Raw genomic sequence first — 1,153,433 nt, 5'->3', positions numbered from 1 at the left:
CTGCACACTCTGGGCCCCAGCAATCACTGATCTGCTTTCTATCACTATGGCCTTGCCTTCTAGATAAATGGAATCACACAGTATGTAGTCTTCTGGGGAGATATGAGTCAGAAAGAAAGGGAAAATTCTTGAAGTAGCAGGCAGAGCTCTCTGCTTTGTATGATCAGGGCAGGCTCCAGGCATCATGTTTACAACTGGAGGGTCCAACCTTTGCCAAACACTTGTTCTACACAGGAGGAAATGCACAGAGACCGACAGTGACCTACCCATGGTCATAAAGAAATCTGTGGGGAAAACACAGAGCAAACAACCAAGTCACAATTTCTTTTAGAATTTGACAAAAGTATTCTTTAAAAAAAATGTCACATTTATTTTGAGAGAGAGAGAGAGAACGAGCAGGCAAGGGGCAGAGAGAGAAGGAGGTGCAGAATCCAAAGCAGGCTGAGCTGTCAGCACAGAGCCTGACGCGGGACCTCAACCTACGGACTGTGAGATTGTGACCTGAGCCAAAGTCAGACAGTTAACCGACTGAGCCACCCAAGCGCCCCCAAAATTATTCTTAATTTCACCTTAAAAAAGTAAATGCTCTACAGTAAACATCCAAGCCACCTAAGACAAGCTATTTGATTTCTCCGTCTTGGTCTCCTTGTTGGTCAAATAGAAGATAATTGTATTTAAACAAAGAGTTTGTGGGGATTAAAATAGGTAAAAATGCAAAGGTCCCGGCTCAGAGTAAACAAGTAGATGTGAGTTATTCTGTTATTAATCATTGTTACTATTCAAATATTGCAACCATCCCAGATCTTTCCAGTTTCTAGAACATGACATATTCTCTCATTTCAAGTTCGTCTCACATGACTTTGTCAGGAAAGCTCTGTCTCAGGCCCTCACCTGGCTTAATTCCTTAGATCAGCTTTACTGCCAACAGAACCCTCCCTTAACCTTGTCAAACCAAGTTAAATATACCTGTTACTTTTCCTACCATATAGTAGAGTCACATTATATATGGGAACCAAATCGTATTTGCTTTTGCAAGGCAAAAATTACGTAAGTATAGCCAAATACCACATACAACTACATACACACCCATACTCACACACATGCTTACACACTGACATACTTGCACTGGCTCACTCATACTCAGACATATACACACACACTTTAATAAGTTACCCTAAATATGTCCAACACGACTGAGTTTTCCTGCAGCATTGGTACGGCGATACAAGAACACAGGAATCAAACACACGAATTCAAAGCATGGGGGCCAGCTAGTTACCAAGCAGTACTCTCCTTTCCCCCGGCACAAGTGTCCTGAAATTTATTCCAGGGCATTCAAGTCCAGCTGAGGCAAACAGCTCCCACCCCACTCCAACTTAGCACATTAACCAGGCACATGAGGTCATCTGAAATTTGTGTTTAATGGACTTCTCCCACAGGGAATGCCAAGAGATATAAAAAGCCCAGATCATTTTGAATCAGGAGGAAATTGTTTTCTGTTTATTAAATCGTACTGGGATAACCAGATAGCTATTTGGGGGAAAAAAAAATACCAACTTGGATTCTTACCTCCCACCTAACATAAAATAAATTTCAGTGGAATCCAAAATGTGAAGGTTTCAAAAGTTAAAACTGAAACCCAAATGCACTAATATTTTAGAAGGAAATAAGTGGAAAAATTTTGTGGGAGAAGGAGAAGGAAATCATACCAACAAAATAGGATCCAGGACATGGAACCCACAAAAGAAAAGACTGCTCTAACATGCTACCGATCTAGAGAGACGTGTCATTTCTCATGAACTCTTGTACCGCTGCTTTGACCTTCTCCTTCCATTTCTTCTATCCCAAGTAGTTTCACACTAAAAGAATATTTGCATCTTGGGGGTTCTCAAGGCACAAGAGGTCAAAGATGGAGAGCATCTTAGTAACCTAAGGTTACACAGGTCTCATGGTGCCCCTGATCTTGTAAACAATCAAACAGTACAAATTAGACCACTGTTCAAAGGATTTGTTTTATCAGTTTTATTGAGATATAATTGACATATAGCATGGCATAAGGTTATGGTGTGCGGTGTGTTGATTGGATACGCTTATATATTGAAAAATGATTACCACCATAGCGTTAACTAAAACCTACATCACATCACGTAATTACCGTTTCTTTTTTGTGGTAAGAACATTTAAGGTCTACCGCCTTAGCAACTTTTGAGTCTATAATACAGTATTGTTGACTATAATCATCAGGCTTTATAATAGATCCCCAGAACTTATTCATCTTACAACTGGAAATTTGTACACTTCGACCACATCTTCCAATTTCCCCCACACCCAGCCCCTGCTGACCAATACTCTAGTCTCTGTTTCTATGAGTTTGGCTTTTTTAGATTTCACTATAAGTGCTATCACACAGGATTTGTCCTTCAGTGTCTGACTTATTTCACTTAGCATAATGGCCTCAAGGTCCTTCCATGTGGTTGCAAATGGCACGATTTCCTTCTTGGTCACGTTATATCTTCTTCATCCATTCATCTGTCAATGGACACCTAGGTTGTCTCCATATTTTGGCTATTGCGAATAATGCTTCAATGAACATGGGCGTGCAGATATCTCTTCAAGATCCTGTTCTCGGTTTCTTTGGATAAATACCCAGAAGTGGAATTGCTGGATCCTATGGTGGTTCTATTTTAATTTCTGAGGGACCACCATACTGTTTTCCATAGTAGCTGCACCAGTTCATCTTCCTACCAACAGCGCATGAGGGTTCCCTATTCTGCACGCCCTTGCCAACACTTGTTACCTCTTGTCTTTTTGGTACAAGCCATTCTGACAGGTGTGAGGTGATAGCTCATTGTGGTTTTGATTTGCATTTCCCTGATCGTTGGTGAGGTTTGTTTGAGGACATCTAGCCTCCATTGTTTAATTTATGACCTGTACTCCCGTGAAATTCATCTACTTAACATGCTGAAGTCCACACAGATGCTCTTTTCCTTGGTTAGCGCTGCTTTGCCCTCTTTGCCATCATTCTGATCTCCAGCCTTGTCCCATCAGCCACTATTTATTTATGCTCTTCCTTCCTCGTCTCCATTTCATAAATTTGTTGAAATACTGGCTTTGACTTCTGACCTCTGTTGCATACCCACAAAGCCCTTAACTGTTTCTTTTTAAAAGCTAGTGAGGAGTATTAAAAATAATATTACCAAATAATGACATAAAATAGAAAACAAATACCAAAAGCAGTCAGGTAAACCAAACCACAAAAACTTTCGATCCAAACCAAAACAGATCATGGCAGGTAATTTCTAAAACACAATAACAACCTTTACTTGACTGCTTGGGTCTTAATAAGACTACAAAGTTGGCAGGGGCGGGGAGGGGGGCAGGGAGAGGAGGGACATTAGGATGGGGATTGGGGGAACCGGAGGGGACCCAACTGAAAATGTGAACATTCCTGTTCAAGGGAAGATCTGTGGGTTTGGGGAGAGTAGCCTAAGAAGGGGCAGGGAGAGGAGAACCTTCCCGGTGGGGGTGGGGTTGGGAAGGGTGTGGTCACTGGAGGAACTAGATGGCGCCCTGGAGAGAGCCAGGGGAAAAGGAGGAGGGGCATGCAAGGTCCAGCCTGGGGAAGGACTTTTGTCTTTATTCTCAGGGCAGAGTTGAGGTTTGGTGGCCTGAGTAGCCTTGTGATGAGCGCGTCTGAGCTGCAAATGCACGTTCACATTTCATTCCAGCTGCCACAACACACTGTGCCCATCACTCCCACACCCCTGTAGCAAAGCGCCAGCATCTTTTCTATATGAACAAAAGAGCATACGCATAGGTGAGCGCACACCCATATGCGCCCGGCCCAGAAAATTACAGGGCGCCAACTTGTAACATGTCTCAAGAAATTCCATACTTGCCCTGGTACCCAATATTCAGATGAAAATATCCATATTAGAAGCAAGGATTGACACATCCATGTCTGTATCTCCATCTTTTCCCCTTTAGGACTGCAGTTACCTATAGAAAGTCACGGAGTAATGCTTCATCACTGCCACAATGTCCAGTCTAAGAAGATAAGGAGGTCTTTCCACTTAAACTAACCAGGTAATAAATCTCCAACTTGAAGAATGTACCCAATCAAATGATATGAATACAGCTTTATATTCCTAATTCCATTTTATGAATTCCCCAATTATACCGTACGGAGGTCTACTAGACCCTGCTGTGTGCTGAAAAGTGAGGTTGAGAGGGAAGACTCTAGAGCGGACGGTAGAGATGAGCCAGGCGGGTCTCTGATCCTACAACTTTCACAGCATGGGCCAGAATGGCATCCGATGCTAGATGCCATGGAGTAACCCAGTGCATGGACCACGAGCATCTCCAGACTCCCGTCTGCTTGGCCCCATGACCAGCTCAGCCCTGCATCTCCTTTGCCTTTTAATCCTCAGGACCAAATTCTGTTAGTTCCATGGGGAAGAGAAATCTTAATTTCTTTGGCTAATAAGCTTAGTTAACGTTTTGAGGGCAGTTAAGCATACGGCAGGCCTTGTACTAAGCATTGCGTGTGTGCTAACTCCCTTAACCGTCACACTGGCTTGACAGGTGGCTTTGCCATCTTCATTTCACACAGGGGGAAGCCAAGGCTGAGAAAGAGTAAATAAGTTGCCTAATGTGCTATTGGACAAAAAAATGGTAGAACCAGGATTAACATCCAGTTTTGTCAAGTGCCCAAGTCATTTCTCTTTACTAATGAATGTATACTAACCTGGTCAAATCCATCTAAGCATTTGTTAACTGGCTATATAGCAAGGATCAGAATGATGAATTTCTGAAAAAGTGCATTAATTAATGGTAATAATAATAACTTAAATCTGTGTGGTGAAGTATGGTTTATAATGAGTGACCACACCTGTTATCCCACTGAACCATTTCCATAACCTTCTGATGTAGACGGCATATGTCTCTACTTGAGGTTCAGAAGCTGAGCGAGAAGGCAAGTTCCCTGGGCAATCAATGGAAAAGCTGCTTCTGAAAGCCAAGTTTCCCCACTGCAAGTTGAGTTTTTTTAATCCAGCGCCCAATGTCATGAAAATATCCATATTTGACGTACCCAAATGTGTCAACATTTCCTCCAGCGCCTTCTGTGTGCAGTAGGGAGGTCACCAGGCTCCACACTGACACTCAGTGTTCTGTAGGCCACCCAAATTCTCCTCTTCCTCCCTCAGAGCTCATCTTAATTGTATGGAGAGTAGGCAGCTATTCTCTTCATGGGTCGATCTCAGAGGCACAAGGCAGGCCACACTGGTGACCAGAATAATTCTACCTACTGACTAAAGCCTGGAAGTCAATCATTTACAGTCTCAGTCCTGTTATTTTGAGGATTTGATTCTGGCTTAAAATATAACATCCCCAAGAAAGGTAGTACTTCAACGTGTTTTCAGGAAAGGGCCATGTAGGAGAGCGGGTTGTTGTTGAGCCTGGAGTCAGGACACCAGGATTCAAGTTCAGCCTGTGCTTTGCCGTTGGCAGGGATCTGGGGGCATCCCTCGATGGAGCCAGATCTCTATCCAATTATCTACAGATTCAGAGGCAGTAAACCAGAGACCTGGGATTCCCCACAGCTTTAGCATGATAGATTTTTCAGCTTTGTTGTATGTCCTTTGTTGACGTTTAGACCTTTCAACTGTTTTGAATTATGAGATTCAAATCAACAGTGGAAGAGTACAGACTCCTGTTGATGACATACTTTAGGGAGTCTTTAGTGTCTACTGGTTAAAAATAATTTGCTTGGCTCTAAAAAGATAGTTGTGAAACTTTCTGGCAGGACTTTACATGGAAGGGCCTGACTATGGCTAGCCCATTTCAAGTGACACTTGTTGAAGTTGCTGAAAACAAAATCTTCCTTGAACACCCTTCCAGAAAAAGGTGATGCTGCGTCAACTCAATCCTGAGAGCTGTCACTCTCCTGCAATCATGTTCAAGAGGATCACCTTCCCAAACGCTTCCCAGCTCTTCACCTCAGCAGTCACTAAACCCCATGTTCTTTTCATAGTTTCTTTTTTTTTTTTAATTTTCTTTTAATGTTTATTTATTTTTGAAAGAGAGGGAGAGAGACAGAGTGTGAGCTGGGGTGGGGCAGAGAGAAGAGGGAGATACAGAATCCAAAGCAGGCTCCAGGCTCCTAGCTGTCAGCACAGAGCTGGATGTAGGGCTCGAACCCATGAACCGTGAGATCATGACCTGAGCTGAAGTTGGACACTTCTTCAGTGTCCCTGAGTCACCCAGGTGCCCCTCATATTTTCTCCATGTACTTTCTGTATTCTTTCCATTTTTCCCCCTCTCTGTCCATCTATTTTCCATTCTATTCACTTTGCTGTCTATTCTACTCTTTGGAAAAATGCCTAGAGCTCAATGTCTTACAGACTTTCGGTAAACAGAAGAGTTTTATTGTGTAATTGGGGCTAATCTAGCTCCTCGATAGATCTGCTGACTCTGTTAAACCTGCAAAATGTCATTCCTGGGATTATAGTGAATCCTGTAATTAGTTAATAAAAATTACTACACTGCAGAAAGTCTATTCAACCTTCCAGCTGCAAAAGCCCTCCCCCATCACCCCATCTTCCTCCTGGCTGTGGCTCAAGGGCAGTGTCCGTACCTCGGTGCCTCCCCCATAGCAGACGCCAAAGGGTTCATATGTAGCAGTAATGCTGGATTGAATAAGAGACTGACAGGCACATACTGGTACTTCATGTAAATACACAGAAACAGATTGGAAAGGGAAGAGGAAGGCAAGGTGAAGCAGATTCTCTTTCTTTCTTTCATCGAGTTTTTAATTTGTATTCCCGTTCGTTAACATAGTGTGATATTAGTTTCAGGTGTACAATATACTGATTCCACATTCACTTTCTTTGATGCTGACTGACTGATTTTCCTGATGTGCTTCCTGTTGTCCATTATACCCGCCCCGATTTCATTTAGATAAGCCCCCTCTGTGTTTTCATATGGGAACGGAGAAGCCAGACACTGAAAATGAGAGCAGCTGTCATTTATGGGCATGTCCTACGAGCCAGACTCTGAGCTGAGGCTCGCCCAGTCCTTACAGAAATTCTCTAATTTGCAGAGAGAACCCAAGGCCCCCAAAGCAGGACCATTCTGTCATTGGCAAAGCCGTTTCTCTTCTGCTTTTTTGGAAGGGAAGTAATTTTTTTTTGAATTGGGAATCAATTTATAGGGCGGTTATTCTCAATGGTGAGGAAGAAAACACAGGCATTTGTATGTATTTCAAAAGAATCAGGGTTTGGGAAAGAGCATAAAAGAAACAGAAATGTAATTCCCAAGCTACTGCAAGAAAAACACTAGACTCCCCAGACTGGAAAGAAAACGTTTCCAATGATATGTAGAGAACATCCCCCCATTCCCCCACTATCATCCCTAGAACCTCCCATTTCCACACACCCCCCCCCCCCTTTCTGACTAAAAGTCCATTCAACATTTTGAGGACAAACATGGCGGCAGGGTAGGAGGAGTGGGGGATGGGAGGGTAAACGAGAAAGGAGGGGCTCACACAGTGATGGCAAGTCACGGTTAATAGCAGGGTTGTTTCATAGCAGGACATGTGGGAATTTGTCTGGGACCTGAGTGAAGAAATGATGCAAGTTGTTGCCCTGGTGAACAACGTCCTTCACGTGACAATCTAAGGTGCAGCTTCCCTTGCTGTTGGGGCTCCGGCATCTTCCCACGGAGGTGGCGCTCTCTGGGTCTGCTGCTAAACCCTTCCCACCTTCCCGAGATGTTACCTGGAAGCTTTTCTACTTAGCGATACACTTTCCTTACTTAGCAAATTAATCCTTCCAGATTGCAGAGGAGAACTATGGCCCCAGTTCTGAATCTCGTACAACAGCTTCCTTCCCCCTCCCACACATCCTCCTCCTCCTCCTCCTCCTCTGGGCTCTGTGGACTCACTTTTCAAATCTTTTCCCTTTTCAAATGGGCGCTTGTCTTGAAATGCGCTTGGAACAGCACAAGTGTCAGTCAGGTTGGCCCCGGGTCACCTCGTCCCTCACCCTACACACTGCCTTTCAAGCTTCTCCCTCCGCTCATGGGGACAAAGTAGCTCTTGTGAGATCCTGGATATCATGTACTTGAGTGCAAAATGCACCAGATGAGGCACCGGGAGCCCCAAGGTTTTAACTCAGCTTTACCTCTACTGACCTGTTTGACCCTGAGGGAGTCACTCAGTGTCTCTAATCCCCAGGCTCCTCAGTTTAGACGGACGGTCCTCAGAGTTCTGCCAGCTCTAGAATCCTCCTCCTCTGGGGCACCTGGGTGGCTCAGTCGGTTGAGCGTCTGACTGTTGGGTTGGGCTCAGGTCATGATCTCACAGTTCATGAGTTTTTACACAGTTGATTTTTTAAAAGCCGCAATGAGAACACATCACTAGTGCCTCTGAGGCACTCTGGGCAAGGGAGGGAAGTCTAAGCTGTGCCAGCCTCACAGTCAACTCACCTCTACCTGAGAGTTCACCAGTAAGAGAATGCCTCAGGTGAGAACAGAGATATGGCTCTTCTAAGATCACAGGTTCGGGGCGCCTGGGTGTCTCAGTTGGTTGGGCGGCTGACTTCGGCTCAGGTCATGATCTCGCGGTCCGTGAGTTCGAGCCCCGCGTCGGCCTCTGTGCTGACTAGCTCAGAGCCTGGAGCCTGTTTCGGATTCTGTGTCTCCCCCTCTCTCTGACCCTCCCCCGTTCATGCTCTGTCTCTCTCTGTCTCCAAAATAAATAAACGTTAAAAAAAAAAATTTAAGATCACAGGTTCACGCACATGGAACCAGAAGCCTCTGAAATAAGATGTGGCTCTATATCTGAGGATTTCAAATGCTTACAAAACAGAAAGACATTTGGGAGGCATAGGAACCATCCTAGACTTACTCTTCTTTGCTTCTCGAAGGGCAAATACATTGACAGGGATGTGAACCTGACCGAAAAGCCAAAAAGCCAAGAAGCAAAACAAGACAAAAACCTGCTCCAATTTGCTGAACAGCAGAACAAATTGAATCCAAATACACACACTTTTATACAGCCACAACCCACGGCAAAGTTTGATTTCTTTCCCTTTCAAAAAAACAAGAAAAAACATGTTTTGCTTTCTTTCCCATAATGTTTTCATCAATTTCGTTTTGGAATTTTCAAAAGCTCTCTAGGTATAGTATGCATGATTTTCAGCCAAACTGAGCTGCAATAATAATAATAATAATAATAATAATAATAATAATAATTTTCTCATTTTCTTGTAACTAAACTTCAATCTGTCTTATGCCCTCATAGCTGCCCGGAAACTGAAAACTCACGCAAACTCATCCATATAAATGCAATTTAAGTCAGTGATTTTGTAGTAATTTTTGGTTTAAACTCAATCAAATTAAAAAAAAAATGTTTCCTCCCCACCCCTCAGTTGGTTCTGAACTGGATGTGGGACTTACCACCCATTGGAGAACAAGAAGCTGGAGGCACCATAAGAATGTTCTGAAGGAAAGGGACAGAGCAGCAAGAAAACTGAAAGCAGTTTCATTCCCAGGACGGAAGGCTGCCGTGACTGCTCGTTCTCTCCAGAAGGACATCACACGGGCTCCAGGCCTGGGATAAGAATGTTTTGTCTGGTGCCAGATGTACTCATGACCCAGTATGGAATATATTGCAGGTGCACGGCCTGTCAAGATGCCAAATACTATGTTGTACGTGCTCGCTGTTATCAGGTAATTTGCAAAAATAAAAGAGGCTTGAGCCAGGGGACCGATGCTTCGGCTCCTGGAGAGTCCTAGCCCCCTGGTTTCCAATTCTTTCGTCACCAAACCTTTAGGACCTGTCTCTCTGCAACCACCTAACTGCCTCTCAGGGCAATGAGACAGGCAGCTGGGGAACCTGCTGGCTACTCTTCCAGCATCTGGACTGGCTGGTGATCCCATCAATTCTCAGCACCCCTAGCAAGCCCCACCCTCAGGAACTCGTGGCAGGCTGCACAGGAATTTGCAAAGGCTCCAATCCGTGCAATGTGGGCCTTGATGTGGGACCAGCCTGGTGAGCGTGAGAAAAAGGCCTACGTGCCTGAGTGGAGCTTGCAAGGGGGCAAGCACGGGAGACAAGACTATGCTACCACGGGAAACGTGTTAATGTAGACATAGAGTTTACTCTAGAGTTAGATGTGATGTATAACGGCAAAAATTATACAGCATTTGCAATATTTAAGACTTCTTTCTATTCTTTTAAATTATTTTATTTTATTAAAAAATTTTAATGTTTATTTTTGGGAGAGAGATAGAGACAGAATGCAAATGGGGGAGGGGCAGAGAGAGAAGGAGACACAGAATCCAAAGCAGGCTCCAGGCTCTGAGCTGTCAGCACAGATCCTGTCACGGGGCTCGAACTCACGAACCGTGAGATCATGACCGGAGCCGAAGTTGGACGCTCAACTGACTGAGCCACCCAGGGGCCCCCAGAGAGATATTTTTTTAATGTTTTGTTTATTTTTGAGACAGCGAAAAATAGAGCATGAGTGGGGGAGGGGCAGAGAGAGAGAGAGAGAGAGACACAGAATCTGCAACGGGCTCCAGGCTCTGAGCCGTCAGCACAGAGCCCAATGCCGGGGCTCAAACTCATGAACTGCAAGATCATGACCTGAGCCGAAGTTGAGCCACCCAGGCACCCCTATTCTTTTTAATTATTTTAAAGAGATATTTAGAATCTATTACGATATTAAGTCATTAAATCTTGCAAATACCTAGATGCATGCTCATTCGACCCTTGGGGACTGATAGCCAAAGCCACGTATTTATTTTTTGTTTTTAAGTATGACACCAGAGCAATGACGTCCTCTTCAAACTTACATTGAGCAGAATCATCATTATACAAAACAGGTCTTTAACTCTCAAGTCAAATAACTCTTTAAAGGTGATTTATTTTGAGAAAAGCGACACTCAGGGGTGCACTTCCCATTTCTTTTCTGTGATACTCAGTCTCCCTACCTTCTCTCTGCCCCACCTGCCGCTGCTCCTCCCACCTGATTGTATCCACACCTCTATTCCAAAGTGCTGGCAGGTTCTCCTGCTGGAGCCTCCTCTCGCCTGGCCCCACCATGGCCAAACCAGGCTCCTGCCTCCCCTGAACCTTTCTGCACCTTCCCATCCCTCACAGAGCTTCTTTGTCCTTCTGTCTCTTCCCAGCAAAACAGCCCTCGTAACCATGCATAGAAATATTGTGTTACATTGAGAGTAGGAATTCAATAGGAACTGAGGGGACTTGGCTTTGATTTTGCTGTTCCCCCAGTGGCTTTCCCTTCTTTGTGTTCCTAGGACCTCACACGCAGCCTGGTACCCAGCAAGCACTTCATTAATGCTTGTCCAATGAATGAAGGGATTGCTGTGGCATGAACACACTTGGGCTTGACCCGGATTACTTTGAGCCAGCCAGAGTGAAGTTTTCAGTTGAGCCAGACCCTTTTTCCTCGCCTGCTTATTCCAGGACAATTTCACTGTCTCGTTCATGTTTTTTTTTTTTTTTAATTTTTAAAAGTTTTTTTCTTTAAGTTTATTTATTTACTTATTTATTTAAGAGAGCAGGGGAGGGGAAGAGAGAGGGAGAGAGAGAGAGAGAGAGGAGAGAGAGAATCCCAAGCAGGCTCCATGCTGTCAGTGCAGAGCCTGATGCAGGACTCCATCCCACGAACTGTGAGATCATGACCTGGGCCGAAATCAAGAGTCAGACACTGAAGTGACTGAGCCACCCAGGAGCCCCTGTCTCATTCATTTATGAAAGTTATTACAATTGGCAACAGTGCTGACTTGAATTTTCCTTCATGACTAAAAAAGGTATTATTAATTGTTGAAAGGAGCTGATAGGTATATGGGGATTTGTTGTGCTTTTATACAATAACAGATTTTTAAAGCATTATTATTACCCAGTTATAACATGAGTAGAATCAGAGAAAAAAAAAAAAACCTTCATCCACATGCCTGACACTGTAACAAATCAGTTTCTACTCTTTCCTGCTTTCTTTCAATGCGCCCCATGTGCTTATGTAATTTGTATACAGTTGCCATCATTTATGTATATGTTTCTAAGCTAAGAGGCATCTTAACTCCCTTTCTTTCAGCTTCTGCTCACTTAAAAGGTGCCTATAAGACAACGATGTCCATGATGGCACTGGCGGTGATGGCTGTCCCTTAATGGAGTTCCAGCCCTGGGTCGTTACTGCTTATGTTCTATGTCTGATCCGAGAACAGACTCAGCAAAGCTGCAAACTTGTCTAGAGTCACAAAACCAGTGGAACAGTAATAATACTTGTCATCATGAATGCTCAGCAGTTACTTTACTCTATGCCCAGCCCCGGCTAAGCAGTTTACCTGCTTTATTCCATTGAATCCTCAAAGCAATGCCACATTATTATTATCCCCTTCCCCCAGAGGAGGAAACTGAAGTTTAGAGAGCCTAAGTCAACAGCCCAGATCACACCACTAGAAAATGGTAGAGCTGGGAATTGATCCTAAGCTCTCGGACTGCAAAGCCCGACTTGTAACCAAGGATTTGAAACTGGATGTGGACTCCCTCAGACTCAGGGCTTCCTCCCCTTAATATTCTACCTTATCATCTTGACAGGGAGGGAGGTTCCTTCCTGCTAACCATTTAAGCAAAATCTGAAGCGAGAACAGTAATAGGTAGTTGGGGGAAGGTATTTTTTTTTTAATGTTTATTCATTTATTTTGAGAGAGAACGAGAAGGCGAATGCACAAGTGGGGGAGGGGCAGAGAGGAGAGACAGAGCCCCAAACAGGCTCTGGACCACCAGCATAGAGCCCAGTGCGAGGCTTGAGCTCATGAACCATGAGATTGTGACCCGAACTGAAATCAAGAGTTGGATGCTTAACTGACTTTGCCACCCAGGCACCCCAGTAGGTTTTTTTTAATGTTTATTTATTTATTTTGAGAGAGAGAGAGAGAGAACACACACACATGCACGAGCAGGGGAGTAGAAGAAAGGGAGAGATAATTCCAAGCTTGGAATAGATCAAGCCTGATGTAGGGCTTGATCTCAGGGAACCGTGAGATCATGACCTGAGTTGAAACCAAGAGTTGGACGCTTAACCGACCGAACCACTCAGGCTCCCTGAGTTGGAGGAGTTTTTAAATAAGATTTTAAGGGAATAATTTGTCAAACACATAAGTTAAATGCACGTCACACATATTTTAAAATTCCTATTGGAGAAGCATGTATCTCAGATTGGACTGAATGGTTCACTTGACTGAATGTAGTCTCTCTGCTTCTCATTTTTTTTAGCCATTTTTCAATGTATTAATCTTAAAATGCCACAATAATTTGAAACTTCTTAAAAGGAGACTTGATCTTTAATGAGCTCTGCTACTCTGGTCTGAGGGTATTATATAGCATCTCACTGCTCTTAAATTCATGACCTTGCTTTCTGATACAAACTGAACGTGCAGAATGCTGATTTGGTGTTTGATTACTCCCTCGACTTTTAATCAAAACAGCTTTTTATTTCCTCTTTCCTTCAGTGCCGTTTAAGCATGAAGTGTGCTTTGATGATCAGGCACAAATGAGCAGGAGTATAAAAGCCTTCGCTGTCACTCAGCTTCCGGGAGGACAGACGACGGGAAGACTCTGGGAAGACTCAGCCAGGAGAACGGGGGGGGGGGGGGGGGGGGGGGGGGTAGCTCGGGGGAGGGGTTTCCTGAGAGGAAACGGTGTGCAATAACAAAATGCATCTCTTTGTGCAAACAGCCTTTTTGAAAACCCAATTTTCGTTTGTTGGGATAGTTTAATGAAATGCAGCTGGCCAGCAAAGGCAGACTCCGTGTTTTCTGAGAGTGGCACAGGGAGTGATTCCTGTGACAGGCTGGAGCTGTTGATGCTCAGGTTGCAGGGTGAAGTGGCCCTGCTGTGAGCTCTCTGTTCCTGCATGGATGATGTTAGCAATGGAATTCTGTAGAACTAGAAGTTGGACACCGGTTGATAACCAAGGCGGGTTTTATTTGCATTTCTGGTCATGTGGGCCACATAGTAGGAGAGAGGCAGTAACCCTCTCAACATAGAGTGGGCTCAATTTATAAATGAGAAGCCTTAGTGGGGGAGGAGCCACGATTCACTGAATAGGTCAATGACCTCCATTGGCCAGTCTCCTGCACTCAAGGGGAGCAAACAATGGCGGATACGATTTACAAGCACAGTTATGGTCCAGGTGAGGAGACTGGCACAGAAGCTGATGATTCCCACAGGGGCAAGTTTCTCAGGCTCACAATTATTGAAATTTGGGGCCAAATAACTCTCTGCTGTGGGTGTCAGCAGCATCCCTGGCCTCTGCCCACGAGACGCCAGTGGCACCCCCACCAACCCCAGGGTTGACAACCGAGCCCATCCCCAGACATGGCCAAGTGTCCTCTGAGGGGCCAAACTGCCCCATGAGAACCGCAGCCGTAGGAGGTGGTGAGTACTGTGTGTGATAAGGGACAGTTCAGGACACTCTAGGAAGGGAGGAAGGATGTCCAGGCAGCCTTGGAGTTAAGGGGGGACACCATGAAAGCTCCCTCGAGGAGGTGACACTGTGCGTGGTGTGAAGCATGAGTGGTGTCAGCCTGTGAAATAATGGAGCAGCATAACAAAGGAACGGCATCCTGAAACGCAGAGGGTACGCGGGGCAGTTGCTACCTCAGTATTGCCGGCAAGTCAAGTGTGTGTGTTGGGGGTGGATGGTAGGACATGAGACTGTGATGGGGGCACGTGGGTGACTCTGGCCCACAAGAGAGTCTGTGGGCATGGGTGTGTCATTGGAAGGCCTGTAAGCAGTGGGTTGGTAGGAACTGACTTCTAGAACATTCTGGCCATGATGCCCAGGATGAGTTACGGTGGGCTCTTGAATGCACCAGGTGCTGTGCTGCTCATTTCACTTGCTCCATTCGGTCCTCACAACAGGCCAGGGAAGAGGAAGCACGATTATCCCATTTCTAGACAAGGACGTCGAAGGGCCGGGCCTCCCCACTCAATGCCGTGCATCTTGCGGGAGGGCAGGACCAGGACCTTCCCTGAGCAGGCATGGCGGCCTTCTCTGAAAGATGAAATGGGCCTGGCTTGTCTGACAGATTTTTGTTTGTCACGTGCTGTGATGGAGGTGACATCAGGGCTTCTGGGATCAGCCCATGCACACGGAAGGTGGGGGAAATCCTCCCAGAGACCCGTTAGGCAGACAAATGTCAAAATATAGTCACAGAGAAGCAACGAAAACCAAGCAGGACAACTAAGTGCCTTGTGCATTCTTTTTTTTCCTCACATCAAACTTCTGTCAGGCCTCAAATGTTTGTTCATTTCAGTGAGCATTTATTGGGCACCTACTGCGTCCTCAGAATTGTTTCAGGGCTCTAGGAGAGACAAGGAACTTGAAACCTGAAGACAAAGGCTTTTGCAACAGAAGCTTTACTTGGAGAGAAAAGCAGCTCAATTTGGATGTGCCTGAGAACCTCCCCTTGAATTTCTTGCTCTCTAGGAAAGCCTATTCTCTGGGAAGAGCCGATTGCTGAAAAGCTTGGTTATGGGAAGTCTCCAGGAGATGAAAGGGACCAGGCTCGCTCTGTCCTGAAGTTCCCCACACTTGAACCCCTGGAGAAAGTGGTGGAATTGGCCATCTTCCCCCAAGCTCCGTCAGGCCTCCATTCACGGGCTATGCATGGAGCCACGTACTATGCATCTTGTGTGTATCAAGGCATTTAATTCCCATAGCAACCTTGCAGGTACTAGGACTGTCTCCACTTCACATATGGAGACAGGGAAATACAGATAAGCTAAGTAGTCTGCCCAAGGTCACATGGCCTTCCAGTAATAAACTCAGGATTAAAACCCAAGGCGGTCAGCCACGGCAACCAGGGCTTATGACATTGACCGCAGGGCTGTGCTGCCTCCTACTGAGCTCGCTATGGGTTGGAAGGCTGGGGCATGTTCTAATCAGAATAATAACAGGCCACTTGACTAAGGAGAAAACTGTGCAGGGGCGAGCTGGATATGTGCATGGTAGAAAGAGAACAGAATTTAGATCAGACAACCCAGGTGTTGATGGTAACTGATACTAACTAGATTTGTTGAATGTGAGCTAACCCCACCAAAGCACAGCTGTCTCATATTGAACATGGGGTTAGCAATATCCACCTCTCTAGTCTTCTAAATATTGATAGACTATGTAACAGTGTCTAAAACAGCTCCTGACACTGTGGGAAATACCCTGGAAATATAAGGTGAGTGAAAGATAGAGGTATTTCTTGGATACAGGTTTGATTGGCCTTGAAAAGAGTGTGAAATTCATGAACAAGAGCATAATAAAAGTCAAGCACAGGGAGAATGTTCAGTAAATGGATCTAGAGGTGTGTGTGTGTGTGTGTGTGTGTGTGTGTGTGTGTGTGTGCGAATTGGGGGCAGTATATGCATATAATAGCTGCCATTTATACTGAGGTCTTACCATGCACCATCACTGTCCTGTGGGTCATAAACCATTAATAACCACGAATTAGGGTGTTGTGTTTTCTATGTAGGGTTTCCCCATTACGTGCATGTTGCAGAGGCTTCACCATGGACTGTTTGGAGACATGGTGGTTTAACACAGCCTCTCCGCGGATGTCCGCAAAACCTAGCAACAGGCTGTGCGGGATGAGGAAGTGTCGGGCTCAGGAAGCACTGCTCAAATTTGCTCTGCCTCCCTGTCCTACTTCGCAGGCTCTCCTGTACTTTTGCTCGCCTGGGTTGTACTCCTCAATAAATCATTAGCCCCATGGCTTTGGCCTCAAGCACTGCCTCTGAGGATACCTGATGAAGACAGCTGATTTCTCTCTCTCTCTCTCTCTCTCTCTCTCTCTTTGGTAAAAGAAAATAGATTGAGGTAGATATGCATGGGGAAAAGATCTACATTTACATATGCAAGATGTTAACCGGGATTGTCCACACTTTTTTACATTTTCTATTTTAAAATTTAAATGAGCAAAATGGTTATTTTAATACACTATTTAAACACACACATTACTTTCTTCCAAAATTAATGGACGTGATGTGTAGACATAAGCTTAAGAGCCACAGTGAGGATAAAAAGAATTGTTTTCAGTAGATATTCCATTAGTGTGAATTCAGAGGGAGCTTTGGATACTTTCATAACCTGCTATTTTATATTCTTATCACTTCAATTTTATTTTATTTAAAATTAAAGAAATAATAGGGGCGCCTGGGTGGCTCAGTCTGTTCAGCATCTGACTTCGGCTCAGGTCATGATCTCAAGGTTCGTGAGTTCGAGTTCTGCATTGGGCTCTGTGCTGACAGCTCAGAGCTTGGAGCCTGCTTCAGATTCTGTGTCTCCCTCTCTCTCTGCCCCTCCCTCAATCATGCTCTGTCTCTCTGTCTCTCTCTCCCTCAAAAATAAACATTAAAAAAACTTTTTAAATAAAAAAATTAAAGAAATAATAAACGTTGACTTTCATATGTCAGAAGAAGAATCAATAGGAATATACAAAAATGTAGTAAACACATAGGGCATACTAAACCATTTCAATTATTCTGTAACTTTTTTAGGTGCCAAAGATGATCACATGACTTACAATGATCTGGAATTTCAAAAATCTGTTCGACAAAGAAAGCTTCATTCTGAGATTTATCCCAAGGTGAAATTCATTCGGAGAGTCTTGGAATGCCTCTTTTGGCCAAAGTCGGATATGTGGGCTACATAGGGAGCCCTAAAGCCAACAGCGTGCCCCATTACTGGTTTTTCTCCAGGGACCATTATTAATGCAAGCAAAATAAAAGCTACCTTGGATTTGGCATGCTTTCACCAGAAAAGAGGTTAATGTCTTTCACTTCCCTAGGGTGGTCTGCTTTGCATGAGAATCCCACTCACATAGTGGGTTGGAGCTCTGGGAAATCCTTCCCCCCTGTCCCACCCCCTCAGTGGTCCATTTCATAGATGAGGACACTGCCCAGAGACAATGACCATCCTAGAGGTGAACCATTCTCTGACTGGATAACCACAGCTAACTAAGTGGGCAGTATCTACATTTCAAAAACTTAGAAGAAACAGCTATTCGCATAGCTCATTCATTTGATATATACAAACCTTGCTAGAGAATGACCAAACTATTTTTGGAAGGGATTAAATCCCTTATGCCAAAGTCTTCTGGAATGACATTTAACTTTGCTTTTCCTGCTTGTGCTAGTGGTAGAGTGATAAGGGTTAACACTTAACTATGTAGTTATTTCTATGCATGTAGAAATTTCTATGCATATAGTTATTTCTATGCATGCATCTCTTTACCCATGTTCCCTCCAGCCCTACTTTCTACTAATTTGAAAACAAAAATCCATATCCTGGCCATAGTTATTCCATCTTTCTACAGGGCTAAGCTGAGAGTCTTCTGACAGTTCCAGCCTGGGCTGTGGAGTTGGATTAACTGGGTGTGAATTCTGGTTCTGCCATTGACCAGATACTTGAATTTGGACAAGTGAGTTGACTGTGCATAAGTAAGTTGACCTCTTTCTATCCTCCTGTCCTCTCCTGTAAAATTGCCACGATTTTAACATTCAACCTCCTTGTACACTGCCTAGTTTCATGCCTTTCACATAGTGAATGTTTGATAAACGTTGGCTATTGATACATGCTCAAAAAGTATTTACTGGAAAAAGAACATGTTAAGAGGAAAGAGGGAGAATCACCGCAAAGAAGAAAGCTGTTGATTCTTGCCCCCTATTTGGGGGGATCTAACATAATTTCTCATGCTTTTGGAAGGAAAGAGGAAAAGAGGATGCATACCTAACTTTTTTTTTTTTAAATAGCAGAACCCAGTTGTCAGATAAAATTTACATATATAAAGCATATATACGTATGTTCCAAAAACTTAGGGTACAAATTTAGCCACATTGCTTTCCTCCCACTGCCCCAATTAATAGCTAGAACCTTCAAGTACTCCATCAAAAAAAGTCCAAAGTACCCACCTTTGCCCAAGAATCCCAGGGGTTTGTTTGGTCAGTGCCAAGTGGAGGGAGAAATGGCGTTGCATTGTTTCACATCTCCTGCTGTTCCTCCTGCCCAGACATTGGCCCCTGCGTGGATGGACCCACAGATTCCCCAGGTGGTGTCCAGCCAGGGCCCAGCTCCAGCTCCTGGCTTAGTGGTCACAGCTCTGAGAACATGGTCATGGGACCAGCATCGCTCTGCAGGACACACAACTGCTGTTGCCGAAGGCTGCCAGCAAAAGCCACACGCTTCCGGCCCAAGCCAGCCTTCGCTACAGACGGCCAGCCCTTTTCTCAGAACCTGGGTCCTCACCCTTGATATCGCTTCTCTCCATAATCACCACCTATTTTTAGGATTTTTCACGTATACAAATGTGTCTGCCTCCTCCTCCACCATTTGCCAGGGCTGCCGTAACTAAGCACAACAGATGGGGTGGCTTAGACAACAGAAGTTTATTTTCTCATCATTCTGGAGGCTACAAGTCTCAGGTCAAGATGTCAGCAGGATTGGTTGCTTTGGAGGCCTTTGTCCTTGGCTTGCAGATGGCTGTCTCTTTCTTGTGTCCTCACATGGCCCTGTCTCCAAATACAGGCACATCTGAGGTACGTGGGGTTAGGACTTCACTATTTGAAATTTGAGAGAACACAGTTCAGCCCACGATGCCAGTAATTAACTATATACTCAGAGGTATAAGTTAACTTTTAATTCAGGAAAGTGTTGAGGGAGGGACGAAGGGAGAGAAAGAGGGGAGAGAGAGAGAGGGAGATATTGATTGATTGATTGATTCATTGATTCATTAGTTGACTGGCTTGCTCCAGGGAGACTCTCTACCCTGTTCAATAGGCACCCTGTCTAACCCCACTAAGACAGCCTCAGTGGCTGTTCAAACATGTAATGTGTGCCCTACTAAACCCAGACGCCCATAGTGAAACAGATGACTGCAGAGCATCTCTGGTTGAAATGAGCATGGGGGGGGTTCCTGGGCCCCTTCACTCTCTCCTCCCTGAGTCACCTCTGACAAGCACTGTGCAGAAACCCTTGGCCCGGAAGACTGCAGGTGCCCAGGTTCTTCCCTTTACTTTTTCACAACTGCACAATTCATCAAAGTTTGAAACGGGCATGCATGATATTATCCAACGATCCTTCGCCTTGGAAACATAACTCCAGCCACTAGCATTCATGAAGCTCACTGTCACTCTGAAGGGGTCCGGACAGGTTCCCGAGACCATGCACACAGTCTGGCACTTGCACGGCCTGCTTTATTTTTCCACTTTGCTTCTTTTTGGGGATGGGCTGCTTTATCGCCAGCTGAGGTTTGATACCCAAGAAAATCTGTGAGGGAGAAGTTAGATGCAGCCTCCCTGTGACCTCTTTGCACACACCAGGCCAATAAAACTCGGGCCGAATGACAGTGACAGCTGCCTTGTGGCATTCAGAGGGAATCGAGCGGTTCAGTTCCGCAGTCTCAGGGACAAGTATATCATTACAGCCCGGGTGCTCAGAGAGAAGCCACCTAAACCCACCCTCGGGGACAGGCCACGGCGGGGCGTCTCGGGCATCTGCGAGGCCCCAGCGAGACCCCTCTGTGGGCTCCCTGCCTGCGACAGCTCGGCTTTTGGCAGCTGGGGGACACAATCCCAGCCTTGGGGCATCAGAGGCCAGGGGGCAAAAAGGAGATGGGGGCCAAGCCGTCAAGTGCTCGCTGCAAGGACAAGGGCCCCAGGAGGATGGTGTTCCCACGCGGGAGGCAGCAATTCTCCCCGTGGGACGACACCCTCCTCTCGGGGAAGGACCCCCGGTCTCTGCTGAAGCGGGGCATGCGCCACGTCAGCTTCAGCCTGGTCACCAAGGGAATGACAGACATCCCTGACTTTCTGTGGGGTTTGTCTGAGGTGCAGAAACTCAATCTGTCTCACAACCAGCTCAGGGCTCTCCCGCCGGAGGTGGGGAAGCTGAGTCGCCTGGTGGTCCTGAACTTATGCGGGAACCGCCTGCGGAGCCTGCCTCGAGAAATCGGCCTCCTCAAGAGCCTGAAGGTCCTGTTCGTGAACATGAACTGCCTGACCGAGCTGCCGGCCGAGCTGAGCGCCTGCAGGAGCCTGGAGGTCCTGAGCCTGTCGCACAACTGCCTCTCCCAGCTTCCCGCCAGCTTCGCCGACCTCTCCAGGCTGAGGAAGCTGAACCTCAGCAACAACTATTTTGCTCACATCCCCCTCTGCGTGTTTGCGCTCAAGGAGCTGGATTTCCTGCACGTGGGCTCCAATCGCCTGGAAAACATCGCCGAGAGCATCCAGTGCCTGGTGGGCCTGCAGATCTTCATCGCGGAGAGCAACAACATCCACGCCTTCCCGCGCTCGCTCTGCCTGCTCACCAGCCTGGAGCTGCTGAACCTGAACAACAATGATATCCAGACCCTCCCGGACGAGCTCTACCTGCTGTGGAGGCTGGGGCGGATTGCCTGGAATCCCATGGACAAAGGGCTCCACATCTCGCACAACCCGCTATCCAAGCCTCTGCCGGAGCTGGTGGAGGGGGGCCTGGAGATGCTCTTCAGTTACCTGAAGGACAAAAAGCACAGCTGACTGGGCCCCGGGGGCACAGCCGGCCGTCAGCGCGCGGACACCTGTCAGCTGGGTACTTCTCCGGGCTCAGCTTTCTCCTCTTACTGCTCACGTTGGTCGAAAGGCATTGCACAGCCGTTCTACGGAGGTGTGTGCTTTGCCCTGTGCATGTGCCTAAGGAGCCCCGTGATGGCGTGTTCATCCCATCCTGAACCTAAGTGGAAACAGGCCTTTGGTTTTCTCCAAGGAGAAACCACTCTGATTCTCCCGAGGAGCAGTGGCACTCAGTCCTTGGAATAGTAGACGGCAGGTCTGATTCAACGGAATTCAGAAGTCAGATATTTGCTAAGTATGTACTGTGGGCCAAGTGTGGCATGAGACGTTGACACCATTTGGTTTCAACCCTTGAACTGGCGTCCTGCAGCCAGGGAACAGCAGCAAGGCACACTCGTGCGTCAGCCTTGATCAAGCGTTACGGGGGACCAAAGAGGCAGCTGGAGCCCCGCTCTCCTGGCAATGACGGGGTCGGGCACAGCTTTCCCCGTGCCTTCTAGGGGGAAACAGCATAAGAAATGTGTCTCTAAAATGATTGTAGAGTAACAATCAAGCTGCTCATGTTCACGTCTGCTGGTGAGTGACAGGAATAGCGCGATGGCTTTCAGATAATAAATACAAACCCAATTTTAACGTACAGTTTTAACCTTCTTTCCCAGTCCCCCGGCAGCCACTGTCGTATCCCTGAGCTTTTGTAGAGATGCCAGCCGATGGTTAACTTATCCAATTCTACTTTCTCTTCTCCTCCCTTATTGGATTTGCCCCCTCAGGGCTGAGCTAATGACTGGGGGGGGGGGGGGGGAGGGGAATGCCCAGACGGCATCAAGGAGGGGGTAAAGCATAGGAAAAGTCACACACACAAGTCATTACCCTCTTCACATTCATAGGAGGGTAATATTGGCCACTTAGCTTTTACATACGACTTAAAAAATTGAGTTTGGCGACGCATAAAAGCTCTTTGGACAAAAAGCTCTTGTACAAATATTAAGTATGTTTTGCTTCCAATTCTAAGAGTACACAGCTGTTAGTTAAAGACAGACATTAGGATGAACAATCACAGAATTCCTGCCCCAAGGGTCATTGGATCTTTACTGCTGTCACAGCACCCCAGAGCCCCCTGAGACATTACTGTTTATTCAGAGTTAAAGAAATTCTAATGAAAAGGTGGTAGTGAAGAAAGTATGGCCCCTTCCGATCGGTGGAGAGCCAACGGCTCAAGTTTCGGGCCGATTTGTCTACAGAACATCGCACACAATATCGAGACTTAGGATTTGGGGTTGCTGCCAAGACTTGTCTGACTTCTTAATACCCTTAGTTTAATTTAGTTAAAATTGTACATATTTTTTAAAACTTTTAATTGATTTATTTATTTTGAGAGACACGGAGACAGAGAGGGAAAGCATGCACGAGGAGGGGAGGGGCAGAGAGAGAGGGAGAGACAGAGAATCACAAGCAGGCTCCTTGCTGTCAGCACAGAGCTTGATGCGGGGCCCGAACTCCCAAACCGTGAGATCATGACCTGAGCCAAAACTAAGAGTTGGACACTTGAGCGACTGAGCCACACAGGCGCCGCAGTTAAGCTTCTGTTTCTTAGCACTTTCTGTAGGCTGGACACTGGGCTGGGAGTTCGAGAGGACTTTTTCTACCAAGGAGCTCAGGGTCTGGTGAAACAGACAGACCCACGTGAGTTTCTACAACATGCGGCAGATTGTGAGCCCTGCTGAACGGATATGAAAGCAAAGGCCACAGTAAGGTTGACATACTGGACGGTGTAGGCTAGACTGAGTGCCGAAGCCTCAGTAACCAAAGAACGGTGACCAAAGGACCTGACTGGGATGAGCCAGGCACACCCTCCGTTCACTGCAGTCATCTCGGCCCAATCCCTTCCCCCATCCCCCACCTGGGAAAGAGTGGCAAAGCGCTGGGGCAGCTGGTAGTACCCTCTCAGGTCCTGAGCTCAGGCAGGTTTAGTGTGGAGCTGCTCAAAGGGAGTCCACAGAATTTATTCATAGGAAAAGTGATTTTCCCAATAGACTCCAAAGTCAATTTTCCCATCCATAAAAAGGGAAGCCAGCTCCCACGGTTATCATCAGATACCGTAGTTCCATTAGCACATTTGTGCATGAGCTCCTCTGCTGAGCCACTGCAAACAGATCTTACCCGTGTCACTGGGAGGCAGCTGAAGAGGTCCTCTCTAAACTCCCCCTCCTGCAGCACCGAGATCTGAGTGTCCCTGCCAGGCGCACACAGGCGCACTCCGGTAGCCTCGCCCACGTTAGCTTGCCGAGCCAAGGCTATTTAAAGACTTCAGTGGAATTCTTCCTTGACCTCATGACTCAGTGGGACATTGTGGGGCGAGCCTTCCTCCGCAGGGCAGAGCTGGGCAGATCGCTCACTGAAGCTCTTTGGCTGGAGCATAGACAGCTGTCAGACAAACACCCGCAGGTGCCAGGATCACGGCCGTTGCTGTCGGCTGCTGCAGAACCACAGGCTCCCACTGAATCCGCACGAACTTGCATTGGGAAGGGAGGCAGGCCGGGACAGTGGCTCCGCGCTTTTCCTGCTGAACCATCCTTTTATTTCCTTTCCTCGCTTTTTCGGTCACTTGATCCCACAGTAACTCTACTCCAGGGAAAGAACGGAACCCTATTTTGAAGGTGACCCAAGAGCTGATTACACCTTCTTATAAGAAAAACCTGGTATCGATTTGGTTGCCAGCTGCCATTGGTACCTTTCACAAGTATAGTAGCAAGGAGCTTTTGGGTTTTTGGTTTTTTGTTAACGCTCCGGAGGAGCATGAGGGGAGCATGAGGAAATCATGAAAGTCAGAGTAGTTGCCCAATACGCTTTAGGTATTGATTCTTTGTGAATGCTCCTTTTTATTGATAAAGGGGAGTGCTGAGCAGAAAAACCTGGTGAACGCGCTTAGTTATTCAAAGCACTAACGTGGAGGGAATTTCATACAACCTTCAGTGTCTTTGCTGTCAAATTCTGCAGTTTGCTGACTGACTGTGAAAACTTCTTGCTTATCTTTTGTAGTTCTAATATTGCCACATTCAAATAACTCCCAGGTATTTCTAAGGCTTCGGCAATCAAAGCACTGAGGACGGCTGCACCGGCTGCAAAGTGTATTTAGCCAAAGAATACGCACTAATTGGGTGCTTGATGTGGGGCGCTGGCGGCTCGCATTCCAGATGATATTGTGGTTTTCATGTCACTTGGCTCTCGGTACGGTGCGATCTCATTGGTGTGTTCAGAAACACCTTTTGAAGCTGGTACAGACGACAAGCATACAATTAAGAAAAAATCCTATGTTCACGCGAAAGTAAGACGACTTTGAAAAGACACATCTGTTGGAGGAATAATACTGCTAAATGCAGAAAACAGCTGCATATTCGAAGGAAAAATGAAGCCATTTCTCAGCTTGTTGACTTAATAAATGGTTAATAGAAGAAATGTGCTCCATTCTTGGGCTTTAGTTAATAGACTGCCTTTTCTGTAGTCACCTAAGATAGAGTGACTTTGGAACGGTGCACCTGTATTTCACAATGAAGTCGGGCTGGCCTTGGAAAGGGAAGGAGGGAATGCTGTTATTATTTGCAGGGACACATCAGCGTATACCCCTTTCTTGCGGTAATGGATTATTGCCTTTTAAGATTCCATTTCATATGCCTCAAAGCACATACTGAATATGCATTTTGGTAGCTATGCATTAAAAACATAGGAAATTTAAAGGACTGTGGGCTGGGTCACTGGAAAACACAGGCGGGTATCAGCATCCTGAGATTACCAGGTGCATGAGGCTGGGCTGGGGTGTTTCTGTTCAGTAATATAAACGGGCTAGGGAGACTATGGACTGAGATTCTGTTACAAATGATGAGCAATAGTTCAGAAATGGTCTCAAAACTTAAAAAAGGCAGAAATTCAACCTACTAGATTTAACTAACATGAAGGTCCTACTCGATTGTTCCATCAGTATCTACTTAAGTATCTATGTGTGCTCTATCTTATTACATCACCAAAGAATTATTTTCAGTACTGTGTAAGATATACTTGAGAAACAACATACCGAGCCTACACGGAATGTGCAACTAAGTAGCAGTACCCAGTAATTGTGATTCAGGCAAGAACACCTAAATACAACACCTTCATATATTTTAAGAAAACAAAATAAAATTCAGAGAACATGAAAGCTTATTATAAACAATAATGGGAACAATCTTGACCTTGTTGAGAAAAGAACTTTTACAAGTGTTCCTTTTAAGTTACCTGTCAAGTTATGCGTTGAATCCAAAGCATTACTAATTAAAAAAAAAAAAAAAGGACAGCATAGTAATAAAAGGGAAGCAGAGAGGGCTCATAATGAATTTGTAAGAGCTTGGGCGTCATTAGGCAAACATCACTGAAAGCTATTAGCATGAAGCTTGCTATGCAGATTTTTAAAGTAGTGTCAAAGGAATCTACTTGCAAGGAGAGAGCTTATTTTCTGCGGCTTCTGGACTCACTCCTTATTTCAGCACAAGACAGAAAATTAAAAAAATGAACTGGAGTCCATCCCCAAGTGTCAAAGTATTTCCTGACGTTCTGGAGAGAAACATACACTGTGAAAACCACAAGACTGTTGGCTTCCATCGTACAAGATGGAGCTGCCAACGGCACATTGTATCATCGTCCATGTTCTTTGATCTCTGGAGTGTCCCAGAAGCCAGTGTGCTGGGACATGCCACTTGGGAGAAGCCTGTGTCCCTCTGTCTCCTGAATGTTACGCCGATCACTCTTTCGCACGCACCCGGGGAGAGGTCCTGAAGGGGGATAGGCAAAACTCTGCACTGAAAGTTGGACGCGTCAATTGCACGGCATTTACTGAGCATCTCTGTGTCCTGAGACTGTGCAGGTGTTGGGGACGTGAGAAGGGAACAAGATCCCCACCCTCCAGGGACTCCCATGTCCAGGGGCTCAGAAGATGAGGCTGAGCTAAATAAACAGCTAAATCCTGGGAGGACCGTTTCCTTAATAGGTGCGTAAGTGAGTGCAAAGGCATGTGGGTGAGATTATAGGAGGGGCAGAGGTGTGATGTGATTGATCCAGTGTTTTGTTTTGCTTTTTCTTGATAGAAAATCTGTGAATCTCTGGGGCGCCTGGGTGGCGCAGTCGGTTAAGCGTCCGACTTCAGCCAGGTCACGATCTCGCGGTCCGTGAGTTCGAGCCCCGCGTCGGGCTCTGGGCCGATGGCTCGGAGCCTGGAGCCTGTTTCGATTCTGTGTCTCCCTCTCTCTCTGCCCCTCCCCCGTTCATGCTCTGTCTCTCTCTGTCCCAAAAATAAATAAACGTTGAAAAAAAAAATTAAAAAAAAAAAAGAAAAAAAAAAAAAAGAAAAGAAAATTTGTGAATCTCACAATCCCACAGAGGTCTGCTTTGTAACCCTTTTGTGGCATATTTTTCTCTACCCGAATCTAAGATGTGGGGCAGCCACATGGCAGGAGAGAGGGCAAATCATGAGAATGGCAGCACCATGTGCCATGGGTTCCAGAGATACTCCCAGGCCTCTCCCTGACTTCATTATGGGCAAAAGTCTTTCCTGAGGGTTCTGGAAGGACCCAGGTGGGCAGTGGTCCTCAACACGGATTACTCGTCAGAAGCCCCCATGGGACTTCAAAAAAGAAAGCCTCAATTTTAGAGATTCCGATATAGTTGGCTTAAGTGGGGCCTGAGTTTCTTATTCTTTTTAAAGCTCAGTAGATAATTCTGTCCCTGACTCTATGCTGAGAAATGCTGATATAGGCTCTTACCTACACAGTGTGATGTGGGCCTGTTAAGCCAATCGTGGAGCCTACCCACGGAAAGAGGCCAGTAAGAGGTGAGAGATCTCTGAACCTGGCAGGAAGCCATGCTGGTACACTGTGATGGGATTCATCTGGGCACTTGTTAAACATTTAGAATCCCAGGTCCCTTTGGTATGCCTTCAGATTCAGGGGGTCTAGGGCAGGGCCTGCTGGGTGTGGGTCTGACAAGCACTCTAGGTGGTTCCTCTCACATGGCAGACTGGAGAAAGCCTGGGCTAGCAGAACGTGCCCCACTGGAAAATGGGAAAAGTTCTGTGATTCCAGACTCAGCTAGGACTTGGGCACTGCTGATTTTCCTGACTGACTCTGCCACCAGACTTCGCACTCTTTGCTGACTTTTATCTTTGCATCCGGGATATAGAAGATACTCGATAATGGTGTATCGCATGAATGAATGAGTGAAAAAGAAAGTGAACCAGGTACACACAGACGATTTGACTTCTCTGGGCCTCAGTTTTCTATAGAGTGAAACAGTTAAATTTATTTTAAAGTGAATCACTTTAAGCTTCCTTCAGTTTTAAAATTCTGATTGTATTTTTTTTTTTTTTTGCTTTGTCTTCCCTCATCTAATGCCTCAGTGAATAGATGGCCAAGCTTATTATCATTGTGCAGCACCATAGAAAATACCATTTAATTCTGATTCTAGTTTGCAGACCTCTGAACTGTCTGGATTCCATCTCTAATTTTTATTGGATTGGAGGCTCAGAACAAATAGTTCTGTTTGGCTTTGTTGTTTAGTTGATTTACAATTCCTCCTGTTTTTCTGGAAGACAAAACTATCTGTTTTCCATTAAAAAAAAAAAAAGGTCATCAGATCTGATTCAGTAACATGATTTGGGCACCTAGCTGAAATCTTTCCTCTTTGAAAAAAAAAGCGTATGTGTTCCAAAGTGTGAGTTGAACTCCTGTGACAAAATTCATGCTTCTTACAGCACTTCTCTGTCCACACGTGTAGATGAGTTGAACTTGAAATTTGGTATACATTTTCAAAAGCAACTTCTGCAAATGAACCCATATAAGGCTGCAAGATAGCTCTCCCCTAGGTTTCTCTGATTCTTGGTAATGGTCCTCTCTCTGCTTCTGCTGCTTTGGTCAAAGCAACAAATTGATAATATCTATATTGTGGAAATTGGAAATTAACAACCGGAATTTATTTTGGACTAACCTTGCTTGTAAGATGGTAAGTTACGATTACATTTGATAAGAATTCTTAAATAATTTTGTTGCCATATGTACTTAGAGACTTCAAAGCATAGTTCTGGTATTATTCTCCTGGGCCAACATAGAGAAGACAAGGCTGGGGAATGTTTTCCTTCTGGAAATCACAGAAATACTCTAAACAAAGAATCTAGCCAAGAGGGATACAAGTCTTCATTATGTTTTCTTATTTTATACTTTCTTATTGTCATGATTTAAAATGTCTACTGTAAATAACTAGAAATCTGTTTAATCTCCCAGAAATGTATATAATATGTTTGTTATAGAAAACTTTCATTGTTCATCTGACCATGTAATATGCTGGCTCTAGAAAATTGAGTTTAATCACTTAGTTTGTAAATGACCTTTCCAGGCTGTTATTATTAATTCACTACTGCAAATAGCATTTTAGTTGACCCTCTCCTGTGGCTGAAAGAGGAAACTACGCTTCTGATTGGTCAGAATGAACAGATGCAGGAGAGCCTGGGTGGCTCAGTCAGTTGAGCGTCTAACTTTGACTCATGTCTCATGAGTTCAAGTCCCGCATCAGGCTCTCTGCTGTCAGCATAGAGCCCGCTTCAGATCCTCTGTCCCCCTCTCTCTCTGCCTCTCCCCTGCTTGTGCTCTCTCAAAAATAAATAAACAGTTAAAACAAATAATGAACAGATGCATTTTTTATGCCACATGAGGCCGGGTCCTTCATAGTCATCATCCATTGTGCAAAGACCAAGGATGAATTTGATGAAACCACAAGGCGTATGTGCAGTAAAGTGTTGACTCAGCAGGTGTCGGGTGTTCAAACTCTGCACATTTCAAAGAAAAGCCTGGCCTTTGACCAGGTCCTGGGAAATAACCTCTAAGCCCTTGCAGTCCCCTGTTCCGATGAGTGTCTTTGTGTGTATCTGGGCCACACCAGATAGTCTACGCTCACAGTATGATTTACGGTGCCGTCCTTGGTGACATGGTGTCAGTGTAACCTCTGGAGAGGCCAGAGACAGAGGAGCTAAGTCAGCCACAGGGGAGCTCCTCGCCTACATGACAACTCCCACTAAAAATCAAGCAGTCACCAAGGCTCAGGTGAGCTCTCCTGGTTGCAGATACTCTGTCCATGTCACACACCATTGCCAGGAGAATTAAAGCACTGTCAAACAACTCCATTGGAGAGGACAGCGGGGAGCTTGTGCCTGGTCTCTCCTGGACTCTGCCATATGCTTCCTTATCTTGGTTGATCACAAGTCAAAATCATAACCATGAGTGTGGCAGGTACATCTCTCTGGCAGAGAACTCACTTCTTTGATTGTTCTCCCTTTTTATGGGGAAATCTTGAGCACAATCATCAGACCGCTTTGGTGCCTGCCACAAGCAGGAGTTGTCCAAGAAAGCCAGCCACAGAGCACCAAAAATCCTTGCCCATCATGGATTTTCCACAAGGATGAACCTCACCAGTCCCAGGGAAGGCAGCCTAGCATACCATTCCCTCCTCCAGAAAAAGGTCCCACTAACTCGTTGTCCGGGCCAGCCGGAGGGAGCTCCCACATAATTTTTAAACATTCTCGTTCCTCAAACAACTCTTTGTCGAGATATTAGGCATATCACAATATCCTCGCAAGTGGAATAATGCTACTGTGTTAGGAGGTCATTTGTAGGTCGATCTCAGTTATCCAGCATAGAGCTGAGATCCCAGAGTTAATATCAGACATTTTATTCATTTATTCATAGGTGAGAGCTTTAACCATCAGATAATGAATGAGTGCATGCACGTGCACATTCACACACACATGCTATGTTAGACAATGATAAATGTATGGAGAAAGACAAAGCAGTGAGAAGGAATAGGGCTGGAGAGGTGTTTGTTAGCACATTGTCAGCAAGTTGCAGAGAAAATCATGTTGGAACAGAGACTGTAGACAGTAAGGCAGGTGGGTATTTCAGGAGAAAATATCCCAGACAGGAGAAAAAGCATGTGGAAAGGAGAGTGTGCCCAGCGTGTCCATGAATGAAGTGGGGGCCAGGAGAACCCTGAGGTCATACTGCTGGATGGACGGCTCATGGAAGGCTTTAGCCCATTGGAAGATCTTCGGCTTTTGCTCTGAGTGAGGTGGGAAGCCATTGAAGGTTTTAAATGGAGAAACACATACTAACTTAACATTTTAGAGGCGTTACTTTGCTGGATTGAGAATACACCAAGGGGGAAGAGTACAGATTAATTTTAATTTTTTTAAACATGTGTTTATTGCTGAGAGACAGAGCATGAGCAGGGGAGGGGCAGAGAGAGAGGGAGTCGCAAACTCTAGAGTCAGAACAAACAAAACTCAAAATTCATCTAATCTAAACTTCTTCCTCCGCACATCTTTTTTTTAAAACATTTCTTTATTTTTGAGAGAGAGAGAGAGAGAGAGAGAGAGAGAGAGAGAGACAGAATGAGCAGGGCAGGGGCAGAGAGAAAGGAGTCAAGGATCCAAGGTGGGTTCTGTGCTGACAGCAGAGAGCCTGATGCAGGGCTGGAACTCATGAACTGTGAAATCATGACCTGAGCTGACGTCAGACACTTAACTGAGCCACCTAGGCGCTCCTCCCCACGCATCTTGTAAGAAACATTTGTACTCAAACACACCCAGGACCTGGGGGCTCACCCATATGTATACAGTCCAGTCCATTGATTTCCTGATATTTTTCTCTTAAATATGATCCTTGCACCTTGTTCTCTATCTCAGTAAATGGCACCTCCATCCACGAGCAACCTGAGACTCATTCCACCCATGTGGCTCTCTTAATCCTCTTATCGAATCTACTACCCAGTGCTGAGATTCCACCCCCAATCCCTTTGTCCAATATCTGCTACTATCCTTCCGTCCACGCTATCGTCACGCCTCATTCTGATCTCCCTCTTTCCTTCCCTTGGCCCCCTTTTCATCCATCCACCACTCAAGCACTAAGAGGGATAACTGGATCATGGTAGGCCCCTGCTTAGTCTTTTAATATGCATTTTCAATACAATCCAAACCCTTAATATGATCTACAAGGTCCTGCAAACTTTAGCTCCAACTATTTCTTCAGACTCATTGCCTACCCCTCTATTCTCTCACGAATGGGCACCCATTCTGGCCTTCTTTAGCTCTGGAAGGTGCGAAACACTGCCCTATCTTAGGGCTTTCAAACACACTGTTCCCTCCCTGGGGAATGATCTTGCCTGTTTACTCACCCTTCAGATTTTAGCTCAAATACACTCAGAAAAGCTTTCTCTGCCCCTTTTCTTCATGATTTTTTCTTCATAGCGCTCACCACAATTGAAATTATGTGCATGTGTGCGTGCGATCACATGCACATATCATGTGTATATGTAATTACGTGTATATACGCCCTGATGTATAATGTATATAATATCTGTATATAGTATCTCCCACCTCAGGACAATGGGAAGCATATTTGTCTCGTTTAATTGCTGCGTTACCCCACATACAACTTCCTTCCTGGCCCACACTAAGTACTTAGTACATTGTACAGAATGTATTCATGTGCAATTATTAGAAATCATTAATTTGGAAATTGTGTCTTAGTTGAAATTTGTTTTATCAACCAAATGGTGTATGTGTATCCCTGATTAGGAACTGCCTTTTCGTATAAAACAAAGTTACGCTCATTAAAAAATATCATACTTGAGAAGTAAAAAATAAACATATGAAGCGCTCATCACTTATTTAGGTTAACTTTAACATTAGCAGTGCATGCATAATTAAACTCACAGTCATGAGTTAAATAAATAAATGATTAGCTTGGGGACAGAACGGCCACCATCGGCAGTATCATCTCTGTTACTGTTTGTTTGACAGAGGACATTATCCCGTTGCTGTAGTTTAGCTACATATGTTTTTTAGCTGGTGGTACGTGGAATAAATAATAATAAAGATTAAATACGATGATAACCCAGCATAAGTAACGTTCATTGAGTACTTACCACAAGTCAGGTCTATTTAATTCTGACAAGATCTCTATCTATTGGTAAGTACTCTTACTGCCCCATTTTACAGGATGGAGTCTTGGGAAGCAGAAATTACTTGTCAATCTAGTAATTGAAGGAGCCGGTCATTGACTCCAAGGGTGTCTGGTGCCAGTCACTTTGCTCACAACTATTGTACTACGTTGTGTCTCAGGTACCTTGACCTGATCTCCCATCAGGATGGCATCGGGTTTGTGACAGCAACGGACCCCCTTCCTTTGCACGTAAATATCTCCCCTTAACAGCACACACCAGGGTTCTTAATTCACAACTTTGTAAGGAAAGATTGAAGTGAAGAGAGCTATGCGGTTTACTGGAGGTTAAATTTAGCTTGTAACCTGCGTGTGTATTTAAGAAAGAGATCACTAATATTAGAGCATGTCCATGGTAGTTTTTGGTATTGCTATGAATTTCCCTAATATGGCTGTGCTGAGTCCTCATTTAGGAACTGACCTACATTGAGTAACTACGGAGTGATGTATCTCTCCTGATTAATTCCTACAACAACCCTGTTAGTTGGTTACTTTCCATTAATGAGGGAAGTGGGGCACAGAGTGTGCCCACGGTCACGCGTCAGAAGCGGCAAGCCTGGAGGAAGCTGCCTCTCCTAGCCTAGGCTGTGACTCGGGGTGAATGCTACCATAGGGAAGTGTCAAGATCCACTTGAACAGGAGGTGTCACTTAAGGCCATCAAGGCCATTTCCACCCTTGTGGAGAGAATTGGAAGTCAATGTGAGTCGAAGCCAGAGAAAGTAAGAGAAAGGAGGGTTGGGTGGGAGCAGAGGAAACCAGAGTCAGGCTGGACTTCACAAGCTTCCAGCACGGTGCCAGGGGTGGGTAAAGGTCTCTAAGGAGCTGGGACAGGCAGGCTGAACCCTGCCTGAGCTCATTCCCCAGCCATCCAGCCAGGAGCCTTTGGGGGCAATCTCCGTGTTGCTTCTGGGAAGTCACCCTCCTTTGACATTCTGTTTCCTCTTTTCTCACCTGCACTGTCCCTGCTGTCACTGTTAGAGAGGCCCCTTCTTGTAACAAAACCAGTGTGCTCCTCCAAGATAGCTGTTAACAGTTGTGCCCTCATGGCCAACCGTTAAATCCTCCAAGGACAGAATTTACACTTCAGCCGTATGGAGCACATCCCCCCAGTCACATTTCTCCCGGCAATGATCTTTGAGTCTGGGGGTCAATGTCCAAACTCGTACCACCCAGGAGTCAGGGTGTCTTCCCTGATGTGTGTCTTCCTCCCTAGGCTCCGGCGTGTCCACGGCTCTTGCGACCACATTCCCAGACTTCCTCGGTATTTGCTGGGAAGTGAATTCTCATCTGGGGTGCATGCTGTCATTGTCCAGGCAGCCTGTCTCCTCTCCCCACAAGCATCTTCCATGTGACTCTTTGGGCTGAGGCTGGAAGCTGTCTCCCCAGGCTGAATGCCGACAGGGACAACGCTTCCAGACCTCACTCCAGGCTGGACAGAAGCCTGCTGCATCCCCCAGCCGCAGAGCTCCAAACACGCCGACCTATCCCGATACAAAGTCTGTCGTTTCCAATTCAAGCATTATGGAAGTATTTTACTGATTGCTTTTTCCAATAAATGAATACAAATATTTTTACACTCTGGTTTCAGTTGTAGCAAGTCTTACAATGTTTGGCTGTGAAAATCGAAGACAGTTTAAGGCATGTTTTAGACATCAACTCAGCCCTTCAATAATGCGTTCGATACCTCTAAAAGTGACAGCAAATCAAGGATGAAATGAAACAGTAAACAGAGCGAAGGCAGATTTCACATATGGTGGCAGCTCTGTCATTTCAAGCCTCAGACGGAACGCTGGATCAAAATGCCGAATGTGATGGATGATGCTCGCACGTCCCAGATGGGTTGCTTTGGCTGCTGACATAGAGCATGCTTTTTGCACTATGTGTTCTAAGTCAGAAGAAAAAAATATTAATGTAGGGCCAAGTTTAGTCTCATCCCATGGGGACTTCCGCGGCCCGGGATGTTCTCGCGAGAGGTGCAAATCCAGGCATGCTTTTCCGTGCTCTGCCCCTCTCTGGGGGAGAACAACAGAGAACAGGAAAGAGGTCACAGCTCCACCGGGGTGCAGGGGCACGGGGGCGCCTGCCGCAAGCATCTCATGTGCCAGCCCCAACTCTCAGAGGCTGATTCTGCCCCTTCCTGCCTCCTAACAGCTGCGCTCAGCCATCTCAACCCCAAGGCACTGTCCTCTAGGGCTCGCCTCCATCCTGTTTCCTTAAGGTCTCCATGAGTTAGAGGTTCACTTCTCTGTGCACTGCTGTCTCCCCCGGTTCCATATCTGCCTCTGGCTTCCATTCAGACTCCTCTGAAGTTATTTTGCTCTGCTGGGTGCTTTTTTTTCTTTTTAGTGTTTATTTACTTTTGAGAGAGAGAGAGAGATTGTGTGCATGCAAGCAGAGGACGGGCAGAGAGAGAGGGACAGAGGATCTGAAGCAGGCTCTGCCTTGACAGCAGTCAGCCTGTCGTGAGGCTCGAACTCACGAACCCTGAGATCATGACCTGAGCTGAAGTTAGATGACCGGGTGCCCCTGCTGGATGCTTTTGTTGTCGAGGTCCAAGTTAGCCACTGCCTTCTCTGATCCCAGGACTCTCCCGGGGATCCCATTTCCTCTTTTCTGAGATGTCCATAGTTCTGGGATAATATGTCCCCACAGGCTGCACCTTTGAAATGCTGTTCTGGGATTCCTTGTTACGTGGTTGAAGGGGATTAGTGTCACTCACTTCTTATTCTCTTGCTGTGCTTCTAATTTCAAGAGTCATGGGGTAGAACCACCTGTCTTCCACTATATTAATCAATATAGTTAGACACAGCTAATCCCTCTACTGTACTGGGATATCACCCAGGGGTATCCCAGCCCCTCCAGGACTGACATCACAGCATTGCCTTAGCACAGTTGTAGGTATGAGCCTGTGAGATACACTTGTCAAAAGATGGCACCTAGTTGAGTGGCCAGATCCTTCTATGCCTTGTCTTGGTGACAGTAACTCTGTGGCATTGTGAACGCCATATGGCAATGTGTGAATTACCTGGCAGAGCCCCCTACTGCCTAAAATAGTTCTAGCACGTGGTCACCAGGGTCAGTTGCCACAGAGACTGTATTATAGGAGGGACTTTCCAAGTCCGTCAAAAAGCTGGAATTCCTACTGTGAGATGAAGGAAAGCATCTCCTCTTAATTCCTTTTAAACTAAATCAGGGTCAGTAAATTATGGCCTATGCATCACATCTAGCTCACTGCCTACTTGTGTAAATAAAGTTTTATTGGAACACAGCCCCACTCGTTCCTTTGTATATTGTCTCTGGCTGCATTCACCTTACAACAGCAGAGTTGAGTCGTCGCAATATAGACCCCTGGGCTGTGCCATTGAGGTTTGTTCCTTTGGGAATACTGGACTCCCTCCATGTTGTGAATACATTCACAGGATGTGATCTTTACTTCAGTAGAATTTGGTTGCTACGGTAGTTGTGAAGAAGATTAATCTGTCCCAAAGAGACAGACATCCATCTATCAACTATCCAGCGGTGGCTTGAGGAAAGAAGCTAATCAACTTCTGAGTTTTCCATTTGCCTGCACTTCTAAGGTTAATACCCACGGTGCTCCAGAACTGGTGCTCTGAATTCTATACAGAACTGAGATGATCTTTTTCCACTGTCTATTTGGTCCTACAGGTGTATTTTGTTTTATCGTGCTTCCCTTTACTGTGCCGCACAGATATTGCATATTTTTCTTTATAAACTAAAGGTTTGTGGCAACCCCACGTTGAGCAACTCTATCAACACCAGTTTTCCAACAGCCTTTGCTCACTTCATGTCTCTGTGTCACATTTTTGAAACTCGCACAATATTTTGAAATTGCCATCATTATTATATTTGTTACGGTGCTCTGTGATCAGCGATCTGTGATATTACTATTGTAATTGTTGTGGGTACCACGAACCACACCTATATAAGAACATGAACTTAAGGGTGCTTGGGTTGTTCAGTCAGTTGATTATCTGACTTCGGCTCAGGTCATGATCTCACGGTCTATGAGTTCGAGCCCCGTGTTGGGCTCCATGCTGACAGCTCGGAGCCTAGAGCCTGCTTTGGATTCTGTGTTTCCCTCTCTCTCTCTGCCACTCCCCCACTCATGCTCTGTCTCTCTCTCTTTCTCTCTCTTTCAAAAATAAACATTTAAAAAATAAAAATAGGGGCGCCTGGGTGGCGCAGTCGGTTAAGTGTCCGACTTCAGCCAGGTCACGATCTCGCGGTCCGTGAGTTCGAGCCCCGCGTCAGGCTCTGGGCTGATGGCTCGGAGCCTGGAGCTGTTCCGATTCTGTGTCTCCCTCTCTCTCTGCCCCTCCCCCATTCATGCTCTGTCTCTCTCTGTCCCAAAAATAAATAAACATTGAAAAAAAAATTTTTTTAAATAATAAAATAAAATAAAAATAATAATAATAAAAAGAACATGAACTTAATCAATAAATGTTATGTGTGCTCTGACTGCTCCACCGACCTGCTGGTTTCTGTTTCCCTCCCTCTCCTCAGGCCTCCCTATTCTCTAAGGCACAACAATATTGAAATTAGGCCAGTTAATAACCCTAAAATGGCCTCTAAGTGTTCAAATAAGAGGAAGAGTCACACGGTCTCTCATTGTAAGTCAAAATGAGCTTAGGTGAGGAAGTCATGTCAAAAACTGAGAATGGCTGAAAGTTGGCCACTTGTGCCAAACAGTTTAGTCAAGTTGTGAAGGCAAAGGAAAAGTTCTGGAAGGAAATTAAAAGTGCTACTCCAGTGAACACATGAGTGATAAGGATGTGAAACAGACTTACTACTGATATGGATAAAGTCTGAGTGGTCTGGATAGAAACTCAAACCAGCCACGACATTCCCTTGAGCCAAAGGCTAATCCGGAGCAGCCCCTGACTCTCTTCAAGTCTGGGAAGGCTGAGAGAGGTGAGGAAACTGCAGAAGAAAAGTTGGAAGCTGCCAGAGGTTGGTTTGTGAGGATTAAGGAAAGAGGCCATTCATGTAACATCAAAGCACACGGGGAAGCAGCCAGTGCCGATGTAGAAGCTGCAGCAAATCATCCAGAAGGTCTGGCTTAGATCATTCATAAAGGTGGCTACACTCAACAACACATTTTCAGTGAGGAAGAAACAATCTTCTATTGAAAGAAGATGCCATCTAAGACTTTCAGAGTTAGACAGGAGAAGTCAAAGCCTGGCTTCAAAGCTTCAAAGGACAGGCTGAATGTCTTGTTAGTTGCTAATTCAGCTGGTGACTTTAAGTTGAAGTCAGTGCTCATTACCATTCTGGAAATCCTAGGGCCCTTAAGTATTATGCTAAATCTACTCTGCCTGTGCTCTCCAAACAGAACAACAGTGCCTGGATGACAGCACATTTGTTTACAGGATGGTTTACTGAATATTTTAAGCCCACTCTTGAGACCTACTGCTCAGGAAAAAAGATTCCTTTAAAAATGTTACTGTTTATTGACAGTGTACCTGGTCACCCAAGAGCTCTGATGGAGATGTTTGAGATGAATGTTTTCATGCCTGCGAACACAACATCTATTCTGCAGCCCACGGATCATTTTGGCTTTCAAGTCTTGTTATTTAAGAAACACATTCTGGGGGCGCCTGGGTGGCTCAGTCGGTTGAGCGTCCGACTTCGGCTCAGGTCACGATCTCACGGTCCGTGAGTTTGAGCCCTGCGTCAGGCTCTGGGCTGATGGCTCAGAGCCTGGAGCCTGCTTCCGATTCTGTGTCTCCCTCTCTCTCTGCCCCTCCCCTGTTCATGCTCTGTCTCTCTCTGTCTCAAAAATAAATAAACATTTTAAAAAATTAAAAAAAAAAAAAAGAAACACATTCTGCAAGGCTATAACTGCCATAGATGGATTGCCTCTGATAGATCTGGGCAAAGTCAATTGAAAACATTCTGGAAAGGGTTCACCATTCTAGACACCATTAAGAAGATTTGTGGTTCATGGAAAGAGGTCAAAATATCAACATTTCCAGGAGTTTGGAAGAAGTTGATTCCAACTCTTATGGATGACCTTGAGGGCTTCAAGACTTCAGTAGAGGAAGTCACTGCAGATGTGGTAGAAATAGCAAGAGACCTAGCATTAGAAGTGGAGCCTGCAGATGGGACTCACTGCTGTGATCTCGTGATAATACTTTAACACATACATGAGGAGTTGCTTCTGACGGATGAGCAAGGAAAGTGGTTTCTTGTGATGGAAGCTACTCCTAGTAAAGCTGCTGTGAAGATTGTTGAAATGACAACAAAGGACTTAGAATATTCCACAAACTTAGTTTTTAAAGCAGCAGCGTTTGAGGATCGACTCCAATCCTGAAAGAAATTCTACCCTGAGTAAAATGCTATCGTTTTAAACAGCATTGCATGGTGCAGAGAAATTGCTCATCAGAAAAAGAGCCAATCAGTGTGGCAAGCTTCAGTGCTGTCTTGTTTTAAGAAATTGCCACAGCCACGCCTGCCTTCATCAACCACCACCCTGATGAGTCAGCAGCCATCAGCGTGAAGGCAGGACCCTCCACCATCAAAAAGATTGCAACTCGCCAAAAGCCCAGATGATGGTTAGCCTTTCTTAGTAATGAAGTATTTTTTTAATTAAGGTATGTACATTGTTTTTTAGACATAATGTTATTGTACACTTAATAACTACAGTATAGTATAAAATAACTTTAATAGGCACTGGAGAACCTACGAATTCATTTGTCTCACTCTACTACAATACTCCTTTTATTTGTAGTAGCCTGGAACTGAACCCACAATATCTCTGAAGTGGGTTTCTACTTGTCCTGCCATCTACAAATTTCTTCTTTCCTTTCTTGCTTTCTTTCTATTTATTTATCCCCCCCCTCATTTCACTTTCCCCGCTACTAGTTGGGAAGTCCCGAAATACATTTTTTTCCTAATTAATATTTGTTGAAGTCTAAAGTAAATCTATGTCTCTACTGTCTTATACAAGGTCTTCAAAATAATTCTGATGGCCTCTGTCCCTGCTTATTATGCACTGTTACTCACATTTTGTATTTTTGTACCCACGTGCATTTTGCATTTTAATCTCTTTTTAAAATAAATCACGTAAGACATTTAAATTATTTTTAATGCAGCCTATGGTTTAGTTTTGTCCCAATATTTAGCTTTTTTTTTTTTCATCATTCTATTGTCTAGCTCAGATTTCCCATCTGGGAATCACATTTTTTCTTTAACTAATGTGCATCCTTTCAAATTTCCTTTGGTTAGAGTATGCTAATCATTATTGGAAAATGCTATTACTTTTTATTTATCTAAAGATATCTTTGGGACAATTGGGTGGATATTTTGGGGGGCATCTGGGTGGCTCAGTAGGTTAATAGTCGGACTCTTGATTTTGGCTCAGGTCATGATCCCAGGGTAATGGGATCAAGCCCTGCATCAGACTCCACACTCAGTTTGGAGCCTGCTTGGGATTTTCTCTCTCTCTCTCTCTCTCTCTCTCTCTCTCTCTGCTCCTCTCCCCTGCTTCTACTCTGTCAATCTCTCTCTCAAAAAACATTTTTTTTTAATCTTGGTTTTTTTCCTCATTATTGGATGACATTTTTTGCCAGGTCTATCTCTAGGCTGATTGTCATTTTCTCTTAGCATGGAGTCTTTTTTCCACTGTGTCTTGTCTTCCATTGTTTTGTTTTGTTTTGTTCTGAAAAGTCAGATGTCGGTATAATTGCTGTTTCATTTTTTTTTTTTAAGGCAATTCATCTTTTATCTGTGACTGTTTTCATGAAATGCTTTTCTTTGCATCTGTTCTTGGACACTTTCATTATGATGAAAATTTAGAGTTTTTATTTCCTAGGCTTGGTTGGGATTCACTAGCTTCTTCAATCTGTGAATCGATGTTTTTCCTCAGTTCTAGGTAATTCTCAGCAGTTGTAAGATTGCCTCTCTCTATTCCAGCCACTCTTTCTGAAACTCCAGTTCAGAGTTTGTTAGATTTTTCACACTCCATCATAGTCTTAACCTTGTTTTCTTATTCTTCATCACTTTTTCTCACTAGGCTGAATTCTAGACAATTTCTTTAGATGTATCTCCTACTTAATGAGTTTTTCTTCAGCTAAGTCTCGATTACTTAAACAACATTCAATGCTTTTTTAATTTCAATTGTTATATTTTTAATTTCTAGATATACTACTTGGTTCTTAGTCCAATCTCCTAGATCTTTCTTTCTAATATTTTCCTTATTACTATTTTTGATCCTTTTTCTTTCCATGTCACTTAACATATTAAACATACTTATTTAAAAAAATTTTTTTAACATTTATTCATTTTTGAAAGGCAGAGAGAGACAGAGCATGAATGGGGGAGGGGCAGAGAGAGGGGGAGACACAGAATCGGAAGCAGGCTCCAGGCTCGGAGCTGTCAGCCCAGAGCCTGACGCGGGGCTCGAACTCACGGACCGCGAGATCATGACCTGAGCCGAAGTCGGCCACTTAACTGACTGAGCCACCCAGGCTCCCCTAAACATACTTATTTCTATAATCTGATCATTTTAATATCTAAGGTCTTATTCCAGTTCTGCTAGCTTTTTGCCAAAGGCAACAGAAATGATCATCATTGTTGTGATTTTTGACTGTGAAGCTTTATCTGAAGGAACTGGAGGAATCCCTTGAAACCTAGGGTGAAGGTGGGGAAGAGATTCCTCCAGAAAGGATCTGCATTTGCTTTTGTTGGTTCTTGCTGGCCTTGCCTGCCTGAGATGGCTTTGTGCTAATGAATACAACTGAAGCTTCACTACCCAATTTGGGGCTGCATACCTGCTGGTAGGAGTATTTTTCAATACCCTACCCAAATCTGTAGGACAGGATATTTCTATAGCTATACCCTGGAGAAAGGATTATGGGTTGACTCCCAGTTCACCCTTATCTTGAGGGTTAGCCGTTTGGTTGGATTTGACATGTCTTGCAGGGCGGTGGGCAGACTTCTTTCTCCCTTTGGGCAGACCCCGGGCTTTGCCTCCTTTTCTCTTGCCCTAAAAACTATGGAGATTTAAGCTCAGGTTCATCTAGGTTTGGCAAATGCTTTGGTTTTAAATACCTGCCTCAGTGATTCCCTCCCATCTCTGAATTCCCACTTCCCAGGTCTCTGCGGCACATACAATTTTTTCTTGAGTATGACACCCAGAATTTGTATTTGTTTTACATGGGATCATCACTCAGGTTTGGCCGTGGATACTTGAGACAAAAGCCCGGAATTGAGGCCTTATGGAAATGTCAGCTGACATCTGCAGCTTTCAAGTGACTTCATGTGTGTATGACATACATTGTAAAGACAAATGTTTTTGGTAAATTTCATCAATTAAGCCTTAATAAAATGTTTATTGTATTTGTTCTGATTGTATTTTTAGGTGCTCATTACAGACACTAAATGCGCTGGAAAAGTATCAGTGAGAAACTTAGCATTACCCCCTTCATCTCACCATCTAGAAGTCACCACTGTTCATGTTTTGTTAAATCCATTTTTTAAAAATTTAATTTATTTATTTTTGAGAGAGAGAGAGCATGAGCAGGGGAGAGGCAGAGAGAGAGAGACAGAGACAGAGAGACAGAGACAGAGAAACAGAGAATTCCAAGCAGGCTCCATGCCGTCAGAGTGGAGCCCAATGTGGTGCCCAAACCCATGAAACCGCGAGATCATGACCTGAGCCAAAATCAAGAGTCAGACACTTAACGGACTGAGCCACCCAGGTGCCCCTTAATCTACTTTTATCCAGCTTTTGGTATGCTATGCTGTCTTTAAATAGTTGAGAACACATTGTTTTAAATGCATTTGTTTAACTGGAAGGCGATCATTCTTTTTTGAGATATAAGTCACAGGACACCATTATTTCTCTCCTCGTCTATTCTGAGGTCATAGTGGATCAGTTAACTGCTTGTAAGATATACTACATTGTTTGGCGTAATCTATCCTGGCGTATCTAATCAAAAGAATCCACTCAGGAAACCATGAGGGAACAGTAATTGAAGAAACAGTGGAGGGAGGGGTGGTAAGGCATCCGGCTTTACCTTGCAGAAGGAATAAGACCATGCAGCAGGGGCAAGGCCATGTTTTACACGCTGTTGCAAGCTGTGTCTGAGCTCCATTTAGCAGAAAGGGTTGTATGATTGCACCTGGGACTGAAAGGATCCTTTGTACTTTACAAATAAAAATGCCTCAATATAACAATGCAGTCACAATTACAGAAGTTTCACATTAGCTCAGACCTCTGTGGGCCTGTCTCTGAGATACAGATAGAATTGTGTCCACGTCATGCCCCATGCAAAGACCTGAGCAAGCCCATCTTGACTCGCTGTAGTAGATAAGGGCTTTTTATCCAAGTTACTGAAAAAAGAAAAAAAACTCTGAAAATGACAAATATCCACAATTTATCTGAAATAATTTGATCTATAACCATGCCTTCCTCCTCACTGAAGTCTGGAAAAGGGCCTCCCAGAGTGAACATAGACCCAATTTCTTAATGGGTGGAGGTGTAAGGGGTACAGAAGACAGTGGAATTGGATTCCAACAGAAAATCCCAAGGTCATAGATGTGAGCAAGGCCACGGAAACCCTGAACACCTTCCTTAGACCTCAATGAGCACAAAAGATGGTGTCGTTTTGTAATTCCTTCAGCCAGAAGTCTTAGGTGAATATACACGGACTCTGTGGAGCCAAACGAAGGACGACAGTCATTACGCTTTACTGAGGGGGTGTAGGACCTCCTTCCATGACAAAAAAGCGCAGTCTCTGGTGTCACAAAGATCTGAGTCCAAATGTCAGGCCAGTGGCTTCCTGACTGGGTGAACTCACAAGAGGGATTTAACATCTCATCCGCAACGTAGTGATGGTAAGATCCATCATTGCAGGGTTGCTGGAAGGATTGAAAATGATCTCTCTAATGAACCTGGCACGAGATAAAAGGCAGAGATTTCACCTGGCTGTGTAAGTCCATGAGTTCTGGGACCATTCCTTGATCATTATAGCTTCGAAAGTAGCTAACATGAGTAGGTGTTCTGTAAACAGTCATCAAATGAATGGGCAAAGCATTCAGGTGTAGAACTAATTGATCTTGGTCAAAGGTGTGTTACCACCTTATCAAGAAGCTTTCACTGGGACCAACCTTGTTGATGCTTTCTGACTGGGGTGTCCCGACAGCTGCAAGGATGAAAGTTGTCCGTTTTCTGCGCCCCGCAGCCTCAGACATCTGGACCTTATGGCCATGCTTATTGCCTGAGACCTGACTCTGTCCGAAGGAGACCAGATGTCTGGTCCATACCAGCTCTGATGTACCCTCCCCTCCCTTTGCCCCTTCCCATTGACTTCTCAACCCGTCCATCTGATCCATCACCTCCCACATACCGCTTGTGGGAAAGAAGAACCAGATGGAAGCAAAAGGGAAGAAACGTATTTGCAGGTATGGCAGAGGAGGACATTGAAAGTTGAGCCCCACTGCGAGAAACGATCAAATAGTTTTACCAGGAGGCAGATTTAATAAATTATAGCAGTGAGTCAGTAGCGTGATGTCAGACAAATGAAATATTTAACACGATGTAATAATCCCTCCAGTAATGTTAGAATGTTTGCATTTGTTAATCTAAAGCACTCCCTGATGAGACAGCTGGATGGTGAACATGCTGGAAGACTTCTGTCTAAATCATGGCATCCCCTAGAGTCAGAGGAGGGATGTCCTCTTTCCAGGCCTGCCAGGGTGGTGGGATTTATCCCTCAATGTGGCATACTGTCTTCTAATTAACGAATAATGAGTTGAAGGACACCTAGAAAATTACTCTCCTGCTCTCTCCCCTGTGAACAGAATTTGTACATGTCTCTTGCACACGCCCTTCTCAGGTGGGGAGGCTGGTCAAGGACCTCTGCTTACCTCTCACCCTGTAATTTGGTATCTGCTGTGAATGGAGGAGACATACAATAAGTATTCCCCAGCCTGGTGGTCAGTTTTCTTGTCCACAAAACGGACCTGCTGAGGCTTAGTCAACATTCAGGTTTCTACTTAATGGCATAAAAGAAAAAAAAAAAAAAAAGAAAAAGAAGAAGAAAAAGAAAAAAAGAAGCCTTTATTTAGAATTCCCAGGCTCTAAATGTCCATCAACTGATGAATGGATAAAGAAATTGTGGTTTATATACACAATGGAGTACTACATGGCAATGAGAAAGAACGAAATATGGCCCTTTGTAGCAACGTGGATGGAACTGGAGAGTGTGATGCTAAGTGAAATAAGCCATACAGAGAAAGACAGATACCATATGTTTTCACTCTTCTGTGGATCCTGAGAAACTTAACAGAAACCCATGGGGGAGGGGAAGGAAAAAAAAAAAGAGGTTAGAGTGGGAGAGAGCCAAAAAATAAGAGACTCTTAAAAACTGAGAACAAACTGAGGGTTGATGGGGGGTGGGAGGGAGAGGAGGGTGGGTGATGGGTATTGAGGAGGGCACCTTTTGGGATGAGCACTGGGTGTTGTATGGAAACCAATTTGACAATAAATTTCATATATTGAAAAAAAAAAAAAAGAATTCCCAGGCTCACATAAAATAGAGTTGTTATTTCAAGACCAAACTGCTTAGATAATCAACTCACGGCACTGTTATTAATTTACGTATTAAGTAGTTGGTATCCATTTCTGGATTACTTTCATTTGTTAATTAAACAGTACCTCTAAGGGAGACAAAGACAATTGAATTGTCACTATGTCCCGGCGGCCCCCTTCGCTGACTGAGAAGTCTTTCCACAACACAATTGCCAACTCACCAAGGGCCAGATTACTGCATGTGACAGGGACAGGTGTTGCTCCAGCCACCCGTCAGTCACTGTAGGATTCCTCTGCCCGGCCCTCCCCACCTCTGCTCTGAGAGCAACACTTACGTCTCCCACTTGCAAAGGAAAACCAGGGATGTGGCTTTTGGCACAAACGATACATTGATGACTTCTTTTAAGCCTCAGTTGGTCAATGCAGTTAGGTCATGAAAATTATCTAATTAGCCAGACCCAGGGAGCATATACCTCCCTGTGTGGTCGTTCAAGAGAGCTGTATCTGTGGTATTTCTGGTTGATAGAAGTAGAGGATGCCAATTATACAGTTTGGGGCAGTGGCCAAATATCCATCAAAGGCTGGACAATAATCGGCTCTATTATTTGCAAGCAAAGCGGGTTTGGTCACAGCTTCCAGAAGTCAAAGGCTACCAATTTTACTGGCTGCATCCCCGAAATGTTTCTATTTAGACAAAGAGCTGGCAACGACCATATTCCCTTACTTTGCAGAAGTGGCTAAAACAGCTGTTTTAAGACGTTCTTCTGGAATGGCAGACAATGACAAACTCTCAGCTGCCCTGTGGCTTCTGGGACGCTCAAGGCATGCTGGAATTGGGAAGGCTGTAGAGCGAGCACATATATATGTAGTTATTCCCTGGGACACTTGCTTGTTTGTTTGTGTATCTGTTGGTTGATTGCAAGATCCCCGGAGAAGATAAAGAAGGCTTCTTGGTAACAGTGTATCTTAGGAAAATTCTGATAACGTTATGCACAGAATTCTGGAACATTTTTACTTCTGATGCACAATTTATCCCTGATTCAACTACCCAGAACCACTATCGTTCCTTTGGGAGTGAAGGGCAGTGTTTCCCTGTTTATTATGCTACAATTTCTCAAACTCTCCCTTCCTGTATAACAAGGTGCCCGGCTCCGTTTCTGAACCCTCAGCCCCGTGACCTTATTCTCCATCTTTTATTGGTTTCCCCTTTAGATCTCCTCAAGTATTTGATCTCTTCCCAACTGCATCTCAACAATGGAAAACAATTAGGGAATGTTCTAAAAGGAAAAGTGAGAAGTTTGATATATTTCCAAGTAGTGACATACTACTGGTAACAGGGAGAGGAAAAGGTCAATCAATATTCATTTCTGGTTTGAGAAGGATGAAGCTTGATTGTTTGAGAGGATCGTGTCTCCCATAGGTACAGGATTCACTGGGTTCTTCTCCTTAACAGCTGGTGTATGGAAGTGAGCCCGAGGGGCAGGGAAGCAATGGGGCATCCCTGGTTTGCTCCAGTAAGCCAATCAGAAAGAACTGTTACCAGATCCAGAATCCTGGGATACCCCCAAAGCTCTTTATTAACCGAGTCATCCCCAAACGCCAGCAGAGGAGTGTTCCCCGAGCTCTTTGGGACCGCAGATCTCCCGAAGGCACATCATATCCCATCATCTCCCAAGCCTCCCTGCTCCCCAAAGATATTGGGGGAAGTCAAGGATCAGGGCGCTGTTACTGGAGGTCACGTTTGATAGGTTTCCTTCTGTTGGGAGATTTCTGGGACAAGGAGAGAATACGGTCATCATTCCTATCCTTTTGGTTGGCTGGACCCCAAAGGAGAGGACACTCAGCAAAGCTGGCACTTCTACTCTGTACGAGGCTGTTAGGTGCTGTCAAGTGTTTCTCCGCCATGCCATCACGATTTGGCTGTGAATAAATGCCAGAGCTAAGAGTTTGCACTTAGGATCTGTTGCTCCCAAAGTCCCTGTCTTTCCAGTAATGGGCTGAGCCCGACATGTCAAGGATCCAGGTCCCGAGGACACAGCACATGGTGAAAGAGATATTGGCCACCATTTGGGGTTTCAAGTCAATTCCTCAGAAGGGTTTATGGCTGACTTGGGGGGGTTGTCTCACGCCCATGGACAGACCCAAAACCTCTTGAGGTGAGGTCCCCCCCACCTTCCACAGGGGCAGGCATGGGGTGGGGGTGGGGGCACAGGGAGCCCTGGCCTCAGCCAGGGAAGGAAGCAGCGTTCTAGGAGCTAAAGCCCACTGGACAGGCCACACATGTTATCTTTTTTTAAGTATCCAGAAAGTTCAGGGCGCCTGGGTAGATCAGTCGGTTGAGCATCCGGCTCTTGATTCCGGCTCAGGTCGAGATCTCACGGTTTGTGAGATCGAGCCCCATGTCAGGCTCCACACTGTCAGCTTGGGATTCTCTCTCTCCCCCTCTCTCTCTGCCCCTATCTCGTTCACTCGCTCTTGTTCTCGTTCTCTCAAAATAAATAAATAAACATTAAAAAAAAGTATCCAGAAGTTACAATAAGAACAGGCAGTAAAGCCCGGATTTCTGAGTAGTTCATTGTCACAATTAATTCTCTCACCAGGTGAAATAGTGTGAATGCTTTTTGCTACTTCATTTAATCCCCCTCCTCACCTAACACCCAGAAGGTTTGAATGACCCCCATTATGCAAGGGGATAAAAGGAATCTTGAAGTTGTTGCAGGTAGATGCTAGCCCTAGAACAATGAGTGTTCCAGACAGCCCAGGGCCCCCCAGGGTAGGCCTTTCGGTGGGGTCATGGGGTGGGTGTCAGGGACAGCATTTGATGAGGGTGCTGATAATGATGGGGTGGGGGGATCTTCTCACTAACCAAGTATTCTGCTCGCTGAATGTCATCCTGGACTCCCTCGAGGGATCCGGAACAAGAGAAGCAGAGCACGAGGTTCCCCCTGGATTTTCTCTCCAAGGAGGTGCCCCAGCCACAGATAGACCAGGATGAAATACTCTGGGGTTTTTTTAAGTTTATTAAGTTTATTTATTTCTTTTGAGAGAGAGAGAGAGAGAGAGAGAGAGAGAGAGAGAGAGAGAGAGAATGAGAGCAGGCAAGGGGCAGAGAGAGAGAGAATCCCAAGCAGTCTCTGCACTGTCAGTCCAGAGCCCCACGTGGGGCTTGAACCCACCGACAGTGAGATCATCACCTGAGCCGAAACCAAGAGTCAGATGCTGAACCGACTAAGCCACCCAGGAGCCCTCCAGGATGAAATATTCTTATGGGGCAGTGAGCACTTTATGACATCCCTATCATTCATTCCTTTGGTCTGTTTATTGATCAGACACTTAAAACTTTCAATGTTTAGTCTTCTTGGAGCTGGTCAGTGATGCAGTAATTTTTATACTGGGGGAGGGAAATGCAAAGAAGGTTTTCTCATTGTAAAAGGTCATCTGATTCCATCTGCCTAAGGTCCCATTAAAATAATGATCAATTGATAAGAAAAGGATATATTCACAACCCCCTCTTGCCAGAATTTGGAAAGACTTTCCACAATCTGTAGCACTAATGTGATTCAGTGGAGAAGGTGGTAGCTGGCCCATCCCAGTGGGGCCCCCAGGAATGAGCCATCCTGCTGCCTGGGACAATGTAGTGTCCCTTTCATCCCTCCCACAGTCGGCCCCGGTTCAGACACTCTGCATCTGTACCAAACAGTTAAGTGTAATGCCTTGACCCTCTTGATGGTACTTTTTGACACAATCAAAAATCTGTCTTCCTCCTCCCCAAAGAAGTACTTCTGTTCTTAGATCGGGTCAGGAAATTCTGGGGCATCTGAGGGAGAAAGCCACATTCTGGAGAGAGAGAGAGAGCACAGATAAGGCGCAGTTTAACCACAAATTAAAGATGACAGAGTCGGGGCGATCCCTGTGGTAATGCATCCTGAGGGCTGTTGCTTTTTAGGTTCTCACATTTTACAAAAGGTCAGAACGTCAGGCAGTGAGGATAGGAAACATAGAGTAGATGCAAACCCCATAGACAGTGGAGAAGAATGTGCATGTCCCCTGCTCTTACGGGGTAAAGAGGGCACAGGGCACGCAGCATGTTCATTCTCCTTCTCTTGTGTTGGTGGGAGCTCTGTGTTCTTGGACAAGGAAACAGGAAAAGGAGAGAATGCCTTTGAAAAAACCTTGCGGACCAAAGGCAGTGAACCTCATGCCAAAATTTCACTGGAAGAAATGTCTTTCTAAGCCACTAAAACATTTTAAAGAAAAATTATCATCCTTCCTAGGATGAAAACCTACGTGGTCTTTTTGAAAGCAGAACAAAATGTCAAAGGGAGAGGAACCAATATGGACCCAAGACAGAATGTAAAGGAAAGGACGATAATGAAAGAAGGAAATATTACTATTACAGAGAACTAAAAATTCAAGGCTGTATTAATCCACTTGGATACAGTCAAGAGCAGAAGTGGCACCTTGGAAACAGGTCAGGAGTGAGGAAGACAAACCTGAGATGTTCTCCCAGAACCAAGAGAAAAGGGAATCATGCATAAAAACTGGGACCAATGCAGACTGGCAGGTAAAAAGGAAGGGCAGTGTGGGGGTCAAGAGCATGAGCCTCAGGGTCACAGACATGCCCTTGGAGCTCAGCCCCAGCGCTTACTGTGTGTGTGGACAGGGACTCATCTTTCATCTGCCAAACAGTGATGACAAGGGCTTCTACTCAGCACTGTGCTGGGGATACCACACCAATGTGTGTAAAAAATCAGCAGGAAAACGGTACATGTGAGCACTCAGTGTGGTTAAAAGGAGAGAGAGGCAGGGGAGGAAAGTCATGGCTGTTTCCCACAGAAAAGACCAAGTGGGACACATGGAATAATCATCAAAGACATAGTGGGGGGAGTGGAGGATAATTCTACTGAGTCTGAGCTGAAAAGAGGTCCTGAGTGTGATTTAAAAGAGATCACCAAATGAAGGCATCAATAATATGAGATGTCATTATAACATTTCTGAATTGCTAGGCTTAGGGAACAAAATGCAACAAGCATTCAGGCAGAAAAAATAGGTTACCCATGAAAGTTCAGAAATTAGGATGGCCTCAGACAATCATTAAATACCAGAATCTGATGATAGAAGGTCGGCCATTTTGAAGGTAGGCAATTGCAAACCCAATATATACATCCTGTGGAGTTACTTTTCATATGAAGACAACAGAAAGAGATTTCTGAATATTTAAAGTTTAGGAAATAGGCATTAATGAACTACTGCTTTATTTTTTTTATTTTTTTAACGATTATTCATTTTTGAGAGATGGAGAGAGACAGAGCATGGGTGGGGGAAGGGCAGAGAGAGAGGGAGACACAGAATCTGAAGCAGGTTCCAGGCTCTGAGCTGTCAGCACAGAGCCCGATGCGAGGCTCAAACCCATGGACCGTAAGATCATGACCTGAGCTGAAGTTGGACGCTTAACAGACTGAACCGCCCAGGCGCCCCAAAGATCTACTGCTTTAGATGTCCTCTGGCCAACCAAGAAATTAACTACTATATTGTGATATAAAAAAACTAATAATGAACCATGAAATCTGTTACATAGAGAATAGAATCTATACATTTGTTATAAATGTAGCTTGAAAGCATTCTGGAAATTTCTAATTTAATGTAGAATTATATTTGATAGAAAGGTAATAATTTAATAAGAGTGAACTGGTCTAAAATCCCAGATTTAATTAATAAACTCTGGGATATAGGAGGTGATACTGAATTAAAGCAATGCTAAATACATCATCTTATATGGGATATGGGGTTCAGAAAAGCTGCCATGTCACTGTTTTGCTCTGGAACTTAGGGAAGTACACATAAAGTAATACTTTGATAGCTTAAAAGAAAGCCCTTGTTAGATTTAAAATAGGGTATGACTTCCAGATCTTTGGAAATAATGTAAGCAGGCAAAACCCAGTGTATTAACAAAAAACTGAAAACACAAGACTAAGCAAAAAGCCATACAAAACAGTAAACTTTTAAACATGAGGGAAGATATGCAGAACTTAATCTATAGACACAGTGCAGTTCTAACCTTACTACGTGTGTGCACCTGTGTGGGTGGAGGTCAGGCTAACATTTGTTAGTTTCTAGAAGAACATACATTGTTTTTGCATTTAGAGAAAACCAATAATATAAGAAGAACAAAAACAACAAAAGAAAAAGTGGGCCAAGATGTAGACAGGCACCCAGGACGTGGCCAGGCCAAAGCCTTGGTCACCTGGAGGTGGCCGATGGGTGCAGGGTTTTTGCAAAGGGCTTCGTGAGTGGGCAGGTCTGTTACCACCAGCCTCTGCTCCCAGCTTCTCATTTCTTTGTCAGAGAGCTTGGACTCAGGTCTTTGCTCCTGTAGATTTAAATTGTATATAAGATGCTGACTTAACTTCTATTCTTCCAATGATATGTATGCCTTAATAGGTATACGATTTAAATGAATAACTTTCTAACGGTGGGCATCCAGGAAACAGAAAAAAACACTTGCGTGGAGCACCCTGCTTAACCCTCTGAACCCGGGCTCACCTACCCATTTGGTGCAGCAGGCACTGTGCTTGAGCCCACTAAAGCTTAGGGGCCCGTGGAAATGTTTAAATTGTGACTTCTTTTAAAAGCAGAAGCGAATCTGAATATAATAACAAACATATAATAACGGATCCAGCCAGTATGACCTTTGTCTTTTTACCAGCACAAACGTACAATATTATTTTAAATATTTTTTTATGGCGGAAGAGGCACTTGGAGGCAAAAATGTCCAGGGTTCCTGGAAGTCATCATGCAGGCCTGTCACGAAATCACAGCACCCTGAGTTCACTGCACCCCTGAACTCACAGCTCCCCTCGGCTCATAGATCACTAAACTCATGGCACCCTGAGCTCACGGCACTCAGCTCCTAGCATCTGTGAACCCACAGCACGCCTGAAATCACAGCACTCTTGGGCTGACTGCAGCTCTGGAGTCTATACACTTTAATTTGAAAGGCTGCAGTTACTAGAAGGTAAGAAGCACTCGTCCAAAGGATGTGTTCAATAATGTGAGACACACAATTTGCCAGGAAGTGAAGAGTTAGGAAGGTGTATATGGCTTAACATGTTTCTTTTTTTTTTTTTAATTTTTTTTTCAACGTTTATTTATTTTTGGGACAGAGAGAGACAGAGCATGAACGGGGGAGGGGCAGAGCGAGAGGGAGACACAGAATCGGAAACAGGCTCCAGGCTCCGAGCCATCAGCCCAAAGCCTGACGCGGGGCTCGAACTCACAGACCGCGAGATCGTGACCTGGCTGAAGTCGGACGCTTAACCGACTGCGCCACCCAGGCGCCCCTTAACATGTTTCATTTTTATAAATACACCATGCAGGGGCGCCTGGGTGGCTCAGTCGGTTGAGCGTCCGACTTCGCTCAGGTCACGATCTCACAGTCCATGAGTTCGAGCCCCGCATTGGGCTCTGTGCTGACGGCTCAGAGCCTGGAGCCTGCTTCAGATTCTGTGTCTCCCTCTCTCTCTGGCCCTCCCCCGTTCATGCTCTGTCTCTCTCTGTCTCAAAAATAAATAAATGTTAAAAAAAATTTTTTTTAAATAAATAAATAAATAAATAAATACACCATGCATAGCAGTTACGGCACCGACTAAATTAACACGCGTCATTTTGTATAAGCCAGAAACATCTGGGTTTACTTAAAATGGAAAAAGGAAGCCGGGATTAAAAAAAAAACCCAACATATATATTGACATAGATCTGTTTGACCATTAGTCCTGGCTTGGCAAATAATTATTGAACAAGTAGGCTTCTAGTCACCGAGGATTCAGTAGCGAATGAGACCAAGTCTTCCCCTCACGGACCTCACCTCCTCCAGGGACAGAGACAGAGCCGACAAGAAAAGAAATGCCTAACAGTGGTGCGTTCATGGGAGTTCATTATGTTATTTTGCTGTATCTCCACTATATATTATTCCATATAGTATTAACAACTATGAAGAAAAATAAAGCCAGGTTAATGGTGTAGATAGTAATTCAGCGTGGAGGGGTTGCAGAAGGGGGCAATTTTCGACAAAGTATTCGGAGAAGACGAGGCCACATCTTTTTTGCTCTTTCTCTCCCACAGTGCTGAGGACCAAGTGGGAGGCACTACAGGCTCTGCAGATAATTTCACCAAGTCCGTGTTATCACTGTCATGAAACTATCTATTAGGACTGACACACTTTGATATTCCTTAATAATTATTTGAGAGTTACCTTAAGGTACATTTCTGTCACCCAGAAAGCCTCCAATTATCATGGTAATGAAAATGTTTTATCAGCGTAGACGCTAATTTGACTTTATTGGCTTCTATTGCAAATGAGGTAGACGCATACGTGGAAGGGGAATTCTGGTTAACGGTGAGTCAGCTCGTGTCGCGCGTAGCAATGCTGGTGTTCGATGTTAGGAAATTGGGTCATAAGAAAATATACTTGACCCTAAAATTTCACTGAACATTGTCCAGTCATGGACGATTCAGAAGCACCTTGTGGCGGGTCTCTGTGAATACGACTGGACTCCAGTCATGTGCCAGGGAGTAGAGCATCATGATGAATTACACGGTAGACAGCAGAGAGAGGACATGAACGCATGTGGACCATAAGGGGGAATTCTATTGGTGGTAGGACAGGGGATGAATCCCGTTATCTACCAAAGTTGCGAAATCAGTTCCCCGGGAAATAAAAATGAAGCGGTAAAAAGTTGAAAAGAGAAAACACAAGGCCTACTTTCTTACCACGGTATCAAGTTATCCTGGGGGTTATATACATCATTGACTTTGTAAGCAGGATTGTGGCTACCATGGTCCCCTCCTTATGCCTTCCTGAGCCATGGCGCAGAGGGGCGGAGCTGGCAGGAAAACGAAGAGGCAGGGCCCCTTCTGACTGTGGATATCTGAGATCACCCGTCCTGATCACATGATAGTGAGGTGACCTTGTCCTGACGCCGCCCCAGTCTTCGGTGTTTCCTTCTGACCCCTTGACTTGATCGCTGTTGCCGATACTTTTTGTTATCTCTAGTTCACCCATGCCAGACGCATCCCCTCACACACATGCGCCCTCCAAAACTGTTTCAGGAAAGAACTTGATTTAAAACCTTTTGCTCTTTGGAGTGACACAGGTGAGTCTGTGTTTTCTTGTTTTCTGGGGTATTTGCATTTCAATCCTCACCTTTCATTTTGTTTAGAAGAGCTACGGTCTCTTGTTAAAAAGTTTTTGGAAACTAATTGGGAAAGGTGGTCCTTTTTCCTCAACCTGGGAGGGGGTAACAAATAATATTCATCACCCATCCCCACTACACACTTTCAAAGCTCTTTCATAGGCACCGCCTACGAAATGGCCTAAGATGGCATCTATAAGGTGTCAACCACTTCCCCTACTTTGGAGGCTCTTGTAAAAACTATTCTGAGATCCCTCCTTGTTTCCAGCATCCTATGGGTCACTGATTCCATGGAACAGGTTCCCGTGACCGTATTCTATCTAATCCACAACTCAAACTACTTATTTGCATGCATGAACTGTTCAGTTTCAATTTCATCTGCCAAAGACCTGGATGCTGGAGAATAGGACCCCCCCCCCCCCCCGCCACACACACACCCCAGCATCCCTCTGGACACGTGGTAAGTCCACCTGCTCTTAGCAGGGCCAAAAACTCTTGTGGAAACTATGACTTGGGCAGTCACGCAAATAAGCCTTCACATCACGTTGACATAGAATGTTTTGTCCACAATTGTACAACTTTGGGCATCGGTCCCCTTCAAAATACCCACGACGGCCAGGTCTGACAATGGACAGCAGGTGGCGCTCTCGACTTAGGATTCCAGCTCCTAAGCAAGGCAGAAACAAGAGGAAATTTCAGGTGCGTTTGAAAATTTATTTATATATTTTTTTGTCTGCCAAGCCAGAAATGTACTCCATTTTCTTTAATCAGGTTTATTTGCTTCCTACTGTGTTACTTCAATTGGGTAATAGTCAACCTGACATTTCCCCTGGCTATGTTCTTTCCTAGAACAGAGTATGAGGTTTGAGATTTACCAGTTTGGGAGTTGAGAGTGCAGGTCTGGCATAGACAGAAATGCTGTATGCACGTGGAAAGCTGGTTGTCCCTGCTAATAGCTCCAAGTGGCTTTGTGCAGACACCTCCTTGGCCAGGGACATGTTTACCTTGGGGGTAGAGATTGCTGCTTGTCCCTGTCTGAGGCAAGGGAGCCCAGAGGAGGGAGCTGGGAAAAGAGTTTTCCCAGAAACCTGGTGGGGTTGGGGTGACTGACAGGCAAGAAAGCATCCTGGGAACATTTCCCAGGGGTACCCCCTTGGCTTTCCAGGGAAGCACTTTTGTTCACTCCCACCAAGCATGCATCAGCATAGCCTTTGGTCAATTACAGAACAGCACTTAGGAGCACTGGTTCATTCATTCATTCATTCATTCATTCACTCATTCAGCAAATGCAAGAACTCCTATATTCCAAAAGTGCTATTTGGTCATAGCATCAACCAGCATCTAGTCAGGAGACAGAAACACCAGTTATTTTAAAAGAGAAAATGTAATATAAAAAGTTGTAAACTACGCATAAGGGCGTTAACAAGATAACTAAACAGACAAAGGGAGAAGAGCAGACATCAGAGGTGGCGGCTGCCAGCCCGGTGGCTGCGGTATCCCCCGAAGGCTCAGAGGCACCCGTGCTGTGTCTAAGTCTTTGGGGAGAAAATTCTGCTTGGTTGATGCTGGTCTCTGAGCTGATGTGAGGAGGGTGGTTCTGCAAGTGTTATAAGAACCAAAAACTGGATTCAGCCACTGAGACAGAGAGGAATTGCCATCCTGGGAGGAAGTGTTGCTGGGGAACACTCAGAGGAAGGGGGAGCAGACAGGAGCCTCCACTACCTCTTTGCCAGCTCGCTGTCTCTCTAGCGCCTCCCACTGGCAGAGCCTGGCGGGAGCAGGGACACTTGCATTCCCAGAACCTGCCCGACTGGACAGGGTGTAGACACAACAGCTGAGCCACTGGCACACACATAGAACTTCATTCCCCCACCCCATGGACTCACCAGACGTGAGCAGGAAGTACCAAGGACCGAGGTATTGGTTCTCTGTCCTGGGGCTCCAGTCCAGTGGGGAGAATGTGGTCAGTTGACTCATTTCTTTTTACTGCTCCAATGTGACATAAAAGTTCACAGAAAGTAGCATAGCTTATGCACTTTTTTTTGTTTGGAGATTCAAGTAAAATTCCCTCCACCCCGCCCCCACCATTACCTCCTTGTGTTTTTTAGCATGGTTTCACTTTTCATGAAAATTGGATACAAGAGTCGGAAAAGTATGTCAAAATGTCATCGCCGGTCTTTTGTTAAACAGAAATGGAAATGCTGAATTGAATTAATGCACTTTTAAAAAAAATTTTTTTTCAATGTTTATTCATTTTTGAGAGAGAGAGAGAGAGTGAACAGGGGAGGAGCAGAGAGAGAGACAGAATCCGAAGCAGGCTCCAGGCTCTGAGCTGTCAGCACAGAGCCCGACACGGGGCTCGAACTCACAAGCTGTGACATCATGACCTGAGCTGAAGTCAGACGCTTAACCGACTGAACCACCCAGGCGCCCCTGAATTAATGCACTTTTAAACTACACGGAGCTACTACATCTTCAAGGGCTTTCATTATGATGGTAACGTCTCTGTTGTCATATCTAATAAATTTGACAAACATTGGCATTCCCATTCTTTGTTAGGATGTTGACTTATGCAATATTTTTTTAATCAAGAAAAGTAGAGGAAAAAAAGGAAAAGAAAAGTAGAGGTGGAAGGGACTAGGGAGGTTTGGGTCCAAAGGAGAGAAAATAGAAGTGGGTGGAGAATCATTTTGAAGACTATTTGCTCACTGATGTTCATCTAGGAAATGCATTTATTTAGGACAATAAGCACTAATCAGAACTATGCGGTGGCTGGAAGTTAGGAAGGCAGGTGGTTGGTGAAGGAAAGATACTAAACTAGAAATACTTAAGGTGGAGGTTGGACTGAGTAATATCTCTGAACAATACGTCTCCTCCTATGGTTTTTCTCAAGTTTCACAGGCCAGAAACTTGGAAACTACATTTCCCCTTCTCCCTTGCAAGAAGTATTCTCCATACGCTTTAAGTTCCACCAACGAGATGAGCTCACATGATATTTGGAAAGTGGAAGGGTGACAGGAGCCATTTCTTGTCTACCGTTGGAAGTCATGGTTGTGGTGTTGCCAGACATGAGTTATTAGCAGCTTCAGCCCGGACATCTTTTTGGCCTCCTACCTATGGAGGGTCCTCTATGACACCAGCAGCAGTTGTCTGTGGGTTCTTTTTTTTTTCTTAATGTATATTTATTCTTTGAGAGAGAGAGAGAGTGGGGGAGGGGCAGAGAAAGAGAGGGAGACACAGAATCCGAAGCAGGCTCCAGGCTCAGAGCTGTCAGCACAGAGCCTGACGTGGGGCTCGAACCCACAAGCTGTGAGATCATGACCTGAGCCGAAGTCAGCCACCCAGGCGCCCCAAGTTGTCTGTGGGTTCTTGACTCGGGGCCACATCTGAGAGCAATGACTCTGACAGCAAACCCGATAGGTGTGGTGGCCCCGGATTTTCTCTCCCTTGGATTCCACTGGTTTTATAAGCACCAACTTCCCTCTATCTGATCCCTTCCTGCTTGACCTCCTAGAGGGGTCTCTGCTGCCTGAGCAAACACATACTGGTTCAGAGGTGTGGGGGGAGTACCGGCCCATCATTAGGCACATTCTACCATACAGTCATTTTCCCCCAATAAGTTCATCTTATTTCACCATGTTCACCAGCTAGGCAACTTTCAAGAGGCTCAAGAGATTATATTCTCTACATTTCTTCCTAACCAAAATTAGGTTCAGACAAATCTGATAGATTCAGAAACCTCTTGGCCCTGGTACAGAAATAAAATATCCTTCTGGTATCTTTAATACCCAGGGGACGGCTGAGGTGACTGGGAAGAAGAAATAAGTGCCTTTTTCTGCGGGTGTGAGCCAGGCAATCCACGTCAGAGGCAAGGAGAGGGTGTTTTTTGCCTGCAGATGACATTAACTGAGAGTCACTTTTTATGCAGTAGATCTGACTCAAGTCCTTTATGAAATGTGAAATTTAATATTCACCCTTGGAATGAAGATTCATCTCTTTAAAAGCTGTTCACTATCTCACTCGAGGTGTTAGTACTCACATGGGATGGATTGAGATGGTTACATCAATTCTGTCTTCCCAGGGGCTCTTGATCTGTAGGAAGAGAATTTAGTCTCGGAAACTTTAAATTGTTTTGAACAGTACTTGTCGCAAATGTATTTCTTCTCTTTTCTCTATTCCCACTCTTTATCTTTTAAAAAAGGTTTTAATCTGTCTTAAATATGCATCATTTTATGAGTTTAGAAGAATAACATTATTTTATAAACTGCAGACGGTTGTATGCGTGTTTTAGTATCATTTCCCATTCACAATTTCTTGAACAGGTTCTTCCCTTGTAAATACTGAAAAGTAAAAGGGCCCGTGAGCATCATTCACAGTAACAGTCTGGATGGAGGCCACCTAGTCTATCCAGTCATGGCATTTCTGGAGCAAGGACCATACTGAACCATGCAGATCAAATCTTCAAGTCTATGGTCTTTTCATTTGGGTAATATAGTTGGTGTCAGAGCTGAGAGGTACTGACTGATAATACTTAGTGTCTGTTCTTCTTTCTTTCTTTTTGTTTTTGTTTAAGTGTTTTTATTTATCTGGGAGGAGGGGATAGGACAGAGAGAGAGGAGACACAGAATCAGAAACAGGCCCCAGGCTCTGAGCTGTCAGCACAGAGCCTAATGCGGGGCTCGAACCCATGAACCATGAGATCACGGCCTGAGCCGAAGTCAGTGCTTAGCCAACTGAGCCACTCAGGCAGCTTTCTGCTCTTCTTTTCTTGGGTGTTATCACCAGGTTATCTTATCAGTTGACCTCGATAATACTGTGAGGTAGTTAGAGCAGTTAGTAGCATGCCCCCATTTGACCACATGGGAGATGCACTTTTCCCTGTAGCTGTGAGAGCTCGGTGATTCAGCTTGGTGAAAAGTCAGAGTTAGTGCAGGGTCTGCTCTAGGGTGGGTGACATACTCACTGCCATGACCAATCACTGGGTGTGGCGCTGGTGCTGTGATTCTCCGGCCAGGCTATCTGGAACCATGATTGGTGGCCCCGCCAGGAACAGGAACCAAGGCAAAGGAGTTTTCCAAAGGAAGGGGCTGCTGTTGACATCCACATCGAGCGTGGTTTTCCTGAAGCATCAACGCACTGGTGCAGCAGAATTCTTCCCGCTCATGAAGGAGATGATGAAGAGAAGGAATTATTTGACCCCACATGGATACACCCCTCTGCGCCGCTCCCTACTGGCAAAATTCTGCCAGGGTGAGTACTGAACAGAGTCAGTTCAGAAGCCATCCTCTTTGACAGAAACACGTAGGGAGGCATCCAACGTGACCATTTCAGCCCTTGGTATTATGCCTGATTGAAGCCAACGCTATCTGTCACTCAGTTTCAGGAACATCTGACACACCTTTTCATGCTGAGAGCTAATTGCCCTGTTTTCAAACCTGGAACTGTCCCTCTTGTGATATTTTTCCAATCGCAGTGATATATTTGTCTAGCCAGCAAGCACTGCCAAAGCCATAGCTATTCTGGAGAGGAGTCAGGGTAGGTAGCAGGGGAATTATTCCGCAACACAGTAAACAAAAGGCAATTCTCTCTGAATCAAAAGTTCCAAAGCAATAGCATACTTTCCTTAATAACACATATATACTAATAAAAATGGTTTGCTATCCATTTTTAATCTTCATGAAATGAATACACTCAATCTTGGAAGTTATACAGAAACTGCTTACTACAAATAATGCAACGAATACATTACAAAAGTAATTAAGTGAGAACCCCAGTGAAGTGAAGCGGTATTCTATACCAATGCTTCTTCAGAGCCAGATAGAAAAACAAAATATTCACAGGTGAGACACAAGAAATAGAGAAATAAAGAGCAAGACAATAGGTGCCTAAAAAGGAATAAAATTCATTGTAGAACATGGAGCTAGATGCCACACTTCTCTACACCTCAAAATATCATTTTTATTACCAAGGAATGAGACACAATAGGTAATCATCTTAACCTGTACTTTGTTAATTTATTAGTAATAGTTACTGATTGCTTGCTATGTTTAAAACATCCTTTGGGCAAGAAGTATAAAGAATACAAAAAAAAAAAGTATGAAGCATGAATCCCTGTCCTCAAGGAGAATAGAGTCTAGTCGAGAAGTAAGATTGTGTCAAGTGCACACGTAATTATAAAATTAAGTGAGGTGGGTTCTGTGTCCTATGAATAGACACCATTTCCCCCTGGAATTTAGGAGAAAAAGAAATGAAGGTATGCCTTTTTTGGAGGGGCCAATTGGCCCTGGCCTCTAAATGGGGATTCCATTAATGGAGATATGAAGGGACTGCAGGGGAGGGTATGCACAGGAAAAAGCACGGTGGTGTATGACAAACAACTGAGTATAAAGAAGGAGAAAATTCAGGTGGGAAGTTAAGGAAGAAGGAGGTAGAAAGGGAGATGGTAAAATTGTGGGAGCCTGAATGTTAGGATGATTTTCAAACTTACTCAAGAGGGAGAAGGGGTCCATTGGAATTGTTTGAGAAGGAAAGTGCTATCATCAGTGTAGTGATTTAGGAAAATTATTCTTGGTCATACAGAAGGACATTGTCATTGGAAGGGAAGAGTCTGGACCATGGGAAGTGGTTAGCAAACTGATTTGAACTTGGAGGTTGTGTTAGTTTGCTAGGACTGCCATAAAAAATTACCCACAGACTGGGGGGCTTAAACAACAGATATTTATTTTCTCTCAGTTTTGGAGACTGGAAGTCTGAGGTCATGGCATCAGCAGAGTTGGTTTCTTCTGAAGCCTTTCTTCTTGGCTTGTAGATGGTCGTCTTCTCCCTCTGTCTTCATGTGCTCTTTCCTCTGTGTGTCTGTGTCCTTATCTCTTCTTATGAGGAAGAGTCATATTGGGTTAGGGCCGTCCTAATGACCTCATTTTACCTTAATTATCCCTTTAGAGGCCCTTCTTCCAAAAAGTCACATTCTTCGGGAATGGAAGTATGGACTTCACCATATGAATTTGCGGAGGGAGTACTCAATTCAGCTCATAACATAGGCAACAGGGGCTAGAACTGGGATGGCTTCCTTTGGCACAGAGAAGGAGAAATAAATGTAGAGCCCAGAGGAAAGTAGAACTAATAACTCTGGATGAGAGGTTGGGTGTGTGCAGAAGGAAGAAGGATGCTTGGTAGAGATTGCTTTTTCTAAAAGATAAGGGCTGGAAGGAAAGGAAGAAAATGAATAAGGATAGTGACCACAGATAAAAACTTTGTTTTTTGTGTAGAGCAGAGTTCAGCACATTTGGAGACAAAGGGGGAGAAGAGGGGAGACAAAGAAGCCAAAGATGATGTAGGGAGACATAGCAGAGAGATTAACACAAGCAAAAGAGAATTAGCTCCAGACACTTTAGGGGTTATCTTTTCCTTTTAGTTACAAGAGAAAATGGAGACAGCACAGATCATTCCAGAGATCCATTAAATGTAGAGGATGGACAACAAGGGAACTCACAACTAGTGGTCTAACTTTTTTTGGTAAAGCTCAAGGCAAAATGTTCTGAAAACATCTGGATCAGAGAATAAACTCAAGTTTTATGTTTGACAGTCAGATATAAGCTGTTGGAGTACCAGCTCTGCTATGAGACCGTGAGATCTCCCTTACCTGTTTGCCTCTCTCTACAACAGAAATGCTACCTCTCCTGAGTACAACTAAGATACATGTTTACAAACATCTTGCAAACTGGAGAATTCTCTAAAGTCATTGGCTGTTATCATTATTTTATGTATTTATTATGTGAATGTGAAGACTACCCACAGATTCTTTAGAACCATCCTGGATCCAAGTGGATTTCAACCTTTGGATGTCCTGGGGCCCCCTCCTCGGGCCAGACTAGGCTGAAATAGACTCACTCTCCACATATGCTGGGCAGGCCCAGAACTGGGCTGGAGGCCACTTTTGACTATTGGACCTTGAACCTGATGCTTTCCTAACACGACGTACTGAAACGTCTCACCACAGCGTCCAAAGTAATTTAATGCCCATACGGTGAGATTTAACATGAAGCTAGCTGCTGGCACTTCATAAATTACTTCAGTGTCTTGCATTTTTATATACCAGTGTGTCATATTCCCTTTTAATCTAATATATCACTTCAGGATACAATGTCACTCTCAAATTTTTGAAATATTATAGAAAAGGTTCTTCACTTCTTTGGTTCATATCGATGACTTATTATTTAAAAATTGCCAGTATTACTCTAGAATTGATGAACAGGTTGGCTTCCAAAAGCTCTGTTTGAAGTCAGCTGTTTTTCCCAAGATGCAAGAATTCTTATTGTAGGAACGATATACATATTGGTTAGGTTTCTGGGTCAACCTGCAGAAATCTATTTAGCCCAAGAAGAAATGGGATATCACAGCCTTACACCATCCTTTCCAAAGCAAGTAGAAGCTTCTTTCTCAGACACACACATCTCATTGTTCCCAGTTAGGTCATGGGTCCACTTTTAAACACTTTCTCTGGGATGGGATGTGCTCATTGACTTCAGCCGCTCAGGAGGCAGGTAGAGTAAGGTCTCCCTGGACCTAGCAGACTAGGCGCAAGGGCCGATAACTCAATTAAAAAGGAAAAGGAAGGGAGGCTGGAGGCTGGATGGCTAAGAACAGCACTCCTATTCACCACTCAAGTTCTCGAGAAACAAGCAAGAAAATGCAATGTCTTCTCTCCATTTTCTTTAGAAGACCAGCCTCGAAACCTCTAACTTCCTCCTTCCTGTGTCCTGCTCTTCAGCACACCCAGGCTTTCACTGGGGCCACACTGAAACCCATGTTTTGAAGACTATTGCAGAATAAGCCATCCAGTTCCCCCGAGTTCTTCACACCATGCGTTCCTCTCTCCCATGATCCTCCACACTGGTGTTACTCTTGCCAGTTGACTGCAAGAAGGAGCTTGATAGATTAAGACATGCTGGACTGATAGGACAATGACTCAGATATTTGTGTTTTTAGAATACATGATTATTTCTACCCCCAATGCTCCAATTAATCACAGATTGGTGAAATTTCGGGCCCTATAACCAGAAAGAAATAATCAAGGGAGGACTAACTGGAAGTAGAGATGACAAGCAGACCAGCAGGCCTGGGTGTCTTCCTCCACATACACCTGCCTTATTGTGCCTTCTATTTATGCGACCTTCACTTCCCCCAATTCTGGGTCCACTCACAGTGTCAAAGTTCTTAGGAGACATCTAAGAACCTGCATGACAGTGGCAGCAGGGTAAGGGTGTGTCACGTTTGATATAAGTTATGAACTCTGTCCGCATTCATTCATCAAGTAAAGGCCACTGCGTGGAGTTACAGATGAGTTACTGGATAGACACATGACAAATGATAGATACAATATACACTGTACTCCATTAGCTTTAAGTCATCATCCATTATAAGAAGCACTATTATTTCACATAACACCAAAAAAAAGGGAAAAATACTGCCAATCCCAAGAGCCATCAGTGTTAAAAAGGGGAAAAATGTGCATTCTAGAATTCATGGAATACAGTAGGCACATCCTTTCCAAAATTAGATTATTTTGTAACTAACTGCAGTTGGAAATAAGTAGGTAAGAGTCAGGCCAAGAAGGTGTCAAAAGAAGTTCTCATGACAATTCAGGAGTAGCCCTGCAGATGAAGATTTGAGGAGTTAGTTTTCCTTTTTTATCAAAAGTCCAAGCAGATCTTCCCATTCCTGGGCCTTTTTGACTATCCATTCAAAAACCCATTAATAGCATCTGAGCACATGCTGCATAGAAGTCCTTGTGCTAGGGCCTGTGGGGGGCACAAAGAAATATAAAAGATAGTAAAAGCCCTTATAACTTAGCTGTTTGTAACTTAGCTGAGAAGAGAAATCACACAGGATAACAATAAAAACTTAAGAATCAGAACAGGTAGTCATATTGTATTCCAATATGGAGGGCCTGGAACCACAGCAGGGTCTTTGGACTTGAATTTGGCCTTGTGATAAGGCAGGATCTGGAGAATGGTGGTGGGTGTTCTGTGCTCCACCAGCAGAGGAAGAGCACAGCACTCAGATACGGAAACTCATCAGAGACCCCCCCTCTGGAGTCAGTGGGCTGCTTTACCCACTCCCCCCCCCCCACCTCCATCAGGGAACCCACCTAGATGAACAAAGGAGTAGTTTGATTTAGTTTTCTCTGCCTACACCAAGCTTCTCTCTGCAATCATCTGGCTGAAGAATCTCAGTGTGGATCTTCTGATTCAATTCTTAGCCATGCATCCTGGCTGACTAAATTCTCTTTATGCTCTAATCATCCATATCATGGAACCTACTGGTAGAGCTGTTATGTGGTCAGATTGGAAGCTACCAAATGGTACTTTGAGAGCACTTGCTCAAGGGGCCAGGACTCTTAAAACCCCACCATTGATGACAACTCCCTCCTAAGACTCCGAGGATCAAGGACAAGGATTAGCAAATTGAGATCTGAGGAATATTTATGTTGCCTAGGTCTGTGGCCAAATCCCAGTGCAGAGCTCTAATAGGGCTGGGCTGGATCCTGGTAAACACTCATTTGTCCAGGACTGAGGTCTACGTAGCCAGTTTTCTCTCTAGCCTAAACCTCAATTTCAGATTTTACTGCTTCAAAAGACAGGGCAAATATATACATTTCTGACAGATAAGAACTGGAACAGAGAGTTTGCATTTCCTAGTAAAAGCTTATTCCTATCTTCAAGCTCAACCCACCTTAAGAAGTGGCTTTATCCACTGGGCCAGCAGGTTTCCTTCTTGACAGTGAAGTCAAGGGCACAGAGATGCCTCTCCCCTAGAGAGTCCCGGGAGTGACCCTCATTTCTAACACCCAAATGAGAATACACAGACTGGCCAAGGAATAAAACTAAAATCACATAAGGTGCTCTTTCAAATGAATATCATTTATTGAAAAGAATAAATGATTTAAAAATCGAGGCACTACAAAGACCAGGGAAAGAGGTAAAATAGTCTGTAAATTTTCATATATGTAAGCAATCAGAATGTTTCAGGTTACGATAAAATAGAAAACTCTTTTCTTCAGAAACAAATTGGGGAGGGGAAGAGCTGAGACCTCCCAAAATACCGGAATTACTACAATAGCTCAGTACTTGGCTTTGTCCTTTGAGCCATGCAAATATGGACAACTGGGTCAGCCCCTAGCTTGAAATGCCTCCTCTCTGCCCTTTGTGCTCTCCCTATCACGTACAGCCCTCATCCCCCACTATTATGACTCAGCATCTCTGCTTTGTCTACAATGTTAAATAGTGAAAGGTCCCAGAGAATTCCTGACTTACTCTTTGTTTTAAACCCATCAACCGATTCTAGAAAATAAGGCTACCCATCATGTCATTCTATGGTAACAACAAATTATGGGTTCTTAGTCCTTAAAAAAAAAAAAGATTCTAGCCAAAATTTTATTTTCCTGCTACATTAAAAACAAACAAACAAACAAATAAAACAAACGAACAAAAACAGAACCAGCAAGACTTGCATTTTTCTGCACAAAGTTTCTGGATAGCTCCAAGCTCTGCCCACTAGCAAATGCACCAAATCCCCAGCTTAGGATGGGTATGTCTGATCAGTACTGCCCTCCTTGAGGGCTGAGTGCAGGAACTTAGCGGGAGCTAGATGCCTGAGTGGTTTTCTTCTTCTCTGAAGCCAAGTGCCAATCTCAAAGCCGCTGGACAAGGGAAGGGAAGAGTCATACTTTCTCTGAGCTTTCCACCTATGCCTTTATTTCCCAGCACGCGTTCTCTGACTTCCACCCGCCCGCCCATTTCCCACCATTGCTCAGCCCCTGCTTTCCCCACAGCCTTTCATCCTGATGCTTCTTGCTTTGGCTGGCTGCATACCCACGTCCACCATAGTCAGGTCAGAGGGTCATGAAAAGACTACACGTAATGGTCTTACGACACACGTGCACGTGCAGGCACACACACACACACACAAACATACATATACACACAAAAATATGATTTAAAAAAACATCATTAGGGATGCTTCCTTTCAGAAGCAAATTCCTGGCTCTCCCCCGTGGCATTTCTGTTTGAGTTTACAGCGGATGGTGTTACAGTCAAATGCTATAAATAAGAGTCTCCAACTAAATGACACCTGCTAGAAAGTTACTTCTTTATGGGTTTCAGAATGCAGGTTGCGGGGGGGGGGGGGGGGTGGAAACGACGAAAGATAGATTCGAGCTCTTCAAACATCATTCTATTGATTTATGTATGAAAAAATATGGAATCTGTCAAGGCAAACAGCACTATGTTAAATGTAAAATGTAATACGAGCTGTGGTGGCCACTGCTGCCAATACATATATTTCAGGAAGTCAATTTACTTTTAAATGGAATTTTAACATTGGTGAAAGGAGTCACACTGAATCCCTTATTTATATGAAAACTGCCTTCAGCAGAGAAGAACAAAGCATGTGTTCCCGCAGTCCACCGGGACAGCAGAGTGAGCAAACTTCAGGAGACAGATTTGTTTTCTCAATTGTTTCTTTACATCTAGATGCAGTGGACAAAGAGAAGGGGGTGGGAAAGGGGGTGGGGGGACAGGGAAGGTCCGCCTCACAGGCCCGCCAGCGTCCCAGATCCGGGGGGTCTATGACAGGTGCTTTTGGCTGGAGCTTTTCTCCAGCACAGCGTGAGTGGCCCCCTCTGTGGGACTTGGGGAGCTGTTTTTCTCAGGGCATTTGGAAGAAGGTGATGGCTATAGAAGCCACACTGCCTTGCGGAAGGACATCAGTTCTCTAAATCAACTCTGCATGAGAGCTGTGTGATCACGCGCCCATCGCTTCACCTCTCTGGGCTCAGTTTCCATTGAGTGGAGGCAGCATAACCCACGTTTTGGGGATTTGGGGAGAATTAAACGAGAAGACAAGAGGCACAGGTCCCAGTAGAACTGGTAGAAAAAAGGACTACTTCCCTTCTCTCTTCTTTCTTCCCCTGGGTGAAGTGAAGAGTTATGTCTTGCTCAAAGTCCCAGAAGAAGGTGGATGAGGCCCACCCATCTTTCTGATTCACAGGCCTCTCCCTTCCTCAGAGGCAGGAACCTAAGAGGGACTGAGACTGGTTAGCACCAATGACTCAGGCGAACTGGTTAAATCTACTCACTCAGTTAAGTGGGGGCACCCATTTGTGCCGGCACAGGGAAATTTAAGAGCTTAAGTAAAAGTGTACGAATAGTAAGCCAGGAAATCTCTGTGCCCGGGCTGAAGATTACCTAAGTAAATAGCAATTCTGATGATTGCATATTTTCACCATCACGAAAGGATCCTCTCCCTAGGCAGGAACAGCAAGTCCTGTCTCTCCTCTGCCTTGTGGAGCAGGGGGGTGTCCTGTGTGGAAGATTATAGAACAACCTCTTCAAGAACCATCATGGAGCAAGAAGGGAGTTTAAGCTTGCCTGTCTGGTTCCCATCTGATGCCTGGTCCCAGCATCCCATGGGCGTCTCCCGTGGCTGCGGTGAGGGTTCCTGAGCTGTGTTCACATGCACCGGTCTGTCCTGAGGCCCTAGGATCTCACAGGAGAAAGCCATTCTTTCTGGTAGCCAGCTTTGGCTCCCTGACTCCTTTGGAAATGACATGAAAATGGAGTTTTATTAATATTATAATGTACAAGATAATCCACGTGAGTTAACAAGAATCCACACAGCTCATTTTGGTCCTAATTAGAATCTGGAAATAAATTCTCCACTGTGAAATCCGTATCATTTAATCATCGAGTTATGTATCCAGTCCACATTAGTGCCCAAATTGTGGTGCCTTTAATATAAACATCAATATAGAACGGATTACATGCTTTTAGTTTGAGATCATGAACAGTGATACGTGCTTTCGGAAAGATTATAAAGAAATCACTTCAGCATCCCAGATGTCCCCCAGCCCTTGCTCCGTCACCCATGTAGGTTTTGGTGAGATAAACACAAGGAAAATGGGCCTCTGCCTCCCATCATCCCAAAGCAGCTTTGACACATATATGACTATGGTTCCTCTCTCTCTCTCTCTCTCTCTCTCTCTCTCTCTCTCTCTCTCGGCATAAAAGGCAAAAAGGCAAAACAGACCCCCAAATAATTCATTTCAGACAATACACATCTATCAGAATCACAGGGAATGTAGGATCCATTCTATCTGTCGGGGTTTTTTTTCCTTCCTTTGTAGATTGCATGTGCCTTGGTATATATTGTATTATAAGCTGATTAATTTTCTCCATTTTGGTTCTAAGACATTTAATTCAATGCGTTGTTTTGAATTTCAAAGCTCGGTCTTTGTGGACGGGCAAAAACTTTGAGTTTTCACAACAGACTTCTTCTGGGCTATTATTTTCTGTCTTAATCACGGTGAAAGAAACTTCATGCCATGCCCTCTCCAACCCCACTTTCTCTCTGCCCTTAGCAAATCTGAACTTGAGTCTGGAAAGACTGAAACTCAAAATCCAAACTAATGGAGATGCAGGAATGAGTGTGGTGCTGTCACTCTTCTTATATGTACTTCCCATAACCCAGCACTTATCCTGTCAAGAGAGGGACCCTCTGTTGCCGGCCCCTGAGAAGATTCCTTCCTTCGTGAGTGGTACTTGGTCTGTATCTCTCAGCTCTGTACCTACTAGTGGAGTCACTAGTCACTTAACCTTTCTCAGCCCCAATTCTCTCATCTCAAAAATGGTAATATAATTAATTGCACCTATCTTATAGGGTTGTTATAAGAATTAAATGAGGAATTCATGGAACATGCCTAACATCATGCCAGGTACATGGCAAACATTCTTACATTCTTGTCCCCTTGAAGGTCCCTCCTCCAACTGAGTCATTAGGATTCTTCTCTGCATCTTTTGCCCTCCTCCCCCACCACTGATTCCCACTCCAGTCTCAGGGTTGGGGTTTGAGAGTCTGGGCTAGCTGAGGGAGCAAGGGTCACTCCTTCCAAGAAAAAGATGATCTACCACAAGCAACAGCCAGTCATGAAACCAGAACAGAAGCCCCAGGTGACAGGCTAGGCAGAGAGAATGCCCAGAGATACAGCAGGTTGTGTGGCCTGGGGACCCGAGACCAAGAGGAGTGAGACAATCCCAGAGCAAGAAGGTTTGAGTGGAGGGCAGGAAGCAGAACCTGGAGAGATTTCCAGAGCAGCTGATGTCATCTGGGGGAGCCTGACATATGGGCTGAGAAGGGGGAAGAAGCCATGCTAAGTAGGTATGCAATGGTATCTCGCTGTGATTTTGATTTGCGTTTCCCTGATGATGTTTAGCATTTTTCATGTGCTTATTGGCCATTTTATATCTTCTTGAAATGTCTTTTCAAATCCTTTGCCCATTTTTAAATTGGGTCGTCTTTTTATGTTTATGAGTATTTTTATACTTACAAGTCCCTTATCAGATACATGATTTACAAGTATTTTCGCTCATCCTGTGAATTGTGTTTTCACTTTCTTGATGGTATGATTTGAAGCCAAAAGTTTTAAATTTTAATTTGTTTATATTTTCTTTTGCTGCTCATGCTTTTGGAGTCATGTCTAAGTAACTGTTGTCTAATGCAAGGACACAGTGATTTATGCCTATGTTTTCTTCCATGAGTTTCATAATTTGGGCTATTAAAATTAAGTCTATGATCCATTTAAAAAAATGTTTAATGTTTATTTATTTTTGAGAGAGAGACAGAGTGCAAGCGGGGGAGAGGCAGAGAGAGAGGGAGACACAGAATCTGAAACAGGCTCCAGGCTCTGAGCTGTCAGCACAGAGCCCCACACAGGGGTCATTCATGTACCATGACATCATGACTTGAGCTGACGTGCACACTTAACCTACTGAGCCACCCAGGTGCCCCAAGTCTATGATCCATTTTGAATTCAACTTTGTAGTAGTGGTCCCCCCTTCATTCTTTGGTGTTCTTGTTGAACCTTGTTGAAAATCAATTGACCGTGAATAGGCAGGTTTATTTCTAGACTTTGAATTCTACTTCATTTACCTTCATGTCTGTCTATTGTTGTGCCAGTATCACACATCTTCGTTACTGCAACTTTGTAGTAAGTTTGAAATTGGGCAATGTGAGTCTTCAACTTTGTTCTTCTTTTTCAAGATTGCTTTGGTAATTCTGGGTTCCTTGCATTTCCATATGAATTTTAGGAGCAGCTTATCAATTTCTGCAGGAAGGCAGTTGGAATTATGATTGAGATGGCTTGTATCCGTAGGTCATTTTGAGAAGTATTGCCATCTTCTCAAAATTAAGTCTTCCAATTCATAAACATGGGGCATCTTTCTATTTATTTAGCTATACTTGAATTTCTCTGAATAATGTAGTTTTCCATTTATGTATAAGTCCTGCACTTCTTTAAAGATGTATTCTTTTTGATGCAATGGTGAATGAGATTTTCTTAATTTTACTTTTGAATTGTTTATTGCTAGCATCTAGAAATAGTTGGTTTTTTTGTATTGGTCTTATATCCTGCAATCTTGCTAAATATATTTATTAGCGTTAATAGATTTTTTGTGGATTCTTTAGGATTTTCTATACACAAGATCACGTCACCAGTGAATACAGATAGTTTTACTTCTTTTTTTCCAATCTTGATGTTTCTTTCTTGTTCTTACCTAATTTCCCTGGATAGAACCTCAAATATAATGCCAAATAGAAGGGGTGAGAGTGGACATTCATATCATGTTCCTAATCTTAGGGAGGAAGCATTTAGTATAATCATCATGGTTATGATTTCATAATTTTGTTAGCTATGGGTTTTATCAAGTTGAAGAGGTTCTCTTATGTTCTTAATTGGTTGATGTTTTTAATGGGAAAGGATATTGGATTTTGTAAAAATGTTTCCTCTGAATATATTGAGATAATAATGTATTTTATTGTCCTTTATTAATATGATGCATTACACTGATTGATTTTTGTATGGTGAACAAACTTGTATTCCTAGGATAAATTTCGCTTGGTCATAGTGTATAATCCTTTTTTATATGTTGCTAAATAAGATTTGCTAGTATTTTGTTGGGGATTTTGCATCTCTATTGTATGATATACTGGTTTATAGTTGTTTTTTTTTCTTGTGATGTCTGTGTCTGGTTTGAGTTATACTGTGTCTGGTTTGAGTTAAGGGATGTATTGGGAAATGCCCCTCCTCTTCTATTTTTTGGAAGAGTTTGTGAAGGAGTGGTATCTGTTCTTTTTTAAATGTTTGGTAGAGTTCAACAGTAAAGCCATCTAGTATGCTATTTTCTTTAAGGGAAAATTTTTGATTACCCATTCAGTCTTTTTACTTGTTATAGACCTATTCACATCTGTTTCTTCTTAAATCTCGTTTGGTAGTTTGTCCTCTTAGGAATTTTTATTTATTTATTTATTTATTCATTCATTTATTTATTTATTTATTTATTTATTTATTATTTACTTATTTTATTTATTTATTTTTTTATTTCAATCAAGTAATAAATTAATTAATGTTAAGTAGGCTTCATACCCAACACAGAGCCCAATGTGGGGCTTTAACTAGCAACTGTGAGATCAAGACCTGAGCTGAGAACAAGAGACAGACTCTTAACAGACCGAGCCACCCAGGCACCCCTCTAGGATTTTTTTAATTTAATGTAGGATACCTAATTTGTTGATTACTATTGCTCATAGGATTCCCTTATAACTGGTTTTATTTCCATAAGGTTGATGGTGATATCTCATTTTTCATTTCTGATTTTAACATTTTGAGTCTTCTCTCCTTTTTTGTCATTCTAACTGAAGTTGTGCCGATTTTGTTGATTGTTTTTCAAAGAACTAACTTTTAGTGTCAATGATTCATTCTACTGATTTTCTATTCTTCTTTTAATTTATTTTCAGTCTAATCTTTATTTCCTCCTGTATGTTTGATTTGGATTTAGGTGACTCTTATTTTTATGTTTATTAAAGTATAAGGTTAGGTTAATGATCTGGTGATTCTTTGTTTTTAATATAGATATTTGCAGCTATAAATTTCCCTCTTAGCACTTCACTGAATTCAACAAATTTTCATATATTGTGTTTTCATTTTCATTCAACTTAAAGTATTTTCTAATTAATTTCTGCTGTGATTTCTTCTTTGACCTGTCCATTATTAAGGATCATGTTATTTAATTTCCACATATCCATGCATTCTCCAAATTTCCTTCTATGAATGACTTCTAATTTTATTCCATTGTTGGAGAACTCAATTTATGATTCCAATAGTTTTCAATTTATTGAGGCCTCTTTTTTATCCTGTAATATGGTCTGTCCTAGGGAATGTTTTATGTGCACTTGGCAACAATGTGGAATTCTGCTTTTGTTGGGTGAAGTAGTAATATATTTGTTAGTCTAGTTGGTTTAGAGTGTTTTTCAAGTCTCCTATTTCTTTGTTGATCTTCTCCCAAGTTGTTCTGTCCACTATTGAAAATAGGGCATTGAAATCTCAAACTATTATTGCTGAATTGTTTATTTATCTCTTCAGCTCTGCTAGTTTTGTTTCATGTATTTTGGGGCTTGTTGTTAGTTGGATATGTGTTTATAATTGTTCTACCTTCCTGATGAATTGACATTTTTATTATTATAAAATGTCTTCCTTTTTCTCTATATCATAGTTTTTGTCTTAAAGTCTACTTTGCCTGACAGTAGCTCCAGCTCTCTTCTGTGTACTGTTTTATGGCACATTTTTCCAGCTTTTTACCTCTCAAATTCAGCATTTGTGGTTTCAAATTTAAAGTGTGTCTCTTGGAGATCATATACAGTTAGATGAGGTTTTTATTTCCATTTTGCCAATCTTTGCTATTTGATTGAAGTGTTTCTGCCATTTACATTTAATATAATTACTATAAAATAAGATTATGTCTGTCATTTTGATATTTGGCTTCTGTGTGTTTATGTCTTTTTAATCCTCCATTACTGCCTTCTTTTGTGTTAAATAGACATTTTCTAGTGGTATCATTTTGATTCCCTTGCTGTCTAGTTTACTAGATACTTTTGAATTATTTTGTTAGTGGTTGCACAGCATAGCTCAAACTAATACTAACTTAATTTCAATAGTACACAAAATATGCTCCGATATAGCTCCATTCCTTTCCCTCCTACTTGTTATTATTGTCAAACAAATTACATCTTTATACTACCTTATAAACCAATTCATGCATTTTTATAAATATTGACTTAAGTAGTTTTCTTTTACATCAGAAAGGAGAAAAAAGAGTTACAAACAAAAATACATTTATACTGTCTTTAAAATTTTTTTTAACGTTTATTTATTTTTAAGAGATACAGAGACAGAGTGAGAGTGGGAGAAGGGCAGAGAGAGAAGGAGACACAGAATCCGAAGCAGGCTCCAGGCTCCGAGCTGTCAACACAGAGCTCTACATGGGCCTCAAACTCGGGAACGGCGAGATCATGACCTGAGCCAAAGTTGGATGCTTAACCGACTGAGTCACCCAGGTGCCCCTATACTGTCTTTTATATTTAACTATATTTTGAGGCTTACCAATGTTTTTTATTTCTTTGCATAGATTTGATTTTCTCTCTAGTGTTCTTTTATTTTAGTTTGTAAAATTCCTTTAGTATTTCTTGCAAAGGAGGTCAACTGGAGACAAATGTTCTGTTTTTGTTTTCTGAGAATGTCTTAACTTCTCGTTTGTTTTTAAATGATAGTTTTCCTGGACCTAGAATTCTTGGTTAACAGTTTTTTTCTCTTCAGTACCCGAGTATATCATTTCATTGACTTTTGATCTCCATGGTTTCCAGAGAGAAGTCAGCTTTTAAACTTCTAAAAATCCCTTGTATGTGATGAATCATTTCTCTCCCACTGCATTCAAGATTCTCTCTTTTTTTTTTTTTTACAACTGTGGCAAAATATACATAACGTACGATTTATCATTTTAACCATTTTTTAAGTGTATAGTTCTGTGGCATTAAGTGCATTCACATTGCTGTGCAACCATCACCATCATACATCTACAGAACTTTTCATCTTCCTAAACTGAAATTCTGTACCCATTAAATAATAATTCCCAACTTCCCATCTCCTCAGCCCATGGAAACCTCCATTCTACTTTCTGTCTCTATAACATTGACTATTCCAGGTACCTCATGTAAATGGACATAATATTTGTCATTTTTTGTCTGGCTGGTTTCACTTAGCATAATGTTCTCAAGGCTTGCCCATGCTATTGCATGTGTCGGAATTTCATTCCTTTTAAAGCTAAAAAAATTTTCCATTGTTTATATATACATCTTGTTTATCCATTCATTCATCAATGGACATTTAGATTGCTTCCACCTTTTGGCTACTGTGAATAGTGCTGATATGAATATTGGTATCATGCCTTGGCTTGTGATAGTTAGACTATACTGTGACCAGGTGTGGATCTCTTTGTGTTCATTCTGCATGAAATTTATTAAAATTCTTGAATGTGTAGATTGTTGTTTTTTTATCAAGTTTGGGAAGTTTTTAGTCATTATTTCTGCAAATATTCTTTCTGCCCTTTTCTCTCGTATCCTTCTGGGGCTTCCATTATGCATGTGTTGGTACACTTGATGGTGTCTGACAGGTCTGTGAGGCTATTCATTTATCTTCATTCTTTTTTTCTTTCTGTTTCTCAGACTGAATAATCTCAATTCACTTGTCTTTATTTTTTTTTTAATTTTTTTTTCAACGTTTATTTATTTTTGGGACAGAGAGAGACAGAGCATGAACGGGGGAGGGGCAGAGAGAGAGGGAGACACAGAATCGGAAACAGGCTCCAGGCTCCGAGCCATCAGCCCAGAGCCTGACGCGGGGCTCGAACTCACGGACCGCGAGATGGTGACCTGGCTGAAGTCGGACGCTTAACCGACTGCGCCACCCAGGCGCCCCAGTTCACTTGTCTTTAAATTCATTGATTATTTCTCCTGTCAGTTCAAATCTACTATTGAATGAAATCATGGATTTTTCATTTAATTATTTTACTTTTTAATCCCAGAATTTCTATTGAGTTCTTTTTATAATTTTTTCTCTTTAGTGATAGTCTATATTTGGTGAGACATCAATGTCATAAATTCCTTTAATTCTTTAAACATGGGTTCCTTTAGTTTTTTGAACCTATTTATACTAACTGATTTAAAGTATTTTTCTAGTAAGTCTGTTGCCTGGACTTCCCCAAGTAAAATTTGTATTGGCTGCTTTTTTTCACCTCTGTGAGAGCCATACCTTTTAATTTATCTACCTGTCTCACTTATGTTGTAATTGGTGTTGTTGAAAATAAGACATTTAAAATAGTATAATGTGGCAACTCTAGAGATCAGACCCCTCTCTCTTTTCCAGGTGTTGTTGCTGCTGCTGTTGCTGTTGGTTTGCCTAGTGACTTTCCTGGATTAATTCTATAAAATTTGTATCCTCTGTTGTGTGTTGCCACTGAATTCTTTGCTTGGTTAACTTAGTTTTTTAGCTAATGATTGGATAGAGATTTTCTTGAACGTCTTGAACCAATATGTTTCCTCAGCTTTAGCTGAAGGACTCTTATGTACATGTTGAGACATGGCTTCAAAGATCCAGTGTTTACAACTGTGCTTTAGCCTTTACTTCCTGCTTGTCTAGAGCCTCAAGGTGAGTCAGAGGTGAGAGTTTAAAACCTTCTACTTTTTATGGGCAGGCACATAGCCCTCATATGTGTATCGTCTTTTAGACACCACAAAATTTGCTGGAACTTTTCAAAGCCCACCACAGACCTCCCATACTCAGTTCTTTTTAATTTTTTTTTTTTTTGTCAGCTTCTTGTTAACCCAGAGTGCTAACAATGCTACAGGAAGTTGCAATGTTAAACAGTTGCTTTTAATTGTTTTCAACAACTTACCTGAAGATAGTGCTGTTCATACACATGGAATTCTGAGTCAGATAAAATAAAGTCAAGCAATGAGAATGGGGTTTTTCAGTGACTGGCCAAATAGGTCAAATAGTAATAACTCTCTAAGGATGGGGCTTCGAGGGATCTCCACATCTGATCTGCCTCCTCTAGTGGCTGCTAGGGTGCTGATTTTGCAGCTATCATAGTTGTGAGGCTGTTGGTCTTTAATATTATCATGATGGTAGTGAGAGGGGGATAGGATGAAGGCAAGTAAAAACGCTACAAATCTTTATGTTCTCACTTAGATTTAGTTTTCTTGAATAAATTCTCTTCAGGCTGTTGTGAGCCTCTGGTTAATTTCCAGAATTCTTTTTTTTTTAATGTTCTTATTTATTTTTGAGAGAGAGTGCATGCAGGGGGCAGAGAGAGACAGAGACTGAGGATCTGAAGCCAACTCCGCACTGTCAACACAGAGCCTGATACGAGGCTTGAACTCACAGACGGAATTGTGAGATCATGACCTGAATCAAAGTCAGAGGCTTCACTGACTGAGCCACCCAGGTACCCCTTTTAAAAATTTTTTAAGTTTATTTGTTTGAAAGAGAGAAAGAGGGAGAGCATGAGTGGGGTAGGAGCAGAGAGAGAGAGAGAGGGAAGAGAGAGAATCCCAAGCAGGCTCTTCACTGCCAGCACAGAGCCCGATGTGAGACTCAAACTCATGAACATGACATCATGACCTGAGCCAAAATCAAGAGCTGGATGGTGGACGCCCAATCGACTGAGCCACCCAGGCACCCCTCCAGAATTCTGATAAAGTTGATTTTTGGCAGTTATTGCAAGTGTTCTCATTGCTTTTTTGGAGGAGTGGATTTATAGGAATCCTTATCCTACGGCCCTGAAGAATTGAATCCTGTGATGTTAGCAGAAGTCAAGCACGTAGAGAAGGCAATTAAGAGTGTTCCAGGAAGTAGGGCTGGCAGCACACAAAACTATGATCCATGAAGAGCCGTTTGGTATGGTTGAAAACAGGGGGTTTCCTTAGGAAAGCTTTGGGAAAATGAGAGTGAGAATTCAGGCAGTGGCCAAAATACAAGTGCTTTCTATCCAGATTATTTACCTCTGGTTTTTAAAATTTAGGATTTTTAGATCATAATAGGGAAAAGCTGCAGTTTCAGAATAATTATTCCTTTGTTAGCTATATATCTCCAGTTGCCTGTTCCTCAGCCCTTGGGCTCTATACATTACAACCTGACACCTGCCTATGTTCTCTTCCTCAGGAACAAGGGAGCACTATGTAGACCTGGGCCCCACAGCCTTGGGCTGACCCCTGGGAGGAGTCTGATCCTCACGCCTTGCCTCAGAATGCCATTTCTGCCTGAAACCAGAGTGTGCTTTCTCTGGGCAAACATAAAGATGTTGTATTAGGTATACTGATGGAAGCAACAAGATTACAAACAGAAAAATAAGGAGCCATCGGTGTATGAGACCTGGAAGAAGCTACTTCTATTTTATGCCTTTCCCTTCCTGTTATTTTCTTCCCATGAGTTCTAAAAATTCTTAATTTGATAGCATGACCACTCCACGGTCTGGCCTTCACCCTCCAGCAACAAGCCACAGTCCAGATGAGCAGATTTTTGACAAGGGGCATTTCACCTGAGACATGTAAGCTGTGAAGAGAACCTTGTGTGGGGATCAAATCTGGCTCAAATCGGTCTGATCCACCCCTGTGAGCAAGTTACTCCCACCCTTCCCATCTGGTATTACAGCTCCCTCTCTTATCAGATAGCAATGATGACCCCGGCCCCTTTCTGACCTAATGCAGACTTCTAAAAAATGACTTGGGATCACAAAGCTTTCAGCTCTTTGACAAAATGTTCCCACTTAAAGACAAGGCTCTCGCCTCATCCCTGCAAGGATGGTTTCTGGCTTAACAAAGATTTATAAATATCATGAGTTCCGGCTCTGGACTCTGCAGCTCTGTCCTGACCTTCCGGAGGGGAAGGAATGCCCTGTTATTAAGACTTCAGTCCAAGGGGCGCCTGGGTGGTGCAGTGGGTTAAGCGTCCGACTTCAGCCAGGTCACGATCTCGCGGTCCGTGAGTTCGAGCCCCGCATCAGGCTCTGGGCTGATGGCTCGGAGCCTAGAGCCTGTTTCCGATTCTGTGTCTCCCTCTCTCTCCGCCCCTCCCCTGTTCATGCTCTGTCTCTCTCTGTCCCAAAAATAAAAAACGTTGAAAAAAAAAAATTAAAAAAAAAAAAAAAGACTTCAGTCCAGACGGGGGGAGGGGGCCGGCTGCGGCAGGTGGTAGGAAAGGACAGAGGTGGGGGAAGTGGCCCCAGCACTGCTGCCCTGGTGCTCCAACACTTACACCACACAGACCAGGCTTGTATTCTAGAACTAGATGCAGCCCTTTAGAACCACATGGGAGAAATGCAGTCTCCTTTTATTTTTTCCATGAGAAAATAGCCCATGTCTAAAAAGAAAATTCCTGCTTAAATTTTGCTTAACCCTCAAGGAAGCTGTCTAGGAGGGCAGCTCATTAGCCCGGCCCCATGAGCTGCCAGCACCGCTAGGCAGAGTGCCATGAGCAGGTCTGCATTCTGTGTGGTGCACAGGTGGGGCGTGGGGGACGGCTTCGAGGGGGCTGTGCTCCAAGCCAAGGTGGGTCAACCGGGATGCTGCTGGATTGACCTGGGCTGTGAACACAGCACGGAGTGGAAGGAGCATGCCTCGTTTAGGAGGTTTACTTGACCGACTTCGTGATTTCTGGGTGTGGGGCACAGTGGGAGGAGGGAACCAAGGATGGCCCCTGGGCTCTGCTTTGACTAACCGGGTGTTGGTCCCATTTACTGAGACAGGGAACAAGCCCGAGGAGGAAGGTGATCTTGGTTTAGGCTATGCGGAAGCTGGTATTTCTTGCATATTCAAGTGCCTGGGTTCTACAAGCAGATAGATAGATATAGATATAGGTATAGATCTATAAAGAGAGAGGGAAAGAACAAAGGGTATTTGGTATTTGTATTGTTTTTCTTTTCTTTTTTTTTTAATTAAAAAAATTTAATGTTTATTTATTTTTGAGAGAGAGAGAGAGAGAGAGAGAGAGCACCCACAGGGGAAGGGCAAAGAGAGAGAGGGAGACACGGAATCTGAAGCAGGTTCCAGGCTCTGAGCTGTTGGCACAGAGCCTGATGCAGGACTTGAACTCACAAACAGAGATCATGACCTGAGCCGAAGCTTAACCAACTGAGCCCCCCAGGCTCCCCATCTTTTCTTTCTTTTCTTTTTGTTTTTGTCTGTTTTGTTTCATTTTGTTTTTTAGAATAATCATCATAACAGCTAAGCCTTGTAGAGCTATTTTCTACAGGTCAGTCACTATTTTAAGTACTTCATACATATATAAACGCACGTGGGCCTCACCATATGATACAGTTCATACTAGCATCTTGAGAGGCTGTGGGAAGACAGCCAGGACAGAGGAAGAAGTTGAGAGCTTAGTGAGGCCAAGTGGACAAGGAGGTGGAATGTAAAAGCAGATAGAGAGGGTGGCAAGGAGAACTTATCTGCAGAGACTTAATAAAAGAAAAATGTCTGTGTGTTTACATATATGAAGACTTGCCTTATGGTTGGCATGTCCCTGTCAAAAAAGGGACAACAAGGGAGGTGGGGTTGGGTGAAGGGCTTGCAGAGAGTGCTGAGATATGGGACAGCCTCTGAGGACAGAGAGGGAGATGCTGAGCAGGAGACCATGTGTTTGCAGTGGCCCCCTCTGGAAGAGCCTGGGGGTGCAGAGGGAAGAGACCATGGGTTGTCAAGCCCAGATTCTATTTCTCACTCTCCTTACTAATAGAGCCCTGCTCTGCTTAGAGAGGCAATGTGACTAGCGAAAGCACTTAGATGAATCAGCCTCCCTTATCCAGGGGTGGCCTATGACTGACCAATGAGATTTAAGCTCAAATCCCTGGGTGGTCCTTTTAAGAAAGGGTTTTTTACAAATTTGTTTGTGAGCACACCCAACTTGCACATGCCCTTTGCCCTATATCCTTCCCCTTTTCCTGCCTGGGATGCAGTCACAGTGCTGGATGTAGAGCAGCCATGTTGTGACCAAGAGGCAACGAGCATGAGGGCAAAAGCCCCATGTTAACAATGACTGAATGAGGGAGAAAGAGCCTGTTGGGAGCACTGTTCATGTGCATATCAGTCCTGTAGATTTCTTCTATGGAGGAAAAAGTGAAACCTGTGTTTAATTAAGCCACTGATGTCAGATTCTATTACATACAACTAAAGGCAATCTCAGCTGGTATGATAGGGAAAGCAGGTGGTGGACTTGATGTAAGAATGGTTATATAATCAGCCATGGAGTCTAGGCTGGAGAAGGAAGGAATGAAGAGGAAAATGGCCAATGGCACACAGGGGTCCACATGTTTAGTATGAGAAGGCTGAGGCCCCATGGGAGGATGAGAATTTGGACCTGAGTGTTGATTTCTGATGTGAGTTGTGACAGGTATGACAAGACCCCAGACAGATGGAGAAGAGACACAGGTCACTGAGGAGCTGTGGAAGCCAGAACCCACTCCCAGCAGGGCTCACAATGGGTGACCTTCTCAGGGATGCCTGAGACATTCAATCAAGATCAAAGCCATCTTGTTCCTCCTTTCAAAACTTGCTGGGTTTGTAATAACCTCATCTTGGTCCCCGAGGACGTCATTTGGCTCTGTTCTTAGCCTTCCGTTACACTTCTTTCTTTCCCCCTTCAAAGATAATTCTGGTAGCAAAGGTGTTAATGGACACTTTCCAGAAACTGTTAAGGCTCTGTCAGTAATGTCTCCGGTAGGACTGCAAATACAAAACTACAGGCTCCAAAATACAGTAGCCTGGTAATAAATCATCATATCCTCTTTTCCAAAGAAAATGCCACTTCCAGGAGACATAGCCACTTTTGGTTGTTCACAAAATGATGAATGGCCCCATGCTAAGACAGCCATTACATAAACCAAGACAGATCTTGATGCATAATCGAGGGAGAGATTAGTGAGTTACCAGCCCCTGGTTAGTGAATGCCAGCCCCTCCTCTCTGAGCTCTGCCCTGGAGACCTCAGCCCTCATGCCCCACTTGCACTGAACTGCCCCTTCCCTGCATGCCCTCCTTACCGTCAGCCCGCTCTTTGCTGTTCCCACAGCGTTACGAAGAGGCTAACTTGTAACCCAAACATTTATGTTCTGACAGCAGCTCCCTGTGTTTCTGTCTGCAGGGTCTCTATGGCAGTCTCGAGAATCTTCTGAAATCTCTCTTCAGACTCATTAGCTGGAAAGTGATAAAGCTCTAAGCCATAAGACTGGATGATTTGTTACCTCGGAAAACATTTCATTTTAATTCTCTAAGAAATTGCTCAGGGTGAATCTTGGAAGGGGGGGGGTGGTTAGAGTGAAAACTGGTTGAATCTTTTCATACTCAAAACCACTTGCTGTTAAAATCATTGACTACATTTTTTTTTGGAATGCTTGACTGATTGCATGCACCCTTCTCTAGAAATATTGACGGATTCTCAGGCTGTGTTGGTTCCCCAAGCACACATAACACATAATCCTTGGCAAAATTACTAAAGGAATCATTTATATGGGCTGGAAGACTGCAGCTCTGCCTGGAGAATTGCATTATTTCTTATCTCAACGACACTGCTGTCACTTTCCAAGTGGGCCTGCTGCATGGCTCCCTAGAGACCTCCCCCTGCAAGGTTGTGAGGCCGACTGCAGCCACCTCCCCAGATGGGCTGTGCATCAAGGGCGAGATGCAGAACAGACGCCCCGGTGTTCCTTCCCCTCCAGAGAATGCTTGCTCTGCCCCAGGGGACACCGAGGCCACATGGACTCTGATACGACACTTAAGCAACAGAGAAATGGCTCACAGGGCAGGTTCAGGACTGGTGCAGGCCTGGCTTTGGGTGAATTAGTTAGCTTCTGTCTGAGCCTGACATCCACATCTAGAATACTGTTACCTACCTCATTTGATTCATAGGAGGATGAAATCCAATCAGGCAGCTGAAGAGCCAAAAACAGTGCCTAGCACGTCATAAGCGACCCATAAACAGTCACTGTCATCCTGGCACTTAATGACCAAGTTCTCTGCAAAGCTAAGACAGTCTTGCTCCTGCAGCAAACTGGAAAAACATTTGTTCCTAACGTGCACCTGAATCCTGGCTAGCTGGAAAACCAGTGATTCTCAACCACATTATGTATCTAAAGCAGGGAAAGGAAAGAGAGAAGGAGATCTCTCAGATTTATAACACAAACAAGCAGAAACGAACCTCAACTGATTGTTCTTGAGGTTGGGGGTTTCCTAAGAAGGAACCCCATCTCCAATGTGTGTGTTGTGGTGTGTGTGTGTGTGTGTGTGTGTGTGTGTGTGTGTGATGTGTCCCAGAGAGGGTACTGCTGGGAGATTTCTATGTTAATTAAAGAAAACATGGATTTAAAATTTGAGCAACATATATACAATGGAAACATTTTATAGCCCACTGCTCTGGATTTTTTTTTTTTCCAACAGGTATCTATTAAACATCCAATCAACCTTCGAATACTTTCCAGAATAGGAAGGAAATACTTCCCCTGCTTGCTGTGTTCCTTTTTGGCCTGGCCTCCATGGGCACCGGGCAGAAGGCTCTGCTCACAGAAGAGTGTTGTTTGGAAAAGACCTATCAGATATTTACTGAGCACACACTGTGGGCACGGTATGACAGCAAACAGGAGACAGTGTCTACCCTGGTGGAGACAGATGTAGTGGAGAAGACAGATGCTAAGTAAACACTAAATAATGTAATTTAAGATGGTAATAGGTGTGCCTGATGAAGGGCATAAAGAGAAGTCACAGAGCAATTCCTGTATGAGGTAGGAGTGGTTGTTTTTAAATAAGACAGATGGTGATGGCCTGTCTGAAAAAGACAATTATAATCATGGTAATAGATGGGCAATGGGAAGATCCAAGGCAGAGAGAATAGCGTTGAACATTTAGGATAATTTTGGTTATAGGCAAAAATTTCTTCTCACCCATGCCCGGGTGGCTCAGTGGGTTGAGCATCTATCTGACTGTTGATTTCGGCTCCGGTCATGATCTCATGGTGATGAGATCAAGCCCTGCGTCTGGCTCCATGCTGAGTGTGGAGCTTGCTTAGGATTCTCTTCCTCCCTCCCTCTGCCCCGCACATGCTCGCTCTCTCTCTCTCTCTCGCTCTCTCTCTCTGTCTCTCTCTCAAAAAAAATCTCAGAAAAAAAATGTCTTCAGTAATAAGGAAATCTCTCACATAACAGCAAGTCTAGAGACATTCCCAACATTGGGGATGGTTGATTCAGCGGTTTAACAATATGATGAGATCCTTTCCCTCATGTTCAGCATGGATTTCATCCCCAGCCTGCCATCCCATAGGACTGTAAAAACAGCTGCCAGCAGCCTTATCCATCTCTTCCATTGGCTCTCTTAGAAGTGAGGACCTTCTTCCCAGATGTCCCTCTGCTGAATTCCCCTCCCTTCTCATTAATCCAATTTGGTTTAGGCTTGTCTGATCTGATCCAATCCCTGACAAGGGGAATACAATTACCAAGAATGGTCTGGAATAATCCCCTGGAGAACCAATGTAGGAGAATTGAGGCAGTCTCTGCTCTAGGCAAAAGAACACTTGGCAAGTTTGTGTTTAAAGAAGCCCAGTGAGCTGAGGGGGAAGGGAGGAGAGGTGAATTTAGAGGGCAGATCCTTTAGGAATTTGTAGGGGAAGCTATCTCAGGGTTTATGCAGTGAGGTGATAAAATCTCATTTGCATTTAAAAACAAGAGGATGCTTAACACTCATTCCCCTGGCTGGGACAGAAGAAAAACAGCCTGGAGGGGGAGAGGAGGTAGGGGCCAGAATGTGCTGCTTGATATTTCCCTGTTAGGTGCAAGGAAAAAGGTGGGTTTAACACAGGCTGGAAAAGGAGAAAATCTTCCAACTTCTCCAAAGAGGGAAGAAGTACTGAGTTAAAGAATGACACCATCATCTCCTAAACTAGGTAACCTGTAACATCAACCTAAAGCCATAATGAAGAATAACAACCTCAAGTTTTGCCAAAGTCACGAAGCCACAATTGTTCTTGGTAGACAACTGGCCCAGGACATCCATCCACATCAAAAAGGCTGATAGTCAAACCAAAGAGTTCTGGAAAGTGATGTGAAGCACATGAAGCACGTACCAAATGCCCTCAGTTTGGACCAGGAAAAGATGCTAGAATATAACAGCCATCTGAGATGCCAGCCAGTCTTCCTGCTCTGAATCAATGAGGATCTGAGTATCCATTCCATTATCCTATGTGGACACAGTCCTTCCGTGTCCTAAGTAGGCATCATATGGTGGTTTATGCACCTGGTTGAGGATCAGAGACACCTGGGAAATTGTCCAAAATCCAACTTCCCAGGCTAGACCCCAGATGTAGAGAATCCAAATCTTCGCAGGTGAGCTCAGGGATCTTTAACAAGGATCCCAAGTGATTCTGATGGTTGGTTAGAAGTGGGAGCCCTTGCACCACCAGGGAACATTCTAGAGGAACTGTGGTCAAGAAGTCTGGCAGGGGAGGCTGTGAGACTGGAGGGCTAGAGAGATCGGGTACTGAACTGCACTGTCTACATTTAACTTAAACTCCTATTAGCCTGTTTCTGCTTTGCATCCTTTTCAGCTCTCAATTCTATGATAATGGGATTCCCTATGGAAGTAGAAATATTTGCATTACTCTATGCATGCTGGACTCCATGACAGAACACAAAAGCACCAAAAGAATTTTATAAGTCCAGTGGAAATAGGAGCGAATAAAGTCAGTGGGATAGTTTAAAACTGTGCCCCAAAGGGTTAATGAAGTTAAAACTAGCAGAAAGTTTAAAGCTGGTTTTTCAGAGGATGATTTCCCCCTCATCAGCTATTATGTCTTTTCAGACCGTACTAACAAATCTGCTAGTTGGCTCTGCAGAAGCCTGGGCTCAAGGTCAACTGATGTGGTTCCAGCCCATGAACAAGCAAAGCCCTGAGTTCCTTACTGGAGATTGATGGATCCCAAGAAACCATCCAGTTTATACCAGTTCCTAGAGCATGCCCAGAGCCCGTTGCTTGACAGGTACCTCGGCCTCATAATAAGTGTTCTAATCTCCACCCAGGGAGGAACCCAAGCAGCATTCACATAACACAGGAGACGTGTATAGGCAAATTTTCTAAGTCTGTGTGCACAACCTTCTGGCAGCCTTTACCTGGGATGACAAAACTCCCCTTTCTGAAAATTCAGCCTAACCCTACATAACAGGAACCCACTCGCTCCTGCCCAGGGAGTCCTGGCTTTGAAAGTTATTCCTCGTAATCTTCGCTGCGGATAAAGTTCCTTTGGTGCAACAACTCCTGCTGGTGTCTGCCTGTAACTCACCAAGGAGAGGACTCACGTTCCTTTGGTTACAGTTTCAGGCACTCCTGATAAGGTGCTAGCTCTATAGTCAAGGTGTGAAGTGGATGCTCACAGGCATTATGCCACAGAGGAAGGTGTCCCCTGCATCCTTGACATCATAAAAATGTCCAACACGTATTTGAAGGAGGACCCAGTTTTCGCCTTATCTACCTCCATTTTGATCTCACTCTGTACTTTATAACTGAGGAAGTTCCTCTTTCCAGCCTATTTTTCAACTCAGGCAAAAGACCCCGCCTCAAAACATCCCGGGAAGGAGACTGTGTGGTTCACCCCAAGACAATGATCGACCTGACCTTTACTGCCCAGTTGCACATGCCCACCGACCTGTGTCCCGCATTTTCCTGATACAAACCTGAAAGTATTTTCAGCACTTTGGAGACAGGCTTTACAACACTAGTCTGCTGTCTTCCCCGTGTGGGCCTCATTGAAATAAAATCTTGTTCCACAACCACTCATCATTCTGAGACCAAACCTGGTCCACTTGGGACCCCAGGGCCCAGGTGCCTTTGCACCTTGTGCCCTGGTTACATTTTTTCTGGGCAAGCAACTCTTCCCTTTAAACCTAATAATGACTGCAACACGGTGCTGTGCTAGGAGCTGGACTTGTGATCTAATCCCCTATAATAATCCCAGGAGATAGGGTTATCCCATTTCGTGGAGAAGAAAATGAGTCTCCTAAAGTTAATTGGCTTACCCAAAGTCACACAACAGAGGAGGATTCCAGCACAGCTGGTCTCAAGCCTCTAACCCTTGACCACGGCCACCCCTACCCCTCCACCCACTGCCTCCTGGGTGGGTGGAGCCAGGACAAGCCCAGACCCTTAATGCCAGCTCCAGGGTGATGGGGGTGATCAGTGTCCTGAGCTAGCTGCATATCTGAGGCCCTGAGAATTAGCTTGTAGTGGCATCAGGATGTCCATCTGATCTCGGGAACTGTAGGAGAGGCTCCCTTTCCTTGAAGCGCCCCCTGTGGTTTGGTGCTGGGTATTTCTCCCTTCTCCACTTTCACCACCTGCTCAGAGCTCTGAGGGCTGACCTTCTGGGGGCTGTAGGTTTGGGCCAGTGGGCGGCAGAGGCAGAAGACTGGAGAGTGGGAGGAAAGTGAGCTCAAGGGGCCCTTCTTTTCTCGGTTCTTTTACCAAAGGCCCAGTTCCTGCGGGCCAGCCCATTCCTGCAGCTGCCAGTCCCTCTGCAGGCTGGGGCCCACTCCCTCCTGTGACCCTTAGGCCTGAGGGTGGCGCTCCTGTCTGCTGTTGCTGGTCCCAGGTGCCTCAGCACCTCTTCCTGGTTTCCTGAAATTGGGCTCTCTATTGTAAATCATCTGGTCAGGGAAGTCCCCTGAGTCCCCATTTAGAGTGTGATGCCTCTTTCCCGGCAAAATGCTGACAGATACGAACCTATATTCTGGATGCCTTCAGGAGGAGGCTGGCAACTCCCAAGGGACCATTTCCCTGTCCTGGGAACCTAGTGCAGTTGCAGTGCATTCTGGGAAGGGCTGGGCATGAGTGTGTACCAGTGTGAGCGTGTGAGCAGGGGTGTCGGCATGGGTGTGCAAGTGTGAGTGTGTGCGTGCATAAGCAAGCATGAGTACATGTGTGGGTATGAGTGTGCGAGTGTGTGGGACTGTGTGTACAAGTGTGTGGGAATGTATGTGAGCCAGCATGAGAGTGTGTGTGAGTGTGTGGGTGTGTCCACACACTCCCACAGCAGTAAGTTGGTAGGATTTCCAGGCAGTCCTGTAAAGCCCCATACCCCCTCATGGCCTGCCCAAGCCGTTGTGGGGCCACACCCTCCAGGGCTACTCCCACCAACTGGAAACCCTCTCCTCTGCCTCCCATGGCTCCCCAGTGGTGGTCCCTTGAGGCCTGTACCTGCTCCTTTAATAACCGTGACCAACCCTGGCTGATCACTCTGTTCCGGATAATATGCTCGGGGACTCTCTGTACATGTCATTCTACCTCACTAGCAAGGTAATATGGTGGCTGTCATCTCTGCCAACCAAGCACGCCTTCTTCCTGCAGCCCCCTAACTCTGAATGGGGCACCCTGGCAGCATGTGGGACCATCAAATTATGTCACAGCCCTGATCCATGTTTGGTTCAGGGCTGACCTTGAGGCCCAAGCTAGCCTGATGACAGCCTCCCTCCGGGCACTTGTGACTGGTGCCGGCAGGACCCCTCTGTTCTGCCTCTCGGACCCACAGCTGGTAGGGGTGTGAGCTCTCTGTGCCTTGGCCCCGCCAGTGTGCAAGGTGCAGTAGGAGAGAACAGGGAGACATAAAGAGGGAGCAGGAAGGCCAGAGATTCAGCCCTGGTTCATGTGTCCCCAGCTCTACCTCTGCCTTATAGCATGTGAGACAATGCCCCCATTTCTGCTTAAGCAAACTTGAACAGAGGAAGGGAACCCAACTAGTACATGGAGCTGTTATTATTTTGTCCATTTTGCAGATGAAACCACTCAAGCTCAGAGAGACCAAGTATTTGCCAAAGGCCCCACTCTGATGTGGGTCAGAGCCAGACTGGGACCTGGTGTTTGCTCACAGCCCCTGCTCTCAACACCATGGCCTTCTAACCCTCCTGGGGACAGCTCTCAGCTTCTGTCCCAGCAAATCATGTCTGCTCTGTAGGAAAATTATACCATCTTGGAAAACTGGTGAATAAAATAACAGAGGCATAGAAGTGGGGGCAGGGGTGATAGGGATCTATGGTAGGAAAGAGGAATCTGCCAGCACCCTGCATCTCAGATGACATGGCTTACAGGAGGCAAGATACACCGGGCTCCTTAAAATTTCCTGCAAAGCTTTTCTCTAAGCGGTGTGTGTTGGGGCTTCTATGGGCTTGAAAGGCAGCAAAGCACCATGCTGACCTCCCTTGATCATTTCTCTGTATGCTGAGCACTCTTCACCAGAGGAAGGAAGATGGGACCCAGCTCTCTGCCGTGGCCCCATTTGTATCATACCCTGTGAACACAAAGTGAGTGAAGAAGTAAAAGAAAAAAAGCTGGGTTTTAGACCCCAGAGCCCTTGAAAAGGCAACAAAAAGATTTAGATTATTTTCATTTTCTCAAAAATAAAAAAACTCACCACCAGTGTTTAAAATGCCATACAAAGGTGGTTTTAAATCCATCAGCAGCTGCAAAAATCATGTTGGTTCTCTCCAGAAAAACTGAAGGAGAATAAAATCTCCCCAAAGAAGGGATGATTTGCTTGCTCTCTATATAGACTGTTTGCTATGTCATTTAACACCTGCAAATATTTCTACTACTGAGCATTGCTGAGGTCACATTGGATAAAACATGTTTAGATGCAATCAGGTCAATTTGTATTCAGAAGACCTTCCAGGAGAAGCCCTGCTTGTTGTCCTGAGGCTGAAGCATTCCAGGGAAATGTGATGGGCCCAGGTTTGGATTTGTGGGTTTACTAGGCATTCATGCTGAGCAGAGGGGAATCTACTGTGTGTTTACGCCATCCTGACTTCCTGCGACGTGCAGAGAATCTAGGAAAATCTGCACAAAGTCTGCTTAAGCGCATAGCAAAAATGGACTCGTGCATAAGGGGGAATTTTTTGTGTCTTTTGTAGTTTTCTTAGCATACCCTGCCAAGCATTCTCTGTTCCCCACCATCACGGTGGCTTAGGAACCCATGGCTTAGGAACCCATTTGCTTGGCTTTTCCCCAACCTTAATTGCTACTTGACTTCATCCACCCAGATAGTAAGGTTGACAGGAGTGGCAGGGTCTGGGGCCTAGTATGGAAGAGTATAGTGCCCTTTATTAGTGTCTGAGTTCCTAATCTTTTTGTGCCTTCCTTTCCCCATCTATGAAGTAATGAAAGTTAACAAGGCTGCTATGAAGATTGATGGAACTAATCAAGATGAAGCAATTAGGTGCTTGGGTCATGATTAACAACCAGTAAAGGTAATTGATAATATTACTATTTTTCTCAAAGGCCATTTTTATTATTTCCCACTTTTGCTTCAAAAACTTGTCATCATTTCAAGGTCTTCATTCAGCTGTATCATATTCCAAGCTACACCACTATCTCTAAATGTCCTCGACCTAATTTTTCACTTCTGTCTTAATTTGCATCCTGGAGGCCTACTGACGTCTATATGCCCTCATTCAACATTTACAGAAATTCCAGTTTGTGCCCAGCGCTGTGCTAGGTGAGGTGAAATAAAATGAGTCACAGTATCTTTTTCTCCCTGGAGATAACAAAGGTCTCCCCCACTGTTTTGCTTTATTAAAAGTCACTGGTGGTCTCTGTTTCTCATTTCTGATTGATACAGTGGTCTGGAGCTGCTCTCCAGTGTAGAAAGAGATGTGCTGTGGATTATAATGGTGAAAATAAGTGAATGGATAGAAGAATTGAAGGACTGTAGCTCAGTGGATACGTCATGCCCTGTGCACGTATTCATTTCTCAAGATGGCCAGAGAATGTGACATAGGAGTTTTGGTGTTGAAGTTTAATTTGGCATTCAACTGAAGTTTACAAAGAAGCCACGATCCATAGAGGTGCATTGACTGCGTATCAAGGTTGTGGCCTTGGGTCTCGACCAGTGATCCCGGGGAAGGATGGAGGTGGCAGACCTGTCCCCTCAGGGTACATAGCACTCAGCACATGGCACTAGCTACACCTTCATGTGTCTGCCTCCCGATTAGCCTCTGGGCCCCATAAGTACAGGGCCACTGTCCTATTGACTGTGATGCTTGCAGCACGGTAAAACTAACCTTATGGACACAGAAAAGGTTGAACACACCCATTCATCTCAGAGAAACACTGCCGGCTCCTATGAAGGACAAAGGAAGTATCATTTCCTCAAAAAGATTCCATGAGACAGCCAGGTCACGATCTCGCGGTCTGCGAGTTCGAGCCCCGCGTCAGGCTCTGGGCTGATGGCTCAGAGCCTGGAGCCTGTTTCCGATTCTGTGTCTCCCTCTCTCTCTGCCCCTCCCCCGTTCATGCTCTGTCTCTCTCTGTCCCAAAAATAAATAAACTTTGAAAAAAAAAATTAAAAAAAAAAAAGATTCCATGAGAAAATAGAGCCGCCATGTTTGTTTCTTCCATCTGCTCAAGGATGGAATATGGGATTTGCCACTCACGCAAGCAAGGAACACAAACTTACATCTAACCCAATGCCTCTACAATGGAATGGGAACACTTAAGACATACAACATGATCACTGGGTGAGAGAAGAAAGGATCAGGATTTTCTATTTAACTTCACATCAGCTGTTAAACATGTATATTTTATAATGTTCATAATCTTTTACCACAATGGGACATGTAAATAATATAGAATATATGTGTATCTATTGAGGATGCTTAACATTTATTATGGAGGCAGGTATGATACAAATGTTTGGGAAGTGTGGATCTGAATATTTATATTCAACATCTGAATTGTATGAAGGAGTATTAATAAGCATCTAAATACATGTATGATGTCAGTTGTGATTTGCCAATGGTTCTTTCCAGTCTCTGGGCAATTTCCTCTTCCTAAGATGGGTAAACATGAATTCTCTAGGTGAACAGGTAGGTGAGGAGGTGGAAGATGGACCTACAGGAGGTCCCTGCATGAGTGCCAGGGATTCTCAGAACCCTTTGAAACTACACAGAACATACCCCTAGAAGATTAAAAACCACTGGTGAAATAAATATTGGGGGAAATTTTTATGGAAGTTTTTACCAGCTAATGTAATCAAATGTGCTTAAAGGCATTTTATTCTCCAGGTAATATTTATTGATTATGATGACCATTCATGTAGCAAGATTGTGCCATTGCAGGACAATTGGAACAGAAAAGCAGCCCCCTGAACTGGAGATTTTTATATGAGGGAGAAATAGGAACAACACGAAAACGATTGGGGAATTGTGTTTTCTCTTTGCCATAAATGCAATTCAATCCTAAATCACAGGTTGTAATGTTTAACACTGATCGGCATTTCTTTAGCATTTATTTCTGACATTATTTTACTTTAAGAACCTTGGCCAAAGATGATATGCTTTCAATTCATTTATTTATTCAGCATAGCAAATGGAGTCGAGGGCCTAGCAGGGTTTCTCACTCACAATGGGTTATCTTAAAATACCTGTCCCAGTGAATGCCTCCCGTCCCCTGGCTCAAGGAGCCTTATATGGAGGGCCTACTGCATGAACGTGATCCGTATTCCTGGATACCGGTGTGGGTCAAAGGGCTGGGGAATCTTCTACTCAGTCCCGAGTGCCTTGTCTCCCTCCCTGTTAAAATTTCAGCAGCAAAAAACCTCACACACCACGATAAAGCCATCACGATGATGAACAATGGTCTTAATTGGTATTAAAGGATATTTATGTTGGGATGACTAAGTTAAAACCCCTAACTGATTGGAGCACTTGAGTAATAGAATCCACGGAGTCCCATTAGTATTACATTGACATATTAGCTTATCTTTGTACTTGATGGCAAGAGGATACGGATGAGAGCCTTGTACTGTAGCACATCCAGGGTAAGATTTCTGACCTTAGATTTATGTTATCTAAAGCAACAAACCCAGCTGCCTACTTCACGGTCTGAATTACAGATTTTCCATTTAGCTGGACAACATGAATCTGCTGCCACGATTATGTCTACAATTACAACTCCCTTGAGTGCCCATAGCATTCTAATGCACTTGTTTATTTTAGCCTCTGGCTTTCCCTTCAAGTAAAAGCGCCTGCTTCCTCACCCCTGGAAGGTGCCGTACCTCATTTCTTGACACTCAGCAGAGCTGTGACTGGACAGATGCCTGTGGTACTCTTGGGAGTGACTTCCTCTGCTGTTGTGCTCATCGCTGCCTTTCTCTCTTGAAAGGAGACTTTCTTTCATCATAACTTTTCAGTCTTAGAAATAATGTGCTCAATACTCCCCCTCCGTTCAGGGAATGCACTTTCCCAGAGCAGAGCAGAGAGGAGCTTTTTAAATTTAGTAAGTATTAGCTGAGCCCTGCATTGCTTTGGGCACTAATGACTCCTACTCAGTCTTTAGAATCATGGTGTGTATGACCAGCAATGTGTCTGCTCCAAGGTTTTCCTCCCAAACTTTCCCTCCAGTCCTGTAAGTTTGAGATATAATCTGCATCCTACATCCAGTCTCTAGTTCTGAGTCCTTTCTTTTTCCAAAATAAAAATATGACCCAGTTATGCATGTGGTTTTATGATCTTCTTTTTAAAAATGTAAAAATTAAAAAAGTTTTTAATGTTTATTTTTGAGGAAGAGAGAGCACACGAGTGAGGAAAGAGCAGAGAGAGAGAGGGAGACTCAGAATCTGAAGCAGAATCTGAATCTGAGCTGCCAACACAGAGCCCGACATGGGGCTCGAACCCAGGAATTGTGAGATTATGACCTGAGCCAAAGTCAGACACTTAACTGACTGAGCCATGGAGGCTCCCCACAAAATGTAAAAATTCTAACTGCAGTGGTGCTACATCTTTATTTTGAAAGTTTATATATCGCCTAAATATATGCAGTTAAGTCTTCAAAGAGTATTTCCAGACTATTTGCAATGTAGATATAAACACAAGCATTAAAATATAAATACACTCTTCAAAAGTAAAAATGAAATTGTAATATACATCTTTTTCTGGAAATTGATATTTATTTTCTTATTTAGCACACTGTGGATATTTTCCCCATCAGCAAATTACACCTACATCATTGTGGATGCACAGATCAGATATAGAATCATTTATTTAACACATCTTTCATTGTTTGATATTAGAATGTTTCCTATATTTTGCCATCATAAATAATAGTAGGATGAGCATCCTTTTAGTTGAATCTTTTATTCCTTTTTGCTATGGGAAATGTGAAACATACAAAACTAAGGATGATAGTATAACGAAACCTCACATATACATTTCCAAGTTTCAAAATTATCAATAGCTTGTCAGCCTTGTTTCATTTATCTTCCTTCTACCAACACACACACACACACACACACACACACACACACACACACCCCTCTCTTTTTTTTCCTGGAGTACATAAAACAGATCTAACACTTCCTAAATTCTTTTGAAGAGATGTATAAGAAAAGACCACCAGATAAGACTGCCTTCCTTCCTCCCCTCTGTCTTGCCCACCTCTTTGAAGGGTGCTGGGCGGGGGGAAGCTGAGTGTGTATCCTTGCTTTTCTTATAAAATTAAAGCAGCAGGTGTGTTGTGCATTGACACAAACTGTGGAATCAGAAAGATGTATGTTCCACTCTTGGTTTCCTCACTCACTGGCTTCTTGAATTTAACCAAGTTACTTAGAATTCTGAGCCCAAAGATTGGAATTATAATAACTAGCTCACAATATTGTATTGGGAAATGAATGTGATCATAAATGTGAGCAAAAAACCAAGTGCAGTGATAGGCTTGAACAAGAAAGTGTGCAATCAGTGTTAATCCCTTTCCCTTAGGAAAGCAGGTCAAGCAGAGGCTCTGGGCACCTGAGCCTTGACCAGAAGACCGTGACTCTGCAGCACCAGCATGTGTCCTCACTTGTCACCAAGCCATGAAAATATTGAGTGTCTGTATAGTAAAGCCATGCCACACCATCAGTGTGACTGTGATATCATCAGTCCATGCCAAATGGGGAAGTTAACTACGAATGACTCCAAAGGCAGTTCGTCTGACAAAACTATAGTTGGTTAAATTGCATCACCCATGATTGCAGTTCCTTGGTTGAGCACCACCCGGATATTAACTCCTGCTCTGCACCCTGTGAGTCTTGGCAAGTCGTGTCACATCTCTGGACCCAGTGTCCTCACCTGTGGAACGAGGGCACTGGATTCTGCCATCCTTGAGCGTAGCCCAGTGAGGAAAACACATCTAGAACCTGAAAATGCCTGATCTCCAAGCTGGCTTGAGCCTGATTATACAATGGAATAGTCACACACCTGTTTATGTATTTTGGGTTGTGTGGTTGAAAGCACAGGCTTTAGTCAGCCAACCTATGTTTAAGACTCGTTATTCACTAACTCAGTGACTCAGAGAAATTCTTCCTCTCACTAAGCTTCTGCTCCCTCAACTGGAATATAGACACAATAATGCCTGCATCACAGGGTTCTTCATTTATTTATTTGTGTACTCAGTTAATTCATTGAATGAACTAAATGCAACTGTCCTAGTTGCTGAAAGGACAGTAGTGAACAGAAGAACCAAAGTCCCTGCCTGTGTTCTTGTGGGGATGCAGAGATCAGATGTAACTTTTTTTTTTAATTTTTAAACAATTATTTATTTATTTTGAGAGAGAGAGAGAGCAGAGGAGGGGGTGAAGAAGAGGGAGAGAGAATCCCAAGCAGGCAGGCTCCATGCTGTCAACATAGAGCCCAATGCAGGGCTCAGTCTTGCAAACATGAGATCATGACATGAGCTGAAATCAAGAGTCAGACGCTTACCCAACTGAGCTGCCTAGGTCCCCCATGTCTTTTATATAACTTATCATTCATTTAGATGTTTTAAAAATCCTAAGCTATTATAGATGTGTTTGGGGGTAGAGAAGCAAACAAAAATCAATTGTAAAATAAGTAATAAGTTAGATGGAGATAAATGCTAGGGAAAATATAAAGTGGGAGGGAGGAGATATGGAGTAACAAAGGAGCAGTGAGAGAGTGAGAGAAGAGACAGTGTTGCAGGTAGCCAGAGGTAGCCAGGTAAGACCTCACCAAAAAGTTGACATTTGAGTAAAATCCCAGAGGAGATGAGGGAGCAAGCCATTGGGATATCAGGAGGAAGAGAATTCTGGAATGAGCAAACAGTAAGTACAAAGGCAGGACCATGCCCAGAATGTTTTAGGAATGAAAAGGAAACCAGCATGGCAGGAACAGAGTGAGTGAGGGGGCTACAGCTGGGCAGGTAATGGGGGGCAGTTGATGGGCGCCCTTTAATACCATTGTAAAGACTTTGCCTATTATTCTCCCTGTGTCTGGAAGGCTTTACCAGGTTCCAAGCAGAGGCATGATATGGTCTAACTTAGCATTTTTCAAAGTTTGGTATAAGGACTCTTGGGAGTTTCTGAGACCTTTCCAGGGACCGTCTCGAATTCAAAATATTTTCATAGTAATGCAAGAGAGAATTTGTCCTTTTCATTCTCATCTTCTCATCAGTATACAGTGGACTTTTTTAGAGGCTACATGACAGAACCAACTGAAAGTAGGAGCAGGTAGGAGAATCCATTTACTTTTATATTCCATTAAGATAGACATTAATGAGATTGGCAGAATATACTTTCAAAATGTATACTGTTACTTTTCTCACTTTATTTTAGGAAAGAGTTACTTTTCATAAAATTATTTTACTTATGGTAACATGCAACAGGTTTATTATTATTTTTAAATGAATTATTTTAAGTTTTCAGCGTTAGTTTATAAAACGGTAAATATATATAGCACACCCATCAAAAGGTTTTTGGGGTCCTCCATTGTTTCTAAGGACACAAAGTGTTTTGAGACCAAATGTATGAGAACCACTGGTCTAACACAGGTTTGAACAGGACAACACGTGTTGAGTGGAGATTGGTAGAGCAGTATTGAGAATAGTATGGTGGGTTGACTAGGATGGGGGGCAGGTGGAGAAACGGAGAAGTGTTTAGATTCTGGATATATTTTGAAGGTGAAACTGACAAACTGCTGATGGACCTTATGCAGATTTGAAAGAAAGAGTCAACAAGTACTTCTTGGTTTTGATCTGATCAACCAAAAGGACAGAATTGTCACTCACTGCAGTGAAGAGGACAGAGGGAAGCAGGCTTCAGGGGGTAGGTTGGGAAGGAGTTGGGGGAGGTCAGGAACTCCATGTTGGACATGATTAATTTTAGATTTATGTAGATAGAGATTTCTTTTTTTTTTTTTTAAGTTTTGTTTATTTATTTTGAGAGAGAGTGAGGGAGGGAGGGAGGAGCAGAGAGACAGAGAGAGACAGAGAGAGAGAGAGAGAGAGAGAGAGAGAGAGAATCCCAAGCAGGCTCTGTGCTGCCAGCACAGATCCCAATGTGGGGCTCAAACCCACAAGCCATGAGATCGACCTGAGCCAAAACCAAGAGTCAGACGCTTAATTGACTGAGCCACTCAGGTGCCCGAAATTTCAAGTAGGTAGATGTACATGTAAGTCTGAGGTTCCAGAGAGGGATCCAGCCTAGAGATATAAATTTGGGGTGTTACCAGCATACAGATTAATTTAAAGTCACACAACTGGCTAAGTGCTCTCTGGGATAGACACGGATCTATGTCTATAGTATGGATAGACAAAGGGAGGCATCCAAAGATGCTGCAACATACAGAGATAGGAGAGAAGAGAAAATAATTACAAAGGGGTCTGAGAAGGAATGGGAGAGAGAGAAGGGCTGTGGATTCCAGGTGTGTCAAGAAGGGAAAGTGGGCCATAACCTTGAGCAGTGAGTACTGACTTGGAAGTTCACAACTATGGATTATGGGTGCCTTTGATGAGAGCAGTTTCTGCAGGTGGGTTGGGTGACTGGAGTCAGAAGGTGGAAGAATGGGGGAGGTGAGGACGGACAATTCTGTGGAGTTTGCTGTTATGGGAAGGAGAGAAGTCAGGGGGTGGTGGAGGGAAAGCACAGACCAGAGAGGGCTTTTAATTTATTTTTTTGCTTGATATTGAAGGGGGAAAGGTATATTCACTTTCCTGATGAGGTAAAAGAAGTAGAAACACAGGTTTTGACGAGACCAGAAAGAGTCTGGAGGATGTTAATTTTAATTACAGGAGGGAATTCTTAGAAAGGGAGGGGATGGGGTGTGGTGAGAGGTGCAGTAGCTGACCTCGTCCAGAGCTCCAGGAGGGAGAGAGAGAACAGACACAGGTGCAGGGGAATGGACGGTGTACAAGTTCCATTCTCTCCCTTCTATTTCCTCAGAGAAATCAGAAGCAAGTGCATCAATGAGAGTACAGATATGGTAGAGGGTGATTCTTAAAGAAAGAATATGTGAGATAGTTATCTTGGTAATTGTAAGACCACATGATATTCTTTTGTGCTGGGCAAATGTTTGATGCTATTTATTCTTAACTGGAGACGTGGGAAGGCAACGCTATTTTTCACTGTGTCTTATGCATCCCCAGCATAAAGGGATTATTATTCTCTACAGGTCATATGCACACATTCAGCAGTATTTGTCTTCCTATTGACACCTTTCCAGATTTCCCATTGTACTCTTCAGGTCTATAGACGTGTTGAGAGACATTGCTTTATAATGTGTGCGCTAATGTAATTTTGATGACAGATGATGAGAAATGGGTTTTCTAAGGTTCCATACCTCTGGCCCATAGTTACCCATCAAAGAGCCTGGTGGAATGAGATAAATTAAGTTGCTCTATGCAATGTCATTTGGTTTATGAAGGAAGTGACTGGAAAAGGCCACCTTGTGTGTACCTTCAGAGCTGTGGTACCTGTGGACGGAGGAGTGCCAAGAAAGGAGGGTAAGGAGGATATTAAGCCATGTGTTCTCTTTCCAGTCAATTTCTCTATTAAGTCCCAAGGGCCTTCCTCCAGCCCAGGCAGCTAGCAATAATTCATCACTGTCTTCGGAGGAAGTTGCCTTGCAGAATCAAACAAAGGCAGTAAATTCTTGGATTTTAAGTTCTAGAGACTTCTCTTTCCATGTCCCTCCTTCAAGCTTGGGAAGAGGGAAAGAGAGAGGCGAACACTGGCTGCTTCCCCCTCTGGCCCACATGGAAACAAGGACCCAGGGACAAATGGAGATCACACCAGCAGGAGATGGCAGCCATAGATCAGGGATGTGGCAAGATGGGTTCAGACCAGGAGAGTCCGTCTCGGGCTCAGAAAAGCCAGGGAGAGCTTTCACAAGTTTCCTGTGTCTTTACAGATGCCTATGGTCAGGACAAGAAAGATGCAGAGTGGAGACAGCCTGTTAGAGGGGATGATAGAACTCCAGTGGATGCCTGTAGGGATCACGCCATCCGAGTACCAGAGAGGACACTGCATGATATAGCGACTACCAGCAAAATGCAAGTCAAGTCCCAGCATCTACTACGGCTCCCTCCTAATGGACATCACAGTCCTGTGCAAATACCCCTCTACTGAGTGAGCAACCCTGAACTGAACTGACTGAATCCAAGCTTCCGGATGACCAAGTCTCTTCATTACAAAATTAATCAGGTTACAGAAAAGGAGAGAAATCAATACTTCTGCCCGCCTGCTTCACTTCTCTTTTGTTCTTCTTGCAAAGTGGAAATATTCTTTGAAGAAAGAACACATTAAGTCACTAACATCTTAGTATGAATCAGCCTGTGACAGTGGTTCTCACACATGGGAGACTTTGCTCCCGGGGGACATCTGGCAATGCCTGGAGACATTTTCGATTGTCACAGCTCGGGGACAGGGGTTGGTTCCTACTGATAGATATCTAGTGAGAAGAGACCAGGGCGGCTGCTGAACATGCTTCAGTGCACAGGCAAGATCTCTACCACAAAGAATGATCCGTCCCCAAATGTCAATAGTGCTGAGGCTTTGAAGCTCTTAATTTCTTTACTGAATCAAAAGATAGGTTCATCATAAAATGACTGAATTCCTCAGGGACGAAGGTAGTGCAGATGGACAAAGGATATAAACTCAGAAAGAGAGAGAGATAAATTTTAGTCCACTCCAGATTTTGGTGAGTGTGAGTTTCAGCACAGTAAGTTCTTATATCTAACCAAGAGAAGCAAGAAGTTCATGGCTAATTGCACCCTACTTTCAATAGTACACAAAACAAATACTCAAGCTACCGCCAGGCGCATGATACAATAGGCCTGCTATAAATTTGTTTCATCCCCACCTGGCATGTACAACAAATACTTTGTCTGTTAAATTTGTCCAGAGTCAGGCTTTGTTAGACTTACAGATTAGTGAAATTCTATTCTTGGAGGTTAGGGAGTTCCTTCCAATAGTCAAAGGTGAGATACACTTTATGGCTCTTTCTCATTTACCTCTACATACTGCTCAGATTCTGAGGGAGTTGATTGATTACTTTTCCTCTAAAAAGCCCGGTTTCATTGTAGCTCCAGGCAGAAAGAAATGACTCCTGCACACACATGGCCTTTCCCATGCCTTGCTTCAGCCCTCTGGCCTTCCAGAACCTGCAGCAGCCTCCAAATGGGCTTCCTGCACCCAAGAACACGAGGCTAGGAAGCAATCTCCACACCCACAGAGCTTGGTGTCTCTCCTTATGTAGTTGCAAAACAATCTGGTACAAGTGAAACCTTTTTGACAATGGAGAAATTTACATGGGTCAGAGGTCCAATCTAACATTCTTTTCCATCCCCCCTTACAGCATTCTGCACTCATGAGCTGGTCATTCTTGTCCTGGTTTTCATGATTCTGTCATTTTGGTCTAACTGAATGCTCCCTTTTGGTCTTCCTGACCTCTTCCTCTTCCTCCTGCTATTCCCACTTTTGGTCCTGATCCTCATCCTTTCCTTCACTCTCTAGAACCCACCGGAACCTCTTGGCCTCCACCACCTCTTCCTGGCAGATAATTCCTGGATGATTGTCTGCACTCTGAATTCTCTCTTGAGGTCGAGGCCTGAATTTTCAGCTGTTTACTGGTCATATGACTCCCTCTGCCCAGTTTCATCAGATAAAATGAGGATAATAATAGTGCCTACCTCATAGGTTTATCATGAAGAATAAATGAGTTAATACTTGGCATAGAGTTAGCATTCAGAACATGTTGGCCATTATTATCACTCTTCTCTTTTCCCAGTAAGAAACCCTAACACTGCCTTAAACTTATATACACAACCAGACTTATGTTCTTCCAAAACCTTTTTATTTTTCTCTGTCCACCCTTCCAGGCACTCAACTCAACATAACCTTTAACTAGGGTGATCGCACCATTTATTGTCTAAACTGGTACACTTGTAAAGGGAGTGTTATTCATAATTATACCAGAGTGACAGGCTGAAGCCACAACTGTCCCTGGGAAACTGGAGGGGTGTGTGGGTCTTCTGTCTCTAAACCTCTTCTCTCCCCACTAGTGGGGACTTAATCCAGATCACCACTCCCTCTAATTTGTATTAGTACACTATTCTCCTCACAGAGCTCCCTCTTTCCTACCTCTCCCCTTCCATTTTATCCTGTGTGTCCTTCCCTTTCAAAACTTTCAATGTTTTCTAATGTCTTAAAGAATAGGACATTGGGGGGCTCAGTCAGTTAAGCATCAAACTTTGGCTCAGGTCATGATCTTGTGGTTATGAGTTCGAGCCCCGCGACCAGCTCTGTGCTGACAGCTCAGAGCCTGGAGCCTGCTTCAGATTCTGTCTCCCTCTCTCTCTGCCCCTCCCCTACTCTCTCTCTCTCTCTCCCTCCCTCTAAAATATAAATAAGCATTAAAAAATAAAAAATAAATTAAAAAAAGAATAGGGCATAAATTACTTAGCTTAGAGTTCAAGGCTTTCTGGGATCTCAGCCAACACTTATGACCTTGTTGCTTAGAACGAGGCCAATCAAATAGCACCATCCACTAGTGGCCCATAGATCCATCCTGAACTTCCCCTTCCCTTTCCATGCCTTTGCTCTGGAATGTTCCTCTCCTCCCCTTCCTGAAGCCATGCTTATCCACCCTCAGAACTCATCTCCCCCAGGTTCTCCACAAAGCCCTCCTACAAGCATTTAGCATGTAAAGGGGTCTGATTTCCTAGCTACAGGTAACTGTCTCTTCTCGGAGCTGAAAGGATACTTAATTTATATCTCTTTTGTGGCACTTATCCCCTCCCAATTATGATTATCTAGATTCATGCATTTATCTCCCCTTAATAGGCCGTAAATTCCTTCAGAACAAGGAGGTGAATTCCATTTATCCAAGGAACTTGGCGCTTGACAGATGCTCATCAGATAGTTGTTGACTATGTGATACTTCCATAGGTTTTTTTGAATATTTTGTATTGCCTGCTTGTAAAAGTACAGTTACTCAATTTCCTTAGTGGTTTTGTCATTAGGTAGTTCCCACAGACTGCAGTCCCCAGAAAAGCAATTAAAGGTCTCGTCCCTTTTTTTTACCTTAGGGGGCGGGGGTAAGGGAGCATGGCCTATGAGGTGCTTCGAGAACACTGGAAAGAGAATCTCACTGATATTTATTTAAGTAAATTGTCCTGAGGTAGTGACAGTTTTGTTGGAAGATAGGCAACTGAGGCTTGGGAAGTATAGCCTTGGGAGGCTTGGGAAGCTTTGCACAGCTGTGCCGACCACACCCGGGGAGCTATTGCTGAGGTTCTGAAAGGTTTTCTCATCCGCCCCCTCCCTTTTACCTCAGAGGAAAACTTGATGGCACCGAGAGGTGAGAGGACTCCCCCAGGGTCACAGAGAATGTGTGACAGCGAGAACCCCTGGCTCCTGCCCTAGATCGTTTGTATCTTTAAAGACCAACATTCAGGTAAAAGAGATGAGTCACTGCTTTGCATCGATGTGAAGCAGAAAGAAAACGTTTGGAAACTATATAATCTCTGTAAATGAATGACTGTTCCTCAAGCACAGCTGTGACTGGCACGGTTGGTCTGAGAAGACAGGGGCCCGCTGGCACGTGCTGGACTGGCTGGCTGGTCACTTCCCGTGGGTCACAAACAGGAGTGGGGGGATTGCTTACCGCAGGCTAGGCACAGAGCAGAGTGTTTTTTCCTCACACAACTCACAAGCTCCCTGTTGGAAGAGATTAAGTACTTGCCCAAAGTCAGGCAGCTGGTAAGAGGGGATTTGGGGTGTGAACCCAGGCAACCTAATTTTAATAGCCAGTATGCCATCTGCACTGAGAAGCTGGAGAGAAAGTTGCTGACCGTGCAGGCCCGGGCCCACGGCCCAAGAGGAGAGCCTGGCTAGGCCTAAGCGGCAAGCACACTCACCTCTCTGAAGTGCATTGAGGTATAGGCACACTCCCTCCAGAAGCTTCTTCCTTTTGTTCACAGTATGTCATTTCTGCACACACCCACAGATAAGCAGGGCCAGCCAGTTGTGAAACTGGGACACTCCTCAAATTGTTTCTAGCCTTGCTTTTCTCTCAGTACCATCTTCTTCTAACCTATACCAGGTGACCATTGTTCTTCTACATTTTAAAGTCTCTTCTGTCACAGCTATTAAGACCTGATATCATTTTATACTGCTTGCCTGAAATGTATTCACACTTTCGCGTAACCTCTCCCGGGGATTTTGCGTATTTGAGCTTTCTTGCTATCCCAGCAGAATGACTGGTGTAACTCCCCTGAAATGAGTCCTCGGCAACATTCAGGCCCGAGGGGAGATATTTGGGTGGTCATGGAGCCCTCCAGTTAGCCCTAAAATTATCCTCTGCCTAAGGCTTGCCCTGAAGGTAAACCCACTTTCCTTACTGGCACACCTGGGGGCTAGGGCTGGGACCTGGGAGACGAGAGCCTGGACCGCCTCTCAGCACCATTAAAGCAGGGCAACCATGGATCCTTCCAGCACAGGGAGAAGGCACAGCACAAGCAAGTGTCCGTCTTCACTTCCCATGTTACATTTGTCTCCCTGAGCAGTGGTAGCAATGATCATAGACTAGTGATTCCGTTTATTAAGTACCTATTGTGTGTTGGGCACTATCCTCAGTCTGTGATGTACCTTATCTCCAAAGCTGTAACGCTTGAGTGTTTGTACTTGGGTATCAGTTATTATATAACTTAAATATTTGCTACGAGAATAAGTGAAAAAGTATGTGTATGTGTAAATACTTGGCACAGGGACTATTATATAAGAAGTGTTCTAGGGGCATCTGGTGGCTCTGTCAGTTAAGCACCCGACTTTGGTTCAGATCATGATCTCACAGTTTGTGGGCTTGAATCCCGCATTGGGATCTGTGTTGACAGCTCACAGCCTGGAGCCTGCTTCGGATTCTGTCTCTCAATCTCTCTCTCTGCCCCTCCCTGACTCATGCTCTGTCTGTCTCAAAAGTAAATAAAACGTTAAAAAAAAAAAGTGGTTTGTAAGTATTAGCCTTTCCGAGTAGGTGTTGATATCTCCATTTTGTAAGTTTGGAACCCAGGGCAGAGAAGTCAAGTGTCCAAGATTATATAGCTAGAAAGTAGAGAAGTTAGGATTTGAACCCGTAAATATCTGATTTTCTCTACTACTGATATTGACCATGTCTATTTGGTATATTGTTAAGCGGTTCATTGGTTGGATCTCTTGTACCATCTCAGATGAGGAATTTTCCCTTCTATTCTGATAAGGCAATATGGTAGCTGTGTTGCCATAAAAAACACTTGTATTTTCACAATAGTAATTTCACCTTTCAAAATCTTGAGATCATATTTCGAAGACCATTCATGCAAAAAACTGAACCACAAGCCCTGTTCATTCCCAAGTCAGAGCTCTTGCACATGGTAGGAGTTAAAGGAATGGAAAGTGATGCATTTGAGGGGAGTCATCCTGGTGGTCTATATGTGCACAGAGAACAACCAATAAATTGCAAGGACAGGGTCACCTTGAAGCCCACCCAAGAAGCTACAAAAGCTATTATAGCCACTTTAGTACAAAAAAGGCTTTAGAAGGTGTTCTGATTACTGTAACCCAAGGACAACTGAGTCAGGCCCATTCCGTTTCAAGTAAGTGGTGGTACTTGCTCTATTTTTATTAGTAAAGTTTGCATAAGGCTATCTAACTACCTCTCTTCTAACCTGTTCATCAATATCACACTATCCCAGAGGAGGACTCTTACAGTCATATAGAGATATGAGTCCGCAGTCCCTGCCACTTTTGTTATGGGAGTTGCAGCCATTAATTCACTGTGGTATACTCTAATGCACAGCTGTGGCTGGTGATTGTAAAATAATATTACTTTTCACAGTTAACTCATGACCCTCTCAGTAGGCATATGCTCAAAATAAGTATCAGTGCAGCTATATTATTTACAGCTTACACGGCTTTGATATGTCTTTGTTCATCTTGTTTTCCAGATAGCATTGACTCTGCTGAGTACAGGAGTACCTCCAGAGACAAATGCGAGGCACTCAAATCCTGTTTTCCAACTCAGTTGCAAAGGGATATTACAGCTCATGTTATCTCCCTGAGAACATGTTCAGGCCAGACAGTATTTTGCAAGATTTGGGCTTAAGAATTTCTGGAATCATCCAAGGAAGTGCTTCTAGAATTATATGTGTTTATATATCAGTTTTTAAAATAACTTATAATCTATTGCATACCGATACTTATTTTAAATACAATAAAAATGACTTACTAGAAAAATTAAACGAAAAAGGACATAAAAGCATAAGCTCCAAATTTAAAACATTAGATTGAGCAGAAATAAAATAACTCTGTCAGATTGCTACAAATATTTCTGAATGCTTACTCTCAATTTCTGGACTGGCCTCCTCATGGATCAGAGACAAATTACCGACAGGTCCCTTCCTCACACTGCAATTGAGTATATTGGTATGTGTTGGGCAATGGACCATGATGCTTCCCAAGAACCACCCCCTACCCTGCCCCGATCTGACATCCAATTGTGCTGTGTCTATCTTAAGACCCAGCCCAAGTGTAGACTATCACTTCACATTGAGCAGAGCAGTGGAGGACAAGTTCTCCTTCTGTGGCTGAACAGCCTTCAGCTCTTAAATGATGACCCTGATTGTATCAGTATGTGGTTCAAGAGCACGGCTGACTGTATCTACTCTGTTCATGAACACACAAATCACGGCTTTCCTATCTGGTCCCTTAAGAAGGAATGCCTTGCTGCTCTGATTAATTATGCATCAGTTAATTAATTTGTTGGCTTTAGTGAATTGAATCAATTATTTAAAATGGCTTTTAATTGTTAATATATGCATTTTAGCAAAAGACAAAAGCTGTTAATAGAATTCAACATGAAAACCTCCCAGGACAGGAGATGGCCTTGTAAAAATCATTAAAGTTTCCCGAACGTTTTCATGACTTCTGAAAAGCCAATGTGTCTGAGGCAAAATGGGATCCTATTCAAGGGTCCTTTTAGAAGTAGTTAGGGGCACCTGGATGGCTCAGTCGTTTGAGCGACCGACTTCGGCTCAGGTCATGATCTCACGGCTCGTGAGTTCGAGCCCCGCATCGGGCTCTGTGCTGACAACTTGGAGCCTGGAGCCTGCTTTGGATTCTGGGTCTCCCTCTCTATCTACCCCTAACCCACTTGCATTCTGTCTCTGTCTCTCTCAAAAATAAATAAATATTTTAAAAAATAAAAAAAAAGAAGTAGTCAACAAGGTGTGAGAATTTATCGAAAGATCATTGTCGTCCACAGAACCATTGCTAAGCTCCTGCACTTAAGTGTCTCAGGAAAACCAAAAGGCTCCATGAGAGCAGAGTTACCTCTATTCGATGGTGTCAGTCCCATCTAGAGCCCAGTGTCGTGTAGCTGAGGTGTGCACTAAATGTCTGTTAATGACAAGAGTGGCCTGGAGGAGTCTGGATTCTCTCTGACTTCAGGGAAGAAGACAAGTGAGAGAGTGGAGTCTGGACAACACTGGGCTAAGGGTGGGGACAGAAGAGTTTCTTCCTGTGACATCAGGTCTTGTCATCTAGTTTAGAAGTCTGGAACCCGGAAACCAATGGCAGAAGACATCCGTATAGCTCTGCGGCTTCCTGGGGAGGGACATACATCCCTCTCCTACTTCTGCTCCTGGGTTTTCTCCATGGGAATGAGAGGAAGAGGTCATTAGGAAAGTCAAAGAAGGGGCTTGAAGCAGTTGGCAGTCCCCTTCCTGAAAGACCTCCAGCAGCAGCCACAGGGAAACTCTTCAGTGATGAGCCAAAGTAGCTCCTTGACTAAACTTCGTAGACGGCAATAATTTTTTACTGGAAATTCAGAGCTGATCCATAAATAAGTCTTATTTACTAGACTTATTCCTGCTTTTGAAAACCTCTGTTCCAGATGTCCAAAGAAGGTAATCAGGAGAATAAAATTGAGTAAGTGTATTTTCTAAACTATTTTATTTTATGAATTCATTTAACTGCCCAAACATTTGAAAGCCCCCACTCATGGGAGCGGGTCATATGCTAAGTGCTGGGTTAAAAACAGAGAACTGTCTGTGCTTTCAATGAGATGAGTCTCTGGTAACAGATATTTGGAGCAATAAATACTACAAAGAGGCAAATAGTGGGAACTGTACTAACGTATCAAAATTAAACCAGGCTAGCAGAGTCATGGAGTTTTCATAGAGGGGATGAGTTTGGAAGGACAGGGTAGGAGCAATTAGCTAAGCAAAAAATCAGGTCAGAGTAGGAAGGCGTTGGACAGAGAAAGAACGTGAAGATGTGTGAAATCCCGGCACCAAGTCTATGGAGTTTTTCGGGATCAGAGTACAGCTTGGGTGGATGTCCAGACTGGATCCCACAGGTGATGAGAAGCCCTTGAATGGTATTACGATGAAGAGTGGCATGGTTTATGTCTGTGTTTAGAAAGATCATTGCAGCAGCAGTGTGGAAATGGATTGGAGAGAGGTGAAGACAGCAGAGAGATAAACTAGGACCCAGCTGAAGCAATTCAGGAAAACAAGTAATAAGAACTTCAAATAACTGACTTGTGAGGCTTAGGATGGAGACTTGGGAGTGGTAGGCTGTGGGCGGATGCTGTCATATGCCACCCAAATGTTCTGTCAATGAAGGACTTGCTGCCCTGGTTACTGGAAATGCTGTGAGCAGATCGTCTCCAGCTGCCAATCCTTCAGAGATGGTGGAGGTTGCCCAGAGCCCCTTGCCTGAGGCCACTTCCCATCCAGGTCTATCCAATGACTGAGTGAAGCAAGGGCATAAGGGCTTGGCCAGCTTGGTCCAGTTTGGGGTCACTCTCAGGGCTGTTCTGTATCCAGGGCTCCCTGCGGAATCATCCAAGGTGGCGTGCAGCTTGACTTCTCCCTCTGTCTGTTCCTGCTTCATTCCCCTCCCTTCCACGGGGCTGTTCCCAGGAACCCAGCCGACACACTAAACTCCATCTGAGTCCGCTTTCTGCAGAACCCACACTGTGACTTGATTCATAGAAAAGGCAGAGAAAAAAGTCGAGGACAATTCCAAGACTTCTAGCCTAGTTCTCTCAGATAGGATATAAAGGAAGAAGAAGAATTTTGGAAGGGAAGTGATGTATCCAGCCCAAGTGACAGCTGTCTTAACTGGTGACACCACAATTTTTCGGTGTCCTTGGCTTGAAACCCTAGACTCTTAGCTCTTCCCTTTAAACCCAATTGTCAATAAGTCCTAGCAATTATTTTCTTCATATGCACCTGTGATTCAAGTCTTCTACTTTATTGCTAATTCTTACTTCCAGCTATTCCAAGTGCCATTTTATGTCTGAACTGTCACATTAGCCTTTGAATAGAACTTCTTGACTGCTGTCCCTGAGCCCTTGATTCTAACCAGCTTTCCTAAAGCACCATTTTCAGTGTGCCACTTTCTAGCTTAACCTGCCTAACATTTAGGGCCATGTAATAGATATTGGTAAATTTATTGTTCCAGCTCATTCAATTTGATTCTACTCAAGAGACCATGCTTGAGCTCCTGCTACAACCCAAGGATGATACAAGGAGCTTGGGGGACCCAGTATGAATAAGACATAGTACCTGCCTTATACAAATTTTCAGTTTAGTAGAAGAGGCTAACAAATAATAGTGAAAATGTGATGAAAGACCAATTGAGACAGAGGTTTTTATAGAATACAAAGTAGAAAGGACTTATTTCTGTCAAAACTCTTTCTGATGTGCTATCATCTGGCTTTACCCTGCCTATCCAATCTAATTTTCCTACTCCCCCAAGTTGGTGGATTCACTCACTTCCTGTGGGTGGTGATCCTTGACTTCAGATATTCATGTCCTATGGCCTATCCTTGGCCCCCCTTCCCAGCATACACATGTTGGAGAGGGCAACTTTCTCAAACCAGCAGGTTACTGTGGAAATGATGAAGTGTAATTTCTGGAACTAGGTGTTAAGACATCATACTTTTTGTGAATGAAATATATGATGCACTAGCTTTCAAGACACTGGGCATTAGCCATAAAGGAAAAGTCAACCTAAATTCTATACCTAATGAAAATATCTTTTAAAAATGAAGACAAAACAAAGAAATTTTTAGACACACAAAAGCTGAAAAAATCCATCACCCTGGGAGACCCAAACTATAAGAATTAAGGAAGTTCTTCAGACAGAGGGAAAATAATGCCAGATGGAAATCTGGATCTACTCAATGGAATGAGGAACACCAGAAATGGTAATGATGAAATATGTGATCATTTTTCTTATTATTTAAACATGTTTATAATATACTTGATTTTTAAGCAAATATCATAACAATGTGTTGTAAGTTTTATAACATGTAAAGGTAAAATAGTGAGAGCAACAGCACAAAGGCAGGCAGGGGTCATTGGAATACAAATCATGGCTCTTATAATACATGTATTATGGACTGAATATTTGTGTCCCCCTGAAATTCATATGTTGAGACCTTAAGCCCCAGTGTGATGATATTAGGAGACAGGGCCTTTGGGAAATAATTAGGTCTTGTGGGTCTGTCCTCATGAATGAGATTAGTGCCCTTATAAGAAGAGACAGGTGAGTTTGTCTCTCTCCTTCCTTTCCACCATGGGGGAGCACAACAAGAAGGCCATTGGCAAATCAGGAAGAGTGTCCTTACTAGACACCGGCTACACTAACATCTTGATCTTGGACTTCCCAGGCTCCATAATTGTGAGAAATAAGTGTTTGTTGCTTCAGCCCACCTCGTCTATAAGGAATCCTGGTTATAGAAGCCCAAATGATCTACAACAAAATGTGAAGTAGTGTAAAGTCACCTGAAGGCCAAGGAGGATAGGCTAATGATGTATACTCTAAGCCCTAGAACAACCACCCAAATAACAAAATAAGGAGTTAGGGCTAATAATCCAACAAAGGAGATAAAATGGAATAATAAAAATATTTTTATTTTTATATATTTTAACCCAAAAGAAGTCATAAGAAAAAGAAAAAGGGAAAAAAGGAAAAAAGGAAAAAACAAAAGACAAATAGAAAATAAACAGCAAGATGATGGACATAGACCTAAAGACATCCATATGCACAGTAAACATTCATGGTCTAAATGCCTCACTTGGAAGGCTACAATTGCCAGATTGGATTAAAAAAAGGGAGACACAACTATATGCTGGTTATAAGAAACACAATTTAAATATAAACAAGTAGATTAAAAATAAATAAAAGAAAAAATATTTCCCATGCTAGCATTAATCAAAAGAAATTTGTAGTACCTATATTAATTTCAGACGAAGTAGATTTCAGAACAAAGGATATTACCAAGGATAAAAAAGGTCATTTCATATTGATAAAGGGGTCAAACATCAATAAGACAATCTTCAATATGCACCTTATAATAGAGCTTCAAAGTACATGAAGCAACAACTGTTAAAAGTACAAGGAAGGAAAAACAAATCCACAATTGCAGTCAAAGATTTCAGTATCCCTCTTTCAGTAATTGATAGAACAATTAAATAAAAAATCAGTAAGAACACAAAAGACTTGAATACAATCATGAACCAACTTTACCCACCTGACATTAATTGAAAATAGATGTATATCTAAAGATAAAACCTAAAGCTATAGAAATTCTAGAAGAGAGGAAAAAAACTAGACTTGAGTAAGACAAATATTCCCCATATATGACACCTAAAGCATGAGCCATGAAAAAACAAATTGATTAATTAGCCTTTACTACAACTGAATTCTGCTCTTCGAATGACACAGTTTACAGAATGAAACACGAAGCCACAGATGGAGAGAAAATATTTGCAAAGCATGTCTGACAAAGGACTTGCATCCAGAAAATATAAGAAACCTTCCAAGCAATAATAAGAAAACTAACAACCCATAAAAAAAATCAGCAAAAGATTTAAGGGAACATGTTATCATTAGTCATTGTAGAAATGCAAGTTAGAACTTCAGTGATATGCCACTACACAACCACTGAATGACAAAAATGAGAAGAGATTGAACATATTGAAGAAGATATGGAGAAACTAGAAATCTCATTCACTGCTTGTAAGAATGTAAAATGATACAAGCATTTTGGAAAGCAGTTTTGACTTCTTAAAAAGGTATCCATATACCTGGTGTAGGACCCAGCCATTCCACACCTAGGTATTTACCCAAGAGAAAGAAAGCATACACCCTCCATAGAATTGTATACCAATGTTCATCTGTAGCTTTATTTATTAAATTTTTAAAAAATTTTTTAATGTTTATTTTTTACAGAGAGAGACAAAGTGTGAGCAGGGGAGGAGCAGACAGAGAGGGAGACATAGAATCTGAAGCAGTGTCCAGGCTCTGAGCTTTCAGCACAGAGCCCACTCAGAGCCCAACACAGGGCTCGAACTCACAAACCACAAGATTCATGACCTGAGCCAAAATCAGACACTTAACTGACTGAGCCACCCAGGTGCCCCTGTTCTTTGTAGCTTTATATGCAAAAGCCCAAACCACTAAATGACCCTATGTGTCCATCAACTGGTGAATGGATAAACAAAACAACAGTATATTTCTACAATGGAATACTACTCAGCAACAAAAAAGGAAGGAACCATTGATACACCAACAACATGGACAAATCTCAAAGTAGTTATGTTGAATAAAAAAAACAGGTGAAAAAGCACATATTGTTTGATTCTACTTACATAAAATTATAAGAACTGCCAACTAATTTATAGTGAAAGAAAGCAGATCAGGGGCAACTGGGTGGCTCAGTTGGTTAAGCATCTGACTCCAGCTGAGGTCATGATCTCATGGCTCCTGAGTTTGAGCCCTGCGTCGGGCTCTGTGCTGACAGCTTGGAGCCTGGAGCCTGCTTCATGTTCATGTCTCCTTGCTCTCTGCCCCTCCCCCATTCATGCTGTCTGTCTCTGTCTCTCAAAAATAAATAAACATTAAAAAAATTTTAAAAAAAGACAGCAGATCAATGGTTGGATGCAGGCAGTGGGGGGTGGGCAGGCTCACTGAGGCCCAAGGATACTCTAGGGAAGGAGGGATATGCTTACTGTCTTTATCATGGCATATGTTTCACTAACAGATACATATGTCAAAACATCAAATATTACACTTTAAATATGTATATTTTATTGTATATGAGTTATACCTGAATAAGGTGGTTTGAGAAGATAAATTGTGAAACTCACTAATGATATTATAATTTTAAAGAAATTTGACCTGACTATGTGAGCAGCCTCCCTAAGAAACACCTAAGCGACTATTCCAGTCTTTCTCTGCCAGAAAGTGTGGCAGCGCCGAGGGGCTGGCATCAGGACTTTTTGCCCCGTTAGATCACACACCTGCCAGACCCCAGTGCCCTGACTAGGATTGCAGTAGCAGAACTGGCCCTTGTTCACAACCTTTCAACCTTCAGCCCAGCATGCAGAGCCATCTTTCTCTGGATGTTGCAGGTTAGCACCGGTGACTGCAGAATTTCCCCAGAAAGCCCACATCGTTGTAACAGCTGGGCTGGGCTTCAACGGGTCCAGAGAGCCCCTTTTCTGCCCGCCCTGCAGACACACGGTTGTTCTCCTTTACTGCTATGTTCAACCCTCCTGGCATCCAGCCACCACTCTGTCATTCTAATGATGCCAAGCGCCATACTGGATCACTGCCAGATACCGACAAGCTCTTCAAGGAAGGGTTATGAGCTGTGTCCTACCCATCTTGTACTCCTAGCACCAAACGTAGTTCTTGGCTCAAGGTCGGCAGTGAATAAATGTTTATTTTATGAACGAATGAACAGATGAATGTTTACCATGAAGAAGACACATTTCAAGGTAATTCGAATGTAATAGTATCCACAGTATGAACAGGTTATGATCTAAATCTTAATTCTTCAGAAAGTTACTTAGGGGTGCCTGAGTGGCTCAGTTGGTTGAGTGTCTGACTCTCGTGTTCTCTTGGTCATGAGATCGAGCCCTGCATCAGGGTCCACGCAGGGCATGGAGCCTACTTGGGATTCTCTCTCTCCCTCTCTCTCTACTCCTCCCCCGCTCAAACTCCTATCCTCAAAAAAAAAAAAAATAGTTATTTAGAATTAGTGACATATTTGCCTACATCATGATGAGAGCTAACATTTACCACATGTCCACTACGGTAGGCACCTTTCTAAGCACTTGCCTCATGCATTATCTCACAGAATCTTCAAAAGCACCTGTATTCATTTGCTAGGGCTGCTGTAACAAAGTACCACACGCTGGGTGGCTTAAACAACAGATACTTATTTGTGCACCACTCTGGAGGCTAGAAGTCCAAGATCAAGGTGTAGGCAGAGACCGTTTCTTCTGAGGCCTCTCTCCTTGGCCGGCAGATCGCAATCAGCTCCCTGTGTCTTCACATAGACTTCCCTCCGTGCGTGTCTCTGTTCTGATTTCCTCTTCTTATAAGGACACCAGTTATATGGAATTAGGGCCCACCCATAGGAGCTCATTTTACTCAACTACCCCATTAAAGGCCCTCTCTCCAAATACAGTCACATTCTGAGATCCTGGGAGTTATGACTTCAACATAAGAATTCTGAGAAGACATAATTCAGCCCATAATAGTCCCTATGAGTTCCATTACAATTATTGTTCTTATTTTACTGATGAGAAAAACTGAGGCAAAGAGCAGTTGAATTGTTTAAGTTTACACCCTTAACAAATGTCAGAGCCAGGAAATTAACTGAGGTGGTCTGACTCCTCCAGAACCACATTCTTAATAATTATGCTGTACGGACTCACCATTGATCCCAATGTTCTCACTGGTGGACAGATTCACAGGCTAGCCTCAACAGCCTAATTTATCACAGTTGGAATGGACACAGTTGGACTACTACTCAGGGTATTCCAAAGACCTGAGTGCTGGGGGCCTTAAGGCATAAAAAGGAGAAGTGGAAATTGGCAGGCAGCCCTCGGGGCTCCTTAAGCATAGCTCTGGGGTGTTGGTAGGGTGAGAAGTAGCCAGGACCTTTGGTGGCCACAGCCCTGTGACAATGTCAGGGGCAGAGAATTAATGGCTGTTTCTATGCAAAGGCCTCTTATTAGCCAAGCGGTTTAATTCTGAGACTGCCTATATTTACAAAAGAGACAAAATGAATAGAGCAGAAGGCATAATTAATATGCCACTGGGATCTTGAAATAATATGTGGATTGTTTTAGGGCTTTTAATTTACTTTAACTTTCTTAATGTACTGTATGTAATATACTACATAGATATATGCAATATAATTTTAAATCACTGGAGGCTTTCTTTTCTGATAGGAATTAATTTCACAGCACAGCAATATTTCTTAGACTAAATCTCTCAGACAGCAGACAGCATGGATTCCTTTTCTCCTCCACTTAAAATGCACCCAGGAAAAAAAATGCACTCAGGAACCTGTCTATTTCTCAAAACCATTTTTTCCTGGCTAGTTTGAACCCTATGCAACATTTAGGTTTGCCAATCCCAACTTTTTTTTCATCTCTATTATGACGTAATGCATGTTCTGGAAGGTATTTATGAAAGAGCCAATACAAAAGCTAGGATGTCAAGGCATATCCCCCATCCATGCAGTTTCACTTAAATATTTGGGCATGATTCTAGGCATTGGAAATGTAGCCTTCACATGTAGCCACGAGCCTTCCTCTGGCTGAGGCTGACTTTCAGTGCTATACCGCAGCTAAAGACAGGCCTCTGACCTAACTCTCCAGCGTGCAGAGCTCTTGGCCACTGATGAATGTGTTCCCCAGGGGAAACGCCCAATGCAGGGTCCGCTGAGGAGAACATCTAGAATATGAGAAATTGTGAGTCACTGGGAAAGCTCTCTGGTCAGCGCTGGTCTAGCATCTGGCTTCTTCAAGCCCAAGGGTCCTAGGTTGGTGGATTTTAGCCTAGGTGCCCGGGCAGGCCACAACCAAGAGGCAGACAGATGAGCTGGTTTATTTCTCCACCAGAAGGAAGAGTTTCATTCCATGTAAACAACCCAAATAAAGTGGAACTTTCAAGTTCTCAGTACAGCGTTCATTCCAAAAGAACACTGATCACATAGCAAAAGAAGCAATTAAAAGCAATTTTAACATCCTAATACATTTTCAAAGAGGACCAAGAAGGGATTTCACTCATAAAATTTGAGCAAAGTTGTTACAAATCCTCTTCACCATGTATCCCTCCCAGTAGCCCCACTCTACAGCACAGCAGCTGCCTCACTTGACTTCTCAAGCTCCTGCCAGAGGAGGGGTGGAGGCAACGAGCTACATTTACGCTTCCAGTCTAGCCTGAAAGGTACCCTCAAATGCAGGCTGGCTTGATTCAGAGCAGAAGCCTCCAAATTCAGTGCCTTCCTCTTGCTCTGGGACATCTCTGCTGGGTTCCCAGCCTGGGTCCCCTGGAGGTGTGGGTCCCACCCATGCCCTGCACAGCCCCTCCTATGGAGCCCCACTCTTGCTGACCTTCTCTCCTTGTCAAGAGAGTGAAATCACCGGAGGCTTTATTTCCTGAAAGTAATTAATTTCACAGCACGGCAATGTTTCTTAGGCTCAATCTCTCAGGACGCAGACAGCATGGATTCCCACATGGTCAGAAACTCTCCATGGGTCCCCTGACCCCCACACCCCACATACCCCAGGATGGGTAAAGGCAACAGAACTCAATTCCCTTGTGCCCACATTTGTAATCACATCTCTTCAGGAGCACCTCCTTTCTCTGTTTTCTGAGAAATCTAGGGACAGCAGGATGGACTCCTCCCTCCCTGCCCTCCTTTTCCCTCCCTCCACCCTTTTCTGCCTCCCCTCCTTCCTTACACAGTAATGAAGTTTGCTTAATTGGAAGTTGGTTTCGACTTTCAATTACCACATCTCTAATGTCTAATTTCATCCCCGTGGGCCATGTCACATGTTGGGCATTTTCCTGGGATACTGGCATTGTCAACGTGAGAGTTTGGTCTTTGTTACATTATTTATAGTGACCATTGCTGTGTGCATCTCACTGCTTCCTTCTAGATTTATTTCTCTTTTTGAAGATGTACATCCTTCATCTTTGTAGCTTAGAAGTTATCTTGCCCTTGTTCTTGAGTGATAATTTAGTTCTGTGTGGAATTCTAGGTTGACAGTGTCTTTCTTGAGCATATGGATGACATTGTCTCCATACAGTCCCTACTATATCTGATGGCAAAAGTATGCTCTCAATCTAGCTGTTATCCCTTTGTGGGTTTAGGTTTTTTCCCACCTCTCTGGTATCTTCTAATAATTTCTCTTTTTCTTGATGATCTGCAGTTATATTTTGATTATCCTTATATAGGATACTTATATCCTTATACAGGATACTGTACCTTATACAGTATTCTGTGTTCTTTTTGTTTGAAGAATTGTATATCTCTTTATTCTGAAAATCCTCAGGCATTAGGTCTTTGAATATTGGCCCTCCACCACTCCCCTCTTCTTCCCCGATAAGTAATTCCCCCACTTCTGGAATTACTTATCGATATATGGTGGTGCTTCTCTCTCACACATCCCAACGTTTTTCCTTTTTATTTCATCTCTTAATCTCCTTGTGTTTATTCTGGGTGGATTCCTCAACATTTAATTCATTGTATTACATCTTCTTTTCTGTTGTGTCTTATGTAGACTTGATGGCATTTGTTGAGTTTTTCTTTTCCATTTTGGTAACTATGTGTTTCACTTCCTGGATCCTAATTGGTGCTTTTCCATATCTACTTACTGGTGACTACTATCTGTCAGCATTTGTATTTTTTTAAAAAAAGTTTCTCCTTTTTATACCGAAGATACTACCATACTTACTTTAAATTCTTTCAGATTTCTGGGGCACCTGGGTAGCTCAGTCAGTTGAGCATCTGACTCCTGTTTTGGGCTCAGGTCATGATCTCATGGTTTTTGAGTTCAGGTCCTGTGTCAGGCTCTATGCTGGCAGCACAGAACCTGCTGAGGTTTCTTTATCTCCCCCTCTCTCTGCCCCTCCCCAGCTCATGCTTTATCTCTCACTCTCAAAATAAATAAAATAAACATTAAAAAAATTCTTTCATGGGAATGCAAGCTGGTGCAACCACTCTGGAAAACAGTGTGGAGTTTCCTCAAAAAACTAAAATAGAACTACCCTACGACCCAGAAGTTGCATTACTAGGTATTTATTCAAGGGATACAGGTGTGCTGTTTCGAAGGGACACATGCACCCCCATGTTTATAGCAGCACTATCAACAATAGCCAAAGTATGGAAAGAGCCCAAATGTCCACTGATGGATGAATGGATAAAGAAGATGTGGTATGTATGTATGTATGTATGTATGTATACACACACACACACACACACACACACACACACAATGGAGTATTACTCGGCAATCAAAAAGAATGAAATCTTGCCAGTTGCAACTACGTGGATGGAACTGGAGTATATTATGCTAAGTGAAATTAGTCAGAGAAAGACAAGTATCATATGACTTCACTCGTATGAGGACTTTAAGAGACAAAACAGATGAACATAAGGGAAGGGAAACAAAAATAATATAAAAACAGGGAGGGGGGACAAAACAGAGGAGACTCATAAATATGGAGAACAAACTGAGGGTTACTGGAAGGGTTGTGGGAGGGGGGATGGGCTAAATGGTAAGGGGCACTAAGGAATCTACTTCTGAAATCATTGTTGCACTATATGCTAACTAATTTGGATGTAAATTTTTAAAAATAAAAAATAAAATTTAAATTAAAAAAAAGTCTTTTAGATTTCTCTATTATTTTCATTTCTTCAGGAATGAATTCTCCAGTTGTTGAGATTTGGGGCTTCCTTTTGTAACTTTAATTTTACTCATCTGTTTTGAAATGTTGAGTATGAGTTCTCCTCTTGTATCCCCTCCTCATGTCTAACATTGAGGTTGCCACTTCCCAACACTGCCCACTGCCTAGTTATAATTAAGTCTTATGCTGACAGCTTGAGCCCTTACATGCAAACCTAATCCCTTTGCCAATATGTAGTTGAATATTGGAGAGCTGTTGCTGTTTCTTTTCTTCTACCTAAGCAAAAAGCTAGTTTCCACCACAGCTCCTCGCTGGAACTCATTTCAGCCTATGTTCTTCAACAGGGACCCCTGGAGCATCCTTGCCTGTTTGTGAGGGGGAACCCCTTTCTCCCTTTGGGGATGAGCTCCTGACCACCTCTGCCTATTCTGCTCCTGGTTTCTAGCAGGCCTGAGACTTCGTCCCTGCCAATGGTTCTGTGTTCCCACTTTATTCCTAGGTTATGTAGATGATTATGCTGTTTCTTGAGGACTGAGGTTGTTGTTGATTTTTTTCAGTTGATCCTTTACCAAAGTAAGCAAATGTGCTCTTAAAATTACTTTATTTCTTTTACTGTTAATTTTTTTTTAACATTTATTCATTTTTGAGAGGCAGAGTGTGAGTAGGGGAGGGGCAGAGAGAGAGAGAGGGAGACAGAACCTGAAGCAGGCTCCAGACTCTGAGCTGTCAGCACAGAGGCTTGAACTCACAGATCAGGAGATCATGACCCAGGCCGAAGTTGGACGCTTCAGCCACCCAGATGCCCCCAAATTATTTTATTTCTTATAGCTTTTGCATTTGAGGTGAAATGTTGGTTTCTGCAGGAACTTGCTCCGTCTTCTTGACCACCTCCCCACTGATTCAGGCCCTGTCCTCCTCTCTAACAAGACATTCCAATGAATGAATTGGAGCTCAATTCTGCATCATTCCCATAGAGAGTATATTCTTCCATTTATTTGAATTTTAATCCTCATCATTTGGCTCTGCCTGAAACTAAAGGAAAGCTGGCCCATGGGGAGAAGATGGGAGCAGGAGCAGTGTGGAGGCAACAGGCTCAGGCTGTGGCATGCCCTGATGCCAAGTGACATCTAAGCTCAGGTTTAAGTGTAAATGTGTTGTAGGCTTTTTAGGTTGTCTTCCAGTGCTGAGTCGGCATCAATGGGAAGATATGTCTATGGGTCCATCTTCTTCCTTTTCTTGGCTTGTCCCTTCTATTCCTTCGTGTCTATCAAAATACATCATTTTGGAGGATTCAGCCTCTCTTCTCCCTGTGGTCCTTCTCTTCCTCCATGCCACCAAGCCTTAATTAGATCTTCCCTCTCACCCCTAAACCTGCAATCTATAACTTTGTAAGCCAAGATTACTTTTGCATCAAGCTCTGCCACACCACGACACCTGGTAATGTTGAAAACCTGCTTCCAGACCTTGTCAAAAGCCAGGGAACTGGTAGGGTTAGGAAGCCTCATTGAAAACCTTTGTATCTTAATAAGAATGAATGACATTATGTGTATGAAGGTCAAAGATAAATATTCTTTGATTGATTGCATTAAAAATGTTAACTTGATACTAATTACAGATATTTGAAACTAACAAGGAAAGAAAGAAGAAGATTAAAGTTTTGATTCATTGGTTTGTTTTTGGTTTTTTTTATGGGCTTCCCACCAATTGCGCCTACCTACTGCATAACACAAAAATAACCATGTATTTCACTGAATGTGCCATATTAACTTTATCATAAGTTTCATTTCATTCCTAAAATTAAAGGAGTATTTATTATGGAAAGGGACCTAAAGTTAATGATTTCTACTATGCTGCACTATATATGCATAATATAAATGTATAAACATTTATACATGTATAAATATATATAATACATTTTACATGTATATATACATGTATGTATACATATATAAAATATATATACATACATGTTTGCTATAGTTTGTCATATATGTATCGGGTGTTCTGATAGTGCCGTTGTATTCTCTGCTCAAAACTATAAACATTTAGAAGAAAAAGAATTTTCCAGTGGCTCATTAACAGTTAATCTGATAAACTAATTTTACAATGGACCAAATAGTTCATGGTGGCTAAGGACTTGCCACACCCAGATAATAAACTGCATTTTAATAAAAACCCTCCAGCTACTTATCTAAAGATTGAGCAGGAGAAGAAATTTAATTATCTATGTTAGGCTACCTTGAAGAAATTTTGTAGGATTTTTCAGTACACTTCAAGCCATGCTACAAAGACAATTCAGACATATTTCCCTATTCATATGGATCTCGTGCTTGTCCTAAGGAAAGCAATGATTACAGCATGCCAGTGAAGGTTGCGATAAAAAAGTAGCCTTTTCAATTTTTATGTTTTGCAACTTGATAGGTGAAAAATGGAAATGAAGCCTCAATGCTTTTACCTTGCATATCTTTAATGCAATTCAACATTTTATTTAAAAAAATTTTTTTTTAATGTTTATTTATTTTTGAGGCAGAGAGAGACAGAGCATGAATGGGGGAGGGTCAGAGAGAAAGGGAGACACAGAATCCGAAACATGCTCCAGGCTCTGAGCGGTCAGCACAGAGCCTGACGCGGGGCTCGAACTCACGGACCGCGAGATCATGACCTGCGCTGAAGTCGGAGGCATAACCGACTGAGCCACCCAGGCGCCCTAGAATTCAACATTTTAATATGTCTTTGGCCATCTACGTTTCGTTTTATAAATTCTCATTTCATATTCCTTGTCTGTTGTTTTTACAGGCGTTTGCCTTTGGGGGTGCCTGGGTGGCTCAGTCGGTTAAGCATTCACCTCTTGGTTTTGGCTCAGGTCATGATCTCATGGTTGTGAGATGGAGCCCCAGGTAGGGGCTCCATACTGGGTGTGGAGCCTTCCTGAGGTTCTCTCTCTCTCCTTCTCCCTGCCCCTCCCCCACTTGTGCTCTCTCTATCTCTCTCTCGCTCTTTCTCTCATAATACATAGAATAAACTTTTTAAAAAGGGGTGCTTGTCTTCTTTTGGACTTATAAAAGCTCTTTGTATGGTAAAGGTTATTATGATATTTTAATCAATGGATAAAATCATATCATAGATGTGATATAGGTATAAATCAAATCATAGATATAAATAAAGAGGCTTCATTTTCTTATTTTATAATAACACAAGTTTCTACTTTTGTCGGTTTGCAAGGGTGGAAATTGGCTACAACTGAATGTAATACTCTCTTCATCCTGAACGTGGCCTTCCAGTGTTGAATGAGCTACCTCCCCCAAAGGACTGCACATGGCGTTGTTCTTCCTCCTCTTTGATATTTAAAATTTTTATAATTTGGCCAAGATAAAAAGACTAGAAAAGAAAACAGATCAGGTTGCCACAATGAATCACCCACAAGAGATTTTTCTGCTGTGTGACTGGCATTATATTTGCATCAAGTGAGAGGTTAGGACATGTGAAGTGTTTGATTCATCAGCAAAAACAATTTCCAAATGTCGTATTTATGCTGTCTTTAACTGTTAGCCAAATATGTAACGCAGCAGGACCCCGCACTTTGAAGAAACCATTCTAAGGGAATCTTAGAATCCTTCCCCAGTCCCATGGACCCTTTGCCCTTTCCGTTCCTATGCTAAATTAGTCTTTGTCATCCATCTTTGTCTTATTTGTTGGGGAATACTTCACACATCAAAAGCCCACGGGGACAAATTCAGCAAATATCAATTTGTCCCTGTTCAACTGAACCGATGAATATCACAAATGCAGTGGGAACTCCTTGTATTGTTCTTCATCCCAAATATCCTGTCCCCTCCCCACCCAGTGGTAACAGCAATCCTGGATTTGGCACCTAGTGATCCCATGCTTGACTAGACTTTTGTTACGTGTGCACATACCTTTAAACGATATACAGAACTAACTGGTTTGCTTATTCTTTGAAGGGTATGTAAACAATACAATCGAATATGTCACTTTTATACTCAACATTATGTTGTTGAGATTTATCCGTATGGCTGCTTATAGCTCCAGTTCATTACCGTCGCTGCTGTATAGTATTCCATTACGACTTCCCACTCAACTCGCTGGCCTGGAAACTTGTCTCCCACATTAATTTTCCTTTATAAAGCCAGGAGATGTTCAGCGTTCCCCATTCATTTCCACCCTCATGATTTCAGACCATTTCAAGAGAGGAAACACCTCCTCCAATGTTAACCTTTCAAAAATACTGTTCAATGCCTACGGGTTTTGTTGCGATTATTTTACCCTTTTGCTTTATCTGCTTTTACCTCCTCCTTGTCCTCTATCGTGGAGGTAGCGATGAAATGGAAACTGTTTTTTCTGGAAGCCCAAAGTCTTATCACTGTTCCCTCATTCGTATACAGCTGAGTGTTTAGCTACCATCAGGGCTGTAGAGTTCCCAGGCTGATTCATACTTTACTCTGACTCCAGCAACTCTGGCATCTGGCCCTTGACCTCATGACTTGCTTCCATCAGACACAAAGTTATGAAGTGTCTACAGTTTGTCATCGGGAACACAAGCCTGAGTTTTGGACTCTTTCTCTCATTTAAAATTTAAAGGAGTTTTGCTTCTTATCACGAATGAAAGGCTTTGTTTAATGTTTTAGTTTCTGTCACAGAACTTCAATCTTCTGCAAACAAGAGTCGGGGGCGGAGCGGTGGCGGTCGGGTCTTTGGCGGGGTATCATTGCTCCTTGAAAAGTGCAAGGGTGTTGGAATCAGAGAAAGCCAACTCCCATCCCACCTTGAGGCACGCTCGCTCTCAGTAGCAAGTTACTTACCCTCTCTCAGACTACATCTCATTTAAAAAGTAAACTTCCTTTCAGGATCTTACAGGATTAAGTATATTACATATGCAGAAAGCAGGCACCTAGAGCAGAATAAATAACTAAAGATTTGTTCATTTTCTCATTTCCTTTCTCCTGGGCTTATTCTCCTTGGAGTTCTGTTCACATACAGATAAGACCTGACTTCCTCTTCTCCCAAGTATCCAGAGGGGCTGGGAGCTAAATACGCTTGCGTCCTCATACCTCTCTTTAGAAAGGGCCTCTCTTGTTTCTTAAACTTTAACTAGAAAAATTATAATAAAAACTAAAGGAAAGATAATTCACTGTTTAGACTCAGTCCTGTATTATACCTCATGACAGAGACAACAGAAAACAATCACTCCAATGCCAAGCGTCTGAAGCCGTCTATAACGGCTCAGACTTGGACTTCAGGGTGCACCCGTCAGCCTCCTCTCCCTAAATGGCTTTAGGCTCTCTGGAAAACCATGGCGTCTGGTCCTCCTGCTTCTAACCCTGTCCCAGCTCTTAACCAAAGATCCAGACATGTGTCCATTTCCTTCATGTTGCGCCTTATCTGGGTCAATGCCCAGCTTATTATCTCTCATATTTACAACACTGCACCTGCTTGTTCCTCCAGTCAGGTTCCAGAGATGCAGTTCTCCCTAAGACTATTTAAGAAATTTTGTATATCTGAGAACATTAAGAGGATTTGTCGGTTTGTTTGTAAGTGAAGTCAACTTAAACCAGCCGAGGGGAAACCAGCATGGGCTGGGGCTTTACTGGGTCCTATAACTCTTAAGGCCAAAGGGTATGTGGAATCAGATGTGGCTGAATCCAGGGTCCCAACTATATACTTAGACCAGGCCCTCCACACCCTCTGTGTGTGAGTCTGTCTGTCTAACTTAGCTTTGCTTCCCATCGCCTGTTGTCCTCATTCTTCCCTGCCATCGACGGGTGTTGAGAAAGTGGCTATTGTCAGCTCAAGCCTGTTCCTTTCAGTTCATAATCCTATAGAAACTGAAACCAGCCCTGATTGAATTAACATGAATTCAAGAACTCATCACAGACAATCCCACCAGAGCCATTAGGGGTTGAGATAAAGAGGGTCTAGAATAGAAAGAAGGTACTGGGTGGATGAAAAGCACCAGATAGCTTAGGGCCCAAGGCACTCAAGGTTCTATACTCTGAAAAAATAACGATAGCAATAAAAGGCAGCATAAGTGAGCATCTGAAATCAGGCCCAATGAACTTTCCTGAGCCCCTTTTCTCAGTACCTATCAGGATGGACGATGTTATTAGTGTTCAGTGAGGTTACTATTCTCCTTTCCTGGATGTCGGGGAAGAGCCCACTGCCCGCCTCCTTGAATGAACTATGGCCACTTGGTTTACTTGGAGTAAGGAAATAGGAGAAGTGCTGTGGGCCGCTCACGAGGGGGAGTACTCAGGATTCAGTGTGCAATTTCCCACATTTTCTTCCAGGGCAGCCACAATCAGGAAGGAATTCTTATGGTTAGAAGAAGGAATTAAAAGATCAAAACGGGCAGGGGGAGGAGCCATGATGGCAGAACAGCATGGAAGGTGTCTTGTGTCCATGAAATACAGCCAGACCAACACTAAACCATCCTGCACACCTAGAAAACTGATCTGAGGATTAACGCAACAATCTGCACCACCTGAACCACAGAATTCAGCAGGTATGCGGCGCAGAGAAGTGAACTGGGGGAGAGAGAAGCCGCAAAGGGCAGGGAGCTGCTTTTTTGTGCAGAGAGAGGATGGAGATGGGGGGTGGGGGAATATGGGAAAAGCACCCCCCCAAAAAAAACAGCTGGAGCGAAAGTGGAAAAGTGGAAACAGCCACAGGGACTGAACTAAAAAGGGAGAAAGCAGAAAGGAGAGGGTTTAAATTCCATTAAGACCATAAACAGGGAGAGGGCAGAGTCTGAAACTCCGCAGTTCCATACCTGGTGGTGCTCTGGTAAGACGGGCGAATCCACAGGAGCAGAGTGGAGTCCGGGGTTCTTCAGGCCACACGGGGAGAGGCGGTTCCCCTGCTGGGAGGACACCTGGTGGAGGCTGTGTGGGTCCCCCAAAGGCAAGGCCCCAGTGGACCTGGGAGAACAACCACATTCGCTGGTGCTGGAACAAGGTCGTTAAGGGTGAAGCCTGGTGCCAGATGTGCCTTGTGATTTTCCATAGTCCCTGAAACGCTGCTGCTACGCTGTCTCACGAACTTTTTCCGGGGCGGGCTGGCACCCGGCCGCAGTCTCTGGGCGTCCGCAGCAGCACGGCCCGCGAACTTTCCTGGGAGCGGCGGGCACCCGGCCATTGCTCCGTGAGACCCTCCCGCAGATGGGCAGATTAGGTCAAAGCCGCAGTCTCTCTGAAGTAAGGGGCCGGGAAAAACAGCCATATTGGAGACAAAACTCAGGAGGGAGGTGTTGCCTGGGGCTTGGTCACGGACCGTGTAAAAGCAAGGAGTGGACGGAAGGCGAAGATAAAGGACGGGTGCACGACTGCTGGTCGGGGAGAACAGAGCTCCAATATTAGAGGCTGGAGAGCTGGGTGACGCATTTTCACCGCTCCCGCGCATGCGCATACGCACCTACACCCGCCACAGCAATCCACCCCAGTAGGCTAGTGGCGCCATCTAGTGGAGAACGGAGCCATTACGCTAAGTCCCACTTAACTGGGCCAGACTGGCTCTTCAGGAACACAAATCTCTCTGCCTGCTTAGTTTACAGACTATAAAGTGCTTCATAGTTTGACTTCTAGGGGAAAACGAAGTAATTTCAGTAGCATTTCAGTCTGTTCGCCGGTCCATCTATTCAATTTTCTTTCTTTCTTTTCTTTCTCTTTTCCTCTTTTTTGTTTCTTTTCTTTTTCTCGAATACAGAAGGAGAAAATTTTCATTTTTATTAAAAATATTTTTCTTTAATTTTTTCTACTGTTTTCTTTTTTCTTTAATTAATTTTTCTTTAATTAATTTTCTACTTTTGTGTAAATTTTTTCAAATTCTATTTTACATCCATCATTTCATTTTAGTCTACTTCAGTGTATTCATTTTTTGAAATTTTCAAACGATTTCCTTTTTTTTCTTTTTTTCCTTTCCCCTTTTTTCTCTATCAAGCCCCTTTTAACACCCAGACCAAAACACACCTAGGATCTAGCATCATGTATTTGATTTTTTTGTGTGTGTATGTTTTTAATTTTTTAATTTGGATTTTTTTTAATTTTCTTTTTTTTACTCATTAATTCCTTTTATCCCTTCAAAATGATGAAATGAAGGAATTCACCCCAAAATAAAGAGCAGGAAGAAAGGACAGCCAGAGATTTAACCAACACAGATACAAGCAAGATGTCTGAACCAGAATTTAGAATCACAATAATAAGAATACTAGCTGGGGTTGAAAATAGATTAGAATTCCTTTCTGTGGAGATAAAAGAAGTAAAACTAGTCAGGATGAAATAAAAATAACTGAGCTGCAATCTCAAGTGGATGCCACAGCAGCAAGGATGGTTGAGGCAGAACAGAGAATCAGTGATATAGAGAACAAACTTATGAAGAATAATGAAGCAGAAAAAAAGAGGGAGATTAAGGCAAAAGAGCACAATTTAAGAATTAGAGAAATTAGTCACTCATTAAAAAGGAACAACCTCAGACTCATAGGGGTCCCAGAAGAGGAAGAGAGAGAAAACAGGGGTATAAGGGTTATGTGAGCAAATCATAGTAAAAAACTTTCCTAACCTGGGGAAAGACACAGACATCAAAATTCAGGAACCACAGAGGACCCCCATTAGATTCAAAAATACCGACCATCAACAAGGCATACCATAGTCAAATTCACAAAATATTCACGCAAGGAGAGAATCATGAAAGCAGCAAGGGAAAAAAAGTCCTTAACCTACAAGGGAAGACAGATCAGGTTTACAGCAGACTTATCCACAGAAAGTGGTAGGCCAGAATGGAGTGGCAGGATATATTCAATGTGCTGAATCAGAAAAATATGCAGCCAAGAATTTTTTACACAACAAGGCTGTCATTCAAAATAGAAGGAAAGATAAAAAGTTTCCCAGACAAACAAAAATTAAAGGAGTTTGTGACCACTAAACCAGCCCTGCAAGAAATTTTAAGGGGGACTCTCTGAGGGGAGAAAAGATGAAAAAAACAAACAAATAAATAAATAAATACCAAAAGCAACAAAGACTAGAAAGGACCAGAGAACACCACCAGAAACTTCAAATCTACAAACAACATAATGGCAATAAATTCATATCTTTCAGTACTCACTCTAAACATCAATGGACTCAATGCTCCAATCAAAAGACATAGGGTAACAGAATGGATAAGAAAACAAGATCCATCTATATGCTGTGTACAAGAGACCCACTTTAGACCTAAAGACACCTTCAGATGGAAAATAAGGGGATGGAGAACCATCTATCATGCTAATGGTCAACAAAAGAAAGCTGGGGTAGTCATGCTTATATCAGACAATCTAGACTTTAAAATAAAGACTGTATCAAGAGATGCAGAAGGGCATTATATCATAATCAAGGGGTCTATCCACCAAGAAGACCTAACAATTGTAAACATTTATGCGCCAAATGTGAGAGCACCCAAATATATGAATCAATTAATCACAAACATAAAGAAACTCATTGATAGTAACACCATAATAGTAGGGGACTTCAACACCCCACTCACAGCAATGGACAGATCATCTAATCAAAAAATCAAGGAAACAATGGCTTTGAATGACACACTGGACCAGATGGACTTAACAGATATACTCAGAACATTTCATCCTAAAGCAGCAGAATATACATTCTTCTCCAGTGCACATGGAATGTTCTCCAGAATAGACCACATACTGGGACACAAATCAGCCCTCAACAAGTACAAAAAGATCAAGATCATACTGTGCATATTTTCAGACCACAACGCTATTGAAACTCGAAATCAACCACAAGAAAAAATTTGGAAAGGTAACAAATACTTGGAGACTAAAGAACATTCTACTAAAGTATGAATGGGCTAACCAAGAAGTTAAAGAGGAAATTAAAAAGTTCATGGAAACCAATGAAAATGATAAGACTACAACCCAAAACCTCTGGGACACAGGAAAGGCAGTCATAGGAAGAAAGTATATAGCAATCTAGGCCTTCCTTCAAAAGGAAGAAAGATCTCAGATCCACAACCTAACCTTATGCCTTAAGGAGCTGGAAAAAAAACAGCAAATAAAACCCAAAGCCAGCAGAAGACAGGAAATATAAAGATTAGAGCAGAAATTAATGCTATCAAAACAACAACAACAAAAACAACAAAAACAGTAGAACAGATCAATGAAACCAGAAGCTGGTTCTTTGAAAGAATTAACAAAATTGATAAACCACTAGCCAGTTTTATCAAGAAGAAAAAGGAAATGACCCAAATAAATAAAATAAAATCAAGAATGAAAGAGGAGAGATCACAACCAACACAGCAGAAATACAAACAATAATAAGAGAATATTATGAGCAATTATATGCCAATAAAATGGGCAATCTGGAAGAAATGGACAAATTCCTAGAAACATATACATTATCAAAACTGAAACAGGAAGAAATAGAAAATTTGAACACACCCATAACCAGTAAATCGAATTAGTAACCAAAAATCTCCCAAAAAACAAGAGTCCAGGGCCAGATGGCTTTTCAGGGCAATTCTACCAAACATTTAAGGAAGAGTTAACACCTGTTCTCTTGAAGCTATTCCAAAGAATAGAAATGGAAGGAAATCTTCCAAACTCTTTCTATGAAGCCAGCATTACCTTGATTCCAAAACTAGACAGAGACCCCACTAAAAAGGAGAGCTATAGACCAATTTCCCTGATGAACATGGATGCAAAAATCCTCAACAAGATATTAGCCAACTGGATCCAACAATACATTAAAAAAATTATTCACCACGACCAAGTGGGATTTATACCTGGGACGTAGGGCTGGTTCAATATCCACAAAACAATCAATGTGATTCATCACATCAATAAAAGAAAGGACAAGAACCATATGATACTCTCAATAGATGCAGAGAAAGCATCTGACAAAATACAGCATCCTTTCTTGATAAAAACCCTCAGGAAAGTAGGGATAGAGGATCATACCTTGAGATCATAAAAGCCATATACAAAAGACCCAAGGCTAATATCATCCTCAATGGGGAAAAACTGAGAACTTTCCCCAAAGGTCAGGAACAAGACAGGGATGTCCACTCTTGCCACTGTTATTCAACATATATTGGAAGTCTTAGCCTCTACAATCAGAGAACACAAAGAAATAAAAGGCATCCAGATCAGCCAGGAGGAGGTCAAACTTTCACTCTTTGCAGATGACATGATACTTTGTATGGAAAACCCAAAAGATTCCACCAAAAACTGCTAGAACGGATTCATGAATTCAGCAAAGTTGCAGGATATAAAATCAATGCACAGAAATCGGTTGCATTCCTATATACCAACAATGAAGCAACATAAAGAGAAATCAAGGAGTCAATCCCATTCCCAATTGCACAAAAACCCATACAATACCTAAGAATAAATCTAACCAAAGAGGTAAAAAATCTATACACTGAAAACTATAGAAAGCTTATGAAAGAAATTGAAGAAGACACAAAAAAATGGAAAAAGATTCCATGCTCCTGAATAGGAAGAACAAATATGGTTAAAATTTCGATACTACCCAAAGCAATCTACATATTCAATACAATCCGTATCAAAATAACACCAGCATTCTTCACAGAGCTAGAACAAATAATCCTAAAATTTGTATGGAACCAGAAAAGACCCTGAATAGCCAAAGCAATCCTGAAAAAGAAAACCAAAGCAGGAGGCATCACAATCCCGGACTTCAAGCTATACTACAAAGCTATAATCATCAGGACAGTATGGTACTGGCACAAGAACAGACACTCAGATCAATGGAACAGAATACAGAACCCAGAAATTGACCCACAAACATATGGCCAACTAATCTTTGATAAACCAGGAAAGAATATCCAATGGAATAAAGATAGTCTCTTCAGCAAGTGGTGCTGGGAAAACTGGACTGTGACCTGCAGAAGAATGAACCTGGACCACTTTCTTACACCATTCACAAAAATAAACTCAAAATGAACGAACGACTTCAATGTAAGACAGGAAGCCATCAAAATCCTTGGGGAGAAAGCAGGCAAAAACCTCTTTGATCTTGGCCGCAGCAACTTCTTACTCAACACGTTTCCAGAGGCAAGGAAAACAAAGGCAAAAATGAACTATTGGGACCTCATCCAAATAAAAAGATTTTGCACAGCAAAGGAAACAATCAGCAAAAGTAAAAGGCAACCAACAGAATGGGAGAAGATATTTGCAAACGACATATCAGACAAAGGGTTAGTATCCAAAATCTATACAGAACTTATCAAACTCAACGCACAAAAAACAAAGAATCCAGTGAAGAAATGGGAAAAAGACATGCATAGACACTTCTCCAAAGAAGACATCCAGATGGCCAACCAACATATGAAAAAATGTTCAACATCACTCATCAGGGAAATATAAGTCAAAACCACAATGAGATACCACCTTACACCTGTCAGAATGGCTAACAGTAACAACTCAGGCAACAACAGATGTTGGCAAGGATGCAGAGAAAGAGGATCTCTTTTGCACTGCTGGTGGGAATGCAAGCTGGTGCAACCACTCTGGAACATAGTCTGGAGGTTTCTCAAAAAATTAAAAATAGAACTACCCTACGACCCAGCAATTGCACTACTAGGTATTTATCCAAGGGATACAGGTGTGCTGTTTTGAAGGGACACGTGCACCCCAATGTTTATATCAGCACTATCAACAACAGCCAAAGTATGGAAAGAGCCCAAGTGTCCATCAATGGATGAATGGATAAAGAAGATGTGGTATATATACATACATATATATATATATATATATATACACACACACACACACACACACACACACACACAATGGGGTATTATATTACTCGGCAATCCAAAAGAATGAAATCTTGCCATTTGCAATTACTTGGATAGAACTGGAGGGTATTATGCTAAGCAAAATTAGTCAGTCAGAGAAAGACGAATATCATATGACTTCACTCATATGAGGACCTTAAGACACAGACCAGATGAACATAAGGGAAGGGAAGCAAAAATAATATAAAAACAGAGAGGGGGGCAAAAGATAAGAGACTCTTAAATATGGAGAACAAACAGAGGGTTACTGGAGGGGTTGGGGGGGGGATGGGCTAAATGAGTAAGGGGCATTAAGGAATCTACTCCTGAAATCATTGTTGCACTATGTGCCAATTTGGATATAAATTTTAAAAATAAAATAAAATAAAATAAAAAAATAAATAAATAAATAAATAAAGTTATGTTTAAAGTACATGAAAAAAAAAGAGAGAGAGAGATCAAAATGGGCTGAAATTAGAGGTCACTGAAAGAAGAATGGTGCCCCAGATCGTTTTCCAGATCACAATGGGATCTGGAGTAAGAAAGAGACCTTTGTGTCTCAAGCCATTAAGACTTGGAGGCTGTTGCTGTAAACATTACCTATGTATCCTGAGTGTTGAAAAACTAGGTTCTACCTTTTAAAATAGTTCTGTGGACTTGAACCCTTCACTTGCTTCCTCTGAATATAAATGTAAATTTACAAACTAGTTAAGATCATTGCAGAGCAGAGCGTTAGCTAACTCTTAGGGAGAGCGACCGTCTGAAATCATGTCCAGGGTGGCAGAGACTGGCTGGACACTCATCAGTACCATTTACTTGTCCTGGCGCTCAAGAAAACATTTCCTAGCCTGACTGGCAGGGGGGCTGGGAGTGTGTGACTGAGTTCTGGCTGATGGAATGTGGGCAGAACAGTATCCTTACCTTCCAGGCTAGTCAAAGAATATCATGAGTGTCCTTTCTTGCTTTCTTCTCTCTTTCCCATTCGTGAGGCCCAGATATAAGGACTTAGTAACCCAATCTGTGGATTATCATTTAAGGAGAAACTGGAAGGTGCTGTCCTTGAAAATCACCTAACCCACACGGTAAAACCTCACCTACCCTAAATAATGCTCCAAGTAAGAACTGTGTCAAAGCACTGGACCCCCAAGTGTGAGAAGGTAGGCCGGGAGTTTCCATGATTAAAGTGAGGAGCGTGCAGCCGCCATTGTAGTCTGAGGGCCTGAGAGAGGACCAATATTCCAAACCCCTGGCTTTGATTCAATGATGAATGAACTCAACGGAGTGGATACCAACTTTGAGCAAGGCCCTCCAAAATCAAAATGGAGCACACTCCCAAACTAGTACCTCCAAATTTGGTGTTGGCTTGCCTGTTTTGCTTGGGCTTCGAGGAGCACCTGTATTCATCTGGTCTGTGCTCAGAGGACTGTCCAGAGTGTTCTTTCTCCTGAGGGAGGTTCTTTCCATGATCCAGACTGAGCCACAGCCAGCAAAGAAGTGTGGGCCCTGCCCTCTCTGCTACCCGCCCATCCACTCTCATTCAATATACCCATTTCTCTTTCTCTCCCCTTCGTCGTGCCTGGATGCAGTAATCAACGATTATAATAGTATTAAACAATATTTTATTTTATTAATGTATTATTATGTTTTTAATGTTTATTTATTTTGGGAGGGGGAGAGGCAGAGATAGAGGGAGACACGGAATCCAAAGCAGGCTCCAGTCTCTGAGCACTCAGCACAGAACCTGATGCAGGTCTTGAACCCATGAACTGTGAGATCATGACCTGGGCCGAAGTCGGACGCTTAACTGACTGAGCCACCCAGGTGCCCCCAAAGTATTAAACGATATTTTAAAAGGCCTTTGATCAGGTTCTAGATTTACCCTTAAATACCCCTGGGGAGAACACACCTGTTACAAAGGAAAGTTTAAAAGCTTTAATTAGGGTTTTGAAGTTCAAACCTAAGACGTGCTATATATATCCACTGGGGATTTCACCCGCATGTGTCCAAATACAAAACGTCTGCGTGTTCCAATATACCATGTTACAGTTGAAACAGGACTTGCCTTTAGGTCAGTATGCATCAGATGTCGTGCTATGTGCTTCACATGATGGGCTGGCTGTTATTAACACCAGGGAAATTCCTTCCCAAGTGACACAATCAGTCCTTGATCTGTAGCCTGAGTTCAGAGTCACTTGTAACTGCCCTGTGCTACTATTTGCTTCTCTGCTGTCCAGATTTTGTTTCTCTCAGAGTTGATGAAAGCCACCAAGACCAGAAGGCTTTCCTCCTACAAACTGACCCCAGGTGCGGCAGGGTGGTCGGCTGGACAGGCAGTGTCAGTGTCGAGGGTAACACAAGATGTGATGGGGAAGCAGGGATGGAAAGCATGAATGAGACAGAAACAACCCAGAAGTGCTTGAATCCGCGATTATTCGACTTCTGCGAGGGTAGCATTCAAGAATAATGAAGCATGCCTCTCATCGGGTTTATTGCAGAATCAGTAATTTAGTAAACACAAAACAAAGCTGCTGAAAGATGACTTTAAAGCAGTTTGTTTCATGGGGCATAAAGGGTGATTTGGGGGCAGGCATGAAAACTGTTATCCTGAAGCAATGATAGACGTAAGTGACCTCAGAGAGGCTCAAGTTAGCAGCGGACTTTGCCCAAGAAGCTTGAGGTGTGGAGGGCACAGTCTATTCTTTTCGACCACAATGCTCCTTTGCCCTTTTCCGCACTGGAAGAGAAGGAAAAACATCTAGAGCTACTCCTTACGTCTGCATTCCTCTGCCTGCTGCGTTGGGGGTTATTATAAGGACAATAGAGCAACACCCCACAGCTGTGCTGTGGTTGAGCAAGCAGTGTTCAGACTTCCGGGACAAGAGAGACACTGAGTTAAAGATCTCATCACACGAACCGCTAACAAGTACTGACCTTGGTCTCTATGTGAGGCTTGCTGCAAAGTGCTTTCCAGCGTGATGTCACGTAAGCCCCGCCACCACCCTCAAGGGTGGGCGCTTTGATTGTCCGCATCCCACAGATAGGGAAATGGTAGGTCAGCTCCTAAGTGGCAAAGAGGGGGCCTGAGACATGTCGTTTGAGCCTAAACACAGAGCCACAGGCCCGGGCTGCAGGGACCGGGTGCCAGGTTGTCAGGCCAGAGGGCCCTGCCCTCCCTGTGCTGTGTTGGAGCAGGCCTCTCCATGGCCCAGCGTGGCCTCGGTCTTTCATCTGTGGGTCCTCTGGGGAGATTAGGTTAGCCCCCAGGTAGGAATGGCAGCGACCCAAGAAGGGCACGACCTAACAGGCTGTGGTGCTACTGGGCCACATGCCATGGCACTCAGCCCCCTCATTTCAGCTGCTGCTGTGGGTGATGGGTTTTTTTTTTTTTTTCGATGCTGTTGGTGGGGCCATTGCATCGTTCCCCTCCTCCATTCTCAGGGTTTTCTCCAAAGAACAAGGCAGCCCAGAAGTGGGGGGCGGGTGGTGGGAGGTTGAGGCAGCCTTTACCCAACAAGATAGGAAATCAGTGAGCAGAAAGAAGGAAATAGAAGGAAGATTCTGTAGCATGTTCTGTATGTTCCTTAGTAGATCCCTGGGAGACCAACCCATTACCGGCAGGTTAGGCACCTCGACAGTGGTCACCGTGCAGCTTTCATTTGCCCCCACAGTACTCTCCCCACTTCTTAATCCTGTTCCTGACATCACCCAACAAACTCCCTGCACCCCAGCTAAGCCCAGAGGTACTAAGGATACAGCCGTTCCACGGTCACAAACACAGTGAAGAAATCACAAGAATGGGGTCCAACCTGCTCCCTGCACAGTCGCCTCCAGGACCCCACGCAACCCCTGCAGCTGCTCTGCAGGTGGGTCCCCTGAACATACATGCTAAGATGGAGTGTGGAGGACACGATGTGGATTGTGAATGGGCATCTGTGAAAGGAAGGACAGAGCAGGACTGGGGACCAGTGTAATTCAGCCCCTACAAAGCCTGGCTCCAGCCAGCAGGCTCTGCAGCAAACAATTGAGTCGTCTTGCATTGGACCTTTACCCCCCCCCAGGCTCTCTGAGTCATGGGAAGGGCATGACCTTGGATGTGGGGCTGTCTGCCACTGGGAAGCAAATTCTTCCCAGAGCGGGGACCTGGTGGCCATCTCCCCATCTGCCACACTGCAGGATGGTGTTGTTTACTCGTGGACTGGTCTGTACCCCGACATGCAGGGAGAGAATGAGGGCAGTGACTTAATGCTGTTTTGTCTTTAACAACCAGCACATTGCCTGAGCCAAGGGGACGGCCAATAGCTCTTAAAGGATTTAATATTAAATATCAATGAATGAAAAAGCTCCTAGTACATTCTTCATTTTGCAGGAAGAAAGAGCTGCAGCCCAGAATGATGAAGTGACCTGCCCAAGGTCACACAGCATGGGGGGGGGGCGGGGGTGCTGAACAGCCTCTAATGCACATATTTGATTCCAATTCCCTTGCTCCCTTTCACTGCTCCCAGACACCTGGACCAATAATATAATATGTTTTCTCATTTTGATTCTCTGCTGGACACAAACAGCCAGGCAGATTTACAGCCATATTAAAAATAATAATGAAGGAAAAATCCAGAACCACTAACTCCTATGAGCCCCAGGGCTGGAAGACACAATGATAAGGCTCCATACCCAGAAAGGAGGAGGAGGGGAGAGGGTGAGTTCGACGTCGCCATGTGTGTGTTGAATGGAGCCAATCGCCATATTTCTTGAAAGGTGATCTCAAGCTCTACTTTTAAAACAGGCTGCTCTAGATCATGTCTACATACTTACATATGATCTTGCCTCTGGGCTGATGAAATGATGCACTTTCTCCGCCACCTTCCCAAGCCTGGGGAGGTATATTCAAAGGAGGGCAGGTCCTTTGGGACAAAGTTATAGCAGGGGTAGGGATGGCCAGGGATCAAGAAGGCTGGTGTGTTCATCCACTGGAGTGCTCCAGTATGGGGCTCCATGCCGAGGCACAGGGATGTGCTTTCGCGGTGTCCCAACCATTTAGAGATGGAACCCATGCTGTTGTACGGACTCTGTCTCTCACAGACTCTGCTGGAGCCCAAACCCCAAACACTGCCTTATCAAGCCACCAGCTGCCATTCCAGGGGAATCTGGTGATTAGTTCCTAAGTTTGGCCATCTGCAGGATGTAAGAAGAATAGAAGGAAGCTGGGGTCTTGGCAGCCACATTTATAATTAGCAATGTGATGATTTTCAGGGTGCTCTCTGAATGGAACTTAAATATTCGTGCAGCACCACCGCATTGTGATCGGGCGCTTGATAATTACAGCGGTTTGTATAGAGCCAAGCACCTATTCCTACAAAATAGCTGCCCTGTATGACTTGCTCATCAAGTTTAGCTACGTTACCATGACAAGCAGGCAGGAAAGCTCGTAAGTCAGTGGCATGAAAGGGCACTTGGCGTATTTTCCACGCTGACATCTTATGTCCCTTATATTTATGCACTTGTTCTTCTGTGTCACCGGTCAAACTCCATTTCCCTGAAATATTTCTGAATCTTGGAGGCAGGTTTGGGGGGGGGGGGAGGTGGGGGAAGAAGCTGGAGTAAAGCTGGATCCTTTTATCTCTCTGGGAAGCAACCCTCAGAGAAGTTTGCAAGCCTTAGACACCACGCTGCGTAGAGGCCATGGGCTACCTGTCGGGTCTCTTCACATACCAGTCCTAAAAAAGACGGCATTTGGAAACAAGTCCACCGGGGTCAAAAGGAGGCCTGTGAGGCCATTACAGTGTCTCTCATGGCCAGCCTTGTCCCTGGCTGTGCAGGACGCATCGACAGGTTCTCATTTTGTCCCTGTTAAGGCATTTTCAGACAGGCGTTGGGTGCGGCTTCCACTGAGGCCAGGGAGACGCAGGTAGGCTGTGAGAACACCTTTGTAGCGATGCGTTGATCTAGGTGTCCGGCGAGGCTGTGAAGATGACAGATAATCACACACAGGCACACAAATGCAGGCACACCTTCTCCTTTAATGAGGAGATGCAAGGAAGCATTAAGGTCAGCGAGAGCGTGGAGAATCTCAGGGTGTGGAGGGAGGAGGGGGACAAACAGGGGAGGAGACTGGCCAGCAGGAACTCCATCCTCCTCCAGAGGGAGTGTCCAGCTCACTCCAGGGAAACCTGAGGGTCAAGTTCGCACCTGCCCTGGGCTGTGCTCCCAGCCCTTGTCTGTGCATCAGGCGACCCTCCTGTCTGCTTCCCCTTGGAGGGCTTTCCACCTGGGCTCCCTCATCCGCCTCATTAATGTCACGTAAATATCACACTGACCACTTTCTCCACGTGATTTGTTCTGCAGCAAACACTGCAAAGGAGTCAATTAAAGCTGAACTGAGATGGGAAAGGCCCGGGCAGACAGGCAGCTAAACAGCAAATTGTTGTCATGGGGGCGTGGGGGGGGGGGTGGGAAGCAGCGTACCCCACGCTGTGCCACCCGGAAATGCTGGCCTTTGGGTGCCAGCGGGGCCTGGTAGCTGCTGCCAGGCCAGCCTCCATCAGGGCACAGCAACACCCCCCAGAAAAGTGACCCAGCGCCGACTCTGGTGGGAGTGCATCCCGACAACAGGGAAAAGTCATGGACTTTCGGGAAAAGACGTCATTTTCTCCCAGCAGCTGGGGTATGTGTGTGGGGTGGGGGGAGGGATTCAGAAAGACAGGCACAGCCAGACATGGCCAGCGTTTAGAACAAACATCTTATGGGTTGTTTAAATTAGAGACAGTCACAGATAAAGACATATTTCATCCAGCTGTTTGCTCAGGACTTAGCCCTAATTCTATCTCAAACGCTGTTCATTGTTTAAAGTCTTTATATTCAGAAGTTGTTCCCAAGCTTATCTGCAGGGGAAGAAGCAGAATGCTGATAGCATTTGTGAGCTGTGTTGGCTGGGCTGGGTCTCAGGAAAAGAATGAGATCAATGCTGGAGTGGGAGGGCGCCACCCCCACCCCCCACCCCAACTCAGTGACCGGATTTAGTGCAGAGGCGAGACCTCGAGCGACCCTGCAACTCCAGGCTGCCCCCACGGTCCCGCTGAGCCAGGGGCCAGGGAAGCTGCGACCACCAAGGCCTTTTCCGGAGCCAGGTCCTGGCACTGAGGCCAGGTGGAGGAAGAGGAAGAGGAGTGGTTTCCCGTCTCTGCGTATCTCTCCCAAAGTAGGGCCTGCTGGCCCCGGGGGCAGGAAAAAGATGGCCTTCTCTGATAGGAATGCTGTTTAATTGTTTGGAACAATAGATTAGAGTCTTGGTAAAGGCATTATTTGAACTCAACTATTTTGTCGCGTTATGAGAAGGGTTATTATGTGATCCTGATCTGATTAGTGTGGAACTGAGCTAAGTGATAGATGAAGCAATTGCTTTTCTGCAACACCGAAATTACAACCAGCTTGGATTTAATCTTTGCAGGCATTTGCTGGGATTTCTGAAACAGTTGAGGTCAAAGTGCAAGATAATATATTAAGAAGAGAGGGATAAAATAAATTTGTGGACGAGAACCTCATCCCTCTATATCCGCAAAACAGCTCGCATAGGAAGGGCCCCAGCAGCCCACAGGTGTATGCAAGCAGAACACATTGCCTGCTGAGCCAGGCCAAAAAGCTGAACAGGAAGACAAATGTGGGAGTAAGAACGTAGCTGTAGAAGGGGCCCGGGAGTGAGAGCAGTCCTTCATTTTTCCAAATGAGGAAACAGAGGTGAAAGGTCTGGCCCCAAGGCCACCAAGCTTATCCAGGCCCAGCCAGGTCCCAGGCCCACTTCTCACTCACAGTACTGTGTTCAGGGAAAAGTCGAGGAACAGGGGTTCTTGAAGGCTGGTTCTGTTCCCAGGGTTGTGCCTCGTTGGTGTGGGCGAGCTTGGTGAAAGAGAGGAGGTGGGGGGGGGGGGGAAGACTGAATCGGTGGTCCAATTGTGAAGGTTCATTGGAGGTGAAGACGAGGAGATCAACTGGAAGAGAGTGAGGATAAGGAACGAAGTCAGGAGAGGTCAGAGAGGGCACAGGGCTGGGAGGAGGGGGCTGGCAGCATGCTGGTTCATAGTGGGTCGCCTGAGGTTATCACCTGAGTGACAGGCCTAGATTCTATCCCGTCACGTATGGCCACGGTGAGGGCACTGTAGCCCATCATGAAACAGCATCATTTAACCTCTTTGTAAAAGACTGTTGGAGATGTGAAGCAAATCCAGTTGTTAAAGTAAAAAACAAATTACCTACTATTCCTATATAAATTGCATACCTGTCTGAAGGGGCACCTGAAGGGCCCAGGAGCTGATCTGTGAGGTGGAGAATGATTAGGGGATTATTCTTCTTCCCCTAGGAAAAAAACATTTGCTCAACAGAAGCCAGCTGAATATGTGTTTATGCCCCATGAATATTCATGATGGATAAATCCTAGCTGAGATAGGTATGTGAAATCAGTCTCCAACGATGACAGAACTCTAAAGTGGAAGGTCTCAAACTCCCATGCCTACCTGGAACTAGGCAGAAATAATAATAAGTAGAAAACAGGCTTATTTCATAAGTAGTCTATGTTGGTTATCAATTGCCGCATAGCAAACCACACCCAGGGCTTAAAGACTTAAAGTGATGGTTTATTATTATCTCTCCTATTTCCATGGGTTGACTTGACTCAAAGTCCCGGGATGTTACTTCCTTCCTTATTTTACTGGTCAAGCAAATCACTAAGTTCAGCCTCAGATTCAACGACACTATCTTTGTTTCTTACTCTCTGCATGCTTGCATCTGAACTTCTTTTCTTGATGTCCAATCTCTCTCTCTCTCTCTCTCTCTCTCTCTCTCTCCAAGCTTGCATTCACCAGCCAGGCACCACTCTATGAAGACAACTAGCTCCCAGGACCCCCTGTTCCTCAGCTTGCTTTTACTTTTCTGTGAGCATCGTACTGGGATCAGAAAAACTGAGTCTGTGGCCAGATTGGGCTGTAGATCATCGGGGTGGCCTCCCAGCAAGACGTTTCACCTGGGTTTGCTCATCTGTAAACCCCAACCGTTGTCAAGGATTGACAGGTCATGTGACAGAAAAGCCTTCGGGAAGACAATGCCACAGAGGCCATCTTTGGCGAAACAATCCACTGCGGGGTCTTAAATTGTATTCTTTCCAAGTGAATTCACCTTGCTTTGCACATCAACTGCATCGACGTATTTTGTACAAATAAGAACTGTACTCTTTTCTTGAGATACACAACCTCCGTGTCTAGTTTCTTCTTTTCCTTCTTTTGATAGAGAGGTAGTTCAATAAATATTCCACTTTTTTCTTCAACACATCTAGGATAAAAAAAAATGACAGAGCAAACACGACGACAAACGGCAAATAAAACGATTACAGGGAGATTCTAGGGAGTAGTAGGGACTGTGGTGAAGTGACGTGTGCGTGTCCCCCCTACCAGAGCGGTGGGCACTCAGCTGTGGCTGATTATTATCGGGTGAGAAAGAGCGTTGATTATATTGCCTATAATTTACTCTGAAACACTTCAGCACATTCTGCGTGATACATATGTGTATACAATTTAATTTCAATCTATGCCTTAGGTGCAGTTAGTTAACATTTGAAGTGCCCTTCAAATTAGAAATCCGTACTCCAGGGCTGGTTAGTTACCATTTGAAAGACCCTAATCAGAGGTCTATATTCCAGACACAAACACTTCAAGTATTGCTATTCGAGTCCGCACCACATGGTTCACGAATAATCCTAAGGCGACTCTACCTCCTGGTGTCGCTGGTTTACAGCTGATGTTCGGGCATGATTGCACACGGTGCGTGTTCCCATCTTGGCCTCTGCAACTCCAGGATCCCATCAGCACCACTGATTCAGGGGCCCCGTTTGCATGACCATATCCCCTGTGGTCATACCTGGCCTGCAAATGAGAGCAACTCTAGAGCTTTCCGCAGATGCAGGCACTCCCTTCATACTTCTCAATGCCATGGTAAAGGGAGTATCTTCCGACCCTCCTGCGGTAGCTGTGGGTATGGGCTGATGTGCAGCTCACATGTGGTAAATCCAGTTCCAAATTCCTATCTCTCTAAATCCTTGGATTCCCTCTTCTACATTATGCCAGGGATACTCTGGCATCTCAACTTCATTAAATGTAGGCCACTGTTGAGTCCCAGCTTCAGTTCACCAAAGAAGTCCATTGTTAAAGCCACCTCCAAAGGCAGGAATCAACACATGAAATCCAAAAACCAGTAAATGTGCCGATAGCAATGGGTCTGTTTCTGTCTGCTGTTATATTCCTCCCTGCCTAGCCTATTGTCCTCGGAATGCACTCTCACATTTGTTCCTCAGGTTTCCATGGATATACATTAGAAGAGTATTGCAATCCTTTTGGCGTATAACCTATTTCTCCCTGGGCCATACTATGTGCCATACGGCTTACTAGCATTGCATCTCCCATTACTAAACACACAGTAATTTGTATAGGAAAAGTTTAATATAAAGAATCAGTCACAGGAGACTAGGACAACGGGAATTGGTGAGAGTTAAGGAAAATTCCAAAGAACTGCAGAATTGCAGGTATTTGGTGCAGCCCTGACCCTAAGGCTGAGATATAGCACCCAGGAAAGAGACATAGCCTCTCACATCCCAGGCTTGAGTTCCAGGCCTCCTTGAAGGAAAGGATGTGGCAGTGGTTCACTGATGTCTGAGCAAGCAATCACTGTGGTGCCATGTCAATGGAACTTGCTGGAATTCTGCACATGCTGGGGGAAGCTGTCCATGAGGAGCTGTTTTGCCTCAGAACTTTGCTACATGCTGGGAGGGGATTCTTTAGGGCAGCCACGCACAGAGAGGTGACTCCCCGGTGACACTCAACTACACAGTTGCTCAAGGCAACTTGGGGGAAGTTGCTGGCCACTGGGCATTGCTGGCCACCATGTGCCACTGACCCAGCTTCTGGAGAAATTCCATGTGCAAAACCCTGGAGAGGACACGCCTTCCTCCCCCAGTGTCCCTCCAGCGTTATGTACTGACAAAGCATCACCACACCACAGCTGACTAAGGAGAAACATTCACAAGGTTCACCTGTATTCTAGAAAAGCAGGCAGGGAAGGATGGATTTGAAGACTAGTTTCAATAAACTGAGAAATGGAACAATCACTTTCACCCTTGCAAGAGTCCTAGTTTAGACAGTAAATTTTGTTATTACCCTGATCTTCTTCTTATTATTATTATTTCTTACAAATAATGTCTTATAAATGTAATGGGTAAATTTTATGCATGCTCTCCCGTCCTTCCGTGAATGGGCTTACAGAATCTCACAAGCCCTATAGCCCAACATTTTAGGGGTAATACCTTCTGTCTGCATCTGTTTGATTCTTTGCCTCATAATTTATTGAGTTACAATCTTGCCTAAGCTCATCAGAAGGGGAGGTGAATCTACTATTAGAATACTGTGTCATTTTGGTCTCAGAGTACCTCAGAGAAAAGAGTTGGAACCTCGTGCATGCTCACTAATCAATGTTTACATTTTACAGCTTAGTTTTGCTTACCATAGGGTCCAGGGTCATCAAATCTTCCAGACTTAAAAAAAAAAAAATTTTAACGTTTATCTATTTTTGAGACAGAGAGAGACAGAGCATGAACAGGGGAGGGTCAGAGAGAGAGGGAGACACAGAATCCGAAACAGTCTCCAGGCTCTGAGCCATCAGCACAGAGCCCGACACGGGGCTCGAACTCACAGACCACGAGATCATGACCTGAGCCGAAGTCAGATGCTTAACCGACTGAGGCACCCAGGCACCCCAAATCTTCCAGATTTTAAAGAAACACCACAAAGCTGGATTTTTGTGCATATCTCCAAGTTGGTAAACATTGGCAAGTGAATTCAGCCCATGTTGTTAGCTGAATAAAATCCACATCGGTATAACCACGTGTAGTTTACTTAACCTCTCTGTGGTTCCATTTCTTTATCCATCAGATGAGGCTAATAATAATACTACTTCATAGGGCTCTTATGACAAACATGAGTATATATTTAACATTCAACAGGGACTAGGCAACGATAAGCACTATGTGCGTTGACAATTAAAAAATAAATACGCAAATCTCCTCCAGTCGCATATCCAGGAGTTGCCCACTTTTGACCTGTCCTTCCCAGGTTTCCATGTTGCTCATTCACATCGTTCCATCAGCCTGACCTAGCTGATCTATGGAGGGGGCAGAAGAAAGACTTGCGATAAAAAATACAGTGAAGGAAGCGACTTTTCCAATGAGCTGGAAAAGTGTACACACGGGAAGGAATCTTCAGAACTCACTCTTCCCAATATGACTGCCTTCTCTTCCCTTCTGTTGTTCCTCTGTCACGAGGCTAAACGCAAATATGTGTACTGCCACGGCCAGACACTCAGAGTTGACTCAGTCCAGTTCTGGGCACAGGGTAGGTGCTCAATGAAAGTGTTGACTTATCTGGACATAGTAAACACATATGCTCATGCGAGCTCAAATGCCAGATGCTTCATCTGGAAACCGTCTTCCCCTGGTAGAAATGTCGGCCCAACCCTTTGGCATTAAAGCCCCAGAAATCAGTTTAGTATTTCTATTTGAGCCTGGCCCACTGGTTAAAACCTTGAAGCTCTAATCAAGGCTTTTAATCTTTCCTCCATAGCAGCCGGAGTGGTTACCTTAGGAACAGAAAGGTCGGAACCTTGAGCACAGGCAGAAGACTGTGGCTTCTTTAGAAGCCTTATTACTTCTCCCTTTTCTCATTCCTTTTGTCTCTGAGAACTGAAGAAAGGTAGGAAGAGGTGAGAGAGAGAAAAAGCAGATTTGCTACAAGGACGTTTGGTATTAGTGAAGAAAGGAATTATCAGAGGAGGCAGGACATCTCTGAGCAAGGCTTTTGGCTCTTCTTAAAAAAAGGTTTGTTTATTTATTGAGAGAGAGAGAGAGAGAGAGAGAGAGCGAGAGAGAACGTAGAAAAAGGGTAGAGGAAGAGGGAGAGAGAGAGAATCCCAAGCAGGCTCCCTGCTGTCAGAGCAGAGTCTGACATGGGGCTCGATCTCATGACCTGAGAGATCATGAGCTGAGCTGAAATCAAGAGTGAGATGTTTAACCAATTGAGCCACTCAGGCGCCCCAAGGCTTTTGGCTCTTAACAAGATGGGTAGGCAGTAGGACTAGTCAACCTCTTGGGGGAAGCCATGCATGGAGTGGCTCCATCGTCTCAAAGCCTTTGTGTGCTCACACGGGTATAGCTGTGATATGGGCAGTGGTCACCAGAAGACTAGAATACCTGCTATGTCTTCTCCAGCTTCCCATGCGGTGACTCCACCCCCACCCCCCATGCCCCAGGATTGCAGGCAGTTTTCCTCCGGGCACGGTTTCAGGCCCCAAATTATGCATAACATTTTGAGCCAATGACTTTCTCCGCTAACATATTTGGTAGCAAACAGAAATACAGGTCTCACTTCTAATCTTCATACTCAATAGTCAATCCTTAAATGCTTGCACAGCACTCCTGAACCAGAGGCAAAGTCAATCAAAAGGGGTTTTGGCTAGGGACAGGGAGGGATCTCTTATGAAAGGGAGGCCTTTTCCTAAAAACCTTCCTGCCACCACTGACCCCCAATCTTGAAAGGACCCAAGAAGCCTTTTATTCACAAGACACAACTGGCCTTCTAGTTCCAGATCCTCAGAGGAAAAGTGATCATTTCCCGGAAAGGAAAGGATCCCTGCAATTCAGTCCCTCCAATGCGTTAATAATACAAATCCAGTGGGACCATTTCATTCACGTTGGAGAAAATTCCCAGGAGAAAGCATTCATAATATCAAATTTTAACTCAGTGTCAACTCTACAAAGCATGTTGATGCAAAGCCTGGATTTTAAGTCAGTCTGCCTGGAGTTGCATGATGGCTCTACCACGTTTTAATAGTGAATAAACTCCCCTCTTCTATACCTTGGTCCCGTATCTTTGGAATAAAGACATTAATAGTACCTCCAATATAAGATTCTGGCGATAATTACATGAAACAACAGACGTACAAACATAAGCTTAGGGCAGTGCCTGGCACACAGCAGGTGCTCCTTAAGTGTTGCCTATCGCTATTGTTGCTGCCACAGCTCCCATTTTCTATTTTTTATTTGAGTAAGGTGAACCGGTTTGCATAGGGCATAAAACTGTGGGTCTATATAGAGGTATTGGCTTGAGCAGCAAAATACGGAGTTTAAAGTAAAATAGAAAAGATAGAGGAAAGGGACCTATAATACCGTTGAAAACCCCTGAACTGGATTCAAAAGATGCATGCATGTTTTTAGAGAACAAATATGTTGACTGGGTGCTTAAAACTGGGAATTTCAAGCTATGCTGGGAATGAAAAGATGAACAAAATGCAGGGTCTGCTTCCCTCCAGAAGCTCATCACCTCATATGGAGATTCACGGGTAAATGGGCCATTAAAGCACAGCACAATATGCCATTGCTATTATGTGGTATAAAATGGGAGGTGCCAGCTTGTGAACAATGATATCTCAGCTCCTTTCAGGTTGGGGGCGGTGCTCGGCTGTAGGAGGGCATCAGGGAAAGTTCTCACTTGTAGGAAGTTCCTCCCTCTATCTCTAAGTCTATGATGGATGTTATCTCTGGTTCAGGAATGCTGTGTAAGCATTGTATGAGGAGTATCCTGGAAAAGTATTTTGAACAATCTTTGAGCAGAAGGAGCTTCTTAAAGGAAATGGCATCTAAGCCACAAATCGAAGGTGAATTTGAATTAGGCGTAGAGTGGGGAAGATTTTTCTGGGCAGGGAAAGAAATCTATGCAGATGGCCAACAAGAGACAGGGTGGTTTAAGGAACTGTGAGTGGTTCAGTATGGTCAGGTGGTTGGAGCTGCAAGGATTAATGAGAAGAATCAGACGACCAAGGGTTTCCTTTTTTTTTTTTAATTAAAAATTTTTCTTTTAATTTGAGAGAGAGAGAGAGAATGCATGAGCAGGAGAAAGGGGCAGAGGGAGACAGAGAACCTTAAGGAGACTCCACACTCAGCACAGAGCCTGACATGGGACTCTATCCCACGACCCTGGGATCATGAGCTGAGCCGAAATCGAGTGGTTACTCAGCAGACTGAGCCCTTGAGGCACCCTCCACCCAGGGTCTTCTAAGCCATGTCATATAGCTTGACTCTTGTTTGAAAGTGGTAGGGACCCAACGAAGGTGGTGTGACATTTAAATGTCACTTTATTGCTCTGGGAGAATGGATGTGAGGCGCCAGACGGAGGCCTCCTGCAGCAGTCCACGTTAGCGGAGAATGGTAGCCTGCCACATGGTGATGGAGTCAGAATGGAGAATGATGGAGTGATCTGAGAGGATGTTTATAAGGCAGAACCAAAAAGACCTGGCAACTTAATGGAGATGGACTGGGAGCAAAGGAAAACGAAGGGCTAAGGCAGGCAGCCTTAGGTAGCCTTGGCAGATGAGCAGATGGCTTTCTCAAATAAGGAAAAAGAAAGAACAGACTTGGAGGGAAACAATATGGGTTTCGAGGATGTTCTACAAGCGCTTATGGACATCCAAGGAGAGATGAGCCATTGGATATATGACTCTGAAGTGCGAGAGTTCTGAGAAACACACACACACACACACACACACACACACACACACGCATCTTGGCTTTGTTCCCATGGCTCCATGAAATGTTGTCATCAAGGCCATTGGGAGAAATCAGTTGGGATTTCGATTGTTGGGTGAGTACCTCTTCCTTCCAAAACCACTTCTTCAAAGGGACTATGGTGGTCCAGAGGATGGATAGTCTTTCTCAGGGATCCGGTTTCTTATCCCCATACCCATCTGATGGACAGCCCCATAGTTCGTAAAGCTATCACCCCACAACTAGTCACTGTTCAAAGCAGAGAACTGCCCTTCTGGGACAGGATGGGGACACCACCAGTGCCCAGTGGTGATGCGTTTCGGCAGTAGGTGACCCCACGTGGGACAGACACCCCCCCTCAGTCCTGGCCGCTCCTTCTTTGTCTTTAAGGGATGAATCAGCTCCAGTAGGGCTTCCCCGTACGATCCCCCATAACTGCAGCCCGGGCTGATTAGCTTCCTCAGCCAGCATTAAAGCATGTTAAATGTTTGAGGGAATGATCTCTTTGCTGCTTAAAGCTCACTCCCACCAAGCACGCTCCAGGAGTCCAGGGGAAAAAGAAGTCCCTTGCCATCCACCAGATGTGTTTATTGCAGGAGGAAGAGAAGCCTAAGCAATTCTCCCCAAGTGGTCAGAATCTTAACAAGGGTGGTAATTCCCTTCACATTCGGATCCGGCATTAACCGCATCCATAAACTAAATCTAAAAGCAGCAGAAATATAATAAAAAGATATTTATGGAGGCAATGTATGAGAGGTAATAGTGAAGAGACTCCCTCCCCCTCGTCAGTCCAGGGCTCTGTGGTCCTGAATAACTGGCAACCCTCCATCCTCGTAAACTCCAAGCACTGCTGAGTTCCCAGCACATGGCCTGCTCCTCCGGGCCGTGGGTTCCTCACAGAAAGGCCCAGCATGCATTCATTGCATTGAAACAGAAAATGAAAGAGGTCTTTTGCTTTCGTCCTAAAGCAGAAAGCTGCCCCGAGTTTATGGGAAATTACCATTGTTGTGGGTGTTCTAAAGTTTTCATTTAGTTAAAGAGCAAAAATTTCAGATCCGCTCATGGGGCGGGGGGGTGGGGGTGGCGGAGGGCATCCCCATGCCAAAAGGACGGCCACCCGCTGTGAGGCATGCGAAGCCAGAGACTTGGAGGTGAGGGTGTTGTCTGGGGGGCAGCAACGGTTTCCGAACGAAATCCTGGAGAACAGTTGATGGTGAGGAAGAGCAGGGCGCTGGCAGAAGTGGGGGAGAAAGGAACACAATGCTTTACGTTCAAATTACACCTTTTGTTCCAGATTTCAAAGCTCTGCACGTTATCAATGAAACCTGGAGCATCATCCGAGGTCAGCATCCTCACCCCATTTCACAGATGGGCACGGAGGCCCTGTGAGTGACAAGAGCAGCCACACCAGCCGGAGAGCTCTGAATAGAACATCTCCTCCCCCTCCCCGGACGCAGACTGCTTCCCTCTCTTCTGAGTGAGTTGGAGCCAAAACCTCAGACTGGAACAGGAGCAAAGTCAACTCAGCCTTTCCTCCCTTTCCTGCTTCGGAGGGGGCTGGGGCTCACCCCAGGGCTCCTGCTTCTGCTGGGCTGAAGGGGTCCTTGGAACCAGACCTCGGAGAGTCAGGGCTCCCATCTGCTCTTTGTGGACATTTAATATCTCGGGGTGATTTCCGCAGAGAACAGTTTATTCCAGGCCCAGGCTGGATGCTCCTTTCACAGATGTGCAGGGGCTGTGTGCTCTCTGTGTTCCTGGCCATTACTCTCCCACCCTCGAAGAGACTCGGATGAGAAGCAGATCAGGTGGCTTCTGTGGGTCGGTGGCTTAGAAATGATGAGGGGGTGGCAGAAACACAAAGTAGGATCCTCATCTTGAATCCCGCACCGGCGCCAGCTGGTAATTTGCTTCTGTGGAACTTTGGTTTCAGAGAGGACGATTCCATTTGAAAAGGACTTGGTGTTTTCCCATCGTGCTGATGAAATTGACTTCCCTGGATGGTGGGACGCCTGCAAATTTGAAAACAGGAAAGCATTTTGCTTTGCTGCAATTCACTTTTTGGTTAAATAGTATTCAAAGAGGTAGGGAGTTAAAACTCATTTTGTCATTTTCCAGTCCTGAGGGAAAAAAGAAAAGAAAGAAAGGGGTAGCAAAATATGTAAAATAATGCAATAGTAAGAGCCCAAATGCTGGTCTTGGCTACCTCCCATTTTCTAAGGAAACTTCAAGCAGCCACTTAATAAACCCAGAGTCTAAAATAGACTCTGATTTTGACACTCAATTTGTGTGGAAAGTGATGAGAAACAGAAATCATAGCAAAGCTATTAGGGCAGTAATTATAGAAACATTTGAAGTTCTGTAAGAATGATTCAGAAGCCCTGTAAGGAGTCTTGGGCGGCTGTCCACTGCCGTGCTGGAGGCTGTTGGATCATCAGTGTTTTTCCCTCTTTCTCTTTTGTTTTCCAAACATAGAGGTCAAATGCAGAGCAGCAAAGCAGGCAAAAAACACATGTTTCAGTTTGGGGGGGGGGGGGATCCTATCCCCTGCTTGTCTCTCTCCTTCCTGCCCCCCCTTTGTCGATTTCCCTCTTACTCTCTGTAAATTTTACCTCCCCCTCCCACCTTTCAGTCATTCCTGTCTTCAGATATTTGCCTTTCTTCTTGATTTACTAACATAGTATATATCTCAGCTTTTCTCTGGCCTGATGATGTTCTGGCTAAATAAAATATAGATGTAGATAGAGATATAGATATATAGATTGATATATCTATAACTATATATAGATTGATATATCTATAACTATAATATCTATTGATATAGATATAGATATCTATAGATCTATAGATATATAGTTATATAGATAACTATATACACATTGATATATCTATAACTATAATATCTATATCAATAGATCTATATCTATAGATATCTATATCTATAGATCTCTATATCTATAGATCTCTATATAGATATCTATAGATCTCTATATCTATAGACCTATATCTATCTATAGATATATCTATAGATCTATTGATATAGATATTATAGTTATAGATATATCAATCTATATATCCATATCTCTATCTATATCTCTATATAAATGTACACTGGGATGTTATGATGTCTCTCTAAAGCCAGCAGAATTTTTCTCCATCTTAGAAGATATAGAGATATATAGGGAGAAATGCATCTGCAGACTGCTGGCACATCAGGGAGCATCACTTCAAGATTTCAGCTGTGATAAAAATCGCAAAACAATAACACTGTGTGGACCTTGCCTCCCAAGCTGTTATAACCTGAAGAACAGAGGCACCGACAACAAAGCTGCTGGGCTCCTTCACAACCACCACACACTGGACTCTCCAAACGATGCGTCTGGAATGAAATGAATTAACAAGTAAATAGGAAGGCCGAGGATGGTGGGAAGGATTGAGAATAAAAGCTTTCAAAGGCATATCTACACTTGGTTGAGACTCTTGGTCTCGAGATAGGACATGATGCTTCTGCACGAAGATCTTTCACAGAATAGCAGTGTCTGTGATGCACATGTAGATGAGAAGGGCCTAATGTAAACAGTTCCAGGACCTTGTCAAGCCTCTAGGAGAGGAATTCGCAGACTGTGCCCTTACTTTGGGCATGCCACAAATAATCTCCAGGACAAAGATTCAAGTGCAATTAGCTTATCTGGGATGGTACCCAGGAAGCACCTATAGGACAGGAAGCAGGACAGAAAGGAAAGGTAGCAAACAGAGGGCAACGTAGTTCCCACAGTGGGTGCCTTGGACTCCACCTTGCTGTGGAAATGCAGGAACCAGGGTAGAAAATGCACTTCTAGGGGCACCTAGGTGGCTCAGTCGGTTGAGCTCCGGCTTCGGCTCAGGTGATGATCTCACAGTTCATGGGTTCGAGCCACACATCAGGCTCTGCACTGATAGCTCAGAGCCTGGAGCCTGCTTCAGAGTCTGTGTCTCCCTCTGTCTCTCTGCCCCTCCCCTGCTTGTGCTCTGCCTCTGTCTCTCCAAAATAAATAAACGTTAAAAAAAAATTTTTTTTTTAATAAAAAAAAGAAAGAAAGAAAATGCACTTGTGGATGCACCCAATAGGCTCCAAGGGCTCCAAGGACATATGTATCCCATGACACTTTGGCTTCTATTCTGGATGAACAAAGGTCACTCTGGAGGTCAGTGAATGCCTTTAGGACAAGAAGTGTAGCTGCAGGCAGCTGGAAGCCCTGCCCACCCAAGTTTTGAGGGTGGTAGGTGTGGGCAGGGCACTGGCAGCCCTGCCACAGCCTGAGATTGTCCCTCGTAATTTCTAATTTCTTTGTTACAACAACTTATTAAATAAAATCTAGAGTCACGTGGCTCTTTGGTTGGCAATGATTGTAAATGGTGATCCCAAATTATGGAGATGGGGAATACTCAGAATTTATAAGATTTAGTCGCTGGGGCGCCTCGGTGGCTCAGTCAGCTAAACTTCCGACTTTGACTTAGGTCTCGATCTCACGGTAGGTGAGTTCAAGCCCCGAGTCAGGCTCTCTGCTGCCAGCACAGAGCCTGCTTCAGTTCCTCTGTCCACCTCTCTCTTTCTCTGTCCCTCCCCTACTTGCACTCTCACTCTCTCAATAAATAAATTAATTAATTAAAAAAAAAGAAGATTTAGTGGTTGAATGGTCCATGGAGGGAAGAGCCTCACCTGAGAGGGGCTTTGAGTATAAGTGTTCCTGTTCCTGTGCATTATTCCATAGGTCCTACAGAAAAAGAGCCACTTACCAATTGCATGTACATTCATTCTTATGCATCCCTTTCTTCTCAACACACTTTGAACCGGTATTTGGCGAATAGTTAAGTGTATCCAATAAATGATTGGTAAGTGAATCAATGAATGAGTACTGAGTCATATCTCTCTAATGAAAAGCCTAGTCCTTGACAATTTGGCAGTGACTTACCTGGAGGTTTATGGTAATTTGGTATAACCAGGGTGACATAGGATAGCAACAACCATTAGCATTGGGCTATTATGTCCATCAGTCACGAGGACAAGCCTGTGAGGGTGGGGGTAATGTTGACCTTGCTCACCATTGACTTTCTAGGGTCTTGCAATCAGGTTTGTTGGATGAAATGAATGAATGAATGAACAACCGATGTGAAGTCACAGGATGGTTTGGGTGCCAAGAGTGCAGATGTGGGAGTTAGGTTGCCTGGGTTCAAATCCCACCTCTGTCCCTTCCTAGCTCCATGATTTTGAGCAGAGTATTTAAATTCTTGGCGCCTTACTTTCCCCTTCTATAAATGAAGTCAACTGTAGTATCTATCCCACAGGACTGTTGTAAGGATTAAATTATTTAATGCATTTAAAGCATTTAGAACAGTGTCTAGAGAATAGTAAGCCTCATAAGAAGTTGGCTGTTATTATGGAAGATCAGAGTCTCCTGAACACCAAGAATTATTTTCCCAAAAATGAAAGTATGACCAATGTGGCCATTGCCTTAATAAATTCTAAGTCCTACTTTTATCGTCTGCAGAACTTTGAGATTTCAGAGCAGAACCCTAGGCAAATGAGTTTCTGCAACTTCAAAACATTTGAAAAATGCAACCCTTATCAAAATCCCGATGGGTTTTTTTCGGAAATAGGAAAAATCCATTCCAAAAGTCATACAAATTTTAAGGGACCCTGAGTAGCCAAGACAATTTTGAAAAAGAACAAAGTTGGGGCCTCACATTTCCTGATTTTAAAACTTATTACAAGCTTACAGTAATCAAAGCTGTGTGGTGCTGGCATAAAGACAGACAGTCCAATGGAATAAAATGGAGAACCCAGAAATAAATCCTTTCATATATGGTCAAATGATTTTTGAGGAAGGTGTCATTCAATGGGGGAAAGGATGGTCTTTTCAAGAAATGCTGTTGGCAAAACTAGATATCCACATGTAGAAGAACAAAGTTGGTCCCTTACCTTATGCCATATATAAAAATTAACTCAAAATGGATCAAACACGTAAACATGAGAGCTAAAGTTATAAAACTCTTAGAAGAAAATGTAGGAGAAAAGCTTCAAATATTGAATTTCACAGTCATTTCTTGGATATGACACCAAAAGCACAGTCAACAAAAGTAAAATGTAATACATTGGACTATATCTAAATTAAGAACATCTATGCCTCAAAGGTAGCAATCAAGAGTGAAAAGGCAACCTGTGGAAAGGGAGGAAATATTTACAAATCATACATGTGATAAGAGACTAATATACAGAATATATAAAGAACTCCTACAACAAACAGCAACAACAAAAACTCAAATAACTTAATTTAAAAGTGGGCAAATAACTTGAACAGACATTTCTCCAAAAAAGATACACAGATGGTCAATAAATACATGAAAAGATGCTTGACATTATTAGTAATTAGCAAGTGCAAACCCAAACCTCAATGAGATGCCACCTCATACCCATTAGGATGATTACCATCAAAAATTAAAAAAGACAGAAACTAACAAGGTTTGGGGAGAATGTAGAGAAAATGAAACCCTTATGCGCTGCTGGTGGGAATGTAAAATGGTATGGGAAACAATATGGCAGATCCTCAAAAAAACCCAAAAAAACCAAAAAAACTAAACATAGAATTATCATATGATCCATAAATTCCAGTTCTGAGTAGATACCCCAAGTAATTGAAAACATTCTTGAAGAGATTATCTGTACAACTATGTTCATAGCATTATTCACAATACTGAAAAGGTAGAAGTAACCCAACTATCCATTGTTTGGTGAATGGATAAACAAAATGTAGTCTACATGCACAACAGATTATTATTCAGCCTTAAAAAGGAAGGAAAGGGGGCGCCTGGGTGGCTCAGTCGGTTAAGCGTCCAACTTCAACTCAGGTCACAATCTCCGGGTCCGTGAGCTCGAGCCCCGCATTGGGCTCTGGGCTGCCGGCTCAGAGCCTGGAGCCTACTTCCGATTCTGTGTCTCCCTCTCTCTCTGCCCCTCCCCCGTTCATGCTCTGTCTCTCTCTGTCTCAAAAATAAATAAACGTTAAAAAAATTTTTTTTTTTAAAAAAGGAAGGAAAGTCTAACTCATGCTACAACATGGATGAGTCTGGAGGACACTGTACTAAGCGAAATAAGCCAGTCACAAAAAGATGAATACTTTATGATTCCATTTATATGAGGTACCTAGAGAGGTCAAATTCAGAGACAGAAGGTAGAAGGGCGGGTGCCAGGGGCCAAAGGCAGTGGGGAATTGGGAGTTGTTATTTAATGGGACTAGAGTTTAAGTTTGGGAAGATGAAGAAAGTTCTAGAGATTATTTGTACAGTGATATGTATATACTTAACCCTATGGAGCTGTTCAGTTAAAAATGGTTAAGGTGATAAGCTTTATGTTATGTGTTTTTTATTTAAAAACTTGAAAACACACACAACACTGAAAAATACAGGGATAGAAAGCTGGACCGGGTATCAGGAGATTTGAGTCCCTATCCTGACTTTGCTTAGTGCATACCTTAGCTAAAACATGTGAGAAGCAGTATTAGAAAAGCATTTGGAACATTTTTTTAAAAGATGGTATTGTTATTAACGATCATCAGCATAATTACATTATTAAAACACTGTACTATCAAGACAAATGTTTTTTTTTCCTTGACGGATTTTAGGCAAAAACAGATGATAGAGAAGCTATCCTGTTGGTTCAGATTAACACCCTAATAGAAGAAAGAGGGCAAACCTGAAAATGGCAGTAATTTACTTAAAAGGAATTTTAAAAGCAAAAAATAATAATAATAGCAGTAAATCTGTGACACAGACTTCATTTGCTATTAGGAGTGAATTTGGATGGGTCTTGGAACCTTCTACCATAAATCAAAACTAATTTGAGTTTGGATGGTTTTCTTTTTCATATGGTGTATTTAACTCTTATCAGATGGATATATGGCCAAATAAGTAATGACATGTGCACAGTAAATTAAGCTAAAGTCATTTTCTTCCTTTAGGGATTTAATGTGGGTAAAGCATCATACAGGAATGATTTCTTCAGACACTCACCCCTGTCAGAGACTGCGGGAGACCCGAGTTATTAACATAGCATAAAAGAAGGAATTTGGTCCTTTTACCCACGTGCTCCCCCTGAGCCCTGTTAAGTGGACTCCAGTGTGCCCCTATGTAATGGGCTTGTTGCTAGGTAACAGACACAGGGACCCCAGAAAGCATTTCCTCGGGGCTGTATATATTTTCTACTGAAGCCCCGGCTTCTGCAGTCTGTTTCCATTACTCATTGTCTCTGTCGCTCTTCTTCCCATTTGTTTTTGTTTACAGATCCCAATTTAACAAATGAGTTCATACATCTTACGCCATTAAACAGCTGTGTAAAATAGAGACCCGACTTTAATGGTACTCGTTTACTCCAACAGGTAATTTAATAAAGAGCATTTGGCCACTGGTATTTGGCCCCGCTTTGTTCAAAGAAAAGTGTTAGGAAAAGCATGCAACCATATTAAAATGTTTCATTACAATGGAAGGCAATACAAACCAAATACGGGTTTGACTGACCAAATAAATAAATAAATAAATAAATAAATAAATAAAATAGCTATTTCAGAGCACAAATGTTTGGGGGCAAGTGGAAATATTTGAAAATGTATCAGGCATTAAATAATATTCAGGAATATTGTTCATATGTTAGATGTGGAAATTGCATCGTGGTTATGTAGGAGAATGTCATTTTCTGGAAGATGGTGCTAACGGTACAAAATCCCATAATATCTGCAAACTGCTTTAAAATGATTCCGCAAAAAATATAGATGAAGCAAGTATGACAAAATATCAACAATTATTAGATCCGGATGGTGTGATACACGGATGTTCATTGCCCTAGTCTTTATATTTTTAGATGTTTGGAATGTTTTTTATATAAGCAATTCATAATAAAAACAAACAAACAGACCCCCAGCTACCACGGGTGGAAGATCGTGTGACATGGAAGGTCCATTTTTTTTCTGCTCCTGAAAAGAATGAGACGAATTGTAAAGGTGGTGGAGTAGCAATCTAGTAGGAAAGGGCTGGGGGAGGCTGGGAGAGAAAAGTTGCAGGCTAAGGACCGCATGAAGTGAAGGGGCCACTAAAAAATCCCCAGTGTTGAGCGAACAATGACTTTGGCATTGCATTTGAAAACGTTCATGTTTTTGAAATATAGCTCCCTCCTCTATGAAACACAGCCATTCAGCAAGTTGTGCTCTACTCAAAATGACTTGTGAGGGTGAAAAATGAGTCCAGTGTCAACTTCTATGTTGTAGAGTCAATGGGGCTGCCCACAGACTTGCCCATTTCCATGGAAGCTGGAGCCAGGGGTGATCATGAGAATCAAGATCCTTGAGAATTCATGGAAAGCTTTGGAAAGGGTTTGAACTTCTACGGAGAATGGAATCTGACTTGACGCAATCTCATCTAAATCTTAGGGGCTCAGCTTGCGTTGGGGCAATAAAACTGAATCTTTCCTGAAGTCTCAGAAAATTGAAATAAAGTGCTATATTGGGGCATCTGTGTGGTTCAGTCAGTTAAGCGTCTGACTCTTGAATTTGGCTCAAGTCACGATCCCAGGGTCATGGGATCAAGCCCTGCATTGGACTCCTTGCTAAGCGTGGAGCCTGCTTGAGATTCTCTCTCTCTCTCTCTCTCTCTCTCTCTCTCTCTCTCCCTCTCTCTTTCTCTCTGCCCTCCCCACCCCCACTTGGGTGCTCTTTCTCCCTCTTAAAAAATAAAAATAAATAACAAAGAATTATATTATCCCATTTGTAACAATGTAGAATGTACATTAATTTATCAATTCATCAGACCATAAAAATAAATATTTTTATTTATATATTTTTATAATATATAATATATGAAATATATAAATATTTATATTTAAATATAAATTATACACACACACACACACACACACACACACATATATATGATGATGCCACCGGGGTGGGCCTGAGCAACAGGAGGACTGAGTTATTAACTAACATGGGGAAGACCATGGGAAGAACAGGACTGGGGAGAATAGAAGATCAGCATCTGGATGTATTAAGTGTGAGGTACTATTTGACATCTAGGGGCAATGTTCACAAGGTGGATGGACATATGAGTCAGGCATTTATGGGGGAAGTCTGCGGTAGAAACATAAATTTGGAGTGTGTGTGTGTCTGTGTGTGTGTGTGTGTGCGCGCGCGCGTGTTTGATTATAACTATTTTAAAGGTACCCAGGATTTGTTTAAATCAGGTATGGTGAGACATGCAGGTGTGGAAATGACTATCACGAAGGAAGAAATTTGTTATACTCACAACTCTCTAGAATCAGGAGGCACAGCACCATGGGGAAGAACCAAGCTGAGATGGAGGCACAGAGAGAGAGAGAGAGAGACAGAGAGAGAAATTGCAGGCAAGAACCTTTGTTGTGGGGGCGTCTGGGTGGCTCAGTCAGATAAATGTCCAACTTCAGCTCAGGTCACAATCTCACGGTATGTGGGTTGAAGCCCTGTGTAGGGCTCTGTGCTGACAGCTTGGAGCCGGGAGCCTGCTTCGGATTCTGTGTCTCCCTCTCTCTCTCTGCACTCTCTTGCTCCCTCTCAAAAATAGATACACACTAAAAAAATTTTTTTAAATAAAAAATAAATTAAAAAAAAAGAACACTTATTGTGATTTTCATGGAAAGGGATGGATAAGACAGGGTAAGCAGGGTAAGATAGCACCAGCTAGTTGGAATTATTTCAGCAGGCTCCGAGCATGGGAGCTGTAGCTGTAGGTCTGGGCACCTGCCCCTGGGATGATTAGGGTGGGTGGATAGTGGCTCTGGATTGGTTAGTTTGTATTAAAAGGCAAGCTCATGGGCAGGTGAATTGTTTACTATCTCTAGGACTTGGCTAGCCATGAGAGGAGCAGACCCTTTCGGGGCCAGCAAGGTCCTAGATGTCAAAGCAGCAGCATGCAGAAAATAAAAACCATGATTATTATTAACAACATTTAAAGTCCTGAGAGTGGAAAAGATCACAAAGGGTTGGAGCCCTGGGCACGCTGCACAAGAGGTCAGCAAGATGAAAAGGGTCTAGCTAAGAACACTGATAAAAGAGAAAAAAAGAAGCCAGCAGAGAGTTTGACGAGAAACCAGCAGAATGTGGTATCCAAAAGTCAAGTGAATAGTTTCTAGGAGGAGGGAGTGAGAAACTGTGCCAAACGCTTCTGATAGTCCAAGTAAACAGGGGGGGTCATTGACATTTGCAAGGGCAGTTCTGGTGTAGCAGTGAGGACAAAAGCTCAAATGAATCAGATTAAGAGAGAATAGGAGGGAGGGAGGGAGACAGAGTATCTGTCACTCTTTTGTGGTGTTTTTCTGTAAAGGAACACAGAAATGAAGTAGAGCCTGGAGTGGGGTCAATAGAAATTCCTTTCTTTCTTTCTTTTTTTAAAAAAAATTTTTTTTTTCAACGTTTATTTATTTTTGGGACAGAGAGAGACAGAGCATGAACGGGGGAGGGGCAGAGAGAGAGGGAGACACAGAATCCGAAACAGGCTCCAGGCTCTGAGCCATCAGCCCAGAGCCTGACGCGGGGCTCGAACTCACGGACCGTGAGATCGTGACCTGGCTGAAGTCGGATGCTTAACCGACTGCGCCACCCAGGCGCCCCCTTTCTTTCTTTCTTTCTTTCTTTCTTTTCTTTCTTTCTTTTCTTTCTTTCTTCTTTTTTTTCTTTCTCTCTCTCTCTTTTTTTCTTTCATTCTGTTTCTTTTCTTTGTCTTTCTTTCTTTCTTTCTTTCTTTCTTTCTTTCTTTCTTTCATATGGGAAGGAAAACTGCATGTGATTAAAGGAACAGGAGAAGGAAGATCCTGGCGCTTTGCCCCCACATAGACAAGAGAGGCCCAAGAGGAGGGTCCAGCCTTGGATGGGAGCATGGACAGTTTAGCGGTAGGGACAGGGTAAGGAGGGGCACACAGGCCAGCTGGCGGCCACTATGAAGATGCGGTATGCTTCTTGTGGCTTCTGCTTTCTCAGTGTCACCATGATTAGCTGGAAGCTTGTTCTTTTCCCTGATGCTGATTTGATGGTCTTCCTTAACTGCATGGGATTCATTTGGAGTGAGACAGATATCCCATCTCCTTTCTTTATTGTTGGCATGGCATTGTAAAAGAAAGAAATTGAAAGGAAGAAATGCAGACCTAGAAATACAGCAACATAAACTAGACAAGTATAATCCTGATTAAACTGCTCATACATCTTGTGAACAAGTGTATGTGGGAAGAGAAAGATCTGGATGTGATAACCATAAACATTTTAATGCTTCTTGCCATAAGCCAAAAGTTAGTTACTTCCCAGAATATTCTAAAGGTAAAATGGGAGAAAAAAAAACCCAAAAAATAAAAAACTGTGGATTCAGCACTTGACTACATCAGGAAAAGCTTAACAGCCTCCCAGGGAGTTCCTAAGAAGTGGTTTAGGAGGAAGATACACATGCACACATACCCTCTGTACTTAACATGCTTAACCTCTCAAATCCCTGACAGATCACAGTCTTGGGAATTACGTTCCTGGGACGGGGATGACTTTATTCAGGCAGCTTATGCTTTCGACCTTGCAGTTGTTATGTGCCAGTCACAATGACATGTCCTCTGCTTTCCTCTTATAAATAAAGGCAATTTACTCATCAGCTGTCAAACAGTGCCCAAAGACACCTATTTTTTTTTTTCTTTTTCCCCCGTGTTTGTAATGGGATCCTCTAAGTAGGTGGGGTAGAATTCATGGAGATGATGGGATTCAGAGCCTATGAGAAATCCTAATGTGCTCCCACTGCCTGTAAAGATAATCTTTGAGAGCTGCCTGTCCAGTGCTGCAGGTGCATCTGGCCACATGCCCTGGGCACCGTGGGCCATGGTGCTACCTGCTGATTTTCCCAGAGATCTTTGGGGGAAGGTGGGCCTCATCAGTGCTGTTCTCCATCCAACTCACCCAACCAAGGGTCTACGGGCAGTGACACGGGCGACAGCTTTCCTCATCCAGTGAATCCCCCCACCACTTCCAAGAACTTACCTGCTTTTCAGATGCTCTGTGAGCATTTCTTCCCTTCCCTCGTGTGAATATTTGACATTCAAATTCTAATTGACTCACCTGGGTCTTACAAGTCATTTAACCTTTAATTAACCCATTTGCTGCCCAGGAGGCAGCCATTTTCAAGCCAAAGTTTCTCACCTGGATCATGCCTGTCTCGTGCAGAGACAAATCACAGTTAGCCCTATCACCAGCAGAGATCTAGCAGACACAGGTTTTATTTGTACAGAAGGCCCCTCTGTTCTCTTTCTGCTGGTCACAACTCTTCTTTTTCCAGGCGTCCTTCTCCATGACAAAAATGTATCAGAGTTTAGAAAAAGAAGGTTCCCGCATCTGGAGTCCTCTGAGGTCCTGATTTAAACCACGGGTAGACTTTACTGTCTCCCCTTTCTTCCCTTGGAAACAGAATCCACAGTGTGCAGCAGGGAAGGGAGTTGTTAGTATTTTCCAATGGGGATAGCCAACATTGTTTCCTGGTTCTCCTTTTCTGGGTGTGGATTACAGATCAATTTTTATTCAGGCACAGAAACTCTTGATTTATGTCACTAATAAGTATGTGCGTTGTGTTGCAGCCAGTGTGAACTGCTCAGAATACGTGATGTGCCGGTTGTAAATTGATGACCATATATTGTAGATCATGGGGAGCTTGGAAGGAGGAGACAACAGTGTGACTCAAATTCATGTTATATAGCCTGGCCTTGGTATGCAAATCCCAGTTTGAGTGGTCAGGGTTTCTTAGGGTAATCCAAGTTACTGGGCACATCATCTCCATCCATTTTTTGATTTCACTAAGAACACACAGACCCTTTTTCACTTTGTCATGAGTCTTGCTTATGAATCAAACTCCATATTAAGAACCCTGATCTCACAAATGAGGAATTGCTCCATTATCTGCCAGTCTTATGGGGAAACAAAGGTGCCAGGGCATTAAGAGGGAAACTTCAAACACCACATGAATAAACTTGGACTTCCTACAGGCGGGTACAATGCCTGTGCCCCAGCTCCAAAGAAAAACGTGTCATTTCCACATGAGAAATAACAAAGGCACCTGGAAATCCAGCAAAGCCCCAGCACATGGACGTTATTCTCTTCCTCCAGCCTTTTTTGTAGTTCGCTTGCTTTCGCTAATCAAGATCTCACAGGAATGTGTTAATGGTTCAGTCTTGTTAATTGCTTCATCGGGCTGCTTTTCAGAAGAATTTGCAACAGTCCTTGAAATGGAACACAATTAATGGAAAGTCACAAGAAACATTAACGAGGTCGAGATGCCTTGGCATCCATACTGAAATTCTGAGACCCCCTGGAACTTCAGGTTTGTCCAGACAGCACAGTAATAGAGCTTTGCACGAAGAATGGCATGAGATGAGCGCTTGCGGGCTCCAATAAGCTGTAGGAGAGGTGGTCCTTGAAGTGCTTACAGGCTGGCCTTTGCATGATTGCTAGAGTTGTCTTGGAGTGATTTTTAAAGTTTATATCAATGACAGTTTTCCCCAGAAAACAGGCGGCATTGCAAGCCTGGTTGTCCTTTCACACTGTGCGCCCAATAGAGACGATCCCACCTTTTCTCAAGTTCTGAATCCTGAGGTTAAATAGCACAATAAAATACAAGCGTGGCACTCCACCAGGACTGTCAGCTGAGATAGAAAACCTGATTAGCAGCAAATTTGGCACCTGAGACTTCTGTAAATGGGATGAATTGCCAAAGGCGTGTCTCGCTGAGAGAACATTGCCTTTCCACTCGGTTACAGCAGAAGTATGTGTTGCTAGATATGGAGCATTAATTGTTTTCTTGGGAAGCTGCAGTCTAAATATAATTTTTAGTACGTGCCTTTGTAAGAGGCATTTTATGTAGCTGGATCTATAGATCATAGTTCACTATTTTATTAAATGCTCAAACTTTTAAAGAAATTGTGCCATGTTTACAAATTATCTGTACTAGCAAAAACCATACAGGGCATGCTTAGGTTAATTACTACCAGAAAGATTCTGGAGGTCTTGACATATTTTCAATTTCAATAAGAAAAACTCCACATTGCTAGGAGTGTTATGCCAATAACTAATTTCTTTAGATGAAAATATATTGCTACGTAACACTCAGCTGTCAAGATGGATGGTTTGAGTCTGTAACTACACGGCTTACTTAGAAAAGTAGGAATTTTGCATGAAAAGTTCTGGAAGACACGAACAAGGTCAACTAACTCATTCCCCCCGACTCTGTTTATCACCATAGCGACTATATCTCAAACGTTTATGTTTCTCGTTTCCTTATAAAGTGAAATACGAGGCCAAGGTGATTACCACATCTGGTAAAGGATAGCAATGGAGTTCACAATTAAAAGTGTAGCACTAAGTGTATCTGATACAGCATTTTTGTCACTGCTCTTAAAAAATGACACACTTTGTCACCTACCTTCCCTGAGACTTAAGGTCTGCTACAGATGTGTCAGGGGCCATTACAGGACGCAGCTGGGGAGAGCACACAAATTGTCCCTGGGTCTCCCGCTTGTCATTTTCAAAAGAGCAGCTCCACATTTATCTCCCCAGGATATCTCCCCCTCTTAATCCCAGAGTTTAAGAAAGACGTGTTGTGCTATTTAAAAGAGTTCGAAAACAACTGGGTTATTTTCATCTATTTAATACCAATTAGACATTAAAGGATATAACAGGAAAAATATTTTCAAACAAGGAAACCTATTCATGACATATTGTTAAATTCAAAACCAGTAAAAAAAAAGAAGTGTGATCATCATAAGTCCTTTTCGCAAATATGCTCACATTTACACACACACGCAGAAAGGTGATAAGGCAAAAAATCTAAGAGTGAGAGCTGAGTATTAGGGAGAAGAGAATTTGTATTTTATTATGTTTTCTGTTCAGTGTTTCTGTAGCTTTTTGTTTTGAAAGAATTCTAGATTCACAGGAAGTTGCAAAAATAGTACAGAGAGGTCCTTTACCCCAATGTTGACATCAATAGAAACATAGTGATAGCAACAATATCAAAGCCAGGAAATTAACATTGGTACAACCCACAGACCTTATTCAGATGTCTCCAATTTTGCATGTATGTGTGCACTCTCTGTCCCTTAAAGTTTTCTTTGCTCTAAAGTCTGTTTCATCTCATGTTAATTTCCTCTCCTGCCTAGGATACTTTAACATGTCCTCTATATATATTGAGAACAACATGAGACACTGTTATAATTTTTTGCTTCAGTCGTCTAACATAATTTAGAGAATTTGAGAGAAGTATAATTTGTAATATTTACCCTCATGTTTATGTTTTCTACTCTTCTTTCTTCTTTCTTCTTGTTCCACGTTCCTGTCTTTTATCATTTCCTTTTTGTTCAAAGAAGCTTTGAAAGAAAAAAGTTTTGCCAGAGGTCTGCTCTCCCTTAGCCACAACTTCAGTGCTCTGCACAATTTTGTACTCTGTCCTCCTCTGCAACGTATCAGCTGCCATCTTGGAACAGTGATGGAAACTAGGGATAGCCAAGGTCTGCAGCGGGGATATGAAGACACCTCAAAGCACTCCACTGCTTCCTGACCTACATCAGATTAGGACCAAGAACAAAGGGCTTTCTCTTCAGGGTGGTGTCAGTATTAATGCCAAAGATAACCCTCTGTATAAAAATGACAGCTCCAAAAGCCACCAGCTGCTCTGTCCAGGGAGCAGTCAATAGTGATATGAGGAAATTAGGTATTTATTAGATCTCAGAAGATCCAAGTTCCAAGTCCTGTTCTGACACAGTGCGTGATCTTGTGTGACCTCATTGAGTCCGCATCTTCCCATCTTTAAAATGGAAACAATGAGTATCTATTTATGTGGTTGTTACGAGCTGAACTTGGTCAGTATTTCAAGACCCTAATTTCTCTATCTGTAAAATGGAGTTAATTATGCCCACCCATCCTAACCCACTTTGGGTGAGTTCTCCAAAGGGAACACTTTGGATCATAGAACTCCGGACAAATGAGAAACAGCGTTATGGTCTTTAGTCCTCATGCCAACTTTTCCAGAGTCGGGGTCCTCAGGTGATCATTTTTAGGTAGGTTCATCAAACTGATCCAGTAAGGGGCCTGCAGTTAATATTTTGGGCTGGGTGGGTTACAACTATTCAACTCTGCTGTTGTAGCATGAAAGCAGTCATAGACAATACATAAATGAATGAGTATGGCTGTTTTCCAGTATAACTTTATTCATTCATACTCACTGAAATTTGAATTTCATACAGTGTTCACAGGTCATAAAATGTTATTTCTCATTTGATTTCTTTTTGAACATTCAAAAACTGCAACAACAAAAAAACTCCTAGGGGGAAAGTCATACGAAAGCAGGTGGAAGACTGGGTCGGCCCATGGGCCATAGTTTGCTAATCTCTGTTCTAAAGGAATTCCCCTGTTACTGATCAGATCTCTAGCATAGCAAAGTCTCTCTCAAGGGTCATTTAAAGATATGGACATGAAAATTGGGAATTCCAATGACTTCATGGGAAGAACAGTTTTAGAACTTGTACAAAGGGGTCATTTGGGGCAAAGGAATATTGAGCAATCGTTGATTACACATTTGAAGGTATTGATTAAATAGCATTCCTAGGGCCAAGCATAATGGATGAAAGAAGGATGTTCACTGAAATCCCATCTGTCAGAAAGTAGGAGAAATAGGATCTCAATTGGTTTTAGGAGAAAAATATCTTTGGGCAGGAACCTCAAGTAAGTCACTAGGAACATGCTTTTATGCATTGTTAAAAGAATACTGTCATTGAATCATTTGATATCAACCTGGATTATTTTGGCTGAAGACACTAGTCATTGACCAGAATCTTTTCTAAGCCTGCACACTTAAAATTTTTTTTTTGTTTTGTTTTCTATTTATTTTTGGTTGGTTGGTTGGCCAGTTGTTTTATAGCCACTACTGAATGCATTCTGCTGCAATTTTCAATAAGAGCCCTGGCTTTTTGAGGCCTCTTAATACCTTTGTTAGGAAAAAAAAAAAATAGCGTGTTAGTATAAAACCAAAATAAAAAGTAGATTAAAAAAACGCATATCTGCATTTGCATCTCCTCAGATTTCAATCACTGCAATGTGTTATTTTTTTATTCTTCATTTATTTTGCTTTGTTTCAAGAAGTCATTGTGAAATAAACCCCATCTGTTAGAAAACTACCTTAAGTCTCTCCGTCTGTACTCCAGACCTGCTCTTCTCAGTGGCCCATGGAGCAATGAGTGCTTTTGTGCTTTGGGGTAAGCTGAAGGCCACAAAGCTTGCTGACATCCACAGTGAGCTCCGTGGTCATAAATCCACTGGATGTTTTCAGTCCTCATTTTGCATGGCCTGTCTCCTGTATTTTCCAGTCTGGGCCACTCCCTCGTTTTCCGGCTTCCATGAGGCCATACCTTTTTCTCAATCCCTTTCGCCCACTCACTGCCCATCACCCAGCTATTAATGTAGGAGTTCCTCAAGGCTGGGCTTTCCCCTTCACTGTATATCCAGTCTCTACTCTGGGGCCATCTCATCAATAACTTTGACATTAGTAGCAACTCTCCACCAATGACCCACAGCTCTATAGGTCTTCGGGCAAGACCTCTCTTCTTTGCCCCAGACCTAGCAATCTGATCTATTCTGTGTCTCTCTTTGGATTCTCAAAAGTGTCTCAAATTCATTCTAAGACTGAATGAATGACGAAATCTATCACCACTACTGCAACCTCTATCTTCTTGCGGTCACCTCTCGCAGTGAACAGCATGAGCACCCATCCTCCAGGGCAGGCCAGAAACGTAGGAGTTCTCTTTGAAGAGCTCCTTTTCTTATGTTCCTCCAAATCTAAGCTGTTATGGAGGACCATGGACCTTACATTCTAAATGCCACTCAATCCAGCATCTCCTCCCCATTTCCACGGCTACGAGGGAGTAGCACCCTACCATGCACCCCATGCTGGCCTCTCATGAGCATGCTTGTTCTTCCCTAGTCCATTCCCCAAATGCCGACAAAAACTATCTCTAAAAATGCACACCCGTTCCTTTCAATGCCCCCTGCAACATGCATACACACGCAGCAACCACCAGAAAGAACCATTCAGTAGTTTCTTGTTGCCCTCGCTCTGGACTAAATTCCTTCATTTGGTTTTAGCTCTGCACAATCTGGTCCTTGCCTACGTCACCAGGCTCTTCTCTGCTAATGTTGCTCCTACCTCTGTCCTTCACACATGCTGGGCTCTCAGGGTACACTTCCTTACTCCCTTCTTTACCCACTTACTTGCTTCTCCTCCTTGTTCTCATGGTCTTAGTTCAAACAGCAACATTGCAGTGGAATCTCTCCTGATTTCCCAGTTTAGGTCTTAGACAGCTCTCTCTCTCTCTATTTTTTTTTCTCGGCAGTTATTATGTTTGTGATTACACGCTGATTTGTGTAATCATTTGGTCAATTTCTATTCCTTCATCAGACTGTAAGCTCCAAGAGAACAGAGACACGGTAGCTTCGCTCACCATTGTATCCAAAGAGGCATGGTGCCTGGCATGCGGAAGGCTCTGGGGAAGCGTCCCATGAAAAGAAGGAGGGAGAAGGGGAAGAGGGGAGAGTAGGAGTGAAGGTAATGAGGGAGGGAAGGAGACAGAGAGGGAGCAGAGTAAAATAAAGAACAAATCATCCCTAGAAATGGTGTTCAGGGAACCACACCATCACCCAAACTCCATATAAAATCCCTTTTTTGGGGGCGCCTGGGTGGCTCAGTCGGTTGAGCGTCTGACTTCAGCTCAGGTCACGATCTCGCAGTCCATGAGTTCGAGCCCTGTGTCGGGCTCTGGGCTGATGGCTCAGAGCCTGGAGCCTGCTTCCGATTCTGTGTCTCCCTCTCTCTCTGCCCCTCCCCCGTTCATGCTTTGTCTCTCTCTGTCTCAAAAATAAATAAACGTTAAAAAAAATTTTTTTTAATCCCTTTTTTGTACTACAAAGAGGAGCGGCACATGCCCGCATGTCCACTGTGGAAACCCTCCCCACCTGGGCCCCGCAGGCTTAGAGAGGTTTGTCCCTTTCACCGTGAAAAGCTCCATCTACTAGGACTGTGCTCATGGCATTTCTCAGCCCTTTCATTGTGTCACTCTGGTGGAGACAGAAAGTACAAGACTTGTACCCCTTTACAGCAAACCTGGTGTCCCTGAGATTCTGGAAAGACAGAAGATGAATAGACGTGTCACGACTTCTCACCAGGAGAGTCATCTTGAGGCCTAAGGGAAGTTCTTATTAGAAAATGTCAGGCAGCAGAGAGATGGAATGATTTACTGTACGTGAAAAATGCTGAGGAAATCCTCCAACAAGAGCCTTTGCAAGAATTATTTAGAATTGGAAGATAAAAAATACATATTCTGGAGGGAAAATAATTTTTTTAGTACCTGGTAAACAAAATTTGCTATTGCACTTTGATAATAGTCTCGGTAGCCCCCTTTCTAGGAAGATTTGCTATAAACTGTGGACCTGAATATATGCATGAGGCCAGAGGCCTTGAGATAGCAGGTGCAACATCTCCTCTTTGTCTTGATCAGGGTTTAGGACTCAGGGTTGAAAAATTGAATTCATTTTCTGGCCTTATAAATATTAAAATGCAGTTTTTAATAGAACCTGAGATCTCCTTCATCCGCGTCCCTCTCCAATTGGTCTGTGTGTTTCTACATGAAGGATTGTCCCTGGTTTCTTCCATGAAGACTAGAGAGGCAGTCCCGAAGGCGGTACACAAGTTCACACAAAATAAGTGCTTCTGGGAAAAGGGAGGTTTAAAGTTAGAGAATCTTAGGAAAGCAGGATTAGGAATCTTAGGAAAGCTGCGTGTGTAGGTTTGAGACACTCAGGGAGACATCGGGGCCAAAAGAGGCTGAGAGTGAGATGAAGGAAGCCAGAACGTGACAGGCATGAGGGAGATGCTCTCCTCACCAGCCTGCTTGTCGTGGTTTGTTTTATTAAGACAAAAACAAAACAAAACAAAACAAAACAAAACAAAAACAAAACCCCACAGTTTTAGGTTCAGAGCAAAATTGAGCAGAAGGTACAGCAATTTCTCGGGGCGCCTGGGTGGCTCAGTCGTTTAAGCTCCGACTTCAGCTCAGGTCATGATCTCACAGTTTGTGGGATCGAGGCCCGCATCGGGCTCTGTGGTGACAGCTCAGAGCCTGGAGCCTGCTTCGGATTTTGTGTCTCCCTCTCTCTCTGTCCCTCCCCTGCTCATGCTCTGTCTCTCTCTCTCTCTCAAAAATAAATAAACATTTTTTTTAAAGTTAAAAAAAAGGGGGCGCCTGGGTGGCGCAGTCGGTTAAGCGTCCGACTTCAGCTCAGGTCACGATCTGGCAGTCCGTGGGTTCGAGCCCTGCGTCGGGCTCTGGGCTGATGGCTCAGAGCCTGGAGCCTGTTTCCGATTCTGTGTCTCCCTCTCTCTCTGCCCCTCCCCCATTCATGCTCTGTCTCTCTCTGTCCCAAAAATAAATAAACGTTGAAAAAAAAAATTTAAAAAAAAGTTAAAAAAAAGAAGGTGCAGCAATTTCTCATATAACTTCCCACCCTGTCCCCTCCCCACATACACAGCCTCTCTCATTATCAACATCCCCCACCAGAGTGGTGCACGTGTTACACACGATGAACATACATGGACCCATTATCACTTCACGTCAGGGTTCGCTCCCGGAGTCGCACATTCAGTCTATGGGTTTGGACAAACGTATGCCATGCATCCACCCTACAACGTTTACACTACCCTAACCATCTCTGTGCCCCACTATACATCCTTTTACCAGACCTGGCCTTTTCTTCCTCTAATCAAAACTAGAGCCCCAACGTTGATCTAATTAACCACACATGAGAGAGAGAGAAAACTTGGTTTGTCCCCTACAAAAATAGGTCCTCTAGAGATTTTTTTTTCTTCTTTTGAGGTTGAAGGATAAAGCAACTTAATGCCAAACAACTTACTAGTTCATGTGTTGAATTTTCCAGTTAATCATATCTCTTTGGGAAAGGAAGGCATGCCAAGCGGCTCCTGGTCGCTGGCCTTTTTCAATAGGAATCAAGGCTGGAACGTGCCTTTGCTTTCATCCTCTTAGCAGAAATTTAGTAATTATTTGTGACTACATCTAAAGCCCCGAATAGATTTCATCTCCTTTTTTAGTTGATGCCGGAAAGCTGAAATATGGAGCTCTTGCTGCCAATCGTGCCTTATGTTTTCAGAATTATCCAAAGATGTAAGTCCATGATATTATGAACTTCCTAACGCAGAGTTTTGTCTGTAGTTAGTTTTCATTATTAATTTAACAAATGGGAACCACTGGAAGCAAGACTGCAATCATGTGTTGTTGCCCTGATTTGCTAAGTGACTACTCTTTAAAGCATTAATTGAAAGATAATAATTATATTTTAAAACTAACAATCAGCCAAATGGGGTTCATTCCTAAAGTGCCAAATGCAAAGGTGTTCAGTATAATAGAAACCATTAGTACAATTCATCATGTTAGAGACAAAAGACAGAAATGACCTGTTAACAGATGCCAAGAAGCCAGCTCCTAAATTCTTCCTTTTCTGAAACATTGTGGTTACATGTACACATATAAAAATTAGAAACAGCAAGCATAATGGTAAGAAAAAAACACCCTTTGAATTACAGTGAGAATCAATTTAGGATTTGCAGATTTCTTTTGACATTAACTTAAACATGCTGACAAAGGGGCACCTGGGTGGCTCAGTCGGTTGAGCGTCCGACTTCGGCTCAGGTCATGATCTCACGGTTTGTGGGTTCGAGCCCCACGTCGGGCTCTGTGCTGACAGCTCAGAGCCTGGAGCCTGCTTCAGATTCTGTGTGTCTCTCTCTCTGACGCTTCCCCGTTCATGCTCTGTCTCTCTCTGTCTCAAAAATAAATAAACATTAAAAAAAAATAAACATGCTGACAAAAAAAATGAAATAAGAGGTATTAACAATGGAAAGAAGGAAGCAAAACTGTTGTTATTTTTTGATGACACACTTTTACATATTGAAAACCTGGGATCAACGTATGAACAAAAATTGGGAAGAATAAGAAACCTTGTAAGGTGCTGACTTACAAAAAAATATTGAAAAATAAGATATTAAAAGGAATGATGTCAATTCTCCCTAACTTAATCTCTAAATTCAATATGTATAATTCCCGTATACTTCCAAACAGGATGACATTATTGAACAAGATGTTTCCTTATTTTAGCCGAAAAAATAAACGCATGAAGTTAACCATAAAATGTCTGAAAATAAGAGGTAGTGGTTAGCCAGGATATGTGGGAATATAGTGTATTGCCTAGTTGACATCGGTATTAATGGGAGAATATTTGATTATACGGTAAAGAAAAACGATATATATCCAATAAACACATGAAAAAAGTTCAAAGTCAGTACTAACGAAGCAGATACAAATTAAAACAGTTGATGGGAGTGTAACGTGATACAATTTTCTAAAGGCACTTTAACAAGATAACCTCAAGGTGTTTCGATCACTATCATACTTCCCCAGAAGCCTCATGGAGGAAAAGTACTGTCACATCAGCTTGGTGTGGTCCCTGACTACTCCCTGTGCAACATGCAGCATCCAATCTGAAAGGAAGTCATGTTACTTCTACCTTCCAATTATACCCAGAATCGTCCCACGTCCCACCACTGCCTCCTCTTCCACACTGGTCCAGGTACTATGATGTATCACCTGAATTATTGTGATACCCTTCTGGCGGATCACTGTGTTTTATGAAGTTACACACATGCTTCCATATTTATTTTCAGCACTATGACCAGGAGGATTCTTTTAAAGGACAAATCAGATCACACTGCTCCCTTTCTCTATACTCTGAAGCATCTTAGCTCACCAAGATGGAAAAAAAAAAATTGAGTCCTTAAAATGGCCTATAAGGCCCTCAAGACCTGGTAACCAACCCCAGTTCATCCAGCTCAGCCTCTGTGACCTTACATCTCCTTACACTCACCTGCTTACTCATTTTGTTCCAGCCAAATTGGCCTGGTCACTGCTCCTCGAGCAGGCTGCGCAGGTGCTCACCTCAGGCCCTTTGCACTGGCTGTGCCTCTGCCTGGAAACTGTGTGGTTCCCCCTCAAGTCTTTCTAGTCTCTGCTTAAATGTCACCAGCTCAGTGAGGCTTATCCTGGTCACTCCCCACTTTCCCACACCTCTTCAACCTGTTCTGTATTTTTTTTTTGACACTTATGTATCACTTTCTAACTGACTAATCCATTTTCAATCTGTGTTGATTATAGTCTGTCTCCACTGGATTATAAATTTCATAACGCCAGAGATTTTTGCTTTGTTCACATAGATCTGGCCCTAGCACACAAGCAGCTACTCAGGAATATTTGTTGCGTGAATTGCTGAACAACGTTTGCCAGAAGCCTTCCTGCCTGGTAAGGTGTAAATAAAGCACTATAATAATCAGATGGAACTCCTAGAAGCATGGTGCTATCTGACAGGCTCCAGGAAAGCTGGGGAAGGCACGAAGGAAATGGTTGATGTTTTCCTCGTCAGTTCTAGGTAGTTATCTGTCATGTCTTCCAAAAGATTCTCTGGCTGATTACACACTCACACCAACCTCCTACCTATAATAATAATAATAATAATAATAATAATAATAATAATAATAACAACAATAAAACAATCAGAACTATAACATGCAATTAGTCCCTTACATTTATATCCCTTTTCACAACTCACTATGATTTTACACTATCTTACAGGATCCTAATGAGAATTTGTAAGTTACGTAGGCAAGGTAGAGGGCAACTATGTGATGGATTAAAAAATACTACTTTATACCTTGAGTCTACTTCTAGTTTTTGATTACTATTATCATCTTTGTTTTGGATTCACTGGATAAGAGGTTAAATTATACTGAAAGGATATTATGTAAGGTAAAAATGGTTGATGATGCTTCAGAAATTCTCCAGAACAAATGGATAATGGTGGAGAGCTTTGTATTTGTCATTTTTGCCACAGATAATTTGTTCAAAGCTGAGAATTTATATTTGATTTCAAAGCTACTTAAAAGCTCCAAAGAAGATTATTTTTTGACTTATTTTGAAAGCCCACTTTCTGAAAGCAGCCACAAACTCGTGAAAGTTTTACAGAAACCTTAAAGATGATTAGAAGTCTGAGAAGGCTTGACTTGTAAGTGGCCCCATGGGTTTGGAGAGGCTACGTCAGGGGCCAGGCTGAAGGGGGAAGCAGAGAGGGAGAGTGGGGGGCTTTTTGTTCCATAGAGACCACCGCTGACAGACCTGCCAGCCCCCTGGAGTTCTGAGGCTGTCCTTACAAGCTTCAAAATAAGCATAAGTGTCGCCATTTTGTTTTATTCTCTAGATGTCCTACAACAGGGGAGGACGTCTCCTATTTGCTAAATTTGCTAAAATTTATGAGGCTATTTCTCAAAAAAGGCTTTCAGGTAGACTTTCTGAATTTTCCTCAACATGGGAGATTAAAGTTAGAAGACCAATTTACTCATTTTTATTTCTGAGTCTAATGCATTAGCAAACTCATCTCAGGATTGTGAGTTTACGGTTGCGAGTTTATGGAACAGCAAAAGCAGTTGGATTAAAATGGATCCTGGTATTTTAATCATTCAAACATTTGAATCCAGTTGGTGCCTCTAATCCCCTTGGTCACCAAGGAATGTGCACCTTGTAAGTAAAAGCTACTTTTGGCAAAGAACTATTTTCAGATCTATATGTATTTGATCTTTGATAAGAGGAGAGATGGGGAATCTGGAAATGGGGCACGGAGAAGGTAGAAATGAATTATGTTTTCAAGAAACATTTGAAGTGGCAAACTTGGGAGGAAATTATCCTGGTTCAGGCCAAAGATGTGAAATGTCAGTGTGTGCACATGAGGTGTGTGGATGTGTGTGTGTGTGTGTGTGTGTGTGTGTGTGCGCGTGTGCTGAGAGTATTATCAATGAAAAACTGGTGTTTTATTTGTTTAACCTTCAGAATCAACTGATTAATCACAAATGATCTGTTGAGAATCTCTGAGAAAAACATTTGCCATTAATTACCACATGCTTAACATTTAACAGAACTCACAACCTAACTGTATATAATGTTAGAAAAATAAAGGTAGCCAAATTCCAACTTGATGAATTGAATGATGTTCGAGTGTCTTCCTGTGGCCTACTGGACACTGGGCATGGCATGGCTGAACTGGAGCCACCCTCACACTGAGCCATCGCAGTTGGAGACGTACCTATACCCACACATGCCCTGGTCATTTTCAGCTTAGATTCTAGTTCAGCCATGGAACTTTCACAAATGGAGTTCTAAAGGTTCTCCAAACCTCCAGAGTGTTTATCTAGCTGAGACCACCCTGCATAACACAAGAACATAAAGGGACCCTGCTGGAGAGGGCTAGGCAGAGGTTGAACAATACAGATGGGGGTAATAAGTTAAGGATATATTTTGTAGTGCATATCCAAGCCAAAACTTCAGATAAGTTCATTGGAATGTCAAGGAAATGCATAGGCATACATAGTCATGAGGGCTTTAAGACAAGAAGAGGCCATTCCCAACAGACAAGAAATAGTCTTTTCTGGAACCTGAGGTGCTGGTGGCACACAGAAGGATGGAAGAACTTATATGGGACCACAGCAATGACACTGAAGCCACAAAGACCCATGATCTCTGGGTTATGGGCACAGAACCAGGGTTCCAAGGAACCCAGTTTGAAATCCCTTTTTTTTTAGATAATCTCTGAAGTTCCTCTGGCTGTCTCTGCAATGTGAGACTTTAAATAGTACTTTCTGGTTATTAAACACAGTTCTTTTTTTTTTTTAATTTTTTTTTCAACGTTTTTTATTTATTTTTTGGGACAGAGAGAGACAGAGCATGAACGGGGGAGGGGCAGAGAGAGAGGGAGACACAGAATCGGAAACAGGCTCCAGGCTCCGAGCCATCAGCCCAGAGCCTGACGCGGGGCTCGAACTCACGGACCGCGAGATCGTGACCTGGCTGAAGTCGGACGCTTAACCGACTGTGCCACCCAGGCACCCCTAAACACAGTTCTTAAATTTATGTTACAATTTACAAAGGAACGGCATCTAAATGAATGACTGGCCCTTTATATCTCTAATGTTTCCCCATAAAATATGGAACCCAGGCTCCATTGACGTACCTGCATATTTACTTAATGGCTATCAAAATTCAAGCCAGATGACAAAAAACAAATACTTGTTAGCCTCTGCATCTTGGAGGCTATAAAACAAAAAGAGTTGAGGGGTTCATGGCTTTTGAAAAAACTTATTTTCACAGCCGTTGTAATAGTGCTTCCATACACAATAAATATCCCCATGATAAACCATGGCTACATATGTTGCCTCCTTTAATCCCCAGACAGCTGGATAAGGTAGGTGATGATATGTTTCCCCTGTTACAGATGTTTAGTATGAGGCACCAAGGAGTGGAGTCACTTGCCAGAGGCCCACAGCTGGAAAGGACAAGAGCTTGATACTGAGCCCAGACCATGTGACCGCATATCGAGCGGCTACCTTCCTGCATCGTTCTCCCCCTTGCCTTACAGTCTGATTTCCCAAACTCAGAAATGTCTCCTGAGGCTTGAAATCTTTAACACAGACAAGTGTTAAAACAAGTTCCAAATGTCTTGTCAATGCTAATTTCCACCCAAAATGTATGTCCTCCTATACTTGTGTGTTTCAACAACCGAGAACATAACTTTCCAGTATACTTCAGACCATTTGGATAAATAAATTATGGATTCTCAAGAAGATTAGCAATGTGCCTTTTATGTGCCGTATGCTAGTCTAGAGGCTGGGCCTACAAGGGTAAATTGTTCCCTGATTTTGAAGAATATAGTTGTGGAGATGGAGGCTGAACATGCCATGTCAGCACCATGTGCCAGGTGCTGTGACAGCAGTTTGCACAAGGTGCAATGGTCTCACAGAAGGAGGTACCAAACCCAGGTGTTGAAAGGAGAGGCGGCATTAAAGTTGAGCATCAGAGTACGGTAGGAACAGGTCAGGATGAAGAAGGAAAACACTTGGAGGGGGCGGTGTGGCTGAATAAGGAGGTTCTTGAAGGAAACACCATAAAGAAAAGGTCCCAAGCAGGAAAAGCCAAGGTTTTTGCTGGAAATGATGAAGATGTGGACGTTGCTGGAGCTTAAAGGGTTTTCAGGTATCATCCTAAGTGTTAAATCCTCACAGGTGCCTTTCCAACCACCAAGCCATTTAAGTCAGTTTGTTACGGAAACTGGTCTGGATCACCCGGCAGAAGAACCAAGTGGCACTCGGAGATCTTGGAAGGCAGGAGGTTTATTTTACACCGGTGGGCTCAGAGGAGATCATTCTCCAGAGGGCTGAGACCAGAGCATAAACAGAAGGAACAATTTATAGTCTGTTACTCCCACATTCCTCATTTGTTTCGCGACAAGCAGGGTGGGAAGAAGAACCCAGAAGGGGAGTCTTCAGGCAGGGACTGAGTTTCCCTATCAGTCCTGTTGGCCATCTTATAACAGATTTTTCCCTATCATGTTCCCCTCCTATTCCATGTCAGAACATCGTTTTCAGCTCTTTGTGATGTACAAATTTCCATGTGTTTGTGCATCAGCTTTATTTCCCTCCCTCTGGACTGTGAAATGTATGATGGCAGAGACCAGTTTGTTTTGGTGCCCTATGGGAAGCCCATGCCCACCTCGGCCCCTGTATGCAGCAGGTATCTAAATACTGGGCCGTTCTGCAACCGGACAGGCAGTTGAAGAGGTTGGCAGGTAGAACTGCTTCCAGCCTGAGACATTAGCAAGAAGACAGAGAGAGGGGTCAATGCCATGACACATGGTAACCTGAACCTTGGGTATGGCCACTAGAGAACATGGCTGGAAACTCTGTCTCAATCTCAGTTTGTGAGATCCTCAACAGCTGCTGGGAGGATGGTTTTCTCTGAGATCGTGCAACATCTGAATGTGCATTCATCTGTAAAGTTGCACAAAGGTGAAATCCATACTCAGGTATGGCCCTGAATTAAGACCCAGCTGCACAGAATGCAGAGCACACTTGCAATCTCTGTCCTTGGTGAGCTGATGTCCACCAAGGATAAATCAATGTCATGTACCAAGTCATGATGCACTGAATGTCAAACTCCCCAACTCAAGAATCTCTTTACTTTGAGCCAAATATTAGTAAAATGGCTATCTTTATGAAAAGTAAGCCATGAACACGCATAACTCTATTCAAAAATAAATGAATACCAGCATTCTTTGCAGAGCTAGATCAAACAAGCCTAAAATTTGTATGGAACCACAAAAGACCCATAATAACCAGAACAAACTGGAAAAAGAAAAACAAAAGGGGAGGCGTCATGATTCTGGTGTTCAAGCTATATTACAAAACTGTAGTCATCAAGACAGTGTCTACTAGCAAAAAACAGACACATAGATCAGTGGAACAGAACTAAAAACCCAGAAATGGACCCACAGAAGTAACGGAAGTAACAGACTATATTATCAACTCATATTTGACAAAGCAGGAAAGACTATCCAATGGAAAAAAGACAGACTCTTCAACAAATGGTGTTGGGAAAACTGGGTGGTGACATGCAGAAGAATGAACCTGGACCACTTTCTTACACCATCCACAAAAACAAATTCAAAATGGATGAAATACTTCAATGTGAGAAAGGAAACCATCAAAATCCTAGAGGAGGACACAGGCAGCAACCTCTTTGACCTCGGATGGAGCAACTTCTTATTAGACACATCACCAAAAGCAAGGGAGACAAAAGCAAACATGAACTATTGGGACTTCATCAAGATAAAAAGCACACTGAAGGAAGCAGTCTACGAAATTAAAATGCAGCCTACAGAATGAGAGAAGACATTTGCAAACAACATATCTGATAAAGGGATAGTATCCAATATCTATAAAGAACTTATCGAACTCAGCACCCCCCAAAAAAAACAACAACAAAGAACCCAGTTAAGAAATGGGCAGAAGACATGAACAGACACTTTTCCAAAGAAGACATCCAGATGGCTAACAAACACGAAAAGATGCTCAACATCACTCATCATCAGGGAAATACAAATCAAAACCATAATGAGACAGCACTTCACACCTGTCAGAATGGCTAAAATTAACCACACAAGAAACAACAGGTGTTAGGGTGTGGAGAAAGGGAAACCCTCTTGCACTGCTGGAGGGAATGCAAACTGGTGCAGCCGCTCTGGAGAATGGTATGAAAGTTCCTTAAAAAAACTAAAAATAGAACCACCCTATTATCTAGCAATTATACTATCAGGTATTTACCCAAAAGATATAAAATACAGAGTTTAAGGGGTACATGCACCCCAATGTTTATAGCAGCACTGTCAACAATGGCCAAACTATGGAGAGAGACCAAATGTCCATTGACCGATTAATGGATAATGAAGATATGGTGTGTATATGTATATATACAATGGAATATTCTCAGCCATCAAAATAATGAAATCTTGCCATTTGCAAGGACATGGATGGAGCTAGAATGTATTATGCTAAGTGAAATAAGTCAGAGAAAGACAAATATCACATGATTTCACTCATACATGGAATTTAAGACAATACAGATGAATATATAGGAAGGGATGGGAAAAGAGAAAAAAGGGAAATAAACCACAAGAGACTCTGAATGATAGAGAACAAACTAAGGGGTTGATGGAGGGAGGTGGGTGGGGGATGGGCTAGATGGGTGATGGGTATTATGGAGGGCACTTGTTGTGATGAGCACTAGGCATTGTATGTAAGTGATGAATCACTGAATTCTACTCCTGAAACCAATGTCGCATTGTATATGCACAAACTAAAATGTAAAAAATAAATAAATAAGCAAAATTATTTTTTAAGAAATGAATGACAATACTTCATCCGAAGACAGAATTTATGAAACTTCCAGGTGAGTGAAGAGTGGCCTGGAGCAAAGCCCCCTTGCCTGGAGGAGAAGCCCTGAAATCCTGGTTCCACCCTCTCTGTGACTCTGGACAAGTTGCGTCACCTGCTGGCCTCATTTTCTCATCCATAAATCAAGTGATGGGTTCAGCTGAACTTTCTGGCCTTTGTAGATGTAATCAACACCTTACGAGTACAAAGGCTTTTCTCACATTTTACTTCTGAGCTCGCAATAGTTTTGTAAAACATCATAATCTGAGATCACGTCATTTGGTAATATCATATGAAATTTACTGTTTGCAATTCTGCCGAAGTACAGTGTGATCATATAGGCAGCACCCTTGTATTGGAGCTTGTCCGTCCTTTATGAAACACTAAATTCTACACCTTTGTGCTCTCAGCCATCTCTTAAAATCACTGGCAAAATGTAGTTAACGCTCAGACACACAAGTCTGAGCTTATAAAAGAACTCATAAAAAACATGCTGAAATAATTCCAAAATGAAATATAAAATTGCTCCTAACTCCTGAGAAAAGAGAGGCCCAAGGCCCGAGCTTTCAAAATGTCCCTACTCTCCCGTGCAAGTGTATTCCCACACACGTCTGCACACCCCATCGTACGTTTCCTAAGGATGGAGACTTTCCCCTGTGTCCTTGAGTCAGCTCCCTCCTGCCTCTGCAGAGACCTTGCTTTATTATTTATCCCACTCTCCCTCCTGATGTATCTTCATCTTTATCAACTGTCTGTCGAACAGTTCCCTCTACTCAATCTATAAACATCCCAGCTCTCACTTTCTGAATATGCTGTATTTCATCAATTCTAAGACATACATTTTTCACATTTAACATCTCTGAAATCAGAATGTTTCTTACAATGAAGGACTCTTACAGTTCTTAAGAAGGATTTTTTTTTTCTTTCTTGGAACATAAAATGGGGATGCGCCTTACAACTGATGACATTTTAAATCGGATGCACAAAGCCCTTCTTGGTCCCCTCATAACACCTGCCTTGGGTTAGGCTCTTTGAGACGGTCTTTTGGGTATCCTTTGGATATCTTAGTTAATGAGGATTTAGTATAAGGCGCCATAGACAGAGGAAATAATCCCAGCAGTGCGCCAGCCAGGAGCACTGGAAGGTTGTGGCTCATTGGCGAACAGCAGGTACTCTAATGATTCAAGACAGCGCAGATGGTCCAGAAGCAGCCCTGGTGCCAGCTCATGATTCAGCTGCCCTGTCTCTTCTTCTAGAAAGTCGGCCTCACATTCAAGATCCCTAAGAGTAAAGATAAAATCAGTTCAGCCAGTCACTACCTGTGCCATCAGGAAGACCCTTTCGACAGGCTAATGACAGCTTGTATAGATTAGACACCCACCCATTCCAGATTGAATTAGGTGTGGCCAGAAGAGAGACAAGAGGCGGCACCCTACAGATATGTAACTGCTCAGAAGAAGCTGTGGGTTAGGACATGTTCAGAAGCTAACAGGTTTATCTACACACGTCCCTCTTGTTTATACTCTATTTTCAGATTCCCTTTTCATTCCCAGTTTTTAAAAAGAGTGGTCTAAACTTGCTGGTCCCAGCTCCAGTCTTCAACCTGATTCAATCAGGTTTCCCTCCCAATACCTCTGCACAAACTGCTCTGGTTGTGCTGGTCCTCAACCTGACCCTGTGTTTGATTTTCCCAAGGAACTGGTCTCTATCGTACCAGTCACTGGGGCTGCCGCAGATGCCAAGGTAATCCTATTGATGGCCCCCTGGGACCCCCTTCCTCAGGCTATACACCCATCCACTATGGATTCCCCACACTGACTGCTAAGGGCTCAGAGCAAAGTTCGCTCCAGAGAACAGCCCTGAGCTGATGGGAATGCACAGGTGACCCCTGGCTGATGCTGTGGGGGCTGGTCATGCTCCAGAGTGTCATATGGGGTCAGGTTGAGGCCAGATGCTAACTAACCCCTCATCTACCCTTTGTTGCTTCCCCTGCTGGTCCTTTGCCCCTCACTTCTTATAGGTTTTCTCTAAAAACAATCCTTCAATAAATCACAAGCCCAAGAATCTCCACCTCAGGCTGTTGCGAGAGAATCAACTAAGACACCTCGTGCCTTGCAAATCTCTGCTGCATGGACTTCCTTGTTTCTGAGTTCCCCTCCTGCCCCATGTCCCTTAATCCTTAGTGTCTCTTATAGTGGCAGGCTCAACCCTCCCCTTCTCTCACACCACAGCAGTGGTCCCCAAACCAGCAGACCTGACCCCCTATAGCAACCATTTCATATCACTGCCTTTACTATCCTGAAGCAAAGTTCATAGATAACATCACTGCCTTCTACAAGTCCCATTTGCTGATAAGTGCAACTGTGTGTGTGTGTATGTGTGTGCATATAAGCATAAGTAAATGTCAAATGAGATCTGAATGTAAACATATGACTTGAATGTAAATGTAATTTTATCAGTTCCTTATCAAAATTCAGAAAATACTTTGGGGGCACCTGGGTGACTCAGTCAGTTAAGCCTCTGACTTCAGCTCAGGCCATGATCTCACTGAGTTCGAGCTCCGTATCGGGCTCTCCACTGCCAGTGCAGAGCCTGCTTCTGATTTTCTATCTCCCTCTCTCTGCCCCTGCCCTGCTCTCTCTCTCTCCCAAAAATCAACAAACACTTAAAATTTTTTTTAGAGATTCAGAAAATATTTTTTTAGAAAATGCTTTGAAATATGAGAAACCAAAATGTAAATTAGAAGTTAAAAATAGTATGGTAGTGGGGCGCCTGGGTGGCTTAGTCGGTTAAGCATCCAACTTCAGCTCAGGTCGTGATCTCGCGGTCTGTGAGTTCCAGCCCCGCGTCGGGCTCTGTGCTGACAGCTCGGAGACTGAAGCCTGCTTCGGATTCTGTGTCTCCCTCTCTCTCTGCCCCTCCCCTGTTCATGGTCTGTCTTTCTCTGTCTCAAAAATAAAATAAGACATTAGAAAAAAAATCAATAGTATAGTAGTGAAGAACAAGAGCTCTGGAACCAGACTGCCAGGGTTTGAATTCCATAAATTTTATTTTAATAGCTGTGTGGTCTTACGCAAGTTGCTTAACGTTTCTGCACCTCGATTTCCTGTTTACCTACTTGAAAGAGCTTTGTAAGAAGCAAATTAAAAAAAAAACATTTATGGGGCGCCTCGGTGGATCAGTAGGTTAAGTGTCCAACTTTGGCTCAGGTTATGTTCTCACTATTCGTGAGTTCGAGCCCCACATTGGGCTCTGTGCTGTCAGCACAGAGCCTGCTTTGGATCCTCTGTTCCCCTCTCTTTTTGCCTCTCTCTCTCTCAAAAGTAAATAAACACTAAAAAACAAAAACAACATATTTACGTATGCCTGGCATAATGTGAGTTTCAATGTATGTTTTGACACCAAATCATATTTTCTTTTGTTTTAGCAATGTTGACAACCTCTTATTTTTTTTAAGATTTTATTTTACTTATTTATTTATTTTTTTTCAACGTTTATTTTTTTTTTTTTGGGACAGAGAGAGACAGAGCATGAACGGGGGAGGGGCAGAGAGAGAGGGAGACACAGAATCGGAAACAGGCTCCAGGCTCTGAGCCATCAGCCCAGAGCCCGACGCGGGGCTCGAACTCACGGACCGCGAGATCGTGACCTGGCTGAAGTCGGACGCTTAACCGACTGCGCCACCCAGGCGCCCCAAGATTTTATTTTTAAGTAATCTCTACACCTAACATGGGGCTCAAACTCACAACCTGGAGATCAAGAGTCACATGCTCTACCAATGGAGCCAGCCAGGTGCCCCAATAACCTCCTCTTTTTCCACAACAAGGCCGGATGGTAAATAGTTCAGGCTTTGTGGACCATATACAATCTCTGTCATACGTTTTCCTTTTTTTTTTTTTTTTTTACTACTATCCTTTAGAAATGGAAAAGTTGGCTGTGAGCCTTAGCCTGGTGACTCTGTTTCAGTTAAAGACCACACATAGGTAACACACAAAGAAAAGATTCCACGTGCACTGTGCACGCACCCTTTTCATTCTTGTCAAACCTGTACAAACAGTTAAACGTAAAGAAAAGTAAGGAGAGAAACATGATACTCATGTACTCTTCATCCAGTAATATAAATGTTAAGTTATGGATATTTACTTTGCTTTTCCTCTTTTCCTGACCACACGGAGCAATACTCACAAGTTACTGTGTACCCTCCCCATCTGTGGCAAGTCACCAAAATCGGTGACGTTTTCTTCTTGGACCTGAGGTTAAATACAGTCCCCAGACTTCCATGCAGTTAGGTGTGAGCACGTGACTGCATTCTGGACACTGGAACCTGGGTGTCGGTGATTATGTCACTTCGAGGCCCAGGTCGTGACTTGAAGATGTGCCTTGCACATGGTCCTTTTCCCTACCTGTCACCTGAAGATGAAGGGACCAAGAGCCACAAGATGGAAACGGCCAGTGTTCTTGAATGGCCGTGAGGAACTAGGAATAACAGCAGTAGATTGTGACATTAACTAGAATAAATAAACATTGATTGTGTTAAAGCCATCAAAATTTCAGGGCTTATCTGTTAGAGCAGCTGGCCTTCTGTGAATTTCAACATGATCCATGGTTTCATAATTTTACTAAATGTGCATTTATCCATATATATAATATATGGCACCATTTTATGTTTCAAACATTTAAACAAATGGCAAAAAAAAATAGTATGTAGCATTCTACAGTTTGCTTTTTTTTTTTTTTCGCTCAACAGTATGTCTTTAACATCCATCCCCATGGGTAAACACTTATACTTTATCAAAGTCAGTTATTTACTCAGTTTAAATAAGCTCTCTTAAGTCTATAAAAAAGAATTGCAATGTTTTAATTAATACTAAAAACGATAATGTGTTCAAATCTCCAAAAGGCTTTATTTTTTTTTTAATGTTTCTATTTATTTTTGAGAGACAGAGCGCGAGTGGGGGAGGGGCAGAGAGAGGGAGACTCAAAATCTGAAGCAGACTCGAACTCACAAATCGTGAGATCATGACCTGAGCCAAAGCAGGACACTTAACCGACTGAGCCACCCAGGCGCCCCTCCGAAAGGTTTTAAATTGTTTTCAGCTAGCCTGGGATAAGCCCTCAGTCAGCTCTTGAAGTCCATTGGCAAGGTCACTTGTTTTATGTTGCATTCCCCCATATCTTCTTTTACATCCTTTCCCCCAAACCCTGCTGGTTAAAGAAGACAAGCAGAGCCGTGAGGAGCTGGGCAGAGAGACAGGAAGAGCCAGCATTTGGAGGCAGAAGCATGGATTCAAACTCCAAGCACCAGCCAGTTCTGTGACCTGGGGTATGTTGCCTGACCACTCAGCCACTCAATATATATTCCTCTCTAAATTCAGGGCATACAGTGAACATTCACCAAATGGCACCACTCTAGCCCCCTTAGCAGAAAAATGTGATTCTATTACACGTAGTTAATATAAAACTACCACTCTGGGCACACAGGCTTACCGAAGGCAGCCACGCTGAGTACCCTGACAGACTGTTTCCTGGGTCTTTCCTCCATGTCTCTCCATCGTGCATTCATTTGGTGTCCCCTGGGATCCATTTGCAGCTACTAAATATTACGGGGTTTGGTTTTCAACTGGGAAGCAAAAATTAAAAATTTCAAACGCTTGGCCAGTTTGCGATTTTTTTCCGAGGGGATATTCAAAAATCATGTCTCCTGTTAGTGAATTTTCGGAGTGGTGCGTGGGACCCAGGTCCCTGGGCCTCACTGCTGCCCTGAATCAGTGACACACCTTAATTGTGCCTCTGAAGAATCCTTATTGACTTGAACCCAACCTCTTATTACAAATGCCTCGCGCATGGTTTTTCTTTCTCAGTGATGAGCGCTTTTTCTACTTTCCTTCTCCAGGTTAAATCTCTAAGTTCCTCCTATAACATTTTCATCCCTCTTTACACCTCCAGATGTGAGAGTCTGATTCCGATTTGTTGTCAACTGAGATGTCGCTGAAATGTTAGCACCTGTTCTTACTCTGTTCGGTATTAGTGGTCTCTTAAAACCAGATCTGTACATCAAAACTCTGTTGTTTTTTTGTTTTGTTTTGGTTTTCTGAGTTTTTTTTTTCAGAGGGGGTTAGGAACACATAATTTTATTATTAAAAACAAAACAAAACATCATTTCACAGTCCTACCACTAATGGCACGGATTTTGGCCTTGACCAGGTCCTTCGAGTCCAAAGACATGCTATTTCCTCCAGGCTCCACTCCTTCCCTGAGCAATGCTCTACAGTTCCCAAAGGGGCATTTGCTCATGTCCACAGTGTGATATGTTTATTCCCATAATAAAAGAATAAGCTTTTATTCAAGCTAGCAGGATCATGGAATTTAAAAGTGGGTGGCGTCTCTAGAAGTCAAGGACCGAAATGTCAACCCAGCAAGTTTCCTATTAATGAGGCTTTTACATCATTCCTTATTGACTATGAGCTTTACATATATGGTATTGTCTTAATAACTTCACGAGGTAGGTAATATTCTCCCCTAAGGATGAGGAAACAGTTTGAGTAAAGGCAACATGTGTGCCCAAGGTCAGATAGGTAGCAGAGTTTGATGCGTATCCACGTGCGTCTGACTCCAGAGTTCTCAACCCCATTCTGCCTCTCTTAAACACCGGCACACACAACACAGTGCCGTGTTAGGACGTTTGCCACAGTCTGTAACATTTGTCCCCTTTCCGATCTCCATTCCACTCTCAGGCACATCCCTACTTACTTTCCTTCTTTATGTACACAGCTGAAATATACGTATGGGGGAATTACATACAATATTACCTTATATTATGGAAATATACAAGATCAAAGGGAAAACTAAACCACCGCACAAAGAATCAGTGATAATCCCAGAGGAAGGGCTTCAGAGAGAGAAAAATCTAGCTTGTTTGCCTAATTTCTGATCATTTAATTACTTACTGTCCTGGATTCTCATGTGTCATACTTATAAATAGGACAGCTTCTACAGAGAAAGACAACAGGTGAGCGAGGACAGAAGGAAAGACGTCTTGGGGGGGCAGAAGGGATGGGTGCCCTGGTCAGTATATGCCAGGTGAGTGAGACCCTCTTGCTGGCCCAGCCCATTCCAGCACTGTTTCTGCGTGTGGGCAGCATCTGTCCCAGAGGAAATTCTGTTATTTAAGGACCCAACAGACTGAGCAAAAGGCCTAATTGGTCTGACTTACTCTTCCCCATGTGCAAGTCCACCCATTCCATTTAATGTCTTAAACCTGTAATTCTTTCCTTTTAGTATCACAGGAGCAGCACCATACAATTTCCATGGCATTTCAAGAGAAATATTTCAGTCTTTGCGCTGCTTTGACTCTGTGCCTTCCACACCAGCCCAATCCAAGATTCAAGAGATAGTATCAGGTTTAGGAGCATCAGGTTGCATGAAAATAGGGCACTACATTTAGACGTTGTCCCCGGAGACGCTGGAGAGGGATGTGAAATGGCATGCCTAAAGATAGACGTTAATTGACGAACTTGAGATAGTTGACCAGGACTGTAGATTAATTATCTGGTGTGAGGGAGAAAGGGAGACTACTGGATAGCTGTGTATTTTTAGATATCAGGTCAAATGGAAAATAAGTAAAGGAAAGTAGTAAGCTCTTAAAAGTTATTTCTTTTTTGTTCCTATAGACTGGGGTGGACACTCTGGTCAGCAAAGAGGTAAAAAGATAGGGCTCCTTCCTTCTCACATCAATGGAGATAAGTTTCCAGTCCTTTCCAGGGTAGGAAAGGGAAGAGTCTTGAATTAAATTCACCTTTCTCACACCCGTCTTACAGTTTTCAATGTACTGATACTCAGAAATCATTCATTTCCCATGTCACGGAGATAGGTGGTTTTCCTCTCTTAAAACTACCTACGATAATCTTTTTTTAAAGTTCTTTTTATTTATTTTGAGAGAGGGAGGGAGAGAGAAAGAGAGAGTATGAGTGGAGGAGGGGCAGAGAGAGAGAGGGAGAGAGAGAATTCCAAGCAGGCTCTGCCATGTCAGTGCAAAGCCAGACTTGGGGCTCGATGCCACAAACCGAGAGATCATGACCTGAGCTGAAACCAAGACTCAGGCATTTAACCAACTGAGCTCCGTGGGTGCCCCCTACCTTAGGATAATCTTACAAACAGTAATAGAGTCTATTTTACTCATTACATAACAAGAGAAATAATAAGATGGAAGCTTTTCTCAGAGGATCCCTAGCACAGTTTTCTTAAACTTAACTTTATGAATAAAGTATACATGTACAAAAACGGAGTCTGTCTAAATGTGCAATTCCACGAGTTTTGGTGGTTATGTACACCTGAGAAGCCACCATCACAAGGAAGATACAGACCATTTCTGTCACCTCCAAAAGATTCTTCCTGCCCCTTTCTTGTTTCTCCCTCCCTCCCCCAACAGCCAAACACAGCCGCTTGTTTCCCCCACAATTATTTTTAAGCCAGGCATTGGTACCCACTTCCGGTGAGGAGTACAAAATGGACACAGGGCCATAAAGAACTTTGGGGATTATTGTGAAAGGCTTCTAGTGCCTACGTCGTTCACAAGTGCTGATTCAGTAAAGGTTGGGGAGAGCTCCAGATACTTTGTGTTTTCATAATGCCGGGTTGGACAGAGAGGGCAGAAGTCAAGCAGTAGCTCTGGGCATCTGAGGAAAGAGCTACTGTGGGGAGACCAGACACACCCTCTTTTCTCTCTGATACACCAGTCAATGCAAATTTGATAGCTGCATGTGTTAGCATAAGTGTGTGTTCTAGGGGGTGGGGAAGAACGCTGGGCTACGTCAGGTGGTTTCTACCCGTGTGGTTTCAGATAAGTGATTCCACTTTCCCAGTCTCTTTCACTTTACCAGTAAAGTGAGGAGGTAAGGACCGAACGATCTCTAAACATTCCTGTGTCATTCTCTCCCTAGAAAGTCATATCCCAGCAATGGAACTTCTGCACCGGTGTATACCACCTGTACATACATTGTATAGGCCTTCGATAAATATCCCAGAGAACAGATACTGTGTCTTTTTAATTTGCCTAATGCTAAGTCAGACAGACAGGGCCAATTTGTAGACCCAGAGAACAATCACTACTCTTAAGCACCTTGAAACTATTTCTAGATAAATTGTTGTAAACCTTTTCAATGGTTGGGATGATGGTGATAGGATAAAGCAGCTTACTAAGAGGACATTCCCCCAGATTTTGTAAAATAATTTTGATCGACAAATCCATGTTCCATTGTCAACAAGGCCTTTAAAACACCAGTGACTGTGGATTGTTATGTCAATTTAAGCAATTGGAATGAACGCAGAGAATGGAAATTTTGCTTAAGAAATATTTGTTAGCATTCCTTATGTCTTGGAGAAATTCTCCCTTAACTGGGGCTGCCTGGGACAAGCATTAGTTCAATTGTCTTTCTTGGCTCTTTTTAACCTTTATTTTAATGATTCTATCACTATGACCTTGCTTTGAAAATTAAGAGGAAAATGCATAAAAAGTAAACAACATTAATGTCTCTGTATCTTGTTGAAAATCCTATTTTTTCCTGAAGGAAGTATTATGTTTACTTTTTCTGTAAGGCTGCAATATTTTAACTCTGCTGCTGGGTCACTTTTATTTCAAGAGGCTTTGAAACCAATTAATACCAAAAAAAAAAATTACAATTTTCTAAGACTTATTTTAGCAACTAGAAGAAAAATATATAAAATAGATTTAAACCCTTTCAGAATATCCAACAGCAAACAGATGACCCATAGAAGCAATTGTAATACTGTTTCAAGAGAGTATATAACTAAAGTTACAACTAAAGTTATAGCACCTGTTTTCTCTTAATAAGAAAAAATATTCAGAGAAGGGGCGATTCAAACTTGAAAAGCACTTTTCTGCCTTTTCAGAGATATCCCTACATTATTTTTTAATTCTTGCAGTTTCTAACTTTGGAGACGTAAATCTTGCAAATGTACAACTCGACTGGGGGCTTCTGACCCAGTCTGTGAATTATATCACTTTTGTCTTCTCTTTATGGTTATCCTCTGCTATCTCACATGAAAACTCAAGGAAGTCCACTTTGCCACTCACTGTTATAAAATATTTAATGGAATGAAACTTGAATCTTTTAACTGTGATGAAATTCGTGGATTTTTGGCAGCAACTTTAATGGAGCCAAAAGAAGACACAGGAATTTTTCAGAGCCTCAGTCTAAATCAAATCTAAATGACATATATATTTTTAAATTTTAAATCATTCAGCAAACTGATGACAATGACAAAAATCTATTTTAATGGCAAAGTTAAATATTTTCTTTTAAAATTTTTTTAACATTTATTCATTTTTGAGAGACAGAGCATGAGCGGGGAAGGGGCAGAGAGAGGAGACACAGAATCTGAAGCAGGATCCAAGCTCTGAGCTGTCAGCACGGAGCCTGACATGGGGCTCGAACCCACGAACCGTGAGATCATGACCTGAGCGAAGCTGGACACTTAACCAACTGAGTCACCCAGGCGCCCCAAAGTTGAATATTTTCTAACATCATTTTGGAACATGAAAATAATTTCTGAACCTCAACGAAAATGATACTCGTTTGATTTACACATCATTTATACAAATCTACAGATTTTATTTTGTTATTATCTCATTTAAAAGTTCATGGATATATCATCCTTTAAAGCTAACTCTATGGTTTTATTTTTAAAGAGTCATATTGGTGTAAATTATGCTCATGTCACAAAGTTGTATATTAATTCAGAGACTCAAACAGGTATGTGTAATGTATGTGTGTATATGGATATAATGTAATGTTGCTATATATATATATATATATATATATATATATACCCCCTACATAGAGCTTATAGAGTTTCATACAAAGACATTTTAATGGTGTATATACATTCTTTTGTGTGCTTTTTGAAATCTCTCCCTGGTGGTAGGCAGAACTATTTCTCCAGGACTGTGGAGTATATTGGAAATTTTTGGTTAAATTCTTACTTGTCCATCAATTCATTTTAGAGGAGCTCAATTTCTTTCAAATCCTGAGTTTATAAGCCTCTGCTAATTTGCATAGCTGTTCATGCAATCTTAAATGTGAAAAAGATTAACAGTAGTGAATTGGAACTTACTGGAAGAGGGGTCAGCAACTTTGGTTGGTTCATTACCCACGGGATGTGGGAAGGCGATGTCTCAGGTGTCGGGTCTCTAACTCACACCTCTTATCGCTGTGATTTATTGGAGGCAGACAATGGGCTCAGCCCGCACCAGCCAGCATGCTCCAAGTCCGGGAGCAGAAACACCAACAATGCCTTTATTCATGGCTTCCACACACTAAGTAGGGGCAAAGACACACTAAAGGTCAAGAGGGGCTGTAGCTATCAAGACAGATGGGCTCGAGTGCCACACTGAAGCCAAAAACTTGTAGCCGCCACAACAGCAGTGATCAGGATGGATCATCTCACTGGCGGGGCCTTCCTGCCCTGCCGCGACAGTCTCTGTGCTGTGGGGCCACGGCGAGCGGCGTTGAAGACTGTAAGGTTCTAGACACAATCTCAGTCCATCAGGTCCTTGGCCATGGGGGATGAATATTTGAAGCGATATTATTTTAAGCTTGGGAGTCGCAGTTGGTTAAGCGTTGGACTCTTGATTTCGGCTGGGGTCATGATCTCACGGTTCGTGAGATCGAGCCCGAGTCAAGTTCTACACTGACAGTGAGGAGCCTGCTTGGGATTCTCTCTCTCTCCTCTCTCTGATGATCCTCTCTCTCTCTCTCTCTCTCTCTCACTTTCTCAAAACAAACAAATAAATAAACTTTAGAATTAATGTCAAGAAAGAGCAGGGATTCATTACACATCAGGAAACTTATCCTGAGGTGGTCACCTCCTCTGAACAGTGTGCCTGGACAAACAGAATTTCAGCCTCCTGGAAACCATGTTCCATCCATGATGACGCAAATCGATTAGATTCTTTGTAGAACTGTTTATTGACTGTATGCTATAAAATGTGAATATTTATTGAGTACTCAGTATAAAGTGCGATCTCCATGAGCTTTTTTTTTTTTTTTGCGGGGGGGGGGGGGGCAGGGTGTATGATTTGCACAACACCTGGCCTGTCACTGGCGTTCAGTAAATACGTGTTGAATGAGTGATCGTTTGAAACACTGTCTATGGTCTCTAATACTTTACATACATTATTTTGCTTAAATTTCAACAAGTCAAATTACACAGATATTACATACACCCCAGTTTACAGATGTGAAAACTCGTCACAGAGAAGTTAATTTGCCCAAGATCCTACAACCAGAGACGAGAGCCTTAGAATTCAAGCCTTAGAAGAGTGTTTGCAGAGTAGGGACTCACAAACATAGGTACATCGGCTCTCATCTTAGTAAGTCATATGTGATATTTATTTTATACCAAAACATAACCAACCTTATTCTGCCCCCGATATTTCATGACTAGACTGGTTTCTCTGTATCTGGAATGTTTACTATAAATGTTCTGACCCATCAGAAATATCGCCTTTCAGGTATGCCTTTCTTCTCTGCCTGCCCTTTTAACTGTCTTTGTCTGGGTCTCCAGTGAAGTTTGAATTGACCAATGTGAGGAAGTTAGCTTATAAAAGGCAAGTAATGACAGACTTCAGAGATGGCCAAATTTTCCACGCTGTGGGGAGTCCTTACTCTTACCTGGATCACAGACTTGTACTAATGACAGAAGATGAGTCACTTTTCTTTCAGAGTCTTTGAATGGGGCTGGCTCTGAAGGCGAATGCTAGATTGGAAGCCCTGGAGAAACAAGTTTCTTCCGTTTGTTCTCACATGGGGACCGTGTGGCCAGGGCCACAGTCTGTTACAACTAATGAGCCCAAACCCTACCCGGGAGTGCTCACTGGAAGAAAGGGCGAATGGCCGGGGCTCCCATGACTGCTTCCTCCTGAGCCTATGGTGGCGGACAATAGCTTTTGTATCACCAGGCACTTGAATTAGGAGCTGGACTGAGACCATACGGGCAGCAGAGTGGCTATAAAGCAATGTGATTACTTCTGGCTATGATAGGACTGGGCCATGTGAGCCACAAGTGATAAACTCTATAACCCATGAGTGCTTCTCAATTTTATCCATTTTCCATATGAGGGTATGATTAGCTTTTAAAAATTTTTTTCTTAAAGGATTACCTTCACATGAATATTGTCTTCTTCAAAAGTTTTATAACAGTCTCATTTGCAGTAAACTTCATTTATGTTCTGGGAGTGAGGCTTGGATTTGCAAGCAAAATAACGCAGAGTACCAAAGAAGGAAAGGATTATAATCTACCTCCAGGGCTTTTTATTTATTTATTTTTTTAATATGAAATTTATTGTCAAATTGGTTTTCATACAACACCCAGTGCTCATCCCAACAGGTGCCGTCCTCAATGCCCATCACCCACCTTCCCCTCCCTCCCACCCCCTATCAACCCTCAGTTTGTTCTCAGTTTTTAAGAGTCTCTTATGCTTTGGCTCTCTCCCTCTCAGGGCTTTTTAAAGTAATAGTCAAGATATACAGAAAGAGGAACAGGTTATTTTCACCTACAGAATTCATGCCCCACTGGAAACAATATGAACCGGGCACTCACACCAGCAAGAGCTATTTGTATTTTGGACATGTCCAATGCATAGAGATTAGAGAAGAAAAATGTATTACAATTTACCAATCCATAACCATTAAAACAAAGTACTCTGTCTGAAAGTCAGCCTGAACTATTCTCCTCTATCTTATTTCACCCAACGGTCAAAAAATTCAGGAGAGTAATTTAGAAAGTTAAGCTAGAGAAGGGCTAAAGTTTATTCATGGCCTCATGAAATAAATATTACAGGATACAGGGACAAAGAATCATGTGTGAGCTCTAATCAAGATGTGATTGTTGGTGGACCCGAGAGGATAGGCTGTCTTGAAAAGGCAGTATTAGATGTGTGGGGGGCACCTGAGTGGTTTTCTGAGGAGAGGGTCCATAACTTCATCAGGCTTGCCTGGACGGTTATAATATATTAGCTTAGGAATCATTGCTCTAGTGACGTGTTGAATCTTTCATGCTATGACAACACTTACCTGTGAGGCATCTGGCTGGGATGTCTGAATGTGATGTTTAGATTCTAGCAGTGCCTCCAACTTCTTCCAGTAAGAGTCAGACCTGGAACCGGGGTGACCTACACCGTGGGAGTAAAATAATCCCAGACAAGGCAACGCAAGTAAACTTCTCAGGGCGTTGTTAAGCCCACAGAAGAAAAATGGTTGCGGCCCTAAAAAAAGTTGATTTCGCTCACTTGATGAGCAGGTCCCCCTCAGAGGTATCTCCAGGTGTCATTCTGACCCTGTCCTGCACACTAGAGCAAAGCAGAGGAGGGTGAGAATTAATTTTTTTCTCTCGGCACTACCCTCGCTCTTCCTGGTCCCAACTCCTGTGACCCCTCTGTCTATGGATGAATGGACACACCAAATGTGTATCTATACAATAAACTTTTAAAGGAAGGTACCTCTGAGACATGCTGCAACGTAGATGGCCATGGCAGACATTATGCCAAAAGTAGTAAGTCAGACATAAAAAGACAGATGCTGTATGGTTCCACGTATATGAGGCATCTAAAATAGTCAAAATTATAGGGACAGCAAGGAGAAGGGTGGTTACCAGGGGGTGGAGGGAGAGGGGAATGGGGAATTACTGCTTAATAGGCACAGTTTCAGTTGAACAAGGCGAAAAGAGTTCTGGAAATGGATGGGAATTATGGCGGCACAACTCTGTGAACGGACTTCCTACCACTGAACTGTAGACTTAAAACAGTCAAGATGGCAAATTTTATTGTCTTGTGGATTTTATCACACATCCACACGGAATTGGAAAAACAAACAAAAAACGAAACCGTGGGGCCACCTGAAAACCATCACATCAGAACTCCAGAGGACAGGGCCTCTACATTTTGTTAAAGCTCCCCGACACGATCATGACATACAACTAAGGTTGCAAAGTACTGGTTGAGAGCAGGATTTCTCAGTGTGGCACTATTACCATGCTGGATCCAATAATTCTTTGTTGTGGAGGAAGCAGGCTGTCCTGTGCGTGGGGGATATTGAACAGCATCCCCGGTTTGTGCCTGCTTGATATTCGAAGAACCCTCCCTCTACCAACACCGGGTTGTGACAATCAAAACTGTCAGGCAATGCTAAATGCCCACTCGGAGGGTCATGGGCTGAGGCATAAAATCCCGTGGCTGAGAAAGAGAAAAGCTAGTATTGCTAAAGGGGCAAGTAATTTTCTCAGTTCTTGCCTGGACTCTGCACTTTGAGAGGGAAAATTTTTGTCCCCTGAGACTGGGTTCCTAGTGGACCAGTGGACCTTCTTTGGTTGTACAAGCACCCAAGTCTGCTCCCCTTCTGCAGTATAGTGTACAGGGAAGGTTCAGGGCAGGACTAAGAGATCTGACAGAACAAGTATTCTCACATTTTCCTGGGAGAATGAGGGTTGTTTTGTTTTGTTGCGATTTGCTTTGTCTGCGTTAAAAGCTGGGAATGTGACTTTTTCTTTTTTCTGGTTCAACTTTCACTTGGGATTAAAAGGCCTCAGGATTAGCAGATCATTAAAACATGGAGAAGGTAAAAGGCAATGTGTGTGTGTGTGTGAGGGAGGGGGAGAGAGAGAGAGAATTTGGGGGTACACATCAGTTAATTCTTCTGAAAATAATCTCACCATATATCGTAGCATTTATTTAATTTTAAAAAAATGTAATGTTTATTTTTTAGAGACGGAGAGAGATAGAGTGTTAGCAGGGAAGGGGCAGAGAGAGAGGGAGACACAGAATCTTGAAGCATCCATGCAGGCATATAATTCATGTCCATGCAGGCAATAATTTTGATTATTTTAGATGCCTCATGAAGCATCCATGAAGGATCCATGCTCCGAGCTGTCAGCACAGAGCCTGACCTAGGGCCCGAACCCACGAACGGCGAAATCATGACCTGAGCTGAAGTCAGATGCTTAACTGACTGAGCCACCCAGGCACCCCATATATATCATAGTATTTAATCCTCACTAAAACACCATAAGGAAAATACTTATAATTTGACAGAAGAGAAACGGAGGCTCACAGATACTAAATAGCATGTAAATATATTGCATCTAAACGATCGAAAGGTGCTAGATGGTGTATCTGGAGCTCAACCCAGACCTGTCAGATTCCAAAGCCTGCTGTTTCATTCATCATAGCACGCTGCAGTGGTTCCCTTTATCCAGGAACTTTTCATCCACGGTCTGGACAGTGTGTTGGCATCTCGTCTGCCTGTCCCACTACCATTTGCTTCACCAACGTGGAGATGTAACACCCATTAAAACAGATTCGCTACCGAGGCATGGCCAACAGGCAGCTTCCAGGGAAGGGCCTTGACTGCATGCACACAGAGGAGCAGTGGCCATTAGCTCTACAGGGATCGGATGGTATTTTCTGCTTAGAACCTATAGCCAATCTGATAGACAGATCTTGCAAGGGCACAGGCATCAGTGACCATGACCGTGCATCCATTTTGTATCCCCCAAAGCGTCCCAGCATCTGATGGCACACACAGGACTCTAACGGAACCGAGCAGCCATCTATCATTTAATCCATCCATTTGGCAGTACTTTCTCCTCCAAGAGCAAAAAGACCATCTTAGGTGTGTGTGCGAGTTGCTGACACTGAGAGTAAACCGTCCCCGTGAGAGCTCTGGAGCACCCTGAGACCCACCCGTCTGGAGCAAAAGCACCACATTTGCAGACGCCTGTGGTTTGCCTAATTACATTTTCACAAACCCTCAGAAACCAGTGAGCGCTTCAGCTGCACCTCGTGCGTAGTCTAATGAGGTTTCTGAACCTGATGTTATGAAATTGTCACAGGTTATTTGTCAGGAAGCGGCTGCCTCATGAATCTAGCAGACTTAAAATTCGGGGTGCCCACATTTTAATAACAATTCTTTGCAATTGTAAAAATACCACAGGACTTCAATTACATGCAACAAGCAAGTATTCTCTGAGCATTGATTTCAAACGCACCTGAGTTTCTCAGGTCTGTTTGTTCCCTTGAGCACCCTGGAGGGATTGAAAAGAGACAGCCACTGCTACCCACGTCCTTAAATTTGAGAAAGAAAGAATGGTTTCCTAATGAAAATAGAGATCTTAACTTGAAATGAATTGATCAATATTGATTTCCTTTCCTTGTAGATGGATTAACTACCCTATGCTCTGAGGTTTGCCCTTTCCACAAATTATTGTATTCTTATCATGGTCACTGCATTCATTCCTTTTAAAGTGTATTTAATGTAAGTATCATCAGCCCTTGGTTATTAAGGGATTGATGATCTGGTGGGTGGATTATTCTTGCCCTTGGCTGGCGGGTTATGTTTCCTCCTTTCTTTCTTTTTTGGGCTCCTTGCTTCGCAACCCCGCTGTTGCTAATTATGAGTTCTCTACACCAACTGGAGCGTTGCCACAGCATCACCTGTCTGCCCAGGCTCAATAACACCCCTGTGGCCAGGGGAGCCTCCCATCAGCGATGCCTCCAGACCTCATCTCAGAGCCAGGGACCGCAGTATTGGCACCTCTTCCCCACTAGCGGGTGGGGTTTGGAAATAAACTTGTGTCATGCTTTGTCCTAAGACCACACTGCCTGGGGTTTTTGAACATTCGCTGTTTACAAAGCCCTCAGTGCAGAACTTCTCCAGTCTTTGTGGGGGAAGGGTATCTCATTGTCCATACTCCTACAGGAATCTCCTGGGTACTCAGTGCTTTGCTGTCCTGCTCTAGGGATAGCCCAGACTGTATGCCAGAGGATAATTAAGTTAAATTAGTAATACATGTTCACTATACAGAATTTGGAAAATGCAGGAATAAACACACACACGAAATCAGTGTAATGGCATGACCCGGCGATAACCCCAGTTTTCAATCTCTGTATATATGCCTATGTCTATTTTATGAAAAGGGATTGAATCATAATACTGTTTTATTAACTGATTTTTAATTAACATATCTTATTATTATTTTCACATGACATGAAACACGATGCCAGGTGACTGCTAAGTTGTGCATCATGTGACGGTATCCTTACATCCTTAACACATCTCCTACCGCAGCCTGCTTAGGCTGATTTCTTTTTTTATTACAAAGAGCGTGCAATATAAAAAAATTATCAAGGATGTTTGTGCACGTCTAGTTATTTCCCAACGATGTATTTCCAGAAGGGGAATTGCTGCATGAAAAAGTAAGTACATTTTAAATGAGGGCTCTCTTCTTGACCTGATTCTACCAGTCCTGCTTCCCAGGCCTGGGTGTTCCTCGTCCTGTGTTTGCAGCTCTGATGCTCAGACTCCCCTCAGCAGAATTATATGCAGATTCCTGGATGCCCCACCCCCATCACAGGCATTACACAGGAACAGGACGGCCATGAGCCCACCACCCAGCCTCACACAGTCACCCTGTTGGGTTAAAAGTACTGGGGATTTGTTTCGATCAGGTAGAACTGGACATAAGACACAGAAATGATCTGTCATGAAGGAAAAGTTTCAACTCCCAGATGCCTGGAGCCAGCACACATACTGAGCCAGGCAGGGCCACATGAGAAGTACCAGGTCCATCAGGAGACAGAAATGAAGAGGGGAGAGAGTGACCTAGAGCCTGTGTGGGGTTTTCCAGGAAGGGAATGGGCAAGGCAGAGTAGGTAGACTGAGTCAACTTACAGTTGGAGAGTTTGAATAATTCCAACGGGCTCTGGGCTATGCAGGGGTGATTTCTAGTTTTCTGGTCCTGGAGTAACTCAGGGCAGGGGCGATATGATCACGACCTCCTTTGGAAATAGGGAAATAGTTGTTTACTAGAATTGAATGAGAATTTTGCCTACCTCTCCAGACCTGATTACACCCCCACGCCCCCAAATTTCCTAGCCACTGGCACCAGGGCTTGGCTTCTAGCAATGCCCACCAAGGTCTCCTGACACCCACAAGGGGCCCCAACGAAGCCTTCCTCTGGCAGAACAGCCATGACTCGGCTGGATTCACCTCTGTGTCAGTTCACCCCCCATTAGGTGCAAAAAAGCTAAACTAGCCAAGCCCAAAGCACGTTTGCTTCAGTCCTGTGCTCCATATAGAGAGGTCTCCTGGGGTAGGAGCTGAAATTCTTGGCAAGATAATATTTATGAATTAGCTGTGAATTTCAAATATCCCTGCATCCATATCACTTCATTAGTAGGGAATCAAAAATTCTAATTATGGAGTAAATGTTTTTTCAAAAGGGAGAGAAAAAGAATTTTCGCCATAATCTTTGTTATTTCTCTTGTATAGGAAAATCTAAAATTGGACCGAAAGGAAACGGGACTATGAGCTTTCAGCATTCTCCCTGTGACTGGATTATACTACATATTATTATTTCTATTCATAGTTTACATTGCTTTTGTAGAGCTGTTATTACTGGAAACAAAAACACAACAATAACCCTTTGAAATCTTTTCCAGCAAGTTCTCGAAATAGGTAGGCATCTTCCCATCTCATTTCAATTCTTTTCTGAGAGGTCAGCTAATTTTACCTATTAAAACCATTGATATTTAAATCCACTATTTTCTTTACTGTTTAGTTACTTGCCAGGAAATTGTCAAATCTCATCTTGAGCACTTAGGTGAAAATGTCCTTAATCTGTTGTCCAGGAGGCAACTGTTCTCTGTCATCCCACTGGGGAGATGGTGGCACCTTTGCCCTCATCGTGGGCAGCCCCTGTTCTTCCGGCCTCACCTGCGTCCCTCCAGGTGTGTGAGGGAACTGAAAATTTCCTGTGTAATTGGCCTGTGGCCTCTGTGCCCTTCCTCAGCGCGACAGCCCCAGGCCTGGGAGAGACATCAATAATAGCACAGCTGCAGGGAAGTTTGCTCCTCATTAGCCTTTGCAGAGCTGCGGGGCTCAAGCACCAGCCCTTTCCATGGACTGGCAACAGGTGAACTGACCTCACAGCCTGCAGCAACCTTGGCGCTTTGATAGAACTCCTCGAGCCCGTTCTCGGTGCTCACATACGTGCCAGGCCGTCCTGGCATTTCAGTGGCATAGACCACATAGGCATGGCTTTCCTCTCGAAGGCCCTAGACATCTACTGCTTGCTCCGTTCCAGGCATGAGGGCTGGGTGCTGGGCTGGAGCCATCCCCGTGGCTCCCCTCCCACCCCCTGCATGTAAATCAGCGCCCCCACCCCCCACCCCGCCGGGAGCAGCGGAGCAGCAGACTCGTTTTTAAGCAGTCTCTTGAAGCTGGGTTTGATGTAGCAATGTCCTTGTCAGAGATGGGTTTCTCTTGTCCCTTTGTATATCAGTGAAAAAAATCCTCGAACAGTAGCCCCGAGAAAAGCTTTTCTTTCCCCTCGCCCCTGCCAATGTTCCTGCGGATCGCGGATATTTCTTCTGAGGCCTGCCGCAGCTCACGGGGGCCCTCGCAGCCAGCCGGCTCTCTCTGTTCCTTTGATGGCCACGTGAATGTAGATTCCTGTCTATTTCAGCTGCGCTTCCTCCCTCCCTCATTTAGACGGTTTCTAAAATGTTAACTGCTGAACTCCAGCCAGCATGAAGCCGTTTCATTCCGCTTCAGCCAGACCCCAAATACTAAAGCTCCTGCAAAGACATTCAAGCCGTGTTTTAGAAACAAGAGAAACACAAGTTTTAGAACACTTTGCGGGAGCGAAATTTCGAGCGTGGCAACGTCAGGTTTCACTCGCGTTTAGAACAGGCTGCGAGATAATACAAACTGGATTCAACTACAGAAAATGGTACAAAAAGTCGCAGACATGTCATTATTCAGTGTTTTTAAAACGGCATGGAGAGGGCTTTTAGCAGGATTTCCCCCTGCTTATAAAATGTGTACGCTCACGCCAAGAGGAAAAATGTAAGAGCAGATTACATCTTCTGTCTGATGTGACAGTCCCTTTCTTTACTGCCTTCGTGCTCTTTGGCTCCGCAAACACCAGCAACATCATGTCAACTGCTTGTTCTACAGTGAAGAATGCTCCGCACAGATCTCACTTGTAAACAGGTAATCAATCTCCCATGTGGGCAAAAAGGGGGTGACCTCCCAAATCTATACAAGCTTGTTTCTCTGTCTCCTTTGAAAGAATCTGTGTACTCAAATCTCCGGTGCTTGTCTGCAGCGTGCGTGGAAAGACATGCACATGGAAACGGAACATATATGATCCAAACATGTTGTGATAAAACCAAGTGATATTCGGGGGACTGAGCCCCGGCAGGAAGGAGGGAGAAAGCTCTTCCTGGGGAAGTGGTTTGAGGAAACATGTTGCTTCCTGTCCTGTGGTTTGGGAGCAAAACCTGGATTGCGGGAGGAAGCCTCCTTTTTTGGAGCTCGCTTGTCTGTCGGTCTTGCAGTGCAGAATAATTTCTGTTATTTGCTTTTTGGGGAACGGAGCATCAAAGGCTGGGACACGTGGCTTTTTGCAGGCGTCTCTGGAAGGGAGGGGCTGGCCAGGGCTCTTTCCTTCTTTGTCATCTTTGCTACCCAGCCAGGATGGCGCACAAATCCTTTCTGATCTTAAATCCTTATTATTTTATATTTTGGTTGGACTCTGGCTAGTTTCTGTACTCCCAAGGAAACAGCTCTAAGGAAGTATGTATCCATGCCTCCAGGAAGTAAAGCAGGAACTTGCATTTTGGACAAAGGGTTTGAATATGAAAACAAAAAGAGAAACAAAACGCAAACATATATTTTCTAAAGCTACGTGGTTGTGATGATCTCCATTACTGTAGCATAGTCCATTTGTTTTCTTTGTCTCTATACGGTACTAATAATAAATGTGTTAGAGAATGGTGTCACTTTTTAAGATTGACTTAAAATTTTTCAAATTTAACAAATGATCAACATTTAAGTAATTGGATGAAACTAGTGGTACGAATGTTGTCAGATGGAAAGCATGTAGTTAAATAAACATGGTTTTTTCTAGGCAGTTTAGTAAAGGGCATTATTTCTAACCCAGGAAATTGTAGCCATTCACATTTCATGGCCATATCGCTGTGCACAGTTAGCTCTCTGGCCTAGTGCATATTATAGCGTGCCCAGTTAGTGAGTTGGACTCTTCAGAGCTTGGAAATGAACATTCTCAGGGTGCCTGGGTGGCTCAGTCGTTTGAGGATCCAGCTTGGTTTCAACTCAGGTCATGATCTCGCGGTGAGTTCAAGCCCGGCGTTGGGCTCTATGCTGACAGCGTGGAGCCTGCTTGGGATTCTCTCTCTCTCTCCCTCTCTCTCTCTGCCCCTCCCCTGCTCACATGCTTTCTGTCTCTCTCAAAATAAGTAAGCATTAAAAAGAAATGTTTAAATGCTGTTTTAAACGGCAGCTTTGCTTGGCTGAACATGGAGCCCCCATCAGGGCCTGGAGACAAGCTCAGAGGGCATCAAGGTACAATTTGCAGCAAGAGTTAAGAGCTTCAATTATGTACCAATTATACTTCAATAAGAAAAATGATAACAGAATGATAACAGAATAGAAATATGTAAAGGCTAAATGATGTTTGACTTACAAGAACGAACACCTGGAAGCTGGGATAATTTTAAGTTCTTAAGCTCACAGAAATCAAACTGAAATCATCCAGTTGTTTATTTGAAGGTGTAATCGTATCAGCGTAGTTTGTTACAGTTTTTAAAATTCAGCAAGTCTTCTTTTGTGTGTTGTCAAAACAACCGGAATAACAAACAGTACTACACAGTTAAGTGTCTTATGTCTTCTGTGTGTTTGTATCATTTTGTTGTGTTCTTACAGGTGTGGGCAGAGCACATACACCCAGAATACAGTTTGTTCTAATGATGTAATTTTCTAGCTTTTTTTTTTTAATGTTTATTTATTTTTGAGAGAGAGAGAGAGAGAGGCGGGGGGGGGGGGGGGGGGGGAAGAGACAGAGACACAGAATCCAAAGCAGACTCCAGACTCTGAGCTGTCAGCACAGAGCCCGATGTGGGGTTCAGACTCACGAGCCATGAGATCAGGACCTGAGCCAAAGTCAGACGCTTAACCGACTGAGCCACCCAGGCGCCCCCTAATGATTTAATTTTAATTTTATTTTTTATAATTGTTTTTGATGTTTATTTACTTTTGGAGAAAGAGAGACAGAGCATGAGCGGGGAAGGGGCAGAGAGAGAGGGAGACACAGAATCTGAAACGGGCTCCAGGCTCTCAGCTGTCAGCACAGAGCCCGATGCGGGGCTCGAACTCACAGACCTTGAGATCATGACCTGAGCTGAAGTCGGTCGCTTAACCGACTGAGCCACCAAAGCGCCCCTAATGATTTAATTTTAAAAAGAAGAGTTTCAGAATGTTCGGCAACGGTAGGATAGACTTTCACTTACCAACTTCATGTCACCCGTCAGCCCCCTTTCTTGTTTCCTGACTTGGTCTAAATTTGGAACGGTATAAAGACAAAGGAGAGAAACAAAAGCAGTGTGTCTAATAATGGGATTGTATTTTGACAAGTTAATTCTCCATAGACATCTGGGCTGCCAGTCTACCTGCTACCTTGGCTTCATTTCACAATACACTCTTAAGAGCTACTTACCAGGAACATCCTTTTTGAAGACAAAACAGAGTGTCATCTTCCATCAGAAGAAGGAAATACCTGCCTCTCAAAGATGCTCTCTGTGTGGACAAAGTAGCTACATCCCGTGTTTGAAATATCAGACGGGATTAGGAAATTAATAACTTCTTAGCCACACAAGAGACAATGTGATTGGGAACGGCTTCACAATGCTTAATTTTCGGCGGCCTAAATGGAATTTAAACTGCATGCAATAAATCAGTGACACCTTTGATTCATTATAGATAATCAAGAGGAAGCTCCTCTGATTATCAGTGCTAACGGATTCATAGCTCCTCATTTTCTTCAAATGCCACGATCGGTCAAAAGACGGGACTGGCCAGTGGCGGAGCTGGGGACAAGCGTTAGCTGGTGGGTCACGGCCACCGTTGGTCAAGCGTCCAGTGGGATACAGGTGCTTCAGATCGATTTGCTGCAGCTCAACGGGGTGGTGGTCATAACCCCCAAAGCGTGGACTGACTACGTTTGAGGCAGGATGACCTGGCCTGTTATTCACCTTCTCTGTGAAATGAGGGTGACGATGGTACCTACCTCCTAGGCTTTGATGAAACCTGTCCACTGAGCCTAGGGCCTCGCACAGTCTGCTCTCAGAATAAGTAATCTAGTCACCACAGAAGGGGAAACCGCAGTTCAGAGGGACTAAGGCACTTCCGAAAACTGCTCAGGCAGTAGTCAGCAGAGTTTAGACGGAATCCAATCCTTTCTGAGCCCAAAGCCAGAGCTCTGAACCCCTGGAGCCTTGCTCCCTGAGGGCTGCGGGCCCGTTCTCATCTTTTTCAGGTATTCACACCACTGCTTTCCAGACTCAGTGCGCCTTCTCCTTGAGAAAGAACTTGATGGAAACTCCTGCAGATAGAGGCCAGCGATTTTCATATTGGGGGCAGGCAGCCTCTTCTTTGGGGGTTAGGTTTTAGGTTGCTGGGGTTTTTTTCTCCCCGAAGAAGCTCTAAATTATTACACTTGGAGCTGGACTGTCTTTTCCACATAGAAACCTAGCTTTTGTGTTTGTCTGGTTCTGTTTGTTTTGACCAATGCGGGCATGAACTAAGCAGTGTGCCATCTCTCTCAAAAATAAATAAACATTAAAAAAAAAAAAAAAAAGCTAACAGACGGGCCAGGCCTCGGCCCTAAACACACAGCCCCTGTATCAGAAAGACCATGGACAAGGTCACCTGCTAACAGGCTTTCCGAATATGAGACTTATCTCTGGAGAGAGTCAGCACAAACAGGGGGTCTGCAAGCTGGCAGTTCCCTGGGCGTGAGATTAGTACCCTGAATGGAACAGCCTCACCTTTCCCACGAATTCATTTCCTCTTCCTGGCCTTGACTGGAAGCACCAGGAGCTCCAATCATGGAGAAGGAAGATTTCTAAGGCCATGATTATAATGTCCTTGACATGGAGAGAGGTTTCTGGTTCTTTCCCTTTGAAGGTCAGTCCCGTTGGTTTATTTACTCATTGGACTCATAGATGGGTCAGCCTGATGGCAAGTCCTGTAAAGAAAGATATAGGAAGGTTGCAAAGAAAACATTAGTTCAACACACTAGACTCTTATTGAGCTCCTGCCCTGCGTAGAGCGAGAGCTAAGAACAGAGGTGCCCGAGTGAGGAAGCTCATGAGGGACTTACATCAATACATCCGGGGAGAGAAGGGGTCAGATGCCGTGAGAAATAAGCGAGAAAGAATTTTGCAAAGTGTTTTTCAAAAGTGTCTGAATTTATAAGGAGAGATGGCTTCTGACTGGAGCGGTCGTAGGGAGGAAGAACTGGAAACAGGTTCCTGGAGAGATGGCAGGTGATGAGACGGGCCACAGGGGCCCTAAGCCCAGCCTGAAGATCACTGCTCCCAGGAGCAGACCGCCTGCTGCCATCTGATTGCAAGCTAGGGCCCAGACACCTCCCCACCCACCCTCGTGCAGGCCCATCCTCCACATCATGGAGAGACCCCGGTAGACACTGACCCTGGGGCCTTCCTAGGGCACATCCCTAGAAACCCCTTCATCCTACCTGCGGAGTCCTTTCTGCAGGCTCCTATAGACCTTTACTGAAAGGTAGCTTTTCCTGCAATGTTATTTTTGCCTTTAAAAGTTCAAGGCTCTGCTAAGCTTCCCGCTCATTTTCCTCCGGGAAGCTGCTCAGAATAGCATAAATACTTTTCCTCATCTACTCTAAGATACTTCTCCACCTCCTCCCATGTTCATGTATTCACATCTCCAAAAGCAGGACGTGCCTAGGTTGATAGCAGTTTTACAATTCGAACTCGGCAACTTTTAAAATCAGTGGTACGTGTCGCTCCTCATCAGGGAAATACAAATCAAAACCACACTCAGATTATCACCTCCCGCCGGTCAGAGTGGCTAAAGTGAACAAATCAGGAGACTATAGATGCTGGCGAGGATGTGGAGAAACAGGAACCCTCTTGCACTGTTGGTGGGAATGCAAACTGGTGCAGCCGCTCTGGAAAACAGTGTGGAGGTTCCTCAAAAAATTAAAAATAGATCTACCCTATGACCCAGCAATAGCACTGCTAGGAATTTACCCAAGGGATACAGGAGTGCTGATGCAGAGGGGCACTTGTACCCCAATGTTTATAGCAGCACTTTCAACAACAGCCAAATTATGGAAAGAGCCTAAATGCCCATCAACTGATGAATGGATAAAGAAATTGTGGTTTATATACACAATGGAATACTACTTGGCAATGAGAAAGAATGAAATCTGGCCTTTTGTAGCAACGTGGATGGAACTGGAGAGTGTGATGCTAAGTGAAATAAGCCATACAGGGAAAGACAGATACCATATGTTTTCATTCTTATGTGGATCCTGAGAAACTTAACAGAAGACCATGGGGGAGGGGAAGGGGAAAAAACAGAGAGGGAGAGAGCCAAACCATAAGAGACTCTTAAAAACTGAGAATAAACTGAGGGTTGATGGGGGGTGGGAGGGAGGAGAGGGTGGGTGATGGGCATTGAGGAGGGCACCTGTTGGGAGGAGCACTGGGTGTTGTATGGAAACCAACGTGACAATAAATTTCATATTAAAAAATAAATAAATAAAATCAGTGGTACGTAGGATAATGGCACATTCTACAATTAGCGGCATCTTCGATTTAATCAAATACAGCCCATCTGTAGATGCAAAGTAGTGCCTGGGCACAGGGGCAGCACCCCATATCCCTGGGACAGAGCATCCAGACCCGAACATAGCTGTGGAGTCAGGGAGCTGTGCTGCCTCCCCCACCCCCACCCAAAGATACAAGAACCTCTGCATGGCAACCAATATTTCCTCTTGTTTCCAGAGCAATCGTGAGCATGCGAGTCAAAAGACTTTCGCAGCTCTCATCATACAAAGGGGGAAGGCTGCAGTCTAGACATAGACGATAATTACTATTATTATTTAAAGTCACTGAACCTCCTGACTTGCAGAAAAGAGCAAAGAGGCTCATATATGTCAAAAGCCCTATTATGGTCCCCAGTAAACACCCCCCTGCTTCATGTGACATCTATTCCACCCTTTGTGAGAGGTGCTGATAAAAGAAGCTACCAGAATCTCATAGAAGTTTGTGGTTGATATAACCCGAAGACAGTATTTCTTTAGTAAGCTTTTTTTTTTTTTAAGTGCTCTCAATTTAGTTTACTCTAAGGTCAATTGAAGTCTTGAAATGACCGTGCAAGGCAGCCCAGCATGCTGACACGAACAAAGAACTTGTCAGTATTTCATTACATTTGTGCAATTGTCAACAGATCCCACATAATGCCCCTGCTTTTGTAGTTTAAGAAATACAACATATGATTCCTACTTAGATCTACGTTGGTCAGGGCACAACGTTTGGAAAACAACCATAAAACTGTGGCAGCGTATATAAACATTGCAAACTGCTTTTGAAAACAATTCGGCTTCCAACATTTTCCATTTAGCTGCTTTTAAGCGTGTTGATCAATGTGTTTTCTCTTCTTGCTGACATCTGTCTCCTTCTGCTTCTCTCAACTGCAAACGTAGCTCCCTTCATGGGAGGACTGAGGATCCCGGGTGGAGGTCTGTGAGACCCCCGAGTGGAGCTGGTTCCCATCATACCATTTGGCTCATTTCTGCCATGGCATCTCTTCCCAGCCATGGCTGACCCCACTGGTCTCCCCCTGAAGGGAAGGCCACCCTCGTCTCCCCAGGACCATCAAATCTACAATGACACATAAGTCCATCTTTGGGGACTACACAGTAGTCGTACTCCCGCCAGGGTGCTCTGGTTCTGATACTGAGGTTCGACTTGGCCCAGGTCCCAGGGCTCTTACCCCACCTCCCACTCTTATACACGGATGCTGGGTTCCTGGTGAGCTGTCTCATTGCCTCTGACTTCTGAAAGGACCTTGTCTTTCCCACCTCCCCTTCCAAGGCCTGAATCTCTCTTTCCTGAGCCCCAGCTGGGTGGTGGAGACCGCTCCCTCATACAGACCTGCTCGATGCCGTTGACTTTGCTGCCTCACCTCCTTGAGGATGACGTGCCCTGTGTCCCGCCGTTACTGTTTTTCTCTGCTTCTTGGGACCCTTTGCTGTGTTGTGTATGTCATCTCAAACCAGAGTCCTTTCGACTGGGCACTGCATTTCCTTCAGTTGCCACCAATATTACAGCAACTCTGTGGATGCATGCTAACCTGCTATATCTATGCTTTTTTTTTTTTTTTTTTTTTTTTGGTAGCACCTGGTTCTGGGTCTGTCCTTCGGCCCCTGTCCCCAGTCTTCTCATCAGCAGTGTGGGTCAGACCAAGGGTAGCCAGAACGCATTGATGGCAAAAGGAGGAAACTGAGGCAGGTGTGTGCGTGCTGTATGAGGGAGCTGACAGAAGATCAAGCTAGATGGGCAAGACCATCCCATGAAAGGAAGGCAAGATCAAAGTAGGCCCCATTCTAGAGGGTTGGAGCAACAGATACGCACCCAAGGGACGCAATTACTGAAAAGAAGGCTACAAGGTACCATTTAGTTGGACACTTAGCAAGAAACCCGTCATAGAAACCAAAATGTCACATCAGAAAAGGATCAACCCCTCTGTTCAACACATTCTGAACCTCATGAGTTCTTTGCCCAAGGCCTTCTTATGCTGTGCCATCAGTAAGAGGTGGCGTTTGCCCCAGGAGCTGAGAAAGTGACTATCTGAAACACCACACTGGTGTCCGCTTTTGCTCTGGTCTAGTAATTCCCAGCTTGCATTCCACAGAACAGTACCTTCATGAGATGATGTAGGTGCTCCAACTGAACTCATTTCCGTGCAGATGTCTGGGAAATGCTGTATGCCCATCAGTCGTGTGGTGTTTTTGTAGTCTCTCTGCCTGATTATGACATTGCCCGCACATCACTTCAGGTGACCTCCAGGGGTGTGGTTCCTTATGGTCTATGATTTAAGGGTTTCTAGAATCTGGAATCCCGTTCACATTCACGTCTTATGAGTTTCTAATTTCAGGTATCAATTTGTGTCCCCACAATGTTACAGAAGTGTAACATTTTGATTTCTTTGATTTCCTATTTGAAATGGTAACTACGTCGTAGCCTGTTGATGAGCGTGTAAATGGGTAAACCACTCCGGAGAGCAATTTGGTGGTATTTAGTGAATTTGAAAATGCCTATAACATTTTGCCATGGACGGAATTGTGTCTCCAACCACTTCCAAATTCATACGTTGAGGCTCTAACCCCTAATGTGATTGTAGCTGGAGATAGGGTCTTCGGGAGGTGACTGACCATGGCCTTCTAAGAGAAAAACAGGGAGCCTGAGAGATCTCTCTCATGTGAAAACACAGCAAGAAGGTGGCTATCTGCAAGGCAGGAAAAGAGCTCTGAACGGAAAGTGACCATGCTGGCCTGATCTCCTAATTCCGGTCTCCAGAACTGCGAGAAAATAAATTTCCACTGTTTGGGCCTCTCCCAGTCTGCAGTATTTTATTATGACAGGCTGAGCAGACTAAGACACCTCTGATATAGAAACTCAGAAATTCAAGAAATCCAAGGAGTCGTGTCAAAATGGAAATTCAACTAATTATTCATAAATAGAGGAATAAAGGAATAAATTGTCTTACACTAATACAGTATCATACCATAAAGCAGTAAGAAATAGCTAATCTCCTAATCTGCAGGTATTATGTGACTATATTATGGAGTGAAAAAGTCACGTTGCACACGAACATGTCAAATATGATAGCATTTGTAAAAACTTTAGAAACACAAAGCATTTTAAATATATAAATACGCTTATGTGGTGGAATACAAAACTGTGGTGGAAAGTATATTCACCAACTTTGAAACAGCGATTCACTCTGAGACGGGAGGGAAATGAGAAAGGTAAGGGTATCATGAAGGCCCTCAGGTGTATTTGTATTCTGTTTAGTTTTTAATACGTGGGTTAATCCATCCCTGTTTCCTCCCATCTACTCTTGAGCTCAATTCAATCCATATTTTGCCCTGACCACAACACTGAAACAGCTCTTGTGAAGATATCCGATCACTTCTGTGTTGACATTTCTGTTTGAATTTTACTTGGCTTCAGCAGGATTGACTCCTCCCTTCTTTTTACACATTTTAAAAAAAATGTTTATTTATTTTTGAGCGAGAGAGACAGAGTGTGAGCAGGGGAGGGGCAGACAGAGAGGGAGACAACAGAATCCGAAGCAGGCTCCAGGCTCTGAGCTGTCAGCACAGAGCCCAATGCGGGGCTCAAACTCATGAAACACGAGATCATGACGTGAGCTGAAGTTGGATGCCTAACCGACTGAGTCACCCAGGCTCCCCAAACCCCTCCCTTCTTGATATCATTCTGTCACTTGACTTCTGATATTACTTGATTCTTTTTCAAGCTTCCGTCTTAGCCCCTCAGCCAACAGTAGAATGCCCATTCATCATTCCTGGCTTTCTTCTACTTTACCTAGCATGTATCTCCAAGTATTCTCATGCCATCTACATGTTAATGCCTCCCCAAGGCATACGTCTTTCCTGGAGCTCTTCACTCGTATCTGCTATCAACCTGACATTCTGACTTGGGTGTTTACTAAGTATCTCAAACTTAATGTATTTTGAACTGAACTTCAGGAAGAGCATGCACCCCCAAACCTCTTTATCTCCTGGTGTTCTTGATCTCATACGTGCCCCTATGTCATTCCATTCTTCATGTCGAGGGGTCGTACTTGATTTCCTCTCTTCAACTCACTCCACCAATGCATCACCAAGTCTGGTTGGCACCACCTTAACTTTTCCCCGTCTCCACCATTTCTTGCCTGGATTGCGTTAGTCAACCCTCCACTGGTTATCTCTGCTTTCCCTCTTGCTTGCTTGCCACTCTCCACAAGCAGATTAAGGAATAATTTTTGTTTATGACTGTCTGTGGATATTAAATATTTCGTAATAACATTCTGTAATGTAAAACCAACAGCAACCCCCAAACCCCCACATCTATACCCATATACCCACAGAGCAGCTTAAAAGATAGAATATTTCAAATGAGTGAAAGCCTTTGGATAGTCCTCCCTCATTTTTCTCCCTTTCCTCACCATCAAAGGTAAGCGTTCAGCTGAATTTTGTGTTTGTCATTCACATATAGTTCTATATATTGTCATCTTTGTTTTTGATTTTCTTTTCTTTTTCTTTTTTTAGAGAGAGAGAGAGAGAGAGAGAGAGAGAAAGCATGCAAGTGGGGGAGAGGGGCAGAGGGAGAGAGGGAGAATCTCAAGTAGGTTCCACGCTGAGTGCTGTGGGGCTCGATCCCACAACCCCAGGATCATGACCTGAGCCTAAACCTACTGAGCCACCCAGGCTTCCTGTGTTTGATTTTCTTTTTTTTCTTTTTTTCTTTTTTTTTTAATTTTTTTTTTCAACGTTTATTTATTTTTGGGACAGAGAGAGACAGAGCATGAACGGGGGAGGGGCAGAGAGAGAGGGAGACACAGAATCGGAAACAGGCTCCAGGCTCTGAGCCATCAGCCCAGAGCCTGACGCGGGGCTCGAACTCACGGACCGCGAGATCGTGACCTGGCTGAAGTCGGACGCTTAACCAACTGCGCCACCCAGGCGCCCCCTGTGTTTGATTTTCTAAACAACTTTTTTTTTTTTTGTATATTTTGGGACGCCTTGGTGGCTCAGTGGGTTAAGCGTCCGACTTCAGCTCAGGCCACGATCTCACGGTTTGTGAGTTCAAGCCCCGCATTGGGCTCTGTGCTGACGGCTCAGAGCCTGGAGCCTGCTTCGGAATGTGTGTCTCCCATTCTCTCTTCCCCTTCCCCCACTCATGCTCTGTCTCTCTCTCTCTCAGAAATAAAATAAACATTAAATAAAACTTTTTTAAAAATTGTATATATTTAAACTTTATTTATGAGTATCATATTAGCTATATTTTTCTACAGTTTCTTCTTTCCACAGTATGCTTATGAGATTAAGCCACTTTGACATTTTGATACTGATGACTCTTATTTATTCATTTTTTACCACTGTATAGCATTCCAAATATATAAGATAATTTATCCATTTTTCTGTGGATATTCGTTTCTTTTACATTATTTCAAACAATCCTATCTATTGCTATTGACTGAATGTCTCGCCCAATATCCATATGTGGAAAGCTAATCCCCAAGGTGATGCTATTTGGAGGTGGGGCCTTTGGTAGATGACTAGGTCATAAGGGTGGAGTCATCATGAATGTGATTAATGTTCTTTTAAAAAAGACCCCAGGGAGCTCCCCGTCCCTTCTTCCATGTAAAGATACAGCAAGAAGTCAGTGTCTGCAACCAGAAAAGGTCTCACCAGAACCTGACCGGGCAGGCACCCTGTTCTCCAACTTCCGGCCTCCAGAACTGTGAAAAATAAGTACCTGTTTACAAGCCACAATGTCTAGGATGCTTTGTTACAGTGGCCCAAACATTCTCTCCTGCTTTCTTATGTCAGCCAAACCTGAGGCACCTGCTGTGAACATACTTAAGATTTTCCCTGCATCACATGCGAGAATTTATCCAAGGTACATCTTCTATGGTGGAATTTCTGGATTGAAGAGAATCAAAATCTTTAGCTTTTCTTGATCTTACCAAACAATTCTCCACAATACGTTTCCCCAATTTATTATCCCCCAGCAGCGTGTGAGTTCCTATTGCTCTATATCCTTTCCAACACTTTATATTGTAAGTCTAATAATTTTTAACAGTCGGATGGGTGTGAAGTAGTTTCTTGTACCTTTTTAAATCTAAGTACCAGTCACAGGGAAGCATCTTTTCCCTGCTTATTAACTTCTGTTTTCCTTTTCATATCTTCAACCCATTTTTCTATTGACTTTTTTCCTTCCTGTTGATTTTTAGGAAAAATATTTCTATATTCTACATACTCATCACCGGTTGGTTTTGTGGTTGTAGACTCATTTTTTAAATTGTTTTTTGATAATGGATTTTTAAAAAATTTTAATGCGGTGCGATTTATACATCTTCTCTGTTATGATTTGCTTTTCGTGTCTTGTTTAAGAAAGCCTGCCCTTCCCTGGCCTTTTGCCAAATGTAAATCATATCACATTGATGTCCTGCTCAAAATCCCCCACTGACCACCCTCACCATGAATATGAAGTCCAATTTCCCTCCTTGCCTACTTCTCTGACGTTGCCGCCCCACCGCTCCCTTGCTCCCTCCTTGCTGCCTTCTCTTTGCTCCTCAAACATGGCAAGCCCATTCCCGTTTCTCCCCTCTTTTTACTTCCGGTTGCCTCCATGGATCTCTGCCTGCCAAGGAACATGGCTGGTTTCTTGTTATCACTTGGGCCTCAGTTTGGAGATCACCTCAGGGAGACCCCCTTTGACCCAAGGGTCTAAAGCTCCTCTGCCATCTCCTTCTAGAACATTCCTCCCATTTTATGTTTTCTACGGCACTGTTGCAGTATGAAATCACCATGTGTATTTATCTCCGTGGTGAGTTGTCTGTCGGCTCCACTGGTAGGTGAGCATCTATACCACAGGGGCTTTGTCATCTGCTCCCCTCTGTACCTTCAATCACAGTGCAGTGACTAACATACTCAAATCTCTGGAGAACTACGTGTCAGTGAGTAAATAAACAGAGAAGACATGTGAGAAATCCTTACCAAAAAAATTGGGAAAGCAGGGGTCTGTAGAAGTGATAGATGATAGATATGAGGTACTGACCAAGAGACCCAAGATATGTGTAACTCTTACTTCTGAAGAACATGCCAGGCTAAATTGAACAAAAGCAATGAAAGATATAATGAATTTTTAAAAAGTGTTTCTGAAGAAAAGGAGGAGATGAATCTTCCTGTATCCTAGTCTATTCTTAACACAGCTGCCGGAATGTTCCTTTTACAGCACAAGGCAGATCAGGTTCTTCTTTGACTCAAAATCCTGCAGTGGCTTTCATGTCACTCATGTCAAACTAACCCCAGGGTCCTGTGAGATAGAGCCTCCAGGACTCTCTAACATCCCCTCTCTCTCCTCCCCTCCCCTCTTTGCCACTGCCACCAGGAAGGCCTCCTTGATGCTTCCCCTCCACTCTCCCTCTCCCTCTGCTTGGCCTGTCATCCTCCAGGATAACAACATGGCTCTCACCTCCATCTCCTTCAAGTCTTAGCTCAAATGTGGCTTTCCAGTCAGGCCTACCTGAACCAACCTATTTAAAATTGCAGCCCACCTCTATCCTGCAGGCCCTTTACACTCTTCCAGAGCACTGATGCCCCTTCAAAACACTATTATACCCTCCTTATATTATGTTTACTGATCGGCTTTCTCCATGAGAATATCATCTCTGTAAGGATGTGTGTGTGTGTGTGTGTGTGTGTGTGTGTGTGTGTCTGTCTGTCTGTTTTGTTCACTGACATATCCACAGCACACAGTAGGTGCTTAATATCTACTTGCTGAATGAATGCATTCATTCATTCAACAAACCTGCATCCTGGGGGAAAAAATGATACAGAATGGACAACACTGAGACACATTTTGATAAGTTTACAGAACCCCAATTTCAAAAAGAATCCTATGGAGATCCAGGCAGGAGAAGAAAACACATTACGGGGGAGGAGAAGGAGAGAAGAGGAACATCGGCTTTTTCCCCCACCATCAGTGCCAGCAGAGTGGGCAATGCCTACTGCATTCTGAAGCAGAGAGAGCACGGCACCCGTATTGTACAAGAAGCCATGTTGTTCTTTGTGTATAAAGGCAGTGCACTCTCTCAACCAGCCAAGAACCCACAGGAACTGGAACGGCCTGGCCATCACTTTCTTTTCTTTCTTTTTAAAAAACATATCTAATTGGCTTCATTAAACGATTCATGAATTGGGCAGCATCCCATCTAGCGAGTAGAGTGGTGCTCCAAGGACTTGTACAAAATGGAAGGTTTTTATAGAAGGAGGGTGGGGCAAGGAAGCTATTAGCAAAAGGAAAGGACTGTTTCGGACAAGGCTGCTTTCTCTTAAGGGAAAGGCAAGGGGTCTTATCATGCCGATGACCTCATCTTTCGTGGGGGGCAGATGGAGAGGACCCAAGTGGCAGAGTCATTGGCATTGGTTGAAAAATTCCTGACCGATCAATTAAGACCACATTTCTGAGGGAGGTCCAGACTGCAATTAGCTGATATATAAGCCCTGGCTTGAGAAGTCAGTCTCAGTGACACCGTTTTGGGCCTGTCAGCCACCACTGTCTGAACTAGTCTGTTGAGAATTGCACGTAGGAAGGAAAGACCACATTGTTTGCTCGGTGATGTCTCTGTTCCCTTAGAGTGGTTGTATCACTCTAGCCTGGGACTCCAGGGCTATCATTTATTGAGTGAGTGATTGCTATGGGTCAGCACGTTTCACTGGGACTTCCTACCCAATGAAAACCTCACACTCTCATTTATGAGAAAGATAGCCCCATTTGATACATGAGAAACCCAAAGCAGAGAGGGGTGAAGCTATCCCCCCAGGGTATGCAGTAGCAGAGCCAGGATTCAGTGCTACATAGCATTATCAAAACTAACCTTGTACCCACCAAACTTTGGGGTGGACACTACCTTCTGGCCTCCTCATAAAGCTGAGACCCCCATCGTGCAAAAATAGATTCCAAATATCTACTTCTTCAATTTCAAACTGCTCAAGAAAATGTAAGAAAGCAGAATCCCTTCCCAGAAATAATACAGAGAGGATTAGGACTTTCCATCCAGAAAAGAAAATACGAACACAGGACCTCATGAACATAATTTTAAATTTTTTTTAACGTTTATTTATTTTTGAGACAGAGAGAGACAGAACATGAATGGGGGAGGGGCAGAGAGAGAGGGAGACACAGAATCGGAAGCAGGCTCCAGGCTCTGAGCCATCAGCCCAGAGCCCCGACGCAGGGCTCGAACTCACGGACCGCGAGATCGTGACGTGAGCTGAAGTCGGACGCTCAACCGACTGAGCCACCCAGGCGCCCCTCATGAACATAATTTTAAATGTTGTGAGTGTCGTAGATAAAGTTGATGCACGTTAAAACTTGAGAACAAATGAGATACAGTGATATAGTCAGTTATAGTCAAGAATACTATATTTTAAACTTCAAAGTACCTAAAAGACTAAATCTTAAGTATTCCTACCACACACACACACACACACACACACACACACACACACACACACACAAAACAGCAAATAATTCTGTGACCTGATAAAGGTGCTACTAATGCTATGGTGGGAATCGTACCAAATCAACATGTTGTGCACTGTAAACTTACACACTGGTAAATGTCAATTCTATTTCAACGTAAAACAAGAAAGAGGGGCGGTACTCAACAGTCCATGATAAACCTGTATAACCCTTACCCCAAAAGTGAGAGTGGCAGGAAATATATATAGGGGCAAGCTCTTTGGACAAATTGAGGAAACTATTGCCCTAACTGACTATTTCCCAGATGCGTGTGAAATTCTCAGCAGGAGGACTTTGCAGTCAGAAAGACCTGTACTAAATATTCTTGTTTAATACATCTTTTCCCTCACCCCACGTGCTTGCTGTTAAAAGAGAGCAATAATTTCTTTCACTCTCCTCTCATGACTGACTTCATTTAATTTATAAGGAATTATTTATTTACATCGTTTCTGTCGCTAGTTGATAAAGAAATATTGCATCTTTTAGGAAATGGTTGGGAGCCCAGACAACAAAACAATAAAGAAAACAGAAATATAGCAGAAATGAAATAGAAGTAATTAGACTTGAATCTGACATCCCTTTCTTTAGCTAACACAATACATTAGTACAAAAGGGAGAGTAATGGTTTTTCATTCACTTTAATATTTACGATCATTATGAAAAATCACGTAATTATATTTAGGGAAATCCCTGGTTTCAGCCAGTGTATAAAAAAGGTTTTTACCTGAGCTGCATTACACTGGTCCATTTCTGAGCAAGTCATTTTTCTGCACGACAAAAAATATTTTTGAAAAAAAAAAGGTTACAAGCATTTTAAATTTATATATTTTCAAATAATGATGCAATATTTGCCACTATTCCCAAATATTCTCTCATTACTTCTGCATCACCAAACAATATCCTTTTGGGAGTTAAGATTTCAGAAATTACTGGTACGTTCTGGAGCAACTTGTCATTTGTTGCCCTTTAAACACATTTTGTTGTTGAGTAAGACACTATGGAATTTGGTTTATTTTTACTTCCCTTAACTGGAACTGTATTATGAAATGAGGTTTGCTTATTACCTCTTACCATTATTTTTTGCTAACTTAAAATTTTGGAAACTATTATTTCAAATATTATTTTTAAATTTCTGAAAAATTGTAAGCTTATGAATTGTAGTGTAAGCAGCCTGACAAAAATGAAATAGGAGGTATTATTTCTCAGCTGAGGAACTCCACGTCTCATGCCTGAGAAGGACAAAGGGAAACAAGGAGGAAGCTGAGCCTGGAGCTCAGAGCCGCCATTGTGGACCCTAGCCGGCTCTTGTCAAGCCCCCCAATCCCAGATTGATCTCCTCATCTCCTCTCTCCAAGCATAGCCATCAGGATGGGTACAGCAGAAGCAGCCCTTTTTGAGGGCTTGAAGGGCTCTGAGGGCCCTATGACCCATGACCAGTGCAGATGTTTGGACCAATTAAGGCATCTCACTCATGTGCCCCAACATTTCTCATTCCCCATCATCCTTGCAACACAAGGGGCCTAGAGTCAGAGCAGGAATAAGCTAAGTTTTGTGGCCACCTCATGGTGCTCTAGAGCTGCACTCTCTGATAAAGTAGCCACTAGCCACTGTGGTTTTTCAAATTTAAAGTAATTAAATATACATAAAACTCAGTTCCTCAGTCTTACTATTCCACATACTCTATGGTCATACGGGGCTAGTGGCTGCCATATTGAATAGTATCATGTAGCTCCACGCAGAAGATCATAGAAGAGCAGGTCATCCCAGTCATTGCAGAAAGTCCTCGTGGACAGAAAGTATTATATGTCCTACAGCTGATGATTTTGGGTAAGGAGTGCTGCTAGGTTGGTCTCAATGGAAGAAAGCCCTATCTGTTCTGACTCCGTCACCAATCTGGCTGTGGATTGGGCTGTGGATCTCCTTACTTAATGCTTTCTGGAACTAGATTTTGGTTCATGATAGAAGAAGGGCAGCCTCACATGGCACATGGGTCCTAGATCACTTGTTTCTGCATTGGCTTTGTATAGCATTAGTTTTATTGAACTGTGGTTTTGTATCATGTCTTCCACTTATGCAAGGACAATCATATAAAATTCAATACTGCATTCATTTCAGGGATATTTTTTAATATTTAAAAATTATATTACATAATTTTATCTTTATGAGACCCAATGGGGAAGTTTCTCTCCGGCCTCAGGACCAGGACAAAATGTGCTCCTCGTGAACAGCTAGTGGGCATTTAGGTTTTAAAACAATGTGAAGATTGTAACTAATCTCATTTTCCTTTTCGTTTCACTGCAAGGAGGCTCAAAGCAGTAACATTATAAGCAGTTAGGTTGCATTTGATGGTATTCATTCCTCTTTCCTAGTTGTATCTCTAATAAAAGCTCTTTTCAAACCATCAAAATATTTGGGGGAATGAATAGGAATTGGAATAAATTATTTTGTTAGGTGGGGGAAATAAATGTTTAGAACCTCCAAGCCCTCAAATACATAAGCATATGTATATGTATATTTGAAATATGTATATTTGAAATATGTATATTTGAAAGGCATAACCCGAAGTCCATGCTAAGAGAATCCATCTGTTGGGAAGATAGCCTTACAAAACTGTGTTGTAAGCAGACTTGACCTTAGATTTGGAAGTTTGATAGATACATATTTCTGGAATATAGCAAAAACCGAAAAGAAATTAGCGTGCCTGAATTTATAAACTCCAATGTTCTGAAGACTGAAAAGTGAAAATATATCACTTTGGTTTTAAGCAGAGGGTTTTGTTGTTCTGGTTAAAAAATGTTTTTGAATGCTTCTAAAACTGTTGCATTAAAAGAGTTCTCACCCTTCTTGCACTAAGCATGATCTAAGAATACACTACTTATTCCTAAATTAAGGCATAAAAAACAATACTGAATATTATTTTTATTAAACATCTGAGAGTCTTTTCGTATTTATAACAGAAATGAATGATCGCTAATATATCTGTGTCTTCTTAATCGTTGTGCCAAGTAACGGAGGATTAAATAATAATAAAGGATGTTTACTGAGAATTTAGTATGTGCCATACGTTCTAGATTAGTGAAGTATGGGTAAGGTGCCACTTATGCTCTCATTATACAATAAATAGATGAAATGTGGGGGCTAACTTCTCTGGGTCCACAGCCCCTCAGTAATAGATGGGACTCCTGTCTGAGACTGACTGCTTAGCTATGACTCCATGTAGTTGGCAGCAGAGTGTAAATGACCTGACTACAAGTTAAAGGTGGAGTTGAGAAAATCTCAGAGAGAGAATCCCATTCTCACCAACCTTATACCCAGAAAACCCTTCTGAGGTCCTTCTCCACTGCCTAGAATGAATTAGAGTGAACCAAAGGCACGCACACAAAGACCCAGGACAGGGGAGCCTGGGTGGCTCAGTGGGTTGAGAGTCGGACTTCAGCTCAGGTCATTGTCTCTCAGTTCATGGGTTTGTGCCCTGGGTCGGGCTCTGTGCTGACAGCTCAGAGCCTGGAGCCTGCTTCGGATTCTGTGTCTCCCTCTCTCTGCCCCTCCCCCACTCATGCTCTGTCTGTCTCTCTCAAAACTAATAAACATTTTAAAAAACTAAAAAAAAAAAAAAAAAAAAAAAGACCCAGGACAGATGGCTACCCAAATAACTAGAAGAAACATTTCTGACCTGGCTTCTTATCATCTACTGTTGAAAAGAGAACAAATGTGTTTTCCCTTACACGTGATTAATTTGTTTATCGCATATGTAATAATAATCATTCTGATTATCCAAGTATTCTGACACGAGATAGTTGCAACCCTGAGCAGGCTCAGTTCTCCTATCTCTCCACTTCCAATTCTATTAAACGTGGACGGATAAAAGGATTTCTTATCAAAGTACCTTAGTATTTGATGGTGAATGCAACAAACAAATGCTGAACCGCTTTTGTTTCCAGCTTAAAAGGCAAGAAATTTTCCAGGGAAACTTCTATCCACATGTAAAGGCCTAATCCAAGTGCAGCTTCTACAACATAATTAAGAAATCATTTTTGGGGGCAACTTTTTATCATTCAAAAATAATTAAATGCTAACAACTGCCTGGACATCTCTCTACCGATTGTGGTCCACTTCATCTTAGAAGATGCCTCAGTTATCCACTGAATAAACACAGGCATGTTCATTTTCAGGTGACCCATCTTCCTTTTCAAGTTGAGTAGAAGTGGTTGGGGTGTTAGTCAATTTTTCTATCCGTGTACCAGTATCATACGATCTTAATTACCATCGTTTTGTAAGACGTCCTTGCTAATCTAATGGAAAAGTCAATCCCCCATTCCCACTCCAGTCTCTTTTAGTGTTCCTCTACTGTTCTTGGGACTTTACCCTTCCATACATATTTTATTTTCTTAAGGATAGCAAAATTGACTAACAGAACGAAAGTGCCTAGAAATAGCCTTAAATGTATAGAAACTGATATATGGCAGTATTGCAGATCACTGGAGAAAGAATGGGCAATTCAATAAATGGTTATCCATATGGGGGAAAAAAAGTGGATGGGGTAGGGGGAGGATGGGTCAGATCCTTTTTAATTCAGTGTTTGGGAACTAGAGCATCTCAGCCTGAAGGGGGATCTGTGGGCTGCTCCAAACTGCAATGCAGCCCGAGGGGATGGGACCACCTCTTCGAGAGGGAAGGATGCCAGGCTGGACTCGCCCAAGCCCTGAGTGCTGGCAGCTGCCTCTTACCGTATAAAGGTTCTTGCTGGCCTGCAGGACCGCCGGGTAAGCAGCCCCGGAGGAGCTATAATTCAAGCATGTTTATGATACTATCCAGCTCTCTTGGGATCTTCCCCCACCGTATTTAGACTTTGGCTTCTATAATTCATTCCAAGTGAAAGCCGAGCAATTGCCTGCATTTTGGTCTGAGATTACATTTGCTGTTATAAATCTCGGTGATCCATTATTGTCTGTAAATATATAGATAACTAGTTTAGATACATGTATTTGATTAACATCTGCTGGGCTCCCTTCACGTCTGTTACTTTAGCATTCCCTCGTGAAAGTGAAGGAAAATAGTGTTCCCTGGGCTCCCTTCTCTCTCTTGCTCTCCAGAGGGGGGAAGAACTTGTCTTTAGTTGACCAGCTACCAGCTACCAGCCGATGTAATTCCCAAACCCCTCATCAACCAACTACCTCCCACCTCACCCTACACCTCATTGCTCAAAGACAGGTGTGCTGAAGCGTACCCTGAACTTCCCATGCATTCCAGCTTTGCAAAGTCTGGCAGTTTTGCCATAGAGCAAGGCATGATTGAGTGATGAGCCAACGTTAACAAGAAATACTTCCAGGGGGAACTCGTATGGGTCCTAAGAGGACCCTCTCAGAGAGTTTGCTATAGAAGGGCCCTCGGCAGACTTGGATGGCTCTTCCCATCCAAGCAGGCAGATCAAAAGCAAAATGATCAAACAGAGTCTTAACAAAGACATTGCGCCCGAGTGTGGTGAAGTGTGAATTTTGGAGCTCTGCTTATGTTCCAACTCCTTGGGGAGTCAGGTACAAAGGCAAATTTTATTGCAGTAATGAAAAAAGCCATTGATTTACATGATACTGGAAGTGCATCTAGCCAGATGAAAGAACTCAAACAAAACAAGAACTAACACGCTCTCCCCCCTATCTCCTCACTCCTCCTCCTTTCAGGAATGTGAGTTTGGGAGAAAACCCAAAATTATGATTTGCGCATAAGGCTGATAGCACCGGGCAAACATCAGATGCTGCCTGGTCCCACCCCTGGATTCATCCTGCTGGTCATCAGTAGGGACAGAGTGGCAGGAGGAAGGCCTCTTGCCAACTCTAGCTGTCCTGTCTCGCCCTGGTCCTATGTTCCATTTTTGACAATTACCTGGATAAAGATATAATAGGCATGGAGAGTGTAAATTTCCTGCTTTCCTTGCCTGGCATCTGAACCCCCTTCTTATGTTAGGGGAATTGCTTCCATAACAAGCCCTGATGGGAGGCAGAGCTCACCTCCAGTACTAGGTCCTGAAAGTACCAGATACTCGCATTCCCATCTTGGGTGCAGGTAGGTAAGCTAGGCTGCCACCTAGGCTAATGCACCCCTAGTTTTGAGCCAGAGCATGGGAACTCAGAGAAGTGACAGAGGCAAATCCTTTCTGGTGGCAGGAGATGGGCTGTGGCAGCAGCCTCTGGGTTTCTGGGCAGCACTGGCACACCATGGGGCCTGTGTCCACGATCCAAGGCCAGGCAGGCTGGGCCATCCAGGCATAAGAACAGTGACATCCTCCATAGTCGGGTTTTGCCCCCTGGTTTGTGACGGCATCTTTCCTGGTGCTCAGATTACTCTTTCTCTGCCATGGCCCCAGGTTCTGTGGCCTTCCCAGTGAACCTGTGAGCCACCCTCCATCTTGGCAATCAACCATTTCTCTACTTACCTCAGCCAGAGTTGACTTTGTTGCTCGCAACATTGGCTGGTAGCATGCTTTTTAAATCTGCCAAAGGCATGAAGCTGGAAGGAAAGCAATCTATTGGATGACAGAATGAAGATTAAAAAGATCGTCGGGACTGAAACCTAAAAGGGTGATCTCAAACAGGAATAAATGCATGTGCCCTAACGTTGGACCCAAGAGCCAACTCTGAGATCAGATTTGAGCAGTACTTCTCTGGCCTGAGTTGGAAAATACACTTTCAGGAAACAAAGGGACCCCCTTCAGGGTTGATCTTAGTTGTTTTTTTTGTTTTGTTTTGTTTTGTTTTGTTTTGTTTTGTTTTGTTTTGTTTTGTTATTGCGTTGCTACTCAAATATAAAGAAACATAAAATTAGGTATGAAGTCCTTATGATCATGGCTCGTTTACAGTTATGAAACCAAAACAAATTTACAAATTAATTACAAGGAGAACTACAAAAGCAATAACATTCAAATTAACATCATTAATTTCATGCGAGAGATGATGATGTTTTGCTGAAACTGGATCATTGCTCGCCACATGGCTCTGGTACCAACTGCTGTGGCACAGGGGGTTTCAAAATGGGGGAGGCCTGTCTGCAGGCTTCTAAGCCAGGAATCCACTGAGCCCAGGGCATCCTCATATTCATCACATTTCTTCGTCTTCCTAATTTTCGACAAGGGTGTTCTGTCCGTAGAGCTGGGCTTTTATCTTGCTGCTCTGACTTGCGCTGAAATTCCTTCTTCCCTCAAATGAATCCCTCCTTAACTGAGTCTTAATGCCCTGGGATGGCACTCATTGGCCCATCATGAAGTCAATGTTGGCTCCTGATCAAACCAACCGAGGCCAGGAGACAAGATCCAGTGGTGCTAAGACGATGGCCGCCTCAGCATTCAGAAGGATGGGGAGGGGGGGTTGCAATACAGAGCTGGACACCAACTTCAGAGAGTAATATGCCACAGAGAAGTCCTACATTTTTACTCTAGAACTAATGCCACGGGAATTCTGATACATGGCCATTAGGAGACATGCATGAGGATCTTCGCTGAAGCATTGTTTGTGGGGGCAGGGTGTTGGAGGTGACCTGGTTCCCATTGCTGGGAAGGCAATTCACAGCAGACATGCACCATGGTCAGTTAGAATCAATGGAAGTCCACGCATCAATGGAAGTCCTGCTCACCAACAAATGAGACAAAAGCCATTTGAGGGCCAATGATAATGATGTCCCTGAACATTAATGCTTAACGAGTGTTTACATCACCAATCTGTGCCCAAGGTAAAAAAGAAGAAAAAAAAAAAAAAAAAGGAAGGGAAAGAAGAGAAGAAGAGGAAGAAGGAGGAGGTAAGAAGGAAGAAAGAGTTCTGGATACTCCAGGTATCTGAGACACATACAAATTACAGAGATTCTTTCTAAAATCTTATTTCACAGAACAAGAAAAAGTATTTTCAAAGTTTCCATTAGCAATTCTGGCTTTAAAAGGCAACAGGAATATTGTTTGAACCCTAACTAGGAACAGCTATTTAGTGTAAAAGATGTAGCCTGACTGCGAAGAAGTTACCATGGATGGATAGATAAAGATTGGGAGAGTGTCAAACTTTTCAGATTAAAACACTTTTTCTTGATTAATAAAAATTACATTTTAATCCCCCCCCCCCCATAAAAAGAACAGCTATTTGGACTTTAGCAGTGCCTATCAAAAGCCTGCCTAACTTCCCACAAATCTACATCTTAAAAAGTAACCCAGCTGTTACTCTTTGATCTGTCCAAATGCAAGTCTACCAACCCTGATTTGAACATAATGAACGTGAAGCTATTGTTTATTGCATAATAAGTTCACACACAGCTTTATCTTTTCAAACCCGAATAGGCTGTGCTATTTCAGTTACATCTGAGAGAGACACTCTGGTCATGATTCATGAAAACATTTCATTAACTGATGGTAGATCTTGTCGCTTCAGTGGGGGGGGGGGGGGGGGGGGAGGGAGGGGGAGACTGAGACATGCACTCCTGACCTGAAAATCCTTCCGTCCAGATGGAGTGACATACCAAGTGTCACAATGGGTGGCTAGTAAGAGATGCTAAAAAAGTGACATTTCTTTCTAACCAGACATCAAACACATATTCAATAAGGAAATGACGTCCATAGTCATCTTGGGATCGATGAAAATCCTTTAAGACTTTGCAGAGAAGTTTTAAAAATAATGGCTTTGTGTACACAAGAATCACCCCTGGTTGATACTTAATGCCAACGCATAAAAATAAGCTTGTTATGGTTTGGCACTGAATCGAGGTTTCATCTTAAATTAAATCATAGCGATAAGGTTCCTATTCTCAATATGCAAATAAATTGTAGGACATCTTTCAGCTGCATGCAACAGCTACTGTCTTAAAACTATCTTCTGTGAGGTCCCATACGAGGTATAGTCCCCATTTATGTAACTATCTGTCATATTATTCACGATATAAATAGTTTGCTTCAATATCTATGTGCTGTTCCAATGTCCCAGTTCCTTGCAATTAGGCGGAACCAGTTTTTCTGGTCAAAAGGCTGTGAGTAGGAGTGATGAGAGTCACATCTGATCTAAGGAACTTAAGACCTGTTGTATGGAGCTCACCTGTGAGTCATTAGAGCATCTGTCAGCCTGGGTCTCTGAGAAACCATGACGGGTAAGCTCCTCACTGGGTAAGAACAGAGGCTGTTCTGTTAAGACACTGAGATATGAGGGATATTTGATTATTGCAGCATAACCTGGTCTATACTGACTAATATTCAAATTGAATGGCTTAATTAACAAATAACCTAATTTATCCCATCTTGGGAGAAACAAAACAAAATTTAAAAGATAACTGGCATTGGAAAGTTAAGCGACAATTTTTTAAAAAATACAGAAGAGGGGGCCCTGAGTGGCCCAGTTGGTTCAGCATCCAACTCTTGATTTCGACTCAGGTCATGATCTCACAGTTCGTGGGTTTGAGCCCTGCATGAGACTCCTCACTGACAGTAAGGAGCCTGCTTGGGATTCTCTCTCTCTCTCTCTCTCTCTCTCTCTCTCTCTCTGCCCCTCCTTTGCTCTCTCTCTCTCTCTCACTCTCAAAAATAAATAAATTTTAAATAATACAGAAGAAAAAATTCTTGAGGTGACTAAGTGAACAGTGAGTGAGTAAGGGCTCCAAGTTCAAAAGAGGTGTCACTGGGCTGCAGGGCTGGAGTAAGATTAATAAAATAAGGTGGGCTTTAAGGTAAGCCTTGTACTTTAGGCCAAATTTGGAGAGGCTGGAGCAAGAATGTGAGTAAGGATCTGCAGTTAAGCGTGGACCTTCAGGGGCCCCTCAGTGGCTCGGTAGGTTGAGCATCTGACTTCGGCTCAGGTCATGATATTATGGTTCATGAGCTCGAGCCCCACGTTGGGCTCTGTGCTGACAGCTCAGAGCCTGGAGCCTGCTTCAGATTCTGTGTTTCCCTCTCTCTGCCTCTCCCCCACTCATACTCTGTCTCTCTCTCCCTCAAAACTAATTAAACATTTAAAAAATTAAAAAAAAAAAAAAACGGACCTGCAGTAGTCCAAAGAGAGCTTCTGTTAGAAGAATAACTGGAAATAATGTTTGAAGAGATTTTAATATCATAATGTGAAGCCCACTGAAAACTGAGCTAAGGATTTTGTACTTATATTAAAGGCAACAGAGAATATTTGGATTTTCGAATATTAAGCTGAAAACAGAGAGAGAGTGAGAGAGAGAGAGAGAAGCTAGATACTTTTCCTATTTCAACGGTAAGTGAAAAATAGGAGCTTAAACTGACATTAACGTTCAGGGCAGATGTGAGGACTGGACTGGACTCCCACCTAGAAGTTGGGAGAAGGTTCCCTGGGGTTATGGTAATGAAAATAGAAGGCAAGACAGGACATGAAAGTCATCATGAAGAATCTATAGATATTAGTGACTTAGCAGATGCAAGAAGAAGGGTGACTATCAAGTCATTCATTCATTCATTCATTCATTTATTCATCATCAAATACATAGTCAGTACCCCCCACAAGCCAGACACTATTCCTTGGAGGGAATGTGGGGTTTACAGGACAATTTAATGAGAAATATGATAGTATTCTTTTATACTGATAGGCGTGGTCTGCTAGAGGAGGAAATTTGACAGCACAAGAGTAAGAAGAAATAATTACAGCAGAAAACTCCTTGAATAGGTAGAAGGCAATAGGATCCAGAGAACTACTGGAGGTCGTGTTAAAGAAGACAATTTTATCTTATAATTTGAGGGATTATTTCAGTTTTATTTGTTTCCTGTGTCGAGTTAATAATGGAGTCTCTGAATGTTATCTCTACTTTCTATTTTTGACTAAGCTGAATTTGTATCTATGCTTCTTGTTGGCAACTATGATGAAAAAATTTAATGTTTTAAATGCTTTAGAATGCCTGTTTTAGAATAGTGGTGGGGAGATGATGTGGGAGAGTGAAGAACACTTTTCAGGGATATCAACGTCCTTTGATTGGTGATATACAGAAATTGGATGATTGATCTAGTTGTCTAGTGGAGTGCTTCCGAGGAAGCCAAAACATTGCTTTACACATACCACACCACCTTAAAAAACCTCAGTCGGGGAGGGTGGGTGATGGGTAGTGAGGAGGGCACCTTTTGGGATGAGCACTGGGTGTTGTATGGAAACCAATTTGACAATAAAGTTCATATATTGAAAAAAAAACACCTCAGTCACTGTCAGTATGTAATGGTTTTGTTTTAATTGTGAAACTCCTCAGTTTATCTACCAATGCCTCTTCCAGTCTTAGTTGTACAACTTGGGACATATTCCAATTTCCTCATTTGTAAGATGGGGGTAGTAATACTTCCCTGACCAAAGGTAGGTGCTCACCGAATGCAATATTAGGCCAGCTGTTATCGACTTATAGGACATTCATTCCAACTCTTTCCCATTGGGGAGAAACCATGTTGTTTTGATAGTACTAATTCTACTTCTATCTCTCTCTCTTTTAGGAAGAAAGCATCTGGAAGTCACCTTGAATCCATAAGGGGAGTCAATCTTAAGATAAAGCTGAGAAAGACCGAAGAGAGGTAGGAAGGAACCAGATCTATGATGACACGTTTGAGTTACTAGGATCAAGCCAACATTTAAGTCAGTTATAAGAATTAATTTTCATTGTTTCAGCCCATATGAGTTGGATTTTCTATTACCTATGTCTTGAGGGAAATAAAGAAACAAATACAGACTCAAAGTATACAGTAAGATTTTGTCATTTACCAACAGCTGAATGCCAGAGGGCAGGAGGAAGCCTTCTCCAGGCAGACCCAAGGAGACCATTACCCTCTATTTCCTTGACTGGATGTTAGATTAGAAGTCTATATTCACAAGTATGGCGGGAGGTGAGTAGTGGTGAAGGGCAATAGGTTTTTTCGGTCATAGTAACTCCTAAGAATAGCTCATTATGGCAAAGGGTCATAACATAGCAAAGTGTGTGATTTTGAATAGAAGGCAATCAACTTGGAGAGCTCGTTATACAATGCTGATGAACACCCTGGGCAAAGGAATCATAATTCTGTCCAAGAAGTTTAACACCCAAGGCTCTTCGTGTGTTCAGGCTTTAACCTTTTCTCAAACTACGTGATGCCTAACTCTGTCTGTTATTGGGATGATAATAACAATAAAAGGTTCTAATTGATACACAGAATAAAGTCCAAACTCATTCATCCATCTTCCCTGTGACAGTCACTGGGAAGGATGCTGGGGGAAAATAATGAGCAAGATGAGAATGTCTCTGTTCTCATGGAGCTTACGCTGCAGTGGAAGACACAGACATTTACATTCAAAGACTTACAAATCCAGGAATCATACAAACAAAATATCAGACCAGTGGGAGAGCTATAAAGGAAAGACATATGCTGTGATAGCACCTAAGTGGTGAGTGACAGCCCTAATGTTCCCTGACACGCTCTCCTATGAATGGTGGTAGTGGCTTGTTACCCATGCTTTGTCTCTTATCCTTCACCAACTATTTGAGTAACTTGTCACTGATGATTTCATTAACTGTTAACGTCGTTATTGGATTGTCAGTAGGAACCTTCAGGTAAATCATGAGTAAGTCAATTTAACTACCTGTGAGCAACTCTTTTTTTCCCCCCTTGAGAGGGTTAATGTCTAATAGCACTTGGTTAATTTTTATTTATTCAGTGGTTAAAATATGGAAGTATTGGTAAGCGATGAAGAAACAGGCCTACTTCTGCAAAATCAGAGAAGACGTAAACTGATGCAACCAGTTTCAAGGACTATTTGGCAATAGCAAAATTATGTGTGTGTATAAACTTCAAATGTATATTTTGTAACACAAAATTTCCATTTCTAGGACACTCCCCTACACAAATATTGATGGGTATACACAAAGGTTCTTGTATACAGGTGCCCATTGCATCATTGCCTTTAGCAGCTAGGTATTAAGCACAACTGAAATGCCCATCTATATAGAAACAGGTAATTTATAGAACATCTATATGGTAAAATACTGTGTAGTTTTTAAAAAGAATGACAATTTTTGTAGAGGGATATAGATCTCCATGGAATATTGGGTAAGAAGAGCAAATCATAGAACTATATCTTGTGAGTTTTCATCTTTGTAAAAAGTAACTAGAAGCATGTTTATCTGTGCATGTATATATGTAAGAAAGACCCGTGAAGATAACAGCTACCTCTAGGATGGGAGGATGTTAAGGCAACCTTAATTTTTCACTGCAACCTTCAGATATTTTACACTACTACTAAAAGATTTCTTTAAAGACTGGAAAACAATAGTTACTTGCTTAAGCATGTTCTGGGGGTTCTGGAGGCTCTAGCCAGCATAATAAAAAAAATTTAAAGCAATTAAATATACAAACATTAAAAAAGAAGGCAAAGACCTGTACATTTGTGATAAAATGAACATCAATTGGCAATTTTATTTTTATTTATTTAAAACATTTTATTTATTTTTGAGACCGAGAGAGACAGAGCATGAATGGGGGAGGGTCAGAGAGAGAGGGAGACACAGAATCTGAAACAGACTCCAGGTTCTGAGCTTTAGTACAGAGCCCGACAGGGGGCTTGAACTCACGGACCGCGAGATCGTGACCTGAGTTGAAGTCGGATGCTTAACCGACTGAGCCACCCAGGTGCCCCTCAATTGGCAATTTTAATGGAATCAATGGGAAAGTAGTTCAATGGTAGCCACTTACTAAACACCCACCCACACACACACACACGTAAGTAAACCATGAGTATGCATATATGCACACATAATCACATTATGCATATAATCATATATGCACACATACTTTATATATGCATATATACTCATACATATAATCATATACGCACGCATACATGCATGATCACACACTAATGCAAAACTTTTAAAATCTATTGGCCAGAAGAGTAAGGAAGAGAGGTGGAACCAGGCTTGCAATCCTGCCCAATACACCCGAAACCACACTGAAAGTCAGTAAATCCCTGAAAAGTCTCACAAATGTCTCCAGATCTAGAGAGAAGGAAACAGTATCATAAATCTTTTTTTTTTTTTTTTTTTTGACTGAAGAATTACTAGAACACCTGCTGGGATGAAATTGGCAGATGTGGAGCAGACATGGGAGGACATGGGACAATGCTAATCCTCAGCCTGATACATAGTAGGGGAAAGTCCTAAATCTGAAACATGGTTTTTTAATAGCATAATGATGCTGAATGGTTAGCATCATTACTTTTCTGAATTCCAGAGAAAAATTTTCTAAAACAATGTATGTTGAGACAAGGACATATTTATAGAAAAGCTAACGATTCTTTGCGGGTTCACTGCAGTTCCTTTGTTCTATTATATTCAGGTAAAATTTGTTAGTGTCAGGCGTTGTGAGGGGTGAAGATAGGAGTTAGAGTCAAAAAGAATTTTTTCAGTTTAAGGCTTTATTGGGAACTAAGGTTCCGGGCGACGTTCCGTGACTCAAGGAGGGAGTCAGAGAAGTCGCGCCCGGGTATGGTGGGATAGGGTTTTTAAGCTGTAGCAGTTCCGGGTTTAGGCTCCGGGTGGGTCTTTCTCTCGTGCCACGTTGTGCTGTCGCTCGGTAATTGGTTGACCTTCAGTTCGTTCTGGAGAGCCGCTCAGGGCTTTCCCTTGGATTGTGCTGGCGCTCCGTGATTGGTTTACCTTCAGTTTGTTCCGCGCGCTGGCGAGAGGGCCGCCCCCTTCCAGGGACATCCTAACATTCCAACCTCTTATTGGTGATAATGGGCGATGGATCTGATCTGGCTGCTTCCTGCGGTGTAAGGGCGAGGCCATAGTATGTGGGGTCTGAGGTTGGAATGCGGGAATAGGGCCGGACCACCATCTGATGAAATGCGACCTGGGAAACTTCATGAATTCGTTTCCGTAGGAAACGGAGAAAACAAGGTAAGAACATATTATACAGATAGCAACTAGTGGGGTGACTATGGGGAGGAGCCAAGTTAAGAGGGGTGATTGCCACCAGGAGGTTAGGGGGTCTGAGGATCCTGGGCGGGTGGATAGAGTTTTTTGGATTTCCTTTAGGTGTTCTATGTTGGTTTCAACTAAGCCTGATTCATTGAGGTAGTAGCAACATTCTTCCCTCAGGAACAGGCATGTTCCCCCTTTTTCTGCTGTTAGATCTAGGGCTCCTCGGTTTTGTAGAGTGACCTGTGATAGGGAGTTGATCTTACTTTGTAAGGCAGATAGGGAGGTTGCTGAGGCTTCTATTGCGATTTGGAGCCTGTCTGACAGGTCCCTGGAGGAGGTAATGGAGTGTGCAAGGGAGCCGGTCCCAATCTCGGCAGCCAATAGAGACGTGGCTAGGGACAGTCCGACCATTAGTGGGAGGAAAACGGCTCGTTTTTGGAGACGGGATTCGAGGAGTTGATGGAGTTCTTCCTGTCCGTATAGGGTGAGTTGGGGGATAATGGTGACTAGGAGACAGGTAAAAGCATTTTGGGGCATTTGTTTATAAGCTGTGCCATTACACCAATAGAATCCCCCTGGGGGAGGGTGGTGGCTAGGCATAGGCAGGGGGGAGGGGCAAGTTGGGGAGGCATGAGAGGAGTAGCATATTGGGTGAGACGTGTCGCTTTGAGGGGTCTCAGTGAGGATGGGAATCTGTAGAGAGATTTGACTTCTGGGGTGGTTGATGGAGTTAGTGGTGTTGGGAAAGGGGGTGGGTAATGGGACGGCTATTACTGGATCCCGCTGAAGGGATGCACAAAGAAAGCAGTGTGACAGGTTGGTTAAGCCTGAGTGGTTAAGCAGGATCGATCCTTGTCTGATTAATGTAAGCCATGAGAAGGGATGTTGTGCAGGGGGTGTCTGTAGTTGTGTGTTGAGCTGGTCTTCTTGGTCCGTGATTACTTGGGTAAGATCTTTAAGGTTGGAGAGGGAAGGAGACATAGAGGGCTCATAAGTTCGATAGATGGTTAAAGAGGAGATGGGGTTAGAGAAATGGCCGTTCTGATACAGTTTGCCCTTTATTCCGGTTTGCCAGCGGGTATCCCATGGATCAGGGACAGTAAGGGTAAAGTTGCCATTTTTTAAGCAGAAGCGGACTGTCCTTGGTCCTGTGAAGCAGTATAGGTTGAGCCAGTGTATGTTACAATAGTGATAGGGGCATCCTCCATATTGGTTGGGGGAGGTTTGGGAGCATATTTTGTCGGTTCGGTCATATAAAAAGCAAATGGTGGGAGTAATCCGCGTAGAGGCTTGGAGGGTGTTGAAAGAGGGGAATTTAAAGGTGACTTGATTTAGGCACCCAACAATGGGGCAAGGGGTAGAGGATATGATAGAGGTGTGTCCATTAAAAGTTTCGGATAGGTAAAAAAAACCCACCTATAGGAGGGTTGTGAGGGCATAAGGGGGATGATATTAACAAGGAGTAACAAGGGAAGTATCATCATGATATATAAGTATGGTTAGTAAAAAGGTAAAGGAGATTTTGACGGGGGAGAAATTGGAGAGTTCCCTGAAGCCAACAGTCGGAGACCCAGGAGAGAAATAAGGGGAGGGTGATGGGGTCGGATGAGTGGGAGAGTTGTAGCTCGTGTAATATTGTGAGTGTGAAGGTGAAAAACCGAGGGGAAGAATCCGTCATGAAGGGGCCTGTCGGGTTAGAGGGTGAGGGGGCCGGTTGGTTGGGAGGTCCACGACTCTTCTGGTATAGAGGGTAAAGGGGGGGCCCGTTTGAGGTCGGAGGTGTGAACCCACGGGGTGTGGCCCAATAATTTAGCAGCCGTGGGGGTTGTGAGTATGACTGTGTAGGGACCCTCCCGCCAGGGGGGCAAGGGTTGGTTTTTGTCTTACTCCAAGGAGCACTGAGTCTCCTGGGTTTACAGGTAGTGAGGGAGAGGAGAGATCGATGGGAGCTGGTAGAGTGAGGTCAGCGTACTGGCGAATCAGGTGTCGGAGCAGGCTGAGGTAAGGGAGATAGGCAGCCAAAGGAGGAGGATCTTTTGGTAGGGGTTGGGGTAACAGGAAGGGTCACCCGTATAGGAGTTCAAATGGGCTGAGGCCTGTGGGTCCTCGGGGAGCGGCTCAGAGTCGGGTGAGTGCTATAGGTAGGAGTTGAGGCCAAGAAAGCCGAGTCTCTATGGGGAGTTTAGTGAGATGGTCTTTTATGAGGCCATTGGCCCTTTCAACCTTACCCGAGGACTGGGGGTGGTGTGGTAAGTGGAGTTTCCAAGTGATACCCAAAGCTTTGGAGACCTGTTGGGTGACTGCTGAGATGAAAGCGGGCCCGTTGTCAGACTGTATCCTTCTCGGTAGACCAAAGCAGGGAATGATGTCCTTGAGTAGAATCTCAGCCACTGTGGAGGCCCCTTCAGATGAGGTGGGGAAGGCTTCTATCCACCCTGTAAAGGTGTCAATTATAGTAAGGAGATACCGTAATTTTTTGTTTTGGCATGTGAGTGAAATCTAGTTGCCAGTCTTCGCCCGGGAGATGGCCCTGCATCTGATGAGTGGGGCCTGGGCGCCTCATTCTCCCTTGGGGACTGACTGCGGCGCATGTGGTGCATTGTTGGTGTGTTTTGGCTATCAGCTGTCGTAGGTGGGGGTGGTACATAATGGGCTCAAGGAAGCGGAAGGAGGCCTCCGGCCCAATGTGTAGGGTTTTGTGGATTTTTGTTAGTAGGGAAGGGACTAGACTATTTGGGAGGGCCAGTCGGGGGCCCAGCATGATCCAGCCTGCGTTGGTGTGGGCATCGGGATGGGCCATGTATTGTTTTTGTTCATCTGGGGTATAATCAGGAGTTGTAGCTTCGGTGAGGATGCCCATAGGAACTGGGTCGAGAGAGAGAGCTGTTTGTCTGGCAGTGTTGTCTGCCTTGTGAATTCCTATAGTTATCTCTGTGGTTAGGGGTTGATGGCCCTTGCAGTGGACAATGGCCACTTCCTGTGAGAGTTTGAGGGCCTCAAGGAGTTTCGCCATGAGAGTTTGAGGGCCTCAAGGAGTTTCGTTGATGACGGGGGTACCCTTCGTTGTGAGGAATCCTCTTTCTTCCCATAAGTGGGAGTGTGTGTGTGCAATAAGGAAAGCGTATTTTGAGTCTGTGTATATTGTGACCCTTTGTTTCTGGACAATTGGGGAGCCCTAATGAGGGCTGTGAGTTCAGCCTTCTGGGATGTGGTTCCTGTGGGTAGTGTCTGGGTCTCTAGAGTTTGGTTTAATGTAACTACAGCATACGCTGCTCGTCGGTGGCCCTTGCAGTCAACTAGTGAGCTGCCGTCTACAAATAGAGTGAGATCAGGGGAAGTGAGGGGAAGGGCCTTTAAGTTAGATGAAGGTTTGGAGAGAATATCTATAAGTTCAGTGCAGGAGTGGAAGGGTGGCTGTGAAGTGTCTTTAGGGTTGATTTGTGGAAGTAGCGTGGCAGGATTGAGTCTGGGGGAGAGTTGGAGAGATATTTCAGGATTTTCAATAAAGAGCAGACGGAACAATTGTACACGTGATGGGGAGAGGTGTGCCAGGGCCTTATGTGTAAGGAGATCAGATAGACGGTGCGATGAAAGTACCATTAGGGGGCAGTGTAGGGTGAGTTTGAGTGCGTCTTGGGTTAGGGTGGCTGCTGCTGCAAGTGCTCTGAGGCAGGGTTGCCACCCCCTGATGGTAGGGTCCAGTTGTTTAGAAAGGTAGACGACAGCTTGTAACTTAGGGCCACACGGTTGGGTTAGGAGCCCTGTTGCAATTCCAGCCCTCTCATCTGTGTATAAGAGGAAAGGCTTTGAAACATTAGGGAGGGAAAGGACCGGTTGAGTGACTAGAGATGTGACCAGCCGTTGAAAGGCCCTTGCAACCGATCCTGGGCTGGAGAGTGGGCCTTGGGGGGTTTCTTTGGCTGCTTTGTATAGGGGAGCTGCGTGTATAGCAAAGTTAGGGATCCAGTGTCGGAAGAAGCCTACTAGACCCAGGAAGGAGAGGATTTCGTCTGCATTGGTAGGTGGGGACAGGGTCTGGAGGGCTTGGAGGCGATCTTGGGTTAGGGCCTTGGTAGTAGGTGTGAGTGAGACTCCCAGGAATGTGACTGCAGTAGTACAGATTTGGGCTTTGTGTGGGGAGACTCGATACCCCAGGTTAGCCAAGAAATTTAGGATTTGGACTGGATCTTGTTTGGTGTGGTAGAAAGAGGTTCCACATAATAGAAGGTCATCTACGTACTGTAGTGGAGTACAGTGACTGGAGAGTGGGGCTTTGAGGCGATCCCTGGCCAAAGCCTGCCCAAAGAGATGGGGACTATCATGAAATCCTTGGGGAAGTACCATCCATGTGAGTTGGCAGGCCAGAGAAGTGACTGGATCTTGCCATGTGAAGGCGAAGAGGAATTGGGATTCAGGATGTAAGGGAATGGTGAAAAAGGCATCTTTGAGATCAAGCATTGTAAAATGGGTCGTGGATGGGGGGATTTGGGAGAGGAGGGTATATGGGTTTGGCACTACTGGATGGATGGGAATTACAGCTTCATTGCTTATTCGGAGATCTCGAACTAGTCTATATGAGCCATTTGGCTTTTGTACAGGCAAGATTGGGGTGTTGCAGGGGGAATGACATGGGATTAGGAGGCCCTCCTTGAGTAGGGGATCGATGATGGGCTTCAGGCCTAGTCGGTGGGTGTGGGAGATTGAGTATTGGGGTCTAGACGGGAATTGTGATGGATTTTTGAGTCTAATGAGGACAGGTTGGTGATGGGTGGCGATTGTTGGGGTGGATGTATCCCATACGATTGGGTCTATTGGGAGGTCTGGGTGTGGGTTAAGGCTGTGGTCTGTGTCGTCCGTGATAACAGCCAGTAGGAGATGAGTGGGGGAGGGAGAGGAGCAAATAGCTGGTAAATGTATAGAGGCTCCTAATTTACGGAGGATGTCTCGGCCCAACAGGGGGATGGGGCAGGAGGGGATGACTAGGAAGGAGTGGGAGAAGTGGAGGCCATCCAGGCAGCAGGTGAGTACCAGTGTGCATGGGGGAATGGAGGGGGTGCCATTTATGCCCATGACCGAAATGGAGGATGGCGTGGTGGGGCTGGAATAGCTCGGCAGGACAGAATAGGTAGCCCCGTGCCCAACAGAAAGGAGATGGACTTACCCGCTACCTGGAGTTTTACCCTGGGCTCAGCGTGGGTCACCGGAGTTACTGAGTCTGGGCCTCGTCAGTTGTCATCCTCCATCTCCAGCAGTTGGAAGGCAGAGTCCAATCCGGGTGAAGCCTCGTCACGTGGAGGCATTGCGAGTCTGTCGTCCCTTGGGTTAGGACAATCGGATTTCCAGTGGCCCATTTGTTGGCACAATGGGCATGGACTGGTAGGCTTTTTGGGATGGGGACACTGACGAGACCAATGGCCTTCTTGGCCACATTTAAAACAAGGCCCCAGGGGGGGCCATGGTCCAGAGGGCTTTACTGCGGCTGGCCTCAGGGCAGCTACCAAGGCTTGGGTTTGTAATTGTACCTTTTGTTGGAGACGGGCCTGTCGCTGTTGTTCTTGAGCTTCCTCTCGGCCATTAAAAACTTTAAAAGCCATCTTTACCAGGTCGGCCATAGGGGTTTGAAGTCCGTCTTCGGTCCTTGTTAGTTTTCTTCGAATATCAGGGGCTGATTGGGAAATAAAATAGGTGGCCAATACTGTGGCCCCGGTGGGGGTGACAGGGTCTAGTCTGATATATTGGGTAAGTGCCTCCGTGAGCCGGCTAAGGAAGGCTGCGGGGCTTTCATGGGGGTCTTGTATTATTAAAGTTTGTTAAAATTTACTGATTTGTTTGAGGTTGCCCTCATGTCTGCTAGTAGGCATTGGATCATCTGGTCCCGGCGCCGGAGACCATTGCCTGCATGTTGGTCGTTCCAATTGGGATCGGCCGCCGGGACCGCATCGGCTCCTACAGGCATAGTGGGGTTGGTCATGTGGGTTTGGTCTGCATGCTCTCTGGCTGCGGCCTGGATGCGCTTCCTCTCCTCAGGGGTGAGGGTAGAGGTGAGGATCACATTAATGTCATGCCATGTGAGACTGTAGGCTTGGGCGGGGGATTGGAATTCCTTAATGTATTGGGTGGGGGTCTGCTGAGAATGACCCTAGTCGCTTTTCAATGGCAGACAAGTCTTGGAGGGAGAAGGGGATGTGAACGCGGACCAGGCCTTCAGGTCCTGCCACCTCACGGAGAAGTAAGATGGCCGCTGGGGTCTGGTCGCTGGGAGGGGCCTGAGCACGAGTTCGGGATGATATGGGAGGCGAGGGCGGGACGGCTGGAAGTTTGGGGTATGGAGGGGGGCGAGGGCCGGTGGGTGGCGTGGCTAGATCCTCTAAGGGGTGGGAGATCGGGGAAGTTGGTGAGGTGGGGTTATCGGGAGTTTGTGGGTGGGCAAGGAGCACACATGCAGAGGGGCAGGAGGAACATAGGTGGGGGCGAGACCTGAGGTCCCAAAAGGCCATAACATAGGGTATTTCTCTCCATTTTCCCAGCCGATGGCAGAAATTGTCCAGATCGGTTAAGATTTCGTATTGTAAAGACCCCTCAGGTGGCCATTGAGAATCATTATCTAATTTGTACTGAGGCCAGACTACAGTGCAAAGGCGGACGAGTCGGTTACGACGAGGTTCGCCTTGTAAGCCTAGGAGCCGGAAGTTTTTTAGCAGACATTGGAGGGGGGTAAGAGATCGAGGCGGTTTAGACTCGTTACTCCCCATTGGTGTGGCAAGGCGAGGCGTCCCTCGCATTGCGATAAGGGGCCTTGCGGTGTGCGGGCCTTGCGGCGTGCGGAGGAGAGGAGACTGACTTGCGAGATGTCTCTCGTGGGTGTCAGCCATAGCTGGAAGGGGGGGAAGGAGGGGTCTGTCCTACTTACCGGCTCCTGTAGGCTCTTGAGAGTAGGGTGGTTGGCATCTGGCTTGGTGAGGAGGGGGGAGTTCAGCCAAGGGAGGCGAGCTACCACCTCCTCCCGGGTTTCGGCACCAAATGTTAGTGTCAGGCGTTGTGTGGGGTAAAGACAGGAGTTAGAGTCAAAAAGAATTTTTGCAGTTTAGGGCTTTATTGGGTACTAAGGTTCCGGGTGAGGTTCCGTGACTCAAGGAGGGAGTCAGAGAAATCGTGCCCGGGTATGGTGGGGTAGGGTTTTTAAGCTGTAGCAGTTCCGGGTTTAGGCTCGGGTGGGTCTTTCTCGCGTGCCATGTTGTGCTGTCGCTCGGTAATTGGTTGACCTTCAGTTCTTCTGGAGAGCCGATGGGAGCTTTCCTTTGGATTGTGCTGGCGCTCAGTGATTGGTTGACCTTCAGTTTCTTCCTGCGCACTGGCGAGAGGGCCGTCCCCTTCCAGGGACATCCTAACAAAATTAAGAGTACTATTTGTATTAAAAACATTTTTCCAACTGCCCACCATTCTGAGCACATGCATGGACAGGTGTCTACAACAATGTTCACTGAATGGCATTCAGCAGTACTTTTAGGACTTAAGATAGCATTTTACGTTTCACCTTCATACTTTTCCCACATTATTTGAGTTGTTTATAATGATCGTGTGTCACTTATACACAATTAGTGCAATCAGTAAAAGAAAAATTTCCTCTCTCTTTGAGCGCAGTACACTTTGGGTTTTCTCTCCTCTTACAAAAAATATATATATTGGTCTGGTCTATTTTACAAGCCCCCTATAATCATTTTGTAAAGTCACATTACGTTCTTTTTTTTTTTCTTCTTACATAATTTTCAATTATCAATTACTATAGTACACTGCTGAGAGATAGTATACTTTCTAGATAAGATGAGTAGATAAGAGGACAGACTCTGGGGCCTGACTGCCTGTGTCCACTGGACTTACTCTGACCTTGGGCATGTACTTCGTTTCTTCGATTTCCTATTTGCTATGAACAATATCTACCTCACAAAATTAAGGAAGTCTCCCTGTGCAGAGGAAACATTCACAACAGTTCTCTGTGTTTACCATTGTAATGCTTTCTCTATTTTATTTTTATTTTAATAATATAAGCAAAATACATTCACTTTAGAAAAGAAGTAAATCTCAACTAAGCAAAAAGGACAAAAAAAAAAAAGATTTCAATCCCTTTACCTAGAAATAATTATATCTCATTGTGGTACTTTATGTATTTACTTATACCTTTATCTTAGTTTCCTTGTGTTGTGATTCAGGAAAAAAAAACTAGAAAGTACTTTTTCTTTCACATTTTCTTCAGGAAATTACCTTTTGACTAGGTATTAAAGGCACACAGTCGAAAAGTCAAAAGGTACAACAGGGTCTGTCTACACTGGAAGGTAAGTCTCCCTCCATCTCCAGCCACCACCCAGTTCTCCTCTCCGGAGGGAACAGATATGAACGAATGAATAAGTGAGTGAATGAATGAATACACTTTTTTGCTTCTAATACTTTCCTAATGGATTTTTTTAATGTTTATTTATTTATTTTGAAAGAGAGAAAGAGAGAGAGAGAGAGAGAATGAACAGGGGAGGGGCAGAGAAAGAGGGAGAGAGAGAATCCTAAGCAGGCTCCATGTATCAGCGCAAAGCCCTACGCACAGCTCAATCCCAGAAACCATGAGATCGTGACCCGATCTGAAATTGAGAGTTAGCTGTTCTACCAACTGAACCACCCAGGTGCCCCGTCCTAATGGATTTTTAAAATTGAAGTATAATTAACATACTTCAGGTTTCAGGTGCACATCATAGTGATTAGATATTTTCATACATTACAAAATGGTCTTCACAATAAGTCTAGTTACCATCTGTCACCATCTGTCACAAAATTACTACAATATTATTAACTACTTTCCCTGTGTTGTGAATTTCATCCCATGACTTACTTTATAACTGAAAATTTGTACCTCTCAAGCCCCTTCACCTATTTTGCCCAGCCCTACAACTCTTTCCCCCTTTCTGGTAACCACCAGTTTGTTCTCTGGGTCTATGAGTTTGTTTCTGTTTTGGTTGGTTTGTTTTGTTTTTTGTAAATTCCATATGTAAGTGAAATCATATGGTATTTGTCTTTCTCTGTCTGACTTATTTCACTTAGTGGAACACCCTCCAGGTCCATAAATGTTGTTGCAAATAGAAAGATTTCATTCTTTTTTATGGCTGAGTAATTTTCCTTTATATACATAGAATATATATCATGTATATATTGTAATATATAATATATATTGCTTCCATGTCTTGGAGATTATAAATAATGCTGCAATAAACATAGAGGTACATCTATCTCTTCAAACTGGTGTTTTCATTTTCATTTGGCTAAATACCCAGAAGTGGAATTGTTGAATCATATGACATTTCTATTTTTAATTTTTTTTTTTTTTTATTTTTTTTAAAAAAATTTTTTTTTTCAACGTTTATTTATTTTTGGGACAGAGAGAGACAGAGCATGAGCGGGGGAGGGGCAGAGAGAGAGGGAGACACAGAATCGGAAACAGGCTCCAGGCTCTGAGCCATCAGCCCAGAGCCTGACGCGGGGCTCGAACTCACGGACCGCGAGATCGTGACCCGGCTGAAGTCGGACGCTTAACCGACTGCGCCACCCAGGCGCCCCTCTATTTTTAATTTTTTGAGGAACCTCCACACTATTTTCCAAAGTGTCTGCACTGACTTATATTCCCACCACCAGAGCACAAGTGTTCTTCTTTCTCTACATCCTTGTCAACCCTTGTTATTTCTTATCTTTTTGTTTCTAGCCATTCTGATGGGTGTAAGGTGATGTCTCATTGTGGTTTTGATTTGCTTTTCCCTGATGATGAGTGATGTTGAGCAGCTTTCCATGTGTCTGTTAGCCATCTGGATGTCTTCTTTGACAAAATGTCTGTTCAAGTCTTCTGCACAATTTTAATCAGGTTGTTCATTTTTTTTGATAGTAAGTTGTATAAATTCTTTATATATTTTGAATATTAGTCTTTATTGGATGTATGATTTGCAAATATCTTCTCCCATTTGGTAGGCAGAAATTTGTTGTTGTTGATGGTTTCCTTCGCTGTGCCTAATGAATTTTTTTTTAATCACACTCATTTCTTCATGGAGAGGGCGGAGGAAGCAGTTTCATTTACCCACGGTCAACCACAGTCCAGAAGCAGATGATCCTCCTTCTGACATATCACCAGGTCAATAGCAGCCTAACGCTGTGTCACACGCCCACATCATTCACCTCACTTCCTGTCATCATGAAGGCATGTTGTCATCTCACATCATCACAAGAAGAAGGATGAACACAGGACAATAAGTTATTTTGAAAGAGAGAGAGGACCACATTCACATATTATTGTTGTATATTGTTATAGTTGCTCTGTTTTACATTGTTGTGGTTAACCTCTTACTGCGCCTAATCTATAAATTAAACTTTATCATAGATATGTACAATTAACCCTTGAACAATGCCAGCTTTACCTATGTGGGTCCACTTATACACAGATTTTTTTTTTCAGTAAATACAGTCCAGTACATATAAATGTATTTTCTCTTCCTTCTGAATTTCTTAATCCCATTTTCTTTTTTCTAGCTTACTTTGTTATAAGAATACAGTAAATAATATGTATAAAATAGACAACGTGTGTTAAGACCTTTATGTTGTTGGCAAGGCTTCCAGTCAAGAGTAGGCTATTCCTAGTTAAGTTTTTGGGGAGTCTAAAGTTATATGCAGATTTCCAACTGTGCAGGGGTCAGCCTTCCTGATCCCCCATGTTGGTGAAGGGTCAACTGAATGGGGTTTGGTACCATCTGCAGTTTCAGTCGTCTCCTGGAGGTCAAGGGATGGACCCCCTGCAGCTAAGCATGACTACTATATCTGACCAGTTCTTTTCCTTTGCCTTCTCATGAATCTTTGAGAAATTCAGGAGAGATCTTTGGCTTCCCCAGGCACAGTCTAAAAAGGAGTGGCTGCTCGCTCTAGCCTGGGGCCTTCCCAGATCATCCCTCCCTTATGATGTGGGGGAGATTGCTAGCCACAAATCTCCTCCACGTCCTCTCCAGACAGGATTTCAGGGTGGCACAGCCAGTGAACCCTCCTCCCCTCAAAGATACAAAGTTCTGAATCCATTTTTCTTTTATCAACCCTTAATGTGGAGTTTCTTTCTTATTGTAAAAGTAATAAATGCTCATTCATTTAAAAAACTGGCAGAAAACATATCACAATATGAAAAATAAAAATAAATGTTTGAATATGTGTAAATTCTACCATTTATAGAATTGGGGTTCATTTTTAAATATTAATACGGCTACTGAGCTACTAATTGAAAAGATACTAAAGCAAACAAAACAGGAGAGTTTACACCACATCTCAAAGTCACAATACAAAGAAGGGGGCGGTGAAAATGTCTTAAATGAGAATAGCCATTATTTTAGTCATTTTAATAAGCAAGATTCTAATGTGATATTTGGGCTAACTCAAAATTCCCTTACCCCGCGTCCTTTCTTGACCAGGATGGAAGTATTTGAGAGTGATAAATATACTCCTTGAGGGTTGAATTTTAAAGCACATCAGCTGTGCCAAATAATTATCATATGTGAAGCCTAGTCTCATTGCATTGTTGGCATGTGGTTTGCTGAGCTCCTTTGTAGAAGTTAGACAAGATGCTTGCCCCGCCTTTCTTTCTTTGACTCAGCCTCTTTCTATTAGACAAATCAGAAACTAAGATTGTCACTTCACAGAGAGAGGGAAGACAAGGAAGTCAAGCTGCCAGGGTAATTCAGATTCTGTGTGAGGACCGTGACTACGTGTGGCTAGGGGCTGGTTTTCCAAACAACTCAGTCGTCTTTTACAGCTACTCTAACTTAATAGCTCAATCAAGATAAAATGTTGTGAACATTTATAATAACAAGCCGGCCTCACTTATTTTTTGGAGTCAGATAACTCTTATTTGTTCACTATAAACAACTATTTTTTTAATCCGTGTTTATGTTATGCATAATAATGACCTGAACGCTTTCACATCGTTTCAAATGAAATATTCTGGGTTTTCTCCCAACCAGTCCAAAATAGTGAGATTTTTACTGCATCCAGTATTCCAGGAATTTGCCTTTTTTTTCCTTGTAGTTCTTATATACATTTTTAATTACACACGCTATGTGTCCATTGTAGGGGAAAAAAATGGGAAAAATAGCTATGTTTTAAAATATTTATAAGATTTGGAGGTCTGAACTTGAGCCAGAGGTGAGAAATAAAGTGAAGATATCTAACAGAGATATTTTTTTTTTATTAAAATTTTTTTTTTCAACATTTATTTATTTATTTTTTTGGGACAGAGAGAGACAGAGCATGAACGGGGGAGGGGCAGAGAGAGAGGGAGACACAGAATCTGAAACAGGCTCCAGGCTCTGAGCCATCAGCCCAGAGCCTGACGCGGGGCTCGAACTCACCGACTGCGAGATCGTGACCTGGCTGAAGTTGGATGCTTAACTGACTGCGCCACCCAGGCACCCCTCTAACAGAGATATTAAAGTGAAATTTGAGTTAATTTACCAAGACTTAGGTATTTAGAATGCACAGATTTATCAGACACCTTTATTTTACTTTAAAATGATTTAATGTAGGGGCGGCTGGCTGGCTCCGTCAGTGGAGCCTATGACTCTTGATCTCGGGGTTGTGAGTTCAAGCCCCACAGGTGGCATGGAGTTACTTAAAATTTTTAAAAATATCAATAAATAATATGATTTCATGTTGACTGTTATCATCAAAGTTGCTACTATTTTTTTCCTCTACTAACCAAATAAAGATGTTGACTAATTCATCCCATAGGCTGAACTATACCCAGTTAGTCAGAAGCAAGTGATTTTTAATTCCATTTATAAAATATGCAAGGGAAAACATTCCTACTTTGCCCAAATAATCTGTTACTGTATTTCCTTCCTGCCCTGAATAGCTCTACCATGAAGAAGCTTTTCATTACAGTTCATTTAAATCTCTTAAGCCACATCTTCACCCCATTTCTTGCGGGAATCAAATGTATTTGAATCTATTGCCTGTGACTTTCATTTCTGTCTGGGCATTTGTCTCAGTTTCTGGACTATTTTGGCTTTTCCTTGCCTGTAATCCACTTGTGTTTATTTGTTTGACAGAAACGACTGTTGGAGTCGTGTGCTTGTAAACACATAACCACAAATTCTACTTCCAAGCCCAATTTCTGAAATTGCTGGTAAAAATTTGTAAAACCTTGTAAAAATTCCACAAGAAATACACAAATACATTCTTACCGTAGAAGATACACTTCCTCTCACCACATTGATTTCCTAAGCCATTTACTGTCTATACTTTCCACCCAGTTCCTACACATTGTCAGCCCGTTTTGATTTTTTCCCCCCTAAGACTGAAGCAGGATTTATTTTCTCTGTCTGTATAACAGTAGAATACAGATCTATAGAATCAAAATACAGTTCATCATCAGTAGATAAAAGGTTTTTATGTCCTCCCATGGAGGCTGGATACACACATCTAGTAGCTGTTATTTGACCCAGCCATGCTGAGTCATACCAATGGTCCACTGTCTTCAGTGTCCAGTCTCTGATAATTGAACCAGGACTCAGACAGAAGAGGTTGGTAGATATCCTTAGCAAAACCCCACCTTAGCCCCCCACCCCTCAAAAAGCGTGATTTAGCTTCAATTACCCTTCACTTCATTTAAATAGTGTTTCTCTCCATTAACTAGCTGAGTGACTTTGGGAACATCACCTAACCTCAGGGGCCTCATTTTGTTATGTACAAATAGGGACACTTGGGTGGCTCAGTCAGCTAAGCATCTGACTTTGGCTCAGGTCATGATCTCACAGTTTGTGAGTTTGAGCCCCGCATTGGGCTCAGAGCCTGGAGCCTGCTTCAGATTCTTTGTCTCTCCCTCTCTCTGCCCTTTCCCCACTCATGCTCTGTCTCTCTCAAAAAGTAAAGAAACATTAAAAAAAATTGTATTATGTATAAATAAATCAGGTAGTCATAGGATGCCATTTCTAAATTTTCTCCCTGCTTCTAAAATTCTTTTATGTCCTTTACTTATCTCAAATGAGAGGCTAAAAATAAGATAATGATATTGGTAACAATAACTCATAAAAACATAGCATGTATTTTTCCCTAAGGAATTTTCACTTTGTTTCCCTATTGAAAATATTGATCAAGAGATCTTGACATCAACAATCTAGAAATGATTCCTATGCTGGGGTCGGAGTGAACCAAGGAGTCTGAGAGGACAAGTCACTGAGAGGACAACAACCAAGGGGCAGACTGGATTCCAGTTTGAGAAGAGAAGCAAAAGTTCGAAGTCAAGAAAAATTTGTCAAAAGTCAAGTTCCGCAGAGGAGGCGAGGCCATAAAAGGGAGAGAAAGTCACGTTTCAAAAATGAGCAGAAATAGACTGGGTATCAGAGTGGGAATAAAGATAGTGTCATGGTGGACCATATGAGGCTTTTCACATTCTATACTGGTTATCTATTGCTATATAACAAATTACCCTAAAATTAGCTGCTTGAAACAACAAACATTTACCTTCTCATATGCCTTCTCAGGGTCAGGGAGCTGAAATGACTTAGCTGGATTTTGTGGCTCAGGGTCTCTCATGAGGTTGCAATCAAACTGTTGTCTAGGACTACAGTCTCTGAATTCTCTGAATTCTTGACCAGGGCCAGAGGATCCGCTTCCAGGCTCACTCACATGGCATTGGCGGGTGGCTTCCTCTCCACCTGGGCTTCTCCATGGGGTTTCTTACAACAGGATTCCCCCAAGCCAAGTGATCTGAGTCAGATGCCCAGTCAGAGGGCAAGAAAGAGATCAAAATGAAACAGTAGTGTCTTAATAATGTAATGTCAGAAATGGCAGACAATCACTTCCGCCATATTGTTCTGGTCACAAACACCAACCCCAGTATAATAGAAAGAGAACCACATGGGGGTGTGAAGGCCAGGATCGCTGGGACCATCTTAAGGGTTGGCTGCCAGAAGTTCCATGCTGCAGCCTATCTGTTTGGGGATAGCTTTTTATGGTGTCAAGGGAGAAAAACTCAGAGTGGACTTAATATATGAACAAAAGCTTCACAGTGTTAGGAGCTAAGCTCAGGCTCAAAGGTAACCAATGCTAGGGGCTGCCAAATGAGGGGAGGTGGACAGGGCTATAGGCATGAAAAGAGCTAACAGAATACAGTAGAAGTTGTCAAACTTCTTGTGGAAAGGTCTGGATAGAAAAGATTCCAAGCTTCATGGGCCCTACAGTCTCTGGTGGCAATTACTCAACTTTGTGTTTGTAGTGTGAAAGCAGCCATAAACAACGTATAAAGGGATGAGTGCGGATGTGTTCCAATAAAACTTTCTTTGAGGACACTGAAATTTGAATTTCATTTAATTTTCATGTGTCACAAATATTATTATTATTTTTTTTTCTTTTTTTAATTTTTTTTTTTCAACGTTTATTTATTTTTGGGACAGAGAGAGAGAGAGCATGAACGGGGGAGGGGCAGAGAGAGAGGGAGACACAGAATCGGAAACTGGCTCCAGGCTCTGAGCCATCAGCCCAGAGCCTGACGCGGGGCTCGAACTCCCGGACCGCGAGATGGTGACCTGGCTGAAGTCGGACGCTTAACCGACTGCGCCACCCAGGCGCCCCACAAATATTATTATTTAGATTCTTTTTAATCATTTAAAACTGTAAAAGTCATTCTTAACCCATATGTCCTACCAAAAGAGACCGTGAGCCAGATTTGGCCAGTGGCCCTTGGTTTGTGGATCCAGAATGAATGGAGGCTAAGTAAGACCTGACTGAAACATGAGTAATATGGCAAAGTGCTATTTTTCGATAAAAGTTTTAATCCTAGTAATATGCTGAATACCTAATGTGCCGCCTCAAGTAGTTCAAACTCAAAATATGTAAGATCCCCTAAAAATGTTCATTAGCGCCCTTAAACTCCTGCTGTTTTAGTTAGTAATGTTGGAGGAAATGGAACCAAAACCGGACATGGAAGAGACCAAGGTTTAATTAAAAACTCATCTCATCTGTTTTGTTCATTTGTTTTCTTTCTGAAATTCCATACAAAACAAACAAAGACACAAACAAACAGAAAAAACAAAGACAAGCAAAAACCCAGACTCTTAAATACAGAGAACAAAGTGGTAGTTACCAGAGAGGGAGTGGGGCGATGGGGGATGGGTGAAGTAGGTAAAAGGAATTAAGAGTACACTTACCGTAATAAGCCCTGAGTAACGTATAGAATTGTTCGATCACTATATTGTACACCCAAAACTAACATAACACTGTATGTTAATTATACTTCAATAAAAAAGAAAAAAAACATCACATCATCTTTTAAAAATGAAAATCCAGTAACTGCTATGTAAATATTTCATTTGATCACATTTATTTGTTGCAAATCTTTTCCCCATATTTTAATAAAATAATTAAAAATAATTTAAGAAATAATTAGAGTGATGTATGCAACTTAAGCCAAATTTATTTCCCTAGGATAAGCAAAGAGTCGTAGGAATTTGAGATCAAGAACTAATCTCTAAAGCACTGAATTTTTGAAACCAATGTGATTCCCAAACAATAGACACTTTGAATTCATGAACCAATGATAACAGGATAACAGGACCATTCACTGAACATTTCCAAGTGTGCTATGATGGCTTAGGAGAAAGTTAGTGCTAATGTCTGAACTCTTGCTCTTCTGAATTTTATTTTATCTTTTATAAATATGAGGAATACAATAGGAAAAGCTATCATGCATATTATTTGAATTTTCCAAATTGTAAAAAGAAATTGAATTGGTCTGTTTCCTTTGATGATTACTTAGATTTCATTTTGAAAACATGCTGAATGCAGGTCCCTTTAATACAATAATAGACAATTAACCATCTGCTGGGTAGTATCTTCCTAACGACCAATGGCCTCAGAGCACAGAGCCCTCTCGACCATTCCCAGGGCAACTCATCTGAGAAGAAAAGACCTTGAACTGGCTAAATTGCCACAAAACTATGCCATCCCATTTCTCAGTCTCCCTCATTCATTCTTCCCTCCTTGATCCATCCATTCAAACAACTACTATTGCTTTCCCAGCCCTGGGCTCCACATAAGAGAGCTTCTCTCCAGTGCAAATCTGACCTAATCTCAGCAAGGCTACAGAGCCCTCATCTCTAATAAGACTTTTCTCACTTATGTAGTCAGAGAAACTCAATTCATCTGTTTGCTTTGATGTCACCTATAATAAAAGTCAGTGCCTTCTTCATTGACTTAATCTTTGTTGTTTTTAAATGTTCCTAGTCAAAACTAGGAAAAGCCCAATAGCACATTCTTATACTGATTCATAAATGAACCTAGTATTTATATGCCTAACCTGGTACATATCTGCCTACCAACTAATAAACTGTAGCATTAAATTAGGGGGAGAAACAGAAACAGGAAAAAAAAAATCTTTTTTAAAAAAAAAAGATTTTATTTTTAAGTAATCTCTCTACCCAATGTGGGGCTTAAACTGACAACCCCAAGATCAAGAGTCACATGCTCTACTGACTGAGCCTGCCAGGCGGCCCCAGAAACAGTACTTTAACAATTCTTTTACCCTAATCAGGGTGTCGTGTAATAAAAAAAAAAAAAAAATACGTCTCAGTTAGCTGGACAGCATTCTTAGTTCAGAGAATCTGTGCTTTTAAGTGGACAAAAGGACCGTCTGGGTATGCTGCCTGGTACTATTCTCACTTCTCACATCCAGCGAGCCAGCGTGATATGTCAAAGACGTGAGAAAACGTGCCGAGCTAGAATTGAGGACTCTGCTCTTAAAATTGTACAAGCATTGTCAGTTATCAGAAGGAGTTATTTTAGTTGGAGAGGCTATTGGAATGCCCTAAGGAAATCTTCTGATTCTTTGTTGATTTAATTTGGTCAGGAGATACACTGCTCTGTGAACCACTGACTCGACTTCATTCTTAGGAGGTGGGGCAATTAGTTAGAAAGAAAAGAAATGTACTCTTTGAACGAAAGACCATGAAAAGGGGCACTCCCTTGCTCGAACTCCTAACAATCCATTAGAGATCAAATAAAAGTTGGCATCTTTTATGATATCGGAGCGGGGATGGAGTGTGAGAAGACAAACACCTCTGGGTCATCGCTGCCTACGAGGCCCTCCATTTTCCCACGCGAGCCTGTGCAGCCATTAGCCCAATGTCCTCCAGCTCATTCCTCTTTCTGCCACATTCTGACCTCTGGAAAATTAGGTCCGTTAATACTTTGGGACATTTGTCCTAATGATAGTTCTGAACTGATTTAGATAAGAAAGAATGCATATAATTTTAAACAATTTCTTTTATCATGCATGATGTATTTATCCATCGTCATAACTGAATGAGAGGAAGAAAGGGCGTTCGTCATCAAGTGAGGAAAGAAATATTTTCACCATTAGCAAAAAAGCTGTATATTTGGTAAGCACCTAACTGCATATCAAAGAGACTTACACATCTTGTTTCTTGTCTTTGAGGAGCTGCCCATTCTGAGAGGAAATCGTGTAAATGAAACAGGAACTTTGGCATAAAGGTAATAAACCAATTCATGAATATGCAGTGCCTTATTTACATCAACTCTAAGTCAAAAATGATTTAAAGATAGGGATTATGAATAGCAGTCTATCTGGGGTAGGACTGGGGAGCTTGGGGGTACAATTTCAATTCTAGTCAAGAGGGAGAAGTTTTAAACTCTATAATCAATACAGAATTTTCCTTGACTGTGTACCTAAAACAGCAAACTATGATTCGAAATGATGACCTGAGAAAAGGGTCATCATAGTTTCTTCTTTTTTTTTTTTTCAACGTTTATTTATTTTTGGGACAGAGAGAGACAGAGCATGAACAGGGGAGGGGCAGAGAGAGAGGGAGACACAGAATCGGAAACAGGCTCCAGGCTCTGAGCCATCAGCCCAGAGCCCGACGCGGGGCTCGAACTCACGGACCGCGAGATCGTGACCTGGCTGAAGTCGGACGCTTAACCGATGGCGCCACCCAGGCGCCCCCATCATAGTTTCTTCTTAGAGTCAAAGAGAAGACAGAGTCCCCTTCTTTTGCTCAGAGAGGGCCTACTCTTGCACCTGGGGAACTCACCTGTGTGTACTCACAGACCCGAGGCTGAAAGCCTGAGGCTTTCAGTGTCATAGACTGGATTTGGGCACAGTAGTTTACTCTGGGGGTGACCCTCAGAAGCAGAAGTGAGGGGAAAAAAGTGGGCAAGACAGGAGGAGCAAGCCACTATGGTGTGTGCTATTGATTGCTTCTGTGGACTTTTAAGGCTCAGCCTTATTGTAGGAAATGCCCTGAAGCCCCATGCGGAAAGTAACTCTAAGTCATAGCACCCAAAGATGGGAGGCTGGTCTATTCATTTACGACAAAGAAGCCAAGAATACACAATAGAAATGATAGTCTCTTCGATAAATGGTGTTGGGAGCACAGAGCCTGCCTTGGATCCTCTGTCCCCCTATCTACCTTCCCCTCCCCTGCTTATGCTCTCTTTCTCTCTCAAAACCAAATAAATGTCAAAAAAAAGTTAGGGCTGCCTGGGTGGCTCAGTTGGTTGAGCGTCCAGCTTCCGCTCAGGTCATGATCTCGCAGTTCACGAGTTTGAGCCCCACGCTTCCATGCTTCATCTGGAGCCTGCTTCAGATTCCGTGTCTTCCTCTCTCTCTCTGCCCCTTCCCCACTTGTGCTCTGTCTCTCTGTCCCTCAAAAAATAAATAAGCATTAAAAAATGATGCTGGGAAAACTGAAGGGCCACATGCAAAAAGCCGAAACTGGACCATCTTACACCATACACAGAAATAAACTCAAAATGAATTACAGACTTGAACGTTAAGACCTGAAACCATAAAATTTCCCGAAGAAAACATAGGGGGTAAACTCCTTGACATGGATCTTGGAAATGATCTTAAGAATTTGACACCAAAAGCCAAAACAACAACAACAACAACAAAAAAAAAAAAGAGGATTACTTCAAACTAAAAAGCTTCTGCACAGCAAATTTAATTATCAACAAAATGAAAGGCAAACTACTGAATAGGAGAAAATATTTGCAAATCATATATCTGATAAGGGGTTACTATTCAAAATGCATATAGCACTCATACAACTCAATAGTCAAAAAGCAAAACAAAACAAAATAAAACCCAAATAATTCAACTGAGGAAGTGAATAGATGTTTTCCAAAGAAGACATACAGATGGCCAACAGACACAAGAAAAGATGCTCAACATCACTAATCACCAGGGAAATGCAAATCAAAATGACAGTATTACTTCATACCTGTTAGAATGGCTACAGCCAAAAACAAGAGATAACAAGAGTTGGAGAAAATGGAGCCCAGGAGCACTGTTGGTGGGGATGTAAACTGAGGCAGCCACTATGGAAAACAGTATGAAGGTTTCTCAAAGAAATTAAAAATAGAACTATCAAATGATGCAGGAGTTCACTTCTGGGTATATACCTGAAGGAAATGAAAACAGAGCCTCAAAGAGATATCTGCACTCCTGTGTTCATTGCAGTGTTATTTACGACAGCCAAGATATGGAAATAACCTAAGAATCTATCAATGGAGGAATAATGAAGATGTCACACACACACACACACACACACATATACAGACAGTGGAATATTATGCAGCCATAAAAAGGAGGAAATTCATTTGCAACAACATGGATGGGCCTTGAGAGCATTATGCTAAATGAAATGTCAGAGAAAGATAAATATGGCATGATCTCACAAATACATGAACCTTAAAAAAATAAATATAGAAACAGATTGGTGGTGGCTGGAAATGGGCAGGGGTTTGGGGGGGAAGGTGAGAGAAATGGATGAAAGTGGGAAAAAGGTACAAACTTCCAATTATAAGATAAATAAGTCCTGGGCATGTAACGTATAGCCTGGTGGCTATAGTTAACAATACTGTATTGCGTATTTGAAAGTTGCTAAGAGAATCAATCTTAAAAATTTTTTATCACAAGAAAAAAAAAGTGTATGTTCGGTGATGGATGTTAAACTTATTGTGGTAATCATTTCACTACCTGTGAAATCAAATCATTGTGTTGTATCTCAAATCATTATGTTGTAAATCTAAAACCACTATAATGTTACATGTCCTTTATATCTCAATAAAAGTTGAAGAAAAGCAAACATAGGAGGCTGGGCATTATCAATTAGGGTCTATCTTCTGTTACTCTGGGGTGGCTTCTGAAGGCATGAAATCCCTCGAGTTTTCCAGCTACGACGTCCCCACCCGAGTGAGCTCGCGCAGCTTCAGAGAGAGTTCTGAGGTAGAGAGAGTTCTAAAAGGTGCTTGAGACAGGACCCTGCAGCATAGATCGAACTGTCCACCGCTCCTGTGGCGAGAATCGGAGGCAAGAGGTGGGGTATGATAACGAGCACCACTCATGTCTGCTGGCCAATCTCTTGCAGCTGTCAGATCTCGTCATGTCCACAGTGGACCCACTGAGTCGGACGTGCCCATCCTGGAGCACTTACGTGATGCCCCAGTGAATTCCCTGAATTCCAGATATGCGTCTCCCTGTCACATTGCAGCAGCAACAAGCAGCTTTTCATGATAATCAGAACTGATTTCTCCTGCCGGTACGGGAACTCCTTCCTTGCCTGGTAGTCTCCCATCTTGAGACCAAAATGCCCAGGCTGCCGACTTGCTACAGTTTAGCTTCCATGGAAGCTTTACTGTGCTCAGGTCAAAGCAATCATCTGGAACCAGAATTTTCAATCCATTAGAACTTAGAGTCACAGGACTGATGGGTGCTGATGGTGATGGTGAGAAGGGCAATCCTACTTTTATCCCTTCGTCCCTGGACCCATGAAGTCTGGCTATTAGAGACAAGCTCTCTGCACCAGCCAGCAGTTCCATCCTGAAGGACAGAATCCCCAAGCTCATGCCTTTTTGAAACCTTGAATAAGCCATCCCAACGTTCTTACTGCTTCCAGGTAATGGGAGAACCCACTGTATGGGTGGGACAATGGGTGCCCTTTGCCATACTTCCTTTGCCATAAAATGGGTCTTTTGGTGCAAGACAATGTTAATCTGGGGTCCCATGCCTATAAATGAAGCACTCTGTAAGCACTCAGACCACTGCACTCACAGATGTGCGGCAGGTGTGGAATGCAAACCCATATCCAGGATTGCTATCAGTTCTGATAGGGACAGATCACTCCTCCTTCCAGAACGGACTGTGTCCAGTGTAATTTACTTGCCATCAAGTGGCTGGCCGTTCAAACATATCAAAAATAGAGCTCCTGATATTCTCCCTCAAACCTGCTTTTCCTTGATGTTCCCGTCGTAATTTATGGCAACTCTATCCTTATGGTTGTTTAGGCTAAAAACTTTGGGAACACCCTGGACTCCTCTCTTTTTCTCACAGTCTACTGCTGATGTGCTAGCAAATCATGTTGGCTCAGCTTTCAGAATATATCCAGAATATGGCTTCTCCTTCCCCATTTTTACCTCCCACTCCAAATTTACCTCTGTCAACTTTTATCTGGATTATTGGAATAGTCCTTAACTGGTCTTCCTGCTTCTGTTTCTAGCCCCACGAAGTCTATTCTCAACCTGTCATCTCAACCCAATCAACCCTGTTAAAACACAATCATATTATGTCATTCCTCAGTTCAAAACTTTCCAACGGCTCCCAGTCTCAATCAGAGAAAAAGTCAAAGTCCTTACAAGGGCCCATGTATCCCTTACGTGATCTGAGTCTCTGTGGCAGACAGACTCCCAGGGGTCCCCATGCCTTTGTGTGTCCATGCCTTTGTGTGATCCCCTCCCTTTGACTGTTGGTGGGAGCTGTGACTGGCTTCCCCCCAACAGAATACAGCAAAGGTGTCAGAGGTCACTCCCGTGATTACATTTATGTAACTTTATGTAGCACTCCTCTGCTAGCAGACTCTCTCACTCTCCTGCTGGCCTTAAATAAGCAAGCTGCCATGTTGTGACCTGTCTATAGAGTAGGCCATCTGGTAGAGAAATCTATGCAGCTTCCAAAACTGAGAGTGGGCTCTGCTGAGGCCCAACAAGAAACCCCTACAGCTCTCAGTCTTACAGCTGCAAGGGAATGAATTCTAACAACCTGAGTGAGCTTGAAAGTGGATCCCTCCCTAGTTGAGTCTCCAGATGAGAACACGGCCCCACTGCCACCTTGACTAGAGCCTTGTGAGACCTCAGCAGAGGACGTTAGGCTGAGAATGGACTCCTGGCCCAAGAAAACTGTAAGCTAATAAATGGGTGTTGTTTTGAGCCTCAAAGTCTGTGGTCATTTGTTAGCAACAGGTAACAAACATAGTCCTGTTAACTTTTCTGAACACATCCCCTCCTACTGTCCCCATCATACACTCTGCTTGAGCTACTTAGGCTTCTTCGTTGTGTCTCTCATGAGCCAGGTACATGCCCATCACAAGACCTTTGCATGTGAAGTGTTCCTCAGCTTGGGATGTTCTTCCCTAAGATGTACACATAGCTCTTTGTCCTCACACACTTCTTGTTTTCACATAAAAGCCATCTTCTCAGTAGGCCAGCTTATCTAAAACTTTACAACCTTCCCTCATCCCGTAACTTCCTTCCCTATTTTATGTTTTCTCCTTGGAATTCATCTGTAACTCCATGCTATACCTTACTCTATACTTTAATGCTTTATCCTACTTACTGTTTTTTCTCTCTCCCTAGAACGATAGCTCCACGAGGACTGGGATCTTTGTGGTTTTGCTGTATTCACCCCACAGCGAATCCAGTGTGTGTGGCGGTGTGATTCCTTTCTGCCACGCTAACTCGCTCTGCAGCAGGTACAGATTTAGAACATATCTGGGTTTAGCCAGGGTTGGCGTATGATGAGAAGACAGAAGGGCAGCAGGGCAGACAGGCCGGTGTGTTTTCTGAGGAGCGGTGACGCGACAAGGTCAAGCGTAGGAGGGAAGGAGGGAAGTGGTGTGTAATTTGAGGTTTCATTAAAATCCGGGAATTTCTGGGCTGGGATTACTAGATATGCAGGAGACTAGGAGGTGATGTTTGGAGAGGTGGCGTTTGAAACTGAGATGGTGGAAATGCGCTGGGTAATAACAAGGTCTAGGACGTGGCTTTGTGATGGGGTGGCTGAGATGAGGTGGAATAAGAGATCAGTGGCTGCGAAAGAGTCAGGAACCGAGAGACCAGTGCGTTGGGTGGATGGTGTCTGAAATTCTGAAGTCTCCAAGAATGGTGAGAGGGGTGAGAGAGAAGTGACTTAAGTGCTCAAGCCACTGAAGAATAAGGCACATAACAGAGAGATTGGCAATTTACAGCTGTGATTTAGGACAACTGCAAGAGGGAGAAACCACCTTCGCCTGAAAGCTGAGGCAAACAGGAGTCCTGTGGGGGGTAGCCAGGTTTTTGTTAGATCAGGGATTGGAAAGCTACCACCCTTGGGCCAAGTCTGGCCTGCCCCTGGCTTTGTACATAAAGTTTTATTGGAACACTTTGTTGACGTATTTTCTCCGACTGCTTTTGCACTAGAATGGCAAAGTTAAGTAGTTGCAACAAAGACTGTATGGCCCGCAAAGCCTAAAATAGGTACTTCCTGGCCCTACACAGGAAATGTTTGAGTTAGAGCAAGAAGAGGAATGGAATGTTCTGGTACACTAGGACTTTGTTGATAATGGACTATGAATTTCAAAGGGAACTTTGGGAATGATTTAGGAGGAGGGAGAAAGGTGGAAGATGAGGTCAGATGAGGGCATTTTAGGGCAACCTGGCCAGTGATGGTGATCTTGAGGCTTAGGCTTCGGATGGTGACTGAGGCAGCCAGGGAGGTGAGAAGGTGCGATGAGCTGGATCTCCAGCACACCCCAGGCTGGGGACCTCCCATGCATGGAGGTGCTGAAGCAGCTCTGGGAGCCTGCAGCCACTGAAGACCTTGGAAGCTTGATTTGCCTTCGGCTGATGCTTGGGAGCCCGCAGCAGTAAACATCTCTGGGATCTGGGCTTGCTAGCATCTGATCTGGGGTCATCCCGCACGGCACAGGCACTACCAAATTCCTGAACGTGTTCCTGGAACACAGAGGAAGGGGTGGAAGGAAGGAGAGAGGGAAAGAGAGAGAGAGAGAAAGAGTGCGCAAGCAAAGCAGGCAGGCAAACCAACAAGCCATATAAATAAAAGTTAAAATGACAACTCTGGGTTACATCTATTAGTTCTAGAAATTCATAAGCCAGATCAAATGCTAGCTGGCATGGATTTCATATTAAAAAGTCTCTTTATGACCTGAGACAATCAAAGTAAGGAATCTTATTATCATCAGTGCTAGGACCTCTTCCAGGACCTAAAAGATCCATGGCTCAGTGACAGCAAGATACAACGTGCATCTTACTCTCCTTTAATCTATTATCCCTCTAATCAACTACCTGGAGCCCTAGACAGTGATTAGGGTGCTCTTTTAAAACCTACCCAGACTCTTAACTGTGTCAGAACTCTTGCAGGATAAATGAGTAACACATGGCCGCTGGCTAGCCCTGGCAGAACTGCTTTCCCGCTGTTAACTACAACTTCTACCTGTCTCAGCCACAGGCAACCTTTCCCACCTTCCATCCGAATAATGAAGGGGGAAGGCATTGCTTCTGTGTCAGCCCCATTGCGCGGAGAAGACCACGCTCTACTGCTTTGAGTCCTCTTTTCTGGCTTCCCGTGAGGATGCACGGTTTTGTTACACGCCCCGCCCCCCCCCCCCCCCCCCCCCGAGAAACTTAACCCAAATTCCCAGTAGGGAACCGCCAATTCTAGAAGATTCCACCAGTTAATGACTGCATTTTAAAACATTTCCGTCTTCATAAGAGTAGAACGGCCCCCTCCCTTCCCTCACAGTCCCGGAGCTGTCTGCTGGATTCACACACTGTTAAATATTTCTCAGCTTTGCTGCCTTTAGCAAAGGTTTCTCCCCTACAAACTTGCTCAGAGCAAAGGGCCACTCAGCCAGGAAAAATAAAAACAAGATTCTGGAAAGATTTAATAGAAATTTTCAGCCGGGTTGATCGGGTTTCGTCATAGAATGCCTGACATTCCTCAGGGAAACCTAATTTAAAGGCAGAGAGTGAAGTCACTCTGAGAGCCGCAAGTTCTGAGAGCCAAAAATGACATCTAAAAATCATATTTGTAAATGTACCCGGAGGCTATGGCGTGATGGGCACCCATAGGAGCAGGGCCCTAGGCATCTGCCTGTGCCTCCAGCTGCTTATGTTGATTGACCAGAAATAGCAACAGCAAGTTTTCACCTAGGTTTCTACCATCATTCCCCCCCAGCTACAAATGTTACTCCCAACCCAAGGATCAAAGTGATTTCTCTTACAGGGAACGTCTTCCATCCCCTTCATGGGCAAGTCCACATTTTGCTACAGTGCACGGTCTGTTCTCTTTGGAGCCAATGAATTTCTGTTATCATTCTTACAGCGGCCGTCTCCTGTGTTATTATATTTACTTTCCTTTGCTTCCTCATGTCTGTGTGCTTTCTCTATCTTTCCTGCCCATTCCTACCCGTTCCTTTGGGCCTGTTCCTACCTAGGAGAGGAGCAATTAATTCTAACAGAATGTGTAATATTCTAGGGAGAGGAAACGGGAAACAGGATAATATAGTCACTTGGTATGTTCTGAGACCTATGAGCAGTTTACTGTGGCTGAAGCAAAGGATATGTGCAACATGGGTCAGACTGTGAACCTTTATCCTACAGGCAGAGGTCAGTCATGACAGATTCCCTGCCAGTGACATAACTAGGTCGATACTGTAGAATAATCTCTGTATTAACGAGGTCTCTAATAGTTATTTGTGGTTGCATATTAACAAATCATTCCAAGATGTAGAGACTGAACATAACAAAAAATTTGCTATTTTATAGTTTCCGTGGGTGAGGAATCCAGCCCAGCCTGACTGAATGCCTCTCTTCAGAGTCTCTCCCAAGTCTGCAATCAAGGGGTCAGCCAGGATGGCAGCCTTCTCAAGGCTCAACGAGGGGATGATCCAATTCCAAGGTAACTCAAGTGGTTGTTTGGAGGACTCAATTCCTCACTGGCTGGCTATTGCTTGGGGGCCTACCTTAGTTCCTTGACACTTCTATTTGGGTTTTTCTATGGGATACCCACTTTCTGTGGGTTTCTCCACAGAGCGCCTCAAAATATGGCAGCTGGCTCCATCAGCATGAGAAACTGAGAGAACAAGTAAGACTTGTTCTCTTTTTGCAACCTAATCTCAGAAGGGATGTCATGTTATTTTTGATGTGTTCTGTTCATCAGTAGGAAGTCACTAGGTCCAAACTCTCCTCAAAGGGAAAGGATTACACAAGGACATGAACACCAAGAGGTGAAAATCACTGGAACTCATAAAAAAAAAAATAAGAAGGGAACCAGGAGACCATAGTGTCCAGAATCCAAGAAGAAGATTTCAAAAAGTAGGAAGTTATACATAGCATAGAGGTGTCAATGCTCTCTAGCCAAAGCCTGCCAGGAACCTACTTATAGTCGAACAAATTGGGTGTATTACTTGTTGCAGGAGGGAAGGCACACATCATGGGGAACCATTGGTTGTCTCAGCAAAATGTTGTTAGAAGCTATATTGGATCTGGACTTCAGATGAATGATTGGGGTGGGGGGAGTCTAAGGAAGCAGGGGCTCACTGTGGACTGATTGCTGTCAGAGAGTAGGGTCAATTCCATGATCGTATATCTCAACAAGTCTTATCTACAGGGAGGAAGAACTAGAAGGAGGATAAAGTTGTAATCGGTCAAGAAGCCATCACTCATTTTGGCTGAGAAAGGGGATGGTTGGCATTTTGTGGTGGCACAGTTACCTTGCTATTGTCTCTTCTGCAAATTATGACGTGGCCTTGTTGGGGCTCATTTTACCATGGTCTGAGGGTGGCCTTGTATGAGGTTACTGTTCTCTAAGACCATTTATGTCCAATAGGAGGATAACATGACCTGGCCATGAGTGCCCAGCCAGCTTCAGAATGTCAGGGGAAGACAAGCAGTGGTTAAGAACGTGGCTCTGGAACCAGACTGCCCGGATTCAAGTCTGGACTTCACTGCTTACTAGCTCTGTGACCCGGGTCCATTGGTAAACCTCCTCTGTGTACTTTAATTTTCCCCCCTTAGAGTAGAAACTGTAATAGTGTCTATCTCATTAGCTTGTTACAAGGAGACATGAATTAATATACATGTAAAATATTTAGAACAAAACGGGCATGTGACAACTATCTCCATGCTGATTATCATTATCACCCATGATCCTTGAAGGAGCAATGTTGTTAGAATAGTAGAAGGCAGAAGCCAGACTGCCATGATCAAAGATAAATGGTAGTTGATGGAGTAAGGTCATCATGTGCCAGACAGCCCTTCAAGAGGAATCATGACAGGAAGATCTGGAAATCGTGCAGAAAGGGGAAGGAAATTGGTTTATCCAAGGTCAGTATAGAATAGTGCCTCTCAAAGAGTGTTAGAAATGCAAAATCTTGTGCCCTCCAGGGGATTCTTTTATTTCAATACCTTTGCGGAAGTATAACTGACATAAAGTAAATCGCACCCATTTAAAATCTAAAATTTGGTAAGTTTTGACATAGGCACGCGTCATCAAACTGTTACCAGATCAATCAATAATGAACATCTTCATCACCCCTTGGTAATCCCTCCCTTCTGTCCCCCGGCCCCCCATCACTATCCCCCCGTGGTTCTGATGCTGACATGTGAGAACCACAGGGGATGTGAAACAAATTCCGTTATGAAAAGGACCTAGAGTTATGGCTCAAAAAATAGTAATAAAGATGAAATCCTAACAGTGAGGAAAAGAAGGAAATGGGAGACACGTGTTGAGATCAGAGTCTGGGAAAGGCAGAGGAGGCCTGCCAGCCCCAAGACTGCGAACAGGGCATTTGCTGAGCTCTTTCACTGGACCAGGAGCGCAGGGAACAGTGAGGACATTCAAGGAGCTTTTCAAAGGCCACCACTCATGCGCTTCTGCTAGGAGAGTGTTTCAACTCCAGGTCTCCGATCATGGCACACCCCTGCTTGAAACCATTCAGTGGATTCTCTTTTCAACAAGGTGCAGTAAAAACAAATAAACAAACAACAACAAAACTTCAGCCTGACTTTCAAGACTTCATGCAATCTGGCTCCCCTTCCAATGCTGTGTTTCCCTTTTCCACTCCAGTTTGCTCCGATATTGTCCCATGAGTTTGCTTCCTGTTCTGCAATATGCTTCCTCCTTTTCTTCCTTCAGAGAGTGTGTCCTCCTCCTCCCGAGTGTCCACCACCCACCCATGTGAACCCGGCTGTGTCCCTAAGCCTCCTCTGATGGTGCACCTGGGATGAATCTCTCTTTGCTCTGAATGTTTCTAAGATGGTCTTGTTGAGAGTGGCAGATTCCAAAAGGCTAGGACTGTGTGCACCTCATCATTGTCCCCTAGCCCCTGGCCTGCTGCCTTGAACACACTCGCTGAATATTTGCTGATGAGTGAATGGATGAACCCATGAATTTGCTTGGAACTGTCTGTCTTTCATGTATATGATGGTGTCAGTACACCAGGATTTTTCACCCTTGGCACGTTTGACATGTTCGGTCAGATAATTCCCTGTGGTGAGGGCTGTTCTATATGTTGTTGGATGTTTAGCGACATCTCTGGCCTCTACTCACTAGGTGCCAGTGGCACCACCTTCCCAGTGTGACAACCAGAAATGTTTTCAGACATTGCCTCGGGGGGCTGGAGGGGGAAGGTAGAGCATGACCCTGGTTGAGATACTTGAACATTAACTTCCCAGGTTTTCGTGTAAAATATTTATTATAAAAGGATAGTGGCAGTGACCTAATTGGGGTCAAGGAAAGAAGGAAAATGTTTGACACTTGCAACCCTTCCTAAGTCATAAGAAGTCCCCTACTCTTTTCTAAGTGGCTTTCTCCCCATTTCCGCATCCCCTCCCCACCCCCGTCCTTTCCTACTACCTGGCGCTTTATTCTACTGGACTGTCCATCACTTCCTGTGAACAGCAAAGGAAAATACATCACGAACCAGAGTAGTGCAGCTTTAAGAATGGAAAGGCTTCAAGTTGGTATTTTGAAATAGGGTACCCATTAGGTTTCTCAAACTGAACTATGCAGGTACCACTCACTTTATCTCCTCGTGATGCCTGCTGTGCATGATCTACAACCATCTGTTCTCAGGAACTGAAGATGGTAAATCACTTCCCCACATTTGTTAGGAGACAAAACGTTCCCCATCTTGACTTCATGTGGACAAGTTCTGAAAGTGACAAAGTCAGGAAACACTGATTCATGCTCCGTCTCCCGGAGCTAATCTAGATCTCTACAATCTTAAGTATTTCCCCCTCCGTCTCGTAGACCCAGTCTTAGTTTTAATACAGTCATTTCCGTCCTTATTATAATCTGATACACGGTGTTCATTTTGCAAGTCTAAGTCAATGGACTAACTATTCGCTCAATGGGCTAGTAAAACGGAGGAATGGTCTGTTACCCCACGCCTCTGTCTGATTGCTCCAAGTCTAAATGTACCTCCGACTAGCAATACTCACTGCCCCCACTGTTTTGCCCTCCCCAGCTGCAGGCAGGCTGCTGCCGATCTCCTTTGGTGCCTCTTCTTCCCAATTCTCCCTTTTCTTCTTTACTCTCGATCTATTTCACGCTGACATTCTCCTTTGATCCATGTATGCTTTATAGACCCTTTGTCTCTGTTCTTGTACTCAACTTCTGTCTGTGTTATGTGCTTCAATTTCAAATCACCAGGAACATAACCTGCATATCACTGTTTTCCTCCTTTAGTTACAAAAGCAAAGAGAAAATAACAAGGAACTCATCTTTCTCCCTGAGTGAAGCCTCATTCATGCAGTTAGTCAGTGGGTCTGTTGCTCAACACCAGCTGGAGTGAACACTGGACACGATCATCTTAATGAGGGAATTTCTGATGCAAATGAAAAGCATATGCTTGTGGGAAATAGCCTGGGAAAAACATGGCAAGATACCCATCAGTAGGAAAATCAAACTTAGTAACAGTATTCTCGTTGTTTTGATATCATGACAATACTCAGCTTTCCACAGAATCCTAGAATTTGTCCTTGAGACGATGACTTTGGAGTTCTCACTCCAAATGGGAAATATCTTTGATTTGGGTCATTCATAAGCAGTGAGAGATTCAGCTAGCTGAAGTCAGAACAGCTCTTCGGCAAGAATGCCCCTAGAAGGCAGCCTCATGGTGAAGGATTCTGCCGTTCTTTGCAGGTCACTGTGTCTGTATCTTTCTGTTTCTCCCATTGTTGTGAGGAGCATCCATGGCTGTAGAAGGCATAAACTATCCGAAATGAAGAAATGAACACATAACCAGAAATGTGAGTGTACATATAAGAGCGCCTTAACAAATGTCACAGACCAGCTTGGAGAGCAATGATCCACTATTCGTTCCTAGAAAAGCATTAAGCTCTTTCCCACTAGCCCTATTCTCTTTTGAACTCTTTTATCAACTTGTCACTGTCCCTGATTACATATGCAGCCTGCAGAACCTAGAACGAATGATCGTCCAGGCTCTTACTTGTTCCAACGACCAGAAAAGTCTTTTCAAAACAAAAAACACTTATTTATCTCTTCAAACCCCAGGGAAAACTGAGAGTTTGACAGCCAAGCAAGCTTAAAAGGCAAATGTGCTTCGCCTAAGAGGGAAAGGTGATGGCACGTTTTGCACATGCGGAAACACAGACTGAAGCTGCTATCAGAGAACCGGAAGTAAAACTTGAAGACTTAATATTAATGCCTCCTGAGTAGATCTTCATAACATGACCTCAGTATTTCATTTGATATGAATTTCCTGAATAACAAATATATCCAGCTTCATATTGCAATTCAAAATTTATTTTCCAAACCCAAATAGAAATAATCTTTAATATCCATGCTATTATCTTTCAATAAAAATAAAGATATTTTTCCTTATGCATTTGTTGATCAGAACATTTTAAAACCTAGCTGATTTTTTATTTTTTATTTTATTTATTTTTTTTTCCCTGAAATTTATTGACAAATTGGTTTCCATACAACACCCAGTGCTCATCCCAAAAGGTGCCCTCCTCAATACCCATCACCCACCCTCTCCTCCCTCCCACCCCCCATCAACCCTCAGTTTGTTCTCAGTTTTTAACAGTCTCTTATGCTTTGGCTCTCTCCCATTCTAACCTCTTTTTTTTTTTTTTCCTTCCCCTCCCCCATGGGTTCCTGTTAAGTTTCTCAGGATCCACATAAGAGTGAAACCATATGGTATCTGTCTTTCTCTGTATGGCTTATTTCACTTAGCATCACACTCTCCAGTTCCATCCACGTTGCTACAAAAGGCCATATTTCATTTTTTCTCATTGCCACGTAATATTCCATTGTGTATATAAACCACAATTTCTTTATCCATTCATCAGTTGATGGACATTTAGGCTCTTTCCATAATTTGGCTATTGTTGAGAGTGCTGCTATGAACATTGGGGTACAAAAGCCCTATGCATCAGTGCTCCTGTATCCCTTGGATAAATTCCTAGAAGTGCTATTGCTGGGTCATAGGGTAGGTCTATTTTTAATTTTCTGAGGAACCTCCACACTGCTTTCCAGAGCGGCTGCACCAATTTGCATTCCCACCAACAGTGCAAGAGGGTTCCCATTTCTCCACATCCTCTCCAGCATCTATAGTCTCCTGATTTGTTCATTTTGGCCACTCTGACTGGCGTGAGGTGATACCTGAGTGTGGTTTTGATTTGTATTTCCCTGATGAGGAGCGACGCTGAACATCTTTTCATGTGCCTGTTGGCCATCCGGATGTCTTCTTTAGAGAAGTGTCTATTCATGTTTTCTGCCCATTTCTTCACTGGGTTATTTGTTTTTTGGGTGTGGAGTTTGGTGAGCTCTTTATAGATTTTGGATACTAGCCCTTTGTCCGATATGTCATTTGCGAATATCTTTTCCCATTCCGTTGGTTGCCTTTTAGTTTTGTTGGTTGTTTCCTTTGCTGTGCAGAAGCTATTATCTTCATAAGGTCCCAGTAATTCACTTTTGCTTTTAATTCCCTTGCCTTTGGGGATGTGTCGAGTAAGAGATTGCTACGGCTGAGGTCAGAGAGGTCTTTTCCTGCTTTCTCCTCTAAGGTTTTGATGGTTTCCTGTCTCACATTTAGGTCCTTTATCCATTTTGAGTTTATTTTTGTGAATGGTGTGAGAAAGTGGTCTAGTTTCAACCTTCTGCATGTTGCTGTCCAGTTCTCCCAGCACCATTTGTTAAAGAGGCTGTCTTTTTTCCATTGGATGTTCTTTCCTGCTTTGTCAAAGATGAGTTGGCCATATGTTTGTGGGTCTAGTTCTGGGGTTTCTATTCTATTCCATTGGTCTATGTGTCTGTTTTGGTGCCAATACCATGCTGTCTTGATGATGACAGCTTTGTAGTAGAGGCTAAAGTCTGGGATTGTGATGCCTCCTGCTTTGGTCTTCTTCTTCAAAATTCCTTTGGCTATTCGGGGCCTTTTGTGGTTCCATATGAATTTTAGGATTGCTTGTTCTAGTTTCGAGAAGAATGCTGGTGCAATTTTGATTGGGATTGCATTGAATGTGTAGATAGCTTTGGGTAGTATTGACATTTTGACAATATTTATTTTTCCAATCCATGAGCAGGGAATATCTTTCCATTTCTTTAAATCTTCTTCAATTTCCTTCATAAGCTTTCTATAGTTTTCAGCATACAGATCCTTTACATCTTTGGTTAGATTTATTCCTAGGTATTTTATGCTTCTTGGTGCAATTGTGAATGGGATCAGTTTCTTTATTTGTCTTTCTGTTGCTTCATTGTTAGTGTATAAGAATGCAACTGATTTCTGTACATTGATTTTGTATCCTGCAACTTTGCTGAATTCCTGTATCAGTTCTAGCAGACTTTTGGTGGAGTCTATCGGATTTTCCATGTATAATATCATGTCATCTGCAAAAAGCGCAAGCTTGACTTCATCTTTGCCAATTTTGATGCCTTTGATTTCCTTTTGTTGTCTGATTGCTGATGCTAGAACTTCCAGCACTATGTTAAACAGCAGCGGTGAGAGTGGGCATCCTTGTCGTGTTCCTGATCTCAGGGAAAAAGCTTTCAGTTTTTCCCCGTTGAGGATGATGTTAGCTGTGGGCTTTTCATAAATGGCTTTTATGATCTTTAAGTATGTTCCTTCTATCCCGACTTTTTCAAGGGTTTTTATTAAGAAAGGGTGCTGGATTTTGTCGAAGGCCTTTTCTGCATCGATTGACAGGATCATATGGTTCTTCTCTTTTTTTTTGTTAATGTGATGTATCACGTTGATTGATTTGCGAATGTTGAACCAGCCCTGCATCCCAGGAATGAATCCCACTTGATCATGGTGAATAATTCTTTTTATATGCCGTTGAATTCGATTTGCCTAGCTGATTTTTTAAAAATGTATAATTTCATGATATAATATAAAAGCAGTGTCGGTAAAAAATACCTCATCTTTATTATGACATTGACATTTTTCTTCATGAAGAGAAGTAAGATAAAGCCAATACTATTTTAGCCTTCCTCCCTTATGAACTCAATGAATTCATAAAGATAAATACCATAAACAAACATTAGTGATCATGCAGTATATATTACAAGGGATTTCATTTTGATCTGACAGGAGGTTTGGTTTTGCAATATTTTAAAAATTATTATAAAATTTCAGAGGTTTTTTGTTTTTAATTTTAGCTTTTCAGCTGATATAATATTTTCTTTCTCTATTATTCATGAGCGTCCTTCCTTTCTTCTTTTTTTATTCTCTGAACTACACTTGTTTTCTGAGACTGGATCTCTACCAACCATGTATAAATGTACTTTCTATGTTTCTCCCCATTCTCAATTGTAATGGATCCTTGAATTGTAGCCCTTTGGGAAATAAGATTCAACGGTCCATAATCTCAGGTAGTCTTCATGATATTCTGAAGTAAACCCATGACAAATTGTCAAATCTGGAGGTGAGAAAGGGAATACTTGCAATAGCCCCATTTGAGCTGTTATAGACTTCAAAGTGTTTTGCAGGAATCCAAAGATACCCCCAACACGGAATGCCAGTGATGTGATTTTACATGAGCTGTACCATTGCTCAGAGCTATGGCTTCCTCACATAATAATGGGACCCCACGTTTATGCAGAAAGTGGATATGAGGACTAGAGCATGAGTAGAACTTGAAACCACCCAGCCAGAGTAGGAAAATTGTATCAGCAGTTCGAATACACCAAAGTACAAACTTTAGATGTTGGTATAACGTCAGCAGAAACCTGAATTGGTGGGAAAGAAGTGGTATTAATTGTACTGTTGGAAAAAAAGAATCTGGTGACACTGGAGTAAGCAAAAGACACTTATGGAGTGTTATTATGGTTCACAAAGATTCTTGAGAATTTGCCATTATGAATAAATGACCAACCAGCATTGCTTTTGAGAGGACCCAGGAACTACAGTGAGTCATTATTTATTTAAAAATACCCCCAGGAGTTGGGTAAAATGAAAAGGATAAGAGGATCGTGAGGATTCTGGACCACAGGAAAAAGATAGTATTAAATCAGCTCTCCTCATCATCTGTTGACGTGTTCTTGATTCTACCTGGTATAAAGGAGGAAGCTGATCCCTAGTGGCATCACAGGAAAATAAGGTATGATCAAAAAAGTCTTTATAAAGCAGTTAATAATTACAAAACACTAAAATAAAAGTTGTTGGCTAGAAGAGGCTTCCAAGATCCTTTCTGTCTTTTGTGAGGAAACAGGGGTAAAGGGAAGGCTAACTATCATTTATTAAACACTTACCATGAAAAGACAACCATTTAAAGCCTCTGCAAATGGTCCTAAGGGCAAAGAGCAAATGAACAAAACATCGATGCAAGAAAATCTATGAAACTTTGCTAAGAAAGATGAGAGTCTGTGCTGTGTGAACCAAGAGTCTTCTCCCTTCTGTCTCCCTGCTTAGCAAGACGACTTCACTCTAGTCTGCTGCAGCCAAGAGTGCAGGGCTGTCTCTCCCGGAAGCTCCCAGTAGGAGAGTTTTCTTACCAAGAGGAGCAGAACCTCAGTATTTCTCATTCCCCATCCTCTCACTGCCTGCTGCTGAGGCTAGATCCTAGACAAGTGTGGTCAGGAAGTAGGGATTCCCTTCCTGTTCACAGCTCTAATGCATGGGATGGAAGCTGTATCTTAGTCACAGCTCACTGAGAATTCTGAAGCCCTGATAGCTCTTGCTTCACCTTGTGGCTCCATGAAAGAAGAAACAAGCCAAGAGAAGTTCAGGCCGCTGCCCCTCTCTGCACACTTCTCAGTTCACCCAGCACTCAGCTCCTGGAGCAGCAGAATCAGAAAGAAGATTGTCGTAATCCCCACTTCAAGTTTCAGAACCCTATTTTAGAGATTTTACGTAGGGGGGAGAAAAGGAGGCTGTAAAACCCATATGTCTCAATCTCTTCCTAAATATATTGACTTCATTTGCAACAAAGATGGAAAAGTTTAAACCTAAACTGCTCCCAAGAACAGTGGAAGTTGTAGTAAAAGACACTGGAAAGAAGATTCAAACTACTAGCAAAATTGTTATGCCATAGGACATTGTTGAAAGCACGATAGCAATGAATCAGCAATTACTAAAGGTAAACAACTGGGTGTGGTCAGGGAAATGGGTAATAGAGCCTTATCAAAACCACTGCAATTCTAGTGTCAGTTTATAAATTCAGATGTATATGGTAAACCCTGGAGCAACTCCTGAAACTCAAGAAATATAGTGACAAATGAAAGTGCTACACTACAAAATGAAAGGAAGCAGTAGAGGAGGGCTAGAGGAAGAAAAAGACACAAAACATAAAAACAAAAAAAAAATGGCAGACATGAATCCATTTATATCAATAATAATGTTAAATGTAAATGGATTAAAGAATCCAATCAGAAGTCAGAGATTGCCAGACTCAGTTTTAAAAAGTATGATCAGGAGCACCTGGGTGGCTCAGTCAGTTAAGTGCCTGACTTCGCCTCAGGTCATGATCTCACAGTTCATGGGTTTGAACCCTGTATAGGGCTCTGTGCTGACAGCTCAGAGCCTGGAGCCTACTTCGGATTCTGTACCTTCCTCTCTCTCTACCCCTCCCTTGCTCATGCTCTGTCTCTCTCTGTCTCTCAAAAATAAATGTTAAAACAAAATTTTTAAAAAAATTAAAAAGCATGATCAAACTATATGTTAACCATAAGATATAAATTTTAGTTTAGTTTAGTTTAGTTATTTTGAGAGAGAGAAAGAGTGAGTATGAGCAGGGGAGGGCAGAGAGAGGAAGAGAGAGACTCCAAAGCAGGATCTGCACTGTCAGCACAGAGCCTGACATGGAGCTTGATCTCACAAAGTGCAAGATCATGACCTGAGCCAAAATCAAGAGTTGGACTGACTAAGCCACCCGGGTGCCCCTAGGATGTACATTTTAGACTCAAAGATACAAATAAATTGAAGTAAAAGGATAGAAAAAGAAATACCATGCAAAAAACAATCACAAGAAAGATGGAGTGACAATACTGAGCAATTAACTTTAAAATAAGAACAATGTTGCTAAAGATAAACGTGGACATTTTATAATGATATGTATGGATCAGGAAGAAATATAAATTATATATATATATGCACCTAAAACAGAGACCCAAAATATATGAACCAACAATTGACATAATTGAAAAAACAGACAATTCAACAGCAATAGTTGGAGATTTTAATATCTTACTTTCAATAATGGATAGGAAATTAGACTGAAGATCAACAAGGAGATAGAAGACTTGAACATGTCTTGTTCATGTCAAGAAATCTTGAACAAGACTTCTTTATAGAATACTATAAACTAACTAGACCTAATGGACATTTTTCATAATCCCACCCAATAACAACAAAATATGCATTCTTCTCAAGTGCACATAAGATATTCTCCAAGATAAACTATATGCTAGGCTATAAAACAGGTATTGTAATCATTTGGGACATAAGATTCAACAGTTCACAATCTCAGATAGTATTCTGAAGTAAAAACAAGGCAAATTGAAGGATAGAAATAATACAAAGTATATAAATGTAATAAAATGCAAAGAATCACAATCCAATCACAATCCAATCACAATGAAATAATATTGAAAGTAATAGCAGGAATATATTAGGGAAACTCACAAATATGTGGAAATTAAGCAACACACTTCTAAATAACAAATGGGCCAAAGAAGAAATCACAAGGAAAATCAGAAAACACTTTGAGATTAATGGAAATGGAGATACAACATATCAGAACTAACAGAATGCATCTAGAGCACAGTTTAAAGGGAAATTTATAGTTGTAAATGCTTATAGTAAAAAAGAAAACAGATTTCAAATCATGACCTTAACCTTCACCTTAAGACACTGGGAAAAAAAAGAGAAAACTAAAGCAAAGAGGAAATAATAGAAATTAAAGCAGAAATTAACAAAATGGAGAGTAGAAAAACAAAGGGGAAAATCAATGAAAGCAAAAAGCTGGTTCTTTGAAAAGGTTAACAAAATTGACAAAAGCAAGCACTCAAATTATTAGAATCAGAAATAAAAGAGAAGACACTACTATTGACCTTACAGAATTGTTTTAATGGATCATAAAGTAATACTATGAATGGTAGTATGGCAACAAATTAGATAAACCAACTAAATTTGGACAAATTTGGACAAATTCCTTGAAAGGTACAAACTACTCAAACTGACTTTAAAAAAAGATAGACAATTTGAATAAACCTATTGCAAGTGAAGGGATTTAATTGATAATTAAATACTACCCACAAAGAAAGGCTCATACCCAGCAGCAACCTCACTGCTGAATTCTACCAAACATTTAAAGAATTATTATGAATTCTCAACAAACTCTTCTCAAAAGTAGAGAACACTTTCCAAATCATATTATGAGGCCAATATTACCTGATACCAAAACCAAGCTAAGGAATCACAGGAAAACAAAAAACCTATATGTCTTATGAATATGGACACAAAAAATCCTAGCAAACTGAATACAGCAGCACATAAAAGGAATTATACACCATGACCAAGTGGAATTTAACCCAAGGATGTGAGGTTGATTTAACATCTGAAAATCAGTTGACATGATACATCGTATCAATAAAAATTAAAAACTCACATGATCATGTCAATAGTTGCAGAAAAAGCATTTGACAGAAATTCAACACCATTTTATAATAAAAATACTTGATAAACTAGGAATAGAAGGAAATTTTCTCAACATGATAAAGACCATATATGAAAAACCCACATCATACTTAATGGTGAAAGATTGGATCTTTTCTCCTATGTCAGTAATAGGATGAGATATCTGCTCTCGCCACTTCTATTCAACATTATACCTGAAATTCTCAGTAGGTAAGAGAAAGAAAGAAATAATCTAGATTGAAAAGGAAGACATAAACTGTCTTTACTTGGAGTCAACATAATCTTGTATACAAAAAACAAATCCTAAGAAATCCACTAAAAAACACAGTAAAACAAAAAAACAGTGAAATGGTTCTGCAAGGTTTCAGGATTCAAGAGCAATATACAAACATTGATTGTATTTCTGTTCACTTAACCAATCTGAAATGAAACGAAGAAAACAATTCCACTTATAACAGCATTATAAAAAAATATTTAGGGATAAATGTAACAAAAGAAAAGCAAGAGTTATATTCTGAAAACTATAAAATGTTGTTGAAAGAAATTAAAAATCTAAATACTTGGACAAACACCCTGTGTTCATGGATTGGAAGACAATATTGTCAGATGACAACTCTCCTCAAACTGATCTGCAAATTCAGTGCAATCCCAATCAGAATCTCAGGTGACTTCTTAGTAGAAATTGACAAGATGATTCTAAAATTGATATGGAATTGCAAGAGACTCAGAATAGCAAAACAAACAAACAAACAAACAAAAACCTGGAAAAAGAAAAACAAATTAAGAAGGCTCACACTTTCCAATTTCAAAACTTACTACAAGGCAACGTTAATCAAGCTAGTATGGTACTAACACAGGAGTAAACACATAGATTAACGGGGTAAAAATGAGTCTAGAAGTAAACCCATACATTTGTTGTCAATTGATTTTCAACAAGGGTGCCAAGATAATCTGATGAGGAAAAAGATGTCTTTTTACAAATGATGCTAGGGACACTGGATACTCATATAAAAAGGATGAAATTGGACCTTTACATCACACCATATATAGGGATTAACTCAAAATGGATCAAAAGACTAATTGTAAGAGTTAAAACTATAAAACTCTCAGAAGAAAACATAGGGACAGATCTTCATGACCTTAGATTGGCAGACAATTCTTAGATATGACACCAAAAGCATGAGCAACAAACAAAAACATAAATCAATTGGGCTTCATCAAATACAAAAAGTTTCATGCTTCAAAGGATTTTATCAAAACAGTGAAAAGAAAACCAACAAAATGGAAGAAAATATTTACAAAGTATATATCTGATAAAGAACTTATATCCAGGATATATGATTAATCCTTATAATTCAATAACAAAAAGACAAATAACCCTATTTAAAAACGGACAAAGTATCTGAATGGACATTTCTTCAAGGAAGAATGGCCAATAAGCACATAGAAAGATATTTGATGTATTGATCATCAGGGAAATGCAAATTAAGAGTACATACAATGAGAGACCCCTCTGAACCCACTAAAATGGCTGGAATCAAAAGTCAGATAACAAGTGGTGACAAGGATGTGAAGATACTGGAGCTGTGGGGGAGGAAAAATTTTTCTCTCCCCTTGTAGATTCTTTTGGCTGGCCTATTAATTAAATTGTCACAAGACCAATTAACAGAGGAGAAAAACAAATTTAATTTTGTAAGTATGGGAGCCTCACATAGACATGAGGGGTTCAAAGACAATGAGGCAATTAAGGCTTATAGGCCAATCTGAGCTAAGGAGAAGGGTAAAGAGGTCTGGGGCTTCAAAGGCAAAGAAGACAATTCACAGGAAGATGGGAAGGGCAAATGTTTGGCAAGCAAATATTTGCCGTGCCCTGCAGAGACAATGGGACACAGAAAGGAATTTAACAAACAGGCCCTATGGAGCTCCTCCAGCTTAAGGTACCCTTTTTTTTTCTTTTTTAATGTTTATTTATTTTTTAGACGGAGAGAGGGACAGAGCACGAGTCGGGGAGGAGCAGAGAGAAGGAGACACAGAATCCGAAACAGGCTCTAGGCTGCGAGCTATCAGTACAGAGCCTGAGGTGGGGCTCGAACCCACAAACCATGAGCTCATGACCTGAGCTGAAGTCAGATGCTTAATATACCAAGGCACCCCTAGCATATACTCTTTGCAGTTACCTGCGGTGATAGCTCTCTTCCTGAACAAAGCCCTCTATCTAAATTCTCTTAGGCAATTAAAAGGGAGGTTAAAATCTCTTCCTGAGCCCTTTGGGCCTTGATTGTCTTCTGCTCAAAATAATCCACATGCCAAAGTGGCACATTCTTGGGCGACTTCTTCCAAACCCCTTAAGAACGTTTGCATATTGCCAGTGAGAATGTGAAGGGGTGCGACCTTTTTGGAAAGTGGCTAGGCAGTTTTTTCAATTATTCAACGTAGAGTTAGTGTATGACCCAGTCATCCCACTCCTTAGGTATATATCTAAGAGAAATAAAGCATATGTCCACAAAAAAACTTTTACACAGTGTTTATGGTAGTGTTACTCATCACAGCCAAGAGGTAGAAACAACCCAACATTTGAATGGATACATGGAGAACAGTTAAACAACATGTGGTATATCCATACAATGAAATATTCTTTTGCCTGATTAAAGTACCCATACGTGCTGTAATTTAGGTGCATCTTGATTAAAGTATGCTAAGTGGAAGAACACAGAGACACAAAAAAGACCACATATTACATGATTCCATTCTTTTTTTTTTTTTTAATTTTTTTTTTCAACGTTTATTTATTTTTTGGGACAGAGAGAGACAGAGCATGAATGGGGGAGGGGCAGAGAGAGAGGGAGACACAGAATCGGAAACAGGCTCCAGGCTCTGAGCCATCAGCCCAGAGCCCGACGCGGGGCTCGAACTCACGGACGGTGAGATCATGACCTGGCTGAAGTCGGACGCTTAACCGACTGCGCCACCCAGGCGCCCCTTACATGATTCCATTCTTAAGAAATGACCAGAACAGGAAGATCTGTAGGCACAGGCAGTAGATTAGGTATTGCTGAGGACAGAGCGTAAGGATAAGAGAATACATGAGCTGGGAAGGGGCAGAGAGAGAGGGAGACACAGAATCCGAAGCAGGCTCCAGGCTCCAAGCTGTCAGCATAGAGCCTGACACGGAGCTCAAACACACGAACTGTGAGATCGTGACCTGGGCCAAAGTCAGACTCTTAACCAACTGAGCCACCCAGGCGCCCCTACACTAACAATTTGTGCCTAACAGTATCTCATTTCTAGGTTCCCATTTCTCAGGTGAGGAAACCGAGGCTTAATATGTTTAAGTCTGAAAGTCACACTGTGAGGAAGTAGAAGAGAGGCCAGTAAAACAGGAAAACTGACTCCCAGTTCACTGTTGGAATTGATATTTACTGGATTTGATTATGAAGTGAAGTTAACTGCTTTTGCCTGTATTATACCATTTAACTCTTGAAAAACCTGCTTTCCTCATTTTAGTAATAGGGAAACTGATATCCACAGAAAGCATGTAAACTGGCAAAATTTCAAAGCCGTTCTTTTTACTGAAATTGCCATGCTTATTCCAGCTCATCAGAGCAAAACGTCACCTGCCTCCATGACAGTCAGCAGAAAGTGGCTGAGACCCAAATATACCAACCCTCTGAGCATAATGTTCATATTAAATGACAACTTTTAATTACCTGCAAAAGAAAGAATAGATCCAAGCCTAGAAAAAAAAAATACACCTTATACAGTTAAAGCGATATCATCAGTGACATCATTTTATTTATTTAGTCAATTTACTTATTTATGAGTTTTGGTCTCAGCTTGATAGGCCACATAAGTGCAAAGGTCACGCTCCTAAAAGCCACAGTTTTCAAATGACTAATGTGATGCTAGAGTCACGTGTGTTAAGCCTGCTTTCTATCACCACTTATTTATTTAGCTGAATTACAGATCACTTCAAAAGTCCACTAAGGGTGAAATAATCCCTTATTGGGAACGAGGGAATTGTACAAAATCAGTACTTCTAAAGAGAATAAAATGCTTTCTAAGAAGATTTGTCTTCCGAGAGTTTTGAAATTCAGGCCTACCGAGCCAACACGCATCTGCCAGCAGGACCCACCAGGTCAGCATCCTTGCAGCTTTCTAGAGTTTTCCTAAGAAGGGCCCAAAGAACGATAAGCAGGGCCTAAGGCTTCGAAAATAAGCGGGTGATGGGCAACAGGAAACTACTTCTGGGATAGGAGGAAGGATATGCAGCAGGGGCTTCTTCATCAGATTATACTCCCTCCTCCCTCCCCAGCCTGAGAAATGAACAAAGAGGCTGACAGAGCTGAATCCTCTAGGAAGAGGACAGAAAATCTGCATGGAACAGCAGAGAAGCTGCAAACTCTACTTGGTTTTGCTTAAAGCAGGTCTTAGGCAAGAATTCTTATTGTCCCAGGGTTATGTTCAAGGTATAAAAGCATTGGTTTCTGTGTAAAGATAAAATATCCTCTGTTTCTATAGAAGAGTGTAAGAACTATATTTAAGGGCCACCAGTCAGGAAAATCTTTTTGTGACACCATGGGTGGCCTGCAAAAGTGGATTTCGTGGGAGCAGCCTTCCTCGTATGCAAAATATTTTTTTACATCATTGCCTCAACAAGGTACTTATTCTCTTTAAGATTCTTGGAATGCCAAATGCAATACAATCTTTTGAGAAGAGGCGAGAAAAACCTCAGGAGAGCTGATTAAATACCTGTGCAAGTATTGTCTGAGAGATATAGGGTCATTGGGCATTTTCCCAGAAAAGTCAGTCCTCCCACTGCTGGCTCGTCAGATTCCCAACCTTAGACTTTTAGAGAATTCCAACTAATGCAAGTGTAAAAAAATCTTTAAGACCCTAAAAGCTTTCGGAAAAAAGTGACAGCCTGTTAAAGTTAAGCAAAACTCAAATAAAGGCCTAGGTTATCCGTTCTCAGTGTGTTGGTAACAGAAGCAATCAGCTTTTCTAAAACAAAGAGATGCCTGCTTCATTAGAGCCCATGCAAAATGCCTTTCCCGAGCATGTCTTCTCTTGGCTTCAGCTTCCAGCCGCAATCTTGAATAACTTTGAAGATGTGCGAGGGAGTATTTCAGGTATCCATTACTCTTGGTGGGAAAGGAAGGCCTGAAAATAGACAAGGAAAGTCTGCTTGGCTTCTTCCCTCCCTCTCCCAGCTCTGTTGCTGTTTTCTGCAAATGCTTTACCATAGCTTATCTAGGCAGGAGCTGACACGGGCCACTGATTCACTCTGGGTTGAAAAAGTGACCTCTTGAGGATAGTAATCTCTTTAGTCTGTGATTGTAGAATTGTGACTCACTCTTTCTGTAACACCAAAAAAAAAAAAAAAAAAAAAAGTCAACTTAGAAACAAACATATGTGAAAGTTGTCAGTAATAAACTTCAAAGGTGGTCAGTTTTGTTTTTGTTTTTCTTTTTTTTAAATTTATAGCATTAGATGGATGAACATAGTGTGATGTAACTTCCAGCTAATTGTGATTGTCCTCCCAACTCATCCTAGCTTCGGCTTTGGCTTCCTCTTTCTGGTTGGACAAAGATTAGAGTGAGGGTAGGATCATGTTCCCAGGTCTCTTGTCCACATTTCCTGACATTCTTTGGCCTTATGGACCCATGGAGGGACTTCCATCAGAGCTGGGCTCCTGGCCTCTCCCACCTTCACCTCCATGGGAAGACGTCACACCTCGCTGGATAGCTTGAGGGAAAGATTGACATGCTCAGGTCAGGCCCCTCTGGACGCCCTTCAGGGTCTGCCTGTCCACTGAATGGGTTAACCTGCACCTTCACATCCCAGGCTGCTCTGCTTCTTTGGGGGAGGCCAAGAGCATGGGAGGGACCTGTGGTTGGCGGGTGCTTGAGTGAGTTTAATTCTGGGGTTTAGAGTTAAGAAGCCTGTTGTAGGCACACATCTAAGTGGCATCCCCATAGCCCCTTAACCCCTCCAATCCAGTATTTATTTGTGATAATACTGATTTTTTTAAATCTCCTGCCACAGTCAAATCCATAGAGACAGGAAGTAGAATGGTGGCGGCTAAGGCCTGTGCCTGAGGGCGAATATGAAGTTATTGTTTAATGGATATGTGGTTTTGGGTTTGCAGGATGAAATGGATTCTAGAGATGGCTGATTGTAATGGCTACACAACAAAATGAATGCACTTAGGTAGGTAAATTTTATGTTATGTGTATTTTGTGCTTTGTTATGTATTTTGTTATGTTTATGTTATGTTATATATTTTAACACAGTAAAATAAATGGAAAAAACAAGTTCCTTCCAGTTTCTTTGCCTATGTCCCCCAGGACTAGACACATGATACACTTAACTTTCAGTGACTTACAGGAACCAGAAGCTGGAAATGTTACAAAGGACACTTCATCCCCCTTTGATGAGGGGACTTCTATTCTTTTTTTAAGTTATTTTTATTCTATGAGGGGACTTCTCCCCACTTTCTCACCCACTCCTTTCCTTGAGAGGAAAGATGACTTTCCCTGCTAGGCAAGCTCTCACTCACCCTCAGATCCAGCTGGCCTGGAGAAGTCTCCTGTGGAAGTCTTTCCATCTCTACAGGAGATGTTTCAGGGTGTCCAGATTTTCCTTGAACTGGATGGGTTACTTGAATTCTAAAATGAAATACCAGGAAGCCAATTGGATTGTCTATTATGCTGCATTCTTCAACCTAGCTTTTTTTTTCTTTTAATTTTTTTGTTACATTTATTTATTTTCGAGAGACAGAGCGTGAGCAGGGGAGGGGCAGAGAGAGAGGGAGACACAGAATCAGAAGCAGGCTTCAGGCTCTGAGCTGTCAGCACAGAGCCCGACGCAGGGCTCAAACCCATGAACCCTGAGATCATGATGTGAGCCGAAGTCGGACACTTAACTGACTGAGCCACCCAGGCATCCCTCTTCAACCTAGCTTTTACGAATTTGTTCATTAGCCAAATATTCATTGACTACTTAGGTGTCCCAACTCTTCTGAGCACTTGGGACAGAGTGATGAAGCTATTATTTTTATCTCTATCTGTCCAGTTCCTGGGTATTAATGCTTCATTAGGGAAGGAAAACAAAACTGGGGAAGGAAAGAAAAATGTTCAATGCATTATGTATTGAACCCCTTAAGCCTCTACAATTAACATATTCTTTGTTTAATGTAGAATTGATTAATATTTGTTTATTCAATATATATTGAGTCCCTGTGATAAGTAAGTCACTGAGATGAACAACAGTCTTTGTGAAGCTCCAAGTCTAGTAGGGAAAAAAGAAACACCAGTGAGTACATTCAATACATTGTAACTGATGGATAGTGTGGTATGAGCAGAAACAGGACTGTAATTAGCATATTCTTATTTTAAGTAGTTCAATATGGAATACATATCAAATTCTCAATATACCCTTAACTGAAAGCAGTAATCCCCACCACCTTCTTTTTAAAATTCTGGCAAATGCGAGAAATAAGAAATTTAGAAAGGAAGACTAAGGGTAACAGCAAAAACAACAACAAAACCCCAAAAGCTTTACCTAAAATTAGGACAGAGTCAGATATTATCATGCTTAGAGGTTAGTGCAAACAGGAATCAACGCAAAATGGGTACGATTAGCCATCTGCAGGAATCATGGCAGGAATAAGCCACCCAAGAGATGATTCACAAATGTATTGCTAGCAATTCAAGGGTGTTTTCTACATATCACCAGGGTTCTTAGCATGCTTCCCTAAAAGGGAAGCCATCAATTTAAAATGTAACTAGTAGAAGATTAGTAGTAATTTAAGAAATCGCAAACTGTCATAAGGAAATGATAGAGGATTTGGATGACAGATAAAAAGTATGAAAATGAATAGTACAGTAGAATTTATCAGTGTGTCCTCACAATCTCTAGGGAAGGAATCTTGCTGATTCTAAAGGCTAGTAAGGGATATCTTAGCAATATTCCTAGGACCGAGGAGAGCAATTTGTCTCATTTGGTAGTTGGATAACCCCTAATTGCAGCTGAGTCTGTTCTTTATTCTATGTTCACTAATTAACTTGCTGATCCAACTGTTGGCCAAGCACAAACTCCCATTGAACTGGCCCAGTAGTCAGGCACAAATGACTACTAATGGTCATCCTGTTAGATATTATCCTCAAGGTAAATTAATGAATGGATATGCTCATGGCTAAACCACTTAGTGAGTTGGATTTAGGGGACTCACTAAGACTCTAGAGCCTGCTCATCTTAGATCACTAATAAAATTAATGTACATTCTACATGTGTTGCTCTCATTCAGATTCAGGGATATTAGCCATGAGTCATAAACAACTAGTATGTCTGTCTGTCATTCTTTTCCTAATCCCCTCAACTTTGTTCATTTTCCATCCACTCAGGCCTGAAATCATAAAAACTTTCTTTGAATTATCTCCATCATAGTCTAACAATAATCCCATCCAATTAATTTTTCCTTCTTATTCTTCCTTTCACCTAAGTCTGGGCCTTGAAGATATCACAATTATGTGGTGACAAAGTATTTCCAAGTACAAATTGATGTGATTACACACGCCCCACTCCTATTCCACCTAAGTCACTCATTTACTCCCTAAGAGCCCCCCCTCCAGATGAGCGTTAGACAGGCACCCATTGCCACTGTGGACTTAATGCAGAACCAGCAAAAGTGGAAAGTCATTATTCTTAATTTCAAAATCTTAGAGGTGATACTGATAGATTCAATCCACATGTGTGACTTTCCCACCTAGTCTAAAGAAAGATTCTCCAAGCTGGAAAAGAGGGCAATCAAGGGAGGGGCTGCCAGAAAAAAAGAAATAAATACAAGTATAAGAGTGGTGCCCTGCTTCTGCCCCCTCACGACGAGGCCTGAGAGAGGACACTGCCAATCCTCTTATTTATGTTTGGGGACCCATGCAAAGAAAGTTGTTCTGTTGGAGTAGGGCTGGGAGATAGCAGACAGTAAGAGTGGGGACAAATTCCCCTCTTCCTCCTCTCATGCTGCCATCATTAAGAAGAACCTGCCAAGTGATAATGGTAACATGGATGCATTTAGATGCTAGCCGGAGACAGTCTACCTAGTGTCATGAGCTGGAGTGGTGTGGATGGTATCGGAAATCTCCCATGGCCCTCTAGTTCTGAACACTGAGATCGTCTAAGACAGGGACCTGCAAAGGTCCTCACCATCTGAATAAGCGCACATCTCAGAAGGAAGATTCTGTGTGGACAGTCTCTGCTCCCAGTGTCTGTCCCATGCCTATGTAGAGGACCACAAGATGAGTGAAATCATGAACAGGCTTCACCATAGTGTGGAGAAAGTTAAATGGAACATCTCTTTTGTCTACCTTCCCACTCCTTTCACCCTATCTTGAAATGATGGAGTTAAACACCCTGAAAAAAAAAACACAGAATAAGACTTGTTTTACCTGGAAGTGACTCGAGTAAATTTTATCCAGCAAGAAAAATGGAGCTGAGCTCCAGAAATTAAAATGAATTATAGAAAATGAAGACAGTTATGGGTCTTGTTTTTGTTGTTGCACACTTGACTAAGACCTTTAGAATTTGTACCTGCTACTTTCATATTACTAAAATATCTTTTTAATAAGTTCCCTGCCTCTATCTTACATACCACTGTCAAATTAATCTTCCTAAATGCCTACTTTAACAGCGCACTTGATGACTTCCTATTGCTTTCAGGATGAAGTCCAAGCTCTTCATCCCTGAGGCATTGTGAAAGGCCCCACACCATCTGCTCCCCAACTACTTTTGAACATTTTACCTCCTGCCATTTTCAGTAGGAATCCTCTGTTCCCAGAAAGCCATCCCTCTGACTTCCAGCCTCAATGCCTTTGTTCAACATCTTCTCTTACCACCTTCATCACATCTAAAGTGTTCTCCCTGCTTCTTTTATAGAAATCTCAACTTACTTCATAATTTGCTTAAAAAATTGTTTTTACAGTCCATCCTTGCAGTTTTCTGAACACACCTATCCATTTGCATTCCACTACATGGTAAGAAAAGTAGTGATGAGTTGCCAGGGGAAATGAGAGGAATCCCTCAAGATGGGGTTGTCAGAGAATGCTTCCTAGAAAGTGTGCATATATGTTGGGTCATAAAGGCAGGTAAAATTTATATATATAGGGATGGCAAAGATGGGGGGAAAGCAGTCTATAGGAAGAGATTATAGGCAAAGATATTTTCCATACATTTGGGGATTGTTGAGTGGTTGAATCAAGCACGAGCTTGATTTTCTTAACTCCTAAAAGTTAAGTTATTTTCTTAACTCCTAAAATATTTATTGTCCGTTCCACAAGTTTTGTATGTAACTGATATCTCTGTCTATACCATATCACTTCTATCTATATACCACATTTTGTAGGTTATGTATCAACCTACCTATTGGAATGTCCAGGTACACATACATGACTTGTCTCCAAGTAGGAAAACATTGCTTGGCATGTTTGGGATGTCTTATCACAGATAATTTCTGATGAGTATCACCACCTTAACCAATGATAATACATGAAAAGTAAAGGAAACTTAGAATCTGTGTCTGAGCACTGACCTCTCAGTAGCACTAATTGTCATTTATTTCTCATTTAGAATTTCTAGGAAATAAAATATCTAAGGTGTCAGCTGTATAGATAGTCAGAATTAACAATGATAATTACAGAATCTGGAGGTAATAAAAGCAACTAGAGAGAAGATAGTGGACATGGAAGAGAGAACAAGATGATCCAACATGAGGATAACTGGTTATGTAGATACAGAAAACTGAAACAAACAAAACAAAATAAGATGGTGCAAGCATATAGCAAAGATTTTTCTAAGTGAATTATTCGATAGAACTTGTGATGCACAATATCACTGCTGACAGAGTCAGTTCTTCTGGGAAGAATGTTGGGCTCCTAACATTACAAATTGAAGAATTGAAACTTTTTCCCCCCATGGAAAAAATAAATACTGGCTAAATTCTTTTAGGTTTAGTTCAAGTAACTTTTGAGTTGAATGAGCTTTTGTAGGCTGATTTAGGTGCAGAATCAATGTTTTTAGAATAGTTTCTATGTGGAAATATGTTCTGAGTGTCAAAGTCCTTAGAAATAGACTTCTAGAACATAAGTCACTTTTTCATTTGGAAGCTATCTATATTTCTTTTGTAATGGCTTCAGAGCCTAGCAGAAAACTATACTTAGAACAGGAATCTAGTAAATACCTGTTGGGGAAAAAAAAAATGAATGTATGCAGGTGCTTAATTCTGAATTCACTGGGTGAGACTAGTAATGGTTTGTGTACTGGATGGGAAATGCTCACATTCTTCAAATGATAATTATGAGAAATCACAAGCACAAAATACCTACTACACACTAAAAATTATAATAAATCTTATCATAACAGGTCAGAAATAATTGTCTCCTCTTGGAAGCCACTGATGGGACAAAACTTTGACATGGATCTGCAGAGTGAAAGGAATGATTCAGAGGACTTTGGAAGTAAAATGCATCTGGGAATCCACAACCTTTGTTTCATTTATTTATTCATTCATTTGTATACATTTATGTATACTCTTTCATCTATTTATCCAGCCTATGTATTAGTTTTCTACCACGACAGTAACCAATATCACAAATTTAGTATTTTAATATAACACACATATAGTACCTTACAATTATGTAGGTTAGGAGTACAGGTGAAAATCAAAGTATCAGCTGGCTAGGATCTCCCAGCTCATGTGGAAACTCAGAAAAGAATCTTGTAAATTTATAAACCCATTCAGGTTGTTGCCAGAATCCAATTCCTTACAGATGTAGAGTGAGGTTTTCACTTTCTTTCTCACGGCCAGCTGGAGATTTCCCTTAGCTCCTAGATATCTGTCTCTGATCCTTGCTTATGGCCTTCTACATATAGGAACCAACAACTGGGCTGTCATCCTTCTCATACTTGGAATCTCTCCGACTTCCTGTTACCAGGATAATTCAGGAAATGGTCCACACCATCTTAGGGTTCATAATCTGCATTATATCTGCAAAGTCCCTGTGAATGTAACACATTCACATCCAACTTCTCTGGAGGACCATTCTGCTTACCAAAGCCAACAGTAATTATTGTTGCTATGGACCTTTTCTATTTTCAATAAATTCTATCTCAATGAATGGAGGAGGAGGGCTGCTCAGTAACCTTGTCGAAGCCCTGCCAAGAAGTGACCTCTTAGCCACAGGTTTCATGAACAACCTCACATTTTAGCCATTAAAAAAACAAAACAAAACAAAAAACAAAACTCGTTTCCAACCCTGAACTATGTTAGTAGTTTTCTACTGGTTATTTAAAAAATTATCAAAGTGTATTTTTTAGCTTATAGAATCATAAATAGCCGACAGAAATTGCACACAAATATATAATAAGGATATGACTTGTATAACTAATTTATTGCTAAATCTTCTACCTTGTGGGGAAGTGGGGATTCTCATACACTGCTACTGAAAGGTAAATTTCTGGAGTGTGATTTGGCAACATATAGAAAAGCCCCCAAATATGTATAGTCTTTAACACATAGATTGTCATTCCAGGAATTTCTCTGAAAGAAATAACAATAGAGGGGCACCTGGCTGTCTCAATCAGTAGAATGTGTGACTCTTGATCTCAGGGTCTTGAGTTCAAGCCCCATATTGGGTGTAGAGATTACTTAAAAGATAAAAAATCTTAAAAACATATATTTAAAAAAAAGAAATAACAGCAGCTATGGATAAAGCTTTCACTACAAATATAGTCAAATGAACATATATGAATGTAAAGTAAAAAAATAACGATATATATATGAAAATGGTTACAAATTATGCTTCTTCCATACAATGAAATGATGTCTTATGACAAAACTCGTTGACAGGTTTGGAGATCTGACTTCACAGGGAACCTGTGTCCCCAAATCAGGCCAAACCTGGGAGAGCTAGATAGGGCCCAAATTTTTCCTTGCCCAATAAACAAAAGAAGAAATATCTACATGGTGAATCTGGGCCAAGTTCTAGTATAAATCAAGAAGCATAATTTCCCTTATCCCTGGTGGGACATAGTTGTGGTGAAAGACCTTGGACCGTAACAGGTCTTGAAAACTCCAGAACATCACAGGCAACCTGCCCAAGTTTCCTGAGGGAGAAGCCAGACCGGGAGAGACTTTGTCGTCATGATTCCTATAAGGACCAACAATTGAGAACCTGGCAGGTAGGAGTTTAATTCTATGCAAGCTCCCTGGAACTTTTAGATGCAATCCTAGGGCAGGGAAAAATCATGAATTGACTGAGATTAGTTTCTGCTGCCAGTAGAATGAGAAATAAAAATTAAGGTGAATTATGGAAAATAAATTGCATTTCTTGCATATCTGAGATTTCTACACACAATGCATGAACAGACAAAGACTGGAAGTAGATATTCTATAACAGTGATAGTAGCTATCACTCTAGGTGTTATCATCATGAGTGATGTTGACTTTATTGTTTGGAATTTTCATTTGTTAAAATAATGGAATATGTGTGGGTCTCAAATGTGGAAGAAATAATATAATTCTTTATTTTCTCATATACTCTAATAGAAGCATCAGCCCTATCTAGCACGGGCTCTACCTCAAATAGTCTGGAGCAACCCCCATGTTGAATGAAGCTTCTGAGCCTTATGCTACGTAAATGTGTATATGTGTGTGTGTGTGTAGAGGAGGGCCCCCCATCATCATGCAGTTTTCTGTCCACGCTGTTTCCATGTGTGTCATCCATTGTCACCCACCCCATAGTTACTAGAATTAAAAAAAAACACACAAAAAACTTTTTTTTCCCAAAAAATTAAAGTTTATTTATTTTGAGAGAGAGACAGAAAGCATGAGCGGGTGACAGGCAGAGAGAGAGGGAGAGAGAGAATCCCAAGCAGGCTCTGCACTGTCAGTGTGGAGCCGAATGTGGGGCTTGAACTCACAAAATGTGAGATCATGACCTGAGTCGAAACCAAGAGCTGGATGCTTAACTAACTGAGCCACGCAGTCACCCCTTCTTATAACCCTTTTTATTTCTGTAAGGACAGCAGTGATGTCCCTTTTTTCATTACTAATTTTGGTAGTTTAAGTCTTTCTTTCTTTCTTTCTTTCTTTCTTTCTTTTCTTCTTCCTTCCTTCCTTTTTTTTGTCAGTCTTGATAAAGGTTTGTCAACGTATTGATCTTTTCAAAAAAGTAACTATTGATTTGTTGATTTTCACAATTATTCTTCTACATTCTATTTCATTCATTTCTGTGCTAATCTTTATTATTTTCTTCCTTGTATTTGTTTTGGGTATAGTTTTTTCTTCTTTTTCCAGTTTCTTAAGGTGAAAACTTAGGTCATTGATTTGAAGTCTTTCTTTTGTTTCAAATATAGGTGTTTACAGCTATAAATTTCTCTTTAAGCACTGTTTTGACTACATGCCATAAGTTCAATGTTAACTTAAATCAAGTTACTTTTAACACTAACTCAGTTTCAATAAAATTGAGAGAAACTGGCTCAAATATATCTGTATTCCTTTTCCCTTCCTTTGTGCTATAATTGGCATATAAATTACATCTTTATGCATTATAAATCCAGCAACACAATTTTGTAAATATTGTTTATGGAGTTATTTTTTGAATCAGATAGAAGAAAAGAGTTACAAAAAATACACTTATACTGCCTCTTATATTTACCTATACAATTACACTTACTCACGCTCTTTATTTCTTCGTGTGGATTCAAATAAATGTTGAGTGCCTTTCCACTTCAGCCTGTATGGCATCCTTTATTATTTCTTGCAGGGCAGGAAGTTGTCTACTAGCAACAAATTTTCGGTTTTTGTTTGTCTGAAGATATGTTAATTTCACCTTCATTTTTGATGCATAGTGTTGCTGGATATAAGACTGCATTGACAATCTTTTTCTATCAGCACATAAATATATTTTCCAAGGGCTTTCTGGTTTCTATAGTTTCTGATGAGAAGACAGCCCTTAATCGCATTGAGGATCCGTCGTACATTATGAGTCATTTTTCTCTGGCTCTTTTTGAGATTCTCACGTTTGTCTTTGTCTTTCAACAATTTGACCAGGTATCTATGTATAGAGCTCCTTGAATTTATCAAGTCTGAATTTACTGAGCTTTATTGATGTGAAGGTTGGCTTTTAAATCAAACTTTGGAAATTTTCAGTGATTATTTCTTCAAATATTCTTTTTGCCCCCTTTCTCTTTCTTCTCTTTCTGAGATTCTTATTATGCATTGTAGTACATTTCTTGCTGTATCACAGGTCTCTGAAGCTCTGTTAACTTTTCTGCCTTCTATTTTCTCTCTGTCCCTCAGACTGTACAATATCAATAGACATATCTTCAGGTTCACTGATTTTTCTTCCAGTTCAAATTTGCTGTAGAAACCCTCTAATGAATTTTTGATTTTATTTGTTGTATTTTTAAACTCCAGGGTTTCTATTTGGTTCTTTTGATAATTTATTTGTATTGTTAGTCTCTATGTACTGACACATAGTTGTCATACATTACATTAATTCTTTAGATTTTGTTTCCTTTAGTTCTTTGAACATACTTACTGTAACTGATTTAAAGTCTTTGTCTAGTAAGGCCAACATCTAGGCCCTCTCAGGGGCAGTCCTGTTGACTGCTTTATTTTCTATGTACAGCCACACCTTCCTGTTTCTTTTCCTGTTTTATAATTTTTTATCGACACCTGCACATTTTATATACTATAATCTGGTAACTCTGGAAATAAGCCATCCCCCCCACTCCCAGCAGAATTTCATGTTGTTACAAAGTGTTTTTTGTTGTACTTGTCATTGTTGTTTTTTCTACTTGTTTGTTTAATGACTTTCCTGGACTAATTCTGTATTCCTTGTGAGGCACAGCCACTGAAATCTCTGCTCAATTAGTTTAGTGCTCAGGTGATGTTGGTCAGAGACTTTCTCAGCCAATTGGCTTGAAACAATTGGTTTGCACCAACAGATTTTCCACCCTTTCATGAGGGACTCTGTGTGTGTGTGTGTGTGTGTGTGTGTGTGTGTGTGTGTATGTGTTGGGAACACCTCCACCAATCTGCCTTAGCCTTGTTCTTCTGCTTATGCAAAGCCTCAAGAACCACAGGCTAGAGACTACCATTCTCTCAGATGTTTGGTAGACATGCTCACAGCCCTACCCCTGTGTGTGGCCTTCAATATCCCCAAGGGCATGACAAAGTGTTTCAAAGCCCCTTTGGACATCTCATTCCCCAGAACGGTCTTTTCACTTTTTTGCCACCTCTTGTCTGCCCCAACTATGAAGTATCACAGCTTCAAGTAGAGGTGATATTAGACAATTACTGATGGTTATTTTTGAAAATTGCTCTTGGGGTTCTGTGTCAGGTAAAATAATGGCAACACCCTGTGAATAGGGCTTTTCCAGGAAGCTGAGAGACAAGTCAAAAAAGGAGAAAACTATGAGAATAGGACTTTATGAGGGGCTTCAAATCCAGTGTGCTTCCCCTGGGGTCTATAAGGCAGCTCGTTTTTGAGGTTATTGTGGAGTTGGGGAGATGAAAGAACAACACAGTTCAGCTTTTGAATTTAAAGTCTGACCGTGTATACCCTGACACACACACACACACACACACACACACACCCCGTTTATGTTTCCAACATTGACATCAGAAAAATACAAAGACAGATGGTGACTTAAATATCCGTATCCATTTGTTAAGGCCTACCTCAAGTGACCCCTTTTGGTTTTCTCATCAATTCTGTCTTCCCTCTGCTAATTTAAATTCTCCTTCCTTTTGCTTGGTCATGCCCTTTTCATATCACTTTTCAACCTGTGTTACTCTTATTTGTATGTGTCTTCCCAGTATTTGCACATATTGTAGGAACGAAAAAGAAAGGAGCAAATGGACACAATCACCTCCAAAAAGTGATAACATTCAATAATAAGGCAAGAGGAAACCCTTCGGATTTTATTTATTTGTTTATTTCTTTATCTATTTATTTTGATGATAATGCTTTTACAGTTTTAAAAAGATAACAGCTCTGTCTCGATGAAGAAACCATATGGTAAGAAGACCGCTCAGTAGTAGAGGGTTGGTTATAAGCATTCCTGGAAATGAGGCCTAATTTAGGTATGCCTACTATGTAAAGACTCACTCCTAGCCAGTTGGACAAAGGGAGAAAAGAAAAGGAGGTAAAGAAGTGTGGACAGGGAAAAACGAAAAACCTGAAGCGTGATTAAGTAGATCTATAGGTGGTACATTGGTGGTCCTCCCTGTTACCCATCGGCAGAACAGGCCTTGACAGTGTGTGCATCCTAAAGGAGGCATCATTCTGCAGTCAAGGGCACCCATATGGGTTATAGACTCAGCTCCTGGGAAGAAACAAAGGCCCTCTGTAAGGCCAGTCTTAGAACTCTGAGCCTATTTCGGTAACAAAGAATTTCACCTAAAATTACAAAAGATGACTTAATATGGAAGTGTGTCTTTTATAGATGTGGTATATGTGGAAGCCAAGTTTAGTCTCTTTTGATATTTAAACTGAATAGAAGTTTCTCTTTGGAACCATGCCACACTTGGAGCTTTATCTCCATGCTGCAGTGAACTCTTATTTCACATTAGAGGTCTACTGGTTTGCAGCCCGATCGAATGGAAAGGAATAGATTCTGAGTCAGAATATAAAGGATGTAAGAACAATGTAAAAAAATGGCCAAAGTGGGTTAAAAATTCTATGCCGTTCTCTTCAAGTCTAAGTCTTTTAGTTTTGATTAAAAAGATCACAGAGAATGAATTACTTAGATCCCTTCCTAAGGGGCTTGCTAGCTTAGAGACCACACTGATAAAACCAGGAAGATTAACTACACTCCATTTCTGATATGTGGCCCAGATTCCCTTTGGGTGAATGATGGAGTCAGGCTTTGGTTACAAAGATCACTGATTAAGATTTTTCAGGTGTGGACAGGTAAGAATAAGCAAGAATAATGTACATGATGTATCTAATTGTGATCTTTCTTTATGTATGTAACTATGAAAATAATGATATAAATATGTATACTCATTTATATTAATTTATTGGAATAAAAGTGGGAAAACATTAAAAAATACTCACACCAAGGCAGAGTAAATTTTATAATCATCAAACTTTGATCAATACATTTAATAGAAATGTATTTTTCTCATCATGACTAAATAGAAAATAAACTTTCCAATCAGTTTGAGTTTCCATTTTTGCTCAGAACCTTTCAGGGCACCTGGGTGGCTTCTGACTGTTGATTTCAGCTCAGGTCATGATCATGGTTTGTGAGTTCAAGCCCCGAATTGGGCTCTGCCCTGATAGTGTGGAGCCTGCTTGGGATTCTGTCTCTGCCTTTCTCTCTGTCTCTGTCTCTGTCAAAAATAAATAAACTTAAAAATAAAAAAAAGTTTTCAATTCTGCTCAGTCATTACATACACTGGAAGACTTTAGAGCAATAGGATATAAACAGTTGTCACTTTGGGGGCACATGGGTGACTCAGTTAGTTAAGCATCTGACTTCAGCTCAGTTCATGATCTCACAGTTTGTGGGTTTGAGCCCCACATCGGGCTCCGTGCTGACGGCTCAGAGCCTGGAGCCTGCTTCAGATTCTGTGTCTCCCTCCCTCTCTGCCCCTCCCTTGCTCCGGCTCTGTCTCTCTGTCTCTCTCAAAAATGAATAAACTTAAAAAAATTTTTTTTAAATAAATAAAAAGAAAAAAAATTGTCATTTTGGTCTATTGTGCCTTCAAGTAACAAAGCCTATTTTATCTGCTAACTTTAATTACTGTGCATGGTTTCTTATCTGTGCTTGCCACTGGCTAATCTTGTCCTTCTTGTCATGGTCTCGGATGACACTGGCTGACATTCAGAAGACATTGGATATCTTCTCTTCTAGGGCTTGGAATTTTTCTACCCAGCTAAGAAGGCAACAACCCCAAGATCCCTCCATGGAAATGGTACTGTCCTTCTACTTGGCTTGCTTACTTGGTAACCGTATGAGTGTATCACTTATTCACTGGAAACGGGCTTAACCATGGCAATTGCTTTGTTAAATCCTAAGTTCCCATATTTTACAATCATTCACAGTGCTTTACAGAATCCCTTTTTATCTAAGGGAGTTTTGCCCTGCCCTTTTCCCCTTTGAACCATATTTGTATTATTTAACCTTAGAGATAACATACTTATGAATATTCTACCCTCTCAAACTCACATTCACTTGTGAATTCCAGACACTTTGGGCTACGGTTGGAATGTCTCTATGTCCATGATATTAATTCCTCACCATTCAAAGGGCTCTTTCATCTCAGTCTCAACTGGGCTGTTAGCAGTAAAGTCAGACTCTTAGAAGAGCCAAGTGAAAATGTAAATTGGTGTTCTTTTAGTTAACATCATTCTTGCTTCCCATTGATGTAAGCCTTCCATCTGGGTACTAGAATACAACAGTTTTTGGTGAGGACTGGAAGTGAGTCAAAAAGATGGCCTGTTGGCCAAACGATGAAAAAAAAAAAAAAAAGATGATTGGGAAAATGGGTATAAATTTCTAAGGTAGTGTCTCCCCTCCCACCAAAAAAATAAATGCTGCAAATGTTAGTTAAGTAAGGGACAATTGCATTTATTGTATGAATATAAAACTTTATAATACTTTATTGTTAAAAGTGCAAACCATAATCTGAGCTCTCAGTAAGCCATAATCACTGCTCACAGATCACCCACAACAAATATAATAATGATGAAAAAGTTTGAGGTATGAGAACTACCAAAACGTGACACAGACACACAAAGTGAGCAAATGCTATCCCGGCAAAAAAATGCTGCAAACAGACTTGCTGGAGGCAGGGTTCCCACAAGCCTTCAGTCTGTAAAAAACACAATATCTGCAAAGCATAGAAAGGCAAAGCACAAGAAATGAGGTATGCCTGTTTTTCATATTGTGAATATATTTGTTAAATATGAAAATGTTAGGGACTATGCTTAGGGAAAAAGAAGAAATTGAAAACTGCTCATAAAAGAAAATCGCTCACAATCCCGTCACTTGTAAAATTTGGGGTGCTGGCCTATTTATTTCCAGAATGCATGGTATTCACAGTTGAAACATCGTGATACTCAACAGGGTGCAAATTATAAATATTAGGTAGATAACATTTCTCATTAAGGAGTTTCTAGCTTCCATTATTTGAATTTTAGCAAACATTTAAATTATGTCTGTAAAAGTCTTCTTTCTGTATTCCACCTCTGTGTCTCCCTAAGTCCCTAAAGCCCAGTAAAATGTAGTCATTTTAGATATGGTTTATGTTTGAAATGACGACGGCTCTGAATACAAACAGATATTCATCAGCTAACAGTGGTTGGCAATCAAATGCTTATGAGGGCCTGGCAATTAATTCCTAAAATTTCCTGGGCAAAGATGTAGTAATACGAACCCCCAAACTTGCCCAAGCTGGCCACAATTTCCCCAAATGGCCCAAGGGCAAATTCAGAGTTGCCATAGTATTGCCCACTAGGGGAGACACTGGCTCACAGGCAGAGGAACAAATGAACGCAGGGGCTAATCTGTGCCCTAAGTGAGGACATCTCTTCCCCATGGATCAAACAATGCCAGTTTTCCTCTGCCCTCCAGCAAAATTACACAAAGGGAAATTATGCCTGACTTATCCACAAGAGTTTTTGAGAGTAAATAATGAAAAGGCTAAGGGAAAATTAATAGATTCAGTTAATTTAAACCTTCAAAATAAAATCTGGCTGTTTCAAAAGAAAGGCAAATGAGCCATCTCGGGTTGGGGAGACTGATATTCCGTCCTAGCAAAGAAATTTCGTTAGCGTTGAAAACAGTTTGGGAATAAATAAGCTGGCAGAGCTCTGCATGGTTCAGCACTGAAACTGATCTTACTTTAAATTTTACAAAGTTTCAAAAAGGTGGAAATATGGTAAAATGTCTAAAGGTGCACTTGACATCAGGCTCTCCTATGAATCAACTTGCTAAGCCAAATGGAAATGAGAGGTAGATCTTTTGAAGCTGAAATGAGTCATTGGGAGAGCTTCAGTCTGGGTGAGGAAGGACAAATTATAGGAATAGTGACCTAAACTGTGCTGCTCAGGTTACAGATTTATCAGGGAACTCTATTAGCATCTTATTTCGTGCTGTGCACCCTGTTAGATGTTTTCACACATTATTTTAAAAATAATTCTCAAAATAGATCCTGCACAATTATGTATTCTCATTTTACATATAAAGAAATTGGGATTAGGACAGTGTAAGTCATGTAGCCAAGGTCAGAGAGCTAATAAGAGGCCCAGCCATCCTTGAACTGTCTTCATAGGCCTGTCAGTTTTAATCCCCAAAGAGGTGTGGAAAGTATCATAGACTTCACACCACATACTCTGGAACAAGCTCCTACTCTAGCAAACACTGTTGATACAGTTTTTTTAGACACAATCTGAGGGAATATTTGAAAGCAAATAAATCTTAATCTTAATATCATAGTATTTTTCTATATGGAGTATAATATGTGTGATCGTAATGCACATCTCTTCCAAAAAAGATACGTTGGAGCTGGAGAAGGTCCAGTGATTGGCAGGAGAAACAAATCTGCTCTTAGGAAGTGATGTCTGTTCAACTAAGTGTATCTGTGATTGTATGCTGCTTAACAACATAATCACATCAACAAAACAAGTTCAAGGGCACTGTTATAATAGTCTTTCATATAAATATTAATTTGCACCTCCTTCTGTCTTCTCTTTTCAAACATGAAATGGATATCTGCTGTTTTTGGCCTCCTTTCCCCAACCAGTGTCTATTTGCAGATATGCTTTGCTTTTGAGCAGTCTTCCCCTCCTCCTGCACTTGGAGTTCATTTGCCCATGTTCTAAGAACAAAAGGGATGACCCGGACTGACTTGTCCATTCTCAGTGATTGGCTCCGTTTGTCGTGTGACTCAGGATGGTCAAATCAAAGTGAACCTGTTGTATTAGTTTCCTGCATCCGCTCTAAAGGATTCCCACAAACCTGGTGAAAACAACAGAAAACTCACTCACAGTTCCTCTGAAATCTATCTCACTAAGGCCAAAATTAAGGTGTCAGCTGGGCAATGCTCTCTCTGGAGGCTCTAGGGGAGAATCTGCTCCTTGCCTCTTCCAGCTTCTGGCGGCTGCCGACATTCCTAGACGTGTGGTCACATCACCTCCATTTCTACCTCCATGGTCACATTACTTTTCCTCTTCTGTGTGTGCAAAGTCTCCCTCTACCTTCTTCTTATAAGGACACTTGCGATTGCATTTAAAGTGCACCTGGAAAATTCAGGGTAATTTCCCATGTCAAGATTCGTGGGACACCTGGGTGGCTCAGTTGGCTAAGTATCCATGTCTTGATTTCAGCTCAGGTCATGAATTCACAGTCATGGTATTGAGCCTGGCATCAGGCTCCACACTGAGCGTGGAGCCTTCTTGGGATGCTCTCTTTCCCTCTCTCTCTGCTCCTCCCCCACTTGCTTGTGTGTGTGTGTGTGTGTGTGTGTGTGCACTCTCTCAAAAAAAAAAAAGAAAGAAATTTTATTTATTAAAAAAAAATTTTTTTTTACATTTATTTATTTTTGAGAAAAAGAGTGAGACAGTGTGAGTGGGGAAGGGGCAGAGAAAGGAGGAGACACAGAATCTGAAGCAGGCTCCAGGCTCTGAGCAAGTGGTCAGCACAGAGCCTGATGCTGGGCTCGAACCCACGAACTGTGAGATCATGACCTGAGCCGAAGTTGGACGCTCAACCGACTGAGCCACCCAGGCACCCCAAGAAATTTTAACATAATCATATCTGCAAAGACTTTTTTTCCATTATAAAATAGTATTTCCTGGTCTCAGGAATTAGGACCTTTTATCTTTGGGTGGCCATTGTTCAGCCTACTACAGCTGGGCAGAAGTAATGAAAGGAAACGTCATTTTTATTCTGGACTCAGGCGCTGAGTGTATGATCCTGCAGACATATTGCCACCAAAGGAATACCTGCCTGAGAAGGACCAGAAGGAGAAAGTGGAGCCCAATACAGGAGGAGTGGGGACCTAACGATATACTTTCAGGTGTCTCTCAGGGTCTCAGGTAGGCCAGCCTCTCGACATCAAGTTATTTGAGCTAGTAAATTCCCTCTTTGCTTAAGCCAGATTTTTTAAAATTTTGCCTAGAGAAGGACTAGCATAAATTACATCTCCACTATTAAAGTGTATCTTCCAGAAAAATACCTCGCATTAGGCCCATTTCGTAATCACAGGGGATTGGAAAATTTCTACTTAAACCCAATATTTTGGAATACATGTGCGTGCCTTTTAGGAACACTGACTCTGAGTCGAAGGTAGAATCAGGTTGTTCCTGAGTGCTGTCGGGTTTTGTTTTTGTTTTTGTTTTTTTTTTTACTTTTTCCATTGTTCACAAATGCTTCTTATTCTCTCCTTTCATGCTGTTTTTCTTTCCACATCACCTGACTCCCACTCGATTTCTTTTCCTTTCTCACTTCAAAGGTTTCCTAATTGAAATGTGCCGAAGCAATTGAAATGTGGTACCTCAGTGAATTACTGTCAGACCCCGTAACCTTTTGACCAGCTAGAATCTTGTCGTGAGAGGAGACCGTGTACGTTGGTGAAAGTTTAGAAGAAAGAATCGTAAGTAATTTCACACTGGTAAAGTTCTATAGGATAAGAAGATAATTTTTTTTTTTTTAATTTTTTTTTCAATGTTTTTTATTTATTTTTGGGACAGAGAGAGACGGAGCATGAACGGGGGAGGGGCAGAAAGAGAGGGAGACACAGAATCGGAAACAGGCTCCAGGCTCTGAGCCATCAGCCCAGAGCCTGACGCGGGGCTCGAACTCACGGACCGCGAGATCGTGACCTGGCTGAAGTCGGACGCCCAACCGACTGCGCCACCCAATCACCCCAAGAAGATAATTTTTAAAAAATTAAAAAATTATCCATCGATGACTTAATTTACCTTTTGTATTTGTTCTACCTATTGACAATGAATATTTGTGATATAAAATATTCTGAGCATATATGGTAAAATATATGATGCGGGGACAGAGATTTGGAATAATGTGAAGCAATATAGCTTTCAAGATTTAATTTTTAGAAGATGGCCTTTAAAAACTTCCAGCATTTCTATTGACAAGATGGAAGAATCTGGGCTAGGCAGGTAGACGTGTGGCAGGTTTGTGACCAGGTGAAAACTAGATTAAGGGGGCTCACCACCAATGTTTATCCAGAGGGGGGTCGCTAGGCTGTTTTTCATTTGATGTGTTGATTAATAACTTAAATCAGGCTAGAATGGTATATTTGTCAAGTTCAAGTGTGACATGTGTTAGGGTCAGGCGTAAGGCAGGGTAAAGATAGGAGTCAGAGGCTAAAAAATTTTAGCAGTCAAAGACTTTATTTGGGAACTAAGGTCTCGGGCGAGGTTCCGTGACTCAGGGAGAGAGAGAGAGAGGAGTCAGGGAAGTCGCCCCCAGGTATGGTGGGGTGGGGTTTTTAAGCTGCAGCGGTTCCGGGTTTAGGTCTGGGTGGGCCTTTTTCGTGTCAGGTCGTGCTGTCCCTGGGTGATTGGTTGACCTCCAGTTCGTTCTGGCACGCTACTAGGGGCTTTTCATTGGTTTGCTCTGGCAAGATGGCCGTCCCCTCTACTGTGGTTCCAAGGACATCCTAACAACATGAACTGGGAGAAACAAAGATTATATATTGAATGACCGAATCTAAAATGAAACCGACAAGCTGGATCTTGAACTAAATCTAATGAAACCAATTTGAAGTGGCCTCTATTGTAGATTAACATTTAACTTCACAAACCCAAGATGAGGAAACTATGGACTAACAGCACTTTCTTAAAAAACAAACAAACAAACAACTTAATTTTGGTTAATTTCTTGATCGACATGAGCCAAAAATGTGAAAAAGTTACCACGAGAGTTAACTGAATCATGGTTCTTGGACAGATCAACAGAGTCCAGGCCTGCAGGAAGGACCTTGGACCTCATCTCCAGTGTGGTCACTGTACTTGCAGTGAGACTCAAGTAAATGATGTTTGGTCCAAAAAAACAGTGACCTGGTGATGAACGTCAGGAAACCATGCCATTTGAGGCAGTACTGAAAGAACAAGGATGTTTAGTGAGAAAAATTAGAATTCTCAATTCTTAAAGTGTGTTTTCAAAATTTTAAACTATACGGGTTTCCAGGCCCCGTTCTCAGAAATTTGGATTCAGTAGTGAGGTGAGAGCCTTCACGAATCTTTTCAAACCTCTCCCAGGCAACAATCAGACAGATTAATTATTAAAACTCAGATTCTAGGACTTCCGGAGTATCTTCCAACTTCCTTTATGCTCCTAAGAATTTTCGCTTCCTGAACTGTACATGTCCTTAAAAATATTCCTTACAATGGATTTCTCCTTAAATATACATAATGTGTTTGCTTTTTGCCAAATACCAAGTTAGATTCCAGGGGATTGCTACAGTTTCTCACACCCTGCCCGGACCCCCAAGCCTCTACTCACTTGAGGAACTTTAGAAAATTCCACACCCAGCAAGCAGCCCTGGAGACTGAAAATACAAGGTGGGGCCTGAGAATCTGTCATTTCCGGAAAGCTTCAATGATACATAGAATGTCACATTCAGTGAGCCCTTTCATTTGCTAAAGAACTTTGTCTTTTGTAAATGGACAGGTTTTATTTCAGGCCCTGCTTAGGTATCAACAAAGGCTAAAAGGTTAACCAACACCATTTGGTTAATGAGTTACAGTTCTTTTTTTTTTTTTTTTTTCTTTTCATTTTTTTAAATGTTTATTTTATTTTTGAGAGTGAGAGCTTGAGCGGGGGAGGGGCAGAGAGAGAGGGGGAGACACAGAATCCAAAGCAGGCTCCAGGCTCTGAGCTGTCAGCACAGAGCCCAAAGCGGGGCTGGAACTCACCAACTGCAAGATCATGACCTGAGCCCAAGCTCAACCAACTGAGCCACCCAGGCGGCCCAAATCAGTTCCACCTTTTCATATGTGGTGGGTGTCCACCGACCCTCTACACATCTGCATGTGGCACAGAAGGGTCTGGGGGATCAGATCTATTATTTGTGCCCTTTAGTTGGTCCTCAGGATTTCACATGTGTCAACCCCATTACTGCTGATGTGAGTTATGTGCATTCAGCTAGGAAAGAGATCCTTGATAATTGTGGGATTCTGTGTTTGAAAAGCAAAGTCACATTTACTGTTTCAGACTTTTGTGAAGCCTTCCTGGCAGCCTTATTAATTTGCTCTTATTTTGGTAATCACTGTTCTTTCGTCTGAGTGGTTATTTTAAAATGGGAAAGGAACCTAAATTAGTATTTTACATCTTAAGACATACATTTGCATCCGTCATAAACTTTAATTTATACTTTGGCCAAATAATTTTAACAGTTGCTATAAAATCAGTTATTTAATAATAGTTTTTACTACCATATTGAATGCAGCAGGAGACAAGCTTAATAGCCTCGTGTCCACAACAAATTTCTAGCTATTATTCGTACATCCCACATGCCTTTGACAACTCCACGGACTAGTCAAATTCCCACTGATTGCATTATTTGAATCTTGCTAAAAACCAGTTTACCATGTGCACACAGTTTTTTAGTGACTACATCTGTTTCCCAACCTTAATTTCTTTTGCTTTCTCAGAGTTACATCATTATAAAAACTACTGTTATTTTCAATAGAATAATTTTCCATAATCATATATGTGCCCCTTAATAGGACATCTGGAATTCAATTCTAAAGCACAAAGAAGATAATGTGTGTAAATGAAATACACTTAACATTTATATTTATATTAGTAAACATAAGAGAAGATTTCTTCAAGGGGGTTAAAATTAAAAAAGCACACTTTAGACACATGCCAGGACAGTTCAGTCGGAAATTTTACATTGGGCAATTTAAGAAAAAAAAAAAGAAGTAAAATAAGAAAGTATAACAGTGTAAGACTAACCTGATCTCTGTTTTTGGCAACTGGCTCTTTAAAATTATGTTCATTTGCTCAAAAGCATAAATACAATTTAAAGTGACTTATCCAAGCCTGAGATGACTTTATCTGAATTTAAGAAACTCGAAAATTACTAAATCCAATTAAGGGACATACTCAACTTATCTAATTCGTATCTTCCAGAACACATAACACACAGTGCAGTTCTTGACATGTGGAGACAGAGTACAATATATGAGTGAATAAATGTAAGAACTTGTCAAAAAGTTAAGACTTTTTGAACTTGGACTGTAGGTTTATCTGACATTCTTTTTTTTTTCATTGAGACAATGACCCTTTAGTTTTTAATTTATTTAATTCAATACGTACTGATTGAATACTCATTATAGGTGTTTAGGATACAGCAGAGACTTACTGTTTTTCCTAGGATTATTCATTAATTGGCTAATTAACATTGAAGTGTAGTTGACACACAATGCCACATTAGCTTCAAGTGCACAACACAGTGACCCAACAACACATGTCATTCCATGCCCACCACAAGTGTCACCATCATCCACCCTCAATTTATTATATTTCCTAGGCTGTACTTTTCATCTCCACAACTTACTTATTTTATTACTGGAAGTTTGTGTCTCTTAGTGCCCTTCCCCTGTTTTACGCATCCCCTCCCCAACCATGCCTGCCCCTCAGGCAACCACCAGTTTGTTCTCCCTATTTATGAGTCTGTTTCTCTTTGTTCATTTTTTAGATTCCACATATAAGTGAAATCATATGCTCTTTGTCCTTCTCTGTCTGACTTATTTCACTTAGCATAATACCCTCTAGGTTCTTCATGTTGTCCCAAATGACAAGCTCTCATTTTTTTTTATGGCAAAGTAATATTCCATAGTGTACATATACACCACATCTTCTTTATCTACTCTTCTGTCAGTGGATACTTGTGTTGCTTCCATGTGTTGGCTATTTTAAAAAATGCTGCGGTAAACATAAGGGTGTATATATCTTTTTTTTTAAATGTTTTTATTTATTTTTGAGACAGAGAGAGACAGAGCATGAGCAGGGGAGGGGCAGAGAGAGAGGGAGACACAGAATCCAAAGCAGGCTCCAGGCTCTGAGCCATCAGCACAGAGCCCGACGTGGGGCTCGAACTCACAGACTGTGAGATCATGACCTGAGCCGAAGTCGGACGCTTAACCGACTTAGCCACCCAGGCACCCCTATATCTTTTTGAGTTAGAGTTTTCATTTTCTTCGGATAAACACCCAATAGTGGAAATACTGGATTATATGGTATTTCTGTTTTTAATTTTTTGAGGAATCTCCATACTGTTTTTTCACAGTGGCTGTATTAATCTACATTCCCACCAATGGTGCCTGAGGGTTCCTTTTTCTCCACATCCTCTCCAACACTTGTTATTTCTTCTCTTTTTGATTCCAGCCATTCTGACAGGTGTAAGGTGATATCTCATTGTGGTTTCGATCTGCATTTCTCTGAGGACTAGTGATATTGAGCATCTTTTCATGTATCTTTTGGCATTTGTATATCTTCTTTGAAAAAAAAAAAGTCTATTCAGATCCTCTACCCATTTTCACCCAGATTATTAGTGGGTTTTTTTGGTGTTATTTATATATTTTGGATACTAACCCCTTATCAGATACATCATTTACAAATATCTTCTCCCATTCAGTAGGTTACCTTTTTATTTTGTTAATGGTTTCCTTTGCTGTGCTTTTTATTTTGGTATAGTCCCACTAGTTTCTCTTTGTCTTTGTTTCCCTTGCCTGAAAAGACATATCAGAAACATGTTGCTAAGGCCAATGTCAAGCTGGCATCAGTTCTTGACAAATGAAATGCTTTTCAGTCTTTGAAAATTTGCAATGCCTCAAAATAGTGCGTGGAAACAAATGAAGACCAACCAAATGAGAATAAAGGGTATTTATTAAGATCTTGCTGTAGCAAGAATGGCAGGTACCATCACTTGTGTTTGCCCAGGATGCAAAGGCAGGTAGAGGACAGGGAAAGCTTTATGGTGGGAAGAAGACATGGCTTCAGGTTTGCCCTGCTTGGAGAATCATGGCATGGGGGAGCCATAAGCAGACTAACTAGAAGAGAGGCATCCTTTGTGATTGGTTAGGAGTGCGAATTTGGCTTTCACTGGTTGGTCCTAGTTGGAAGCAGGAATAAAAACTAGAACAGCTGTCAGTTATTAACCAAGTTCTGGCCATTTGGAGCCAATTGTTATATGGGGTAACAGTCTGATTTTCTACAAGGCTGAATTATAGCAGGTTGGCTCCCTGGGCTGGTTACTGTAGGTCATGGGTTGGTTTCCTAGACTGGCTGCTGCAGGTTGTGGGTCAGAGTTCTGTTTTTATATTTGGTCTGGCCACTGCCCATTTGTAAATTCAGTGTCTCAAATGCTTAGAAATGGGGCAAATTGTATATTCCAATGAACAAGAACAAATTAGGGTTGAGAAACTATAATGTTTTCCCCTATAACAAAAATATAGTTCGGCAATTTAGCTTTTTAAGGAATTGAGTTTATAGTTGTGTTATAGTTCCATATGCACAAAATCTATAATGATGAGCACATTATGGCAACACACACACACACACACACACACACCCATGCACACTTCCTATTCTTAGGGGCAATTGCGTTCAACTCTTGGCCATTTCTTTTGATATTGATCTTCACATATCTAAATATCATGTTTTCATACTGCTAATTTAAGACTTTGCTATTGAGTGTCCACCTTGGAAGATAAACATTCAGCTGTCATCATTACCTCTCACAACCACCACCCCTTTACCCCTACACGGTGGAACCACTACACTTCTGTGCTCCCATTCTCTCAACACATTTATGTCCTCATTTTGGTCAGATAAGTGTTCATTGTTCTGATCATCTAATTTCTATCGCTAGTTTATTCCAAACCCTATCTACCAATATCTAAATCTCCTCTCAGTATGTTTAAAGACATTATTCTATTAATTTCATCTTCTTGGGGACACCTCTTACGGACCTGCTGACTCCATCCAGTCTTCCTTGGTCTTCCTCACAGCTGTCATCCTGAGATCTCCCTACATTATAATCCTGAGAATTCTCTTTCTTGTGTTGAACCTCGTGTATCGCAAATGCTATGCCCTTTTGATGCTTGGTTTGCTGTCAGTAGTTTCCTTAGAAGGAGTTTATTGTTCTGAAACTTTGCATATTTGAACAAGTTTTAGTTTCACCCTCACACTTCATTGTAGTATGGCCAGGAACGCAATTCCAGACAGGAAATAATTCCCTTGCGGAATTTTGACAGCTTTGTTCTATTGTTTTCTAGCCTTTTGAGTGCTTACTGAGAGGTTGAAGTCATTCTGTTTCACAATCCATTTCCTGAAGCCATTTTTTCCTTCTCTGGAAGCTTGTGGTATCTGTTCTTTGTCTCACTGTTCTGGAATTGCACCACCATGTGCCCTGGTCTAGGTCCATTTTCCTCCATTATGCTTGGCACTCAAAGGGCTCTTTGAATCTGGAGAGCTGTGTCCTTCATTTCTGAGAAACTTTCTGGCTTTATTTGCCGAGGATTTCTTTCCCACAGTTTTCTCTTTTCTTTCCCTTTGGAACTTCATTTTCTGGATGATAAATGTTCCTCACCTAATACATTTCCTTTATTTCATCTCTTTGTCTTTCTGTCGTTCTTCCATAGGAATTAAATCTGTTCTCCTTTCACAAGTGAGTTCATCAGCTTTATTTCCCATCCTTCTTATTGAATCTTTAATTTCGGCTATTGTAGTTTTAATTTCCAGGAATTCATTTTTGTCCTCTGGATATTCCTTTTATACGGTAGCATCCTGTTCTTATTTGAAAGAAGCTCTATCTCATTGCTCTAAGAATGTTAGCAGTAGCTTCTTTTTAAGTTTTCATGTCTTTCTCCGATAACTGGTGTTGGTGTTTTCTGTTTATTATTGTTTTCTGTTAATATGATGTTTCATGTTAGAGATTTTCCTCAGCTTTCTGGTAGTCTCTGGTTCTCTGCTCATATTTAAAAGCGGGCATTCGATTCACTGCTTTGTGGGCCTTTAGTTGCAGTGGGGGCGGGGGGTGGGGGGGTAGTCTCAGCCTTGTAACAAATGTGCTCCTTTGTTGCGTGGTGGAAAGCTTTCCCCCTACCCCCTTTCATCACGAAACCTGAAAACGGCTCTGCAGCACCATCTGGATGACTTGGCCAAACTAAATCTCCCATCCAAGTACTAACCAGGCCCGACCCTGCTTAGCTTCCGAGATCAGACGAGATTGGGCGCGTTCAGGGTGGTATGGCCGTCGACTGGCCAAACTAAATCTCATGAATCTTCCTCACCTTTTTTTTTTTTTTACCTTAATATTTAAATAAATTTTAGTTATTTTCAGCCAAAAAAAAAAAAAAAAAAGTGGGGCATTTGATTCCCCCTTAGTGCCTCTGGGAAAGGATTTTTAACATCAGTACATGTGCTGTGGGTCCTGGGGTGGCCTCACAGCCCTCCGCTCAGCAACAGGGTCTTGCTAATTGGGTTGTCACTGGATGAAAGTGCTTGGGATTTAAAAGTTATTATCCCCTGGCTTTGCCCAACCTCAGTGACTTACTTGCAAGACTGACAGTGAAATGAACCGCATAAATCCTGGGGGGAAAATAAATAAATAAAAGTGGGGCATTATTTTATGATTGCAAACTGTACCTCAGTAGAGCTCTAAACTGGCAAAAGAAAAAGAAGGGGGGTTATGAAGCTGACAGGAAGTTCCAAGAACGCGGGTGAAGCTTGTCACCTTTAGTTAGCTACTGTATGGTTTCATTGTGGGAACCCCAAAGTCAGAATAACCCCAGGAATTATCTCTTGGTCTGGTCAGAGTCCTCAAAGAATCCTCCCACCTTCTATCTGGAGAGTAAAAGCCTGGTTGTCCATGTTCTGGAAGCTGAATGGGAAAAATGGGTTTCAAAATACATGCCCTACACTGCCGCATAAGCTCTGTCTTCAACATGGTAATTCCCACCCTTAGCTGTACCTGATGTCCCCAAGCAGTGCAGATGCTGACTGTCATGACTTTGCCAGAGCGTTAACCTCTAGCCTTTAGCCAGAGCAGATCAGCTGGCTACGTGAGGAAGGGATGACGAGGGTAGGTGGCTGTCAGCTCCATTTAAACCAACTTAACCAATCCTTCTGTTTGCCGCCCACTTTACCCCACTTCCTGAAGCCATTGGGTCTTTAGTGGTACAGATTGGGGTGCTTCTTGGGTTTCTCAAATGCCAGCTTACGATTTGTTTTCCCTTGTCCCGCTGGCTAAGTTGCCGGCCTTCTTCCTGCTTCCCCACTTTCAAAATTTACTTGCCATTGCTTGTTCTCCCATTTATTGTCTTTGTGGCTTAATCCCATTTTCTTTCCCTCTTGCCTATGTCTATTATGATTATCATTATTTGGGGCTTTCGGGAAGAGGCAAAAGTAAAAGTGTGAGTTTGATCTAACAGCTTTGACCCAAAGCACTGATAAATTTGTTGGCCTTTCTGCTCTCAATATCTTTTCCTATAAAAAGGAAATGAGATATAGGCTCGTGATACCATTTATAAGATACAATAATTTTCATCTGTATACCACTTTACACCATATAAAGTTTTCACGTGAATCTCACTTCATTCGCCTGATACTTTCATGAGTCAGTTAAGGCGGATATTGTTGGTCCTCTTATCTAAATGGAAACCTAGGATTGGGGCTCCTGGGTGGCTCAGTCGGTTGATTCGGCTTGATTCCGGCTCAGGTCATGACGTCGTGGTTTGTGGGATCGAACCCCACATTGGGCTCTGTGCTGACTGTGTGGAGACTGCTTGGGATTCTCTCTCTCTCTCTCTCTCTCTCTCTCTCTCTCTCCCCCTCTCCCCCCCCCCCACGTCTCTGCCCCTCCCCTTACTCACACTCTCTCTGTTTCTCTCTCAAAATAAAAATAAACATTAAAAAAAAAAACCCAGAGACCTAGGATGGTGGAGGTGCACGTGCCCAGGGGTCACCCTGCCAGCAAGAGGTGGCATTAGATGCAGAGCTTCTGTGTGCCACAGGGCCTAATGGAGTTGTTTGAATGAACAGAGGACAAGGAGAGCAAGGGAGCACCAGAGTTATTCTGGAAGCTGAAAATGTCCACATAATTTGACAAAAATGACAGTATTTGACAAAAATAAGAGATCCCCAGCTTCTGTCAAGCCAACAGTTTAAAAAATTCCAGGTAAATCGATGGTTAGGGAAACAGAATGAAACCTGGAAATTTAATCAAGATTTCAAGACACCCAATTGGATTCCCTGGTGAGGATGCATATGACATAAGCCGTTGTCTACGCACAAAGCCTTATTTCTTAAGGTTAAATACTGATTTCCTTATCTTAGTTGTCCTCTGGGAATCTTAGTACCTTCATGACCATTCTTCTATATTAAAGTAGCACCGAAACCTGAAGTGAACAGACAACATCAACTAGGATCTCTCTTTTCTGCTGAGGAAAAAATACAGGTAACTTTGGAATCTATCATCCTTTGTCGCTTTCTAATTCTGCTATTTTTTATCTTCAGCCCCTTATTCAATCAACTAACAAAGACCCATGGAGTACCCCGGTGGGGGCCCCAAAGAAGATGCAAAGAAGAAAAACACAATCTTTGCCCTGAAGGAGTCGTCATCTTTTGAGGAAACAAAACATCATGTCATAGTTCTACTGTAGTGAGCTCAAGCTCTCAAACCCAATAAAATATGGGATATTCACCTCCTGTCAAAATTTGTTATTCAAAACCATTCATTCATTCATTCATTCATTCACTCACTCAACAAAATTGAAGTACTTTCCTGGGTAGCTACTCAGTGACTATGGCTGACCCACTTAGATTAGTGCCATGTTAAATTTGGGGCGTCTCTGCTCTCAGAGCAGAGCTGTGGCAGGAAGGGGTTGGCTCTCCACCTCCTGTTCTCTTTGACATGAATTTTCACAGTATATCTTCCTCCTCTCTGAGGTGACACCATTCTGCCCTCTTAGTAGGGTTTGTAGTGGTGTGGCAAGGAGAAAAGGCAAGGAGAAAACTCTGCTTATTGGGAGTATAAAGAATATCATCCCTCTAACCTTGCCAAATGAATGAAGGATTTTGAAGGAAACAAACAACGTGCTACGTAAAAAGATAAGAGGAGAGACCTGTATTTATTGGGGTGGTTAGAGAATTGTTTTCCACAGAGAAGGCGGTAACTGGAACCTGAAGGCTCAGGTAAAACCAACCATATAAAAGTATGGTTCCCGGGCAGAAAGAACCATAAAATAATTCTGAAGGAATAGTATAAATCATGTCCTTGAAGTTGTTAATTAGGATAAATGTGCAGGTGGGGCATGAGCTGGGACTTTTGGGTGGTATTAGGGGTCAGTCCACTCAACAACCATTCCCAAACATTCTACCCTGCCTTCCTCCACCAGAGAGCCTGGAAAACTCAAAGCTAAAATTCCCAGCCACCATGGAAGTGAGGGCTGGCCATATAACACCATTTTTACTGACAGGCTATAGGAGGAAGTCATTTAGGGGGCCCGCCCTTCCCAAATAAAATCCAAAAGTTCACAAGAAGAAGTCATCTGATCTGGCGCCTTTCCTTTCTTTCTGCCTGGAATGCAGAGGGGGCCACTTATGTTTTGCAAGGCTGAGAATGAGCAGTAAAGACAGGAGGAATCTGGGTCCTCGATGGCATGGTGATGTGGCTGTACCACCGGAGCTGTCTACCCCCATGTGAGAAACTATACAATGGCAACTTATTTTATTAGCATTTTCTAAGAGGTTGACTTGAATTTATAGTTAATCCTCTTAAGAGCTTAAAAAAGTGAGCACCATTGTTATTCCAGCTTTCAGATGAGCACACTGAACCACAGAAAGGTTGAAAAATGTACCCAAGATACTCAGTGAGTGCAGAAGTTGGACTTGACCTCAGGCAGTGTGCTACTCAAACCTCTACCTTTAGCCATTGTTCTATATGCCAGTGTTGGCTGGGTTCTCTGTTACCTACCGATGATTGCAATCCTGACTCTATTATCTTTGAGGAAGAGATGACACTTAGACGGAAGCTTTTAGATCATCGTATAAACAAAGATGGGTACAGCAGCCAAAGAATGGCAAGTTAGACAACAGTTTGATGATGAATTTATTTATTTATTTATTTATTTTCGATAATGAATTTATGGTAGGAAAAGAGCCACAGATGAAGATGGAAATGCAACAGAGTGGTCAGGAAAAGGACCTCAGGAAATCAGAATATTTGCCTACAAATCGCAGCACTGCCAGTTAGTAGCTGAACAACCATGGTCTACTCGTATTGTCTTATCTGCATGAGATCTAAGTCATTCTATGTTTAAAAAAATTTTTTTTAAACATTTTTTATTTATTTTTGAGAGACAGAGACCGAGTGCCAGCAGGGATGGGGTAGAGCTCGAGGGAGACACAGAATCTGAAGCAGCTTCAGGCTCTGAGCTATTTTTAGCACCGAGCCCAACGTGGGCTTGAACTCATAAACCTCGAGATCATGACCTGAGCAGAAGTTGGATGGATGTTTAACAGACTGAGCCACTCAGGTGCCCCTAAGTCATTCTGTTAAAAAAAAAAAATTTTTTTTAAATATTTATTTTTGAGAGAGAGACAGAGTGAGCAGGGGAGGAGCAGAGAGAGAGGGAGACAGAGAATCTGAAGCAGGCTCCAGGCTCTGAGCTGTCAGCACCGAGCCAGTCACGAACTGAAGAGCTCAAAGTCACGAAGTCCAAGATCATGACCTGAGCTGAGGTTGGACGCTCAACTGACTGAGCCACCCAGGCACCCCTAATCATTCCATTTCTAATGCTCAGCTTCCTCATCTCCACAACGGGCATAACAAACATACATGTGTTTCAGAGTTTCGATGCCCTGGCAAAATACTTTTTTCATAGTAAGCCTCTAGTAAATGTTAGCCCCCAAATCACACTGAAATAAGTTTGAATGTTTTCCTCTAAGGCTTGTCTCAACTTGACAGTAATGACGGTCTAGAAATCTTCAATTCAAATGCAACATTTGGAAACTTTAAAATATCTAAGATGAAGAGAAAGAAAAGATGATCTTTTCTTTGATGTTCGCAGTGAAATGTTTTTTTCATATTCTACGGGAAACTCAGCCTTGTTACAGATCACAGGGCCTAGGACTCCATTGTTGCAATAATTTAATCTGAGGTAGGACTGACAACGTAGCGTAACATTTCTTAATAGTATTAGTCAAGCAGAGCTTTAAGGAACATACCTATTGACTTCAAAGGATTTGTTTTAAAGAAAGCGAAATAAAAAGGAAATAAGAATCCACGGGGACAGGACACAGGACCATGATTGCCACCCCGAGTTTTGGAAAATCTCACTAACCTCCAAACTGTGTTCTGAGAAAAACAGTTGTTTTATACAAAGGCACAAGAACTAATATAACACATTAGTTCAAAGCCTCTGGGGGAAAAAAAAGAGGGACACAAAGTCACTCTCTCCTTTAACGAACCCCCACGTGGAAAGTAGCTGCTGCGGGTGAGCTGGTGCCTGTGCCTTTGAACTGACCGTGATTCAGAGAGCAAAGTGTCATTTCACGCTCTCCGAGTGAGCTAGCAGACCTCTGAAACTTCTCAGCTCCGAGAAGAGATTACAGAAAGCATTTTCTTCCAGTACTTCTTGACTTACACATAAGAAGTAGAGTGACTGTCGAGTGACCCCCAGGGGACTTCGATGAAATCTTTGCAGATCAGTTTCCTTCTTTCTTTGTCTGTTTCCATATCTAAGGAACCAGCCTGACAACCACCCCTGATGTGTGGGTGAGAGGGTGGTTACTGTGTTTGTAATGTTGTCTGTGCCGCCGGTCTGTAGAGCCCAGCTACCAGACAGGAAAAAGCCAGCGGCTGGCTCCCTTGTCCCGGAGGGAGGGGCAGGGCTGACAGGCTATTCTGGTCAGAGGAGTGCTTCGTGGGCAGACAGTTGTCTCCCCTCAAGCAGGATGCAGGACCGGAAGGAAAGGGTACCGCATGACCTGTTTCCCCAGAGTGTGCCTCAGGGTAAAGTAGCCCTAGTGTCCTGCCCGCACAGGGCAGGAAAGTCGCCCTGAGCTGTGTCCCACACCGTATACAAAACAACCCGCAGAGGCCACAGAGACCAGACTGTCCCAGGGATTCTCCAGCGGGCCCCTTCCTGTATCTGCTATTCCTGGGACCTCCAGGTTGGCCCTGGCTGTAAAAATGCTATCTTCTAGGGGCGCCTGGGTGGCTCAGTCGGTTGAGCGGCCGACTTCGGCTCAGGTCATGATCTCACGGTCCGTGAGTTCAAGCCCCGCGTCGGGCTCTGTGCTGACAGCTCGGAGCCTGGAGCCTGTTTCGGATTCTGTGTCTCCCTCTCTCTGACCCTCCCCCGTTCATGCTCTGTCTCTCTCTGTCTCAAAAATAAATAAACGTTAAAAAAAAATGCTATCTTCTAGAACACTGAGACGGCCATGGAGGGCCCACCTCTCTACGCATGACAAAGGAGGGAGGAGTTTGTCGAGAACATCAACCTGCCGACCTCTTTGACATAAAATAGTGAAAAGGTAAACGTTCCAATCAGAAATAGGTTAAAAAAAAATATGACTTATTTGCAAATCGTGAACTTTTGGCTTCGGGTGGTAAAACAGAGTAGAAGGGCTACCAACGAGACTTGAAGCCCAGTCACGGAGGGCCCCGTTTATAAAGGATGTTTGTGCACACTGACATTCACTCCCTTACAGTGCAGTAGGGTAGTCAGGACAGAAACTGTTCTCATTTTGTGGATAAGCACACAGGAAGGGCCTGCCATGATACACGGAGTAGTTTTATTGCACATAGTCAGCTCTTGGATCTATCAGCTAGGAAGCTCAAAGAAGACTCTGATAAGCAGGGACAGGAATATCTGTTGAAGGTCTTCCCAGCTAACTGGTCTCTGGGCCTGGTTAGATGCTTCTACCCTATCTCCACCTGCACAGAACCCCAGCATAGAACTCCCTGCCTACTAGACTCTCTTTAGTATTTGATATTAAAAGTCAGTGGTTATTAACAACATCTTATACGTCACTAATAAGGCGGCAGGACTGTATTAAACACTTCACATTATTATACCATTGAATTCTTATAACTCTGCGAAATGGGCACAATTATTACCTTCATTTTACCGATAAGGAAGCGGAAACACAGAGAGGTTAAATGACTTGCTCAATGTCACACAGACTAACAGTGTGAGGGTTAAGATTTTTAAAAAGAATATGCAAATGTACTGCCCCAGTATCAACATTTCAGGAGGTTAATTTATATTCCGAGGGTATTGTGGGCAAAGCAAAGAATGAAAACCTATTACTTCTCCCCTTTTAATTAGGCCATGAGAAGGAATTCCTGGGGCATCTAAAAATTCATCCCAGTGATTTAAGCCTTTATACAAAAGTGGCTTTGAACTATGCTTGGATGAGCTTTGCCTTTTGTCAGTGACAGGTTCTGACCTCAGGTGGGATATAAACAGCTACAAAAAAGGGCACCTGCCCTTGTTCTTTTTTCTTCTGTTCAGGTGAGAACAGGGCTTCACTGGTGAAAGTTTAAATGACCTGGTTTCTTCTGACCCCTGCGAAAAACTAATGATTTTCATCCTATTCTCTCCAGTTTCGGGTACAGCAGCACCCCCCCACCCCCGGCCCCTTATCTTCTGGGAATGGGAATACCTTCCAAGAACCCCCAGTGCATGCCTGAAGCCACAGTTGGTCCTGAACCCTACGTATGCCATGTTTTTTTTTTTTTCCCTGTGTATACATACCTATGTTAAAAATTCCATTTATAGGGGTGCCTGGGTGGTTCAGCCAGTTGGGCTTCTGACTCTTGGTTTCAGCTCAGGTCATGATCTCACGGTTTTGTGGGTTCGAGCCCCACGTCAGGCTGTGTGCTGGCAGCATGGAGCCTTTGGATTCTCTCCTCTCTCTGCTCCTGCCTTGCTCATGCTGTCACTGTGTCTCTCAGAATAAGTAAATAGACTTCAAAAAATTTTAAAAATCCATTTATAAATTAGGCATAGTGAGAGATTAACAACAAAACCCAATAATAGCAGGGAACAACTATAACAATATACTGTCATAAAAGTTATGTGAATGTGGTCTCTTTCTGAAAGTATCTTTTTAAAAAATATTTTTAATGTTTATTTATTTTTGAGAGAGAGAGAGAAAGAGAGAGTGCACAAGTGAGGGAGGGACAGAGGGAAAGGGAGACACAGAATCTGAAGCAGGCTCCAGGCTCTGAGCCGTCAGCATAGAGCCCGACATGGGGCTCCAACTCACAGACTGTGAAATCATGACCTAAGCTGAAGTGGGACGCTTAACCGACTGAGCCACCCAGGCGCCCCTCTCAAAATGCCTTATGGTGCCACCCTTCTTGTGATGCTGTGAGATGAGAAAATGCCTGCGTGACGGAATGAAGTGAGGAAAGGGCATGGGAATGTGGTGCAGTGTTAGGCTGCTACTGACCATCTGACCATATGTCAGAAGAAGGATCATCTGCTTCTGCTGGGGCCGTGGGGGGGGGGGGTTTGACCGCGACAACTGGAATGATGGAGAGAAACCAGGGATAAGGGGGGACTTCTTTTTTTTTTTTTTAATTTTTTTTTTTTAACGTTTATTTTTGAGACAGGGAGAGACAGCATGAACGGGGGAGGGTCAGAGAGAGAGGGAGACACAGAATCTGAAACAGGCCCCAGGCTCTGAGCTGTCAGCACAGAGCCTGATGCGGGGCTTGAACTCACAGAGCTCGAGATCATGACCTGAGCTGAAGTCGGACGCTCAACCGACTGAGCCACCCAGGCGCCCCTAAGGGGGGACTTCTGTATATACATTCATAAGTGAGCACACCTGCGAAGTGAAGTCCCGGGTGAAAAGTTGTGTCTGCTCCTCTCCCGTCTGAAAAGAAGTAGAGTGTGTGCAGCACAGGGCTCTGCAATGTGATGCTCACTTCAAGCCTTGTTTAACCAGAGATCAATGCAATAAGTGATCAGGGTCAGTGCCTCCGAGTTCACACAGAGCTTTCACATGTAATACCATTTCTAGGAGCCAGGAGACAGAAAATAATTTAAATTAAAATCACGCAGGTGGGCCTCCATGAAAGTGGACTCCAAATTCTGAGCTGCTTTCTCCTTCTCTGAGTCCCTCTCTTCCACCTTCCTTCCCTCCGTCCATTCTTCCTCCCTCCCTTCTTCCATCCCTCCCTCTTTCCTTCCTTTCATTTTTTTTTTCAAGGACATGCTATCTTTGATCAATGAAAGAGAACACAGCACACCATTGTGGAAACCTATACAAGCATGCTTATTTACATTTCCTATTATTTCAAAATACTTTCATAATCTAAATGCATCTCTAAAAATGGGAATTAATCATTGTAGTAAAGCCCACAAATGAGAATATGAGTAATAGAAACAATGTCAGTCTTCTCCTTTTCTGTGAGGTCTGATAGCCCCAATTAAGTGACCCTGGGGAGTATTTAAATGATTCTGTCCAGGATTTTTGGCCAGTGTGGCCACTTTGGATGGATTAGGAACTTTCTGCATGTGGTTGACCTCCAAATTCAGCATAACATTTCAGATAGGTAGGCATGAGTTGGGACCAGATAAGTTTTCTTTTTTTAAATATACATCTTGACTTTGGTGCGTTTGGACACGTCTCATGTTATCGCTGCTAAAGACATCATCTGTATAAGGATGGTTGGCCGTTCTCCCTGCAGACCCGGCAAAGTGAGCTCCTGCCCCGGGATGTGTACCTCACAGGGCCCTGAGTATCACAACGTATACAAATGAATTTATTAAGGGACACATGGTCACCTCGGTCACTAGGGATCTGGTGCTCAGTGCTGAGAGAACATAAAACAAAACCCTAAACATGCAATCTCAAAATGAACTTCTGTTCAGATCCCAGAAAAACTTCACAACTGTGTCCCAGGCCTTGAAACAGCACTGTGAAGGTTTTTGGTGTGCCCTAACGTGGCAGATGGACATTCCTAGTGGTGGAGACATTTAGTTAAAAGTCAAATTAATTCCAAATCAAGTCCTTTCTTTCAGATAGCAAGTATATTCGTCTAAAATAATGAGTAGCATTTCCAGGGAGTGCCAACCATCAATTTTCTTGCTTCTTCTCATGTTCTAATCCACGGTTCTGGAAAGACTCACACATTAGCATAGTATTTGCAAATAGTTGAACATGGTGATTGAGGAACGTGTCGCAAAACTAAATAGTATCGCTATTAAAATGGTAGATATGTAGTTATAACATATGTGAAACATGATACTGATTCTTTACATTGACAAATGGGGGATGTTGAATGCTAGAATTGCCACAAGTTTTCCATTTTAGTAAGAAATTTAATAAGGTATAATTGCATTTTTAAATATGAAGTAAAAATTTTAAGCTTTTTCTGATAAATTTTTATTTAAATATCAGCATTCTGATCGGCTTCTGTAGTTTGTATTTTAATTCTCATAACTTTGAGCCATTTGGAAGAAAAGAACTTTCAACAATTACATGACAGTAATTTTATTTTTCTGATTTGGAAATTTTAATTTACACTTTTGATGAAAATATATACTCAAATTTTGTATAATTCAAATACACTAATCTTTTAGCATTGTTGTCTAATAGGCCTTTCTGTGAATGAAAATGTTCTATAGCGGTGCTATCCAATTCAGTGGCCACTAGCCATATGTGGCCACTGAGCACTTGTGTCACTGAAGAACAAAACTGAGATGTGGCTAGGTTCTACATACAGAACAGCATAGTATCAGATCATTGCTGACACTGGAACACAACTTATGTGACAATCCTTTTGTTTGTTTTTTAATGTTTATTTATTTTTTAAAGAGAGAGAGAGAGAGAGTACAAGTAGGGGAAAGACAGAGAGAGAGGGGGAGACACAGAATTCGAAGCAGGCTCCAGGCTCCAAGCTGTCAGCACAGAGCCCGACACCGGGCTTGAACTCACGGGCTGCGAGATCATGACCTGAGCCTAAGTGGGACACTTATCCAACTGAGCCACCCAAGTGCCCCTGTGACAATCTTGATTATAGCAACATATTAGTGATTTTACTAAAATAAAGGGGAAAATCAATTTTATAAGGTAAATATATAATAATGTATGAATCACCTATGCTTTTACCACTTATCCAATCACCAGAAAATCTAGATATACACAATGACATATTTAGATGTCTTTGATAATCATTTTGCTGACTTTTGTCATATAAAAACTATAGATTTTCTTATCTTTCAATACTGTTGTTGAATTTGTCAGGATAGGAAGATACGACATATATATAATTACGTGCTAGCTAGATTAATAGCTTTGCAATATTTAGTATGATGTGTCTCCATTTATACTTTTGCTCCAAGCCCAGGAATATTAGGGGCTGGCTTGAAAGCCCTAACTCTAGACCAGCCGTTCTGCAAATGTCACTACTGTCCCCAGAGAGCTGTGAGTATCCTGTGGCTTGACTAAAATAAAAAATCTCTCCTGCTGAAAAAAGTGAAAGCAAATGTCCCACTGGGAGGATTCCTACAGCATCCCTTCCTCGGGGAAAATCTAATCCATTCATTTCCAACAGAGGCCTTCTATTTGGGCTCAAAGTTGCTTTGGCGGGTTACCTATCCCTAAGAGGGAGCAAATAACCTGTTGTCAAGAATTGGAAAGGGAAGGAGCGGCTGGTGTAAAACCCCTGTCAGCTGTTTGCCATGTGGATTGCAGGCTAATAAGGATAGAATCAGAGTATCATTGTGATGTTTAGGAAACAGACATAATGGAACTTCACTGACCCTCCCACTAAGCTTTAAGGAACGGGAAGAAGGGACAGGGTGTCCTCAGGTTACCAGGGTAGAAGCAGCTGGAATCTCTGCAGGGTTTTCTCTCTTCTGGTACAAGGAAAAGTTGTAAGTGCAGCTGCCTTCCAATCCACCACCAAGCCATCTTCCACATTTCTTGCCCCTTGGGGGTGTTCCACTCTGAGGCTGTTCCACACTTTCCTCCTGAGGTCTCCAGGCGGTTGAGGCCCACTTGCCCACAGTAGTACCCTGCTCATTAATACACTGGCATTGGCTTATTTTACTTTATTTTTCCCTCTTGTCTCACTTTCCAATTCCTTTTGGACTGCTTCCTGGGATGAGTTTCCCAGTAGGTACCACTTGTATGTACATCCTTACCTCCAAGGTCTGTTTCTGGGGGAGCCCAGCCTAAGGAAGGACAACCTCCAGCATGCACCAGAGTGCCTGGCATACAGTGTGGCCTTAATAGATATTTGCAGAAAGAATTAACATAGTTTGCAAATGAAATCCTACACGAATATTAACTTCACCCACTTTAAAGAAGTTACTCAGAAGGAAAGCAACTAGATCAGCTTTTACCTCCTTATTTGGAAGCTCCACGTATCTACTAGCAGAAAAGTTCCGTTGGAAAGCACATTACCATTCAAAACCGGCAAATTTGGGCTCCCTCACATGCACACATGACCTCAATAAACAGAAAGCCCAGGTTGCAGACTGGGCCATCCTCACTTGCTGATCCTCTGAGGTATGCGACTCCCTTCTTTGATACTTCACCGTTCATTTTGCAATAAAGATAAGGCTCAACAAGTGCCTATTCGTGAGAGGTAGCAAGATGATGTGAAGTCACATTAAGAAGTAAATGATTAACACAGAGCCTTTTAAAGAGCACTCCTGATAAGGATCCACTAAGTGGAGTTCCTGAAGAAAGGGGAGTTTTGGGTTGGGATACCAAAAGCAAAAGTCCTCTCCTCCCTAAATCTGCCCCGAAGAGGTCCTTGACTGTCGATGGGGTCCATGGGAGGTCAAGTGGACGTCTGCATGGGGTCGATGTACTTTTGGGGCCTTTATAAACACGCACCAGGTGGAAGCAGCGCAGGGGCGCTCCGAGGCGCACCTGCCTCATGGGTTTGCCTTTTTGCCAGTGTCATTGCCCTTGCTAGAACACCGCGTTACTTTTAGTTACTTTGGTTTCTAATGCAACCTCGTCCCAAGCCCCTTTACTGCGTTTACTTAGCAAGGAGTGGCGTCTCCAGCTGCTTGGTGCTGCTGGCTCAGCGTGCTTGTTCTGAGGGAGATACAAGAACCACATTCCCCCCGCCCCCCTTGGTAATGTTACAAAGCGAACCTCTTGACTGAAAAACCGAAAGCTTTGGGATTGATAAAATAGTCATCCCAGGCACAAAATGGTGAGTGAAATATTCCAAGACATGGTGTGATTAATTTACCCACGCCTCCTCCTCACCCGTTCCCAAACACTCTGCACCTCCATCAGAAACCACGGGTTATGTCCAAAGCCTCGTTTCGGCGAGACCCCCGCCTTCGGTGCATCGCCCGCGGCTCGCTCCGGCCCACGCGGGGCTGCCTAGCGGCTGCGGGGGCTCCGGGTACGGGCGCGCGTGTCCCGCGAGGCGGGCCGGGCTGGCTGGCGCGCGGCAGGCTCGCGGCGCTCGCGGCTCCCGCTCCGCGCCCAGAGCCCGCCAACTTCCCTCCGTCCGCGGCCCTTCGGAGCCTCCCGGATCTGCCGGCTCGCTCGTCTCCCCCCCCCCCCCCCCCCCCCCCGCGGCGGCCGGGAGCGCGGGCCCTGCGACGCCGGGGCGCAGCCGGCCCCGTTCGGCAACACTGCTGCCGTCCGGCCCCGGGCGGCGGGGACGGAGCTTGCCTCGCCGCGCCCGCGGGGCCGCAGGCCGCTAGTCCCGCCCGCCGCTCGCACAAACTACTAGCGGCTCACGACCCGGGACAAACTTCTGGCTGAGGCGCAACCCTCGCACAGTCGGTCACCCTTCCGGAAGCCAGGCACAGAGCACAAGACGCGGCTGGGGAGAGGAGGGAGAGAGAGAGAGGGTGGAAACAGTGTCGTCGCTCCTCTCCGCGCGGGTGACGCTGCACCGGCGGCGGCGGCGGCCGCCCCCAGCCGAGCTCCCTCCCGGAGGCGCCGCGGCCGCCGAGCGCAGGGGCGCGGGCCGGCGGGGCTGGGCGCTCACGCCCTCTAGCGGGCCGCGGCGGCGCCGGGCGGCCGTGACGTGGGCGCTCCCTTCAGCCGGCCTGCGGGGTACCGCCAGTCAGTCGGGGAGCAAGAGCCCCGCGCGGAGCCGGCGCGGGCTCGGCCATCCGCGCACCGCCGCCCCCGGCGCTGGGCTCGTGGCTGGCGGCGGAGAGGGGGCGGGCAGGACGCACGCGCCCACCGCCACGGCCGCGGCCGGCGCCTCAGGTCCCGAGCAGGGGAAGCGGAGCGGCGGCGGGTGCAGGCGCCGGAACGGAGGGCGGATTTTGGCTCCGCGGGCGCGCCCTCCGCTCCCTCTCGCAGCCGCGCTGGACGCCGAGTGGGGCAGGCGGCGGCGGAGGAGGACCCAGGACCCCGACCCCCGGAGCCGCTAGAGTTCGGACTTCTGCAACTGTTGTCACTTCGGGGCTCCGGCTCTGTTTTTGGCTGTTTACCTTTCTCTTCTGGCTGCCTGGAAACCCAAGCTCCCGTCCGCCCTCCGCCCTCGCGCGCCCACCCAGCGCCGCCTGGGAGCGGCCCGGCGCACACTCGGCAACATGAGGAGACTTGGGACTTGCCTGGCGACTTTGGCCGGACTTTTGCTAACTGCGGCAGGGGAGACATTTTCAGGTAAGCGGGACCGTTTGTGCCGCCGCCGGGGACGCGCGGGCCGGAGCGGGGGCCCGGGACGCCGGCAGCTCCCGGCGGGGAGAGCCCGAGGCGGGCGGCGGGTCCGGGTTGGGGGCGCGGTGGGCAGACACAGCTGCTGCCCGTTAGCCGGCGCTGGGCGAGGGGCCGGCGGGGATCGCAGGCATCGGCGATTCGGACGGCCGGAGAGAGCGTGCCCCGAGCACTAGCCTCGAAGCGGGGACCCCCTCCTCGCCCTCACCCCTCCGGGGCCTGGGCTCGTGCTCTGGCGAACCGCTGCCACTGCGAGTCCCTGGCCGGCTCGTAAAAGAACAGCAGAAAACTTTGCTTGAAGTTCGGCGCTGCAGCCCGGGGCCGCCGGGCGTGGGCGCTGCGCGATCCCTACGACCCGGAGCAGCGGCCGGGCCTGATTGCCGGTCCCCGGCTGCGCCCGTGGCGATCGTCCAGACCCGGTAGCAGCTCCGGTGGCGACCGCCCGGTGCCCTGCGGTCCCTGCTGCCGCCCCCCAAGCCCCTCTCGGCCGGTGACCCCTGGCTCATCCAGGCGGTTGCGCAGCAGCTCCGGAGAGCCTAGGCGGGCGTTCCTCGTCGGTCCCAGCGGGAGGACCCGGCAGCCCGGGAGGGAGAGGCCAGGATCCCAGGCCCCGGGCCAACGCGGCCTTGCGCCCTCAGGGCCCCATCTACCCGCCTTCGGCCCCCAGCGGAGCGCTGAGGCCAGTGGCAACTTGTTAACCCAGCCGCGCCGCCGAGGGTCCCAGGTGGGAAGGAAAGGGACTGTGCGTGTAAGTGTGTGTGTGAGTGTGCACGCGCGTGGGTCTCCTAGCGCGGCCGGGGGCGTGCAGAGCCGGGAGGGGCCCCCGCGGAGAGGACCTGTAGACTCCAGGCGTGTGTGCGTGTGTGTGGGGGGGTGTGGGGGGAGGGGTGGTCAGGCGTGGGGCCCAACGCCGCGCAGTGTTAGGGGGTTTATCTCTAGGTTGCCATCAATACCTGGAGCACACACGTGGGTGGATGGGCCAGACTCGTGCACATTTGCACACTTTCTCATGTGTATTAGTTTCATTAAGGTCCACGTACAATGGTGGCGCTGGGCTTCTTGTTTTTAGTTAAATAAAAACCCCGCTATTTGAGCGTAAACTTGGGTTGCATAATAGGTTTGTATCATTATTAGGGAGGAATGAATAAGTTGGACCTTTTAAAAGAATTTTTGGTGAAGGAGCTTTTCACTGACAGTAAAACGCGTATTCTAACCATCGGAGAGGTTTGGCTGTCTAGTCTGTGGAAACGTACAGTTTTACTTTTTTTGGAGTCCTGGGTTCACAGAGGCACAGACGCCTGTGTCCCATGTGTTGCTGAGCTACAGGACCCTTGACCACAGTTGGCCGGAGAGATGAGAATGAGATCGTGGTTGGCAGATTGCTCTGTGCTGTGAAATCCAAACTGTCAACTTCAATAAAGAAGTACCCTTTCCCTAAGTTTAATATTTCCTTAACTGTCTAGTAATTGCACGTGCTCCAGAGGGCTTAAAATGATACACTGCTGTCTGATATAAAATTGATGCAGATTTTGGCCTTATTAGCGAATTATGGAGTTAGACTCACCAGTTTTAGAGCCTTGTAACTCATTAGTGTTAGAAGCCAAATATGAGGGCCTTAGTGATGGTTTTCTCCTTATTAAGATTCATAAGTCCCTGCCTGGGATTTGTTAAAAGTTAAGCCTGTCGAATAGCGTTTGGGTGGATTTTTAAGTTGTGTGCAAGGGGATGGAAACAAATATTTATGTAGCTTATTTCAAGCCTCACTCATTCATCATTAAAAAAGGACTTCAGCATTAGATAGTACTGGCCTGTGTCCTTGTTAAGGCTGATTTAAACTGGTCAAACCCCAAGAAACTGTGACTAAAATTTAGCCATATTTTTTTTTCAGAGGAAATAATATCATTCTGTTTGTGGGTGTGCTTACCTTTTGTTTGGAAAGCCAGAGTTATTCTAGTGTGTTAATGGCTAAAGGGGAAAGGAAGGGCAATATCCGAGAGACTGCTTGGAAATGTTGAAATTCTAAATATTTGAAGTTGGTAAATTTTGTGTGTGCGGCGATCAGGTATGTTGCCATGCATTATGGTTTTTTCTCTCCACTTTGCATATTAGGTAGTATAGGCATGAGGCACTTAATGCTTTGGAAAAGTGAGTTTCTTTGTGTATGCTGGGAAAGTTATGAGCGACAATGATTCTTATTTCTTTTTAGGATTCTTCTGGAAATTGTAATAATTGGCTGCTTTTTTCCCCTGACACACCTTATGTGATAATCAGTTTTAGAGGTAGAGGAGATAGATTGTAAGCTCCTTGAAGGCAAAGTCAGTATTTTTTTCCTTCTTGGTTCCCCATAAAACCCTTAACATGAAGCCTTAGATCTAACAGGCAATCACAATTTTTAGACTAGAACACTAATGTGAACGCTGACCATTTGCAAATAGTCGCTTTGTATCTGAATTAACTGACACAGAAGGGAGGGAGAGGAATGATTGTAGGAAGTTAGACTTGACTGACATTTCTCTGCCTTTGAAATGAGTATTTTCCAGAAGGGGTTCTCCTTAGCTCACCCAATGGCTTAAATGACGAGATTTTGTGTGAATGGTGGCGGGTTTTTTGTGTGACTAAGATTTATACACACGGGACGTTGCTCTTCCCTTTCTGCAGTGCTCATAATCTCATGTCCTCTTCAGGAAGGACTGGAATTTATATATTTATTAATTAATCATTTCTAGAGGCGGACTATAGGAAATTTGGAGTCCAGAGATCAGAAATAGAATGCTAAACTTACTGGAAGAAAAAAAGAATTCAGTGTGTGGTTCATGTGGGCTTTATGTACTATAAACATGCCATTTAAAAAATGGTTTTCCATCTTTACAATTTCTAATTTGTTAATATTCTTGGAATTTCTAATGCCAGTATTCTTGTTGGAGGCTCACTTTCCTGCCTTCTAGGCTTTTAATGGTCATTAAAAATAACTTGTTGGGGCGCCTGGGTGGCTCAGTTGGTTAAGCGTCCGACTTCGGCCTGGGTCATTCGGCCTGGGTCATGATCTCACAGTTTGTGAGATCGAGCCCTGCATCAGGCTCTGTGCTGACAGCTTGGAGCCTGGAGCCTGCTTTGGATTCTGTGTCTCTCTCTCTCTCTCTCTCTCTCTCTCTCTCTCTCTGCACCTCCCAGCTCATGCTTGCACTGTCTCTGTCAAAAATAAATAAACTTAAAAAAAAAAAAAAACTATTGTAAAAAGGAACACAAGTCAGCCTCAAGAAAGTTAAGTCATTTTACTTTTGTTTGAAATTCTCCTTTTTCATGTGAGAAGCCAAATAGCTGGCAGGTCATTCTTCTTTGACCCAATTTCTTAAAAGCCGAATTGTAATATATTTAATACAACAGAGTATTTAGTTTTACATTATAATGGGACTGGTGTGTTAAGTTCTCTTAAAACTCTGGTTTGCAGAGATAGAAATACAAGCAGATCTGGCCCTTTGTTTCTACCACAGTGTTTGGAATAAATTAAACCTTACCATATCCTTGTGAATTTGGGACTCTTGTGGAAAAGTTTGTTTTAAAAATACTCTTTAAAGGCTATTTGTGGGAAAAACAGCCGACATCTGAATAAAAAGTCTATAGTTTAGTCGGCAGTCCTGTACCAATGTTTCATTTCTTAGTTTTGGACTTCGGTGAGGGTTATGTCAGATGTAAACATTAGGAGAGGCAGGTGAAGCGTTGTACTTGGAAGCTGTACTATCTTTTGCAGCTTTCTTGTAAGTCTAAGCTTATTTTAAAATACAAAATATTAAGGTACACTTTATAAAGAGTGGGAGTAGATTTGTTGAGCATTGTGACTTATTTTTCTTTTTCAGGTAACTATAGTCATGACACTTTATATTTTTATGGTGCTTTAACTAGATTGATAATTCACGTGATGGAAATACTTCAAATTTAGATCAGTGAGCATGAAAGAAATATGCGTAGAAAATTACTATAACATTTTTAGTGTTACGTGTATGTAAAGAAGTATTTACTGCTTGAGCATAATAAATTGTGCCGATCTGGAAAATTACAGGTTTTAGTCTTTCATGTTTCCAACGGGTTATTATACAGTTTTTCAGAAGTGAAGTTACTTACATATCATGATGTATGGGTAAGTATGTATATAGCTTGAGTATAGTTCCTTAATGGACAAATAATCCAATTTGTGTCTTCAGATTATATAAACACTGGATGAAAGAAGCAAAGCCTTTACTTTTGGCAAAAGTTGGTTTTAGAATTTAAATATTTCTGTGGCAATTCTGTAAAAGTTGATGGCTTATTCAAAATTTTCCATGATGGTTCCATAACAATTTTAGTAACATTCCAAGAACCGATAGGCTGTATGTGTCTGTTTTGGTAGAGGAATCGTGTTTTGGATTCAGTATTGTTTCCTTTCAGTTTTCATTTCAGGTTTTATCAAGTTTTCTAGAATGAGCATGTATTATCTGAATCTCCTAAGACTTAGCTTTCAGCGAGGGGTCAGGCACGTTGATAAGTAGTTACATATTTATTCAGCAGTATAACATTTTTCTTGAGGGTGGTGTCTACAATCCCAGGCTTTTTACTTTAATTTTGAGCTTCTTGGCTTTGAAGACCAACTTTCCCACCAACTTTCTTACAGTTTCGTCTCTCAGTTGCTTATTATCTCCACGAACGTAACACATTAATAAGCTCATTTTGTAAGTGAGCAAAGGTTTCATTACTAATGGGTTTCAGACTCAGTAGTGAAACATTTAAAAAGATCCAAAATAATAGAAGCCTCCCATCATAAGAGGGTGCAGCTTCTCGGGTTCCTAAAATCTTGCTGTGGTTTCCAGTGTAGTGGCCAGAAAGCCCGAGCTTCTTCTGTGGCTCTGAAAAACCCAACAGAGAAAAGTAAGTAGGGGCTGGTGTTGGGCGGGGAGCAGGAAAGCGTTAGTCACCAACCTTGGGAGTCTGTAGTGCCCCCGCCATTGGGTAGAAGTGTGTAAGAGACAAATGAAAGAAGAAAACGGGCGTGAGAAGAAAAGTGTTGTGTGCTCAGGCATCAGTGACATTAGTTCTGGAGGTCCTAGCAGAGGAGGGTCGCTGCCCTTACACCCTCCTTGCTCTTAAGGATGGAACTTGTGGAAAGGAAAGGAAAGGTAATCAAAAGAGTGACAGGTAGGTCGTTCTTACATCCTGCACCTCAGCAGCTTTAGGTGGCCTTGGGGAGGGCCTGGGGGTATTGAGCCAAGTGTTGATGGCAAGCCGAGTTTAAATCTGCACTTCTTAAAACTTGGTGTGCCCCAGGAGCACCTGCGGTGGCCCTTCTCAGTGTTAATTTCTAGGGCTGAGCTATGGCGATTGTAAGGTGGAAGGTTCATGGAAGGTCTCACAGCATCTCACCACGTAATCCTGGTTTGTGGCCACGTTTTGGGACATGTTGATCTAAAAAAGCAGTTCTTAAAGTGCTGTCCTTGGACCAGCAGCGTGAGAGCATCCCTTTGGAACTTGTGAAACATGCCCGACTCTTGGCCCCACCCAGACCTGCTGAATCTGAAACCGGAGGAGGGTTTCAGGCTGCTGTCTGTGTTGCAGGAAGCCTTTGAGAGCGTTCAGATGCTTGTAAGAACTACTTTTCCCGAAGAGCCAGGATCCTCCTTTTGCAACGTCAGCCTACCTTGACAAGAGTTGAAAGAGAACCATGGGTAAAAATAGAAGTCACGTTCATGCACTTATTGGCCTCCTGATGAACACAGCCAAAATTATGAACAGGCTGACGTGACTGCGCTATGATTCTCAGCCTCTTAGGTGAAACCGCCAGTGTGACATTTCAAATGATAGTCTTATCAGGGGAAGATCTTGGAGCCAGCCGGTTGTTAAAACTTAAATGAAAAAGTTTTCTGTAATTTTACTTACCCCAACATAAAGTTTTAATTAAAACTTGTGGTAATGATTAGCCACTGGAAATTTTTCTGGGTGGATATTGTGTATAGAAGGTATTTGTTGGTTTGTTGTAATAAGTGCACAGCCCAGTGTGTCTGTAAAATAATGCCTTTCGTTCAAGTAAATATTGAGCACTTCCTGTTTGTAAAGCCCCTTGACAGGGGAGCATTGGGAGGGGTGGTAGTGGGCAAAGATAAGAAACATACAGTTATGATGCTTTGTCCATTTATGAGAAGTTTCCAAACCCACTGAAATAGAATAGAAACAGTTCTGTCTTTGGAGAGCACTGGAAATTAATGTACGTGAAATCTGGAGTTTCAATGTGGAAATCAAAGGAAACTGTGCCTTTGGAAATGAACTCAACTTCCAGATAGAAAAAGGGTTTTCATTACCCTTCTCTTCAGGGTACCGCCAGTGCACATCCGAAAATAGAGCTGATTTCTGTTTTCCGCAAAAGACAGACATCGCCGTCTCTGTCATTTAACACCCCAGGTAACTAAAAGCGCTCGGCACGTTACTTAACAGATTTATCTTGACAATGTTGTCACCAGACTTTCCGAGAATCAAGGTGCCGAGTGCTCCCCACAAGGCGGGCTGGCCTCCTGCTTCCTGCTCCTCCTGCTTGTGATCCGGAGCTGATCACTAGGTGTAGCTACATCCTTAGACCCACCTGCCTGAGCCGGGAGAGGCCCAGCCTTACCCACCTGAGGCTTCCTGCTCTCATTTACTTACAGCTGAAGGAAGGATGCTGTTTAGTGCATCTTCCTCTGCCTGTCCGCACGTCTTACTCTTTTCTGTAAGCTTAAACTCTTTCACGGAAGTTTTGGTTCCAGTAGTTGTAATCTTTAGTTTGTTGTGGTGCAGCCCTCACCCAAAGGCAACTTTAAACTGGTCTGTGATCTTCTTTCTCGTTTGTGTCTTTTGCTGTATCATATGTTGCTGCTATTCTATATATAGCAGCGGGGCTAGAGGAAGTAGTGTATGTCTGCCAAGTAAGAGTTCATCTTCACCTGTGGCTGTGCTCCATCAGGCCTTTGAGCAGTAGCCCAGAAAGAGGCAGTGGTGGGGGGGGGGGTGTAGAGCCAGGGGCAGGTGTGTATCATCGGTGGGAAGTGGCTGTGGGCTGTTGCTTACTTAGCCTGCGAGAGATTACTTCTGTGGCATTGCGGTTTAGGTTTATAGTTGGGGAAGTCCTTACAGTTTGCACTGGAAATCTGATCCAGTTAATTTTCCTGCTTACAACGCGGAAGACTAATGAGTCATTAAACACTTTTTATATGAAGCGCAAGTGTTGGAAGCAAGAGGAAGGCGGAGGATAGGATGGAAGGCAGGGTCACTCACTTTATATCTGGGGCTGATGGGGGGGGCTGTGACCTCGAAGGCCAGAGAGCAGTGATTGCAGCATGTGAGGGAGAAGATGAATGAGAGCACAGTTGTCAGGGACTTGTCAGAACAGATGAGTTTTTGGCATCTCCCTTGGAGGAAAAGGCCACCGTTTAACAGAATGATTTATTTCAAAATGCAACAGCCTAAGCAGAAGCAAAGCATTTACTTTTTATGGGCGGCAAAGCATAAAAGCTTATAGAGCATCAGTTTGTTTTCAGATGGGTGAATATTCATTTTGATCTCTTTCCTAGTCAATATGCAGAAAGCAGATTTATTGCACTGAAGGAGGAGAATGTGTTTTAGTTTGCATCACCATGGAAGGCAGAGACCCCATTCCTTCTCCCCAGCTTCTAGCTGTGGAATCCAAGCAGGTTCACAGGAAGGCTGCTGACAGCAGGTGACAGGGAACTGGACCACACCCAATTGGCAGTCGGTGTTCCATGGATCCTGTTAGATCTCTTTTCTCAGTTGGAGTGTCTTGAGCTACTTTAAATCATGTCCCAACCACATGCTTGAGATGAACTCATTGTACATTCTCTGGATACAAAATTATAAAGTAGCCTAAAGCATTACCTTTAAAATAAATTATACTGATAATATATAAAATAAAAATCAAATCACTGAGCAATGTTTAGCATGTATTAATGTGTATCAATCACTTAATATATTTGTGGAATGAATATGGAAATGAATTAAATTCTCTTGGGGAAGAAAAATATAAAATGACTTATACTTACTACATGTTTTTTTTTTTTTTCCCCTATCAAGTTTAGCTTTTTTGAGCATCTGGCATAACTTTAATAATAGGCCCAGGCTATGGATTTTGTGTTTGGTACCCTTAGCAATTTATAGGCATGTAGATAGTATTTAGTTACTAAGTTTAGAGGAGAAAGTGTTACTTTTTGTTACCTGAACATATGAAAGTTAAACTGTAATTTTATCATGTATAATATAAATGTATTAATCAGGTACTGTTCTACAGCAGAAGTTTGCTAAAAATGGAATTTATCATATGGTAGGTTTATCGTGACTCTAGGAGGATTTGATTTTAGTCACTGGTAAATTAAAAGAACCGTGGTCTCACCAGTAAGAAGGTTCCATAACAGGGTGTCATGTATATTATCTCTGCTGGTTTTATTTCTGGTACCGAATGAAATTAATTATACTTAGAGCCCACTTTCGCACATTAACATCCAGCTCATCCTCAGTAGAGCCGGCATGCTCTGGTTCCTTTTTCATTCGGTATGGTATACACTCAGGTGATGAAACTTCATAAAACGAGGTCACCTTGACAACAGTCTCATAAACTGTGTTCTCTGCTTCCTTGACTTTTGAAATCTAGACCACTGAATATGGTGTGAGATCTCCACAATTATCCACTGGCATTATGGCCTGTGTGTGTGTTATGGGAGTTCTTGCCCTATTTTCTCAGTCAGTTACCATTTTCGTCCTATTTGCCTGGGTTTTCAGGGAGCCCCTCCTTGTCTTCCAGCAGGGGGTCACTGTGCAAGCATGTCCTGTGTTGCTGACCCTCAGAAGGTTTGGAGTGGGGGGGTGTGGGGGGCCTGCCTGGCCGTGGAGGGCCTTTGACAGCTGGAGGATGTTGAGGCTTTGACGTCAGCTATGGGTTCCTTGGGATTTGGAAAGAAGGGCAGTTCTCCCTCCCCCCCGGCCCGACAGATCAGGTGTTCCTGATTTTGGAACAAGGCTTCTGAATTGCCTTGTGGCCTTGGGTATGCTGTTGAATTTTTCTGAGTCTTAGTTTTCTTTCTGGAAAAGTACCTTGCAGGATTATCATAAAGACTAACCAATGCCATGACATTAGGAGGGCTCTTGAGGTGACAGGGTTGTGTCTGTTTAGTCATGAGGAAGAGAGGAGATTGGTCAGTTTTGCAACGTCCATGTCCATTGTGGGTTTAACCATGTGAACCCACTGTTCTTGTAAGTCAGAAACGGTCGACTATTGACAGTTTCATATAGTTCAAACTAATAGGTTCCCTTTCTGGGTCCAAGGGGTTGATAGTGGTCATACCTGGAAGCTGTAAAAGTGACATGTATGTCAGTGTGGTTATACACATACATATGTTATAAATACTTGGCCAATATTGTGTTTTAAAAGGGAAAAAAAGCTGAAAGTAGCAAAGTGATCACCTCGAATTGGAACCATGCAAAGCCAACACTACTCAATAGCATGGAAGGTGGTACTCCACCTGTGTTCAAGTCACATGAGGCTCCTAGACTCATATTCCTGGCCCCACAGACCCACTGAGTCAGAATCTGTGGAACGGGGCCACAGAAACTGGTGGAGAAACATCTCAGATAATCTTGATGCTTGTAAAAGTCGAAAGACTACTAGTAAGAAAACAGCAGTGGCTCACAGACCATGCCCTTTGGAGAACTTTTCACATCTTCTCCAGTTAGTGTTAAGAAGTCATCTAAAGATCATCACATGGATTTTTAGACCAAATTATCAATTGACTGAAGAGTATTTCTTTTATGAAGCAGAGGCTTTCTGGTGTCAGAAGAAAACATGAATTATGAAACAAGGCATTTTATAGAAACTTGGCTGTTTTGTACCCTTCTTTCAACTTGGTGACCTCTAGTAAATGTGCTGTCAGTCTGGAATTTTTAGGATATAATAAAAGAATAAAGACATTTCAGGGTAATCAGAACACAGTGACTTTACATCTTCAGATTTGCAGCTCTGAGCCGCATTTTGAGATGACTCACTCATAGAAGAGAATGAGACAAGATGGCATTGGGAATAATATTTTCCAGCACTTATTCCTTTATATCATGTTCATTGAAACATGGACACTGTAGAATAATTGGTCTTAGGGGCCCCATAAGGGGGCCAAAAGCTTGGCATTTTGATTGTAGTAGTTCCTAAAAGACTCACAAACCTCAAAATGGGAATACCAGTCTGCTAAAGGCACTTGAAATTTCTACCAGCTCATCATTTTGACCAAGGAAGAAAGGTGCTTGTTGAAATGTCATGTCTGGGAGAGGTGGCTCATTAAGTCATCTTAATATGACATCCCCAACTAGCTGTCACCTTGATAAGTTGACATCCTTAGATGTCAGATTTCTTACTCGTTAAATGAAGACATTCGATTCAAGGATCTATAAGGTCTCTCCAATCACTTAGACTATGAGGATTGTCATCTTAGTTCACATTAATTTGTCAGATAGCATGGTGTTAAAAGAGTGAGACCTGGATCAATGGGGTATTTTTGGTAGATGAGGATGGGAGAAATGTCTAGAACATTGGGTCCAATCTAAAAGAGTACCTGATACAGCATGAAGTTGCTTGTTAGAAGGAAGTTGGAGGAATGTCTGAATGATTTTAGATGCTTCCCACATTTGCTGTAGCTGCCTCTGCACAAATGAAGCTCATTCTTTTCCTCCATGCAGAGAATGTATTTGCCATTCATAGGTGCCATCAAAGGCTTTGCTGCAAGCAGACTGAAGTCTGTGATTTTCTACTTAAATTGTGGCAACAGATATAAGCCTCATTTCGGGGGCTTGGAATTGATAGTAATAAGTGATAGTCGTGTATTGAGCACTAATTATGTGCTAGGTACCGTGTCGAGAGAATATGATATTTTCAAACCCATTGCTGCACAGTAGCTAATAAAAGCTTGGCTGAGAGCAGGGATGAGAGCTTTGGGAGGTAAAGCCGTCTCCGTTTCTAACAGAGCGGGTCATCTGGGCATAGGGTATGTGCACCATACATCCTCCCTCCCCATACACACAGGTGCAGAGTGGCCTTTTCCTGATTTACGCTTTGATTTGATGCTACCCATCTGTAGCGAGGTGTGCTCTATGCAAAAGTGTTTCTGATGGAGTGTCGTTTCAACATGTTCTGATGTTTCAGGACATGCTGTGGAATCTTTATAATGGCCTTCTGGGGAGATTTCCTCCTGGGTCTTAGTTCCAGGAAAAGGTGTGACTCTTCTGTGCACTTAGTTTCTTCTTGTGGACATAGAATTGTATAACCCATCAAGTTTTCCTGTTTATGTTGGCTGTTAGAAAGCCAGATTCAAATGTGTGTTCTGTGATGGTAAGGACATTTTTGAATGGGAAAACCTCAGTTAAAGCTGGCCTTCTTCGGGGCGCCTGGGTGGCTCGGTCGGTTGAGTGTCCGACTTCGGCTCGGGTCATGATCTCACGGTCCGTGGGTTCGAGCCCCGCGTCGGGCTCTGTGCTGACAGCTCGGGGCCTGGAGCCTGTTTCGGATTCTGTGTCTCCCTCTCTCTCTGCCCCTCCCCTGTTCATGCTCTGTCTCTCTCTGTCTCAAAAGTAAATAAACGTTAAAAAAAAAAAAAGCCGGCCTTCATCAAACGGGGAATTTGTTGGCCCTCGTGACAGAGAAGGCTGTGTGAAGGCTCAACACAGCCATTGGGGTTCTGAGCCTTGTTCTGTAAACATCTTTCCTCTTTATGTGGTGTTTCTAAGGGGTTATAGGCTGAATCCTCCAGCTCTAAGCCTAGTGGGAAGAGAGATTCTGTACCCCCAAAGTACAGACCACTTCTGCTAGTGGGCTCACTGAGTCAGCTCATATCACCTGTTTCCACTTTAACCTCATGCTCTGCTTGACCTGCCCACTGGACCAGGCATGTGGCCAACTCACATGGATCACTTAGACCAAGAGTGAGGAAATGGAAGTTTCTCCATGGAGAAATGGGTTCTGTGACCAGTTGAAGAGAGTGGATGCTGGGTGGGCAAAAAGCAGTAAAATGCCCAGAGTGACATTCTGTGCAATAGAACCTTGTATCCGATTTCTTTTTCTGACCTGATACTTAATCTCCTGTTCACTTTTCTTACTTCATTCTAATGTATCTTGCTGTATTTTATGTGCCATTATAAATGCACTAAATCTTTGGAACTAAGTGATGGTAACAAAGTAAATGAGTTCCTAATCTTAACATCAGGGTCAGTTCAAATGCAGCTTTGGTGTGTGTGCATTTCTTTTACTTCCTAGTGACACCATAGAACACATTCAAAGCTCACTCACTGAAGAACACAGGTAGGAAGATGGTAGGGGTGGTTATTATAGCCCAGTGTAGTACTTCTCCAACTTATTTTTTAAAGCATCAGAATATTCCCATTAAGCAAAATTTTACATAGGTGGAAAAGCATAACAATATTTTGGTTACACAAAATTTTATATGAGAAGATTAAAACAAAAGATTCCCCAACTTGGGAAGCAAGGTATAAAGGGTGGTTATTGCTGTGTAACAAAGCTCCCCAAAACTTGGTAGCTTAAAGCAACAAGTTTTCTGTTTTTTTTTTTTTTTTTTTTTTTCTGTTTTTTATGTTTTATGGGGGGAAAGTCTGGTGGACTAAACTGGGATTGGTATACTTTATGTAAATGTCTTTACTTAGGTGACCTTGGCTGGGCTCTCTTGCTGTTTTGGGGTTGGTTGACTGTAGGCTGCTGTAGGGTAGCCTTGGCTGAAGCAACTGCCCTCTCCTCCTTTATTTTCCAGCATGCAGAGTTTCCAAAGAGAGTGGAAATGTGCCAAGGCCTTTTGGCTTATGCTTGGGAAGGGCACGTTGTCCATTTTACCTTGTTCTTCTGGTCAAAGCCAGGCCAGCCTAGAGCAAGGGTCGGGAAATAGACCTCAATCGTTGGTGTATGGGGCTGCAGGACCACATTGTAAATAGGGTGGATACAAGGAGAGGTGGAGAATTAGGCCCCACATAGGGTCTGCCAGGCCCCAGTGCCTGTGCTTTGAGATGCCTCTGCTTTGTAGAGCATAGTTGGGAAATCACTGGCAGCATGAGAAAAAAGGAATTTAAGACTGAAAGATCTGTATTCAGGGTCCACCCTGACACTGTCATCTGAAAGGGAAGCTGTTTAATCCCAGTGAACTCAGTTCCTTGTCTGTAATTAGGGTCATTCAGTGGCATTCTGATTCATAGGTTTGCCTCTAAGATCAAATATGATAATGGGCTGTATAAAAAGAAACTTTTACAAACTGTTGTACCTCGGGGTATTCTGAAGGTGATCATAGACCAATTAAGCCTGAGTTCTCATCCTGGCTGTGTCATTTACCAGTTGTGAAAGTCACAGTGCCTCTCGGAGCCAGTTTCTTTATCTGTAAAGAGGGGATGACATCTGCCTCCTTGGTCATCCTTTGGAAAACATAGTGCCTGGTCTGTAAAGAGCTGTTGTCATTGTCCTTAGAGCCCTAGGACCACAGAATAACCTTCAGTCATTGTCTTGTGTGTTTCCTTTCTGTCTGCAAACCCCAAAGGGTGTGGTTCCCCCACCTCCAGGTTTTCTTCCATTTGTAATCCAACTCATAAAGCAGCTATTTCCTCTGGCTTCCCAAGGGCCAGGGCAAAGAAAATAGGAACATCGCATGCCACCTACGTGTGGGTCCTTTACATGTTATTTGCTACCAAAGCAGTCCTCTAAGGTGCAAATGGTGGCACTGTCATACTGCGGTTTATGGAACTGCGGCCCTAACATGTGTTAAGGTGTAGCCCAGACGGTGGATACAGCACTGTGGACCCCAAAGGGCTCCATTCCTCCAGTGCCTCTTAAGACCAAACCTTGTGCTCTTCTCCTCGCCTGCTGGGCCCAAAGCACGTGGCATAATTTCCAAGTGTGCTTAACCTGTTTGGTACAGTTTCTCATTTTGATCTTAAAAACAATTGTGAAGTTGGCTTAGCTTGCAGTGCACTGTGGCTATTTTTCAGCCCTCTGAAATAGTAAATTAGAAGAAAAAGTACTTGGCTCCTAAGTAACTGGAATGAAACCAATTGATTAGAGACACTATCCATATTTTTCAACAGCAGAGGAGGGCAGAATGTTGTCTTCTCTGGGGTTTCAAATCCTCTGAATTATGTTTTTATAATTTTTTTTGTGTTTTGTGGGGAGGAGTGTTAAATCCTTTGTAAATCTCTCATCTGTGTGTGTTAGCAGTCTCAGGGGCAAAGTGCCACTAAGGTCAGCGACAATTTATTTTTAGACCTTTCCCTGCAAGTGGAGGTGGGCCGGCCTTTGGAGATTGATGTTAATTACTTTCTGTGGAACAAATTGCATTTTCTTTTGAGGTTGGACAAAGACAAAAGAAGCAAGTAGATCCATATTTGAAGGACCTTTTTTTTTTAATCTGAGAGAGACAGAATGTGAGTGCGGCGGGGGCAGAGAGAGAGGGAGAGAGAGAGAGAATCCCAAGCAGGCTCTGCACTATCAGCACAGAGCCCGATGAGGGGCTCAAACTCAGGAACCATGAAATCATGACCTGAGCTGAAGTGAGATGCTTAATGGACTGAACCACCCAGGCACCCCAGTATTTGAAAGATGTAAAAGCATCTAATGAGTTGGGTCTTACTGTAGTCACCATGAGAAAGAACTCTTTGGTATATAATATTTTACAATGATATGTGCATTGCTTAAATCACTTTTTTTTTCAACATTGTTAGAGATAATTACACCAAAATAGAGTTACTAAGTATTAAAAGAATATTAGCATCCTTCACAGTGATTTAAAAAAGTTCTGGGGCGCCTGGGTGGCTCAGTCAGTTAAGCATCCAACTTGGGCTCACGGTTCATGGGTTTGAGTCCTGCGTCCAGCTCTTTGCCGACAACTCAGAGCCTGGAGCCTGCTTCAGGTTCTCTGTCTCCCTCTCTCTCTCTGCCCCTCCCCCACTCATGCTCTGGCCTTTTCTGATTCTCTCATAAATGAATAAACATTAAAAAAATTCTGAAAATATTAAACAATTCTGGATTTAGATTTTTCACCAAAATCATTTGTGAAATGATGATGACTGTAACAGATGCATATTTATTTCATTTTATTCTTACTTTGGGCAGCTCTCTGAGCAGCTGGAGGTGAAACGAGGTGGTGTGGTCATTGTCAAGGATGAGAGAGATCCTGGGAATGGACCTCGGGGCTCTAATGTTGGCTCCTGCTCTCGTGTGGCATGTGATTTGGGTCTGGTCTCCTAATTGTGACTCAAGTCACAGTAGAATAAAATGGATATTAAAATAACTGCTTAGGGGCGCCTGGGTGGCTCAGTCGGTTGAGCATCCGACTTCGGCTCAGGTCATGATCTCGCAGTTTGCGGGTTCGAGCCCCGCGTCGGGCTCTGTGCTGACAACTCAGAGCCTGGAGCCTGTTTCAGATTCTGTGTCTCCCTCTCTCTCTGACCCTCCCTCGTTCATGCCCTGTCTCTCTCTGTCTCAAAAATAATAAACAATAAAAAAAAAAAAACTGCTTAAAGTGCCTACAGAGATTGCGAGGATCCAATGAAATAATTTAAAAACCTGCTTTCTCACCCGTGAAGTCCTGGCCACGGCCAGCTGCCTTTGCCAGACACACCCTTGTTTGGCTTTGTTTCCGAGTTTCCGCTAGAGTTGGGACGCTGTGTGGGGCTGACCTGTGTTCCTCCCCCTGCCCCTGTGGCCCTCCTGCTAGGCCTGCTTTTGGTGAAACAGAAAAGCTACCAGCCACCAGGTGATTGTTCTCTGTCTCTTTATAAATGGGAAATTGCTATTAAGTTGGCTTTTTGTTTTTTCCTCCTGGGATGCTTTCGGAATGCATATTGTTTTTTCTGTGCTGGACCCAAGGTTATTCTTTCATGCTTCAGTTCTATAGATTAAAATCAAGCACAGGGGTGAAAAATCCTCAAAGACTGGAGGTATTTGCAGGGCATATTCTTTTCCAAAGAATAACTACGATATATAAATAATTACCTAGGACTAAGAGTGAGTATGAGGCAGGATGAAGTCTTCCTACCATAGCAAGTGGCTGTGCCTTCTGTGCCAGAGGACTGATGGGTGAGCTCCATGTTGGGGCCCTGGGATATGCTAGGTACTGAGGATATGAGCATGTCCAAGATGAGGGTTGGCTCACAGGAACTTACAGGAAAGCTCGAGGAGCACACAGGCAAGTTGAAGGCAGGCCTGGCAAGGGAGCTCACAGCTGAGCGTGCAGAAAGAAGAAAGGACCTTGAGCAACAGCTTTCCAGTGGTCAGCTCACACGGTCCAGGGTTGCAGGTTTCCAGTGGAAACCAGGCACTGCCCCAGAGGCCTGCGGGCACTATTCAGGGTACTGTTCAGAGGGATGGGAGAGGGGTGACCTCTAAGTATTGTCTTTAAAGGTTTTCAAGTTTTTTTTCTCTTAGGTGGGATACCTCCTAAGCAGGTGGTTTTTTTGTTTTTAATTGAAGTGTAATTGACATACAATATTTCATTAGTTTCAGGTATACAATGTTTAGTGATTTGACATTTATATACATTATGCAGTGATGACCATAATAAGTCTAGTTATCGCCTGCAAATGAGTTTTTGAGGTAGTGGAGATGCAGAAGGGGAGAGGCCTGGGAAATTGGAAAGAGGAACAGGCTTCATAGTTGTTGTTTTTTGTTTTTTCTTTGAATTAGAAGATCATGTTGTTGGTGACTTGGCATCTTTCCCTTCAGTCTCCATGCAGTAGATCTTATTTGCTGCTGTATTTAAGGATGAGCTTGTATAGGATGAGAATTTGGCCAGAAGTAGGAAAAGTGTGGGGTGTTGGGGGAAAATTTGGCTTGTTATTCCCATGCCTGATGTCATGGCCCCAGGCTTTCTCTTTTTCTTGTTCCCCGTCCTCCATATTCATCTCGTATAGTAGGTGGGTTTTAAGAGACAGTGGTGAACTAAACAGGTATCTATATCCCACTGCACCGTCACCACTCCTACTGTATTGGAATTATCAGAGGACAGGTACTTGGCATCCTACTTCTCCTCTGAAGGGTGTGGGCAGGACAGTGACTATTGACAGAAAGAAATGGTAAGTGAAAGTTTAACCACTACTATGTCTGTGTCAGGCATTGGTTGGTGCTCTATGTACTTCATTTCTACTCAGCACAGTAGTACTTAAGGGTAGAAGTATTAGAACAAAAGGAAAAGTAATGCTTATTGACTAAATGTCTAGGCATTATTTTATGTACTTTTTTTAATAAGTATTACCTAATTTAATACTGATAACCACCTAAATTACCCCCATTTTACAAACCAGGAAATAAACTCAGAGGCTAAGCAAAGTGCCCGAGCTCAGACAAACTGCAAGGGCAAAGCTGGAGCCTGAACCTGAAGCTGCTAAGCCACAGTGATCGCCAGTTCTTTGTATCAGACACAGTTAGAAGCACTCTGCACACACCATGAACTTGAAATGCTTCTTTTCATGACCCAGGGTTGAAGGATGGATGCTCCAGATGAACAGGGCATTAGGCCCTGAATTGCAGAGTGAACGGACAGAGGAAAATGCCAACTCTTGGGACACTTAGGCTGGCCCCAAGTGGGAGGATGACTCAAAACAGAGTCAACAGATGGGTTTACTCATTATGGAGACTATGTTAAAACATAGCCAACAGAACTGTTAGAGTCAGGAACAAAAGAAGGGATAGGTACTGCTTACTGAGATCTTGGTCTAGAGAAATGATTTCCTTGAGCCAGGAGCCGATGCTGGTAAGTTCCAAGATCTGTGGGCCACTGACCCTGGGTAGTCTTCTAACTTCACGCTTGTGTCTCCAGTCAAGTGACTTAAAGAAATTGGACAATTCCTTGAAAATTGATAAGTTCACATCTGAAATTTTTCATCATAAATTTATACAATTGAGAAGGAGGGAATTTAGGCTCTATGGTAAATATTGACATTTTAATATAAAACAACAATCTTTTAAAGCATCCTTCAGAAACAGCATCAGAATACCAAAGAGATTTGATTCTCTCCATTGTCCATTTAAAAATACATGAACAAGCTTGTATTTAATTGAGAGACATTTTACATGCTTAATTTTTCTTCTTTAACTGCTATTTACATTTTATTTCCCCATAGAATCTTATCCTATTACAACGTGTTTAAGCTTGAGAGTCTTTTAGTGATTGCTTATCAAACTTCTCTGCAACAAAAATGTGTATAAATTGAGATTTTAATTCTGTCTTTAATTTTATGGGACCATAAAGCAGTAAGTGCTAAATTTTATCTAGTTGAATTGTCACTCTCAAATTATTTGGATACAATTGAATCATGGTTGAAATTTATTGGAATAGTATTTTAGATATCAGCTGGGTTTTAAAAAAACAGTTAATGTAGCTGTGGATAGACATTATTTACCATTAAATGGGGTTAAACCTAAATTCTATTTTCAGTTTTCATTTTTATAAATCTGTGTTGAGAATTCTTTCATATAAATAGGTAGAAAGGACTAGAGAATTGCTCTACCTGTTCCACTTTGAATTCTTTTCAAGTTATATGCCAAGATCCCCATTGAGTTATAGCATTAGAAATTATTTGTAATGACCAGTGTGATTACTTTCATTCTTGACCATATTCAAAGCAAAAAATTGGAAACCAACTATTCAGTAAGGGATTTTTTTTCCAGTTATGCACCTTCTCCTTTGCTGGTGAGTAATCCAAGCAGACTGCCTAAACCAAGATTTATCACTACCTATTAATTACACCTGTTATTTTTATTTAAAAAAATTTTTTTTTAACTTTTTATTTATTTTTGAGACAGAGACAGAGCATGAACAGGGGAGGGTCAGAGAGAGGGAGACACAGAATCTGAAACAGGCTCCAGGCTCTGAGCTGTCAGCACAGAGCCCGACGCGGGGCTCGAACTCACGGACCGAGAGATCATGACCTGAGCCGAAGTCGGACGCTGAGCCGACTGAGCCACCCAGGTGCTCCATACCTGTTATTTTTAACCTAAAGCCACCTTGTTTAACCCAGAAATACAGAACTATCCAGAAATGTTTTGAAAATAAAAATTAATATAAATTTTAACGTATTTTAGCCAATGTATGCTTTAAATATACATATACATACACTTACATACCTTATGTACATAGACATATATATATATATTTAAATACACATATACATATATACATATATACACACACATTTTTGTCAAACCTTAGAGGTGAAGATTTAGGCTAATCACTAAGTGAAAAATATATATTATATGATTTGGTTTGCACAGCGGTCCTCATCAAAGCTGTCAGTCACATCAGCTTTACTTTTTATGAGAAAAGGTCTTAGTTTTTAATTTCAAATAAGTGTTAATTTGCATTTTGAGGAAAAATTTAAAAAACAGTAAAAAGAAATATGACAGGTTATTAAAAGCAGTTTAGTTAAGTTTAAAATGATGCAGATTCAATGGAGTTAATTATATTTTATAGTAGGTATGTTGCTTGAACCACGGCAAATCTATTCTGTTTCACATTAACTTACAGGAATGTAATATCATGGGCACCTAAAATTATAAGGTATTACAGAGTGAGGATTATAATGAAGACACCTGCTGGTTTTCTGGTAAATATGTGTGAAGGTCTGTATTGAACTTCGTGTTTGACTTCTGGGAACAATTAAATAAGAATCACGGACATACTTCCAGAAATAACTATATCAGTTTCTAAAGAGCGCAGAATCCAACTTTTCCTATGTCTTTAATAAAAGAAATGCTACTCAAAGTAAATGGGCACAGCAGCAGATTGACCTAGGACATTTTTGTTAACGTGCGATAGAGAATATTAAATATTTTATAAGATGAAGGTTGATTTTCATTGGACACATTACCCATAAATGAATGTTTGATAAAGTGGATTTTAATTATATTACTGTAAAGTGCACACTGAATCTAAAGTAAGCCTCACGTATTTTTAGTTATGAATTTTGTCCTGTAGAATGTGAACATTTTGGAAAGCAGTGCCATTCTTTTTAAAAGAATCCGTGTCAGTACATCCGTATTTTCAGTTGTTGGATGCTTCTTTTATTTCCAGCTGATGTCATGTTTGAGTGTGAGTGTATATGCTAAAAAAAAGAATCATTACATTTAGGTACATTTAAAAGTGATTTTGGGGCATTTAATATTTACCAATGTCATCCTTCTTATAATTTCACCAATTCTTCAGCTGTGAAATGAGTTCTTTACGGTCAAGGGAAGGAAGATGTGTGGTTGTTAACTTGTGTAATATATCTGATTTTATAACATTCCACAAGGGCTAAAATATTCTATCTCTAGTACATTGTTTCGCCCTTAAATGAAATATGGATATGACAGGGAAAGGCACGAAGCCCCACAGTGAGTGTCTGGTGTTTGATTAATCATTAAAGAATGCTTCCTTGAGAGCAATAGCTCACGTTGTATCTTTGATGCCATGGATGTTTTTTACACTCTCGGGGCACGCCTTCCTTTTGTAAGGTGTGAGGTCTGTTGGGAAAGGGCAGACAGGAAAAGAGAACCTATCTGAAGCTAGGATGGAAATTGGTGCCCTTTTCCCTTCCTGTGGCTCCTGTGTGGCTCTGTTGGGACTTTTACACTGACCGTGGAACTGAGTGGACCCCTATGGCCAGGGGTCTGTAGCCTTTTTCTTTCCAGATAGAGACCTACATTAAAAAAGAAAAAAAGTTAATTTTTTAGAGCAGTTTTAGGTTCCCGGCCAAATTATGAAGAGGAAGGTACCAGAGATTTCCCATACGCCCCTACCCCCACGCATGCATAGCCTCTCTCATAATCAACATCCCCCACCACTTGGTACATTTGTTATAATCGATGAACCTGTACTGACAGTTTATTATCACTCAAGGTCCATAGTGTATATTAGAGTTCCCTCTTAGTGTTGTACATTCTGTGGGTTGGACAAATGTATAATGACATCTATCCACCATTAGAGTGTCATGCAGAGTGTTTTTACTGCCCTAAAAATCCTCTGTGCTCAGCTTGTTTAACTCTCCCTTCTCCCCCAACACGAAAAGGCAGAAAGCAAGCTGGTAAACAATGCTTTATAATAACTCAGTTCTGGTTTTGAATCAGTCTGTGACTTTGACAAATATCTTATGTCTCTCTGCCTCAACTACCCCTTCTGAAGTCGAAACAGGTCATTAGGACTTAAAAATAATTTAGATGTTAGGAATCATTAATAATGATATGAAAACTGGGGTGCCTGGGTGGCTCAGTCGGTTAAGCATCCCACTTTGGCTCAGGTCATGTTCTCACAGTCCGTAGGTTTGAGCCCTGCATCCGGCTCTGTGCTGACAGCTTAGAGCCTGGAGCCTGCTTCAGTTTCTGTGTCTCCCTCTCTTTTTGCCCCTCTCCCGCTCACACTCTGTCTCTCGCACTCTCAAAAATAAATAAACAATAAAAAAAAAAAATAATCCTATGAAAACCAGGCAATGGAATAAACTCCTCATTTGCCCTGAAGGAATCAATGGACCTGAAAGAATCTTGCAAAAAAACAAAAACAAACAAAAAAAAACACAAAACAACAACAACAACAAAAACAAAACACAAGAAAACAAGAAAATTTGTTTCCCGTTATGTAACTCAGTCTTCCAGACGATCGGTACTTTCCAGCTGAATTCTTACCTTGTTTCAGGAAGCAGAATCTGAGGAAACAAGCAGCACAGAGAGTTGTAGAGATGCTTAAAATGGTCTCCAAGGCACTTTATTATTTGAGATTTTCTGTACACTCGGTGTGGTCTTTCTGATGGTTTCTTTAATGGGAAGTGGGTGACAATTATCTTATTACATGGATCTTGAAGCACAGGTTAAATGGTTTCTTCAGGCCCCAGAGAAAGCCAGAGCTCAGGTTCCCCTGTGAGTTCTAAAGCGAGGCAATCTTTTGTAATGTACTACTTAGGAAAATGATGAAGCACATTATTATCCCTTTACTAATATTCAGTGACATTTCTCCTTTAAATTTCTTTCAGACAGTACAACACTAGCACCTGTGAGCATTTGAGCAATTGTCATACATAAGGATATGTAGAATGTGCTTTGAGTGGGACTGAAAAAGATGGCAAGATGGTGGGTTGTTATCCAAGGTCAGCCCACTGGCCTGCAGTTGTGTCCAGAGTGATGGGTCATCTGTAGTAGAACGTGCACACCTGGAGTGTGGAAAGATGATGCCTTGGGATGCAGAAAACATGGAGCCTTTTAAAAATATGATAAATCCATACTAAGGAAATAAAAGTGGGCATGCAGAGAATCCCCTGCATGCAGAGATATCTATATTATCTACGGTAGCGAAAAATGGGAAAAACCTGAGTATCCAACAAGAGAGAGTGAGTGGAGTAAGTCATGGTGTCTTCATGTAATAGAATGCCATACAGCCACCAAGAATGATGACAAAGAGTATTTAAGGACGTCAGATGATCACAATATGGTGACATGGGAGAAAAACGAGTGACAAAAATCATGTGTATAGGAGGATGCCAATTTAATGAATGTTTAATAAATGTTTATTAAAAAAAATCTATGGAAATGTGTAAAATACAAGCCAAAATATTAATAGTAGCTATTTTTGGATAGCAGATTTATTGATATTTTTGCTTTATTTTAATTTTTCTACATTTGCCAGATTTCCTTCTGTGTGTTCGTATATCCAATCTTATGTATGATGAGAGAAAATGACTTACAATAGTTGTTGTGTGAGAGTTGAATCCATGGGTATTTAACTCACTAAAGCACTGTGATGATTTTGTGAGAGTGATGATCATCCCCCACTTCTAGAAACTGAACAGGAAAAGAGGAAAGTTCTCAGGTTGGCACAATTTACCTCCATTCGTCTTTGCTCTGAGAGGTATAAAACACAAAACACATAAATGTAGATGTGAAAACGCTTGTGCCACAGTGTGATTTTTTAAAAACAGCTTGTACCCTTAGCCAGTTGTCTTCTAATCCTCATTTGGCTGGCTCTTCCTCTGGAATTGTTTCTTTGCTAGAGTGTTAATGGATTGGTTAATTTGTGAGCAACACTCCTAATTGTATTAAATCTCTACAACCTTATTAAGCATTTGTGCAGAATTAGATCAGAGAGCTTAGGGAAGCAGCGTGCCAGTGGTTGAGGGAAGGGAGGGAAGGAGGGAGGGCTGAGGGACGCTAACAAGTGTATCTGTGCTCTGAGCATCCCCCCTAAAAAATAAAACAACACAGATTGAAAACCCCACTGCTGAAAGTTCGGAAGTATTCTAAAGCACATAAAACAGCTTTCTTGCTGTATGTTTAAACACCATTAATGACAGAGAGAGAGAAATAGACACTGAGAAAGGGAGAGCCAACTTGTTTTCATTTAGATCTGTTAGGATGTACTTTGTCTGGGGGAAAAGAAATGATCAAGAATTAACAAAAATCTCAAGGGAGCTAGATTTAAATTCTGGTGGCCTGTGTTTATATTTAGACACCAGGCCACAGGTATTTGTGCTTAGAGAGAGAAACAATGTCAGAAAATATAGTTGTACCATGTCTGTTTTGAAAACTAAAGATAATAGCCTGAAACGTACTGAGTTTTAAAAACCACTGCTGGCTGCTGCTTTCTTCTGCAAGTAGGGTGCATGAATTCAGCCCCGCCGCACCCCCCGCGGCCCCCCCCCCCCCCCCCGCCCACGAGTGCTTACTGTACCTTCCAGCAGTGAGGATGGAGAGTGGATGAGGAAGCATTAACACTGACCTCTGGGGGCTCTGTGTATCCCATTGCTTATATGTACTTACGGGTGTTTCTTTCCCAGAAATGTTTACAGTTTATTACTCAGCATTATTGCAACCATAATGGAACTGGAAGTGAAGAATTTTAGCAGCCTGTTGTTTGATTTAAAGTTACTGATTCCTAGGGTGCCTGGGTGGCTCATTCGTTGAAGCATCTGACTTTGGCTCAGGTCATGATCTCGTGGTTCTTGACCATCCAACTTCAGCTCAGGTCATGATCTCACCATTTGTGGGTTCGAGCCCTGCATTGGGCTCTGTGCTGACAGCTCAGAGCCTGGAGCCTGCTTCGGATTCTGTGTCTCCCTCTCTCTCTGCTCCTCCCCTGCTCACACTCTGTTTCTTTCTCTGTCAAAAATAAACGTTAAAAAAAAATTAAAGTTACTGATTCCTTATATTGTGTATGTTAGCACTTTTGGAGTAAGAACTACTGATAGACCATTAAGGATAAAAAACTATTCAAGCCCTGAAGCACTCAGAATTTTTACTTTCTTAATAGTTCTGCTATACCTCGCTAAGATTGTCTTTTTTGTTGTCATTGTTTTAGATCATACAGTTCCATGGGTTTTAAGAGGCACCTGGGAAATAGAAAAATAAAGGCTGTAATTAATTTTTGAGCTTTTACACAATTGTGTTTGTGCAAGCAACGTGGGCCTGAAGGGTCGGTAAGATAGGAGGGAAAGAGCGGAGTAGGTGATAATTGCCTTCTCTACTCTCGGAGAGCTTCACTTCATCATGGATTCCACATGCCGCATCGGGCAATTTGTGGAGGTATCCCAAGGTGTCCCCCAACTTTCCTGTCCTCTTCTGAGCAGGGTCTGCTGTTTTTGCTGCCTTGAATGCTGTGTGGGTGGCCCTGCCCCTTATTGCCACAGGCACAGACCAGTGTGGTAGCCTGGCCCTGCTTCTCTCCTCTTGTAATGTCCCACCTGTTGTGGTGTTTCCTGCTCCCAAGCTGGCAGGCTGCTGCCCCCCTGAGGTGGGGAGCCCCACACCCAGTTCCTGGCTCACAGGGGCCTTCACTGGGTCAGACACCTCACAGGCCCCTTCACTGGGGCTGTTGGTGAATTAGCCTGACCTTTATAGTCAATGGGGGCCTAGAATGGGGGAGTCTAAAGATTGGAGTACGTGGTATAAAACAGGGGTTCAGTTAATAAGTAAAAGGTGGTAAAATGTGTGTGTTTGTGGGGGGCAAAGGGAATTGAAGTGAGATAAAATTGCCCTTTGCTTTGGAACCTTCTAGATGGCTCTCTCCATATTTGTGAGAGGTGAGAGAGGAATATGGCTTCTATCATCACCCGGACTTGACCATTTTCTAGACAGATGCGGCAGGTTCCTTCTCCGTGCAGGTTTTCTAGGTCCTTGTAATGATGTAAACACATTTCATATAATTTTTCAGCCAGTTAAGTAGATAGGATGCTTCCTGGAATAAAATCTGTGGCAAGGAAAGTGGCAACTGACTGCTTAGTTAATAATTGCTGGCGTGGAGTGTTCTGTTACTTTGCTTTTCTCCCCTTAATTGGTTGAGTATTAATAAACTCATGGTTTGTTTCAAGGGCACAGCTAGTTTTTAATGGTCTTACAGAAATTTCGGGAAGAAAGCTAAGGAATTAACATAATAAATAATTATTGCTTCCAGAGTTTTTTGTTGTTAAGATAATAAAATGTTAAAAAGCAAGCCACTTGAGCAGAAACTAATTGCCCTGACAGGCACCACACAGGCGGCATTCACAGCGAAGCAGCCCTTCCCTCAATGTCAGCCAGATTTGCGTCCCACGTAAACGTTTCCTCACATTATAGAAATGTACTTTTCCTATCAACAGCGGAGAATGAAACTCCAGGCTTCTAATTGATCTTGGCTGACGTTAGATTTCGTGCCCAAGTTGAAGGCAAGAGGCAGAGGGTCTCCCCACCCCCCACCGCCATGTACATGACCACAGGCAAATCTCTCCATTAATGTCAAATTGCATCTGTGTGTCTCATTGTCGCTGCCACATGTCAGTCATTAATGCATTAGCAATCACTTAAGTCCACTTTCTACCCACTCGTTCCCTGCTGGAGGAAACCACATTGCAGGAATTTTACTTTGCAAGCCTTTCACCTTGAACCTTTGTATTAATGACATAAAGAGCTTACTCAGATACAGTGCTTTACACATAATAACTTGCTTGTGCCTGTTCTACTGGTTGTGAATCTTAACAGCTTGGCGAGGAAGGCCATATACTCACAAATCTTGGAGATCAAGATTCAGAAAACCTACCTAGGTACCTATGTAGCTTATCTAGGGATTCGTGGTAAGTGAGAGTGGAGCTGGGATTTGAACACAGACCTTCTTCAGTCGGGTGTACTAATCTTTTTCCTTTTTCCAGAGCTCTTTGAGGATAGCATTAAGTCTTAACTTTGTCTCTCTCTCTCTTTTTTTAGGGCAAGCCTTAAAGTTTTTTTTTAAACGTTTACTTATTTTTGAGAGACAGAGATAGAACATGAGTGGGAGGGCAGGGCAGAGAGAGAGGGAGACACAGAATCTGACAGGCTCGAGGTCATCAGCACAGTTCGACACGGGGCTCGAACTCTCAAACCGTGAGGTCATGACCTGAGCCAAAGTCAGCCCTTTAACCAGCTGAGCTACCCAGGCGCGTGCCCCATTAACTTCATCTCTCTGTAACACCCCCTCCCACCTTTTCCTCAGTTTTTTACTTTAGGTGGATGTTAGGGAATCAGTAGACATTTTAATTTTTTAACTTTATTTTTGTAATTTACATCCAAGTTAGCATGTAGTGCCACAATGGTTTCAGGACTAGATTCCTTAATGCCCCTTACCCATTTAGCCTGTCCCCCCTCCCACAACCCCTCCAGTAACCCTCTGTTTGTTCTTCATATTTAAGAGTCTCTTATGTTTTGTCCCCCTCCCTGTTTTTATATCCTTTTTGTTTCCCTTCCCTTATGTTTATCTGTTTTGTCTCTTAATGTCCTCATATGAGTGAAGTCATATGATTTTTGTCTTTCTCTGACGAATTTCACTTAGCATGATACCCTCCAGTTCCATCCATGTATTTGCAAATGGCAAGATTTCATTCTTTTTGATTGCCGAGTAATACTCCATTTTGTGTGTGTGTGTGCGTGTGTGTGTGTGTGTGTGTGTTGTGTATCACATTTTTATTCATTCATCCATCGATGAAAATTTGGCCTCTTTCCATACTTTGGTTATTGTTGATAGTGCTGCTGTAAACATTGGGGGGTGCATGTGCCCCTTCAAAACGGCACACCTGTATCCCTTGGATAAATACCTAGTAGTGCAATTGCTGGGTCATAGGGTAGTTCTATTTTTAATTTTTTGAGTATGGAGATACTGTTTTCCAGAGTGGCTGCACCAGTTTACATTCCCACCAGCAGTGCAAAAGAGATCCAGTAGACATTTTTGATTGGCAAAAGAAAAAAAAAATCAAATGTATAGAAGAAAGAGTAAACCCAGTTTCATTTAAATTACTTGAAGCGAGGCATAAAAGGGTAAGAGAAATACTAAAGCAAGAGTATAAAAGAAAGGTGTATATACCATTAGATCCCGGTTTTAAGCTACCTGTCAGTTACGGGAAGAGGGAAAAAGAATTCCTATTTGCCGCTCCTAGGTTTCCTCTGAAGGCTCTATGTCAGCAGGTTGAATGATGTGATGGGGGATGTTCTGCCCATGAACAGTTTTGGTGTCTTTGTAGCCGCAAAGTACATGCAGCTGTTTTGTTTTTTTTTTCCATCTGACCTCCAAATTGAAAGAAAACCTCCAAACTGAAACAGCTCAGTGAAGGCAACTCTATGGGAGTGAAGATGCTATATAGCTACTTTGATTTAAGGACAGAAATCAGTGTCCACACCTAGCAGGGGGAAAAAAGTGCTTGTTTCTCACATTGTCATCCTTGAAGCCCACTTCTCTGAACCGAATTTTGACAGTCCCGGGCACAGCAGTCCTGTCACGGTGCCTTGGAGTTCTAGGGTCTTTCCACTGTCTGAATGGCTTGTTCAAGGACATCAGCCAGGCTGGACGTGGGCGGGAGCCAGGGTTCTCTTCAGGCGCAGCCAGGACTTGGTTGTGATCCCAGAGCTCCCCATGGGTGATGATGGCAGAGATGGTTTTTGCCTGGAGGATTTTGGAGCAGGTGGTGCCCTGGCAGTCACCATGGCTGTAGGAAAGCCTCAGGAAGATGCCCATCAAGTGTTGAAACCTAAGCAACGTTGGTGCCTTCCTGATGCGCCTCTGAGGAGGAAATTGGCTGCCAAGAGCCCCTTTAGGAGTGAAACAGATTGACCTGAGTATGGAATGGCATTTTTATTGGGTACTTAAGTGTCTGTCAAGCCGTGATTTCTGTTCTGGTCTAGTTAATGTTCATCCGCTTTTGGGGGGACAGTAATTAAGGGAAGGAACATCAGTTCATGATAGCCTCATCTTGGGAAAATGCGGCCTTGCAAGGGAGGCTTGGCACGTCAGATACATTTTATACAGTCTCAGGTGGTTACATTAATAGAAGAATGTGCTGGTAGCACAGACACTTAAGTAACAATGTGGCTCTGTCCCCCTTTTTAATATGTATACTGTCAGTAGCAGATGGAGATCTTTTCCTGGATTATTTTATGACTCCTTCTGGTCCGTATTCAGGTCTTTGTCTTGCTCTGCCGTTCATCTGTGAAAATTTGGATTTGGTGTACGTCTTCTGTCCCGAGGCCCCTTGAGGCTGAAGCACAGTATAGTCTTCACATCAATATAAGAATAAAACATTTCTGAAGTTTTGCAGTTTTTGTTTTTTCCTTTTCCCCCCAAATTAATTCTGTCCTAAAAAATTAATCCCACGAGATTGGTAATAGCGCTCACATTTTAGAAATAGGGAAATATGGTTAGGCCTGGCGTGGCTAGTAACTAGCATATCCCAGGATGTGAACACTGGCTTTTAGGGTCCACATTCAGTCTTCTTCCCATGGCTCCACAGGGGCACCCATCTGGAATAGGAGTATGTGATTCATTTAAAAACAACAGCAACAAACCCAATTGTTTGTATTTTAGAGTGTGTGACCTGGGGGAGAGGGGTAGGGAGGGAGGGAGAGAGAGAGAGAGGGAGAGAGAGAGAAAATGAATGAATGAATGAATGAATGAGTGAGTGAATCTTAAGCAGGCTTCACTCTCGGCACAGAGCCCAAGGCGGGGCTCGATCCCACAACCCTGGGATCGTGACCTGAGCCGAAATCAAGAGCCGAACACTCAACCGACTCGGCCCTCAGGTGTCCTGGAATATGTGATTCTTCATGCCTGTTTTGGAGGTGGTCTGAGCAAGAGAGTAGTATGTTTCTTTGAATGAAGCTAATCTAACTCGTGAGAAAATTGAGACTTAATTATCCTTATGTTTTAATGAGCAATCTGTCTTCTCATACCCAGAACTCCATGGCTTTTACTTACCTTTCCTTTTAGTCCATGAATGCTAATACTTGCTAAGTATTGGGGATTAAAGGGTGAGCAGACAGGCCTGGCCAGTGGAGGGGGGCACACAAGTGTAGGTCAAATGCCATAGCAAGATGATTGCTACAGAGAACGTCACACAGGAAACTGGGAGCTTATAAAATGGGAAAGGCTTGAGCTAATCAGGGAAGGCTTCATTGAAAAAGTGACTTTTGCGATGATTATTCTTATTGCCATAATGAGAATGCATCAAAGAAAATATCACAGAAGAATTTCCCCCAGTTGTCTGTTTGATAGAGACTAGGAGAATAAATACATGGTAAAATGCCAAAATGAACTTTTTTTACTTTTAAAAGGATTAAAGATATTGACATGGAGACCTAAAAGTGAACACGGCAAATTGAAATGTAATAAATTAGTTTTAGAGTTACTTAAAAAATATATATATATTATATGTTCTTTCTAGGTTTCTCGTTATTGAATGCATTTTCAGTGAATATTTAGCCCCAAATTGGGACTAAATATATAAACTTGATTAATGTGGGTGAGTTTGTTAAAAAAAAAAAAAAAAAAAAAAACTACTGGTAAATGTTGCTCAGTTAAAATCTCATTTGCCATTTTTAGACAATGACCTAATTTATTTTGGAGGTAACTGCTAGATTACTGTGTTTTTTTCCTATCCATAAACTGTTTTCAAGGTGTTATGTCCTCTCGCCAATTAAGTAGGAGGGTGTTCCTTAATCAGTCCAGTGAAGGTTCTTGCCATTCAGGTGCCTAGTTTATAATTTAGTTGTTTTAAGTTAAACTTGGTCATTCTGTGTCCCCAATGGATATGGGGCCTGTCAGACACTCATTTCTCTGATAAGTGAGTTTCATAAGTTACAGCATTGTGTAGCTTACTTTTTATCCCTAAAACCTCTTTAGCAGAAATGCCTTGTACAGATAACCTTTTAAATGAATTTGGGCATATATTTTGAATTCAAATCTTCTAGGAAGATTTTAGTAGAAACACTTCTTTACAGTTTATTTTTTACTCTTTATTTATTGTATAGTTTCTTCCTTAAGCTCATTTTTTAAAAAAATGTTATTTATTTTTTTTTCATGGAGACAGTTTGGAGAATAGTAACGATATAATTTTTTTTTCAACGTTTATTTATTTTTGGGACAGAGAGAGACAGAGCATGAACGGGGGAGGGGCAGAGAGAGAGGGAGACACAGAATCGGAAACAGGCTCCAGGCTCTGAGCCATCAGCCCAGAGCCTGACGCGGGCTCGAACTCCCGGACCGCGAGATCGTGACCTGGCTGAAGTCGGACGCTTAACCGACTGCGCCACCCAGGCGCCCCTAGAATAGTAACAATATAAAGAAGAAAAGTAAGTTTATCATGCTGCCACTCATCATTACTATACTTCAGTCTATTTCCTGTTTATTTGTAATTCATGCGTGTTTAAAAAACTGTAAGTCCTGTATATAGAATTCCATCTTTTTCTTTCTTAAACTTAGTCTTAAATTGTTACCTTAAATTAAATTAACCGTAAATAATCTTAAACTGTATTTTCCTTCATCCATAAAATGTAAGAAGACAATTGAGAGCATATTTCCTTGGCTGCCTAATCCTCCTTGCTAGAGAAGAACATGCTTGTGACACAGTTTTTTTGTGAGCTGAATATTGTTTCCAAGCTACAGATATTACGTATAATGGTAACTTGTGCTGTGGTTAACATTTTTGTACACATGTCTACTCTTTGCACGTGCCTTATTTTTTACATGGGATAGTGACCATTAATGTATTCATAGATTTCTTGACACACTGTCCTCCAGAAAGGTTGTCTGCCCTTCTCTTTACAGCCCCAAAACACCCCAGAAGTATTTTAGTCTTTGCCAAATGTTTGCCAAAAAATGGCGTTCTTTGGAAATGTATTTGAAAAAAATATTGGTAAGTTTTATTGGCCACTTGTGTTTATTTATTGACTTGTCCTTTGGTTTTTTTTCTACTGGTGTCATCATCTTATTGTTTTGTTAAAATTCTTTCTGGAATGTCACTTACCTTTCTCTACAAAGTACATTTGGCCCTTGAACAACTTGGGTTCGAACTGTGTGGGGTTACTTATACACAGAGTTTTTGATGAATACTGTTCAGTACTGTAAATGTATTTTCTTTTGCTTATGATTTCCTTATTAACAATTTTTCTCTAGCCTCCTTTGTTGTAAGAATATAGTATATAGTACATGTAATACACACAATATCTGTTACTCAACTTGTTTACGCTATTAGCAAGGCTTGTAGTTAAGTTGTTGGGATGTTGAAAGTTATACATGATTCTCGACTGCCTGGGAGGGGGTCAGCACCCCACGTCTCCTGTTGTTAGAGTCAACTGTATTTTCCCCTGTTTTTTTCATTTATCTTTTAATTCATAGCATTTTCTTTTCTTTCTTTTTTAAAGTTTTATTTGTTTTGAGAGAGAGAGAGACTTGAGAGTTGGGGAGGGGCAGAGGGGGAGGGAGAGAAAGAGAATCCCAAGCAGGCTCCAGCACGGAGCCCAACGTGGGGCTCAAACTCATGAAACTGTGAGACGATGCCCTGAGCTAAAACCAAGAGTCGGATGCTTAACTGACTGAGCCACCCAGGTGCCCTGGATTCATAGCTTTTCTTAACACAGAGAAACTGAACTGTGTGCATGTGTGGTCAAGGGAGGGTGAAGAACTGCTTTGTGGTCAGTAGCAGAGGCCTGGGGTCACTGATGGAGAGGCGTGAAGTGGGCTGGCAGGAAGCTGTCTTTCCTTTCTTGGCCATTTCCTCCATCTCAGATGTGGATGCTAATCATTTCTTCATCCCTCCTATGATTATTGTAATTGGAGGTAATTTTTGTCCCAAATGGGCAGACTAATGAGTTACTCTAGTCGGTTGTTAGGCTTTTTTGGTGGGACAATGCAGGTAGGATGAAATTAGATGCAGGGCACTGGCTGCTGTCATAACCCAGAGGTCATCTGAAGTTTCTTAGAGGGTTAGTTATTTTTTTGTGCTCACGTTTCCGGCTTCCTCTCCCAGTCCTTTCTCTGCTACACTGCAGTGGCCAGACAGGAAGGGGAGGACCATCAGTGGATTACAGTGTGTCCGGTGGGCCTAGATGATGCATAATTCAAGTTTCTAGTATTAGCCTGTATTACAGATGTTTTATAAAATGCTGGTTTAGATATACATAAGCACTAGATTTTCTGGAAAGATTTCAGAAACCACACTATTTAAAAAAGAATGCAGATTTGCAAAGAATAAAAAGGTGTTGATGGGAGAAAAGTTTCTTACCTAAAACTGTCCAGATATGGCTACTTTAGGATTATGTGTCAAGAATATTTATAATAAACACATACCAGTATTAATGCATACCGAAATGCTCAAAACCTGGAACCATGCATTGCATTTCTCAAAATGGGGTATTTTACATTTTGAAGATGGCCTTTATACAAGGAGCCCTTTTGAAATTAACAAGAAACTTTAGATATCATTAGATCAGACTCTTCAATGAGACAAAGGCTCCTCTTTTTAAAAATTCTACTTATATAAAACTAAAACAAAATTAAATCCTTTTGAACTTGATCAGAATATATAGATTGGTTGGCATTTCTTGTGTTTGAGCCCAGAATTACCCAGAAAAATCTTTGGTTTCCCAAAATTCAAAATGTTTATTATTGACAGCTAAGTAATATCTTCTGGTAAACAGTGTGGTTCCGAATTATGATCTTATGTTTAACTAACTGAAGTCTGTGTTAAGTGCTTGTGATTGTATTTGAACTTACACATACTCTCATAGGAATGAACACAAAGCATAATTCTGAAGTTAAGATAAATGTGTGTGGTATTCATTAGATTATCTCTACTGATCATGTCTACGTGTGTTTATGGATCATCCACTATATGCTCAATTCGGTTGCTTAGTTCTTTGGGGTGAGTCGGGAAGAAATTAGGTACTCAGAATTTTCCAGAATTAAGTAACATTATCTTTTAAGCGGATATAAAATAGTGCTAATCTTGTGTCCTTTTATAACAGGGTTCCCAGCCATTGTTGAGTTTTGCTGTATTAATAGCATTGTTGATGTCAGCACTTTCTTGGGAGAAGTGTTTTTTGCTTATTCAACCTTTGCCTCGTGTTAGATTTTTTTTCTGCTAAACATTGTGTTATCTTAGTGGTTTTGTTGTTGTTGTTGATGATGATGATGATGAATGGCTTTTTGGCCTGAAAATCCAATTTTGAATGTTTTCTTTCTTTCTTCTTTCTTTCTTTCTTTCTTTCTTTCTTTCTTTCTTTCTTTGGTTTTGTTTTCTTTTGTTTTGTTTTAAAGCAGCATAGAAGAATAAATAAGCAACCATGTGTCCCTTGGCACAGTAGCTAATTTAATGTGATTTATACATACTTACTTAGCAGTAAAGTCTTATTCCTTAAGGATATAAACCTTATATTCCTTGTAGGGACACTTGATTTGTTGGAACTCTGTACATGTTAAAGTGTTCCCAAATTTTAGACTAAATAAAAATATTCTGCTCGTTCTAATTTTTGCCATTCCAAAATGCAGTGGCCTTCCATACCTTGTGTAGTTTAATCAAGTGTTTAGAGTTTCTTGGTTGCAACCTGAGGAGTTTAACTCAGCTATTGTTGAGGGAGGTCATTCTTCTGCTGCTGTTAAGTTTTGTTAAGAGCTGTTGAGGAAAAAAGAACTTTGATGCCTTAATTAGCAAATTAGATGTACTCATTGTGTTTTGTTTTGAGATCTAGCTAAGATACATCTATTTATGTATGTATGTATGTATGTATGTATTAACTTGTCTTATTTTTTATTTTTTTAAATTTACATCCAAATTAGTTAGCATATAGTGCAACAATGATTTCAGGAGTAGATTCCTTAGTGCCCCTTACCCATTTAGCCCATCCACCCTTCCATACCCTCTCCAGCAACCCTGTGTTTGTTCTCCATATTTAAGAGTCTCTTATGTTTTGTCTCCCTCGATGTTTTTATATTATTTTATTTTTATTTTTTTAATTTTCCATTTTTTAAAATTTACATCTAAATTAGCACATAGTGCAACAATGATTTCAGAAGTAGATTCCTTGATGTCCTTTACCCATTTAGCACATCCCCCCTCCCACAGCTCCTCCAGTTTGGTCTCCATATTTATGAGTCTCTTCTGTTTTGTCCCCCTCCCCATTTTTATATTACTTTTTGTTTCCCTTCCCTTATGTTCATCTGTTTTGTCTCTTAAAGTCCTCGTATGAGTGAAGTCATATGATTTTTGTCTTTCTCTGACTAATTTCACTTAGCATAATACCCTCCAGTTCCATCCACGTAGTTGCAAATGCCAAGATTTCATTCTTTTTGATTGCCGAGTAATACTCCATTGTATATACATACCACATCTTCTTTATCCATTCATCCATTGATGGACATTTGGGCTCTTTCCATGCTTTGGCTATTGTTGATAGTGCTGCTATAAACATTGGGGTGCATGTGTCCCTTTGAAACAGCACACCCATATCCCTTGGATAAATGCCTAGTAGTGCAGTTGCTGGGTCATAGGGTAGTTCTATTTTTAATTTTTTGAGGAACCTCCAGACTGTTTTCCAGAGTGGCTGCACCAGTTTGCATTCCCACCAGCAGTGCAAAAGAGATCCTCTTTGTCCGCATCCTCACCAACATCTGTTGTTGCCTGAGTTGTTAATGTTAGCCACTCTGACAGGTGTGAGGTGGTATCTCATTGTGGTTTTGATTTGTATTTCCCTGATGATGAGTGAAGTGGAGCATTTTTTCATGTGTCGGTTGGCCATCTGGATGTCGTCTTTGGGGAAGTGTCTATTCATGTCTTTTGCCCATTTCTTCACTGGATTATTTATTTTTTGGGTGTTGAGTTTGAGAAGTTCTTTATAGATTTTGGATACTAACCTCTTATCTGATATGTCGTTGGCAAATATCTTCTCCCAATCTGTCGGTTGCCTTTTAGTTTTGCTGATTGTTTCCTTTGCCGTGCAGAAGCTTTTTATTTTGATGAGGTCCCAGTAGTTCATTTTTGCTTTTGTTTCGCTTGCCTCCGGAGACATGTTGAGTAAGAAATTGCTGCGGGCAAGATCAAAGAGGTTTTTGCCTGATTTCTCTTTGAGGATTTTGATGGCTTCCTGTCTTACATTGAGGTCTTTCATCCACTTTGAGTTTATTTTTATGTATGGTGTAAGAAAGTGGTCCAGGTTCATTTTTCTGCATGTCCCCATCCATTTTTTCCCAGCATCACTTGCTGAAGAGACTGTCTTTATTCCATTGGATATTCTTTCCTGCTTCATTAAAGATTAGTTGACCATATGTTTGTGGGCCCATTTCTGGGTTCTCTATTCTGTTCCATTGATCTGAGTGTCTGTTCTTGTGCCAGTACCAAGATACATATTTTTAATTGCCACAGGGCAGTGTTCAAACTTGAAATAAAAAAAAATGGCTCTACTCCTAGGCAGATCGAATGTGTAATTAAGAGCTGACGTGTTATAGAGCGTAGATTGTACTAGGAGAATTAATGCAAGCCTACTTAGTCTCAAATGATTCTGCAGTTTGTACAACTGCAAGTTTAATAAGCAGTGCAATATGGAAATTCCACTGTTTAATAAGGGCCCTTCTATCCTGTGCCTGGACCATGGCTACAGTGGCCCCATTTGCCACAGTTGAGTTTCTCCAACCTTAGGGTTCACAGTATCCTCTGGTGGGGGTGGGGATAGCTGAAGCACGGAGAGCTGGGTCATGCTGAACAGTTTTGATTCAGGATGCTGGAATGGGACCTAGAAATCTGCAATTAAAAAGAAAAAGCATTTCAGGTGCTCTTAAAGCCCTCTTAAGAGAAAGCAAAGGCCTTTTTGTGATCCAAGGTTGGTTTGGCCTCCTTTCCCATCACCTTTGGTGAATTTCACAGGGCACTCCGAAAGATGGCTGTGCTGTTCCTGATGTGCCTTTGGCTTCCACCTCTCAGCCTGTTCTCTCACCCAAGTTCTGGTGTGAGGTCCACACCACCTCCCTCCTGGCCATCACCTCCCCGTCCACAGTCTAATTTCATGTCACTGCTTCTCTGTACTGTACTTTTCTCCCAAGATACACCATACCTGGGTGTGACATCAGCCACCCTCTCATCTGTGTTCACGTTGTGCTTTAGTCACATCTCCTGTCCCCTTTGACATTTGTCGCAGTGGCTAAAAGCAGGACTTCGGGGCTTGAGTGCCTGGGTTTAAAACCTGGTTCCTCCCTTCTAGCTGTTTGATGAAGGGTAAGTCACTTAACCTCTCTGGCCCTTAGACTCCTCCCATGCATTGTGGGAGAATAGTGGCCACGTCACTGTCCATGGCGAGGATCAAATGAAATAATGAGTATGTAGGACTCAGGACATGGACTGTTAAGTAAGAAGCATGCAGCAAAGGTCACGCATTGTCTTCCTGATGGTCTCTAATGTTATTTCAAATGCAAATACCGTTCCTGGCTTGACCACGGTCAGACCTTAGCAGCCTGTGGCTGTAGAACACGTGTCTTCAGGACCCCCTTGGAGCCTCTCTAAAGGACATTAATTCCCTTGTTCCTAAAGCAGTCTCCGTGCCAAGCCCTGCCCTTCCTCTGGGCTCATAAGCTGCAGGGCTGAGCACCTGTGGCAGCTGCCGGCCAGGTACACTGTGTCTACACCCAGGACGCTCCTCCTGCTCCCCTGACATGTGCCTGCAGCTTCCACAAGCTGCACTTGACTCTCCTGGGGCCTCCTGGTGCTGCCTCAGAGAAAACTGTACCTCCATCTGCAGTGAGCACGGCTTGCCTAGGAATGAGCTCATCCCAGGAACCAGAGCCTAACTGCACATCTGGAAAAGGCAGTAGTTGTCCACAGGAGGGGAGCTGTGAAGAGCCCCTCTGCATCGACAGAGCCTCTACTCCTGAGTTACGTGGCTCTGCCTTGCAAGGGAACAGATGTCACATTCCTCCGTCTTCGAAAAAACTGCCCAAGATGGCCAAATGATCATTTTCCAGGACTGTAGAGGTTGTACATGGTTTCACAGATCTTGGGCCCACACTGCAATCAGCTCTTCCTCCCCCTTGGCATTTTCTGCAAGAAGTATAATTCTCATTGTGGAAATTTCTCTTCCCCCCTTTTACTAATTGCTAAACAAATCACTGTGTATTCTTGGGTGTGTTAGTTTCCTGAGGCTCTTGTGACAAATTCCCACAAATTTGGTGATTTGAGACAACAGAAACTTATTCTCTTTGTTCTGGAGGCCAGAGGTCTGAGTTCGAGGTGGCTGCCTCAATTCAGCAGGGTCACGCTCCTTCCAGAGGCCCTGGAGGACGGGCTGTTTCATCCAGGCCTGTCCCCTCTCTCTGTGCTGTGACAGTCCTTGGCTTGGCATCGCTCCTGTCCCTGCCCCTGCCTCTTCACCCGGCCTCCTCTTCTGTGTTTCTTCTCTCCTGCAAATCGCTCTTAAGGACCTTCATTATTGGATATAGGGCCCACCAGAGAAATCTAGTTATGTTTCCATCTCAAGATCTTTAATTATATCAGAAAAGACCCTTTTTTTCAAGCAAGGCAATATTTACAAGGCCCAGGGTTTAGGATTTGCTATCTTTGGGTGGCCATTAATCAGCCTAGAACATACCGAGTGATAAGTGTTGACATGATCACGTGTTGTTGCATTATACCAGTTTCCTAAGCTATTTGTAATTTTGGTAATCTGGTTGTTGCCCTGAAATTTTCACAGTTGAGGGAGAGAGAATAATAACAGTTACAGAAACAGAAGAGTTTTTGAGCCCTTGCCGTGTTGTGCCAAGTACTGTGATATGCACCAGCTTACACTGCCCTGGGAGAAAGGTTCTACCAGTATCCCTGTTTTCCCTGATGAGGTGACAGACATGTGGGTTGGTTCAGTAACTTGCTAACGTCTGCTTTTCTAGTTGGTAGCAGAGACAGCAGTATACTCCTGGTGGCCACCGTCAGAGTTTGCTTTCAAAGACTGTCGGAGCTGCAGAGAGGTGGCTGCACGTCAGGGCTGGGGAGAGGGGCTTCATGTCCTAGTTTCCACCATTAATATGGCAATACGACCACGAGCAAGTTACTCTACCTTTAGGAACTTGATTTTCAGTCTTCTCCAGTAAAAGGACTTTGAAGAGGGAACTAATAAAAGGGGAAAAAAATCAAAAGAAATCCAGTGAGAAGCTTTGGAGAAAGGCTTTATTGGCTCAGGTTGAGCTGAACATTAGATGTTTGGGTTATCTGGGAAATTTGTGACAAAGCTTCTGCAAAAAGCACTGTATAAACTATTAGGCACTGTATAAATGTTAAATGATACTGTTATTCAGTTAGCCCCATTTCCCCTTGTGCTGTGACCTTGGCACCTTCAAATGAACTTGTTGGAATAAAAAAATGCTTGTTAACGCTTCAGTGGGTTTAAATATATACGTCAATATTTGACATTAAACACATGAGGAGAAAATGATAAGGTATTAGGAGAATATTTAAGAACGATTTCTTTGGAATGATTTTTATAATCTTTGTTGACTTTTAACTTTATGGTAAAGAAATAACTGGAGTTTCCCTTAACTGTAGAATTCGTTTAGTCTCAATCTACCACAAAACTCCGAAAATACCTTCTCGCTGCTCCAATATATAGGAGAATCGCTTGGCATCTTTCTGGATGTGTCTGGTTGACTGTTGAGCTAACTTTTGCTGGGGGCTCCTGCCTGTTAACATCTGCCAGGCCTTTGGCTGTCTGGCACTGGCTTTTCCTCCCAGCCTTGATGGGAATCAGTGAGCTCTGGAGAGTCTGCTGGACGGGCCCTGAGCAGGGCAGAGCCTCGGGAGTTCCCTCTCCCTCCCTGCTTGGCTGTAGGACGGTCTGTATGAAATCTACCCATTCTCTCTGTTCCTCCGGCTCTATTTATTTCTACTGCCCGTTAGTAGCTTCGGCTTTAAAATGGACAAACCTCCTGCTCCCCTGGTTCAGCGTCAGTGGTTTTTATCCTTTAAGGGATCTTGCTGGGAAACACACAGTGGCCTGTTGAGTTTCTGCCGAGCCCGCGGGCTCACAATGAAGCATTGATCCCCGTGGCTGAGCGGCACGCACACTTGTGCAGCTCAGTGCGAGCTCCGGGCAGAAAGTACCGTCAGTGGGTGTTTAGATCTGACACGTTGGCTTTTGTTTCTGGCTAAACCAGGGGCTTGCTTCCCCTTCACCCCCACGCTTTATGATGTGGTGACTAGCTGCCGTAGAGATTTTCGATGCCAATATAACCATTTATGAAATCATCATCCGATGCGCTGATTGTTTTTTTCCCTCATCCAATAAGTGATTTCCGGTTGATGTATTGATCAGTGTAGTTGCTGTGAATTGAGCCCGATCCATTTCTTCTCTTTTTTGAGATTACTAAAATTGCCTCTCTGTTGGGGAGGTGGGGGGGGGGGGGGACCGAAAAATGATCCAGGTTGCCAATGAGTTGTTCCAATTCTTTTCATGCCGAGCAAGTCGCCATGCTAAATTTGGGACCTCAGGAGACAGATTTAGGATCCGGAGAGTTAAGAGTGAGACATGGTAGCTGCCTGGCCGCATGCCAGATACCAAGAGGTAAGGCTGGATGGAGGTTCCTGAAGGGGTCTGGGCATAGCTGCTGCTCTGTTAGAACAGAACGAACAAAACCACCCCAACTTGATTCAAGTGGCATGTGTGCTAAAATCTAGAAAACCAAGATTCTCTGGTGTGGGGAAATCCCTCGGAGTGCCCGGCTTTAGAGGTAGCACCTGGAAATACTCGTTTCAATTCACATTATTCTGAAGTAGGCTCCTTAGGGGCCACAGGGGGAAATTTGCAAGTGGTGTTTGTTTAGGGAGATGTGAGGTGTTGATGGGGATGCCAAATGCATGAATATTGAAGGAATGTGTGCACTCGGGAGGAGGAAATAAAAGGATTTAAAAACTTTATTTTGACATCACCATCCTGTGAAATGCGTGGTCTGGCAGTAACTGTAAATGAAGATAGAGGCAGTAGAGGGTTTGGTTCCTGTAAGATGCCCAAGCGGCGGCTGGTTCACCTGTTGCCACATACATTTCCCTGGGAATATGGGGCGGGGGGATGGCAGCTTAGCAAGCAGGCACAGCTTCCTTCAGCTGTAGTTGGGAGACACATATTTCTTCCACGTTTGTTTTGGTTGGAATGATAAAACAGTCCTAATAGTCTCATACTTCTCGGTGGAAATACCCAGTAACACACACTACCCAGGAATGTAAATTTTCAGTGTTCAATTTACATTACATTAAAGCTTTCCTAGGCCCCTAACATAGAGTTTTGGCTTTTCTCTTTGGGTGCTGACACTTTGGTGCAATTTGGACTATTGAGAAAAACTTCCAGTGCAACACAGATTAATTTTTAATGTGATCAGCTAAGTCATTTTTTACTCACTACAATATTAATAAATATTATGTAGCCAAAAGGCTTGTGCTTATATAAAATTTCAGTGGTAACGTCTCAGAAATTAGCTATATTCATCACCTTCGCATTTATTTTTTATTTTTTGGAAATCAGCAAAAATGTCACATATACCACCCTCCCCCACACGCCTTATTTTCGTAGTGTGCTTCGTAGCAAAAAGTCTTAGAAAAAGAGGAGATGTTTTTCTTCGTCGCACATCAATGTTGTTTTCTCCAGTAGAATCCTAAGGGAGGCAGGGTGATGGTTTGTCTTTTCAAGACTTTGCCGTGGATCGAGCCAAATCTTAGTGGTTCTTCTAAGGATTAGTTCCTCGGTTACTCTGCAGAAGTCAGTTGTGTGGACTGTATTGAGGTTAACGTTGCATATATCTCATTCTGATGTCCTCTCTCCTGGACAGCTTCAGTTTTGCATAGGTTGTGACGTATGAGCCATCGTGTATCAGCTCTGAGGCCTGTGGCAGTGATTTGGGGAAGGGTCCACTGTGTTGCCAGCCCAGCTCCCCAGGGCTTACCTGGCTACAGACAGAGGGATCATGTGAGCTCAGTCGGTGTGTTGGGTCTGGTTCTCATCCTGGGACGAGCCTTTGCAGAACAGAATAGATAGGGTTTGGAACCAGGGGAGTGCTCCTGGGGATGAGCAAGGCCCGGGAAGTGAGGAAGGCAGGAAGTGCTTCTGGAGCCCCCAGAACAGTCATTCTCTTCACCTGTCCTCTGGATGGAGCAAGGCAGGGAGGGGGTGGGCCCTTAGCGCCTCCCATGACTGCAGGGTGGCCACCTTGCTACCTGCTACCTGCCCTTGCTACCTACCTTGCCACCTTCCTAGCCTTGTTGCTACCTAGCTACTTGCCCTCTCTCTGGACTGAGACTGAGACTGTCCCTAAAATTCTCAAGGATATAATGGCCTGCACTGGATGTTTCGGAGAAGGCTCTTCTGGGTAATGGTGTTGGGGCTGGAGAATTCAGTGGTTGCCATCCCTGGTTCCTGCACACAGTTGATTTAGGGGGCCTTTTGGGTCCACACAGCTTCAGAAAGAAGAGGCCCTTTCTCCGTGGTTGCCTCGGGGTCCATCACCCACCTTCCTTGAAGGACACAGATCAGCCCCACTCTTTTTTTCTTTTTCCCCTTTTTTGAATTGTTGAGTTCACCCAAGGGTTACAATTCCTATGCATCCTTCAGGCACACAGTCATGCATACCACACGCTAGCAGAGTGTGGTAATATTTTACAGTACCTACTTTGTGGACACGGGCAAGTTTGTATTGGTTTAGAGCATGAATTGGCTATTTGGATGCTCCTCCCCTTCCATATCTTTCTAGTTCCTAAGCTTTTTCTCTAGACCCAGACCCTGGCTTTAGTTGAGGGATGGGTGTTTTGTTTTTATTTTTTTAAAGCTTATGTATTTATTTTGAGAGAGAGAGAGGAGAGAGAGAGGAGACAGAGAATCCCAAGCAGGCTCTGCGTTGTCAACGCAGGGCCTGACGTGGGGCTCGAACTCACAAACCACAAGACCATGATCTGAGCTGAAGTGAAGAGTTGGGTGCTTAACCCACTGAGCCATCCAGGTGCCCCTGTTTTGTTTTTAAGATTTTCAGTCTGCCCCAGGGATGCTGGAGGAAGCTCCCTTGTTAGTTTCTGATCCCTGGATTCCCTCAGAAGCAGATTTTTCTGACCTTGGCCTTGGTGTCTCTGCATACTCCCTTCACCCCCTTTTGATTGAAACTTCTCTGCCGGAGGTCCCCTAACCTGCCAGCTCATCCAGTGACTCTCTGAGTTTAACTTCAACTCTGTCCCTCACCTCCCTTTCTGCTGCTCGCAGACACTCAGGTGGCTTCCCTTGGGGGTTCCTAACCCACACCTGGAGTTTTCCACTTGGACTTCACCAGGGGCCTCTGGCAGGTGGAGAGGGGGCTGAGTGTGTACCAGCCCTCGGTGCAGTGTTGCACAGGTGCCGTTGCATTCAGTGTTCACACCAGCTCCTGAGGGGAGACGCTGCCATTCCCACCACTGTATGGCTGCAGAAACTGAGGTTTGGAGCTACAAGGAGTGCAGATCCCTTACTCGTATTTCCTACAGAAATTCTCGCTGCAACCAGTTGATGCTTCCTTTCTTTGCTCATTGCATGTGGAAGAGCCTGGGGATAAATTGTGGTGAGAGTGATGGGCTCCGGTGTGCTGAGCTGTCTCCTCTGGGTGCATCTTCCAGCTGGGGAAGGCAGCCTGTGGTGGGGCATAGGCCACAGCTTACTCTCTGGAGCCAGATTTCTGGTCCCCCGAATTGTTGTGTGGTGTCATGCAAATTGTCCAACCTCTCTGTGCCTCACAATTAGGGATAGTGGTTAAATAAATGAAGCATTTGAATACTATCCTAATAGTCTCCTACCAGAAAGTGAGCAAACATCCCTTCTGCATGTACCAGCTTGATCTGGTAGAGGATAGGGTTGTGGGGCCTTCTCTGTGATCGCCTCTGGGCTGTGAAGTTTCAAGTTGCTGACTGCCTGCTGAATGCTAAGAGGTCACTTTCCTAAAATAGGAATCCCAGATGCCATAGGTAAGCTGCCTGTTCCTCTCCCAGCAGTCCTCAGAGAACTGGTCATCCCCTCTACATATAGCAGAGTCCTGAAGATGCCACAGCAGCGCCCCCACCCACCCCGCCACAACCTCAAACGTGATTTTCTTCTGCCCGCAGTCTGATATTTAATCCCGAATGGCCTGAGGGTAGAAGGGTGGAAAGCAGCTTAGTAACTGGCTTATTTCCCTGCTAGCCTTACCGGCTGCCCATATGCTGGCCTTTTAGGGACATGGGACCCTCTTGCTCTGCAGGATCTCTCTCCCACCTGTTCCAGTAATGAATGAAACCATCAAGCCTTGCACAGAGCTCCTGAGACAGGCATCACATCAGCTGATACTCACATCAAAGGAATGAGCATCCCCTTTGCTTCTGAGTAGTATGTTTTAGAGACGGCAGGGTAGGAGGACCATGAGAATATTGAGATAAAATGGAAGTGAGAGGCAGGGATAGTCCGGAGAGACGAAGAATCATTTTTCCTGATTCAAGTTTTATTTCAGGCTGGCATGCTTCTGCACACTCCCGACATCATACCCATTTAAATACAGCTTGTTTCAGATAAGAAAGGTTTCTACTTTTTTTTTTTTTTACATTCCATTTTTATGAAAGATTTTAGAGTTCTAGGCAAAAGGCGCCCTTGTTGATTTGTGAGATTACATTAAGAAACTGCTGTGCTGGTTATCTGATTTTTTTCCCCCCCCATTGAAGCTCCACAGTGATCTCTGGAATTAATGTCAATGAGCTTTTGAGGTTTCTAAAATGAGAGTGGGAAGGACCTGGCTCTTTGTCATCCCCGATTAGGTGACTGAAGTTGGTGTGTGGTTATCTGGAGTCCAAATTTCCTTTGGATTTTCCACGTAACCCCTTAAGCTTTGGGAACAAAGCACTAAATTTTCCCCTGTGGGGCTGTTTCCATTTTTGTGGCCCGTTCTTGAGCCAGTGCAGGTTTGGGGATGAACTGAAGCAGTTGCATTCAGCTGCTTTCAACTATCTTGGAGGAGGTGAAAAATTGCAGTAATGTTATCTGCTCTGAAACAGCTTTGAAAACTTTTAGATGAACTCCCTTGGGAACCAGGGTAGGGGTGTGGGAGTGGGGGTGGTCTGATTAAAGAGGAGCCTCTCCCAGTTAGAACAGATGTAAGATGTAAAGAGAGCAACTCCAGTAACATCTGGAAAATGCTGAAGTGCAGACTCGTCCCCATGCACCCTGGAAAGTCGGCCTATCAGAAGCAGTGGAGACAGATGTCAAGGTTAGCTGTCTGGGATGCCCTTTGTCATTCCTGTTCTCTCCCCCAGGGTATGTTTATGCTATTATTAAATGATTACACACATACTTGTTCATTCCTTCTTAGCGTATATTTTCTGGCTAATGCTGTTGAAAGCTAAAAATAAGTCTGTGGTCCTTAGAGTTCCTGAGATTTTCCTGCCCCACTCTCTTCTAAGATTTTGTCTTCCAGAAATGTAGTGAATGTTGACCTCACGTCCTTTTTTCCACTTGGTGTAAATGATGAGAGATTCTTGATGATGAAATGGACTTCTCAGCTCACGAAGAAGCCACAACCTGTGTGGGGACCGGTGCCCAAGTAGGTCCTGGGTGATGCGTTGCCTCCTACTGCTGCCATTGGCTGCCGGTTACCTTGGGCCACTGTCTCCCCTTGCGGAGACTCAGCATACTCTGGTAGAATGATGGCGGAATAGCAGTGCAGGCCAAAAAACTGCCCCCCCCCCTTCAATAGTGGAGGATGTGCTATCTTCAGTTTTATGTGGAAGCTCAGGTTAGAAAAATGTGTGTACATGGAACTAGTAGTCATTCTGTGTCACCTTCCCTCCGTTCTTATCGTGGTCCCTCAGGCCCTACCTCCGGTTGAAGGAAAACCCAATTTTTGATCTTTTGGAATCAGAGGTCCCCCCTCCCTCCTGCCCCAACCCCGGGGGATTTCTGGGATTTCTAATTATCACCCAGATGTGGCCATTAGCCTTCAATTAGGGAAAATACTTCCTCACAAGTAGAAAAGTAGTTCAGGGGCATTTCTAGTGGTTTGGGGGAAACTGGCCTCACCAGATGGTGAGAATTTTACTAAGAATGACTGTTAGCAGGATACTTCCCATGGTGCTTGTGGGAGAATGATGACGACTTTGTTTCCCTGGGGAGGCCCTACACAAATGGCTTACACTTCTTTGTTAGTATTGGGGATTGGGAGACATTTTCATGCAAGTGATGATTACAGACATCAACAGGGAGACCCCTTAGAGGGACATAGGGGGACGTGGAAGGCGTGAGACACATTCTGTAGGACAGTTGGAAACCTTGATAAGGTAGATGGTCATTTTAGGGAGTGTCTTTTTTTTTAATTTTATTTTATTTTTTATTTTTTATTTTTTCAACGTTTATTTATTTTTGGGACAGAGAGAGACAGAGCATGAACGGGGGAGGGGCAGAGAGAGAGGGAGACACAGAATCGGAAACTGGCTCCAGGCTCTGAGCCATCAGCCCAGAGCCTGACGCGGGGCTCGAACTCACGGACCGCGAGATCGTGACCTGGCTGAAGTCGGACGCTTAACTGACTGCGCCACCCAGGCGCCCCAGGAAGTGTCTCATAAAGACTCCTTGAACTGAAGAATTTCTTATACTAACCTAGAAATTAGGGCAAACTGACAAGTTTGATAGAAATTATGGGGCTTTGCACAGTCGTTCTAAATGGGGTTCCCAAGCTTGAGTTCCTGTGATAGGTCTCTGTGAAAGTTCAACATGATTTGTAAACTTTATATTGATGCTCTAAAAGTGTATTTTATCAGTGGTAAAGTTTTGAAGTCTTTCTAGTTTTTTAGGTCAGTGTTTCTCAAGCCAGGGTTCCCAAGAACCCTTTAGTAGGACATTTTTTGGGTCCTTGATATCTTCAGAAGGTTTCTAAACCTTATTCAAATTTCAGAAGCACTGACTTTGAGGGATATTGAGGTAACTAATGCCACAGATTACGTGGATTTCTCTCATATCTGTTTGGAATTGCTTCTTTCTTTCTTTCTTTCTTTCTTTCTTTCTTTCTTTCTTTCTTTGTCTCTTTTTTCAGGAGACAGAAAGTAAAGGGAACTAATGTGCACTCTGTGTGTGTGTGTGTGTGTGTGTGTGTGTGTGTGTGTCTCAGTCACAGAATGGTCTACTCTGTGCTACAATTTACTTTTGCTTTTTGTTCTGAGGAAATGTCCAAAACATATATGGAATCTATAGTTGAAGTGCTGGTCAGATTGCAGGGACCTTAAGGACAGGCGATCCTTATGCTGCTTGGAAAGTCCTCACTGACTCCCTTTGCACTGCATTGGATAATTTATGTCTGGGTTCTGGCCTTTAATCTTTCTGGTCCATTGCACTTTCCACTATTTCCCAGCTTCTCTAAACCGTGCCTGTCAGGCCTGTCCCACAAAACCACCTTGATTCTGTCTACCTTGGAACCTTGGTTTCTATCAAACCCCTCATTTAAAATGTCTCCTCTTCCATCCAAATCCCGACCATACCTTGACGTTTGTACCAACCCGTAGCTCTGTGATGAGTGGGAGAGAGGCTACGATGTAATCGTCACGTTCATGCCAGGTCCTGCAGAATTGGATACACGAGGAGGAGATGCTCATGCGACCCTTCTTGTGGCCCTCACTCATTTCCATTGTCCCTTCCGTTGTGACCTCGGGTGTGTGGTATGGATGAGGCTGGACCACCTCAAAAATGCTTAATAAAATAACATGCAACTAGTTAATTGGGTTAACAAATTAGAATTTACTCAGCTCAACTGGGAGGTTCCCTTCAAGTGTGTTTGCCTCTCAGACTCCCGCCCTGCCGCCATATCTGTCCTCAAGAGAGCAGGCCCTGGATGGTGACAGACATTGCTTTCCCATCTGACTAAGGAAACCGGTGTCCTCTCTGTGACGTTGCCTTTTTTGCTAGTGGTGGCCACTATAATATTTATGCTCTTTAGGGGAGCTGTCATCCCAAATACATAAGAAAGTAACTTTACTTATGGCCTCAAGGGACAATTAAGGAGTCTCAAAGTTGGGTCTATAATATAATCTATATCTAATGTATATATTGGATCTCTATATAAAAATCTATAAATTAAATAATTAAGTGTATAAATATTGGGTCTATATGTAATCTATAAATTAAGATAAACTCTTAAGGGTTAGACACAGTTTAACCCTTAATTATATATTGTCCTATTCACTCTGTTTCATTCAGGAGGCACTCAATAAACAATGCTTGCAGCTGATGCTGACCTAGCCACCTTGTGTCTTCCAGGAGGTTGAATCTCCCCCGAGAGCTGGGACCATGTTGCCCGTGCAGTTATTGATTAGGAAATAAATGCTTGGTTGCTTTCAGTGTAACAAAGAGGTGACCCTATTTGATTAATCTCCTGGGATGGACGATTACCATTGTCAGCTCCCACAGGGCTAACCCATAATTTTTTCACTTGAAGCAGGTAGATAAATTGTAGTGTTGCTTAGGTGGAACAGGGCCTGTGGAGTGGAAATCTGAATTTTCCCTGGTAACATTGATAGCTTTATTTGGATTGCTGCATGGTTGTTGGAAAAAAGAAGGCAACGCATGTGTGCTTTCGTGGGAGTCTGCTGGACCCAGCTCTCCAGCGGTGAAAGCAGCAGTGGAGAAAAACCTCTACCCGTCCTAGAAAAGTTTAGGGTAAGATGCAGAACCAGAGAATGTGTGTTCAGTAGATCCAAATCAAACCTCCTAATTGTGCAAATGATTTAAGGGTTATTGCGGAAATTTACGTAAACTGCCGACTCAGCATAAAACAGCATAAACATGAGGCAAAACTGGCGTTGCCATAGTAATAAAGTACACACAGGGTAATGAGCCTGTGGGATATGCAAGGCGATAGTTAAAACACATCTGGAATGCTGGTTTCAGAAACAGAAAAAGATGCTGGAAGTTTGATTCTGTGTGATCAAAGATCATTTCAAAGCTAAGGAACTGAAGGAATATTAAAGAACCCGGGATGTTCGCGTTTGAGGTGATTAGGGCTTCTTGTAAGCTTAGAAGTAGGGAGCGCATGGTAAGTGATCCTAAAAAGAACAAAATAGCTTGTTGTTAGTCTGAAGGGTTGTCTTCCTTCCTGTTTAGAGAAAATTGGATCACTTATCGGCAATTGATCCGGTTAATAATCTGAATTTTATCAGACCCAGCCAAATCATCTGGATGAATTTTTCCTGCCTTCCCCTGCCTAGTGTGAAAGACTAGTTCAGTATACCTCTCATTTTTCATTTAGAAATTGTCAGCTGCTGTTGACAAACAGATAATGAGCTTGACACAGGATCAATATTGCATCAGTCGCGTTTATCCCATAATGTGGCGTCTGCATGCATGGGAACACATAGATAAACTCATTTTAACAACTGTTTTTAGAAGTTCATTCAGATATTTAAGAGGGTTGATCAGTTTTTCACTGTTTTGCACTTTGTGATGAGGCGAGTTGAGGCTTTAACTCAAACACTACTTGTCCACCCGCCCTTGCCAACACACAGCATTATAATAAAATTAACAAATTGCCTATTTCTCCATTTTAAAATTTCAGGTTGATGTTCCAGGAGGGTAACACTGAGTATTTTAGGGAATTTTATCTTCAAAATTCCTCGTTGCTTAACTCTAATAATTTTTCAGTGTGGGCAATTGGTTTGATGTCACTTTAAAGAAAAAAACAACCTCCTCATTTTAAATACACCTAATTATCATTTCATTGCAACAGTAGAAATAATTTGGGAACTCGAAGGGGGAAAGATTCACCCATGCTCTTATCACTAATAGAAGTGCAGCGATCGTGAGTTATTTTCGTTCTGGTTTTTTTTTTTTTTTTTTTTTTTTTTTTTTTTTGGGAGCACAGTTTGTTTTGCATACTCCGTTCTTCCCTTTTATTTGTTCTTCATGTGCCTGTTCAACACTTAGCGAGTGGAAGTCAAATGCAGAGAGGTGACCCTGGCCCTGCTGGTTGTCTGTGACTGTCCCTTCACATACAGACAGAGTGACTGTCTTGGCTTTGAGGGTCAGGAGCTGGTACAGGGGGAGAGAGGCCAGCCCTTCTAATGTGCAAGGGTGAGGGGCCAAAAATGTAAGACCGCTCGGGAACAGGTGGCCCTCCCCCAAGGCATCGTCACTGCGTGAAGGGTGCTCTGAAGGATTCTGTTTCCTGTGGCGGTGCTCTTGGGAGATTTGTTTGCATCAAGTACTCTTGACTTGTAACCATTTCACTGTATGCCTAAAATGCCACCTGTGTATTGATATTTTCCATGTGTATGTTTTCTGTGAAAACCTTGCAGCTGTAAAACCTAATTGGCATAGCCAGGCCTCACCGTCAAACCAGGTCAGCCAAATATGACTTCGCTTTCTTCGGAGAAGTTCTGACTTTGTTTTTTTTCACATCACAGATGCCTCTGTCCACGCTCTCAGGTGTGCATTCTGATTCTGAAATAGAAAAGGAGCCTGGGGACTCTGTGAGCACATTCTGCCCCCTCCGTCTCTGATGTTCTCTTTCCTTTGCGCTCCAGTGACATCCCACAGGTGGCATGGGGGGGGGGGCGGTGATGAGGAGACAGGCACCGCTGTAAGTTGAGGGTGCAGGAGAGCCTGTTTTGGGGAGCAGTTGGGTTGCAGTGAGAGAAGGTACGAGCAGAGTGGGGGGAAGGGGGTGGGGGAGTGCAGACCATGGGCAGACGTGGCGGAGATAGGCCAGCATTAGGAAGGGCTCATCTGAAACGGATTCCCTTGTCCAGCTCAGAGTATCTTTCAGAAAGGCTTTGACTGCTCCCCTTCCTGCGAAGCAGAGGGACCTTCCTTTGAAGGATCTCTGCACTCCTCTGATAAACAAAACTCTCCACAGGTTGCTTATTTGAGGAGCAGGAAGTAGTTTGAGACGACCTGATCCTTTTAGAATCAGCCTTTATTCTTCAAGCCTTGTCCCTTTATTTCAGCTAGCATTGGAAAACTGCAGTTCATTGAAGACCTGCCGTTAAATGTACTAGAAAAGTCTCTTTCCTTAAGAAGCTTCTAGTTGGCGAAATTGCTTACAGCACAAATTAAAATCCACCAACATTACCGCCACAGTAAAAAGTAAGAGGACACTCAGAATTTTCCAGGTGGGCATTTTATTTTTTTTATTTTAATGTTTTTTAAATTTATTTTTGAGACACAGAGAGACAGAGCATGAGCAGGGGAGGGGCAGAGAGAGAGGGAGACACAGAATCCGAAGCAGGCTCCAGGCTCTGAGCTGTCAGCACAGAGCCCGACGCAGGGCTCGAACCCACAGAGTGTGAGATCGTGACCTGAGCTGAAGTCGGACGCCCAACCGACTGAGCCACCCAGGTGCCCCTCCAGGTGGGCATTTTAAAGAGGAGTCTCTGATGTGTGTGGCTGCAGGAGGGACAGCAGTGTTCCCTGGGGGAAGGTGATGAAGGGGCAGGCCTGTGTCCAAAGCAGGAAGGAATTTTCTTGCAGCGCATTCCATCGGTGGAATGGGCCGGTTTCTCTCATACGTTATGTGGGATGTGGTAACAGGTTTTACATGAGAAAAAAGTTGATTGTTGTCATGAGAGACGTGTTTGAAACAGGCCTGAAAGGGTTGCTTTACTGAAGTCCTGGGTGCCGGATGCACCTTGACCCTCTAAGATTGTGATGGTTTACAGAATATCCCAAACACACTCCCCCATGGAGCCCTGGTGTCCCTTGGGACGCACTCCGGAGTGTGCCGGAGTGACAGATGGACAGGTGCCTGCTGCCAGTTGCCGTCCACGGGCAAGCCTCGTGGGCCCTCGTGTTGTGTGCATGGAGGGGGTGAGCCCGGGAGCCTTTTCTTTAAAAAAAAATTTTTTTTTGTTACTTATTTCTGATAGAGACAGAGCACAAGTGGGGGAGGGGCAGAGAGGAGACCCAGAATCCGAAGCCGGCTCTGGGCTCTGAGCCAGCAGCACAGAGCCCGACACCGGGCTCGAACTCAAGGACTGTGAGATCATGACCTGAGCCGAAGTCGGTCGGACGTTTGACCGACTGAGCCACACAGGCGCCCCCCTGGAGCCTTTTCTTAAAGCCAGGCGTGTGCTTTGATGAAACAGGCAGCCAAAGGAAGACTTTATGTAACAGAATGAAGCAGGGTTTTGGACCGAGGCCCAAACCGTGTCACCATTTGCATCTTGCCATCTCAATGCAGTGAGGCTTGGCGGAAGTAGAGCCTCCGTGCTGGACCCGAAGAGCCGTGTCTCACATCCGAGGGGACGAGGAAGAGAGCAGAAGGCCCGCGCCTGCCGTCTTGTCCGGCGCAGCCAGAGGATGAAGGAGCGGGGCCAGTTCTCTCTTCTTTGCAGGAAGCTTTCCCTTACAAGTCCCTGGCAGGAAGGGACTTCGTGAAACCCTCCGGGGATTCCTGTGTAGGGCTGTGGCTTCTGCTACAGGCCTGCCTAGTAACACCCTTCCTCGCACGGTACATATCCACAGGCCTGACCCACGCTAACAGCCCCAGAGCCTCGGGGATTGTTTGCTGATGTCTTTTGGTTATCTAGACTCTGGCTGAGTTCAGCTGAAGAACCACCTTCGATTCTGGTTCTCAGGAAGGCCCCGTGAGGCTCTGCAGAGCTTCCGGTCCCCTCCCTGCATGCCAGCCTGAGCAGTGCGTGGGTGGCGGGTCCCTCCCACCTCGGGCCCCCTTTCCTCTTTTCTCCGGTCCCAGGGCTGGCCTCCTGGACGTGCTCTAGAGCCAGTGGCCAGTTTGTGCTTGGTCTCCTCCCGCTGTCCCCTCCTGCCTGCCGTCCCAGGACAGCAGAGCTGCTGGTGGCTTCTGGGGAGAGAGAGTACTTACGGGAGGCCCAAGGCGACCCGCCCGTTCTCACCACTCACATGGCCAAGTTGTTCCCGGTGTCTCTTGTTTGTCTGGCCTGCTTTCCTGGCCGGTGCCCAAGACGTGGATTTCTTAGTGTTTCCACATGTGAGTGGCTGGGCTGTCCTGGGCTGTCTGACTTTGTTCTCGCCATCGGCACCTTCTTGATCAAAAGAAGTGCAGAGAGGGAGGTTCGGTATTCACAAAAAGCAGATGGGAACTTAATGTATTTGAGTAGATGCTTTAGAAATAGTTCACAGCTGAATGGGGCCTCTCTCCAGTGTAAGTAGGACTCTGTCCCACATCAGGTGGGACTGGTTTGAAAGGCACCTAGCCGTGTCGGTGGGCGTGTGGAGGTTATGGTTCCCGGCACAGGTCTTCAAAGGGGGATGTTACAGTTTTCAGGTGAGTTTGGAAAAGGAAATGTGGGAACCTTGAAGTGATGGGACACATATTTTTATTTGTAGGTTGAAAAATTAGAATCCTCTACCTTCAAGTCCTTGCTTAAATGTCACCTTTTCCCTGAAGCCTCCCTGGATTCTTCCTGACTCGAACGAATATTGCTTTGCTCGATGATTTTCCAGTGCCCCAAAATATATGACCACCGCGCACTGCAGAACTTACTGCTTTTGTTTAAATGACTTTCTGCTCCATGAGTCTGTAAGCTCTTCGAAGGCATAACTTCCCTTTTTCCGTTCTGTTTCCCTGGAGAAAAATTAGACACTCAACAAAGATTTATTGAATGGAATCAAAATCTATCAGATAGTATTTCTCTTTCTGTTTTGCGGAAAAAGATGTAGTTTTCCTGAGTAAATTTAGAAGTTGTTTGCTTACATGCAAAAAGAGAGGCCTTAATCAGAAAACTAATTTTAAAGAGGGTTTGCATCGAGCTTGAGCACTGGGAATAGACAGAAATACATAATATGTATTTCACTATAAGCCTTTCGTGAGAAGACAATAATCGTTAACCACATGAGTTAGTGTGGCGGAATGTCTGGGAAGTGGGAGGTTCAGGAATGCTGCCTTGTTGAATAAATTGTGAACATTTCTGGTTTCAATTTGGTTTACCTACTCTTGGTCTGCAAGATCTGGAACGCCGCCCTGGACTTTTGGTTCTGTGTGAATTGGCTCGGAGGAGGAGGAATGTTAGAAGTAGCTGCAGGAATTATGAGTTTCAGGGATCACGAGAAGTCAGTGGACTGGAATCTGTGTTCCAAGATGTTACCTTGAGTCTGACTGGTTGCTGACAGCCCTGCACTGGAAATATTCTTCCACTGCTAATAAAAATGTTTTATTTTCACATGCAGCTTGCTAATAATGTAGCCCCAAATCCTAAAACAAATCACAACCTCTCCCTGCTCCCCCTCCTCCTGCCACAGAACAAAACAAAACAAAACAAAAACAACCCACAAGAGCTTTCTGGAAGTGATTACTTAATAGTTCACATTTCATAGACAGTTGAGCAAAACACTATGGTAAAGAAAATGTTATCTTTCTTTCCCTGAGGGAAGAGAGGCGGGCTAACAAGTTTAAATATAGAAGGGTATTGCCATCAAGTATGTTTTCATGCCTCTGTCTTTCCCTTCCCTTTTCCCATTACTGCCCCTTCTCTTTTCCTGATTTATTGACTATTCATGCTACTTGAATAATGCATGTTTAGGGTTTCCCCCCCACCTTCACTCTGATTTAACACATTTTTAGAACCTCTGTTTAACATATTTTTTTTTTTTAATTTTTTTTTCAACGTTTATTTATTTTTGGGACAGAGAGAGACAGAGCATGAACGGGGGAGGGGCAGAGAGAGAGGGAGACACAGAATCAGAAACAGGCTCCAGGCTCTGAGCCATCAGCCCAGAGCCCGACGCGGGGCTCAAACTCACGGACCGCGAGATTGTGACCTGGCTGAAGTCGGACGCTTAACCGACTGCGCCACCCAGGCGCCCCACCTCTGTTTAACATATTAATAAAATTAGCTTTAGTAGGAGTCCTAAATCTGGGCTGTAACACCTAGATTGAGTGATCAAGTTGGCTAGGGAGTGTGCCTGGGGCATTGGTGTTTTTGCTTTTGATTATCCTTCTCAGGTTCTTTTACCTGAAAACACATCCTCTTTGCTGGCACCTGTCAAGTGCACTGTGCCCACGCACGGACCTTCACCCCTTCGCTTCTGTACAGCATGTTGGATAGCAAAGAGTCAACAGGAGAGGATCGGCTAGCTTGGAGAAGGCGTGTTTCCTAGCGGAAAGATCAATTCTCAGCGACAAGGATAATACAGTTTAAATAATGACAATCGTAGCTCTTTAACTTCAGAAGCTCATTTACCTTCTCAGTTAGTTTAGTTTGGCCTAATGTCCGAATTAGTTTGCCACATTAAAATAGATTAAGGGAGAAGAGTCCCCAAATGTGGTAAATCAGTAGGAAAAACCAGATTAGGATTAAAAATATATCTTGAATAATGAGGTGACCTTATCAAATAGGAAGTCTCTGTAGTTAGGATATTATTGACAAAGTCTCAGGTTTTTATTAGGGTGCTTCTGAATCTTTTGGTCAGGAATAATAAGCACTCACTTCATATTTTCATTGCCCTTAATAGCAAAGCTAGAAGGTGCCCTTCTGTAGTAAAATGCTAAACTGTTAGAAGCAAACCCAATATAAAAGGCTGTAAAAGAAAAACGAAGTTATGATGTGTACTTGATTGTTGACCTACAGAATACCTGGAAGTAAAAAACACAAAAGTACTTGCTCTAACATGATTTGAAAATGCTCTCTTTTTCACACTAATATGTATGGACTTCTGAAGGGTGCCTTCCAGTTGTTGCCTGGGCAACAGGTGTGTCCTAACATAAGCCATCTTTAAAGCACCAGTCAAGAATAGAGGATGGAGACACCTAAGTGGCTCAGCCAGTTGAACGTCCGACTCTTGATTTTGGCTCAGGTCATGATCTCGCAGTTGCTGGGCTCGAGTTCAAGCCCGGCATTGGGCTCTGCGCTGACGGTGTGGAGACTGCTTGGGGTTCTGTTTCCCTCTCTGCCCCTTCCCCACACACATGCGCACACTCTCGCGCGCGCGCTCTCTCTCTCTCTCTCTCTCTCTCTCTCTCAAAAATAGGCATTAAAATAAAAAGAATAACGGAAGTACGTTTAGAGAAAATAGTGTCCCGGTGTCATAAGAGGTATACGGAGGTTTGCACAGAAGGAACCATTATTAAATAGACAATGTGTCATTACTGTTTTTTTTTTTTTTTTAAGTCAAGAGCCCAGGAGGTACCAACTATGTTTTACTTCACAACAGAAGAAATATGGAAGCTATTCCTCCAAATGACTGACAAAAGAAACTGATTTTGTGGGGAGTGGTACCAAGGTAACGTCTCCAGTAGAGAAGAGCTTGGTTAGCGGGTCCCAAAATGTAGGAACATAACTTGGGAGATTCATCATTGGTGGTTCAGTTGATAATCTTGTTCCAAGGTTTTCCATGAAGGAACTGTTATCTTGATGCGTGCACACGTGTGTTGGTGGGTCATGATCATGGTGAAGGAAGCATTGGACATTACAGAGCAAATGTACCGGTTTTCCAAATAGCTCTCTACTGAAGTAGGTAGGTTGGTTCTGAGAAGTTTTACAAGCACATAAATTACCAAAGGCTGAAAACAAAACAACGTGAAAAAACCAATCCAAAAATCAATCCCAAACCTTTATACTCCACATCAATGATGTCTCAAAATCAGACAGTAAGGATGTCAGTTCTACAACATCTCTTTTCATTTTTCTTTTCATAGTTTAGTGTAACCTTTGATTTACATTCAAACTAAATGTTTGGTGCCAGCTAAAACAAACGGACCTGGAACTGTTCATTTTGAATCCCTTCAGAAAAGCTCGTGTAAGGCATCGTTGTGATCAGACGTCACCCCTGTGCCATTAAAATGGATGCTCCCCAAAATACGGTAGCTGGCTAACCAGCTCCATAGACCTTGTTAAGCCTTTTCCGTTCTGCAGAGGCAATAGCTCTGCAATACAGAAGTGATTGCATTAAATCCTTGGCTGGCAATTTTGTGTGGGATTGGGTATTGAAATGCAGCAAAGCAAATAATGAAGGCATATGTTTACCTATAATTCTTTTTACCTTGGGAGAAGGATTAAATAGGAACAGTTTGGTTGTTGTCAAATTCTTAACAGTTGCTTTCAAGCATGAAACAGTCCCTCGGCTCTCGGAGGATTTACTTAGCAGTTTGAATAGAGAGGTCTTTACCGCTAATGGAACTGAGATGGCAGGCTTAAGCAATGGGGTGCTTTATAGCGTCTTTAGCCACTTGAGAAGATGTAACATCAAATAGCGGCAACCATCCTGGTCTCCATTGGTGTTTAGGAAGTTGTGCAAAATTGGTGAATAAATAATTCAGGGTTGCATGAATGTCTGGATGCCAAAAGTGTTGAGAGTATCTAAAAGCTTGATTCACGGAAGGTTTAGTTCTGGGAGAAGCTCAGCGCCTACTTGAGCTTGGCCCCAGGGAACATTTACAGACGATGACATTTTCTAAGGAAGAAAGAATTTTCACTTGGGATTGACTTAGCTTTGTAAAGAAACATTTCACTGGGGACTCCAATCCTGGAAAAGTGTTATTCATAAAAAAAGAATATTTTATTTTCAGTACAGATGGTTGGCAGTTACTGCTTGTGTTTGTATGCATGTGTGTGTGTGTTTAAAATACAAGATAGCGACGATTACTTGGAGTCTTAAGTAACTGTTTAAGCTCTGTGCTATTTAAGGGTTAGCTTTCAGAAAACAGTTGTTGAAGAGGTGGGAGAGAGTCACCGTTTGTCTAGTGGTAGCCAGTCAAAGCTTCTGCCTCGCACTCTCTAGTCATTCTGTTTCCCAGCCAGGGACCATGGTGGCGACGTTTCTCTAATATATTTTCTACTGAACAGGTGGAAAGCAGGTCTTGGGGACCTCCTGGAAGCATGGATGTTCACAGATATTCTGACGCTCTCTCTTGGCCTGGAAGACTGTATTTTCTGTCCATTTGACCATATGTGGCCATGTGACTGGCCAATTCAATGTCAACTTCTGGGCAGAAGCACTAAGAGCCAGTGTGCGTTTCACCATTCCCTATGCCCGCTGCTATGGCATCTTACCCTACATTGGCTCTAGGGTGAGGGTGACTTGGAAAGAGCCCCCAGCCGACCTGCAGTGAGCATGGAGTATGGACGAGAAGTGACCCCTGGTATTTTGTGATTGTTACTGCACTGGAACTCAGCCTACCCTGACTAACATACACCACAAGGTACTAGATTCTTCTTGAGGACGAGACGGGGCTCAAGGGCCCGTTAGTATTTCAATGGCAGTGAGTAAAGCAAGGCCCGTGCTGACATGTTGAGTGGTAAGTGAGGAACAGACAAACCTTGCTTCCTGCACAAGAACAGCTTCCATGGGGGGAATTGGCCTTTCTCTTTAGTTTCTTTTTTTTTCCCCCTGTCATGGGTCACCTCCAACGATCTTGTTCTTCTTCTTCCCTCTACCAGTTGGAGGAGAAGACCCCCAGTGAACTCTCACGGGACTGTGCCTGAGCTTTGTCAGTCTGTGATGTGCTGTCCAGTGGAATCTGACGGGGCACAGATTGTCGAGATAGGCCTGGCTGACGTGTCCCCTGGGGGCTGCACTGCGGCTGCGCCCCAGATAAATAGGGTGGTTACAGAGAGGCAAGCCCAAGAGGGGCTGGCAGCCCACGAGCTGGGGGCATGAGAGAGAGCAGGCCCCCCACCTCAGTATTGAGTAGGAGGGCACGCTCCCAGTGGTGGGTGAGGCCCTTAGCGAAAGCTGGACGCTTTACCCTGAGTGAGTCAAGAGTTAAATGCTTGACGAGGCCTGGCTTTGTGTGTGTCTGTGTGTGTTGAGAGAGAGAAAAAGAGAGCAAAAAAAAAAAAAAAAAAAAGGGTTGTTGAAACAAGCCTAAGTTCAGCCAACTTCTTCTCTGAACCCCAAATCCCTCCAAGATATTTTTTCCAGGCATAAGAGGAAAAATCATTTTGTAAAACTTTCCATTTCTGATTTTTCTGTGATTCTGGGCAGTCACTTGTATAAAGTTTTTATACCTTTAACATTTTTTTTTTAAATCCTCAGTATGTTAGGCTTGCTTATTTTTAATGCTATTTGAATTTCTGGAAATTATTGTTTTTCCATTTTTCTTTTTGATGTAAGGGGATATTTTATTGGGGTATTATTTTACAATTTAGGGACTTTAAAATGGTTTTGCTTTTAGTGTAAATCTTAACTTTTTTGGAAAAATGTATATTTTGTCAAAAGTCACTTTGTATTTGTAACCTTTTTCCTGACTGTATGAATCCTGTATTGTTGGTCTAGGAAAAACTAGAAGATGCCAGAAAGTATCAACAATAAAATAAAACATAATCGAATGACTCAAAGAAGCAGGATTAACAGTTTGTATTTTTTCTGGATTTGTGTGTGTGTGTGTGTGTGTGTGTGTGTGTGTGTGTCTATCCATGTGTGCTCCCGTGCACAATAGTGAATATGTTATGGATGCGATTTTTGCAGCTTATTTTTTTCAGAGGTGAAGTCATCACTACTTTTCCATGCTGAGAAATCATTCTGGAAAATATTATTAAATTTTTTTTAAGGTTTATTTATTTACATTAGAGAAAGAGGTAGGGGGAAGGTGGGGCAGAAGAGGGAGAGAGAGAATCCCAAGCAGGCTCTGTGCTGTCAGTGTTCTCAGTCTCACAAATCGTGAGATCGTGACCTGAGCTGAAATCAGGAGTCAGACGCTCAACAGACTGAGCCACCTGGGCGCCCTGAAAATACGATGTTTAATAGCTGCATGTGACTTTAATAATATTCTGCAGCTTATGTATTCTCCCTTCTTTTAGTATTGGGCATTTGGGTTGTTAGCAGTATTTCACTATCAACAGTGCTACATCGAGGGTCTTTGTTTCCATGTTTTTGTGAGGCTTAAGAGTTTAGGTAAGAGACAATTAAGGCCTAGAGTAATAAAAATAGCTCCTATTTGTAAGTTCCTCACAGCCAACACGCACTAGACCCTTTATGGGCCTCAGGGACAACGATACGAAGTGAATGGCATTGTTTCTCCCAAAGACACAGTCAGACCAATCCAGTGCCCACAGATGGTAGGCCACAGACATGCACCCAGGACTTCCCAGGTGAAGCCCCAACTCTTCAGTGCTCCTCTGTCTCCGCTTGGGCATGCCTGGGGAACAGGGGGACCAAGAGGCGAGAGAAGAGTGATGAGGATTTTATGGGAAATGTCATGATTAAACAAAAACCTGCCAATGTTGGAAGATCTGAAACCGGCTCAGACATGAATGTACTGGAAAGTATCCTACCAACCCTCCTTCCCCAGCTTCTGGCATTTCAGATTAAAAAAACAAGGCCTTGTGATTTTTCTGAGACCACACAAGTATTTATAGGTGTGAGCAGGACCATACCCTCTCCCATTGGTCTCCCACATTCTTCCCTTGCACTGCCCGAGACTCTCTGGGCCCTAAAGAATGACGAGCTAGGAGTCCTAATTGTCTATTCATGAGGAGGTCAGATTGCATCTTGCAAGGGACTTTTTCCCATGTTCCCAGTTTGAAAGCAGCCAGTATCTATTGAAGTACAAGGGTAGCAGTACTGTTGACCTGCTAGGTTGGAATCCCAGCTCTGACATTTCCCAGCTGTGTGGCTTGGGCAAGTTACTGACTTCTCTGTGCCTCCATTTCCTCTTCTGTAAAGTGGAGACAAGAATAGTATCTACTACACAGGGTTGTTTTGACGATGACACGAGAGAGCATATGCAGGGCTCCTAGAACTGGCCGGGGCCCAGTGAGCACTGTGTGCAGGTGAACAGCTGCTGTCTGAGGAACCAGCCATGATGATGCCTGTGCCATAACCTCCTTTGGCTAAGATTTTCTTTTCTTTAAAAAAATTTTTTTTTAATGTTTATTTATTTTTGAGAGAGTGAGAGTGAGAAGGAGGGTGAGCAGGAGTGGGGGAGGAGCAAAGAGAGAGGGAGATAAAACTCAAAGCAGGCTCCAGGCTCTGAGCTGTCAGCACAGAGCCTGATGCGGGGCTCGAACTCATAAACTGTGAGATTATGACCTGAGCTGAAGTCAGGCGCTTAACTGACTGAGCCACCCAGGTGCCCCATTCGGCTGAGATTTTCAAGGGTCTAGATGGAATCTTTTTTTTTTGCCTCTAAAAAAATGTATAGAAACTTTATAGGAGCTTGCAATATACCTATAGCTGCCATTAAGAGTATATATTTAAGGGGAGTAATGAGGTAAAAGTGTGTGAAAAAAGCTTTAGAAGGCTAAGAAAACTCCCAAGTTCAAATATCTTTTTAAGCAGGCAGTAGAATGTAATCTCAACTATGTTTCCTTTGTTTCCTTATTTGCAAGTTATTGGGAAAAAAACTAAAAACAACCTAATAGCATGTCCAGAAGTCAGAGAATTTCAGATTTCCTGATTTGTTTTCACCTACTATTTTCCAGCTCTTATCACAGTGAATGCAAATAGATGTTTTTATTTATTTTTTTTAATGTTTATTCTTAGAGAGAGAGAGAGAGCTAGAGTGCATGAGTCAGGAAGGGGCAGAGAGAGAGGGAGACACAGATTCTGAAGCAGGCTCCAGGCTCTGAGCTGTTATGACAGCACAGAGCCCGACGCGGGGCTCAAAGTCACAGACCGGGAGATCATGACCTGAGCCAAAGTTAGACGCTTAACCGACTGAGCCACCCAGGTGCCCCCAAATAGATGTTTTTAAAAGTCCCACACTACTTAAATCGGTTTTGCTATTTTTGTCTTAACAATGAAGAAGGAATAGGGCCTAATACTTGCCCTGTGGTGAAATTATATTGTGAGGTAAGAGAATAGAAAATCCAGCTTCCATTATTACTTTTTGTGCCTTCTTGAATGAAAACATTGGGAAGTAGCAGAGGTTCCACAATCATCAAGATGCACTTAGTCTGTCCTTGTCAGTCACCGGAGAGGTTATGGTGAGGCCACAATGGTCAGTGTGAAGGCCACTGGCAGTCACAGGCCTGGGTTTGAAACCCATATCCACAAGTGTGCAGCTGAGGGACCTGGGACAGGTCACCTCCATGCCTCCCAGCTTCATCTTGTCTTTCTTTTCTTTTCTTCTCTCATTTTTTTTCCCCCGTAACGTAGAGAAAATACTTCGTACTGCAAAGATTGAACGGGTTAATATTTGTGAGATAGCTTAACGCAGAGGCTCCCCTGATTTCACACCCTTTCTACTCTGATAATGTTCACTAGGGGTAGCCAAAGGAAAGGCTGCACATAGATCAAGCTTAATTCTTATCAGGACTGTGTCCTAGATTTGTTTTTAAAAATAGATTATTTTCTGATACTGGCTGATCAGCTGCTATTACATAGGAAATGGCATGCCCTCTGTGGGACAAGCACTCCTCTTTGGGAAAGATCTTTGTTCCCGCCTCCATTTAAAAGGTTTAATCTTTGGACTCTGGCAGGGTCCATACAGTCCTGACATACAGACTTCAGGTGGAGAGAAAAGTATGTTTCACTGTCTTGTACATAGCGACCTAAAAACCGCTATCAGAATTGTCTTCGGGGAGTTCACCTGTCAATCTGTGGGTGGATGGCCAGAAGCACATGTTGGGGCCAGAATTTGCTCAGAGAATGGGAGCAAGCACAGAGGTAACTACTACTAGCACAACCCCCACAGGACCCCCATCCCTGTAATGAAGCTGGTGACTTCATGAACAGAAGAGGCCCGCTAGTCATGAAGTTGTGGCATGCTCGCCCAGGGTCTAAGCCTGACCTTTACTTGTTACGTGTTACTGCAGCTTTCACACGTGGGTTATACTTGTGAGGTTTTGGACAAGCTCTTGTCTCAGTCTGATTATATCTCCCATTAGGAAGGCTGCCCCTTACTTGGGGTAGGCCTCATAACTCTGTGTTGGTGGCTTAGTGTCCTTCTTGTCTACAGAGGAAATTCCCTGGTCTCCTCCTATTCTGGTGGCTCCAAGATGATGCACAATAAAATGGTGGTGGAATTAGGATTCCTTTTGGAAGCTGTTGTCTCCATCTGATGCTGTTTGTGCCCACCTCCTGACCCCACTCACTGATTGGTGAGTCACTCCGTCCTCACTTTGGGCAGGATGTGTTCTCTTTTCAGGTTTTGAACACCAAACATCACGGTGCTCTTGGGCCTCAGACATTGGCCTCTCCCTCGTCAGCGTCATGGCTCCCTCCCTGGAAGACTTGGTTAAGCCAAGAAGCTGAGCAGGATAGTCGCTTACATTTCACTAATGTGGGCCGGGTGTCCTGTCCTAGGCCATCCTGTCTTTGGCCTCCTAGCCCCTGGAGGGAGATTCTGTCTGCCGAGAGCACTGGCCTCTTCCACTGCACAGCCATCTGTTGGGTGATGGTCTTTGTCTTAGTGTTTTAGGGCTGTACTGTGGGCTTTGGGGTATCATGCTTCTGTGGACATCTTCAGGAGACAGATAACCCAAGGGGCCTGTGGTGATGTTCAGTCCACTCCAGCAAGTATCTAGGAAGTACCCGCTCCCTGCCCAGCCCCATGCTAGATCCTAAGGTAATATGAAGATGGGGCCTCTGGTGTGTACCAGGGGCACCAGAGTCCAGGTACTTGGGCCATGCTTACCTTAAATGCTATTCTAAATAGTTCAGGTGGGAAGTTTTTGTGGTATGGAGTAGAACTGAACGTGAGCCCAGTTATTTTCCCTCTGAAAGGACCAGCAAGGTGACCAACAGAACAGATTAGTTAGGAAGCAGGTTGTTTGTGGCCATGCTTGAGCAGAGTTCTGTTTATTCCTAATAAGGGGCCCTGTGGAAACGGAAATCCTAGTCTGGGTAGCTCTCCTTTTGAAAACAAAAAAGCCATCTTATTTTTCCTAAAATAGTTTGGAGAATTTTCAAATGGCCATATGATAAATGTACTAAATATACTTAGTATATATTTCGGTAGTGATATAAAAAATATATATGTTGGGATACATATTCTATGAGCCACTATTAGGTTTCTGTATACCAAATTGGATTTTCTTAAGTGTCTGAGGCAGTTGCTGTTTTTCACCTTAGTATTAAAACATGAAGATAATTCAGAAACAAAAAATGTTAAGTAGTTTAATGATTCGATTTAAAATTAATGCAACCGATTTAATGTATTTCCGCTATTCCCTAGTGTCCCGTTGCTGCATGGTGGATACTGTCTTGGAAATGAGATTTGAAAAAGATAATATAGCTTTCTGAGCATTGCAAATAAGGTACAGAATCTTGATTCTAAATCATATATTTCTTATTCTATTTTATTTAAACGCATGAGACATTTGAATCACTGTATGATACGTCAAAACCATTAGTTGCCATTTTAAGCGTCACTTAAACAATATAATTTAAACTAAAAGCACACTACATTAGAATTCTTTTCCATCTTCCGTCTATTGTTTTTTTCAGCTATCTTCAAAATTACATATTTTCTTCTTTTAAATTCTGCTTTTGCCCACGACTGTTAATGGTTCAGTCATTCAAGAAACAATTGAATGCCCACTCTGTGTCAGGTGCAGTTCTGAAAGCTAGCAGTGCTAAACAAAATTGACGTAAGCCCTGTCTTCAGGGAGCTCACATTCTATTTATGTACGTTTCTGTGTGACAGGCAGCAGGCTCAGTGCTTTCCTTGCATGAGCTATTTTAATCTTTATGTTGACCCAAAGAGGAAGGCACTGCTGCCATTTCAATTTAACTTATGAGGAAGCTGAGACTTGGTGCGGTTTGCAATCTTGAGCCTCATAAGTGACGGGCTAGGTTTCTAGCATGTGTCCGTTTTCCCCACTGCTGGTTTCATGACCAATGTGTGGTTGAGAGAGACCTTTTGAACCTCTGAGTTAGCTTCCATGGGAAGATGACCTGGAACCATTTTAATTTGGCTTTAGGAACTATACTTAAAAATGGGGGTAGGGGCACTTGGGTGGCTCAGTCAGTTAAGTGTCCAATGTCGGCTCAGGCCATGATCTCACGGTTCTGTGGGTTCGAGCCCCGCATCAGGCTTTGTGCTGACAGTTCAGAGCCTGGAGCCTGCTTCTGATTCTGTGTCTCCCTCTCTCTCTGCCCCTCCCCTGCTCGCACTCTGCGTCTCTCTCTAACAAAAATGAATAGACGTTAAAAAAATAAATAAAAATGGGAGTAGACTACGGACTCTGGGCTGTAATGTGCCAGTGAGTTCATCAGTTGGATCAAGTGTACCACTCTGGTGGGGGATGTTGATATGGGAGAGGTTATCTATGTATGGAGGCAGAGGGGGTACATGGGAAATCTCTGAAACTTCCCTGCAATTTTGCTATGAAATTAAAAGTGCTCTAACAATTTAAAGTCTTTAAAAAAAATAGTAGCTGCATGGAAGCAGCTTCACAAGGAAACCATCAAGATGGTGGAGTGCTAGCATGTCCTAGGAGGAGATTTTAAGGAATTATTGAACTAGACCAATGGGTAGAAGGTTCAAGGAGGCAGGTTTCAGGCCAACATAAGGAAGAGCTGTCTAACCTGTCCATAGGAGGAGTGGCTTGCCTCATTAATGGTGATCTTGGCCCCCTGGATGTGGTCAGGAGGAGTCAAGTGTTTCCAGGGATAATTGTTCATATCAGGTCCCTGTACCTGCTCAATAGAATCACATGGCTGTTGTTGAAAACTTGTATTCTGGCTACTCTGAGATGTTTGGGTTCCTTAGGTTTAGGGTAGGGCCCGATCATCTGAAAATTTTTTTTAATGTTTATTTATTTTGATGGGCGGGAGGAGAGTGCAGAAACAGGGGAAGGGCAGTGAGAGAAGGAGGGAGAGAGAGAATCCCAAGCAGGCTCTACAATGTCAGTACAAAGCCTGATGCGGGGCTTGAACCCATGAACTGTGAGATCGTGACCTGAGCCGAAATCAAGAGTTGGATGCTTAACCAGCTGAGCCGCCCAGGTGCCCCCTGATCATCCGTATTCTTAATCAGCGTAACAGATGATCCATTTGTGGGGTAAGGAGTGGTGGTGGTGGTGGTGCTGTAGCAAAGGGCACTGATGTATGAGAGCCCTTTTTTGGGGAGAGTGTATGGAATATTTTAGAAACTAAAAGGCCAGCCTGTCTGTAACACAGAGAGAATAGGGTGAGCTGTATCAGAAATTGTGGTGATGTAGGGGGGAGCCCAGAAGTGGGGGAGTCTGCTGAGCCATGTGAAATATCTCAGGCATAATTGGAAACGACTTGTGCCAAGAGCAACATAGGCTAACAAGATTATACGTGTGTGTGTGTGTGTGTGTGTGTGTGTGAATGTGAACATTCACACACACAAATACACAATGTTTTTAAAGATCACTCAGGCTGTGAAGAGAATGGATTTAGAAGTGTGGTGGAGAGGGCAACGGTGGACTGTGGTAGATAGGTTCATGGGCGATGTCAGTATTCTAGGTGAGTGACAATGGAGGTAAAATCAGCAGGGTTTGGTGATAGATTGGATAACATCGGTGAGGGAAAGGGGAGAATTCAGGGTGGAGGGAGATGCCATGTACTCACTGAGGGAACACCAGAGGAAGACCAGGGCCGTGGGAATGTTTTGAATGCATGGAAGTCGAGGTGTGGGAGACAGCCAATCTGAGATGGCCACTGGGAACTCAGGAGGGGAGCCCAGGTGACTGAAGCCAGGGGTGGATGAAATGTCTAAGGAGCAAGAAGAGTGGTAGAAGAGGATCCAGGGAGAGGTATAGACCCTCCTGACGTTGGACGCCTGGTGGAGGAAGAGGAAATACAGGAAGTCCAGGGAAGAGAGGACGTTCCAAGATGGCGAGGTGGTCCAGTCAGGAGGGAAGATGGGGCTTGAGAAGAACAGCCTTTGGCCACTGGCCTGGAGCGGCCAGGAATTTTGCGGTGCTGGAGGCTGTAGTCAGCTGCAGGGGCGAGGGACCCACAGCAATGGCAGATGATTCTCCTGAGAGGTGGGGTTGCAAGGAGCAGCGGAGAAGTAGGACAGTTGCTCGGAGGAAATGTGGAAGGGAGTTTTGAGACATTTAAAAAAGTGGAACAGACTTGTAACTTGTTGGCTGATTTATTTTAGAATTGCATGTGAGGGGATGAGAGAAAAAAATTTGGAGTGATGCTTTTCAAGTTTCGTCTTTGTTATTTTAAAACTGTTTTCTATCGTGAACTCTGGAGAAATCCTTGAGAGGATGATGGATTTCCATGGCCAGTCTCTTAACACAAGTGACCCTTGTGGAGGGACTTTTTCGAGACTGAGGCTTTGTTTTTCTCTCCCTGAGATAAGATAAAAACACTGTTAATGCCACATTTTGTTTTATCTAGGAAGGGGAGGATGGTTCCAGATGTATGCTGCAGCACTAATATGAGCCAGTGGTTTTGTGGCGGGGCCCGAGGTCAGCCCACTTTACATGCTGCGTGGAGGTGGGAGCCCACATCCAGGACCTGATTTTCCTCTTTAATTGGGTATCACATTAAATTTGGGAGCCTCAGGGACCACCATTCAGAACCATTTTCCCTCATACCGATTTGCATTTCTGGTCTACAAGTCCATGTCCCATTTCATTTAAAACAAATGTAAGTCTTTAATTAAGAAGGTTTTAAAGTCATGAGATTACAAAGTAATCTTGAATCCAATCCTCTGGAATTTTAACCAAATCACCCAATATCTTTAAGCTCAGAGGCCTTTCAGCTTTAAATTGAAACTGAATCCCACCGAGAAAATATAACCCAGTCTCATCAGAACCTGTGCTAATTTCCTTCTTTGTTTTTACCCTTCCTTTCTTAAATAATCAATAAACTTGATTTTCTACAGCAGTGATTCTCAACTTTAGTAACTGTGATTCGATACATCTCTTCCTACTAACTTGGCTGTAATTGCACATTTGTATTCAAATGGACAGGGAATTAACTAACACAAAGCTGACTTTGAAATTTCATAATACACCAGGGGATTCGTTGGGGTGCTTTGGAGGATTATCGAGTCCAGTTTGGGAGTTAGATAATGGTTCAGAGATATGGAACCATTTCCTAAGCCGATGGGTGATTTCCCTGACACCTTTCCCTGGACTTTTCCTGGGGATTGTTCTGGTTCCGCATACCCATCAGGGGTGAGGTAGTAATAGTAGCTGTGGATCTTAATGACATTTTCCCCAATTTTATTAAGGTGTAATTGACAAATAAGCATTGTGTATACTTAGAGCATACATATATATGCGCATTCTATATACATGTTCATTGTGAAATGATTACCACAATCAAGCTAATTATAATACATCTATCACGTCACATAGTTCCTATTTATTTTTTTGTGTGGTGAGAATGTTTAAAATCTATTCTCAATGAAGTCCAAGTGTGCCATGCAGTATTATGAATTATAGTCATCATGCTGTGCGTTAGATGTCTGTAACTTACGCATCTTTCCTAACTGAAATTTTGTACCCTTTGACTCATACATCTCCATTTCCACCCCACCCCCCCTCCAGCTTTTGGCAACCACCATTGTCCTCTCTGCCTCTGTGAGTTTGCCTTTTTCAGATTCCACATATAAGTGAGATCATGCAGTCTTTTGTCTTTCCGTGCCTGGCTTATTTCACTTAGGATAATGTCCTCCAGGTTCTGGATGTTAATGAAATTTGATTGTGCTCACTCCAGTTACACAAAGTCACAAGGTGCATTTGGTAAAAACCCAAATGTCAAATGCGAATCTATCAGCTTACGACGAGAATGCGGTATATAGCATTCTCTGAAAGGCACATCGTACCCAGATCTAAACAACCTAAGGGGAAGCCAAGTCAGAAGGTTGGTTGTGTATAACATGGAGGCATAATGTCAATGGCCAGTTGTCATCAAACTATCTGACTAGCGTATCCATTTCCACTGTAGTGACGCACTTATGGGAGGAACCAGACCATGGTGTTTTCTGCATCCGTGGCTGTTCTGTTTTTCTAGCAGTGCTCCACTAGACATCTTATATGCAAAGGTGTGAAGTGATAGCCTTATTTTATAGAAGAGCCAAGTGAAGCTCAGGGAGGTTGTCTAATTGGCTTAAAAGTTGCACTGATGGAGCACCTGGGTGGCTTAGTCCGTTATGTGTCTGACTCTTGATTTCGGCTCAGGTCATGATCTCATGGTCATGAGATCGAGCCCCACGTTGGGCTGTGCACTGCGCATGGAATCTGCTTAAGATCCTCTCTCTGTCTCTGCCTCACTCACACACTCTGTCTCTCTCAAAAAAAATTTTTTTTGACGATAACAGTGGTTATAATTATAACTGGATCTCATGTTTAATTCCAGTGGCTGTGTTTCTACTCACTGTGCTCATACCGTTAACATTTGGGTGGCCCTTAGGTCTTAAGTGGCACAAATCTAAGAAACACCCATGTGTCAGCGCTGGATGGCCTTTTCGTGACCAAAGCATCTGGTTCACTTTGCTGAGGCATTTCTAAGACGGGGTGGCCACATCTGTTCTAATTAGGGACGTGTGAAATCTAGCCATCAACTCTGTCTGAAGTCTGGATGGGGTGAATACAGCAGATAAATGGTCTTGGGCAAATTATCCGGATTTAAGGATGGTATTTGGGAAGGAGTTGTAGAGATGAAAGAGAGTTTTAATGGTCTCTCACCACAGCTATGTGCTGTTTACTGTTGGAATTAGCGTGACTGATTAGTACAGTGCTCTGAAAAGCTGTGAAAGCATCTAAAAAAATTCAGCAATTGCCTTGGTGCCCTAAATAGTCTTATGTCAGCAATTAGCATTAACAGTCTTTCATTAATCCATCAGATTTCTGATGCTGCACGTCCCAAAGCAGGAGATAATAGAGAATCCTCAGGATTAGCCATCGATGCATCACACTACAGTGTGTCATTACAGCGGTGGTGTTGAGACAGCACTTGGAAGCAGAAAAATGGGGGAGGCAGTCATTCTCTGAAAGCAGCAGCGCATTCCTTTTCTTCATTCAGTTCCGAGTGCGACATAACATGGCAATGACTAAGCAGTAGTCTGTATGGTGAACTCTTACACTCTGTGCAGGTGAGTGGGCTTCTTGTTGTCTTCATGAGACATTCTTATAAAAACAAGACATTCCAAGTGCCTCCTGGAAAGAGCAGTATTGCTGCTAAATGCAGAGCAGCTCAGATGGTGCCACTATTACTTGCTGACACGGGCTTTCTGTCACGTATTTCACGAACATGTTCTATTTTAGCGGCATCGTCCACGTTCTCGTTCTTACTTTCATCCCCTTTTGGTGGACTGTGTATGAGAATAACTCGGCAAGTATTCTACCTCTTTTCTGGTTTCTTGAGTCCCCACCCTTGTTCCTGGCATGGCGCTTTACCTTCTACTTGACTTTCCTTTTCTTGTCAACTCTCCCCCGCCTCCCTTCGCTCTGCTCAGAACTGCTCGTATCGTGCCCTGTTTGTTCCTGCGTCTCAGCCTCCATCAAAGCTGAGTAGAGCGTGTGGGCATTGGAGTTTGACAAATCCGACCTGCTGTATATCGTGCTGGCAGAGTGAGCAGACGCCACGCACGTGGAACTCTGGATTCTCCCATCTTTCTTTCTAGATGGTTGTCCTGCTTCTCTCTCATCTCGGTAAATGACGATGCCCTTCGTCTGGTTCGCAGGCTAAATAAGCAGGTTGCAGTCATCCTTGTTTCCTTTGTTTCTCTCATACCCACCTTCAACCTGTTAGCAAATCCAGTTGACTGTACCTTTGGAATGTTCCCAACCACCTCCCCTGCCGTTAGGTGGGTCTTCTTGGTGTGATTCTTCTTCTGGATTACTACATTACTCACTGACCTTCTGGTTTCCATGTTGCCCCCATGATGGTCTTAGATACTTTCGAAACGTGAATCCATTTATGGAACCTTCGATGACTTCCCATTTCACTTGGAAAATTACAGAATCCTTGTCAAGGCTCCATAGGAGCCATATGACCTGCTCCCAGCACTTCCCTGATTTCATCTCTGAGGCTTAGCCCTCAATCCCTTCTCTGTCACATGGCCCTACTACCTTGCACACCCTCACACACTCGTCCTTCGAACCTGTTCTTGCTGTTCCCTGCCTGGAATCCACATCCTCCACTTTCCCCAATTCCTTCTGGCCAAATGTCAACCCATATTAAAATACTACCCTCATACATCAAATTACTGTGTTGTTATTTATTTTTTAGATGTCTGTCCTCCATGAGAATGTTTGTTCCATAAAGAACAGCATTTTATTCCCATTTTGTTTGCTGCTACATCTGTCTCTACTGTCCCCCTCCCCGTGTGTCCCCTCTCCAGTTTGAGAGATGCAGACCAGTAAAACAGAGTTCCAACTCCTTATGGTGGCATTCAGTCTTCTCCACAGGGCCTGGTTCCCTATTTAATTCAGGCCATTACTGTTAGGACATCCACAGGAACCCTCATTATACCTGAAGGTTCACCTGCCCCCAGGTTTGCTTGTCTGCCTTTGCCTTGAGTGAGGACAGCAGATGCAGGAAAGTTCTCTCCTCATTTTTACCTGTGAATGGCTTATCCCTTATCTTTAAGGCTGAACTCACTTGCCACCCATTGAAAAATGTCTTAGATTCTTCCCGATAAAAATGTCTCTCTCTCGTTCCTCTGAATTTGGCTGCCACTTACATAGCATAGATCACATTGGGCCTTGCATAAGCTGTTTTGAACCTTTCTCCTCATTATCCTTGAAAACTCCTTGATGATGGATTTATTTTCATTTCCTTTTTGATTGTTGTATTCCTGCTTATCACCTTATACGCTGTGTTTATCCAGCTTACTTACTGAAACAGCTCCAAGTTCATATTTCAAATGATCTCAATTAGTGTGGGAATTGTATGAATTATTTACTTGAACAAGAAATAACATGCATATAATAAATTGGAATGTGTTATTTTCATACTAAATGCCTCTAAGATAATAAACAATGAATTATTAATGTGCACACAGGCATATGTCTTATTCTATTTTTTTGTTTTTAAAATGTAAAAAAAAAAAAGCTAAATTGGTCTTAATAGGGTCCTATTAGGGTGTTTTTAGGATTTCAGGGAAAATGAGTATTTTTAATTAAAACAGAATCAGTAATTAAAAAGAAAAAAACTTTACATTGCATTGAGCCCTCTAAAATTTTGCCATGTATGTATTTGAAACGTATGCTCCTAACGAATATTGGAGTGGGGCCCCTGGCTGGCTCAGTCGGTTAAGCGTCCAACTTCATCTCAGGTCAGGATCTCACAGTTTGTGGGTCAAGCCCCACATTGGGCTCTGTGCTGACAGCTCGGAGCCTGGAGCCTGTTTCAGATTCTGTGTCTCCCTCCCTCTCTGCCCCTCCCGCAATTGCCCTCTGTCTCTGTCTCTGTCTCTCTGTCTCAAAGGTAAATAAAACATTAAAAAATTTTTAAGAAAGAATATTGGAGTGAATGTTGTATACATGTTAGAGTTTTAAATATGTTTTACAAATTGTAGAAATATAAAATGGACTTCTGTTTATCTTAAGATCAACATTTATTTATGTTCCAATAGTTAACGTTATTCTGACTTTAATGTCTAAGGCAATTTGACAGTGCAGGGCTCAGATCTCATTTTCTTCCTGTCTCTTGTTTCCCCCCACACCCCTTGCTCCAGATAAGTAGTACTTCATGATTTAATGCACTAATATTTTGTGTAAAGGGCTTAGCATGGTACTCTATGCTTAATACATAGTAAACACTTAAGAAAAGTTAGCTTTTATTATTCATAAAGAACTGACCTTCCCTTTTCGGACACCTTCTTGACTTGTCATTCATCATACATTGCCTTATGTCATACTTATTTTTATATGTCTTTTCTAGCTAACTGTATTTTAAGATTGTAGAGAATTTTGTACATTGTAAGGGATTGATAAATTATTTATCCACTGAATAAATAATGAACTTGTGAACATTCTTTTAAAATGTAAGTAGCTTTGATTGTTTGATGTTCCATAACATTGAGCCCAAACATGGTGGAAATGCTACAGCACAGACAAGTTAATTCCTAAATGATCCCAGAAAAGCCACTGGAGACAGAAGGAGCCCCTGGGGACTAACCAGAAGTCACATTTGCCTGTCTATGGCTTCCTTGCTGAGGCAGTTCTACTAAATTAACAGGGGATATATTACAGTGTTCAGAGACCTCTAAGGCACCGTAAAACCCATAGAATGCCCACTTCAACTAAATTTGATAGAGTTACCCATTTGGTTAAGATTAGTTACTCAGTTTATTTATGGTTAATGACTCATTTGGTTTCCATTTGTTAGAGAGAGGTAGGAAAGGCAATGGAGAGAATGTTGGGGACTGTGCACAGCAGACAAGTGCTTCTATTTTCTGACTGTGTAGTCACACGAGAAAGAGGGCCTTTCAAAAGCTTTCGCCTGGTGCCTCGCATTTAGGATGAGAGCAGTTGGTCTTTAAGAGCTGGGACCTTGCTTGTGACAGGTTCTGCTTTGTGGTAAAGTCTGCAGGACTTGGAATATAGTAGGACTTGGAATAGAGTAGGCATTCAAGGAATATTTGGATGGCTGGGTGACAGGTGGAGGAAGTTGTCCCACACTTTGGAGATGGCTCAATTTTAAGCCTCATTTGGATCTCCCAAGGCTCTGTGTTTTGCCGGAAGGTTAAATCATTTTCAGATCAATGAATGGAATTGATCATTACATCATCATTGTATGATACCATTTACTTTCAAACAAAACAAGTCTTCCTTGTCATGATTATATTCATTTTATTTATTCCCTCAATGATGCTAAAACTGTGTGTGTCTCAGAGAGTTGGAGGTCATTCTTCTGGGCAATGGTGGGACTAACCTACATGAGATGCATTTTCTTGAGATGCTTACAGCCTCGGAGGAGACGAGGGCTGCTCACATCGGCGTCCCGATGGGACAGAAGGCCTGCTACCTGCTGAGGGCCTTAGGAGGAGGGAGGCATGATGTACAGCTGGAGAAATCCGAAGAACTTCAGAGAACTTGCTTTTTGAACAAGGCTTTGAAGGAGACTTTGGATGTAAAGAAATGGATGAGGTCGGAGATTTATGGAAAGGGCATTGCGGTGAGAGATAGTCGCAGGCATAGTAGTTAGTAACTGTGTGATCATGTCTATGAAGTTATGGGATTAAAGGTTTCATGTATTTGCTTATGTGTATGTATGGAAGGAAACGATGTGCTTTGTCAAATTGAAGATAAATTTGATTCTCCCCCTTTTATCTTCTTTTGATATAGGACATATTTCAGAATGAAAATTTTGTTTAGTTTTTTTTTTTTGTACTTTTACTATTTTATTTTTTTTAAGTATTGGGGTTGTTGGTAATCAAAATAAAAAAGGAAACATAATCTCCTGTTGTGCTATGTTGGACAAATGTTATGTTGGGCAATGTCCCTGATAGAGGTGAGGAAGTTGAAATTTACTGTTTATGAGTACGCACCACCTCTTGTCCTCATTCACTTACTCATTCATTCATCAAATATTTATTAAGCACCTGCTGTGTGTCAGGCACTATCTAGAGCTTGCCTGCCTTATAGTACGTTTTATATTCTTTTTCTTTATTCTACTCCATTAACCTTTCCTTGGGGAGTATAGTAGATTCTTAATAATCATCAAATAAGTGCATATTGAGAAGTCTCAGAAGGGAATTAGGACATTGATGAACCAGATGGACTTGTTGAAAATGCCATTACAGTTTTGGGACTGGAGTGCAAATATTAAGTACTGTGTTCCATAGAGCTTTGCTAGAAGGGAATGCATTCACTGCTTTTGCTTTGTATTAATTTAGCACATGAGTCCATAAGTGAAGCAGAGCAGTGTTCAAAAATATAGTTTTGTGTTTTGACCCAGCCTCACCATCGAATGGGGTTTTGGTAGTTATTTAACCATGAAGGACTTTTTTGTTGTTGGTGGTGTTTTTTTTTTGTTTTTAACCAGGAGAACAGATATTTAAAGTTCTTTACATATTTCTTAATGCTAAAATGTCTTTACCCCATTTTAGCTCTTCTCTGATTTGAAGATAAGTGGAAAACAAGTCAGTCAACCAAACAGAAAACTAAATATTGATTAGTTAAAACCTCACAGGGTATGTGTTCCTTCTACTCTACCCCTAAACACCCAGTTAATCACATTCATTGCAGAGACCCAGCAAAGCCGGATTAGTCAAACAAGGTCCAGAGTAAAATGTCTCGTGAAGAGCATTATATCTATAAGCGGAAACTCTTTTGGAAGACAGAAGTTGCAGGTTAATAATTTTGGCTTTATGTGATTAATCTAATCGCTTCATTTAAAAATTTATGCTTAATAGTTTGGGCTAGGGCTTGAGCTTCTTGGAATTGGAGAAAGACTGTGTGTGCGTACAATTAACAGTTTCAAAGTCTGTTAAAGAGAACTATCTATGTTTCTGCCTGCCCTGTGTTGTATAAAGTTCTCAGAGGCGTTATGATTTCCTAAACATTGTCCCAATGATATGTGTTTGCCAGCATCCACCTTTTGTGTCTATTCCAGTCTTTTAATGATTTTAAGTTCATTTTTATTGGTTGACAATGTTACGTAGATTGTCCTTGGAGGCAAAATCACGAAGTGCTACATTACAGTATTAAGTTATTTAAATTAGAATTGTAGTTTTAATCCATTTGTTATGTGAGTATTATTAGGTTGATTCTTTTTTTTTTTTTTTTTTAATTTTTTTTTTCAACGTTTTTTAATTTTATTTTTGGGACAGAGAGAGACAGAGCATGAATGGGGGAGGGGCAGAGAGAGAGGGAGACACAGAATCGGAAACAGGCTCCAGGCTCCGAGCCATCTGCCCAGAGCCTGACGCGGGGCTCGAACTCACGGACCGCGAGATCGTGACCTGGCTGAAGTCGGACGCTTAACCGACTGCGCCACCCAGGCGCCCCTTATTAGGTTGATTCTTATGTTAATTTTAGATTTATTAACAGATATGCTTGTGTCTGCCAATTATTAATTTTTTTCTTGATTCAGCAATAATTTGTGTAGTCCAAAATGCATATGCATTTCTCATAGTCTTTTAGAAAATGATTTTCTTTAGATTTAATCACTTGGTACAAGACATATTTCATTAATAACACTTCTATAGTTAATTAAATATGAAACTCTTCTATAGGCAATGATCGTTATAAACTCTTCTCACAGCAGAAAAGTTGATCTTCTTAAATAAAGTTAACCATGTTTGTTTCTCTAAAACTGTAGTATTTTACCTTGTATTAAGTTTTCTTGGTTTCCAGGTGATGCATTTAAACTAGGTATCTCATTTCCACTTTTTAATACCTTTTTTTTTTTTTTAGCATTTATTATTTTTTTTGAGAGACCCAGAGGGGCAGAGCATGAGCAGAGGATGGGGAGAGAGAGAGAGAGAGAGAGAGAGAGAGAGAGAGAGAGACAGAGACAGACAGACAGACAGACAGACAGAATTTGAAGCAGGCTCCAGGCTCTGAGCTGTTTGTTAGCACAGAGCCAGATGCAGGGCTCGACTCACGAACTGCGAGACTGTGGCCTGAGCTGAAGTCAGACGCTCAACCGACTTAGCCATCCAGGTGCCCCTTATTTCCACTTTTAAAGCATTTTTTTCTGATTTGATCGACTTTTACTGTTCTAAATGCTTTTTGTTCTCACGTATGTTGAGCAAGCAGATATACTGTCCTTATGTTTTGGAACATGCTGTTTCTTGCTATTTCCATCGACTCATTTCCTGTGAACAAATAGAATGGCTTTACATAAGTTTTCTTGTCCAGCAAGAATATATCTGTGCTTGCCAACTTACCCTGAGAAGGCTGCTACACCTTAACAGGCAGAGTAGGGAAATAGCCTTGTTACTCTGCTTTATTTTACTTGTAACCAAATACAAGCTACTAAGTCGTTCAAAGGAAGTGAATAACTAGTCTTTTCCGGGTAATTTATTTGGTGTGAATAGTGGTGACAGAGGTGGTCTATAGTGAAGCATGGATGACAGAATGGAGTAATAGTTGGCCGGGACAGATATTGCCCTAAGAAAAGGAGAATGATACTTAAAAGAAGTTTACTCTATTTTAGAAGGTCAAAAAAAATGTCATACGCTTTATTGTATCGACAAGTAGCACTTGGGGTCTATCTTCTGCTTCAGCACAGGCAGGCAGTTTGAAAACCAGAACTTGCTACAGAAAGCAACTTTTCCCCCTGTCCACCTGAAGGACTAATTAATTACAAATATCTATACTAGTCCAAAGTATCAGATAATTACATAATTTGAAACAAATAATTACCTGAAAGGAGCTTTAGAGATGATCTCATTGGGAGGAGTTTTGGGAGAATGAAGAAAAGTAGAGGTTCAAGAAAGCTTAATTACACAGATTGTCATGTATTAGGATGCTTTCAGTTGCAAGGACAGAATCTCCAGTTGAAACTAGCTTAAGCAAACTTTAAAATAAAAAGGAGGCATTGATTTATGTGACTGAGAAGCCGAGAAGTGGGTTTGGGGCCTAAGCAGCATTGCCAGGATGCATGCTTCCATTCATGCAGGTGTTTGCTCAATCCCCTCAATGACAAAAGGACATTACAAACTAGTACACAATTGTGCATCTTCTTTGTGTTTCCTACACCAGGTCCCTGAGCCAGTTGTGAATTTTGTTAAGGGTGGCAATGGAGCCTGTTCAGATTAGCCATCCCAATAAGAAAGGAGTGCGGTTTTCTCCTAATATTGTGGCTGTATTTAAAATAGCAGGAAACAACCTGATTTTCCTGCCTTGGGTCATGTGCAGCTCTCCTAGCCCATTGCTGTGGCTGGGTGTTCAGTATCACACTTTAAGGTCATGGCCCCATGCCTGAGGATGTGATGGGGAGGGGGGGGACATGTGGTGACAGCTCCACTGGAACCACATGGAAGGGGACAAGCAGGTCTCTGGAAAAGGAATCAAGTGACCTAGAATAATCGTACAGTTGCTGGTGGAGTCTGGCCTTTGGACTTCCAAGGTAGCGTCATTTCCATCAAAACCTTAATACATTGATCTAGGGTGGATGGATGGATTAGAAGGATACCTAACCCTTAGTTGAGAAGATTGTCTACTTTTTCTCACCCAGAAGTGTGGGTTCCAAAGCCTTGACTTTAAGCCAATAGAAGTGTATAGCCACAGACTTTTGGAGGTCAGGGCATTTATAAAACAAATTTGTTGTCGGGGTGCCTGGGTGGCTCAGTCGGGTAAGCGTCCGACTTCGGCTCAGGTCATGATCTCACGGGTCGTGGGTTCGAGCCCCGCGTCGGGCTCTGTGCTGACAGCTCAGAGCCTGGAGCCCGTTTCCGATTCTGTGTCTCCCTCTCTCTCTGCCCCTCCCCTGCTTGTGCGCTCTCTCTCTCTCTCTCAAAAATAAACATTAAAAAATTAAAAAAAATTCATTGTCAATAATAAGATAAGTGTAGACCAGATTAAAGCATAAATCTATTGAAACGGTTAGAAGTTATATGTGTGTGTGTGTGTTTTAACGAGAATGAAATAACTTCTGAGAGCATGTAAATCATGATCTGTTCCACATGAAGTTTTCTTTAGCCTCTCCCTCCTTGTCTCAGAGCAAACCTGACCATGGCTCTGTGTGTCCCACCTGGGGCTGTGGTCCTGGCCCTTTCACGGAACACATCCTTACTTGCTCCGGCCAACGCATGCCTTCCTTTTCTGGGGGCCTGTTGTCATCGTCTGGACCACTTTCTGTTCATTTCAGTAGATGCTCTTTTTTCCCTTGCCAGATTTTAAGTGCCTTGAGAGCAGGGCCCATCTTGAGGTTTTCTGTGTTCCTGTTTTCCCAAGGATAGTGCTGAGTATGAAGTAGGAGGTTCGTGAATATTTGTTGCATTTTTGATTTGATTTGCTGTTGGAAGCATCTTTTACATTCAAGGGCCTATGCTAGGCTTAATTATATTTAACTAGTTCTTCATTTCCTTAGTCATATAAAAGTTCCTATGCTATTAACCCACAGAGAAATATGAATTGCATGGGAGAGAGGTTGCCTAAGTATAATAGATAGGTAAGTTTCCTCTCAGCCAGTAGATTTTGTCTTTTTATATTAAATAGTAAGTAGGTACGTGCTTATTATGTGTATGTATTGAAGTTTTACATTTGATTTTTCCTAATTATCCTTGGTGAGTTTTTATAAATACGATCATAAATGTTCCATAGTATCAGGAAAGAAAGGAAGAGACCAGAAAAGGTTTATTTCATTCAAAACTGCATAAGATATCAAGATATGATTGCTGTCACATAACAGAATGTTTCTCTCACTTGATACTATGTTCATATCTTCCAGATATTAATGACAAAAAATGTATATCCTTTAATTATACCCCATATGTAAAACCAGAGGGATAGCATGAATCCTAAGAAGAAGGTAATTACCCAACCCTGTATTTCTGTATTAGATGGATAACTGTAATCACTACTCTTTCTTACAGGATTTGTTATGATACTGAGAACATAATGATTAATCAAAGGTAACTATAGAATGGAAGACTTTTACTTATAGGCTTCGATTAGAATCCGAGAACAGGGCAGTAAAAAATAGGTGAAAATTTTATTGAATACTGACTGTGGGTCCAGTACTGTGCCTTATATAGATTCTGATTCATCTTCCCTTCTGTCCATGAAGTGAGTACTATTACAGATAATACTCCACTTTAGAGATGAGGAAACTAGGGCTTTGATAGGTCAGTAAATCATCTAAGGCGGGTCCAGGTCTGACCACATGCCCTTGGGTACCATGGGGTGTGGAGGATACACGCTGGAGCACTGTCTACATGAGATGCATATGGAAGGGCAGACGTCTGACTTCCCAGCCACCCGTTCGTTCTTCTGCCTGCAGAAGAATGTCCATGGCAGACATTTCCCCAAATATCCTAGAACTTAAAAGCAAGTAGCTGTATGAGGCTTATTGACTTACGGTTCTGCGAAAAAAAGAAAATTGGACATTTGTTTCGGAGAAAAATTGTACCAAAGTAGAGAGTGCCTTTAAATTGTATCGACTTTCAAGAAGTGTTTTAGGCAGGGAGAGGTACCCGTTTTTTTGTTTTTGTTTTTGTTTTTCCCCGAGAAATGCTCCACAGTGTTGTGCCCTGGGAGGAATGGAATATACATTAACCTCCTTCCAGAGAACTTATTTGTTCCCTTTTAGAGACAAGATCAGGTCTTAAAAGTTGGGCAGACTTCACATCTAATTATTCTACTGTTGTTACAATTCCCTATCCTAGTCCTAAACCCCTTAGAGCTTTTATTACAGTGGTTGGTGGCATTAGCCTGTCAACAGCTGGATGAGACAGAAGTTGGAAAATGGACTTTTCGAGGTCAGGAAGCTAAGCAACCAGAAGAACCAATTTGTCAACTTAAATCATCTTGGGAATGGAAAAAGTTATTCCACAGAGTGGGAAATAAAAGACAGCAATGAGCTTCTGTTTTTTTTTTTTTTCCTTCTTTTTCCAGTTTGTACGTTTTTGTTCATAGCAGCATCAAGTCTGGATAACAGAGTGTTTAAATGTTGACTTTATTTGTGAGAGTCCCTGGTATGTGGTCACTGTACGTGCTAATGTCAACATTTATTATGAAAACTGGGTGATTTTTGCCCTTCTGGCTTAATTACCTGTGGCCACATCATCTTGCCAACATTTGGAAGCAAAAGGGACTTGAGGCTTCAGGCATAGCCTCTCATTCCACTGTTTTATTTCTTAACAATAACAACAACAAACCTTCCATCTTTGTATTATCTATCTTCTGTTATTGAGATACTGATTTTTTTCCATATCTGGGATGACAACATGTGGGGAATGAACTTCACTTGCTGATTTGATAAAACTTACTCTTTCACAATATTTTGGAATATACTTAATATAGTATCCTAAAAAATTTAAATAGAGGCTTCTCTTAAAATAGATATTCTTTAGGCTTTGTTGTAAGAGCAAAGTCAGATTCCTTTTTGAAACCATGAGATGGGGGTGATCATGACACGAAAACTCATGTCCTCTCACGGGGTATTGGCAGGATGTTCCCTTTCCATTACTCGTGCTTTTTTTCCCCTTTAGTATAATACTTTGTAAAATGAAACTTTATATATTGGCATGGCACGAGGTAAAAGGCATTATTGGAAAACCTCTGTTTCTTTACATGATTCAAAGCTACATTTCTTTATTTTTAGTGTGAATCCATATTTTTCAGGTTATTTCAACGAACTGTGAAATCCAAATTACAGTTTCTTTAAATAGTAAAGCAAATATGCAATTTTAAAATAATCTGAGCATTTTTTTTTGGCAGCTCAAAGAAAAGTTTTACATTTTTCGTCAGATTATCTCTTTGTCTGCCATTGCATCTGTATATCTAAGCAAAATTCATGAATGGATAATCTATGGATTAGTTTCAAAATATCATTCTATTATGAACACAATTTAATATTGATAAGATCAAGTTAAAAAAAAGTTAAAAGCCAAGAAAGCTTGTAGTAACCATAAATATGCAGCACCGATTTAAATGTAATAATTGCATAGGAATTTGTTTTTAGACAAATTTCCTGCACACAAGTATAACTTATTATAATAATAATGTTTTTCTCTTATAAGTTTCATATAATTGAAATGCCATAAATAGAATATTTTGTGACACTTTGGGGTTTTTACTTACTAAAGATGCTCTGAGATCACTTCTTTTGCAAAGTAATGAATGAGCTTTAAAAATAAATAACCCTGTTACTTGTGTTTATAGATTTCGATAGTTATATACTAGATTATCCTTTCTTAGAGTGAAGTACCCTTGTATTCATTTTATTTCCAAATCAGAAAATCTTTATTTACTATGAAAACATTTAAAAATAACACAGTTGACCAACTAATACTCTCTCTTACTTCAGTAAAACTTCCTAAATAATGTCCACTCTGGGCCGTGTACATAGCATTGTATATCTAGAAGAATCAGCTGTATATGTTTTCAATCCTGTTTATGCCAATTGTGTTTGCAATTTAATTAATTGGCAAAATTACCCTGTCAAGGAAGTTGATGAAAGTTGAGTCGGGGATGGAGAGAGAGTTGACCTACAAACATTTAGATGGATGCTTTTGGGAAACACTAAAGGCAAGCTGCTTTAGAAAAAGAAAAAAAAAATGCTATTGCACTAAGGTAAGCAAGTCAGCTGAAAAAAATTAGAAAAAGGATTGGCGGGAATCTAAACTGGAAATCTGAGAAGGAGCATTCATGGTTGAGGTCAGTGCAAGAGAGAGGAGTGGGGAACTCTGATCGGCAGATCCATACTCCGAGAAAAGACTGGCCATACATGAGATTAGAGAATTATATGCATTTATAGCGTTCAAGTTTGAAATACATCGTTTAATTAATTTATAATTTTTTTAAATCTCGTTTTGAAACTGCTTTCCAATTAACTAAAAGAACTAATCATTCCTTTGGGTTGAATAAGAGGCTTTCCACACTAATGATTGTCTATTAAATATCCAGTATACGTTTGCTTTCTTTCAGTTAATGTGTCCACGTGAAACTTTTGTCAACTCTTTTAAACTGGTGTGTATCTTCTGTCACATTACGGTGGTTAAGTAGAAAAAAGATTTTGTTACTCCCTAAAACTCTTCAAATACTTACATGATTAAACTTTGGAGTAGTTTTGCAGAAAGGTTCTGTTTTCAAGTGAAACCCAGAAAGTATTTAATTAAAATGAAAGCCAGTTTTTTAATCTAATTCTGTAAAATCTAATGTTAAGTCAGCAGCCTCATTTGCCACTATTTGTTAGGGAGTAGTTCAGTGTCACGTGCACTTGCATGCCTATGATTCAATTGTGTTTCAGTTCTAATTGTGTAACCATGTCCACAATTCAAGGAGAATCTTTAGTGTTGAGAAATGAAATTGACCCGTGACCCACCTATTTTATCAAAGTGGTTAAGCTTTGCTTTTCGTTTGATTGGATCATGTCTAGTCATTAAAAAATAAAAGATACTTTGAGAGGGCCTATGAAGTAAAAGTTAAAGCCATGTTAGTGGTAGAATGCTGAAATACATCTTGGTTGTTATAAAGCTTTAAAAGCACAAATGCTAATACCAGCTGTATAGTCTCAAAGGCAATAAATGCATGAGATTTCTTCTGTGCCGCTAAGGAATCCTGCTCATTTTGGCTGTCAGTACAATAATAATTCAATATACAACATAGATAAAGACCATCCCACAGTGCTGTTCTGTTCTGGATTTATAACGCCTGCGGAAATTAAAAGAAAAAGTCCATTTAGTGAGCGACATTGTAGAGGAATAGACTGTTTAGCTGCCCAGATAAGCCTGAGAGGGCAGTGTCTCTTTTGTGAATTTGCTAAGATCCAGAGCCTGGCCTTTGGTCTTTGGAGAAGCAGATGCCAGGTTTTCTCATTTCACCAGGATTGAGTCTTACCCAAACTAGAGTCATACTGGTATTTTATTATTTATAAAGAACTGGGCACTCACAGCCTTTAACCAGGACAGCCTTTCTTTGTTGGTGAGCTCTGTGGGGAACCCTTTAAATCACACTGTTCTCGGTGGGCCTGGAAGCAGGGAATGGAACGTACTGGAAGGCTTAGGTTTCTTTTGTAAACATACGCCCAGCTTTTAAACTGGGGTCAAATTAACGTTGACAGTAATGCATTCTTGTCCCCTCCTGCATCCTACACTTGCTGATAAGCTGTGCAGGCCCGAGTCCTTTCCTTACAGAGCTTGCTGTCTGGGGGAAGCCATCTTGAATACATCCCGAGACAGTGAGCGTGTGAGATGCAGGGATCAAACCATGTCTGGGGGCCTTGAGGACCTGACAGCCATCTGAGACCAGAAAGAAATGAGGGCTTACTCGCATGGAATGAAGGGCAAAGAGCATAGGAGGGAGAGAAACCCTGTGTACAGAGGCCGTGAGTTGGGGAGAGAGGGAGCTCCAAGGAAAGTGGAGAAGGACAGTGCTGTGAGTGAGGTGAGTTCAGGAAGGGGGAGCCAGGGGGCTTCAGAGCCAGCATCCACTGTCCACCTGGGTGACCCTGGCCCTGCCTCACTGCCTGCTGGGTTACCCCACTTCCTCCATGGCTGTCCCCTGTGCCCGAGTGAGGACTGCCATCTTCCTTCTGCTGTCACTTTCACTAGAGGGGATCCCATTCAGCGATGTTGGTGGCCACAGTTGTCAGTGACACGGTCATTGTTTTTTCACACTCGGATCTCCTCTGCATAGAACTTGGCTGTGAGTGGGAATCTGAAGCGGGAGGCAGGTTTCAGCAGCTCTGTCGTGGTTCTGAGAAGTGTCTCCCTGTTCTGATGAGGGAGGTGGCACTGCTGTCTTCAGCCTCCCTGTAAGATCCTTATTTTTTGTTTCTTTTTAACGTTTATTTGTTTTTGAGACAGAGAAAGACAGAGCATGAACGGGGGAGGGTCAGAGAGAGGGAGACACAGAGTCCGAAGCAGGCTCCAGGCTCCGAGCTGTCAGCACAGAGCCCGACGCGGGGCTTGAACTCACAGACCACGAGATTGTGACCTGAGCCTAAGTCGGCCGCTCAACCGACTGAGCCACCCAGACGCCCCTGTTTCTTTTTTTTTTTAATTTTATGTTTTTCATAGTAATAAGTTTACTCGTTAATCCTCATCCCCTATTCCCGCCCCCCCCCCCCCCCCCCATTTCTGGGAACCATCAGTTCTCTATAGTTAAGAGTCTGTTTTCTGGTTTACCTGTCTGATTGTTTTGTTTTGTTTTGTTTTTTCCTTCTATGTTCATCTCTTTTGTTTCTTAAATTCCACATATGAGTGAAGTCATATGGTATTTGTCCTTTTCTGACTGACTTATTTCGTTTAGCATTATACTCTCTAGCAAGATTGCAAATGGCAAGATTTCATTCTTTTTTATGGCTGAATAATATCCCATTCTTTTTTATGGCACATCTTCTTTATCCATTCATTAGTCGATAGACACTTGGGATGCTTCCATAGTTTGGCTATTTTAAATAATGAGGTAGTGTTTTTATACTTTTTGGGTAAATAATAATGCAGTTACTAGACTGTAGGGTAGTTCCAACGTTCATTTCTTGAGGAAGCCTCTTGGAGCCTGTCTCTTATTACATTGGAATCTGGCAAGTGGTGATTAAGGACACTGGCTTCTTTGACTTTGAAGTCAAAGTGTGGTGATAGAGGTGGTCATATAGAATAGACCAGGTGTTTTCAAACTTCAGAGTGCACCACAATTACTAGGAGGACTTGTTAAAACACAGATTCCTGGGCCTACCCCTAAACCCCCATTAGGGGGCCACAGATTCCTGGGCTTACCCCCTATTAGGGTAGGACTTAATAATTTACATTTCTAACAGGTTCTTAGGTGGTGGTGGTTGTCTCTGGCCCACACTTAGAGAACCATTGGCATAGATAGGTATGTCCAAATGTTTTGTAAGCTAATTCGATGATACCTTTGGAATAAAAGGTGGAGTTCAATCTCCTTAAATTAGCCCTATACATTTTTTTCTATAAATAAAGGGATAAAAATGTTTAAAACATATCATTCACTGTGTCTGAAGGCAGTAAGTGTTTTGTTTGCTGAAATTCTTAATGAAAAAAAAATAAAAACAAACAACATCTTGATTGTGTATTTGGTCCCTTGCTGAAATGGCATAGACATTACAGATTTTCCCCAAACTGTAATTTATTGTGGTTTTTGGCAGGAAAACTTAAAAATTAATAGGAAGCTTAGAGGTCTTAGTTTAAAAATCTTTAATTTTTGGATTAAAGATCTTTAACAGTTTATCTGAAATGGGCAATGATATTTTTCTTTACCCTTGTCTGTGACTGACCCATATATGCTCATTGCCAAACAGAAGCTCTTTGTGTATAGTACTACAGTGATAAAGAGATCCATGATCCAGACAAGACTAAAACACCTGACAACATCCCATTTATCCATTCAACATTTGAACCATAAAAAGTTGAAGGAACTTTATAAACAACACTTGGGTCTTTTCAGTAAGTGGTACTGAAAAAATCAGACATCCACATGCCAAAAAACGAATCTAGACACTGACTTTATACCTTTCATAGTAATGAACTCACTGTGGGTCATAGACCTAAATGTAAAATGCAAAACTATAAAACTCCTAGAAGATCCCAGTGGAGAAAATGTAGGTGACCTTGGATTTGGTGATACCTTTTTAGATACAATAACAGAAGAACGATCCATGAAATGAAAGGTTGATAAGTTGGTCTTCTTTTCAAATTAAAAACTTCTGTTCTGCAGAACAACATTCTTTTAAGAGAATGAAAAGACAAGCTACAGGCTAGGGGCAGGTATTTGCAAAACACGTATCTGATAAAGGACTAGCATCCAAAGTATACAAAGAACTCTAAAAACTCAACCATAAGAAAACAAACAATCCAGTGGAAATTGACACCTGACCATGGAAGATACTAAGATGGAAAATGAGTATTTGAAAAGATGCTTGGACCATATAATATGTCACTAGGGGATTGCAAATTAAAACAGCAGAGGTACCATCACACGCCTATCGGAATGGCTCAGGTACAAAATAATGCCAAAGGCTATCAGGGTTGTGGAACAACAGGAAATCTCCTACGTTGCTGGCAGGAATGCAAAATGGTGCAACCACTGTGGAAGCCAGTCTGGCAGTTCCTTACAAAGCTGAACAATCGTATCAAATGACTCCACCGTTGTGCCCCTCGGCGTGAGTTGGCAACTTACGGCCGTACAAACTCATGCATGACTGTTCATACCAGCTTTATTATTCATAATTGCTGAATTATGGAAATTGGAAACAACCAAGGTATCCTTCAGTAGATGAATGGATAAAGAAGCTGTTGTGATTTATATAACATAATACTATTCAGCAATAAGTGCATGTTCCTTAAGTGCATATTACTCTACGTTCCATATAATTCCAATTATTTGACATTCTGGAAGAGGCAACCTTATAGAGGCAGTAAAACAATTAATATTACCTTATGTCCATTAAGACAATGACTATCCAAAAAAATAAAAACAAATCAAAATAAAATAGCAAGTGTTGGTAAGGATGTGAAGAAATTGGAGCCCTTGTGCACTATTGGTGTGGATGTAACATGGTGTGACTACTATGAAAAACAGTATGGAGGTTCCTCAAAAAGCTAAAAGTAGAATTACTATATGATGCAGGAATCCCACTTCTGGGTATATACCTAAAAGAGTTGATTAGGGTGTTGAAGAGATATTTGTACACTATTGTTCATAGCAGCATTATTCAAAATACATAAAAAGGTAGAAGCAACTCAAGTGACCGTTGATGAATGGGTAAACAGATTGGTATATACATAAGATGAAATATTCAGTGTTAAAAAAGGAAGGAAATTCTAACACATGCTGCAACATGGATAGACCTTGAAAACATTATACTAGGTGAAATAAACCAGACACAAAAAGAAAAATACTGTATAATTCCACCTATATGAGAGACGTAGAGTAGTCAGATTCATAGAGAAAAAAGGTAGAATAGTGAGGCTCCTGAGTGGCTTGGTTAAGCATCTGACTTTGATTTCAGCTCAGGTCATGATCCCAGTGTCATGAGGTCAAGGCTTTCATGAGGTCACGCCAATTATGTATATTTGATCATAATTTAAACAAAGACAAAAAAAGATCAGTGGTTACTAGGGGTTGGGAATGGGGGGAGAAATGACTGGGGATTTTTAGGGCAGTGAGACTGTCCTAATGGTGGATGTATGACATTATGCATGTGACAAAACCCACAGACCTGTGTAACACAAAGTGAATGCTAGGGTTAACTATGGACTCAGTTAATAATAGTGTATCAGTATTAGTTCCTCAGTTGTAACAAATGTACCACACCAGTGCAAGGTGTAATAATGGGGGGAAACTCAGGGTGGAGGACGGGAGAGGAAACAGATACATATTTTCTGTATTTTCTGCTCAATCTGTAACCCTAAACCTGCTGTAAAAAGTAAAGTCTATTAATTAAAACAGCAATAAACACACTGAAAAAAAATCACGTGGGCCTAAAGAACAAAACAGTACAATTAGGCTAGTTTTTGAAATAACTCACATACTGGAAGTAATCTGAGTAAAACCAGCTACCTGAGATAATTGAATCATTAATATGGGGTATTATTAAATATACTCCCTTCTCGTTTCCCTTCCCCCCCAGCCCCATTACCACATTGAAGAATTCAGTGCTACAGTGGAAAGAGAACAAATTCTTTGTTTTGTTAGCAGAAGTGCTAATCAGGAACATGATTGATGAAAATACCTTAACATACATTAAGAACCTTTTTGGAGGTGTACTCATTCTGTTCTCTGGCCATTTGGTCATCTGCCTTCTCCCTGCCCACCCCCCACCCCCAGATGATTGGGTTCTTCTGTATTCCTTTGTCTCTGAGAGAAGGAGGAAAAGGTTTTGGTTTTTTCCTGTTTCCTTAGTCAGGGAGGGGATTCCCTTGTGAAAGAAGTTTTCTCTTCTGTCCAACACTTTTTCTCCTTGTGAGGGGAGTAGTCTGATTGTGGTAGCAACGGCTTTATCTTGTGGGGCATCTTGTGGTCTTGCCCCGGGCTTTGACTACTCCCCAGAGAATGTGGACTGTCCTAACTCCGTGTTCCTTCCATTTCCATTGGGAATCTTTCTGCTTCTTACTGGCCCGACTTTTTCTGTCACAGGGTGGCCTGTCCTTCCTTCCTTCCTTCCTTCCTTCCTTCCTTCCTTCCTTCCTTCTTTTCTTTTCTTTTCCTTTTCTTTTCTTAAATTTTTTAATGTTTATTTTTGAGAGAGAGAGAGAGAGAGAGAGAGAGAGAGAGAGAGAGAGAGAGAAAGAGAATATGAGCAGGAAGGACAGGGGCAGACAGAGAGGGAGACACAGAACGTGAAGCAGGCTCCAGGCCCTGAGCTGTCAACACAGAGCCCGATGCGGGGCTTGAACCCACGAACCGTGAGATCATGACCTGAGCCGAAGTAGGATGCTTAACTGACTGAGTTACCCAGACACCCCTACGGGGTGGCCCTTTCTGCCAAAAGTTTGATTTTTAACCTTTTTTTTAAAACTACCTTATTGTTGTAAATTTTGTTTATTTTTGAAACATAGATTTTATGGATGATTCTGGAAGCCTTCAATTTCCATTCCTCTTGTTTCATATAAATCATATAACAGAGAGGTTCTTGTTGTTGTTTTAAAACAAGAGCTGACTAGTTAATTCATGAATTCTTAACATTAGGATTCTTAATCGAACAAAAGATTTCTAGGAGATAGTTGCGTCCCTGTCCATTTACCGTTCCATTAAAAGATGCTGAAAATTACCCTTCTTACCCTCTGAGCGTCTCCCAAATTGTCGGCTCGGTTTGAAGGCCAGGGTCCTTGTGCGCTATTTCTGGATCTCCCATTGACAGCATCCAGATGATAGTGAAACCCACAAACTGACAGTTTAGGGCAGGCATGCTGTTGCCGTAGGCAGTCAGAGAAGGCAGCCCTCTCCATCCTTCCGACTTAGGACATTCATTCCTCCTGAGGTGGCTTGTCCTTTCTGGTGATGGATTGAGGGAGACAGGCAGCACATGGGCAGACAAACACCCCGCCTGGGCATTTGGTGCCATTTAACAGTTTCTTCCTGCTCTTGACATTTTCATTTCCCTCTTTCACCCCGCTCATCACTAACTGTTTGCATCTTCTTTTCTTTACACAGCAGTAATACAGAATGACAGAATACACATATGAGCTCCGTTACTCATTTCATATGCTAGGTTCTGGTCAGATTACACAGTGGGTTTTACATGAGCTTGGCCGTGACAGGAGCATTACAGTTTTAATTATATGCTGGCCTTGTGCAGGGTATCCTTCACGATGGACTGAAATTTTCATGAAGCAGTCCTGCTCAAAAAAAGCAGCCATGAAACAAAAAGGTGTTGCATTTGTGTTTTGTTCACGCCAGCTTGGGCTTGCGTGTTTATCAGGAAGCCTCTTTTCCCAGGAAAGAACAATGACGATTTTTAGTCGTATTCCTTTGGGAAGAGGACCCTGATGGCTGCTGTTTATCCTTGAATGCTGTACTGAGCTGCGGGTGACTCAAATGTAGCTACACAGGATTTGCCTCTTTATCTCCAGAACGATTCCTAGGAGGCCTGAGTGTCTATTTAAAACTTTGAGACCTTCTGAAAAAGGTGCCTTTCTTTCTTAAACATATACACTTAAAAAGTACATCAGCTTAGTGCAGAGGATGGCAGAAATGCTCAGTGATTTAGGCAGATGTTTTTCAGGGATTTATGTTTCAGACTTGGATTGAATCAATGGGCCTCTCGACTTCCCTATTTCTTTAAAAATTTTTTTAATGTTTATTTATTTTGAGAGAGAGAGGAATAGAGAGCCAACAGGGAAGGGGCAGAGAGAGAGGGAGGGAGAGAATCCCAGGCAGGCTCCAGGATGTCAGCATGGAGCCCGACTGGGGCTCAAATCCACGAACTGTGAGATCATGACCGGAGCCGAGATCAAGAGTCAGACGCTTAACCAACTGAGCCACCCAGGCACCCCAATCTACTTCCTTATTTCTGACATCCCCATCACCAGTTTTAGTAGGATTGCACACTTACTGTTGTCTCGAGTGCTTGTTTTCTCCTCCTTGTAAAGACTTTGTATTGGTAGGATGGGAGGTTGGACCTGAAGTATGAGAAGACTTACAGGGAAAGTGGAGCACATAGTGTCTTACTCATTGTGGGTCCTCAGTTTCTTATTTGATTCACTTAACAAAGAGCTGAAGGCATGAGAATGTGCTGTTTATCTCATGTGAAGTTTTCCTCTAAATAGATGGAACAGTGAGTATCCACAGAAGCTGTATCTTCTCTCTCTTTTGGCTACCTTTCTTTGGTTTCCAGAAGTTTTTGCATTGGTTACCTCTCTGGCTTTGTCTCCTTCCCTTCTTATTCTCTGTGCTTCGGTTACCATGATGACATTTCTAGTCTTTAACCCTCTAATTTTGTGTCTGCCTCAGGGCCTTTGTATTTCCTGTGTTTCTGCTTGGAGCTTTGCCTATAGCTCTTCAGATGGCCAGTGTTTCTATACACAAATCTCCATTCAAATGGCACTTGGTTGCTAATGAGGTGACCTTATTTAAAGGTGACCTTATTTAAAATTGCAAGTACACACATACATACTCCCTATCCCCTCCTTTGCTTTACTTTTTCCACAGCCTCTTTTCCATCTTACGTATTAAATATTTTCTTTATTTTGTTTGTCTCTTGGTAGAATGTGAGTCCACGAATTCAGGCATCTCTGCTCTTTCCCTTCTCCAAACTGACTTCTGAATTCTCAGGGTCTAGAACAATGCTTGGCACTGAGGAAACTAATAAATATTTATTGACTGAGTGAATACATGGTGGCCCTCCCTGACCGCCCTGTCTACAGCATCATTTCCCTTACCTCCATGTGTTTTCTGCCTATGACCTGAAGTTTCTTGTTTATTTGTTTCCTTACCTGTCACCTGTCTCTCCTTCCTCTAAGTGGAGAGAAATTTCCAAGTGAGGAAGGGCCTTGGTTACTTAGCTGACATTCCAGAACCTACAGTAGTGCTTGGCAGTCAGTAGCTACTCAGTAAATGGCAGGCAGGTCACTGATCGGTTATTCTTCCTGTTCTCCCATCTTCCTCGTGTGGCACTTTCACGTCCGTTCTTCACAGAGCAGCCTTGTGGAATAATCTTTTTCACATTTGGGACGCGTGGATTTTTTTCTGACCTTGTAGTACTCTGTGGACAGTGAAAACCCAGGTGTGGATAGGCGAGTGGAGACGCCCTGTACCAAAGAAAATGACTCAGTCTTTGCAGACTGGCTTATTCTCAGGAAGAAGCCTTAGATTGTTCCAGAAGGTCAATGATTTTGACTCTTTTGCCTCATTTAAAAAAAATTTTTTTTTTCAACGTTTATTTATTTTTGGGACAGAGAGAGACAGAGCATGAATGGGGGAGGGGCAGAGAGAGAGGGAGACACAGAATCGGAAACAGGCTCCAGGCTCTGAGCCATCAGCCCAGAGCCCGACGCGGGGCTCGAACCCACGGACTGCCAGATCGTGACCTGAGCTGAAGTCGGACGCTTAACCGACTGCGCCACCCAGGCGCCCCTCTTTTGCCTCATTTTAAAGTTGTCTGTCATGTTTCCTCATTTTGTGGGGTTCAGAGGGGTCTTTAGACAGCGTGGCTGGAAGAGTTTTTTCTCCATCCAGCTTTCTAAAGGGTGCCAGTAGACCCCAGAAGGTGCTGCACTTGGATGCAAGAGAGCAGATAACAGAGAGCCCATAGAAGGGAGGCTTATAAGGAGAAGCCCCAGAGCTTTCGCAGGGATGTCCAGGGACAGGCAGAATTCTTTTTTCTTTTCTTTTCTTTTTACTGTTTATTTTTGAGGGAGAGAGAGACAGAGTGTGAGTAGGGGAGGGGCAGAGAGAGAGGTAGACAGAGAATCTGAAGCAGGCTCCAGGCTCTGGGATGTCAGCACAGAGCCGAATGCAGGGCTTGAACTCATGAACTGCAAGATCATGACCTGAGCTGAAGTCAGATGCTTAACCGACTCAGCCACCCAGGTGCCCCAGTTCAGGCAGAATTCTTAAGCACAATGTTAGTTTTATCCAAACACCTGGAAACCTAACCTTACCAGGTACACAGCTCAAGGAGAGCCTGAGTTCTGTCCTACCCTTGAGGAGAGCCCGCTGGCTTTGCTGAGACCACAGAAGAGTCATTTTCTAACATGCCCAAGTCAGCTTCATGGTGGGATGAATCACTGGGGCAACAGGAGAAAATCTGTACGGGAAAACAGACGGTCTTTGCACAGGGCAGAGGCACGAGGAGGCAAAGGGAGAGATCTGTTCCAGAAACGATTGATGCTTTTGCAATGGTTTTATTTTTAAAAAGCTGTTTTTCTTTTCATGAGAAATGAAAAGATGTGGCACCAATGTGGCTTTTCGAAGCTCTCATTACAGATGTGGTTCAGTTTCTGAATTCCTCCAAGAGAAAAGAAGACCCGAGATTGGCAGTTGGTTCTGTCTCTTGCATCAGCTTCATCTGTGGGCCATTCATGACGCTCATGTGGGATTCTTGCCAACGAGTTTGCTGCTCTAAAGATCTTGGCCTGGACTGAGTTCTCAGTAGGGAAAGGTCGGGAAGAGTCCTTGGAAAGGCAGTGACAACGAATGTGCCAAGAAGAGGGAGAAATGTGTCTCTCGCCAGTTTCCAGGCTAGTAAATGGAAACATAACCCATACTTGGTCAGAAGAATGTCTTTCACCCAACCATTCATGAGAATGAAGTCATGGATAGAATTGAGCTGGGTGGTCCAGAAAGATCCCATAATCCTGTGGAAAGGTGAGCGTGTTCCTACTGCAGATTTGTAGCTCCTGCTACATGGAAAACCACTTACACTGCCAGCATCTGGTACTCCTGGTAGACTCCTGCTGTCTACCTTCTTTGTTCTAGTTGGATAAATACTGAGTGGCGTCTGAGGATGAGGGGCAATGTGGCGTCATGGAAAACGCGTGAATAATGCTCATTACTGTCGTTAATGGTTTTGTTATCAAGTGGCAATATATACTTTGCCAAGCATGTTAACGTATATAATCTTAATAAAAGGTTAATGCTAAGGACCATGTCTTATTCATGTTTTCACTTCCTTTAATGGCCAGGAATACTTTGCATTTGGTAGACGTGTTTGCAAAATAAATGCATTATGTCCTCTGCTCCTCCCTGCGAGACTGTGCAACGGGCAGGGTGATCACAGGCCAGGACGCTGTATTCTGGGGGGTAAGTGAATGGTAAGCGTGAGGAAAGGCAGTGTGGTCTGCGGGGTGCTGACCTGGTGCCCTCTTCCCAGAACCACCACGCCACTAATGGCCATGGGGAAGGAAGGACCACAGCCTTCCCAGGCACACTGGCCATCAGTAGGCATGCACTGCACACCTTCCAACTACTCCTCCCTCAGTGTTTTAAGCTAGTAAAGTTTTCCTGTACTGGTCACCTGCTTATGCATGGCCCCATCTAAAGATAAAATTTGCTCAGAATGGGATCTCAGTTCATTGAGCAAGCAAGTATTTACCGGGCAACTGCTAGGTGTGAGGCACTGCTCTAGGTACTGGGGACACAGCCGTGAGGAATACACTCTCAAAATCACTTCCTTCACAGAGCATGTGTGTGCATACCTGTGGCAGGGGCAGGAGTCAGGAGGTAGACAGCCAAACGAGAGTGTTCCAGTTAGCTTTTGCTGCACAACTGTCACCCTCAGACTCAGCAACTAAAAAGCGTAACAGCCATTTCTCTTGCTCTGGAATCTGCAGTTTGGGCGGGGGCCCTTGGGGAAGGCTCGTCTCGGCTTCAGGGGGCATCTGTTGGGGCAGTTCACATGAAGGCTGCAGCAGGCCCAAGGCATAATGAAAACCAGGAGCCCCTTGTTGGAAGAACAGAAAAAAAGGGCTGTTAAAGGTATTAAAATACAGAACATTTTTTCCTCCTTTCTCTGGACTCTTTCTGAACATGTCATGGTGTTCTCTATTTGCTTTGTGATGATGAGTTTCCTCGGACTTGGGAATACTTGCTGAGCAGTGCAAACCCTCACCAGCAGCTGGGGGCCTTGCCTTGTTACTCAGCACATGCAGCCCACCAGCTTCCAGCTCTGGGATGGGTGCCTCATGTCCCAGCCCAGGGTGGGGAAGTCAAGGCAGGCTTTCCCCCTTCTCTTGGGCCCACCGATCGCAACCTGTGGTGCACTGGTGGTGCTCAGGGGAGTTCAGCCTCCATGCAGGATGTGCTTGGTCCCTGGATTGAGGGTGGAAGAGGGCTTGTCCGCATCAAGTCACTTGTCATAGCCACCACGGCCGCCAGCTCAGGATGGGGATGGCTTCTGCCGTGTTGTACCTTGAAACATCACAGGATGCCCTCCCTGTGTTTGCACCCAGACCCCTGCCTGGGGCACAGGAGGCAGCGGTCACTGGGTGGGAGTGGGCAGGGGAGCCAGTGGTTGGGGAAATGGGCAACCGTGAACCTGTCCCACAGATGAAGGACCCCAAAGGGGTCAAGGCTCCAGGTCCCCAGCTCATGTTCCATTGTCCCATCAGGTTTCACATGCAGAATACAGATTCAAAAGTAAAATTGTTAGGAAGTTCAAGACTGAGCCCAGAGCGTTAAACCCCAAGTGCAAGCCCTGGTGAGCGCAGGTCCCTGTGTGACTGTGTGGGCACCACATCCACAGGCTTGGGCCCCAGTAGGTGCTTTCAGGTGACTCACTCCTGGTGGGTGAGTTGGTGCTGGCTCTCAGCTGGACTTTCTCCATATGAGCCTTCTTCATGTGGCTTGGCCTTCTTTGCAGCATGGTGGCTGGAATCCAAGAACAAGTATCCCAAGAGAGCCGGGCGGAAGCTACATTGCATTTTATGGTCTAGTTTTGGAAATCACAGAGAGCCGCTTCTACCACACTGTGTTAGTGGAGGCCATCGCAAAGGCCCACCCAGGTTCAAGGGAGAGCATATAGACTCCACCTCTTGATAGGGGAATGCCAGGGTTCTACAGGAACATGTGGGTCTGGATGTATTGTTGGAGCTGTATTTTTAGAAGACAACCTGCCACAGTAAGATTGTATGTGAGATGGGGAGAAATGCTGTGGAAAAAAAATAGTAAGGCAGAGAAAGGCAGCAAAGGAGCATTGGTGGGGGTGGGTGGTTTGTACCAGTAAATAGTGTGGTCAGGTAAGGCCTCCCTGACCTTTGAACAAAGTTAGAGATGGATCCATGTAGATTGTCTGGGGAAAGAATATGCCAGACAGAAGAGAGAGCCTGGCTAGGGTGAATTATGAAAGCAGAGAGGCAGAATCAAAGTGAGGGTGGAGGAGAGTAGCAGGAGGGGGGTTCAGAAATGGAACAGGGACAAATCATTTCCAGTCTTGTAGGACATTGTATGGCTTTTACTTGCACATGGGAAGCCATTGAAGAGTTTTGAGCCATGGTGTCATATGGTCTGACTTACTTTTTAAAAGAACCACTCTGTCAGTCTGGCTGCTTTTTATAGACTAGACTGTACCGGGACAAAGGTGGAAACAGAGTGACCCATTAGGAAACTATTGAAATGTTCAATGCAAGAGTTGATAGTTGCTTGAATTAGCTGGTAACAATGGAGGTAAAAAGGAGTGATCCATCTCTGGATATATATTTAAAGGTAGAAACAGTAGAACTTGGTGACAAATGGCTGATTTCACTTAGGAGTAGACGAGGTCAAGAGTGACTCCATTGTCTGGCGTGAGCAGGTAGATTGATGTTGTTGCCATTAACTGAGCTGTGGAAGACCATGGGAAGAACAGGTTTGGGAGATGATGTGTGATGGGGAATATTAAGAGTTTGGCTTGGGCATTTCAAATTTGACAGGTCAAACAGGTATTTAAGTGGAGACACTGAGTATGCAAATAGACCTATAGGCTGGTGTCTGTGAGAGAGGTCTAAGTTGGAGATAAAAATTTTGTAGCTTCACCAAGATAGCAATAAGAGAGTGAATGTATTTCCTGGGAGGAGTCCCCTCATGCATGTAGCTACTTTGCCATTGAAGGTGGATTTTCTTTTTACCTTTAAATTTTTTTTTAATGTTTATTTTTGAGAGAGAGAGAGTGAGACAGAATGTGAGAGGGGAAGGGCCAGAGAGAGGGAGACACAGAATCCGAAGCAGGCTCCAGGCTCTGAGCTGTCAGCACAGAGCCTGACGCGGGGCTTGAACTCGTGGACCTCAAACTCATGGACCGCGAGATCATGACCTGAGCTGAAGTTGGACGCCCAACCGACTGAGCCACCCAGGGTTCCCTCTTTTTACCTTTAGACTGATGAGTAAGTAGGTGCTATTATCACCTTTCCTCAACCTCTATGTTTGGATAGAAAAGACTTTCAGTCAGCCAGCTAATTTTCCCAACTAATTTTCCAACTAATTGTTGGTGTTCCCATGTATGTATGTATATGTATTACATTCTCAGAATCTCAACCAATGAGCTTTCCTTTGAGATATTGGACATTTATGAATTTATTTTAGCTGATCTAGATTTTTAAGATGTTTAGAATTTCATTTTAATAGTTATTTGTTTGCATTTTATTTACTAACTTGTACATTTGATCAGACATACTATGTAGAACTTGGCTTCTGCCTTAATAGTGTTTCAAAGTTGGGAGACCAAATTATCCCTCCTGCTGTCTTCCAGCAATCTGCTTCTTTTTGAAGTTATCATAATTTAAAAGTGCATTGAAATTAGGATCGTTGTATTTTTTCCTTGGATGCATATGCTTAGCCTTCCCATACTCGAATCGGGGTTTTATAGAGCAGATTTATTTAACTTTTGCTAATAATCTGTGAACATAGGTGGCAAATATTCTATTAGATTCAAACAATGAGGTTAATTGATGGAAATGGTGTGTTTTGATCTTAGGAGAAAGACATGCCATAAGATATTTCAAATATATATCATTAAGATACATTTCATTAAATCAAGAGTGTTTTGATTTAAAACACCTGAAGAGGCAAAGCTACTAATGAAAGTTTGCTTAAAAAATGCCTATTCCTGGATTCAACTTTCCTTTTGTCTCTCTTTCACCCTTTGCCCCTGAGTATATATATTCCCTTCCTCCCCTTTGATTTCTTGTTTCTTTTCCCTTTCTTTACCTTCTGGTCCCTTCCCTTCCCAGAACAAAAACTGGATTCTTGCTTGCACGGGGGAAATGGAAAAGTAGATGGGAGGGAAAACCCAAGCGAGACCAATAATACTGCTTCTATCTGTATTGCCTGTGCCTTCCCCTGTAACTACCCGAACAGGCTAGGGTTACCAGGGTGTGTTCTTGCTAGGATAAACACTGGGGCAGCCTTGCGCTTTGGTCAATAATTCTATTTTAGTTTAATTAAGGGAGAGGCTCCTGTGCCCACATAATCTTCAGAACACTTTGTCCTAGCTCTCAGGATTGTCATACAGATTTAATTCCATCATCTGTAGTTCTAGGCTGAATCTTCTGGATACCCAGCAGATGGTTTTTCTCTGGTCCTACACTCATCCATCTTATATCTTGGGAATGTGGTCTTCAGACCAGGGCCCTGGTGTTTTGGACTAAGCCTTCTTGTTTTTATTTATCTTCCTCAACCAACTCCCCCCCCCCCCCCCCCACCACCACTATAACCAATATAAACAATTTGCATGGCGGTTTTCTAAAGGCTGCTAAACCTTATTGTATTTGGAGATTCCAAGGCAATTGGTAGACTTTTTGAGGGAGTGGGTGGGTGTTGGGGGGGGGGGGGTAGGTGAGAAGGTATTCAGAGCAAGTCAAAAGCCAGGGACTAATTGTTTTATTTTAGGGGTGGCCTGAGAGACTCCTAGGGGAAATGAGTCCGCCGCCGTTCCAGGCCACAGTTCAGGTACACACTAATTGTTTTGTTATTGAAGCACATTTTAGTAAACAATACCAGGGGCCAACTCTATTAATATGCTCAGCTGAGAGGGAATTTAGCAGCCACTTGACTGATAATGATGCTGAGCATTTTCAGGTGTTAGAATTTCATTAAGACTCTGTGTTGTCTCTCACCGTACCATTTACATTTGGTGTCAGGTATTTCAAATTAATCACGAGCATAATTAATAGTTGTCGTAATTAGATTACCATTTTGTGATGCTCTGTAACGTAACAGAGTATGTGAAGGAGAAAAGAGAAGGACCACTCAGTATTCTTCTCTATGGGAAACTTATCTAAAAACAGGTCACCTCTGAGGATTAATGTATTGGTGTTTCATTCCACCTGGGCTTATTGTCACAGCTAAAAATGGAGACAATTTTAATGGGAAGTGGAACTCTCTGAGGTCCTTTCATCCCAAGCCGCCAAGACTGAATTGTTTTAGGAGGACATTATTATAACAATGGTTTTAGTAGGTTACTTTTGATAGCTGTAGAGAAACCAGGAAGCACATATATGGTTTCACCTTCCTGATAAGCTTAATTGAGCTAAGGATTAGTGTGCATAATCTAACCAAAAGGAGGAAATTTGGTATTTTAGAACTTTAATGAATTCTCGAACATATTTCAGACAATTTTAAATAGCTTTTCGAATATCTCTTGTTAACCTAAAGAGACACTTAGTTAACTATCCCTAGACTAATAGGAAAAGGACATTTGCATGGAAGTCACTTTTCAGCCATAGTTTACCCTAGAATGATTTCGAATGATTGTATAATGAGGGCAAAAAGTTGCAGGGCTACAGATAAACTGCATGCTACTTAATAAATTATTCATGTTAGCCCAAAGGTATAATTATTCAGTGAAATGAGAACTAAGAAAATTAGTTCTGTATTAATGTTTATTTATACAGATAATTTTTTTTTTTCTTTACATGGTCACATTTTCCTGCTAGAGGTAATCTAAAGGCAATCCACACAAAATGTTAAATCTGGTTGGAATTCCCAGGGTCATTTGTGTTCATCTTTTTCTATTTCTATTGTTGTTATCATTTGTTTGCCTTTAGAGAAAATTTTTGTTTCCTAAAAAAGGGAAAATAAAACTGTCCTTAAAGCATCCTTTTTTTTTTTTTTTTAATGTTTGTGTATTGTTAAGAGAGGGGGAGAAAGAGAGAGAGAGCATGACTTGGGGAGGGCTAGAGAGAGAGAGGGAGACACGGAATCCAAAGCAGGCTCCCAGCCCTGAGCTGTCAGCACAGAGCCTGACTCGGGGCTCGAACTCACCAACTGTGAGTCAGAACGACCCCATTTTCTGTCCTGGGCAAGATGAGCTTTCCTCCACGTCTCCCACTCTATGGCTCTCCTCCCTCAGACCAGATCAGAAAGCATGATTCTTATTTTTCGTTGTCTTAGTTGCTGGTATTTGGCTTCTAATTGCCACAGTACTTAACACATTTTAGTTGAATAGTCTGCTTCTACTACCCTTGACCCCTACAACATCCAGAATAATAGACAGGGTGGTTGGTTCAGAGAGGACTCAGAGCAAATCATTCTTTTGCTTAGACTCTTCCGGCAGATTCGCATCTCAGAATGAAAACTGAAGTCCTCCCAGTGGCTCCCAAATCCTGCCTGGTCTGTCCCTGTTCCCTCTGTGCCCTGTCACTCAGCCTCCCACCCAGCTGACAGCTGCCACACTGGCCTCCTTTCCGTATGTGGACATGTCAGCCGCACTTCCCCACATGGCTGTCTCTAACTACCCCCCCCCCCCACACCCCCACGTATGCACCCTCCACTCGCTTCCTTATGTTTAGAGGGCTTTGTGTAAACCCCACCTTCTGAGCCCCTCAGTATAGCTACTGCACCCTCAGTCCCAAGCCTTCCTGATCTTTAACCCACTCTGTGTCTTTTCTGCTTACCATTCATTAGCTTCTAGAAGTCTACATAATTAACTCTTGTTACATTCCTTGTTCATTACCTGTCTACCTGCTTAAACAGAGGATCTCCGTCTCTCTCGTTTGATCGTTTGTGCCAGATGTCTTAGAACAATGCCTGGCACACATTAGGAGCTCTGCTCTTTAAGTATTTGTTGGATTAATGAATGTATGTGTATCCTGAAACTCTTCCATGAAAATGCCACGTCTGCTGCCCCCAACGTATTTTGGAGAGTGCCCAAGCACCATGTCGTGAGTGCCCTATGACCTACAGGAGTTTCTAGTTGTAGAAATCTCGGGAAGCCAGGGCAGGAAGATGGGAAGCAATGGAAGCAGTGGACAGCTTGAGTAGGCTTAGTGCTAGAATTTAGCATAGCCCATTTCCCCACCCCTTTGTGGTGACTAATCCCATGGAAAGAAGGCCTCTGGCCGCAGTCCTGTAGGATGAGAACCACACGTGTAGCTTGGGTGTTGCGTGGGTGGCCTGATTTGTGCCAGTGTCCTGTTTGCATTCAACCTGAGAGAATTTCATGAATTCCTCAGGTGTCTGCCATTCCCATACCTGTTTGGATCCCAGCGTTTGTAGAGCAGTGATGATTGCCATAGCTCCCCTGATCTATGAAGTCTGTGCTTGCTTCCCAGAACACTGGATCACTGTTTGCCTAGAAAGTTTCCCAGCAGGAAGCAGCAAAGTGGAGGACATTTTTGCAAGAGTTAAATGTCAGAAATGAGGCTGAAGGAGAGGAGCTGAATCTTTTGTTCCAGTAAAACCTTCCTGATGGACAGCTGTGCTGTTTCTTCCCGCTGCAACACCCACAGGAGAGTTAGGGAGACCATGCACGTTATCTTATACCTTCTTTGAATCTAATAGATGGTTGAATTGTCTCATTGACTACTTCAACATTAGTCTATAAAACCCACACTGTCCAGTAGAAATATAATGTGAACCACAATTAAAAGGTAACATTTTCTAGTAGTCACATTTAAAAAAGTTAAAAGCTTTACTATAGTTTAATCATATATTTTAATGTTTTATTTAACCTGAATGTCCAAAATATGATAATTTAAAACTGTCATCATTATAAAATTGATTAATGTTAACTAAGCTTTCAAAATGTGGTGTGTATTTTATATTTGTATCTCAGTGTGGACTAGCCACCCTTCAGGTATCAAGAGACATGTGTGGCTGGAGGCTATTATATTGGATGGTGTACCTGTAAAGAGTTTGTGATAAGGGGCGCCTGGATGGCTCAGTAACTTGGGCGTCTGACTTTGGCTCAGGTCATAATCTCATGGCTTGTGGGTTCCAGCCCCGTGTCGGGCTCTGTGCCAACGGCTTGGAGCCTGGATCCTGCTTCAGATTCTTTGTCTCCCTCTCTCTCTGCCCCTCTCCTACTCATGCTCTGTCTCTGTCTCTCTCAAAAATAAATAAACATTAAAAAATAATTAAAAAAAAAGTTTGCGATAAGATAAATAGCTTGCTATGTATAGATTTTTCTCTCACTCTCCCACTTTCTCTCTTTAAAAACTTCGCTCAAACTATATTTTCAGCCTCTGAAAAGAATTATGTTGTAGCATGCTTGATGTTATGAAGTCAAACTGTGGAACAGAGAAGATGTGTATTTCTCTGTAGCTGATCATGAACATAGTTATTAGCAATTGTCTTTCACCTTAGTCCATTGGTGAATCAAGCAGCAAAGATATATCCAGTAGAAGCAGAGAAAGCAAGAACTGTGATCTATAAAAGCATTCGTGTAACATTCATGTAGCAGTCTGATCTGTGTTTCTGTTTGGGTACATGAGACTTCAAAGAGGTCTGGCTGAAGAAATCATGTGCTATTCTTTGCATATGGCAATATCGTTATCATTTCAAGACTGAGCTGAAGCTTGTATAGAATAGTTCTACCTTGGACCTCTTCCAAGGAATTTTAGCTATTAAGCACCCTAAATGAATTCTGAAGATTGTATTCTAAGGATGCGTCGTGGTATGATGAGTAACTTGATTGGTTATTGTAATACACACTGAGAATCCTACGGTGATCTTGAGAAAGACGATGAAGAAGGGAAATCTTCCATCAGGAATAAGGAATTACATATTTGCTCTCAATCTTCTGAGAAAACCAAAGGAGATGCCCTTTAGATTTAAAACAAAACATCTGTTGCTCGAAGATGTTAAAATGCAATAGAAAATCTTCAATGTTGGAGTGGATCTCTGGGTCTTAGCTCCCTATTACATCAGGTCCTCTAGTTGGTTCTCTTCTGTAATCACTTTGCCCCTACTTGTGCTGTTTGCCTCTCCCCACCCCCGATTCAGAGAGACAGGTAATTATATACACACTAGCTAAATGTCTGTTAGAATCTCTGGGAAAAACTGAGTTGACTTGCGTGGAACTGAATTTAAAACCACTTGATGGAATATTGCTTCAGTCTCTGAACACTTGTCAGGTTGCATTTCCTGCCTTGCCTCCATTAGCAGGACATGTGCTTTGGTCCTGAGAGAGCTGCTTTGCCCAGACCTCCCCCCCACCACCTTGCCCCTTCCTTCTGACTATGTAACTCTGGCTTCTGAGGGGTCATAATTTAGCAGCTCTTCATTTTGTCGCTCTCAATTAGAAAAAAATATATGATAGCCTATCTGAATCTTTTTATACCTAGACAACTGTCTTTGTACAAAATAAATGTTTACATTATGAAATAGAGGAATGTTTCACTGTTGTGTAAATGAGGTATATCTTAATATGGAATATATAGCAATTATTTCTAAAGTATTCTCCCAAAAGAAAGTAATGGGTTTAGAGAAACTCAGTGACCATTTCTAAGTGAATGCTATGTGGTTGGCCGTTGTGCTAGATCATGGTTTTACATTTGAGGTTGTACTAGCTGAGTGGAAGATAAAGCTAGACATTTGAAAGTCCTTATGATTGCTGTAGTTTAATTTTGTTCTGATTTAAAAAAAAGGAACAAATATGGGGCGCCTGGGTGGCGCAGTCGGTTAAGCGTCCGACTTCAGCCAGGTCACGATCTCGCGGTCCGTGAGTTCGAGCCCCGCGTCAGGCTCTGGGCTGATGGCTCAGAGCCTGGAGCCTGTTTCCGATTCTGTGTGTCCCTCTCTCTCTGCCCCTCCCCCGTTCATGCTCTGTCTCTCTCTGTCCCAAAAATAAATAAAACGTTGAAAAAAAAAAAAATTAAAAAAAAGGAACAAATAAATAAAAAACTTACAACATAAATGGAGACAGGCTTAGAATTTTATATTGGCCGGTATTCCAAAATACACAAATAGGGGAGATTGTAAAAGCTTCATTCGTACCTGGCAAGGTGAAGAGAGGAAGGTCGTCATCTGTAATCATCACTGTTAAGTTTTAGATGTAATTTCTCAGGGAAGAACCTACCCTCCTTAAAGCACTCAGCCTGAATTTATTCAGGATTAAGTTAAATGAAAGTTAATCCATGGCATTGGTAAGGATCATAATTTTCCAAGCATATCTTTCAAGAATCCAGTTTTTAAAATGAAGTTCAGGTTCAATAAGTATTGGAATCTGTGGTCACTGAAATGGGGGGAGCCTTTTCTCATGGGGAGTGTTATTAAGTAGAAAGCAAAATGTATATTTATGACTTGCATATAAGGTAACATAGTAAAATATAGCAAAAATAATTTGTCTTTTAGAAATGAGTTCAGGCTTTGGAAATATTCTGGATATTCAGAATTGAAGGCTAAGCATTTTTTTTTTTTCATGATTTGATCAACTTAATAAGACTTTTGGGATAGTTAGGATTTGGTTGGCTTTACTAAAAAATGCTTACTTGGCCTTAGTTTAAACTGTTTAAAAATTAAACAAAGACTTAGTTAAAGATGGTGGAGCAGAGGCATTTTTATTCCATTTTTCTGTGTGAAGCTCCCAAAAGGAACAAAGAGAATGGAAAAACAAATAAGAAAATACTGTCTCCTGCTAAATAGCTACAACCCCCAGTCACAACCTATAAGGAATATCTGCCAAATGTAGCAAAATTTGGACCAAAGAAGAGAAGCTGGTGTGAGCTTACATAATCCTCAAATTTTGGGCAGGATACAGATTTCTCAAAGACTCGGGCCTATACAATTAAATGGCTTCACTAAAATGATAAGATAGGAGAGGTGGGACTCTTGAGGTAGCAGCTTTGTTGAAGCTGATTGAGGAGAAGAGCCAATAGGTAGCATTAGGCACGATGTACACTGAACAATTCTAGGGACTCCATTAACATCAAAGTCTAGGTGAACCGAGTCTGTTGGGGTGAGTGCCCAAACTGCGTGCCTACTTTGGTCACCATGGTGCCCATGTGTCACCTTAATGTGTAGTATCCTAAAAGTGGGGGACTGCTCAGTGTGAGGCTGGAAGAGGGGTCAGGTAGTGGTGGTCATGAGATCACCACACAGAGAGCCTGTGACGTGAGGGGCTTCTCTCTAATTTACAATGACTCTCTTGCCTAAGCTGAAGAGAGTCCTGTCGAAAGCTTGAGTATGAAGTACTCCCAGGGTACAAAGATGTTGTTAGCAGAGGGGGAGAGATTGTTGGAAGTCCATTCTGGATTTGAATCTTGCTCCTCTTTTCTGTTACTGTTTGGCAAGCTGGTTGTCTTCATCTCAGCACAGATGCTTTCTGGTTAGTACCACACGTTGGCAAGAGAGTACAAACTTGTAGAAGAAAGGACCACAGACAAAGGCAGAGGAGGAGTATATATCAGAAGGCAAATTATCTCGCAAACAGAAGACACTAGTCCTAGTGTCTGACTCCTAGTCCTTCTTGGTCTCAAGGAAGAATAATAACTGGGTTTTCTACAAAACAAACAAAACATTTAAGGAAAAGATACCTAGAATGAAAGAAAGGAGACAGACACTGAGCTGATCAGCCTTGGTAAAGAAATGAGAGAGAAAAATTAAACCATTTGAAAGATGAAAGTCACATTAGAAACCACAAAACATAATAAACACCAGTAAAATCAAGGGATATACTGGTCAGACTTGAGAGCCTCCCACCAAAAAACAAAACAAAAAAACAAAACACAAAAAGTAAAGGAAAAAGCTGAGATAAAAATGATTTCCCTGAAGATAAAACACTGAAAGACAAAAGATCACATATTCACATATTTGCTTATTTTTCAAAGGTGAATAAAAATGGGAACAAAAAATATCCAAAGGCACAATAAGAGAAGATGTCACTGGTAAAAAAGAAAGATTGTATGTGGAAGCCAGAAGGGCACGCTGTTTCCCAGGAAAAAACCTAGGAAACATGGGTGAGAACAAACGTACCTCTGAGTGGTCAAGGACATTATGGGGAGCGGGACTGGGGAGACTGCTGGCATTGGCATCACTGAGGGCTGTGGTGAAAGCGGTACCAGGTACCAGGAGGACAGTTTGGCAGAAGCTGGAATAAGCTGGGGGGAGTAGGGAGCTGAAGGTGAGGAAGCAGAGAAGAACATAGGCCCATCTTTTAAGAAATTCATCATGAAGGAAAAGGGAATATGAATGTACCTACAAGGGACGTGGGATTGAGGTAGGGTGTTTTAAGATGGGAGAGGCTTGCAAATATTTAAATACTCTTAGAGGACAGAGGAAAGCGGTTTTCAGCTTTGCACACGGGAGGCATGTGGAATCTTCCAAAAAATACTGATGTTGGGTCACACCCACAGAGGTTCCCCTGTGATTGGTATGGGGCATGGCTGACCTTGGGGTTAAAAAAAAAATGTTTATTTATTTTTGACAGAGAGAGAGCCAGCGAGCAAGAGCCAGGGAAGGGCAAAGAGAAAGGGAGACCGAAGATCTGAGGCAGGCTCTGAGCTGGCCGTGCAGAGCCCGACACGGGGCTCAAACTCATGATCATGACGTGAGCAGAAAGAAGTCTGACACTTAACCAGCTGAGCCACCCAGGCGTCCCTGATGTTGAGATCTTTAAAAGCTGCCCAGGTGATTCTAAGGAGTAGCTGAATTTGAAAACTATTCTCATGAAAGTTGAAACAGCGTCCCAAGAAGATGGGAGGGAAATTGATCCTAAGCTTGGTAGAGGAATTATCCCCAAATAAGAGTCGAATTTCCTCTTCTATTGTGGCTGCAGGAAATGGTGGAAGCCCTTTCAGTCAGATGGGAGCTAATGGGATTTCAGCTCTGGCTTCTGTTTTCTCTGTGAAGGGGCGGAAGGTGGGGAAGCATGCTGGGAGGAAGATGGGAAGGTTCTGAGGGGAGGAGCAAATGTGCAGCAGTGGTATGGAGAACAGGAGAGAACACGGTGGGGGGGGGGGGGGGCACCCAAACCCTTGGCCAACAGTGTTGAGAGGCTGAAGTTCGAGGTCATAGACTTACACAGGCACTTCCTTCTCTTTCCTAGGCACACGTAAGGCAGAACACAGATGATGGAGCAGTAAGTTTTCTAGCAAAGAGTAGAGAAGTTAGTTACTCGGGAGGTTTTATAATTTTCTGCATAACATAGAGCATCAGACACCGGTGGAAGTAAAATAAATAAAGAAAAACAATGCATTAGATTAAATTCCGTCTAAATGCCCTTCAGGAGGCTTTTCATTCTGTTTCTGTGGATACCACAGAAATGAAGGAAAACATCATTTTGATCACTTAAATGGAAAGAAAGGACTTTTCGTTCTAGTGGTTCAGAAACACAAGTAGGAAGTGCTGAAGGTCCTTACCTTCTCCCTAGAGTGACGCTTTCGTTCTAGAACCTAGTGTGTAGTTTGCAGTAGAGAGCGTGTTGGAACTATAGTAATTAAGTGTTGAAACAATGTGCACACTTAAGCTGTAGCTAGAAATTCGCTTTTAGTGAACTTGGCAGAAGACATAAACTAAATCAGTTTTAATAAAACCATCTTGCTTTGTAAATACCACAAATTGAAATGTGTTCTTGTTAGGTGTTGCTGGCGGGGTCCTTAGAGTACAGATTTTTATTTTACCTTAAGGCCTTCATTCTTTTAGTGTTTCAAAACACTATTTCAGTTGTGCAGGTAGTTTGCATTTTAAATCATCTCACATAACTTGCTAGAAGTTGTCCTCGATGCTGAGGACATTGTGACATTTTAAAGGAAAACTGAAAAACACTGGATGTGTGAGTGCCCTCATCCACAGACCATACTGAAAGAACACTGGGGCTGACGTTCATGAAGAGCCCATGGAGAGCCCCATGCATTATGAAGAAAATAAAAGTGTACATAAAAATTAAATCCGGAGCATACAGTCTGAAACATCTCTGGAAGTTTACTGATGTCACAGCTTCTTTTCATTCCACTGTTGAGGACAGAATGAACATTGACTGCTTGGACATGTTTGCAGAACAGTTTCCTGATCCTCTTATCACTTGGTGAAGAATATAGATACTGTTTACCCTGCGTCTGACCCTTCTCCACATGCTAACTTTTGCAGATACCCAGGATTACACGAAACTCGGCGGGTGATGGAAAAAAACTTTTGTTTACTCTTACATTCACTAGATTTTTTTAAATTGTGAAATTGCTATCGACGTGAGGCATCAAGGGAGGAAGACATAATTCAGACTTGGCTCATGTTCTCAAGAAGTGTAGTGTAAGCTTCTAGAAGCCCAGGGAAGCAGGGACATTTTCTTTGGCTTACTTTTTCAGTGTTTCCATAGCATTCTTGGCTGTTAGAAAACCGAAATCATTTATTGCTGGGATTGTTGGAAAAATTCTCGTGTCTCCTGATTATCTTCTTTAGTGACAGGTTAGTAGACAGATAACCTCTTAGTTACCTCAGAACCTGCCATTAAGAAAATAAAAGTTTGGGGGCTCCTGGATGGCTCAGTTGGTTGAATGTCCTACTTTGGCTCAGGTCATGATCTTGCGGTCTGTTGAGTTTGAGCCTCATGTTGGGCTCCCTACTGTCAACACAGAGCCTGCTTCAGATTCTCTGTCTCCCTCTCTCTCCCTCTCTCTCTCTGCTCCTCCCCTGCTTATGCTCTCTCTCTCTCTCAAAAATAAATAAAAAATTAAAAAGAAAAAAGAAAATAGAAGTTTGGTGCCTGCTCACAGTTCCATCTGTGGGGCCATAGTCTTCCCTGTGTTCTGTGTTTTGGTGAATTTGAAATTCATATCTCATCCTTGTGCCTTAGCCCAGACTTACACTGTATCTAGTTTGCAAAGGTCAGCTATAAAGGATTAATATGTAGCCGAAATCAGCATTACTGGCTTTCATATCTAGAGTGTCATCTTCCCACCCCTCATGAAAATTTTATGTCTCAAAATAGTTGATGTCCCATCTGGGCAAGTTTTCCATCAGCTGGAGGGTGATTCTAGCCTTGTGTGTGTGTGTGTGTGTGTGTATATATATATGTATGTGTGTGTAGGGTTAGAATGTTAGGAGGATCCCCCCAAATCTAAAGATTTAACTGCGTAATTCTTACTGACAAGTGTTTTACAGACTTGAATGTGGCCAATTATTTAAAACAATATGAATGAGATGATTTTTGTTAAGTCCTGAGAATATGAAAATATTTTTTAAAAAGTGCTTTTTTAGTTCTTTGACAGACACTTAAAGGTCCTTGAACTGATTATTATTATTATTATTTTTGGGCTTTGCACAGTTTTGCCTGTGAATTCACTGATAGGTCAAGTGTAGGGACAGCTGTAGAAATGATTCGGGAATTTAATTTGGAATTTAATGACTGGCATTTTCTCTTTACTTAAAAAGCTGATACTTTTCTAGACAGACTACATTTAATATCCTATTCATCCCAAATACTGTCCTCTTTTACTATGATCTTTCTCTTTCCAGTTTGATAAACCAGTTGTGTAAAACCCGCATGTTGTTTCTAGAATTGCCCCAAGGCAGCCAATGATTACACATTCCTTACAGTTTGTAAAACCCCACCGGATTCTTCCCCCAAGACAGGCTTTTGGAATTGTTTGGAAGCTAATAAGTTCCCTTGTGCAAGGGAACTACTTTACTTTTTCAGCAGGAATGTTGGACGCTTGCAACCAAAAATGACTAGTGGTTACTGGCTTAAGAGTTGTGTGTTTAGGCAGGTATAGCAAAACAGTAAGTTTTAAGATCTACGTGTAGGGATGGGACCCACCAGAACTTAGCTTGAGCAAGACAAGCAGGGTCCACCCCAGTTGAAAAGGGAGTTGATGAGAGGCGTGCCTTTTTTAGAAGGCCTTTCTCTCTCTCTGGTTGATTAATATCTCTCTCCACCCCCCACCCCCCCACCCGACACTAATTCCATTAAAACAGAGGCTGCTCTGTTTCTGATCACCATGTGGCAGAGTTCCTGGGACATGTGACTTGGCTCATTTCTTGGAGTAAAACGCAAAGTCCTCTGCTGCATGAGCAGGCCCACTGCCTGCCTCATGCCTACTCTTTGAGCACCATGGTCTTCTTTGGGAGTCCTCTGCTGCCATTTCTCCTGCCTGAAATGCTCTGCTCCCTCTTCCTTAGATCTCTGCTCAAATGCTACCTTTTCAGAGAGGACAGCCCCACCTCCCATATAAAACAAAGCAGCTCCTTCTCCCCTCAATCGACATTCCCTGTGCCCTACTCTGACTTATTTTTCTCTGAGGGGGCTTATCACTCAACCTATTACGTATCTGTCTCTTTACTGTGCGTCCAGCCCAAGCAGAACGTGACCTCCAAACAGATAGGGTCCATGTGTACTTGGTTATTAGCTGAAGGAGAGAATGAGGGAGTCGAGGTTCTCAGTGTGGATTTGGGGAATGGACAACTGAGTGAGGAGGAAGTGGTACTTATGGCACATGAGTGGGGAAGGACTTCAGACATTGTCCCTTAGAAAGCAGGTGGTGATTGTGCTGGGTGGAGGAAGATTCCCATCCCTGAAGAGGGGTCCTCTTGAGGAAAAGGGGTGGTTAGCCAGTCATGGTTCAATGGTCATGGGCAAGGTGACTGTACATCTTTTTTCTTGGGAGAATCTTGGCCTACACCTATTTTTCTAGCAATATTTCATAGCACCCTTTTTCATCCTCAGAAGTTTTCCTTGTTGGATTATAAGATACACAGATGTTCCCTGACTTATGATGGTTCCACTTATGATTTTTTTTTGACTTTATGATGGTGTGAAAGTGATACATATTCAGTAGAAACTGTACCTTGAATTTGGAACTTTGATCTTTCCCCAGGCTATCTGTATGCAGGATGACATTTTCGTGTGCTGGGCAGTGGCAGGGAACCTCGGCTCCCAGTTAGCCATGCTATCGTGAGGATAAACAACCGATACACCTACCACTCTTCTGTACCCATACATCCATTCTGTTTGTCACTTTCAGTTCAGTGTTCAGTTAATTACAGGGGATGTTCAATGCTTTATTATAAAATAGATTTTGTGCCAGATGATTGTGCCCAACTAAAGGCTAATATAGGTGTTCTGAGCACATTTAAGGTGGGCTAGGCTGATCTGTGATGTTCAGTAGGTTATGTGTTTTATTACATGCATTTTTTTTTTAACCTATGCTATTGACAACTTAAGATGGGTTTATTGGGATGTTAGCACATCGTAGATCAAGGAAGATCTATATGGGTCATCTTACTTGAGAGATTTGATTGCATTCAGGGATGCGGTTCTGTAGATGAGAACACAAAAGTGGGAAGCAGTAAGAGAAGCAACACTGGGGACACAAGCAGGTTTCATCCTTGACTGAAGAAGGCCCTGGGAGAGTGACAAGGTTTTCCTTCAAAGAACCACTGAGCCTGTGCAGTTCTGGACCAGCAAATGCTATCACGTTGTCTGTGAGGTCCTGTAGAAGTCGAGTCAGCAGTGACTCAAGAACAGTAGTGATCTGAGTTGATTCTAGCTGTCCACGTGGTCCATGCAAGCCAACCACCCCCAACCCCCCAACCCTCTCACTCCCCCGCCCCCTGCCATCCTGAAAGCCCCCACCCTGGCCAGCTTTTACCTCTAGGAGACTGGAATAATTTGGTGGTGGTGGTAGCCTGCTGATAGGAAGACTGTGCCATTAAATGAAGAAACTAACAGTATGATTAGGGGTACATCCTGAGTTTGGTGAACAGTCGATACCAGGAAGTTATTTAAAAAGAATATCACATGGGCAACATTTTTGTAGGTAGCAGTTAATATTTAACTAAAACATTATATTTGTATATGTCCCCATATAGTGTATGCAGTGTATCAATCTAAACTTTATCCTAAACCTTTCAACTCTTCTGATTTTTATTACAAAATAATTCAGACTTGCTATTAAAACAGTTAAGTCATCTTTCTCTTTAAAACTCAGTTTTTTGAGGTTTTCAGTGTGAACACTTGGGCTTATATCTCTTTACATATTTTCTGTGCTTAGGCAAAAGTATATAAAAATGTACATATATAAAGAACACTTCTCTGTTTTATTTCAAAGATATGGAATTATGTCACACCCAATACTTATCAAAGTCTTTTTCACTTAACATTTCAGAACATCTTTGCAGGTCAATACATATCGATCTCCTCCATTCTTTTTTAATTGTAGCTTAATATTCTATATATGGATATATCATCATTGATTCAATCATGTCCCTGTGATGTACTTTCAAGCTATTTCTTTGTTTGCTGCTATGAATACTTTTTAAACAAAAGATACCTATCTGTATCTGTCCTTAAATGCTGATGCTTTTATTTCTATGGACTAGACTCCTGAGAGCAGGATTGCTGAGTCAGAGAGTATGTGCATTTTAAATTTTAACTGCCATCACCAGGTACTTCCCCAAAGGATGTATAATTCATCCTCCCAGTAGCAATAGGGGTCATACCTGTTTTTTCCTACTTTTGCCAGCAGTAGATGCTCACATTTTTTTATTTTTTCTAATCCTTCAGGTAAAAACTAAGATTATCTTTACTTTTGCTCTTTATTTTTGAGTATGTATTTTATCATATAGTCAAGTGTTGCTTTCTGTATCTCCAAGATGACTGCATTAGACTTTATCAGCCGGAAATGATATGGTCACATATCATAACAGACATTTCACCAAAGAAGATACACAGATGGGAAATAAACATATGAAAAGATGCTTAACATCATATGTCATCAGGGAAATGTAAATGAAAATAACAGTGAGATGCCACTGTATACCTATTAAAATGGTCAAAATCCAAAAGTCTAACAGCATCAAATGCTGATGAGAATGTAGAGTAACAGGAACTCCCATTCAGTGCACATGGGAAAGCAAAATGGTACTGGTACTTTGGAAGACAATTTGGTGGTTTCTTACAAAACTAAATATACTCTTACTGTACCATCTAGCAATCACACCCCTTGTGAAAGGATTTGAAAACTTAGGTCCACATAAAAACCTGTGCTTGGATGTTTATAGCAGCTTTATTCATAATTGCCAAAACTTAGAAGTAACCAAGATGTCCTTCAGTAGATGAGTGCATAAATAAACTATGGTGCATCCAGACAGTGGATTATTATTCAGAGCTAAAAAGAAATGAGCTATCAAGCCATGAAGTGACAGGTGGGAAACTTAAATATATATTACTAAATGAAAGAAGCCAATCTAAAAAGGCTATATTACTATATGGTTCCAACTATATGACATTCTGCTAAAGGCAAAACTATGGAGGGATCATAGTATTTCCCAGAGTTGGAGGGTGGAGGGAGGGATGGATAGGCAGAACACAGAGGATTTTTAGGTCAGTGAAAATATTCTTCATGATATTACAATGATGGATACATATTATTATACTTTGCCCAAACCCATAGAATTTACAACACCCGAGAGTGAATTGTAATGTAACCTATAGACTTTGGGTGATTATGATTTGTCAGTGTGGGTTCATCCTGGAGAAAATATGTAGCACTCTGGCAGGGGATGTTAATAATATGCATATGTGTGGCATCAGGAAATATATGGGAGATTTTTGTACCTTCCTCTCAATTTTGCTGTAAACCTAAAATTGCTCTAAAAAATAAAATCTTTGATTAAAAACACATGGAGAACTGTGATCCATTAATTTGTCATGTAATTTTTAACTTAATAGTTAACTCTGACAATGGGATTTATTTACCCATTATTGACGTGTAATTTAGTGGAAGCTATGCATTCTAAATATTTCAAATATAAAGGAATCAAATGTGATGAAGAGGAAGAGGTTAATGAGCCATGCTATGGTGGAATTTCTATCCTTTAAACCAAAGGCAACTATGTGAATAGCAGCTTGCTTACAGCAGCGTGCTATATTCAAGGTGGCGGGTTTCTGTCTCCAAGGGCCTTGTTGTATTGTGAAAACTTCATCGATTGACGCTTGAATTGTTGCCGCACAACAAATATAATATATTGTTGTCTGGTAGTGATGAAGGGAATTGTGTTACTGCACATCATGCTTGTGAGGGATGACATTTTCGAGGAGACATAGGAAAAATATTCCTACATGTTAGAACTGTTGTATACTTCCTCTGTCCAAATGCAGATAGACAAGGGACTAATACATTGGGAAATGCTTCTTTACGGTGTTACCTGGGAAACTGGGCATTTTTTGCTCGCGTAGAGAAAAATGAACAAATATCTATGGTCTTACAGCTTTATGGTATAAGTACTCCTTGAAAATAATGGATTGTATCCTTCTTTTTGGTCCTCATAACTTGTGCCAGCCATGACCTCACCTGACTATGTGCCGTGCAAGGTGTCACTCTTTCTTCTTTTACCCCCGCAGAATTCCATGTCTGCTCTGGGTGGCTGGTTCAGCATTTGGCTCAAACCATAGTGAACCCTCCCAGCCCCTGGGAGGTAATCATTTCCCCTGTTCTTAACTGGTTGCAGACATACTTGAATCTTGGATTCCAACATGGAATGTTTGGGTCAAGGGGAAATACGAGTGAACTGAATGCAGAGGTCATCTTTCAGCTCAGAGGAAAGAGGACACTGTGCTTAGGAAATCTTTAACTTTATTAAGGTTAACATGCATAGAAAAGCAGTAATTTGTCTTGAGGTTTTTTCCCCTTTTTGTAATGTAGTTCTTCTTAAAATGTGCATCTCAGAATTGGCTCAATAATGATGGATAACCTTAATGAGTCCTTCTTATCAACTGTTATGCATTATCTCATTTAATCCTCAGATAATTCTGAGAAGGTTCTCAGGTTATCCTTTTTGTTGTTGAAGAAATTGAGATTTAGTGGTGTTTAAAGTATCTCACCTATAGGGCAGTCCAAGATGGTGGCATGGGGAGACTCTGAACTCACTTCTTCCCCTAGACACAGAATCTACATCTACATATACAGCAGCTCCTCCTGAAGAAGAACCAAGGGCTAATTGAATAGCTTCTGCATAACAAATGACAGAGGGACCACATAGAGAAGAGTAGGAAAGATGGAGAAATGTTAATAATGATAATGATGGGAACCCTACCCCTGACACGGCAACCTTTGGTAAGGAGGAATATCACTGAAGGGCTCACTGCAGACTTGCCCAGCCTGGGGCATAGAGAAAAAACAGTGGCGTAAAGGGCAACTAGAATTTAAGTGAAGGAAATCCAGTAACTCTTCAGTATTTGCCAAATTGGAGAGTCACTGCTGGAACTGTCTCTGGGGTTAAAGGCTCTGGTGAGTGCCATTTTTTATGTTCCCTCTCCACCTTGATAGCGCCAGTGGGAACAGGGTCCAGGTGTTCTAGCTAGCCTGTTAGGACAACCCCAGTGCACCCAAGGCCCCCAGGCTCTGTCTGCTCCAGTTTCAGCCATCCTGAGGCAGCCTCAGGCAGCAGGTTCTGAGACCTTACCCCTCACTGTCACCTGCATGGCTTGTGTCCAATACCATTCCAGTTGGACTGCCAAAACCACCAGGAACATGCAGTGTACACAGGGGATGCTCCTGTATAAGGCCCCAACTTCAAGACTGGGAGAGGTAGCTTATTCATAGCAACAAACACAGAAAGTCAAACAAAGTGAAGAAACAGGAATATATTCCAAATGAAAGAACAAGAAAAAAACCCCAGGCCAAAAAACCCCTAATGAAATGGAGATAAGTAATCTATCTGATAAAGAGTTCAAAGCCATGGTCATAAAGATGCTCACCAAACTTGGGAGAAAAATGGAGGAAAATGAAAAAAAACACAGTGAGAACTTAAAGAGAAAATATAAGAGCAAGACTTAAGAGATGAAGTATACAATAACTAGAATGAAAAATACACTAGAGGGAATCAGCAGTAGGTTAGATAATACAGAAGAATGGATCAGCAACCTTCATGACAGAATAACAGAAATGATCCAATCCAGAACAGCAAAAATAAAAAAGAAATTAAAAACATGAGGGTAGTTTAAGGTACCTCTAGAACAACATCAGGTGTACTAACATTCACATTATTGGGATCCCAGAAAGAGAAGAGAGAAAGGGGGCAGAACATTTGTTTGAAGAAATAATGGCTGAAAACTTCCCTAACCTGGGGAAGGAATTGCAGAGAGCCCCAAACAAGATTAACCCTAAGAAATCCACACCAAGACATATTATAATTAAAATGACATAAATTAAAGAGAAAGAGAGAACCTTAAAAGCAGCAAGAGAAAAATAGTCACATACATGGGAAACACTGTAAGACTATCAGCTGATTTTTAAGAAGAAACTTTCCAGGCCAGAAGGGAGTGGCAGGATATTTATAGCACTGAAAAGGAAAAACTTAGAACCAAGAATACTCTACCCAGCAAGATTATCATTCACATTTGGAGGAGAGATAAAGAGTTTGCCAGACAAACAAAACTAGAAGGAATTCATCACCACTAGATTAGCCTTACAGAAAACACAAAATAAACAAAAATGTTAAATTGTCTTCTTTAAGCAGAAAAACAAGGGCCATTACTAGAAATAAGAAAATATATGAAAGAAGAAAATCTCAGTGGTAAAGGAAAATATATAGTAAGGCAGGGATTAGCCACTTAAAAAGCTAATACGAAGGTTAAAAGACAAAAATAGTGAAATCAACTATAACTTACCTAAAAGTAGGTAAGGGGTACACAAAATAAAAAGATATAGGGTGCCTGCATAGCTCAGTTGGTTAAGTGTCCTACTGTTGGTGTTGGCTCAGGTCATGATCTCATGGTTGCGAGTTCAAGCCCCACATCAGGCTCTGCACTGACAATGTGGAGCCTGCTTGGGCTTCTGTCTCTCTCTTTCTCTCTCTCTGTCTCTCTTTCTCTTCCTCTCTCTTTGGCCCTCCCCCACTCATGCTCTGTTTCTCTCTCAAAAGGAGGTGTAATGTATGACATCACAAACAAAAGAAGACAATGGAGTAGAAATGTAATGTTTTTAGAATATATTTGAAGTTAGGTGACTTATCAGCTTAAAATAGACTGCTGTCTGTCTATCTATCTAGATAGACAGTAACTTCAGGGTAACCACAAACCAAAATCCTATAATACTTACACAACTGCTTTACACCATAAAAAGAAATAAATTCAAAATGGATAAAGAACTTATAGGCAGTGAGCTCTTTGACATCAGTGGTGTATTTATATTTATATGTGTGTGGGTATGTGTGTGTATATACATATACAAATAAATATATGTATATATATATATATGTATGTATATATATATTTTATTCTTTGGACCAGTTTCCTCAGGCTCAGCCATGGGCAACAGAAGCTAAAATAAACAAATGGGTTTACATCAAACTAAAAAGCTTTTGCACAGTAAAGGAAACTATCAACAAAACAAAAAGGCAACCTACTGAATAGGAGAAGATATTTGCAAATTGGATATCTGATAAGGATTAATACCCAAAGTATTTTAATAACCTGTACAACTTAATATAAAAAACCCCAAACAACTCAATTAAAACATCAGCACCGGACTTGGATTATTTCCATAGAAAACATACAGATGGCTTTGGAGGGGTAGGAGTTGGTATAATTGGTGGAAGGGATTAAGAGGTATGAACTTCCAGTTATAAAATAAATAAGTCATGAGGATGTAGTACAGCATAGGGAATGCAGTCAATAATATTGTAATAATTTTGTATAGTGACAGATGGCAACCACACTTATCATGGGGATCATTTTGTAATGGGTAAAAATACCAAATCACTATGATATACACCTAAAACTAATAGGATATTGTATATCAATTATACTTCAATAAAAAATGAAAGTAGCTTGCCACAGTTAATCACCACTAGAAAGTAGAGGGTCTGTCTGCCTACAAAGCCCCCATTTTATAGGACTTTGCGGAAAGCATTTTTTCTTAATGAGCAAGTTTGCAATTATTGGTTAATGGGCAAGTGGAGCCTATTGGCATGTGCCATCAAGTTTTCTCCTTATAATTTTGTTTTTAGCATCAATTTGATGCCTCTCTCTCTGCTCAGTAACTCTCTCACCTACTGTGTTTGGAAATTAAAATAGTGTTATATTCTTAAAAAGAAATCTTATTCACATCCAGAAGTGCTCCCAAACGCACTACTGGCTTACCTACTAAATATTGTTAATTTTCATTGCCTTCCAGATGTCTGGAACCACTTCACTAGCCACGTTACCTGCTTGATTGTTGGTAACTTTTCTTTTAATAACAACTCTGAAGTTTTTACATTCATTTAACAGTAATTTTACATTTTTAATTAGGTACTAAAAACGTGGTCCTCTCATACATATGGCTGGAGGTGAGTATATTTCTGGTTTACGTGGGCATATGTACAGATGGAGGACCCTAGAAGAGAAGACCCTAGAAGTCTCTTCTTGTTGTTCATCATGCACTGGCAATGGCTGTAGAGGGGAGTGCGTAAAAATAACAGAGCAAAACGTTCATCAGAACTGGTATTTATAATTGTGCCTGACACCTAGTGAGCACTATGTAAGTGCTTTGTGAGTGTTAATTTATTTCACCTCTACCATCTTATGAGTGGTACTATGATCCCCATTTTCCAGAAATTATATACCATTCTCAAGACCACTCAACTAGGAAGGGCTGGGATTCCAATGCAGTTGGTCAGATTCATGAGTTCCAGTTCATAACTCATAGGTTGGATTTTAGCCTTATCCTGGTTCACATGTATTTAAATATTCTGGCTGGAGAGTATCTCCGGTAGAGCTATATCAAGGGAATACCTAAGAAGATACATGAAATACCTTTATAAAGTGGCATTAAAAGCATACTAACTGGCAGTTTTTTAAAAAGTTTATTTATTTATTTTGAGAGAAAGAGCGCAAGAGTGCATAAGAGAGTGAGGGAGATAGAGAATCCCAAGCAGGCTCTGCATTGTCAGCACAGAGCCCGACGTGGGGCTTGAACTCGAAAGCTGTGAGATCATGATCTGAGCTGAAGTCAGATGTTTAACCAACTGAGCCACCTAGGTGCCCCTAAGTGGCAATTTCATTTAGAATTATTGAGCTGTGGGGGTGTATGTCATCAACATTACAAAGTTTCCTGAAAAAACAGGAATAAAGAAAAGCTTGTAGCATCTTAAATTTTACTCAGTTTTGTTCCCTGACTTTTATTAGGCTGGACTTGATTTATCCCAGCTTTCTCAGGATAGGGACAATTGTTATATGACTAGTACACTGTCTTTTTGGCTTGCATGTGACAGTAGAAAGTATTTAACCAGCTCTGTTTGTAAGGTGCCAAAAGACAAAACCATAAAACACCCATGGTGGTGTAATTGTAGGGTTGATGAGCTCTATGACCTCTTCAAGTCACTTCTCAAATGCATCTTTTTTTTTTTTTTATTTTTTTTATTTTAAAAAAAAAATTTTTTTTTTTCTCAATGTTTATTTATTTTTGGGACAGATAGAGACAGAGCATGAACGGGGGAGGGGCAGAGAGAGAGGGAGACACAGAATCAGAAACAGGCTCCAGGCTCCGAGCCATCAGCCCAGAGCCCGACGCGGGGCTCGAACTCACGGACCGCGAGATCGTGACCTGGCTGAAGTCGGACGCTTAACCGACTGCGCCACCCAGGCGCCCCTCAAATGCATCTTACAAATCAAACGTTATTTTTAAGAAATCACAAATACTTTTTTCACAAATAATTTGCTCAGGGGATTAGTTGGGCGATTGTTTAGGAGTTTTAATTTTAAGTAGTACCTTTGTGAAGATATCTTTTCCTTCTGTCTCAGGGTTTGTGAGGTGTGAGTGTTGTTGGCCAGGGGGCCTTGGGACTGAAGCCTCCTCTTGGGTTTCTTTAGTGTCCTTGTGATTTAGTTTCCTGCAGTAGTTTTTGGGTGAGCATAATTTGGGATGCATTTAACCTTCAGAATCCAGTTTGGAGAACACTTTGTTTCTTGTGTGCTTTCACCTCCTGTTCTGTAGCTTTGAACTTCTATGCAACCTAATATTTGTGGGGCCAACTTTCTTTTTCTGTGAAATGAGGATGCACCCTGTGCCGTTAAGACTATCCTGCAAATTCATTGAAGACCCCTTGTGACATCCCCTGCACTGAATTGTCACTCGTTAATTGTGGCTGTCCTTTCCCTTCCATCTTCCCCTTTGGTGACTTATTGGGCATGGGAGGTTGGTAGAGGATCTTATTGGGCATGGGAGGTTGGCAAAGGAAGTTGGAGGATAATTGCCCAAAGACACTTCATTTTCTCTGGGAAAACACCAGAGGCCCTGGTACGAGAAGTAATTTCAGCTGACCAAGAGTTTCCTGATTGAGAGATCTATTCACTTTCTATTGTTGCATGACAAGTGGCCATAGATGTAGCAGATTAAGACAACATGTACTGACTGAGTAGCTCACATTTCTAGAAGTCAGAAGGCTGGGCTGGCTTTGTATGCTTGGGGCACCACAAGGCCAAAATCAAGGTGTCCCTGGCTGAGTGCTTATCTGGAGGCTGTGGGGAAGAATTCACTTCTATGTTCATTGCTGGTAGAGCCCAGTTGCTTGTGGCTATGGTCTGAGGACCCCATATCCTTGCTGGTGTTCAGCAGGAGGTTGTTCTCAGCTTGTCTAAAGCTATCTGCATCCTTCTCATGGCCCCTCCATCTTTAGGGCCAGCAAGGGTGCATCCAGTCAAATTTTTCTGAGTTCCCCCTTTGGCTACCAGCCTGAGACAGCTCCCACTTTTGAGAGCTCAAGATTAGATCAGCCCTGGAGGTGAGAATGTCTCACTCTTAAGGTACACTATGCCATATAATAATACGGCATAAACACGTCACCATAATTATAAGTATGCACATAATGATAAGCATAATAATGAAGAAATCACAGGAGTGGTATGCCATTTTCACAAGTTCTACAAGGTATGGAATCTAGGGGTGCATTTTTAGAAATCCACCCACCATAAGGGGTATCTCAGAATGCCTCCAAGTGCTCCTAGCTCTGTCTGAACCCTGCTGGAACAAGCCTGTGTGGCCCAGCAAGCATCTTCTATCAGTAGGACTGGCTAATTTCATTTGACTTTAAGGGGTTTGTGGGCAGAATTTTCAGCTAAAGTATGATCGTTATCTTGATGCCTCCAAGGGCATTAGAGATCCCTAACAATGATTGTGAAGGTATTAGAAGAAGAGAGAGTATTGTTCAAGTCTTTCCAAACTCTTTATATCCAGACTCTTAATGTGTTTTATAGGTGAGACAGAGATGTATTATAGGTCAGTTCACTGCTCGCTTTATTGTGCGAATGAGTCTGTGGAACTAGGTCACTTGTGGTTTTTACCAATATAATTGAGATAATAATAGGTCATAAGTTGGAAGGCCCATTATATAAACAGGCAAATGTAGCATTACTGTGTTGATCAGTTACCAAGTCCTGAGGCAACTTGGCAACAGCAAAGCCCTTAGAAGCAGTTCTCCTAAGGCTATTGATTTTTTTAAATTTACCTCCTAAGGCCTCCTCAGGGCCACCGAGCAAGGTCAGGCAATAATTCATCTCTTGGAGGGGCACCTGATGGCTAAAATCGAGTCAGCATCCATTACTTTATCATAGAGATAATCTCACAAAAGAGCACCTGTATTAGAATTCTTTGGTTGCAAGCAATAAACTTGGACCACAGTTAATTTAAAGCAGAAAAGGAATTTATTGTAAGGACATCGGGAAGCTCACAGAATCCAGTGGCAGGCCAAAAAGCTGGGCTCAAGATGATGGCTGTCAGGAGCAATCCAGAGTAGTTTTAGGGAGCAAGATTTATTACCTAACTACTGCCCTGTCTTTTCAGGGCATTGCTGCAGACAACAAGATGGAGTCCTTTTCTCTCTCTAGGCACCACACTAATCAAGACTCAAAGCACTGAAGAGAATGTTCCATGGACCTTTCTCCAGAAAGGCAGGGACTCCAAGTCTGCTCCCACTGATGGAGGGAGGCATACCTTAAAGGGACTCAGGGTGCAGTTACGAGGCATGAAGGGAGGAGATGCTGGGGAAAAATCCTAAAACAAAAAGTAGACCTTTTACTCAAATCTTTTTTCTTAAAATGCCTTCTCAAAAACTATTCTAAAAAAATTTTTGAGTAGTGATTAAAAAACACACACTTCTGCCTTAAACAAGACAGCCTTTTATTGCTACACAATTGCTGTCTTAAATCATAAAAACCCAAAAGCCCCAAAAGCTAATGTTAAATTAGAATATTTCAGGCAAATTCCTTTATTTGCATAATATCAATGAAATCCTTTGACTAGGTGGATAAGAAAGGACCATTTAGCATATGACAATGAAAACCTGTGGCAAAAAACCCCACAAAATCTGCAAGCAAATAACACAGAAGCAAAAAATCAGTGTTTGTTGTCCTGGAGTCATGTTAACTGATTATTTATTTGTAAAATGAATACAAACTACAAAAATAATCCCCGTTCTATTTGTTGCCTGATAATAGCTTTTAAAATGAACAACATTTGTGTCTAACATAAAAAACCCTCTGTGTCTGACAATTTATGGGTAAGTGATCATGTTGTAATAGCATTGTATCAAAAGCTGCTTTTCTTTATAAACCCTTATATTTAATCCCTCCAACCAGCCAACAAGCTACATGCTTCCTAGGGAATTAATTTAAGATTGAAGATAAAAAAAAGAGGCCAAAGTTAATGACATCAAAGAGAAAGCTCCTGAAAGAAGTAATAGTTTCAAAGATTTTGACTGTTTTATGAAACAAATAAAAGCTGCTATAGGCAGAAATGGTGTAAAAATAAGGTTATTGCTTCTGACTTATTCAAAATGATTTTTTCTAGTTTATAGCCTCAACTAATCTTGTGATAAATGTTTTAAAGTAAAATTTTAATGTGTGCATTGGGAATGCACAAACTGACCAGTTTTGCTATTATATTGCAAAAACTTTTAAATATTGATAATGTAATTTTGACAAGAGCAAATCATTACTTTTGATAGCATAGAATTTTTATACTTGAAGTATGAAATTTCTAAATGGATAAATAGCCAAGAGAGGGTTCATTGGTGAGTTAGATAAAACCCAAGATTCAATTGTGTTCTGACGAGGAAATAAAATAATGGCAAAAAACTACCAATGTAAATAAAAAAAAATCACTTTGGTGAATGTTCTGTATTTTAAATAAAAGCCTTTCCATGTAATGACTTACACCTATCGTGTAATTGAAGCCGCACATTATTTACACATTTAATTTTATTTTGATTTACTCTAATTTATCTGATATCAGCAGCCTGTTAGATGATAATTTAAAAATCTGCTGCTACCGTAATTGCTTTAGGAAACCTTCCTAATGATAATTTTATTCCCTAGAATAATTTAACTTTCCATTTAAAATGCACATCTAAACACGATAAAGTATGTATTGGCAACAGAAGATGTTTATGTTCATGTAGAATGATAATTTCCATTAAGGACAACAAGCAATACTATGCTTCATATTTTATGGGAATGGAGGTGGACTAAAACTACTTTTTATTACATGTACCTTCTATGTTTGTATGTAGCATAACAAAGGAACTATAAGATTTTAAAACATTAAAAGAAATTCCCTAGAAGGGTGTTCGTGGAGGCACTCTCATATTATGACATCATATTTTATCAGCCCTTGCATATACTCCAGCTAAAGCTACTTCCCCAGCCTGGTAGCACTTTTGAAGACCTGTGTCTGGTTCTTTCCTGAAAAGATGGACAGAACTGGTTCTTTCTCAGAATTCATGATGCCACGTTTCCAAATCTGTGCCCCACACCTGAGAGACGCTACCCTCTCTGGCCCATAACAATGGCTCCCCCGCAGGGTGCTTTATTCCACAGGGAGGAAATGCTAGAGAAATCTTTGAATGTACCATCACTAGAAGGAAGGTGAGGGAATGATGGAGACTCTCCAAAGGAAAAATGGTGATGGAAATACAGAGATACCCCTTCCAGAAGATCTCTGGGGATGCTTTCCCTCAAGCTTCTGAGGCTGCTGAGTGTCTTCTGCCAATCATTGAAGGCTTGACACTTCTAGCTTAGTTCCTGCAAATGTTGATTGCAGGGTGTTGGGGAAAAATAAATCCCAGATGATGGCATTCAGGAGAATCCCAGTGTTCATGTGTGATGAAGCAATGTGAGTTGTAGAGGAAGGTTGAGAAGACTTTATGCCTGAGGTATCAACTGAAGCAGATGCTTCCAGACTTAAGGAAGACAGCAGTCCAAACACTTTCAAGCCATGAGGATTTGTTGTAGGGTGATAACAGTTGCCCCTTGGGCATCTTTCCCTGTGCTTTTTACTTGTATTGGAGCACCAGGGCAGGCAATAATCATTGGAGGGAATTGCTCACAAGAACTGTGACTTTCATACATGTATTCAAGTGGTGCCAACTCATGTTGATGGAACCCAACCAAAGGCAGAGCCCACGTAGGTTGCCCCCTGAGCATGGTAGAAGGGTAGAGAAGGTGGGGGGTAGGTTTAGTAGACAGTGGAGAATATGGAGCACAGACTGTATGCAAAAGTGGGAAGTGTGCAAATTTACCTACTATTCCATGTTATGATGAATAGTTTAAAGCATGATGAATTATACATGAAGTTTACATATAATATTTAGTTTATAAAACCTCAATCTTGTTTCTCATTCTTCTGCATGTGGTTGGGTAAACAGAGGAATTCATTGTATGGTATTTTTCTTGACACTCCAAAGCACTTCCAGAGGTGTAAGGATACTGAAAACACAGAATCTAAACACAGGGGTGGAAGTCTGTCGATACTCCTCTCTGTAGAGAAGAGGAGTGGTTACTTACCTAACCATGGAGACACTGAACCATGATAACTTTTCATCTTCCTTTTCTGGCATCATATATATATATATATATATATATATATATATATATATATGTATATATATATATATATATATATATATACACACACACACACACACATACGTATGTATACATATATATTCATATACATGCATATACATATATATGTATACATATATATATTTTTTTTAAATAATTTATTTTCAAGTTAGCTAACATACAGTGTATGCAGTGTGCTCTTGGCTTCGGGAGTAGATTCCCGCGATTCATCACTTACGTACAATACCCAGTGCTCATCCCAACAAGGGCCTTCCTCAATGACCATCACCCACTTTCCCACCCCTTCCACCCTCATTTTGTTCTCTATATTTAAGATCTCTTATGGGCATTATATTTTTAAAAGATAGGAAGTTACTAGAATTTGTGCCATCAGAGGCTTTATAAATGAAAAGGAATTTTGTAAACAAACTAGGACCATAACATGAAGTTTTGAGTGGAGAACTGAAGCCTTTGAGGGGGAGATAGATATAAACCCCATATCTGGGGCTCAAGATGATGCTACCTACCTCTCCTCTTTTTGTGTGGTGACCCTGATTGTTTGCTTTGTATCTTGTTCATCTGTAGAGTATTTCTTGCCTCTAGTATTCATGGGCATATTGGTAACTCAGCATTTTCACATATTGCTCAGAACATTCTGGATTACTTCAAATTTCACAGGTGCTCTAGAGAAGCATTTTTAATTTGAGAAACAAGATAGCAAGTGTGCCCAACATAGCGCAAGGGAGAAACGTTCTTAGGAAAATTATTTCACTATTATAAGAAAACAACTCAGGACATGATAGAATGGTATTAAAGTTCTAGAAGAACATTTTTGTCATGCAGAATAACTCCTGAATAATAAAATTTTATATGTGTCTTTTAAATATGCGATAATAAAAATATGACCCTTAAAATATGTTACAAAGGTAACAAAGCTAGTGAGGAATTATACAGGAAAGTCTTGTACTGCATGTGGAGTGAATCAAAAATACTAATACCATATGCTAATAAATATAGTTACTGTTTTAGGAGTAAAGACTATTACAGAAGATGGGGACCATATGTTATCTTTATCCTAAAAAGAAAATGTTATAAAATATGTTTTTAATTTAACTCAAATATAATTTGTGTGCTAAATCTGATATTGAAGCTAAGTAGAGAAATTTTAAGGGAAAATGCATATGCTGTTCAGCTTCTTAAATCGTGGTAATCTGAAGATGAATTCTTGCGTTGCATTAATTTGGGTAATTGTAGGTAAAAGTAGAGTGTGTTCAACATCTGAGATCTAGGAGTCCTCTTCCTTTGCTGCAGAGAGATGTAAAATATATTAAAGGGCACAAACTTGTGCCATACATGTTGGATAAGTTGTTAAATAATTGTTTAAAAAAAGGTGTGTGTGTGTGTTTGTTTGAGTGTGTGTGTTTTATCAAAGCGAGGCTGATGTGGTTTCCTTGGAGGCTATTTTGACTTTCATCTTAAGTCAAAGCAAGTGCAGTAATAGTGTTTGTACTTTTAATACTTTCCTTACAGTCCACTTGTATCAGAATTTTCTTGATAATTGTAAACACACAGTGAGGGAGTCATATATTATCTTGATCTCATTTTACTTCCCTTGGGAGGTCCAGGTGAGTAGAGATCACATATTAAGTGCACTGAGGGTCATAATCATCTAATTCATATATTGCAGATGGTGAATGGGGGAAAAAGTTTCTGGAGAAAAATATAAAACACTGAAACTCCCTTTCTAAATTGTTCATGCCGTTGTATTTTTTTGAAATATAATTGACATCAATATCCTGTTAGTTTCAGGTGTATATCATAGTGATTTAATGTTTTATACACTGTGAAATGATCCCCACTGTAAGTCTTGTTACCATCTATCACCATACAAGATTATTGTAATGTTATTGACTATATTTCCCATGCTGTAAATTACATTCCTGTGACTTATTTATTTCGTGACTGGAATTTTGTACCTCTTAATCCCCTTCACCTATTTTGCCCATCTCCAAACTCCCTACCCACCTTGGTAACGAATAGTTTGTGTCCTGCATCTATGAGCCTGCATCTATTAGCCTGTTTCTATGAGCCTGCATCTATGAGCCTGTATAGTTTAATTAATTTATTTTTGTCTTGTTTTTTAGATTGCTCATGTAAAGTAAAGTCATGTGAACCTGTTTTTTTCTTATTTATTTCACGTAGCACGATACCCTCTATGTCCATCCTAGAGGCAAGATTTCATTATTTTCTTATGACTAATATTCCACTATGTATATATTTATATACATTACATCTTCTTTATCCATTTATCACACTTAGGTTGCTTCCATGTCTTAGCTATTGTAAATAATGCTTCAATTAACATAGAGGCACATAATATTTCTTCAAATTGATGTTTTCATCTTCTTTAGATAAATACCCAGAATTGGAGTTGCTGGATCATATGGTAGTTATATTCTAAATTTTTTTTGAGGAAACTGCATACTACTTTTCATAGTGACTGTATCAGTTGACATTCACCAACAGTATACAAGGGTTCTATTTTTTCCACATCCTTACTAACACTTGTTTTTTCATGTTGTTTTGATAATAGCCAATCTAATAGGTGTGAGGTGGTGATTTCTCATTGTAGTTTTGATTTGCATTTTCCTGATAACGAGTGATATTGAGCATCTTTTCATGTGTCTTTTGGCCACCTGTATGTCTTCTTTGGAAAAATGTCTATTCAAGTCTTTGGCCCATTTTTAAATCTAATTGCTTGTTTCTTTGATATTTAATTATGTATGTTTTTTTTATATACCTTGATATTAACCCCTTATCTGATGCATGATTTACAGATATCTTCTTCTATTCATCAGGTTGCCTTTTTGTTTTGTTGGTAGTTTCCATCACTGTACAAAAGCTGTGATAGAAAAAAAGCTGTTTGATATAATCCCATTTGTTTATTTTAGTGTTTGTTGCCCTTGCATGAGGAAACTGGTCCAAAAAGATATTGCTAAGATTGATGTCAAAGAATTTACTGCTTGTGTTTTCTTCTAATATTATGGTTTCAAGTCTTATATTCAGGTCTTTAATCCATTTTGAATATTTACATTTGTATATGCTATAAGATAGGGGTCCAGTTCTTTTGCATGTAGCTGTTCAGTTTTCTCAACATTATTTATTAAAGAGACTATGTTCCCCATCATATATTCTTGCCTACTTTGTCAAAGATTAATTGACCAAATATGTATGGGTTTACTTCTGGGCTCTCTGTTCTATTCCATTGATCTATGTGTCTGTTTTTGTGCCATTGCCATACTGTTTTGATTACTATAGATTTATAGTGTAGATTGAAATCAGGGAGCATGATGTCTTCAACTTTGTTATTTTTTCCTCAAGATTGCTTTGGTTATTTGGGGTCTTTTGTGGTCCCATACATTTTAGGATTCTTTGTTTTCTTTCTCTGAAAAATGCCATTGGTATTTTGATGGGGATTGCAATGAATATATAGGTTGCTTTGGGAAGTATGGAGATTTTGACAGCATTAATTCTTCCAGTCCATGATCATGGAATATCTTTCCACTTACTTGTGTTGTCTCCAGTTTCTTTCAAGAATATTGTATAGTTTTCAGAGTACAGGTCTTTTACCTCCTTGGTTGAATTTATTCCTGGGTATTTTATTCCCTTTGATGCAGGTAGAATGGGAGTTTGAAAATTTCTGTAGCTGATAGCTCATTATTATGGTATGGAAACATGAGCAATTTCTCTATGTTAATGTTGTATCCTGTGACTTTAGTGAATTTATTTATTAGTTTTAATAGCTGTTTGATAGAGTATTTAGGATTTTCTATATGTAGTATGTCATATGCAAATAGAGTTTTACTTCTTCCTTTCCAATCTGGGTGCCTCTTATTTATTTTTCTTGCTTAATTGCTGTGGCTAGGACTTACAGTACTATATTTAATAAAAATGGTAAAAGTGGGCATCCTTATCTTGTTCCTGATCTTAGAGAAAAGGCTTTGAGTTTTACCATGGAGTATGATGTGAACTATCATGCTGTCCTCTTCTTTAAGTATAAAACACTGGTTTATAATTCTCAGATAGTATGAATAAAATATCATGATAATAGTAACTTTCCTAATCATAGGTAAGTAATAAATGTGGTGTAGATTTTCACCTAAGTATGTTTGCTAGAATCAGGCTTAAATGAGCCAATATGTTATTAAATTAACGTGTGTGTGTGTGTGTGTGTGTGTGTGTGTGTGTGTGTGTGTGTGTATGGTAAGCTTCTGGGAGAACTAATCATTGAAAAATAATAGATTTTTAAAAGAGAACGGCAAAATGAAAGAGAATCGGTATAATTTTTAGAGGGAGAAAAATCGTTTCTCCAAATCATTCCAGTGATGGACCCAGCATGACTGAGTTCACTCATACTTTCAGTGGGAATCAGAAAGTGCTTACATTCAGCTCTCTCTGTTCTTGCTCATCAGAGACTGACCAGTTTCCACTTTTTATTCTTATTATAGTCTTACTTGAATAATTCATAAGCACCAGTTATGAAATGACATAACCCTAAAACGACACAATCGAAGGTATAAGTTGATAATATCCTGAGATATTTTGCAACTGAAACCACAAATTAATAATATCCTGCGATTTTTTTTTTAGGTTTACTTGCTAACAAGTGAATGTTTTCTTTAGTGTTGAATGTTCATTCTATTCTATTTTTAGATTTAAAATATACATTTTCAAAAATTACAAATGCTGTATAACTTAAATTGATTTTAAATCTTTGAAGATAATTTTGTTTTTCTGTTATACTTTGATATAAATTTAATAAGCATATAATATTCAATAAATTACCACTGTAAGAGGTTTGATCTAAAGTAACCAAACTTTTTGTGTATGAAGCTGAAATTAGTTTCTCAGTCTAGTCCGCATTCAACACTGACTAAACAGCTATTTCCTCAGTGCTTATAATTGGCAGCCTATTTTGTTAGGTACCATGAGGGATAAAGAATGAATTGGACTGATATTCTGTTCTTTTGTAGCTTACACCTAGCATGTGAGATAGATTAAGTAGTAAGATTTTATAATTTAAAGTAATAAATTCCAGAAAAGAGTTAAAGATGCATTCACTCACTGAACACACCTAATGAGAATTTATTAGGTGTAAGCACTGTACTAGACATACAGTAATCATATAAAAGGCTATATAAAAGGTTTTGAGAAAATGAGACATGATGGGTGACCTTAGGCGAGCTCATCCCTCAGCGCCTGCGTAGGGAGTGTAGGAAAGGAAAGGTGCCAAATTCCACGGTGCACGGATTGCAGTAGCCAATTACATGGGCAAGATAGCTGGGATGGGAGGAACGCAGAGGACAAGGAAGTTGTTAAGTATGCTTGGGGTAGGAAATGCCTAAAGAAGGCCTGGACAGGTATTCAGAAAAGTTGCTTAGGGTCACATTTTGGAAGAAAGAAGGGGGAAATAACCATAGTAAGGAATTCAGACTTTAAAGGCAATGAGGAGCTACTGGAAGCTTTTAAGCAGTGACTCAATCTGAGTAAGATCAATCTGAAAACAGGTTGGACCATGGAATTGGTGCATTGAGGAGAAGTTAAACAAGAGGGAGCTGAGTGGTACGTGTACCTGAGCTCTGGGCAGAATGACCTCTGACCATGAAAGATTAGAGTCCCGCTGCTGGAAAGAGGTCTCACGCCCAACCATATGCCCCGCTCCCCCCCCCCCTCCCCGCTGCTGCAGTGCCACAGATCCACCTGGCCCTTCGACCTACGGCAGCAACCTTCTCCCACTCAGCTTATCCTTCTCTTTGAGGCAGCTTTTTGGACTTTTTTCCCCACCCAGGAAAACTGCTAGTCTCCTCCTACAGGGGAAATGCTCCACAAACACTTATAAAATCCAAATCCTCCCTCCTCTGGCTCTCCTTACCACCTCCCACACCCTTTTTCATTGACTTGATCTTAGATCTGAAAATAACCAGGCAGATCTGTTCATTTTGTGGATTATTTCTCTGGGCAGGTCTTCTGGAGTTATTGGTCAGTCCCTTGGGACTTTGTGATTTCCTGGTTTGTAACTATGTGTCACCCGGCTGGACGGCATGGAGAACATTTATGTTAACTTATGTTTGGGCTACCTGACAGCACAGGGATGCTGTGCTGGGATGCCACCACCAGCTGTATGACTGTCCTTTGCAGACTGCAAAGCCTTTTCTCATAAATTATCCCCTTTGATTCTTCCAACAACCTACCTCTGGGGCAGGTGATGCTACTGAGCTTAGTTGAGAGTTGACACAGCTACTGTGAGAGATCGTGACATGCCAGAGGGTTGACGGTAAGTGATGAGGTGGCAGTTTTTTGTACAGAGTGAAGAACCTGAGAGGTCATGACACAGAACTTACGGAGCAGGAGCACTGAAATACAAGCACACTTTCATTGCATTTCTAAGCACCAGACTTTGTGCTAAGCAAATGACTTATGTGCTCACCTAAGCTTCACAACAGTCCATATTGTAGAGATAAGGAAACAATTTGTCCTGGGTTAAAAGGTGTCAGCGCCTCACCTAGCCCTCCCACAGTGCAGCCAACAATTCCAGTGCAGCGTGGCGCTTCACCCCATGCTCCGTGACCACACACTGCTGTGTGTTGTTTCCGTGTAGTGGCGAGGAGCGAAGGGGACTGGCACAGACCAGCAGCCGTGTTGTGTGGTGTCCGTACCTGAGCGAGTTGAGTGAGCAATACACACGTGAACTTGACATTTAACAATGATCTGCTGAAAACTTCATAGGCAAATGTCAGAAAAGAAGCAAGCAGTGAGACCTGCTGCATGAATTTACTTTCTTTGTCAGTTGACGTTCCTGGCTTTATTCTTTTTTTTTTTAATTTTTTTAATGTTTATTTAGTTTTAAGAGAGAGAGCGACAGACAGAATGCGAGCAGGGGAGGGGCAGAGAGAGAGGGAGACACAGAATCCGAAGCAGGCTCCCAGGCTCTGAGCTGTCAGCACAGAGCCCGAAGCGGGGCTCGAACTCACGAACCGTGAGATCATGACTCGAGCCAAAGTCAGACACTCAACCGACTGAGCCACCCAGGCACCCCCTGGCTTGATTCTTATGTATTTCACTCATTAAAGTTGTAATTAGTAGTAAATCTATTTTAATTTTTTTAAAAATAATTTTCATAGTTCATATCAGTGCTTTATACTCAGTGCATTTACTGAATAATGTACATTCCTAAAAAGGGCTTATTAAAAAAAGGGGGCTTATTTACCTTGAAGCTGATAAATGTATTATCTTTTATCATTGCACCACAACGAGCCCAATTAAATCATTGTCAAATAGCTCTACTTAGCTATCTTTCACATTCAGGTATCTTAACTTAGGCATATGTACCGTATGAAGAGATGATTGTATTGATACTTCGTTTGATGGTCATGGATGAGCAGAAATCAGAGAAGGATCCATATGCCACTTGGGTACAGTCAAGATCTCTTTTATTAATAGCTTTAGAAATTAATGTCATTCAGTAGCAAATCCTGAACTGTGATAGGTGAACTCTCTATGACATAAGCTCCCAGAGGTCAGACATCTCTGTTATGATTCCTATCCAGAAAGCACATGGAAGTAGATACAGATTCACAGTGGCCTTCAGGTCACAGGTGGCTCCCAGCATGGAGCAGAAGGCTGCATTTCTATAATTAACTTGTTGTTTGGAGTGGTTTCTGTAGAAAAATTGTACTTAAAAAAATTTTTTTAACGTTTATTTATTATTGAGAGACAGAGAGAGAGCATGAGCAGGGGAGGGGCCTAGAGATGGGGAGACACACAGAATGTGAAGCAGGCTCCAGGCTCCCAGCTGTCAGCACAGAGCCTGACGCGGGGCTCGAACTCACAGACCGTGAGATCATGACCTGAGCTGAAGTTGGACACTCAACTGACTGAGCCACCCAGGTGCCCCGAAAAATTTTACTTTAAACCATGGTTGGGTTCCGAGGGCAGCTCCAGAGCTCATATTTAACGACTGTGTATTCTTCCATATTAGTATTATTTATATATTATATAATATTATATATTATTTATATTATGACATTTGGTGCATTATTTTATACCTGCTTTTCTTTGTATTGCTTACTGGGCTCAGAGTTCCCTATGAGCAGGGACAGTTTGTCTCAGAAAGTGCTCAGGCCTATTCCTGACACATATGATTCATTATGATTTTTTTTTTTTTTTGAACTGATTGCAAGTCTGGCATTTTATAAGTTCCAGTGCACTACATGTATAAATGTTTTCAAGAGAGAAATCTATTCAGAATTCAAGTCTGGAAGCCACACAGTACTCCTGGAATAGGTGAATTGAGATTATCTCCAAGAAATATAGTTCAGTATTTTAAAATTACCGTTGTTACCTAAGCTTCATTAATTCTGACTACCTTGATAAACCCTTCAGGAGAGGCCTAACATTTCTTCAGCTGCACTGTGATCAGAAATGAAGGGTTAGTACTGAGCTTTAGGACAGGCTTTGTTTAAATCTGTAATTCTTTTCTAATCCAAAGGGAAATTAAGTTATGATTATATGTTGGGTTCTTTGTTTTCTGGAATTTTAATGGAATGTGAATAATGCTATTTACGATAGATCTCAAAAGCCTGGCCCTATGACCCAGAAAAATACTTACCTTTTTTTCACTTTGGGATGGGTATTTCCTAGATGCCATCTGAATTAAGTAATTTTAAAAGGTAATTGTTTAGTATAGATGTTTTGATTGTACATTTTTGTATTTTAAGACCTTTAATTACTTTGGCCGTATTTGGGAAAATATGAAAATCAGGGTGCTTTTATATTTGGAAATATTGGAAGCAAAAATTTAAACAAATTTTGTGTTGAACATATGGGAACAATATGGAAGTTTTTGAACAGTGCCTTAAATAAGAACTTGAATTGGGTTATATGCTTATATTTTGAAATTTAAGTCTCTATTGGACTGGACCCCTTTCTGACTGCAAGCCCCTGGAGGAGAGATCCTGTCTTAAGTTTCCTTTTTATCCAAAATGACTTTCACAGAGCCAGGCACATAATAGGATGTTTGTAATAACATAATTTGATGTTTGTAGAATGAACAAATTATGAAAAACTGACTCAGGCTTGTTAAACTCTACATTAAGTATTATTTTGCCTTCTCTCTCTGGGAAACTATACTTCATGCAGTTCCAACGTTATATCAAAATCTCTGATACTACCTTTGATTAAGCCTAAGAAGTATTAAATAGCTTTAAAAAGTCAGAGTGTAGATAGCAGAATGTTCTAATCGGAGCAGAAAATGTATTTCTATAATGGCATTATTAAGGACCACCAGCATATTCATTTTGAATCATTATGTGGAAACAATTGGGTAATTAGAAACTTTTAAGTGATTGGGAAGCCAGCCATGATTATCCTTGGATTTCATGGATGAGTGCCACTAGTCATAAAGTCCTAGCTTTCTCTAGTATTGCTGGTGAAAACCAAATTATCTTCGGTTTTCTAATCATGCTGGGAGCATGCTATCCTTGTGTCCACCTGAAGACATGAATTACCTGGTAATTGAGGAAAAATGCCATGATCCTCTAGAAGTGACATTATTGCATAGTATATATGCATGAGAGAATGGGGTGAGAGAAGGTAGATTTTTCCTTCCTCCGTTAACTTTTCAGCAAGAAAGAGAGTTGGAGAACAAAATCATGAACGTTACAGAGGAATATGAAGAATAATGATTTCCTGGAATTGGTTTGCTTACACTTGGGGAGTAGTTTTTCTGGGGCCTTGAGTTCACACCAGTGTTTTATCAAGTATGCATTGCCCAGAACGAGTACAAATACTGTCGGGGCTCACTCTGAAGATGACTGTGTGGTGGGCTGACATGGGCTGCAGACCAGCTTGCCTTGACCTTGCTTCTTGTATTCTGCTGTGAGGGAAACTTACATGAACTTACACGTGACTTACATGAATGCGGGGTTTTTGTTGTTGTTTTATGAATGTGTTTCCATTACTGTTTTAATAGCTAACACTGGAGGGGTTACTACTTGCTGAGCACCCCATCTGCACGATCTGTTCCAATTCCTGCCCATCCTTTGAAGGCAGGAGCTTCATCTTCCACTTTGACATACACCTCAGTTGTTGGGAGTAACTCGTCTACAGTCCCACAGCCAATATGTGGCAGAACTAAGATTGGAAACTAGGCAGTCAGATCCCAGAGACTAAACCGTCCTACTGTTTTCTCATGACCTCCTGTTTTAGGACTGTTAAAAGGCTAATGAACAGAAATAAACAGAAACACACACGGCACATTGGTAACCAGCACTATATCTGTAACATTTAACTTAATCCACTCCTTCTCCCAAAAAAACGTATTGACTCTCCACCATGTGTGATGTTGTGTGGAAAACATGAAGACGAATCCCCCACAGGCCCTTTGTTCAGGGAAGGAGTAGGGTATAATAGAGGCAATCTAGAAAATCACTAAAGAACTCTAATTCAAAGTGGAAAATACATGCTTTTTAAAGGCTATAATGAGAGAGTAATTGTGCTTATGGACAATCCAGAAAGGTGTTGTGGAGGAAGTGGAATTTGCACTGGATTCTGGAAGGCCAGGTGGGCTGTCACAGATGCAGCCTAGGGCTGTGGGGTGCAGGGTGGGCCTACAGAAGGTGGGACAAGTATGAATAAATACAGGGAAGGGAGAGATGGGACTGGTATTTTCAGAAGTGGGAAGTGTAGCTTGAAGTGTAGTGCATTGTAGAGAGAGATTTGGTGGTACCGGTCTTAGAAAGCCGCAGGACCCCAGGTTGGCGTTCAGAGGCAGCGCAGTATCACAGAAAGCCTTGGCGTTGATTTGTTTTAGGCGTGGCTGGTCCCCGCTGTGCCAGTCTCGTGATCGAGACTCGTGATCGAGATCGAGAGTAGCCCAAGTGATCCCGGAAGCCTGATAGCTTGCTTCTGGGGGGTCCGGTATTCCCGGGGCTTGTAATGACCCCTCTGTTTATATCATTTTCCCTTTCTGTTGTCAACTTCCCTTAAATTTGAGGACTCCCCAGCCCCAGAACATAGGAAGGATGTGTGTTCTAGTCTTAATAATTCCATGTGTCGCATGTTTCTGTAGTCACTTTCCATTCTGTGAAATACGAGAAAAGGATGGTCGTTAATGACAGTTGTTCCTCATGATGGAGACTGCTTTGGGAGACACTTAACTTTGATTTTGATTAGGTGTGAACAGTTAATAGTGGCAAGCATGGGAAACTCCTTTCCATAACAGTATTAAATATAAGGAGAAGGAACAGGATATAAGAATGTGTTCATGAAATGTTACATGGATGTGGTAAGTTTTAAAGGTCAGAATGTATACGTTTAAGACAGTATTTTAAAAACTGAGGTTAAAGAACAGCTTTAGAGAGGGGTGCCTGGGTGGCTCAAGTAGTTGAGCGACTGATTCTCGATCTCGGCTTGGGTCATGATCTCACGGTTCTTGGGTTCAAGCCCCGCATCTGGCTCTGCGCTGATGATGTGGAGCCTGCTTGGGATTCTGTCTCTCCTTCTCTCTGACCCTCAGACGCTTCTGGTCTCTCTGTCTCTCTCAAAGTACATACATACATATATGCATACATACATAACTTTAAAAAATAGCTTAAAGAAAAAAGAAATCGCTGCAAAGCTTTATTGAAGGCCTATGGAGAGTAGCCCTGTGCTGAGTTTTTCTCAGGCTTTGTCTCATGCAATTCTGACAGTAGCCCTGAGCTGGAAGGGCTGTCGTTAGCCCCATTTTGCAGATGGGAAAACAGAAGCTTAGAGTTTGGTTGACTTGACCAATGTGCTGGAAGTGCTAACATGTGGCAGAAATGGGGCTTGAACCCAAGGTAACCTTCCTCCAGAAGCTGCTGTTCTCTAGCTAACCTTCCCTATAGATGGACAGTCAGAGCTGCTCATCACAGCAGTAAAATCCTCTAGCAAAGCATACAAACCAAAAATGAGTCCCAGGTCCTTGAGTTATTCCTGGTATAAAAAGGTAATTTTTAGGGGTGCCTGGATGGCTCAGTTGGTTAAGTGTCTGACTCTTGGTTTCGGCTCAGGTCATGATCTCACGGTTCGTGAGTTCGAGCCCCACATTGGGTTCCGTGTTGTCAGTGCAAAGCCTGCTTGGGATTCTCTCTCTCCCTGTCTCTCTCTGCACCTCTCTCACTTGTTCTCTTTGTCTCTCTCAAAATGAATAAATAAACTGAAAGACAAAGGTAATATTTTTAAATGTTTATGTATTTTGGAGAGAGAGAGAGAGACAGACAGACAGACAGACCATGAGTGTGGGAGGAGCAGAGAGAGAGGGAGACCCAGAATCAGAAACAGGCTCCAGGCTCTGAGCTGTCAGCACAGAGCCCGGTGTGGCGCTCCAGCTCGCAAACGGCGAGATCATGACCTGAAGTCAGATGCTTCCCCTTAAGTCTGAGCCACCCGGGCACCACCCCCCAAAAAAGCTAATTTTTAAATGTCAGATTGATTTTGATAACACTTTGCCCCTTACTGTCGTTGGCCATGTTTACATAAGTGCAGTGATGCATTGGGCATGGTTCCCGATAGGCTGCCACACAGTCTTTTGTGCTACGCCACCATGCACCAGTCGATGGCACTTAATGCTTAGAGGGGCCGTGCGAGGGCTGGTGGGTGGGTACCCTGCCTTGCGGTCGCCTCTGAAAGTTTTGAGTGCAATCAGCAGTCCATGCTACTCAGGAGGTTTAGGACAGTTTACTTGAGGTTTCTGCACATCATTGTGTAAGTTTTAAGCTTTAAAAATGTCCTTGTCTGTCTTTGACATACCTAGACAGAGGTGTCTGATGCCATGCTGCTTAGTAAGGTAGTTCAGGTGGTGTGGCTCACAATTTGTGGCCAACCTCCCATCTGAATGCAGTTTTCTCTTTATACTATCTTCAGTGAAGCTAATGGGCTTTGACAGGAGTATTGACACTCCCCCCATGATGGTTTGAGGATAAGTAGATAAAATTTTTGCTTAAACTCCTTAATGTAAAATTAGTTCATTATAAAAGTTCCTTTCTCTGTGCCTCAGTGACACTGACAGCCTTATTAATACTTTTCAATATTCTAATGTCAGCAGCCATTTAATATCAATTTAATCATTTTAATGGTTAATGTTGGCTTTTTAGCATGATCATTTAAATGTCCCAAAAGATTGGGTTTATTATTCCTCACCAAGTAGATTCATTTTAAAGTCAAGAAAATCACATTACTTACAACATCAGACATACCTTTTCAGGGATTTTTCTTTAAATCATTCTAATTTATTGTTCTGACACTGAGTTATAGATCTATTTTGACTTCCTTCATTTCTTAATAGGATCACAAAAAGGCTTTTTTTTTGCAAATTAAGCCGTCAGAAAATGAAAACAATCTCATGTTCCCCCCCCCCCCCGATTCTAGCAGTACTCTTAAAAGTTTAGCACACAGTATTTCAATTTAAGTTTTCCTAGGAACAGGTTTGCAAAGTAGATATCTTTTCATGTACAATAGCCTGTTTTACCTGTGCCACAGATAATTGTTGGAATCACGTTTATCACTTTACTGACATATTTTGATGTACTAATTCATAGGAATGTGTAAATGTTTCATTATTATAGATGTTCAAGTGTGCTATGTAAGAATCATCAAGGGGCGCCTGGGTGGCTCAGTCGGTTGGGCGACCGACTTCGGCTCAGGTCATGATCTCGCAGTCGTGAGTTCGAGCCCCGCATCGGGCTCTGTGCTGACAGCTCAGAGCCTGGAACCTGTTTCAGATTCTGTGTCTCCCTCTCTCTCTGCCCCTCCCCTGTTCATGCTCTGTCTCTGTCTCAAAAATAAATAAACGTTAAAAAAAAAATTAAAAAAAAAAGAATCATCAAAAACTTCTAGTGGCATGTGTGTTTTCATAGTTACCAGTTCACACTGGTCATCCTATCGCTGGGTCTTTGTTTATGCACGTTTCTATGCAGAACCCATTCATGGGGCTGTCTTTACTGTGCAGGCTTTATACTTGCAGATGATCCATAGAAACACAAACAAGGAATTGTAACAGCGGTATTTCATTCCTAAAGCTGAATGATGGCAGGCATAATGACTGTGACTAACATCTGGAGTGGTTTATTAAAGGGAAACCTGCCAAGATTGTTAGCATATACCAAACAGCACTATCCATATGTGCCATTTCATCACTATTGAACGTTGGGGTGTGTTAGTATGAAGGGAAAATGAATTCAATCTAGCAAAGTATCACTACTAACACATTATCTTTCCAGAGCCGATTTTGGTTTAGCTCGTCGGAGCAGTTTGCCAGAGATTTTTAAGATCCTGACCATCACTCATCTGGAGGGTTTCTAAACATACAGGTACTTGGTTACTTGATCTTGCCAGAATTAAAATGTACCCCTTCATTGAACTCCTGCTGAGTTCTTGTTCTATAAATGTCCTCCAAATTCTAAAAAGAATGAAAGATTATCATTTACAAATACATAAAATTAGCAGATATTGAGGACCTACTACATGTTCAGTCTTATTGGAAGCTTGGTACACACACTGAAGGAGTTTAATAGGGACCTTGTCCAGGGGGGTCAAGGAAGAGCACTGTGGTGCCATTGCCAAACTTCTTGGAGTCATACTGACTTCCTCTTCGCTTTTTTCATTATCACGTAGCTCTGTAGCTGAATAGAGGGTATTAAGTCAGTGGGTTGGTCCTTATCAAACTATAAAAGGTTCAGTTCTTATGAATACTATACTTCTAATAATCTGGCGAGTCAGTTTTATTTAAATAATAATCTAGGGAGGCTACCCTAATCTGGCGTGGTAATATCCTCATTAGGCCTAGTAGAGGGTATTAAGGCCATCTACATTCTGTCCGTGGGAATGGAGGGAGACGACGCAGATCTTCAAGAATCGTATTTGGATAGTTTTTCTTAGAATGGAGAAAACATTGTTCCCCAGAAAGGGTTTCCCCTTTGTTCCAGTCACTGCTAGGTGCTGCCGAAGACTGGAAGAGAAGGGAGCGAGAACATTGCCATCTTTTGGTTCCATCGTAATCGGGGTGATTGTGTTAGTAAATAAGATGTGCAGATAGTTCATGAGTTGTATGGTGGAGGTGCTCGCAAGTATGGAGGGAGCACTGTGGGAGAGACGAGTGGTTTAATGTGCTCGTTGGACAAACTTAGTCTCTCGCAAAATCTCATCACCTCTCCTTGAAACGAGCACAGCAAACGCCCTCCCAAACCACCCATGTGGTCTGTCATTCCCTCACCCTGTGCAACTACTCTTTACAGTTTGCATTGAATAGGAGTTCCTCTCCCCACAGAAGTCCTGCTGCTGCTCTCACCTCCCCACCCTCCCCCGTCTGGGTCTCTCTTCTCTAGAACCCTACGGCTGCAGCCCCAGGGCAGCCCCTTTCCTAGCTGGGACTTTGAAGTCGGCTCTAACTGGTCTTTTGCTATCGGTCTCCCTTTGCCCCATGCCATCTGCCATCTTGCTGTCATTCATGCAGTGCGTATGTCATCCCTTCCATAAACACCAGACTTCTTGGGAAGACCCCATGGCCTTCTTCCATTCTTCCCACATTCTCACAGCAGGCTGTGATGTTCACTCTTCTGAGGCTTTCACTCTGCCTTTTATTCTACACAAAGGGCTCTTCCCCCTTTGTCCTGTGGATTCCTTGTCAGCCTTCAAAAGGAAGGTCAGGCCTTCACATTTTCGCTTCTAAGTGATGGAGCTTCCTCCTTCAGGGTCTCGTGCCCCTTCGATACCCCAGGGATGCACATCTCCCATAGCATTTCAACTTTCTGTCTCCTCCGTATTCTGTGAGCTGCTCGAGGGTAGGGATTTGTCTTAGTCAGCTGTGCATTCCCAGGGCCTCACACACTGTAGGTGTACAACCGGTGTTTTGGAGTAAACCTGACTGAGGTGCTAGTTGAACGTGCCCTTGAAGGAGTAAAATTTGTCAGTGAGGAATACGGATTAATATGCATTCACCATTAGACAAATTCAGGCGGATACCTCACTTTTAAAAATGTGTTTTAGCAGCATAGACATCCTGGAGGGATATTGAAAGGCCTGCATGAAGCCTGCAGGGAGAGATGGGGCATTTGCCACTGTTGTGTTTCTGTGACATTACAAGTCTATGTCTTAAATGTGTGCGGTTTTAAATAATCAGTTACATAGGAGTGTTGATTTGAAGCTTTTAACCCATTTCTTAGATATTTGGCTTATTTGATTTCCGGTCATTCTTATTTCTGAATTGCGATTTTGCAGCTTTAGAAGGTACCAATCACCAGTGCCTTAGTGGCTCCCATGTGTGTGCACATGTGCACGCCCACATGCACAACACACATATGCACAACATACATCTGTAGCTGGAGAAGGTTGCTAAGGTCCTCTGATCCCATATGTCTCCCTGAAGACAGGTACACCATTGGTAAATATGCACAATTGAAGAGGTACCAACTTGGGAATTACAGCCTCTGGTAATGTGAGTGTCTGCAGTTGTTGTGGGCATTTCGCCATTCCTAATACTGGCCATCTTTTCTGTCTTCTTTTCTTGCTTTCTGCTGCTTCCTTTCCCACCTTTTCTCTTCCTCTGCTCTTGCCTTTGCTTGTCCTTGCTAGTGACTTCCCCCACCCCCTCTAACACGCACATACTGTTTATTGCTTCCTGGTGAGCTCCTAGTTGAGAAGACTCCTGGTAAGCCGACAAGTCAGGCCAGAAATGATGCTATGACACAATCTTATATGCAGGAGGACTTTAGGAGGCTCACTTATTGAGGCTCAAAATTGTGGAATGTACAAATGTGTCCAGAGGACTGACTCAAGACCGTGTCTACCACTGAATTTTTGTTCTTGAGGTAGGTGGGTGGAAGGGAGTTTATTTGCAGTTTTGGGTTTAATAGTGAATTTGAACATCAGCTGAACATTTATTGTTCATTTGTATTCCTTCTTTTTTTTTCTTTTTTTAAAAAAAAATTTTTTTTTCAACGTTTATTTATTTTTGGGACAGAGAGAGACAGAGCATGAACGGGGGAGGGGCAGAGAGAGAGGGAGACACAGAATCGGAAACAGGCTCCAGCCTCTGAGCCATTAGCCCAGAGCCTGACGCGGGGCTCGAACTCACGGACCGCGAGATCGTGACCTGGCTGAAGTCGGACGCTTAACCGACTGCGCCACCCAGGCGCCCCTGTATTCCTTCTTTTTAATATCATTTGCCCATTTTTCTGTGTGTCTGCTTTTGTTTTACTAACAGAAAAAGCATTAGGATTCCTGACAAACAACTATTTACTTGGCGTATCCCTTGTATCTGTAAGTAGCTAGGTACATGAGATGGCTGGAGCAAGGTGTTGCTGGGGAGAGTTGAGAATAAAATAGGGATCTTTGAATTTCTGAGCATCCTGCTTTGTTGATGTTTAGAAGTCAACTTCAGAGCTGAGGTGGAAAATATCTCTATATTGTTTTTCCTGTTTCTACTGAATATTAATAGCATGAGTCCACCCTTCCTCTTAAATGGCCCTGGAGGTAACATTTTGTTTACTTGGTGTTTTATTTTGTTTTGTGTTGGTTTGGTTTTGCATTGCTTTTTTCTGTAATCGCTTTTCAGAGACATACATTCTGGATCAAATTACTCATTATCCTAATCCCAGGATTTTCCTGTTTTACCTAGTTCTATGCAGTAAATCTTATAATTCATACAAATACCTTATCCATCCAGCATGATGATAGAAGGAAAGATATTATAACGTCAGTAAAATTTTCTTGGATGATTGAAACTTATTAAATACAAAATTTTACATTTTAACTATTTTATGATAATATTGCTGAAAATATATTACCTATATCAGACTACTAACATCTTAGTACCATCATTATTTTCTGGTAGGTATATATCCAGGAGTAGGATTAATGAGTCATACAGTATGCATGTGCTAAGCTTCAGTAGACACAATAAAATAGTTTTCCAATGTTAATATGTCAATGTCCAGTCCTTCAAGAGTGTTAGAGTGTTTTGGTTTTTCCACATGCTCACCAATACTTCGTCTGTCATTTTTATTTTATACATTCTGGTGACTGTGGGGTATTGTCATGTTGTGATGCTGGCTTACAATTTCTTGATGACTGAGGAAGTTTATCACCTTTTAATGTATAATTAGCCATTTTAACCATTTGAGTATCTTTGTATGAAGGGTCTGTTCAAGTCTTTTGCCCATATTTCCTTTGGATATCCTGTCTTCTAAATACTACTTTGTAGTAGTTTTTCTAAATTCTCTAAGTGCTGTATTGGATATATTTAATGAAAATATATTTTTTCATTTGCTGTGTTTCATCCTTACTCTCTTAATGATGTCTTTTGATAGACAGAAGCTTTTGATTTTTAAAGTCTAATTATTAAAGTTGTTTCTTTAATAGTTAACATTTTCAGTGGCCTCTTTAAAATTTTTCTTGCCTGTACAAAAGTCACTAAGATATTCTCCTATGTTTTCCTTTAAATATGTTATTATCTTTCACATTTATATTTTAGTTCTTATAGAATTGATTTTTGTGGATTGAGTGAGGGAAAGTCAATCTACCTTTCTTCCATATCCAGTTGACACAGCACCATTTATTGAAACAAGACAATCCTTTTCCCCATTACACTGAAGTGTCATTGTGATAAATCACTCTGTTGTGTTGCTTTCATTGTGGAATACTATAAGGACTTGTAGAATTTTGTACCTTTCACAAGTTTGTTTATGAAAATCTGTATGTTACGATATGCCATCAGAGGGAGTTGATGTGGAACGTCCCTTATATTTCCTTGCTAATAGAAAAAAATAAAAATATTTTATAAAGATAAATATTTGTCTGAGATTGAAAATAAGGAAAGAAGGAATCTTGATGGTGAAAATAATCTACATGACTGATAAAGATAACTAGACCAGATAAACCCTTTATATGCTGGAGGCTTTTTTGTTTTTAACTGTTTGTTTATTTTTGAGAGAGAGAGAGAGAGAGAGAGAGAGAGAGAGCGCGTGAGCGCACAAGTGGGGTAGGGGCAGAGAGAGAGAGGGAGACTCAGAGTCTGAAGCAGGCTCCAGGCTCCGAGCTGTCAGCACAGAACCTAATGTGGGACTTGAACCCAAGAACTATGATATCATGACCTGATCTGAAGGTGGACGCTGAACCGACTGGGCCACCCAGGCACCCCTATGTGTTCGAGTTTCAATGTCTGACAGAACCAAGTGAATATGAGCAAGAATTAGGCTTCCTGCATAAACTGAACAGCCTGGAAAGGGTGGCAAAATTCTACCTGCTGGCTAAAGGATGAAGCATAGAAACTGAAGTCTTAAGACAACAGATGTAAACAAGACAAGTTATGGGGATTAGATATTCTAGATTGTGCAATACATGCATTTGAAATGGAATTCTTCTTCTAATGACTCTGGGGAAGCCCTGAACTAAGAAACCCATATGAAATCTAACTAAGTACTCTTTTGTGACATTGAGCTGAGGTAAAAGTGACCATGGGATCATTCCACAGGAATGCTTCTCAGGACTGTAAGAGAAAATAATTTGTAATTAAGATGGTAAAACTATACAAAGCTTTTCAGGTAGAAATGGAGAATGTTAAGGGCTTTCAAAGAGAATGGGCAGATTATTGGCAAAGGAATAGAAGAGTGACTATAGATTGAATAATAATAGATTATACCAGACACTGGAATTGAAAGTGCTAAGAGAAAATGTGTTAACCTATAATTTTATACCCAGCTAAATTATCACTCAGATTTAAGGATGAAATTAATACATTTTTGACTTGAACAGGAATACAAGATAATTAAAAAAATACAAATAGGGAATGAAAACAAATAATTAATGTTACTCATAATTACAGAGATAAATATTAAAATAACAATTTTTTACCTACTCAGTCCATCAAACTGAGATAGAGAAGAATCATGTTGACAAGGCTCTAGAGACATTTAACTGCCTCACACTTCACTGATAAGTTTACATTGCTACATTTTTTAGAGAACAAGACAGCAAAGACCTTAAATTGTACAAGGTCTTTTAACCTGCAGTTTTACTTTAGGAATATATTCTAAGGAAGTCATTTAAATCATATTTATTTAGCTACATAGTTTTCATACCAGTGTTCTTAAGAGTTCAGGGTTGAAAATAAATGTCCAACATGGGATGATTGTTAAATCTGTAATAACAGAATACTGTATAATCACTAAAAACAACATTTCAGTGATATGGCAACTGATATAAAAATACATTAAAATAAATACACTAAATGAAAAAACTATAAAATGTTAATAGCATGATCTCTTTTTAAAAATGCATATACTTTACACCTAAAATATTTGAAGATACATCAATATGTCAACATGTATATTTACTTCTATATGTAGCTCAAAAGTTTTTTTTTTAACATTTATTTTTTATTTTTGAGAGAGAGAGAGAGAGAGAGAGAGAGAGAGAGAGAGAGAGAAAGCGAAAGCATGAGTGGGGGAAGGGTAGAGGGAGAGGGAGACACAGAATCCAAAGAGGGCTCCAGGCTCTGAGCTGTCAGCATAGAGCCTGACGTGGGACACAAACTCACCAACCTGTGACATCATGACCTGAGCTGACATCGGACACTTAACCGACTGAGCCACCCAGGTGCCTTATCACTCAAAGTTTTAACAGTGGTTGTACTTTGGTTTTTAGTATTGTGTAGTTTTAAAACAGTCTTCATTTGTCTCTGTTTTAATAATTTTTCAGAGTTAGATTATTTTGTAGAAGGAAAAGAAGAAAGAAATTTCACTTTGGAGGAAACACACAAAAAACATCGTGAGCATTATAATGTAATACTTAACATACACAGCAGCTTCATAGAACTGGTGATCATCAGAGTCCAATGAGCTGTGGCCAGTTCATAGTTTTTTCATTGATTATAAGGATTAAGATGAAGTTATTTCTGCATTTTAAATTCCAGTAAATAATTTTAATTTTTTAAATTAAAATTTCTTTGGGGTGCCTGGGTGGCTCAGTCAGTTGAATGTCTGACTTCAGCTCAGGTCATGATCTCATGGTTCGTGGGTTCGAGCCCTGTGTCGGGCTCTGTGCTGACAGCTCAGAGCCTGAAACCTGCTTCAGCTTCTGTGTCTCCCTCTCTCTCTGCTCCTGCCCTGTTCACACTCTGTCTCTCTCTCAAAGATAAATAAAGATTGAATAATTTTTTACATTAAAATTTCTTTAAAAACTCAAAGGATAAAGGGACACCGTATTATTTAACATACAGAGAATGTATATTATTTTTCTTATTTTGTTCAGTAGTTCTCTTCACGATTCTCTACTCCTGTAATTGTTTTTATACATTTTCTTTTTCTGTCTAGATAGCCAAGGGACATTACTTTGGGCTCAGATCATCTGCGAATGACACATAGTGATCATCTGTTACAGGCAAGAGGGTGTGAGAGATGTCAAGAATAAGGCAATAATGAGGGTTTGTGTGTGCCAAAACTTTTTCATTGAGATTTAAAAATAGCTTAAGAGAGGTGCCTTTTCAAATAGAAGATAACTTTAAAAGGATTGGAAGCCAAGATTCTGATACGGAAGAACAGACTGTCCCAGTGGAACACAATGCAAACTATACCCTTGTTCTTGCCAAAAGGAAAGTTGCTTCCACCTATGTAAAAGAGATTATCCTGAAAATAGATACTGCACATACTGAGAATTTTGAGAGTACCGGGGATGAGACATGAGTGGAAACAGAAAAAAATTGTATGAATTATTAGCCATCTAGCTTTTAAACTTTTCCTAGGAAATTTTTGAGGCTAGCCATGTAAAAATCCTTCAAGATTTGGGAGTGGGGGAGGAAGGAAGTTGAACAAAGACAAAAAATTTGACCTTTACAGCAGCGAGTTTTAAATCATTGATATTTGGTGACTCTAGATGCCTGAATTCCTTTTGGAGATAATTGTGGAATCAGTTTTAAAAACGTACCTCATATCTGAGACAGCATTTGTAAGCTCATTATAGAAGAATATAAAGCATTATTAGTTACTTGAGGCCCTTTCCTTTTAACTTTGTATTATGCAACTTAAAATCATGAAGGAAAGAAAAAAATATTTTATTAATCACCTGCAGGCTCTTTTTAAATGACTTAAGGGAACTTTTCCCCTGGGTCTTTAAGCAAAATGTAAATGAACATCCAGTGCCAGTTACCTAAAAATGTATTGTGTAATTCTTTACAAGATGTGTCCCACATTCTCTTGTGTTAGCTGTGGTTTAGAGAGAGAACAGAACAGGTGGAGTTCATACTTTTAAAAAAAATTTTTTTTAACGTTTATTTATTTTTGAGAGAGAGAGAGACAGAGCATGAGTGGGACACCCAGAATCCGAAGCAGGCTCTAGGCTCTGAGCTGACAACACAGAGCCTGACACGGGGTGCGAACCCACGAACCGTGAGATCATGGCCTGAGCCGAAGTCTGACGCTTAACCCACTGAGCCACCCAGGTGCTCCAGGTGGAGTTCAAACTTGATTGGGAAAGCCAAAACTATTTCTGGCTCTACCAATAACTGGATGTGTGGCTTAGAAAATCATTTAATCTCCTTGAGTTCAATTTTTCTGTCTATTATATGAGTGGGTTGAATGTATTAGCAGGTGATCTTCAAAGTCCTTGCTACTACAGTATTCTATTTGTGTGTTCAGACACAATGATTCCAAAAGTTGATACTCTATCTGTTGACTTTTCCAGCATTCTAGCAAGAATTACTTTAGCACTAGAATATTGCAGAATCTGCTATTTAAAAGTGTTTTCGATTATTTATACTCAACTGCTTTATTCAGCTCGTGATTTGGCTTTCAGAAAGCATACAGAAAGGTTTTTAAAGAAAATGAATATCGGACTACAGAAATATACATTAAACAGGGGATTAAGAATATATATTTTTGGTAGTATATCTGACTTTTACAATATCATATTGAAAGCCTTAATTGTAACCAAATAATGTTTTCCAGTCTGTGTTTAACTATACATCAACTCAGTGGACGATTCATAAAGAGTATAATTGACAGCTGGTAAAACCCTTGCAAAAATGAATCAGCTTTTAACTCATATTAAATTATCCTTTTCTAAAAGACTGAAAACTATAATCAAGTTCTTTCTGTGTAATTTGCTATAGATTACTACTTTAAGAAAATAACATCCTTTGTTAAGAAGGCTTTTCTATTATTGGCTTATGGTGTCCCCTACTCCCACTGAATTAAAGCTTTCAACCTGCTGCTAGATGCCCTGAGCTTCTCACCTGAACATTTTTACAATGAGAGCATAATGAATGTTGAAACTGGCATAGATTATTTAAAATAGCCTTAGATTAGCTCTCTATTGCTGCTCTTGACCTACCCAGAAAGAAAAGAAACAAGTCCTTTAGTACAGAGATGGAATTGTTGTCAAATGCTTTAAAGCTTAAATTGTACAGATGAAGCCTGTAGCTTCCCATTGTTGCTTTCTGTTTATTTCTTGGGTTCACTTATTAGATGAGCAAATATGAATACTCTGACAATTATAATTTACTCATTGTGTATTATAAACAGCAGAAAACAATGTAATAATTGGTATATGGAAGGAGCAGGAGCTTAAAATTGCTCATTTATGCATTTATCAAAAATAATACTAAACTTTATGGGTGAACATCCTGTAGATAGAGTGTTAAAAATGCAGCCAAGGTTTCTGCCTTCACAGAGACTTTGGGATTTTGGTCAAGACGTTTATTTTTTTTCTTTTATTTTTTTATTTTTTATTTAAAAAAAAATTTTTTTTTCAACGTTTTTTATTTTATTTTTGGGACAGAGAGAGACAGAGCATGAACGGGGGAGGGGCAGAGAGAGAGGGAGACACAGAATCGGAAACAGGCTCCAGGCTCTGAGCCATCAGCCCAGAGCCCGACGCGGGGCTCGAACTCACGGACCGCGAGATCGTGACCTGGCTGAAGTCGGACACTTAACCGACTGCGCCACCCAGGCGCCCCAAGACGTTTATTTTTATTCTCTTTATAGATGCTGAGGGCTTTTAACAAAATTCAGCACCTGTTCCTGACTTTACAAAAACATTAAGAAAAAAAAACACCCACAACTCAATAAAATAGGAAGTGGTAGACCATTCTGTGTTAGTTAAACATTAGCTAAAATATTTAGATCAACATCTTTATTAAAATTGAAATGTGAGAATCATTCCCAGTAGCCCCCAAACAAGACGAGGATTACAGCATCGTTCACTCTGTTTAACTTTATATTGGGGGGATTAGTCAATGAAATCAGACAGGAAAGATAATTAGAGGTGTAAGAATTGTACAAGAAGGAATGAAGACTATTTCTTTGCAGGTGATACCCGGAAAATCCAAAAGAATCAATGAGGAAACTAACACAAAGAATAAAGAATTCAGGAAGGTACCAGGATATAAGATTAGCTTACGAAAATCAAACATTAACTGACCAGAAGGTAAAATGATAGAGAATATCCTATTTATGACAGCAACAACAATAACAAGGAAATAAAATACTTGGTAGTAAAATTAAGTGTGTGTGTGTGTGTGTGTGTGTGTGTGTGTGTACACACACACACAAATCTATATAAGGAAAACTGCAAAACTGTCTTGGAAGGTTTAAAGTGGACTTGAGCAACAAATAGGTAGTCATAACTGTGTTCTTGGATTTGATTACTCAACGTGATAAAGATGTCATTTATCTTTAGGTTAATCCATTTAATGCAATCAGTAAAAGTGATGGATTTTTACTTTGAGCTTAACAATTTGATTCTCATGTTCATACAGAAAGTAAACATGCGAGAATATTTAGAAAAACATGAAAGAAGAATCACGGGGGAGGGGTTGCTTTTTCTTGCTATTCGCATATCCTCAGGAAGGAAATAGTGCCATGCTCATGCATCAGGTGGTCGTTAGGGGGAAAAAATCCAGAAATAGACCCAAGGGCATACAGAAATCCAGTACAGTGAAAGTAGCTTCTCCAACCAGTGGGAAAAGATAGAGTATAAAAAAATAGATATTTACTGTTTTCATTTTTAATAGTGGTAAAATATACATACAATTTAGCATCTTAGCCATTTTTATATATACAATTCAGTAATGTAAAGTATATTCACATTGTTGTGCAACCAATCTCTAGAACTCCTGTCATCTTGCAAAATTGAAACTCTATACCTATTAAGCAACATCTCCTCGTCCCCCCAACCCCAGCCCCTGTAACCACCATTTTTCTTTTTTATCTCTATGAATTTGACTACTCTGGGTACATTATATAAGTGGAATCATTGAGTATTTGTCCTTTCATAACTGGCTTACTTCACTTAGCATAATGGCCTCAAGGTTCATCCATGTTATAGCATGTATGAGAATTTCCTTTCCTTTTAAAGGAAATGGTATTTTATTGTATGTATAGACCACATTTTGTTTATACATCCATCTTTGGACCCTTGGGTTGCTTCTACCTTTTGGCTATTGTGAATAATGCTGCAATGAACATGGGTGCAAAACATTTATTTGAGACCCTGATTTCAGTTTTTTGGGGGTGTATACCTAGAAGTGGAATTGAAGGATCATATAGTAATTCTATTTTTATTTTTTTGAGGACCCATCATATTGTTTTAAGCAACAGTCACTCTTGTCCCTCTTGTCAAAAATCATTTGATTCTATATGTGAAAGTTGATTTCTGGGCTGTTTATTCTATTCCATTGTTGTACAGACCTTATTTTTTTTGTGTAGTTTAGGTTTATAGAAATAATTGAACAAAAAGTACAGAGAGTGCCCATATATCCTCTCTCCGCCTGGTTTCCCGTTTTTCACATTTTATATCAGTGTGGTACATTTGTTGTAATTGGTGAGCCAATATGATAGATTACTATTAACTTAAGTCCACTGTTCACATTAAGATCCACACTTTGTGTTGTACATTTTATAGGTTGTGACAAATGTACAATGACGTGGGTCCTGCATAGTAGTAGCCTATAGAATAATGGTTTATCTGCCCTAAAAATCTCCTGTGCTGTACCTATTAATCCCTCCCTTCCTTGCCTCCCCACTGGCAATCACTCATTTTTGTCATCTCCATGGTGTTTCCATTTTTAGAATGTCGTGTAGTTGGAATCATCTAGCATATAGCCTCTTCAAATTGGCTTGTTTCATTTAGCAGTATATGCATTTGAAGTTCTTCCACATCTTTTGGTGGTTTGATAGTTCATTTCTTTTTATTGGAAAAGATAGAGTTTTAATAAGTGGTGTTGTGACAAATGGATAATCATCTAGAATACATAGAATAGGGTTCATATTACACAGCATACAGCAGAATACATTTCAGTTGGATCAGGGATCTAATTGTAGGGAAAATTTAAAAAAGGAAAAAGAAAGAAAAATCAAGGGGAAAAAATGAAGCCGGACAAATACTAAGATGAAACATGGGTGAATTCATTTATAAATTGTATATAAGGAAAGCCTTTCTATGACTCAGAAGCCAGATGGAATAAAAGAAAAGATTGATAAATTTATAACAACATAAAAAAATTAAAAATTTGCATGATAAAAACCACTATAAGCAAAATCAAAAGAGAAATGACACACTGGGAAAGAAATACTTGCAACATGTCAGAAATAAAGGAACAGTCTCCATCATATTAAAGAATTTTTTTTAAAAGTCAAAGAAGAGACCAAAACTCAGGAGATAAATGGATAAAAGACATGAACAAGACAGTTCATGTAAATGGTTATGGAAATGGCTTGTGCCTATGTGAAGATGTTCAAGTTCACTCAGAAAAAGAGAAATGCAAATTAAAGCAACATTTACACTGAAATACCATTTCTTATCCAATAGACTGGCAAAAATTCAAAATCTTGAACAAATTCTATCAGTGGAGCTGAGCTAAAACAGGCTCTGGTGTGAGTGCAAGATGGTGCCCACTTTGCGGAGAGATATTTGCTAAAGTCTAAGAGAATCGCATTCCTGGCTCTGTCCTTGCTCCTTCCCTCCTGCCCACTTATGTTACAATATACTGTGGAATTCCCCCTCCCCTCACCCTTGAACTTTGTTGGTTTCCTCTGCCTACTGTCATGGCAGGCTGGATGGAAATGCCTGGGAATTAATATTCTCTGGGACAGGCTGTCAACCGGTGTGTCCCGAGCACTGATGTAATTCCTCAGGTGAGATTATTTTGCAGCCTGTTCTATGCACCATTTCCCAGCATTTCCCTTCAGGATTAAGCACCTGTCTCTGCTAGGACAGCAGGCTCAACAGAGCATCCCTGCTTGCCTGCATTTGTTTCCTGGTCACAAGGTCTGCTTCTGAAGAACCCAAAGAAAGACTGTATTACGTACGTGCAGCTGCCCTTGGACCCAGCAATCCCAGGCCTTAGAGTTCACCCTGAAAATGAATCTCCTCAAAGTGAAACAACATACACTCAAGATTACTCACTATGGCATTATTTGTATTAACAAATTAAATGTCCAACCCTGGAAGTCTGACTGAATGAACCACGGTACATATATGAAATGGAATATTCTGGAGTCATTAGAAGTAAAGCTGAAGGTCTCTCTGGACTGCTATGGAGTGGTTTTCAGGAAATATAGATGAGGGAAAAGAAAAAGTAAAGAGAATATGTAGATTATGCTACCTTTTATGCAAGAAAGATGTGTATTTGCTGACTTTTGTAGAAAAAGTACAAATAAAAAAAAGTGGAACAATGTTTCTCAAGACATGGGCATGAGGCAACAAAGGACAGTGATCCCTGACAGGACTGAACACTGGAGGCAAGCCTTCTCATGGTCTCTCCTGACTTATGGGGAGAATTTCCAGACCACAGTGCAGGGAAGGGCAGTCTGGAACCCGGTGGAGTCCTTGAGGAGACAGGGATAGGAGTCTGCAGAGACCAAGGTGGCTGGTGTTCATAGCACAGAGCATTGGACAGGAGAGAGGCCACCCAGAGAGGGCACCCTGAAGATACACAGTGTGCCCTTCCACTGTGCATCAGCTCAGTGCGTGCAGGTGAGGAAACTTGTCCAGTCTGGTAAAGGAACCATCAGGAAGGATTGGTAGGAACAGTGCCTAGGTGCCCACACAGCGCCGGGAGCAGTGCTTGTCCTCCTCAACCAGACAGAGAAAACTTCTGGACTCAGAAGTGGGGAAACATTAAACCTAGACTGAGGTCCATTTTATTTTATTTTATTTTATTTTTTTTAATTTTTTTTTCAACGTTTATTTATTTTTTGGGACAGAGAGAGACAGAGCATGAACGGGGGAGGGGCAGAGAGAGAGGGAGACACAGAATCGGAAACAGGCTCCAGGCTCTGAGCCATCAGCCCAGAGCCTGACGCGGGGCTCGAACTCACGGACCGCGAGATCGTGACCTGGCTGAAGTCGGACGCTTAACCGACTGCGCCACCCAGGCGCCCCATTTTTTTTTTTAATTTTTTTTTTCAACGTTTATTTATTTTTTGGGACAGAGAGAGACAGAGCATGAACGGGGGAGGGGCAGAGAGAGAGGGAGACACAGAATCGGAAACAACTGAGGTCCATTTTAGACACATTTAACACAAATCATTAATGCAAGAAACTCTTTCCAGAACAAATTATGGAAGGGTATAGGAGTGTTTATGTAGTTTTGATTTTGGAAAGATGTAATGTTTTAAATATTCAAATTCAAAGTTAAGTTCAAAGGAATAATAAGAGTGAACCAGAAAATTAAGATCAGACAAATGAACCTGATGATGACATAAACACACAAAAGGTGAATTTGAAAGTGAAAATTATTTAACTTTGGGATCCAAATGCTATATTTCTCTACAGGAAAAACCACCTAACTGCAAAGAGATCTTGAACTCTCCTTAGTGGTATTGATGTACTCTAGTAATGTCCTCTTTTAAAAAACATGCATTTTTTTGTACATATGTGTACAAAATATATGTATTTTTTTATAAACTCCTGGAGTTTATGAAAAGTGTGACCCTTCAGAGTCAGGTATTGTTCCTTGCACATAGCTGTTACTCAGTACATATCTGTTGAATGGATATATCCGTGTGTGTGTGTGTGTGTGTGTATGTGTATGTGTATATATACATGTACATATATACATATACACAAACGTGTGTATATATTTGTTGTTGTTAAGGAGCTATTATGTTAGGAATTACAGATAAAATGACAATCATGATAGTTTCTATTGTTGGAGAAGTGTGGCTTTAACTTTTTTTTTCCCACTTAAATTAAAAAAAAAAAATAGTGGAAATACTGACCCAGTAAAGCCGAATTTAAATTAGACCAAGCCGACAAGAAACCTGCCCCTCTGCATGTCGTGACTGTTGTAAAAGGGACTTGGATTCACTTACGTCATCATTACACCTGTTGATGCTGGTACATTGCATTATCCCTGTCACAGGTTTTTTTGATAATGATTTTGATCAATGACTTGATCTTGACTGTAACAATTTTTCAGAATCCAGCTGTGCACTTTTATTATATTTGAACTCCATTATGGGTACACAGTATTTATACAATCCCCCATGGCCAGAGCACATACGCTGAGGTCAAGTTAACAGTAAGAGTGAAGGCAGCTGTTTAATGTGAAGACAGAGAGACTAGCAAAAATAAAGAAAGTGGTATTAAATGTTTGTTGGCTGTTCCTGATATATACATATATTTGAAGTAAACTTAAAAATTTTTAGGGTAATGGGACTCTAGCTCTTATTTTAAACTACTTACTGCTATTGTAGTGTTATTGAAGAGTAAGTGTTGAATTAAAATATTCGGTTCTTATTCATTACATTGACTGGTAGTATTTTAGAGTTGCCTTTCACTCTAGATTTAAACAGATCCAGATGATTTTTCTCAGTTGTGGGCATTCTCTGGTAGCTACTTCGGAAGTATACTCAGCTCCTCTCTGAACTTGCTGTCTTTAGCAGTGAGATAGACCGTTCTGATTATTGACTACATCTAAATGATGGACTGTCACACTTCATTCTGTCTCATTCTTCTGAGCATTGATGTTTAGGTCTGCTTTCTGAAATGATACAGACTGTCATTTCTTTCTTTTCTTTCTTTTTTTTTTAAAACAGCTTTATTGACATATAATTCACACACCATACAATTTACTGATTTTAAAGTATACAATTCATTGGTTTTTGTATATAGAAAGACTTGTAAAACCATCACTATGATCTTATTTTAGAGCATTTTCATCACCCATTAGCAGTGAAACCCCATTTCCACCCCTCAACCTCAGTCCTCGGCAATTACTAATGTACTTTGCTTATTTCGGACATTTCATGTAAATGGAATCCTATAATACACAGTCTTTTGTGACTCCTTTCTTTTACTTAGTATAATGTTTTCTAGTTTCATCCATATTATAGTATATATCAGTATTTTATTCCTTTTTATGGCCTAAAAATTCCTTGTGTGGATATGTCACATTTTATATATCCATTTATCAATTGATAGACTTCTGGGTTATTCTCTCTTTTTGGCTCTTCATGAATAATATTGCTATGAATACTGGCATATAAGATTTTGTATGCATGTATGTTTTCATTTCTCTCAGTTATTTGCCTAGAAGCAGAATTTCTTGGTCCTGTGATAACTCTGTGTTTATATTTTTAAAAAACTGCCCAACTTTTCCAAAGAAACTGCACCATTTTCACTCCCACCTTCAGGGCATGAGGGCTCCATTTTCTCCACATCTTCTCCAGTGCTTGTTATTGTCCATCTTTTTGATTTTTGCTATCCTAATGGGTGAGAAGTGGTACTCACTGTGCATTTGAGTTGCATTTCCCACAGCTAATAATGTTGAGTGTCTTTTCATGTACTTGTTAGCATTTGTATATCTTTTTTTAAAACATCCGTTTATTTTGCGAAAGAACGGGAAAGTGTGCTCACAAGCAGGGGAGGGACAGAGAGAGAGGGAGACAGAGGACATGAAGTGGGCTATGCACTGACAGCAAAGAGCCCAATGTGGGGCTTGAACTCAGGAACTGTGAGATCATGACCTGAGCTGAAGTTGAACGCTTAACTGACTGAGCCACCCAGGCACCCCTGTATATCCTTTGAGAATTGTCTCTTCAGATCTTTTGCCCATTTTTACTTGGGTTGTTTATTTCTTCTTGAGTTTTAAGAGTTCTTTATGTATTCTGGATATCAGTCTCTTATTAGATACGTGATTTGAAAATATTTTCTCCCATTCTGTGGGCTGTTGAGAGTACCATTTTGTTTTTAATTTTTTAGCCCTCATAGCCCTTCAAATACTTAAAGATTACTAATCTGTGACTTGCACAGTGCTGACACCTAAAAGGTTTCAGCTGAGGCTTATGAGTAAATCATGTATCTTCACTTCCCTTGTCAGCCCTCTCACCACACTAAATGTACTTCATTTCCTCAGTTGAGTCTCAGAATCCTGCCATCTCTCACGAAGCATGGGGATAGCCATTCTCTGGAAGTCTGCTAATTTGTCCTTGTCCCTGACTGAAGAGTGATGCTCTGAGCCAGATTTCTAATTTTTTTATTGTTTTTTTTAATTGTTCTTTTATTTTTTGAGAGAGAGACAGAGAGCAAGCTGGGGAGGGACAGAGAGAGAGAGAGAGAGAGAGAGAGAGAGAGAGAGAATGAATCTGAAGCGGGTTCCAGGCTCTAAGCTGTTAGCGCAGAGCCTCATGTGGGGCTTGAACTCCTGAACTGTGAGATCATGACCTCGGCGAAGTCAGATGCTTAACTGACTGAGCCACCCAGGTGTCCTAGCTGAACCAGATTTCTAATGCAGCATCACTGGTGAAGGTACACTGGGACCATGACCTCCTTTGAAGCTGACACCACTTTTCTATTTCTGTTTTCTATTTTCTACTTTTTAATGCAACTCTGTTATTATTATTATTATTATTATTATTATTATTATTGCAAATAAATGAGCTGTAATAGTCTACCTTGAAATAGCAGATCTACAGGATGCAAAGCTATGCCTTTAGGTTAAGAAGAATCAGTATATGAGTAACGAACAGAGGGCATCAGCCTTGGTTGCATTTCATATGACAAGACCTGGGTTTTTCAGTTAACCCATTAGCTATAATCTATTGGTAGGACAAAGCTTTGCTTTGGTTTTATTTTGTTTTGTTGTTGGTGGTTTTATTTTTAATGAAGAGCTTCATATCAGCTAGAGCTATCAAAAAATGGAATGAGTTATTTGAAAAATACAGAGTTCGCTGTTGTTGACAGTATGTGAGCAGAGGCTGGATACACATTGACCAGGGATATGATAGAATGGACTCTTGAACAGAAGGGACTATGAACTGAGTAACTTTTAAGACAAGCCTCTTTCTCCTCTAATTCTGTTACATATCAAAGATACTTATGAGAAAGTTCAATTCGTTTTGTGTTTGTGTGAATTCTGAGATTGTATTTTCAATTTATTTTTTCATCGGACACTTTTAGCCTCAAAAAATTGCTTTTATTTTCCTCCTAAAATCTTTAGGCTTATAAGGAAGATATTCTGTCTTTGGTACTAATCCTTAATGAATTTACGTGTATACTCAGATAAATTTTGCTTAGTTGGGTATTCTTACTTTTTTTTTGTTAAGTTTCACAGCTGTATTTAGTATAGTCTTTTGAGAGACAGCCAAGTAGCTGATTTTTTTTGTAGCAAGCCAATAGCATGTCAAATTTGAATTTATGTTGGAAAGCTGTTTTGCAGGCACAGAAGTCCAAATAAACAGCCAAATTACCATTTCTCCCCAATTTGGATGTGGGAAAGTGAGTATGTGTTTGGCTTTTATTTCTAGAATAACTTGAGAATGGATAAATAGGTTTTCCTGTGTGCTGTTAAACATTTGCAATTCTGCAGCAAACCCAAATGTGAGAAATTTAACCCCAAAGAATTATGTTAAGTGGTTGAAAAATACCTATTACTTAAGTTCGTCTACTGTGTGCCAAGTGTTTTACAAATGCTGTCTTTTACAAATGTAATCCTTGAAATAGCACTGTAGGCATTAGAATCATTTCGGTTATGGGCGCTTAAATCAAGGGCATCAGGTTAGGGTAGTTTGGTCAAGGTCACAGTATCAGTAAGCATGAGTGACTATTGGGGATTAGAATCCAAAGACCGGTGTCTTTTGTTTTGAGACTTCTCCACATTCTTCCAGTTTCAGTTCATAATAGGAGGTGATCTTTAACATTCAGTATTTTGATATTTAAAAATATTACTTCTGAATTATATTACAGTATTTCAGTGGGTTTAATTATTCTGGTTTTTTTTTTTTCATGACTATTTAGCATCCAGAATAGCAGCATTTCTCTATTTCAGTTGATGGAAACAGGAATAATTTTTCTGTACCCTGAACTGCTTCTGAATGCCACCTCAATTTAAATGTATATTCATAGGTAAAAAAAAACCAAAGGATCATCAAGAAACTACCTATTGATTGTTTTTGAAAGATAATTTCCCTTCAGGTTTCTATATGGGGTATTCTTGAATGGGATGCCTTAACCTTTGTTGTACAGCAGAGAAATGGAGGAACTTAATATGGCTTAACTTTTCCTCAGAGGACTTTGCAAGGATGCTTGTGTGTCCCTGATTCTAAGAAGTAGATGATCAACACAGGGTAGGTTACAGAATTATGCTCGAGGCTAGGCCCTGGGTGTACTGTTATCTGTAATTAAGTTCATTATCTGAATAATTACAATTATTCTTTAATTTTCTGCTATAAGCAGAACTTCTATTGTACTTGAAAAGAACATCTATTTTGTAGTAAGTCTGAAGGAAAAGCAAACAGTAAAAAAGTTTCAAAAGAATATGGTCAAGGTGCAGTTCCCGCCAGAAGCAAGTTGTACCATACATTGAAGTAAAGCAATTAAAAATGACCTTGGGACTCTTAGTTTTACTTTCCCTACTGTTTGTTCTAAAACTGTTCTAGGTGTTTTCTCCTTATTGTCCCAAAGCACACATTTGAATTTGTTATTTAAATTATTATCCCAAGCAGCTGCTTTGATTTTTTTTTAGATAACCTGTAACTTTGCAGGTTTTTAAAACCTCTAATCATAAAGAGTCATATAAAGCTCATCTTATTTTATATCCTAGTCTCTTTTTTATCTTAATGATAAAATAGTGAACTAAAATCAAGCTTTGGACCTTGAAGTTATCTCTTGTGTACTTAGTGAAAAATAGATACTCTAAACATACTTTAATGCTTATATGAAATGCCTGTCAAGTGTCAAATATTTATGGAAGAATATTCTGCTTTGACTGTAAATCTTTACTATGCCTACAGCCTCACTATAACATTAGGTTAAAGTTTGTGTGTGTGTGTGTGTGTGTGTGTGTGTGTGTGTATACATACATACATACATACATACATACATACATAGCTGTGGAGGGTCCCATTATTATAAATATTTGGCATTTATGTAGTAAGATCTGTTTTGTAAGGACCAAAAAAGTCGACTCAGTATTATGCTGAAACACGTAACTTTAAGGATTATTCCCAGGTTTTTGAGAGTATGTCACCACGGGATGATCGATGCTAGAAATTAACCATGTCATGGTCACATTTCTTCTGTTGAGCATTTATTTAAAAATTTTTTAATGTTTATTTATTTTGAGATTGAGAGAGTGGAGGGAAGGGCAGAGAGAGAGGGAGGGAGAGAGAGAATCCTAAGCAGACTCCATTGTGTCAGCACAGAGCCCAGTGTGGGGCTCGATCTCACAAACTGTAAGATCATGACCTGAACAGAAACCAAGAATTGGATGCTTAACTGACTGAGTCACCTAGGTGCCCCCTCTGTTGAGCACTGAAAACAATTTTTTTTGAGAAATTTGGTACATAAATTATTTTCTTGAGCTGTTTGAGTATTAAACTGCCAGTCATTTCTATGTTAGTTCCTACATTACCTTCCCACATTATAAATTCATGTTTTTATATGGCAGAGAAGTGTCTGTATTCCCTTACACCATGCAAATTTGAAATGTAAATGTGCTTAGTACCTACCAACTAAATAAACACCTGTATTGTTACTGAAAATCCAAATGATTTTTTTTTGGATTATATACTATTTAGTTCTATAGTCCCCTTCCTTTAAATTTAGACCAGGTAATTAAAAGTCATTTATCTGTTATTGTTGTATTACTCAGGAAACATAAAGTGCAAAATTTCTGTACCCGTACCTCATAGTAAATTCTTTCCCTAAAGGTGAATAATCATGGAATGAGAAACATTTTTTTTTTTTTTTGCCCTTGGGGGCAGGGCTAGGGTTGCTTGGAAAGCTTACTTAGAAGTTCAAAATCCTGCCAATGTGTTGAGACAGTTTTGCTTCACTGACATCTTGATTGCACTTCACATCACACAAAATACCGAGGGACTGATTCTGTAAGGTTTCTGGCCTTCCCCTTTATCATAATTGTGTTGTGTCACATTGGTCTGATGGAGATAGATTCAGAACAGTTGTTGATTGGAAGCTCTTGATGAAGACAGGGAGTTCAAACATAGGCTCTGCCTGGAGATTCAGCTGCGAACATCACTCATCTATCATAATTTAACAAATGGAAAAGATCAAGACAACCTGCCATCCATCATATCTATTTAACTGTACTCCAGAGTGGATTAAATTGTATTTAACAACTTTTATCTTACAGGATTTACACACTCCGAAAGGGACTAACACTTCTTCATCATGGTTTTGCTTTCTGTTTTATCACTGGGAGAGTTTGAAATTTGTTCCAAAACATTCAAAATCTAGTAAATTCTTTTCAAAGTCTTTATGGCCCTCAATTTTTCCCCCAATTCTGTTTTTAACAGAGTATCAATTTAGTAGAACAGCGATCAAGATGCATTCTTAGGCTACAATGGTATAAAAATAGTCACTTATTCTTAAATAGCATTGCTCTGAATTGGAATAAGCTTGGTTGGTATTGCAAGTATTAATTTGGAGCCCTTAAAGAAACTTGAAGAGGTATCATTTCAGGACCACAGAGAGCTAGAGTTTAAAGAGCACCTAATGATCTCATCCAGTGCCTTTAGTTCACAGTTAAGAAGACTGGGAGGTAAATAGTGTCACAGGCTTGTCTAGATCATCTGCAGTAGTGCTGGGATATGGATGCAGATTTTCCAGTTTCCAGGGATAGATTTTCTTTTCATCCCCCACCCCCCATACATCTTCATTTATTGAGGCTACATGGATTCTGTGAACCTCAAGTCTTATCGGTATCCTTGGGGATTTAAGGGTGAGCAGAAGGAGGATCGTGGTGAGAAGTAGTGTAACTGACTAAAAACTTGGTGCCATGAACGTTGAGTTAAAGAGGAAAGATGTGGGGTAAAGAAAGGGAAGGGAGAAAACTCCTTGTTCTTGATTCTGTCCAGCTTATCTAATTAACACTTGTGAGCCGATGAAAAATTTATAGACTTTGCTAATGGAATTGTTGTGTGTTGGCCTCTTGGAGGATTTCTACATTTGCAGAGGCAAAGACCAAATACTTAAGTGTTCCTTTTAAAGAACAAGCAAATCCAATAAGAAAATGTTTTCTAACATCTTGATGGAAATTATTGGTAGAAAACATTGTTTTAGTTAGGATTGGATCTAACTCAAGGTGATGGAAAACACAAAATAAGCATGATGTGAGCAAATACGACTATATTTTATCTTTTAAGTGAAAGGAATGCAGAAATAAGTAGACCGTGCCTGGTATGGCAGCCTCCTCCGTTCTCTTCCCTCTACGAGCCTAACATGGCAACTCAGGGCTCAAGATGACTGCTCAGGCTCCAGTCATCACATGCAAATTTTAGGTAGCATGAAGGAGTAGGTCATGAGGGAGAGAAGCAGGGAGAGCGGGAAAGGGCCAATGTGAGGCAGGTTATAAGTTGATTTCTGGGAGCAGCCACATAATACTTCCACTTATATTCATTTTCATTAGTCAGAACCAATATAAGAATACATTCTCCTGCGAGGAGGACCAGAAAATTTAGACTGGTTTTGGAAAATTCTAGGTGACAAGAAGTCCGGCTCCATCAGGATTGCGTTACTGTACTCGGTTTTGGTAAATTATAATATTTGAATTTGGCAGTTCGGTCTGCCATTTTTTTTTAATTGGCTTAAGTTTAGAGTGCCATGTGGAGACTTTGCCATTGGTGTCCAGTGGTGCCATTTAAAGTTCTCCATCTCACATTCTGTCTATAGAGTCCATGTTCAGAGGCAATTCATTCTCCCTTGGCCAGTCCATCTTTGTTTCATGAGCCTAAAAAATGAAAAGTACTTTGTAAATGCCCGAGAACCTTCTATCAAGGCTTTTTGGGGAACACATGTATTTATTTTTCAGTTGTCTTTGATTGTCTCTTACTTGAAATGAGTGGTACAACTCAATGAAAAGTCAGACCCTGGGAAGGATTTCTATGTCCATGCCCTCCCAGTAGTAACAGCCCATCACTAACAGACCTATATGCATACAAGGTACAGGGCTATCGACATAGAGGAAGAGTCTCTTTGAAGCTTTGATTTGTTGTAAAGTATATTTGCAGACTTCTTTTCTCCCCAGCTAGACCCTTGGTTCTTCTTCCTCTGGCCTCATGCACCACCTTCTGAATGCCTTCTTCAGCCTCCCCCATAGGCTTCACCTTGCTATATCCTTGAGAGAGGAGGTTCAGAGCAGCTCAAACCAGTAGGGGACAATTGCTTCTTTAATCTGACTCATCTACAGAAACTCGTGGGGAACATATACACAGTGTGTACTCTTGGGTCCCATATCTGAACCACTGAATTAGAATCTCCGGGTATAAAGCTTGTAGGTTAGTTTCCAAAGCTTTTCCAGGGCTCCTTAGGCAGCCAGCTTCCTGCTGTGTGTTTAGGGACCTTTGCGCTACAACAAAGGCATTAGACATAAACCTCCTCCCCCAAAAGAAAAATGCTATCCACAGTAAACATTGATACCTATGAAAGGCTTGAAATTCCCAATCCTGTGTTCCACACTTCTATTCAAACCCAAATGAAGCACAGTCCAGCTGATGGACTCAGAGGAGAAATGATTAGTATTGATGTCAGGCACCATGGACAAGGATACAACGTGGGTGCCCCAAATTGGCATGTGTCGGGGCAGCATGGTTTGGGGAGGTATTGGGAAAGGAGTTAATAGGAAAAGAAGAAACAAGGTAGTACATTGTTTCTGTACAAATTTAATGAGTTTGCAGTAGAAATACATCCCATTCACCCATTCGCTTTAAATTAGGCTTTGGCTTATCTCATAAATCTGGAATATGTTTATATAATTGTGATTTTATGTATACTTAAGAGCTTAATTTTATAGTTAAGTTGCTAATAGCGTTCTACTAAATCAGGAGTATCGTGTATTTCTGTAAACAGATAAAAATTTGGGGGGCAAGGGCACACAAACCTGGATTCTAGTAGAGTTGATCCTTGAAATTTATCAGAGTTGTACTTTTTTTCTTAAGAATTAAAACAGACTCCAGATGCACTGTATCTGTGAATTAGAAAAGGGGAGAAAATGGGATGGCATTCTCCTACTGCTTGAAAAAGCCTTGCTGGTATCAGTGTTTTAGGAGGTATTGTGACATTGCTCAAGTTCAATTAAAAATAGTCTATGGTCGCCCCATTGGCATACTGGGGAAAAAAAAAACACCTTAATTCTCTGAAGACTGATGGTTCCAAACTCATTAGAACATAAGATTACCTGTCTTCCTCTGGGTATTTATTTTTGCTTCAGCTTGAGCTCCTGTCTTAGCTGCATTGCCACTTTATAGCACGGACAGCTCATGTTCCATGGCAAGGGCCACAAACCCAGATGACTCCTCAGGCAAGAGACAAGTGACATTAGTGAGTGAAGCAGGCCAGATGTAAGAGGGGCCACCCCTGCTCAGCTCCAGGTGGGTACATAGGTCTAGGTTTGCCAGATCTTCTGAGTTTTCATAAAAGCCCCACGTGTGGCATTTTTAAACTGAAATTTCCTGATCTCTCTGTGCTGACAAGTAATTCAAATGAAATGAAATAAAGAGCACTGGGTATTCAACACGTTGTGAGCAAAGTCAGACCTGAATGTGGCCTTTAGGCCACCCGTTTGCTTTTTCTCTGTCCTGTGGTGGAAAGTTTAATTTGACCCCCCAGATTAGATAAGACTCCAGACCTCATATTCAGCCAATATACAGCTAATGTCTAAAATGGTACCATATCTGTGGATTTGTTGTTAAGGAGCTGCAACCTGATGCTCCTGGGGAGCTTTGTGTGTGATTGACATGGGGTCCTGTACCAGCCCCTTGTGGGTCCAGCCTGTCCCGGATAATTTCTCTTCCCTCGCCCCCATCCAGTGTACCCTTTAGGCCAATGTAGACCCAGGTGGGGGGATGTGGCATTTCCAGTGGGTTGATGATTAGATGCACTGAAAAGCAGATACCTGGTGCCCAATAGGCCCTTTGCTTCCCCAGCCCCAGGTGATGGCTGTTGGCATACCCCAGTGTAGCCCTTTGTGGCCTGTTGTGGGCGCTGTGGCTTCCCCAGTGACCATGCTCATCAACAATTCAGAGTTCTCATAAAAAGCTTTCTCAGTGTATTTTGCCTTTCATTTAGAATAATCTTTTTCCTTGGACACATATTTCTGTTTTTCATCCCTTTATATTAATGATGCTTTTCTCTTGATTCGTAGACCATTTTCCTTTTGCTGTCTCCTCAACCTTATGATAATATGGGGAATGCACACTTCTGCTTAGAATGTTCTTCTTGCTTCTACCACCTATGCTGGTGTAGTCAGTTCTGCTTTGATTTTCTACAACTATGAAGTAATGTCTTCTTCCTTGAATTTTTAAAGGAAGAGGGTTCATCTGAATGTCTCAGAGAATTTATTACTCTATATTGCCTGTCCTGTATTGACACTTAGGAGAAAGTCTTTGGTCTTTCCTAAATTCTAAGGCTGTCCTGTCGAATATGTTAGCTGCTACATTTGGTATTCAACTTTAAATGAATAAAAAGTAAAATTAAAAATTCACTTCCTCAGTGACACTAGCCACATTTCAAGTGCTCCCTAGCCACATGTGGCTGGTGAATCCAGTGTTGGGACAGTTTGGAACACTTTCATCTTCAGAGAAGTTTCGATAGAAACAAGGCCGCTCTCAACTCTTTGAGAGCTTTGTCTGGTTTTCTCCACCCCACCCGCAGCTCCAGCCATGAAGTATCATGTCTGCGGCCATCCCTCTTTTTACTGGGGTTGCAGGGGAAGCAGTGTGGGGTGTTGCTAAGTGTGTAGACTGGTGTTGAACTACCTGGCTTTGTGAACTGAAGCGAGGTGCTGACCTCTCGTAGCCTCACTTTCTTCATTGGGAAATGGAAATACTCATAATACATAGAATGCGTTGTGTTGTCTTGAATACAAAATGAGATGCTTCATGAAAAGCTCTTAGCCTAGCGGTGGCCATATAGTAGGTGTTCTGTGAATGTTTTTTGCATACAGGACGTGTTCAGTGGGCATGACTCCCAAGAGCTCATACCTCCCCATTTTGGCCATGCTCAAGCAGCAGCAAGGTGGGCAGCCATCTGCTCTGCAGCCGAGGGGTGGCATCAGTTTTACTGAAGATGGGGAGACCCCGTTCTACCTGCTGCCGTGCCTGCCTTACTCCAAAGCGAACGTTTGTCACTGCCACAGAACCAGGTCTCCCAGACCAGAGCATTTTAAAACACTGACAACAAGAAATTAATTCTGCCGTGCACCATTTCCTTTGTGCTTTTTAATAAAACATTGTATTTGTCGGTCACTAAGACTTTCAGTTAATGAAAACACACAAAAATGGCCCTGTGTTTCCTGTATGGCTTCTGTGAAGCGCTCAAGGTGGTCATTTTTGACCAGAATGTTATAACTCTTAATAAGTGGCTTGACCTTTGAGGCCTGGGAAACTAAATCTTAAGGGGTTTTCATCTCACCAAGGTGCCTGTGCCTCTGATGAGATTGGTTTCATCTTTCAGGGCTCTACTTTGAAAGAAACCGTGAATTCCTTTAGTATAAATAAAACCTTATCCCTGGCTTCCCCTGAACAGATGCAGGGGAAATCAGCCTCTCAGTCCTGTAATTGCTTTCATCAGTTCTCAAAGGCAACAGCCAAATTACAGATCCCAGGGGAGGAAGTTTTCCTGCAGGGAAGTTCCTGTTTACTGGAATGGCTGTGCCCCCATTTGTCAAGAGCTATTGTTATTCTGATGTGCCACATTCTATTCTTCCCTGCTCTATAAAAAAAAACATGACATCCTTTACAGCCTGATGACTTATGTCATTAACACATTATTCCCCTCTGTAGCTTCCTAGAGTTTGAAGGAAGACCAGATATGGGCGTGTAGGAAGCGATGGAAGGATGTTTTCCAATACCTAAAACTAAAGGTGATCAACTTGGAAGTTTCTGGAAGAAGGTGATATGTGATAGCACATGTGAATCCTACATACAGTTTTCATCTGTCCATTTTTAAAGCATTATGTACATTTAAAATGGCAGAATGTAAGTTGCAGTGAGTGAGAAATAAGTTGGATATTTCTAACAACTTCAAAAAATAATCAGAATTGTGGGTAAATGGATGTAAAAATGGGCTTTGAATTTATGTTCTTATGTGGTGCCTAAGGTCCTGGGATTTTCCCACTGATTGTGTAAAATGGTTGAGTGCCTGGATTTTTCCTGTCCAGCGATGGGTCTTTTCCATTCATCGGTCATCTGTAGCCGGGGCACAGGGGTGCAAGAGCACCTGACTGTGGGGTTCCAAACAGACCAAGTGCAGCTACTCGCTGCTGACAAAATCCACAGGCAGAGAAATGAGTGGTGGTAGAACAAGAAAGGAATTTATTTCCGTGAGGCCAACATCAGGAAGGCAGCAGACTAGCGTCTCAAAGACTGTCTCCAAAGTGCCGAAAGTACTTCCAGATTTATATAAGTGAAATGTGGACAGAGGTGGGTGGGCACAGGCAGGTAGGGAGTGAAGGTCTGTCAAATCGGTCATTGTCTTAAGATCAATTACACATGGTCTGCTGGCTCAGCAGCCCCTATTACAGGAGGGGTTAGTATAGGTTCCCTTCAGGGGATGTTTGCCCGCAGGGTCTTTTGCTGAGTTAAGAGATAATCTGGACAGAAGAATTTTATCAGAAAGTACAGACTGAGGTCCAGATGGAGGTACTGGAAGACCTCTTTCACATCCATTCACCCAACTCTCTACTCATCATTTGTGTTTAAGATACTGTATTAGGAGATTAGATGTATAAAAAGATGCATATTTGGGAAACAAAGTTTGATCTTTTTTAAAGAACTGCTTTGGAAAACAGACTCAAATATAGAGAACAGATGGTTACCAGAGGGGAGGGGGTAGGATGGGGATTAAGAAGAATACGTGTGTCGGTCGGGGCGCCTGGGTGGCTCAGTCTGTTGAGCATTTGACTTCGGCTCAGGTCATGATCTCACGGTTCCTGAGTTCGAGCCCTTCACGGGGCTCTGTGCTAACAGCTCAAGGGCCTGGAGCCTGCTTTGGATTCTGTGTCTCCCTCTCTCTGCCCCTCCCCTGCTCACACTCTGTCTTTCTCTCAAAAATAAATAAAGATTAAAAAAAAAAGAGTACATGTATCATGATGAGCACCGAGTGATGTATAGAATTGTTGAATCATTTTATTGTACACCTGAAACTAATATAACACTGCATGTTAATTATACTTGAATTAAAAAACAACTATTAAAAAAATAAAGAGCTGCTTTGGTTTGAAGGAGACCCTGGGATTCTGTGTAGCAGATCTGAGTTTAAGCACTGAACAAGACTCTGAGGCATAATTGAATTTTTTTAAAATATAATTTATTGTCAAATTGGCCTATATACAACACGCAGCGCTCATCCCAACAGGTGCCCTCCTCAATGCCCATCACCCACTTTCCCCTCTCCCCCACCCCCATCAACCCTCAGTTTGTTCTCTGTATTTAAGAGTCTCTTGTGGTTTGCCTCCCTCCCTCTCCATTTGTAACTATTTTTTTTTCCTTTCGCTTCCCCCACGGTCTTCTGTTAAGTTTCTCAAGATCCACATGTGAGTGAAAACATATGATATCTTTCTCTGACTGACTTATTGCACTTAGCACAATACCCTCCAGTTCCATCCATGTTGCTGCAAATGGCATGATTTTATTCTTTCTCATTGCCAAGTAGAATTCTATCAGATGGGAGTGTAAAAAATAGATAGAGATAGATTATGGTAAGCTTAAAATTATAAAACTGTTAATAATTTGTGCTGAAAGTACAAATTTAACCAGAAAATTAGAAATTAATTTGTATATGGGGTGCCTGGGTGACTCAAGTCAGTTAGGTGTCTGACTCGGCTCAGGTCATGATCTCACGGTTCGTGAGTTCAAGCCCTGCGTCGGGCTCTGTGCTGACAGCTCAGAGCCTGGAGCCTGCTTCAGGTTCCGTGTCTCTCCCTCTCTTTGCCCCTCCCATGCTCATGTTCTATCTCTGTCTCTCTCAATAATAAATTAAAAAAAAACATTAAAAAATATTGAATTATTACCTACTACATACTAGGCAATGTTCTAGGCCTTTGGGATATATTTTAATAGGGGAAACAAAGTAGAAACATAAACATTACAAATAAGCCAACTATGTAGATCTAAGTTCTATGGGAGGAAACAGACCTGTGTGAAAGGACTGAGGGAACAGGACGAGAAATAGGGAGCAGACTACAGGACTTCACTTTTACATAAGACTATCCAAAGTACAGTTGATAATTACTCCACCTCACTCCCCCTCTATTCATCATAAGGACATGCTTTACAGACTAATTGAGCCTTTTTTTCACCCGCAAATTCAGTTTCCTGACACCTTTAAATGCTTCAAACAAAAACCTCAGCACTCAGGATTACAATGTACAGGAAAACAAATAGACTAATTATTCCTTTGCAACAGAATCTGGTATCCTCCACACTGTGGCCTTTATGAGCCCAAAAGCTGCAGAGAAATATGGTTCGATTTTTCAAACCTGATTTAACTTATTTTTTTAAACAAAGCCTTTTAAAGAAGCTCTACTGAGTAATTCTTGAAAATATATAGTCTAGCTTAGGCTTTAAAAAGGATTTCCCCAGTCAGTCTAAATAACATAAATCCAAGTGTGATGCTTTCTCCCTAATTGCAGAAAAATCTAAGTCAGAAGCCTGATTTCATGGTAATCATTGCCATTTGTTTGATGAATTTTACAGTTATTTCAGAATACCCACGAAGCCTCTCAGATAAGAACACACTAAGCCCAGAATAAGAGCTATTGAATAATGTATTCCTGCTTTTATGTAAACAAAAGTATATTAATTTTGATAGCTTCTATGGATATTCTTAATCTACAACTTAAAAGAGGAACCTACATTTCTATATAAACGAGTTTACAAACCAGAACGTATGTAATAATTTATAGTACGTATAAATTCCCTTTTTGTTTGATGTCCAAAATATTTAAGGGAAAATTCACTGACATTAGCCAGCTGCACATTTAATCCTATAGAGGGAAAGCCCTGTCCACCTCCTAAATAAGGCAGGAGTTCTGTTTGTCTAGTTCGTTTAAATACTGGATTTTAGCCAGCCTTTCCCTTTTTATTTTATGAATATAATATTATTCAAAATTCATCATGTAATTGTCTCTATTTCTACCACTCTGGTACTCACAGCAATCACTCAGTAAATATTTAGGAACAAATTGACAACTCAATGACATTAGTTAGGACAGAAGAATTTCTTAGACTGATGTCAAAGATTCCATTTAAAAATGCAGTGGAGGGGCACCTAGGTGGCTCAGTCAGTTGAGCTTCTGACTCTTGATTTTGGCTCAGGTCATGATCCCAGGGTCGTGGGACTGAGTCCTGTGTCATCCTCACTCTTGCTCTCTTCCTGCCCCTCTCCCCCAACTTGCTCGCTCTCTCTAAAATAAAATAATAAAAAATAGATAAATAAAAATGCAATGGAGTTAAATATAAGAATATTTACAGTCATTTATGTAGTATGATGCATTGCACCAAACCATTTTTTACATGCATTATTCCATGATATCTTCACAATGGTGTAGTATGTTTGATAAGACAGGTATTACAATTCCCATTGTTGTCGGTGATAAAAATTAGGCAAGGAATACTTAAGTGACAATTCGTGGTCACACAGGAGGTAATACTGAATTGGATATTTGTACTCTTTTCCTTTCTCCTCTGAACCACTTAAGAACTAAGCACTGGACTCTAATCATTCCAACCTAGATTTTAATGATTACAGTTAAGGAACATGTTGGTTAACATTTTTGCCCCTCTCTTTTCTCATCAGTCAAATGGGAATATGATCACTGGTTTCACCGCATTGGCATCAGAATTATATCAGAAAAATCACATATAGCATTGTGACTGGTATCCAGGTAGTAAGCACATCTTCTATATAAATCTGTGCAACTTAATTTCTAATTTTTTTAATCTTTATTCATTTTTGAGAGAGAGAGAGAGAGAGAGTAAGTGGGGGACAGGCAGAGAGAGAAGGAGACACAGAATCCGAAGCAGGCTCCAGGCTCTGAGCTGTCAGCACAGAGCCCAGTGCAGGGCTCGAACTCATGGAGCATTAGATCAGGACCTGAGCTGAAGTCGGCTGCTTAACAGACTGAGCCACCCAGGTGCCCCTAATTCAATATTTTTTGAATGAATAAATGAACCAATCGCTAGGGTCTTTATCTTCACAGTCCTCAGTTTATCTGTCAAAAAAATGAGGACAATATTGGCCACCTCCAGACATTTTCCCAGAGAAACTATGAGGATAGCTCTGATCATAGACAGTACCTTAGTTTCAACTGAAATGTGATGGTATCTCAAAATGTCATTTGTTTGAAGTTCGAATTTACTTTGCCATAGGAAAAAAACAAAACCCAATGTATTTAGATTCTGAACTCCAGTAGAAAGAGCATCAGGAGGGTGGGATTTTGAAGTCAGAAGACTAGCTCAGAACCCCACCATGCCATTTTCTGAGTTTCTTTATTGCTTAAGTCATATTAAGGATCAAATCAGAGAAAGTACAATAAGTAAGTAGTGGTTAAGAGACTCAGCTCTATGGGGCAGCTGGGTGGCTCAGTCAGTTGAGCATCCAGCTTCGGCTCTGGTTCTGATCTCACAGTTGGTGGGTTCAATCCTGGTGTCAGGCTCTGTGCTGAAAGCTCAGAGTCTGGAGCCTGCTTCAGATTCTGTGTCTTTCTTTCTGCCCCTCCCTTGTTCATGCGCGGTCTCTGTTTATTTATAAGTTTATAAATAAACTCATAAAAAAAAGAGAGAGAGACTCAGCTCTGAAGTTCTACTAAACTGTTCTCAAATCCTGACTTAGTCTTTTGGTAGCTGATGAGCCTGGGTAAATTATCAAAACTGTTTAAACATTCATCTTCTCTGATAGAAAATGTCAGTAATAAGTAGTACTTTCTATAATTGTTGTAAGGATGGAAATAAAAGTTTATCACCCCATAAGTTAGTGGCAATAGAACTAAATTGTTTTAGGCCAACCCTTTTGCTAAGAACAATTAGAGAACTGGACTATATATATATATATATATATATATATATATATATATATATATATACAGCTATCTTTTTGGCATTAGCAAAGGTCTGCTAAAGAGTAGTTGTATGATTCAGGAGGCCTAGATCTGTGAGCCCAGCATTTAGGGCCACTTTTCTCCTCAAGACTGAGTGTCACAGAGTCTCAGACTATGCTTTCGTAATTGACAATAGATATTAAAGAGTATAGCTTACAGGAGACTGACAGTTGGGATAGGGCAACTAGATTGAAACTCAGGGCCTGCCAAAGAAAAGGTAAATACACCAGGCTTTGAGATCCCAAAAGCTACATCCTAGGTGTTAGGGTGAGTAGGAAGTAGACCAGCTCAAAATCTTTTTGTTTTAAATGTTTTTTAATGCTTATTTATTTTTGAGAAAGAGTGCGAGCTGAGGACGGGCAGAGAGAGAGGGAGACCCAGAATCTGAAGCGGGCTCCAGGCTCTGAGCTGTCAGCACAGTGCCGGACGCAGGGCTCGAACTCACAAACCACAAGATCATGACCTGAGCTAAAGTCAGACACTTAACGGACTGAGCCACCCAGGCGCCCCAGCTCAAGTCCTCTTAATCTTAATCCAGGTGGTCTGGAATGGCTAGTACCCCAAACCTATCTTCCGTCAGAAGCCCATCAGAAATAAGCAGGCATATGAAGAGATGGCAAACCGATGACCGAAAAGCAAGAGCAAATAAAGACAGTAGAAACAGATCTACAGGGTATCTCAAATCAAAATAGGAGTTGAGGTATATGTGTTTTAAAAGAACTATGATTTTATATGTTAGAAGAATTAAAAGACAAGTTTCAGAACTGACATCAGTTACACAAGATTCTAAAGTTGAAAAGGGTAATAGCTAAAATTAAAAACCCAGTAGATTAAATACATGAATGAAAAAGTAGTTAAAAGACAGAATAAAATAGCCAGACTGATGAAAAGAGAGACAAAAGGTAAAAGATACAGAAAAGAACCTAAGAGATATATGGACGTGGTGGATACATATGACTTAGATGGAACTAGAGGCCCAGAAAAAGCGGAAAGAAGAATGGAATAGAAGCAACGTCTGAAGAGATGATGCTTGGGAATTTCCCAAATTGGTAAAAGATATCTCATAAAAATTGGGGGAAATTACCTCAACAAGGTAAACACAAGGGACACTATATCTAGGGGCATCAAGGTCAAATTGCTGAAAATCAAAGACAAAGAGAAAATGCTAGAAGCAGCCAGAGGAAGAAAGACATAAGATCTTCAAAGAAGCAACAATAAGAATTTGAGTTGATTTCTCAACAGAAACAGTGGCATCCAGAAGACGGTGACATGATATTTTTGAAATCCTGAAATAATTCTGCCAATCTAGAGTTCTGTATTCAGTGATGACAGGCTTCAAAAGCGAGGGCATAATTCAGATATTTTCAGACATAAATTTTTATCAGCTCACTACATTCTTTAGACCCTAAAATGGGTCCACAGAGCAGTATTTTAAATCGTAGAATCTCACCACCACATACTGTGGTCTTTGCGTAAAACAGTGTGCCGAGTTCCAACTTGGGATACCTAGAACACTTCTTCCCTCTGCCTTTTCACCCCATTATAGCCTTGACAGTAGGGCAAGGCTCCCTCCCAACATTTCTGGTGAATGTCTAATGGCTATTTCCATGGAGAGCTTGTTCTAGCAAGGGAGTGAGAAGGGGGGTGGAAAGGCATTAGGGGCTGTATATGCGTCTTCAAGGGACAGAGAGAAGATCATGAAAACCTCTGTGACTCCAGGGTCTCTTACAGGCATGAACCCTCAATTGAAATAGTCACATGTGGCTAGTAGTTCTGAATTGAATGGCCCCACTCCACACAGTGGCTATGTGCGGAAATGCTATGCACAAATTCCACTTAGTTGTCTTTAGGGGAGGGAAGTGCCCTTATCTCCCCTCCATCCTCCTTCATGGACTGTGAATGTGCTGGGTGGGGCCCCGTCCCAACAGTGCAGATCTAGACTATCCCTTCAGACTGTGAAATCACAGGCTGGAGGGAATTCAGCGCCTCTGGGGACATTATAGAGCACAGTTCCCATATCAACCCTAGGCTACTCACACAGACTTCATCTGTTTGGGAAGGAAATATTCTGGGGTCTTGTTTAACCCACTGCCATTTGGATTTCCTGCCCTTTTTGATGAATCAAATCCTAATTGATACAAGGAGGCAAAAGCCAAGTATAGCTTCCCAGCCTCATTAGTGATGGTGATAGCTTAATATTTTATGCCACCCGAAATCCTTGCTGTCACCATTAAAATGAACCCCCTTCCAAACAGGAGGCAGAGTTCTTGACCTCAAGACCCCTAGCCTTCTGTTCCCATGATTGGAGAGGGTGCCATTAAGGATGTCCCTTTCTTCCCTCCCCTGTCAGAATTAACCTCCAACATTGATGAGACATCTTGGAAACTTCTGTTCAGTGAAAAGTTTAAAGCAATTTGCCTGTGTTTCACTCTAGGATAGTTTTAGAATTTCTCCGTTGATATTTCCTGATTATAGCCTAAGTGGTCTAAGTTTGCTCAGGGTGAGACCGCTTGCATCTGAGGAGCAATCTTACTTTGTGTGACATGCTTTGAAGGTCTACTAGCTGCTGTAAGGTTTGCCTTTGGGGTTACCTTGCCCAGATGGCCTTGTTAAGAACCAGGGAGCTCTTCAGGAACAGGACTGGGATATGGCCAAGTGAACCACTGTTTGAAGGGGGTCCACGGGAGGGGGCAGAACAGTTCTTTTCTCCCTTACCCCCATTAAAGCACCATTTTAGCTGGCAGGATCACCACCCACTGTTTTTGTTGACAGCACTACTCAAGCTGTGTGTGCTAAAAACCACCATTTTTTTTGTCAAGCTGTTTTGACAGGGATTCGGTCTTTAAATAGTAATTGCTCATTAATTGCATTTCCCCCTACAATCCACAACCTGCCTGGTCTCCTTGTATACTTTGGCATATCCAGAGATGTAAGCCAATAATAATTTTATTTTAACTGAGATTCTGGGTGTGTTTGAAGAAAATTCCTTGGGACCACGTGGGAAATGCATGTCTTGCCTGCGGTAGGACTTGGAGCCCTATTTAAGTGTAATTACAGTCTGACCCCATTTGCTCCTAATAGCCTGAGCTGTCGTAATGGGCTGGCATATGGTTTGTGCTTACAGGGTCACAGGCAGGAAGATGGGGCTTGCTGGGAGAGTCACTTACTTTAACGATGATTTACCTGAAGCTCGTGCTTTGTGGTTTATAAAGCATAGATATATAGTCTCAGTCTCCATGTTAGGGATATTAACAACAGTGATGACGACGATAACAACCACCACCACCACCACCACCACCACCACCACCACCACCATGAAAACCTTTGCAGAAATCCCTAAGGTTAAACGATCCTGTTTTTAAGTGAAGCTGTTTGTCTGGTGAGGCCAGATCTGTCTGTGCTTGGTCAAGCACTGAAAAATTTCATTTAAAGCAAGTCGGATAAGAGCCTCTGTTTGCAGATGGCTTAAGAAGGCTGGTATCTAGTGTTATAATGTCAATTAATGTCGGTTAACTGCTGCTTTTTTGACTTCTTAAGCAAGGTTCGTGTTCCCTTTAGCTTTTAAGACCTGGTATTCGACTTGATAAGGGTTTCCACATAAATCCCCCAATACATAATCTCTTTCAAGGTTTTTCCAAGAAAATTGGAATTACAGGATAGTTTTGTGACCAAAGGATATTTTTTCTCTGTTATCATTTTAATAACTGTAAAAGGAAATACCATGGGGATGCATTTAGTTCTGATAGGCTAAATTTAAATTTATATCTTTTGTTTGCTTTTAAATTCTGTTGTTTTATTTTTTTAATTTTTTAAAAATGTTTATTTTTTATTTTGAGAGAGACTGAGAGAGAGAGAGAATCCCAAGCAGGCTCTGGACCGATGCAGGGCTCGAACTCAGGAGCCGTGAGATCATGACCTGACCTGAAATCCAGAGTTGGACCCTTAACTGACTGAACCACCCAGGTGCCCCTGTTGTTTTGCCCCCCAACTTTTTTAAAAAAAAATTCAAATGATTTCTAAGCCTCTTAGTGAAATGAGCTTGTTACAGTCTATTTTTTAACAGACCATGTTTTACATGCCAAATCTAACTCCAAAACATTTGGTGGATTTAAGCATTTCTTCATTTTGAAGCCGCCCGTGTGCTCATTGGTGATGGCTCCTCTCTCTTTTGTTCTGGTTCATACTGTGCAGCTCCTGATGGAGTACTATTTGTCACATCAGTCTCTGCTCAGGTGTCCAAAATGGCTTGTCCCTGGCCATTACAGTAAATACAACTTTTCTGTTTGACATGTAGGACCCCCCCCTAGTACCTTAACACCTGACATTCTTACCTCAACTGTGCCACACCCTCATTTTATCCTACCCACCTCTTGGTCACTTCTGGAACAGTTCTTTTCTCCACAAATCCGGATAAAATGTGTGCCATGACCAGTTTATTTCAATCCGATTTCTTCATTTTTGGACAAGTACATGTCCACCTAGAATTACCTCCTTCACAGTCTCTGCTCGCAATAAAGCTGAACTCCAGCTGAACTCCCAGCATAACTGAACCTTTTGGTGTCCAGGGTTGAGCATGCACAGCCAGAAGTGATCAAGATAGAAGCAAGTCCCTTTGGGATAGAAACAAAGATAGTTTTTTCTTGGTTCTTAGGGTGGAGCAGAGTTTGCCAGCCTGTGTACCCCAAAGGGTTCGGGGTGTAACTTTCCCTGCAGAAGGACAGAGAGTGAGATGTATACATATTTGTTTTCTGTATGTGCTGTGACGTGAGGAAGACAGGGTGCCCTACGGTCAAGACCAATATCAGTCTGTCCCCAGCTAACCTACTGAGCCTGTATGTATGTATCCTATTGGTTCTGTTTCTCTGGAGAACTCTGACTATATGGAAATTTATTATATGGAATTGGCTCACATGATTATGGAGGCTGACACATCCCATGATTTGTCACCAATAAGCTGGAGACACAGGAGAATTGGTGGTGTAGTCCTGAGTACCAGAGGCTAATGATGTAAGTCTCAGTCCAAGGGCAGGAGAAGGCTCATATTTCAGCTCATGCAGGGAGCCAGAGAGAGCAAGTTTTCCATTCTTCCACCTTCTTGTTCTATTCAGGCCCTCAATGGATTGGATGATGCCCATCCATTCTGGGGAAAGCTGTCTGCATTACTCAGTCAACTGATTCAAATGCTAGTTTCTACTGGAAACGCCATCACAGATGTACCCAGATGGAATGTGTAGCCAAATATCTGGGTGACTCGTGATCCAGACAAGTTGACACAAGATAAACCATCATAGCCACTATGGCTGCCTCCAGAGGGGAACAATCAGGAGGGAGGTGGTGTTCTCTCCCTTCTTTGAACTCCTTTGGTGTGGATTATCCTTTGCCCAGAGCATCACCTCTGTTTTATTTTGTTTCTTCACAGGATCATGAATCTCTCAAACAGAGACCTTTAAAGAAAAGGCAAGTCTTGTTCACTAGGCGGTAGGTTCTCGCTATTAACCATTGAGCTCCATGAGGGCAGATACTGCTTCCATTGTGTTTACCACCATATCGCAGAGTACACAGCCCAGCACATACCAGGGGCCTGTGCATATTTGTAGAATGAATGACTTTTCCATCTGGTATTTACCAAGCCTAATAGCATCTTTTTTTGGATTGTTTTCCTCCCTCCAGTTCCCCCTCCAACACACACACACACACACAGACACACACACACACACACACACACACACACACACTCACACACACTCAAATGAATTCAATGTTTTTGGTGTCGACTCCTATTGAAAATCTCATCTTGTAAGGATTAGCCAAGTTTCCTGCCTTAGTTAGTAAACGCAGTTGAATTCTGCTGAATGCATTTTTGTATTTTCTGAATCTTGTAAGATTTGTGGTGTGACTTTGACGCCACTTATGCTTGGACTATGAGACATTCTAGGAAAGTACATATGATAGGCCATGAATACTTCTTTAGAAAAAATATTTCTGTGATTTCTACAAGTGGGAAACATGAAGGTAATGGTTGATTTTAGGATTTATTAATGTTGGACATGAACTTATGAGCCATGGAAACAGCACTCTAGAAAACTACCTTCTCAGCTCAGATCTTTTGGTTTCTTAGTTGTGGCCACTTGGCAAAGAATGTGTTTTCTCAGTTCATTAGTTACTTTGATGGATGCTCTTGGCTTAAAATCTATTTTGCTTATTATTTTTTTGTGGGGGGGAGTAAATAGTCTTAAATTTCTAACTGCTATTTAAAGGAAAAAGCCATGGGGCACTTGGGTGGCTCAGTCAGTTGAGCATCTGACTCTTGATTTTGGCTCCGGTCATGATCCCAGGGACTGGGATCGAGCCCCACGTTGGGCTCCACACTAAGCGTGGAGCCTGCTTGGGTCTCTCTCTCTCCCTCACTCTCGCTCTCGCTCTCCCTATACCCTCTGCCCTGCTTGTGTTCTCTCTCTCTCTCTCTCTCTCCATAAATAAGTAAATGACCAAGACATAGAAGAATAGATTACAAATCTTTGGGTGAGTAGAGTACCTAAGCCAGTTTGGAAGGGGATACAGATATTTTTCTAGACATATAAATTTGATTGAAGCCGTTTGGAAAAATCAGTAATTTTGTAAAACATCTCTTGAGAGGTAACCAGTGATCTCTGTATCCCATCCTGTATTTGTGAGGGGAAAAAATTTTGAGGTGGTTAAGTTTTGAAGGCAGGCACATCTTGTTTTGATGCTAGTTACTGTTAACTTGCTTATCTAATCTCAAGAAGCTTATCTCTGCGAGCTGTAGTTTGCTCATCAGTTATATGAGCACAATAATTCCTGGTAAGGTTGTTGAGTGTGAATACTAAGTATGGTATGATAAGTAAGGGCTACATAGTAGGTGATCAGTTAAGTATCAGATTTTCTTGTCATTCCGTATATGTAATGTATCCAGGGTTTGAATCAACAAAATGAGCCATTTCATAAACGACTGCAGAGTAGCTTTGCCATACTACCTTTGAGAAGTTTCAAATGGTTAAATTTGCTTCTTTTTAAAAATGCCATTTTTTATTCTTATTCCTATCATTTGGTTTTGGCCCTCTTTGCTAATGTTTTTGGTGGAATCATACCATTTTCTGTTGGCTTAATTTATAACTCTATTTTCTTTTTGGCTGTATGCATACTATTTCATTTCGGGACCCATTACACTGTTGGATTTTTGGCTTCACTCACCTTTTTCCCCCTTTCTCCTCTTTGGCCCATCTCCTCCTATTTCATTTTGGCATCGCTGACATAACCGTTCACGCGTATGCTGTCATTCTGCCCAACACATCTCTAATGGTGCAGTATTCCTTTTTATTCTTTTTTTATTTTTCAAAATGACAAGCTTGTATTTCAAGTGTGTGAAAATGCTCTAGAACTTCTTGTTGAATATAGATTAGTTGACATTTTAAATGTTAACCACTGTTGTAGAGTTGGGTTTTAGTTTTCTGTTTCTTCTCTGCCCTTTTCGTCATGTACCTCCTAGTTTCTGTCATCAACAAAGGATTATTGAGAATCCTTGAGTTTGTAGCCCTGTGCTGGATCTTGCATGGAGCAAGTGTAAAGAGACCCTGTACAGTCACCCTCCATTCCGTGTGTTCTTATTTTATGAAGAATTTCAGAGAATACGAATTGTCATCTTCGAGGTGCTTGAATCTAAAACAAACATGGACGCATAGTCCAAGCAAATATTTGAATGAAGGTATGTGTTAACAGTAAACAAGTAGATACGAGCGTCATTTACTGTAGACCAGACTTCTGGCTCCCAAGACGTTACCTGCCTTCACTGTCTTCATTTTCTGTCACTGTTGAGGTGTCAGGCTCCCTTCCACATCACCTCGAATAATTGCTAGGCAGTTGTGCCACTTGGAAATGAGGTAACAGGTCCTTTAATTGGACTGGCAGTTGCACTGCTTGTGATGGCATCTTTCTAGCACTGCTGCTTTATTCTCTTCATGATCTGTTCTCTTGAGAGATAAGCAGCAGGGGGTAGATAGCAAGGGTTGGGGGGGATCTCCGGACAAGTCGGATACAGGACCCACCTCCCTGTGAAGGGGCCAAAGGGAGATGGGGAGTCCCTCTGTCTTCTCTCTAGTAGCTGGAATGTGGTTCAGTCGACCACATGCAGCCAACGAGGAGCTTAAATGCAGGAAATGTGAACTTTAAGGCAATGACCAGTGGGACCAGTGAGTGATGATTCACTGTGTGGCTTTTGCAGAGCAGAGTAACATGAGAGTCCAGTATTCCTGAGCAGACTGACTCTCTCTCTGTCTCTCTCTCTCTGTCTCTCTCTCTGTCTCTCTCTCCTCCCTAGATCCCTGCAAAGCATGTTTCTCCAATCTACCATTTATTATTTACCCTTCTGATGAATTGCTCTTCTATTTAGATTAACCAGGCTTCATGATATTTGGAGCCAAGAATCTGAACATAATCATCAGACAAATCAAACAACTAGTGTAGTAGAGGGACATGTCCCCACTACAGGAAGGGGTAGAATGAACAGGGGCATCTGGGTGGCTCAGTCCATTGAGCGTCTGACTTCGGCTGAGGTCGTGATCTTACGGTTCGTCAATTTGAGCCCTGCGTCGGGCTCTGCGCTGACAGCTCAAAGCCTGGAGCCTGCTTCAGATTCTGTGTCTCCTTCTCTCTCTGCCCCTGTCTGCCCCTGCCTGTGTTCCCTCTCTCTCTCTCTCAAAACTAACTAACTAACTAAGCAAACAAACATTAAAAACAACAAAAGAAGAATGATCAGTGAAAATTGGACTGACAATAAAAGGACCAGCCAGAAGGAGCCAAGGTGGATCTATTAGTGGTGAGAATGGAAAGTTGTGGCTGAACATCAGAGAACTTAGCAAAGAAACAAACAAGTATGGTTTTCATCTCCTAGGTCCTTTGAGGAGCTGGATGTTGTAGTCTGTTCCGTCCACATGGTTCTTTTCATAGTGAGAAGAAGGACCAGAAATGAGAGGAATAAAGAAATGGCGACACACCCTTTTAGGGCACGGACAAGGATCGTCTGCCCCCTGCAGCAAGGGGAACGTGTCTGGTCCACACGGGGGAGTAATTGGAATGCTTAGTAGCTGATTGAATTTGGGCCCAAAGCAAAAATAGGATGTGAAGACAGTGCAAGAGTTTTGTGCCCTGTATGTCACTTGGCTTTTAAACTGAGGCGAAATAAAATGAGATGAGAACAGTCTGCCCTCATTTCTTCGTTTTCTTTAATACTGTTGGTCCAGCGTGTGACCGGACCTTTTATATAGAAAGTCCTGCCTTCAAAAAGTGATGCGATACAATTAATTATGTTTGCGCTCTTCTACATATTTCTTTTTTTTATTTTGTGGTCCCTTTTCAATTGTCTGCTGCTCTCTATGTGGGAGGCAAGAGTAAGAGGCAAGGTAGGAGTTTCAAGAACATGGAGTTTTGCTCTGATCGTAGCCTTTTCAACACAAGCCTTGCCCTCCCTCTGGACTTTCATTTGGGCAACTTTGTTCCGGTTTGGATTCTTCGTAAGGTCCATCTTCATTTCCTCTGTTCCTATCAGATCCCTATGCTTCCTTGAACTTCTTGACCAAACACCATTGTTTTCTTCCTGCTGGGTGGAACAGTAGATGCTGTTCCAGTTTCAGTATTAATTTCCTTTCTGGTATGGTACTTCTGAGCTGGAGTGCATTAGCATTTCTTTTCAATTTTGAAGGGAGATTTGATCTCTCAGCACCCTGCTTCAGTGTCTACGCTTTAGTGATGGTTCACTGTGGCTGCTTTACTTGTAAGGGCAGGTTTCTGATGTAAATGGAAAAGCAAACAAGCAGTTAATTTTGCATGCCCCTGTATTTTGCCGTAAACATGCCTACCTCAGTGTATTGCTTCTCTAAGCGCTCCTGCTTAACATGCTTCAGTTTGTAAAGGATCGATTTGTTCGGCAGAATTATTGGTAGTTGATGGTGGGAGTGAATTTTCTCTGGTATCTACTTGAGGAAATAAATCTCACTTCTCTTTTGCCTTCCCTTCATTAACTCCATATTGTTGCCATCAAGTCTTTATTTAATAGGTATGTAAAGGATCTTTGGTGGTGTTAAGATGTCAACGCTGTTTGGGGATAAAATTCAAGGATGACATCCAACGTGTCCATTGTAGTAAAGATGCAATTTACTTATGTAGTAAATGTGGAAGGAGCATCCATGGAATAGTCACTTTACTGTAATTGTGTACAACAATTTTACTGTAAGGAAAGCCTGCGCCTTGCCATTATCCACTTCTTCACTGTAAGCAAGTCAGATCAGTATTCTGACCTCTTCCCTTGTCTGTAACATGGGATGCCTTTTTTGCCCTCCTTCGTCCCCAGGCTGCTGTGGGTGACCATATGGGAGCGTGAATGTCGCGATGTGATAATCTCATTCCCGGCACTATCCTCCTCTGGTTTGCCTTTGCAGCCTAATTCAGCCCTTCTTCATATTATTCATGCTGAAATGAGCTTTGATTCCATGCCTTCTTATGGTGTATGTTTCTCCCCTTCTCCCCTTTGTGTTGATGCTCTCTCAAATCTCTGTCTGTCTGCCCCCTCAAAACTTGACCAGTCCTCCCAGCCACACCTGAAATGCCTTCTCCCCTGTGAATTCACCCTTTTTCTTCCTAATCTGAAATAGTCTCTTAGTAATCTCTGGTACCACGTGTCCTCATCACAGGGCTGAACTAGAGTTGGTTACATATGTGTTGCCAAGTATACTAAAATTGAGGATTGGGACCCTCTGTTCCTTTTTCTCTTTTCTTTTCTTTTCTTTTCTTTTCTTTTCTTTTCTTTTCTTTCCTTTCCTTTCCTTTCCTTTCCTTTCCTTTCCTTTCCTTCTCTTTCTTTCCTTCTTTCTTTCTTTCTTTCTTTCTTTCTTTCTTTCTTTCTTTCTTTCTTTCTTTCTTCCATCTTTTACTACACTGAACAGTGTATGGGTCCTGACTTACTGGGTGGTGACCGGAGTGCTTTTGATAAATCAGGCAGCCCCCACCATTGTCTGCCTCATTCTCCTCATTGCATAACGCTTTGGAGGATCTCCAGTTTCTTTTCGGCATTGCCCTTGGACATGGCTCAGGTATAGCAGTGTAAGTCGCATACTACAAGTAGCTAAGGAGCAGCCACCCTGGATGGCCAGGCATCGCTTCTGCATTAAGCCCAGGGTGCTCACCATGTAGTCTGTGAGACCACTGAACCCCATACTGAGTGAGAAGAGGGACGATCTCATTCATGGGAGAATTATGAGCTGATAACACAGGAACAGAGAGGACACCTAGTCCATTCTGCGGCAATGGGTCTTATGGACAGGTGAACAAGAGTTTTCTGGGCAGTTGGCCAGGAAGTGGATTGCAGATGTACACAAGAGCCCAGGAGCCTGGTGTGCATGGAAGCGGGGGTGGCTGTGAGCGGAGCGTGCAGAGCGGATGTGGATGCTGGTGGAGATGCCCTTTGGTCAGGGGGAGATGACAGAGGCTGGGCTCCTCAGGAGACAGGTAAGCGAGTGCTGGGGAGGATCTGTTTCAGAACCAGTTGATAACATGAGAGGAGAGGAAAGTGACCAGAGTAGAGGACGGGACTTGTCTTCAACCAGCAACAGAATCACCAGGAAGCACCTAAATAGAGCCCCAGCCTCTCCCTCAGCAATTGCTTCCATAGGTCTAGGGCAGGGCTCAAGACCTGTGTTTTAAGAAATAATCTGGTGATTCTGATACAGGTAGTCATCGAACTGCCTTTCGAGTAAATGAATTGTTCTTAAGAACTTTGTAAACTCAAGGAATTATAAAATTTGCGTGCGCGCGCGTGCGCGCGCACACACACACACACACACACACACACACACACACACACACACACTTGTTCTGGAGGACAGATCATGAATAGCTTTGTTCAGATTCTCAAAAGGATCCATAAACTCCCAAACGTTTAAGAATCACCGAGCTAGGAGGAAAGCTTATGTGCTTTTCTTAACCTGGTACAAAATGAGAACAATGCTATGGCAGAGATACTAGAGATCGGTACCCCTTAAAAAAATGTTTTGTGATACAGGGATAGTTGGTATTTTCAGGAGCCCTATTGTAAACACATGGGGAAAAGTGCAGACTTGCCCAATTTGCAAATTGGGACTTATGTTTGGATTAATATCTCAGTGTCTCAAGAAGATAGTGTTTGGTCGATCCAGAGATTTAACAGTTTATCTGTAATAAGGTTTTTTTTCAAAAGACTTTTTTTTTCTGACCTAATTAAATCTTCTGGTTTCCCCTGGGTTTTATTTTTTAATTTTGAAGTTAGCAGTATATAAAGTTCAGTATAATGAAGGTCTTTATTGAGAATTATTAGTAATGGTGCCAACTTCGCTCTCCTGTGGTTAAAGTCCTATCTGCATTTCTAAGATAAACATCTTTTTGAAATTTATGGAGCATATGAGAAAAAATGGATACTGATGCACTTGGATTTTACTGTTCGCCCAAGCTTTGTGTCAGTAAGGCGTGCTGCTAAAAATGTTGCCCTCTCCCTCATTTCCTCCTAAACCAGTGGTGAGTTGGGAATATTGTTTATCCTGCCAAGATCAGTACTGCAAAGGGGCGCAATGACTCTGGCGGGGGGCTCTGATCAGAGATATGCTTCCCAGCGAGGGCTGAGGCTGGGCAAGGCACTGGTAACTACAGCTTATTCTTAGCAGTGTGGTTTGGGTCCCAGAGCCCACATTTGATCATTGGCTTAAATATTACAGAGATAAAGTTGGAAGAGATAAACTGTGAACTTTCCTCTAGGCAAATTTCTGCCGCTATGAAGGGTTACTAATTCTTAAGCCTAGTCAATATTATATTGATCCACAAAGTTTTTTCTCAATTTACGGGGTACCCAGTGTTAGGTTAGATGTTGTTAAACGTATGTGTCCAATATGGCCAAAGGCCAACAACAATAAGCTTACTGAAGGAGAGTCCCCTAAGAAAGATCCAGGCTAGGTTTAACCAAGTGTAAAATTACACACTCAGATGCTTAAAACCAACTATATACTGACACTTTGATTAATCCCAGCAACCATGGCTTCTTATAACAAGCGTCTTATAAAAAATAATAATAAATTAAAAAGACCTTCCTGAGGGGCACCTGGGTGGCTCAGTTGGTTGAGCGACTTCAGCTCTGGTCATGATCTCACGGTCTGTGAGTTCAAGCCCTGCATTGGGCTCTGTGCTGACAGCTCAGAGCCTGGAGCCTGCTTGATATTCTGTGTCCTGCCTTCTCTCTGTTCCTTTCCCCGCTTGTGCTCTGTCTCAAAAATAAATAAACCCCCCAAAAAATTTAAAAAAAATCTTCCTGAGAAGCAGAGTTTTCTAGTGTCTTGGCTTTATATTACAGTTAGGCCAATGAATAGTTTCTCCATATTATGGAGTCACTGAATTTGATATTAGCTTTTTTTGAACCTGTTCCCCTTTGACTTTTCCTGTGTTTAATGCCCTTAAGTGATCTCTACCAAATTGGAAATATTTAACATCTAGTTATTTGTATGTGTGGATTGTTTGCATGGGCCCGAACATGGTCTAAATAAATATTTTTATTGGAGTAGATGTGGTTACAGGGCTGGTGGTGTGAATCCATTCCCGTATAGCTTTTGTTTGAGTTTTAGATTTTGAGCCTCTTTCTTATAGACTTTGAAAAAAACATAAACTGATTCAGATACTTTAAAAAATATTTTTTAATGTTTATTTATTCTTGAGGGAGAGAGACAGAGTGTGAGTAGGGGAGGGGCAGAGAGAGAGGGAGACACAGAATCCGAAGCAGGCTCTAGGCTGTGAGCTGTCAGCACAGAGCCTTACGTGGGGCTCGAACTCACGAGCCGCGAGATCATTACCTGAGCCACCTAGGTGTTCCTTGATTCAGATACTTTTAGACATGAGTAAGCAGCTGCTGAGGAGTGGGGCAGGTTGAGAAGAACTTCTGTTAGATATTCTAATATCCTCCTGACAGATGGGATGTAGATCTTTTTGGGGTTGATTCGGTTGTCAGTGATCCCCCCCCCCCCCCACATCAGTTCCAGCTCACACAGATTTGAGAAGAGCAGGTGCCTGGTCCTGTGAATTTGTGTTCTCTGCTTTTCCTAGGCCGGGAACCTGGCCAGTCATCATGTAGATGTTCATACCTTTTTACTTCTTCACCACCTCTACCTTGAACCTTCTCTTCTCTCTTTAAAGTTCAGCTCTGCTATCCTTTTTGCCTATATTGTGTAACATTATTTTTCTTAGGTTTTATATTATAATCAGACCCCTTCCCAACCACATACCTAGATACACACCAACAGATTTTAACCTCCATCATGTTCCTGATAAAGAAGTATTAGATTTAGGAGAAGGGAGAAAAAAAATAATAGAATGTATAATCTTAGAATTTGAAAATCTTACCTTAGAGATCATTTAAATCTGAAGTTGTCAAATACTGTTAAATATTAACTTTTTATGGTACAGTTCTCTTATTGCCCATGGAACACCAACATTTAAAGTAAAGGAATGTTGAATATATCAGGTTGAAGCAGGGTTTTAGGAAGGCCGGCTGTGGACTCACCTTTGCAATCTAAGGGAGTCTAAGGGTACTGAGAGGCACACTGAAGAACCAATGATCTGGTTTATCTGTGCTATTTTATATAGATCAGAAGTGAGGACCAGAAAGGAAAGAGAGCCAATATTTACTGATTTACTGGACAAATAAGGAGGATACGTAACTGGATAGGTTGGTAGGTAGGCAAATAGATGGTATAGATGTGTATATGTATAAACACGCACATATATACAAAGCTTAATTCTTATAATATTCCAGAAAGTAGATGGTGTTACATATGAACCGAGGAGGAAAGCTTCTAAATGGATAGGGTTGTTACTTACCTCAGGTCTTTTTGGTGGTTAATCTACATTCTGCCCATTGTATCTCCACATTGCCGGCTGGTTGCCTTGCTCAAAACCACACACAGGCCAGGGCAGGACTGGGACCCAGACATTCTGCTTCCTGGTCCAGGGTTATTTCCTCAGACCACTTGTTGTCTTTGGTCAGTGGCAAAATAATACCTGCTAAAAAGGGAAATAGAATATTGAGTAAATAAAAAATGTTAGAAAGAAAGGCGCTTCAATTGTTTTGTCCTTCAGAAGGGTTAATATTCTTAGTTCCCTATATTTTAGCAACTAATTGGTCACATAAAATGACTGGAAGGAAAGCTGATTCATAGCCATTTTTGCATTACATAAGTGTTGCTCTTAGCTTAGAGAATGCAGCTTCCTAGTTTAAAAACTGATACAATGAACTATTCTTCAAAGTTTACTTTCATCATGGCCTGCGAATTGAAGTTTGATATTGAGTCCTTATTCACTACGGTTACATTTCATAAGTGTGAAAGATATATGGCATGTAATCATTAGCATTCTTTTTATGTTTGAAACATAAAATCAAAAACAACCGACTGAGGCATTAAACCAGAGTTCCAGTATGATACACAGAAAATCCGTATGCTTTTTGTTGACTTATGCTGAGGTCTGCCAAATAACAGCCTTATTATGCAGATTCTCAGAATAACAGGCCATGGATATTTTAGATTCTCACATCTAGTTGCTGACTCTCTGGTTTTCTTTTTATCTGGACCATTTAGGGACAGGAGGCCTTCAGGATGAGTTTTTGGTCTTTCTCTTGGCTCCTGTAGCATTTTTCATATTTCTCCTTTTTAACAACTTCCTGTCCCCCAAGTTGCCTTCCCTGAGGACAAGAGCTTCTTTTTCATCCGCTTTGTACTTGTTTTTAACACCCTCTCCCTTCCTCTCTTCCTCTGCCTGGCACATGAGTCGTCTGTTGAGAGGAATTGGGCTGACAGGGAGGGAGGGAGTGGGGAGAGAAGGAGATGCCATGAGTAAGATCAAAAAGTCAAGAAAGAGCTCTAGAATCAGAATTTCTTCTTCCCCTGGTGTAGTGAGAATGTTGAGTGAATAGAATCCATTAGTATTTTTTTTCTTCAGTGTTCCTTTCCAATAAAAATACAGCGGTAAATGGTTTTTGTGCTTACCTTTGTTATAGAAAACTCCACAAAAATTCCGTTAAATCCAGCAGGTATTTAATGAGTATCAGGCATCTCTCTAGGACTGAGGATACAGAGGTGAAGAGAACATTGCCCAGACCCACGGAGCTCAGAACACAGCAGAGACAACAAACTTGCCCACAGTCGTGTTGCCATGTGGGGTAATGAAGATACCTAGAAGACTTACATATTTTGCAGTCGTGGTACATTGGAAGGAGTGCTTGATTTTATCTGTGAAAAGGAATCCGAAACAGGTACCCGGGAGAGGTAGCATCTGAGCTGGCATTTGAAAAGCGAAGAGGAGTGTGCCAGCCAGACTCTGGAATGGGTGCAGAGATGGTGTCCCAGACATGTGACATGTGGGCAACACGGTCCTTAGAGTGAATCTACAGATGGTCAGAAATTACTGGAGCATACTATTACAGGGAAATGGTGGCAAAAAATGAAGATAAAGAAGTACACACACACACACACACACACACACTTCAAATCCAGGAAATCTCATATGTCACCTGATAACATTTGAATAGTATCCCATGGGCAGTCAGGGGCCCATGAAAAATTTTAAGTAGGGAGAGACCATTTTTTGGCTGTGTGTTTTATACAAGGTCAGCTTGCTGGTCATGTGTGGGATATACCGGGACAGGTTAGAGTCTAAATGTGAGGGGATGAGTCAAGGTCAGTGAGGACATGAGCTGAAACTAAGGTTGCAGTATGATGGGAGTAGCGGAATTGGCAAGAAAGAGATCTGAGAAGGTGTTTGGGGTGGGGGGGGTAAGGTATTGGGCAGAGAGGTGGTTGAGTCACATTCTTGGCTTGAACCTCTGATTTGTGGTGACATCAGCCCCCATAGGCGGTATCCACAAAAAGATGTCTGGCACCTTAATTTCCTGTTTCAGCCAGCACATACCAAACTTGGCCATGGCTTTCTTTGAGGTACATCATCTTGTTAACAGTGACTATGCTTTCAAGTGCCCCACCGAGTTCAACCTGCACCGTTTCCCTAGGAGATAAGTAATAAATTGTTCAGAAGAGTCATATCTTCTGTAGGACATAAATCCTCAGGGAGTTGCCTAAGGTCAGAATTTACCCTCGAAAATCCTATAGGGAACTTCTGAGTTGAAGACTGTTGTACTCTTTCTCAGTAAGCCTAACAGAGCCAGTCTCCAACCTTTGCCACGGGAATAGATGCTGTTTCCTCACTTGAGCACCAAATTGGAGGAGACTTGGAATTTGGACTCCTGTTGTATCAAAAAATGCAAATCTTTGGACAGGAGAATTATGCCAAACCCATTGTGATGTGCCCTCTAAGAAAGACATGAGGAATGAAGGAACAGTGGCTGGCAGGTGGGGTCGGGGGTGCCAGTTCCTAGTTCTTTCTTCACACTCATTGGCATATGAGTGTTAGGCCCTTGAACTAAATAGAAAACTTCTCTATTTAAATACCCCCATTTTCATCATTGACATCATACACATTAATTGCTCCCACGATATGAGATTTGCATCTCCCTTTTTCATACATAGAGTATGACACACAGTCTGTGACTTGTCTGAAGCTAGAACAAGTAGTTGACAGATCCAGGGCTTAACGTATCCTGGGTCTCAGATTCCAATTAAATAGAGTCAGTCTTACAAGTTACCAATTTTTGTTTTAGAATAATTACTCCTAATGATAGGAAATTGGAATGCATGTTTTGCCAAGAGGATATAGGAAATTATATTTACTTTTTCCTTATAATTTGATTCTACCCAATGAGCGTGATATGTAGAAAAAAATGTTCATTGAGGGAAATACGTTTAGTTGAGTTTAGGTTAATCAGCATCCAGTGAAAATAAACATTTGGTTGCCTGTTTTAAGCTGAATAACATGGCTTGGCTATAGTGCATTTGGGTGAATTCAGGAATTTATTTTATCGGCTTTCCCAGATAATGATTTTGTGCTAATAAAATCATCAAGAGATGGATTTATAAATCATACTAAACTGGCAGGAACGCTACTGGGCATAAAATGAAACGCTGTTTTTTTATTAATTTCCTGGGTTTCTCTGACCAACAACCAGGATCATTTTCTACTTAGGATATCTGCTTCTGTTGAGCAGTTACACTTAGGAGAAAAATTACAGATCGGGGGTTTCTTAGCATGAAATTAGAGCATGGAATTCAGCACTTTGATCAAGCAGTGTTACTCTGTTGCCCTTATTCACCTGAGAGATATTTATGACTAAAAGGAGTTATTTAGAGCAGTGATCTCCAAAAGGCTTTTTCTCCACCCTTTGAGGTGTATAGTACAATCCCTTGGTGCATGGAAGAAAATATTTGAACTTCAATTTATATTTACTTTGTAGTTTGCACTTGAAAAGGTCAGTTATGTGTGTGTCCATAATAATCTACATTATATAATTTATAAATAGGAAAACATAGGATGGTTGTGCCTTTTTAAAAAACTGATAATACCTTCTTAAAAATGTTTGAAGCCACTGATCTGAAGCAGTTTTCTAAAAATGGGCCAATGATTAGATTATTCTGGGAATTTTTTTAAAAGTGCCGATTCCCAGGGCTGCTCCCAGAAGAGTCTGGTTAAATAGGTCGGTCTGGAACAGTGGTTATCAGACATTAGTAGGCACCAGAATCACCTGGAGGTCTGGCTTGTTAAAACACAAGACTCCAGGGGCACCTGGGTGGCTCATTTGGTTAAGCATCAGACTCTTGGTTTCAGCTCAGGTCAGGAACTCATGGTTTCATGGGTTCAAGCCCCAGAGCTCTGTGCTGGCAGTGTGGAGCCTGCTTGGGATTCTCTGTCTGTCTCTCTCCCTCTCTCCCTCCCTCTCCTTCTTCCTCTCCCTCTCCTTCTTCCTCTCCCTCTCCTTCCTCTCCCTCTCTCTCCCTCCCTCTCTCTCTTCCCCTCCCACACTCATGCTGTCTCTTTCGAAATAAATAAATACACTTAAAAACAAAAAATCACAGGACTCCACCCCAAAGTTTCTCATTTAGTGGGTTGGGGGCAGGGCCTAAGAATCTGCATTTCTAACAGGATCCCGGGTGGTACTGCTGGCCCAGGGGCCACTCTGAGAACCATTGCTCCAGTGTGGGACTCAGGACCCATGCAACTCCAAAGATGAAGTGATAAATACTGGTCTAGATTTGACCGTCTTCTCCCCTAGATGGTTCCTGCAGATACCCTATCATTTTGTTCTTTCTTTCTTTTTCTTTCTTTCTTTCTTTCTTTCTTTTTCTTTCTTTCTTTCTCTTTCTTTCTTTCTTTCTTTCTTTCTTTCTTTCTTTCTTTCTTTCTTTCTTTCTTTCTTTCTCCTCTTACTGCTGTTGCTATGATAGAGGCAGACAGCTGTTTTTCACACTATAGTTTTCAATATTGGTGTGGACAGTAAGAGGACCAGTGTTAGATTCAGGTAAACTTGGATTCATAGGGAGTGGTTTAATTAAATCCTGTAGCAACTCTATAAAGTTATTCATTGATAAGTGGGAAACTGAGACAGATCCCTAATGATTTGGATGCGTCTATACAATATTTGGGAATAGAAATGATACTGGTACCCATTGGGGTAAAAAAAAAGATTTTAAGATCAATAAGAAAAATGCTTGGTTGTTTGTTGTGATCAGGCCTTTTTAAAAATTAGGAATCAATAGATGGATATGAAATGAAGTATACAGTAAGTATAATAAGCCATAGACACTTTAAGAACAAGACAGCTCATTTCCTTTGAATTATATAAAATATATCCATTGGCAAATAGCACTTTTTACAATAGAGCTTAGCATTAGCCATTTAAATGCCTGTGCAACGTGTAAAAACTACTTGCTGGATTAAATTATGTAGAAGAGCATTTCTATAATGCTTAGTGTCTGATTCACTAACCGTCACCGGGGCACTCAAAGTTTAAGAGGCTTTATATACTTGTATTGTTTGGCAGGCAATTAAATGTAGATGTCACTGGGATTGATTTATAAGAAGAAAGCAGTGGCTTCACTATGTTGCTGCAGGTTTGTTTCTTTAACTCTTAAAACAATTATGTATATTACAGCTCACTTTCTGTTTATCGTTTGAAGTGTACTAATTTCTAGCCATTTACCTGACAGTTTTAAATTTGAAATAAGTGGATAGGACCACCTGAGATTACACGTATTTTAGGAAAATAGAACATATAACATTAATTTTCTTTGTGGGGTGCATTAGCACTAGTTTTCGATTCGCCCGCTCTGTAGAGAGACCCATTTAATACTTTATGCATTTGGTAAAGGCTGCCTTAAATGGGGTCATTCTGTATTTAGAACAAATGAGAAAAATGTTCCAGAAATCTCCTCAAGGAGTATTGCCGTCTTTTCACAAAATAACTTTAAATGGACTGTAATTATACAAGAACTTGATTGCTAGAATATATGAGTCAATTTAACCTATTAAAGGCAGAACAATTCAAAATATGTGTATATCTTAGAAGTAAGTTTATGAAATTAACATTTGATTGTCCTCTACTGGCTTCTTAGAGGAGCTTATCTGCAATGCAGTTCATGCAACAATCATTATATAAATATTACACATTGTTTACTTATTGAGGTGCATTCAGAGTAAAAATGTGCAGATTGGAAAGAATATGACCTTTGGACTCAGACATTGGGTGAACTGCTGGCCTTACATTGAACTCTGTGTGACTTTGGGCAAGATAATTGACCACTCCAAACTCCCATTTGTAAAAACTGGGATGTATCAATGAATTTCCAGGCAGGAGACAGAAACCACACAGTAATTTGAACAGGAAGAGTCTCATATAAAGAATAATTAAGTAGGGGCACCTGGGTGGCTCAGTTGGTTGAGTGCCAGACTCTTGATTTCCGTTCAGGTCATGATCTCACGGTTCATGAGATCCAGCCCTGAATCGGGCTCTGAGTGGACAGTATGGAGCCTGCTTGGGATTCTTTCTCTCTCCTCCTCTCTCTCTGCTTCTCTCCTGCCTATGCTCTCTCTCTCTCTCAAAAAATAAATAAGTTTTTTAAAAAAAGAATAGTTAACTATAACAGTGGATTGGAATATAGGAGATTGGCTAGTACGAAGTAAAGTGAGCCTTAAGAATAAAGGAATAGTAGATACGAGAGGCAGGCACGGGTCCAGGGAAGTAAGAGAGGAGTCAAGGAGGAGATCCTTCTAGAGCTGATATCCAGGGCTCAGTGGATGGTAGGGAAGTTGCTGTGGGGCCACACGGATGAAACCTGGAAAAAATGGGTCCTCTAGAGTAGCAGGGGAAGCTGTTCATGGGGGCATTCTTCTGGGGGGGCACTCCCCTCAGAACTGCAGCAGGGTGCTGGGGTAAGTTCCTATCTGCAGGGTACTGCCTACCACCGTACACCAGTCGAGCTGGACACTGGGAAGCCTCCTGCATCGTGGGCCTGGTGCTGGAGAAACCTTGTGTGCTGAGGGGCCTTCCCTGGAGCCCTGCAAGCCCCCCCCCCACCTCCCCCCCCCCCCCCCCCGCTGCCCCGCCTTCCTCTCAGAGTGCCTCTTCAGAACCCTCTACTGTTAAAGCTCTCTGTCTTACCCACAGGGATAGGAATGTAGTTAGAGAGCTTGGATATAGTTCTGCAGAGCAAGAGATGAGAAGTGAATTTAGAACTGAGAGGTATTAGATTGATAGCTGGCATAAAGGATATCAATGCTTGCCTTTAGGGGTTTTAAGATTAAGTAATACATGTAAACATATGCATGGTTTTGTTACGTAACAGTTTCTTTGAATTGAGACAAATGTCTCCTAGTGATTGTGCAGAGCAAATGAGATAATGACTTCAAGCAAAATAAATAGTCCTAGGTAATGGTTCTCCTTCCCAAACCTTAAAGATGCCAGGTAGCAACCTTTGAAGACCTTGAAGTCAGGTTAGTAGATCTGGACCAGCCTTTTACAAAACCAGATAGAACAGAGATGATATGTATCAATGTACCTCAGAGATAAATTTGGTTTGCAAAATGTACATGTATGTGTGCTGGGTCAACATGTCACGACCCATGTGGGTCACTGTGTATAGAATTGTGGAATCATTATATTGTACATGTGAAACTAATATAATACTGTATGCTAACTATACTTCAATTATAAAATACTGCTCTAAACGATGGGCACTAACTCTTGTCAATTCGTTTTCTTTTGTCTGCTCTCCAGGCCTGGCACTTTTGTAGGACATAGGTGGTCATATGAGAGATCTTTTGAGGTTTCCTTTGGGGAAAAAGTGGACCATCCTCTCCTTTATAGCTTATGTCTTAATGATATCATACTATTCTTGGATCTACTGAGTAATTCTTTATTACTCCAAAGGAAAGAAGAAAGATAAATTCCCTTCAATATGCAAACACAGTATTTTATTTTCATAGATCAAGAATGACCTTTATAGACAACTAGTCTTGCTATCTAATTATTGCCCCCAAAAGAGTTCGACTTTTCTAAAGCAAAAACCATAATTTGTGGAGACTTAATTAACATTTAACCAACTTACAGTTTTCAGCCATAATAAAAAACGAACATGTTCACTGATTTAGTCATATTTGTAGCTTATTCATCTTGGAATACACCAGGATGGGGCTGGGTGCTTTGTGGGGGCTATACTGAGATTGTTTTCATTGATTAAGTGGATATTACCTTGTGCTTCTTTTAAATGTGTCCAGCCAAAATTGTTGCAACCAAATTCTGCATAGAATTTTGGGGAATTCATTACCCATTTGTCTAAAAAGCATTTATTGGGTGCCTACCATGTGCCAGTTCTAGAGATTACCAAGATGACTAAGAGTTACAACCAAAATTACTTTTCAGCAGAATTCCTACTGCCTATAGGCTTTCATGGACCTTTCTTTTAGAGAGAGAGAGAGAGAGAGAGAAGGAAGGAAAGATCTGGGAGAGCTTGAGAAGAAGAGGAAGGAACAGAGAGGGGGGAAGGGACAGAGAGGGGAAGGGAGAGGGAGAGAGGAAGAGGGAGATGGAGAGAGAGACAGAGTGTGAATGATGACAACCAACACCCCACCTGGCTTGCATCACCTTTCCTCCATCTTGTACATGACTTTTGGTTTAGTACTGATTTCCCTCTGCAAAAGGAAAGTGATTTAATTTGATCTGATAGAGGAATATGGTCCAGCCATGAGCTTTTGGGCATTAGTCCAAGTAAAGACAGTTCCCGGGAGACCTTGGCAAGTCCCTTGCTGGCCACATCCTCCTACATTCCTGTACAGAAACCGTGTTTCTCTGAAAATCGAGGATATTTATTTTTGGAAGAGCTTCATTTCATTGCATTTTGGGAGACGTTGCTTCCTTATCACATTCTTCATTGGCCCCAGAGCATTTACTTGAAAAATCTATCAGCTCTCTCTTCTTTGCTCTTACATGGCTCCACGGAGGAGCCCACAGGAATGTGCCTGCATGAATGCTCACGGCTCTTCACCTTCCAAGGACACACACTTCTTAATTTCCAATTAAATATTCTAGTTATTTGCAATGAAATGAATCCATGAGGGTCATTGTTACAAGAAGGACTTCAGAACTAATGATAAACAGGTACTGGTTGAACATGCCTGACCGCATGATACACATTTGCTCTCTTATTGAATCACCAGAAATGCCATGTGAAAGATGTGTCATCTGCATTTTATAGGTGGAGAAACCAGGATTCAGAGATTTCTCTAAGTGATTTGTCTACAGTCACAAATCTAGTAGTGTAAGAAGAGGGATGGGCCAGATGTTTGACCCCGTTTGCTTCCCCACTGCACAGAGCTGCCTTGAAAACCAAGATTTAATTGTTGTCTCCTTAATTGATTAGTTTAATTCAGATGTAAACACCTTAATCTCATCTCATTTTAGCTCAATAAACTACCTTTGCTATTTTTAGGGTCTCAAATCTGTTGGATGAGGCCAGTGGTGGCTCTGAAAATTGGTGTGTGGGGGGATATATCTTGGGGCAATAGGAAATTCATACTGTATCCCATTTTCCAATGGTTTGATAATCGTACATGGGTCCAGAAAGAACCATATCATACATTTTATGTTTCCTTTCAAGTGATAAAAACAGCTTTATGTAATGGGAAAGTATATCTTTGCACCAGGTTTTTGTATCAGCCTTTGGGGTTTGCTATCAGCCATGCATGCTTTTGCCTTTATATTTGGTTATATCTTCAGTGCCAATGGTGGTTTTGTAAACCAGGTCTTTAACCAGGTTCGAGTTGTTTTGTGGATGCCGATAGCTATGTTTCACTGTTCAAGATTGCACTGCAGGACTTTCATCAAAGTGCTATCTTTGTTTCCATGGGGGGGACCCCGTTTCTGTCAAAATTCATGGTGGTTTCTTTCTGTCTGAATATTATTAGTGTTACTGCTGTGTGAGCTTATTCCTACGGTACCGAAGCTATTTTCTACATCAGAATTAGGGTTTGCAACCAAGGGAAAATATTTCTCCTAGATGTTTGCATAGTCTTCTAACATTTCTTACCCCAAATTGGAAAGTTGTTAGTATTATGTGCTTTTAACCTAATCCACTTTGTTTCTGAACTTGTTAAAGCTGAGTAGGAGGGAAGTATAAATTACCAGTTGTTGTCAAGGTGAAATATTAAGTTAGTGCTGTATCTTTGTAATGAGTTTCTGTTTTCAGTGGAATGTTTAATTGACCAGTTCTGTGAAAGTTTCACAGAAGACAGTTTCCAGGGTCACTAATTTCACTGTCATGCCTGAAGCTAACAACTAAGACAAAGCTAGAAAGCTGGGAGAGACCTAAAGCAGTCTGAGGTCCCTTGACTCTGCCCTGTTTAACATTTTTTGATCAGTGATTTGGAGGCAGACATAGAACGTGTGCTTATCAAGTTTGCAGATAATCCCAGTCTAGGTAGGATGACTAATACCTGAATGGTAAAATCAGGATTCTAAAAGCTCTTAACAGGCTGGAGTGAGGCATGGAAAACAATGAGATGGGATTTAGTAAGGATCCATGTACAGCCCTGAGTTCAAATTCAGGAAGTCTTATTGCAAGAGAGGGGAAATAGCTCAACAGCAGTGGTATGAAAAAAATATATGGGACTTTAGGCTTGCAGAAGCTCAGAATGGACCGCCACTCTGCCTTGACTGTTGAAAGAGCATGAGGTCCAGGGAAGCAGCCAGTTGAATTCTGGCTCCAGTACTGGGAGTCATTGTTCTGGATGAGTGCTGATAACCCTGGGACTAGCCAGAGAACACCGGCCAGGGCAGTGAAAATCTGAAAGCCTTCTGGTAGGAGGAACTGAGGGGAGCAAAACATGTTTTGCCTGGAGAAGTGAAGACTTAGAACATGACAGCTCTTTTCAAATAATCCAGCTTTCCTGTGTGAGAGCAGAGACCTTTTTTCCTATTTCTTCACAGGGTACAGCTAAGATCAATGAGTATACATTTGAAGAAGCAGAGTTTGGGCCTTTTTAAAGGGGGGGGGTTGTCTACAAGGTAGGGATGCTTTTCTAAATTTCCTGAGTGCCTCACCGGTTCAAAGCTGTCGATCTGTCTAGAAGCCTGTAGACTTGACATAAGCATTTGGATGGAAGTTGGCCCCAGGTGACCTCTAACATCTGTCTTTACCTCTGAGTTTGTACAATTGCTATTTTATTTATCGTCTTGCTGCCAGACATAGTATTATTGCACTGGAGACATAGTGCAATAATGTTCTTATTTTTGTGTTGTCTTGACCAGAGCCCTAATTCTCCTCATTGGCAAGTAATTGTAAGTAATACTTTTAATGAATATAACTAATAGCGTTATATAATGGACATTAGAATTTTTATAGTAATTAATATGACCAGTAAAATCACTCCCTTTTGCAACGTGAAACATTGGTGAAAAGATTTGATACCGTACCAATTCAAAGTAACAGGAGACATTGAAGAGGATGTGGGTGGGACTGAAAATCATCAGTGTGCCCCACGATGCTGAAAGAGCTGAACTGCTTTGTAAAATTGCATTTGCTTTTATTCTTTCTTTCTTTAAGTAGCTTCATTTCTAGCACCAGAAGTAAGCAGATGTTTACCGCATGGTTAGTTTTGAACTTATTCTTGCCGTTAAAAAGCGTGTGGACTGTAAGCAAATTTATAATCTGTTTTACTTTTGAGGCCTCAAATCTCCAAAGTGTTAAAGTGAAACCTCTTTTTACCTTAGGTTTAGAATAATCCTTAGAGAGTATGTTTTGCAAGCTATGTTCATGGTCTCTACTGTATTTTTTCCCCCTGACATTGTGCCAGTATTGCGGTGAAAGCCTTTCTCTTTTCATTTTTTTTGGACACATCATGATGTGTTTTTATTGAAAACACATTGAAATGCCTAGGGCAACCCTATTAAAGTTTTGAACATAAGATCAATTATTCCAAATTCCTGCAAATCTGGAAAACATGAATTATAAATTTGCTCAGGTCTAAACTTTCAATTGGATTATATGAACACTGGATTTTTTGGAGGGGGAACAGTACAGTGTAGCAGTACTGGCAAGGCATGGTTAATATTCTCGATTAACAGTCAGCACTTAGGGCACCGTAGGGTCAAGTTCCATTGTACCTGAGCACAAAGGTCAAATCAAATTTGGTTCAGTATCAAGTAGGTTTACAGTGACCTGCAATCATCATAGCTTGTTCCGGAGGTCTGTTTGGTGCTCACATCGCTTTTCATTCTTTTACATTTTAGGTGGTTGCCTCTTTGATGAGCCACATAGTGCATGTGGATATAGTCAGGCCGAAGATGATGACTTCAACTGGGAGCAGGTGAACACCTTGACCAAACCAACTTCTGATCCGTGGATGCCCTCAGGTTTGCATGTAGTTTAAAATTTTCTTTTTTAAAACTGAGAAATTAAATTTTCTTTTTAAAATCAAAGCTTCACAGGAGTCTTAATCACAGTAAATATTCCTTGGGTGTTGGTGGAATGAGTGGGGATGTTGGTCTTTGAGTGTGGCACTTCAAGGTGATTAACTGGTACATTCCCATTGTACCATAGTCCAATTAAGAGGACCAGTGATGATGTACAAAGAGTTTACCTTTGTATCTCTTCCTTTCAAGTTTAATTAAAGTTTATTTCCTTTATCTTTGGGTGCACCTGAGCTAGATTAATGGGAATTCCCCAGTTGATCCTTTTCCAAGAAGTAGATATGGGAAATAGATGGATGCCTCTTCTGGCAAATGTATCTAGTGGATGGAACTCTAGCTGGGAAATCCAAACAACAAAGTCTCCTTCACAAATGGGAGACCTTGGGGAATAACTTAAATCTTGTCGCCTCAGGGGCTCACTTGGCACCAAAGGTAAAATGGTGATGCACACATGTGGATACTTTTTCTCTGGAAGAAGTGCTTAATAAATTTTCCCATGAGTGAAAGACATTTGTTCCATGGAACACCAACAAGAATTCAACTTCCTGTTTTGAAGGAAGAGTAGGGAGTTGGTGACGAGTGAATGTTAATCACATTGAACTTGATCATTTTAATGACCACCCTTTTCAGGTGGTGTGTTGGACATCCTTCTAAAAGGTTAGATTTGCTGATTTATGTTACAAAGGGGTGATGAGTATGCTGGATTCAGGATTCAAAATGCAAAACATTGTTCTGATTTGGATTTTAGATAAAACACATTTTTGAACTCTTGGTAACTGTAAAGTTCTTCAGTAATACACCCCGACGTAGCAATAATTGCATTGAGTAGGTCATCTTATAAAGGTAGATTTTCAACAGGAAGTAGAGTTTCATGTTGTTCTTCATTACGCATTAACAGGATGCCCACCATGTTCTTGCCCTCTCCTTCGCACGTTTAACTTCTTATAACTTCAAAGAAGGGGACACTGAGCTCCTCAGCTCTACGGCTTTGCTGGACTTCAAACGATTCTAGCTCTTGGTTATGTCCCCTCCGCTGACATTCTCCTTTCCTGTGTCTCTTTTTCTCTTGTACGTGTGTATGCTTTTGAATATGACTTGTGTTTGAAACAGTGGTACTTGATTTGTTTTTACAAATTTCAGCTTTTGCTCTCATGCTGGCCAGTGAGTGGGGAGACAGCACTTCTTGTGCAGGGATGGCCTTCCCTAAACAGGCTTTTCACCCCAGAAGGCCTTTTGGGCATTGCCTGTTCTCTCTTGAGGATCTAGCCTGTGTCCAGAGAGTTGGGGGATGGCTGAGACCATGAGAGGGTGCTCAGATTTAGTCCTGGGAGAGTTCTCCACAAGAGTGACTCGGGCTTTTCTCATTATCTTCTAATATGGTTTTAAAAAAAGTTGTAATTTTTCACATTAGGCAGTAGAGGTAATTATTGTGGTCCTTTAGTTTGAAGATTGTCTTGGAAAAATTGACTTTTACAAAGGAACCCCAATATTGCAGTATCTCTTTCAGCCTTCACTGGTTCTGTTTTTGTTACATGATGACCTACACCCTTCTATAAAGGGAGGGAGAGGTATCATTTCTTGCCATCATCTTGTCCTTCAGTTCTTTCTGATTTCCCACAGTAGAATCTCAGGCCAAGATGTCCAAGTTCTAAATGTAGAAAGGATGGGTTTCTAGCCTAGGCCATTATAAAAATGGTAATAAAGATCAAAGACCAGTTGTATCCTGGAACAATTGGTTGGATAAATGAAAGAACAAAGAGGAAGCAACTTTGCAAACTTCTGGCTTTTGAAAGCTCTTCTGCCTTTGGAAGAATGAAATGGGGGCATTTATACATTCTGCTTGAATTTATTCTGCTTCCACTGACTAATGGAATACTTAGTCCTTTGTCACTTGGGATCTCTGAAGGTTATGCCTTCCAACTTGTTTGTCAGTTCCATCTGATTTTTGATAGTTACAAATGTGTACCCTCAACGGCCATCCCCAAACAGAGTGCAGGTCACTGTGGCGATACTTGGGTGGTTGGGTGTCTGCGGGCCTCTGACAATGTCAGTGGGCATGGGTCCAGATGAGATTTTTGAACATTGGTAGTTGTTCCATCAGGCTAACTAAATTTTTGCTATAACATAGGATGGTATTTTTTCCCTCCTGTTCATTAAATGAACTTTAGCCATTAAAAAAAAAATTCCTTTGAGCACTTTGAGTATATGCTAATCATGATGCTGATTACTGTGGGGGATGAGAGATTATAAGAAATGAGTCTTTCTAGGAACCTAGGTGGTTGGGAAAGAGAGTTACAAAAATACAATTAGGGAACAATCTAATTGTATTTTTATATAATTGAGTGTTGTATAGACTCGCAGCGTTTTAAGAGCAGCAAGCCCTTATGGACTGGTGCTCCGCTGACCTATCTGCCTAAGGTGAGAAGTTAAATTCTTAATGAAATTTTATCGTTAGAAATTAGGAAACATCATCTTACAAAACTTTGCATATAGTGTCCTAAGGTATGGATTTTAACACAGAGTTTCCCATGTGTTTAGACCTTACAGCCATGACCTGCTTTAAATGCTATTTAAGTTGCAAGGGTTTTCTTTTCCTCCTTTTGCTTTAATGTGTATAACATGACTTATCTATTTCAAAAACAAATTCCAAGGCTGGCTCTCTTACACTAAAACAAAATTAGTTTTATGAATTTGTCAGTGTGAATGGGTGGCAAAATCAGATACAATCAAAGCTTCCTGAGGGTTAATTTCTTTAAACCTTTGACTCAAAATATTATTGGGCTGGGGGTACCTGGGTGGCTCGGTCGGTTAAGCATCTGACTTGCTTTCGGCCCAGGTCACGATCTCATGGTTCCTGAGTTCAAGCTCCATGTCGGGCTCTGCACTGACAGTGTGGAGCCTGCTTGAGATTCTCTCTCCCTCTCTCTCTGCCTTTACCCCCTCCTACTTGCTCTCTATGTCTGTCTCAAAACAAATAACAATAAACTTTCAAAAAAAAAAGATTAAAAAAATATTATTGGGTTTTTTCTCACGTGTGTATCTGCGTGTGTTCCCTCGTGCATAGCCTGGTTCTGCGATGCCTTAGACCGGAGGTTGGCCATACTATGTCCCACAGGCCGGATCCAGCCTCCTGCCAATTTTTGCATGGCTTGAAGGCTGAGAATGGTTTTTATTTTTTTCAATGGCTGAAAAAAAGATCAAGATAATAATAATATTTTGTGACATGTGAAATTCAAATTTCCGCATCCATAAACAAAGTTTTACTGGCACACAGCCTTGCCTACTTGTTACATATAGCGTGTGACTGGTTTCAAGCGACAATGGCAGAGCCCAGAACGGACACTGTGACAGACACTGACTGTAGGGCTCACAAAGCCTAGATGTTTACTGTCTGTCTGGTCCATTATGGAAGAATTTTGCTGACCCCTGTCTCAGACCATTTTGACATCAGCCTGTAATTGTTGCTTTGGACTCAGTTTATATTGTTACTGTTTTCTGTGTTCCTGTTATAATTATTCACAACCAAGTACTATTTCACATTTTCTTTTACTTTCAGATGATATAGTTTCCAAATATTGGGCCATTAGAATCAGTCAGAAAAAAACCTAACATGATGAGGGGTTTTCTCTATCTTTCTTGTAGATTTGCTTTCTGTTTAAAACCGTTGAGATTTTCTTTATTGTTTAATCTCATCATCCTTGTGGGCCTATTGTGATTCTAATAAGCAAATAATCCATCAAGCTGATTTTTAAAATTATGACCACAAAAGGCTACAATTTGTACTTTACATTTGCTCTAGTTAAAATTTTACTTTTTCTGGGTCTTTTTTTGACATTGATACTCCAGTGTATGTAGGGTTTGTTTCTCTGTATCTTCACATGTGAGGTTATTTTTAGCCATATTAAAAAAAAATTTAAATACAGTCTGGAGCTTTATATAAGCTGACTTGATAACTACTCTAAGGCTGTGCCATTGGTCCTGGAAATACATATTTAGGGCAAATAAATACCAAATGCCATTTAACTTTTTATATTTGAAGCTAATGTTTACGTTACAGATTATACTTTTGCAGCTAGCTCTGAGCCAATTTGTTTGATGGTGAAACTATGCCACTCATAGGTTCTCTTTACTGGTGAGTGTGAGGTTCATTTCCTATGGATTGGTCTCCACTGGCAATGGGCAACTTTCTTCAACTTTATCATAAGGATTACTGCTTTGAGTGCAAGAACCTTTGATTCAGTAACCAAATAATAACCTGGTACATTTTGTTAGCCCTGTTGTATTCTGTCACTCTCTGTACTGTGGCACATTGTATTATCAGAGTAGATTAAGACGTATTGATTAAGAAGTGTTTTTTTCATATAAAAATGCCTGCACAGTTTGACAGTATTTGATGCGTTTATATTTTATTAAAGGATAATAGTTGCACCTTCATGCTCCAGTTCTATAAAATGGATATTTAACAAGTTCTATATCTGATGTCTAAGAAAATGCAACTTTATTTCATATAAAGCATTAAAACAACCAATCTATCCGTAATATTAAAAATGTAATCGTAGCTTGTAAACATGGCCATTTGATACTAATAATATTGATGTTTATTTATACCTGACTTGGTCCCTTTAAGAAATCATAACTCTAGGGGCACCTGGGTGGCTAATTCGGTTAAGTATCTGACTCTTGGTTTCTGCTCAGGTCATGATGTCCTGGCTTTGCGGGTTCAAGCCCTGCATCGGGCTCTGTGCTGATGGTGTGTAGCCTGCTTGGGATTCTCTCTCTCTCCCTCTCTCTCTCCCTCTCCTTCTCTCTCTCTTTCTCTTTCTCTGCCCCTCCCCTGCTCTCACTGTCTCCGTCTCTATCAAAATAAATAAATAAACTTAAGAAAAACCATAACTCTACCAGGGCTGTAATTAAGTGAATTTGGTTTCCAGTGCCAGGAAAACTTGACACATTTTCCAGGTGGTGTAGCACATGACCAGGGGAAGCTCATATAGCCTTCCACACTTAGTTTATATATTGCACACCGGGAATGGTGGTGTTTCTGATCTTCGTGGAGATGCTGTGACTAAGGATTGCATCATTCCTGCGGGTGCCCCTGTGAAAGGCAGAGAGACGGAAGTGCCGGACGGAGGGCCAGTATGCACTTCTAGTGTGATGACCCAGAAAATAGAAAAAATGACTACATCTGTTTATGTGGAGTCAGTTTCACATTTGGGAAAGATGACGGATTAACAGACAAAGGAAGTGAAGTTTCCTCTTTGGGTGCATTCGTCAGGCATATTTACCTCTTGCTAGGGAAGACTTCCGCACGTATTCATACTTCAGGGCTTATGCAAGGTTTAGTGAGTGATGAAGAGGAGACTGTGGGGTTGAAAAGGCATTTTTCCTCCTTAAATTTCAGTGTGTATCTAGTGAGTGGTATTTTTGGCACAGAATATTCAGACAGTTGTCTAATTATCTCATTCATTCTTTGAGTCTGTCAACATTCAACAAATATTTACTTAACACCTGCGATGTGCTAGGCATTGTTATTCATCACGTCGGGATTCATCACTCAGCAAGCCAAGTAAAGACCCCTCCCTGGTGTCCCTTTCAGCCTCAGTCTGGTAAGATCCTTCTTGGATTGCTCAAAGATTATATCCTATAAGACCACGTTTTCCCTCATTTATCAATGACTTTCTGGAATTGAATACTTAAAAGGTAATACAAAATTCAGTTCATCAGACTCGGCACACTATATAGCATCAAATTTAGCTTTCTTGTATACTTTGTCCCTTAGGAAAAAAAAAACAAAAGCAAAAAAAAAAAAATCTGTATTGGAGGCAAGGGGCAGGCAGTACCCTCTGATCATTCTCCTTTATCAAACAAAGAAATCACGTACCTGTGAATGACTCAGCAGTTGACAAAGTTTGCTTCCTTGCTGTCTGTCTTTGATCCTCATGATGACCTTGGAAGATCCATAAGCATTTATCTCTATTTTATACCTTAGGAGACTGCAGTTCAGAGAAGGCATTTTTGCTTATTTGTTTTTATTTTTTTAAAGTTTATTTATTTTTGAGAGAGAGAAAGCCCAAGTTGAGAGAGAGAGGGGGAGAGAGAATCTCAAGCAGTCTCCACACTGTCAACACAGCCCGTTGCGGGGCTCGGACCCACAAACTGTGGGATCATGACCTGAGCTGAATTCGGACACTTAACATACTGAGCCCTCCGGGCGCCCCTGAAGTTCAGGGAAGTTAAACCTGCTGCAGGCTTACAGATCAGAGAGCCAGCCCCCAGTTTTGCTCTCCCACGCACCGTGGAGCAGTCTTCCCACATGAGCACATGCATCTAGTGAGGGGATAGATGGTCTTCATCCCAGATGGAAACTTTCTGGATCTTCTGAAAATGGACATGAAGGCCTATCCAGTGTGAGGGCTGCCAGCCACACCGGGTCAGATGTCACTTCCGTCACTTTGTAGTTCCTGACCTTGGACACGTTCTTAAGCTCTCAATTTCCCAGCCTCCTCATTTGTAAACTCGTAGTAATATGTGTTTGTAGAGTGACTGCCACGGGCCTGGCTGTCTGAGCTGGAGCTGCAGGACAGCTGTCCCCTTACTGATTGCATCCTGTGGAGGACGAAGGCAGGAGCTAATAAATAGAGACACACAATGATGTGGGTATGTGCTAAGGGCTGGAGAGAAAAGCTACTCCAGGATCAGGGTCTTCCAATTGATGGGAGCAGCTGACAGGACCAGCCTCTCTGCAGGGGCTGATCTGGAAGCAGAGACTGGGATCCTTTTGAGGACAAGGAGAACATGGAGGCTGAGCGATCTGGGCAGAGAGAAGAGCAGGAGCCATGACTGGGGGCAGAGGTGAGCTCTGCTGGATGGAGCGGGGTGGTCAGTCTTACAGGATCCGGAAGGCCGTGGAAAGGTGTTTAGAACCTGCTTCGTAGGGTTGTTGACCAGGTGAGACAAGATGACCCACTTTACGAACTTAGTCTCATATCTGGCCTAGCACGACATGTAAGAAATTTCCTTGTTTTATGATTGTTAAGTAATTATTCAGGAGCAATTTGGTATGAATTCATCCCATAACTTAATTTGGATTTCTGAGCAAAGTGGGCAATCAGACCAAGTTTTTATTTTCTCTTCTAAATGGTATCGAATAAGAAGCAGTAGATACACACCTTCATATAATCTTTTTTTTTTTTTGAGAGAGAGAGAGAGAGGGAGAGAGGGAAAATCTTAAGCAGGCTCCACAGCCGGCACAGAGCCTGACACTGGGCTTGATCTCATAACCGTGAGATCATGACCTGAGCTGAAATCAAGAGTCAGATGCTTAAGCAACTGAGCCACCCTGCCCCCTGCCCCCATATAATTTTTGACTGAATTAAAAAAGCAAGCTGAAAGAAATCCATTAAAATATTGTCAGTATTTATTTCAGGATGGGCGGATGGGGGTAATTGCCTTACGTTTCTAATTTTTTTTAGGGGTGGTCATTGAAGTGGCATCCTTTGAGTTGATTCTGAATATTTCCAGTCACAGAACTCAGAAAATAAAAACAGTTTTGCTGTCCTTGGGAACCTGATTCAAATGCCCCATAGAGAGGTGCCTGCCTGCCATCCAGATGTAAGATAGTCAATGATGGACACTCCTTCCTACATTTTACTCAGATTGCCTTGGTGAAGCTTGGGGTGGGTTTCCGGTGAGCTTTTTTTTTTTTTTTAAGTTTTTTTAATGTTTGTTTATTTTTGAGAGACAGAGAGAAACAGAACATGAGTGGGGGAGGGGCAGAGAGAGGGGGAGACACACAACCTGAAGCAGGCTCCAGGCTCAGAGCCGTCAGCACAGAGACCAATACGGCGCTCGAACTCACGGACTACAAGGTCATGACCTGGGCTGAAGTCAGACACTTCAACCGAGTGAGCCACCCAAGGCACCCAGTTAGCTTTTAAACAGTAAATGATGAGACACAGTGAGAGAAATTGGACTGGACTTGTATTCTCGCAGTAGTTTCTAAATTATAAAATTTAGAAAAAATGACTTTAGAATGTAATAAAAAAATACCCCTTTCAGATCAGTGATCTGAATGGAGGGTTCTTAGTTAAATAGGATGGGGCTCTGGGTAGCCTCACCTTAACATGGGTGCAAACAACATAAAATTTACCATTTCAACCATTTTTAAGGGTTCCTTGGCATTAAGTACACTCACCTTGTTGTACAACTATCTCCTCCCTCCATTGCCAGAACCTTTTTTTTTTTTCTTCATCTTTCCAAACCAAGACTCTGCACCCATTAAACACTCCCTCCCCATTCCCTCCTCTGCCCAGGCCCTGGCTACCACTATACTTCCTGTCTCTGAATTTGACTACTTCGGGTCCCTCATATAATTGGAATCATATAGTATTTGTCCTTTTGTGTCTTGGCTTACGTTGCTTGAGGTACTGTTTTCAGTGATTCTGTTTTTATACGCATAGACTTTCAAGTTCAGAGCGGTCTTTTTTTTTTTTCTTTTTTAAGTGTCTTGATTTTTTTTTTAATTTTTTTTTTTTACGTTTATTTATTTTTGAGACAGAGAGAGACAGAGCATGAACAGGGGAGGGTCAGAGAGAGAGGGAGACACAGAATCCAAAACAGGCTCCAGGCTCTGAGCACAGAGCCCGATGCGGGGCTCGAACCCATGGACTGCGAGATCATGACCTGAGCCGAAGTCAGACGCCCAACCGACTGAGCCACCCAGGCGCCCCTAAGTGTCTTGATCTTTAATGAGCGTTTCATGAGGGCCAGGGGACATTGCATTATGTATGATCGCTAATTTCAATCATTTATATTCAGTGTTCAACAAATGTCCTCCTTTAAATTTGTTCTAAATTCTTGTCTTGGCTGATTGGAAACTGCTACAAAACCAAGAACAGTGGCTAGCTATTTTTTTTTTTTAATATTTGCTGAAAAAGATACAAAGGAACCTGTATTTATAAATATGTGTTTTCAAAATACCTTTACTTCTTGCTTGATTTCCCATAAAATTGTACAAGACGACATCCTAAGAGTTATGTGAAGCTGAGTAATGGAATGAATAGGCAGGCCAGTCATGAGAGGTATTGTAAATCTCTCAGAATCTGGGGGCGCCTGGGCGGCTCATTCGGTTAAGTGACTTGACTTTGGCTCAGGTCATGGTCTCGTGGTGAGTTCCAGCCCCGCCTCGGGCTCCGTGCTGACAGCTCGGAGCCTGGAGCCTGCTTCCGATTCTGTGTCTCCCTCTCTCTCTGCCCCTCCCCTGCTCATGCTCTGTCTCTCAAAAGTAAATAAACATTTACAAAAAAATGCAAAAACAATCTCTCAGAATCTGAGTAGAGGAGGGATTCAAGAAGTGAGGTTCACATGGGGCAGTAGTGCGATGGGGCAGTTACTACAGCCAGCCTGAGAAAGTCATAGCGAGGAGGTGGTCATCTGTCACGCATCGTGTGTTCTGTGTGCAAGGCCCCCTGGAGCTGGGCACAGCCGAATTGTTGGAAAAGAGCTCCGCTCTGGCAGAAGAGCCAAAAGGCGGGCCAGGGGGCTTTGATGTGAGACTCTGGGACCCTGTAGGTCTTTGGAGCACACATTCCTCACTGGCCTGCAGGGGGTGGTGGGGTAGGGCTGGGCTGATTTGCAAAGGGTTTCTCTAGAGACCTGAGAGCCTGAGGCCTGAGGGAGACTGGCCACTGGGTCTGGGGCTGCCAAGCAGCCGCTCTGCTTTACGGAGGGCGGGAACTTTGGGTCATATGGGTTGGGTGTGGGCCCCTGATATACTAGCTTGCATAGCCACTGGTAGGTTAAGGTTGCCCTTGTGCAGCACGGTGTGGGGGGGGGGGAGCGAGAGGCTTGGAAATTCTGTGTGGCCCAACCACCCTGGTTCCCCCCAGTCTCCTCTTGCTTATGGAGTCACAGACACAGGCTCCCGTGAAGTGCCTCCGAGACCTTCCATGATCGAAGGAATCAAATAGAGGAATAAATTCTCATTTTTTTTTAAAGTGTATTTATGTATTTTGAGAGAGAGGAGGGAAGGGGAAGAGAGAAAGGGGGAGAGAGAATCCCAAGCAATCTCCGCTCTGTCAACACAGGGCCCAATGCGGCTCACAGTTCGTGAGATCGTGACCTGAGCCGAAACCAAGAGTCAGAAGCTTAACAGACTGAGCCAGCCAGGTGCCCCGAAGAGATGAATACACTTAAATAAGAAATGGTTGAGCCTGAATTATTCCTTTTACCTGAAGACCAGGAAGAAATGGGAGGCCTCTTTTGGAGCCACAGCTATGTCTGAGACCCTGAGCTGTATGTTCTGGGCCCTGAGGGTACAGCTGTGAACAATGCCCAGTGCTCCAGGAGGCGTCGAAGTGGCGTGGCCAGTGCTCTGGTGGGGCCGGGCCGCTGCCCAGACAGAGCCTGGTGGGTGAGGGCGAGCAGAAGGCCCCCAGGAGGAGGTGCTCCGAGAGGGGCCATGAGAGCATGAGGAGTGAGGCCAGAGCAGGTGGGCATGCTAGGCGGAAGGAACATCCTGTGCTGAGGCAGTGAGTGGAGTTTGGGCAGCAAATGCACTCAGGAGGCTGCTCAGGAAGCTTCAGAGCATCAGGGAACAACCAACATCATAGCCTGGAGGGAGAAAGGCACTCAAAGGCTGTCCCGAGCTGGTGAAGATGCGAAGCAGAGGGGCAGTTTGTTGATTGTTGAATGTGCGTGTGCACACGTGTGTGTGTTGGTAGAGTGTGCAAATGTGGGAACATGTTAACAGTCGTTAAGTCTGTGTCCTGTGTATGTAAGTATTTACTGTACTACTTTTTCAACCGTTCTGCAGTTTTCTAAGGAAAGATTGCTGTATATGTGGGGACACAAGGGGCATCGGCGTGAAGTACCCCAACTCGGTGCCATGCCAAAGCCATCATTGTACAGATGCAATTTAGGCAGAATGCTGTCCTGTCAAATCACATTGAAGATATTTATATTTGTATTTTAGAAAACTAAGTTGACCCATGTCTTCCCTTTCGGAGCTTATCAGGATGATTCCTTGGTCTCTATTGGAGAGGTTTAGAGGAGCCGATGCACTGATTGAGAGTGACTAACTTCAGGGATGTAATTTTAGGACTCTCTAAAATAGGACACACGCTCTATGCTGTGGTCTTATGCCTCAGTGAGTGTACTAAGTATAAAGATCTTTATCCTATTGGTAGATATTTTGGTGGCTAGCTGAAACTTTGCAAGAAGATGCACAAGGAATTATTAATTTTATTTTTGGACACATGCCTGCATTCATTTGTATCCTGTCCATAATATAGGGCTGAATACAGAAAAAAATCATACAGCATTTTCTTGGCAAATTCCATGAAATGATTGTGCAGATCATTATTTTAAATAAGTGGCCTTTAATGCTTAGTTGGCTGATACTTTATTCTGGAGATTGTGATAAATTATATCTTAAAGTGATATTTAAAAGCTTAATGGTTGACAGAGAAATAAATATGGCTATTTAATTCATTGTCTGCTGGACAATCATGATACCTCTCTCTGGTGGGTGGACAGATTGAGACAACTGATAATGTCTGAATCGGCTGTGTGGGGTAGCACACGACTATAGCAGTAGTCTTAAATAGGACATCACTGGAAATGAGTCTTTCAAATGGCCCGTCCTTATTCATATGCTTTAGGTTGTCTGATATGGGTTTGTTTCTTAATTTTATTTTCCCTCGTTCCTTTTAGGGAACTTGAAAGAGACATCTTTTGTATTTACTCCATTACCCATAGACAACTTACAAAATACTGGAATCCTTGGCATCAGACTTGGAGACATAGACGGGGTTCGATTCAGTGCATTTTAAAGCAGACACCAGTGACGTTTCTGGTAGTCATTCTGGGAAATTATGAAATACCTCTTATAGCCATTCCTTTTCATGCTGTTTTCTCCTTCCATCTCTGTTGACTGTGATGCTCATCCTGTTAAACACACATCTTGTGGAAATGGAAATGGAGTCACCTCCCCAGTTGTGCTTTATAAACACAACGTGCCTTAGTTCCTCCTGATGGTCCTGGCTCACTGTGGAGTGACAGGCTGCAATTTGCCAGCAGGTCAGCGACTGAGCTGATGACAAGTGACCTTTCTAACACTGCAATCAATGCTTGTTATTTGGAAAACAAAATGATACAGTTTGTATTTTTCAGGAGATGGGTCATTGGGTCAGCCCACCATTGACATGTGGATTTGTTACTTGGGCTGGGTGAGTCAGTTCAGACAGGAATGTTAATTTATTTGAATTGATCTTGGTCTTGCTCTTATGAAACAGTGTTGGGCATTTGTTAGTGGCACGGATTCTTAAAAATAATTGGTTTTACACATCAGTCAAAGACTTTTGGAAAGCCTGTTTTACACAATGGCATCGTATACCAGCTCAGGCAAGTATACCATAATATGTTTTGTTTGGATTTGATGTTTCTTGGTTGCCTTGAAAGAAAATCTTAAATATGTGAACTCATATGTGTCATATTTAAATACTCTTTCTCCATGTGTTTCCTGAAACGTGTTTCATGAGGCCCCATCAGTACACAGTCGTGAGGCTGAATAATTTCGGGAAAAGATGCTGGGAAGGTATTAGCTGCCCGAAGAGATAGCCTTGTGGTAGTGTTGTTGAATAACTGCTTTCGGCTTTCACCCTCTAGATACATGGGAGGGTTGTGTGTTTCTGTCCCCTTTGATTTAGATGTGGCTACACCTGATTTGGCTGGTGAAATGTGAGTAGAAGTGACATGTGTCACTTTCAAGCAGAGCTTCGGCAGCCAGTATGAGATTCCCCATGTTCTCTTTGCTTTATCCTGCCTTGCTAATTGTGGAAGCATTGGGATGCTTTTAGCCTGGGTGCCTGAGGGAGGAAATGTAGCAGTGACTTCTCCTCCCCACATATACGTGCACGCACACACTCACTCAGCTGACTCCAGGGGGCATGTGCCTGAGGGAGACAGAAACTTCTTTGTATTCTGCCACTGAGATTTTGGAGTTGTGTGTTGAGTGGTTCTCAACCTCTCTGGTCTTAGGGACCCTTGACATTCTTACATAATATATTTTTTTAAATTTTTTTTTTCAACGTTTATTTATTTTTGGGACAGAGAGAGACAGAGCATGAATGGGGGAGGGGCAGAGAGAGAGGGAGACACAGAATCGGAAACAGGCTCCAGGCTCCGAGCCATCAGCCCAGAGCCTGACGCGGGGCTCGAACTCACGGAGCGCGAGACCATGACCTGGCTGAAGTCGGACGCTTAACCGACTGCGCCACCCAGGCGCCCCCTTACATAATATTTTTTTGAAGTATTTAAAGAGCTTTTGTTCATGTGGGTATTTTCTGTTTATATTTTTTGGATTAGAGATTAAAGCTGGATTAGAAATTTTGACAGCAGTGCATAAGCATACATTCTGTTAGCCATCGGAGCAGTGATGGACATGTGTTAGTAATTGAGAACGAAATGAGGATAATGAAGTCAAATAATGTCATATTATTATTGTGAAAGCTGCTTTGACCTTGTGGATTCCTTGGGAGGATCTCAGGGATTTCAGGGTCCCTGGAAGACACTTTGAGAATCATTGGCCTAGACCATCTTAAGTGAAATGCCTACCTTGGCAATTTAGAATTAAAGGCTCAGAGGACTCTGGGAGGAAAACAAGAAGGGAAAATGATTGTGGAAATATTGCCAAAAAGATATCTCTGAGTGTTAAAACTCACTTTTTCTTTTTGAATAAAGACAGTATAAATACTTCATCCTTATTACTGCAAGGCATTTATTCGTTATACCAAAAAATACCCATTTAAAATAAAATACTCCCCCCCCCCCCAAATCACATTGTACAAAGCCACGTAACTGTGAGTCTTACAAGTTCTCTGAAGGTCTAGTTTCTGAAATGTCATGCTCTAGAAAAATTTGAAAGTAGGATTAATACTCATATATTTGAAATTGTTTGGGTGGAGGCATTCTGGACCACAGAAGGTTGGATAAAGTGAATTATTTAAACTTAATTGTATGTAGGGAAGTTATATAAAATCATTGGTAATGCTACTTCTGAGATTTGTAACTGTGGAACTGTCATATTTATTGTCATGATAAAATAATTTCAACTCCTTTTATTATGAAATGTGCAGTGACAAAGTGATATCAAGATGGCTGAACATTATTCAGGGATACTTGGAAATTGTGCTTGATAGAAACTACATATGAACTGATAACAAATCCTGCAGGTGAACCTACCAGTCATATATCTCCCTGATATCAGTACCCACATTTATGTAAGATAACACATTTATTTCCAAAGATATGAGTTCTCACAGCATTTGCTAATATTTAAAAGGCAGGATAGATAAACATTTTCTGAGTTGAGTGTTAACATAGCCACGGGAATAGTTATCAGGGGAGTTCGGTGATCTTTATAGATTTGTTCATCTATTATAGATAGTTAATACTTAAGCTTTAGGAAGAAGACAGAAACAGATGACCTTACTGGCTCTTTCTAGCCCTAGGACCTTTTCTTGTTCGAGTAAATACTCGTGAAGCACCTGCTGTGGGCAGGCACTGTTTTTGTATCCTAGAAGATCAAGACCATCATGGATGACCTAAGAGCAAGGAGGCGATGTTCTTTTTTATTTTTTAGTTTTTATTTTTTTAAATTTACATCCAAGTTAGTTAGCATATAGTGCAACAATGATTTCAGGGTAGATTCCTTAATGCCCCTTACCCATTTAGCCCATTCCCCCTCCCACAACCCCTCCAGTAACCCTCTGTTTGTTCTCCATATTTAAGAGTCTCGTATGTTTTGTCCCCCTCCCTGTTTTTATATTCTTTTTGCTTCCCTTCCCTTGTGTTCCTATGTTCTGTGCCTTAAAGTCCTCATATGAGTGAAGTCATATGCTATTTGTCTTTCTCTGACTGACTACTTTCGCTTAGCATAATACCCTCTAGTTCCATCCACATAGTTGCAAATGGCAAGATTTCATTCTTTTTGATTGCCAAGTAATAGTCCATTGCATATATATACCACATCTTCTTTATCCATTCATCCATCGATGGACATTTGGGCTCTTTCCATACTTTGGCTATTGTTGATAGTGCTGCTATAAACATGGGGGTGCATGTGCCCCTTTGAAAAAGCATACCTGTATCCCTTGGATAAATGCTTAGTAGTGCAATTGCTGGGTCGTAGGGTAGTTCTATTTTTAATTTTTTGAGGAACCTCCATACTGTTTTCCAGAGTGGCTGCACCAGTTTGCATTCCCACCAGCAGTGCAAAAGAGATCAAGGAGGCGATGGTTTACTTGAAAGACCAAGTATTAAAATAGAATAAAGCACTGACCAGAAGAAAAGAAAATTAAATTTCTGAAGTGGCAAAGACTCACTAAGGATTAGTTTCATCTACTAATTGCCTACCCGTTATCGTGCCTTCTGAAGCCTGGGACTCTAGAAAGTCCCTATTCTTTGGAGTCCCCCACAGGCTGGGAACACTTCAACAAGGCTTCCTGAGAAGATTTGATAGATGTAATCAAGAGCCGGAAGTGGCCATCTGCCCACTTGTTGTAGCTGGCATCCATAGCCGCCCCCATTAGGTTGAAGATGCAGGCTTCTTCCTTCAGTAGAATTGTATGAAGGGAGGGGCTGCCTTCACTGAGCCCTTCACAGAGAGGATGTCTTTATTAAATGCCTGCATTTGGCTCATGCCTTGTTTTCCCTGCCACTGAAAAGAGAAATGGCATGTTGTTTCAATTCAACCTTTAAGTAACAGAAGTATATAGTTGTGATTGGTGTGACCAGTCACACTTTCTTGCGCCTGCCACAGGATGTATTTTCTTTTCTTATTTAATTTGTCTGATAAGATTTTCAGTAAGCATTTTCAAGTCAAGTCACACATCTAATTTGGGTAATTCCTTATGTCCTCCAGCAGATGGAGACGTGTAATTCGTTGCTTTTTTAATTGGATGGGCTGCTCTTGCCCCAGGTGACATTGCTCCACTTCTCTACTTAAGATGCAGGGTCAGATTTTGCAAATGAGCTAATGAATACGCCCTCTGCGCTTCTCTTCCTCCCCTCCTTTGGCCCGGTTAAGAGTTTTTATTTATTTTTGCATTTCATAAGATCTTTATCATTACTGACCTTCCCCAGTGGCCTTTAATGACATGTCCATGGCAAAGCAAAGAGCAGAGAGCCCCCAGAGCTTCCGGGGAGCAGATTTAAATCCTCTGTGATCCTTTCACACCACAGCCTACCCCGTGTTTTGATTCAGAGTAAATCCCAGAGGTCAGATCTTTTTTCAGGCAGCAGGGTAAACTTTGGTTCCAGATTTTCTGAGGGCAGCGTAGAGGGTAGAGAGAGGCTGTCCTCATTTGCCTCTACATACCCACTCGCCCAAAGAGAGGAATTTTGAAACAGTGTTAGTTTCAAGGGATCTTCTGATTTAAGTGATTTTTTTTTCCTCTTTCTTCCTTAATTAACTTACCCGTTTAGTTCAGGTGGGTCAAAGAAGAGATCTCTAAGACTTCATTCTTGACAAATTCAGCAAAACCTTTCAAAAATATATTAATTATCTTGAAGCCCTTTAGAGTCTCCATTTGTTGCATTTCCTGCCTTTCTTGCTATTTCTACTAATAATGGGGGAAATTACTGTTTTTCAAGTTCTAAGACCGGTACTTTCTAACTTGATGAACATTCTTCCAATTCATTAACAAAAAAGAAAGGTAACACCCTGAGGGAATTCATAGGATAGCTGCTCACCCTTAAGAAATGGCAATGAAAATTGGTTCCCAAAAAATAAACACAGAAAACAACTCACCAACCAACCGAACGATAATTAAAAAAAACCCAACAAAACCCAATGGTGACCAAAAAGCATTGTTCTTTAAGGAGCTAGTAATTTATCATATTTTTGTGATATTAGGCTTTCTCTGTAATTTGAAGATGCAGTTTATAAATAGGTTGTTTTCCAAGCTAAGTAATTAATTACATTCATGGGAGACATTTTCACTTACTTTGTAAGTCTTTGTAAGAGCAAATGAAATGATTATTCCACAAATGTCTATTGACTTATTGAATGAATTCTGAGAATAGGATACATCCAAACTCAATAGGTCCTGTGATCTAGATCCTTATTTTGAGATTAAAGAGCTTTCTAAAGAAAATGAAGCTCTTTGTTTTTTGCTAAGAATTCATTGAGGACAAAAAATGTACTAGACATTGGGACAAATACATCCCCAAATTTCAGTGCCTTAACACTGTAGACCCCGATTTTCCATTCGTGTAGCAGTCTAGGGTGGTTCCAGGTCGGAAGTCTCCAGGCTGGGAATGCCCCTCCTCACAGACGTCCATGTTGCAAAGGACACTGTCATCTTTAGCATGTGTTCTCCAGGATTACCCTCAAGTGCACATCTTGGTGGCAAAGGAGAAAGTCCGTGGAGGATTGATGTGGGAGGCTGCCGTGGACCAGATTCAGAATTAGAGAGAACAAAGTCATGTGCAGGTTGCAGGGAGTAGAATTTGGTTGGATGCCCCGGAGGAAGAAGAAAAGAACATTTAGTGACTGGCTCGCGGCCTCTGCCATTCTTGTCCTTAGAGGATTTTATTTAACAAAAGCCCAAAGTCCTGGTGAATTATTACAAGAGAAAATTACTTGAAATTGAAAATAATGATGATTTTTTTCTTTAACATGAAAGCCATCTTTAAAAATCCAGTTAATTGACCAAAATAAGTTTTGAGAATTCACTTTAATTTGTGGTGTGCTGATATAAAAGCCAGGGAAGAATTAATCTGTAACTCGTAGATATTGTACACCTAGAGCCTTTCCTAAGCTTTCTGTCACTAAACCATGCCCTAATATTTCTATAAAACAGATATTCTTTTACCTTAACTCTGAGAAAATAATTTTCCAGATATAGCCAAGATATATGAGCATATATTGCTACTTAATTCAGTAAAGTAAATATCATTGAATAAATGTCAGCTTTTCCAGGGAAATCACTGCATATAACCTCTCTGGATAATATATTTATCAAAAAATCAATACTAAGGGTAAACAGATTTTTAATACATCTTAAGGAGCTTCCTAATAAACCAGAATGCCAACCCATAATTTAAAGCTATTGATACCAATAGGTATTTACAGATGACATCATCATAATTTGTATAGATTATTCTTCATGGTGGTCTGATGCAATATATTAAACTCAGTTTTAACCTTGGGCCTGGGAGAAGTGGTTTATTGTAGAGGCATGTGAAGACCACTCTGGCTTCTCTTTCTAGGTAGGAAAACTCTAGAGGGTGAAGAGCACACAGCACTTATACTGTCTTCCATTCTGTTTTGTTCTGTTCAGTGCTGTGTGGTTTGGCTTCTCCTACTGTCCCTCTGACATCCGTGCTCATCTTTCTGGGGCTCATACCTCTCATTATATGAAACATGTATTTCTCAAACTTCTGGTGCCTACTGATTATATGGCTGACACGTAATACATATTTTTAAAGAAAGATCAATTGCAAATTTTAAAATAAATTTTGAAAGGTCGTATTTTAAATTGAGAAAAATAAAAACAGTTTCTTTCCCAAGAGAGAATTTTTTAACATTATTTTCAAGATATCTACATTGCTGGACCTTGAGATTTCACCCTGCAGGCTATACAAGGACGACGTTAAAGGAACATCCACAACTAAAAGATGGAAATTTGGATATTTTAACTTGGAGATGATAATAAATAGGCTCCCACACCACAATTTGGCTGTATTAAGCTTTAGAAAATATTTGTTTTATTCTACTGAAATATTAGGCTTGAGTTTCCATTCTGTTCCATTCTGTTATTTGCCCAATAGGAAAATTACTGTTAGCTTATTACTTCAAGCTTTCTGACTTTAGCACCTTCTAACTGTGTGACCTTGTTGAAATTGGCCTCTGTGAACCTCAGTTTTTTCATCTGTAAAATGTAGAAATGAAAACTCATGTCATAATGTTGTTGTAAGAATTAAACGTGAGAGGGGTGCATGGGTGGCTCTGTCAGTTGAGCACCCGATTTCGGCTCAGGTCATGATCTCACGTTCATGGGTTCAAGACCCATGTTGGGCCCTGTGCTGACAGCTCAGAGCCTGGAGCTGCTTTGGATTCTGTGTCTCCCTCTCTGTCTCTGTCCCTCCCCTGCTCATTTTCTTGTCTCTCAAAAAATAAAAATAAAACATTAAAAAAATTAAAAAAAGAAACGTGAGAGAATATGTACAGAGCTTAGAACAATGTCTAGTGCAGAGTTCAGTTACTCATTTTCTTCTTTCATGGAGGATGCTTTTGTTGTTGTGCCTCAAGATCAGGCAGATTTCCTTTTATGTTTTCTTTTAAAAGTTTTAGACTTACTTTCCTCCTAAATATCTTACACTTAAGTTTAGTATGTATGCAGGGTAATAATGGTGTGAGGTAAGGGTCTATGTGGATTATGATTATGATTATTTGCACATGTAAATCCAAAAGTCCCAGTCCCATTTGTTGAAAAGACCATCTGTTATAAATTTAGTTTTTCCCCCAAATCCATGCGTTGAAGGCCTAACCCCCAGATGTAACTGTACTTGGAGATTAGGTCTTTAAAGAGGTGATTAGGTTAATATGAGGCCCGTTAGGGTGAGCTTTAGTCCAATGTGACTGGTGGTCTGGAAAGAAGAGGAAAATATACCAGTGATGTGAGTACACAGAGAAAAGGCCATATGAAGATATGTGAGAAGATACAGTGAGAAGAGAGCTATTTGCAAGCCAGGGAGAGGACTCAGAATAAAGCACCCTGCTGCACCTTCATGTTAGACATCCAAATCCTGGAACAATGAGAAAGTACATTTTTGCTGTGGTATTTTTTTGTGGAAGCTATGTGTGTTGTTGTTGTTGTTGTTTTTGTTTGTTTTTTTTTTTTATGGCAGCATTAGCAAACTAATATACCATTCTTTCTCCGTCGAATTATCTTGGTACCTATGTGGGTTTATTTTTATCTCCCAGTTGTAGAGTGAGGAGCTGTTCAAAATATTGAATGTGTTGCTGAAATACACAACTTGAGTTGGCCATATGAACTCACAGACCACCTTTCTTGACATTGTCTGTGACCATCTCAGACATTTCATCGCAGCAAGCGATTCTCTTTCTCTTTCTCCACGCATAGTGTGCTGGAAATTTAGCTAAAGTGCGGTCATTTCCCCATTTGTTTCTTTTATTCAATAGTGAATATCAGGAGGCTTATGATTTGAGTCCACCTGAGTGTGGTAAGTGTCATGGCGTGAGGGTGGAGGGACAGGCAGGACAGGAGGGCCATCGGCCCAAGCCTCACACTTAGACTCTCAACACTATCCTCAAAAAAGGATAAGCGTTCAGACACAGAGACACAAGGTGGAAAGTAGAATGTGTTGATCATATGGCCAAGTCTGTGTCTCACTGCTGGATCACACTGCGTATGATGTACCAGAAGTTAGTATTTTTGATCTATTTTATTGTATGATGAATAGTGTAACTCTATTGCATTATAATATTTTGAGTCTTTAAAGTGTTCCTATGTTAAATATTTAAAACAACACCCTTTAAAGTTGTATGTTGGCATCTCTGCATTTTTAATGTGCCAGCGATTTCAAAAATAGCATTGGCATGAGACTCCTTGACCCCCAGTTGCCCTGTGCCAACTGTTGCCCAGGAATAAATCAGGGTGTGGGGTGGTAGCCAGGTGCGGCTCTGAGCTCCTCTGATGGAAGCCTGGCTAGAGCTCCAGTAGGGTGACCTCAGAGCACTTTTCCAAGTCTCCGTCATGCCTTTCAAACATGAAGCGAAATGCTCTACTCCTGTCAAAACACCAAAAATGTAGGGCAGTTCTCCCTTCTACCCCACGTGTTCTAAGAGCTGATTCACAGACTACATTCAGTGGTTCTCTCCTGGGAGATGCTGTGGAAAGCAATTGTCATTTTCTATTGTATGACTTTGATTTTCTGTTGCCATTGTATTTTGTTATTAGATTGGTGGCCAGCAGTGTCATTTGATGCAGGAATTCTGCCAGGAGACTCTTCTGCTTTCTCTCTGCACATAATATGGTTCATCAACCTTGCAGCTGGCTTCAGGAGGCTCTCAAAGTGTGATTTGTACATGTATTTTTTGTTCCCTTTGAGAACAGTTTTGAATGGTGCCTCTGTAATTGAGAGTCTTCCCTTTCTTTCATGACAACATTCTTTAGGTTTGTAGAGGGAATTAATGTGCTTGTTTTTGGAAAATCCCTACTGGATTACCCAGAGTTGCCACTTTGAAAATGTTGCCAACTTTTTGTTGAGCCACTGTTTGTGAAAGTTTTGGGACGGTCTGTTTACTGAGAACTGGGGCAAATGCATTGCACACAGGACCAGTTGAGTCTACGTTGACATACTTCCCATCTTTCCCCCTATTTGCACTTGATCTATATTGGCAAACTGTATGATACCATCACTCTTTTAGGTGCTCTGGTACCAGTACATACTAACTTGTGTTGTATATTTGCATTGTGGGTTTTTATTTTTATTTTTTTAATGTTTAATTATTTTTAAGAGAGAGTGAGACAGACAGACAGAATCTGAAGTAGGTTCCAGCACAGAGCCTGATGTATATTTGCATTGTGGGTTTTTATTTTTATTTTTTTAATGTTTAATTATTTTTAAGAGAGAGTGAGACAAACAGACAGACAGACAGAATCTGAAGTAGGTTCCAGCACAGAGCCTGATGTGGGGCTCAAACTCACAAACTGTAAGATCATGACTTGAGCTGAAGTCGGATGCTTAACCGACTGAGCCACCCAGGCGCCCCGCTTTGTGTTTTCTTTTTCCACCAAGGTATTATTATTTTGAACTGTCAAATTTGCTACTACTTTTGTCATTACTTTTCATTTTAATCAACCACTTCTGAAAACTGAATTTGTGATTACAAATTCGAGCTAAAGCGCCACCCAGTAGTAAGAAAGATGTTAGACTTAACAGGTGCAATTAGTAGCAAGACAATGGTATAAATGCACATCAACCACCGTGACCTGCGAACCTCGCTGAACTTGGCAGAGATGAGCCAGCTTAGTGCTTGTGGGTGACAGGTGCATGTGATCATCATTCAAGTCACAGGCTGTGTGTGGATCAGGTCCCTCTGAGTTGAGAGGGAAGAGGAACATACGCATGCATAACCTTTTAGATTTAGCAAAAAGGCTTCCATGCCTGCGTGTACCTTGACTACATGGCTCAGGAAGGGCAGATGGGAGCTGACTAATCTAGGTGAAGGGAAGTCAGAGCTCACTTCACTTACCCCTGGAGGTCTCAGCAAGGACAGTGGGTAGGGTCACCGGCCAAATGGAGTGTTTCTGATACACTGGATCATTCCTAGGAGAGAGGGTCAGACCAAAGGCCATTGCCTCTCATGGGGCTAATGGGTGTAGTTAGTTACTCTTATTTCAGCAGAGCCTAGGCGTCTCTGGTGCTGTCGTAACCTCCTGTCAAGTCAAAGTATCCAAAGCTAAACTTCTATTATCACCATAACCTGTGATCACAGGTTTCCACCTGGTGACCATCTCCAGGGGTCTTTGTTACAGAGCCTGAGGATGCCACCCTCAAGGGGAATGTTCTTGTGCTCCCCTGCTGGGTACACCTGTATAGCGTGTATATAACTTTTAGGAGCCAGACAGTGATTAGTATCCTAACAGGATGACTGTGAACAACATCCTTATTCTTCTATTTCAAATCTGTGGAATGTGTGTAAATAAAATGGCTTCAGCCCCCTTTCCTCTGCAATTGCCATATTGCCCGGGGACCCCTTTGGTGGACCACCCACTGGAGATCACCAGATAGAGTTAAATGTTTTATGAGGCTGACTGTGAAGGAGACAGTTGCCACCACTCATCTCTGTTTCTTTTCCGCGGAGTCACTAGGCTTCTAGGTCTCTAAAAAGAAGATGGAAATGCCTTCTATTCTAGTAGAGTGTTGGGTGTGGGCTTGAAAATCAGTGCAGGTGGCCTCCGCCCTCTTTGCTGTCCTGAACCACTTGCCGGTGCCTGGCCTTGCTTGTCTCCAGTACCTTTGCTGCTCAAGACACGCTCCTCCCCTGATGTCCCTCTGGTGTTTGCTCCCCGTGCTGTGTGCTTCTGCTGCTTCCTGCTGAAATTTCTGGGGTACTGCTCTTCTTTCGCTCGTGTGTAGTGCTCTCTCCCTAAGACCCAGGGTGTGCCCCCACTCAGAGCAGTCCCATCTTTGGCCTTTAAGTTTGTTTGTTTAACATGCAGTGGCCCTCTGTAATTGAAGATGACAGCTTTGAGAAGAATTAATTATGCAGATTGTGCGCTGTGGCTTAACAGCTACTTAGATGCATGTGAACTATTGTAGGTTTTTAGGCTATTGTCTGGTGCCTTGGAAAGTACTTAATTGAGCATAACCCTCACTTTTCTCTGGTCTCCCCATCTGTGGGAACACCATCAAGGAGAGCGCATGTGATCCCAGGAGCAGCAGAAACCCTGGGAACTAAGCCCCCAGAAGCAAGCTTTTTCCTGGCCCCAGAAGCCTGTCTTTTTCCTGGCAAGGGCTTGGTGGCTTCAGCGGTGGTCTGGGCAGTCCAGAGGGTTCTTTAGCCACAGTCTTGGAAGGCGCTAATCTCAAGTTCAAGGTGTATTGCTGCTGTCACTGTAGCTGCCCCTGCCGCTGACCCTTCCTTCACACTGAGGAATCTTAGCTCTGCCTCTGGGATTTGATTTTGGTCTTGATTTGCCTTCAGATGTCCTATGCTCCTTTTATTAAAGCAGAGGAGGATCTCCCATTCAATTTAAGACTCGAATTAGACTCGTCCTATTGTCTGCTGGTTATAGTTAGCCTAGGCTTAGAACTCCCTTGAGTGACAGAAGTGCGTGAGTTTGTGATGTGCTGTCTTAGCATAAGAGGGCAAATAAAATACCCACGAAGATTGATAGTTTAAAAAAAATCAGAGATTGATTGCACAACAATGTGGATGTATTTAACACCACTGAACTGTATACTTAAAAATGGCTAAGATGGTAAATTTCATGTATGTATAATTTATCACAATTAAAAATCTTAATTATGTAAAAAAAATCATCTCAAAGTCTTTTCCAGGCTTTCAGTGATTAGGGATGAATTAGAATCCAGAAACATACTTATTAATCTTCTCAGTAGGCTAAAATCTGCTTCTCTAAGCCCAGGCAACCAATATGCATTTTAACAGTTCAATTTTTCTACCATTTGCTCATAATAATTTTGATATTTTTTGTTAGTAAGAATTTATGAAATAATACAGTATTTCATAAATATTGTTCTTTTATCATCAGTAAGCTTTTGGCCTCTAGTTATAAATATTTAGGATATATTTTTCTTTGCAATCAGACGTCTATTTTTAGTAGCCTACTAGACAGATACTTCAGACTTGGGATGTTCAATATTGCATTTATGTTTATGGCTTGATTTTGCCAATCTCTAGTAAATTTACCAAAAACGCCTCCTGCTCAAGAAAACAAAGTGTTAAAAGTGAATATTTCAAGTACCCATTTTGGAGTTGGATTTATAAAATTAGTGGAATGTGAGTGAACCATAGAGCATTTGGCAATATTTTGTTTTAATAGGCATGTTTAAAGAACTTCCTTGCTTTTGCTTAAGTTCTAGTATTTTTTAAAAAATTTTTACTGTGTTAAAATATATTCACAGTGTTGCACAACCATCACAACTTTATAGTTCCAGAACATTCTCAATACCCCAGATGGAAACACTGTTTATTGTCACTTTGCATCCTCCTCCCCAAACCCCCACCTACCCCTGCCCCTGGAAACCACTTATTTCCTTTCTGTCACTAACGATTCGCCTATTCTGGCCATTTCACACAAATAGATAATATTACTTTTGAAACAAAATTTAAATTAGTCTTAACATAGTTAAACCTGTTCTCTATTGTGTGTGTGTGTGTGTGTGTGTGTGTGTTATGTGATTGTGATATTTAAAAAAAAATCTTTTTTTTTGTTAAGTTTATTTATTTTGAGAGAGACAGAGATAGCACAAATGGGGGAGGGGCAGAGAGAGAGGGAGACAGAGAATCCCGGACAGGCTCTTCACTGTCAGCATGGCTCCTGATGCGGGGCTCAAACCTATGAAACCATGAGATCATGACCTGAGCCGAAACCAAGAGTCGATGTTTAACTGACGGAGCCCCAATGATATTTTTAAAAAATCTTAATGTCTAGCAGCCTTGGGTTGGCTATACTCTTTAGGAGGCATTCCTATGTTAGAAGACTCTAAAGCCATTAAAGGAGGCTGTAGATATCTACTTACTGATATTAAAACTGCATATAATATGAACTAAGGGAAAAATCAGATTACAAAATTATGTGGTGTGATTGCATTCTATAAAATGACAGGACCAAAGACAGCATCTAGAAGGATATAACCAGGGTATTGACAATGATAGCTGAAGTAGATAGTTTGAGTTTTCTTTATGACCTTTCCATAGGTCCTTATTTTTTGATTTGTGTGAACATTGACTTAAATGAGAAATAATGGCTTATCTGTTACCTTAATCAGCACTAAAATGATGAGTGTAAGACTTCTTAGTATTTTAAAAATCTAACCAAAGCGTGTTAATGTTCTTTTAATCAATTACACTAGACACAAATTCATTGCCCATACAATTTTGAAAATGAAAATATTGCAAGTGCATTAGTATTGGATCCTTTAGCCTATCATCACAGAATGCAGTTGTGGCAAAATCAGTGTTTGAATTTTTAAAAACGTTTTTAAGAGAGCTCTATAGATTAGCTCAACTAATGTAATTCCCAGAAAAGGGCAGACAACTCAACCAAGCGGTAAAATAAAGGAGTTAGACAAGATATTTCAAAGCCCTTTCATCCTGCAGTTAAGTGGTATAGTGATTTTAGTGCTCATGTTACCCGTTCTTGTAGCTGTAAAAAAAGAGCATCTAAATATATGCCTTGTGCAGTAGTCATAAACCTGGCAAAATGATTGAATTAAAAGAAAGACTAGCCTATTAAATGATCCCTTTATGTTATTGTGATGGAGAATGCAACATCTTTTCAGAGACATATTTAAGATGAAATCATCAGTTTTAGTCTAGAACTGCTCATGTCCATTATTTGTCTTTAAGCTTATGATAGATGTTCTCAGATCCTCTACACATCAGGGTATAGAAGAAATTATAACCGTGTCTTAGACTAGTTTAAATTGCCATGTTCTAATGTGAATCGTTTTCATTATATAATACTTGGCAATCATTAGTAAGATCGGACATATTTCAGGCTTTTCATAGCTTCACATTCTGTGCCTCTGGTTTGCCTTTCTAAACACCCGCACTTCAGACAGTTTTTGACCATGTGTTTCCCATGATACATGATGATCATTCATGGTTATTTTATGTGTATTTTAACCACTTCCAATTTCTAAGGAAATTCAAGGAAAACTACACAGTATTTGATATGACTGGGTGTAGGATCTTCCATATTTATGTGCTTCGTTGAAGTTTTGGTTTTTGTAAAGCATTTCTATCGTGAACTATAACATACATACCAGAAAGTGAGTAAAATATGAGTGTACAATTAAATAGTTTTGATGCTGACATCTGCTTAATCATTACCCAGGTCAAGAAGCAGAACACTGTCCATATCAAAGAAGCCCCCAGGGTTCAATCAAATGACATCCTGAAGCAGGGAGACCCATTGGGGTCGGGGGCGCGGGACTGGGATGTTTCCGCAGAAGCTGAGTCAGGTGCCGGGTGAGGGGGCGCGGCCGGCAGACCCCAGACTCAGGTTCACGCCAGGGCTCAGAAGGCGGCGGTCTTGCCTCAAGGAGGAGCTTATGAAGCGGGGGTGAGTGTGGCTATAGCCCTGAAGGCCCTCGCTCCGCATTACCACCACCCTTCCGTTTAAGGGGCTGCACAGCATGTTTGGGAAGGACCGGGGACTCTAGTCTGATGTGGCTTCTCTCTACCCCACCAGCTTCTTGAGCAGTTGCAGGCCGGGCACCTAAACTGTTTCCTTGTTTGGGAAATAGAATTAACTGTCTTCCGGATTGTGTGGTGTTGTAGTGGGGATTCAGGGACGGGATCAGAAAAAACAGCCCTGTGTTGGGTGGTCCCTGAACCTAGTTGTTTGCTAGGTCTGGCACGTTGCAAGTACTGGGCGCTTAGGGCGCGCCTTACAAAGTCGAAATTGAAGGTAGAGAAGGATGTACTTCAGTGTTGGTTGAGCACCTGCCACGCGTTTATATATTCTGTGAGGACCATTCTCATCACCACTTCAGGGCGGCATGGGGTGGGGAAATGGTGCATCAGCATTTGTGGGGTGGCCCCTGCAGGAATTCGTATTCGTGCTTCCTCAGTTCAGATCTGCTGGTCTTTCTGGGCTTCTCCAGGCAGAACTTAAAGCTTTTCCTGGGAGCACCCTTGGCACCTTCCTTACAATTCTTACTCCATTGGATGTAATTTGAGCGTAGGAACAGTTACCTTTGTACATCCAAGGCCTACACTTGTGCTTTCTGTGGTCACTCCCCAGACTTTGTTATAAGAAGGGCACTGGGGAGATCCAGGAACGCAAGAGACATGGACTTTCTCAGGTCTGGAATCGTGGTCCTTCATGGAATAAAAGCATCTGGTCACAGGGTAGAGAGTGCTGGAGTGGGAGGCAGGGCACTGATTTTTAAGTTTGGTTTTGCCACTGTCTTTACAAACCTGGGCAAGGCCAGATTTGTCTTCACCTGGAAGGGTTATCTGAGCCCTTCAGATTTCTAGTGTCTTCTGGAAGTGTTAGGAAATTGTTCTGATTCTTGGGTCTTGGGAGGTGCTTTGGGCAGGAAGTAGTCCTTTCCTCGCTTTCCACTTATCCTTACTTGCTTTTCCTCCTTTGATGGAATATTTGCACTTCTATTACACGCTATGTCAGATTGGAGTTACTTGGTTTCACTCACATTGAGTCTCTGGGATGGAGCTTTACCATTAGCCTTCCAAAAGGATGTTTTATTGCCTTTAATGCTCGATTCTGGTAAAAGTTTAAGAATTTGGTCCTGAGCACTTGGGTGACTCAGTCGGTTAAGCATCCAACTTTGGATCAGGTCGTGATCTTGGGGTTCGTGAGTTTGAGCCCCACCTCGGGCTCTGTGCTGACAGCTCAGAGCCTGGCACCTGCTTGGGATTCTGTGTCTCCCTCTCTCTGCCCTTCCCGTACTCATACTTTGTCTCTGTCTCTTAAAAATAAGCGTTTAGAAATTAAAAAGGAAATTAAACAGAAGCCCCCAATTACCCCTTCCCCACCATAGTGCTTTCCTCCCCCCCAGATGTAACCAATACCTTTTGTTTTATATTAATAACTTCATTGCTTTTATAAAAATAATTTTCACACTTACTCATATGCCATACCCAATTTTAGTTTCACCGGCTTTTGAACTTGGTCAAAATGGAATCATACTCTCTGTATTAGCTTGCATCTTCATTCTTTTTCTCAGTATTGTTCAAAATTCATGATTGTTGTGTGTAACTGCGTTAACTCCCTTACATTGCATAGTGTGTGACTATACCTCATTCTGCTTGTCTGTTTTACTCCTCCTGGACCTTTGGGCTTTTTTTCTGTTTTCAGGCTGCCATGAAACAGTGCTGCCATGAATATTCTCGTGTATATGTGCTAATGAACAAAAGCACACGGATACTGAAATTAAGTATACAGGATGTGTGACTTTTTCTTAATTTCATGACTGACACACTTTTTTTCAGCATGACTGTATGAATACACCCTCTCAGTAACAACCTATGAGAGTTCCTCTTGGGCCACATCTTTCTAATGGTGGATATTGTCCATTTAAATCGTCAGCTTTAATGACCAAGATGATAGGTATGCAACAGAATTTTACTGTGGTTAAAATTTGTATTTCCCTTATTACCGGTCACATTCACAATTTTGTACTTGCAGCCATTTGGCGTTCCTCTTTTGTGAATCTCTTTTCTCACTGGTTTATACTATTTTCCTAAATATTCTGTGTAAATCCTCTGTTAGTTGTGTGTTAGCCATCTCCTCTCATTCTATGGCTTTTCACTCTCTTCATGGTGTCCTTTAGTGAATAGAAGTCTTTCCTTAGTCAAACTTACTCATTCTTTCTTTCATAAGGAAAAAGACGTTTTGTGTACTATTTAAGAAATCCTTCGGTATAACAAGGTCTATAGGATATTCTTCTATATTATGTTTAAAAACATGTATTTATTTTGTTCTTTTGTTGTTTAATCTACATAGACTTTATTTTTGTGCATGATTTGAGGTAAGGGTCAAATTCTATTGTTTCCTCCCTTCCTCTCTCTTTCTCTTCTTTCCTTCCTGCTGGCTTCCAATATGGAAACCCACTTTCTCCAACACCATTATTTAAAAGACCATTCTTTCTTCTCTGTTCTGCACTGCTACCTTTGTCATAAATTAACATCAGAGTGTAACTATCCACATATCTGTAGTTGTGTATCCAGGCTTTCTATTCTGTTCCACTGGTCAGCTTGTCCATTCCTGTACCAATGACTATAGGCTTGACTCCTATGATTGTGTGCTGTGTTTTCATATCTGCTGGACCAAGTCCTACTTTGTCTTTTTTCAAGTACTTTAAGGATATTTTAGATACCATTGGCATTTTCATTCATATTTTAATACCAGCTTGTCAAGTTCTACAAAAATACTTGTTGAGATTTTGATTGGAGTTGTGTGAAATCTATAGATCAGTTTGGGAGAGATTTATTGTCTCAAATAAATAATTTCTTTTAATCAAAAAGCATGATGTGATATCTTCACTTAGTTAGGTCTTCTTATTTTTGCTCAGTGGAGTTTTATAATAACCTTGGAGAGACCTTGAACAGTTTTGGCTAGAGTTGTTCTTGGTACCTGATTTTTTTTTGATGCTGTTATAAATGTTATATTTAAAATTTTTACTTTTTAACTGTTGCTGGCACATAGAAATATATTTCTTTTCCATATGTTGACCTGGTGTCTATCTCCTTTGTTAAATTCACTTATTAATTCTAGAAGTTTTTCTGTATATTCTTTTGGATTTTCTATATACATAGCATCCTTATCTCATTCCTGATCTTAAAAAGGAAGGATTGCAATGTATCTTTATTAATCCATGATTAAATCAGTGGTGTTTGTGGAGACTCCCCTAGTGCTGTCCTCATCTGTGATTGGGGAACATTCCATGGAAGTAGCTGTGAATGTGGGATGATGCTACCCTGCCCCAAATCTCTTAAGGAGTATGGGATATTTGGACTTGTGCTTTTTACAAATCTGAGTCTAACCTAATCCCAAACCGATAAATTCATCCCAGTTATCCCAAATCCTTAAAATTAATTGTGCATCCTATTACTATGACGATAAGCTATTTAAATCCCAAATTGAAAGCATTAAATATCCCTCCCCCTGCAAATTCCAGCAGTTACTTTCTGTAAGCAGGTGAACCCAAGATCATAAACCACATTTATATGGCATTGTCCAGTAGAACTTTCTGTGATGGTGGAATTGTTTTATGTCTAGCCCTAGCCACATATGGCTGCTGAGCACTTGAAACTTGGCTAGTGCAACTGGAGAACTGATTGGTTTTTTCATTAATTAAAATTTAAATTTAGATAGCCAGATGTAGCTAATGGTAACTATGGGACTGTGCAGAAGAGAACACACATTTAGAAATACTGTTTTTCTTCTCTTAAATTTGGCAGCTTTTGGCCAGAAAAAACTTCTTATTTCTCCCGCTCTCATCTTTCTTAGACTTTCTTTTACCTTTTCCAGCTTTAGGCAGCTTTTAAGCCTCCTTTTTTGGCCTCGTTTCCTGAGGATCCTTGCAGTGGGTAGCATGTCCTGGCTCGCATTTCTTTTTCTTACTCGGCTTATTTGGGATCCTGCTGCTTCCTCATGGTATTACCTGCAAAAGGGATTAAGTGTGCTGTCTCTGTCCTTAGGGCCACTGGATTAGGGAATTGTGTTATTCACCCAGTAAAGTATTTCAGAATTTTCAAAGGGCATGGGGACGGTGGATATGAGCTCACATCACCTGGGTGAATCATTGAAGCTACAAAGGTTGGACATAGCATTGGCCACTGAGGATTACCACTGAGATGATAGGGACGAAGGGGCAAACTCGGTGCAAGAGAGACCCCGTATATTCTTTAGCAGCAGCATCAGAGTTCATCATTTCTGCCTGGTTTTCTGACATTTGTATATAACAGCCCACTGCTATTATCACAGATGTACAGCATTTAATATATATCGCAATTTGAAAAGATTTGTGGACTAATCTGAGCACTTGGTGACCACTGATGTCACTTTTGAAACCAACCTCCCGGTACATTGCATTTGTCAATAATCAGAACGCTGGTCTGTTTGAATTCTAGAGAAAATACTACATCTCTTCATTGATTCATTCCTTGATTACATCATTTGCTCAGATAATTATTGAAAAGCTATCATGTATCAGGCACTCTACTAGGCAGTGTATATTCAAGAGTAAACAAATGCTCAAGGGAATTACAATTTATTGAGGGATATAGACAAGTACGGGGGTAATTCCAGTTGTTTACTGGCAGTTAGAATTATGGAAAACCAGTGACGGGAATACCAGGTGTTACGGAGGCACAGAAGAAGGATACCTAATAGCGGGTTGTTTAGACAGTGCTTCAGAAAGGAAGGGGTGTCTAATTTGAGACTGGAAGGGTGGTAAAGATTTACAGTGAGAGAGTGTGGGGAAGCAGAATGTTCTAGACAGATAAATTAGTTTCCCGTTGTTGCTATAACAAATTACTGCAAATTCTGTAAATTAAAAAAGGAAAAATTATCTTCTAGTTCTGGAGGCTGGAAGTCCAGGAATGGATCTCACTGGGATAAAATCAAGGGTCAGCAGCCCTGCATTCCTTCTTGGAGGTTCTAGAGGAGAATCTGTTTCCTCGCTTTTTCTAGCTTCTCAAGGCTGCCTGCTTTTTTTTTGGGGGGGGGGGGGGCTTGTGGGTCTTCTTCTGTCTTCAAAGTTAGCAGTCTAGCATTTTTGCATACCTAACTCTGACTTCCTGTCTGCCCTGCCGCTTGTAAGAAAGGACTCCTGTGATTACCTTGGGCCTTTCCGATCATCCAGGATCACCTCCCTATGTCTTGGCCAGTTGATTAGCAACCTTAATTCCATCTGCAACCTCAATTCCCATTTTCCATGTAATTTAAATATTCCCACAGTCTGGGGGTTAGGGGACTAGGGGATCTGGGGATTAGGGCATGGACATTATTGGAGGTGAGGGGAAGGTGTTATTCTATTATAGGAAAGAAAAGAACATGGCATATTTGAAGAGCCAAAAGAAAGTCAGAATGACTAAAAGCTTACTTACCTCTGTGAGGGAGCAAATAACAAGAGAAAGGACTGGAGAAGAAAGTCATGAAACATGATTGAATTTCACCCTAAGGAAAATGAGGAACCATTAAAGAGTGACATAATCAGATTTGAGTGGTTGAAAACTTTATCTGTCTACACGCAGAGCCTCTTAACTCATACATAACACATGCCTACTTCATGGACTATAAATTGAAACTAATTAATTTAAAATTATCAAAGCTTAATCTGAAATCTGAAATAGTAGAAAAATTGTGTATTATCAGAACACTGAAACCACAGTTCTGAAAAGGCAAGATGACAGTCTCTTCAAAACACTGATCAGTATGCGGATCAGGACTTTTTCATCTAGTGAATATTCAACACAAGTGGACCCAAAGTACACAGGAAGATTACTGAGTTAAGTAAGTGAAATTTCCAAGGATACTTCTTCAGGCATAGCTGGGTCCAGGAGCTCAAATAACACCATTCCTGCTCCCCTCTGTGTTGGTTTCCTCATCCATCAGAGTAGGCTCTTGCCTTGTGGAGACAAGAAGTCTAATGAGAGCTCCAGGCTGTAACGCCACTGGATCAGTCACCACAACACTAAGGGTTGGCCAAGGATTCAGGTGAAAGTTCTAGAATTGAGTCTCATTGGACCACTTCGAGTTCTGTGCTCATTCCTGAACTGATCACTCTGGCCTGGAAGATGTGAAATATGAACTGAGCAGACCAGGTAAACAGTTGTCTTCTCTGATATTTAGGCAATGGTATTTAGAAAGTTTGCTTCTGAAAGTAACAGTATGTTTTGAGAGTTGTGCTGAGCTTTGTAACCAAATTTCGATTAAAACTGCTCAGATGGGCGCCTCGTCTAAATGTCTCTGTCACATGTTATCATCAGTATGGTTCCGAAATCTATTATATTTTTGCTAGTGTCTGATTGCTCTGTATAGCTGGACATGGATTTGAGATCTTAAGAAAGATGTACATGTCTGTGTTCTGCAGAATTATGATTTAAAATCAGCACAAAGGCGTTTGGTAATTGACATCATTTGCCTGACTTTGAAAATGGAAATATTTAATTAAACTTCATACAAAAATGAAATAAAATCATGCTTTTATTTTAGATCACTTTCTTCCCTTAAGCAACTGACTGTCTCTTTCAGTCTCTGTCAGCAGATTTAATCTCACTTCCAGTAAATCCTTTTCAGTCACATTATCTTCATTTAAATACAGATGTGCTTTAGGATAATTCCCATGTTCTTTATACGTCGAGCATGTAATGACATCCAGCTCCCAGCATTTCTGTCATTTGTGCTTTAACATTTGTAAATGGGCTATCTCTACTTTGTTAAGGGCGCAATTTTATATTGAGCAAATGGGAAATATATTAGAGTGTGGTTATTTCTCTGATTGGTTTTCTTTATGTTAAAAGTGACAGAAACGCTTGAAATCGCTCTCCGTCTTTATTATCTTCTGTTCTCAGGCACTGCCATTCCCGACTCAGTCTTCACCAACGTTTCTATGAAGATGACTTACAAAAACACATCTCCAAGTCCGACACCATCCTCCACATCCAGCTTTGTTCTTAACATTTATCTGTGGGTACCACTTTTGTATAAACCTAACATCTCTAAAGCTGACCTCCTTCTCTCCGATTTCGCTGTCGAACTCGCTCTGTCGAAATCCCCGAGGCTCGCCGTTTTTTCCTTCAGTTTCTGTTCATTTCTTTCCAGAATGAATGTTACCGACCTATTCAGTTTCTCATAAGATTTCTGAACCTCCTCAGTAATGTGAACTACTTCCGTCTCTGTTTCTTTCACTTCAATCTTGGTACGATTGAGATAAAAACTTTCTTAAAAACTGTTAAAGTTCAAGGAGTTTTGAGAATTGAAAGGCGCTTTTGCCAGCAGGTTTAGAAGCAATTTTTCTTACCTTTCTAACCCTTGGGGATTGAGTTGTTTGTTTGATACTTATTTGTTCTATGTGCGGCTGGCTGTCTTATCTTTCAGTGTGGACTGTAAGTTCTCAGAGGGCAGAAAGCATAGTTAATGCTTTGTGGTGTAACGTATGTACAGAACCAAGTACTGATCTTTGTAAAAGGTTGATGCTCAGTAAATTTCATAATAAGATTATAAAAGAGAGTTTTGATGGGGTGCCTGGGTGGCTCAGTTGGTTAAGTGTCCGACTTCGGCTCAGGTCATGATCTCACGACTCGTGAGTTTGAGCCCCATGTAGGGCTCTGTGCTGACAGTGTGGAAACCTGAAGCCTGCTTCAGATTCTGTCTCTCTCTCTCTCTGCCCCTCCCCTGTGTCTGTCTGTCTGTCTTCTCTCTCTCAAAACTAAATAAACACCAAAAAATAAAAATAAATAAAGAAGAGTTTTGAGGTTAGTTGAGAGACTTGTCTTTCTTCAAGATGGCAGAACCAGTTGATGGGAGTAGCCTTCTCCACTCCTAAAGCAAAGGAAGTTCTAGAAATACATGAAATTTTTCATATTCAAAAGATTTTAAAAATACATTCTCAGGGTTAGTCTTGGAAAAGTGGTATCTTAGGTGCTGTGAATGAAGAGAAGAGCCACAGCATTGAACTGCAAGGGAGGACTTGAGCAGATGTGTGCTTTAGGGTCTAGAATTTTCGGTGGAAGCTTCAGATTTAGGAAATGGGCTTAGACATGGGCAGGGAAGTCCCAGTGGAAAAACCCTTAACTCAATCCATGCTGGAAGTTGGACCCCCACATTGTCCTTTCATGTTTGGTGAGCAAAGTTTTCATCATATGGAAGCTCCAAGCTCAGGAATGAACGTGAAATTTGGTCTGCAAATCAGTGAACCTGTAGAACCCCAGCAGGGATACCTCTATAACCTAAGAACTCCATGGGACCTCCATGGGGAAAACAAATTCTTAATTATTGCAAGCTCACAGGTGAATATCATAAACATATCTGAAAATCCACTGTCATGAGGTATAGCCAGCAGGTACAACAAATAAGATCAAACTAATCAATTATATAAAGAGCTCACCAAACTCCATACCCGAAACACAAATAATCCAGTAAGAAATGGGCAGAAAACATGAATAGGCACTTCTCTAAAGAAGACATCCAGATGGCCAACAGGCACATGAAAAGATGGTCAACATTGCTCCTCATCAGGGAAATACAAATCAAAACCACACTCAGATATCACCTCACGCCAGCCAGAGTGGCTAAAATGAACAAAACAGGAGACTGTAGATGCTGGAGAGGATGTGGAGAAACGGGAACCCTCTTGCACTGTTGGTGGGAATGCAAACTGGTGCAGCTGCTCTGGAAAACAGTGTGGAGGCTCCTCAGAAAATTAAAAATAGATCTGCCATATGACCCAGCAGTAGCACTGCTAGGAATTTACCCAAGGGATACAGGAGTACTGATGCATAGGGGCACTTTTACCCCAATGTTTATAGCAGCACTCTCAACAATAGCTAAATTATGGAAAGAGCCTAAATGTTCATCGACTGATGAATGGATAAAGAAATTGTGGTTTATATACACAATGGAAAACTACGTGGCAATGAGAAAGAATGAAATGTGGCCTTTTGTAGCAACATGGATGGAACTGGAGAGTGTTATGCTAAGTGAAATAAGTCATACAAGAAGGACAGAGTGCATAGGTTTTCACTCCTGTGTAGATCCTGAGAAACTTAACAGAAGACCATGGGGGAGGGTAAGAAAAAAAAATGGTTAGAGAGGGAGGGAGCCAAAGCATAAGAGACTCCTAGAAACTGAGAACAAACTGAGGGTTGATGGGGGGTGGGAGGGAGGGGTGGGTGGGTGATGGGTATTGAGGGCACCTGTTGGGATGAGCACTGGGTGTTGTATGGAAACCAATTTGACAATAAATTTCATAATAAAAAAAAACTAATCAATTACAGATAATAAACACTAAAGGAATACAATCTGTGAGGCACAATGAAAGTGTTTAAACAGAAATCACAGGCTACTTTGGGGAAGGATAATCTAGAAATAAAGATAGAGCCATTTAGTTTTTAAAAATCCTCAATATATTGGTTCAAGAATGGGCCAAACACAGCAAGGAGAAGATTAGCATACTGGAGATGGGTCTGAGGCCCCATCACTGTTGATTTGTGTAGAGCTGGGCTGTGACCAGACACTGTGGCTGCTCAATCCATAGATGGCGCTGCTCAGGGTTAATCATTCTTCACTCGTTTGCCCCCTTTTCGGTGGGCATGGGTCACAGGTCCGGAACTCCATGCTTCATTGCTTTTTTTTTTGCCCCCTTTCCTTTAAGTTAAGGTGATCTTATGTTTGTTTACTTGTGTCTGTGGAGGTGGAAGTGGTAACCCTTGTTCATGAGGAATGGGGCTACCACGTTGGTAAGACGATATGGTACGTAAAATTGTTCCAGTGATTGAGGGGAGAGCACCTACGTGAACAGGGTTGCCTTCTGGAGGATGGAACACTTCTTTCTTCTTCTTTTCTCCTTTTCCCCAGCTGCAGTGTTCTCTGCCAGGTATTTATTGTCCTCACGACACCCCCCCCCCCCCCCCCCCCGCTTGAGATAGCTGCAAGTGGAATGTAACCCACCATGGATACCTGGGCAGTGCTCCTTCTTCTGGGAGGTCTTGCTTTGGGAGGCATGCGCATCACGAGATAAGCAATTTTCTTTCTGTATTCCCAGCTTTTTCTCCTTTGATAAACCTGCTTCCAAGTATTCATATTTTTTCCTACAGATTCCAGTTTTCAGAGTCAAAATTGTGAATGGTGTCATTATTTTTCTTGTGGTGCTGACATAGAGTAGATTTTTTTAAAAAACCTGCTGAAATGTCTTCTTTAGGAAAGATGATTTCCTTTTATCCTGACTATGGAATGTTGGTAGCAGAAATGGGAAACAGAACACTTGGAGCGCCTGGAGAGCTCCGTCGGTTAGGCGTCCGACTTCAGCTCAGGTCATGATCTCATGGTTCATGGGTTCAAGCCCCGTGTTGGGCTCCGTGCTCACAGCTCAGAGCCTGGAGCCTGGAGCCTGTTTCAGATTCTGTGTGTGTCTCTTTCTCTACTCCTCCCCCTTCCCTGCTCATGCTCCATCTCTATGTCTCTCTCAAAAATAAACATTAAAAAAATTTTACAAAAAGAAATGGGAAACAGAAAAATTAAACTTTTTATAAGTTTACTTGACTAAAGTTAACCTAACGTTAATACATGGTATTAGGCGGTCATATGACTCTTTCATTGGCACCTTAAAAGCATCAACAACACCACCTGATAACTATAGGTTTTTAAAAAGCTTGTTTGCTACCCGTCCACATATCCATGTGTCTGTTCTCCCCTCCTGTGTTATGTATTGCACCATCAAGGATTTTTTGATGTCTAATTAAATTATGACTCAAACATCAGAAAGGCACCTGAAAAATAAAAAGTTATCTGTGCCTGCAAAGTGGTTGCTTGCATTTCTTCTTTGCCATTGTAATCTTATTTTTGTCATATTTAAAACCCAAGAAGCTTCTTGTACAAATGAGTGCACCACCATGTTGATAAATGAAAAAATAAATATAGCGTAATCTGCTAGGACCGATCATTGATTTTTGGTGGTTTTATGTGTTTGAGGAAATAGGCATATATGAATATATGTAATGTTTTACTTTATTTTTATACTTGATTCTGTGGGTAGAGTCTATGCAGTTTTACCATTTATTACATGGGTGTAGGGTATGCCTCACATGATTACTCTGGAGGCACAGACGTAGCCTTTAATAAGGCAAGTTTGCCCTTTCTCTTCCTTCCCACTCCCTTCTGTGGACAGCTGCTGGCCCTGCTCTGTGCACACCTGCTCTCAGCCTCATTGTCGCCCTTCCTGGGTTGGGGCAGGGTGCACAGAGAGGGGTAACCCTGTACCTGCAGCTCCTCTGTCTTTGTTGTGGCCACTGCTCTCCCACGGTTACTAGGCCCTGTCTTCTTTATATATATATATATATAATGTTTATTTATTTTTGAGAGAGAGAGACAGACAGATGGAGCGCGAGCCAAGGAGGTACAGAGAGAGAGAGGGAGACAGAATCCAAAGCAGAATCCTGTGCATTGGCTTTGCACAGGATGCTGGGAAGACTCAAAAATCAATGTCTGCATGATGGTTGCAACCAGGTTGGGGCTGCAGTGTATGAGCGGGGCACCGAAGGGAGGGGCCCAGGGTCTGGCTTCTCTACGATGATGTTATACCAGCCAGACAGGCATCTGGGAGCTTCATGTGGAAGGTACAGTGGGTCAGTCAGGATCTGTATCCTGAACACTTGAAAGAGTTTATGTAAGCAGGGTGATTTTGCACATCTGTGGTAGAGAGGTCCCAGATAGCTTCATCTCATGGATTCCTTTTTGCAAAATTTATATCCAGCTTATGTCTTTGGGCTGAATGTGAACCCTGGTTCTGTAACCTTTTGTATGATAGTTCATGTCCGTCAAGGCCCTTGCCCCACTGATTCCTAATCAAGAAAAAGTAAATCGAATCCAGTTTCAGTTTAATGTATTTTCATTACTAAACTTAGCTCTGTGATGCCATTATTAGAAAAATGAGATATTGTTGAGTGACTGTCACTTACTCCTCCAGTCCCCAGCTCCTCTGTGGCCAACTCACTTTCTTTAAGGCTTGCTTTTTCCCTTATTTGAGCTTTTCAGGTGACTTTGAACAGTTTTTAAATTATGTCAATAAGGCTGTAGGTTCTATTGGGTCTATTTTGTGCTGTTATTGGCCCCTGCTTTTTTTTTTTTTTATCTTTCCCCTTCCATAAGCAGGAGTATTTCTTATAAGCTGCTTTTCTTTTTCCAGCCCAGGTACCTAGAAACAGCCCCATTAGTGTATGTGGGACTGAAAGAGAAGAACGCTCATTCACAGTGGGAAGTGAGACTCTTAAATCTTAAGCTCCATGGGTTTAGTTCAGGAGGGGCATAATCTGCCCCAGGCATCTCCTGCAACTATTTATAAAAAGGTGTACTCTTTCCTTAGGGGATGGAATATGATGGACTGTCACAGCACTGTATGAAAATAAGACTCTACAAAGTAGTATTGGAGAGCTGTGTATGCAGTCCAGAATTTAAAAGTTCCAGCTGCCAACTTTACCCCTGAATGTAGAAAACCAGGACTTGGAAAATATTTTTTTTTTTTTCCATTTACAGTGATACTTATTCAAAGTACATCTGCTTACGAAGGAGGAGTTGGGTGTCGATGGTCTAGCCCTTTGGAGAGTGAGCCCTAAGTACCACTACATGGTGTGTAAAGGGGGTGTGAAATGATAAGGAGTGGCAGGAGCACAGGGATGTGTAGTAAAACTTGTCAGTCTGAGGTGGGACTAGAGCAGAGAGAAGGGCATTGCTCTGTTGTTGCTTGTTTACAGTGTTTCTGTAGAGTGCAACTAACACTGCTTTAGCCACCTCTCCTGTTAGACATTGTGCTGATGAATTAACCCCTGTGACTTATATATGACTGCAGATTATGTTCATTTTGGTGAGGTTTCCCTTCAAGAGGGCCTTTTAGAGAATTTCCTGTTAAGATAAACATATGCCAAGACTCCATTCCTATAGTCTTGCTTGAGAATGAAAGTAGGAGAGAGTAAGGACCAGTGAGGATGAGGCAACAGAGAGAGAAGGAGAGAGAGAAAAAGAGAGGAATGTGAATTAGAAAACAGTAGAAACACGTTAGCATGTGATGGCTTCAAAGTGGAATATTGCGGCAGAAACTTTACAGAGATTGACAAAGGTAAAAAGCTTGGATTCAGTAGCCAGTAAGACCATTTCTCAAAGATAGAATCAGTCGTTCATTTCTGGGCTCTCCTTCCATGCTGTAGTTTAAATACAACATTTTTGGTAGCCACACATCAAATATTCAGGTGTTTAAGACAGAGGACCTGGCTCCAGGGAGCTTCTTATCCAGATATGAGCCATTGTTCCCTTAATCCTGTTTGGAATTTCATGAGCCCTCTTGACTGAGGACATGTGCCTTCAACTCTGCACGTTTTTCTTCTATTATTTCGTTGGTCTTTTCTGTTACTTTCTATGTTTTCTTTCAAAATTCATACTGGATGTTACCACTAATGCTGACAAGTATAGAACAGAGTGCCAAGTGAATGATATGTATAATTTCCTTTTTGATTTCTTCTTTAACCATGGGTTATTTTTAAAAAATTTTTTTAATGTTTATTTTTGAGACAGAGACAGAGCATGAATGGGGGAGGGTCAGAGAGAGAGGGAGACACAGAATCCAAAGCAGGCTCCAGGCTCTGAGCTGTCAGCACAGACCCCGATGTGGGGCTCGAAATCACGGACGTGAGATCATGACTTTAGCCAAAGTCGGACGCTTAACTGACTGAGCCACCCAAGCGCCCTGAACCATGGGTTATTTTTGAAGTGTGTTAGTGTGATAGAAACATACAAATATTTGGAGATTTTCCTTATATTTTTATGTTATTAGTTAAAAATTTAACTCCACCGTGGTCAGAAAAAATTGTCAGTATTATTTGAGTCCTTTTTACATGTATTGAAGTTTATTTCTAGTCCAGAATATGTACTGCCTTGGAAAATGCATTTGGAAAGAATATGTGTTTTGCTGTTTGGATATAATGTTCTATAAATGAAAATTAGGTCAAGTTGCTTAATAATGGTTTTCAAATCTTATCTTTACTGATTTTCTGTCTACCTGTTCTGTTAATTACTGAGCAAGAGATATTGAAATCCCTGATTATAATTGTGGATTTGTTTATTTCTTCTTGTGGTTCTGTCATTTTTTTCTTTATATATGTGGAAGCTCTATTATGGTGTGCACAAATGTTTCAAATTTTTATATTCTCTCGGTGAGTTGGTCATTTTATAATTGTGAAATGACTTTCTTTATCCTTAGTAATATTTCATATTTTTAAATCTATCTTGTAGCCATCCCATAGGTGCATGTTTTTTCCACCATTTTACTTTTAGCCTACCTGTATCTTTGCATTTGAAGTGCCTTTCTTGTAGGCACCATAGGGTTGGCACCATATAGTATACAGTCTTTTAATCGGCATATTTAGACCATTTACATGTAATGTAATTATTGATATGGCTAGGCTTAAATCTGTGATCTTGTTATTTGTATTATGTTTATCATATCTGTTTTTGTTGATTTTCCTGTCTTGTTCTGCCTTCTTTTATATTATTTTTTTACAATTCTATTTTATCTTCTTTGAAGCTTCTTAGCCATAACTATAATAGTACTCATATAGTATATGAATTTAACATCACAGGCTGCCTTCAAGTGACCTTATACCACCTTAAGTACAGTGTAAGAGCCTTCAATAGTGAATTTCCATTTCTTGACACCGAGTCTTTATACTGTCATCATTGTACATTTTCTTTTACATATTTTATAAACCCCACAAATACCTTGTTTTACCTGTAACTTTATACAGTTTCTTACTTTATATAATCTTTTATTTTGAAGAGATTTAAAATGATAAGTAAAAAATGTTATGTATTCTGGTGTTCTTCATTCCTGTGTATAGAACCATATTCCCATCTGGTATCTTTTTTTTTCTGCCTAGAGTACTGTATTCACTTATTACAGTGTGTATTCATGGGTAATGAGTTATTTCAGCTTTCATATGTCTGAAAATGTCTTTATTTTACCTTCATTATTTTTTAAAGATGTTTTTGCTGGATATAGAATTCTAGTTTGACAGTTTTACTCTCAATATTTTAAAGATGCTGTTGCACTTTCTCTTGTGCCATGTTTGATGGGAAATCAGCTTTCATCTTGACCTTTGGTTCTCTACTGTAAATATTATATATTTTTTTCTCCTCTGGCTGCTTTTAAGATTTTTATGTTTATCACTATTTTGTTACAATTTGTTGATGATGTACCTTGACATAGTTTATGATTATTTTTGTCAGATTTCTTGTGCTTGAGCTTCATGAGCTTGTTGGATCTGTGCGTTTACAGTTTTCATCAGACTTGGAAACTTTTTCTATTATTCCTTGAAATAGTTTTTCTCTCTGCTCTTCTTTCTCTTTTTCCTTGGGAATACCAATTATATATTTATTATTCCTTTTGTGTTCTGTTGCCATGTCTTCAAGTTCACTCATCTTCTATTCTGAAATGCCTAATTCATAGTTATTCCAACCCAGTGTAGTGTCCATCTTATACATTGTGAGTTTCATCTCTAGAATTTCTTCTTTTTTTTAATGTCTTCCATGTCTCTACTTAACTTTTTAAACACATAGAATATAGTTATAATAAGTATTTTAATGTCCTTGTCTACTAGTTCTAGTATCTAAGTTTTGGGTTCATATGAGTTGAGTAATTTATCACCTCATGATGGGTCCTATTTTCCTGTTCTTTGGATACTTGATAACTTGATTGAATGCCAGACACCGTGAACCTTACATTGTTAGGTACTAGATATATTTGTACTCCTATAAATATTGCTGTGCTTTGTTATGGGATATGTTAAGTTATTTGGCAACAATTTGATTTTTTAAATGATGTTTTTAATGTTTATTTTTGAGAAAGAGAGAGAGAGACAAAGCACGAGTTGAGGGAGGGGCAGAGAGAGAGGGAGGGAGACACAGAATCTGGAGCAGGCTCCAGGCTTTGAGCTGTTAGCACAGAGCCCGACATGTTACTTGAACTCATGAACCATGAGATCGTGACCTGAGCTGAAGTTGGATCCTTAACCGACTGAGCCACCCAGGTGCCCCAACAATTTGATTTTTTAAAATCTTGCCCTTAAGACTTGTTAGGCAGAACTGGAGCAGTGTGCTGTCTAGGGTTAATTATTCTACATTAGTAAGGCAAGAACCTCCTGAGTCTGGACAATACTCTGTGAATTAAGAGGTTTTTCAGAATGGCCAGGGGGAACATGCACTATTCTGGGACCAGTATGGACATCGTCAGCTCTAATCCTTTTGGATAATTCATTTTCCATACTTGGGTTGTTTCCTTATGGGTTTGTGTTGACAAGTGCTCAACTAAAATACTCGAAGAGAATGTGGATCCCCAGAGCTTACTCTGTTTCTGTGCAGCTCTCTTTTCTCTGATACTTTGTCTTACGAACTCTAGCCACCTTGACCTCTCTGAACTCTCTCTGCTCAGTCCCTTCAGTCCAGGGAATCTGCTAGGCTCTGCCTGAATTCCTTCTACCTGCGTACATACTGGAGTCTCTCTCAAGGGAATAAATTGGGGTAATTTTAGACTTCATCTCATTTGCTTCCCATCTTTCAAGCATAGTTGTCCTTGATTCCCTGGAGTCTTATGTCTTATAAGCTGTTGTTTTGTATATTTTGTATACATTTTATTTGTTTCACATGAGATGGTTAATTTGGACCCCATTACTTCATCTCTGTGGCAAGTGGAGTTCCTTCCGTTTGTAGTGTTTTTCAGATTTTGAACATGGAACCCTTTTTCCAAAGAGTCTTTAATTGGACTAGCATTGCCATTAGAAAATGCCACTGTAGTAAGAGAGAAGGTTATTTCCTGTTAAGTAAGCAATATTTCTCTGGAGTGGTAATCCTTAGAAGCTGGAGTCTCAGTGTTAGCATAAAGAGTTGACATAAAGATTCTCCAGTCTAGTTGTCTTCAAACTAGAGAAGGGTTTTTAAACAATAATGTACTCCCTTTGTGCATTTATAAATTGGCATGCAAAGTTTTTCATCATAAGTTGCAATACGGGTAATGGATGTAATTCCAATAAATTATAAAATTGATGTCAGATAAAATGTTATAATTATTCTTTTAGATATATCACCTGGAATCTAAATACCATAGTAATTTTAAACCCATTATTTTCATTTTAAATCATGAAGTTCTCTTTTAACACCGAAAATTTTACATCATTCTTCTTTCTTGTTGCCATCATATTTTTATTCCACTTTCCCCACCGAATTTGTTTTAAATTATGTGTGTTTGCTTCTGTAACACATTTATGGATCATCCTCCTTTATTTGTATCTAAAATAAACATAAAAATTAAATTAACGTTGTAAAATAATTTCTCATGACATTCAAGTTCTATGTTTTAAAACCCAATTCTTCCGGATTCAGTTGTCATTACAATGATCTGTAGCACACAATTGATCCAAACAACATAAATATATAAAGGACTGATAAATAACATTTCAGCATAATGACTGAAATTTTATTTGATATGCATCATCTCTTTGAGAAGAGAGGGTCTTTTATTTTTTCTAGTTAGTCTATTTACCTGGACAATAATTGCTTATTGATGGAATACAACCAGGCCAATAGATCGTATTGATAATCCAAGGTAAATTTAACATTACAGACACATGCAGTGGTAACTCCTGAAATATTCACATATTGTATGAAATAAGTGGGTATAAATATAATGACATATCACTTCCATACATCATGCATTTGAAGTTTTGTAAATTTCGGAGGCAACTGTAATTTTTGCATGGGGGGTGGGTATACAGTGGCAGTTGGTACCATGTTGGGCTACTTTTGTATTGCTCTTTGGTAGTAATTGACAGTTTGACCACTATATGCACCTAAAACTCACACAATAGCTAAAATGTAAGCTACGGCTTTTATTGCAACAAAAGGATTCCTAGCTTTGTGAAGGATTTTAAATGACTCAATTTACAAAATGATTTCTCTGCTGTTTTTCATATCTACTCTGTGATATAATGCATACCTCTGTAGGGATGCACTTTGGCTGTTCTGTTGTCCTGTAACAGTATGATGGATAGAACCATCTCTGGTAGGATGATTGGGGTCACACTGTAAAATTGGACTTGTCTTTGCACCATGTGATTCTTAGAAGTCATGGAATTCGAGCACAGGTCCAGGGCAACCTGTCACGCGCTTCTCTGAGCGGCGTTAATCTCCCTGCTGGTGTTCACTTGGAATGAGTTGCAGGGAAGCCGGCAGGGACTGAGGCTACTGACCTCTCTATCTGAACGCTTAAGGATGAAAAAGGCTTCAAGCTGGAAAGGAATGGTCTACCGAGCAGATGTTACAGGTGGAAAATGGTGTCTGTTCTTAACCTCATACTGGCAGGTCAGATTGGCCTAGGAATTTTACAAGATCTTTCCCCCTTCCCGCAGGATGAAATTAGTTTACTTTTATCTTGGCCAACACCCTCTTGGGAGGAAGTTTTCCTCTAATGTTGTCAGGGAAAGATGTAACTTAATTTCTGGGGGCATAGGATTCTGTACAACAGCACTGTTTCTCCTAAACTAACTTGGGTTGTTTTTTTTTTTTTTGAGAGACTCGGGGTGAAAAGTAGTTTAGATATTGCTTCTCAATGAGAGCTTTAAAGTTTATCTAACCGCGTTCACTTTCTTCATTCCGTCCTTGGAGAGCGATTTTGACTCCTTCCTAAGGTAAAATTCATCCCTCCCTTCTTTGTGCCTCATCTTCCCAGGCACAGACTGACATCTTAGTGCCTAGGACACTTAATTGAACTGTAATGTATCTTGGGGACTCTGAGGTTTTATTTATCTTTGCATCTACCATAGAGCTTGGCACATAGTGGATTCTGGGAGCGAATAAATGAAGAGGCCCTAAGCGCCTCTGAATCCTTGCTTGCACTTTGTAGGTGTGATACCTTGGGGGCAGTTACCTACCTCTCTGGAGCAGGTTTCTCCACCTCACAATGGAAATAATAATCATAAACTCTGCACACAAGAGTTGTGGTCAAAATGAAATGTCCAAGAAGCACTTACTCCGTGTGTGTGCCTGTGAATGCCCTTAACATGAACTGCCATCCTTAGTGTTAGGGATGGTGTTGAGGGTGGGAATGCACGCGACTACGGTCCTGACTTCTGTGCCAGGTACGCAGAGAGTGAGTTGGCTCCTGCCACAGGGAATTCACAGTCCAGGAGAGTGACACATGCTACTCGTGGGGGAATCACAGCTGGTGGAAGGGTTTTATTAGGAGCCCAGGAAGACTGAGGAGCAAAAGTCTTATTTCTTTTTAAGGTTAGGGTTAAGAAAGTTTCTCTGGAGAGATCAGGCCTGGGCAGTGATCTGAGGAAAGAATATCAAAGTTTTCTAGACAGTCAGTGAGGCAGAGCAGAGATCATAAGCTTGAGGGATTTCAAGTGGTTTAGTGATTTAGGGGGTGACATTGGAAAGGGGAGATGGGGCGCACCTGGGTGGCTCAGTCAGTTAAGCGTCCTGACTTCAGCTCAGGTCACAGTTCGTGAGTTCGAGCCATGTGTCGGATTCTGCACTGACAGTGTGGAGTCTACTTGGCCTTCTCTCTCTCCCACCTCTCTCTCTGCCCCATCCCGACTCATCCTTTCTCTCTCTGTGTCCCACAAAATAAATAAATAAACTTAAAAAAAAAAGGAAAGGGGAGAAGGGAGGAAAGAGGGAAGCAAGCCCCTCCACAAAAGGCAGCCAGGAGTCGCAGAAGAGTTTTATGAAGTGTGGTAGTTCATGGTCAGATATTAATTTATGAAAAATTAATACCAGATGAGCCCCCAACTCTGTTGGTGAAATATATTGCTGATTTATACTTGCTGTTGCACCTTAAACTAGCATGAGGCAGTACAGGATCTTCCTGGAGAAAAAGTGGGTGGATCTCCTTTGGTATGTCCACTACCTTTTCCCCCCACATTAGCCACATCCACCCGGATGAGCTCCCTGCTGTGTTTCCTGAGCCCTGACTATGCAGGATCTGCTCCAGGAAAAAATGAAATGTGTCTGGATTCTAGCTACTTCAGTTCACTCCTGTCAGTTGGTGTCACCAGCCAAACCCAAAGTAGTTATGTTAAAATGCGGCCTTAGAATTGAGACAGGAAGCCCCAAAGCTGCTCACTATACAGTTAAACGTGCTTCGCTTTTATTTTTGTGCGATTCCTGGGGGAAGAATACTTAGAGTCTGTCTGCAACAGATACTGATCTTGAATGTAGAGGAAATTATGATGACAGAGCCCCCAGGTCTCCTGCTAGAAACTGGCCCCTGCAAGGCATCCCCCAGAACTCTTGCCCTGGGAAGCCCCACTGAGCAGAAACATTCCCCTCAAAGACTCCAGTCTTCTCATGCTGCCAGGCTGCTGATCCGCTGTGCATAGCCTCTTCCATCTGTGGTTCTTGCTGCAGGTTCCCTGTGGCCTGGGGGGAAGGGCAAATGCTTTCCCCTTGGCTCCTCTGTCTTGGGTATTGGTTTGCCCTTCCTGTTGTTTCTTGGTGGCACGGAGACCAGGCTGCCATTTACAACGTGACTTTGCCGGAGGTTCTGCTTCAGTGGAGGGATGTGCAGCATGGGGGGCATGTAGCAGGTCAAGACCTACTCGTGGTGGGCTCCTGCTGGTTCTAGCCTGCCTTTAGTGACAGTGGCCAGCTTCCCTCCCACAACCACGAGCCCTCCAGGAATCAGCTTACTTCCTCCCGATCCCGACTGAGGGGATTATTGACTCTAGAAAAGAGAAGGCCTTCTATCTCTACATTTCCTGCTAGGACTGATCTCAGTCTATTCGATGGGCAGAAAACCCATGCAGTAGTAACCGCCTTCTCCCCTGGGACCATGGTCTGACTTTGTGGCCCCAGCAGGGCAATTCCATGATAACTCAGCTATGGACAAACTACCTACAGTCTAGATTCTTTGGAGTTCAACAACACAGTATTGAACGCAGTATTCACAGTATATGTGAAATATACAACAGTCTAGCTACAAGTTGGACTCTTCTTTTTCATACTGTATCACTTAGAATTTAGGAAAAATGCCATATGACATACAAAGAAGGCCTTCTTGTTATTCAGTGGGTTAATGTGTTAAAGCAGCCTATGTGAGGTGGCTGTGTAAAGCAGTCCTTTCCTTATTTATGGGACAGATGGATAGAGATGAGATGGAGTGTTAGCATTTCATAAATGTATCTGTTTGAGATGGGATTCTACTTGTATTTCCTTTCTTCATCAAGTAATTTGTTTCACTTATATTTAATGGTAACGCCCTATCCATATGATCATATTTAAACTATATTTTCTCTATGGATTTTAATATAATTTTTTTTATCCCCATCCAGTTTCATTGTAGGCATATATATCTAGAGCTATTGAGGCAAACAGACAAACAAACAAAAAAGAGTGCTTCAGAATGCCTGTCCTGGGCTATAATATGGAAGTATTCTCTTCTTTCATTGAGATGGGTTTGAGTCATAATAATCTCTAGCTATAACATTTTGACTTCTAGGTATGCTTGGGTGGCTCAGTCAGTTAAGCATCTGACTTTGGCTCAGGTCGTGATCTCATGGTTCATGGGTTCGATACCCACATTGAACTCTGTGCTGACAGCTCGGAGCCTGGAGCCTGCTTCAGATTCTGTGTCTCCCTCTCTCTCTTCCCCTCCCCCGCTCGTGCTCTGTCTCTCAAAAATAAAGAATAAAAATTAGAAAAATTAAAAAAAAAAAAAAAAAAGAAACCCTAACACTTTGATTTATAGTGACCAAAAAAAGCAACGTTAGTAATTGTGTTTGACTTAACAGTTTCCGTTCTGAATGCTACTTTATATGCTATGTACTTACAGAACTATATCTATAATTTTGCCAAAAGATAGGTTAGCCGAAGAATGTTGCCTGTGACATAAAGGCATACACAAGTAAGTATTTCTAGGTGAGGGTAAGTAGCTGAAGCTGATGATTTGATGTGGTCTATGGGCGAGATAGAATCGTCACCTCCAGCTTATCTTTTATTGTCATGTTTTAAAAAAATGAACAAAGTCTTCATGGGATGCCTTTTGTCATTACCTTTACATCTAAGTCTCTCAAGGCTATGAACCTCAAACTGTCAATTGTAACGGCCTCAGATCCCTTTTGCATTGAAGAAGGATGTAAATAAATAAAATGGCCAAATCCAACTCCATCTCTTAATTTTCAGGCCCCGCCTGCTGAAATGCTCGGCCTCCTGAGGCTTCCCTGACATTGCACTCTTGAGCTTGTGTTTTGGCATCCTTCTCAAGTCTCTTCAGGCTCCTTTTCCCTCACCTGCCCTCAGCACAGAGAAGTTTCCAGAACTCGTGGGGCTCCTGGGTGGCTCAGTCGGTTAAGCGTCCAGTTTAGGCTCAGGTCATGATCTCGCGGTTTGTGAGTTCGAGCCCTGCATCAGGCTCTGTTCTGACAGTTTGGAGCCTGGAGCCTGCTTCTGATTCTGTGTCTCCCTATCGCTCTGCTCCTCTGTATCTCTCTCTCTTTCTCTCTCTCTCAAAAATAAACAAACATTAAAAAAAATAAAAATAAATAAAAAAGAATTTTCCAGAACTTGTATCCTAGGTTGTTTTCACACCACCTCTCACACTCTTTCCTGCAGCAGTTCTGTGCTGTGGTCCAGACTTGACTTGACAGAGACAGTTGTGTGTGTGTGTCTCTGGGCCGTCCTGTTGCAACGTAGATTGTCTAGCTGCATCTCTGGCTTTAACCCACCAGATTCATGCAGATGCATAACCCCCAAGGTAATCAATAAATTCTGTAGACTTTGTCCAATGTCCACTGGGTGATAAAACGGCCCCTGGCTAAGGACCACTGTCCTCTGTCCCTCACATTTGTAGTATCCATTCCATTTTTGATACCTTATTCAGGCTTTGATATTTTGATGGGAGCACCCAAAGCTCCCCTGCACAGAACCACGCTTGCCTCCCTTCTCTGCAAAGACATAGAATGGAGGAAGATTACAGGGTAGTGTTTACCCACTTGAAGACAGTATGGAAACTTCATGAATACAGACTAAGAAAACAGAAGGATCTCCTGTAGGAGCAGAAGAAGGATAATGACTGTGTTTCACATACGTTCAGTTCCATGGACAGAAGGGTGCTGCTATGGAAAGTCTGTGTCCCTCCTACCCCCAGACTCCTATGCTGCTACTATAATCCACAGTGATGGTATTTGGAGATGGGGCTTTGGGAGGTAATTAGGTTTAGATGAGGTCATGAAGGTAGAGCCCCCGTGATGGGATTAGTGCACTTATAAGGAGATGAAGGGAGCAGAACTCACCACACCCCCCTACTGCCATGTGAGAATATAGGAGGAAAGTGTCCCTCTGCAAACTAGGAAGAAGACCTCACCAGGAACTAAATTGGCCAGCATCTTGATCTTGGACTTCCCAGCCTTCAGAACTGTAAGAAATAAATGCCTGTTGTTTAAGTCACCCAGTCTATGGTATTTGTGTGACAGCAGCCTGAGCTGACTAAGACAGATGTCCATGGGGGTGGCCCCCAGCAGGCTATTGTAAATTCAAGCTTGGAGCAAAGGGGCCCTGAGCCCAGACCCCCCAGTCAGGCCTGCTGGCTGATCATTTTGTATTGGCTTCACCCACTGGTCTGCAGGAGAGTCTCAGCAGTAAATGTCCCCGAGCCCTCCCTCTATGACATCTGCCATCCACACTCGTGACCACTTCCATGTCACCCATCAGACAAATTCCTGTCTTCGTGTACGTGTCACAGTGGTTCCCCATTCTGCTTCCCTGAGGTCAGGCCATAGCTATTCTCCTATGAACATGACCTAGACCCTGCTGTGGGTTGGCCCCACTTTCCTGTGCAGCACTTACGTGCACAATGTCAGTTTACAGAATAAGCTCTCTAGAGGAAGTATGATTTCTCACTGATGTGTAAGGCATTGCCAGTCTGGAGGACTGCTCACCAGTCACGGTGGAAACATATGAACAACCATGGTGGTCTGATGGTCCTTCCTAACCAGTCCAACAGCAGTTGGAAGCTGTTGCAGTTTTTTGGTGGTGATTATTTTGTTTTGATTTTTGCCCAATAGCATTCTCTTTATTTCAGAGAAGAGATTCTTTAGTACTTTTTTAAAAAAAGTTTACTTTATCGTTTGTTTTTTCTGCATAATTTTCAGGGTTTCTTCTCATTTCCTTTTTCCCCCTTTCCTTTCAGTAACTAGTAAGACCAGTCCTGTTAGCAAGGTACAGTTTTTTTTGTTTTTTTTAATCTTATTTTTGAGAGAGACCGAGACACAGACAGAGACAGGGTGCGAGCGGAGGAGGAACAGAGAGAGAGGGAGACATAGAATCTGAAGCAGGCTTCAGGCTCTGAGCTGTCAGCACAGAGCCCGACGCAGGGCTCGAACTCACAAACCGCACGGTCATGACCTGAGCTGAAGTCGGATGCGTATCCGACTGAGCCACCCAGGCGCCCCTCAAGGTACATTTTAAAATTCACTTGTACGTTATATTTTCCTTAACTAAAGTTAACAGCTTTGCCTTGCTATTTATTATAAAACAAAACACAACCTCAGATGTGGATCTCCCTGTCTCTTGGGAGGTGGTGAAAGGAGAAAGACCTCATTCTATCAGCATGTTTTGCCCAAACTGGCTGAGGACATGTTAGGTACCTGCTTTCAGGTGAACGGACCCCGGCCCAGGAGCTTTTGGGGAGGACTATGCTACTGAAGCAGGCTCTGGTTGCCTGCTGGGGCTCCCGGGTGAAACAGATCGCTACTGTGCTTTCCAGACTTGAGTTTTTCTTCATGGAGTATTGCCAAATGCTTAAACGTGTCTGTCTGTCTGTTTGAAAGATACAGAGATATTGATCTTCTCTTGCTTCAGTTGATATAAGGCTTAGTGCCATTTCACATGCAGTGGTTAGCAGTACTGCTGGGAGCAGGGGTCTCTGCCCAGCTATTAAAAGAGGAAATTGGCTAGGAGGGGGTGGCAAAGAGACAGATACTGAAATAAATGCCTTTTCTTTTCTAATTTCGTTGTGGTTTATCCCGAACAGAATAGGAACCGATCGCTAAAGCCCTGGTTCCCAAACTGTGTGCCAAGGCATCGTGGAGCACTGCAACAAATATAAAGGGGTATGGTGGGATGTTTACATTGTCACGAGAAACACAATAAGATCAGTTGGACACCATGCAAACAAGGTAGTTCTTTTGGCCAAAGGGTACCATGAAAAGGAAATCATGGAAATACCAAGAGCACCACAAACTGAGAAATCTTGGGAACCATGGAGGCCCCGAGGCCCTTTAGAGCCAGGTGTTGAGAGGGATGGCAGAGTGATCGGAAGGAGGATGAGGGAAGAGGAGAAAATGCAGATATGGAAGTTGAGTAATTGGGTCAAAATGACTCTAATTTAAAAGGCTTTCTGGTTGGCTGGTGACCACTGATAGGTATAGTGGTCTGGACTGGAGCCTCTTTACGCTCTGTCTGCTGTGTCTGAAACCTGATACTTCTGTCCCTGCTGGTCACTGCTACCCTAAACCCCTCAGACCAAGCACTTCACCTCTTTATTCTTAGCCCAACATTTGTTCACTCACTAAGTATTTATTAGCTACTACCTATGTGGGGCGATAACAGTAAGCGCGGAACAGATGGGAATCCCTGATGTCTTGAAGCTTCCATTTTTCTGGGATAATATTTAATAGGATGTTATTGGTGCTTACCATGAGCCAGGCATTGTTCTAAAAGATTTGCATACACTAACTCATTTAATCCTCACAAAACTCGTTTCAAAAGTGTAATTACTGTTGCCATTTACACGTGGGTGGCATAAGGGTGACTTTCAGACCGCTTTGCCCCTCTTACTCATTGGACTCCATCGTCACTAACTTGGTGGCAGCCAGGCTAAACAACAGCATCGAGAACCAGAATGAAACCTGGTCCATCAACCTGTTCACATGTATCACCGTGGGATGCTCGGTATTGCCTTACAGCAAACTATACACTTTACACTGGCCCGAAAACGTTCTGAGTGTATCCTCCTCTGCATGTGTGACACTTACAGTTCACACTTAATGGAAGCTGCATTATTAAAATATTAAGCCTCTTCGTGGGCACGTCCCCTGTTCATGTGCCTTTCTAGGGCTTACTCTAAACACAGCATTCTGGGGTGGACGTAAAACCCACATCCAAGCTTCTACCCAAGCTTCTACTTCTGATCAGAACGATGAGTGTCTTACTTGTCAGTTGTTACCTGGTGAAGTCCAGCGCCGTGACTCCAGAAACATAAACTGGACGTTCTACAATGGTTTCTTTCCATATGTTGCTGCGCTCAGTCAGTTATTCCCTTGAAAAGCAGAAGTCAGCAGAAACTAAGAAGTTAAGGAGGTTGGAGAGTTGATGGTGACATCAAATGAGATTTCCATGAAACAAACAAAGCTCAGGCTGTTGTTCTCTTTCCCATAATGAAAATGTGACTTGCTCCTCTTTGAAAATACAGAAAGTTTTATGGCAAAATAGGAGTAACTCCAACCATGTCATCCAAAGAAAACATCCAAACATTACTTTTGGCATATTTTCTTTTACTTTTTTTTTTTTTTTCTCAGCCATGATATGCTTCCTTTAATAAAAGCTTATTGCGCATTGACTGTATGCAGGGCATCATGGTTGCATTTGGGTGCATAAGCATGTGTTCCCCATTAATATAGATATAAAGAAATGCAAATTATTAAAACAAACAGACCCAATCTTAAAAACAAACAAACCCAATACTTCTCCTCAACCACACACCCCCCTCCTTTTTTCCTCACAGCCATGAATGTGATTTCATTAAAGATAGCTATGGCTTATAGCCCTTCTCAAATTTTCATTGAAATTCACCTAATGCCAGAGGCAAAAGGAAACGTGTCGTGTCTTTACCCCTTTGCTATAATACTTCCTATAGCTGTGCTCTGGCTACCAAATCTCTGTCCTCTAGAGCGAATTATTTGAGTTTAGGGAATATGGCTTATCCATCTCTTTACCCTTGGAAAGTGGTAAGTGTTGAACAATAAATATACGCATCTCCTTTCTGCTAGAGCCTTGCCCTAGGGCATCAGTGGTCTTGGTTGGGCACAATCAGTGAATACGAAGGAGCACGTAAACTGTTATGACAGAAACCAAAGGGGGAACCAACCCCTCACTGAGCCTCCAGGGAATCTGCATGCCTTCTTATCAGGGCCCATCTGCATGGTTGTACATGTGCCCATGGCAGTGCATGCTTATCCATAACAGACACATGTGTCCTGAGATTATCAGGAAATGTGGTTTCCTTCTGATTGTGGATACTGATTGCGGATCAGTCACCTGCCAACAGATCAATAGACATAATCCACTTGTGTTATACAGGGTGCTTTTCCAGATGCGTCAGGGTTATAGAGAGGAGCCTGATAGATTCTATGACCACAGGCCATTTATAATCCAGAGCAGTGTGACAATGGCTGGCACATCCTGGCAGATGATCTGAATCATTTGGGAAGTCTTAAGAAAATTGTGCTTGTGGAAGTATGTGTATGTGTCTATAACATTTACACTTGATCCCACTTCATGCTTACTTAAATCAAATAGGTGCAGGGATCTGGAATTTTAAAGCTTCTCTCGTGGTTGTAATGAGCAACAAGGTTTAGGGACTACTGAGTTAGAATCCTTAACACCAAGAAAATTTTGTGACAGGGGAAATTGAAACCTGAAACAAACCTGCAACAAAACTGTAAAGCCCTTAGAGCAGGGCCGTGTCAGATGTTTACTCATATGTGTAGCATCTGGCCTGGATCCCCTCCTGTAGCTGGGAAGGCACTTCATTCATGAGTTCTTTGGAGCTGGGTTGAGGGTGATAGAAGTGTATCGTGCCATACATGTGGTGGGGAAGATGCTATGTTGTTGTAGGCTGAAATAAGAAATAAGCAGGATGATGGGAGTGAAAAGATTATTCCAGTGCAATGGAGAAATAGTGCTGTGGAAGCCATCTAGGAACCGGCCGTTCTGGTACTATAGTTGATCTAATACGTGCTCCTTGCGGTTCGTGTTTTGAAAAGATAAATGAAGTAACAGGCACGAAGAATATTTGTAAAAGGAACAACAATTACGTAAATGAATGATGGAATTCTAGGAGTACTGCAATAAGGAAGCACTTTTCTTCTCTTTTCTGTCTGGCTCCAGTAAATTCCAGCAATCCTCATTCAGTGCTGCGCAGTCCCACGATACCAAAGACGTGCGTGGACTGTCAAGGCCAAACTGTATTTTGAAATCAAACTGAAATAACTTTCATATTATCTGCATTTGGATTATCTGTACCATTTTTATTATAAATAATGAAAACCTGAATATAGGTGATGATAATAATAGCGATATCTTTGCAATGATGTGTATGGTTCAAAGCTCTTCTGTGTGGAGAGGAACAAACAAAATAATATATATAAATGTTAGACAGCTTTGTGAATAATATTTTCAGGACATCTGAAAACATGAGTACATAATAATTATATATTTGCCTGCCTTAGAATTCAAGATGACACTCTCTTCACATTCAAGATAACAATAGATGCATATTTTATTTCGAGGAAAATGCTAGTATATTCCACCTTAGCTAATGAAGGTATTTGTATTCCAGAGGTGGGTGGCCAAAACTAGATTTCTAATGTAAAGTGGCATTTTTATAGTGTAGGTGTGTAGATACATAGAATATCAATTGAAAAATTATATGTATAAGTAGCCAAAACACATGTTTGTATTATGTTATTGAAATGTTAAAATGTTGGCTGTGAGATCACTCTTAAAGACATGTCAGTGTGACACGTAAATCTCAAACTCATAAAGGATCTACGAGAGCATTTGCAAGACCCTTGAGTATATGTAATTGCGGGTCTTATGACACGGACGTCTTTCAGTGGGTCATAGAGAGGAAGAGTAGAGACTTCCATGTGGTACTTATAAATTCTTTTTTTAAAAATTTTTAGTGGAACTAGATTGCTCCTTCTTGGGAGAGAACTACCCAGCCATCATTCTTTCCCCCTTGAGAATTCATATTGATCTTCTTTCTGTTTATTTATCTTTGTATTTATCTCTTCTGTCTTCATTTTGGTGTGGGACATTTTGAGTATTGATTATCTTTATTATTTACGTTCAGGTGGTAATTAAATAATCATTTAACAAATACTGTCTCGTACCTTGTAGAATGGATGTTCTGGTTATTCTGGACCTAAATGGGATGCCTCCATTTTTTTCAAATGTTGTGAGTTAAATCTCGTAACATAGTTTGATCTGCTTTATGGATCTGATAAGTGTAATGGTACAGAATGTAGCAAATGATGTGTTTTGCTTCCCTGTATTCATTTCCCTTCTTTTCGGTAACGCAACCCACATGTCGTTTGGCCCCCAACTGTCTTACTGCTGACCGTGTACTTCTAGTGGGGCTCTGCTCCAGCTGCAGTAGTGGGACATGTCACACAGGGCTGGCCACAGCCTCAGTTTCCCTCAGCCATAAAGGTCGCTTGAGACGTGGGAATCCAACTTCAGTATTGCAAGTCAGTGTAACCGTATCTCGACAACTACCACTTATTTAGAGACAGAGTTCATTCGGTTAGAGTGAATCATGAGGCTTATGTCATAGTTGTTGGAAGACAGGCTGTTTCCCACATAGTTGTGGGAGAACTGGAAGTGGAACCAGTGGAATCCTTGAGTAGGTAAGATATAGGCCCATTGTGCTTGCCAGTTGTTCTGACTGAGACTAGAACAGAGATTTCAGCCGGAGGCGTCATTTGAAGTGTTTGAGTCCTTTTCACCCAGCATCTGGGAGCATTTTTATCCTTGCATCTGTTCGTTACATGAACCTATGTATTGATTTGGGTTCTGTCACTCCTGAGCAGAGTAGACACTGCATTTTGTTTGTTTTTCAGGTAAGGTGTGGAGTATATCCTGAATCTTTCAGCTCTCTACTTAAAAATTTCAACGACAGCGATAGGATTTGTAAGGGATTGACTTGATTGTTCCAGAATAGTGTTTAGGCAAAATTGTGGGATGAGGTGGGGGAGAGTTTAAGTTTCTTGAAGGTTCTAGAAAATAACAATCTTCAATCTTACTGCACTTACTTTTGAGGAAAATACATATCCCTTTCATTTTCAACAAGGGCTGGATTGCAGTGGTCAACTATTGATTATCTGTTCTAGGAAGTGGGGCTGTGGTCTTAAATATTGCCAAAGGTTATTTATATTTTACTTTATAATAAAACCCTTGGGGAGCAACTCTGCCCTCCTTCTCGTGCCGGTCTTATACCAACACAAAAGTGTATTTATTTTTTGAACATACCAATTAACATTCCAGGCAGGATTGCTGATTGGCAGAAGAAGGCTTCCTGAGTTTTGAATTTTGTCCTGTACAATTTACAAGGAAAAAAGAAATTTACATGTGATTAGTCAAGAAATAAGTTATATTACTTGTTAGAGGGCATGTGCATATATAGTCATCAAGCAAATCCTTCCTTTGAAGGTGTATCTTGAAGCTTTTGGGAAAGACATTTGGGGTCTAGGAGAATCACTTCATAGGTCCACCTCCAAAAGTCAACAGGGAAAATAATCTGCATTTTTCACTGTTCTGGCAGAGTCTAGGCTGGAAAAGCCATTGGCAATGTGTCCATTCTTTCCAGGCATGATTCAGCTTTCCGTTCAGACTTCAGAGCTTGCTGCAGCAAGAAATTGACAAATGGTCAGAAATATGCCTTCAGTGACGAGCCTCTGTGATGTGTTTTGTTCAAACGATGAATTGGCTTTATGTAGAGTAAAAGCCATTAGAAACATATGGTACAACAGTTGGCTGCAGAATTTGTTTGTTTTGTTGTAATTCCAGAAGCTGCTACTGTTTGGCTTTGACATGCCCTTGAAAATTCAAGATGCTTTGGTCAATGTGTTCGTTGCATTAAACTTCATATAAATTTTATTGGAACTTCTGCTGTGTAAGACAGGCTTCACTTCTTTGTTTTTAATTTCATGTTGATCTGAGGTGAAAGGACAAGATCCAGTTTGTAAAGTACAAGGAAAGTAATTGGAGAAGCTACATGCAGAAATCAGGCTTGTTATTTTATAGTCACATGGCATTAGTTTAAGTTTCTTGAGTGAAAAAGCCGATCATATAGAAGGGATTTCTATCAATGCTGAAGCTCAGGTTGAATTGTAAGTGATCATAATATAACTCAGACTGTGTAATTCAGAAAGACCTAGGGATTATTCTGGAGCCTCTCTTCTGCTTAATGCTTCTTTACAAGAACAGAATAGTTGTATTTTTAACTTTAGGTCAGTCAGATTAGGATACTTGGGCTCAAGTCATTGCTTAACGAGAGGCCTGGTCAGCACTCGATTATTCAGAGAGCAATTTGCAGATTATCTGGCACCAGAGTTGGTTGAAATACTCTGACAGGAATATAATCATGAAAAGAAAGTGACTTAATGCTGTTGATGCCGTGAATGGCCTTTGCTGGGTGATTTGAGAATTCTAAGGATGCCAAACTGAACCTTAGATTCAGAAAGTTTGAAAAATGAGCCCCTTGGCTTGGGAGTGAGAGATGGGGTTAGAAAAATAAAACTATTTAACTTACACTTTGAAATTCCTATCCTGTGGGCATAGAAGGATATTTGCACTGCATTGTTTTTGTTTTTTTCTCTCTTTACTACCCTAGGTCAATTTAAACTATTTCTGATGTTACCGGAGTATGTACTATTTAATCTTTGTAGAACCCGAGGAAGAGTCACCGTAATAAGTATCTGACACATTTAAGTGCCGACACTTTGGGCTTACCTTTAAGACCCCCCCACTTTTCCCTCAAATGAATGGTGTACTCTCCTAATGTTCAAAATGGAGTTATGATAAACATAAATTGGCTTTTCTTGCTGAGTCCTAATTCAGAGAGTGAGTTGCTGTGACAAGCGTGAATGTAGGGTCTAGTTTCCGAGCAGATGAGGGCACCCGGGGCTGAAGAGGATGATGATCTGGTCCTGCTTCCTCAGAAACGTCCAGCAGAAATGTCCCTTTCTTTTTTCCTTTAGAGACACTTTCACATAAAGATGGGGTGAAGCATGAGGCTACTGCAAAAGTAATTTGTAAGTAATAACCAAGGGACACAGGGGTGCTCTTTATAATTATGTTAAGAACAATGGGTATAAACCAGGGCTGACCAGGCCATGCAATGGTTATCCCAGTACTAATTAGCATGCATTGAGCCTTTGTGATCTGCCCAGCATTGTGCTAGGGACCTATGGGTATTATCTCACTGAACCCCAGTGAGAAACCCAATCAGGTAGGTACTATATTTTATCTCTGTGATGGTTAATGTGGTATGCCAACTTGGCTAGACCCGGGTACCCAGTTGTTTGGTTGAACTCAGGCCTAGATGTTGCTCTGAAGGTAGTTTTAGATGTGATTCACGTTTAAATCAGAGGACTTCCAATAAGGATTAGCAGTTAAATCAGTGGAATTTGAGTGAAGCAGATAACCTTTCATAAGATGGGTGGGCGTCATCCCATCAATTGAAGGTTTTAAAAGACTGAGTTTTAGGGCCCCGTGTGGCTTAGTCCAGTGAGCTTATGACTTCAGCTCAGGTCATGATCTCTGGGTTCATGAGGTTGAGCCTAGCTTCGGGCTGTCTGCTGTCAGTACAGAGCCTGCTTCGGATCCTCTCTCTCCCTCTCTCTCTGCCTCTCCCCCGCTCATACTCGGGCGCACATGCGTGCTCACTCACTCTCTCTCTCTCTCTCAAAAATAAACAAACATTAAAATTAAATAGTAGTAAAAGACTGGAGTTTCTTGAAGAAGGAATTTACTTCAACACTGTAACCTAGAAACCTTGCCTGAGTTTCCAGCCTGCTGCCATGTGGAATTTGGACTTGCTGTCCTTAGCAATTGCCTGAGACAATTCCTTAAAATCTCTGTCTCTCTGACATACTCTATCATATAACCGATATGTAGTATTGGTTTCGTTTCTCTAGAGAACCCTGACTCCTGCAATCCTGATTTACAGGTGAAACAAAGGCACGGGGAGGTTAATTAACTTATCGAGAGGCAAGTCGCACAGCTCATAAATGGAAAAGATGAGATTTTGAATCTAGGTTTTTGGATTCCAGGGCTCAAGCTCTTTACCATTAAGCCCTGTTGCCTCTTATCAATCCAAGCCTTGGTGATAGTTTTGTATTGGTATGACCCTTGGGCACTGGTACTTCTGGTCTAGACTATGCCTTATTCAGTTGCTGTCCTGCAAAGTTTGGTCTGGGCCTATGAAAGAATATCCCTGTGCATTTTTTGAATTTATGATAAGTGTTTGAGCAGAAGACTTCCCCCACACCCATCAATAGATTGTCCCTGTCATCATTAATTTGTGCTAATTCAGACATAGGCTGGCATTTTTTAAGCCTGTGAGAATGAGGAGCTCTCTGAAATTAATACCGTGCTAGGCATAAAAAATACTGAAACTTTTATTTTTATATTACATTGAGAGGTACATTTTCATATGCAATTTACAATCAACATTCATAGTTTGAGTCACAGGAATATGCATGGCTCAAAACAACAATTGTTATTATCTTTCAGAGGTTCTGTGCGTCAGGAATTCAGGCAGGGCACAGTAGGAATGGCTGATCTCTGCTCCGCAGTGTCTGGGGCTTCAGTGGGGGGGTCTCAAAGGCCAGGGCCTGGAATCAGCTGTAGGTTTGCTCACTCACGTGACTAGCAGTCGATGGTGGTCAGCTGGGGACCTTGCTGTGGCTGCTGGCTAGGGCACCCACATATGGCCTTCTCACATGACCTGGGATTCCTCACCACATGGTGACGAGGTTGGACAGGCGAGCATCTTTTGGGGGGAAAGGTGGGGACTGCACTGCGCTTTATCACGTCACACAGAATCACTTCCACCACAGCTGCAAAGGCCTTCCAAGTTGAAATGGAGGGAACATAGACCCCACCTTTCAGCAGAGGTGTGTCAACATCACCTTTTAGGAAGAGTGCGTGAAACAGGATATATACTGGTGTAGCCGTCGTTGGAAAATGCAGTCTGCCCAGCATCCTCTGACCATAACCATCCCTATCACGTCCTTCCCACATGCAAAGTACACTCACCTCCACTGCCAGGAACTAAAATCTCATTTCATAAAAGCATAGGCTCCAAGTCCAAGATCTCACCCTCTAAATCAGGCTCAGGTGCAGAGGAACTGCCTCTGGTGAGGTTTCGTATAGCTCCTCAAATCCAGATCTCTTCAGACTGAAGATCTGTGAACTAAGAAGACAAGTTATCTGCATCCCCTCCCACCCTCAACATGCAACAGTGGGCAGCCATGGGGGAACTGCCATAGAGGGCCTTCTGTTGAAAAAGGGCTGGAAGGAAAAACACACAGGAGTTGCCAATTCACAGAAATTCAGAAACACAGCCTGGCGTGCCATGCAGCTCCTTGATTAGGACTCAGTCCTACCATCTAGAAATGATTCTCCGTGACTTTTGGCTTCTGTCTCAGTCATTCTTCCTCTTCCATAAGAAGTGGCCAACTTTTTGGAGTATGTTTCCCAACCTGATATCTGCTTGGAGTAGATGGAGTATTCAGTGGTCTCTTTTTCATTAGAACTGTCTCTATTTTAATCTGAGCTGTCAGCATTTCTATCAGTCCTATTTTCTTACAAAAAACCTGGTGGGTTTCCACTGAATTTAATTAAGGTCCACTTATTTGGAGGAAAAAACACACCCATCACTTTGAGATAAGCCCTCGAGCTTCTGATGAGGAATGTCACCCTCTGGACATTTAGAGACGGATGGCACTCTGAAATGGACAGGATCCGTGAGGCATGCCATTAAGAGCCTTAGCCTCTTGTAGAATGGCACAGTTCTCTGCGGCCCTGGATTACTCTCTCTGAGCTTCTATTTAAGGACAGGTGCACCCTTGGCTTCATTACTGAAAGTTGTTTGCTGGGTGGAATTCATTATCGTCCATCCTAGAAGAGCATTATCCTAGAAAAGTGTGAGCTTCGGAAATTGCTCTTTCTTGAAACCGCAATTAGAATGTGACCAGCCATGTTCAGAATTGTTGTAGGACCTTGCACTGTGTACGTCTCAGATGAATGTGCAGTACTTCTGTGAACTTTATGAAAACATGACAAATGCCCAGACCTGGATGCTTTCACCTACGTTAGGTGGTATATTCCATCACTTTTTTATGAAATGATGGACTTTGGCTTGTATTCTCACTCATGTGTAAAGCATCTCATCTTCTCATGACCACACGGGTCCTGCGGGATTTTCTTATCAACGCTTTTCTTTGGTGAAAAATTTTCAGTACCCTATAACCTAAATATCTATGGGATAAATGAAATAGCCTGATTAGCAATATCTTTCTATTGCTCTTGATTTCTCTTTTTTACAGTTGTAAGCAAAACTCTCTTTTCCTGGAAATTTGGCTGGACCTTTTTATTTTTTTTTTAATTTTTTTTCAATGTTTATTTATTTTTTGGGGGACAGAGAGAGACAGAGCATGAACGGGGGAGGGGCAGAGAGAGAGGGGACACAGAATCAGAAACAGGCTCCAGGCTCTGAGCCATCAGCCCAGAGCCCGACGCGGGGCTCGAACTCACGGACCGTGAGATCGTGACCTGGCTGAAGTCGGACGCTTAACCGACTGCGCCACCCAGGCGCCCCTGGCTGGACCTTTTTATATCTGCCCCTCATCTTTCAATAGTGGAAATTTAGAAACAAAAGTTTCTTTTCCTTCTTTCTAGAATCCCTGTGGTGTTCCCAGTGTCTGTAGACACGGCCTACTGTTGCAGACTGGGCTCCTTGGGATCCATATTAGCGTGCCGCATATCCCTTAAGAGGTGCTGTTGGGATCAGAGTCTGGGGAAGGGAAAGGAAAAAGCAGCTTTACTTCTCTCCCTGCCCAGTCCTGCAATGCATTCTCAGCAGAGGTCTCAGCGGACCCCGTCTGAAGCTCTGAAGCCTCAGCCAAACCCATCTTTAACCGCTGAAGCTCTCATGGCCTTTCAGAGTGGTCCTGAATTGGGGGCAAGGAGGCTGAATCTTTATACCCTAGTGTTGACCAGTCATTGGATGTGGGTCACCTTGGACAAGGTAACTCTTCTCCATCCAAGGCAGTATTAGAGGCCAACAGCTAATGGCCAGCAGTGTTCAGTATTCAGTCCTAGGGGTGAGGAGGGATCTGGGCAGCCTATCCGTGCCTACTATACACACTTGAAACAGAATGAGGTGGGGGAAGGCCAGATGAATTATTTGTATTTGGTAGTCGTAGATCTCTCATGAGATAGAACACATGATCTGTTCAATGTTGATTTGTTTGGTTTTATTACTAAATCAAGAATTATTCTTACATCATTGTGCAGCAAAGAAAACAATGACTTACTTTCCACAGGAATTATAGGTAATGGGAAGCACCTTTGATGGTCTCCCATCATTCCTACAACTAGTAAAAACTGTTTTCTCTAGGATGTTAGGGTATCATTATAGCAACAAACAGTCTATGCTGTGCCCTCTTCCTTATCTGGGACCACGGGACCCCCACCCCCCACCCCACGCGTCTACATACATAGCAATAACTGGTGTGTAACGTGATTATAATGCTTAGTTACAGTGTTGCTATTACTGGTTTCTGTGTCCTTGTCCCACAGTGGATTGGAAGGCTTGGGCCATGTTTTATTAACCTTGTCTCATCTGCCTAGCCAGGTGCCCAGCACTCGAAGGCACTCACAAATGCTTCCTGACTGAATCCTGCATGCTGTAGCTGCCATAAGGCATTGTCTTACTTTCCATCTTGCCTTTGAAACTCCACTCAGCCATTCTGAGTAGTTGCTGTCTGCTCCTAATTCTAATCCCTAATCTTACAGGGGTTTCTGGGCCTGTAGCTGATGTTGGTTCCTCTTCTGAACACTTGCCTTTTCCCTTATTTCAACTCTGTTTCCGCTGCTCTCTAATATATCTGGAATTAATCTGCCTTCTCTGTGCAATCTCTCTACCAATTTCAGAGTCTCACTTTATTTTCATGGACAGAACACCAAGCAGGTCGATGAGTCTCAGAAGGATTTAATTTGTAGCTATTTATCTAGTTGTTGCTTCTTGACTGGCAGAGTGGTATTTAGTGTTGGATGTAGAAGGGTGTTCCAGTCTCCTTGCTTGATTGTAGTTTCCCAATCTCAAATCTAGCTTAATCCTAAAGGGGAATTTATTGGCTTATATAGTTGAGAGTGGGGGAGGTAGAGAATGGCCTCAGGCACAGTTGGATTCAGAAGCTCAAACAATGCCAGCCAGGCTCTCTCTCCTTTTCTGTAGCTCAGTTCAACTCCCCCGATGCTGTGGCTTTATTCTCTGGCAGAGTTTCTCTCTGTGGTATGAGAGACGACTAATGATGACCTCAAGCTTATCTCTGTAAAACTCAAGATTGAAAAATGAAAGGGGCCACCTTTCTTCCTCTCGGCGTTCATATGACACATTTCATGGAGAGGATCACATACCCAAATCCAAACAATGCCCTCAGTGTTACTAGGCAATGGAGAATTCTTATTTGCCAGCCTGAGGCATCTGGTCATCTTGATGGACAGACTGACACAGACCATGTGCATTTGGAGAGTCTTCTCCAAGGAGGGCATGATGGGCAAACACACGTGTCGTCTGTCACCAAAGAGGGAGAGTGGCTAGTCACATAGAGAGAATTCTTTCAAGCAAGAAATGGACGAAGTGAAAATAGACAAGCGTTTCATATCACAAGTCCCTCACGTTGATGACTTAATGAATCAGGATTTCAAATACATTACTTTTCAAAAATTGTAGCCATGGGTTTCCCTCGCTTGTATTTTTACATTTACCTCTTTTTACAGGAGTTTGTCTACTTCTTGCACCCCCTCCCCACTTGGCACCGTGCCCCGCCTATACGAGGTACCACATAGTCATCTGCTGGATACACTGGACTGGGGATCAAGTTTTAATTTGCATCCGTACTTAAATAAGTAGACTCTTTCAGAGTCAGACTGGCCTGGCAGCTCTGAGAGATTGTATGTTTCTGTGGTCAGATGAACCATTGAGAAAAATGCTTGATGTAGTTTCATCATGCGGGTTGTCATGATGCTGATCACCTTTTCTTCTTCAGTAACAGGCAACCTCCATATTTCGCATGGAAAAAAGATGCAGTTTACTGTTATTGAATGCCTTTGTTTTCACTAAGTTCTGAATTCCAAGGAGTTGCTTAAAAACGAAAAATAAAGAGGATAAACCCACTGCTTCTGAAATGAAATATTTTCGTTTTCGTTTAAAACGGTGATAATTTATTATATGAAGTAGCACATTACCTTCTGGAAGTTATATCGCTTTCATTGTAAATGTGGCAAATTTCCTTACAGATAAACTCTCAAGTATATTTCAGCCTCAGTTCTGGTTTAGGAATTTGAAAGTTCTCAGTTCTTTTCCTCTCCAGTGTCACAGGGGAGCATATGGCTGATTTGGCTGGTTCTTAGGTGGCATCTGCCTCATTAATATGTATATATACATTCTTTGTAGAATATATTGCACCCAGAATGATTCTGACTTTCCCTCTTACTGGGAAATAGATTTTCCTCCAGTGGCCGACTGTGATGTTTTGCTCATTTCACTTTGGGTGAAATCCATATGTCTGTGATTGTGGGCAGAAAGTCTCGTCGATTTCAGTGGGGATCCAAAGTGTTTCAGGTTATCAAAAAAGTGCTCCTCTCAGAAAAAGTCTGATGTGTGTTTTAATGACGTTCTCCCTGTGCCTCCCTCATGCACCCCATGCTCATTCCTGCCCTTGCCATTTTATTAAGCAAAGAGAAGGAATCCTAGATTTGTCTGTTTTAGAGCTGTAGACATGAAAAGCACAGTTGAACTATTCAGATCTGGTAAATCTCTAAAAATGTAAAAATCTAGCTCCAATTCTTGAGTAGGAAATGAGGGAAGATGCTGACTGATGCATTCCTCTGGGCCGCCTGTCACCAACTACAAGGTGGGTTTCGAGCTTTTAGTCTGTATCTCAGTTTAAATGAAATGAATGGAATTGGGCTGTTAATGTGTTCCTTTGTGGCTAAGAAATGTAGACTTTTTGAAAACACCTTAAAATAGTGAAGTGCAGGTGGAAACTGTGGGGGAATAACTTAAAAGAACAGAGAGGCCAGGCTGCAGAAATCGCAATGCATTGTGACTTTACTCAGCAAACGTTGGGAGCCAAATATGGAAGCAAAAGGGAGCCATCAGAAGTAGCCAACTTAAGAGAGAAACTTCCAGTAAAAACCAAGGAACTGCCTTTACAAATGCATCGTATGAAAGAAAGATGCTACTTATGTTAATATTTGTTTTAATAATAATAATTGTAAGTTTGCTGATGTCTCTTCAGTTTTTACTACATATGATGGAATGTACTTTCTTAAATATTTCCAAGTGCTTTCTTTATATCCTCACAGCTACCTGTGTTCCAGGGAGTAAAATCATCCCTATTTGGCAAATAGTGAAATGGATATACACTTTCAGTAACTTCTCCAGGGCCTGAGGTTTGATCCCAGGCAATCTGCATGTGTGTGAGTAGTTCACATACCCTTGCATCATCTGGAATAAGGTCTTGCATTATATATGCCTGTTTACAACAGTTTCTCGCAAGGTGTATTTTAAAAGATACGCAGTTTGGGAGAAAATGAAGTGAGAACTTAAGATTCTGGCCTTTGTTCTTGAGCTTTTAAGTGACAGTGTAGGAATTCTATTTCCAGCAGTGGCAGTCAGCTTGTTTGGCCCGTTCTTCATCTAGAACAGCTGGACACTCTGGAAGGATTGAAAGATATTCATTTGAAAGCATTGATATTTGTAAAAAAAAAAAAAAAAAAAATTTTTTTTAAAACATTTATTCATTTTTGAAAGGCAGAGAGAGACAGAGCGCCAGTGGGGGAGGGGCATAGAGAGAGGGAGACACAGAAACAGAAACAGAAGCTGGCTCCAGGCTCCGAGCTGTCAGCACAGGGCCCGACGCGGGGCTCGAACTCACAGAGCGTGAGATCATGGCCTGAGCCAAAGTTGGCCGCTTAACCTATTGAGCCACCCAGGCGCCACGAAAGCGTTGAGATTTGTAAGACCGCAAGGATTTGTGGGGCTGACATTCCAGGGAAGGTGCCCCCAAAAGGTGAGCCTAGTATTTGGTGCCACTTTCCTCATTCAGGCATTTGTGGAATTAAAAATGTCATCTGGAGGCTGAGGAGTAGATTGGAGCCTGTGGAAAACTAAGAAGCTTTGGAATTCAGGTCCTGCCTGATAAACAGCCCGACTTTGAGTTGGAGTCCCAACAGGTTTCGCTGAGAGAATAGGGATGAACCTGAAGAAGGCTAGTTTTCAGGGTGACTGCAGTCTTGGAATGATATAATCTGTTCCTAAACCATCCATCTGCCAGAAGCAAAAGTAAATGCTCTCTGGAGAAAGGGACCATCCACTGGACTCTCAAATTTTCTCTGTAATCTGTCGTTTACAGTGCTATTCAATTAAAAATAGGTACCCCAAAACGCAGGATTCAACTAGAAATCAATAAGGCAGGAATCATAGAGGTAGAAACCATTGGTTAACCTAGATATTAGGGTTATTTAACTTAAATATGGCATTAATCAAAGGACTTTAATACTGATTAAATTATTGAGGGACTTGAATGGCAGTATGGAAAAATGTCAGAGAACTGATTCTATAAAAAGCCCATCACATGGGGATTCTACCCTGAAAATTTATAAATAATTTTATAATACATTTTATAAATTTATAAATAATTGTATAAATTTTATAGATAAAATTTAATCTTATAAATTTATAAATAATTTTATAAATTTTATAAATAAAGTTTAATTTTATAAATAAATTTATAAAATTCATAATAAAAACCCAGTGGGCTGATTTAACAGAAGATCGTTCATAGCCGAAAGAACCAATGACCCAAAATTTGGACAGAGAAAATATTTAGCCTGGAGTTCAGAGAAGAAAAAAGGGAAGGAAACACAAGACATGGCAAATAGAAGGTCTAGTATGCATCATTGGATCCCAGAAAGGACGGACACAAACAGGGGCAAAAATAATATTTAAGTAGGTAACAACAGAAGTTTTTCCAAGACTGACAAACAACATCAAGCCACAAATGTAGAATTACAAACCTAGCATGAGAAATGCTAAGAAAATTTAAGCACATGTTAGTCAAACTGCTAAAAACCAAAGACAAGAAAAGGTCTTTAAAGCAGCCAGAGAAGAAAGATGCGTCCGTTTCAAAAGAGCAGTAGTAGAACTGACAGCTGCCTCCCAACAGAAATGAGAAGAGCTAAAAGTCCGTGAAATGGCACCTGTAAGGTACTGAGAGAAAATGTCTACAAACATGAAATTCTCCTTCTAAGGAAGGTGAAACCAAGTTATTTTTATGCAAAGCATAGAATGCAAAGCAAGGAAATTAGTTAGCAGCACAATGGCACTAAAGGTATGCTAAGGGGGAGGAGGGTTCTTTAGGCAAAAGAAAAATGATCCTAGGTGAAGCAGGAAGGTGCACAAAGCAATGAGGAATCATGGCAAGGGTAAATGTGAGCTTAAATCTGAGTAAAAACGGATGTGAAAAACAAAAATAATTGTACCTTTCTGGGTCTCACCTAGAGATTTAAAATGCATGGCGGCTACAGCATGTAAGTCAGGAAAAATACAATGGAATTAGAAGTATTTTAAACTAATGGCATTTTTGGGAAGTGGTGTCAGTACAAATTGATGTTGAGCCTCAGTAGTTCAGGGCACCATATTGTAATCTCTGGGGTAATCATGAAAAGCATAGAGAAAAAAATATGTAAATAAAAGCTATCAGACTGGACACTCCAATAATAAAAACCCTAAATCCAGAAAGGGGAAATGAAAGGGAGAAAAAGGAACAAAGAACACATGGCTCAATGAAAGTTCAAGCCCCCAAACAGTTCAAATCATATTAATCTGCACAAAGTAGTTCTCTGCCAAGGCAAAGTTTGTCAGCTTGGATAAAAAGGACAGGGGTAAGAAGAAGCCTATTTGCCACTTACAAATGCTATATGTTACATAAAAAGGTAAAGAAAGGGTGAAAATAAATGTGCATCCTCTAAACCAAAGAAAAGCTGACGTACTAACCTGAAATCAGAAAACAAGTTGACTTAAGGCAAGAGGCATTAGTAGCAATAGGAAATTCCACAGTGATGGAAGATTGAACGTAGCCAGGAAATAGAACCCTTTTAAATGTTATCTACCTAGTAGCTCAACTTCAAAATTTATGAAAGCGTATTACCTAGTCTTCTGGCAGCTTGACTGTAAAGAATAGGATTTGTCCAAGGCAGAGCAGATAGCTGGCTGGGCATTGGGAGATACTGACACTGACTCCATCTTTATGAAGCTTTAAGTCCGTGTCATTGGACTTGGACACCTAGGGCTAGTTGTCTGTCACCTCAGGTGTGTAGCTGAGGAAATGGGACATAGGGCTTGATGTAAGGTGAGGGAGAACAGACTTGGCCCGCTTCTCCCAGGGGTCGAACTTGGTGCTCCACGGGCCACACCCGGGATTGCCAGGTAACGTCCAGAATTGGTAGTATGACTGTTTGCTTTTGTGCGTTAGTGGAAATCTTACTAGACGTACATTGGCTCCAGAAGTAGCTGGATAAAATGAAAGAATCCAGGAGGAGTGAGAAGCCCACCTTCCCTATTATTTGGTGTTTCGCAGTGCATCAGAAATGTGAATGTAAAGAAAATCACAGTAGGTTTTTGAATCTCTTCTTCATTTTGTTTCCCATATTCCTGTTAATCATTGCCTAAAGAAAGCATCCTCATTGACTAGAAATGATGGAGGCATGTGTGTGCCTTTGGAAGGGAAATACAGAAATTGAAAAAAAAAAGTATTCTTGAAAGAGCTTAAAATAATATTCTTTACCAAGCTGATTCTCATTAGAACTGCTGTTGTCCACCAAGATAAACAGCTTCAATCAGGGAGCAGTTTTTTCTAATCAGGTTTACAGCTTTGAACTTCAATGAAAACTGATTTTCTAAATTGTCAGTCAGTGGGATTACGTTTTCAGTCTGGTTGTCTCTTCGTTCAAAGAAGCCTGGCTAATGAGAGCAGGTGTTGGAGAGAAAATGAGCCATAAAATTATCTTTCTCTATCTGTTGGACCTAGACTGCTGAATTGGCTATTTGTTGAGATGCATTTCAGGATTTCCCCCTGAAGTTCTTCAGAACAGAAATTTGAAGCAATATTAGTTTTTATATACCATAAGAGAATGAAAGAAAATAATTCCTTTAGCTAAAGGAGATGATAGATGTAGTTGCTTTTTAAAGAAATCATCTACCATTTTCCAGTAAATGTCATTCTTTTTTTTTACCATGTGACCTCTGGTATTCTTATTACTGAAATATAGGAGAAATAAGAGCATATTAGGGAAAGAATTCTATGAACTTCCAGTTCTGGTCTCGTACCTCTTTTTATCCAATCTCGGCTAAAGCAGAAATAATGAGGATCCGGTATGTTACTCCTTTACATTTCTGCAAAGGTCCCTCTTAACTTTTGTAGGAATCAAGTGAATTTTCTATGTAAAATCTTGACAGGTCTTGTCCAAAAAATGTAGTGTGGAAAATGTAATGGAGCCTAATTTCATTTTACTTGAAACTCCATCACGGAAGGAAAATTTGTGGTATGAGACACTGGCCACTACTTGAAAATTCAGGTACCACACCAGAACTGTTCTTTTGCTTGCCTCCCAAACTTAAAATACTACTTAAAGATGAATCTAATATCTAGGAGTACACATAACGAGTTTCTTAGCATTTGGTCATGTCTGAGGCATGGAGTTAAAGGTTTAAGAGAGTGAAAGACTTTTTAGTTTTACTTTTTACACTTTAGAAGTGTTAGAATTTTGTACCCTGATGTGTTATTTTTAAGAAGGGGTTTTGGGGGCTCTTGGGTGGCTCAGTTGGTTAAGCAACTGACTCTTTTTTTTTAAAATTTAATTTACATCCCAAGTGAGTTAGCTTATAGTCCAACAATGATTTCAGGGGTAAATTCTTTAATGCCCCTTACCCAGTTAGCTCACCCCCACTCCCACAACCCCTCCAGTAACTCTCTGTTCTCCATATTTAAGAGTCTCTTAGGTTTTGTCCCCTTCCCTGTTTTTATATTATTTTTGCTTCCCTTCCCTTGTGTTTGTCTGTTCTGTAAGCATCTGACTCTTGGTTTCAGCTCAGGTCATGGTCACCCTGTTCGTGGGTTTGAGCCCCATGTTGAGCTCCATGGTGGCAGTGCGGAGCCTGCTTGGGATTCTGTCTCTCCCTCTCTCTCTGCCGCTCCTGTGTGTGCACTGTCTCTCTCAAAATAAATAAATTTAAAAAAAAAAGATTGGATTCTTAATGACTGAGACATTTTTGGTATAAACATTATATAAGGAGTGTGGAAGAGAAGCTTCATTTTCTTTTACTTTGTTCAGAAGACCAGATTTTGATCTTTATTGGACAGATTTGTTTCCTGGGAAATAAGTTTCACTAGGGAACCATTTTACATACATATACCTGGAGGGTAGGTAGTAATATAATATCCCCTGTCTTCAGGCATTAGCCCACCCCCCAACCTTGTAGACAGATGACGACTTTATGTTGAAAAGTTGCCGGGGGGAAAATTTATGGCTTTATTTGCTATGAGGATATTCTTACATATATATACACATATATATCATATATATGTGTATATATATGTAAGATATATATGTATATCTTACATATATATACATTTAAAGTATATGTATATATATGTATACACACACACACACACACACACACACACACACATATACATATATTTTAACAGACTCATGCTACAATGTTCATTTCCTTTCTCTCTCCCCAGTGGAGAAAATTATTAGCCTCTATGTACATGGCCTCTTAAGTTGTTAAAATGCCGTATATCAGGGTCTTCGCTTAAAGTTCAGCTGTACTGCCTCTTCTCTCCTGAAATCTCTGATTGCAATTAAAATATAAGCATAAGGAGTGATGTCACCAAGAAGGCAAAATAGCTCATTCCTGACTTCCCTCCTCCCCCCCCCCCCCCCCCCCATAAGAAGAGCAACTAACAACTGTTCAAGGACAAGGCACCAATGAGAGAATCTGAGAACACAGGGGTGAGACTGGAGCACCTTGCACCACAGAGACCAAGACAGGCTGCATTAGAAGAATAAGAGCAGCAGCTACACATTCATCATATTGCTCCTTCCCCAGGACAATGAGCACCACGCACAGAAGTCTCCCCTGAGCCTGAGGCTTCTCTAGTGAGAAGAAAGAACTCAGCGAGACAATCAGCCCCCTGCCAGCATTGTAGAAGCATCTACTCTGATCTGGCCTCACAGGAATTGCAGGGGAACCTGGGGGGCTCAACCACTGGTATCTGACTGTGATAAAGAAGTGGGGGGGTGCTGTGCTACCACCAGCATACAGATCATGGCACACCAAGTTCATACCTGTAGGGCCCCAGTGGTAGTTCTAACCAACAAATTTGTTCACCTAGCAGAAGCAAATCAGGAGTGCGTTGCGACCAGGGATCTTGTTGGGGTATAGATCTGTCTTATTTGGATCTCCAGTGATGAGTTTTGCTGGCCCTAGAGCTTGGTTGCCCATGCGCATGCCAAGGGCTGAATCATAGCCCCACCCCCTGTGAAGGGGCTGGTGACAACTTCTAGAAACTGTGTGGCCTGGCCCAGTGGTGCTTGAGCCAATAGGCAGGAAGGCAGAGCTGATCTCCAGAACAAAGATTGTGCTGGGTGCAGAGGCTTACCCTACAATGCAAAGGAAGGGGTAGCCAAGGCTTAGGGTAGCTCCTAGTCCTTCCCAACAGGAAATTGAGAATTGGGAAATTGAGAGTAGTTCAGGGCAGACCCCTCTCCTTCTGGCCCAGGCAGGGGGGGGCTGAGACAGAGCACCACCTGCTGTGGGTCCCAGGCCCACCTGACCAGAAGGGCTATTGAAAACCCTATGCAGCCTGTGGCATTTGGGCAGGGAGAAGCTCGGGCACAGCCAGTAGTTCGTGGGGCAAAGCTGTGGCCCTGTTTGGTCGGAGAACTTAGGCTGGTGGTCTGTTTGACTTAAGACAGACACAAAGAGCTTCAGTAGCTTTAGAGTTGCTTTTCCTGCTGCACTTGGGCAGGGAATCTAATTTGTATACCTGTTCTCTCTGAATATACCCAGTCTCACCAGGAAGCCTAACCAGAGTACAGGAGAAGCTGTGTAGCCCGTTCAAGAGCCCTACTACAATGTGTACTGACACTTGAATAGGCAGCATAGTTTGTGGCTTGCCCCATCCACAGAGCAAAACCAGTGGCCTCACCTGGCCAGCAAATTCATATACTCTGGTCTGATTCAGGTCCCCACTGAACTATACAGCCCCTGGGGCCTGGTCTGCCACTCTGCCAGGGCAGGGAAGCTAATTCCTGGCTCCATGTATTACTAAATGGAGTGCCCAGTCCCAACCAACTAGTAAGCCTGACCAGAAACTCCGGGCATTGTAGCCTCACTTGGGAAGGGCACTAAGCCAGCCGTCCTGTCCAGCTGTTCTCAGCCTGCAGCACATCCCCCTATTCCCATCCTTAGAGCTCAGACAGTTGCCTCACCCAAAACTAGACCATAAAATAGCAGGTCCCACCTGCCCAAGGACTTTACCAGCAGACACACTCAGAAACCCAGGCTGAGCTGACTGGTGAAGAACTGTCTCTGCCAAAGAAAAACTATAAAGTCTGGAAGATGAACCTGATTACCCAAAGCACAGATACCAATGTAAAGAATCAAAGATCACAAAAAAATTAGGTAAAAACGGTATCACTAAAGGAAACTAATAAAGCTCCAATAACTGACCTTAAAGAAATGGAGATCTATGAACTGTCAGACAAAGACTTCAGAATAATCCCCTTGAGGAAGTTTAGTGAACTACAAGAAAACAGACATAGACAATGAAATTAAATTAGGGGAAAGACACATGAAGAAAATAAGTTTGATCAGCAGATAGCAACCATGAAAAGCAAACAAAAATCTTACAGTTAAAAAGGAAAACAATAACTGAACTGGGGAATTCAATGGAGAATTTCAAAAGTAGACTTCACCTTGCAGAAGAGAGAACCAGTGACTGGAGGACATGACATTTTAAATTACAAATATGAGGAGCAAAAAGAAAAAAGAAACAAAAAGAATGAAGAAAGCCTATAGGAATTTCAGGACACAATGCAGAGGAATAATATTTGCAATATTAGAATTCCAGATGGAAACAAAAACATGAACTTGAAAAGGTATATGCACTCCCATGTTCATAGCAGCATTATCTACAATAGCCAAGATATGAAAGTGACCTAAGTGTCCATCACCATCAATGGATGAATGGATAAAGAGGTTGTGGTACAATGGAATATTACTCAGCAATAAAAAAAAAAAAACAGGGAAATTATACCATTTGCAACACCATGGGTGGAACTTGAAGGCATTTTGCTAAGTGAAAAAAGTCAGATGCAGACAAATACTGTATGATCTCACTTCTGTGTGGAATCTGAAAAAAAAAAACCCACTAAAAACAAACTCAAGAAAAAGATATCAAACTTGTGGTTACCTGAGGCAGAGGGTAGGGGGAAGAGGAAATGGAGAAAGGTGGTTGAAAGATACAAACTTGGGGTGTGAGACAAATACTAGGGATGAAATACACAGAATGATGACTGTAGCTAACACTGTTGTGTGATGTATGGGAAAGTTGGTAAGAGTGAATATTAAAGTTCTCATCACAAGGGAAAAAATAGTTCAGCTGTACTGAGCAGTGTCCCAGACATTATGTGATGTGTGTAGCAAACAGTGATGAATGAGACATGGTGTCATACAGTGTTGTTGGCATGGGACTGAGGTTTTGTGGCTTCGGAAACATTGCCTGATCCACATCTGTACTTAGCACGCCCCTGTCTTAGGGGATTCCTTCCCACCTACCAAGCTTCTCCCTGCCCCTTTTCTTTCATCCCTTCCATGCTTAGGGCATGGGACCCACATAAAGATGGAAGGTGACCAGCCATGATACAATAGACACAAAGACTCAAAAACCAACTTGCCCTTGGATCCCATCTCTATCCCTTTGTGGCTGAATAATTTGGGGCAATGTTCTTCTTCTCACTAAATCTTACAATATCATTTGTGAGATAGAAATAATACCAAACTCACCTTGCAGCGTCTTCTGACTATGTGAGGTTTTTTGGTCTGTAAACAAGAATGGATCAGCTTCTTAGTAACTGAGCTCCCAAAAGACTTGTATCAAGTTGAATTCCAATTTATTATTTTGCAATGAAAAAAAAGATAACCATCCTCTGGCTAGCACATTAACTACCTGGAGGGACATTTGGGTAATCTAGCAAACACAGAATCAGAGTAAGAATTAATGGCATAATTCAGATGTTTAACGTTGCCTGGGAATGTGGCTGAAAGCGTCATCCTCACAGTGAGTAGGGCACAATGGAACAGTCACAGACTTGGGAATCCGATATACCTGGATGTGGGTACTGCTGGCCTTGGTGAACCAGAGTAAGTTATTCATCAGTTCTCAGCTTCTGCAAAAGGGGTGTAATACCGCTCATTGGCTTGGTTTAATTATTAAATCGTTCAATGTGTATAAAGCCCTACAGGTGCTACACATCCTCATCCCCCTTTCAAATATTGAGTCATAGTGGATACATGATTAGCGAAGTTAATATAATCCAATATTCTGGATTCCCTTTTACTTTCCACAGGAATGGAAAAGTTTCCTGGTCCCTGCTCTGTTCTTATTTGTGTCTGTTTATATCATGCTGGTCTTGAAAACAATATGTTTGTCCTGATAACAAAGGTTTACCAAGAAAACATCGTCATATGTTATACATACACACTCAGAGGTATGTGATACAGCAGTAGTAATGAGTCTAAAAGTGGAAATTAATAAGTCTGTTAAGTAATGCCCATTAAGTATTGGACCAATTTAGAAAGTCATTCAAGTGTCATTTATCTGTCCAAACTGCAGCCAGCTGTTACATTTTCAGGGGAGCAAGGGCAATATCTATTCCTGCATAGGCAACACTTATCTCAAACAAGTCTGATATGTAAGTAACTCACACAGAGGAGCATTATCTCCAGCAGACCTCCCCTTCCTTGCCTTTGCTCCTAAGGCCACTTTTTGGAAAACCTGTGGGTCCAGATACTTTCACAGTTCTCTCCTCTTTCTTTCCTTTTCACTTTTCAAGCTCAGATGCCCTCTCTTTTAAGAAACCCTTCTTCTGCAGAGAGAACGAGTTTATGGCTTCTCTGTGCTCTGAGAGAACCATGGGAGGCCTCCGTGGTGAGTGAGTGGAGGCACATGGCAGGCAGGTTGACAGATGGCAGTTCTTAACAGGTAGGCTGGGCCCCGTTTGAAGGGTCCTTTGTGCCATGATAAAGATGTTCGGCTTTATCTCACAAGCAGCTGGGAGACCAAGTTTTTAAGCCTTGCAATAAAGTAACCAGATGCAGTGTTTAAAAATTGTGTTAAAATAAGCAGCCCAGGAGACACTGGCACTGTGATCTAATAGGTGTGCTAATAGGTAGTCTTGCTGTACAGCTGGGACAGCAACTTCAGGGAATCTGCATGTAGGAAAATGTTCATGCAAGGGCTGAAAATTATAGGAAAGAATTATTACAGGGGGCACCCGGGTGGCTCAGTTGGTAAAGTGTCCGACTCTTGATTTTGGCTCAGGTCATGGTCTCATAGTTTGTGGGCTCGAGGCCCACGTCAGACTCTGCTGACAGCGTGGAGCCTGCTTGGGATTCTCTCTCTCTCCCTCTCTCTCTCCCCCTCTCCCCGCTTGCACACTGTCCCTCAAAATAAATAAACATTATATAAAAAAAAGAAGTATTGCAACAAATGCACAATTAATTTGCTGAAAGAGGAATGAGGTTCTATGTGTGTTTGCATTTCACTTTGGGGTACCTGTGGCTGGAAACATGGGCCTTTGGCAGGAAAGCTCCGTCTCCCCCATTTGGTCTTCAGGCAGGTGACCTCACTGCCTGCTCTCCTCTGGGCTGTTCATCCTCCTCCCGGGACTCCGTCACATTACCTTTCAAATAGTAGGCCTACTCTTTGGCTTGCATATAGCTGCTTCCACAGTCGACTTGTGTGCGTCAATATAGCACTAAAACAATGCCCTTGAACACAGACATTGGGGGTGTGGGCAGGAGTCGAGCTAAGATTACATCATACTGTGCATTCTTTAAAGCTGCAGACAGAAATAGAGAAGCAGATGACAGGATCCTCACAAACATGGAGCAGAGAGAAGGGGCTTACTTATTTTAATCTCTCTCTCTCTCTCTCTGTCTTTTGTAAAACTGCTTCTAGAAGAGAAAGAGAGGGTGAATCTTCCATTTGACTCTTTCTGACTTTTCACGTTATAGGGCTTCTTCTCCTTGGTTCTTAGTACTCCAAATATTAAATCAAATCCCATTAGGCTTAGTTCATCTTAGAGTTTATTATGAATTTGATGCCGGCTTTACTTTTCTTATCAAATATGGTAAATAAAGATGAGGTACAAGAGAAGGTCACAGTACAGATTATGTCACCAATGCCAGTTTGACCTGTGACACTTAGCAACTGCAAAATTAAGACCTTGTGGTGGCCTGTTTTTATTATGGTGATGGGAGTTACCAATATAACATGATCTTATCTATTTATTTATTTATAATTTTTTTTAACTTTATTTATTTTTGAGGTGGGGGGGTAGGGTGCAGACACGCGCGCGCACACACACACACACACACACACACACACACACACACAGAATCCAAAGCAGGTTCTAGGCTCTGAGCTGTCAGCACAGAGCCTGACGGAGGGCTCGAACTCATGGACCTCAAGATCATGACCTGAGCCAAAGTCGGGTGCTTAACCGACTGAACCACCCAGGTACCCCTGATCTAGTTTATTTTAATAAAAGTGTTGATACATGTAAAATACTTAGCACAATGCCTAGAAATGTTTTAGAGGGAAATCGTGGTGTAAGAAAAGGAACTATAGTTATTATAATGGGGAATCACGCGATCCTTGTAGGCTAGCTTCATGCATTCCACACACTAGATAAAGCTTGTGACATGGTTAGCTAGGCACCTGCGAGGTGCTAGATGGTGTGTTGAGATGCGGAGGATACCTCTGAACAAGTCCTCCTGGAGCTGACATTCCAGTGGACAAGTGGCCAATCAATCTTCAATCAAGAGAGGAACAATTTGGGATTTAATTTACTTGTGATAATCATGTGACTACTTTAAAATACTGCATCATTTGATTAGAGAAGGGAGTCCCTGGGGTATATAATTGCTGAAGCCCTCTCCAAAGTGCAGGAAATGTGAAATCCGGGCTTCCAGGTGAGATTTGAACAGTTTCACCTAACTCACAACTGGAATAGCACTAATCAAGGGAGAACACCTCCACTGAGGTTCCATGTCCTGTGTAAGCCTCTGCAGTGCGAATTCTAAATGGTTCATGTGTGGGTATTTAATAAAAACTGAAGCTGAAGCCAAATGTTTATTTTTTTATGTTTTATTTATTTATATTTGAGAGAGAGAGAGAGCAAGCATACACATGAGTGGGGAGGGAGGGAGGGAGGGAGGGAGAGAGAGAGAGAGAGAGAGAGAGAGAGAGAATCTGAAGCAGCCTTCAGGCTCTGAGCTATCAGCACAGAGCCCGACATGGGGCTCGAACCCACAAACATGAGATGATGACCTGAGCCGAAGTCAGATGCTTAACTGACTGAGCCACCCAGGCGCCCCTGAAGCCAAATGTTTAATGTCTACATTAGATATGCATCTATGTACAGGTATTTGATATGTATGTTAATGTACACGTTGTGCTGGACCCGGGTTTTGCCATCTTCCAGGCACCTCCTGGTCCCGCTTTTCTGATACACTTCACTGATATCCCTCCAGGGAGATTGCCTGGTATCTGCTGCATTCTCTAGACACAGAGGACAGATTCTACCTGATGCTTCATAGTGGCAGCCATGCCATCATGGTGACTCCCTGGGCCAGCCTGGCCTGCTACCATGCCTGTCCGATGTCACTCGTGATCATGAGCCACCACTTTTACCTCACGCATCTGGGCTTGCCTGTGCCTCTAAGGTTCAATGTTCCCTGTGACCCACTGATGCTCCCTGCACCCCTGAGTCTCATAGTAGATGCCACTTCTGCAGTGGGCATCAGCCACAAGAGGAGCAGGGGACCAATTCGAAATATGGGGGCTTGGTGCCCATCAGGCAGATGTTGACCATTGGAGGAGACCAGAGCTAGGGAGGAAATTCTCTCCCCATGACAGGCTGTCTTCTGCAGATTCAGGGGTTTTTACAGCTATTGAGCCTGTGGAGCGCGTGCAAACTGTCTAGGCCCGTGACCAGCCAGCTCCCTTCTCTTGCTCTCCCCCCTGCCTTTCCCTCTCACTCCTGCCTTCCTCACTGCCTTCCCATACAAGCCAGCAAGCCTTCTAAGGCCCTGTGTTTGGGGACCTCAGGCTGAAGTAGAGGTGGAGGACCAGTGGGTTGGGGGGTTCATATTTGAGAAAGCTTGTGGAGAATTTTCTCATCTTTGTTGAACTGTATTTCTACCAGATTTCTTCATTTTTCCTCTTTTAATTTGGGAGGGATAAAACAGATTCAGATAAACAGATGGGTTTATGTGGTCAGGTCTGTCTCCTTCAGCCATGGATTCTAGGCAGAGACCCGGTACATACGATTTGGGAAACCCTGCCGCTAAAATCAGAGAATGCCTGGCTTTGCCACATGAGAATCACCAGCTCAGCCTCTCCCCTCACTGTTTTGGCTTGTCCGTGTTGTCCTTCTAGAATACTCGTGTGTAGCAGAAACAAGGTTTACTTACCTTGCAGGGAAATTATTTGAGATATATATTAAAGAGGAATAATTTTATTTCACACGTAAGGATTTGCACCAAATTTACCCCAGGATTGTGATGCCCTTCAGCACAGTAAGCCTACTGTTGACTGGATCTCAACTTGTCAGTCTTTATTTTATAGGCCATCACCTGCCCTCTGGTTCCTGCCCTTTGGTTACTGCCCCTGCCATTTCCAAGGAGGTATACCAATCAGTGCTCTCAGTTGCCTCCCACTGGATTCCTTATTCTTGTGATTCTCTAGGTCAGATGGCAAACACAACTTTTAAACAGAGATGGAGGCAAACTAAAATACAGAGAACAAACTGAGGGTTGATAGGGGTGGGGAGTTGTGGGGCAGAGAAAATGGGAGATGGGCATTGAGGAGGGCACTTGTTGGGATGAGCACTGGGTGTGGTAGGTAAGTGATGAATCACAGGAATCTATTCTTGAAGCCAAGACTACATGGTATACATTGTATGTTAGGTAATGTGACAATAAATTATTTAAAAAAAAAGTCTTCCTCTGAGAGGTGCCTGGTGGCTCAGTCAGTTAAGCATCCAACTCCTGATTTCGGCTTGGATCATGATCTCACATGGGTTTGAGCCCTGTGTGGGGTTTCTGTGCTTACAGTGTGGAGCCTGCTTGGGATTCATATTCTCTCTCTCTCTCTCTCTCTCTCTCTCTCTCTCTCTGTCTCTCTCTGTCTCTCTCTCAAAATGAATAAAATAAACTTAAAAAAAAGTCCTCCTCTGAGAAAGAAGCCATTTCTGATCTGACCTCCTACCTACCCCATCCCTCCTACTAACCCTGTATCTTTGTCCTACCCCTTTGTGCTTACCCTGAACATCCTACATGCATGCCATATTCCTAGTATGCCTCAAACACATCTGCATTTTGCTACAGGATGACACAGGGCTCCCTGAGACCCAGGGTCTCATCCCAGTCTGCAGTGAATCTGGTTCCTCGCTCAATGTCTAGACCATTAGTAAATGCATTCAGAGTGACTGAATATATGATTTCTCGGCCTCTCAGCCTTCCCTGCAAGGTTTTCTTTTTTTAACTGGAAGTTGGAAGTTCAGTAAGTGCCCTAAAATTTTTTCTGCTTTGTGCTTTTAAGTTTCTAAGTAAACAGAATCATGATTAAAACGAAACACACTCAGTATTTATAGTAATGTGAAAACTAAGTGAGGCTAACCATTTTTCACTGAGGATTTTCATGTCTTTAATATTTGAATGCAGTCTGGCTTATTGCAGCAGGCTTTCGCAAGTGACAGTGTAATATTTTAAAATATTTATACTTGCACCTAATAAGCATTTTCCACAGCTTATTTTGGAAAAATTGAAATGAGCTTAAAACTACAAAATATACGCAGAGCGACTCTAAAAATCGTCACACGTTGAAGGCTTCTGTTTAACTCCTGTGTGGAGGGAATAGTGGATTCTCCTTCTGAGGATGTGGTCTGTTTTGGGAGGTCAAGACTCAGCTGGGCATACAGATCTAGTTTGTGTGTGTGTGTGTGTGTGTGTGTGTGTGTGTGTGTGTGTGTGTATCTGTATCCGTGTTAGTGAGAGAGAGAGAACCTTCATATATCCAGGAAGCTCAAGTGTTGTTGGAGACAGCAGTACCTACCAGGAAAAAACAAACCAAAAAACAAAGCAGACAGGAATTTGTAGGCTATATGTCTGATTGAATACTGGGGAGAAAAAACTCTCCTCCAGGTTTATATTATGTTTAGGGGCCTGAAATGCTCTGTTTTTGGAAAACATCTTTAAAGTGCAGATGGTCTTAAGGGAAGGGGAATCACAAAGAGGTGAACGCTTAGAACATGAGTTTGTAATTGCTTCTATGCTGTGGACAGCCTCAGCAGCTGGTGAGCCCCTTCTCACAGTTCCGAATGCATCAAATAAATCTGTATGGTTACAATGGAACCAATTAAATTGGAATGAACGAATCCAAATCCTTAAAAACATCCTGTGGTATAATAAGAATGTCTTTATATATCATTGCACTGATCTGAATACACCTATCAACTCTGGTAATTTCAAAGTAGTTAGTATAACTACTTTGGTCCTATGATAGGAGAAATCTCCATGCTTTTCTATCTGATGATAAAGTCACAGTGCTGCTAATATGATTATGGTTTATTGCCTATACTATGTTTAAAGGAAATGCCAAAATCAGAAGGTATTAAATATTAAAATGTAATTTTGTTCTCATGCAAGTGCAAGGACCCTCTGAATTTTAGCCACAGGCTCCTCCCAAGGATGACTCTGATTTTAGTTGAAGAAATTTTTTTAAGTTTATTTATTTTGAGAGAGAGAGAGAGAGAGAGAGAGAGAGAGAGAACGAACATGGGGGAGGGGCAGAGAGAAAGGAGAGAGAGAGAGAGTCCCAAGCAGGCTCCACACTGTCAGCTCAGAGCCCAATGAAGGGTTCGAATTCACAAATAGTGAGATCTTGACCTGAGCCAAAGTCGGACACTTAACCGACTGAGTCGCCCAGGTGCCCCTAGTTGAAGAAATTCTTAAGTAAATGAATGGAGGGACATGGAGGTGGAGGGTAGGAGATGTAAAATGGGGTGAGGAAGGTGAACTTGACACTTCTGTTGGGCTTCGTTGTGTTAAGACTATCAATGCTATCCCTGTGCTCTTGAAGAAGCTAAGTGCAGTTCCTCAGTAATGGGACCAAGTCTCTGGATCATTGCACCTTCATTTGCATTTAAGAGGAAATCACCCCCCTTTCATTGATACAGAATCATGTTATCCCCATCAGCAGGTCTCCCTATGCAGCCTGCTGGGGTAAATTACCTGGGGATTAGAGAGGCAGACCCTATGACCTCTCTTAAGTCGATTAGGTTTCAGAAATCACCGGAGAAACTTTGGCCAGAAAAAAATGCAGCATGTACATACATGTTCATTTCTATGGAGGAAGGAGGGAAATTTCTATAGAAACTCTGTAGAGCTTCCCATAGTCATACTTACCTTTCCGCCATTAGGTTTGGATGGGAAAAATTTGGCGATAGCATTAGTCATCAGAATCTCACCACCCTTTCACTTCAGTGCTTGCCTTTTTTTTTTTTAAGGTATAAAAAGGTAATATAAATTACAGGTTTGATTTAATTGACCTCAGTTTGGTGGCTTCATGTGGGTAGATAAATGATGAGGATTTACATGTTTTAGATTTTAAGCTTCCTTAGGAAAGAAATGATCTTGTTGGTCCTAAAGTAGCCCATAAGTGGCAGGGATTAAACCAAAGGCTTTTTTAGGAGTGCTGATTTCTCTGAGCATGTTCTAATGCAAACATTTATTGGATGCTTTCTGTGGTTTAAGTGCAGCCAACAGTTTGGTTATCCTACCACGGGTAACATTTCATGGTTACAGATCTAGAATCTCTTTTAGTTCAAATCTCACAGATACCTGATAGAATCAGTGAGTGGCCTGGAGGGCATCTGTTTATCCGTTCAGGGTTTCTGTTTTGGTATCCTCCCTAGGACTTAATTTTTCGCGTTGCTGATAAATAACTTGGTGCTTTTCATTTCACTGCCTGTGAATGACTATAAAGTCAGATAGATCATTTTAAATATAAAACCAACAGAGTGATTTTTATTTGAATGTATTATAAAACCATTTAAGTTGGGTTTTTTTTTTTTTTTCTGAAGCATTTTTAAGTATTCTTTCCTTTAGTTCAGTTTTCTCCTCTGGGTGTGGGAAGTCATTCTGCCTAATGAAAAGGTTTAAAGATGCTCTCTAAAATGCTCTCCGAAAGAACTGCCTCTCTGGCAGTTAACTCTCACGGGGGTAAAGTACCTTTCAAACCCCTCACAGTGATGTTTAGTTTGAAAGTATCTGACCTGTTTGTGTGCCAGGTGGGAGTTCAACTCCCTGGAAGACCACTTAAGGCAGCAATGCAGCTCTTGAAAGAAGTTTTATAAAAGCAAAGCACCAAGGTGTAAAGAACAAAGCGTTTAATGTGAGCCACTATTACTTCTGGAAGAGCTCAGTTGCTGTCCTGGAAAGACACACTGTGATTTCTAAAACCACTGCAGAAATGCTGCTCCTCGTGGGGTCAAAAATCGCATCTTGATTTCAGTTGTTGAATGCTGGTTAATCCTTGCACAGTCTGCACAGCCAAGAAAGTGAATTGCAAGGATCCTTCCATCTTTCAAGATAAGGAAGACTGTTATTTCTGTTTTTGTGGTGCTTTAAAATTTCCCGGTGACGGTCCAGTTTAGTTCTTAAACGACCCTGACCGTAATGCTCAAGTTACATTAGCCATTCTTTTCTGTAGCGGCTTCTCTACTGCTTAGTACTTGGAGTGTATCTCTGACATACACTTGTGACTTTGCATTCGGATTATTTGCTTATGTGGCTGCCTACTCTTTTAGACTTGACGCTTCCAAAGGGCCATGGACATGTCTTCCTCATACTCAGTATCAGTGCCAGTTATCTGTAGGGGCCTCACAAATGTTTGTTGAATGAACTAACGCAGAGCCCCTATACCATTTTCTTTCCTCCAGTGCTCTGGCTAACTGTACATCCAGGGAGACTCCGCTCGCTCGTGAGAGCCATCAGTAACACCCACCTCTCTGAGTTCACTTTACACCCCTTTTCTCTGTGCCCCGAATGATTGTTGGAATAGCTCCATCACTCCTGACACCATTGCCAGACCTAATTCTTGGCCCACCCTGCTGGACTTAAGAATGGGGCTTCAGTCATTACTCAACTTTGAATTCCATGATGCCTACTACAGTGCCTCGCACGTAGTAGTTACTCAGGACATGTTTATAGATTTCAGAAGTGAAAGAAGATAAGCTTGTAATTATAGACTGGTAAGACCTTGAACGCCTTCCTCAGAAATTCAGAAGAGAATTGAGGTACTTGCAAAATGCCGAAAGTGTGGTGTTTCTTCTTAGCATGTTAATTATATACATGATAAACAGGAAAAATTAAAGAAAAAAATATTCCTACTGGAATTCCTACTGGATTGATTTTAAAATACATCCATTTCAGGGCACCTGGGTGGCTCAGTTGGTTAAGCGTCTGACTTCAGCTCAGGTCATGATCTCACGGTTCGTGGGTTCGAGGCCCGCTGTGCTGACCGCTGAGAGCCCGGATCCTGCTTCGGATTCTGTGTCGCCCGCTTTCTCTGCCCCTCCCCCACTCACACTCTGTCTCTTTCTCAATAATAAATAAAACATTAAACAAGAAATTAAAATAAATCCATTGAATTTTTGTTTCTAATGTATTCCAGAAGTTAATTCAGCAGCTAACAGAGTGCGTTCCTTATACCAGGTAATATGCAAGGTTGGGGATATAGAAGTAGAAAATGTGCTATTTTCCTTTTTGTCAGGTAGAATTCAGTTGTCAGCATAATATGGAATCTGTTCATCTACCTCATTTGGGCTGAGAATCATACTGGAAACCCTCAGCTTCTTAGCCTCTCGGTATCCACTCACACATAAAAAATCTTTGGTTGTAACTTGAAATGTCCCTTTTATCCTTCCCCTTCTCCAATATCATTGGTCTACTACTCCTAATATTTCACCTATATGTTAACATAAAAAAGTTATAGTATTGTGCACTTACACTCATTTCACTTTGTAATTCTATTCAGTGTGTCTATTTCTGCGTGGTCTGTTTCTTCATCTGGATTAAGAGCAATGCCTGTGTGAGTTATTCACAAAAATATTGGTTAAGTGAAAGAGACCTTGGTCTTGAATACAAATACCTAAGATAATCAACATTTCTTTCCATGTCATTAGCAGCACCCCGTGAATGTATGACTTGTACAGTGATAAATGCTGGGGATGATTCTCATGGTGACTTTTGACATAACACGTGAATGGGGGACTCTTTGTTGAAGAAGACGATGGAGTGTACTTAGGACCATCAAGTACCTCTAGGATTCTGACCCCCCCAGACTCTTTCCGCACTTAGCAGATGATGTTTGCCTTCTCTAGGGTTGTGTAAAAGAAGGAAAGTGGACATCTGTTTCGAACGATTTGACCTTAAATCACACTTTTAAGTAAAGCCACGTGAGTGTTATTGTATCCTTTTATTGCATTAGGAAGCAACAAGAATAAACAGTACCCTCTGGGTTTCTGAAGAGCTCCAGGGGTTGATCTCATTGTTTATACTATATTAAATGTCTTATTTAAAATTCATATTTTCCAGTAAACCTTGGTAGTTTTCAAAGAAATAGATTTTATTCTTATATCCTTATTTTGCATTTGGTGCTTACCTCTTTGGTTACTTGAGAAAAAAATAACAGAACTAGTTTTGGCTCCAAACTGTCACCTTAAGCATGGTGGGTTTTAATTTCTGTTCTTAAGTAAGAGAATAGCTCCTGTGGTTTGAGAGTCAACTCATTTTATGTTTTAAAAGTTACAATTCGAAGCTGAAGCTAACCCTAGTAGCTTCTAGTGTATTTTGAAGTTGTTGTTCCTCTATTTGTAATTTTCTCCAGAGAGCAGGCACCACAGATATTTGGTTACCTGACTTTGCTACGTGCTATGAAATCTTGCATACATGTTGGGTTAAAAACATCAGCCCTAGAATCAGACTGATTGCATTAAAATCCTGATTTTTCTGTGCGGCCTGGGGAAGATTTTAGCCCTTCTGAATGTAAAATAATGATAATACTCTCCTCAATGCATTGTTGAGGGAATCAAATAAAAGAACAGGTATGGAGAACTCAGTAGAGTGAGTGACACATAGCACACATGCGGTAGAGATTCAGAGACAACAGCGGTTCTAGTGGGAAGACGAAGTCAGGATCGCTGTCTCACTTAGAACAGAGAAGGCCAGGAAACCGCTTCCTCTGGGCTCAAACCCTCTGTGCCATTAGCCAGTCTACTGTTAGTCTGAAGTAACAGGGCCACTTTATGTAAACCACTGACCATTATTATTAATAAATAAAACATTCCTATTGTCACGTCTGGAACAATTGTTTAGTATTTATATCCAATAAATCAAAACATTGGAAAATTAGGGGTGCCTGGGTGGCCTAGTCGGTTAAGTGTCCAATTTTGGCTCAGGTCATGATCTCGTGGTTCGTGGGTTCGAGTCCTGCATTGGGCTCCACGCTGACAGCTCAGAGCCTGGAGACTGCTCAGGATTCTGTGTCTCTGTCTCTTTCTGCCCCTTCCCCACACACGCTCTTTCTCTCTCAAAAATAAATAAACATTTAAAAAATTTTAAAAAAATTTTAAAAAGTATAATTCCATTTGGCCAGCAGCTTGGGCCAGCAGGATCCTATTCTACAGAAATTAATTCATATGGATTCATATGGATGACTATTGGAGTATACTTTGTAGCAGTGGGTACTAAAAACAAGGAGCAGGGTCCATATGTCCATATTGGCCTAAAGAGCGGCCCGTGTTATATTATTGACTAAAGGACAAAGCCAACTGCAGGGGAACATGTCAGGTTACTATCTTTGAAAAACATAGGAAAAGGCTAAAGAAAATACTCGCCTCCGGTATGTAAATATACGTTTGTATGTATAAAATAGAGTTTTGAAGGAAATACACCATTGCCTTAGTGGGATAAGTGTGTGGCCATTTAAGATACTGTGAGCTTTTCCTTTTAAACTTTTTTTCATCGTTTAAAACTTTCAAGATGAAAATGTTCATAATACACAGGGCAGAAATCATATTTCTGTGTAGTCCTTACCTAGATTCAACCAGCTTTGTTAGCTTTTGCTGCATAATACACTGTCTCCAAACTTGGTATCTTAAAATAATACCCGTACCTGACGATTCTGTGGGTCAACAATTTGGGCTTGGCACGGTTGAGTGGTTCTGCTGATCTGGGGGCTGTGCGTGGCTGTTCTTGGCTGGGCTCCTTTATGCATCAGCAGTAAGCTGTAAGGTTAACTGGGACCTGGGTGGGAAAACGTATGTCTGCTTCCAGGGTCCCTCTCCTCCAGCAGGCTTGCCAGGACTTTGTTCACCTGGTAGTGAGCAAGTTTTCCTTTTCCCTTAGATCCTTAAGTTTCTCAGAATTGGACTTTACTTCTTTATACACACACACACACACACACACGTATATACATACACAATGTATATGCACATACTATATATATACTACATATGATATATAGATGCATTGACTCAAGGGGATATAATGTTCTTCCTAAAATTATCTAACTTAAAATAAAAAAAGATAAAAAAAAAAAAAACTAAGGTACTGATTCATAAACTGAGAGGCAACATGGTACCATGCTCAAGAGCACAGAGTTTGAATCACTTTGCTTTGGGTCACATCTCACATCTACCATTGAACTACTGCATGACCTTGAACAAGTTACTTAACCTCTGTACACCTCAGCTATCTTATCTTCAGAGTTAATGTATGTACAGCACTTAGAAGAATGCCTGGTACATAGTAAATAGTATATGTATGTTAGCTCTTATTACTCCTATTAATAGCCAATATATATACCCACGTAACTATTTGAAAGTTTTTAATAATCAATTTCGTAAATGCGATCCACTGCTTCTGCAATCACCATTAATTATTGTAGGTAGCATTTTACTCTTGTAATAAAAAAACGTACATTTATAACTCAGCGGACTTGGTAAAACGTTAACATTTAATCACATTAGATTTTTCACCTTGAAACGTTAACATTTAATCACATTAGATTTTTCACCTTGAGTTAAATCTGGAATGACTATGTATATTTGAAAATTAATGTTTAGATATTGAAAATAAATCCGAATGCCATAGCGGGTTTGTATTGCTTACCTTGTTATGTTGAACAGATATGGATGGTGGCGGACTGAGGAATCACGCGGTTGTTGATATGTGTAACTACAGGGGTGCCAGCAATTACCTTGAAGTAGGCCTTCAGCTGTCTCATCTTCCTAAGCTAAGGCCAGATACATTGGGATGAAAACTGGAGGCAAGGCCAGATTTTGGCACATGCCTGCTATGCGCCAGGCGCTCTGCTCAGAAGGATTCTATGTGAATTATCTCATTGAATCACTGAACAGCTTCTTTGAAATGGGTACAGTTTTATCCTTACTTCCTAGACTACGAAACTGAGGCATAGTGGAGTTAGCTAACTTGCTCAGTGGCATCGAGGCCATGGCTGAGTCAAGATCCAAGTGTAGGCTCTGTGGCTGCAGAGCTCAGTTCTTCCCACCGAGCTCAGGGAGCCCCTGTGTGCTGTCCTGCACGATATGAGCACTTCACCCACACTGGCCCACCTGGCCCTCAGAACATCTTCCTTTTTTACATTATACATGAGTCATCTCAGGTTTAGAGTACTTTCCATAAGGTCACGTAAGGCTAAGTAAGATGTGTAGGTGAGATTTCTCTTCTAGCCTGATCTTAGAGGGGCAAAGAGCACGACTCTCTTTGCGGTCTTTCCTGTTGGAATTTTATAATAAATGACAGTGTTTCCTTTCTGAACACCTGCAGGGGCTTCACCCGAACCTTACAAACGTTTGGTTTTGAAAGTTTTATGTGTCCAAGACGCCTACGTTTAAAATTATGTCCGACATTTGCTTTAATTTAAGTTTCTTGATTTAATCGTGAGGATGACTGTTTTCCCAAGACATCTCTTCACTAATTATATTTTTGCTAATGCAAGTTGCCTTTTCATATCGTTTGCTATTTATTTATTGGTATCTTGATGTTGTGTCTGATTAATTGATCCCACAGATTCCTTAAATTCCAGGCTTCTATTTAGATCATTTATAAATTCGATATTCTATCAGCCGTTTAATGTGGAGGTCAATTTCATTTCCTCTACTGACTAACCTTGTCCAGTTTTGATAACTCCTTCTCTCTGCCCTCTGATCAGGCAGTGCGTGTCACTGCTTGGCTCTGGCTTCTGACCAGAAACATCTTGAGCAAAATCTTTGGTTTCTTCTTCCGGATGATGGGGAATTCTCAATCATCAATGCTAACAGAACCCTTGGAGTGTTTTGCAGAAATATTTTCTACGGCAAACAATGGTTTAGCTAACTTCTTCTGAGCACCCCTAGCAGGTTTCTGTTAAATCAAAAATGTCAAAGGTGATGAATTTTTAAAACAGTTAAGTTTGGTTCATATTTAATAGAGAAGCTAACTGTAGCATTTCTTCTTAAAGCAAGACCGTTTAGCTGCTAGCCTGTCACCAGATACACATGTGAAGAAAAAGTTGTCTCAAAATCAACAGTAATTTAGGGGCAAAAAACAAGCAGAAGCTTACATTGTGATGATTTGTGTCATTCTGAGATTTAGAACAAAAATGAACTGGTTTCTAAAGATGTCAATCAATAAAAAACATGACGAATGGGGAATTCAGCAGTCTCTTAAGAAAGTTCTCAACGGTAAGTATACCTGTCACTTCTCCATTGTACTTGTGGCTCATTTTCTAAGATACAGTCATTAGCGTCGGCAGCTAGTAAAAAGGTTGTGTTTGCTTTACTCTGTGTTTGTTTTTTACTTACAAATTATAAAGCACTCCCATAGTATTTTCCAGCTAAGTCGCTGAAGCCGTTTGGATGACATACTGTAACATGAATTAGTTCTCAATAAAACTTCACTCTTCTTACGAAAAGAGACCACATTCCTCCTCTGGATGGAACCCCCAGGGTTTCTTCCATTTCCCATGAGCCTCTTCTTCCCTGCTTTGCCTCGTATGGTAACTGTGTCTCAAAACTCTTGTTTGACAGTTCTAAGTCCACCTATCTTAGAGACCCTTGGGGTTATGGTTATGTAGATATTGGTAAGTTTAATGGATCAGATTTGTTAATTCTGTGGGATTTTTGTCTGTCTGTGCTAACTACAGAATATCTAAAATATTTTAGATTACAGCTAAGCTGTGAGGTTCTTGCTGGAGGAATTGTTATTGTTATTGTTCATAGTCCTCAAAATGCCCAGTCTATAGTGGGCGCTCATGTGTATCCCACTATGGCTGAAAGTGACCAGGTCAGACCAGATCAGTATTTTTATGAATAATCAATCATAATAATACCCATTCATTATGCTGTGAATCGCTTAACTGACAATTGTATATCTTTTGGGTATTTAAAATAAATATCTTGAAGGGGGGCCTGGGTGGCTCAGTCGGTTAAGCGTCCGACTTCAGCTCAGGTCATGGTCTTGTGGTTCGTGAGTTCAAGCCCATGTTGGGCTCTATGCTGACAGCTGGGAGCCTGCAGCCCACTTCGGATTTTGCATCTCCCTCCCTCTCTGCCCCTCCCCCACTCACACTCTATCTCTCTCAAAACTAAAATAAAACATTAAAAGAATAATTAAAAAAATAAAATAAATATCTTGAAGCAAGTGTTCTATGCACATTTTCACTATATGCTATGCTTGTAATTCTGCTTATTATGCAAGAGCATGCTATGCTTTAGCTATGCTTATTGTTAACTTTATAGCACCTAGATTGATGTGGGATTCCCTTGGGGCGGGGGGGGGTGGGGATAGAGAGGGCCATGTGCTAGCCGGTCTGACTCGTAAGAAGGCCCCTGCCACACGAGCCTGTCACCTCCTCTCCCAGCGAGAGCACTGCTGGACTCCAGGGAGGGGAAGAAGTAGGGCAGTCGGTCCGCCGGTTTGCTGGGACTTCCCTGTCGTCGGATGTTACTTCCTTACCATCTTTCCGTATTTTCACCAGCCCATGCGGTCCGTGGCAAAAATTCGTGCGGCTAACAAATGGTTTGCCATTTGTAATACTTGAGAATCCAAGAGAAAGGCAAGGCGAGAGAGGGCAAAATAGAAAGGCGGCTATGACATTTGGTGAAAAGACAATTATTTTTCAATTAAAAGCTTATTCTCCAGTAGTTGCGAGATAAGTATTTCACGTTTGTACCAGGATGGAGTCTTTGAAAGGGACACAGAAGAGGCAGGAGCTGAAGAACGCTGCTTGGCATCCGGTCCATAGACTATGGATGTGGCTGCGGCTGTGGTTTCTTCAGGCCGAAATGGGTGCTAATAAGTATTTTTCAAGTGACGGTGGCACCTCCCCACAGAGGCTTTGTTCCCTTTGAGCTTTGCTCCCTGAGTTCATTTACTTCTCCACAGGCTTTCAACTTCCTTATTTCACGAGGTTTCTCACCGGAAAAGACATATTCTTTACAACCATTGTTAGTACTGGGTGAGGGAGCAGGAGGGGGATGTCAGCTGGTATTTTGATATTTGAAGGACGAGGTCAAATTAAAAACCGCAAATGAAAACTGAAAAGCTGCCTTACGAAGGAGGCGGAGCACAGTTGAGATCTTGTTGGTTTTGGTTATTGGGAGAAGAGTTGTGTGCGGTGTGACCTTGAAGCGTCCGCACGCCTTGAAATCAGCTGTGGGCTGCACCCAGCATTCATTTACTCATGTACATTGCAGAATGAAGCAGAGGAGGACAGGAAAGATGAGTATAATACACACACACGATAAGAAAGACAGTGACACACATTTCTTCGTGGAAGTTTTGTGTGTGTGTGTGTGTGTGTGTGTGTGTGTGTGTGTGTGTAGGTAAACGTATGTAGGCACACGTAGCATCAGATGCAGTGTATTTGGTACTATGATGAGTCAATATGCTTGAAGAATATTGGCTTTAGAGCATTGCATTTAGCGCTTGAATGTAAAAAATTCAGGTGCCCTTTAGCTCAATCAGATGCTGTTGGCGGACCCTTTGGCAAGTTCACTGTTCTCTGTGTTGCTGCGGGTGTTTACTGTTGTGAGGATTTAATGCGGTGGAATAGACGTAGCACCTGGCCTAGGCACTGGGTGGCACATTTTATGTCCCTGCATTCTCCCGTTCTCCTTAAGAACCACCAAAATATGTTCTTGGAGGCGTTCTCTTCCTCTCCTCCTTGCCTCAAAGCTGGCTTTTTTCTCAATTCAGCCTTAGGGTGTCTTTCCATTTCCCATGATCCTGTTTGTCCGTTCGCTTCTCCACTTGCTTCTCCTTCTCCACTTGCTTCTCCTTCTCCCTTTGTGTTTTCTTCTACCAATGTCTTTCATAGCCAAAGGGCTGGGCTTGATCGCCTTTATCTTTGAGTTAAGAGACCAGAAAATTTTCTTTTTCTTCCATTCTCTCAGGTTGTCTGTTCTCAGTCTTTTTCTTCCCTGTTGAGAATAAAATGTACACTTTGGTACTTGGGTACCCAGAATGTTATACCGTTCAAACTTTAAGCCTATGCCACTTGATGGGTCTACACATCAGAGCTAAGCCATGTAGTGTTCCTGCCCATGACCAATATGGAAATTGAGAGTAAGTCTTTAGAAAATTTTATAGGAATTTGACAGAGTGATTTCACATTTATTTAACCCAGCAACAAATTTGGGTTTGCATTTTGCATGTTTTTTATTTCTTCTTTTTTAGAAAACCATATTTATTGCATTTTAGATACATTTGATCAGAGGTGCATCAGGTATTTTTAAAAAAATGACCCTTCGTCATGGGTTATTTGAGAAGCACTGCTCTAGATAACTGAATTGTTACAACTGGTATGTATACTAGGTCGGAAGAAGATAATGAGATAATGGTCTTGTAAACTAGAGTCAGTATGTGTACTAGCAAAGGTGGAACTTGTAAACTTTCTATTTAGCTTTTGGATTTTAAGCCTATAAATTTGAAGATATCCTAGAGAAAAAAAAAAAAATGAAGACAAAACAGCCAGAGGAAGAGAGAGGCCAATGGTCTGTGTCCTTTTACTAAAATTAAGAGGTTTAAGAAGTGAATCTTATAATGGCTTTTAAGTTTGCAAGAGCGGACAGTTTTTCTTTCTTGCCTTCATTGGGGAAGAAAGATTTTTCTCCTGCCCTTCAAGTGTTTTTTTGGCTGGCCTAAGAACTAAATTGACATGAGACAGATTAGCAGGAGAAAATAAAACTTAATTACATGTGCACGGGGGGTTCCATATGAATTTGAGGGTCACAGGCAGTCAGGAAACTGAGGCTTATATGCTCTCCAGAGCTGAGGAGACAGGGGTAGGCATGTGAGAAGTCAAAGGGAAGAAAGACAATTCACAGGAAGATGAATGTTTGCGGGGTCATGCAGAAACAATGAGACATAGTGAGGAATTTTAAGAAATGGACTTTTCTAAGGGCTTCCCTTTCTACCATACCTACTTCATAATATAGTATAACCATCTGTGGTGATGGCTCCCTTACTGGAGAAGCTCATCTATCTAAATTCTTTTAGGCAATTAGAGGGAAGTTCAGAGTCTCTTCCTGAGCCTTCCATTTCTTAAAAATAATCAGCCAAAAATAATCCATATGTCATAGGGACACACTTTGTGGTAGCAAGTTTTGCTCCTCCACAGAACCTTCTAGGTTCTTTGGCTGGTCTAATAATTAGATTAATATAAAACAGATTAACAGGAGAAAACCAACAGAACTTTAATATCGTGTATACTTCCTTTGTACTTGGGAGAGACCCTGGAAAGGAAATGGCTGAAGCCATCGTCTTAAATACTATCTTCAGCTAAAGTCCGAGGATGTTGGAGGTGGCAAGTCTGGGAAGGAAAAGCATAGTCAACAAGGGTAAGGTTGTTATGTAAAATGTTAAGTCTTTGCCTTCTTCATTGACAAGAGTTTCTAGAAATTTTGTCATCCCCTTCTTCTTGATACAGAAAGGGACACACTCTTACAAATGGACCTTCCCCTTGTAAGTGTCTTTTGCACCAGGGTAACTCCTACTCAGTTTTGAGAGCTTCCCCCTGTGTGCTGTTTCTTAAGAAGAACCAGCTCAAAATAATTCCCATGCCAAAGAGACACATTTTAAGGGGGAAAATCTGCTCCCTATCAGGTTCATAAAACACTGCTTCTCTGCCAGCCAAAGTATTTAATAACACACGTAATTCTCTTCCTGCTGGACGACGGAAACCGCTCCCTTTTTTGTTGACGCACAAAGTTTCTGAAACGTAAGAGAATTCACGCGGCTTCCTCAGCCTTTAAAACTCTAGAGCCTCTACTACACCAATGCAAATTTTAATGATGGGGTAGAAAGGAATAACTAATTATATGTAGCTTTTGCTGCTGTCACAAACAATGATGGAAGATAGTCCAATCAAAAGCATTTGCCGGTGGTTGTGATTAAGCTAAATTTAATTCACCCAAGGATTCAAGAATATTGTATGTTCTCATAACAGAGTTTTCCTTTTCAGAGAAACCAAAATCCTTACTCTTAAAGACTTTCAAAGCGTGCTTTAAAAACTGCCCCTTTTGAAGCTGGCTCCCTTATGTGGAACTCTTTCCATTTGCAGGCGATGTTATATTCTCTGCTTCCACACTTGTGACTTAAGGGTGTTTTGTTATTCGAACACAAACAGAACTCCTATGCTAATTTGAATTCTGATTTCTTTTATTTATTTGCCCAGTTGGAGTGTTTTTTGTAGGGGAAAAAGTGAGGTAAGAAAGTACCTACAGAGGGAGACCCAATTAGTCTTTGAAAATGCATTTCCTCACAGTCAAAACATTGAAGCAGGAGGTGAAAATTAAACATTCAGCCATAGAGGGATATTTTTCGAAACAGGCTTAATAGCCTAAAATTGAATATAAATGCTCTGGATCCTTTAAACGTGGGCGAGTTGACTTGACTTTCATATATGATAGGTGATAAATTCCAACACTTAAAAGGCATCTCATCCCTCCCGCCTGCCATTTTCTGTATGTACAAGTGTGAAATTACCCCTAGGATTCTGGGTTTTCCAGATTGTGCTAAACCTGAGTGTTGGTACTTTCTTCAGTAAATTCAGAAGACAATAGGGCAGCACTGTCAGGAAATGCTTGTGTTGCTAAAATGTTATCTTCTCTACTTCATTCTTTTTGATCACCGAGTAATATTCTATTGTACAATTACACCACATCTTTTTTATCTACTCATCAGTCTGTGGACATTTGAGCTCTTTCCATAATTGAGCTATTGTTGATAACGCTGCTATAAACATCGGGGTACATGTGTCCCTTTGCATCAACAATTTTGTGTTCTTTGGATAGATACCTAGTAGTGCAATTGCTGGGTCGTAGGGTATTTTTAATTTTTTGAGAAACTTCCATACTGTTTTCCAGAGTGGCTACACCAGTTTGCATTCCCACCAACAGTGCAAAAGTGTTCCCCTTTCTCTGCATCCTCGCTGGCATCTGTTGTTTCCTGAGTTGTTGATTTTAGCCATTCTGACAGGTATGAGATAGTATCTTACTGTGGTTTTGATTGGTATTTCCCTGATGATGAGTGATGTTGAGCATCCTTTTGTGTGTCTGTTAGCCATCTGTATGTCTTCTTCGGAAAAGTATCTATTCATGTCTTTTACCCATTTCTTCAGTGGATTATGTTTTATGGGTATTGAGTTTGATAAGTTCTTTATAGATTTTGGATGCTGACCCTTTATCTGATACATCATTTGCAAATATCTTCTCCCATTCCGTTGGTTGCCTTTTAGTTTTGCTGATTGTTTCCTTTCCTGTGCAGAAGAAGCTTTTTATCTTGATGAGGTCCCATTAGTTCATTTTTGCTTTTGTTTCCCTTGCCTCTGGAGACCTGTCCAGTAAGAAGTTGCTGTGGCCAAGGTCAAAGAGGTTGCTGCCTGTGTTCTCCTCTGGGATTTTGATGGTTTTGGGTCTCATATTTAGGTGTTTCATCCATTTTGAGTTTATTTTTGTATATGGTGTAAGAAAGTGGTCCAGTTTCACTCTTCTGCATGTCGCTGTCCAGTTTTCCCAGTGAAATTTGCTGAAGAGACTTTTTTCCATTGGATACTCTTTCCTGCTTTGTCGAAGATTAGTTTGCCATACATTTGTGGGTCCATTTTGGGGTTCTGTATTCTGTTCCATTGGTCTGTGTGTCTGTTCTTGTGCCAGTACTATACTGCTTGATGATTACAGCTTTGTAATACAGCTTGAAGTCTGGAACTGTGGTGCCTCCAGCTTTGGTTTTCTTTTCCAACTTCACTTTGGCTATTTGGGGTCTTTTGTGGGTCCACACAAATTTCAGGATTGTTTGTTCTAGCTCTGTGAAGAATGCTGGTGTTATTTTGATAGGGATTGCAGAGAATGTGTAATTTGCTTTGGGTGGTATAGACATTTTAACAATATTTGTTCTTTCCATCCGTGAGCATGGAATGTTTCGCTATTTCTTTGTGTCTTCTTTAATTTCTTGCATAAGATTTCTAATCTTACCTCTTCGATTAGGTTTATTCCTAGGAATCTGATGGTTTTTGGTGCAGTTGTAAATGGGATTGATTTTGCTTTATGCTGTTTCATTATTGGTGTATAGAAATGCAACCGATTTCTGTATGTTGATTTTATGTCCTGCGATTTCGGTGTATTTATGTATCAGTTCTAGCAGTTTTTTGGTGGAGTCTTCCGGGTTTCCCGCATAGAGCATCATGTCATCTTTGAAGAGTGAAAGTTGACTTCTTCTTTGCTGATTTGGATGCCTCTTATTTCTTTTTGTGGTCCGATTGTCTTCTTCATCAGTCAGTGTTATTTCCTTTTCAAACTCAAGATGGGAGCAGAAGCTTCACAGTTTCTTCTTTTGCTCTTTGCAGATTTATCAAAAGCTTCACAGAGTGGAGAATGGCTCTTGAAACCACTGAACTTCTTGCCATTTCTTCCCCTGAGTGAAGGCACTTGTGTGGGGTTGTAGCTCTGTTTAAAGGTCATCATGGAGGCCTTTATTTAGATCCCTCTAAAACCTTAATATCCTGCAGAAAGTCACACAGGAATCCAAAGGACTTCTGTGTTACATGGATGTCATTCCTCTATTTGCTAATCCTGTTTGAGCTCATCTGCACTACAGAAGTACACTGTGTAACAAAACACACTATTTTCTGGCTCAGAAAGATTAAAAAGAAGAAAGGGATATGAAAGTTAGGATCATTTGAGTATTTGTAACTTAAAACACCTGAATTTCACCTTGACCTCAAGTTAAAAAGTTCTATATACATTAGACAGCTCCAAAAGCTGACTGAACATTTTGTGCTGGAATGGAGTATGATGGGAGATGGGCTGCACAGCGAGGAAGATAGTAATTTGGGGGATTCCAGGTGAGTCCCTGAACGCTAATGGTAGAAAATTATCCAGTTTATACCAACATGTAAAAAAGAGACTTCTCTGTTTCAGCTTCATCCAGGCATACAAACTAGATGTTGCAGGATACGGAGGCACACACACTTTTGCCATTCTTTGCCTGTTGCCATGTTTACCACCCATGGCCACCCAAATTTCACTGATGGTAACTCTGCAAGCAACAATTTTCTTGGCGGTGTGGCAGTACTAAAGGTTTGAGTGATTCAGCATTGGCCTTAAGGCCAGGTCATGGTCAGCCCTGTCAGTAGAAATATACACAGCAACTGTGTTGCAGGCAACAGAGCCCGGCGTGATAAAATATGGAATCAATCTGCTTCTATTTATTAGAGGAGAAAAGTACGATTTTTAACTTATGTTATAAACCCCAACAGCCAGCTTTAGATTTGTGATGGGGTTGGTCAGCCCTGCGTATTTTGAAGATATTTTTTTGTACATTTTGTAGAATATAGCTAACCCAGATCATTTCAATGATATTCTCTTGCCACTTGTTCCTTTTCTGCGCCCCCAACTCATTCTTAAATCACATTTGCAGCTCTTCCTTAATACTGGAATGTATGTTCCATAGATAACCCTTCCCTTGTGGCCTGGCTTTCATATCTCCAGGTGCGTAACATTCATCTCCTGAAAAATTGCTCTGTTTTCAAAGAGCGACTATAATTTTCCTTCACTGTCGTGAAGGGGTTTGTTTTCTTCATATATGCTCAAACGGCACATGAAGAAACATGGGCTTATTGGAGTGTAACAGGGTGAATAATGGGTTGGAAACTCAGAGGCTCAAAGTTTTGGTTTGGCCACTAACTCATCCTGAAACCTGGATAAAACTACTTCCTAATCTCTCTGTCACTCAGTTTCTGTTTATCATTAATACCATTAACCCTGCCTAACTCCCTTTACGGGGTGGCGAGGTTAGGGTAACAGCCATCAGCAACCATTGTCCAATATTGATCCCTTAACTAGCCTATTAATTTATAAAGGATATATCTACATGTATGTTTTTTATTCAGTCCTTAAAATAATTCTCTTGGAAAGGTGGTCTTCTCCATTTGCTGTTTAGGAAATCACAGCTTGTAGACAAGATAAAAATTTCACACTTTCTCTAGTAGTGGATGTATGTTTATAGATATCTGCTGGGTATATATTAAAGTAAACCCACACAAACATACAAACACACATCTTCTTGAAAATTATGATTCACAGGGAAGTTTTTAAAAGGTGTACTCAATGGGGGGGTGGGGGTGGGGAGGGTGGGAATAGTCTCCTTACTCAGTAGAAATCATGAGTCCAGTCACACGTGACTAGTATTTCTTTTTTCATCCTTATGCTCCAGATTTAGGTGTTCTTTCCCCTCAGAGTTTCAATACAGTTTTCCTCTCTGCCTAAAAGCCTTTATAATGCCCTGTTTTCCCTTTTATCTTGGAACATTTTGCTTTTATTTTTCTTTATGTACTATAAAATATTCATATAATTATTTTAATTGCCATTTCTGTTGACCTTAGACATGGGGCGGGCCAAGTGACACAGTTGATGCCAGGGTACCTGAATAGCTTGAATCCATGCGGAAACTCTTCAGCAGTCATGGGCAGGCTAGTGCTGTATATATAAAGGTATGAATTGCTCATGGAGATGTCTGAGAATGACCATCCTCCGATTGCAATGATGATTACATCCGTGTGCTCAGTCATACCAGTCATGAAAACACCGCCCCCATCAGGGAGTCAGCTGTTACAGCAACGGGGCAGGGGTGGTGGTGTTGAACTGGAAGAGAGTTACATTGATGGCAAGGAGTGTCACAGGGCCAGTAAAGTTTTCTAAGATTCCGCAAATCGGACCAATCTGCTTCTGTAGGTTGCACTAGAATATTAAAGTGGCTGCAATCACTAAATGGTGGCACCATTCTAGAATAGCATTGTCCCGTAGCACCTTCTGAGATGGTGGAAAAGCTCAGTATCTATGCTTCCCAACGTGGTAGCAACCAGCCAGATGTGCAGGTTCAGCACTTGAAACGTGGCTAGTGTGGCCAAGGATCTAAGCTTTTAATATTATGGAATTTAAGTTAATTTTAATGTAAATAGCCATCTGTGGCTAGTGACTACCAGATGATCAGTGCAGGTCAACGAATTAATGCCTACTTTTGTTACTTAGAAGGCTAACTGCAGTAACTTCAAGGAAACTTCCCATTCACTCATCATTTTTTTGTTGTTGTTTGTCTTAAATGTTTATTTATTTTTGAGAGGGAGAGACAGGGAGAGACAGAGCGCGAGCAGGGGAGGGGCTGAGAGAGAGGGAGACACAGAATCTGAAGCAGGCTCCAGGCTCGGAGCTGTTAGCATGAAGCCTGATGTGGGGCTTGAACTCACAAATTATGTGATCATGACCTGAGCTGAAGTCTGCTGCTTAACCTACTGAGCCACCCAGGTGCCCCACCCACCGCCATTCACGGATCTTGAGACTGCTTTAGGGTGAAAGATATGAAAGGGATGGGACTCTCAAAGCGTAAGTAACACACATGGCATCGCAGTGTCAACCCATGTAAATGACAGTGGCTTGGAGAAATGGCCAGAAAGTAGTATTTCAGGTTGTAACTCTCCTTTGATTTTCTTTTTGCAGGTTCTTTCATGTTGGTGAACACATCTGGGAGACCTGAGGGGCAGAGGGCCCACCTTCTCTTACCTCAGCTCAAAGAAAATGACACCCACTGTATTGATTTTCACTATTTTGTATCCAGCAAGAGTAATGCTGCTCCTGGGTTACTCAATGTCTACGTGAAGGTCAACAACGGAGCTTTGGGGAATCCTATCTGGAATATATCTGGAGACCCTACCCGCACATGGAACAGGGCAGAACTGGCCATTAGTACTTTCTGGCCGAATTTTTATCAGGTATGCTCTTTGTTTGCATTTCCTGTTTTGATGCATCTTCTGAAATAGTTTTTTTTTTTTTTTATATTCGTATAAACAAAGAATGTATAAGAAGTGTAGGTATTTTTTACACCAATGTTAGGAAAGCTTGTGCTATTTGATAAGGGAGTGTATTCAGTCTTTGTACATGACCTTGAAAAATGAGTAAAAAAACACCTTTCAACTTTGTTTATGCAGATATTTTAAGAAACTAAAAGTAAAATCAAGGCAAAAAAGTGGTTTTTAGTAGCCTGCAGCAGGGCAGGAAGCACTATCTGCAAGCACTATATTAAGCTAGCCATATCTGACCCATGGAGACGTAGCACTTGATTCTAGAAGAGGAAGCCCTATTGCTCATGAGTTACTGGCAGGAGCAAACGAGTCATTGAGAAGTGAGCCTCATGGGCCAGCTAGCAAGGGGCAGCTTCCTGTTCCCATCCCTGTAAGCAACAGGAAGAAGATAACGTGTGTAGGCTCAGTCCTGTCATGGAGCAGCTGCTGTCCTGTTATTTGGGATGTTCTGTTAAGACCCACATTACCCACTTGGAATTCTCAGTTAAAGTAAGTACATGGTGGAGGCAGAGACAGTTAAAAAGTGGTACCAAAGTGGACCTGATGTCATGTCCCTGCTGTCAGAGAGTGACTTGTGTCACAAGAGCATCCTGACTCAGGATTAAAGGTGGGAAATTAGTGACAAGGACATTGGTGCTCCTTTTTTTTTCCCCTTTTGTCCATAGCACCTTCAAAAAATAACTTGGGGTTCCTGGGCAGCTCAATCAGTTGAGCATCCGAATTGGGCTCAGGTCATGATCTTGCAGTTCTTGAGTTTGAGCTCCGCGAGCCTAGAGCCTGCTTCAGATTCTGTGTCTCCCTCTCTCTCTCTGCCCCTCCCTTGCTTGCACTCTGTCTCTCAAAAGTGAATAAACATTAACAAATTTTTAAAAAATAACTTGATATTGAGAACGCTCAATTTCACGCTAAGAAGATTCATTAAGAGGATTGAGATATTTTGCTTTTCTCTTTCTTAATTCCTTTGGCTTGCTCAAGAGCCAGCTGGAACATGTATCCAAGGTCCTCTCTCATATTTAATTGAGGTGCTTGGCTAGACTCAGGGAAGGGAAAACTGAGTCCTCTCCAGGTCTGCTTGTCTTCCGAATGGCTTTCAATGTTGTGCCTAATGTGTCTCTGTACCCTTTACCTACAATAATTTCTAGAATTTAATGAATGATAAATAAATGTGTTTTGAGTAGTATGCATGTAAATTGTTAAATAGTACACAGGTAAATTGTTAAAAATCTTTTAAAAGGACACTTAAGCAATACATTATAAAAGTTAAAAATTTAGATAGATCTGGGGCACCTGGGTAGCTCAATCAGTTAAACATCTGACTTGGCTCAGGTCGTGATCTCATGGTTCGTGAGTTCGAACCCCGTGTCGGGCTCTGCGCTGACAGTTCAGAGCCTGGAATCTGCTTCAGATTCTATGTCTCCCTCTCTCTCTGCCCCTCCCCCACTCACACTCTGTCTCTCTCTCTTTCTTGCTCTCAAAAATAAACATTAAAGAAAAAAATTAAAACACAATTTAGAAAGATCTAAATTTGGCAATCTACTGTTAGGAATTCATCCGAAGGAAATAACAGAGAATGGTTGCAAATTATTAATTACAAGAATACTCATGGAAGTTTATTTATAATAATGAAAAATCAGAAACAGTATTATTTCCAACATTAGATGGTTAGTTAATTTATGTTGCCTCAATACTAAAATGCATTTTGCAACAATTAAGAATAATGTTATGGAAAACCATATAGTGACCTATTTAAGCCTATGTTGTTAAGTGGGAAAAGTAGTATAAAACAGTAAGTTTCACAGTTTAAATTTTATATATTATATATTTTTTAATTTTAAAAATACATAATAAAATATATATATTTATATGTTATATACTTATTTATATATTCTATATAATACTTATATATATATGTTTATATAAATACATATATATAATTATACATATATAAAATAAAGACTAAAGTATATGCTGAAATAAATATATTAAAAAGTGGTATCTCCTTGGCTAGTAGGGTAACAGGTGATTTGAACTTTTTTTCTTTCTACCATCTGTCATATTCTAAATTTTCTTCAATGTATATTTTACTGCCTTTATTTATAAAACCCCAAAGAATAAAATATACTTTTTCTTCCATAGGGAAAATATCCTATTTAACAAATAAAATTTAGTTTATAAATATATTAGCAATCAGTCATATAATTAACAAAATATGGCCTCTGGGACAAAGTTTCTTCTTGCATAGTATTAAAATCGAAACAGAGTGGGGGGCTCAGTCCGTTAAGCATCCAAGTTTGTCTCAGGTCATAATCTCATAGTTCATGAGTTCAAGCCCCATGTCGGGCTCTGCACTGACAGCTTAGGGTCTAGAGCTTGCTTCAGATTCTGTCTCCCTCTTTCTCTGTCCCTCCCCTACTTGTGCTCTCTCTTTCTCTCTCAAAGATGAATACATAAACATTTAAAAAATTATTAACAAATAAATACATAAAATGGCAGCAGAGGAAGTGGGTTTGGCTAAGCTAGGCTTCAAAAGACTTTTTATATAATGGACTAGGCTAAGAGGCTACATGTGGTTAGAAATTTCTTTTGTAGGAGACCTTCCCAAAGTAGAGAAGGTATAGGTCTGTGATGTTCCCACTGCCTCCCTGGAACCTGCACTAGTTTCTGACTTAGTCTCCAGGCATCTGCTGGACTGGGGCCAGAAGACAATCTTCCAGGCAAGACCAGAAGGTATTCTGCTCATCTGTGCTCTGGTCTTCTTCTCTTTCATGTCAGCACTGCCACCCAGAATCTCTAGGAGTGAACTCTCTTAGGCCCCTGACAGCCTCCAGAATCTAATGCATTGCTATAGTTTTGATATGGGCTGCAATGCATATATTAAAGTTTTATTTTGTCTTTATCTAAGCTTGGGCAGCTATGACAAATATAGACTGGGTGCCGCCAATGATAGACATTCTTTTCTCAGAGTTGCGGGGCCTGGAAGTCCTGTAGGATTCTCATGGATTCAGTTCCTGGAGAGGGCCCTTTTCCTGCCTTATAGATGGTGCCCTCTTGTCTTCTCATGGTGTGCTCAGTGGCCTTTCCTCTGTGTGTGCATCTGGAGAGAAAGAGCTCTTGTCTCCCTTATTCTTATTAGGACACTAATTATTGGGGCTCCACCTTCATGACCTCATCTAAACCTAATTACCTCTCTAAAGCTCCATGTCCAAATGCCATCATGTTGGGATCAGGGCTTCAACATATGAAATGGTGGGGCAGGGGGTAGACACAACATTCAGTCCATAACAGCCTTGGTGTACCTAGCTCAGACAGTTGGAATTAAAGGAATTATTGAGTGTAATGGTCTTAGAAGATCAGCCTTTAAAAAAGGATTATGGAACTATAGTGAAAGTGAGGTGGTCCTATATATATCAGGCCACTGTGATTTTCAATGGATTCTTCCTTTCTTGAGTTCTTTTAAGTAAAATACGTCACCTCCCCAATTGTGAACCTCTGACCCCACCCCCCAAGTCTATCTACTTTCCACTGTCACCTCTCTTACATTACTGAGCAGTACCTAACATAGCAAATCCAATCAGAACCTAATTCTCACTCTAGCTCTTTGGTTCACTCGTTGATTCATCAGGAATAGCTTTCTGCTTTGGATTTAAAAGTGGACTGGTAGTGGTGCCCAGGTGGCTCCATCAGTTGAGCATCTGACTCTTGATTTTGACTTAGGTCATGATCCCAGAACCATGGGATCAAGCCCTGCATCAGGCTCTGCACTGAGCATGGAGCTTGCTTAAGATTTTCTCTTCCTCTCCATCTGCCCCTCTCCCCTGCTTGCTCTCTAAAATTAAAAAAAATAAAATACATTTAAAAGTGGATTTGTAAAGATTTTTTTTAATGTTTATTTTTGAGAGACAGAGACAGAGAGAGAGAGACAGAGAACTAGTGGGGGAGGGGCAGAGAGAGAGGGAGACACAGAATCCAAAGCAGGCTCCAGTCTCTGAGCTGTCAACACAGAGCCTGATGCGGGGCTCCAACTCATGAACCAGGAGATCATGACCTGAGCTGAAGTCAGATGCTCAACCGACTGAGCCACCCAGGTGCCCCTGTAAAGGTTCTTTAATACGGCATTGCTAACTTTTTAAGAATCAGCTGATCAACATCTGTAAAGGGTTTAGAGCCACTGAAAGTACACTTGTTGATTTAATTTCTAAGCACTCCAACCAAGCATTAGTTTTTAAAGTTTTAAAGGCATAGTGAAAGTAGTACTTCCTTCATATTTCTCCTTTATCTGCTGGGCAGTAAACACACTGGAATCATTACTCTGATAGCAACACAAGCTATCCGGTAAGTGGTACTCTGTAGGTGATCCAAGAGAGATATCAGCAGGAAACTTCCCAAACACAGAGCATTAGGCCTTACAATCACCCTGTGAGACCTGAATGATGTTTCCCAGTTGAGACGAGAAAGACAAACTGTGTAACAAAGGTGAATAAGAAGGAAAACACCTACCAAATCCTTTTTCCACCCCTGGTGGCCCAAGGTGTCAGCTTAACTGGAGACGATCAGAAAAAAACTAGAGAAAGAAGCTGTCCGTGCTGGCAGCATTGCCCAGAGGAGGAGCTTCCTGGCACATTATGGCCCCAGTCCACTGGACAGCACACATTCATTAAGGAGATGGCTGTCATACCCTGATGCTCTTAAAAATGGGAATCATGCATCAGCCCATCTGCTTTTGGACTAATTTCCCAGATATATTTATCTATAAGAAGTTCTGTGCTGGTCTGAGGTTGTGAGTATGCTCTGTGGGACTATAGTTGACCCTTGAATGACATGGAGGTTAGGGACGCCAACCTCCCATGCACTGGAAAATTCATGTATAACTTTTGACTCCTTCAAAACTTCTCTAATAACCAGTTCTTGATCAGAAGCCTTACCAATAATGTAAACAGTTGATTGGCATGTATTTGGCATGCTATATGTATTATAAGCTCTATTCTTACAATACAATAAGCTAGAGAAAATGTTATTAAGAAAATAATAAAGGTTTCAGGTCTCACATTTAGGTCTTTAATCCATTTTGAGGGGTTTTTTGTATATGGTATTAGAAAGTGGACCAGTTTTACTTACTTATTTTTGCATGCAGCTTTCCAGCTTTCCTGGCACCGTTGGTTAAAAAGACTTTCACCATTATATATTCTTTCCTACTTTGTTGTAGATTAATTGACCATATAGGCATGGTTTATTTCTGGACTTTCTATCCCATTCCATTCATCTCTGTCTCTGTTTCTGTGCCAGTACCATACTGTTTTCGTTACTATAGCTTTGTAATACAGCTTGAAATCTGGGATTGTGGTACCTCCAGCTTTGATCTTTCTCAAGATTGCTTTGTGGGGTCTTTTGTGGTCCCATATGAATTTTAGTATTATTTGTATTAGTTTTGTGAAAAATGCTGCTGGTACTTTGGTAAGGACTGCATAAGTCCTTTGATAAGGACTGCATTGATCTGTAGACTGCTTTGGGTAATAAGGACATTTTAACAATATTAATTCCAACAATCCATGAGCATGGGATATCTTTCCATTTGTTTGGGGCATCTTCAGTTTTTTTCATCAGTGTCTTCTAGTTTTCAGAGTGCATGATTTCACTTTAGAAAGGAAGTATGTTGGTAGTGCTGTTTCATAGTTATTGAAAAAAATGCAGGTGTAAGCAGACTCACACAGGTCATACCTGTGTTGTTCAGGGGTCAACTGTATTATGTTTTTAATCGCAAAGTATGAGAAATATTTTTCTGATGTCATGTACATGCATGTGTCTGACAGTTTGCTTATGTACATGGTTTGTAAGAGTCAGTATCCAAATAATGCATTCTTAGGGTACAGATAGGCCATTTCTGGGCCCAAAAGGTGAGGACAAGATAGTACCCTATCTTTTCTGAAGAAAGGGGTACCCCCTGAGAGACCCTCTCTCAGTGCACAGGGACTCAGCTTTCCCCAGACATCATTTCTATGTTAGAGAATTTAGGCTGCAGGAATACGTTACAGAGATCTAAAACGTTAATATAAAGTGAACAGATAGTTGAAATGTTAGCATATTAAAATATTTTATATTCCTACAGCACTTTATTTCTAAAAGTTGCTTTTTCCCCACTGTATTAAGTAGTTTTGATATAATGAGTTAAGATCGATGAATTAACTTTTAAAGGAATCTCATAGTGCTTAGGAATGGGCAGCATCATAGAGTGTAGTAAAAGAACGTATGCTTTGGGTCAAACAGAACTGCATTTGAATATCAGCCCTGTTTACTTGTAAGTTTGGGCAAGTGACCTAAACTTTTAGAACGTCACTAATGATGAGACTCAATATAAAGACTGTGCAGGGAGTGAAGATGAATGGAAGAGCACATTGAGGATGTGCTAGCCTTTCCATAAATGGTGGTAGTTTGTTGAGATTAAGAATTGTGGTAGACAGATAAACGGAAACAGCTAATATGTGAGTGCTTTCTCCCTGCTAAGTCACTCCTTACATGTGTTAAGTGGAATGGCAGAAGGTACTCAAAGAAGAAGGGTTACAGGAACAAATCCTTCCATGAAACTAGGTGAAATAAAATGAACCAGGTTTCCTTCCCCCAGAACATTCCAGAACTTGCTGTCATACAAAAATGCAAGGTGAGGCTTCCTGAGTGTTCCTGGTATCAGCCTGCTCTGGAATCTGTCCCATGCTCCAGATGACCATCTTGGGGACTGCTCCACTGGGCTCCTTCCCTCTGTCCCGTCCTTTACTCTCCTTGTTGTCAAGAATGCCCGTTTCTCACGGGGCTTTGGCCACTCCCTACTAGTCATTTCTCACCTTGGTCAGAGTCTGAGTTTTGGGGAGGTTTTCGCTAAAACTAGACACAGCTGCCCTTTTTCCTTTTGCTAAACAGGATATTTCCGTGGGCATCCCTTGCTTTCCTAGTCTTTCCCCTAACATTATCTTTACTAGGTGTGTACAGAGTTTCAAAATGTTTCCTAGCAAAGTGTTCTCACCATAGCGCTCATTCCATGTGCCTTTTCCTATTTATAGGAGAGTAGCATTCTACAGGTACAGATCACAATGGTAAGCTGCATGGAATACAGCTAATTGTAGGTTAATTGCTGTTCATGAAAACATGAATTGTCAAGTATTTGGTGATTAACACATATTTAATTTCTTAATTACTGTTTGTCCTCATTGCTGCTACTTGCAACGTGCTCCTGTGTTGGGTGGCAGCAGGTAAGGACTGCCGGCTACCTGCTTTCATGAGGGCACCTGGGCTGGAGGACCACTTCTTTGATTTAGACATTGACTTCCTGCCATGTTAAGAATAGTATTGTCCTCTCACAAGCACCCTCTTGCTTTATTGTGCTAATGAAAAAAACAGAGAGAGAGAGAGAGAGAAGGGGGTGGGGAAGGATTTCCCTTTGATTCTGTATCTTTCTCTTCTGTCTTCTCTTTCCCACCCTTCAAATTTCTGGAGGCTATGTATTGATTTCTCGGGGTTCCTAACCCCTGCCTGCACCCAGAGATGCCTGGGGAATCACCTACTCACCACCTTCTCCCTACTTTTAGAATACAGTGATAATGAATCCAGTCAGAGGCAACGAAAGCAGTGATCTTTAAGACAAATGGTTGCTTTGAAGAGAAAAAAAAAAGCATAAATGGCTTTGAAGTCCCCTTCCCCATGCCTCTCTTTTTTTTTTTTTTTTTTTTTTTTTAATTTTTTTTTTTTTTCAATGTTTATTTATTTTTGGGACAGAGAGAGACAGAGCATGAACGGGCAAGGGGCAGAGAGAGAGGGAGACACAGAATCGGAAACAGGCTCCAGGCTCTGAGCCATCAGCCCAGAGCCCGACGCGGGGCTCGAACTCACGGACCGCGAGATCGTGACCTGGCTGAAGTCGGACGCTTAACCGACTGCGCCACCCAGGCGCCCCCCCATGCCTCTCAATAAAGGGGTTGGGGTGGGGGCAGGTGGGTGGTGACAAGAGGTAATGTGGTGACCAAGTCAGAATGATGACAGTCCTACTGTTTGTCTAGAGCCTCCCAGTTAAAACAAATTCTGAGATATACTGAAGGGTCCCGGGAGAAGATGATGCATGGATTCCATCTAAGACCAGCTCTAAATTCTCTGTGCAGTGAGGACACAAAGTATCTTGCACTTTGGGAGAGGCTAATCCAAGATTGGCCCTTTACCAGTCAGACATCTTTCCTGGTAAATGAGGAGCTGAGGGAGTAGGAATGACTGGATCATTTCATCTTTTTCACACTGAACTCCAACCTCTGTTTCCTACCCAGCTGCCTTGGATTATTTGCTGTGTTTGCCTTCAGCCCGCTTATTTTGCTAGAAAGTCGCAGAAAGCGACTCTGAGTAGCATCGGCTCTATCTACGTTTATTGCACATGTTACTCATCGATCTGTCACAGACACTAACTCAGGAAATGGGTGAGCGCTGGAGCACTGCTGTGGCCAGCTGCTCTATCCCAGGAAACCCCGAAGGGGCTGGACAAATTGAGAGCATAGTCCCTGGCTGGGTTTGCCAACGCTGTTGCCCGACAAACTTGGATAAACTACTTATGAGAGAAGCCAATAACTCAAGAGACAAAGACTTGGAAAAGAGAAAGGGAGAAATTTAGTTCTGGGGAAGTGGCAGGCTCAAACCTTAACAACGCACCTATCTGCTCACAAGACGGACACCTAGAGTTTTACAGGGAGGAAATCTGGGGCTACATGCAAGAGAGCAGGGAAAGAGCATGTGATCACGGGTGGGGGTCGGTATGTGTTCAGTGTGTGATCGTGGCGGCCAAGGAAGGGGACAGGTGGGAGGTGGTTTTCTAGCATTCTGCTACTATCAAGGTTTTTCTGGTCTGGCAGTTGGAATATTCCAGTCATTGCAAAATGTTTTCGTCCGTGCCTCAAAAAAGTTTGATAAGAAATAAGAAGAGTAGGGTAGACCAAAAGAAGTCGATTCTGGGGAAGATGGTGGAGTAGGAGGATTCTAAGCTCACCATGTCGTATGGGTACAGCTAAATAAAACCTAAATTAGTGGAAATAACCCAGAAAATGACTTGACAACTGGCAGAACAGGCTCTCCATAGCTAACTGTGGAGAACACATCAAAAACAGAGTTCTCCAAATTGGCTCCGGTCTCCCATAAGCACCCTTGCACAAACCTTGCTAGCACCGTTTGCCCCACCCTTGCATTCTCCCTCTAACCTGCCCTTGGCAGGAGTCCATCCTAAGCAATGCCATAAGCATGGCATTGTGCAGGTAGCCCTGGCAGGGGCTCATGCCACTCCAAAGTGATTCCTGACCTGGGGAGAGGGGAAGATAACCAGACACACACCAATTCAACCGTGGCCCCAGCAGTGGGCCAAGGGCAGACGTGGTTTGACTGCAGGTCCTGCCCACCAATGAAATCCTTTCAGGGGACAGTGCAGGGGAGAACACCTTGGCATTTGGTACAACTGTAGCTCTGGCAAACATCTGGTCTGACCCGACTCAAGTCCGAGGAGGCCCCAGACTGGCCCCTTAACAAAGCAGACACCAAACCCTGCCCGCAGCAGGCAAAGAAAGCCATTGCAGATGACTGGACTGAAAACAAACGCAGCTCAGTCACAACAGTAGGGCACACGCAACACAAATAGGAGACGTTCCTAATGTGCCAAGTTCTGGTGAACAGGGGATATTGCACTGAAGAGCACTACAGGGCTTCTTTTTTATAAAGCCACTATTTTCAAGAACAGGAGACAGAGCTGACTTTCTGAAAACAGACACAGAGTTGGACAAAATGAGGAGTCAGAGAAACATCTCCCAAATGAAAGAACAGGACAAAATTGCAAGACAGCTAAATGAAATGGAGATAAGTGGTATGCCTGATAGAGAAAATTTCAAGTAATGATCTTAAAGATAATCACTGGGTATACTCTCTCTTTGAGAAAGGAGTGGTGACATTTAGTAAGACCCTCAACAAGGGGATAGAAAATATAAAAAAGAACCAATCAGAGATGAAGAAATCAATAACTGAAATTAAAAATATGCTAGAAGGAATAAATGGCAGACTAGAGGAAGCAGAAGAACACATCAGTGAGCTGGAATGGAAGGCAATCAAACTGAACAGGAGAAAGAAAATAGATAAAAAATGAGACTAGGATTCTGTGCTCTTGGATTGGAAGAATTAATATTGTTAAAATGTCCATATTGCCCTCAGCAATCTACAGATTTAATGCAGTCCCTATCAAAATGGCAACAGCATTTTTCAGAACTAGAACAAACAATCATAAAATTTGTGTGGAACTACAAAAGACCCCAAACAGCCAAAGCAATCTTGAAAAAGAAAACCAAAGCTGGAGTTATCATAATCCCAGATTTCAAGTTATGCTACAAAGCTGTAGTAATCAAAACAGTATGGTACTGGCACAAAAATAGACACATCGATCAATAGAAAAGAATAGAAATCCCAGAAAAAAAAAACAACCTATGATTATATGGTCAGTTAATCTTTGACAAAGGAGGCAAGAATATGCAATAGGAAAAAAGTCTCTTCAGCAAATGGTGTTGGGAAAACTGGACAGCTACATGCAAAAAAATGAAACTGGACCACTTTCTTACACCAGTCACAAAAATAAATTCAAAATGGATTAAGGACCTAAATGTGAGACCTAAAACCGTAAAAGTCGTAGAAGAGAGCACAATGATTTCTCTTCCATTGGCCATAAAAACATTTTTTTAGATCTGTCTCCCCAGGCAAAGGAAACAAAAGCAAAAATAAACTAAATAAAATCTTGCACAGCAAAGGAAAGAAACAACAACAACAAAAATAAACCCAAAGACAATCTACTGAATTGGGAGAAGATAATTGCAAGTGATATATCCAATAAGAGGTTAATATCAGAAATATATTAAAAACTTACACAACTCTCTCTCTCTCTCTCTCTCTCTCTCTCTCTCTCTCTCTCTCTCTCACACACACACACACACACACACACACACACCAAATAATCTAATTAAAAAATAAACAAGGGGCACCTGGGTGGCTCAGTCAGTTAAGCATCTGACTCTTGGTTTCAGCTCAGGTCACGATCTCACTCATGGGTTTGAGCCCCACATTAGGCTCTGTGGTAAGTGTGGAGTCTGCTTGGGATTCTCTCTCTGTCCTTCCCCTACCCTGCTCCCTTTTTCTCTCTCTCTCTCTCAAAATAAATAAACTTTTTAAAAAAATGAGCAGGAGACATGAAGAGACGTTCCTCCAAAGAAGATATTCAGATAGCCAACAGACATATGAAAAGATGCTCAACATCACCACCATCCATCAGGGAAATGCAAATCAGACCCACCTGTCAGAATGGCTAAGATCAAAAACACAAGAAACAACGAGTGTTGGCGATGATGTGGAAAAAAAGGAACCCTCGTGCACTGTTGGTGGAAATATAGATTGATATAGTCACTGTAGAGAACAGTATGTAGTTTCCTTAAAAAATTAAAAATAGAATGACCATACAGTCCAGTAATTCCACTGCCAGGTATTTACACAGAAGAAACAAAAAACTAATTCATAAAGATATATGCACCTCTATGTTTATTGCAGCATTATTTACAATAGCCAAGATACAGAAGCAACCCAAGTGTCCATCCATTGATGAATGGATAAAGAAGATGTGGCATGCATATGTAAATATATATATATATATATATATATATATATATATCTCCAATAAGAGGTTAATATCCAAAACCTATTTAAAAAAAAAGTATACAACCCAACACACACAAAAAACAAATAATCTAATTAAAAAATAAACAGATGGGGCACTTGGGTGACTCAGTTAAGCATCTGATTCTTGGTTTCAGCTCAGGTCATGATCTCACTTGTGGGTTTGAGCCCTGCATTAGGCTCTGCGCTAAGTGTGGGAAGTATATGTATATGTATATGTATATGTATATGTATATGTATATGTATATGTGTATATATATACACACACACACATACATACTGGAATATTACTTATCCTTCAAAAAGAATGAAATCTTGCTATTTGCAACAACATGGGTGAATCAAGAGGGTATAACGCTAAGCAAAGTAAAGTAAGTCAGAGAAAGACAAATACCATATGATTTCATTAATATGTCGAATTGGTATTCATTTAATTAAAAAAGCAGACTCTTAACTATAGAGAACAAACTGGTGGTTGCCAAAGGAGGAGTCAGTGTAGGGATGGGTGCAATAGGTGAGGAGAATGAAGAGGTACACTTAACATGAGTAATATATCAGATTTTTGAATCACTCACTATAATGTACACCTGAAACTAATATAACAATGTATGTTAATTATACTGGAATCAAAAAATAATATAAATTAAAAAAAATAAGAACAGTGGGATTCAGTTAGAGCATGAGTCAGGAGGTCTGTTTCTGGGTTTAACTGTTGGGATCTAAAGTTAAGCAAGAGGGCTTGCTAACAGATCTCCACTGTCAATATTTCCTTCCATTTTTATGGGAGTATGACCGCCATTCTCCAACTGGCTACTTCCTGCCGGATAGGGGAGATGAAGTGTTTTTGGTTTTGGTTTTGTTTTTGTTTCAGTGGAAGAAATGTACCTGTTTCTGTGTTAATTGTTTCTGACTCATTAAAGAGTGTGAATTGAAAGAATGTAGCAATAGGTACACATCACAGGAAGTCTGAATCCCAAATAGAACCCTGCTATTTGAGAGTACAGTGGTCAAGCCCATTTTGATTATTTCTTTGAGGACAGATTCTACACCTGTCGGTATCCATGGAAATCAACGTGAAAAACAATCTCTGATTCTTTCGCCTATTCCATCCAAGGAAAGGGTGTGCTGGCCCATGGTTATTGTAACCATGTACCTTGCTGTCTAATTTTCTTGATGCTTGTTTCCACCTCTGATGAAGCATTAATATAGGCACAGCAAGATGGATGAACAATGACATAAATTCCCCCTTGCTCAGCTAGGATATACAGTTATCCAGGATGACTTTAGTACGGGAATCTGATGATTTATGATCATTAGCCATGGTGGTTAGAATCTGAGACAAGTCGTAAAGCACATGATGATGCACAGCAACCTTCCCCCCACCTGCCACCATGGCAACAATGTATAGCCAAGGAAGTATTCATCTCCATCAGGGATGTTGCCTGGGAGGTCATGATCTAGTCTGGTAAATACCTGTGGGGAACTGGCCCAATGCTTAAGTTTCTTGAGCAGGATGAAAGGAGAAGGCAGTCACCAAAGTGGCCAGAAGATAATGTATAGTGGTAGAAGAATTTGTGACACAGTCCATGGCCCAGGGGACTCCATTTAATTTTCAAATAAAAACAAACCCAGCCAGAGCACGATGACAAAAGGTGGGAGAATCGGCTCACCCAAAGGGCAACTTGTCCCATCCAGCCTCTGCCCAGCCGACCCTGGCTGTGAATGTCATACATAGCTGGAAAAGAAACACAGCGTTGTTTACACATAGGGAGTTGGTCCTTCATGTGGTATCTAATTGGGAAGTGTACTCCCGGTTTTGTCCTTTGAAAATTACTTCCTTTAGTACATTAATTAGAAGGACTGTAAGACATGGGGGTACCTTATGATCATCTTGGGAAAAATCTAACTATTCTAACCCTATACATTATTGTCCAGGCCTTAACGATTGGAAACCAGTTGCCTTCATGGACTCCTGAGGTATTGTAAACAGGGGGGACCAACGGGTCTCTATGGTCCAATACTGATTGGGCTTTTAGATGCATCCAACAATTGACAGCACATGTAGTTGAGGCCAAAGCCTGGGTTACCCCAACTAGTCCATTATCTTTCCAACCTAGGGAGAAAGAAGACATGGTTCATACAGAGCACAGAAGAAACATGTTGTTATGGGTTCTTTTCTCTGAAGAGATATTTTAAGTCTTGTATAGGGTGACTTTCCCAGTAGAACAGCTTGGTGATCTCTTCTGTCTTCTCCTTTTCTTTTTTTTTCCTAATGTTTATTTTTGAGAGAGAGAGAGAGAGAGAGAGAGAGAGAGAGAGAGAGAACGAACGAACTTGAGCAGGGGAGTGGCAGAGAGAGAGGGAGACACAGAATCTGAAGCAGGTTCCAGGCTCTGAACTGTCAGCCCAGAGCCTGATGCGGGGCTTGAACTCATGAACTGTGATGTCATGACCTGAGCCGAAGCTGGACGCTTAACCGACTGAGCCACCCAGGTCCCTCTTCTTATCATTGTACGGGCACCATTTAACTCTAGTGTGATGTATCCATAGCTTCACTTTGTCCCATTTCAAGGGGAATGGGGGACTAGTAGGACATCATAAGGTCCAGTCCATTTTTCAGTTAATTCTTGGTCAGGTCCATGTTCATTCCAAGTCTTTAATAAGATCTTATCCTCAGGTTGAGACGGGTGCAGTGGTTCTTGCAGCAAGAAGGCCGTCCTAGTGGAAGGAAACTAATGAATCATGGTTAATATTTGGTTCAAGTGTTAAATTTTGTTTAATTTTTCTTTGGCCCCCTTCTGGGTAGAAGGGTCGAAACTCAAGAGGCCAGGAATGGTCTCCCATATCCAATTTCATAGGCGCTCAATCCAAGCCCACTTTGAGCTGCCCTCATGCAGAGAAGGCAAGCGGCAGTACCCTAGCTCATGTTAAATGAGTTTCTTGACACAGCTTTGTGATGGTCCTTTTCAAAGTATGGTTCATTTTCTCCATTTTTTCCCATTGACTATGGGCTGTGAGAAATGGACTTCCTTGTTTCATATGCTTTTCCTCCCTAAAGCTAAACACCTTAAAAGCAATGTGCACCAGCTAAGAAGAGTTCACACCTACCGCTCCCTCGACCTTTTGCAGCTTCTTTCCTATATTAGGGGCACTTCGTCCCATAAAGGTCAAATTAACCATTTTCAGATTTTCAAAAGCCCCAGGATCCTCACTGGGAATATTTTTGATAGGCTTGATAAATCCTCTCCAGAAACTCAGATGGATCAGCATTTAATTTCTGTTGAATTTCCTTGACTTTATTAAGACATTTTTGCTTTGGGACCCTTCACTTTAGTTCCGTAAACATATATCTTAGCAGTGGTTCAGAAGAACCATTCCTTCAGCAACATTCGGGTCCCAGCCAGGTTTGGCCACCAGGATTGCCCCTGCTGGTAAGGGGGTAATACCTGGATTTTCATCAGTCAGATGCTGAGCCTCCTCATGGGCTTTATTAATCAGTCACTGCGGGTTGCTCATTGTCTATAGAATACTTAAGAGTCTGCGTATCTGGGTACCTGGGTGGCTCAGTCGGTTAAGCGTCCAAGTCTTGATGTCAGCTCAGGTCATGATCTCACGGCCGTGAGTTCGAGCCCCGCGTTGGGCTCTGCACTGATAATGTGGAGCCTGCTTGGAGATTCTGTGTCTCCCTCTCTCTCTGCCCCTCCCAACTCATGCTCACTCACTCTCTCTCTCTCTCTCTCTCTCTCTCACAATAAATAAATTTTTAAAAAAGGGTCTGCATATCTGCCTAAGGAGGCTTATCAATGACAAAAATAGTGGCAAATGATTTCAGACGTTTTCTGAGGATCCTCTCTACAAGTATGGTTTGAATTTTTCCAATTTAAAAGGTCTGAAGTAGAGAAAGGACTGTATGTCCAATAATATCTGGCAGACTGTCTCTGGGGATTCATCCTTACAGGATAAGGCTGCAAAGGAAACGCCCTGTTCCACATTGGGGGGGTCTCCTGACCACATTTGGTGTCTTCGCAGGTCTTAAAAGGGAGGGCCATTCTTGCCCCTTGAGGGCATAAGTAGGAGGAGGAGAAACTAGGGCAGAGGGGGCTCCATCCACATTTGGGGTAGGTAGAATTCCAGGGCAGGGGTCCAAAGATTGTAACAAGGTGTGTTCCTCATTCTCTTTTTCCTCATTTGACCTGCTGTCCTCACACACTTTAACCTGTCTTTCTTTGCATCATGAGCTTTATGTGCTGAATCTCTGTTACCTACCAGCTTAAAAGCCTGAACATATAAGAATGTCATTTCATTTCCCAGATCTTTGACAAAATAATTCTAATTGGAGGATAGTATGGTAATTTTCAGACCCACTCAAAGGCCGATCTTTTTTCTGATTCTAGTATGTACGTACGTGAGCCATGCAGTGGTGCAGTAAGAAAATCATCTTCCTACTCATCGGCTTATAGCCATATGTGGACCGTGCCGCCAAAGCGCACCACAAGGGACTGTCAGGGGGGATGGAAGTAGCATATCCCACCCCCAAAAGAGAAGAAAGGAAGGAATGGGAAGTGAAAGAAACCGAACCAGAGTACTCTTCCGTATTCCTGCATAAGGGACCCAAATTCCTTGATGAGATGAAGTTGGGACTCCTAGACTTATAACCATGTTTTTGCACCACTGGGTACCAAGTGTTAGACAGTTTCGCTCCCAAATAGAAATGGGAAACTGATCAGTACTGCTTCAACTTACCCAGAATACCGAAGCTCGGTGCTTCCCAAACTTACTTCTCTTTTCAAACCGCACATGAAGCAGAATACAGGTCAGCAAGGGTAGGATAGGGACCTTTCCCTGCAAGTGGCCCCAACAGCTGCTGGGACTTTACCTTTTCTACCCCTCCAAAGCAGTCTAAGCAGCGGCAGGGGCCGAGGCACCTGCCTGGTCAGGAGTCTGTGAAGGCAATCACGCACTGAAGCTGCATGCCCTTCCTGGCTGGCTTGCCAAAAACCGTTATCCACCTGTCACAGCCCCTAACTCAGGAAAGAATGGGTGAGCCCTCGTGGCCGCCCTGGCCAACTCCTCCCACCCCACCGGAGGAATCCCCAGGAAATTGAATGGCTGGAAGCACAGCTCCTAGCTGGGTGCGCCCACATTGTTCCCGCACAAACTCAGGTAAACTGGCCGCAAGAGGAGCAGATAGTTCAGGAGAGAAGAGTTTGGAAAACCCTAGGGTGCTGGCAGCTGGGGTGGTAGCAGGCTCAGGCATTAACAATCCACTTCTCCCCAGCAAGGCGGATATGGAGGGTTTTACAGGGGTGGATACATTGCACCTTGCACGTAGAGAGCATGATGATGGTGTGTTTAGCAACACCCCCCTCCACCCTTCCTACCTCTTGTATGTCCTCTTTTTTATATGTAGCTGTGGAATGTCTGTTCTGCCAGTCTTCTGTTGTTTTCTGGGATATTTATACTGATGAGGGTGTTATCTAGTTGTATCTGTGGGACCAAGTGACCTTATGGTCCTCCTCCTCTGCTGCCTTTATTGGAGGTCCCTGTCCTCTGCATTTTTTGCTTAAAGATGAACAGTGTGCTACAAGAAATCAGTGGGAGCACACTTGGCTGTCACTTTAGTAGGGACCTGGAGCTGCATTTGGGAAGTGTAGCAATTCACGTGTGTTCAAAACTTACCATATCTCTGTTTCATTCTCAGCTTGTACTTATGATTTGGTGATCAAGGATAGGTACTTGTTCTGGGTCCCCATCTCAAACTTCTTTGTGGTCTGTTGCTTCTTGTTCATCTTGCCCTTTCCCTTATAACTTTCGTATTTTTCCCCCTCAACCTTAGTTTTCTTCCACATCTTGTTTTATAGAATGAGTACTTGAGCTATGATTAGAAAAGATTTGAAAAGAACACTAGTTCTTTTCAATGTGAAAGGGAAAACAAAAAGTGAGGAAAGCCATGTTTATTGGTTGAAAAGCAGATGAAGTCATGTAAGAATGACTTAAATTAGCATGACAAAGCCCCCAATAATTCACTCCAGTGAGACCCCTGCTGTCCTTTGAATACCGTTAACTTTGGGAAAGTGGGCTTTTACTTTACTCTGATAATATGTCCGTATAAACAAGTATTTCACCATTTTGTTCCTGATTTTTTAAGGTCACATACGTTGCAGTTTGGCTTTGGCTCTTTGTCGTTATGGAGAGTTTTATTATGTATGTTTTAGTGAATGAGTATGGTCCACCTTTGCTTTTTATTTAAATCGAAGACAGAAAGGATCTCCCAGGTTTTGGGTGGGAGGACAGACGTACAGTGTTTCATCCCGTTTGTCCTGGGGAATTGACAAATGGCTTCCACCAACACATTTTCAGTGGTGAGTGTTTGTGTTGGTAAGCAAACCCCTTTTCTTTGCTCACACATAGCAAGGAAAAGTGGCAGCATGGAAATCTAATTTTGCCCTTCACTGAAGCAGGGAGGATAGGGGAGGCTGCGGTGTTAAACTGCTTTCGTCTCTTGTTTGGAAGGCATCTGAAGGATAGCCTCATGTCAAGCCCCTCGCAGGCCACCCTCCAGGATGGCTTTTCATGAGCCAGTCAAAGAGCCTTAGTTAGTGGTTTAACTGACAGTTTCCTACCTGAGAGCAAATGGCTTTTCCCAAAGGCTCCAAAAACAATGGGGATCCAACACCATGTCTCCTGAGAGGTTATTTGTTGAGGTATTGAACGGATATCGATTCTCTTTATTCTACATTTCTTTGCATCCCATTTCTTACATCTACATTTCTTTACCATTTGGGAAGCATCGGTAAAAATGAGCATTTTGTCCTTCCTGTGCCCGAGTACGTTAATAGAACTGAGGGCACAATGTGAATCCAGGCACGCTAATGCAGTTGATTTCCATTCATGGTTGTTATGTTCTGTGAAGTCACAGTGAGTGAGTACTGAATTAGTGAACACTGAACTCTTGGTTGCTTCCATGGGAAATAAGGGATTAGTCCTGAGACCCTCTGGTCACAGCATTTGCATCAACTGATCAACACATAACCTTGTTTTAGGAGTCTTTCTGTTAAAGACTCCTTACTTAATGTACATTGTTGGGTTTTAAAAAAAAATTTTTTTTAATGTTTTATTTATTTTTGAGACAGAGAGAGGCAGAGCATGAGCAGGGGAGGGGCAGAGAGAGAGGGAGACACAGAATCCAAAGCAAGCTCCGGGCTCTGACCTGTCAGCACAGAGCCTGACGTGGGGCTCGATCTCACAAACCGTGAGATCATGACCTGAGCCGAAGTCGGATGCTTAACCAACTGAGCCACCCAGGTGCCCCTCATTGTTGGTTTTTAACACTGAACAGCCAAAATGATGACTTATGCCCAGATGAAAGTTCCCTAACACATGTATTTTCACGGTAAGTCAGCTTAAGCCTTGTGTGCATAGGAATGCTAGACGACCCCTCAGCACTGCGCTTGGGCACCGTTATAAATAGCAACATCACCAATAAAAGGCACAAAAATATGAAAAAAGTGGCACTAAGTAGGTTGGGACAAGGACACTTGTTTATGGTGTGAGAACCGAATCAAAAAGCAGAGCATTGCCTTGACTGACCTCAGCTGGGATGTGGGGCTTGAGCCATTCAAATTTTTGTCACTGTGTGCATATCCACAAATGACCAAGAAAGCTTTGCAAGTATTGATTTGGGGGTTTCAAATAAATTCGTGAGTAGGCAAATTCACAAGTACGGAATCTGCAAATAAGGGGGATTAATTATATTTTTTGTCCAACCAAATCCAGAAAAGAGGAGGACAGAGATATAAGATTAAATACTGTGTGCTGGTAAAATTCTTCCAGAATAAGCTAGGATGATTTTGTGATCAACCACTTTAGCTTTCAGCTTTTCAAATAATCACAGTTTAGATGGAAAAGACAGTTTTCCTAAAATTGTATGTATCTCAGTAAATACAAAGACATTTCACCAAAATATAGCTCATGCCAAAGAACATTGTATAGAATGCTGAGGGTCAGGTTTTAATATGAAAGTGTTCTACATCTCAGTAGTTCAGTTGCTTTGTAGGAGATTTGACTGCTAAAATAGTTGGGTTTTATTTTATTTTTAATTTGATTTAATTTTTTATTCAGTGTCTTGAGGTCTATAAAGTAATCAATTTTTAAAAATTTGTTTAATTTTTTTTTTTAAATTTTTTTCTTAATGTTTATGTATTTTTGAGAGACAGAGACAGAATGCGAGTGGGTTAGGGGCAGAGAGAGAGGGAGACACAGAATCCGAAGCAGGCTCCAGGCTCTGAGCTGTCAGCACAGAGCCCGACATGGGGCTCGAACTCACAAACTATGAGATTGTGACCTGAGCTGAAGTTGGACACTCAACCGACTGAGCCACCCAGGCGCCCCATTAATGTTTATTCTTGAGAGAGAGAGAGAGAGAGAGAGAGAGAGAGCGCAAGAGAGCACATGTGCATGACCAGGGGAGGGACAGAGAGAGAGAGGGACACAGAATCTGAAGCAGACTCCAGGCTCTGAGCTGTCAGCAAAGGGCCCGACACGGGGCTCGAACTCATGAGCTGTGGGATCATGACCTGAGCCAAAGTCGGATGCCCAACCACCTGAGCCACCCAGGTGCCCCTTAATCAGTGTCTATGGTCTTGTTTTGGTATATTGCAATTACGCTTTTTAAAAAAAAATTGGTAATGAGTATGCCTGGGTGGCTCAGTCAGTTGAACGTCCAGCTCTTGGTTTCAGCTCAGATCATGATCCCAGGATCTTGGGATTGAGCCCCGGGTCAGGCTCTGTGCTGAGAGGGGAGACTGCTTAAGATTCTCTCTCCCTCTCTCACTCTCTTTATCCCGCTCTCCCTCTCTCTCCCTCTGCCTCTCTCCCCCACTCGTGTTCCCAGCCCCTGTTAAAAATAAATAGATAAATGATGAATAAATAAATAATTGAAATGGTACTATCAGCTTGAGTCGGCATTGAAATCAACCCATGTAATACAGTTGAAGCAAGTCAAGCCAGGAGAGGGTTTCTTCCTTGCCACACAGCTGGAATGCATTGCTCCCACACAAAGTGCAGGGCATGTTGTGTTGGGCTGTGACCAGCTATGCATTGTGTTGCAGTCCATGACAAGCATGCATTGATGCATGTTTTCTTGTTATCCAGGGTAATGGCAGTTGTTGGGGAGCCAAGTGGGAAAGTTTTCTCTTAAATCCGGAAGTTGGGTAGTTGTAAATATTTCAGGCCTTGTGGGCCAGATGGTCTCTGTGGCATCTACTCAACTCTGCTGTTTTTGTGTGAGGTTGCCATAGACGATACACAATTGAATGAGCATGACTGTGTTACGGTAAAACTTTATTTGTGGACACAGAAATTTCTATTTCACATAATTCTCACGTATTGCTAAATATTATTCTTCTTTTGACTTTCACCCGCAGTTGAAGACTATAAAAACCATCCTTACTAGGTTGGGGCCGATTTGGCCTGTTGACTATAGTTTGCTGACCTCTGTCTTAAGATTTATGTTGTTAAAGCTATGTCTTATAACTATTCCTTGCATCTACATTTCTAGGTCAAATAGATGATTACAAGATTCCTTACTTAAATCTGGAAGTAAAAATTTTAGAACATACACACACACACACATTAAAGATGTATATATTTATGTGTGTGTGAATGCATGATTATGTAGTATGTGTGTGTGTGTGTGCGTGTGTGTGTGTGTAGAGAGAGGCATGTATGTATGTATGTATGTATGTATAGGTTAGGCATATGTATATGTGTGTATATTCTACATATATGTAGTCTCCCATGCCTGCTAGTTAAGGCATTCAGTAACAGGAAGTGTCCAGACTGCAAAGTAAAATAGACCTAGAATTACACCCTGACTCTGCAATATACTAATTTTGTAACCTCAGAAAAATTACTTAATTACTTTCTGAGTCAGCCTCCCCATCTCTAAAAGGGAATGTACTTACTTACCTTGTATGGGTGACTGGGGAAAATTATATAATATGCACAGAAGATACTTGGGACATAGACATGCACAGTATATAAAGTTTGTTTTTAAATTTTTTCGAAAAGAAAAGGCTTTGTGTGTTTCTTAAAGAGACCCAAACCTCACTTATAATAGAGATTGTCAAGGTAGTTTGTTGTGTTTGATAAAAGTAAGCGTGGGCACAGCTGTACCCGCCTCTCTTACTTCCTTTTCCAGTGGCGCCATTGGCCTTCTCATGTCGCTTCCTTCCTCGGACCTCAATCTTTTTGGCCCAGTGTGCTGGCGTCTTCAGACATCCCAGGGACTCCTTCTGGGTTCTGCCTACACTTGTTATACTTCACTAGAGCTATACCTGTACTTTCAATAGCATGCTTCCTCATTTAACAAAAACAGACAAAAATATTTTTGCTTTTGAAGGTTTCTTGGTAAGGGCACTGGTTAGAAAAAAAGTACAAAATGGAAAACTTGCCAGGTAGCAAGACTTCAAGACAAGGAAACCTTTTCATGAGATTCTAAAGTCTGTTTTTAAGAAACCTATTTAAAAGAGGCCTTGGGTGTTTAGCTGTGTGTTTGAACCCTCTTGTTTGTTAGAAACCACAGAGTGAATCTGTTTTTTTTTTTCCTTTTTTAATTTTTTTAATGTTTATTTTTGAGAGAGAGAGAGAGAGAGAGAGAGAGACAGAGTGCGAGCAGGGAGGGCAGAGACAGAGGGAGACACAGAATCCAAAGCAGGCTCCAGGCTCTGAGCTGTCAGCACACGGCCCAAAGTGGGGCTCAAACTTGGGAATGGTGTTCTGGCGATCATAACCTGAGCCGAAGTCAGAGTCTTAACCAACTGAGCCACCCAGGCGCCCCCTATGAAGGTTATTTTTAGAGACACTATTAAGTCAGTGTGGGAACCTGCCAAGTTTTAGAAGTTTACCTTCCAGAATTTCTAATTAACTGAAAGGAGAAGTCCATTGTTCTCTTGGCATATTTGCACTTGGATGCTTTGTGGTACTCCAGCTAGAAGACCAAGGGGGGCAAATAAACTTTCAGAAATAAGCGGAAGATTCTTTTGTTGTGGCCTCCCCTGGCAAGTCATCTTGCCGGGAATCTCGCTTGCTGCTGAACACTCACTCACCGCCTCGGGTCTAGCAGAGACACTTGTAAGTCCTTTCTGGGGCAGCTGTGAGTTTAACGAGCAGGCTGAAAAATTGGGTGGAAGGTTGCCTTGGCTGGATCCGAGGCATCCTGGTTGGTTTGGTAATGAGGAAGTGACAGTTCTATGGTGGAGAAAGATCACAGTCCTAATAGTCCCTTATTGTTCCCACCTGTTACTTGGCTCCTGTCTTGTTCTTGTCTGTGTTCCTTATTTTTTGTGGAACTAAAGCTTGAATTCCATAAAATTGTCTAGTTTGGTTCTTTTTTTTGGATCCCTCTCAGAGCTTACAGTAAATATCCTATTAATAGTTGGACAGTAAGACTCCGAATCATTGAGTGTAAAACTTTTGAGGGTCATCATAAATTCTATTGAAGCGATGGGTGAGAAACCAGATTCAGAGGTTTTAGGGTGACTTATCGAGATGTCTGATTTCTTCTCCTCCTTCCTTTCTTAGGGCCATGGTGCTGTATTGGTTTAAATGAAATACTGTGCATTAAATTTTAGCACATAAACTTCAAAAATAGATCCACATGAGCATGTTTTACATCTACAGTCTATTCTGAGAGTTAACATATCCCTTTAAAAATACAGATCATTCTCTTTTTACAAGAAGCTTCAACTCTTATAGTTGATAATGTGAAAATACAGTTTTTGGTAAGAAGGACAATTTTGCATCTGATCTGTTCATGGTGCTTATCACAGTACTTATGCCAGTGCCTGGAGTAAAAAGGACACTCAGTGGAGACTTGAATGAGTGAGTGAATGAATGTGTGAGAGGGAGGGAGGGAAGAGGGAAGGGGGATTAGCTGGGAGAAGGGAAGGCTGGATGAACAGTTCTTTTTTTTTAATTTTTAAAAATTTTTTATTTGTTTTTGAGGGAAAGACACAGAGTGTGAGCCGGGGAGGGGCAGAGAGAGAGGGAGACACGGAATCGGAAGCAGGCTCCAGGCTCTGAGCTGTCAGCACAGAGCCCGATATGGGGCTCGAACTCACGAACTTCGAGATCATGACCTGAGCCAAAGTCAGTCAGTCAACCAAATGAGCCACCCAGGTGCCCCTGGATGAACATTTCTGGTTTGGGCTTTCAAAATACCCTTTTCGTGACCAGAGCCATGGAGTTCTTGGGTAGCTGATGGTCAGGGACATTGGTCTATGCAGTGGCCATTCTGAGCAGAGCAGCTGGCTGCTTCAGTACTGCCTGCTGTTGCTGCCTCCTGCCAGGCAGGATAGGACCATTTCGCAGGGGCCCAGGGCGTCCGGAGGGCTTTCTCCCCTACTTGCTCTCAGTGTTCATCTGCTTTTTGTTCCCTCGACTGTCGTCTAGACTTTAGCACAGAGAGAAGTAGGCCAGATCCCATTGTAATAATGTGCATGCATCTCTGCCTCTCTCCGGGTCATCAGTGGAAAAAAGATACACTTACGAACAGGAAAACGTTTTATTTCATTTCTGTTCTACTTTGGGCCTCTCCTCTCCCGTGTGTTTTGTATTTCAGTGCGTTGGCATCGTAGCCCAGTGTCTGTCTAGTCTCGCGGGTGTTTCTGGGATGACTTCTTGTCTAGGGAGCCCCCCGAGCCTTTCCATTTTGGGCTCTGCTGATGGCTTTCTCCATTTTCACATCCATCACACACAAATAATGCAATCGTAGGGTGGAAGTGTTTGTTCAGGCAATGTGTAGTAGCAAAAACAGCATGATACATGATGTCCGGAATCAGAAAGACTGAGTTTTTAACAATTATCTTTTATCTGAATCTCTTAGTTCTTCCTTAAAGAATTTTCACACGAACTAACAAGAGAACAGAGTGGTAGCTATTCAGTGTATGTAACACATCCTGTGTAATTTACAGTTACTTTTTTTAAGTTGAAATTTTTGTGGAGATCATTGTGGAATCAGATGCGATAACAAGAAATAATACATGGGGCTCCTGGATGGCTCAGTCAGTTAGTTAAGCGTCCGACTTCAGCACGGATCGTGATCTTGTGGTCCGTGAGTTTGAGCCCCGTGCTGGGCTCGGTGCTGACAGTTCGGAGCGTGGATCCTGCTTCGGATTCTGTGTCTCCCTCTCTCTCTGCCCCTCCCCTGCTCGTGCTGTGTCTGTCTCTCTCTCTCTCAAAAATAAATAATAAACATTACAAATTTTTATGAAAAAAACAAACAAACAAGAAATGATACAGATTCCTGTATACGTAGTACCCAGTTTCCTCCAATGGTAACATTTTGCAAACCAAAAAGTATGATATCACAACCAGGATGGTGACATTGTTGAAATCTACAGAGCTTTTCCAGATTTCTTCTTTTACATGGACTTGGACATGCATGTGTGTGTAGTTCTGTACATTTTTTCACTGTTTTAGTAAAATGCAAGTAACAAAATTTATCATTTTAATCATGTTGAAGTGTATAGGTCAGGGGTATTAAATACCTTCTCGATGTTGTGCAGCCAACACCACCATCCATCTCCAGAACTCTTTTCCGCTTGTGCACCCACGAAACAGTCACTTCCCATTCCTCTCTCCCAGCCCTGACAACTACCATTCTACTTCCTGTCTACTTCCAGGTAACTCGTACGTGGGATCTTACGGTATCTGTCCTTCTGCGGCCGACTCATTTCACCTCCATAATGTTCTCCAGGTTTCTCCGTGTCATAACATGTACAGGAATTTCCTTCATTTGTAGGATTGAGTAATACTCCATCGTATGTATTTACCCCGTTTTGCTTATCCATTCATCTGTCAATGGATACTTGGTGGCTTCCATGTTTTAGCTATTGGAAATAAAGCTGCTATGAGCTGTACAGTTATTTATAATGTTTATTTTTGAGAGAGAAAGAGCACACGTTTGAGTGGGGGAGGGGCAGAGAGGGAGCTTGGGGGGAGAGAGAGAGAGAGAGAGAGGGAGAGGGAGGGAGAGAGAGGGAGGCAGGGAGGGAGGGAGGGAGACAGAGGATCCGAAGCAGGCTCTGCACTGACAGCACAGAGCCTGATGTAGGGCTCAAACTCATGAGCTGTGAGATCATGACCCGAGCTGAAGTTGGACACAGGCGCCCCTGAACTATATACAGTTTTATTGCCTAAGTAGGTTTCTGCATCTGCCACCACAGTGAAGACCTTAAAGGTCACAACATCACAGGGATTACTCACATTGTCCTTTTGTAACGACTCTCCCATCCCTTCTCCCACCATCCCTCAGCCCTGGCAACCACTAATCTGCCCTCCCTTCAAAAACTTTTACCTTACACAATGTCACATACATGGACTCATCAGCATTATTAGATTCCTCCAAGTTTTGGGTGCATCAGTAGTTATTTCCTTGTTATTGTTGAGTAGTATTCCATGCTGTGGATGTACCACTGTCTGTTTTATCATGTACCATTTGACTGCATCTGGGCTGTGTCCAGTTTTTGGTTACTATGAATAAAGCTTCTCATTTTGTATTGGTTTTTATGAGAATGAAAATTTTAATTTTTCCAAGAAGTGCAGTTACTGGGATGTTTTAAGACTTAGCATATGTACCTTTCATGAGCCACGGTTTCTTTGCTGATGCAGGTATGTGTAAATGGAGGTTTAAGTGATGTCATGTGGACCTTTTTAATCAGAGGCTGACAACAGACAACTTTAAACAATCGTAGTAAGAACATCGATAGCTTCTTACCAGTTCTTTCTTTCTCCTTGAGCCTCAATTTCTCTGAAGTGGTTCTACCATCTCAAAAATGTCATTCGTTCTGAAAACTTAACAGCATGTTGCCCTTCTGTTCTTGCCTCACCTTTCCCACAATCAAAAAGTTGCCAAAGACCTCTTGGTTTGACTACTATAGAGATTTTTATATCATTGTCCTCTTAATTCATACCTCTGCCATCTGAATTTCAGTGGGTGTAACCTCCTAATGGTGTTATTTTTGATGCTTATTTATTTATTTTTGAGAGGGGGGAGGGAGGAGGACAGAGAGAGAGGGGAAAAGAATCCCAAGCAGGTTCTGTGCTGTCAGTGCAGAGCCTGATGTGGGGCCCGATCCCACGGACTGTGAGATCATCACCTGAGCCGAAATGGATGCTTAACTGACTGAGCCACCCAGGGGCCCAAGCATCGATATTATTAATATAGTGTCTTCTTTTGAATCTCTGCTCTGTGAGTGGAGCTTCTGTAACCCAGTCACAGCTCATCTTTATAGCTATAGGTCCCAATGCTCCTCTTCATGGTTCTGGTCATGTCCAGCTCAGGGCCTTTGCACATACCCTGGAAGAAGCCTTACTGTCTTTCTTCACTCATATTCAGATCTTAGCTGAAGTGCTACCTCCTCATGGGAGGTCCTCTTGGTACATGTTACTCTAAAACCCTGTACTTTTTTTTTTCACAGCACTTACAGTGGTTTTTTCATTTTAGATGTATAAAACCTAGGGCCCCACACGGTTCAGTGTAGTCATAGAATCCCCTCAAAGGAGTTGACCAGAAAATGTGTTATCTTAAAGCAATTTAAATCTTTAAAAAAAATTTTTTTTAATGTTTATTTTTGAGACAGAGAGAGAGCATGAACGGGGGAGGGTCAGAGAGAAAGGGAGACACAGAATCTGAAACAGGCTCCAGTCTCTGAGCTGTCAGCCCAGAGCCCGAAGTGGGGCTTGAACTCACAGACCGCGAGATCATGACCTGAGCCGAAGTCGGACGCTCAACGGACTGAGCCACCCAGGCGCCCCAAAGCAATTTAAATCTTAACATTGTCTCTGGTAAATGATTTTAAGCCTCTGTCTTCTAAACATCGGCTCTTAACCGTGGTATTACCTCCCTTACGAGGTGAATCCTTGATGTGGGATGCTGTCTGTCCCATCCCTTCTCAATAACCCCCCTGAAAACTGGGTTTGTGTCTTATTTATCTTTGTCATCTTAGAACCTGAAATGTTGACTGGCAGATATTAGGTGCTTCACTAATATTTGTTGGAAGCATGGGTGGATGGATAGATGAATGGATGGATGGATGGATGGAAGGAAGGAAGGAAGGAAGGAAGGAAGGAAGGAAGGAAAAGAAAGAAAATAAAGAAAGAGAGAAAGAATGGAAGAAGGAAGGAAGGAAGGAAAGAAAGAAAGAAAGAAAGAAAGAAAGAAAGACAGACAGACTATGTGTCTTATGTGTCAGCACACTTGGTAAAACTCTGACCAAATGTGTGAATAATATATATCTTGCTTAATTTTCCAGGTGATTTTTGAAGTGATAACTTCTGGACATCAAGGCTACCTCGCTATTGATGAAGTGAAGGTGTTAGGACATCCATGTAGTAAGTTGCCTCAACTCTTGCACATTTGGGTTCAACGTTGGGGACACTTTTATGCTCCAGATTAAGAGAAGACACTAAAACCTGAGGAGACGTGATGCGAAACGAGTTCCCCGACAAGTCTTTAGGCATTGCTTTGCCAGCCCAGACGTCCAAAAACATCCATTTTGTGTGTCATTCATTGTATCTAAGCGCCTCTGAAATGACGATCAGGACTGGAGGCTAATGGGCCACTTTGGTCGACTCAGACATCCTTGCAAAGATTTTTAGATTTCCCTTTTAAACGGTAGCACAAGGTTAAACATTGAGAATCTGTGCATTTTGTTTCTATGTCTAGTGTATTACTCGTATACTTTTAAACAATATGGCTCCAAAAAGGCCTGGGACCCGTCAAATGCAAGAAATCTACCTAAACCATTTGGGGACCCCAGAAATAGTCTGGTCCTCATCTTTTAAAAATTAATACTTTAAAAAAGTCCCATGGGTGACAAACACACACTTTTCCTTTTACCACTCAGTATGAACAGCTATTAACAGGCTGTCATATTTATGTCTGAACTGTTGTCCTTAAATCAATAAAATATGGCACATAGCCAGTCCCGTTTCTCCCTTGTCTCTCCTTGGGGGGAGGGGGGTGTCACAGGGACGAGCTGCTGCCCCCTCCATCTCTAAGGTTCATATTCCACCAGCAGGAGAAACAGATGTAGCTGATTGAAGCAGAAAAGCTTTGCAAAGAAAGGGAATTGGTGGCAAATAGAATCACGGGGAACATGGATCTAGGCTCCAGGAGTGGGTAGAGATTCAAAGGGAGGCTCTGTAGCCAGAGCCATGCTGGCACCTATGTCTAAGGGGCCATCCATGGGGGTAAGGGTGCTGCAACCTGCTCTCTGACCGTTGCCACCTGCCTCAACATTTGTCACTGTCTCTACACCTTTCTCCCCTCAGCCTTGGTCTCAAAACCGTGAGTGGGACTGTCAAAGTTGGCCAGCTAGATCATGTGCTCATTCCCTTGCTGGAAATCAGGGTCATCTAGGAAAGCACACTGTGGCTTTTTCACCTTCTATCCTGGGGGTCAGGCCAAGACTCCTACGAAGAAACCTACAATGGAGACTTTTCCACCCCCAGATGAGTGGTTTCAGAGCTGAGGATCCAAAATGCTGAAAACCTCTGTGTGTGTGCATGCATGTGGGTGTGCTTTTTCCCACAGTCAGTGTGTAGTTTATACAAAGTAAGAAAGTAATGTTTGCCCTTTTGTAAATTCTAATGAATAGTATCCAACCATATACTGTATTTTTCCCCCACTTAGCATTATGTTCTTTAGGTGAACCTGTGATACTCTATCAGATGAATATACTGCGCTCTGTTTTTCTGTTTTTCCATGAACATTTAGTTTCTTTGCTCCCGTTTTTTTTCTCCGACAAACATGGCTGCAGTGAAGATCCATGTATGTGCCACTGGGTACAATGTGCAAGAGCCTTGGTAGGATACATTCTTAGAAGCAGAATTCCTGGAATGTAGAATAGAAACACTTTTAGTTTTACTCGATGCTGCCAAATTGCTATGAAAAGTCTGCACCAGTTTATATTCCCACCAGCAGTGCATGGGAGTTTTATTTTCCCTCTGTCCTTGCCCAAAATTGATCTTGTCAGACTTTAAATCTTTTGGCTATGTGAGGGATGGCAGCCTGCTTTATTTTTAGGGTCTCCCCAGCATTAAAGAGAGACTGGCTGGTTCATACATTCCTGGATTTCTGCTGATGGTCCTTACCCAAACTCATGAGAAAATGGTTATATCTACAATGACATTAAAGATATAAACACTTGCAGGAGTGTCTCTGCTTTTATTGCGTGGATTGAAGAGATCATGAGATCATTCCCTGTAGTAGTTACAGAGAGCCCTTCATGGTTGTTATCTGATGAGGGTATCGGAACACAGTCATCTGATTTCATCCGGAGGGATTTGCTCTCTCTGAGATCTTTATCCTGGTGCTCAGAGCATGCCACAACACCAGAGTTCAAACACTGCAGTCACGTCGTTCCTTACTGAAGCAGACATTACTTTTGTGACACATTGCATTTGCCTTTCTTCCATCAGCAAGATTGGTGAGTTCAAGAAGAATTTCCCCACCCCCCCATTTTTTTTTCTGAAAAGGCAGGAAAACGAATGATGCTGTACCTGATTGGAACAGCAGGGAAAATTTAGGAAGTGGAATATAATTACCTGAGTTGGAACTTAGCCAGATCCATGGAGTAATAGCCTTGGGCTTAGAAAAATGCCATGGGATCTTCTAATGTGCACAATTGATCCTGTCTCAGATTCACCTCTTACCAGGAGGTTAAAGAAAGTACAGTAATGCTGCACACCTACTATGTGCTGAGCACTCCCTGTCACTCAGGGCAAACTTCACCCAAAGGCAGATGTTATTGCTGCCCTGTTGCAGGTGCAGTGGATGAGGCCAAGTTTGCAGGGGTCTGTCTTGTTCTATCTTGGGGTTTGTTCTACATTTGGCCATTGGCCAGCAAAAAGCTCCCATTCTGCAGAAAACGAATCACTCACTGTCTTCAGTCAGATAGAAAGTCTCAATGCTTGTCCTCCTATCAGAACCTTCCCCAAATGTGTTTCCTGCAGTTTTGTTCATTCCTTCCGAGCCCAGGTGCCTGTAGTCGTAGAAATGGTGTTTATGGTCTCGCCTTTGGAGAATACTGGTGCTAATACCTAATTGGCTTTGCAAACTGCTCTTAAGAGACACAGAACTGCAAAATGGGCTCTGTACCAAGGTGATGTATGGTACAACAGCATTTTGAACTGTAAGTTTAAATGGTTTTGATGATGACCCTTCTGTAGTTATTTTTTCCTGAATCTCTAGGTTTATGGGGAAAACATGCAAATAAAGATTTTAAAGAAGGCAATAGTTTGGTCTTAAAATGTAAAGCTTTGCAGATAATATTTTAAGGGCTTTCCTATCAAGATTTCTAAATAATAATCAATTTTTTGAAATCGTGGTGGTCATTAGATTTAAATCACAAAGGAGCATAAATATTTCATATCCAAAATTATGCTTTCCAAAGAGATGCAAAACTGCTGAACTTTATTTATTTACTTCACTCTAAAGGCTCCTGTTTGGATTCATATAGGTTTATGAGTAGGCATTTCAACATTTTTTAAAAGTACTTGTTCTGTTAAGAGTATACAGTTGCTCATAAAATTGATTTTAATGTAGTGACAATAAAATGCAGGCTCAGCATGAAATGTGGATATGGCTGTGCAGAATCAGCAGCTCGATGGCTTAAGACCACTTCTAATGAACACAGATAATTTTTGTATTTGGTATTCACGCTAAAAATATATTTCGAATTTGGTTCAATAATCCTGGTAGGAGCACCTATCAGCTTCATAATGTTGTCTCCTGTTTTTAAGTAAGTTATAAGCTCTGCATGTCTGGGTATTTCTGTTATTACCTTGTAGTGCCCGTATATATTTTTATGCCTTTACGAGCCATGCTGCATTTTAACAGGTTTATTGAGATATATTTCACCTGTCCTACAATTCATCTGCTTAAAGTGTATGTTCAGTGTTTTTAGTAAATCCACAGAGTTGTGTAACCATCACCACAATCAATTTTAGGGTATTTTCATCACCCAGAAAGAAACCCTGCACCCACTGTTAAGTCAGTCTCCATTTTCCTTGGCCTCTACCCCCAGCCCTAGGCAGTTACTAATCTACTTTCTGTCTCTATAGATTTGCTTGCTTTCCTGTATTTCATTTAAGTGGAATCATACAATGCATGGTCTTTTTTGTCTGGCTTCTTTCACTTAGCACAACATTTCATGGTGCCTGTGTGTTACAGAACATTTCAGTACTTCTCCTTCTTAAAGCTGAGAAACTTTCCATTGTATGACATACCGTATGTTCTGTACCTATTCCCCAACGGAGGCACATTCGACTTTCTAATTTTGGGCTATTGGGAATAATACCGTGGCAAACATTTCTGTTACAGGCTTTTCAATTCTTTTGGCTATATATTTAAGACGAGGATTACTGGGTCATGTAATAACTCTATGGTTAGCATTGTGGATAACAGTGAAATTGTTTATCAAATTGGCTGCACCATTTTACAGTCCGAGGAGCAGTGAATTCTTGCCAATATCTGTTATTTGTGTTTTATTTTTCACCCTGGTGACTTTGGGGTGATAATTCTTTATGGTTTTGATTCTTTAATGGCTAATCTTGTTAAGCATCTTTTTGGGTGTTTATTGGCCACTTACATACCTTTTTAAAGAAATGACAACTTAGATTCTTTGCCATGTCTAATTGACTTCTGTATCTTTTTTCTTATTGAGAAATAATGGAGATACATTACTATAAAAGTTTAAGGAATCAGCATGGTGGTTTGGTTTACATATATCATCACATGATTACCATAATAAGTTTGGTTAACATCCATCATTTCATATAAATACAAAAAGAAGAAAGAAAAAAAAACCCAATATTTCCTCCTTGTGATGAGAACTCTCAGGATCTACTCTTTTAACAACTTTGCTGTCTCACACAGTGTGTATTCCTGTTGTCCATTACATTCCAAGTACTTACCTATAACTGGAAGTCTGTGCCTTTTGAACACCTTGCTCCATTTCCCTCTGATCTCCTTTCCCATGAGTTTGTTTTCTTGTTTTTGTTTTAGATTCCGCATGTAAGTGAAATCACAAGGTATTTGTCTTTCTCTGTCTGACCTATTTCACTTAGCATAATGCCCTTGGGGTCCATCTGTGTTGTTGCAAATGAGGAATTTCCTTGTTTTTTTGGTTTTTTTTTTAATGGCTGAATAGCACTCTATTGTACATATATTCTACACCTTCAATTGATAAATACTCAAGTTGTTTCCATGTCATGGCTGTTGTAAAGAAAACTGCTCTGAACGTGGAGGTGCAGATGCCTTTTCCATTAGTGTTTTCAGTACCTTTGGATAAACTGGTAGAAGTGAGAATCTGGATCATGTGAGAGTTCTATTTTTAATTTTTTGAGGATCTTCCATACTGTTTTCCACAGTGGCTGCTCCAGTTCACAGTCCCATCAGCAGTGCACAAGGGTTTCCTTTTCCCCAGATCCTCCCCAGTATTTGTTATCTTTTACCTTTTTGATGATGGTCATTCTAACAGGTGTGAGGTGATACCTCATTATGGTTTTAATTTGCATTTCCCCAATGGCTAATGATGATGAGCATCTTTTCATGTACCTGTTGACCTTCAATATGTCTTTTTTGGAGAAATGTCTATTCAGGTCCTTAGCCCATTTTTTAATTAGGTGGGTTTTTTTTTTTTTTGGTTTTGGTTTTTTTTTTTGCTCTTAAGTTATATGAAGTTTTTATATATTTAGGATATTAAACCCTTGTCAGATAGATGGTTTACACACATATTTCCCATTCTACAAGTTTCTCATTTCACTTTGTTGATAGTTTATTTTGCTGTGCGGAAGATTTTAGTTTGATATAGACCCACTTGTTAACTTTTTATTCTTTTACCTGTACTTCGGGAGTCATATTTGAGAAATTATTACCAAGACCCATGCCGAGGAGCTGTATTCCTTTGTTTCCTTCCAGGAGTTTCATGGTTTCATCTCACATTTCAGTCTTTAACCCATTTCAAGTTAATTTTTGTGAGTGGTGTAAGATATGGGTCCAATTTCATTCTTTTACATATGAATATCCACTTATCCCAGCTCCATTTGTTGAAAAGACTGTCTTTTCTTCATTGAGTTGAAAAGACTGTCTTTTTTTCCATTGAGTATGCTTGACTTCCTTTGTAAAAATTAGTTGATTGTGTATGCTGGGGTATTTTTCTGGGCTCTTGATTCTGTTCCATTGGTCTGTTTGTCCATTTCTATGCCAGTATCATGCTGTTTTGATGACTATGGTTCATAGTTTAGCTTGAAATCAGGAAATGTGGTGCCTCTTGCTTTGTTCTTCTTTCTCAGGATTTCTTTGGATATTCAGGGTCCTTTGTGATTCCATAAATCTTTTAGGAGTGTTTTTTCTACTCCTGTAAAAGATGCCATTGGAATCTCAGTAGGGATTGCGTTGAATCTATAGATGACTGTTGGTAGTATTGGCATTTTAAAAATATTAATTCTTTCAGTCCATGTACATGAAATTTCCATTTGTTTGTGTCTTTTTTTTAATGTTTCTTTATTTTTGAGAGAGACAGAGACAGAATGAGAATGGGTTAGGGGCAGAGACAGAGGGAGACACAGAATCTGAAGCAGGCTCCAGGCTCTGAGCTGTCAGCACAGATCTCGACGCGGGGCTCGAACTCATGAGCTGTGAGATCATGACCTGAGCCGAAGTCAGACTGAGCTACCCAGGCACCTCTATTTGTGTCTTTTAAGTTTTTTTTTAATCAATGTTTTGTTTTCAGCACATAGATCTTTTACCTCCCTAGCTAAATTTATTCCCAAGTATTGATGCTATCATAAATGAGATTGATCGCTTTATTTATTTTTTAGAAATTTGCTGTCAGTACATGGAAGTTCTGCTCATCTTTATATGTTTATTTTGTAATCTGGGACTTTACAGAATTCTTTGATTAGATATAATAGTTTTCTGGTTGAGTTTTTAGATTTTTTTCTATATAAGATTATGTTACCTGCAAACAGAGGTAATTTTGTTTCTTTCTTTCCAATTCTGATAACTTCTATTTATTTTTCTTGTCTGACTGCCCTAGCTAGGACTTCTAGAACAATGTTGAATAGGAGTGGCAAAAGTGACAACCTTGTCTTGTTCTGATTTTAGAGGAAAAGCTTTCAACATTTTACTATTCAGTATGGTAGTATATGTGGATTTGTCATTTGTGACTTTTACTGTGCTATGTTCCTTCTGTGTATAATTTGTTCATAGTTTTTATCATGGATGGATACTGGATTTTGTGCAGTGCTTTATCTGCATCTCTTGAGATGGTTATATGATTCTTTCTTTTCATTCTATTAATGTGATACATTAATGTGGTACAATCATTGATTTGCCTATGTTGAACCATCCTTGCATCCCAGGAATAAATTCTGCTTGATCGTGACGCCTGATCCTTTTAATGTGCTGCTGAATTGGTTTGCTAGTATTTTATTGAGGATTTTTACATCTATATTCATCAGGAATATGGGCCTACTTTGTTTTGTTTGTTTGTTTGTTTGTTACTAGTGTTATTTTCTAGTTTCAGTATCAGAATAATGCTGGACTCATAAAATGAGTTTGGGAGTATTTCTTCCTCTTCAATTTTGTGGAAGAGTTTGAGAAGGATTGATGCTAATTCTTCTTTAAATGTTTGGCAAAATTCACTGGTGAAGTCATCTGGTCCTGTTACTGGGTTGGGGGATTTTTTTGATTACTGATTCATCTCCTTACTCATAATTGGTCTATTCAGATTTTCTATTTCTTCCTGACTTTCTCTCGATAAGCTGTCTAAGAATTTTTCAGTTTCTTAAAAGTTATTTGGTTTGTTGGCAGGTAGTTGCTCTTACTAGCCTCCTAAGACCCTTCGAATTTCTACCATATCAGTTATAAGGTCTCCTATTTCATTTATAATTTGTTGATTTGGGTCTTCCTCCCGCCCCCCCCGCCCCACCTTGGTTAGTCTACCTAAGGGTTTGTCAATTTTATATTTTGAAAGAAGCTGCTCTTAGTTTAGCTAATCTTTTCTAATGTTTTCTGTCCTTTACTTCTACTCTAATCTTTGTTATTTCCGTTTTTCTCCTAACTTTGGGCTCAGTTTGTTCTTTTTTAGTTCTTTAAGATGTAGAGTTAGGTTGTATATTTAGGATCTTTATTGCATCTTAATGTAGGTATTTATTGCTGTGAACTTTCCTCTTAGAATGACTTTTGCTGCATCCCACAAGTTCTGGTATTTTGTGTTTACCTTTTTGTCTAAAGAAACTTTTTTTTTCTTCTTTAATGTCTTCTTTGGTCCATTTGTTATTTAGGAGAGAGTCGTTTAATTTCCACGTGTTCATAAATTTTCCAGTTTTCCTCTTGTTATTGATCTCGAATTTCATGTTTTTGTGGTCAGAAAGATTTTTGGCACCATTTCAGTCTTCTTAAATTTGCTAAGACTTGTTTTGTGGCCAACTATATGGTCTCTCCTAGAAAGTATTCCGTGTGTGCTTGGGAAGAATGTGCATTCTGCTGTTGTTGGCTAGAGTTTTTTATATGTGTTCGTTAGGTCCATTTGGTCTAGAGTGTCGTTCAAGTCTGCCGTTGGGTGCTTCACCACTATGTATGTAAATTGTATCTTCTTGATGTGTTAGACCCCTTTGTCATTACATAATGACTTTCTTTGTCTCTTTTTACCATTTTTAGTTTAAAGTCTATTTTGTCTAAGTATAGCCACCTCTGCTGCATTTTTGTTTTGTTTTTGTTTTTGTTTTTGTTTTTGTTTTTGTTTTTGTGGTTGCCATTTCGTTGAAATGTCTTTTTCCATCCCCTCACTCTCAGCCTATGTGTGTCTTTAAGGCTAAGGTGCATCTCTTGGAGGCAGCACATTGTTGGTTCTTTCTTTCTTTCTTTCTTTCTTTCTTTCTTTCTTTCTTCGGATGTTCTGTGTCTTTTGAGCCATTTACATATAAAGTAACTATGGATAGGAAAGGACTCACTATTTCCTTTTTGTTAATGTCTTTCTGGTTGTAGATCCATTGTTCTTTTTTTCTGATTTTGGTGTCTTGTGTGTGTGTGTGTGTGTGTGTGTGTGTGTGTGTTGATGTTTTTGGTTTCAGTATATTTTGACTTCTTTATCTTGTTCTTTCATGAAACTGCTAACATTTTTTTCTATATAATTCCCATGAGGCTTACATAAACTATCTTAAACTTATAACACCCTATTTTATATTGATAACAACTTAACTTTAATGGAATTTTGAAACTTTACACTTTTACTTCTCCTCCCCCTCACATTTTAGGTTATTGTTGTTACAATTTATATATTTTTATATCGTGTAACTAATAAAAGATCATTCTATTTACAGTTGTTTTTACTATGTTCATTTTTTCATAACTTTTAGAGTTGTAAGTGAATTATGTACTACTATTACCATATTGCAGAATCTAACAATGAGTATAAATTTACCATTATCAGTGAGATTTACTCTACCATTTATGTTTTTATGATGTTAATTAGCCTTTTTTCACTTCCATTCAAAGAACACCCTTTCGCATTTCTTTTTCTTTTCTTTTCTTTTTTTTATTACAGTATAGTTGACATACAATGGTGTGTTAGTTTCAGGTGTACAACATAGTGATTTGATAATTCTGTACATTATGTAGTGCTCACAGTAAGGCGTAGTTACCATCTGTAGCCATACAAAATTATTTAAAAATATTATTGATGATATTCCTAATGCTGTACTTTTCATTCCTATGAGTTTATTTTTTCATTGCTATGATTTTATTTTATAACTGCAAGTTTGTACCTCTTAATCTATTTCACCCATCCCCCCACTCTCCTTTAGCAACCACCAGTTTGTTTTCTGTATTTATGAGTCTGTTTCTATTTTGTATGTTTATTTATTTATTTGTTTTGGTTTTTTTGATTCCACATAATATGTGAAATCATATGGAATTTGTATTTTTTTTTTGTCTGACTTATTTCACTTAGCATAATACTCTATGTACCAATGTGTATTGTCACAGATGGCAATATTTCATTTTTTTATGTCTGAGTAATAATTCTGTTCCATTATGGAATAGAACATTTTCTTTATCCATTCATCTACCTATAGACACTTACTTTGCTTCCATATCTTGGCTATTGTAAATAATGGTACAGTAAACATAAGGTGCCTCTATCTTTACAGATTTATGTTTTTGTTTTCTTTAGGTCAATACCCAACAGTGACATTACTGGATTTTATGGTATTTCTGTTTTAATTTTTGAGGAAACTCCATACTTCTTCCCATAATGTCTCCACCAATTAACATTCCCAACAATAATGCACAAGGGTTGCCTTTCCTCCACATCCTTGCCAACCCTTGTTATTTTTTGTCTTATTGATACTAGCCATTCTGACTGATGTGAGATAGTATCTCACTGTGGTTTTGATTTGTGTTTCCCTGATGATGAGTTATGTTGAACATATTTTCATGTGTTTGTTGGCCATCTGTATGTCTTCTATGAAAAATGCTTATTCAGGTCCTCTGCCTATTTTTAAATCAGATTATTAGTTTTGTTTTGTTTTGTTTTGTTTTGTTTTGTTTTGTTTTGTTTTGGTGTTGAGTTGTATGACTTTCTTACATATTTTGAATACAACCCTTATTCGATATAATGTTTTCAAATATCTTCTTTCATTTAGTAGGTTAACTTTTAGTTCTTTTGGTGGTCTCCTTTGCTGTACAAAAGTTTTTTAGTTTGATGTGGTCCATTTGGTATTATTGTGAGGTAGTTCTGGTGATAATGAACTCTCCCAGCTTTTTGTTGTTCAGGGAAGTCTTTTATCCCTCCTTCATTTCTGAAGGACAGCTTCACCAGGCATAGAATTCTGGATTGGCGGTTATTTTCTTTCAATATTTTAAGTATATCAACCATGCTCTTTTGGCCTCAAAAGTTCATGTTGAGAAATCATCCACTAGTCTTATGGGGGTTTCCTTGTATGTGACTTCTGACTTTTCTCTTGCTGTTCTTAATGTTTTTAATTGTTTTTTAATCTTTACAGTAAGTTTTAATAGGTCTTGGTGTAGCCTATTTGAGTTCAACCTATTTGGTATCTCTTGGACTTCATGCATCTAAATGTTTTTTTTCTTATCCCGGGTTTGGGAAGTTGACAGCCATTACTGCTTTAAATACACTTTCTGGGGGCGCCTGGGTGGCGCAGTCGGTTAAGCGTCCGACTTCAGCCAGGTCACGATCTCCCGGTCCAGGAGTTCGAGCCCCGCATCAGGCTCTGGGCTGATGGCTCAGAGCCTGGAGCCTGTTTCCGATTCTGTGTCTCCCTCTCTCTCTCTGCCCCTCCCCCGTTCATGCTCTCTCTCTCTCTGTCCGAAAAAAAATAAATAAAAAACGTTGAAAAAAAAATAAAAAAAAAATAAATACACTTTCTGTCTCTTTCTCCTTTCTTTCCCTTCTAAAATTCCCATGATGTGAATATTGTTTTTTTTCATTGTGCCCTATAAGCCCTGTAGCTTTCTTCACTTTTTTTCCCCCTCTAATTGTGTAATTTCAATGTCCTACTCTATAGGTCACTTATTTCTAATGTATGGTAGAATCTACTTTATAAGGAAGCTCCTGTCCTCTGGTATAGGGAGGGTACCTATCACAGTAGAATTTTATGGCCTATTTCAGGGGCAAAGGGTGTGGGAAGATCAGAGTGATCTCTTTACTACTGCCATTTTCATATACTCTTTCATCTTAAAATATCAATATGCCATTTCATGAACTCTGTCATCCATTAGATTATCATGTGGTTTTGTCTTTTATTTGGTTGGTAGGGTGCCTTATACTGATTGATTTTTGGATGTTATATCAACCTAGAATTCCTAGGTTAAATCTCACTTGGTTATGGTGTATGGTCTTTTTTATATGTTGTCATATAACACATTAAGTGCAAAGTGATTTGCATATATGATACCTTGAATTCTAAATTCTAAAAATTACACAGAATTGTGCTCCATTATTTTTCTTCCAATTCAAAAACATAATAATATAATGAAAAAAATTGAAAACAAAAACCCACCTGCCATGTATTACGTGAAGTGAATATAATGAACCTAGGACAGTGCTGCACATTCTAAGAGACCAATGAAAGTTAGCTGTTATTATCGTTCCTGTTTTTAGGCACTGCATCCTGATGGGCCCACTAGAATACGTTAGCTGCAGATTAAATGTTAAAATCATTGATTTCTTACAATTTATCAATGTCTGTCTTAAAACTAAAAGAAGAAAAATGTTTGCAGAATGTACTGTTTTCCAGTGTGGGCAGTACCATTCTGTTCTTAGCACTAGCTTCCTTGTTTGAGGACAAGTACACAGAGAAAGGAGCTGACTACTTTGGCATTTTGGGAATGCCTCCAGTTCATTTCAACCTATGTCATTACATTAAAATGCAAATGAAAATAAAAAAGGGTTAGGACCCAGTCCTCTTTTGCCCCACTTCAGTTTGCACTTTGATCTCGCAAATTACCGTTCTTTGATTTTGTTGTTAGCATTTTGGTGCAGACTTTGAAGGATCAATAATATGAAACATCTACAAAAAGAGTTGCATCTTGGTCAGTAATTTCTGGCTTTGAGATCAAAGGCTGATTTGAAGTCAATTAATACATGAAAACCTCTGTTCTTTTAAAAACTGCTTTCTTAATAATAAGCAACAGAATATGGCAGAGATGAGAAAATAGGAGAGTTGTAGTAAAACTCCTGTTTGATATTCATGGAAGATATTTCGTTTCTAGAAATCCTGCAGATTTTAGAAGAAAGCTGGCATAGCATTTTGAAAGGGTATCCGGGAGACGAATGGGCCTATAAATTTGGAGAGAGAGAGAATTTTTCTTTTTGAATATGGGATGCATTGAAAATTTCTACTCTAATGGTGCTATACCTGGTGTTACAATTAAGATAGTTTGGCAGGATTCAGAGCATACAGCTCAGCATGGGAGCAAAACTTTTCTGGCTGCAGAGACTTTTTTTCTTGGGATCTTTTCCAGTTTCCAGTGGTAGATTAGTTATTTTAAACAGTAATGAACATTTGTGAGGGTACCAGGCACACAGAATACCTTCCTGGCATCATCTTGTTTAATCTTTTCCCCATCCTTATGTAATAGGTACTTTTTAAAAATAAAATCCCTGTTTTAAAAATTATATATATATATATATGTATATACACACGTGTGTGTGTGTGTGTGTGTGTGTGTGTGTGTGTGTCCATTAAGGCTTGGGTTGAGGAACTTTTGCTTCTGTTCAGAGGTAATAAGGGGCTAAAATAATGATGCTTGAATGCTTGAACACACATGGCATAAATCCAAATCTTAAGAAAGATTGGCCTTCCCAATCGAAAACAGTTCTAGAATTCCTATCACTGGACAGGGAGAATCCAGACATCTTAAAACTTTGGAAATATTATATAGGCCTTTAACATTTATTGAAAAAATTAAAAATGCCATTATTAGAAATTTTGACTTTCATGTTCTTGGAAGAACTGATCTGGAAAATAGAATTCCACAGTTCCTTTGTCTTGTGCACCCTGTTGGATGAGTTACTATCTTCCACTTAGGTCAATTAATTATGTTTAATCTGAGAAGGATAAGTTTCTTATAAAAGTGTTTATGCTTAATGAGTTTGCATGCGTTCATCTGGTTTCCATTTGAGTTGTGGCTTTTATTATCTTAGCCAGATTATTTTTTCTGGCAGTCCTTTTCTCAACCAAGCAATGCTCTTTCCCAAACTAAGGACAGTCAACCCATTCCAGAGAAGGGCCCTCCCAAAATACAGTTTGGACAGAGGCATAAATTCCTTGGACTTTTAACCTTACCATGTGAGTAATACGCACTGGCAGTCTTTCAGAAAGCTGTTTTGAAGACCAAAACAATTCTAAAGGAAAAGTGATAACCTTTGATCCAAAGATCATATCTTTGGCCCCCAAATTAAAAATGTAAGTTATACCCTAACAAACAGCCCACTGGAGGCAGTAAGTATTAGCAGATTGTATTGATAAATGAGTTTTTCTGTGTTTTTTGTTTTTGATGCAGTTAGCCATTGCTGGAAACAGGGCCCTTAGGAAAGTAGGTTTCCAAGTGTGGACTTCCAGTGGATGAACAGATCAATGGTAGAACTAGTGACAGTTGTGATGTTCAGATTATTGTTATGAAGTTAACTGATAGAGCTCATAAGTTTCATAAGTTCATAAGTTTCTCAAGACAGATTACAGAAACTAACACTTAGTATTTTTGAGGGGGCGGCGAAAAGAGCACTTTTGTGTACCCTCCTGGTAGAGATGCAAATTGTTATATGCTTTAAGGAAAGCGGTTTGGCAACTTGTGTCAAAAGCCTTTTTAAACTGCATTTCTTTTGTCTTATTAAATTCAGTTTCTAAAAATTTATGCGAAGGGAGAAACAGAAAGTATATATGATGATTTAATTATGAAAAGTTTTATCTTGGCATTATGTATAGGAAACCAAAATGTTCAACAGTACAGGATGATCCAGAAAGCTTTTGTCTGTCTGGGCCGTATGTATCAGGACTTCTCAGCCTTGACCATATTGACCTTGTGGTCAATATTGACCTTTTTTGTGGGGGTTGTTTTGTGCATCACAGGATGTTCAACACCATCCATGGCCTCTTTTCACTAGATACCTGTAGTACCCCTACCATCTTGATCTCTGTTGTGACAAACAGAATGTCTCTGGACATTATCAGATGTTCCCTGGCGGGTGGGGGGTGGGGATTGCCCCAGTTGAGAATGATTGATGTATATCAGGCAGAATTTCAAATAGTTTTAGATGAATATTTAACAAGGGAAAATGCTGATGACATTTTGTTAATTTTTTAAGTGTATGGTTACTTCAAAAGGGGAGAAAGAGACCAATAGACCATATTAGATGGAGTTCAGTTTTCATAATGGCAAGGGGTTGTTCTGATAGTGAAATGCAAAGCCAAAGTTCCCACCAGAGACCTCAGAGCAACCCATGAATAACATAGCTGCTCATAATATGCTCCCAGGATTCTGTCAGGTGCTAGAAGCTTCCTTTTTGGTTCCAATGGAATTTTTTTTTAACTTTCATTTAACCCCCTCACCACTCCTACCCCATTTTTTAAAATTTTTTTTTAAACTTTTTTTTTTTAACGTTTATTTATTTTTGAGACAGAGAGAGACAGAGCATGAATGGGGGAGGGTCAGAGAGAGAGGGAGACACAGAATCTGAAACAGGCTCCAGGCTCTGAGCGGTCAGCACAGAGCCCGATACGGGGCTCGAACTCACGGACCGCAAGATCATGACCTGAGCCGAAGTCGGCCGCTTAACCGACTGAGCCACCCAGGCGCCCCACTCCTACCCCATTTTTAACCGTTCTCATGATTTGGCTTTTAATTTGTCTTTTTCCCCAGTGCAATAAATAATCTTTATGAACCTTCCTGAATTCACTCTTAGCCTGGGTCAATCAGTTTCCAGCCTTCCTCAGATTGCCCAGGCTTTGGGTCAATATGCTATATGTCTCCTCAACAAGTTACTGGACACGTTACATTAAAAAAACAAAAACAAAAACAAAACACTAGTGTGCAGAAATGCATGCATATTTTAAAAGTTGCTTCTTAGAGATAAATTTATGTATGATTAAAAAATTAAATACTTCTCTATTTTTAATATTTATTGTCCAAAATATTTCCTAAAAGTGAGAAATAAGTTATTTAAATCACAAATCATAGGAAGAAATTGAATCGATTGCCAATATATTGGACATTCTTTAAATATATTAGCCGTATTAGGAGGCAGAATATGTAAATTAAGTTGGTCCAGGTTAGGTGTTTTTGGAGGCCATTCAGATTTGGGGAAGAATGAGTTATATTATTTCTCAGGCAGTTTGGAAACATATTATGTGTTTAAAAAAGGAAAAAGAAAACTGTATGATATCCCACCCTTGGTGTTCCAAAAGAACTCTCCTGCCATGCTAAATAAGGAATAAAATTCAAAATTTCAAGATTTGAAATTCATTCGCTGAAAATTATTTTAGTTCATGGGAAACCTACTCTTCAAACTAAATGTATATTCAAACTGAGTGTATTTTATCTTTCCCCTTGCACCGCTCAGAAGGTATAGAAGCCTTTGAAGGGCTGAAAATCTGTAATGATTATAGCAGGAAGAGAAACGTTACTATGTGAAAGAGACTCTTCCTTGCATTTCTACATCTGTAGGAGGGAAAGTGGGTGGTGGTGGGTGCCTGGGTAGCTCAATCGGTTAAGCGTCTGACTTCAGCTTAGATCATAATCTCACGGCTTGTTAGTTCGAGCCCCGCATCAGGTTCTGTGCAGATGGCTCAGAGCCTGGAGCCTGCTTCAGATTCCGTCTCCCTCTCTTTCTGCCTCTCCCCTGCTTGCTGTCTATCTCTCTTTCTCTCTCAAAAATAAATAAAACAAGAAAAAATTTTTTTTAAAAAGTGGGCCGTGGGCTCTGTTGGTCCCACACACCTTGACTGGCCCTTCTGGTTGAGAAATTGCAGTGCACTCACTTGTAGTGCATAAGAAAAACCAGAGAGATTTGGAGAAATTTGGAGGCATTGGGGAGTGGGGAGGGACAAAAAGGAGAGAGGAAGGAGTCGTAGGTAGGGTGCAGGGTAAGAATCCAAGGTCTAGGACATATATGAGTAACACGTGGAGATTTTGCAATGGACATTTTAAATGTTTACTTTTTAGTAGCTTACCCATGCAAGGATATACCAGTGATGGTACTCAAAATGCTTCGCAGACTTTCAGGACAGGCTTGAAACTGATCCTAGGCTTAACCAAGGGGGTGGGGGGTAAAACTACAGAAGAGCAGTTCAGGTGTAGTATCCCTTTAATGCAAGTTATCGTGAAAGATGGCGACACACTCAAAAACCTTGTCTTAGGGACCCAACTTACCATAGTGGCCTGCAGCAAAAGGTGAGCGGAGTAGGAGACCATGAGAGGGACAGGAGAGGGCAATATTAGTGAGACGTCCTGCTATCTGAATGTGCAACATAATCTGTCTTTAACAATCCACAGGAATATGAAAGTGGGGGTGCTCAGTGTATGTGGGAGCCAGCTTAGGAGATTTTCTCAAAGGAGCCATCACAGTTCTAAATTATCCTTCGTAAAGGCATGCCCACAAGAAAGGAAGCAGACAGAGTAAGCCCCACACTGGTGGGGCATGTAGGCATCAGAGATTTGAAAAGGGGCATGTCAGCTGACTGAACAATTCCAGTGAGAGGAGGGATCAAATAGGAAGAGGAGAGAGGCCAAAACCAAAACTGGACAAAAGAACTTCCAGCCCAAGAGGCACCTTCCAAACAAGGAAGCCTGGGATTCTAACCCAGGTTCAGGGAGTATACTCATTCTAAATATGATTCAAACCATAAGCCTTTTTACAGTTTATCCATGGACGCAAGAGTTGTTGTCTCCAAAGAGGGCGCAGCAGATGCAGCCCTCATACCCAAAATATCCAAGGACAAAGAAAACAAGGTCCCCGTTGCTGCAGGTGAAGCGCTACTAGGGCAATGGGGGAAGAGGTTACCATGGCGGCTCTAAGACGCCAGTCGCAAATGGGGTGCCCAGTCTATCTCCCTCTCTGCCCAGCCAACTGCAAACTCTGTCTCCACATATGGCTCCCACACTAGCCAGCTCATACCATGTTCTGTCAGTCTCAGTGTTAGAAAACTCTTCTTTACTCTTAGGGAGCATGGCTGTCCGGAGTTTCTGCATACTGGGTCCATCTCATAAAATCGGAAGTCAGCTATCATTCTCAATTGCCCCTACTTCTCCTGTGACCCAGTTTTTCAGTCACTGGACTGAAGGTTCTGATTTAAAACACACACACACACACACACACACACACACACACACACACACACACACAATCTGTTCCTAGGACAATAGTTCCCTGTAGTATTTCTTAGCCTCTGTGCACACGTGGCCTGTGAGTTTTCATGTTGGTGTGACCCCATCAGTGGATCTGGCTCCAACACTCAGCTGACCGAGGAGGAGTACATGGCTGTTGTTGTTTTCCTTGGTGTGGATGCCCTCTGTCTGGGGTGTGGTCAGGTTTGACTCTGGAGGGGCCTGCCTGCCCTTGTGGGGGCACCCAATTAACTGGAGTGGCTCCCAGGCTCCCCAAAATGGAGAACTTTTCTTTGTGGCTAACAGGAGTGTAGCTCAGTGATCTGGTCACAGGTTCCTCGTTTTGAAAAGCCTCACGTTAACTCCATCGGAGCAGGGGGCACCTACCAGTACATATGCTCGGAAAAGGGGAGTGAGCAGAGTTCTAAATCTGAGACAAATCGACATTTAGAGTAGAGCCCAAAGAAGAATGAACAAAGGAAAAAGCTCAAGGAAAGGGTTTTGAAAGTAGAATTTTGAAAGTTTTTTGAGGAAGTTTTGAAAAAAAATCACTGTGGCCGAAAGCATTTTCCCTTGGGAGACGAGTCAGGAAGAGGAAGGAAAGAAGGCTGTTGGGCCTCTTAGGGGCCTGCTGATAAACTGAGGAGAGCAGTTTCTATAGACAGGCCAAGGCTGTGTGACTGGCAGACCCCTTGAACAAAGGGCTCCACCAACGTCTCAGGAAGGTTGACAGGAAATGGATCTAACAGCTCCCTCAGGAGCCAGCAGGGCAGGGCAGTTGTGTGTGTGTGTGTGTGTGTGTGTGTGTGTGTGTGTGTGTGTGTGTCATTAAAGGCTGCAAAGCATAACCCTTTCCGATGAGCTACCTTCGAAACCCTGTGAAGTAGCTAAAATCTGCTCTACACACACCAGCGAACAGAAGAGTTACTACTTCCATATTTTTCTTCTTTTTTTCGAATGCTTTGTATGTGGTGTAGTTTGATGTCCATGTAGCTAGGGGCAATGTGCTTAGAATTATTTTACAGGCGAAAAACAGTTCAAAAAGTTTCCAGGTGAGGACAGATGTACCATAATGGATGTGTTGTGTTGGCTTCGAAGTAGAATATTCCATTTGCTTATATGATTTCTTGACAAGCAAAGAGCTTTCTGGCTTTCAATGTAGTCCTATTAATTTAGTCAGATCTCAAATTCTTAATGATCCCTGTTAATATTGGGAACCGCTAATGTAGGTAAATCGAAAATAATATTGTTACAATTTTGTGTAGCAAAGTTTGTTCGTTTGTGTCAGAGGTGAGGTTGGGAGAGAATTCTACAGAAGTTGAAATCGCAAGTAAATAATTTTATTTTATGTTTGTATGTTTTAAAGTTTATTTATTTTGAGAGAAAGAGAGAGAGAAAATAGGGGAGGGGCAGAGAGGAAGGGAGAGAGAACCCCTAACAGGTTCCATGCTGTCAGCGCCGTGCCTGACACGGGGCTCAAACTCATGAACTGTGAGATCGTGACTGAGCTGATCGTGACAGAGTTGCGCGCTTAACTGACTGAGCCACCCTGGCGCCCCACACGTAAACAATTTTAAAGAATGTAAATTCAGTTTCACTGAATAATACAAACTCAATTTAAATAATATGAAAGAAGCCAACGTGTCAACAGTGAGGCAGGGAGGCACTCTTAGTGGGAGAGCATGGGGGACGCAGACGCAGGTGGGAGGCTCGCAGAGGCAGTGCCATAGTGGGCTGTGCATGGGCTTTGGAACTGTTTGCTCTCTGGTTCTGACACTCGGTAGGCAAGTACCCATGAGATCTCCCATCTGCAAGATGGAAAAGAATACCTACCTCACGGAACGCTTGTGCATATTCCGTGGGAAATGTTCTGGTCCGTGATGCTCAAAACATGTTACCTTTTTCCATTTGCTAAAACCAAAGTTCTTTCAGCTTTTTGGGAACAGAGACTAGGAGAGAAATTTGTCTTAGGGACTTTTTACAGAGGTCTTTAAAAACCATGGCATCGTGTTATTCTTGGCCAAGGATAATTTAAGGTAGTGAAAAATAGGTCAGAGGACGTTAAATTAATGTATTTGTATTAGAAACAATGGCCCATGGTTATACTGCTCTTTTAGAAGTTATTTAGGACATTTTGCATGCTAAGCAGCATGAATGCAGTTTTCGAATTACTGGTGGCCTCCACATTAGTAAAATGGGCTTTTTCCTTGTGCGTTATTGATATTAAAATGCATTTCTCTTTGTTCTTGAGTAGTAACCCACTTCCATTCTTAATTTTGTTCTGCACAGGCTAATATTAGTGCTAGTTTATCACGTTTGGGCTCTCAGTAGTGGGGCACGACTCTTTGAATGTGTCTAGACATGGCCTAAAGACACATTGACCATGGGAAAAAGCTGGCATAATAAGTTTATTCTGGTTATTGTCCAGAATATTTATCCATCCCTCCCAGAAATACCAGCATCCTGTTCTCTTCCTTTTCTACCCCCTAACCTCCCCCTTCCCAGACCCTTGCTTTTATACTGTCATTGCTGTGATAAGAGACTTTTTCCTAACAAAAATAGAAGATACCATAAAATGCAATTCCTGGCCTGTCATTGCAGTTCCTTAACACATGCGTTCAGTGTGTTGCAGAAATTTGGTCTGGGCTTCTCAGATCAAATAGAATTATCCTTTATTCAGAGGGCTGTCCCCCATGGACACCGTATGAGACTTGACGTTGTTTAGCATTTGGAATCATTCTTTTCTCTTGAATTGGGAGTAAGAATCAGCAGAAACTGCTGTGCTGTGGCAGTCCCAAATTAATTCCACAGAGTCCGTCTATGGGGATAGTATTTTTGGTAGTTGGGAAGTATTACATAGGGAATACTGCATACCAATTAGTTGTATTAAAATATATATTACGCACAGCTTTGTACTCGGCTCAAAAAGTTTCCTTGACAACATCATTTAACTTCTTACTGTTCTTTTCATGTTGCTAGTATAAATATCTAATATGTTTTTGTTCAAATCATCAACTAGGCTTCAGTGTAATCTTTATTAATACAGATTTGTTATTACAAGAAGACTGCTGAGTTATGATAATTTGCACAGCAGGAACAATAAAATATCCTCTGTCTTCTTGGTTCTATCCCAGAATGCTTGGCTTCTCTGTTCTTTCAGAGCACACCAAAACCTTCCATGATACCCTTTACAATCATAATGAAATCTCAAAAGCATTCTTATAAGCAAAAGCCATATTTTTTCAAGGGTAAACAAAATGGGAAGGCCCAAAATTGCAAATAGATTCAAAAAGTCACAGATAAGTTACAAATGTCCTCTTTTAATGCCTTTAATTCTCTCTGTTCATGTAGCCCGAACTCCCCACTTCCTGCGGATTCAGAACGTGGAAGTCAATGCCGGCCAGTTTGCCACCTTCCAGTGCAGTGCCATCGGCCGGACTGTGGCGGGCGACAGGCTCTGGTTGCAGGTATGGTAACTCTCTGTCTCCTCCAGAGGCAGGAGTACACGCCCCCTGGGAAGGGGCCCGGGGGTCTGGGTCAGTGTCACGTTGCTGATAGAAGGTTGATGCCCTGAGTTGTCTCTGTTCCTTTCCTTCTTTATTAATAAGTTATCAGATTACTAAGAATTCTAGATAACCGAACTGTTCTTCGCAGACCTTTAAAACATTTTTCTGTTTTTTTTTCCCTTCGCTTCTGCTTAGCCATCTTGCTTTGAAGATCTGGTTGTCAAAGTACTTTCAGAGCAGGATATTAAAGTACCAGATATAGAGCTCTTCCCTACCCTTCCTCTGGAGAAATACCCAGAGCATCACTTACATGTGCGAGTGCACACACACACTTGTAGGCCTTTTTATAATTTGAATTTCCACAAGGGGAAAAGCCTCAGCTTAGAAATTAACAACATATCTTCTACTTTTAAGTGTTTAAGCATACGTTTTTAGCGTAGTCATAACTTGTGTGTCTTGTTTTCCAGTCCTTCAAACTCCCCCATACATACTTTGCGTGGCAGATAGTTTCATGGATTTGTCCACGGTCGTGGGAATTCTGAGAGAATGCGTGGGATTAAGTGACTTGTCCCCTCTAACCAGAATGCCACCCGCTTCTTTAGGCTCTGAGTTTGATTCCCTTAACCTGTGGCATTCTCCAATTTCATTCTTGTTTCTTCCTTTTATGCACTGATCTGCAGGATGCTCACTCTTTACCGGGACTAGTGTTGATTCCCGCCCACCCCTCTTTCCTTATGGATCCTGTAGTTGACTTTGTTTTGGTTTGATTAATTATATACTTATTTTAGTTTGCTGCTGAGCTAACTTCATGATTTAACCCCTTTGTGTATCTGTTCCATTCCATCATGGCTTCCACTTCATGCATGCCGACCTTTCCTCTGTGCGTATGACCTCTCCTCCTCTCTTCCCTCTTCTTCAGTGTCACAGTGACTGTGCCATGTCACGTTTGCATGACACTCTATAACTTTGAAATCCCTCTTACCTTTTTGTCATCACAAGTGGAATAAATGGTCGTTTTTATTCCTCCACTTCTGGGGAAAATGGAAGATGGCCAAATGTCCTCTCCCCGTATTCAACAACATGGTGACAACTGGGGAATACGTTCTGGAGGATTCTTCAATAGTCTTGGACCCTCTGCATGATTCCTCACCCTTCTACCGTGATGTCATTGTTTTCTCATCTGCTACTCTCCCTGCGAGAACATCCCTGGCCAGGAAGTAGGAATGTAAGCAGAGGACTGAGATTGCATGCACCAAATTCATCTTTACCATTTTCTTCTCTCTAAAAGTTTGTACTCGCTACTGTAAGAGATGTTGCAGCCCATGAGAACTGTGCTCAACCCTGATCATCAATCAGTATTCGACTTTGCTTCTTCCTTTATATCCCACTTCCCAGTTCTTTTAGAATCTTGATGTGAGAGACTGAAAATTATTTTTCTTAGTTAGCGGTTGTTTGGTATTTAACTCCATCAAGATGGTCTGTGTATGGTAATTGATGAGACAGACATTTTTAATTGGCATTTTCCACAATGCATTAGCTGGCTCCTAAAAACGACACTATCCTGTCATCTTTGATTAATCTCTAGAAATCTTAATTTTTCATGGAAAATAGTTTGGGGCTCCTGATATTTGTGTTAATGTTACTTCAGAGAACACAATATAAAATCTAAGCTCTGGCCTCAACAGAGTCTTAGATATTCCTAAGAATTTACAGGTACATTGAGGATACAATTTACTTTTTTTGTTTTTGCAAATGTCCTGGGTTTGGGATGCCCTTGGTTCAACTTCAGCATTGCCTTGGGCATTGGGGATCTGTAACTACTTTCTTCTACAGAGTGGGAGACTTTTTAAAAGAGAATCTGTCACATAATAGGGAGAGAGCTAGCTGTTGTTTTGAAAAACAGGTCTAAATGCAGCGTCTGAGCCCTCACTCCATGAGAGTCACATGGGGAGTTTTTAAAAACTTCCTGATCTACATCAGGATTCTGATTTAATTGGTCTGCGGTAGGGCCCTGCATTTGGGGCTCCCCAGGTGATTCCAGTGTGTGCCCGGGGTTGACGATCACCAGTCTGAAGCAAAGCGCAACACATGTTCCAAATTAGGAAAGAAAAAGCCAAAACCTAATGTTGTATAACTGGTATCTGTATTCAGTCGCCTCGAGCTGACTGTCATGTTGAATTTCCCATGTCCCCAGACTCTTGTTTTTGTTCTATTAAATTTGATCATTAGTGTTGATAAATTGTTTTTACAATCCATCCACTAATGCCTTCCATCATCTGTTACCCAGTCTTTCCTTGCCCTTCTTGGCATCGGTGACCACCTGTTGCCCTGCGGCTTTCCACATGGTCATGCCCTAAAGGGCATGATACACACAGAGGTGTTGTGACTTTGAAATTTCTCAGTGAATCTTAGTCTCTCCTGGACACGGCATGCTATTTGGTTTGTGAATCTTTGTGATGTGAGAATAATTTTACTGCTGAATGATTTATTTCCTCTGGTTGCATAGGCATCTTGTAGGGAGGTGTTTACTTTATTAATAACTGAGGAAGTAAGACCGGTGTCCTTCACTTGCAAGAATGGTTTCTGTTAAACTGTATTTGTGTAGAGTGGCTTCCAGCGGTAAGGAGGATTTACAGCACGTGACGGTTTCACGGAGCCCTCCTGCCCTCCTCTTGCCCATGCCCTGGCCTTTGCCTCGGGTCATTCAGTAGAAGTTGTGGGGAGAAGCAAACCTGGAATCATGGACCAGGTCTTTCTAGTCTAGAGGTACGAATATGGGCATGTCTTCATTACCCCATTGCTATAACAGTTTCAAAAATGCTTGTCTGCATACAAAGTCACTCACATCCTCAAAGAAACGCTGAGATCCAGGCAGAAAAATGAATGAGAAAAATATTTTTAGCTCTTTTCTCCTGTAATTTGAATCTTCTCAATGGTAAGTCAAGGTTTTGAACTGAATAATACATTTTTCACTGGGGAACATTGATATTTTGGAGTATAATCATTTGTAATAATTTGGTTTACTTGTATTACCATATTTTGAGTTCTACCACAGGCATTTGCATAGAATTTCATCCCTGTATCCCATGGTCTTCGACTTCTTTTATAGATGGGTTTGGGGTACAGGATTGTGCAGGGTCACCAAAGTAAGTGGCATGGCTGGGGCTAGTACCTCTGTTTCTTTTACCTCACCGATGCTTGATTCCACCATGCTATGCCATCTTCCCATATCCCAGTGCTAGGTGAATAGGTAATATGTACTTAGCACCCTGTTGGAAGATTTTGGATGTGACTGACCTTGCACGATTAACATCAGGGAGCCACCGTGACCTCCCCCCCGCCCAAAATGCATATGTATTACACGTCCATATCGATCCACCTCTATGAAAAATGGCCAGTGGCTTGATTGTTTAAAATACAGATTAAATATGATCACTGTCAGAGCCTTTCACAAAAACACGGTACACATAAATCTGATGATGACACTAATGAAGAAATGTTTATGGTTAACAGATGTGTCCCATCTGCTTACATTTTCTCCCATCTCAACTGTGGGCTACAGGTTATTGTCATCATAGAATTGGGTGTTCTAGAATACAGAATAGCAAAGTAAAGCACAGTTCACACGCATCAATTAGTATAGAAGCAAAAGACTTCCTACTTTCCAGACAATGAACAGTAGGAAGACCGCATCTACAAAACTGTTTTTTTTTTTTTTGTACTTCAAAAGTGATGTGCAGTGCATTTGTCGAAGATGCTTGCTATATGCTATCAGATACAGCAATCTATGCATACAGCAGGGACTGTAACTGTGGGAGATACTCAGATGAAATGTATGTGTAAAATCATTCAAGCACCCAAACACGACAGTATTGCCCGTTACTATCAACATTCTGATCACTGCGGAGCCTACCATTTGAACATATCGTGGAGTATATGTAGATATAGAATACAGAGAAGAGAAAATGGGATTTTATATGTTCTCTTTTTAAGTTTATTTATTTATTTAGAGAGAGCGAGAGCACGCGTGCACAAGCAGGGGAGGGGCAGAGAAAGAGGGGGACAGAGAATAGCAAGCAGGGTCTGACAGCAGGGAGCCCAACGTGAGCCGTGAGATCATGACCTGAGCTGAAATCAAGAGCTTGCTGCTCAACCAAATGAGCCACCCAGGTGCCCCTAGATGTTCTTCTGTTTTACTTGCATGTTATGCTGACAGGCAATTTCTGACATACGTGTTTTTTATGTAGTCCTAAAAAAACCCTTATGATTGTATGATTGTATTAAGATTACTGTTGTTCTTTCTTAAGTATTTTATTTTAATTGATTTTTCTTTATTTTATGTATTTATTTTGAGAGAGAAAAGAGAATGGCATGGGGGAGGGACAGAGTGAGAGAGAGAGAGAGAGAGAGAGAGAGAGAGAGAGAGAGAATATCCCAAGCAGGCTCTGCTCTGTCAGCACGAGCCCAGCATGGGTCTCAGTCTCAGGAACTGTGAGATCATAACCTGAGCCGAAATCAGGGGTCTGATTAACCGACTGAGCCACCCAGGTGCCCCTTAGATATTTAAATTTTTATTTTCCTACATAATACTGTTTCTCCTGAGATTAGTGTTTATAACCTTTTGTAAATTGTCAATAAATAGATAAAGATGATCACCAAGGCTAATATTGATGGTCACAAATGTGAAGATGGCTTGTGCACCTTCTTTTCTAGGGAACACAGACCACCTTGCCCTCTTCCCCTGAATCTCTGTAGTTTGGGCATTTTTGTAATTTTTGTTATTTAATTCATTTTTGATACATTATGGAGGCTCCTCCAAATTCCTTCCCCTTCTTACTCAGTGTCTTCGTTGGTTTGGGCTGTTGTAACAAACTACCACCGGCTGGGTGGTTTAACCAACAAACATTTCTCCCACGTCTAGAGACAAGAAGTCCAAGATTAGGGGACCATCATGGTAAAGTTTCAGTGAGGGCTGGCTCCCTGGTTTACAGACATCCTTCTTACTACATCCTCACATGTGGAGAGAAAGCTTTCAGCATCCCCTTTTCTGGACACCACTTCCATCATGGAGACTTCACTCTGATGGCCTCATCCAAACCTAATCACTTCCCCGAGACCCCACCTCAATAGCATCACATTGGTGATTAGGTTTCAGCCTATGAATTTTGGAGAGACACAAACGTTTGGTCTGTAGCCTTTGGCTCCCACATCATACTCAGAAGTGGGTGGGAAATGAAAGCAGTTCAGCCTCTAGGACAAATGGCAGAAATCAGGGAGGCAGTGTAGATGTCTTCTTAACAGTAGATAATATGGCAGCTCTGATCAAGCCAGGAACTGACATGTACACGTTAGGTGAATAGTCCCTGGCAAAGGAAACCTGGAAAATAATAATTCTCTGTCAACAGATCTTAGGGGCCCCTTTCCTTTTTCAGGAGCTTACTTTTTAGAATCACAGAATTACGTTAACATCAGAATGTGGAACAGTCTTCAAATTAAATTCCTTATTTTATAAATGAGAAAATGAAAACTCAGAAAAGGTAGGAAACTTTACCACTATCATATATTAGGTATTTATTATGAAGTGTATTAAATACAATTTCACTTGCTGGTAAAGGTCAATTATAAGCCTAAAAATATTTACAAATTAGTAAGTTTCATCATGTGGACATTTTTCTTCATTGAGTACTTGTCTTTCTAATAATAGTGTTTTGTTTTGTTTTGCTTTAACCAAATATGTTCAGGTTAACTGTGAAAATATCTGTGTTAACTTTGGGACCATCATAGTGCAACATAATTGAGTTTTACTTTTTTAGCACATAGAACTTCGTGTTTGTTAGAGGTAAGGCACCAGAATAACATTTTTAAATGATTTCATAAAATAACATCTGTTCAGGGGTGCACAGGTGGGGTCAGTTGGTTAAGCATCCAACCCTTGATGTTGGCTCAGGTCATGATGTCGCAGTTTGTGGGATCAAGCCCTGCGTCAGGCTCTGTGCTGACAATGCGGACCCTGCTTGGGACTCTCTGTCTCCCCCTCTCTCTCTGCCCCTTCCACTTCTCCCTCTCTCTCTCTCTCAAAATAAGTAAACATTTAAAAAAACACAAAAATACGAGTTTTAAAAAAAACACACATCTGTTCGTAGAAATATAAAAGGAAATTGGATGGTGTTACTATGATGTACTATATTAAAAACATCGGTTGCAAGGTAGCACCTAGAATTGTACCTATCATATAACAAATGCTCAGTAGAAACCTGCTCATGGCACTTGGCTTACTGACTGCCTGAACAAATCATGTGTCTCCTCCAGGTGAGTCTAAGAGATCCATCGTTGGACCAGCAAAACAGGCACAAAAAACAGGCGCAAAATCGTTCTTTCTGAGATGCTTGTTATATGGGAATGATTCGTCTCCAAGGGATGGTTTTGAAAAGAGAAGGGACATCTAGAACCTAGTGGTGTCCCTTTTGCTGATTTTTCAGAGTATGCTTCAATTATCATGCAGCGTTAGAGTAATTTTGGAAACAAATGTGGTTAATATATCATCTTTCCTAAACCTTCATTTCTTAAATTTTTTTTTTTCAACGTTTATTTATTTTTGGGACCGAGAGAGACCGAGCATGAACGGGGGAGGGGCAGAGAGAGAGGGAGACACAGAATCGGAAACAGGCTCCAGGCTCTGAGCCATCAGCCCAGAGCCCGACGCGGGGCTCGAACTCACGGACCGCGAGATCGTGACCTGGCTGAAGTCGGACGCTTAACCGACTGCGCCACCCAGGCGCCCCCTAAACCTTCATTTCTTATACGTTTCCCCTACGTGTTTTTTTATTCTGTTGTAAAATTTTGTTTTCTGATTCACCCCTTAGGAAAAAAAATCCTTGTCCCAAGACCTTAGTTAAAGGTAATAGAAATATACCTCTCAAGGATAATGTGTTTGAGCCCTCACTATGACAATAGAGCTGTGTCATAGAAATTGATGGATGAACCCACTGCCCTCTTTTCTTTCTTTGTTTCCTTCTTTTTTCTTTTTTTGGTGTGGAATGTAATTCAGTGTGAGCTCTAAATTTGGGAAGACTGAATTTCTAAAAATAATGTTCATTTAGGATTAAAACTTTTTTAGTTGTTGGCCTAGAGATTTTTTTTTTCTTTTGAGAGTTTGATACATAATTCCACTTAACTGGGTATGAGTTACCCAATTGTGAAAATAGTATTTTTCACCAGCTTAATAAATTTGTCACATTTTGCTCAGCTAGATTGTTAGACCTTTGGGTTTTGTTTGTTTGTTTTTGTTATTTTGTTTTGAGAGAAAAGAGAAAATCTAAATTTTTGTAACTTAAAATGGTTTTCAAGAGGATACGTCTTCTGACCTACTACAGAATTTGATTTGATAATGAATAAATTATAAACTATATTACTAGCATTTATATTACTGACTTCAACAGATGTGTTTGATTTTTTTTTAATGTTTATTTATTTTTGAGAGAGAAAGAGAGAGAGACTGCAAGCAGGGAAGGGGCAGAGAGAGAGGGAGACACAGAATCCGAAGCAGACTACAGGCTCTGAGCTGTCAGCACAGAGCCTGACACAGGGATTGAACTCACAGACTGCAAGATCATGACCTGAGCCAAAGTCAGACACTTAACTGCATGAGCCACCCAGAGCCGCTCAATGGGTGTGTTTGAAATAAAGGAATTACAACTCCATTTACTGAGTTGAAATAAAGGAATTACAACTCCATTTACTGAGTGAACATTGCTGTGTGCAAGTACTCTGCTAGGCTATGTACATGTACTTTTTTTCTCTGAACTGTTCCCTGGGAGCGCTCTCTTATATGCTCATAGAAGAAGAAACAGGCTTGGGAAGTTTTAGTAATTTTTCCAGTAGCACATTGGTAGTAACAAGAGCTAGGATTTGAAACAGACAATCTAATTCCAGAATGTACGTCTTTAACTATAATGTCTCTTGCATAGTACAAAGACCCAAACATTTCCTTGTGGATTCATAAACATCATGTGGTAATTCAAGCGATGGCTTTTATCAGAATTTACAATTAAAATTGTATTCATGTGTGTGGATGTTACCTTCAATTTTGTGTTAGGGAATGTGTATGTTTGGTCAACCTTTCTTGGTGGCTTTTAGTTTCCTTTATAAATTGTGAGGGAAAAAATCGGAACTGTGTATCAGACCGATTTTGCTGTTATATATAAAAGCCATAAAATGATTTGGAAAGAAGTAAAATTATGGTTCCCTTGGCAAGCTTAACTTGGCTATTTTATACCATATATATTAAAGCATAAATTTCACATCACTTACCATCATAGAAAATAACAGGAATGCACAAAGATGACTATCTTCAGTTGCTATAGGAACCATTTGCTCCTTAAAACTTTGAGTGGTTGAAATTATATCCATTATTGTTTTAGTCAGTTGAATATCCATATATCCATATATATATATATATATATATATATATATATATATATATATAGTACAATACGGAACATTCAGCCTGAGACCACCAAAAACCTTCAAAGCATATGCCCTATGTTTTAATTTAGTGTGATTTGGGATTAGCTGAATTTAAAGGTAAAGGCTTATTTTACATTAAAACAGTATGACTTACCTAGAGCGATTCCAGGAGGCATTAATTAATACATTTTATTTTGTGATATTACCCAACTCAATGAAAAGAGATGTAAACTGCTGTTGCCTCGAGAAGGATGCCCCAGAAAAAGCAGTTGGAGAGCTTTGTCTTCCACTGCAATCCAAAGGTCTCCGGGCCAGGATGGGAAGTTGTGCTTTGAAAACTGCAGGTCAGGGGCGCCTGGGTGGCGCAGTCGGTTGAGCGTCCGACTTCAGCCAGGTCACGATCTCGCGGTCCCTGAGTTCGAGCCCCGCGTCGGGCTCTGGGCTGATGGCTCAGAGCCTGGAGCCTGTTTCCGATTCTGTGTCTCCCTCTCTCTCTGCCCCTCCCCCGTTCATGCTCTGTCTCTCTCTGTCCCAAAAATAAATAAACGTTGAAAAAAAAATTAAAAAAAAAAAAAAAACAACTGCAGGTCAGGATGGTTCAGTTTGGAGGGCAGAAGAGAAAGGCATCAGCTGGTCCCCTTAAGGATTGCTTACTTTGGACTCAAGAGCCATAAATCCCATGAAAGCAATTTTCTGTTGCTTTTCTCATATTCATCAAATGGGTCATTTGTTTCTCTTGCTTCTAAGAATCCACAGCTCTGTCATGAGAAGGGAAGACAGGAATGGCTGTGCTCCGGAATTTCTGTGATTGAGGGCTGAGAATACTAATGTCCTGCCTTTCTATCTCGTTTTTACTGATCCAGGCCTTGGACTGAGGGTCCTGGAGAGTTTGGACACTATTAGGATCTCTAGTTTTTTCCTATTCTGTCTCTTTTGGAAGGAGTGGGGAACATGGAAATGTTTTACGTAGGAGGTTTATACGTCTGCCTTAGGTGGCCTTCTGGAAAGTCCTAGAAGATTCCAGTCTTGTAATCTGGAATCATGTACAGAGGAAAGAAAGAGAGAAGTTTCCTTAACTCCTTCCTTGAGACGGAAAGAAAATTTGGCAAGTTTGGGTGGGCTTTGATTTGAAAAACTTCTTTCGGACTATAGAAGGGAAACAGAACAGAGCATGCTGCATTTAGTCTAGTTGTGACTCAGTGTGAGACAAGACCACGACATCTCTGACCGGCACAGCAGCAGCCAGGCAGTTCCTACAGAGGGTGAACTTTGAAATCACAGCGCAGATTGTTACTCTCTTCTGTCTCTCTCCTACTTATAAAACTGCCATCCTTCCTTCCCTTCATTCAAAAGAAAAGAGATTGGCTATTGTCCAAGCGTAATGAAATTGTTTGTCTCTGTTATAAGAAGTGGTGTCCACTAAACACAAAGGACAAGTGACTAATTAATGGAGTTTCTGTTTATTCTTAAGATTTGGAAACCCATGATGACTTTCCCTCAAGAAATGTATATTACACACTTTCCATAATATTACACACGTTCCATGTGCTGGGCATATGCTCATTAGTTATGCAAATAGGCCAGCCTGACCTGGGTTATGGCTCCCCTTTGTCAAAGTGCATTTTCTCTTCTACTGTTGGTGGTTCCTTGATCATATAAATGGCTTGATGCATTTGCAGGAGGTGGATGGCATCTAGACAAAATAGTTCTACAGCACTGGAATATTTATAAGCCGGCAGCAAAATCATCTGTTTTCCTGGGGAAATAATCATGGTTAAACTAGTCATTCAGAAATACAGAAATGAGAGATTATTTTCTAATTGCTTCTTTGAAGAAAAGTTTATTTTTACTTTTATTGTAGATATTGTGAATATGTATAGAGGTCGAGAGATAATGTAGCAAACTTAATACACTCAGCGTCCAGCTTCACCACCTAACAATAGGTGGCCAATTGCTGACTTTCTGTTTCCACCTGCTCCCCTTCTGATTGTTTTGAAGCAATCCCAGTCATTGTATCATTTAACTTGTAAATGTTTCTCTAAAACAGGGGCTGGCAAACATTTTCTGTAAAGGGCCAGATAGCAAATTTTGCCAGCCAGCCAGCCAGTCTTTGGTACAGCTGCTCAGCTCTGCTCTTGTAGCAGGAAGGCAACCACAGACAACACGTCCATGAACGAGGGTGGCTGTTTTCAGTGCAGCTCTCTGTACAGACATTGGAATTTGCATTTCGTGTGATTTTCATTGTCAGAAAATATTATTCTTGCTTTTGTGTTTTTAATCATTAAAAAATGTACAAACCATTCTTAGCTTTTAAGCTGTACAAAACAGGTAACAGGATGGATTTAGCCTCAGACCCCTGCTCTTAAAGATAAGAGCCCTTAAAATAATAATGATAGACACCGAGTGTGCCCTGGAAAAACAGCCAGCGTTCAGATTTCCTTGACTGTCTTATAACCTTATTTCTTTTAGCAATCTGTTTGCATCGTGATAGCAGTATAGTTGACACTTTGCAACGGCACGATGAGTCTCTTAAGTCCATTTTATCTTTAGGTTCTCCATCCATTTCCCTGTTTGTGATGGTAGTGGTTGTTGCTGAAACTGTGTTTGTCCTACACAGTTTCCCATATTTTGGGTTTTGCTTGCTGCCCTCTGGGAGTGACAGCTAATGTGTTCTTCAGTTGCGTTTCTTGCAAATTAGGTCCCTTTTTGTGATGTTATCAGCCAATGATGACCATTTCTACATTCATTAGTTCATCAAGGGTTGCAGACTGGTTCTGTAATATCCTCCCTTCTTGGTTCAGTAGCTAGAACACTTCTAAAAAGAAAAGCTCTCCCATATCAAATATTTGGTTACCCTACTATGTAAATGATAAAGGGAAGATGGTATAAACGCTTGATATTTTGTCTTTTTCCAGCAAGCTTTCAAAAATAATGATGCAGTTCACTGGCATCACCAAAAAGTGACCAAGGGGGTTATTAGTAATATTGTTGCTGTCACCAACATCATGGGCATTGTCATCACCACCATTGTCGTCGCTGTCATTGTCCTGAACTTACGGATTTAAACATATTCGATGTGTTCTGATCTATGTTACGTATTATCTTTCTTGCTGCTCAAAGAAGTAGGGCTTACTCAGGGTAGGTGACCCCTGTTGTGGGCCATGTCAGATGGCTTTCTTACTTTCTGACAATATATTCCAGGCCTATATTTTACATTTCCACCTTGATGACCTAGAATTAGCTATTTCTCCAGGGATCCTTGGTTCTTGTTTACTGGGAACTGATCATTAGAAATTACAACCTGAGCATAAGAGGTACTCATTATCACACTCTTTTGTTTCTGGATCTTCGCATTGGGCTCAGCTTGGGTATATACATATGCACACATACATACACTTAAGAACATGTCCTGAGATCGTATTGACAATTTCAATTGAAATTCCAAACCATGAGGCTTTTAGCCTCCTTTATCTTGCATCTTTAGCTTCTTTCAGCTATGTTTTCAGAAAGAGTTGTGTACTGTACGGCATATTGATTGGGAAAAGTAATGTTCTTAGCCATCCATATTGAGGACTAGCCCCATCTTTTAGATCATGAATGATGATGCAGCCCCTGCCGTCTTTCTCATATTACAGAGCCATTATTACAGCTTTAGAATTAAAAGTCAATCCCATGCCTTGCAAACCCAAACCTTGAAACTAACAGGAAATGTCAGTCAGTGTCACGCCTCTTAGTTTCCCGTGGCTGGGTTAATCCAGGCGACAGCTGGATATTTGACTTTAAGACTTGTAATTTCATTGGTTTCTAACTACTGCAGTTACTGTATATATCCTATATTATTTGGATGAACTTCTCTATAAAATTTAAGTAACATTATTGAAATATTACAAATATATAATGAAATGGACCACATCTATCAGAATGAGATTATAAATTTCCGTAATCAAATTTTTACTTGAAAATGACTATAAGACTATCACATGTTCGAAGAATATTCAGCTTTGGATATCTCCATGTTACTTTGGCTATCCGTATATTTTTTTAGCCAATTTAAGTATACTTGTCGATGTATATTCACAGTATATGGTAATAAAAGTAAGAACTTATGGTTCTCCTATTCCAAATTGGTAAATACCAAATGGGTTAGCTTGGTTATGGCCTAGAAATCAAAGGTCAACAGTATCTTAGTTATTAAAATTAAAAAAAAAATGGGCTCCAGAAGGTAGAATTTTTGAGTTACTCAATTATTATTGGATTTAGATTACATAAAATGTTTTCAACACAGTTATCCCGGGCCCTGCTGATAGTATTATGAACCCAGTGGTAAGAATTTCAGTCAGTATCATACAAATGAGCACATTTGCAAGTGGGATAATACAATTTTCCCTGTTGGATAAATGAAGGTGCATTTCATCCCCACATGTATGGCAAGGAAGGGTGACTGGCCAGTATCTCCTCCAGGCTTGTGTGCTCAGAACGCCTTCAGAATGCCTGGGATTGAATAATCTGATCCAAATGCTGCTAACGTCCCAGACCTCAATTTCTTTCAATCATTGCTCTGATTATGGCAAAACTATTTCCAAGAGACTTAATATGTATCTTTTTGATGGTAAATTACTGCTCATTTAGAAGTCCTACAGTGAGTCCCTTGCATAAAGAAGGTTGTAAGCCTAATTTAAAGGACTGTCAGTACTTTTTTTTCTGTAGCATGCTCAAATTGAAATACACGCAAGTTTAAAGATACTCTTGCTTTTATACAAAGCTGGATTTAACCCCCTAAGATCATTTCCTCTCAGACATGGCCATTATGGTTGTTTCATTAAGGTAACAAAAGATGGGTCGGCTATTTCCTTAATAACCCTGGACGTGTAGGTGCCAGGCTGTGCATTAGGTATGGGCCTTTGTTCCTGACAATCATGTCCAAGGTTCTCTTTCGCTACGAGCTCTAATATTCTACAGAGCAATCTGGATTCCCATCTTGGTGATGCCACATTGTCCTGCTGTAATGCTTTTGAGAACATGGAGGGCCAGTCCTTGGTAGGGCAGCCTCTTCCTAACTCGGGGAGAATTCAGAGAAAACTTCTGGCAAATTTTCTGTCTCTACCTAGTGTACATTTTCATCATTTCAGTCTGCCAGAATAGCAGAAAGTTTCCCATAGGCTCTGAGATGCTTAGGATTACCGGAGGTTGTGAACACATTGTCCTATCTGGCCATTCCTGTCACGGAGAAAGACATATGGGAAAAGGAATCCCATGCCTTTTTCTGTCACTCTATATCAGAGAAAAGAGGGCCGTTATTCCCCATTCTTCCCTGTTTATTTCTGACCTGAGGAAGTGTATCTGTGGATCAAAAAGCATCTTAAAAATCAACTTTTTCAGTCACCCATTCAATGCCTAAGTCCCTTTGATATAGCCATCAACCTTCCGTTGGATGCACCAGGCATGGTTTTTGTGCTAGAGATATTATAGAATTAAGATCTCTGCCTCTGTGGGGCTTGTATTGTAGTAGGGGCTGAAAACAATGATCTCTGCCTCTGTGGGACTTGTATTCTAGTAGGGGATGAAGATAGTGATCTCTGCCTCTGTAGGACTTGTATTCTGGTGGGGGTAGGGGGAGACAATGATCCCTGCCACCATGGGACTTGTATTCTTGTAGGGAGAGATAGACAATGACGGTGATAAGTAAGCTATGTAGTATGTAAGAAAGTGCTCAGTAGTTGGGGCGCCTGGGTGGCTCAGTCGGTTGAGCGTCCGACTTCAGCTCAGGTCACGATCTCGTGGTCCGTGAGTTCGAGCCCCGCGTCGGGATCTGGGCTGATAGCTCAGAGCCTGGAGCCTGCTTCCGATTCTGTCTCCCTCTCTCTCTCTGCCCCTCCCCCATTCATGCTCTGTGTCTCTCTGTCTCAAAAATAAATAAATGTTAAAAAAGAAAAAGAAAAAAAAAGAAAGTGCTCAGCATTAATAGACACAGCTAGGCAGGACACAGGGCATCAGCCGTGCCATGCAGGAGAGGTTTCAGTTTTAAATCTGGGGCCCAGGTAGGCCTCCTTGGAAATGTACTTGAGCAGGACTAGAAGGAGATGAAGGTGTGGGCTATGGGGATAAGTTGGGGAGGGCCTTCAGGAGGACCAAGGCAGAGAGACCTCAGGGGAGGAGCGTGCCTGGGTGGGAAAGAACACGGAGCCCGGTGTGGCTGGAGCCCAGGTATCCAGCAGACTTGTGGGGAGTCACAGCAGAGTCACAGCAGAGTGGTATCAGAGTGTGTGTACTGGTTGTGTACATTCTTGGAGGTCACTGTTATTCCAAAATCTAAAATGGAAAGTTCTCCATATCTAATTTAGTAGCAAAACTTGCCCAGTTTTGTAATTTGCTTGCTGATAAAACCTGACCTGAAACTTTAAAAAAAATTTTTTTAACGTTTATTTATTTTTGAGACGGAGAGAGACAGAGCATGAATGGGGGAGGGTCAGAGAGAGAGTGAGACACAGAATTCGAAACAGGCTCCAGGCTCTGAGCGGTCAGCACAGAGCCTGACGCGGGGCTCGAACTCACGGACCACGAGATCATGACCTGAACTGAAGTCGGACGCTTAACCGACTGAGCCACCCAGGTGCCCCTGACCTGAAATTTTTTAATGGTTTGTTTTTGGTCCTTACAGTCACATGTTTTGATGAAGAAATATCAATGTCCCTGCAGCATCACATACGACTCTTCTGGGCATCCCATAATATACAGTATAGAAACCTTTTTAAAATTAAAAATAAATATGGGGTGCCTGGGTGGCTCAGTCAGTTAAGCTCCAGACTTCAGCTCAGGTCATGATCTCACAGTTTGTGGGTTCAAGATCTGCATCGGGCTCTGTGCTGACAGCTCAGAGCCTGGAGTCTGCTTTGGATTCTGTGTCTCCTCCTCTCTCTGCCCCTCCCCCACTCGCCCACTGTCTCTCTCAAAAAGAAATAAACATTAAAAAATGAAACAAATGAAAAATCTGAATTGTGGACCACATTTTACCCAAAGAGTTTCAGATAGGTCATAGAGCCCCATGGCCATGACATTCCAAGGCAGTGCCTGCGTTGCATGTCCGGGCTTTCAATTTTGGAAGGCGGCTGTCCTCTTCCTCTTGGGTCCTCTGTTTCCAGGTGCTCACCAGCTCCTTACCTGTGGAGGTAAGTGCTGTACCTTCCTCTGCGTAAGCCTACTTCTCGTATGCTCCAGAAAACGGGGTGCCCAGAATGCTGTCTCCTGGGGGTGTCTCCTGGCACCGCCTCTCCAGACGCTTTATTTCTATCAATACGACTGAGAGCGGAATTAAGTTTGACAAAAATCTACTTCACAGTCTTCATATACATCGTGTAGTGATGAAGGTGGTCCAAAATCACGTCTCTAATTACCCACTTGTAGAGTCAAGGATGTACAAGATTGGCTTACATTTATTTTGATTGATATTTATCTTGTTAATTAAATTCATTGCTAGGCTTTGTAGATATCTTTTTCCTTTCTCCCATTTTATTCATTCACGCGCTGGTTAGTTGTCACCTGTGCATGTGACAAAGATACCTGTGACTCTGTCAATGACATTAATAGACGTGTTGGAGGAGGAGTCAAGGATGTAACCTGTGCCAAGGCTCCAGAATCACGCGTCAGCACCCATGCTGACAAGCAGCCAAAGACTCCGGCCATTCACAGGCTTCTAGTCCATCCAGCCCTCTTGGCATCTGTCCCACATCGCTCTCCTCTTGTCTACAGAGATGTCACAGGCGATGCCGCCTGGTGCCTTGCCAACAGCTGTAAACACTCTGTCTTCCTCCTTTCTAACAACCCAAGAAATAGGATTTGACACTAACAAAGTGAAGGGTGAGCACTGTCTCCTCCTGCCCCCATCCCGGATATCTCAGGACATTCTCTCATGTCTCCTCCATCAACCCAGCTGTGAATTGCTTCTTCATGCATGTTATCAATCATTGAGCTAATATAGAACCTAAAGTTACGGTGGGACCTGACAGAGTTTTTTCAGCTTCAGGAAACAAGGAGACTGTTATTAAAATGTAAGTGTCAGAATTTCAAAGGGGACAAATAAATATAGTCCAAGAAGTGGGTCTTTCCTTCCTGTGTGAGTTACAACTCTTTCTCCAGTGTGGGCATTTGGTCTGCTCTCATTGCTGTGCCTCTGCTGCCTCTGTCCCCGCCATCTTTGATCCTTTCTTCTGCTATGTGCCCTCTTTCTTCTGTCACCTCGCCCAGCTTCTCTCCACTCCTTTATTTTTATTTTTATTTATTTTTAATTTTTTTAAACGTTTTTATTTATTTTTGAGACAAAGAGAGACAGATCATGAGCAGGGGAGGGACAGAGAGAGAGGGAGACATAGAATCTGAAGCGGGCTCCAGGCTCTGAGCTGTCAGCACAGAGCCCGACGCGGGGCTCGAACTCACGGACTGTGAGATCATGACCTGAGCTGAAGCTGGACAGTTAACCGACTGAGCCACCCAGGTGCCCCAACACTCCTTTATTTTTAAATGTTTATTTATTTTGAAAGAGAGAGAGAGAGAGAGAGCAGGGGAGGGGCAGAGAGAGAGGGAGAGAGAGAATCTCAAGCGGGCTCTGGGCCGTCAATGTAGAGCCTGCCGTGGGGCCAGATCTCATGAGCTGTGACCCAGATCTCATGACCTGAGCCGAAATCCAGAGTTGGACACTTAACCGTCTGAGCTACCCAGGCACCCCTCTCTACTCTTTTTGACTGTCTGTGTTTACACTACAGCACCCTCCACCCCCCTTATTCATAGTTTCAGTTACCTGTAGTCAACCGTGGTCCAGAAACAGATGCTCCTCCTCCTGACATACACTGAGGTCAGTAGCAGCCTAATGCTGTGTCACATGCCCCTGTCATTCCCCTCCCCTCATCCCATCACGTGGGCATTTTGTCACCTCACAACCTCACAAGAAGCGTGAGTATGGCACAACATTAGACCGTATTCACATTTTTACTCCAGTATATTGCTATAATTGTTCTGTTATTAGTCATTGTTGTTAATCTCGTACTGTGCCTAATTTATAAGCCAGACTTTATTATGGGTGTGTATGTATGTGTAGGGGAAAGGTAGTGTTTACAGGGTTCAGCACCTACCCGGGTTTCCGGCCTGTGCTGGGTTCTTGGAACACACCCCCTGGAAATGAGGGGGGATGACTGAATGCCCCCCCCTTCTCTCCCTTGTACATCTCACTTTTCCTTCTTTTTTACTTGTATTGTTTCCATCTTCACACCTTTGTTCTCCTATTGCTCCCCTGTCTCATTTAGGCTTTTGTGGTCTGTTTTCTGCTCATTTGGTTCACGTTACGTGATGCCTGAATATTTGCCAGTCTTCAGGCAGCTGTTCCAGACATTTTTGCAGTGGAATTTTCTGCTTGTGTGAAATTACTGATGATGCCACAAGTTTAAATGAGATGTATCAATCTGAGTGATTAATCTTAAAGATATTTAAATATTGCCATGCATCCCTAATTCTAAGTATACATTTTAATAGTTCTACATGCTCTTCAGTTAAATTATCTTAAGCACACTTAATCTTATTTAGTCTGGTTTATTTGTTCCATTTTTAGAAATATCCACTTGTGGATATTGAAGATGTGAATTTCAAGGAATATCGTTGCCTTGTGGAAAGAGGTCAGTATACACTGCACCTCAGAATATTACAGAGAATTTATCATTCTTGAAAATATTAAAAATGGGATTCATTTTAATTTTACAATGCTATCTAGGAAGAGAGTAACTGAATTTGTACTGTGGAAGGCCTGCAGTACCACAAAAATAAATGTGATTTTTTTCTGAATATTTGATCTTTTACCCAAGATAAGCGGAGAGGTTTTTTTCCCCCCTACTTTATACTGTTTTGGAAATATTCTAAGAAAAGATCAGGGATTCAGGCCAGTTTTCTGTCCTGTTTGATCTGTTTGTAATATCTGAAAGGAGATAGAAAATAACTTGATTTTAGGAACCATTTGAACTCACTCTCATTAAAAAACAATTCTTATAAATAGATATTAACTCTCTGTAAAGCCTTTCGTGTTATTTATAAAAAAAAAAGCTTTAAATTTTTCATTCTCTTTAAACCTACAGTTTTGGGAATAGCGATTGCCTAAACATCATTTATAATAGTGAAATATGTGAATAATTTAAATGTATAGTGATAAAGAAATATATAAATAAATAATAGCTATACCCATAAAGTGGGAAACATTAAAAGGCATGTTTTTGAAGCCGTCTAAGGGTGTAAAAAATTCTGTAGATATCACAGAGATAAACCACACACATATGACCACCATTTCGTATTTTATTTAAATTAAATAAATGTGTTTATTTAAATTAAAATAATGTGTCAGAAAAAGTAAACTAAAATACCCTGAAATATGTACAATATTTATCTTTAAGTGATTAGATTATCTATAGTTTTTAAATGTCTGTTTTTTTTATTTTTTGTATTTAAAAAAGTTTCTGTAGTAAGCATTAGGTTTTATTTTTATTTTTTAAGGCTATCTTTAATTTTTTTTTAATATTTACTGTCAAAGTGGCTTACATACCACACCCAACAAGTGCCCTCCACACTGCCCATCACCCATTATCCCCTCTCCCCCCAAAATAGTTACAAATATTAGATTTTAAAAATTCATTTCTCTTTTTATCATCTTTAAGAATATAATTTTTAGAGGGGCGCCTGGGTGGCGCAGTCGGTTAACTGACTTAAGCATCCGACTTCAGCCAGGTCACGATCTCGCGGTCCGTGAGTTCGAGCCCCGCATCAGGCTCTGGGCTGATGGCTCGGAGCCTGGAGCCTGTTTCCGATTCTGTGTCTCCCTCTCTCTCTGCCCCTCCCCCGTTCATGCTCTGTCTCTCTCTGTCCCAAAAATAAATAAACGTTGAAAAAAAAATTAAAAAAAAAAGAATATAATTTTTAGATCCCACACATGAGTGAAATCATATGATATTTGTCTTTCTCTATCTGACTTATTTCACTTAGCATAATACCCTCTAGGTCTGTCCATGCTATTGCAAATGCCTTGCCCTTTTGTAATCGGATTGTTTGTTTCTTGTTGTTGCTGTTGAGTTAAACCACTTCTTTACATATTCAAGATCTTAATCCCTATCTTATGTATGATTTGTAAATATTTTCTCCCATTCCATATTGTTTTAATCTCTTAATAGTGTCCTTTGACGTACAAAAGTTTTTTGTTTTTAATTTTGATACAGTCTAGTTCATTTTTCCTTTTGTTGCCTGTGATTTCGGTATTATATTTAAGAAATCTATTCTGAATCTAACATCATGAAGCTCCCCCCCCCATGTTTTCTAATAAGATACTTACAGTTTTAGATCTTAATTTTAAGTATTTGATCTATTTAATTTTTTTATGCAGGGAAAGATACCAGTCCAGCCTTAGTCTTTTGTCTTGTGGATACCCAATTTTCCTAACACCAATTATTAAGAAAACTATTGTTTCCCCTTTGAGTGGTCTTGGCACCCTTGTCGAAAATCCACTGACTGTATGTGTACGGGTTTGTTTCTGGGCTCTCTATTTCATTGGTCTGTGTCTGTCCTTATGCCAGCGCCACACTATGCTTTTGATTATTGTAGCTTTGTCCTAAGTTTTGAAGTTGAGAAGTGTGAGTCTTTTAACTTATTTTGTTTTGTCTACGGTAATGACTTGTGAATGGAGCTTTTGCTAGCCCCTAAGACCTAAACCTATCTAAAGGATTTGCTTATAGCTCTGAGAAATCAGGATGCGTGACTACTGTACATCTTCGAAAAGCCACAGGTTTTTGTTTTTTTTTTATTATCCTGATGGTCACTGTATTCATGCCCTATTGCTTCTCTAACAAATTACCACAGATGTAATGGCTGTATTTATCTTACGGTTCTGGAGGTCAAAAGTCCTAATATAAAGTGACGGCAAGACTGGTTTCTCCTGGAGGGTGGAGAATCTGTTCCCTTTCTTGTGTAGCTTCAGGTTTTGGCTCATGATCCCTTCCTCCATCTTCAAAGCCCATCACTCCAGCCTTTGTTTTTGTGGTCACATTTCCTTCTTCTGCATTCGGCCCTACCTTCATCCTGCCTTGTAATTCCATTGGGCCCATCTGGATAATTTAGTATAATAGTCCCATCTCCAGATTCTTATTTTAATTACATCTGCAAACTTCCTTTTGTGATGTGTAGAGAGCATATTCACACATTCTGAGAACTAGGCAGTAGACCTCTTTGGGGACAATTACTCTGCCTACCACAGTCATGATGAATGGTCAGTGTTGCTGACTGAGGGACACACAGAATCTCTAAAATATCTTTATTTTCCGTATTGGTCTCCCTTGTAAATAAAGACTAGTTGTCCAGTTTTAGGATCTGGGATATAAATCTGTTAGTTTAGCAACCTCATATTTCTATTCTGCCTATGGAACATTTTTTTCCACTGGGGTTATGATTTTTAGAGTCAGCAAATATTTATTGAGTTGTATTTCTCGTGCGCTCATGTACACCAAATGAATGAGATCTGTTTCTTGACCTTGAGGACATTATATTCTGCTAGAAGAGGAAGATGTTACTAAAGTATAACACCACACTGTTTGTCGATTTGATTTCCTAAATGTCTTTAGAATCCTTCCTTCCTCTCTCTCATCCCTCTTTTTGTCATTTGTTACTGTGCTTTCTAAACAAAATTACCAATTTCCCTTGACATCAGTTGGGGTCCCACATTCTTTCCTTCAGTCTGTTACTGTACCCATAGATGTGTTCATGTCACCCCTTTACCTAAAATCTTTCCATTTCTGGCATCAGGATGAACTATAGTCCTCAATTCTTTGGTATGGCCTGTGTTGTGCTCATCTTTCTGGCTTCATTACCTGTCATTCCAGCTGCATTTTTTCTAGCTGCATGGGATCAGTTGTACTTCCTCTGTTGTGCCCTGCTCTCTTGGCTGTTGACTTTTGCAAAGCTCTTCTGACTCACTGGGTTCCATTTCTCCTCCTTTCCTTCCTGAGAAACTCCTGTGCATACTCTAGCCTGGCCTCTGGTAGTGCTTTCTAGAATGCTGACCCAACCTTCACAGCCTTCACCAGTGTGGTTCCCTTTTTCTGAGTTTGCTGTGTTTTGCTGTTCATTGCTCTTTACTAGAATCATTGCCTTGCTTGTCTGTTTTTCTAGCCAGACTGTAAATTCAGATAGGTAAAGGACTCTTCTTTTAACTCCATGCTCCCCCTATACAATACAGTGCCTGCCTCATAAAAGAGTTTTACTAAGTGTTGGTTGAATGGGTGCTTGGATCCATATACATTTGAAGTATTTAATACAAGATGACCTGCAGATTTGAGCAAGAGAGATGATTTGATATGGATCCTAAGCTAAAATGGTTACTAGTTAGCACTTGGTTTCTCCTTGCTATGTACTATTTCTCTTGAAGAAACTAAATCTGTTTCTGTATGATTTCAGGATGTGGGATTCAAAAAGAAAGCCCCCGTCCTGAGAATTCATGTATTAGAGTTGTAAGGTTGTTCGTTTGAAGCTGTTTATATTAAAGAATAAATCTGTGGCGTGAAGACAACTAGGAAGTAAAACTCTTCTCGACATATGTATAAATCCAAAAAGGAGGTTTTCCTAAACTTGAGCGCTCTCAGTATAGCCTTGAATAGCTGTGAGTGATCAATAAGTATATACTTTAAAATTCTTTTGAATGAACCTTCTTTTGAAAGAGGCTTATTCTAGTAGGAAAAGTACTCCAGGATTACCGTCGAAGTGTATTCTGACAAGATTCATGCCACAAACGAGGAAATAAATAAGTAGATATCCCTTTTTGTTGCTGTTATTAATAAATACAGATAGGAACTCTGCCTTTCTTTAGGGCTTAATTTTTTTTTTTTCAAAACTGGAGATTAGATTTTGTTTGGTTTGGGTTTTGGTTTGGAAAAAGACAAACTGATTTTTATAGAGTTAGTAGATCTAAGGGTAATCCTAGTGGTAGAATGTGATTATTTCTTTGCGAGGAAGGATGGGAGGCTGTATAGAATACAGAGAGGAATGCCTTCCCCCGTTATATTAATTAATAATGCTAGATCGATTTTATTGTGTTTTGTTTTCCTAACTTCTTGGTGCCCTCCATCAGACCAAATTCAGGGGATTAGTAAAAACCAGGACATGCATAAGACATGTAACATATATATGGAACTTCATATTCTGATTTATAACTTTTTAAGCTATTAACAAAGCTGTTTTGACAGGTAATACGAAAGGTGAGGTTGGTGGAACTCTTCTTCCCCACTCCTGATGTTTCCTTCCCAATGGCAGGAACTGTACCAGTGCAGCACTCTGATGCCTTTTCCCTGCCCAAGCAAGAGCTGCCTGGGAAGGAAGCTGTGAGCATGCAGAGCCCAGCCCCTTCTTTGGGAGCTAACCCCCTGTAGGAGCCCTGTTCTTCCATCCTGTGAGTTTTACAGCAGCACCCAACATACGGGAGGCCTTGTGGTTTTCTAAGGTGGCCTGTGGCTGGGTGAGTGAGTCTGTTTAATTCTGTGCTTCACTATCAGCAAGCCCATTGTTAACTGCACATCAGCCATATTCTGCAATACCAGGTTCATTAGTAATAAAAGTGGTATTTTGACAGCCTGTCCACCTTCCTCCTTGAACTCATCACTCAATTAGTCCAGAATTCGGGTGGGGATGTGTGATGCCAGTCATGAAGCCAGTGTCCTTGTATATATCTTTGGATTCTCACAACTGCCCTGCAAGTGAGTTGTATCATCTTGTTGCAGATGAGGGAAGGGAAGCTCTGAGAAGGTAAATCACTTTAAAGGTAGCCAGGGCACCCTGGTCAGTCTGACTTCCAAATTCATATCCATTAGGGCATACTGCCAAAGAAAAAAATCATAGCTAAAAGCCTTTAAAAGACTTTGCATAATATAAATCACAGAGTAATATAGATGAGTTTTATTATGTGTAGCCTAGCATTTTCATACTCCTACATAAAAACACTTTAATATAGCCTGCAAGTCCCTGAATGCACGGGGGTTTCCTTCCCTCCCCTGTTCCACTGGCTGCCTTAACCTCATCCAAAGCTTTCATTTCTTTCTAACCATCTCGGGCTTCCTGCATAGTTTCCTCTGACTAGAATGCTTTCTCTCTCCCACCATCCCCCTTTGCCTGGTTAGTTCCTCCTTTCCCTTCACATCTCAGCTCACTTCTTCAGACTGGCCTCCCACAACCACCATATCTAAAGATGGTGATTTCTGCCAGTCATCTGATCTGTCCCTTACCCACCACTGGCCATCATTCGTGATTCTGTGTTCATTTCCAGTCTCTTCTACTTCCCTCTAACTAAACTGCTGTGGGCATCACCAGCCACTCTTCTGTCACTCACCACTGTGAGCCTAGTGTCTTCACACAGTTGATAGCACCTGGTTGGCACCCAAAATGAGTTCTGGGTAAACAGATGGACAGAGTGCTTGGCATCATGCTTTAGCTGTGACGTCTGTGCCCACTGTTTTTTACTCAATCTTTGCAAATAACATATTCGAGATAGCCTCTTTCCTGATAATTGTAACTCACTGTTATAGAACTGAAATGCTTGGGGTGCCTGGGTGGCTCAGTCAGTTACACATCCGACTTCAGCTCAGTTCATGATCTCATGGTTCATGAGTTCAGGCCCCACATTGGGCTATCAGCTGTTAGAACCTGCTTCGGATCTTCTGTCTCTTCCTCTGAACCTCCCTAGCTCGTGCTCTCAGTCTCTTTCAAAAATAAATAAAAACATTTAAAAAAAAAGAACTGAAATACTGTAGCCTTCTTTTGAAGCTTTAAACCGTAGGAAGCATAGAATGGATTTCCAAAGGTGCGTAACTAAAGATGTGCTTAATGTGCTGGGGATGGTGTAAGACAAGGTTGGTGCACTAAGGGAACATGCTTTATGTGGTTTTGAGACTATGGGATAAAGGGAGAAGCTTGTCTTGTAGCACTCAGGTAATATTAAGCATGTATTTGGTTTTTGTATGTCCTTGAAGAACATAATAAAGCTTAGAATAGTCCATCAGACCTTTTCGGTAAGCAATATGCTAATACCTACTTATGTTTTTAATGTCCTTCTTAATAAATTGTTTATTTGTTCGTGTATAAAATGAGGTCAGCAATAGGGTGGTGTGTGAATTAATTTCATTTTCTAGCCAAGCATAAAAACATAGGATAAAGTGTTATGCAAAGTCCAAGTGGTGATCGTTTGGGAGTGAAACAAAGAATTTTTCCATATGCATTTGTTTTCTCCTCCTGGTGACTTCATTCAACATAATTAATATCTTGAAGGGGCAAATGTAAGACATCTCTGCACACTTCATTTTGCATCCCTCAATCCCAAAAGTGTTGACCATGGTAGAATTTCAGTTTCCTGGCCAGCTGTTTTCCTGGAACTAGGGCCCATGGGTAATAAACAACTAAACCAAGATCCACATGGAAATAACATGGATAATATGCTATCAGGTGTCTTCGTGTTTCCATATGACAGCTGATATTGTTTCTTTTTGTCCCCCTTCCCCCAATTATACAGGGCATCGATGTACGAGATGCTCCTCTCAAGGAAATAAAGGTGACTAGTTCCCGGCGATTCATAGCTTCATTTAATGTCGTGAATACAACAAAACGGGACGCTGGAAAGTATCGCTGCATGATTCGCACCGAAGGAGGTGTTGGAATATCAAACTACGCAGAATTGGTAGTTAAAGGTATTTAACGTCTTTTTATACCCCTGAATAGTCTATTAAAATAGACATGTCAGATGGTTGTGAGTTCATTATTTGTTTAAAGCTCAAACTTCTCCTTGTCTGTTTCCAAACAGTAGCTTGGTGACAGGTTACATTGATGGATTGCATTTTAAGTACAAATTTTGCACGTGCACAATATTTTTGAAAAATGCATTTTATTTATGTTGGTTTAGTTGCATACAAAGCAGCGACTGTGCTCTTGGCAAGTTCTTCTGCCGACTCTGTATACAGAGATTACAACCTATAAATTTTTTTTTTAAGGAATGAAATTTTTTTTACTGATAGAAAATCACTTAAAATGCAAATATTCAACAGCCAGCGTGTTTATGATAGCAGGGTGGTTAATAAAATGAAGCAATGCCAGTATAAAAATGCTCAGTCATATCACACAAGCCATATTGATAATACTGAGTTAACATTCATAATGTTGCAGTTACGTTCCATTACTATATTTTGCGTGACTGAAAAAATTGAGTCATTATATTCAGGAAAGGGCAGTCTGGGGGGGGGGGGGGGAAAGAGGGGAAGTAAGTTTCTTCTGCTGGTCTAATGCTTTTTTCGTGGGCTGGGGAGTTTATGATATTAAAGTTGCTGGGGCTGTTCTTGGTCTCAGACAGAATAATTTGGAGTTCTAGAGGTACTACAAGGCATTTTTAGATAATTTCTGGCTGGCCATTGCTGTTTTGTCCTAGGAGAACAGAATGATGCCCGCTTTTGACATTTTTTCCCTTGCATTTGTTAAATATGAAACATAAAACTGATCTCTTTTGGATGGGTTAGTACTTTTTATCAGCAAATTTCTCTGTGCAAGAGGTTTTAAAGACTATAGGGTTCAAACCCCAGAACTAGCTATGCGGGCATGGGCCAGTGGCTTACCCTCTCTGTGTTTCTGTTGCCTCATGTATAAAATAGACATCAATAATGTCACCTGCATCATATGGCGATTAGGAAGGTCAAGTACAAAAAGCATATGAATGGCACTTAGAACAGGTACATAGTAAGAAGCCAGCACCTGTTAGGGCCTTGACGGGGAGGAGGAGGAGTGCAAGGTGATTCTTACCCTCTGCTCCTGTATATCAGTGATGCATGTTTAGAGATGCTTGTCATTACCACCTTTCTGAATTTTAAAACATATAAATGTCTGCCCAGCTATTCTCCCCCCCCCCCCCCACACCCATATTGAATGAAAATCTCTGGGGACATAGCCTCTGTTATAAAATCTGTGCGTGATTTTGGCATATGCTTCCGTTGTAAAATCACTGCTGCCAATATTAGTCACTCCTGGCTTATGAGAGAAATGTTTATTGGCGAGGCTCCCCCCAGGCAGTATTAATCTGCAGCAACGACTAATGTTCTGCACATCGAAATATCTACTCCACTAATATATTTTGCCATGTCAGATTCTTACGAATTTTGGTTTATGGTGAAACTTTGGCTGATCTGGCTAGTATTTGAGTTTAAGTTTATTTTATTTATTTGTTTGTATGTTTATTTATTTATTTGAATGTCTATTTATTTTGGGGAGAGAAAGAGAGAGAGAGAGAGAGAGAGAGAGAGAGAGAGAGACAGCACGAGTGGGGGAAGGGCAGAGAGAGAGGAAGACCGGACTCAAAGCAGGCTCCAGGCTCTGCTCTGACAACAGAGAGCCCGATGCGGGGCTTGAAATCACAAACCATGAGATCGTGACCTGAGCCAAAGTCAGACATTTAACCAACCGAGTCACCCAGGTGACCCTGAGTTTAGGCTTAATAGCTGTAAGAAAACAAATTCTTCAGAGTAATGCACACCCTACTTTGTAGAAGGCTCTTTGAGAAGCAAGGAGTCACAGTGTAGAAATGGACACCATTTACCAACAAATCCAGTAAAGCAGCAGCCTCAGTGTTCCATGGCTGAGCTCTTTATCATCATTATTATTACTTAATGTTCATCTGGGCTTAGCTCTTCGTGACTATGTTCCGTTTTCTTATTGACAGTTGCTGCAGCGTTTCACTATGACCAGCCATGTTCTTGAGGCATCTGCTTTATCAACAGTATAACATAAATCTAGTGACCTCGCTAAAAATTGCCCCTGTGGAAAAGTTCATTTGTTTGGTGGCATAAGTAAATCATAAATTTCTAGTCTTCCATAGCAAACATGAACACAAAAAATGAATGGGTTCTTATTCATATTGATGCAGCACATTTTCCTGTCAGGACGAGGAGCGGTAGCTTGGCTCATTGTGATAAAAATGTCCAGGCACCTCTTTCTATCTCTGCACACAGTCAAAGCCAGGGATTATTGGCTTGCAGTTGTGGCTCAAATCTGAAATTGACTTTTCCTCCATTTGTAATTTTTTTTAATGTTTATTTTTCTATTTTGAGAGAGAGAGAGAGAGAGCGAGCACATGAGTGGGGTAGGGGCAGAGAGAGAGGGAGAGAGAGAATCCTAGGCAGCCTCTGCACTGTCAGGACAGAGCCCAACACAGGGCTCAGTCCCATGAACCATGAGATCATGACCTGAGCTGAAATCAAGACTAATCAAGAGCTGGACGCTTACCCAATTGAGCCACCTAGTTGCCCCTCCATTTATAATTTTACAGCCATATTTTTCATATATTTTATTTTTTAATGAGATAACATGCTGAATTTTACTAGCATGTTACACTTAATAAAGTATTCACTTGAGATAATTACTTTGAAATAATGCAATGACATTTTTAGGCGGCCAGTATATAATTTAACTTTTTTATATGCCTGTAATATTTGGAGTAGTGATTTCCTAAAAATGGGAAAAACTGAAGTCCATAGAGTTCGTAACTTTCTTTCTTTCTTTCTTTTCCTCTCTCTCTCTCTCTCTCTCTCTCTCTCTCTCTCTCTGTCTGTCTCTCTTTCTCTCTCTTAATTTGTTTTGAGTTTGTAACTTTCTTGAGATCATGCGCTGATTTGGCACCAACCCCCCAAATGAAACCCAAGTCATTTTTTATCTTCTTTCCTATCTTATTCATGCCTGCCACTGCTTTTGAAATCTGGAACATGAAAAAGAAATATTTAATAGAGTCTCCATAATTTGTGTGTATACATCTATATCAATATTATTTAATTATGTGAGGGATATATTAGGGATTCACATGCGTATCTATTAGCTGTATGTTTATGTATCTGTATGTGCATAAATTCTTTCATTGCTGGCTTGGTTCGGAATTACAGTTGACCCTTGAACAATCAAGAGTTAGAGGCACGGACCCCTGCATAGTTGAAAATCTACATGTAACTTTTGACTTCCCAGAAACTTAACCAATAGCCTGTTGTTGACTGGAAGCCTTACCCATAACATAAACAGTCAATTAACACACATTTCGTATATGTATTATATCTGTATTCTTACAATAAAGTAACCTAGAGAAAAGAAAATGTTATTAAGAAAATCACAAGGAAGAGAAAATGCATTTACAGGACTGGAAAAAATCCGCATATAAGTGGGCTTATGCAGTTCACACTGTGTTCGTCAAGGCTCAACTCTTTTGATCATAATTTTCACTGTCAATTGGTCACGTATTTTAAATTGCTTTTTATCACTTGGTATAGATTGAATTCCTTCCTCCCTCCCTCCCTTTCTCCTTTCCTTCCTTCCTTCCTTCCCTTTGGGAAAATGTGTTCAAAATTTATATATTGACTTATTCTGGGACTGATTCTTCCAGCAAACCCACAAGTATTTTGGGATGTCTGTTGCAATTGTTTGCAGGTTCTAGTTGAATCTTTCATTTTATTTCACATATTTGGTACTTTTCTTCATGAGGAATTAATGGAGAAAATATTCTCAGGTCAAACAAGCACTAAAGTTTTGTCTATTTTAGGACACTAGTAACAATATCCTAAATGAATGGGTGTGCTCAACTAACCTTCGTGGCCTTGCCCCTGAGTTGTAATTTGAATGGCAGCTCAGCAACCCTTGCTAGCATTTGTGACTTCAAAGTAATTAACTGCTCTTTCAGCCTGGCTACATCACTGCCTTAGGATATACTATAAAAGGCCCATTTCATGTCTCGGTTCAAGGAATCGCCTAATGATATAAATTGATGTTAAATCACGATGAGTTGAGTAAGAACTGTTTAAAGAAATGAAGAGCTAGCACAAAGTTGTAGTTTATGAACAATAGGAACATAGTTTAGTAAGTTTACATGAATTTTATAGTCCTCCAAATACGATTCATCCTTTAGTGTCTATTTTGACTCGGTGTAATGAGATTTCCCAGGTATTTTAGAAAGCCGATATGACTCATCACACTCCATCCACCAAAGAGAACTGATGTTGCTGTTTATATTAGATTAGTTTAGGCATCTACCAGGTGTCATCTCAAGGGCCAAGGTCAGGTGGTCCTGGCTGCCCTGAGATCCCTTTCAGCAGGAAATACGATCATGGTCAATTGGCTGTGTCTGCTGTTGGAGATGACAGAATTTGCATCATGCAAGCTAGCATAAGCCAGTAGTGGAATATAGCAGACTTTATTTTTTGTGCACTCATGAGCTAAATGAGGAGTTGAAATACACACACACACACACACACACACACACACACACACGCACAAACCACCTGTGGAAACATTCTTGAAAACAAAATTAGATCTTACATTTCTTCTTGGATAGAGATTCACTAAGATAGAAATACATTATTTTGTACATTACCTCCTTTCTCAGTATCATGTGTGGCACCACTTCTAGTGACATTGGGCACACAGGATGCCTTCATTTGGTGCCTGGCAAGCCACTCAACCAGCACCTCACTAATAAACTTGGAATGCTATTTAAAAAAAAAATTACCTACTTCTCCCTTTTCAGACAATGATCTAGAAAGAGTCCCATCTCAGATTTTAAAGAATGAACAAGATTTTTTTTTGGCTTTAAAGAGTATTAACTATTGATTGCCTAGAATTTTACCAAATTGAGCACAGCTTGCACTTTGCCTTAGAGCTTTTCTTTCTACTCTCTGCTTGAATCAGACTCATTCCTGAAGGTTCCTTGAACAGCAGCAGTGGCAGGCAGGCTTCACTGCCCAGATTTCTTACTCCTCCCGTGGCTGAATGAGTCCATTGTGGTGGATTTTTGGGAAACAGGTCACCCTGGAAATGCATTTATGCCGAGATAAACTATAATTTCGGCTGTGTTTTCAAACTGATGATATCTTTGGGATATAAATATAGGGAAACTGAATTTAATATTCTAGATAACTGGCACCTTTGATGATTTCAAAGACATTCTCAGTAAGGAAGTTGGCAGTAGAGTGCCTCATGGAGCTTAAGTACTACCACTGAGAGAGCTTTTTAGCAAGTTACTTTTAGTGGGGAAAAAATCCTTTGACACCTTTGTAGGTGTATGAGAAAAATGAGTTGTGTCCTAAAACAACCTGGGGTATACCTCCTTGAGCGATCTTAGGTTTTAAAGATGGTTTACTTCACAAATTTGAACATTATGAAAAGCTGCACCAGTACCCTTCTTAAAAATAACCTAAACCAAACTGTTCTCATCAGTTCACTCCCGAAGTATTCATGGCTTCTGTATGTTAATACTTGATGCACGTTTAGCTATTTAAAGTTTTTTTAAGCTTATTTATTTTGAGTGAGAGAGAGAGCAAGCGGGGGAGGGACAGAGGACAGGGAGAGAGAGAATCCCAAGCAGGTTCCACGCTGTCAGCGCAGAGCTCGACAAAGGGTGAGGTCACGATCTGAGCCGAAACCAAGAGTCACGGGCTCAAGTGACTGAGCCGGCCAGGCGCCGCACACATTTAGCTCTTTTAAAACTGAAGAGCCAAGTGTCTGAAAGATATCTCTGTGGTTTGCCTTTCAGAACCACCTGTTCCCATCGCTCCTCCCCAGCTCGCCTCCGTGGGGGCAACCTACCTGTGGATCCAACTCAATGCCAACTCCATCAATGGGGACGGGCCCATTGTTGCCCGAGAGGTGGAATACTGCACGGCAAGCGGGAGCTGGAACGACCGGCAGCCAGTGGATTCCACGAGTTACAAAATCGGGCACCTGGACCCGGATACCGAGTATGAGATCAGCGTACTGCTCACCAGACCCGGGGAGGGCGGCACTGGGTCTCCTGGGCCAGCTCTCCGGACAAGAACAAAGTGTGCCGGTGAGTAAGGGAGACCTAGGACTCCTTGTTACTGCCTTTCTGGCATTGACCTACAGCATGGTGTTTATCAGGTATTAACCTGCTCCTCAGCTCTGTGAGCATCCTCCGCAGGAACAAATAATTCCCTTCTCCCGGGAACAGTAACCCAACAGGACTTTGGGACCTCAAGGCTTGGTATTTCCAGGCAGCCTTCACCTCCTTTCTTTCCTTTTCCCCTATTTTTTTTTTTTTATTTACACCTTCCTGTGAGTATCATCTAGTTTGTATAGGCATTCTCCCTAAGGTTGACGTAAACTGTCTGCTTTGATGATGTCTGCTCATAGGTCACATCCTCTCACCCTGGCCCCCTTGTTTTATGTTTACAATTAATGCGCTTTTAGCCTGGAGGGGCACCGGAATAATAGATTCCATCTTAGTGATAGCTTTAAAGCTGTGTTTTTATTGATGGATATTTAATGGAGGGGCTGCTTGCCAATGACGTGGGGCCCATTTGTAAAATAAGCAAGGGTGATTTGTGGTCTGCGTGCACTCTTCAAGTTTAGATTATAAAGTTCTAATTGACTGTGCTGAGCCCATTCTGCAGCTTAACTAAAGTGGGGTTGATGGAGGGAGAGATGTAGAGTCTTAGAAAAATCAAAACCTGAAGAAAGCTCCCGTGAGAAGGTGTAGTGCTTTCTGTGTGGCTACTTTCTGCCAGGGAAGGGGAGAGAAATAATACATGGGGATACTCAAGTGTTCTTTCCTCATTTAGATGAAGAATCCCTATATTGAACTGTGGGTTGTGGTGAGGAAATGCAATAAATTTTTATGGAATTAATTGAGTCCTCAGATAACATTCTTTAAGTAGACACATCAGTATGTTTCGTTTCTTTTTTTAACTTTTGAAGGTACTCAGAACACAGTCTGACCCTGGCTGGTAGGAGAAATGATTAAATCTGAACAGGTGTAGATGTTTCAGTATTTTTTCTTTATACTGTGGAGTGGGTACTGTTTCCACAAGTTCAAAACTTTATGGAAGAATTCTGTATTTGTGTTGTTGTTGTGGTTTTTTAAAATTTCATTAGAAAAGGGAACAGCTACTTCCCCCCACCCCCCTCCCCGGGGATACATGATGGGCCTGTTCTAGCCAAATGGGTGTCCCCCATCGGGTGCTCAAAGTCACCTGCCATGCAGGGTCTCTGGAGTAAACAGCAGTTCTGGACGGGCCCTTCACACAGCCCTGGCTGATGGCTCCAAGGAGAAAGGAGTTTGAAAACCCATTCTCTTCCTCACTTCTCCAAATGATGGCGTCTCCTCTTTTTAGTTGAATAAAACTGCCCTTCTTTTTTTTGTGAAACAATTTCTTGTATTGTCTTATCATCTGTTGCAGGGCAACCAGTGGCCATGTATAACACTGTCTATATCATTTCGCAGTAGAGGCATTGCTCTCAAATCTGTTATTGATTTGATAACTGCCTTGTGAAGTCTCCAGGGCAGATACTGTCACCCCCTTTTACGGGTGGGGAAATGGGAGCCCACAAGGACCCGCTTCCCTCCAAGCATGCTCCGTTCGCAGTACGTTTAGTATGATTTCACCTCAGTGTGATTTTAAGGAATCCTATTTTGAGCATGGCAATATATAGTCTCCCTCTCTGTCCAAAATAAAGGGTAGAATTCCATTGTCTAGACCGGAGAGATGATACCATCTGTTCCATTCTCGTCACTGACAACCCCGCCTACGTAATGTTTCCAGTCCTGTTCTTCCTTCCAGATTTTGTCTTTTCTCTTGGTTTTCTGCCTGTCTCAGCTATTGACACAATTGTTCTGTTCATTTCCCCTGAATATAATGCTTGTATTTTTTTTTTTTACTGCTGCCTGATGTGTACATGTATAACTCTCAAAGAGACAGCGTGCCTTTTAGAACACCTTGTCAGTCCTTTTGAAGAGATTAAAACCAATTTTGAATTGATATGTGCACGCCAACACTCTGCCTTAAAAGGTTTTAAACCGCACTTAAGCAAGGAAGCCTGATGATAAAGCACGCTTTTTCATCTTACTGTTTGCAACCTCAGGTTGAACTACTCTGTCAATGTCATGGGCTGGTGTTGAACATGGTTGAAAGACCTGCAGTTGGACAAGTTGGTCTTGGGAAATAGAAGTATGTTAGGTCAGAGAGTCAAAGCTAGAAATGAGAGGGGGAGGCATGATAGGTGGGCGAGGAAAGTGAAGTCCAATTTCTCTTTACTGTATGAAGAAATACAGGTTCACCCTTTCTTGACCTGAGGCTTTTGAGAAAATGGGAAGAAAAGGCTGGTGGCCGTGGCTGATAAGCAGTGGGACGTCGTGGAAGGCAGGACTGAGTTACAAGGCAGGATACAGGTGCTGCAGACTGTAGACTGAAAAGTGTGGTACGGTCCCAGACTGTCACTCAGATGGTTTGTGGGCGTTTGGGGCTCCCAAGGAGCGAGTCATGGAGCTTATAAGCAGGGGTGGGGTGGGGAGGCTTTAAGCGTGCCGCCAAGTAGATGGAAAATGTCCGTGGCCGGGCTTGAACATGAACACCGAATGAATCTGATAGGGTGATGTGTGGTAGGAATAGTTGCACATTTCATCCTGTATGGTTTAAATCCCAACAGTACTACTGTAGAATTAGAGTAATAAAATTTAGCAGCAGAATATACAAAAAAGAGATTGAGGATTTGGCTTAAATGTGTGGGAATCCATAATATGACCCATACCACTCTATAATGCTATTTCCTCAGCCCTATCCCCCACCAAAAACAAAACAAAACAAAACAAAACAAAACAAAACCTACTATAATTTTAGGTTGCATTAAGAAAGCCAAACACCCATGTTGAAGGAGGTGATAATCTTAACGTACCGGTGCTAGGTTGCCTCACTGTAATTATCACACTTATTTCTGATCCCTGAGTTTTAAGCAAGAGAGCACGAAATGGACTGTACTCCAGGGATAGCACCCAGGTTAGGAAAGTTTCTGGAACCTTGCTCTACCAATGAGGAATGATGGAAAGAATTTAGAAAGGTGGTGGAGAAGAACAGAGGGCCTGTGCAAATTTGAGAAGAACTGGATCATAAATGGTGAGTTTGCAACGGCTGATCCCTTCAAGCAGAACCTGACATTGTAGAAGGTGATTTCTGTATTCAGAAAAGGATTGAACTGGTTGACCCTGCAGATCTCTTCAACATGAAGATTCTGTGATTCTTGCATTGTTCTCTTTCTAATGAGATGGTCCATCGTATGTGTTTACCCTGAAAGTCTTTGACTTTCACTTTTATTTTATCTGTGTCCAGATATTCCCTTCTCGTGCTTGTCAAGTCCTGTTCTGCAGACTAGTGGAGGTCTGTGATGACATTTACAAAAATCTAAGCTCAAAGGGGGAAAATACTGCATTTTTAGCGCTGCTAAGTAAATTAAATTTGAAGAGATGACTCTTATTTTGAGATACGGCACCTGGTTTTTGTGTTAAAATATCCTTTTTATGAAATGATAATGCTGGAAGTTACTCAAGCCATAGTTAGTAGTCGAAAATGGAGGCTCTGGGACCAGGCTGCCAGGGTTTGAGTTCTGGCTCTGCCCGGAGCTATACATGTGACCATGGGAAAACTGCTTACCTTCTGTGGACTTTCACTGCCTTATCCATCAAATGGGGATGATAATAAAAATATATATCTTGGGGGTGCCTGGGTGGCTCAGTCGGTTAAGCGTCCAACTTCAGCTCAGGTCATGATCTCACAGCCTGTAAGTTCGAGCCCCGCATCAAGCTCTGTGCTGACAGCTTCTGATTCTGTGTATCCCTGTCTCTCTGCCCCTCCCCTGCTCACGCTCAGTCTCTCTCTCTCAAAACATACATAAACATTAAAAAAAAATTTTAAATATATATCTTGTAGTATGGCCATGAAGCCTTCACAAGCTAATGGGTCTAAGGTATCTAGAGTAGAAGTTTACATATAGCAAATGGTCAATAAAAGTCAACTGCCATTTAAAATAAAAGTCTTTAAACATTTCCAATCAAAATAATTAGATGTTAACAACCTGATTTTGTTGCCCTGGATGTTTTACAAATAATTACTTACCTGGTAAATTGAAAATCTGAGGACCCGTTTTATATAACAGCTCATAGAATTTTCAGCCTTAGAGCACTGCATTCATGACAAACGTCATTTCTCTCATTTCTTCTATGAGCTCTGTTTCTTTTGGACAAGTTTTCGGTTTTCATTTCTGTGCCACACCACTGAGACCTGTCCTGTCGTGTTTTGGTGACACCCATGAAAATGTATTTGACTTCTTGCATTTAAACGGCAAGATCAGTATTTATTGTCCTTCTCTGGGCAATGGAATTGATTTTCATGTGCGGCTAGTAGACACAATCTCATTACCTGGTCAGATTTCTTTCAAGAATTGTAGCACACTTCTAGAGCTCTTGCTCCTTGTGTTTCTCAGAATTATTTTCAAATATATGCACAGGCTCTGTGCTTGTGACCTCGATCAAATCACTTAGCTTCTCTGGTTCTGTCTCCTTATCTTTAAATAAGGGCCATGACACCTGCTCTGACTGTATCAGAGGTGTTTATGAAAATCAGGTTAAATCTTATCTGTAAAGGTATTTTACAAATGATAAATATATTCTGCTTGTGCAGTGTAGGGTATTTTTTAAAAAATGATTACGATAAGGAGCAAGTTTCAAGATTTATACACATACCCACGTATCTTCCAATTTTGCTGTTCAGCTATAGTTGGGTAACCTCGGAGAATTGAAATTACTTCAGTATATCCAGTTAAGCAAAATATAATTTAGTTTGTGTTTTCTCCTATATCTTGTAATCTTATAATTATGTACAGCTAGATCCCACAAGCCATTAATTGGTAGCTCCTTGAAAAAGAGAAATGGGAGATGCTGTTAGATTAATTTTCACAGTGGACTTTTTATGTTTTATTTTGGGATCTTGATTTTATGTATCCTGGTTATTGTTTAACTGTGGCTGAGTGACTTGCTAATAGCTGGCCCCAGGAGTTAAAGAAGGATGGTGGTAAACTAATGACCTAACAATTAAGATCGGTAAGAGTGGGAAAAAAGCAAAAGTAAAAACAAGCTGAACCGAAATATGTTCTTTAGAATTAACGTAACGAAGCATCTGGAAAAAAGAATGATTGCGCCTTAAAAAAAATGTGTTCATGAAATATTTATTGAACACCCAGATTTACAAGGCTCTGAGGGTAGAGCAACTGGACAAGGTCTACCCTCCGAGCTGATCTCTTTGGGGTATGTGAGGGAGGAAATGTGCAGTCAATAAACAAATATATATACATACATATATACTATCGTAAATGCTGCACAGAAAGACAGAGGAGCTAGAGAATGGAGGGAAGCAGGAGATTTTTTTATCAGAGTATCTTTTATTTTTAATTGTGGTAAAATCACATTCCATAAAATTTGCCATCTTAACCATCTCTAAGTGTATGGTTCAATAATGCTGAGTACATTCAATCTCTAGAACTGATTCCTTTTGCAAAACTGGAACTCTGTAACCATACAAATTCCCCAACCCCCCTCCCCAGGCCCCACCAACTACCACTCTACTTCCTACCTCCATGAATGTAACTACTAGGTACCTCACGAAAGTGGAATCATGTAAAATTTGCCCTTTTGTTACTGGCTTATTCCATTGGCGTTATGTCCTTAAGGTTCATTCATATTATAGCATGTGTGATTGGACCTTTTTAATTAATCTGATAATTGTATTGTTTATACTTAGTTTATGTGACTTTTTGTAAACTATTTTGAGACTTTAAGCACTAACTTGGGCTTTTAATGAAATTCGTAATGCTCAATGTATTAATTTTTTAATGTTTATTTTTTTGAGAGCGAGACCAAGCATGAGTGGGGGAAGGACAGAGAGAGAGAGAGAGGGAGAGACACACATGAAGCAGGCTCCAGGCTCTGAGCTGTCAGCACAGAGCCCATCGTGGGGCTCGAACCCATGAACCGCAAGATCATGACCTGAGTGCTCAATGTATTAAAAAACACTTTATCTTTATGACTCATGGAAGCCTTGCCTACTAAAGCAGGTAGTACTGTTGTGCTTCCAGAGAGTCAAAGTACAAATAAGTACTCTAGAAGTACTCTCGCAGATGGTACAGCCGTCCTGTCAGCCGTTGACCTTCTGTTTGTCAAGAATAGGGTGATACAAGAAATTTTAGATTGTTTTTTACAATGTACCATTCTTTTAAACTAGTAAAGGTGGGTACATTTTATGCCTATTTGCATAGAGGTGTATATTTGTTCTGTGTATACCTCATTGGAACCTTTACATCATTGTAATAGAAACTTCAGAGTGCCTGGGTGGCTCAGTCTGTTGAGTGTCCCACTTCGGTTCAGGTAATGATCTCACAGTTCGTGAGTTTGAGCCCTGAATTGGGCTCTCCGCTGTCAGCATGGAGCCCACTTGGGATCTTCTGTCTTCCTCTCTCTCTCTCTCTGCCTCTCCCCCGCTTGCTTGCTCTCTCTCTCTCTCTCAAAAATAAATAAACATTGGAGCGCCTGGGTGGCTTGGTCAGTTAAGCGTCCGACTTCGGCTCAGGTCATGATCTCACAGTCTGTGAGTTCGAGCCCCGCGTCAGGCTCTGTGCTGACAGCTCAGAGCCTGGAGCCTGTTTCAGATTCTGTGCCTCCCTCTCTCTGCTCCTCCCCTGTTCATGCTCTGTCTCTCTGTCTCAAAAATAAATAAACGTTAAAAAAAAATTAAAAAAAAAAACAAAAATAAATAAACATTAAAAAAAAAAAAGAAACTCCAAACATATGTTACATTAAAATTTCTTTTTGGTCTGCTCAGTTACTTCCATAACATGTAATTAAAGCCCTCTTATCTTCAGTGACACGAGACGTGGGCCATGTTTCCCATGTGCTTTTGGGTCCCTACCCCTTCAGATACTCTATGGTCTGGGACAGATTGAGTTTGTGCCCAACCCATTGTGGAGTATTTTCATGTATCTCCTGTTCTTTGTGACAGCAGTTGTTCTGTTGCACGAGAACAGATATATTTGTGTATATTTGTTCTCATGTGTCCTTGCCATGGGCTTTGATGAACACATGTATACGTGAGCAAGGGCTCAGAGGCCCTGACCGTGGAAATGCTCTGTGGAACTACAGGGCTGGAGTCTCATGTGGTTTTTCAACACACACCCTGAGGACGTCTCTTAGTGTACTTTTATAGTAGTACCTTCTGTCCTACCTGCTCTTGTCTAAATCTCACGAGATTTTGGTTAATATTGGTTTTGAAATGTTAATCCCCGGGTTTGCTAAATGTGACACTGGAGAGAGTGGTTTTATTTTTATTCATTTTTAATTTTTTCAAAGTTTATTTTGAGAGCAGGGGAGGGTCAGAGAGAGAGGGAGAGAGAGAGTATCTCAAGCAGGCTCCATACTGTCAGTGCAGAGCCCGATGCAGGGCTCGAACTCATAAACCATGAGATGACCTGAACCAAAATCAAGAGTCAAACGCTTAACTGAGCCACCAGGCACCCCAAGACTGGTTTTAAATACACCTGAATGAGATTCACATACGGGAAAAGAGGAGTGATAGCTTCTCAGCAAGTGGGCCTTACATGATGCCCAGACTGTGTGATACTTGCATTCCACTGAAGGCCAGCATCTCTGTGTCTTAGTTCTACTTGTGGGAGAAAAAGAATCATTCTGGTTGCAGTGGGACTGATCTGAAATTATACCCTGCCAGGGGTTGCCTGGGTGGCTCAGTTGGTTAAGCGTTGACACTTGATTTCAGCTCAGGTCCTGATCTCACCTCACGGCTCATGAGTTCGAGCTCCACAGTGGGCTAGTGTGGAGCCTGCTTGAGATTTTCTCTCTGTCCCTCCTCTGCTTGTGCTGTCTCTCTCTCAATAATAATAATAATACCCCTGCCAAAACCTGATTTGTTTTCTTCCTGTATCAAGGATAGCCTAATTTGTCTTTTCTGTACAAAACTGTCACAAATATGAATTTGGACTTACACGGTTGACCCATGGGCCCTCATGAGCAGGAGGGAGCCTCTCTAAGATCTAACAATGGCTGCTATTCATGGGAAACACAGGCCAGAGACCTCACTGAATGGAACATAATTTATTTTTAATTTAAATTTATTTACTAGGGGAAAAAGTTGTGTTCTAGTTCTACTTCTGAAACAGCTCTGCCAAAGGGCATCATGTTTTTAATGCATTTCCAACACATGAAACCATTAAGAACCTTTTTTAATTATAAACATTAAAAGGGCATATGAAGTAGTTTCCCTATGAGGCTCTAGATGTACATACATTGCATTAAGTAGCATCCTTGCATTTGGGCAGAGGACAGACTCATCGTGGCAATGCTGCATCTTCTTTTTTTTTTATTATTATAATATAATCAGCAGGTGTGTACAGGTCTTTATGCCCAGAGGCTGCATAGTAACCTCCACCTCAGATCCTGCTGCCTTTAAAGACTGGGTCAGCACTTTCCCTGCGTGTGAACCCACGGGCATGTGGCATCGCCACCCAGGCACCCCTCTTTCACCTTAAAGTCTGACTGACTCGGGTAGTTCTGATACTAATAGCTAAAAACAGCTCAACAAATTACTTCTCTGTTCTGGACCTAACCTTCCAGGTAATTCTAGTCCCTGGCACCTTCTTCTTCATAGCACTGCCAGGAGAACGAAATGGGCTAATGCATGAAAAACGACTAGCCGAATACTTTGGTCACATGGCACGCCCTGAATTCGAAGTAGGCTTGCTAGCGGATTCTGATCAGTTTATAAAATTCATAAACTTGTCACCACCTGAGGATAGTACTACCATGGCAGAACCCTCAAGTAGGACTGTTAAGCCGAGCAGGTTGGGGTTTATTTGGCACATCTACATCAAGTTGCAGTTTGCTGTAAGTAACACAAAACATGCATGTATGTCCTCAAGCTAATGTCAAAAAATGATTACACGTTCACTGGAATCTGGGAGAATGTTGCATTTGGACTCTTTCAAGTGTCGTCAGGGTAGAAAACCGCCTATGGCCCAGAGTCACTGGAGGGTAGCAAAGAAAATAGGGTAACTTTGAACTTCACGTGCGAGACATCGTTATTCTGTGATAGTCGGTGTGTTGCTATTATTAGTCGTGACTTGAGGAATGTTCTGACACTTTAAACCTTTGAAGAGTACTGCCCCCGACCCTGTCACCTCTAAGTTGGCCCAGAACACGCCAAGCTTGACAACCACAGTTTGATTAGAGCAACAAGGCAGCCTGTGGAGTATGAGTGTTTGGGGGGGACGTCTTTCCTTTTGCCCTTGAGCCACAGACCTCAGGTAGTTTGGGGATCCTTATTGAATGAGATCGGAGATGAGGGTTCTGATGCTCTGGATGGAAGGAACTCAGGTACACAGGAAAAATCTTCCACTGTGAAGACTTTCTGAGACAGGCTAACCTGTGTTCTATGCCCCTGACCCAAGAGCAGAAAGATCTAGTCTCAGAATAGCTTTTATCTTCAGAACATCCTAGGAAAAGTTCACTCATTCTTAACTTCCCAGGTATACCACATGTTTGTACCTGAGCCTTCAGATGCAGCATGTCCAAAACCAAGGTCAGGCGTTGGGAAATACAGTAGACGGATTTCATCTTTGACCTCATACTCCTGTGTGCCTCTACCCATCCTTCCCTAGGCATGCCCAGATTCATTCCTCTCTTATCGAACCAGCTGTCAGCATATTTGTCCCCGTTGATGTGGACAGATAACTCATCAGAGTACATTCTATGGCATTTGGCCTCCAATTAGAACTTGCCTGCTCTGTTCTGTAAGGATAAGGCTGTTCGTGTGGTTAAAAACTAAGTTAATAAGTAAAATACGTGAGAACTAAGACCTGCACAGTCATAACAACAATTATGAAACCTTGATGATATGTCAAGATTTTAGTTTATGAGGGTCAACCATGCTCCTTTGCTTGTTTTTTTATAAATATTTTTTATAAATTTTAAGAATATAAAGAACTGGTAATTACATCACATATTAGAATAAATTGCGAGGGAATAGATAACTTTAAAAATGAATAATGCATATCAACTAGATTAAAACCACAAATACAAGAAATTTTATTAGGAAGTATGGTTATACCTTTTCTTAAAATAAGAATGATAATAGAACTGTTTGATATCAAAATTGCTGATCTTCCAACCATGTTATTACACTTGTAGAAGGAATAATATAAGTAATAGAACTATTCAGATAAAATATTTCTATTGACCAAGTAGCAGCTCTTCTTCTATATAGATCTAGAAAAGTGACTGTAGACACAGATTTCCAGTGGGCATTGAAAACCCTCTCTAGCTTAAATTAGCAATAGAAAAGATACAGATGTTAATATATATTTCTGCTAAATATTATATATTGCTATTTCACTATTCATGAGATAGACTATATTGCTTTTAAGTTGGATCATGAATCATCAAAAGTAACATTTTATTTGTTAATGTCTGTATCTTTTTGTCTATTTTAATTACTGAAGTAATAAGTGCCATATAAGGCGGCAAACAATACAGAAGTTAATAGATGCTCACATCTTTCTGTCAGTTTCTTTCCTGGGGATAATACTTAAGTGTTTTCCTTGCATATCTCTCTTTATGCCCGTATAGGCATATAAATATCAGTATATGTCCCAGATCTGTTCCTTACTGCTCATTCTATCAGAATGAGATCATATTGTACACGGTATTCTGCAATTTTATTTCACATTTGTCAATAGTTACTAAACATCTCTCCAGTTGCTAGAGTCTAGTACTATGTGTGTGTGTATATATATATATATATATATATATATATATATATATATAATTTAATTCTGAGGAGTAGCTATTTATTTTTCTGGAATATGGGTACTTTAATTACTCAGCTCTCCTCCCTTTTCTTTTTTTATGTGAGCTCTACGCCTACTTGAACTCACGATCATGAGATCAAGAATTGCATGCTCTACCCACTGATCCAGCCAGACACCCCTCAGCTCTCCTTTTTTTGATGGGTAGGGAGGTCATTGTTTTCTATTAAAATGAATATGTCAATAAATATTTGTACATATATTTCCTTATATTAAAATATTTTTATTTCTGTAGGTTACAGTTTTAAGGTAGGACTGGTGGGACAAAGATAGATGCATTGAAGATTTTAGGAGATGTTGTCAGATTACTCTCTGGAAGGTTCTAGCATCAGCAATGTGTGACAGTTGATTTCTGAATGTACTTTTGAGCAGTGAATATTAATCTCTTAAATTTTGTTTTTATTAGCTCAGATATGGCACATCACTATTTTAATTTGCATTTCACTTTTTCTCGTGTTTCTAATTGACTTTTTATATTACTTCATTATGAACTTACCTATTTCTATCCTTAGGATACTTTTCCAATTGTTCCCTTTTCATTTGGTAGGAGTGTTTTATATAGTAGGATTGTTAACCATTTGTCCTGTGTTTTTTGAATATTTTCCCTCATTCTACTATTTGCCTTTTGACTTTATTCATGGTATATTTTATTAAAGAGAAATGTTTAAATTTATGTAGTTAAATCTATCAGTCTTACCCTCCAGGGCTATCCATATACTTTAATATATGATAAAACTGTCATTAGAATTTAAATCAATCCAAATGGAAGTGAATTTATTATCAGTAGATAGCCAGATATGAAGTAACTTTTGCTAATTAAACTCTTATTTTTCCCTGTGGCTACTCACTTTCCAGTCTTGTTTTAGAAGTTATTTTCCCACATTGTCTTTGAATATTTTAAAGAGTTTTTACACTTAGATCTTCAGTCTGTGAAATTCTGGTCAGAAAGTCTTGCGGGGAAGACTACAGGACTGGGGAGTCTTCTGGGAAGGGTTCCTTTGCTCTTTAATTATGTACAAGGAAAAATGATCTTTTCTCACCTTTGCTATGGGATGCTATATGATGTGGTATCCAGGAATGCAGCAGGTATCAATTGGCCACCAGGAAATCAGCTGAAAGGATACTGAGTAGGAAAGCTGAGTAGACATAATCAAAATACTCTCCATCCCTCATTTTAGTTTGTTTCATTTATGTATTCATTTATTAATTTATTTGACAAATACTTATTAAGACTCCATGATTTGACAGGTATCCTCTAGGCTTTGGGAGAAGCCCAAAATGGTGAGAAAAACAAATGAATACATTGCCCTCATGGATGTAACTTTCTAATTCAGAAAGTCTTCCATTGGTTTTTTGGGGCGCCTGGGTGGCTCAGTCAGTTGAGCATCCCAACTTCAGCTCAGGTCATGATCTCATGGTTCTTGAGTTTGAGACCCTGGTTGGGATCTGTGCTGACAGCTCAGAGCCTGGAGTCTGCTTTGGATTCTGTGTCTCCATCTCTCTCTGTCCCTTCCCTGCTCTCTCTCTCTCTCTCTCTCTCTCTTTCTCAAAAGTAAATAAACATTTAAAAATAAAAATAAAATCTGCCATTGGTTTTCAACGCATACACATATTTAAGTGAAGCAAGGCTTGCATAGATTACCCAAACAGTGTAGGGAGGAGGTTCTGACAGTAACCATAAACATTAGGGCAGACTTTACAAATAAATCATTTTTATCGGGGTGCTTTGTGCTGCAAGTAACATAAAGCCAGTTCATATAAATTAATAAGGAAACTTATGAACTTGTAGTAACAGGAAACCCATAGGTAAATCAGTCACACTTTACAGGTTGTTGATTTGATTTCTCAGTAGTATTACCCGGGACATGAGTTCTTTCCAAATCTCCCTTGCATTGGTTTCACCCCAAGGCTGGTCTTCCTCATGGTCATAAGAAGGCCTTTAGAAGCAACTAGGAAAATATGCTTTATTCAAATCTGTCAGAAGGGGAAGAGAAACATTTCCCCAAATTTAGAATATCATTCCTTTCTTTCAATCTATTAGGCCAGTAAGGACTAATAATAATTGCCAGGAGATTTTTGTGAAATAGTTGGCTTAGTGTCCTTATTCTCAAACTTTAATGTAGGTTAGTGATGTTAATGTATATCAGAATCACCTGGAAGCCTTGTTAAAAGGCAGATCTCCAGGTCCCATCCCAGAGTTTATGATTCAATAGTTTGGGGTCAGGCTCAGCAATGTATATTTCTAACAGATTCCCAGAGGGTGCTAATGTTGCCGGTTGAGAATTGCTGATTTGGAGGAATGCAGCTATACCCTTGTATCACACACCTGTTAAAACTCAGGACACTGACAAAACCTCTCGCTGGTGCGGATGTAGAGCAAGAGAAACTCTCAGTCGTTGCCAGTGGGAATGCAGAACAGTACAGCCACTTTGCAAGACAGCTTGGCAACTTCTTACAAAATGAAATACACTCCTGTCGTGCAATCCAGCAATAGGTCTTCTTGGTATTTACTCAGAGGAGTTGAAAACTTATAACCGCCCCCAAACCCTCACCTGGATGTTTACAGTAGCTTTGTTTATAATTGCCAAAACTTGGAGGCTACCAAGATGTTCTTCAGGAAGACACTAAACAAACTGGCACATCAAGACAATGGAATATTATTCGTTGCTAAAAAGAAATGAGCTATCAAGCCATGAAAAGACATGGAGGAAATGTAAACGCATATTACTAAGTGAAAAGTCCAATTGTAAAGGCTACGTGTGTATACTTCCAAGTATATGACATTCTGGAAAAGGCAAAATTGTGGAGATGGCGAAAAGTTCAGTGGTTGCCAAGGTTTAAAGGGGAGGGACGGATGAATAGGTGGGGCGCAGAGGATTTTTAGGGCAGTGAAAATACTCTGCATGATTCTGTAATGGTGACTACCTGTTACTATACGTTTTTCCAAACCCAGAGAATGTACCACACAGAGAGTGAACCCTGATGTATACTATGGACTCTGGCTGATAATGATGTGTCAACGTAGGATCACCAGTTGTGACAAACATACCACTGTGGTGGGGGAAGGAGATATTGGGGGAAAATGCACATGTGTGGGGAGGCAGGCGTATATGGGAAATCTGCTCAGTTTTGGCTATAAACCTAAAACTGGTTTAAAAATAAAAAAGGTATATTCTTGGGTCTGGAGATGGGACGAGCTATCCCTGAGCCACAGGGCATGGAGAACAAAAGCTGAATGAAATTAGAGATTTGGGGAGCTAGTGGGAAGGATGAAGGAGAATAAATGCTGGATAAGAACCAACAGGGTACTTTATGCAAGTTGATGAATTGAATGCGGTATTTATAGTCAAATTACTATTGAGAAATTCGGCAAGGTTTATTTCTTATCTTGAATAAATATTAAGTACGATCTGTGAATCAGAATTGATATCTGCAGAGAACCTTGCTTTTAATTTTAAAAAAACACCTTGATTTTACTAGGGATGCTAGAAAAGTTTACTATAGGGATTAATTGGAAATCCATTCTTTATACTCAGTGTGGATCTAACCTTGAGGTCAGTTATAATGGGAGAAATTTATATTACCTGAATTGTTTAGAAGATGTTGGGATGCAATTTGCCCTGGGCCTCTCATGCTTCTACATATCTTCCCAGCAGAGGCACCAGTGCCCTTTGTCCTGGGCTGTATTTTCAAGGATGTTTGGACAGGGAACAGCCTTGAAGGACAGAATTAGTGCCTCCCGCTGGAGCAGAGAACACGCTATATTACTGTTCAGTATAATAAAGATAATATCTCTCTCTGGAGCAAAGGGCAGACACGTTTCCTTACACACGTAATAAAAGATTTGGATTTCCTACACCATGGTTCTTCAGATGTAACAAAAACCTATTGCAAGTGTAGCATGACTTGGACCCTGGGACTTTGGGGGCATGGGGAGCCCACCGGAGCCAGAAGCTCATGTCACTTCCTGTGCCATTCGTAATAAAGTCCTTTGTCTCTGACCTAGGAATCTCACATCTTCTGTCTATAGAACTGGGACAGGTAACTTGTTAATTTGGAAGTTGGGTAAAATCTCAGCCCCTTTGCAGTTCCTGACAGAATGTACCTAAGAAGAAAAAAAGATTGAATTCTTAGTAACTCATTTGACTCCTACATATTGTTGAGTGGGAAGTTGAAACCTGGATATCTGAAGCAACTTGCACACGTGCACCACGAGTCTGTTTGCACAAGTGCACATGGATTCTGTTCACAAAAGTACACAGCGAGCCTGTTTGCACAAGTGAAGCGAGTCTGTTTGCACAGGTACACATCAGTCTATTTGCACAAGCGCACAGTGAGTCTGTTTCACAACTGCAATGAGTCTGTTTACATAAGTGCGCACTGATTCTATTTACAAAAGTACACAGAGAGCCTGTTTGCACAAGTGCAGTGAGTCTCCTTGCACACGTGCGAGTCTTTTTGCACAAGCGCACAGTGGGTCTGTTTGCTCAAGTGCAAAGCAAGTCTATTTAATAAGTGCACAGCAAGTCTATTTACACAAGTGCACAGCGAGCCCGTTTGTGCAAGTGCACAGCAAATCTGTGGCTGCAGAAGCAAGCTTGTGGCTTGAGGTGCACTCTGCCTTTTGCCTCACTACAAAACCCGGCTCCAGAGTCAAGCCTACAGCCCTGGTTCAGAGTTGATTTAAAGATGTGATAGGACATAAAAATCTCTCATTTCAAGATAGAAGCAGATGAAATTGACATAAACTGTGTGGGGTAGTTAGTTGTATATAGCATACAGATAGAAACTGACAGAATTATTCAGCACTAAGAGCTACTTGAAGGAATAAAAGATAATTATCTGCCAGGGTCATTGAGCTGTAAATCTAAGAACTACAATGCAAGATTAGGCGACCTTCTCTATTACTTCTCAATTTGTGTGTTTGCTTGTTGCTGCAATTCTGAGGCCGGGTGTCAGTTTGTTTTAATTTATAAAGTGGAACTCTGACCATCAGGTATTACACATGTCTTCTAGCCTAAAGGATCTATAGGTGATCACATTAAATGTCTCATCCTCACATTAGCAAACTTGACCTGCTCATTTATTAGGTGTACATTGGTAATACTTCTTTTGGTGGGGGGGGATTGTTTTGAAATATCAGTATGTATCTTTTGTGCTTTAAAAAGAATTTCTTTATAGCACTATGAAATCATAACTCTTGTTCTATATCTCATCAATATTATATCTTACCTGTAGAGCATCCTGATCAAATCTCAGCTTTAATTATTTAAAAGGTTTATATCATAAGGGTAAGGTTGAGATATTAACTATCATGAAGGGTCTGTAAGCAGGGGACAGAGGAATCTTTCATATCAATTCCAATACTGCTTCATAATTTTTTAAAAACAAAGGCACATCCTTCTCTCCAAATGGGCTGTAGCACCTTTTAAAAAGCAATGCTTCACTATGTGAGGCTGACAGAACATGGCTGTAGGTACTACCCCTGTGTTTTCACTGAGCCATAGGCCTGTGGCAAAGAAAATTGAATGTTACCTGGGTGACCTATCTGTAAGCTCGGTCTTTAATTTCATTGTGACTATCGAAGCTCTCAATGTAGCCAAGGTGAAAACAGAAGTGAGGGCAGAGCAGTGATTTCTACAGATGATCTGTGTCCAGCCATCAGAAGAAATCATTGACCCTCTGTTGTAGTTTTCTTTCCTGACCACCTTTGTCTAACCCGCCTAAGCATATAAAACATACATACGTTCTATTCTAGGATAGCCTCCTGCAGTTTCTCAGAACGACTTTAAAATAAATCAGCAACATAGATTACTCTGTATACAAAATTATTGGAGATTGGGAAGCAGAAATATCCAGCAGTTAGCAATTTATAATTCCTTCTGATAAGGTCATCAGTTGGGCACCTTGGAAGCATTTTAATAATAGTTCTGGAAAAGTATACCTGAGTTACTCTTTTGGAAAGATTATGAATCGAGGTGTTCCATTTGAGATGAATAGTTAACATGTTACATAAAGTATTTATTAGTCCAAATGAAAAACGTTTAGGTGAAACCTTCTTCTCCCAAAGAGAACATAGAGCCCTTAATACATGTGCGTTACTTCTCTTTTTTCCAGCAGTTTATGCTCAGAAAGTGGTATCGCTTTGAATAATTAATAGCAGAAATGAAGTATGAAGTAAAAAATGAGGATGGGAAGGCACAGGCTCCGGCGTCTTGGTGCTGTGACTCCTGGTCCCTTGTCATGGCGAAGTCGGCCGGCAGCGCACAGAGAGGGTACACAGGGGAGGCCGGGAGGGGGTCTCAGGAGGTTGTGGGATGGGTTGCGCTGGCCTGTCAGTTGAAGCGGCTTTGGACCCATTTCCTCTTCCCGCCTGAGAGGGACTTCAGGGCAGGGCCAGCTCATCCACATGTGGGTTCGGTCAGTCCCAGGGTGCGTGCAGGTCCCCTGCCCTGTCCTCAGCCCAGCCCGGAGGGGCTCCAGACGCTGCCTGCTGGACACGCTGCTGCCTCCACGGGTGCTGGACACCCCGCTTGCATTACCTGCGTATCTGCAACTCCTCATCCCCGAAGTGCAACCAAGCATCTCCCTCTTGCCCGGCAGGCTTCTCCTCCCAGGCAAATATTTTACTGCCAGTGTCTCTCGGCTCAGTAGTAATCCTGCATACCCACTCATTCTGGCCAGAAAAGTATGACTCACCCTTGACTCTTTCCACTGCTCTGCCTCCTATGTGGAATCAATCGCCAAATCCCCCCACCCCCATTCTTTTTCCTAAAAATGTGGGTGTTCGCACAGTTTATCTGCAATGCCACTGCGCGGCCACAGCCACACCCCTGGCTCACAGTGTTTCCCTCCACTTCAGCATCACAAGCTCCTTTTGTTCCCCTCCGGAGTTTCTCTCTCCTGTAATCAGAGCTCTTTAAAACTGCAAATGTAGGGGCGCCTGGGTGGCTCAGTCGGTTAAGTGTCCGACTCTTGGTTTCTGCTCAGGTCATGATCTCACGGTTTGTGGGTTCAAGCCCTGCGTGGGGCTCTGCGCTGACAGTGCGGAGCCTGGTTGGGATTCTCTGTCTCTCCCTTTCTCTCTGCCCCCTCCCCCATTTATCTCAAAATAAATAAGTCAACTTCAAAAATAAAAATAAAGCTGCAAATGTAACGATACCAGGTCTACACAGAAAGACAGGGAAGTAAGTACAGGCTCCTCACCATGCTGCGGCCCTGAGCGCTCCTGTCCCCTCCAGTGCTTTAGTCTCCATTCCTGTCCTCACAGGCCAACACACTGGGTGCTGGCTTCGTGTGTTGGTCTGTCTCCGTCCACCAGAGTGTAAGCGTGGGGAGGCCAGGGCTTTTTTTTTTTTTTTTTTTTTTTTTTTTTTTTTTTTTATCATCTTGCAGTGCTTGGGGCATCGAAGGCACGTGAGGAACCGGAGTGAACAGCTGGCCTAGGTCCCCCCGCCATCCGGCTCTGGCCTTCCCTGGCCCTCAGCCCTCCCTAGTGGCCCCTCTGCGGTCTCCCCTTCCCATTTATAGTACTTCCTTCTCTCCATTCAAGCTGCTCTTTCCTGCCTGAGAAACGCCGTGAAGGTGGTGCCCCCACCACCAGGCTCCCCCACTGTTGCCCCTGTGTATCTGCCCGTCAGACCTCTGTTCACGGATCCCTTCCTCAGGGGGGCTTTCCCTAAGCTCTCTCTGGGCGAGGGAGACATGCATTCCCCCACAGCCAGTTTTCAAGCCTCCAATCTCTCTGCTACACGAGAAGCCTCCAGGTTTCAAGAACAGTATCTGTCGTATTCACTGATGTACACGCAGCACCTGCCCAGTGTGCACGTTCAGCAAATACTTAGTGAAGGAATCCGTGTCATTTAGAGTCTGGATTAGCATCTAACGAGTGGTGAGTGATGAGTTTTTTTCCTCGAAGGAGCCACTTACACCCGTCAAAGTGGAGGGCAGGCGGGCCAATACCCAGGTCCCCACCAACCTTTCTCTGCCTGAACTGATCTCCCAGCTGATGCCTGTGACCCCTTTGCTTGCCGAACACTTAGCATATCCTTTGTATAAAGAGACTATGAGGCCTTGTCATTTCTACCACACAAACCAGCACCCTGCCCCTGTCCTGTGTCATACTTTGAACCTATCTTTATTAGGGCGCTTGAGTCTCCTGTACTCCAGATATGTTTCCTGTCCCTGGCTCCTTCATTAGTCTGTAAGATAAAGAAGACAAAAACATGGGCTTACGTGTCTCCGTCTCGTGTCTCCATATCGTCTCAGTTCCCCGGCACACACAAGGTGCTCAAGAACGTGCGGGACATTTAGTTCTGTCTAGGTCAGGCCACTTTCTCCTTTTCACACATTTTCCTGTCTTCCTTGCCACCAGCCTTTTTGGAGAAAATAATCTGTGGAAGGTCATTATCAAGTTCTATCAGCACGTATTTAATGTGTGTTTAGCTGCTTTACTGTCACATAAAAACGTGTGGTAGTAAAATAAAGTAATAAAGCTGTCAATAAAAGCTCCACTTCCACTCAATATTTAATGCTAAAGAGCAAGAGACATTTGAGATATCTACCCATAATAGTAAATCGGCATTATCAAGGTTGGTAGGTGATCAATTTGCCTTGAAATACTGTTAACTTGACGAATAAAAATGTAAATTGTTATAGCGTGGCCTAGCAAGCAGTGTGTTTCAGCAGTCCTTATGGAATAGTCTCCAAATAAAGCCAGGTATGAAGTAGCTCCATGCCATGAGGCCACGTCGTGGTTTTAAAGGGCAGTGAGGACTGCAATCACAGTCATGGAAGAATCAAGAAAAATGCCACCCCCTCAGTACCCGTCACTAGTGCATTATAATTTATAAGGCACGGTACATCTATTTTTTTGCCTGATCCCCCAAATGACTGTGAGGTAGTAACAGTGTCCTTATTTTTGAAATCAGGAAGCTGATGTCTCAAGAGGTTAAGTGATATTCAGAGGCCACATAAAACTTGGATACAGTTCCCTATGTGTCTGGCTCCAAAGAGGGTTCTTATCTGTTAGGGCATAGCTACTTCACTGCTAGGGAACTAAAATTTTCAGATTGAAACAAATTTAATTTTTTTTAATGTTTTTTTTTTCTTTGAGAGAGAGAGACACACACACACAGAGCGTGAGCAGTGGAGGGGCAGAGAGAGAGAGAGAGAGGGAGACACAGAATCAGAAGCTGGCTCCAGGCTCCGATCTGTCAGCACAGAGCCTGACGCGGGGGCTTGAACTCACGCTGAGATCATGGCCTGAGCTGAAGTCAGATACTTAACCGACTGAGCCACCCAGGCGCCCCCAGATTGAAACAAATTTAGAAAATATGTAGAAAATCTACCATCGCGAAGAGTAACATGACATAGTGTTCGGACTAAGTGAACTCTGGAATAGTTGTTGTCCTAACCACCATGCAGGGAAAAGGAATTGGAATACAGATGTGAGTTCTTTCAGAGTCAGGGATACATTTCTAGAAACGTCATTCCATTGTCCCTGATGGTCTGAAACTTTCAGAATTCACAGGAAAGTAAACCTTTATTTCAAAATTATTCTTTGAAGTTGGAAGATAAAAGGAGAGCTGTCTGAGGCCCAATGCTCAAATAGAGGGGCTACAAACATTTTAAACAATTCTGGAGAGCTTATCAGAATTTGAAATGAAGGTGATAACAGATCCCCTATAGTTCAAGTCCTCAGTACTGTGTAACAGGGTTTAAAGCAGCTTAGCTCAGTCTGACACACACAGAATCAAAGCCTTTTGTAGGGTTTTTGAAATGCGTTTCATTCTCTCTGGAAAGAGAAAAGCAGATTCCTGACTTTTTTGCACCTGGTTGCCTAGGAATATTTTCTATTCAGTGGTTCTGGCCCATTCTTAGAGCAACAGAGAAACACAATGGCACTTATTCAAATCTGTCATTGCCAGCCATCACCTGGCAGTGTTTCCCGATTCTTCTGTGTGCCAGAAAGAGCCAGTATTGTCTCAGTGCAGATTGGAAGCTCAAACCCACCACTGGGAGCAGGGGACGCACATCTCCAGCCAAGGCCCCCTGCGTGAAGGAGCTGTGGTTTGTTAGAGATTCAGCAACCGGGCGGGGGTTAGCGTTAACCCTGCATCAGTAAGCAAAGGGGGTTAAGTGTGGAGTGGGACGGTCAAGATTGAGCAAACGTTTCTGAACTTGGATAATACCTTCATACACAGTAATTACTAGTGTTGTTCTGAATAGGTGTTTGGGGCTGAATCGCCTTCCCCCCACATTCATATATTGAAGTCCTAACTTCCCGTTTTCAGAATGCGACTGTTTTGGGAGATGGGGATTTTAAAGAAGTAATTAAGTTAAAGTGAGGTCATTAGGTTGGGTCCTAATCCAATATGACTGGTGTCCTTATAAGAAGAGGCCATTAGGACACAAACATGCGGGGTGTGGGAGACGGCCGTCTGCAAGCCAGAGACAGAGTCTTCAGAAGAAACCAATTCTGTTGATACCCTGATCTTAGCGGGCATTTCTGGTTTCCAGGCTCCAGGACTGTGAGCAAATCAATTCCTGTTGTTCAGACCACCCAGTCTGGGGGAATTGGCTATGATAGCCCTAGGAAACTGATATGGTAGATAACTCCAACGTTCAGACACTCAGTTAAACACAACTTTCAAGCTGTAACTACACCCCCAAATCTATATTTCCCTACTTGCCACAGTGTGCCTCTGGAGAAACGTGTGTAAAAGTTTACGTAAGCCCTTGTTAGGTTGTGTTTGAAGACGGGTTTATAAGGATTATTCTTACATTATAATTAGAAGAAGGGTGACTCCCTTGTGATTATGTGAGCCGGGTGAAGCTGTCTAAGCCACTGGTAAAGAAACAAGGCGAGAAATATTTACTATGTCTAATTGTTCTTAAATTTTTAATAGCATAAGCTGTCACTTCAAAATACTTACTACGTAACAGACGTGAAAATCAGTGACGGGGAACAACAGTCCTGAGTGTTTCTTGGCAGTGTTCTTGTCATTCCACTGTGTAACCAATTTGCAGTGAGCAGAGGGCAGACCTGCAGCCAGCGGCTGTCCGTGATTCTGGACACACGGGCAGGGAGTGGGGACTCCCGGTCTCCAGGACAGAGTGAGGGCTGATGCCGAAATGGACCTGGGTGATGTTTTGATTTCTATTGTACCTGGTCTAGAAAAACCCACAAAGGGGCACCTGGGTGGCTTAGTAGGTTAAGTGTCCAACTCTTGATTTCAGCTCAGCTAGTGATCTTATGGTTTGTGGGTTCAAGCCCCACATCGGGCTCTGCGCTGATGGTGCGGAGCCTGCTTGGGATTCTCTGTCTCCCTGTCTCTCTGCCCCTCCCCTGCTTGCATTCTGTGTCTCTCTCAAGATAAGTAAGTAAACATTTAAGAAGAAAAAAAGAAAACCCCATGAAAAGCGGTTGCATTTAATGCTCTTGTTAATATCATGCTAATTTTTAAAACATATCATTAAAGATTAAAGTGTTTTATTATGATTCATTTATTTTCATTCACAATGCTTATTATTTTTGAAGTTTTAAGTAAAAAAAAAAAAACCTGTTACTCTCCTTTGATGGCCTCAAAAGCAAATACATATTTGAAAGTAAAATTATTTAGAGATCCTTCCAATAACCTAAAAATTTTAGTGAAATAGATGTAATCCTTTTATAAGTTTGTAGTTTGAATAGACTGAATAATATTTTTCTAGATTTGATTAAAAGTCCTAGGAATCCCTAGTAAGGGCTATTAATTTTTTTTATTGTGGTAATATACACATAACATAATATTTACCATTTTAACTATCCTCAAGTTTACAACTCAGTGGCATTAAGTACATTCACAATACTGCCTAATTGTCACCACTGTCTATACCTACAATACTGCTATCATCCCCAACACATTTTCATCATCCCCAAAACATTTTCATCATCCCCAGCTAATTTCTACTTCTCTCTTCTCACAGCCACTGGTAACCTCCATTCTATTTTCTGACCCTTTGATTGTGCCTGTTCGATCCTTCATATGAGTGGGATCATACAGTACTTATTCCTTCATGTCTGACTTATTTCAGCATAGTGTTTGAAAGGTCCGTCTGTGTTGTGACATATATCAAAATTTTACTCATTTTATGGTTAAATAATATTCCGTTGTATTCATAGTTCATTGTATTCATAATTCATTGTATTCCGTTGTATTCAATATTCCGTTGTTTATCTGTTCACCTGTTGATGGGCATTTGGGTTCTTTGCAACACTGCCCTGAACATTCATGTACAAGAGTCTGTTCAGATTCTAAGGAGTTTTGAGACGAGTTGGCTTTAGGCCCCATGAAATTTTAGGCTCAGTTCAGTGGAGGCATGGGGAAGTTCAACCACAGAGTAAATAACTATTGCGAACACGTGAAGGTTAGAGAACATGGTACCTTTTCTAGATGTTTATATATGCCTTGCCTACTGCATTCATATATATCCAATTGATATTTATTGGGTTTGCATAAGTTGAAATTATGTGTGTGGTTGTGTGTGGGCTAAGTATGTACCGTGTTTGGTTGTCTAGGTGTTTCATTGCAGCCAGTTTATCTGAGATTATAGTCTAACATAGGAGGCTCACGTGTAGGCAGTCTACAGTGATCATCTAGACAGAGGGGTACCTTTCTCCTACACACACTTTTTTATAAGTTGTCTTTTTCCTCTCAAGAATATGCTCTTATGTTCATGTCAGCCCATTTCCATGTGTATAAATAAATGATGGGGGGGCCTTGGGGCAGGGGTACGGGTGGACTGCAGGAAGCTTGTCTCGGTGTGCCAGGTTTTACAGGTGACGGTGTTTTTAATGGTTTCTTACATGAATGATTGTTGCAGCTAATGGAGACCTCACGGAAATGATTCAGATAAAGCTCATAGTCTGCTTGAAGCTTACTGACCCAGTATAATTGAGTGTACTTCAGTGGAATCGGTGAATTTATATTCTTAGAGTTAATATAAATGTACTGAAATTGAGAATGAAAAAACCATGAATGGTGTTCCTAATTTGCTTTTCTATATATGCCCTGACTTCTAGGGAAGTATTATGAAAGAGTTGGGGATAGTGAAAAAAATTCTCTTTACAAACCCTTCTCACCCTGCCCTCTTTTTTTTTTTTTATGTTTATTTATTTTTGAGAGAGACGGAGACAGAATGCAAGTGGGTTAGGGGCAGAGAGAGAGGGCGACGCAGGATCTGAAGCAGTCTCCAGGCTCTGAGCTGTCAGCACAGAGCCCGACGCGGGGCTCAAACTCACGAGCTGTGAGATCATGACCTGAGCTGAAGTCGGACGCTGAACCGACTGAGCCACCCAGGCGAACCTCACCCTACCCTCTTTGAAAGTCTGTTCGTCACCATTCTTTAATTGACAAGTAAAGCACATAGAGGCTGTAGACTTTATTCCAGCGATGCTGTGCTTTTAAAGTGCTTGAGGACTGTGTGGTGACTTTGGCGGTAATGTTAATGCAATTGCTGTTGTTTGTGACTGGAAAATAGCTCACGATTGAGGAGGGAAGAAAAGAAAGGAAGGACCGAAGGAAGAATGGAAGGGAGGGAGGGGACAAAAACAAATCTAAGGCAGTCTTCAGAAGTAACTGTAAAGTGAAACAAATACTTATTTGCAAGGCAGTAGCACATAATCGAACCCAGGGTCTTGCTTTCATTAACATCCTTGTGGCAAAGACTTTTCCTTAAGGAAAGGAACTAGCTGCCCCACGTGGATTTCTATTTCTCAGTAGCAACCAGTTCTAGCAACTTCACATAGACTGTCTTTGGTTTGGTTCTGCTGTAAACTAATGAGATGTTAGATGCCTAACTCAGGAGATCTTGTTTCCATTAATAACTATTTGACACTTATGGTTTTTGCTGATGATCCACGTGGTTCCTGACTCCCAGGAAAACATGAGCAGTGAATATTATAAAGGCTCGTGTGTAGGAAGCCCATAACTTAACAGAAATTATGTAGGAAACATAACCCACCAGATATATAGGTGATGTTTCAGGTTCTCAAGATGAACAAACTCTTTAGAAGTATGTTTGGCCAAATGTCTGGGCATCCTGCGGTCCGGTCAAGTTTGACACGTGAAATTACCATCACAATCATGAATGCCAGAAACACACATTCAATTTGTAAATAGTTGAAAATTGTGCAGATTTTAGGCAAAAATCTATATGAGTAAATATATTTATTAAAGTGACATATGTATGTTATTAATCAAATCCATTTGTTTGTGCCACTCTCTCTGATTTGTTATAGCCTTACTATGCATCGATTAAAAAATGTGTTTGGATTTTTACAAGTATATTTGAATAACAGGATTCCTATTTCTTATGAGAGCCCCAATTCACATTTTTATGCAATAATAATCATCAGTCTGGGACAGAGCCTTAGTTAGGCAAAGATATAATCACCCTCTATAACTCAACTGGAAATAGGATGCTTACAAATAAATGTTTATGTTTATGGGCATTCGTCTAAGGATCTTTGACCTGCCTTTTAAGACCAAGTTTGACAGAAACATAGAGTTGTACCTTACAAAGGCTGTCTTACTCACTGCAAACTATACATCATGGAGCCATAGGAAGAGAGAAGAAAACAATCCATTCTGGATGGCAGCATACGCTACATGTTCCAGTATATGAAGTCAACAGAGCAGTCGGCTTTCACGACAGCTAACATTTCGCGTTGCTTTTCCGAAGTCTTACCCACCTTCTTCAGGGGTGGCAGGCACTTGAATCAACGTCTCGAATCAGGACGCAGCAAATGGCTTCAAGACACCTGAAGAATGGTGGCTGGAATACATTGGAGAGCCACGTGGTGGGCCCCACAGAAACGGGACACCTTTTCCAAGCTCTTCAGTGAAAACTGACATTTCAAAGCAAGCTGAAAGTGTCTGATCTGAGGCAGAAGAGTGAGCGACGGAAGCTTTAGAGAGCCGCGTGGTATGCTTGATTCAGCACGTGCCCTGAGCTCAACAGCCCTATAGCTGCATCCGTCCTGACTTCTCATGAAGGCGTTGGTGCCGGAATGAGCCATCACAACTGTCTGCTGAGTAGGGCTGGCGATTTTCATTCCCACGTCCTCTCTGAGGGGACAAAGTTGTAAGCCTCCCAGGAACTCCAGGCTGGAGCTCTGGTTCCTCCTGGGGGTGCCAGTTGCATTGCTGCCAAACCACCTCCTCGACTTTGAATGACCAGAACCATAGCGATAGCGGAGTGTGTGTGAGCGTGTGTGTGCCTGACCTGAACGGTTTTCTGGAAGTTCTACTGGAAATGAACAATAATCACCTGAGAGACTCAACTCAGGCAATACTTCCTGTGCTGACAGAAGTCTGGATGAAAGATGTGGTTTTTGATTTGCCTCTCTACCAGTCTTCACACACACTGACTTGTGACTTCAGAGGGCTATCCTCAGATATATATTCCAGAATTAGAAATCATTAAGACACTATTCCAAGAATCCCATAGTCAAGTCTGCATTGCTCAAGAGCCACACACCCCTTTCTCCACACGGACTTTTTCTCGGTGAAAAGCCAGGCAGGGTCCCTGCCTGAACCCCAGCGGCAAGTTGGCCTGATGAGGTCGCTGATGTCAGGTGACTGTCAGACATGTGGAAAACCTGTAGGCAGAAGGCTTTAAGGATGGCCTTCCTGAACAAATAGTATCTACTAATGTTAACACATACATTTCCGTCTCTAGCTCAGAGGTCACTGTCAGTGCCTGTTGTGCATTATAATTGACGTTTTCCTTTCCTCGAACACTGCTGTCTCAGCTAATGTCATCAAGGTTCAGAATTTAAAAAGAGTTATTGTTAAATGTTGAAAACTACTCTTGATTACTTTGGCCATCAATGGACCACATGGGATGGATAATAGGAAAATTTCAGGTCATCTGTCCACTCAGATTCAAGCTCTATTTAGATTTATGAGGCCCTACCCCAAGGCAATAAAACCACACACCTAGGATGTGTGGCTAATAGATACTTAGGTGTCTGAGTGCTGGGTACACATATACACATATAGTTTCTGTCTTTTCTTTTAAAAAATTTTTTTAACGTTTATTTATTTTTGAGACAGAGAGAGACAGAGCATGAACGGGGGAGGGTCACAGAGAGAGGGAGACACAGAATCTGAAACAGGCTCCAGGCTCTGAGCTGTCAGCACAGAGCCCGACGCGGGGCTCGAACCCACGGACCGTGAGATCATGACCTGAGCCGAAGTCGGACACTTAACCGACCAAACCACCCAGGCGCCCCCCTGTCTTCTTTTCTTATGTGAGCTTGGTTTCTAAAAACCTTGGGAACACTGAAAAGCAAGCATTGAGAAGGGAATGAATATCCTGCCTTCAGAGTGATACATTCAGGGAGCAGAGCAGGCAGTTCCTTAGCAGGTGTGACCTTGACCTAAACATAGACTGCCTCCTTAGCACCCACCAGCACCTGCTGTTGATTGGTAGGAATTGGAGCCAGTGGCAGAAATGACACGACATTAGGTCATCAGATGCCTGATGCGGGATAAAAAGTGCTGGTAAGAAAGAGATGTGGCTGGGAGGCGCTGGGTGTAGCTTTCTCTGTTCTTGTGAGGACCAGCACTAGAATACTATGTAGGGGTTCTCAAAGTGTGGTCCCGTGACCAGCAGCTGTAGCATAATGTGAGAACTTACTAGAAATGCATATTCTCAGGCCCCCGGCACAGAGGCATTGACTCAGAAACTCTGGGCGATCGGGCCCACCAGTCTTGTACTAGCAAGTCCTTACCGTGATTCTGAGATGTTCTAACGTTTGAGACCCAGTAAGTAAGCACTTCCCGAAATAGGTGAGATGAAGTGAATTTCATCTTTCCATGATCGCAATCCTCAGGCTTTTGTGAGGGGTAAAAAATGTTCATGCCTCCCTGCTCGCCAACACTACCAGCAACTCCGGAGACTGTTGGGTTTGGGGAGTGTGTTTTAATTCCAAATTTTCCTCTTCTATTAAAAACCAAAATACGAAGGACTATCCTCTAAAAGTTTTCTACTGGGATCAGAAAGTAAAATGAAATTGGGGCACCTGGGTGGCTCAGTCGGTGGAGCATCCGACTTCGGCTCAGGTCATGATCTCACGGTGCATGAGTTCGAGCCCCGCATCGGGCTCTCTGCTGACAGCTGGGAGCCTGGAGCCTGATTCAGATTTTGTGCCTCCCTCTCTCTCTGCCCCTCCCCCACTCACACTCTGCCACTCTCTCAAAAATAAACATTAAATTAAAAAAAATTTTTTTAATGTTTCTTTTTGAGACGGAGACAGAGCACGAGTGGGGGAGGGGCAGAGAGAGAGGGAGACACAGAATCTGAAATAGGCTCCAGGCTCTGAGCTGCCAGCACAGAGCCCAACGCGGGGCTCGAACCCATGAACCATGAGATCATGACCCGAACCAAAGTCGGATGCTTAACCGACTGAGCCACCCAGGCACCCCTAAAATTTTCTTTCAAACCTAAAAAAAAAAATATACAAAATAGTCTGACATTTGCTTTGGAGCATTGATTATTCAGAGTGCTTCTCACTTTGTCATGGCTGAGAAAGTGAGCAGGCAGAGTGGGCCTCCCATTTCTAGACAACAGAACCAGCGTTCTCCAGGTTATAGAGAGAGGAACACTCCCAGGTTGAAGCACGTGGTTTCTACACTTGCAGAAGGTCTCCTCTGAGCTTCTTACATCTGCTCAATGAGGGACAGACCAGACCCTTCCCTCCTGCCATCTTGAAGATTACAGAGGCGAAGCGAGAGGTAAACTTCCGCTAAACTGTCAGAGCTGTGGCTCAGAGCTCTAAACTAAATCTCTGGGAGTTAGTTCCACAGCTTTATTCAGTACACATTTGAGGACCTATGACATACAAGGTGACCTTGATTATGTTCTCCTTGTGCTGCCTCTTGGCCTTTTGCCTGTGACCATTCTATTTAAGGAAACTTATGGAAAAAGAAATATTCACTTTCCTTTTCTTCCCCATGGGAACACCAAGTTCAGCCACTCATTTCCTGCCAGAAGCTCCGAGGCTACAATAATAGTTCTTGGCAAATGGGAGCTGAGTGAATTCTTCCAGACTTGAAAAGCACTTCCTTTAACTTTTCTGATGGCCAGGTGTTGCCTGGCCATCAGAAGTTGCATACCTCTGGAAAAATGGAAATTCTTTCTTCAGGGACTGACCTGTTAACCTCTGTGAGCCCCATGTTGCCTGAAGAGCGAGTGACAGTGGGGGAGTCTCAGCTGTGCATTGAATTTCTCTAATCCAAATCAGTTTCTCTGATTTGATGGTGAATTGAGAATTGTTTTGAAGGCTAAAAGTGATTTGAGCTTTAAATTGGAAACAGCCTGTCATTTAGAGTGAGGGTTGAGAGGTTGCATGTTATATAAGCCCCTTGTTTTAAAATAATGAAGGAGATGCATAGAATCACTGTAATTTTGTAGTTCGTGGATTTTCCCTGTTCTTATGTAAATTGTGTGTGTGTGTGTGTGTGTGTGTGTGTGTGTGTGTGTGTGTGTGTCTGCATGGGAGTAGTGTCTATCTTGTAGGGAATTGGATAGAAAAATTGCTCAGGCAATTCATATTGATAACACTTGGCACTAGTTAGCATATTTTGACTGGCTGTTTGCCTGCGTAGCTAGTGGACTTAAAAAACACAGTAAGTCAGTAAAAGATGTCTTCACAGGCTTGGAACTGAGTACTACAAAGATGGGGTGGGTGTGAGTCTGAGTTAGTATCCTTTCCAACCCCCAGTAATTCAGTTTAGAAGATGGCTGACTTCCAACATGACAGAAGAAAGTCAGAATGGGGGGAAGAGAAACTTATAGCACCAGGGCAAGACAAGACACCTTAACCACTAATTGCCATAGGTTTCACAAATCCAGAAGGAACAGTGAGGAAAGGTCATGACTCATGGCATAAGTCAGAATAAACCCAGAATCATATGAAAAAACCCAGCCTACTTTTACAGGAAGCATGAATTTGTTTTTGTTTACTCAAGGATTGTACGCGTTGATGATGCTTTTCCCTTAACTGGTTCCCCCTTAGCCTTGCTTTTCGGTGAAGAATATTTTCGCGGTGCATTTAAATAATGGCAAAATTTGCATTTCGGTAGACTCCAGCTGTCTGGTTATGTAAATGATGAGCATACACTGTATTGTATTTTCCGAAATCATGTTTGCGACTTGTATAGCTGAATGTTAAATTTATTTCAGAGCTTCTTAAAAGGATGGTCTATTGGGTATGGCTGGTGAGTTGCGGGACAATATACCTAAAGGCAGGGTAACAAAGCTGTGGAACAGGAACACCTCAATTAAGGAATCCCCTTTGATAGCCGTATCAACTATGTTACAAATAAACAAAATCCTCTCAGGAGGAGCTACCAATTTAATAGCTGCATAACTAAAAGAGCTTCCTGTACTGAATCTTTATCTTGTTAAAGCAAACAGGCTCACTTTGGACAAAGTCATATCTGGGAGGTTTTTCCTCTCTGGCTCTAGCCTCCTCACGCACAAATACTGCTTTACCTTGATACATGGCTGTATACATTTCAGATGCTTTTACAGAAGTCATTCCATCCAGTTCCCGGAGAAATGGTCGTGGTTGGTATAATTCCCATTGTATAGATGGATCAAGTGTGGTTCCGCAAATTGAAGACTACCCCTGAATTTTACTAATGAATGGGGGACATAGATTTGCATCCAGAATTCCTGCCACCACTGTCAATGGTATTTGTCATCGTAGAAAAGTGACTTTTTGTTACATCAGGTCTAGCCTCGCCTGTGTTAGAAGCCTAGTAGTTCCCGGGGTGCCTGCTTTTTTGCACACCCTGATTACAGTTATCAAGTTGTATTGACATTATTGTGTTATAATTATTGTGCAGCTGGAATTCATTTATACTTAAGCACTGCCCCAATCCATCTTTTATATTATAAGCCTTTTTAATTTCTCTTTTTAATTTTTTAATGTTTATTTTAGAGAGAGAGGGAGTGGGAGAGAGGATCCAGAGCAGGCTTCAGGCTCTGTGCTGACAGCAGAGAGCCTGATACAGAGCTCAAACTCATGAACCACGAGATTATGACCTGAGCCGAAGTCAGACGCTTAACCGACTGAGCCACCCAGGTGCCCAGCCTTTTTAATTTTTTTTTTTACATGTATTTATTTTTGAGAGACAGAGAAAGACAGAGCACAAGTGGGGGAGGGGCAGAGAGAGAGAATAAGACACAGAATCTGAAGCAGGCTCCAGGCTCCAAGCTGTCCGCACAGAGCCCTGTGTGGGGCTCAAACTCACAAACCTTGAGATCGTGATCTGAGCCAAAGTCAGACGCCCAACCGACTGAGCCACCCAGGCACCCCTTTAATTTCTAATTTTGAGACAAGTGGCTTTTTTTCCTTACCAAAGTGATTTCAGGAGCTCCAACGGGCAAACCTCTACTGGAGATGGGGATATCTTTCTGAGTGTCCCTCCCTCCACTGGATCTGTGGAGCTCTACCTGTAAGTGGGAACCGAGTTTACTTGGTTTTAAGGTGACTTAAGTGTGCAAAATACACGAAGGATTGTGATCTCTTCCTCTTCTGATGCTTGCCTGTGGCCGTTGAAGGCCCGAATGAGAGTTTGTTGGAAGGATGAACTTGAGACCTTGCGAACCAGCTCCTGCTGGCCTGCTGCCAACTGGCACAGGTTTACGTGTGGTTTGATTACCAATTAGAAAACTCTGTTTTTGCACGGCTAATCACTACCACTGTGTGAATTCCTAGCCCATGCCCTCTGTGCCGTGTAAACATTTATAAACACTTTGAAGAGATGCCAGAGAAATTTCAACTTCTTTACGAAACTTTATTTTACAAAGAATATAAACTCTATAATAACTGTGCGTGTTGTGTGGGGAGAGCTCATAGCCCTGATCGGTGTTTTTGTGAGTGAGGCCCTCGTGAGTTGCCATGGTCCTGTCGGCACAATGAATGTTTAGCAGAAAACATTGGCATATTACATTATGAGGCTCCCTGTCTGGCCTTCCTATTCTTGATTAATCACAAATATATTAGAAAGTCCTTGCACCAAAAAGATCGTGGTAGGGAGGGCAAAAGTACATGTGGTGAAGGCAAGTTCCTGTCCTGCTTCTCTTATCTGTTGGTTTTTCTGATAGTGGAAACTGGTATGTTCCTGGCCCTGTTTTCAAAAGATGAGAGCTAAATCTAGTAAGAACTTGTATTCCTTTAAATTACTTTTAAAAATGTTTTTAATGTTTATTTAATTTTGAGAGAGAGAGAGAGAGACAGACAGACAGACTGTGAGCAGAGGAGGGCACAGAGAGAGGGAGACACAGAATCTGAAGCAGGCTCCAGGTTCTGAGCTGTCAGCACAGAGCCCAATGCGGGGCTCGAACCCATGAACCATGAGATCACGACCTGCGCCAATGTCAGGTGCTTAACCCACTGAGCCACCCAGGTGCCCCTGGACTCTCTTCTCCAGTCCAGAGGGTCTGAAGCCTTATTTCAGGAAACTCATCCCAGTTACTTAACTTACATTATTTTGTTCTCGAAACACTTTATGAGTTTAATTTCAGTTCTTTGCAGGGTATTTGTGAACTTTACCCCAATGGAAAAACTGGATCCCAACCCTTCCCTCCAAAAATTGAATAATGTCACTCTAACCAGATGACTGTGTATTAAATTCCATAAGAACCAGGACACTGAACAAAAATGTATTTGCCCTTCTGTCCTCTGCACAATTACCCTTGACCACAACCAATGTGCTGACTCCAAATCTCAGGCGCAGGACCTAGGATTCTGCATTTTCACGAGAGAGTAATTCTTATGACCAGGCAAGTTTGGACCGTGGGACTAATTTCATGGACAAATACTTATTACACAAATACTACCTTTCATTTTCCCTACTAACTTATGCTGAAAAGCACTTGATGCAGAATTCTGTCTCTATTACCGGAACATCCTTGAGTGAGTCAGGTAAATAGCTGATCTCTTTTTCAGGCAAAATGAAAACACAGCAAAGTCAAGTGACTTACCTCAGGGTCCCCTGGAAGCCATCAGGTGAGAATGGAACCAAGAGGGCCTTTGTGACCTATGCTCATTCTGATTTAATAGATAAGGAAAAACTGGAATTAGTCAAATGTTTGAGACGCCGTGGTTGAGGTCCTGTATTGTGGAGCATGAAGAGAGCTAACAGTATAGAATAGTGGTGTGGGCCCCAGTGTTTGAGATTCAACGTGAAATTGTCATTGACCACCAGGAATCTTAGTTGTAACCATTGAAAGTTACCACTGAGTGGAAAACTGTAGATAACGTGATTTCATACAGTGTGATTGTTTCTGGTATTAGATTGTTAGGGATTTGTTAGAAGAGGAATCGATCCTGGTTCTTTTTATTAATTTGAATCCCCCTCAGTAATAGCCTTCTGATGCCTAAGCTGCTGGGTGCCTTCCCCCATGTGTGGATGTCCTCACTTTTAAAGTGACAGCACATCTTTGCTTCTTTATTAGAGTCTATGTAATATCTAAGAAACATGTCTGTGGGAATTATCGCTGCACTACATATGAGGGATTAGCAGGTGGCTTTGTCTGAAGAATGGAAAATCAACTGAAGTGGCTTTGTATTAGAGACAGTGCCTGCTTAATCACATGATAATGTGGTTACTCTGCTTCTAGGCAATCTCAGGCCCTCCTCCTCCTCCTCGCCCTGAAATTGCAGAGTACGTGTGCAGTGGGAGGTCGGCAGTTCAGTGCTCTGCTATACAGAATAAATTTCGGCAAAATCGATAAACAGCCGCTGACAGGACTAACTATGGAAAAATTACAGGCTGACGAAGAAGGTTGGTGAAAGGTTAGATCTTTCAGCTTAAAAATCTTAAGAGAAAAGCCCCCTTTTTGATTTAGAATTTTAACTAAAATGTCTTTACTTATTGTTTTTAGGGATAGATAATTAGAGAATAAGAGAAGAAAGGGTTGCCTATCCTAGCACTCGAATGCCTTGGTTCAAAACTTAAATAACTGGTAATGTTATTTCTTTGTATTGGGGGTGATTTAGGGTTTAATAATGTGGTTGGTTGACAGAAAAAAAAATAACAGATTGTTCTCTTTGATTTCATGTAGCTTTGGACGTGATTTTTTTTTTTTTTTTTTTTTTTTTTTGCTTTCCCCTGAAGTTTTGGAGGCTTGCTAAAACAAAAGCATTGTTGCCAAATGCCCCGACTTGTTCATGCTCAACTCCATGGAAACCAGCAAGTGCTTAGAGATCCATGCTGCTGTCACTCCCTTCTTCTGCCTTAGTTTTTGTGTATGTTATTCAGCAGGCACTGGGAATACAAAAAGGTAGCAGAGTTAAATCCTACCCACTCAGAGTTTAAAGTCTGGAGGGTGGGCAGGCGCCTGGGTGGCGCAGTCGGTTAAGCGTCCGACTTCAGCCAGGTCACGATCTCGCGGTCCGTGAGTTCGAGCCCCGTGTCAGGCTCTGGGCTGATGGCTCGGAGCCTGGAGCCTGTTTCCGATTCTGTGTCTCCCTCTCTCTCTGCCCCTCCCCCGTTCATGCTCTGTCTCTCTCTGTCCCAAAAATAAATAAAAACGTTGAAAAAAAAAAAGTCTGGAGGGAAAAGCAAAGGCTAAAAATTAAATGCTTAATAAGAATGTCAGGAGGCTTCAAGCCAGGGATGAATGGCAGTGTACCACCCATAGGTCCCACAGGTTTGCACTCTAGCCCCGCAGAGGCGATGTTTGGGTTAGCAGTGGTCCCAGGAGAAGGCTTTGAGCTTGGAAAGGCAGGCGATATGTGGAGAGGTATCCGATAAATGGGGGGTGGGGGGGTGGGGAGAGCAAGGACCTTTCCACACAAGGCAACATCTACAACAGCCTTCCTCATTTATAAATGGATCTTGTGTCCTAGGTGGGTTTTCATGGCAAAGTATGTAAAGCATAGAGAATGATATCTGGCACGTAAGGTGCTCAGTGAGTGTTAACTGTCATTTTGAAAGATTCTGGTTAAAAGATGAGGCATCATGAGACCATAAATGAAGCAGCTATATTTCTTCGGCTTCTGTAGCTTTTATTGTTTATCATCATCATCACCATCATCATCATCCCTGGAACCTAGGGTCACTAAGTAGTAGGGTCCCTTACCTGCTCTAGTTAGAATCCCGGTTTGCCACCAAATAGCTAAGAAACCAAATCAACCCCCTGGCTTTAAGCTTTACTTTTCTGCTACGGAAAGCATGTCATTTGGACTGAATGACATCACTGCACCTTCCACTTTGAAACAGAGCAATTCACTTTGCTGTAACAAATGAGGGAAACTGGGACTGGGGACAGGAGAGTTAAACTATGTGGCCAGTTTCCTGACTTCTATCTTTCACTTAAACTGTAATACCTATTTGAATGTAAACTCACTTTGCACTCCTGCTAATAGTAAAGCACTAAATTATTTGGGAATGAAATTTCAAGAACAGGTATACAGATGAGTGTTTGTTGGGCATTTCTTACACATAAATATCTGTTGTATCCTGAAACCCACAAAAGTGGAAAATCAGAGACTGTCTATTCTGAGGAATGTTTTATGGCAGATGTGATGCCCGTAATTGCATGTAATGCAGAGACTAGAGGACATTCTAGACTAAGTGACTTTATAGGGTTTTATTGTTCTTAAGATGATTCCTGTTCTCTTCCCTTTTTTTGATGCTATTACCAAATTTGTTTTCCTAAAATCTCTTTGGTCAAGTCAGTTCTCTGCTCGAAAGTCTTCAGTAACTTTTGTGTCACAGGTTAAGTACAAAGTAATGGGCTTTCTTATCTGGGTTCACCTTCTTTTAAGTGTTATCTCTTACTATTTTCCTTTATGGAATTTCTGTTCCTACCAGCATCATTAACACACAGACCTCAAATATGTTCTGACTTTTTCATACCATTCTGGCTTTGTTGGCAGCAGGCTCCCAGCCTAGCCAGACTCTTTGCATCACAAAAGACTCAGCTCCAGAAAGAGGATGCGCCATGTTGAAAAGAGCAGGAGTGGAGAAGGAAATATTGAAATGTTCATATTCTGCTTCTCCCTAGGGTATATGACAGTAGGCAGAAGGGGCAGGCAAACACTGAGGGTCAAAGAAATTGTAGACTCATTGGAGATGGAGAGAGGTTGGGATTGGGGAGGATAGGATCTAAACTAAAGATGTTGGATTATTTGTGTTTTGGGTGTGGAGTTTGGTGAAAGAATGAAATCTGGCCATTTGCAGCAACATGGATGGAACTGGAGGGTGTTATGCTAAGTGAAATAAGTCAGGCAGAGAAAGATACCATATGTTTTCACTCATATGTGGATCTTGAGAAACTTAACAGAAGACCATGGGGGAAGGGAAGGAGGAAAAACAAGTTACAGAGAGGGAGGGAGGCAAACCATAAGAGACTCTTAAATACCGAGAACAAACTGAGGGTTGATGGAGGGGTAGGGGAGAGGGGAAAGTGGGTGATGGGCATTGAGGAGGGCACTTGTTGGGATGAGCACTGGGTGTTGTATGGAAACCAATTTGACAATAAAATCTATTGAAAAAAATAAATGAAAAAAATAAACTAAAGATGTTGGGTGGAGCATAATTTGAGGCTAAAGATGTCTCTGGAATCAAAGATCAAAAAATAGAGAGAGGGAGGGGATTGGGGATCTCTGAGCCAGATTAACCTTTCATGTGGCTCATATGCATACAGAGATTATAGGCCGGAGGAGATGAAGGGCAGGGGAAAGCTGTGAGCTGGAGGTGAGACTCCACTGGGAAGATGTTTGATGCCATGGGAGTAATTTGTCAACATTATCTTCAATGTGAGAAAACTGGTATTAAAAAAAGAAAAATCCAGAAGAGAGAGGCCCTATAGTGCCCAACCTAGGATCCTTTCCCATAATGCAGGATACTTAGGAAGAGGAAAGTATTTTGATTTAGGAAAATCCAAATTAGAATAAAGGGAGTGCCTGCTTCCAAAGAAACAGGTTTTCCAGAAAGGACTAGAATACTGAGCAAAATAGGGGAATATTGGGGCTTGCAGAGCAGTGTAGGGCTTCATCGGGTTGAAGCTATACGAGGAAGGATGGAAAAGAGCAGATCATGTCCACTTCAGGCTGGAAGGGAGATAGACAAATGTTGGCAGCAGAAAACCACAGCAGGAACATCGATGATCCAAACCCCTGGACTTGGGCTTGCCTGGTGGCAGGCCACTGGGAAGCAGGCAAGTCTTTCCTTATACGGGAGAGACTGTCTGGGACACATTTTCTGATGATCAGTTCTTCACTGCCAACCATCTGCAGCTTTTAGCCCCAGTAAAAAAACAAAACAAAACAAACAAACAAACAAAAACCAACTCTTGCATGGTTTCACTTTATACCAGTAAGTTTCTTTTAACCCATTTTTAGACTCAATGAAAGATCCAATAATTTCCAGTGAGTTGTGCTTTTTTTTTTTTCCAACGTTTTTTATTTATTTTTGGGACAGAGAGAGACAGAGCATGAACGGGGGTGGGGCAGAGAGAGAGGGAGACACAGAATCGGAAACAGGCTCCAGGCTCCGAGCCATCAGCCCAGAGCCCGACGCGGGGCTCGAACTCACAGACCGCGAGATCGTGACCTGGCTGAAGTCGGACGCTTAACCGACTGCGCCACCCAGGCGCCCCAGTGAGTTGTGCTTCTAGTGCTTTGGTCTGAGTCACTCTTTGCCCAGAGCCAACTATTGTAACCTGGAGGGACTTTTGCAGAATTATGAAACCTGTTTCAACAATCCCCTTAAATGCTCCTTCCACCTTAACTTTCAAATGCGAAGGCCTGCTTAACCATTAGTAAATAATTGCTTCAGGAAATTGTTTCAGGTAATATGCAGGACTTGTGGTGGCTGATGAACCAAACGGTAATACCAAGAACAAAGTTTAAACTATTACGTTTATGGGGCCACTGGGTAGCTCAATCGGTTAAGCATCTGACTCTTGATTTCGGGTCATGATCTCACAGTTTGTGAGTTCGAACCTTACGTTGGGCTCCATGCTGACAGCGTGGAGCTTGCTTGGGATTCTTTCTCCCCCTCTCTCTGACTCTCCCCAACTGGTGCCCTCTCTCTTTCCAAAACAAATAAACTTTAAAAAAATAATTAAAAAAATGAAAATGAAGTATTATGTTTGTAACACAACTAACAACAGTTTAATGTTTAACTCTTGGTCTTTGCAGACATACCTCCTTCACCATTAAAAGCAGAAATTTACATTTATGAGTAACTCATCTTAAAATCATTTCTAGTAAAATGACCAAATTATAGTTACAAGAATAAGTATGAAATGAAAGATACTCTTGTACATTTTTTTTCTTTCTCATATTTCACCTTCCCTCTCTTAGAGAAGAAAATCAGTATTTGTTGTTGCTGTATTTTCTTTTCTGTATTTCTGGCTACTCTCTAGTGGATCAGTCTGTGGGATCACAGTTGCCTTGAGTGAAGAGATATGACCGTAAGGTAACGTTAATCTGTGAAACTCGCAGCACGATAGCAAGTTCTCATCTCTTTCAAAATGGTAATTAGACCTCTGGTAGTTTATTGTTTTAGACACAAAGTTTTCTTTATTGATTCCATACAACTCTGGGAAATAGTACATCTGTTTTTATTTCAAACTTAAGGGTTATTATAGAAATCTTTTTGTTTGTTTCTTGAAGCTCTAAAGGATATGTTTCTGTGATAAATTGAGGAGTTGTGGAGAATTTCTTGAGAATGGTTACTTTGCTTCTACCAAGATGTCCTCTGGCATTCCACAGCCTTCCAATGATATCATTTGTGTTCTTTGCATGAACACCTCTGTTGTATTTGGAAATACTCTCTGTTGACAAAGGGAATCACAATTCATTGAATATTGTGGCTCTCAAATAGGAAGTATGTTTTTGTTTCACCCAGAGTATGGATGAGTGGGAAATGCAGGAAAGAGCTAGACCACTCAAGGGCGATTGGTGGAAGGCTCCAGCCTGCTCTTTGGGGGTGGGGCGGGTGAAGGACTAAGAGTGGAAGCATTCACCAGTCATAGCCCTTCCCTGCAGGGCATACCTTGATGCATACCTTGATATAAGCACTATTCTTAGTACATTCCTGTTTAGAAGGACTGGTTCAGTTTTCAACAGCATGAAAACTTTCAGAAAGCAGTATGAAAATAATATTAAATAACAGCTGGTGTTTTTTTTTAATTTGTAGCAACCAAAATTCTAGATTTTAGTCTCCTTAGTTTAGAAAATACCTGCCCCTGGGTGGCTCAGTCCATTAAGCATCTGATTTCAGCTCAGGTCATGATCTCGCGGTTCATTGGTTTGAGCCCCGTGTTGGGCTCTGTGCTGACAGCTCGGAGCCTGGAGCCTGTTTCAGATTCTGTGTCTCCCCCTTTTTCTGCCCTTTCCCCACTCATGCTAGGTCTCTCTCTCTCTCTCAAAAATGAATAAACATTAAAAAAAATAATAAAAAAAGAAAGAAAGAAAGAAAACACCCGCCCCTTATGTACCTCCCTTTGTTTACGTCCCTGACAGAGGAATGCCATTTGTTCCAGCCACTAGTTCAATGCCCACATGTCCTTTTAGGGAAGAAAATCTACTTGGGCTTCTGCAAGGTTTTTCTACAGTTTCAAAAATATCAAACTGTAGGAGTTATATCACTTTGCTTATAGAGATAATACTTCTTAGCATTAAGAATGTCGGTCTTTTTAGGGAAAGGTACAAATATGTTACAGGCACAGAGTTCTTTTACATCCATTAGTGAAAATTATGTTTACACATGCCATCTCGAAATTCAAGGTTTTGTCATAAACAACAAATTCAATTTAAAATGAAAAAGAAAAAACAAAGGTTTTAGTATCAGTTCTAGTTTTCCTCTTCTTTAACATAGGCAATGTAAGCAGGATGATATTTTATTTTGGTGTAGATTATTTAATTGGATTTTGAGGACATTCAGTAACTTTTTACCTGTTAGAATATAAGAAATTAACAAGGGACCATGTACATATATGTATATATGTATATGTAATATATATATATTATATATGTGTATGTATATATAATATATATTATATATATACTATTACATGATATTTTTAAAGCTTGATTATGTAAATTCCTGGTGATATATAAATTATATATGTATATAATTTTTTTTTTTAATTTTTTTTTTCAACGTTTATTTATTTTTTGGGACAGAGAGAGACAGAGCATGAACGGGGGAGGGGCAGAGAGAGAAGGAGACACAGAATCGGAAACAGGCTCCAGGCTCTGAGCCATCAGCCCAGAGCCTGACGCGGGGCTCGAACTCACGGACCACGAGATCGTGACCTGGCTGAAGTCGGACGCTTAACCGACTGCGCCACCCAGGCGCCCCTATAATTTTTAATTAAGAAAGCCAAGGATTCACTTATTTTAATAATTAAGCTATCTCTTGACTGGAAATTTTATTTTTTATTATTTGTGATTCCAAAGATTTTTTGTTTTGTTTTGAAAAATTGACATTCTCCTGAATGAGTGAATTCTTTAAAAACATATTTTCTGTCTACATTTTTTTAGCTGGTTTCTTGAAGAAAGCAAACATTTGTATACACACACACTTAAGGAAAAAAGAGCAAGTGTTACAACATAATTAGAACTGTTAGGATAATTGCCTTTTATGGACACATTATGCTTCAGTTGTTTACTGCTAAATGAAATGTTAAAGTGGGTACTAGACTAAAGAATAATGCACAGAATACATCTAAATACAAAAGACATTGTGTTTTGTTTGAAAATTTGTAGACAGGTCTAAATTAAGAATTAAGAACATATATATTATATTAATATATTAAGAATATATATAAGAATATGTATAACAGAATATATATATATGTATATATACATATACATATATATATGTATGCACTTATATGCATTCAGCAAATACACTGAAACAAGTCTATACTTAGTGTCAAAACTTAGTGGTAGAAGACAAAATAACAAATGTGTTACTTTGTTAAGTAACAAAACTTCAATGGAGTATATTTTAAAGATCTGATTGGCATTATTGAATGGCTCCTGAATCAGGCAACATCCGGAGACTCTAGCAGATAGAGAGGAGCTCCAAAGGGTTACAGAAAGGGAAAGGTTTTCGAAGGCTGAGAGGGAAGAGAAACAGAGACACGTCGTTTTGGGCAAAGTCCCCCTTCTGAGGGGAAAGGTGGTTATCAGCTGGTAACCCTTAGTGCTGACCAGGAAACTCCACATTCCCGTGTTAAAGGTCACATTTCTGGGAGAAGCTGAAGTCATAGCCAGGGCAGGTCAGGTATTAAGTTTTTGGTGGGATTTAGCACAAGGGGGGAAGGGGTAGAGTGAAGGAGAGGGAGAGAGAGAATCCCAAGCAGGCTCCACTTGTTGTCATAGCCGAGACCGACGTGGGGCTCGATCTTATGAACTGTAACATCATGACCTGAGCAGAAATCCAGAGTCAGACGCCTAACTGACTCAGCCACCGGGTGCTGGCCGCTGTCTCCTTTTTAACAACTCTCCCATTGTGATCAGATTCTCACCCTGAGAAGTGTGATCAAAACGTAAGACCTTAGCGTCGCTCTCAGCTACTGCTCTGCAGTACCTGTAACTTTTTGTGAAATGTTGTTGATCCTTTGTGTGGTATTCCTAGGTCATGTCTTTTTTTTTTCTTTAATCCCTGTGAGCTTCACAGACCACGACTTCAGGTTCACACTCTCCAGGTCATTCATTCTCTTTGTTCCTTTTCTGATGTTCTTCTCTAAAGAGGGAGATTATTCGCGTGGTGGATTGCATGCTTGGTGGTAAAGACGCCAGTGGAGGAGTCTCCTTTTTAAGCCAAGAGGCATGCTCAGTGATCTTATGGAACTGAGTTTCATACTCCCCGGAAGTGTTGATCCAAGTACGGCAGGTGGTGTTGGCCACAGCACAGACACCTTGCTCAGCTAAAAGGTAATCAAGGGCTAGTCAGTCATCAACAACAACTTTGGCAAGAGTCTAAGAATCTTTGTAGGGCAGCTACTGTCTTACCTGTGGAATTTGCAGTATCTTGGAAGTATGGCCCTGCCAAAGAAAGCAAACCCTGAGTCATGTGACCGTGTCCTGTAAATCCAGGGGAGCCAACCAGTGAGATGTCTGATTTTGCTTGTGCAATATCAGGGACACAGGTGGGTAACCTCAGCATTGCCCAGCAGGGCAACAACTCTCCAGGCATGTATAGGCCCCAGGAGAGTGAAACCCATCAGACAGACAAGCCCTGTGAAGGCACAGACCTCTTCCTATTAAGGTGGCCCTGTGGGTGGATTCATTCTCAGGAATTGTTGCATTTTCCCACTCAAGCCAGGGATCAGTTAGGTTTACTCTGAGCCTGAAATAAAAAGTTGTTTTAAAGTCCAGAGGTTATCCCCATTAGTAATGGCCTGTAATATATGAATAATGATGTTACATTTGCAAGCCAGTGCCAGAACAAAGGTAGGAAAAGGAAGAAGAAAAGGTTTCATGCTGGAGTGTGGAATGTTAATCCAGCTTAAGAGCAAGCAGTCTATCTTGATATCAGCTACTTCTCTCCCTTGCCAATTTGATATGGAAGTGTCTAGCAATTGTGTAAGACCAGATGTCAGGTGGGACCTCTTTTAGCTGTGAGATATACATCCAAGGTTCAAGTCCTTGAAGTTTGGCTGCTATCTGGGTCATGAAGATGATGACCTGGGACAGTCCCTTTTAAGGCGATTCAATTGTAGCCTTTGTTCTTAGTGATTCCAAATCAGAAGGGTAGGAGAAAATTGGAAATGTTAGTTGGGAGAGTTGTAGTTGCATACTTGAGGAAACAAGAAGAATTCAGGACTCAGTCCAGTTTACAGGTATAAAACCTCACTTATAGTGATTGACCATATAAACTCTTTTCAAGACTTGTAAACAAATTACCAGGCTAGTTTTTTCTAAGCAGTTTTAAAGCTGTGTGATCATATCTGAGTCTATGTACGTCTCGCTCAGCTATGACAATCCAGCTAAAACATTGGTAATATAACTTGTATCTCCAATTGTGTCCTGTTACAAGGAGAACAGATTCTCTCTAAACTTATGCAAATAGCTAAGCGTGTTGCCATGAAAAGAATACACAAGAGTTTCCAAATTTTGGAGGGATCAGGTAGGGAAAAAAAGTAAATGTTTCATCTTTGTTTACAATGGTGTATTTTACCAAATTGCCGTAAGTTATAGATAGCTTAAGAAAAAAGGCCTCCTTAAATCTGGAAAAGCAGACGTCAGAAAACCAGCAGAGTTCAAACAAGAAGTCATAAAAATTATAATTGTCCTCCTCAGTTTATTCAGTCCCATGTTATTTGTGTTCTGCTTGAGTCCACTTTTTCCACTGGCTCCAGAAATTCTCACCCAGTTCACTTTCATTATCTTAAGGTAACCAGAAACCTGCATTTGTCAAAAGTCTTGTCCATGAATCTCCCTGAAGATGAAGTAATTTTTGCAGACACTTTTGTAAACAATGTTTATCATTAGAGTTCTGATAAGAGTTCATTATAATAGAATTGACAAGGAAATTTGGTTATTTCCATAACATACAGCATTGTAAGATAGTAACTGGAATCTTAACTGATTTAACATTATACCAGGACATATCAGATTTCCAGGAATTTCGCATAATTTCTGGAACACTTAGAACACACATCTATACAACATAAAGAAAGCCTAGCATTACTTTTCAACAGTGTCTGTCATGTAATTTAACATACCTAATGCCCCTGATCAGTTTCACATCTCCCTTTTTATAAAGAGAGAGAACAAATACTTTGAGATATTACAGGGTCCTTTCAGGAAATTTCAATGTTAGTTCAAGGTCAAAAAGACTTCATTTAGAATTTGATTTGGGGGAAGTTTGTCAAAAATATCAAAAGGTGTGGACACTTGATCAGATTGGATCACAGGTCATTGTGAAAAAAATGCTTAGTTTTCCATTTAACCAAAGTGACATTAAGACTTTGCAGCAAATACAGAAAGTGAAATAGTTGTAAAAACCCTTAGCTTTTTTTAACATTTAAAAGACTGTGTTTTTTTCTTTAAAGTAATCAAAGCCTAATAAAGACAAACATAGAATTTTTGTGTTTCTAGGCAGATAATACTAAAGGTAAGGAAAAACCCTTTCTTACAGTTTCTTATTAAGAGCAGACCAGTAATCCAATAAAACTTTGTACTTTTAAGAAAGAAAAAAAAATTCTAGTTTTGCACCAGTATACTTTAGATAATAAATCTCATTCTTAAATAAATTCATTTTAATCTTAGCCAGTTTAACCACACATCAGAAATCCTTTTCAATGATTCCTTTTTCACAAACCAAACCTTCTACAAAGGTTTCTTGTTTTACATTCTTTTGTTTTTACATTTTTTTTACATTCAGATTTTGTTTTATGCTTTGCCTCAAAATAATCATCCTTGCATTTCATTTCTCCTACCTTTCTTTTTTTCTTTTTTTTTTACATTCAGATTTTGTTTTATGCTTTCCCTCAAAATAATCATCCTCTCATTTCATTTCTCCTGCCTTTTACCAAAAACACTGGGGCACCTGCGTGGCTCAGTTGGTTGAATGTCTGACTTTGGCTCAGGTCGTGATCAAATGGTTTGTGAGTTCGAGCCCCACATTGGGTTCTGTGCTGTCAGTGCAGAGTCAGCTTCGGATCCTCTGTCCCCACCTCTCTCTGCCCCTTTCCCATTCACACTTTCTCTCTCTCAAAAACAAATGAACATTAAAAAAATTTTTTTTTTAAAGAAGCACACACCTCTTCTTGCATATGGAGATGTTTTCCTTATTATGTCTAGTAGCTTTAATCACGTATGTTGATTAGAATTCATAGCCCTTAGAAACTAACAAGTAAACAATTGAGAACTGCCCTTTATAGTACCGCTGTGTGAATTGGCAGACTTATAAATATGACCTCTAAAAATATGTTCATAGAAAATTTCTCAGTGTGACATAAAACTTGTTTACTGATAGACTTACATGTCTTTAGTTCCTCTGTAAAAGGAAGCCAAAGATGCATAAATCCATGTTCAGTAATTAATGTTACAGTATTTTATCATATTTGGAAATTATCTAATGTTCAGTAAATTTAACGTAACTCATCACTTAGCAAAACTTTTCAATTCCAGGTTACCAAAAAGATTTGGGAAAACTATTTAAAAAGTTTGCCTAAAAATTTTTATCCTGCTTACATCTATTCAGTGTATTTGTTCTTTTTTTTTCTTTGTTCATTTTGTTTGTTCTTAATTATTTTTAGATTACCCACAAAAGCTTCATGAGATGAAATCAGCCAAATAATCCCAAGCTATTATTTTGTTGACCTTTTGTAACAGAGATAGCATGAATTTATTTGATTAGTAAGCCCAGGTAGGGGGAAACTGTAAAGATATACCTGTTTTTACTAAATCAACAAGCCTAATTTAGCTGTAATACTGAATATCCTCCTAGATCATCTGAATCTGAATAGCATTTTGGTTAATGTCTGTTATATTTCTGAGATTGAGAAATGCTTAATTTATCATGTGCTTATTTTTTAAGTAAATTAAATGGTGCTCATAACAAATTAATTTTAGCAATACCATTCAGAGGTAGAAAATGCCACACATTTATAATCGATATATACATGCATAAACATAGAAATACAGACCTTATAGCTTTTGTTTTAAAATTTTTAGCCATAAGATGGATATGATAATATAAAATTCACCCATTTATTAAGGAACAGTTAGGTCCATACTGTTTTTCTGGCAGATGGAACAAGTTAAGGTTACCTGCTCGGATGACTATTTTCTACTAATGTGCGTGGAGAAGACACATGATTTTTCATTTGTGTAATTTCAAATAAACTTTCACCCTATAGTTCTATTTTAGATAACAGTTACCTCCCTGAGGTTTGTACTTCTAATATTTTCATCTCAAAGGCACTGGGAAAGAAAGCAAGTTCCCCCCAAGAAGGATTTTGGTTTCTTAAGGCCAGTAATTAACAAGGGATTAGAGATAAAGAGGGGAGGTTTTGGGGTTGGTAGATGAATGTGTGAACTTTGAATTACCTCTAGAACTGCATCTCTGGTTTTGCCATGATTTGTAAGATAAGGGCAGTTGCTTTTAATTTCTCAAAGCATTAGGATATAGCGTGGGTATCTAAGGACTTACTATATTGGAATGTTTTTCTTTTCCTCAGGTGCATTTAACTTAGCAGAGAAGGCCTTTAATTGGCCTTTCTTTTGGCTTCCATCAGTTTTTTTCAGGACCCCATTGGAAGGTCCTGAGGAGGGTTTGAAGGGGAGACCATACCTCTGATATTTACTAGGATTTGGCAAAGTTTTTATTTGTTTGTTTTTTAAACTTTAGTCTTCCCCCTGGCTGTTTAAGAGACTAACATAGCAGTTTACCAGAAAGTTCCTTAGAATCTCATCATATCTGAGAGGGGCTCAAACATCCTCCTTTGAAGGCAGATATGGGGGTGTCTGTGAGGCCATTACCTTGGCTGACTTCGGTGCACAGTTACATAAAGATTCAACTGAAGATAACTAGAATGAGTGCTCAGATAAAGGCCGGAGGAAGTGGTTGGAACAGCTTCAGTCTTAGAGTCTCTTGTTATGGAGTCTCTTGTCTTTAATTTGTCATTAGCCCTTTATGACAAATCTTCCAATGAAGCTATTTTGGAAATTTGAAACCCTTTTAGAAGTTTCTGCATACCAATGAAAACAGGTATCCCATTCTGTTTAATTTGGGAACCCTGACTTTTTAAGCGCACTTTTTAAATGATCTCATGTAATTGGAACATTCCTCATAACGGCCGTTGTCATTTCCCTGAGGGTTGGCAGCAGTTTAGTAGGACCCTTAGCCAGAGTTAGCCCATATTTTGTTCTGCCGTGTGTGGGGGCCCGCAACCTGATGGTTCCCAAGCCAGGCTTTCAGGACACTGTAAGATTTTACCATTTTAATAGATATTTACGGCTTCCTTGACTGTAGTTCTTAGACATAAAATAAGCAGATGTGCCAGAAGGTGGTGTGCTTGACTCTTTAGAAATTAAAGATCTGTTTTATTTTATTTTATTTTATTTTATTTTATTTTATTTTACTTTATTTTACTTTATTTTATTTATTTATTCATGGTGTACCTCACTGTATAGAAATTTTTTTTTAAGGTTGGTGGCTGACCTTGTGTCCATCTAACCAATCCCATGACCAACTTATCCTAACACCGGACAGAGTCTTAGGTTAGGTGGCAAGTACTCCAGCAGCTCTTAAACACTCAGCCCGTGCCCATCGATTTCTGTGGCAAAGTCTCTGAGGTTTCCATTAGCAATCAGCCTAGAGCCATGTGCATGATGATTGCAACCAGCAGTAACCGAAGAAAGAAAACTGGGGACACCAGCTAAGGGCTGGGGAAGGGATTGAACCAGCAGACATCACAGCACATGGACTTATTCCACATACATGGAGAACTGCAGCTGCCAGCAGCAGTTCAAAGCCTGGAATCTGAGGACAGAACCAAGGCGTGGGATTTAGGAGTTAACTGCAGAATGGCCAGTGGTTGGCTGTGTACTCACCACCAGCGATCCCCACGGAATCTTGGACTGTGGAAAGGGTTGAGCCAGCAGACCTGAACAAACAGGGACTACAGCTAGAGCGGGGGGGTGAGGGGGTGGGGAGTGGTCACATGGATGGGGAACTGCACACTGCCACTAACGGTCTCCTCGTGGATCTTGGGACAGAATTAAGGACTGAGGATTTCCGCCCAAAAAGCCGGGAATTGCAGACTGAAAAGCCAGTTAGATCAGGAGCTCAACTCAAAGGGAGCAGAGCTCAGAACCTAGAGGGAACTTACCAGGACCCTAGAGAACAGTGAGGAAGACAGTGAACTCCCCACACCAGTGTTTCTCGTTGTCTTTAAAGCTGTTGGAAGTCTCCTTTGGTCCCATCACTGCCACCAAATCTGTTAAATATCAGCAATTTAGCTGAGTATATTTTAAAGATCTGATTGGCACTATTGAATCATTCATTAATCCGACAGCAGCCACCCCCTCTAGCAAATAGGAAGGAGCTCCAGAGGGCTACAGAAAGAAAGAGATTTTTAAAGACAAAGAAAGAATAGAAACAAGGAAATTATTAGCAACAGATGAATTGTTTGGGGCAAGGCCATCTTCCTAAGGGAAACAAAAGGGGGTCTAACCAGGAAACTCCAGGTGGGCAGGTTAAAGGTCACATTTCTGGGAGAAACTAAAGCTGCAGTTAGGTTAAGTCTTGGTGGAGTTTAGTGTAAGTGACTCCATTTTGGGCCCACCATCTCCTTTTTAGCAATCCTTTGTAATGGGTCATAGTAAGTTCCCTGTAGGTTCTGAGCTCTCCTCCCTTTGAGTTGAGTTCCTGATCTGATTGGCTTTTCAGTCTGCAATTCCCAGCTTTTTGGGTGGAAATCCTCAGTCCTTAATTCTGTCCCAAGATCCCCGGGGGGACTGTTAGTGCCAGTGTGCAGTGTCCTTTCCACTGCTTTCCAATAATGCATTGCTCTGAATCCAGAGGAGTTTGTCAATTACAGAATTTATTTTTCAAGCTCCACTACTTAACTGGTGCCTCAGAGAAAAGGGCTCTGCTCATCTCAGCCCCTCACTTTCAATGTCTGGGAGTGTTGTCTGTGTTCATCAGCAGAACTTATTCTTAACAAGCTCACTGAATTTCAGAAATTAGTGAATCCACACTTGTGCATGTAGTTCAGTGAGCCTACTGCTGACTCAGCCAAAGTAAGAAAGGGCACGACACTTCTACATGACGACAAATACAGGGGCGGGTACCTATCATTCAACATTGACCCCAATTTCTTGCCTAACACAAAGGTCCTCTCCAAAGAACAGGTATAAGACAAAATGAAAAATTGCTGCTCACAGTATTTCTGTAATTTATTTTATTTTATTTTAAAGCTGACAGAATAAATATGCTTTCCAAGCCCTGGTTGTTTTTGTTTTTTGTTTTTTGTTTTTTGTTTTTGTATTAAATGGGATTTTCTCATTTTTTAAATGTTTAATACTTAATTCAAAGTGTGAAACATAGCTTCAAATTCAACAAAGAAAAATGTCCCTAATGCTTTGAATAACTCATTAGGACTTGAATCTCTGGCAACCTAATCACTGTAATTGACAACCTAGCTTACTTTGATCGAGTTCATGGTAGCCCCCTTTATCCACAGGGAATGTGTTCCAAGTCCTCCAGTGAATGTCTGAAACCCAGTGTATGCTGTTTTTTTTCTATACATACATATTTATGAGTAAGTTTAATTTATAAATTAAGCACACTAAGAAGGTAATAATAGTAATAGAACAATTACAACAATACACTGTCATAAAAAGTTATGTCATATGGTTTCTCTTTCTAAATAACTCACTGTATTGTACTCATCCTTCTTATGATGTTGTTGTGAGATGATTAAATGCCTACATGATTGTGATAAAGTGAGGCAAATGACATAAGCATGTAACACAGCATTAGGCTAACACTGACCTTCTGGCAATACGTCAAAAGGAGGATCATCTTCTGGACCTCGGCTGACCACGGGGAACTGAAACCACAAAAAGCAAAATCATGGAAAAGGGGATCTGTACTTGACTTAGTATGATAGTTCTAAAAGTGATTTAGAGCAAATCCCTTCCATGGGATTTGTGACAAGAATGTTTAAATACTTAAGTGGCAGAAAAGGAAATGATCTTTATGTAGATGCTCCTAAGCTTTGAAAGAAGATTATTACTAATTATTTTCAAGATAATATATACTTGACCATGCATCATTTTAAAGCCTTTTAAATTGGAATTATAGTTGAAAATGCCACCCCCATTTTTCCAAAATCCCCATAACTTTTTAGGTGCCTCGAGATAGGAAGAATTTGAATTTACCACAACTAACCTTGCAATGAATACTAAAGCTAGTTGTAAAATCTCCTAAGGTAGATAAGTATAATCAATTAACAAAAGATAGTGCGTAAAATATCTTCTAAGATGTGTAGCCTGGGGTTGCCTGGATGGCTCAGTCGGTTGAAAGTCCAAAAAGACTCTTGATTTCGGCTCAGGTCATGATTCCAGGGATCGAGCCCCACATTGGGCTCTGCACTGAGTGTAGAGCCTGCTTAAGATTCTCCCTCTCTCTCCCTCAACCCCCTTTTGCTCACATATGCACATGCTCTCCCGTTCTCTTTCCCTATAATTAGAAAAAAAAAAAAGAATAGCCTATTAACTAGGATCCTTTGTGCGTGTGTGTGTGTGTGTGTGTGTGTGTGAACTCTGAAATGAGATATCAGAGCAAATCTGAGGTGGTCCTGAAGTACTGTTACTATGAGAAGAACTCATCGGTGGAGGGGCTAGATGGTTGGACAGGGAAAGAGGAGAGAACTAGAATTCTGCTGATTGATTGAAGTAGAGAGACGGTTGGGTTTTTGCCCTTGAGTGTTTGATGTAAACACCCTAATTTTCCTCAATTAAAAAAAACACTTTAAGGAAAGTGTTAGAGCATTATCAGTTCCCTCTATAAGCAGATTCTTTCTGGTGCATTCAAAAGGTAATGATTTCTGACGAGAGGAGAGTTGACAACAGCATATAATTAATGCAGCTGTTGATACCATTTCATCACTAGAAAGGGACACTTTTTTTTTTTTTTTTTTTTTAATTTTTGGGACAGAGAGAGACAGAGCATGAACGGGGGAGGGGCAGAGAGAGAGGGAGACACAGAATCGGAAACAGGCTCCAGGCTCCGAGCCATCAGCCCAGAGCCCAACGCGGGGCTCAAACTCACGGACCGCGAGATCGTGACCTGGCTGAAGTCGGACGCTTAACCGACTGCGCCACCCAGGCGCCCCGGGACACTTATTTTTAAAACAACATTTCTGGGGCTCCTGGGAGTTAAGTATCTGTTCAACTCTTGATTTCAACTCAGGTCATTATCTCACAGTTTGTGAGTTCGAGCCCCGTATTGGGCTCCACACTCACAACACAGAGCCTGCTTGGGATCCTCTCTTCTCTCTCTCTGTCTCTCTTTCTTTCTGTCAACATAAAGAAACTTTAAAAATAAATAAAATTAAAATAAAACAACATCTTTGTCCATATAAATAATCTGAAAACAATGACACATTTCTTTTGTTTGTTTCTTTTTTTTTTTTTTTTTTTGGAGAGAGTGGGGCTGGAGAGGCAGAGGGAGAGGGAGAGAGAGAATCTTAAAGCAGGCTCCATGCTCCACATGGAGGCTAATGCGGAGATGCTGAGATGTGGAGCTTACCATGGGGCTGGATCTTAGGACCCTGAGATCATGACCTGAGCCTAAATCACGTGTTAGATATTTAACGACTGAGCCACCCAGGTGCCCCAATCACACATTTACTTTTTTTTTTTTTAAGTTTTATTTATTTTGAGAGACAGCAGTCAGGAGAGGGGCAGAGAGAGAGGGAGACAGAATCCCAAGGAGGCTCTGTGCTGTCAGCACAGAGCCAGATGCGGGACTCGAACACAGTGAGTAGTGAGATCATGACCTGAGCCGAAACCAAGAGTCAGGCTTAACCAACTGTGAGCCACCCAGGTGCCCCGCCAATCACACATTTTAAACCAAGAGTGCAAGTGAGGGTTTTAGGTTAGGATCCTGCTTCTCTTAACTTTCCTCCATCTATGTCGCTGGCCAGTATTCATGCATAAGTAGATATGGTTACTTCCCTGCTACTCATGGTTACACGGTCACTACCATAGTCACGGTGAAGATTTTGTATGTTACTTTTGTGAATGGATCCATTCATCTCTAATGAATTTTTTCCCTACTCTGTTCATCTATAAATTAGACACCAGTTGGGTACATTCTGTTTCCTGCTGAGTATTATTATTTTTTTAATTAAAAAAATTTTTTTTGGAATGCTTATTTTTGAGAGAGAGAGAGAGAGAGAGAGAGAGAGAGAGAGAGAAAGACAGAGTATGAGTGGGGAAGCGGCAGAGAGAGAGGGAGACACAGAACTGGAAGAAGGCCCCAAACTCTGAGCCATCAGCACAGAGCCTGACTCGGGGCTTAAACTCATGACCTGTGAGATCATGACCTGAGCTGAAGTTGGACGCTTAACCGACTGAGCCACCCAGGCGCCCCTGTTTCCTGCTGATTTCTGAGAGTATTCCCTTCAAACATGTTTGTAATTAAAGTGGAGCAAATAAGTGATTATACAGACCATGTACTTATCATTTCCAGTGTCTCACACAGTATACAACATTTCATCTTCCAAAACACACACACACACACACACACACACACACACACGTAGGATTCTTTATACTAATATAGCAAAACATAATTTTCAAAGTGTATTTTCAGTTATGCTCTGGCGTCAGGAAAACAGTTTACCAGAAACCAGTATCATTGGCCCATTTTACGGTGACATGCCTGAGGTGCGTATAACACCTTTACATGGCCACTGGAGCCCTGACTAGACCCAAGAATCTTGCAGCTCAAGGGGTCACTGTACTGCATTTGCCATGCATCCGTAGCTAACCTATCTGAGAAACAAAGAGGGAAGTGTGCTGGGGGAGGGGGCGTGTGTACCGAGATAAAATATGCCTGGTCCCACCTCTCAAGGGGTATACAACCTTAGGAAGGATAGACATATAAATTAGCAGGGAGCAAATGAAAAATGCTTGCTCAATAGAGGAACTACTAGGGGCGCCTGGGTGGTTCAGTCGGTTGGGTGGCCGACTTCAGCTCAGGTCATGATCTCACGGTCCGTGAGTTCGAGCCCCGCGTCGGGCTCTGTGCTGGCAGCTCGGAGCCTGGAGCCTGTTTCGGGTTCTGTGTCTCCCTCTCTCTGACCCTCCCCCATTCATGCTCTGTCTCTCTCTGTCTCAAGAATAAATAAACGTTAAAAAAAATTAAAAAAAAAAATAGAGGAACTACTAAAACATGACATGACCCAAGCGGAGCCAATGCCCAAGCCCATAGTGTGGCAGCAAAGACTGACCTGAGGAGGAAGGATGTCTTTCTGCCAAGCCTTAAAGCATGATTAAGATTGTGTTCTTGATAAATAAGAAAAGTGGGTGCGTATTCCAGCCTGAAGAAATGACCTTCACAGAGGCATAGAGGGGTTAACGTACGTTTTATTTTTGTTTTGAAGTATCGAGGTGAATCCATTAAGCGAAATGGATGTGTATATTGAGAGCTTACAGCCTGACCTTGATGTGTGTGTTTTTCTTAAATAATTGTTATTTTTACTAAGGGGCCACCTAAAAGATTGGTTTCTTGATCAAAATCCAACTAAAATAGGAGCCTGATTGTCACTAATGCTAGGAGTCATTGGGGAATCTATAGGAACTTTTCTAAATGGCAGTTTTTTGTTTTCCATGCATTTGTAAAAAGAGGAAACGATATCGTGAACCCAGTTTGAGCAGAGACACAGGTTGTTCTGTGGTCATTTGCTGTGCTTCTCTCACTGTCACAGAGCATTAGACTTATCCTCCAGGCAGACACAGACATCTGCTCCTGATAAACAGGAAAGGAGACATTTATCAAAATAACTTCATTCTTTGTAAGAATTCTTTAAGGAAAGGAAAAATAATTAACTACCATATCAGGGGATCGACTCCTTAAAGAGGGACAAAATATTTGAGGGTCAATTGCTGGATAAATTTATTTTCCTTTCTCATGTAAAATTGTTGTGACATGTTAAAAATAATTTATGTAATTATAGGAGGAAATTGGATTTTCTTTCAGCTGTAATGTATGAGTGTGTGGTCATCAGATTGAATATATACTGAATATTATGCTGGAAACTGATGATTCAGAATGGTATAGTTGACATTTGGTTTCATTAAAGATTAATAGTCGCTTGGCCTTGTATGCGTATCACAAAAAGCCAGATTTAGTGGCTAGGGCTCTGGATTATGTATTAGGTGGCAAGACTTCCCATCCAAACCGCCACTCACATGCTGACATTCTGCTCACCACTGCTCATTTTAATTTTCTCGCTCGTAATAACAATGGTTACAACATCCAAACCTAGCGTACCCAGATAAATGGTGAAGATTAATAAGGTAACGTCCGTGACAGGCTTTAAACTTCGTAGAAAAGTACCGAATAAAAACACAACAGAAAAAAGCCTTCCGGAGAGCATATCATCAGTCCTCTTCATTCTTTATAGGAGAAGCACATTTACTCTTGACTGTACAGTATAAATTCCCTCTGTGAAAATGAATGAGGGAAGGAAGTGCGGTAGAAGGCAAAGGTTTGCCTTTGGAGTGAATTTGTGACTCGTTCTTTGCATGACTTGGGACAAGTGACTTCATTTGGTGGCGCCTGTTTTCGTCCTCTATGACTAGAGATAACATGCATCACTCAGACTTAGAAGAAGTAAATGAGGTTAATTAATTTGTTATATTTAGTATCATTCCCAATCAGAAAACTCTACCTAAATTTCTCTCTTCAGTTTGGATCCATATGGGAAAACACATAAAAGATATTATCCTTCACAGTTAACAAAATGGTAGACCATAGTGTGGTTTGGTTGTACTTGAATTTGGCCCTTTTTGTCTGTGGTTTCTCCATCCCTCTGTACCTTATTCAATATTTTTAAGCTATGCAGCAGTGGAAAAGAAAACACATTTTATCCCCCCTGCTTTTTCTTATCCCTTGTTGACTGTCGTGGAATTAAATAAGGAGGATTAGAGATCATGTTTTACTTTCGGAAGGCCGACTTGAAGTTTATTATATATCTAAACATTGAGCTGTTGAGATTGTTCTTGTGACTTAAATCCCTGTGACTCAAAGTCACTGAAGAAAAGATTCTCTCAAGAGACTTGATTATTATTTAGTAAGGGAACACTATTACTTTTTTCCAATAATCTAGGGTAATGAGAATTAATGCTATAAAAATCTTACCAAGGAGAAGCCTTAAAGATGAGTTTTAATATATAGGAATAATTTATAATTAACTGTTGATACTAACCCTCATTAGTTTTTAAAAAAAAAATTTTTAACATTCATTTTTGAGAGGCAGAGAGAGAGGCTAAGCAGGGGGAGGGGCAGAGAGAGAGGGAGAACAGAATCAGAAGCAGGCTCCAGGCTCTGAGCTCTCAGGACAGAGCCTGACGCGGGGCTCGAACCCACGAACTGTGAGATCATGACCTGAGCTGAAATCGGATGCTTAACAGACTGAGCCACCCAGGCGCACCGTTAGCTTTTTTTCATTGAAGTCTTTCTGGAAAAAAATGTCTGAAGTATCTGTGTTCATTACTCTGCACATCACTAAGCCACATCCTACCCATCTTTTTTATGTGCCTGTGCCAAAGTCGTCCCAGTCCTCTGTCCAAGTAACCGTTCATTTAATTTGAATCACATTAGTAGGATTCTCATTGTGTGTGGGTTCACGTGGCTTTGTGGCTTGAGGGAAGAGAGAAAGAGAGAGCCAAGGCACAGTCTTTTTAGCATTACTATGAACTATGTCTGAAGGATAATGCATGATGTGATCAAAAAGAATTTTTCTGGTCCTGTGAATATTCAAACTTTGAGGGGGGGGAAAAACTGGAAGAGTTAAGCAATGCTCCATATTATTGGTTGTTTTTTTTTTTTAATGACATTTAAGCAAGGTGAAAATACTTTTGAAAATATTTCTAGATCCCCTGAGAATTTTAAGGACCATTATGGAACACGAAGCATTCTCTGTGCTACATAGGATTGTGGGTATCTTTGCTTAATCAGCTGAACCACTTCTTGGCCTCTTAGTGCATTTCCAGCCCAATTATGGTATATTTATATTGTGCTGCAAGCTATTCTTCCAGAATTTTTTCTTCCACTTTTGTTGGACAGATTTGTTCATTGGTGGTATTAAAAGAAAAAGATGACAATCATCCAACGCGGTAAACACCGATTTTGCATATTGTTTCTGTGTAGCAGATGAGCACAGAATCCGAATGTGCTCAGCAAAGTATTATTTGGACTAGTTCTGTACAGGACTATGATTTTTTTTAAAGCTCTGGTACTTGTGATCACCGAAGCTTCCTGGGCATCATTCCAGTGGTGTTCTCTGAGCTTTCATTTCCATTGCAGTAATGGGACTTGGTAGTAACTAAGTAAATTCTGCTAATAAATATGTGGCTATCCTGGCCAGAAACACCTGTCAGGAGGGCTTAGAGAAAAGTTGTTATGTTATGGCAGTCTTCTAAGAAGCAATACCTCATGTCCATCCTGCTCCATGCCGTGTTGGAAAACTGCACTGGGCAATAAGAAATATTTATTTTCTGGGGCCCCTGGGTGGCTCAGTCAGTTAAGCGTCCGACTTCGGCTCCGGTCATGATGTCACAGTTCGTGGGTTTGAGCCCCGCGTCAGGCTCTGTGCTGACAGCTCAGGGCCTGGAGCCTGCTTCGGATTCTGTGTCTCCCTCTCTGCCCCTCTCCTGCTCAAGCTCTGTCTCTCAAAAGTAAATAAATGTTAAAAAAAAATTAAAAAAAAAAAAAAAACTTCCTGTCCATGGTGACAGTCCTTGATCTAGGCCTTGGTTCATTTGAGGTGGCTGCTTCACACAGTCTTACAGGAGCTGTGGAATACTAGTTAAGCTACTTTGGCTCTGAGTTACAAAACCCAAGTGATAAGTGCTTAAGCAGAGAAGAGACATAGATGGTAAGAATACAGACATGCCCCACAGGGAAGACTGATCCAGGACCTGTAACCTGTGTGGAATGTAAATTAATACTCTCTCCCTCTGTCATGCATCTCTGCTTCCTGTCTTCATTTTTCTTCTCTCTGAGGGCCATTGTCTCCTTTCCTGGAGGTCTTATAGAAGATTAAGAGACTGTCCATAGCTCCCAAATTGTGCCCCAGGGACAAGGGTGCTTTCAATAAAGTTAAGTCTGCGACTTACCTCTGTGGTAGAGAGGACCCGTTAGAAAGACTAATCGTGAACTTGGCAAAAACCCCTAAAGCCATCCGCATATGCTGACATGTTGTACCTAGCATTTCTCTTTCTATCACTATACATTGGCAAGAGTGTGGTACTGAGCTGTCTGGGGTATGCCATGCAAAGGAAAAAAAAAGAACCTTGGGAAGCATTTTTTAAAAAAATTTCTGTGAGGCCTGAGTTTTGCTCATTATACTCCGCACGTAGTTCCTCTCATTTTACGGCTCATGGCACATCTCTCTTGAATCTGAATCTTGGAGGGATTTTTAGACATCCTCCTCTCACCTCAGCCACAGCCTTCTGTGCAGAAACCACGACGGAGTCCACCCACCGTTACTAAAGTACACAAATGGGTGAGACGTTTGCACCTTATGTTAGTAACAGGTGGCTCTGAGCTGCCCTCCTCTCGATCCCAAGTCTGTCTCTCTATAGCTTCCTCCCAAGGTTCACATTCTCCATGTGGAACAATGTAAAATCCGTTGTATCCTTCAGCCATAGGAATGATCTCCCAATTCCTTAATATGTAAGAAATCCCGCTGCCGTTCATCTAAAGATGTTTAAGTGCCTAGCCTTTCCTGGGCATCGTGTAAGTGCTGTGGATATGAAATGCTTGGCGAACGTTTAACTTAGAAACTGGGCAAGCTCCTGAGGGAATGGGAGAAGATAGAAGAGAAGTAGAAGCTTCTGAATGCGGTCTCAGCCCCAGGATGATAGGGTATCACCATTATTTAGAGCTACCCAGCAGTTTACAAAGTCTGCAACACAGGAATGAGAAGTCAGAAGATGGGAGGCTGACACAGGAACCAGGGCCTGCCGTCTGAAGGTAATGAGAAGACAAGGGTCAATTGGTCGTGAGTTAACAGTGACAGTCATTCATGGGATGAACAGACCCCCACCCCACCCCACCCCCATCTAGAAGGGAAAGAAGAAAAAGGAAGGAAGGAAAGGGGCGAAGAGCCTGAGAGAAATGGACAAACAGAAGAAACTGAAGATTCTATCCAGGTTGAATTTGGAGGATATGTTAATTCCAGGTAATAAAAATGTACTTATGTGTTCCTAGGAACATGGATTGCTGAAATCATATACTAATGTAAAAGATCTGTAGTATCACCTGATCGATTTTAAAACAGACCACACTTATCATATTATCTATATTTAACTTAAGATAATAATAGGTATAGTTTTTATTTTAAGTACGGTTGGTATATGTGAGTTTGCATTCACAATTTGACACAAAGGATTTTATTCTAAGAACCCACTAAATTTGTTTTTATAGTTCATTGCAGTAAATTGGTATATAAACGAACAGTTTTAGAGCTGTCTGCTGTTTTTCCTTAGAATTAAACTAAATGATGTGAAGAGTCTTAGAAAATTAGAAAATTAAATGAAAAACTTCAGCAGTGTGACATCATCAAGATGGGGACATAGGCCATTCATGACTTCAGTCCCCCTCATGAGAAGACCAGCTATCAACTATTCATAGACAAGACACCATTTTGAAAATCTTAGAACCTGGGTGTGAAACTGAAGCACCCCCCGCCCCAGACCACAATACTGAGAAGGATCACATGGAAGAAAGATGATAGTCTGACCAAATGCCCCTGCCCCAGGCCAGCACAGACCCTCACCAAGAGGGCCTCCCTGGGCATACGGTTTCTCCAGTGGAAAAAAAGAGAACCAAGATGGACATGTAGCTTTCCCAGCATTATGAGATGCTCCCTGGTAGGCCAATTTGGATATCAGGGATCACTGAGTGTATCTGCAGAGCTCATCTGCTGGGGATCAGATGGAGCTTACAGCAACCAGCACTCAGTTCTTGGCGGACCACATCCCTGCTTGCAGCAGCACCCATGCAGAAATCCCAGCCAGTGCCTACAGCCATCTATAGAATTGAGCTGGTGGCCCTATCTGGCCAAGGCTACCCACTTGGAAGTGCTGCCTGGTTTGGATCCCCAGCCAATGGGCCATACTGGCTGTGGAGTCCATCCTATGTTCCAAGGTAGAGAAGTAAACTTACAGTTGAGCTTGGTATTCTCTCTGGGAAGCATGGCCACAGGAAATGTGGACCACAGCCTACAGTAGGATAGTATAGGCACAGCCTATGGCCCTGCCTTCTTACTGACCGCAGTACAGTAGTACTATAGTACTAGCCTAGCCTATAGTGCTACCCAGCCATGGAGCACAGCCCACAACACCACCCAGTACCAGAGCCCATCCTGGGGCTCCCCCCGATTGCTGAATATAGCCTGGAACCTCACACAGGCAGGATCCCAGCCAGTGACCCCACACAAACATGGAGCATAACCTGTGGCCCAGCCCAACCAGACAACCTGGACAGGGACCCCAACTGACTGCAGACCACAGTCTCCAGACTCACCCAACTACAGGGAATACAAAAGGCCACTCTTGAAAAGAGAGCACAGCTAGTGACCTCACCCAACAACGGAGCACAGCCAGTGGCCTACCCAATCACAAAGTCTAGCCTGCAACCCCACCCGACCTCAGCATGGCCTTATTATAGACTACAGCCTGAGTTACTGTCTGACTTCAAAACCTGGCTTGCAGTTCTACATGAACACAAATTCTAGCCACTGGCATCATTTGGTTGGAAATCACAGCCTGAGGCCCCATATGCCCACAAGCAATTATGAAGTACGGCCCACAGTCCTGCCCCATCATGGAGTCCATCTAGAGGCATTGTCCCGCCAGGGAACACAGCCTGTAAACCTGCCCAAACAGAAGTGATTTCAGAGTCCAGCTAGCAGCCCCACCTGACCCATGGGAGCCCCACCCACAGCAAGAGGCAACTCAGCAGCCCCACTTGAATGTGGAGCAGAACCAGCAGACCCACCCAACCACAGAGCCCTGCCAGTGACACCATCACCCCATGACCTTGGAGCATGGACAATGGCCTCATTCAACTAAAGATATCAATCACAAGCCTTCCTACTTATGGATGATACCAGCTGGTCCTTCTAGTACCCCAAGCTCAGCTGACCTATGAAGGTCTTTCTTTGTTGACGTGAACCTGTGAAGTCTAGAAAAGAAAACCGCTCCCAAAAATGGGCAGATACCAAAGCAAGGAAACAAGGATCGCCGTCAGGTAAATATGATGTCTCCAAAAGAAACTAATAATGCTGCGATAACGGACTCTAAAGAAATGGACATCTGTGAGCAGTATAACAGATTATGAATAAGGAGTCAAAGCACAATGTCATAAAAGTCCTCAAATCACAGAGGAAGACAAAGACAGGAAGTGAGGAGCCAAAGATCTACAAAATATTCAGAAAACAGTTAATAAAATGGTAATAGCAAGTACTTTCCTGTCAATAATCACTTTAAACATAAATGAATTAAATTCTTGGAACACAAGACAGAATGGCTAAATGGATTAAAAAAAACAAGATCCAAAGACATATTGCCTACACGAGTTAGGCTTTAAGGAATATATAGACTGAGAAAGAAGTGATGGACAAAGACATTCCAAACAAATGGTAACCAAAAGAAAGCAAAAATAGCTATATTTAGACTTTATACTAAAAATGATCACAAGAGACAATATCATTATATAATGATAAAGTAATTAATATATCAAGAAGATATTTATGGTAAGTATCAACACACCCAGCATTGGAAAACCTAAATATGTAAAGCAAATACTAACAGAATTAATAGGAAAAATGAATGCCAATACAATAATAGTTGAAATTGTCAGTACCCTACTCTCAATAATGAGTGGATCATATAGAGATTCAATAAGGAAAAAACAGATTTGCACAACACTATGAACAATGGACCCAACAGACATATACAGAACCTTCCATCTAAAAGCATAATACCCTTTCTTCTCAAGTGCACACAGAACTCTTTCTCCAATCATATTTTAGCCTAGAAAACAAGAGTCAACAAATGCAAGAAGATAGAAATTATATAAAGTATCTTTTCCAGCCACAGTGGTATGATACTGGAAATCAATAATTGAAGGAATGATAGAAAATTCACCAGTATGTAGAAATTCAACAACACATTCCAGAACAACCAGTGGATGAAAGAGGAAGAAATCAAAGGTAAGAAAATAATATTTTGAGACAAAAACACAACATGGCAAAACTTATGGGACAGCAAAAGCAGTTCTAAGAGGAAAGTCTATAGTTAAAAACTCATACATCAAGAAAAAAGAAAGATCTCAAATGAATAACCTAACATTATGCCCCAAGGGAATAGAAAAAGAAGCACAAACTAAGCCCAAAATTATGAGAAGGAAGGAAAAAAATAGATGAGAGCAGGAATAAATGAAACAGAGAATAGTAAAAAAAATAGAAAAGATTAACAAAATTGAGGTTTGATTTTTTTGAAAAGATAAGCAAAACTGACAAACCTTTAGCTTGACTAAACAAGAAAAAATAAAGAGTCAAATAAGTGAATTCAGAAATGAAAGAGTAGACATAACAAACAATATGACGGAAATACAAAGGTTCACCGGAGACCACTGTGAACAATAATATGCCAACATATTGGACAGTCTAGAAGTAATGGATAAATTTGTGAAAACATACAAAGTTTTGTGGGTTTTTTTTGGGGGGGGGGTGGGGGAGAGAGAAACAGAGCGTGTGTGCAACAGGGGAGGAGCAGAGGGAGAGGGACAGAATCTTGAAGAGCAGGCTGCATACCCAGCACAAAGCCTGATGCAGGACTCCATCTCACGAGTGTGAGATCATGACCGGAGCTAAAGTCAAGAGTTGGGCACTTAACCAATTGAGCCACCCAGGTGTTCCCAAAACTATACAATATTAATGGAAGAACTTGAAGAAGACATAAGTAAATAGAAATATATACTGTTTTTGTGAATTAGAAGAAATAATATTGATATGATATCCATACTATACCCAGAGCCATCTGTAGATTCAGTTCAACTGCTGTCAATGGCATCTTTTACAGACATAGGAAAAGCAATCCTAAAATTCATATAGAACTACAAACGACTGTGAGCAGCCAAAGCAATCCTGAGAAAGAAGAACAAAACTGAAGGCCTCACATTTCCTGATTTCATACTATGTTTAAAAAACTACAGTAGGGGCGCCTGGGTGGCGCAGTCGGTTAAGCGTCCGACTTCAGCCAGGCCAGGATCTCGCGGTCCGTGAGTTCGAGCCCCACGTCAGGCTCTGGGCTGATGGCTCAGAGCCTGGAGCCTGTTTCCGATTCTGTGTCTCCCTCTCTCTCTGCCCCTCCCCCATTCATGCTCTGTCTCTCTCTGTCCCAAAAATAAATAAACGTTGAAAAAAAAAAACTACAGTAATCAAAACAGCATGGTACTGGCATAAAAATAGACACGTAGACCAATAGAGCATAATCAAGAGCCCAGAAATAAACCACCACAAATGTGGTCAGTTAATGTTTGACAAGAGAGCCAAGAGTACTCAATGGATTAAAGGTTGTGTCTTTTAATAAATGGTGTTGGAAGAGCTAGAGTTCACATGCAAAAGAATGAAATTGGGCTCCTTTCTTATGCCACTAACAAAAATTAACTAGAAATGGTTTAAAGACTTAAGTAACACCGGAACCATAAAATTCCTAGGAAAAAGCATATTGCAAAAGCTCCTTGACTTTGGTTTCAAAAATGTTTTTGTTTTGTTTTGTTTTATTTTTTGGAATGACACCAAAGGCAAAAGCAATGAAAACAAGTAAGTAGAACTACATCAAACTAAAAAGCTTCTGCACAGAAAAAAAGAGCCATCGATAAAATGAAAAGACAACCCTATGGAATACGAGCAAATATTTGCAAGTATCTGATAAGGGATTAATATCCAAAATATATAAGGAACTCACCACGTAATAGCAAAAATACAAATAATATTATTTAAAAATGGGCAGGGGTGCCTGGGGGGCTCAGTTGGTAAAAGGTCTGATTCTTGATTTTTCTCAGGTCATGATCTCACAGTTTGCTGGGATGGAGCCCCACATGGGACTTCATGCTGGCAGCGTGGAGCCTGCTTGGGATTCTCTCTCTGCCTCTCTGTCTGTTCCTTCCCTGCCAGTATGTGCTCTCTCTCTCTCCCAAAATGGATAAGGAAACATTAAAAAAAAATTAGAAAAAAAAAACAAAATAAAAAATGGGCAAAAGACCTGAATAGACATTTTTCCAAAGAAGATATACAAATGGTCAACACGTACAGGAAAAGATGATCCACAACACTAGTCATCAGGGAAATATAAGTCAAAACCATCATGAAATATCACTTCTTACCTGTTCGAATGGCTGTTATCAAAAAGACAAGAGCTATCACTTGCTGGCAGCACAGTGGAGAAAAAGGAACTCTCGTGCACTGTTGGTGGGGTTGTAAATTGGTACAGCCACTGTGGAAAACAGTAGAAAGTTTCCACCAAATTTTTAAAAAGAACAACCATATGATCCAGCAGTCCCACTGCTGGGTATATATTTGAAGGAAATTAAATCAGGATCTCGAAGAGATATCTACATTCTTGTGTGCATCGCAGCATAATTTGCACTAACCAAGACCCAGATACAACCTAAATGTCCACCTGTGGATGAATAGATAAAGAAGCCATGGCATATGTGTGTGTGTGTGTGTGTGTGTGTGTGTGTGTGTGTGTGTGTATGTATATGTATGTATATATATATGTATATATATGTACATATATATGATGGAATATTATTCTCCCATTAAAATGAAGGAAGTCCTGTTATTTGCAACAACATGGATGAACCCTGAGGCCATTAAGCTAAGTGAAATAGGTCAGACTGAGAAAGAAAGACAAACAATGCATCATGTTACTTATATGTGAAATCTAAAAAAAAAAGAAAAACAACTCATAGAAATAGATTGTCGGTTACTAGGTGCAGGGGAAGTTTGGAGGTGGGGGATAGTTGAAGGTGGTCAAAGCGTACAAACTTCTGATTCAAACATGACTTAGTTCTGGAGATTTAATGTACAGCATGGTGACTATAGTTAACAGTGCTGTCCTGTGTACTGGAAAGTTGCTGAGAGAGTAAATGCAAAAGTTCTCACCACACACCCTAAAGTAGTAACCGCGTGAGGTGATGGATGTGTTGACTAATTTATTAATCACTGAGCAATATATATTTCTATCACATCATCACACAGTAGTCCTTCAGTTTACACAGCGTTATATGTCAATTGTATCAGCAATAAAGGTGGAAAAAAGTTCAGTGTTAGGCAAGTTTTGTTATCCTCAAAGAAGAAGGCTTTAAGTTTATTAAGAATGGCTGGAATTGAACATTTTTTAATGTTTAGTTTTGAGAGAAAGAGAGAGAGAGAAGGTGAGTGCCCATGAAAGTAGGGGAGAGGCAGAGAGAGAGAGGGAGGGAGAGAATTCCAAGCAGGCTCCACACTGTCAGCGCAGAGCCCCATGCAGGGCTCGATTTCACAAACCATGAGATTGTGACCTGAGCCTAAATCAAGAGTTGGATGCTTAACCGACTGAGCCACCCCGGAGCCCCTGGAGTTGGACATTTTAAAAATTGTAGTGGATAATGTGCAAAGTGAAAAATGGGTAATTATTTACCAGTTTATAATGGTAAATTATCAGCATACACACATGCATACATACATATGCACACAGGTGTGAATCTGCTACAAGTGAAGTTTTCTGACTTTGGGTTTATCCTCTTTGGTGAAGGCATTTTTCTATTATTTTAATCAATAGAATGAGAGCAAAGTCAGTAATCAATATGACTGCTTCAACTTATCATGTGTTTATTGATCAGTGGCCTAGATGCATGCCTTTATATTGGCCCTATGGGTTCATATAAAAAAAAAATAGTAGAAGCTGCTGTATGTGCATTAGGAAGTCTCATCTGTGGATTATGAGGGCAGAAGTGATTTTACATATCTGCTATGAGATAAGCTCTGTTTTTATCTTTATTTCCTCATTGTTAATTTCCAGCTTTTTTTAGTATTAGTGACCCTATCCATTGATTTGAACTTTATTAGTTGATTTTCCCTTTCATTTTAGGTGACTATTTCAATTAAATATTCAGATGTCAAATTCCTGACATCCTTACTGTCATTCTTGGCTGTCATTCTCGTTGTCCCATGGCGTATGGTCATTCTGCCAAAGACAGCTATCAGACTAGAATATGGTGGCAGTTTCCTCACTGATAGACAAGGTAACCATTGACTTTGTAATCCAGACTCAGATATGTGTGGCTACTAATAATTTATTCCAGAATAACAGGCTCAAACCTGGGACCATCCATTGTAAACCAGGACATATGGGCGCTCTACTTAACAGGTAACTATGTTTCAGCAAATCACTTTTGTACTTAAGACTGCACTGGACAAACTTGGAGACCTGTGTCCTACTTCACATGCAAAACTATGGGGTACAAGTGGCACCTTGCTAACATAGTGATTTTAACCAATGATAAGTAATAATTCTATCTTATATTCAAAATACTTTTATGGAGGGGAGACGGTGTGGCTCAGTTAAGCATCTGACTCTTGATTTCGGCTCAGCTCATGATCTCACGGGGTTTCGTGAGTTCGAGCCCTGTGTCCAGCTCTGTGCTGGGAGTGCACCGCCTGCTTGGGGTTGTCTCTCTCTCCCTCTCTCTCTGCCCCTCCTCCACTTGTGCTGTTTCTGTCTGTATCCAAATAAATAAACTTTAAATATATTTTTTTATGGAATAGAATCCCAAGTCTGCATATTTTTAAGATAAAATTTTGAGTCCAGGGAAGCACCGTGTTTGCGACAAGTTGGTTCTTCCAGCCTCCTCAGATCTCTCTGTTCTTTCTTCCTTTGTGAGCAGTACTTTTGTCTAAATGTTTGAAAAGAACTGACTTAAGTGATCTCAAATTTCGAAGATGAGAAAAACTGTTCTGAAAACATCTGGACACTTCTGGATCTCCTTTAACCTCTACTAGGGCCATAAAGGTTGTAACTGGAGGGATGGGAAGACCACCTCCTTTAACCTCTACTAGGATCTCCTGGATCTCCTTTAACCTCTGTTAGGGACATAAAGGTTGTAACTGGAGGATGGGAAGACCACCTCTTGAAACTCTCTCTTGAAACTCTGCCTAATACGCAACAAGAAGTTTCCTCTTTTGAGTTAATCATTGCCATTTTCTTTAAGTTTCTGCAAAAGGAAACACTCAGAGAAGGTATTCATTGATTCTTTCAACAAATACTTTTGTGTATGTATTTGCTGTGTCTGGGTATCATATGATAGGGAGTATTTTACAACTGCATAAACATAAGAAATTAATTATTCCAACAGCTGGCCCCAGACTAGGGAAGGGACTTCATTGGGGAAAACACCTTGGTAAACTGCCTGGTTGGGCATGGAACCCAAGGCCGTGGGTTTTCAGGTGCCAAGGAAATGATAGCTAACCCATTCCAAGTAAAAACAGGGATTTGAGATGGGAGGAGGGAGGAGAGACAGGGATGAGCTTCAGGGTAATAAAGAACCAAAGGATGTATCCTTATTAATATTTATTTCTCTACTACATGGGTCTTTTATAAAATCGTTCCTTTTTATTCCCCCGAGAACTTCCACAAGACCTGTTATCCATGTAAATGCCTGTGTGAAAAAGATTTTCAGCAGAGAGCACAGGAGAAAAGGTGTTTGTTTAGTGAGTATCTGTCAGCACCAGTGCCCTTGGAAACAATCACAAGATTCATTGACAGAAGGAATTTACCAAGAGCTCAGAGCCAAAACGAAGAGAAAATATATTCCTACCTACTCAAGAATCTTCAGAGAAATTGCTAACAACAGACACAGGGCCCCCTTAGACTAGAGTACTGTGTTGAAGAACATTTCTTTGGTATTGCAGAGGCAGGGTCTCTCAGCACACCTCCGGGTTACAAGTTTGTAACATTATTTTTGCTTCCTTGTACGGTAGGTACATTCTGGGAATGGTATAGCCAAGAGATGGGGAGATTTAGGGAAGAGAAACCAGATGGTATCAAACATCAGCTTCTTTTTCCATTTGCTTAGACATAGCCAAGTCTTTGAGTCTTTTCCCAATACCTGATGTGTGTTAGAACTCTAAGTTGTATGGGATAGAGGAATTAAAACAATATTGGGAGTACTGCGTAGTGAAATAAGCATATGCTAAGTACAAAAAACTTAGGATTCAAGATCACACACATTATTAAGAGTCTCAAGAAAAGTAAAATGAACAATAACAGTAGTTATGTTTACTTAATTTCATTCTAGCTTCTTAGTGTATTATTTTAGTTCTAATATTTGCAAATTTTGGTATGCTTAAAATAAATGAAAGTATGTCATTTAAAATATGACTTATGTGGTCTTTGCCGAATAAAGAGCTTGTATTACAAGCTACCTGGTGATATATTTAGAAACAAACTATTTCCCCATCAAATAATCTTTTAAGGGGCACCTGGGTGGCTCGGCTGGTTAAGCATCCGACTTCAGCTCAGGTCATGATCTCACAGTCTGTGGGTTCAAGCCCCACATCAGGCTTTGTGCTAACAGCTCAGAGCCTGGAGCCTGCTTCAGATTCTGTGCCTCCCTCTCTCTGTGCCTTCCCTACTTGTGCTCTCTCTCTCTCTCTCTCTGTCTCAAGAATAAATAATAACTATTTTTAAAATAATAATCTTCTAAAAATATGGATGCCAAATCCCCCAAATTATTGATATTTAATGGTACGCAAATTTTCATTGGTACTAACTTCCCATCTTTTGTATTATGATTATGAAATAGAAGGCCTTTGTCTGAGTTTGCTAATACTCAATTTCTTCATCAAAAAACAAAATTCTCTTCTAACAAAACGTTGTACAATATTGTTAAAGTTGATCAAGTCTTGATCTATCCATTTATGGATTAGTCTTTTAGAATTTGAGTGACATAGAATTTAATCTGTTTTATGATCTTAATATAAATACATTGGACGGACTTATTTTGTGTTCCTGGTTATATTCAGTTTTTATGTAGAGAGGTGGCTTGATAATTATCTTATAATCTAAAATAAGAAATTTATCCCTTCAGAAAATGGAGGTCGCTACATCTCTGGCATATGAGAGTTATTAGGATTTTATATTCCTCTGGAATATATTTTGTATGGAAATGTGTACATTTGTGAGGTAATAACCTTTGTGAGTCATTTTGTGAGTCAAATAAATTTCTATTTATTCAGATTCTGCTCATTTCTGCTAACATATAGCCAAATATATACATGTATAAAAATATCTGTTTATTAGACGTTAAAGAGACTTGCCACATAGCAAAATAAATAATAATATCAAAATAGAAAAACAAAAACACAAATCAACGTAAAACTGGAAGGAGATTGGGGCGCCTGGCTGGCTCAGTCAGTGGAGCGTGAGACTCTTGATTTGGGGGTTGTAAATTTGAAGCCCACGTCGGGTGTGGAGAGTACTTTAAAATTGAATCTTTTAAAAAAAAATGGAAGGAGCTTAAGTTTTAAAAATTTGGATTTAAAAGAGGAATTAATTTCTGAATTGGTATGGAAAACTTGACAAATGGAACCAAGGGTAAAGTGATAGGTTTACTATAGTTTTAGGAAGACAGTTGATTAGACACAAAGAAAGTTCTTCTATTTGGAAACATTGTTAATAAAAAAATCTTCGGGCTTTCCAGCACCTGGGTGGCTCATTTGGTTGAGTGCCCAACTCTGGATTTCAGCTCAAGTTATGTTCCCAGGGTTATGGGATCATACATGATCCCATCCTGCAAGCCCTACATCCTACTCTGTGCTGAGCATGGAGCCTGCTTAAGATTCATTCTCTCTCTCTCTCTCTCTCTCTCTCTCTCTCTCTCTGTTCCTCTTCCTCCCTTGTGCTCTTTCTCTCTTAAAAAAAAATCTTAGGAAATATTAGGGTTTCTTTCCATCTGTCCACCACTTGCTCTTCTTCCAGTCCCATCTGTCCCCTCTCTCTCTTTCCCAACTCCCATTCCTTCCTCTTCCTTCTCTGTTTTGTTTTTTTTTTTTAATTTTTTAAAAATATTTATTTATTTTTGGGGCGCCTGGGTGGCACAGTCGGTTAAGCGTCCGACTTCAGCCAGGTCACGATCTCGCGGTCCGGGAGTTCGAGCCCCGCGTCAGGCTCTGGGCTGATGGCTCGGAGCCTGGAGCCTGTTTCCGATTCTGTGTCTCCCTCTCTCTCTGCCCCTCCCCCGTTCATGCTCTGTCTCTCTCTGTCCCAAAAATAAATAAACGTTGAAAAAAATAAAATATTTATTTATTTTTGAGAGAGAGAAAGAGAGGGGGGTGAGGGACAGAGAGGGAGACACAGTATCTGAAGCAGGCTCTAGGCTCTGAGCTGTCAGCACAGAGCCCGATGCAGAGCTCGAACTCACGAACCATGAGATCATGACCTGAGTCGCAGTTGGACAGTTAACTGACGGAGCCCCCCAGGCGACCCCCTCATCCTTCTATGTTACCTTGTACCACTGCCCACTGCTTGGTTGTCTTCATCCTGCTTGATAAGGCCATTTTTTCTTTCTTTCTAAACAGATTCCAATCTGATTATCTCTTCTGATTATCATTCTTAGATGGAGAAATCCCTAATCTGATAATCTTGTCTTTTTGTTTTGTTTTGGTTTGGTTTTTGGAGAGCACCCAGTAGATCCTAGCATAATATTTGGCACTTAGTATCACTATAGAAAAATGTATTCATAAATATAGATACAACATGTGCATTTTTATATTTATAGATAGTTCCTTCAACGTGTTTTTAATTTATGGGCATGATCAACTTGTCCATTAAAACCACATATACACTATTATCTGTGCTGCCTCCTAGACCCCTACTTAGCAGTTCCTTTATTCAATAAATTATTCAGTAATTAAACTGGTATTTATATAGTACCTACTATATCAGACACTGGAGTTACTCATTGTAATAGTCTAGGTAAAAGATAGTAGCTTTGTGATGTTGGAATAGACGTCCATCCATGGAATGGACATTTCTTTCTTAGGAAAGAAAACACAGAACTTGAATTGCATACATGGGGAAGGGAGAGGGAATAAGTGAGGTATGAAAGTTGACTTCTTTATTTCTAGCATATTCAACTAACTGAATGCCAATAGTTTTTACCAAGAGTATATAATGGAGGGAGACAAAGTGTGCAAAGATTATGAGTTCAGTCTTGAAAATGAGCCCCCTTCATTAGGCCTTTTAATAATTTGGCAGTAACATCTCCAGTGGTGAAACATTTCAATTCAGGCCCGTTGACTTTTAGTTCTAGAACATTGTGATCCACCTCAACGCTCCAGAAAAATGAAATTGCAGATTCTGTATTCTCTTTTCCTCCAAAGCTCTGGGCTGGGCTTCCTTATACAAAGGATTGTGCATGTGTTTCCTAAATGGAGTCTGCAGTACCTTCCTCTCTGATTTCAGTTTTTTAGTTTCCTTCACCTCAAGTCCACCTTGACCTCCTTGATGATTTTGTCAGGCTTGGAGTGTCCCTCCCAGCTTTGCTTGCTTGGCCACCATCTGTCTATTGTTCTACTCTTGGCTCCCATGTGACCTTCTTTGGGAAGCCTTCCTTGCATTGACCCCCTACCACTCTTCCCTCATGTCCCATTTCAGAATTCATTCTTCCTTCTCTGCACTCTTTCGTACCTTGAATATACTTGTCATTGCCCTGATATGTTGTTTTGTAACTCTTACAGGTTTAAATGTCCCTTTCCACCACGGAATGTGAGCTCCTTGAAAGTAGGGATTATGTCTTCCTCCATTTTGTGTCTCGAGCATCCACATAGTGCCTGACACACAGTAAAGCCTCAGTAAATAGTTCTTGAATTAAATGTTTTCCTCCCGTGGGTTCCTGATATCCAAGGGATGAAGTTCAAGTTTGAGTGCAGCCCTGGGTAATCTGATCTTCCCCGTGATTGAGGCAGTCTGTATACCTGGTCCTGGTCCTTGACCCAGACACGCTAATCTCACATCAAGCTTTTGCCAGTGATGTTGTCCTTACCTAGAATACCTTCTTTCTTCGAATAACCAGTTCAGACCATCTCTTCCTTTAAGTGAGAGCCAAGATACCAATCATCTTTGTAAGCTGTAAAGCCAGTTCCAGCCTGTATTATGTCTGTCTTCTTAGAATAGTACAATGTGGACATTATGTACCATCTTCAGCCACGTGTTCCATGTATATTAGATTCATACCGACCACAAACACACAAAAAGTTTTATATTCCTAGCAGCACTGAACACAGTGGTGGGTCTAATGGTTAGGTATTCAGTAATTATTGCTGTATGTAGAATAGAATGGAAAGTGATTTGCGGGCCTAGAACCTGATCCATTGACTACCCAAAGTCACTTCTAAGTAACTGTTTAATAATTCTCCCCTTGCCACGTTTCTTTAAAGTGAGAATTTACTCAAAACCTCATGTACAGAATCCTGTATATGAGTGTCCATGGTGTTTCTGTACCACACATACCTATAGTAATAGGTTAGCATGCTGACCCTGGGGTTCTCTTAAAGGTCATATGTCTATTTTAAAATAATAAATTTTGAAAAAGTAGGTCCCTTGAATGTGAGACAGGAAACCATCCAAACCCTAGAGGGAGAAAGCAGGAAAAGACCTCTCTGACCTCAGCCGTAGCAATCTCTTACTTGACACATCCCCAAAGGCAAGGGAATTAAAAGCAAAAATGAATTACTGGGACCTTATGAAGATTAAAAGCTTCTGCACAGCAAAGGAAACAACCAACAAAACTAAAAAGCAACCAACGGAATGGGAAAAGATATTTGCAAATGACATACCGGACAAAGGGTTAGTATCCAAAATCTATAAAGAGCTCACCAAACTCCACACCCGAAAAACAAATAACCCAGTGAAGAAATGGGCAGAAAACATGAATAGACACTTCTTTAAAGAAGACATCTGGATGGCCAACAGGCACATGAAAAGATGCTCAACGTCGCTCCTTATCAGGGAAATACAAATCAAAACACACTCAGATATCACCTCACGCCAGTCAGAGTGGCCAAAATGAACAAATCAGGAGACTATAGATGCTGGCGAGGATGTGGAGAAACGGGAACCCTCTTGCACTGTTGGTGGGAATGCAAATTGGTGCAGCCACTCTGGAAAACAGTGTGGAGGTTCCTCAGAAAATTAAAAATAGACCTACCCTATGACCCAGCAATAGCACTGCTAGGAATTTACCCAAGGGATACAGGAGTACTGATGCATAGGGGCACTTGTACCCCAATGTTTATAGCAGCACTCTCAACAATAGCCAAATTATGGAAAGATCCTAAATGTCCATCAACTGATGAATGGATAAAGAAATTGTGGTTTATATACACAATGGAGTACTACATGGCAATGAGAAAGAATGAAATATGGCCCTTTGTAGCAACGTGGATGGAACTGGAGAGTGTGATGCTAAGTGAAATAAGCCATACAGAGAAAGACAGATACCGTATGTTTTCACTCTTATGTGGATCCTGAGAAACTTAACAAAAACCCATGGGGGAGGGGAAGGAAAAAAAAAAGAGGTTAAAGTGGGAGAGAGCCAAAGCATAAGAGACTCTTAAAAACTGAGAACAAACTGAGGGTTGATGGGGGGTGGGAGGGAGGGGAGGGTGGGTGATGGGTATTGAGGAGGGCTCCTTTTGGGATGAGCACTGGGTGTTGTATGGAAACCAATTTGACAATAAATTTCATATATTGAAAAAAGAAAAGAAAAAGTAGGTCCTTTTAATTCCATTATTGAAAACCTCTTCTGTCTCCTCTCGATAGAACACAGAGGGAATTCCTAAGTGAGGTGTCCCTTCCCCAAAAGTATGAAAAATAGTTTCAGCCTTATGAATAAGATGAGGACAAGATGAAGTGATTCAGAGAAAATTCTTAATCTAATAACAACACATAGTAGGTCCTCAACATAATTGTTGAATGGTGAATGAAATGATTAAATCTTGGTAAATCTGTGTATGTTTTATATACAACGTAATAAATTCTGTGTCACCCTTTTTCAAAACACAGACTTTCTACTTCTAACGTTGGAATAGGTTACCTGCAAACTACCCAGTCTTTCATTCCTATATTGCAATAAGGAAACTTGCATTTCCTATCTTTGGGTTCTTTTCCTTTGTTTTCTTTTGAAAGAGTTTATGCTTTGTATGTATTTTCATTCTTTCCTTGGATAACAGCGGCCATTTCATCAGATCTTTGAGGAACTTAAACAATTGCTTAGCATGTATTTCTGTCTTCCCAATTTTTTGGTAAGTTTCAAGCAGTATAGGCTGTTCAGTAGTCAACATTCTAGTTAGCACATGCTGACCACACTCTTAAATCCTCACCCACTTGGAGATAACTGATATAACCTACTGGAAATTAAGGCTGTAAATTTTCAGGTAGGGATTTCAGTGTTGCTGCAATCAATACTTTGCAGATAGTGCTAACAGTTTTTCCTATGAAATATGTTGGCTAGTGGGTAGAAAATCAATGCCTGGGAATGAAAAACAGGTGTCAAGTTTGATAGGAACATCATGCATTTGATGTTTGGAGGCCAGAGGGTCCTGTCAACAAACACAGCAGTAATTCTGTCAGATACAATATGCATGGAATTAATGAAAATGCCAGAAACAAAGCAGTCTGGACAGCAAGCCAGTTCTGCAAAAAGTCAGGGCAAAAAAAAAAGTCTTCCTCTTGCATCCGTAGTGAGCACGTTCTAGAAAGACGATGTAGGAGAGTTACAGGGGAGGCACATTTGCGGTGCTGCAGGCTTTGATACACAGAGGAAAATTACGCAGAGGAGGAAGAGGTGGGCCTTACCATCAAAGGGACTGTAACAAGCATCTGGCAGGTGTGTGGAGATGTGGACAGTGAAGTTAACAGAGTGCCGTGGTTGAATTCAGGAGTTGCAGGTCTTTTTCTTTTCTAGTCTTTTCTAGGCTAACCAGTCTTGGTCTCATTCTGGAAATGATGAGGGCCTGAGTTAGCCAAGAAGGCAGAAGGAGCAAGAGAGAAATGACTGATGACACGTTTATTACGTACGAAACACACCAGCTACATAATCATTGATGTCCTGCAGTAAAAAGAAAAAAAAAAGAAAAAAAACAAAAGATTCAGCTCTTCAGTTTTAGGGAACTGTTTATCAATTTGATAAATGAAGGGGAAAATTTTAATATTTTTAAAAGAATAAAATTGTCTGTTACTTTTCTTCATAGTATTCTCTTATTGGAAAATGTAGAAGCAGCCCTTGAGAAATAATTAAAACTGGGACAGCTGGTGGCTCAGTCGGTTAAGTGTCCGATGTGGCTCTTGGTCTCATGATCTCATGGTCTCATGGTCCGAGAGTTCGAGACCATGTCCAGCTCAGTGTTAACAGCTCAGAGCCTGGAGCCTGCCTCGGATTCTGTGTCTCCTTCTCTCCCTCTGCCCCTCCCCCACTTGTGTGCTCGCTCTCTCTCCCTCTGAAAAATAAACATTAAAAAATACTAAAAATAATAAATAACTAAAATTAATTAAAATTATTATGAGAGACCAGTAAAATACATAGTTACAAAATAAAACCTATAAAAATCACGAACTCTGGAGCTACATTGCCTGAATTCAAATCGTGGCTCTGATGTTTATCTGTTGGTTATATAATCTTGGACAAGTCACTTAATATTCACACTTCAGTTTCCTCATCTGTGAATACATTATTATATTTAAAGCCTTGGAACAGTGCCTGCCACATGGTTAGTACAATATAAATGTTTGCTTTTACTGTCGTTTTCACTGCGATTCCCAGCTTTCCCATAATCTTGGAATAAACTGTAATAAAGAAGATGCCATTTACAGCCCTACTAAAAAGTATGCAATGCCTAGGACAAAAGCTAACAAGAAATGCTGTAATAAATGGAGGAAATCTTCATATTTTAAAGATGTCAGTTCTCCCAAAAGTAACTTTTAAATTTAATATAATTTCAGCTAAAATCCCAATAGCTTGTAGGGACTTGCAAAATACTTTTAAAGTTTATCTGGAGGATTATAGACATAGGAAACACATCCAAAAAAATTTGAAACAGAAGCATTCATGAGAGAGTGATATGACCCACACATATTAAAACATATTATATAGGTATTGTAATAAAAATAATTACATTTCAGTGGGACAAAAACTAGGAAGTACAAACATATTAAATTTATGAAAGTAGCATTTCAAACCTAAATAAATTTCTTAAATCTTTACTAATTTTGCAGGCTCTCAGAATGTACTTATGAGGAAAAATCTTTTGTGCCTCAGATAATGGCTTCTTCAAGATGTTTGAGGATTTTTTCTTTTCAGCTACAATTTTGATGTTTATTACTGAGGCAGCATCCCATCATTTTTCTGTTGCTGATTGAACATCTCAAGTGTGAGACTATGTTTAGTCAACCGAAGTTATTAAAAAATACCCATTTCAGGGGCATCTGGGTGGCTCAGTCAGTTAAGCATCCGACTTCAGCTCAGGTCATGATCTCACAGTTCGTTGAATTCGAGCCCCGCATCAGGCTCTGTGCTGACAGTTCAGAGCCTGGAGCCTGCTTCGGATTCTGTGTCTCCATCTATCTCTGCCCCTCCCCGACTTGTGCTCTGTCTCTCAAAAATAAATAGATGTAAAAAATTTAAAAAAAATACCCATTTCACTTGATTTACTACATTTCTCATTTTGAGAAATGAGTTAAGTGTATATGTAAATAAAGCAGTCTGAATTCTCCACTCTTATAGACATAGATCTTCCTCAACTTACAATGGGAGTCATGTCCAGATAAACCTGTCATAGTTTGAAAATACCATAAATAGAAAATGCATTTAATACGCCTAAGCTACTGAATATCACAGTTTAGCCTCGCCTACCTTAAACGTGCTCAGAATGCTTACACTAGCCTACAGCTGGGCAAAGTCCTCTGACACAAAGCCTATTTTTACAATCAAGTGTTGAATAGCTCATGTAATTGATTGAATACTGCACTGAAAGTGACAAACAGAAGGGCCGTAAGTCTATCAGTGTTTAACCCTGGTGATCTCATGGCTGACTGGGAGCTGACACCACTGCCCAACATCACGGGAGAGTATCTACTGCATATCCCGAGCTTAGGAAGAAATTAAAATTCCAAGTTCAAAGTAAGGTTTTTACTGAATGTGTATAGCTTTCCCGCATGGTAAAGTTGAAACATCTTAGGTCAAACCATCGTTAAGTCAGGGATGGTCAGTGTGCCTCCTATAATAGTATTGCAGATCTTTCTAGGTTCTAATTCTCTGATGACTTTTTTCTCAATCCAGTTCAGAGTGGCAAAACTTTTAAATGAACGATATTTTCTTTGGTTAAGTCTGTGGTGCTTTTTATTCTTTTTTAAATTTTTTTAATGTTTTTATTTATTTTTGAGACAGAGAGACAGAGCATAAGCAGGGGAGGGGCAGAGAGGGCGGGAGACACAGAATCCGAAGCAGGCTCCAGGCTCTGAGCTGCCAGCACAGAGCCCGACACGGAGCTTGAACTCACAGACTGTGAGATCATGACCTGAGCCGAAGATGGATGCTCAACTGACTGAGCCCTTCAGGCGCCCCCTGCAGTGCTTTTTAAAAGCTGAGTGTGAACTACTGTAGCAGTGCACTTCCAATCTAAGCGAGAGGAGGTCTGGAAGAGCGACCACCTGCTAGAAAAGCCCACATACCCAAAAGGTTATCTGGAACAGTCCTGAGTTAGAGCTGCATTGTTTTATGTTAGCTCTGGGTCACTGATGTTTACTCTTAATACTTTTGCACTTTTCTTCCCCCTCTCATGTGTTGCCATTGAAAGAACACGAAAAGAATTTGTACTTTTGAGATTCTTACTCTGTACTGAAACTATTTATGTATGACTGATGTAATGGACTCTGAGCTCCTTATGATTCATGACACATATGCTCCTATGCCGTTCGTCGAATGACTGAAGATTTTCCCCCAAATGCTGCTTGTGAATCTTCAGATAGAATGAGAGGTGTAGCTACCTCTGCCTTCCCCCTGACTCTAATAACATCTCTGTAATTTAGAATGAGGTTTGTTGTCACGTTAATCAAATTTTCATTGGTTTGAGGAGGAGGGAAACAGCTGCATGGGTTGATGAATGCGGGAAGCCTACAGTTTTAAAAATATATACTGGCTTTCTGGGATTTTCCCCCTTCTGCAGTTAGCTTCTCGAATTTTTAGCAGATAACCATATTTCTAATCATAATATTGTCACAGTATTAGTAGGTTTTCCAGTGTTCATTTACTCAACCAAGTGTTTTTTTTTTTTTATCAGGAGAGTCTCCCTGTTTCCCCCCTTTTAATTCTGTGAAACTGGAAAATGATTACAGTTATACACATAGCCAGAATTAGGGTATTTGCTAGAGTTAGTTCTAACAATGTAATCGGTGGTAAAACACGTCCTTGTAACACCTTGAAAAGGTCTTTATTAATAAAGAGCTGCAACTACCTTCGTTTATTTTTTTACCAGAATTATGTTAGAGAAAACCGGATACATTTTATGATTTCATGCAACTCAGAAGTAATTACCAAATTCATAATTCTGTGAGTAGCAGATTTTTAATACCTGTATTATTAGAACATACTGGATTTATTGTCTAGAAGCCAACCTTTGAAGTTAATAAAATGCAGTTGTCAGTGTTGCAAATACCCGTTAAATCTTGTATATTATTTTGTATGCATATAAACCATTCATGAGGAAATGAAGCTTCATCAGAAATTCCGGGAACTTTTAAAGATTACTGTATTTCTCTCCTCAACAATTTGATACTTGTCCAATTCTGCTTCCTTATTTACATTAAAGGAGGGTTGATCTTAATCTTTTATTTCCACAAAGTTTAAAGTACAATTTTAGAATTACTCCTTTAATATTTAATTAATAGTTTTGCTTAAATATATATATATATGTGTATATATATATATATGTATAACTGCTTGGAATACTGCTTAGAACATAAATATTCAAAAAAGGTTGATATTCTCTTTAACACTGTCACTTAAACTGTGGTACTTGGCACATATTTAAACATGGTTAGATCTATATTGTTTTCCACGGTAGGTATTCAGAGGTAGTGTGCAGTTCAGAAAAAGCTAGAAGAGCTGAGCCTGGGTGGCTCAGTTGGTTAAGCATCTGATTCTTGATTTCAGCTCAGGTTATGACGTCAAGGTTCATGAGTTTAAGCTCCGCAAGGGACTCTGCACTGACAGTGCAGAGCCTGCTTGGGATTTTCTCTTTCTCCCTCTCTCTCTGCCCCTCCCACACTTGCACTATCTCTCTCTCTCTCTCTCTCTCTCTCTCTCTCAAAATAAATAAATAAACTTAAGAAATAAAAGAAGGGGTGCCTGGGTGGCTCCGTTGGTTGAGAGTCCCAACTCTTGATCTTGGCTCAGGTCATAATCTCAAGGTTCATGAGTTTGAGCCCCACATCGGGCTCCATACTGACAACACGGAGCTTGCTCAAGATTCCCTCTCTTTCTTTCTCTCTCTGCTTCTCCCTTTCTCCCAAAGTAAGTCAATTAATTTTTAAGAAAAAATAAATAAAATCTAGAAGAGGTCTTGAGATTTCCTAGAGTTGTGGATACCCATACTCTGGTCAAAAAATAAAAAAAAACAGGGGCACCTGGGTGACTCAGTCACTTAAGCGTCTGACTTCAACTCGGGTCACGATCTCACAGCTTGTGAGTTCTAGCCCCGCGTGGGGCTGTGTGCTGACAGCTCAGAGCCTGGAGTCTGCTTCAGAATCTCTGTCTCCCTCTCTCTCTGCCCCTCCCCTACTCACACTCTGTCTCTCTCTCTCCTTCAAAAAAATAAATGAACATTTAAAAAAAACAAACAAAACAAAATGAAGGCCCCAATAAAAGAAGAAAAATATTTTGGATATATTGTCAACTGGACATATTACAAGGGGATAGAAGAAGTTTGGGTTAATAATTGAATCTTTTTTCATTCATAGCTTTACCGAAGAAGTAAGAATTTTCATGAGATGGCAAAAATTGAAAGCTTTAGTGGATAATTTCCGCATAAGTTGAGGGTTGGGTTTATAGAGTGTGGGTGCCTCTCCCTCACTGACCATTTCTTTCCCATGTACAGCTTCCCTGGGCTCTGACATGCCTCCCACCTCTCCAACTCAGGGCAACTTCCTCTTGTCCTTAACACCCTAAGGAGCAAGGTGGTAGTATCATTCCTACCCACTGCAATCCCTTCTTTTAGCTTTGGCCTCATGGGTAACCCATCCCAAGCTTCAGGACTGCAGCAGGATCTCTGGGAGGGTGCATATTCGCCCATGAGAAGTATGCTGTCTGGCATACTTTCTCTGAATCTGTACCATGTGTTTGGATGTGTGGCAGCCAGGCATGAACTTGCTCGCCTCATTTTCGGCCAGATAGTGTTTGCATTCGTAATTATTTTTTGGTACTTGGGTGATTCCCCAAAGGGAGAGCCAGCCACTCCTACTTCCTGTACTATGATTGGGTACAAATAGGTATAAGGTTGCCTCGGGCTAGCAGTCTGTGCTACCATTAAAATGATTTAGGAAGTCAACCGAGAGCTGACTTGGAGTTGACAGGATATACATCATGGTCATTGGTAGTGATAGAATTTAAAAGAAAAGAACCACAGGTCGTTTTTTTTTTTTCTTTTAAGTTTTTATTTAAATTCCAGTTAACATACAGTGTAGTTTTAATTTCAGGTGTACAATATAGTGATTCCACACACAGACAACACCCAGTGCTCATCACAAGTGCCCTCCTTAATCCCCATTCCCTTTTTCACCCATCCCCCCACCGGAAAAGAACCACAGGTTGTTTTGAGTGATACAGGTTTTCATAGGGGGAGGCAGGAAAAGAGTTAAGAGTCAGTCAAAAAGTAAAAGCGAATTTCTTTTCATGTGTTACCTTTTAATCTTAAGTTTTTTTCAGTTTTCACCGCTGTGCTCTGCTCTGCCCTGTTGCCAGATGTTTAAAACAGTGAGCCACAATTGTGTGGCGAGAGAGCTATTTCTGTTCATTCTGGGCCTGAATGCAATGAGCAGTTCAAAGTTTCTTTCACCAGTTGATCTGACGAATATCGTTCATTTATCAATTCCCGCATGTGAGAGTTAATTTGCCATTGCTGATTTCATTCTACATCCCTTGGCTCAGCTTGATTCCACATATCAGAATATATCCATTTAGAAAAACATTAACTCCGCTAGGCGGCCATGAACCATTAATCGATAACATTTCTTTAGCATAGATTTATATGGCCTTGTAGTCTTGTCACTTTGGTTCAGTGCAATCTTGTCTTCTCGACTTAGCTAACATTGCTGGGGATAATGACTTTGAATTAATGCAGTTGTGTTAGCGGCTGGAAACTGACTGTCCTGCTACATCTTCTTCAGACTGATGTATGAAATAGCATATCCCATTTATTTGTGTACAACATTATAAACCACATCTGTGCCTCTGCTCTCCTGGCAAGGCTGGAGCAGCTGAAACCTGAGAAGATTTATACGGTGGTTTATCATCTTACCAGGTGATTTTCATGGCAACCTTCAAAGCTTAAGCTAGGAGCTTAAAGTATTGCTCAGGTGTGGCTCATGGATTGGCTTAACTAATGCCTTGGAAATCAGTTTACTCTTTCAGCCATTTGGGGCGATACGAACACACATACAACACTAGATGGGTCTTTGAATTTAATTAGGGACATCTTAGGGTATGACCCTAAGTTAAATAGCCTACATTGAAATGCCTTTGTTGTGACCAACTTAAAAGTGGCCCGGCATATATATCATTTTTAATACAGTGTGGTTATGTTTTTTGCCTTCTAAAATGTGTAGGTTGAAGTTCTTCATTATGTTTATGCACCTCTTAAGCCCAGGACCTCTTTTTTTTTAATGTTTATTTTTGAGAGACAGAGTGTGAGCAGGGGAGGGGCAGAGAGAGAGGGAGACACCCAACGAAAGCAGGCTCCAGGCTCCGAGCTGTCAGTGCAGAGCCTGACATGGAGCTTGAACCCACGAACGTGAGATCATGACCTGAGTCGAGGTCAGACACTTAACTGACTGAGCCACCCAGGTGCCCCTTAAGCCCAGGACCTCTTATGAAGACCCTGTCATTGTGCCATTATTAAGTTCAGTTTTGGCTGGTATTCTGCACCCCTGCAAGTCTCTGGCTTGAGTCGAAGGGTAATTGTCAGCCTCGTTACTTTTTGTTGACTGAGATATGTACCACAGTACCTGGGGTATAATTGAGGCAAATTGTCTCTGACATAAGGGTGAAGTGAAAAGTATATGTCTGTAGTCTTTTATCTTTCGTTTAGCAGCTAGACACATGTTTCCTTCATCCAAAGGAAAGAAAATCACAAGAACCCATGCTTGTCTCTCTTTAGAACTCTCTAGAATTAGCTTGTCATGAAATGTAAAACTAATGTGCAGTTGTAAAAACTGCTGCCAGCTTTTCGCTCACTACTGCCTGATGGCTAAGTAGATTTGGAAATGAAAGGGGTTATTATAAAGTGATTACTGAATAGCTAGGTATGTCATTTTAAACAAGCAGCTAAAATCCCTCTGTTAGACATTCAGGCTGTATGTAGTCTTGTTTTGTATCATTCATATTTAAGACATGATTTTGATTGTGGAGGAGTAATCAAGCACTAGGGGTAATTTAAGAAAAAAAATATACTGGGTGATATTTCCTTTCATTCCTTATTAAAATACATTAGAATTTAAATGAGGCATTCTCTAAAATGTGTAACTATTAAGTATGTACCAAATATAAAAATCCAAATACCAGTTGACTCTAGTTCAGAGCTGAAAATTCTTCGCTCGATTAAAAACTTACCTTCTTTTAAAACTCAAGTAAAACCTATTGTAAACTAATATATTGAAAAGGACATGTATCAAAGAATGAATGGTTTAAAAATTATAACTCTTAATATCTTATTACTGTGGGTTTCATATGGGAGTATAAATGCCTTGAGGTATCTTCAAAGGAAAACCTAAAATCAAAACAAAATGAAGTTCAGCTAATGGGGTCTTTTCCTTTATTTCTCTCGTCCTTGTAAATGCTTTTCCTTGGAACCGCCATCTATGTTACTGGCTTGAACAGTCACGTAACCTCCTGCCCTTTAACCTTGACCTTGAACTTCAGGTTTACCCTAAGTGCCATGCTGTGGACACTGTGGACTTCTGTGGACACTGTACAGGCAGAAAACAGATGCATCACGACCCAAGCCCTTCCCCCTTTGTCACTGTCCTGGAAAGACTGCCTTCGGTTTGCGTGATTTTCTTATTTGTGTATTTCCTGTCTCTTGTCCCATCCTTCTTTCCCATCCCTGACCATCTAATCAACTACATTTCATGGTTTGTGTTTCCAAGACGTGTTTCTCAGGTGGCCATTCTCCTGGCACAGGCTGAGCTTACCATTGCCAATAAAGTCCGCCTGTGGAACCTCTGACCTTGCACCCTTCCCCCTCCAGTCCATCCTCCGCTGGCCACAGGCTGGTCACCCATGTCTGCTTCACAGACTCATCAGAGCTCCACTCCCTGTGGCAGGGCCCCTTATTCTTCACAGTCTCCAGGACCTTGACTGACCTCATGGCTAGGACATGCAGCTCATCACCTCGTCACTTTGTTCAGGCTGCTTTATCAACTTGCTCTACCCTAGTGATAAGTGAGCAGATCAGATCTCAACTTATACTACATGTCAAACAACTGGATGCCTGTCTTACTGCAGTGCCTGACCCTGTCTCTTATTAATATGCCTCATATTTTCCTGGATCCCATTCTGTACCTAGGACTTTGCTAGTCAATGATAGAATTTCCTAATGTTAACTTGACACTTCTGTTTTAGTCTGCAATATAGACATGGCATGTGATCACCTGACATTGTGTCTTCATTTATCTGTGGTCCACTCTACCTGGATTATCTCTGCTTTCTATTATTTGGTCCTATACTAATGTCTTGATAAAATATGCTTGCTATTGTGTTTTACATTAGAAATAAGCTCTGTGTATAGCATGTTGATTTTCTTTTTTCCTTTTTTTTAGTTATGTTATATATTTAGTTTATGTTTATGTTATATATTTAGTTTAGTTATGTTATATATTTAGTTATGTTATATATTTAGTTTGTTTGTTTGTTTGTTTATTTATTTATTTATTTATTTATTTATTTATTTTACATTATCTATGTTTGGGGAATGGCTATTCTCTACTCCTGATGCTTTCATAGAGGGGAAAGGACTTGGTCCCTGGCCCTTGTCTGTCCTTCCTTTTAGCAAAGATAAATCCAGACACTAAAGTAGTAAAGACAGATTTTAATCATACATGTACTATTGCAATAGGGAAAAGAATCCAGCATGAATTAAACTCAACTTGGATTTGCTTCGAGATAATTGGGCCTTTAAAAGGAGAATGGAAGGGGTTGAGCAGGGGTTTAGTTGAGTCAGGGAAGCAAACATTTACAAAAATCTGGAAGGGTATGTTGGTCCATATGACACCCATACGGTTTGCCAACTGGTACTTATCCAGGTTAGGTTGGTCCCCTCCCCCAGAGGCTGGGACACAGGAGTCCTGTCTTCAGGTGTCACTGGAACAACCATCAGTTCTTTGGGAAGCCTTGAGTCTTCTCAGGCAGGCACTTTAAGGGAGACAGGTCACCTAGGGATGCAGCCTTGAGTGTTCAAGTCTTTACGGGCCAAGGTGAGGCCTAGGGGAGGAAGAGCTCAGGGGAGCCTGGCTGGAGTTTGGTCACAAAATCTTTGTCCCTCTCACTCCTTCCCATGTGAGAAGAGGTGACTCAGAATGAGGACTTTTGAAAAAGGAAGTGAGAATATTTGGTCAACTTCTTCTGGATGTGGTCCTGAGGACACAGATATTCTTTTCTACAACCACCGATGAACTGACCTCCCCTAGGTTGGGGTTAAGAGTGTTTGGATCTCCCAGGGATGGAAGGGGGATGTGTGAATTTAATTCACAAAGCAGACTCCTAACTACAGAGAACAAACTGGTGGTTGCCAGAGGGGAGACGGTTGGTGGGATGGATGAAATAGATAAAGGGGATCAAGAGTACATTTATCTTGATGAACACTGAGAATTGTATAGAATTGTTGAATCATTATAATGCACATCTGAAACTAATATCACACTCTGTTAATTGTACTTCAATGAAAAAAAAAAAGAATGGGTTCGGTACACAACTGCAGTAATCAAGACAGTGTGGCATTGGCATAAGGAAAGACAGATCATTGTGATGGAATTGAGAGTTTACATAAACCGTTGTTACATTTATAGTCAGTTTATTTTCTTTTTTTTAATACTTCATTTTTTTAGGTCTATTTATTTATTATTGAGAGAGAGAGAGAGAGAGCAAGCACATGAGCAGGGGAGGGACAGAGAGAGAGAGAGGGAGAGAGAGAATCCCAAGTAGGGTCCATGTTGTCAGTGAGGTTTTTTTGATACGACAGTGAAAGCACAAGTGATGAAAGAAAAAATGTACTGGACATCATGAAATTTAAAATGCTTGTGTTTTAAAGGGCACCATCAAGAAAATGAAAAGACAATGTGCAGAAAGGGCGAAACTTTTTGTAAATCATGTCTGATAAAAGACTGGCATCTAGAATATATAAGGAACTCTTAGAACTCAATAAGAAGACAAGCCACTTAAAAATGGCCCAAAGATTTGCACAGACATTTCTCTAAAGAGGATATACAGATGGCCAGTAAGCACAAGAAAAAGTGCTTAACATCATTAGCCAATAGAAAAATGAGAACCAAAACTATATGAGATACTACTTCATTGCTGTAAGAAAAAGGTAAAATAAAAAGGTGTATAAACATGTATACACACACACACACACACACACACACACACACACAACACATCTTTTATTCTTATTTATTTAAATTCCAGTTAACATATAGCCACTCTGGAAAACAGTATGGAGGTTCCTCAAAAAGTTAAAAATAGAACTACCCTATGATGCAGAAATTACATGACTAGATATTTACTCAAGGAATACAAAACAGACTAATTCAAAGGGATACATGCATCCCTATGTTTACAGCAGCATTATCTATAATAGCCAAACTACCCAAGTGCCCATTGACTGATGAATGGATAAAGAAGATGTGGGGTGTGTGTGTGTGTGTGTGTGTGTGTGTGTGTGTGTGTGTGTGTGTTATGGAATAGTACTCAGCCATAAAAAAGAATGAAACCTTGCCATTTGCAATGACATGGATGATGCCTTTCCATTTTTTAAATCAGAAAATTGAGCTTTCTCATATTCCCTGATCCTTACTGTGTGAAAAGTTTAGAAAAATAGCATTGCAAAGTCATAAAGGTGGGAAAATGGCATAACCCCACACAAAAACTTCTAGGGTAGCTAAAGTGGTGCTAATAAGAGAGAAAAATCTGGAGAGATTTCAGCAGAAAAGTAAACTACATTTTATAAAAAGAACACTTTTTTTAAGTTTTTTGTTGTTTAAGGGAACAGAAATCATTTCCAATTAGGTTATTTGGTTTCTTTCTTCTTACCTCTTTAAAATAAAAGAAACTGGTTCGTTTCTTTTCATGGTAGTTCCTCTGCCTGCCCTGCATTTATAATCCTGAGTAGGATGTTGGCAACCTGCAGTCCTTCTAGAACTGTGTGTTCTACCTTCTCGTTATTCCAGGTGTCTGTAGAAGATTAGAAGGATGGAAAACAGATTTTTAATTACAACCTTATCAATCATATGTGACTCTAAATTGGAGAAAGTTTTTTTTTCCCCCCAAACGTTTTTGGTAAAAGCTAAGACGAATCCTAGGATAGTGATCAATCTAGCATGGTGGAGTGGTCTTTTGTGGAACCATTTGCCCAGACTCATAAACAACCTCAAACAGAAAACTATGCAATCGTAAACAATCAGAAACACCAAATAGGAGTCTCAGAACAGGTAAAAATGTTGTAAATAATATGTATCTGCTTAGTAGTAACTAGAGAGGATGGTTCCTATTGGCGGAACTAAAATTGTATATGATTGACTTTTTTCCAACACGAGTCACATTATTTCTGTAACCAAGAGTGAATGGTTGGGGTACTCTTTTGCTCTGGGTAAAACAGCACATCTAAACTCCCAGAGCTTTTTGTGGGTCTCACAGATTGATAAGGGTCAGAAGAGGTCAAAACCCATTCCAAACCAATTTTTGACAGTTCTGTAAAACTCTGTGGAAATAATTTTGCCTCCTCCTATTTTATGTAGTCTGAAATAAATACCAAGGAAGTCTTTTACTGCAGATTCATTTTTATTTCATACAAGAGTGTTCTTGTAAAGTTCATCTGTAGGATGAATTGTAGTTTGTTCATTCCAGCTGCATCAAAACAATTGAAGATTCTAATTTTGCTGTAGAGCGATAATGTTCCTTCTATCGGGGTGAACTTGACACTTTGGAAATGTCACCAGGGAGCTCAGGCCAAAATATTGACAAGGTCAGGGATTAGTGGAAGCCATATTTATGGCATGACTTCTTTAAAGCAATAAAGTGAAACAGAGATGCAAGTCAACACACAGAACTTGGAAGGGCTTTTTTGTAGAACATCAGTAAATACTTAAGAGAGGGAGCTGTTCCCTGGATTGACTTAGGAAAACAAAGTAACTGAGCTGGATGCTTGTCATTTACTATTCTGTGTTAGTATCCTTTTATCAAATGTGTTGATTAGCAAATAGGTGTCTTATAAGGATAAAGCATTCTTACTAGATGTGAGAGCAGTATTGAACAAACTTGGCTGTTATGGAACACAATAAAACATAATCAACATATGAATGGTAGAGTTTTGACCGTGTGGGTCTATGAATGTCTGTGAGTTTTTATTTTAACTAAGAAGAAATAGTCGTAAAAGGGTAAAAGGGATTGATTTTCAACACGTTTGAAAAGAATTAAGTTTGGAAGGATACTTTTTGGCAGATGAAAAGGTGACTATTACTGAGGACAGAGATATTTAATTTTGGAGGGAGAACCTATTTGGATTACAGCATATAGATTTGCCTGAATGGTGCATAAAGCAGGAATGATTCTTTTAAGTTTATTTTGTTTGTTTTTTTACAGAAAGGCAGACAGGGAGAGAGAGAATCCCAAGCAGGCTCTGCACTGTCAGTATGGAGCCTGATGTGGGGCTTGAACTCGTGAACCATGAGATCATGACCTGAGCCAAAATCAAGAGTTGGATGCTTGACTGTCTGAGCCACCTAGGTGCCCCAGAAAGTGGGAATCTGATAGTTGTGAGTGACTAATGAAAACATTTTGATTTTGGCTCATATGAGAAGAGAGCAGCAATTAGAAGTCCTCTGATTCAGATGAACTGTCACATATGAAAGGCATCCTGGCAGTGCATGAGGAGCAGATAAGATTAGGGAGAAATAACTAGAATCGTACCTTTGTGAAAATGCAATTGTAGTGCTTTACGTGTATATATGAATATTGATATGCCTTTATCACTGATAAAGGCATCAGTGGTATTAATTGGCTGAAAAAAATCCACATACCTCTGTCAATATGCTACCTCACAGCACATTTATTTCTGTAGACCTGGTGTACCATAAGTTTTGAAATTTTTCACTAAAATGTCTTCTCTAAGAACTTTTAATATGTGTAGCATCTGATATGTATACGTATATAGATAAATATCAGGTAGAAAGCATATCTTTTTGATCACGTAACTTGCACATTTTGACTACCACGTGCGCACGCACACACACACACACACACACACACACACACACACACACGCTGATTCAAACAAGGCCACAGCATACAGTTGTGCAAGTCCTGAATTGTGTAAACACACAGTGCCAATTCATAGCATAAGCTGCATAAATGTGCGTATTTTTTTGTGGCAGCTTTCCGGCTGATGACAAAAAGTGCTTTGAGGAAGAGGTGCTCTCTCTAATTTTCACAAAGATACCATATGGGCTAGCCATGGCCTTGGGCAGTTACCTTCCCCGGTACTCTCCCTTACTGTGGCAGTCCCAAATTCAGTTTTAAACCTCCCTGTGAGTATCCGAGAATGAAAGAGAGTGAGGTTCAGAAGTTTGGGCAGGGGGAATGAATGTAACACCTGAACCATGAGTGTCAGAGCGCGGTGAGCACAGGATTGAGACACAGCTTGCAGGACCCAAAGGTCAGGTTTCAGGGATGAAGGCCTTCTGCTGTGAAGCTGACGACACTTTGTGGGAAGAAGGCTTTGTGATGCTTCTCAAGTCAGAGGTCCCCATCCAGCGTGCCAGGGTGTCTATCCAGGATGGTTAAATATTTTTTCAGGTTTATTTAGTAATTTTGAGGGAGAGAGAGACAGACAGAGAGAGAGAAAGAGAGAGAGAGAGAGACAGAGAGAGACAGAGAGAGACAGAGAGAGACAGAGAGACAGAGAGAGAGAGAGGCAGGAACAGAGAGAGAGAGAGAGGCAGAGAAGGGGGCTCGAACTTACCAACTGTGAGACCATGACCTGAGCCAACATCAAGAGTCAGATGCTCAACCAAATGAGCTACCCATGCACCCCCAGAATGGCTAAACCTTTAATGAGATATTATCTTGCCTCTCTCACATCTGCTTAGTAATAACCATAGTCTTCCACCCATGAGAACCAAAGATCCACTATTCTCCAGAAAAGAAATTTCAGAGAGCCAACAACGTTTCCAGAATATTCATGGCTTCTCTATAGTAATCTTTTTTGAAGTTATAATATAATATTTGATAGAAACCAAAGAATATATGCAACCTGCATAAATTGTGTGGCATAAGAACAATGGACACCTCAGCTTAAAAGCAGAACATCCCTAGAAACTGCATCTAATCTAACTGCATGCCTCTTCCCATTGCATCCATCTGCCTCCAAGTCAGAGGTGACTGGTGTCCTGAGTTTTCACGTCAAGTCTTCCTTTGCTCCTGTCTTACTTGGTTGTTTTATCACATCTGTATGTATGCTTAAACAATTGTATTTTGCTTTTTTTTCAGTTTTATAAAACTATATCCCAATGGTCTTCTGTGACTTGAGTTTTGTACCAGTTCTGTACTTCTAAAGTTCATTTTTGCTTTTTTCATTTTCTCTACCATGTAACTTTCTTTTTTTCTTTTTAATTGTTTTAATGTTTTTTTTTAATTTATTTTTGAGACAGAGCATGAGCAGGGGAGAGGCAGAGAGAGAGGGAGACACAGAATCCGAAGCAGCCTCCAGGCTCTGAGCTGTCAGCACAGAGTCCGACGCGGGGCTCAAACTCACAAACCGTGAGATCATGACCTGGGCTAAAAGTCTGACACTTAACCGACTCAGCCACCGAGGTGCCCCACCATGTAATTTTCCATTGTATGAGTATTTGACTGTTTTCTGGTCTGTAGATAATTGGGTTTCCACACTTTCCTTTCTTCTTCCTTTGTCAACAGTGCTGCTAAAAAACCCTTTTCTGTAGGCGTTTCCTGGTGCCCATAGGGAACAATGACTCCAGGGATGTGTCTTTCAAACTCTTTTGCTACAATGTCAAATGGATTTTACATTGTATTGCAGTTACACAGACTCCTGTGAATTTGCAACAAAAAATTTGCACAATACAGCCCTCACCTTTGGACCTGAAATTCGTTCTTTGGTTTTCTTCCCTATTCTCTTTCTTTAAAACAAATGTGAGTTTGAGTATAAGACCTACAGACCCAGCCTTCACTCTGAAAAATAATCTAAATAAGAGCTTCTTAAACTGTATCATGCAAAGGCAGATTCCACTCTGGGAGGTGAGAGGTGGGCCTGGACATCTACGTTTCTAATGAGCCTCCATGTTGTGGCCCTGTTTGCTGGTGTGAGAACCATACTTTAGGTAGCAGGGTTCTAGGCCTGTTTCCCAGACTTCTCTGGGGATAAGACTCACCTGGGCTGCTTCATCAAGATGCGGATTGTGTAGGTTCAATACAAGATCACCAAATCAGAATCTCTGAGGAAAGACCTAAGAAGCCTGATATTTTAAAAGTGTTCCAGAATGTTCTTATTATCAGAGAAGTTTTAAAGTGTTACTCTGGGACGTATATCTGAATCTGTAACTGCTAGGTTGAATGCAGGGCATTCAAATATCTATCTTATGAGATGATACCAGGCATTCTGTAGCTGTCCCGTGTCATATTCTCATTAGTGGTATGTGTGTAAACCTATATCTTGCCAACAGTTAGTATGACTAGACTTCTCAATTTCTGCTAATCTGCTTGGTATAAAATGGAACCTTGCTACAACCTTCAATAATTTGCTTTTCTCAGGTTAATATGAAGCTTGAACATATTTTAAACATTTTATTTCAAGTTTGTTTATTTATTTTGAGAGAGATAGAACACAGCACAAGTCAGGGGAGGGCAAAGAGAGAAAGGGAGACATAGGATCCCCAGCAGGGTTCATGCTGTCAGCCCAGAGACCTGTGTGGGGCTCGAACTCGTGAAACTGTGAGATCATGACCTGAGCTGAAACCAAGAGTCCGATGCTTAACCCACTGAGCCACCCAGATGCCCCTGAAGCTTGAACATATTTTTATGCTAATGGTCTATTTTTTCCTCTTCTGTGAAACTCATGTTCTTAGTTTCCACCCATTTTTCTTTTGAGTTACCACCTTTTCTTGTGATCTCTGGACATTCTGTCTGTATCCTGGATATATGTCCTTTGTTAAATGGTTGCCAAGATCTTCTGCCCAGTGGCGTACCTTTTCACTTTTCTATGAAATGCCTATTTATATCTTTTGTCCTTGGTCTATTTGGTTGGTTTTCTTTCTTTCTTTTTTTTTTTTTTTTACAAGAATAAGATGATGTCTTAGCTTTTTTATGGTACAGCTTAATAAACATACATTCTTGATTTTAATGTGGTATAAACAATTAAGCTTTTCATTGACACTTGGTGCTTTCTTGTTTCTTATTTTAAAAACATCTCCTCACCCTGAGATCAGAAGGATAACCACCCACATACTTTAGCATACATTTTACATTCGGTTTTTCATCTTTAAGCTTTTAATTTCAGGAAGAACTGATTTTTGTGTGGTGTGGGGTGAAGAATAGGAATCTCCTTTCATTATTTTTTTCTGATGTGGATACACAGGTTCCCCAGTACTAACTGTCCTTATTCCAGGGGTCAGAATAAGGATTTCCGCCTCTATCGAGGCACCTGGGTGGCTAAGCCAGTTGAGCTTCCAACTCTTGATTTCAGCGCAATCTCATGGTTTGTGGGTTCGAGCCCCATGTCAGGATCTGCGCTGACAACACAGAGCCTGCTTGGGATCCCCCCCACCTGCCCTACCCCTATCCCACTCTCTCTCTCTCTCCCTCCTCTCTTTCAGAATAAACAAACAAACAAACAAACATTAAACAACTTTTTCTACCTCTGTCCTATCAGCTGCCTTCTAGGCAGAATGCAGAATATTGCCTGTTCTTTCGGCAATACCACTCTGCTTAAATAACTCTTGCCATCTAATTGGACAAGTTTCTCTGCTCCGTTCTTGGTCAGGAGTGTTATGGCTCTTTGGGGGCCTTGGCTGTGTATTTGGTTTTGAATCACTCATCAAGTTTCTCAAAACCCTAATTAGGTTTTGATTGGAATTGCACGGATTCCAGTGAGTACGTCAGGGAGAGCTGATACTTTTACAATGTTGAGTCTGCCTGTTCATGAACATGATCTAGCTCTGCGGTTATTTTGAGTCCCGTGAATGCTTTTCAACAGAATTTTGGATTTTTATTATTGTTCTTTTGCAAGATTTGTTCCTGAGTCACCTATATATTTTGCTCCTTTTGTGAATATTGTCTTTTGTAAAATTGGTGATTCAGTTTGTTATTAATATGTAGAAATACAAAGGATTTTTTAATATTTACTTATTTTGGGGGAAAGCACAAGTGGGGAAGGAAGAGAGAGAGGGAGACAGAGGATCTGAGGTGGACTCTGCCCTGAGAGGTTGCCAGCAACGAGCCCAATGTGGGGCTCGAACTCATGAACCTCCAGATCATGACCTGAGCCAAAGTTGCACACTCAAGCAACTGAGCCACCCAGGTGCCCCTATGAAGGATTTTAACTCTAATTGTATATTTAGACACCTTGCTAAATATTTGCTGCTTCTTATAATTTGTAGATCTTATGTGTGTGCTGACATTTACGTTGTGTATAACTTGAGTTTTGTTTTTTTCCTTTTCAAATTTTCTATTTTAAAAATTCTATTTAAATTCTATTTAAAATTTCTATTTTATTTTTATTATTAAAAGAGAGAGAGAATCTTAAGCAGGCTCCACGCTGTGCAGAGCGCAGGGTTTGATGCTGTTGATGCAGGGCTCGATCCCACGACCCCCGAATCATGACCTGAGCCGAAATCAGGAGCCAGACATTCAACTGACTGAACTACCCAGGCACGCTCCCTTTCAAATTTTATACCTTTTATTTCTTTTAAAAAAAATTTTTTTTTACATTTATTTTTGAGAGACAGAGTGAGACAAAGTGAGAGTGGGGGAGGGGCCGAGACAGAAGGAAACACAGGATCGGAAGCAGGCTCCAGGTTCTGAGCTGTCAGCACAGAGCCCAACACGGGGCTTGAACCCACAGACCATGAGATCATGACCTGAGCTGAAGTTGGACACTCAACTGACTGAGCCACCCAGACGCCCCTATACCTTTTATTTCTTACTACATTGGCTAGAACCTTCAGGAAAATATTCAGGAGACTCAGCGATAGCTTGCATCTTTGTGTGGTTCCTTTGTGTGTTACCATTCAGAACAATACTTGCTGATGCAGGCATGTGAAATTTCATTCTGTTCTTAATTTGCTAATTTTCCTTCTAGTGAGTGGACATTTTGACAAATACACTTCTCTGCATTTGTTAAAACTATCGTATGGTCTTTCTTCCTTAATTTGTTAATGTGATGAATTACATTTATAGACATTTTATGTTAAACCATCCTAATTAATCTAACTTGGTCATGCAGTATTATCATTTTTACGTATACGGTGGATTTGAATATTTTGCCCATAATTTACTCATCGATGCATGAATGAAATATGTTGCTCATACACATTATCCTTGTTTGGTTTTGTATTAAGATATCAAATGCTTCATACACTCTAAGGCTATCTATCTTATGGGTGCGTAAGAATTTATAGTTCTTTTATCTTTTTTTAAAAAAAATTTTTTTCAACGTTTATTTATTTTTGGGACAGAGAGAGACAGAGCATGAACGGGGGAGGGGCAGAGAGAGAGGGAGACACAGAATCGGAAACAGGCTCCAGGCTCTGAGCCATCAGCCCAGAGCCCGACGCGGGGCTCGAACTCACGGACCGCGAGATCGTGTCCTGGCTGAAGTCGGACGCTTAACCGACTGCGCCACCCAGGCGCCCCATAGTTCTTTTATCTTTTTGATGAATGTTTTCTTCTTTTGATGAATTAAAACTTTTGTCATTATGTAATGATTCTCTGTGTCCCTTACTGCACCTATTCTGTGATTCTTATGGTCAGTATTTGCCAATCACCTTTTTTTTTAATAGGATTTTACTTTCAGATTTCCGTGTACAAGTGTCTTCGATTTATTCCTTCTAAACAACATATAGCGAGGTATTGATTTTACATTGTGTGTAACTCTTTGGATGTTTTAATTGACAAGTTTCCGTTTACATTTACTGTGATTTGTGATGTATCTGGACATGTCTCTACCAACAAGTAGAATTGCTCATATAGGTATTTGACTTATTTGTTTTTCCTATGAATGTATGAGGTTTTTAAAAATTGTTATTCTTTATAGTTGCAAAAGGTCACCTACTGCTATTTTTGTTGTGGTTGACTGTAGAAAATTTATCCTGCCTACTTTAAAAAAGCCTATAATTAATAACTTAAACCCCCACGTTCCCAGTGATGTAAGGATCTTGTACTATTCCGACGCTGAGCATTGCCTTCTCTGTCTACACTACTCTTATTGTTAGTAGTTTAATTCCATGCTATTTTTAAAACCTCTCACATTAGACATTATTATTAGTTTACGAATACAAATTTAGATATTTTTCCTCATCTCATTTCTCCTAGCATCTCAGACTTTCCTTCAAACATCATTTTTTTTCTTCCTGAAGTTTGTCCTTGAATGTAGGTTATTTGTAGTAAACTTACTCAGTTTTGATTCTTTGAAATCATCCTTTGACCTTTACTTATTGAAAGACAATTTTGCTAGACATACAGTTGTAAGTTGGCATGTTTTCTCTCAGCACTTTGGAGATACTGTTCCCATTTCTGCCTTCCATGGATGTGTTGAGAAACCTCCTGTCAACCTAACGGCTGTTACTTTGTAAGTGATACGTCTTTTCTCTCCAGATATCTTTAAGATCTTCTCTTTGATTTTGGTGTCTGTAGTTAAACTACATGATGTCTAAGTGTGTACTTAATTTGTGCCTGTTATACTTTCTTTATATTTTCATTGATGTCTTCTGTCAGTTCTGGAAATTTCTGACATTATATCTTCAGGTAGTGTGCCTCTCCTTCTATTCTCTCTGTTCTCCTCCTGGCGAGATTAGAAATGAGTCAGCCTCTCATATTCTGTTCTGCATCTCTCTTTCCTATTTTCTACTGCTTTCCTGTTTCTGGTTCTCTGTGCTGCACTCTGGATATTCTTCTCTGATATATCTTCTAGTTCATTAACTTTCTCTTAAGCTGTGTCCAATCTTGTTGTTTTATTCATCCTTTGAGTTTTTGTTGTATTTTAATCTTTTATTTCTAAAAGTTATATTTAGTTGTTTTCACAATCCAGCTGGTTGCTTTTCATGGTGGCATGCTTATTTTTGTGATTACATTTTTAAATTTGGAAGTGGTACTCCCATTTTATACTCTTCGTCTACATCGACATCTGTTGTTTCCTGTTTCTGCTGACTCACTGTGGCAGTTTTCTGGGGAATTTTGGTGATCTCCACTAATGAGCTCATATTTGGCTGGTCTTTATCTTTGAAAACCGTATTGAGGAATGATTTTGTTCCGAGAACATTTGTGTTTTTGTCTCCTGGAATCCAAGTGGTAGTACTGACTATTGACTACTACTGTTGACTTGAGCTACTTCCAAGTATCTGAGATTAACCTGGAGCCCTCAGGTTTAGCTTCCCTATGCTGCCCCTGGCCCAAAGGTTATTCTTTAGATTGCAGAGAGGAGGTAGGCAGCTATCATGTTATTTTATTGTCGACAGGGAACACGGTGTGAGGTGCCACTGGAGATACATTACATTCTTTGCAATTAAAAAAATATATATGCTGGATCTAGTTGTGTGGAAGTGAAAGAGTCCTTCATAGTAAATGATGTGCCATTTTGTTGTCATCAGAAAAATTAACAATTATTTTATGGATATATTATCCATCAGTTCATTAATTTATCTAGTTCTCTATGTGGTGAGTTTGAATTTTTTATTTTGCTTTGGGCAGATCCACATAATATGATGTGATGAATGGTTATTGGGAGAGACTCTTAACATAAACACGTGCCATGCAGAGTTGCTATCGCTGAAGGAAGATAGTTCTGTACATAATACATTTCCATTTCAAAGATTATATCATATAAATGAGACAGCTCCTAAAATGGTCCCATAGTAGACTTTGCTTATTTACATTTTACTGGAACCAATACCAATAATTCAAGATCTCGCCTCAGGAAGGGGCTTTAGCTTTTTAGCCTTGAAATAGAATCTCACTGAGGGGAAAGGAACGTCTGAATGTTGTTTTCCTTTTGGAGAGCAATTCGGCATTATCTAGTACACTTGAAGATGTACAAACTCTACAGGCCAAGAGTCCCACATTTTATGTTTACTCAAGGGAAATGGTGGCTAAGGAACATGTGTGTGAGGATGTTCCTTGTACGGTGCTTGTAACAGAGAAAAAGTAGACTCACCCTATCTGTTCTCAATGGAGGGACCTATAAGTAAGCTATGGCTTGTTTAATAGAATTCTATACACCAGTTAAAATTATAACTAGATTTATATTTTTAAACTTGGCTAACATTGAATGAATTTTCAAGTTGCAAAGAATGGTAGCATTTATCTAAAATTGTAATCATCTCAGATATATGTAAGGAAAGTATAAAAACATGTCTGGGAATGAACCATAATAACCTTGGGATTGCTTGCAGGAAAGTGGCAAGAATTTATATCAGTAGTATTTTCTTTCTTTCGTCAAAACTGATCTGAGGCAAAACACAAAAACACATTTGATGTTAGTAGGTGCACAGGTGATTGTTTTACTTAGGACTTTTCAATGCTTTTCCAAGGTTTTATTACTTAAAATTTCAACGACCTTAAATTAACGCCAATGAAAAGAATACTCATGCTTAACAGAATAACGTCTTTCAAGCATTGTGGGACTTCTGGCCTTATTCTGTGCAGTTAATCAATGCAGGCAGAATAAAATATGACAAAGGCTATTGCTATTGAGTGCCTTGTCAATGCATAAATTTCTTTTCTTCAGAAGTTGTCAACAGTAAATTGTTCACTGCCTCTTTTTTCCACCTGCCTTTCAACAAACTTTGCTTAAGAACGTTACACTAAAAAAAAAAATTGTTTAAAAAATATTACCCTGAAAGATTTGGTGCAATTATCCTAAAAGCATGCACGCTGGGTGATTAACCAAACACCTGAGATAGATAGATGATAGGTAGATAGATTTTTTTTTTTTTAGTGTGCAAACCAAACACTAAACAAAGCATCTTCCCACTCTGCTCTTTCAAGTATTGCCTGGCACCACTAGAGAATTCTCCCCCAGGCTGTAAGTGGTTTCTCCTAGTTAGAGTGTGTGTATGCAGCCTCGGGCTCCTTCCTGAGGGTCTCACCTTCGAGTAGTCACTTTGTCATGCAAGAATCCTTCACATTTTCCTTACAATGTGAATAGGAATTTCAGCTTTCTCCTGGGAGGGAAATGAAAACTATCAATAAAAGTGGTAGGTGGATAGTACATTTTCCAGCAACATGGGCCAGTCGATTACATACCTTTATCATTTAGGCCAAGTTCAAACCCACACTTGGAAAGCACATGGGATACTGTGAAGAATATGTCCATCCTAGACCAAGGAAGGAAGGAGAATGTTTGATTATGTGCGAACCTTAGCACTGCTATACTTCCATTCATTTGTTCAGTGAGCCTGTTTTTTCATCTCTTAAATCAGTATGATGTTTGAAATTTAGGGTTTTTTGTGTTTGGCGAGAAACTATTCTTTCTATGTAGCATTGTGTGAAATATTTCAGAAAAATAGACAATTTTCAAGTACATTTCTTGATTTTAATTATGATACAATCCAAAAACAATTCACATGATACCTGTGAAAAGTTTTATGGGGGAAAAGAGTATTCATATGGTGACTTTTAACTTCTACAATTACATCCCAGATATATGGATGCCTGTAAGGTAGCATAAATTAAATTTAATAAATTTTATGAATTAAATTTTCAACTTCACTGACAAGGGACACTTTTTAAACCCTGGAAAACATTGACTGACTCAAAGACTATATTTATGTCACTTGAAAACAGTGCCGTGTGCCTGGAATCTTTGCTTCTGAGGAATATCGAGTGCTTGGGTAAGCCAATATAATATTAATTAAACAGGTATTTGCTCTGATTTAACTGGCTAGTAAAGAAAGCTGTTGCATTATTATTTTGTCTCCCTTTGTGTGACTGACAAGGCAGAAACACAGTAGCTGCAGGTGCCAAAGGGGACCTACCATGCCATTCCGGTTGTTACCGCTTTTATTGTAATAGACCTCTGGATAGTTCATGAAGAGGAAGAAAAGAGAAACCTGTTAGCGGGAGCATTGGTTGTAATCTATGTATTTGATTGTCAATGACAGGATCCTAAAATTACACCCAAATATCTCTCACAGGTTCTGAAATTGAGTTTCTGAAAAAGCACCGTAGTTGTAATAGAAGTAAAGAGCAGAGTTCCAGAGAAATGAGCTGTGAATTGAACCTGCAGTGGAAATTGATCCTCCCAGTCAGTTTCTGCCCTTATTCGTAGGAAAACAGGACTGAGCGTAGAACGAGCCAGGATCACTGATTAAATAGGATGCTGAAGTGCCGGAGGCTAGTGCTGGGCTTGCTGGTCCCCCAGGTCAGGACTGTGACTGTCAGACTTCTCTGCATGAAACCTGGCTGGAACTGGCAGAAAGAGAACAGAATGAAAAATGCTGCCGCCAGCCTGGGAGGCGGTAAGAACTCCCTGACTAAGCTTCAGGCATGACAGCCATTGCTCTCCTCAGGGAGGCTGTTCTAGTCTCTTATCGTGAGTCACTGGGCCCAGGTTGGGCCGCCTGGCCTCGTGATTCACGCCAGTGGGGCCTGTCATGAGACCCATTCCAGTGTGGGCCAAGGGTGTGAGTGTGAAGAAGAACGGCCTTGGAAGCAACTCGCATCCCCAGTAGCACCTCCAGGATCATGAGGAAACAGAAGCAAATATCTGCCTAGTGGTCCTGTGAATATAATTAATTACCCTGGTATCTAACCCTAAGAGATTTATTTTGTGCACATATAATGGTAGTAATATATTCCAAGTGTTTTTGGCAGTGCTCACATTCTGCTCCTAGAAATGCAGTATGAGTTGTAATTAGCCGACTGAAATTACACATTTCTGGTTATGAAGTTGCCATTTACTGCCTACGGTGTGATATATTTCTACAACAATGCCCTTCAAAGTCTGCAGCGATCATCAGTATAACTCACTGGAGTAAATGTCCCCATGGAATGCCTCATTCACACTTAGCAGCGCGCTAATCGAAATGGTTCCAGCAGACGCATTGAAGAAAAAGGTTCTATAAAACACTAACTTAAGATGTAACCACTATACACCATTTCTGGATCAGAGCTTGATTTTCAGAATGGCAGAAGAAACGAAAAAAAGCAATAAAATCAGGCCATTTGCTTAGCATGACTTGAAAGGATTGTCAGATTCCCTTAGTCCTTGTACTTATCCTGTCAACGTTACCCTCAAAAAAGAATGTCATCACAGGTAGTTGGCAACTCACAGCGTTCAGTTTATGTTACCAGCTCCCATTTTCCCATCTCACTTAACTAATTCTTACCTTCTGGCCCTGGTGAGAGAAATGACAGCTCTCCATCTAAGGTGGACCTCGTTGCCTGCGTTGTGGTATTTTTTTCTAAGTTTACTTATTTATTTTGAGAGAGAGAGAGTGTGTGTGAGCAGGGTGGGAAGGAGGCAGAGAGAGAGAAAGGGGACGTCCCAGTCAGGCTCCACACCATCAGTGCAGGAGATTTTGATCCCACAAACCACGAGATCGTGACCTGAGCCAAGATCAAGAGTTGGGCACTCAACTGACTGAGCTACCCAGGAGCCTCTGCATCATGGTATTGATTCAATTTCTCTCTTAAGTTTTCCACTAATGGAGAAGTCAGGGGATGGCTGGAATGGAGCGATAAAGTGACATTCATCCCTGCCCCCCGTTGATATGATGTGCCCCTGCCATTTTGGCGTGGACATATTAGGAGACACAACAGCATTATACTCAAGACAAAGGCCCAAGAGAACATAAATGGTGATATCTTGTTTGTAACAGCTTCTGTAAGATAGTGTTGTTCTGGTGGTGAACCAGAATCTTGAAGATTCAAGCCAATGAGCACACGCCTCTTTGCATCTAAGGTTTAGACCTCAAACAGCCTCTGTCTCTAGTCTGCTAGTTACCCCTTTTGACAGTAGCAACTCGGAACCTTGGCCACAGATGTGGTTGTTTTGTGCTAGGCTTAGCTGTTTTCTTTGACAAATTTGTGGGAAGTTTGAGACATGATTTTACCATGATGGAATTTTTAGAGGTATTAACAGAGGGGAAGCCAGCATGCATTTCAAGAAAACTTGACCAGTAAATAGACTGAACCCTTGGCTTTTTTATTCCTGGAACTTAGTCCACGCCTGTATTTTCTTGACTAAGAACTTGGTCCATGTGTGTATTTTCTTGACTAAGAAATGATGCAGGCCTGTTTATGTAATAGAAAGTAGTTTTTTTATGGAAATTAAGTTAGAACTGCATTGTTTAAACTAATATCTGAAACATTTAGTCATTTTATTAGTAAGTAGAATTGATGAAAACCTTGGGAAAATGCTTTAGAACAGTTCTCTTGGATACCTGTGATTAATAAGGAAAGGGGCAAAGAGATGTTTGTTAATCTGTTTATATATAAGGGATCTGGAGCATATTAAAAGTTTTGTAAACATTCAACTAACGAAGCATTATATAAAATTAGACATTTCCTTTACATTGCAAAACGTCATGAGACTGGAAAAAACTGTCAATGTTATTTACAAATAACTTATTTATGATATTTCCCCTAATACTAACAATTTAAATATAAGACATTGATTTAGTAATAAGGTGCATTCCATGAGGATGCCACTCAGGATTCTCTGGGGGAGTTTTTGTCTCACTCGTCCTTGGTTCCTAGAATTACTATAGGACAGAGTAGCATGATGATCATTATTAACCTCATTTTATGGTTTGAGCAGATATCTGGCTGATAAATCCCATCTTGCACATATAAAACCAAGGTATCATTTCTGTTGAAGTGTTTTCATTTGTTGGAGGTCACAGGAAAGGAAGTAGTTAGTAGTTCTAGGTTCTCCCTACGTCCTAAGTGATGGAGAAAACCAGGAATTTATGCACAAACGGAAATCAAGAAACGAACTTTAATGTTAGTCCAGACAAATCTCCAGTAGCCACAAAGTATAGATAGAGTTTTCTGACAAAGCTGAAATGGGGAACATGGCATAGACCCCTCTTCTATGGAATTAGAAAGAGAAGAGGAAAGAATCTTCACAAGCACTTTTGTTCAAAGATTAAATACGTGTGATCTTTATTATATTTTACAGTCTGTGGTCATGTTTTAGGTGGGTTTGGGGATATCTTGAACATTCTAATTTAAATCTAACAATTTCTTTATTTTGGTAGATACTCTGCAGTAGAGAGTTAAAGCAACACGGTTCGTTGTCAGACATATATGAATTCAAGAGCCATAGTGAAACCTTGAACCAAGTTCTTGGACCCACCTTGGCTGCAATTTTTTTCATCTGTATATTGGGAAGAATAGCACTTGATTCACAGGATTGCTTTGAGGAATAGAGACTGTATAGAAAGCAAATCACACAGAATAAGTGGACATACAGTAAATAGCTATTATTTCTCAAGTTTTCATGCTGATTTTCCCTTACAAATCATGGATCTCTTTACATTCATGTGTGATGACCACAATTCAGGAAACCAAAAAGTCAGAATATATGGAGTAAGTATATTTATGGATAGTCCAAAACAGAGCATTTTAGATGAGCAAATCCATGAAAGGTAAACTTAGAAAAGTGTATAGCAAATAGTAAGTGCTCAATAAATGTTATGTATCTTTTTTACATGTATTCATTTTATTGAGAGGCAGAGGGAGAACACAAGCAGGGGAGGGAGGGGCAGAGAGAGAGAGGGGGAGACACAGAATCTGAAGCAGGCTCCAGGTTCTGAGCTGCCAGCACAGAGCCCAACACAGGGCTTGAACCTACAAACCATGAGATCATGACCTGAGCCGAAGTCGGATGCTTAATGGAATGAGCCACCCAGGGACCCCATGTTTATTTTTTAAAGTTTGTTTTTTCAGAGAGAGAGAGAGAGAGAGAGAGAGAAAGAGCGCACGCACATGAGCAGGGGAGGGGCAGAGAGAGAGGGAGAGAGAGAATCCCAAGCTAACAGCAAGGAGTCTGACACGGGGCTTGATCTCTCGAACCATAAGAAATCAAGAGTTAGATGTTTAACCATCTGAGCCACCCAGGCACCCCAAATATTATGTATTTAGTACTGTGGTTTTCATCATCATCTCATGAACAAGTTAAAGCTTTCTCTGTATATATTCTTTCTTTTAAAACTTTAAAAATACTTATATAGTCCCTGCAAATCATTTAGATTTCTAAGTTTGAAACCATGTATCTGGAGCTTGGGCTCAAGCAGTAATATGAAGACATTGTCAGGGATAGGAAAGAACTACTTGTAGAGTAATTGTATGAAATTCTATGCAAATCAAAACGCAAAAAAGGCCTGGAGTCCTGCTCAGAGGTTTATGCTCTCTAATCGTTAGGTTATTTCATGCTGAATTCTCAAGCTTTTTCTCTTATGTTTTCCAATTACATAATTGTAAATTAATTTTAAAAGATAAAACATATTTGTCAATTCACATCGAGATTGGTTTCATGTGTCAGAGCCTCAGAGGAGAAGAGCCTTAAAGAAAAGCACTGTATTTCCCTCTAATGAAAGTTTTGGAAGTTGTCAGTTCAGGGATAGAATGGTAACTCAGTGATTAGTAGAAACTCTGGGTCCTTCATCATTGCTTCGAATGGTTAATGTTTATGTGCCTCATGGCCCATCCTTTTGGCATGAGCGAAAAACATCATATCCTCAATCCAGCAAACAGGAAGGAAGAAGGAGAAAAGATGGTGAGCTCCTTTTAAGGACGCCTCCCAGAAACCGTTCTTGATCTCATCTTGTATGCCAATCACCAGAATTTAGACACAGAGCCACACCTCGCTGCAGAAGCCACTGAAGATTCTGCTCTTTATTCTGGGTGGCTTTATGCCCAGTTACGATTTAGGGATTTCATTATCATGGAAGAGACCAGATATTTGGGACAACTAAGACTATGTGTGACATCTGGGCTTCACCGACCTCTTACAATTCATTTCTCTTCTGTTTTCTTGTTCCTCCTTTTCTTTTATGTATTAGATCCCATGCGTGGCCCAAGAAAACTGGAAGTGGTGGAAGTCAAGTCTCGACAAATCACCATCCGCTGGGAGCCATTCGGATATAATGTAACTCGCTGCCATAGCTATAATCTCACGGTCCACTACTGTTACCAAGTGGGAGGGCAGGAGCAAGTGCGAGAAGAAGTAAGCTGGGACACGGATAATTCACACCCTCAACATACGATCACTAACCTCTCACCATACACCAACGTCAGCGTGAAACTCATCCTCATGAATCCCGAGGGACGGAAAGAAAGTCAAGAACTCATAGTACAGACAGATGAAGACTGTAAGTACTTTTAAATGATATGTTTACATGAAATACATATTCTTTCAAAGAAACAGCCCGTTACTTCTTTTAGGTTGAGATCTCTGTAATGAAAGTGAAGGAATGAGTTACTGTGTTGAAAAATATAAATGTGTATCTGTGCCTCTGAATTTAAGCACCGATGTAAAAGGGTAAAGGAGTAAAGATACAGAAGTTTATTTTAATTCTTTATGCATCGTACAGTTGCCTTTCTATGTGTAATTATCCTACATTGCTCTAAATAGTTCTTCATTCAAATTTTATTATCATGCTAGACTTAAGAGTTGTTGTTTGGGTAGGAGATTATATGAAATGCTTATTTAAATATATTTACATGGCATTCTGAAACATATTTCATAGTTCAGATAAAAATTCACAAAATAGAGGCTGCCCTTGCTTTTCAGCACAGTGCTGAGAAATTACCTCATTAGGTTGCTGGCCATGGAATAGATGATACTTTCCCATAGGACCAATATTATAAATGGATATTACCTCAATAAACAAGGATTTAACAAATAGGCAGTGCATGTCGCTAGCAACTCATCAAAGAAAGCAAATACAGAGTTGCAGTAAACCTCTAAAATAATTTAACATAGTAAAATTATCCATTGAATCCCAGAGCATGGACACAAATGAGCTTTTACATTGATTATACAGGGGACCCTCGCGCACAATAACATGTACATGTGGCACATAAAATATGGTGGTAGCATATCATATATTTGGCCTAAAATTTCTTTGCCAGCCATCAGAATAAGATGGCAAGGAACTTGAGAAGCCCATTAAGTGAATACACTTACTTATTCCTAGGCAAAAGATATTTCACTTTTTTCCTTTTTCTTCATGCAACTGATTATGCAGTGATCCTTGATCACCGATTATGGGAACCGGCCAGAGTGAATGATGAGCTCATCCCTCAGATTTCTCTTTTCTTTTCTGTAGCCTCATCAAGCCCTGCCTGTGCTGGTTGCTTTCAAATAGTTGTCTCACTGCAGTTATTTTTGTCAGGAATATTAGCTTCCTTCAGGTCACCCAATCAGGGCTGAGACTTGGGGCCCCGTCTCTGTTTCTCCGAGTTCTTGGCCATCTTCCAGAAAAGTGGAATAAGATGTCAACATTATCAGTTGGCCACCTCTGACCCCCACCTCCATATTTCTATGCTTAATTTGGTTCTAACTCCTGTTGTTTCTACTTCCAAAATACTAACTTGTTCTTTTCTCTCAATTTCCACTACCTATATCCGGATCCTCGTTATTGCATGCTGAAATTTCTTTTCTTTTTTAATTTTTTTTAATGTTTTTGTTTTATTTTTGAGACAGAGAGAGACAGAGCATGATCAGGGGAGGGGCAGAGAGAGAGGGAGACCCAGATTCCGAAGCAGGCTCCAGGCTCTGAGCTGTCAGCACAGAACCCAATACGGGGCTCGAACCCACGAGTTGTGAGATCATGACCTGAGCAGAAGTCAGACACTTAACTGACTGAGCCACCCAGGGGCCCCTAATTTTTTTTTTAATGTTTATTTATTATTGAGAGACAGAGAGAGACAGAGCGTGAGCAGGGGAGGGGCAGAGAGAGAGGGAGGCACAGAATCTAAAGCAGGTTCCAGGCTCTGAGCTGTCAGCACAGAGCCCGACATGGGGCTTGAACTCATGGACTGTGAGATCATGACCTGAGCTGAAGTCGGAGGCTTAACCGACTGAGCCACCCAGGCGCCACTACATGCTGAAATTTCTAACCTTCCTTGGTGGTTCCAGCTTTTGCCCATTCTAATGTTGCCTACTCAGCCACAAAACATGTTTAAAATACTCCTGCATCTCTGTTATTTCTCCTCCTTCGTTTCTGATTTTATTTAGTTGAGTCCTCTCTCTTTGACATCAGCTGTGGAGACATTTTTCTAGGTATGTCTCCTCTGGCAAGGTAAAAGAAAAGGAAAATTGAACTGTTGGGACTACATCAAAATAAACAGCTTTTGCGTAGCAAAGGAAATAATCAAAACATCAAAAAGGCAACCTACTGAATGGGAGAAGATATTTGCAGATGATATAGCTGACAGAGGTTAATATCAAACATATACAAAGAACATATACAATTCAGTGCCAAGAAAACAAATAATTCAATATAAAAACAGGCAAAAGACCTGAAGAGACATTTTTCCAAAGAAGACACACAGATGGCCAATAGACACATGAAGAGATGCTCAACATCACTCATCATCAGAGAAATGCAAGTTAAAACCACAATGAGATGTCACCTTATACCTGTCAAAATGACTAAAATCAAAAACACAAGAAATAACAAGTGTTGGTAAGCATGTGGAGAAAAAGGAACTCTGTGCGCTGTTGGTGGGAACATATACTGGTACAGCCACTGTGGAAAACATTATGGGGTTTCCTCAAGAAATTAAAAATAGAATTAACATATAATCCAGTAAATCTTCTACTGAGTATTAATCCAAAAAATTGAAAACACTAATTAAAAGTATGTGCACCCCTATTTTTATTGCGACATTGTTTACAATAATCAAGATATAGAAGCAACCCAGGTGTCCACATATAGATGGACAATATATGGAACATTACTCAGCTGTAAAAAAGAATGAAATCTTGCCACATGGCATGGATGGACCCTAGAGAGTATAATGCAAAGTGAAGTAAGTTAGAGAAAGACAAACACCATATCAAATCACTCATATGTGGAATTTAAGAAACAAAACAAATGAACAAAGGGGGAAAAAAAGAGAGAAACCAAAAAACAGGCTTAAATACAGAGGACAAACTGGTAGTTGCCAGAGGAGGGGGGGGGGGGGGGATGGGTGGAATAGATAAAAGGGATTAGAAGTACACTTACGCTGATGAGCACTGAGAAATGTATAGAATCATGGAATCATATGGTACACCTAACACTAATATAACACTGTATGCTAATTATACTTGAAATAAAAAAGTTTTAATCACAATATAAAAATACATTTGTATCGTGTCACTCTCTCCACAGAGCTGTCATTGACTTTGTTTAAATCTTGGCTTCCAAGGTCTTCTGCTTTCCTGGCTTATACTCTAGAACTAGTGACTTTTCCTCCAGTGCAGATCATTCTGCCCAGAATGTCACCCAAGCAGCAGGTCTGGTAGGCGATGTCCTTTCCATTCCACGCTCTTCCTCCAGGTCTGCTCTCCAGCGCCGCCTGCCGTCCACCTGGCTGCATCTCGCTTCCGTTTCCTCTGCTGCCCTCCACAGGGCTCCTCAGGCTTCAGGTCCTTCACAAAGCTGCCTCCAACTCCTCCAGCCTGTAGCACTCTCACCCCTCTGACCTCCTTTGCATCTGAGAAGAATCTTTTAATCTATGGGCTTTAATTCCCTCATCTGAAAAGTGAGAATAATAAGAGTTGTCAAGCATATTAGAGTTAGAGGAAATTTACATAGAGAGCCATTTGTAGCTGACAGAGAGAGGCCTTTAATGAGCGATCATTATTGTTGTTGCAGGGATTCAAAGCAACTCCTTGTGACCTTTCCTTCCTCTTTTTGTTATATTTAATCTTTTCGCCTCTTAACTACAAACTGGAGAGAAGAAGCCTTCTATTCTTCTTCTGTAACAATAGGCACGATACAGATTGCGAAATAAAACACTCAGAAGTGTTCTATTCGTCTTTAGATAAAACAGTAAAGTTTGCTGATCATCACCTCATTGAGGTTTTCATCAACAGTAATGTTTTAACCAAGGAGAGGGAAGATGATATGTAGTCCTTTCTAGAGATGAGCAGGTGTGTCTTACTCAAAGCCACGTGAGCGAACCCAGTCACTACTTTTGGGTTTCAAATTGAGAAAGGGCAGGAGATGGGAGTTCTGTTAAGTTCCATCAGAACATGAGGTAAGAATAACTTACCTTTTTGTGTAAATTATCTTGCTAGTCCCAGAAGTTGGGGCATGCATGACCTCCAAAAGAAATTCTACTGTGTCCGTAGCACACGGGCATGCAGTTAATTAGAAAAGCTTTTATTTCAAATTTATTTCCTAACAACAAAGACTTCGAAAACAGAGAAAGAGAAAAAAGACAAAAATAGAATAATTGTCATTCCTGAGTTTGAAAAAATGGGGTGGTCACTTTGTGTGTCTACCATTATAAAAGGCTACACAGTTCATTGAACATTATGAATTTTACTCTGGTAAAATATTTTTATTGAGTATTTATTTCATGAGAAAGTACATGGAAAAAATTACCTGTTTATCACTGTTAAAGGTATCACAAGAATAGAGCTCAGTTCCACAAACTTAGAAACTAAAGCTTATTTATCCCAAATCCTGAATTTCTAAGAACTTCTGAAAACAGGTAGTAGACCTAAGTTCCTGGGAGACACTGTTATTCCTAATTTATTCAACTCTTCCGGTATTTTATTTTAGTTTACTTTGTCTGCTCCTGATCTTAAAAATATATATGTATATTATGTATATACATTCATTTATATATTATTTTATTATTATTTAATCATTTATATATATTCATTTATATATTATATATGCATGTATATGTACATATATTATATATATAATTATAAATATAGTGTACATGTATATTTATATAATATCCATATATATGATATATATATGAATCTCAGTTAGGTTTTCTTGTTAACATGTCCACAGTGCCATCAAGTACAGGATCTCCAGTACATTTTAATAAGTTTACCCCTTTAAGTTGTCCTCTCTTCAGCGTAATTTTGACTTTCCCATTTTATTTTACTATGATTTAAACTAACTGAATGAAACCAAAGATATATTTTTTTCTAAGTCTTCACCTCTTTACATCTGCACATACATAGATTAGTAAGTATTCTCAATTAGGAAATATCATCTCAGAATAATAGAACCTCTCATATTTGCCTTGATACCACGAGAAGACTGATGATGATGTCATAATAAACACTTTCAAGGTCAAGAGGAAGAGACTAAGTAGAGTTTTCTCTGGCATGGCCCATTTTACTTCAGCTTCTGATTGATGAATATTACCATCTTAAATTCTGGACTCTGAATTTTCTTAGAACCTATCAGTGTTATAACTTCTTAAATGTGTTGGTTTTCTTTATTTCTGCATAGTTTCACATCAGTTCCTTCAACCTGAGATAAACAATTATTTTCATATTTATGTATTATTTAGAGTTTGGATGGTAGAGGTGAACTTAGTCCAACTTCCTCATTTTAGACATGAGGAAACTGAGACCCAAAGAGGTTCAGTGAATTGTCCAAAATTACACACTTTAATTACTGAAAAGTCTTGGGGTGCCTGGGTGGCTCAGTCGGTTAAGTGTCTGACTTTTGATTTTGGCTCAGGTCGGGATCCCAGAGTTATGAGATTGAGTCCCACATTGGGCTCTGTGCTGGATGTGGAATCTGCTTGAGATTCTCTCTCTCCCTCTTCCTCTGCCCCTCCCCCCCTCAAAAATAATACATAAATAAATAATTACTGAAAAGTCTTAAATCATTACCCAGTCCTCACGTCTGAATCTGAATCTGTATCTTTTTTTTTTCTGCCAAGCTATACTTAGCTGTGTTTAAAATAACTATAAAATCTTACATCTACCTCAGTAGCCCCTCAACTAAAAAAATGTGTACTACCTACGAGTCCTTTTGAAATTCTAGGCAGCCTTTCCAACCTCGGACATCTTACCAACCCTTAAAGGTCTATTCATATCCTCCCACAATCTAAAACATTCTCTACCACCCTTTTTAAACTGTATTGAGATGTGTTTATCCATTCGTGAGTTGATGAACATTTGGGTTGTTTCCACTTGAGCTATTATGAAAATGCTATTAATATTTATATATTAATATTCATGATTTTATTTTAATATTCATGTATAATTTTTTGAGTAATATATGTTTTCAGTTCTCTTGAGTATGTACCTAGGAGTGGAATTCACACGGTACATTTATCTGTGTGTATCTGTTTGAAGAGCTGCTAGGTTGTTTTCAAAGGAGCTGTATGATTTTATATTCCCTTCAACATGAGGGTTTCAGTTTCTTCACATTCTCAGCAATGTTTTTTATTTGCCTTTGGATTATCCCATTTTAATGGTGTGAAATACTATGTCATTGTGGTTTTGATTTGCATTTTCTGGCTGGCTACTGATGTTGAGCATCTTTTCATGTGCTTATTGGCCAGTTGTGTATCTTTTTTGGCAAAGTATTTATACAGACCCTTTGCCCATTTTTAATTGGATTATTTGTTTTCTTACTGGGTTTTAATAGTTCTTTATGTATTTAAGATACAAGTCTCTTGCCAGATAAATGATTTGCAAAAATTTTCTCCTATTCTGTGTGTTGCCTTTTCACTTTCTTGATAATGCCACTTGAAGCACAAAGGCTTTCATTCTGATGATGTACTTTATGTACTTTTTTTGTGTATGTGTGCTTTTGGTGTCATGTCCAAGAAACTGTGGCCTAATCCAAGGTCATGAATATTGACACCTGTGTTTCATTCTAAGAGATTTTTAGTTTTAGCTCATACATTTAGCTCTTTAATCTATTTTGATGTAAACTTTATATATGGTGTGAGGTAAGAATCCAACTTCATTTTTTTGCATACGGATATCCAGTTGTCCCAGCACCATTTGTTGAAAAGGTTATTATCTCCCAATTAAATTTTCCTGGCACCCTTAATGAATACCACTTGACTGCAAATGTAGAGATTTGTTGTTGTATTCTCAATTCTTTTCCACTAATCTGTATGCTTTATGTCAATACCACACTGTCGTGATATAATAGCTTTGTAATAAGTTTTGATAAGTGTGAGGCCTCTCCAACCACTCTTTGATTACTCACACTGTCACCAAAAAATTTGACCGTGCACCTTCAAATATATGTAGAAATACTACAGGTATACTAGTTTTTAAACAGGATAGACACACCAATACACTAAATTATATATAATACAAAGCATATGTGCAAAAAAGGAATTTAAATGAAGAGGAGATAAATAATATTTTTAAGCAATATTAAATGTTATTTTATAGAAAATTGGCAGGTAAATTTCCACCTTCCCTTATGCCCATTAGATTTTTTTTTTTGAAAACTAGTTAGTTCAGGTTTTTAAAAAAGTCACACCAAAGGGGCACCTGGATGGCTTAGTTGGTTAAGTGTCCTGCTCTTGATTTCAACTCGGTCATCATTTCACAGTTTGTGATATTGAACCTCATGTTGGGCTCTGTGCTGACAGTGTGGAGCCTGCTTGGGATTCTCCCCCTCTCTCTCTGTCCCTTCTCCTCTCTCTCTCTCTCTCTCTCTCTCTCTCTCTCTCTCTCAAAATAAATAAACATTTTTTACAATGGCATCAAAATTCCCAGTTTTTGTAATCATTAATACATAAAATATTTTAAAAAATATTTATTACATATTATTTCATCTATATCACATCGTTTTAAAACATGTATTTTGTGCATATGTAATACATTAAAGATCAGTACAGCAGTTCATATCTATTTTTCTTTCACATGCTTTTGTTACTCGATAATATAAATATAAAATATATAAAAATATAAAACTATAAATATAAAATCCATCCATGATAATGTACATAGCTGCCATTTACTTTCAGTCTTTTTTTGTATCATATTGTATGACTAAAACTTTCTTTCCTACCATTTGGTTTGTCTCCAATTTATTATTTTTATTAAAAAATGCTCTGTTGGGCACCAGGGTGGCTCAGTCGGTTAAGCTCCTGACTCTTGATTTTGGCTCAGGTCATGATCTCAGGATTCGTGAGATTGAGCCCTGAGTTGGACTCTGCTGACAAGGTGGAGCCTGCTTGGGATTCTATCTCTCCTCTCTCTGCCTTCTTTCCTGCTCTGCATGCATGAGCGCTCTCGCTCTCGCTCTCACTCTTTCTCTTTCTCTCTCTCCCTCTCTCCCCCTCTCTCTCAAAAGAAATAAAATAAACATTTAAAAAATGCTGTATTGACAATAACTGTATGTCTCCTGGTGTATATGTGCAAGAATATTACTCAGAAATATACCTAGAAGTGGGTCACATGATACATGCCTCTAACTTTACTAAGTACTACCATTACCAAATTGTTTTCCAAAGTGGCTGTACCAATTTCCACTCTCACAAGCAGTGTGTGGGAATTATTATTGCTCTGTATTTTTCCTTATTTCTGAAGAATACAAAAGTTCATTTCAAAGGTAATTACTGATCTTTGTGTAATTGATTCATGTTTTAAAGAAAAAAAAATGATGGAATTATTTTCTTTATAAAGACAGTGCTAAAACCATTTAAATGGTTTTAAATTTCGTATTTTTATTTTTATTTTTATTTTTTTAATTTTTTTTTCAACATTTTTTATTTATTTTTGGGACAGAGAGAGACAGAGCATGAACGGGGGAGGGGCAGAGAGAGAGGGAGACACAGAATCGGAAACAGGCTCCAGGCTCTGAGCCATCAGCCCAGAGCCCGACGCGGGGCTCGAACTCATGGACCGCGAGATCGTGACCTGGCTGAAGTCGGACGCTTAACCGACTGCGCCACCCAGGCGCCCCTAAATTTCGTATTTTTAAAAGAAAACTGAATGTATCTGTGGCCTATTAAATCTTATGTCTCAATTGAGAGTTAAAAATCTAATATATCTAGAAAAATCTAATTTTGAGGGGGGTCACTCAAACTTTTATTGATTTCCCCCCCCTTCTAGTGCCAGGCGCTGTTCCCACTGAATCCATCCAAGGAAGTACTTTTGAAGAGAAGATATTTCTTCAGTGGCGGGAACCGATTCAAACATATGGTGTCATCACATTATATGAGGTAGTATACACATTCATTAGTAATTTAATTTTTATTATAATTTCCATGTAGCTAGACTGTCTAGTATTTTTAAAAACGCATAATGGCATCATGTCTTTTAAGAAGTTTATTGTCTTTGATAGTTATAATGGTTACTGCATAGAAGCAAAAAAAAAAACACTGATTTTTTTTCAAATAATGTATCATTTCAGGGTGTATATTTATAATGCTTTGGATGTTTCTGGACTATATGCTATTATATGTAAAGACACAACATAATATTTTTAAAAAATAACCTGTATTAAAAACAATAAGTATTTTGTAACGAGCATTGATTACGAGGCAACCCCATCTTGCTAGCTATAAAATATTTTACTACTGAATTATAGAAGAACGGTGATTATCCAATTAGCAAAGTCAATAGACATTGTCTCAGGGATAACAATTGAATAATGTCTTTTGGTTCTTAGTATTAGCAAAACATCCTTTCGGCTTCCGTGGCATAGTTTTGTCTACTGAGGCATATCAAATGGTTGAATGGTAGAGAGCAGAGAAGAATTTGATGAATTGTTCAAGAAAAAAATAACAGCAGTGACGGGGTGACAGTCATCATCACATCTGTACGAGCATCATTTCGCTGTGCCTATTGTCATAGAAACAAGCAGGTGCATTTTTTTTAAGCTAGCATGTATTTGAATGCAAATGTAACAAAATTATATGTTGTTAGGTTTCTAAAAATCGCGACTGTTCCTCTGGTGGAGCCTCTGCTTGAATACCTATCAGAACTCCTGACAAAAGCCTGAGCAGATTAGCTGTCAGACAGTAATCACTGGTAAACCCCTCCCTGACCCAACGAGCCTCACATTTATGTTGCCTTCTACCTTTTGAAAATTGGTATTGAAATGCAAAAATTAATAACAATAATAATGTTTTTAATTGAAAGCTAAACGAAGTAAGAGAAAAGGAAAAGTTGATTTTCATGTTAAGTTATTGATGCTGTTCATTGGTTGCTTCGTTGTGAAAGAATTCAGCGTTAGGAACATCGATGGCTCAGCCTTTTGAGAGCTAAGTTTTATAATCAAATCAAACAAGTTCATATTTTTTTTTTCTCAATGATCAGAATCTTTCAGTTAATATTTTTTGGCCCCAGGACCATTTTCTGGCCTCAGTTTTGGAAATTCCTACCTAAGAGTAACAGAATATTTTATGAGAAAAGATAACAGCCTTTGAATCAATGTTACGTTCCAAGAAATAAGTCTATCTGTCCCAGAAGCCACATGTTCCTATCTAGACAAACAGAAAATAATAGCCAGATCCTTTCTTTCTGATCCCACTGAGCATACATCTTTGTGTAAAAAGTAACTTTAACATGAAAACAATAGGAAAAATAATTCAAAAGAAGAAGCTATTAATCTCTCTGAATTCAGCAGCCAGGGTCTCCCAGCTGAACACGGATCTAAATGCTGTTATAATGGGGATACGTGAATGTGTCATAAATCAGGGTTTTAAACATCAGATATAGTTAAGTAGCACAGGCTGGTTCATTTTTCTAGGTACCAAAGGGAAAATGTCAAATGTGTACGTTTTCTGACCACCAAATCTTTCTCTGTCTTTCCCCCATGCTTTCCAGAAGTAGGAAAGGGGGTTTCTGTTCTCAAAATAGGGCTTACATGGTGTCTCATGAGGAAGCTCTTCTTTAGTCAAGATGCACTGCCTGTGCCAGAGTCAGTGATAGGCACGGCTTCCTCCTGGAGCTAAGGACTGTTGTTGAATGTTCCTCGGAGGACCAGAGGCTCTGGGGACTGACATCATGCTAAGGAAATGGAACAGTTGTCCAGAAAAACAAAAACAAAAACAAACAAAAAAACCCAGCAATCTTAGGAACAGTACGTTCTGTCATAGAAACACATTTGACTATAGGTAAAAACCAGAGGGCAAGGTAAATTATCCTCATTGGAAAAAACTTAGTAACAAATGATACAGATGTTTCCTTAGGGCAGGGAGTATGCTTGGATCCTTTTTGCAGAAAAGAAGAGAAAACAGGTTGAATGCAGTAGATGTCGTACATGAATATGCTGTGGGTTCAGGTTATTTTCAGGTTCTCTCCTTACCTCTTATGAAAGATACACCAAACCATTAATGATCAGAAAATGTCAACATCATCATTTTCTGCCAGACGTTTTGGCAATTGACAGCATGAAAACACTCTTCTGATCTTACTCTTTGCCTCTCTGTTTTATTCCCCTAAGGTCCATCTTCAGTGTTCTTGAACTAGCCTTTCCTTTCTCTTCTCCCCACCTTTGTTTAGGCTTTAGCCCTTCACATCCCTTACTTTTTGATCAGCCCTTTATTTTTATCAGTCATCTGCCTGAGACCTAGACTGACATTTACAGCCTTCCTCAACAGCAATCAAAATTTTTATTTTATTAAATTAGAAATGTAATATCACTCTCTGAAGGAATATTTTAAGTACAGAAGTATTCAAAATAGTATCCTTGCTTCTTGCTTGCACTTTACAGAGGTAACAACTGTTAACTAGGTCATGTCCTTCCAAAATGTTATGAGGTAGAAATTATAGTGGAAATTCACTTATGAATAGAGATCAATAAAATTTAATAAATATTCACAAATCCAGCATTTTTTACAAGAATAATATGCCATATAAGACATCTACCTCACACCATACAAAAAAAACTCCTACCAAATGGAGTCATGTTCTAAACACAAAAGTTAAACTACCAGAACACGTTAGGAAAAATAAGGACGATATTTCTATAATATATCTTACTGTGCTTGACAATAAAACCAGAAAGTTCTATTTTAAAAGATTGACAGATTTACCTATATAAATATTTAAACTTGTAAATGACAAAAGATACCACTTGGAAAGTCTAAATACAGACAGAAGACTTGAGGAAATTATTTTCAACATTTATAACAGTCGATGGGCTGTTGGCTGCAATGTATAGACTTGATACAGATTGATAAGAAATAGACAAAGCATTCCATTAGAAAAACTGGACAAAGAATAAGAGGAGACAACTCATAGGAAAAAAAAAATCCAAGTAGCATGTAAGCATGTGAAAAGGTACCTACCCAATCTTATTAATGATTCAGAAATGAAATAAGTGCTACAAAAAGTTTAAGTCTGTATAATATCAAGGGTTAAACAGTGATGCGGGGAAATGCATATGTGTTTAGACTGTTGGCGGGAACATGCATCTCTTACGTAGATAATTTGGGAGAACCTTTCAAAATGTAAACATTGCATATCAAGTCTATTTCTAGAACTTTCAGCCAGTAATACTCCCAAGTACACAGTACTCGGGGATATATACATGTCCAAGCATTTTCTTTAAATGGCTCTCAATTGCCTAGTGAGTAAACTCCGGACTCCTGGTCATGAGAGTAACGCATCTACAAACTTTGAAATATATATATATATATATATATGTATATATATATATATATATATATCAAAAAATATATGTATCATTGACATACTGTACTTGTCCTGGATATTTTCTTTTTCTCACACACACACACACACACACACACACACACACATTTCTCTCTCTTTCTCCCTCTCTTTCCATAGAGAGAGGTGAACCAAGAAAAGGACTCTTAACTGTAGAGAACAAGCAGATGGTTACCACAGGGGACATGGGAAGGGGGATGGGTGACATAGCTGATGGGGATTAAGGAAGACACTTGTGATGAGCACAGGGTGATGTATGGAATTATGAATCACCAAATTCTACACCTGAAAGTAATATTACACTGTTTAGTAACTAACTAGAATTAAGATAAAAACTTAATTCCAATACACACGCGCACGCGTGTGTGTATGTGTATTTAGAACCTGATGCCATAAACCAATCTAATGTGTGAAGAGTATAAAGTGCAGTGTTGTATGGGTATGTACCAAACAAAGTAGAATGGTCTGGGCTTGTCAAATGATTGAAGTATTGATGAATCAAGAGTTGAAGACATGTCCAGATCCCGAGCCTGGATAACTGGGCTCAACTAATCCCTACTGACTAAGATAGGTAATAGAATAGAAAGAAGTAGAATTTAAGGGCCCTGTTAAGAAGTTTGGTTTTAATATTCAAGGCCTTCCATGATCTAATTCCAATTTACATTTACTACCGTATCTCCCATTATTTTTTTCCTGGATTTTCTGGAATTTAATGAGCTATGTATATGGAATTTTAATCCATCACACCTTCTTTCTATCATTTCCTTCTTTCTTCCTGATACTGTCCCCTCTTCTCTCCTCCTCTGGGACTTCTGCTTATATTTCAGTTTTTCATTCAAATATTATACTTTTCCCTGAAATATTCTAGGTTCTTTCCTCCCCACCACCCCCCCCCCAATCAGATTTAATTATTCCTTCCTCCGATTGCTTGTCTCTCCATTAAAAGACTGTATTTAACCCTGGCTGAAATTCCAATCAACTCACCCTTCCTAGAAGATTTTGAATCCCCTCCTGGTCAAAGATGGCATGTTATTCCATTTTGTTTTTCTATGAATCTTGTAGTTTAGGACCTGAGACCACAAGTAGAGGAAGGGAAGACAATTTGGGAATATTTCAGGCACCTACATACAAATCAGAAATCATCCAATACAAGCTGCCGTTGACCCCCATCTCACCTATCTCTAACCCCCCACCTGTGTTATTTGCATTCCCTTTTGACTTGGGGAAATTGTATAAAATTGCCTAGACCCAACATGGAACATCAGTGTTTTTCATAGAGGCTGCACGAAAATTGCCTTATCCCTCAGCCACAGTGCAAGTGTGGAAGCAATCCCAGGCATTCCTTCTGGGAGTTTCCTGCTGCTTTACTACAGCCTGCTACTTAATAGAACTTCATAAACATGAGTTGAATAAACAATAAACAAATGAAAAAAAAAACACATGCCAAAAGGACATGGTATGATATGTTTGGGTGTGAGTGTAGAGATGTTTTTTTGGCATCCGTTAAAATAATTGCTTAGATAAATGTATATGGAGCATCCACTCTACGATAGGAGTGGATTCTAGAGTTGACTGCTCCTGTTCCTGAAGAGCCGGTTTTTTATTCCTGGTATTCAAACTCCCAGAGCTCTGGATGGCTTTGAGGGGGATCGATGACCTTTCTGACATTTTGTGTCCTCATATATACAACATACTTGCTTGTTAGGGAGAGGATCCATAATTTTTAGGAGTGCATGAGTTAGTGTGCATGGGTGGGGGAGAGAGGATCTATGAGTCTTAGCAATTTCTCAAACAGCTGTGCCTGAAAGACTGTTACTAAGCCCCATCTAGCTTATCCTGTTGACCATGGCCATAGGTGAGTACGGTGGAACGATGGGTCCTTTGATAAAGCATTTACTTTCTGTGCTGTAGTCAGTGTGGGGGCGGCCACATCCTACTCGCGGTCGTGTGAGCATTTATGTGAGTGCATGCACACACCTCTTCTCCCCAGGAGTCTTCTTAGGAAAATATCTACTGAGTGCCAAATATTTACTCATCACCGTGGGCTCAGAAAGAAGAAGAAGACATCAATCACTCCTCAGAAAGAAGATACAATTACATGAAAAGTTCCAATTCCGTTGGCATATTTAAATCATGATTTAATACTACAGAAGAGCTGTGACAGTGCTCCATGATGTATGGCCAAATGAACTTATGAATGCAGTGACAACATCAGGCATTCAGCTGGTGCAATGATTGTTAGGCCAGATTTTGGAAGGCTTTCCAGAGAAGTAAAATGGGAACTTTAACTTTAACCATGGGCGGGCAGACATGTTTTGCTCCAATCTCGCCTGAACTCCCAGTGTCTTTGAAAGCATTTCTTTCTTAAGACCCCTTCCCCCCCCCCTTTTTTTTCCTTTTGATTTCAGTAACAGCTCTCTCTGTTGGCCTTTCTGGCTCATTTGTTGGTTTCTCCTCCTCCACCATTGATTACATTAAATATGAGTGTTCTCCCTAAAATCCTTTCCCCAACGACCTCATCCCTTCCTAAATAATACTATTTCAATGCTGATCACCCCCACATCTCTATTTCCAGGCCAAACGTCTCAAATCCCAGCTTATACAATGCATGGTATGGCCACAAGCCAGCAGTTCGTTTCCCCTCATTCATTCCATCCCATTTCAGTAAAGGTGGGGCCATCTTTTGCTTAAGCCCAAAATGTGGACCCTGTCCTTGACACTATCCTTCATAGTGTCCGCATCCAGTCTGTCACGGAGTTCTGCCCATTTTCACTCTCCAGTATGCCAGTTCTCTTCATTCACTGCACTCTTCACGGTGCTCACCTTAGTCCCAGCCACTGCACTAGCACAGGAACTAGAGGTTTCCCTCGCGGTCTCTGCGGAAACTCCCAGTGGCCTCCCTACTACCATTACTGCTTCCTTCCAGCAAACCACTTCTCCCCTTGGCCGCTAACACGGTCTTCTCCTAAGGGCAGTCAGATCATTTTGTTTGCACTCTTAAAAATGTTCAAAGGCTCCCCCGTGTGTGCATCCATCCTTCTTATCTTAGGGTACAGAGCGCTGCATGTTATGGCACCTGCCCACTCCTCCAGCCACTGATTGAGGGACCACGCTCACCTCACCTGCTGGGCCACAGCCACACGGACCTTCTTTCTGTCCATTGACTGTGCACGGAATGCTCCTGCTTCACGGCCTTAGTTCATGCTATTCTTTCCTGAACTCTTGGCACAGCTGGCTCTCTCACAAGTTCAAGTCTCCTCAGATTAACTGTCATCCCCTCAGTGGCCCCTTCCCCAGTGGTTCTTGGTGGCTGTGCATGTATCCCTCCCTGCCCCCAATATTCTTTATCTTAGCACCATGTTTGTCTCATCTACTGAATTGCAGTTTTTTTTTAATTATTAATTTACATACTGCATCTCTCCCAGCTCCACCCACTGAAGTCCAGTTTCTTAACCACCTGAGGGCAGGACCTGTGTCCACCTGCCGACCGTGGTGCTCGCGATGTCAGTGCTATTCCATCAATATTGGAATGGAATGAGTGAATCAGAGTAGGTAGAGAAAACGGGTCACAGATAGCCCTGTCACATTCCAGGCAGGTGAAAGTTTATGAGGAAAAACAGCGTCAGAAAAGCCCAGTGTTTGTGGTACAGTAAATCTTTATCCCCCAACCAGGACAGAAGGTAATATAATATCATGGTGTCGAGTATGCAGAAATAAGTTTGAAGAAGAAGATGTCGGTGGGTCTTAAACCCAAAGGTAGGGAGTTTGGACTTTGTCCCATATATGATTGTGTACCACTAAACTTTTTGGTAAGGCAATGAAATGAACAAGGAGATGTACCTAGCCCTGACGGGTGGTGCTAGTCCTCATTTTAATTATACTGTATCTTAATTGTTAAATTGCTTCTCTACTTGTCTACCAGACTGTTACCTCCCCCGGGTCAGGTACCGTGTCCCAATCACCAAGTGAGATCCCAGCTCAGAGCACAGGGCTTGGTGCACCAGAGATGTACAATGAATAGGTTTTGAATGGGTGAATGAATGAATGAACTTTGGGGAGTGAATATGCCGTCAGAGCTTAGAGCTGCCCTCTCTGAACTACCTTTTTCTCGAGAAGTATCAGAAGGAGGACCAAGTAAGCAACTAAGCACACAGGGGTGACAGCGCTAAAGTCCCTCCCACAACAGCTGGTGGTAGACAGGGTCTTGTCTCTTATAAGGGAAGTCTGCTAAAGGGTTAACAACAGATATGCCACCTGACTCTGAGACTGGCATGCACCGCGGTGATTAATATATACAGCAAACATTTTCTTGCCAAAGCTGAGATGATTCAATCTAAATATTCTTCCAGAGAGGTCTCCTTAATTATAATGACATGGTATAAATATAAGAAGAAAGAATGTCAATTATCACTTCGTATAATAACAGTGTTAGTGTTCATGCACATAAATTATAAGTAAGTTTACCTATTTAAAAGCAAGGAAAAGTGCTCGGTTTTGCAATTTAAAACTTTTGAGTATGCCACATTTAAAAATTATGTCATTATAACCAGTAGAAGTTAGTAATCACCACTAAAATGCGTGTTCGTGAATAGGTGATGAACTACTTATAGTGAAATTCTTTTAAAAATCACTTGAAAGGACAGATTTAAAGACACCTATGTTATATTTATTTTCATGCATTCCAGACTCATCCAATGTGCTTTGAACAGCTGTTAGTTACGTGGCAAAGATATGAAAGCTTTTAGAGTGGCTCAGCCTGAAATGGCAGCTCCTAGTCGTGCATGGTGATTTAAATTTAAATTTTAGTTAATTAAGATTAAGTAAGATCAAATTTTCAGGTCCTCAGTCTCACTAGCCACATTTCAAGCCACCTGTGACCAGTGGCTACCGTCCTGAATAGTGCAGAGTAGAACTTCCCTATCATGTGGAAAGTTCTCTTGGACAGGGTTGCTCTAAAGAAAAGAAGTAAATAGGACCCGTCACGAGCACCACAGTCATACCATCAAGAGCTGCTGACATGTGTCTGGGATTTATTTTGAGATCAGATATCTTTGCCCACATTGATGAACACATTTAAAAGTGCCCTTAGTTTCCAGTAGACAATAATCCTATTCAGTGCTAAATCAAACTGGCCACTGGCTGAGAGATGAGGCCTTCCCCTTGTAAGGTCCTTATCTGTTTGAGCTAGTTGTACATTTTGTGATGTTGTTTGAAGCCAACTGTAATGTAGTTTTCCAGAGTGACATTTTGAAAGCAAACAACTTCAAGGTATTAGCTTAAACCTGAACTCATCCTTTATGTTCTAATCTACTGGCGTTCAGTTCCTCTGTCTATAAAAGTAATAACTCATAACAGTTTTGGCTGAATTCCTGCGCCCCTTCACCGGATCCAGGATTTGAAGAGTCTGAGTGAGTAGAAGAGCTTATCATAAAGCATCTGACAGTGCATACATCACAAGGGTTTACTGGATAAAGATGTGATCCCGGTCCACCTGCTCCAGATATGTTATCACATTCTTATTCTCTTGCAGATCACCTACAAAGCTGTCAGTTCCTTTGACCCAGAAATAGACTTATCCAATCAAAGTGGAAGAGTTTCAAAACTGGGAAATGAAACCCATTTTCTATTCTTTGGACTGTATCCGGGGACCACGTACTCCTTTACTATCCGAGCTAGCACAGCTAAGGGATTTGGACCTCCAGCAACAAATCAGTTTACCACCAAAATATCAGGTATTAAAAATACATTCATGAGTTATGTCTTTTATCAGAAGTAGCATTTTTGTACTTTTTCATTCCCATTGTCAAGGACACAAAGCTCATACCATCTTACACATTGTATTCAGATTCCCACTTTGGTACGTATGAAAATCAGATTCCTGGAATTGAATGAAATACTGCAAATACTTATAATTTGGGAGCTTAAGATCCTCCTGCATTAGGAAGCAGCCATGTTTTATCAGTTTGCATCGGAGAACGGGAGCATGGGCGATGGTTCTGGTCTGTATGCTCCTACCCCCTTCACAGTACAAGTTACCAGAGCAGCAGTGGTGGAAAGATCTCTGCAATGAGCTGTGAACGACTGAGTGCTCAGCAGATAGACAGCATTATATGGAGTCTGCTTCCAGAAGGGACGGACCTTCCTTGGGACCTTCACCATTAGTAGTTGCCCATCCTTTGCAACGACAGAGGGGTGGCACCAGGCACTTACAGCCTCCAGCTTTTTGCTGGTAGAGACTCAATTACGCCATCCAACCAAAGACATAATTTGAGAAGAATTTCTGGGCATGTGCAACTGTGCAGAAAATGTCTTTGTGCTTTAGACTAGAGGAAATGGAGTTGCCATCTGCTCTGGGATTTGTAACAGCAGTAAACACAATTCCACGGACATTCCCTTTTTCCATTCTTTTCCCCTTTGGGTATGAGTGGGGGAGGTATTTGAGTTTTGGCTTTGCCTGTTTTGGTTGGGGGTAGATGAGCAGGGGGCAGGTGAGGGAAGTAACTCTTTCAGTCAGTCAGTGTTAGCTAAATAACATTTAGCCTGATTTTCACATATACTGTCCCTCATTTCTAGTTCTTGGAAAGTTTTTTGCTTAGAATCGGAGACAGGGAATTGCTTACAGCTCGAGTACTATAAGCATTATTAGGTTTGCACATTGGTTTTAAGCAGCTATAACTTATGGGGAAATTTTTGATCGTGTAAGATTTTATTTCTAAGCACAAACTTGACTTGAAGTTTAATATATGTTGATAGTTCATAGAAAGCATCAGGTGATAACAATATGGGGAGTTGGAAGAAGAGGAAGAAGTCTTTGGGAGGTTAGGAAAATGGCATAGTGTAGAGAGCTGAGCAAGTAGAGAAACCACTAGATTTGGAATCAGAAAATATGGTTTCTGGTTGTAATTTTCCATGTGCTCCTTCTCTGATCTTGATTAAGTGCATTGATACTTGGATGTAATTAAGATGATATCACTGCTGCTTGAATTTATGATGGAGAATAAGGTGGGAATGTGTGCAAATATATGTATCTCCAGGCCCCTGCCCCCCCCCCCTTTTTGGTAATTTTCCCCTATGGAAACTGTATTTCAAAGATTATTAACTTTTTTTAATGTTTATTTTTTGAGAGAGAGACAGAGAGAGACAGAGAGAGACAGAGAGACAGAGTGTGAGGAGGGGAGAGGCAGAGAGGGAGACACAGAATCTGAAGCAGGCTCCAGGCTCCGAGCTGTCAGTACAGAGCCTGACGTGGGGCTCGAACCCAAAAACTGTGACATCATGACCTGAGCCAAAGTTGGACACTTAACCAACTGAGTCACCCAGGCACCCCTTAAAGATCATTATCTTAGAGAGGATATTCTTTTAGAAAAAATAATTCATTTTTTGCTACTTTTGTTATATAAAAATTCTGGTTGATACGAGTCTGACTGCTGTTAGCCCAGCAAGTTCATACAGTTCTATCCGGAAACAAAGACAGTTGACATTTTAGTTAGCCTGCAGACTCATCAAGAATAACTATTTGATTTTTATAGTTCAAAGAAAATTACAGTTTATGGGCCCCAATTTTCTACTTTCGTGGACCTCAAATAGAGAACTATTCTCTATACAAAATGTAATTCTGTGTTATGAATCGGAGTTAATTTTTAATAGAATTGGAGTTAATTTTTAATGCTGAGAAAATCCAATAAATGGAAATGAGATATAACCCATGTCTTTTACATAAAAGCTTTTTATATGTAAGAGATTTTTAAAACTGTATTTAAAAAAAATTGATCTCTAGCGTTCTCATCAGGTACCTACACCTGTGGGTCTTAAAAAGACTGTGTGCCCTCCCACATCACAGGCTTCATGAAATGATTTCTCTTGTCCATGGCGATGACAAAATTACTGAAGAGCTCTGTTGTTATCTTCTCATAATAAGACTGAACAATCTAGAAACAAAGAATGCCAGGAAATGGAAATAGGATTCACGTGGAGTGGAGAAAAAGAACTAACATTTGTAGAATTATATTTGCCTGGCTCTCTTTATTATCTCTTTGAATTCCCATGATAACCCTAGAGGGTAATTTCTCCTGTTTTGAAAGAAGAGTAAACTGAAGCTCCAGAGATAATTGACGTGCCTCAGCTCTTGTGCTGATTAAAACAAAACAGCAAAAAGTCCAACCGAGGCCTCTCTTACTTCAGTTCCCGTGTCTTCTCCGCCTGCTGCTCTCCCTGAGAGCCCACTAGTGGTCACTGATTTCAGCAAGCCTCCGTGGCCCCTGTAGTCCTCTGCAGATCCCTAGATGGATCTCTGGCCCACACAGCCTTCCACCTTGACTCAGATGGGAGAGCTATAATGTTCAGTCTTATGATCCTAGTACTTGTTTCTTAAATTTGCATTTAAAGTCATTTTTAAAGAAAAGCATTCCTACCAACAAGTACACAGATTCTAAGCCCACAGCTCGCTGACTACATCCATTCAGCAAGAATGCAAATCAAGACATAATATTAACTAACACCGCCCGAGCCCCCTCACACTCCCACCCAACTTAAACTCAAGATGAAAGAAGTCAACATATATTGGTTCTAGAAGTGCTTCCTCGTATTCTGTGTAGGGCATGTATGTAAAGGCTGCCCGTCGTTGGTTCGTAGCTGCAATTTAAGTGCACTGTGCACTTCATGTTCTTTGGAAATGGAACTAGGAAGGAAACTGAAAAGATCAACCAGAAATATAATGAGTCTCCCATCTCACACATTCTTCCCCCAGCACCCTCTATGCCGGCTTATGAACTGGAGACCCCTTTGAATCAAACGGACAACACAGTGACAGTCATGCTGAAACCTGCACACAGCCGGGGCGCACCTGTCAGGTACTGAGCAGAGGAGGGGTGGGCTGGCTCTAGAGAGATAGGAACTAAAATCAAATTGATTAATTCCTTGAACGTGTTTTCTGGGGTTTTGCTACAAACATCAGTCAGCTTGTAAAGCCAGTATCTTTATTAGCTCTAATTAGATTAGAAAGGGAAAGTGCTTTGAACTGGGGTGACCAAGTATTGTGTATGGAGTTTGATTCAGATGCAAGTGCATTGTTCTTTGAAGATAAGGAACAAAAGCCTTAGTCTGTGGAGAGGTGGCTGTACTTCTAAAAAGTAATTGCTTGCTGAAATTTAGTTACCCAAGGGCCGATGACATTTTTATCCTGAGCTCTACTCCTTAAATGGACGTTTGTGGGTTTTCTGCTTGTTTGTTTGTTTACTTGGGGTTTTAAGTCACTTAACTTATGGTAAATGGGCTAATTTGTCCATTGGATAAGTGGTATATAGTTGTTTTTTAAAAGAAGCAGATGATTGGAAAGAGCATTGTGAAGTCTTTATTTGAACATATTTATTACCAACAGGTAGGCCCCATTTCTCATCCCATGATGATTTATACAGCTGAGATATTACCAAGTGTAACTTGTACAGTGAATGAATAAAATAAATTTATTCTTCCTAGGAGGGAGCAAAGGAATGCCTGAATAACTCTTGAGTATGAACTTGTCATAAGCTCATTAATCTATATAAAAGAAATTTCTACTTGTTTCGGAGGGATTTAGATATTCTGTACTATCAGAATAGATCCCCTTCAAAATAACCTATTATTTTGAAGAACATACTCCAAGGAAACATTTACATTCCCATTTAAGGCTATGTAGGGATTATTTGCCATAGTCTTTTTGTAGAGTTTTAGTCCATTACCCTTTTGAAACCCAGCTCTTTTGGATCACGTTTTCACTATAATATCAGAGGACAATCAGTTGGACTTCTTTCTACCTGATCAGATATGTGCAAGTTTCAATTCACGGAGTCAAGAGTAAAAACAGAATAGCGTTAATTGATGGTAAAGTCAGATTAGGGTAGAACCACAGAAATTTGCATTTGAAAAATCTACATAATTTTAGTGTATTCTATTGTTGAGTTACTCAACATAGTAGTAGTTCACGTAAGGGATTTAGGACTACCATTCCTAAATGCAGTTTGTGAGAACACCTTGAAGTAAGTGAATGCTTTCTTACGAATTTAAGATACTATTACTGCTAGAAAAGTATAGCCACCGACACTACCTTGGCCCTTTGGGTTGACTTGAGTGCAGTGTTGTTGCATGCCCTATTCTGAATGACCCAAGCCACACGCTCATTAGATGGTTGGCTGAGATCCAGGTGTACCTATGGCTGTGAGTCAGACTTGGTTTCACTCCGGAAAGCTGAAGTGTTATTAAATGATAAATTGATGCTCTGGCCATGGCCTTGAAAGCGTCATTTTCTTGTGACCAATTTAACAGGGGCCCAGACTCAGCACTGTGGGCTTTTAGGACAGGGGTCAATGTTCTCCAGAAACATCATGATAAAATGAAAGGGTAGAGGCCACTCACTTTCAATGCCTCCAAATGGAAGGAATCTGAAATCCTAACCATTTCTCCAAAACAGCTAGTTATTTCCGATTCTACTTTATTCTCACATAAACTCCTTTTCATTTTCTATTCTTCTCGCCTCTTTCCTTCAAACCCTTTCAGTCAGATTTTCATCCACGTCTCTGTGTTGATCTTTCTGAGTTTTCAAATAATATTCCTTTGGGCAATCTATATCAGCCCCCTCCCCAATTCTCCTTTCCTTATTTTTTTTTTAAAGTGCTTCTTGCATTCCAAACTACTATTCATGTTTTCTATCATATGCCTTGTTGTTTTCGTTCACACCTTTCTAGTTGTTTTTGGAGACTCTGGAGCCCTAAATAGTTAATTGGAGATATCCTCAGGCTCTTTTTTATTATGTTATAAAAATGCACATTCAAATGCTTATCCAAGTGTCCCAAATATCTGGCTTCACCACGGTTTTATATCATTTCATGAGGGCCAGTCTCTGACTCGGCTGAGATTTCAGTTTATATTAGCACACCCTCCTCCACAGCTGGCTTGATGCTCTATTTCCAAGCTCATCATTGATTAGACATCATCTTGTTATTGGCTAAACATTCCTTGAATTTGCCAGGGTCACTTTTCTTTCTGTCTCTATTATATCTTCTTCCACAACGTTAGCATCTTGAAATTAATAAATGTACTGTCTATGTTCATCATCTAAATCTATGCTAGATTCAGAATCAGTTCTTATGGGATACTATTAAGTAAACATTACAGGCAAACCCACTACAGATACGACCTTAAGTGAAAGGATGCTTCTCTTATCTTAAATGGGTAAATCTGATTGGCACAAATTTGAGAAGGGAAATTATCTCGACCTCACCTGTCAAAAAGTTGTTTGTTTTGTTTTGTTTTGTTTTGTTGCAGAAAAGTGAATATTCTCTCCAAGGGATTTGGTATTATAGTACAACATAATGGGACTGATTATCTATTGAGTCGATGCAAGACCAATATCTAGAAAGACTAGTTTGGAAAAAATATCCATAATACTCTCAAACTAAATGGGGTATATGAAAATTTTCAATTTCATTTAATGCTTAGAGAAATAAGAACTCTGATTAGGGAATCATAGGGACCTAAAATATAAAGCCATAATGTAGATTAAAACATTTGAACACATCTGGAAATTTGCAAAATGCACATGTAATCAAACTGCAATACAAGAAAGCTTTTCCCAAATGATAAGATAAATACTAGAAGAAGGAGGGAAATGAAAGTGAACATCTGTTTGCTTTCCTGGATTTTGCACGGTATTATGTGCTCAAAAATACTGTCATTGTGCGATTTCCAAAACCAATTCTTTCAATTGATTTGAGTTTTCTTTAATCCATAATCATTGGTGTTAAAAATTCAGTCCTACTTCATTTATGCACTTCACTAAGTAAGATGGTTCTGCATTAATTCCACTACAAGCACGCGTTTTGCTTAATGCAGATTCTTAAAATTGCACTAAACTCTCCATGTAAACGATTGTTGTCTTTTTATTGATCAACACATCAGCTCTGTCACATAAAATTATTTAAATCCCGAGATGGCCAGGAAGAGCACAAATTCCATCATTCCAACTAGTAAACTAGCACCTGGGACAGAATTTTAATGTCTGTTCGTGGCTTCAATTTTTTTTTCTTTAATAAGACAAGGAAAAGCTTAATTTTCTTTGACTCATTTAGAATCACCTCATTTCTCTCTCTTCTCTCCATGTTCATTACATGCAGACACAATCCAACAGAGAAAATCCTCGTAATTTGCCAGCAAAATAGCAGCCCTAAATAAAGGATGAGTTTTACACAAACTGTGTGCTTTTCTTGCACTAGCAAATATGCTCTCTGTGATTTTACTCTTGTGATATATATCTGCTATGTGCAATATCCCTCATTAATGATGTTTTATACGTTCTAATGGTCTACAGCATGAGACTCCATCACATGGTTGAGCCTTGGGTGATGGTGTTTTCAAATGACTCTCATTTTTGTTCTTTAGGCATTGTTGCTTCAATTTATTCATAAATGTGTGGGAGCTATATGTCTTCTTAATTAAAACTCAGCGCTTGAATATGTTAATTAAACGTTCGGATATTCATTTCAGTAAAATGTTAGAAAATTGCCATTTTAAGTACTCATTCTTTGTTTCATTCATTCAGGAGAAACTACCAAGTGGGGAAAACATCTATTACAGTTGTCTGTCCATGGGGATGGGAGGTGGGCAGTCATCGCAGCAACAACCAAAACATTAAAACTGATGGCTGAAACATGCGAATACACACCTTGTTCTTCTAACATAGCTAGTCCTAATTATTTTAATGCTGTAATTTCCTTGTCATTGGTAATTTCTTATACTATGGTGGTCTTTGCAATGAACGCTTCCTCGACAGTTATAGCTAAAAAGCAATTTGTAAAAAAAAAAATAATAACAAATAATAAATAAAAATAAATAAGAACAAAAAGCAATTTGTGACGAGTTCCCATTGCTGAGAATCAGGGCCACAATCTTAAAGCAAATAGGAACTTCACTGCATTATGAATGGGGAAGAGATGAGGGCATAAGGAAGGAATGAAAGAAATATTTTGCCTTATTTTTTAAAGCATGGGTCCTGGCAAGTAAGATTCAAATGAGATAGGAAATAGTTTCTGCTAGTAGAAGACAGGCATACATGTTTTATTCATCCACAATACTTGTGATTTTTTTTTTGAAAAAAAAAAAAACCGTACCATATGAAAACTTCAGCTTCATATATAAATCGAGAATTTATTTACTTTTATATAATGTGGCCAGATTTTCATTAACTAGATTTCACCTTGAATTCATTACCCTGGGAGACTTTACCAATATGTGATGTTTTCATTTGTCTCCTGTCATTTTTTCCTGATGCTGCTTTGTCTTAGGTAGTTAGCCAGCAAAACGTGCACGGATCTTAGTGCTTCATTGGTAACTTCTAGTATTGCTTGATTTACCCAAACTATTCATCAGATATTCTTTTGAAACAAATCAGACAGATAATTAAAAATGTATTAAAGGATGCTATTTTTTCTCATAACTGAGCTTTTTTTCCTTGAAAACTCTGTGCTGTGTTCTTAGAACAAGGTGAAGGACAGGTTTTCATTCCATTGAGGATAAATAGTCAGTAAAGCAATTGTATGGGTTTTAAGAAAATTTGTTACACTTCCTAGAAATGTCTGATTTGATCCTCGAGCTGTATGGAAAATGAGATTTATTCTTCTTTGTGGCCATCAGCTTGCACTCATGTTCCCAGCTGGTTGTCACATAGAAGTTTTTCTTAAAGGGATTCGGCAAGAGAGTGTCAGGGAGTCTGTGAAAACTGCCACCTCAGATGGACAGAGACACGGATCTTTTGACAGTAAAAGCAGGGAAAGAGATCATTATGACTAATGAATGATAGGAGATAATCATGCATTTTGTTTTAAGAAGTTTCTTATGTTAGAGCGGCACCTGGGTGGCTTAGTCAGTTAAGTGTCGAGCTCTTGATTGCGGCTCCGGTCATGATCACACGGCTCGTGAGTTTGAGCCCCGTGTCAGGCTCCATGCTGACAGAACAGATCCTGCTTGGGATTTTCTCTCTGTCTGCCCTCCCCAGCTCTCATGCACTTTCTCTCTCTCTCTCATTCAAAATAAATAAATAAACTTAAAAAAAAAAAAGATGTTTCCTCTATTAGAAATTATACTTGTTGGCATACAATTAATTATAGTTTAGAAAGTTTTATATTAGGATGTAAAGACCAAAGACCAATTAAAAAAAAAGACTTTTTTTAAGACAGCAACAATCCATTTGATTGTCTGCCATCAGTAAGTCCAAGGAAAGACATTTTTACTCTATGAACACCACCTGCTTGGGCATCTCGTTTTCTTCCGCTTCATGCAAGGAGCTTTTGAGCAAATCAACATGATGATGTTCTTGTGAGGATTAATGGAAGTAGTGTTTAAAAAAACAACAACAACACTCCAAACTGTATTTCACACATACTAATGCCATACAAGTGTTTTTTTACTGCAATACTTCCAAACTGTGTCAGTAGATGGTTTGTGGTGTGTCCCCCTCCCCTCCCCCCCCATATACCCACATAGGACAAACTCTGGTTCGCTAGCTTTTCCTTTGTTTGTGTCATTTTTTTCAAATCTAATATCTTAATTTTACATGAAAAATAAGTTAGGGATTTAACAATTGTCTCTATCAATAAAGTCATAAATAATAGCATTACAATAAATCCTGGTATCTCTACTACATGTTAAATTTTGGTTATATCTGGCTACCTATTTATGTATGCATTTGCAAGTCTTTGGGAATTGATATTATAAATAGGTAATGAACTCTTCCCTGCTCCAGTTCTGTCATACAAGTCTTTAAAAAGGTTATATGTTTCCCTGTTGGCCCCTGAATCATTACCTAATTATGGTTATGGCCAGCTCTACTGAATAAAGTTAACTATAGAACAAAAGGAAATGGGTCTTCTATTTATAACCATCCTGAAAGTGAAATTCACAATATGGCACCAATGGAGAGTCATTGAGACATGGAACTTGCTTGGCCCAATGGTGTCTAATGTTCTGTTCACCTTTGAAGAATCTGATTCTTCTTCCCCTTCCTTAAAAAAAGAAAAAAATACTTGTGATTCAAGTACCATTGTATGGTACAATCATTAGGATTATGTTAGAATATGTTAGAATTTATTCCCTAGATTCTAAAACTTATCTTTTTATTCAGAATAGAGTTGTCCAAGAATTTGATCTTGGGTCAGAGGAACCAGTTAAATAGTGATTTGCAGATACATTTTTTTAATTATTTATTCCCCCAAATTGTATCCCTTTTCTTGTTGGAATGACTATTATTTTGAGAAAGGAAAAACTATAATGTAAAACCTCACAATGCAGTTTACCTTAAGTTCCAAAGCTTCTGTAATATAAATTTAAAAGTAGCTTCATATTAAATTAGCCTATTATAAATCCATGTATAATTTCCATATCTAAACAACGCTTTGCCCTACATTAATTAGAAACTACTGAATCTATCAATAATTGATCAAGATCATTGTGGACGAAAACATAAGATACTTTCAGGTGTCATGCCTGTTAGGCAGGCAGAATCACTCTTTCCTCCTCTGGCATATTCTAAAAAAGAAAGAGTAATATTCAAGTAATTACTCTGTTTTATGTGTCACATAAATCGTGGACCTAACTTTTAAAATGAGCCGCAGGATATAGGGAAAGGACATACTCTGAAGTTAAATAAACGTAATTTCAAATCCCAGCTCTCTTAACAACTACCTGTGTGACTATGTGACTACGTGACTATGACTACGTGACTACATTTCTTAACATCTGTGAGCCTCGGGTCTCTCATCATTGCAGAGCAAAGTAATATCACCTTATCTCAGGGAGTTGTTAGGATTATAGTTATTAAGCGCTCACTAGGTTCCAGGCACTTTACTGAGTACTGGGAACACAGAGGAGCCTGTTAGGGGCTCTTTTCTTCAGGAGTTAGCAATCTAGATGTGACCAGTGTGTCCTCTCTCCCCCTATTGCAGGGATAAGTACTGGCACAGTGAGCCCAAGGGGAGGGTCAGGTAAGGCTTCAGAGGAGCGAGCTCTGGAGCCCAGCAGCTGAATCTTGCAGCTGGATATTGCCCAAGGTTGGTCATGTATGTATGTCATGGGGAGGTATTTGCAGGGCGGGGTAAGTGTATGGCAGGGAATAAATAAGGGGCAAGACAGATGAATTCCACAAGGCCAGGGAGGACTGAGCAAGTTGGCCTCATCTGGGGATGGGAAGGGTGTTACAGCTACAGTGGAGGATGGGGAGGTTGGGGAGCCACAAGGGAGATCGGGGCTAGATTGGGCACCCTTATGCTCCACGCCCAGGAGTAGAGATGTAGCCTTCAGGCAGTGAGTGGCAAGGGAGAAAAATGTAAGGAAGATCAGCCCTGCAATGGGGGATGGGATTAGCCAGGGAAGGAACATAGGAGAGCTTCCCAGCAAGTGCAGCTGGTGGATGTGCTGAGCCCTCCCGCTGTTCCTTTGACTGGGCCCAGTTAAGACATAGCTCACCTTTAGGCATGAAGGGAAGGGGTCTGGTAAGTGCCACATGCCAATTTTTATTAGAGACAGGATTTAAAGGAATCAAAAACATGTAGTCCTTTTTAGAGGAAAAAGCGTTACTAACTAGCCAAAGCAATTGGTGATATGAACTGTTTAGAGTATTGTTAAAGTAGACACTAGAATACTAGAAATTTAAAGCCAATCTTGGCAGTGACTATCTAGTAACTTCCTGGAAATTGCTAATTGTATGAATATTTTTAAATATCGATTTTCATAAGCAGTAGAATGTGGCATTATTAATCCCAGTTGCTGAGAAGCTTCTGGATCTTTCTTAGTGGGTGGCCATGGCTAGTTCTCGGCTGGGAACAGGGAAGACCCGAATGTTTGATCATGTGATAACTTGTTTCTGCTATGCCCAAAGGAACCCATGCTTGTCTCTCAAAAGATAGGTGCCTGAGATCGGAACTACAGATTACATGAAAGCCTTTGAATGTCACGTACAGTAGTGGCCAAAAGCTATTCATGCTGTCTCCCAAAGGTGAGAGGAAGTAGTTGAGCACATTCCCCGCTCCAGACTGACCACCCGCCCGGAAACCATCCATCAGGGTGACAGAGGCAGGCATACAGGTTGATCTCATCTTCCACTGACCGTTGAGAAAGGGACATGATGTGTCTTTCCCCCATCTATCTGGTCCATCTAAATGTTAACAGTGAAATCATTGACAAGTAGTCTTAGTTGCATACGCAGAACACCAAAAGGTTGCAAATGTCGAACGGAACACTGCATCCCCTTAGTTATGAATCACAAAGCTGCCATGCCATTTGCTCTCAGGAGCTGCTGGTCTTCCTAATCACAGTTATTGATTCCAGGGAATTTAAGGGATGAATTTCTACAGGTGTTGCGAGCTAAGACTGATAGCCTTGGGGAGTGAGGATCTTGGAAACTCTGACAAAGACTAATTGATTTGAATATAGATGCCTCCCTTTTGCTTTTTGAAGGTGCTAAAATCACATATAGTTGAGAGAGAAGATCCCAGGTTCTCGAAGAGGCTGATCGAGTCACGTATGGGGCAGAGAGAGAAAGCCAACCGGGAGTGCTGCTTATAGCCACTTGCTTTCAGAGCTGAGGAGGGACCCAGAGACGATCTGACCACTTTCCTCATGTGACGGCACTTCCTATTTTAGGAGCATAGCCATATAAGGAACAATGTCTTGCGTCATCCTCTTCAGAAACATTTCATCAACCAGCACTTATAAATACCTTCACTATAACTGTGTATGATGAGAACATCAAAGCACACAAAAATATTGACATGCCTTCTGTTGCATCAAAAATGGTTTTATTAAGTGTATTATTATATGGTGCCTGAAGGTCACCTGTATTTGGTTTTCAGCTACTTAATTACCACTCAGTTCCTCAACCTGTTTGGTAGCAGAATGATAGGGAGCAATGTGAGTTTTCCCGTATCACCACATCCCTTTTGTGTTGTTCTGTGTCCCAGGTATTCAGCTTCTCTGCTTTGCCCTGAAAGTGTTTTCCTGACCAGTGTCAATGCTGTGCTTTCTGCTAAATGAGAAGTGATAAGCGTTCTCTGCAATTAGTCGTCTCAAGTTAAAATTCTTGCCAGTTTTAGCCTTGCAAAGTGTTACAGGAAATCTCACAGTTGACCTTTGGCCATTATTTGTTCATTCTTTCTTCTTTCACCGAATATCTACTGATCAAGCCGGATAGAAAAGTCCAGAGTACTCAAAGAGCATCAAACAGAGGACAAAATCTCAACAGGGGATCAGGATATGCTCTTTAAGGTGAAACGCAAAAGAGAAGTAGGAGGTGGCCAGTGGGAGGTTAGATACAGGTGTAGGTCCACCCAGAAGAGGAACAACCTGTAGAAAAGCCTGGAACATGAGAAAGTAAAGAGATGTAAACGGTGGTCATCTTAGTAAACACCATTAAAAACACACACATATAGAAGAATGAGGTTTGACCGGCACTCAGGAGTATTAATTAGATTTATGCATTTAATGCTGAAAGTGAGCATTTTCCTAGGGTAATCATTATGTAAAATATATGTAAATGTAATAGAAAATGCAAAATGATCACAAAATGATTTTCATAATTTAGTTCCTGAATATCATTCAGTACCTCAAACCTAATTAAGTGTGCAATAAATGTTTATTGAATTGAACCTCATCTTCTTCTTGTTGAGCAAAAGTAATTATCGCTGAAACTTTCATAGATAAGAAGCCAAAGGACTGAAATCTCCTTTTAACTGGTTGGACGTATCAGGAAGGAGAAGGATTTTAAATTTATATTTTCATCCCTAAATAAAAGTTAAATTCCATGTCCCATCCGTATAGCACAGAAGCATGAAAGAATACCCTATCTTTACCCTTGAATCAATTCGTTGTTGGTTTTTTTTTTTTTAACTAGAAGAGAAATTCAGAAAAGCCACTTTCAAATAAGCCATTACTCCAAATTCACATTCCATCAGGACGGTCCCTATAATCTTGCACATCTGCACTGACTCCTTTGGACGCTATCCTGCTTCTCACTTCTCAAGGTCACTGACACCCCCTTTTCTCTTTTACTCATCACTGCCTCAGCTCATACTTTTGCCTTTCTCAGCTCTCCAGTTCCCACTGCACAGTGTGGCTGCAGGGGTCTTTGGCTCTTTGGCTTCAGAATCCATCAGGGTTTCGCCACTGCCCTCAGGATAGTTCCAGACTTTGTTTAATGTGGAAGGTGTCTATCATCCAGTCCCTTCCTGGGTCAGCCTCCCCTTCAGGCCATCTTCCGGCTGAAAAGATGTAAATATATGCTCAGCACTGAGAATATGCCAGGTAGCTTTGATGTATTTTTAGCGTAGAATCTTCTTCCTTCTTCCCTCTTCTGCCCGCCTGCCACCCTCAACACACATAAATCATGGGACTGTAGGATTTTTAATGGGGCAGAGATATGATTGCATTTGCACATTTGGCCACAGAGGAAGGAAAATTGGCCCATGAGGCATCCTGGCAGAAAGTTACCAGGTCACCCGGGTGGGTGTTTCGGTGCCATGACTCCCACCAAACACAAAGGTTATTGGGTGAAAGGAGGCTGGCAGGTGCCTACATGCGCAGTTTTCTCCAAATGACCGAAGTTTTACTTAGAGTGAGTGGAATCTGGTATTTCTAAATGTAAATCATTCATAGGACTTCATCTAATTAAAAGAACACTCAGGGGCACCCGGGTGGCTCTGTTGGTTAAGCGTCCAACCTCGGCTCAGTCATGATTTCGCGGTTTGTAGGTTCGAGCCCTGCATCGGGCTCTGCGCTGACAGCTCGGAGCCTGGAGCCTGCTTCCGATTCTGTGTCTCCCTCTCTTTCTCTGCCCCTCCCCTGCTTGCACTATGTCTTTCTCTCAAAAATAAACGTTAAAAAATGTTTTCTTTTTTAATTAAAAGAACACTCAGCATGGACCAGAAGCCTTGGGTTTGTGAGATTGGGGCATCCTGTGAACTTTCGAATCTTTCTTCGGTTCTAACATTGGAGTCCATCACATGCTCCGCCTGTCTCACAGCATTGTCATGAAGACTGATACAGGCAACAGCTCTTTGTTAAGTGCTCAAAAAGTGTTAAGTGCTCAAAAAGGGTAAAACTATGGGGGCACCTTGGTGGCTCATTCGGTTAAGTACCTGACTTCAGCTCAGGTGATGACCTCTCAGTTTGTGAGTTTGGGCCCCACATGGGGCTGTCTGCTGTCAGTGCAAAGCCCACTTCATAGCCTCTGTTTCCCTCTCTCTGCCCCTCCCCTACTGGTGTATGTGTGCTTGCTCTCTCTCTCTCTCTCTCTCTCTCTCTCTCTCAAAACTAACATCAAAAAAATTTTGTTTTAAAGGGGTAAAGCTGGAGTGCCTGGGTGGCTCAGTCAGTAAAGTGTCCGACTTTGGCTCAGGTCATGATGTCATGGCTTGTGCGTTCGAGCCCCACGTCAGACTCTGCTGACAGCTCAGAGCCTGGAACCTGCTTCCAATTCTGTGTCCCTCTCTCCCTCTGCCCCTCCCCCGCTCATGGTCTGTCTGTCTCTCTCTCTCAAGAATAAATTTAAAAAAATAAAATAAAGGGGTAAAAACTATGATATCAGTATTTGCTTAACAAAGCATGTTGACTAGATTGCTATTTAGTCTTGTTTCCTTTATATCATGCTTTTAGTAATAAAACTTCAAATCTATGTATGTATGTGCTTATATTTTTGAGAGAGCATGCACACAAGTGCGGGAGAGGGGCAGAGGGACAGAAAGGGAGAATCTTAAGCAGGCTCCATTCTCAGCTCAGAGCCCAACATGGGGCTCGATCCCATGACCCTGGGATTATGACCTGAGTTGAAATCAACAGTCAGACGCTCAACTGACTGAGGCACCCAGGCGCCCTGTAAACTTCAAATTTCTAAGCATCACTTCCCTTTAACTTTTATGCCCATATACTGTGATTATCACTTGAATAGGATCTATGTTCTAAAGGTAACCCATTTTCTGACAGTAATTTTAGGGAAGCTGTAAGAACTGTGTGTGTGGTATTAATAATACACATTCATTCTGTAAAAGCATCGAAGTTTCAGAAGACCCTTGGTTCCATCAACCACTATTGGTTAGAGTAGTTACAAATAATAGCTCTTTCCTGGGAAGGAGGGCACAAAGGTGTTCAGAATCGTAAACAATGCTGCCAACCACAGTGTGCAGTTTGACGGTCCTGGGTTTACATCCCGGTGCTTATTTGTGCCGTAACCTTAGACAAGTTGATGTAACTTTTTTGAGTCTCATGTTCCTTCCTCATCAATTAGATGTGAGTAAGAACCTACCTCAGAGGACATGCGAGAATTAATGACAGTCAGCAAAAGCACTCAGGGTGGTATCAGCACAGATGTTATCTGCTCAACATAGGAAAGCTTTACTTATTTATTATTGATGTGATTCTGGCCTCTACTCTACTGATGGCGATAACAATAACTAGATAACCTGGTGGCCCCTTTTCTTCTGCCCACATCTTGGGAAATTTGCCAGGTCCTACTGTGATATTCCTGAACCTCAGTTATGATCTGAGCAGTATGTCCTACAGGAAAAATAATTATGATAATAAAAAACGAATAATCATTGAGACTTGGAATGGTAGCTCTAATGCATCAGGCCGATGCTTGGTCCTTTATGAGGTGATTCCTAATCGTCAAGAGCAGACTTTTTGTCAGATGCCGGCATCCTTGTGCACGGGAAGAAGTGAGGTCTGTGGAGGTGAACAGCCAGCACTCTCCCCTGCACAGCATCACATGACCAGCGAAGCCATGTGAACTTCAGGCACCTGCTTCCTCCCAGGAGTCCCTCCCCCCCCCCCCCCCCGTCCCCCGTCCCCCGTCCCCTCGTCAGCCCTCAGACATCTTCCCTGCAGATTCTTTCTGGAACCAGACTGGTTACACCTTCCTTTGCATGGATGAACCACTCCACAAATTAATATCCTGTCTTCATTGTCTCTTCTAGCATTAAGAAACATTAATTACACCTTTAACTTTAAATTATGATCAATCAGAATCTTTGGGGTTTATCCCTGTTACTTAATTTTAGGAGGGTTTTTTTTCTTATTGTTTTCTTCTTCTTCTTCTTTTTTTTTTTTTTTTTTTTTTTTTTTTTGGTGAAGCCCAACTCCATTACAATTTACTCAGTGTTTAATTTTTTTTTAATGTTTATTTATTCTTGAGAGAGAGACAGAGACAGAGCATGAGTGAGGGAGGGGCAGCGAGTAAGAGGGAGACACAGAATCTGAAGCAGGCTCCAGGCCTCTGAGCCGTCAGCAAAGAGCCCCATGCGGGGCTCGAACTCACAAGTTGTGAGATTGTGACTTGAGCTGAAGTCGGAGGCTTAACCAGCTGAGCCACCCAGGCGCCCTTGATCTACTCAGTGTTTAACAGTACAGTTTCAAACACTTGAAGGACATGGATTAAACAAATTTGCTTTAGTGTATTGGATCATTGTAATCAAATTAATCAGTCTTTTTTTGTTGATGTGCATGTTCTCCTTCAGTTCCCCATTCTTAATAGTCTCCAGAGAATCAAGAAAAAATATACCATTTCTTTTAAAATGCTTATTAGTGGCTTTTTAATTGTTCCCTTTTATTTATTGAAGAAATGAGAACTGCAGGACCATCATAAACCCTCTGGGCTAAATGTTCTTTTGCCAGTGTTTGAACTTTCTGAAAGACTCTATCTGGTGCTAAAATTGTTTTAGAAAAAGAGTTCTAAATATCTGACTTCCTACCTAATTTGTTTTTTCTTTTTTCATCGGGATACCCATAGTCACAAAGACCAAAATGTCATTCACTGGTAAAACTTCAATTTTTTATTACTATGTTGGCTTGGGTTTTTTTTTTTATTACTTATTATAGCTGAGTTGCAACAGTGTGTGTTAACAAAAGGTGCTAAATCTCTTATTACCACCACTACCATCCTTCCCCCACATGATTTTAGGTGAATTTTATTGTATTAAAAAATAATACTCTGGATTCCTTTACTGCCGGGAAACAAAGATCATTTTTATTAATGTTGCTTCTAGGATGACAATGTCAGTCATCTCTTTGAAAATTCATTTTGGAAACTAAGTTTGTTCTTCAAGAACCCTTGAAAAGAAGCTTTAAAAATGGCAGGGGAAGATAATAATAATAGAGTAGATGAATTTGAGCGTTTATACAATGAAACTTAATTTAACTTTCCCTCAAACTCCATTTCAAACTTGCTTTTGTGCATGAAAATATAGTGCGTAGCTTTCCTCCCCCTATTTTTCAAATGTTCTTTTCTTCAGCATAATCTCCTCTGAAGGATTCTGTGTATTAGATCAGAGCGCCAGTCTTATTACCGGGGCCTCCAGGGCAGGTGCACCAGCGAGCCCCACCCCCGTGCTCAGCTAGGCCTTCTGCGGAGAGAGGCAGCCTGTGGACAGGGACAGCCGGAGAGGGTTCTCAGGCCCAAACTCTGCAGCCACGCCCCCCGCCAAAGCACAGCAATGCCCACCTGGAGTTACTTTGATTTGACCTGCGTGATGAAAATGGGTATCAATTGCAGTCCTAAATTTAAGACATTGTGCATCTTGTGACCTGAGGAGTGATTATACAGGGCAGGAAGAGTACTTGCAAATTTGCCTGACAGTGATTTGGAGAGAGGTAGAATGGAACAGAGCGTAGGACTGTGTGCCCATGGGCGTCTTCACCCTCCCGCCCCCAGAGAGCAGAGACCGCTAGGTGCTTGGCCCTCACCTCAGGCATCACTGGAGGCTGTGGGAGTCAAGACGAGGAACGCTGCTCGTCGTCACACCCCGAGGTGCACTTTTGCCAGGAGCTGGGCAGTACTGAAATTGTAAGGAAAGCCCTGTCACTCTGGGGGTTGCTCTTGAGGTAACTTGGGGAACCCTTGGGGCACACCGGCCAGGACTTCAGGAGGTATCAGGGCTGGGCATAGCCCACTCCCTGCAGTCTTCTGTACTCTGGATGTAGAGTCCTTGTGGGCTCTTGGAAGCTGTTGCAGGCAGTCATTAGTGAGTGTGCTGGGAAAGCTTGTTGGAACTTTGTTTGCACAAGTGGTTGGAGAGAATGGGGACTGTGTAGGGGAATCTAAAGACCTTAGCTTTTCTGTTCCCATCCCTTTATGTTTAATTTGGGAGACAGCTGGTGGCCCTAGGCAGTACCGCCGTATTTGGGTGTTAGCGGTGGGAGTGTTTGGGCGCTAGGTCCAGCCCAGATGTCCTCCATGAAGCGGATGCTCTAAGAACTGGGCATAAACATTGTCATTCCTTCCCTGTGTCCCGTTACGCTAAGGTTTGTGTACATGCTATGTGTGTGTGTGTGTGTTACGTACAAACCCATGTCAGGTGCTTGTCACAGCAGTTCTTTGTTGGAGTGACCTATTTCTGACGCCCTTAGGCTGGTCTTCAAGGACAAGGGCAGTGAGTGACCAATTCCTCCTTTTCTTCTTCCCCTGTGCCTGGCACAGTGCTTGACACATGATAAATATTGTGAAAATGGAGGGTGGAGGGCATGGAAATGAAATAATTTTCTTCTCATGTATTGATGTGGAAAGTCGCCTGATCTTGTGTCAGGGGTCATAAGATGTCAGAACTTGAAAGGACCTTCCTGGTCAGTCGGTGATTTAGTGGCAAAGCTGGACCCAGTTGCCTGTGGTATGGAGACTCTCAGTTCATTGTTCTCTCAAGGGTACCCCCTTTGGTTCACCTGCCTCGTTGATGGTGGCATTTCTGTTCCAGCTTACCTAGCCTGCAGTCTTAGAACTTCGAGGGACTGAAAGATTCCGAAACTTCTGCTTGGTTTTCGATCCTTGAGAACTTGCTTTGTTAAATCAAATCATAATACAAACATGCAGTAATGAAAACATTTAGTGTGGCTTTGGTGGCATTCAGTTTCCATTTTTATTCAAATCACTAGTGCTCTTTAAGAAAACACACCTTAATAGTAGTAGCTGACCTTGAATTATAATTTTTATAATCATATGTTTGTTATGAAATTGCGATGATTCGATTATGATTAGCTTAGGGGAAATAAAATCTGCAAAGGAAACGGCTTCATTTGTTAAAACGGGGAGAATTCTGTCTTAAAGAGGTTCCATCTAGGACTCATTTACTTGAAATGTGGTGCCTGTTGTGAAGATTAATAACAGGTGGCCTTTTACAGAGCTGCTCAGCCTGAATCTAATGTTTTAGTTTTTACTTTATTATCCCAAACCTCCATAACTAAACGATTTTTTCTTCCTGTCCTTTGTGCACGATATGGAACTGTAATCGACTTCATATTTCTCACCCAACCTTTCAGCTGTAATTAATATTTTATTGTATCAGATTTTATCACTGACTGGCAGAGCAGCAGGGTCCTGGACGCATGCTCGGGCACACTTGCACATGCATGATACACGCATGCACACACGCGCACACGCACCCACAGAACGGCGGTAACTTGCGGATGCGAGGCTCGCTCCTTATGATGAATCTTGGCTGAGAGAACATAAAATATATTTGTGGTGCCCGCAAATATTCCAAAGCAATTTATGGCCAATCTTACCTAGAAGAGAGCAGGACAAAGAGAAATTAAAGTCGCTAACGTAGAATATTCAACCCCCAGATCTATTGAGGCTGCGAGGCATGTTGCACAGTGCCCACCGTCTGTGCACAACTAGGTGCCAGTCGGCATTTCTGATTTAGTGACCAGCGCCGTGTTAGGTCAGCTACTTGCATTACGAGTGTTATGCGAAGATCTCTGAAGAATCCTAGTCATGATGATCAACACATGGGACATAGTGAACTGACCTTTTTTCCCCCTAACTTTTAACTGATGACAGTATTTTTAAAACTTAGTTTAGTTGTACTAGGCTGTTTGAATGATTAGGGTGTCATTCCAGTTAAGTGCTGACAGGTTTACGAAAAGAGAAGGACCAAACCAAGAACGGGGAGAAAATAAATTCTGTGTTCTTGCGTGGCAATAAACTTTAATCACACATTTATATTACGTGCTTTGCATAGAATTTATACTTTCCTTTTCCATCGCCCTCCCACCCTCAAAAAAAAAAATCTTCAGGAAGATAGTACTGCTAGTCTGTATTCTTTTTTTGTACATACAGAAGAGATGGTTTTACCAAAAATTGCAAATTAAACTAAAAGGCACTATGAGGTACCATGAAATGAACAATATTCGAAGTCTAAGTCTGAAATGATCAGAAGTGCAGACTTTAAAAGATTAGCAAAAGCAACAATGAAATGGATCGTTAACTTCTCTCCCTCTCTCCCCTTTCCCTCACCCTCTGTTCTGTTATCCAGTTGTATAACCCTCCAATATTTTATGCTGATAAGAAATAGAATAAGTGGATAAGAAAAATGGACTTACAGCTACGGGTTTAATCTTGAAATGCATTAAGACCCAAATTTTAAAGTCAATTTCAACTCTACAGCAGGCTTCTTCTCCTCAACGTCTTCAAAGTTAGAAAACACCAAACGTATCTCATCACATTTGAACTTTCAGGTTTAACAGAATACACGAAAGATGTTCTGATGTTCTTTTCTAGGTTATACGTCGTCGTGTGCCAGTCTATATAAATGCAGATTCCTTATTCTCCTTATAAAAGTCTTAGAGTGTTGTTGTAGAAAAGCCTCGCATAAATGAAACTTTAAATTGAATTTCATTCCAGAAGAAAGTTATGATCTAGTGATGTCACATTTTTGGCAGAATCATCTTCACTGTGGATCATGCCTTCAGATTGCAAAAGCGATAGGAAGATTTTATGTAACTTTAAATTCCAGAAGAGCGGGATAAGGATAGGCATGGTGTGACTTTAATAAACAAAAGGAGCATGAGTAATACATTAAAAGGATAATAGAATTTTAAGTCAGCCTACTAAGCTAGAAACTTCTGCTTGGTTTTCGATCCTTGAGAACTTGCTTTGTTAAATCTTTTTAGAAAAACCATTCAAAGAGTAAGATTTTCAAAGCTACTCTTTGAGATTACAATTGGGGTTGCACAGATTTTAGGAAATTCACTAGTGAAATGATGGTATTGGCACCGATGAAAAGCCTATCAGCCAGAGAGTTCTGTTGAGGTGCCATTGACCTAGGTGCCAATAATGTGTTAATTTCCATCAGCAAGACAGCAATGTGTGGCAGTTGGGCAGCAGATAGGATTTAGCTATTTTTCATTAGCGCTTGGACGTTGATAAAGGGGAATAGAAAAGAGCTGCTTGACCTTTCAGTGCTTAAATTATTAAAGAGCAAATAGATTTGAGGTCTGGATGCTTGCAAATCTAATTTCTCTTGTGGAGCCAGGATGAAAAGACATTTTGGGTTTGAAATTGCTCTAGTCAACTTAGTTCTTCCTTTAATATATCTGAAGATGACTAGATGGTAACCATTTAAAAAGTAATATGAGTGGAGTGGAGTATATAACATAACAGATCCATTGGCTATTGGCTAAAATGGGGGTCCACTAACTGAAGAGTGTGATGCTAAGTGAAATAAGCCATACAGAGAAAGACAGATACCATATGGTTTCACTCTTATGTGGATCCTGAGAAACTTAACAGAAACCCATGGGGGAGGGGAAGGAAAAAAAAAAAGAGGTTTGAGTGGGAGAGAGCCAAAGCATAAGAGACTGTTAAAAACTGAGAACAAACTGAGGGTTGATGGGGGGTGGGAGGGAGGAGAGGGTGGGTGATGGGTACTGAGGAGGGCACCTTTTGGGATGAGCACTGGGTGTTGTATGGAAACCAATTTGACAATAAATTTCATATATTGAAAAAAAATGGGGGTCCACTAAATAATCATTTAATTCTCAAGTTTTCATCTAACCCTCATAAAATTCCTGCTTGGAAAAATCAAATTTTTTTTTTTGCCCGTATTCACTTAGATGGTATTTAAATTACAAAACAAAATTTTCTCTCCTTAGGGAACGTGAAACATTGAATTGTTCAAGTTAAAGTACTGCCAGGCACATAGTAGGTGCTCAAGAACATTCCTTGAGTTAATAAATGAGTAAATGCACACACAACACTCACAACACAACACATGCACAGCAGAGTTGGGGAAAAGATGGATGGGAAGTGAGAGGTGAAGGTTTGAGAAGAGGGTAGGAAAACAGAGAGGCAGCTTTTGATTCTCTCAGGGCTCATTATTCAATTCTGAGTTATCCTGAATAAACTTACAATCTACCCCGCATTCTCTCATCGTAAAACCTGTTTCTTGATCATTTCTTCTTCTGTTAGCTCTTGGATATTCAAGAAATGAATGCAAAATAAACTTAGTATTAAATTTTAGTAAAACAGCATATTTGTGATTACCGGTGTATTTCTTCCCTACTACTATATATAATGCATATAAACTAGAAATTACTTCTGGATTATATTATGCTCCAAAAATATCTATCTCATGGCCCACTTCATTCCAAGTGTGCTGAGACACAGAGATGACTAAACTGTAGACCTTTTCCTCCAGGAACTTGAGGTTTTTGGAAGTGTTGATAAATAGACACAAATGATTATTAGTCTTTACAAGAAGTATGTTTTTGTGAGTGTGGAGCAGAGCAAGAGTACATCACAATGGGGGAGCAGATCATGAGCCCCCGACAGAGGGTTCATGAGAGGGACTCACTCTTTTTATGAGGTAGGGTCAGTCCTTTTATGAATTAGGGTCATCTGCTGAGAGCAGCAGAGTATTTCAGGGTGTTGGGGAGAACACCATTTCAGTAACAAACTTGGGTCCAGGCCAGGGCAAAGGAATAGAGGACAAGGTGTTCAACATGGTGGGACTTGGACAGTCTGGAAGCGATGGTGCTAGTCTTTCAGAGGAGTTAGACATGAAAAATGAGTGATCACTGTCACCGATGGCACCGAGGTTCCTGGTTGGGATCGAGAGCTGAACAGGACACGAGTCAGGTGCTGGCCTCCCTGCAAAGTCCAGGGATGTTCTCCCTGGAAGTTATTAATGACTCGGAGAGGGATGGGAGAATGAATTGAGGTCAAAGGTGTAATTTCCATCTGTAGCCCCATTGATGTGATAAAAGAGAAAGAATCTCTCTAACAGTACTGAAATTGATGATGGGAAGTAGGTGGGAACCAGTTTGTATGTCGGTTGTAACCGCAAAAGCGGGGCAAGATGCCTGTGGCATAGACGGTTCAAATGAGCACCTTAACCAGGACTTGTAACAGGTCGTGCTACTACTACTGCCTTGTCTGATGGTCATGAGACCACGTCCGCTACCTCATCAGCTGTGAGCCCCGGATGGAATGGGCGCTTCACCTCAGAACCTCAGTTCTTGCATCATCAAAAGGGGAAAACAAAGCCTGCATGTGCCAGACTCCCCGCCTAGCACTTCCTGTATGGAATAGTTTCTGCAACTTTTTTTCCTTCACGTGTATCTTCGCATTTCCACTTTGTCTGGTATACAGGTTTTCCAGAGTTGTTTGTAAGGTGAAATTTTGAAAATAGTGTCATGTAGCAAACAATTCGGAAAAGCTGATAAAAGGGAGCCAGTGTTAAACATCATTTTATTTAATGGAGAGTCCCTTTGGAAAGCAGTTAATTATTCCTTTGCTTTATCCATTTTTTTGAGAGTAGCTCTTGCATGCTGACTAAAATGCTGAATAAAAGTATAAAATGCACCTTATAGATCCATCTAACTCTTTCATTTCATTGGGAAAAAAAAAACAAATTAAGACCCAAAGGAGTTAATTTAAAACCCCAGTTGTTAGCAGAATTCAGATAAGAGCATAGATCAATGCACATGCCACTCTCCCCCCAGCCCTACAAAAGGCGTTTCAAGAGAACAGTCACATTTTCTCAGTGCTGTATGTATTTAGTGGCAGACTAGGTTAAACTTCTTCATGAATCAACTGTTGTCTGCATTGTGCTGTCTTTTGCTTTGACCTTGACCCCTTACTCTTGCTATTGTATGACCTGATACTCTGCTTTAGCATTTGCTACATATCCAACTACTCCAAAACTCAGCAGCTTAGAAGAACATTTCTATTTTGTGGCGATTGTGTAGGCCAGCAGAGGGTTGGCTGGGCAGTTCCTGCTTGGCGTCTCAGGATGGCCATCATCTGAAGGCTCCGCCTTCAGAGCCTTCCAAGATGGTCCACGCACATGGCTGTCAGTGATGCCAGTTGTTGCCTGGGAGTTCTTCGGGACTGCAGGGCAGAGTGCCTGCAGGTGGCCTCTCCGGTGTGGCAGGTTCAGGGTCATTGCACCATTTATGTGGTGGCTGGCTTCTTCTCCCAGAAAGCTAGCTCTCCTGGGGAACCTGGCTGAAGATGCATAGCCTTCTCTGACCAGCACCTTGAGAGTTACCGATGACCCCTTTGTTACATTCTTTTCGTTGTATGTAGTCATTAAGGTTGGCCAAGCCCATTCTTTTGTTGTTGTTGTCGTTGGACACCTAAGCACTTTATGTTTTTACTTTTATTTTTTAATATCATTTATTGTCCAATTGGCTAACATACAATGTGTAAAGTATGCTCATGGATTCTGGGGTAGTTTCCCATGGTTCATCACTTACATACAACACCCAGTGCTCATCCCAGCAAATGCTCTCCTCAATGCCCATCACCCATTTTCCCCTCCCCCCCGCCCCCCATCCACCCTCAGTTTGTTCTCTGTATTTAAGAGTCTCTTACAGTTTGTCTCCCTCCCTCTCTGTAACTATTTTTTTCCCTTCCCTTCCCCCATGGTCTTCTGTTAAGTTTCTCAAGTTCCACATGTGTGTGAAAACATGATATCTGTCCTTCTCTGACTGACTTATTTCACTCGGAATAATACCTTCCAGTTCCATCCATGTTGCTGCAAATGGCATGATTTCATTCTAGATGGGAGAAGTGTCAGAATTTGCAGATATATTTTAAATTCGCCACATCTAACTATACACGTAAGAAGTCAGGGAGAAGGGGGCAAGAAATCCGAGTCCACTTTATCTCCATATGTGTTCTTGTCTTCCCTAGAGGAAGATGCTTCCTACGTGCATTCTTTCATGTCAGACCCATCATGCACTGAGAATTACATCAGATTTGGTGGAGCAACTTAACATAACCAATAGAAAGTCTCTGATGTTAGGAGGTTAGGAAGCAAGAGTCATATTTCTTGTTTTTATTTATTTATGTTCACACCACACTCAGAATTCGCATTATCATTACACTGTGAACCTACTGTACCACCTGTCTACTGAGCAATCATTCTGATGTTCTACAACAATTGATTTTTCTTTGGGCAAGATTACAAACCGAACAGCAGCTGCTGGATTGCATTCCTGTAGTAGAACGTGCTAAGTGGTTGTACTCCCAGAAATAGGTGATTTCACTGAATGCACATTCAGAGGACACAAGGGCGAGACCCAAAGAGGGGCCTCCCCAGGCCGCTGGGGATGGTAGGCTCCTCTCACCGGTTCTTCTTCAGCATTAAGGAGTCCCAGTGTGAGCAACTCTAGGATTGCAACATCGTTCCGGAGAGAGTCCCGGTGCTTTTCTGATACAGTGAGAAAAAGATGCATTTCCTTGCCAATCTATTCTGGATTCAGTTCTTTTTTTAAATTTTTTTTTCAACGTTTATTTATTTTTGGGACAGAGAGAGACAGAGCATGAACGGGGGAGGGGCAGAGAGAGAGGGAGACACAGAATCGGAAACAAGCTCCAGGCTCTGAGCCATCAGCCCAGAGCCCGACGCGGGGCTCGAACTCACGGACCGCGAGATCGTGACCTGGCTGAAGTCGGACGCTTAACCGACTGTGCCACCCAGGCGCCCCTGGATTCAGTTCTTGAAAGCTGCTGGCAAGAGTTAGTTTTTCTCAGTATCAGAAACTCTTTTTCCCCACCCAAACTACACAAATGTTCATCATGCCCTTAAAATATATATCTTCACAGAAACACCCGTCTCTTCAAAGTTGGTCTCATTCTCCTGTGGTTACTTCAAAATTCAGGCATTGGTAGGGGGCAGGGAGGAAGGTGGGTAGGTGCTGGAACTCCTGTCCATACAGGCATCTACAGAGGATGCCATCCCCATCTAATCTTTATATGTAATTCAAATAACCCAGTTCAGGATCCAAGGCCTTGGCATCTAAAATTCCAGTCTGTTTTCTCAGATCTTCTTATGTCCTCTCTTTCCACTGATCTGATATGGTGAGGGGCAAAAGAATGTAGGAGAATATGGGTCATTAAACCTTGCTCAACGTGAATCGCTATATACTGTGTTTTGTGACTTGTTAAAATGTCACATGCATTCCTTCAGATGTCATTGAAGAAAATAATATGTTGCCTTTTTAATTTTTTTTTAATTTTTTAATGTTTACTTGGTTTTGAGAGAGAGAGCGCGCGCAAAAACGAGCTAGAGCAGGGGAGGGGCAGAGGGAGAGGGAGACACAGAATCCGAAGCAGGCTCTGAGCTATCAGCACAGAGCCCTGCATGTGGCTCGAACTCACGAAGCATGAGATCATAACCTGAGCTGAAGTCAGATGCTCAACCGACTGAGCCACCCAGCCGCCCCTACATTGCCTTTTTAAAAATAAACTTACAGTTAATATAATTTCATTTGTTAGGTAAACTGAGTTAATTTTCTATAAATTCATCTTCGGTTACATGTGAGAAAAACATTATTTTAGTGTCTGCCTCATATAAATAGCAGAGATTGTTATACATGTGTATAAATTGTAGTTTTGGTGAATTTTGTTCCCCCTCAACCACATTGTATTATTGGGGGTGAGAGAGCTATTTTTTTTAAGATTTTTAACTTTTTTATTTTTGAGAGAGAAAGCATGCTCACAAGCAGGGGAGGGGTAGAGGGCGAGAGACAGAGAGAGAGAGAGAGACAGAGAGAGAGAGAGACAGAGAGAGACAGAGAGAGAGAATCTTGAGCAGGCGCGGAGCCCGATGTGGGGCTCAATCCCACCACCCTGGGATCTTGACCTGAGCCGAAATCAAGAGTCAGACGCTCAACTGACTGAGCCATCCAGGCGCCCCTGGGGTGAGAGAGTTCTGTGGGAGAATATTAAGCCCCTTCCTTCTCTTTCATTGAGCAAGTGTTAAGGGAGGATCTGTTATGTACTTAGTACTCCTTACTGACTAAATCCAGTGCATTCTTTATTTTGGATATCCTGCAGGTCCATGCAGTTGAAATCAAAGGGAATCAGCTCAATCATCATAAAATATCACTGACAATACTTTTTTTCCTCCCTAGTGTCTATCAAGTAGTTGTTGAGGAAGAACGACCTCGAAGAACTAAAAAGACAACCGAAATCTTAAAGTGTTACCCCGTGCCAATTCACTTCCAGAATGCATCAATTCTGAACTCACAGTATTACTTTGCTGCAGAATTCCCAGCAAACAGTCTCCAAGCTGCTCAGCCTTTTACTATTGGTGATAATAAGACATACAACGGATACTGGAACACTCCCCTTCTCCCCCATAAAAGCTACAGAATTTATTTCCAAGCTGCTAGTAGAGCCAATGGGGTAAGTTTTATAGCTGGCTGTTTACCTAGGCTATTTAGGGTTATTAATGTGAACATAGATTAAGGACGATAGTGGTAAGAAATAAAGTCATGCTTTTGTGTGTGTGTTTACTTGGAACAAATGTACGTGGTTTTTTTTCTTTGTAAACTTATTTTCACCTAGAGAAATTTATGGAAAGAAATGAATAAATTGGTATTCGTTTTGGTAGGGAGAATATGTTGTCAGCGTGATGGTTTTTATTTTCAGTTTTTACTTGGTACCAAAAGTTGGCTAGCAATTCTGCTTTGCTTACTATTTTACAGGGAAGTAGTATAGCTACAACACATACATTCAGCTCATTTAAAATTTTGTGAGATATACAACATCTGTCTTTCTAGCATATTCTGTCCCATTTCTTTGGTTTCAGAAGAGTTTATGCTTCCTATAGCTGTAACTAAATTAGGTATCTTTTTTTTTTTTTGAGACAGAGAGAGAGAGAGAGAGAGAGAGAGAGAGAGAAAGCAGCTTTAGAAAGATTAGATGAAAGCAAAATAAAAACTATGGAGTCGTTCCTGAATTCTTTCCCCCTTTCTGTTCAGACCGACCCAGAACTCTGGTAAGATATTAAAATCTCCTTAGAAAGAAATGGGAATTTTCTGGACACCATGCTGGTTTCCCTCCTTCACAGCATGGGTCTAAGTATCATTGACTTGACTTTTGCCAGTGAAAAGGGGGGAAATCCAGGACCAGAGTTCTTCTTCAGTAGTATCTGCACAGAGTGAGCAAGGGTCTGGAGAAGACAGGGCCCCCAGGCAGAGACATTGTGTGTGTAGCTCCTCATTTGTCACCCACGCCAGAAATGCCCATGGCCACCAGCTCCAGAGCCAGAAAATGTATCTGAGCATGGTACAAGGAGTGATCATCGTGTGAGCCTGTATCTAAGTGCAATTCATCATTGTGTGATTAACACCACACTCAGAACAATGAGCTCTTTTCTTATCAGCATTTAAATAGAACTACAGATATTTTTATTTGTTTTAAATAAAGCACGAATAGTGACTTTTTCCCCCCTCTTTATTTGACACAGGAAACCAAAATAGACTGTGTCCGAGTGGCCACAAAAGGTAGGTTGAAATTGTGGGATGCTCTCCCAGTTTATGTCCTTTAAATTTTTAGATGGTATTTCGGAACTTCTTGTAAGGTTAACTTCGTTGAAATAGGCGTGTCTATCTGTGGGTGCATGTATTAGAGTCTTAGCAGTTAATACTATTTCATGCCAATACTTTTTTTAAATAAGGAGTCGTGTTACTGCGTTCCAAGGAGTTTTCAGTGGTTAGCCTTTTCGAAATTCTTTAAAATAAAATTAATGTTTATGTGCTTTCGGTACATGTTTTTTAAACCATAGTAGCATATGCAGTAGTCCTGTGACTAATGAATCTTCATATGCAAAGTAGGAAAATACTGCCTGCTGTTTTTAAGCAAGCACCTAGTGATAAGAGCTCTCCCAAATGGAGTCTGCATGGGCTTTTTTCACGGAACACGGGGCAATTAAACCCAGTAACTGGGTGATTTTAGTGGAATTTCTGTTTCCCAGACCTGGTTAAAATCCTGGGAAAATGTGATCAAGGACAAGATGTAGAAGTGGCTGGGGTTGAACCGTCATAAGCTCACCACACACAGCCTCCTAAAGAACCAAGTACGGTTGTATGTGCACACACGAGCTGTGATGTCATCTTGTTCACCTTGGAGTGTGATCTTAACCAGGGCATGGGAAATGTATGAGACAATGCTTTGAGACATATAAAATCCCACATTAAAATGAGGCATTATAAATTAACACCTGTAGTTAAGTATACCCTCTCAGACCATCACAAGTGACCCATGACCATGAACTTATCATGTATGACTCAATTTAGAAATGATGGCACGAAGGCATCCTTGGGTCTGTCACACTAGATGTAGTCAGGCCAGAGACAGTCACCTGAGTTCTGTTGGGTAGAAATACCTTGTTATTTCATTGTTTCCCTTGCAGGGAGTATAGTTTGATATATCATGGACATCCATCTGCATGTTCAAAATTCACATTGAATTCTAATTTCATGAAGATCCAGGACCTTTTTATTCCATTAGCTCCACAAATATTTCTTGGTTTCATGGTCTGTGCCAAACACTGCCAGGTGCTCATGGGCTCATGTTCTAGTTCTAAGAATCTGTTTGTATTGATTTTGAAACATTTGGTTTTGTAGTATCATATTTTTCTTGATTAAGTGCCTTTATTTCTAGGGATAAATTAACAATAAATGAAATTACAGAGATTGGTGTATTTCATAAACTGTAATACGATCTTAGCTATTAATTACTCAGGATTATGAAGCCCTTGAATGAGGTATCAATGCTCTTAGGCCTCCATCCAGACCACCACCCGTGCTCCAGTTGTTGTACTGAATTCGCCTTACCCTCAAGGTCTGAAAGAGTAAATCCGCTTCCGCAGTGCCTAATTTATAATGCCTTCCACTGAAATCGCAGCTAAAATGTTTGAAAGCACTTTCATACATGTCTCACCTAGTTCTTCAACATTACTGTGAGAAAGGAGGCAGGTATTTCTGTTTTTATTTTCTAAATGAAGAAAATGCATATTTTTAGAGGTGAATTGACTTACCAGGGTCACTCAGCTGATAATCTGTGGGTCAAGGCTTAATCCTGAACCTTTGAACTCCTACCCACAGTGTTTCCTCTGTATTTCACGGCTTTTCACCCAGCAGATCCTCAGACCAACTATAGTATTGCATTGTATAAGTATCTGCTCTCGCCTTTATTAAAATTGAGTCCCTGCCTAATTCACTCTGAAAGCAATGAAATTTGTCATCACGTTCATTTACATAGCTAAATAATTATATAAATAACACCCTCGTAGATATGGAAATCTGACGTTGGCTGTTTTCACAATAGATTGAATTAGATGGTGATTTGGATCATTTTCTTCCATCAGCTAGATTTAATCAATATTGTAATTTGTTTTTCAATTCACCAAAGGATGATTAGGCAATCGGATGACCTGATTGACTGAATATTCCCCACTCATATTTTCTAAGTCATTTGCAAACGTTTATTTAGCCACAAACTCTATCCAAATAAACTCTATTGGGGAAAGAGGGAAACCAGTGTTAATAGTCACTATGTAACATTGTCCTTCCATTCGTAAAAGCTTAGTATAGGAGGTAACCTTGGGAGATATTCTCCTTGCAGGTTAAATCTGCACTCTCTGGTCTTATTTAATTCTATTATGTTCTACGTGTACAGATTCAGTGAACTTCCTTTATAGCGCAGTCTAATGTTTCACCACTGCTACAGTCAGATAATTTTTCTTTATTCATGCTAAAAGCTCTTTCAGTGGTGCAGGAAGCCATTCCATCTTGACTACGTAGTCAAAACAGAGAAATAGGCAGTTCTAATAACTTTATTGGTTCCCTGCAGGAAGGATGCTTGCAATTGAAAAAAGTTCAAACTTTCTGTGTTTTGGCCACATATTGCTGACAGTGTGGTGGCTTAATTGCATTTGCAGGCATGAAGCCACACTCCTAAGCAGCATTTTGAATTTACAGAGATGTTGATGTTCTCATGAAACAACTGTTGACAAGTATCTTTATAGAGAAAGTATGGAGGTGGATTTGTTTTCACAGGAAGCTAGTTTGTAATTTCAAGTATGGGTATGTCTCTTAAAGATATATTTCATACTCTTTATAAATTTAATGTTGTGATTATTTTAATCCTATTCCAAGAGTATATTTTGACACTAATATAAAGCCTTATAAAAATTAGACATGGGGGAAAAACCTAAGGTATGTTCTTACCTATCTCCCAATGTGTGGGGGATTGCCTGTATTTTCCTGTATCCTTTCATTTATATATCTAGATTCCTCATAGGTATATGTGACTGTATTTTGATTGTTGGCTATAGGCAAACTCGTCACAGAATATTCTGTCTCTTCAGTTAAAAGATAAAGACACCATACAGCTATAGGATATGCATAATGTTTGGATGTTACCCTCAACCTGTATGGTGGAGTTAACAGAATAGCTTTTAACTGTTTTTAGATCCTCTTAGTTTTATTTTGGTTTTTAATCACATTCACATTTTTATAGTTGGATTCTTTTCAAGACCACCTGGTCCGACTGTGTCTTAGCAGTTAGTATATGGGTTTTCTTTGACTTTTGCATACCTAACGGCTGCCTCGCGGTCAGTAGAAGGGCTAAAGCTCCTTTTATGCTAGTTCTGGAAGGCCTTGTTGATTATCAATTCTAAATGGACAGGATACACTTAAATATCAAAACCTTTCTTGTTAGTAAATTAGATTTCTCATATTAAATGAGGCACATTCTTTCCAATTGATACAGTAATCAATTTAAACGGCATATTTTGCATCGATCTTCCATACAATAATATTTTCCATAACACGATGCCAGTAATCTTTCTCCTAGACAGTGTAGTCATTTGGCATCTTCCTTGTTACACGTTCATTTTAAAACATTTGTGAGCGCCTACTAAAAGTTAGGCATAGTATAATCTGTGAGACTTCTTAGGTACATAAATATATCACTTTTAAGTTTTTGAGGATTTTGAGTTCGTAAACGTTTGGGGGTTTTTTTGTTGTTGTTGTTTGTTTGTTTTTAGTGCATGGGGGCTGGAGTCAGATGTGTGTACTTATTCCTTTGTTTGCTATGATTTGGCTGACGGTAGGGTAACTAGAAATCAAAACAAAAACCTCATGAAAACACATGCTAGATTCTTTCCAAAAGCATTATAGGAGTTACACTGTAAGTCTTAAACAGAAAGAATACAAACTATTATTCTAGTGTCATATTTTAAGGTGAATTTTTTGTGCAAAATACGCTTCACTGTTTTTAAGCTCAGTAATTTATTTAACTTACATTTGTACTCCAATGCGCATATACTTTGCTGGAAGACCTTCAGAAAACTTTGAAGGACTTCCATTGTCCCAATACAGTTTCTAACTAGACTCAGAAATTTGAATGTTTCTTTTTTTAATCACTAGGCTCTTTGAGAAGTTTCTCTACACTGTTTTCCTGTTCACGGTTTTGTTCAAAGAAATACCATCGTTTCTAGGCCACAATGCTCACAGAACGAAAGCACACCGATAAAAGAGCTGAAAAGAATGTTGACATGCACAGCTAATTAAGATTCCTTTTAATTGTTCATATTCAATACACGAGAAAACAAATTATATAGTAAGACCACTCATCTATGCAAATCTTCTATCATTTAGCTATGGATTTAGAAATAGAAATATAGATATGATCTACATTTGTCATTCAACATTTTAGAGAGAAAGTCTTTTCTTTGCTTGATCTGAAATGGTCTTCCTAATATACATCATGAATATAGCCAGGCCCCTGAGAAGTTACCAAGGAAAAAAAACCTGTTTAACTTTGTTCAACGCTATGTTTCCCAAATATTTGACCCAAACTCAATTTTCCAAGGAACACGAAAGTCACGCAAAAGAGTTTGGTAAATACTGGTTCATCAGATTCCACAAGACCCCACTGCATGCAACTGAAATGGTACTTTGTAAGTCTGATATACTTTTTACTCTTCCATACATACTTTTGGACCCAAAAGAGACCCTGAATTTATCAACTATTAGATACTGTCTTCATAGCATAGGATTGGAATATCTGGCTTTATTTTACCAAATTTCGCAATATTCTCTTTCGTAATACAATGTAATTGACCTTTTAAGACAGAGGGTAGCAAATTTTTATGTAAAAGGAAGATGGTAAATATGTTAGGCTCTGTGAGCCATGTGATTTCTGCCACAGCCACTCAGCTCTACCATTGCTGTGCAAGAGCAGCCGTGGGTGATGTGTGCACAGTTAAGTCTGACTGTGTTCCAATAAAACTTTATTTGCAAAAGTAGGCGGTGGCCTGGCTGACTCCTATTTTAAGGAAATTTGTAGCAGACTCAAGTTTTGTCCTTGTAACTAAAAATAATAGTCACAAATGGACACTTTACCATGCAGAACCTAGAGATCATATAAAAATCCCTCCTGATACCTATCATGTACTTTTTCTATGGGGGCTTTGAGCCTCTGACCGCAATTTGCCCTTCATTTAGTTGTGAAGACATGGCTGCCCAACCTCGCCATTTTCAAGTAACTTTGCGTCCATGTTGTTTACCTTTTTCAGTATTGGATAGGTGCTCTGTTTCTGATAAGACATTATAGTTTTTTCTCAAAAAGCAGAGTAGGTCACATTCTCCTGTGAGTAACAGGACACCACACAGGAACTTTGGTTGGACAACAGTCTGTGACCCAGCAAATGTTTTATGTATAAACTTGGTACCGACCCTGTAACAAGGCTTAGAAATAACATTTTACTGTTTACAGTGTGCCATCTCAGTATGCAAAACTGCATACTCTATCCTATCGAGAAAATTATCTCCGTAGTACCCTGGGGTTTCTCCACTTTCTGACCCAACTGGTAGTTTATTCATCTCACTTAGCAAGAGTAGAAAGTTTTCATTAATAACGTGTGAAAGACGATTATCCCACTCTTGAACCCAGTTGCTACAATTGTCTAGTTACAAGAAGCAGCACCGTTTGAATGGTGCAGAGGGATATTTCAAAATATTATGCAGCAGCAGTTTTGGGTTTAATTGTCTGCAGATGGTAGATGATCTATTTTCCTTACTCGCTGCCACATTTCTAATAGCACCCAGGCTGTTCCATGTAAATTAGTAATCTTTCATGTAAGCCTGTCCTTAATTTTCCAATATTTTTTCTTTGCATCATTTTCCAGCTGTATCATGTTAGAACTGACGTTTTAATTTTCTATTTTTTTCCCCGATATCTGTGTGTCATGAATGTTAACCATTTAAACACAACTGCTGAGCTGTGCAGCCAAACCAAGAAGCTCGACTGGTCTGCCTCCAGAATCTTAATCGTGTCTGTGGTCACATGTTAACCATGACGACTACAGCAAAGGCAGTTATTAGTTTTTGTTTTTTGAACCGACCAATGCTTTGAGGTGCATTTTTCCCCAGTCCCTTAATGTGACAAAATAAGGTTGCTAAATGGAAACATTCTCCGTGAAATTTAGTTATCAGAGAAATCCCTCTGTAGAAAAATGTCTTTAATGAAAGAAGATCATGTTCTCCACAAAGGTGATTTTAGCAAGAAGAGAAAATATTGTGACTTCAGCAGCAGAATTTCAAGTAACCTAATAAATTTTAAAAACCTAAAGTTTGGATCATCAGAATTAGCAGCGAATCACTTATACACCACACTCAACAGCACTTGGAAACACTGTTCAGTCTAGAGCCTTATTTAGAGCGTATGTTTTGTTTTTACTACCCGCCCCCGCCCCCCCCCCCCCCATCTTCGGTTGACCTACCCAAAATATCAGCCAAAGCTTGCAACTGTGTCATAGTTAGAAATCTAACTGCCTGACAAAAACTTGTTTAAGGGAAAAGAATCCAGAAAATTCAACACTTTGCTATGTTTTTTTTTTTTTTCTTTTTTCTTTTCTTCTCTTTTTGTTGTTGTTGGAACAAAGTTGAGACAATGTGATATACTGATCGAGATTCTCCTTGCTAGCCTAGCTTCAGTCTGGCTTTTTCTTCCCTCATGCATGCTGACCTGGGAATCTTCCTTTGCCATAGCTGCGATAATCGTGACTCAGCTTACAACACCTTACATTCGCATCGCCCCTGCCGCAGGCGACGACCAGCTGACAGGTCAGATGTTCAAGTATAGATGAGTCATCTTGCCCATTTCCTGCTCATTTTTCTCAGCTTTGTTTCCCCTCTACATTTCCTCCTCTGCTTAAGGCTTGTTTACAATGTGTCAGGCTCTTGGTACAGACCTGTGCCCGCATTAAATGAAGTGATGTGCTTGGCCTCTTCTGTGTGTGCACATTGATACCCATGCATTAAGCACAACGCCACTGCATGTTCTCATTGTGTGTTTGTCTGTCGGTGTGTTCCTTTCCAGCCTAATGTTGTACAGAATGAAATTTGCTGGACTTGCGATAGCAATGCCATCAAACAGGATTTCCATCAGAGTACATAAAGATGTCTGCCCAGTTATGCAGATTCACCTAGAAAGGCCCTGTGGTGTCAGGGTGAGCGAGCTTTACTTCCCACCTCGTAGGGTCTCGTGTGCACACGCACGGAGCCATACACAGTCCTGAGATGCAGCCACCCAGAGCCGTTTGGGGTGACGCTGTTCAAACAGCTTTGCGTGTACGTACAACTGGAGCAGAGCTGTCTACATTCCTTATAGAGCCTTGTTTCAAAGTGTTTATATAGAGCAGTGGTACATCTGCCAGTCAAATGCATTGAATAATTTAGGGAAGTTTTTAGAAAAGAGTCATGGAGTTAAACTGTGTGCTTCTATATAGAAGAAGCAGCACACAGAAAGAGAACGTAGCCAAGAGAAATTAGCTTGTCCGTCCCGTACTCTCTCTAAAGGTGTATGGACATCAGCATAAACTCCTATAGGAAAAGAGTCCAGTAAATGACTCCAGATGGAAGGTGAGTGGTCAGAGAACCCCAGGAGACAAATTTTTGTCCTGCAGTAAAAGCAAGCCATTGTCAAGATTTGTAACATAATTGCGTGGGCAGGATTCAAATTGTGGTTTCAGAGACATCATCAACATTGTAGTTTATGGCATGTAGTATAGGCATGGTTAAAACTCAGCTGTTTTCCATAGAATTTCCACTCCAGCAATTGTTTTGAGTGTATGAAACAAGGGAATATCCTTTAACATTTAAGAAAATAAAAAAGTATAGCTTAACTCATGGTAAGAATTCACAAATGTTTACGTTGTCCTGTGAGCTTGTTATTTTGGAAAAATAAAAGCAACTGAGACTCAGCAAATTTACAGACTGATTTTTGGAAGGTAACGGAATGGAGGCTAATTCTACTTCTTTCCCTACTGGAATTCCACACATATTTTCAGTCCTCTGTTTCGGGGCCTAAAAGCTATAAGGTTATTGTTGATAGTTCTGCTTCTCTTTGTTTTCAAGGTTCTTGTAAGCATATTGCTTTTACGGGTTGAAGTTCTGCTTGTTACAGACCCTTTCTTATCCTGAACTTCTGAAGTTCTCTTCCCAACAGTAGAAGTACTTACAGAGTAGTGTAGCATCTTTCTTAAGTCCTCTGTTTTAAAACCTTCGTATTTAAGGACTGGCCCATGGCCCATGGTCGGGTTAGGTGTCCATCTTGAAAGTAACCTTCAAGTCTGACTACCAGCTGAGTCTGAACTGGCCCTGTGGTTGTAGCAAACCAATAAAATGGCCCCACTATCCGAAAACAAGTGCTTATGGGCAATGTAGTTCAATAGCCCCCTTCTAAGGCTTTAGCTGTATCTACAACCTTCATATTAAGCATGCTGTTTACTAGGCAGTGAAGTAAGTGAAACTTCTGAACATAGATTTCTCTCCAAAACTTGCATAAGTAAGAAGATAGCTCATAAATCAGCCTCCTTCACGGTGCTTTCAGATCCCGGGTATCTTGTTATTTGGGAACTAGTCTGTGAAGGACACATACATTGCTCGAGTGTATGGCCGCCATTCTTTTAAGGGCTGCAGGCGATCTCCATCATTTACTTTGGTTTATTAGGGATTAAAATGATGGAGTGTTAGAATAAGCCTCAAAAAAAAAAAAAAGTAAAAAAAAAAAAAAACAACCAAAAAACTACTCCTGATCTTTTTTTAGTATTTACTGCTTGTTTTAATGATGGGTAATCTTACCCAGATAAATTCAAAATCAAGTAATATTTCTTTTGCATTTTCCATTTGCATCAGCCATCAACTGTGATAGCAGTAACACTGTCTTTTTTAATAGATTTATTCATGAGTCATACTGCAAGCTTGAGACTTAATGCATTCAATCACTTAGCTGACATTTATTGAGCACCCTCTGTGTGCCAAGATATAGATCTACTAAGTCTTTTAAAGAGTTTTACTTTGTGTGGTTGCCCAGGCTCTTGGCATCAGGCATTTTGCATCAGTTACATCATAACCTACGTACCCACATGTTCTTAGGAATGGAAAATCACTATCATGCTGGTCATTTAGCAGTTAGGAAAGGACAATAGTTTGGTAACTAATGGGCAGACAGGACACGTATTTCAAAACCTTTCTCATCGTGTGCAGCAGCTTGGGAAATGGTCAGTGGGACGATTCTGAACATTGCACATCTGTGACCGATTGGCCAGTTGTGGTTTTGTTTATTAGATCAATATGGTGCCTTCCAGAAGCCAACAGGAGATGCATGAGGGATACATTGTGAAGTGCCCTCAGCAGTGTTTTTGTTCATTTTGTTTTAATTGTGCTGACCTCCTACTCCTACAAGTGCTGTTCAAGGCTGTACTTACACTAGGAAGCTCTGATGAGATTGTCCTCCACAGCATAGTTCCTTTGTCCCAGAATGTGGCACATGCTGCTTGGGCTTTCCTTGGCCCAGATGGGACCTCACTCGCTCGTCTAACACCAAAGTAAACAAGCATCCTGGTGACCTGGTGTCCATGCCAGGACTTCCGGACACAGCAAAATGCTCGTGAATACTAGCTGATCTGATTCACTGAACGAAGGCAGATCAGGCTGCAGAATGCTGAGGTGTCTGATGAGCAGGCCTGTCATTGCACTGGGGAGTGTTTCTGAAATTTTTTGTCTTCAATCAACAGTGAACTACATCATTATCCAATATACACACATACACATACACAGAAGTTTAACTGAAGAGAAAGCATTGGAAACCTCACTGCCAAGACTACATGCTGAATAAGACGCTCTCTGATTCGTTCCATTCTGTTCCATTTCATTCTTTAAAAAATTCCAGTCACTACCTACTAAACTGATTTCATGTCCCACTATTGAGTTGCAACCCACAGATTTTAAAAAATGCTTTATTAAACCACTGGATATTAGAGATTATGAAAGGAAACGATATATAACTGGAATAAAGGTCCCATCTACCTCAAAAGCACTCTAAAGAGTGCACATAGAAAAAGTTCTAGAAATTGGAAATGGTTCTGGTTTCTACTTTGTTCCCTTTACTATGTGATTAATTGTCTGTAATAATAGAAGTGCTTTAGGAAGAAAATTAAAAGCTGTACATGCTAGAAATTTCTCTTTAAGATTTTTTAGTTAATTTTATAAATATCTCTAGGCTGTTTATTTTATATTAAGATATTTCTGTTTATGATTTAATAACCCAGCTAGCTCTGAAATGCTGTGGAGAATGTTTTCCTTAAACAAATTTTTTATCATCCCATTTGGTTAACCCATACATCTAATATGATAAGATCTGTATCCTAGAATATTTATAAACAAAGTGGCTTCTGGGATTCAAGTACAAATCAGATATATCAGAGCATGTAGAATTACTTGCTAGATATAATTAGTACTAAAAAAAAATAGAGAACTAGCCAAAGACTATTCCCACAAAGTTCCAAGTTTTAAAAAAGATATATGTAGCATATCTGTATTGTCAAAGATAAATACAGCTGGACATTAAAGCTGTAAAAACAAATTTTATTCAGTAACTCCTGACTATAGGGGATAGAGGTGGGCTCCATTTTGATTTGTGCAGAGTGGACTGACTTTTTTTTTTAAGTTTATTTATTTTGAGAGAGAGAGAGAGAGAGAGAGAGAGAGAGAGAGAGTCGAGGGGGGAGCAAGCAGAAGAGAGGCAGAGAGAGAGAGAGAGGGAGAGAGAATGCCAAACAGGCTCCGTTCTGTCAGTGCAGAGCTGAAGTGGGGCTCAAACTTATGAACCATGAGATCATGACCTGAGTGGAAATCAAGAGTCGGACGCTTAACCAACTGAGCCACCCAGGCTCCCTGAGGGGCTGGCATTTTAAAGGGAGAATGAAGGGGGGATGTGAGCTGGGGCTCAGTAGAGTCAGTGTAGTGAAAAATTATAAAAAGCAGGAAGGGTGTATTGGTCCAGGAGGCACCCATCTGGTTGGCCAACTGGCACTTATCAATGTCAAGCTGCTTCCCTCTCCTCCACCCCCGCGGCTGGGACACAGGAGCCCTGTGTTCAGGTGTCACTGGAACAAACCATCATTTCTTCGGGCAGCCTTCAGTTTTCTCAGGCAGGCACTTTAAGGGACATGGGTCACCTAGGTATGCAGCCTTGAGCAGTTAGAAAACCATCAGTGTTTGCTCAAGTCTTACAGGCCAAGATGAGGCCTAGGGGAGGAAGGGCTCAGAGGAGCCTGGCTGGCATTTGGTCAGAGAGAGAATCTTTGCCAATGTCATCTTTGCCAATTTGGTCACAGAGAGAATCTTTGCAAAGCGATCATGAAATAAATCCCAAGGAATTTCTTTTTCTCCCTAATGTGGCTCTTAAAGCAAGAGTTTTAGGGGTGCCTGGGTGGCTCAGTCAGTTAAGCGGCCAACTTCGGCTCAGGTCATGATCTCACAGTTTGTGGGTTCAAGCCCTGCATTGGGCTCTGTGCTGACAGCTTGCTCAGAGCCTGGAGCCTGCTTTGGATTCTGTGTCTCCCTTTCTCTTGGACCTTTCCCTGCTCATGCTTTGTCTCTTTCTGTCTCAAAAATATATACAACATAAAAAAAATTAAAGCAAATAGAGTTGTTTTTTTTTTTAATGTAAAATATAAAACATGGAAGTCACTGAACTAGATCCCCGCTGAGGAAGTCAAGCAACTGAGCATATTCAGAGAAGCTCCTGTGGTTTGGACCCTGTGCTAGAAACCTCCACAGGCATTATTTTGCTAAGTCCTCACAATGGCCACCTGAGAGAACATCATCACACTTTTCAGTTGAGAAAAGTAAGCTCAAAGGCATTAGATTCAAGTACACAGGCCTCAGAGCACTGATACGCAGGGAAGTCAGGGACAGAACTCTGATCCCAGCCTTTGTGACTTGAGCCCTGGGCTCCTTTGACCTCAGTGTCTGTTTGAACTTCTCCCTTTTTGCCCCGTGTTCTCGTCTCTCCCCTCCTGAGCCCTTCAGGCCTCACCTGCTCCCCCACCCCCAGCCTTGACACCCCATGAAGCCCTTTAAGTTGGGTTCTCACTGACACCTGGGCCCTCCTGGCCCCTTGCTCCCTTGTCCCCACCACACATCACACTAACCCCAGCCTGAGAAAATCTCATTGCCTGCTTTCTTGGCTCCTGGTTTCATACTTCCGGGTGTTATTTGACAACCAGCAGAGGTTAATTCAACTAGAGGTATGTTGAATCCCGCCTTGATATGTTCTGCTGATCAGTGAATGTCCCCTGCACACTCAATGGTAGCGCTCCCACCCAGCGGTTCCCTCAGCCTGAGCCCTAAGCTGGCTTGGTCAGGCCTCCCCTCCCATCGCTGTGCCCACTCTCCTGGGCGGGCAGCTCTTTGCCAACCATGGCACTTTAGGCCTGCCCTTTACCCCTGGGGGTCCTAGCCATTGGGTCACAGAGAAGGACACCTTTTCCTTAGGAACAGAAACCAAAAGTGAGGTTCACCAGCAACAGCCCAAGGAAATTTCTCAGACTCTCGCTGAGGAGCGGGCCTATGGCAAATACCATCTTTGCAGAACACAAGTGTGTCCCTCCATCTTTACAAAGAATGAAGGAGGGTGCTAAATTCTGTATGTCTCAGCCTATGGGTTTTGAGCTCGAGTCAAGGGCTGACTCAGATGGAAGCCTAAGTGAGGACCTAAGTTTGGTGGTGGCTCTGTGGGGGGAGGTACAATGGAAAAAAAAGGTGACGATCTCAAATCCCCTGTTCCACAAATGCTCATTAATTGGTTGCCGGAGACCATCAGGGGTGGAAGCCTTATAAATTATCTGGTCAAGTGGTTCTCACACAGTGCTCTGTGGGGTTCCACGGGAAAGCCTCAGGGAGCTACTTCACATGCAGGCCTCTGGGCTGGGCAGCAACTTATTTAAAAACCGTTATGCATAGGGGCGCCTGGGTGGCTCAGTCAGTTAAGCGTCCGACTTCGGCTCGGGTCATGATCTCACAGTTTGTGAGTTCGAGCCCTGTATCGGGCTCTGTGCTGACAGCTCAGAGCCTGGAGCCTCCTTTGGATTCTGCGTCTCATTCTCTCTCTGCCCCTCCCCAACGTGTGCTCTGTCTCTCAAAAATAAATAAAAAGGTAAAAAAAAAAATTTTTTTTTCTTAAACCATTATGGGTAGCATAACTGTTGGGCAGGTGAAGAATTAAACTGCTCGGGTTCACATCTCAGCTGTGTCGCCTACCAGCAGATTGACCTTAGGCAAGTTACTTTGAATCTCTGTACCTCAGTTTGCTCATCTGTAAAGTGGGAGGCACAGCTTTACCCACAGTAAAGTTGTCAGAATTACGTCCACAAGTAAAGTACTTAGTACACACTCCGTAAATGTTAGCTATTATCGTTTCTCTACCTTAACACGTTGTTTTAAAGTATGGGAATGATGAACACCCTTTTATTCCTTCACTGATGCACCGAAAATGTATTTCCTGAGTAACTGCTATATGTCAGGCACTGAGTGAGGCTTTTGAGATATGTCAGTGAACAAAGCATATAAAAACTCAGATGTACTGAAAACGTTTACTCTAAGTCTAGACTAACCTCATCCCCAGCCCCTATGATAGCCGTCTTTCTCTCTATGTAAATATATACAAATATATACAGATTTTTTTCCCACTACCGTGCATTTACTTAACTCTGTCACTTGCATTTTGCACTTACTAAGTAAAGTACACTTATTAGGCTTCTCCTTCAGGCCAATATATATCAATCTAGGACATTCTGTTACCTAGTTGTTCCTCTGTAGGGATAGGTGAAGATCTGTTCACCCAGTCCCTTGTTAATGGGCATTCAGATTTTCACCACTTTTAGATTTTTTCCTACTCACAGCAACAACCACCAGAAACTGGAATACATAACCTTCTGTACATGTTCTTTCCATTGTCACTTTATTGCTTTTTTTAATGTGTATTTATTTATTTTGAGAGAGAGAGAGAGCTGAGGAGGGGCAGAGACAGAGAGAGGGAGAGAGAATCCCAAGCAAGCTCCACGCTGCAGGCGCAGAGCCCGACGCGGGGCTCACACTCACAAACCGTGAGATCGCCACCTGAGCCGAAATCAGACACTTAACTGGCTGAGCCACCCGGGGGGCCCCTGTAACTTTATTTCATAATGACTCTCAAATACGGGTCAAAGGGCAAGTTTGTTTTATATGTAGGGCCATATTCCTTTCCTTGCCAATTGTAGCAACTCATTCCCCCATTCTCCCGCTAAGTGCCTGCTAAGTGCTCCCCCTGCACTGGATGTCTACCACGCCATGTTTCCTGTATGGTGCGCTAACGTCCCCTGACGTTTCCTGAAGCTGGTTATCTTCGCCTATGTTTACTGGCCACGTGCACTTCTTCTTCTGCATCTGTTCATACTTATTCCTGTCAATCTCCATTCTTTTTTTTTTTTAATATTTTTAATGTTTATTTATTTTTGAGAGGGAGAGAGACAGAGTGCAAGCAGGGGAGTTGGGTGGAGAGAAAGGGAGACACAGACTCTGAAGCAGGCTCCAGGCTCTGAGCTGTCCGCACAGAGCCTGACGCGGGGCTCGAACTCACAAATCGTGAGGTTATGGCCTGAGCTGAAGTCAGACGCTTAACCGATGCTTAGCCTGGGCAGAGCCACCCAGGCGCCCTGCAATCACTGTTCTTTTGACTTTACTGTGTCTTTTGGCATAAAGAAATTCTCATTTTCAGATAATGAATATGTTCCCATTTTCCTCTATTTCTCCGAGGTTTTTGTTTTGCTGGAGAAGGTATTCACATCTCTGATTATTCAGCCATTCACCTGAATTTTAGCTCTTGAATCTGTCTAGAAACTACCACCGATATGGTGTGGTGTATTGCCAATGGAGAGGGCTAGCTTTTCCAGATAGACAACAGCTAGACCGGCTCTTATTATTAAATAAACAATTATTTTCTCACAGCAGTGAAATGCCGTATTGTCATATATTACGATACGTGTATATGCACTATGTTATGGTCCTCTTTGGGTCTTCCTACATTATTAGCATAACTTTTTTTTATTATACTGGTTTTTTAGGATATTTTCTTATGTGATAAAACTGGAATTCTCTCCATCTTCTTTGTCAAGAATCCCTCACATCCCTCCTTGTCTGCTTATCAGTCCTTCCAATGGCCTGGAGTCCTTACAGCCTTAAATGATGGCCCCACTCCTCTGATTCACTCTCTACCTTCTTTCCTCTGCCTTATTCCACACCAGCTACCCTGACCTCCCTGTGGTTCTTTGGCCACATCAGCCATGCTCCTTTCCTTGACCTTTTGCTCCCAGTTTCCCCTTGCTTGGGAATATTCTTCCCCACATATCCACTTGACTCTACCTCCTGTAGTCCTGGCTCAAATCTACCTTCTCCACGAGGTCTGCCATGAATACTTAACCCGTCTTCATGCTGCAGCCTTCCATGAGACCTTACCCCATCCTTTCCATGCAATCTTTCCCCCCTTAGGCTGCTGCTTTCTTCCTTTTTCCAGCACTTCTCACTTTACATGCTCTGTCTTCCTCCCCCTCCTACAATATAAGCCCCCTAAGGGCAGACATCTTCATCTGCCGTGTTCTGATTTATATTCCAGTGCACCCCAGGCAGTTGGGTTCCAAAAATGCCACTGAACTTCTCATTGGAATCTTATCAAATCTATGTGTTACCACACCTTTAGGAATATGATCGATTTCTCCATCAATTTCAAATCTTGTTATAAGACTGGTAATACAAATTTGGAGTTTTCTGTAAGGGCCAGCCTTGTCAGGTCTCCCTCTAAAATGTATTCTAGGTTCGATGATGTCTCACCTTCTCATGGCCACCGCACCAGCCGGGGCCAGTGCAAACGTGTCTTAACTACTCTCATGGCTCCCTGTTGACTCATTTGCCACATGGCAGCCGGACTGACTTTTGGAAATTGAAGTCCCTTTCCATCACTTCTCTTCTTAATGCCCTTGGATAGCTTCCTACTGCACTAGCATCAACTTCAGAAGTTGTCGCCCAGCAAAGGGTCCCGCACGGTCTGGCCCCTCTCAAACCTGGCCCTCATCTTCTGTCGCTTCCCACGCTCAGTGCTGGTCTCCTTTCTCTTCAAAGCAGCATTCCAGATCCTGCTCTGGTAGTTTGCATTCCCTCCACCCTCTGCTGAAACTCTTCCCCTAGTCTTCGTATTTTCAGCTTCTTCGCAACATTCAGGATTCAGTGTAGACATATTTTCCCCCCAAAAGTCTCCCTAGACCAGCGTCTTGAAGTCAGTGCCTTGTTGGCCCCCAGACCACTGTCCCACTCATCACTCTGCTTTATTTTTAATTTTTTAATGTTTATTTTTGAGAGAGAGGCAGACAGAGTGTGAGCAGGGGACGGGCAGAGAGAGAGGGAGACACAGAATCCGAAGCAGGCTCCAGGTTCTGAGCTGTCAGCACAGAGCCTGATGTGGGGCTCGAACCCGCAGACGGCAAGATCATGACCTGAGCCGAAGTCGGAGGCCCAATCGACTGAGCCACTCAGGCGCCCCTCTGCTTCTTTTTGAAGTGCCCTGATGACTGTGTGTCTCCTCCTGGAGCCCAGGCAGGCACGGCTTCATCTCTCTGTCTTGTTCCCGATGTAGCCGCACGGGCACCTAGCGGGTGGTCCACTGTATTTACCAGATGACTGAACAGTTGGTGACCTTTCTTGTTAAACTTATTCCCAGGCGTTCTGTAGCTTTCATTATATCATCAGTAAATTTTGAAAAATTTTGATGAGGATACGAATTTTTAGAATCTCTTTATTTTGCCTACTCTTGACTGATTTTATGTTAGTTGCAAAATTCATGTCTTCTTTAGAATATATACATATATATGTGTATATATTTGAGTCAGTAGACCATTATACTGCAAATAAAACAAACCCATGGTTTTTCAACCCATTTTTATTTTTTTTTTCGTGTTTATTTATTTTGAGAGAGAGAGAGAGAGAGCAAGGCCATGTGTGTGTATGGGGAAGGAGCAGAGAGAGAGGGAGAGAGAGAGAGAGAGAGAGAGAGAGAGAGAGAGAATCCCAAGCAGGCTCTCCGCTAACACCACAGAGCTTGAACCCACAAACATCAAATCATGACTTGAGCTGAAGTCCAGAGATGCTTAACTTACTGAGCCACGCAGGTGCCCCTCAACCCATTTTGAAAAAGCACAATTTTAACCAACCATTTATTTTAGCAAGAACCATAAGAAAGTTTTAATGTTCATTTTATTGTTTTCGAGAGTGGCCTACTCACTCGCACCAGCATCATCTGTTTCTTCCAGCTCCCCAGACCTCATCTGACCACTTTTCTACCTCCGCCTGTCAGACCCAGCCAGTAGGTCTTGGGTAATCTTTAGGAGCAATAAGCTGGGACAGGCCTCAGTGCAAGTAGACATCATCTGCCCTTCTGTGGACCCAGGTTCTCTATTTATAAAATGAAGACATAACTAAAATCACATTTCAGCCACAATGAGTAGCACAGAGGACCAGATGCAGCTTGAAGATGGTGTGTTTGTTTACTGAACTTGAGCTTAATCTGGGGCAGAAACAGCGAGTGCAAAGGTCCTGTGGTGAGAGGTAGCATGACCAAAATTGAAACATTGCCAAAAAGGCCATCATGGCGGGAGAGCAGAGAGTGAGACGAATGTGTGGTGAGCGGTCAGGTCGTACAGACAGAGGCCACGCTCCTCTGGCTAGGCACACTAGAAACGTTGGAGGGCAGATGAAATTAGGCCAAAAGACTGGAGTAAAACTCTAAGAAATGGAGGAACGTCTGCCAACCTAGAGAAAAAAGGATAGTGAGTAGAAATGGATTGAGCATGCATAGAAGAGCTAAATGCCAGAAAATTGGTGCAGCCTAAGTGCCAGCTCTGGGGTCCTGATGATCCTCGATCAGCATCGAAGAGTGCACGATAGGGAATTTAAGGGACAGGTTCAAACATATCAGAGGAACACTTTAAGTACCTTAGAGGTGGAATGCTTTCATTCAGCCTCTTGCCTGAGTGATCCACTTTATTCATTTTGAGAGCTATTTACCAGGGTATTCGTATGAATTAAAACTGACAAAGAACATAAAGGGTAATAAAACTCAGCAATGCTGTTTGAATATATGGTCACTCGGATAAAATCTCACCACTGTTAGCTGCAGACAGTTCTATTTTGCCCTTTTAAGAGTTCAGTCATTAGATTCATAAAGTGTTGTCTTGGAGAGAGTTCATTTTGTCTACTAGGAAATATGTGCAGAAATGTTTTTATCTTCTACTACAGGGGCTGTATTTCATTTATCTTGATATCTTCCACAACCTGCCACTCAGTGCTGGGCACCTGAAAGACCCTCAGAGACCAGCTATAAATGCCAGATGGAATGAATTCATTTGTAGAAGATAAAATTCCCTTAAAGGCGTGAACTGATTTCCACATCCCTTTTTTTAAGAAAAATAGTATCTGCATCACAGAGGAGCTCCCACCTGTGACTCAGGGAGGTGTGGGCTAGACCGGTCGCATGGACGTCCCATGGTCACATAGACGTTCGTGGTCATAGACCAGGGTCACATAGACATTCATGGTCATAGACCAGGGTCACATAGACATTCTGTGTTCAGACATGCAGGTCCATCCCAATGGAACTGTTACAGCTTTGCCATCACTGAAATATTCAGCTTTAGGGACATAGGCTCTGCACTGCTCCAAACATGTTCACTGTCCATACTTTAGGAGAGAAGTGTCACCCATTCATCCCTTACATGAAGATCTCCTTTGCCCCTCGGGAAGCTTGCTGTGTAATTACCTCTGTGTTAAGAGATGCAGAGAATTCAGAGAAGTGTTATGTGTACTCTTTGCTCTCAAGAAAGGATCTTTGTTAAAACCAACATCAACAGTTGACTAAATATTCTCCGTCAACAAAATCCATCAATTTCTTGAACCATTTGTAATGATGATAAATGCGTAATGAAGTAAGTTAGCATATATTCAGTTGTGCTCTAAAACATACTATCTATATGATACCAGAGTCCTTCTCAGTGTCAGGAGCTTTGAATAAATATCTTGAGAGAATTTGGGGTAAAAATAAAGGGAAGATAATGCCTCCATTAGGCTTCCTCGTAAATAAAAATAGCCAACCTCCTCATTTAAGCTGATAATCTATTTATAGGAAACAGTGGCTGAATTAGAACAAACATTTTCCAATTAATTACATATCCTGATTTTTCAGGCGCATTATCATATCAATACGGGTGATTAGTAATTCACAGGCTGCCTCATGTTAGGCAATTTTTCTTAAACAATGAAGAACACATCAGCGCTATATATTTTGGCCATGGAGGCCAACAGAGAAAGTTAGCGAGAGGAGACTTTGGTTGGAATTTCGGCATCTCTTAAAAGGGTTGCTTGAGGATTCTAAAAATTTCCCTTTCAGCTACACAGGATGTAAAGTGAGGGGAAATTTTTATTCTCTCTGCAACACCAGCTGAATGCATTTTAATGGGCTGTAGTGTCACTGGTGATTTATTACCCCTTTTTGTTCTTTTATGTGTTATATTTGTCATTTTGCTATGGCAGTTTCATCTATAAAACAGTATAGTTACAAGAAAATGGTGAGGGGATACAGGACTGCCATGGGACAGTCTGTTCCTTTTTCCTTGTCATTTGGGGAAGGAAATACTGAGTCAAATGTCAAGCATTTAATTTCAGAAATAATACATTTTAAAAGATGTATATTGCACCAAAACAGTATTGTTTTCCATTTTTGCTACATAAACTTAAGAATTTCTGTGTAACGGTTTTCAAAATAAAAGAACTTCAGTTTTAAATATCCTTTTGCATTTTCCCTTCTATCAGCAGGATGATAAAGGAAAATAAAACAATGTATTTAACTTTTATTTGCTTAAGGCATAGAGCTTTCTGGCCTGAAAAGCACAAATTGAAAAATGTTATATTTTAGGAAATCTACCTTTTAATTTCACTATTAATCTGGTGCATTGTACATGGCCAACATGGATGCTACAAGTAAAGTTTCAAGCTCAAAAGAAACCAAGTTTTTGGGAAAAGACTCAGCATAGTGGGAGAAAAATAAGATTTTTGCGTGAAAGATATTATGTTTATCCGTTAAATTATTCTTACCTTTTTAAGTATGGGAAGATGTTATTTAAATTTTATAGTAAAATTAAGTTACTCATCCTTGATAGTAGTAAATGTGGAAAGGACCTGGATATTTTTAAAATATTTATCAAAATTGAATGGCACTTACCTGTTTCTCTAGGTCATTCTCTTCACCCTAGTGCCCAGCATGGAACTGGATACATAGTAGCTATTCAGAGGTAGCTACTTGTTGGTAGATACCTTCCTTCATGGCATCCTTCCTTTCATCCCTTGCTTTAAAAAAAAAAATGTCACTACAGGGGCGCCTGGGTGACTCAATCGGTTAAGCACCAGCTTCAGCTCATAATCTCATGGTTCGTGAGTTCGAGACCCACGTCAGGCTCTGCTGACAGCTCAGAGCCTGGAGCCTGTTTCAGATTTTGTGTCGTCCTCTCTCTCTGCCCCTCCCCCCCCAAAATAAATGAAAAACATTTTTAAAAATTAAAAAAAAAGAAAAAAAGTCGCTACAATTTAGAATATAAGGCATCAAGATTAATTGTGACAGTTTTATGTCTAAGAAATCCTTCAATTTCATTCAAAAATTTGTAGGCAAAGGGCCATGCTCTGCTGTTTTGGTTGGCTTTAGACTAGTCTCCTTCATAAATGAGTGTTTTTAGAATCCTGTGAAATACTTAGTATTTGTGAGAGACTTTCTTTTCTTTTTTTTTTTTTTAAGTATTTATGGGTATGATCCCATATACGTAATCGGGATGGGAAGGAGTCAGAAATTCCTTCATGACTGTGACCCAGCAGGATGTAGAAGAATCAACAGACCAAGAAAATATCAAGGATAGATCTAGAATAAACAAATTTCCCCTTTTAGAGAAAGAATTCTTTTTTCACTTGCTTTACTGACCTTGTAAATGAGTCAGGGGACAGTCAGGATGGGCAAGTGAAAAGAGAAAAAGCACAGTCCCTTCAACAAGATTGCCTCATTTCATCTGCCGTCTTGACAGTATCAGTCAATGCCAGACAGGGTCCTCAGCGACTCTAGTGGACTGAGAGGGAGGCCTCTTTTTATTTTTATTTTTTTCATTTTTTTAAATGTTTATTTATTTTTGAGAGACAGAGCACGAGCAGGGGAAGGGCAGAGAGGGAGGGAGATACAGAATCCAAAGCAGGCTCCGGGCTCTGAGCTGTCAGCACAGACCCCAACGTGGGGCTCGAACCCACGAACCCCGAGATCATGACCTGAACCAAGATCATGACCTGAGACGAAATCAGAGGCCTAATCAACTGAGCTATGCAGGCACCCCTGAGAGGGAGGCTTCTTAAAATTCCAACATGTTAAAATCCGCCCCCCCACCTCACCCCAACACTCACGCTACTTTTAGAATTGTCATCTTCATTACCAAGGTGAAAGGATCTTGGGTAATAATCTGATTCGTACTCAAACCATGGCATTTCTAGCTTAGCCACCATATATTCTTTTTTCTTTTCTTTTACTTTTTTTTTTTTTTTAAACACAGAACACATTTACTTTTTATTTGGAAATAATGTCAAACTTTAAGTTGCAAAAATAAAAATATCACAGAGAACACTGGTATATCCTTTATCAGATTTCCCTCTTATAAACATTTTACCCTATTGGCTGTATCATTTGCTCTCTCTGCATGCGTGCGTGCCTGCACACACGCGCATACATCAATTTTTTTTTTCTGAAGGATTCAAGGACAACTGACATATGTCATGACCCTTCACCTCCTAAATATCTCAGTGCGTATTTCCTAAGGATAGGCATATTCTGTTATGTAATCATAGTACAGTGATCAACTTGATGAATTCACATTAATTCAGTACTTTACTGTTCTTATTCCCATTTGTCAGTTAACCTAACATGCCCTTTGTACATTTCCCTCCTCCACTATAGGATCTAGTCTAGGTAGGTCAGTTATGTCATTTGGTTTTCATGCCTGGTCAGCCTCCTTTAGTGTAACCATCATATATTCTTAACCATGTGGCCATTCTCTCTCCAGGAAAGCTGTCCTAAGGACAGGGGGAAGAGAGGTTGCTCTCCTTTACAGAATTGTATTTGTCTGGCCGCTTTCCCATCTCATGTGCTAGTCGAATGTGAATCTATGACATCATGAAGATATAGGGCCAAGGGAGTCTCACTTTACTTGATAAATCATTCAAAACAATATTTTTGTTAAAAATCAACATGTCATGAAGTAAAATGCAACATTTGCATGCTTTTTTATCTTTATTTTTTGAAAAGATTGAACAACAGACTTCAAAGAAATTTCATGCCAGTAGTAGGGCTGCTTAGGATAAACCTCCGGTTTGCAATGGTCCTTGTCCTCTCTCGTCTGCCCAGTGAGTACAAGTGAGAGAAACGTGTAAGAATTACGCGTCCTTTTGACCAGCTCATGGGGAACAGTGAGTTGAGGGCCCTCAGGTTTAGATTCCAAGATCATTTTCAAAATCACACGATTTCCTAGGGCAGTTTTCAAACATATCCGACAGGAATCTGGGCCTAACGAGTCTCTGTATCGGATTTTAGTAGAGTGGTTCACCCAGGAACTCTGGCTCTCAATGCACATAATTTAGAAATAATTTGTTTTATTTTCTGCTTATTTGTCTGTTACACTTACTTTAGATAGAAGTTAATGAATCCAAAGTCCAGGTTTCCTGGACAAATGTCTTAAAGTCTAAATCTCAGCTTCCCTATCTGCATAACAGAGAGATTACTTTTCTTAGCTTCTTGGTAAGTTTTGGGAGAATGAATACAATGACAGATAGAAAGGACCTGCACAAAGCTGGCTCAGGGTAAAGAGGAGGAATTGGCCATTGCTAGCAACTTCTTTGGTAGCTTTGCTCTTATCCCAATAGAAGATTGTTTTATGGCTCTCTGATCTTTCAAGAGAACTAGGTCATTAACCTGGGCCACTGCCACTCCCAAATTTGAGGGCTGCAGCCCTTCTGAAAGGTGCAAATGTGAACTTATGGGAAAATGAATGGATTTCTTGATGCTGCGGAGGGTGTTATTTACATGAGCACCATGCACATACTGTGGTCTCCAGGAGCACTGGAGCGTGAGAGGAACATTATTATTCTATCATATGTCAAGGCTTGTAATGAGTCCCCCACAGATGATATTCTCCATTTGCCTATCTTTGGGATGTAAACTGCATCAGCATGACCCAGGCTATTATCTTGCTACTGGCAATAATGGTGATGATGATAATGATGAAAACGTTACCACATTTTCAAAGACAACTACTTTATTTGAAGCAGGAATAGCCCAAAGCAGTGTATAACCTATTCTGCTCTTCCCTGTGCCATAGAATAAAATGCCAGGCTCCCTTTGTCATCCTGGCCATTTGGAGTTCCTTTGTTCCTCACTGTCCTTGTTGTATATGTGGACACCTTTCTCTGATTTGCCCTTCAGTTACATCAGTTCTCAAGGGAGCACGAGAGGATGCACTTTAATAGCACTCCATTAAGAAGGCTTCTAGATTATCTCATTGAATAACTTTTTTATACATTGAATATGAAGTTGGAAAAATACACAGTAGTTCATAAGGGAATGAGAAGCAATGCGAGTTTTCTTCCACATGTTGTTTTCCTTTAGGAGAGTAAATAACTATCCCTGAGAAACAATCTTTGTAAGTAAGCCTGGCACTTGTCTCGGAGTTAATAAATGGCACCTGTTCAGCACATCTATCAGTATCTCTGATGAGTTTTTCCATTTACTCCTAGTAAATATTCAAGCGGTACATCACTTCAGCAATGTAATTGATGTTCAGTCTAATTTACTTATTGGTGTTGCTAATGATGCAATTATTAATTGTGGTTTATTATTAATTATAACAGCTTCCTCAGTTGGTGCTCTTGGTCAGAACATATACTGGCATATCAGTTATTACTTGGGATTTCGCCTGTCTTTGCAGGGTTTAATTTTACCTTTCTACCCAAGATTATATATGACTTCACAGTAAACATGATAAACAAAATTACCTTTGATATTGCCAATCTAGTGGATTCTCCTTTTATGTCTTTGAATAATTTATTTAGATACTGGTGTATATTTATGTACAAATACGTGCATGCACACACGTATAGAGACCTCGTCAAAGTGGGTTACATGTGTCTTTTAGACAGTTTAGGGGATTAATAAAGAGAATTTTCAGATTTCTACCTTGTTTCTTCCTTGTTTTTTTTAACAAGGAAGTTAAAAAATACTCCCAGAGCATGGTCATAGAAATGACGTAACCATTTTATTAAATCAAATTATTCTTAACAGTTTAAATCATGTTAGCATGATCTTATTATAAGCTTCTCTTTTTTTTTCTTTCTAAAAAGGCCCAGACCATGTCATTATTCTCCAGCAGAAATTTTGGCCAGTTGAAAGACTTCTAAAACAAATTCCATATATGATGGTGAAAAATGGTCTATAGCTACTTAATCATTACGAATATTGAGTTCATAACACTTTATTCTTGACAGATACTCATTTCCTGTCTCTCTGATACGTACCCAGTTAACTTTCTTGTCATTGATGGATATATATTTCACTGCTTTGGCACTGAAAATATAACATTTTGTCACTAGTATTTATTTCCATGCTCTTTTTATTCTATTAATCGCATTTTATCATTGATGATAGTTTGGCCAGTAAATTTACTGGCTTCTTCCGTGTACTGGCTGTTTCTTGGTGTGCTCAGCGGAACCAGCATTCAGACATGTTCCTTCTTTCTCTGGATATTGTCTGGATGCCCGTGTAAGGTTATCTGAAGATCGCTACAGATGTGTTTTATCTTCCTAATCGCCCTGCTACATGCTGGAGATCAGTAGAGGAAAGACCATAAAATTAGGCCTGTTGTCATCTTTACTTAATTATACTTCCATTTTTGTCTCTTGTTTCTTTCTTTTTATATCCATCGTGCTACCTAAGAACATAAATGGGAAAAGAATAGGTAGATTATGAAAAGAGCACAATTTCACAATGCGATTAATCACGACAGGTCTTCCATTCAGCACATGTATTCTCACATGTACTGTGGATACATAATAAGATATTGGGCCAGGTCAGATGAGGGCCAAAAAGCCAAAACAGCTTTGTCTCAAGGCCCTGATGTTAGCAGATGATAGAAGGAATTTGCCAAAATGACTGAACTGAGGGTAAAAATAAGTTCCATGCAAGAAGGGTAAAGCAAGGTTCTATAGCGGTACCGCGGGATGGGGAGTACTTCCTACAAAGCAGTCAAGAACAATATTTGGGCTGGGTGGCCTTTGAAAAATGGGCACAGTTGGAACCTATCAAAAGTGAATAGGGGGATGTTTCCATGGAGAAGGAGCAGCAGGAGCCCTGAGAAGGGGAAATGTTGGATGTATGGAGAAAACTGAACATGTCCATTGGGTTGGAACATAGATAAAGGAAAGTGAAAAGAAGAAGGGTATATAGTTAGGAAAGGGGGTTGGAGCTAGCTCATGGAAGGCCTTGATTGCCTTTTGAAAGAAGCATTAGGAAACTCTTGGGTTTCTTGTTGTGTTTTTAAATGAAAGAGTGACCTGATTAGAGCAGTTCTTTGGGAAGACCAATATAGCTGCAGTGTGTAAAAGAGACTGGAAGGGATGTCTACCTGGGAGTCAAGTACAAAAGTCCAGAAGGGAAATAAGCCAGGTTCATGGTGACAGGAATGAAGAAGAGATAAAGAGAGTATGACTTTTTTTTTCTTTTTTTTTTACTTTTTATAGATTGGGTTGGGGGGTGAGAACTGACCTATCTCATGTCAGGTAACTATTCTTCAACCCAAGGATAGGAATGAATAAACACTCCTTTGTAATACATTTCATTTTTATGTGCCGAGGCTCCAGATGCCCTTTTATGGACAACCAAAAGTCATTTAACTGGCTCTGACTTTTATTGAGTACGTGCTACATTCTAGGCACTAAGAATATAGAGAAGAAAAGACGCAGCTTTTCTCTGTAAAAACGAGAGCTCCCATGCTTGTTTAAACCTACGTGTTCAAAAATATCCTGCATACAGACATAGGTCCCGTGTGGTCACTACTCTCTTTATAAATACCGGCTGGTTTTAAGACATTCATTCAGTAAAGACTTACTAAGTGACCACTGTGTTAAAAGCATTGTGCTAATCGCTAGAAGTCAAAGGTGGGTAAGAAATACTCCTTTACTCTTGAAAAGCTCCAGTGGAAGACTGCATCAGGGCACCTGCTGGTCTCCTCCTTGGTTAGATAAATGATCTTAATTCCCTGTCTCTTTTTGCATGGTCCTTCTTTTCTACTGTTGATCACTGGTGCTTCTTTTCTTCGATTCCTTTTTAGCGTCTCTACCTTGACCAGTGAATTGTGTTCTGGCAGGGTCATGTGCTTGCCACTTCTCTGGGGCATTTTCTTTTTTTTTTTTTCTTTTTTTTTTTTTAATTTTTTTAACGTTTATTTATTTTTGGGACAGAGAGAGACAGAGCATGAACGGGGGAGGGGCAGAGAGAGAGGGAGACACAGAATCGGAAGCAGGCTCCAGGTTCTGAGCTGTCAGCACGGAGCCTGACGCAGGGCTCGAACTCCCGGACCGCGAGATCGTGACCTGGCTGAAGTCGGACGCTTAACCGACTGCGCCACCCAGGCGCCCCTCTGGGGCATTTTCAAAATCACATGGACTGTATTACCATGCCTTTCTTTTCTGCATTTAGGCCCAGGACGCCCATGTCCTCATATATTTATCTTCCTCTTCTTGCAGGATTTTAATTTCCTTATTGCATTGTTCTGCACTTCGGTAGTATGTTTTCATTCTTTTCTGAGGTTCTCCTCTTTACAGCTGATCAAGATAATTTTCAACTTGAGTGTTATCATTCAGAGTGTTAGCAGGAGTCGCCCAAGTTTTCCATGTTACTGGGAAAAGTTGCGATGCAGTGAAGCAGGCATAGTCTCACAGACCTGCCTGGACCCAGTGCCCCTCACTTCTCACTGTCTGAGGACAAGCTACTTCTCCTGATCGCTCCTGCTGCCTTAGTTTCTTCATGTTTAAAATGGTATTGATTACACCTCATGATATAATGTTAAATAAAGTTATATAAGATACCTGGTATATCTTATATAAAGTAGGACTTCAAAAAGGTCAGCCATAGCACTTGGGCAATCAGTTGGCATACCTTAAATTCCTTTACAATTAACAATATCGTTCAATCTCTACTTCCTATGGCTACTCCTAAGACTAGTGTTTGATTCCATGAGTTTGTCTTTTTTTTTTTTAATGCTTATTTATTTTGAGAAAGAGAGAGAGAGAGAGCAAGCAGGGGAGGGACAGAGAGAGAGAGAGAGACAGAATCCCAAGCAGGCTCCATGCTGTCAGCACAAGGCTCAACATGGGGCCTGATCTCACGAATCATGAGATCATGATCTGAGCCAAAATCAAGAGTCAGACCCTTAACCGACTGAGCCACCCAGATGCCTCCATAAGTTTGCCTTTTAATTGTGTCAAAGGATCATTTAAAATAGTGCACTGGGGCACCTGGTGGCTCAGGTGGTTAAGATTCTGACTTTGGCTCAGGTCATGATCTCATGGCTCAGGGTGAGTTCGAGCCCCACATCGGGCTCTGTGCTGACAGCTCAGCCTGGAGCCCGCTTCAGATTCTGTGTCTTCCTCTCTTTGCCCCTCCCTCACCTCAAGAATAAATAAACATTAAAAATTAAAAAAAAATAAAATAGTGCACTGAAAGTTGCTGACAAAGCAAGACATGAATATATTGGGAGGTGTTTTTAAAATCAAAACCCAATTAAATATTTTTCCCTTTTTGCCATTGTCTGTGAATACCTTCCTCACCAAATATTTAGGACCGATGAGGCTCTCAAGTGGAATTTTCTTCATGTTGTATAGGGAATCACCTAGGGTGGTACATATAGGTTCCTAGGTCCTACCCCAGACCTTTGATCCTGAGTCCCTGGAGAATCCAGCCATCTGCATGTTTCAGAAACACTTCCAAATGTTCTTAAACTCTCTATACATGGAGAACTTCTGTTCTAGAAAATATTGAACAGAATGGCACAATTAATAGAAGCCTCCTTTATTAAAGAACTTCATTGTTTAAGGAAAAGTTGTATGCTTACTAAATGAGTATATGGGGGGTGGATTATGTGACCCGAATCTCTCCTAAGAGCCCAGGGATCCTCATTATGTTTCTGAGGGTCACCTTTGGTGCAGGTAGCTTACTGGCCATGTGCAAAGCCCCTCACGTTTCTGCGTGCAGTGCGCTAGACCCTGTACATTTTTTGAATCTCAGAAATAATGATTTCTTCTAGCAACCACGTAGGATTTATTAAGTATACTTATTTTTTTGAGAAAATAGTGAATGACCAGTTTTAGGCAGCAGCAAAAGCTACAAAGCGTTTGGGTAAACAGCTACTACTTTGTGCAGGAAGCTATGAGGATTCTTTCTCCCACAGGAATGATTTTTAAGAGCTAAAAACATAAGCTAGATCATGACCCTAGACACATCGTCTGGAGGAAAATTTGAGGGACAGCACATTTTTATTTTAATGCCTTTAAAGTTTGGTTTCAACCAAAGCGGGCTCTTAACAGGTGCATCCTCAAAAACACCCGCTCATGTTCCCTTTATGGATTATCCACTTTGTCTGAAAAGTGAACACAGTTGATACCTTATAATTGACAAGTTGTGTCCTCATTTTATTACTTGACCATGGTTTGAGAAATGCAAATGGAAAAAATAAAGCTATTTCATCAGAATAGGAACAGCACTAATAATTCTCTTGAAACTTTTAGTGCCCAGATAGTAAGTGATAAGGCTTTGATAGATCATCTTACCCACAGGGTGTTGGCCACATCAATAAATGAAAGCAGTAACTGTCATGAAATTAGAACAAAAATAAAAAAGTAGATTAATTTTTTAGAGACAGTATATATCAAACAATCCCGTAGCTCAGTTTTATATGAGAAATTATATTTCTGAGTATTACTCGTAAGCCATGCATGTTCTGCATGCCCTACGGTGGAAATTAGGGACAAAGGAAGAGTTATAAATTCAAAAGCATAATCAGGTTACAAATAATACATAAAGTGTGAAGGGAGATTATTCCAGAGTAGTGATTGACTCTATATTCCCAGGAAGAAAAACAACGATATGTAATTTAAATGAAAAATCTTGGAGATGCTTCGCGATTATGTATAACGTTAAGGTACAGCTGAGAAAAATGAAAAACAGACTGCAAGGAATTCTAATTCTCTGAGCAACAAGATGTGAATGAACTGCCTCGCAGTCATGTTTAAAGCCGGGATGTTGCTATTTTTAAGAAAAAGAAAAGAAATCTACCTCCACAAAAGGTGAAAACCAAACCCCTATGAAAAGTAACTAAAATAGCTTCCAAAGTCTGTGAAGTCATAGAAGTGCCAGCACAGAGTGGCTGTGGCTTCCTCAGTTGACATTTTAGAGTATCTTTGGGGACCTGAGTGCTCTCATCTCCCATGTTTCCACAGCTGCCATTTTATTTTCTACTTTTGTTTTGCCTCCTGTCTCCTCTTGAAAGGCGGCCCCACCTCCTCAGTTTCTCTTGCCAACGGTTCCTATAGTTGCTGCCCCCAACTTTTTTCTCTTCTTTCCCTCCAAATACCAAGAGTGGTAATTTGGTATTTGGTTTGCCACCGAAACCATTCACATGTGGTGGGAATGGAGCATTTGGTGGCTTAGATTCCATTTAAACATTGAACCCACACACACGTTTTCCCTGGCAGGAAGCCGACCGCATATTTTCCATAAATGGCACCAGCATCCACCCCGTGCTGGGCGTCTGAGACCTGAGCGCACCAGTGTGCGGCCAGCAGGGTGCCCTCTGTGAGTCCCTTGTGCCCTGTCAGTTCCACTCGCCCCTTTACCTCAGATGTGTGAGGCAGTAGCCTTTCCAATGGTCCCTGAAAGCCCGACCTTTCCTTTCTTCCATGAGCCTGCGTAGAACTGCCCACTTCCTCTTCTCAAGGCACAGCTCTGTTATGTTCTGCGGCTTCTTGTTTCTTAAATTCGGTACAGGCTGTTCTAGACCGTAAGCAAAGCCAGTAAGCAAACCATAAAGCCTCAGTTTCTCAAGCCTGTCCTCCACTACTCCCCAACCTGCACCCGGGCTTCAGCCCAGCCAAGTGCGTATCTTTGTGCCCTCCACCTCTCTGTCTTGGCTTATGAGGCCTCTTTCTTTGGAATCCAACCCGTCCTTTGAGCCCATTCATGTTACAACCTCTGGCAAGGAGCCTTTCCAAGCCTTCCTATCCACTCTCCCCCCCGTTGGGTTCTGTAGCTCACTCATGGCACTTCACGAGGCTTCTGGTATTGTGTGCTGAAGAATGAGGTACCAGGCTTCTTACTCACCTTGAATTCCCCTGCAGATCCTAGTCATGGTACTTTGAGCATAAAAGGTAGTCAGGAAGGAGGTGTTAATTTGCAGATTATGAAAACCAAGTTTAGCTTTATCACAGGAGTTGGAATGCTCCAGCAAGTGTCCACTCCAGGAATGTTTTCACCATGAATTTCTGACCACTTGTCCTGCCCCTCCCCACCTTTGGGATATAATTCCGAGTAGTGTCATCCTCTGTGTTTTTCTCTTCGTCTTCCTCTTCTTCATTCTAGTTATGAGGAGTGAGGAGGGAGCCCTAGAGCTCTGTGCTCCTGGATAAACCCACAGCCTCTACCCCAAACCTTACATCTCCCCCTCACCCTCTGCCTTGAGACCCTCAGGATTCATCTCATGATGCCTCTTTCTCAGCAAGCCCAGGTATCTAGCTCTCCCTTCTTCCCCTAGACCTTCACCCCCATACCACTCAGTGCATCCCTGCCTCTTTCCTCTCTCTGTTTTCAGAACCCTTCAGTGTGCTCTGGGACTCAAGGTTAGTCACCGGCCAGTCCCATATATCTGTAGCCTCATCCGTTCTCCTTACCACTGCTACCGGCAACTATTTCAAAACGTATGCTCTCTCCCCACTTTACCTATACCTCCTCCCTCATCCGCAGCCACACCTGACCATCTTGCTTCTGCTGCTGGGAAAACAAAGCAATCAGAAGAGGCCATTCAAATGTCCTGCCCCTGGACCACCCACATCCGCTCACCCCCAGACCTCTGTGCCCGTGCTTGCCATTCTTCCTGTTTGTCTGGGTGAGCGTCTGCCCGGTGGCTGAAGCCAGTCCCTCCCTTGGGCACTGAGGCCCATCCCTTCCTGCCCCTTCAAGCTCCGGTGGTCTTCCTTTCTCCCCTGCCTCGTCAAAATTTCCCTGTTGGGTCATAAGCATTCAAAAATGCTGTACATTTTCCCGTCTTGAAAAACAAACAGGGGTGCCTGGGTGGCTCAGTCGGTTAAGCGTCTGACTTCGGCTCAGGTCATGATCTCACAGTTTGTGGGTTCGAGCCCCCCTTTGCGCTCTGTGCTGATAGCTCAGAGCCTGGAGCCTGCTTCAGATTCTGTGTCTTCCTCTCTTTCTGCCCCTCTCCTGCTCATTCTCTCTCTCCCTCTCTCTCTCTCTCAAAAATAAACATTAAAAATAAAAAAAAAAAAAAACAACTACATTCTTCTCTGGCTTGTCCACACTGGTGCTCCCTCTGTGTGAATCCTCACTGACCTCTTCCTTGCTGGTTTCCATCCCTCGCCAATTGGCTGCTCCTTGTCGTCTCCATTACTGGTTCCTCCTTGTGACCTGTCCCCCCAATTCCCCTCCTAAGGGCCCTCATTCAGCCTTATGGCCTTACATGCCATCTTTTTGTTGACAACTCCAACATTTATGCCCTTATCTGCCTGGATCTCTCTCTCCCCTTTGTTGCCAGCTGACTACGTGATGTCTCTTTTGGATGGCTGATGCCTCAAAACTAGCCCCAAACCAAATCCCTCATTTCCCCACCTACCTCTCCAAACTGCTCCTCTCAGGCTCCTACATTTCAGTCAAGGGCAACTCCATCTTACTCGGGTCAGAAACCTGGATGTCTTACCAGCACAGTCTACTTCGCGTTCATGGGCAAACACTGAAGGCTCCACTGCCAACATACACCTCAAGGTTGACCGTGTCTTACCACCTCCACTGCTACAGTCTTATTCCAAATCATCCTAATCTCTTGCGTGGATCATTGCAATAGCCTCGTAACTGATCTTCCTGTGCCCACCATTGACCCCTGTGCTCTATTCTAAACCCCTCTCCCAGCATGATCCTGTTAAAACAAGCCAGGTCACATCACCCCAGCACTCACAATCCTCCCATAGCTCCTATCTCATGCGGAGAAAAAGCCAAGTCCCCTCGGGGATCTGTGGAGGTGCCCCCAACTCTGCCAGTGTGTCCACTGCAGACCCACCTCGGTATTCCACAGTCTCGTCTTGTACCTTTTAACTTTTTCTTCCTGCCTAGAATGCTCCTCCTCCCTGCTTGTCAGTAGAGCTCACTCCCTTCCCTCTTTCAAGTCTCTGCTCAAATGTTGTTTTCTCAGTCGTTCTTTCTCCGATTTCCTGTCTCGGTCGGAGCCGAGTAGCACCTGCCCGACCCTCACAGTCCCCACCCCGAAGAGCATGCTTCTCTGGAGGCTGGCCCCGATTAACATCCTGCAGACAGTATTTGTTTCCATCCGGGTCTGCCCTTCCCCACAAGAGTATAACTTCCATGAGGACAGAGGCTTTTATTATACCCATTTGTTCACTGTTACATCCCTAAAACAGCGCATGGCACCGTTGAGGTACTCAATAAATACTTAGTGAATAAATGAAGGATATTCTCCCACATTGAAGGACTGCCTAGCACTAGTCCCCATGATGCAGATATTGCGGGGAGCTAAGCTGGCCCTGGGCTATTCCTATTCTTCACTCTTGCTATGAGGAAGGCTTCCTGTTTTCTCAAGGTGAGGCAGTCCCAGTGCTGTGGGCCACGCGATCAGTAACTCCAGGCAGCAGTGGTGGCTTTCATGGCCTTCTGGGCTGGCATCCTTGGGTCTTCTGGAAAAATTTCTGCAGCCAGTTCGGTAGTCCAAATTGGGCCCAAACCTCAAACCAGTGGCTGAGTACATCCTGTTCTCAGCCTGGCGTGCTGCTGTTATTTAACATCGGACACTGGGCCAAGACTCACTGTTTTCGGCTAAGTTGAAAACCAACCAAATACTGCATGGGATAAAATAATCCCTTTTCTTATAAGATTTCTCCCATTAAGTGTTTTATCTGAAACCTTAAATAATGCACGTCTACTGGAATACCACCCTTTATCATTTTCTTGGCCATTAAACGAAACACAGAAAACCCAGATCTATCACGAGGAGTCAGTAGAGTGGGCATCTGTGAAGATTATGCTCTACGATTTTAGCAGCCTGTCACCTTCAATCTCTGAAATATTTAGCTTATTCATCATTTTAATGAATACGTTCAAGCCTAGATAATGCCCCCCGTTAAATGCATACATTAGAATTTATTCCCTTCAAAAGGATCTAAACATGCAGTAAACTAACTCTAAAGGGAACACACAGTGGAAGAGAAAAAAATGCTTTTCCACGAAGAATTAGAATTGATACTGAAAAAAAAAAAAGAATGAAAGTTCATACCATTAGAATCTTGGCAAGAAAATAACAAGACAGAGGGGAAAATATTATGAAAACAACTCTTTTGCCAAGCAGTTTGTAAATTATACTGTTAAATTCATAGATTTGGGTGGGGGGGTGGGAAGAAGCTATCCGTTGCAACCACATTCTGTCACAAATTATTCTCTGTCCCAGGCTGACAGCTCACAACCACATGGTTCCAAAAAAACAAAAGTGGAGAAAAGAGCATCCTGTGGAAAGGGATCGTAAAGATCTCCATTTCAGGAAAGACCGAAAGGGCAGGGCAGGCAGCCAAAGGCAGGAATGGCAGACACCCAGCGTGAACTTGAGATTCACGATGCACACCTCTGTGAGATTACCTCAGCCTGGTGACTTATGTCATCCCAACTTGTATGCACGTTGATGCTTCCCGGATCAGTCCCCAACCCAGACATTCCAATCATCCCCTTCACTCTGGCACTGTCACAATGATCTGGTGGCCGTGCCCTGTTGCGGGCAAAGGGAGGGTCGCTCCCAGACAGCTCGGGGCAGCCCGCCTCTCCTTTTCTGAGTTGCTCTCCCATTTTGCGTGATTGCCGCCATAATCTCATTGCAACTGTGTCCTGCGGAGATGGAACATTTCATTTTCTTGACCTGCAATGTGAAATGAGTTAAAAGTAGGTGCTAAAGAATGATAATATGGAGCTTATGCTAGCTGCATAGCAATGGGCTTGTCTGCTTTCCAAAGGGAATGAAAGGCAGCGAGGGAGACTCTTTTCCTGTCCTAAAGATGTGTAGAGTATTCACCAGTTCTCATGGAGCAGGCCAAAGTGTTGGCTCAAGTCAAACACAACCAGTTGTTTAATTAACAGAAACAAACATGACCGTTGACAAGACAAACTCTTCCCTTACTGTTTACAATGTATGGGTTGTATCCGTGTTGTTTTTTATACTTCAGTATTTTAGGCTAAATAAAGTTTTTCTAAATCTCTTTCCCAAGTGCTGTATTTACTGGCATAATTTAGTTACAAAGAAACTCAGCCAGTCAGTTATTTAGAAAATATATTTGGAGCGTTTGAAATCTATTAACTACTGAGATAAATAGAATGACTCCCAATATGCCAATATGCCAACATTTGGTAGAATAAGCCAATTTCATTTTATTGTTTTAAAGTTAAGTTTTTTTAATTGAACAAAAAAGCCAAAATTCAAAAGCATGGCACCCTTTTTCCCTCTTGTGAATTTTATGTGTTATTTATTTTTACACAGATTTTTAAAAATTTTCATCTTTTTATAACGTACATATTTTATCTTTAAATCTTTCCTGGCAATTTATTTAATATTACAATATCCTGCAAACCCACTGCTTGGCTGTATGTTCCAGTGACATATTGGAGGGGTATACTTAAGATGTAATTACACTAAAAAGTAGTAAGCATTATTAGTTTTAAGGTTTATCTGGATAACTAGTTTGAGGGATATCCATTCAAACAAGAGAGCAGGACATCCCCCTGAAGTTGTCAGAAAGAAAAATGACCTGAAACAGGCTATGCAGAAGGGTTTGTATCTGATAAGGAGTGATTTTTACATCACGCCTGCTCTCATTACAATTGTCACTTTGATCGCAAAGCATGCGTGGATGGAAACTTATCTTCTGCCTTGTGTCTGTCCCCAGTCTTGACTAGCTTCATCTGTCTGATGGCCACAGCTGGGTTCAAGATGCAGAATCTCTTATAAAATCTTAATATGAATACCTTTTGAAAGAAACATAGTTTATATGTTTCCAATGGAAACAGATGGAAAGCTCTAGCTAGACACTCCCTGTTTCCCTGTGTCGACTCATCTTAGAATAAGCCCAGCCTGCAATGCACCAGACACAGGGATGGCTAAGTTTTTCCAAGAATCAGGTGAAGCGTGAACGGGAAACCCAGTGAAAGGGTAGAGAGGGGCAATATCAATATTCAGTTTCAATTACATGGTTTTTTTTTTCTACCAAGGAACACCAGAAGAAAATTCTAAGGTGAGAGACTTGGCCATAAAATTCCTGCTTTCAGAATGATCTGTCCTGACCACGTGGTGAGGACAGTGGCTTGATGTCTAAGATGCTCAGCGCTGTCACATTCTGATTAAGAGAGTAGAAGCCCTTAAAAAAAAAATGGATTCTGCGTAGTGAGTTGAACATTACATTCCTAGTATTTTCTCGTCCTGAACTCGTTTAGCAGAGGAAATGGATATTTCATCAGACGTGGATTTGACATTCCATCGCATTATGCCATAAACAGGACAAACGTTTGGGAAATGGGAAAGCAGGCGAGCTAAGACAGTAGTCACTAGAAGGCTCTGGTTATCTCATTTAAACAGATATTAAATGTGAGTGCCAGTAGTGTGATCATCAGCTGCTTCCCACTTTGTGCATAAATTGCTTAGAAGGAGTCTTTTGCCTACCAGATGTGACCTAGATTTAGAATTCCAAAGGCAGGGGAAAAATCTCTATTGTGTTAAAAAAAAACAATTGCTGGTAAAATGCATGGAAAATGAGCTTATCTCACTTTTCCAGGTGTTTGGGCTAATATGTTATAGAATTACTGCTTCACTTATGAAAAATAATTGAGGAAAATGTTCCAGCAAATCAAATTTGGATAAAGGCTTAGGATAGCTATTGTGTTGTTAGCAAGTTTTAAAACGGCAGAAAGGGCAGGGAGCCAATAGAGATAATAAAAACATAAAAAACTGTTTGAGAAGAGTCTCTTCTAAAAGGGTCAGAGCTGGGGGTGCTACCCAACTTCTGTTATGGCTTAGTAAAATATTGAAGAACAATATGAACAATTACCCTCCTTTCAGTGCATATGAAAGCTGTTGAAAAAAAATCAAAAGCTTGTCTGTCTGCTGGCTCTGATAAGTCATATTACCCTGTTAAATGCAGTGATTTTTTTTTGTTTTGTTTTTAAAACATAACATCTTTATTCTCTTACCCACCGTCTGTCCTTTTTCATTTCCTTTTCATCTTTAGGAGCTGCCACCCCGAAGCCAGTTCCAGAACCCGAGAAGGAAACAGACCACACGGTCAAAATTGCTGGAGTCATTGCCGGCATCTTGCTGTTCGTCATTATCTTCCTTGGAGTTGTGTTGGTAATGAAGAAAAGGTGAGCTCCCAGCTGTTGCCAGAGATGTGGTTCTACCCCGTCGTCTGCCAGTTTGCTTTGCGTGTGTGGGTGGTTTTCATGGCTAAGACACATCTGTGACTCTGTTGGTATTTTTCATCATATAGCGTTGAAGGTTACGAGGCAAAATTTAGAGTAATGGCTGTGGTGTTGTATGAATATGCAAAGTGTATCATGCCAAGGTCACCTAAGACCGTGTCTTCCCACACGTTGGTACGTAAAGCTCTACAAAATCTTTAAAAACATCTATCCGTCAGGGAATTTTTATTACTGATTACTGACATACTAATGTAGTGGATGGTCTCAAGGACATGAGAAAGAAGAGATTTCCTTCTCATTATAATGAAAATAATGGTGAATTTATCAAGCCCATGTTCCGTGTAGGCACCATGGTAGGGGCTTAATCGGCACAACACCCCATGACAAAGGGACTCTTAGAAAACAGCCTGATAGGAGCCCAGGCCATGGTGTGACTGAAAACAAGAGCTAAAACTCATTAAATGTTGTCGAATGGCTCTGTCTAGCTGGGGGGTCGTGTGGGGGAGGAGAAAATGTGGCTATAGCCGTTGTGGCTATAATAAGCAATCCTCACCTCCCACACTTAAAAAATATACTGTGTCTATGTATATAGAAATGAGTAAAAACTTAATGATACAATGTTCAACTTATGCAAAAATTATCAACATAAAAATACGTGGTAAGCAGTAGCATGAATTTTCCCCTCCAGAGATACTACTAGGTCTTAATCCTTTTCTCTGTAGTTTAAAAACAAGTATAGACCGGAAGTAAGTCATGGATAGTAGGAGGTGAGGATGGAGAGGTCAGCAAAACAAGGTCTTGAAAATCTTGTCTGTCATCTAAGGAGGCTGGTCTTGGTCCTGAGATCCACTGGTGGCCTTTAAGCAGGCGGTAATGTGATGTAATTTTTGTCTTAGAAAGATCACTCTGATGTTAGGGTTGAGCACCATGAGGAAGAAAAAGAGCTCAAGTCAGGAAGACCAGTTGGATGAGGAGGGGGCAGCCTTAGAATTATTAGGTGGTAAGTTGTAGAATTATTAGGCGGTAAGTTGTAGTTTGAAGGCAGAAGCCCAGAGAAAAGGAGCAATTATACAAAGAGCCTCGTTACTGACTTAGACAACTTAGGGAAGATGTTCCCAACTCAGAAAATGCGGAGTATGGGAAGTAGACATAGGCAGGGCACGAAGTTTGGAGAGGTAGGCGTGTCACTATTTCAGTTCACTGTTCCTATTAAGGTTAGTGGAAATGTCCGCGGGACAGTTGGTTGTGCTGGTGTGGACTCGGAATAACAATTTCCATAGTCAGGTCAGCACCCTATGCCGGGCTGAAGCCCTGGATTTGGATGAGATCACTCAGTGTCATTGTAGAGTGAGAAGGAAGTTAAGGATGAAGGGTAAACCTTGGGTAACCCAATATCTAAGGGGTGAGTTCTTATCTATCTATCTATCTATCTATCTATCTATCTATTTTTTAAAAATTTTGTATTACATTTATTTTTGAGAGCCAGAGTGAGGCGGAGCATGAGTGGGGGAGGGGCAGAGAGAGAAGGAGACACAAACTCCGAAGCAGGCTCCAGGCTCTGAGCAAGTGTTCAGCACAGAACCCGATGCGGGACTAGAACCCACGAACCGTGAGATCATGGCCTGAGCCGAAGTCGGACACTTAACCGACTGAGCCACCCAGGCGCCCCTCTATCTATCTATCTGTACATACACACACATATGCATCTTTTCTTGCTCTGTCCTTTGTCTTATGTTTACTGTTCTACATAGGCCTCAGGACAAACCATCACTCTGTCTCAGCTGCACATGTTACTAATGAGTCCCTATAGTTTGCCACTTCTTTCCCACTTGCTTTACATCCTCAATTTCTTTCTCTCTTTTTCCACCCATCATTTAATTTCTCCTCTTATTTTTCTTCCCATTTTTTGTCTTGTGATGAGAACTTTTAAGAGCTACTCTCTTAGGAACTTTAAACTATGCAACCTGGGATTATTAACTATGGCCGCCATGTTGTACATTATGTCCCATGACTTATTGGTTTTATAATGGAAGTCTCCTCATTTTTAATTCTTTCTTTTTTCTTTTCATTTCACTTCCCTGTAACTTCCTTCTCTTTATCCTTCTTCTTCTTCTCTAGCTATTTATCTCTTTATTTCTTTCTCCTGTCCATTTTCTCTGTTTTTATTTCTTCTTCTCTTACTTCTCCATCACCTCTTATGCATTTTTCTCCCAGATGTTTTGCATCGCCCCCCCACCTCAGTGTTCATTCAGAAGACTTCTCTTTCCTAGCAGCGGTTAATCCTGTTTTTTTAAAAATATTATTCACTATAAAATCAAAGTAATACTAGGCCTTTCCATGCCTGGATATTCAAACTAAACATTCTGAAGGGATTTATTTTTAGTTGAGGGAATATGTTGCATTTCTGTGTCATCTGGCAAGCTCTCTATGAGGAATAGCCTGAAACTACTAATCCAGTTGCCCTTGTGACCTTAGCTAAATGTCATTTCATCCTCCAAGGATCTATTTCCGCTGGATTAATTCATTATTCTACCTAGGTCTCTCAGGTAGTCATGGAGGTTATGTTATAAATTATGCATTTGAAGAGATTGCCTCTGGTAACATATGGTCTTGATACAACATTAGACTAAATACCAATAACTCATATCAAATTTACATGATTATTTACTAGGTAATGATCCTAAAAAGGTTGTTTTCATATCATGTGCCACTTTTGTATTTGTTTTTTCTGAAATACAGAATATGCTCTCTGTGGGGTAAATTTACCAATATATCATTCCTATAAATATAAAACTTACAAGATTTAGACCTGAATGGTCATGTCATATTTAATAGGAATTCTGACAAATTCTAAGTGTTCAGGGTTTTTCTCCAAAATTTTAGTCTAAATTTTAAGTTGTAATTTTAAATAGTTAAAACATGATATTTTATCTATCTATCTAGGGAGAGAGAGCACACATGTGAGCAGGGGAGGGACAGAAAGAGAGAATCCCAAGCAGGCTCTACTCTATCAGCATGAGCCCAATGCGTGGCTTGATCTCATAAACTGCAACAAGATCATGGCTTGAGCCGAAATCAAACGTCAGACATTTAACCAACTGAGCCACCCAGGCGCCCCTAAAACAACATGTTAACGATGGATAGGTTGCAGATGTATCATTGATAGGGAATAAGCCACACTCTTTGGTTAGAAGAACACTGAATTGTTTGTTTGTTTGTTTGTTTGTTTGTTTGTTTTTATAGAGGTCTGCCATATGACATTGTATTGGTTTCAGGTGTATAACATCATGATTCAACATTTGTATATACTGTGAACTGATCAGCACAATGAATTTAGTTAATGTCCCTCTCACATTGTTACAAAATTTCTTTTCTTGTGGTAAAGACTTTCAAGATCTCCTCTCAGCAACTTTGAAATATATGCTACAGTATTATTAACTAGGCCTGGACATTACTTCCCCCGACTTACTTATTCTATAGCTGGAAATGCGTACCTTTTGACCCCCTTCACCCGCTCTGCTCACCTCCCACCACACCCAGAAGAATACCGAATTTAGACTTGCAATCCCTAGGTCTTTATTTTAAGTTTGTGATTCTGAGCTTCTCTGGGCCTTGGAGTCCTCATTTGTGAATTGAGAGCATAACATGGGATGATCTCTGTAGTTCCTCCCACTTCCAGTCAATTGGTCAGGTGTTCCATATGTAGTGGCCTATGGTGACACTGTACGTTTGCTATTCTGGAAATACAGTGGGTGGCTTATTGCCATATTTCATTATTTAAACATACTCCATAGTTCTTCCAAAGACTGTCTTTGTTCAGTTGGCTCAAGTCTAGAAGTGTTACTTGATGAAGAGCTTATCTCTTAGCCCCGTGTCCTGCTGTCACACAGCAGGCACTCAATTAAAAGGAAGGAGCAGGGAGGGGAATGAAAATGGGGAAGGAGAGAGAGGGAAGGAAAAGAACTGCCTCAGGTGCAGTTAAAGCCTGATGCTAATCGGAGTCGGAGTCCTTCCTGCATGGGCGAGTTAGTCCACGTTGCTTCTGCCCTCAGCGCTCGGCCACAGCCCGTGCAAATATGTGCCATTGGTCATAAAGACAGACTGGGCCCAGGAGAAAGGGTGCTGAAACAAACTCATCAATATTTCTGGAAATACAATTGGAAGTCTGTCCTGCTGAGGAAAAGTCAGTAGTTACCGTCCGTGTTTATCAGCACGCCAGGCCAGATGGGCCTGAGCCCCTGGGAGGTGGGGGACAGCAAATTTAATTAGGAGGCATTGCCAATTATTAGCTTAGCTTAGATCATATTGCTTTCTGAAGGGTAGGCCTTTTATAAAAAGTGGTTGCTGGGGCACCGGGGTGGCTCAGTTGGTTAAGCCTCCAACTCTTGGTTTCAGCCCAGGTCATGATCTCACAGTTTCTGAGTTCGAACCCCACCTCCAGCTCTGCGCTAACAGCACAGAGCCTGCTTGCAATTCTCTCTCTCTCTCTCTCTCTCTCTCTCTCTCTCTCTCTCCCTCTCTTTCAAAATAAATAAACAAACTTAAAAAAAAGTAGTTGCTGAAGGTAGGCCCTAATACATAAAATCCATTCGATTCATGCTAACTCATGGAATTCTTAAACATCGAGGCAATAATGACTGAAAACTGAGATAACCATCAGTTTTATTTGGCTATAATGTTTTACAAACTTACCACAAATGAATGACTAATTGTTAACTTGTTTATGAATATTAATTTATTGGAACCTTACCTGGACTAATGTACTATGAAACCACCTTTGCCTTGAAAGCTGTTAGCAAAACCTTTACGTTTATTTTTTATTTTATCCTATAAGCAAAGCAATTTCTTATTTTCTCTTTCACAAAAATACATGTTCTTCGGAGGGTGCAGTGTTTTGATGCAGCAAATGTTTATAAAGGGTAGAAGATGGATATGAAATTAAAGTTTCATACAGAGTCATATGACAATGTAGAGGTGACCCTTGAGCAACACTGGGGTTTGGGGCACTGACCACCCCTCCCCCCTCCCCCCCACCCTCCGCTGTCAAAAACTCATATAACTTTGGGCTCCCTCAAAACTTAACTACTGCTAGCCTACTGTCAGTTGACAGCCTACTGTCAGTTGACAACATAGTCAATCAACACATTTTTTTATGTCCTATGTTCTATATACTGTATTCTTACAATAAAGTAAGCTCGAGAAAAGAATGTTATTTGGTAAATCATGAGGAAGAGAATATACATTTACACGACAGTACTGAAAAAAAACAATCCGTGTGGACCCACACAACTCAACCCTGTGTTGTTCTAAGGTCAATTGTATTTTCGAAATTAATATGAAATAAGTTGAGTAGGAGATACTTAGTATTTATCATTTTTCATCCATGTATAATTAAATATATTTCTATAAATGAAAATACCTGCATTTTCAACATTTTTCATAGGGAATAATTTATCTCAATAACATGTTTGACAGAATTTAGCATACAAACACCATCCATTTTTACCCTGCTTAATTATATTTACTATTGTTTCTAAAGTTGATATAGATCTTTTAGAAATTTGAGAACATTTATATTAATTACAGTAATATTCCTGTCTCAGCTATTGAGGTAAGTAGAAATTACAGAAGTTGTGGCTCTATGAAAATAATTAAGGAAATATGCACTCTTAGTCAAAGTAGCAAATGTTAGCTATTCAACTACAACAACACCTGTTTTAGGTAAATGTAACTGTTTTAATCCTGAAGCACTCTACCTCTATCTCTTTCCAGAACATATTTTAACAAGTGTACATTTTGCAAATGCAGCACATGCCATTAAATATTTAGAGCCCATTATATTATATTTAAACAATACTGATACTGAGAAAGAAATCTCAATAAAAAATAGGAAGTATTTCTGAAGACACCATGAAACAAAAAAGATAAGAGAGAAAATTTGATGAAAGCCCTATTTTCAAAGGGATGCCTGCAGCATGAGGCTGGAGGCAAGTTGACATTATCTATAGCTCTTCTGCTATACTTGTTTACATATGAGATAAGAATTCTTTCCCTCTATAGCTCAGTGTGAGTCGTATGTGGAAAATGTCTTAAGTCTGGATGCTCTATTGTTTCAAAATCACACTTTCTGAAACTACATTGGGAAAGTTTCTTTGTGATTATTATTTAGAATATGTGTACTTGATATGCAGCTGTATAAATAACCAGATGCTGGGACTTTCTGCTCCAGCACCAGCGTTGGCACGCATGAGACAGGATATCTGGGTACACAAAGAAGGGTGCGTATGTCATCCTAATCTGTCAATCAGCTAATGTCCTTCAGTTTTCTAGATGATAACTGGATGGGCTTGTGGTACAGAGGTAAGTTAAACAAACTGACCTTTCTCAAGGCCTCCTCTAACCTGGACTTTATGTGATTATTCTAATAGCTCCTATATTAGACACTATTTCTGGACTCAACTAAATGGTTTGACTATGTTCTATTACCTTCCATTAAGGGTTCTTTGGGAGCTCTTTATACAGAAGATTTTATTTTAAACAGGAGGGTGGGGAATATAGGCACTCATTTTTTATTTTATTTTTATTTTATAGGAGAAAAGTGTCAGAGAATGGTAAGGGGCAGCCACTGGGCTTTCGAACCTTAACAGATCTGGTTTGAATCCCAGCTCCTGCTTGGTTAGCAGTGTAAATGCGGATGAGTTACTTACCATCTCTGAACTTTTGCAATGGGAAATGTGGTGATGAGGCTACTGTGTACTTCACAGGGGAGCATGAAGATTAAATAAGATAACTCATATACATAGCTGGTGCTGGATAAATAATAGCATAGGGGCCCAGAAGGTTGGGAGATTGTTCAAGGTGATGCAGGTAGTAGGCAGAGCCTGGCATAAATCAAATGTATCTGGTTGTTAACCACCCTGCTCCACTGCTTACGGCCACAGCATTAAACTCAGAGATGCCTCCTGCTCTATTCAAACTCAGGTACTGTCCGGATCCATTAGTTGGAAACACAGTGTAGTCATCAGCTTACCACAGTTAACCATCACTCTAAGTCTGCAAAGATTTGAAATCTGCCAGCATGCTTTGGAAAACAGCTAACTAAAAGCTTTTTCCACTTCCTCCTTTATAGAAGTGTTTTTTAAATCCTTTCAAGTGTGTGTATTTTGTGTCCTTTTTGGAACAGTAGGTTTCCTTCGGGTAACTCACAATAGTTGAGGGTGCTGTATCCTCGTCTGGTTTAGTGACTGAGAGAACTTTGTTAAGTTTTATAGTAAGCCGTGAAGGAAGGGAGTGTTTCACTCCAGGCCTTCCTCATCAGAGACCAACTCTAGAGTCTGGGAGCAGAGTGGAGTTACCAGCCATCCCTAGGCACAGCCACCTACCTATATCACACCTTGACCCTGTGGCTTCCAAGCTGTGTGACCGTGGGCAAGCCGCTTGGCTTTGTGTCCCTCGGTCTCCCCCAGGTATACCAAGGGCAAAATAAGAGTACTTACTTCGTAGGAGTGTTAGGAGAAGAAAATGAGTTTCTACTGTCAAAGTGCTGGCCCCAATAAATATTACCTACGTTGACAATATACATAATCTGCTACCTCAGTATATGAGCCGTAGCTGACCCTAGGTTCAATGTGCATTGCACGCATGCCTCAAAGTTTTTGTTTCCATACTCAAGAGACGAGGCAGGACAAAAGGCTGTCTCTCCTGTAGAGGGAGTCCACCTCTCCTTTGCCCATGGAGAACATGGGTCTTTAACTGTGAGGATAGCAAGGAACACAGCTACTACAAGGAAGGCAGCTCACGGTTCCTGTAGTTGGAGGCCAGGCCTTGGGGCAGGTGCTACAGCTGTGAGCACGAGGGAAAACCACTCTTGGGCCAAACTCACCCAGCAGTGTGCTTTCTGCACAGGCCACTGCTCACTCAAGGGGAGGGATGAACTATGGCTTACAGGGAAGGAAGTAAGCCAGAGTCCTGGGGCATCGATACGACTGCTCTTGGGGAGTTCCCTCTAAGCCCCAAATTCTCCAGAGCGGTCATGGTCTTGGCAGTCAGCACAAATACTTTGTGTATCCAGACCTATGAGACCCAGATCCAATAAGGGGCCGAGCAGTCCTCCTCCGGGGTCAGAACAAAAGGGCAGCATTTCTCTCTCTGGTGTGCTCAGCAGTGTCACACATCTATTTGGAGTCCCTGCACCTGCCTTAGATCCTGCTCAGCCAACTACCTCAACCCCCACAGGTCAGGATCAACCTCTGGAACTATCTAGAATGTGGACCCTCATGCCTTGTTACTCGGCACCAGCTCCCCACCTGCACACATTGAGCGGGGTTCTTAGCAGCCGTCTCAGGGTACAGTTGTCCTGCTGATTTGTGTTGTTAGTGCCTGTAACTTTCTAACACAGCTCATTTTTATCCTATACTCATTAGCATAGCTTCTTAAAACTTGTTCTTTTGGTCTTTCTTACCTCTAAAGCTTAAGTCTAACAGTACCTAAGAGGGTGTTAAGAGGGAGGTGATATTTACCACCAAAATTGACCATTCTCCACAGGCGATCTCCCCAGATGATGTGCGTTGTATGCATTGATATTTCCAGCTCAGTCCCACCCAGGCTCTCCCTGTTTTGTAAAGAGTGTATGTCTCCATTTATGTGGACATGACTTCACTTTCCAGTTTGTAGAGTGGGAAGTGCCCAGGGTGTGAAAGCTGAGGATGACTTTAAGTCTGTCATCTTGGTTAGTGAATCCAAGACTTCAAACTTGATATGATCATTTCTTCAGGGCGCCTGGGTAGCTCAGTCGGTTGAGCGTCCAACTCTTGATTTCAGTTCAGGTCATGATCCCAGGATCATGGGATCAAGCCCCGCATTGGTCTCCCCACTGAGTGTGGAGCCTGCTTAAGATTCTAGATTCTCTCTCTCTCTCTCTCTGTCTCTGTCTCTCTCTCTCTCTCTTACAAATAAATAAATAAATAAATAAATAGATAGATAGATAAATAATCAATTCTTTCTGTTTTTGTTTTATATTGGTGACTGAAACGGTAATGAAAAAGAGTATAGGAGAAATATGTATATACATGTAAATATATACATATATATGTTTAAAATTGGCCGTTGTCTAACCTGCTTCTTTAGGCAACATTTGTGATCCCTCTTCTTCTAACATAGATCTAAATTTCTTTTTAACAAGGAAAGGAGTTATATCTGAAATCTTTGACTTATGTTCATTTATAGAAAATTACATATAGTTAAATTTTAAAGAGGATAGAGAGGGACCACTATGCTAATGAGGAGAAGAATGCTTTCTCCCTCCCTCCGTCCCTCCGTCCTTCTCTCTCTCTCTCACTCTCTCTCACTCTCTCTCTCTTAGCAGATCTCAGCATTCCAGATGCAATAGTCTATTAAACAGTGTATTGAGGTGAATAGGAAAGGCATGGTTTTGCCCAATGCCCTTGCCTTTAAGGTGCCCAGGGCTTCACTAGATCCATTGGAAGTAGTTGTTGTTGTTTTTTTTCATATATGCTGTTTCCCCATCGACACTGCTGTGGTAGAACTGAAGTGAAGCTATTTTTATGGCTTTTACTGCAACAAGCAAAACTTGACTTATTTATTAAATTCAACATACTTCTATTTGTTTGTGAAAACAACACAAAGCATAAAATTGGCAAAAACGTAGCCCTGGTTATCGTGTCTAAGAATGGCCCATTTTATCACTCAGGCGTAAGAGCAGGCATGAACACAACTCCCGGACGTTAATTATGTTCCCCAGGCGACTTGAAGCAGCACCTGCCTGAACACCAGAATTCCAATTTGGACGCTAGGATTTGGTGCTCTCGTTACTCACCCCCTCATTACAGCACTCACATACATTTCCTTGCATGCAGACTCTTGAGTTACCTGGGTCTCCTCTCTCTTTTCTGTTAGATTACAGCACATTAAAAGCTGTGATGTGATTTTTTTTCTAACCATTTCTGGCACTCTGCTCTCATGCCCTTCAGGGTGTTTTGCAGGTAGTAGGCATGTAGGTTATTTAGCAATTACAGACAAAAAGTCTTCTTTAATGCAAGCCCTTCACTGCAACACTGGACTTTGAATTGCTTTGGCTTCTTATTTATTTGGGAGATGTATGTTTTATAATAGCATAAGATATTTTACGGGGCACCTGAGTAGCTCAGTTGGTTAAGACCAGGCTCAGGTCATGGTCTCACAGTTCATGGGATCAAGCCCTGCATCCTTGGGCTTCAATGCTAACAGCTGAGAGCCTGCCTGGGATCCTCTCTCTTTGCCCCTCCCTGTCTGTCTGTCTGTCTGTCTGTCTGTCTGTGTGTCTGTCTCTCTTTCTCTCTCAAAATAAATAAATAAAACATTCTTTTAAAAAGATTATTTTTTGGGCCCCTGGGTGGCGCAGTCGGTTAAGTGTCCGACTTCAGCCAGGTCACGATCTCGCGGTCCGTGAGTTCGAGCCCCGTGTCAGGCTCTGGGCTGATGGCTCAGAGCCTGGAGCCTGTTTCCGATTCTGTGTCTCCCTCTCTCTCTGCCCCTCCCCCGTTCATGCTCTGTCTCTCTCTGTCCCAAAAATAAAATAAAAACGTTGAAAAAAAAAATTAAAAAGATTATTTTTTAAGTTTTCTGGTGGACAGATTCCCTATTTTGAATAGCGTGATTTTTTAAAGTTTGTGTAACAATTACAGTAAAACCTTGGATTATGAGTCCCTTGTTCTGCGAGTGTTCTGCAAGGTGAGCAAATATTTCTAATAAATTTTAACTTGATAAATGAGTGATGTCTTGCAATACGAGTAGTACATGATGCGAAACATCACATGATCACAACTAAGCCAATAGTTCTTGAAATTCGCTTTGATATAGGAATGCCTTGGATTACAAACGTGTTTCTAGAACGAATTACACTCGCAAACCAAGGTTTTACTGTATTTACATTGTTAATTTAATATATTGAAACAGTTTCAATGAATAGGAATAGATTTAAATTGAGAGACAGCTCAATTAAAAGAAAAATGGGTTCATAACTATGATTTACTTAAATTATTATTTATGTTGAAACCACCTCTGAAATATTTCTTATAAAGTGTGTACTCCCTTGGATAGTTTTCACAACCAACGTCAATTTAGATAAAAATCATCATATTCAAAAAATGAATAAACAGCCTCAGGATGAGTTTTTTTTTTTTTTTTACACGTGAGCATAGGCCCTAAATAAATTAAAACATCCAGTTTGTCAGGTCTTCCTTTCAGTGGGTTTACGATGGAAATGTTCAGACTCGTGTCTTCAGCAGCTACGCCTGGGCTTTCTGAAATTCATTCGGGTTTTCTCATTTCCAGCCCTTTGGCCACTAATAGCTCTTTCCACCAAAGGAAATTGTTCCTTTGAGTGTGTGCTGATTGGAGTATATGATAAACATTGGTTCACTGTCCTCATGTCAGAAAGAAAACATTAACAGAAACAAAATCAGGAAAAAGCCATTTACCCAGCAGCTCAGTGTAAGGATATAGTTACTGGGAACTATCAAAATGGCCTGTATTTTTTTCCCCCGATTTGCCTAAAAGCCTGGGTCATGGATCCAGAGTCTGAGCTCAGTCATTGAAGAAATCAGCCACTCCTAAGAGAATAGGTCAGTTATCAGTGCCTAATTCTTGGGTACAGCCCTAACCTTTACTTAAAAGGAAGAGAGAGCAATCTCAGAAATATTTAAGATGTGTTTTTAAATGTTTATTTATTTTTGAGAGAGAGAGAGAGGATCCAAAGTCGGCTCTGCGCTGACAGCAGTGAGCCCAGTGTGGGGCTTCAACTCTCAAACCGTGAGATCATGACCTCAGCTGAAGTTAAACCCTTCATCGACTGAGCCACCCAGGTGACCCATAAATATATTAAGATTTTGAAAATGAAGTGCTGACATAGTATTAACTGAAATTCTTTGCTCAGTGACTATCATGTGGGAGTAGTATTACTCCCTTAGGGGACACTTGGAAATTCATGAGGGTGTCTTTGTTGAGAATTGCTTAATTGAACTTGCGTCTGTTGGTTGTATAGTTTTGCAGATAGAATACTTGAGATTTTTCTTTTTTGATTTGTCAAGCTAGAGTTGACTCAGAATTCTCATCTTAAAAGTGGCAGTAGGTACAGTTTAAGGGTCAAATCACAACTGCCTGTGGGGCCTGTAAAGGTGACCCAGGTGAGGGGCGCCTGGATGGCTCACTGGATTGAGTGTCTGACTTCGGCTCAGGTCATGATCTCAGGGTTCATGAGATTAAGCCCCGCGTCTGGCTCCATGCTGGTAGTGCAGAGTCTGCATGGGATTCTCTCTCTCTCCTCTTGCTCTGCCCCTCCCCAACTCGTGCTTTCTCTTTCTCTCAAAATAGGTAAATAAACTTAAAAAAAAAAAAAAAAGACCCAGGTGAGTAAAGGTGAGGCCCCGGTGGAGAGCGTATCTCAAGAAGGCCTCTGCCATTCAGTTTCGGTCAGGTACACTATGCTGTCACAGATCTTCCTGTCCCCTCCACTCAGGGAAGCAAGAAATCTCAATTGGTTTTATTAAATCTTGTAATGTTTTTTATTATTGGCCATCAGTCAATTTTTAAATTTAAATTTTGGCCAAATAAAATGGGTCTCTAGTCACCAATCTGTGATTCCTAATTCTATTTTAAGATAAACCAAGCAAGACACAGTTACAGGACCACATTTTACAATTTTCCATCACCTATGTTTCTGGCTATAGGTTTTGTCTTATACCAGACAAGGACAATAGACTCCTCACCCATGCCTCTTCTCTGCGCAGCTTCTCATTAATACCTGTGATGCCCTCATATAGCAAAACTGGCCTGCAAAGCATTTTGTAAATTGGTGGTTCATACTCGGAAACACACAACAACTTGAGCTTCACTTAGCTTGTGGGTGATGTTGCCAGGTGGCTTGGATTAAGTGTGCCTCCAGTTTATAACTGGGGCATGTCCCCGCTTTCTTCACTTAGAGATACTGTTGACTCCTGTCTCTCTTTCTAGTCCAGGTTTGAGATCTTTGGACTGTAGATGAACTTCCGGTAGTAATCTCTATTCTAGTGTTTTCACTGATAAGATGTCACCTTAATCATCTTTCTGCTCCTTTAAAACAATTCCCGCAGGGGTGTCTGGGTGGCTCAGTCGGTTGAGTGTCTGACTTCAGCTCAGGGCATGATCTCACAGTCCGTGGGTTCAAGCCCCGCATCGGGCTCTGTGCTGACAGCTCAGATCCTGGGGCCTGCTTTGGATTCTGTGTCTCCCTTTCTCTCTGCCCTGTCCAGCTCATGCTCTGTCTCTGTCTCTCTCTCTCAAAAATAAATAAACATTTAAAAAAATTCCCCCAGTGTAGAAGAGGGGACTAGGCTATGCTCAGCAATGCTCATCTTTGTGGATGGGCTCTTGGGAGGGAAGCCAGCCCACACCAGCAAGGCCTTCCTTCCTAAGGTGACTTCCTGATGGACTGTGCCCTGGGTGCTTGGGTTCTTCTGCTGCTTAGTCTAGCCTGGGTGACAAAGCCAGCAAAAATTGGAGATCACGTGAGAACAGGGGCTCTGTGGCCCTATAACACTATGGCTATTGATTTCCTTATGCTGAGCTTGAGGAGTAATATTTACCAATCTGTAGTAATCTGAGAATAGAGAGAGTATATCTCTCTATATTTCCTTTCTCCCCACCCCAGCACGCGTGCGCACGCGCGCGCGCGCGCGCGCACACACACACACACACACACACACACATACACCTTTATAACCTGTCTTTAAGAAAGAGAATCCAAATTTAAACAGTTTCCAGTGCCCTGCAGCTTTGAGCTGCCCGCGTGTCCAGTCCACAGCATGGTGACCCCGCTTCGTCTTGACAGCAGGCTACAGTTATGAAAATGGTCTGCTGCTTTTATCTGTGGCAAATTCCAGAGCCCTCGGGGCACATCTAACAGACGTGCCCCACAGCCCTGCCACCCCATCCTCAGCCAGCAGCTAGCACCTCCTGAAGAGCCCACAGCAGCCTACGAGTCAAGTCACGACCATGATGCGGCTCATTCGTCAGGCCGGACCAACCCACTTTCATTCCTTGGCAGGAAATTGCTCAGGTACCTGAACTCCACCGGCTTCGCTTCAAGAACAATTTAATTTTCTACACCCTAATTGCTGTGCTGGTTCATGGACTCAGATGATACATCCCTTTGGGTCTCCAGACAGTTTCTAACTCTTGTCCCCAAACTTCTCCCTTAATTCTGAAACTGATTTTTTTTTTAACGTGGAACTTCGGCAAGTCTAGCTTATTGAGTGTCCCCTCAAGTCGCGACATAGTTACCAGTATTGCAGTGGTGAGGTCGAGGCTCTGTCACTCCACCGTCAGTCTGAAGCGCCCCTCTGCTGTCCACAGCTGATACCAGATTGTTAGCGATTACTCCCAAGGGAAGTGTGCCCAGCACAGAGGCCCGGACAACGTTTTAACAAAGAAATGCAACCTAAATGATTCGTTCTTATTCTGTGCACCCTTTTACTTTTTTGATCACCACTGCTGGGAAGAACAACAGGGAAACAAAATTTAACTGAAGTTGTAAGTAGCTAAGTGAAATGATAAATCATTATGTGAAGGGAGAAGCCGATTAGAGGAAGAATGTGACTGATTAATGAACATCATTAACAAGTTCAGTTTCAAAGGTCAAAATTATAGATCTGATTATGTGCAATGTGACACTCTTTATTGATGTTCAGGTCCTTTTGCTAACAGAGCTAAAGGACGTTACCAACAATTACTTTAATACCATGTGTTCTATGACTTACAAAGTTTTGAATTCTCAAATATCTTTTAATTAGTGTCCTGACCAGAGCATTAGCTCTAGCATTTTCAGTTTAAATTGAGGGCACTCAGCAATCATTTCTCTTTCAGAACTTACGTTGCTAATGTTACCGATAATATGTAAAGAACCCACAACAATGAAATTGGAGTTCTGAACAAGTAACAAATCAAGTTAAACTAAGGTAAATGAAATAGCCATAATGAAGACCCATAAAGTAAGAGAGAAACTAAGAAGGGGTCCCTGGGTGGCTCAGTCGATTGAGCCTCCCGATTCTTGATTTTGGCTCGGGTCATGATTCCAGGGTGTGGGATCAAGCCTCGCGTCCAGCTCCACACTGAGTGTGGAGCCTGCTTGGGATTCTCTCTCTCTCTCCCTCTGCCCTTCCCCTACGTGCTCTCTCTCTCTCTCTCAAATAAAAGTATTTTTAAAATATTTTTTTAAAAAGAGAGAGAAACTGAGAATTTAGAAAACAAAATTTGTGGATTCTGAAATGTTTTTTACTATGATAACTTGAGCCCACTCGAAGAAGTCTCTTCCTGAGGTAATTTTGTGACTTGGCAAACACAATCTGTTGAACTGATTTCTCTAGCAACCTGCAATCCCTTTTTGAGTTGTGCATGAAATGGAAAATGTACTACACTGGGATCCAGAAATGCAGCAGCACTTTTATTTATTGTATTTATTTATAAAAACATCTTCCTAGTATATACTCAAAAGAATTGAAAGAATTGAAATCGAACAGATATTTTTATACCCATATGGTTCATAGCAGCATTATTCACAATACCCAAATAGGTGGAAACAACCCAAATGTCCACCAGTGGATAAATGGATAAACAAACAGTGGTATATACTTACAGTGGGATATTATTCAGCCTTAAAAAGGAAGGAAATTCTGATCCAGGCTAAAACAGGGATGAACCTTGACGCCATCCCTGTTCTGGGATGCCATTTTGCTAAGTGAAATTCACCAGTCACAGAAGGACAAATACTGTCTGATTCCAGTTATATGAGGTATCTAGGGTGGTCACATTCCTAGAGACAGAAAGTACAGTGGTTGCCAGGGGCTGAGGGGAGGAGGAAAGGGGGTCACTGTTTAAAGGGTGCAAAGTTAAGTTTGGGACGATGAAAAAGTCCTGGAGATGGGTGGGGCTGATGGTTCCGCAGTGATACAAGGGCACATGACACCGCTGCACTGTGCACTTGAAAATAGTTAAGTTAGAAAATTTTGTGTTATAGATGTTTGACCACAGTACAAGATGTTTTACTGTTCAGTGGTGGACAGAATGATGTTTAGGCAGGTCTTGCACTCAGCTCTGCCCTCATCAATCAACGCTCAGCCTCAGAGCACTAGCCCAGCCTACAGTATTGCAGACGGGGCTTGTAATGGACTGTCGGCCTTGTGGGCTGTCAGGCCTGGGCTGTCCAGGACCGTTTCTTTGTGCAGCTCATGCCCAGCGAATACTGTTGCTGCTGGTGCATGGCTATCTGAGTCTAGGAGGACCGCAGGAAGACATCAAGCCATATTCAAAGAGTGTAGCCTGAAGCATCCCAGAAGTTTTACTAACAGTGGTGACAGTGAGAAAACCATAGGTGCCTCTGAAAACCACCTCCTGAATTGGTACCAGCATACCCGTGAAGCAAGGCAGGCTGGCCATCAACCTGGAACCAGCCAGGACACGTGTGCCCAGATCACTGCTGATGCACTGAATATAGTCCCAAGTGAAGAAAACAGTCTGTCCCTCTGTATTATCTTTAGACACCAAAGAATGAAATACAGGTAGTGCTAGGTCGGTGGCTTACACGACTGGCAGTTGTTTCCTTTTCTTTATGGGTGACGGTGGCTATGGCAGAAATCGTCTACAAACAGAATGTGACTGTGTCCAGCATTCTAGAAGCTAGCAGTGCTTCAAATGAAACCCACATTGCACCCCACATGCAGGCCTCAGACTTTGTATAATTTCAGTCTCATGGATTGGTTTAAAAAAATAAAACAAAATCAATTCAGTATATGCTGCCTAAAACTTACGACTAGGGTTCCTCTCGGTTGAATGAAGCCTCAATTCGTAGATCCTGTGTTATCCTCTGGTTTGACTATTTGTAAGAGCCTTTTTATATGGAGCAGACTGGTGGCCCTGAGTTGACTGGAGATTCTCTGAGGGCAGGAACTATGGTTTAATTATCTCCTGTAACCCAGCCTACAGAACTGTTTGTGGGTCATTGAAAAAGTGAGTAACAGCAGGTCCTATCATACGTGAGCCCCCTTGTCCTCTTCCCACCCGTATGACCCATCCACACAGCTTCTAAAAGAGCCATGGCGGACTCTACACTCACTTCCTGCCATTGCTCAGGGAAGGAGCAAAGCCTATTCTTGCTTTCCACTCTCTTCTTCCTGCAAAACTCCTTAGCCTGAACCCCTTTTAGTAACTGGAGTCACCATGAAGAAGACAGAGCCCTACCCATGGGATTTTTCTCAACCATCTTATTTTGAGACACTGTATGTTTGTATATATGATATGTGACATCTGTGAGGAACTTTGTACACAGCCCATCTTCCCTGGAAACAAGTTTATTAACCAAAAGAGATGATAATGACCCCAAGAAAGATAAAAGCAATTTACCTTCAAATATGTAAATTACTAGTAACACACCCATGAGTGAACGTAGCTTAATCCTTCTAAATAGTTATTCCATCCATATTGTTACTTACATAATAATAATGACAACAATGGTGATGATAGCAATGATTATTAACCAACATGTGATAAGTTATTTATGAGTATTGGCACCGTTAGGCCTGTAACAGCTCTGTGACATATGGACCGGGACCCTGTTTTTACAGTCCAGGAAGCTGACACAGAGAAAAGTAAGTTGTTTAAAGTAGCAAGGTCAGTAAGCCACAGAACCAAGAGGCAAAGTCAGGCCACCTGTCTCCAGAGCTGTCATTCTGAACCATGATGGCTCTTTCATTGAAATGGAATAGAGATAGGAAAAGATGGACCCTGTACCTACCCATAGAGCTGGAAAGAAGCCACAAGAGAATCCCATGACCTATATTGGCCAGTATTCCCGTGTTTCTCACCTCACACATTTTGCAACAGAAGAAAATCGCACCGCATGTGAAAGAGGAACCCTGCAGAGCCAGGTGGGCAGTCTTGAAGCTGCCCCTGGACGTGAGCTCCTGTCAGGAAGCAGAGAGGGCACCCGTACCCCTGGGGCTCCTCCAGAAGCCTTCGATGCATCAGGCATCTCCGCAGCCTTGAAATGCACAGCCAATGAATGGCCCTCTTCATGCATAACTAATTTCCAAGCCCCATGGTACCCACGTTGTGAAAATGCAAGGTGATTTGGCAGTCTGTCTCACCCAAATGCAGGGACTACTTGGTATGGAAATCCTGACAATTCACCCACCTCCAGCCCATACATACGACATTAAGTCCATGACTCATGACGAACAAGGCTTGTTTTTTGCCGTGTATACACCACATTGCTCCAGAGAGCCAGGCTCGCTGCTTCTCAGCATTGCCCTGATCAGCTGGCTCACCATTAGGACTCCGAAGTCCATAATTGTACCATTTCCAACCCACAGAAAAGCCTGGAACTTGAAACTTCCAGCAGTCCCCTTGCCTTTTCTCACATGTGGACTTGTTAGATTTTGAGAGGAGAAGGCAAGGCTGCCGGGCTGTGGACGGAACATACTCTGGCTTCTTTGTTTCGTCTCTGCTGGGCCTCCTCTTGAGGACGACTCACTTGCTTGAGGTAGCAGAGGCATCTGTGACCTCAAGTTCAGTGTTAGCGGAGGCACCTGTGACCTTTAGGTTCAGTGTTCGCAGAGGCACCCGTGACCTCAAGTTCAGTGGTAGCGGAGGCACCTGTGACCTCAAGTTCAGTGTTAGCGGAGGCACCCGTGACCTCAAGTTCAGTGGTAGGGGAGGCACCCGTGACCTCAAGTTCAGTGGTAGCGGAGGCACCCGTGACCTCAAGTTCAGTGTCCTGGCCGAAAAGGTGCCATGCGGCGTGAGGTTTGAACTATAGCAAGACAGATACAGGCTCTCAGCGCAGGCCGGCGGACGCTTCCTTCAGAAACAGGCGCTCCAGCAGCTCTTTATTTTTATTTATTTTTTTGTCTTTGCTGACCTAATGTGGCATCTGACGCCGAGATAAACGTTACCTTCCAATGATGTAGGGAAATGGGACGTTAAGCCTTTGAAGTGACTTACACCTTGCCCCTTGGGCGGCACTGGGCTCTAACCTGATTTTCCTACCAGCCCTCCTGCCCTTCCTTGCTGGTTCCCAGCTGTAACTATTCCCATCTGCATTCTCTTCTGCCGGGCAGGAAACGGTCTCAGGTTCCCAGCGCCAGACAGCGCAGGGTATGTTTCTAGCACTCAGTTAAAAATATTTACTGGCATCTCTACGCTGTTGTTGTTTTTTTTTTTCTCATCTATTTCAACATTGTATTATAGTATTTATCTTCGTCTGAAAGGTATTTCCTGAGCGCTATTAACTATTTTTAAATGAATTTGATGAGGGTATATTTTCATCTTTGATCACGTCTAAATCTCCATTTTATGCCAAACTGTTTTTTTTTTTAATGTTTGTTTATTTTGAGAGAGAGACAGAGCATGAGCAGGGGAGGGGCAGAGGGGGAGAGAGGGAGACACAGAATTCGAAGCAGGCTCCAGGATCTGAGCCGTCAGTACAGAGCCCGACGCAGGGCTCGAACTCATGAACCATGAGATCATGACCTGAGTTGAAGTTGGATGCTTAACCGACTGAGCCACCCAGGCGCCCCTAAACTGTTTGGTTTTCACATTAAACCTGGCAGCCCCAGACTGCCTTATGGCCAAGACTAAGTAATAGGAAACTATGGTAAGGTCTTCATAACATGTTTTGTAATCCTTACAAAATGTACTTTGAAATATCATAACTCTTTTAAATTAAACCTAGCAAAAACAAATGTGTAGGCTACGTTTAGTGCATGCTGTACTCTTAGTTTTAATTTTTTTTCCCTCTCACTTGCAAATTCACTGAATTCGGTAATTTGCAGACTGTTTCTTCTTCATTAGTGAGAAAAATAAGTTAGCTCCATAGTCATAACTATTTTCTAAAGTCCCCTTTACAAGTAGAATCAACACTCAATTATTTGTGTTAATGGAGGAGGGAAAAGATCCAGATAAAACAATAGATAATCATAAATTGTTTATATAAGGGGAAAGTGCTGAATTGGACAGAACAAAGCTGATTTGTGGGCCACTTACCCCTCTCATAGTAACACCGATCTACATAATGACAAATCACATCGCGTTGGAACCTACCCCCCAAGTAGAGCTTGATGTTGTACCTCCCACCTCACTGTCATACAGATCCCCTGTCACCACAGGTAGTTTATAGACAGGGACATTTGCTTACCCATAATCCAGATTCACTTCAATATCATACATGTAAGCTCTGCCTAGTCTCCATGGAAGAAGTTAAATAAAATATATTGCATTCCTGTTTGACTATGGAATTAAATTTCTCTATAAATATCGCATCAACCCCCTTAGAGATAGTTTCCTTTAAGAAATATTGTCAGCATGTGGAAGGAAAATGAAGCCTAAGAAGGATAAATGTCATTGACCTATCACAGTGAGAAACACAGGAGACAAGTGTCCCATTTTCCCCTACCATTTTCTGTTCATTATTTTTTCTCCCTTCCCCAGAAAAATTAATTTAGAAAGTCCTGCTGTGGTATATGACAGACACATGTTAGCAGTGGCCGCCCCAAAAGTCACATCTGCAAAAATACCATGTTGAAGAAGGCCATTATCGCTTATCAAATTAATAAGACAAAAACTTTTCGTGTGTTGAGGGGGTGAGGGAAGGGTAAACATAATGGATTTATTTAGAACTACCTCCCTGCTGCTGAGTGCATTCTCCGAACACTTTATAAAGTGTATCTCCATGTAATTTTCCCACATAGCAGAAATGTAGACCTAGAAACAACATTAGCAACAACGAAGAAGAAACATAACTGCCTAACCTGTAGCTATCATGAGATTCCATATAATTTACAGGATTGGTAAGAATTTCACCCAGGGCAGGAATTTAGTGTGGCACATGCATGTACTTTTATTTAGTCTTGCAGAATGATATGGATTGATTGCGAATGTGCCTTTTTTTCCTGCAAAACTTATATATTCACATAGGCTGAATGGATACTAATTCCATGAAATGTGAATTTTTTGTTGTTGAATCCATTCTTTGTTTTCTGTAAGTGCTTATTCCTGAAACAACAGTGTAAGTAATTTGGAAACATGATTTAGTATGCAAGTATTCGCTTTACATTACTATCAGTTGGAATGCATTTAATACACAAGATTGTTCAGACTAAATGATGCATAGAATTTCCAGAGCCACAAGGAGCCTTGGAGCTCATCCCTTCCTAACCTCTCATTTTATAGATGAAAAAACAGAAGCTCAGATAAGTTAAATGCTTTGGTGGGTAGGGGGGAAGGGAAATCCACAGCTGTGAATCCCAATTTGCAATTTCTGCAGATTGCTTTAATGTGACTTTTCTGGGGACTGCTTCACTGAATGATGTCAGCTATGCTAATTTCATGACATGTCACTGACAATGCAGGGGCCACAAGATTAATTTGAAAACGTCTGTATTTTTCTAGTGCAGCTAGGTGAGCTCCACTAAGCAGGAAGTCTTAATCTGTGACAGGCCCCAGATGCCTGGAGAAAGTGCTCAGCCCAGAAAAGCTCAAGCGGTGATTGATGGCTGTGCCAGCCACACAATTACAGTCAGTTACAGTGTCGGCTCCCTCAAACTACCACGCAGTAAATTCGTATGCGGGCTGAGCATCCGTTGTTCTCAAAGCTTCGGTTGACCGTTTCCTCTGTGCGACAAACATTTAACATTAAACTCACAAAAAAAGTAGCCGCCCTCAAAAGTACCTACTGGCAGTCTTGGGGCTAACGCTAGTTTGTTTGGGGCCCTTAAAAGTGATACACAATGATATGCCTACCTTTTCATTCATGATCACAAATCAAAGTTGAGACTCGTGGCCCAGGGTAAGGGGGAGAAGCTCATGGAAGCAGACGATTACAGGAAGATTCCTGACAAATTAATCTCTGGGCCGGTCTGGGCACTTCAATTGTGTCCATCCTGGCATTTCTATTATAACTGGGGTAGAAAGCCTTTCCATCCCTCCCGACAGCCATCAAAGGCATCCACACTTCTAGACTTTTCAAGGGCCAACTACAATTGAAGGTGGTGTGGACAGGCCGCTGATTGCCAAAACTGGTCCAGAATGAACCTGCTCATCTATTCTGACTTCTGAGTCACTCAGTCACTTTGCTCAGGGCTAAGAAAGAAGTGGAAGGTCCGGGGGCTACAGTAGGGCCAAAACACTCACCTTCCCAAGAAAAGTTTCGACATGAAATTCCTGGACAATTAAGGCGAAACAAAAACTGTTCATTCCAGACCTAAATAACCTTTTCTTGCTAAAAACTTTTTTTTTTTTTAAGTTTCAGTGTTTACTGTCTGAGAGAGGCTTATGAAGGCTATGCTTCCTGCATCTAGAATGTGCAGAAAGTCTACAGCTATAAATGTCTCTGCAGCAAACGGGCTGTGCGGTGTGCTGCAAACCCAGCCTGCTAGGTAATTTATGTTGCTTAGGGACTGTAGTTTTCTAATAGATTGAACTGTTAGTTTTCAGGAGGATTTAATGAAATATTGAACCAGATGCCACTGGTCTTCCATGGATGTGAGACTATGAGAAATGAGGAAATGTTGCTTGGTAAACAGCTCAGTCCTCTGTGAGCGGGGGAATATGTTGGGGCCTCAGTGAAAGCGAATCGCAGGCAAGAGAAGACATGGCAGGTTTCGTATAAATGTGTCTGCACCCATGTCCTGTGCTCGTTTAGAATAATAGGAGGCTGTGTCTAGCCCAGGGCCCTTTGGATTTTCCAGAAAAATTGTCTGAATCTGGAGGTGGGGAATAGGGGCTGAAGTTTTTCTGGGTCATTATTGTGGTCCAGTGTTAATCCTCTGAATAGCCCTATAATTCCGCTGGATATGTTTTTGCTGGATTCCTATTTTCAATAGTATTATCAGATAATGGACATCAGGATTGAACTAGCAGAGTGTTGCAAAGGAAACAGTCTCCTCAGAATGAAATTCTTATGTGTCATTTTGAGGGCCCTGACAATTAGATTCCTTCTTAATGCTTTAGGACTCCTACCTTTTTTTTCTTTTTTTTAACCAATGTCAGAGCAAGAGATTGTTTCTCAAAGAAAAACAAAATCTTTGGGGTGCCGGGGTGGCTTGGCTGTTTAAGCGTCCCATTTCAGCTCAGGTCATGATCTCACAGTTCGTGGGTTCAAGCCCCGCGTTGGGCTCTGTGCTCACAGCTCAGAGCCTGGAGTCTTCTTCAGATTCTGTATCTCCCACTCTCTCTGCCCCTCCCCCCCTTGTCAAAAAGTAAATGAACGTTAAAAAAAATTAAAAGAAGAAAAAGAAATCTTCAACTTGTGAGTTCAAATGTTTATTTTTCTCTTTAGAAAAGACAATTATTAGAGAGATTTTTTCTCTATAAGTAATTACTTCAACTTTAAACACTTTTTTGAGCATCATCCAGTTTTTTTCACTGAAGAAGTGGTCCTATTTTATTTTTTCATTTCTTTTCCTTTTCTAGAAAAAAATATGTTTCAGGTGTACAGCATAATGATTCGACATTTATATACATTACAAAATGCTCACCATGGTAAATTTAGTTACCATCTGTCACCAAAGTTATTACGATGTTATTGACTATGTTCCCTGTGCTGTGCTTTTTATCCCCTTGGCTTGTTTATTTTACAACTGAAGGTTTGGACCTCTGTATCCCTTTTCCTAATAAGACAACCTTCTAGTTGTCCTTTTTTACAGAGCTTTTCTGTTTCTGCGTTGCCTATCCTAACCAGCGCCTAAGAGCACTCCGCAGAGAGCCACACGCGATAAGAAGGGTCCTAGAATAGTTCTGTGTTAAGTTTGCAAATGTACGTGCCAATTAAAACAAAATTTGTGTGTGTAAAGATGGATAGTCAAGCCCACAAAGATTCATGTCCATGGGGACATTCTCTGTCTAAATAACTAAAGGTTCCGTGTAACCTAGATTAACTTTTAACAAAATGAAATTAAAAGTCATCAGCTTCCTCTAAATACTTTTTTAGGATAGGAGTTGACGACGTCATGGGGAAATCTCGTTTATGTAATCCTTTCTAGTCCCGGGACAATCCTTAGTAGTTGATCCTAGAAAAGAGGTTGAAAGCTAAGGGAAAGAAGGTATTTCTTGTCATGTTAAAACCACAGACTGCATAGATTTATTTGTACCCGTTATAGGACAGGAGTTGTCTTTCCGGATCATTCAAGGGAATCCTACTGGATAAAAAATGTTAAGGTGGGGGCGCCTGGGTGGCGCAGTCGGTTAAGCGTCCGACTTCAGCCAGGTCATGATCTCGCGGTCCGGGAGTTCGAGCCCCGCGTCAGGCTCTGGGCTGATGGCTCAGAGCCTGGAGCCTGTTTCCGATTCTGTGTCTCCCTCTCTCTCTGCCCCTCCCCCGTTCAGGGTCTGTCTCTCTCTGTCCCAAAAATAAATAAATGTTGAAAAAAAAAATTAAAAAAAAAATGTTAAGGTGCTTCTGAAAATGATTAAGCTCACCCTGGTTTGGACGAACAGGCATTCATGTGTGTCCAGGGGACTGGATTTTAGTCTCAGCAGGGCCACTAAGTCACCGTGACCTCTGGCAAATTGTAGGACCTCTTTTGCTCTCTGTTGGATCTGGTCAAGAACTGCAGATAATGCTTCTCGTTCCTTAGCACGACTGATAACTGATTGGAGAACATTAGCAGCTCTGATCTTCACAACAAAGAGATAGATTAAACAAACTAAGACACAAATAGCTCCTATGAGAACTCTAGTCCAATTGTGTTCATTTCCATGACTCTCACTCCAGTCTGTCAGATCTGTAGCCACAAATGAACAGGGAAACTTGTTTCCTGTTCTATAAAGTCCCCATTTTGGCTACAAATAATGTTTGGAACTTCTTGAATATACTCCCCATGCACCAGCTCTTGCCCTCAGCTACTCCTTTTAGAGAAATAAGGACTCATCAGTGTTCTAGCCTCATGCACGTCATGTCATTGGCTTAAGGGAAAACATAAAATAATAAACAAAGATTGACAAATACATTTTCAGATATTTTCCCTCACGCCACTCATTTACATGATGAATAATGGCAAGTAGTGTAAACAAACCCAACTACTCCTGCATAACATTTCAAGTTTAGACCCGTTCTTACCTCGGGTTAACCCATTTCCTGCAACACATGGAAGATATAGATCATCCAGTCTGTTTTATGGTCTTACTGCCATTCACAGCCAAGTGGTAGCTGGCTCTTTGGCACATTGGGAAACTCGGCATTATACAGATCAGAGCTGTTTCAGGGCACAGAACTGTGTTCCTTAATGTGTGGCCGGAGGACACCTTTGCCTCAGACTCACCTTGGAGATTATGAGAGTGAGTACTTCTGGTCATAACCTCTGACATACTGCATCAGAATAGAGGGTGGAGGGAAAGTGTATGACATGTTTTCAGGTGATACGGAAATCCTTACTGCCCTAGAGGGTTGAGCCAGCTTCCAATATTCCTTGTGTGTGAAGGAATTATGGGGAAAGTTCTGTCAGAGTGTTGGCTTAAACCCCACAAGAACAAGGTGCTTAGCCTCAGGATAGCCAATGGGAGCAGAAGGCAAATCTCAAGGGAACCTTATTCTGTGGCTCTGATTTTCCTGGTACTGTGTGACCGTCCTCTGCTGGTCTTGAATGGGGCCCGGATGGACTCACCAGACACTATCATTAATTGTATCTGAGTGTGATGGTACAGAAAACAAAGCTATGTGTGTATGTGGACACACAAGCACGCAGACTGTTTTCTCAGTTTATGATATACTTGTTTTATCATTCTTACTAAGGAATTGTGCTCAGTTCAGGGTTTAAGAGAGGTCAGGTGACACACGGATTCATTCAGTGAATACTTGAGTGTGTGCTTATTCAAGGCACTAAGCTAGGGGTCATGGGAACAACACATATCAGACTAACCCAAGAATCTCAAGAACATTATATCTGATAGGAAACAGAAGCCACATACATAAAGATAATATTAGACTGAAAATGTTAAAACACCATAGGATATATAGATAAAGTCTCTGCAAGTTCAGAAGGAGAATTTCCTTTCAGGTGCAGGAATTATGAAAACTTTAGGAGGAAGTGGCAATTAGGTTGAAATTTTCAGATTTACAAAATGTAAAACAGTATGTGTTGGAGTATTATCATTATTAATAATAATCATTTTCGGGGTGCCTGGGTGGCTCAGTCAGTTAAGCGTCCGACTCTTGATTTCTGCTCAGATCATGATCTCAGGGTCATGAGTCCAAGCCCCGCGTTGGGCTCGATGCTGACAGTGCGGAGCCTGCTTGGATTTCTCTTTCCCTCTGTCTCTGCCCCTCCCCCGTTCATGCTTGCTCACGCATGCTCGCTCTCTCTCTCTCTCTCTCTCTCTCTCTCTCTCTCTCTTTCTCTCTCTCTCTTGCAAATGATAATAATAATTATCATTTTCATAATGTTTCTTAGCACTTGCTGTAACAGAGTGCCTAGTTTGCTCCTTCAGGTTGTATGTGTGCAGAGTGATCGAAACAAGTCAGGTCATAAGAGAATTGCTTTCCATCAGGGGACGTCAATCCATTTACCAAGCAAGCAAAATGAGTGTGATTTGGGAAGTGAACTTAAAGATCAAAGCAAAGCCAAGTGGGTTTGGGATTGTGCAACATAAGAATGGGTAATACAGTTAACTTGATAGAAGAAGCTATCGACCTATCAGAAGTGTGATCCCAACAGAGTGTAGAGAACTCTTAGTTCAGAAATAGTAAGGCGGTAAGAAGAGGGGAAAAATACCTAAGGAGAAGGTACAATTTGCCGTCTTTAAAATAAAAAAAAAAAAATGAATTGCTACATGAGTAAGAATGAGCGTGCTTTCTTATTAAAAATAGGTTTGTCCTTATGATTGCCTGTTACTGTTTGAATCATAACTTCCAACTGCTGCTTTCATTCAAAAGAAGCCATTAAACTCACATACTTCTTGAATGTGCCCAGTGTGTGAAAGCTTTAATTAAATCTACAAGGAGAGCCTTAAAAGAACAAGAATCAAATTAATTGCAACATGGGCCACGCATTTGTTTCTCTGACAGGCCCTGTGCTTTGGAGAGAACGCAATCTGGGTGCCTTTATCTGAATTAGTAAACTCAATATCACTTTCCATTAGCATGGCCGCTCTGCGCCATGCATCTTGTCCCTGACACTGTTTACATGTTAATGCCCTCCCAAATAGAGTCTGTTCCAACTGGTTTGCAGTAGGGTTCCAAAGCAGTAAATCCATGAGGTGGAATAAGCAGTCTTCGGCTCTCTGCATCACTGGCTTCTGGCTTTTGTGCGTTCCTCTCTGGATTGAGCTTCATAATTAGACTGCAGAGTAATTAAGGCAAATTCAGCACATGCAAATAGGGCAAAAGGATTTGCTGCTAATTACGGTTGTTACACCATCGTCAAGAAAAATTAATTTGTAATATTATTCTCTGGCTTTTCAGTGACCTAAAATCTGAAGTAATGAAGTGATGTTTTGTGCTCAAGCAGGATTTCTACAACTGGAGTTAATAAATATTTGTCCCATGAGAAATTAGAAATAAAAGTTATATATTTGAAATTTTACCCCCCCCCTAAAAAAAGCCTCCAGAATTCCTATAAAAACTTCAATGTATAATCACTCTGTCTTTATTTTTGTGTTGCTTTTGGAAGATGCTGTTTTTTACTATGCCAATATAATAGTATAATCACACTAGCAATCTGTAAATACCCACATGCCACACCAACTTGTGACATTTGCAATTGGGAGTTTAATTAGTGTATAATTTTCTTGTTTTAAGGTCTTGACCTATTAATACATTGGGCCAAATGTTGAAAGCCAGCGAACTGTGACTGGTTATATTCAGCTTCCGTGAAGGAACTAATAGCCTTAAGCAAGGTGGCCTGGTTTAGCATGCTGAATGAAACAGGTATCTGAAGGTAATTTTTTTTTTGGCTGCACATAGTTTAGAATTAGAATTGCAGGGATTTCCACTTTGAAACGTTGCATATTTTAGTGTGGATTGTTTCACAGGCAGAGAATTACATTTTCTCACTGAAAATGTAAAGCAGATTTATTTGTGAGCTGTCTGCCCTTGCTGCTACGTGTTTTCTTACTTGCTTCTCGTTTCTGTAATGCCAAAGACCAAAAAGACAAGCATGTGTTATTTCTATGACTGAGAAAGGGGGAAGCAGCATTTTTAAGAGTTTGGAGCTCTGCATGTTAATTAAGAGAGGCAATATTCACAGCGTTTTAAAAATTAAAGATTTAGTCCATCCAGGGTCAAATTGGGAAATTTAAAAATTTATGAGCTTATATTGTTAATAGTTTCCTAAGGGCAAATTCATCCCGTATTTTGAGCAATTAATGAATTGCTTCTTGTATGGCAGTATAATAGAGAGAAAGAGTACAGTTAGACATAATCTAGAAGTTCTTTTTGGAAACAAGCTAACAAGGGAGGCTGTGTAATCTCTGTCCAGTGCAGTCTCTAAAAATAGGTTGGATAACCATCTATCTTGAGAGATTTCAGAGTGATGTGCCTGGAGGCAGGGAGTTAGATCTGGAGACTTCTTAAGGCCCTTCCATTTTGTAATTCCCATAATTCTTCTTGCAAATATAAATACAGACAACATGATTTTCTTTGTTCTGGCTGTCACGGTGTGGAAAAAAAATCTCAAAATGAGTACTCCCATTATAGAATGTTGCTGTCAATTATTAAGCTTAACACCAATAATAATAAAGGGAACCAAAGTGCACATCATCACCAACAGGATGGTAATTTGTGATGTCTTTTGAACTTCCAAATGACTATTGCATGAAGGGCTGAGAGAAAGGTCATGCGAAGATTAGCTTCAGACATACCCCATTGTTACTCAAGAAGGATTTTGCTCTGATTAGCAAAATACCAATGGCCAGTCAGGGGAAAAAAGATCAAGGCCAGTAACCTTCCGAAAGGGAAGTCAGCCCCAGTAAGGAACAAGAGCTGCTGTCATCTCTAAGGACTGCAAACCCACACAGAATTGATTCAGAATATCCTGCACTATGGCTGGAAAGCCTTGTTGACGGCTTTAGTTCTAATTATTTGTGGATCAGATTGAACAGAAATACATCTGTTTCTTTCCCATCTTTTCTTCTTACCCCTTCTCCTGTCTGTCCTTTCTTTGTACATATGGTGATTTCTTCATTATTTTTTTTACTTCTTTTTGTGTTTTTTCTTCCAACTCCGTATTCTCCCACCTTTCTGAGGGGTTGTGTTTTCTTTTTACTCATTCAAGTACCTATAGGCTTTGGGAACAAGCAAAATTATTATAAGTTTTGGGTTTTTTTTTTACCTTTTTAATTTTTCGACGTTTATTTACTTTTGGGACAGAGAGAGACAGAGCATGAACGGGGGAGGGGCAGAGAGAGAGGGAGACACAGAATCCGAAACAGGCCCAGGCTCTGAGCCATCAGCCCAGAGCCCGACGCGGGGCTCGAACTCACGGACCGCGAGATCGTGACCTGGCTGAAGTCGGACGCTCAACCGACTGCGCCACCCAGGCGCCCCTCACCTTTTTAAAAGTAAGAAAAGCAGAGTGCCTGGGTGGCTCAGTCAATTAAGCATCTGACTCTTGATCTCCGCTCGGGTCTTGATCTCAAGGTCGTGAGTTCAAGCTCCATATTGGGGTTTCACACTGGGCATGGAGCCTACTTAAAAAAGATAAAAATAAATAAATGCATGAAAAGCTTTCTCAGACAGTATTTGCCTTCTCAGCCCATCACTCAACAAAATAAGCGGTTTCTTTAACATTTCTTTACAAAGTTTTCCATGCCTCTTGATTTATGTATTCATTCAACAAATTGAGAGTCCACTGCATGCCGGACACTGTTCTAGACATTGGGAATATAGCAGTGAGCAAAATAAATGGAAATCTTGACCTCTCTGGCGATTCAAAAATTGCATCAGGAATTTTGCAATGATGAGCAAGTTATTGGGGGAGGAAAGCGTAAGAGTTAAGAGTGCTTTTGTCTTTCTCCATCTGTACCCCAATCTTCTTCATTTTGGATGCTGTTGGTTAAGTGATCACAGTCTGCTAAGACCAACCCATGGCAGTGACCAAGACGAAGACGCATTAGAGCTTCTTGAGGACTGGGAAGGAACACAGGGACCAAGAGGGGGAACAGGAGGAGCAGGCGTCCTCTGGCAGGGCTGCTCCCTGCTGAGCCTGTCACAAGAAGGCAGAGACCTCTGTGAAAGGGATGGAGGTAAGAGCAGCACGACCGACCAGAGCAGAGCCGTGCCTCACGAGAAGATGTGGGGGCCTCGCAGAGGATCAGAGCGAGCGCTTTGTCCTTCCCAAGTGCACGAAAGCCGGGGCTGATGCACTGAAAGGCAATGAGGCTGAACCGGACTAAGTGGAGAAGGCAAATGACCTAGTGCAAGAAAGGTGACTGCCTTGGGCAGCTGCGATTCTGCCTGAGTTCGTTATTTTCTGCTGCTCGTGCATCTTAGAAAAGTAAAATCGCATTAGGAAATATCTCCATTGGCTACTCCCCATGACCTTTGGCTGACTCAGACAAACCCAGGGTCCCTGAGGGAAGGTGAACCCGCCTCGGCTTTTCCCCAGGTTACTAGTTCAGGACCCACTTCTCCTTCGTCAGAGCCGCCAACGTTGCAAACGTAGCTCTTGTTGCCGGGCATCCTAAAAGTAGTTCAGCGTGTTAATACTTCTTAAAAAAGAAAAAAACTGCAAATCAAAGGGAGCTTGTTCTTTTAAAATGTTTTGATTCGGTTTTAGAATGAAAAGGAGCAGCACTAGTTTGGGGGCTTTAATTATAATGGGTCTCTGGCTCACCTTACCAGCTGCCTTTGATATTTTCAGTTCTTATTCTAATTTAATTATGTTTCCTGTGCCGTGATTACATCATGAAAGGAAGTCCCTCAGATTGTTCACTGCAGAACAGAATTGAATGGGGGTGTGGATGTATTTATAGTTGCTGAATATATTAAAGAATCACATTTATCACTTTTTTTTCATTTTTTTAATGTTTATTTTTGAGAGAGAGAGAGAGAGAGAGAGAGAGACAGCTTGAGCAGGGGAGGAGCAGAGAGAGAGGGAGACACAGAATCCAAAGCAGGCTTCAGGCTCTGAGCTGTCAGCACAGAGCCCGACATGGGGCTCGAACTCACAAACCATGAGATCATGACCTGAGCCAAAGTCAGACACCCAACCAACTGAGCCACCCAGGAGCCCCAATTTCATTTACTTGAAAGAAGTTTTCACCTCCAAGGCAGGGCTAAGGCTCTAAGATACTGTTTTAGCTAAGCTTTAGTGTATTTTAAATATTTAAGAGGTAAAGAGATCTGTTGGGAACACTGGACAGTTACAGTTAGAGTACCCTTTTCTCTTGAACTCCCTTGTTGCTAAATTTACTTCCAAATGAGAACCATCTGAGGAAACTTTTAGATACACAGATGTCTAGCCCCTACCTTATGCTGCCCCAAATAGAGAATAAGCAGAGAACTTTATTTTTTAAAAAGCATCACAGGTAATCCTATTTGGAAACTGCTATACTGTACTCAAAAGGACATGCTAGAGGAATAAAATAATGAATCAAATGATAGCATTGATAGCTTTCTTGTCTTTGGAAAGCTAATCCATGTCTATTATAAAATACTCAATCACAGCAGAAAAGCACCAAGAAAACAGGAAAATAACTTCCTATCTTCCCCCCCATCATCATTCTGATGATCATCTTTTCATACATTTCCGTGTGTGTGTGTGTAGCTCATTATTTTCATGGTGGGTCACAAACATCTTGCCACACCAACAGTTGGTTGTATTTAACAGTTTCATCTTTCATCTATTTATTAAATTTTTGAATTTGTTTATTTATTTTGAGAGGCAGAGAGAGAGAGAGCGCGAGCACAAGGGGGGGAGGGGCATAGTGAGAGGGAGAGAGCCCGACGTGTGTCTCAAACTCACAAACTACGAGATCATGACATGAGCCAAAATCAAGAGTTGGCCTGAGCCACTCAGGTGCCCCTGTTTTGTAGTTTGATATTTAATAGTTTGATCTTACTCGATGACCACTCTCATGTGTGGCCTTTAGAATTCCCTCGAAAATCGCTCACTCAGTATTTTTGGTGCCTTTAATGATAACAACAACAGTAAGGGAAGTCGCAGTGGGGCAGTAATAGCAAATGCTTCCGTAAAACTGTATGCTGGGCACCATTCTTTTTTTTTTTTTAATGTTTATTTATTTTTGAGACAGAGAGAGACAGAGCATAAATGGGGGAGGGGCAGAGAGAGGGAGACACAGAATCTGAAACAGGCTCCAGGCTCTGAGCTGTCAGCACAGAGCCTGACGCCGGGCTCGAACTCATGGACCGCGAGATCATGACCTGAGCCAAAGTCGGCTGCTTAACCGACTGAGCCACCCAGGCGCCCCTGCTGGGCACCGTTCTAAGGTGGTTATGTAATTAACATGTTTAGTCCCCTCAAACTCTGTCTTTACCCCATTTTACAGCTGAGGAAACGTAGGTACATGTGCAAAGTCATACAGTTGACCAATGATGGCCATAGCATTTGAACTGAAGCCAGCCAACTCCAGAAGGTTTGTTTCACCACCATATTGCACTCAGTGGGCCAGGCACAATGCAAGGTGAAGTACAGTGGTAACCTAAGGCAGCCTCAAGCCTACCTTCCTGGGCCTCACACTGTAGTTGAAAAGACCAGGTATTAATAAAATATTCACGGAGTGAATGTGAAAATGCTCTATGACTGGTATACCAGAAGGTGAGGCACAGGGTATTCTGTCTATATAACCTCTTAACAGGGGCAGTGACTTAGCATGGTCAGAGAAGGCTTCTCTCAGGAAGAGACACCCTTGAAATCTACAGGTTGAAAGGAGTTAATTAGATGAAGTTAAAGGTAGAACATTCTAAGCGGTGGAAACATCTGCCATGGACCCTGGGTCAAGAGGGAATATGCCAAGTCCGAGTAACCAGGAAGAGGTCAGGGAGAGAAGGCTTCTCAGGGAGGGAGGCAGAGCTTGTCAGGCAAGGAGGCTGGGGAGGCACGCTGGAACTAGACCACAGGATGTCTTCTAGGTCAGGGGGTAGAGTTTGGGAGGAACAGAAGGAACAGAAGCTGCTGTTGTGTTTGAAGTCAGAGCATGATGTGAACAGGTTTGTATTTTCAAAGCTCTCTGGTGACAGTGTGGAGAGCAGACTGGAGTGGGGCCAGGCTGGCTTCAAGAGACGTGTAGGGAAGCAGTTGCAAAAGAAAACGGAAGCCTAGACCAGTTGGCAATGAGGAGAGGGAGAAGAGTGGACAGATTTAAGAGGTGAAATTAACAGGAGTTGGATAGAAGGCAGCTAGGGGGAGGCATTCGCAGAAAGAAGGCAGTGCTGTGCACCAAGCTGGCCAGAATACGGCAGCTTGAACTTGAAGCCAAACACCAGGTGTGGCATCTGCACCCACCTGGAGAGCATGTGGACTTCGGGTCGGTTGTCATGAGAATCACACACATTTCTTTATGAGCTGTTTTACCCTTGAAGAGCAGCTCTCCTGTGGGCATTGAACAGTACATCATGCTTCATTCCATTTGCCTCTTGGAGATTTGTATGCAGATGGCAATTTCAGATGCTTATATCTAATATTATATTTCTTTCTGTGTCTTTCCAGCCATTCTTGAAAGTATACAAGCTTTCCATCCCATGAGCCTAAAAATAGATTTCATTCCGTAAACAGAAGAAACAGTGTCAGAAAGTGTAGGTTCCTAAATCCAAAAATAAATTAAACTTGCTAACATTAATTATTTCTCAGATATTGACGGAGAGGTGGAAAGGAAATGTTCAGCACTGTGTCTCATTTTTAAAAAGGTAGAACAAAACAAATCCAGAAGGCACACAGTTACAGCATAAAGCTAGCCATGGTTGTGCATAAAATTTGAATACTGTGTAGTCAGAGGATGGCTCCTTCTGCGCTTTATACAAAGGATGCACACAGCTGGAATTTTTACAGTCCTTTATTATAACAGGAGCCAACATTTTCCTGCCCGCTATAACACTGAACCAACTCATAATTTTGAAGCAAACTCTGTAGGAGATATTTAAGTGAATAATGCTGTTCTATAATAAAGAGGGTGCCTAATGCTTCCTGTGTATAACGGCGCATTACCATAATGTTAAAGAAAATGTCCGTCTTCAGGATCTGTCCCAGGTCGTCACGGTTTGCATATATAGTGTTTGCGTTGAGCTCTTGAAAGACAGTGACCGAGGAACGCTCTATTTGTTGAAATTTGGCAAGCACAAATGATTTCACAGGAAAGACCATTAAGTGGATGGTCTTTACTGCGCAATTTCTCTTGGTTACACTACAGCCAGTTTAACGGACAACGTGTAATTTTCTTAAAAATGAGGGAGTGTGGGACGCCTGGGTGGCTCAGTCGGTTAAGCGGCCGACTTCGGCTCGGGTCATGATCTCACAGTCCGTGAGTTCGAGCCCCACGCCAGGCTCTGTGCTGACAGCTCAGAGCCTGGAGCCTGTTTCAGATGCTGTGTCTCCCTCTCTCTGACCCTCCCCCATTCATGCTCTGTCTCTCTCTCTGTCTCAAAAATAAATAAACGTTAAAAATTTTTTTTTTTTTAAATGAGGGAGTGTGCATCAGAGACACCCAGAGAACTTCTTGTCTTCGATCCAAAGATTCAGACTCCACCCCAGACCTACTAAGAATCTTCCGGGGTGATGCACAAACGTGTTTGAACGTTTAGAACATAAAAAAAAAGTGACACCTCTCCCAGTTAAAAGCCATTGGATTAATAAAAGTAGTCATGGCCACAGTCAACTAATTTTTCAGAAAACGCCTTTCTAAAGATTACTGGGTCTATATCATTTTGGTTTTATTCATTCAAAGACCTAGGGATTCAAAGGGAAATGGAGAAAGCATCTCTTGTTTTTTAGAGCGATCAGCTCGTATCAGGGGTGGTTACTGGTATTCCTAAATGGTAAAGACAAGGACATACTAACTCTGCAGCACATCAGTGTGGACAGTATCTTGAAAAGCTAAACTATTTCTGCTAAGTCAGCCAGTTTTCTTATTGGACCTTCAGCCCAAAGTGAGACAATGACAAAGAAATTTTTGAGAACTATGTATCTGTGCCTGGGATTGGCATTCTTCAGAGCCGGTATGTGAAACCTTCGTTTTATTCCTTCCTTGAAGTGGAGTAGAGGGAATGTAACCCACTGCATGAGACGTGCGGAGGTGGTCACTGCCCATGGGTCACCTCTTCAGCTGCCCTGACCCCAGAGAGATCACAGGGTGGCTCATCACCCAGACACTTTAACTTTTTGTAATCTTTATTTATTTATTTTGAGAGAGGGAGAGAGTGGAGGGAGTGGCAGAGAGGGAGGGAGAAAGAACCCCAAGCAGGCTCCATGCTGTCAACACAGACCCTGATGCAGCATTCAAAGGTAAGAGCCGTGAGATCCTGACCTGAGCCGAAATCAAAAGTCAGATGCTTAACCAACTGAGCTACCCGGGTGCCCCACCAAGACAGTGTAAAGAATCATCTTTTAAGACACAATGAGATACTACTTTTTAAAATTTCTTAGTGTTTTTATTTTTGAGAGAGCACAAGCAGGGGAGGGGCAGAGAGAGAGGGAGACACAGAGTCCGAAGCAGGCTCCAGGTTCTGAGCTGTCTGCACAGAGACCAGCGCGGGGCTCGAACTCCCAAACTGTGAGATCATGACCTGAGCCAGAGTCGGACACTTAACCAACGCTTAACCGTCACCCAGGTGCCCCACAATGAGATATTATTAGTAAACTTAATTTATTGGCATATAAGTTGGCTGTATTATAAATTGTTATGAGTATGTCCCTCTTTTATAGCTGCTTTTTTACTTTTAATTATTTACTTAAAAATTAAAATTAATAATACCACATTTGAAACACATAATACCGTGTTAGACTAGGTTTGCCTTATCTCTATTTTTTTCAAGTGATAGCACAGTTCCAGCCACTAACATGCTTTTTCTAATCTTTGCTCTAGACTTCTTTGCATTTCAAAAACACAAAAATAATACAGTATATTTAAGAATCAGTAACTAAGGGGCTCCTGGGTGGCTCAGTCAACTGAACCAGTCGGTTGAGCCACCAACTCTTGATTTCAGCTCAGGTCATGATTTCACAAAGCATGAGATCAAGCCCGGTGTTGGGCTCTGTGCTGGAAGCTTGGAGCCTGCTTAAGATTCTCTCTGTCTCTCAAAATAAATAAACAAACATTAAAAGAAAGAATCAGTAACTAAAATATATTTGAATGTCTTATATTTTAGTCTGTTTGGAAATAATAAATCCAAGTTCTGCTTATAGGTAGTAATTTCATATAAAATGCAGTTAGTGTACAGGTAAATTAGATTTCAAATACATAGATATCAAAGGTAACATACAAAATGATGGCTTTATTGAGGGCAGATAGTTTTACTTCCAGTGAATATATATGGAAAAATGTGGAAAACGACTTAGTCATGGCAGATTTTTTTTCCTAACAACCAGACTTAATTTCCTTTTCATGAAAAAAATTGTGTGCGGTTGTGAAAATGTCACATGGAATAAGTCGTACCTTAACTGCTGTAGGCTGGCATAGAAAAGACTAATGCCTTCTTTTTTTTTAAATTTTTTAAATGTTTATTTATTTTTGACAGAGAAAGAGAGACAGAGTATGAGCAGGGGAGGGGCAGAGAGAGAGGGAAACACAGAATCTGAAGCAGGATCCAGGCTCTGAGCTGTCAGCACACAGCCCGATGCGGGGCTCGAACTCACAGACCGTGAGATCATGACCTGAGCTGAAGTCGGATGCTCAACTGACGGAGCCACCCAGGCGCCCCTATTTTTTTTCTACTTTTTTTTTATTTAAATTTTTTTAAAGACTAATGTCTTCTTAAGTGGACACCTACTAAAAACAGGATTAGGAAAGCAAGCTGGCCTCTGGAGAGGTGTGCATTTGCCATGGAAGGACTTACCAGGGAGGCTGCAGTGAGACTGAGACTGTTTCCAGCTCTGCCAGCCAGCTACGGTGGCCACCGAGTTCACCTGCCTCCCTGGCTTTGGTAGGATGCTCTTCGGGTTGATAGCTCTTAGAGTAGGCTGTGCCACTTGATACTGAACCAGTGTGCCTGGAGGTTGAGTTTAAGGTTAAGGTGGGTAGAACACAGGAGGATGTCCGAATGCATATCCAGTGTTTTCACCGTAAACATCTTTGCTGCAAGCATTTTTGCTGCCAGGATTTTCGTCACATAAGTGATTGGCCATCAGACATTTTTGCTGTAAAAGATAATATCGGGGCGCCTGGTGGTTCAGACAGTTGAAGCATCCGACTTTGACTCAGGTCATGATCTCGCTGTTCTTAAGTTCAGGCTCTGCATCAGGCTGTGTGCTATCAGCAGAGAGCCCCTTCAGATCCTCTGGCCCCTCCCCAGCTCATGCTCTCTCGCACTCTCTCTCTCTCTCTGAAAAATGAAAATCTAATTAATAAATAAATAAATAAATAAATAAATAAATAAATAAATTAGGGTAAGATAAAATCATGAAAAATAAAAGAGGGACATTTCATTAAATGAAATTAGAAAAATGAACGACAAAACTAAAAAGACTGTGGCAAAATACACAACATTTGAATACTGTTTGTGTTTGAAATGTATACAGATTCATGGCAATCCTGTGCAAATACCTGATTTTATTTTGTGGATTGTACCTTAGCACTTGTCCTCAAAGTCTTTTCTTCATGGTGTTATACAGTTTGTTTGTTTTTTTTGGTTTGCTGGTCCATCTCCTCATTCATCATTGCACTTCTGTTTTCACTGAAATTTCTTCCTTTGTTACACGAGATACCAGTTTCCAGATGCTAGGATGCATATTTGTAACTGGGCTTTGCACTGCACTGCGAAAGCTTTCTTCGCTATTGTTTGTTCTTGGCGTATTGTCACATGTCCGTTGATAGACATTCCCCAAGCTCTGTGGAAAACGTGGGTTCAGACGTCTGCGCCGCTGTGTAGACCATTACGATAGCTGTTTATGTAATGGAAAAATGGGAGTGCTGCATCAACAGTGAAATAAAAGCAAATGGTCAACCGGCTGATGAAACCAACAGTCAAGGCAAACTGCCAGCCAGTTATGTTTTTTTATCTTTTATGGCAAAATTGCTTTAAGGCCAATTAGTTATGCAGCAAAAACTGCTTACAGCAAAGACGCTCATGGCGAAACTCCCTAGAACCATCTGAATGGCCCATCTTATTGAAAAGCTTTGAGAAACTATGGAACCATCCACTACAGCAGTACACATCTATAAAAGCAATGGAGAAACACTGCTCCGAACAGAAGTACCATGGGGTGACAGCCAGAGAAGGAGACAAAGGAAAATCTATAGAAGGATTCCAGCTAATAAGTGAAGAAGGGACAATAGGATTAGAATGCCACCTTTTTGAAAAGGTCAGTGAAATATGAGGCTCAAGTGATTGTGTATGGAGTGATACATTCTGAGTAAGAAAGAAAGGGGAGTAAGTAAATATGTGTGTGTGTTTGTATTAGCACAGCGCACAGCACACACACACACACACACACACACACTGTGTGTACATGCACACGCACGCACACATCCTTGTTACATAATATAAGCCCAAAACACCTGAAAATGGTTACCTGTGTGGATAGGTGAATTGGAATGCCGCAAAGGGTATAAAAGGTAATGAGCAAGAAACTTTTCTGAGTATAATTTTTATATAGTCTTTACTTTTGACTCATGTAACTATTTTGCATAGTCCAAAAAACTTAATTAATTAAAAATATGAAACAAACTAGTCCTGAGATTGAATGTAGATGGAAACAGATGAGCTAAGCATATATCAAATCAATAATTCTACCATCCAGAGAAAAAAATGAATTCAAGTAACTTTGAAGGCAACTGTGGCTGTATATTCTTAGATATATTCTGAGGACAAAAAGATCTGAAATGAAATCTTACACTTTTTTAGTAGATTTATTTTTCATAGTAATACTGCTATTGTTATTTTACAGATTTCTATATATAGGAGGATAAAGCAAAGAAGCCAATGTATGAATATGATTAGGAACAAAGTTTTCCCTGCAAGACAAAAGAAGCAAATACTTAAAAAAAAAAACAGGAAAATCTCTGTGAATTTGAGTTGGAAATATTAGTATGATGTCATATTAGTATGATGTCATAATTTAAATATATACGATCTATAATGCATACAACATATCACGCGTTCCATTTGCTCAAGTGAGCTAGTCACCATGAAACTCCAGTTGCAATGGCCATCCATAACACCGAGATCTTAATTTCTAACTTCTGTTCCCCCCCAAAAAAACTAGGGCTTCTCAGAGAAGTGACTATTTCCAGGTCTAGGTCAAGGAAAAACCAGGTGAGCCTGTAGCATCTTCTGCCAGGAAGCAAGGTTCTATTCAACAAGTAATGGGATAATGTCAGAAGGACACAGGCGCCAGTTTGAAAGGCCTGGCATAGGCCAAGTTCGGGACAGTCTGAACATCTGAAAGAATAATGGCAGTAATTGATGATAACACGTCACAGTTTTTATTTATTTTTAATGTTTTATTTACTTTTAAGACAGAGAGAGACAGAGCATGAGTGGGGATGGGGCAGAGAGAGACGGAGACACAGAATATGAAGCAGGCTCTAGGCTCTGAGCTGTGAGCACAGAGCCGGATGCGGGGCTCGAACTCACAAACCGCGAGGTCATGACCTGAGCCGAAGTCGGATGCTCAGCCGACTGAGCCACCCAGGCGCCTCTATGTCACAGTTTTTAAAATTCATGTATCTTTAGTACACTTTTAAAAATTAAATTACAAAGGAGTAGAGAGAAAGGGACAAGGGAAGTTTTTCTTTACAGAGTAATACCTGTGAGTAAATGTGGATGTGAGAGGAGTTACAAGATCACCATTCTACAAAACCCAATGTGATAATTGAGTGAGATGAGAGTCATCAGTGCTTGTTAAAAAGAGTGGAGGAGAGAGACTCTGGGAGTCAGAATAGCCACACGATCTTAAATTGTCACCCTGTAGATTATCTTATGAGGGGGAACTGAGCCTCTACAATGGAAAGATCTGATGAGTGGTCAATGTCCCACTCATCAGATTTAGCAAAGACAGTAGTGGCACCATTTACGTGCTTCCTAACGTGATGCGATTAGAAGGGCTCAGAATCACCTGTGTAGCAGTTATGGTATAAACGTTTAATCTGGAAACAATCAGAAATATCTCTCTAGAAGGAGAGACATTGTGCAATACAACTAGCCTGGACGCTTCAAAAACTGTGTTTTTTTAAAAGGGGAAATAAAAGACATCAGGTAGACTGTTCCAGATTAAAGGAGGCTAAAGCGATAAGACCAAAAGCAGTGTTTGAGCCTGGATACAGAGTTTTCCTAAAAAGGCATTTGGGGGACAGTTGGGGATATTGAAATGATACAGACTGCATATTAAATGACATTATAGAATCAGTATTTTTCTCAGTTGTGATAGTGGGATTGTGGTAATTAATATAGGCGATGCATGCTGGAGTGGTACTTAGGGATTTAAGTAATATCCAAAACTAACTATCAAATGCTTCTGGGAAGAAAAAAAAACCATATAAGATATATAGATGATCACAGATATTGAAAAAGAGAAAGCAAATGTTCAGAACTATTGAATCTGGGTGAAGGATATTCAGATGTATATTGTACTATTCTTTTGCCTTTACTGTAGACTTGAGAATTTTCAAGGTAAAAAGTTGCGGGGGAAGAAGGCCATAAGTAGTACATTCATACAGCTGCATTTTTCCTTCCCGTTGCTTAGAAGTTGATCTTGTATTATTTGTATTCTTTCCGGTTTTATGCTTTTCCGGTCTAAAAGTCAAGTCAACAAAAGGTGTGTACCTCCCAAACCCCTTTAAAAAATATGACCAGATGACAGGACAAGGGTTTCCTTCTCCAGGTGAATTATGGGGAGCTGCAATGAGCATAAGCAGCACCCCACCCCCACGCCCACCCCCGCCCTGGGGCCCGTGGCCAGCTGCCCTCCCCAGTGTGTCCTCTTGTGCAGACTCGGGTGCTTTTGTCATGGGGCCCGGCGTGTGGGGAGCAGGGAATGGAGACCAGCAGTGTGCAGCCTTCTGCTTTGATTAAGATGCAGGATGGCAGGGACGGACAGAGGGCTTCCTGGGTTAGAAACCAGGGCTGCGTGCCAAGGTGTAGAGGGAGGCTCCTGCACTGACTCCATTCCAAGCTCGTTGGCTGTGGGGGCAGGGCCCTCAGCCTGTGGCCACTCTCTGCGTCTTGGCCTGTCTTACAAAAGTGCTGGTTTTTAAATTGTTTCAGACATACCACGTCTTAAATTTTGAATTCTCGTGGGTGCCATATTAAGAAAAGGCACCAGGCCATACTGATCTGGTACATCTGGTTTGCACCGATGCCGAATAATCTTCTCTTTGGGACACTCTGTAATGTCACAGCCCTACAAAGGTCCTCTTTGTTACACAAGGACATTTGTGAAACCAAGCAACAACTTTTATTTCCAGCTATTCCACCTCCTAACCTCTCCCCCTTATTTTACACGTCTAAACACCACAGTTGAAAATAGGTTTAGAATATTCGATTCAGGGGCGCCTGGGTGGCGCAGTCGGTTAAGCGTCCGACTTCAGCCAGGTCACGATCTCGCGGTCCGTGAGTTCGAGCCCCGCGTCGGGCTCTGGGCTGATGGCTCGGAGCCTGGAGCCTGTTTCCGATTCTGTGTCTCCCTCTCTCTCTGCCCCTCCCCCGTTCATGCTCTGTCTCTCTCTGTCCCAAAAATAAATAAAAAAACGTTGAAAAAAAAATTAAAAAAAAAAAAAGAAGAATATTCGATTCAGCACTAAAACTCCTGTGTCCTCTCCTTTCCCTCACCTTTCTGGCCTTGTCCCCAAACCTCCTCTGGCACTTTCTGTCTGTTTTCGAGGCAGCGTGCATCCGTAACAGTCAGACAGCCAACGTAATAAGCGATGGTGACCAACGTGATCTTAACAAGGTGACTTACCCTGTTTGCCAACAGTGTTTTGTCATCGGTGGAGGAAGTGTGAGAAGATTGTTCAGAACAAAGAGATAACATGCGGAAAACAAGAAAAATTTAAATAGCAACGTTCTATCTGTCTCCAGAAAGTTCGGTCTGTGGAAGTTCATTCGTAAAGAAACCAGGGCCCTATATGAGCAACAGCGGAGCATGATGGCTCCAGCGTGGAAACAGACCAGCCCTTTACCAGTAGGAACGTCCTGATCGGTCTGTGGTAGCAATGGGTGTTCCTTCATTAGGCCGTATTTATTGTGATTGCAGGAGTAGCGGCATGATTTATGATGTAGGCCTCTGGAAATGATGCGAGCAGGAAATAGTACAGCCACGGCTGCCTTCATCTGACATATCCTGTCTGTTCAAAGCAAATGTAGAAATCCACTGCTCAATGACATTTTTGTGCTGCTTTTTTATTTTTCTTGCTTTTGAAATACCGTGTTGTTCAATGCAGTCCTGTCTGGAAATGCCACGTGCTCAGGATGAAATAGTGTCGGTCAAACCAAGACTTGGGCTGTGTTTCTCGGTTTCATCCGATCTGAGCTGCAAGGGCCCTTTTTATCACAGGGAGGGTCAGGCATACAAATCCTTCTTCTCAGGAGACAGAGATCTCCTGGGAGGACCGCCTTTCCGGCACCTGAGATTCCGGCTGCCCCGGGACAGGACTCTGGTCTCTGGCACAAGTGTCTGTTTTGCTTCGTGACTCCCTCACACGTGAAATCGGTGTAAAGTTAGTGAGGGATGACTGCCCTGGAGCAGGGCTCAGCAGCTGTTGTGCCACAGAGAGGCTCTACCAGCACCTCGCCAGCTATCTGTTCTGAATGGGCCATGCGATGGTAGGGGAAAAATGTAAAATCCGTCTTGACATCGCAGGAGAAAAAGTGAAAAGGGCACATTTGAGTCTTTACCTAAGCTTGAGCGATTTCGTGTTACTTGCTCGTGTTCCTTTCCAGTTAAGTACTTTGTCCGTGGCAGACGAGGGGGAAAGACTTCGGGACGTAGAATTGCAAACTCCTCTGTTTGCATCGAGTTAGCTGTCCTCCAGAGTCCGCTCTGTTGTTCGGGTGGATGGCCCTGGTGGTCGGGGAGGCTTGTGGGATCACCTTGCACCAGCACCTCCTAAGAACTCTGGGATGAGGCCTTCCATGTGAGTCCTTCCCACGGTGTGTAGGGAAGCCTGCCTTCGGGCACTCGGCTCAGTCAAAGGTCTTTACCACAAACGTAGCCAAAGCCATCAGGTCCCATCTCTTTTTTCAGGTAAAGCTTCACCCCTCTGTTCTGGAATGCTCTGACTGTGCCCAGGTGCCGGTAGGAGGAAGTGAAATGAACAGTGCTTATCTCCTGGGAGAAAAGTGCTCGGTCGATACAAGGGAATGTCAGTCACACGGGGGGACAACACCTCAGCACGCTGGTTTCTGCAGTGCTCAGAAAGAGTCCAGTTTGCACGTGACGTTTGCCTAGAATGTTCAGCTGTCTAGGACGCGTGCCCCGAATGAGGGTTGACAGGAAAATCCTCACTGTAGTTGGCTTTCATGCTGTTTTTCATCTTTGACAGCAATTATGGTGAGAAAGACCATGAGGTTATGTCAGAAAGCAGTTTGGGGGAACTTGTCCGTTGGAGGGACTCCAGCACTGATATTTGTAAATGGTGTGTGATGTTGCCGTGTTTCCAGGAACTCGGGTTAGAAGCCACTGTCCTTCTGAACCATGACATCACTCAGAGAACACTCAGGGACCGCCACGGGCCCTCAGAGATTCAGAATTGCATGAGGCACGTGGTGGGACAAAACCTGTCTCACACCTTGGACAACAATCTGACCTGAGTGTATGCAAACAGGCAAACGGGAGGGCCATTAATAACTCTAAATTTTGATTGCCTTTAAGTAGTTGATTGGAAGCATGGTAGGTAGAGAGGCAAATAAATACCCATGCCCATGCCAAGTGCTTTGAGGTAAGGACAGTATTTGATTCTGGTTTGTTTTGAGAGATTAGAATAGTTTGTACCCACAGCAAGCGCTCAAAACTATTGGTTGACTGGGGCACCGGGATGGCTCAGTCAGTTAAGCATCTGACTTCGGCCCAGGTCACGATATCGCAGTTTGTGAGTTCGAGCCCTGCGTCGAACTCGCTGCTGTCAGCACAGAGCCCGCTTCAGATCCTCTCTCTCCCTCTCTCTGTCTGCCCCTCCCCTCTGTCTCAAAAATAAATAAACATTAAAAAAAAAACCCTCTGTGTTGACTCTTCGAGTGAATATCAAGGCAGTAGATGACATTGCGTTCATGGTCTTTGTTAGCTCAGGCCAGTGTTCCATCTAACAAGGCAAATCCTTCAAGGTTCTTATGTATTGTTTTAATAATAATACTCCTACCTACCCAGCATATGTTTCAATGGAAGATAGGGTGTTCCACAGGTGCTGTGTCATTAAGCTAGGCATCTATGGAGTATAACTGATAATCACTCAGCTGACTGTTCATATAACTCGTAATGTGGTCAGCAACACTTAAATTGCTGGAAGGAGGTATTTACAATGAAAGGATGGGAGAACTAAAAAAAAAACTGTTGCTTTCTATCACTTTGTGGAATTTCATGAGCCCCTACTCTGGCACTTTAGTGTTGTTCATAGGACAAGGTGAAGAGAAGCAGAATTAGGAAGTTGCTTAGGAGTAAGCTTTTCTGTTTGTTGGGAGCTGGTACTGAACATTCATAAATTTATAATCTGCATTATGTTCCAGCAATATGTTAATGCTGAGTTCATAAGATTAATCAGGCCACATGCTGTCCTGTGGTTTCACTAATATAGTTCTGAGTTATATCAGCATTTTCTCTTTCACACCACACACAAAAAGCCTTACGGAGCAGTATGTAAGCAGTCCTAACAGGCAAATGTTCAGACATAATTAAAGATGAAGTTTAGCTTTTCTGTTATGGTTGGTGAACAAGATAATGTTCTCTAACTGTAGGACAGGAAAATAGGGCCAAGGTGGTTGGCTGCCAAACACATTCTCATTGAAACTTCACGCAGGACTTCACCAGTTGCTGGGAGCTCATTCCAGCAATTCCAGCCTCTAAGGGATTCCCTAAGAAGCCTGGTAGAACGAGAACGTTCCAGGTCCGTTGGGTGGAAACAGGTCAGCCCTGCTCTTTGCCCCCATTTTTCTACGTGTACTCTGCTTCTGGAATTTTCAGTCACTGGATATCCACTGGAAGATCAGGTCCTTTGGTTAGACTGCAAATTAGGGAGATATGAGCTTTCGTTCCATTAACGGAAAATTTTGCCACCGATGGTTAGAAATTGGATCTTAATTTTAAACTGAAGTTGTGTCTTCTTAATTAAAGACATTCCCCCAATTAATAACAAAATAAACCAGCTGCAATAATCATTCATTCAGCAGGTGTTTCCTGAGCACCTACTTGGGCTTGGAACTGTGTTAGTGCTGGTTCAACAGTGGTGAGACCAACAGTCTATACATAAAGTAGCCGGAGGGGTTATGTCTTCTGGATAAGGAAGCAAGTGCTTTCTGCCTTGGCTTTGCGGCTGTCACCACCTTGACAGCCTGCTTCCTCATCATCTCTGTTGAATACAACACTGCCTGCCCAGTTACTTGGGCTGAAATACTGACAGCCTCTGAAAATGCCAGATTCCAGAATCAATTATAAACACAGCATTAAGTTGATGTATTTACCCAGGGTGGCTGGACTGACTTGTCCAAACTTACCAATTGTTATTGGGTTGTGTAGGGATGATAAGCAAAAGAGGATCTGAGGTGTCTGTGTCAGAACCTGCCTGGAGGAACAGGAAGCTAGCCCTACCTCTGCCCCCAGAGGTCAGGCAGCATTGGAAAGAGAGGTTTGATCGGACCTGCCCCAGTTCTAGCCATCTTACCCTCTCCCTCCCCCAGCTGCATACTCTCTTGATTATTTTCTATATAATAATGATGATAATCCCACTTTTCCAACCCTCCCATGCAGTGCCTACTGGTCACAATTTTAAATATTATACAAGTGTGTTTTACAATAAATATTTTGAAGCCGTGTTCAAAAGAGGAGATGCCTCTCTGTGCTGTGTTATGTTTACCATATTCTGTTTATTCTGGATCCAATATGAGCCCAAAGAAGACTGAATAATGTCCATTCAGTAATTAAGCACGTCTACTCTTTTGCCTACCTTTTAGCTCATATCCAGGAATCTGTATGCAAACACACACACACACACACACACACACACACACACACACACCATAAACCACAGGCGTGTCTATTTCTTGAATAGCCCTGCCCTTTAAAATGCTTGTTTCATTTCAGTCAAACTTGGAATTCTTCCCTCACGCCTTCATTTATTCTCCTCTTATTTTTTTCGGAAATGATAAGAATCGGCAGTTCTTCCTGAACTCGCGACGTTTAGCAAGCTGCTGGTAATTTATGTCACCTGTCCACCGTATCAGATCCCTGTCTCCTAACAGCCTTTTATTTCTTCAGGGATTCAAGAGCATCATCCTATTATTTTAAGTATTTTTCTCCTTTACACTGTCTCTGCTTGCTGTTGTTCCCCTTCTCCTAGGCAATCACCTTATCTTAATAAAATAGAACTAAAGCTGCACCTAATTCCAGGAGGCCTTCCTATTTATACCTGAAAAACCTCCCCGTCTCGCTTGCCACTTGTCTCCCTTCCTGTACACCGGTCCCCACACGCACTCCTCCGCCTGCCTGAGGGACCCGCTCACCTCTGTCCGCACGCAGCTGTGATTACTTTCCCATTCATCACCCCCAAAAATGAGTTTGCACTTACTTCATTTGCAAATACGAAATATAAGTATTTGTTTACAGTGAACTAAACTGAATGCATATCTGTGTAATTACCGTGAGTTTAGATTATTTTAGGGAAAGGCAGAGAGGGACTCCCATCCGATGCAGTTATGTGGTGCAGTGCCTAGTATAACACTGTTCTTAGATCTTGAAGGCCACATGATATAACTGGTACTGTATATATTCAATTCGTAATGTTCCTTTGCTCTTTACAATAACTGGAACTAAGAAAAGTGTGGTACAAACTTCTATGGAGTGAATTCCTCAATATATGTCATGTTCAAAAAAAAACAGATTCCAGGAAGTTTTTATAAAACAAACTGATTTGGGGGCATCTGGGTGGCTCGGTCGGGTATGCGTCCGACTTCGGCTCAGGTCATGATCTCACGGTTCAACGGTTCGAGCCCCGCATTGGGCTCTGTGCTGACAGCTCAGAGCCTGGAGCCTACTTCGGATTCTGTGTCACCCTCTCTCTGCCCCTCTGCCGCTTACACTGTTTCTCTCTCCCTCTCAAAAAATAAATAAACATGAAAAAAATTGTTCTAAAGAAAAAAATATTTGTATTCTTCAAAAAGGTCAGCGTGGTGAAAGGAAAAAATTCAAGGGACTGTTCTAGATTAAAGAGACTAAAGAAACATGACAGTAAATGTGGTGCATGATTCTTGATTGATTCTAAGCAAAAAAACAAAAACAAAAAAATACAACCATAAAGTACGTTGGTGGGATGATTTGGAAGATTTGAATATGCATATATATTAGATAATATTTTTGTATCATTGTTAGATCTCTTCAGAGTGATGATACTATAGTGTTGTAAAATTCCTTGTTCTTAGGTGATACATGCTGAAGTATTAGGGTATGTTGTCCTAATGTCTTCAACCAATTTACAAATGGTTCAGCAAAATAAATGTATATATGTACCTACATGTGTACATATGTGCTTATACATATGTTCTTACACAGACATTTTTGTCATTCTTTATTTTTTTTAAATGAAGGAAAGATAGGTTTCTAAGTGAACTTTCCTGATGATAAATACGAGAATTTTTTTTTGTATGGAATAAAGGGTATGGGCAGTGGGGGAGGCGAGCATATCTGAGACCTTCCCTTTCAAGGAGTGGGTGGAAAACCCATCCTATTGGCTTTCTCCTGCATCCTCCATACTGTGGATCATTCCACCACTGCAGACTTTTTTTTTTAAGTTTATTTATTTATTTTTGAGAGAGAGCACGCACGCAAGAGAGCATGAGTGGGGGAGAGGCAGAGAGAGGGAGAGAGAATCCCAAGTGGGCTCTGTGCTGTCAGCGCAGTGCCTGATGTGGGGCTCAAACCCACAAACCTTGAGATCATGACCTGAGCTGAAATCAACAGTTGGGGACTTAACCCACTGAGCCACCCAGGCGCCCCTGTGTGCGTGCAGACTTAAACCAAACTGCCAGCTAACTGTAAGAGGTTCTTCTCTATTTCTTAACAAAATGAACCCAAGAAATTGAAATCACTTGATGCCAAGTCCTCCAAAAAGAGTTGCCAACTTTTGCCGTGTCGTGCTCTTGCTTTAAGTGGAAAGGAGGGGGGATGGGTGAGCTGCACTATTGTTCGCCCCTTTCTCGGACTTTCAGAAGAGCAGCCCCCCAAACGGGACACTCTTTGTCATCACTTTTCATACTTTGGGGTGTAGCCTGCCCCTCTCCGTGTGTGTTATATTGTGTGGGAAGGTGAATGGGCTCTTCACATTTTGAAATTAAACTGGCTTGTTTTCTTTGTAAATCCCCCTAATTGTTTAGTAAAGTAATTCGGTGGGATTTTTTTCACTGGTATATAAACAAAAGGAAGATTCGTTTGGGAAGCATAATGCCATCTTAGAAAACACCAAAAGAAAAAAAAAGGGAGAGAAGAAAACTGAAGCTTATGTCTTGGTGTCAGTTACAGCTTTAGGGAGGAAATTCGGGGAAATGGCCCACAGCCTGCTAACTGCCTCCGTGCAGGGCAGCACTAATGGGCCAGGGTGAAGGGCATGTGGCAGGAGGGCCATTTGCCTGTACTCTGCTTCACTTAAGAGTTGTCCAAAGCTGCATTTGGACTTCATACAGAAAATGACTAGATTGAGAGCTCTTCTTCATAAGTAATCCTTATGTGGTAACTTTAAAAAAAGTAACACTTTCCAACATGAAACTAGAATTTTTTTTTTTTTTTTTTAGATTTTACGTCCTCTTGTTTTCTCTCTCATGTGTCCGGTTTTGTGACTCTTCTGCCCAGAGTGTGGAAAGAATTTGGGCTATCGGCATGTGCCACCTTCTGTCCGCATTCTATTTGTCTCATAGGCATTTGCGAACATAAAGTGATACTCTACTGCGTACGTTGCGGTTAAGTGTTTAGATTTTTTTGTTTTTTTGTAGAGCTGCTCTTACATTGTTATCAGCCAAAATATTGTATGGCTAAATGATTGGAGTTCATTGAATTTGCTTGATAGTTAGACAACATTCTAGCCTTGGGAACAAGCTGTATGTTCATCATAAAAAAAATTAAGAATGCGATCAAAAGTTCAAAGCTGAAATATTAAACGACTTAGTGGAAAGCTTTAAGAACTATGCACTTAGTCTGCAAGGAAACCATCATTTCTCAATGCTACCAATTCGATTCTTGTCCATGAAGGAAAATATATCAAGCTTGGCTATTTGATACTAAATACAAATTCCATTAGGTCACCTTTTTTTTTCTCTAAACATCCTGTTTTTCCTACATGCATGAATGGCCTTAGGTTATGTTTATATTTCAGTTTTAGAAATGTTTACCAAACACACATATGGTTTCCATTATTAGGAATAAACTAAGTTCTTTGGATTTGATTTCTTTATTATATGTTTAATTAGTTATGTACTTTATAACTTGAAATATTTTGGCATTTTAGAATACAGCAATATGCTATATTTCTGTGATCCATACATAGTTCTATTTGGAATGATATGTTATGCCTGAGTTATAAAAATAATTTGACACATCCACTCTGTTCAGTGGATATCATGTCTGCCAAAAATATTGCCATTTACACATTGCTAGCTTTCATACATAATTACTTACTTGTTCATCTCAGGACATAATGTCAGCTTGTACTGTGTAACATAAAATAATCTCATCTAGATGCATAACAAATTTCTATTATCCAAGAGTCGTTTCTATTTGATGATATTTTCCTTCTTCGGGAAAATATATTTCAGTGAGAGGAAAATTACAACATTTTTTAAATCAGTGCTATTTTTTTTTTTTTGGCATGACATTATGTTTGAGTGTCCAGAGATTAGGCTCACTGTTGTTGAGTGTGTCAATGTGCTGAAATCAGTGCAGTGTAAGAAATGGTGTTTTACCTCATGGATCTCAGAAGACATCCTATATATTGAAAGGTAATTAATTAAATAAGATAGGATGAGGCGAGGATGCTGGTCGCTTTGGAGGTCAGAGATAAATGAGGTCACCAGGGACCAAAAGATTAGATGTGTTGGGCAGGGCGCTGAGCCTTGAAGGATGGGAGAGATTAGGTGTTATGGGGGTAGAGTGCAAATGCTCCAAGAGATGAATGGAGGAAGGGCAGTAGAGGCCACAAAGACTCCTTTCCAAGCTGAATATTTTGTGAGCAACAAATGGCTGGTATTCTTACTGCAATCCATTCACATCCATGAGTGATACACTTAGACTTCAATAGGAAACTGATGTATAGAAAGGAAATGCAAGTGATTATACTAAAAGCTGTTCAACTTCATTAATAAGCAAGGATATACAAATGTAGAAAGTAACATACTCTATTTTTTTTTTAGTATTTTTATGTTTATTCACTTTTAAGAGACAGAGAGAGACAGAGTGTGAATAGGGGAGGGCAGAGAGAAAGGGAGACACAGAATCCGAAGCAGGATACAGGCTCTGAGCTGTCAGCACAGAGCCTGACACAGGACTCGAACCCACGAACCATGAGATCATGACCTGAGCCGAAGTCGGACGCTCAACCGACTGAGCCACCCAGGCGCCCCTCTGTATTTTTCATATAAAATTGACAACTGCTTGAAATTTTTTTTTTACTGTTTATTCATTTATTGAGAGAGGGAGAGGGCAGGAGCATAGGTGTGCAAGAGGGGGAGGGACAGAGAGAGAGAGAGAGAGGGAATCCCAAGCATGTTCCACACCATCAGCACAGAGCCCGACGTGAGGCTCCACCTCATGAATCACGAGATCATGACCTGAGCCAATATCAGGAGTTGGACACTCAGCCAACTGAGCCAGCCAAGAGCCCCAACAGCTACTTTTAAAATCCAATAGGGTATAATGCAAAGAGCCTCCTCATTCATTTTCTGGCAAGAGTAGAAATTGGTACAAAAGTCTTTTAAAGTAATTTATAGTTTGCATCAGTACTATTTTAAATGGGAATTCCGATTAATCCAATGCTGCTTGGAATTTCTTCCAAGGGAATTTTTAGAGTTAGAGATAAAGATGCTCATCACAGGATTACATATGACCGTGAACAATTTGGAAGCTACTTAAATTTCTAATCACAGCATGAATGAATGTTATTTTATTAAATATCATTAAGTCATTAAAACCTATGCTTTCAAAATAATTTTAGTGACATGTGGAAGTCATAGAAATAACTGGAACAGTAATATGCAAATTTTGTTTTAAAAAGGGGTGCCTGGCTGGCTCAGTTGGCTAAACATCCAACTTCAGCTCAGATCATGATCTCGTAGTCCGTGGGTTCAAGTCCTGCATCAGGCTCTGTGTTGATAGTGAGAAGCCTGGAGCCTGCTTCGAGTTCTGTGTGTCTCTCTCTCTCTCTGCCCCTCCCCTATTCATGCTGGGTCTCTCTCTTCTCTCTTTCTCTCTCTCTCTCTCACTCACTCCTCTCACTTTCTCTCTCCCTTCCTCCCTCCCTCCCTCTCTCTCTTCCCCTCTCTCTCAAAAATGAATAAACATTAAAAAAACACATTTTTTAATAAATATGCTAAGGGGCGCCTGGGTGGCTCAGTCAGTTAAGTGTCCAACTTCAGCTCAGCTCATGATCTCACAGTTCTTGAGTTTGAGCCCCACATCAGGCTCTCTGTTATCTGCACAGAGCCTGCTTTGGATCCTCTAAACCCATCTCTCTTTCTGCCCCTCCCCCACCTGTTCCCTTTTTCTCTCTCTCTCAGAATAAGTAAATAACTTAAAAAAAAAACATAAGATATGTTTAAAAATACTGAATTAAAATATCACAAACTGTTAGCAGTTATTATACTGAGTGGTAAAATTATGAGTGATTTGTATTTTCTTTAATCTACTTTCTGTATCCGGTTTAATGAAAATTATCTTTAGAAAAAGTATAGTAAGCTTTCATCTATTTTAACAATTTATTGAAACAGAACAAATAATATAGTTAGGGCAAAGTCCCAAAGAGATGACTTTATAAATCAGTAAATGCCAGTGTTATCCCTGGACCAGCTAATGAAATGAAGTTGCTGAATAAAAAGTGTGTGTGTGTGTGTGTGTGTGTGTGTGTGTGTGTGTGTGCTGATGTGAAGAACAGTGTTCAGATGGAGCCTGTGTTGAGGAAGGTCTGGGTATTGTCCACAGTCTGGGGGCTAAAGAGGCACTTAGAAGGGAGCTGACATACCCAGGGCCAAAAATGTGAATGGGGGTTGGAATAGCATAAGAATCAATGCACACAATTATCAAGAAACAACATTGTTTAAAATAATGAAAACTTTATAGAGAACAGAAAGCTATAATGGCACCCATCTTGTATAGTAAGGGGAAAAATTATTCTAAGAAACTTGCAGTCATGTATTTATACACAATTACTTTCAAATGACTTTGTAACTCCCAAGAACTAAATGCCCTTTTCAGAGTCATTTTTTGCCCCCCCCCCACACTTGGCCTGAGCTGCCAATATGTCAACATGTCACCATCATATCTCATCAGTTTGACAGCATCGGTGACTGGTGAAGTGATTCAGGCCTATATTTCAGATACAATGGTTGCTTCTAAATACTTACCATCAAATATCAGCAAAATCCTAGATGACACATAAGTGAAAATCCCTTTGGGGGCTCTTTTGGTTGAAATTCTAGCACTTACTGCAGCCACTCTGGAAAACAGTATGGAGGTCCCTCAAAAAAATTAAAAATAGAACTACCCTACGACAGTTGCACTCCTGGGTATTTATCCAAATGATACAAAAATGCTAATTCAAAGGGGAGCATTCCTCCCCCAGTGTTTATAGCAGCACTATCAACAATAGCTAAATTATGGAAAGAGCCCCAGTGTCCATCACCTGGCAAATGGATTAAAAAATGTGGTATGCAATGGAATACTACTCAGCAATCAAAAAGAATGAAATCTTGCCATTTGCAACAATGTGGATGGAACTAGAATATACCAAGCTAAGCAAAGTGAGTCAGAGAAGGACAGATATCATGATTTCACTCATATGTGGAATTTTTGTAAAAAAAAACAAAAAACAAAAAAGTTTAGCAGTTTGAAAGGTATGCATTTGGTCAACGAATATTTTTAAGTTAGATATTATGTCTAAAGTCTTTAAGCGTCCGTGGGAGGAAAAACAGGAAATGCCAGGTTCAGAGGAAGTGAGCAAGGAGTTAGAAACCAAAGGTACAACAAATGTTAGACACTATCAGCAATCACAATCACAGACCCGGGGTCTTTTCAAACTCATGCCCTTCCCGACCTCATGCATGCCCATGTACATGTGCAGCTACGCCATTCAGTATACATTTGGGGTGCAAGTGAGTCATTTTAATCCTACAGTAAACACACTCACATTGGCAAGTACATGTGTAGATACTGAATTATGTGTTCTTTATTCATTTAACAAATAGCAAGTGAGCAGCTAGAACGAGCCAGGAAGTGTTCTAAGTTCTGCGGAACAGAACTAACCAATTCCTTCTCTTGTAGAGCTTGCTTTCTGATGAGAGACGATAGACCATAAAGAAAATAAGTAACTTACCTGTATTCTCAAGAACATAAAGCTGGGAAGGTAGATGGGGAGGGGAGAGGAGATAAGTTGGAAGAGATTAGACATAGATAGAGAGTGGCCAGAGAAGGCCTCCATTTTGAGCACATGACTGAAGAGGGAGAGTAGGTGAGCCCAGATGTCAGGGGAAAGAGAGTTCAGGTAGACGAAGGAACTGGAAGGCCAGTGAGGCTGCAACAGAAGGGGCAAGAGGAAGAATTTTTGGGGACAAGATCTGAGAGCCAATGCACAACCTGATGGAATCATGAAGGGCGTAGCAGGTGTTGTAAAGACCTTAGCTTTTATTAATTTTGAAAAAAGGAGTGATACTCCATTTTTGTTTGAAAACAGAAGCACTTTCTAGATATGTCTTCAGTTTCTTTTAAAAAGCTAAATGTGGCTGCTATGTTATGAATAGACCATGACGGTGTGGACATTTTAACAATGTTAATTCTTCCAGTCTATGAACATGGAATGTCTTTCCATTTATTTGTCTCTGCTTTCCTTTCTTTCATCAGTGTTTTGTAGTTCCCAGTATAAAAGTCTTTCACTGTCTTTGTTAGGTTTACTCCTAAGTATTTACTCCCCATACCTCAGAATGTGACCTTACATGGAAATAGGATCCTTGTGTAGGTGATCAAATTAAAATGAGGCCATTGGGGTGGGCCCTAGTCTAGTATGACTGGCGTCTGTATAAAAAGGGGAACTATGGGCACAGACACATATAGTGGAAAGACAAGGTGGACAGACACAGGGAGGAGGCCCTGGGAAAACAGAGGCAGAGACCGGAGTGGTGTGGCAATCCAGTACTGAGTTTTTTGATGTGATGGACGAGGTGGGGGGCCTAGTGGCTGAGTGCATGAGGGAGCCATTGTCATGACTGCCCGTGGGATATGACCTGGGTCAGAAGAGAAGTGAGGACATGAGAAGATAGGAAGACCTTGTTGAATGAACGGGTAGAGAATTTTTTTAAAGAAAAAAAGAAACTGTCATTTCAAACAAATCACAGTCCAGTAAAGAAAAGAGTCTTAAGAACAAGACAATTGGTGCTATGAAAGAGGACCATGGAAGAGGCAATGGGAACATTCCCAGCGGAGGAAAGGTCACCTCTGCCAAGGGGAGGGAGACCAGGAGCAACTTCAGAAAGGAAATTATAAACAAGGAATGGAAATGTGACAGATGGATGGGTGAGGAACGAGCAGGTACAAGGAGAGAACGTCATGTGCAAATGTGATCCCCAGGATGACAATGATTGTGTGGACTGCAGGTAATGCATTCATTAACACACCTAGGAACGACTTTCTTTGCTCTCCAGGATTACGAATAATAGCTACTGTATTTCTTAATTATAAACGTAATGCTTCCTGTCACTCCCTAGTATGTGTGTGTTTATGTGTATAGTTTCTTATATGTAATTTATAGATAAAAACTTATTGTATGAATTCTATATAAGATTTTTAATTGGCATGCACATCTTATAAATACAAAGGAAAAATACATTGCTTCCCTTTCCCCCTCTGTCCAACAGCTGTCTTCATTCCAGCTTCCTTTCTCTGACCTCCTGAATGTTCTTGCTAGCCACTTTCAGGCCAATCTCTCGTCTTCTGGCCTTCAGGCTATTCTGTCTGCCAATATTCCAGAAGGCCAACTTGAAGATACAACATGCAAACTCTACTACGTTTAGTTTGGGTTTCAAATGGCAGCAAGCAAGAATCTCCTGTCCCTTTCCAGGTCCCTCTAGCCAGACTAAGAATCACATTGACAAGAGACAGCATAACAGGAGAAAATCAAATTTAGTTTCATACGTATGGAGAGTCCACAGACATGGACATTCCAAAGACAGTTAGGCAAAATGAGGTTTTTTTGAAACATAGATGTTTTCTTAAATGCTTGAGACATGACCTAATGCGGTAAGGCCTCAGTATAGTAAAGCTCAACAGGCCGCAGTGGGTAACCTTAACATGAGCGAGTCCTCTGGGATCTATAGCGTCCTGATCACAGTGTTCTGAAACCTCACACCCAAGATGGTAAAGGATGCTGTACCCAGTCATCACTACTCCTGACTAATTATAAACCTAAAGAAACCCCACCTATCAAAACCCTTATGGGCAAGGTAAGTTTTATTGGAAAGGGGGGCTCAACACAACTCCTGGGGTGGAACCATGTTTGGGTTTGGGGAAACAAAGAGAGCAGGTGCTCTATGACTGGAGCACGTTCACCCAAAGTGGCATGTTTGCAGCAGTTGTTTATAGGACCCTGTTGATAAGATGATAAATAGGTTATAGAAACACAGAGGGAGACGGTTGTCAGAGTTCCACCTTTTTCATTCATTCATTTTCTCAGCTAATGTTTGTTGGACATCTATATTGTCATAGGGGCTGGGACTGCGGTAGTGAACAAGTTAGAGAAACTTGCATTCTAGTGGCGGCAACATAAAACAAATGAGTGTGTAAAAGAAATACGTAGCATGCAGAAAACTGAAAGGTGATTAACAGGATTAAAAAAAAATGACTGATGATTACTCTTGGCCTCATATGAGCTTTAATGCCAAGGAGGCTGTGTTCAACATGAAATATTCAGCATGGTCGGATTCACACTCACCTAGCATTCTGTGGCCAGGACTTTGACAAGAGATTTCATAAAATGGATTCCTGGTCAGCATGCTTTTGATAGTTCACAAATGGCAGGTCATCAACAAGAGTCCTGGGATTCAGCTATTTGTACTACCCTTGACCGGGTTAAACTTTGAAATGGAGAGTAGTCATGTAACACTCTAAATCCAGGCCCAGACGATAGTGGAGACCGAAAGAATTCCCAAAGCCACTGGGATTCTCCCCCATTTAAAATACCAGCCCCTCCCCAGAGAGTGTTTGTGGTGGTGGCACTTTCTCCGTCAGGAGCCAGGATCCTATAAGCCCAGCCTTTCATGAAAGGCATACAGAAACCCTTAGTAATTCAGAAAGTTGGTCTTCCTGTGACCACTGAATGATATTACAACCCCTGAAGTCCTATAAGAAAGGGTCTGCTTTTTTTTATGTTTATTTATTTTTGAGACAGACAGAGACAGAGACAGAGGGTGAACAGGGGTGGAGCAGAGAGATAGGGAGACAGAATCAGAAGCAGGCTCCAGGCTCCGAGCTGTCAACACAGAGCCCAGCGCGGGGCTCGAACTCACAAACCACAAGATCATGACCTGAGCCGAAGCTGGACTCTTAACCGACTAAGCCACCCACGTGCCCCAGAAGGGGTCTACTTCTGTTTGGTGGTGCATTTGTAAGGATACAGTGACACCATGAATCAGCAATAACATTAGGTAGCAGAACCACAGCTTTGAAAGTTGGAGTGATAGTTGTTTCCAATTTTGTTTATTAAACTGTGGTTAAAACATTTGGTTATTACCCAAACTTTATGACACAAAAGTACAGGATTGCCTTAAAGAACTTACCAAACTCAACACCCAAAAAACAAATAAGCCAATGAAGAAATGGGCAAGAGATATGAATAGATACTTCTCCAAAGAAGACATCCATATGGCCAACCAACACATGAAAAACTGCTCCACATCACTCATCATCAGGGAAATACAAATCAAAACCACAATGAGATACCACCTTACACCTGTCATAATGGCTAACATTAACAACTCAGGCAACAACAGATGTTGGTGAGGATGCGGAGAAAGGATCTCTTTTGCATTGTTGGTGGCAGTGGAAGCTGGTGCAGCCACTCTAGAAAACAGTATGGAGGTTCCTCAAAAAACTAAAGATAGAACTACCCTATGACTCAGCAATTGCATTACTAGGTGTTTATCCAAGGATATACGTGTGCTGTTTCGAAGAGACATATGCACCCCAATGTTTATAGCAGCACTACCAACAATATCCAACGTATGGAAAGAGCCCAAATGTCCATCGCTGAATGAATGGATAAAGAAGATGTGGTATATATATATATATATATACAACAGAGTATCACTCGGCTATCAAAAAGAATGAAATCTTCTCATTTGCAACTATGTGGATGGAACTGGAGGGTATTATGCTAAGCGAAATTAGAGAAAGACAAATATCATATGACTTCATTCATATGAGGACTTTAAGAGACAAAACAGATGAACGTAAGGGAAGGAAGCAAAAATAATATAAAAACAGGGAGGGGGACAGAAGATAAGAGACTCTTAAATCTGGAGAACAAACAGAGGGTTGCTGGATGGGTTGTGGGAGGGGGGACAGGCTAAATGGGTAAGGGGCATTAAGGAATCTACTCCTGAAATCACTGTTGCACCATATGCTAACTAATTTGGATATAAATTTAAAAAAATACAGACTGCATTAAGTGATAATTTTGTATTTTTTAGCACTCTGTGTTTTCTTTTTCTTTCAGTTGATCCTTTTTTTAAATCTTCAGTGACTCTGTATTTTTGATCTTTTAAATCCAGACTCCAATTGAGTCTTCAATGGTTTATTTGTACTTTTCCTACAAAATTCAGACCATCTTTGTTAATGACTTAAATAGATACATGTGTAGGATCAAACTTGATGTTCTTTGACTAGTACCATTTGACCACTTCATTAACCCTAGCAACTAGAATGAAATTTGAAACTTAGTGCTCTTTAAAAGTATACCTTTATGGTTAAGGAACAAGATTGAGAAGCAGTAGGAACAGGTGACCTATGATCCTTAGGAGTTATATCTCTATTCTGTAACACAATAAAGATTGAAGCCCCACACAAACAGGCCATGAATTGCATAAATATTTTTAAATAGTAATAACCAGTATTAGGCAATATTTGTCATTTACCATGTCTTTCTTGGCAGGAACTTTTCAGGATCTGCCACTCCCAAAATTTCATGAAGATGCTTGTAAAAGTATTTTCCCTAATTCCTGAGAATATGCATAGTAAGAGCCATTGTCCCATTGTTGGGCATTACACACAATTGTTCAAAGCCCTTCTGATTTTTTAAATTTTTTTTTTCATCGTTTATTTATTTTTGGGACAGAGAGAGACAGAGCATGAACGGGGGAGGGGCAGAGAGAGAGGGAGACACAGAATTGGAAACAGGCTCCAGGCTCTGAGCCACCAGCCCAGAGCCTGACGCGGGGCTCGAACTCCCGGACCGCGAGATCGTGACCTGGCCGAAGTCGGATGCTTAACTGACTGCGCCACCCAGGCGCCCCTAAAGCCCTTCTGATTTTAAGAATCAATTATTCCCTCCTTATTTTAATTCTTTCCTCTATCCTTACCTCCCACTTGTTATCTGGTTCCCTGAGATGCAGGGTAACTTGGCTGCTTTGAATGAAAAAAGCTTGGAATAACCTTTATGTAACCGACAACGTAGTTCCCATGACCTCCTCCCCACCAGTGATAACCATGGTTACTTAGCCTCTGCTAAAACACATGCCAGGGTGCCCCCTCACAGAGAGCAGAGTTCTGTGGCCCTGCTTTCTTCCTCATTTTTCTTCATGTTGATTGGTTTTATTGCAAAAACCTCTATTTCTGCTCCATTTTTACCTTACCTTGGTTTTCTATTTCTGACCCTAAATCTCTCTCTCTCTCTCTCTCTCTTTTTTTAAAACTTATCCCAATAGGATTGTCTGGCTCTTCATATCCACTGTATCGTACATTCTCCCAATGACCTCAGGTATTTGGAGATAGACATTTTAGGTGAACTAAAATTTTGCATAAAGAGAATTTGTGGTTGAAAGGCGATCACTTAATTCATTTCAATAAATAAATAAGTTATTTCTAGAACCACAGGTCATATCTACACATAACAGCAATAACAGTTCAGATCTATAAAACCTCACAATATCCTGTACAGTGAAGAAAACACATCCTGCTGATTCCTTTTTCTCTGCTACTCTTTCTCTGATTCAATGTGATTGTGTTGATAGTCTACCTGTTTTAGTTTGTTTTCACTCATTTTTCATGGTTTTTTTGTGTGTGAGGGAGGTTGTTTTGTGTTGTATTTTTTCCTGAAAGACCAAATCTCTCATTTGGTTTCTCTCTTTCAAAATTTTGTTTTTAGATACAAAGCATGTTTTAATTTTTTGCCCAACTGGTTTACAAACTGTGCCTGAGTCATAAGGTGACATGTTGTTTCCATAGGCATGCCTAAGCACTTTGAAAGAAATTACAGGCACTTCATAGAAATGGCTGTGCTCTCGCTCTCTCGCTCTCTCTGTCTCTTTTTTTACAAAGAACTGGCAAAGATTTTTATTTTAAATGCATAAACCAATATGCTGTTGATATTCATCAGGAGTTATCAAGTAACTCTTTCAATACAGTGAAGATGGGATGCTTTGGAGAATAACCGACTTCTCTCTGGAAAATCGATTAGAAGGGCCCTTGCGTACGTACACGCTGGGAGAAAGGAAATGGAAGTGCTTCGCTCTAGAGCTGAGTTGTTTATGGAAACGGCCTTGTGTGGACTGTTTGACTCTTAGGCCATTTGGAAACCTTCTTCCTTGGCAATATATGTATCTCTTTCATTTAATACTTTGGCAAGGTTAATAATATTTACACATACTTTTTACTCTGTGTTGTGAGATGTTAGTATAAGTTGGGACATGCTGGCTTGTCGTTTTCTAAAGTGGATCAGTTTATCTTTGGTTTAGCCTGAAATTGCACCAGAGAGTACGCTTCCTCCTGGGATCTGAATGTAAAATAACTGAAGCAGATTGAAGTTGGCAGTGACTAATGAAGTCTTGTGCAGAAGTTGGCAAGCCAGTGGGTTTCCGCATATCAGGGAGGAAGAGCGGGAGAAGCCCGAGCCTCTTGGAGATCCAGGCATTTCTTCCTTTCCCTCTGAGCTGGGCTATGATGGGGGGAGGGGGCTTAAATATTCCTCCTACATTCTTTCTAAAGACATCAAATTCATAGTATACAAATTTGTTACATTACTGATAATTCCCAGCTAGCTTCCTTGTTTAATGAGCCATTTTAGCTGCCTGAAGGTATTCTACATACAATAATTTTAATCAGTCACATAAAATTTATGAAGCTGAGATCCCAGGGAAAATTAGCATGAATTAGAATAGTGTTTCTCCGAGAACTCCTTCGGCAGGCTGGCCACCTTGTTCTACCTTTGGTGTTCTGGAAAGGGCTCTGTGGCGGTGAGGGACATCATAGCAACCACCTTGCTCATTCCCGAGTCTCCTGAAGCACAAGGGTGGCCTTGTTATTTGGTTTCGTATGTGGTCAGTATCTGCATATATTTCCATATATCCTTTACACATACACACCTTTACTTTAGAAAATATCAGAGTAATTTCTCTGTTTCTCTCTTGAAATGCTTTATTTTTGTGGCTCTTTTCTTAAAGCTACCAAACGGTTTCAGGAATCCATAGTATCACGTTGCATTTACTAGATTACACATACACAATTTGCTTGGTGCTTTTAGAAATATGCTTTGAAAGAAATTGGTGTGCCTTCGGTTCATCTCTCACAGCCCATGCCCACACGGAGAGCAAGATTTGTGTTTTCCAGCTCATTAAACTGACAGCAGAAATTAGTTTGTGGTATTAAAAACTAAAAAGTTAAATTACAGCTACACGTGTCCTTTATGCAATGGGGCGTGTGGAAGATGTTTGATTTTAATGTTTGCTATAATGGAGAATTTAAATTACAATGTTTGTCAAATCTCTAATCTTTGTTACAGAGTGGAATATTAATTACGCTTTTAACTATGAGAGGTAAATAAAATGAGCATCCACTGCACGCCCAGGGGTAAATTGCAGATTACCGACAACGTGACATAATGCACTAAATGTCAGTTTTGTCAAACAAATTTAGAGGAACAGTTAAACTATTAGCTTCCTGTTGTTCCAGGGCTTTTCTTGCAGCAAGCGACTGTTTTGAGCAGCAGGGACACTGTGCCTTATGGAAGACTAAGGGAGTTAAATTGAATAAGCAAGATGAATGAGGAGACAGCACCACAGACGCACTCAATTAGTTCATAACTGTCTATTAAACTTCTCTGGGTGGTTGCGAATAAACAGATTAACCGCTGCACTTTTACGGGGGACTTGGGGAGCCATGGCAAAGGGGCAGTATGGTGCTCAACGCAAAGAAAAATGTTCCGATTCTTCTTTTTCTCCGTCTTCCGTGTTCGTGATTTTGTACGTGAAGCGGCAGTAGTGGCTGTCAGAGCCTTCTGTGGGCTTAAAGGAAAAGGGTTGAGGAGCAGAACAGGAGCAATCAAGGAGCAACACACACCCCGGTACTTCTCTTGGCTGTTCTCGCGTGCAACAGTGGCATAATGCCCTCCAAAGAATATATAGAAATTCAGGCCGCTGTGAACCTGTCCTTGGGAAAAGAGGAATGACTCATGGCTCTTAGAATGCAGGAAGAGGAAAAACTGTCCATAAATGATCAAAGCCAGGGTTTCCTTTCTCGTGCTGAGAAGTGTGGAAGGGGTGCTGAGCAGTGGGGCTCCTTCCCTCATCACAGCAATATGGAGCCTCACAGGATGTTTGAAGTCAACCTTGCTCCCAGTGAAGGCACGCATTCTCATTTCAGTTTTACGCACACTCCAATTTTCCGATGCTCAGCTTGTGAGCATTACCAGCTCACAATGCTTGTGGAAGCGGTACACGGTACGCTCATTAGATTGCCATCAAGAAGAACTGCGAAACTTAACATGAAATTATTAAAGAAACAGTGTGGATTAAAGGCAGAGGGAAGGAAGAACAAGACGAAGAAAGCGTGGGAAAGTAATGAATTCAGAAACTTTAAAGTGGTTCTGCTGTTTCTGAACCCATGTCCTTCAAATATGCATACCAACTTCCTTTTTTGGCCATTCAGACATTACATAATGCAAGCCATTTATCGGAATCCTTTTATCTAGCACAGGGCAGTCATAAAATACTCCTGTTTTCATTACACACACACACGCGCACACATGCATGCACACACGCGCACTCATGCACACACACAAAGGGATCCATTTTTCACTTTCTCTTGAAAAAGCTAAGAAATTTACACCAAATGTTCCCCTTGGCCACGTTGCAACATTCACCATGGAGACCTGTCCCATTAGAAGTAACTGTCAACAGAGAATCAGGGAAAAAAACACAAAGTATAGTAAATGGGTCCACTAAATCCACATCATTTTTTTGAGTTAGGAAAGCTATAGTTTCTCCTGAATAAGACGCATTTGGGGAAAAGAGCTAAGACTTAATCTAGCTCTTGGATATCTCTTTTGACACCTGTGACCATAATTACTGGTTCACTTTATAATAGGAGTGTTTTCTTGATCATCCCTTGAGTTACCTATCCAAAGATCATTAATATTTGTAATACCTGATTTTATTTTGGATCAAATTTAAGCATTTATGTGCTGATGGATGTTATTAAACACTACATCACCTTTATAGTCATTAATGAGAACCATCAGAATGAAAGTTTACTCATCAAATACTGCACCAAACCCTTAGGATAGTACAAAGTGAGAATAATCAGGTGAAGTAATAGTCAAGTGATGGCCCTTGGAAAATTGAGGCATTTTGCTTACCATGAACTTGAACTCTTTTTCCTCTGTTTTTTTTCTCCCCTTAGCTATTGCTGATTTGAGAGGATGTTTATTGTGTAAACTGCTATCAGGAGAATTTGTCATAGCAGAGTAGGATAGGAATAGACACAAAGAAAAGCTTTATCCAAATGATAATCCAGAGTGTATTCCCTCATTTTCCTGTGTGCCCTGATACTTTTTGGAGGCTATATTAAACACGCTTTATTGGCTGTTGCCTCGGCTTTTCCCACATGCCCATCTATCCTAGCAGCTGCGAGTTTCTCCAAAGCAAGGACTGTCATCTTCACCCCGTACATACCCTAAACTGCTAGCACCTCTCACAGAGGTTGCCCATAAAATGCTGAATGAATGAATACTGGGAAAGAGAGAAAGACATCTCTTATGGATACCCAGATACCCGAGAAGAAAGAGCAGTGTTGTATAAATAGCATTCAGCTGTTAGAAAAGGATGTGGTCTCATTTCCCTTCCTATCTATCGAGTTTTTAGCAAGTATTACTAAGGGTGCTTTACGTGTGTTCTCACTTAACCCCCCTAATCACCCTGGAAAGTAGGTGGTATGCTCTTCCCATTGGATATGGGGAGACCCAGACAAAATTTCTATGTCTTTCATACAGAAAGCCTCCGGCCAAGTATGTGCAGGAGGGGAGGAGGGGGCTCTCCTCTGGTTGCTGCTCTTTGCTCAGTGAAATAAGAAGTATTCATCTGGGGGCACCTGGGTAGCTCAGTTGGCTAAGCATCCGACTTCGGCTCAGGTCATGATCTCACGGTTTGTGGGTTCAAGCCCCACGTTGGGCTCTGTTCTGACCATTCAGAGCCTGGACCTGCTTCTGATTCTGTGTCTCTCTTTCTCTCTGCCTCTCCCCTGCTTGCACTCTGTCTCTCCCTGTCTCTCAAAAATAAATAAATGCTTAAGAAAACTCTTTTTAAAAAGAAGTATTCATCTGACAGGAGAGGGAGAGGTAATGGAGGTATGAGGTGATAAGAGAAAATGGAAAGTTCATTTTCCTAAAATATAATCCCTAATATATTATTTCCTGCTCAGCATAACTCTTCTTGTCTCAGAATTATTTGTCAACTTCTCAGCTTCACCTCCAAAGCCTTCCACAGAGTGACACCAGGACTGCACCACAGGCAGCTCACACCTTGTGTATCTTTTTTCTGAAAGTCGTTTGGCTAATTATGAATAAGCTCTGACATGCATAGCCAGATGCAGCAATTGTGAGAATTGATTATTTTATCTTGTCAGAATGAAATGTCAACAGGGCTTCATATCAGTGGCCTAGAGTTGATGGATAGAAATTCAACCAATCTTTCCAGTGGATAGTTTAGCAAAAGGTTTTTAACCCTATTAATCTTAATATGTGAGTGTCAAATACTACAGATCCATTTTGCACACATTTTGTAGTTCTAAACATCCTTGGCAAGTGACATAGTGAGGATCCTCCTTGCCTCAGTGAGGAGACCCGTCACAGAAGAACACGGCCTGGCACAACTCCCAAGCAATCCAAACTTACGTGACTAAAAAAGAAATCTGCATGTGACGGGCCCCATCTTTGCTGTTTCCCCCACCCCCAGGAGCCTTAACGATCAAACTGCTCAAGACAGCGCCTCATACGATTGGGAATTATGTCAAACGTCAATGCACGTCTGCTGTCATGCCATTTAATATGGAGGGGAACAAACAGTTGTTTTAGAAATGAAACAAAGTCACCAATCTCTTCTCTGTATATATAGTATGTGCAAGAGAAGTTTTCAAATACCTTCTACCCAGTGTCTGTACCCCTTTAACTCTTTTGATGTGAGTGAAGACCACCATCGCATGACACAGACAAGTCATTATGTTTGAATTAGTTGGGGGTTCAGAGGGGGATGGTAGAGTTTTTCTCTTTGCATCAGAAATCAAAAGAAAATGCAGTACCTGCTGGGTACATATCCCCTGAAAGTTGCCAACACTGTCCACGAGACAGCTCCCAGATAAACAGTTGTCTTCTTTAATGATTAAACCCAATTTTTCTAAAATGCTAATTAGTTAGAGAAAGATAATTTGAAAGTCTGTTACACATTGCAGGAAATGTCTTTCATGTCTGTGTTATTTGCTCCAAAGAATCACACAGCTTTCACCTGATAAGGGTTCAGTTTCTCTCTTTTTACTTAAGTCCTGTGACTCTTCAATCATAGGAAAAGGGGAAAGATAGTCAGTGAGAAGGAGAACCCCCTTTCAAGACAAAATGCTCAATTAAAAGGAAATTTAGTTTTCTTATTTCAAAAATCAGGCTTATGTTACTTTTTGAACTCTGCGTTGGGAACAGTCCATTCACCGACTTCATATGGCATGTGCATCTCAGTTCTTATTTCTATGAATTTCCATTAAAACATGGAAAAATCAAAACGCCTGTATGAAAGTTCATTCTGATTATGAGCTTGTCAAGCTAGAGGTCTTGGTCAAAATGTGTTAGAAACAATGAAGTAAAGTAATTGAGGCCTGGATTTTGTCCTGGTCACTTAACTCCTCATACATGATTCTTCATTCAGAACATAGAATAATATTTTGTACTCTACCTTATTTGTTTGTTGAGTAAACCATTCATCCTATAGAATTTCTCACATTGTGAACTTGGCTGATGCATTCTTGTAGTGTCATTTAACATGTCCTTTTATTATCTGTATTTTCTATTAACTGGGGCAAGAGCTAGACTCTTCATTAGATTCAGATTTCTTATTTTGGTAAGAGTTGTTCATAGGTGATGCTTTGTACTTCCTAGTACCTTGCATCAGGAAGTGCATAATACTCAGATTGATTAGTGGGTAGTGGTTTTGTCAACCGGATCCATCCATTATAAAGTTCCACATCAGCCTGTCACTTAATGGTTTTTTAAGCTACTGATGATGATTGCCTAGATCTATTATTTTATTAGGGATTTCAAAATGGTGACACCCTAATTCTTTCATTCCATCTGTATTTATTAAGTACCATTCTCTACTTAACTATTTGCTTACCTTAAAATACAGTTCATACAGGAACTTGAGATAAATGTTTTGTTTCTTCCCTTTATTTTCCAATTTCAGAATGAATTGGTGCCATAACAACTTTATACATTGGCCAACAATATCATGATGGGCTCGGAGGTGTTAACATGTTTGATATTTGGGAATAGTTTACAGTAATGCATGTTTGGGTGTTCAAAGTATCTAATCTTTGGTCAGTAGGAGCCCCTTCAGGTTGTCCTTGTGTTCTTTTGACATTACTCCAGAAATCTTTGAGAGCTTCCCTATTTCCTGGCACGACTGAAGGTTCTCAGTGCTTCTTGTGCATTGTCTTCCCCATGACTGGAACCAGCCATTGCTTCCAGAAACTCTGGTTTCTTTTAGTACGAAATGGCAGTTAGAGACCACAATCTGGCTGCAAAGGGTGATCACTGAAGCAAGACAAGCCATGCTTGTGGACCTACAGCAACTACTTTCACCAGCATCTTTTACCCTGTTGTCAGCTTATCTTTCTGCCATATGCGACAAGCCAGCATCTAACCCATCCCCTTTGTCTTTGTCACTAGGAAGAAAAAGGTCCTTAGTATGTAATAAAATATAGATATTCTCCTCTATGACCTCAGGTAGGGAACACTTCAAAACTGTAATAGACATAATTGATACACTTGAATATATCAGAATTATAAACTGTTGTAAACCAAAAACACCATAAATAAAATTGAAAAATAAGCTATAGATTTGGAAAAAATGTTAATATTTATATATCAAAGTATGTACTAGTGGCCTAAATATAAAAAACATCTGGACATCAATAAGAAAAGACAACCCAAATAGAAAAATGGATATAAAATACACATAGGCATTTTATAGATAGCAACGTATAGCTAAGTAATATTTGAAAGATAATCAGCCTCCCACACAATCAAGTATATGGAAATCAACACAATATGAGATACCATTTTTATACACATCAGATTAGCAAACACTTTTGTAAGTATGTTGGAAAACACAATTTGTTAAAAATACTAAGAACAACTTTGGTGATACTTTGAAGATTTCATTTTAATTTTGAAAAAAATTCCCTTTGTTTCCCATTATCCCCCCTACACACACACACACACACACACACACACACACACACACACACACACATACTCCACATATACACACACAGCATGTGAAGGCCAGATTATTTGCTTTTCACATTTTTATTAACGAGTAAGAACTTTGCACTACCAGCATACCAAAATACTATAAGAAATCTATTTTGTTTTGCCTTTATCTATAAGAAAGAGAAACTTACAAATTGAGAATCACAGGTAAAAATTTTTAAGTGTGATTTTTATATTTTTTTCATGAAGGAAGGAATATTTTTGACCAAAAAGTGATCATTTCGGATATGTTCATGAGAAACTGTAGGCGTGGGATGGGAAGAATGATTGATAAATATGTTTTAGAAAAGCCAAACGGTCAGTCAAATGTCCACATAAATGCCTGTAATATTAAATATTGAATATTTAATAATTTAATGATATTTATAATATTAAAATTCTGAGCACCGATTAACTGCAGCTATATTAGCCTCCTATTGGTGCTATAACACATTGCTACGAGCTTGGTGACTAAAACAACACAATTTATTATCTCTAGTTCTATAAGTTAGAAGTCTGACAGATTTCCTTGGCCTCAAATCAAGGTGTTAGCATGACTGCATTCCCTCTGGAGACTCTAAGGGAGGATCTCTTTCTTTGCTTTTTTCAACTTCTAGAAACCACTCAATTATTTGGCTTGTGACGCCTTCCTTCAAAGCCAGCAAAGGTGGGTTGAGTCTTTTTCATACCACATCTTTGACCTATTATTCTGCCACTTAAGAAGCCCCATGATTACATCAGGCCACCTAGATAATTTAGGATAATATCTTTATCTTACAATTAGCTGATTAGCAACCTCAATTTCATCTGCAACCTTAATTCTCTTTTGCCGTGTAGTGTAACACATATTCATAGGTCTCGAGATTAAGAAATTAATCTTCAAGGGGCCATATTCTGCCTAGTGAATGACCTCTGGATCCAAGCACAAGGGGACATCCCTTTGTGGGTGAAAGCTAGTGCTTCTAGAATAATCTCTTTTAGTTGCTCTGTTCCATGATGATTGCTAGAGCCCCTAAAGAAAGAGGTTGTATTTGTTCCAAGATAAATTAACCAGCAGCTATATTTTAAACTTGAAATAGAATGATTTTGTTCAGAACTTTCATCCTATTTGTTTATGAGCTTCTTGGATATTTAGTTCTGCATATCCAAGGGGTCATCTGGATTTTATGGTATTATCACTGCTTAAATTAGAATACAGAACATGCAGTTTTCTTTTTCATTGGTCTCCAGTCTCCCTATGTGCGGACAGCAACAACTTGCTCTGTTTTTGTTAGACACAGGCACTCCAATTTCTTAGTGAGCTTAACAAATTTCATCAAGAAGAAACTGGAGGTATCATTCCAATGTGACATGCATTAAAAATTCCTTTCTCACTTGTACTTACAGTCTGATAGAGGATCAACAGGACACCAATTTAGTCTCGCTGCAGAGTGACATTTTTGAAACCATTGAATTTCAAGTTAATGTGCACACATGGAATTTGGCAACATAAGCTGCCTCGGAGTAGGGACCCGCCATCACTAATGTCACTTTATTCCCATTTTGCTCTATTGTGGATTGTGCCCGTCTCATATTTTCTGTGCCGTGGCTGGTTCCAGTCCCTCTGGATCCATATTGCCTTGATATGAGGAATAAAACTAAACAAAATATTACTAAGGATGACAGATACTGCATCCATTATTTTTACTACTGACTTTTTTTAGTGTTTAAAAATCTTGGGCTGGTTTGGGAAATTACCTTAGGTGCTCATATGAGCTGTGAGTTACTCCCAAGAGGAGGATATGTTTGTCAAGAGGGCACTGTCTGCAGGTGGATTTTGGAGAGAAGAATGTGTGTGTGTGTGTGTGTGTGTGTGTGTGTGTGTGTGTGCGCGCGCGCACTGGTCCTTGCTACAGCATGTGGTCAGAACAATTCAGCTTAAATCATGAGTCAAATGATTACAAGACAGGAGCTCTCACTGTCCAGGCACAAGAGCCAAATATAGAATGAGGGGCACATGGGGGCCTGAGAGGCTCCCAAGGAATTTCTCTTTGGTGGGAAAGAAAACCCAGGGAAGGGGGAAAGGTGCCTGAGCACATAGATGAAAATGGAGGAGAGTGATAATAAAGTGCATTTCAGGATTGACCCTTTTCCTCCCAGGTGGGTATAGGAATAATGTTAAATTCAAATTATTTTTGGAACGTTGTGTTTTTTTAATTCCTTGTCACCACTTAGAAAAAGGTAAAAACATCTACACCCACAAACTGGCTGTGTATTTCTTATTTTTTTAAATATAATTTATTGTCAGATTGGCTAACATACAGTGTGTAAAGTGTGCTCTAGGTTTTTGGAGTAGATTCCCATGGTTTATCGCTTACATATAATACCCAATGCTCATCCCAACAATTGCGCTCAATGCCCATCACCCATTTTTCCCTTTCTCCTACCCCCCCCCATCAACCCTCAGTTTGTTCTTTGTATTTAAGAGTCTCTTATGGTTTGCCTCCTTCCCTTTCTGTTTGTAACTATTTTTTCCCATTCGCTTGCCCCATGGTCTTCTGTTAAGTTTCTCAAGATCTACATATGAGTGAAAACATGATATCTGTCTTTCTCTGACTGCCTGACTTCACTGAGCATAACACCTTCTAGTTGTTTATAGCAGCACTTTACTGCTGCTGTTAACTGCTGATAAACCCAATCTGGATGAATCTCAAAATTACGTGGAGTATAAGTCAGACACTATAGAGTACAATCTGCATGGTTCCATTTATATCAAATGTAACCTACTGGTTGGTGACCATGTAAGCAATTACCAATATAGAGCAGTGGTTGCCTGGGGCTATGGACAAAGGATACTAGGCATCTTCTGGGAGTGATGGCTTCAAGGGCAAATATGCTGCCAAACCTCACTGAATCATACACTTTAAACGGATGCAGTTTAGTGCATGTAAGTTAATTCTTAATAAAGCTGATAAGAGAGGGGAAAAAAGAGATGTGGTTTATATATACAATGGAATACTACTTGGCAATGAGAAAGAATGAAATCATGCCATTTGCAGCAACATGAACTGGCTGTGTATTTAAAGCCATGAGAAATACATGTCATCTGCAAGCTCTAACCGAGGTACCTTCAAAGTCTTACGTGTGTGTCAGAGTTTCTCTCTCTCTCTCTATCATTCTCACACACACACACACACACACACACACACACACACATGCACACACACACACATTTATGGTCTTCCTGTATTTTGTATGATCAGGAAATAAGGTATCATGATTAATCAGATACTCAGAATTTTAGGAACAAGTAGAAATATTTGTTGAGTGCCTACCCCATGTCAGAGACAGTTCTAGGACAGGAAATACAGAGCAAAGCCCTGTTCTCATGCAGCTGACACTAACATTGGCCAAGTAACATAGTAAAATACCTGTTGGCTGAGTTATGAAAACAATGGCTCCCAAACCATATATGGGTGATGCTTTCTCATCAGATGTTCCTTTGAAATTCAAGGGTGGGGGAAACTTTACTTTTCATCAGCTGAACCTCTACTGTTCAGAAGCTTTAGGTACTCAGGCCCAATTCAGAAAATAGCAGCTTCTTCTATTCATAACTTTGTTAATCCCCAAAATAGTGTTGAATATGTGAGAATATTGAAATTGGTTTTGTTCCCACATGTTTTAATGCCTTTCATTGTAATAAATAACATTAGAATTCCAATTCCTTTATTTGTTATAACTCACGCTAATGACTGTCATCACAGTCATACAAAAGATGTATGTCATGATTTTGAAGTGATCCGAGATTGTAATTCATGTAATTTCAAGTTAGTTTAGAGGAAAGTCATTTTTTTCCGAATACTTCCTATTCAATGTCTAAATTTGGAAGAGAAAGACTAATTTTTTTTATTAAATTTGTATACTAGAACTCTTTTCTTTGAGCCTCTTCAACATGAAATACACAGGGTTATGCATGTGTGTGTGTGTGTGTGTGTGTGTGTGTGTGTGTGTGTGTGTACAAAGAGAGATTCTGGCAGCTACTTGCCTACAAGATTGCCATTGTTTTTCACTTCTCTTGCTGGTGCGTGTTCCTTTGCAGATGCCCTGACTTGCCAGTGAGGCATTCCAGGACATCTTCGTCACTAGGTCACCTGAAATAAAGCTGTGGCCTAAAGGGATGTGTTAGTACAATTTCTCCCCACTTCTCAGTTGCAGGGTAGGAAGACAAGCATCTCAGCCCTCCTCTGTCTTCCTTTTGCCACATCAGCCTATCATTTCATCTCATCACACAGTCAAGCGGTAAACTCTGAAAGAGACCCAACGAAATCTTGACTTGTCTTACCATGAGACTGTATTCTTTGTGATAAACACACACCATGTTTACTAATCAGTATTTACTGGTCAGTGAAAACTAGGAGGCAGCCGGGCAGATAGTGTGTTTTACGGTAATGTGTCTGTAAGAGACAGAACGAGTGCATTTCTAAAATGATGATACAGTTAGCAGTGATGATAAAAGAACACTCTTACCTCAGTCAATAACTATTAAAGTCCCAACCGGCAGGGTCAATAGCCATTGTTTTTGGCATCCAGATTTAAGCATCTGATAAGTTTTCGTCAGTGATGCCAATGACACTCTCATGGAGATGATTTTATCTCAACATGGGAAAACAATGACAGGTGTCTGGAGTTCTCTAGCCATGTGACCTTGGGAAACTTCATCCCACTGTGCCTCAGTTTCCGTGTCTCTGAGATAGGAGTGATAATAGTAATTTCCTCACTGGGCTGTTGTAGGCACAAACAGAAGTTAATGAACGTAAAGTTCCTGGTGTATCTGAAGTTCTACATGAGTTTTTATAATTATTGTCATTGTTTTTCTATTAGTCTTTGTAGTGCTAGTTCTTTTGAATTGAAATAATTAAATGTCAGACCACTGTTGTTTTTTCCCTTAAAATTTTACCTTTAAAAACAACATTATCTGGTAATTCTCTCAGATCCATCTTTAAGGAGACAGCTCCTTTTTCACTTAGGTTTATTCAGCTGAATCTTAGCAATTTGGTATAATGTATGCATTCTTTGACTCAGCCAATATCTATTTCAACCCTACTGTGAGAAAAATTAAATACTTCTTCTCGGTTCCAGCCTCCGCCCCAGTCCTTAATTAAGTCAGAGCACACAGTTAATTGTAGAAGCCAGGACCAGAAAGCCATTTGCCTCTTCATTCTTATGTCTATATACAGTTTGAAAATCCTCAAGTTTTGCCATCGCAGAAGACTTCTAACTGACAAATAATTTTAAAGTGAAGACACCTTTTCTATAGCCAACCACTGATCTTCAGGTCAGTGCTACTAAGTCATTTCTCAATCACTATCTTTGTTGATATAACCCAACATGGCAGGGTCCTTAACAGGGGTGAGGAGGCAGCAGCCATGCTCTTTGGTGAACCATGTCCTATCACCCTGAGTCTTGATAAACAGGATGACTAGAATCCCTATGGAGGCTGAGCCTTGGATTCCTTTCCCTTGAATTTGCTTGGTACTCATGACAATATGTCCTTCTAACCTGATCCTCTCACAATTTCCACTCTGTTCAGTTTCAGAGAGGAGAGGGGAGGAAGAGTTCTTTCTGCTTCCTTTCGTTTGTTTGTTTTTTAAATTTTTTTAACATTTATTTATTTTTGAGAGACAGAGCACAAGTAAGGGAGGGGCAGAGAGAGAGGCAGACATAGAATCTGAAGCAGTCTCCAGGCTCTTAACTGTTAGCCCAGTGTGGGGTTCGAACCCAGGAACCGTGAGATCGTGGCCTGAACGGAAATCAGACACTTAACCCACTGAGCCACCCAGGCGCCCCTGCTTCCTTTCCCACCATCCTGCACTTGGGTCCTGATTGGCAGCCATTGTGTAAGACACCAATGCTAAAAAGTTCATTCTTCACCATGCTTCTTTACCAGTTCTGATTCATAACCATCACAAAGTTAATAACTTGCCAAGAAGTTTTCTCCCATTTCTTTCACCCCCATCCCATGTTTTTTTTACACCAAGAAATATAAGAGAAATCATGGAATGTAATGAACATGAAGTACCACACATTTAATATGAGTTCATCTCAGCACTTCTTTCCTTCCCCACCTTTATTCAAGTTTGGAAATTTAGGGCTATAACTTTTCCCCCCCTCTGATTTTATTGTAGGCATTATTGTAATTTTTTATTTTTAGTGCACTTCTAGGTTTACAGCAAAACTGAACAGTAAGTGCAGAGTTCTTTTATGCCCTCTGCCCCATATACACAACCGTTCCTCACTCCCAACACCCTGCACTATGTTGGCACCCTTCAGACAACTGATAAACCTACACTGTCAAAGGCCAATATGTGGCCTTTCCAGATTGACAATTCTTTCACTTCATAACGTTCATTTGTTTCCTCCGTGTCTTTTTATAGCTCGACAGCTCATGTCTTTTTGGTGCCGAATAACATTCCATTGTCTGGATGTGGCACAGCATGTATTTATCCATTCGCGTACTGAGAGTCATTGTGGTCGCTGCCAAGTTTTGGCATTTATGAGTAAAGCTGCTATAAACATCTGTGTGCAGATTTTTGTGTGTACGTAAGTTTTCAACTCTTTTGGGTGTGATTGCTGGCTCATATGATAAAAGTATGTTCAGTTTTGTTAGAAACTGCCAAACTACCTTCCAAAGTGGCTGTACCAATTTGCACTCCCACCAGCCATGTGTGAGAGTTCCTGTGGCTCCACATCCCTGTCAGTGTTTGGTGTTGTCAGCGTTCTGGGTTTTGACCATTCAAATAGGTTCGTAATCATATCTTGTTACTTTAATTTGCAACTCCCTGATGACGTATGATGTGGAGCATCTTTTCTTTTTCTTTTAATGTTTTTTACTTATTTTTGAGACAGAGCACACGAGTGGGGGAGGGACGGGGTGGGCAGAAGATTTGATGTGGGCTCTTTGCTGTCAGCTCCGGGCCCAGTGTGGGACTTGAACTCATGGGCCCTGAGATCATGACCTGAGCTGAAAGCTCAACCCCACCCAGCCACCCCTAGAGCATCTTTCCATATGCTTATTTGCCGTCTGTTAGTCTTCTTTGGTGAGGCGGCTGTTAAGGTCTTTTAAGGATTTTTTAATCAGATTGTTTTCTTGTTGTTGCCTTCTAAGGGTTCTTTGTATATTTAGATTTAGATCTTTATTCCTTTCTAATATTTGCATTCAATGCCAGAAATTTCCCTCTAATCACTGCTTTTGCTACATCCAACAAATTTTGATAAGTTGTGTTTACATTTTCATGTAGTTTAAAATATTTTTTATTTTTTATTTTTATTTATTTATTTATTTTTAATATGAAATTTATTGCCAAATTGGTTTCCATACAACACCCAGTGCTCATCCCAACAGGTGCCCTCCTCAAAACCCATCACCCACCCTCCCCTCCCTCCCACCCCCCATCAACCCTCAGTTTGCTCTGTTTTCAAGAGTCTATTATGGTTTGACTCCCTCCCTCTCTAACTTTTTTTTTTCCTTCCCCTCCCCCATGGTCTTCTGTTAAGTTTCTCAGGATCCACATAAGAGTGAAAACATATGGTATCTGTATTTCTCTGTATGACTTATTTCACTTACCATAACACTCTCCAGTTCCATCCACGATGCTACAAAAGGCCATATTTCATTCTTTCTCATTGCCACGTAGTACTCCATTGTGTATATAAACCACAATTTCTTTATCCATTCATCAGTTGATGGACATTTAGGCTCTTTCCATAATTTGGCTATTGTTGAGAGTACTGCTATAAACATTGGGGTACAAGTGCCCCTATGCATCAGCACTCCTGTATCCCTTGGGTAAATATTTTTTTTAATGTCTCCTGAGATTTCTTCTTTGAGCCATGTGTTGAAAACAGTGTTGTTTCATTTCTATTCATTGTGGGACTGTCCGGCTAACTTCTCTTACTGATGCTTAATTTAGGTCCACTGTGGTCTCAGAGTAAACACTGCATGATTTCTATTCTTTTGAATTTATCATGGTGTGTTTTATGACCCAGAATATGTTCTATCTTTGTGAATGTTCTCTGTGAACTTGAGAAGAATGTGTATTCTAACATTGTCAACTGAAGTATTCAATAGCTGTCAGTTATATCAAGTTGATTGATGATGCTATTGAGTTCAACCATGTCCTTACTGATTTTCTGCCTTCTGGATCTGTCCATTTCTGATAGAGGGGTGTTGAAGTCTCCAACTGTGATAGTGGATTCATCTATTTCTCTTTGCCAGTCTGTCAGTTTTTGCATCACGTGGGTTGACGCTCTGTTGTTAGGCACATTAAGGATTAGGTCTTCTTGGATGAGTGACTTCTTTATCATTGTGTAATGCCCTTCTTTACTTCCGATAACTTTCTTTGCTCTGACGTTGCTCTGTCTGAAATTAATGTAGCTATCCCTGCTTTCTTTTGATTGATATTAATATTGTATATTTTTCTCCATCCGTTTACTTTTAATTTGTATGTATCTTTATTTTTAAAGTGAGTTTCTTGTAGACAACGTATTATTTTGGTCTTGTTTTGTGACCATTCTGATGGTTTCTGTCTTTTAATTGGTGTTGGGACCATTAATACATAAAACGATCATTGATATTGTTGAATTATTTTCTACCATGTTTGTTATGCTTTCTACCCATTGCCCTTCTTCCTATTTTTGTTTTTCAGTCTTTTTTCTGACTTCGTGGTTTTAATTGAGCATTTTATATTGTTCCATTTTCTTTCCTTTCTGTGTTTTTTTTTTTTACTTTTTTAGTGTTACCCTATACTTAGCAATATACATTTACTACTAATCCAACTCTACCTTCACATGACATTATTCTGCATCACAGATAGCGTAATTTTAGATAGTTCATTTTACTTAAACTATCATCAATTATATTGTTGCCATTATTATGTTGAAGAAACTGTTATTTACTGGATCAATTAAGAATAAGAAAATAACAGTTTTTATTTTACTTTCATTCATTCTTTCTCTAGGCCTCTTCCTTTTTCATGTTGATCTGAATTTCTGATCTATACCATTTTCCTTCTTTCTGAAGAACTCCATTTAAGAATTCTTGCAAGGCAGATCTACTGACAACAAATTCCCTCAATTTTTGTCTGAGAAAAATCTTTGTTTTTCCTTCACTTTGAAAGGATAATTTTACAGGGTACAGACAGAATTCTAGGTTGTTGGGTTTTTTTTTCTCTCACTATTTTAAATATGTCACTTTTCTATCTTCTTGGCTCATGGTTTCTGAGGAGAATTCAGATACAATTCTCATTTTTGCTCCTGTGTAAGTAAGCTGTTTTCTCCTCTGTGTCTTCTTTCAAGATTTTTTTCTCTATCTTTGAAGTATTTTCAGTTTGAATATGATATGCCTCGGTGTAGATTTGTTGGTATTTATCCTTTTTGGTATACTCTGAGCTTCTCCGATTTATTCCAGTGTCTGACATAATTTGGGGGAATTCTCCATCACTGTTGCTTCAAATATTGTTTCCATTCCTTTCTTCTTATTATGGTTTCTCACTACATGTATATTACACCTTTTGTAGTTGTTCCATAGTTTGGGGGTATCCTATCTTTTTTCAGTCTTTTTTTCCTTTACTGTTCAGTTTTAGAAATTTCTAGTGTCATATCTTTCATCTCAGAGATTCTTTCCTCAGCCATGTCTACTCTCCTAATGATCCCATCAAATTCATTGTTTGCATTTGTTACAGATTTTTTTTATCTCTAGCATTTATTTTTATATTTTTACTTAGAATTCCCATCTCTGCTTATGTTATCCATCTGTTCTGGCATGTTGTCTACTTTTTCCATTAGAGCCCTTGGCATATTAATCGTAGTTACTGTAAATACCTTATCTGATCATTCCAACATCCCTGCCATCTGAGTCTTAGTCCAATGCTTGGTCTGTCTCTTCTGTGTTTTTTGCCTTTTAATATGCCTTGTAATTTTTTACTGACATCCAGACTTGATGTACTGGATAAAAGGAACTGCTGTAAATAGATCTTTAGTAATGTAATAGTGGGTACTGGGGGAGGGAAGGCATTCTATAGATCTATGATTAGGTCTTAGTCTTTTAGTGAATTTGTGCTTCTAGGCTGTGACCTTCTCTAGTGCTTCTCAGTAACCCACCACTGGGTGGGACAGGATGGCTGTAGGGAGCTGGAGTTGGAGATTTCTTTTCCCCCAGATAGGTTAGGCTTTGATAAAACCCCAACAGGTTAGGCTCTAGTAATTCTTCTTCTCGAGGGCGATCTTTTTCAAGAAGCACAGAAATGCTCTGCTCTGGGTGTATTTCTTTTTTTTTTTTTTTAATTTTTTTTTAACGTTTTATTTATTTTTGAGACAAAGAGAGACAGAGCATGAACGGGGGAGGGGCAGAGAGAGAGGGAGACACAGAATCGGAAGCAGGCTCCAGGCTCTGAGCCATCAGCCCAAAGCCCGACGCGGGGCTCGAACTCACAGACCGCGAGATCGTGACCTGAGCTGAAGTCAGACGCTTAACCGACTGAGCCACCCAGGCGCCCCTCTGGGTGTATTTCAAAGTGGCTGCTTTCCGTCTCCTTCTGCTGGAAGCTTAGGGGTTTTTTCCTCCAATCTTTACCTTGATGATCTGGTAGGGCTCTTAGGGATACAACTCACAAAAGTGTGGGTACCTAAGACTAGACACCCCTCTAGAGTTTTTAAGTCTCAGACTTGTCCACCTGAGCCTCATTAATTCATTAATTATGGCTTAAGCTTTCCTACTCTGGTGCTGGTTCTCACAGAGCTCTCTGCTCATCAGTTTCTGTTCTGGTGGGTTAGGTTTCTTTGTATTCACCTGTTTGTCTCTGTGGTTTTGGGAGCCGCAGTTTGTCCTGTAACCTCAATTATCTGACAAAAAGCTAAGAAGAGTTGTTGATTTTCAGTTTGCTCAGCTTTTTACTTGTTAGAACAGACTGATGACTTCCAAGCTGTTTACATGTTGGACTGTAAACAAGTCTTCTCTCTAATTTTTTATGATCCATTGTTAGATGTTGTTGGAAATTTGTTATTATGGGCCTTTGAGATTAATGGAACTACATTTGGAGATTGGAGATTAAAAATATTTTAGGCAACAATCTGTTAAAAATCAAAATGGGAAATAAATTTCCTTGTGTCTTTAAATAAGATTGCAGAGAAAAGTCCTTTCACTTTAGGGGTTTCCCTGCACAAAACACTTTATTTCATTATGTTCACAAAGTTTTTCTGACAGCTTTAGAAGTTTTCACTTAAAAAAAAATCCAGATCTGAAACACAAAGCTTAAAAGAGAAATAGAAAAAAGAGAAAAAAAACTTCCATTTATCCACAGTCATTTCCAAGCCTCAGTTCTAAATCCAACCTTCCTCAGCAATCTGTAATTATGGACCACAGCATTTAGCTGTCTATGTATAAGAAAAAATGAAAATTCCAAGCAATAACTCAAAACCTCCATAACCAAGCAAGCTACTTTTGATACGTAGGTTGTAGAAAATAATACTGTGGTACGAAAATGATTAATTCCATTAACAAGCATATTGAACACCATCTCTTTGTGTAACTGGCTAGGTGCCGGTAAGTTAAGCTTACTTTTGCAAAGCATTATACTTATGAGAAGATAGAGTATTCATGCAAGTTGGTATTAATTTTAATGTAACTTGTAAGAAAATGTAATGAAATCCTTCACTAGAAATAACATATTGTTCTGGAATGGGTGTCTTTGGGGTCAAGGGATCTGGGGTGCCATCTGTGACATTTGGATAAGTCACCTTACTTCTCTGAGGCCCCTCTCCTTCATGTGTAAATTAGGAAGTAAGAGCTCTTACAGGATTACTAGGATCAGATGAGGTAACACTTGTAAAGTACTGTCACACACTTTCTATTGGGCATTATATGTTAGTTCCACTCCCTTCCATTCTAATACGTATATAAGTGCTCCTACATTAATGGAGAGCAGAAGTATTCTTTTGTTGGGGCCACATTGTGCTTTAATTTTCGAATTTGAATGATTTGACAACATTTAAAAAATTAAAGGAGTCCACATAAAATCTGGATTTCTGTTTTTTCCCAAAATTTACAGTGTCTGGGACCTCCATGGAGGATCCCTCTGCTAGAGCTTAAGGGCATCGTGAGCCGGGTTTTGAAAAAGGTTCATGAACAGAGTATGTGCTTAATATAAACTTAAAGCTGTGGGTCTCTGACAGGACCTCTGATTCGAGCTGGCTCTCATGGGTCCTTACTGGGTTTCTTTTGTGCTTAAAGATGATCAGCAATGAAGTATGTAGCTTGACGTCACTGACATTCATCCACACAGATGGAGGATTAGCAAGGAGATAGATCTTTTCCAGTCCAAAGCTTAGCTTTTATTGGTGCACACATCCCCCAACCCCCTTCACCACCAGAAGCACATTCGCTGTCATTTCTAACCTGTAAGGATTAGGTTAGAACACAAACAAGAAAAGACAAAGAGGGAAGGTTGGTGAACTTGGCAATGCCCTTCTTCATAGGCAGAACAAAACAGACTATTGAGGCAGGTACCTGCATAAATCAGTCCAAAACAAATCAAAGACATTCCGGCATAAAGGGGATGTTTTGTAAAGGGGATGTTTTGCCTGAATTATGGAGCTAATTATCTCAGTCCTCCACTTCAGTGTTCCTGGGGGGACCTGGCTTAAGAATGCTTTCCCAATGAGCTGCCAGATTCAGAAGTGCAGAGAAAATGTGTTATTGTACCCGCAGCTGCGGAACCTGAGCCCGGTTGCTGCCTCTGTCCAGAACACCTGTTGAGAACAACCAAGCTCAGACTAGCATGGCAGGCTAGAAAATAAGGCGGGAGGTGGGGGGTAGGGTGGGCTTCAGAGAAGGCCATCACAGTCTGCACGCTGGCAAGAGAAGAATGCCAGCTCCCAGAGAAGCCACTCCAGGTTGCTTTTTAAAATCTTTACAACTTTAACGCTGTCATAGAAGTTATAGATGATTTTCATTTTTCTGTTTAAAATGGATCTTTTTCTCCCACAACTTTTAGTCATAAAAAGGGCAACTTATTAATGCAACCCTTCTGCCTTCAAAGTATGAAATTAAAAGATTATTATAACTACAGGCAAGAAAGCATTTGGATTATGTGGCATTTGGAAATGACAATAAAGATTATCCATATGGTCTAATGTTGTCAATGTCTTACATTGCATTAGCAATCACCTAATATGGGCGTGATTTTGATTATGTGACTCATTTTAAATTCTGCTGTGTCCTAGGTCAATCAGAGTCAAGATGATTTACTAGAAATAGCTGCCATTTTCTTTTGTAAATGCTGCTGAGCGCTTTGGCGGAATTAGAATATTTTAGGACGTAATATCTTTGGCATTATGGTGCGATAGTCTTAAACCTTCTCACTTTATACCTTTCTCTTAAGCATCTCTCATTCTATTCTTGGCTGTCCCAGGTACATAAAACAACCTCCGGTAGTAAGAACTGTAAAAATTTGCTTCATCTTTTTATTTGTGTGTCACTTCCCTTACGTTTTTATGGCTTTGTCCAGGTATCTGTAACTTGAGATTATGAGTTTTTGACAGTCACTGAGCAGGATGCAGAGGCCAGAATTAAACCGTGTCTCTAAAATAATGGGAAATCTCTCTAACTTCCTTGACCTTTTTGTATTCTCTTCCATGGAGGGAGGGGACATAGGGACGTACTCCTTTGCTAAACTCTCCACGGGACACCAACACCCTGAAATTTCATTACCCTTTGCTCTGTTGACCTGCCTGGGTGAGGAACTAGTCTGGAGTCATGGGGAATTTAGTCATGTCACAGCCATCTGAGAAGTCAGGATATGCCATCCGATGCACCCGAGTCCTGAGCTCCCCTGCCCTGGGTAGGCTGTGTGTCATGCCTTCTCCCTTTCTGCACATCACCCAGTTGCACTCCTCTCTTCATTCCTTGCCTACTTTTGTTTTTTAGTTCTACAATACGCCTCCTAGATCCGTCCCTGGATTATTTCAGTTTTGTTTGGCAGATATTTACTAGGAGATCTACTCTTTGACACTGGATGTAGAAAAAAATATAGTAAAAAGTAACTCTAGAAGCTTCTCAGTAAAATGGATTATGATTGTATTGTGCTAGGGCCATTGGTCATTTTAATTTAGCGTATAGCAGGAACACAGAAAGTAATATTTTAGGCTGTATATTCCTGATGTCGCTGTGGGTTTTTTGAGGACGGGCAGAGGATGTTTTTCATCTCTGTGTCCGTGCAGTTGGCAGAGACCCTGACATCTAAAAGCCACCATAAATAGATGTTTTGAATGAATACCAATAACTCCATAGAAGTTATTCCTGCACTCAATACACATGTCAAGGCCCCATCTTCCATTCACATTGCATGTCTATATAATGAACTCTTTGTCCTAAGGAAACTAGCCAAGAAGCGGAAGGAGACAATGAGCAGCACCCGGCAGGAGATGACCGTGATGGTGAACTCAATGGACAAGAGCTATGCCGAGCAAGGCACCAACTGCGACGAGGCGTTCTCGTTCATGGACACACACAATCTGAACGGGAGATGTAAGTACCTCCATTTCTTAGCTTCTAATACATTTCTGTGGTTCTTCAGGATGCTGGATAGTCCTGGGCAATTAAAAAAACTAACAAAAAAATAAAACTCCCTGAAGAATCCTTATGCCCTGTTGGTTTCACCATCCCCTTCAGTGATTCTGAAAACTTCTCTGGGAGCGCTGGATTGCCTAGGAACGGACGATACTACGAAGATGGTAGGACCAGAGCAGGGAGCACAGGTAGCCACAATTAAGTTTCTATAAAGCCTTAGAGAGCATTAATGAGAAGGCTTTTTTTTTCTTGGAGAAGGCACCTGCTTCTCATCAACCTTTTTGTTGTTGAGTTCCTGTTCGTAAGCTAGCCAGGTGTGGAATTGCACAGTGAAGCCTGTTCTAAAACAGTTCGCTAAATTGAGTAACAAGTTAGTTGTTTATTTGTTTAGCTGACAGGTTCTGCCTTTATTATAGGGCTATTAGCGGCAATTAATAAGTTAAACTGTATTTGCGCTTCACAAGTCTTCCATCTCACACCAGGTGGGTAAACCGAGTTTCAGCTAATACCTTCCCATACTGTGATCCAGGTACAAGGCATTATTTTAGAAAGCTACCAATCAGATTGAGTATATGAAGAACAAAAAGGAGCAGTTGTTGTGTCCCTGGTGATCTTCTCAGAGACCAGAAGTAAGTCCCACGTTGGATGCCTGATTCTGTGGTGCATGGCCATGCTGGGTTCAAGGTCAGAGGTTTCTTTCCTGTGTGAAATCCATGCCCACCAACTGCTGCTGATGCTGGCTGCAAAATTCAGCAAGAGGATGGAACAAAAATGCAGCTACCACCGTGCAGAAAGGCTGGAACCATGACTGGGAAGCACAGAATTGGGGTCTCAGGGGCTGGGGAGCAGGGAGAGGCCTTATACCAGCGTGGACAATGTATGCCGCGCCCTGACCACCCACTTGGCCTGTTCTTTTTCTGCAGCTCCCAAGCGCCTCCCCCCATCTCCCAGCCCCTTCTCCAGTCACTGTGCGGTCAATGTCCACCTCTCCCACACTTTGCCTTTCTCCTACATTCAGTGAGGCTCCAGAGAGTTCTGCCGCTGACTGCTTTCTGTTTATGGTGGCTGTAGTTGCCTACCTCTTCCTACTTAGAGGCACTACATTTATTCTTCTACATGCACACCTTGCCCAGTGGAGCAAGGGTTCAGCAGGCATGTCTGTCAGCTGTCACCCCAGTGGGGAGGGTGGCTCTCCTCACCCTCGGTCATTGCTCTTTGCCCTTTGGTGTCATTTTCAGTGCAGGTGACATAATCTATAGTACTCCAGTATCCCACAAACTATACCCCCTTTTTTCATAGAATCTTCTCTTTTTTTTGTATCAAATAGTTTATATATATATACACATATATATACATACATATATATACATACATATATACATACATATATGCATGCAATATATGTATATTGCATTCAGTGACCAAATAAAAACAATTTGCGATGCACTCTTGTGGGCTGGGATGGGAAGAGTCCCGCCTACCACCAACAGGGTCAGAATCCTGGTAGTAGTGATCATTTCTTCAATGTCATTATGAAAGAGGCCACACAGAAAGGTGTTCTCACTTTCTAGGATAACCCATTAATGTTCCAAATTTCCTATTTCATGGTGAAACTCCTCACGCATAAATTTACTAGGAATTACCTGCCCAGAGTGGAAACCTACATGAGTAGTTTCTAGGCTTTTGAAGTTTGAACAACAGGGGATATTTGCCTCTGGACAGGAAATTTAATTTGGCAGTTACTTTTCAAAAAGTGAGAGTATCTGTAGAAATCCAAAAATGCTCAGGCAAAGAGGTTGCTGCAGAAACCAGCATCAGCTTCCATGGCTCATCTGCCATGAGCCATTATTTTGTGCCTCCTGTCAATAAAGCCAGTAGAGGAGGAAACAAAGCAGTAGGCGTTCCATTTGTCCCCCACTCTTTGAGCAATGACAAGGTGCCATCGAATCCCCAACCATCAGGAGTGACCCTGACAGCAGACTTTATCGTAGTGCTGTCTTAGTGCCTTCAAAATAAAAGGCGAGCTGCTGAGGGAGGAAATGTGCAGGAGAGGGGTTCATTAGACCCCTAGGCGTCCAGCCCCAAACCAATTGCAAGTCTGGGTACGTCTGACATCTTTTAGGGTCATGAGGCAAGTAGCTGTTAGAAATGAGACACTGAAAAAAAAAATGAAATTGGAAAATTTTAAAATAAGCACAAGAATATTTATGAGAACGAGGGATCTGTCCACCAAAGCAAATGGGAGTTGTACCATCTTCTTTTAAATTTTTTTTTAGTGTTTATTTATTTTTGAGAGACAGGTACAGTGTGAGTGGGGGAGGGGCAGAGAGCGAGGGAAACAGAGTGTGAGCAGGGGAGGAGTAGAGAGAGAGAGGGAGACAGAATCCGAAGCCGGCCCCAGGCTCTGAGCTGTCAGCACAGAGCCCCACACCAGGCTTGAACTCACAAACCGTGAGATCATGACCTGAGCTGAAGTTGAACACTCAACCAACCGAGTCACCCAGGTGCCCCTGTACCATCTTCTTTTAATATGTTATGCCAGGGGGAAAATAAATGTGTATGGTGGGATTGGGCTTAATTTTTACAAAAGACAAGAGTATTTAAAATACATTTTTTTAAAAAGTGAAAATAAACACGGCTATTTTGTATCTGCTTTGTGCATGTTTACAAATGACATAAACATGTCTGCAGGTAATAGGCGTTCTTCTCGCTGACCCTAGCACATTTTATAAGTACTCAGGTTTTTTGTTCTTATTTTCATCAGTTGCTCTCTTTTTTCCTGGCAGTTTACCATAAACATGCATTATAAATATGATACCTCTTTAATTTAGAAAAATATCTTATAAGTGACAGGCAGTCTGGATTCTGGTTCTTGGTCTGTCATTTATTAATTCTATATTTTAAAAATATAAACAGAATTTTAAAAACACCGTCATGAAGGAACTGCTTTAGGAAAGCTAAAATATATTAACATGTCAGCAGAATAAAGATAACATACAGGTTTTTAGTACTGTATTTAGTACTGTGTTTAGTACTGTATTTAGTACTGTGTTTAGTACCTAAACACAGGTTTTTAGTACTTCTTCCCATAATTAAATGATGTAATTGGGTATCAGTGTCCTGATCCAAAACTTTAGCATCAAATAAATCATATAACTACATCAGAAAGTTAAGATTTAGATTTACCTTTAACCAGCTTAAACACTTGAGCACAGTCAAATCATTTATCTTTACACTTGAATGAAATTAAAGTGATTGTAAAGCACTAATCAATTAAGATGTTGAAGAGAGTTCACAAACTACGTTTAGTAAAGGAAATATCCACTTTAAATGAAATCAGACAAATTGGATGGGATTGGCTTCCCCTCTCCATAACAGGGAGAGAGAAGAGGTCTAAGAGTTAAATCCTCAATCTTTCGGAGGAAAGTTTCAAAGAAAAATAAGCATTTTTTATAAAGATTTAAAAGACTAATAGAGCGATATACAGGCATGCAGCTTTCGTCTTAAATATAGTGCACATGAAACATCACCTTTATTTTTCATAAACCAGGTCATAACTTTGTGGAAAGTTCTCAGAATATCCAAAATAGGAGGAAGGAGAGGAGTTAGCAAACTGCAAAAATTGACATTAAAATTCTTCAAAAGCCACGTGTAGATACCTTCTCATACCCTTAGTGTAAAAAAAGAAAAAAAAAAAAACTTGGTATGATGCTAGAATTCTACAAGCAAAGGCTAGAAGTCAAAATAAAAGTCTAATGAATTTCTCGATTCAAAATGGCGGCAGAGGTTATGGGGGTTTTTCGTCATTTGTGGGGTAAGAAAACCTTTTAAGCGATAAAAGGGTACCTGCCTCTAAAATGCAAGTGATTCCCTGGAGACAGCAGGGAATGATAAGATTGACCACATAGGCTTCAGTAGATGTCTGGAGTTTCTTCAGTCAAGTCTCTACCAGTATGGTGTCCTTCTGAGTGACCTTGGAGGGCTGTGTTTTCAGGCTTTGCCTCCTGCAACTGCTGACTAGTTCTTCTCTCCTTTACAGCTGTGTCTTCACCATCATCCTTCACAATGAAAACGAATACACTGAGCACATCGGTGCCCAATTCCTACTACCCAGGTAACAGATTCTTCCACTGTTGCATCCGTGCATAAGCCCTTAGCAATCAGTATCAGTCCACGCTCTCACTTTGCTGTCCATGATGCTTTAGGAGCTTAATATGTGTGATGTGTTGTAACCCGATGCTTTCTATGGCTTTCTGCGGGAAAAGTGGGGGGCCTTTCATCAGTCATTTACTGTTCTCTCTCTTTTTACTTTCTCTGCATTGACCTGCTTATGATGTATGACAGACCCATTTGTGCCAACTGCAATTTTAGGTGAGAACATTTCCCTTTATCACAGTTTATTGCAGGAGTAATTTACAAAGTCAGTGGCCACTCTGTAGGAGCCTGGAGATCTAGTCTATATGATGCAGTGATTGTAAGCAGGACAAGGGGGTGGCGGGTGGCCTGGGGGGAGGGCAGAGATAATAAAAAGACTTTCTCTAAACAGTCTCCATTGATAAGAAGGGTTAGCCTCATGTTATGTTGGAAATGATACCAAAAGACTCAAATAAACGATCCCAGCTCTAGTATTTTCCCTTTCTGTGTTCAGAACTTCAAGTCAGATTTGATCCCAAGGAAAAACAAGTATGTCATCACTCAGCTGTGTATTTCTAAGAGCTGAATTCTGTAATAGGAGGTCATAAAAGTAAAAATCACTTCTTATTTTCACTTATCACTAAGCACTAAAAACTTCAATTTCAAAAATAGCATTTTTTTCTGATTATGCCAAATGTTATGCAGAAAAATGATCACAGTCGAGTTTTGGCCCCCTACCCCTCCTCCACGCCACTCACGGCCCCCGCCTCAGCATTCCAAAGTGTCTGTCACATGCTGGAATTTCAAAGGAGCTGATGTTCTCAGCAGCAAAGTGACAAGATGGCACTTTATAATCACATGGTGTATTATGTGTCAGATGTCACGAGAAATGAAATAAAATGTTAGCCCAGTGGGGCAGAATGCAGTGAAAATATGAGCTATTCCCAGCCAGGAGCTGCAAAAAAAAAAAAAAAAAAAAAATCCCGTTTGTCCCATGTAAGAGGGTTTTGGAGAAATGGCATTACCTGGCTATAACCAAACCAACATGAGCTGCTATTGCATTTGAGATGCATAAATAACCCAAGTGTATCACAGCTGTGTTCTCTTTCTACTACTAACCTTACCGAAAAGGAGCACAACACAAACGACTTCAAGGTATATACCAATTCACCGTAGCAAGACTTTCATCCACAGCTGTTCGACTTTCTGCTTCCTAATTCTCTTTACAAGGGTTGATATCTTTGCAACACAGTTTTTCCCCCTGTGCTTCTCTTTTCTCTGAGTTGTTACGATTTTCGCATAGAGGGTCATTTGTTTTCCTTACGGTGTTTTCTGGGCTTAAGCAAGTTTGTGGCCTGAGTTCCATAGGAACTCAGACAGAAGTTTAAGAACGGACATAAACCCAAATTTTTGAATTTGCATCATTTTGAGGGCTAACAAACAGAGCTCACCGACCCCCCTTCCCCCCTTAGAGTGCCAGCTATATGGGGAGAAGGCTGCATTTTTATTCTTTTCATATGTAAGGGGCACAGGCTAATTTTAGGCACCCGAACAATGTAATCTACATGCAGATGACATTTGCAGAATCTTTCAAGAAGCGAAGATTTGCGATTTCTTTGTGTGCCGTGGCATTCATCCTGCAGCTCCTCCAGTAGACGTTCTGACCTTGGAGGAGCTGGAGTAGGGAGGGCTGAGCTGTGCACCGTCAGAGGGAAGAAAACGTTCAGATTGCACAGCAGGATTAAGATAAGCTTATTAAATAAATATCATTTTTTAAAGTCGCTGCTTTGTTATTACAAACACTAATGACATCTTTTAAACTTGGTTAGGCTTCTCTAACAAAAGGGAATCACTTGAACAGACAATTCAAGTAGCAAACATGATGTACGTTTGTGAAAAGTAAGTCAGCCAGATTGACAAGTAAGTGTGATCACGTCTGGCTTACATATGTACCAACGCAGCACACGGCAGTGCTTGCGAACTGCTCCCCCCACGAGTTTGGTGCAAATGTGAGTCTGTATATCCCATAGTAAGCATTAATGAGGTTATCCCTTGACACCATGGGAAGAAGATAAGCTGTACATCTACTCTGGCACATTTGGGGAACAGCGCTATTGCAATTTACAATTAAGACGAACAAATGCTCACAAAATTTTTGTGACTTGGAGCTTGGCACCCTAAGATCCTCTGTTATCTCCACCTTTTATTCTTATGTGCTGAGGTGCCCAGCTTAACGCACAGAGTTTTAGTACGCCTTTACATCATTGTCTTGCCAAGACAAAAAGAGAGACAGGGAGAGAGTAAGGGAGAGAGAGGGAGAGAGATTGATAGGTAGGTGGATAGATAGATAGATAGATAGATAGATAACGATTGATAGATATAGATCTTTCTCGGTAAATAAATGCTAATAGATACTGATATCAGGATAAGTAGATATAATAGCACTCAGACACATAGCACTCATTTCAATTCTAGTTCTTTCAGCTGGTTTGTTGAGAATTCAAGATAATCTATTAAAGGATATAGGTAGAATTAATTCCCAGTTCTTCAAAAACCATCAGAACTGTCAGTGAGAAGCTGTGTTCCTGATTTCCTCTTAGGCAAAGTTTGTAACTGAAAAACATTGTTAGTGGATAATTTTTAGGCAAACACAGGAAATCAGTGACAAATGGTATATATGTTATCAGTGATCATTCTTTTTAAAAATCACTAATTAAATCGCTAATTTTAATCACGAATCACTAATTTTGGTGGAATCAAAAATTTCTAATAGGGTAGGTGACCCAGTTTCATAACACATATGGCACGAGAAACCTTCTATTCCCCCCTCGATATCTATGTACTCGATAATAGCACTCATTTCTTAGATGGCCCCGGTAGCGTTTAAATGCATAAAGATGGGTCCGCACGCTAGTTATGAGGCCGAGATCATAATGCAGCGGGGGTGGGGGCGGGGTGGTGACGAGCATAATGGTAACAGTGGTTGTCGCTCTGGGAATTAAAGCTTCCAAGAATGCCTGGCCCTAGGACCAGAGTTGTGTGGGAAGTTTAGAAGGTCAGTCCACAATGGAGGCCATTTAATTATGTTCCTCCCCAAAGGTACAGAACTGAGAGAAGGAGAGATGCACAGGGGGGAAACTAATTAATGTTCCATTTATTTTAGTATAAAGAACAGGACTTCCTGCTGGAGTGGCTAAAAGCTCCACGGGCTCAGTACTTCAGCAGGGACCCTGCACCCCCTTGATGAGCTTGGCAGTCGCCAGCAAGCAAATGTGATGTGAAAACATCCCGGCTTACTCGCGGCTGTCCTAATAAAATGGGAACATCCGAGTGGCTACATTTCAAAGCAAATCCAAATGAGAGACCAACTCATAAAATCAACTTACCACCCTTTTTTATTTTGTCTTTGTGTCTTTAGCCACCTTGTAGTGACCCAGGTGCCATTTCAGCAACAGCAACATAACTACACTTGTGTCCCACCTTTCATACCATGCATCCCCAGGTGCTTTGCGATGCAGATAGTACTGAGGTTTGAAAACCAGGCCCAGCTAACTGAGTGTCCTTGAGCTAAATTTCCTTTGGAGCTGAATCTCTCAGTTAAAAAAAATAAAAAAGGAAAGAAAGAAAGAATACCCATGGCTGAATTCCCTATATGGATAAACAATCTGGTAATTTTTTAAAAAAATGAACATACCCGTTTTTTATGGATGTTTTAATTCTTTATACCTGAACTCAATTTTGATTTAACATTCTCGTTTTAAGTGAAGGGAGCATTGTATTTTGTGAGACACATCCTCAGTCACAAAACGGCTAAAGGGATTCAGCACTATAATGAGCTAACCTGTAGCACGTCCAACTCTTAATCTAATAGCACCTTCCTGCGTAAGACTTTTTTTTTTTTCCAAAGCTACCATTTCTGCAGTTCATTAATCTAATTTGCTAGGAGTCTTCCGTTAAAATATAGCCTCTTTAGGCTTATTTGACCAAATTTTGACATTAGTTTTGTCGTACCATTTGGTTTGACCTGTTCAAGGAATTTAAATGAGAAAATGTGTCAAGTACAAATAAGACTTTTATCTATTCGTTACTTAGTTCACGGGGGATAAAAAAGTGATTATGATACTATTTTAGCCTCCTTTTTGTTATTGAGTGTTTAAATAAGACACCCCCATCCTAACGTGATGGGAGACTTGAGGCTTTGACCTCTGATCACCTACGAAGAGAAAACTTAACTATAAAAGTAAAGCACAGAATTAAAACGACCTGTAATTATTCACACAGTACTATTGCTTATGCCCTGTTTCCTTTTTCTCCTCCTCTTTTCTCCTGATATGTACCTTCTTAAAAGTGCCAATAAATGGTAAGTTCCCCCATTCGCCCACGGAAAAGGTGTGGAGGGATCGGGAGTGTGTGTCTTATCTGTAGATTCGGACAAAGCCAGCTGGTTCTGCTGCGTGCCGGCCTGCATGTTAGCTCTTGTAGAACATTTCCATGTGTGATGTGCTGGTCCACAGTCTTCTGTCAAGCTTTCCGTCACTGGCGCATGCAAGGGACCCATCAGACCCAGTTCCGTTTTCGATTTCCGCTTTCCTTGGATTTCATGTGTCAAGTTCATGTTTTCATCGCTAGCTTTATAAGCCAACCCATTCTGTGCACTTTTATTTTGCTCACGGAACATTTGTACGGAGTTTGTTTATTACTTCATCATACAAACTGGTCAACGGATCTTTGGAAGAATAAATACAAGGCTGGCTTCGCGCCAGGCCTTGGTGAAGTTTCAGGCTGAAACTTCCATAAACCTCAGCACCCAAAGGCTGAAGGGTTCCTCCCAACTAGCTTTGTGAAAGCGATATAGCGTTTGGACTGCTTTGTAAAAACGGAGATCTCTGCCTCATGCCTATCAGTATCGCCAATCCCATTAAGGTTTCTAAACATTTAACTTTCCTCTTTGGCTGGGCCACGACCGTAGGGACTGTGGTGGCCGTAGGTGGAAGGGATGGCGCCGGCAGCTTCTTCGCATTCTCGGGGGCCCCGCTGGGCCTCTCTCACGCCCTTCATGGCCTTCTCTTCCCAGACGAAAGCCACACGATGGCCAGCGACACCAGCAGCCTGGTGCAGTCCCATACTTACAAGAAGCGTGAGCCGGCCGACGTGCCCTACCAGACCGGGCAGCTTCACCCCGCCATCCGCGTGGCAGACCTGCTCCAACACATCACGCAGATGAAGTGTGCCGAGGGTTACGGCTTCAAGGAGGAATACGAGGTGAGAGCCAGCTCCGCGCGCGGGGCTCCTTCTTGGCCCCCCGGCCCTGCTGCCAGGCACTGTGCTCCCCACTGCTGCAGCGGGGCGACGGGACCCTGTATTTCATCCAGACACCCGTTTCGACCTGGCGATGAGACTTACTGCTGGGAAGGTAATGTACGTAAAATGCAGAGAGGAGGGAGGATCGCTTTCCCTTATTCCCCAGAAGCGCAGCAAGAACAGAGGCCTGCCAGGGTCTCTCCCCCCCATTCGTGATTATCCTTCTTGGCTTTTTGTGTGATTAAGAATGATGTGAAGTCCTAATGCTGTTGTGCTGGCTGTCCGGGAAGAAACTGTCCCCTTAACACAATTACAGGCCAACCAGTGATGTCATGTGCTGGAGACGAGATCACAGTGAAGGGACTGGCTCATGTCACGGCTGTGACAGCTGTTGTCCCTCCAGCCCAGAGAGCATGTGGCTGTAGCGGGATCTAGGGTAGGCAGCTTTCGGGAGCATCTCCAGGCATGGTGACGTGAAACGCAGGGCTCTCTTTACCACCTCTGTCGTTAGCTAATTCCTTCCGTTGGCAAGTCATTGAGGAACCGGAGACAATTAACTGATCTGAAGAAATCTGTTTCAAAGAGGCGTACCATCACTGGAGTGTGTGTTGGGCAGGGCAGGGGGGGGGGGGGGGCCTGGTGAGGGGGAGGACTTCACTGTGTACCTTAGTGAGTAAAATTAGTTCACACTCATTGGTGAAGAAAAAGTAGCAGCATACATACAATAAAAACAAGATTATATATACATCGCAGCTTTTTACGTTTTAGAATGTGTTTCCGGTACTGCCTTTACCTAACCACCTCAAAGCTGCGAAACATTTTGTCTGGAATTAAGAGTATTTTAGGGGTACCTGGGTGGCTCAGTGGGTTGAGCGTCTGTCTCTTGATTTTGGCTCGGGTCGTGATCCCAGAGTCCTGGTTCAGCACAGAGCCTGCTTAAGATGCTTTCTTTCCCCCTCTGCCCCTCTCCCTCACTCTCCCACTCTCTCTCTCTAAAATAAAAATAAAAAGAGTATTTTAAAAATCACTTCCTCCCGCCTCTTACCCTACGAGTTTCAAACTCTGCTTCTTTCTCCTCTCAGGGACCTCATGATACTTCCTTTCATGCCCCAGATGCTGCGTTGTCTTGAGTTTAGCTCCGTTTCTCAGCTGAGTTGCCAAAGATTTCATTACAGCTGCCAGAGCTGCCCCACTGCTCTGCTTCTTTAAGACTGGCTCTTTAGGCCAATGCGGACAAATGGACAGACACACACGCTCTGCTCTACTGACAAGGGCATCCTCGTGTGTTCCCAGTGACCTCGGCTCAGAAGGCTGCTGAGCCACAGAGACTAATGCAAACCAGGCCTTGAGGGTTGGATTTAAGTCCAGGCAGTAGTTTCAGATAAAGTTCGGCATTTTAGCAACCCTGAAATTCTTACATCTACCTTTAACAATTTAACTTCTAACTCGGTGAAACCGACTGCCTTTGCATATTTCCTCATGCACTTTTAAAGGCTAGCTTAGGAATTAATAGGATTAAGAATAAGGCTTCCAAAAGCATTAATATCTTATGAAAGACAAAATTAGGTTAGGGAGAAAATAGAAGCCTAACAAACAGAGATAATGTCTCAGTTCTCTCCAATATTCTGAATGCATACGTTGCTCAAATGTTTATTAAAGATGTTAATGTCAAAGAGATTAGTTATAGGCTCAAATAACAATTCATAAAATAACCTGAGTCCAGTTTTTCATGAACTGTATCAAAATACCTCGAGACTTCCTGTAACACACTATAGATGATGCCTATTTGAAAGTGCACAAAAAAATCATTTCCCATTCATATTTCCTGAAGAAATATGATTTATAAGTGCAAACTAAAACAGCAGATACTCATTTTAAACCTATTATAACTGATGATTTATTAAGGATTGCTACACTCTGAAATAAAATGTTGTATTAATTAATTACATTTCAAAGAACTTTTTTTTTCCTCTACATTCAGTGGATCAGAGAAGACTGCTGAAAAGTAACGTATATGTATACCAGATCATCCCACTGCACACCTTAAACTTACACAATGTTACATGTCAACTATATCTCAATAAACTGGGGGTAGAGATGCCTTTCAAATACTTTTAAACACCCAAACCATTACCAGTTGGTAGGGTTCTTTTAAAGAAGGAAAGAAGAAGAAAGGGAAGAAAATTTAAAAGAACCTACACTAGTGAGGGAAGCAGGAACAAACAGGAAGGTATTATGGGGAGAGTTGCAAAATGGAGAGTTCTCTTGGGGATAATCCTAGCACTCTGTAACTTTCAGGTTAAGTCTCCCCACCTCCCGTTGCCACCAGGGGGCGGCGCGGGGTGGGGGTGGGGCGCTGACATAGGAGAGGGGGCCGTGGCAGGACACGCACAAGGCATGTGACACTTGTGCAGGGGTACCCATATGCGGGGTGCTGCAGGGACGAGGGTCACCCCCCGGGCATCCCACCTGAAGTCCTGCCCTGGCCACCCTTCCTGGTGCATCACTGAATCCCATGCCCTCATGTTTTTAGAGGCACAACTGAACAGACAGGAATCAACAGGGCAGGGCAAGGCCCCGGTTACAGTTACCTTGCTTTACTTTCTCAATCCGCAGGGGACATTTACTCTAGTGTGAATCTGGAAAACCCTTAAGCGTGTATTTTTCTGAGTTTATTTGGCTTTTAGAACTCTAATGCAACACACCTCTGTGAACCACGTGGTCAAGTATGCATTCTTTCGTTTTATCGACTCCGAAAGTCAGGAGTGCCCTGTGTGCCTGGTGTGGTGTCAACTCTCACAGATCGAGTCCTGAGAGGCTATGGTTTGGGACACAGGCTCTGGTGCCGGACTGCCTGTATTCCAGCCCAGCTCTGCTTCTTTTTGGCTGTGTGACCTCGGGCAAGCTACGTAACCTCTCTGGGGCTTTAGTTTCCTCATCCATAAAATGGAGTAACTATTGTGTCAACCCCATAAGCTTGTTGTGGGGATTAACTCATTTAGCATCATAAGTACTAGAAATGAATCGGGCACTTAGTTGAAGGTTTAACTAGTAAAAGAGAAACATACTAACTTATAAGTAAGATCCAAGAGAAGACTTCACACAATGGGCTTTACAGGGAGACTGTGTCATTTTTGTGGCTTCATTCCATCTCTGTCATTTCTTGTGGTCAGCACTCTGAGGATAGAATGAGCCAATCACTTTATGGCACAGTACATTTTCGCTTCATCTATAGCACTAGGTGGATTCCTTATCATGTTTGAGGTATCATCAAAAGTTCCCATTAAATAGGGGCACTTGGATGGCTCAGTCAGTTAAGTGTCCGACTCCTGGTTTCAGCTCAGATCATGATCTCACGGTTTCTTGAGTTCAATCCCCACAATGGGCTCTGTGCTGACAGCGCAGAGCCTGCTTGGGATTCTCTCTTTCCCTCTCTCTCTGCCCCTCCCCTGCTCACACTGTCTCTGTCTCTCTCAAATAAATAAACTTTACACTTGATCTTAGCCAAAAGGCCGAGAAGCGATCAAATAAATAAACTTTAAAAAAAGTTCCCATTAAAAAGTAACTTAAGGAAGTAGGTAGGTTTGATTCTATGGACAAAGACTTGGAGAAAATAAGTATTTCAAAATATATGCTGTCACCTTTTGTTGCTTAAAGAGTATTTTCATATCAAAATTAGGAAAGTCCTAGGGAATGGTGTGACTACAGACCACAAAATGCTCTTTATTTTTAAAAAAAGTTTCTGGTGGTGTCTTTGGCAGCCAAAGATGGAGGAGGGGCGGTTAATTCAACAAGTTGCTGCACTCATTAATTCACCAGCGTGTACTAAGCCAGTGCTGTGAATCTGCTGTTGCTGGGTGCTGGGGATGTGGAAAACTTTCTGCCCTGCCAATGGGAAGCTCACTGCGCTGGAGGAAGCAGCCATGCAGGGACCGTGGCACGGCCATCCGGTTAAACCCCACAAAATAGATTTGCAACAGTTCTTTCATTGACACTGGGGGCACGCTGCTGAGCCTAGGGGTACCAGGCTGGGCTAGAATGACTCTTTCTTCAAAAAGTAAGTGGGAGTTCAATGTTTATAGCAGCACTCTCAACAATAGCAAAATTATGGAAAGAGCCCAAATGTCCATCAACTGATGAATGGATAAAGAAGATGTGTATATACATACACAATGGAATACTACTTGGTGATGAAAAACCATGAAATCTTACCATCTGCAACAACATGGGTGGAACTAGAGAGTATTATGCTAAGTAAAATAAGTCAGAGAAAGACAGATATCATGATTTCATCCATATGTGGAATTTGAGAAACTTAATAGAAGACCATAGGGGAAGGGAAGGAAAAATAAGATACAAACAGAGATGGAGGCAAACCATAAGGGAATCTTAAATACAGAGAACACACTGAGGGTTGATGGAGGAGAGGGGATGGGGGGAGGGAGAAATGGGTGATGGGCACTGAGGAGGGCATTTGTTGGGATGAACATTGGGTGTTGTATATAAGTGATACATCACGGGAATCTACCCCTGAAGTCAAGGTTACACTGTGTGTGAGCTAACTTGACAGTAAATAAATTTAAAAGGAAGGGAGGGAGGGAGGGAGGGAGGAAGGAAGGAAGGAAGGAAGGAAGGAAGGAAGGAAGGAAGGAAGAAGGGAGAGTTAACTAAGAAAAAGTGGAAGAGGGAGACTCCAGGTGGACACAAAAGCAAGACAAAGTAGCATACTCAGAAATGGCAATTAGTGCCGTGAACCCGAATCCCAGGAAGGGCTAGGGGTCTGATCACAAAGCGTCCCACCAAGAAGCTTGAACGTCACTCTGAAAGCCATGAGAAGCGAAGAAACACTCGGGTAACATGAGTCTCTCCGGTGTTTGGATGGAGACTCGTTTCTGCACTATTTAGCACAACCTAGTTTGTAAACCTTATTTGTACGAGGCACACAGGAATTGCTTGAAAGATAATAATCAGTACCAGGAAAAGTAAAGGAGAGAGGGAAACTATTTACAGAAAATGTAACGTGAACTACAACGCCCCGTTCCCATTCAAAAAGATGCTATGGAATGCTTGGCTTCAGGACTCACTGAAGCAATGAATGACGATACCTCTCTGGGGATAAAATGTCAAGAAAGTGTTCAGTTGCGGCTTTGACTCAACAAAATGAATCCGTTTGTCTTTCTGGTTTTCTTCAACCCATGTATATTGGGGAAGACCAGCGATGTACATTGTAAAATAGTTTTGAAATAGTGACCTGCTCTCTGTTGACACTGTTTCAACCAATTCGCCTTTATCTTTTCCAAGACGGCAATGTCTGAAAATCGTCCTAAACATGAGGAGGATTCATTACTGTTCAAGTAGCTGACAGAAGTGTGTCCAAACAACAGGGAAAACATGTGGTGGGGGATGAGACCGAGCAGCACTGAGCGCAAATTTTATATTTGATTTTGTTCTAACAAGATCGTCATATGGTGTATCTCACCAGGGAAATGCAGTAATTTGATTCAAAAGAAACTCAGACATGAATCCCAATAAAAAAGTAAACATGCTGAATTGGACAGAAAATGGCAGGTTGTCATCACAGAGCGGATCAGGGATCTCGGGAGAAAGACCGAGCAGAAAGGGCAAGTTTGTTTACATTGCTGCCGAAGAGGAACTGTTCTTTTTCCCAGCAAGCAAAGAGCCGTCTGCGCTCACCCCTCGGGGGAAAATCTGTGGGTTTTCTGTGCCAAAAACAGGAGAAAGGAGATAGCCGTGCACAAGGATCACGAGGTAGGACTGAGCCATCCTGCCCCTGCAGACGTGGGGCTTTAGCAGCTGGAGTCAAGGTGACTCTGCTGTTCCTCCCTGAACCTACAGGCCCCATCCTAGACATGGCTTTCCTGGGCCCTGTCACTTACTGAGCTAGCAGCATGCTCCTTACTGCCACAGAGAGCCTCCCTGGGGACCCCGTGGGGTTGGAGAGCGAATTTCTATCCCTTTGGGGATCCAAGCAGGAAGGACATTAACCTTATGGAGGACCACAGTCATTTAATTCTGAAAGAGCACATTTTGCTATCATTATAAAATTAAGATAAAGGAAGGACAGCAATTTAAAACTACTCCCAGATAGGGCGTCCTGAAAAACACAGATGGTACTGTTTCGTTAGCTAATAATCAATATTGCTCTGGGGCACCAAAATTTATTTTCCAATTACTGGAGCTAAAACTTATAAACCTAAGTAACTCTTTGCAGCCTGCTCTGGAAATGAAAATCAGTGTGTACATATATATCTAAATCTGTTTAGGAAACTATTATTCTCACCCCCACCTACCTCTCTCCTATATATTTCTCAAGTGTACGAGCACTGGTTTTTAATTTTATAATTGAACATGGAAAATGTTTTTCAGCTCAATTGAAACTGGGAAATTGAAGATGTTATGCTAAAATCTACAGGCTGAAGTACAGCCTATGCATTTATCTCCTTATAACGCTTAAAAACGAAATGTATGGATTGGATATTTTCCCCTCTCATCCTTCCCCCACCCCCTTTTTTCTAACTAGAATAGCTGATTTTGTTACATGGAAGCACAACGTTAACATTTGATGCTTTTGTTCCAAGTTGTGGCCAAGTTCAGAAGGAAGTCTCATTAAACATCTCAGTTGCCCTTCCAAGTCCGTTTTTTGCTAACTTGCCTCCCACCTCAGGGAAGCCAAAGAAACCTAAAAGAAAACCACCCCGTGAAAACCACCCACAGCCTGTGGACATTGCGGTTATAATTCCTTGATCAGGTTTAGATGTTCCTTAGATTGGAGGTGCCCTTGGCTGGGAAGACAGATGTGGATCCTTTGAGGGGACAACCAAAGAGTGGGGGAGAACAGCCCTCCCTGGTGGTGCCTGTCTCTCCCCTGCTGGAGGTTGGTTGGCATAGGGAGAATCGTACATACTTCTAGAAAAGTTTTAAGACCAGTGCGCATCAGCGTCTTTGTTGGGTTTTGAAAACAGAGGCAGGGGCAGGTGGAATAAAAGCTGCTGTGTGTTACTTAGCTGATAGAACCATTGCCTGGCACGGCTGGTCCGTGCTTCTGTGCGCAGTCCAGGGTGGAGGCACCCCCTCCCCGCTCACCTCCAGCCCACGCACTTTTCAGATATGCTTTTCAGTTCCCATTTCATATTCGGAGGCACCAGCTGAGTCAATCAATTGCCACAATCAGAGCAGGTTATTTTCTGTTCCACAGGATACAAAACAAACAAAGCAAAACCATTGAAAGCTTAAGGATGGGGAGTCGGGGGAAGCATTGGCAAGCACTGTAAATGCATTAAGAATCACAACAGCTGTGCCTCCGATGGCTGTAGCAGCCAAGTGAGTTTTGACATGTTTTTTGCTTTAATTATTACGGTGATGCTCAGCCGGTCCACAAGAAAATGATAAAAAACTTCTATCTGAAATTCTGAAGCTGCTTCAAGCTATTTGGGACAAGAGGACTGCATGTGTTTATAGATCCTGTCTTAATAGATAAAAGTTTCTGCGTACTTTTAAATAATGCAATAGGGAGGGTTGATTTTAGTGGGAGTACTTGGTTTATTTTCTTCTAAACCGTGACCCGAAAAGGGTCTGTTCTATTTGTCACGTGCTTCATGTTGCCACACTTGCTTTCAGGACCTCGTATGTGTAAGCTGGTTTCTTTAATTCAGTTGCCTTTTTCCCGTACCCCTGATAATATCATGTACAAGCTCAAACGTCAGAAAATTTGACTAAAAATTGTTATTTCCTGTGATTCTGCCTCACCGCTCCCCCATGAACATTGATGGTGGTAGACATTTGCCAGTTTTGTTAGAAGCGCCTCTGGTCAACTGTCTCGTTTCCCATTTGGAAGCTCGTTGTTAGAATTTTCTTTTCTACCCTGGGAGAAGTTGAGTACCTTTCCCACTTGTTAACATGCTTTTAGTGTCAGATGCCATTAGGTACAGGACCCGTCCCAGAAGGGGCTCTAAATGTGCATGTGTCCTAGCTCTCACTGACCTCATGGGTGTCAGAATCAGTTGGACGGAGTCCCCACCCACTAACTCGGTCTAGCTCGGTCGTCATTGCCCACTCCCTCATCCTCACATCCACATCAGCAGGTTACAAGTCCTGAATGCTTACCCTCCCCACCATTCTGACATCCAACCCTTCTTCTCCAACCCCACTGCCTGGTCCTCATGTCTTGTGTGAGCCATCACAAGAGTCCCCTAACTTGTCTCTCTTCTTCTCTCCTCTGCGGTCAATCTTCTTTGTAAAACACACGTGTTACCACATTTGATGCTCAAAACTGTGCTGTGGGTTCCTTCCATAAATTAGAAACTCCTCAGCGTACTAGTAGGACCTCCCCGACATGACGTCAGCCTGCATTTCAGGCTTTAATTTTACCTGCAGGCACTTTCCACCATGTGCCTTACGATCATTTCTCACACTCCCAAGTACTTTCCTGTCTCTGGGTGGTGCTTCACCTGTGGCCCCTGCTTAGAGTGACTTCCAGCTCCTTCTTCATGTACCTGATGCCCTCAGACCCAATTCAGATATTACCTCCTCCTGGCACTTTCCTGGATCTCCCAATCAGAAACAACCAGACCCTCCATAGTCTCCTATCTCTGAGCTCAAGTAACATAGTAGGTAACATACTAATTGATAATACAGTGGGCAATATATTAACTGATAATGTAGCAGGCTATATATTAATTGACTTATTCAATAGATAGTTGACGAATACTGCTAAGTGGAAGTTACATTATATTTGCTAAATTGATTTCTGTGTGTTTAAACACATACACCCTTAGAAGGGAAGATTAAATTAAGGGTGGATAAAATTATGACAAAATAGGGGCGTCTGGGTGTCTCAGTCGGTTAAACATCCGACTCAGGTCATGATCTCATGGTTTGTGAGTTCCAGCCCCATGTCGGGCTCTGTGCTGACAGTATGGAACTTGCTTGGGATTCTCTCTCTCTCCCTGCCCCTCTCCCACTCATGCTCTCTCTCTCTCTCCCTCCCTCTTTCTCTCTCTCTCAAAATAAATAAACTCAAAAAGAAAACAAAGAATGATGACAACATATATGCTCACAGTGATTTAAATCATCATATAGGATTGAGCGAATTAGCAACAGCCAACCAGAAAAAAATTGTGCTGACCAAGTAGAACTGTACCAGTAACCGATTATTTAAAACTAGTACCAATGGACATGGTTCCAGCTGTTCATTTCACTCACTGAATGTCAACCATGTGTTTAAAAATTTTAGAATGAATATTTGTGACCCTTGTTTGCTTTAAATTTCTTATTTAATTTAAGTAGAAATAATGTTGGGGTGCCTGGGTGGCTCAGTCGATTAAGCGTCCGACTTCAGCTCAAGTCATGATCTCACAGTTCGCGGGTTCGAGCCCCGCGTCGGGCTCTGTGCTGACAGCTCAGAGCCTGGAGCCGGCTTCCGATTCTGTGTCTCCCTCTCTCTGTTCCTTCTCCACTCGCACTCTGTCTCTCTCTCTCTCAAAAATAAATAAAGATTAAAAAATAATTAAAAATAAATAAATAGAAACAATGTAGGATTATTTAGGTGAGACTTTAACATTACTATTCCAGGAGAGATGCTGTATATCATCATACAAAGTTTCAGAGCTCATAAAAGCAATTTGTGTTTCCATGGACATATTTCATCTGGGAGCAAGGTTTTGAGGGGTAGACTTTTCATAAAGTCTTACTTGCTCTTAGCGTTTTGATGATGATGATGTTGACGGTACCTCCCTCTAATACCTAATGTGTTCAGTACCATACAGAGATTCACGTGCACACACACACACACACACACACACACACACACACATGCACGCACGTGCACAGGGATATTTCTAACCACAAAGCTATTACATTATTATACCCATTGTACAGATGAGGAAATGATGTCAAAAGGCCATGCTGCTATTGAATGATAGAATTTATCCCATGTCTGTTGACTTTAAAGCCTGTGTTCTTTCCATTGTGCCAATCCCTTCCTCCTGCAACACCACAGAGCTACAAACCTATGGAAATTAACCTTGTGTTTTATTGCTATGACTTGTGATTTCATGGCAGGAGTGTTATTTTTCCTCTCTGTGGTTTTGTTTGCTTTGAAGTGTTCTGTCCTTTGGCAGAGGACCCATCCAGCCCTGGGGTCCCTTTGTCAGTGCCAACGCTGATACGTTTCAGCATTTCGGCAGCAGCAGATGCTACCCATTAATCTCGCTCAGTGCACAGATCTGAGAGTGAGGTCACTCCTACATTGCTCTTCTCCTGCTCTAGTTTTTTGTTGTCGGGAAAATACAGGAGACTCATCCTGTAGATACCAGCCAGCCTGGCTCATTGGAAATTCACCAGGACCAGTTATAAGCTAAAATCAAGCTACAGCCTTGGAGAGCATGGATTCTATATGCTGCTTCCCTCGATTATTACTGCCAGCCAACCCAGTAGAGGGAAGAAGGGAGGGAGAAAATGAATGTGTGAACTTGAGCTGTGTGTGAAAGCCCAAGGTCTTCTAAAAGATCCCTTCTGAAAGGTGTTAAATTTCTTTTCAATGAGATGATACAACACAAGGATGACAGTGTTGTTAACTGGATTTCTGACCTTCAGGTGGAACCAACACCTTTAAGCTTTGACTGAATGATACAAAAAGTAACTAGCTGGAATATCAATCATTTTTTCCAAACAGTACTGCTGTGTAGTAGAAAGGACAATAGATTGGCAAGCAGAAGACTTGGGTCCCCAGTCTTCAACCTGTCATGTCGCTGAAGAGTCTACTGAGACAGACCCTAATGCTGGACCCTTGAACAAATCACTCAACTTCCCTGAAGCAGTCCAGTCAGTTGTGAACACCAAGTGCTCACTAATGTGATATTAGTGATCCCCTCAGGGATGCCAGACTTCCCGCTTGGTTGACATGTTTCCACGGATGGGATTTTTTCCAGCGGGCACACTGAGAGCCACAGCCTGGCGGTCACTGCTGTGTAGAGTGCCAGCACTCAGGATCCACAGGTCGTTCTCTGGCTCTCCCTTGCCAACGGTGAATTTATTCAGTATTTCCGAATGGGGTGGTTTCCTTCCCGATACGAACTTCCTATCTTTTCCTCCCCTCCATTCCTCCTCCAACTCAACCCCTTCCCAGTCTCACTTCTAAACCCCATCCCATCTCCAAAACACTAAGAACTCTGACATGAGAGGGTATGCTAATAATATCAGTACACTATTTTTGTATGAAGCCGTCACAATGTCTGAAATGTGTTTACAGTCGTAATTCCAATCTATCTTTAATCCCCACTGTCCCAGTGTTTAAGGATCATGAATAATAAGGAAATCTACAGAGTAAATGTTTTGAATTACTTAATTTATTCCACATTTCATGTGGTATAAACTCACATTATTGTTACATGTATTATTCAGACCAAAATATAATGTTGAATGAGAGCCCATAATCTTTTTGACCTGCCGTATCACTAAAAAGAAAGTAAAAGTGCTAACTTCTCTGGTTTCTTCTTTTGAATCTTTTGAAATAAAAGAAGTTCTACATCCATATTGAAATTCGCCCATATTACTCAGTATCTTATGCATTTAAAAAACTTCTCACTCCTTTTATCTTTTATTGTTTCCCTTTAGGGATACATGGAAAACCTTTTATCTGTTTACTTTTGGGAAATTATACAAGAGATACTGAACAATTATAATGTAGTCAGTGTTAATTATAAATATGCAGTATAGGGGCGCCTGGGTGGCGCAGTCGGTTAAGCGTCCGACTTCAGCCAGGTCACGATCTCGCGGTCCGTGAGTTCGAGCCCCACGTCGGGCTCTGGGCTGATGGCTCAGAGCCTGGAGCCTGTTTCCGATTCTGTGTCTCCCTCTCTCTCTGCCCCTCCCCCGTTCATGCTCTGTCTCTCTCTGTCCCAAAAATAAATAAACGTTGAAAAAAAAATTTTTAAAAAAAATATGCAGTATATGTTTTTATATGTATTGTATTTATGTGCTTTGGGTAATGATGTGTTTTCCAGTTCTAAGGCCAAAGTATTTCACTTGGCTGATCACTACATGTATTTTAAGCTTACTTCTTGAAACATGAAGAGAATAGACTATAAATCCAATTAACGTAATTTATCTGCCTAAAGAGTACACTTGCTTTTATTTTTTTCTCCATTTTAATGATGAAAAACATTTGGAGGAGACACACGAACAAAATATACTTTTAAAGGTTTCCAGGTCCCGATTTTATTGTTATTGTTGGTTTCCTTTAAAAGCAACACATAATTTTTGAAAGAAATTTGGAAATGTAAAAAAAAAATAATAAAAATCACCCATAAACCCACTATTAATTTTCAGTACATTTTCATCCAATATTTTAATGCATTAAAATCATTATATAGTTTCATACCATGTTTTCCCACTTAATATTGTATTACAAATGTTTCCTATGTCTTTGTCTTGAACACTGCTCTGAGTTATTCTATGCATTTACTGCCATTATTTTCTATAGATAGATTCCCATAAATGGAATTACTGGTTCAAAGTGTATAAGGTGCCGGGCACCTAGGTGGCTCCCTTGGTTAAGCATCTGAATCTTGATTTTGGCTCAGGGCATGATCTCACAGTTCATGAGATCAAGCTCTGCACCAGGCTCCTTGCTGGGTATGAAAGAGCCTACTCTTTCGGGATTTTCTTTCTCTTTCTCTCTCTGCCCCTCCCCCAAGTACGCATGCACCCTCTCTCTGTCTCTCTGTCTCTCACTCTGTCTCTGTCTCTGTCTCTCTCTCAAACTTAAAAAAAAGTGTATAAGGTGTGGGGCACCTGGGTGGCTCAGTTGGTTGAGTTTCTGACTTTAGCTTAGGTCATGATCTCACGGTTTGTTAGTTCGAGCCCTGCATCGGTCTGTGTGCTGACAGCTCAGAGCCTGGAGCCTGCTTCACTTTCTGTGTGTGTGTGTGTGTCTCTCTGTCCCTCCCCCACTCACACTCTGTCTCTCTCTCTCAAAAATAAATAAACATTAAATTTTTTTTAAACATGTATAAGGTGCTTAAGGTTCTTAATACATATTGACAACTTGCTTTCCAGAAAGGTTTGTACCAAATCACATTAATCATCAATAGTCTCCTTCAAGAATGCTTGAAGAATGCTTACTTCAGCCTACCTGCACTACAATGAGCAATAGTCAGTTTCATTTTATTTTATTTTTATCTTATCGAGCCTGACGTGGGGGGCTCAAACTCACAAACCATGAGATCATGACCTGAGCTGAAATCCAGAGTCAGACGCTTAACCGACTAAGCCACCCAGGCATCCCAATCAGTTTTTATTTAAAACAAATTTTTTTTTAATATTTATTCATTATTGAGAGACAGAGACAGAGCATGAGCAGGGGAGGGGCAGAGAGAGAGAGACAGACAGACAGAATCTGAAGCAGTCTCCAGGCTCTGAGCTGTCAGGGAGGCTTGACGCAGGGCTCGAACCCATGAACCATGAGATCATGACCTGAGCCGAAGGCAGACACCTAACTGACTGAGCCACCCAGGCACCCCAGTCAGTTTTTATTTTTAATCCTTGCCAGTTTGACAAGTGAAAAAAGAGTATCTCATTATTGTTCCATTTGAAACTAAATATGTCTTCATATGTTTACTGGCCATTTGAGAATTTTCTTTTGTGAATTGTTCATATCCTTTTGCCTCTTTCTTTCACCACCGTGTTCAAGTCTTAGTTACTGACTTATAGGAGCTCTACTATGGCCTACCTTGTTCTTCTTTACAAATGTGTTGGCAATCCTTAGGCTTTGTGCTTCCATAATCTGCAAATCACCTTGTCCATGAAAAATGTGGACGTTTATACAGTTGGCTTCATGAAGAACTCTGTAATTTTGTTTGGAATTGCATGGGATCTATTTGTCGATCTTGGGAGAATTGAACTCTTGGCAATACTAGATTTTCCTATTTGTTAATATGGTTTGTATCTCTGTTTATTTGGGTCTTTTATATTTTTTAGTAAAGTTTCAAAAAGTTCTCCATAAAATCTTTTACATCTATTAGTTGTCTGTACTTTTTTTTTATGGCAGTAGTATAATATCTTTTAAAGTTACATTTTCTTTTAATTGCAAGTATATAGAGTATATGCATAAATATATAGAGGTGTATGTGGGTGTGTATATATGTTTATGTATACAAACACACACACCCAAACACACACACACGCGCACGCTATTGCCTTTTGTATATTGCTTCTGTGATTTTTCAACTATCTTTATTTCAATCATTTGTCTGTAGATTATTCCAGAATTTTCTGTGTGGAAATCATGCCAACTCTCATTAATAACCATGTTTCTTTTTAGTCCTTATACATCTTATCTATTTTTTTTCTTGTTTATAAAGCTGACTAGCATATTCAGTACAACATTGAATAAAGCTTAGGTTGGTAATCATCATTGTCTCAGTCCTGATTTTAAGAGGAAATTCTTGTGATGATTAATAATTAGTTGTGATTAGGTTAAGGATATTGCCTTCCATCCCTGATTCGTTATTATTTACCATAGATAAATATTGAATTTGATAGAATGTCTTTCAGCATTTATTGAGATCTAAAATAATTACTTGATTTCTTTAATATGTTAGTGTGATGAGTTCGTTAATATAATTAATATCCTAATATTGAACCAATTCTTCATTCATGGAATAAATCTAACTTGGCCATGATACGTATGAAACATTGCTAAACACTGTTCGCTAGGGATTTTTGCGTCTGTGTTCACAAATAAGACTAACCCCTTATTTATCCTTCAATTTCCGTTTTTACATTTTAGAATGAAGAGTATAGCTACTTTTTTAAATGAATGGACTAGCACTCAGTATTTTTTTTTGAAAGATTCAAATTATCTTTAAAATATTTTTTTAAGTTTATTTATTTATTTTGAGAGAGAATGTGAACAGGGGAGGGGCAGAGAGACAGGGAGAGAGAGAATCCCAAGCATGCTCTACACTGTCCGCGCGGAGCCCAACATAGGGCTCAAACTCATACACCGGGAAATCGTGACCTGAGCCAAAATCATGAGTTGGATGCTTAATCGACTGAGCCACCTAGGCGTCCCCAAATTATCTTTAGAAGTAGCCTGTAGTAATGACTAGATTTGGCACTTTCCTCTTGGTAAAATTTTAATTAACTTTTCAATAGTTATAGTTAATACATTCATAGGAATTTGTGCATTTTGTCTAACTTTGTTATGTAGAGGCATGTATCTGTTAATATTTTATGATCTTTTTAATTTGTACTCTTGTTCCTTTTTTCCTTTTTTCATTATTAATGTTTATTTGCACCTTCTGTTTTTCTGGTTTCTTGAATATTCTTGCCAGAGATTTGTTAGTTTTATTATTAGCCTTTTCAAAGAACTAACTTTTGGCTTTGTTGATTTTGGATATTGCATTTTTAAGGATTTCCTCTGTTCCTGCTCTTTATTAATTTCCTTCTACTTTCTTTGAGTTTATATTGCTTTTATTCTTAAACAGAGTGTGAAACACATAAATTTTCTATCTTTTTTCTAATGTTAGCATTTATTTAAGGCTATCATTTTTTCCTGAAGAGTTTGAGTACTGTGATCATCGAGTATTATCCCTTTAATTTTTTTTAATTTTCATTACCATTTTTTCTTTGACCCATAAGTTATTTAGAGCATGTGGGTGCATGAGTATGTGTTTTATTTATCAGTGCACAGGAAATCTTTTTTGTTGTCTTTTTATTAATGATTCATAACTTAATTGCGCTATGGTCGGAGGAAATTCATCGAAATTTGTGGATGCTATTTCGAACGTTACACGTGGTTGATTTTCTTAACTATTTTATGTATTTTAACAACAGCATTGAGTGCAGTGCTCCATACTGTCTTCACGTCAAGCCTTTTAGAAATTTTGTTCACATTTTCTGTATACTTACTTGCTTTTCGCCTGTGCAATCTATTAGCTACTGAAAGAGGCATGGTAAAAGAAGGCATGTATTTTGCAGCTAAGCTCTCTCATAAATACAAGTTTAGAACTGTAGTCTCTTCCAAGTGAATTGAACGTTTCCTCATTAGTCTGTGATGTTACTGTCTTTCATAATACATTTGTCCTTACAGTTTATTTTGTCTGATTTCAATAGAAGTATGCCAGCTTCCTTCTAATTAGCATTTTCCTGTATATATCTTCAACCTTTCTATTTAAATAGCATAGAGCTGTATTTTATTATGTCAACCCAGCCTTACGCTTTTACCTTTACACTCAACCAGTTTACCACTTAGTACAGCTTTAATTTGGTGTGCACCCTGATCCATATGTGAATTCCTTTCCATCACCTTGTTTTGTGAGTTACGTTTGTTGTACTTCGTCTTACACATCTTCCTCCCCATCAGCTTTCTTTGCCTAGCTTTAATTCACTGCAATTTTATTTGTCTCATTCTGTTTTTACTCTACTAGTTTGAAAATTACATACTGTCTTCTCGTTTTATTAGTCACTATAGAAATTTGAGCATGCATATTTAAGTTTCAAAATCTAGGTTGCATGTAATCGTTTAACCTTATCCTCATCGATCTCTTTCTAAATATCTCATGGTAAGGAAATTCCTGACAACCAAGATTACCTGGGATTTGGAGCATCTCCAGGTAGTATTTCTTTAATTTGTGCATTCATGCCCCCAGCAGGTGTTTACTAAGGACCCTCAAAGCTAGCCCCGAGGGTGAAAGAGATGAATAGATCTGGGTTTCTGTACTTAAGACAGTCCCTTTTTGTTTTTCCCTCTAGGAGTACCCAGGCACCTACCCTGGACTGCATATCTTCCTTATATCCTACAACCATGTTTTCAGCCTGGTTGTCACATAGTCCCAATGGCTGCAGGTTGCAAGGTGGCACGAGACAATTGCACATAGCAATATTGGCCGTGCCTCCCTTACGTCCTAGGCCTCTGCTAGCCTTTGCTGTTAGGTACTGATGACAACTGTCACACTTGGCCGCCATCATATATTTTTTTCCATTATCAGAGGTGCTTTCTGCCGGGGCCTCATACGGCATTTCTCTCATCCGAGAGCAGATTCCTGACCTCTGTGCCCGCTGGTTTTGTTCCTCGCCTTTCCACGTAGGACATGCGTGTGAAACGAAGCGAACGGTCCTCATTTTCCTTTATCGCATGGATCGCTCCTGTCTTGATCATTTGTGTGAGCACCTTGCCAGCACAGTTTCCCTCTGTGGTTGCAAGGGTTTTGAAAAAAGGGATTATATGTTCCACCCCATGTGCTCAGTTACCCTTTCCCTTAGGCCTCCCTGAGGCGCACCATTCATCTTCCTCTCTCTCGTCACTGCCCCCAGCCAGGACCACAGCCTGGGCCACAGTCCCCCACTGCAACTGCCATCCCTCCACCTCTTCCTTCCACTGCTCAGATCCTTGTCTACAAGCTCTCATTTTCTAACAAAATCGTCCTAGTGGGAACATCTTTATGGTCAGAGGCTGGAGGGAATCAGCAGCTGCAATAGTAATAGCAGGTGTATGTGGGTCTGTCACTCTTCGTGTTTGCGACTCGTGACTGCCTGTGTTTAAACAAAGCTGCGCTCACGGTTCTTTCTTTTTTTTTTTTATTTCTTTTTTCTTTTTGAGAGAGAGAGAGAAATAGAGCATGAGTGGGGGGCGGCCAGAGAGAGAGGTAGACACAGAATCTGAAGCAAGCTCCAGGCTCTGAGCTGGACGCGGGACTCAAACTCACGAACCATGAGATCATGACCCAAGGCGAAGTCGGCACTTAACCGACTGAGCCCCCCAGGCGCCCCATGGCTGCCTGTATTTAAACGGAATGCAGCTTGCACCCTAAGTCTGATGAGCAGCTGGGAGGAAAAAATGGAGCTGGATAAACTATTTAAACTGAATGGAAAAGTACTTTGCTGAAGAGCCCCGTATAGTTTGCCCATTTTCCTTTGCCCTTCGGAAATTCCTCCGGACGTTAGTTTTGACTGCTGGCATTAGGTCCGGTAATGTTTCATTTCATCACCCAGCACTTGCACGGCAGGGCGACTGACCCACTCCCAGTGTGCCTGTAACCAATGTCACTGTGCTCCGAGCACCGGTGTCACTGGCAGGTGGAGCTGGCTGCCATTGCTCACTGTCAGGCAGCTCCGTGCTTCGTTGGGGAGTAAATCTTTCATGGAGCCTTCCATGGTTTATGCTTTGTTCAGCGTCTCGATGTCCGATTGCTTGTCCAAATTTTTGTTTATAGCTTGGCACAGATCTTATTAATATTATTGACCTCTTCAACGTTTTTAGAGAGCATAGGGTGGGTTGGAGAACATGGAGTTTGATCTATTTTGCACTAAATAAAAATTTTAAATTTATGTATTTGAGTTCAGCCATGATGACTGCATTGGTCAGATAATTTTAATGCTTTTTTTTTAAATGCCAATATTTGACATCAGTCTTCCCATAAAATAAACAAATGATTCTCTATAATTGCTTTTCCAGTGCTTTCCCCATTTGATTCTTTCCAATAGGTTTCCCTCCAAAATTGTTTGAGTAGTGGCTGTCATGATTCTTGTGAACTGGCAATTATGTCAAAACAATCTAATCAGTGCTTGAGCTGTGCTGGCATTGCTCTCGGAAGGCCATTTTTCACTGTGACATTCCTCTATGCATTTGGTAAATAATTAGACCTATAAACACTTTTCCCACAAGGACCCTCACAAATACCATTAGACATTCAGAACCTTGGGGACAGAACTTATGCACCATTATAAGTGCCAGAACACCCTGTTAAGCAAAGTTAGAAAACTTAAGGCAAGGGTAAATAATGGTCTAGAAGTTCTCTGTCGTCAGGAAATACTCTTGCAAGAGCTTGCATACATTATTAATCAAGGAAGAATTCGTTGGGATTTTGATTGACATCAGATGCCATTCCAGCATCACGTGTTGAAGGCTCACTTGCAGGGTCTCCCCTTAATTTATGGGACATAACGTGATTATCCTTCAGCCCACAGTCATTGTGGAAAGCATGTTTCTTCTGCAATCTGCAACCAGTAGACGCTGGAAGAAAGTGACTGCTTAAAAAATTAGTAGCAGATTTTAAAACTGTGATTAAGTGGCTAATAAAAATCAAAGCATCCTCTTTCAGATACGTCCACTTGATTTATGAGGAGGTTAATAATAAGACTCTAATGGTTCCAAGAGTTTCTCATGTGTTCAGACCTTTGCAGGAAAGCAAATACGAAAGCAGGTAAGTAGAGAAATGGTTCTGATGTTTAGGTGAGGCTTAAATGAGGGCAGAATGTCTTAAGACCTCTCATCTCCCGGCATCCTCTGGTGCTGCCTTTTGCATGAGGGCGCCGCGATGTTTGTCCTTCTGGCACACCCCTCAAACCCTCCAACTCCTCATTTACAAAGGGAATTGATGTCTCCATCATAGAGCTGTCATGAGAATGGTGCTTGGTATACACATTTCTGTGAAAGCATAAATAGATTTTTTTTTTTACTGTGTTCCAAAACTGGGTCCTTCCATTCTTGGGTCACCGCCAGAACCACCTGGTCGCCATCCCTAATTGAGTTAGTTGACAAGTCTTCGCTGTCTTGAATAATATGTCACCCGCTGAGATATTATTCACTCCCTCATGCTTAGCAACCTCCAGTGTCTGAGGCGCTAGGTGGTTCCGACCCCCCGTCAGTGAGCTTTGCCCCACCTCTCCTAGTAGCCTTTGTTCTGTAGTAAAAATCTTCCAGTCAGGTCAGATCACCTCCTCCCTTTCCCACATTGCCGCAGCTCTGTCTTCGTAGCTGGCATCACTTGCCTCTGCTTAAAGCCCACTTCTGTCTCCCCTCTCCCTTCCCAGATTCTTCTGGTTGGTTCTCTGAGGACCAGCTGGAGTCCCATCTCTGTGACGCCTTCCCCCACCGACCCATCAAGACCTGACAGATCTCTCCTTTCTCCAAACCTTTACCACAAGTGAGAGTCTGGGCCCTGTAATTTAGCCTCTGTTTTCTGCTCTGCCCTGTTTGTTCTGTTTCATGAGTATTAACACCTGAGCTGTATCTTCCCCAAGGATGAGGCCTTCTCCTTTTTGGTGTGTGTCTGCAGTGTCCAGCACTCTGCGTAGCACTTGGTAGCCACAGTGGTTGACTGTTCAGGGCAAGGAACTCTTCACGATCATACGATCGTCTCTTGTCAACACAGGCCCGTGATGCTGAACTTTAGCGACCTAATCAATATAATTTCATGGTTTTAGAAATCATTAGAACCAGGTAGTGGGCATCTTCATGGTGGTGGTAAAACTAATCAACACTTTTATCATAATAGCAACTAAAGTTAGTTGAGCATCAGCCATGGGCCAGGCAATGGACCAGGCATTTCCGTGTATTATCTTACTTAGAGCTCCCCACACCCTCCCCACTATGGACATGGGGAACCCAAGGCCTAGAGAGTTCCATCTCTTACCCGTGTTGCAGCACTCATGAGAAGTGTGGAATTTGAAGCCAGCACAGCTCGCCCTAGGGCCCATGCCAGCTTCTGACTACAGGAAGGAAGTAGAATCTCCTTCACCGTCTCCCACATACTCTGAGCCTGTAAAACCTGAAGGGGTGGAGAAAAGGAGATAGTTAGAAAAGGGATTCTGTGTGCATCAGATACCCAGAATACTTGGCAACCTTCTTTTATTTTTTTTAAATATTTTTTAAATGTGTCTTTATTTTTGAGAGAGCACAGGGGAGCGGAGAGTGAGAGAGGGGGACAGAGGATCTGAAGTGGGCTCTGTGCTGACAGCAGAGAGCCCACTGGGGGCTTAAACTCACAAATTGTGAGCTCACAACCTGAGCCAAAATCGAAAATCAGACGCTTAACTGACTGGGCCATCCAAGCACCGCTTGGCAACCTTCTTTCAATTGTGAGTGGCAGGTCGCGATTTCCTAAAATATAAGCAAAAGGCAAGAAATGTTAGAAATTAAGTTTACACGACTGCATGACTGTAGGGTATTGATTTAAGAATTTTTATCTTGCAAACTGATCTTGTTTTATTTGTTATGTGTAGACACTTTGCACTTTATTTGAAAGTGTTGCAAGTCAGACTTGAGTGTAGACTTGGCCCAGTCAACACCGAAGAGGCAATGTAGGAAAAGGCTAAAGACAGGGAAGCGGGTTCATCCTTTGATGCTGGCCGCTGGTGGACGCATGTCCTACTTAAAATGCTGTAATGCTTTTTCCAGTAAAGACGGTATGTGTGATCAAGTAAAGGAATGGTGGAAAGAAGACATGGAAATTATTTGTCAATGTTCAGTATAGAAACACATTTCAAAGCCCATCTCCCAATTATACAAACTTTCAGAATCTAACTAGTTAAAATTCTCCAGGGTAAATGCAAAGCTTTCATTGATCAAGATTTTTAACAGCTTGCTGTTTTACCTGTGTGTGTGTGTGTATGTGTGTGCGTGCACACACATATGTGTTTTTGTATTTTTAAAGTTCTCTTGGCATGGTGACCTGAAAAGTGTTCCACTGATTATCACAGGTATGCTACTAGAAGAACTACAGCTTTTAAAATCTTTTCTGTTTCTAGCACCGTAATTGCTTTTAAAGTATTCATATAACAATGATTCAAGTGGAAAAGCCAATATATTTTGTGTGCCTGTAACTTCACATGAGTAGGAAGAAAAGTAGGATATGAAAAGAAAAAACTGGGGCGCCCGGGTGGCTTAGTTGGTTAAGTGTCTGACTCTCGATTTCAGCTCAGGTCATGATCTCATGGTTCCTGAGATCAAGCCCCTCGAGACTGAGGTTCGAGACCGAGCCTGCTTGGGATTCCCTCCTCTTCTCTTTCTGTCCCTCCCCCAAACATGCTCTCCCTCTCTCTCAAAATAAATAAACTTTAAAAACAAATTAAAAACTATGGAAAAACGTGAAGATGTCTGCACAGTGGGATTTTGGTTTCTTAATATAAAATACTTGGTTTTGGCATTCTGAATAGGTCGGACCCCATTATCTCTTTTTTGGCCATCTTCCTATATATGCTTAATACACACTCCATCTGCAGTCTGAGAAACCACCTAAATCAATGTCCAGTGGACCTAATGTTAGAAAGGCCTGGCGTCTTTGTAAAGATAATATTTATATAGCAGCCAAAGCTTCCTAAAAATTTTTATTTGGGGAGCAATGCAAAACCAAAAACACCTGCTATCTCCTGGGCTGAACTTTTGTCATATTTTACAGCAGCTAATTTCACTTGACTGCACAGTTCTAATGAAGGACGTTGTAGGATAAAAAGGAAGAGCTGAAATGCATATCTTCAATGCCCTTGCAGATCTGATAAACTGCCATATTTCCCTCAGCTTATGCAAAACAGAAAGTGAAGAGGCATATTGCAGAAAACTAAATTATACATAAAGTCATTAAACCTCCACCTTCACTTCTGATCGAGGGATTGCTGCTGTCGTGCGAGCAGAGGCAAAATGAAAAAATAAATAAATGAAAGACCTGATCACGTTGTACGTTTCAGTGGAAATGTAATTGCTTAGAAGTTCGTTTGAAGTTCTCGGGTACGTGCAGAAAAGCCGCTGAAAATAAGAAAAGGGCCATGCCGCACCACATCCTGCCGAACTCTGAATACAACCCTCACACACGAGTACGGGACGTAAGGCACAGGCTTACTGTTGACGCACCTGCTCAAAGCTGTCTATCTTGATCGGTCCCAAACTCTATCTGTTGAGATGTTCACTCCTTTTCTTGACCTGGTTTTCCACCCGGAGACGAATTTATGCAGATGATATACACTGCGTACTCCTCTTTTCAAAGGGTTTTGCAGCTGCCTCGTTTGAAAACGTGTCTACATAGGCACACTCTTTAGGAAGGTTGTGAAATCGCCTTTTTCAAAGAAGATATATCCTGGAAAATGTTCTCATCTGTCAAGGATGATCTAAATGTGAGCATTTTGTAAGGATGGCCATGCAGTAATGACCTCTCGTGGGTCATCTTCTGCCACTAGGAATACGAAATGGAAAAGTTGGCACACGCAAGACTTCATAGCTTTGAGACCCGACGTAACAGGCAGATCTGGAGAAAGCAAGAAGACCATTTTCTGACTCGCTTGATTAACTGCCAGGACCCTTTGGCATCCCCGTATAGTTCTTAATTAAGTCTAGCTGCCGGAGTTGCCCATCGTGACAAAATAAGCCTCACCTGACGAGTGGGCTAAGAGCCATGATAAGCGGACCACATTGCCTTTCACTCGATGCTGTGTTTTGAAGGTTGTGGCAGTGGGGTGTGTCTGCCTCTGTGAGTAGGTCTGTTTTAATCAACACATCGCAGGATTGTGGTATTGGGAACAGGACATCTCCCTGCTTGCGTGCCCTATGGCTTGACTAAGAAATCAGGGACAACAGACCTCCAAAAAATTAAGACGACGCATGCTCACTCCGGGAAAGATGTTCAGAGAAGTGGAAATTGCATGGGCGTGTCCAGCACTCAGCATCAGCCCACAGAAGGAGAACTGTCTGCCAGAACCAGATTTTCTCAGTTTCCTACGCTGAGGTGACTTATCTTCCCAAAGCATTCCACTTGCTTTACTCCAACCCGGTGTCCACCGAGCTAGCCTGAGCGTAACAAGTGGTTTTCCAGGCAGTGTCGTTACACATGGCACCGTGGCTGGAACCGACACGTGGAAAGAGAATATCCCCATCTTAAACTAGTACACTGGAATTCTGGGTTACACATCAGAATCACTTCATTTTGATATCTTTGCCTCCATAACTGGCAACAATCCATATCGAAGCGTGCCAGCTGTTTTAGAATGCTAAGGCTGCCACCACAAAGTACCACTGGCTTAAACAACAGGTATTTATTTTCTCGCAGCTCTGGAGGCTGGAAGTCCAAAGTCAAGGTGCCAGAAGACTTGTTTTCCTCTGAGGCCTCCCTTCTTGGCTTGCAAATAGCCACCCTCTTGATGCCTCTTCATATGGTCATCCCTCTGTAAAAATGCCCTCTTCTTATAAGGACACCAGTCATCTTGAATTATGGCCCGCCCGTATGACCTCATTTTAAAGTAACTGCTCCTTTAATGGCCCTGCCTCCAAATATAGTCACATTCTGAAGTGCTGGGGATTAGAGCTTCAAGATGTGAATTGCTTGGGGGTGAGGGGTGCACAGTTCAGCTCATGACACTGATAGGATCACATGTCTTATTCAGGAAGTCTGAGAGATCTTGAAATGTGAGACCCAACCAAGGGGATTCCCTTGAGAGTTTCCTCCAAGGAATCCTCCAGCAACTCCTGCCCATCAGCCCCATTGGTTTGTCCCTATAAATCCTAACTTGAGCTCTCCAATATGGTGGCTACTATCCACACGTGGCTATTTAAATCTAAATTGTTTTAAATTAAAATACAAAATTCAATTCCTCAGTCACCCTGACCTTGTTACAAGTGCTCAATAACCACAAGTGGCTGGTGACCATTGTATTGGATAGCACGGATGTAGACTATTTCCATCATCGTGGGACCACCATGATCTTCTACATCTGGTAGCACCTTGCTCACTAGCTTTGGTAGTCATTAAGGAAACCCTGCAGCCTACAGCCACCTGCTCTGTACCCAGCTCTGTGCTAAGTAGGTTAAAAGTGGAGACACGGACCCTCTCTTCAGGCAACACATAATCTGATTGTGGTGATAAAACAATAAAAGGTTATATATCAGATCAGTAAAGAAAAGTTAAGTAGCACATACTCATAACTACAATAGAATTTTGGAAGGGAAAAAAAAAAAATCATTGGGAACCAGAGAAGAAAACTCATGGAAGAGGTGGGTGTGAGCTGAGTTACAACAGATCAACTTTTCAAGGCAAGACAAGGAAAGGAAGGACCCCCTCCTAGAGCAGCATCATATCCCACAGAATTGGGACATGGGAAGACACTGACGACAGCTGTTATGGTGCCCTCTTCTTGGACCTGCATTAACGTTGCTTTGGTTTCCTCCTTTTTAGCTTAGCTTCTTAGCTTCTCTTGTTTCTCTCTCAGCCTTTCCTGTCATTCATTAGTACAAACGTGGGCTCTGGCACATCCTGGCAGGTCCACAATGATATCCTCCATTCTGCTGTCTGTCCCCAGAACCGCTCTGTCTGCCTCACCCACAGTAGAATGCATGCTGCAGAGATTACCTTCATGACTGCCAAATCGATTGAGCGTGACACTTTCTGTAAGCAATCTGAACTATCCAGTACCGTGGCCACTAGCCATTTGTGCCATTGAGCACTCTTGGTGTGGTTAGGGTGACTGGGAACTGGGCAGTAGGTTTGGAATCCCTTTGGGTTGTTCAGGGAGCTTGGCTGAGCCATAAACCGAGAATCAACAATGTCTTAAAGAACATCGGTATTCTTGTGGACAATAGTACGTCTGAGATGTTATGGGTAAAGAACCTACAATAGTATTTGGAACATAGCAAGTGTGCTGCACTATCTTGTGCTATTATTAATGTCATCTATTCTGTTCTTGCCATTATCTGTTGTTCTTATTAATACTACTGAATGGATAGTTTATTGTGATTTCACTAGAAGAATACTTATGTAATCAAAATCTTCTAAGCCAAAGTTTCTTCCTTGTCACACGTCTTGGCAAATATTCAGATTCCCTTTGAGGAATTTTCTTTGCTGCAACAACAGTCTCTGCATATTGTGTGAAAGTTCATTCTGTTTTATGATGGGGATGGTAACAGGTCTTCTGAGGGCATTAGATCTTTGTTGTTTGCATTTTGAAACTGACCCTCAAATTTACTTTAATTTGCTTTAAAGTCTCTTGCCTTCTCTAAAATACTTTAAGGCAGTACTTCTAATGACATGAAACATCTTATTTTTAGTTCAATCCCAAACCTTGTAGGCTTAAATAAAAAAAAAAAAATTGAACCATGTGCCCCCAAGGTTTTAATCTAATATCTGGTTCCCTGAATATGGGCCAAGACTTCATTTTTTAAAGCATCAGCAGATTCTAAATACAACTTTTGGCAACTTCCTTTTAGCATCTGACCTTGATTCACTTAAACTAATTGTCCTTTCAGCAGATTGTAATTCTAAAAAACAACAACAACAAAAGCTATATATACTATAGGACTTTAGAGGGATTTTGAAAATTCGTACAGTGCCCTCCATCTGAACTGTGCCTTTTCAGTATTGCTTTCTCAGTCATGATGGTAATTTATTTAAAACTAGATAGGAGCATATAATTTTGTAAACGTTTTTAAGAAGCAGGCCTCAAAAATATTAAGTTCAAATTTATGACGTAGGAATCTTCTGATTTGTAATTGTCACCTCTTGATTCATTAGTGCTTATGTAGCTGCTCCTATGTGGGAGGGACATGCTCAGTGCTGAAGATATGCAGAGGCTCAGTCCTCCCCTGTGAGGCTCATGGTCAGGTTAGAGACCTGTGCTCTGTGCTTTTCTGTTAAAGCTCTACATGTTACATACTATTATACTGGCAACGTGACAGTTGTGTGGCACTTCATGTGTACAAGCTCCTTACATGTTCTTTTTCTTGAAATTCATTGGTTTTAATATTAAAAGCCATCCTGTTAAGTAATTTAAATTGTTATAGTATTCCTACTATATAAACTGAAAATCACATTCAGTACCTGACCTGTGATCACATTAGGAATCAGTCAGAGCTGGGACTTCAACCCAAGTCTTCTAGTCTTGGATCCTATACTCTTTCCTCTTCTATACCCTGTGTTGTGAGCCAAGATCGACGGTGAGTTCAGATTTCTCCCCAGGCATGAGATGCAAGCAACGAATGGTGTACAAGGTGCCTTTCTAGGAGGTCTACTCACAGCACTGAATTACAGGGTGAGAAAATGATTTCCTGTCCAGGTAGTTCTTCAGTCCTGAATTATCAGTGAGCTTTGATTTGGAGCTAGAGTGTCTGCTCCATCTCTCTTAACCCAACAAAGAATCAGAAGACATCCAAGCAGTATTGCCAGGCTGAAATAAACCCCACTGTTTGGTTTTTATTCTATTTCCTTTTTCTATTATCTTTACCTGCAGTGAGTATCTTGGCTTTCCATTTACTGTAATGATATGAAATTTCATTTCCAAATAAGTGTACTGTCTTTACATATATGGGTTAAATTTAAATCCCTAAATAAATTAGAGGAAAGTGGTCGGGGCGAGGGAAATCGTGAAGGTGGTACACAGTGACTCAAATTCCTAAGAACTTGTGGATTGCAGCTAGCCAGCATCCCTTGCCTTCCAGATTCTTGTTTCTTTTTTTTTTTTAATAAATGTTTATTTATTTTTGAGAGAGAGCATGAGTGAGTGGGGGAGGGGCAGGGCAAGAGGGAGAGAGAGAGAATCCTAAGCCGGCTCCCCGCTGTCAGTGTGGAGCCCGACATGGGGCTCGAACTCACGAGCCGTGAGATCATGACCTGAGCCGAGATTAAGAGCCAGATGCTTAACCGACTGAGCCACCCAGGCAGCCCCAAGATTCTTGTTTCATCTTTGTGTTCACCTACTTGCAACTTCCCAATCCCAAAGTATCTTGATGAAATGACAACAGTTTGTAAGGAGTACAGTCAGATGAACAAAGAATTCCACCCAAGGTCTATGGTAGGATGATTGTAACCAATAACGTTTGATCTGTTCTGAAAGATAAAGTAGCTATTTGAGGATTCCCCATGGAGGCTGTGAGTGGCTCTGTCTCTCAGGGCAGGAGAGTGAGGGGTGGTGGTCAGCAACTCCTGGAAATTTCTACCATGCCAGGATCTCTGTTCTGTGCCTGGTGCAGGCTCATTGTTTTGACTCTGTTTGGAATCTCCTCCTCACGCCCATCGACTAGGGCTGAAAGCTAAGACTTTCCTCACCAGCAGTAGTCTGCGGACCTCTAAAGTGATAGTGTCCCCAATCTTCGATAAGAAATGATGTTTGATAAAACATCAGCCCGTAAAGGAAAACAGCTAGGACTCTAATTTCATCATGGGTTATAATTTTCAATAAAAATGTTTGCTTTTAAGAGTAGAAATTGAACTTTTGACAGCGTAAATTAAAATGCAATTATTCTCCACTAAACTACTTGAAAAGGTATTTCTAATCTTGATTTCCAAATTTCTAAAGTAATTCTCCCTTCTAAATTTTTTCTCTTTAATCGCCTAGGACTTAGGTACTGCAGGAAGAGCCTGGGAATTGTTCTGATAGATTTTGTAAATTAATAGATGTCAAAAAGAGCCACAAACCTCTCATTAAAGTTTCTTTTCCTGCTACGCTTATTCATTTCCAAATCTGTCATATCTAAAAATGTATCCTTAGACTTTCAGTCACATTTGATGGAGTTTACGTGCCGTGATTTCTGAGGTGAAGACGTTTTCAAACTTACAGCTCTCCAAGAAACACCATGGAAAGGACGTTCAATTTTTTTTTAAGAGGGGGCAAGAACAAAACACTAATCCCCCCACTTCTGCGTATTTCGTAGAATCCATGGAGGAAAAATACAGACCCCCTGGAGGGAAAAAAAATGGGAAGGATTATTGTCAGAGAGACAGTAACAAAAATAGCAGCAGAGTCAGTTTAAGGATTTGTTGCCATCAAAGCCTGAAGCTTTCATATGAGAACATGAGCGGTAATTGCCAGCACCCTGATTGAGCGTTCACTGTGCATGAAGCGTGTTGCACATGTGGAGTCTGTCAGTCCTTATGACTGCCATGTTGTCAGTAGGGAGACATGGCTGGGGTTTCAAACAAGAAAGTGCCACGTGCCCAAGTGTGTTTTAAAAACTCACTCTGGAGGAAGTGTATAAACTCGTGGGCCGCAAAAGCAGCCAGGCAAGAAGCTCCTTCTGTAATCATGCAGGCAAGAGATAAGTCGAACTCAACTTTTCTGACTGTCTCAGAAGGAAAGGAGCCAGCTAGACTTTTCCAGAAGCAACTATTTGTTCTCTCAGTGTCTTAGATATTCCTTTTTCCCAAAAGGGGCTCTTACTCACCTCTGAAGATCTGGGTACCTTTAGCCCAGGCTTCCTGACAAATCACTCTTTCTGACACTCTTTCTGATTTCCTGACAAACCACAAAGGCAGGTGCGGAGGTAGAGGAAATTACAGTTCTGGAGAGGTATTAACACCTCAAACCCTGGCAAGATCTGCATCTGAGAGGAAATGAAAATTGCTCTCTCTCTGAACTGTGGGTGGCAATCCTGGAGGAAGGACTCCGGCCCAGAGTGATTTAGAAAAACTACAAAACAGTTGAACCCGGGGCGCCTGGGTGGCGCAGTCGGTTAAGCGTCCGACTTCGGCTCAGGTCACGATCTCACGGTCCGTGAGTTCGAGCCCCGCGTCGGGCTCTGGGCTGATGGCTCAGAGCCTGGAGCCTGTTTCCGATTCTGTGTCTCCCTCTCTCTCTGCCCCTCCCCCGTTCATGCTCTGTCTCTCTCTGTCCCAAAAATAAATAAACGTTGAAAAAAAAAAAATTAAAAAAAAAAATGTTTAAGGGGCACCTAGGTGGCGCAGTCGGTTAAGCGTCCAACTTCAGCCAGGTCACGATCTCGTGGTCCGGGAGTTCGAGCCCCGTGTCAGGCTCTGGGCTGATGGCTCGGAGCCTGGAGCCTGTTTCCGATTCTGTGTCTCCCTCTCTCTCTGACCCTCCCCCGTTCATGCTCTGTCTCTCTCTGTCTCAAAAATAAATAAACATTTAAAAAAAATTTTTTTTAAAAAACAGTTGAACCCGGTGCTTTCACCGGCTTTTAAAATAAAGCAGTCCTCTTGTTGGTGCTGCTGTGACAGAGCACTCACTGGCATCACTGTTTTGACACTCCATCCAATTACCGTGGCGTCCTTGGACTTGCGCGGGTAATACAGTGAGGACAGGGCCAGGTCCCAGTTCCAGAATCTTTGCAAAATTAATTGATCTTATGATGTCCCCCATGACCAAGAGATAGGCAATGCCGAAGTCAAAGACGTAGACTTTGGCCAACTTGTATATACTGAATTAAACAGTGCTATAAAATCCGTGTGCCATGCCTGTTCTCCCTGCGTGTAAGCAGCAGAGCACCCATCAGGACCATCTAGAAAAATCTACGGGCAGGGGCGCCTGGGTGGCGCAGTCGGTTAAGCGTCCGACTTCAGCCAGGTCACGATCTCGCGGTCCGTGAGTTCGAGCCCCGCGTCGGGCTCTGGGCTGATGGCTCAGAGCCTGGAGCCTGTTTCCGATTCTGTGTCTCCCTCTCTCTCTGCCCCTCCCCCGTTCATGCTCTGTCTCTCTCTGTCCCAAAAATAAATAAACGTTGAAAAAAAAAAAATCTACGTGCAAAAGCAGCCCTGGAGTTTTCAAACTGAGAAAGGTCATCCTCGTGGTTGACCCTTGAGAGCCGCTTTGAGGGCAAGTGCCCGGGAATCAGGGACTCCCCAAAACTCTTAAGTGGCCTCTGCATCATCAGTGGGTGCGAGTTTTGTCATGTGTGTGGGAGGACAGACGTCCATCCCCCAGAGAAGGCATCCCACACCAGAGGAGTCGCTGGGCACTGCTGAGAACGTAGAACTTCATCATTAAGCGCTCTTCCAGAGTTCAAAGAGAAGGATGCGGGACACAAAAGGGCTGAGCATCCCCAAACAGCTACACTCTGCCTCTTAAAATTAATGCTCAACAGCAACTCACTCTAGATACATCAAAGTAGCCCCCCTTTTAAAGCCACGATGGGGCGCCTAGGTGGCTCAGTCAGTTAAGCATCACACTTCATCTCAGGTCATGATCTCATGGCTTCATGGGTTTGGGCCCCTCATCGGGCTCTGTGCTGACAGCTCAGAGCCTGGAGCCTGCTTCAGATTCTGTGTCTCCCTCTCTCTCTGCCCCCACCCCTGGCTCACTCTCTCTCTCTCTCTCTCTCTCTCCCTCTCTGTCTCTCTCTGTCTCTCTCTGTCTCTGTCTCTCTCTCTCTCTCTCTCTGTCTCTCTCTGTCTCTGTCTCTCTCTCTCTGTCTCAAAAATAAATAAACATTCAAAAAGAAATTTTTAACCTGTGTTACCTGCCTCAGTCTCTGTAATTCCATGGGCTGTTGGCCCCGCCCACTGAAGGTTCAGCAAGAGCCACTGCTGTGCAGCTAACATTGTCCCCACTTTTCCTCCGTCACTCAATTCAAGAGTGGTACTTCTCTCTGATCAGTGGTGTTCAGGTTGTTTTCTGCTTCCATACACTTGAGGGATATGTCACATCATTAGCAGGAGCTTACTACCGCAGTGATTCTGAAGGTGGAAAGAGACTTTGGCATTAGGCCCATTTCAAGAAAAGCAGGTAGACTGAGGATCCTTCAGAGTGCACATGGCTTCACATCCCCTGAGGAAATTGCTGCGCGGATGGCGCAGAGCTATGTGTAATCGAAGAGGCTTATTCCACAAAGAACGGAAACTAGAAATGCTTGGTGGCTTATGACCCACGACCAGAGTGACTTCAGACTGCTGCGTGCACAGTGCAATGCAGTGGGCACAAAGCCACGTGTTCTTGCCAGCTTTGTGGCCAGCAAGGGGCATCACAGGGTTCAAAGCTGGGGTCCAGGTCCTAGCTTCTGCTTGCTGACTGTTTCTGCGCATGGAAACATCATATAATATTTTCAGGCTGCAAACCTCAATTCCGTTGTCAAAAGAGAAAGAGACGTTAGGTAAAGAAAGGCAGTATGACTATTGCCAAGATCATCGCATGCCTGGATCCTCTTGCAAAATAGAAAAATTCTGCAAAATTGGGAATCGGACTCTGTTTCAGTGAAACATGGCCATTTGAAGTGCTGAGAGTGATTAGCCGCTTCCTTAAAAATGCCAAGCGGTGTTCACATTTAGATTTCAGGTGGTTTAGCCATAACGCAGTTTGTGTGTCTAGATTTGGGCTTTTACCCTGCCCCAACCTCATTTGCCCATAATGCATCACATGCTCCCTCCGGCTGCCTCTGTCCAGGACACAGGAGAATGGCTGTGACTGCAGACCACACGGGAGCACATCTTGGGGCCACCTTCCCATCACCACTCCACTCTGAGCCATCAGGCAATTTTAGGTGTCTTCAGCTGCTTTCGTATGATAGCAATAAATGGTTTACATGGCCCTAATCAAATGCAGTGCCTGGAAGAAGCAGAAGAAGTATGTGCAGAAAACAAAGAAAGTTCAGAGACTTTGCATGCCCCAGCAAGTCCATCTTCCTTCTTTCAGGGTGACGGCTTTAGTCATTTTATGTGCCCGGTCTTATTCATATGAGAAAGGGAGGAAAAATTCCATTTCAGAAGCTTTCTGAAAAAATCTTGACCCCGCACTGCCTGAAAACATACTGTACATTATGCACAGCCTTGACCTGCATCCCTTTCTTCCTGGCAGCTTTTCAGTTGAATAGGATTTTTTTTTCTCCTTTTTTAATATCTGGGAGCTGTGGCGTTTGTAACAGACTGCATCATTTTGGAGTAACGTTCTCTTGAGGTGGGCAACTGAGATGTATAATTATATCTCATGGAAAATGATAGTGGTATGTGGGGTGGGGGAGGAGGTTATTGAATCACAAAGACATGTTCCCCATTCAGAAAAAAATGACTGTATGCGGGATGTTCAATTTCCTTCTGCTGTCTGCCCATGGAGAACACAGCATCTTAGAGTGGAGAAGTCATTGGTATTCACTGGAGCTTGCCTGGTTTCATTTTTATTGTTTCTGAGACTTATTACTCTTTCAGAGTGGTTCCCAGGTTTGCTGCCTTTTTCTCAGTATATATGAGCTAAGGTAGTCAGAGGAAACACTTTAATTACATTTTAAGTAGAGCCAAAGCATAAGTATATTTATGAAAATTCTAACAGAAGGTGCAGTGAGACCATTAACTTAAATCCCCAAAATACATAAAATGTTTTTTCGTAATAAAAAGTCCATTGTTGGCGTGTTAAATTGTATGTGCATATTAAAAATCTGTGCTAAACACTAAATATTGCCTAAATGTCCATACTGTATTTTACATTCCTCCTGTAAAAAAGTGTCCTGGGAATGTGGACCGTCATCGTCGGTCTCCCAAGCTTGTCCTTATGTGGCTGTCCCACTGTCTCTCACCGGACCGCTTTTTCAAAAGCACACCTGCGCCTTGGTTAAATTTGATTTTAATGAACCTGCTCGTAACCGTCAAGCAAATAGTATGAGACGAGAGATCAAGGAGTTGGAGTTTGTACTTGAACTTGAACATAACAGTTGGTCTCGGATACAGGGAAACATAAGGGGCGGTAAGCAGAGAACCCCCTCCCCCGCCCCCAAACAGACGCCAGACATTGGCATGTGCTCAGGAATCCTCTGATTCCTTCAAGGAACAGAGTTCTATTTTCTCAGCACCAGGAGGGTTCAAAACCTCGTTGGCTTTACTTTCAACAAATCTGATAGGAGCAGCCCTTAGTGGATACCACATAAAATACATGGTGACTATACTCACCTCCCGAAAGATACTTGGTTCAGAGTAGGGGTCTTCTCAAAGCAGTCAATTTATGTAATTCTAAAGGGACACATAACTTTTGACCTTCCTGAAGATAAGAAAAAAAGAAAAAGGATAGCTGAAGAACCTTGCCAGATTAAAAAAAAAATCCACAGAAGAAAATCATATGAAATGTGGGTTGATTTGCTTAATTTATTAGAAGATATTTAAGTACCTCTCTGAGTTCGTGGACACTAACTAAACTTACAGCAGGAATCACTTCACAAGATTTGTACCTCACACCATTACGCTGTACTCCTTAAACTTACACAGGGCTGTATGTCAAGTGCATCTCAGTAAAACTGGAGAAAATGTATTTAAAAGTCAAAAGTTAAGTGAAATAGGACTTGATAGAATGATTGCATCGCAAAATTACTTCATTTTCCTCAGGTGTATTTCACTGGTAGGTTTATTGGGGACTATTGGTCCATCTCATGGTCTGAAAAAAAAAGGGGTGCGTCTCAGTGGTCAAAAAGGCTCGGGCTCTTGGGAGAATGAGAAGTCTGTGTCAGGCCTCGCTATGGACCAGATGAGATGCAATATTCTAGAGCCTTGATGAACTGCATTCCTGCTTTGATTATGATTCTTGCTTAGAATTCCCAAACCAGGAAAGCAGGGGCTCACAGTGTGGAAGACCTATATATCATGTCACAGTTTCTTGGAACGCTCAGTGGCCCTAGAGCTATAGATAAAGTTTTATTTTCTAACTAGAAATTGAAACAGGTGATGTATGCTAACAAAAAGCCATAGCATTTAAAACTGGGTCCATCTTAGGAAATAAAAAATCATCATCACCATTGACAAAAGGAAACAGAAGCCAAGTTAGTCAATCCAGAAAGCCCTTTTTTTCCTCTCTCTGTACTCCCCATAGGTATATTTCTTACTTTCTAAGCCAAAGACAAGGACCTGTGGTTCTAATAATTGCAGATGTATTCATGGGGAGATTGGCTATATAAATGGAATCAGAACTCTTCCAGAAAACGCAAGACTGGTCACAATGTCCATAAGGAGTCAGGACGCAATGGATAACACTAGTCACCTCATCTTTTTCATGGAGCAGCACTTTTTGTTGTGTTTTGTTTCACCTTCAAGAAAATAATACACTTGTCTGCTTAAAAGTAATTCACATAATTCCTGGATAGGAAGGTGAAGAGGCTTATTGCAAGAATGTCCTCCCATTTCTGCTCGCCTGCTGCTGCTTCCCTGCCATGATCATATTATCCTACAAGATCAGAAAATTTCTGTTTTTGTAAGAGTGAATGAAGTTTACTTGACATCTCTTCTATTCTCTTGTTGTAAACCTTCATTTAGAGACAAGGAGATGTGATCAAGATGTAGAAAGCAATCATTGGCCACAGATATTGAAAGAGGGTTTCAAGTCCTTGTCAGGGGAGGTGTGGAACAGAAAAATCCGTGGATTAAGAGTCAAAAACCATTGAGGCCTGACCCAGGCCTGTGTGTTATGAGCTGGTTGTGTTCTTTCTACATCTCACGTCCCTCAACTTGGGAGCAGGGAAACATCCCTCCGTGCCTGACTGCTCTCCTGAGCTTTAGTTGAGACAGTGGGCTCGTTCATTCTGCAAGCACTTAAGAAGTACACAGTAGTAAGTGCTTGGAAGTGGGCCCCAAGTGGGCTTGGACTTGGGCCCCACCTTAGGAAAACATGCCGTGAGCTACATGCCATGATCAAATGTAAGGGGATCGGTTATCGTTTCATTGTTTGTTTCTGTCTGCTTCCTGGCCACCAGTTACCTGACAACATGAGGTTAAAATACCTGTTTTTATTTATTTTTTTTTAATTTTTTTTTTCAACGTTTATTTTTGGGACAGAGAGAGACAGAGCATGAATGGGGGAGGGTCAGAGAGAGAGGGAGACACAGAATCGGAAACAGGCTCCAGGCTCCGAGCCATCAGCCCAGAGCCCGACGCGGGGCTCGAACTCACGGACCGCGAGATCGTGACCTGGCTGAAGTCGGACGCTTAACCGACTGCGCCACCCAGGCGCCCCATAAAATACCTGTTTTTAAAAGCAAGGGCTATCGGAAGGCCTATGATTGTCACAAATGCTAAAGAAATAGCTGTGATGTGCCCGCCTTCCCCACAGGAGAACATCTTCTTGTTGGAAAGGGAAGGGATTCATGTGGCTTTGCCTCAGGTGACCTAGGAGCATTATTTTTACTAGTTGTATAAGTACCTGTCCCCCTCGTACACTGCTGATACTCCTCTCTCTCTCTCTCTCTCTTTCTGCCTCTCTCTCTCTTTGTGTGTGTGTATGTGTGTGTGCACGCGGGTGTGCCCAACACACGCACACACACACATGCACACATGCCCTAGGATAGTGTTCACCAGAGGCCATGGACTCTCCTGGAAGACTTTTCCCTTCTTCATCTTCCTACAAAAAAAACAAAACCTGAAAACTTTTAGATGGGCGGAAAAGGCAAAGGGGATTGAAATTGGCAATTACATCATGACAAACTCAAAGTAGAATTAAACTGTTATGAGGGCAGTCAGATAATAGTTATTACTCAACTGTAAAATAATTGTCATTCATAGGGTAACAAAGACACTATTCAGAAAAAGAGTCTGACTCTAAAAGCCCTGAAGCTATTTTTAAATGCGTATTTCATAGCAGAATAGAAGTTGCATGTCTGAATAAATCCTTTATCATATGATAGCCTTGTTCCTGAGGGAATTAACTAGTGATTTTCATTGCTAGTATTTCTATTGACTTAATTTATTAATAACCTGAAAATGTTTTTCCTTGTAATTTGTCCTACATCATGTGGTATTCACCCTTCAATTAACAATGTATGCTGTGACTCTGTTAATAGAACTATAGGTAATAAGACGTCTGATCCTCGTCTGCCGCCATGTTGTTTCAAAATGATAAATAGAATGTAAGAACTATTACAGTAATAAGGTGTCAAGGATGATCGTGACTAAGGTACCTTAAATTAAGACAGGCAATTTAAAACTGTAATGCTTATGTTCACAGTGTTATTTTTTCACTGTTGCGTGTTACAAAATGGAGTGTCCCTGCTTCTTTGTTGTATGGAGGGACTGATACCAGTGGTTCAGTGCTGGGATAGGGCTCTTTTCCAGCCAGTCTCTGGTGGTCAATGAGCTATTTGGTTAACAGCAGGATCAATACACATCAGAAAAAGGCGTAGACTTCACACACGATACATAGGCAGGTTTCCCAGGTATTTGAGCCCCTCGCACACTTAAGCGACACAAGTAAAGCTTCATCCATCACCAAACACTGTGATCGCTCATTCACTTAATAGCCAATTATTGGATTCCTGCCATGAGGCAGAGGTTGTGCACAGACAACAATGAAACCACGCAGTCCCTGCCCTCAGGGAGTTTATAGTCTGGCGGCAGATACAGTAGGATGAGCTGCACACCATCCACTTCATGGTCAGGTCTGTGCAACACGCCAGGAGGTGAGGCTCCCTCGTGGGGCCTCTGAGCAGGTGGGTCTTACCCCCTGCAGCAATACTAATGCAGTTTTACTAATGAGCCAGAACTGGACCCATAGAAAGTGATACTAAGTAGGTCCCATTGAACCACAGACTGATCACTAAATATTGGTAATGGTCGGAAATGGACAAGATGGCCAAACACTGTAAGGAGGACAGATGAGAGTTTCAGTTCTAAAGAGAGAACTTGAAAAGCCACCCTGGGCATGTTTGAGGGTGTGAGTTCCTGAAACCACATCCTCTGGCCCTGAAGCATCTCAGAATGGTGCTGTCATCCATCCGCTCTACCTTTCTATCTTCTCCCTCCTCCTCTCCTCTTCTTTCCCAGTCGGTACCAAGAAGGAAGTGGAAGAGTAGCTGTGGCAAAGAGAAGAAATCAGTTTGACTAACCGCTTCTTACTTCCGTCCTTCTTCCCCTTCCCTCTCTATACACTTGGCTACACAAGGATAAAAGGGAAGGTGAACTGAAGTGGAAATACAAGTCTCGGACTTTTTTTCACTTTGTCAACTGATACCAACGGATATATTCGTTATCATTTGAACAGGAAAAATATATATCTGACTAATAACATGAAGATTAAAGACCCTGGGCATAATAATGCCAAATCCTTAAATAAATGGACATCTAAGCTCCATTAAAAAGGAAGAGAAAACTCTGGCAGGATTTATTACGGGATTTTAGCCTTGAAGGCATGAAGTCATAGCTTACCCACCTTGACAGTTTTAACCAAAAATCACCTTCTTTCAGTTAGCGATTGGGAAGAAAAACGACATCTTTGCATCTCTGAAGACAATAATGAGAAATGGTAATATAATTAAGACATTGAGGGACATGTTCATTCTTTTTCTGTATTAAATTGATTAAAGTCGGATAGGGTGAACTTGACCATTTTAATGGCTTGTGCGATAAACTGTGAATTCACACTTCAGCCCCCATCCATGTATGTAATGTAGCAAGTAAAGGAAAACAAAAAGTTAACGTATTTAGTCCATTCTCTCTTTCCTGTGAACATCCTTTTCCCTTCTTGACCCTTGCTGTACATTTTTAAAGAACATCCTCCATCATTAAGATCCTGTGTTTACTGCACCAAATTGTAATTCTCCGTGTCACTTTTCTCTTTCTTCCAGAGCTTCTTTGAAGGGCAGTCTGCACCATGGGACTCCGCTAAGAAAGATGAGAACAGAATGAAGAACAGATATGGGAATATCATTGCATGTAAGTGTTGACAGCGTGATTGTGCTGTGGTATAACTTTCTTTTCGCATCTGCTAAGATTGACCACCAGCCTCACGCAGTGAGAATTTACAGTGCAATTACCGCCTTCATCCTTCTGGAAAAGCCGGTGTAATGCTTGTATTCAAGAAAGGGAAAACTACCTAAATACCCCCACTCCGTCAATGTGTCTTGCTGTGGGGCTAGTTTTACTTTCAGATTTAAGGTTTGGGTGATGTAGGTAATGTGAAAATGCTGAAGAAGAAAATGCATTTTAGGAGTAAGCATAATAGTCTAATGTTTCCCAGTTGCTACATGAGGATGAATGGAAATAATGATGTGCAACAAGCCTTAATGCACGGGGCTCAGAGTTCTCAGCAAGCATTAACTCATTAATCCTCCAGACACTTGGGTTAGGTAGGTCAGTAATAGCCCCGTTTTAAGGACAGGAAACCGAAACTCACAAGTTAAATGATAGTCCCCATATCGCAACACTCATTAGCAAAAGAGTGAGGATTCTATCTCAGAAATTCCCAGTTCCTGTGAAGCCGAATGTTGCCAATCCATAATGCCTCGGACGGTGTTTAAATGGAGCCCAGCCTCATTAATGTGCCGTAACGATGCTGAGACGCGTGGTGGATTGATGAGTTTCCTTCTCCCAGGGCTGGAGCCATCCATCCCCTGCATTAAACTGCTCCAAGTCACACAGGACCGCCTCAACGTACTGACAAGTACTAACAGAATTAACGCTATTTCTGACGATACGTAAATTCAAACAAACAAACGATGTGAAAATAGAACTGGAGAGTGTGTAGCGCGTGCCTTGCTCCTGCCGAAAGGACCAACTGGAAACGTTTGCACAGTCCAGGGAACAATGCATTAGCTTTATTGATTGTGAAAGTACAGCGACATTGTATGCGTCTAAGTTAACGTTTCTTGGAAGGACAGGAGAGACCGCCCAGTAGAAGTTTCTGTGACTGTAGAAGTCTTCTGTGTCTACGCTCTATGAACCAGTAGCCACACGCCACATGAGCACTTGAAGTGTGGCTGGGGCCACTGAGGAACTGAGACTTAAATTGTATTTAACTTTAATCATCTTGAATTTAAATGGTACACGAGACTGGCGGCTCCCATATTGGACAGTGCAGAGCAACGGTGTGTGTGTTTTATTGTGAGAAAGGAGGGGGTGGGGTTTACACATAATAGGAACGAAGCATCCTGAGTGCGCATGAGCTGGCTCTGTTCTCCCTCTGGCCACTCATAAGTCCCAACCACCAGTTTTGCGGGTGACACGTGCTAGCTTTGAGCGTTCTGTCTGTTCATTTACTCCGTGCTTCCAGTGGTCCTGTCAGAGTCCTTTTTAGGGAGAAGATGTTTCCGATAGACCCAAGGCTTCATTGCCCTTCAGGGGATTCAGTCAACACTTAGGGAGCACCAGACACCGGACCCACAGTGAGGATTCCCAGGTGACAGGGATGATGTCCCCGCCCAGAGGACAGGGTAGACCAGGCAGGTAACAAGAGCCCTGTGACACCAGTACCCTGCAGTGACACGGCAATGTGCCGGAGCCGTGGGTGTGGTGATGTCAAGGCTCAGGGAAGAAAAACATTATTTCTTGCCATGGAAAGAATCGCTTGACCATTATAGATCCTTCCAAGTTCCTTCATATTCTCAGGGAGCCGCTAAAGCTTTGTACTGTTCAAAGAATGCAGATTTCTCATAGTGGCTCTCGGGGTTCTCTCCAGGAATTCCTTCAGCTCTACAACAAGCTCCAAGGAGGAGTCACAAGATCAAATAGGGAGTTCATAGCATGCTCTGGACCTCAGTGAGCCTATGTCCTGCCGTCCCCACAATATCCCAGATGTGGGCCTCCCGCTGTGCATCCAGAAGGCTGTGTCAGTGAGTGTGAGTATAGGGGTGCTCAGCTGGCCGCTGTCCAGTATAACTTTGAACCTGCTCCCTCCTGAGGCAGAGCTTAATACCTGCACTTGGTGGGCATTCGAGGAATAGTTTTGAATGATCAATGAAAAAAAAGAATAAACGCGAACACTTATTGAGCACTTCCTACGTGCTAGACACGGCTCTAAGCACTTCCCACGTGTTAACTCATGTGAACTCACTTCCTGTGACGATACCATGAAACGGGTAACGTGACTGTATCCGTTTTACAGATGAGGCAGTTGAGTGAAAGGTTAGGTTAATAACACGTGGAGGCAGGATTCCAATCCAGGAGCATCTCTTATAACCACTGTCCGGTGCATGGTTAGATGGTTGGTCCCCTCTGGCTTCCTACCGTTTTGAAGTTTTCTCCATTAGCGTCATGGTCTGCAAGGGGCCAGTGTGGGTGACAAGAGGCCGCTTCAGGAGGCTTTAGGCCCTCTCCCCGGTCTCCCCAGGCCACCCCAAATAAATATACCAACTAAGTAAAAGCTGGGTACCTGCCGTCCAAAGGTAGTTTCAAGCTGTTCCTCCAGCCCCCAGGCTGACCCCTGCAGACCCCGTAGAGAAATTCCAGAACTGCCACTGTTGAGGGTCTTCTGAGAAGCTCTTTTTTGATGCTTTCATGTCTGTTATCTAAGAAGGATAGTGGGGACAGGGTCTAATGGGTGTATCCATTGTCCGTCTATTCTCATTAGTTGTCACCTAGCTCTGAATGAGCTCTGAGGGGAACAGGATGTCAGAGAACATTTAATAACAGGCCAAGTGTGAGGAAGGCAGTAGCTGGCATGGCTGTCCGCATCCTGCCTGGTCTAGGGGACCGCTCGCTGGAGGGCACTGGCCAGCACATTGGAATATGGGGTGGGAAGGGAAACAGAACAAAGGATAAGCATGGCCTAACCTGCCTCCCAACATTATTGAAAGAAAAATGTATAGTCTCCTATAAAATAAGTACTTACCCAAATCCTGCTTACATAGGCACTCATATCAGTAGTTTCTCTATAGGCTTGGGGAAGAGTATTACCACCCACCCTGCACTAAGGAATGATATAATTGTTGAAAAGTTGGTTTTACGGATAAAGAAGTCTGCTTCCTAGCACCCAGGCCCTGGGAATGACCACTGACTATGATGAGGAACTGAGGGTTCCGTCGACATATCTTGGAAATTCTCGTTAGTGCTTTTCAGAGAACCTAAGAAGTGTTCTTAATGATCACATTCATTGTTTTGTAACATCGTTTGCATATAAAATGGTTTTAATGGTGCTTAAAAACTGTTGATTGGCTTTTGCTCTTACGTTAAACTTTTTCCTTATTTACACTGTAAATTTGCTGGGCTAGTCCTTTTCAAATATAAACAAATACCCCTTTCACCATACCACAAAAACAGCCGTGGCAATTTTCTCCACGGTTCCTACTTATAATTAACTCTGAGCTTAAGATACACACCAAATCTCCAGGCTAAGGGGGCCCCTTGGAGCCTGGGGTCCTCTTTTCTGGGGACTGGCAGTTGAAGATAAGGAGCCAGAATCTGCAGGCCCTTCCGAGGCTCCCTCCTCCCTTTCTGTGGTCCTTTCAACAAAGACATATTGGTCTGCCATGGGCCAGGCTCTGTGCCAAGCTAAAGGAACTCTTTCAACAGATATTATTGAGTGCTTGTTACATGCCAGGCACTATCCTAGGTGTCAGAGACAGAGCAGGGAACGGAACAAAATTCCTTGCTTGTCCAGCACCTGGCATTCTTATGGGGGCAACAGAAAAAGTCGCTAAGTAAACTGTATAATATGAATAATAGAAAGCGACGTGTGTAACAGAGGAAGTAGGGCAGGGGAAGGAGACGCGTTAGGGCGGAGGTTGTAGTTTTTGCCTTGTGGTCAAGAAAGACCTCTCTGAGAGGATAAGATGGAAGCCAGGGCCTGAGACAGGTAAGGAGGGGAGCCAGGGGCAGGCAGAGGCCCTGAAGGGGCAGGCCTGCCTCAGTGCGGTGCGGTGCGGTGCTGGGAATGGCAAGGAGGCCAGTGTCACTGGAGCAGGGCCAGGGGGGGCCAGGGGAAAGGTAGAAATGTGAAGAACTGGCATTTTCCAGGGAAGGCAGGGGAGGAGAGACTTAAGTGATGATACAAAGGAATTAAACAATTATACAAATTAATGAAATAAAGTTAAGGGCCACGAAGGAGAGGGACAAGGTACCATGAGACTCTGTCGTGTGAGGTGTGAGGATTGACTTGTTGAGGCAGTGGGGAAATGCTTCCCGGAGGATGTGAAATGGAGAACCACTGAATGAAGGGTTAGAGCAAGGGGATGTTGCAGACAGGGGGTGCATCACATGAACAGATCCTCCACACGAGGGGACCCCTTGAGTCTGAGGCCCTGAAGGAAGGGCAGGTGGCCGGAGGTGGGCAGGGTGAGAGTGGGGGGCAGGCCAGTGAGGGGTAGAGGGAGATGGAAGCCAGACCTGCAGGGCCTTCTAGGGAAGATTCAGGATTTTAATGTTTGTTATAAAAGCAAAGGGAAACCTCATCAAAGGGTGTTTTGAGGAGAGGGGTGAGGATTGTTCATCAAATTTGCATTTGAGAAATTTAATATGACTGCAAAGTAAAAAATGAATTTGAAGGGGACCCTGGTGAAGAGATTTTCTCAGTAGCCCAAGTGAGAAGCAATGATAATGTGGACTAGAAAGAAGAGAAATCGAGGGACTCCAGAGAAGTAATTGATCAAATGGAATGGACAGGATGTGGGGTGAGGGAGACAGAGGAGTCAGAGATGTTTCTGTTTCTGACTCACAGGAGGATGGATGGATGGTTGGATGGACAGATGGATGGATGGATGGATGGATGGATGGATGGATGGATGGTTGGATGGTTGGATGGATGGATGGATGGTTGGATGGATGGACGGATGGACAGACAGATGGACAAGTGGAAAGATGGGCCATTTACTCCAGTGGGTTACACTGAAAGGGAAGCACATTTGGCGGGGAGCTCAGGGATAGGCATGATGTTGGCAGTAGCAAGGAAAGTGTATGAATTGAATCTGGGGATCTGGGGATACACTGAGATGCCTGCAAAACATTCAAATGAGATGTCCAGTAGCCAGTTGTATGGACTGCTCTGGAATCCAAAGGACACGGGTCTGGGCCCAAATATAAACTAGTGAATCTTGGAGCATAGAATGGTGGCTGAAACCACTGGCATGATAAGATTATTTGTGGAGCAAGCAGGGAGGACATGGAGAGCCTAGGACCCAGCCTGGAGGAGCTTCAATAATGGGAAATAGTGAGGCTGAAGCAAGGCTGCCTAACGTGTAGAAAGGAGCACTGTCTCCTTTAGAGACAATGAGGGTATCAGGAGCGTCCTGTTGAAGACTCCAGTGCAGTGAAGACTGATGTAGCAACATGAGAATTACTCATGAAATTAGCAAACGGTGCTTTGAATGGAGTGGGCAGGGGGTGAGGAGGCAATGAGTTGAGGACATGACAGGAGGGGCAACAACTCCATGAAGGGGTCCCTTCTGAGCTTTGGTTCTCATCCTCACTGTGTTCCCCGTGCCCTCTTGCCCCATTTTCCCGGCTCATAGTGGGGTATCTGAGAGAAGAGTGAAACGTGTGACCCCATCTATTCCACCCAATTCTTTCAACAAGTAACCCAATCTTGATGCTCATGCTGAAGACCACTCTTCCGGGGTTTTGTTCCACAGTAATGTGCTTCTTTCTGCCAGATGAGCCTCTCCCACAGTCGCTTCTGATGAATCCACTCCTGTCATGATCCAGTTTAGGAATAAAGGCAGGTGAAGGGAGGATGGTGGGAACAAGGGGTTAGTTGGATAAGATGGGCCGGCATGGAGAGCCTTTGACATTAACATTTAGATGGATGAGAATCAGGGTGAAACAAACTGACACACCATGTTTAGGAAAGCAGAGAGAAAAATCTAGAAGAATTGGGCAAAAGAAGAGTCAGGGGGGTCCTACCAGGATGCTGAAGATTAAATACTGAGCGTGTCTGATAGAGGGTCTAGGTGAAAAAAGGACATGGGCAAGACTAAGTAACACATAAAACCAACAGCAAGAGCAAAGATGCACATTGAGTCACCTACCACTAAACTCGAAAGTTCCTTATTTGTTTGGTGCTCAGAGCTGGCGTGGCCTGAGCGTCCAGGTGGTGGACACAAGTAGGGACACCAGACTGGCGTACAGGTCACACAGGGGTAGGGCGCTGAGCCCTTCCCATCCGTCACTGGTCCCTCCTGCATCTTGCACCTTGAAACCAATGCAGCAGCGGTCCTTGGCAAGAGTGTAACCACAGGAGGAGCAAAGCCATTATTTGCAGCCATCAGTTGTAATTGAAATTAATTTTGAGTCTCCTCTCAGAGGGCAAATGTTACTTAAATCATTGTGATTCTGATTTACCTTAAATATGTCATCAAGATTTAGCAGAAAGAGAGAAGTGGTTGGAGGTGAAATATTATCAATGACACACTCCACTTCCGCTGCTATAGTGATATCTCATTACATACAAGTTACAACTGCAAGGCTATTACCCATATCCATTGTGTTTAAAATGAAAATGTTAAAATATTTGAAGCTACTTAGAAGTGTTTTAAATATAATGCGATGTGACAAAAGGGCATAATTAACCGCTTTTAGGGGCTTAGAATAAAGCATGGAGACCTGCTTTAAATGTCAATTACCCCACCTCTAATGTATGAATGCACACATATATAAATGCATGCGTACACACATCCGTAAACACACACATGTATACATAAGCATATGTACATGGGGAAAAGCACCAGCAGATTATAATTTTTCAGTAATGAGCAGTGGTTTGATATGTTTTATACCAGGTCTTTATGTGCCTATTTCTTACCCAAAAAAAATTATTTTTGCCCTGTTTCTTACAGTAAAGGCTTTTTTGAAAGGAATGAGAGGAATTAATAAGGCCTTTATGCAGACTTTCTCAGAATGTCAAGTTTGTTCCCTTTTGTGATGGGCTAACATTGAGTTGTGATTATAATATAAACATTAGTTGGGTTTTGATCATATTCCAGTCATCCATGGCTAAATAGGTACTTTTTTTCCCCAATTAGAAAGGCAATTCATACACATTGAAGAAAAATTACACAGTAACAAAAAGTTGGGAAAATTGCTCAGAACCTCACCCACTAAGTTCAAACCCTACTAATATTTTTATTTTGTTTCCTTCATCTCTTTCTATTCTCTGCCTTGAATTCGTTGGCTTTATTTTTTAAATAAAAATAAGTTTATTGTTTCATTGCTGATTATAAAGACAGTATAGGGGCGCCTGGGTGGCTCAGTCAGTTAAGCGTCCAACTTCTGCTCAGGTCATGATCCCACCCTTGTGGGTTCGAGCCCCACGTCAGTCTCTGTGCTGACAGCTCAGAGCCTGGAGCCTGCTTCATATTCTGTGTCTCCCTCTCTCTCTGCTCCTCCCCTGGTCGCACACACACACACTCTCTCTGTCTCTCTCTCTCAAAAATAAATAAACATAAAAAAACTAATAAAAAGTATAAACTGTGTGCACAAAGGGGTACACAAAATCATCAAGATGAAAATAAATATCACTCCAAATTTTCCCACCCTGCAGAAATCCCACCCACCCTTCACTTATCCCACCAAGCGTTTCTGCACACATATGCAATTATTTCATATAAACAGACTCTTACAAGACACGTTGCTTTGTAACCCACTCTACTTCACCCCGCAGTCTGTCACAGAGATCTTTCCAGGTAAGGAAATTAAAGCTATAGTAATACTTTTTAATGATTGTATCACATTCCATTGTTTTAGAAGACTGTTGCTTCACAACCCTTTGGGAGCTTCCTGGGTTAATCTGAAACCACTCCCATACACAGAGGGCAGGGAGCGACCACAGAAGAGGAAAGACACTCTAGTATGGTAGCTGGGAGTTTTAACAAGTAAAGGGAACTTACCTCCAAGGCTCGTCTTGGACGGCAGCAAGGCAAGTGGATCCTTGCATCCCTCTGCCAAATCTGAAAGGTTTATGAAGAGGCCTTACTAGTCACATTAACTGAGCAAATGTTCTCAGCACCATATCACTGTCTCAAAGCTATGTCCTTGGAGTAGCCTCTGGGAGCAGGAAAGACAAGCAGAACCCACATTCCGAGGGGGAGATGGGTGAGGAACTTCAAGTGCCCAGGTCCAACTCATGGGTCATCCACTGATCACATCTTTTCAGTGATCTTTCCCAACAGAGACCACTGTTGATCAGTTCCCTGTTGATATCCCTGAATGGTTTCAACTAGGTGAGGACAGAATGAATTGTGTTTTAGAAAAGCAGCCCACAGCATGACTTCACTAGAGAAGGAAAGTCTGGAGGCAAAAGTGAAATATTGCAGGTAAAATATTATCAAGTCTTGAATTAAATTATCGGCAATAGGGGCGCCTGGGTGGCGCAGTCAGTTAAGCCTCCGACTTCAGCCAGGTCACGATCTCGCGGTCACGATCTCGGGGTCCGTGAGTTCGAGCCCCGCGTCAGGCTCTGGGCTGATGGCTCGGAGCCTGGAGCCTGTTTCTGATTCTGTGTCTCCCTCTCTCTCTGCCCCTCCCCCGTTCATGCTCTGTCTCTCTCCCAAAAATAAATAAAAACTTTGAAAAAAAAATTTAAAAAAAATTACCGGCAATAATGATACAAGTGACAGCTCGCTTTTACTTAGTTCTTACTATGTGCCAAACACTTATCAATGCATTACTGATATTAACTCAGTTCTCACAAAAACTCTACATGGTAGGCACTATTTTTATTTCCATCTTACAATTAAAGGAACTAAGACACAGAGAGGTTAAATAACTTGTCCGAAGTCACACAACTAGAAAGTGCCAGAATTGGGATTCAAACCCAGGGATTCTGACTCCAAAGCCTGTGATCCTAACCCCCATGCTACACTGCGCAGAAACAAGGATGGAAAAGAAAAGTTACTATCCCTGATGAACTTAGATGCGAAAATCCTCAAAAAATATTAACAAATCAAAGTCAGCAATGTAGTAAAAGGATAAATACATCATACTCAAGTGAGGTTTATTCCAAGGATGCAAAGATGGCTCCGTATCTACAAATCAATCAGTGTGGCACCCCCCATTAACAACATGAAGGATGAAAATCATGTAATCATCTCAAAACATACAGAAAAAGCATTTGACAATATTCAGTGTCCTTTTATGATAAAAACTCTCAACAAAGTGGGTATAGAGGGAACATGCCACAACATAATAAAGTCCGGATATGACAAGCCCACAGCTAACATAATGGTGAAAAGCCCACTCCGTGGTGAAAAACTGGAAAGTTTTCTTCTAAGATCAGGAACAAGACAAAGATGCCCACCCACTCTTGCCACTTTTATTCAACAAAATATTAACAGTTTAAGCCACAGCAGTTAACAAGAAAAAGAAATAAAAATAAAAGGCATCCGAATTGGAAAGGAAAGACTAAAATTCTCACTGTTTGTGGATAACATGATTTCATGTATAGAAAACCCTAAAGATTCCACCAAAAAACACATTAGAATAAATGAATACAATTTTCAGGGTACAAAATCAAAATACAAAAATCTTTAGCACTTCTTTTTTTTTAATGTTTATTTATTTTGAGAGAGAAAATGAACAAGTGAGGGGGGTTGCAAAGACAGAGGGAGACACAGAATCTGAAACAGACTCCAGGCTCTGAGCTGTCAGCACAGAGCTGAACCTAGAGCTCAAACCCATAAGCTGTGAGATCGTGACCTGAGCCAAAGTCGGATGCCTAACCAATTGAGCCACCCACCTGCCCCTTGCGTTTCTATACACTAACAACAAACTCTCAGAAAGAGAAATTAAGAGAACAATCACATTTATAATTACATTAAAAAGATTAAAATATCTAGGAATAAATGTAACCAAGGAGGAAAAAGACTTATACTCTAAGACATTGATGAAAGAAATTGAAGACACAAATAAATGGAAAGATAGTCCATGCTCATGGATTAGAAGAATTATTACTATTAAAATGTCCATGCTACCCAAAGCAACGTATAGATTCAGTGCAATTCCTATCAAAATTCCAATGACATTTCTTTACAAAAATAGAACAAATAATTCTAAAATTTGTATGAGACTACAAAAGACCTTGAATAGCCAAAGCAGTCTTGAGAAAGAAAAAACTAGAGGCATCACACTCCGTGATTTCAAACTACATTACAAAGTGATAGTAATCAAAACAGTATGGTATTGGCATAAAAACAGACATATAGATCAATGAAACAGAACAGGGATCCCAGAAATAAGCCCACATGTATATGGTCAATTAATTTACAACAAAAGAGGCAAGAATATACAATGGGAAAAGAAGAGTCTCTTCAATAAATGGTGTTTATATTTATTAACTTGGCAACCATATGCCAAAGAATGAAAGTAGGCTACTATGTTACAGAAGATACAAAAGTTAACTCAAAATGAACTGAAGACCTGAATGTAATACCTGAAACCATTAAACTCCTAGAAGAAAACGTAGGTGCTAAGCTCCTTGACATTGGTCTTGGTGATGATTTTTTGGATCTGACTCTAAAAGCCAAGCCAGCAAAAGCATAAAAGTAAGCAAATGGGACTACTGTCCGAATAAAAATCTTCTGCACGGCAAAGGAAACCATCAACAAAATGAAAAGGCAACCTATTGAATGAGAGAAACTATGAGCAAATCATATATCGGATAAGGGGTTAATATCCAAACCATACAAATAACTCACATAACCCAACAGCAAAGAAAACAATCCAATTTAAAAATGGGCAGCAGATGTGAATAAATATTTCTTCTAAAGAAGACATACAGATGGCCAGCAAGCACATGAAAAATGTTCAACATCACTAGTCATCAGAGAAATGCAAATCAAAACCACAATAAGATATCACCCCACACCTGTGAGAATGGCTGTTATCAAAAAGACAGGAAATAGCAAGTGTTGGCAGGCTATGAGAAAGGGGGCCCCTTGTGTCCTATTGGTAGGAATGTAAGTTAGCAGCCACTATGGAAACATTATGGAGCCTGCCTCCTCAAGAAAGTAAAAGTAGAACTACCATATGATCTAGCAATCCCATTGCTGGATATTTATCTAAAGAAAAAAAAAAACACTAGGGGCACATGGGTGGCTCAGTCGGTTAAGTGTACAACTTTGGCTCAGGTCATGATCTCAGTCCATGAGTTCGAGCCCCGCATCGGGCTCTGTGCTGACAGCTCAGAGCCCAGAACCTGCTTCAGATTCTGTGCCTCCCTCTCTCTCTGCCCCTCCCCTGCTCACGCTCTCTCTCTCTGTCTCTCAATAATAAATAAACATTACAAAAAAATTAGAGGCGCCCGGGTGGCTCAGTCAGTTAAGCATCTGACTTCTGCTCAAGTCATGATCTCACAGTTCATGGGTACGAGCCCCGCATTGGGCTCTGTGCTGACAGCTCAGAGCCTGGAGCCTGCTTCGGATTCTGTGTCTCCCTCTCTCTGCTCCTCCCCTGCTCATGCTCTTTATCTCTCTCTCTCAAAAATAAATAAACATTAAAAAAAAAGAAAACAAAAATGCTAATTTGAAGACATATGCCCTCCTATTGTCCTTGCAGCATTATTTACAATGGCTAAGATATGAAAACAACCTAAGTTTCCATCGTGGATGAATAGATAATGATGATGTGAGATAGATTAGATAGAGGATAGATAGATAGATAGTGGAATACTATTCAGTCATAAAAAAGAATGAAATCTTGCCATTTGTGACAACATGGGTGGAATTAAAGGATATTATTCCAAGTGAAATAAGTTATGCAGAGAAAGACAGATGATGATTTCACTTATATCTGGAATCCAGAAAACAACCAAACAAAGCAAAACAAAGCAAAAATTGACCCATACAGAGAACAAACTCTGAATCACCAGAGGGGAGGAGGTGGGGGGAAAGACAAAATAGGTGAAGGAGATTAATGAGGCATATAGTCTTCAAGTTATAAAATAAATTAAGACTTGGGAATAAAAGGTACAGCCTAAGGACTATAAGCAATAATATTATGATGAGAGATGGTAGCTCGAGTTACTATGACAAGAATGTTGTATATAAATATCGAGTCACTATATTGTACACCTGAAGCTAATACAATATTGGGGTTGCTAGAAGGAGGGGGGTTGGAGGTAGGTGAAATGGAGGAAGAAGGTCAAGTGATACAAACTTCCAACTATTAAGTAAGCAAGGCCTGGGGATGTAATAATGTAAGCACGATGATTACAGTCAGCAGTATTGTTGTATATACATGATAGTTGCCAAAAGAGTAAATCCTAAAGTCTTCATCACGATAAAAAAAAAAAAATGTTTAACTTTGTATGGTGCCAGATGTTAACTGGACTTATTGTGGTGGTTGTCTTACAACATATACAAATATCAAATCATTCTGTTGTACACCTGAAACTAGTATGTTATAAGTCAGTCATACCTTGATTTAGGAAAATATTTTTTTTTTCAACGTTTATTTATTTTTGGGACAGAGAGAGACAGAGCATGAACGGGGGAGGGGCAGAGAGAGAGGGAGCACAGAATCGGAAACAGGCTCCAGGCTCTGAGCCATCAGCCCAGAGCCCGACGCGGGGCTCGAACTCACGGACCGCGAGATCGTGACCTGGCTGAAGTCGGACGCTTAACCGACTGCGCCACCCAGGCGCCCCTAGGAAAATATTTTTTAAATAAAAAGATAAGTTGCTGAATAGATGCCAGGGGACTAAGTTGTAGGAGCTGTTTAGGCATATCTGTCCTGTTTCCAAACCTTTTTTCCTATTTCCTCTTTAAAACTAGTTCAAGCTCATCTTTCCCAAAGATTGGCTGCTTTCAGTGCGCAGTTTTCCCCTGCTCTGCTGACCTCCAAACAAGCATCCTGGGCTCTTTGTGGTTCAAATTGCTAAGCAATAACAATGTCACTTTTATTCACATGAGAGGGATAATTCCTTTTTGATGGGAACTGTCCTATGGTCCATGCACTTGGACACGTACTTCTCATTTGGTCTTCCTAACAATCCTGTGAAGGTAGCCCATCGTCAACCTCTTCTTACAGATGAAGCATGGTGAGGTTCAGAATTTATCTAAGTTCATGCTTCAGGGGAGTAGTACATCCAGTATTCAAATCAAGGTCTCTGGGCCACCTAAGCTAAACACTACACAATGTCAACATGAAATGGCTTTGGAATAACCAAGGAAAAAACACCCATACCAGGAGAGAAACAAGGATGGTAATGTATAACTCTAAAGCTCAGGTCTTTTCTACCTTACTAGACTCTGTCTCCTGAAATACCAAGTCCTTATAGTCTTGACTCCTTGGCCTTCATGAATAGTTGACCTTTTGTCAGCCACAAATCCCATTGGATTTTTCGAACTTTTATACCCAAACAGGTGAATTCTCCAAACGTCTTCCTTTCAACCCAAATGGTAGTTTCTGGTACTGAGAAAGGCCCTCTCCCAGCTGGTCAGCCTCCACAACAAAGTAGGGATAGGGGCTCAACCATTGGGCAGTGGTTATCTCTGTGGATCCCTTGTCTAAGAGCCTCCCATATTTGTCACATGCTGGAAATGTCCTATAGGCATTTCCTCATTGTCATTTGATACTATTTCACCTCAGGAGTGCCCTAGGAGAAGGAATTGAGTTTTCCTAAAAGAATGTTTGCTATATGATAGCCTTCTTAATTGGCTTGTGATTTAAGGTGAATGAGATTTCAAGAAAAGATGGCAGTGAACCTCCATGTACTGACTTGTTTGCCCCTCAACAGTCTATATTTATTGTTTTCCTAGCCAACTGAGAGCTTGATCTAAAAGAGGATACCTGAGAATCACCGTCTCTTTCACAGAGGCATTTTCAGATATCCAGCAGGAGCTTAGGGAAGGCTCTCCTGACTGGAGGGACGTATCAACTTTCTTCTTTTGCCTTCACTTTCACTGACTCAGTATGAGTGATAGTGAGACCTTACTTCTCATTTTATTGCTGCTGTTGAGGGAAGGTGATTTTCTCATTGGCATGCCAGAAGGCAAAGGATTACTTTGATAAGGGCTGACCCAGTATAGCCAAGAGGGTAATCATGCCATGCCCAGCCTAATCTGGCTGGGCAGAATTCATGTTCTTTTGTTCTTCTCCACAGCCAACTCCTTCATCTGAGATATTAAGCCCATTCCCACTGCTAAAACATCTCTCTCCCTGCCTTAAGATACACTGACTTATCCATACTTGCACATTTTATCCCTGAAAGAAAAAATACCTCCTAAACCTCATTTCAGTAATTCTTAAACCATCTCCTGAGTACACATTAATAATGTCGGACAGTTGTCCTCTAGCGGCAGGCTCTCAAGGCACGGCCACCACCGCCTTTATTTCATCAGGGAAAAGGAAGAAGCAGGGGAACTCCCAAGGGCTCAAGACTATAAGTCCCACCTTGGGAGGTGCTGTTTCTCAGGACATCCGGGCTTAGAGTGGAACTTGGAGACATATTCTACAAGGGAGGGGTGGAGAAGGTGGACTCCCCCTTTTTTAAAAAATATGGTAAAATACACATGACATGAAACTTACCATATTAACCATTTGTAAGTGTCCAGTTCAGTGGCATTGAGTTCATTCACATTGTTATGCAACCGTCACCACCCATTGCCAGAACTTTTTCATCTTCCCAAACTGCAAGTCTATACCTACTCAACACTAACTCCCTACTCCCCACCTCCTTGCACCCCCTGGCAATCACCGTTATTTCTTTCTCTATGAATTTGACTATGTTAAATATCTAATATAAGTGAAATCATGTAGTATTTACCCTTTTGTGTTGGGCGTATTTCACATAGCATAATACCCTCAAGGTGGACTCTTTTATTTTATTTTATTTTATTTTTAATTTTTATTTATTTTTGAGAGAGAGACAGACAGAATGCAAGCAGGGGAGGGGCAGAGAGAGAGGGAGACACAGAATCCGAAGCAGGCTCCAGGCTCTGAGCTGTCAGCACAGAGCCCGATGCGGGGCTCGAACTCACAAATTGTGAGACCATGACCTGAGCCGAAGTCGGACACGTAACCGACTGAGCCACCCAGGTGCCCCTGGACTCTTTTAGTTTTAAATAGTGAAATATAGGTACAGAACAGGGCATACAGCATCCAAATACAGTTTAATAGGTGGTTGTAAAGCAAACATTCAGGACCATTCTAGTACTCCAGACGGCCCCCGTGAACCTCGCCTGACCACAACTTGCCCCTTCTTCCATTGAGACAGTGACCATCAAGACACTGTGTTCATTAGTTAGGTGAAGAGTTCCATGCGTTATGCTCACCTGCTTTGTGTTAGGGCCACTGCATGTGGTTGTGCATTGCAGACAGTGAAGAGAGGCCCCGGGGCTCGGCACCGTGGCCTCGGGGAAAGGTGCTCATAGGGTTATTCGGAATGAATACCATGAGGTCTCTGACCCCAAAAGGTCATAACCTAGTAGAACCAACTTTCGAATGAAGAAAGGATACTACCATGCACATAAAGAGAAATAGAAACAATCTCAGTCTGCCTAGGAAATACGCTGTACAAATGTCTTGTGGGTTTCCCCATCAGGAGGAGAGTAAAGCGATTAAATCTAGAGAAATAGCTGCCAAGTTAAAAATAAAATAAAATAAAATAAAATAAAAAAGAGGGAGGGAGGGAGGGAGGGAGGGAGGTAACCAACCGAACAGTAGGAGATGATGGGGAAACTCTTTATTTCAAAGGCTCTGTTTATGGGAGATGAGAGTGCAGTCTTATCAGAGATTGAAGTCCCCATGTAGAACATTCCAGAACAATTTGAGAGGCCCAGGGGTGATAAATCACAGGGAATGGGCGGCATTCATCCTGAGATTCTAAGAGAAATAAACTGTGAAAGAGGGGCGATTCTGACAAGGAGATACAATAGATCCTAAGACAGTGCTGCTTCTGAAGATTGGGAGGCTCTAATGTGATGCCTGCCTTTTTAAAAAAACTGCCCAGGGAAAGTCAAGCAGTACGGGGAGGCAGACCTAATCTCCCTTCAGAGGAGCTGACTTAAAGCCTGATGTGTGTAGAACAGCCATGATTCAGGTCTATTGGAGCATCTTTCATTCGGGAGGCTCAAATGGCTTTACTGCCTGAATTACTTACAGCCCTGCTGTAGCTGTGTGTGAGCACTGGCTCTCCTAATGCAAAAGCCGGGACAATCCACACATACCCAGCACCCCAATGACTCGCCTCCCCCATTGCCACCTGCAGAAATATGGATGGGGACCTCTGGTTTAAGCAAAATGTACTCTGAGAAATTGGATCTTAGAGCAGGTCACCATGAGGGAAACTTGGCCTGCATGTGGGTCCATTTCTGGGTTGTTACCGTCTGTGTGGGCATCAGCAGTACAGATCGTGAGAACCGTCTGCATGTCTGTTCCACAGCACATGACGAGGGCAACAACTGACATTTATCCATCACTTACTATATACCAGGTGGTTTTCTAATCTTCTTTTCTATTTTGTTTTAATGGTCACAATGATCCCGTGAGGCAGACACTGTTAATCCCCATTCTACAGATGAGAAAACTAAACCACAGGGAGAGCTAGTAACTTGTCCCAAATCACAAGTGTGGAGATTCTGACCCACATGCCTGACTCTGCACCTCACACACATGGTGCAGAGAGCGGTGTAGGGAATTCAGGGACAACAACTGAGGTTAGGTCCGTGTTTGCACCTCCAGAGGGCTGGGCCGTGGTTTATAGCCATCATTTGTCAAGGCGGGTGCCATAGGAAGCCTTCAAAATCTCAGGGTTAGTATGTGATTTAGTGAACTTGCTCTACGTTCAGTCCAAGAAATAATTCTGTTGTGATTCATAGGACTCCATGTAGATGTTTCAAACCTGTACCAATGCAGCGCGTCTATAAATGATCAAAGAATAACTTCATGATATTTGCTGCAAAATGCAAATAATTCTAAATCCTTCCCAGCTTCAAGAGCAAAATACGAAGTGTAGTAGGTGTGTAGTGTTTAATTCTTTATCGGTAAAGCAGCATGGATGTGAATGATCTCTATGTAATGTGCTTGCATTCTGGGGCTCTAAGCATCCCAACAGATTGCTTTTAATTCATTGTTTTCTTGGGGCATCTGGGTGGCTCAGTCGGTTAAGCATCCAACTTTGGCTCAGGTCATGATCTCACAGTTCGTGCGTTCGAGCCTGCCGGCTAAGGATCCTGTGTCTCCCTCTCTGTCTGCCCCTCCCCTGCTCATGCAGGGAGGTTTTTTTCCATTAAAACATTTTAAAAAATCATCGTTTTATTTTCCCTTTGCAGATGATCATTCGCGGGTGAGACTACAGACCATAGAAGGAGATACCAACTCCGACTACATCAATGGAAATTATATCGATGTATGTATTTTGAAACCGTCAGTAAACCCAACTGTTCTGCCACATTCCACATCGTGTGTCTGCCATGGTACTGGTGGGCACTCACTGCTCCAAATCCAGAAGCAAACACATTAACGTTACTTCACAGCCTGCAGAACTTTACGGTGGAGACATGGCCACTCCTGTTCTCAAGTCGGCCTACTGGCTGCTGAACTCCTCTGTGACATTCCGTGTCTTCCGTGCTGCTGTGGACCAAGGATAGCGTTTCCATGTTTTTGTCAACAACTTAGATTATTTGACACTTTAAAAGAAATCTGTTTACATATTAATAAGATAAAACTCTCTTAATTCCTAATTCGATGATTTGCGATCTCTCGTCATTACTGCACTTTTAAGTTGCCTTCAAAGTAGTCTGCAGCTGTTTAACCAGGACATCGAATGCACACAAGACATGTCATTAAATATGTAGGCTCTTTAATTATTGAAGACTGCTTCTTTGTTCATCCTGCATCATGTTAACTTAATGTCTTACATTAGAATAAATTCCTGAGGAGACAGCATGTTTTCAGTTGAAAGAATGAATGAACTCAAAAGTAGCCTGAAAATGAAGGGAAAGTCACTGTTGCCTTCAAGGCTCAGGTTCACGTGAAACAGACCTTTGCTGCCTTGCAGTTCCCAGGGCACGCTGTGCTTGCCTTGGCCATCACACTGCCTTCTAGTCCATTAGTACTTCCACGGACAGGCTTTACCCATACACGTGAGTTCTTTCATCTTCTTACTTGAGTATAATTCAGATGCTACTAAAAGTACTAGCATCACAATCTCTAAGAGTTACCTAAAAAATAAACATAAGGAGGTTATTTATAGTACTGCTTGGAAAGGTTGTGACACTTTGGTGATGGATCTGAAGGTAGGGCCTACAGGAGGACTGTCTGAAGAGTAATTCGTATCCCATTCCTCGAATGAAGCCCCCTACACTGCTACATTGGATGATGGTCCAGAACACACACGGCCCAAGTTAGATATCTTTTTCTGTTAAAGCCAAGTTCCTTCCTAAAATACATTGCACTTATTCCTTTATCCGGTAGATGTTTAGTGAGTCCCTTGTGGGAGAATTCAGAGGTGGCCAAGACCTGTTGCCTCCTCCCCAAGACCTCAGAGTTTAGAAGCTGACGTAAGAAATGTCTTCTCTATAACACTCCTTCCCTTGGGAGATTCCAAGGGAATCCTGTTCATGCTCCAGTCCCAGCTCCTAGAGCCCCCGGGGGCTCTTGAGCACAGGGGCTATATCCTATGCATCTTGTACCCCCTGCGCCTGGCACAGCCCTGAAACTCTGTAAGCACTTAATAAGTGTTTGAAGAATCACTGCCTGAAGGAGTAAATGTAATCAGATTAGGTTTTGTGGCAGAAGTGATTTTAACTTAGCTTTAAAGAATGGGCAGGTAGAGCCACAGAGGAGGGAAGACATAAAAGTAATGAAAATACCAGATTAATTAGTTTTAATTTTAACAGAGAAAAGAGTCAATATTCAGGGCCCTTTTATTCACTTAGTCAATAAGATTTTATTGAGCCACCTGTTGTATTATATGTCAGTTGCTGTTGTACGTATTAGAGTGTTAACTGTGTGTGATTCAGACCACAAACAAAAACAATGGACTGAGAAATGACCACTGCGTTTAGCAACATAGGTCATTCGTGGACTGTGTGGATTATTTCCGTTTCATAGATGAGCTCCTCCTATCTCCTAGCGCCTTGCTAGAACTGACATATGGAGCCACACATCAGACAGGGTCTTGCTTTGTGAAACTTATCAGCTGGCAAGACATGAGTGATTATCCTCATAATCCTATTTAATATCTGTCAAGAGTCTATACCCACAGCAGGTCCATTGTATAAAAGAATGTGTTTGCTTTTGCTGTTCATTATCAATGACTTGTTTTAAAAGCAAAAAAAAAAAAAAAAAAAAATCTACCAGATATACATTGAAATGGTCTGAGAAATCTGTATTTCCTCTCCAAGTTTCTCCTGTTTCCCATCTGGCTTCAGGCACACTATATTAGGTAATCTCAGGGAACAGAAATGGAAAATATTAAGGTCCGTGGCGATATTATGTTACCTGTGTGTAATTTTCTCTAAATTGGTTTTATCTTCCCCAGATATTGATCCTGTGACGTTCTTTGTTCCCTTCTGTATTTGGTCTCAATTTTCATCTTTTCCCCTCCTCACAGGGTCACGATAAAAGGAAGGGGCCTTGCAGAATTTCTGCCTCATTGCATTTCTGGCCCTTGCCACGGCAGCGTGTCATGGCATTAGCAGTGTTTAAGAATGATGTTCAGTATGACTATTGATGTAGCTGCCTATACCGGTAGAACAGGATGTGCGTTAAAGCCTTGGCACGTTGCCAATAGCATCCCGAACACACATGAAATCCTAGTGCACATTCCCAGCCTGTTTGCAATCTAATAAGAGTCGTGGTCGTGTTATTTCAGAGAATCCATAAGTTGTTAGTGTTGATTGCTCACCCATCGTCTCATAGCCGGCGTATGATTAAGTTACTCCCACCCCATGTGTGAGCCACAGAACTGTTAGCTTTGATCCCCCTTTGCTTTTTACGAGGCACTAAGCGGTACTGGGTCTGGCCATTTTCACTTTCAACCGGTGCGGTTGTTGGTATTTGTATGTGCATTCATTTTGGCAAACTTAGTGGGTGACTTCTGTGCTGCTTACCGTTTTAAGGTTGTCAAATATTCTTTCTCATTTATTTTTAGGGTTATCATCGACCCAATCATTATATCGCTACCCAAGGTAAGTCTGCTAGAGCCTTGATGCCTTTCTTTGGTTGTTTGTCTACTCTCTGTCATTTCGTCCCTCTGTCATCCTCCAGAATGATATTCCCCACTGCTCTAGCCCCATTTATTGCAGTTCTAGTCATCAACACATACACCCTTGTTTTCCCATCAGAATGTGATCATTTAGTTAGAACCTGATGTTGTGATCTTTAGAAGTGTATTCATCAGTTCATTATTGGATTAATTCTCTCTGCCTTCAGAGCGAATCTGACATCTTCATAACTAGGCATATAGATAATCACTAAATAAATCTGTGCTGAGTACAGTCTATACAAAGACCTGTGCCAATTGCTGCCGGGAGTGCAAGCTGAATTCATCAATTACTGTCTCTCACATCGGTTGTGGTTTGATGGGGAAGGTACGGGGTGACCTGTTCATTGTGACAAGCAACACCAGTTAGAAATGTATGCGAGAGGTGCGGAGAAAATGTTAGGGAAACTTGGAGAAGAAAGAAGTTACTTTCAGATGGGATGATCCATAAACTGCTTTGTGGTAAAGGTGAGTTTGGGAGGAAAACTTCTAAATGGCCGAGACATCATGAGCAAAGATCTGAAAGTAGGAAATCAGTATTCCCAGGTGAAAAGTACTGGGTGGATCACTTTGGCTAAAGGAAACAAGAAGAAACCTAGAGGAAAATGTTGGAGAAGCTCATGGCAAGAGCTTTTGTGATGTCTTTCCAGGACACTGACTATGGAGAATGAGGATTGTGAGAGGGCTGAGGTTGTTGGGAACAAGGCATCGTAAGGGATGAGTTATTGCATCTGTTGAATGAACTGAAGAAATGCCGAGAATCAGGAAGGACCCAGTTAGGGTTGAGAGCATGCATTCTCTTCATTTTGTTATTTTTATCATTGTTTCCAGTATTGCATCATATCCCAGAAACAGGAGCCGGGAAATCACAAGGATATGACTTGCCAATGGTCAGGGATTGGCAGGTGGTGCCCAACAGAATATCAAGGATCAAGAGAATAAAGGATGGCAAGAACATTGTGGAAAGTCTAGGTTTGGAGGCAGGAGAGTTGGAGGTGTCTGATGGACCATGAGGAGAGAGAAGTAGCTAAAGACTGAGGTCAGGTTCAGTTAATGAGTCATAGGTTGTAGCCAGTGAGCAGAATTCCAACACTTAGGGCAACACTATCCAGTATAACTTTCTGTAATGGTGGAAACCTTCTGTATCTGTGCCGGTCTATATGGTAGCAACTAATAGACACTCAGAAATTATCTACTGGTGGAAATCTTCTGTATCTTCACTGGTCAAATTGGTAGCGACACGTAAACACTCTAAAATTATCTACTGCTGGAAATCTGTATCTGCGCTGGTCAATATGGTAGCCACTAATACATACTCAAAAAGTACTATGAATGAAGAACCAAATTTTAGATTTTAATATGGATTTAAATGGCTTCATTTGGCTATTCCCTACTGGCTGTTTTGGACAGCAGGGCTCTGGTTTAGAAAAGCTCCAAGTATGGCTGAAATGGAGCCACTGTGGGACCTTGTCCTAATCCCGACAGCCTTGGCCAGTACCTGGGTGGCACCATACATAGAGTCCGCAGTCTCATGTCACCATTTTCGATTCTATGCCTGGGTCTAGGTGACCTACTTAACCTTCAATATGTTTCCTTCCCTGAAATGAAGTCAGTAATGGCTCCTTCCAAGGTCACTTGGCTAGTCAGAAGAAAGGTCACATGGGGAGTGGCCAGCTTGAACTGGCAAGAGACAGACCTTTACATGGGAATTGCTAAGGAGTTTCAATACCTAGCACAAACTCCCACCTGATGGGACAGAACAAGAACGTGTGTCCAGGGGCTCTGAGTCCAGTCCTGGTTGCCTTCTCCTATACCCTGCTGCTTTTTTTTTTTTAATTTTTTTTTCAACATTTATTTATTTTGGGGACAGAGAGAGACAGAGCATGAACGGGGGAGGGGCAGAGAGAGAGGGAGACACAGAATCGGAAACAGGCTCCAGGCTCTGAGCCATCAGCCCAGAGCCTGACGCAGGGCTCGAACTCACGGACCGCAAGATCATGACCTGGCTGAAGTCGGACTCTTAATCGACTGCGCCACCCAGGCGCCCCTACCCTGCTGCTTTTAAGCTGAGTCCATTGATGCTTTTAGAGGAACCCTTTGTTAGTTCCTTAAATCCCTACTAATGGATTCCAGAATATTCCAAAGTAAGGATCGTAACAGATCTGATCTAGTCAACGTGCTGATAATTTGGAACTAACAGTGTTTATAAATATATGCAAAAATTTGGTCATAAAATATACAAAATACTACTGAGTTCTTGATTCTCAGCCCACGTTTCTATAAATAACGTGAATGTAAAGTTAAATCTTATTTGAATTTTCAAAGTCAAGGACCTCAACATTAATGTTACTCAACAGCTAGCCAAAGTAGAGATTGAAACCCCCAAAGTCCTACATGTGGCCCCGCACCTGGCATTCCTTTGCTCTTTCTCTCTGCCCCCCTCTCTCTCTGAGGGAGATCATTCTTGCAGAAAACTACCATTAGAGAAGCCACTTTCTGGTACCTTCGGAATTAGTTGGAATCATACTTAATTGCTTAGTAGCCCTCTTCAGGAGCGTTCAACCCATCAAGCGTTAATGAGTAAATATATTTGCTGGCGGCTAAGAAATGGCAAATGTAATCGCTTTGCAGTAGACCACCCAAGTGCCCTTAATGGAGAAGGATGCTATATGATGCCCTGTTTACCAGAGCACACCTTTGCCAGTGCGGGGTGATCTACAGATTGCACTTTGAAAACTGGCAATACTTAATCACTGCTGTTGGCTCAGGGCGAGGGGCAGAAATGAGCAAATGTTTTTAGTCTAACATTGAATCAAGACAGTAAGCATCATATTAAGAGTAATGTATTCAGACCATGATGTTTAGGTTAGAAAGTTAGAGGCTTTCTTCTAGTATATTACACAAACATAATGTAACTGATAGCCAGTAATAAAGATTTCTGATCCTCTGATCCTCTGCAGTAATTGGCAAGGACAGTTAGAACATGCCTATGGATCGCCTTCAGAAAGAAAGAAAGAAAGAAAGAAAGAGAGAGAGAGAGAGAGAGAAAGAAAGAAAGACCCAAAAGCGTTTGATTCTAAGAATCCAACAAAATGGATGATAAAGTCTAACAAGCAGATGCAATTTTAAAAACTGGCCTTGTTCTTTTTTTCCTATTGTGTGCTGATATAATTCTTTAAAACCTGTTCATAGCAGGAACCCATGAAACTACATGAATGTTCCAATTTAGCGACAACCAGTTTTATTCCCATGAGTTTAAAATATGTAGATTTTCACCAAGTCCCTTCAATCTAGAAGACATGTCATGAATTTATCTCTTCGATCTCTTCCTCCCCTGCTTCCACTTTATTGATTTTTGTACCAGTAACTGACTTTGACCTTTGATGATAACGGTATTGTTTCTGCAAAGTGAAGGGACCACAAAAAAGCCAGAGCTGTGGCTTTTTTCAGTATGTTCTTCCTGTCCCCACTCCGTTTAATTGTTTTCCATCTGTGACTACTATATTAATGACCCAGTATTGACTTCATCAGATCTGCCTGACAATCCATTAATATAATTGTAACATTCAGGATCTATGGTTTGGCATACCAGGAATCAGAAGAGTAAGTCATGTCTGTTACTGTATGTCTGTACTCAAGGCCAAGGCAGAGTTGGGATTTGAAAAGCAGGGTTGTCAGTGAGGGGCAGATGAGCACACGGGTGGGTAGGATTACCCAGAACTGATCATATTTCACTATCAAAGGATACCCCATGGAGACCACAGTGTGGGCCATGAGCTGGAGGAAGCTTTACACATTTAGAATTGCTCCTGCAAAATGATTCAGGAGAACACCTGCCAGCTATGTGGTATGCAAATGAGGGAGGCCTGGAGAAGTATCTTTTTATTATTGTTTGGTTTTATTTAAAAAATTTTTTTTCATGTTTATTTATTTTTGAGAGAGAGAGAGAGTGCGCGCAATCAAGGGAGGGGCAGAAAGAGACGCAGACACGGAATCTGAAGCAGGCTTCAGGCTCTGGGCTGTCAGCACAGAGCCTGACACAGGGCTCGAACTCACAAACCATGAGATCATGACCTGAGCCGAAGTCAGACGCTTAACCAGTTGAGCCACCCAGGCACCCCTGGTTTTATTTTTAAAACTGACTTCAAGACTCTTGCTTTAGAAACTCAGGAAAGATGGTGTCAGGTAGTTGGGGAAGGAAATGCTGTCAGTCTGTGATGGATATGGCCTGTCCCTCTTCCTCACTACCCGGCTCTTCTGTGGGCTGGAGGTGTACCCAAATATCAGAGGATCCTGCCAGAAGAACCTGCCTGTAATTCTTCAGGGGAGCCGACAGGCATCATGAAATCTGGGGAGCACCTCCTAGTCATGTGGTGGTACACTAGCACTTGGCTGGGATTTCTGGGAGCCAGAGAAAGGAGAAAGGGCATCAGTGGGGTGAGTGGGGGAGGCAGGTCTTCAGTCATACTTGAAGTTTCCTTTGTCAGAGGAAGAGGACTGGATGAACAGGTAGGCTACCAAGGTCAGGGAGGAGCATGGAGCCCTGGCAGAGGGCACGAGGGAGACCTGACCGTGGATAGAAAGGGTCTTCACCTCCATGACATCTTGGGTCTCCTTGGTCGCTTCTTGAAATGGATCTTCTCTCAGGAAGAACTCCCACATACACACAATTTTACACAGACATGCAGGTGTTCACAAACCATTAAATCCAGCCTGAAAAAAATCTGTACGCCCGAGATAAACAAAAAAGCCCTGAGTTACAAGCGTAAGAAAGAATGACAAGTAAGGTGAGGACATTGGTTAAAAGGCTGTGAATGAGGAGTATTATGTAATGAAATGAAGGGCAGAGAAAGGAAAGGAAGGATGTTTCTGAGCCACGTGGGGGTGAAAGCAGTGCTTTAAGATTAGTTAGTATGGAATTAGCCTGCAGAGAAAACTGGAAACGAAGGGAACAGTTAGGGGTAGAAACAAATGACTCAGACCACAATAAGGGCCGTGTTGCAATTGTAGCTTTTATTTTAGTCAACAATCTAAGTTGCATACAACTAAAACATCTTTTCTAATATCGAATATATTGTAGTGTCAAAACTGTTGACTTTTAAGTGTGTTCCTTCTCATTTAATAAAAAGTGACAAATACATATCAGTAGATTTGCTTCATATAATACAGTTAGAAACTCAGCATTTTCATTTGTCCTTTCATTCGATAAATATTAAGTGCCTATTAAGTGTAGGCTTTGTGGTATAACTAATTCTCTATTCCTCTAATTTAGGTATTACTCGTCTCATTTCACAAATAGAGGAAAGAGGGCCCTGGGGAGAAGCAGGGGTTGAAAACAGAACTCATGTGTAGTTGAGTGCCTGCAGTGAGCCCACAAGGGTCCTGGCTGTTTTTCCTCCTTTTTGAGCTGCATAATACCGTGTGATTCTTGCCCTCAAGAAGAGGCGCTCAGGGCTTGTGCTCTTTCTCACGTACTGAAGCTCACCCCTCATAATCGGGAACCTTCCTTCTAAGTTATGATGCTCCCCCTCCCCCAAAAAAGTAAATTTCCTATGATATAGTCATATCTGAAAATAGCTCTTCATTAAAACTGTCTTCTTAGATGTCCTGAAATAGGACACTGAGAGTCCAGAGTCTCCCTGTTCCCCAGCAGGCCTCTGGGCACCTGTTTGAAGACCCACTAGCCCAGGAGCTAACACTGATGGTGAGAGAAAGAGACTCTACGTGGCAGCAAGATCAAGGCTGAGATCAGAGCTCCAGTGGGATAGCCAAGCCTGTCAAATTAGCACAATCCCGGACAAAATAAATGATAAACTGGGGGGTCAAGGCACCTATACTCAAGAAGAGTAGAATGCATGGATTTTAACAACCTGAAGTTAGCACATCTTTTGTTCACAGAGACTCTGGATGCTCAGTGTCATATTTCAGGATGCCAGTCACACTGGCATAGACCACAAGAACTGATACAGAAAACCAGTTACCGGATAGTTATTTACCATGAGAGATACCACTGTCCATCAGACAGAACTGTGTCGCAGGCCAGCTAAAGAGGAAGATGCCTTGGCAGAAGGTTACCTCGTGTCCTGGCATCAGAAGAAGGGCCACAGAGTTCATTTGTTGATTCAACAGGCACATACCCACTGCCTGGAGAGCTGGCACCAAGCAGATGCCCAGTGAGAATACAAGAATGAGTGAGTGAGGGAATGAATGAATGAATGAATGAATGAATGAATGAATGAATTGGGAGTCACTGGGCCAGACACCAGTTAGGCAGTAGAACATTCCAACCAGGCAAGAAGGATATCTCATGTCAGCCTGACACAGCTTGGACTGACCTGGGTGGATTTGGGGACCATGATCTCCAACGTCCGCGACTCTTTCTTTCCAGAGTTACAGCTGGTCAACTCCAGTTCTCATGAACACTTTTTCTTCCGATGTGCCAGCCAATCAAGGCAGTGTTTCTGGAGATAGTCCAATTCTGTTAAACAACTTAGCTTCTCTCTGCCCTGACCCTACCTCTGCATATCTCACCTTCCATAAGCACTTTATATAATCAATTTTATCTGTCCATGATTATTATTTACTGATAATTTGAAAAAGAGAAGCCTAAAAATAATGTCCTTCAGAGACTGAGCTAGGAGCAGACTTCTACATGAAAATAACCAAAATGTGGAGAACGAAGGCTTATAGCAGAAACAGCACCCAATCTTCAACTACCGCACTACAATTGAAGCTTTGCTCTAGTGACTTCCTTCTGTTTGCCGTTGATCTGTTTTTCTTCCACATTTCTGCCACATACTCCATGTGGTCTGAACATTTTAAGTAAGGATTCTCAGAAAGATAAATATGGTTTCTGTTTTCCCAATTCCAAATTCTCCCTCCAGCCTCTGAAGCAGTCAATAATGGTGCTTAGAATAGGTATACTTAACTCTCCTTGGCAACTCATACGTGGGGCAGAGACTTCCCAGTGTTGATGCAAGTTCTACACACTCTATGAATAAGCTCTCATCTCCTGCATTCTGGCCTCCAGATGGAGATGAACCCTTGAAATGATTTCGCAGTACCATTGAAAGAGGGGAAAAAAATGTTTTAATCAAAAGCTAAGCCTTCAGTAAGCAACTTTGGTTTTTATTCTTTCAGATACCAGTGTGTACATTACCTGACATTGTTCTGCCCAGCTAAGCTGTTCCCATATTGCCAATGAGTTGTAGACTTACTATATCCTCTTTGAGGTTGATTTAAAAGTATTACCTCGTAAAATGGAGGATTCTCTAGTTGTCAACTTGAAATAGGGAGGCTTTGAGGATGTGTCATTTATACCTGGGCAAACAGTGACCCCTCATGAGGTCTACATATTCCATATTCCCAGTGCCAAATTCTCCATGCAGGGTCCACTGCATGTTACTCTCCATGCATAGTTTTCCAAGGGAAAATGAACAATTGCAATTAACAGCCTATCTACAAACTTCCTTTGAAACTATAATTTTTCTTCACCAGATTAATTTCAACAGAGACTGGCCAATTAGCCAAAAGGTCAGACCATAGACATTTCTCACCCTATGCTCTTAATAAACTCGCTCATTAGTAGTGAGAACGTTTAAAGACAGGTTGCAAATTAAAAGATAAAACCAAAAATAGATTGCAGTAGGTGACATCCACCCTATTGTTATAGATGCCTTAGTGCAAACAGGTCCCTCGAGTAATGGAACATAAATTAACACAGAATAATTTGAAGAAAAATGATGCTGCTGTCAAGCAAGCCCTCAGTTTTGGATTGTTTCAAATGCCTTTTAAATCTGTAAGAATAATTTACAGGTGCTCATTTGAGGTAGAAAATTCTAGAATCTTATCAAGCTGATAGAAATTCTAAAAGTCTTGAAACCCAGCTCCCCTGTTTTGTCATTGAAACAGACCTTAAAGCAAAACTTGATGTAAGTCACTTTCATCCATATTGTCCCAATGAGTCATGTATAAAAAAGTATTTGCAAACTGTGTGGACTGACATTCATATTTACATAGATTTACATGCGGATTTACATGCAGGTGACATACATTTACATGCAGTGTCCAACATGGGAGAAACCTAATGTGTTTCTGATCTCCTGAGGGCCTTTTTGTTCAATAGCGAAGAAACAATAGGAGGTCACATCTCTCTTCCAGGATCAGCCCTTTGAAAATCTAGAGCTCTGGCTAAATACCCAGGGCTGCAGGCCCTGGTGCTGCCTTCCTGGGCCTGCAACATCATGGACCCTTTCAAAGCAAAGACATTGCTCTCAGACCTAATTTTTTTTTTTAATTTTTTTTTCAACGTTTATTTATTTTTGGGACAGAGAGAGACAGAGCATGAACGGGGGAGGGGCAGAGAGAGAGGGAGACACAGAATCGGAAACAGGCTCCAGGCTCTGAGCCATCAGCCCAGAGCCTGACGCGGGGCTCGAACTCCTGGACCGCGAGATCGTGACCTGGCTGAAGTCGGACGCTTAACCGACTGCGCCACCCAGGCGCCCCGCTCTCAGACCTAATTTATCCAAAATTGTACAAATATTTCTGTGAACCTACCAAGTGTCTGCCTCACAACCGTGCTGGGAATACAGCAGTGACCTCAGGAATTACATCGTGCTGGTGTATAAATAAACAACCGTCGCTACTCTGATTTTGTAAGAACACCAGGTTTGCGAACGACTTTAGGCTATTTCTCTCCCTCACCCATCCTCCATAGCAGGTGAAAAAGTGAGACCCAGTGCAGAACTGGAACCACTTTCCTGTCACGATCAGGTTCCTGTATCACACAGCGACACAGTTTTGAAGAAGTGTGCAGCAGACAATTTAGGAAGTTTCTGGCCATCGCAAGTTGCTTTTGTTTCTTGCCTTCTTACTCAAAAGGATGCTTCTGGAAATTTCTTCATGCAGTGCCCCATGCTGCCATTGAAAATTTGAGATTGCCTACACTGAGCTATGTCTAGGGAATCAACTTCTCTCTATTTTATTCATTTATTAGAGTTACTCTCTTTTTTCTTAAATAAAAGCAGATACCACTTGTATACTGAGAAAAGCTTAATTAAAGGATTTAGAGACTAATGAAAGCTTTTATTTCTCTGCCAGTGGCCCCTGAAGCATATGAACATAGGTTTTTCCCTTTGCTTTATGTCTCCTTGACAGAAGGCAGCCAGATCCTGTGGGTCACCAAACCCCTCCATTCTGAGGGCCGCCATTCTTCTTTTTTCTCCTTGATTGCCTTCTCTCTGTTCCCCTCTTCACAGAATGAACAAGTACTCAAGATGAGTTTATGAGGGTTCTCTTTGGAGACAGGCCTGATGAATGCTCTGTGACTCAGCCAGCAAGAGGCTCTTGTGGTGTGAACATCTGTCACGTTCCTCCCTTCTGAGGCTACAAACACTTTCTCATGCGCCTCTTCCCAGCTCTTCAGGCAATATTGCCATACAAGCCCTCCCAGGGATCAAGGACCGAAGGTCCCTCCGGTAGTGGGGCCTCTATCTCTGCAGTGTAGAGCGCATTATTGCCACACGCTGCCTACCAACCCTTTCATTCTTTTCTATATAAGAGTTTCTCTTTGGAGGCCTAATCTTTACCCCTGTCACTCAGATCTGATTTGTCTGCCTTTAGCGTTCAGCTTTCCCTGTCAGGAATGATAGCAGCCTTTGCCTTCCCATTCACAGTGGTACCACCGGGAGCCGAAAATGTTTATGCACCTGCTAGGAAGGCATGGTTCTTAGAGGAGGGCTGGCTGTCATCCCAAAAGAACAAAATCCACATAATGGTTCCATCTAGGTAAATGGAGTTTCCAGAGATGCTTTGGAACATTTTAGTTTTAGGTACAAGTCACGCTAAGAGTCACCCGCTTGCTGGTTTTATTCACACATATTCCTTTGCTTATGCAGTATGGCCACAATCAGATCTTTGAAACTGGGGTCCTAAAATTCCTTCCATATACTAACAAACACTTTTTATGTCAGTAACTAAGACAAGACTTCTCCCGTCCAAGAGGCAGTGGAAAAGAGAGGCTAACGAGCGTGGATACCAGAGTTAGACTGGCTAGGCTCAGATGCCAGCTTTGCGAGCAACCATTCAATAAATATGAGCTATGATTCTTATCTTATCATTATCATTACATGAATTCCAAGAGACACATTTTCAGTAACACATAGGCAGTTCGGGTTTAACCCAGGAATAGTGTGTACCCGTATAGTTTTCGTACAAATGAATAATTCTACGTGAATTAGTGCTTCCTTCCAGAAGGATGTCTCAAAGGGAACCACTTATATTTTCACCAATATCCTGCATCCTCCCCAAAGTGCAAAGAGTATCATCATCTTTAAACAAAAGACAGACATGGGTTGGAAAGACAATAAGCTGTATCACAAGCTTGGAGAAATCTATTTTCCTTCCATTGTTGAAGTCTTGCAGAAGTTGAGCAGCTCCAATAGCAGCAAAGGACACCAGCCTTGGTGTTCTGAAGGCTTCCCTGAAGCACACAGAGGGTCAGATTGTAATCAGTGAAAACAGCCATATTGCAAAGGCCAGACAGGTTTCTTCGCAACAGGCTTTGTCCAGACCACTTTCTGAGATAAGGATACATAAGGATATTTTAGAGAGGAGTTTTGTAAGGCCGAGAAACTCCTGGTGAACAATGGGGCTGAGAAATGATCTCATGGAAGAGAGAATAACAATGACAGAGGAGCAGAGGGGGGAAATAAAGGGAAAGATGGGTGCTCTTGGCCTCCTTCAACCTGTGCGTTGGGTGGGGCTGGTTAGACGGGTACCACCTTCTGCTTGGCTAGGGGTTAACCGGATGCCTAAAAGTGGTCAGTTACAATCTGCACCGAAGAGCCAGGAGCAGTGTGGAGCTGAAGCAAAAGGAATTCCTGCAGACCACTTCTGAGATCCATTTCACACAGCAAATTCCCAGGAAATGCAGGTGTCCCCAAGCACTGCGTGTCAGCTTAGGAAAAGGACTGAGAAGTCCATAGTTAATGGGTGTACGATGAGTTTAAAGAATTACTGTTCTTTTTAAATTACATAACAGTATCATTGTTATGCTCTTTAATATTTTTTAAGTTTATTTATTTGTGAGAGAGACAGAGACCGCGTAAGCAGGGGAGGGGCAGAGAGAGAGGGAGAGAGAGAATACCAAGCAACGTACAACCTGTCAGCACAGAGCCTGATGGGGGCCTCGAACTCATGAAACCGTGAGATCATGAGCTGAGCCAAAACCAAGAGTCAGGACGCTTAACCGACTGAGCCTCAGGCACCCCATGGTTATGTTCTTTAAAATATATGGAGATACCCAGTGAAATATTTATATGCAGACAAGAAACCATAAACACTACACTCACAAATAATCCTTCCCATGGCTTCAGGTAAAGGTGACTTCTACCCTGACCCACACCCAAAGCCTCACTACTTACCCAGGGGAAAGCAAACAGGATATTAAATATTTTCACCAATCATTTATTAACACGTTTCCAAAACAAAATTCCTAGCAACACAGTTAGACCCACCTTATTCCACTTAGGTTTGACATATAGACAGATTTTTTTTCTACGCTTGCTTCACATTTAGAACACTTCGATCACTTTCGAAACCTTTTTAGTTTTGAGTTTGTGTGCCAGCGTTTTCATAGAGAAAAATATGTTGGTATTTTTTTCTTTAGCAAAACCCAAGATTGTAATTTAAGTCATCATATGGCGTATGTGGTATGAGAGAAGCCAAAGTTATTCTTTAAACTTGATTTGGGATTTTAGCATTCCACAAATTTATCTAAATGGTTAAAAGTGTGTACATGCTTGTGTGTCGAAAATAACTTATTTGAAGACTCCTAACGGTGATCGTATAGATTTTTTTTTCGAAATGCTTTATTTAGGTTAATTTTAACACGTGTGGCTCTTATTAAGGAAAGAAAACTTCTAAAAATATTATGACAAACTTAGGTGACAAAGCCACTATTTTCATTTATTTCCTTATTTCCAGGTCTTTAAATTCCTGATAGGGGAAAAGGAAGAAAGCACTCAGAATACCTGACTCATTTTGTTTTCAGTTTCCTTTTTTTGAAAAAAAAGTGCTGCTTTATTTTTGCTGTGACTTGTGACATAATTAAGACTGGCGTGGAAATGCAGGAATTGTATCCTAGCAGGGATAAATTAAGGAAAACCACAATAAAAACTGTGAAGGTATGTAAAAATTTACAACGGAAAAGAAAGGAACTGTAATAATGACCAAAGAAGGTAGGATGGACTCATACTGGAACTGAGATACTAGACAATACGAATATGAAAAATGGGAAGGTAGAGATTAGTATTTCAAAATACCAAGTGCCTTGTATTTCTTAGGAAGAAAATTGGGACCGATTAAATGTATCTCTTTGTTAAGACATAGCAAAGAGTACATCTACTGTATCATTCGTTATACTTTTTGTTGTTAAATATTTCATAACTCTTTAAACCGAGTAAGACAAAAGACACATTACTAACCAAAAATAAAGAGATGATGGTGGAAGGTTTATGACCCACAGACAGAGGCTTCCCGGGCTGTTTTAGAATCTGCGTGCGGCCTGTCCATTAGGGTTTGGTTTGTACCAATTTTCTCTTAGTTAAACCCGACGTGACCTTTTGGGGTCCAGTCAGGATGGCATATGTTCTAGTAATGCACCTACCTGGAAGCCCACATTCCACGACGCTTATCATCTAGGGAAAGCCCCGAATATTTGCACAGTTAATGTTGGCACACTCTCTGATTTCAGCCCGAAAGGCCAATTTTAGGGAATGGGATGGTTGCTCATGGATATGGCAGGAAGCGTGTGCCTCATTTTAGGTTGCAAGAGGAGCACGCACCTGTGAGCCAATCTAGAAGAAACAGGGTAATTGGCAAGCAGCTGCTAACCTGAGTGGACCAGGCAAAGGGGAAAGACCCACAGTGGGGAAGCCTCCTCCAGGGTAAGAAGGGATCTATCTTTGTGCGAGAACCACCGAAATCAGGAGCCGTGCACGCTATTTAACAGCGTGATTTAAGTCATCGCTTTTGACACTACTTCTAAAAAGGTGTACTTTATGCCAATTTTCTCTTTTGCTGTCACTAAGTGAAAATTCCAGTAGGCTGGTGAACATTCCGAACCCTGTAATTCTGGGCGTAGAGAATGCTTTCCCGTAAGAGCTATCCTTGGAAATCCTATTTTATCATTGCTACCAGTTATATTTTTGAATTTAGTTAAAGAAAGTATTCCCAAGTTTTCCCCATCACACAACAGTCCTCAGTGTTTGCTCCTAATTTCTTCATTGATTTCTGTTGTTGCTTTAAAACGGTAATATCTGGGAGGGGGCGATATTCTTAGCAATTCAGGAAAATGAGCAAATCACATCTCATGCACCCAGCCGTCTCAACTTCGGTTTCCACTTTCTGCAGCTGAAACCAAAAATTATTCATAAAAATTCCATGATTTTAACATAAGTAGCCTCAGGGGAGAGCAAATGCACCTATCAAGTAAGTATTGTTAAGGATTATTAATGCAGAAGCTGACTGTTTTCTGTGTCACCATTATCGTTTTTGTGATACACGAGGCAGATTCAGTCCGTAAGACATGGTGGCATATTTTACCTTTTACATTTCACTACGGCTACAAATGAAAAGCTACTCAATGTAAAATTATAGATGTATTACAGAACTATCATACTGAAAAATCACATAAAGTTTTCTAATAAAAACTTATTCAGAAACCACTGAAGGGACATCTAATGCTCTGAATGTTGAATAACTGACTCCATAATACTTATTCTAGATTATTGCCAGCAGCAACAATAACAATAATGGATCAAAAATTTAGGACCACTTTTATTTATGAGCAAGAGCTTTAAAATAAATGCATAAATCCTAGGCTTGTCTTTTTCCACATTCGTATTCCACCTTCAGTGGCCCTCTGTCCTAATGGAATGAACTGGATGCTGAAGGACTTGACCGAGCCCAAGCCAGGCCCGTGCCCAAAGCAAGGGCTCCTCGGTTTTCTGCAGCCACTTTGCCCTTAGGTTCCCTGCCCTCTCCCTCTGTACTTCCACCATTCGGTGTGTACCCCACACCAGACACAGCCCCCCTCCCATGCCCAGGACCAGTCATGTCACATAGGTGGAGAACTGATGTTCACAAACGAGCCTTCCACCCCGGTCTGTTGAGGTCATTCTGAAATTTAAAAAGTGTAGGGCGCCTGGGTGGCTCAGTCAGTTAAGCATCCAGTACTTGATTTTAGCTCAGGTCATGGTCTCACGGTTCATGGGATGGAGCCTCACATTGGGCTCTGTGCTGACAGTGTGGAGCATGCTTGGAGTTCTCTCTCTCCCCCTCTCTGTCTGTCTCTCTCTCTCTGTCCCTCCCCCACTCATGCCCTGTCTCCCTCTCTGTCAAAAATAAATAAAGTTTGTTTTTTTTTTTTAAGTGCAATTGTATTGACCTGAATTGGAATCCCAGCTCCAAAGGCGCCCAGGTGGCTCAGTCGGTTAGCATCCGACTTCTGCTCAGGTCATGATCTTGTGGTTCATGAGTTCAAGCCCCATGTCGTGCTTTGTGCTGACAGCTCAGAGCCTGGAGCCTGCTTCCAATTCTGTGTCTCCCTCTCTCCCTCTCTCCGCGACCCCCCTATCATTCTGTCTCTCTCTCTCTCTCTCTCTCTCTCTCTCAAAAATACCTAAAAACAAACAAATAGGCACTTATTCTCCTAAGGCTGGTTCTCATCTTAAAATAGAAAAGTACACAGTTGCAGAGATGCGTAAACGAGACAGTACACATAAGACACACCTGGCCCGAGGGGCTCATCACTGCCCCTCATTTAATTGTTCACTATCTTTGTCATCCTGCTTCCCAAGTCCCCTTTACTTTCCAGCCCAAGGCCCTCAGCTCCTTTGCACTAGGGACATCAGCTCAGTGTTGTCCACAACTGCCCTCCAAGGGCAGCCCGTCTCCCCGGTCTGATTCAGATGGGATCCCCATCTCTGCACTAGGTCACCTTGAGTGTACCAGCTGTGCAAGGCCATCCGGAGGCCGGTCACCCTGCCCACCACTGTTCTGACCTCCCTACCCCCATACGCCACACGCTGCGGAGGAATCACCATGTGGAGCCATGCCACCACTGTCTTTGGGATTCCAGACATTTCCACACTGCCTGGACATTTCCACTGCTGGTTTCTGCCAGCCACTGACATGTCCAGGGAGCCATCCTTGGAACAGTTCGACATTTTTTGATACACCTAGACTAAGATATTTTAAAATCTCATTATTCGTTGCGTTATCTCTCTATTTGCTCTTTGTTTGCTGTTCAGATTCGACAATGTCGTGTTTCTTGAGAGTTTTTGTTCAGTAAATAAAACAGGTCCCTCCACAGTGGGCACACATCTGTCTGCCTGCTGCGGGAGAGCTGAGCGGCTCCCTCTGGACTTGACCTTCTGGTAGCTGGACTCCCTACTTGTTAAAAGGAGATAGTATTAAATGTTTTCTAAGATGAAATGAGGATTGATGTAATTAGAATAAACATTTTATGATATGTGATAAATATATTTTGACTGCTTTATAGACTTAAGCATATCTAACCTGAAAGAAAACACATGAAACCTCCAACCATGGGTTTCATCCAGAAAAATATGGCACTCAAGCCAGACATTCCACTTCCGTTTATTTTTTTTTTTAATTTTTTTTAACATTTATTTATTTTTGAGACAGAGAGAGACAGAGCATGAACGGGGGAGGGGCAGAGAGAGGGAGACACAGAATCCGAAACAGGCTGCAGGCTCCAAGCTGTCAGCCCAGAGCCCAATGCGGGGGCTCGAACTCACAGACTGCGAGATTGTGACCTGAGCCGAAGTCAGCCGCTCAACCGACTGAGCCACCCAGGCGCCCCATTCCACTTCCGTTTAAAAGAATAAGTGTTACCAGCCTCTACTGCTTTCAAGTGTTCTGAATTCAGAGCATCCCAACATGTACCAAATTACTCCGATTTCTTTTTTTTTAATTTTTTAAATATTTATTTTTGAGAGAGAGAGAGCGCGAGCGAGAGTGGGGGAAGGGCAGAGGGAGAGAGGGAGGCACAGAATCTGAAGCAGGCTCCAGGCTCTGAACTGTCAGCAGAGAGCCTAGCACGTGGCTCAGACTCACGAGTCATGAGATCACAACCTGAGCTGAAGTCAGACGCTTAACCGACTAGGCCACCCAGGCGCCCCACCCCGACTTCTGCTATGATCAAATACAGGTTTCAATGGCATTGTTTAACAAATAAAGTTTTCTCTTTATTTAAAAAAAATACTCCATTTCTAACATCAAGTTTTACCCATAATAGAAATTTGTTTCAGACAAAGGAGGCAGGAAGCCCTGTGATTTTTCAGAGTCAGTATTTAAGTCAGTTGCTTTGTTTCAGACCTGAGCAGTGCCCCACAGTAGTCTTTGAGATGGGTGAGAGTTTTGTCAAGTGCAAGAAAGCCCATTGTGCATGGGGGCTCCTTCTCGGGGAGATCAGTGTTGATGGCGTCTGTATAGACTGAAGTATCTAGAAATGAATCCTTTTAAAACTAATCATGTACCCCATGGAAAATCTCCATGTGTCTCCAGAAGTGTGCATAGCTCAGTTTGAAATGCAAGTATCTTAGGATTCTTACTTTACTTCCCTTTAAATGAGAATGTAATATGTCCTTGACTTTTCTCTACCTTCTACAACTGCAAGCTCCTTGAAAGTAGGGGCTATTCTTCTGTAATTCACCTTGGCACCCCTTCTACACCTCAAAGGGTGCCTGGCACAGAGCAGGCTGGGTGCTCACCTATAGATACAGGCTGCACGCTCACATTCCCACCAGGGGCCAGCAAGGGGGTGTGAATGAGGGAAGCAAGCTAGGTATGAGACCATTGGGCACAGAGAAACTGTGACCCGAATGGGCAGGTCCGCGTTCACAGACCTCCAAGGAAGACGTACATTAAGAACAGACTGGCATCGCAACTGACTGTAAATGTGTGAAGAAACAAGGAGCCATGGTTTGGGTCTCGGAACACTTGCCTGACGAGGTGACCTTCAGTGGGCCAAGCCGAGACGGAGAGCAATCGGAGGAGGGCTTCTGCCCTGCAAATGCTCCCGACTGCTGGCAGCTCAGGACCTAGGAGAAGTAGGGGCAGTGGAGAAGGGGACTGCGGCTGGCCATACTCAAGAAGTTGGATTTGATTCTGTGGCAGGGGGACCCATGGGAGGCTGGAAGGCAGGAATCACCCTGATTACAATTATGCGTGTTTGAAGAGGTGTTTTCAGGTGGTCGACGTGGATTTTCTTGTGTGATCCTCCTGCCGGGATCGTGATGACTGCGCGCACGCCCCTGTCGGTTAGAACCCTTCTGAGTCGCTTTTGACATTGCCACGGAGGCAGCGTCACACAGTGGGGTAAGGCCTCACATGTCAGCTCTGCAACCCACGAGCCATGTGCCCTCAGACAATCTGCCTGACTTCCCCGGGGCTCCTCTCCTTCCAGTAACATGCACCTGTTACACTGGAATGCAGTCTTTTTAATGAGTTACTTTTTAATGAGATGCTACACGTTAAACTACTTCAAACGGGACCTGAGAAACAGCAGGTGCCCAAAAGAGGTTAGGTATTAGTCTGTTCATGACGGGATCACATTTTGAATTTGTACTATCGTTCTTCCCTTCAAAACACTCCAATATGCCACTGTGAGCTTAAGGACCTTGATTTCTTGGCGGTTCTGGTTAACACAGAAAACACACCATATAGAAATTAGAACATGAAGAAGAGGGATACAAGTCTTCTCTCAAGATTTGAAATTACTATTTTTTTAATATCGCTCACTTTCCATGAACTGAAGAACTCACCTTACTCAATAGATCCCATCCTTGAATGTCTTTCATTGATGCTTGTCATTGCTTTTATTTTTTTTTTTTTATTGTGCTCTACTCCCTCCTGACCTTTTTATTGTTGTTGTTGTTGTTGTTGTTCCTTCCGGGCTCGGTGGTGGTAGGAATGGCCCCTGCACACATTTTCTTCTCGGCAGAGGTCCACATGAGTCCAGCATTGTGAGGGAAACAATGTATTATCGGCCTGATATTCTTGAAATTTTGAGACCTTCCCTTGCACTTGCTTGAGTCCCTAGGGGGACAACTGGTGGGAAGAACTTTCTCGCCTGTTGTGCAAACATCAGTAAAATGCAGCCACAGCAATCTCAGAGGCTCCCACCCAGACACACACTGCGGAAATCAGATCCTGGGACTGTCGGTCACAGCCGTTCGTCCCTCGAGCGAGGGAGGTTTTCCGGAGTCCTTTGTCTACCTCTGTAGATTCCTTGTCTTAGGAATTTAGTTGTTTGTCCACCCTGGAAGCAATCCCCAGTGACCTCTCTATATTTGTCCTCGTGGTAAGGGCATGTGCCACACCAGCTTCTGGGAGACAGACAACAAAGGCAGAGGAATACTGACTCTCCCCTGGTGTTCTGCCCTAAATCTCAGCTCTGCCAGGGCACAGGTGCCAGGGATAACCGCCTTGTATCCCGGGCATTTATCTGGAGGCTCATGGTGACCAGGGTCACTCAGACCCCACCAGGAGCTACCAAAATCAAAGGGAGTGGATCTTGGTATCAGTAAAGCCTGTCCTGTGCTGGCCTCTGGCATGCTTTTTGATTTTTGTTAGAAGACATGTATCTCTGAGTCATAATTTATTCGTGTCTCGGGAAATAATTTGAAATTATTACATTATTCAGTGTAATTGGAATAATTTCAAAAAGAAAAGAAAAACAGGACTGATCAATTTTGCATTAAAAACCTTAAATTCCGGGGCGCCTGGGTGGCTCATTCGGTTAAGCATCCAATTTAGGCCCAGGTCATGATCTCACGGTCTGTGAGTTCGAGCCCCTCATCAGGCTGTGCTGACAGCTCAGAGCCTGGAGCCTGCTTCAGATTCTGTGTCTCCCTCTCTCTCTCTCTCTGACCCTCCCCCATTCATGCTCTGTCTCTGTCTCAAAAATAAATAAACGTTAAAAAAATTTTTTTTAAAAAAACCTTAAATTCAGGCGCCTTTCTTCTTCCTTTAGTCCCCTTCCCCTCCAAAAAAAAAGCATGAAAATACAAACCAAGATTTGAATGAACATTCACGAAAATATCTTGCATCATTAGTCAAGAGGACAAAACTCTCCGGTGCCCACCCCCGAACAGTTTTGTTGGTGAACCGCCATGGTCACCAGATCAGGGAGGTCATGTGGTGTGTCAGAAAGGGGGCTGCTCTCAAATGACAGCACAGTGGCACACACGTGAAGGGGAGAAGAGACCAGGAAACCAAGCCAAAACTACACCGGGGGAGATGGGGACCCTCTCCTTGCATGTTTTTTTCTTCCTGGGATCAACTCAGAATAATCTTTGTGTTCAAATTCATTTTCAGATACTAGCCCAAACTGTTACAGTTCCTCTGGATACTGATTGTAATTTTAGCATTGAAAAGAACATCACCTATTTCATTTTTCTAGCCCAGTCTTTTTTTTAGTCTAATTTTTCTATCCTAATTGTTTTTTTTTTTTTTAGTCTATCCCAATCTTTTTTTTTTAAGGCAGCAAGTAAGAAAATCATCAAGAATACCATTTATATAATCACCCAAGCGAACCACTAATGCTTATAAATGCCCTTGATTTTAAAGTTAACCCATGTGTAGTTATGTAAACATTAAAAACCCCTATCACCTTCATAGCCTCTGAGCCCCCTTGGTGAAGTGACACAGCCATGTTTCTAGACGACATTTTATGTACGAAGTTCCTTCTAAATCAGAGAGAAATGGGATTCCTCCATTCAAATTGCTGGTACCCAGAGTTAGACTAATTAGTAGATTCAAAACAAATCTTCGGTGTTCCGCAATTCACCTCCTCCATATGAGACCACCTGATAGGTCAGAAGGTAGAGCCGAATGTTCCTGATGCTCTGGATCCGTGGTTCTCCACCAGGAGAGATTTGAAAATACACCCAGACCTAACCTCACCCCAGACCAATTAAATCAGTCTTTTGGGTTAGGATCTCAGAATTTTTTTGAATTTTTTTAAATGTTTATTTTTTAGCTAGAGGGAGACAGAGAATGAGTGGGGGAGAGGCAAAGAGAGAGGGAGACACAGAATTGAATCAGGCTCCAGGCTCTGAGCTGTCAGCACAGAGCCCGATGCGGGGCTCGAACCCACGAGCTGTGAGATCATGACCTGAGCTAAAGTCGGACATTTACCCACTGAGCCACCCAAGCTTCCCAGAGCTCAGAAATTTTTAAACATTTCTTAAACATTTTTAAACATTAAAAAAAATTTTTAACATTAAACAATGTTTTTTAACATATTTTTTAAACATGTTTTTTTAACATAAAAACAGATTTTTAAACATTAAATTTAAACATTTAAATATTTTGGGAGAGAGCACAGGGGAGGGGCAGAGAGAGAGGAAGTGAGAGAGAATCCCAAGCAGGTTCCACGCTGTCAGTGCAGAGGGGACACAGGACTCAAACTTACAAACCATGAGATTATGACCTGAGCCGATAACCAAGAGTCAGACGCCCAGCCGACTGAGTCACCCAGGCACCTTGGATCTCAGAATTTTTTTTTTCAACGTTTATTTATTTTTGGGACAGAGAGAGACAGAGCATGAATGGGGGAGGGGCAGAGAGAGAGGGAGACACAGAATCGGAAACAGGCTCCAGGCTCTGAGCCATCAGCACAGAGCCTGACGCGGGGCTCGAACTCACGGACCGCGAGATCGTGACCTGGCTGAAGTCGGACACTTAACTGACTGCGCCACCCAGGCGCCCCAAGGATCTCAGAATTTTTTAAAAGCTACACAATAATCGTAACCTGCAGCTAGAGTTGAGAACCACTGCCCTCGGTAGGGAACAGTTACTGGAGGCCAGGACGGCACTCTGGTTACCTAGGGAAATGGACTGAGTTAAGTTGAGAGGCAAAGCCTTGAGTCTGGGAAACAGAGGAGGGACTTGGTTGGTGGTTGGGAGCAATAGTCCAGTCACAGCACTCAGAGGCCTGCCTGATCACTGCTCTCACACATTCCGAAGAGCCCCTTGCAGAAGATGCCCCCTTTCAATGAACTGGAAAGGAGTGAAGCCGATGTGCTTTCCAGCTTCTATAGATAGTCTCCAAAATAGAAGTCGAGGAAGGAAATCATGTAAATATGATCTATTAATATTCCTTAATCCTGAGATATGTTTTAGTATGTTTAATAGTAAATAATACAATTTATACATAAGCATATAGGCTCACTTCTTTTTCACTTATTCACTGAGCTCCTGCTATGTCCCAGGTGTTCCATAAGGCACTAAGGAAATTGTAGTAAAACCACAGCCACAGCCATGTTTCCCTCCAGGGGGATCTTAAATAATCACAAGGGAGTCTAAAGCTCAGAAAGGGGAAGTGAGCTGCACTTGGGAACTGGCCCACAGCCTGGAATAGCTCTGGAGTGACTCCTGTTGGGCACGGAAGGGAGACGTGGCTTTTCTTCTGCAGGCACATGCCATCCACAATGCTGGAACATCTGATTCATCCATGACAGCCATGGTCATCAGAACTCTTTCTGCAACTTGCAGACTAGGTGGCTCAGGCCCGTGTATCTAGTGAAGGAAGCAGAAAGTGCCTGGGCGGCCTCTTTGCGGAGGGGGAGGGGAGTCATGTTGGGAAGGCTATCTGTGTATACAAAGATAGACTCAGGGTATATTTGTTCTTGTGAATAAGCGACAAGCGGTTCAGGACACAATGAATGCTCCTGTCCACAGGCTACAAACGTAGTGATGGATGGGATCCAGTGTTTACGTGTCCCCTCTGTAACCTTAGATTGAAGTCGTTGAAATCCTCAGCCCAGGAGAATGGCACGTGCGTGGGCTGAAATGGCGGGGCACAGCTTCATGAGAGGTGGCGGGCCTGGACCCATCAGGGGACAAGACACAGAGACATCAGGAGGTGGAGTCAGTTTTCCCGGGAAGGGTGAGCGTGTAGTCAGAGCAGCAAGGAGGAATGATAGAAGCTTGTGTTGTAGACAGAAGGCAAGGAGGTTTTGATGGTGAAACTGGAGAAGAAAAATTACCCAAGAACCAGCTGATAATTGGTCAAGATGAATGGGAGGTACCTGAAGGGGGGGCCCCGGCTCTGCCACCATTACTCAGTGTCCAAGCCTTAGCCAAGGAAGGACCACTTATAAATATCTTTGAACACACCTTGTCTTCGTGTTCATGCTTTGCTATTTATAAAATGCCTAGGTATGCATTAACTCCACGACTCCTCAAAATAACCCTGAGATGTGTCATTGAAATCAGCATGTAGACCAAGAAAGATGAAAACGCTGAAGCTTACAGTGGCTAACTCGTCCAAAATCACACAGCCAGTGAAAAGGTAGAGGCAGATCTCAAAGTCAGATATTTGAGTTCCAGATCCAGTAATCTGCACTGTCAAGATCCTATAGTACAACCGGGTCCTGGTCCCGGCATGTGCCTGACCATTTGTATGATTCCCCACGTATCATGTGGCTCTTGTGCCTTTGAGGTTGTGCTCCTCTCGTTTCCTTGCATTGCTCCTTGTTCTTTAAAGATTTGTACTGTTAACCCTCAGACATGCACGAGCATCAAGTAGAGATTAGGGTTTTTGCAAATCTGGTTTCGAAGAAATGTTATATTCCAACTTCCTGTACCTGCTTCTATAGAACTGGCATTTTGTAATGCCCGCCTCCCCCCTCCCCTTTTTCCCGGGTCCATAAGAAAGAGCTTTGGAATACTCAGATCCCGGGAGTTGAGCAAGGAGGTACTGATCACGTTCAGTGACAGGAAGTACATCTGCTTAAAAGTCGAATTTCTCTCTCACTTTTGGAAGTCAGGTGGAAAAAAAAAAAGGATTAATTTGACAGATGGCACAGAATAAGAAAAATATTAGAAACAAGAAGAGGCCATTTTTCCTACAGAGGCTCATTTCATTCTATATCCCATTTCCCTGGGATATCTGCCAATTGTTAGCAGGAAGAGTGATGTTATCCATTTTTTAAAATTTCACTCTTGAGTATTATGGAGATAAATAGCTAAATGATGGAGAAATAACTTTCTTTCACAGCAGTCGTTTAAGAGAGGTAAAAAGAGCTCAAATGCAGAGACGTTTGATGACATGCGAAAATTCAACCATGCATGAAAAATTCAGTATCTCTGGAGGTGCTGTTTGAGCAAGGGCACCCATCAACACTAGCATCGGTACTAGAAAGGAGAGCTAAGTCCATCTATAAAAGTGAGGGGACTGCATGCGAGCCTTGATAGGTTTATTTGCAAGCCCCACAAATTGGCCAGTTGCAAACTTACAAAGAGAAAAAAAAAAAAAGTCTGTGTTCTGTTTTGCTGCAGGACCAATGCAGGAGACCATCTATGACTTCTGGAGGATGGTGTGGCACGAAAACACCGCAAGCATCATAATGGTGACCAACCTCGTGGAAGTGGGAAGGGTAAGTCGGCCGTCCGCCTCCACGGCCACATGTTCCTGGCTCAGTTGGTAACGTGGAGTAAGGCCAGAATAGGCTTTTGAAGTATTGTGTGTACTTTAGCAAACGTTAACTACGACACCTCCTCCTGTCGCTTGCTGCACTTGCTTATAAATTATCAGTAAACATAGACTGAATTGCTTTCATTTGTTGCGATAGCAACAGACAGGCAAGGCACTCAGGATTTAAAAGCAGTTGTTATCTGGCTATATTGAGCACATGAAAACACCTCTAAGCGCGAGAACACTTGTTGCTGGGTGTCAAAACACAATGGGTGCTGCATTAGACGCGACTGCATTCCCTCGCTCCGGAACATTGACTCTGAAAACAGAGTAAGCCACTGGATGCAGTCCTGAGCTTGGCATTCCACCATCTCCTCCTGCTTAGATTTTACTTTCCTGCCTCTCTGTTTCTGAACCTGCCAAATAGAGATCGTCGTCTTCCCCCTGAAGTCTTGTATGACTTTATCTGTAGGAACTGGTCACGAGAGCTGTTTTTATTAATGCGGGAAATACTTAAGCAGTTATAACCTAGGTAGTGGTACGCTATAGGATTATTTCCAAAGTGAAATTTATAAAGGAGAAATACACAGGGTGCAATTGCTTTGTTTTATAAGAGGGTCAACTCCATGGCTCTGCTCAACTCGAGAATCTGTTAGTTCTTTTTTTTTTTTTAAGTAAAAGTTTATAATTTATTATATACTTTGATTTGCATGTGTCATCTCATTAATTGTCACTTTAACCTTATGAAGTAAGTTGGTATAACTTCCTAGTTTTTTTTAATTTATTTATTTAAATTCAAGTTAGTTAACATACAGTATAGTATTGGTTTCAGTAGAACCCAGTGATTTGTCACTTACATGTAACACCCAGAGCTCATCCCAAGTGTTCTCCTTAATGCCCATCACCCATTTAGCCCATCCCCCCACCCACCTCCCCTCCAGCAACCCTCAGTTTGTTCTCTGTACTCAAGAGTGTCTTATGGTTTGCCACCCTCTCTGTTTTTATCTTAGTTTTCCTTCCCTTCCCCTATGTTCATCTGTTGTGTTTCTCAAATTCCACATAAGTGAAATCATATTATATTTGTCTTCCTCTGACTTATTTCGCTTAGCATAATACACTCTAGTTCCATCCACATTGTTGCAAATGGCAAGGTTTCATTCTTTTTGATCCCTGAGTAGTATTCCCTTGTATATATAAACCACATCTTCTTTATCCATTCATCAGTGGATGGACATTTAGGCTCTCTCCATAACTTGGCTGTTGTTGCTAGTGCTGCTATAAACATCGTGGTGCATGTGTCCCTTCAATTTATTTTGAGAGAGGGGGTAGGGAGGGGCAGAAAGAGAGGGAGTGAGAGAATCCCAAGCAGGTTCCACACTACCAGCACAGAGCCTGACACAGGGCTCGATCCCATGACCCTGGAATCACAACCCAAGGTGAAAGAGACAGATGCTTAATCCACTCAGCCAACCCATTACTTCATAGAAAAGGTTGACATTGTGAGATTGACCCTCAGCAGCAAAGGTAGCCTGGAGATTAGCCTAGAAGTGAAATACTGGGGCAGAAACCATAAAGGGGTTGTTGCTTAAGATTCTTGGTCAGCCTTAAAAAAGAAGGAAACCCTGCCATTTACAACATGGATGAACCTGGAGAACATCATATAAGCCAGTCACAGAATCCATGATTCTACTTCTATGAATTATCCAAAATAGTCAAATTCATATAAGCAGAGAAATGCCATAGTGGTTGCCAAGGGCTGGGAAGAGGGAGAAATGGAGAGTTGATGTTCAATGGGTACAAAGTTTTGGTTACGCTAGATAAATAAGTTCTGGAGGTCTGCTATGCAAAATAGTGCTTATACAGTTAACAATACAGTTTTGTGCACTTAATTTGTTCAGATGGTAGATCTTACATTAAGTGTTCTTACTACAAAAACAAAGAAAAAGGGACACAGGAAACTTGGAGAGGCATTGGATATGTCTGTTATCTTGGAAATAGTGATGATACCACGTGTATGCGTATGTTGAAACTCATCAAGTTGTGCACATAAACATTGTATATTGGGGGCACCTGGGTGGCTCAGTAGGTTGACCATTCCACTCTTGATTTCAGATGAGGTCATGATCCCTGGGTTGTGGGATCAAGCCTCGTGTCATCAGGCTCCGCACTCAGTGTCATCAGGCTCCACACTGCGTGAGATTCTCTCTCTCTTTCTCTCTCTCTCTCTTCCCTGCTCATACTCTTTCTCAAAAAAATAAATACATTTTACAAAATAAAAATAATTATTTTTTTAATGTTTTTATTTATTTCTGAGAGAGAGAGAGAGCGAGCGAGTGGGAGAGGGGCAGAGAGAGACACAGAATCCGAAGCAGGCTCCAGGCTCTGAGCTGTCAGCACAGAGCCTGTCGCAGGGCTCAAACTCATGAGCTGTGAGATCATGACCTGAGCTGAAGTCGGAGGCTCAACCGACCGCACCACCCAGGTGCCCAAAAATAAAAATAATTTTTAAAAAATAAACATTGTATATTGTAATCATGTATCAATTATATTTCAGTAAAGCTGTTTCCAAAAAAAAAAAAAAGGATTTTCAGAAGTATCAGGAGGTGCAAATCAAGAAGAGAGACATTCAGAAGTGGGAGGTACTTTCAATTTTAGCAAAAATGGCAAACTAAATAACCTGAAAACCCTCCTCCTACAAACATCTAGAAATTCTAGATAAAATATAAATATATATTTTAGTAACTTTGTATATTATACGTAAATCATATGTAAATATGTATGTTAAAAATATTTGGCTTAGCTTTCGAGAAAGGAAACTACTAGAAACCAGAAGAGTGAGAGCTAGAGGCCAGACGGAGAGCGGACACTGCCACTGTTCTTTGGAGGCTGGGCAGGTGGGGTGCATCAGTCTTGGAGGGAGGGTGGGGGACCTCAGACTTCATGATTTCGGATCTTGGGTTTTACACCCACCCAAAAACAGGAGATAACGTGTTAGGCCTGTGCAATACGAGGAATTTGAACTCGAGATTGCCACCTGACACCTAAGCTCACAAAAGGTAGGCACTCAGAGAAGGGACAGTGGAGGGGGACGCAGAGAGGTGGAAGAGGGAAGCCAGCTGGGCACCGGAACAGGGAAGTGAGAAAGAGACAAATCAGTCTACACTGAGGATCTAGATGAGAAAGCATTCCCCCCAACTCATGGGTCAAAGCAAAATGCCCTGATATGAATCAGAACTTACTGAGAACTGTGAATCATAGTATCATAGAGTAAACTTGTAGGATGCAGATAAAATGGTACCTAAAAGGGTGTATATGTTTTTAAGTGTCATTAGAAAAGAAGAAAGACCAAGCATCTAAATCAAAAAGATATGTGTTGGGGCGCCTGGGTGGCTCATTCGGTTAAGCATCCGGCTTCGGCCCACGATCTCATGGTTCATGAGTTCGAGCCCCGCGTCAGGCTCTGTGCTGATGGCTTGGAGCCTGGAGCCTGCTTTGGATTCTGTGTCTCCTTCTCTCTCTGCCCCTTCCCCGCTCATGCTTTGTCTCACTCTGTTTCTCAAAAATAAATATAAATGTAAAAAAAATTAATAAAAAAGATATGTGAAGAACAGAATACAACTAAAGAAAAAAGGAAATAATAGAACAGAAAATTATTAAATTAAAAGCAAAGAAACAATCATGAAAATCAACAGAATCAAAAGGGTTTTGTGAAAAGATTCACAAAATAGACAAACATCTGGCAATCTGAAGTACAAGAAAAAAAGCCAAAAACTCTCAATATTTGAAATAGGAAAAAGATTCTTTTATCATAATAGATAATATGAATAGCTAACAAACTTGAAAAATTAGAGAAGTTGGGTAATTTTCTTAACAAGTATGATTTTCCAAAACTGATTCAAAATGGGACAAAAATTACGGGGCACCTGGGTGGCTCAGTCAGTCAAGCGTCCAACTTCGGCTCAGGTCATCATCTCATGGCTTGTGAGTTCAAGCCCTGTGTCGGGCTCCAAGGTAACAGCTCCAAGCCTGGAGCCTGTTTACAATTCTGTGTCTCCCTCTCTCTCTCTGCCCCTCCCCCATTCATCTCTGTCTCTCTGTCTCTCTGAAAAATAAATGAACGTTAAAAATTTTTTCTTAAAAAGTCTGAGTAGACATTAATTAAAAAGTAAACAATGGTTAAAAATTGACTCAGGGAAAAGCACCAGTCCCCAAAGTATTAACAGGTGTGTTCTACTAAATATTCAAGGAATAGATAATTCAAATCTTACGAAAATTATTCGAAGGGAAGAGAAAAGGAAGACTTCTCCCCCACTTTAAGAGACTTGTATAACCTTGATATCAAAACCAGCCGAGGACATTGGAAAATAGAAAATTATAGGTGCCACAGATTGGGAAGAGAGAAATAGACCAACAGATCAAAATAGCCCAGATGTTGACTATAGCCATATGTAGGAAAATGTGTAAATAGTGGGGAAAGCACGAGCTTTTCAATACACTGAGCTAGGAAATTTGCTTATCGGTGTGGACAAAAGAAAAAAATCATAAAACACCAAAAACAAATGCCAAATAAAAAACAAAATATAGGGGCACCTGGGTGGCTCAGTCGGTTGAGCGTCTGACTTCATCTCAGGTCATGATCTCGCAGTCTGTGAGTTCGAGCCCCGCGTCGGGCTCTGTGCTGACAGCTCAGAGCCTGGAGCCTGCTTCGGATTCTGTGTGCGTCTCTCTCTCTCTCTCTGCCCGTCCCCGCTCATGCTCCGTCTGTCTCTCTCTCTCAAAAATAAATAACATTAAAAAAAATTTTTTTAAACCCAAAGTGTAGCTTTAAATTAAGCTTTAAACCTTGTAGAAGAAAATATGAAAGAAAACATTTATGACCTTTTTTTAAAAGAATGTTTCAACGATACCTAAAGCTCAACGTGTTAAGAAGAGAATGGGGAAATTTGACCGTATAAAAATGTAAAACTTTCTTTACGTAAAGGATATAAAGTGACAAGACACCGGGTAGATGCTCTGAGACCATTATGTAAAGTATAAAAACATACAAAGCAGTATTTTATGTACTGAAAATACAAAAACTGTTTATTGTCTCAGTTCCCTCTGCTGGGAGACAGAGCAGGGGAGCTGGCTTAGAGACTGGTGCTCACCATGTACCTGGCCTAAAAGGGGCCACCCCATGTCTCTGCCACCCACCTTTCACCTGGGCAGTGGGGATATCACAGCACCTGCTTCCTAGGGTTCTTGTAAAGATTAAGTGAGTTTCGACATGTCAGGTGGTTAGAGAACTTCCCACCCCATTCTAAGGACTTCATAAACATAGGTATTCATGACACCCTTACCTTTCCACCAACAAACCTAAGACCTATAGTGATGTCTATATTTACCTTTTTTGTCTCATTCTTTTGCTATGAAAGCAGTAATGACTACTAAAAAAAAAAAAAAAAGTTCAACGCCACCAGAATTTTTGGTCTCTGACTTCTGGCACTCAGTAACTGCCCAAAGAAATGAATGAGGGAGGTTTCTTCTACCTTAGTGTCAGAGAGCAGTTAGCCTACGCTAGGTTAATGTGAAACAGCCAAGCTACAGATTTCCTGTTTTCATGTACTGGGGTTTCTTTCCCTGAAATGTATGATGGATTCGGAATCCTTCATTTCACAAATATTTGCTGACTGCCTGTGCCTGATAAGAAGAGATCTGCAGACTGCTGTCACAGCCTTGAAAGTTATTCACCACCTCAGATTCTACATATTTGCATCAGAGCCCACTGAAAATAATCCCAAGGTAAATTAGTCTGAAAAGTAGATCATTTTAAAATAACAAGTACTACGGGTTTTAAGAAAATGATAAATAAAGGCATACATGGTCTTTTCTCGCCTAATTGAAATTCCCAAGGTTACTCTCCTCTGGACACAGTGACTGAAGAAGTGAGCTAGTTTCATATAACCCTTTTACCTTAAGGAGGGATGAGGACAGTATAGTTCTTCGGCGGAAGGGTCAAAAGAAGACCGTGCCGTGGAATTACTACAATGACAAAAGGCAAAACAAAACCGCTCACACACTAAAGCCTACTGTCTCGTGGACATGGCCCATGTTGCAGAGAGCTAGTTTTCATTCTGAGTTACCTGGCTTTGGAGAAATAAAAAATAAAGGCCCTGAGGTGATGGTCTGTTCCTTCCATCAGGCACTTGGACCCATCCCATTCAGGGCAGTCACTGTTGGTTTTCTTGCTGGAAACAATTCCTTCGGACAAGTAACCATGGAAATTCCAGCGAAAAGTATGCAGCTAAAAGGGGGGAGGGTGACTGGGTTTCAGATTAACCCAGAAATGGAAGCCCACAGGAGTAAAGAAACCCATCATTTTAGGTCTGGTAAGCTTATTTAAAAAAAAAAAAAAATCCTTCCACATCCCTACCAGGTTTGTAGGGATGCGGTTATAGCCCTGAAGAATCCTCACCTTGTTACCATCAGCCCGGTGGATCGGTCTGTCTTCAGTTAGTAATGAATTTAATGGCATCTGTCCTTAAAATGTCAGGTGTGGTTTGGGGGGGTTTTGACAAGAGGTCACATTCCCTCCGGGAAAAGGCACTGCCCTTTATTCCAAGCCACTTCCCGTTGTCAATCCTGCACATTTGTTTAGAGATTACTTCCCCATTCTCCATGCTTAAAAACAGCAACAGCAAACCACCGAAGAAATCAAAATGACACGGTTTTTAAGGGCCACCACTACCTACTTAACATGTTTACCGCACATGGTGTGTCCTTCATGAATTAGGCATGAGCTAAGCGGATGCCTGTTTGTTTACACAGACTTGCTGCTGATTCATTAAGTCAGAGCTGGGAACCCGCTTTCCCCTGATTTTTGCCCTGAAGCGCTCTGCATTAGGCGGCTGTAATTGCCGGTGCTGGAGCCTCTGGGAAGCCCTCCCGGTTGCCACACCTGGTGCAGAAGACACTTACGCTGCACTTCCCTCCAGCGGGGTCCCCGGTACATCTGCCAGGACCTGTCATTATCTGAGACTTCCTTGTCACCGCCATGCATCCCCTTTCAGCCGGTGTGTTCTGGGGAGGGACCCTTGTCAGTTTGCCTGGCACCTGCCGACGGCTGCACACCTGGCATTTCAATTGCTCTGGAATGTGCTGTGATTGTTTTCCCTCTTTAATGAACCCACCTGAGGGACATTTCGCTTTTTATCCAGTCGCCTGTTTCCCAGGCATTCCCATTTACATCGTTTGTGTGGAGATTCGGAAACTCTGTTGTGCTGTTGGGCTAATCCATCTGCCAAAAGTCTTATAACCAAATCTGCGGGACTCCCAAAGGAGATTTTTGCGCTGGTAATTTAAGCTAATGATTTCTAAACATATTTAGTCAGTTTTATGAAGACCTCATTAGAATGTGACTGTTTATTAAAAATCCAAATGAGGTCTGATAGTCATATAGGAAAATTATTTTTGAGTTGCTCTGAATAGTTCTGATAACAGGTGATAAAGGGTCTTGGGACTAAGGGAAGTGAAGGCCAGAGGTGTTAGCCTCTCTCAATATAGAGGATGCACAGAACCACCTAAATGGATGCTTTAAAGATTGTTATCAAACCAAAGAGGCTGACCTCTGATTTCTTTCCTTTCGTAACATTTGTCACTAAAAGAACAACAAAAGAAAGAAGTGTAAGATGAGCGCTTCATGTCAGAATTAACTTTCTAAATCACATGCAAGGAAGGTATATTAAGATTCCAAGTGCCCCCGGTCATGTACGACAAAGAACATCTGCTTCTCTCCAAAAGTCACCAGATTTAGGATCAACGAACGAAGCAAGAGAGAGGCAAGGTTGCCCCTTTATAAAATGTGGAAATATTGGTTAATAGTAAGAATAACATAGGTAATGCCTAAAGGTACAAAATACCAACAATATTTGTATAAAATCTCTGGAGTTCTTCCAAGACATCAAACTCATACCTGAAAGGGAAGAGACAAGTTCTTTTTATAGACATAACTAAAATTTTTCTGTCTTGAACTCTCACCATTGCCTTTTATAGATCTTTTTAATGAACTGGATATTTAAGATGATATTTTATGACCTGGATAATTATAGTACTAGCCTTTGATTAATTTATACTCGTTCAGCAAACCTTCCTCTCCATTTCGATTTACCATCAACCATGTCAAAGATCGTATTAATGTAGCTGATTCAAGCCTTACCTCCCTCTGTAACTTTAACAAAAACTAGGGGGAAAAGAGGTAGTTGGCACTACAGTATGTGATGATTCCCACCCAGGCACTGCCACACTTCACATCACCTACCCCCAGCGTATCACCCAGGAGGCAAAGGACTGAGCTATCAGCAGGAGGAGAGGGACCCTCTATAGACCCCTCCATGCCAGCCAGCTCCTCCAGGAAGGATGCTTCCCTAGCTGCCCCACTGAGCCTTTGAGGTTTTCTCTGCCCAAAGATTTTCTCAGTTCCCCTCTTTAAAAGTTAGAAAATTCATGAAAGAGCCCAGTTTGTCTTGTTCACAAATTAAACCCAAAGGTTGGCTTTCTACTCCCTTTTCAGCCCAGCATCTCCAACATTTAATGATATATTTACCATATCTATGGCTTTAAGAAATGCAAAGATGTTTATGATGCACTTGTCCTCAAGGAACAGGCAACCACTGTAGAGAAAACACAGAGGGGCACCTGGGTGGCTCAGTCAGTTAAGTGTTCGACTTCGGCTCAGGTCATGATCTCGCGGTCTGTGAGTTCCGGCCCTATGTCGGGATCTGTGCTGACAACTCGGAGCCTGGAGCCTGCTTTGGATTCTGTGTCTCCCTCTCTCTCTGCCCCTCCCCTGCATGCACTCTGTCTCTCAAAAATAAATAAACATTTAAAAAGAATTTTTTAAAAAGGAAAACACAGAGAAAGGGAGTAGATGGTGAGATGGGAAGGAGCGAGTGGTCTGACACAGCTGTGAGATCTGATGGGGAAGTACAGCTGAGTCTGGAGGGCTAGTTGTGCCCTTCCAAGGCAGAGGCAAAGGTAGACGCAGGAAGTGAGTGCTGTGTTTGTTGTAACAGAAGGCACTGAGCTGGTGAATCGTGTGTTCTAATTAGTGCTTTTGAAAGGTAGTTCTAGCAGCCACTGCAGAAAGGTGACCGAAGGCATGGAGACAAAGTCAGGTTGGAGCAAGACTTTCAGACTCTCAGTGAGAGATGATGTGCACTTGAGTTGTGGCCGTGGCATTGGGAATTTATGGGAGACACACAATTTGGGTGTTATTTGGGGATGCTAATAAGGGAAAAGAACTGAATTATGCAACAAGGTTTCTACCATTGTGACTTGGAATGCTATAAAGAATATTGACCAAGAATGAGTATGTATCCCTTCTCTCTGCCTCAGCCCCCCAAAAAGAAAAGCAAGTTTAGGAAGAAACTAGCATGATTCATATTGGACATGCTGACTTTGAGATGCTGAATGAACAATGTGGGGCTTTCCAGAAAGTTCTGGAGGGATACATGTGCTGAAGACATAGAGACTATTAAATGTGTGATTCTCTCTTCGTTTACGGAGTATCTACTGTGTGCTAGGCTTTGGACTAGACAAAGGATAACAAGATGGAAAGACATGACATGATCTAAGAGCTAGAAAGACCGGCAAACAAAAAGTTATAATGCAAAGTGATAACCACTGTAACAGAAGCATGGCATTTGTGGGCAAAAAAACAGGGAGAAGAGAAGGACTAAAGACAGAGTACCAGTGAATATCTGTATCTCAGGGCAGACAGGGAAAGAGGGACTCAGAATGGAGACTGAAAATGACGTATGAGAGAAATAAGGTAAGAACCAAGAGACTCCACAATCGTGACTAAGAGATGATACAGTTTCAACGAGAAGGAGAAGGTAAGCAGTGTTGACAAAAGCTGCAGAGAGGCCAGGTACCTCTAGGGAAAGGTAGGTCAGCAAAATATATTGAGCACCTATTCTGTGCCAAGCATTCTGCTAAATGACTGAACAAGCCTTATTTCTTTGAATTATCATGGCCACCCTATGAGATACATAGAAAGATTTCTATTTTCAAAGTTAGCAAACTAAGGCTCAGTGAGGTTAAATAATTTGGCTAAGGCCACAGAGCTGGAATGTCTAGAATGTCTCACTCCAAAGGCCATGCTCTCTCCACAATTCCACAAGGCCCCCGCTCCCTGTCTTTGGTACGTAGCTTGTTCCTGGAGACGTAAATCAAAGAAAGGAGATGGAACAGCACCTAGAGGTGAGAAAGGGTCAGGATGTGACTATAATGGGGAGAGCACCCATGTGGGCAGGCAGTGGTGGTGGTGATGCGGTGGACATGAGCAGAGTTGGAAGTCTGAAAAGAAGATGTAATTGGAAGCAAAGATGAAAGGTACAGGTAAAGAAAGGGGCAAGGGGACAGAGGGAAATCACTGACAAGGTGGAGGGGGGAGGGTTCCTTCAGGGAACAAGCCAGTGCAGGATACCTGTCAATGTATGTAGACACAAGAGGCCAGAGCTACAAAGATACGTTAAGCATGTCCACAGGAATGAGGAGGCAAACATGGGGACCCAATTCTATGACAGAGGTTTCAGAATGCTCGGGTAGTTCATACAAGAGTCACCTCCCATCAGGCTGGAAGGTGACGTTGGAGGGGTTTGCTAATAAATGCTTCCCGGAGGAATGTGGTGTATGGAGCTCAGTGCGGGGCAGCAACTAGGGTTTAATCAGCAAGGGAAGAAAGGAAGGGAAGAAAGGGTGCTCTAGGCAGAGACATAGTTTCCCTTAGTTTCCCCAGGGGAGACTGCGGAGATGTGTTCAAAATAAACATGGCAAGAATGGACGCTTTATCACAGAGAGCTGGGTGTGCACTTGAGGAGTGGGAAGCAGAGAGCCAGCCCCTGAAGGACTGAGTGACAGAATGACATGGAAAAGGGGACATAGTGGAGGTTCTGCAGAAGGAGAGTATGGAAGGCAGAAAAAAATAGCCATTGAATGTAACAAGGAAAAGTCTTTGGTAACCTTCTGCCTGAGTAGCTTCAGAGGGAAGACCCATCAGAGCCCTTCAATTATATGCAACAGAAATCAACTCAGGCTCATTTAAGCCAAAGGGAAATTTACTGGAAGAACATTAGGAGCTCAGCACGTTGATGTGAAGAATACGGCTTGCAAACAGACAGGAAACAAGGCACCAACTCCAGAGGGCCAGTGAGTGGAGGGGCCTCATGGCCAATCTGGTCAAGGTGCCGGCACGGAGAGGACGCGTGCCGACAACTTGCGGCCCGTTTTCGCTGTGCTCAGGATTCACATTACAGGGACCAGAGCATCTGACTCCTCCAGGTTGGTTCATATGCTCATCCCTCGCTGGCCAGGGCCCCTAAATGGCAAGCCACCCCGTAGGGAGGAAGAAGTTCCCCAGAAGGAAGTCAAGAACACATTAGAGAGCATGAGTGGGTGAAACGGAGGTTGAGTGACCTAATGACCTGTAGGCACAACAGACAGGGAGGACGGAAGGCAGTCTGCAGAGTCAAGGCCACAGCAGAAAACGAGAACACACAGACGGAGTGGGAGCTCGTCAGAGGCTTAGCTGAGAAGGGGAGCGAGAGAAATATGGCAGCACACAGAGGACCATTGAACAATCAAAGGCTATTTTAAAGGTGGAAGGCCTTTGAAAGTATTATGGGTTGAGGAAAGAATCGGGAGAGGGAGAGAAACTGAACATCAGCATGTGGACAGCCAAGGGAGTTTTCTCCCCGAAGGGGCAGGAAGCAGGGCATCCAGAGCGCTGGTCTTCAGTTCATCCTTATGAGAGGTGACAGCGTTTCCCCTGAGCCAGAACAGAGACAGACGAGGGTGCATTTAGATAAACGGAACCAAAACATAAAGAGAAAACTTGAACCAGCACCCTCTCCTGATGGTGTCCGTTTTCCCCAGTGACGATAGGAGCAAGGCCCTGGGCTGAGAGACTTAAGGAAGTTGGACAAATCGCTATTTTAGGGAGGCCCAGGAACGCCGGGGAAGGGGGTCAGCCTGGAGTAGGAGCTGGCATGCTCCTGTCTTAGGAAGAAGGTATGAATCGGGGAGGGTGTCAGCAAGATGAGGTCGGTGGCAGCAGGACCAAGCTGCACAGGAATCTGGGGCGGCCGGGAGCCAGAGGCCTCGCAGAACTGACAGAGGGGAACACTAGGGCCTTGGGGGCATCTCTCAGGGACTAAACCAAGCGGGTTCTCACCACCCGGCCTTAGTTTACGCATCCTCGCAATGAACAGAAATGGGCCCAGTGACCTCTAAAATTCCGTGTTTATATGAGGAACGTTTGTATGTTGTTTACGTTCTGGCTGGAGACCCATTTGAATAACAGATGGCATCTGCAGCTCAGATCTGTTTTAATGCCCGTGGCCTCCGGACCTCCCTGGCGCTCACTGCCTCCTCTCTGAACACCAGCAGCGGGGAGGAAAGTGTGGAGTCTGGATTCTCAAAAGGGAATGAATTCAGTAGAAGGACAGGAGGGTCGCTTCCTCAGGACAGAGCTGTCCACTCCTATTTATTCCGCACTAGTATACATGAATTTTGTAGGTCTGGAGCAGAATACTGCAGTGGGTGATTAAGTACCAACGGGACGAATTCTGTCGGTGTTCTATGTATATTTAATTTGTGCAGACCGTAAAGATGCTCGGTTTATAATTTATAAACTTTCTTTTCAAAATGATCTAATCTGACTACAGTAAATTAGGATTTTGAGAGAAGGTACTCTTTTCGAAAGGTCTCAAAAATGTCTATAACGATGCCTTGGGTTAGCAACTGGCACAATCAAGCAGTCTCCCCTTCCGCACACATTTCTGACCAGCAGCACCACATCTGTCTCCTTGCATGCCGCAGGAAGGGGGTTTGGGGAGAATGTGGCTCCTTTGGAGAACTCTTGCAGTCATCTAATAGAGATATCTATGTACACCCCATCATGTTCTGTGTAGCTGCAAGTATGACTTTTGCATCTAGAAAACTATCTCCTTATGCATGCAAATAGTTATCTTACTCTCCCCAGATCCGTTAGAGAACCCTGATTGTTACTTAAGGCCCATCAACCCAGTTTGGATAGCCAATTTATTTAATTGAAAGGTAAACTGTGGTATAAAGGACATGCAAAAATGGATACAGTTGTAAAATAAATTCATTTCACTAGGAGACACTTCATTGACTACTAAATTGAGTGACAATTTTGAAAAATGTGAGACTAAAGGAAAGAGATACTCTCAGAATAAAGCAAGGAGAAAACCACGTAACTTTATTCTTCAATCTTAGTGAAGGTTTATTATGTCCTTTTTAAAAATTTTTTTAATGTTAATTTATTTTTGAGAGCAAGAGAAAGAGGACGCATGAGTGGCAGAGGGGGAGAGAGAGGGAGACACAGAATCTGAAGCAGGCTCTGGGCTCTGAACTGTCAGCACAGAGACCAATGCAGGGCTCGAAGTCACAAACTGTTGAGATCATGACCTGAGCCAAAGTCGGCCACTTAACCAACTGAGCCACCCAGGCACCCCATGTTTTAAATTAAATTCTAAGTACTGCATTTTAGGGCTTAAAGTAATGAAGTTTCTTATGTAAAATATGATACCTCTAATGCTAACCCCAACTTCCAGAAAATTTCTAATAGTGTGCCTGTAAATAAATATGCGTGTTTATATGAGCGTATGTGTGTGTGTGTGTGTGTGTGTGTGTGTGTGTGTGTAATACCTACTTTTTTTTTTTAAGACTGGCTATTGCCCTCCTCACATTTGCTCACTTACTTGGGTAACTAGACTAGACCTCTTTCAGAACTGCCGCCATCCCTGTACCTGATCCAAGTTTCTTCCCAAATATATTCATATCTCTCTCTTTCCTTCTACCTTTCTCTCTCTCTCTCTCTCTCTCTCTCTCTCTCTCTCTGCCTCCCTCCTTCCCTTACTTGCACATCCTTACCTCAGTTTCAGAAATGCTCTCTGCCTTATTGGGAACAACCAGCTGTCATTCGTTCTAAGTGCCGACCATTGTGTCTTCTGGATTCTGTATGCATTGTCGCAGCGAATTAATGAATTTCCTGTGGGGAAGACAGGATCAGGCTCCTATCTTTTTCACACACCTCCTGTTTCTCTGATGGTATCCACGGCAGAAATCTTAACCCCTTGGAGTCTTTGTCCATCTCTCCTGCGGCTCTTCTGGGACAATTCCTTAACGTGCAGGTATCAGATGACCTCTCAACCTGCTGTAGGTGAGGGCCAGAAAAACAGAAGGGAAGATCCCCGCCTTTAAGACATTTACAATCCAGGGGCGGCTGGGTGGCTCAGCTGGTTAAGTGTCCAACTTTAGCTCAGGTCATGATCTCACGGTTTGTGAGTTCAAGCCCTGCATGGGCGGCCCTGGGCTGAGAGCCCAGAGCCTGGATCCTGCTTTGGATTCTGTGTCTCCTCTTTCTGTCCCTTCCCCACTAGCACTCTCTCTTTCTCTCTCTTTCTTAAAAATAAAAATAAAATAAATTTTTAAAAGGTTTAAAAAAAAGACATTTACAATCCAATATTAAAGGCAAATCACACAGTTGCACACAAGAGAGAACAGCACACCTTTGGGTACCATTTTGCCCTCCCCCACCAGACCCCAGGCCTCTGTGAGCAAAGACTAGCCTATCTCATCTGTGAGTCCCAAAAGGCCAGACACATAGAAAGTACTAGAAAATAGTCAGTAAATGTTTTTGAAGAAGTGGAAGAATAGTTACAAAAGAATATAAGCTAATGCAAAATAACCTATTTGGTACAAGGGAGATTTCTCTTTATTGATCTCCTTCCCTTGATTTCTTCCATGTTGGGAGAACAGGCTGAAATCTTAAGTCACACATGTGCGTACAACACGCTCATTATGGACGTGAACGAAGTTCACTGCAGCTCTGTTGGTTATGACAGAAGTAAATCTACATTCAGCCCACCTAATGAACCCTTTTGCATTAAGTTCTTAACAGTTCGTCCTAATCCATTATGTCCCTTTCAATAAAAAAAAAAAAAAGGCGAAGTGATTTTTTTATCCAGCTGATGATGAGTTATAAATCAGGCTTTGGAGCCAATGCTTTACCCGCTCTAAGTTATCTGATGCGTTCCTATCAGCCATCTCCAATATTGCCACAGCGGCAGGATCTTATAGGATGAAAGCAACTTTGCAGGTCTGAATAACAAGTGTTTCTCCAAATACACTCTCCTGGCTCCCTGGGTAACTGCCAGCTGCGTGCAGTTCAGCTCTTTCAGTGTGGCCAAACCCATGGAGATGACTTTGCCGGAGTGCTGGCTTTTATGGTCATTACTGTCAAGCCCTGTCGCTTGCTGAACTGGCAGGTCCTGGAAAATCCTCGTGTTCGTCTGTGTCGGTCCTTCCACCATATTCCCTGTTTTACCGGGCTGGCCTTAGACCCTCTCTCGTCTCACTCTGTTATGAACTTTATCTGCAGTTGCCTCCGGGGTGCATGGAGGTGGTCACCTGCCGTAGCGTCTATAAAATGCTTAAGAGTGTGGAGGCCCCGAGTATGTAGCAGATGGACAGTGCACCTGGGACAAGAGTATCCTAGTTTGAGGCTTTTATAGCGCAGCCCCGGTCACATTTGTACCAGCACAGGCAGCATACAGCTGTAGTTTGTTGGCAGTGTAATTGCATGAAATATGGGATGATCTCAAGGCTGCAATAGGCCTCCACCTTTGTTCTGCTCACATGAGCACTCGGAAATTGGTTTTTCCCCTACTTTGCACACTGAAGGTATATCCTATTCTTGAATAATTTGTTGAAACCCACAGTAAATGGTGTCCTATCTGGAATGCAAAAAGTTTTTCCCACGTCTACTTTTTCGACCTGCTAACTTCATCTTCTGAGGCCTTGCTCTGCCTTTTAAGGCTTGGGGTTATCTGGCCAAGTAAATATGTGAGTAAATGTTGGGGGACTCCCAGAGAAGAGGGCCAAAGACGCGAAATAGTTCAGTGAATGGTTTTGTGACTATGCACAACTTCATTCTTTGGGGGTTTACCTCTCTTAGCTTCAGACTCTCTACCTTGAAATAGAAACAGAACCCTTATCACTTAAAATTATAGAAGGACAGAGAATTTTTCTTCTAGAAAAGCATGGTACGTTCATCATCTCACCAATGATAGATTCATTTCTGATGTTACAGGGTAGAGAGTCCAAAAACAAGAGTGAGTTTGTAGACGTTTCGATCCATTCAACTGGTTAAATCACCTATTTCCCAAACTTAGGATACACTTATATAATGTACAGTCAAGAATTAGGCAGGTGCCTACATTCTTCAAAGTCTCTTGCTCTGTTTAGCAATTCCTGTGATGACCTAAGGAAGAGTGCAAAGGAACAGTGAAGATATTGAGGCCCCAGGGAGGCCAGTGACTCATAGAAGATCCTCTTTTGTTCTTCCTTCACCCTTAGAGCTATTTACCTTCCCAAAGAGATTCATTGGAACAAGAGTATATCCCAGAGTATCTCAGAGGAATTTACCCCAGATCCATGCTTCTGAAATTAAAACTCATTGTCTTCCTTATCCTGGCATAGACTAGAGAGTGCAAGCTGTTGTAATCAATAGAGCACCCGGTGTGCTAGACTATGAGCTTTTCCCTTTTTAGTAATAGAGGTGTTGACACAATGGTAAGAGGGCACAATGCCAACCCCCACTAAGAGCTAGTGGAAATTCCTCACAGGCTAACCAATGTGGTGGGTCTCTAGACCCTCACCATGGCTCTGTGATACAGGCATTGTGCTGTCCCCATTTCCCAGATAATAAACTAAAGACTTCAGATGTTAAGAAACTGGCCCAAAGTTCCATAGCTGGTATCTGTCAGTTCACGACTGGAACTCCAGAACCACACTCTTGACCACTAATGCAATGTGGCTTCCAAAGAAATTCATTCTAGAGTCATGTAATTGGATCATTCTCAAACTTGAGATCATTTTAACAGTCGTGTAATCTACTTATCTTCTTCTGCAAATAAGGAAACCGAGGACCAGGATGTTCCTGTGACTTTCACAGGGTCACACAGCTAGATTGTAATACAGCTAGAATTAGCCCCAAGCCCTCCTGCATGCCAACTGGGCCTCTTGCCATTACACTATGCTGTGTCATCATTAAATATATTTTTCAAGAGAGGTTAGAAAAGCCTTTTTTATCAGTGGTCCTTAAAAATAAAATGTTAGATACCTCTGCCTAACAGAATGTGTGTATGGGTGTGTTTTCAAGAACATTTCTGGTCTGTAACTAATCCCAAGAGGTCACATCCTGGAAGCCTAGGAGAGGCATCTGGCCAAGTCCCTGAGCTCACCTGCTCTAGGAACCCTGAGGTGCATCCGTTACGGTGATCACCCCATCTGGCTTCTGCAGGCCGCTGTCCGCTGTCTACCCAGCGGCTGGTGACAGAGATGCCTGACACGTGAACCTGGGCAATCACCTGTCCCTAGCTCCCCTGTACCCAACCCACTCATACATGCATCCCAACGTCTGGCTTGCACTCTGCGCTTAGCAGTCCACCCTGCACGGCAGCTGGCTCGGCTGCACAGAGCCCCGAGGTGGTTCCAGTGATTATGCACGCTCACACAAAGGGACTAAGTACCCTTTAAAAATGTGGGTCCTGCAGAAATCCATTTTCTGCATTCTCCTCCGCTGCTCGAATACACACCTCCTATCCCTACACCATTTCTGTTATTTTAAATCATCGCACCAAAGTTAGCCAGGACAGTGTCAGAACAACTGGAGACCATGAAACGGGAACTGTCCTTACTGCTGTTGGGAGAATCCCATCCTTCCGGGCACCATCACCCCCTCCCGCCAGCCCGACAGGGACTCCGGACCACTCAGGCTTCCTGGAGATGCCTCTGCCAACTTTCACCATTTAGAACGCCTTCCCTAGTCCGTCCACCCATGGAAACTGAACTTCATCTTTCTGTTCTCATCTGTGATGTAGACTCCCTTGTACAGGTTTGAATCTCTTCCTTTAGAATTAATATTCTTTCCTCTGACTTCCAATAGCAGGTTTTATTTGTTAGTTTTCACAAACACTCACTTGTGCCAAGCATGTTCTCAGAGCTTTACAAACAAGAATCTAGTTAATCTTGATAAAACTTTATTATTATCCCCATTTTACAAAGGGAGAAACGGAGCCACAGAGAGGTTTGGTAACATGCCAACGGTCACACAGCCAAAAAAAGAGGCCAAGCTTTGAACCCAAACAGTTGGCTCTGGGGAATGTATCTATGACTACTAAGCTTGCCTTTCATTCTGCTGTGAGTCAGAGTCAGATTTGTAATTTACATACCTGTCTCTTCACAAGCATTAGAACCGTAGCTCATTCCTCTCTTTACCCCAGCGATGCCTGGTTTGGGTTCTGCTCATCATGGGCTTTTGAGGCTGTCTGGATGATTGGCAGGACAGCCTAGATGCCACTGTCGTGAGCTCAGACACAGGCTTGGCTACATCGAAGTCACAGTGTCGACCACCTAAATTTTTAAGTCCATCTTTTCATATCTCCAAGCTTCAGATTATGCATTCATAAAATAGAGATAATGCTATGGCCCCACAAAATTAGTGCAAGGTGGCATGCAATCAGATCATTCTAGAACTTAGAATGATGGTAACCTCCATATGGTCTAGCCAGAGCTCTTTTTGCGACTCGCACCAAGTCAACAGTTAGAAAACTTTATGAACTGAGAAGTCCCGTGTAGATCTAAATTGTTACCCTGGTACAAATGAAGACTCCCAAGAGAGACAAAAATATGGATTCTTTTTCTCAAAAAATATATCAGATTTCACTCTAAGAAATATCGCCTCGGGAGATACATAGATATAAATATAGATGCAGATGTAGATATAGATACGCACGTGATGTTATCATTGCTTAAAAGGTTTCTGAAACTCATCTTTCAGAATGATCTTTAGAGTATGTGACCCGCTGTTTCTGTTGTCCTTAGCAGTGGGGAATGTCCCTCCTATGGCGGGAGGACTTACATTCGGGGAATAGCTAAAAGTCAAAGCCAGATCTACTGAATAAGATGAGGACAAGCCGTCTGGATATATGTAGAGCTGTTGCTTACTGATCTAGCTGGACTCTAGGTCTAGGATGCTATTCATCCACATGAAGTAGAGAGAAAAGGGACAAGACAGATTCCTCAGGTGGTCTACAAGTGGACATTTAAATTTTTTTTTCAATGTTTATTTATTTTCTTTGGGACAAAGAGAGACAGAGCATGAACGGGGGAGGGGCAGAGAGAGAGGGAGACACAGAATCGGAAACAGGCTCCAGGCTCTGAGCCATCAGCCCAGAGCCTGACGCGGGGCTCGAACTCCCGGACTGCGAGATCGTGACCTGGCTGAAGTCGGACGCTTAACCGACTGCACCACCCAGGCGCCCCTACAAGTGGACATTTAAAATGCCACAAGAGTCACATCAGCCCATGCGTTTCTTTGCAGTTGGTGAAAACAAACGTTACGGACATGGGTGTGGCCTTGTGCGTCATTATAGGCAGTGTATGCAACATTAATTAATCGGTGTGGTTGGCAAGCCAGATAGAAAGCCAGAAGCTTTGCGGGTGGGGAGGGGAGTTCAACAGGAGCTTGAAGGCGTGAAAGGGGGATTTATTCAGGCTGTGAAGTGCTTTTCTCAAATTCAAACTTTCCCGACCTCCAGAAGTTCAGGATCTAGTGCCAGTTTCCAAACAGTTTTCAAGGATGTTGCCCAAGGGAAGCCCTAGGGCCATAGGAAGTAGGTCTGGAACTAGAAACTAGGAACTAGGGACCCTCTTATGAACCAGGTACTTGTGCAAAGTATTGATATGTATTATCTCAGGTGATCTTCCCAACCTCCCTAAGAAATCAGTGCTATTGTCTTCTTTTCCACTGGAGACAACTGGGGCTCCCAGAGCGTAAGTCACTGGCTACGACACCACAAGCTCACTGGCAAGAAAAATAAAGCTTGTCTATATGTCTATATGACTCCATCACACTGAGACCTAAGCAATCTGTATTTTCAGGGTATTTAAATGAATGAATGTTTTTATTGCTGCGAGAGCACTATAAAAAATTGGGGGAGGGGTCATAATAAATCTGTTCTCTTGGGATCTTGGCTGCCAGCTGTTCTTGGCTAGGGCTCTTTTTGGTAACTGTGCTTGTAGCAGTGTTCTAGCTCTTGCTATCCCAGATCTCTATCAGAGCTGTACTCAGCTGGCCCTGAACATAGGACTGTGGTCGTTCTGTCTTTGGATGGCTCTTGTGTTGTTTTTTGTTTTTTGTTTTTTTTTTAAAAAAGGCTGTTGAAAACCTCTTGACAAATGAAAACTGTAAACAGTAGCTTTTTCTTTTTCTTTTTCTTCTCTTCTACCCCTTTACAGATGTGTTTATTAGATCACACTATGGTGCCCCCAGTTTAAGAGCTCACATTCAATTCCGTAAGCCTTCTTACTCATGAGTTTCTTAGCAAAACGAGTCCTGGGACCCATGCACAGTGCACGTAAATAGACCTTCCCATTCTGCCCCAGGCTCCTTCCTGCCAGCTGCTAGGGTTGGTGATATAGAAGGCACCAGCAGAAACACAGCAGTTTGTGATCCTGGATAAAAATGAGCAATGGTTTCTGTTCTTCCCTCCAGCCCCCAGCACCCGCCCAGAATACCCTCTCTTGCTCCTGATGAGGCAAGGTAGCTAAAATTATTGCTTTCCACTTGGTATCGGTACCTGAAGCCAGACCTGGCAGAAATTATAATCCGCTTTGAGTTCCCTCCGCGCAGAGAGCCTTGAACCTGGGGCCAGCGCCTGGGTCTGCAGCCTCTCCCTCGCCCGCCGCCCATCTAGCTCATTTCCTGGAGCAAGTCCCTAGCCCTCCCTGTGCCTGCCTTTCTTCTGTTTCTTTATTTTCGGACAGGAGAAATGGAGGAAGAGGACAGGAGGAAGGCCGGCCCTGACCCGTGCTGGCTCTCTCTCTCTCTGGCCAGTCGCTTGCCCTCCCTGAGCCACTCTGTGCAGCCGCAGTCAGGAGAACGCAGTGATTTCCAGTGCTGAAATCCAAGCATGAAAGCCTTCTGTGCGGCAGCTGTAATGGTCTTGAAAATGAGTGTTTGGAAGCTGGCTCTCTCTGGGACTCCTCCCAGCTCTATTGGATAGGAATCTCCTCCCTGCAAATCACAGACACCATTTCCTAAATTCTGTTGAGAGTTCATCAAACCACCCTCGTGGAAGACTGGACTGCTCCTCAATCCTCCTGGTCCCCAGAATATTGTTTGCAGGGAAAGAACAGTAAAGGAAGCACTGGAATCTCTACTGGTTTTGTTTTCCCCTCAGAAACCAGGCACACATGTCAAAGCGTTTTCCTTCTTCCTTCTCTGGAGAACCCACTTCACCTCTCTAGACTTTTTGTGGACTTTTTGCCCTCTGAAGTCCCGTGATCACCTGTAGTCCAGATCACAAAATTATCACTTAATAATGAAAAGGGCTGCCTGGGTGGCTCAGTCAGTTGAGTGTCTGACTCTTGATTTCGGCTCACGGTTCGTGAGTTCAAGCCCTACGTTGGGCTCTATGCTGACCGTGCAGAGCCTGCTTGGGATCCTCTGTCTCTCCTCTCTCTCTGCCTCTCTTTCTCTCTCTCTTTCTCTCTCTCTCCAAAATAAATAAATAAACTTTAAAAGAAGAAGAAGAAGAAAAGAAGAATATCCATTATTTGAATGAAACATCACTGGAACAGATGTTTTAACTACATTATATCCCTTAATACAGTGGTTGCCAAACTTCTCTGCACTTGGGAGTCGCCTGGGAAGCTACAAGGAACTAATGCCTCTGTCTCACCCCAGAAATAATGATTTAATTGGCACAGAGCACGGCCTGGGCTCTGGAATTTAATAACCACCCTCTAAAGTGATTCTAATGTGCAGACAAATTTGGCAATCCCTCCCTTAATCTTCGAATGACTGACGTAGGAACTGAAATCATCCCCTCTTTACAGACGAAGAGCCAAAGGTGGAGCAAACTTGAGTCCTTACCCAGCCCCATATCAGCCTTAATGAGAGCCAGACTCGGCAGTCAACTTGCCTGTTGTCCGAATCGGGCTACTCGGTGTGTGGTCCACAGGCCGGCAGCACCACCTGGGAGCTGGTCTGAAATGCAAATTCTGGGGCCCCACACTGAATCAGAAACTGGGGTGGCGCCCTGCTTGTTTTAACAAGCCCTCCAGGGCATTCCATTGCCTGCTGAAGTTTGAGAACCTGCTCAAGAGATGTCAGGATGCCCCGTCGGTAATGGTAATGCGCTGCCAGCCTAAGGAGCATAAAACCCCTAGGGGTCCTTTGACTTGACTGTATATGGGATCATCTGGGCTGCTGGTTGAAAATGATCAGCTTCGAAGATTTTTTTTCTTTATTTTAGGCAGTTAGAAATGCCGGAACTATTCTGCTTTCTGTCCTGTTTCATGTTTGTGAATTTTAAAGCCAAAAAAGACACGCCCACATCATCTTGGAGGCAGAGATTTCCTCCTGCACCCCCGCAGCTCTCCCTGGTGATGGGCGGGCAGCAGCGCCCAGAGGCTGATGCCTGGTTGATAACCCGGTGGAACCAGCCCTGGGGCGCCCAGGTAATTAGACGAGCCTGATCAGAGCCTTGCTTTCCAGGATGGAGACTGTTGCCTTCCATAATCGGAGTGCATGGGAGGCACAGCCTGTCCTAGAAGCTGGGCAGGTAGCGCCCGCTGCAAAAGGCAGCCAAGCCTGGCGAGAGATCAGAGGAAAGAAGCATCTGGTTCTGCGGTCCCTGGGCTCCAACAGGTGCCCCTCAAACCATTGGGCCTAACATCTCTGTATGCAGACCCTAGAGGCCAGGAGGTGACTCCGGCCCCAGATTTCCCCAGGCATGGAAAGGCTGCATCTGGAAAAGCATACCTTCCTCTTACCTTTTTTTTTTTTTTTTTTTTTTTGGTAGCAAAATAATAACTTGACACCAGTCCAAGCAGTGAAAAAGACACTAAAAGGAACCCAATTTAGAAAGGTTTTTAGTAGGCTAAAAACAGATGTGGCAAGCCATTTCAGGATATTGCGGGAGATGAGATGGAGAGGGCGGGATTCGAAATGGCTCGTGGGCCTCTTCTGGGCCCGCCCAGCCAGGTGGCTCCGCACAGGACAAAGCTCTGCCCCTAATGCCTTCTGGAAGGAAGCAACCCCAAGGCTTCCTTTCTGCTAGTCACGGGTGGTGTGATGCATGTGGCGCGGAGTTAGCGTGGGGAGCACTCAGAGCTGCCGGGGTCTCTCACGGGTCACCTGGAAGGCAGCGGCACTTGTCCCTGGGGGGCGCCGCTGTAGCCAGAGCCCCAGGGCCACCTCCTAGCCCCCAGGACCGCTTCCTGCCGCAGACGCGTGGGGTGCCCCGGCTGCATCTGACCGGTGGGGGCGGGGGGAGAGGGGGATGGGAGGCACAGGGGATGTGGAGGCGATAGCAGGCAGAGCCCGCCACGAAGGGCGCATAGGGGTGACATTCCCTGTGGAACCCCAGCTCGCCCGAGGGAATTGGAAGAACGGTCCCAAAAAGAAACGCTAAGCCTTCAGTACATTGCAGGGGCTTTTGGTGTCCCCACCTCCGAGGTGTTGAAGCCCCTGGCACCGGTATCTGTTGAAAATCTTTAGATGGGGAGGATAAGGGACTAAAATGCAAGATGACCTTGCGATATGTCCTACATCGATTGCATTCAAACAAGGCGTCTTTATTAGATAAGATACACCCAGTACACATAGGATGCAGGTGTGAGTGTTTTTATTCTCTTGTAATTTTCGGAGAAATACGTAGGTGGTTTTTTTTTAATTGTATGTTCATAACATCGAAAACTTTAATTTTAGAAGTGCACATATATACTCCATTTGTATCTATCCACTGCCTTCGGCTTGCGTAACTGGAATCACAAAAGGGTAAAGCAAGTCTCCCAATATAGAAGGGACCCCCCCCCCGTACGTACTTTATAAGTGTCTTTGTTCATTAGCACTGTGAAGCACTGTGAAGTAATTGTGTGTTCTGTGTGCGAAATTAGGGTTGCCGTCAAATTAGACACCACCGCAAATATGCATGGTCTGCCCAGATTCACTTTACGTGTAGGAGAGGAACTGGAGAAATTATCCCTGTTATTCTGGAGTATTTTAAATGCAGCAAAGGTATCATAATGTAAATCTTTGACATATTATATATAAGCCATAATACTTATATCTATAGTTTATAAAGTCACAGATAATGTTTCCAGGAGGAAAAAAAAAAGACTCCCAAAGAAGACTAAAAATTTAATGAGGACAGGGACTGTCTTTGCCTTAACACTCCACTGTGTCCCCAGCCCCGAACATGTCTGGCTTACATCTTGCCAAGTAAAGCTAATAAAGCTTACGTAGAACTGAACTGAATCAGCTGCCAGAAAGTTTCCTGAGGAAGCAGCTAAGATAATGACCACTCCTGTCCCGCACTTGAAACATGAGTATACCAAGGTGCTTGGCATTCTGGAAAAGGCCATCTCAGCCCACACTTCTGTTTGTAAACTCTCCCAATCTGGGATTTTCCTTCCTACGCTGATCCTATGATTTGCTCCATGAGATCAATTCTACATGGATCTAGTTTAGCACGTAGGGGATACAATGGCAGATTTTGCAGGACTTGCAAAAATAAGCAATTGAACACCCTTTGCATGCTGACCAGTAATAAGCAGGACCAGGCAGTGTAAGAAGGGGGTCCTACTAACAGAACAGGCACGCTTTATCAGAGGATCAAGAAGAGAGAGAGGTCCGGGAGCTCACATCTTTAGAGGAAACACTTTGAAGGGGTGTGGCATTTGAGATGTACTCTGAAGAATGGATAGAATCTTCAGCCGGGAGGGTACGAATGGGAGAATAGTCCAAGCAGAAGGAATGGGATGAGTAGCTGGGATCTGGACAAACCATTTGTCTTTAGACATCAAACATATGGTGGTAAAAAGGACAGTAGTAAAAGATATAGCAGAAAATGTTCATTGTGGCCAAATAAATGGTCCTTACATACCGGGCTAAATTTCATTTCTGTTTAATTTCACGGGCAGTCATTGGAAATAGAAGCTTCTTGAGCAGAGCGAGTGAATGCCACTGGGATTACACTTTGGAAAGGTTCTTCTGGGTTGGTATGGGGAGAGTGTCCACGCAGGAAGTACCAGAGCCTGAACTAAGATTGTGACAGAGGGAACAAAAAGTCAGAAAACATATTGGAGAGAGAATTCAAAAATCCTCTTAGACTTGGCCGTTGGTTTTGGAGAAGGAATAGGCAGGTTTTGTGCCTGGGTAACTACAGAAATCATAGTGTCGTTGACCTGGGAAGTCAGTGGAGGACAGCTGATGGGGGACCAGGGATCCTCTTTTGGACACATTGCCTTTGTGGCGGTGCTGGCAGGACCTCCATGGGTAATGCCCACAAAACAAGTTTGAAATTGAATTCAGTACTTGGAGAAACAGGGTCAGAGGTACAGAAGTCATCCACAAAGGAACAGCGACAGGAATGGATAAAAGCTGTCGGGAATTCAGGACAGAATTGCAAAAGGCTAAGGACAGAGCTCCAGGGACAGCCCCCTTGGCCTGGCCCAGCCTCCTGCTCTTCTTCCAGGCTTCCATGAGCTCTGGGAGAGCTACAGGATGAAAAATCAATTTCTAGAAGGGGCCAAGTCCAACAAATTTCTTCCACCTGAAATATCTTTAGATTACAGGCTTCTGGTAATATGGAAAGACGGCTCATATTTTACCAAGTTTTGTATATAGAATTTACTTAGATTAAAATGAATGTGTAATTTTAACTTGGGAAAACCACATAGTGACTTTCTTCTTCAGGAAAAAGAAAAATCTCTAATCTTTACAGTCGGCTCCTTCCTGCGCACGCCTCCTCAAAAATGTTCAGGCAACTTCTGACCTAGAAGGAATTTTAAATTCAGAGGAGCTAAAAAATGTTGTAAACTACCTTTTACCGTTTATTTTTCCAGGCGCTTCCCTGAATAGAGATAAACAGGAAATGAATGGTCACGGTACCTGGGATATTTGCAGTATAAATATAACTTGTTAACTTTAGACGATCTTCCTAGGCTTTACTACTCTTAGAACTCAAACTTCGTTTTCTTCTGGGGTAAGAAAAGAAGCATAGGTGATCTAAAAAAAATAAACCTTCTTCTTAGGTGGACAACTTAACTTTTGTTTTCCTGTGCAAATTTTATCCCGTACGTCATACTGTGGCCCATCATTTGGGGAACTCCAAAAAAGAAAACAGAACAGAAAAAAAAAAAAAAAAAAAGGAAGACAACCCTAAAGCCTTCATTTCCTTTGTGTTTTCTACAGGTCAAATGCTGCAAATACTGGCCAGATGACACAGAGATATATAAAGACATTAAAGTGACCCTAATAGAAACAGAACTACTGGCAGAATATGTGATAAGAACGTTTGCTGTTGAAAAGGTAAGTTTTCACACTACTTTGAAAAGCTATGGTCCGATGTTAGTGGTGCTAGCCTCATTAACTTCTCTAGGATAATTTATACCTGGTCACTCCTGAATGCAGGTAGGCTCTATCTAGTGATTTCTCAAGATTGCATCTTGCCTTTGGATTCTATAATAGCTCAGTTCCATCTTTGAAGCGAATCATGCCCATTTCATAAGAATCTATGTTTTGCTACCAAATCAAAAGATAACGCCGATCTATCTCCCTCTTCCATTTAACCTGGTTGATATTGTTCGGCCCATCGCTCTTTCTTTGTTCACAGTTTGATAAATGTCCTTCATGTCGTACGTCCATATGGGTTTCCCAGTAGTGAGTTAGTATCAGTGCTGAGACACAGGTCCTAACCCCTCCTGGAACCACGCCCCCTGCTGCCCCGCCCCCCTGCTTCCTTGAGGCTTTTCAAGCCTACAGTTCCGTGTGGACTGTTGGATCTTCCAAGCGGAAGTGACCTACCTGGAAACAGAAGTAGACGTGGGACATGTTGCATGAACCAGCCCCTTCATTCATCCTCACTGTCATACTGGTTTTAGCCTTTGTACTTGCTGGTGTTGGGTCGTGAATGCTGTGCTATGGCTCTACTCTGCCTCATCCCATGTGCATGGATGGGGCCTCTTCTCTGGGAAGCACTGTAGGGCATAACAGGGAATTTCCTTATTCCCCCTCTTTCTGCTGACATAGGGAGGGGCCGGAAGTGAAGCAAACTGCAGTCCATCCACAGAAGTGGCACAGGTAGGCTGTGGGGAGAGTGGAGGTGATGTGGCTGAGAAACATTCTGCCTTCCAGTCCTCAGCTTGCCTTTGGTGAAGGGGACACACAGTTTTGTCTCGGAGGTCCGCAGACTTCTCCATCAAGAGCTGGTTGTCCCTAACCGAGCCCTGCGCCGGAAGTAACAGTTTTGTCGCGGATTTGTTCAGTGAAAGTTTGTTCTGATTTAATAACTGCAGGTGGCCTTGGAGGACCTGGGCTAAAAGTACACCGCTGGGCAGTTGGCCCTTGGCCTTCCTCCTTACTCTAATTTTCGTCGCATCTAAGTGCACTTTTTAGATTAACGAGACCCTTTTTGGAAAATCAAGGAAATTGCCACATCTGCTTTCCGGCTAATTTACCCTGATGTTTTGAACTACCCATCCCGGTTTTCAAATCCGTATTTGTCATAGAATCACAAGGCTGAAAAGACTTTAGTTTATTTTAATCTGTTTCTCATACTATTTAGCATTTTCTTTTCCTTAGCCTGTCTTTTTTAATAAGCAGGCAGGAGGCTTGGAGACTTCAAAGAATGTGGAGTTCTGGTTGACTCAGTTCTTCAAGTTCTGAACCTCACGCTTTGATGTCGGGGTTTTTTTTTTTTTTTTTTTTCCTTCTTGGGCAGGATCGGAAAAAAAACCATGGAGGATTTTTGTATGGCTCTTGGCAAGAGCACTCATGAATAACTGCATTAAAACAGATAGTGATAAAAGACCCTCGATATTTTTTTCTTTAAAAAAAAATCATCCAAAGCCTTCACTTAAACATGGAGCTCTTTGAACAATAGTGGGCTCTCTAATAAGCTGAAAATGCATCTCTGTTGCTAAAGGAAGGGTTTGTTTGTTTCTTTGCTCTTTTTTTAACCTCTTATTGTACTCCCCTACATTCCCAGCTGCACAGAAATGTTTCTGAAATACCCAGTTATTTTCGTCATCAGACAACCAGCAGAGAATCAGTGGAAGGAAGGGAAGGATGAGGAGCTTATTAAGGATTTGGGAGAAATCAAAATGACATGTTAGTGATTTTCTAACTGGGCAATTGAAATCGTTAAGGAAAACAAATCATTAGTACTTCTGTGGATCATTTCTTGTAGATTTTAAACTTTCTCATTAGAAGAGAAAGAAGAAGAAGAAGAAGGAAAAAAAAAAAAAACAGTCAAGCATGTACTTTGAGAGGCCTGCAGTTCTGATTCTATTTTGAGAGTATTTTGCATCAAGGGACCCAAGGTGAAAAATGGATCTGGGCTCTACTCTGCAAAACTAGCAGACAATTGCAATTTGAAACTGAAGAGTTCTCGTTATGCATGGGATTGTCATCTTTCCTTTCTCCTGCAGCTGATGACTCAAAGCTAAATAGATTTTTAAATAACAAAGTTGCCATTCTGTCAGGAGGAAGACAGCTCAAAAGTCTCGTGGATCTAGGCTGCCGGGTGAATCTATGCCTTGCCCTGCCCTGACCATCCTGGCAGAAAGGAGGTTGACAATGGCCACCAAAGTCTCTCTACCCGGGAGATGCCTGGAACTCAGAGAAGGCAGTAGGAAACTGCCCTGCTCTTTGACCTGCTACACGCAGAACATGTACTTGGTGATTCATTCATTCCACAAATATTTCTTAAGCACCCCCTTTGGGCTAGGCACTATTACGTCTTGGGTTCTTCCTTCCTATTGTATTTACGTGGAAAAGGAAGTAAATATCATTTATATTTTACGTAACATTAATCCTTGTTATAACAAAAAGTAAACAAAAAATATAACTGATACAAAGTTGGGATATTGAGGCTGCCATCAGTGATCACCTTTGGTAATTTTTCCCCCCAAAATATATTACAAAGCAGCAAAATGGAGAAATTGCCACGTCGATCAACAAGAATGAGAGCTGGCTCAGAAGCAATCACCTTTGCTAATCTCGTCAATAGTAAACATATAAGAGGGTAGAGGTTTATTTAAGGAAAATGTTTTCTGTATCCAAGAAACTGGCATTTGCCTGGCTCAGAAAATGAGTCATAGATCAGTGGGGGGCCCATCTCCTGATGGCTGGGGTTCCAGACTTGGAGGATGCTGGAGCTGAAATTTAGCAAAGTTAGGAAGAGAAGATCTCAAAAACTAAAAATAAACCGTGTATGGGAGAAATAAAGGCCCTCTTGTCCTCTTTGGAATAAATACATGTATATTATAGGCTTTCCCATTTCATGGGACCACCCCTGCCCCAGTCGTCACATGTAAAGCCCAAGGGGGCTTTCTAAGGGGTTTGGTGGGTGATACAGGCTCAACCATTTGTCTTCTGGTAGAGATTTAGGGACTGGTGCAGATTACATGGTTTCAGTAACAAGAGATGTAGGCTCCCAACCACCGAGTGATACTACTCTGGAGCCACAGGGCATATTTAGGTTGTTTTTTTTTTTTTTAACGTTTATTCATTTTTGAGAGACAGAGACAGAACATGAGCGGGGAAGGGGCAGAGAGAGGGAGACACAGAATCTGCAGCAGGATCCAGGCTCTGACAGCACAGAGCCCGACGCAAGGCTCGAACTCACGAACCGCGAGATCACGACCTGAGCCGAAGTCGGACACTCAACCGACTGAGCCACCCAGGCACTCCAAGTCACAGGGCATATTCAGTAGATGACATTGTTGATTTTCATTTCTGAATCCCTGATGGTTTAATTAATTCCTTAATGCTTAAACTCCATTAAAGAATAGCATAATTTTCAAAGAGAAGTAAAGCTTCAGCATTTGTGGGTTATTAAACTGAGACATGTGAACACCTTGATGGCATACAAGTCTTCTTTTAAAACCTGTAATTGCTTGCCTCTTCTAGTCTTTCCGAACACATTAGAAATTCTGAATTTCTTCTCTGCTTGCTAAGTATGTGTGAACAATGACCGATGGTGAATGTGACAAGGTTAGTGGGTATTTAACGTTAAGATACAAGAAAACGAAACTCAGGGCCCAACACAGAGATGGTATTCAGTAAGTGGTCATCAACTAAGAGACGAGGTCATCAAGAGACCTCGTCTCTTATTTGATCCCGGATTTACAATCCAGCCTTGATTCTGGAAGCAATTTTTATTTTCAAAACAGATTTTTGTGGGGGCGCCTGGGTGGCTCTGTAGGTTGAGCGTCCTACTTCTGCTCAGGTCATGATCTCACGGCTCGTGAGTTCGAGCCCCGCGTCGGGTTCTGTCCTGACAGCTCAGAGCCTGGAGCCTGTTTCAGATTCTGTGTCTCCCTCTCTCTCTGCCCCTAACCCACTCGCATTCTGTCTCTGTCTGTCTCAAAAATAAATAAACATTAAAAAAAAAACACAAAAAACAGATTTTTGTTTTACAACAGAACCTTAATACGTAGGTTCATAGTTAGAAAAAAATTGATGCATCTAAATCAACTTTATTATTTTCAAAACAAGAGTAAATTAAAAAAAAAAGACACTTAGAGTCTTTTTCTTTCTGTCTCCCTTCAGTTCCCTTGGAGTCAACCCACCTTTTTCAGTTTACTGATCTAACATAGAATTGCAGCCAAAATGCCTCTTGATTTCCAGACACCCTCCCTGTTTCCCACAAGCCAACTGTCATGGCCACTCGAAGGCAGGAGGCGCTGTCTTCACATCTCTGTGACCCCAGCATCTTGAGTCATGCCTGAAGCATTTCATTCACTCAGACTGTTGGTGATTGGATGCGTGGATTAAATGTTTGCCCCAGTCAGAAACCTCACAAACTTGAGGTGCAAGTGGAAATGAGTTCTCTGGCCTAGCCAGTTGGAAAGTGGTCCTCGCTCATTCTTCCAGTGACGTTCTCTGTGCACCCACAGCGGCGGGCACCCGGTACAAAGACATACCAGCACACGGAAGAGCTAAACAAACCTCCTGCATTCAGGAGCTGGTCTTGAGCGCACAAGTACCTTTGGTGTCCTTCAGGTCCCTGCTCTGTGCCTCTCTATCCCTGTGGACTTGCACTGCACACCGTAGTGACACAAACTGTGAACAGAGCCTACTTTGTAGAAAGGAATTTCAAGGAACCAGAGATGCAGCCATCTGCTGCGGTTGCACCTGTAAATTAGCGCCTTCCCCAAACATCACCTCCCTTTCGCCCCCGCGAGCATCCCCCTGCCTACAATAAGGCTTTCCAGGTGTGTGTTACAGCTAAGAATGACCTTCTTCCCCACAAGGCACAGCTTCCTGGCCCTAGGCCCACTGACTGTTTAAGAGTACCGGACGCTCCCAGTCGCTCACCATTTGTTTTCCTTTGTTCTCTTCCTTGCTGTGCCGACCGACTGACGGCAGAGAGGTGTTCATGAAATCCGAGAGATCAGACAGTTTCACTTCACTGGCTGGCCAGATCACGGGGTCCCCTATCATGCCACAGGGCTTCTGGGGTTCGTCCGGCAGGTCAAATCCAAGAGCCCGCCCAACGCAGGCCCGTTGGTGGTGCACTGCAGGTAAGCCGAGCGCCCGGAGCCTCTCCGGGGGAGTGCGGTGGGCAGCCCGTGGGCTCTCCTTGGGGGTGATGACAGCGTTTTTGGAACTCGATGGAGGTGGTGGTCGGAACTACCCTTGATCTTCTTAGCCAAAAGGCCGAGAAGCGATGGTCGGAACTGAATAGAGGTGATACGTTGTGAGGGTGCTAAATGCCACGGATCTGTACTCCTTCCCGTGGTTCATTTCACGTTGTGTGACTTCCACCATAGTAAAGATGTAAAAGAAGGAGAAGCACGGGCATCCCTTTTCCTCAGCTGACAGAGCCCTCTTTGCACTCAGCGCTGGTGCGGGGAGGACCGGCTGCTTCATCGTCATCGATATCATGTTGGACATGGCGGAAAGGGAAGGCGTGGTAGACATCTATAACTGCGTCCGGGAGCTGCGGTCACGGAGAGTGAACATGGTACAGACAGAGGTACGGCTGCGCCCCGCCCATCCTCGGGGTCTGCTCCCCCGTGCCTCCTGCACCCCACCTCCCAGAGCCGAGGGGGGACGAAACTCCGGCAATTCTGTCTCCAAAAGCCCCCGTAAGAAAAAGTCATACACCTGGCGCTCTCTTTCCTCCCTCCCTTCCTTCTTTTTCTTCTCCTTTCATAAACAAAAAAGGCCAGGGCTTCTCCCGGGGAACAGAATCTGCAGCCAGAAGCCTAAATTAGCCCCTACTTCTGTATCAAGGGCCCCAGTAGAGTCTCTACATTAAGCTTCAGGGATTCAGTACTATTTCTTTTTATTATGTCTTTTAAACTAGCTGGTAACCAGAGCAAGACCACTCCTGAGAATAGCCAGGCATTTGCCAAATGGTTTAAGGGTAATCTCTGTACATTTCATTCCTCTCCTACTGTCCCTAAAAATTCTGCCCAGTGGCTTGGCATCATGGGAGTTTGCGTGTTTGGTAGAAATACTCTATACTGACTGGGACTTCAATAAGTTAGAATCCAAGGTGTGTCAGGAATTTAAGTGTTTGAGAGAAAGAATTCGTAGTCTTAGTTGATATTTGCTTGTTTTAAGTAGGCATTACACCCACAGTAGAACAGCAGAATGAAGAATAAATAAGATTCCCTTCCATTTAGATATTGCATTAAAGTTTACAAAAGCCACCGTTTAAAGTTTACAAAAACTTAATTCCTTTTTCAAATAGCCTAAATAAAAATAGGAAAAACTCTAAATGCTTTCATGGTCTTTTTTTTCTTTAGTAGAGGGATTCCTAGCTTTAGAGATAATAATGTATTTTTTAATGGATTTTACAACTGATTAAATGTTGCCACATCCCTTGTCTCTCTTGATCCGTTTCTGAGGTGTTGTTTTTGAGAATTAAGAGTCCTAGTTATTGGGGCGCCTAGGTGGCTCAGTCAGTTGAATGTCAGACTTCAGCTCAGGTCATGATCTCATGGTTCATGGGTTCGAGCCCCACATTGGGCTCTGTACTGACAGCTCAGAGTCTGGAGCCTGCTTCAGATTCTGTGTCTCCCTCTCTCTCTGCCCCTTCCCAGCTTGTGTGCTTGCTCTCTCTCTCTCTCTCCCCTCTCTCTCTCTCTCAGAAATAAATAAATAAACATAAAAAAGAGTCCTAGTTCTTGATAGAAATTAAAGTAAAAAATAAACTCTTTTCACATCTCACATAATTAAAGGTGAATAATAAATATTGTAAAACTTTGCTGATTTATTATAGGGAAAGTCAGTGCCCATTCAGAATTAGAGTTTGTAAGCTGTGGACTTGTACATACATCAAAAACTCTTCTCGGGACACACAAAGACTTTTGTCATTATCACATTAATGTTTCAAAACAAGTAGTTTTAAGTGCTCAGAACTATTTATTTTTCAATAGTGCTACCAAGTCGTCCTGGACCTTCTTTGCACTGTTGATTTGGTTAGCAAATTCCTCCTTTCATTATATACAGGTAAGATTCTGCTCATTTGCTCACCTGAAATACTGAGTTCTAAACTCGTGGAATCAGAATTACAGAGGTAGTTAAGCCACAGCTACTCTGGCATGATCGTGCTTACTCTGGTATTTATCAGTGTCTGAGCGGCTCTGATTAGTCTGTTTCATGCTTCTGTGTTGAGCCCTTGTGTCTCTTCTTCCTGTGACGCTCCACACATGGCCAGTCAGTAACATGTTGGCCATCCCACGTGGGCATCAGCACTGCTGGTCCCGGGACACCCCCCCTCCCCAGTCACGGAGCAGTCAGGTCCTTACATCTGGTGTCCCTGTGCCAGGAATGCATTGTCCATGATGGACCGCTGTCACATTATCTTGTCCGTGGGGGGCTATCCTCCCTTCCTCTCTAGTTCTCCTGACCTACCTTGGTTTCTCCATTCCTAACTAATCCCCTTTGCTTCTCCAGGAGCAGTATGTGTTTATCCATGATGCCATCCTGGAAGCCTGTCTTTGTGGAGACACCTCCGTCCCTGCTTCCCAAGTTAGGTCTCTGTATTATGACATGAACAAATTGGATCCACAGACTAACTCCAGCCAGATTAAAGAGGAGTTCCGGGTAAGTCATGCGAAAGGGAGAGGCAGATGCCTATGACTTTGCTCCTTCAGAAGTATCTCAAAGTCAAGTCTGGGACCCTTGAGCCAACACAGAGCTTCTCACCCTCAGCATTATGGACATTTGGGGCCGGGTAATTCCTTGTTGCGGGTGCTGTCCTATAGGATGTTTAGCAGAACCGGTGGCTTCTACCCACTGGATGCCAGGAGACCTCCACACCAGTCGTGACAACCAGAAACGTGTGCAGACATTGCTAGTGGCCCCTGGGAGCAAAGTGAGCCGGTTGAGAACCCCTGGTCTAGCGATCTCTCCCCTTTGCCAGGCGGTCCTACAGGGTAACGTGGGTGCAGCCAAACCAGGCAAGATGTGCTCGCGGCACTTGCTGGGCAAGAGTTCTTTGTGGCCGTCCTCATATCCACGTCCAGTCCAAGTGTACCTGACTCTAAGTCAAACCGTATCCAACCTCTTACTCCCAAGCACCCAGATGTCCGACCCTAGTCAGACCAGACGGCAGTATTCCAGCAGATCCATGGTGGCCCTTATATCTGATGGGTGCTGTCTGTGGACCAGATCCAAGGGGAGAGAAGAGAAGTAAACACCAAACTGTCTGAATAGGGGGCAGGGAGCGTCTGTGTGGTAGTCAGCTGCAGGAAACTTGAAGTCTGAAGGTGAGACAGTGTGCCGTCCAGCGTTCGCCTCCCCATGTGCCTGTGTGCTGTCGTGTAGACCCTGAACATGGTGACGCCCACACTGCGGGTGGAAGACTGCAGCATCGCGCTTCTGCCCCGGAACCATGAGAAGAACCGCTGCATGGACATCCTGCCCCCGGACCGCTGCCTGCCTTTCCTCATCACCATCGACGGGGAGAGTAGCAACTACATCAACGCGGCCCTCATGGACGTAAGCCTGCCTGCCCTGCCCCGAAGGAAACGGGAAGCCGTTCCTCAAGGGGAGCATGGCCGAGCGGGGCCTGGGTCTTCTCCTTCGACTCGTTGGCCCTCGTTTGCTTGCTTGTAAGACACACGCTGTTTTCCCAACAGCACATTTCAGATTCCACGTATGTTTCTGCGTCGGGGGCGACATTCTTGGTCTCTCGGAGACCACCAGCCGGGAAGTACTGACAAATGAAACATGCCCCAGGTACTCTCTGAGCACTTAAATTTTTAACCCCCTGGCCGGAGAGCAAGAGACAGCTATTAAGTCTCTAAGGCAGTGAAGTGGGATAATACGGTTTGCAGCATTATTTTCATTCCCTTTCCTCCTAATTTAGGCAGTAATTAACATGGGGAAAAAATGGTCTGTCGGGATAGATAGCACACAACTCATTACTTCCTGTCAGTCTGTTTACTTCTAACTGAATGAACATTTGCGATTCAACTGATGGGAAAAGTAAATGGATATTTGCGGGGCTAATATGGAAACTCTAATTCCACGGGTGCGATAGCAGTAAAAAGGTACTTAAACTCACTTGAAGCTCTCCAGAGCTGTTAAAGCCATGTGGACCCTTCTGTGGCAGGAATAAGTAACACCGTCACATGTATAAATGACACTCGAACAGATTTTAGGAAAAATAGAAGTATTTTAATTGTGCATATTTTGTAAAGTAAACGTTCTGCATTAAAATAATCACGGATAGGGCCAATATTGCCTTTCTAGCAGATATAGCAAAAAAATTATAAGAGATACTTATTATGTTTTCTGGGTATCAAAGTGAGAATATGTTGTCATTATCATTCCACAGATAAGTTTATATTTAGTCTGTTTTGGTGTTGACAGTGATGCTAGGATTCAGCAGCTGTTAAATGTGTCCGGTGTCCTGTGTCACAAGCCTCCACGTGCACAAGATAACGGAAGCTTCCTCCCTTCACACTTTCCTGGGTATATCTGGATCTTTCTTGTTTGCGTTTGCAGAGCTATAAACAGCCTTCGGCTTTTATAGTCACCCAGCATCCTTTGCCAAACACGGTGAAAGACTTCTGGAGACTGGTCCTGGATTATCACTGCACGTCTGTGGTTATGCTAAATGATGTGGATCCTGCCCAGGTGAGATTCAAGCCCAGGGTCAAATTTCTGTTCGTTCTGCTTGCACACTGCCAAGCACAGGCCCCCGTGCCAGCTCGCAAACGCCAGGTGAGGGTTGGGAGCGGGAGCTGAAACAGAAACATCAAAAGCAGACGGAATTAGGGACGGGGCCAAAAGTTGTCAGAAACTGAAAAACCAGATAGAGATCATAGATGGTGGAAGTGACAGGGAAAGACAGGGTCAGAAATTCGCTGTTCCCCGAGGATGGAAATTCCAAGTAGAGAGAGATACAGGTAATGGGCGGAGTCAGAGCTGCTGGGGGTGGGGATATCGTAACACCTGCAACCAAGTGGAGGCAGCAAAGCAGGGAGCACAGCACAGCAGCACGAGCCCAGCTCTTAGCCCCGGGAGGATCCGTGTACTTCCTGGCAAGGCTCACCTGGAGCCTGCAGGTAGAGATCGTCATGGTAGGGTGACGGTGATTTTAAGGGACGAAAATGACTTTTGTCAACACTTGGGTAAAGATATTAAAAAGAAACAAAACCGGGACTCGAACATAAGAGAAGCTCAGAATGATACATGGGGCTTTCCCATAGCTGTTTTCCTTACACACCAAAAGAGAAAGAACAGGACAGTAACGACTGGGTACTAGTAATGGGGTCAGAAACATTCCCTTAAAGGGACTTGTCAGGCGAGCATTGGCACAGTGTCCCTTTAGGAGCTGAATTTATCCTGTTCGGGTACAGCGACACCAGTCTCCCACTTAACCACCATGACAGAGGGCATTATGGGACCTGTGGACTTCTCGTGTTTTAAGAATAAACGTGTTCTGAAACGGAATTAATTTTCTATCTGGTAGAGACCAGCTTAAAAAAGAAAAAAAAGAGGTCAGAAGTATTTTGGCATCCAAACTGGACAAGAATTTTCCTTCCTAAAATCCATTTTATTGTCATCAATCGGCCATAAATTCCACGGACACTCATTTCGATTCTGTAACGTTTTTAATTGTGTGTGAGGCCCTACACTATATTGTTAGGGTTCTCGCCTGAGAGCTAGTGGATGAAATAATAACGATCATCCTTGTCCTTATCTAGTCCTTTTTGCTTAAGAAGCTTAAATATTTCAGAAGTCTTCCACAGTGATCCCCTCCCAAAGAGAGAATGCAGCCACTTTTTAAAGACAAGCAGACCACAGTTCAGGGAACTTCAAAGACCCAACTCAAAATAGCACCAGGGATCCTGATCTTCTAACTCACAATGCCACGGCTTAAATTTCACTAATTCAAGATTCAGTGAAAGAGTGTTACAGGACAAGGGACTATTCCCTCTTCAGAATCATTCTTTTCCCCCTAATGTGAATCCTGACATGTGGTGATAAACTGGGGGGTTTTTTTCCTATTAGTGAACCAGACATGAGTGATTTCCTCAAGTTCTTCTTGAACGACTGTATTGGAATTCTGAAGCTGCATGCTAAGCTCGAACTGTCTGGATTCAAACCAAGCCTCGGCCGACCCTGGTAGGGGAGACAAAGAGTCCAGTTCCGCTTGGCAGACAGAGCTGATTTTCAGAGTGAAAAGAAGGGGCTCCTGGGACATAGTCATTTAGAGAACACTAAACTGAGCATTTGAACTTAAAGTCTTTGCAGTCATACGAGAATAGCACTCAACTATTTTAAGTATTTATAGGTCCGGTTCATGGACGTGTTATGCACCATTTAAGCCATTTTCTACACGGTTTACTTGGGCTGAGTGCAGAATGTATTGTGCCAAGAACCACGCGCTGGCCCAGGCCATTCATGTTTCTCTGGTGTGAGTGATGAGCTCTGATCAGGGCTTGAACCGAGAGAGCAAGCAGAAAGTAAAGCTAACTCGGTCCAAAGGAAAAAAATGGGCAGAACAGTTCAAATGTGCATGTTAGGACTTTTACTACCATCTCGGCTTCCCATCACGATACTCGTTAATTTTCGCAGTGGTTACCCTTGGGTACAAAGAGAAACTAAGCATCAGCATGCTATCATTTGACACGGCAGTTTTAGAATTTGTCACCAGCAAGTGCTGGGGAGGAAGGGAGCATTTTACAGAAGCCTTAGTTTAAAATAAATAAATGTGATTTTTAAAATACTGCAGACGCAGCTAAGGTAGGAAGTACGCTTAGGTAACTGACGCTCACTCTCGATCGTAAAGTTCAAGCCTTCACCTTATTTGTAATAGAGACTGCGCTGCCATTGCCCCACTGTGAACTGAAAACTATCTTGCGGTCTTGGGCGTTCATCAGCCTTCGCAATCTTTGACGATGAGCTTTTAGATACTTTGGAAAATAAAAGTCATCCAAACAAGGAAATTCGATGAGTGGATTCTCCTTTTGTGGCACATCATTCTGCTTAAAATGAGATACGTTTTTCATCTGCGCTTGGCCCAGTAGAAACCAGTTGTAAAATATTGAAGTAATTGCCTCTGGGCTCCCCACAAGCCATTTGTCCTTCATGTAAATCCGAAAGATAAAAGTTTAACTCTGCTCCCCGAAACACCACTGGATACCAAGTCCCAAAAGAAGTTTAATTCCAGACTCTAAAGACCTAGTAGTGTCTCAGGGCTTTAGGAAAGGTCTGTGAGAGAGAAATGTCACAGGAGGTGGTCTCCCCACCTATCTGCAAGCTTAATACTTCTGTGGGGTCGTAGCAAACGAAGGTGCCTCTTTCATAAGCTCCCCTTCCCAGCATCCCTCCTTCCATGCTAACTACACAAAGTTCTAGTTACCTGGTGTCACCAATACCTGGCCCTTGAGACTCTAGGAAATTTGTGATTTTTAACTAAAACCACCTCTAGATAAAACAGCAAAGCATTGACTCTTCTTATATCAGGTTTTCTAGATCTGAGCTGGGAGGGGTTGGACCAGAGCATGAAAATGCAACCCAACACTGTTATCAGTATCTTGTCACTGAATGGCCCTATTCCCAAAAGTGATTACAAGTTACAAAGCAAGCCCACATGGGGGAGGATGGAGATATGGGTGTTAACAGGTGTGTGCGCCTTCTCAAGTATCTTAGCTCTTGTAATGGCAGCCAGTGGCATCTCCCCAGGGCCTGACAAAAGTTCCTTTACGAATGCAGAAGAGATCTTACAACGGGATGCGTTGAACAGCATCCATGTGGCCTCCTTGGAAAGCAGAATGGTTCATGGCTTAAAGATGCTTTCTGAGAAAATGAAAAAGGAAGTACTAGGAGGACAGGTGGAGCTGAGGAATCAGCCAACAAGAAAGTCCTCAAGTCTACTTCCTGGGAGGAAAAGAGAGAAAGGAAAGAAAATAAAGTGCATCAAAGAAGTGTTAAGAATTAGCGAATGTCAGTAGTGACTTCATCCGAACTGTTAGGAGTCAGTTTATTCCTATAATTAACCTCGTGTTTCTGTGTTTTGAATTCAGTTGTGTCCGCAGTACTGGCCAGAGAATGGAGTTCACAGACATGGCCCCATCCAAGTGGAATTTGTTTCTGCTGACTTAGAAGAAGACATCATCAGCAGGATATTCCGTATTTATAATGCAGCCAGAGTAAGAATCGCAGCCAACCTCACTTATGTTCTGGTTTCATTATTTTCTCATTCACCAAACATTTAGAGTACCCACTTGGTCAGTCACCATTTAGGAGTTTGGAATACATTCTAGGTGTTTGTGAACAAAACAAAGTTCCCTGACGTTATGGAGCTTACATTCTAATGAGAGAAAACAGACAATAAATAATAGATACAACAGATATTATAATACAGTATGTTAGAAGCAATAAGTGCTATAGGGAGAGGTAGAAAGCACTTGGGCCAGGAGGGAGAACAAGTCTCTGTCTTTAAATAGAGGTGCTGTGTGAGCAAAGACCCAACCAAAGTGAGGGAGCAGCCATGCGGATCTCTTTGGAGACTGCTTTACAGGCAGAAGCGATGGTCAGTGCAAAGGCCCTGAGGTAGGGCCTTGTCTTGTGAGGTCCAGCAACAGTGAGGAGGCTGGTATGGCTGAAGCACAGTAGGCCAAGGTGAGACTAGCTGATGGAGTTATCCACCTTGAAGGAAAGTGGCCCAGTGTTTGGGGGGGGGGGGGCGGCGGGAGACAGAGACTGCGTAGGGCCTCACAGGCCACTTCTAGGATTTGGGCTTTTGCTCTAAAGAAAATAAGGAGCCGTTACAGGGTTTTGAGTAGAGAAGAATCCCATGATATAATTTACCTTTAAAAAGAGCACTGTACCTTCTGTGTTGAGAACAGACCCATCAGGAAGCCATTATCATAATCCAAGTAAGAAGTGACAACAAGATGAAGGCAGTCACTGGAGGTACCCGAGACAGAGAGATGCCGATATATCCCGACAGCAGAGCCAACAGGATTTGGGAATAGGCTGAATCCCAGGGAATAAGGAGTGGATCTCAAGATTTGGGTCCTGAGAAATGGACCACTGGAGCTGACATTAACCAAGCTGGGGAAGGCTGTGGGGATAATGGGACTGTTTGGGGTAGGGGGACACGCATTAGAGAGAAGGTCAGGAAACATGCCAGGTTTGAGATGACTATCAGGTACCTAAGAGGAAGTGTCAAATAGGCCCAGATCTATGAGGGGGGGACATTTAGAAGAGGCCCAACCCAGAGATGTTGGTGACTTTGATGACGTTGACTTTGTTGATGACTTTGACAACTCACTGGAGTTTTGAAAGACTGCATAAACTCATCAGGTTTATGATGAGGGAGAGAAGACAGGGGGCCCAAGGACTGAGCCTGGGGTTTCCATAAGCAAGAGGTCTGGGAGGAAGGGAGACAGAGGGCAGAGAGTGGAGAAAGGCCAGCTGGGTGAAGAAAGTGTCAGCGAGCAAGACCAGTCACCCGTGTCAGAGGTGCTAAAGGCTGCAGGAGATGTGATCCAAGTGATTTAACCGCAGCCAGATTAAAATCGCTGCCACTTCTCTAACACTTTCTTTGAATACTCCAGTTCCATTTAATTATGACTAAAGATTAATTGCCTATTGATATCTTAGCAAGACTCACACCAATACACAAAACCATGTTGTGTTTGCAAGAAACGCCATGTAACCTCTATCACCCTGAGCTCACACACACCTCCAGATTATAAATTATTCTCTCCCCTCCAATTACCTGCAATTAAAGTAAACCCATGTTACCCCTTACTGCCCAGTGAGGTCAGTGTTCACATTGTACGTTATTTGTCACTTGGCTTTTGCAAAACTGTAAGCATTCTGCTTCGCTTTCATTTGTCTGGCCTGTCATTTAAAACACCTGTTTTTTTTTTTATAACGGCTCGGGGTTACAACGCCTAACGCTTCAGGCCAGTGGAAGCTTCCTTCGTTATTTATAGGCCGGCCTCTCCCTTAGTAATGGCCTGCTTTGCTGAGAAGTCCAAGCAGGTGGACTCAGCCTGCTGGAATCCCACCAGTAAATGATGCCTGTGTCCTTTCACCTCCTTGACTGTTGCCTGATTCCCCGCAGCCCCAAGATGGATACCGGATGGTGCAGCAATTCCAGTTCCTGGGCTGGCCCATGTACAGGGACACGCCGGTGTCCAAGCGCTCCTTCTTGAAGCTCATTCGCCAGGTGGACAAGTGGCAGGAGGAATACAACGGGGGCGAAGGCCGCACAGTCGTGCACTGCTTGTAAGTGCTAAGGAGGGCTCTGCACCTAAGAAGGGCCAGGCCAGCGTTCCGCTGTCCCCCCCATGGTTCACCATCCCTTGCCTCTCTATAAACGGAGAAGAAATAAGTAGGTCTGGATGAATGGAGATGATCTGCCTCCTCGTTAAGAATTCAGTTTGCTTTCCAGAAAACAAAATATGCACATTTTGCATTGGGATAGGGTGTCACTGCTATAAAAATAAGCCCTGACCTTGTGGTCATCCGCCCCCCCCCCACTTAAAAAGAAACACCTGGGTGGATTCACTGGGCTCCTACCAGCTCCTGAGAGTCCATTGGTAAGTTTAGGGAGTTTTCTGAGCTGGTAGTTAAACTGTTGGTAACTTGCAATCAACCCCAGTGGAAGTATCTACGACACTGACGTCAGCAGATGTTACAGATCAGGCCCTCCCACACCCCGCCCTGATTCGGCAAAACTGGTGGTGGCAAACAGCAGGTGTATCAGCACACTAGCTGGTAATTCTATAGGAAATCATGCCAGAGGCTTCGAAGGAACGGTCTTTCAAAGGAATTGTCTTTGAAGAGAATTTTGTTTATGTCTTGGTTTTTGCCTGAGAATATAAATATATATATGTGTGTGTGTGTGTGTGTGTGTGTGTGTGTGTGTGTGTGTATATAGGGAAGATTTGGCTAGAGCCCGTATCTCCAAAGTGTGGTCTCTAGACCAGCAGTTCTAGGGGGTGCTCAAATGGGAAGACCTCTGCTACAGAGCATTGAATCCCATTTGTGACTGCACATTGAGGATCATTTGGGGAGATTTTTATAAAACAAAAACAGGGACGCCTGGGTGGCTCAGTCGGTTAAGCATCCGACTCTGGCTTAGGTCATGATCTCAGGGTTCATGAATTCAAGCCCCGCATCGGTCTCTGTGCTGACAACTCAGAGCCTGGAGCCTGCTTTGAATTCTGTGTGTCCCTCTCTCTCTGCCCCTTCCCCACTCGTGCTCTCTCTGTCAAAAATAAATAAATGTAGGGGCGCCTGGGTGGCGCAGTCGGTTAAGCGTCCGACTTCAGCCAGGTCACGATCTCGCGGTCCGTGAGTTCGAGCCCCGCGTCAGGCTCTGGGCTGATGGCTCGGAGCCTGGAGCCTGTTTCCGATGCTGTGTCTCCCTCTCTCTCTGCCCCTCCCCGTTCATGCTCTGTCTCTCTCTGTCCCAAAATAAATAAACGTTGAAAAAAAAAAAAATTTTAAAAAAAAAAAAAATAAATAAATAAATAAATAAATGTAAAAAAAATTTTTAATCAATGAAAAACAAAAACAAGCAAAAAACCATGCCCAGGCCATACCCAAAGCAATCACATCAAAATCCCTAAGGATGGGCCCCAGACATCTGTGTTTTTTCAGACTGCCAGATTATTTCAGTGTGTGGCCAAGGTTGAGAGCCACTGAAAAGAGACTGCCTTGCTTTTCAGAGCACCATCACCTGCATTTTCTCATTGGTGATGATATGTAGCTAATCAGCCAGCTGGGATTGGCTTAATGGAGCAGGCAATTAGAAAGTCATGGCAGTTAGGGAAGGTATTTAGAGAATTTGTGGAAACTTATAAGCTTATGTCTCTTTTCAAGGGAGTATCATTACAAGCCCACAGTATGATCTCTCCCAAACGGAAGGGGAAACAAGGTTTAACTCTGGGAAGACCAACCCTAGTTAAAATGACAAGCTTGCCTAAGGACCCCGGTTACTCTCCTCTCAAGGCCTGTATCTCATGCCGTGCCCCTCCCCCCAGGGGCCCAGGAGGGTCCATGACACCCCAGAACTCTGCCCTGCTTCCCAGGAGTCAAAAAGTGGCAGAGTTTCATCCTACAGAAACTGATATGCCCTTGGAAAGAGTCTTATGAGCCTGTTCACACTTACCCTCGACCAGAGCCTCCAATCCTTTGTCCTGCCCGCTTACTTTTCCCTTCCTTCTCCTGGATCCAGCTCATTAAAAAACATCTCTACCAAGAAAATGCCAAGGAGGATTGAGTCACAGCTCACATCCCCCAATTTATTTCTTCTAAATGCAGATAGAGCTTCTGATCAGAATATGATCAGAGGGTCACCAGTGTGAGTTGATACAGTCCCAGCAGGGAAAACTGACATTTTAGTTAGGGTTTGTATTATTTCCATTAGGTTTTTCGAAAAACTCAAAACAGTCTGCAGACACCCATTTCTGTGTCTGGAGTCGGCCAGTATCTGGAACTAGGAGTATAATGCGTACATGGCACCCGCTTTGATTAGTAGCTTTCTAACAGGGGCCAGTGCCGTAACCCAAAGGGCTAAGTCACACCAGGGGAAGTTGAGGCACCAGGACAGGCCTGAGGGGAAGATACAAAGACCCCTTAAATCACTGCACCTCATAGACAGCCACCCACTATACTCTCCCAAGGCCCAGCTGTGACCCCAAAACTAAGCAATTGCATTGCCCTTCTCCATGATGTCTACAGCGCGGGCTGTTCCTTATAGTGCATGGCAGCAGGCATCCCATTGTTTCTGCCCTCTTGCCAGCCCAAAGAACCTTGATCTTTCCTTGGGAAACATTCTTCCCAGTCCTGAAGTCCCCTTGGTTCTCATGGGGCTGCCTCTGGCTCTCTTGGCATCCGGGTGGGCATGAGACCCATGCCTGGTAAGAATGTGTATTGTTTCGATTTATAAATCTAAATGAAGATTGTTTTAGTTGTGAGAAACAAAGTTCAGTTGAATTCGTATCTTCCAACATAGCCCAGGAAAGAATGCTTTGAACCACAAAAGCTCTCTGCTGTTCATTTCTGAGGTAAGAATATTGTATTCAGCATAATGTAGTGCTTCCTAATGGCTGTGGGCAGAGCAGTCCCTGCCCGAAACAGACCTCCACATGCTACAAGTGGAATGGTTCCTTGAGCCACGCATATACTCACAGTGAGCAAACAGCGTTGTTGTTTTTTCTTCATACGTCTTCCAGCTCATAAAGCCAGAAGAAATGGATAGAATTAAGATATCACCATTTTGTAACCCTTCATGAAAATACGGGTGTAGACAATGGTCATCAAGAACTATTGAAAGCATCAGGTGAAAAGCTGGTGGGGGAAAAGCAGTGTGGCTAACAGTGCGAAGACAGAAAGTAGGCTAATGGAGCAGAAGAGAAAATCCAGGAATGGAGCCACACCTCAGGGTCACCTGATTTACAACTAAGACCCCACAGTACTACGGGAGGTGGGGGGGAACAGCCTGCATACCTGGTCTCCCTCCTCATGCTACATACAGAAATCATTTCCAGATGGATCATGGACCAACATGTGAAAAGGAAAACAATGAAGCTTCCAGGAGAAAATCTTCATGACCATGAGGTAACCAAAGATGATGATACCCAAGACAGAACACAAGCCATAAAAGAGAATATTGAAGAATTGGACTTTACATTAAAGTTAAGCACTTCGGTTCATCAAAAGACACCAAGGAGACTGAAAAAGCAAGACAGCATGGGCAAAGAGTTTTGTGATACATGCATCTGACAAAGGAGTCAGAGCCAGAATGCCTAAGAACTACTGCAAGCAAAGAAGCAAAGATAGACCCAGTTGTTTGAGCAAAAGACTTGACAAGAGCTTCATTTTTTTAAACAAAGAATATGCACATAGCCAATAAACAGAGAAAAGGTACTCAGCATCATTCATTTCCAGGATAATACATATTAAAACCAGGACCAGACGCCCCCTGCACACTCAGCGGAATGGGTGACATTTAAAAGACAAACAAGGGCACCTGGGTGGCTCAGTCGGTTGAGCGTCCGACTTGGGCTCAGGTCATGATCTCATGGTTTGTGGGTTCGAGCCCCGCGTTGGGCTCTGTGCTAACAGCTCAGAGCCTGGAGCCTGCTTCCGATTCTGGGTCTCCCTCTCTCTCTCTGTCTCTGCCCTCTCCCCTGCTCATGCTATCTCTCTCTCTCAAAAATAAACATTAAGAAAAATTGAAAAAACAATAAAATAAAAAATAAAAGACAAGTAAATGATAATACCAAGTGTTGGTGACGATGCAGAGCAAATGGAACACCCCCTACACCGCTGGCAGGAAGGACAGATGGCATGGAGATTGGGATCTGTTTGACGGCAATACCAAATGCTGAAGATAAATCCATTCTCTGAGCTCTTCCCCTCCCAAGTACACGACTACAGAAATGAGTCATTTATGCACCATGAGACATTTTTAGAGCAGATGGACTCATAATGTTGAAAATTAGAAACAGCCCAAATATTCCTCAGCTGTTAGGTGATTAAAATTATACAGTAGTAGATCCATTCAGCGGAATTGTTCTCAGCAATATAAAAGAAGCCGCCAGTGGTGCAACATGGATGATTCTCACAGAGATAGTATTAAGTGAAATAAGCCAGACTCAAAAGAGTATATACTGTATATTCCCTTTATACAAAATTTGAAAACAGACCGAAGACGTTTACAATGCCAGGAGTGAGAACAGAGATCATCTTTGGGGAATTGATGGTATTGATGACGAGGGAGTCTGAAGGAGGTCTGGGGGGGAGGGGGGTGGCGCTGATCCCGGTCTGTGTCTTGATCTGAGTGGTGGTTACATGGAATATGAATTTGGAAATTAACTAAGATATGTACTACCATGTGTGGTACATATCATTAACTACTGTTAATTGTAGGTCTGTTATACTTAATTTAAAAAAAAAACTGCTTTTGAACTTAATGTACCAAACTGACATTCTAACACAACGATCCATCTTAAAATCACAAAACAAAGAACAACGTGATATCTTGTGCCTGCTTCCTTTAAAAGTATGCTTATAAGGTATCCTGTCTTAAAAAAAATTAATTCTTAGGAAGCTGTGGACCTAACTCCTAGTTTATAGAATATAAGGATTAGAAAGAAGCATGTTAAATGATTCACAGAGATGCAATGAATGAGAACAACTGAGAATATGGGGCTCTTTACAGGAAAGATGACCCATTTCCTCCACAAATAAATTCCCCAGAAAAAAAAGAGAGAACAAAGAGGGACCTATAGATTAAAATGAACTCTCAAGCTATATCAACCAATTACTTTGCTTGGATGTGTATTTGAAGAAATCAACTGGAAGAAAATTTGCGAAACAATCTGGGAAATTGGAACAATAATTAGAAATTCAATTATCTATTGACACAGTAATATTATCTTAGGTGTAATAATGATACTGTGTTTATTTTTCTTTCAATCCATTAGCTCCTTGGAGAAGTGGTTGATCTCAGAACTGGTGCAGGGAAGATGTAAGATGAGTTTGGAACACCTTGTGGTCCCAGAGAGTAAGAAAGTACTCAAAAAATAATGGAGGCTTGGTGGAGCTCCTAATGGCCAAAACCAGAACAATTTCAGCAACAAAAATAAATATTGATACTATTGGATTTTAGCTCATTGAACAAAATTAACATGTGTAAGTCTAAAGTGACGTAAATAGGGGCACTTGGGTGACTCAGTCAGTTAAGCATCCGACTTTGGCTCAGGTCATGATCTTACAGTTCATGAGTTCAAGCCCGGTGTTGGGCTCTGTGCTGACAGCTCAGTGTCTGGAGACTGCTTCAGATTCTGTGTCTCCCTCTCTCTGCCTTCCTCCACTTGCACGCGCTCTCTCTCTCTCTCTCTCTCTCTCTCTCTCTCAAAAGTAAATAAACATTAAAAAAATTAAGGAAAAAATAAAGTGACATAGATAAAAAGATAAAAGATATAAGCAAATACATTAGTCAAATAGTGGAGAAGAGACAGCACTCTCACAGTAGAATGTTGAAGGAGACAGGGAAGTAGAAAATCAAAACCACAATGATCGTTGTTGCAGACAGGATCCACCAATGGATCCTCAACCAGTGGGTGAAACTTTGAGGAGAACTGAGATATTTGCAGAATCCCAAAGTATCTCCCAAGATATTAACTACAAAGAAAGGTAACGACTACATAGGAAAACATTTCTCAGGCACCGTCTTAAAAAGTGATGAAGGTCAACATCACGAGCAAAATAAGCCAATTCAGCATCCTGAATCCCTGGAAGGATGAACAGCCCCTCTGTGGTTCTCTGGCCAAAATGCATAACTTCATTCCCAATCATGAGAAGGGGACATAGTTCTACATTTCCACATTCTACAATTAGTATTTTGTAATGACTTCTCAAATTGTAGCTGGGCACCACGGCCACTTTCTACATCTACATTCTAATTTTTTGTTATTCTACAAAAAAACTGACCAGGACTCTTCAAAAGTGTCGAGGTCAAGAAAAAAAAGGAATGGTTGAGAACCTGATGGACAGGTAGCAGAGACTAAGGAGCCAGGACAAGTCAATGCAAGGTGGGGTCTGGGATTGGACCCTGGACTAGAAAAAGGTCACTGGTGACATTTGACTAAGGCCTGTAGTTGAGGTCATAGTATTGCACCAGTGGTAACTTCCTGGTTCTGATCCCATACTATGATTTTGTAAGATGTTCGCATCAGGGGAGGTGGGTATGCCAGGGAACCCTCCGTGCTGTTTTTACGATGATTCTGCACATTTAAAATTAGTTCAAAATGAAAACTTTCATTCAGAAAGAGCTCCTGTGTTTTAGAGATTAATAATGAAATAATAGTGGACTTCTGTAAGGCCAAGTCCATCTTTGAACACTCATCACCAGCTTTCCTGGCAGATAGCAGATAAGGTGTTTGTTGGCTGGAAATTTCCTGCAGTGGGCCCTTTCAGTAAAAACTGGTAAATTTTTATGAGATTGTATAACTGAGATCTGAGGTGAAGCTAGGAGAGCAGAATGTGCCAGTTTCTCATCACCTCCAGTGAGGTGACCCATGGGCCCAGTGCTAAGACTCATTAACTCCATTTGCTTTAATTAAAATAATTGGCCCTGGTGGAGTGATCGCCTGGCCTCTGAGGCTTTCACCATTGCCTGCTCTCCAGGGTTCGGGAGGCACGTGAGGATGCAGTGTGAGAGCAAATGCTCTCAGACCTTCTCTTGGACCACCTGATTTCTCTTCCGGCAGGAACGGGGGAGGCCGCAGCGGGACGTTCTGCGCCATCAGCATCGTCTGTGAGATGCTCCGGCACCAGAGGACGGTCGACGTCTTCCACGCCGTGAAGACGCTGAGGAACAACAAGCCCAACATGGTGGACCTCCTGGTAGGACCCTTCCTCTGTCCCGCGGAATGGGGCATTTTCCTGGTTGGCTAGCGCAAGACAGCTCGCCCCCTACGAGTTTGCGCTGACACCGATTCACGGGGGGGAGGATGTTCGTTTTCAGAAACATAATGTGATCTCTGGGCTGGCGAGGGCTTTTCTCCCCTCTTCCTCTCTCCCTGGGCTTTTCACGGGGAGGCTTCATCTCCACACACTGGAAATGGGGAAGTCGTTGAAACTCACAAGCGAACATCCTTATTAGTTCCCGTTCCTGGCAGTGCCTTCCACGTGCCTAAGCACTTCATCTTCATGGAGAAGAATCCTACTACACGAAATGCCAGATTTTCAAATTATATATTTTATAAATAGCTTCATCACCTAACATTGGTCAAAGCTGTGAATTTCAGTTTGGCACCCAGAATGTTGCAGTTAATTTTGGTGGCCATATCTGAGAAGAGGATTAAGGAGCTGAGAAACAAAGGACTATGTGCAGCTATTTTCTTAGAGTATTTCAGGAAATCTCTTTCTTGTGTGCAGCTATTGAAATGCCAACCACCGAGACTGGAGAACAGTAGAATAACGTCAAGGAAGAAGCTTTTAGATTAGTCATTTGTAGCTCTGTCAGTGGAAGGAGGAGCTGAACGAAACAGTAGGACTGATCCCAGAGTTGGAGAATGGCCTGGGGTGTGGAGAGGGAGGAAGGGATGGCTGGTGCCGCCATGCCTGGGAAGCCCGCGTTTCCCGGCCCACAGTACTGCAGCAGTGGGCTTCAATTTTAAAATATAATAAAGGCACCGAAGAGCTAGTCGAGATTCAGGGTAAAGTTGAAGAAGTAGGGGCACCTGGGTGGCCCAGTCGGTTAAGCGTCCGACTTTGGCTCAGGTCATGATCCCGCAGTTTGTAGGTTCGAGCCCCGCGTTGGGTTCTGTGCTGACAGCTCGGAGCCTGGAGCCTGCTTCAGATTCTGGGTCTCCCTCTCTCACTGCTCCTCCCCTGCTCACACTCTGTCTCACTCTATATCAAAAAACGAACACTAAAAACTAGATAGATAGCTCGGTGGCGTTGAGGAAGTAGCCATGGTTCCTGGTCATCACAGCAGTGCCCCAGGCTGGGTAATGATAGAGACTGATGCTGACTGACTCCTAGGACACATCCGACTCCCACAGGTCACTCTGCAGAGGCGTCTGCTTCCTGCAGGTACGTGTGTCCTGCTTGATGGGCTGTTCCGCGTCCAAGAAGCACTTGCTGCCTGAGGAATTTGGTAGAGGGGCGCCTGTTTGGCCAAGTGCAGACTCCCAAACCATCAGCAGTTAGCACCTTGGCTTCTGTGGAGAAAGGACTGCGTCCCGCAAACTGCTGCCCTCTCCTCTCCTCCCTACTGGAGACCCATGAACACCCAAAGTCGAATCTCAGCTCTGCTACTAATTCAAGTCAAGGGACCTCAGACAAATTAACTTGGCAATTTAGGTCCCCTCGGGCAGGTCACTTAACTTCCCTGAGCCCAAGTTATGGAAACCAGGGATAAGGTTGGCTTATGGAGGTGATCCTGTGAGCCAACATGTATGAAAGTGTTTTTGGAAAACTGCAAAAGCCGCAAAGGTGAGAGAGTGGTTCTCAAGAGTGCAGGTGTCCACAGGGCATCCCGCAGCCAGCAGGCATGTATTAGCGTTGGGAGAGGAGGGGAGGGGGCAGTGAGCAGCTGGCATTCACATGGTGCTTAATATGTGTCAGACCCCATGCTCAGTGCCTTATACGGAGGCACAGATTTCATGTGGATGGGCTGACAGACTGGCTGGCCTGTCCCCTGTGCAGGCTTCACTAGAAACAGCCCCTCCCAGAGGCAGAGAACTATCTCACTCCCTGGCACCACCCATGGGAATTTTAAAGAGTTGTACCACCATGGAATTCTCAATCTTCTGGGCTGGGGGCCACTGAGATAGGGCAGTTGGGCAGTCAGAGGAGGCCTGAGTTTGGGATGGATAAGAAGGTTGGCAGAAAATGGAAGCCAACGCCTAAATTAAAATAGTGCAACCTCATTGGCACTTAACCGCCCAGACTGAGGGACAGACTTGTAGCTTCTAGACTTTTGTTGGAACTTGGGCAAAGATGACCTTGATGAAAAAAATATATATCATTTCCCTCTCACTACAGCTTGAATTAAGCAGGTCATTAGTAATAGACCCTTCCAGGCCTTTCCACTAATGGTCCTGGCTGCAGCTTTCATCACTCACGAATTTTTATGTGCAGAAACAATGTGGCTTTTTCCAAATCAGTGGTGCAGACTAAACGATGGAGGTGATTCTCTGTGAACTGAATGGACATCTAGGTGGTTGGACCAGCAGGGAGCCCTCTCTTCTATAATAATTTAGGCGTCTCTGTGATGATGTGTTACTCTAATAGAGAAAATAGGATCTTCAGATGCCCAAACTTCTGAGGGTCAGTCACAGTTTGAGGATAAGGTCAGTGGCTGAGAAATATAAGGAGAGTTTTCAATTTCCTGGAAGAATGTCTGATAAATTTGTCACAGTGACTGTTAGCAAAATAATAGATACTATCTGGTGACCGGAGAAAAAAATGTCACCGTGCTCTTTTCAGTAGGCTTGAAGTTTCCTGAATTAAAGGACTCCTGTCACTTGTTTGTTTTTGCTTATAAGTACAATTTCTATTAGTTTGTTACTCATATGTGTATGTTGGCTAATTAATTCAGGTCAGAGAGATTAAACCCAATATAATTTCATTGGGCATAAAAGACCATCTGAGACCTGAGTTTCTCCTAAACACAAAATGTTATACCAGCAGCTGAAAATCCCAAGAGTACTGAGTCTTCCTGGCTGCCTTTTCTTAGAATGATGAAGTGGGTTCCAAAACTCCTGGGGTGCACTTCTGTCCTGGCTGGGGAGGCAGAGGGGATAGGGTTGCGGAGGGCCCTGGTCTGGGCCCCACTGGATGTGCTCAGTTGGTGAGGTGGGGGGATGGGGGAAAGGGCTTCCTCCTACCTTCTACTTGCCTGGTTAGATTCAGATGGAATCCCCAACCCCTGAGCTCCTTTGAAATTTCAGGAAAATTCAGGCTGCTTCAACAAACATCTCCTCTCTCACCTGTGTCCTCACTCAGCTTTGGAAGTTTCCAGGGCTCTGTTTTAACAGAGAAACAGCCTTTAGGGAACAGATCTTTCCTAAAGAAACATATTCTCCCCTAGGAGGTGGTGGGAACTTTGGCCAATGTGATAAGATCTGACATACATATGCATTGTAGAATGGTTACCAAGATCAAGGTAATTAACACATCCATCGCTCCACTAAGGTAACATACTTGACTTGCGTGTGTCTTTAGTGAGAATCCTTAACATTATTCTCAGCAACTTCCAAATATACAATACCGTATCATTAAGTATAGTCATGGTGCTACACACTAGATTCTCAGAACTTATAACTGAAAATTTGTACCCCTGGCCAACATCACCTCATTCCCCCACCCCCGGCTCCTGGCAGTCACCGTTCTATTCTGTTTCTATGAATTGACTTTTTTTTTTTTTAATTTTTATTTTTTAATTGACATCTAAGTTAGCATATAGTGCAACAATGATTTCAGGAGTAGATTACTTAATGCCCCTTACCCATTTAGCCCATTCCCCCCTCCCCTAACCCCCTCCAGTAACCCTCTGTTTGTTCTCCATATTTAAGAGTCTCTTACGATTTTGTTCCCCTCCCTGTTTTTACATTATTTTTGCTTCCTTTCCCTTATGTTCATCTGTTTTGTATCTTAAAACCCTCATATGAGTGAAATTTGACTTTCTTTAATGAGAGCTTTAAAGAATTCTGAGCCCTGGGCCCACCCCAGAGACCATGATTCAGTTGATCTGGGGTCTGGCTGTGGCAGCAGGATGTTAAAAGCGTCCCAGGTAATTTTAATGTGTAGTAAGGTTAAGAAACTTAGTGCCCAGTCTAGGATGGCTCTCGGCCAGGACTGCACATTGGAATCGCCTGAGGTGCTGTCACAAATGCCAAGGCCCAGGCCATGCCCCAGACCAATTATGGCAGATGGAGCCCAAGGCGAGTGAGCTCCATGGGCTGCAGGGGAGACCAGGGCTCAGCAGGGTGAACAGGCCATCCCTTTCCTCATGCCGGCTGCTGGGCAGCTCCAAACCTACCTCCAGCCCTCCGGCCCTCCTGCTCAGACCCAGTCCTCTGCCAGCATCTCCCAACATCTGTAATTTAGAGCTGGCTACCAGACTCAGCCCCACCTGCCCCTTCTGTGTGCTAAAATAATATTCGGTATAAGGCACTCCCTGCAAGATGGCATGCGGTTAGGGCCTGCAGCTCTCCCTCTCATGCAGAGGACACAATGAGTCTAATAACTTCTGCATATACACTGCCTCCAGAGGTCTACCTGTGAACTGTGAAACATACAGGCTATTTGAAGGGGTGGGGGGAGGATGTGTGGGGAGTGGGGGAGAGGGGTATGTGTATAGGTATATGTGTGTGTGTGAGTGGGGGGGGGGGGTATCGCAGGTACAGGTGTGTGGGTGGCTATGTATCTGTGGGTGTATGTATATGTGAGTGCGTGTGCATGTATAGGGGTGTGTGTGCATGTAGGGGGTGTAGGTGTGGATGTATGCACATGTGTAGAGGTGTGTGGGGTGTGTGCATGTGCATATGCATGTGTAGGGTGGATGTGTGTGTATGTGTAAGGGAGTGTATGTATGGGTGGGTAGATATATTTATGTATATGTGGGTGGGTGTGCATGTGTGGAGGTGTGGGTGTGCATGTGTAGAGGTGAATGTGGGGGGTGTGGAGGTGTGGATCTGTATGCATGTGTAGGGGCGTGAGGGGGTAGATATTTGTGCATATGTAAGAGGATGGTGGTATATACATGTGGGTATATGTATATGTGGGGGGGGCGTGGGTGTGTGTGTAGGTGTAGGTGTATATGCACGTATAGGGGTGTGGGGGTGAGTATATGTCAGTATATGTGTCTGTGTGTGTGACTGGGGGTGTCAGTGTCAGAGTGGAGGATGTAGGCCCCAGATGGGGAGTCAGAGAGGCACAAGGCCCGTCTCTGGAGACACTGGGAGGCATTCCACTTTCCCTGGCCCAGCCACACAGCCCCTGGAGAAGCAGCCACTCTGCCTGAGTCCTCCCATGACAAGTCTTCCTGCAGTCTCAAGGAAGTAATCTCCGTGTCCCCACCCCTGCCCTAGACTCTGACCTCCTTGAGTCAGGGGCTGGCTGCCCCCTCAGTACCAGCAGAACTCCTGGAGGGGCCCAGGACAGAGCTGAGTGACAGCACGTTTCTTCCCTGCACCTGGACGCTCCCCACTCCTGAGTTCCCCTCGCTGCTCTTAGAACCTGGGGAGGCCATGGCTACCCACTGATAAGTCTCAACAGCAAACCAGGCACAAACCACCATGCGTGGGAAGAACATTCTTTGAGGGAAGAACGTTCTCCCTACATTTTTAAAGGCATAAATGAGAGGAATGACCCATTCTGCCTGTTGTCAGACACACCCGTCTCCTCAAGGGGTCTCCTTGGCTGGGAACCTCCCGGAAACATTGAAGCAGACGGCTCCACCCATGACTGTTGGCACCCTGGGGACCAACTGACCCTCCAAGCAGGAACATGGGTAAAAGGGTTTTTCCAGACCGTAGGACCTATTAGCACGGGACCAAGATGAAACGGTGAAATTTGTTTTAGGTTCAAAAAGCAAGTGTATCAGAGGGGGAAGGGTTACCCCAGGTGAGCCTGCATGCAGACTGCTCTCTGAATCTTCTCAGGCAGGCAGCGTGGGGTACTGGAGGTTCCCGGAGGGACCACAGGGCCCCTAGTTCCTCAGACACAACACAGGGCAGCACGCCCTGACGCGGCTACAGCTCGAGCCCTTCAGGGAGCCCCCCCCCCACCAAAGCCACTTGGCAGGCCTCATGGTCTCATAACGCCCTCAGTGAATGAGCAGAGTGGGGACATGTGGGGACATAACCTCACTCTTAGGTGCTCCTTTAGATTTCACTTTCTCCCTCTGCATGAGAACAGGACAGTAGGTCTGCAACAAAAGTGGGGTCAAGGGCTTTGGAAGGGAATAGCTGGCCGCCCAGGTTACGGTCCTGCACGAGGATAACCCCTGCTCCTGTCACTTCCTCACGCCCAAAGCCAGTTAATGTCACTCAAATCAGGAGAACTTGGGACCAAGGCAGAAATGTTCTTTTTTTTCCCCCCTGAGGCACAGGGGTAGCTCGTGCGGCTTAATTATACCGTTCAGAAGCAAGTGAGCTGAGAGAAGAAACGGCAGAAGACAGGCCTGTACCTGGCGATCAAGGGTAATCAGTTTCCAACACAGGAGGATTTCAGGCATTTCCTGAGGTGTTTGGGGGAGGGCATGCAACAATTTATGGTCTTTCTTCTCAGCCCCCCTTATTTTTCTGATTCAGAAACCAGTCATCACAGAATCTCTTGGGATTGACAGTGTGCTTAGGAGGGACAAGATAGATGATAGCAAATTCATTTTGAAAATTATAGTCATGCCTAGGACAGGGCTTCCAACAAAGCAGCCCCTTAGTGATGAAGCCCAAAACCCGAAAGGTAAGGCCGGGAGCTACCTTACCCTCTAAATGCATGTTTGTATGTTAAAAGGATGGTTTCTAGTGGGCACTAAAATTGCACAACCAGGTTTATGCAAAACCATGTTTATGCAATAAGTAATTGGATCTCTCAGATTTCCATGAAAAACATGGTCTCTGAAGGAGACAGGAGAACAGGACTGAGCACTCATGTCGGCTCAGTGATCTGACCACCTGGCCTTTTAGAGTTTTGAAACGCGAATGATTTCTTTCAACTCTTTTAAAAATAAAAGTGTCAGATCCTGGAATATGAATCAGCTTTGGTGCAGCCATATTTCCAGCTCTCTTGGGCATCTACCTAGGAGTGGAACCGCCGGGTCAGAGGGGAACTCTTCTGTTGAACATTTTGATGACCTACCGGACGGTTTTCCAAAGGGGCTGCACCACCTCACATTCCCACCAGCATGCCAGTGTCTCCATCCTCACCGACGCTTGTTCTTGTCCGTCTCTTTTAATCATAGCCATCCGGGTGGGTGTTACTGCGATTGACGTATTAAGCTTGGGGCACCATCAGTATATTGACATGGTCTGTTGCTTCCTGTTTTCCCCTTCAGACTGTAAACTCCTGAAGGACGGAAGCTGCATCTTAAAATCCCTAGTCTCTAGCCTTCGGGGTGCACTGTGCTGCTAAAGCCCATATTGTGTCGTCATTTACACATACAGCCAACATTTGACACCCCCAGCTGTGTGTCAGGTTCTGTGCTAAGGACTCGTGTGTTACACACAAGGGGACAAAGTATGGCTCTGGTCTTCAGATAGGTTGGACGAGTGGGGCCTTTAGAGAACAAAATGCAGGTGAAGACAAAGCTTCCATGACTAATTAATTAGACATATATCCAAAAAATGGAGACTTAGTTTGAATTAATTTGGCAAACCCAAAAATAAGAGATCCATTTCTTTGGTTGTGGCCATTGTGTCAGGCAGTGAGACAGTGGTGTGCCCTCTTACAACTTGTGAAAGTGAATCTCCTTACTGAGGTGGGAAGAGAGCCTTCTAGTTGCTGAGCCTCTCTGTCCCTTCATTGGACCATAGACTTCTCAAACTCAGGGACCAGGTCAAGGTGCTTGGGACTTAAGAGGTGCTTGATAAATTCTCTATGGAAGACATCCTGCTGACTGAAAGTTGAAGGTATAGTTGGGCCAGGAGTGAAGACACATTTATTTGTTGAGACCCCTGGTATGAGCAAATCACAAAGATATTTCTTCCCCCAGACCTCATTTGTTTTTCCTTCTACCTCTTGATTTTCCCATACTTTGTAAACGTTTATATGGGAACAAACCTATATGTGTGTTCCAGTTGCCTAGAACTTTCCAGGAATTCTAGTGAACGCAGATGTCAAAATACCTTGCATCAGGGCTTGTGCAGAACATCTCCAGACAATGGATATGTTTGCAGCTCACAGCCGTGACTTTCTGATTCATGTCTGATTCAAATCCTTCCCAGTTTGCTTTCTTTCCATTAAAACCCTAATCTGGCATAATTGCTTTAATGGACCCAGCATTTGGGAATCGTGGAGCTGACATCTTCTCACTTCTGCTTTCCAGGATCAGTACAAGTTCTGCTACGAGGTGGCCCTGGAATACTTGAATTCTGGCTGATGGCATAAACAGTTCTGCAAACCAACCCTTTCATCCCACAAAGCCAAGACGTTCCATGGTATTTGTGTAGATGAGATGAAGACTTCTCACTATGCTTATTTTGCTTTGCATAATTGGCTCTTTTTAAGAGCCCAAGAAAGCGTTTATAAAACTGCTTTGCACTGCCCAATTCCCAGCAATGCTGCTGCCTGACAGAAACACACACACACAGCAGAGTTGTCAAATACTGTCTTAGGCATCGGCTTGTTAGAACAGCGTAGACATCTGGTAAATCGAAGAGCACAATTATATTCTTATGAAGGAAATTTGTACCTTTGGGGTATTATTTTGTGGCCCGTGAACCCTTTGTTATTGTTACAGCTGAGTGTACATTTTTGTTTTGTGGAGAATGCTACCTGGCATTATGATAATATATTATTTTAGTTAATATTTGTATTTTAACATGTTGCATAATATAAGCTTATGTACCTTTCCAAGACTAACAGATAAACGTATAATGAACAAAGATATGTTGTATGAGTTGTTGTTTCTATCAGATTTGTATTGTTTCCAAGGGAAAAGCTTGGGAGGAAGTCAATTCAAAAATGCAAAGCTCGACGATCAGATTCATGGATCCAAAGCTTTTCCCTTTGTTTATATTGTAAATATTTTTGATTTCATCAAATTATTTATTCATTAAAAGAAATTTTTGTGAAGCACAGTGAGTGACAATCATTTTTATGAAGCGCAGGAATGGATTGACTGTATGATGTGACCTTGTGTGAATTCTTTCTCAATAAATAAAGACCCGTGACCAGTCTTGCTGTATTCCTGGTGTCCCAGCGCCCCAGTGGTGGGGGCAGCTCCCGTCACCCCAGACCCCTGGCACAGAGATGGGGTCTGCTGGCCTGGAGCAGGTAGAGTTGGAATTTTTGAGAGAGAAATTCTGGCAATGAGATATCCTAGCCCATCCTGGGGTCCTCCCTGGGGCTTAGGAAACACAAGCCACAGGGCAGCCCGACCCCTAACCTGCTGGGCATATTGTTGAAGAGTGTGCTGGGTGGATGCTAGGGCTGTGACTTGATGACCAGGGCAACCTCTTCCTTTTTCTGTTTCACCTTAGCAGGGGCAACTTCTGCCCTCTCCAGGCCTCATTTAAACCTGAAACTTGCTGAGAGAACACTTTTTGAAGGCTGAAGGGATCAGAGCGCAGTTAAGCAGGATACAAAGCTCAACAAGACAGTTCCCGCCAGAGGGAAAGATCACACAGGACAGCCTGCCCCTCGCTTCTCGAGGGCGCTGCCTGACCTCTGAAGGAGGAGGCTATGCTGTGCACTTACAATAGGAGTTCCAACCGAGTTGCAGGCCATGTTAAATGATTTCCAACAGATGATGAGGATGAACTTTTACCAAACACCCAATTACACATCTGAAAACTGTGCAGGGCACCTTCCCAAGAGCAGCAGGTGTTCCCTGAGAGAGTAATGGAGCCATCTTATAGCTGGAGAGACTAAGGTCGGAACAGATTAAATAATTTGTCCACGGTCACCCCAGGTGGCCAGTGCCAGGTGCCTCCAGGGCCTGGGGGAGGCAGAGGGCAGCAGCAGGAGCACAGATACCCTTGTTGCAGTGCACAGTGTAGGAAATGCCCCTCCTGCTGAGACCAGGAGATGGGAGCCATCGCCCACTCCAGAAAGTGGGGAGACTTGAGGGTGGTAATTCCTGCCCGCTCGGGGGACCATCGTGACTAAGGACAAGAGCAGAGGTTGTCCACCAAGAGGACTGAGTTTGACACCTGCACTGCTTTGCTGTGTTGCAAGTACACGATCTATACTGTCCCGACGGGAGGGATTTCCCAGCGCCCCTGAAGGGGGTGGACCCCACACATGTGCAGGAAGAGCAGGTCCGCGCGGAGCTAGGGATCCAGACCAAACGCCTCACTGCTGGGCTTCTCCCAGACCATGTGCTCTCAGCATCCCTGTGCACTTCTGTCTGATATGCTCCCAAAATGTTAAAAACTGCTCTTTGTGTACCTCTTCAACATGTCTTCTCCAGGATACAAGACTAGGGATGAATACATATGAAAAGGTGTCCCCGTTGTGTGCCAGCTGGCCTGTGACAGGAGGGGAAGCGTGGCACCCTCAGTTCTCTTCTACAAAGTCATGGCTTGGGTCTTCATCCGCTTAGGTGGGGTGAGAAGAGATGTTCAACATGGCACTGAACTGGCCTGAGATTTGTGAGTCTCAACGCAAAACCCATTTCCTCATCAATCCCTATATCATCAAACTTGATCTCCTATTGAAGCCAATAGTTTCCTCTAGACTTCTGAATCTCTTGGATTTTATCTTTCCCTTGGTTTCACCTCTTAGCAGAAATAGTGATAGCAGAAAAGGGACATTTTGTGGCTTTTTCTGATTTCCCATGAGACCTTGCAGCATGGCTGAGAGTCGTTTCTTTCAGTACACAGAGTTAATTCTCTGCCCCTGGCCAACAAAAGAAGCTAACCCCCCGGCCAAGCATCCCTTCTCTTTCTTCTCTCAGTATTCTGGGTCCTCCCCCACAGAGTCATCCTCAGCCTCTCAGACCCGTCAATGCTTGTGACAGCTGGGACTTCTGACATGGTCCCGTTCAGGGACTACATCTTAACAGCCTTCCATGTGCATGTTATGGTGGCTTTGCACTATGTTCACTTGGCTTCACTGTGCTGTGTTTCCCGGATTGCCATTCTCTATGCACTCTCAGTTAGCCGAGCCTCGGGGGTCATTTTGTGCAGGAGGCAGAAGGCAGAAATGAGGCAGCAGCTGTATGGCTTTTACACTCAGAAGCAGCTGCTGCCATGTGCCAAGAAGGTGAAGCAGCAGGTAAGTGACAGTGTGGATGAGCTGCCCACCAGCACTCCCCCTGCTGTCCTTCTAGCTTTCGCTCATGGTTTGGATCCAAACTCATACCTATATTTAGGTTTTGTGAAGACATCCCAGTTCCAGGTGCCAAAATCAACATTAGTTATCTACTGCTGAACAAACACATTGCTAGAAATACCAATAGCTACTTACTATCTCATGCAGTTTCTATGGGGCAGAAATTCAGGAGTGGCTTAGCTGGATGATTCTGGCTCTAAGGTCAATCATGAAGTGACTGTCCAAATGTTGAGTCAGGGCCGCAGATACTTCCCAGATACAAGGGGAAGTATCCTTCCCTATCCTTGCCATCCCTAGTCTTGTATCCTGGAAGCAGGGGGAGTAGAGGACCCACTTCCAAGATGGCTCACTCATGCACCTGGCAAGTTGGTGCTGGTTGCTGGCAGAAGCCTCAGGAAGGGGATATACAAGGGCATAAATCCCAGGATGTGAGAATCCTTGGGGGCCATCTGAGAGGTTGGCCACCACCTGCCAGCCTGCTTCAGACCTCCCACATCCTCTGGCACCTCTACTTATGCAGGCTGGTGAGCTGCAACATAGAAAATCTTATCCCTGGAATGCCTAGCCTGCCAACCAAGCTCACTACTCTCCTATGCTGTCCTCTCCATGCAGCTATACATTTTTGTCCCACCAGCTTCTACTATTGATATAACCTCTAGTCATTTTCACTGCTCTAAGGAACCTTTATTCAAGGGTCTGTAAACACCCCCCATGGCCTGGATTAACATAAGGCTCTCTTTCCTCCACTCCCAAGGAAATGGCCCCATCTGAAACTCTCCCAAGAAGAGGTAAGTCATTCTTCCACATTTCAAATGTGGTCAGTTTCTCTAACTGCCCTTCAAACTTGACTTGAGCCAAATGATAACCACATCCTGTGGTTTATCACTTTGAACTACCCCTCTGAAATCTTAAATAAACGTGCCAAATTCTGATCCAAACATCTTCAACTGCTAGGTTCTCTTTGCCTTATTCCTACCATCCTTGTGCTTTGAATTTTTGAAGCCCTCCAGTCCATTTTCTGAGTATGACCTGTCCCCTTCTTACCTTCTTTCCCAATACAACTTAAGCCTCATCCAGTTTTGCCAACACCCTCAATACTCTTGACTCCTTATAGTTCCATCATTTCTATCCTACAAAAGGTCGGTTTTAGAGAAACTCATCCAGGACCTTCAATCCCAGACAAGCTAAAGTAACAAAGATTACTGCACTGCCCTCCTAAACAACTAATACTGGGGAAAATATACTTATTTTTATTGTTTTTTGGGGAACCTGGGTGGCTTAGTCAGTTAAGCGTCTGACTTCAGGTCATGATCTCATGGTTCATGGGTCTGAGCCTCGCAAAAGGCTCTATGCTGACAGCTCAGAACCCAGATCCTGCTTCAGATCCTGTGTCTCCCTTTCTCTCTGCCCCTCCCCTGCTTGCTCTCTCTCTCTCTCAAAAATAGGATGGCGGCGTAGGAGGACGCTGGGCTCACCGCGTCCTGCTGATCACTTAGATTCCACCTACACCTGCCTAAATAACCCAGAAAACCGCCAGAAGACTAGCAGAACGGAGTCTCCGGAGCCAAGCGCAGATGAGAGGCCCACAGAAGAGGGTAGGAAGGGCGGAGAGGCAGTGCGCGCTCCACGGACTGGCGGGAGGGAGCCGGGGCGGAGGGGCAGCCTGCCTGCCAAGCAGAGCCCCCGAGTCTGGCTTGCAAAAGCAGAGGGGCCTGACAGAGTTTGGTCCAACAGCAAGCGGGACTTAGCATCTGGGAGGTCGTAAGTTAACAGCTCTGCTCGGAAAGCGGGAAGGCTGGAGGACAAAGGGAGGGAGAGTTGCTGAGCCCCGGGACCACAGAGCTCAGTTTGGCGGGGAACAAAGGCGCTCGCCAGTGCCATCTCCCTCGCCCATCCCCCAGCCAAAATCCCAAAGGGAACCAGTTCCTGCCAGGGAACTTGCTTGCATCACGCAAACACCCAAGCTGTGCTTCTGCAGATCCGTCCCTCCGGCGGGTCTGACTCCCACCCAGTGCTGCAGGGCCCCTCCTGAAGCGGATCTCAGAAGGAAAAGTGAGCTGAGCCTGCCCCTCCCGCCCCTCTACACCTTGCCGATCTGCCCCAGCTAATTACGCCAGATCCCCAGCACCACAAGTCTGGCAGTGTGCAAGTAGCCCAGACGGGCCACACCACCCCACAGTGAATCCTGCCCCTAGGAGAGGGGAAGAGAAGGCACACACCAGTCCAACTGTGGCCCCAGCAGTGGGCTGGGGGCAGACATCAGGTCTGACTGCGGCCCTGCCCACCAACGCAAGTTATTCAAGACAGCACAGGGGAAGTGCCCCGCAGTCCCACACCACTCCAGGGACTATCCAAAATGACCAAACGGAAGAATTCCCCTCAGAAGAACGTCCAGGAAATAACAACAGCTAACGAACTGATCAAAAATGATTTAAACAATATAACAGAAAGTGAATTTAGAATAACAGTCATAAAATTAATCGCTGGGCTTGAAAACAGTATAAAGGACAGCAGAGAATCTGTTGCTACAGAGATCAAGGGACTAAGGAACAGCCAGGAGGAGCTAAAAAATGCTAAAAATGAACTGCAAAATAAAATGGAGACAACTACGGCTCGGATTGAAGAGGCAGAGGAGAGAATAGGTGAACTAGAAGATAAAATTATGGAAAAAGAAGAAGCTGAGAAAAAGAGAGATAAAAAAAATCCAGGAGTATGAGGGGAAAATTAGAGAACTAAGTGATGCACTAAAGAGAAATAATATACGCATAATTAGTATTCCAGAGGAGGAAGAGAGAGGGAAAGGTGCTGAAGGTGTACTTGAAGAAATAATAGCTGAAAACTTCCCGGATCTGGGGAAGGAAAAAGGCATTGAAATCCAACAGGTACAGAGAACTCCCTTCAGACGAAACTTGAATCAATCTTCTGCACGACATATCATAGTGAAACTGGCAAAATACAAGGATAAAGAGAAAATTCTGAAAGCAGCTAGAGATAAACGTGCTGTAACATATAAAGGGAGACCTATAAGACTCGTGACTGATCTCTCCACTGAAACTTGGCAGGCCAGAAAGGAATGGCAGGAGATCTTCCATGTGATGAACAGAAAAAATATGCAGCCGAGAATCCTTCATCCAGCAAGTCTGTCATTTAGAATAGAAGGAGAGATAAAGGTCTTCCCAAACAAACAAAAACTGAAGGAATTCATCACCACTAAACCAGCCCTACAAGAGATCCTAAGGGGGATCCTGTGAGACAAAGTACCAGAGACATCGCTACAAGCATGAAACCTATGGACATCACAATGACGCTAAACCCATATCTTTCTATAATAACACTAAATGTAAATGGACTAAATGCGCCAACCAAAAGACATAGGGTATCAGAATGGATTAAAAAAACAAGACCCATCTATTTGCTGTCTACAAGAGACTCATTTTAGACCTGAGGACACCTTCAGATTGAGAGTGAGGGGATGGAGAACTATTTATCATGCCACTGGAAGTCAAAAGAAAGCTGAAGTAGCCATACTTATATCAGATAAACTAGACTTTAAAGGTTGTAACAAGAGATGAAGAAGGGCATTATATAATAATCACAGGGTCTATCCATCAGGAAGAGCTAACAATTATAAATGTCTATGCGCCGAATACAGGAGCCCCCAAATATATAAAACAATTACTCACAAACATAAGCAACCTTATTGATAAGAATGTGGTAATTGCAGGGGACTTTAACACTCCCCTTACAGAAATGGATAGATCATCTAGACACACAGTCAATAAAGAAACCAGGGCCCTGAATGATACATTGGATCAGACGGACTTGACAGATATATTTAGAACTCTGCACCCCAAAGCAACAGAATATACTTTCTTCTCGAGTGCACATGGAACATTCTCCAAGATAGATCACATACTGGGTCACAAAACAGCCCTTCATAAGTATACAAGAATTGAAATCATACCATGCATACTTTCAGACCACAATGCTATGAAGCTTGAAATCAACCACAGGAAAAAGTCCGGAAAACCTCCAAAAGCATGGAGGTTAAAGAACACCCTACTAAAGAATGAGAGGGTCAACCAGGCAATTAGAGAAGAAATTTAAAAATATATGGAAACAAAGATGAAAATACAACAATCCAAATGCTTTTGGATGCAGCGAAGGCAGTCCTGAGAGGAAAATACATTGCAATCCAGGCCTATCTCAAGAAACAAGAAAAATCCCAAATACAAAATCTAACAGCACACCTAAAGGAAATAGAAGCAGAACAGCAAAGACAGCCTAACTCCAGCAGAAGAGAAATAATAAAGATCAGAGCAGAAATAAACAATATAGAATCTAAAAAAAACTGTAGAGCAGATCAACGAAACCAAGAGTTGGTTTTTTGAAAAAATAAACAAAATTGATAAACCTCTAGCCAGGCTTCTCAAAAAGAAAAGGGAGATGACCCAAATAGATAAAATCATGAATGAAAATGGAATTATTACAACCAATCCCTCAGAGATACAAGCAATTATCAGGGAATACTATGAAAAATTATATGCCAACAAACTGGACAACCTGGAAGAAATGGACAAATTCCTAAACACCCACACGCTTCCAAAACTCAATCAGGAGGAAATAGAAAGCTTGAACAGACCCATAACAAGCGAAGAAATTGAATCAGTCATCAAAAATTTCCCAACAAATAAGAGTCCAGGACCAGATGGCTTCCCAGGGGAGTTCTACCAGACGTTTAAAGCAGAGATAATACTTATCCTTCTCAAGCTATTCCAAAAAATAGAAAGGGAAGGAAAACTTCCAGACTCATTCTATGAAGCCAGCATTACTTTGATTCCTAAACCAGACAGAGACCCAGTAAAAAAAGAGAACTACAGGCCAATATCCCTGATGAATATGGATGCAAAAATTCTCAATAAGATACTAGCAAATCGAATTCAACAGCATATAAAAAGAATTATTTACCATGATAAAGTGGGATTCATTCCTGGGATGCAGGGCTGGTTCAACATTCGCAAATCAATCAACGTGATACATCACATTAATAAAAGAAAAGATAAGAACCATATGATCCTGTCAATCGATGCAGAAAAGGCCTTTGACAAAATTCAGCAACATATCTTAATAAAAACCCTCGAGAAAGTCGGGATAGAAGGAACATACTTAAACATCATAAAAGCCATTTATGAAAAGCCCACAGCTAACATCATCCTCAATGGGGAAAAACTGAGAGTTTTTTTCCCTGAGATCAGGAACATGACATGGATGTCCACTCTCACCACTGTTGTTTAACATAGTGTTGGAAGTTCTAGCATCAGCAATCAGACAACAAAAGGAAATCAAAGGCATCAAAATTGGCAAAGATGAAGTTAAGCTTTCACTTTTTGCAGATGACATGATATTATACATGGAAAATCCGATAGACTCCAGCAGAAGTCTGCTAGAACTGATACATGAATTTAGCAAAGTTGCAGGATACAAAATCAATGCACAGAAATCAGTTGCATTCTTATACACTAAAAATGAAGCAACAGAAAGACAAATAAAGAAACTGATCCCATTCACAATTGCACCAAGAAGCATAAAATACCTAGGAATAAATCTAACCAAAGATGTAAAAGATCTGTATGCTGAAAACTATAGAAAGCTTATGAAGGAATTGAAGAAGATATAAAGAAATGGAAAAACATTCCGTGCTCATGGATTGGAAGAATAAACATTGTCAAAATGTCAATACTACCCAAAGCTATCTACACATTCAATGCAATCCTAATCAAAATTGCACCAGCATTCTTCTCGAAACTAGAACAAGCAATCCTAAAATTCATATGGAACCACCAAAGGCCCCGAATAGCCAAAGTAATTTTGAAGAAGAAGACCAAAGCAGGAGGCATCACAATCCCAGAAGTTAGCCTCTACTACAAAGCTGTCATCATCAAAACAGCATGGTATTGACACAAAAACAGACACATACACCAACGGGATAGAATAGAAACCCCAGAACTAGACCCACAAACGTATGGCCAACTCATCTTTGACAAAGCAGGAAAGAATATCCAATTTAAAAAAGACAGTCTCTTTAACAAGTGGTGCTGGGAGAACTGGACAGCAACATGCAGAAGGATGAAACTAGACCACTTTCTCACACCATTCACAAAAATAAACTCAAAATGGATAAAGGACCTGAATGTGAGACAGGAAACCATCAAAACCCTAGAGGAGAAAGCAGGAAAAGACCTCTCTGACCTCAGCCGTAGTAATTTCTTACTTGACACATCCCCAAAGGCAAGGGAATTAAAAGCAAAAATGAACTACTGGGACCTTATGAAGATAAAAAGCTTCTGCACAGCAAAGGAAACGACCAACAAAACTAAAAGGCGACCAACAGAATGGGAAAAGATATTTGCAAATGACATATCAGACAAAGGGCTAGTATCCAAAATCTATAAAGAGCTCACCAAACTCCACACCCAAAAAACAAATAACCCAGTGAAGAAATGGGCAGAAAACATGAATAGACACTTCTCTAAAGAAGACATCCAGATGGCCAACAGGCACATGAAAAGATGCTCAACGTCGCTCTTCATCAGGGAAATAAATACAAATCAAAACCACACTCAGATATCACCTCATGCCAGTCAGAGTGGCCAAAATGAACAAATCAGGAGACTATAGATGCTGACGAGGATGTGGAGAAATGGGAACCCTCTTGCACTGTTGGTGGGAATGCAAATTGGTGCAGCCACTCTGGAAAACAGTGTGGAGGTTCCTCAAAAAATTAAAAATAGACCTACCCTATGACCCAGCAATAGCACTGATAGGAATTTACTCAAGGGATACAGGAGTACTGATGCATAGGGGCACTTGTACCCCAATGTTTATAGCAGCACTCTCAACAATAGCCAAATTATGGAAAGAGCCTACATGTCCATCAACTGATGAATGGATAAAGAAATTGTGGTTTATATACACAATGGAGTACTACGTGGCAATGAGAAAGAATGAAATATGGCCCTTGGTAGCAACATGGATGGAACTGGAGAGTATGATGCTAAGTGAAATAAGCCATACAGAGAAAGACAGATACTGTATGTTTTCACTCTTATGTGGATCCTGAGAAACTTAACAGAAACCCATGGGGGAGGGGAAGGAAAAAAAAAAAAAGAGGTTAGAGTGGGAGAGAGCCAAAGCATAAGAGACTCTTAAAAACAGAACAAACTGAGGGTTGATGGGGGGTGGGAGGGAGGGGAGGGTGGGTGATGGGTATCGAGGAGGGCACCTTTTGGGATGAGCACTGGGTGTTGTATGGAAACCAATTTGACAATAAACTTCACATATTGAAAAATAAATAAATAAATAAATACATAAACAAACATTTAAAAAATTTAATGTTTCTCAAGACACTGGACATCAAGTAGTAAAGGAAACAGAATATAAATTAAGTGAACCCTAGAATTGTACCAATTTACACTCTGAAGAGAATTTCGAGACAATGGTGCAGGGCAGGGGAATCCAGTGTAGCCCAGTGGTTTTCCTTTGAAAAAGAGTTCTCTAATTTGAGCTGAGAGTTTGAAAAAAAATCAAAGGTGGTTAGAGTTGGCAGGGCAGGGCAGCAGAGATGAGAGAGCTGTATAGAGTTCTGAACATCTGCAGATTTCCCTCATCAAGTCTTCCACTAAGTACTAATCAGGAGAAGCATGTAAGAAAATTATCTGAGGCCAAAGAAAGAACTACCATAATCATTAGAGGTAACAATAGTCAGAGTTCACATAAGGCCAGATTAGCTCCTGTTCCCGCTGGATAGAGAACCCAGAAAGATTTTGCCTCAGTAAATGGGGCAAAATTATCTCTAGACTAAACACAGCTGTAATCCTGCCTAGCAAAGAAAAAACTGAAAGGATCAAACTTTTTCTAAGTAACTTAACTGCATCACAGAACAAAGCTCGACAATAGTTACTAGAATACGAAAATATCCAGCACCCAAGGAAATAGAATTAACAGTATCTGGCATGCAATCCAAAATTACTAGGAAGACAGAGAAGGAAAACATGACACACACGCACAAAAAAAGAGGGAAAAATCAATCAGTGTTTGAAACTGACCCAAAAATAACAGATGATGGAATTAGTAGACCAGTACATTAAAGCCATTATTTTATATTATTCCAGGTTATCACAAAGCTAGAGAAAATATTTAGCATATTTAAGCAAAAACATGAAAGATGTAAAAAAGACACAAACAGAACTTCAAGAGATGAAAACTACAAAGCCTGGGATAAAAAAAAATAGATTAGTGAGGTTAATATCAGATTAGAATGTAGAAGAAGAAATTAGTGAACTTGAAGACATCAATAGAAACCGTTCAAAATAAAATAAGAAAGAAAAAATTGAACAAAAATGAACAGTGCATCAATGAACTATTGGAGTCTCCCCAGAGTGGGGGAAAAGAGGGACATAAAAAATATTTGAAGAAATAAGGACCAAAATTTTCCAAATTTGATGGCAATTATAAAGGCACAGATTCTAGCAGTAGAATAAACGTCAATAAACTTCAAGCAGTAGAAACATAAAGAAAACTATACCACGGTACATCAAAATCAAATTGCTAAAAACTAATGACAGAGAGAAAATCTTAAAAGTAACCAGAGACAAAATACACTGCAAGCAGAGAAAGTTATGAATTTCAGCAGACTTCTTTTTGGACACAACAAAAGCCAGAAAATAGTAGAGCAATAATTTAAAGTACTGAATGGATTTAAAAACTGTCAACCTAGAATTCTATACCCAGCAAGACTATTTGCCAAAACAAAGGTAAAATAAAGACACTTTTTGACATACAAAAGCTGAAAACATTCATATCAGAAGACTCATGAATATAAGAAATGAAGCAAATGTCTCAGGTGGAAATCTGCATCTATGGAAAGAAATGAAGAACATTGGAAAGAATAATGGCTAAACGTAAAAGGCTCTTTTTGTTATTATTTAAATATCTTTAAAAGATAATGGACTGTTTACATTTGTTTAATAATAACAAGGTAATGTGTGATTTATAACGGGTAGAAAATTAAGATATGACAACAATCACATAAAGGCAGAGAGGGGAGAAATGGAGGTATACTGCTGTAAGATTCTTCTAGAATACCCAAAGTGGTAGAATATCTACCTTCAAGAATCTTAAAGGTAAACCGTGATAAGTAAGTTAAAGATGCTTTAGTAAAGTTACTATAAACCCTGCAGCAACCACTAACATCACACAACAAGAGTTATGGCTACTAAACCAACGAAGGAGATAAAAATTGAATCATAAACAAGACTCAATTAATCCAAAAGAAGGCAGAACAAGACCAAAAAAACTAAAACAAAGAACAGATGGGACAAATAGAAAACAAAGAGCAAGATGGTAGATTTAAACTACACTATATCAATAATCACATTAAAATGTAAATGGGCTAAATGCCCCAATTAAAAGTCAGAGATTGTCACAGACTGGATAAGAAAGCAAGACCCAACTATATGCCGCCTACAAGAAACCCACTTTGAACATAAACAAAGAAACCTATCCATCTGCTTTCTGTAATACACCCAAGCTGCTAAAGCTGCAGAAAAAAAAATTACACAAATGGGCATATTATTGCTGTTGTAAATTCTCAGGATCCGTCTTTTCCTTCTAACTCTCCATGGCAGATAGTTTGAGACTTTGTGCACTCAAGCCACCTGTGGGGCAACAATGCCTTTATAATCTAATTCACAGGAAAAATAAATGGGCCGCCTCACAGCCATTAGTGTATTTATCTCTACATCCATCCTTGCTTCCTTTTTACCAAATTCATAGAAATAATCCTTCAAGAGATAGGTTCTGAGGGCTCAGGACAGCAGATGGATGGTGGGTTTGCTTTCTCTCCGTTCCTGGGAGCTCCTTCTCATTGCCTCCATGTCTGACATCCTGTTCTCCCAGGTGCTTCATTAGGAAACATGAGCTTGTCAGACTATCTCCTAAGTAGCTCTCATATCCATCATCCCCCTGCCCACCACCACCAAAACGAGCACAACACTCTTCTAAGCACCTCTTGTCTGGCCTCGATGATGGCCTACAAATTCCTCTCTGGTGTTTGATCATGGCCCTTCCAATCCACTCCCTAAGCTTCATCCAGAGCATCTTCTAGAAAGCCAAAGTGATCCTATCACCCCCACCACCTCTGCTTAACTTCCCTGCCCACCCACTGCATTGTATTCGAGGTAAAGCTGTGGCTCTTCAATCCACCTCACGCGACCTCGCCACCTCATCCCCTGCAGCCTTTCTGGTCCTCTGGGCCACCGTCTTCTTTCACAACCTCCTACATCTCAGGTCAAAACGCTCGCACATGCTCTTCCCTCAGCCTTGAAAGCCACTCCCTCCTGTGACTCCTCTCCTGGGCCCAAACTTCAGCTTCAGCTTTGTTTTAAATGTTTCTCCCTCCATGGAGCCGGAGGGCTCAGACTACAAATTCGAGGGATTCAAGAAGCTTCATCCTAGTTTTCAAATCAACTTATATCTGACTCCAGCCCCCATCATGCCAGACCAGATAGAAATTAGATCTCAATCTTTCTTGTGGCTTTTATTCTACCCACCCCCCAAATTTTACAGAATCCCCAGTCTTAGTAGTCAAGATCCCCCCACCATTTGCCCAGTGACAACCAGGAAGACCTCATCCAATCCATGTGATCATCAGGCCATGTCCACCTCTCTGAACCATAGGACACAGCGGGCAGCCAGACGTCAAGGGTCACATCTCCAGGAGTATCACACAGCCAGCCCTTCTGGGGTCTTGCCACCACCTTGGTTTGCAACCACGGATGGCTGCATAGCCTTCTGCACCGAATCTCCAAGAATCTGCAGCTCTCTCTCCCCACCCAGTCTTGAGACATCGTTCCTCTGGGTGCTGGTTCTCCCAGTTCCTCTGCACCCCCCATCCCACCCCCAGGACACCCAGAACAAATCCCTTCAATTGGGAGGGTCTCACAGGCAACTTTTACTCTACTCCCACCCACAAGGATACCCCGTGGCCAGGGTTGGAGCACCTCAGTCCCTGCTTCCATGGGGAAAGAGAAAGAAACCGGAACTCCAACAGGAAGGAAACCCCAATTCAAAAGATATCCTGCCTCATTCCAGAAAGCCCTGCCCTGGCCCTGCAGACTAGATTGCTCCATCTCTCAGGACTCTGCCATCTCCTTCGTAACCCTCTGTGACCCTCTCTACCCATTCGATGTGTGCACTGCACACCAGACAGGAGCTCCAGGGCAAGCCACGTCATGCTTGACGAGACTGGTAGGATCAGTAGTAGATAAAGGAGTCGCTCCGCCCTTTGGAATACACAGGCAAGTCCTGTATACTTGGAGACAATGTTTTGGGACTTGACAAACTCTGAAACATTAAAACAAAAAAAACAAAAAAAACAAAAGAAACAAAACCCAAAACCCAAAACCAAAACCAAAACCAAAACCCCACAAATATTTGCCCTTACTGGAGAAACTGCTAGAAAGCCCTGCTTGCCTGCGCTAGAAGGAAAGGCATTGGTATTGATCTTGGTCCTGACAGAAGGGGAAAAAGGGAAAGCAGAGAGAAGTGTGCATGTTCTGAAGTAGAGAAGTTAAAACTCAGGCAATTAGCAGACAATGTGTCTGTTTTGACTCTGTTTCAGTTCCAGCTAATGGCATGTAAATGACGATGGTGATTCAGCATGTTTCAGCCCCGTGTCACACGCTCTGCGAGGAAATCTGAGCGTGCGGGGCCATCTGCACAGGCTGTCGTGTTCCACGTCCAAGATAACAACCTTAGCTTCGTCCTCCGCTGTCGTGATGAGAGGGCCCTGTGGTGGCTTTACAAAGAGGTAAATATCAGATTCTCTGATAGCCTCCCCGCAAAAGGTGGCATCGAATTCCCCTCATCTTGAGACTGTTTCTTACGAACGGGAGAAAGTGGAAGGGAAAGTGTGACTTCTGAGGTGAGGTCCTGAAAAGGCACTACAAGGTCCTCACCCCCTCCCTGACCACTCATCTTGGGGGAAGCCAGCTGCCCCAAGGAACACCTATTTGGAGAGCCCAGCAGGTAAGGAGCAGAGGCCTCCAACCAACAGCAGTGAGGGACTGCGTCCTCAGCCAACAATTTCCAGATTAAGTGGAAAAAGGATTTTCCAGCCCCAAATAAGGCTTCAGATGACTGCACCCCCGCCTACACCTCATGGGAGACACTGAGCTGGAAACGGTCACCTAAGCCTCCCCCAGATCCCTGACCCTCAGAAACTGTGTAAGATAATAAGTATTTGTTATTTTTAGCTTAGGTTTTTAAGGATAATTCAGTACCTCTGATGTAGGTTCCAATTTGGGTACCTAATAGAGGCTTCCAGAAAAATGTCTAACCTAGAAATGTAGGTTAGACCTATACCTAGGTCAGTGCTCTTAATTATCCTCTGGGTTCTGGAACCTTCTACTCAGGTGTTGTATCCCAAAGTGTGGCACAGAAACCATAGCTGGTTCATGAGGTGATTGTAGCTGGTGTAAAGATACACATTTATTTTTATAATGTTTCTGAATTTACTATGTATTAGTAAAGTACTGATTTTCCATTTTCATTGCTGATGGATTTCTTAGTGTCTGAGGGGCATCATGCACAGAAAGGAATACCCACTACTAATTGTAACTTAGGCAGTGGCCCAACTATTAATCTTAGGAATTTATTAGACAATTAGCATTCTTTTAGATATTAAACAACCAACATTGCCCTAAATATTTACAATTACTTACTACTAACAAATAAAAAATTATGGATTTAACAAAATGAATGTTCCTAATTAAAAACCTAGATTACAAACTTAACCCAGCACTTTTAGACAGTTAATTAAAATCTTGAATCTAACATATTAATTCCCTTTAATATTTGAAGACTTTTTTTTTAAATTTTTTAACGTTGATTTATTTTTGAGAGAGAGAGAGAGAGAGAGAGAGCGAGCATGGGCTGGGGAAGGGAAGAGAGAGAGGGAAACACAGAATCAAAAGCAGCCTCCAGGCTCCAAGCTATCAGCACAGAGCCCAACATGGACCTCAAACTCACAAACTGAGAGATCATGACCTGAGCCGAAGTTGGTCGCTTAACCAACTGAGCCACCCAGGGGCCCCTCAAAGATTCTTAAAATGCAAATCGTCACACAAGAAATGTAAAACTACACAACTGACAAATGCCCTTACAGCAAATGAGGTTATTACAATGATATTGATACTGTGGCTTTAATTTGTTTTCTTTGTTGATGCTTACTCTTATCCTTACACATTCCCAGCGTCACATGCTTTACGTTGTCCTAGGATTCTGATAACTCTATCAGTTCAATAACTGGTATTTTACACCTTTCTAGGATTCTAAAATGTGCCAGACCCCACAGTAAGAGAATATGGCTTTGATGCCACTGGGAGATGGCAGACATTGTGCTGGCGACCCATTGATTGTTGGTCAGTGCACGGTCATATGGGCCAAGTTCATTCAAACCTGAGCCACTGGTCATCAGAGTGAGTTTCTTTTTATTGCAAAGTAGCTGTACATGTTCTATCATGGAACGTTTCGCTTCCTGTCTTTCCTGACGATGTTGACTCTGAGACTCGAAGTCTTTTCCAGTGATGAACTGGTCTCTAGGTTTTGTATGTGGCATCTACTTATTGTGCAATAATTAAGATTTGTTAGTCTGGGCTCACCCCTAATTGGAAGCTCAGGGACATATGTCTTATTAGTATCTCGTTATAATTAACAGAGTTATCCAGAGGCTTCATTCCTTGAGAAAAAAGGGAGTAAGTCTGGGGTTCGCTTTTTCTTCTTTTAAGGACATTTGGCTAATTTATTATCTGGGAATGCATGTTTGGATATTCTTTAATTGGTTGCTACGTGGGATCACTAAAGCTGGCCTATGGCTACTTCACCTTCCACTTGCTCTCTTGTCCATGGCACGATTCCTTTTTACACTGGGCTTATTGTAGTGACTCACCAGTTTCAAGTCACTCCTTCCTGCTGGTCCACATCTATATCTGACAAATAAACACAGGCTCCCCAACAAAACAGGATATCCACAGAGACCACAGGTAACACTTTCCCTATTAAACACACCCTTTCTTGGAATAACTCCATTTTTTCACACTGTATATTACCTATCCTAATGCTTTTTATCCTTGCTCCAAAACATGCATGCCACCCTCAATTTAATCATTTTCTTTTCACTGGAGAAAGGTGTTAGAAACCAAAATCTGGGCCCCACGAGTGTGCAGGAGCCTGCCAATGTTGGAAGAAATGCTGTTTCTGTTGATGTGGTTGGGACATTTTCCCCAAAATAACTGCCTATGATATTTCTTAAATCCATGCATTCACATGATGATTCCAAATTTAGTGTTTTGTCATGTTACTTGATCTGTCTAATAACATATGATTCCATCAGTCACCGAGACTGTGGGGCATCCGGGTGGTTCAGTCGGTTAAGTGTCCCACTCAGCTTCAGCTTAGGTCAGGATCTCACGGTTTCGTGGGTACAGGCTCCACAAAGCCTGCTTGAAATTCTCTCTCTCCCTCTCCTTCCCCCACTCATGCTGTCTCTGTCTCTCAAAATAAATAAATAAACTTAAAAAAAAAAAAAAGACTTTGTCCCCAAGATTGATGTACTACAGGGTTATACGGCTTCCTATTAAAATATATTCAACATTGGGGCGCCTGGGTGGCGCAGTCGGTTAAGCGTCCGACTTCAGCCAGGTCACGATCTCGCGGTCCGGGAGTTCGAGCCCCGCGTCAGGCTCTGGGCTGATGGCTCGGAGCCTGGAGCCAGTTTCCGATTCTGTGTCTCCCTCTCTCTCTGCCCCTCCCCCGTTCATGCTCTGTCTCTCTCTGTCCCAAAAATAAATTTAAAAAAAAAACTTAAAAAATAAAAAATAAAAAAAATAAAATAAAATAAAATATATTCAACATTAAAAACTGAGGCAGTTAAAAAAAATACATTGTAAATAATATCACCGGGATGAGACAAACACCCTGAGTGTCGATTGTGAATGAGTGAAGCTCTGAAGTTGTCCACTGGTCTGTCCGCGTGTGAGTTCCCCACCCCAGCACGGTGGATTAGGCTTGTGCGCCTGCCCCAGAGAAGCATCACAGATCAGGAGCTTTCAAACAACAGAAATATGTATTGTCTCAGTTCTGTGAGCTAGAAGTACAAAAATCAAGGTATTGGCAGGGCCACACTTCCTATGAAACCTGTAAGGAAGGATCTTCCCTGCCTCCTTGGCTTGCAATTCTAGCATTCCAAGATCTGTGTCTGACACCACATGGCCATCTTCTCTAGCGTGTCTGTGTGCCTCTCTCTTCTTATAAAGATACTACTCATATTAGAGTAAGGCTCGATCTTGTACCAGTATGACTTCATCTTAACCCATTACATCTTCAGTGGCCCCTATTTCCAAGTAAGGTCACATTCACAGGTCCTAGGGGTTATGACTTCAACATATCATTCAAGGGACACAGGTCAACCCATAGCAAAAGGCCTAGCTGGAAGCATACCTCAGATATCTCCTGAGGAACATTCTAGCCTGGCCTTTCACTCAAGGTGACCAAGAGCAGAGGCTAGGACTTAGAGGCTGGAGACAGTGGTGCCCCAAATATAGAGGGCACATGGCCCCATGTGGGCCCAGGGCTCACCAAACAGACCTCAAACTTGCTCCTTATGGTCAACAGTGCACAATCTCAACCAGAAGGGTGGTTGGTTGATCAGAATTAAAGTTGGCAGTGGAGAGGTAGTTTGGAAGAAAGGAGAATGATCTTATTGATGACTTAAAGTTTCTTAAACTGTAAGTAAATTGAGGAGATTGGGCTAATTCCGTTTTCCAATTTTGTTCCAGGGAGTAATCTTGGGCCCCTGTACAGAAAGGTGAACAGCATGACCCGCAACAGCTCTGCTTTTGTTTCTTTTACCATTTGTACAACTGCCTACTCTGTGCCCAAATCAAGGTTTGGTTCCTTATACATATTGTTTATCTTTTCTTTTTGTTGGTGCATATATGTAACCTCAACTTTACCCTTTTAAATATTTTTTAAAGTTTATTTATTTTGAGTGTGTGTGTGTGTGTGAGAGAGAGAGAGAGAGAGAGAGAGAGAGAGAAAAGAGAGAGAGAGCAGGGGAGGGGCAGAGAGAGAATCCCAAGCAGGTGCTGTCAGCACGATCCCTACACAGGGCTCGAACCCACAAACCGTGAGATCGTGACCTGAGCCAAAATCAAGAGTCAGACACTTAACCGAATGAGTTACCCGGGGGCCCCTTAACCGTTTTTAAGTGTACAGATTAGTGGCATTAAGTACATTTACACTGCTGTGCAACCATCACCACCCTGGATGAGGGTGGTCGAAATGGGTGAGGGAGGTCAAAAAGAACAAATTTCTGCTGATAAGCTAAGTAAGTCATGGGGATGTAACATACAGCACAGTGACTGTAGTGAACAATACTATATTGTACTATTGAAAGTTGCTAAGAGAGTAGATCTTACAAGTATGCATAAGAAAAAAATAATAACTATACGTAGTGATGGACGTTAACTAAACTTATTATGGTGATCATTTTGCAATATATACATCATTATGTGATACACCTGCAACTAATACAATGTTATATTTCAATTTTAGCACAATAGGAAAAAATTATCTGAATTTACAGAAGTTAAAAAAAAAAAACCCAACTGGGACACCTGGGTGGCTCAGTCGGTTAAGCATCTGACTCTTGGTTTCGGCTCAGGTCATGATCTTACAGTTCATGGGTTGGATTGTTAGGCTACATTCACACGGCACCTGCTTGAGACTCTCTCTCTCCCTCTCTCTCTGCCCCTCCCCTGTGTGCTTTCTCTCTCTCAAAATAAATAAACTTTTAAAAAAACCCAACCAAACAGAAAATGGTTAAAATGATACATTTTGTCTGGTATAGTTTTACACAATAATACCAAAAAATTTTTTTCTTCCTCTTTCCTTTCCAGGTAAATCCTCCAGGTACAGAAGTCCCCCAGGCTGGGGAGCCTGCTGGGCTCATACTCTGCCTCTTGCTTACACTGAACCATCCCTCTTGGCCTCTCCACCACACTGCCCCCTCGGTCCCAGTGCCAATCACAGCCTTTGCCTCTGCAGGTCCTCGAGGGTTCTGTGGGCTTGAATTTCCTCTCTGCATGGAGCCCCCATTGGTTTTTAGGTTTGCCTTTGTAGGATTTCAAGTAGGAATCAGAGTGTTTATATTTTTCATAGCAGCATGAAGTGACAAATGCAAATGACTGGTAAGAACCTGGCTGGGACACGTGCATGTGGAAACCTCCAGACCCTCGTGACCAGTTCCAGATCCTTCCAGCTCACCGCAGCCTGCAGCACCCCTGGGGCCCTCACTGAGTGTCTCAGGGGGATCGCATCCTTCAGGAAACATCCATGTCAGGCAGCATATGGAAATGTCAGCCCAAGAGAGGCGAGATAGTAGCTCTTATGACAAATACTCCCCATCTGCCGGGACTTCTCTTCCACGTATCTTCTCTTTACAAGATGCCTGTCTCTGACCCTGCCTTGAACCTCCAGCTCTTGCTACTGTGCTAGTGCTGAGCTGGAACCCACTAAATCATAGATGTAGCTTAACAGAGCCCTTTCAATATGATTGGATAATCATGTGCTGTGGGGCGGGGAACACTGAACCATTGAACCCCCTTACCTTTTCCTTTAAGAGAAATGGTGTGGCCACCTCAATGCTATTGAGTTGTAAGAATCTGATGCACCATTTACGTCATGAGTCATCCTAGAAACCCAATGTCATTGGATGTTTGCTGAGTGTATTTATAAAAAGAACAAGACAGGAGGAGCCAAGATGGCGGAACAACATGGAAATTTTCTGTGTCTCACATCCATGAAATACAGCCAGACCAACACTCAGCCATCCTGCATACCTAGAAAACTGATCTGAGGATTAACACAACAATCTACACAGCCTGAACCTCAGAATTCAGCAGGTACATGGTGCAGAGAGCTGAACTAGGGGAGCAAGAAGCTGTGGTGAGCAGGGAGGTGATTTTGCAGGCAGAGAGAGGACGGAGATGGCCGGGGGGGGGAGGGGGGGAAGAATACGGGAAAAGCGCCCCTCCCCAAAGGCAGCTGGAGAGAAAGTGGAAAATTGGAAACAGTCGCAGGGACTAAACTAAAAACAGGAGAAAGGAGAAGGTTTAAATTCCATTAAGACCATAAACAATGGGAGCACAAAGGCTGCAACTCTGCGGCTCGATACCTGGCGGTGTTCTGGTGGGACGGGCGAATCCCCAGGAGCAGAGTAGGGTCCTGGAAGTTCTCAGGACACATGGGGAAAAGTGGCTCCACTGGTGGAAGTACATTTGGTAGAGACTATTGAAGCCACCTGGTCCCAGGAGACCCCAGAAAATGGCCACATTCGCTGGTGCTGGAACAAGGTCGTTAAGGGTGAAGCCTGGTGCCAGATGTGTGCTGTGATTTTCCATAATCCCTGAAACACTGCTGCTACACTATCTCGTGAACTTTTTCTGGGGCGGGCTGGCACCTGGCCACAGTCTTGGGGCACCAGCAGCAGGGTCCCACAAGCATTCCTCCGTGCAGCCAACATTCAGCAATTGCTCAGTGAGACCCTCCCGCAGAGGGGCGGAATGGGTCAAAGCCGCAGTCCTTCAGAAGTAAGGTGCCGGGGAAAAAAGTTGCATCTGAGACAAAACTCAGGAGAGAGGTACAGCCTGGGGCCTGGTCACGGAGAGTGAAAAAGTGGGGAGTGGACGAAAGCTGAAGACAGACGACGGGTGCACGATTGCTGATCAGGGAGAACAGAGTTCGGATTCTAGAGATTAGGTAGGGGGGCAACGCCATTTTCACTGCTCCCACGCATATGCACCTAAAGCGCCACAACACTCCACCCCAGTAGGCTAGCAGCACCATCTAGTGGAGAACGGAGCCATTCTCTGGTGCAGCCACTCTGCAAAAACAGTATGGAGGTTCCCCCAAAAATTAAAAGTAGAACTACCCTATGACACAGCAATTGCACTACTAGGCATTTATCCAAGGGATACAGGTGTGCTGTTTCAAAGGGACACATGCACCCCCATGTTTATAGCAGCACTATCAACAATAGCCAAAGTATGGAAAGAGCCCAAATGTCCATTGATGGATGAATGGATAAAGAAGATGTGGTATCTATATACAATGGAGTATTACTTGGCAACCCAAAAGAATGAAATCTTGCCATTTGCAACTACGTGGATGGAACTGGAGGGTATTATGCTAAATGAAATTAGTCAGAGAAAGACACAAATCATATGACTTCACTCATATGAGGACTTTAAGAGACAAAACAGATGAACATAAGGGAAGGGAAACAAAAATAATATAAAAACAGGGAGGGGGTAAAACATAAGAGGCTTAAATATGGAGAACTAACTGAGGGTTGCTGGAGGGGTCGTGGGAGGGGTGGATGGGCTAAATGAGTAAGGGGCACTAAGGAATCTACTCCTGAAATCATTATTTCACCATATCCTAACTAATTTGGATGTAAGTCTAAAAATAAAAAAATAAAATAAAATAAAATAAAAACAATTGGTTTGATTTCCAAATAAATAATAAAAAGAACAAGACAGCCTTTCACACCACTTACTCTTCTCCTAGGAGAGCAGAGACTCTATTCCACAGCCCCCCATGCCCCATGTCTGATCGAAATGAAACTAAACTTGCCACCGTCCACTGGGGGCTGCCTGGCTGGCCACTTCCTGGCCTGCATTCCCCCACATGCGGGGAGGCAGGGTCCTTCCCATTTTTCCCACAAGGATGTGGTATGGAACAAAATGAAATAGGAAGGCTTGGTAAACATTAGAAGAGGCACCTAGCGGCGCCTAGGTGGTTCAGTCTGCAAAGCGGCGGAGGTCATGATCTCACAGTTGTGAGATTGAGCCCCTCATCAGGCTCCAGGCTGGGTGTGGAGCCTGCTTAAGACTTTCTCTCTGCCCCTCTCATGCTTGAGCGTGCAGTGCGCACACACACTCTCTCAAATAAATAAACAAAAAATAAAGCATTAAAAAAAGAGCCACGTGAATGTAAACCACAGCTGATAAGGTTATCAGACATAAGGATCTACAGAAAGATTTTCACACAGAAAGAAGTAAAAGTTGCGGTAAATAAAATTTTCGTTAACAGAACTAACTACAGTGGGCGGACATATTGCGGCACCTGGACAGCCATCCAGCATGGACTCTGGGCTCTTCCAACTGTTCCCACGAATGAGATGGGCCCCCCAGGCCTGAGAGCTCAGAGAGCAGCCGGCTGGGCCCGTAAACAGAGATAACACCACAATGGAGCCACAGATGCACTGCTTGGCGTCTGTAGAGGCTTTCTCTTGGTTCATTAAAGTAACATTAAGATGCTCCTTTATCCCTCTATGTTCATATAAATAATAGAATGAAAATGTAATTACCATAGCAACTTAATTAAGAACATCCCTGAAAGTTGCCCCCTTGCTCCTGATGTACAAAAGACTGGATTTGGGGCCCTTTGTCTGCACCAGATCTGTGGTGGACAGCACCTTTATTCCCCAAAAATGCCCCCAGGAAGCTGGTTTTACCAGCCCGGTTTTGCAGGTGCAGAAACTGATTGTGGGGAAGGGGTGTGGCTTCCCTGAGGTTGCACCATCGCCAAGGGGCCATAGCAGGACTTGAACTCAGGTCAGCTGCATGCATGTGTCCCCCGGGGCCCTCCCTGGAGGGTCTGGGGCTCTGGAGCCAGCTTCCTAGGTTCAAGCCATGGCCACTCGGCTCTTTGGCTGTTTGATCTTGGGCAGATCTCTCTGTCTTAATTTCCGCATCCAGACAACTCAATCAGATGCTTCCTGGCAACTGGTATGTTTTGAGAAGCTACGTGGGCTCTTTCCTTCCCTTCTTTCCCCCCGTCATTGAACACGAACTGCTGTCTTATGACTAGCCTAGCCTTGGCAGTCTTACCCCAGGCCATTTCCACAGAGGTGTCTCCTTTCACCTGCTCCCACGTGGGACACAGTGGATTTGCAGCTAATTCACAGGATGAAGAAAAAGGCAGCTAAGAGCAGCGAGCCTGTAAACACATGAGGAGTGCCAGGGAAAGAGCTTTCACTGCAGCCTGAGTCAGATAGTGGCCTTGGAGAGCAGACCAGACTGCAAGCTTCCTGGGAGCCCTGGCTCCCCGGGCCATGCCCAGTCATGCAAGGATGGAAGCGCCCTGGAAAGAGCTTAGAAACAGGCTTCACTCTGACACTCAGCTTTGCCCTCTCAGATCACATCCCGGAAGCACAGAGGGGCCCTCTTGGATTTGAAAGACTGATTGGCAGTTTCACCTTCTGCACCTGATGTGCCCTGGTTTCCCACCACACCCACCTTGCCCGGCACCCACTCCTCATTCCTCCCTGAACCTGGCAAAGGATGGAAGTGTGGGGTCCTGTGGGAGCACTGGGACGGAGGCTCCTCCAGTGGGGAGGCTGAGGGCGGTCCCTCCTCTTCCCCGTCCCCACAGGCCAAAAGAGCACAGCTCCTGGGAGGCAAGGAATCCCTGCCCTGGCCTTGGCCATGGCACCTGAGAATGGCTCTTTTGAGAAAGTGGTCCCCATGCATGCACTGAATGAGGACGGTGGGCCCAGTCTAGAGGTGGGGGTTGGGGGAGCCATCTCTAGGTGGACATGCAAGGGGTCCTTTTCTGAGAGTTCAGTCCCAGAGTGCAGCTAGCATGAGGGAGCACCCTGGCATCCCTGGGTGAGCAGGCGATTGCTGCTTCAGGATGGCGTTTGGGGCCCACTCGGCACCCCCAGAGAGTATGAGCTGACAACCTGAGAGATCAGCCTAGTCCTCCCTCAGGAGGTAACGCCAGAAGACCCAGCACCCCAGGTAGGATTCCACCCCGCAGGTACCTCTGTCCCAGAGCCAGGCCAGCAAGGGCGGCTGTGAGTTCCTGAGAGCCGGCTGCAGCCTGGCAAGGGAGTGTGCAACTTGCGGGCCATGTGAGGGCTTCTGCATCTGGGTCACCAGATCCCAGATCCTGAGACCTAATAGCCCCTGGCTGGTTGGCGGGCTGAAGAGAGGTTCTCCTGGTGCTGGAAACCTATTAGATCAGGGTTTTTGCAACCCAAGTGCTGGTTCTTCCTCCCTGACCGGAGACAGAATGCTGGGGTCCCGCTCACCTGCTGGCTTTAACGAGGGTGGGTGTCCCCTCGCCCAAGTCTCCCCGTCTTCTGGATGCAGCCCTCCATCTATTTCATAAAACACCAATTTATTGGATATTACCCTCATTTTAAATTATACATATCCACTTAAACATAACTCACCTTCTCTTTCCAATCCCATTAGCTTCTAAAAGCATTAGCAAATTGTCACACGTTTAAATGACCGTGTAATAGGTATTGGTTTTAATTGTCAGTACTTAAGTGGCCATTATAACCAAGTGTTTTGCTTCATAAGTCAGGCAAGCCCCTCACTCTCCGAGGAAAGATGCTTGATACGTAGCTGCTGAAAAGCTTGGAGTCCGATTTGTAACACGTACACACATACAGGATGCTGGCATTTTGACATTGGCCTCGAGAGCCTTCTTATTTCATTTTTTTTTTGTTGTGGTAAAATATACATAATGTAAAGTTGATCATTTTCACCATTTTAAGTTCACTTCGGTGGCACTAAGTACATTCACATTATGTGCAACCATCACCATTATCCACCTTCAGAATTTTTTCAGCCCATATCGAAACTCTGCGCCCATTGGACACCGACTCCCTTATTTCCCTCCCCTCAGCCCCTGACACCCACCGCTCTACTTTCTGTCTCTGTGGATTTGGCTACTCTAGGTCCTACACGTAAGCGGAATCATACAGAATTTGTCCTTTCACGACTGGTTTATCCCACTTAGCAAATGTCCTCAAGGTCCATCCACATTGGAGTCTGTGTCACCATCTCCTTTCAAAGGCTGAATAATGTCCTCGTGTAGGTACAGACCACATTTTGTTCATCCATCCCTCTGTTGATGGACATTGGGCTGTTTCCACCTTTTAGCTGTGGTAAATAATGCTGGGATTGGCCTAGCGGGTCTTAGTTTTATGCTACAGCCCTATGTTTTCCTTTTTCTTCCTCATGTGAAGTTTATGCTTCCCTGTGACTAACGGTGGACTCCATCATGGCCCCTCGGTAAATTGTGTTAACCTGCCAAAGCCACAGAGTTCTGGCATCAATGTCAGAGAGAAGATAACAAGATCAAATGAGCCTTCCTATATATGAATGAGTTTTTAACCATTTGGGGGGTCACCAACCCATTTGAGAATCTAAAAAGTTTAAACACTCTCTCATTCAAAACACACACACACACTCCCACAAACATTACATTTTTCATGTCCGTGGACACCCTGAGGCCCATCCTTAGACCACAGGTTTATTTCTGCTACAGATAATTAATTTCTTCCCCCAAAAGTTATACATCAAAGATTTATATGGTTGAAATGCTGAGTAAAGCAAATAATCACTTCTGGCTTGACAATTATATATAAAGCTGAACGTCTGTATTTGGAACTTTCCAAACATGGAACACCACAGCACAAAGATGACCTTGGGTATTTACAACTCATCTCTAAGACCTGGGAGGTTGAATGCAGAACACACGTTCCCGTCCCAGACAGAGAGGAGGTCAGGGACAGCAGGCACGGAGAAAGAAGGGCGGGGGAGGAAAGCTTACCCCTCACACATTCTGACTGGAGTCTTGCCCCATGCCTGCCCCTCCCCTTCTGGTCACCGGCAGCATTGGCCACAGGGCCCCATGCTGACCCCCCACATAGGCACAAGCATTTTCCCACTTTCCCAAGGAATCAGGCAGGGAGTCGGAGCCCTTAGTTTCCAATTCAACTGCTCTCCCAGTTTCCATGCCCCCAGAAGGGGCTTCAGCGGGCATGGAACACCGTGCCCCTAAGGGCAGAGCCAGCTGAACAGACCGTGGCTGCAGGTACTTCCCAGCTTAGTCAGCCAGTATCTGATCTGAGGAGGGGGTGTCTCCTAAAAATCGGCCGTGTCTGAACGGGAAGTCCAAGGTCCTACTGGATTTAACACCGAGCTGGTGGCTGAGCCAATACCAATGCCAACACATGCTGGAGGATTTGTGCCCTGTTATCCGGGCATCTTTATGGAAGGTGATTGGCACATGAGAAATGGGTCCTCAGGTGTGCATATCTGGGACAGAGCCGGGTGTGTGTGTGTGTGTGTGTGTGTGTGTGTGTGTGTGTGTTGGGGGGTGAAGTGGAAAGAGGACCACACAGTGTTTTGTGTCTGGTCCCCATGGAGGGCAGGGCTACAACACAAAACCTAAAGACCTCTTGTCCTGGAACACTTGTGGCACTCTTCCTAGATGCTCCACAGAGCAAGTGACAGGGACAATCTGCTTTTTTCCTTGGCTGGGGAATCCTGAGGGCTATATCCTCATGTGCCCTTCAAGGATTTGTGCTTTGGTAGAAAATGGCCACCATATTGGGGCAGGGTTGAAACCAGCTCTTGGGGGACCCACCTGGGCAGCAGGGGCAGACGTGATAGGAGCCATTCTCCTCCCTTCCCCAAAACCTTAGAACCTCTTGGTCAACCAACACAGAACCCTAATGGCACATCAAAGTCACCTCTGGGGAGCTTCTAAACCACTCTGATGCAGGAAGCCCCATTCCAGAACTATTACATATATACATAAAAGAATCTCTGGGGATGTGGCCTGGGCATAGGTCATTTTTCAAGTCCCCAGGTGACTCTAATGTGGAGGCTAGACCCATTGACAGCCTTTCCACTTTTATTTCCATGAGCTCTCCTGACTTTGGTAATGCACGCTTATATGACTGTCATACCGAGCCAATTCGATAATGCACATTATAGGATTCAGATAGGGACGTTTCTCACAACACTGTCAGGCAAGTGACAGGTATGACAACCTTCATCCCGTGGTCGTCACTTTGAGTTATTGGCGTTATTGGTACTACACCCAGTGAGTTTAATTGCTATTTAAAAATATTCTCAAAAATATTATGCTGTGATTTGGCCTTGAAATGAGAAAATACCATGTATGTGATGAGCATGGGCACAGAGCAGTGGGGCGTGAATTTGATGTTAGTGAAGCAAATATTTCACATTGCAATTTCATGTTTTCTTGCAAGGCAATGACCAAGTGACTTAACAAAGGAAGGCACTCTCAAAGGGTGATCTGTGAGAACAAACTGCTGATCCCCATTAAAAATGTAGCTGGAGGCCAGGAGATCACCAAACCCTAGAAATACCTTTATAAAATATGTTATTCTCTCCTGCCCTTTAAGGCCTAGTCACCATGGGAAACACAGCCTATGCCCTGAACCCAAAAGGGATTCCATGTCGTTGAATGTTGAATGTTGATGATGAATGCGGAAAAGTTTTAGAAACACTCTAACCAGGGCCATCTGGGTGGTGCAGTCAGTTAAGTGTCCAACTTTGGTTCAGGTCATGATTTCAAGGTCCATGAGCTTGAGCCTCACATCGGGCTCTGTGCTGACAGCTTGGAGCCTGGAACCTGCTTTGGATTCTGTCCACCCCACCCCACCCCTCCCCTGCTTGCACTCTGTCTCTCTCTTTCTCTCAAAAATAAATAAACATTAAAAATAATAATAAGAAAATACTCTAACCAATATATTTCACTGATTTGCCTAATTTTAAGCACAAGAGTGACATATGACCAAAAAAAAAAAAAAATCTACGTCTATGAAGTCCAAATGAGCTCTTAGAATAAGTATAAAGAAAAACTTGCAGTGCTAAAAAAGCCAAGTGTCTGTTATTGGCAGTTTTTCTTACTCAGAGATCCACAAAATGGGTGTATCTTAGAATCAATGGTTTCTTCGTTTTTATGAAATGGGATATTTTGCTAGCAGGTACAAATTCCCTCAGGTTTGACCTGCCATTTGCACGGCCATCTGGACTCCAGTACTGTGGCTCTCCTCTGCACTCCCCAAGCTTGTCAGGTCTCAGAGATCTTCTCTGTAGCCGATTCCTGCTCTCAGGTACATCTCACCTCGCCCCGACCACGGGGGGGGGGGGGGCAGGGAGAGAGAACCCCCAAGCAGGACCCATGCCACTGGCACAGAGCCCAAAGTGGGGCTCGAACCCACAAAACCTTGAGATCATGACCTGAGGTGTGAACCCAAGAATTGAGGCCCAACCGACTAAGCCACCTAGGCACCCCTCCTGCTGTTTCTTTCTTAAAGTGTCTCTTTCTGAGTCACTCCAGCCTATTTCCACCACACAGCCATGCGCCTGTCTCCAAAATGAGGGACAGTAAGATACGGTGATTGAAAGCATGGATTCAATCCAAGCTCTTCCCTCATAAATCGGTGATCTTACACGTGGTACTTCACTTTGCCTGTCAGCCAGACTGCCTTCATCTGTAAGAGAAGAAAACTAATCACCATGCCATGGTGCTGACCGGGGGATTAAATGAGATCACGTGTCCATTGCAGACTCCCCCCCCCCCCCCCCCCCCACTTCAGGACACTTGCTCCCCGGCATCTTTTCTAAATGTGGCAACCATGGTGCTGGGTGTGATTGACCCGGTCAGGACTTGATTGCCTTAATCCCAATCATGGGACCTAGGACAGGTGACCTAGATTAGTCCAATCAGAGTGAGCTCAGGACTTGGATGGTTTGGGGAAGAGAAATGTTCTTTTGTTCTGAGGGTATAGGTTCTGAGTCCTGTAACCCTGAGAGCCATTGGCTACCAAGGAAGCCTGCCTAAAGAAGAGGCTGACCGTGGAAGGGGGAAGGGTAGGGAAAGAGCCCATTACAGGCACATCTGATCCCTACACTATTTTAGTTATGTGAGCCATGGAGTTCCTTTTACTCAAACAAATTTCAGGGTGCCTGGGTGGCTCTGTTGGCGAAGTGTCTGACTTTGGCTCAGGTCATGATCTCACAGTTTGTGAGTTCAAGCCCCTCATTGGGCTCTGCGCTGACAGCTCAGAGCCTGGAGCCTGCTTTGGATTCTGTGCCTCCCTCTCTATCTGCCCCTCCCCTGCTCACTGTCTCTCTCTCAAAAATAAACACTAAAAAATTTTTAAACAGTGGGGAGGAGCCAAGAAGGCGGAAGAGCATGGAAGTTTTTTGTGTGTCTCACGTCCATGAAATACAGCCAGACCAACACTAACCCATCCTACACGCCTAGAAAACTGATTGGAGGATTAACACAACAATCTGCACCACCTGAACCACAGAATTCAGCAGGTACACGGCGCGGAGAGCTGAATTTGGGGAGCGAGAAGCTGCAGAAGGTAGGCAACCGCTTTTGCGGGTGGAGAGAGGACGGAGACTGGGAAGGGGGGAGAATACGGGAAAAGCACCCCTCCGCAAAAGCAGCTGGAGAGAAAGTGGAAAATGGGAAACAGCCGCAGGGAGTAAACTAAAAAGGGAGAAAGGAGAAAGGAGAGGGTTTAAATTCCATTAAGACCGTAAACAAGGAGAGTGCAAAGGCTGCAACTCTGCAGCTCCCTACCTGGCGGTGCTCTGGTGGGAAGGGCGAATCCCCAGGAAGAGTGGGGTCTGGGAGGTTCTCGGGCCACACGGGGAAAAGCGGTTCCACTGCTGGAAGGACATTTGGTAGAGACTGTTGAAGCCACCTGGTCCCAGCAGACCCCAGAAGGCGGCCACATTCGCTGGTGCTGGGGCAAGGTCGTTAAGAGTGAAGCCAGGTGCCAGATGTGTGTTGTGATTTTCCATAATCCCTGAAATGTGGCTGGTACACTGTCTCGCAAACTTTTTCTGGGGCAGGCTGGTACCTGGCCACAGTCTCAGGGCACCGGCAGCAGCAGGGTCCAGCAGCATTCGGCCGTTGCTCGGTGAGACCCTCCCACAGAGGCGCGGAACGGGTCAAAGCCACAGTCCTTCGGAAGTAAGAGGCCGGGGAAAACAGCCGCATCTGAGACAAAACTCGGGAGACAGGTACTGCCTGGGACTTGGTCACGGAGAGTGAAAAAGCCGGGAGTGGACGAAAGCTGAAGTCGGAGGACGGGTGCACGACTGCCGATCCAGAACAGACTGGGTAGCTGACTGGCGCCATTTTCACCAATCCCGCGCATGCGCATACGCACCTACGAGCCCCGCAACAATCCACCCCAATAGGCTAGCAGCGCCATCTGGTGGAGAGCGGAGCTGTTACACTGAGCCCCACCCAACTGGGCCAACTTTGCTCTTCAAGAACACAAGTCTCACTGCTGGTTTAATTTATGGACTATAAAGAGCTATATAGACTGACTTCTAGGAGAAAACGAAATAATTTAGGTCGTACTTCAATCTGTTAACAGGTTCATCTATTCCATTTTCTTTCCTCCTTTTTCCTTTTCCTTTTTCACTTTTACAATTCTTTTCTTTTTCTTGAACACAGAAAAAATTCATTTTTATTTTCAATTTTTATTAAAAATATCTTTCTTTAATTTTTATTACTATATTTTTTACTTTTGTGTAATTTTTTCAAATTCTGCTTTACTTCCATCATTTTATTTTAGTCTACTTCCATCATTTTATTTTAAAGTATTCACCTTTTCGGGGCGCCTAGGTGGCACTGTCAGTTAAGCATCTGACTTCAGCCAGGTCACGATCTCGCGGTCCGGGAGTTCGAGCCCCGCGTCAGGCTCTGGGCTGATGGCTCAGAGCCTGGAGCCTGTTTCCGATTCTGTGTCTCCCTCTCTCTCTGCCCCTCCCCCATTCATGCTCTGTCTCTCTCTGTCCCCAAAATAAATAAACGTTGAAAAAAAAAAATTAAAGTATTCACCTTTTCAAATTTTCAAACTATTTCTTTTTTTCTTTTTTTATCTTTTTTCTCTTTTTCTCTCTTTTTTCTTAAATACAGAAAATGAAAAATTCATATTCATTTTTAATTTTTATTAAAAATATTTTTCTTTAGTTTTTTTCTACTATATTCTTTACTTTGGTGTATATTTTTTCAAATTCTATTTTACCCCCATCATTTCATTTTAGTCTATTTCAGTGTATTCATTTTTTCAAATTCTCAAACGATTTCCTTTTTTTTCTTTTTCTCCGCCCCCCCCCCCTTTTTTCCTCTAATCTGTCAAACCACTTTCAACACTCAGACCAAAACACACCTAGGATCTAGCATCATCTATTCGATTTTTGTGTGTGGGTGTTTAATTTTTAATTTTAATTTTTTTTAATTTCAATTTTTCTACCTCATTAATTCCTTTTCTCCCTTCAAATGACAAAATGAAGGAATCCACCCCAAAAGAAAGAGCACAAAGAAACGACAGCCAGGGATTTAACCAACACACACACAAGCAAGCCGTCTGAACCAGAATTTAGAACCACGATGATAAGAATACTAGCTGGAGTCAAAAATAGATTAGAATCCCTTTCTGCAGAGATAAAAGAAGTAAAAAATAGCCAGAATGAAATTTAAAATGCTATAACCGAGCTGCAATCATGGATGCAGTGGCGGCAAGGATGGACAAGGCAGAACAGAGAATCAGCAATATAGAGGACAAACTTACAGAGAATTACGAAGCAGACAAAAAGAGGGAGATTAAGGCAAAAGAGCATGATTTAAGAATTAGAGAACTCAGTAAATCATTAAAAAGGAACAACATCAGAATCATAGGGGTCCCAGAAGAGGAAGAGAGAGAAATAGGGGTACAAGGGTTACATGAGCAAATCATAGCAGAAAATTTTCCTAACCTGGGGAAAGACACAGACATCAAAATCCAGGAAGCACAGAGGACCCCCATTAGATTCAACAAAAACCGACCATCAACAAGGCATATCACAGTCAAATTCAGAAAATACTCAGGCAAGGAGAGAATCATGAAAGCAGCAGGGGGAAAAATTCCCTAACCTACAAGGGAAGACAGATTAGGTTTGCAGCAGACCTATCCACAGAAACTTGGCAGGCCAGGAAGGAGTGGCAGGATATATTCAGTGTACTGAATCAGAAAAATATGCAGCCAAGACTTTTTTATCCAGCAAGGCTGTCATTCAAAATAGACGGAGAGATGAAAAGTTTCTCAGACAAACAAAAATTAAATGAGTTTGTGACTGCTAACACAGCCCTGCAAGAAATTTTGAGGGAGACTCTCTGAGGGGAGAAAAGATGAAAAAACAAAACAAAACAAGTAAATAAAGACCAAAAGCAACAAAGACTAGGAAGGACCAGAGAACACCACCAGAAGCTCCAACTCTACAAGACACATAATGGCAATAAATTCATATCTTTCAGTACTCACTCTAAACATCAGTGGACTCAATGTTCCAATCAAAAGACATAGGGTAACAGAATGGATAAGAAAACAAAATCCATCTATATGCTGTTTACAAGAGACCCACTTTAGACCTAAAGACACCTTCAGATTGAAAGTAAGGGGATGGAGAACCATCTATCATGCTAATGGTCAACAAAAGAAAGCCAGAGTAGCCATACTTATATCAGACAATCTAGACTTTAAAATACTGTATCAAGAGATGCAGAAAGGCATTATATCATAATAAAGGGGTCTATCCACCAAGAAGACCTAACAATTGTAAACATTTATGCACCAAATGTGAAAGCACCCAAATATATAAATCAATTAATCACAAACATAAAGAAACTCACCGATAGTAATACCATAATAGTAGGAGAATTCAACACCCCACTCACAGCAATGGGAAGATCATCTAATCAAAAAAATCAACAAGGAAACATGGCTTTGAATGACACACTGGACCAGATGGACTTAACAGATATATTCAGAACATTTCATCCTAAAGCAACAGAATATACATTCTTCTCCAGTGCACATGGAACGTTCTCCATAATAGACCATATACTGGGACACAAATCAGCCCTAAGTAAGTACAAAAAGATTGAGATCATAGTGTGCATATTTTCAGACCACAAAGCTATGAAACTCTAAATCAACCACAAGGAAAAATTTGGAAAGGTAACAAATACTTGGAGACTGAAGAATATCCTACTAAAGAATGAATGGGCTAACCAAGAAGTTAAAGAGGAAATTAAAAAGTATATGGAAGCATGTGAAAATGATAACACCACAACCCAAAACCTCTGGGATGCAGCAAAGGTGGTCATAAGAGGAAAGTACATAGCAATCCAGGCCTTCCTAAAGAAGAAAGAAAGGTCTCAGATACACAACCTAACCTTACACCTTAAGGATCTGGAAAAAGAAGAGCAAATAAAACCCCAAACCAGCAGAGGACAGGAAATACTAAAGATTAGAGCAGAAATTAATGCTATCGAAAGCAAACAAAAACCAGTAGAACAGATCAATGAAACCAAAAGCTAGTTCTTTGAAAGAATTAACAAAATTGATAAACCACTAGCCAGTTTTATCAAGAAGAAAAAGGAAAGGACCCAAATAAATAAAATCAAGAATGAAAGAGGAGAGGTCACAACCAACACAACAGAAATAAAAACAATACTAAGAGAATATTATGAGCAATTATATGCCAATAAAATGGGCAATCTGGAAGAAATGGAAAAATTCCTAGAAACATACACACTACCAAAAGTGAAACAGGAAGAAATAGAAAATTTGAACAGACCCATAACCAGTAAGGCAATCAAATTAGTAATCAAAATCTGTCAAAAAACAAGAGTCCAGGACCAGATGGCTTTCCAGGGTAATTCTACCAAACATTTAAGGAAGAGTTAACACCTTGAACCTGTTCCAAAAACTAGAAATGGAGAAAAACTTCCAAACTCTTTCTATGAAGCCAGAATTACCTTGATTCCCAAACCAGAGACCCCCACTAAAAAGAACTATAGACCAATCTCCCTGATGAACATGGATGCAAAAATCCTCAACAAGATATTAGCCACTGGATCCAACAATACATTAAAAAAAATATTCACCACGACCAAGAGGGGTTTATACCTGGAATGCAGGGCTAGTTCAATATCCGCAAAACAATTAACATGATTCATCATATCAATAAAAGAAAGGACAAGAATCATATGATCCTCTCAATAGATGCAGAGAAAGCATTAGATAAAATACAGCATCCTTTCTTGATAAAAACCCTCAAGAAAGTAGGGATAGAAGGATCATGCCTCGAGATCATAAAAGCCATGTATGAACAACCCAAGGCTAATAACATACTCAATGGGGGAAAAACTGAGACCTTTCCCCCTGAGGTCAGGAACAAGACAGGGATGTCCACTCTTGTCAATGTTATTCAACATAGTATTGGAAGTCTTAGCCTCTGCGATCAGACAACACAAAGAAATAAAAGGCATCCAAATCAGCCAGGACGAGGTCAAACTTTCACTCTTCACAGATGACATGATACTGTATATGGAAAACCCAAAAGATTCCACCAAAAAACTGCTAGAATTAATATATGAATTCAGCAAAGGTGCAGGATATAAAATCAACGCACAGAGATCAGTTGCACTCCTATACACCAACAATGAAGCGACAGAGAAATCAAGGAATCGATCCCATTTACAGTTGCACAAAAAACCATAAAATACCTAGGAATAAATCTAACCAAAGAGGTGAAAAATCTATACACTGAAAACTATAGAAAGCTTACGAAAGAAATTGAAGAAAACACACAAAAAAATGGGAAAAGATTCCATACTCCTGGATAGGAAGAACAAATATTGTTAAAATGTTGATACTACCCAAAGCAATCTACATATTCAATGCAATCCCTATCAAAATATCACCAGCATTCTTCACAGAGCTAGAACAAATAATCCTAAAATTTGTATGGAAAGAGAAAAGACCCTGAATAGCCAAAGCAATCTTGAAAAAGAAAACCAAAGCAGGAGACGTCACAATCCCAGACTTCAAGCTAATCTACAAAGCTGTAATCATCAAGACAGTACGGTACTGGCACAAGAAAAGACACTCAGATCAAGGGAACAGAATGGAGAACGCAGAAATGGACCCACAAACATACAGCCAACTAATCTTTGACAAAGCAGGAAAGAATATCCAATGGAATAAAGACAGTCTCTTCAGCAAGTGGTGCTGGGAAAACTGGACAGCGACATGCAGAAGAATGAACCTGGACCACTTTCTTACACCATACACAAAAATAAACTCAAAATGGATGAAAGACCTCAATGTAAGACAGGAAGCCATGAAAATCCTCGAGGAGAAAGCAGGCAAAAACCTCTTTGACCTTGGCTGCAGCAACTTCTTAGTCAACATGTCTCCTGAGGCAAGGGAAACAAAAGCAAAAATGAACTACTGGGCCCTCATCAAAATAAAAATCTTCTGCACAGTGAAGGAAATAATCAGCAAAACTAAAAGGCAACCGACAGAATGGGAGAAGATATTTACAAATGAAATATCAGATAGAGGGTTAGTATTAAAAATCTATAAAGAACTTATCAAACTTCAACACCCCAAAAACAAATAATCCAGTGAAGAAATAGGCAAAAGACATGAATAGACACTTCTCCAAGGAAGATATCCAGATGGCCAACCGACACATGAAAAAAATGCTCCACATCACTCATCATCCGGGAAACACAAATCAAAACCCCAGTGAGATACCACCTTACACCTGTCAGAATGGCTCACATTAACAACTCAGGCAACAACAGATGTTGGCGAGGATGTGGAGAAAGAGGGTCTCTTTTGCATTGTTGGTGGGAATGCAAGCTGGTGCAGCCACTCTGGAAAACAGTATGGAGGTTCCCCAAAAACCTAAAAATAGAACTACCCTATGACCCAGCAATTGCACTACTAGGCATTTATCCAAGTGATACAGGTGTGCTGTTTCGAAGGGACACATGCACCCCCATGTTTATAGCAGCACTATCAACAATAGTCAAAGTATGGAAAGGGCCCAAATGTCCATCGGTGGATGAATGGATAAAGAAGATGTGGTATATATATATACAATGGAGTATTACTTGACAGTCCAAAAGAATGAAATCTTGCCATTTGCAGCTACGTGGATGGAACTAGAGGGTATTATGCTAAATGAAATTAGTCAGAGAAAGACAAAAATCATATGACTTCACTCATATGAAGACTTTAAGAGACAAAACAGATGAACATAAGGGAAGGGAACCAAAATATAAAAAACAGGGAGGAAGACAAAACAGAAGAGACTCATAAATATGGAGAACAAACAGAGGGTTGCTGGAGGGGGTGTGGGAGGGGGGATGGGCAAAATGGGTAAGGGGCATTAAGATGTCTACTCCTGAAATCGTTTCACTATATGCTAACTAATTTGGATATAAATTTTAAAAAATAAAAAATAAAATTAAAAAAATAAAAACGAAAAATGAAAAAAAATTTTAAACAAATTTCAAGTGTGTTTTCTGTCATTTGCAACCAAAAACATTCAGATTCAGGTATGAATTTGCAACCAAAAACATTCAGATTTAGGTATGAAACATACCTAAAGAGTACTTGATCAATGGTAGCTATTGTTATCAACTCAGAGTTTTGTGGGGTTTTTTTTTTTTAAGTTTATTTATTTTGAGAGAGACAGAGCAAGCAGGGCAGGAGCAGAGATTGAGAGAGAGAGAGAGAGACAGAGAGAGAGAGACAGAGAGACAGAGGATCCAAAGTGGGCTCTGTGCTGACAATGCAGAGCCCGATGTGGGGCTAGAACTCACGAACCCACTGAATCATGACCTGAGCTGACATCAGACGCTTAACTGACTGAGCCACGCAGGTGCCCCTCAACTCAGAATTTAAAACAGATCCTGTGAATGAGGGTGAGTCTCCCCGACTCCTTCCCCCTCCCTTGTCCTCTCTTCTAACTTTTCTGCAACAATATATCTGTTACTCAAAGTGAACCTTCTTTGCCTAACAGCAGCTGAGCCTCTGTGCCTGCTCCAGGATTTTGCCCGTAAATCATCACCACATGGCCCGTAGCCTCTGCTCTGCCAACCAGAATGCTCCTGGGCTCCACACTGGAAGTCAGTGACTCAGGGCACATCCTCTTCCTACGAGGCTGGGGTCAGGGAAGAAAGGTCATATGCAGGGTCCAGTCCCCATACAAATCCTGCCCGCCACCCAAGGCGATCGTGTGTCCCACCTCTTCCAGGGGGTCCTCGAGCCCACTCAGGCCATCACCTCTGACTCCTCTCAACTCAGAGCACTTGCCATCGGGCAGGTGTTTCCACAACCGCCCGTGTGCTGCTCGCACATCACTGGCATTGCTGCCACGGTGTCCATATGTAGGTGCTTTGTGGGGACTCCTTAAAGTTGGGGGCGTGCTGACCTCATTTTTAATTTCCCGAAGAGCCTAGTAGGATGTTTAGCACATAACCAGCACCCGGTGTCTTTTGGATAATTGATTGTGAGTCTCATTAAATGAACCTCTTGGGGCGCCTGGGTGGCTCAGTCGGTTAAGCGGCCGACTTCGGCTCAGGTCATGATCTCGCAGTCCGTGAGTTCGAGCCCCGCGTCGGGCTCTGTGCTGACAGTTCAGAGCCTGGAGCCTGTTTCAGATTCTGTGTCTCCCTCTCTCTGACCCTCCCCTGTTCATGCTCTGTCTCTCTCTGTCTCAAAAATAAATAAACATTAAAAAAAATTAAAAAAATAAATGAACCTCTTTATATCACTCTCCATATTAGATATATAGATATATTAGATGAAGAACTACTACCTGTAGCTATAGATCTATTTATATGATTACGTATATTTCTATAGTAATATAAAACACTGGCTCCAAACCTCATTTATCCCTTAAACTGAGCACAAGAAATAGGAAGCCTCTGTTCTTCCATGAAGCCCCACAGACTCTGAACTGGACACCTCGAGCCATCCTTGGGCTGGACGAGCAGAAGCCTGGGCCTTTATGTCCCAGTAAAGGAAGGTGTTGTCTTCTTGGAGAAGTGTGGCCTTCCAGACCTACTTCTGGAGTGATCCTTGTCTGGCCTGGGGTCTGTCGTCCTTAGAAAGAGAGAACCTCCCACAAACTTCCTCTTTTCTTCCCCTTTTCCTTCCTCTACTCGGTCCTCGTGCTCCCCACGAGGAGGCCGAGCCGAGTGGCAGAGGCAGACATCTGTGCCCCTAAACAGACATCAAGCACCAGGACATCCCCATAGCAGCAGCCAGTGCCTCCTGGCCCAGCCTGCCATCCTGGGGGTGACACATGAGCGGCCCCCTCCTCGGTCATAAACTTGCCTGCTCAGATAGACTAATTACAGCAACACAGTCCGCGTCACCCAGTTGTCACAACACCACTGGTGTGATTTGCAATCCAGTTCCTCAGGGTGGGGAAAGCGAGCGGGGGGGGGGGGGGGGGGGGGGGGGGGGGGGGAGGGGATCCCCTGGCAAGAGCAGGAACCAAGGACAGGCTGCAAGGATCAACTCTTCCATCAACAGGCACGAAACGTGCTCATAACTTTATCACTGTACCCAGGGCTCTGCTCTGATTCCTATCTTCCTCGCGGTTAATGACATTTTAGCCCTACTGATGCCACATAACACGCTTCATCCATCCAGAGGGAGGCTCCTCCCGCCCAGAGCGGAAAGCCGATTTGTAAATAACAGAGTGATGGATTTTGTCAGGAAATTTATATCGCAATGAGGCAATAACTTTCCCACACAAATTAATGCATCTTAGCAGATGTTTAATTCTCGAATGTCCTGTTTTGAATATATATTACCTGATAATGTATATACACTGAAAGTATTTTTTTTTTATTTCTACTCATTAAATCGCAATCAAACCAGTAAACGTCTCCAACTACAGAGGCGCAGAAATTCTGCTGCCCTTCTCATCACACAGCAGCAGTTTACTGTGGTGCAAAGTAAATGAACTGCCAATACAATTTAAAAAGAACAACAATAACAAAGCCTAGGTTGTCCTGCATTTACATATGGAGTGCTGCCACGGCTGGGGGCTTGGGGGCAGCGCCTGGTTTGAATTCTACCTCCGCTGCTTCCTGAATGACCTTAACCAGTTAGACCACCTCCCTGCAACTCTGTTTCTCCCTCTGCGGAATGGGGATAATCATCATGCAACTTACAGGGTCGTGCAAAGGATTCAGTGAAATGAATACATGTATTTAGAACTCTTCCTGGCAAGCTTCTGCACAGCAAAGGAAACAACTAAAGGCAACCAACGGAATGGGAAAAGATATTTGCAAATGACATATAGGACAAAGGATTAGTATCCAAAATCTGTAAAGAGCTCACCAAACTCCACACCCGAAAAACAAATAACCCAGTGAAGAAATAGGCAGAAAGCATGAATAGACACTTCTCTAAAGAAGACATCCAGATGGCCAACAGGCACGTGAAAAGATGCTCAACGTCGCTCCTCATCAGGGAAATACAAATCAAAACCACACTCAGATATCACCTCACGCCAGTCAGAGTGGCCAAAATGAACAAATCAGGAGACTATAGATGCTGGCGAGGATGTGGAGAAATGGGAATCCTCTTGCACTGTTGGTGGGAATGCAAATTGGTGCAGCCACTCTGGAAAACAGTGTGGAGGTTCCTCAAAAAATTAAAAATAGACCTACCCTATGACCCAGCAATAGCACTGATAGGAATTTACTCAAGGGATACAGGAGTACTGATGCATAGGGGCACTTGTACCCCAATGTTTATAGCAGCACTCTCAACAATAGCCAAATTATGGAAAGAGCCTACATGTCCATCAACTGATGAATGGATAAAGAAATTGTGGTTTATATACACAATGGAGTACCACGTGGCAATGAGAAAGAATGAAATATGGCCGTTGGTAGCAACGTGGATGGAACTGGAGAGTGTGATGCTAAGTGAAATAAGCCATACAGAGAAAGACAGATCCCATATGGTTTCACTCTTATGTGAATCCTGAGAAACTTAACAGAAACCCATGGGGGAGGGGAAGAAAAAAAAAAAAAGAGGTTAGAGTGGGAGAGAGCCAAAGCATAAGAGACTCTTAAAAACTGAGAACAAACTGAGGGTTGATGGGGGGTGGGAGGGAAGGGGAGGTGGGTGATGGGTATTAAGGAGGGCACCTTTTGGGATGAGAACTGGGTGTTGTATGGAAACCAATTTGACAATAAATTTCATATATTGAAAAAAAATAAAATAAAAAATAAAAAATAAAAGAACTCTGCCTGGCATTATGCATTTGCTCTTACTGTTATATTGTATTTTTTTTAATTTTTTTAATGTTTATTTTATTTTTGAGAGAGACAGTATAAGCAGGGGAGGGGTGGGGGGGGGGGCGGGGACAGAGGACATGGGGCTCCACCACGTGAACTGTGAGATCCTGACCTGAACTGAAGTCAGGTGCTCGACTAACTGAGCCACCCAGGCGTCCCATCTGATTATTATATTTTAAATGACACTAAAGGAAGAAGGAAGCAAGGAAAATACTTTGTCCTGTATCAGGTGTTAGGAATGCCAGCATCTGTTTCCAGCCTTCTCCCTAGTGTGACTCCTGAGAAGCAGACCCTGGGTTTCCCCAAGCGCAGGTTTGGACACACATCCTCATCTCGAAGGTGCGGGGCCCACGACCAGCTATGAGTGCTCTCTGAAGCACCCGCAGCTGACTGGGAGCGAGGAACAAGAGACCACACTTGGCCTCTCCCCTTAGCCTTGGGCGGCCAGAAATGGGCCTTGTGGATGCTCCCCAGCAGGACAGAGAATGCCAGCTCAGTGTGGTCCCCAGGGCTTCCGTCAGTCGTTTTGTTCTGGATCTTCCTTCCCCTGCACTCCTGTCCCGGCTCTCTGTTCTTTATCTCCTCTCCTCCTCTGAGAACACATCATTGTATGTGCTTTTCTTTCCTTGCTGCCATTTCTGACCTTCAGTTTTGTGTTCTTCGCTCTTCTGGCTTTTCTGATGACCTTCCTGGGCAGCTCACTCCCAGAGCTTTACTTCTGGAGGAGTTGTCTAACGTGGTCTGGTGTGGGCACTCCCGGGGGGGTGGGGGGGGTTGTAGAATGAAAGCACGGACTGTTGGGCTGAGAAGACCTCAGGGCCCCCGGTGGGCCGCGAGGGGAGCAAGGCCCCATGTGGTCAACCCTATCTCCCACACGGCCTGGCTGGGAGGACGACCCAGCTCCTTCTCCAGCCCGGGATCCCTCCACCCACCATGGAGATGGACTGGGTTGGACTGGGGGATGGGCAGAGAGACCTTTAGAAGCTGACCTTTGAGTGTGTGCTCTGTGCGAGGCATGGCGTAAGCTACCTTGAGACAAGAAGGCCTGGAATCCTGCAAGCCTACCCAGGTAACGGTAACAATGGCTGACACTGGTGCGAGGCCTGCTATGTGCTGCGGGTCTGAGTTCTTTACTGTACTAACTATTGAATCTTCACAAACCATATTACATAGGTCCTTTTATAACTCTCACTTTATAGGTAAGGAAACTGAGCATAGGAAGTCTAAGGAATGTGCCCAGGGAGCACGGGTAGCCAATGACAACAGAGCCAGAGTTCGGTTTCAGGCAGTCAAGGCCAGACCATGCACACTTAGCCCCCAGTAGCCAATGGGATGATTTCTGCCCCCTTGGGTTAACACATTGGGAAACTGAAGTTCAGAGAGACTGAGTAACTTACCCGAAGTCACAGAGCTACGTAGAAATGTCAGGTCCCCACCCAGGCGTGTCTGAATGTCAAGACCGTGCTGTCGACCACTACATTTCTGATTCAAGAGCTTCCTAGAACAACCTCGTCACCAGACAGACCTGCCTGTACCTCCTGTACACCTAGGCAAGCTGAAACCCTTCCCCAGGTCTGTGCTGTGGGGGGTTTGTCTACCCCCTCCCTCCCATCCTTTAGAGTGACTTTCTAAAAATTCTGTCTCTGATAATACTATACTACTACTTGAAATTTGCTAACAGACTAATCCTAAAGGGTCCCACCATGCACACACAAAGGTAACTATGTGAGGTGATAGAAATGTTAATTAGCTTGATTGTGGTAATCGTTTCATGATGTGTACATATGGCAGAGCATCACGTCATGCACTATAAATATGTACAATTTTTATTTGTCAATCATACCTCAATCAAGCTGGAAGGAATAAAAGAAGCAGTTGAAATTAGAAGCTGAAGAAAAAGAATTTCCATCCCTCTCTGGTGCCTGGGACTGGCCAAGGCCAATGGTGTGGTCTGGGCAGGGCTCCCTAAGCCTGGATTTGGCGGGTCCTACCTGAGTCCCAGCAGCCAAAAGTACCTCTTAGAAACTGTCTAAGCCTCCTCTGGTGGGTGCGGCCAGCGGAGGCCATCCACGCTGTGTGGGGGGACAGGTGCACCCTGAACAGATTCCACAAGGGACCCCGTAGCTACACCTTCCTGGAAAACGTCTAAGTCTCCATCTGGTGCCTGGGACCAGTCAGGGCAGCAGGACCGTCCAGGCAGGATGCCCAAGCCCCCTGGGACCCCATCTCCACTTCCCTTTCTGGGTAAGCTCTGACCCTCTATCCTATGCGGGGGTTCGCCAGGTGCCCCAAGGAGTTCTAGAACTGGAGCCTGTAGGGTTCCCCCATGCCTTTGGGCCAGACGCCTGGGCCAACAATGGAGATCACTCCTGCTGGCCTGCATGGTATTTTTATGTGGGATTGTGTGAACGGGCTGCCAGCTAGTTCTGAGCGACTCTCTCACATGGGGTGCAGGAAGAGTTCCAATTCTAGGACAGTGACAGTCTACCACCCATCCTTGGGTCTGAACTTCACCTTGAACTCTTTCCCTGTGCACTGCCACTTCTGGACTACAGCAGCCAAAGGGGCAGGGGCAGCTGCAAGCATCTTTCACCATACCGTCTACGCCCACCGCTGGCACCCAGGTGCCCCCCCCACCACGGCAGGGGCCCCCTGGGTGCCCACACCCTCTCCCCAGCACTTCAGAGACGGCCACTCTGCAACCAGTGCGCCCTTCTGATCTGCGTCCTCTCCTGCCCCCATCAATGTAGTGACATCTTGCCCTCCTGCTTGGTCTTGTGCTGTGTGTGCCACATGAGGGACAAGTGTTCCTCGCAGGACGGGACTGATCTTCTCGCTCTGGGGGGTGGGGGGGGGGGGGAACTGGCTAACATCCCTGGTGTGGTTGTTACAGACTGCGTGTTTTCCCCCTAAAGCCATATATTTCAATCCTCCCCCCTCCCCCCGAGGGGGGTGTTAGGAGGTGGAGCCTTTGGGAGGTGATTAGGTCAGGAAGGTGGAGCCCTCATGAATGGGATTAGTGTTCCTACGAAGGAGAGCCCAGAGCTCTCCCACCCTCTTGCCGCCACTTGGGGACACAAGGAGAAGTCAACATCTGCAACCCAGAAAAGAGCCCTCACCAGAACCGGGCCACACTGGTGCTCTGCTCTCGGATTTCCTGCCTCCCAAACTGTGAGAATAAATGTCTGCCTTTTATGAGCCACACCGCCTGTGGCACTTTGTTATAGCAGCCCCCCAGAAGGACTAAGAACTAAGATAGCAGTCAACATTGGCAGGGATCACGTTCTAGGGATTCAGCATTTCTGCCTGAATAGGTCCAGAGAGACACGGTTGGAAGGCGGTATTCTCGGTACAGGAGTCAGCTTGAGCTGCCGCGACAAAGTGCCACTGTCTAAGGGCTCAAACAACAGAAGTGTGTTATCTCACAATTCTTGAGACTGGAAGTACAAGACCAAGGTACTCCCTCTGAGGGTTTCGAGGGGAAAACCTGTTCCAGGCTGCTCTCCTTGGTTCGTTCATCAAGGGCTGTCTTCAAGTTCATGTGGCGTTCTCTTTGTATGCAAATCTGTCACCAAATTCCACCTTTTTCCTCAGGACACCAGTCAAGTTGTGGTACAGCCTGCCACGGTAGCTTCACTTTAACTTGGTAAATACCATATGTCCAAATAAAGGTATATTCGGAGGTGCTGGGGTGAGGGCTTCCACATACAAAT

At 42.0% G+C, this 1,153,433-nt stretch overlaps 2 protein-coding genes and 2 long non-coding RNA genes across 9 annotated transcripts; 3 read left to right on the top strand and 1 right to left on the bottom strand.

The window, feature by feature from the left end:
- The first annotated feature begins 20,695 nt into the window (after nt 1-20,695).
- LRRC30 (leucine rich repeat containing 30) lies at nt 20,696-21,601 on the top strand. Its single transcript, XM_047826607.1, has one exon. The coding sequence runs from the start codon at nt 20,696-20,698 to the stop codon at nt 21,599-21,601; it is 906 nt and encodes a 301-aa protein (XP_047682563.1).
- Nucleotides 21,602-227,587: 205,986 nt separating this feature from the next.
- LOC125149512 (uncharacterized) lies at nt 227,588-301,023 on the top strand. Of its 2 annotated transcripts, XR_007145950.1 has the most exons (10): nt 227,588-227,987; nt 246,505-246,560; nt 251,721-251,836; nt 254,910-255,042; nt 273,402-273,463; nt 278,669-280,486; nt 286,178-286,238; nt 290,226-290,364; nt 290,781-290,921; nt 300,824-301,023. It is a non-coding gene; the product is annotated as an uncharacterized LOC125149512 (long non-coding RNA). The 2 variants fall into 2 exon arrangements; XR_007145951.1 differs by lacking the exon at nt 290,226-290,364.
- On the bottom strand, nt 230,314-235,150 carry LOC125149513 (uncharacterized). Its single transcript, XR_007145952.1, has 4 exons — nt 234,922-235,150; nt 233,534-233,676; nt 233,173-233,327; nt 230,314-230,446 (listed from the first exon to the last, which is right to left on the bottom strand). It is a non-coding gene; the product is annotated as an uncharacterized LOC125149513 (long non-coding RNA).
- Nucleotides 301,024-312,371: 11,348 nt separating the features above from the next.
- PTPRM (protein tyrosine phosphatase receptor type M) lies at nt 312,372-1,109,461 on the top strand. Of its 5 annotated transcripts, XM_047827576.1 has the most exons (34): nt 312,372-312,931; nt 509,996-510,118; nt 610,753-611,024; nt 639,146-639,224; nt 660,100-660,215; nt 685,285-685,459; nt 691,318-691,611; nt 794,119-794,427; nt 803,121-803,230; nt 812,218-812,419; nt 815,434-815,536; nt 839,892-840,165; nt 841,232-841,268; nt 847,824-847,898; nt 877,824-877,956; nt 959,997-960,148; nt 964,230-964,304; nt 964,535-964,561; nt 968,673-968,684; nt 969,399-969,586; nt 1,007,658-1,007,745; nt 1,025,007-1,025,083; nt 1,027,832-1,027,868; nt 1,051,322-1,051,419; nt 1,077,790-1,077,906; nt 1,082,971-1,083,125; nt 1,083,445-1,083,580; nt 1,085,512-1,085,661; nt 1,086,385-1,086,558; nt 1,087,570-1,087,701; nt 1,091,100-1,091,225; nt 1,093,154-1,093,317; nt 1,100,319-1,100,454; nt 1,108,610-1,109,461. In XM_047827576.1, exons 1-34 carry the CDS (start codon nt 312,859-312,861, stop codon nt 1,108,661-1,108,663), a joined length of 4,473 nt encoding a protein of 1,490 aa, XP_047683532.1. In that variant the 5' UTR covers nt 312,372-312,858; the 3' UTR covers nt 1,108,664-1,109,461. The 5 variants fall into 5 exon arrangements, with proteins under 5 accessions (XP_047683532.1, XP_047683528.1, XP_047683529.1 ...); XM_047827572.1 differs by lacking the exon at nt 847,824-847,898 and having other exon boundaries at nt 312,373-312,931; XM_047827575.1 differs by lacking the exons at nt 312,372-312,931; nt 847,824-847,898 and adding an exon at nt 313,684-313,706.
- Nucleotides 1,109,462-1,153,433: the final 43,972 nt, after the last annotated feature.

This window comes from Prionailurus viverrinus, chromosome D3 (genome assembly GCF_022837055.1).
Source record: "Prionailurus viverrinus isolate Anna chromosome D3, UM_Priviv_1.0, whole genome shotgun sequence".
NCBI lineage: Eukaryota > Metazoa > Chordata > Mammalia > Carnivora > Felidae > Prionailurus > Prionailurus viverrinus.
The sequence above is the reverse complement of the archived record's forward strand: the minus strand, read 5'-3'. Positions and strand labels throughout refer to the sequence as shown.

Bases quoted from the DNA above. Each gene is read 5' to 3' on its own strand.
- LRRC30 (XM_047826607.1), top strand. From the start codon at position 20,696: ATGGGGGCCAAGCCGTCAAGTGCTCGCTGCAAGGACAAGGGCCCCAGG.
- PTPRM (XM_047827576.1), top strand. From the start codon at position 312,859: ATGAGGAGACTTGGGACTTGCCTGGCGACTTTGGCCGGACTTTTGCTA. The intron at 812,420-815,433 runs GTATTAAAAATA...TTCTTCCCCCAG, and splicing joins GTTTACCACCAAAATATCAG to CACCCTCTATGCCGGCTTAT. The intron at 847,899-877,823 runs GTCAGATGTTCA...TTTCATCTTTAG, and splicing joins AGGCGACGACCAGCTGACAG to GAGCTGCCACCCCGAAGCCA.